Source organism: Fringilla coelebs, assembly GCF_963513975.1.
Source record: "Fringilla coelebs genome assembly, chromosome: 1".
NCBI classification, from domain to species: domain Eukaryota; kingdom Metazoa; phylum Chordata; class Aves; order Passeriformes; family Fringillidae; genus Fringilla; species Fringilla coelebs.
In genome coordinates, this window is record NC_140028.1 from 4611919 (window position 1) to 5714783 (window position 1102865).

Genomic DNA, 1102865 nt, shown 5'->3' on the forward strand with positions numbered 1-1102865 from the left:
TCTGAGTTGGAAGAGACTCACACAACTTGTAATGGCCCCCAAGGGGACCGAACCCACAACCCTGGCGTTATCAGCCAAGGCTCTGCCCAGAGCCAACTGGTGCTCAAGCAGGGTCATCCCAGAGCACAGGGACAGCTCCAGGGAGGGAGGCTCCACAACCGGAATATCCCAGCGTTAGAACAGGAGAACAGCTGTGCCAGCCGGTGCCACTGAGCCAGGACAAGGGGTTAAACTTCGCCTCTTCCCGAGCAAATTCGCCAGGATCTGCGCTGCCTCGGGGAAGGAGGGAAGCAGGGAAGGAGGGAGGAAGGGGAAAGCCCTTGAGGCGGGCGCGGGGACGGGACGGGACGCGCCTTCCCCACCTCCCCCGCCTCTCTCCCTGAGGGGCGGCACCGTGACCCCCCCAGCCATGTTGGGGGGGGCAGCGCCGCATCCCATGGTGCAGCGCGCCGGGAGGGCGGGGAGAGAGGGACGGAGGGAGGGAGGGAGGGGAGGAGGAGGGAGGCGGCACTGCCCGCGCAGACCCTCCGGAGCCTTCTCCTCCTCTTCGTCCTCCTCCTCCTCCACCGCGGCTTCTCTTCGCCGCGGCGCCGGAGGCTGCCGTGCCCGCAGCGCGGTGAGTGCCGGCGGCGAGCGCTGCCCGGGGAGGGGGCGGGCGAAGCGGCCCCGATTTACATCACGGGGAGGGGGTGTAGAGGGGCAGCGGCGTCTCCTTCCGTGTCCCCCGCCCCAGCCCCCGGCTCGGGGAGCGGCGGCGGCTCCGCAGGGAAGGGAAGATTGTCCCTGGTGCCGCCCGTTCTTGTGTCTCCGGGGAGGGGCTGCCGCGGACACCGGGGCGCAGGAGGCACCGCGCGGTGGGCTGGGGGTCTCTCCGGGCAGAGCCGCTTCCCTCCGCGGGAAGGCAGGATGGGAAGGGGATGGCAGAGGAGGAGGCTGCGGGGAGAGGTCATCTGGTGCCCCGCCTGCCCCGTCCTCCACCCCGGGGGATCCGGCCGCCCCCTGCGCCCTGCCCGCCCCGCAGCCCCGGCCGGTCCCACCGGATGTGTCGGGAGGCGGCGAGGTGGAGCGGGACGGTCCGTAAAGTAAACAAAGGGAAAGGGAAGGGAGGAGGAGGAGGAGGTGTCCCCTCGCCGCCGGAGCCGGGCCGCCTGGCTTTGCCCCTTCCCCTCCTCAGGCGAGCGCGTAAACCCGTGGCTGCCTCTTGGAGCCGGAGCGGTAGCGCAGGGGAAGTGGTTGAGGTTTCTTCTCCTTAGGGTTTGGGGTTTTTCTTACGTGTGTGGGCTTTGGTGGTTTATTTTTGGTTTGTTCTGGTACTGCGCTCGCTGGGACCGTGTGATCCAAAGAGAACCGGGGCAGCGCTCCGGTGCCTTGACCCGGGGACAGCCCCCGGCGGGGAAGGGGAGCGGCGTCCCCTCAGCGCGGCTCGTGTCGGCCCGGGGGTGCCACAGAAGTTGGATCACACAGAGGAGCCTTTGCACTTCTTGGAGAAATGTGATATTTTTTCTTTTTTCCGGTTGTAAATCTGATTTTTGAGTACAGTGAGAATTGCAGCTGTAACAGAGAATCCTTCTCCTCAAATCCCCGCGACTAATTGTGAAGCATATGCTGTACGTGTCCAGTTCTCACATGTATTCTCTTCCCAGACCTCCTGTGCTCTGAGGATGCTTTTTTGAGACAGGGGTTAGACTTTACTCTTTGCTTTCCCGGTCTTTTTTTGTTGTTTTCTGGCTGAAACAGTGTTGGCTGTGTTGTTTCTGTGTTAGTCCTATTCCAGTGCTCTGGGAGCAGCGTATCCTGCAGGCCCTGGCACTGGAGCAGCATCAGCCTGGAGCCCAGTTTTTGGCAGTTTCACTGGGATAAGACCAGTCCTTTAGTAAAGGCATTAAACAAAAAGTTCACTTGTAAAGAGAAACATTTGGGAATTCATATTGAAATATTTAATGCAAATGTTAGTGTAAGAGTGAAGTGGTATTGCAGTGTCCCTTTAAAATTCACACTCCTTTGGGCATTAGGTTGTTGATATATTTTTCCCCCTCCTGGTTAATTGGAAAAGTCCCACATTCCTCGAAGCTAATCTGCCTTTATCGTCTGTGGTTCCGTTAAACCTGGGTAAGGTCAGGAGGGCAACTGGATTTGGGCCAGAAAATATTAAATGTTACACAATTATTTGGAACAGTTGGTTGTCTCACTGATGTTGTCCAGGTCCAATATTCCACCACTTCCTTTCTCCACCTGTCCCTTTTTTTTGTTACCCCTGAAGTCAGGCTGTTACCCTGCCCCCTTTGTGGGAACACCTTTGCCTGTGTGGTGTGATTTATAGATGGGGAATAGCCCTTGGGTTTCTTTAAGCAGGGTTTGTGGCTGAAATTCTGTACAGAATGTGTGTGTGCATCTTTGAGATCAATCCATGCAGGAAATTTAATGGACCTAAAATCTGAGGTCCTGTTAACGGAGCAAAAAGGGAAGAGACACTGGTTGCTGGATAAATTGTCTCTCACAGGACTGTAAAACTCTGCAGTCAACTCAACAAGAGAAAAACAGTTCTGAAATTATTTTGTTTTTTATGCTATTATGTCTTAAATGCAGTTTTTGTGGAACGTGGCTTGGATTGATGTTTGTGTTGGTTGACCTTTTGTTTTGCAGGAAGGTTGAAATGTATACATGAAAGGAAAATGACATTGTGCTTATTTGTCAAAAGCTCTGTGTTGTTCTTGGCCTCAGCCTTGGGTTTTAAAGGTGCTAAGCATGTGCAGGGACACAGCAATCAACTAGTAGCCTATGGGAATACTTCATCCAGAAAGGAATATTCTTAGGATAGCACTCATGTCTTGAAGGTGTAATTTGCTGAAATAGATTTAAAAATTCTTTCAAGATACCTAGTGATATGACTTTACTTCCAAGTGTGTTACCTGTTGTGGAAAGGGCTTTTTTCTTTTTTTTTTTTTTTTTTTTAATATAATGGTTTGCCATATGAGTAATAATTGAATAGGAACTCTCAGTATTGTGAACTCCACCAAGCTAATAGATATTTTGGGGAGGATGGTAGGAGTAGAGAAAAGCACAGGAGTGTTTTCTAGAGATTAAGTAGTACAAGACGTGGCTTTGATGGTTTAGGAGATTGTGTTCTGTTTTTTTTAATACATCCATGAATGTGGTGGGTTGGTTTTTTCTCCATTAGGAGGGTAACTAAAGAATTAATAATTTATTTCTTGCCATTTGTATAACAAAATAATTTTTCCCCTCTGGTAGGCACTGCTGTGAGTAGTGGTATGGTCTTTATTTTGGTATAATAATGATAACAATACAGGCTTTTCCTGTTCATTTTACATCTTTTAGGATTTATGTAAAAATGCTTTTCTCTATAAAAAAGAACTTTCTGTTTTCTCAACGTGGAGTTTTGAAGAATATTGGTCACTATAAATAGGTTGTAATTTTGCTGTTAAATCTCTATGAAAACACACAAGATTTGAATAGTCTCATGTGGTTTTATTTGTCTTTGGACCTTTATATCTTTACATTTTATGCCTAAAGTATTTTCACATTCTGGATAAATGTCAGTAACTGGGCAGACGGTGCTTAAAAAGGAATTCATACTGGAATTCATATTCCAGATCTATTTCCTGGTGTGACTGATATTTAGCTCCATCAGATGTGGTTTCCAAACTAAATGTGTGTTTCCTCTCATTTCATGTTAGTGTAATTCTAAAGTTTCAAGTACCAAGGACAATGTGGACCTACTGTCTTAATTCTTCAAAAGGTTTTAATTGCAGGTCAGGATTTTAAAAACTGCAACAAAGAAATCCTTACTGCATCACTTTGAGTTCTTGTATGGAGTAAGAGCAGAAATGATGGAAAAACACTCTAAAAGTCATTTCAGAATGTATTTATTTAGCACCTGAACTACAGTGATCCTTGTCTCCCTGAATGGTAACTTCTGCAGGATACATATGTGCTAAAAGCTGTCTTTTTTGTTCTAAGTGTTTGGGGGGGAAAAAACCAAACAAACCTAGAACCTTGATGCAGATTAATGCAAGAGCAGAGTTTATAAATTGTTAGCAATTTCAAGTGAGTCTCTTGGTTTGTATATAATGCCACTTAAAAGCCTTGAAAGTTGTGTGTTCTACCAGCATTCAATGAATGTGGTTTATTGTGTATGTCACAAAGACAGGAAGCTGTCTTTGTGAATGGGGATTTAAGTTAAAAAACGTGGTATCCAGAGAGATACCTGTGTTTCAATAGGGGATTTTTGGGTGTAGGAGAGGAAGGACTTCTATGGAGATGATTGAATAGATCTTTCTGAAAGCTTTAATTCCTCATGTCTTGCTCTCCTTATTCAGGCAGTGGTTGATGGTTAATAAGAAAAACTGTTTAAAAAAAGGTGGTTATTTAGGGGCTGAACAGTTTAAAAACCTGTGTGTTTGGGGCTGTAGGCTTAAATTTTCATGCTCCCTATCCCATTCCTGTATTTTTCTTCTGTGTTTTTTTCCACTGTGTAAGCTTCCTCGTATAGGAGTTTATTGCTTGTCCAGCATTGTGCTCCTGATGCTGGGATAAAAATCTTGTATTTGGGCAGACTTCTGAGTGTTAGGGCTTTTATTTAAAAAAAAACCAAAAAAACCTCAAAAATAAAATCAAACAACCAAAACCACAGAAACTTTGTGTGGCTTGATCTAGTTTTCTGGATTTGTATTAAAGCAGACACAAGAGAGACAGCTGTGATTGCCCAGGTGTGTGGTAGCTTTCCAAGCATCTCCATGCAAATTTCAGCAGTTCAAACACCTTTCAGCACATCAGAGGGATGTGTTGTTGAAGAGAGTTGACTCAGGGAATTGTGTGTGGAAGAAAAAGTTTCTGAGGTGGCAGGAGAACCACAGAAACTGATTTTTCTCTGACAGTGCTTGAAACATGGAGCTCAGTGGTGGTGTCAGTGGTTCATGGATTAGGGAGAAAATGGAAGATAGTTTCTGAAATCTGGCGTACAGGGTTTGAATACAACTTCTGTCAAGTAAAAAATTCGAATGGAAAAGGCAATTAACAGGTGCTGAAGGCAGCAGGCTTTGTTAGAGAACCTCTGATTCACTTGCATTACTCTGTATTCTGGGTGTATTTAAATGTTCTTCAGCTCTGCAGCGGTCCTTGGCTGAACTGGAAAAACTCTCCTGGGTTGGATTTCCTTTTTTGCTTATGACTTCAGGACTTTTCTTCTGCCCCCTGTTTTTCTGCATTACTCCTGCCCCTTTTTTTCAGTTCGGTGCAGAAGGGCATATGAAAGGAGCTGTAAGTAGTTTTTGTTAGCTTCCTGTTGCATGGAAGCATTGCTTTTTGCTTTTCTTCTGGGAAGGCAACCTGACAAGCACTCCACACTGTTTCATTTTGCTGCAGAGTTCCCATTTGGTAACAGTGTAGTGTAGGTCAGTTTAGAGTTAATCCCTCTAATGTTGGCTCTTTCCCTGCTCATGGGACTGTAATTTCACTCATTTCAAGACCCCAGAATAATTTCCTTCCTTTTGCCCAGAAGTATATAAGCAAACCCTCTGCATCAGTGTGCTGCAGCCACTGCTGTCGATCCAGCTATGTTGAACAATAAATTTGGAATATTTAGCCTGTGTGTGTGTCAAGAGTCCTTTAATGAGGCACTTGTTGCCTTTGCAGAGATAGAAGTGACTGAGCTGAAGCTGTTCCACTGCTTGGAACAGCAAGAAAGGGGTCAGAGGGCTCTGCTGACTCTGAACTGCTCCTGCTTCCTGCTGCCATGCTCGGGCCTTGCATTGTTTACCCACACGTAGAAATTCACAATTCATGCTTTTGTTTTATTTTGGTTTGGAGGAGGACAGAGGGAGCAGACTATCTGAGCCTCTGAAGTGTCTTTGGAAGGCAGAGATAATTTTTCCTGTAGTCCCATTGAAGTTTGTAGGAAGGATTTGAAACAGCAGATGATTTCTTTCTTTTTTTTTTAATCTTGTTTCCTGTTTTCTTGCTGCAAATAATTAGGTTTCAGGGCAAAACCAGAAGTTTAGTTTAGCTGAGGCTCAGAATGAGTTAAATGATGTGTTTTGCAGCTGTGAATGCACCTTTTTAACCAGGTATCCACTTCTTTGCCCAGGCCTTAAGCACTGCCTGGAATCTTCAGTGATCTAATCCATGAGATGTACAGCAGCCAGTGAGGTCTCTGCTCCATCAACTTTTAATAGGTAATTTCCTAGCAGTGCATCCAAGATTAGTCTATTGAAGGTACTAGGGAGAGACTTAGAAATCCCAATGTCTGAGTTACACCCAGTAGTGGAGATTTACATCAATCAATACCTGTTTCATCCTGTCTGTTGTAGGTTTTATGTTCAGCATGAATGCTGAGGCAAGTTTGTTCTCAGTAATACTCTGCAGCTTTGAGATTCAGAAATTCTGTGATCTTCAAAAGAGAATTTCCTCTTACTGATTTCGGGCAATCTTTTAAATTCTTTTTCTATGAAAGGTAGTAGCAAAACTTAAAATCTGCCACCATTTTCTTACTTGCACATAGGTATCTGCTCTTGATTTCCTTTTTTTTTAAACTGGGCAGTTCCAGTCTGTCTTCACAGGGGCACATAGTCTGTGTTCTGGGTTAGTATGCTGGCATTTTCATTGCCTGCTTTTTTCAAGTAAAAGTTAATACAGAAAGAAGAAAAATAAAGTTAGTGTTTAAAAGAGTACAGTTCCTTTTTATTTTTGGTTAACCAACCAAGTTGTTTACTAGGTTTTCCCCCTGCTGTTTCTAATGCACTTTTCAAGCAGAAATTCCTTTTGCTGGTGGTTGAATGCTCTTGTGGTTCTTTTATTCCTGGGTGTACCTCAGGTTTTAGCAGTCTTCTCTTCCATCCCCTCTGCTGCTTTACTGATGCTCTTGTAGTGGAAGCTCATTACAGGCAGAGTTGCTTCATAATGGATTTCCCAGTGTAGGCACAAAAGGGATGTATAACGGGTACCTTTGTCATTCAGTTGTTGGAACTAACTTTTCCTTAAGAGGTGAACTTCATACTTTAGTTTGGTACAAGTCCTTACCCCTCTTTCTTCACCCATTTCCCAACCAAGTTCCAGAACTTGATGGAGGTAGTGTTGTATTTTTGCTACTGTCGAGGACCCTTCATGCCTGATGATGTTGGTTTTGTCATCCAGTGGTGCAGGCAGCTGGCAACCACTAACACAGCCCCAGTATGGGACTCATTTTATTTCTCCTCTTGTGACTTCTTCTCTTCCTTCCAATGGCAGATTAATTCAGCTGCTGTGTTGTTGTTTATTTCCCTGTAATATAAGGACAGTGAGCCCTGGCACAAAACCACCTGAGTTCTGAGGTGCTTCCTGTGGAGGCTTTGAAGTGCCCATCACCAGGAGAATCACAAACCGTGATGTTGGATCCAAGCTGTAAATTTAAGGTGCCATCTTACAGCAATGAACCTTGGCATGGCCATAGCAGTTAATTCATGTTTGTCAGTGTGCTCCTTACTCCTGTTCATGCCCTGACTCAGAGCTGTTTGCTAAATAAAATTTATTTCATTTTACAAGTGTGGCAAAAAAAAGAGCTGATAGATAATATGTATATACAGACTTGTACCTCCCAGTTAATGAGCACAAGTTGGAAAGTTTTAAAATCACTTGAGTTCCATTTTTAATTGTATGAAAAACTATTTAATATTGTTTAATTTTTAACTTGTTTTTCATTGCCAGCTTTCACCCAGGAAACCTTCACAGACTGCTGACATGTGTTGGTCTCTCGCTCTCAGTGAAGCTCTTTGCAAATGTTACAAATTACAGTTTCAGTTCTTACTCTGGTGTTAACAGCTCCATTATGGGAACACTGTTAATTAATGGCTAAAGAAGTAATTCTGAATTTTTATCAGCTCTCATTTTCTATTTCAGGCTTAAGCACTATATCCTAGAGGCTTCTAGATTTCAGTTAGTTTATTAATTATCTTGTCATTTCCACTTCAGTTTGTATAAATCACAAAGCCGGCTGTTTTCTGCACTTGTTCAGCTCTACAGCCTCCGTTACTACTCCATATTTAGTGCATTTTGAATTTTGTTGTTCAAATGTTCTGCTCAAAATATGCTTTTAAAATCCTGCAAGGGCTGAGTGAACTGGGGTATGCACATTATTGATTGATGGGTGCTCAGTTTGTGATTAACCTCTGCTGTGCAGGTAAAGACATGTTCTGCTGTGGTGTAGCAGAGGGGTAAATAATCATTTTTCTGCTGGATTCAGCACTGGTAGGATTTAATTAGAATTCTGTTCAGTTTTGGGCACTGGACTTCAAGAAGGGGTTTTCTTTTTTTGGATGCTTTTAGTAGCAGATGCCTGAGAATATGACATCCAAGAACTGAACAAATTAAGATGCTAAGACTTAACAAGAGATAAGAAGTTAAATTATTCCCATGCATTATGCTACTACCAGGATAAAGATGATAAAGGATTACAGGGACTAAAGTGAGAATTAGTTGACTTAAATAATAGGACCAAAGACTTGGGTTGCTGCTTGGGGAGGAAGACTTGTAATTCCAAGAATAACAAACCAATTTAATAGATTAGAGAAGAGATTCATCCCTGACAATCTTCAAGAACAAATTAGGCATCTGTCAGAAAGGAGATGATGTTCATTCCTACCTAAGGAGTGGCAGCCTGACAAGGTGACCTCTTGAATCCTGTCCAGCACTGATTTTAGTGCTGAGAGCAGGTAAAGAATGTGGGGTTGTTATTTGCAGAATTATGGTGATAATCAAAAGGTAGCTGACAGTAGCCCCAGCTGCTGAGAATTCTCTCTGAGCTCCTGTGCTCTGTTATCTCTGCAGTTGTCTGAGACCATGCAGTTCCGATGTGAATCTGTCCCAGGGAAAGCAGGTTGTCTTTCCTTGTGGAAGGATGGAAGGGGCATGGGGAGAAGAAATTTTCTGCAAATGAAACTGTCGTATTCTTCTGTCGGTGTTACCTACACAGGGCTTGGAAAACAGCACTATAAACTGGTTACTGATATTACAACAATTAGTTTAGCTGCTGTTATATCTAATTCCAAGGAGGAAAACATGCAAGACTTTTAAACTCTACAAACAAGTTGATTAAGTGGTCTTAGGATGACTTTTCTTATTTCTTTTACTATTGCCCTTAAATTACTTGCAATATATTATTATATACTAATAAGATGAGCTTTGTTTTCAGAATAATAGAAACTTCTGTTGACTCTGTTTTTCTGTCAGTCTTTCACTCTTCACCATGATAGTTTGTATTTGATGTTTTACCACTAGGCTTTGTGTTAATCATAACTGAAATGAATCTGTTTTAAAGCAGGTCAGAATGTTTCTCTGCATTTTGCCATGGAGGGAGCAACTTGCTACTGAGATGGGGAAGCAAAATTAAGTATTCTTTAGTGGAAATATGTGTGAAGACAAAATGTAATCCTGGCTGGCTGTACTTGGTACAGCTACTGCTGAAAGTTGGGATTCACAGAGCAGCCTGCATTTGAGATGATCCTTAGGATAGAGTAAATGCATGGGTCTGGTAGCTTTTTAATCTCTAGGTTAAAAGTTAGCGACAGAAGCTGTTGAAATTGACACTTCTGAGTTTTCATGGTGCCTTTAGGCTAAAAGGTGAAACTAAGAGTATGGATCTGTGCAATGTGTGGGAATTGGTGTAAACGGCTGTGGTCTGGGGAAATAAATGTCATTTAAGAATACCTCAATTTGTGTGGAAGTAAAAGGAAAGCTTTTTTCTTGTCATCTCCATTAAAACCTGTTTGATCTGTTCAAAAAACTGGTTTTCTTGTTTACGATTATCTTTGTAAATTGTGGGATTTCACCTGGTGGCTGATGGGAATCTCCACCAAGGAGGAGGATTGCATTTAGTACACTCCCTAGTGGATATGTACAGACATTGTTTTATACATATTAATCAATGGTTATCAGGAAAAATCAATCCATTTCCATAGGTGAAAAATACTGTTTTTATTTTGCCCACGTATTTTGATGGTACAATTTGAGGATTGAAATTTATAAGAGAAATAGTCAAAAAAAGTATATGGGATGTGTTTTTCTGGGGGAATAGTCTGACTTGGTCTCTTCTCAAATGCTTTGTGAATATTAGATTCAGTTTAGTCCCTCTATTTCTTGGGTTGTGGATAGGAAAAAAATATCAGTCAGAATGTCTGTAAAACTTAGTGAAAGAGTGGAGTCAAAAGGAGGAGTGGGATGTAACACTGAATTAACTTCTGTTCCATTTCCTACCTGGAGTTCCTGACAGTATTTCATTTGTATGAGAAATTGAGCTTCGGTACTCTGGGAATTTGCTACCTACATGAATTTATTAAATAACCAAGTGATTTTTTTTGGAAGATTAGGCCCCTTTAGAGGAAGCTGGTGTGCAGCACACGATTAATCCTCAGATGGGGATTTGAATGAAGTCAGAGTTGAGTTGTGTCACAGGCTCCCAGCCCCTGCTGATTCAGCTCAGTGAAGGGGGGGTTTCTTTGTGCTCCTCTCACGCTGTTCCAGGGCTTCCAGCAGCCAGTGTTGGGCCTTGCTCTCCTTTCATCAGAAGAGGAGAGGGAATTCTTCAAGGCAGGAGTGTGTAACATTAGCTTCATTTTACAACTGAATCAGCTTTTTCTTCTCTTAAAGGCAAACAAAACCTTTAAACTGTTTTTACAATCTGAAGAGAGTATTGAACAGACCTTCCCTTCCTAGGAAACAGATTTTGGAGTTCTATAATGTATTTATCTGTGTGGTTTTTTGGTGTTAAATGGGGATTGCATTGAAGTTCCTTCTTTCAAAAGCTATTGGTACCTCTGTGGAAATAGATACTGAGCACCAGTATTCTCAAGTGGGAGTAGGAACATTGGTCATATTATACCGAGGAAGAGATCATAGAGTGAAAGTACAAAAAGGGTGAGGACTGCACAACTTGTGAAAATAAAAGTACATAAAACACATTTCTGTGAATACCTTACTCTTGAACTTGATAGAAGTAGAAAAACAAGGCAAGACCTTGTGGGTAGCTGGGTTGAGATTAATTTTGGAAAGGCAAGATGAAAGTGGTGAGTTTGAGAAAGGATTTGGAGCACAGTCAAAATGAAGTGGGGAGGGGGAGAGTGGTGCCCATGTGCATATAATGTGAGTACTTAATGCACAGCTGTTGCTTGAAATATGATAGTTTTTTGGACTGAGTCTGTGTTACAGCAGTTTGAAGTGTTATGTTGAACTTGTGTTCTGTGTTGTTAAAGCTCTGTCTTTTTAGCTGATTTTATCTGATGGCTCATGTGAATAGGAGGTGATAGTAAGTATGGACTCTTTTTTCTTTTTGTGTGTGTGTTTTTAGTATGATATGGATTTGAGATCTTACTGATGTTTGTACTTCTTTCCCCAGTTAAGTTATAACAACCTGGTTGAAATTTTCTGCAGAAGTACTGGTGGTGCAGCTGACAGTGCCACAGAGGGGTGTGTTTTGGGGTGATGTGCTTAGGCTCTATGTTTGGGTCCAGTGAGGTGTCCAGGTTCTGCTGTATGGACTAGATTCTTCTGGTGACCAAACCACTATGCAATGGTGAGATGAAATTAGTACTTGTATGCTAATTATTCTGAAACAAGCCTATTAAATCCTCACAGCATTGTCTGTACAAATGGTGCTCTTGAGTTGGTCTAGGATTCACTAAGTGCCTTGACAGTTCTGGAGCTTCTCCTGAGGTCATTTGTTAATAGATTAGACTCAGGACTGTGTTATAATTATTCTTTTGCATGGGTGTGGTTTTGGTGCTGCTGCTGAAAGTGCTCCAGAGAGATCTGTTGCCCAGTTCACTGCTTGAGGTGTTGGGCAGTGGTGGGATAATCTATGGTTGCAGGGATGTACAAGTTGAAGGGACCTAAAAGGACCAAAAGACTAAGGCGTAGTGCCATGACTGTTTCCTTGGGGAGCCTGTTCCAGTGACTGACCCCCTTTCCTGTGAAGAACCTTTCCTCATATCCAATCTGAATTCTCCCTGATGCAGCTTCATCCCCCTTTTTTTGTGTCTTAAATATATATGTTCATACAGATCGCATTTTTTCAAAAGACCTATGGAATACTTCACTTCTATCTAGTTAAAACATTAAATCTTAGATCCTTTCTGCCTCCTTAAAGCAAGTGGCTGGAGAATAATTCCCTATGAACAGTGTACAGTTCACTGATGGAAATTTGTTTGTGGTTGCTCAGTGACTGCCAAAGTTCACTTGATTCAGTTGTTTGTGGAAGATAGAGTACAGCTACAGGAGGAGTAACATTGCAGATAACTTGGCTATAATTGTCTCATCTCTGCTAAAGAAGATATTACTTGTGCCCAGCAGTTGCTGTTCGTGTTCTTTCCCTGCACTGACACAGCTCCTCAAGCCTTCCCTGTCTGCTGTGATCTTTGTGGAGTTTTCCTTTGACTCACTGTAGAGCCGAAGAGGCATCAGCAGAGACCAGATTAAATGTTCTGTAAGGATAAAAACACTGCAGTGCATAAAATTGTTTATTTGCTTTGTTGCTGGGAATCAGTTTGTGGAACCACTACACAGGGTTAGGAGAGGGAAGTGAAACAAATAATGTTGGTCTTTAGTGGTCCATCTTTGGCTTTGTGGAAATTGCAGTCATTGAGGTCACTGCTTTGTTGAAATGGAGTGGAGAACCTGGGAAGGGGTTGGAAGGAGAGGTATTTGTGTGTGAAAAGAGTGAAGAGGACAAATTGTCTTGAAGAGAACAATCAAAGAACTTTAAAGGTAGCTGGAAACATCAGGAAGCTGAGAAAGGAGCTCTGTGCCTAGAAGGTAAATTAAGATTTTTACTCCTGGATACTGGTAATTGTCTATTGGCTCAATGGTGTCCTTGGAGAAGGAGTCAAGTTAGAGAGGGAATACAATGATCCTGGAGGGCAAAACTTAAACTTTCAGGTGTTGTATGTGGACATTTAGATCTACAATAAGTTATCTTTTAATTACAAACAGGTAGAATTCTGTGTTGATTTTACGACGAGAGTAAAGTATTATGGGGCAGATGAAACAGAATAAGGAAAAATAAGGAAGCAAAACTGGACCAAGTGGGTGACTTGCAGCTGTTTGGGAAAAGTCTAAAAGGGAATAGTTTTCCATGATAAAAAGTGTTAAATTTAACATTTAAATATTTTCACTTTATTGAAAACCTTTTCCATGTGGAAAAAGGTATAGAAATTTCAAAAGCTATGAAAAATCCCCCTCCCTTCTAAATTTTTTCCCATGAGCAGATGTACTTGTTTGGGTTTATTTTATTTAAAGAAACCATTTTGTGAGATCCATAGATTTTTAATTTTTTTTTTTTTACAAAAATTTAAAATAAAAGCACAGATCTTCAAACAACTTTTTTAATGTTTAATCTCCTTTTGACTACTTTAGAAGCTTTCAGCATTTTATCGCTATTAGAAGGAGACTAATTGGTCTTTTAAGAAGTGTTACAACTGCTTGGATTTGAGTTTAGCATAGGAGAGAGAGTTCTTGTCACCACTTGCTTCCTAAGTAATTGTTGAGTGAAGTAAATCAGTAAGTAACCTGTGAAAACAAATATTGGGAAGGTGTGCCTGGCAAAGGCTCTTGGTGTGAGGGAGAAGAAATGATCCCATGTTTGGATTGTCCTGACTGCATTGCTTGAAGCAGCTAATGAGCAAATGAGAGGCCCTTTATCTGTCCTTTGGGATTGCCTTCCAACATCAAATCCCATCACAGGGCCATGCTTTTGTACACTGAATTTTACACACGTGGGTGCTTCCATTGCAAATCAGTGAGAGAACTTGTGTGGAAAATTTAACATGTCTGCAAGTGTTTGCATTATTGGTGCTTCAGCAATTAAAACAATATTTTTCTAGCATTTGGTGCTTTTTTGATGCTGTATGTAGGTCCCATGATATTACATACACAATTATTTTAACAAGTACTTTAAGGGTGCTTCTGATATAACTTCCCAGAGTAGGGAAAGGTCATTACTACTGGCCTTGGAAATTAAAAGTAGCTTTTGCCTTATCAGAAAACATCTTCAATCAGTCAGTGCACGGGGTTTCTCAGTCTGAGAAACAGTCTAATGAGCAATTTGCCTTTTCATAAAAGACTTGCCATGATATCATTCCCATTGTGTTAATTATCAGTGTTTTTACAAATTGTCCCAAATCATGACTAATTCCATAAAAACGTTCAGAGCAGGCGTGATTCTGGGGAAAGCTGTTGTTTGCCACTCAGTCTGGCAGAGATGGTGGGACAGCCTGATTTGGCAGATTCTGTTAACCACAAAATCAGGGTTTGGAGGCAGTGCCATTCATCTTATGGAGCACCATAAAAGCAGTTCAAGTTCTTGCTGATTTTTTTTCTCCATGGTGTGGATGTGTGTTTCAGGTAAATGCTGTGATTCTTTTTTCTGTTTTTTATTAAAATTAAAGTATCTTATTTCCTCCCCCCCTCCAGTTTATTACAGCTTAGATGAAACCTTAAGAGAAACTGTGCAGAGATTATTTGAATTTTTTATATTACTTTATCTCATGAAATTTTTTTTTCCAATCTTTTGGTGGCCTTTATGTGTATGGAAAATGAAGTATCTAAGGTAAATAAAGTTTGGGAACCAGTTCTTAGAAATCTAGTTTTAAGAGCATAATACATAAGCTTGGGCTTTCTACTGGTACTGTCTTTGTCCCTATAGTATATATTTGTTTGAAAGGGAAAGAAGAAAAACAACTAGCAAAGTAACACACTCAACTCTCTACATTGCTTGGCTCTGGAATTCTTATACATCAATTGTTTTCTTTAAGAAACAAGCCCACAACTCTCTGTTTATTATGTGTGTATTGAGCAATATCTATATGCTTGTTACTTCAGCTGAGAACTGGCTTGGCTGCCCTGTGGTGCACACACCCCGAGGAGATAAATGCTTTTCACTAGTTCCTCCCACACACTTTTCTTTGCTTCAGGGAAGCACTTTCTAATTCTAGATCTGGATGCTGCAAATGTTTTGAATCACTCATCATGGTTTTCAGCACTCACTTGTTTTTGCTATTAAATGTATATTATCAGTAATAAAGGTTCATTTTGTGATGCTTTAACCCTCCTCCTTCTTCAAAAGAGTAAATCCATAGTTAATAACTTGGGAAATTTTTAGTTTGCTTTCATGGCAACAACAGTATTTCATGCAACTTGTCCATATTGAGTTCAAGTATAAGTCTCTGGCTTCTACAAACTTCTGTGTTTTGTTTTAGGGTGGGTTTTTTTGTTCTTTTCCTAAGAAAACAACATCCAGCTAAATAATCTGCACTTGTAAAACAGGATTTGTACTGCAGGTGGTTATATTGTCTTCATAACATGAATATCAGTTAATTTGTTCATAAGTTTTTTGGATGTTTGACTACTTTAAAAATAGTTAAGAAAATACCCTAATGAATTCTAAATATTTGTTTCAGATTTCATGTTTCATCCTGTTTTGAGCACCTGCTGCTGAGAGCTGGAAAGTCTACTTAGGGTATGTACAACAGTTAATGATTTCAATTTCACACTGAGTTTTATTCTGGGTAAAGCAGGTCAAGATGAGATTTTGTTGTTGTTGTTTCCTTGTAATTATTGTTGAAAATCCTGATTGTTAAACAGTGGGTGTTAAAACAGAATTTCTTGGTTTGTTTCTTTTCCTGAGCCTCCTGGAATTGGCTTTTCTCTGACAGCCTGTTCATGGTCCTTCCATTCAGCCTGAGGGTACAGAGGTGGGCAGACCTGTGCAGCAATTAATTTATTGTACATGGGAGGAGTTTGTGAGGTGTTTTCTCACCTACCAAAGCCACTTGGCTGAAAATTGTCTGACCATATCCCAGTTTCTCTTAAGGTTTCATCTAAGCTGTAATAAACTGGGTGGTGGAGGGGAGAAAAATAAGATACTTTAATTTTAATATAAATACTGCATTTCTGTAGTACAGAAGAAATGGGTCTTAATAAAACAAAATCTTTGCTCTAGGGGTGCATAGCATAATCTGAAGAAGTTTAGCTGAAAGCAGGAGTAGAGAAGTTACAGCCACAGAATTCTTTGTATTATATGAGTTTATTTCTGGTCTGCATATTTTTGATTCCTTATGACACCCCCATCTCCAGGGTGAATGGTTATATTTGAAAATTTCAGTTTTTTACTCCTCAGTGTAGTTGGTATTTCTGGCTTCTGCCTTTACTGCTGCTCATATATATGGATGTTTGGAATATTCTTACATTTGAGTGTGGCTAGAATACCTTCTTGGATCCTTATTTTCTCTTTGTGGTTTGGTTTCCTCCCCTTTCTACAACCTTCCCTGTGGTTGGTGGTTTGAGAGCCTGTATTAAATTTATATTTTTTTCTATTGCTTAGGCTTTGGCAGGTAACAAAATTAATCTCCTGCTACTTCAGGAGCACTTTTGAATCCAACTGGTGGATGTGGTTACCCTTATTTAAAGCTTTGATAGCACCTGGTTTAGAGTCATTAATGGTCTTGCCTGGACTATGATACAATTGAGAGCAAAGGAGATGTGGCTGCTTGCATTTCACATGGAGCAGGGCCCTAATGGAGCTTCAGGCTTGTATCCATAATATTTATTATAATATTTATGTCTTTTCATCTTCAGGAATCAGCAGAGGGTCACTTAAAGTCTCCTGACCATCTAAATTTGCAGGGATAGATTTATTCTTCAGTAGCTTACTACTGGATGTCATCAGCTTTTCTTAAACTTCAGTTTTCAAGCTTATGATGAATATTTGCTTCTCCTATACAATTTTTTCCCTTCCCTTTTCTGGTATGGGATGATGTTTGTTTATATTATGCAGTTAGTTTTTTCCAATTCCAAGGAATTCCAATCTACTCTTACCACTCCAAAGAAAAAGTTTGAATGGCTTAAAAAATAGTAGCCTTCACTTAAGTTGGAAAAAACCCAAAGTATTTCAGTTGGAACCAGTACTCATATTCTTATCAGTTAAAATCAAAATTTGTAGCCTTGTGTCTCATGTTAATTTGGACTTATGATTCAGATGGAAACCCAGACACATGAAAAATATTTCCTGGACATGTAAAACTAATAGTGTGGGAAATTGAGAAAACAAGGGCAGGGGGGTGGGAGCAAAGCATTTTATCATATATAAAGGCCTGCAAATCAGATCTGTGATTTCAGGGAGTTTATAATGCTTCCTTTAATTTTGTTTGACCTTTTGAAAGGAATAGCTCTGACTGTCGTGATGTCACAAAGAAAAAAGTGCGCTTGTATGTTTTGTGAACTGAAGCCAGTTGCTCCCTGGAATACATGGTTCCAATGAGTCATATCCTGGTAAAACCATGACAACAAAGTATTTATTAGTTTGTTAGGTAAATATCTTGCAGTACCTGCCTAGATAAGACTTCATAGAAAACCAGCCCAGTGAATGACAAGGCTGTGAATTATAATGTAGAGTAAGAGGAAACAGTGAAAAATCTTAAATGTAGATTGCAAGTACTTCTGACTTGTCAGGTTTATATTGAAGTCTGATTTTTTTTTTAATTTTTATTTCTGGCTGGGGATTTGGTAAGAGGAAGGGATTAGTGCTACTTGCTCTTTGAAAGTGGTATTGTATATGCAAATACTGCAAAGACATTTCCAGTGGAAGTGACAAAAAAATGTACTGCATCTCTTACTTATCCAGCTGCTTTATAAACTTTTACTTTTTGTATTCATATTGCAAAAAGTCAAGCTGTTACTTGTATCGTGATTGTCTTTTCATCATGTGATCACATACTTTGATCCACCGAATCACAACCTGTTTGCTCCCAGTCCCTTTGTCTGTTCATGGCATATTCAAGTCCTCTCTTACAGGATGGAGTTTTCAAGTGTGTTGTGGTAGTGCTGCCTTCACCTCTTCATCCTATGGTTTTATTAGTATTTGTACTGGATGGAGTCACTGAATTTAGGATGAAAGGTTTCAGTTTTGGGTCTGGGCTCTGACATGCCTGTTTTTGTTGTAACAGTTAAAATTTGCACTTGGAGTAGGTCTCTCACTGATTTAAACAGTGCTGAAATCACTTGGCAGTTCTGTATTTAACTCACCAGGTATCAAGGCCATGAAAAAAAAGCAGGAAACTTGACAAAATGACTCTGCTAACATCATCCAGAATCCCTGAATTCCTGGAGAAAAGGAGCCTTGGGGGGACGTTATTGCTCTCTACAATTGCCTGACAAGAGGTTTTAGACAGGTGGAGATTGGGCTCTTTTTCCAGGAAACAAGGGACAGCACAAGAGGAAATGGCCTCCAATTGCTCCAGGGGAGATTGAGATTTGATATTAGGAAAAATACCTTAACCAAAAGGATGGTTAAGCATTGGAATAGGCTGCCCAGGGAACTGTATGAGTCCCCATCCCTGGAAATATTCAAAAGATCTGTAGATGTGACACTTAGTGACCTGGTTTAATGATGGCCTTGGCAGTGCTGCGTTGATGCTTGGGCTCAATGGTCTTAGAGGTCTTTTCCAACCAAAATAATACTATGATTCTCAGATAATGAGTGCAGAAGATAAAAGTCATAAAATAGGGATTGTGAGCAGCAGTTCTGTTTAGCTTTATCATTCTGACTTACTCCTCAGGCCAGTGTTTGAGCATGATATTGGTGCAGGCATTGTATAGATAAAAATGTGTAATTTTACATGTGCTTACTGTGTGATTTCAAGCGTGCTGGTCAGCCATTGGCAGGAGGTGCTGCCAGCCCTTCCACCTAAGGAGCAGCTTCCAAAGGATGTTCTCTGGATTGTATCTCTACTGCAAGTGACTTCAGGTGCTTTCCAACTTTATGGTTTATTTCAGGTGGAATTAAGCTAGTATTGGATGAGAAACCTTGTACCCAGCATAACATTTGTTTAAATACAGTACTGCAGATGGAGAAATTAATGTCCTTTTTATGTCTTATGGTTAGAAACTCTTCCATAGTGAAATCTCAGAGATCTGGGTTCTTGTGTATTTTGGATATTATGCATTTAATTTTGTTTTAATACATTCGGGGCTTTTCTCTTGACATAAAATTTGTTTCAAAAGATTTCAGTTGGCACTTGAAGGTGTAAAGAACCACTCTGTTCTCAAGTGTAAAGATAATTAATGGATGTTGCTGCTTGCCAGGAAGACCTGCATGCTTATAGCTCCTCCTGGCTTCTGGAAGTGGAATTTTGCTGGGCTTGCTGACTGGTTTCTTATTCTGGACTTCTGGGTCATTGCAGAAAGATTTACTTTGCCACCAAGGTTAGGATAAACTTCAGCTTCTTCCAGGCAGGCTGGGCTTGCACGTGTGCAAGTTCAGTACAGAACATCCTCTTCTCTCAGGCTGGCCCTTCCAAGGGCTCTGTGCTCTGTCTGTGCTGACAGGCACCTCCAGGGTTTTCAAAGCATTGAGCTTGGATGTAAGGAACACAAACCACCCTGTGTGGTGCTCGATGCCTTTCTGAGCTCTGTCCTGGCCTTTGCTGGGCACAGCTGATACTCCTCCTCCTGTCCCTAGAGCAACTTTTGTCTCTTACAGGGGACTAAGTGGGCTTGGGAGAATAAATTTCAGTGTTTGGGGTATTGTCCTGCATTGTCTCATCCCTCCATGGAGTTCAATAAAACTTCAGCCTGCCTGGATTATCTTGGAATATGTTGTGAGATAGAATGAAGCTGAGCTTCAGTTTCCCCTCTGGAGGTGCCAAAGGTCTTCTGTATCCCAAACAAAATATTTGTTTTGGTTGTTAGCCCTCTTGTAAATGTGAATAGGGAAACATCAAGCAGAAAACCGTCTGACTCTGTAAATAGTACTGTTTTGTAATGCAGCTTGGATGGGCGTGAAGCAGCACATTCTGATGATGCCAGGGATAGCCATGCAGTACTGCTGCTGCTCCCTTCCAGGCTGTTTAAATGGCAGGTTTAAGTAATGATATTCTAGTTATTACTTGAGGTAAAGTTTGTAGCTCTGCTTCTTTGAGAACACTTGACTTGTTCAGTGGTCAAATTGGCCTTTGATCCTTTGTCTTGGTTAATGGGTTAAGGTCTGCTCTGCCTGTTTACTGTAGGAAATGCACAAAAATGTTTAACTCTGGCCTAGGAAAGTTTCTAAAAGCAGCAGGATATTCTGAATCTTTGAACAAGACTATTCTTATACAAAATAATCAGTGATAATGTGCTCCTCACTGCTAGGTGGTGGATTTCTTAACTTTCCAGTTGTCCAGGTTTCAGATACTTAGTGAACCAGCTCCCTATCAACCTTGCATGTCCAAATATACCTTGATGTTGTAAGAAGAAAACCTGAAGAGAATTTTCTGAAAATATAAGAAGACCAAGATTCAAACCAGATGGATTCAAGTCTTTTCAAGACATGAAAATTTCCATTTTTACCTTAAAAACTGAGTGGAGGTTTCCAGGCTTCCTGTTCTCTTTTATGGCAGTGTTTGTTACTGGTGTGGCATCTCGAGTTGTAGTGTGGGGCAGGTTGGAATGAGTGTCCTTACAAGAGAAGGAACATTTGGGGATGTACTGACATGTCATAAAATATTTGGGAAAAAAAAAACAGGGCCAGCTTGATAGGCAGCAGGACCAGCAAGTGCCAGCCCAGGGGTTGCCAAGGTTGGTTTGTGTGTGCTGTGCTAAGGGAAGGATCTGGTTATTTCCTGGCAGACATTCATGGAGAACTTCCTCTGAAGGGAAGTGGGCTCAAGTGCACTTCCTGACACGTGTTTTAATTAGCACTGCCTGGGAGGCAGGGAATTTCAAGCATAGTGTTTTAGCCTAGCCTTTATTAGCACTGCACAAAGTGAAACCCATTACTTGTCTCCCTCATTTTTTGGCACACCCTGTTCACAAGTGCCAACAAAATACTGCTTTTTTATTTATTTTCCCCTTTATCTCAGTAGTCTTGATAGAATCACAAAATATTCTGAATTTGAAGAACCTCACAAGAATTATTGAGTCCAGCTCTAAAGTGAATGTCCCATACAGGGATCAAACCCACAACCTTGGATTTATCATCATCAAACCCTGACAAACTGAGCCAACAGTCTTTGGTCACTTTTGATTTATTAAACCCTTCCCATTTTCTCAGGTATTACTGTCTTGCTTCTAATCTAATTTTGTTTATGCAGGGTTGGTTATTCTTTCCTAGTTTTAAAGATGGTGGGAAATCATGGGATTATGTTGGAAGCCTCTGATGTGACTCCTTTCCTTTTCATTGTTTCTAAGACACATCAGTTGCATGTGAACACCCTGGGTAAAACCTTTAAAATCAGCCTGACTCCCCTTTGTGCTTAGATGCCTGTAGATAATTTGCTTTGGTTATTCTCTGTTCCTTTGAGATGTTGCATCAGTCTTCCTGATGCATCACAATTCCTTAGATGCCAATTTCTTTTGCAGCTATTGAGTTTTTGAAATAATCCAGTGTTTTCATGTGCTTGAGTTTCATGAAATCCATTTTCAATAACAAGAATTAGCAAAAATATTGGCTTGTTTTTTTATGCTTTTTTGTATTGCCCACACATACTGCTGTCTTGAGTACAGACTAGGTGGCTATGAGAAGTGATATGATTTATTTTATTTCTTTCTGACCAGTAACTGTGTATCAATACTCTCTTTTCCAGGCAAGAAATAAAGCAGACAACTTGAATTCCCTGTCAAGGGTCTAGATGAATGTGACTTGGGCAGCATTTTTTTTAGTAAGGAGGATGAAGAGTACACAAAGAGGCAATAAGAGTCTGTAACTGCACCTGAAAATAAATGCATTAAAGGAGATGAAATCTTCTGTACCAAGAGGGAGCCCTGATCACCTGGCAGAAGTTAATAGTTGTTCCAGGTGCCCCTGAAAGGCTGCTCTTTAACAACAAGTGGAAGGTTTATTGTTAGCAGTCCACTCCCAGCTGTGTTGTGGAAGGTGCAGTCTTTAAATTGCTAACCAGGTTTCCCATTTTAAAAAAAGGTCATTTCTTATTTTAGGGTTTAGATTGTGCAGAGCAAAAGGGCACACAAAAAGTCATGGTTGTCAACAAGACTCCAAGTTTGGCATTCCAGGTTATTTTTGTATGTATTGTAAGCAGGTGGCTGTGTTGTCATTTCCCTCTTTCAGGATCAGTCTACTCATCTGAACTTTCAGGAGAGGATGGTAGAAGCTAGGCAGAATTGTGGAGAATTTTAAGGTCCAAAGGAGCGGCTGTAATCATAGAGTTCTTGCTTCAGCCTATTCCTTTATTCTGAATTATCTCTGCTAAGAGCAACATCCAAAAGGAGTGGTAGGCTTTTTCTCGTAGTAAAAATAAATGAGTGTTATATTTCCTTCCATTTCTGAAAGTCTTTCTGTGTTTTTTTTTCTAGTAGTAATATTCCTGGTAGTCTAAACTGTATTGTATCATAATTATTTTAAACAGAACAATTCAGGCTGTAATCCTATGCCTTTATTGTGACTGATGCTGACTCTTAAAAATCCCTCTCCATATAAATTTGCATTGGACTCTTAATGTGGTGAATAATTTACCTTAGAAGCCTCTGCATAATTATTTTTGATTTGGAAAAATCCCAAGCAAGCAGGATGTTAATTTGCACCTCCTTTCTGTGTGGTGTTAAGGGCTCTGTATGAATTCTTCTTTGATACCTTAAAAAAAAATTCCTAGGGCATAGGATGTATTTGAATCCAGTGTGAGCCTTGTGCTTCTACTCTATGCTAAATCCTAAACAGGAGTGGCCCTAAATGAAGGTGGTAAGTGAACAGTGACTTCTGCATCCTTTTGGAACAGTTTTTTTGATGACTTTGTTTTTAATTCAAGGCCCACTTTTTCCAGGAGATCTTGTAGTCATGTAAGTATTCGATGAAGAATAGAACATTTGGTGTTGATGGTCAAATCTGGGCTTCAGTTCAGAGTGTTCCTCTTGATAAGGTCTGAAGAGAAGCCAAGCCAAAGCTACCTGGAAGATTTTCTTTGGGGGGTGTGTGTGTATAAACATATGTGGTGTGAAACTTCACCAGCTACTCTTCAGCTTTTTCAAGGGAAGGTTTAAGTAAGAACTCCTCAATAAATCCAGAGTTAGAGTGACATAAAAATCACTGAATCTTGATATTAATGTAAGGAATTAGTGGTTTTGGTGTTACTTTTGATAATAAACACTTAGCTTTGAAGACATAACTTAATGCACCTCTCTCCCCATAAAGGAGAAAGAAGGACATAAGGGAAACAGTAATTTACATTGCTTGATATCCTGATGGTCTCTGTATTCATATATCCATATGTCCAGAGAATGCTGCTGCCATTCCTGCATTATCTGTGTGCCAGGAGTGTGAGAAATAGGGGTCAGAAGATGCCAGTTTGGCTTTTCTGACTAAAACTCTCACTAAAGAATCAAAGAAAATTTGTGATTGTTACATTCAGGGTAGCATCACACATTGAAAAAGTAGTTGAAATGTTAATACAGAGTTAATTTTTTGTTGGTATCTAATGCTTTTCTGATGTAAGTTCTGCATTTCCTAATTTTTAGTGGGCAAGGTGTGGAAGCACCGAGGTAGGGAAGGAGTGTTGCACTCAACTGGATGGCTCTACAAAGTCACTTCATTCAAATTCCTCACCTGGTTTATATTTTCTTTTAAAATATTGCCATTTAATTCCTCAGTTTGCATCTGAACTGTGAAATATTGTCAGGGGAAAAAAAGAAATTCTGTATAATTTTAGTGAGTTAGATGGAGTTTAAATTTGTTGCTGTAGTGTGTACCTATTTTCCCCCCTTTTTTTTTTTTTAATAATTTTTCAAGATAAAAGACTGTGAACCTGTGGACGTTTGAAAAGCAGTTTGTAGGAAGGACACAAAGTTTAGCCTCAGGGCTAAAATTTTTCTGGCTAATTCTAGAAAATTACAGAAACTGAACAAAAGCCTGGTTGCTTTTGTGGTGGCAGAGTTATTGTTTTTCTCAGGCCTGTTAAGTGGCAGCAATGTAGAATTTCTCCAAATTGGCCAAATTCAGTTAATCCTGGTTTTCATGTTTGAAAGCATCCATGTTTTCTGTGTAGCTATCTGAGGGCTGATATCACAGCCAGTCTGTTCAGGAAATCCCGGTACCTTTGCATTTTCTTATTTTACAGTTCTCTCATATCATTAAAATTGCCTAAAATGTGTTTTGAAGCAAGGACATGTTTTGATCTGCCCACTGTATCTCAGATTTCTGAAGAATACAGAAATTTAAAGGAGGGATGGAGTCAGGGATGTGAACAGCCCAAGGACAGGGAAACCTCTGCAATACTAAGATATTCCTTTTGGTAGAAAGAGAAATAGACAGGAAAAATATCGTCTTGAATGATGCAAATAATGATACACAGGAACCATTTATAACTTAAATGGGCTGGTTGTTCACCAATTTTTGCTAAATTCAGGAGGCATTAATAGAAATTACATTGAAATATTAATCTCTAATTGCTGAGGCTGTTGGTGTAGTGCATGTTAGAATTTATTTCATTTTGTGGTTGATAATATATACTTTGTACATAGCTTCTGATACATTTTTAACTCCTACACAGACTGCAAATTAAATATTGATTTGTGCATTGCTGGGTTTTGAGCTTCAAAACACTTATGAGTTGTGGTTAATTGATCTCCAGCTCCAAACTAACACATGGAGGTTCTGAGACCAAGGCATCTGAATTATAAATTACTGTATGTTCTACACGCATGGTTCATGTATTTAACTAGTTTCACAAACTTAATATTAACTAGGTTTTATGTGCAATTTGCTCTTTGAAATACCTGTAAATGTGAAGGGAAAATAAGGATAGAACAAAATAACAAACATGCTACTGCTGGCAAGTTTTCTAATGCAAAAATAATTTTAATTGCATGTAAAATCTTTGAAAATTCTGCACTCTTACCATGGACGTTGTCCCTCTTGTCATTTAGTTTCCCAAAGACCTCAAAAGACCTAGATTTTTCTGGAGCTTTCAGTCACAAATATCAGTATTTAGGCATTAATCAGGGCTGCAAATCCAGCCCAGGAGTGTTCCCCAAATAGGTTTCCACTCACTTAGTCTCACAATACAGAGGAATTAAATAAATTTCATCATCTGTTATGTTTTTCTTGAATGAGAGGATTTTGTCCCTAAAAATAAATTTTTGTGGCTGCTGTCTGAGGCCATACGAGTTGTTTTTAATATTTTATGCTACTTAAGTGTTTGGATTTGTGTTCATTTGGTTCTTAATAATGTTAGAGTTGGCCAGAGGACGAGATGTAGCTCCATCCACCAGCAGTTTATAAGGAGACAAATGTATCCATTCATGATCTATATGAAAGGGACCAGCATTGAAACTGTTGTGTGGAAAAAAGGTCTATATTTCCTTATCCCCAGTGCAAAACCCAACATATTAGTATTTTGAATGACTGTAGTTTTAGGGTTTGGAATAGAGGCCAAGGAGACAATGGGAAATCAAATCCTCTGGAACTTGAAGTCCTGGAAGAATAAAGTCAGTCCTTTGTTTCTCAGTATATCTTGGTATTTTTGTACTTTGAGGAAGATATGGAGGAGTTGGAATTTTGTGATATTAGTATTAAATTCTACAAAAGCCAGACTTTTCAGAAATAGACATCAGAAATTCTGGATGTAGGACACTTCAGGAAGGTGAAACTGAGCAGTCTTCCATTCAAGTGCTTTGGCAAGAGCTTTTGAGTTGAGTCATAGCAGTCACTGCCCAACCTCGAAGCTGCACTTCGTGATTTTTGGAACAGCGTCTAATTAATTTGTAGACTTCAAATTTTAGAGCTGTAGGTAATTACCTGTTGACATGGTCTAATGTCTGTAGACAGATGTGACAATGTCATTATTAGAAAAGTCTATGTGGGAAATACCCAAAATCTGTTTTAGTTTTTGCTTTTTGCAAGGTGAACTAAAGGAGAGCTGGTACATTGCAATCATACATCAGTGGGTTATGCCTTTTAGTGTCTCTGTGCTCTGTCCCAGGTGGTTTGGACCAGAAGTTGCCCTTGTTCCCAGCACAGAAACTGCCTTGGACAGAATGAAACCACTGCCAGTCACCACCCCTGACATCTCTCTGTGGTTGTGTTACTAATGACAATACTGTCTGCTGTTACCTCAGTTTCCTAAATAACAAGGCTTGTGCTGCTTGCCAACTCTCTGTTATCCTCTCCCCCATCTATTTTTTGGCCATGGGCTGGTTCCTACCAAACTGCAAGAGGCAGAAGCTTCAAACCACAGCTGAACGGAGCTGCTGATCCTGGGTGTGAACAGCAGCGTTCACACCCAGGATCATGGAATCATTTAGGTTGGAAAAGACCTCTGAGAGCATCAGTTGCAGAGGTCTTTTCCAGCCTAGATGATTCTGTGAGTTCCCCTTGGATGTCCCCCAGACCTGGGACGTTTGGAACATTGAACCATGCAGAGCACTGTGAAGGAGGGGGCTTGGGGGGTCAGGTGAGTTTCAGACGTGTGCTTGCTTTGGATAAAGGGGCCACAGTGATGCTGGTGCTGCCTTCTCCTTGCTCAGGGGTGTTCTGAACACTGCCATGGTGTTGAGTATAAGGGTGTGTCGTAAATAATGCTTTCTTAATCTACTCAGAAAAGTTTCTTAAATTTAAGTTGGGTGTTTCTTAATAATATTTTAAGAAGGCAAAATTGTGTTGGTGGTGAGGCACTGGCAGAGGTTGCTCAGAGAAGCTGTGGCTGCCCCATCCCTGCAAGTGTTCAAGGCCATGTTGGATGGGGCTTGGAGCAATCTGGTCTAGGAGAAGGTGTCCCCTGCCTGTGGTGGACAGGCTGGAATTTAGGTGGCCTTTAAAGGTCCCTTCCAGCCCAAACCACTGTGATTCCAGCCTTGCTGGGCTACTGGGGAATGCGTTGGGCATCTGACAGATCTAATCCAGCCAGATCTGTTCCAGGGACCTGAGGAGTTCAGAGGTCAGAGTTGCCCAGTTCACCCCAAATTCTTCTAGAGGATTTTTGTAGTTTTTCTCTTGGCTATGGAGACACACTTCATAGGTTTCCTTTGGGCCTCATGACTTTTGTTACTCTTTGATTCAGGAACTGGGGGAAAGGGAGATAAAGGGATTTAGTTAAATTGCGTTGAGGTGGCAGCAGAGTTAACATCCCACTCACTTTAGTGAAAAAAATTATTCTTGGTCCTTTGAGCTTCCTGTGGTTTGCTCTGAGCTTTCAGTGTCCTGTTGCTAAGAACTTGTGCATTTCTTCTTCTGTGGGGCTGCAGCAGACACATACAAGTAGAAGTTATTCCAGCTTCAATTCTGTGACAAGTTGTTTGCATATGCAGCCTGAAATTCCTTTGTACTGTCACAAATGCTTAGTTTGCAGGATGAGGAAATAAATATTAACAGTACCACAGCTGACACTGGTGTAAGTACACACTGCAGTTCTCTAATTTGATCTCTTTCTTCATATCAGTGAAAAAGATGTGTTCAGAAGTTCCTGAAATACAGGCATCCTTGTGCAGTACCTGCCTGACTTTGTGCCAGAATTATTTAAATGTATTCAAGCAAATTTAGGTTCATGTCCATTCTGAACCTGATTAGATCTTGAAGAAGAAAATGAATCTCTTTAATAATTACTGGAAATTTGGATAAGGTTTTTAATTTGGACCATTTTCTTTCTCATTTGTGCCTCAAGCTTGAACTCACAGGGTGAGTCTTATGATACATTCAGGAGCAATTTGGAGAGGGAAGACTGGGGAACTGGAGACCTTGATGAACTAAATGTTTTTTTTTCAATATTTTAATTTCAAATTTTTAATAATCACTGCATATGTATCTGCGCATTATGAGAGGCAGAAGATAGTTACAATGTATGCTAAATAATTTAGTGTGCTGGAGTACCTGACAAGTTCATACACAATAAATTGAAAACTAGATTATAAAGTAATTAAAAAAATGTTCACCTTCTTCCTGTTACTGAGGTTAGAAGTGCATGAAACAACTGTCAGGTCTGCTCTGGATCATCATTGTGACCAAGTTCAGTTCTTTGTTCTTACTCTGGTGGAATTCAGTGGCATCTGACTCTGTCCAAGTTGGATCAGAAGCAGGGAAAGCTGGATAGGTTTCTTTTTGCTCATCTTCCCTGTTTTCATGCCTAATGAATGATCTGAAATGGAAAAGCTTTTTAGAGTTTTAGAGAACAAGTCTCAGATAATATATCCTTGTTTGAAATAACAAAAGAGGTGAGCTGATGTATTTTCATTCTTGTGAAATGGTGGGACAAGGAATAAATGGCAGTATCAGTGAAGATTTTTAAAAGCTTAACAATGTTTCTTTTGGTTTAGGCTTTATTACTCTTTCTGTTCTTTCTTAATGATTATATTGTGGTACAAAAGATTTACATTTTTCTGCCTCCCAGCACTCATTGCTGAGGCAAAAGCCACATTTATACTGTGCACTTCTTTGTAGTCTTGAATTCTTACTTTGTGCAGAAAATATTTGTTCACTGAGTCCAGCCTACACAGGACTGTACCAAATACCCTTATATAATTAGGATATTTGTGGCTCTTTATTCTTAAAGGACTGCATCATGATTTCCTTTATGCTCCAGCTAGCTTGGTTTGCTGATAAGGAATTGTTACACATCAGCAGGGTATGTATTCACCATAAGTATTACATTTTATATATCAACTAAGCAAGTTGAATTAAGATGTAATTGTACAAGTGTATACACTATGTAATCCCTTGACATAAATGGAAAAAGCTGTTACTGAAATATTTGTACTTTTCAAGTGAAGCAGCACTGTTTCTTAACATCAGCAGGAATAATACATTTCAGACTGTTTTAACAGTAGATGCATTTTGTATTTGATTTTTTTTTTCTAAGAAGTCATGTCTAGGTACAAAATCATAGCTTTAAAATCCATTTTAAATAAACTTGTAATACTCTACTTAAATACTTACAAGGCAAGTCAGAGTTTCTAAGGGACTTAGTGATTCTTAGTGAAGAAAGTAATGAGTGTGCTTTGTGAGCAGCACGCCATCAGGATTCCTCTCCCTGCCACTGCCCGTAAAATTGGCTTGTTAGTTATTTATGAGGAAAATTGGTTTGACAGCCCTGAAGGCAGAAGTGTTCCTTTCACAGTACAAGTTGTGCCATGGTGCTCTAGCCCTGGCCATGGGATGAGAGCAGCTGCTTCTTGCAGAATCAGCTCCAACCCTGGGACCATTTGGGTACCTCCAGCTCTGGGACTGAACTGTGGATGTGTCTCCTGTAACTTGGGTTATCTTGGGGATTCAGACTGTCTGTTGAGACCTCCAAACATATTCATGTGGCAGCCTTCTGTCACTGTCTTTATGCCTCCTGTGTTTAATCTAAGTAGATGAAATTGAATTTTGGGTAGGGGTATAAACTCTTTGTTATTTCATCCTGGACCTAGAACATGTTCTATTCTATCCTGTGCCTTTATCCAGCCTGGGTTTGGCCAGAAGCCTACACAGGAGAAGTTGTCTTTGCTGGCCCTTTTCCTTCTGCCCTGCTCTCTGGAGTTTGTCAGCATGGTACAAAATAGTATTTTAGGAGATCTGACTTCAAAAATCACAGTCATGCCTTGTGTAGGAAGCGTGACTTGGGTTAGCTGCTGGGGGGTAATTGCAGCATTAACTAAAATCCACAGCTTTTAGACTTAGAGTTTATAGCATATCTAATATTTATCTGCCACCCAATATGTAATGAATCTTAAATCTTTTTGCAAGTATTTCTGGTGGTCTTAATCTGTTTCATGCCAGAGGCAGGGAGAAATAATGCTTTCAATTTTGTCAAATTAAGTTTTTACTGTGCATTAAATTGATTAAATAGAGCAGCAGATTAAGGGGAAAAATGCTATCTTAAATTGCAATTCAGGGCTGATAGAATCTTAACGATGCCAAGCTGAAATTTTTCAGTGGGTTTGTGGAAATGAGAATCCATTAATCATACACGCTTGACTTCGCGCTGTGCTGAGTTGGAAACAAACTCTTTGCCTTGTTGCCTTTGCCCAGATGAGTAATGGCTGAGCTGGGAAGGTGCAGCCAACGGGATATGGGAGCTGCAGGTGTGTTGTGTTCTGTCAAACCAACTGGGTCCCCTTTTGATCAGGTTCTTGCAGAGCACAGACGTGTTGAGGGTTTCCCGTTACACCAGCGCCGCTGCCTCTGAGCCGCTCTCCAACGGTGACACGACAGAACCAATTAGGAGAAGAAAGCCTGTCCCATGTTGTGTGCTGCAATTCTTCTGTCTGCACTCTTGTTCCCCCACTGCTCCCTCTTTACCTTCATAATCTAGTGTTGTCAGTCATCTCTTTGGGTTTCTTTGTCCTGGTGTATGTGTGTATTTTTCTTTTCCTGATTTTTTTTTTTTTTTTTTATTCTGCCCATGGTTCCTCCCGGCCTCACTTCTCATCGTTTTTTGCTGTCTTAATTCATTCTCTATTTTCCATCTGGAAAACTTTATGAAAGGGGACAGAGAAAGCAAAGGAGAAGCTATGGGAAAGTTTTTTCTCTATTTCTGTTAGTGCATCGACATTGTGGTGTGAGGAGGGAACTGGCCTAACACAACTACTGCTAATATGCAACATATTAAGAAAAGAGAATTTTGTCAGTTGAGGTGAATACATAATATATTGCTCTGTAATGTCTCTTCTGCTCTTCTGTTGCCTCTAAACTCCTGTTTACCCTCTGTGGTAGGCTCTCTGTCTTTTTGGCGTATGAAGAACTGTGTATTCTTGGGAAATGACAGAAATAACATTTGGTTTTATCTCCTTGCTAATTCTCATTGCCTTGTGTTTGCTGTGGTGTTTGACAAATAATTTACTTGACCTAGATCAAGATCTAGGTCAAGTAAATTATTTGTCAATAATTCTTGTATTGATGTTCCTTTGTAATCCAAAGGTTTTGGAAATATTTTTTTGACTCTTTATTAAAACCTCCCCCCCCCCCCAGCAGAATGACACTTGGCAGCATGTTGTGTCTCCAAACACTACAGTAGTTGAAAGTGGTGTAATCTGTGTCCCTGGGAGGATGTGTAAGACTTGTGGAAACACCCAGATGGCATTAAAGGAGTTGTTCCCATGCATACGGTGGTGAATTTATTGGACTTTTTCTATCACAGTTAGTGTCCTTAATTCTCTTATTTCTTATATGGTTAAGATCCAAAATTGGCTTGTCTTCACTGTAGAACTGATTTCAGCCTCTGTAGCTCTGGCTGTAAATGCCCATTTGCTGTGAAGGGATGTTGTGCTTCACTTTGAGAACAAGCTCCAGCTGAAGCAAATTCTTTCTTCATCCAGGGTGTCACAATTGGGCTAAGAAAACCCTGGTATTCTTGTTACAAATAAATTTCATTTTATTTCTTGAGGCAGGTTTGTGTACAGAGCAAAACTTGTACAGTTGCTGTCAAACTCGCTGTGAACACTTTGGAGTAATCCCATTGTGAGCAATAAAACATGTTATTTCTTAGGCACTATGTCAGTACCTAAGAAGTGTTGGAAGTGTTAAGCCCTGCCCCCACTTTTTGTGATTTTTTTTTTTTTTTTTTTTGTTTGGTTTGGTTTTTGATTTTTGTTGTGGTTTTTTGTTGTTGTTGTTTTGGTTTTTGTTGTTGTTGTTGTTTTGGGGATTTTTGTTTTAGTTAAGAACAATGTGTGTGCAAAGCTGATAATCTTCTGTTTAACGTCTGACAAACTACTTTGTGTGTGTTCTTTACTGGAAAACTCTTAAATATTTTGTCCCCACTCTGTGCTGCCTGCATTGATTATCTTCAACCTTCTTTCACCCATCTGTAACTTCAAATAAGAAAAATGTAAAACTTTATTTCCAGCCCCTGAAAAACGGCTGTAACAATGGAATCCATGTGTGGGCCAGAACCATGGAAACAGCATAATTTTTACAGTGGTAAAACATGAAAGGAAGTGACTTGCCCAACTTTCTAAGAATTTGTGTTTTAACAAAAAAAACCACCCAAAACTTGCAAAATGCTGTTCTAATATTCCAAAAAGGAAGCTTTGGGTGTTTTTTTGTTTTTTTTTTGTTACATCATTAATCTGTTACTTACTATTTTATAACCAAAACAAAACTCCCACTTGACCCCCTCTAAGAAAACACTCAAGAAAACAGTTTTCTCTTACATTGTGGTCTGGGATGTGCTGCTCTGTTTTGAGCTCTTGAATATTTTGCCTGAAGTAATTCCTCCTCATTCTCTCCCCTTCTGGTTGAGCCCTTGGCTCATTTCTGTACCTGGAAACACATTTATTTTACATTCTGGAACACCTCTGTGCTCTGTGCTAAGTTCCTGTCATACCAAAGCACAAACCAGCCTTCACTGACATGTAGAGCTAATTTGTATTTCAGTGCAGGAACTACACAATCCTGTCACCTTTTGAAGACGTGGGTGACTTGTGGTGGCACATTGTGTGTCACAAGTCCTTCATGGAAAATGACAAGGGAGCTTCAATCATAGCAAGCAATGTCAAGACAATGTTTCTTGAAAGAAAAACATCCACTAAAGCTATCACTTGGAAGAACGAGTGCTCTGTAGTACAAATAGGGGGTAGCTACACACGTATAGAATACATGTCTACAGCTTTCCCTAAGCCTGCCTGAGGGCCTGAATTGTTATGTTCATAAAATGTCACAATATTTCCATCAGGATTATGTGATCACAGATCATAGTGCTGGAGATATTCCTGATAGATCTGAACTACTGCCAGCACACACATGTCCCTCCTTAAACATCTTAAATGCTTTTAAAGTTTCCTGGGCTTGTTTAAACACATCTCCTTTTGTGATAAACCATTAAAGGATAACAATATTCCTGTAGTGTGGCTGACATTCTTAGAACAGTACTTTTGAGTGAGTGGGTGTTCTTATAGGTGATGTTTAAGCTCGTGACTTTACAGAGCCATGACAGGGAGTTGAAGACCATGAGAATCACAAAATCATTTTAGTGTGGAAAGACCTTTAAAATTGGTAGTTCCAGCTGTTAACCCAGCAGTGCCAAGGCCACCACTCAACCATGTCCTCAGCAGCCCCTTCCAGTGTTTCCTGGGAAAGAGTTTTTCCTAACCATGCTAAACCTCCCCTGACACAACTTGAGGCCATTTCCCCTTGTCCTATTGTTTGTTACTTGGAAAAGAGACTGACCCCCACCTGCCTCCAACCTTCTGTCTGGGAGTTTTAGAGAGAGAGAAGGTCCCCTCTGAGCCTCCTTTACTCCAGGCTGAGCCCCACAGCTCCCTCAGCTGCTCCCTGTCAGACTTGTGCTCCAGCCCCTTCCCCAGCTCTGTTCTCTTCCCTTGACACACTCCAGCCTCTCAGTGGGGCCCAAATCTGAGCACCGGATTTGAGGTGTGGCCTCCCCAGTGCCCAGCACAGTGAGACATCACTGGCCACGGTGTTGCTGATAGAGGAGATGCTGCTAAATGAGAACAAGGACTGCCGAGCCCAGCACTGGCCTCGAGGGCAGCAGAAAATGTTATTACATGGAGTTTGTATGTCTCACCCAGTGGCTGGTGGCACCTTTCTCCACACTTTTCTCTTGCAGGAATTGCAGGGAGCTCAGTGCCTGCTGTGGGGAAGGCACTCTTACTGGTTTGAACCTAATCTCCAGTAATTTCCTCAAATGCTCCCTAATGCTCAGGCTGGCAGAATTTGTTGAATCGTGGTTCTGCATTGATTTGCTTTTTTCTATTTTTTAACTCTCTTCTTCCCCCACCCCCTCCATTGTTCCGAGCCTCATGTCCTCCCTGCTGAGGAGGGCCCAGGTTTGGTAATCTGGCCTTCCTTGGCAGCTGCTCCATCCCTCAATCACTTCAGCTGCCCAGCTCTGGACATCTCTGCCTCTTTCTGGTGCAGAGACCAGAACTTGACACGAGATGTTGATGCTTTTTTGTTTTGCACAGTAATAGGTTTAAATGCCATGTTTTCAGTACCCTTCCTAAACAATGTTTTATTGCCTTTGGCCAGCTACTCCAGTTGGAGCTGATGATTTCAGAGAAAACAGTGACTCAGCCTTCCTCCCGCAGTTGGAACTGGAGAAAGTACAAGTGTTACTTGGTTAAGGAGGTATTGCTCAGAAATTTTTCCCCAGATGCATTACATCAGAGCCCTGTGTTGAAGTGCAGCTGCTGTCTTAGCAACTTGCTTAATTTTGTGAGATGCTTGTTGGTTTTTTCCCCCCAGTGATATGACTTTTGCTGACCCATAAGAGCTTAATATGACCTGCAGACTTGCAGAGTTCACTTACCCATTTTGTGATGCTGACTAAAACCAATTATTGAGGAACTTCTCTATCCAAATGTCTCTTCCCCATAGGCAAAAGGTGCATATAGTACTTGTGTAGATACTGAGACTAAATTCTTTATCTGAGTTGCTTAGATACTGCATGTTCTGTAACTCAGTATGTAATGAGATTGATCCCACCTGCCCTGAGTAATGACTGAGTGATTTCTCTTGCTCTTCTTAATCTGCTTAAATGTAACTTCCACCAGAACCTTTTCATTTAATATCCCACTGTTCAGTGTGCCTGGTTGAAAATTTGGCTCCTGGTGGCTGCATAGATAACTCGGTGGTCATGCTCAGTGATTTGGTGTAAATGAATTTGAAGTGTCAAGGTGCATACAGAGTTCAGGGCAGAGTTCAGCTGAGATGGACGAAAACACAGGTGGATTATTCTGATGGTCCTAATCAGGGTTTGTATTTTTTCAATTTCAAAAACTAGTATTTAAGAAGCATAAGCAGAATGATTTTGGAGAAGTAGGAGAGGGGAAATTGGGATTTGAAACTGTTTAATGATTTTTTTGGTGTAGATGCTGTAAGCTGAGGAGACCCAATACTGATTTTGTTTTCAAATAGGAAGAGGAAAGCAGGTGTAGAAAAGTGGGGTAGTGAGAGGAATGTGACAACAAACGGACACCAAATGGAGAAATTATGGAAGCGGATATGAACTAAAGGTGTTCCTGAGGTATGGGATGAATCAGCTGGTGCTTGTACTGGTGCAACGACACAAAGCTTTTGCATGTTTAAAGACACTTGAGGGTATGTCAGATGTGGTGATCATCGCACCATAGATTGCCTTATACTTGTTTTATCAACCAAACACTTAATTTGAGAAAAACCTTCATGTTCTGTGCAGTGTTTCAGTTGGTTCTCTCATTTTTTCCTTGCTAAATTTTGTGTGGCTTTTGTGTTTCAGAGGCAGCAGCTTGCCTTGGAACTAGTGAGTGGCTAAAGAGAACTTCTCAAAAGCACAGCACAGGCTGTGCACGTTGCAGGGTGTCACAGCGGTTCATTGTCGGCTGCTTGCTCGTTAACCTTTTCAGCAGACAGAAATGAGAGCATTAAATCATTACTGCTGGTACTCACAGCTGAAGCAAAGATTTAAACCAAGATAATAAGGGACTCCAGTGCAACGTGGATCTCCTGTGAAGTAGGGCTGTAAACACAAGATGTGTGGTTTTGTATGCTGAATTTCTTCTGATCTGGCTAAAGCACAAAAGAACTGCTGCCAGGTTTAGTGGGTGGAGGTGTCTGTCCTATAACTGTGCCCCCTCTATCTCTCCCCAGGGTAACAGATGAAGATTTGCAGCTAAGCTGGATATTCAGCTGCTGCTGTGCCCAAGGCAAATGCAATAAATATGTCAATAGGGGGAAAAAACTAATCTGAGTAAGCAAATGGTGGTTTTAGTGCTGTTAGGATTGACATTTGAATACTGTGTCAGCTATTGGTGTTTGCAAAACGGGTCTGCTACTGAAAGCCAAAACAGGTGGAGCATTTAAAGACTTGCAAGTATAATAAAATGTTTAGGAAAAATGGTCCTTTACAGTGAGGTACTTCTGTCTTTCATTCTGCATGGCTAGTAAATGAAAGTATCTTATTGAGTTGCATTGAAAATTGCCCTAAAAAAACTGCCTTAATGTGAAATTGTAGTAAATGGGCATGGGCAGGAGACAATTCTCCTTTTGATGCCTTTATTAAAGGTGATCAGCTCAGGATAGGGGCATTCGGCAGGTCCGCGGCTCCTGTCGCTGTTTCCCGGGTGACTCAGAGGAGGAGGAATAGTGCAGCAGCTCTGTCCACTGAGGGGCAGAGCTGGGGGTCCCGTCCTCGCACGAGCGCTAGGGTATTACCCGTGCCTCCTGCCGCCTAGCCTCGAGGTCCTCACTCGCGCCGTGGTCCTTTGCAGCTAGGGTGAGGGGCGACCGAGGCTTCCAGCATTCCTGCAAGCTTGGGATTCTGATATCCTGACCCCGCTCTACTCTCAGTTGAGTTGGCTCGTTGTTTTGGGGTTTTATTCGACGAGTTTGGGGGTTTTCACCCCCGTTGCATCTTGGGTCCAGGATTCATTTACATATCTGGATATCCCCTTCCTATCCCCTTAGAGAAACCGTCTCAGGCAAGGTGATACTGGTACAATACAGCGTTAACTACTACGTTAGCATTTCAATCTACCAGCATTTAGGGGACAGTAGGCTATGCCCTGCAGCTGTCTCTGCTGGGAAGGGACTCGGGTCAGTCCCTTCCCCCCCTTTGTCACCCCCGGAGTGCCCCCTCCCCCCTGGTACCCGTGCCCCATGGGGGGGGGGCAGCCCGCCGCTCCCGGGATGCTCCCGGGACGGGCCGGTCCCTGCTGGCACCACCCGCGGGGGCTGCCCCGGCCCCGCCGGGACCCGCGCTAGGACCTCCCCAGCCCCGCAGTCACTGAGAACAGGCAAAAAAATACATTGTTACAGAACATTCCAACAACTTAAATTACAAACTTTAAATCGGACAACCCATTTCTTGTTCATAACAAAATGATATAATAAAAGGTTGTTAGCATTCAGCCCTGCACATTGCTAAATTAGAAGTAGGTTAGATGTAGGTTACAAATGAGATGCACTTCTAATCATGAAGGAGAAAAAAAAATACATAGGTGGAACAATGCAACTGGTGGTTTATACACTCTTTTAATCATACTGTAAAACTTTTTAATAGCTTTTCTTTAATAGGTGTGCTGTCGGGATGAATTGTGTCTTCAAGGTATTTGTTCAGTAGATCAGATGGATAAATCCTTGAGTTTCTCAACAACTGTAATTTTACAAAGCTTTTCTTTTTTTTGAGATTACTTGTGTTTTGTGTTTACTTACTTGCTCTTTTAAAAAAAAGAAAAATATTTTTACATACATTATGAGATCTCAATTTCATGAAAGATCAGAGGAATATCCTTTTAAACCTGCCAGAGAATATAGGAAAGGAGACTTCCAGGTGGTTGGATCCAGCCTCTAAGACAACGTCCTTCAGGAGCAGCCACACAAAGGCTAAAAGCTGAATATGCATCTGTATTCCTAAATTATTTTGGTACTGTGACTAAATAGGAAAATGGCATTTTATTTTGAGTTTGTGATATTCCTCATCTAGTTGCAAGGATTGTTGTCCAGTGACATGTGCTGCTTGGCTTCTTGAAGACTGTGGTCTGTGGTTCCTTCTGTGCTGCAAGCCTCCACTTTTCCCTGGAAAGAGAGATTGGTTTGTGAATTGAATATCTGAATTAATTTCCAGGGAATGCTGTTAGGTTGGAGTCAGCCAGCTCCTGCTGCAGGAGAACAGGATTAAATTTCTTGTGGTCTGCTGCTTACCGCAGCTCTGGAAAGAGATCAGTGCTGCAGATGGGGCAGAGTCTGAGCCTCTGGAGTTGTGCACTGAGCCATATTCTGGTTTTACCTTGAGGCAGGAATAGGAAGCTCACAAAACATTCCTGTTTTTGATGATTAGATGTTACTCTTGGAAGGAAGATTTAAAGTCGCGGCTCCATTTTCAAGAAAGCGTTCATTGAAATTCTGCAATGTGAAATGCAGTTTTATAAAAGCAAATACAGTGGTAGAGAGATCTGGTCCTCAAGGCATCCATAAATCAGAAAAAACAATTGGGTGCTGGGATCCACAAAGCCTCTTTGGGGATTGTAGTGCCCAAAGCCATCTCAGTGCATACAGAAGCAATAATAGTATTCTTTTTTAAAATACTGTTCTTTCTGTTCCTTAATGAATTCATGTGCATAACTGGTTTATTTGGCAAGTTTTCTTTGGCTGAGGATCTTTCTTATTTTGTACCACCCCTTATGTAATTTCAGCTTGTTCTTGATCTGTTAAAATCATCTGTGTCCAATATTACAGAAACCTTGCGTGGAAAGGAGCTCTTGAGGCCATCTGCTCCATCCTCCCAGTATCGAAATGGGATAAAATCAGTTTTCTCTGAGAACTGATTAGCTTTTACAAAGTATGTACAAGCTTGGGTATGATAAAGAATATGATGTGAAAGTAATTTTTATTTCTGCCTGTTCAAACTGGCAGTTTGCTCCCTACCAAGTAGCACAGGGAGATACTTAAGAATTTAAATGCAGAACATGAGCGATCCCTTGAAAGGATCAGTAGGAGCAGCAGCACTTGAAATATGATTCATTTTAGATTTCACTTTGAAGAACTACTTTGGAGCAGATAAAAAAGTAAGATTGGTTCCTGTTGTACAGCTGCTGTAAATCTGGTTTGTGTGACAGCACTCCAAGCACTGAGTTGTAGGAGAAAAGTCAGTCCAGGCCTCCCTGATGTGAGGGAATCCTTCCCAACAGGACAGCTCTCCAAAATGCTCTCAAGCCTCCCATTTTAGTCCCAAACCAGATTAAAACCCTAAGTCTAGGGTTTTTCTTCTTCAAATCTCAGCACTGGTTGAATTTTTCCTCTCTAGAGATTGAAATGCTGTAGTGTGCTTCGAAAGGGGGAAGTTTTACACAGCAGGGGAGACAAGTTGGTAAAAGCTGCCTGAAATGAGTGGCTACCTCAGTGTGTACTCTCAGTTTACCTCTCTGTGAAGGAAGTTTGTAAAGTGTGGCCAGAATCCACTCGTCTTTTTTCAGTGTTAGATTTTAAATGAAAACATGTATTTACAAATAAAGCGAAGAGGTTTCAAGCCAGAGAATATGAGAGTGAGCTGGAGAGATGGGGCCAACTGAATAAGAAAGTTCCCAAAGTGACTCCACACTTAGAGGAACACCTGAAGGTAATGAGCATTTCACTTATTGTTGTGGTGTCTGGATACACAATTGTTACTGTTATCTTTGGAACTGTGAAATATTTATTTCATTTATGAATCAACATTTCTGTAGTGGCTGGTGTTTGCTAGAATTAAGATACATCAGCCTTTAGAGGACTTTGTGCTTAATGGAAATAATTGAGTAATGCCATACAAGTAACCTGCTAAGTGCACATATGCACTTTTGAGTATACTGATACAACCTTCAGGCTTCAATTTCTTCGGTCCACCTTGTTTTTAGATCTAATGTATGTCAATTAATGGTAGAAATCAGTCTCTTGCACTACATTGTAATAGAAGAAGGTGCAGTTGCAGGAAGCTGTTCAGTAAACCTGTCCCAGGGGTGCAGCATCTCTTCAGCTAATGTACTTGTGGGACTAATTTGCAGTGGAACATGGAAGTAAGAAATCTTCACAGTGTTTGACTTAAATATAGCAACAGTGCTGATGGTGTCAGTGCCCCATTTGGGAAGGTCCTGGTGCAGTAACAGGATCTGTGTGAGCGGCTGGCAGGAGAGGTGACAGCGGAAACAGCGGCTCAGGTGTTAGGGACAAGCACTGCGATATGATCAGGTCTTCTTGAAGTTAAAAATCACTGTGTGTGTCTTAGCTGCAGAGCTTTTCCCTGTTTAAATTCTGAGATGTAAGTGATTGTTTTCTGCCTGTGTGTATATAATAACAGTAATAACATATTTTTCTTGGGGTTATGTTTGTCATTATTTTCCTGACATCTGTTGTGTAGGCACGTTTAACCAAAGAGTCTGCTTCAAAAGTAATAAATGCTGTGATAAAACATCCCCAATACACAAAAATTAAAAGATTTTAATGCACTTTAAAGTGTTTGTAGTAACTTCAATATTTCAGTAGTTGTTAATTAAAAATGGAATTTAAACATACGTTTCTGTCACTGTAGAAAAATCAAAATCAAAAATGGTATTTTCTAATCCACAGTTTTAAATGCTTTACTCGTGTGGCTGCAGTTGTATTGTATAGTCTAGTGGAAAGCAGGAATTTTTCTGTGACTTCATAAAAAAAAGAGCATGGAAACAATTAAACATACACAAATAAAAAATGATGCAACATTTATCTTCATGTAACTTTCCAAATTAATTGTCACTGCAAATCTCTTTCTGATGGATGAAAGCTCCATTCCATATGTGCTGATTTGGATTCTGTGCAGGAGCTGTTGGGTTTTTTGCTTCCTGAAGTTCCTGTGTCTCCTTGGCTGCATCACCTGTCTCAAGGCATATTTTACATGTAAGGTGGTTCTGTTCCTAAGCAGACAGCGTGATGAGCATCTTTTAAATGCAATTTACTATCTTTATAAAAATTGTATAAATTTATAATTATATAAATTCTACCAGACTAAGGCAGTCAGTATTTTCTCTGGGTTTTTTGTTGTGTCCTGTTTGCCTTTGATTTCTTGCTTTAAGTGCATTTCAACTTTCTGTGTTGCTGTTTCATCATCTCCTCAGAGTAGTGCAGTTAATTTTTTAAATTTTTTGTGGGCTGCCTTTAAATTTTAGGTGTAATTCTCTTTGTTTTTGAAGTTTCATCATGTTTTCTGGCCACAGACATGAATTGTAACAATCTGTTGGTGAAAGCAGGGCTAATAAATTTATTAAGCCTCATTATTTCTTCTAATGGGTAGCAGAGCAGTGACCATCTGCCCCTATAATCTCTGCATCTGTTTCAGCTGCTACACCTGTGGTTAAAGTTCAGTTTCCATGTGGATTTTGTACCCAGTGTGACAATTTATTATTCAACTTTGCTGTTTCCTTTAACCAAATAACTGTGCAGACCTTTTTCTTAGGTTCAGTTCTGTTTTTCTCTCATTTATTTTACTGGTTGCCCTTTCTCATCCCCCCCTCCAGTAGTATTTATTTCAGTTTTCATTAACCCTATGATGCCCTGTGATGGGTGTCCCCAGTCCATGTCATTACAGACTTGAGTAATTAATTCTTTCTATCTCTTTGTGGGTTCTAGTTTCTCTTCTGACCTCTGATGGGCACCTCAGGTCCCAGTCATGATGATGTGTACCGAGATGACCATAGAAAAGCAGGCAGGAACAATATAAGGACTTACAGTTTAATATAATGGCTGTTTTTCTAGTGCATATTTTTTATATGTTCTATTTAGACTCTGAGACAGTGGTCATTGTTTGCAGCTCAAGACAGCCTTAGCATTTACTATAAAAATGTTCAGCAACTGTGTCTAATGTGTGTTGGTGACAAAAATCAGTGTCCTTTCTTTTAATATTATTTCTTGTGTTCTATGCTTGTCTGTTTGCAAGCTTGACTACTTCTCTAAAGATTTAAGAATAAAGAAAGCATTTTATAGAGTCCTCTTCATTTGCAAAGACTATCCCTGACACTTGGATCTCTGAAGTGCTGTAGGTGATGGTGAATTTTGTATGTAACACTTCATTTGTGTGTAGTGACCTGTATTCTCCTGCAGTAATTACACTCATTGCCTTCAGTATAATCTTTGTCCTTCAGTCAGGTGAGCAAAGCATAATCCTGTTAATGAACAGGATGAGACAAGGAAAATGCTTTTGATTTGCATGTGGCATTCATAGCAGCCAGCAAATTGCTTCAGATAATGTGCTTTATTAAACAAGTATGGCCTTGCAGAAAAAATATGAGGTCACTGCAGTTGTAGAGCTCTTTTTTCTTCTGTTTCTAAATGTATTTCTTTATTGTTACAGATATTTCAAGACTTCCATTGCCAGCAGGTAAGTTCTCTTTTTTCACTTATGTCTTGATGTGACAGCAGGCAGCTTTTAAGGGCTTGCTTACGATACAGTCATGCTTTTATATAATCAGAATATTGGTTCTTACTGGCACTGTCATGGTACTTAGTCATGTGGGGATCTGAGGTCAAAACAAAGCCTGTTGAGATACAGATTTTTTTTTTCCATTTAAATGGTGTGTTTTGACAAGGGGAGGAGGTAACTGAGGTGTATTTATAGGCAGTTGTTAAATATGTGTGAGAGATAGTTAATGCTTAAAGCAACTCAGCAGAACGTGGGATACAGCTGGCAGGGGAGCAGAATAGGAGCAGCAACAAATGGTGTTAGTGGTGGTTCAGAGGGGCAGAGTGCAGGGAAATGGGCTTGGGGGGTTTATGGGTGGAAGGAATCTCCCCAGGTCATAGTGGGGAAGGTGACACAGTGTTTACTTGGTGACACAGGTGACTTGTGGCTGAGCTGCTCTATTGGACTCTTCTATCAGTGGTGTTTAAAAATTAAAAAAAAAAACCAAAATCCGTAAACCTAAAAATAGACAACAAAACTCCCCAAAAATATGGACCCCACCAAAAAACCCTAACCCTGCTGGTCTGATTTTTTAAAGTATCATTTTTTGTTTATTGTTTGTTACATTTGCCCTTTAACAAAGTTTTAAAATTCATGCATTCATTTGTTCGATGGGCTGGAGTTGTGATGCAGAGCTCAGAGTGAGGATGTCTCCTGATCCATGGCAGGTAGAATTTGTCCATCTATTCCCTGTTTGTAACGTGAATTCTGGAATCCTGACTGAAGTGCACTTTTACTCCTGATTGATCAAGGGATTGGATATTTGCTGTTAGGCCTGCTGTCTTTTATCCTGGCCCTCTGCCCTAATGATTTTGGTTATGTATTCATACTTTCATTTGTTCTTGCTGATATTAACACCTGCTGTGAGGGTAGCTGCTCTTTCCTGTTGGAATCAAATGGCAAGTTCAGTTAAAAGCTTGATAGCTGATATGTTGTAGTCTTTTCCACGAGAACTTCAGAGCAGCTCTTCTGCAAAAAAGTCATGTTTTCTTGAAGCAGTGAAGAGAAGTTTAAATGTGGTGGAAGTCTTTTAAGGATGATGCCTTTAAAATTATTTTGAATGCTGAGAGTGGTTGTTTAGGAGGCACTTATGGAAAATATTGGAAAAATCAATACCTGGCGTTTAGGTCAGGCTGACAGGAAAATAAGGATTGTTGTTAGGTTTTTTTCTGCAGCTTCAAGGACAAGGATGTGTGATGAAACTTTTTCTGAGTTTATATTTGGGACTTGAAGAGCTTGGCTGGTGTGAATGTGAGTCACAATGAGATTATTCTTTTCAATTTGAGTCTGTGTGTGGGAGTGTCCTAATTGTACTCCAAGACTGTGTCTTGCAAGTACTGATAGAGGACAGAAGTTTTCCCAGGATTTTCAAAGGAGCTTTTCCCATGGCATGACAAGAGGACTTTAGAGAGGATATAAAAACGACACACCGTGGTTTACCTGTAGCAGAGATGTGGCAGCACCTCCTGGTAAGGGAACTAAGGAGACTTGTTTTGAAAATATGCTTAAAATATTGTCAGAAGGGAAGGCTGGAGTCTCATAGAGGTCTGTATTGTCCTGTGGTATTACAGTATTTTTATTAATGACAATGAAAATGGACTTGATATGTCTTTATCTGCCAATAACACCAACACAAAAAGAGTGATTAAAATTCAAAAGAAATGCGATAAATTGGAAAAGCAGCCTGGATAAAAGATATAATATAGTTGAATAAAGATGAGGTTCTGCATTCAGATGGGAAGTTTAAATCATCAAAACTCATCTTTGCAATAAATAATGGTATTTTCTTATTTAGAGTTTTAAAGAACTTTTTTCTCCTGAGTGCCACTTTCAGCAGTGGACAATAGATGTCACTAGAAATGTTCTCACTTTTGCCACCTGGTTTTAGTGGTCTAGATTTTCATCATAATATTGGGGGGGGGGGGTGATTTGCTTTTGCAGTGTTTGAAGATTTTGCAGTAAGGAGACTACTTCAGGTGGTGTCTTTATTGTTGTGTCTTGTTTGAGGTTGGATTATACATAAATTTGATATAGGCAGTGGTATATCAAGGTCATCCAGAACACTTATTTCCTAGCAAAATCTTGTAAGGAAGGATTGTTTCTGTGCAGGAGAATGCATTAGTGGATGAGGTCGTTAGTTAAATCATTACTCAGGAGAGTTATCCTGAATTAATCTGTATCACTGCTTTAAAGTTCATGGGTAACTTGGGTTTTTACTGCCTTGTAATTGAGGCTATGGAGATGAGCTTAGAGAATTTTCAGAATGTCAACCAGGAGGGGTTTGGAGAACAATTTGCTAAAATATTATAATTTTGAAGGTGGGTAGAGAACACAGTTCTGTCTATAAATGAAGTTCTTTTGCAACATAAGTGTGTTCACAGCATGCCTGGGGGCATGAAAGACTGGTTTCCTCTGGTAAATGCAGTTAAACTTTCTCTGTTGACACTGTTGGGATTAAAAGCAATCCCTCCTGGATTTTGTCTCGCTCTGAATTTAAAACAGCTCTAGCATCTGTGTGATATAGGTGACTTTTCCTAAGAGCTGGTCCTTTGTTCCTGATCCTGCAGTGCAAACATGTCTTCATTACCAGAATGAAGAAATAGTAAGGAAGCAAGAAACTGTATCAAAGAACTAGAGGAAAATAAAGACAAATACAAGAAACAAACATATACTGGATTTTTGGTTTAAAATTCAATAAAACATTATGCCAAAATTGAATCTCAGGTACAGTTGTTTGTTCTCGATGACTCCTCCAGATATTATCTGGTAAGTCAAATAAAATCTTGCTGACTCCTAACATAAAGTATCGAAAAGTTAATAGGAAATGCACATCTTTTGCTTAGGTCTTATTTCAGATATGCAGCATATTTTAAGTCTGCTGGGTTTGTGTTCACTTTTTGCTGTATAATGTACAATTTAGGTAAGCACTGTTTGCACACTGTCATTGTTATCTTGAAATATTAAATGGTTTTGTAACTATTTTTACTTCCAAGTCCTCATTTAGGACAAAAAAAAAAGAAAAAGTTACACAATTTCAGCTCAACCAAAAGATGTTTCTGAATTAAAGGCATGTCCTCATTCAGTCTCTTGGTGTGTTTGGCCTTGCTGCTTACACAGGGCCTGCTCATGATCCACTTAAGGAAATCAGATTCATCTCCTGGCCTTGGAACAACCTCCTGCTTCCCCTTCCTCTTACTCACTGGGTAGGAGATGGGGTTTTGATGTTGTGCTGTGCAAAAGATCCTCCTTATCCTAAACCTACACCTGCCTGTGTGATGAACTTCAATACAGCAACCAGAATTTCAAAAGCCCCAAAGGGTTGGGTTCTTCCTACGATGTTAAAAGACAGAAAATTAAAAATTGGTTGAGGTATTGCCAGAGTTGCAGTAGGCAAGAATTGACAGAATTGAGGTTATGCAGAATTCTTAAAATAAATGTTCACATGTATTACAGAGGGTAATAAATTATGCAATGATTATTCATGCAGCTGAGAATAAACTCAGTAGCATGAGCAGAGAGCTGTTGTTAATATCTCTGCTTAAAGGGGGGGGGAAAGGTAACCAACTGTGTAGGCAGAAGTAAAAAAAAGTAAAAAATAGTGGCTTTTTGATTTGTCACTTCAGTTTTAAGTAAGAATTAAATACAAGCTGTACTAAGACTGAACAGTTCCTCTCATTTTAGAATCCCTAGCATGGTGCTGAAGGGATTGCACAAGGAAACCTGTACTTCTCTAAAAGCTGTACTTTCAGTAATCCTTTCAAAAATCAGGATTTTTTTTTCTAGGAATCTTTGCAAATGTTACGAAAAATTCTGGGGTTTAAGTAACAGCAAACTTAGTTTTCATAGACTTGTAATGAATTTATTTGTGTAATGAATATGGAACTGAAAGCAAGTTTATGAAATATTAGTGCTGTCAAGTTAGAATAGGGCATGCTGCCTGCATGTCCTGTACAGCTCTAAAAATGTGAGAGGACTTTTCTTTTGATGCAGATATGGCCTGTAGCTTGAATTCTTTTCACTACCAGCAAGGCAGGTGTTATTGCTAGATTTCCAAATTCCCTGCTATTACTGCTGGATGAGGTTATTGCTGACAAAGCTTAAATGTTACTTGGAAGAAGTTTCTCTTGTTATTTGTGCATTAAATCTTCATATTTTAGAATTCTCTTTTAAAAGGTTAATCATCTATTCCTCATAAAATGCATTTTCCCATTGTTATATACCTCTGATATTAGGAAAAGCAATGTATTTATCCTTTGTAAACTGTCACTGCTGAGTGTTTCATGTTTTTGTGTTGAAAGCTTGGGGAGGTAACAGCCTAGACCTTGACATGAAATCTGTGCAATTGCCAACCTTTCCAGTGAAACTTTCTTGGTTTATTCTGGCTGTGCTTTTGACACTGTCCTCTTCCCTGCATTCCCATCTGCATTTTATAGCTAATTGTCCACATAGGGCAAGAGCAACAGCAAGATTTGGGATGAAAAACATTTTTATTAGTGAGGCTGACCTTTGTAGTAATACTGAGGTGATGAGATATATTAAACACCTCAAGAAATTGCAAGTTAGCTAAATTATAATGTTTTTCCTTTAGAAATTTGAGCCTGACAGTCCAGACAGTTTCCAGGCCATGCCTCTGTCCGTTTATTCAGTCCATAACTTCATCAGTTTGTCTGTTATGGTGCTATCATGGGAGACAGTGTTGAAAGTCTTGCTGAAGTTAAGAGAAATGGCAACTCTTTGTCTGCCAAGCTTGTATTTTAATCAAAGAAGTTCATTAGGTTGATCAGGCATGTTTTCCCTTTCATAAATCCTTGCTGACTATTTCTAATCACCTTATTGTCCTCATTTGTTTAGAAATGACTTCTGGTGTTGTTACTTCCATCACTTTGTCAGTGACGGAGGTAAGGGTGACCAGCCTTAGTCATCCAGACCCTCCCCTCTTCAAGTTCTATTTGCTTTCTTCCAGCTGTCAGCAACCTCCCCCATTTGCCAGGGCAGTCTGTGAAATGATTTATAGTTAAGAAACTTGCCCTGGCTGCAGAACATTGTTTTTCTGGGATTGTGTACAGGGATAGAGGAAAAAGGAGGAGAGGGGGTAGAAGAAAATAAGTTTCAATATAGAGGATTGACAGTATGTATTTAAAAAAAAAAATAAAATCAGTAAATAAGCCAGGTTTATTGGGAATGATGTGGCACCACTAGTACCTGGTCTAGACTGATTTTATGCTCAAAGAAAGTGAAATTTGATATATTGGGCACTTAATGGGACTATGACATGATTGCATAAGGAGGCAGGGAGTAAGATTTGATTACATGAAAGGTCCTTCAGGTCCTCTGTCCCGTGTCCCTATGAATCTTAACAAGCTGGATCAATAAAGTCTGACACTTTAAAATAAACAAAAAAAATCAGCAGTTCAGCACATTCCTTTATCATTTCCTGTAGTTCTGGCTCCCATGGTTTTGGAGACACCCACACTGCTGTGAGGATTGTTCTTGCCTTATTCCTGGGCAGTCACCTCCAAGTGGGAGAATTCCAGCAATCAAGGGTGGATCACATGCAAATGTACCACTTGAATGTATAGCATCTAAGATATTTTTCTTTGTTTTAATTAATTTCTCATTTAGAACAAATTGGAACGTTTTATCTGCTTCCTTAGAAATTGATATTTCAAATGACATCTTTAGGAATTATGTTGTTTGGAGGGACAAGGATACTTTTCCTAGGGAAAATTGTTCTTTTGCAAGTGGCAGAAAAAGGTGTGGCTGCTTCACCTTGGATAACCTGAAATATCCTGAATTACAGTTATGCAGTTCAGCTTTGAATGAAGTCAGCTGCACATACTCTTAATTCTTTTAGATGGTGTATGTGATTTTATTCCTAGTTTGGAAAGTTTATTTTAGAAATAATAAGATTTTATTTATTTTCTCGGTGAGGATGGACAAGAAACTTGAGCCTGTGTCATTTGGGCACCTGGTGACAGTCCTCAGCCAGGTTTACCAGGGAGAGATTTGTCAATCTTCCATCTGAGAGGTGACTAATGTGTGAATTTGTCTTGTGTAGTTAAAGGTGCAAGGAGTGGGGTTCATTCAGTGCTTTATTTTAAACTTGCTAACAGTTGGCATTCTTCTTAAAAAAAAAAAGGCAAGTTATAGAGCTTTTGGACAAAATAGAAAAGAAGAAAACTTTGACAAGTCTTAGTAGTTTATTTTTTTGTGGGGTTGAAGGGACACCTTGGACAGAAACTATTGAAACTGAACTACAGATTGTTGTTGGTACAATATCAGAGGAATTGCAGCAGAACTTCGAGCTCTATACTACATGCTGTCAAAAAATAAATAACTTGTAGTAATGTTTTGATTGGAACAGGATGCTTATGTACTCTGAGAAGATGTTTACCTGTTTTGGTGTCAAAGGAATACAGAGCAAAAATGGTTCCTTGTGGGTCCTGTGCCATTAAGTGCAGGTGGATATGCAGGACCTGGCAGCTGACACTCAGCTGAGGCATTCCCTAAGTGAGGAAAGTTCTTTGCACTCTGTACAGCCACATGGATGTTCTTGCTGGCAAATTGGCAACTGGTGGTTGTGCAGAAACAGCTGGAGGGATGTTGGCAAAGGTTATTCTAATGATACACTTGGAGATCTGAATTAAAACTTTGTCTGGACTCTTTCAAAGTTACAAAAATGGGACACTGGGTGGTTCAACATTTTAAAAGGATTTTGAAAGGGTTTTTGATAAGTGGTTACGGGTTTCAGGATTGTTTTTTACTTTTGTCATAGCAGGTTTTTTTGGTTTGTAAAAGTTTTTGTATAGGCAAGGTAAAGGATGTGTATCTGCTAAGAGTGATTGGAGAATTCATCTATCTTCTTTTGCAGGAGAAAAAACAAATCCAAGAACAGAGCCAGCCTGGCACATGGAGAGCAGTGTGCTATAATCAGGGCATCAGGATATTGGGAATGAGCTTCTGCTGCTCCTTTACAGCACAAAACCTTCAGTGGCAGTCACTCAAACTGTCTTGTTCTGGTGCAGAATTACTTAAGGAGAAGATGAAATTTGGCAAACTGAAGAGTCCAATAATCATGGTTCCTAAATATATGTTCTATAGTCTATTCTGCTGATGCTGGTGATGCATTCACTGTTTTTATACAACTGTTCCACAGAAAGTGCAGCTTCTGTGAATTTCTGTAACCCCTTGCTGTAGTGTTGGAGTGTGTTACTACCCAGGGTCTTCACAGCAACAGCTCTGGAGTAAAGGAAGGGTGGGGATAACAGTGTGACTGAAAGAAAGAATCTCAATATAAAACTGGATCTTGTGTAGTTGGCTTATACAAAATGTTAGTGATTAGTGTGTGTTTTGTTCTGCAAGACCTGGGCTGGGAGTGGCTTGGGATCTTCTCCCAAAATATACACAAGCTTGTTTGAAGAGGAACATCACTGACTACAGTGAACCGAGAGGAAAAACATTGCATGGTGAACTTTAATCAACTGTTTTGTTGTAAGTTACGCCTAAAATGACCGTAAATAAAGGATTATATGATCTTTCCTTTAGTTTATTTTTACATCCTTAATGTATAGTTTGAACCGTCTCTTTATGCCCTTAGCTTTATGCTCTTTATGTTCGTAGCTTGTTTGTGCTGGCTTTGTGCAGTGAAGACTGGGAAGAGGAAGTAAGAACAAAAATTGTTACCTATGGCTTCCCCACCCCCTTTCCCTTTTTTGTTTTCAGGAGAATATATTAAATTTAATATTTAAAATAAGAACATATTTAAGATATGATAGCTTGCAGGTCTTTTCCCTAGGGACCACTAATTTGAAGATGAAAAACTGCAAAAATTCTTTTGTCAGGTATAAAGCTGATGTTCTTCAGGTATTCATATGGAAGGGTCAAACTTAACAACAACAAAGTCTGTTCTTGTAGCAAGTACATTTTTCCTCAGGACTTTACTCTGAGGAAGGGTCAGGATAACAGAAGAGGGCTGTTAAGTGCCTGTGCTTTCATTAGTGGGCTGGAATTACACTTGAGATAGATGGGAAACTTCTTAAGAAATTCTTACATTGTTTAAGTCTGGCACAAAGATGTTTTCCAGATTATATCTTTGTGCACTAATTATTCCTGTAAGAAGATCTTTGAAGTTTCTAGTTATTGTCCATTCAACTGACTTACTGGAATGGTTTCACATGGTTTGATTTATTTTTTCCATGACAATTGGGGAGAATTATCTGTGATAACTCTTTTTGTGAAAGGCTTAATACAGAGAAATCCTGGAAATGTATTTCCAGGATTAATAGACTTTATGTTGTGATTCACGTTGTCTTTAGATGTCTTAGTGGAGCCAATTTTCATGGATTTGAAGAGCAGCTGAACTAGTATGTCTGATCTCCACTACAGGTCACTTCTCTGTGGTGACCAGGACCCGAGGGAATGGCCTGAAACTCTGTCAGAGAAGGTTTAGGTTGGATATTGTGAAAAGGTTCTTCACCCAGAGGGTGGTTGGGGACTGGAGCAGATTCCCCAGGGAAATGGTCACAGCACCGCTCCTGACAGTCCAGGAGTGTTTGGACAACACTCTCAGGCATGTGGTGGGGATTGTCTGGGTTCCTGTGCTGGGCCAGGAGGTGGACTTGATGATTCGTGTGGGTCCCTTCCAACTCAGGGTATTTTATGGTACTAAGGAAAGGTTGGACTGCTACTAAGGCTTTTAGTCCCAGTAAAAAATGTATTGATTAGCACTGAAATTCCTGCTGACTGTTCCCTGGTCATCTATGTGCCCTCCAAGAGGTGGAGTAAAAGGTGTTACTGAAACTTGAGGCTTTGCAATAGAAGAAGGGTGAGGGAGTGAAGTGATTATGATTCAGTGAAGTGTTAGAGGTAGTGACTACCACTGAGCTTCTGGAAACATCAGAAACATAATTACTGAGATTTTTATATAGAGCTTCTAAAAGTAGAGTATTAAGTGGAAGTTTTAAGGACAGTGATTAGGCTTTGTCTAATGACTTCAAAACTTGAGGGGTGAAGGAATTCTGTCCTACCCCAAGGCAGACGTGACTTAAGTTGTTCCTTGAAGATAGTTGACCTCTTAAGATGACAGTTTCACATCTTCTTCTGCAATTTAAAAGTTATTAGGCATTTATTTCAGGGTCCTTGAACTTTCCTACTCCCAGTTTAAGTTTATGGCATTTCTTGTTTGTGTCTTTGTGGCAGGACAAGGTTTATATTCTTCCTCTGTTTATGCAGGCACTGATATTTCTTTGTTCTGGACTCATGTTCATTTAAAAGCTTGAGTGCTGAGTCTTGAAATGCATCAAATGGGATTGTGGAGAGCAGTACCAGAGGTTTTTTGGAAGCTGTGCTCTGCAGCTCAGAACTGTGCGAGAGATGAGCTCTTGGCCCTGTCAGATGCTGTTACATGCTGACATTGCTGGCCCTGTGATGTTTGGTAAAGTAGGTCATTCAGGCTGCCATCAGAAAGGAGTTTTTTTGGCTTTTTGATCTTTTGTTTATCATCTGAAGACATAGGATACTTATTTAACATCCCTTCTTCAGATCTGAAGAAGGGCTGTGCCCAAACATCTTTCCCAGCTGTATCAGTTGGTTTTGTACATCTTGGCCTTGCCTATTTTCATTTTTATATCAGCATTCTTGCACATCTGTTTCCAGCTTCATCAAAGCCTTTTGTGCTGAAGTTGTCAAGTCCCTGGGTAAAGCTTACTACACTTAAAGCTCAGCTGAGTTTGGGGCTACAGAGCGGAGGTTGCATTGGTCTGCACATCAATTTCCAGCTGTGGAAGGATGCAGAGAAGGGATACCTGCTGCCTTTGACACACTGAATGCTGCTCCAGCCTGTAACAGCTGGTTACCTCCACTAACTTGAGCTGTGTTTGGTGCTGAGCTCCTGGAAGCCTTTCTTAAAATGAAGCAACAAGTTCTTGTGTTTCTGAGCTCTTTGACACCACTCTGCAGGCATTTTCCTAGGTAAACAGAACTTGTTCAGCAGAACTGTGCAGTCTTGTGTAATTGGAGGAGCAAATGAGGCTATTTAAGGTGGTGGATTTTGCATTGAATAAAAGATTTTGTGTTAGCTGAGGATGACCTTTGATTCCCTGTAACAGCATAAAATGACTGCCTGAGGAGCTGTTCCTTGGAGTTTATTGCTGGTCCCATGAAGCAGCAATGTAGCTGAAAGTTCCTGAAAAGTGAATATCCCTTCTTGGTACAAAATAGGAAGAGGGATTGATTAAAGTGAATAGGAATTGAATTTTCTGTGGCTTAGAGGCTCAGCTACACCTGGCCTGTACTGGAGGTTCTTGTAAACTAAGCATGAAACTCTTTTTTTTTTTTTTTAATTTTTCAAGCCAAATTTTGCTAATTACAGAGAGGAAGGGGAATTTTGCCTATTTAACAATATTTTCTTTTTTTTTTTTTTAAATATGCTTTTTTTTGCTTTATAGGTTAGGCACTGAATTTGCTTGGTAATAGAGCAGCATTAATGTTCGTGTTATAAAACTTTAAAAAGATGTTCTGTAAGAATTAAAGATTAATTTTTAATTTTCTGCTTTCTTAGACTTGAAGGGTAGCAGCATTGGCTTGTTGATTTATTCTGTGACTCTGGAATTTTAAACTTAAATAGCTCTTTGCTTCAGCCTATAAGAGTTTGTTTATATATAAGGGATTTATGCTATGCTCATCCTTCACTAAGAAATACAATATGAACTGTTCCCCCCGTGTGTTTTCATACATAAATGGAAAAATACTGCATTATTTTGAGGTCATGGATTGCTGTTTTATTCAGTTTGTAATTGCATTTAATAGCTTGGGAGTCTGAGGAGTTACTGATGTTATATCTGTGGTTTATGTAACACTGGGAGTCAGGTTCAACTTCTTCCTAAAAAGATGTTTGCAATTAAAAGGGTTTTGATGTGCTGTTGTTTTAGCTTTGTATTTGGCATCTGCAGGAGAAGCAGGACAAGAGAGACACGTCCAGGTGACACCATTTCTGGTAAATACCTGACCCTATGTGGCTGCACAGCTTTCTTACTTTCTTTTGTTTAATTGCTTCTTAGATAGATGAGAGAGAAAGCAGCAGATGCAACGAGACACTGAGGAGATTTGCTGACCCAGAAGCAACTTCATTTTCCTATATCCCTCTTAGAAGATGTGGCTAATTATTTCTAGGTTACCCTTGAATTGATAAAGGTGGATTTTAAGAATCTGTAAGGTCAACTGATCCACTCCTGGATCCCCTCCACTGAAGAAAAGTAATCCTCACAGAATGCAATTCCTTTAAACAGCTCAAAGCCTGGGGTCCTTCCCCTTCAGATACCTTCTACTGTGTTTACCTCATAAATGGAAGGTTTTTGCCATAAGAAAGGGAAGTTTTGTAGGGTCAAGGAAGGTTCTGGTGACAATTTAGATTACTTCTGGACTCCTCCAGTCACCCCACACTGGAGGCTGAAGATATGCAGTGCAAACTGATAAGCACAATGAATCTTGCACAGACCAAAATGATCAGATTTTATTTGCAGTAAAATAAGGAATAGCATGTTCACTTTTTCTCTCTTTTTTCACGTCTTCTCTCCAGGTGTCCATGAAGCAGATTTTAGCTTTAAGCAATGGAATAGTGAATGAATTTCTCAAAGATGTCCTGAGGATAGAAATGGTTTTGTTGGGTGGATTTTTTTGTAAATAACCTAGAACAAGAAGAAACAGAGATTTTGAATCAGTGTCCTAAGGAAGGAGTAATTTTAAACCTTTTTCATCTTTCATGACATTGACTTTATCCTTCTCTACTGTAGTCTTCAAAAAGTAAATGGAAGGAAGTGGGAGAAGATGAGCAGCTTAGTCCACCCACAGGGAAATCTGCTACAACTTTCATGCCTGAAAACTAATACAACCCATATGGATTTAAAAAATGGCTAGTCTTTATTTATGGAATAATAAAATTAAAGTTAACTTAGTGTCCTTTTTAGCATCTGTTGTCTTAACAGCATAGGCTGGGAGGCTGCACTGCTGCCTGCTCTGCTGCACAGCATCACAGGATCCCTTGGGAAGGGAAGGTGTGGGAAACCTCCTAACACTGAATTCCTCCTGCTCTCTCCCAACACCCTGATCTGTCTTGCTCCCCACCTCACTACTACCAATAGGTTAAGATTTGAAAAGAAAACCAGTGAATTCTGTCAACTACTATTTTTAAATGTAACTCAGATGATCCTAAGGCTAAACAGGTAACCATGGTTCAGAAGGTTACCAAGTGTTGTTTTAAAACTCTGAACTTTTTGGGAATACCCAAGATTATCCTACTATTAAGCTCACCAAATGGAGGAATATAACAAGAAATTCAGTATTGGACTGACTTTTTGCCAGAAGAATGTCTTAAGCAGAGATCCTCAGCAGTTTATATTCTAGAATGAGTTTATCTAAGTGCTCTCTATCTTTCTTCTTTGGGAGAAAAATGGCCTAATGTAGTCTGGAGCATGGAATTAGAGTTTGCTCATATTGCAAAGTCTAAAATGAATTTACAGAGGTGATCCTGCTTCTCTGTTGTGCTGAATCATTTCTGTTGAAAAACCAGGCTTGGATTTTGACACTTAAAGTAAAATATTATTTTTCTTTCAGTTCTGCCTGTCAGAATGCTCAGAGTTAAATAAGAAAGACTATCTCTGGTGGCAGGATAATGATGACAGAGCCTCTCAGTCTGCAGAGACCCTTAGAGGTCCTGGAGCCCATGACCCTGTTCTCCTCTGCACCCTTTGGCAAAGGATGTTCAGGAGGAAGCTGAGCTAGAGGAGGTGTGGGTGGAGCAGAAAGGGCTGCTTGGGGGTGAGGATGATAGATTTAGAGACCAGGTAATCCAAGGCAGATTTCCAAAACAGCCTTAGCAAACACGAGTTTAGAGTAAGGCAGAGGTCAGGACTTGTCATTTTGGATTTGTTATAATTACAATGCACCCTTTTTCAGTAGTTCCTGTGAACAAAGATGATGTTTGTTTGACTTTAGCTAAGAGGAAACTTAGGGTAGGATAATATTTTCCACTTTAAAATAATTTATACACCCAAAGAATAATTAGAATATTTAGATAAACTCAAAGAACTAACCTGAGGGAGTGAAGATGGATGAAGATTATGGTGCAGTTACAGTGTCTGGACAGCCCGTTTGGGGAATTCTGGATACTAACATGGAAAAGCAAATTAATTCAGATGCAGAAGATTGTCACTGAATCAATAAACATATTTTATTTTTTAGAACATTCATCAGCTATTCATCAGCTTTATGGGCTACACTTGTCATGGTAGAAAGCATTTGTGGCTTTACCAAAAAAATCCTGCACTTGTTCTGAGGGTAAATTTGTTTGAAAACTTTCTTTATCAGCTAGATGAATGCAAGGAACTCTTCCTCCATCTCCTACAGGAATATGCAGATTTCCTTCAAAACATTGCCTTTGTTCTTCAGTTTCTAGTAATTACTAGAGTGATAAAACAGTAGCTCACAAAGTGGCTAAGACTATGAATTATTGAATCCAAAATAATAATAAGCATCACCATCATCATCACAGAACAGGTTAGGTTGGAAGGGACCTTCAAGATCATCTACTTCCCACCCCCCTGTTATGGAACAGTCACCTTATACCAGACCAGAGTGCTCAAAGCTCCATGCAACCTGGCCTTGAGCACTTACAGGGATGGGGCATCCATGATTTCTCTGGATGTGTCTCACCATCCTCAAAGTGAAGAATATCTTCCTAATACTTATATTCTTTCAGTTCAAGGCCATTCCTCCTTGTTCTATCACCATATGCCCTTGTCAGAAGCCCCTCTGCAGGCCCTGGAAGGGGCTCCAAGGTCTCCCTGGAGCCTTCTCCAGGCTGAACACTCCCCACTCTCTCATCCTGTCTCCAGAGCAGGGGTGCCTCCAGCCCTAATGCCGATGTCATGGCTGTGCTCTGGGCTGTAGCTCTTCATTTTTGTTCTAACAAGTGAATGGGCTGCTCTTTTCTCCCTTGGAGGAGATCTCTGTTCTGTTCATCTGGTGGCTGAGGTGTTGCTGAAAAGGAACTGAAAAGCAAATTTCTGTTCTGCTCTCCATCACTACCCTGGTACCAATCTGTCTGTTTTCTTCACAGTTTCCAAATCTTGAGTTCAGTTTGATTTCTCAGTGCAGTGGAACTTGGACAAGTGTTCCCTGTTTGAATCTGTCCTGATCCCCTTCCTAACGATGCTCCAACTTGCCATCCAGTTTGATCAAAATTTGATGAATAGAGATACTAACTGTTGTGAAAAAAATTAGTTGAATAGCAGAGAGTTCCTAATGATGCCATTTACTGAGGGAGAAACCGGGGTCAGTTCTGTGCTGATGAGGTCTTTGGAACACCCGCAGGAGCTCCAGCTCTGGACTTGACCCTGGAGAGAGCCAAGGTTTGCCAGTTTGTCTGATGGGCCTGGTCTTTGTTTTTGTTTGGATAAGCTTGAGTGGAAAAAATCGGACAACTTTTATATGTCCCACAATTGTAAAAAACAAACCCCTGCTGTTTAACCCTTTGTTCCCCAGAGTTTTTTGATTTTTGAAGGTGGCATCAATAAGAGACGGGTTCAGCACCACAAAGAAAATTTTTAAAACTTAATACCTTGATACAATTTTAAAAAATGTGTCTTTTTTCCTCCCCTCTTGCTTTCCAAAAGCTGATGCTGATATTCAGTAATCTTTAAAAGCAGTCTGAAATTGAGCAACCAAAATCATAGTCATAGCAGAAAAGTCTTAACTTGAATTTCCTTGGGGCAGAATGCCGTTTCTTGTCTGACCTTGGCCTGTCTGTTGTTATTGGGGTAGTCTGAGCTTTTTTTCTGGTTAGAATGTGTGTTTCAGGAAAATGGCCAGTGCTTTCTGCATATTCTTAGTAAAAACTCATGAATTCTTATTTTTGTAATAAATACTTTTTTAGGTTTTTCTTTGATAGCTGTTATCATCATTGCTTACACAGAGACTACTACACACATACTGTCAGTGTGTGTCAGCAAACGCATCTTGCACAACAAGAACCAACGCTCCTGTTTCACAGCCCCAATTTCTGACAGATGCTTCTTACCTCAGTAAATGGTATAATCTGATTGGCATTACTTACAACACATTACTTTAAATAAATGCTGCTCAGATACCTACTTGATGAGCAGTATTTATAAAATGTTGTAAATGCTCAGTACACTGTGTATACTGGAGATGTATTTGACTTTTCAAGTTTGTTTTTTTTTACTTTGTTCCTTGTCTGCTGCTGCTTCATCCCTGTCTGCCTTCCTCCCTGCAACTTGGAATTTTGGGGCTTTGGAACATCTCCAGAACATAAATTTTATGCTTTTGGCCTTTTCTTTTGTGCAGAAAAATATTATCATGTTATTTAAAAGAAGAGAATGAGCATATGTCCACTGTGTACTTCTTATAATAACAAATAGATATTATTTTTTAAAAAGCATCAAGGAAGCACTTGGTTTAAGTGAAAAAAATACATATTCAGGGTTTAAAATGTTGGACAGCTTCTAAAATTGAATTTAAAAAATTCTCATGTTATGAAGTACTTAGTTTTCACCTTCATTTCGTAGTCTAATACAAAAACAAGGTATGTCCTTGAGAAGAATGAATATAATACTGGTATTATATGAGCAGGCAGTATCTCTTGACACTTGGATTGATAATCTGTATTAGCCTCATCTGTTAAAAGTGTAAAGAATACAGAGTTCACACATTCTGTTTATTAAAACTGTCCTTGGTAATGCACTTACCAGTTGATATTTAAAGGGTTTGATTTTCGTAAATAAAATTTAATTTAGACCTTCCCCTTTTTACCTGTAGATATTTTTTTATCTGCTTTTCTGGAAAACATTTTCTTTTTATGGAACAAACACACTTTAAAAATATATATTTTACACTCTAGAGCACAAGTCAAATCAATATAAGGAAAACTGAAGTTTGCAGTTTCCTTTTTCGAATGAAACAAGTCTGACTTGCTCAAGGTCACCAAGGAAGCCCATGGCAGAGCTGGATGTATAAAAGCAGATTTCCTGCCCTGCCAGCTGCAGCATGAACCAGAGAGGTACCGAGCCTGTCTGTGCCCCTTCTGTACCCACACAACTACAATAATTGGGGGTTTCAATATTTACTGTAGCATGTTTTGCTTTATTATTGAAGATAAATGTAATCGACTTTGTCACCAGAAGTGTTTGTCTGTCTGTGTAGTACTGAGGGGCTTGGAAAATTTTGTGGTGGGGGGAGGAAGGCACCCAGGCATGTCTTCAGTTCCCTTTGGCTTTCTTCAGCCCCAGAAGGAGCTTTGTGCCTGAGCAGTGATGCAGAACATCTGATGGGCCTGGTTGTGGCCTAATCTCTCTCTCTCTTTTTTTTTTTTTACCATGGAATATTTTTCCTCGTTTAAATAGAGAAGCAGACAATAGTTAAATGCAGTTGCTGCTTCCTTTCTTCTTCTTCTTTTTTTTTTTTTTAATCAAGAATTTTGACATACACCACTAATTCTGCAAGGCCAGTCAGTATATTGAGAAATGAGATGGCAGTAAAGAATGGTAATTAAACATATGCTATAGACGAGTGCATGCTACTACAAGTAGGCAGATAGGTTAACTTGAAGGCTGCTGGCTTTAGATTAATTCCCTTTTGGTTCTAGTCTTGGATAAGCCTCACGCCTTACTGCTGAGGGCTGGGAGTGAGAAGAGATTACCGTGGAATATATAAAGAGCTTTAATGATAAACGTGAATCTTGTTCCTGTTGATTTTAATACGTGTTCTAGCTGAAACAGTTATTTATAAATTTTTTAAAATACTTTGCTGTAAAATTGATATTTGCTTTATTTCCATACACACATTCTGCCTGGTTGTGTGATTATTATAAACATCGGCTTTTGCAGTATTTATACTCACCATTTTAAAAGAAAACTGTTTGTAAGCAGTTTTGGTGTTAGGTGCTACAAAGTTAAGAAGAAACAAAGGCCGTTCACCATGTGGGGTGAATGTCTGAAGTGACCTTTGACTTCTGATGAGAAGTCAATAAAGAAGCCCCGGGTTTAGAGGGGGCTGGATGTGGCACTAAGGACTGGCGTGGGCTGCGATATTCGTTCTTTAGGGCCAAGCAGCGCTGCCAGGCTTCTTCCATCCATAATCTCGTGCAGTGAGGCAAGTGCTGATGGAGCGTGTGACCCCAATTCCTACTGAAGTTGGGGAAGTTCTCCAGCGCTTATAGGGAAGTTCCCGTGTGCTTAGAGCGAAGTTTTGCTTTTAGGACGCCTGGCGCTTGTGTCGGTAAAGGGACACAGCAAATGTGTAAAAGCGATGGCAAAACGCGGGTGCGGCAGGGAAGGGGCGGTGCGGGGCAGCCGGGAACAGGAACATCAGCGGCGGCGAAGCGAGGCCGGTCCGCAGCCGGGCCGGGCGGCATTTGCAGCGCTCTGTCTTTGCGCAGAGGGTGAACCGGAGACGGCCGGGCGCGGGCAGCAGACGGGGATTAGCATATTAATGGGAGCCGGGTAATCGCCTCCCGCCCCTGCCCGCCCTCCTCCGCAGGGCTCACTCCGCCTCGGCACCGCTCCCGGGGAGGAGGGGGAGGACGAGGACGAGGAGGTGGATGATGCTCCGGGGCGGGGGGAGATGAGGCAGCGGCGCGGCTTCCCCGCAGCGGAGCGCGCTGGAGCCCCGGGCGGGCCGGGGGACCGCGCTCCCCCCGCAGCCAGGTGAAGGCGCACCGCCCCGGGGAGGGCCGGGGCTCCCTCCTCTCCCCGGGATCCTGCACGTCCAGGCGGCTCCAGCCTCCCCCCGCAGGAGCCCGGAGCGCTGAATCGGGACATTGTGTGCCGGAGCTGGCCGGCATCGAGCACGCTCTGTGTATGTGGCTGCTGGAGGTGGCCGGGCAGCAGCCCCCGAGGCGGGCAGGTGCGGGCTGCATGGAGAAAAGCGGCTGCAGCCCATTCCCCATGTGCTGGGCTAAAGGTACTCCGACCTTTTATTTTTATAGAAGTGTGTGTGTATATATGTATATATATGTATGCATTTCTCTCTTCCTCTTAATTTAACGTTTTACCACCTGTGGTTCTATCGTTTTTTTCCTTGCAAAGCCAAGCTAGAAAATAAATATTCTGGTCATGCGCTTGCAGTGCGGAGCTGCCCCTCTGCAGGAGCTGCTTCACCTGACAGCTGGGATGCTTCGGGTTTTGTGGGGGTTTTTTTTCCTCCCTCTGCCTTTAAGAATGATTTGAAATGAAAAGAGCGCTTGAGCTGTTTGGTTTGTACTTGCACTGATGTGAGGATCTGACGGCTTTGTTTGTGATCTTCGTATGTTTGAAGCCGCTGCGAGGGTGATTCTGCTTTCTCTCACCTTTTAGAAGAAGTAGTTTTAAAGTCTGATCCTGATCGTAGGGAGCGGAAGACTCACATGTTTTTACTTGATGTCTCTGAATTTGCCACCGATATTATCCGCCCCCAAACTGAGACAATAAGTAGCCACAGAGCATGAATTTATTACAATGAGACGGTTGGACTTGAAATTGAGGCTTAACAATAGTTAGACGGACATGGGAAAGTCCACCACGTGATAGTCTTAATTTGCACCCCAGTACTTTAATATTTACTGTACTATCATCTGGACGTTACTTGTTAATTGGAGTAGTGGATGTGACTTTACAGGGATTAAGGTCGAAATTCTGTTAGTAGCTAGAGAATCTAATCTTCCTTAGATGGAAAGCAGCTGTAAAAAGTTGAATGTTGTTGGTTGTAAGCAGAACCTTCCTCGTGCTTGCTTTCATTTCAATGTACTTTCTTTTTTGGAAGAGAAACTGGCAGTGAAGTATTGCGTCACCATAATCTTGGATCACGGACAGCCAGTTACTTCGGAAGTACAGGGCAAACGTATCTGAACTAAGGATTCGATAGGCATAGTTGCTGATTAGTTGTTTTAAAAAAAAACATTAAATTTATTTACCATTTTTATTGTCTAGTAATTAGGAGGGCACACGAAGAAGCATTTAACACTTTGTCTTGCCTGATTTCTGCACCTTTCAGAAATATTCAGGCTAAACTAGTCCTTGCCACACATTGACATATTATACCACATAGAGTAGAATCGACTTAGAAATGGGAGAAGTGGAACACCACACCCTGGTTTCATGAAATACAGAACCTGTCAGCTCACTAGGGAATAATATTTAGTAAACAATGAGTAACGGTAACTGGAAACAAAGCTAATACAGAGTGTCCTTTGCTTCTAGTAAAACTTGTTTACCGTGAAGAGGGTAACAACAATGCCTGATCTGTGTGTCATAAATTGAGTAACAGAATTATTAGATGAAATTGGGATTTATCTCCTTGGACTACTGTGAGGATCAGGATGAAGGTACCTCCCAGAAAGTAACTTTTAAAAGTAGGGAAGAAAAATCTCCTGAAAGCAAAAGCAAGCTTTTGCCATCTGCTGTTCAGGCTGCTTAGTATTGAGGTATCAGTTTCTCCCCCCTACTGTCCCAGAGGATGCCCCAGCAGGGCTGGGGATGGCTGCATTGGGACATGATAAAAGGTATTGATCCCCCCCACCCATTCCAGCAACTGAAATGAATGAAAAATGATCCCACCTCTTCCTCTGTCGCCTGTGTTCTCAGAACATGACTTAAGAGAAGATTGCTTGTCCATCCCCTCTGCCCCAAAATCTGGAGAGCAGCCTTGTAATCTCTTGTTATTCCTGTTGGGGGGAGAAGGGAACACCAAGGGTTGCATAAGAGGACAAAGGCACCAGGATCTTCACAGCTGCCAGCTATGATGATTTCTAGAAAAAGCTTCATCACAACCTCCCAAAAAAATAGGACAGATGAGAAATAGCTTGAGCTATATTTGTCATTGAATGGTGGCCATGCCTTAGTCGATGATTACTTTGTGTACTGTTCACCGGCTTAACCTTAGGGAAATGAGACGGATCTGGCCTACTTTGATAAGGGCTGTGAGATATCTGCAGTCCAAGAAAGGTAATATATTAATGAGAGAACCGTTTAGTTCTGATGTCTTTATTCTGCCTCTTTGATTTTTCTGGTAAAGTGTCAGGTTACGTGTAGCAAAAACTGATAAAACTTTTAAGTATTTTATAATGTCTTAAAATGGGATCTTGATGTGTATGTTCTATTATCCATAACTTCTTTCTAAGTGCTCTGTTCTCTTTTGAATGGGACAGATTGAGCTTTCATTGCACCAGGTGTGATCTCAGCAAATGTTTGTTCTTTGAAAAGGCTTTGAAATATTTCAGTGAGTCTGTGTTCCTACAGAGGTTCCACTTTTTTTTAGCGTTCTTAAATCTGAAATTATCAAATCTTCTTAGCGATAGTGTGGGATGACCTAATTGCAGCCAATTCTGTGGCTCTGTCTACAGGACTGCTGTAGAGAATAAGATATTTGCTTGCTTTAGAAAGTACATGTGTATATCTGTGCTGTTGGTTTTTTGCCTCCTCTCCACCTCTAAATCTAATCTAAGTAGTGTTACTGAATTGAATAATTTCGTCTGGATCTGCACACTCCAGATTTGAGGGTATTCTGATGGGTGAATGAAGAGAAGGTGTGTACTTTCTTGCTGGCATATTTCTTCTCAGTAAGTCTGTGTTACTTTAGTCAGGATAGGAGTAGGAAATTTTTGACTGCTTCCTCCCTCTCATTAAGTAATTTGAAACTTAAAATATCAGGTCTTGTGGACTAATCATCCTGAAGCTCAGTTACAACTTCGGGAGGATGCTGAAGTGGCTGTCTTGATCCGTGAGCAGTCACCACTCCTTTCTCAGCTAAGTGCTGAAACTTTGTGCTGGTATCGTACAGGGGTGTTTCCTTTCTGTCTGTAACAGCAGGCTAGAAAGTAATCATGGATCATTAAAGACTTTTCACAAACATCTCTGAAATTTGTTAAAATCATTAATAGTATAATGTATTACACTTCGACCTAGATACTTTGCTGGTGTACTTTTTTCTTGTGTTTCCTGTGAATTCCTGTCATTTTAACTTTACACAATAACTGGGTGAAAGCAGTGTTAACATGACAGCCAAGGGTAGTGGGGTGGCTCTGCTATAGGTCTGTGAATTATCCACCCCAAGGAGGAGGAAGTTTCTTGAATAACTTCCAGAAGAGCTCTGTTTAGTCATTTATGAACAATTAATTGATGTAATGCAGTGTGTGCCATGTGAGTTGTTATTGCAGGGTGATCACAGTCCTTGAACTCAGCCATTCAAACTAATATGGAAAATCTATGCTGGCTTAAAATAATTGAGCCAAATTCAAAAACCTGGTCTTGATTAAAAGAAATATTAAAATTTTTAACCTGTGTTATGAAATGTATTTAATCTGCTGGGAAAGAGTTTTGCCCTATTGCAAATGTTGCAATCTTTCTTTAAAGAAAGAAGCAGTTCCAAGTTAAATGTTGTGGGTTTGTTTTTTGGTGAGCCCTGCTGATTGAGGGGGTGTGTTCAGATGGGACCTGCTGGTCATGTGTTGAATATATAAGCAAGACAGTTGGATGCATTAGAGAGGAGGTCAGAGCTGTTTCTCCTTCATCTCCATGTCATAAATCTCTGCTGTTTTGCTGACAGAGTGATAACATTCAGTCCAACAGGCATTTAGGTTTTTATGTGATAGGTGATCATTAAGAGCGACACAGTCATAGAAAGTGGAGTAAGGGAAGTTGCTATGAAGGTTGTAGGCAGGTAAATGATCTGTAAAGCAAGATATCCTACTTCTTTGATGCAGACATTGTATATGTAACATGGAAATATAATTGTTCTTGTGTACAGAAAGGAAAAAAAGCCATTCTGTTTGTATGAGTGTTCTGCTGCATCTTCTCAGTGAGCTTCAGTTGAAGTGACTGGAGGGAAGCCCCTGCTCTTGCATTTTTTTCTTTGCTCTATAGGTGTAGTTTAGGAGTGACATTAAGTGCTTTTCCTTTGGTGTCTGAGGGGAAGACAACTGGGAAAAGTCTACAACTAGGAAAAGTCTGGTCTGTCATTTGACAGTGTTGTTGGCTAACCACCTGGGCTACTTTGGCTATTTCCTTCTGGATGGTAATGTTGCCTAAACTTTTGTTAAACTTAGTAACAACTTTGTAGCTTCTTGAGCTATGAGACTTGCAAATCATGGAAAGCATCTCTTCAATTCCTGGGTTTTTGGGGAGGTTTTTGTAGAAAGAAGAAAAATAATGTCAATCTCATGAAACCACTAATCTGTAAAGGTAAAATGTTCATAGAATCACAGAATGGTTTATGCTGGAAGGGACCTTAAATATCTGTCTAGTTCCAGCTCCCCTGCCATGGGCAGGGGCACCTTCCACTAGACTGGTTTGCTCAGAGTATCATATTCCTGATATGCCTGTATATATTTAAAGGTGGAAAATAATCTGGAAAAGCAAGGGGGGTTCCCTTTCAGTGTTAGAGCACAGCGTGTGGTAGCTCAGTATTCTGCAAAATACAGGAACTCTGCAGCTCAGGGAGTCTGCTGCATTCCCACTGGGGTGATTGTTCCGTATTCAAAGACGACTGGAATGGAAGATGGAGCTTGAGATATTTTCACAAGAAAGGAAAGTGATTGTTTTAAAGGGCTGGGGGAGCATTTGGCGTTCCCTGGGTAATGGAGATGTGTGATCTTATCAATTGTAGCACCTGGTAATGAGCCAGTGAAGCAGCTTGGAATTAAATTCTGAGCTGCCTGGAAAAAACCTAAAACTTCAGTAAGGAAAACAAAATGTTTGAAATATCCTTTTAAAGAAGCATTGGAAAACAAGTTTAACAGCAAAGTGTGGAAGTTGGAACCCAAGTGAATGTTTCATTGTTGGAAATGATGCATTAAGCAGAAAAGTTAACCAGGAGTTTATAGCCCTAATTGTTTTCTTATTCAGTTTATATTTGAAATTTCTTAATCACAACTCCCATTGTGTGTTTGTGTATATTTATTTTCTGTATGTAAAATACAATTGCAGAGGTGTGCATAATTTGGTTTGCCCAGTTAGCTTGGCAACACTTGCAGTATTTCAACATTGGATACCAAAGATGATCTCTTACCTATTTTTGTGTTTTTAGCAAATGCAATACATTGGGCAATGTCTCTTTTGGAAGCTTTTATTGGTAGGACTATGGTACTGAAATGAGCTTTTGTGATTGGTGTTGTATTTGTAAGAAATGTATTCAATTGTCTCAGCCCTTCACTTGATGTAGTGTTGCTGAAATTGCATAGTTGCAAATTCATGTCTTGTAAAAATGTTGATGTGCCAGCATAGAGTATGTACTTTTCATTAATTATCTGGAAAAAAATCCTCACAAGTATTCCTTGGATTTGTTAATGGAATTATTAATAAGTGGAGACTTTATAGATTAATATACACTATAACAATATAGTAGGGAAATCTGTACAAACTGCTGAATTCTATAACCCAGCACAACAAACAAAAGCCAGACATAAGGAAATATCTTTGTAAATATTCTATTAAAAGAAGCTTAAGTACAGGACAACATAAATGTATTTTATTAGAGGAGTTACAGAAATATTGTATCATTCATGAAGATTTCATCATCATGTGAAAGCAGTGAGATCCCTGCAGGATCTCCTGTTGAATCCATGTTGAGAACTGCCAGTGCCAGTTTTCCCTGCTGGGTTGTCAAGGACAGGGCTTGCTGAGGTGTGGAGGTGATGGAGGGCTTGCTGAGGTGTGGAGGGCTTGCTGAGGTATGGAGGTGATGGAGGGCTTGCTGAGGTGTGGAGGTGAGGGAGGGCTTGCTGAGGTGTGGAGGTGATGGAGGGCTTGCTGAGGTGTGGAGGTGATGGAGGGTTTGCTGAGGTACGGAGGTGAGGGAGGGTTTGCCTGAGGTATGGAGGTGATGGAGGGCTTGCTGAGGTATGGAGGTGATGGAGGGTTTGCTGAAGTATGGAGGTGATGGAGGGTTTGCTGAGGTGTGGAGGTGAGGGAGGGCTTGCTGAGGTGTGGAGGTGATGGAGGGTTTGCTGAGGTGTGGAGGTGATGGAGGGTTTGCTGAGGTGTGGAGGTGATGGAGGGTTTGCTGAGGTGTGGAGGTGATGGAGGGTTTGCTGAGGTGTGGAGGTGATGGAGGGTTTGCTGAGGTGTGGAGGTGATGGAGGGCTTGCTGAGGTGTGGAGGTGTTGGAGGGCTTGCTGAAGTATGGAGGTAGCTGGTGGTTGCCCAGCACTGGGTGATTCTGTATTTATTGGCATATGGAAAGAGGGTAGGATTGTCCTCTTCTGATATTTAATGTGGCTTAGCATAGATACTAAGTAAAACATTTCTGTGTGTATTCAATCCTGCTGAGTCATTTTATTGAAAATAACCTGTAAACAAACTCCCTTTTTTTCATTTATTGATTTGATAACCGAGGTTTGTTACTTAGCCAGAAGGGAGATTGCTTAATTCTCTCCCCAAGCACTGTCACTGCTTTCTGAAGTAGTTTCTCCTGCCAGCTATTTCAGATCCATAACAGCAAGCACTAGGGGTTTGCACTTTCTATTTAAATTGGAATCTGCAAATGAAGTATTGTCTCTTGCTTTACTGAGGAAATGTCTAAGGAGAAACATCTTTTTCCATGGCCTAATTCTCCTCATCTTGAGTAAATACAGGAATAAAATCAGTGTGTGCTTCAGTTCTGCTGTGACTTGGGACAGCAGCTCACAGCAACTGCACTCTTCAGTCATGTCCTGTGCCAGGGTCACATCAGCTGGGGATGACGGTAATGAACTGAAGAGTGGCATTTTGAGACTCCAAGCTGAACTTTTTCCTTCAGTTGGTTGTGCTGTAGAACTAAAAAGTAAAACCAGACTTTACTCACTTGAACAGTACCTCTTAATGAAGCAAAATTAGTCACTTAATTGCCAGTATTTGGTCATGGATTCCCATACCATTTGAATTTTCTCCTTTAACATCCATGTAGAGGTCATTGGAGCAAGGAACATTTTCATCATAAGTGATTGCAGGGTGAGTAATGGTCTGCACTCCTGTTACATCTTTATTTCTGGGAAGGAGGGAACTGGGTGTGGTCTGTAGTTTCTTAGCTGATTTTGGAAGATAAGGGGCAATAGGACTGAAACTCTTCTCACAACCTTCCTGGTAATATGTTTGCAAATCAGCAATGATCTGTTCTTGCTGGTATGGGGAGATAGTAGGAATCATGTTCCTGAAATCTCAGTGTGTTCAGCTCAAAGGGGGTTTTGTCTTGGCTGTGTCACGATGGTTGGTCAAGATAATCTGAAGAATTGCAACAAAGATACTTTGGAGTAGAGCAGCCTTTTCAATTTGATCCTAACAAATGATTCCCATGCAACAAATTGCATTGCCAGGTACTTGAACAGCAGCTTTTTGTCCATTCAGGTGTCTGATTGCAGCAGTTTGACTCATGTTGGCAGAATTAAAAGGTCTCTGATTTATGGTTCTATATAGCTGTACCTGTCAAATAGGAGCATGTGTGCGCTGCAGATATCCATCCCATCCCCTCCCCAGAGGGAAAAGGCACTGCTCTGGTGACAGGGAGCTGTGTATCTGTTCCCAGTTCAGGGCTGATTCCTGTGTCATGTTTATCATGAGAGTGGCAAAGAAATTAAGATTTACACCCTGAGCTGTTCCAATCAGTGTCCTCTGGCACGGAAGTGGGATGGGCCTGTAGGGGTGGTGCCTGTCAGGTCAGTAAGTTAATGTTTAATCAGCTGACCAGGTTTAGCAGAGGGTTGTCTTTTCTGCATGTGTTTCTGAACCTAAAATGTAAGAGGATTTTGTTCTGGTTATAATTGTGTGGACTTAGTGCCTGTGGTTTTCTTACGTGGAGTTGGGAGGATGCCATGGAACCCCAGAATGGTTTGGGTTGGAAGGAATCTCCAAGATCATTTCACTCCAACCCCCTCAGCCATGGGCAGGGACACCTTCCACTATCCCAGGTTGCTCCAAGCCCCATCCAAACTGGCCTTGAACACTTCCAGGGATGGAGCAGCTACAGCTTCTCTGGGAAATCTGTGCCAGTGCCTCCCCACCCTCACACTAGAGAATTTCTTTCTCGTTTCTTTTCTGTCCTTGAAATGAAAGATTTGCCCCTTCATTATTTTGCTTTTACTTTTATATTTTTTAAATACATACACATAGTATTTCATAGAGTATCTAATATAAAATACAAAGTATATTATACACTGTTTTATAGATACAGGCTAATATGAACTGAATATATGAATGCAAGGCATCATCAAGTCTTCGATAGGAAAATATCCCTTACTCTTCTTCTTTCCAGAATAATTTTGGTGTTTTATGGGTTCTGGTTTAATGTGATACTGAAACAAACTTTTTGCTGGTTTTGTTTGCATTAATTTAGTTTTCCTGGAACAAGCTGTGTGACCTGTATTGACCAGTAGTGTTGGACTTCATGTTTGAAGTACCAAACTAGCACATCTAAATATAATTTAAATATCTTTTGTCATTCTAGAGGTGCAATAAAAATGTTTTTGGAGTAATGCTCTTATCTGCCACATCTCACTTCCCTTCCCAGCTCTGGCTGTGATACATTTGGGCACACTGATGAAAACCAAGGTGTTGTAGTAGGAACAGGAGCACTTGCTGTGGCTACCAAATAATTTCTGTGATAAACCCTCCTTCCGGTAGACTTCTACTCAGAATTATCCAGGTCCTTAATTGCTTTTGCTGAAATCACTCTGGAATCTCTGAAATTGTTAATTCCTAAAATTTGAAGGGATAATAGTTGTGCTTTTTCTGTGTCTGGTCTGTTCTGGGAGGGAGCAGTGACTGTTGGAGATGGGAGAGAGAACCAGCTGGAAATGAGAATTATCTGAAATCGGGAACAAGCACACCCTGGGTCCTCCTGGATACACAGCAAGGTCATGTTCACAATTCCTGTTCCATCCTGTAGGAAAAGCCAGGCTAGTTAAAACACATAATGTTTATCCAGTAGAGAAAAGCAATGGCAACCAGCCACTTCTGTTTAATCCAGATTTATTTCTGGTTTGTTTTTTTAAATGTTAAAATCACAGTCAAGCCAAAGTAAAATAAACCACAGTGTGAGGGTTTGGGTGTAAATATATCAGAAACAAGGAAAAAACCATCAAAATGGGGGAAAAACTCTCATACTTGAAACTGGCTGTGAGATGGGATCATACTTGGGTCTGTATTTATGAGTTCACAGAGGTCAAAAATACTTGCTGCAGGATTTTTACATCCAGGTGTCTCAAGTTACTTGTGTGGTTGCAAAGGCTTGTGCCTCTTCAGAAGAATGAGAAATGAAGACAGCTTTGAAACTTGCAGTCACAAATCTTCTGTCTTTGTTCAGCATGGTATTGGGAAATTCAGGAAAGATTGGTATGAGCACAGTATTTAGAGACATAAAATCAAGAGGGAGAACACCAAACCTCAAAATAGTTTTTTATGTCTGCCAAGAATAATAATTTTATTTTATGAATCAGTCACTGATGTCTCAATCCAGTGAGTATTTTCCTGTTCAGTGGTAGGAACATAAACAAGAGGTTGTGATTTTTTGGAATAATGCTACATTTTGGGAAGTGAGAGTCATTCCCTTTCCCTAATGTGGGAATTATAAGGATTTTCAGTTTTGTTTCTGTCCATGGTACACGATTCTTCAGCCCTACAATAATTGTACAAAACAATAGTTAATGTATAACTTTTTGTAGGTTATTTCAACAAAATTCTTGAATATTTTTTCCTTCTCTTTTTAGGACTTTCCTTGCTCTGTATATCCAGTCTGCACTTACAATATTAATGATGCTCCAGTATTGTTGTAAATGGGAATAAAAATGTGCTGTTTTATTTCTTTTCTCTGCTAGGAAAAGTATCCCTCAGATCAGGCAGCAGGTAGAACGTGAGCTGTGCCCTTCTGTCCTCCCAAGGACAACCTCTTGCTCTGCAATAAAGTTGCTCATAAAATGTGTCCTTTGTGACTGGGCAGATTTCATGGGGTTGGGTCCTTTCAGGTGCTGAATGCTTCCTCCTTCCTCATCCAGGTGCACTCCAGCACTCACCACCACCACCATTTGTGTATTCCAGTCTGCTGGAAATCCACAGGGGTGGGTGTTGCTTTGCAGAATTAAGGCCCTACTGAAGAAGAAAAGTGGCTCTGGAACACTTTAGGTTGTGGATTTGTTAATTCTGGCCTGTATTTTCTTTGACATCGATGGTACAGTGTAATTTGGCTCTAGATTTTTAGATGGACTATTATTTTTTGCTTTAATTATTACTTTGTAGGTTTTTTCTTTTTTTTCTTTCATTTCAGACCGGAGAAGTGCTGTTTGTTTTATCACTGTGAACTGTTTTGTTTAGCATGTAAGAGAAGATTATATAAATGTTATAATAACTTGATTTATAAGTTCAGAGCTTTCTGTCAAAACAACATGTTTATAGTCATAGTCCCAGCCTAATTTGTTATCTCCCTTTCATCTTAATTTTCTTGCATTGAAACAAACAAACATGGAATTTAAGCCTTTTCTGCAAAATATCCGATAAGAATTGAGAAATTCTATCCAAAATTATTTCTTTGTAAATATCTTATATTGGTATACATCTTTGCTAAGTGCCTTTTAAAACATTGAGATCAATCTGTATGTTTAATATATGCTGTACAGCAATATATTGTCTTCTTTAAATTAGACTCTGAAAGAACAAATCCAGTTTTAAATTTATGGCTTACATCTGAAAAATGAAGAAAAAAGTATTGAACTTTTTTTCCTGAACATTTGTCCAATTTCTAAAAGCAACAACTCTGATTTTAGGTTGGTTTTTTTAATATCAGATATTGCAGGTGGCAGAACTAAACAATGAAGGCAGACACATCAGGGAAATAATTTAACTTTTTAAAAGTCCAGTCCTTTTAAATGCTATGACTGAATTGCAATTCAAGGGAAGATGGATAAGAGATGTATTTAATAAGTTACATTGCATATCATAAAACTGAAGTAAATAGAAACTGAACCAGGGTTGTGTTTAGTTTTGGTATTAGTTGTCTACATCTCCAAAATCTTTATGCTGTGAGTTTCTTTTGATTAATTAAAACAACGAAGAATCTTGAGTTGTCTAGTTTTCAAAAAAAAAAAAAAAAAAAAAAAAAGAGCATGCATTGGTGTTTAGAAAAGTCTTCCACAGTTCGAGTTGGCCCCAGAAACTTCAAATCTGATGAAGAAGTCCTGAATTAAACTGAGTTTTCTGACCTTGAGTGTGGTAGGGGATCCTTACAGTGAGTGGGGAAATGGGGATGGGCTGTGCTGCCGCTTCTGCACTGGAGAAGCTGCCGGGATCTGTTCCTGGAGGGATTTTTCTTACAGCTTCACCCTTTCTGTGCCTATCTCACTTCTGCTCTAAGTGTCACAGTCTGTGCAGCTCAGGTTCTTGCTGTGAAAAATGCATTTTCCACAAAGAATGGTGGAACAGGGATGTTTTCAGCCGCTGTTAAGTGACATCTGAAATAAGGAATTAGTATTGCCCATTAATGAATCAGAATTTGGTCTTAAAACTTTTTAAATGTGTAGGATTGCAGTAAGTGGAAAATAGTGGCTTGGGGCTCTTTGTTTAGGGGCTTGATCTTTATTTATTTATTTTAAAAAATTTATTTATTTTGCCTAAAGGGGTAGAGTAAACCATGAAGTCTCATCAAGTATGCTGCTCTGTATTCTTCTTTGTATTAGCAAAGTATTCTTCTGTTCACCTCTTAAAGTGGGAAAACTAATTTCCTTCTGGAGTGTGAAAATCATTTGCAGCTCATTTCTTCAGAGCAAATCGTATTAACTCTTGATGTATCAGATTTTCCTCTGAGTGGTGCTGTCTTTGACAGAAGAACATAACTGCGTTTAAAGTGAGCTTTTCTTGTCAATCCCTGTCAGCCATGAAACTCACTTGCTAAGTGAAATATTCTGCAGCTGATTAAAATGTAATGAAATCATGTTTCTGACAAATGCTGAGCATCTTTAAAGACCATACTTTGACATTTGCAAAATAATGGGAAATAATTAGAGGTTAGTTGTGCTTATGCTGCTGTTGCCTGTGCCAGGCATATCTCAAATTAACCTTTTCCTTTACATTTCATTGTAGTTACTTGTTCTGTCTTGTGTTCAGTTGGTCTCTGGTGGAAAAGAAGCACCTCATTACCTGTTAAAAGTTCCTATCACCTCTTTAAAATTCCAGTGCCTGACTGGAGACCTGTGGATGGTGCCATGATAGTCAGTGATCAGCTGTCTTGTTGATTTTGGTGCAAATTTCAGGTGCTCATCAGCTTCCTTGTATCAGATGCAAACAAGCCTTACTTGTCTATTCTGTTCCCGCAGAATTCCATCAACTTCTGCCTCGTTAAAGATTCTTGGTCTTTTTACTCACATCTGTCCATTTAGTTGGTCAAACTTCTCCGGGTACCAGCTAAGAGTTGATAAATGGCTTTAAAGAAAGAGGAAGAAAAGAAGGTTGAAGTTGGAAATGACACTTGAATTTGTAATACTGGTATTTTCACCAAATTATTTTTGCCTTCTTCAACCATTGCAGTGGAATAGTTCTTCTTCATCTCCTACCTGTTCTCTGCCCCCCTTTGTCTTTCATCTTCACCTCTCTCTTGACCAGATATTGAAAATCAGTAAATGTTATTGAATAGTTTAGCAGCAGAGGCTTAGAAGTGTCACTTTTAGACTGTGAACCCCAAGAAAAACTAAACCCCTGCCAAAACCAGAAAAAAATAAGCCCAGACTGATTTATTCTGTCTTAATGTGTAAAAGGAACTCAAAAATCATTTAAACAGCAGTAGCAGGAGGACTCAGAGGGAAGTAAGGGCTCCATGGTTGGAAGAGTGGATGAGGAAATGCTTGGCAGGGAAGAAAGGGGTAGCAAGTTCTGCAGCTTTGGCAGCAGCAAGGAGAAATTATTAAGTTGGTGAAGCAGCCTCTGGTGACAACTTACTTGCCTTTGAAAAATTAACTCAAACCTCTGTACAAATACACTGTTCAGAAATGATCATGTATCAATTTCCTAGCTTCTAACACAGGCATGTCTGAGAAAAGAGACAAATTCCTTTGATGATCTTTGGATGTTAAACTATACATGAGAACTTAAACTGTGTGAAAGAAAATAGTTTTCAAAAAACTTGAAAAATAAGGCCTGAGTTATGGGACAGCTTTAATTTTCTTAGTTTTTGTTGGTTTGTTTTTTTTTTTAAACCTACGTATATGAACCCTTTAAAGGATCAGAATATATACAGTGTAGGTTTTTTGGATGTGTTCATAGATGGGAATTCATTGATTTCAGGCCTTTCTGAGTATGGGAATCATCATCTTGCACTGGCATCTATTGGCTTGATAAATGTAGTCTGTGAAAAGGCTGCCAAAGCTGCATATCTGTATTTTCATCTGAACTTTTTGGAAGCCCCAAGGTTTATATTTGACCTTTGGAGCAAGTCCAGGGGAGGCTATTAAGTTGATCATGGGGCTGGAGCACCTTGGCTGTGGAGACAGACCAGGAGAGTTGGGGCTGTTCAACCTTGAGGGGAGGAGGCTCCAGTGCCTGAAGGGGCTACAAGAGAGTTGAGGAGGGATTTGGGACAAGGGCCTGGAGTGACAGGATGAGGGGGAGCCACCTTAAGATGAAGGACAGAAGGTTTAGATTAGATATTAGGAAGAAATTCTTCCCTGTGAGGGTGGTGAGGCCCTGGCACAGGTTGCCCAGAGAGGTTGTGGATGTCCCATCCCTGGAAGTGCCCAAGGCCAGGTTGGATGGGGCTTGGAGCAACCTGGGATAGTGGAAGGTGTCCTTGCCCATGGCAGGGGTTGAAATGAGATGATGTTGAAGCTCCCTTCCAACCAAACCATTCCATAATTCTGTATTTCAGCTTCAATAACAGAGGCAAAAAGGGAAGCTTTTATGGATGTTCTTAAAGTAAAAAAAAAAAAACCCATCAGTATTTCAGTCTCTTTGGACTGCATCTCCTACTTGTGACTCTCTCAGGAGAATGTGTGAGCATGACTGTTGTCTACAGCCTGTCCTTATGTTTCTTCAGTATCCACTGCATTAGAGACTTTTAGAGAATCTTTTAATACCAGTTTATGCATCCTCATGGATCTTGTAAGTATTGATCAGGCTCTCATCTGGAGTCCTGCCTTTTTTAGGTTCCCTTCACAAGGCTCCTGCTCTGCCCCTTCATTATTTTAGTTGTGCTTCTCTGGACTTGAGGACAGTGCAGATGATGTTCTGGAAATTCCATTGACTTTTCTATTGGACCTTGGGGTAAAATAGAAAAAACTTAATCAATAATTAAGTTTTTTCTATTTTTCTATTCTCTGCTGGCAAGGTGTTGTGTGATGCTGAAGACACCTACCCCTTGCCTTTAGTAAGCATTAACAGAACCTCTTCCAAGTCACAAAGATCCCAAAGATCCAGTTTCAGGCTAAAATTGGTAACCTGATGAAATACTGTTGTCTTTGTTTGGAATATTTAATCATTTTATCCATTTGTGCAGTTTTTCCTAATGCTTGCTCCTGTTCAGTTTGTGTAGGGTTTTAAGTGTTTCCAGGCACTTCTGAGCCAGGTACCTCTGACTTGCTGCATGTTTGTGGTGTGGAAGGTATATTGTCACAACATTCAGGTTTTGTGCAGAAATATTTTCATACATACTAAAGCACACATACTCCTTGCTGAAGGAGATTGTTCTTCTGTTTTCTCTCTAGCTACTGTGAAGTATTTCTTTGAAAATAAATTCAAGCATATTAAAAGCACAGATTGCAATAGGTAAGAACTCTGTTTCCTGAAGCTCACATGCAAAGGTGTTTTAATTTCCAGATCCTTTTGGATTATGTTCTCAGGCCAAGTCAGTGCAGCATTTAAAAACTGCATGTGTTCAAGTGCATCCCCCCTCTCCAATTAATATTCCTGTATGTTCTAGTAGAGACTTGAAGGGGATGGATTGATGCCTCTATGTGTGTGGTGTTAGCTTATGGAGGTGTCGTGTTTGTGTAACACCAGCTTAATTTATTACCACCTGCTGTTTCTGCAAATGGTGAGATTGTCACACACAAATTGCATATTTCATCACTGTGATGGTGGGAATTGATTTATTGTTTCCAGAGAAATAATTGAATAGAAGAAAAATGCACTGTAAAGTAAGTTGCATCTTTATGAGCTTCTTACTTAATACCTGTCCATTATCAAATATATTCTAAAAAGGTGCAGTAAATTCTTGTGGGGCTATTGAAACCTGCTGACTTGATGTCTTCAGGTGGGCCTGAATTTCTCCACCATGAAGATGTTAAACCAGTCACCCCTGTCTCCTTTGCTCCCTGCCATGATGAGGATATGCTCATGCTGGTGGTTTGGGGCCTCTGCTGCTGGGTCTGTGCTAATTCACCACAGATGGGCTGTCACAGAACCTGCAAAGACTCAATTTTACTTCTGGTTTTGAAATGTGTAGCAGTTGAACTAGATATTTCTGATATTTTTGACCCCGCTCCCTGTTGTTTGAAATTAGGTAACTGCCAGTAACAAATAAATATCTGGGTTATCTCAGGTGGGATGGGATGGACTAGATGGAGTAACCCAAACAGTTGCTTCAGTGGAAAAGGCTGATGAGGGTTTTGGCACAAGCTGTGCTGTATTTATGGCTCGTGTGTTGCAAAGCATGATGAGGTTTTGACCCAGGATGTCTCCTGTCGGGGAGGTTGGAGAGGAGATGACAACAGTGCCACATGCACTGTGGTTGGTTATTCTTGTGGTGTTCCTGCATGATTCCTTCCACAATTGGAAATGACAAAACTGATGAAGCTTAATTGTACTGAAGCTTGTCTTGCTTTAGGGGATTGAACCCACCTCTTCCAGGTTCTAATTAATTTTTCTACCACAGATCCAATATTTTATCCTTTTAAGCGCTAAATTCCACTTTCAGAGAACTCTCTTGAAGGAAGCCCTAAATTAAGTGTATTTTGACTGGGTAATACCAGTTGGAATGGCTTTCTTCCCCTGGTTTAAAAACTTGAGGAAGTAGTGACTCAGTTGGAAGTAGAATGGTCTAATTGCAGCTGTTACCTTCTTCAGCTCAGAACTTTTAAGCCTTTTGGTCATTTGTGTCTCATGCAAAGCCAGATTTTTAGCTGATCTGACATACATAGTGGAGATGGTTCTAGGAAAAATGAATTACTTTTCCTAACATCAGTTCTTTGGTAAGCTGTTGTCTGACTCCTCTGTGTTTACTGCATGTTGAAGAAAGCCCCAAAACACACATTCTGAACCCACTTTATATTGTAATGGAGTTATTTAAGTGAGAGCTTTTTCCTTAAAATTGTGAAGTCCTTATTTCTCAGTACAGCATAAATGTCAAACTTCAGGACCTGTGATATATTAGACATGCTTTCATTAATCTAAAGAAGGGTTCAGTAGCCCTGTGTTAGTAGATTGAAGGTAAAAGACTGAAAAATGCTTTGGGTGGACACCAAAGGTGTTTTCTTGGATGATGCCAATTTTCAGAGCTTTTCAGTGTCGATGATTCTATTCAGAGATTTGATGATGCGTTCACTGGAAAACCCCACCAGAAACCTCAGAGCTTCATCGGGATTGAAAAGAGCAATGTGCACAGCACAGAAGTCCCTGTTTTTCTGGAGAGTGTGGGAACAAGGGACCCTGTCCAAGGGACAATTCCAGCTGCAGTGAGGTGGTGAGTCCTGGGTTTGGATTCAGCCCTACACAGCACGTCAGGAGCATCCACCTGGGATGAAAGCGCTGGTGGGGAATCCATAAATTGTGTTCTGATACAAAGCAGTGTGGAATCATTGGTGCTGACTCCAGAACTCTGAAGAGGCCCCTGATCTGTTTGGAGTGGATGAGGTGTTTTAAATTGCTTTTTAAATTGCCTATTAAGGTTTTATTATGTTTTGTTGGTTTTTGCTTTATTTTTAATAAAAAAATCTTGAAGTGGTCCATACAGTGTATGTTTATCTGCTTCTAGCTTGACTTAGCCAGAGTACAGAGTAAAGAATCATGTTTTTCTTCATTTCTACCTATACACCACAGGCTGTTACTGGCTTTGAAAAACACCTGAGCCAGAATAGGCATGAAGAAAACTTTTTACAGGTCATTGAATTTTGTAATAGGCCATTGCCCTGCAAGCACAGCGAGGCTGTTGTCCTGATGTTCCTTCTGAGCACTTAAGTGCCTTTTATCTGCCAGTTAAAATTATTAAAGGGGGTTAAACATTAAAAGGTAGTTGGAACATTTTGAATTATAGACTGGGATGGTGTCATTCAGTAATATAAAACCAGGAAATCCCAGGTAAAATCGAATGGTGGCCAAAGCCAAATGTGTTAAGCCTTGACAGTGTGCAGCTGGGATACCTCATTGCTCTCCTCTGTTGCCTCTAGTTTCAGGGACTTCTGGTTTTTAATTTCAGAGAAGCACCCTTGCATCATCACCAATTCTTATAAGTTTTTACTATTCTAGAAGGACAGTAAACTCTTCCTGTTTGTATTTGCTTCTAAAGGTGTTTGGAAGAAGAGCTGGGCTATGTGGGTTCTCCTTGGAGCAGTATTTCAGACAGGAGTGTTAGAAAAGATTATTTGAATTCACACAGCTTCGTTCAATCTCTTATTTCAATTTTCATAGGAAGGGCTGCTGCCAACAAGTAGTGCAGCTGCAAAATACACAGAAATTAATTTAAATCTTTATTTTAAAATTGCACAGTTATTACTTGCTCACTTGTCTGGTGCCTTTTGAAATAAAACTGCACCCCTCTAATTCTCTAGAGTTTGCTAGAAGCAGGCAACAGAAAATGCAAGGGGAGATTAGTGTTTATTTGAATTTCAGTGGTGCCAAGGGACCACAGTGAAAGTTCAGAGTGCTGTTGAAAAATTAGGCAAGTATCTAACTGGATACTGTGTTCTAATTAAAGCTTGTACAGACATTGATTTTCTTGTATTCCCAACACAACTGATGTTTCCTCACTATTTAATTTTTTAATATTAAAAATAGAAAACGATGCTAACTCCAAAGGGAATCGCTGATAGCACAGATTATGTAATGTTACAATAAAATTGGGTTAAACTGAGAATTTAAAGGTACATTAGGACTTAATCCTGTGGGATTTTTAGTGAGAAGGATGAGTGGTGTTTTCAATGCAGGGTGGAGGAGTACAAGACTTCTTGGGATATTTGGAAAATTGCTTCTTGACAGGACAAACGTTTAACCATTGGTCTGTCCTCTGAAACCTTCTCAATCCTGTCATCCCAAGGTGCAGCTACCCCAGTAACAGCACTCAGCAAAATGCACTCTGAGTTCTTCAGCAACCTTTGACCGTAGCAGCTATACAGGGAATATGCTGTGGTTTCATTTAATTTAGGTGATACATTAATTAATTTGTACTTTATTTATTATTGATTTTTAGTGAGTTATACTTGTCTTACATTTGCAGGCCCAGGATTGTCATATTGCTTCACTTCATGTGGGTCTTGTAGTTCATGCCGTGACTGAATTCCTCCTTCATGCTTCCTTGAATGTTTAATCTCCTAAAACATTATTATAATTGAAATAAATGTTCCCATATTGGCAATCTGTATTGCTAAACTTGTTTTGACTTTGGTCTGTATTATCTTTCAGCTGTATTGAGACATAGATTTAGTAACTGTTCAGGCAATATTCCCTGAGGGGAAAAAAATGAAATTGCCAGTAGTGGTTTTCCATATCATGCTGATACAGTGAAGTACTTGGTGAGATAATTTAGGCCAAAGTAGGTACCAAGAATTGGATTTTAAAATTGTTTTAATGTGTCTGGCTTTATACTTTTACCTGAGAGCCTTGATAAATGCTTTTGACTACAAATACTGCACTTAAAAATACAAATATTTGGAGGAGGAGGGAGAAAGCAGTGGCCAGGAAGGGATTAAAAAGAGGCAGCAAGAGAAATAAATAAATAAATATGTTCTTGGATGTAGTCATAGCAAATATTACCAAAACCAGTGAACGTAGCTGAAAGGCAGGGTAAAGTGGAACAAAGGATTGCTCCTTTTTTCTTCTGCTTTTTGAACATCAGCATTAACTGAAAGAAGAAGTACAAGGAAAATAAACTCAGCAGGGAACAAACAGGGACATTCCAATGTGACTTGCTGAAATAGCTGAAATTACTGGATGTCTTTGAAGGCTAAAGTGATGATAAAAGGAAAAAATAGCCCTTCTCCTTTCTTTTTGCATCTGTCCCTCATGTGGAATCACAAACCTAATGGTTTTCTCCAGGTTTCAACCTCAAATGTGTAACAAGATGTTGACATCAAGGAAATGCAAAAAGGACTTGTCACACACCTGGCACGTTTGCTGCTCCTCTGCTGTGGTGTGGGTGTGTTTGTATCAGGTGATGGAGTACCAAAAGTCAGCAATGTGCTAACTCTCACCACAGACCCCAGAAATACAGGCTTTTTCATGGGGGTAGTAGTTAAAATTGTACTTTACACCTTTCCTGTCTGTGAGGTTGAGATAGTCAAGTTAATATTTGCAAGGTGAGTTACAGCAGGATTTAATACAAGCTGTGAAAATGGATTGAGCTTGAAATGCACGAGATGTTTACTCTCTGATGTGATATGTATTCTGGATAATTCATGATTTTAGAGTGTGAAATAAATCCTTAATTTAGTTTTTTTGCCAAATAACAAAATTTCAGATGTTGCAAGGCACCTGTGGAGATTTATCCTCCTCTGCCTCTGCTCTGAGCAGGGTCAGCCTACAGCAGGTTGCTCAGGACTGTGTCCAGCTGTGTTTTGAATATCCACAGATGGAGAATCCACAACCTCTGGGCAACCTGTTGCAGTGTTCAGCCACCTGTGTAGTGTGTATTTGCTTTCTCTTACTACTACTTTCTCTTACTACTCAAAATGGGAATTCCTATTTTGTCCCTTCATGCCCATTGCTTCATGTCCTCACTGGGCACCATTGGGAGCAGTCTGGCTCCATCTTTACTGGTATTTATACACATTTGGAAGATCCCCCTGAGCTTTTTTTCCCAGGCAAACAATTCCATTTCTCTACGCCTTTCCCTGTATGACAGACACTGAAATTCCTGACCTGTTTTTGTGGTCCTTCATTGGACTGTCTCCATAATGTCCATGTCTCTCTTGCCAGGATGGTAACAAAGCCCAGGAGCCTGGTGGTTGCAAGGACCTTTTGCTGGCTCATGGTTGGCTTGGTGTCCACCAAGACATCCAGGTTCTCTGGAAAGCTGCTTTCCAGTCTGTCCTGTAAAGCAGCGTTTTTTGTCAAAGGTGCAAGCAATCTAAATTTAATCTTTTATTTACTTTAATAATTAAGTAATATTTGAAAGTATTTTAAGTCTTGCAGAAGGATTATTACGCCAGGACCAGAGAACGAAATGAACTCTGAATCCTTACTGTATTTTTATAGATTCTTAGCTTTTCTAACAGATTTTATAGATTCTTTCAGATTTGTATAGGTTTGAATTTAGATGGACCAAGCTGTTTTGCAGAAATGCCACCTGGAAGGGGCTTTAACTCATAGATGTCGATGCCTTCAAGCTTTAGATGGGGATCAGAATGTGGGGGTTATAGAATAATAAGATTTCATGGTATCTACAAAGGACAACGTGGAGTCACAGTGTGAATAATGTGAATAATTACAGCTTGGTTCCTTGTAATGTGAACTTGTTAGCACTGCATTGTTGGCCATCAGCCAACACTAATAAGAGAAAGTGTTGTTTATTTTTTTAATTATTTTTTATTATCAAACTGCTGATGTTGAAGGCATTATTTGCATTGAAACCATTTTCCTTATGACTCTACTATCACTCTATTAACCAATTTGCAGTTAATTGATTTAAATATTTTTTAATGACTTTTGACTGTCTCATTAGTGGAAATGATTTAATTTCTGAGTACTCAAAGCTCATAGTGAAACGTGACTTAGAACTTTGATTGTGCTACTGGAAGTCATAACAGTGAGTTTGTTTCTGATATAGTCAGCAAATGTGGGAATGTGTCAGGAGGACTCACATTGAGAGGAAATGACTTCTAGGCAGATTCAACTTGCCTAAATCTCAGGTACTCCCACCACAGTAAAGAAAAGTGTCTTGTGTTGTAGTCTGGTAACAACTGCAGCATCTCAGCAGAGCCACTCAGTATCACCAGGCCAGGGCTGGTTTGCTTTGCTCCTCCCCCAATCTTGGAATAGTCCTTGACCTTACTGAGAAATCACAGGGATTTCTCTGAAGTGCAAGCACTGGGAGAACAATAGTCTTTCCCCTTGGAAAGACTAAGGGATGCTGGCACAGAGCCTTGCATACAAAGAAATTTGACCATGCTTGACTTTAGACCATTAGCTTTTTACACCACAATATCCAATAAAATACAGTAGAATTAAGTCATAGAATCATGGAATAGTTTTGGTTGGGACAGAGCTTGAAGATCCTCTAGTTCCAGCCTCCCTTCCATGAGCAAGAGCTCCTTCCCCTAGACCAGGTTCCTCTGTCCAAAATTTCTGATTTATATGCAATCTAAATCTGCCTTTTTTTAGTTGACTGTAGCTTGTTTCTGGCCCATGGTAGCACACACTACCTGTCTATTTAATACCAAGAGGATTAAAGCTGCTCATTTAAACCAAGATTGTAATTGCAGCATTACTCACCAGTCTGGTTTGAATTTAGAACAGCCCAAATAAGCATCGTGGTGTTGTTATCTGAGCTTTCTTTGTATCGTAAAACAACCCGGCAGCTCTTGTAAAATAGTTGTTTAACAGCAGCTGTGTTCTACAAAGTTTTGGCCTGGGGCAGAGTTTTACAGTCACATTACAAGCTTAAACCCAGGGGCTGGTTTTAATGGGAATGTTAATAGTCCATAACCAGAGATATGGCATGTGTTTCTATACCTGGAGCTATCAGATTTATTGCTGCTTTGGTGCTCCATAAAGTAAATATTGGGCTTTTTAAAAGAAGTTGTAAGGAACCAATGATGATCAAATTCTGAAGGAAAGCTGCTATTCTCATTTTGTGGAGGGGGTTGTTTTATTTTGAAAAACCTCTGTGAAATATAACCTTGTGAAAACTGACCCTGTACCCAGTACTGTCAGTCTGGTGTCTAATTCCACATTTTGATGAATATGGAAACATCATAATAGTGTTTTGCCTGTCCATTGAAATGACACCTTGTAAGAGCACTTCAGTGTGTAGGTACTGGAGTCTTGCCTTGCTTTCCTGTTTGCTGCTCCCAGGGGATGGAGATTGTCCATATTTAAGCCTGTGGCTAGACATCTAAATGCTTGGTTTGGTGTTTCCCCGATAGCTTTTCTCCCTCGATAGCTGTTCTTCAGTCACATAAAAGCTGATGAATGTGTGTATTAAGTGACTGGAGTGTGGTGAATGCATACTAAAGCAGGCCTTCTTTTGCTTCTCTGTGAAGAAATGACTCATTTTTGCTTTGTGTTGTAGCAATTCTCCCTGCTGTCTGCTTATGTAAACTTTAAATAAAGCTCAGCAGTTTCACCAGTGACCTTGAGGTAGGGTGGGTTGTTCTGAAGGATACAGAGCATCCTGCACAAGGTCAGTGGCCTTGTGTGAGCCTGAAAACTGCAATTTCATTCCTAACAATTGGAAGATGGCCTTCATCTGCCTGAATTTGTCCTGATGAAACTCCCTACCCTGCAGCCCTTTGGGGTTTAGCAATGGCTATTTTAACCTTATGGGAAAGGAGTCCTGCAGTTTGGAGCTTGTACAGTCTTGTTGTCTTGGTGTTAGTGTGCCAGAGGGGAGATTTTGGTGCTTGTTTCAGCTTTAAAGTCAATGTTTGTGTAAAAACAGCTCTCCTTTGGTGAGAAGTCAAAGATTTGCTGAGAGGCTGCTGTCATTTCTAGATCTGTGTCTGTTCTTGTGAGAGGTGAAGAGGAGGAGAGGCTTTAATGTGGGTCTAAGGTTGGCTTAATTCATTTGTATTGATGGCCAGAAAAGAGGAACAATGAAGCTGTAGTGGTTCCTTGAGTTTTCCCAGAGATGGGAAACTCTGGCAAGTGGGGGAAGTCCCTCAGGGGTGAGACACTGTGGGAGTGTTGGGAGAAGCTTCTCCTTGGCTTCTCTTACCATCTTCCCTGAGGGCAGGACATTTGAGGCCTTTTGTCTGTCCAGTGTAAGTTCCTACCTTTCCCTTGCATGAATGCAATTCAACCATTTATTCAAGATGTAAAGACATCCTGCCCAGATGGGCTGTTGTTTCCTCTCTATCTGGTGGGTCTGAATTTCATAGGTGCTTAATACTTCCAGTCAGGCTTTAGCCTCACAAATGTTATCTACAATCTGAAGATTTCAAGCCTTGAATTGCTGATGCTAATTCCTGTTAGCTGAGCTCATGGTGTGTTTTGACTGTGGCTGGTGTTGCTGGAGGGGAGATGCTCTCCCTCACCCTGATTGCTGCTGCTTCTGCTTCTCTTCCTGTTTGGCAGCTCCAGCCATGGAACTAAGCCAGTCCTGAAAACCAAATCACCTGGGTTTTTGTTTTTGGTTTGTTTTTTTTTTTCCCCCAATCGTTTTCTGAGCCAGTTTTTGGGGAGGTCAGCAGAGCCCCGTGGCAGGTGGTAGGGTGATGATGACTGAAGCTCTGAGGGGCAGGCAGGCATTACAGGAGCTCAGCTGGAAGCAGGGGTCTCTCTTGTGCCTCTCAGTGAGGTAAACCAGGGCTCAGGCGTTCAGTTTCCTACCAGCAAGGCGGTCAGAGCACTATGCCAAAAAGATCAAGTTTAGTTTATTTTTAACTTCACATTTTCAGAACTGCCTCACTGTTAGGAGAAGGAGGTAGGGAAAGCTCTGTGCACTTGTCCAAGGCCTGGAGCAGAGCCCTGCAGTCCTTTGCTCTCTGCAGCCAGCAGACTGGAATGATGCTCTAGGCTGGCAGGCAGGGAGGAGGTGCTCTTTGCTCTTTTTCTTTTGGACTGCATTGATTTCTCAGACACCATCTGCTTGTGGCTGACTAATTAGGAGCAGTAGCCAAGAGGCAATTTTCTTCTTTCTCCTTTGACATGCAGACTCGTACCACTGTCTGTGCCTTTTGCCATCAGACTTTGAAATCAGGCTGGTGGAAAATAAAACTTAGCTACTTGTTCAGGAATTGCTGAGAGGGGGGATAGCTGTGATCTAAATGGTTCCTCACTGAATAATGAACTTCAATCTGGGTGGGTTTGTGTGCCACTGGTTCCCAAACCAGCACAAAAGGAGCGAAGATTCCATTGTTTTAGCCTTGAAACCGGAGAGCCTGGTGTTGGTGTGTGACTTCTTAGAGGAGAGCCTCCAGTTCAGTGCTGGGGTTTCCTGATGCCTCTTTAGAGGCTTGTTGTAGAGCCAGACTTGGTGGATTCTAGGGATGAAAACTGTTTGAACTGAAAGCTGTCAGAGACCTGGGTTAAGTCACGGAGAAACAAATGGAAGAGGTTTTGCTAAAGATACCACTTCTGTAAATAACTGTGGTGTTCAAGTTCAGATCACTTGCTCCAAGGGGCTTTCAGTTTCTCTGGTGGTCATCTGAGTAGGTTTTTATGTTTGTAGATACATAAATATTTTAGTTGCTTTCCAAAAAGGAAGCGAATCTTCGCGGTTTTCTGGTAAATGCTTTGTATGAAGAAGTATAAGATTCATGTATAACTAAAATTAATTTCTTTCTTTTTTTCCCTTTCCCTAGAATATGACAGATACCTAGCATCTAGCAAAACCATGGCAGCAGCTTACCTTGACCCAAACTTGAATCACACCCCAAGTTCAGGTGCAAAGAGTCACCTCAGTACTGGGATGGAACGTTCCCCAGGGGCCATGGAACGAGTCCTGAAGGTTTTCCACTACTTTGAAATCAACAGTGAGCCGACCACGTGGGCCAGCAATATCCGGCATGGAGACGCCACTGATGTCCGAGTGAGTCCCTTTTCAGCATTCTTATGTCATCCTTAGGTGAAGTGTTGTCTTCAAAAATGGGAGGTAAAAATCTGGAAGCAAACAAATGCAAATGTTTCATGGTTTGTTTTAAAATAATCTTGACCCGTTGTAAATTTTGCATAAATTCAGGAACTTGAAGTGGTGCCAACCTGTGTGACACCTCGAGGTGGGAATGAGGGCGGGGATGAAAGTGACATTAAATGACATTTTGCATGTTGTAAAGAAATAATAAGAAACTAATGTATTTAACTGTAAAATGTGTGTATTTATGTGCTTAAAATGTTTAAATATAATGTGTACATCACTTAGGAGAAGAATTACTGTTTGGAAACTTATTCTCCTGTAGTGGGGGAAAATGGAGCTCTGAAGAGACCCTTTTCCCCCCCCAAACAGTCTGTCCGTTCTCTCCCCCTGCTAGTCACTTGCTACTTGTGTTTTTACAATAGTGTCCTTCAGTTCATCTGTGGAAAAAACCCAAAAGTTGTGACTTCTTAAAGAATAAGTATCTGTAATCTTAAGAGTTCTGTGGAAATGTTATATATGCATGAGAACACTTTATTGTGAACTTATGTCTTCTCTAATGCTAAGATCTTACCTTTTCTGCATTTATGCTTTAAATTTTTGAGGTTTTGTGGTATCTAAACTGTAACTAAGCCTAGTTTAGCATGTCAAATGCTTTTGTGGTTTGCTTGTTTTTTAATTATCCTCTAAGAGCAGAATCTTGCAGGGTGGTAGGTGGTGTGTGGGGTTTTCTGCTGTGAGGTACTTGCTGTTGAAGCAGGTCCCCATCTGCTCCTTCCTTCCAACAGTTCTTCAAATTCCACTGCAAAGATATGATTGTGCTGGAGAGAGAGAGTTGTCATGGAGTGAAGGAGACTTGTTTTCTCCTTCTGTCCTCTGTTAAGTTTCCTTTGTGCAAGAGAAAATGAAATTAATAAAAAGCCATGGAGAGTTTTGAATGCTTATCTCCCTTTCCTGCTGTTTATTTCCGGCATGGCTGCACGTGCAAAGGGCCCAAGAGAATTCCTCAGTGGAGGAGGTCTTGTGATCCCTAACACAGACCTGTGAAATCCAAGGATTTTCATTGGTGATGATCAGAAAATCTGTCTCTTGTCAATTCAATAAGCTCCTATCTGTGTTTGGGGATAATGTGGTGAGTGGACAGATCAGAGGTTCAGCAACAGAAATCATTATCATCAATTGCTTACATTTTTTAATGTGGAGTAAAGATTTTTTGGGCACCACTTGAAATGTTTTTGCTCCCTGACTTAAGTATTAATGGTTTGCTATCTCTAATCTGCTGATTTGTTTCATAAAGTGCATTACTTGGTACAAGAGGAGTAAAACTATGTCTCAGTACATTTTTAACCTTGCAAACCTCTCCTGTGGGTAAATGTCCAGGGCTCTTAATGTGGTACTTGAAATGAAGGCTGTCTTTCCAGAGAAGTATGTAAGACCCTGGAAAACAAAAGTAGATATTAGATATGGTTTTTTTTCCAGCTCAGGAATACCTGTGGTTCTGGACTTTAAGGATACAAAACTTGGAGTTGCTAAGAAATTCAGTGCTGAGTTCAGTTGGCAGTTGTATACTGTTTTTGAAAGCAAGAATATGCCATTTTTTAATAAAAGCAGGATCAAAAGAACAGGCATGTAGCAGTTATTTGAGGCTTGCCTTAATTTTTAATTTTTACATGTACTTTTAATTTGATGGATCTTCCAAAAAGAATGGGATTTTTGTATTGTTCTGATGGGTAGCTGTTAAACTTCCTTCTTTTAGCAAATGTCCTTCTTTTGTTATTTTGTTCAACTGGGACAGTGACTGTTGAATGTGAATGTGCAGGTAATAAAGGTCTAGCACTGATGTATTACCATGACATTTATTTTAGAAACAGTAAACCCTTGTTGGAGTACAAGCCTACATTCCATTGGAATGACTGCTGTTCGACCAAGCTGAATAATTTAAGATTAAAATAGCCTGTAAGGTTTTTATGCCTCCTTTTGTGGAGGAGACTCTGCCATTTCTTCTGAATTACAGCCTGAGGGAGGAGACTGGAGCTGGGTTTGTTCCCAAGGAGCTCTGAAGGAATATTCAAAGGTGAATGTCTTTGAGACAGCTCTGCAATTAAAAGGAAAAGAAATAAGGTCTTCCAAGACTACTCCCTGGTCAGCACAGCTGCTGGTGATAGCTGGGGAACATTTCCAGTATTTGGGGTACATTCCCAGTGTTAGGAGTCAGACTTGGTCAGAAATCTCCAGATGAGCCAATTAAAGGTGCTTCTGCTGCTAAAGCCAGAGGACTTTATGGAATGTCCCCAGGGAAAGTAAAGTTGGAATTTTCTTTCCTGATCTGTGGTCCTAACAAAGTGCAGTTTGCCTTTGTGAATGAACGATGTGTTTGACAGTCAAAGCAGTGATAAAAAGGCCTTTTCCTCTCAAAAAAAAAAAAAAAAAAAAAAAAAAAAAAAGGAGGAAAAAAAAAGATACAATATCCTAGAGTGTAGAGTAGAAACAGTGACTTAGCTATACTTTCTACAAAATTCTTTGGTCATGGAGGGAAACACTTTTCATTAAAAATCAGGTGGTTAAGCTCATATGAACAGAACTCAGCTTTCTGTAGGAGTCCTTTAAAAGGCTGGACTGTGATTTCCTTGCTGTTTGTTTTATAATGTCTTTCACCAAGACAGCAGTGTGGCTACAGGTAGGCTTTGCTTTGAGGAGAACTTTGAGCTGTGGACCTCTGCTTATTCTGGATGGATTTAGTCCCTCAAAGTCTGCTGTTTCCTCAGAGGAATGAAGGCTGTGCTCTGCAGTGGATGCAAGAGCAGCTTCTCAATTCTGGGAAGTGCTTTCTTGGATTTCAAAGAACTGGCATGGTCTCATTACCCTTTTTCTTTAGTATTATACTAAAGACATGCTTCATTTCCAAAAGAAAGAAAAGGCTTTTCTGAATGTGCAAACAGTGGTCTCCTCCTGTGAATGTGTATGTAGACACAGCCAAACATTTGCCAGGGGAAGAAAAGTTGTTTATCTTCCTTGTTTATCTTGGTATGGCTTGTTTGGATGTGGTGCCTAGGTGCTTGTGCACAAAGGGATTTCCAGGCTTTGGCCTTGGAGAGAATGCAGGGCATTCTCTGCCCTGCTCACAGCCTCAGGTGTGGCATGTGAGGAGGTGGGTGTTGCTGAGATGGAATTTTTTGGTCTCAAGTGCACCCTGAAAGTAAACACTGCCACTGGGTCTTGATCAGCACTTAGGAGAAAATCACCTCTGTTTTCAGATGTAGTTGAAGCAGAATTGTAACTATAATTAAGGAAAAAGGAAAAAAAAAAAGACTGCAATGCATGTTGCAGATTGAATGGGTAGAGAAGATCTGGGATTTTTAGAAAATGGGCATTGGGAAAGCTTGTGTGAGTCCTTACAGGTGGCTTTTGATGAAGTGCAGATCTTCTGTGCAGTCTCCTTTCCCACCCCAGAGGTGCCCAGCTTGCATCAATTACACCGTTAAAGCTTGTCCTTGATCCTTAACTGGTAGTTGTGAGAGGTAAAGTCATTATTTATGTGGAAATAACAACCACAAATCTCACACCAGGTTATTGCCAGCCATGGGTCGCACCTTGATTATCAGAAAGGTTTTTTTTCTTCCAATTTTGTTATACTGTCTAAAACCTAAGCTGGATAGAGATAGAATTAAAACTTTTAACCTTTTAGATTGGTCCTTATTTTTGTAGTTGGAGAGAAGCATGGTTAGAGCTCTTGAACAAATAAAGATAATGTTTGGGGTTCTTTTAACCTGTTCACAATTCAAATGTCCTTTTCTTCCTTTTCTATGCAGTACCACCTTGAAATGTCAGGTTCCTTAATGTTGACAGAATAAGAACTCAAAAAGCTGAATTTAACAAGTACATCCTTAGCTAAGGGGAAGGATATTATCTAACTTAAAAAAAAAAAAAACAAAAAAACAACGACAAACTAAATGCAAGGAGCATTGGCTACATCTCATCCCGTTTGCAAAAAGACCAGAGCAAATTCATCAGCTTCCCTGCCCACCTGCAAAACCCTGCTCCTCACAGGTGGAAGGCATGTGTGCAGGTTGGAAGGTTGTGTATTCTGGTCTGTTCCCTAAGCTGAATGCTTTAGGGGAAGGGCTGAAGCGCATTCAGCTGGGTCTTCACTAAAGCAGTTAATTGAGCCGGTTACTGTGTCCTATGTGTTGCATCTTCTCTCCAGTTTGCCTCTCCATTCTATCCATGCTGTATTTTCACCTCTTGGTGCAAGAGAGCAGAGTGTTTGAGTGGAGATCCAGTTTGTGGTGGAGGAATGGAAAGATCCTGTAGTGCACAGGTCTGCAATTCAGATGCTATCCTGGTGAAGACACGTGTTTCATTGGCAGCTGGGCCAGCTTCCTTCTTGCTGTTTGTTTTCTCATGCTGCCACCATAGCTGTGCTGGCATAGGTAGTGTGACTGTTTTGGCAAACTCAATCCAAGTTTAAATGAATGATTGTTTTGCTGTTGTTTTAAATCCAGATCAGTTCTGTAATCTTGTTAGCTGCATTGTCTTGCAGACTGACACAGCTGAGAAGGTCGGGGGGAGAGACGAAATGCCTGTTTATGCTGGCAGCGGGCTGCTACTGCACCACGAGGGGACAGAGTATTAAAGCCTTATTGATGAATATCCCTTGTCATCCTCAGCAGCATTCCTGGTTTCCAGACATTTCCCAAGAAGGATATTGCCTGTTCTGAAAAAGGGCAAGGGGCTTGTCAGTCCAACCTCAGTTCCGGATTCCACCCGCTCACCTCCAAGACTCCGTCTTTTTCAAACCCGTGTTATTTAGAGCCAATATCTGGGCAAAAGGTGCCAGACATCTACTGTGGCTACTCTGTAGCAGATCTGGGCTACACAATTCTGATCCAGGCTACTGACAGGAGCCAGTAGTTGAACTCACTGCTACCCAACTATGGAATGGCCAGATGTGCTTTATTGCTGCTCAGTTCTTCCCAAGCCAGAAGCTTAAGAGTGGGCCAGAGCTGTAGGAAAGTGGGCATGGGGTGGAGCTGCAATCTGTAGAGGAGATGCAAATATTTTAATTGGATGAGTTTTTATCTACTGGGTTTCTTTTTTAAAACAGATTCCTACTAGATTTAAATAGATTCTTACCAGATTTAGTAACAGGGGAGCAGCTTGGTCACACAAAGCTCTGTGGAAAGAGGCTCTGAGTGCTGGCAGGAGTCAAAGCTGGATTAGTATTTTTGGTGAAGTCAGCTCTGTACAGCAATGGTTGCATATTCAGATCTCATTTCTATGTGTTTACAGTGATTAATGTGCTTTGAGGCACTGGAATTATTTGATGTATAGAAGCAGACTGGAGCGCAGCGATTCAAACATCAAATAGATGTGTGTAAAAAATGTATAAAATCATTCCTGGTCTACTATAAGAGCTAGAAAACTGGTGTGATTTACCTTTTTTCCCCTTCTTTTTCTCTGCTGTGTGCCTGCATGAATTGTACCAGATGACAAGTCATGGTTATGTGGTTATTGTGTAGGTGCCTCCCTTCTGAGAACCTGAGAAAGGTAGCAAGAATTCAAAATTATGGATCTTGAAATGTAAACAAAAAGTTGTATGGTATAGTGATAATCAGTATACTATGACAAAAGTACCCTTGGGCTTTGGAATGCCTGTTTTACTTGTGCAAAATACTCTTGATATCCTTAGATGAAACACACATGCAAAATAACATTCTAAACCTAACCTAAATAGCCCTTTGACATTTTTCTGAAAAATCTAGATCTGCAGATGGCTTCAAGTCAGTGTCCTGCATCAGTGTTTAACTGTACAAAAACTGGATCCAAGGGAGCTCTTAGACTTTGCCAGAGCATCTGAGGATAGGGAGTAGTAAAATATAGAATCACAGAAAAATCTGGGTTAGAAAGGACATTCTAAGGTTGTCTATTCCAGCCCTGCTGCAATGAGCAGGGACATTATCAACTAGATCAGGTTGCTCAGAGCCCAGTCTAACCTGGCCTTGAGTGTTTCTGGGGATGGAGCATCCACCACATCTCTGGGCAGCCTGGTCCAGTAAAAAAAACTTCTTAATAATATCTAACCTAAACCTGTTCTCTTTCTATTTAAAGCCATTTGCCTGTATCCTATCACTTCATTCCCTTGCAAAAATACCCCCTCCAGCTCTCTTGGAGCCCCTTTAGGCATTGAAAGGGGCTCTCAGTTCTCCCTGGAGCTTCTCTTCTCCAGGCTTAGCAGCCCCAGCTTTGTCAGCCTGGCTCCATGGGGGAGCTGCTCCATCTCTCTGATAGTCTTGGTTTCCTCCTCTGGACCTGCTCCAAGAGCTCCCTGTCCTTCCTGTGCTGGGCCCCCAGAGATGGATGCAGCTCTGCAGGTGGGGTCTCACCAGAGGGAACAGAGGGGCAGAGTCCCCTCCCTTGCCCTGCTGCCCACACTCCTTTGAATGTTAAGCTTCTGCAAAGCTAAATTTATTGTCAGCTTTTAAAACAGCATTGCATTAATTTGGGAAGTGTGCAGTAGGATCAGAAAAGTGCTGATTAATCCAAGAAGACTGGAAAGCAGGGCTGTACCAGCTCTGCTCTGTCAGTGCTGTCAGTGTGTGCTTGCAAGGTTCCTTGTGGAATTCTGTGTGGGTGTGGAGAGGTGTTTGGGATGACAGATCTGAGTATGGTTGAAAATGAAAGGCTCTGAGGCACTTGGGTGGATGTGTTGCTTGAGCTGAGGTGTCTCTGTGCTGGAATGCTGACAGGATCCTGGCCAGCAGGACAGCCTGTGTTCAGGCTGTGGTTTCAGTATGAACTTGTTGGGCTTCAGGGGCAGAGTTCTTGTGCAGCCTCATCAGTTTCCCAGTCTTGTTTATCATATGATATACGAATGTGCTTGCTGGATAAGCACAGTAATGAGAAAAAAGGAATGAGGGCTTTGTGCTTTGACTGTCAGTGTTATCAGAGGACAGCCCAGATTTTGGTGTAGTGGGCACATTCTAGGGTTCTCCTGTATGGAAACAATAAATTAATTTTCATCAGACCTTTGCCATTTACTTTTGTTCAGCTTTTCATTTAAGCCCCCCATATAAATCTGTCATCCAGAGTTACAATACTTGATATATAAATAGTGTTTGACATATTTGAAGTGCTGCACAAACATTAGCACGCTGTGCCTGTGTCAGAGTTGCTACTTCAAGACTTTTTGTGGTGCAAGAAACTTTCTCCTTCCAACTAAATAAGGAAATTAGGTTTGTAGTCACACTGGGAGTATATTATTCTGTCTTCAGTTTATTCATAGCAGCACATCAGTCTTGTTAATTTACAAGCAATCAATTCATTTTCACTCATTTACAGAAGCAAAGTATTATTGATACATACTGGGAGAGCCAAGGGTACTGTGTGCCTTTCGGCCTTTCTCTGGTCTGTCTTGATTCTTCTACATTCTCCTAAATATACTGTACTGTAAATTCTAATTTTGGGCATATATGCCTAATTTAGGGCAAATATTAATCTATTTTTTAAATTAGCTGTGATGCATATCTGTGTTTCTTTAGACAAGTGAGTAAAAATGAGTACTATCCAGTTTTCTACCTAAAGAAAAAGCTTTTTCTTCTCTCCAGGGTAAAGGGAGTGAAAGGTCACCTATCCCTTGCCTGTTATTGATAAGAAATTCCTCTGAAGGCTTCCCACTGTCTCTTGCTCAGCTGTACTAGTCTGTTTTATGTTCAGAATGTAAATGTCAGCTTCAGAAACCTAATTAAAATCAATGTGATTACAGTAAACCACATTCAAGTGGCAGATGATTGTGTGACTGCCTTGCAGTTGTAGGGAGCTGCTCACAGACACGTGAAAATTCCTCAGAGGAATTTATATTCATGTAGGGATCCCCTGTACCCAAAGTGAAATCTCATTCTGAAGTAGTTTTCTGCTGGAGTCCAGCTCTCCAACAGGTACTTCTAGCTGTGATTGATTTGAGGTCACAAGTTTGTGGTCCAGGTTGAAACTGATGGTCCTTACCTGTTTTTTTCCACTCAGCAATCCATCTGAGGAGTTTCCTGAGCTGGTTGCACTAGAGTCTGGAGAGATTTCAGATTTTCTTGGCTGTGCTTCCAGCTAAAGGGTTGTGGTGACATGTCTCAGCAGGATGCTGTAGTTGCTATTGTGCAGTGCTTAAGCAGTTAAATTGTTTGTCTGGAAACTTCTGATTAAACATTCTCATCACTGCCACACAGAACATCAGGCTGCTTTGGCAGGGCTCCTCACAGAGCCACTGTGGAAGGCACAGAGGCTGTCACCCATCCTGGAGTGATGGCAGTGGCTTTGTTGGACACTCCAGGCGTCTCCAATGGCTCTGTGGAGCTTGCCCAGGACCTGAGGAAACTGAAGATGTTATTTACTACTGATGGGAGTTAAATGCACTGATCTGATGCTGGCTGCAGTGTCAGTGCAAGCCTTGGGGATTAATCTTGGAATGTTTATAAAGAGCAGCCAGGGCTGGGCAAGTCCCTGGGGCTGGATGAGGCTCCCTGTTCTGTGCTGGGTTCTCCTGATGGGACTAAATGTGTGGCTCTAAATGTTTTAAAATTCAAATCCTCTGGTTTATTAATAAAAAAGTATATAGGCAAATAGATGTTTTACTAGAGACTGCAAACCAGCCATTTTGAGTGTATAAATCACCATGTTTCCTTATTTCTCCAGTTTTTGGTTCTGACTGTGAGTTGATAGCACCTGGAATGAACTCTGCAGCTTACCTAAACCACAGCAAAGAGAAGCACTTGATGTGTTTGTTTCATATAAAGCACCACTTCTTCCTTCCTGACAATACATGGCTTTTTAGAATATGTTTTCCAACACTTGCACTTGACCTCCTGTGCACCTGTTCTGCTGTCTCCTTAGTGTTTGTGCTTTTCCTTGAGTTGAAGCATGTACTAATTGTTGCTAATTATTTTGTTGGGCTGACAACAACTACCTCACCACATACCTCACCCTTCTTACATAAATCAGAAAATATGTCTGTCATTTATTTTAGATTCTGTGATGGCTTTAGATTTTATTGATGATACAAAAAAGGCTTAAAATCTTGCTCAGTTTTGGTGGGAATTAGGACACCTGACTTCTTCAGCCCTTTTGAAATCCCAGCCTGAAGACTAGAGAGGGTCTGAGATGTCCATCTTGATTCTTTCCTGAGTAGGCACTAATGGTTTCAGCTGAGCCTTATGCATCAGTTGTCTCAGTAGTTCATGGTCATAGATAATTTTACCATAATTTTTTCCTTTCCAAAGCCGTTTCTTATCACAGCAGGCGTAACTATCATCTGAGAACACGTACCTCCATTTTCATTACCAATTGACAGTGTCAGACATGGGGGGAGGGATGGATTTCAAAAATGTAATGCTGTATGCTACATGGTCTGTGCAGGGTGGAGGCAGGGATGAAAATGAGTGAATCTCTTCTGTTTGCATAGAGAAAAGCTGGCACCATTCCCTTTGGATGAGAGCTCGCCTGCCAAAATGTTAGGCTTTACTAACTCAGCAGAGCTTGTCCTTTGGGTGAAGAAGAGGTTAAATATGCCTCTGTCTCTTCTGAGAGTACTTGGTGGTGGTGAGTGTTTCCAGGGATACAGGCAACTGCTCTTCTTTGTAGTTTGTGATACAAAGAGTCTAAATGCAGGCAAGAAACAAACTTAAACAGTTTACATGAAATGCAGATTTAAAACCTGTTCACTGACCTGATAATAGACCTTTGGAATTGCTGGGGAAGGTTGCAAAAAGTGAACTGCTTTAAGAGGAGACAGGATGAGTAATTGGAAGAGTTTCACTGTAGGCTGATGAATGACAGAAACAATGCTTGGCTTGGGAAATCCACTGGGATAAAAATAGGCTGAGGTTAGGAGAGCACTTGGGGGAAGTGTTCCCTTGTGCTTGCCTGGTGTTGCCTCATCCCTGGCACCCATCTGTGGCCTCTCTGCTCCTTCCTTGAGTTGTTTTCCCGAGGTGCCTGCAGGGAGCTGCTCGTTTGCATCAGACCTTTGTTCCCAGCAGCTCAGGCACCTTCTGGCTGTCGGGACAGGCTGTGGCTGGTGATTCTGTGGTGCTGCCAGCTGCTTGAAAGCTTGGATTTGCCCACAGTGTTGTGAAGTTTCCCTCCCACACAATACCAGCCTCTGCAAGCCTCCTGCTTGCTTTGCTGCTGTCCATCTTCCTTCAGGTCTGGGCTCGCCATCCACTTTGCACTGGATGTCCAAGCCCAGGGCATGGGAGACAAGGGAAATTTGGGGCACTGCAGGATCTGAACTAAAAAGATGCTTCTGAGGGTGCTCACATTGCTGCTCTCAGACACAGAGTCCTGCTAGGCTTGATGGAACCTCTTCTTTCTCAGTCTCCATGAACTTACTAAACGTGGCTTGTGTTTCCTTCCTGTAGGCTAGCTAGAATTTTGTTTTACATTTCTCTGTGCACTGTGTTGCTTCTGAGAGATTATTTAAAGGTTGCAGTTTGAGGAGATGTGTGAGCTGATTTAACAGCTTGATATCACCTCACCAACAGCATGATTCCACTCCTACATGTGTCATCTTCCCCCTCTATTCAGATTTAGTGCTTTCTTAATTCTCTTTTTGCAGTTAGTTTTCTGCTTGCTTAATTTGCAGAATCAGGGTTTTACACATTTTCTTTGGCGTATGAAGCAATAAATTTTGGGAAGCAATCACAGAATCATTTAGGTTGGGAAAGACTGCTTAGGTCATCAGATCCAGCTATGAGCCCAGCACCACGACCAAGTTCACCACTAAACAATGTCCTCAAGTGCCCCATCCACATGGTTTTTCAACACATCAAGGCGTGAAGACTCCACCACTTCCACAGGCCAGCCAGTTCTAAGACTTTTAGCCTTTCAGTGAGGAAATTGTTCCTAATACCCAATCTAAACCTTCCTTGGTGCAGCTTGGGGCCATTTCCTCTCATCCTGTCCCTTGTTCTCTGGGAGAAGAGTCTGACCCTCTCCTGGCTTCACCTTTCTGTCAGGGCCTTGAGGAGAGCAGTAATACTCCCCTAATCCTCCTTGTCTCCAGGCTGACAGCACCATCCTACTGAAAACCCTCTCACATAACTCGCTCCAGAAGGTCTCCTCTGGCTCCTGTAGAACTTGCACTGGTTATGTGCTGAGGTTTTGTTGGAATTCTGAGCAAGAATCACCTGTGCATCTCTGCATGCATCTCTGTGTGTGTGTACCTGTATGAGCATTTTCAGTAAGAAATTTTCAGACCATTCCAGTCACAGAAGCAAAGGCTTGGGAATGCCAGAGAGAAGAGTCTGGGAGCAGCCATCGCCCTGGCTCTTGCTGAGCTCTGAGCTCCTGCAGCAGGGATCTGCTGCCTTGCAGAGAGACACACACAGCTTCCCTTGGACAGGGTTGTGAGGAGGCAGCAGAGCTCCTGCTGGCTCCCTGATCAGGATGAGAGCAGGACAGCCTGGCATGCTGCACCTGAAAGGTTGCTCATCCCTGCTCCACTAACACATCTGATTTTTAGTTACTGCATGGCAGACCTTTCTGATGGATGACATGGCAATCTGCTACAGGTTTATGTAAAAGGTTCCTTTCTTGGGCAAGAGATATTCAAACTCTGAAATTTACCTCAGGGCAAACAACATTTGTTGTGCTTGAGAATGTTCCTAAATAATTGTCTCTTGCCTGGTTTTATGAGGGATTTCTGCTGAATCTCAAGTCAGGGGAGGAGGGGAAGGAAATTCAGGGGCTGTGGTGTGACCTATGAAATCCTGGCTGTTGCGGCACTGAAGAGGATGAAAGTCCAAGATGATTTTCTGGTTCTTGATGGAGAGTGACTTTTAAAGACTGCTGATGGACTTTTTGAACTAATACATCTTGCTTTCATCCACAAACCTGCTTTTGAAATTTTGGCTTTTATGTTATTCTGTTTTGCATAGAGGAAATACTGGCCTGAATCTGATAAAATACATGGAACATATTTACTGATGTTTTCTGAAGTCACGCTGGTAAAACTTCAGCAATTATAATCGGTTGTGTGAAAGAGCAGCTTACAATAAAATATGTTTAGTATTTTTAATAAAGTCACTACCTATGTGCTGCTTAGTATTTTTGTAGGGTATTACATGGTAATATTTAAAATAATAAAATATATATATAATTTTACAGTTTGTAAGGAGTGTGTATTTCTCTGTTTTAGGGCATAATTCAGAAGATTGTGGACTGTCACAAAGTGAAGAACGTGGCCTGCTATGGGTTACGGCTCAGTCACCTGCAGTCTGAGGAAGTTCACTGGCTACACCTGGACATGGGGGTGTCCAATGTGAGAGAGAAATTTGAACTAGCCCACCCTCCAGAAGAATGGAAGTAAGAATATAAGTCTGTTCAATGTCAGTCATATAAGTCTTCCTGCCTTGTTGTAAAAAATATTCTGTGATTTGGTTTACTAAGAAATGTCTTTTTGTACTGTAATAGAGCTGGTGGAATGGGGGAAATAAACTCACCAAACTCCTCACTAAAAGCTGTCAGCAATGTTTTGTTTGCTTTTAGGGATTTTTGTTATTGTAAGGGTTTTCCTGCAAACTGAAGAGAAACCTGGGATTTAGAGGAAGCATAAAATAGGAACAGAAATTTCCTTGTCGTTTGTGCTGGAATCCGCAAGTTTTGTCATACTTAAGTTTTAGGACAAGAATGGTATTCCTAGTTGTGGCATAAGCACATGGCTGCAGTTTTAAAAGGATAAATCTTGTTATTTAAATAAAGCCAAAAGGATATTGCTAAATACTGGTTGTACTTATTTATAGACTGAGCAGGAGAAATGTGATTTGAAAAGAGTGAAATGCAGTCAAAAATAATTTTATCCCTCTGCTTTTGAAAAACATCTCAGTTGTTAAACTTCCTTATATTGAGACCCAGAGCAGTAAATGACATCTGCCTTTCCTCTGACTGTGATCTTCTTAAGTTATACCAGGAGCAATGAACAGTAGAAGGATAACTGCAGAATTTTGGGGTTTTTTCACAGCCTGGGCACATTTGCTGAGGTTTTTCATGATGCTGGTTAGTTGATTAAAAGAAGTGGCATAACCTAAGTTTCTTTAGCTTTTTAGGAGGGTAAGCTGGTGATACCCACTCAGGACAGGAAGGAAGGAAATTCTCTGCACTTTCCTAGTAGAAAGACAAGAGGAAACTTAAGTTTATTTGCAGAAGGACGCAGTAGTCTACTAGAGAAAATGTGGAGCTCAGAGTTTTAAAATACCAATAAACCAAATAGAGATTAAAGCAAGGGATAGATTACAGTGGTTACTTGCTCACTACAGGGATGTTGGGCATCTGTTTCTGTGGTTTATGTTCATAACCACAATTGTGCTGAAGTTGCTGGTTGTTTGAAAGGATGCACGTACCTTCTGCAGAAGTATTGTAAATAGTCTATACGTAATTTCTCACAAGTGGAGTTATTATATTCTATTGTCACATTTGGCAATATTCAGTTTGTAAATCCTCTTTAGGGTCCTGATTTTAACAAATTCCACAAATTCAAAGAAATTAGGGATATTTAAAAGCTGTGTTTCAGGAATGTTGCATATTCTATTTTATGCATGTTATATTTTATTGTTTCTGTGATCTACACAGGTATTGTCCCTCACAAGAAGTTTTTCATTGATAATATTGTGAAATCACACCTTAGAAAGGAGGAGATTGTTGAATCCTTTCTGTGATTAGTGGTGTTATCCCAGTGGTGGGTGAGATCTAATTTATGCTGTGGAAATTTGTTACCTAGTGTACCAGTGTCAATTCCGTTTTTATAAAGCCATGCAACTTGCATGGTACACATTCCAGAACACATTTAATTGGTTTTAAAAACAAAGTTAGACATTGTTTTGAAGCTTGTGTAAAGGAATTGTGTAAAATGCTCATGAAAGAGCTATGATAAGGTGTAAATTATTCAATACCTTTCCAAGTGTCATTTAGTATGTTATCAAATACATGCAGCCTGACATACCTTTTAAACCCAGAGAGATTTGCTGTGCATAATCAAAATGCTGCTGTCATATTTGTAATGCCAAAACACAAATTGTCTAAGATCATATGACAGTACTTGTAGAAATATTTAGATTACTAAAGGGGAAGTAGTCTTGGAATGGTTCTTAAATTAAAAGCTTCCTATAGTGTTAGTAAACCACTAAATACCTCATGTGATTATTTTGTTTTTATCATTCAAATTAAAGGTTTGTGTATTCACAGTGTTCAGAAATTACATCTTGGAATTCTTCTGGACTAATCCAGGTACTAGAAGTTGCATGAATTGTTAGTAGGTTGCACACAAAAGTTACCAGGATAAAATCCATCACCCAGCTGGGTGAGCCAGGGTTAGGAGGATGTGGGGCTCCTAAATCACAGATAACGCCAACCCTCATCATTGTGTGTGTAATACTGAGCCTTGAACAGCAGGCACAGCTGCTGTCCTTCATGTCTCTGACAAAACTGCTCTGTGCCAGAGCCCTGTTCCTTTTACTGGTGTTAGGAATATCAGGACACACAAAAGGAATCTCCAGAGGTTCACATAACAAGTTGTGTGTGTTGGAGCACCCTGTTCCTCACAGGGCAGACACCTCCTAGCTCCGTAGTTGGGGTTTGTAAACCAGGTGACATCTATGCTGTGCCTCTGACAGGTGGGAGACACCCCAGTGTTCAGCAGTCCTGGACTGTGAGTTTTGGTAGCTGTGATAAAAAAGCCTGGAACAGATACAAGGGCAGATCACCTGTGGGATGGTTTAATGAGTTGACCAAGTTAATATAACAGAACTGTCCCTCTCCTTGCTGCACTCTTGTCTTATCTCTTCTCTGGTTTCCAGTTATCCAGTCCTTTTCCCTTCTTTCTGTGAGCCTTAATACTTCTTTAAGCCTGCAGTGAGCTGATTGAATTCATTAAACTCATACAAGACTTCCCCTTTGTCTGCCCTTTTGGTTCTCATCTCTGTTCTGGTTACTTTTCTGTTGATGTGAACTGATTCAGAACCTGCTGCAGGCAAGGTTGGAATTGGCAAGATTATTTCTTTCAGTGGCACAAGTTATTAAGAGTTGGATCATCCTTTCTCTTTTGGCTCCACCAGCTGCCCTGGTAGTGCTTGTTACTGACAGGGAAGCTCCCAGAACTGCTCAGTGGTGTCCACTTTGCTGTGGATGGGGCACTTCACTGCACAGCTTGTGAGCTGTATTGATGCCCACCTTTGTGAGGTGTGTCAGTGCTTCTGAGCCCCAGTGGAGGGGCAGAGCAGAAGCAGAGTGGTGATCTTCCAGGAATAACTTATCAAACATAAGGGGAGCGATCATCAGCTAAGGTGCATGCTCTGAGACCTGGTTTGTGAGAAAGGGACATGTCATCCTTGTCAGTTGGCTGCATTTCAAAGCCAGTAATGTAGAGGATATTGAAAATTGAGCCCATCCTTGTGTTGGCCTTTGGAATTCAGCTCCTTCATTCCCACAGGCAGAGATGAGGTTATAAATAGCTAATGAAGGTCACCCACGGTCACTGTCCCAGCTGAGCTGCTTTGCCTTACCTGATTTTCTCACGACATCCTGTTGCAAGAAGCAGCACTTTCATGGCTGATCATTTAAGAAGACAAGTCCCTGTAAAGGAGAGAGATTGATTCTCCTTTGTTTGTTGGTTTGTTTTTTGGTTTTTATAATCTCAGAGACTAATGGCGTTCTGCATCTTAGAATCACAGAATCGTTTGGGCTGGAAGAGGCCTTAAGGTCATCAAGCCCTGCAGTTAACCCAACTCTGCCAAGGCCACTACTAAACTGTGTTCCCAAGTGCCACACACACATGTCCTTTAAATCCCTCCAGGGATGTGATGCACTTTCCTGAGCATCTTCCAATCTCTGACAGCCCATGAAGAAATTTCGTTCTGATAATTGAATATCCAATTTTCTGATCTGTAATTCAGTCTAAACCTCTCCTGGTGGAACTTGAGATGGTTTCCTCTCATCCTATCACTTGTTACTTAGGAGAAGAGCCTGACCCCCACCTAGCTGCATTCTTCCTGTCAGGGAGTTGTAAAGAGTGATAAGGTCTGCCCTGAGCCTCCTTTGCTTCCTCAGCTGCTTCTCACTGTATTTGTGCTGCAGGAGAGATTTAGGTTGGATCTTAGAAAAAAATTCTTAATGGAAAGGATTGTCAAGCACTGGAACAGCTGCCCAGGGAAGGAATGGAGTAACCATCCTTGAAAGTGTTGCAAAGAAAGTGTGGATTTGGCACTTGAAGACCCTGTTTAGTGGTGAACATGGTGGTGGTGCTGGGTTGATGGTTGGACTCAAAGATCTTAAAGGTATTTTCCAACTTTAATGATTCTGTCATTCTAAAATACCCTGGATTATAGAGCCCCTAAAAAGGAAGGAAGTCTTTTATACAAACTTGTTTTATTCCATGTCAGTCTCTGCAGTTGTGTAGATTTTAGTGGATTTGGCAGAATAAAAAATAGGAAAGGCTCTGCTTTTCTGGATAATGTGCTTCTGCTGCCTTCTCTCCCTGACACATAAACACCTGGAGGTACAATTTGACTGATACCTACATTTTAGTGAGTTACCAGTTATCTGCTGGGGATCATGAAATGTAAAGTCTGATCAGCAGTAGAAGGTGATTCTATGTTCCCTTACATATGAGAAAAATCTGTGAGAGTTAGTCTCAACTGTGACTTAGAGTCTTTTTTTGTTTATCTGTGTCTGTATCCTGTGTTTGGTTTGGTGTATGGTTTGGATTGAGAAGGACATTTAAGGATCACTGAGTCCAACCCCCTGCCATGGGCAGGGACACCTTCCACTATCCCAGGTTGCTCCAAGCCCCATCCAACCTGGCCTTGAACACTTCAGGGATGGGGCAGCCACAGCTTCTCTGTGCCAGGGCCTCACCATACTCAGAGTAAAACTTTTCTCCCTTGTATCCACTGTAAATCTACTCTCTGTCAGGTGTTCTCTGCCTCCTGCATTTCACTCTTTAATTTAACATGTTTTCTGTTCACAGGAATTATGAAATATGTTGCCATACTAAAGACATCATCCTAGTTTTGTATACAGTGTGTGTATTTGCAATTTCCAAATGTTTTCCTTGTTTTAATGGTTTCTCACAGGACAGTGTATTTTCAGTGAATTCTAAGTAAATAAGGAGATTGCAAGTTCTGCTTGCAGTGGAAACCTAAGCAGCACTTACCCCTAGTAAATTTTTAGCAAATCCCCATGTAAATCTTGATTGTAGGCAGCCAAATCGCTTGCTGAAAAGAAGTTCTTGTCCTGCTGAAACCAACTGATTGAAATGTAATATTTGCTCTTATCATGAGCAGATTGTTAAATATACTTACTTTGGGAAGTACTGTTAAGAGTGTGTGTTAGGATATGCTGTGTTGGCACAGCCCAAGGGATGGAGACATTCATTATCAGACTTTCACTGAAGGAATGTGTCAGAGGAGGAAGCAAACAGTCTGTGTCAAACACCATAGGCTGTTACCACAGGACAAGCAATAATACTAAACTTAGGGATTGAAAGCAGAAGTTTATGACAAGATATGTTACTAAATGTAGGGGCTGGAAGCAGAAGTTTAGGTTTGGGGAGTGATACAGATTTGGTGTAGGTCGTGGGCCAAGGCTCATTCTGAATTTCCCTGATTTCTTGTGTAGAATTACCTTAAAAAAGATGACTGTCAGGTTCAAAACTGTTTGGCTTTTGCATGTGTCTTGATGATGAATAAGGGAGCAGAGAACCTTTTAACAGAGAAATCCCTTCAAAACCTATGGAAAATCCAGGGGTGAATATTGGAGCATAGATCAGAGGAGGAGCAGAGTCCTGTTCCTTGCTCTGCTGTAGGATGTGGCTCCCTGGTGAGTGACACTGTTTGTCACTCCTGGAGCAGCAGGATCAGCGTTTTAAGTCCCTGCTTGTGAGAAGCAGAGATAAAAGCTGTTGCCAGGGGTCATGTCAGTGCTTCTGGCAGCTCATCTGTTGTCACCTAACTGGGGCCTCCCTTCCCATGGATCTGGAGCTTATCTGCTCCAAGTCTTGATCCTTCAGTCCTCTCTGAAGCTCTGAGAAGGCAGCAAGGCTCTAAGTTTGCTTCTGTTATAACGGTCCTTTGTAAACATCTCTGTGAAATGTCTGTTACACATAAATTCCAGTTTAGTTCTCTTGAGTGATCAAAAAGGAAGTTTTCCATTAGTTTTCTAAGCTTATTTTGAGTTTATTTATATTTTTAAGAGTGTTTTGAGGAAATCTTAATTTTAATTCTGCTCAACAGCCTCGTCTTCTTGCTTTCCAGATATGAATTGAGAATTCGGTATTTGCCAAAAGGATTTCTAAACCAGTTCACTGAGGACAAACCAACTCTAAATTTTTTCTATCAGCAGGTATGTTCAGTTCTTCAGCTTTGTCTTTGCTGATTTTGCTGAATTTAGAAAACTCTGGGTTTGTTTATGTGGGTAGCATATTACTACAGAAACAGAAAAATGGAAAAAACTTAAGGTTGCATATATAAAGCAGAAAGGGCACAAAGCCCATGATATCCTTCTGCTTGAGAGTGGTGAGGAATATGTTCCAAAACCAAGGTGATTCTGCAGGTAATAATTGTCCTAACTCAGACAAAATTGTCTGTTGTTCCACTGGCTTCTTACAGTTAATTCACACTGATTAAACTGATGAATTTCTTTATTTTTATTTTTAAGTTTAAGTAAGTGACAATTTCACTACAAACCATCAAATGCTTTTTCCACTCACATTCTTAGGTTATTTTCTTGGGTATAAAATCTCTTCTGGGTTTCTAAAACTGTGTAATAGTCAAAGTTTCTATAAATTGAACACTAAATTCTAATTTTATTCAGGTGAATTATTTTAATCTGCTTTTACACTGACAAGCTCACAATAAAACCTCCTGGGGGTGTTTTTAGGGGAGTCAGGACTAAAATGGTTACCCTAATTACAGCAAGCACAACTGTGCACACAACATTCTTGTCTTAGGTAAATTACTTTTAAATTTTTTTTACTGTGTGATTTTTATATTGATCTGTGATGAAGTTGACCTCTGAAAAGAAACTTCTCCTGTAGTGAAGTTCTTCTTTGGACTTCACATTCTAGTTTAAGTGATTTGTGTGATATGCCGGATTCAGCCTGAAATGCCTGAGTTTTGGTGGGTTTTTAGTGTAGTACTGCCAGGAGTTCTTGTACAACAAAATCATGTTCCTTTTTCCTTTAGCAGCAAGGAACTTCCTTCATACTGGCTTTAAACACAGGAGATTTGTGTTTGCCATGATGCAAAAGTGGGTGATGAGCTCCAAAATAATTCCCTGAACTTCATCATTTTCCTGTTCAACACCTGGCAGTCCTGCAGTGTCCTCTCATTTCTGCCTCAGGAAACTGTTTCTACAAAGGAAGGAGTTTGAAATGCCAGAGGAATATTTGTTAACTTCTAACTAAATTTGGAGAAATCATTACAAATGGGTACAAATGGCTCAGAATAGGTTTTGGAAGGTCATTGGGACTGATTGGCAGAGCTGACAGCTGCCTGTCTCTGACAGTGCCCTGAATCCCAGTGCTTTTATAAAATGAAAATCAGACCTTCTTGTCTCCTTGCTCTTCACACAATCCTATTTATTTTCTCTTCCCCTTTCTTTTTCACCTTATAGTGAGGTATTTCTGAATCCAGTTCTTTAAAAGTCACTGCTCTTTGTTTTGGGTGCTGTAAGGTATTTGGGTCTCTGTTGTCATGGAAATCAGGTGCAGAACTTTCCAGAACTGTCATTCTCTATCCATATTTCTGCTTTGCTCCATAAATTTCACTTGTCCTCTTGGATAAACTAGGACAATAACTTCTATGTGGTAAAGTGTTAAGGCAGCAGCAGTGACGTATGAAAAGAAGGCAAGAGAAGAATTTAAGCAGTAACACTGCATCATAAACCAGGCCTGCAGCAGAGAGGGGGGGGTAAAAAACCAGGGAAAGATGATTTTTCACATTCTGTTCCTATCTCAGTGTCATTCCTGCAACATTTTAACATCTTTTGCTTAACCACTGCTCTCAGTCAGATGCATCATGTTGTGTGTAGGCAAGAACAACAAAACGTACAGAATTCATACATGCATACATACATATCCTGAGCTTTCTGCACAGAGGCACTGTCAGAGATAAGGAGTGTAGAACCCAGTTAAAAAAATCTAAATATCTGACAGAAACAACGCCTCTGTTGTCAAATTGGCTTTTCTCAATGTAAAACTCAAAGACATTGCTGTCTTGTATGTTACAAATGAGTAAAAAAGATTTTTGTGAGGACCAGATGCCTGTGATTTTCTTGTCAGAATGAGACTGGGAACCTCTTTTTGCTAACTTGGTAATGTCCAAACACATTGTTTGTCTTACTAAAAATGTAAAGCAACAAATTTAAAAAGTTCATGGAGAAGGAGAAGAAACATGGTTACCTTTGTCACCCATGGAAATTGAAATTTTTAAGATTTTCTTGAATCTGAGTTGCAATCCCCTCAGTATTGTTGAAAAAGAAAGTTTAAATCCTCAAGTGATCTTCAACTTCTGGAAGAATACAGAGCATTTTGTAAAGATAACAAAATGTTACTTTAATCACTGTCAACAGGCAGGGTTTATTCATCCAGCTCACCCCAAGCACAATTACCAGGCTGTTAAACCCAAAGCTGGCACACGTTTGTGCCTGCACATGCATGACTGCTCCCATTCACTGCGGCCAGTGCACTGCCCTCTGCAAATCGCTGCATTTCAGCCTTCTCAGCTTGGGCCTGATATGTGAAATCACTATTTTCTCCTTGATTTTTGACTGCTTTAAGGATGCTGTGACCTTTCTTTGGTTTTTGAATATTCTTCATCTTCAAGAGTCTCAACCCAATCAAGAGCCTGTGCCCAGAAGTGTTGGTGGCTTGACGTGCTGCGGTCGTGGCGCTCGTTCTGCCATCTGCGGTGGGCGTGAGCTGCTCTTAATTGGGAGTGTAAAGCAGGGCACTTAATGAGACCTTTCATTCTGCAAGCTGTACAGCAAGGGATTAAAATTAGTGTGTGGGAGCAGGGGGAAACCACACAACTCGTTAATAACATCAGAATCAGTCCCACTAACGATGCCTCTTGTGCTCAGGCTGTGCCTCAGCTTTGAGGCCAGAGATGGGGAGAGGCTGATCTTTAGGTCATTCCCCTTCACTGGAGGAGCTGTGTGTTCCAGTCATGTCATTTCACATCCCATTTGAGAGCTCTGATCAACAAACTAATGTTGGAACTGTGCCTTTTTGTTTTGTTACTGCTCTCTTTGGCAGGTATCAGAGGTAGTGGGCGACAGGACTTGAGGGGTGTCCTCTCTTTTTTCAATCTGTGGAGCATTTAGGTGTGATTCTGCATGGACTGCATTACTCCCTTGGGCCCAACTGCTTGCAGTTTCAGCCAAATTAGGCAAATTGGATCCTACCCAGTGCTGTTGGAATTGTGAGGCTGAAGTATTCAAAAATCAGGAGAAGCCAGATTTATGGTTGTCTCCACAGTTGGCAGATGCTCACTGCGCAGGTTTTATGTGCCAGCCTTCAGTTGTGTCCTATGGTACTGAATACCCAAATGTGAACCAAAGTGAGCTCTAATCCCACCCACAAAACTTTGAAAGTGTAGTACAGAAAATAAAAATACTGTAAGTTATGATTTATCAAGAAGTGGCATCCTTTGTGTGTGTGTGTGTTCTGTTGACTGTTTTGTAAATCTCTAGTGAAGTTACCTTGTTTTTTGTAGGTTTTTTCCAGAGAATACAAACATAAAGGTACCAAAGGAGAATTTAAAAAAATGGATTTTGAGTAATGAAATAAGATTTCACCATTTCCCTATCCTTTTTGGGAGTATTTTCAGTTGCTCTAAATAAATGTTGGTGAAATTCCTAGTGAGTGCCTTCCTTTCCCTGTGTTCCAGTGACATGGCTGTTGGGAAGTGGAAATAAAGGGGACAGGCTCCTCTATTTTGCCTTAGTAGTCAGTGAGCAACGAAAGCCATATCTGAAATGAAGATAGAACACAGCTTTAAAAAACATTCATGTAATGAGAGTCAGACGTAAGCTACTTGAATTGCCTTCCTTTTATTGTGGGACAAGAGCCTGCACACATTTATCCTTGAATAACATGTTAGCCTGCAGTAATTGGAGATGGTTTATCCCTTGATGAAAAGGGAGTAAGCATCTGTATGGGGGGTGGGGGCAGCTCTTGGGCATCAGCTGTTCCATTGTTGCTGTCCTTGTGCTTCAAACAGAGACTTTAAAGTAACTTTTTGGGATTTTTTTTTAGATCCCAGTGAACAAGAAAAGGTTGTTTTTATCAGTGTTGAATTTTTATCTGTTGCCTTGTTTAGCCTGCAGTGTGGAACTAGCCTGGAAATGTTAATATATATATAATAAAGGAGACCACAGGACTGAACTGTGTTTTGAATTTGCTTTTTAAAATTACCCAAAGTTTGTGTAAGAAGAAATTGCAAGCAGGGGATGATCTCGAGTGAGGGCAGGTCACTGATGCCCTGAAAAAACTGATCGGAATTCTGTGCCTGAATTCTGAGGGCTCTGTGCCTCACCAGACAAGTACACTGCAGGTTCATTTTCATGAGAAAACTCTCCTTAAATAAGAAAAAAACCCCACTTTTTTTTATTTAAAAAAAGGCAAAAAACATCCTCTGAAAAAGTAGAGAAAAAGTTTTTTGTGGACAATTGGCACTTCTTTTCTCTGTCTCTGTAGTGCCTGTAAAGATTATGTTCACACTCAAAAGGTATTTCATTAAATGAAATATCTCTTTATATTGTGGCAGATAAATACATCATCCAAATTAAATTATTTTTATAACTCTGTCCCTGACATGTAGGAAATTTCAAGTCCAGGCAATTACTGTAATAACTTAATGATTAAAGTTTTATAAGGCTTAGGTGCATGAGATGTAATTTGAAATGCAGGCTGGGAATTAGACTCTTTAACCTAATTAAATAACAACATCCCTTACACCCTAATAAAAATAGGAGACCTAAAGCAAATGACTTTGACAGGAAAAGCTTTGAAGGAAATGAAGGACGTTGGGAGAAAAGCTGGCCTTGTTCCTGATGTTGGCAGCCTATTTAGAACAAAAAACCCTCAACAAAACAAAACAAAAAACACCCAAAACCCAGCAGATCTTTCATGAAGAGTTAAAGGCTGAGGCAACTGTGCCCTACAGGGAGGTGGCAATATAAGAATTGCAGCTGATTAAAAAGATACTAAATATTTTTTGATATAAATATAAATCAATCTGGACCTCTCCTGCCTGCTCTTTGCAGCTTGAAAAGACAATTAAAAGTGAGGTTTCCTTGGCAGGGGTAGGTTTCTGAATTTGCTGAATTTCACAGTATCCTGTAAAGTATTTATTTTCTCCTGTAAAAGTTGATTTACACCCTCCAAACTATGCTGGCATTCTTGTTTTAGGCTCTGCTGTTTGTATAGTTGTGGAGCTGCTTTGGCTACAAATTTTGTGCACCCAATGTCTTCTTTCCCTTAGTGCTGTGTGGTAGGAATGTGAAATTTCTTATTCCTTAACACCTCTAACTGGTCAGCCAAGCTCAGGCCAAAGGGAAAGGGTTGCTTTGATTTAAAATTTCCACCTGTCAGCCAGAGCAGTGAGAATCATCCTTTGTGGGCTTTTCTAAAATAGCTCATAATTCAGCCTGGTAGATTTAAAATTCTAGAGCCAGGTTTCCATGGACTGATGTGTGGAAATGTCTCTTTAGTAGTCTGGAACAAAAGGTGACTGCAATTAGCAGATTAGGTTGTTTATAACAACAAAAAGAAACCCACAGAAAAGTTGATTTATGTTGATGCTAGGACTCTCATGATCTGAAAATTCAAAACTGTGTGTTGGAAAGGAGAGGTTTGAAATGAGCTGGGAGCAAGGCTTGTTCAGTAGGTTGGTTCTGCATGGCTCCCAAGAGTCCAGTCCTACTTTGTGGCGGGGCTGCGAGGCAGCAGCGTCCCTTGCAGTGACATCTGGAGCTCAGCCCGCCTGGACAGACGGCACCATTTTTAGCTGCTCTGCCCCTAACAATGCCTTGTCACAAGTTGGTTTCCCTCCAGCCCATCTCTAATGCCCTTATTATTAACAGAGGAGCTTCCAAAATTAGTTAGAGATGTCAAAGATCACCCCTAGATAATATAGAGACTGTGACCTTGGGACACGAAGAGGAGGAGCAGCTGAGGGCAGATGGCAGATGAATGTTATCCTGATACTGGATCTGGGCTTTTAACTCCCCTAGATGAGGCCAAAGCCCTCATTTTCCCTACTATTGACTTATCTCCTATAGCAAATTTAATACTATCAGATGGGTAAATAGGGGTGGGAACACATATGTGTTTCCCTCCTGCGTGTATTTTAAAAACTATCATTATGATCATTAAGGTGGCTCCTAAAAGTACTGATGACATTAAAAGCAGACATTGGGCTTTTGTGCATATGGGGCTTCATTCAGAGCAGATGAGGCACAAATCTTGCAGGGTTAATGCTGCATCAGATTTCTGAGGCTGTAGTAGTGAGGGTTGGGACCCTGCTCTTCCAAGCTGATTTTGTAGTGATGAAAATTTGGTGTCCTACATAAAGCTGGAAGACCAGGATGGAGGAGCAGTTTGGTCCTTACAAATATCAGAATTTATGCTGGGTGACTGTTCCACATTAACCCCATCATGTGTCTGTCCTACAGTGATGCTGTGGTGTGTTTAACACTGCAAGGAGCAATACAGCTGAAAGCAGAGAATATCTGAGATAATTCTTTTTGGTGGGATACAGAAGAGTTGTGTCATGGACTGGGATGGAATTGTGTGTTGTACCTGCTGCAGGTGCAGTGCAGAGCAATGTTCTTCAGTTTGAATGGGAAATTGTGGGGAAAACAAATGAGCTGTATACTTGGATTTTTGTCTTGGTCACAACAGTGGTTGCTGAAGATCAGATTTTCCCAAGGATATATTGAGATATTCTGGTGTTTCATTACAGAAGCTGGAACTGGAAAACTGCAGGAATAATTTCTCTGGATTTTGGTGGGATGGATGTCACCAGAAGTGTTGTGTGTTGGTGTAAAACAGAGGTAGATCTTGGTTGAATTCTGTGGTGGCTGAGGGTGAACTATAACATATAAAACCTAACACCAAATTACCTTCCAGAGTTAGAAACTTGAATGTTTAAAAGCAGGTGCTAGAACACACCTGAGCTATAAATTACTCAGATAAATTACTGAGAATAAACAACTATTGCATATTCAGGACAATTAAGAGGCAGGTTGTATTTTTTTAATATAAATTTCACCAACTAAGTGGAAGTACATAATTTCCCAATATATAAAAGCATCAGCTAAAAATAAACATGTAGAACAAATGGATAAGGAAAAAATGATGTAATATAAATCTTTGTTTTCATGCTTCATTAAATGATTGTAATTACTGTTTGTGTTCTATGTACTGAATGGAATACAGAAGACATTTTCTTTGGTTGCTTATCTAAATATCTCATATGTTGGGATGATTTTTTTTGGGTATGGTCTTAACTCTTAAGTGGGAACTCAGTCAATGAAGGGTTGTTTAAATGCAGTGTTCAAAGAAGTGCAAATTTGGGAAAAAATAGAAATAAAAAAGGACTAAGTTGTGTAAGTAGGTCATAGAGATTGAAAGAAAAGCAAGAGAAATAGATTGCTTATTTTTAAACTGTCCTCCTAAAAAATTGGAGTTTATCCTGTGGGAAATTTCTTGGTAACATTAAGCTGGGAAAGCCAGTAATGGCTAATTATTGGTATTTGCCCTTTATGAGACACTATTTGATAGTACTGTTGCTAAAGAATTTCCACAGTATTTATGCTTGAAAATTCAATGTCAAGTTTGATAATTTATTAATAATTTATAAGGCTATAAACAGATTTAAACCTAAAAAATCTTTTAAAGACACAGTTTCTAATAGCTTTTTTTTTAAAAAATCCCTACACTGGAAACCATTTGCCAAGTTCAGAATTATTTTACTGTTGTTCTTAATAAAGAAATCTAAATCCAGCATGGTGTTTTTATGAGCTGCTTGTCAGCCTGGGTGAACCTTCTGAAATACTGCAGCTGCATAAAAAACTCATGTGCAGGAAAATGAAGCAGATGGCTTCTGAAAGTAGCAGCTGGTATAGAAAATACAAGGCCTGTGATAGATTTCTCCTTAAATCATAGCATAGGGCTGTTCTCTAATTTCTCCATCTTCACAAACACGGGCTTTCCTCTGTTTTCAATTTTTATTTTAAATTGTTCCATCTGGAATTGGCTGTCCATTTCTGTAGCTGGGAAACTGCCCATTATTTTCTAGTAAATTTTGAGAAGTTAGAAGTGACACCATCAGTAATTTCCCTATTCAAGTAAAAGAACAAATATTTTAGAAGTCTTGACATCATAAATAAAACTCAGCTTTTGTTTATGTGCCCATCTTCCATGTGGGAGAAGTCTTTTAGTTCACATTGTGTTTACGTCCTTTTCTTGTGATTTAGGAGTATCTTTGAACTTTTAATGCCCAAAATATTGGAGACAGAAAAGAGATTTCTGTTCTAGCTAAAAAAAGAAGAGCGATTAAAAAATAAAAATATTGTTAGAATAAAAAGTATTTTAAATAAAGTGAATTGTTGCTGAATACCAGGGTAGTAATAAATCAGGAAGTATGGTGTAGGATTGTGTTGGATTTCAAAATCCTTTTTTCTTTGGATATTACTGCCCTTTCTAAGCATTTATTCACTGGTGGTGGGTGATGTGTATTCTTTATGTGGGGGCAATGACAATTTTGTTTCATTTTTAATTTTATCAGAACATGTGAAAGACTTCTTTTTCCTGCCTCTGAGAGGTGCCTTTATCCTTGACATTCCTATTTTCCCCACTGCAGCCCTTTTTGTACCAGGCTGTTTGTAGCTGCTGTGGCCAAGAAGCCAACTCTAAATGTGAAGTTTAGGTCACACTTTAATTCTGATTTGCCACCACAAATTTCAGTAGAGTTGCTTCCCCTGACACTGGCACTACAGTAGTACTTGCCTGGAAGCCTGAAGCAGTTTTTATTTCCATTATTCCATTTTAATGGAACTTAAGTAGACTAATCCTTTCCCCCCAAAGCATGCACCTGCTTGGCTGTAAATCTGACTTCAACTTGTTAGAACATACTAAAAAAAATCCAAGGGAAAAGGTTCTTGAAATCAGCACAGCAGTTTGCAGCAATAAATTACTTTTGTCTCTTATCCTCCTTTAAACTGTTCTCCAGTGTATTTTTCTCAGGGAGTTGAGATAAGTACATTATGTGGGAATACAAAATGAGTAACTCAGTGGAAGCAAATATGTTACAAGCAACATACATCAAAGTGACTCACTTCAGTTATCATATTTTGGGTTTGGATTGTTACCAAATAAAAAGTATACAGGATTTTAGCAGTGTTGACACTTGAATTCTTAATCCTGGTGTCAGGGTGTTTGCCTTGCTGATCTTTCTGCATTTTTATTGCTGTAACATTGTGACCATAAAGTATTGGAGATAAATACAGACTTCATGTAATTTTATCATTGCCAGAGCATCTTGTCTCCAGTGTGGGGTGTAAATGCTGTAGTGGCACACAGGTTTAGCAGGAGCACTTTAAAGACTTTGTTGAGCTAGAGAAAGAGATCAAGGGTTGCTGTTTTGATTTCTTGTTTGGCCACTTGGGTTTTTGGGGTGGCTTTTTCAAAATCAGATTTGTGTGACAAGTTTATATTAATCTGTTTTGTCTTACAAACTAGGTAAAATTCAGGTGTATTAAATAGCATCCTTCAGGGTTTTTTACTGGTTTGGCCTTTGGAGAGATCCCATTCTGAACAATTAAATTGCAGAGGAGATTATGGCAGTGGTGCTTGATCTGCTTGAAAAGGATGTGTGTGTTTACATACTGTGTATACATAGACAGATGTGTTCTTCAGCTTCTCCAGGTATTGCACAGTTACTCAAATTTCCAAGCCACAGAAGGTGCAGCCAAAGGTCTGCACACACTGCCAGGGAGTGTGACAAGCTCACAGATAACAGGATCTCCAAACCCCACAGGGAAGGATTCATCCTCTCTCTTAACATACTTCTGAATTTGTAGTCAGCAGCAAAAAATCTGATAGGTTTTGTTCCATTTCTAAGAGTTCAGTTTTTGTGCCTTTGTATGTATATAGGCTTTGTGCTCTTGAAGATGGGGCCTTTGTTTGTCTAACCCAGAAAATATTCTCATTTTTCTCATTTAATTATATTAACAATAATAATAATAATAATAAAAGTTATAATTGAGCAAACACAAAAGGCTTCTTGGAAAACTATTCAATTGCCTTGTGACAGTGCATTTAATTACCATTAAATTATCTCTTATGTCTCTTCCACTTAATATTTGCTCAGGCTTTTTCCTTAGGAGGTTGTGCTGAACCTCCTGTGAAATTCTTATCTAATCTCTGCACAGGCATTAGTTCATGCATTGATCTGATGCCATCTCAAAGAGAATAGTCAAGTAAAATTAAAGGTGATAAGAGAAGTTCTCATTGGTATTCTGGGAGTAGAAATTGAATCTGTTTTTTTTTTTCCTTGCTGAAATTGAAAGAGGAATGTGTGCAGGCAGGTTTATGAAAAAAGGGAAGATCCAAGCACCTTTGGCTATCCACAGTAGGGCACTGTTAAATCCAGACCACTGGATTCTCACCACAGGTTTCCTGAAGCTTATAATCTTTTATAACTCACAAAGTTTAAACACTAAAATAAGTAGGTGTATGTAATGTAAAATACTTCTTTTTCCCCTTCCATTTTGTTGGAATGGGGGATGGTCTTTTACATTTTCTTAGTTAATATCTGATGTCTGTAGTTGCAGAGTCAAACTGGGAACATGACTGGAATTTGTGAAAGCTCACAAGCTGCAGGGCAAGAGGAGATAAACCCCAAACTTTAAATATTTGGGAAATGTTGCTTATTTATTTATGGAATAGGAGGCTAGCAGCGTTTTAAAATCATGTTTGCATGAAACTGGAGATGCTCTTAAGCTGTTTAGTTTAACAAATGAGCACTGGAGCACTGGAATCCACAAGGCAAAGAACTGTGAAGATAAATGAATCCACATTTGATCATAATACACTGGGCCTTAAATTAGCATCTTTCCTGTGAGTGGAGGTTTTGTGTGCCAGGACTGAAAAACCACTTTGCTACAGCCAGTTCTTCTTGGTGTCTGAATACCTCAGGTAATAGGAGGATAACAGCTTTGCAATTTCCTGGTGATGCAAAATTGTTAAAATGGTTCAAAAAATTGAATCTCTAGTTTCAGGGGAAAAAAAAAACTTTAATGAAATAGAAGTGATCAGACAATGGGTATTTGATTTGGGTGGATGTAGGGCAGGTCAGCAAAGGGATTTTGTGAACAGGTTCACTTGGTAGGTGAAGTAGTTTAGGCTGTACATGAAGGTAAATTCTCAGGAAAAGAACATGGGAATTTCTGGAATTTGGTATCCATATATGATCTGCCCCCATGTTCAACATTTTTTTTTTTTTTTTTTTCATTTTGAGGTATCCCACATAGACCTGAGGGTGAGGAGGGCTGTGCTGTTGGTCACCACCCACATGTGTTTGCAGAGGTCATTTTTGGCAGTTCGTGCAGCCTGAAACTCCCTTCCTGATTTACCTGCCCTGAGCTCCTGTCTGACACTTTCAGTGCAGTTCAAAATCCTTTCTCATGAATAAAGATCCTGGTGTAGTTTATTGCATTTTGCTGTTTATAGGATCACAGAACCATTTAGGTTGTGAAAGACTTGGAATATCAACCACTAACCCAGCACTGCCACATCCACAGCTGAACCACCTGACCAAGGGCTGCAGCCATACTTTGAATGGCTCCAGAGATGGTGATTCCAGCACTTTCCTGCACAGTCTGTTTCCAATCCCTGACCACCCTTTCAGTGGAGAAATCATCCTTATATCCAATCTAAATCCAATTATTTAAAGTTGTGAGCATAATGAAGAGGAGAATTATTAATTTATATTGTGTATACTATTACTATGGGAATACAGAATTATTATTTCCATATGTGTGTACAAATAGCACACTACATGATGCTGAAGGGCAATTATTCTCCTGTCTCATTAGTATTTGTAGGAATTGAATGGAGAAGAGTTGAAAGCTCATTATTTTGTCATATTGAGTGCCTGTATGAATTCAAATGTAAGAAGCTTTTTTCTCATGTTTCAGCTATTGTAATAATTCATTTGTTATTCTTGCACAGTTTATCATATTTCTTCTTTCATGTCTTTCAAGAACAAATAAAAACTTTCATGCAGTTCAGGTCCAGGATGTTTTTAGGGATTTGTCTGTAGTTTGGAGCAGGAGCAGCTGCCACAGTGGTGCTGAGGGAATGCCGAGGTGGATGCTCACACCTTCCAAAGAGAATGCAGAGTGGAGAACACCTCCAGCTGTTGGATCCACTGCTGTACTTCCTTACCTCCTAATTTATGCATTTCCTAGCAGTAGTAGTTTGAACTAGTTGTTCTTACAGCTTGTCATCACTCACCAAACCCACTTGGTGAAGTGTGCTGCTTTCAGAGCGCATCATGTCCTCTTTGATCCACAAGTCAGTCACGTGGATTTCTGTGGGATTTCAGGACTTGCTGCAACTTCAGGATCTCAATAGCAACTTGATGTTTTCATAAGAGGAAAACAGGAGCTGTTAAGGAAAAGCTTCTGAGATTTGTTACTGGTGCAAGATTTGCAGAGTGAATATCTTGGGAGCTGGTTCTGTTCTCTCTTACTGCCTGAATTTTTTGTTGTTAGTTACTGTATAAATTTCTTACTCTAGTGTGGTGGAAGTATTACCTAAAAAATAGGATTCTGCCTACATCCATGCTGGTAAATAAAACAGGATGAAGATTTGAAGTGTTTCCTACTCTAGATGGTCACCACCCAGTTTCACTCTTGGTTCTTCTTGCTAGTTCAGCATTACTTTATGCCAGTGTGCAGTACAGTTTGTACATTCTTTTCTCTTTACTTCTGTTTTTATTGTCACTGTAATTCCTAGGCATTTATCAGTTTTACTTGCATGATTAGATCTGCCTAGACAATGAAATCCTGTTGACCAGGATGGTTCAAGAACACAGCCTGCCTTCTCTCAGCTGGAATGCAGATGTAACCATCTGCTCAGTCCCTCTGAATTTTGATTATATTTAATAAAACATAGGCAATATTGACATACACAAGAAATTTTCCAATCAAGTTTGCTTTGGTCAAAATGTGTTTCTTACCAAAGTGCTCATTTGTGGAGAATATGAACACAAATTCTTTTTTCTCTTCCTGGACTGTGAATTGTCGTTCTAGAAAATTAAAATGTATTCATTTGAAAGCTGTTGGGGGGGAGTATTTTAGTCTGTGTTGGCACTGAACTGATCTTTCTGTGATGCCTACCTGCTTCTTTTGCTGTAGGTGAAAAATGACTATATGTTAGAAATAGCAGATCAAGTGGACCAGGAAATTGCTTTGAAACTAGGTTGCCTTGAAATCCGGTAAGCTGATAATTTAATTTATTATTCAACACCTTTCTGACAGAATATATACATTAATTTTGAAACTGCTTAAAGTTCATCAATTTCTGACCAGTAGAGTTGAATAAAACATCATAAGGCCTTTTTTTGCTATGAAGCAGTTTGAAGAAAAACTGAATAGACTGTATTGTAACTCATTTCTAGTGATTTTTAAATTAACATTATTTTAAAATTTTAATTAATTACATCTTGATACTGCCTTTTGGGTGAATTCTTCATCTGAATAATTCAAAGGCCTGTAGAGTACATTGAAGTATATTTTTTAAAAAAGTATCTGTGGTGTTATTTAGTAAATAGTCTTATGATTCTGCATATATAAATCCTGCAGCTAAAGAATGTAATTATAGATAAATGCTGCTACCTTTCCTCTCTGTAATTTCTCAATTTTTAATGTGCTGTTTTGAAATGATTAAATCTTAAGGACCCTTTTGGGTGTTTTTGGTGTTCTTGTCAACTGTATAGACAGCTGGAAAATAAAGATAAATATATCAGATTAACAGATCCTTGAGAGAGTTCCCAGCTTTGAAATGCATGTGTTGGGTTTTGCTAATTTATGGAGAATTTCCAGCCTGAAACATTTGCTTTAGTTATGCTGATGTCTCACACAGGGAGATTAGGAAGAAGTAAAATTGATAAGAAATTAATGACAAATGTAAACTTGTTTGGAGAGAATAAGTGTCCTTTGAACAATACTTTCCCAATTAAAACAAAGTTTAGTTTTATGAAATTTCCCAGGTACCAAAAGATTACCTCATGCCTTTGTTGTAAGTTTTGCTGGTAGCCCCAGAGAAAGCAAAAATTCTTTGTGTAACTGCAAACTCCTTATGCACTTACAAAATCATTGTACCTTATTTCAAAACATGTGATGAATGTAATAATCTGTGATTATGTTGTCAGCCAGGTCCTGCCTTCCCTGTTGCTCAAGCTGTGGCTCTTCAGAACATTTTGATGAGATATTTCTCATAGATGAACTTCTGAAACTCTTAGAATGAGCATTTCTGAGCATTTTTTTCTGTGACAACAATGATCTCAGCTCTCTCCCAACAAAGCTTTCCTATTTATTAATTTACTTGTTAATGTGAACATGGCTGGATTGGAGCAGTTTTCATCATTCCTGCTTCCCCTGGTTCTCCCTGTTCCATGCACAGGGGGCTCTCAGGAGGGAGTGCTGTTTGAGGTGGAAAGGAAGGAGCTGCTGAAGGCCAGGTTAGGTCACTTCTGGTAGCAGCAGTGGTTTAAAGTGGATCTGAAAACACAGTTAATTTGTAAAATAAAAATCTGATCTGTTGAGGTAGAATAATAATGTACTTCATACTTACCTTTGAATTCATTCTGCCAATGTTTTCTGATGCTGAGTGGAAGTTTTGATTATGTTGATGTTGTAGTTTTAGGCTGAATTATCCAATAATTGTTGCTTTCAAATATTTTTCCTGACTTCAGGAGATCCTACGGAGAGATGAGAGGCAATGCTTTAGAAAAGAAGTCCAACTATGAAGTGTTAGAGTAAGTATTGTGCTCTTACCTGAGGTTTGAACTGTCCCTTCTCTGCAGCAGGAACAATAAATTCAGTTCAAATGACAGAACATCTCTGTTGTAAGTTTTCTATTCCACCAAGGTTGTTAAGATGCTTTAATGTCAGAAAAGGATGATGAAACCCTTTGAGATCTAGAAGTAGGAAAAGTGCCTTTAACTCTCCAGAGAAACAGGTTTGGAGTAGTTTCAACTTGATCAGGAGGCTCACTGTGGTTTTCAGCAATTTTACTAATGTTTATGGGATTCACCAACTCTGCTTGTGAGGTGATTTTATTCCTCAGTGTTTCTCTGTGCCCAGTTGCATTCTTCAGCCGTGACTCATTTGGGGTAAAGTTTGAGTTACTTGAAAATGTTTGTGGTATTGTTTTTGTTTCTGTTTGCTCACTGTGGGCATTTTCTGAGATGTGACCTTGCAATTAACAAGGTTATTGTTTATCTGAGTATCCCAAATTTTAAGAATACCAAGGAGCATCCTTGTAATGAAATATTTTGTTTACTTTTTCATGTTGTTCAGGAGCTGGCTTCAGTTCAAACAAGCCAAAGTCCTTCAGCTTTTTAGCAAAAACCTGAAAACTGGTTTTGTTTGTATTTATATAGTGGATAAGGTGTCAGACATACATGCACCAAGGATATGCTCATCTCTACTAATTACCCTTGTGAAAAGATCCTGTACAGTTTAACACAAAATTGGGATAAAAGGTTGTTGCAGCAGTGAAGTCTCAATTTTTTAATCTTATTTTTAATGACAAATGGGTGCTAACTTTTAGAGATGTGAAATTAGAGCATTTGAAGGAGGAAGGTAAGATTTTATACAATAATGAATAAGTTTACAAGGATTTTTGAGGGATCTATGATATTACTAGTAAAGATAACTTTGATAAATAGCCTGCTTATTTAGTATTTCTGAAGTGCTCCTTTATTTATTCATATTTTTAAAAACTCTGGTGTTGTTTGAAATAGGGATTTTTTAAATTTGTTTTTTAAGGACTTCAGGTTTTTGTCTGTCTAAATATTCTATAGAAAATTATATTGTAATTTCTATAGAAATATTAGTAGAAATATTCTGGTTGAGGAAACACATCCCAAAATGAGAAAAGACTAATAAAAATAAAGGGGATGAGCAGATAGACAAGACTAAAAGAGGATATAAAAAAAGATTTGAAAGTATGTGACTTTATGGTTGGTGTAGTTTACACACATATGTTCAAGGAAGAACTTGAGTAAAGTATTTTTAAGTCAGTTTTTTAGCAACTCAGAAGCTACAAGCATGAGTTATTAGGTTAATGGCTTTGGAAACAATGAGACAAAGGAAAGCAGGGTCATAACAGGTCAGACAAAGTATAAATTAATAATTGTAACAGGTGAGAGTTCCAGGAGGATTCAGTGTGGTGCTGCTTACAGTTTAACAGTGATTTCTTTCCTACAGTTTGCTTTTTCCTGACAGTGACTGCTTTGGTAGGAAATAATAAATTGCTGCTGTGAAAGGCAGAGTGAAGCAAAACCCTGATATGCAAAATGTAGCAGCTTAATGCCACGTGGAATTGGATGTGGAGAATTGTGCATTTTAAAAGTTTTTTCTTTTTTGAGAACCAAGATGTGATTTGTATGGGATTTAGCTGGGAGAGATGAAGGATAAAGCCACCTTAAACTGACTATACTACAGATAATGACAAGCTGGAAAGGGTCTGCAAAAAGTGCCAGTGATCCCCAAAATGCATTAATTTGATCTTATCACCTTAATAGCCCATAAATGTTTAGCTGCACAAGTAATATTTATTGCCCAAGTGAGGCTTTTTGGTGTTTTTTGTGGGGGGATTGCTGGTTTTAGGTCATCATGAGGCACTTAACCAGCTGAGAGCAATTTTTAAATGGCCCTTTTTTGCATTGGGGGTGATTGCTCCTTGGTTGCCTTTGTCAGATGTCTATTTCATGTATATTTGTCTTTGATCAGATTGTCATGTGAGAACAGATCTGGATGGGAAATGGTAGATGGGATCAAATTGTTAAGTAGCCTTTAATAGTTGGGCCTTCATGGAGTGAATGAAGAATTTCTTCATAATAAATGTGAAGCCTGTTAGTGAGAACAGGGATAATTACAAGTTCAGAAATGGGAGCTGAAGGAAGGAACAGGTGCAGCCACAATTTGGTAAAAGGCATGTTAAAGTCTATTATGTTAATCTAATGTTACTTTTTTTTGTTGTAACTTGAATTGAGGTGAAAAATACATGATATATGCTGCCTAAAGCTGCTTATCATTGTAAGACAAGCAGTATCACCTATCTGTAGTTGGTATTTTATTAATCCAATTGAAGTTTGTACATTAAAAAATTGAATTCAGATTTAAGCCCACAAGTAGGCTGGAGTAGATGAGGTTAAGTCCAAAGCTGTAGTAGAACTGCATGAACAGGCTCTCAGTGCTGGTTATCTTTTGTTGGCAATCAGAAACCAGATGGCTGAATCCTTCATCCAGAGCCCTGAGTTGGTCTCCCTTGTTGGCCATCCCACCCCCACACAGCACAGCTGAGTAGGAGTTTGTAGGGTTGTGTGTGTAAAACTGTTATTATGTTCCAATTTCCAGTGCTTTTTCTCTTATTTATAGGTATCCATAAGTTGTTGCTGGCCAGGGCATTAAATCTGTCGTTCTTTTGGTAAATTCCCCTCCAGTAAATAAATTTGCTGTCTCAGCTAAATACAGGAAATGCTTTATTAACAAGTTTTGTTGAGAGTTGTGCTCTGTTGTACTCTGCATGAGAATTTCTTCTCAGTTTGTTGCACCCAGATCTGTACAAAAGGCTGCTCTCCAGCTTGTCCTAGTAATGAATCAAATGAGGCTGTGGCAGCCGTGTGCTGCAGGACTGTTAAAATCAGGGATACCAGGGTGATGGGAGGTGCTCCATTTCAGAAGCACCAACTCTCTCTGAAATGCTTAATGTTAAACTAATATATCCCTGTCAAAATGTCTTTGCATATTATTTAGATGGTAATAGTGTGTTGAATTCATTTAACTGTATGGGATGATAAACTGAGTATCATTTGCATTTGAGAAGAAATGTATGGAAGGAATTAACATTTATGAAGTTTTATAATCCTGCGGCTTACTGTCATTGCACAGATGCCAGTGCTGCACATGAACATTCTGCTCTTCCTGGTTGAGGATGTTTTTAGTATGAAATTGTATGCTACTCATCTTCAGAGAGCTTTAAAAATACCCTGGTTTATTCTTCTGAGTGAGCTTTTTATATTGACTTTAGTGTTGGCTTTGTTCTTGTGCTGTTAGGTAGCAGTACATAAATCCTGAATATCTCTGCCTGCTAACAGCTTCTCCTTACTTTGCCAAGTGTCAGAATTCCAGATGTATTTCTGTGGATGTTCAAAGCATGCACTCATGGAAAGCTTGCTTTCATACTTGTTCCAGAAGCAGATAAGAATGTTTGAAAGAGATGGTAGCGTCCTAAATTTAAAGGAAAAAAGTAAATAAACCTTTGAACCATAAATCCTTTTCCTATTTATATTTTTCTCTTATTTTTCCTTTTTTACATGAGAGTTTTTTGCACTTGGTTCTTCAGTGGTGTCTTCTGCACTAATGTCATTGGCCACTTCTTGAGCACCTTTTTTTGAAGCTGATGTTCAGTAGTAGTGACACAAACACATGGCAGACATAAGCTTGTGCAGCACATCAGAGCAAAGAAATATTTACTGGCCCTGGTTTTCAAACCAGGGCTGCAACCCAATTTATAGGTGTGAATGTGAGCTTGATAAAGTCAGTTTGCAAATTCTGAGCTCAGAGTCACTTGATTTACAGTGGCAAAAAGTGAGACTGCTTGCAAGAAAAAGTTGGTAAATTTAATTTGCTTAGTATGAGGGAAAAAATAATAGTAGAAATTTAAACAATCCCTTAATTACAGTGCTTCAAAGGGTAAAACAGTAGTGGAATTGCACTCAGCATGCTTAGGGAGGTGGTATAATGAGTATTCCTGTATGGATTCCTGGATTCCTTAGGCCAAGTTGGGCCTCTGAGCAACCTGGTCTAGTGGAACATGTCCCTGCCAACTGGATGGTCATTAAGGTCCCTTCAAAACAAACCATTCTATAATTCTTTTTGTATCTTCTGCTCCTATGTTGTTCCCTTCTCACCTGACTACATGCTCTAAGAATATTTTTTCTATATGCTTGAAATTATTAAAACATGTACAAATAACAGTTTTTATTCTCAAAACTCCTCTGTGCCCGAGCCACCATTTCAAATAACAGACTTTCCACACAGGTACCTGGTTAAATAATAGTAGGAATATAACAATATTTTTACAATTTCAACAATATCCTCGATATCCTTTGGGGTTTAAACTAGAAAATGCTGCTGTGCCACATTTGATCTTGGAGTGTCTCTAGTTAGAATTTTTGTGGCAGTTTGTTGGTTACTCTGAAGTTTTCAAGGACCTTGTTAGGAAAATGGTTTAGTAATCATATATGCTAGTTAAAAACAAAACAAAAAACAGACCCAAAGCACCACCTTGAAAAGAGAAATGTGATACTGCACAATGTTTTTGGTATTAATGCTGTGTGTATTTTTTCTTTCAGGAAAGATGTTGGTTTGAGACGGTTTTTTCCGAAGAGTTTACTAGATTCAGTGAAGGTAATTACAGTCCCAGTCAATCCTATACTGCTGTAAAGTGTCAGAAATCTGAAAATTGCATTATAGTTTTCACTGTACACTCCTAAGGGAATTGCTGTGCAATTTTGCTGTGTGAAAAAACATCCAAGCTGTCCATTGGATTGGTGGGATCTGAATCCCAATCATGCAGCTGGCAGGACAAGGATAAAGTGATTCACATGGCCTTGCTGAGCTGCTGTGAGAGGGGCACAGCTCTGCCTCTGAAACCTTGGGGGTAAAAGTGCAGACAGGTCCTTGGAGCCTCTTGGATCAAATAACAATTTTTTTTTTTTTCTTCCCTAGAAGAAAAATGAGAGTTCTGGAAAAAGAGGAAGGGAACATGTAAGAAAAAAGAATATTTTACTGGGAACTTGATAAACTTGATGCCTTCCTTGCTTAAGACTGTATCCAGCTTATTCAAGGAAGATTTCCAGTAATTTCTGCTTAGGTTAATCCTAGCTAAGACTATAAATGTTCCTTGAATCTCGCTCCCATTGAAGTCCATATGTTCTCAGAGTAAAAAATGCAAATTTTTCTCAAGTGTGTTGAAAAGGGGGATTAAGAATGGTCAATATTTTACATTAAAAGACACCTCAATATGAATGTCCCGGTAAAATGTCTCTTGCAATTCATGCATGAAAGTATAAATCATAAATTGCTATTTTGGAGCTGGTTTTGGTGAGCAGTGGAGCTTTATAGAAATAATAGAATTCAACTTGAGATTTGGAAAGAATCTGCATTGTAATTTAAATGGGTAAACACAAAAGGTCTGTCATGACAAGGTTTTGTTTCAAAAGACTTTTGAAAATCAGAAGCTAATGAAGTCAAGTGGATTTAAGTAATCCCCTCTGCATTTTAATTTAAGCAATTATCTGAAACTGTATTTTCTGCTAATGGGAAAAATTGTGGTGAAAGGCTCCAGACATAAAAGTATGAATAGCTATCTCAAAAATAATATTATGGAGCCAGAAAACTGACCAAGAAAATTGCATTTTGGAAATCCTGAAGTGGGGCGAATAGCAGAAAGAAGTAGCAAGAGTTGCCAGAAGGTGAAGCTGAGTGGGAACCTTGTAAAGACACGAAGAAAATTGTTGGACATAAGAAGAAAAACAAGGGAAGGAAAAGTGTGTCTGCTTTCAATGAAAATGAAATCCCTATTCAAAGTAGTGCAGGATCAGTCCAAATTCTTAAATCACTCTTCCACTTTGTGAAAACCAGGGAATTTGAACTGGCAGGAAAAAGAAGGTTCCCAATAGCTGTGAAATATAAAATGAATTATTTCTCTCAATTCTCTCTGCTTTGAACAAACACAGAGGGGGAACAAAACAATGGTTCTTAAAAAAACTTTTAAGAGCAGGTTTTCAGTGTATTTTGCTTAAAGTTGCTTTTTGCAGATATTTCTGATAGATGCTTCTGTTATGGAAGAGGTGTGGTTTTGGGGGCTGTTCAGCCTGGAGAAAAGAAGTCTCTGGGGAAACCTGAGAGCTCCTTCCAGTGCCTAAAGGGGCTGGAAGAGCACTGGGGAGGGACTTGGGACAAGGGATGGCGTGACAGGACACAGGGAGGGGCTGGATGGGATACTGGCAGGAAATTCTTCCCTGTGGGGGTGGTGAGGACCTGGCACAGGTTGCCCAGAGAAGCTGTGGCTTCCCCATCCCTGGAAGAGTCCAAGGCCAGGTTGGATGGGGCTGGGAGCGACCAGGGACAGTGGAAGGTGTCCCTGCCCATGGCAGGGGGTGGAACATAATGGACTTTTTAAAGTCCCTTCCAACTCAAACCAGCCTGGACTTTCTATCTTTATACCTTGCTCATGATCTTAACATTTAAAGTGATCAATTCTTCTTGGTGGACTGAAAAGAGCCAGATAACATATGCCAGTATTCCTGGCAGGAAATGTGATGCTGGAATTGGTCAGGAAAACAACCCATGGGCAGAATCTCTGATCAACTGAGTAGCTGAAATACTTGGGACACCTTGAGCTGGCAAATGCTTTTTTATTTTGTTGTGTCTTGCTCCTGGTATTTGCCAGTGATAAGCTAAGGCTGAGGTTTGCTCTTGCCTTGAAGTTGGTTTTCTCTGTAAAAATAAAGATACCAGGGAGGTCCAGTGTAGTGGCTGAGTCCTTACAAAGACTGAGGCAGCTCTGGGTGCCCGAGGGAAGTTTCCTGACTGCCAAAGGCTCTGCAGCCTCCTTAATGATCCACCTGAGAGTTGGGTTTGCTAAATTGACAAAAGAATTTGAAATTACACCAAAGTTACAGGTTTCTTTGTTAATTTGAAAGTATAGTATGTGCTGAGAGGGCTTTTTTTCCAACCTGTGTATGCATCATTGCAAAACTGATAATTTTGTGAATATGCAGCACCTTGGATTAGTAACTCCTAAACACTCCACAGAAACATTTCTGGCTATTTTGACTTCTGAACGTTCTGTGAAGGCTTTCTAAAAATGAGTGTCTAATCTGCCTGGAAGTGCTAAGGACAAAAGGAAGTTGGTATTTGTGTAGTGCCTGGGGCTGTTAACAGGCAGTGTGGGAGAATAAAGAGTTTTACTGCTGTTGAAATGGGACATTCAGATATGTTTGCATGGAGGAACAGTGGTAATTCCTGTCTTAACCTTGACATATTGCAAAGATAAGCATGGTTTTGCTTTCTGTCATTGTTGATGGTTGGAAGATGAATTAGAACTGGATTTTTTTAAGGCCATTCAGTCACTTTAGACAGATGTTTTTGTTCACAATTCTTGATAGTTTGTTCAGACTGGGGGCATCTCAGAGATACTGCTTCTCAGGCCCTGTTTTTATTTTCATATGAGTGGCTGCCTTTCAGGGATTATACATTATGTACAGGCAGATAATTCAGTTTTTTTAAGTGCTAGTTTAGCTATCCGTTGTACTGCTCTAAGTGGTTATTTGTACCCTGAAAACAGGTAATAAAGTGCTAGACAACACAGTTTATATAGTTTAGTTTAAATGTTTGGTTTACTTCTTGCATTCAGTCTACTACTTAAATTTAATCTTTCTATACTGAAGTTTTTTTGCTTATTATCAGACTGAAAGAATCCACTTTATTATGGATAGTCTAAGTTATTGTGTGCAGAGATTAGAATACAGCTACAGCTGGCTTGTTATTGGCAGGTAAGAGAGAGAATGGTGGTTTAGGTTTAGAAGCTCATATGAAGGTATAAATTGTTTGGTTTTTTTTGTGTTGGGACACAGTTCAGAAGTTGAGAGAAATGAGGAACTTAGAACAAATATTCCTGGAAGGGTTTACATGTGGTCTTCTATTATAAGTTATTTAAAATGTTATTAGACATCCTGTCTGTGATATAGCAGAAATAATGTTGATCCTAAGCAGAAGTTAAAAGGCAGAACTGCTGCTTATATTTGGAAGCTTTTTTTATTCCTTGAGAATTGTCTGCATTTTGTTGATAAACACTCTGTTAGTACTACAAAGTGACCAAAACTCTTAAAATATCCCTCAGCTATTAGATTTGAAATAATTATTCTCCAAATGTTTTGATACACAGGCCAAAACACTACGGAAATTAATCCAACAAACATTTCGACAATTTGCCAACCTCAATAGAGAAGAAAGTATTTTGAAGTTCTTTGAGATCCTCTCTCCAGTGTACAGATTTGACAAGGAATGCTTCAAGTGTGCTCTTGGTGTAAGTAGAGGAATGTGACAGTCATTAGAATCCATTCTGGAGTTTTCAGTCCAATTGCTTTTGCTTGGTTCTGCAATAATTTTTTGCTGATGTCCTTTTTTCATGTAGAGACAGTTGGATTTCATTAGCAACAAATGGTATTTAGGGATTTTATTTAGAACTTTCTCCATTGACTGTTTAAAATAAATCATCTTTCATTATTTGGGTAAGAATTGTATGTAAAATAGAATATTTTTATAGGTGCTTTGTTTGTGAAAGTCAAGCACTTTTTCAGCTGTTTCCACAAGGAAATGAAACTTGTCAACTTCTATTAGTAAATTTTCACCTAGTACCTGTTAATCTCTATCTATTTTAAGCAAATTTTGAAGAAGGGCCACAAGTTTGGAAGGTTTGTGAAAATGGAGACTCCAGCAGAAATTAGAACTTGAATATCAATGTTCATGAGAAGAGGAAATACAGGAAATCCATAATTCTCATGTAGACCTAAGATAAAATACATGGAAATGCAGTTTGAGTAGCAGAGATCCCCAGGAAACCAGTCATGAGGGGTTTTGCCACTTACAGAATTACTTGATTTCTGTATAATTTTGTTTGAAGAGTTGACAAGCTTCCAGATATTAATTACTAAAACCTGTAATTACCACATTGGATTATAGTATTCCATAGCAAGGCCTTGTCTTACTACTAAAATTCTGCCCTTTCTCCTTTGACTCCCAAGTCAAGCTGGATTATTTCAGTGGAACTGGCAATTGGCCCAGAAGAAGGAATCAGTTACCTGACAGACAAGGGTGCAAATGTAAGTCTGCTTCTGTTTTGTGGGTTTTTTCCTCAGTCCCTGTGTTAACAACCATGACCTGTTGTGAACTGGGTGTCACAGAAAGGGGAGTGACCAGTCTGATCTCTGGGTTAAACACAGCAGAGCTGGGAGCTCTCAGCATGTACAGCTCTTAGTCAGGTATTAATTTGTGATTTGGCATCAGAGGAAAGGCACTGGTGCTAGGTACAAAGACTGTGTCAGCTTTAGCACTGAATTTGTGACTTTCCTACCCAGTGATGTGCTTACTTGCAGAATCTGAAGCATTGGTGGGGACTTTTTACCAATGAAATGTGAATTATTCCGATTTGTTCTCTTTCTTAGGAATGTGGTAAATGTTTAACCAGTTGGTGAGCACATCTGTGCAGGCACTGCTTCTTTACTTTCTTCATATCCTTCACTGCCTTTTCCTTACTTGATTCCAGCTGTATTTCAGTATTTCCTGTGCACCCCCATGGTGCAAGGAGCTCTGTCCAGACAGATTCTTCAGCAAAATATTTGGGATCTTTACAATCACAACTTAAGCTCAGCCCATGTCCAGCTTCCTATTGAAATGAATCAGAAACAGTGAAAAGATGGGGAAATCAGGAACAGAGCTAAGAACAAACCTTTTCCAGCAGTCTGGAGGGATGCTGGGAATGTTTCCATGTGGTTTTAACCTGTTGAGTTTTCTCTGTTGACACCCAAGAGGTTGTTCCCCCTTCAGAGTGTGCCTGGCACTGCTCAACAGTGACCTCTGTGGGCACAGTGGAGCTGGGTTCCTTTTCCAGCCACTCTGGATGTTTGTGTGCCTTGGGAGTGAGTGGCAATGAAACTCTAGAAAGAAACAGAGAACAGATTTCTGCACGTGTAGTTTGGGGATCAAAGTCTCCCTGTGCTTTTGCAAACTAGGGATCAAGGCAGGCTCATTTGCTGTAATTTTGATTTTTTTCCCCTCATTTTTTGTGTTGTCTTTCTGCAGCCAACCCATCTAGCAGATTTCAATCAAGTGCAAACCATTCAGTATTCAAACAGTGAAGACAAGGACAGAAAAGGGATGTTGCAACTCAAGATAGCAGGTGCCCCTGAGGTATGTTTTTGATATTGTATGTGGTGATAAACTTGCTACTTTGTTTTTCCTTTTAAGGAGTGGGATGTAATACACTCCTAATGTGGATGTTCTCTATATTGGACTTTTGTTCTGAGTTTGGTTTTAAAATAAATTTAAAGTTCATTACATGTTTTATGTTTTGCATCTGGTGCTTGTAGGCATTGATGTTCTTAGAAGAAGCTTAATATAAAAACAGAAGCTCTTAAATACAATTTAATAGCAGCCTGTGCATATGTATTGTATCCTAGAGAGGAAACAGCAATTCCACTTTTATGTAAGGAGGAAATATGAAAGAAGGAAAGTTTGTTCCCTTGTATTACATAGAAGCAGTGCTGGAAGTGAAAGCAAATCTTTTCCTTGGTCCAGTGCATCAGAAAACAGTGGAGGAGCAGGATTGAGGGAGGGTGGCAGATCTGTGCAGAGAGTGATGAATATTGGTAGTATTGAAATTAATAGCTTGCCTGTGTGTCTCTCATCTCTTTTTCCACTGTACACATTTTTTTTTTTTTAATCTTTCTTGAAATTGGGAAGGGCTGTTTTTAGGCAAAGAATAAATTGCTGCAGAGGTTGGGAAAAAAGATTCCACCTGTGAGAGCTTTAAGGAATAAGCAACTTCAGAATTGTCTTAATTATAACCCTGAAAGTCATAGCAGTTGTATTCAACAGTGGTTTACACTTCATAAGCCCAAATTACCACTACATTAGGTGGAGGGTTTTACCAGCTGTGCTTTCTGAACCTCCTGTTTGAAATTTGCTGCACAAAAGCTAAAGCAGGAATCTCCCTGCTCACCCACATTCTTCTGTTTACGCTTTGCAGGCGTGTGTAAAGTTCTGATGCAATGACGCAGCTGTTCCACTCAGTGTCTGCAACTGCAATAATTCCTCTTTGTTGGTGCCTTGTTTTTTTCCCCTCTGTAGCCTCTGACAGTGACAGCACCATCCTTAACCATTGCAGAGAACATGGCAGACCTGATCGACGGCTACTGCCGCCTGGTCAACGGCGCCACGCAGTCCTTCATCATCAGGCCTCAGAAAGGTAAGGACACCTCCAGCCTCAGAGCTGCTCACAGCCATCCTGCATTTGAATACAAGACAGAGGTAGCAGAAAAACTCTCACTTGGGGGCTCTTTTCTTTCAGGGAGGAGCTGTGGGAAACACTGATAGTAAATTAGTACTGCATCAAAAATTGCTTAGTGGCTGAGAATTTAGGCTGATGTCAGCAATCACTGCTTTACACTAATTGCAAACTTAACTGGCACAAGTGAATTGTAATTATTAAAGGCACTCCTAACGAGGGTGTGTTATCTTATAACATGATTCCCAATATACAAGGGGAAATTCAGTGAGGTTGGTTAAAATGCATTTGTATAAGTGGTAATTTTTTAGTTTCTGCCTTTCTGCTAGGTAGTTAAATATTGCCATTTAAAAAATAAAAAACTTGAGAGGTCTTATGAGTGTCTCTCATAAAATAGAACTAAAGCAGAGATACATTTTATAGTGGCTATCAGCTGTTTTTGTAGCATCTCTCAAAAAGTGAGATGAGGTTGCAGGTACCCCTTGTTTTAGAAAGAATTTGATTACATTTCATTAGATTGTTTCCAGTTTCAGACAGCTTTAGTTATTGAAAAATATGCTAGCAAAGCTGCTTAAGAATGAAATTTTCTTCTTTCATGTTGTTCTCATTTTTACCTATGGGAATTCATCCAACTTAGCTGCTTTCTAGAACAATAAATTATTTCCTTCTTCCATGTTTGTCATACAGGAAAGTACATAAACTATCCCAGCATCTCTGCAATGTGAAACTGAGTCTCTTTTAGCCACATTCTTGCTTTTTTTCTGCCACAGGTTTCCCCTGGGGTGATGTTGTTAGCATAATTCAGGTCCTTCTCCAGGTCCTTCAGGTCCTTTCCCTGGTCCTTCTATAACATCCTCCCTTGTGCGTGGCTCAAAAAATCCCCAGACTTAAACTTGGGCATTCACTAATAAAGAAATGTGATCTTAGGGTCTTAGGTGTTTTGACAGCACATGGTAATTGTTCAAACTATTCTTAAATCTGCATGGTTTTGGTCATTTCTGACACTTAGTGTGTGTGTGAGTGACCTTTAGCTCCAACACAAGCTGTTTTCTTAGAACCTGTGTGAGTTGTGCAGCGTTATCTCCACACAAATGAAAATCTTCCCTCAACACAAACTCAGCTCTCCAAGCCAACCTGGTGCACAGCTTGGTGATGATGAGCCCTTGGCTCCAAAATCAGACTCTAAAAGGATAAGCTAGCATCAGAGATAATAATAGCTTATTGTTCTAAAAATAAAATATGCATCACAATCCAAGATTTCCATGTCTCTGGACTAGTGTGTGCCCATGAGTGGCGGTCTTTTCTACCTCTTTTTTTCTGAGAAATCATGGTTTGGGGTCTGCTACAATCCTTATTATTCACTCCCAAAACTTTCCTTCTAATGCCAGTGTTTCCCAGCTTGAACTGTTGTAGCCTCAGTTGATCTTATAAAACTTTTCATGTTTATACATGATCTCTTCCCTGAATTAATGGATGGCTCTGACTCTGTCTGTGCTTTTCCTTTAGGGGCACATGTGGACTTTGTCCAGTCCTTGCCATGTCCAAACTGGTGGTAGTTCCCATCAAAACTGATCTGTTCTATTTGAAGTTTTTCTTTCTAATTCCTGTCTTGCTCCTACCTGACTTTCTTAGCAGTAGCTGCTGCATCTTCTAGGCTGACTGAGCTCTCTGAGGGGCAATATCTCTGATTTTTCTGTGCCCTGCACAGAAAACTGAGGTTTTAACTGAGGTTTCTGGTAGATGTGAATGCAGGATAAATCAATGCTTCTGATGCAGGGTGCACGCTTTATTTGTGTGCTATTCTTATAACACAGAATTTTAACATGGAGCAAATGAGCAGTGATTGAACAGGAAAATCAGGTAGCACTATGGGAGCACTCCTCTTTATGCATACATTTCTTTAAAAAATATAGAATTGGGCAAAAATGTTGTGGGTTTCAACTTGTGAAAAACAACATATGCCTTAACTGGGATGCTGTTAGTAAGAAATTTTGACTTCAGACCTGCAGGGGTACTAATGAATATTTGGTATTTTATTTGGGATATAAACTGTAAAAGGATGAGCACCAGCTTGAGCACCAGTGCCTGAAGTGAGCAGTTTGTATCCAGAGCATGTGGGCGTCTGCAGGATCAGGAGTTCCATGCTGATTATTTTTTTCTTTAATTATATCCAGTGATGGAGGAGGCCTAGAATCATGGAAGAATACCTTTAAAAATCAGATGTTACAACCCTGTAGTACTACAACCCCTTTGCACCTCTGGTACTACTTAATAGTGTATGAGGTTTTTTTGATACCTGGATACCTTTGTGTGGTGTTTTTGGTTTTTTTAAACATCTGCTTGCTTTTCCAGCTTCCCCTGTCCATTTACAGCCCTGCACTTGACACATATCTCCAGCACACAAATGGGGTGTGTTGTCCCTGTAACCAGTCCCTGCAGGCACCAGGTTGTGGCTTCCAGGCAGTTCTTGGTGCTCCTTCCTTCTTCCCAGGGCTGAGCCTGCCTTGTCCACATCTCCCAGCTCCATCAGCAGAGGTCAGGGGTCCAGATCTCTTGCTCTGATGCAAATGAGTACAAAGCCAGTTGTGTCCTGTGGAATTCAGCAGGGGACAGTGAGAAGGGGAATGATCAGATGGAAGGAACAGTTCTGGGTATGGTGGACCCATGTGTGCTGCTTGACTTCCCAGGGATCTGGAAGCAAATACTCATTTCACTTGGGTCAGAGTCTCTGCTTTTCTCTGTCTATCCCCATCTTTTCCTCACAGTTTTCCAGACTGCTTCAATTCTCACCTTTCCTTCACTTTCCCTTCAATTCTTTCACCTTTCCTTCACTTCTTTTCTTGTTCTTCAAACTCACTGACTACATCAAACTGCTACTCACTGTGTAAGACCACTTCTATTCACATTCTCTTTATCTGACAAAGGGCTGAGAAAGGATTTGCTATTACAATGGAATAAAGATTTTGTTTTGTTATGATTTATTACATTTTATTATGACCCTTGCTTTGCACTTTGCACTGATAGGAAACTGTTCAGAAAGTGGAATGGAGCCTTGTGGGAACAGAATGAGATTCTCTTCCTTAAGGAAATTTAATACCACAGTGGAAAGTCAGATTCTCTCTTTATCTCCTTTAGATCCTCTTTGATGGGTAGTGTTTGACTTCAGCACACACTAGCAGTTGCCACCTGTGGTATTCCTCACTTTCTTAGGAGGTGTGAGGAGGGAAAAAGTCAGATCTGATCTGATCTCAGCATCTTGAACATATGAAGCATTGTGGCCCTACAAGTGTTACGAAATCATTCTTATCAAGTCTAATGAAATTATTCACTGATCTTTCTGAAGTCCCCAAATATGATACTTTACCAAAAAGAAGCCTTAGGGGAAATTAAAATTCCCTCTTTAGAATTCAGTTTGAATAGGATGCAGTTAATATGCAATGGAGCTACATATTAAAGAGCAAGGAGAATTATTTTGAGTAGCTGCTTATTAATTGTGCATCCATTACCTTGATTTAAAAATACAGAATAATAAGGTTAACTGTACAATTTAGTGAAGTTCTTTTAAAGCAGAGGAAGACTCTGTTCCACCAGTAACATATGTGATTAATCAGCACCATCTAAGCCTTACATCTATTGCCAAGTCTAAGAACAGCATTGGAACAACCAGAAGTAGAAGCATAAATTGGTGTAAACCAGAACCCAGGATGATTTCACAGCTAATGCTGACAGCTGTCAGTGTCATGTAAAAATTGAGGTTCTTTTGAGTGGTCTTTACAGCCCTGGGGAGGCTTGCATAGCAGTGGGCAGGACTCTTGTGCCTTTTCCTGCCGACTTTGTGTCTTCTGCCCAGTTTCAGTCAGGTTGAACCTCTTGTACCCCCTACAGTCTCTTTTTTGGGTACCTGTCCCCCAGGCTTTTACTGCTCAGGCTGCATCTCCACCCATTGGTCTCATATTTGTTACTGCCCACTATCTCTGAGGATCTGTGCCTTTTGTTTCCTTCCCAAAAGGTATCACTTACCCTAACATATCACAGTACCTTTATCTCCCACCTGCTTATATAATCTTACTGTTCTCCCTCTGCCCCCCAGTTCCAGGTGCTTGTTCTTGTCACCTTGCTGGGCTGCTCCAGGGCTTTGAAATTGCAGCTGCTGGTTTCTTTTCTGTTCTGCAATTTCTTTTTCAACACCCTTCATCAGACAGATCAAAACAGACTGATGTTGCTGAGCCAAATGATGCTTTTCTACCTGTAGACAACAGAAAAAATGAACCAAAATAGTGTATTTTGCCATGTTGAGTGTGGCTTTGGGGTACCACGCATTTCACCAGTTCCTTAATACACAAAGGTGAGACTGTTGTTTGCACCTGTAATTCCTGGAAAATATAGCATGGGAGAAAAACAAATGAGAATTTACATTATTTTGTTGAACAGTGTACATCGCCATTTTCTGCAAGTGTGGCTGTTCTCTCAGGTCACTTTATCAGAGCTACATTGATTTAGAGAGTGAAACACATTTTATTACCCATCTTCTCTCCTTCCCTGCATACTCCAATCTACTGAAAGGGTGTTTTGCTAAAGGATTAGTAACTTCCCCACAGGAATGCCAAGGATTTAATCAAATCCAATAGGAAAAAAACCCCTTTGAATAGGTACATCCAAGGTCTCACACACATTACCATTTTCAAAGAAAGACTGGCAAAGATTTGAATGTAGTGTACAAAAAAGCTGACTTACTCTCTGGCACAAAACATTTTTGTATAGTCTCAAGCCAGTGTGAAATCAATATGATAATATGTGCTTTAATGATTTATTTCAGTTGTCTTACTTGGAAATCCAAGTTGGATTGAATTGTTTTATTTATATGTTAGAACTTAGGACATCTTGGAGATAAAAGAAAAGCATTTCTTACCAGAAAGATGAGATAGTGTCACACCTTCTGCAAGTGATTTATTGGAGTTATTTGTTAAGAATAAAAACCGGCTTTTATATTCTGTGTACGTTGTTTCCTCAGATGAGAGTTTGCCTGCAGGTCTATGTGAATGGGTAGAAGTTGTTGATAATGTTGCTGTTTTTACATGTATAGAACATTCTTTGAGTTCTCTCAGTTTCCCTGAGAGATTGTGATGATTATTGTTTCGGGCATGTATATATTTCACTTTGAGAGAGGTTATTTGAAAACGTGCAAAAGCTTTAATCCTGTTTTCTTCTCGTTTACACAGAAGGTGAAAGAGCTTTACCATCCATACCAAAGTAAGTTTTGTGCTTTCTTTTCTCATATATTTAAAAAAATGTTTTGAAAAATAGTGATGCTTTTGGAACTTCTTTTTAACAATAATTTTTATTGTTGCTTTTGGATTCCAGGACAAATAGCAGGTAGGGCATAAAAAGCTCACAGTAGTATTAAACTACAAAGATACCAGAAAGAAAATCAGAGAACAAAAGTGCCTTATGCATCCCATATTTGACAATAACAAAAGCAGGATGTTTTGGAAAAGACTTGACTGGGGTTAAGGCTGTTTCTTTTGAATCCATCAGTAAATTTAATTATAGGAGTGATGCTAAACAGTTTGCACTGTTTATTTATAAGTAGCTACATTTAAATGCGATTGGTTTTCTATGTTTGACATGTAAATTAATTCAAAATAGTACAGGATAAGTCTTTTTGCAGACAGAAACTCAATTCATACTCCATTTCCCACAGATCACACGGAAAGCATAAGCACAGTCAGGTTACACACATCTTAAAAGTGTGCACAGTTGGGTTTTGTGGTTTCCTTCAAACTCGCCAGGTTTCTGTGACTCGAGCTGATGAAAAGCCTCTGACTCCCCCAGACAGGATGAAGTGGTAGATTCCTCTCTGCCTTCTCCCCCCTGCTCATCCCGAGGCCGGGGAGGTGGCTCAGCCCTGCTAATTACAGTAGGTGCCTGTTGGGATGAACTCCCAGTGCTTGTGAAGAATGTACAGCATTCAGCACTTCCAACTTCTGTTTTCCAGGCTGGCCAACAATGAGAAGCAAGGAGTGAGGTCTCACACAGTCTCTGTGTCAGGTAAGGCTCATCCAAAGCCAGCAGCTGAGTTTATTTCTGGAGCTGGCAGAGGTGCAGGCAGCTTTTCCATTCACTGCTGCTCCAGGGCTGCTGACTGCCCCAAACTGGAGCTGTGCTGCCTTCCCAGAGAAGTTTCTAAAGAGAAACTTTTATGCAACAGCCACTTCAAAGTTTGTCAGAATTTCCACTTAACTTTGGGATGAAGTAGAATGTCTTGGCTAGAGCTGAAATTACCTGAGTATGTGCTAATTGTGAGGGAGCAGCTTTGAAAAGGGAAAATAGGCAATTAAATATTAATCATTGCTTTACAGAAAGGAGAAACCTAATAGCTGTTTTTCTGTAGCTGTTTAGATAAAAGCATTTAATTTTTGCAATTGAAAATGACAAGTTAATTGAAGGATGGGTGTGTGAGGTAATACATGTTGTTTCTGTTCTTTATAGGTTTCTAAGAATTCTCTAAGTTAACATGAAGTTTTTATGCTTGAGAGAGAATATGTTCCTGTTACAGAATCTTAAATAATTTAGAAGGATTGAGTCTTAGTAGTGTCTTAGTAGAAATTGTATTTCTAAATCAGTATGCATAATATTTATTAAGGGGATTTTAATGCAAAAAAGTATTTATAGTATGATCTATATGATTAAGATTTATATTATTATTATATTATATTTCAATAGGTTTCTGGTATTTGGTCACAAACTTGAAGAACCAATACTGTGACTCATTGGATTTCCCTCCCCTTAGAGGGAGGCTTCAGCCCCACTTTTACATTTATGTGAGCTCTTAGTGGCAAATACTCAAAACCCCAACATATTTCATACAATAAGGAGGAAAGACATAGACATTTAATTAATTTCCTACTTCTCAGAATCCTTTCCCCACCCTTACCCACTTCTAAAAGATATTTAAGATTCACTGCTTGGCATAGGAAACCCAAAAAGACACTGCAAGAAAACAGGTGAGAGGATCTGAGTTAAAACGCGGATAAAGCTGCAGTGGGGTGATAGAGCTTCACCAGTTACTGTGGCCTCTCAAAGAGCAGCTCTTCTTCCTGCAGTGGCTGCCAAGCAAGCATGCCAGATCAGGTAGATAAGCATGAAGCATGGTTAGCATGTTCTCTTTGGATTCTTACCTGAATAGCTCATTTTAGCTGTTCAAAAAGTTGGAATTTCTGAAGAGATTAGCTCTGTGCTTTTGTAATTATTCCACTCACCCTCAAAAAGGCTAATTTTCAGGACAAAAAAGGCTGTTTGCAGCCTCAGATTTTCACTCCTTCAGTTTTTCTGAGCATGCCAATAATACTTTTAATAACAAAAACGATAATAAATGTTGACTTCATGAACCTTTCTTCCTGTCACTCTGACTTTGCAAATTTAAGTGTCTTCTGAAGTTCTTAGGTGCTTCAGAGCACAAACACTTCTTTTTAAAGTGGCATTTTGAAAGTGGTGTAGGAAGTGAGTTGTACTGCCCCCAGCTCTGGCACTGAGGGCATCACATGAAAGTGGATGAGGGGGAAATGAGAGCAGTGCTGGAGCTGAGCTGCTTGTTCAGGTGAATGTCAGAGACACTGCAAAGCTGGTTCCTGTCAGCAGTGCAGTCAAATTGAACCAGCAAATACCATCCTCATTCTTTCCAATACAAAAAAAAAACCAATTAGGTATTATTTTTGTATTGTAGGAATGTTTTATATATTTCCACAATAAAATTATTGTGCTTGATGCTTGTTTTTATACAAGCTACAAACCAGGAATGGTTTAAGCCAATGCATTTAATATTTAGTCTCAGGGATTTGTTCTTCTTGTAATATAATGACACAGAACATGTAAATACTTGTTGTTGTTGTTGTGTTCCCCCCCCACAAAGTTAGTTAAAGTGCACAGTGTGTCATCATATTAAAGCAGAGACAGATTGCTGAGATGAACTCACATGACAGGGGTTATTCTCAGAAGCTGCTTTCTGTAAGAATCTCTTGCATCCCCCAAGGAAGCAGGTTGCTATAAATGAAGTGATGCTTGGTGTGGATGTGGAGAAGTGTCACTCCTGCTGTCAGATGGAGCTCATCCATCAGTGGGACAAGGGAGGCACCAGCCCTGCATGATGCTCAGCCCAGCCCAGTCCAGGGCAGCAGGGCCTGACAGCAGCAGAGGCAGCTGTGGGGGTGCTGCTGTGGGGTACAGAACAGGAGCTTTTCTCTGCTGCCACTGCAGGGGCTCAGAGCCAGGGGTTTCAGATGAGTTTTTGTAGCTCAGTGACATCTGCAACTGCTCCACACCTTTGATGGATAAATCATAAATTAACTCTGCTGTTTGATTTCACTGACATTGCTCCCCTTTGTTTAGACCTCTCCCAATGCTGAAGATAAATAGCAAAAATCTAAAACAGAGATTCAGCAAAAAAATTTAAAAGTCAGATACATTTATAGTAATAACACACTTAGTTCAAAAGTTAAATTTCACAGTGAGTTCCCCACCAAAACTGGGATAAACCAGCAATATCCAAACCCAGTGTGAAACAGGATTTGGTGGTTTGAACATTGAGATATTTGTCTTGAGCTTTGCAGGTTTAAAAAGGAACCTGTTCATGAAAGACACCTTGTCTTTTTTAAGTACTTACTAACATACTTTGGAATATTTCATGTCTAGTGAAGTGAAAACTTGGTCTTTTCCAAGTGCTCCGATACTCCAAAGCACACAAAGGTAGAAGGTTTCTAAATCCTCTTGATTTTTTTTTTTCCTCCTCTAAATAAAGGTCCTTTCAAACTAGTGAGGGATGAAGTTGGTTTCAAGAATCCAAAGCAGAAAATTGCTGGATCTGGGAGTCACTGAACTGGGTTTCACCACAAACTTCTTGCCTCTTGCTGCTTCTCTTTCTTCTGGTGTTGTCTACCTTGATTCCTCAAATTCTTTTTCCTTGCAGTAGACACTGTGTGTAACTAAGATGCCTGCCAGATTCCCCTCCTTTTGAAAAGTGTAGGGATTTTATGCCTCAACACACTTGTGTGTGTGTAAGATTATAAATTACTGTAAATAAGTGAAACCAAATCAGTTGGATTTTAGATTTCTTTGGTAGTCATCTGATGCTTTGGCTGAAGTTGCTGTGATTCACCAGAAACAGTGTTTTAGCTAACAGGGAATTGCAGCTTTTACCTCCTTCTCCCTCTGCATCTGCATTGAAAAAAGAGTTCTTTGTACTTAGCCAAGGGTGTACACTCAGGAAATGGTAAGGCTAAACTATTTGCTCTGTGCAAATAGTATATCAAACGTGTAAGAAGCAGCATGCCAGTTAACTCTGATTTTATTGACTATTTTTCCACTGTTTGGCTTGGAGACACCTTATTAAAATGCTCTGCTCTAGTCTAAAGGAACTTACTTTGGCCAGCAGTTTGTTTTTAAATAGCAAACATTAGCTTTGGTAAGGTGATCTTGTATTTCCAGATACACATATTTCCAAAAATAACAACTTACCTGGTCCATTCTATATTACAAAAAGTTTTTCATAAAATGAAATCAGTACAGCAGTAGCTGCTTGCTCCCTTTTTACATAAATTCCTCCTGACACAGAATTATTTGGTTTCTTCTGCCCCTTCCTTCCTTATGTAAATATGACTAGGAAGAATAAATATGCTTTTGCATCCCTTGGCTAATCTGTGCCTCCTATGCCCTGGAGAATTCATGATTTTTTTTAAATCCTAGCTCAAATGCTGCTTTCCATGCAGTACCATAGAATATGACATTTCAAGCCCATGTGTTTCCCTGAACAGTCAGAAGATTGAACAAGTCTTGGCAAGTTCTTGTCAGTGATGGGTTAAGGTTGGAATAGATGATTTTAAGGGTCTTTTTCAACCTAAAGGCTCCTGTGATTCCAAGCAGTCCCTCCTGGCATTTGGATATTCAGGTACTGTTGTAAAATGATGTTTTTGTGGGGAGGGAGCTGTGAGTGGGAAGATGACAGGAAGGGAGAGGTGAGCTGTCCTGCAGTAGCCAGCACAAGGGATGTGTCTGAAGGGGATTTTAGGATGTCCCACAGGGTTGGTCTTGCTTAAAGCAGGTGCTGGTTTTGCAGCTTTACTATGAGCTTATTTGGTGAAGGTAATTAAAGGTCCCTGAAAATACAGTCCCTGTTTCAGCTGATAAAGCAAAGTGTTCGAGGTGCCTGAGTAGCAAACCCCAGGACACAAACCTTTAAGAGGGAAATAAGAAGAGAAATATATTAAAGAGAAACTGGTTTGTTATCCTCTTCCCCAGCTGTCAGTAACACAGGCAGCATTTTAAACTCAAAGGGGTGCAGCTCTAAGAGCATCATGAAATGATGGCAGGAGTTTCTGATAATTCTGGTTGTGCCTTTGCCTCTCTATCCCATGGTTTAGATACATTCAGTAACATGCCCCATGGAGGATTTAATCTCTTGGAGCAAATATCTGTATAGGAGCTGAAGGATTTTAGGATCCTGGAAGAGGGGCTTCTCAGCAACTTTCCAGGTTCTGCTTTAGAATTACAAATCTGTAACATAACATTGTTAGACTTTAAACACTGTGATTAACTCCTGATCATGGCAGTGACATGAGAGGTGCTGCTTAGGAACAGATCCTGTTTGAGGGAGCTGCCAGTCTAGTCATGGCATTCAGCTGAAATTTCAGTTTGAATGGAAAAAAAGCCCCTGTTTTTAAGGAGGTAAGCCTGATTTAAGTGAGATTTTATCATGAAGGAAAAAAAACCTCTATGATATTGTTTGTGAGTAAAGATACTTGCAGGAGGTTTCCTATAGAGCAGAAGCCAAATGTGAAAACACAACAAACAGGAGAGGAAAAAAAATAAATCTATTAACCATTAACCTGATGCCAGTGTTGAAGCACTTCAGAGTGCTCTAAATGAAGGAGATGCTGGCTTGTGAAAGGATCTGTGTGCCCTGGGTTGAGGCTGATCACCAGCAAAGCTGTGAGCAGGATGGAAAAACAAATTCAATTTTATTGAATCACTTCTGCTTGCAGAGCACAGAGCAGGCTCTGTGACATGATTGCTGTGCTCCACATGAAGGTCTGCCCTGTGCTCAGGTCTGAAAGAGTTTCTTGTGTAGGACTTGTATTTCTTAGCTCCTTTTGGGTTAGTTGGTGGGGAAAAAGGTGGCCTTTGCTTGAGGCTGAAAAATTATTGGCAATTTTTTAACACTCAAGACACTCCAAAAAGACAAAGCTGAGAAGTGTAATTAAATTTTTAGATGAAAAAATATACATTGAGCACTTAGGACTGTGTCACAGCTCAGCTTTGTTGCACTGCACATCTCACTTCTGAAAAGAAAGACTGAGAGTCTTGCCATAAATTGAATAGTTATAAATTCAAATCAAGTACCTATTAAGTAATTTGAGGAATATAAAGACTTTGTTAGAGCTTTAGCTCTGCCATATGGTCCCAGCACTGGGAGACATTGAAGCTTAAAGTTTACTGCAGATTAATTTTACAAACCATGAGCAAGTCATTAGTCTCCAGGTTCATGGAGGAGGGAGTTGCTTCTTAACTCAGCCAGCTATTTCACTGATTAATAAGATAATATCATTGAAAATGCCCTCAATGCTAATAAATTGCAGTATTTCAGATTCCCATCACAGTTGAATAGACTGGTGCTGTTATCTTTTCCTGTTTTAGCCTGACTGACTAAAAGGCTTCTTTTCATGCATAAAAAGACCAGAATGAATTGTGGTGACAGTCTGAAGAGATTTCTTCCATATCAGTGTCCAGGAAGTTCCTGCAATGATTCCATCAGCCTGTGGTGCTGGTTAAGGAGTTTTTACTCCTTTTTACTCTCCTGTGCTCCTCCTCTGTGGGCCTCTCATTGGATTTGAGCAGACACTTCTGCTGTGCAAAGAGTACCAGTGTGGTGTGACTGGAGAAATATTCCAGGCAGGTTTGGGGGTTTGTTGTTCATGTAGAAACATATTTGATTTGCCATCCCCACAGTGCTCGTTTGAGTTCAAAAACTCAAAAATCAATAGATTTATTCTTTCTACAGGTTTTTGTTTCAGGGTTTTTCCTCAGACTGGTTCAAGAATGTACAGTGAAATAGAATGGGATATTTTCAGGTTCAGCCTCCCAGTATTTGCTCTTTGCCCCTACAAGGAGCTCCAGTAGTAACTACCCTGTAAAAAAAGGGCAGTAAAAACCTGGCCTCTTTCTTTCTAACATAGTTATTGCCCACCAAGTGATATTTTTTTTCCTTATTTTTGCCTTTTAAATTTTTTTTCCACAATAATTTTAGTGAATACTGCATAAAGGAACTAAATAAATAAAGAACTAAATAAATAAGGAAATCCTGTGCAGTTTTCAGCACCATTCTTGAGCACCAGCAATATCCTGGCTGGAAGCTGCTGTGGAATGCTGGAAATCCTTCCATTCATTTTGTTATGGTATTCCCTAGACTCTGGGGAAAGTGTTAGAACTGCTGTTTTTTAAAATTTTAAATCAACCTATTAGAATCAACTTCCTTGTGTAGCTAGACTTGCAGATGTGGTAGGTATAAGACAAAGCATCTTCCACTCATTGTGGCAGAACAGTTGAACAAACTCCAGACAGCAAATCATAAAGGCAGAGTTTGAAATGCAAGGGCAGAATTGGACCATCACAGGGCATCAGGGCATGCACATGAATTAAAAATACTTTTACTTTGCAATGTGTCCTTCATTTGAAATAGGTTTGCTCAGGTTTCAGCAGCTTGTGCCACCCACCTATCAGTGTGAGGGTGAGCAGCATTTCAGCACTTCAGGCTTAAATTAGCTCTGTAGCCTGAGCAGGCAGGTCAGGAGTTGAAGCATCTCCTCCCTTTTAGAGCTTGCATTGCCTGCAGTGACTCTATACCTGTTCTTCTCTTTCAGTACAGAGTGTTGGGTTCCCTCATTCTCATGTCAACACCCTTTCAGTGGTTGCTTAAACCAGCTGCAGTATTTTTTTCTTTTCTTTCTTAGTGTGTCTGAAGCTTTTTATGAGTGTTACCTGAGGTTTGTGCTAGAATGACAGTGCTGAAAATTGTCTGCCATGTGATGTTAGGAAGAGAAGTCCCTTAGGAGTATCAAGGGGGAGAACTCAAAATGTTCCCCTTTAAATTGTCTTAAACCAAGACGCATGGAAATACTGATACACTGACTTAGTCAAGAATTTTTCCCTCTCCTTGCACCTCTTTAGTTTTTAGCATTGAATCTGATTATTGTTCTTTCTTTCTGATATGTGCATTTTCCCACTAGATTAATGATTCCTGTTTGCTCAGTCACCCAGCAGTTTTTATGACGGTAGTTTCTGTTGATTATAGAAGTTAATTTTATTAAAATATAATTTTCCTTTTCTGTCCTTCCTGCACTCCTCCCACCACTGACTGGTTCACTGTCCCAGTAGCTGCTGCTGTGGGACTGGGCTTCTCTTTTAACACTGCATCCCCAGCCTGTGTAACTCCAGGTGGCTGGACCTCACTCCTGAGTTTTGGCTGTGAAGATCTTCCACCACCAAGATGCAGGTTTTTTATTTAATTGGCCTTTTAAACCACTTCTCATGTTTCTTTGGGGAGAGGAAAAATGGGAAAGCAGAGAGGAGCAAGCAGGTAACAAGAGAAATAAAAGGAGCAGGTATCCTCAGGTGCTGTGTGTCAACTTGAGTCCTTCTTTCTCACCTTGTGTGGCTTCTTTGTATTTTTTCCTACTCCAAAATTTCCCTCATCCTGATAAGCACTTTGCTAAAACATGCAGTGGGGTGACTGGGAAAGGGGGTAGTGAGGGTGCCATGGGCTGTTCACCCAGAGGTCCTTGCAGAGCTGGAATATCCATTGGCAAGGCAGGTCTGCACTGGGAATAAGACTCTGGTAGCAGATTTGAGATCATAGATTCTATCAATGCTGTATTTCAGGAGACAGGAAACCATGTTTTCCCTTGTTTTGTGTAACCCTGCTGTGTGAAATACTCCTTCTGTGTTGTTTTAAGGGTTCAGAGAGTCAATACATACGTGTTTAAGTCTGGTGGCTGCCCCTTAAGCTGGAATATAGCTGTCACACAAGTCTGACAGAACTTAGATGGCAATCTTGGAAAAGCAGGTTGCACTTCTGGGATAAATGTTCTTTGTGTTGTTAATGAATGGTGTACATAGCTGGCATAATCTGACTTTTTAATGGGTTCTAGTCTTACTTCTAAAAACTGAAATATGAATTACTGTAGAAAGGAATTTGAAGGAAAACACCAAAAATGCTTTAGAGTTTCAGAGACACTTGTATTTTCGTTTGGGTATGCAGAATTTTAATGTTAACCTTTACTTTTATGTTCGTTCGTTGTAGATGTTCTCTTCAGTCTCTTTTATTTTATTTCCAAATAATTTGTTTCTGTTTTTTTTTTCTCTTTCCTTTTCTTGCCTCTTTGTAAAGGAGTCAATCACTGTCAGCATAAAGTAAAGAAAGCTAGACGCTTTCTGCCTTTCGTCTTCTGTGCCCATGAGTCGCCGCCCAAGGGTACTGCTCTGCTCTTTGTCTAGGCTGCCTTATTAACCCAAAAGCTGAATATACTAACTCAGTTACTGTTTGTAAACTACTTTAGCCTCAGGTAAACAGAGTTCCAAGAATAATTTTGTTATGTTTTCCTGCTGTTGAATTGGATTTTTGTGCAGCATCACCAGCTTGCTGGCCCCCATTTTCATGGGGACCCTGTTTTCGAACATCATATGCTACAATGACAAACAAATTGTTTTATTTATACAGTCATGCAGCCCTTGACTGCCTTTTTTTTTTTGGTAAATATATTTTGACTTCATTCTTGGACCCCTGACACAGCATGCTTATGGATGAAACAGAATAGCAACAATAAGCATCAGCTGAGATCACTTTGAATTAAACACAGACTACAGCGATGCTTTTGGCTGCGTACTGGTCCAGCACTGATCTAGACCAGTTTGGCTTTATTATGGGTAAGAAGAATTCCCTGTTATCTATAGAAACTGTCTAAAATATTTGCCTTAGCTTGTGCTGTGGGGTTTAGTGTGCAGTAGGGCTGCTGCAGTACACGTGGAATCTGGTGTTTGTTTGAAATCTTCCCTGTAGAGTTGCTCTCTTTGCCACTCGAGTAAATTTCAGCCTTGTACAAGTGCACAATGCTCTGTGTCATTAAAACTTAGATGGTTCTGTTTCTCACTCATGTCTTGGTGATAGCTCAGGAGTTCTTTTTTTCTGGAAGGGTCAACACCAACTCTGCTTATCCAAAGTCCTCAGTGTATGTGCAGAGTCAATTTGAGCCGACTCATCTGGCTGTAGGAGAACTGCTTTAAAGTATTGAATAAACCCAGAAATTGACTATTTTTAACATGCATTAAAATAACCAGTTCCAAATTTAATTTTTGTGTACCTTTGTGTTTGAAAGTCGTTAACTCTGTTTCATCATAAAAGCTTCTTAGAGCGTATCTCTGTCCCTTGGGTTTTAGGTGAGAAGTCTTAAATTCTGCTGCTTTTCTGGTTTCTCTTGAGTCAGGTATATAAGATAACTACAGTCTGAATACTTTTGGATTACTCATGAATTTAATAGTATATTTTCCCCTCCCCCTTCTCTGTCCCCTCTCTCTCCCCCTCTTTTTTCTCTCTCCTTGCATGCCACCTGGATCTGCAGATGAAATTAGTGGGGACGGTAATATGTTTTCTAGTCTGTGTGTTACTAACGTGCAATATGCAACTCTTATCTCCATATACCACTTAATGCACATTTCAGTAATACATTTTATACAGCTTTTAGTGTTAAAAAGTGGTCTGCTTTGGGTATTAGCTGATAAATACTGTACAGGCTGTGCAACTAATGCTTCTTGCTAAACTGGAATTGCAAAAGGAAAAATTCTATTTCAAACACACAGGGATGTGGTGGTGCATGTGTTTGCAATGAGACTTGTGGCATGATGCAAAGAGGGTTTAGAGGTTTGCAAGTGTCCAGTTTGATTGAAATGGTTGCATCATCATTAATTTGGTCAGTGGGTGAGATCTCAGTGGATGTAACACCTGAGAAATGAGTCCACTGAGTAATGCTTTAAAGGCATCAAAGTGTACAAGATAGATTAATGCAGATCGAATACATGAATATTAACCAGGTTTCAGCTATTCAAACTAATAATTTTAAAGACAGATTTTAATGTTTGGGGTTTCCTTTTAAAAACTTTGAAACTTACTACAAAATATTTAACTTCTGCAGACTTTTAAAGTCTTCTTTCTTCTGAAAAGAAGTTGGGGTTTGGTTTTTTAAAAGAGATTTTTGGCTGTTTTTCTAAAGGATTCCATCTGATGTTGGGAAAGAATCAAACTGCTGTTCCTGATAGTGTGTGTACCTTTATTCTTCTAAGTAGGAGGCACTAAAAGGGCATAAAAGCAATATGCAAAGGAGGGTGATAAGAGGAAACAGAGATCACTTCTTGTGACCTTCCTTTCAGTAAAATGTGAAGGGGGTGTATTAACTTTTCATCTCCTTCCTTTCAGATGTAAGCTAAAGATAATACCACACAATTTTCTTCCTTTTCTTAAACATCAAAAAGACATTTTTTCTGTCATAAATTAAAAAAATTATATTTCAGATACTACCCCTACATAGTTCTTTGTTGAAACTTATCTTCTTTTATAAATTACAAGCTCTGATAAATGGGAAAAATTATGAAAAAGGGAAGTTCAAACGTGTGACTGAGGTCACAGATTAGCTATTATGGATTTAATACCCTGGGATGTTTCTCCCTACATTTAATAAATGAATTCAGATTTAGTGAAGCTCAGATTGGCTCATTCATGTGAGTGACCACCACTGCCTTTTACTGAAAGCAACTTGTTCATTTTGCTATCTTCAAGAATCATAACAAGTGATGCTGCTGGGTTTAAAAAGTGCAGGAGAGCAGCATGATGAGCCCTTTTATTAAATCTGAGTTTTTCTAGACTTACCAAGGACATCTGGAATCCCTGAATGTGTTCAGCTCTTGAGGGTGCTGTAACACATCCTCCTTTGTGGAGCAGCCTGGAGAGCCCTGCCCAGCTCAGCTTTGCTTTAGGCTCTGTGGAGGCTCTGGAATATCTCTTAGCAGACACAGTTCTGGCAGATTTGATAACAGTCTCAGTCTGTCATTAATGCTGAGCCCAAGCCCCTCTGTGAGGAGGTCACTTCTCTTTGTTCCAGACCACTTTGAGCCCATCAGTGTTGATACCTGGACTGAATTTTCCTCTAATTCCCAAAACCAATGCCAGACATACATAGGAATTATTTTTTTATATATTCCTCTCCAGATTGTTAAATGTGGAACAAGAAATATTTGTGTAGCTAATTGTGTACATTTAATTTATTTGGATTGATTATGAAGACTTCTGGTTTCATGATGGTTTTGGGCAATGTAAAGTGCTCTGTGCTGCTCTGAGAATGCTTTTAGTATGAATTAACTCATTAATTTAAAATAGAGAGATGAACAAGCTATGCCATTGATCACATTCTGAAAGCACTATTCTGTAACCTAGTGTGAAAAGTGTTTGGGGTCCTTTAAGTGGCACCAGTTTGGTTTCCAGACTTCAAAAATTTTTCTTAGGTATGTGTCCAAGATTTTTCATCCAGTCAATTTTCTAACATAAAGAACTTTCTGATATTTTCAACAAAATCTTATCACAATATTGGAGGGAAACAGAGTGATTTATCTCCATCATGTTGGGGATTTTTTTATTAATCTTTTTTTTTTAAATGAAACTTGAGGCTTATTTTTACAAAAACATTAGTTTATAATGTAGGGAAAAAATACCAAGAAATAGATAAGTGCTTCTGGAGTGTTCTGCCTATTCAGAATTGTGCACTGTCTTTAGAATTTATTGCATTTTCATTAGGTGACTGTGTTTTGGTATGTCCCAAATAGAAATTGCCTAGCAAAATTTAAAATTACATGGAATTTCTCAATTCTGCTTTTACCTGGTGTATTCCTACAGGAGTTCAAAAGAAAAAAACAGCTTTAATTTCATTTAAATAGTAAGAAACTAGGTTCATAAAATTACACTTACTCCCTGAAGTGTGTTGAACTTCAAAGGTTTTAGGCAACCTGTACTTTCCTAATTGTTGAATATTCAGTTTGCCTGAAAACTGAGCCTCTTGCTTGTCTGTGTGTGTAATATTGATGAGCCTTGCTCTGGTTTCAGGGCTGGGTTCAGCTGAGGGTCCATCCCATCCTTCTTCCCACTCACTGTGGCTTTGTCCCAGTCCAAGCCATGGCTCTGGAAGTGATGCCAGGGAGCTGTAGGGATGTGTCCATGTGCTCCAGGGCAGATGGGGGAAAAGGGGAAGGAAATCATCACTTCCAGAGGCTTTCTAGTGTGTGATCACCTGAAATCAACCACAAAAACTGCACAATGGGTTTAGAAATGACTCAGTTTTGAGAACCTCTCTTTGTGTTTAAAGTTGGTGAGTAGAATTTGACAGCCTTGAAGTAAAAAATGAACCCACTGTTGTGGGCTGGCTTTAAAACCCCTGGAGGAATTGATCTGACCTTTAGGAAATGACCTCCACACACTGGAAGTTCTTTAGGGCAAGGGAAGGATCTTCTGATATGACTTGACACCATTTAAACCATTTTGAGAACAGATGATGTAAAAGTTGCAATTTTTAAACAGAGGAAGAAGTGCACTGTCATTTTTCTGAAAATTTTGGGAAGTTGCTTCTGAAACCTGTCCATGAAATCTTGAGTCCTGACAGCAAAACTAGTGCTGAATTTCCACTAAACAAGGAAAATTGTAAGAAAAATGGGGAAGAGAGTGTGGCTTAAAAAGGTCTTTGTGCTCTAGAAGATTCTCTGGTAAATAACTCAGCTGGCCACTCTGACAGTAGGGGGAAGCTGCCTTGGAACATCATTGGTGTCTTCTGCCTGTTTGACACAAAAAATAGGAAACTGTTATTCACACTTTATTGAAGGTAAAGCAATTTCACTCATTAATAATCTTTTCTCTTTACTGCAATGGAATTTGCTGTTTAAAAGATTTTAAATCAACAGTTTAGATTGGTCCCAATTGCAAAACTTGAACTTTTTTGAGTACAAACAAATCTTCCTTTTCTTCTTTGTTGAGCGCATCTCTGTGATGTAATGCAGTTGGCACTGAGGTCATTATCATATCATGAATTATGCATGAGCAAGTTTTAGTCATGCTGTATTAAATGTGACCCAGCAATGCTGAGCTTGGGGTTTGGGACATACCAGCCTTGATACATTGGAGTTGTTGTTCTGGAATTGTTTTCATCTGCTTTTCCCGAAACTCTTCAATTCCTCCCTTTGCAGAGACTGATGACTATGCAGAGATTATAGATGAAGAAGACACTTACACAATGCCCTCAAGTAAGTGCCATGGTTAACTTGGGAAATTTCCTATCCAAAAGCTTCCTTGGTTTAGCAGGAACTAAAATATTTCAGCCTTATTTAATAAATGTGCAAAGAAATTGTTCTGCTTTCCTGCTCTCTGTGGTTTCACTGGGAAGTTCTTATTTTTCGTCTTAAAATTGGGATTTTTTTTTTATTGTGATGCTGAACATAGCAGTTAAATATTGGATAAGATCTCTGTGATGAGAGCAAACAGTGTGGCAAGCTCTGTGAATTGCTGTCTGTCAGTATCTCACCTTGCTCTGTGACAGATGTGGTGCTCTCCAGTTCCATGAGAAAGGAACACTCAACTGTACCACATGCAATTTTGTTAAAGATGAAAGACTGCAAGAACAAAAATAGAAATTCAAAGTTCTCAGTCTTCATCTTTGAAGTAAAACCAGTGGGGCTGTAGCCACCACAAGGATTTTGTGTTACAGCCTGTTTGAATTATGCTATAATCCTAAACTGTCAAGGCCAAGTCATTTAACATGAAAGTCCAATATTCTGATTTTAAAAGCTGCATCTGGGAAATTCTAGTTGCATTTGGGCCACCAAGGATTTCTCTGGAAGCAGACAATCCATTGGTGCAGAATCCTGCCAAAAGCATCAGGTTTGGTCAGTGTAAGAGGGGAGGATGGTGCTGAGCTGAGGCCACATGAACTTGTGTAAATTTCTGGGCTCACCATGGGGCAGAACGTTTCATGATCACTTCAATGTTCACAGCATTGTTTCCACAGCTGTGGAAAACCTTTGAAAAGCAAGAATATATGTTTTACAAAACATATATATATATATATTTGAACATCAGTATTTGAAAAGCAAGAATATGTTTTCCAGAAGTAAACTGAGCATTTTTAGTGTCTTGCAGTTAAGTGACTACATATTGTATTAACATGGTTTCAGGATCAAAACATACTGTGATAAATTATATCCTTAATTTTTGTTAACAGATTAACTTTGTGTAATTTATTCCCCCCCTCCCCCCCAACCTTTTTATTTAAATTCTTATGGCAGTAATTACTTGTGGGCCCAGCCCTGGATGTGCTGAACACTTGAAGATGGCTTCAATGCAAACCCCATGAGATGGGCTGGGGAGGGAAATTTATTAAGTTCTTTGCTGGATTGAAGGGGACTCAAGTGTTCAGCTCCCAAAGGACTGAGTCAGTAAAGATCACAAGAGTAGGCCTGTGACTTCTGCTAATGTAAACTTTAAATTGCATCAGTATATTTCTTTTTTTTTTTTTTTTAATGTTGAAAAATGTTTGTCCTGTTTTGATTTTAAGAAGCGCTATCTAAGTAAGCATTTGATTTTTCTCTTAATTGCACTGCAGAAAGCTATGGAATAGATGAAGGTAACAGGAGACCCTTTACCCATCCCTGTATGCTTGCAGTTTGGAATGATGTGGAATTTTAAAGCTTACTATTCACTTTCATTTAATAAACATTATTTATTTATAGTTAAACCAGTTAGCTTTGGGATTTTAAAGAGGAAAATGCAGTATTTAAAAAAAGAGATGAAAAAGGCATTTATCACCTTGTTAGCCAACTCTACATGACATTACTTCTGTAGTGTTAATGATGTCAAAGTTGAGGATATGAAGTTCTAAGCTGGTTGGTTATAATTTTTCTCTGAATCATATAAGTAGAGGTGAAAACATATACTGTACATGCTTTTCTGTTATTCCTGAAATATTTTTCCATGTCTGCTAGAAATTAAATTGCAAATGAAATAATTCAATTGCAATTGATTACATGTTTTGCTGAAGTGCTGAGCCATTTTTATCAGTAATATTCTCAGCCTATTAAACTATGACATTAACAAAATTGCATAAAGCCACCAAACATCTCAATTTTATTTCAGTTACGCACTGGCAGAGGTGTAGTGCACTCAAAATTTCACTCTTTCATTTTGTCTTTATTTGCCATCCTCTCGTTCCTGTATTTTTTTCTTGCAGTTACCTCTTTAAAAGATCTCTGGGCTTTTTTGATGGTTCCAAAATCTAAACCAGCACATGGTGGAGTCCTCTTAAACAGCCAAAGGGGGGATGTGTGCTGAGTTTAACATCATTGGTGTTGCCTTCAACTGTTTGTGTGCTTTGTCTTTCATCAGCTGTAATTTAAAAAGATTTAATTATGTTTATTGCACTGAAATAAGTGCATTGTAATTAATTTAACAATCTCACAGTTCTTTTCTTTTGCTTTGGTTCAAACTGAGAGGTTTGAGAGGTCTCCACTGTGTGTGTGTGCAGCATCTCTATAGGTTGGTGTGCAGCAAATGTTAATCTTAGTTTTTCATATGTGAGACATTTGAGTGACTTACTTTGAGTTTTGTGTCTTGTGGATTATTTCCGTGCCCTTCAGCAGAAACTTAATATTTCAAGTGCATTATATTCTTGTAGCCAGAGATTATGAAATTCAGAGGGAGAGGATTGAGCTGGGGCGCTGCATTGGGGAAGGACAGTTTGGAGATGTGCACCAAGGAGTTTACATGAGCCCGGTAAGCCTCACTTCTCAAACACCAATTCACAACAAAACTCTGCTAGGTAAAAAAAAAATAAATAAGAGTATTCCTTAAAGGTCTTAGTTGGAATCTTCCAGAACAAATAAAGATTTGGTCCAGTGACAATCTCGCTGTCTCTCTCACAACAAAGCCTAATAAAGTTCCTATGTTTTCCTGAAATAAAATACTAAATACTTGGACACTGTTCCAGCAAAGTCCCAATGCAGAAGAGTCACCTCAGTTAAACCAGGCAGGTTGTCAGGACTTGTGTAATTTAGGATGGTGCTCATGAGTTTTTGTAGAAAGACAAAGATTTCAGTTTAAATAGATCAAAAAAAAATGTGTAAAATAGCAAAAGAAAACTGCAAAAAATAGTTATTTTCAACAAAGACCCCTAATAAAATAAATATTTAATATTAGAAGAAATTGTTGGAATTTTGATAGATTATACAAGAATTCTTGAGGACAATAATCTAATTCTAACTTCAGCAACAGCTGGTTAGGGTCCTGGGCTTCGGGGGTTAAATAAGCTTCAGTGCAATATTTTAGAAATTAGGATAAATGTTCTGTTTCAGGCAAATTTGAAGTCTGCTCTGATACCCTTATTTAGAAAGCACATCTGATATAATTTGCATTGAGAGAGACTCTTATTTTTAATTTAATTCTGTTCAAATTAACAGGAGTACCAGGGTGTAATGGTTCAATCACTTGGTGAATGGTGGATAAGTCTAGAACTCTGTAAAACTAAAGACCCTTTTCTTATGGGCTGTTTTGAAAATGTTGGCTGTCTCCATTATTTTTTGTGAATTGGAAAATGGATTTTACTCAGGCATTCTTTGTTGAGATTTTTAAACAACCACCTGTGGATTTATTTTTTTAATAAGAATGTACTTCATTTAAGACACTGGGATATGTGAAGGTGAAACAGAACAGTGATGTCATTAAATTTTCATGTTCTGGTCACAGAGTGCAACTTACACTCTGGGAAAAAATCTTAAAATCAATGTAAGATTAGTTCTAATAACATGGTAGTGTACCCTTTATATGTTCAGCTTGAGTGCAGAAATATAGGGGATATTCCTTGCCTTTTGTTCTGCTAGCTCAGAGCTGAATCTCAAAAATTCCATTTATCCCTGTTCATTGCACTTGTAAAGTCCTGATTCAGCATCCACCTTTCCCAGGTACTCCTGAAGGGTCACAGCCAGGCTCAAGTGTAGGGTGCTGAATGGAAAATGGGTTTATAGATCCAGCATCCTATTGCTCAGCTGTAAGCAGTCCAGGAATCCCAGATTGTCTTTAAAGTGGAATTAATCCCAAAGTGTCATTTAAAAAAACATTTCCTGCTCAGTACAGAAAATGTGTCCAGTCTGATACATTCTCACTGGTTTGTCTCCTTATCCAAAACCAAAAAATCCAGAAAACCCCAATATCAGGCCTTTTCCAACATTTATTCTTCCAAATCTCTTTGCTGGTTGCAGACACTCAGATTCTTCTCTTTGATGCCCCTGTTGGTTAAAGGATATTTCAAAAAGTTGATGTCAGCACCAGGAGAGGGATGGGTCTGGCAGGCATCCAGAGGTCTCATCCCCAGGCTGATTATTCAATCCTGGTTTCATAAGGGAATAATAAAATCATGATTTACCATCAGCTTTTTCAGTTAGTTTATGGACATTTGATGTGTGAGAAAAGGATTAGATCAATATTTTCCTGCAAAGTCAACTTGAAGATCTCTTTTGTGATCAACTTTGGAAATAAGACACTTCATCCTGCAGAATAGAAATACTATTCTAATTCTGGTAATTTTCATCTGTAAGTAGATTTAAAATAGACCAAGCATGAGCAGAGATGGAACATAATTCTGAATCTTCATTTCCTACTAGCTTTAAAAATTGGATGAGGATGTTCATCAGTGCTGTAGCATTTTGAGGAAAGGTTCATTTGTAAACTGCTCATTAAACAATGGACAATTCCCAGTTTCCACTTGGAAGGAGGACATGCAGGTCCTTGAACAATCCCATTCCTAATGTAGAAGCTTAGTTTTAAAACACTTCAGCTGCTCTCAAGCCATCAAGAGCTTCTTATTTTTGGGTATTTGGAGGATGAGAAGTCAGATGAGAAAGTCCATTTGATTTTCAGTACATGTGGTTCTGTTGAACATGGTGTTAAAGCCTTGATCTGACTGACTGTGAAGACAGTATGTAAAAATCTTAGTTTTACTTTAATTTGTAGTCTGGGTTCACAATTACAGCCAATCTTTCCTGTGAAAGAGCCACAAAAAGTCCTTAATTTGGTTTTCTGGGTTGCTTGCTTGTATAAGCCAAATGTGGTTTTTAGGCACAGATCTCTTTCTTTCCTCCCTCTATTTTTGCTAAATATTGTTAAAAGCTTACCTTCCTCAAAAGCACAAAAAGTTTACAGTACTATTCAGTTAAACTTACCATCCTTTATCATAATTTTTCCACAATTTAACATGGTTCAAAACAGATTAAATATTTCCAACACACATTAGTTGTAAATATTTTATGCAAGATGTCTTGATTATAATGGTATTTTAACACTGAAGCTTTCAACATGTCATTTCTCAACTAAAGGTATTTTATTTAATGGTATTTTTTCCCAAAGTAGTTTTGTTAGAATTTTAAGGACCAGCTTTTGGTAGGCTGTTGTAGGTGGTTTGTATTTCAGCTATTTCTCAATAATATTTTTCAGGAAAATCCAGCTATGGCTGTTGCAATCAAAACGTGTAAAAACTGCACTTCAGACAGTGTTAGAGAAAAATTCTTACAAGAAGCCTGTGAGTATTAAGCAACTTCTTTTGGGGTCATGTTTGTAATTTCTTGCAAAGACTGTGTTCCACCTGTGCCAGAAAATTCTTACACTGCTGTAAATATTTTAATAATATGTACCCTGATGTTTTCCCCTCCTACAGCATGTGCCAGGGGGCTGCTCTACATCCTTGCATGGCCCATGTGTGTGATTGAATGTGGGTTCTTTATTTTCCAAATTGAGTGCTGATGTCTGGCTCCTGTAGGGCTTTAGAACCAATTTTGGAACATTAGATCTCATACTCTATTTCCTTCTTTTTCCTTAGTGAATTAAAAAACCCCACAGCACTTTCTCTACTTTTTTGCTTTGGAAGGTCAGGTAGTTGTCCTTGCTAGAAATGTCGTGTCCAAGAGGGATCTGCTTTGAAAATTCAGAATTAAAATCTATGCCAGAATAAGCCATTTTTCTAAATAATTGCCCACAAATGTTGCATTCCCCAAGTAGCACATTTCATGTCTGGAGGAAGGCTTTTTGTTGGGGTAAATTGGAACAGAAACTTTTAAAAGAATATTAAAGTTACTGATTCCTCTATTGTTTGGTTTTGCAAGCAAATTAAGATATGGCACCTAGGCCTTAATTTTTGGCTATTATCCCCTGCTGTTGTATACCTCTAAATGTTATAAAGATATTTTATTTTATCAGTAAAGTAATTGGTTGTGGTCAGATAATACAGTATATTTTAGTCACTATTCCTTTATTCAAGGAGTTTTTTCAACTCCTTCAGAAGACCTGTGTTAATAGCTAATGGTTTCTCATTTTTGAATGTCATATTTTTTGTAAATTACTGTAATTTTTTCCATTGCATTTCTATCTGTTGGAGCAGTAAATACCATTGCTTACAGCAATAACTCAGCAGTCACAAGGTAGGCTGCTGTCTCCTGGCAGTGTAGAAAATAATTGCTCATTGAATGCTCCTTATTATGCTTCAAGTTTGACAGATTAGGAAATGCTGCTGTAGTCGACACATAAATAGTATTTTTCAATTTTGGTTTAATAGTTTTGCCTTTTCTTCTTCCTCTTTTTCATTCTAATGCCCATCTGTTGCCTTTGTCTTGTGTTCAGACTGCAAATTTGCTCAGAACAGTTGCTTACTTCACTGAATTAATACATTTATTTCCTAATATTTTAATATCAGGAATATAAAGATATTTTGAGGTTTGCCTATGGTGGAGTTTTCAATTCTGAAAAGATTTAGCAGCTGTTACTGCCTGCATGATATTTCATGTTATTTATTCCCTAAGCTATGTCAATGATAGGGATGTTTACTTTATTGCAATTTTCTCTGTATTATTCATAACAGTCATATTTTAAAGAATATATTATCCCTCATAAATTTCTTTTCAGGAAGATATGTTACTAAACTGTTACAATTTTTGGTGTTATAAACACAATTGTCCAAGGATTTTTTTGGGGCTGTCGTGTATCCAGAAGTAGATAATTCAGAGCTCATCTGAATAGAAATCCAAAACCACCTCCTGGTTTTAGCTTGTGGTTAGTGTAAAGCAGAAGAAAATGGATTTTATTCTTGCCTAACTTGAGGCAGACTGAAGCAGACTTTCTGGTTTGGTAATTCCTGTGTATTTCTGCTGGCACCACAAACTACAAGTGTGGAGGAGATGCTGCAGGAGGGTCACATGAGGGATGTTTGTGAAGGATACAGAAAGGGTGGTTTTGCCATGCCTGTGTTGGGAGAAATTCTGCTCCTCTGTGGTGAGACCTGCCCTGCAGAGCTGCACCCAGCTCTGGGATCCCCACCCAGGAGGGACCTGGTGCTGTTGGAGTGAGACCAGAGGAGGCCACAGAGATGCTGCTAGGGCTGGAGTATCTCTGCTCTGAGCCAGGCTGGGAGAGTTGAGGTTGTCACACCTGCAGAAGGCTTTTGGCAGACCTTGGAGCACCTCCCAGTGCCTAAAGGATGCCTGCAGGAAAGATGGGGAGGGACTCTTTAGCAGGGAGGGCAGGGATAGGACCAAGGGTGATGGATTTACCTCAAAGGAGGGCAGGTTAAATTTGATTTTAGGATAAATTCTTTGATGAGGGTGGTGAGGCCCCGGCACAGGTTGCCCAGAGAAGCTGTGACTGCCCCATCCTTGGAGGTGTTCAGCACCAGGATGGATGGGGTTTGGGACCAGCAAGCTGGAAGGTGTCCCTGCCCAGGGGAGGGGGAATTGGAACTGGTTGGTCTTGACAGTCCCTTCCAACCTGTACCAAACCGTTCTGGGACTGTCATACTGTGTAAAACATACTGTGGCTGTGCTGCCAGCACTGAAATTAACTCCATGGGAAATAAAATGATGTAATGATTAAATAAGATTTTTGTCCATATCATAATCTAGCAAACATGTTTTTTCCAGTAATTGAATTATACAGTCTGTTTTTACCTCCTCTTCCAGTAGAAAGGCACAGATTAACTGGTTGTGCACTGGTTTGACAGGTTGTTTCCTTAACTTAGGTTATGTTCATAACCAGATCCAGGGCTGAGAGGCAGAGCCTGACCTGACTGGCACCTTCCACAGCAGTTTGCATTTTTGTGAGTGCAGAAGAGCAAAGCTCAAGCAATCACTGTTTCTACATGCCCTCAGCACATGGAATGACCAGAAATTACTGCTTGCAGCAGTTGTTTAAAGTCCTGTGATTATCTTCTCTGCTCATGGGCAAAATGCTTAACACCAACAGGGGTTTTTTTATTTTTAAAAAAGGTTTTATGTAATGCACTGAATTCTCTGATTTCCTTTCAGTAACAATGCGTCAGTTTGATCACCCCCACATCGTGAAGCTCATTGGGGTTATTACAGAAAACCCAGTCTGGATAATCATGGAGCTCTGTACACTTGGAGAGGTATGAGAAATCCTCGTGCAGCTCTGCTCTCCTCTCTTTTAGCTCACAGAAAAGGCTGAAAAAACACTTCATAATACTAACACATGCCATCAAGCATGATATCATACTCCTTTGCAGAGTTATGGGCTCAGAAACAGGAGTGGCAGCTTCTGACCTTCTCCTCCACCGGGGGAACTGCATCACCTCATTCCAGGGTGATTTAGTCAGAGTTTTCAGAGCATTCAATTGCAGTTCCAGAGTGTGAGAGCACGACCTCTGTCAAGATGATGATAATGTGATAATCAGTTAAACAGCATTTGCAAACATACCTTCCAGAAGTAAACTGTACATCTTTTATTCTTCATGAGTAATGCTGCATTTTCTCTTGGAACATTGAATTTCTTATGTTGGTTTTTTTTTTTTTCCTGTAGAATATCTGTAGCAGGGGCTGTAGATAAGATTACTTCCCTCATTATTATGTTTTTTGGATGAATGCTTTAAAGAAAATGAGATCTCACTTTTTCTAATCGATTCGTTTTCTTTGAGCCATGTTTCTGAAAATATGAGCTGCAGTGATATTTCATTCAACATCATATCATTGTCATTGCAATTATCTAACTGCAGTGCATTTTCCAGAATAAAATAGGAGGGATGGATAGAAAAACCTGTAGTGGAGAAGTCATTTTCTGTCAATAGATTTCCTTTCCAGTGCCCAAATCACTTTTCAAAGCCTTGTTTTGATCTGTAAGGACACTCTAGTGCCACCTTACAGTAGATCCTGCCTGCCTTATACTGGGAATAGAGCTGACAGATACTCTGCACTGATATTGGCCACTCTGAGCTAAATACAGTTTTTTAGCACATGTAGGTTAAAACTAATTATTAAAATGAATGCTTCTAAAGCAATACTGAGCAATCTGTGTTTGGGTTAGCCAGGTCCTGTTAGGTTCTGAAGTGATTTAGGCCATAAATGCACTCAAGGGTAGAAAACCCCAAAAAGTACAAGAGTTCTTCATTCTGCAACAGCAACAGCAGATGCTTTTCAAAAAGAGATGGAAAGAATGCTCAAAATTGCAGTTATTTTTTTAGCTTAACAGTTGTCATATAGAAATTGAATTCTAAGGCAGTCACAATTCTTCATGGGAGGTGATTTTCTTTTCCTCATCCAGCCTTTAAGGCAAGGAGGTCATGCCCATTGATACTCATTTAAACTTCACAATTTGAAATATGCCTTTTTCAGCTTTGTTATTTTCTTGTCCTAATTTTTTTCTCTTTTTTCTCCTTGGTGCAAAAAGCTGAGGTCATTTTTGCAAGTAAGGAAGTACAGCTTGGACCTGGCCTCTCTGATACTCTATGCTTACCAGCTTAGCACAGCTCTTGCCTACTTAGAGAGCAAAAGATTTGTACATAGGTAAGATTTCATACATATTTATCTGTACCTGTCTGTTTTTATATGTCACTGCTCTTAAAATTTTAGGGAGTGTCATTTTTGCAGAGGTTTCCACTAAAATTACACCCTTTTCAAGGGTGACACCTGCTGGTTCACTCCTGGATTGACTTGGAGCCGGTGCCAGATTTCAATCGGAATCATTTTCAGTTGTTGCTTTGTGGTTACAGTATTTTTTCAAGCTGTGAGTCAACTGTAATCATTCAGATATAGAAAAGCAAAACAAGGGCAGATGGCTTCTTAAGTAAAGAGATGGGGAAATAAAATATTTATAAAATACAAGTACTTGCTTAACCAAAAAATGAACCTAAATTTCCTTCATGGTGTGTTTTGAATTTTACTCCCTTGAATGTGAGCATGAGTTTCTAATGAGAAGAGACTGGCTTCAGCCTTTTATTGTGTGCAACTAAGAATTCATAAAACTCCAGTTATGAAGTAGAATTAATTTTATGAAGTAGAATTAATTTTGAACTTAAGCAATTCACTTGTGTTTAAATACTATGTAATTCTATATATGTCTTGAGGTAATGTATAAGCAAACACTTGCATGTGAAGTAATAGCTATGCATAGATATGTAGATATTTATGTTAAAGCATGTAAATAACTACAGGGGAGAAAAGGAGGCTCAGAGGGGATCTTGTTGTTTTCTGCAATGAGAACTTGAGTTCCTTACTAGGAAACCTCCGACAGGACTGCAATCCAAAACCAGTTCCTTACCTTTGCAGGTCAGGAGATAAATTTTCTTCAGGTGCTGATACTTCACCACTTCATGTTTTGAAATTACTAGAAATGCTGTTTCTTCTGTTTGGCAGGGATATTGCTGCTAGAAATGTGCTGGTGTCTACCACTGACTGTGTGAAATTGGGTGACTTTGGTTTGTCCCGATACATGGAGGACAGTACTTACTACAAAGGTGAGGGGACCTCTGGATCGTTCTTGCAGTGAAAGCACAGTTGCTTCTCACATTGTTGAGGAATTAACCAGGTTTCCTTGGTCTAGCTGGTGCATTTGTATAAAAAGGCAAGTTATTCAACACTTAATTAATGGCAGTAAATCCCTATTTGTGCTTAAGAAGAAGGATCACAAGGTGTGATTTAAGGTGCAAAAAGTAGCAAATTCACATGTAGGTTCAGATGAATGCTGAGTTTGTGTTGTCACTGCATGCTGCATGCTTCAGATGCCCTTGGACTAGGGAGATTCAATGCAGACCTGCCTTTGAAGGCTACTTTTGCCCCATTTTGGATGGAATACTGAGCTTTGGTGTCTCCAGCAGCTGAGAGCTATCCTGCAGTGCCTGAAAGATGGGAAATGGGAAATGCAGCAGGAAAATAAAGATTGCATGTTGGGTACCAAGCAGTAGCATTCCAAAGCTGTTTTATATTATTAAACCATGACTACATAAATCTCATCCTTAATATTTTTCTGGTTTCATGTATTTTAAATTATCCATTATCTGTCCCCTTACACTCTGTTGTGTTTCCTCATTTTATTTGTCTCACTTTGCTGAGCTACTTTTTATGTTTTTAATTGCTAAGAGGGGAAATAATTTTGACGCGATCATTTCTTGATGTGTTTTGAGGTTTGTTATTGGGGTCTTTAAAGGAGGTTTGGGGGATTATTATTATTAGTTTGGGTTTTGTTGGTTCATTTTCCATTTCATGTAAAGCCAAACATCCCTATGTATTGATATTTGAAGTACTTCACTGGAGATTGGTTTTGCCTATAAATTATTTCAGTGGGAACAGAGTCTATTTTTGAGCTCTGTCATGGGGATAAGATCCTGCCCTCTCTTGCCTTCCCTGCAGCTTCCAAAGGAAAATTACCCATCAAATGGATGGCTCCAGAGTCCATCAATTTCCGACGGTTTACCTCAGCTAGTGATGTGTGGATGTTTGGTAAGTGAAAACCAAGTGGGGAGGATTCTTTGTGTCCTCTTGGACGAGTCCAGTGTTGATTTTAACTGCTATAAAGAAATAATTTCCAAATATTTGTCACAGTTTTTACTGTGCATTTTGAAAATCCAGTTTCTTCCAGTGTCTTTTCCACCTCTGTATTTTTCTTTCCTTTTCCTGCTCAATAAGCCTGAATTTTCATTAATTTTTTACCTCTGGTAAGAAGCTGACAGAAGTGAAGTTGCAAGGATATTAGTTCATAGTTATTACAGAGATTATTTTTGTCTTTTGGTTTTGGTTTGGTTTTTTTGTGTTATACCATTGTCATTTGCTGTTTCTCTGTTATATTTTGACTTTTTCTTTATGTTGATATACATTTCCTTGCTTAATGTGCAATCATCCCATGAGATACCAAATTTCCAGATCCTTAATGCTAAATTCCCACTTAACTTGTCTTTTATAGCTCCTGGCCTCTTGAAAAATGCAGCCAGAAGCTCATTAAATACAAGGGTAAATAGACATGTCCTGAAACCTTGATCTTTTTTCCTAAATATACAACATTTTATATGAATATGATGTCCTGTGCTCCAACTGGTGCTGACTGAACACAAAAGTGATAAGACTTGAAATAAGAGCAGGGCAGTCAAGTAAGAGTTCACCTTCTCTACAATTTAAAATTTGATTTTTTTTTTTAAAGTGAAGGTTTTAATAATAGTTTGAAGAAAACTCCAGTACTGTCAGAATTGGAAAAATGAAGCCTGTGGAACATTTTGGCCAATTCTTAAGTGACAGACCACGTTCTTCTAATGCAGTTTCAATAGAAACTGTTTTATTACACATTTTCAGCACAAAAAATGTGGATCAATGCCAACCCTAAAACCTCCCAAAATGAAAAGGCACTCTACATGTCAGAACAAGCCAGTTGGAAGAAGGAGTCAGAGGGAAAAGCAAACACTTTCTACCTTATAAGAGAGGAGATTTGAATATGAGCAAGCAGTGGTTTAGGGCAGGTAAAAGACTGTGTGAGCCAACTGTGGGTCACTCTGCCTCATCAGGAGGTGAGGCTGGTGCTGTCTGTGTGATCCTGCTGCAGTCACTCCTCTGCTGCAGGTAAGTCCAAACCAAGTCCCTGGTTATATATTTCGGAAGAAATTGCCTTACTAGTCCAAAACTGGGGTTTGTTTCTCTTTGGACAGCTCTTATTGTTTGCTCACAGTGAAGAAAAGGTGGTTTTGTGTGTGTCCCTCAGGTGTGTGTATGTGGGAGATCCTCATGCACGGGGTAAAGCCCTTCCAGGGAGTGAAGAACAATGATGTGATTGGGCGGATCGAGAACGGTGAGCGGCTCCCAATGCCTCCAAACTGCCCTCCCACCCTCTACAGCCTTATGACCAAGTGCTGGGCCTACGACCCCAGCAGGAGACCCAGGTTTACTGAACTTAAAGCACAACTCAGGTAGGGTTTGACTTCTGAGAGATCATTTCCTTTGTTCAGAAATATTTCTGTTTGCTTTATCTTCTGTTACGGTGTTTCGGTTCTGTGGAAAATACGAGGCACGGTGTTTGGAGTTTTTATCTTCAAATGGCCAGGTTGATGCTGGTCTTTGGGAAAACTGGGCTTTATCTGGTAGAGAAAATGAGATTAGGCAGTAAATTCAAATAACTGGAAATATGAATCACGTCCTTTCTCTTCCAAGCAAAGCTCCACATTTTACTAGCAATTTGTTTATAATTTTAATTACAATCCTTGGGAAGGAGGTAAAAAGAATTTAGAGTGATTATCTAAACAAACATGCTGTGAGCTTCTGGGGTAGACATGTATCTTAAAAAAACGAAGCATCAGGTGAGTTCTGTTGGAAGTTACTTTCTTGACATGTAGCACAGTAGTTGCACAGTCACAGCTGTCACAGGGCAGTTGCAGAGCCTGCAGTAAATGCAGCATCATAGACAGAAATTCCTTTGCCCTTTGTAAACCAGGATATAAACTGCCTTTGTGTTTATCTTGGAATGAGTGTGAGCACACACCTTGCAGACCAGTCTAAATTCACACCTTAGTTTATTCTGCAGTAATATATTCCAGTGATTTCACCAGCCCCAAAGTGGGAGGGATATTTAAGCTTTGAAACATCACTGAGATAATGTGCAGGCACATTTGATATTTGTGACCAAATTGGGTCACAAATGTTGTGACTTTTGGATTTCATGACTGCTCAGGATGTATTTTGCATAAGTCAGTACAAGCTTTGAGTAACACTTAGGTTTTGCTCACTGACAATCCACACTGGGAATTCTTGTAATTCATTGTTGAATTCTTTGGTTTTACTTCAGATTTTGTTTCGAAGTTGTACTTTGTGGCATGTTTTATTTTCATAGTATTGTGTTTTTGCTGTCACTGAATTTTCATGGTTCAAGATAATTCACTGGTGGTTAAAATGAGAGACAATTTGAATGTAGTTATGATGCTGTCTCAGAGCTGCTGTATGGAGAACTGGAAGACCTTAAAGTTTTTTCCTAATTCTTAAAATTTCGTACAGTTCCACCATCTGTTACTCTGGGAATTCCTGTGTAGACTAATAATTTGCAGAACTAAGGAAAGACTTGACCCTTCTCACAGATAACTTCCATCCTCCATTGACTGTGTGGAGTTAGGACAAAGGGAGGAATGTCAGGGCTGGGTAGGGATTGCAAGAAAAAATGTGACAGAGTTGTGTGATTTGGGTAATAGGTGGAAATTGGCAATTCACTTGCTTTTTGTCTCTTTTTGGCTCTGAAAGCCCAGGATGATTGATAATTTGCAGCCAGGTTGTACTGTTAAAGCTGGTTGGCACAGATGAGAATGAAGCCCTTAAAAGAGTGACTGGAAGATAGCTGTGGTGTGTAAACCCAAGCAGGGAGAGTATCTCACCAGGGAGGAAAGAGGATGAGTAAATCTGGAGTGTGCCCAAGAGCCTGGCTGTCCTCAGAACCAGCACTCAGGACATGCAGCAAGGCAGGGTCTCATTGGTTACACATCAAAATGTTTCCCAGTGTGCTTGGGTGAGCTCTGAAACAGGTCACCCAGAAAGACTCTGGAATTTCCATGCTGGCAGACATTCAGATTTTGATTGGAAAAGGCTCAGAGCACCTGGCCCTTGCTGTGCAGGGAGCCCAGCTTCAGCACTGAGGCCTCCAGGCACCCCTTCCATCTCATTGTGCATGAAAAGTGCACCCACTGTGGAGGGGTGTTTGCTCCTCTGGTCATGCTGGGAGATTTGAAGCATTGTTTTCAGGGCAGCCTCTCTCCTGGGGCCACTGCAACCCTAAAATCCAGTTTTCACTCTGTTCCCACCAAAGCAGGGAACTTTCTGCCACACCAAACTGGTGACCTTTATCTCCCAAATTTAGGCAGCATGGTTGTCCTTAGGGGTGCTTTTTTGCTGCTCCAGACAGAGCCAGCCTCTCACTGGAAAGGTTGCCAATTCCCTGATGATGAGGCAGTCTCAGGCAGCTAGGGAGGATTGGGTTTCAGAACTCAAATTCCCATGAACTTGCAAAAACAAGCTATTTCCCTGGTGGCCTTTCCCTGTGGTGTTGCTGCTGCTCATTCTGGATGCTGTCCAGGGTAGACTCTTCAAGCTGAGAGCAGACTGGATGTTTGCTTGGAGCCAGATACAGCACTTCAGCATTCATTCCTCTCTGGTTTAATGAAAAAAAACTCCATGGCTTTGGGAAAAATCTTCTGCATCTGGAATAGCATTGATGGGAGCATAAGCATTTCACATGCTCTCTGTTATTTGGTGCTTTTTCTGTTTCATAGTAACAGCTGCTTTACCCAAACTGAATTTGCAGCTGATTGTGCAAGGCAAAGGTGCTGATTTCTGCACAATTTATGCACTGTTATTTGTTGCTACATATGAACTTAAGTACTGTTATTAGAGTAGTAATTTTATAGCATTTGATCTGTCTGAAGTGGATGTGGTTGAGTCAGTCTTCCCAGCAAACACAGAAACAAATGGGTGGATTGTGGATTTCCAAATGTAATTTATCCTTGCATTCCAAGCCCCTGTTTCAAGTGGTGGAGGGGGGTTAAAAGTCAGATTAGGTCAGGGCAGTGAGGTGCTACCCTGCTGCTCCTGCAATTCTGACTTGGTCAGAATTAGAATACAGGATTTTTTTTAATTGGGAAGCATGTGTTGCCTTACTGGTTTTGTGTAGAAGAGATTTTTTTTGTCTTGCAGTACATGGTAAATAATATAAATGGATTTTAACTTTAAACTTAGAAAGTAATGTAATTTCATGACATTTTTCACTGTGTCTTGGAACAAATTTTGTTTAAAGTACTTTTCATGAACCCACTCTGCTACAAATAGCAAAACAAGGAGCAGTTGTGTCATTGCAGAGGTGACAGTGTCACTGTGGCCCATTGCTGGTCACAGGTTTTAACAGAGTGCTTCCCCCCACTGGCATCCTGGCACTGCAGGTCACATTGAAACAGCTCTTAAAAGAATGGGGGGGAAAAAAGAGACAGATACTATGCTTTTAAAGTCTGGTTTTATGACAACAGTGTAATAATTAACTGATGAGAGCTGGACTTGAGCCTTTTTGTCACTGCATTTGATGTAGATCCTGAAATGTTGCTTATAAATGAAAATTGGTAAAGGTGAGGGCAGTTTGAGTCTTCTTTTATGGCATTCTGACAAAAAAAAGATTGTAACACATACTTAAAGTACATGATGGAGGCTGCAAAATGCTTTGCTGTTCTTCTGTTCTTTGCCTGTGAGCACTAGGAATAGTCCATTATCCATAGAAAGGTGCTTTCATCCTAGAACAGTATGTGCAAGTGTGTTCCTCTGCATCCAGCTTTGTATTTCTGAGTGGCAGAGGGAAAGACAGAAGTTGCATTTTGGGTGTCAGCACTTAACGTAGGATCCCACCCCACTGTAACAGGAGACACTGGTGCTGCTGTGCCTTTCAGAATATGAGGATACAGTTTAGTATTTTAAATATTCCTACACTGAAGGTCCCCATAAATGTTTCTTTTTTGCTGTCACAGGACAATTTCACTATGAAGTTGTTTGTAAATTATGTAAGTTTATCAATTATGCAAACTTAATAGTTGAGATTTTTCTTGAGACTTCACCTCACAGAGAAGTTGAGTTGAATTTGTCTGTGCTACCTCAAGGTTTGCTAGGGGAACCACAGGGATAGAATTCTCTGCTTGCTCCTCTTTGCTGCTAAAAATATGTGCAGTTTGGGAAAATATGCCTAGATCTGACTTCTCCTGACCTTCTGCAAATTCTAATAAACTGTTCAGAGAACTTGAGCAGCTGCACTGAGGAAACGTCAAAAATATCTCTTGGCACACTCTTCCTTCATCCACAGACCAGTCTTCCCTTTGTGAAGACAAAGACCTTTCTGTGAGTCATTTCTATTCCTTGTGGTTTTTTCTAGTAGTGCTTCTCTGAGGCATTTCTATTTTATATTCTTGTCAGCAGAATCAAGGGCATCCAAGTACAGATGCTGCTGCAGCCCTTCAGCCTCTGGCCAGGCTGCTCTGGGCTGCTGGGAAAGAACCTCCTGATGGCACAGGCATTGAGAGAGCAGGGAGGATGAACTGCAGTTGTAAGGCAAAAAGCTGAGCCTGTGTTAAGAAAAAGAAGTAATTTCAAAAGAAATTTGTCATTTCTGGTGATACACGATGATGGTGTTGCACACTGGGGCACCACAGATAAAATGGCTTTGATAGCACAGCAGAGGTATTGGGGTTTCATTCCTTTTTATGGAAAACCAGGACTGTGCTGTGACAAATTCCACACACGGCCCCAAATTGTCAGTAAGCCATCTCTAAATTTAGCCAGCTACTACCAGCCAACTCCATTCTATTCTTTTGCTCAGATTAGATTAACTGCTGTACCAACAGCTTGGTTAAAAACCTACATTTTATTCATTTCTCTTTCATTAATCTGGGCACACTTTTTTTTTTTTTTTTTTTTTTTTGGTCTTGTTTTATTGAGGGGTTTTTTAATCCTGAGGTCTTGAAAGATGATAATCATGGTTCATGGCTGTTGGCTGCATGTTGGCTGCTTTCTCATGCTGCATAAAAATACAGGATACCTGAAGTGTGAGATAGCTTTAAAGCAGGAGGTTTGTGCCAGTTCTTCACGGGTTCAAGTAGGAAATCTTGCACTTTCCTTATTCTGAAGGAAGAGAGGTAAAATAGAAGGATTCTCTCTTCATTCCCTCTGTTAGGCTGTAGCTGTGTTTACATGGTAGTTCTAGCAGGGTGACTTTTACAAATAACTTGTCTGATTTTGCTTTTGTTCCACATTCTTGTGTTGCTTCAGCAATGATGGATTGAAATTGCAGCAATAGTTATAAACTTGATTTAGCTGCAGCAAGACAAGCTTCTTTGCTTTTTAGAAGTGGCATAGTTTGGGGTTTTTTTGGCTGAGTAAGGAAAAGCAAAGTTCTTGTCTCCAGCAGGAATTTATTCTTGAAATAAGCAATGAAGTTCCACGATGAGAATAGATTGCTGGAGTTGATCTCATCCCCTGAATGAGTAATTCTGGGTGGTTGTTTAGCAGACTGAACAGGAGATTATAAACTCAGAACTTAGCTTTGTTTCTGGAAACTCCTGAGTGATAAAGAAGCTGAAGTAGCTCCTCCACAGGATTGTCTTTACCCTGGGGACAGTGATATGGAAATAATCTGCCCTGCTCACATCTCCAGACTGTCCGCGTAGCGTGCGGCTCCAAGGAATTGGCAGCTCCCTCTTCCAAGGCTTCTCTCTGAGTCTTTTTCAAATGGCAAATATCCAACATTAATAAGCCACATAGCAGAGCTGGGAGGAGGCTGGCTGTGGGGGCAGCAGGAGCACGTTCAGCTTCAAACAGGCTTTTTAATAGTCAGAACAGTGGTAAGTAGCAAACTGGTTTTACTACTGTCTTGTACTTTGTGAAAATGCAGCCTTTTGACCTGAATGCTTAGAAGCTGAGTGAATACTGTCAGATCTTTCTGTTTTGCTAAATTGCTTTGCTGAATGTGTTCCTGGTTAGGCTAAAACGTAAGAGCTGAAGAAGTATTTTTGACTGCTTTCTTTTAAAAAAGAAAAAAAAAACCCCAGTGATCTGAAGCTCTTGAGTTTCAGTAAAGAACATTTTCGATTTGTTTTGAACCTTTGCAGCAGTTCAGTAGAATATTTTCTTGTGAAGATTAAGCTTTCATGCAAGTAAGTGCTTGATTGATTGTCTTTGAGGACTTCTCTGTGTAATTGCACATAAAAAGAACTGTTGTGGAAAAAAATTTGTGTGTGAGATCAAGCACAGCTTTCTGAAAATTGATGCTGTTTTCATTGTTAAAAGCACCCTGGTAATCCTACAGAAATATTTCTCCCTGATACTGGTTTTCAGACACAAAACCAGTGTATGTAAAATAAGTTTGGCTCTCAGTAATTTTATAGCATTTCAAGTTAAGTACTGTTTATTAGTCTGAAAAATGCAAGAGCTGTGGGGAGAGGTTTGTTAGTCACTGAAACGGGAGTTTTGCTTGATTGCAATGTGTTTTTCCTTAGTACAATACTGGAGGAAGAGAAGCTGCAGCAAGAAGAACGAATGAGAATGGAATCCAGGCGACAAGTCACGGTGTCCTGGGACTCAGGAGGATCAGATGAAGCTCCTCCCAAGGTAGCTAAGACTGCAAATTACGTGTGTTTAACAAAAAACAAACATAAACTTGCTTTTTATTCCCTTTATTTCTTCAGAGCCTGCCCTGATGGGTTGGTTCAAACCACGGCATTTTGGCCACTTCTGTCCCCATCTGGGAATCTTTGCCTGAAATGACCCAGCTCTGCTTGAACTGTGCTTAGAACTGATCTGTGCTGTGATATTGCTTTAAAGATTTTCTGTTTCTACTTGAAATTGTAAAAGAAACCCATAGATGCCACAAAACTGTCTCTTGGCTTTTCCTTCTTGCTTGTAGCACTCCTGTAAATTGTTGGCTAATGAGCTCTCAGGCCAGCATGAAGTTTATTTATAACACATTAGTGACAGGACAGGAGTCAGCTAATTGCATTTTCCTTCTTCTGGACAGAAAATGAGGGGTTTGTTTCCAAGGAACATACGTGGTTTAGTTTCCACTTCGTTTTCATTTCTGTCCTGTTTGGATGTCACTGATGGCTTCTGCAGCTGTGGGAGTCCAACCTCACCAGTTCCCTCTCACTCTGCTTCCCCTCAGAGTTATTTTTGCAAGTTGTTGCTTGAAAGTTCGAGCCTGTATTTTGAAGAATTTAAATTTTGTGCAGTCACCACTGTATTGTGTGTGTCCTGATAGCTTGTAGTGAATTCTGGGAGCTCCCAGGTTCTGGAATAATAATTAATTAATATTAATTCTGATAATAATTCCAGGAGTACTTGTGTGGCACCTTGTGCTGCACACATTCTCCGGCACTCATAGAAAGGCAACTTTTGGTTTTGGTTTAAGGGGAGGAGGAGGGTTTGTGTTTGTTTGGGGATTTTGGTGTGTTTTTCTCTCCATTTCCACGTTGTTGTCTGATAGATCAAATTTCTGAGCTTAGTTCTGCATTTTGGTACCTTGATGGCAAATAGAAAATGTGGGCAGTGGAATTGCTTCTTTCATTTCAGAGTTAGAAACAGCAAACAATCCATCAGCCTGTTTAGTCATCTGAGATGAATTAGCAGGATTTGGTGTTTATCTAAACAGACAATGTTCCAAGTTACAGAAGCAGATAAACTGCATAAATTGAACAGTATAGTGCTTAATTTGAAATGAGCACCTTTGTGTGTGATGTATGAACTGAAACACTTGACCAAAGATATGTTAAAAATGCAGTTAATTCTGCCCCTGGAGAGAATCTGTTTTGAGGGGGTTGCTATGTCCTTGTAGAAATAAACTTTATTTCTGATGCTGTTGTTGGTTAGGTTTTTTAATACATTTCTTTTGTGTAAAATATGGATGTGCTTAATAATGGCATTGGAACAAGTGGAATCTTGTAGGTATGAGGCTTTGTCTCTAATTATTATCTAATTTTCTAATGTGACAGCTGATTTTTTTTAATTCTTCTGCTGATTCATTTTAAGTGTTGCAGGTCTTAAAACTCCTGCAACATCCTTAGACAGTTCCCAGGTCTCACAATCCATACTATGAGATCACTTGTACCTCACAGAGATATTTCTGTGAGAATCCTAACACAGAAAACATCCTAGCCCAGAATGAGAATGAATTTTTTCATCAAGCAATGATAAATTCTGCAGTCTCCAATTAATGTGGTTGCCTTTAACTGCCAGAAGGACTGAGAGAGCCCTTTGCAGAATGATGAAGTTTGGGGGTTTTTTTCACTCTTTGGTTAATTTTTCTCCTCCTGAAGTACCCAGCAATGCTGTTCCTTATTCAAAAATAAACCCTCAAGTAAAACTTAGGAGGTTCAGAATATGATCAAAAGCACTTTCCATGTTGAGGTAATTAGTTACACAGAAGTTAATAATCAGAACTAACTTTATACCTCAGAGTACCACATGGAAATAGCCATGCAAATAAATCCATTTGGTTTGTGTTATTCTTACTGAAATAAAAGAATTTACTTTTGAGAACAGTCACAAAAGCAGCAAATTAACAGCAAAAATTGGAAACAAGTCTGTATTGCACCTGGAAATTTGATTTAAGACTTAGGTTCTTAGGTGATGTTCTCTCTAGAGGTGAACAGAACAGAGCAGGTCACTGAGTGCAAGCAATTAAATAAATACAAAGAATTCACAGAGCAAGAATTATTTATTGACATACTGAGCAAACAATTCAGCTGCATCCATTGCCAAGCAAAAATGGAGGAAAACTTAATTTTAGTTGTTTGAAAAAAGTGTTTGTAATTACAGAAAATCTGTTTTGGGCTTATTTTGAAATTTGCCAAACCTGTAAATGTTTGTCTCGCTGAAACATAATTTCCTGTGTTTAGTTGTGTGTGTTTAATGATTCTAAAAATTCCTTTTTCTTTACAGCCCAGCAGACCTGGTTACCCCAGCCCCAGATCCAGTGAAGGGTTTTATCCAAGCCCACAGCATATGGTACAGCCAAATCATTACCAGGTATGACATTTAATACCATGCATATTTTGGTTTTTTTTTACAAATATGGGTTCTCTATCCTAGATGCAGCTGGTGGGATTGATGCACTTCTTACTTGATGGTTTATTTTAATTCAGTTCAGTTCTGAGTTTTGTTTTACATAGGAAAAAAGCCCCAAACTGAGCCTGGTAGGTTTACTCCAGATGGTAAATATTTCCACATCTGATGTGGTGCTCAGATTCCTGAAACTGCAGTGAAACACATCAGACATTTCCATATTTATTGAGGGAATGTGGTGTTCATGTTGACATTTGTGCTGAGCTGTGAAATCACTGGCTTTATAAAATGGCATGAACTGGGGACCTTTCCTTGGGGTCATTGGTATTTTATTTTCTGTGTCCTGAGAGCTGCTGCCTTTAGCTCCACCACATTGTATAGTCACAGGTTTTGCTTTTCTCCCTAAAACTGCTGAAAAAATTCAGAACAAAAGTTTGTCTTTAAAGGACTTGGAGCAATTTTAGGTCTGTTCAAGGCTACAGCCACATTACAGCTGTCTCAGTCAAGGGGATTTTTTCCATGAAGAGAGGGAGGTTTTCATTGATTTAATAAGTACTTCAGGCTCATTAAAACTACTTGGATTTTCCTGTGGAGAAGTTCCCAGGCCACTCAGCTCAGCACACTAATTACATGCTGCCACTCAAGCCGTAAGCCTGTAAGATATAGCAGGAGTTACATTTTTATGGGGCTCTGTGGGGTGATGTTTGCAGGCTCGTATTAACTGGAACATGAGCTTGGCATGTGGAGCTCTTACATATATATCTATAGATTGAGTTTTGTCCTCAGAGGACTTAGATCTCCTTGCCTGTAGAGGTGAGAGCATGCTCTGATGCTGCTGGTTTGATAGGCACCATAAAATACTCAAAAGCTGTATTTGTGTCCTGTTGCAGTTATTCTAAAATAGTTATGTTATGATGAGCATCCTCAAAGACTTTAACCAGAGGTGTCATATTTTGGCTCAGCTTCTTTCTTCTGATGTTGCTTCTCCTTCTTCTTCTCTGTGACTGCTTGAATTGAGTAATTTCTGTGCTTTCATGTCTTGGAAGGGATGTTTCCATTATGGGGAAGCACAGGTCTTACTAATATCTCTGTTTTTCTCTTTGTTTTTGCCCCTGTGGGGTTTTTTGCCCCCTAAAGGTGTCAGGCTACCCTGGTTCTCATGGGATACCAGCCATGGCAGGCAGCATTTATCCTGGGCAGGCTTCTCTCCTGGATCAAGCAGATTCCTGGAACCATCGGCCTCAGGAAATATCAGTGTGGCAACCAAACATGGAGGTAGGAGATCTGACACATCTGCTACTGTGTTCCCTACAGTTCAAGGCACTTTTTATTATTATAAATTGTATTACTTCTATTATTTAGGTAGATCTGTTACAGGAGAACTGAGTTTTTCTGGTGCTTTTAAAATTGCCTCACTGCAGTGAACTGAGTCTTGTATTTTCTGAGACCCCCATCGCAGGGAGGAATGATGAATCTGACTCCATGTTCTTTGAAGGCTCATTTATTATTTTATGATCTATATTATATTTAAGAATACTAAACTAAATTAAAGAATAGAGAAAGGATACAGACAGAAGGCTAAAAGATAATAATGAAAACTCATTACTCCTCCAGAGTCCTGACACAGCCTGACCGTGATTGGCCATCAAGACAAAAACAATTCACATGTTGGATAAACAATCTCCAACCACATTCCAAAACAGCAAAACACAGGAGAAGCAAAGGAGATAATATTGTTTTCCTTTTTCTCTGAGGCTTCCCAGGAGAAGAATCCTGGGCAAAGAGATTTTTCAGAAAATATGATGGTGGCAGCTGGGCGTGAAGTGTCACTTCACATGAATTCTTGGTGAAGTTGTTACTACTTATCTAACTGAGTGATAGCAAATATTTGGTGTTTGTTAAGAGAAGGCTTTACTGGAACTTACTGCTATTCACAGAGATGGGAACACTCATAAAAAAACCTCTTGGGAGATACCCAGCACAGCTGAAGGATTGAGGCTTCTTTGTAACTTACCCAGAAGAGAAAATGAAAGGGTCTCAAAGACTGTTTCTGAGCTGAATTCCTTCTGGGTGCTCTCCAGCCTGTCATGATTGCACTGAGCTACTGAGAAACATCAAATTAATTCCCCCTTTAACCTCCTGTCTTTTTTTTTTTTTCTCCACTGTTGTACACTTTTTAATTCCATTTTTTCCTTCCACAAAGATTCAGTTTGTGCAGCTTCTGTCTTAAAATTTTTTTCTACTCTAACCAGCTCTATTCCCTGTGTTCCTGATAAACATTTAAGTGTTCTCTGAAATACAGGGAACTTTGTTACCAATTTCCCTTGCCTTTTTAAAAAATACTAATTTATACACTGTTTCCTAATGATTTCCAGGCAGCATTGGGGTATGGTATGTGGAATATTTATAAGCTTAAGACAGGGATAAATATTTGGTCAAAAATTCATTAAAAAATGTTTTTGTGACATGCTTTGTAAGCTTAAGACAGCCATAAATATTTGGTTAAAAATTCATTTAAAATGTTTTTGTGACATGCTTTGCCACTGTTGGCTAGCACTGAATAGTGTATTTGTTTTGATTTTAAAAAATGTATCTTGTAGCTTTCAACAACTGGCTGGTTACAGTATTGCTCAAGACCAAGAAAACAAAATTGATAAATCTGGCTTTGTTGCCCAGCTTAAATGAAGTGCAACGCAGGAAGTGACAATGTTGCTGAAAAACAGAACAGAATCTTTCAAATCTTTTTTTTGTTGCAGTGACTAAGAGCAAAGAGATAAAAACTGTAGGGTTGGAAGGATTTTCTTGCATTACTCTGCTTCAGCTTTGGAGGAGCTGAAGAAACTCTGCTTGACTGCTGCTGAGAATTGACTTCTAAAAATCTTTCCTTTTATCACCTCTAAGTTCTTGCACCTGTTGATAGGAATTTTAAACTGGGAGACTGAGTAAATTTCTTGTGGATTGCAGGATTCTGGCACTTTGGACATCCGGGGGATGAGCCAGGTCCTGCCCACACACCTCATGGAGGAGAGGTTGATACGGCAGCAGCAGGAGATGGAGGAGGATCAGCGCTGGCTCGAGAAAGAAGAACGTTTCCTGGTAATTCTTTGTTTCACAGAGCTTCTTAATTCCTCCTGATTTTTGGGTTTTGTATTGCAGCTGCTTAAAACTGGTCACTTCTGTGAAATGAGAAAATTTACAGGATATAGGACCCCCAAAATGTGGGTTTGGAAACAGGTTTTAAAATAGGTGTTTGGCTAGTGAGAAGTGTATATCAGATCTCTTGAACATCTGTGGCTTTTGGTGAATCTCATTTTATCTAGTTGAGTGTTTGTGTGGGGGAAGTTGTGGGTATAATTCTGTGTCCATCTGGAGGTTGCCTATTTGTTCTTATACAGAGCTCTACCTCTAAAAAAGATGTAACCATCAGCCATCTCAGAGTTGTGGCTGTGCTAAGAGTTGTACCCAGCCTTGCCCTGGAGGAATAATGACACATGTTAGTGGGAAGAAATAATATAAAAGAGAGCTCTGTGAGAAGGGAAAAGCTCTGAACCTCACCATGAGCAGGAAGAAGAAATCATTGGTAATGGGATGTTCTGATGGTGTTTCTCTGCAATTCCACAGAGCATTGTTGTCAGTGCCACTGGTGTATGTTTTTTTTTGGTTCAGCTCTGGCTTCCCAGTAGTCAAAATTCAAGTTGAGTGTTAAATTTCTCCTGCTTGAGGCTGATGGCTACAGATGGAGTAGAAGGTGGGAGTAGAATGTCACCAGGAGCCTGTGGGTGCCTGAGGCACAGGACAGGGGATAATTTACAGTGCTGTGTGTGGGTTGTGACAGACAGCAGCCCTGTGCTTGACCTTGGGCATATTTCAAGGAATGTTTCAGTTTGGAAATCTTTTGTGTTGGAGCTGCTGGTAGATTCCCCCATGTCCAGGACATGTTCTAGCTGAGATCTACATTGTGCCTGAGCTAAGAAGTGACTTTTGATTAATGGGTGTTGAAACTGGTTTCCTTTTAAGTCCATTTTGGAATTTGCAGTTTCCCATTGGGATGACAGCAAACAAACCCCTGTGCCCAGATTGCTTGGTCTGAAGAAAGGGAAGGGAAAGGAAAATTTCTTCCCTAATTTAGACATTAGCTTTTCCAGTCTTGTGTGGCACCAGTTGCTTGTGACCTACACAACCCAGGAGGTCAAACTCATCCCCCTGACAGTTAAAACTTTAAAGATGGTAAAGAACTTTTTGTGGAATCAGCTTTCTGTCAATAGGGCATTGACATTGCAGGCGTGGCAGTAGGTTGTGTGGGAACTTTCTGCAGAAAACTTTCTGGTTTTTTTGTGTAGAATAAATGATGATTATTTGTAGTGTTTGTTGATTGAGTCTCTGGACCATTAGGGTGTTTATCATCCCCCAAATTAACATTGAGAAGGAACTTGCTGATTTTTCTTTTATCTGTAATACACTCATAGCATTTGGGAGAGATTTGCTGTGTTTCCATTTTGTGCTAGTTTTGTTGTGAGGAAGCACCGTCTCTCTTGCATCTATTCTGTTGAGGAATTGGAATCCATAAGAGAGTTCAATTCTTTTTCTTTCCACATTAACATTTTGACTGTACAGACTTTGAGGTTCACCCTTGGATGCCTACTACAAATTTATACCCCTGCCCATAGCAGGATGTGTGTCAGGAGAATATTCAGTTTATAGATGGGTGTTTCTTGGAAAAGCAGTGTGGGTGAGTTTCTAGGTTTAGCCTGAGGAGGTGAAGATGTGGAAAAGTCATAGTGGGGAGTCACTCTTGGAAGCCTTGCAGGACTCCTGAAGGTATCCACAATTCAGACATGAGAGTCCAAACATGTGAAAATAAGTCATTTATTGAGGCATTAAGGCCATATAATGATATCCAGCATAGAAATAAGCCAGGTATTACACACACATGCTCCTTGGCCAGCGTCCTCTAGTGAGTGACAACATTTCTGCTCTGGGAAGAAGGGTCTCCCCTATTTTCATTCCACATGATTTAGGAAGAGGAAATCTGGCCCTCCCTTGCCTGCTTTAGACAGGTTTCAAATAATATTTGTCCTTTTCAGCACAGAGAACAACAGAGTAGAGTCAGATTTTAATATTTTACTTACTTAACTATAATATTTAACTTTTGTAACCATGTGTAGTGTTCTCAGTGTAAACTGTCTGCTTCCAAAACCAGCTCTATTTACCCAATCCTCGGGCTCTACAGCACATCCCACTTGTTCTACTGAGAGTTGGACTCACAGGGGAGCAACTGCAAATGATTTATTGTAAGACACTGCAACAAGATGGAAAATTCTCTGTGGGTTTCTGTTAGTACAATTTTTGTTTCCCAAGAGTAACATCAACTTGCTCACGACTTGAAATTTATTGCTGCTTCTGCAGGGAGAAAATACAACTCACAGCACATTGGTACAGGGATAAACAGCACTGATGCTGCTGGAGGGGACTCCCCAGATGGGGAATTCAGTGCAGGGGCATTGAAATGGAAATGTGCTGGTCTTTGGGGAGCTTGTTATCAGTGCAAGCAGTTTGCCTGAAACCGGTCCTTGGAGAACATGGGACTAGTTAGTACTTGAAAGGATAAAAATGTTGTTTTCAAGCTGCAGCCTTAACAGAATCCAGAATTCTGGAAATTCTGCTGTAAAAAGGGAAAACAAACAGGTCTGTCCTCGTGGGAAGCTCCCAAATGAAAATAAATCTATTGTGTAAAAACTGAAAAGTAGAGAAGTGTTTGATTTTAAATTGTACCAAATACATTCATTGGAGAGTGAGGAGAGAACTGGTGGAGGGGTTGATTTTGGGGGATCCAGGACTGACACCCCATCCCCTGACAGGGAAGAGGGGCAGCACTTCAGGTCTGCCAGCTCTAATGGACACCGATAAAAACTTGTGATGATTAAATTTTCATGCTCTATTGATAAGTGTGCTGTGGAAATGAGCATCTCCAGGAAGGACAGAAATAGGTGAATTATTTTTGAGAAAGCTGAACAGGAGACACAAAGCATTACTGCACCTAAAGCTTGATGCAGATCACTACAGGACACAGTCTCTGTCCAGGGCACATTCAGGTGGAAGATGAAATGGCTGCACTACAACCTAAAACAATCAAAAATTATCTCTGAACATTTTACATATCTTTTTTTAGGCCTATTTAATTGCCTGCTCCTTCCTTTTTTGGAGTTTCCACTTTGAACCTTCCTATCTGGCTGTGCTGATGTTATGTACATTATTTTTAATCAGATAAATAAAGATATATTTGTGCATGCCTGTTAGTAACTCCTCAGCAGACAGAACAGTTTTGTAGTAAGAAATTTATAGTCCCTTCTGGGATAGCTTAAGAAGAAATAACTTACATATTTTCCTTATCATGCTTGGGTTCATTGGTTTTTTTTTTTCTGAAATTCCCACATAGTTGTGGTTTTTGTCCTATTTTGACACTGAGAACTGCAATTCAAGTCTAATTGATGTGAACTGTTGCTAAATTAAGATTCTAATTTTAAGCCTGAGAAAATCCCACCAAGACATTACAATTCAGCATGTCCTGAGAACTCCAAGGCTTACATATTCTTTTATTAGCAAGTAACCAGAAATACTGGAAATAAAGTGGATTACGTCCCACTTTGTCAACATACACATCCTGTCTGAAAATTCCTCTTGACATTTCCAAAGATTTCAGATAGTAGGCTTATTTATTAAAATGAAAAAAAAAATCCATTCACTTTTGAAGGACTTGGTTTTTCTGCAAGATTTTAACAACATACAGGTCTTTCTCTCTGTGGTTTTTAGGAGGTCCAGAGCCATGGCAGGGAGTGGGAAGGTGGCAGGGTGTTCTCTGGGGCTGTGTGTGAAGAACAGAACAGGTTTGGTGTGAGGCTGATTGTTGACCTAGAGAATGTTGCATTAAACAGCTGAAGGATCTCAGAATTAAAAATTCAGCAATGCATTTGTGTCGTGGGCAGCATGAGGAGCTCAAAGCTCTTGCAACTGCAGAAGTGGAAGAACTGCTGCTGAATAATACTTTAAAATACAATGGGATTTTGATCATCAAAATCACCTTTACTGTACAATAATTTGCCTTCTGACATTTCCACATCTACACAAAAGAATAAATCAGAAAATCATTTAGTCACATGGGAGTTGTTAGAATTTATTAGAACATTAAAATCAGTAAATATATAATTGGGACTTTTCTTAGTCATTGGACACAAATTGAATATTTCTCTTTTATTCCATGTGTTCCTGACTACCCAGATTTTGATGGAGCAGAGGAGAATGCTTGTGGAAGTTGAAAGAAGTTTATGTCCTGCTAAAAGATTTTTTCCTTATTTCTGAGGTGCAGCTGTGCAGGTCACAGGGGTGCAGCTGCTCAGGGTCCCTCAGCTTTGCCATCACCCCCTGGCACTTGGGATCTGCAGTTTGGGATCAGGTTCTTGGAGATGCCAGGGCAGCACCACTGCCCTCACAGCCTTGTTTGTGTGGGGGCTGAGTTAATAATCAGCATTTTTGTGATATTTGATGAGCATTTGCAGCTTTTCTGTGCAGCAGTTGTTGGGCTGTGGGTTGTGTGCTGTCCAAGATGGGGTGTCCTGGAGGGAACTCAGGGTTCTGCACATTGGCTGCTGGTGGAGACTTGGGGAATGGAATTGTTGCTGTGACCTGGAGCCTTTGGATGCTGGAAGGAGGGACTTTCTTAGCAAGACCAGGAGAGGAGCTGGGTTTTGTGTCTGCTAATTTAAGTTTTTGCTTATATTACTAGAAAAAAACGTCCTGTTACTTGGACTTGTGTGCATTTTTGTGCTTCTGACTCTTTTAAAGTGCTCAGAATTCCATTGTCTCTGGAGTCTGGTCTGAGGAACATGGTCTAAATGGTCCAGGGGGAGGTGCCCTGCCCATGGCAGGGGGTTGGAATGAGAAGATCTTTAAGGTCCCTACCAGCCCAAACCATTCTATGGTTTAAGGTGCATTTTTTGAGTAATAATTGCTATAAGTGTAGAGAGCATTAAAGACCTCTGTGCTAAAATAGTCTTTGGTTATTTCCAAAGAGTTTGGGCACTTCCCTGGCTAGAAATGAACATGGGCAAATTGTGAGCATCAGTGTAACAGAAATGTAGTTTGTCATACGCTTTATATGGATATTTAACAAGGATAACTATTTAATATAGCTGAAGAATACTATGAGAATCATGACTTTACCTGTCTAGTGAAGTTTCAGACATACTCATATCAAATGAGACTTTAATCAGAAAAAAATCCTTCATTGTAATAAGGAGATAAACTGGAGATGAGTCAGTGGTAGGTTTCATCTTTAAATTTGTCACAAATTCCTGGAAAAACATGAGGAGACCACTTGTGTCTGTTTCAGTTCTTCATGTTTAAGAGGGGGTTAAATATTTCCCTGTCTGATATGATTTTCTATTTTTAATCTGCAAGTTCTTTCAGGCAGTGACTGTCCCTGGCTGTGCCTCACTCAGTCTGCAGAAGACTGAATGAAAATCCCAAATGTTGGCCCTTTCTGACAGATTGGCAGCAAAACTGGACTATTTTTAATGACAGAAGATCAATATTAGTGTATTTTTGCAGGTTCTTTCTGCCCTGCTGGTTTTTAGGGTCATTTAGTAGGATTTGTGAGTTGGAATGATTCTTTAGTATTCTTACAGGAAGAAGGAATCTCAAATAGCCTTAAAACAAGAATAGGATGTATTTGTCCCCTGAAATTAACCCTGTAAGAACATGTGGTCAGTTTAGTGGCTCTGTGTTTAGCTACACCTACATTTCTCTAAATAAAAAATGGTATTTTCATGTTTTGTGTGACCATTTTATCCCTTGAGTTATCAGTGACTCCTCATCCAGTCTCATAGGAGAGAGTCAGATAAATCCTGGTTTTAAGTGCCATAATAGGTGCACAAGAAGCACACTGTAATTTTGCTGAGCTTGTGTCTTCAGATCAGTGTTAACTTTGGCTAGTCTTTGTCTCTCCATGTAATCAATGTTGTCCTTGAAGAATAAATAAAACATACCTGGGTTTCCTGGGGAGGTAAGTGGGGTTTTCCTGTGCAGGGCCAAAAGTTGGACTTAGTGGTTTTTGTGAGTCCCTTCCAACTAAGGATATTCTGTGAGAAAAATGTCTGGTTTATGTGTGAAAAAAAAAAATCAAAATCAGTGTGGTTTTAATTCTGCTTTTAGAAACAACCAAGCCCTGGATTCCTGTATTGTGCTGAAAACACATGAAATATAAATTTGTTTGTTGCTTGTATGGGAAGAAAAGGGCATCTAGATGGCTTTGTTGGCTGGCTGTATCCACATGGAGTGTTTAGAGAGCTCCAGTAATTGGCCCCATTTGCTTGGAGAGGGAGCCAAGTACATTTAAGCCATCCTGGGGCAGGAAGCGGGAATTAATGTGCAGCGTTTCTCATCCTGTGGTTGGAATTTTGCTGTTGGGAAGCAAGCTTTGTTTTTTGGTTTTTTTTTTTTTTTCAGAAAAAAACCCAACTTTTGCTGCCTTTGAGAAAACTAAAATGCAGATTTTCCAGTGTTGTGTCAGCTCAGTGGTACTTTGGATATTTATTGGAGCATTTTGACTCCGGGGCTGGGGGCGGCTGCAGGAGGAGCAGCCGAGGCTCCGGTGGCGGCAGCGGGGGCGCGGGGGCTGCAGTGAAATGACATCTGGATTTGTCAGTGTGCATTTCCAACAGGATTTTCCTGTCTTTACACTGCCTCTAAGCCAAGGGCACATCACGGGGTAAGCAGAGCCCAGAGTGAATCCTTGGATTTTTGTTTCAGAAACCCGACATGAGGCACTCCAGAGGCAGCATTGACCGCGAGGACGGAGGTCTCCAGGGCCCTGTAAGTGTGGGGGATCTTTTCTTCTCCCAGCTCTTCCTCCAGTTTCGTGGTAGAACATGCTCTTGGGGGTGGGAGATGATTTAAAGGTTTTGCTAAATGTTTCCACTATTATTACATGGTGGTACAGTTTTCCAAGAGGCTCAGCTTCTGTGGGAACTGCAGCCACAGCAAAGTGGTTCATGCAGCAGTTTGGGGGATTTGGGGTTTGTTGGTTGTTTTTGTTTTTTCCCCTTGTAGCTGTTCTTGAAACACATATTAAAATGGCCACAAATATGTTACAATAATTTCCAAGTGCTCATGTGCTGTAGAATTGGGCCTTTTATTTAAAAATGGGGATTGTTTTCTGCAAGTTCTGTCAACAGGAAGCAGGATTAAAGTAACTTTTGCAGTTGTTTAAATATCTGAAGGGTTTTCTCACAAGGAATGTAAATGTTGCTGTTGTATTACCCAGAAATCTGTTTGGGGTAAATGATCCACTATGAAACAATTGCAATAAACCCCACAGCCATTCCTTTATTCCCAGACAGCAGCTGCAGCTCGGGTGTTCTTTCTTAGTGGCTTAACTCCCATCTGTTTAATTTAATTAAAACCATTTCTTCAATTGTTGAATTGCCATTGGAATCTCTGGATCATACTGTTCATCAAAAGGGGGATTAGGCTAGGCACTGCTAGTGACACAAACCTGGTTCATCCTCTGTTTCTCCCAGGAAAGCTGTGGATATTTTAAATCCACCCTCCTGTTTCATTTGGGAAGCAATTGTAACCTCCTGCTTTGACTTCAGCATTTCTTCACTTTTGAAGAATTTAGATATTCTTCCTGCATTTGCAGCCAAGACAGTCATGAATGAGTGTATCAGTGACACACTGCAGCATGGTCTCTGGAGACATTCATGTCTGGAAGCTCCTAAGATTTTTTTCCATGAATTTGGAGAAGATTCTTAGTTATTGTTAGGCCTTGGCTGTTGTTGCATCTTTATGTAAGAGCAAGAAGAGTGTTGCTGCATTTTGTGCTGCTTGTGAAGATGCTTTGAGATGCCCAGGAGATTTTCAGTTCATGCCACAGGTTACAGATTCCAAACTGTTTCCAGGGGAAGTTCTGTCTGTCCAGATGAGGTGGTCCAATATCACACCCCATTTGAAAGAGTGTGAAGAAAACACTTCATGGTCATGGACAAAATGGGTTTTAAAGGAGACTCTAATTCATGGTAACTACATTTCTAGTCATGGAATTTGATCTTGTAGTTCTCAGTGGATTCAGAACATAACTCTGACTTCAGTTGCAGTGGGAAATGCTTAATGCTGCTGTGAGTCAATTTGAGTTTCTGACAGAGGATGAGAAACTGGGCAGTGATACAAATGAGAAGTTACCACCCACATTTTGGCAGTTCCTGTCTGATCACATTCTTTTGACCTGTGTTTCAATACGCAATTTTGTGGAAGTAAAAATGCAAGAATTGTTCTAGTGGGATGTCATTCTTCTGCCTCTCTCTTGGTCTCTTTCTTTCCCCCTGGGGTTATCAGATTTGAAATATTTAGGTTGACAGCACAAAACATAGATAATGACGTGATTAAATGTCTCCACTTCGTGTCCCTGTTTGTGAGGTGACCAACCTCACAGAGCAACAGACCAGTGTCATTTCTGGTTCTCCTGTTGCTGACATTTTTAAAAAGCCCTTCTTGTGGTGCTGTCCAGCTGAAACTGCAGTCAAGCTTTGTCAGCACAAATTCTCTCCCTGCAGTGGCAAACAGCATGTCTGTAGAGATGCCACCTGTCCCTGTTTCCAAAGTCTGTACACTTCCATTGTCCACCTAACTTCTAAAAGATCCCTGCTCTGCCAGGCCCTTTTCTGCCCTGCTTGCTTGATTTCCAGCACTCTGGAATCGTCTGCCTCTGTGCTCTTTAAAGATTGCTCTTAAAAATCACCTGACATCCATGGACTGCAGTTCTTTCAAAAGGAGATTCCCAGGGGACCTCACTATTTCCTGGAAAGCACCCAAAGTCCACTTCTCCATAGCCAAGGTTTTGCTGGAATTTTTTCTCCTACCTCCAACAATTTGAAGCTCAACTCCTTCGTGGTTGCCATGACTGAGGCAGCCACTGCTCAGCACTTGGCCCATCTCTGTTTACAAACAGCAATTCCAGGAATCACCTTTCCCAGTCAGCTTCCCTAATACCTGCACCAAGAAGTACTTTCACAGAATTTCCTGGACCTCTTTGTGTCCAGTGTGTGATATTCCCAGTTGAATTTTGGAAGTTAAAATCACCCCTAAGGGCCCGGGCAATTGACACAGAGATATTCCTTAATACAGTGCTGACACTTGGGCTGCTCACAGCAGTGATGAGGTTGGTGTGAAGGATGGATGAATGCAATTACCAGGGAAAGTCACTTCAGTCTGTTACTAAATTCTTCCAAGTGGAGCAAATGGGCCTTGACTAAGAGCTTTGCAACAAAACCAAAAAAGCAAACCAGTTTTAAAGTGTGTTCCCATTACAGAACCATTCAGCAGGAAGTTCTGCAGTTTCTCTGTGGTGTTGTCATTTCTCCTTCACCACCAACTGACCTCTGCTGTTGGGTCTGTGGACACAGACTGAAAATGCCTGTGACTGTCTCACCACTTCTGAATAATAAGGATGAAGTGTATAACGTGGAGGCCAGGGCTGTAGTGAGCAGTACAAAATACATGCAAATTCTTTTATTGCTCTGTAAGTAATAGACTTATGAAGAATGCAAATTCCTTTATTGCTCTGTAGTGAGGGGCTGACAATAGTGCATTGGGATGTATTTTCAGCTGGTGGGAAATGTGCTGAGAGCTGGCTGCTCTTGGTGTTGGAGGTTGAGATAATGCTGATGAAAGCCACAAGCACTGCAATAACTACTTTATATGTTTATTTTATTTTATAGGCTGGTAACCAGCACATATATCAGCCTGTGGGAAAACCAGGTAAGCAGTAAATGCAGATACTGACGTTTTGAGTATTTGATTACAAGTCTTGTAGCAGCAGTAGTCAACAAAAGTTCATGGCAGTATTTCCATTCAGAGTGGATTCACTTCCAGGTACTACACATTGATGTTTGTGTGCTGTGTGTTCAGGTTACCCATGCAGGCCCCAGACATGCAGTCAGCAAAGCCAAGGAAGTGTTTAGATCAACAAGCAGGAAATGTCTAGAGGAAGCTGAGTCAGAGTGGGAATTCACCCAGGGTGGAGTTCAGACATGTAAAACAGCAGTAGACACCTAAAATTGGGTTTCTCTGTCTCAAAAGTGAATCACACAATTTGCTGGTGGGAAGAAATCCAGTTTCCCAGATTCACACAGCATGTTGGCACTCAGCTGTGGTACCAGGGATGACACCATCTCAGGGCTGGGGTAGCTGTGCCCGGAGCAGTAGCAGTTACCCCACAAAAGGAGTTTCAAATATTTAACTAAAACAATCCTGCTCTCATAAAGTACAGCTCCCACAAACAGTGCATTTACTGCAGCACACCTAAAGATCTCCCATCTGTGGCAGAGAAGAGCACATGCAGCCTGTGCAGTGCAGAGCAGAAGGGTGCCATGTGCCTCTGACACGTTGCTGCTCTAAAACCACAATTTTTTGTCGAGCAGATCACGCGGCTCCGCCAAAGAAGCCCCCGCGCCCCGGAGCCCCCGGGCACCTGGGCAGCCTGGCCAGCCTCAACAGCCCCGTGGACAGCTACAACGAGGGTGTGAAGGTAGGGGAAACACCCCCAGAAAATGCAACATTTCCAGGGCCACTTTATTCATTGCCAGTGAAATAGCCCCAGCAAATGAAACACGACAGCTCTGAGGTAGTTTGGTGTTCCTGAAGTAGAGACCATGGAAAGCAAAGGGGACTGGACTTCATGGGTAAATAATGGCATGGGGCAAATGTGCCCTGGCAGCTCTCCAAGGGAGTGGGGGGGGGGGAACTCAGGTTCTCCCTGGCTGTGATTTAGTGTGCTCCTCACCTAGAACCTGCCCAGGTGAGCTTATTTCTGGTTTGGAATGATGAGGTGTCCCAAATGGACCCAGCTCCCTGTTGAGCAGGATGGAGCATGCTCAGGGATCCCAGTTAATCAGATGGTACCAAAGTCTCCTGTCCTTGGTCACAGGAGGTGAGACTTTTCCTGCAGTGCTCAAAAAGCTCTTGCTGCAGCGCCAGGGCTCCTCAAATCCTACCAGCTCTGGGGAAAAAGGGAAGAGGGGAAATGGGCTGTGACGTAGGAGTGAGGTACTTCCTGATGTGTTGTTTCATTTCCCATAAATAGCAACGAAGCCAAAACTGAAACTTGACAGTGGTTTTGTAGCAGAGATGCTGCTGCAGGGTGCAGTGTCCTGCCCCTGTTGCAACTGGTGTCCACAGAACAGCTCCTAAGGATGTCAGGCACTCCCAAAATCATCCCTTTGTGTGCTGTTTCCTGCCTGTGGGACTCTGCCACCTTTCTGATCTCCAGGAAACAGCCCTGCCAGATCTGCAATTAAAAATAGGAATCCATGGTGTGGTGGCCACAGCAGTTGGGATGAGTGACCCTTATTTTAGCTGATTTAAGGAAATACAGAAAAAGCCCAGTTCATCTGAACATGAAATTCAGAACCTGCCGTCAGAGCAGTGTGTTCAGCACAACTTGATCCCAGCCTCTCACTCCTGCTCATGTTCTGGGATTATTGGAATGTTTAAGAATCAGTGTAAGTTCAGCAGTGGTGAATTTGAGCAGGATTATTTATTATAAACTGATGCCAATGCTTTGCAAGCTGCCAAGCCTCAGAAAACATCAAAAAGCAGTAACAGATGTTCCTAAACTCAGCTTCTCTAAAATTTCCTTTCTAAATGCTGATGCTGGAACATGAAAAAATGTTTTTGAAAGACTTCTGACAACAAACAAACCTGAGCAGTCAGAGACATCAGTAGTGACAAGTGAACAGGATTTGTGTTCTAAATAGCTCTTTGAGTAGGAAAGAAGGGCTGATCTTGTTTTCGTCTGTCAAAATTTTCTTGGAATTGGATTGTTTTATGCCCCTTGAAGAAAAGAGCCCATTACTTTTTGGCATAGCTTTGTTAATGGTTGCAGTCCTAAACTGAAGATGCTTCTGGGGTTCATTTCAGACTCCATTTTCTGTACACCCAGTTCAGACTCCCTTTTCAGGGAGAGTACACATGAAGAGGATTGGAATTTCCTGCCTTCAGGAGCCTTCAGGGCAGGCTCCAGAGAGCTCCTGGGTGAGGCAGAGCCAGCCAGTTCCACAAAGAAACTCAAAATTCTGCAGAGTAGTGGTATATTGGGGATAAACAGAGAAACCAAGGGCTGAGAAACACAATGTCCATCGTCTTGAAAAGTTTGGGTCTGGAGTTCCAAGGGTTGGGAATCATCTGGAATGGGTTCTTGGTAGTTCCTGGCCATGGCTGTGATGAGTTCTTGTGGACAAGTCCTGCACAGTTAAATGACCATGTATTTCCCACGACTTACCTAAACAAAAAGTTCCAGAAAGATGAATACAAAAGCTTCTTAATTGCATTGGGTCCTGGACTGTTTGTGCAGAGGGACCAGCAGTGTTCCCAGGACAGGTTTCCCAGGCCCTTGCTCCACTCACCACTCTGCTGCTCACCACACTGGCTTGCTCCTGTCTGGCTTTGCATGATCTCCTGCCCGTGTGTTGAGTCAGGAGGAAGCATGGGGTGCATGGCAAACCCTTCCACTGCCCACAGGGGTGCACAGCAGCTCTTCTGTCACACAGGGCCAGAGCTAACATGAGTGGCTGCCAGTTCTGGTGAGGATGCATTTTGTTGCAGGCTTTTTAACTGGTCTCTGATTGCTACACATGTTTTGGGTTTGTTTGTTGTTTTTTTGGTTTTTTTCCCTGCTGAGTTTTATTAATATTGTTTTTCTTTTTTTCCCTTCTTTTGGTAAATTTCTTTAACTTCCCCCCACATTCTGCTCAACCATAGCCATGGAGGGTAAGCAGTGCGTGAGCGTGTGTGTATGTGCCCTATTCCAAAATGTCTTTGCATGTGACTTTGCCAAATGACTGTTTTAACTTCTTGATTGCTGAAACTGATTTGAATCACAGCCTTTCCCTGCTGATTGAGGCCATTACAGTGTTCCTTTTCCTAAGGTATTTTCTGATCAATGCTCTAGATTGAATCTCTGTGGTAGCTGTTGGTATCCACTTAATGAAATGCTCCAAAATACAATCACTGTGTACTGAATCCTGCACTCCTTCCTTAGAGAAAGTCTCATCAAAGCATTCCATAGTTTCCTCAAGGCAGTGGATCAGGGGCTTGCAGTGAAACTTTTCTGGAGCTGGGACCAGTCCTGAGAGCCAGCAGTAACCCAGTGTAGGGAGCTGAAGCACCATGAACCAGCTCAGATCCCGGAGGAAATCAGGAATTTTTTAACTTTCTGCTCACATTGAGTTTTTGCTTGGGCATCCCATTGTAGGGAATAGCTGCAGGAAACTGGGATGCTTGGTAGTTTTACAGTTCTGAAGTACTGAGGACCTTACAAAGGATGTTTGCGAAGTTTATTTCATTTCAGACCTGGGATTCATTCAGTCTGTCTTGGATTTAACTCAAGACATATCTGACTTGTTCAAGTTTTACTTGAGTAAAGGCCACACGAGTTATGAGTTTTTTTCAGATCTCTTGGAAATCAACTGTCTAAAAGCATTCCATGTTTCCCACCTGTGCTGGTGACACCATTTTTGTTAACCTGCTGTAAGATTTTCACTAACAAAAGAATAATGTCTTAAAATCATGGAATAGTTTGTCTTGGAAGGACGATTTTGTTTCAGTTCTCTCTTTAACATATCACTATGTTACTGTGTGCTCTGACATTATTTTGGAGCACAAAAAGCCCTTCTGGAACGAGGGACCTGATACCTGTTGCCCTCACAGTGGAAATTGAACCACTGAGACACGTTAAGTACTCAGTTCTCTCATGCCTCAAATTATTTCCTTCTCTGTTGAGTGTTACACTGGAAGCTCTTCAGGGAAACCTTGGTAAAAGTTGCCCAGTGTCACTTTAGAGATTCAGGTTCAGTCAGAAGAACTAAAAGAAACTTCCTTCATCCCAGAGCCAGCGTGCTCGGCCAGCTCAGCTCAGGGCAGCAGCGGGGCCGGGCGGGGCTGTGGGAACCCGGGGAGCCCGAGCCCTTCCCGGCTGGGAGGCGGCCGAGCCCCATCTGCTGGGGACGGGAGGTGCAGCAGCCGCTCTCTGCTTGCAGATTCAGCCGCAGGAGATCAGCCCTCCCCCCACGGCCAACCTGGACCGCTCCAATGACAAAGTCTACGAGAACGTCACGGGGCTGGTGAAGGCGGTGATAGAAATGTCCAGTAAGATCCAGCCGGCCCCGCCCGAGGAGTACGTGCCCATGGTGAAGGTATGGGGGCAATGCCTAAAGTCAGGGTCTACTCCTACCCTGAGGTCTTCAAGTGGTGTAGGAGAAATCTTCTGGAAAGCTGGAAGTAGAAGAGCTGTTTGTGTTCCTGTGTTCAGAGGCTTTGGATTCCATTCCCAGTACTGTGGACAGCACTGCTTCATGCCCCGCTTGCCTGTGCTTATCCAGAGTCCTGAGTAGTGTGCTGTCTTCTCCACATTTTCACTTTTTATGAGAAAAACTTGTTCTTAAGCCTTTGGCATCTTGTTTTGATGGTGATAGATACAATTGCAGGTGGGATTTTGAAGTGCCTTAGGCATATTCCAACTCTTTCCTTATCCAGATGAGCAATTAAATGTTTCCACTGCCTCTTGCGCTCCTAAAATTCTCTCATCCATTTTTTCCAAGTCTTTGAAGTTTATTTCTTTAATCTTTTTTTTCTTAGGAGGTTGGTTTGGCACTAAGAACTTTACTGGCAACAGTAGATGAGACCCTCCCAGTGCTCCCTGCAAGCACCCACAGAGAGGTACGTGGAACTCTGCTTACCTGGTGCTCAGCCACTTCCTTCCCAGTCAGCCTCAGGCCACTGCAACAGGTTTTGGTGCTCCCTTCATGGCACAGGCACACCCTTTGGTTCCCTGAGCACTCTGAACTCCTGTGTTATAATTCTGCATTAAATGAATTCCATTTAAATTGCTGCATGAACTTATGCTTGGTATTAGTGAAGATTCTTAAACTGGATATATGTGTCACCCATAGGAAGGTGACATAAACCCCAGTATTCCACGCAGCTGTGGGTTAATTCTCAGTGCAGATGTCACCTGTCATTTGCTTGCACATCAAGTCATTGAACAGGTAATTGGGCAGAGCTTGGTACAGCTGGATGGTTGTCTGTAGTTCTGGATGAGGAGTGACTGAGAGCTTTCAATGAAGTTCATAATTAAAACAGTTTTCCTCCAGAACCTTGAATGAGTGTTTACTGAGAAAGCCAGGGAATGGTGCTCTAAGTGCCATCTCGGAGGTTCATGCTGACTTAGCTGTGTGCTTAAGTAACCTATATCTGCCTTCTTGTTTCATTTTTTAGAGCTGCTTCTATGCTTTAGAACTACTTCAGTAGTAAAAAGAGTAGAGCTAACAAGAACCTGAAAACCCATTACAGCCTGTTAATGCCAAGTTGTGGTTTAAAATCCACTACTTGGGTCTTGGTGCTGTTTAACAGTGAGCGGCTCAGCAGGTGCCAAATTCCATTTGCTGCTCCCCATGGTGCCCTCAGAAACAGCCCAGCTTCAGTCAGGGATCAGGCAGGGGCTGTGGCTGTGAGTGCAGTGTTTCAAACCCCCCCAGGACTGATGTGGTTGTCTCGTTGCAGATTGAGATGGCACAGAAGCTGCTGAACTCAGACCTGGCCGAGCTCATCAACAAGATGAAGCTGGCCCAGCAGTACGTCATGACCAGCCTGCAGCAGGAGTACAAGAAGCAAATGCTGACGGCTGCTCACGCCCTGGCTGTGGATGCCAAAAACCTGCTGGATGTTATTGATCAAGCCAGACTGAAAATCAGCCAGTCCAGACCGCACTAAGCACTGAGGGAAGAGCATCAACAGCCTCGGAATTCTGCTTGCGACAGGATGTTCCTTCACCTTCCACCAGCAGTGAGGATTCACCCAGCGCAGCCCTGGCCTTCCAGCGCCTCTGGCTTCAGCAGACCTGACCGACCCCTGGGGTTCTCTCATTGCAACAGTTTAACAGAGTGTCTGGTAGAGCCGAGCCGGGCTGGGATTCAGGCCGTGGCGTTATCAGCAGCTGAGGTTTGTACAGGAGCCCTGGCGCGCTCGGAGCTGGGGCACAGGGCAGGTCACTCCATCGCATGGGACACGCTTCGCACTGAGCTGCCACCATTGAGCTGCCACCGGGCCACGGTCTCAGAGCCAAAACTGTTGGAGCAGCAGATGGGAGAAAGATATTGTGAAGAATTCGGGGAAACCTCAGGGCTGAGAATTCTTGCCCACAGTATACGAACTATCCAGACTGGAATTTTTTTTATTAGAACACTTACGTCGCAATATGCTAATCATGATTTACAGAGAAAGAATAAAAAGCTATATTTTCAAGACTTCAGTCATTTCAAGACAAACTAAAGCCCTCTTCATCTTCCTGCCTTTTACTTTTACGTGACCGTGTGAAGCATTTGTTTGGAACTAGCTGTAGGACACAACTGAACACTCGTCTTTTTCACCAGGATAACGTGCCAGTTCTTTTGTAGCAATGTCGTTTTCCTTGGAAGTGAAAATGCTGCTTTGTACCAGAGCAATTCAGAGCTGCATTTAGAGGAGAGCTGTAACCATTCATGTCCCCCATTTTTATATAATTTATAAAGACAGATTAAAGCCATGATGACTATTTTAAACCCACTGTAGTTAACTAACCCATCCTTTTGTCTTATCTTGCCTGGAAGGAGTTACAGTAGAGCAGTGTAATTAGATTTTCCTTGGTTTTCCAGTTATGCCATCTGTTCTGTTAAAATAAAAACCACACTCCCTTTTTGCTGTTGAGGGATATAAATTATTCTCAGGAAGAATATAATGAACTGTACAGTTACTTTGACCTATTAAAAAGGTGTTACCAGTGAAACTCTGACTCTTTCTTGTTTGATGTGTGTGCACCGCAGAATTCTTCCCTGGCTACTTGTGTCTTTTCAAATATGAGTTGATAATACAAATACCTACCACCCTATTGTAAAGTTTTTATAGAAATGTAAAAGGTGAGACATTGCAGAGTCCATCAGTGTTTGTGGAACAATCCCCTTCCACAACTTTGGGACACCCTCTCATACACCTCAAGTGCTTTGGAATGCCCACTTGGAACACAGCCCTTACCTTGTTCAACTGCTCTGGAAAAGTCCTGTTCAGAAGGTATTTATGAAATTCATGACTTTTAGGTAGCTCCACTGCAGTAACATCACCTCCCACACTCACCCTCCATGCCAGTTTTCTGGCCAGTAAATACAACCTCAGCCCTTCACCTGAGCCTTGCAGCCTTTTCCCCACTGTGAAAGCCTCTGGCCTTGCTGTGCCACAGCTGCACCTGCACAGGTGCCACAGGAGCTGCACTGCTGCTGTAACCAGAGGCATCACAGCCCCAGCCCTTCTGCTGAACAGGACCCATCCTGCAGCTCCAGGCTGTCACCACACCCCCTGCTCACTGGGATTTCTTTCCTCCCTCTGTCCAGAGGCTGTAGGTGCCTTTTAGAGCTTTAACTGTTCTTGTGAAACACCAAAAAACTGACAGGGGAAGTTGTAAAGCCCCAGCTGAGCACTCATGACAGCAGTTTCAGGAGGTGTAGGTAACTTGGCCATTCTCCACCCTCCACAAACATCCACCTGAGAGACATGAGTACAAGCAGATGTTCTTTATTACAGGCTGGTACAAAACTAATTAGTCAAAAAGACCAAAGCCCATGTCATCATCTGATTCCTCTGATTCTTCCTTCTTTTCCTCTTCTTTCTTCTCTTCAGCTGGAAAAGAGACAGGATTAATTTTTATAAATTATAAGCTCAGAGAAATCAGTTGTCACAAAAGGCATCACATGCAATGACTAATACCAAGCATGAATCCCTGAGCAGTCCTAAAACCTAAGCCAGCAGCCCAAGAACGGCGTTTGTACTTTTAGCAAAGTGGTTTTGTACATTCAGAATTCAGTTCTATCAAACCTGAAAAACTTTAAGAGGAGATGCTGATGCTCTATATGAACCTGATGACACACAGGAAGAGCAGCCTTAATTTTGAAGGATTACAGCTTTAATTTTGTAATCCTGGTCACTATGTGCAATGCCCCCTTTCTCAAGGGGAGGGCGTGCTTTGCTCACGAACACTCACACACGCTGCATGGCAGACACCACATACGAACAGCTCCTGTAACTGGTGCTTGCGAAGCTGTGGCTGCCCCATGCCTGGAAGTGTTGGATGGGGCTCTGAACAGCCTAGTCTAGAGGACGGTGTCCCTGCCCACGGCAGGAGGTTGGAAAGAGATGGCCTTAAAGCTCTTCCTAACTCAAGCCATTCCACGGATGCACGGATCCACTTTCCCGCGCCTCGGTCGGACACGGCCGCCACTTACCGGGGGCGGCTCCGCCGGCGGGCGCGGCACCACCCGCGGGAGCGGCGGCAGCCGGAGCCCCTCCACCGCCCGCTCCCACGTTACAGATCAGGCTCCCGATGTCAATGTTCGCCAGTGCCTGCGGAGAACCACAAGTGGCAGAGAAGCCCAGTTAACACGGGCGGGAGGTGCGCTGGGGAGACCCACACGCCGCCCCTGCCCGGCCCACGGCCCCTCTCGCCCACCTTGGCGAAGAGCCCCGGCCAGAAAGGCTCCACGTTCACTCCGGCTGCCTTGATGAGCGCGTTGATCTTGTCCTCCTGCAACGAGACAGCGGCGCTCAGAGCCCACCCGGCGCGGGCCCTCAGGCGGCCATGCCGCGCGGCCGCCGCCATCTTGTGCGGCCGCACTCACCGTCACGGTGACCTCGTCGTCGTGCAGGATGAGGGCGGAGTAGATGCAGGCGAGCTCGGAGACGGAGGCCATGGCGGGGCGCGGTGCTGGTCGCCGGGTGATTCGGCCTTAGCTTCGTACGAAGGACTCAGCACCTTGGGCCGCCGCGGAGCGAAAGGGGCCGGGCACGGCGGCACGGATTTATAATGGCGGTGCGCGTTGCGTCATTGGTTACGTCACCCCGTGACCCTCCGCGCATGGCCGGTACGCGCGCGCGCTCCCTCCCTCCTCCCTGCCCCGTCCCTCGCCGCCCTCACGGGGAATAATTCACCCTAAAAACGAGAGCAGCGCTGGGCACCGGGGCCGGCCGCTCCCCCAGCACTGCCGGCCCCCGCCGTGCCCCCGAGCGCTACATCCCCACGGCTTTTGTATCCCTGCAGGGATGCAGACCCCAGCACTGCCCTGGGTGAAACCTCTGGTGAGGCCATTTTCCCAGGATCCAAACTAAACCTCCCTGGCACAGCTTGAGGGACCCAAGCCCTCCTCCCTCACAACTACTTCAGGTATCACTGCCTAGCTAAAACACTCCGTTTTCTGTATGTAATAAAACGGGAAGAAAAGGTGCAGAATAACCCTTGGTACAGAACTGTGTATTGTGATTTTTTCCACCCGAACACGAGCAAGAACTTTCCCGTGCAGTGACCAAGCGCTGAACAGATTGCCCAGAGAGGGTGTGGGGTCTCCCTCACTGGAGATATTCCAGCACTGTCTGCACACAATCCTGTGCCTGTGTGGGAGCAGGGAGGTCGCACCAGGTGACCCCACTGTGGTCCCTTCCAACCTCACCTGCTCTGTGGTTCTGGGATTCTATGTGTGAGGAACGCCAATCACTTGTTTCTAAAGTTTTAAAAGTTTAATAGTAATAAAACGGTTATAAAAATAGCAATATAATTACAGTAATAATAATTTGGACAATTTGGATTAGGACAATATGAGGTAATAGAAACAAAGAGTTACGGACATCTGGGTACCTTTTCTGGGCAGCATAAACCCGAAAAAGGACACCCATTAACAGAGGATAAACCCTTAAAAACAACAGCCTGTTGCATATTCATACACCTCATACATGATGCATAAATTCCATTCAAACACAGGATTCTGTCTGGTCAGTGTCAGCTTCTTCCTCTTAATCCTAAGGGCTGAACAAGGCAGGAAGAAGTTCATTTCTTCTGCTAATGGGGCAATAAATTCTCTTTCTCTGAAAGCTTGAGGTGTCCTGTGGCTGCTATCTGGTGCGAGTACCTCAGTCCTTTCTTAAAAAAATATCTCACATACATAGTTTCTATTTTAACATTATATTATAACCTAAACCATATTTAACACACTACTTATAAAAAATTAATACAGCATAACTTTCTAACATACATATAATATTCATTTTAATATTTGCGAAAAGCCAATCATAAAATACGCATTTTTCACATGTGGTTCTGATAAGCCTGAGCAAATTCCAGAGTTTTGCTCCAACGGCATCATCGGATTGTGAAAAATGAATGTTCTCTGGGTTTTTGTCTTCTTGACAGATGTGTCTTTGATGAGCCTCATCTCCATGGCTGGGCAGATCATGGAACAGATTTCCTAGAAGCTGTGCTGGGGCACTCCTGGAGGACAGAGGGGTGATTTGGGACAGCCACAGCTCCATCAAGGTCAAGTCCTGCTTGATCAACCAAGGGGCCTTCTATGATGGAGTGACCACATGGACATGGGAAGGTGTATGGATGTCACCTGTCTGGACTTCTGTAAAGCCTTTAACACAGTCCCACACAACATCCTTCTGTCTAATTGGACAGAGATGGGCTTTGTGGGTGGACTGTTTGGTGGATAAGGAATTGGCTGGATGGTCACCTCCACAGTGCAGTGATTGGCTCAATGTCCAGAAGAAGATCAGTGATGTGTCCCTCAGGTCTGTTTGGCACCATTATGATCTAAAGTCTTCATCAAAGATGTGAACAGGGAGATCAGGTGCACCCTCAGCAGATTTGCAGATCACTCCAACCTGAGTGGTGTGGCTGACATGCCTGAGGGTTCCATCCAGGCTGTACTGAGCTCTCAACCACCTGATCTAAGTGAAGATATTCCTGTGCACTGCAGTGGGGCTGGGCTGTCTCACCTTCAAAGATCCCTTCCAACCCAAACCAAATAAGTCAAACTAATTAACCTTATACAAAATTATTCAAAAAATTACAAAAAGCTTGAAATTTTAGAATCCTAAAATGACAACTTTCTTTTACCAGCAAAGTGTATCCAGCCTGATTTTGGAGTGCTCCTTTATAGAAATCTCAGGATTTATTAGACTATTACAAGTGAAAAATGAGGTAGGCAAGAGGGACTTTACCTCTTGTATCCATCCCTTCCTAAGGATCACAAACAACTGAGAATTTCACTAAACAATGCTCTAACACTCCTCACTGCTGGACATGATAAATGCACAGTGATGCAGTGCAAAATTTGTGAGTGCTTATCCCTATTAGTGGAGTCAACAGCTCTGAATTTAAGCATTTACTTAAACTTCCTATTCAAGGCACAGGACAATTGTCTCCATTTTTATACCTAACTAAAAGCAGCAAATAAATGCACCTTTCCAGTGGGATTAAATATCCAGGAACCTCTGTCTTTGCTAGGTGCTTGAGGATGGGACAGGGATTTGTGTGAGCCTCATTCCAGGGCTGCCAAGATGTCCTGTGCAAATGCCCTCAGAGTTGTCCCAGAGTCCATGAGATGATGATCTGACTGAAAAGTAGCAGCAGAGAAATAAGATTCCTTTTCAATCAAATAAACTTGCAAATGTTGCTGGCATGGCAGATGAGTACTGGAAGTGTGCAGGCAGTCAACAAAATTATATGTTTAATAAGACATGGTTTTGTAACAGTTCTGATATAACAGTCCTTAAGCTAATAGTTATTAGAAATGCTGATGGGTTGTTAAAAAATAAAATATGAAGACCTAAAATTTAAACGTGACATTCACATAAGCTTAGGCTTTGGTTGGCAAAGATGTTAATTAAATGAGATTTGCCTGCATCCTTGCTTCATGGCTGTCTTGCTGCATCTATTGAGTGACACTGATAAAGCTGCTCTGTAGGAGCCCAGAAGAAAGTTCTGATGAAAACAAATCACTGTGTAAAACAAAGCAAAAAACCAAAAGAAGCCCCAGTTTTGCTGCTTCCTAATGCTTTTGGAAGCCTAGGTATGTGATCAGGATTGCTGATTAATAAAGCTTACTTAATAAAGCTGGGTAATAAAGCAGACCAAGGGTCTAGAAATTTGCAGTGGAAATTTTTCACCTCTGATCCTCTAATTGTCTGTACTTTTACTGTCTAACACCATCCTTTTGGAGCAGAAGTCTCTGTTCTGGATGAATTTACAGCAAATAGATGGAGACAAAAAACCCCCAAAAAAAAACCCAAAACACACAAACTACCAAAATCCCCACCTTACATTCTTCTGTGTATTCTGCTATTCCAGGATAGGGAGTCATTCCCAGGCTGGTGAGGTTTGGGATTATGATACAGCTGTGTACTAGCAGGCTGGTGCAGGATCACACAGGGCTGTCTTCATGATAAACAAAATAAGTAACTTGGCTATGAAACTTCCCTGAGGTGGATATTTGACACTAGGAGGATGGATGGTGAGGAGCAGTGGCAGAGATCTGGCTGGATGTGCCTGTGCATTGCCAAGGAAGATGAAAACATCAGCAAGATCTGTCATTATCATACACAAAGCAGTCAGCCCTTAGCGCCTCACCCTGAATTAGCTTTGTGATGTTCACACAGAGCTGATGATGTGTTAGAACATGACCAAGGCTAGGTGGTCATCAAAGGGGTCAAACTCAAGAGGTCTTTACCAAGGAGACTTGAAATTGATAGTTCCTTTCTCTTTTCTTGTCCTTGCTTAACTATGTTGTTGCTGCTTTTAACCTTCCTGAGGTGATTCTTCTCTCCTTAAGCTGCCTCTCTCCAGCTCTCAAGGCTGCAGTTTCTCAGTGACCAAAAGCAAAGGGTGGCCAGCAGGACCAGGGCAGTGATTGCCCCCTGTACTCAGCACTGCTGAGGCCACACCTCGAGTCCTGTGTTCAGATTTGGGTTCTTTGCTACAAGGACTTTGGAGCCTGTCTGAAGAAAAGGAACAAAGCTGGGGAGGGAAGGAGCTGCATGACAGGAGGCTGAAACCAGGTGGGGGGTTGGTCTCTTCTGCCAGGTAATAATGCTAGGATGAGAGAAAATTACCTCAAGTTGTGCTCAGGGAAGTTTAGATTCACTGTTAAGAAAAATTCCTGCATGGAAAGGATAGTCAAGCACTGGAACAGGCTGCCCAGGAAAGGGACTGAGCCAAGAGCCTTGGAGGTATTTTAAAGAAATCTAGATGTGGCACTTAGGGACATGCCTTTTTCTTGGTGAACAGTCTCAGATACAGTATTTACTTCTTTTATCTTCTTCTTGGAAAGTCCTTTTGTTCCTAGTTGGGTTTTTTTGTTTTGTTGTTTTTGTTTTTAGTTCTGGGTTTTTTCTCCCCGTTGTAACAAGGTCATTACAGTGAAGAAGAAAACACTGGTACTTCTTGAAACTGTAACAACAAGTGTGTGTGACACATCCCCAATAGGTGGTGCTGCATCTTTTCCATCGAGTTGAATTGTTGCATTGTTGATCCTGATCACCTGGAAAAATTCTTTTTGAGTAAACTGAAGTTAGTAATCTAATGATAATTAGTTGTTTTGTTTTATTTTTTTTTTTTAGAAATTATAATTGCAATTCATTTGACAAAATAAATCACATGCAGCTTTGTAGCTTGGTAGTTGGGACAGTTATCTGATTATAGAAACTCAAAAATAAATTATTTTGGTCCCTCCACCGTGGATTAATTGTGGTTAAATATTTAATTGTTAAAATAACAAACAGTTCCTGAACAGGAGACCAGAACCCTCAAAGTTTTTGTAAAATGTGAACACTTTAGGACATAGAGCCATGGACTTCTTCACTTTGGTTCTGATTTTAAATTCTTATCTAAAGCAGAATGCAGAATATGTGGCAGGTCTAATGTATGCACTCCAGGATAAAATCTTAAAAGTTAGGCCAGTTGAGAGTTGGCAAATATAAGCCTGAATCCCCTCCAAGTCAAGAATAAAATTTACATCTTTCAGCTCTGAGTGAAAATTTTTGCTACTGTATCATTGTAAGCAATGACTGTCAGACCTTTATAAACTCTGGAGGGTTTTAAAATTAATTCCATTTAAAATGGGAATGGTTGTTACTTAGGGAGATCAAGGTGTGTTTCTCATCAAAAGTAAAGCTCTATCATTTGTCACTGGCCTATTTGTATATAAAATATTTTCCCTAGATTGCTGCCACTGCCATAAATGATTTTTAAATGCTGCTCCTAAATACCATCTTTGCTTCCAGAATTATTAGAACATGCTTTTTTCCAAACTTAATAATTTCTTCTGTGACAGATATCAGTTCTGGGAAATGTCATCTTGAAATATAGCAGTTAAGACAGGTATTGTGCCCAACAGTCACTCTTTTTTTTTCCTTCAGAAAAACCTAATTTTAAGCATTTAAGCAGCTGTTCTTACTCTACCATATAATTGTTAATACAGCATATAAAGACCATGCTTAAAAGAATGCTGTTACAGAGCTTTCAAACCTCTCTTTCAGAACAAACCTTTTCAAGAACTGAAGCCTTTTTTCGGTGAAATGGCCCAGTAAGACATAATTAGGTTTCACTGTGCTCCAAAACAGCAGTTGTGAGTGACTGAAAGCATTGGAAATAAAGCAAGTGACATGGCCCAAAATGAGTGTGTGAACAGAGGCAGAAGAGAGCTGGAACTTTCTTTCCTCAGCTGCACAGAAAAGCTGCTGGAAGTGCTCAGTACCATGAAAACATACCTGAGGAACAGCAGCACTTCCACATGGGAAAGCTGTGCTTAAATAAAATAATTTAATTTGTTATTTAGCTGACTGTGCAGTTCTACAGTTTTGTATGAACAGTGACAAATGCTTTTGCTTATTAACTGCTAAATCCAGAGAAATCAGCTTTAAATCAGTACAAGAATGTAGCACTCTAGGATGTTTGAGGCATTAATTGCCATTTTCAGGATCTTTGTTTTTCAGGGAACTTCTGAAATCAATTACAGAGGATCCTGTGGAGCCAGAAAGAAGTGTGGGATGAGTATTTAGTATTTTGTAAAACCTCCCCTTATATTTCACCTGCCTTGTGATGCTTGTTAACTTATCATTTTCAAACTGCTACCACAGTACCAGAGTGGACTTGTAGTTCAGCATAAGTCAGTGCTGGTAGCCAGGGTGACCAAATTAGTCCAGTGAACATTTCCAGAAAGTTGTCAGTGTGTTTTATCCCCTTTTCTTTCTTAAATGCAGGTCTAACAGGCACAATAATATGTCCAATCTTAGAGAAAGTTATATTCCTAATCAGGTTGAAGAGATTGGCTTAAATATAGAATCAAAAAATTAGATGTTGATACAAACTGCATATTTTTCTCCTGCCACTCCAGCAGAAAGGCCAAATGTGTCTCAGATAATTCTCTTCTGGCTCTTGTTTTTGGGATTTTTTCCCCATCCACCGTCTTTTTCAGCCTCTAGTAAGGTTATATACCAGAAATTATTGGTGGTTGTGAACAAATGTTACCCAGCTCCTCACAGGGAGGAAAACAGCAACCCCTTTGCCAGCTCCTTTGTTTATCTTTTTGCTAGAGCTGCTTGGCTTTACTTTAAAGTTGACCCAAATTTTGTCCTTTATTTCTTTATAGTTATGGGTAAATCTTTACTTTCCAGCCATTTGAGAAGCTTGGAATGGAGACAAATCCAAAATCACTCCAGTGGAAACTCCAGTGGTGACAATGGTTTCAGGAACAGTTCACTTGTAGTGAAAGCTGAGCTGTTAATAGCAGCCCTTGAATATTTGCAAGTATGACCCAAAGGGGAGAGTAAATACTTTGGAACAGTGAGATGCTTCTGTATCATTTGAAATATGAACTGATGAAGAAGGATATTAATTGGCTTGATGAACACTGCAAGCTGTATGTTTGCCTTGCTCTTTGGCAGATAATACTTGGTGAAGGAATTCAGTTGACTTTGATAGGGCTTGACTGTTCTGGGTTAGAAACTGCATGCATTTTTTAAAGGTTTTTACATCAACATGGAGGAGGTGATTGAAAGTATAGATCATGGCTGTGCTGGAAATCTGTAGGGAACTCCAGTGGAAGTGAGCATCATTAACTTGCTTTTTGCCTCCCTAGCAGGTTTAACTTTATTTTTCCTACTTTCTTTTGAAAGGAAGAGGTACTAATTAGGTGACTACAAAATGATGACAGTTCCTGCAGGAATTATCATCTCTGATATGGAATCATAGAATTGTTTAAGTTGGAAAATACGTTAAAGATCATCAAGTCCAACAGTTAACCCAGCACTGTCAAGCCCATCACTAACCCATATCCCCACATCCATGTCTTTTAAATTCCTACAGGGTCTCAGTGCATCATACTCATCAGTACTCTGACTCTTTCGCATCATTTCTAGTTTTTCCCCAGTACATTATCTGGTTGTACTAAACTTTACATGTGTACAGTACCATACATTATCTGGTTGACAAGGACATTAAGGCAACCCCACCACAGCTGGGTTTCATAGATATGACTAAAAGTGGATATGGGAATCCATGAGGTAACTGAGCTGAGGTTTTCAGAGCAACAGGAGGAATAAAAGAGTATAAACAAACAAATCCAAATTTAACTCAATATCCAGCAGTATGTGTAATACTCATATAATTCCAGCATACGTTTCAAACATGTAACAGGGAGAGGTAGTGGAGAGAGTGCTAGAGGCACATAGTAATTTTCCAAGGTCTCACTGAAAGCCACAGGATGACAGAACATAGTCTTAAACTGCACCAGGGGAGGTTTAGGCTGGACATGAAGACGAATTTATTCACAACAAGGGTGATTAAACATTGTAATTGCCCAGGGTGGTGGTGGAGTCACCATCCCTGGAGGTGTTTAAGGATAAAGACTGGACATGGCACTCCGTTCTCCGGTCCGACTGACGTGGTCTCCGAGAACTTCTCTAGCCTGGCTGATTCTGTGACTCCGCGGGCAGAACTCAGGCGGGGGCTGCAGGCCTGGGAGCGGGGGCTGCAGGCGGGGAGCGGGGGCTGCAGGCTTGGGAGCGGGGGCTGCAGGCGTGGAGCGGGGCCCCTCAGCTCGGCAGCGCGGCTGATCCCCGTCCTGCTGCCGCGGCCGCTTCCCGCCCGCCCGGCCGGAGGGCGGAGCGCCCCTTCCCCGTGACCCCGCGGCTCCTCCTCCTCCCCTCCCCGCTCCTCAGTGCCGACGAGTAACCTGGATTCCCGGCCCTCCTCCTCCCTCTTTCTTTTCTTTTTTTTTTTTTTTTTTTTTCCTTTTCCCTTTCCTCCTCTCCCCTTTTCTCCTTTTCTTTTCCTCCCCCCTCCCCTTTCCTTCCTCCTCCTCCCCTTCCCCCGACAACGTAGCTGGGGATCGGGCTCGCTCCCTCCCCCGTGCCCTCCCCTGGAGCCGCCGCCGCCTCCGCCGCCGCACACACGGAGACATGTACCCGGGAGCCCCCTCCGCCGGACCCGGTGAGCTTTCGCCCGGGTTTGTTTCCCTGCTCCAGTCCCCTGGAGCGGCTTTCCCGGTCCGTGTCTGTGGGGAGCCCCGGGAGCGCCTCGTCCCCCCCGGCTCGGGCCTGGCTGGAGCGGCGGCCGCGCTGGCCGGGGGAGGAAGGAGGGTCAGGGCGCCGCCGCCACCTCGGGCAGGGCCGCGTGTCCGGAGGCCCCTCTGAGGGGAGGGTCGCCTTCCCTGCCCCGCTCCCCCCTCCCTCTGCCGAGCCCTGAGGCCGGCGCAGCTCCCGCTGCGGACCGGGGTCTCCATTTCCTCTCTCCCGGCTCCATCCTGGGATTCCCGGCTGGCCGCGTGTTCGCCGGCGGCCGCGCCGCGATCGCTGTGCTGGGGAAGCGCCCGCATGTCGGGAGGGCTGGGAGAGGTGAGGGGCAGCGTTAGGTGTCCTCAGGCTCGCTCTGTGGCGGGAGCAAATCTGGGAGCGAAGGAAAGGTCGGCTTGTAAAGAAGGGTTAGCAACTCTTTTAGGGACATTTAGTATCACTTTGGGGAAATACAGATACTGTGCGAGTTTGTGCAGTTCGTATGAGACAATGCTTTCTCCTTTTTAGTGTTAGGCTGTTTCTGCGGTGAGAATTCTTATGTAGAAACAACAGTGTTTGGGTGACTGGCACCTAGTTTTCTTCGAGAAAAGTTTCAAAATAAATGGAACTTTATTTTATGCTACTATTCTCAGTTGTTTTGCATAAAATTTCTTTCCTCTGAGGGATAATCTAGCAAGGACTGGTATAGGGAAATACAGGACCTGTAACTGAGATGTCTTTTAGTGCTCCTCTTGCAGATGCTTCTGTAAAAGCATTCATATCTTGGGATCCACAGTTAGGTGTTGGCTTTTTTTTTTTTTTTCCCCTCTGACTTGGTTCTCTTGAAGGGGCAATAATCAGGAAAGATAATCAGGGTGATTGTTTTCCTCTTGAAGTAAAGCTCCTCTGTTTTTACTTTCTCACCTTGCTCTTGCTGGCACAGCAGGCAGACAGGTCTCTACAGCTCTGTGTCCCCAGACTGATGTTCAAGATCTTGCTTTCATGTGTAACATCATTTGCACATTTCAGCACCAATAACTGTAGAACTGGAGGTGTAATATCCTTTGGTGCTTTCTGGTGTCGGGTTCCCTTGCTCAGGCACAGGTACACTTTCAGTTTGCAGGTGCTCATGGTGGCTCACATCGGGCTGTTGCTGTGTTCACCTCCCGGGGATAGATCTTGTTCTAAATGGTGCTTAAGGAGACAGATAATTAAAAATATTACCAGCATATGTGCTGAGAGTAGTTTCATGTGTGGGAGTCTCTTTATCTTGATTTACTCTCTATCCGATCCTACCAGTTTCCCTTTCACTTGGAATGATCTCCCAGCTGGTGGCTGCTGTTTGCCATCAGGGACCCACGTTTCGTGTGTAGGAATGTTTTCCCCTTCCTGGAACAACAACCTCTTAACCCCGGGCTCCTGACACTGCTGTACTTTCACCAAGTTCTGGGTGGCTGTGTGTTGTCACCGCTGTGTGTCTCGGGCTCCTGCTGTTCTGCTGCCCCCGGCCGAGCTCATCTTGTGCCTTGTTTACTTCCGAGTTTATCGCTGTGGCTCAGCCCTTTCCCCCTGCGCGGCGCTGGGCAGCGGCCGCGTCTGTGCCGGGCTGGGAGCTGCGAGTTGTTCTCCACATGGTGAGCGAGGCTCTGCTTCCTTCCTGTGAAATCACCCACGGACAGCCTCAGCAGCTCAGTGGCTTCTGGCAGCCCAGGCAGCTTCCTGCTCCGCTCCACACGCAAGGCAGGGCATCGTGGAGATTTTTATTAGAGCGTGGCTGTTCTGTGAGCCAGCCTGGAAGCAGGGACTGTGAAGTCCCCTGCCACATGTTAATCTGAAAACTACAAACCCACTGTGTGTGAAATCCTGCTCGGAGGAGAGAGCGCAAGTGTGGTTTACAGCCCCTCGCCGAGCCAGAGCTGCTGTGAACACAGCAGAGAGCTGCAGCCTCTCCAGGTCTGTCAGCACATCCTTGGCACCAAGGAAAGGCTCCATTCATCTCTGCTCTATCCGGATCCCGCTGCCCTCTCCAGACACCGCTGATGTGCAGGAGCTGCTTTGCTCTCCCAGTTCGTGTCCAAACTGGGCTGTGCAGCCAAGCCCATCCGAGGGTGCCCCTGGTGCTGGCCTCCTGCCAGAGGAACCGCTCAATTTGCCACAGGGTTTGCTATTTTAGTCTTAATTCTTTTTCTGGAAACAGTATCAAGCAAATTAGGAGGCCATATCTGACTAATTTCAAAACATTGCTGCTGAACGTGCAAAGTTTATTTAAACATGCTGTTATGTCAGGCGTAAGGTGGGTTTTTGTACACAAAGGGGTTGTTATGAAATCACTGTTTCCATAATTAGGAAATTAATGTTCCCTTTTTGCTTTTTCCCAAATACTCTCTGAGTTCTTGACGTGGTGTTGAATTTTCTGTGACATTGTGCCCGTACCCTTTTTTTAGCTTCAAGAGAGTGTGAAAAGTCAAGAATCTGAAAATCTGAGAGGGAATTCTTTTTTGCAGAAATATCTTGATGCTGCTACTTTTTGGTGTACTTTTTTTAGAAGGACATAAAAATGTCATAATAAAAGTACAGTCATTCAGTTAAAAGAATTAAAAGCTGCATAAACTTCTGGAACTTGTACTTCTAGGTCTTAATGTATTTATTAATTCTAAACTTTTCACACCACAGACTTCTCTTTTATTTTTTGAAAGGATACTTGGTTTTGCCTGGTGTTGAGGGTCCTAATTTATTGTTGAAGCAGCAGTTGTCTGAAAAAGAGTGTGCAGTTGATTATAGCTTTGCATGTGAAATACCAACTTTTTTCCTGTAGCACAAAAAAACAACTTTAATAAATTAGTGGAAATAAAGTTATTTTCTTGTCATTTAGTTTTAAGTTACCCTTTAAAAATTGTGAATAGACTGTTGAAACTTTTAAGTCTGTTTTGGTTTTCAGTGCAGGTACCTGTTTTTGCCTTCCATATATTTTCTTGGAAGATTTTGGATGTTAGATGTCGATTCTCTTTGGGAGTCTTCAGTCTTAAAATGTGGTGCAGGGAAGGGTGTGCTCATGCCTTAACTGGGGTAGTAGAAATGGCAATATCTTCATCTGCTTGAATTTAATCCACCAGTGTCCTCTTAGCTTGTGTTTCAATGTCAATGGATGTTTCCCCTGAATATCCTGTTAAAGGTCTGTCTTTCTCTTACTTAAAAAATCTTTTTCTCTTCTCTTGGGGGTGGATGTGGACCTGGTCTTACTCTGCTGCTGGTATCACAGAATCATCCAATTTCTTTGGCATAATTTTAGACCATAAATTAATGCTGAAACTCCTCATAAGCTGCCACACAAAGAGAAGGGAATGAAAACTTTGTATGCAGCCTCAGCTCCTTTCGTTTTTGCTAAAATTGAAATTGTATTTGAGTTACAGCCTACAAAACACATCATGACTTTTTCGAATGTGTTGTTGTCATGACCAATATATTTTCCTAAGGAAAGAAAAATTCAGTATCATTATGTTGCCTCAGATAACTGTGTTGTCTTCAGGTGGCTTAAAGATGAGGTGGTTTGATGGAAAGATAATTGGTGGTGTCAGATGTGACACCAAACTTTCTCCTTTCCTTGGTGAGCTGAAGTATGCTATTTGCTATTGAAAAGTGAAACATCTTTTTCAGCAGTGATTCTCATGCTGACTTTTGCAGTTACATGGGATTTTGTGCACTTATTTTTACTTCATCTTGAAGTTTTTCACTTTTGCAGAATTGTTGTGTGCTCGTACATATTTAGTGGTGCATTGGAATGTAAAGAAGCAGTGCAGAGAACACCCAAACCTTCCTGACTTCCAGGAAAGTTCTTTTTTCACAATTTGTAGCCCTTCCTTCACTGCTATCACCACCAGTCTGCCTCTCTTTCACAGAAGGGTGGAAAGGGATATAAATGCTTTAATTCAGTAAGAAAAAGTGCCTTAGATGATCATCTGATGTTCTTGTACCCCTTAGAACTGGATAGGAGGGAGAGATTTTTCCATTTCAGAAACCAGCCCTTCTAAAAACTTCTGGCCTTCCAGAAATTGCAGGGATCAGCCAATGAACACAGTAAACTTCTGCTAAATTGGCTTTGCAAATACAAATCGTTTTAACTAATTAGGAACTTTTCATGCCTGCTGAAAGTTCTGTTCATGTTGGCTAAGCCTGTCCTGACAACAGCTTCACAGAACTTGTAAGGGCTGTCAGAATTTTGGTGTTTTGCTTCCCTTACTTGATATTTATGCAGAATACTTGGTCCTGTTTTTAGTGATGAAGTTTCTAATATTCAGCCTACCAGAAATCATATCTAAATCTCTAAATGAAGAAAAGTCAGCCTTCAGTATCTTATTTTTGGTAAGTTATGAACTAGAGAAAAAAAAAGCTGGTGGAAAATATTACGTAGTTTTGACTGTAGTGGCTGTGGGTAGGGATCTGTTCCATGCATTGTCCAATTAATTTGTTTTAGTATCTTGCTTCCTTTCTGATGTACTCACAAAGCAGCCCGCTAGAATGTAAAATGTCTCTTATCCTATTGACTTCAGAAGCACAGCCCTTTGAATTCAGTGCAAAGGGATTTTTGGTTGGGTTTTTTTTTTTTTTCCCAGCATATATTAAAAATTTCGTTACATGTTTTATACTGCAGAAATTGGGAAAAGACAGATCTGTATAGTATCAACCCCAGGTAGACTGAGTTTGTGTAGTGTCTCTCTTGTTTTACACCAGAGCTGTAAATTGTGAGTCCCTGTGGTAGCCATTTCTAAGAAGTTGTGCTTTGAAGAGACTTTCTAGTACTGTTCAGGAAGTGGAGTTTTTTTAACTCCTCGAGACTGAGGTGATGCTTGTATTTTTATATACTCAGGACTGTTTCAATCAGTGGTGTCTTTTAGTCTGTTTGGTAAGCAACACAGATTAGTGCAATTCATTTTAACATCTCTATTTTAATTGTTTTGCTTTTATTGTTCTCTTTTCAGAACAATATGTGTTGCTTTCAAATAAAAAGTTTTTGTGTGAGCATTATTTCATCTGTTTCTGTATTCTGTCTTTGCATTTCATATTAAGCAAAATTGCTTCTCCTAAATACCCTGCTTTGTAGCTGTCCTGCAGCTGTGAAGCCATGTGGCACCTGGTGTCCAGGCTTTCTAGGAAGGAAAGTTTTGTTTGTTTGGTTGGTTTTTTTTAACTGTATGATTTCACAAAACTGGACCCAGCCAAGGTGGAAGCAACCCATTGATTTAGATGGGAAAGTACTGTGGATCCTGGCATAATCAAATCAGTCCAAAGCTTGCTTTGAGGTTTTTCTTTTGAATTGGGTACTCATTGAGCTGTCCACAGTGCTACCAAATTTTGTTATGGTTTGGGTTGTGAAAGTGATTTATTTATTTTTTAATCACAGGTGTGGCGAGAGTGATTTGTTCTCTCCTCTTGTAATTTATTTTTCCTGTTCTATTTTTCGTGGTGCTGCTCAGTTGTGTTCTGTCTTGTATGGGAGTTTATTGCCCTCTGCAGTGAAAATGTTGGGGACCAGATCCCAGCATTAGTAAGTCTGGAGTCCTGGAAGTCTCTGTCTTTGGGAGAGGCATTAAAATATTTAACTTTACAGAGATGCAGAATAACTCCAGTTATGGGCTCTACATCTGCAATTTTGGGCTCTACAGTTTTTTCCAAAAGCTCTCCTGGCACAACCTGATTGAATTCTTTTGTGAAAGCTGCTTTATAATCAGAAGGTGGAGAATATTCTCAATAAAAAATGTGTAAGTCTGAAGACTGTGTGCTTAAACAGTACATGAATTTACTGTCTCGTTGTGTCACTTCCAGCCTGTGTTGGGTGTGACAAGAGGAGATGCAGAGCAAAACTGAAGTTTTCATTTTTTTGAGAACTAATCTCAGCATGTTATCTTGGGAAGCTTGAAAATACACTTCTGAAACTTACCAAGTGTATCAAGTGATATTTGTGATTTTGTATATAGTCTAGGAAAAAAGTAACTCCTTTGTGGCCACTGAGGAGCTGCCTTGGCAGTGTTGGACGCTGTGGGTGGCTCTGTTTGAGCTCCTCCTGTCAGAGAATTGCAACTTTCTGTCTCCGCGATGCTTTTTTTATGTTCCTAGTTTAGTCATGAAATTTACACAAGAGCTTATTAATGTGAGAAAATAAGGAAATTTTAATTTTAATTTAGTAGTAGGAAGTGTGTGTGGATGTGCTAATTTAGATTTATTTTAAATAAGCCAATTTTAGGAGAATTCCCAAGAGTAGAGGTTTCACTGGCTTAGCTAGATCAATCAAAAAATTGTTTGAAGTTAAGCCTGTCATGTAGATGAATAAAACTTTAAAACATAATTATTACTGGGGCCTCATTATATACCTTCTGAAACTTGTTTAGCAAGTGTTTGCTATTAAAGGACAGGCATCTGTTCTTAGAGAGGGTGAATTCCTGTCTAAATGTTGCTGTGTTCTTGACTTTGATAATGAACTTCTTTCTTTGTCCTTTCATACAGCTTGTGGTTTGCACTGAATGCTCCCTTTCTGCTGGTTTTTGTGGGCTTTTAAAATCAATTTCTCTGTTGGTTTTACACTCTTGCCCCATCATACTCCTCCATCATATCTGAAATCCTCATGGAAGACAAGGCTTTGGGAGAGCAGGGGGTTTCTCTTGTTTGTGGTTTTTTACTGCCAGTGAAACCTAAATAATGCTGCTTGTCAACTTCAGCTCTGCTGACTTAAATATTTCTGTTGTGAAACAGAACTCTCTCTATTGAGAGACATAGGTTTAAATAGAAAACCCCAAAAACCACCAACCCTCCAAACCATAAGCAAAACAAAAAATAAAATAGAGCAGAAATCCAGGTTCATGCAGAAATGACAGTGCAGAAGAATTAATTTCTTGGTGAACCAGTGCATTTCATTTTGGGAAGAGCTTCAGTGTTTAATGAGAGAACTCTTAGGAATAACTCATAGGGATTCAGAATATTTGCATAAGGGTGTGTTGTTTAAAAGTCAGAGCTTCTTTCAGCAGGAGGAAACTTCCTGCCAGGGCAGGGAAATGAAGCTTTGTTGTCTGGGTCTCGTTATGTGATAAGAACACAGTAGTGGTGGTTTTTTCCTAATTGTTTGACTTGCAAATTCCCTTTAATGTCAAATTTCAGGGAGGCCTCTGTATCAAACTTTTACATGACTTTTTTATGTTTCATAGCTGAGTTTTAGTTTGTATCAGGTAATAGGAGAACATCAGTTGCTTACAAGAAGCAGGTGGAGGAAAAAACCCTGAGGTGAATGGAAAAAAAAAAATCTGATGGGGGACTTCTACTGCCAGCCTACACTCTGTAATAGCTCAGTTATTCCACAATTAGGAACCTGCATTTTGCCCTCTTTGCAGTGATGCTGAAAACCACAGCCCTATCTCTGGAAACCACAGGAGGTGATAAAATAAAGCATAACCTCGGATCTTAGCTGGAAATTTTTCTATTCTGAAACTAAACCACGAGAGTGTTCATGTGTTTGTAGATTAATCCAGTGTGGGTATGGGAAAAGATTATTTTTTTCCCAAGGAAGACGTGACTACTGAGTTACAGCTGTACAGTTGAGTTTTGTATATTAAAAACTGTTAAGGAATAAAGACAACTTAATTTTTAGTTTTAGATTTTGCACAAAAACACTGCCAGCCGAAGTCTGTGTGGGTATGAAATGTGCTTAAAAGGTACAACTCAAAACAGAACCATCCTAACTTCTTTCTTCAGTTAGCTGAGGACAAATCACTTCTGTGTTTCATTAAGTTGTGCACAATGCAGATCCCACAGGGAACGTGGATCTGGGGCCTCTGTGGCACCAGCTCCCAGCTGGTGAGGCACAGCACATGGAGAACCATGCCAGTGGCCATGGAATAGAGCCTGAACCATGAGAATCCATAATTCAGTGGAGCTGGTGTGTATGTGGGCACTGATGGCTCTAGAAATGCAGGAGGACAGGATGGGGTGTGATGGTAGGGGAAGGAAAAGTGTTTGGGGAGCACTGCTGAGAACTCTGACTGCTTCAGGGGATTTCATCTCTCCAGCATCCTCTTGTGGGCTGTAATGCAGAAACCAGTTCTTACTGTTTCTGAGGGGGGAAAAAAATCATCTTTGAAAGCCTGAGGTGTGGAGGTAATGGAGTGTCAGGGTGAGTTGTGCAGCTCTGGTGGTGCTGTGTGATGGCAGCTGGGCTGTGCAGGTGTGGAAGTACCTAATGATGGGTCTGTGTACCCCTGGCTGAGCTCAACTGTGCCCCTGGCAGCAGCTGGATTTACTGTGGCTCCTGGGGACTGAATGGAATTGCTTGTCTATGTCATGTTCACGCCAAGTAGTGATGGAAACTTCAGTCTGTGTGTTAATTTTTTTGGGAGGGTCAATCCTGATGTATGAAGAAGTCATGCTTTACCAGCCTCATAGTGACTCCAAACCAAACCAAGTAAATCCAGTGAAGGGTGGGTTAGGCTGTTTCCTACACACCTGTGCAGTTCCAAGTGTCTGCTAGTACAGAAGGAGGGGGAGCCACATTTCTTTCCTAACCTAAATGCAAACAAGGGGTAAGGGAAGCATAATGTGGGATGATGAATATGAAATTTCTGGTCTTACCTTCTTGGGAGGAAAAACAGCCTGAAGGGAGCAATAGGTGCTAGTAGGTGGGTTGGGGTTTTTTTTGTTCCCTCTTAAAATATGTGTTTATTCACTTTGGGTCTTTTGAAATGGCAAAGAACAGAGATTACATTGAATGGAGGCATTGCTTTTTATGAATGCAGAAAATACCATTATATTCTGTATTTCAAATTGTTAGGAAAGACATCTGGAGTTAGTTCAGCATCATTTTCTAAGGCATGGAAAAGGGAATGAATCATGATGGTCAAATGTGATAAAAAGCACTAAGAATGTTCTCCATTTCCCCCTTCATTGAGTAGAAGTTTGTCTGAAGATGGAGTTATTTTGTACTTTGAATTCACATTTAACTTCAAACTGGGCTGCTGACTTGTGGGTAAGCCATAAGCATCCCTCCATTGTTTGGCTGAGGCTCTCTATTTGGATGACTTAATTCAAGCTGCAGCTTGTAATTAAAAGCATTTCTCTGTGGCCCTTAAGAAGGGTTGTGGTAGGACTTGGTCAAATTCCACGTGCAGGAATCGGTTAAGGCACCTGGTTTGTGAGCAGTGAGGATGGAAATTCTGCACTTTGGGTGCTCTGCCACTGCTCACCCCACTTGTAGGTGGTGAGAAGCAGCTTGTTGGTATTCAGAAATTTGGAGGCTGACTTGGAAGGTCAAGGCTGCAGGGAGAATGTGGGAGGAAAGCAAAGTACTAACACTTGGTGCCTTTGCTAGTTGACGTTGTCCAGAAGCAGCTTGTGGGCTGGAAAGAACCATTCTGCTTTCTGCTGGAGCCTTGATCTCTTCCTCTTCAGTTCTTTTGTTCTTACATATTCCTTTTTGAAATGTAGTCCTGACTTAAAAGCAGGCTGGATTGATGTCTGGCTTCTCCCTTTGGTCTGTGACTGCAGCTCACACCTTGGGTGTCTGGGAGTGATTCTGCTCTCAGTGATCACATCACTTCTGGCACTGTGAAAAGGTCGTGTCTGTGTCCTACAGGGGTCAGAAAGGCATCAGGGTAACTGAGGGAGCTGCAGATCTGTAACTGATTACTTATTCCAGACAAAATCGTCATCGAATGGGTTGGGCTGCACCTCTGAAGATCACCCTGTCCAACCTGCCTGCCATGGGCAGGGACATTTTTCAGTAGGTAAAAGGGTTGACTTGAAAGTTAATCTTGTGTGAATTCTTTCACAGGAAGTGCCCATTATTCAATAAAATTATGTCTGGAGTAGTCTACTGAACATAATGAGATTACAATTATGAAGGCAGTGCTGTTCATCCAATGCTTTCACTCTTTGTTAAGGTATTTAGTTTCATGCTGCAGCACTAAGAAACTGGAAGCAATCTGGCAGAGTAGCATCAAACATCTCAGTGGTCATGCAAGGGCCTTAAAATATGACGAAATGTGTGGGCAGCTCCTTCATTTTTGCTCATCAGTATTAAGCCAGCCCTTTTGCTTGTAGCTCACTTTGGCACATGCAATGTGCTGTGCTTAGAAAGTGTGGTAGCTGCTCACTGAGAGACCAGAAGAACCTTTTGAGAGGGGTTTTGACAAAAATGACAACTGAAAATCTGATTACATCATCTCCTCTGCTCTCCTTGTGGTTTATTGAGTTCTTGGAGATTAATAGGTACGTCTGTAATATTTTTGTTGTTCATTATCTAATCAAGAATGTTATAGCTTGATTGAAGAGCTTCTGGTTTCCAGGCTCTAAAACATCCTTAATGAGCAGCAGACACACTTACAGGTCCCATATAGATTCCTCTGTCCCTAAAATATCAAGGGACTGTGAGCTGCAGCTTTGGGTTTCCCTTATCTCACAGAAAACACTGCCAGCCTCTCTCCTATCGTTCCCTAACAGTTCTTAACAGAAAGCCAGAAGTTAAACTTCTTTACAAAACCTAGACAGTCAGAAAACTTGAAGAGAGCGCCAAGTTTTTCTTTAGTTGGGTCCTAAAAAGAAAAGGCTGAACTCCCTGTATTTTTTTTTTCTTGTTCTATTTATGTGTGACTAGAATACATAAAAACTCTGCACAGATCCTGTTGAGGTCTTTACTGGGTGTTTTCCACATTTTTCTGAATTCCTTCTGTTACTGGTAGTTGAATAAGTATTTGTGGAAATGCTGTTTCCCCTGGTGTGGGGTGTCCCCTTTCCAAGTCTTCCTTTCTCCCATTTCAAAGAGCACTTCCAGGAGGGGACATGACCCTTTTGCAAGGCACATTTTGCAAGGCACATTTGCTGTGACAGGGCACTGGGGGAAGGAGCATGTGGCACACCAGGTGAAGGGGACCAGGTGGGTTCAGCCTTAGGAAGAGGAGGAGAAGGGGTGACCTTGGTGATCTTCAGCTTCTCCAGTGGGCTGAGGGGAGCCTTTGGAGCTGATGGAGCCAGTCTTGTGGCAGGTGCACCAGAACAGGGTAGAAGCTGGAGCACAGGAAACTCCAGTTGAGTCAAAGGCAAGTTTATTTTACCATGGGGGTGGAACAGACTGTAAGAGGTGTTGTGGAAACCCTCTTCTTTAAGATATTCAAAACTTGACAAGTCAGCCTGGTCTCTTCCCACCTATGGTGCTCTGTGTTCATGATCCTCTGCTCCTCTGCAGCAGCTGCTGGAGGGTGTTCCTTTGCCAGTCTTGGTTCTTTTTAACCTGGTCACGATGAACACATTTGTCATTTTATTTATTTCTTGCAGTTCTGGAGGCAAAATAGCTGCTCAGTAGTTGAGGACAAGTTATTAAATCCCTTTTTTTGCCCAAGGAGCGATGCATCCTCTCTGGGTCTGTGTGATGGCATCAGAGACTGACCTGGGGGCAGCAGTGGATGTGCACAGTGGTTGTACCTGAAACACCTTCAGTGATGATCTGGAAGAGCAGCCCCATTATCTGATATTGGAAACCTTATCCCAAAGTGATGCTTTCAAATAAGGCTTCCTTCACCTTAGTTTCATTTTGAGATTATATATTTTTAGAAAAATGGCTTTAGAGAGTCTTCCCCTTGGAAAATGTAGATTGCATGAGCCCAATGCTCAAACCTACTGAGAGCTGTGAAAACATCACCTGGTTATTAAATATGAGTTAGGACTTGCCACACAAGGAAACTTATTGATATAATTGCACTGGTGTAATTATGCTCGGATGATTTCCTGCGTCGACAAGCCCTTCCATGCAACTTGTTTGGCCCCTTCTTATTTAGTAACTCATTAGGCCTCTGACTGCACATTAAAATTGCATAATTCTTTGCTAAAAAATCTCCAATGTGCAAGTTTAATGCTGACTGGCAGCACTTCCAGCATGCTGAGCAGGCCAGCAGTTAAGCTTTAAAAAATGGTGAAGGACAAAAGAAATGAATGCTCCAAGTCTGGGAAATGGTTAATGGAGCACATGGTCCTGAAAAACCATCATTGCATAATTGTGTGGATTTTAGAGTGGAAGCTTGTCGAAGTGTGTGGCTCATTCACACCTTTTATAGACTGGGAGTGTCTTGGCCTGCTCACTCCCTGAGTCACTTTTATCTCTGATTTTGATCCTCCGTAGTGTGCGGGAGTAAGAGCAGCCAGCCTTGTGTTCACAATAGTTTTCAATTTGCAAAAATTATTTTTACTAACACAGCATTTCTGTGATTATCCAGGTTTCCTCTACTGCCACCTTTCCCCCTCTGTCTTTTGACAGAGTAATTTTGCTTGATTGCTAATTTTATTTCATAAAACTGCCACAAGACTGTTGTTTTTCTGATATCTGTCTTTTCCAGATTTTTTTGGTGAAAATTGCTGCTTTTAAGATTGATAGCTATGAACATTTTGTTTATGTAAATGGGATGAATTATAATAGAAAGTCTGATTTCTCTCCTGATAAGTGAGCCTAAAAGACAGCATGTGGGCACCTCATTATTCCACACCCAGCTTACCTTAATTCACACCTTGAAAAGGGGGCTCTTGATGGTCTCAATCATCATATCAAGGCTGAAATGCTCTCATTATTCATTTTATCATCTGGCAAATGAGTGAGTAGCTTCCAATACTTACCCCATGGATGCTCCAGTTTGTTAGTCTTTCATCTTTTTTCTAGTCCCTTCTTTCCTTGACAGCACTTTAAAATCCAGGAATGCGTGTGGATTTTCCAAGGCTTTGAAAACAGTCTCCAGAAGCAGCATCTGTGTTCATGAAGGTTTCTCTGCATGAATTTTGGCAGGTTTCCCTGGGCAGGGCATCACTTCCAGCTCAGATGTCCAGTGCTGTCCCCTGTAGCACACCTCATCCAGCTGCAAAAGCTTCCTAGTAGGAACCTTGGCACTAAGGAAAATATTCCTGTATTGATACAGCTTCTGTCACATGTAAGAGTGAGTGAGTGATGGGAATTCTGTTTGAACAGGGAGATAAGGCAGCTGAATCACTTTGCATGCAGCAATTGTGCCTCCTGCTCAAGGCTGAAGGCTTCTATCGTGCTTTGATAGACGGTCAAGCCTTATTTCTCTGTTCTTTCAGCACCAAATGCAGCATTTTGTGATTCTACCCTTTACAGCCACTTGCTGCAATAAGTTCTACACCAGATAGTTTGATTTTGCTTTCTTAATTTGAGGCAGTAGTCCAAGAAGTGGATGCAGCTGGGTGGTTGCAATATTTGGTGTTTGTCCCCTGGAGCTCAGTTCCCATCCCTGGTGCTGTAGCTGACACATCCGTGTCGGTTTCAGGCGGCACAAATGTAGGCTGAGCGCTTATCGGGTCACTGCTGCTGTTTAATAAACAGTACTTATCTCCTTGAAGCAACACCCTGCCCTAAATAAGTTTTGCCTTGGGAGTTGAGCCAGAAATAGCTTCCACACCCCCCCCCCCCAACCCCCTTTTTTTTTTTTTCTTTTTTCTTTAATTGGATCGTAAAACCCAAATAATTGAAAAAACTGTTTAGGATGGCAATAGAGGGTGGCAGTGGTCCTGCTTTCTGGGCAGCTTGGTGCTTTTTTATCTCTGTGAGTCATGCAGGTTATAAAACTGCCTTCACATCTTTCCCCAGGAATCTGTGCTTCTCTCAGCATTTCATCTTAGTCTCAAAAATGGGCTGAACCCTCACTGTTATTCACTGTTTGTCACTGAAACTTAGGTGGAGGAATGCAGTGGGGTTGTTGAGCAACATGTGTCCATGTTGGTCCCTGGAACACTTACAGATATGACTTTGTTGTGCCCCTGTGAAGCATTAAACAATCCCATTTTAAAACAGAGGGAGGATGCATTGCTTAATTACAGAATTTCTTAATTTGGCATAAATAGCTTGTGGGGATGTGTGTCCCCTTCCATTGTGCTTCTCTTTGTACCTCCAATTTTTACGTTTAATTCTTTTTCATTTTGAAAATGAGTCATGATGTACAAAATATGGCCCAGAAAAGGAAGGGCAGTGGAATTAGAATGTGGCAATAGATACAGAAATGCTAGAAGGCATAAAAGTCATTGGGAAGGAGAAGGGAAATCAATATATTGATAACAGTTGGCCAGGTAATAGTGGTAAGGCAATGTGGAAAACAAGAAATTGAACTGTTAAAATACAGGAGCCTGGATAGAAAATAAAAATATTTTATAATGGGTGGTGTTATGGCAATCCTGGAAATACACAAAAATCACAGAACAAAGTTGATGATTAGGACATAATTTTCAAATGGGAATGTTCTGTTACAGAAAGATGAAAATAAAAATGTGTGCAGTGGGGATATGTAAAGGATTCAGCAGCAGAGTGACTGAAAATGCATGTGGGAGACAGATTATTTTAAAATTTGGGAGAGGGGGGTGGAAGTGATGGCAAACAGGATTCTGGAGGAGGAGAGGTGGCTGCTTTGTGCACATCCTCTTGTTGAGATTTGGAGGTGATCACAGAAACCTTTGGTGTATTGCAAGTACAAATATTTGTGGGAGTATTTTTTCTGCTACTTTCCAGCTGTAGTGGCAATGCTGTCAGTAACTCTGTTAGGTGTCCTGTCCACAGCAGAAGATTCCTTCCACTGAATGACACAGCCAGTGGGAATTTGTCCCACCAAACAGGGGCTGTGGTGACTGCAGGGCCACCTGAGCCAGTTAATCACCATCAGAAAAACGTGAAGTCACCAGAGGGCCTGGAAGTGTTGGGAAAGGATGAAATTGATGTTTTAGAAGTCAGGATGTGTAGGAATTTAGAAAAAATAAAAAGCCAAAGGTTGAGCAGAATCAGTGAGCTGTGTTTTGCCTTGCCTTGAGGGATGGAGGTGGGTAAGGTCAGGTGCAGAGGCAGATGGGCTGCTCGTGGCAGGGCTGGCTTACAGATCAGAGCTAAGGTGATGTTTGGCTTCATTCTCAGGGCAGCTGTGGACACTGCAATAGCACTGTGGGTGAATAATACTCAAAATTGCTGTATTGCCATTGAAAGCAAAACTGAAGTACTGAAACATGAAGTTTTAGGTTGTGGAAATGCAGATCTTCAGCAAGAAGTGACTTTAATGTGTTGATCGAGTTAATGTAGGAGAACCAGAGTCTTTGAAGGCAATGTTTATAAAAGGCAGGGAAAAAAAGGAAATTGGATTTCAGTAGCCTGAATTAGGAGGGTGGATGCCTAGAATATGTTTGGGAGACAAGATCAGAAACAAGATTTTCAAAAAATAATAGCAAACCCCTCTATCATTTTCCCATTGTCAAATCTGATTAAGTATTTGGTGCATGGGGAAATTGGTGCTGACTGTTAGGAGGGTTGTAAAAATAGGGAGATACTTATGAGTGGGAAACTGGCCATGGGAAGTGCTGAGGGGTAAAATGGGGAATTGATGCTGCTAATGTTGGGAATGGTCTTATTATTTCATTAGCATTGAGATTAAATGTTCATTATGAAATGTTCATTAGCAAACATTGCATAAATGTTAGGGATAAGTATGTGACATTTCATCAGAGGTATAGGAGGTATTGTCAGGAAAAGAAGGAGAGCATTGTTCAGAAAGCAGCAGGTTAGTAGGTATGGATTAGAAAAGTAGATTTATTAAAGACAATATAGCTGGGAGCTCATAGGGAATTGGGAGATGATCATAAGCAACTGAAATGGGTGCACCTGCCCTGAGTGGTCACTGGATGGCCTTTACAAGGCAGTGGTACAGCAGGCAAAAGCAGTTTAGGGCTCACCAATCTGCCTTTTCCAGTTGAGAGGTGGAAGCACACTGTGGTTATCACTTAGTCTTCTCCAGGAAAAATCACTGGAAGGATGAGAATGATGAAGCCTGGTTTATGAGCAGGGACTAACAGAAGGAGCATAGCCTAGAATTTAGTATTAAATGGGTATATGGTTTAAATCTAGAAGTACAATCAGGAGGGCTCAGTATGAAGGCCACCAAATATAACCTCCCAAAAAAGAAATAATAATGGATGGATGTTTTCTGAGCATTAGAGAAAGCCAGGGTGGAAAAGTGGTGACAGATTTGTTAATGAAGGGATGTGAATTGTTTCTGGTTCAAGCAGAGAACTGAATTTGATAATCACACCTGAATTCTTACATAAGTAATGAGAAACCTCCTGGCTTATTTCTCATGTGAAGATTTTGCTGCAAGATGTTGTTGCTTCAGAGCACAGAACACCTGAGCACTGAGGCTGCAGAAGTTTTGAATACTCAAGTTGGTACCTTGCACACTTCTCTGTGGATTTTTAATGGACTTTCCTGGATTCAAACAGCAGCAAGCAGCCTTTGTGCTTCTGCTTCACGTTGTCTGAGCAACAGCTGATGTTTGAGCTCAAGAACTGAGCACAGCAGCAGTAGAGTATTTGCTTTGTTTTCTGTGTGAAGAAGCAGTAGGCTAACAGTTTAGTTCTTATATAGGATTTTGCAGAGAGCTGCAGCACAGAGGAAAGTGGTGGAAACTCCATTTCACAGGTGTTTGCTCAAATGAATGTGGATAAATCTGTTTTAAAATGAGGATTCTTCCCTGTAAGGAAGAGCTTGGTTCTTGCTTTCCTGCTTGGTCTGTGAAATTCCTATCCAGCTGACTTGTTGTTGGAAAATGCAACTGATTTTAAGATTTTTTTCAGTACTTGTGGCTATGAAATACAACAAATTGTGAGCCAGCATGAGAATGAAAGAGAAAACAGGATTCGTGGTCTCCTGAAAACAGGGTTTGGGCTTTTTTTTTTTCATTTTTTAGGTTGTTTAAAAAAAGTAATGGTTTAAATGTGCTGGGCTTCACTGGTCCAATAGCCTGTAGATTTGCTGAAATGTCAGTTTGAGACAGCTGATGGCTAAGTTGTGTTTTCTCTCTTTTGCAGTGCTCACACCTCCTCCCCCATTGCCACCACCAATACAGGGATATGCCTTTAAACCTCCTCCTCGACCAGATTTTGGCACTTCTGGGAGAACAATCAAACTGCAGGCCAACTTCTTTGAAATGGACATTCCTAAAATAGATATCTACCATTATGAATTGGATATAAAGCCAGAAAAATGTCCTAGAAGAGTTAACAGGTAACACTGTGCTTTGCCTTTCCTCCGTTTATTTGCAGTCTTGTTTTTCTTTGAAGAAGCTGGAGCCAGGTGCCCTCACTGCTGTCTGGAAAGTTGTCTGGCTTTAATCAGTGATTTTACTGATCACTTCAATTAATAGGATATGCATATACTTTTTTTTTTCATCCACATCTTTATGTGGATTGATTTTTTGTAATCTTTAGAGGCTGCTGAATGAAGCTGCTGGTGGCAGATGGATAAGCTGTATTAGCTCTATTGAAGCTGGGTCAGGATAAGCCAACTTGATAAAAATGATTTCTTATTACCTGGTTAAATATTGGGTGTAATTGGCTGAAGTCCTTCAGCAGGGAGCTGGTGGTACCAGCTTGTTTTCCCACCTTTCCCTGCTCCCAAGAGGAGGCAAAACCCATTTGCTTGTGGGAGAGGATTATGGAGTTACTAAAGCAGGTAAGAAATTATCCTTCATCAGTAGATTCTATGTAAGGGAAAAGTATGCTCCTGAAACAGATAGCAAGGTGAAAACAGGGATCAGCTGTCCAGGGAAACAAGCAGCCAGGTCTTGCATTTGGCATCAGTGCCCTGTTGGAGTGTGCAACTTCATTGACTTGAAAAAGGAGCAGCGTTGCCAGAAGTGAAACTTGAGAATGAGACTTGGCACCAGCTGGAAACCACAAGTGTCATCATCATAACTACACCTTGACTGTAGAGGATTGGAATGGCCTGTTTGTATATTCAAGAGCAAAGCCTTTCCTTGTTCAAAAAGGTGACATGGGTGGAACCAGCTGTCATGAGAATGAACAGTGCGGAGTCAAAAAAGCCACCCGAAAGCCACAGTTTTCCTTATGTGAGCTAATAAACCTGAGGGCATTCTCCATTGTTACACTGAGGTAATGATAATGTTTTCACAAAGCAGCATCACTGTGCTTTGCTGCCCTGGTTTTTTTTACTTCCTGTGGTGATCTATTATTAGTTTAATTTTTCAGCTAGTCAAGAGCTGAGGTTAATTTTAAAAGCAAACACCGTTGTTTAAGTGCATGAAGCTGAACTCTCTTCTTGCCCAAGGGCAACTGCTGATTTCACTGAGATGCTCTTCCTGCACTGGAGCCCTGCAAAACGCTTGGAGCAGTCACTTTTTTCATAAGGGAAGCTGTGAGAAATTTGCTTTCCTGAAATGCTGTCCCTGCCACCACTCCAGCTGTGCCAGCTGCTGCTGGCTGATCCAGATTGCCTCTGCAGCTCCTCTGGGGGCCAAGTTCTGCACAGCTCATTTGTGCTTCTGTGTGAGCACCTCCCCTACAGTCCAGTGTGGGGGTGTTGGCCACTAAAACTAAAGCAGTTTTTCTCACTGGAAAGGCAGATTCTGTTCAGTAGCAAATTCTTCCTCCAGTGCCTGCTAATGACCTGCTCTGCTTGGTCAGGTTAGTCACTCCTCTTCTGTGGTAACAGGAGCAGGTACAGATCTACACAGATGAAATGCCTTTTGCAGTAAGCAGAGATGCCATAGGTGCATTCAGCAGTGGTGTGCTGGATGTTTCTCAGGGCAGTGTGGTAAGAATACAATTTGGATTCACATACTGGAGTGTGTTTTATTTCTTTTGAGTGCTTGCTGCTCTATTCTGTATATGTACCTGTACTCACCTGCACCTGGGTTTTTGTGAGCTGTGACCTATGTCTATACCTGTAGTTCTGTGTGTGCAAATATATATATATAGGATTATGCAGGATGCACATGTAATCCAATTCTGAATGATGTTTTTTTACAGCTGGCTTACAGGTTTCTAGTATTTTGGTTATATAATTCACATGTATATAGTAAGTAATTTTTATCATTGCTTTATGTCATATAGCCTGTAGAAAGGAGAGAGGGAGGCTTTATTTTTTGCTCTTTTCCCTCATGTGTGTCAGCTTTGTTCTTCAGTTTTACTCCAGTTGTACTGGGATCCTGCAGACCCCACTGCAGGTGGATCCACTGTAGATGCAAGTTCCACACTGAGACATGAGCTGGAGCAGGACTGGAAAGCACAGCTGGGACAACATGCTCCTGAATCAATGCAGTCTGCCTACAATTCTGTGCATGTGGCAGAAAGGCCAGATCTGTTTGGGTAGTTGGACAGGCAGAGTGGGCAATGTGAGTTTAGTTCTGCTCTCTGGGTGCTCTCAATTTAATTTTTGAGGATTTGTGCAAGATGAACTCTGCCTGCAGTTGCTGGCCCAGGGTTCTTGGTGAGCTTGCATGAGCTTGGTAGAACAGTCATCCCAAAGGGCTGAAGTTAATGAAGTGGTAAATGACTCTTCTTTTAACTCTGCATGGAGAAAATAACTTATTTTTCTTAAAAATATCTCCACCCACAGCTGAGAAGCACCATTGCTAATTGTGGATGTGGTTTGAAGCTTGAAAACATAAATCAAGTGGAAGTTTTCATTTTTTATGTAAAGCAGTTTACAAATGGAAGAACTTGCTCAGGGAGAGAGTGGGGTTTCCATGCTCAATCTTAAACTCAAGGTTGAAAAACATCTCCTTCCTCCCACCCTCCCAGTTGCATGCTTGTTCATTCAGACCCTGCAGACCTGAGGCAGATATTACTGGTCAGGTTTGATTCATGCTTTGCAGGAGATCAGAGTTTCTTTCAGTGGCCACATCTTATTTTAAAACAAACCTTGGGACACAGCAAAGAAATTGCCAATTAAAACAATCTCAGTTCTTTCCTTGAGTCATCTCAGTTTTGTTTCAGATTTTGCAGCACTGTAATACCTGAGTGGGTTAATTACCTTGGCAAGTCAGGGTGCATGAGCAGTCACCTGCAGCACCTGTGAGCTGGTGGTTGTCAGCAGTGCTGGGGGAACAGTGGTTTCCTTTCTCTGCCACTTTGACCTCTTAATGCCCTTTTGCCCCTGATTGTGTGTTAAGATTGCAGCCTGCAGATGGATTTTGGGTAGTACAGGTACACTGAGGGACGTCTCTCTGTGACATTGGGATCAAAAGACCTTTGGCATCAAAAAATGTTATTATTCCAGCTGACCTCTCACTGACTGCTGAGCTGCTTTGGATGACCAGTGTGTAAACACTGTGGTTTGACAGGAGCTGTGTGAGTGGTTTCCCTGTTCATGCAAAAATGGAACCTAATTCCAGCTACTTTTAAATGTATGTACTGTTTATATTCACAGCTCCACCAAATGCACATGTCCAGTTTGGTTGGATGGATCCCAGTTTTGTTGTGTGTAAGAAAAAAAAATGCATTTTAAAATTCTTGTTCTCAGAGAGCTGCAAAACATTTCACTATCATTGTTGGCATAAACTGCTGTCCTGACTTTGGGGCTCTAAGCTGGGGTAATGATATTTTTGAAAGCCTCTCAGGCTGCTGAGCTTTTGGTCCAGGATCCTCTACAGAAAGGGCTGTAGGACAGGGGAGCTGAAGCCCCAGATCTACCAGGCACTTCTTGTTTTGAGCTCGAGAGAGTGTGAGCTTTCACTTTACCACTTCCAGTAGGTCACACAAAAGAGGAAGGAAAATGCAAATCTGAAAAAAACCTTAAAAATAGCAGTTTTAAGAAAACAGTTTAGTCTGTGAAAAGGTTGCTTTCAGTTCAGATCAATCAAACAAATCTTGCTTTTAATAGACAGGAGTGGACAACCCTTTCATTTACCTAATGCCTCTGTTGGTAAATATTAGTGTTAGTACTTGTCTGCCTCTTAACATTTAAAGTAGAAACTTGGATTAACTTAATCTTTTTGCATTTTCAGAGAAATAGTGGAGCATATGGTTCAGCACTTTAAAACCCAGATTTTTGGGGATCGCAAACCAGTGTTTGATGGAAGAAAAAACCTTTATACAGCTATGCCACTTCCCATTGGGAGAGATAAAGTAAGTTTTAAATAGAAAAAATTCTAGAGATTTCAATGTGGTGTTTTCAGAATATTTTTAATAACTAATAGAAACTGATTTTTCTGTTTCTGATTTTCTGTTTCTGCAATAGATGTCTCAATTGTTGCCACTCTGCTCAGGGTGTGCTTTGCCAGTACACAAGTGTGAATTTGCTGCTATCCCAGTGGTCACTCCCTGTTCTATATCCCTTCATTCTTCCCTCTCTTTCTCCCCACTGATGTGGTGTCTGCTGCTTTAGGGAGCTGGGTCAGCTGCCCCAGACAGCAGCCAGTCTCCAGAGTGGCACTAGGGAAAAAGGGAGAGCACAGTTGAGTGTGGGAGAGAGGAGGGAAAATACTACTCTGGGCAGCAAGAAGCTGTTGTGTCACCTCACTAATCTCATCAAGGCCCACTCTAAGCTTATTCTCACTATCAGTAGCTGAAAGAAGCTCCTCCATCTCTCTGTTGCCTGTACTGGAACCTCTCCTCCCTAATCCTTGATGACTGAGAGCCAAATTAATTTACACTGCACGAGTTAAGACCTGCAAGCTTTGTCCTGGGGCAGCTGGAGAGGAGTGGGGTTGTGTTTGCCAGCTCCTGGTGGGGCAGCTCCTGGGGTTGTGGCTGCTCCTGTGCCCATTGACTGCTGGAGTGGAAGGGACTCTGTTGGAACATGCAAACACACAAGCCCTAGTAAATAATTGAGCCTATACATCTGTGATCTAATAGCAGATTGAATTTTCTGTGCCATGTTCTCATTCAGGTGAGTCCCTGAGGGAGGGCACAGTCATTCTTGTTGGTACTGCAGTAGTTCCCTTCTGCTGGGGGTGCACAGTTCCAGGGAGGACTGTTCCGTCTCCTGGGGCTTGATTACAGCTTTAGAAAAATAAAACATAAGGGGGAAAGAGAAATACAGAGAAATGTGGAAACAGGGAATCTCTCAGGCCCTCTGAAATTCAGCAGCTGTAGAATAGTTCAGGCTGTTGTTTGCTGTCTCATATTGGGTGTCTGTACAGTGCTTGTAGTTAATAATTCTGCCTGAATCAAGCTCTTAATCTCATATGTGTAATTTTTATTTCCTCCCAATCTGTTTAAGTGAATGCCATGCAGTAAAGGTCAGACTCTACTCCAGTGTTAATTACTTTTCATCAACTGATGGGGTAATGTCCAGGAAAACTATTAAAGAATCATTAAAAGTCTGAGTGGTTTTTTCCCCTTGCTTTCACATACAATATTCCAGTTCCTACAGGTTTGACACACAAGACTGCAAAGTATTTGCAAAGGTGGAAGGATACTTGATGAGAGTCTCTTAGGGGTTTGAACAACTCTGGATGTATGCAGAGTTGCTTTATAATACTTTACAAATTATGGATTAATAACTACCTTATGACAAGTATGAAGTTCCTCCTTTAATAAGTAAAGGTAAATGAGAAATGTTTTTTTAATACATGATAAACAGGGATCAAATTAATCCTCAGATCTAATGAGACTTTATGAGATGCAAGTTGGCCCTCCTTGCTCTGATAACCATTCTGGATGGGACAGAGTTAACACAATCTTCCAAGTCAGCCTTTTCCCAGCTGTAGGTTACACTGCTGGTTTGCACAGACACAGAGGAATTGGGGCATTTAGGAGCATTTCTTGCTGCCACACTGTCCCTAGATTTCAGTTTTACCATGTGTATTTCAGTGTGAGTGGGCTTTAAAATCCAAAGCATCAGGAATAGAGTCCTGTCTGGTCAGCAGGCACAGGCACAGAAGGAAGATCTCACCCAAATAAATCATCTCATCCATTCCCAGTCTTGCCAGAGCAGTCATCATTTGGAGTGGCTGGTCACTGGGAAGGGTGTTTGTAGTGGATTTAGCATGAGATGGTTTCAGGTGGTTTCATATGTGGCTCACTTTCAATAAACTCCCATTTTCCTCCTGTTTCCCGTGGTTATAGGGCTTTGTCACTTGTTCTGCTCCACATTTATTAACCTTGCCCTGCAGGAAAGAGCTATCAGAGATAAATCTTGAGCTGTTTTAAATGAGATGTGAGGAAATTTAGCTTAATGAAGGAAATTTTTACATGGTGCTAAATTGGTTTAAGCATGATTTAAACCACTATAAAGCTTGTAGGTATTAAGACTTTGCTCCAGCAGAATTAGATTAGCTTCCTTTGGTGGTTTTTTTTTTTTTGACTGTTCTGTACATAGCAAATATATCAAATTTACTGCACATCTGATTACATTTAGGATCATATTGAAAAGATTAATGAAAATACAATGATTAATCTATGTGGAAGATCTTAATTGACTAGCAATATACACTTGTAGTGGAAAAGCTGATGCTAAACAGAGGGCTGACACCAAACTGCCAAGTTTTTATCTCCTGTTGCTCTTCTGAGTTAATTAATGCACTCTGTCCTCATCTCTTGTTGTAGTGGTTGTTCTGGGCTTGGTTTTTTTTGTACTTGCTGGCAGCTCTGCTTCTTTTATAACTTTTTCTCCAATATAAATACTTACCTGCTTGGCTTTAATGGTTATCAAATCTGTTTTCATTCCTCCCTTAGTGTACCTTATTTTCACTCTTTAATTTCTTCATTTTTTAGACTTCTTACAACATTAACATGATATTTTCCTAGTTTTTACTTGTACATATTGAGAAGAAAGAAGTGTTTAGGACACTGTCAAGGTAGGAAGATATTAAAAAGTCTCCTCTTTCCTTGTAGGTTCTACACAGCTAACCCAGGTCACCTCAAACAGCAGCTTTGTATTCAATTTCTGCTTTAATTGTGTATTTCCCTAAAATATCCTTCTACATATCCTTCTATAAAAGCTGGAATTTAATTTTACCTGAACTTCGAAGCTTTCTCACCTAGCAAGATTCAAGAGCAACTGATGTACCTTAACCTACATCTTCATTAGTCTTTTATTAGAAAAACAGAAAAATTAGGAATGAACAGAGCAGCAGTTTGGTACAGAAATCCTGCTGTTGTTCCCTTTTCCAGAAGGAAAGTGTTAATCCTGTCTGTGGCCACAAACTTGCCTCTCTGAGCTTGTCTTTCTGAGGTATTGCTAAAGACTCTGCACATGACAGAAGCAGAGCTCTTGCCTACATCCATAGTTTGTTGTTAATCTGTTTTCCTCTGAATCCCTGGGAAGGAAAAGCTCTTGGATTAATGGAGAAAAGGTGCATTGTATGCTCAGAGCATGGTAAAATAATCATGTGAAGTTGCATTTATTTTATGGAGAAGAAGAAATACTAAGAATTCCTCAGAAACACGTGGTCAGGTTTAATCTTTTTTAGGTTTTTTTGTTTTTTTTTTAAACAGGGATAATGCTGATTTGTGTGAGTCATTCAGACCACATCAGCTTCAAGGCCTATTCTTTTTAAGAAATTCAGAAAATTTCAGAAATTTTTTTACAGGTTTAATGATTTTTCACATCCTGACAGTAAAATCCCTTTCATTTAGCTCCCTTAGCTGCAAAATTGTCAACTCTGTTGCAACCTGGTTGACCAGGTAGCATCCTGACATTTATTTGGGGATAGAGAAGAAAACAAATCTTGTATTTTGCTTTAATCCCTAATAGTAAAGAGCATAGTAAAATTCCCATCTAAAACTATTTTGTCCTAATTTTTTCATATTTTGCTTATTTTGCCAAACATGGCAAAGAGTGGGATAAATAAAATATTACTGAGAGAGGAAAAATTCTGATTAGCAATGCCAAAAAATATATGTGAACTTTTGGATGTGGGATGTGGATTAGGGACTTTTTTTTTTATATGTTCATAGGTTTTTTTTTAATAGGGTGAGATATTTAATTAAAAAAAAAACTAAAAAGAAACACTGGAAAGTTTTATTTAAACCTTACTTATTTTAGCAGTGACTCCTAATTCAACTTATTTGGAGTTAGACCCATCAGGAAAAACTCTTTTGGGCAAATTGAGCAGTCACAGCTCTGCTAACTTTTACTTGTATTTGAGCTGGGCACCTGGAATAGAAGTTCTTCAATCCTTCAATTTTATTTCCACCAGGGACAAGGTTACTGCAGCACAGGTTGCTCTTCATCTCCCATTCCATCATGGTGAAGGAGTTTTGTAAATTGATACCAGGAGAGGGAAAAAAGCAAAATTAATTTTTGGGTTTTTTTTTTGATTAAGGGCACCAAAGTGTTCAATAATCAGATGAGTTGTGTATGAGCAGTATTGGGAATAAGTATAGAGGGGTTAGAGTGGGAAGGGACCTTTAAGGCCACCCTGCTCCTGTCCCTGCTGGGACAGCTTCCACTGGACCAGGTTGCTCAAGCAGGAATGATGAAACTTGATTTGGAGGAGAGGTTTAAAGGAAAATGCAGGTCAGGTGTGACAGACATCTTCCATCTGCTGTAAATGAGATGCAAGTTGAGATCTTTTTGATGGTGTGGTGGAAAAGAAACCTCATGGAAGGTTTCCAGCCTGTGTGAGCTGAAGACCGCAGCAAAGTTTCTTTGCACAGCTCTCAGCAGGGCTGACCTGGGCCAGTCTCACAGCAGTGACCCCAGGATTAGACTCAGTTCCCACTGCCCTCCCACAGCTGTGCAGCTCCTTCCTCTGCTCCAGTCTCCCTGGGGAATGATGTTTGTGCTGGAGGAGAGATTCAGCTGTAATATTAATTTTGTGTGCCTGCTATAGATGGTCAACTCATTTTTGGGGGCACGTGGGAAGACTTCTTATTTATGTTTTATATTTCCTTCCAATTCTTGGACTAAAGAAGCAAATTGTTGTAAGACCAAATGCTGGCAGATATTAGTTTGCTGTTAGCCACTTGTTATTTTTGCTAATTACACCTTGCCTCTTAAGTGAATGCCTTTAAGATTTAAATTGCAAGCTCCCTAGCAGGGAAAATGCAATGGTTTTTTTGTATCCAGCACAAAGGATACTCTGATCTTCTTATTTCTTGTAGTCACTCCCAGACCTCCTGATCATTTCAGACAAGCATTAATTTTAGTCAGCTTAAAAACCTTGGTGCTCAGACTTCCTTTGTTTTAAGAAAGGAGAAATCAGCATTACAAATAATTACAAGTAATTGGCTGAAGTATTTACCACAATGTACTTTGCCATTGTTTTTTAGACAAAAAATTCAAAGTAGGGCATACTATGGCAAAGAAATGCCCCTGTTTCCTACCTGATACCATCACTGGCACTGGGGCTTGTAATTTATTCTTTTCTTACTTTAAAAGTAGCAGTTTTGGCTTGGTGGCTTTTGTGGCTTTTCTGTTTTCTTTGGGTGATCGATAATTTTTTTTTTCTCTTTTAAAGTTCCTTTCTTCTCTCGTTTGAACTGTGTCTGCAGCAACAGTATGTAAAGCACTCTGGTGCTCTCGAGAGCAAATACCAGAAATTCATGAATCTTGGCAGGTGGTGACACCCCATGCTTTATTTTAGGCACACGGGAGCTGACACGAGCAGCGACGCGCTGGGGCGTGTCAGGGATCTGAAATCAGGTTATGGGATCTTCACCGAGAGCTCCCCGTTGATATGAGCTCCTCCAAGTTCCAGTGTTGCCTCACAGAGGAGCTGGATGCCAGCTGGGAGCCCTCCAGGCTTCTGAAATACCCCTTGGGGAAGATGGAGCTGGAAAAAGAGGCTGTTCCTAATGCATGGTGTTGCATCATCCTCGCTTTTTGTCTCCTCCCCTGCTTCGTGGTGTTGTTCAGAGGAATCCACTGTCCCTTCTGATTTCCCCCCTTCCAATGGAAAGAATCATCTTGGTTTGTTGTTTGGCATTGTTGCAGGTGGAGCTGGAGGTCACTCTGCCAGGAGAAGGAAAGGACAGAATATTTAAGGTGGCCATCAAGTGGATGTCCTGTGTGAGCTTGCAGGCTTTACACGATGCTCTCTCTGGCCGGCTGCCGAGCGTCCCCTTTGAGACCATCCAGGCCCTGGATGTGGTCATGAGGCACTTGCCTTCCATGAGGTGAGGGGAAGCCCTTGAGGTGCTTTAGGTGGGACTTGGGTGTTTTCACAGAATCACAGAATGATGAGGTTTGAAGAGACCTCTAAGATCGAGTCCAACCTATGCCCTAACTCCTCAGCTAGACTATAGCACCAAGAGCCATGTCCAGGCTTTTTTTAAACACATCCAGAGATGGTGATTCTGTCACCTCCCTGGGAAGAGCATTCCAGTACTTTGTTTTGGTGGCTCTTTGGGCAGTCTCTGTGGCAGTTGTGGCTGTGTGGCAATGGCAGGCTCAGGCAAGAGGCCATTGGTTTCCTCCAGCCTGGACACGAGAGCCTTTCCCCAGAGGTGTCAGGCTGGCCCCATGGCTGTGTCTCAGGTCAGGGGGACTCTGCCATCTCCCTCTTCCCTCTCTGGCCTTGGAGAAGGAGGCTCTCTCTGAGGGAGGGGTTTGAAGGTTGGTAGGTTATTGTATTTTTTTGGGAAATGCCCTGATGAAGGCAGGAGTGATGAATCTGACTCCATGCTCTCAGGCTAATTTATTACTTTATGATACTATATTATTATATTAAAGAATGCTATACAAAACTATACTAAAGAATACAGAAAGGAAACTTACTCAATGCTAAAAAGCTAATAATGAAAACTCGTGACTCCTTCTCAGAGTCTCAACACAGCTTGGCCCCAGCTGGCCAGAGAGTCAAAACAATTCACCAGAATCCAATGGAACAATCTCCAAACACATTCCACATGAGCAAAACACAGGAGAAGCAAATGAGATAAGAATTGTTTTTCTTTTCTCTGAGGCTTCTCAGCTTCCCAGGAGAAAAATCCTGGGCGAAGGGATTTTTGCAGAGAATGTGAATGCCACAGTAGATGTGGAAAGGTGGATTTAAAACAACTTCTTACCCTGTTCCTGTGTGTCCTTGGATGTTTATTGCCAGTTTTGTATGAAGGTTGCAGTGCTAGGAGGACATTAATGTCACCCTGTGTGGCTATTTTGATAGGAAAGAAGAACTTGGAAATTATTTGTTAGTTTTTCAAGTGGGACCTACAGCATTTTCAGTCTCACCCAAGAGATACTGGGCTTAATTCTGCTGCTGTGACACAAGTCACTTAAGACCACTGTGCAAATTATATTTAATTAGAAGGCAAACAACAAAGTTTAGTAGGGCTGAACTTTCCCATATTAAAGCTCTAAACAGGTAATATAAGTTAAATATATGTGTCTTTAAATAGCCTTATGTTGACTTTATCCTCAAATTTAGGATAAAAACCCATAAAATGACTTTCATCAGGTTTTACAGCACAGAAAACAGCCCAGAATGTCAGATACCTTTGTTCAGAGGAGCACATTGGCTCTGGATATGATTTGTTTGCTATTGAGTTTGCAGTACTTAATTATCAAGATGAAAGATAGATCAGAAATATTTGTTAGATCACTTATTTACCCTCACATAATGTCTATAATTCAGAGTATGGGGAGAGATTGTTACCTTGGTGTTTTAATAGCAGAGACTTTAAATTCTTTTCTTATGGAGGCACAGCTGAAGTTTTAATAGAATAAAATAAAAAGTTATTGATGCTTTTTTGTTGGAATTAGTAGATATATTAAATTTAAACCTGAGTAGTAGCCAATTTCTTACTGTAACAAGCTGGGTTTTGAAAGGTGTAACCTGAGTCTGGCCAGGAATCTTAGATTGCTGGTGATTTTAAACACTGATATTTCTGTGCTTTTGTGAAAAGGAATTTGCATTAGTTATGGATTTATTGCAATTTTTGCTTTAGTTTTCTGATGTGAATTTATTTGTTTTCTTGCAGGTATACTCCTGTGGGGAGATCTTTCTTTACAGCATCAGAAGGGTGCTCAAATCCTTTGGGTGGTGGCAGAGAAGTTTGGTTTGGCTTCCATCAGTCAGTCAGACCTTCATTATGGAAAATGATGCTAAATATTGATGGTAGGTACTAGGAAGTATTTTAGCTTGTTTCTTCTTTCCCCTTAATGGAAAGGCAAAATTTTAGTTCCATTTGTTTGATTTCCTAAGAATTTCCTCTGTATTGTTGTGACACACCATTAATGTTTTTGTCTGCAGTGTCTGCAACTGCATTTTACAAAGCACAGCCAGTGATTGAGTTTGTCTGTGAAGTTCTGGACTTCAAAAGTATTGAAGAACAACAAAAACCTCTGACAGATTCCCAAAGGGTAAAGTTTACCAAAGAAATAAAAGGTAATGGGGAAATTATATACAGCTGCTTTATTCTGTCTGATATATTGCCACTATGTGTTCTAAATATTTTCTACAGCAGTTGCCTTATTGGGAGACAAAAAAAATCCCATTTTTTGCTTTTGAAACATATCAGTAGTACCAATCCCAGTTTCATGACAAAAATATTCCAGTTCCTGATCTGGTGATTTCTAAAGGTTTACAAAAGACTTGGATTTCATGTTTTTTCAATTACCCAATCTTAAAATTACTGATACCAGGTTTTTCATATTTCAGATTTTACTAATAATTTAGCATATGTGTTTTTGCATACTTGGACATCTGTCCTGCATATACTCTCTTGGAAGTAAATAAGAAATTATTCTAGTTCATAGTGACTGAATCAAAGAGAACAGGAGGAAGAAATCTTACTGGTTTTGTTCACTGAAGGCTTCCTCTGCAAAATGGAGATCCTTCCTTCCTGATACTCTTGGCAGAAAGCAAGCAACTCTGAAAAAGAATAAATCCATAAATCCATCCTGCATCTTCCTTTCATATTTCTAAAAAAAATCAACAAAATTATCTTTGCCCAACTAGAAGTTAGCAGGGAAAGTATAAATAAATCCTGGGTTTGAAAGGATAATCAGGCACCAAATTGCTTCCCTGTGGCCTCATTGCCATGAGCTCCTGGAGAGGCTGTTTGGGGATTCCACTCCACCCACACCCCCAGTTCATTGCAAGAGTTGGAGGTCTTACAGACCCCATATGTTTAGACAGAAAGTATAAATAAGGGGTTTTGTTTCAAGGAGCTTGTGTGCCCTTTTTGTCCTTTCCCAATCCTGGGCTTCCTTAGAGGTCCAGCCCTGGAATTTGCAGAATGTGCTCAGCGTCATCTGGGAGCTCTGGGGCCTTTGGGATTTCATCCTGTCTCTGAAATTCTGTGCTGAACTTTGGCTGAAGCTCAAGAGTTTTGAATTTTAAGACTGTAAATTGCTTTTTGAGTTCTGTCTGGGCTACCCTTTGGGGCTAAATAAAATGGCTTTATTACACTGTTTAACTGGTCTCGTGTAGCAGTTTTGGGCTGACACCTTGATTTTGTAGAAACAGTGATTTGTGCTTTCCAATTTTTAGGTCTGAAGGTGGAGATAACACACTGTGGACAAATGAAAAGGAAGTACAGAGTGTGCAATGTCACCAGACGACCTGCAAGTCACCAAACGTAAATTATATTTCTGCTTTTCAAGTATATGTTTGGTCTCAGGTAGTATTTTTCTGCTTTTTAAGCATGTGTTTGGTCTCAGGCTGGAAAAATACCTTGCCTGCCTTATTGAGGTGGGGAAAGCTGCCTTGAAGAATGATGCTTTCTTTGGTTAATACCCTTGAATATACCTCAGAGTATTTTCTCAATTTAGCTGTTGTTTTTTAATTCTATTTTTATACTATAATGTGTATCATGGCAGTTGAACCAATTGCTCTGTTTTAGGTTTTTTTGGTTGGGTGGGGTTTTTTCTGTCATTTATGGATTTCTTTAAAATTGGAAGGACAGGGTGTCCTGTTTGTAGCCTGATGTTTCCCACAACTGGAATAGAAAAGTAGTGCCAGTTGGGATCAACCTCCTGATGTTGCTTATTTGCAATCTCTTTTTCCTTTGGAAAAAATGTTTCTTTTTAATTACCAACCAGAGATTTGCAGATAACTTGAATATGGAGACAGTGATTCCCATTTTTAAGGAAGCAATATAAGGAACAAAACTGATACCAGCTTTTTACAAGAAGATAACTGATCAATATCTGAATCTGGTTTTCAGATGTTTGGGCTTTGTTTCATCCTCCTTCAATAAGCTTAACTTGTGCCAAGAAATGTACTGAGGAACTGTGGGGGAAGCATTTTGCATGAAGTAATAGCTGCTTTCCATGTTTGCATTCCAACAGATTCCCACTTCAGCAGGAGAATGGACAAACAGTTGAATGCACTGTAGCTCAGTATTTTAAGGACAGGCATAAATTAGTTTTACGCTACCCTCACCTTCCATGTTTACAAGTTGGACAGGAGCAGAAACACACATACCTTCCTCTGGAGGCAAGTAAACTCATAGAGAATTCTGTATTTTGGGCCTGAGGGAAGGGGGTCAGAGGGAAAAAGGGTTCAAATGCTGGCAAACTGTTTTTTGAGCAGCCAGATGTTGAGAAAATCTGTGGTGCATCAGTGAAAGAAAAGCCACAAGCCAAAAAAAGAATTGGAATATGTTTAATTTTTTTTTTTTTTTTCTGTGGGGAAATTTCAGGTGTGCAACATAGTGGCAGGACAAAGATGCATCAAGAAACTCACTGACAATCAAACTTCCACTATGATTCGAGCCACTGCCAGATCAGCCCCGGACCGGCAGGAAGAGATCAGCAAGTTGGTGAGTGTTGTGCCAGATGTGAGGCAGATGTAGGAATGGGCTTCATTTTGCTCACCTTTAGCAGGTGCTGATGTGTTTGTGCACTGCACACAGGTTGTGAGCTCGGTTTTGTACATTTTGATCATTTCAGATGCGGAGTGCCAGTTTCAACACAGACCCTTACGTCCGGGAATTCGGGATCATGGTCAAGGATGAGATGACAGATGTGACTGGCAGAGTCCTTCAGCCTCCCTCCATCCTCTATGGAGGCAGGGTATGTCCAGTGCCTTCTGTACAGTCTGTGGTGGCTCCCAACACCATCTGTGATGGCCTCTGTAATGTGGTTATTTGAAATGAATTGTGTTGTGTGCAGTCAGAGGGCAGTCATGGGTGTGTTCAGAATTTGAGTTTAGGTTCTCAGTGTCCCTAAATGTATTGGCTGATTTGCATCTCTTTCAATTGCTGTTTTATTTTGGAAAGTAAAGCTCCTTTAAAAATGCATTTTTTTGCCTTAAACACTCTTTTATTGTGTGTTGCAAGAAGCAGCCTGCAAATAGTGGTTCATTGATGTGTATGGAGAACAAAGACCATTTCAATTATCACTGTATATATCTGAAAATATGCTGAAATATTCCTGAACTTCTGGCTGGTTTTGAATATTCTGGGTGGAGCAACTGTGTTTAGGGCAGCTGTCTTGAGGTATCATCTCTGTCAGTCTTTTCCCAGAGCTGTCTCTTCCTGTTTGGAATATTTACCCACAGGTTTTTATTTTACAATGGCTTTTCAGATGGACTTTCTGACAGAATCTTTCTCCTGTGATATCTTTTTAAAAAAAGCTTCAGAAAGAGAATTTTCCATCAGTTATATACTGGGACTTGTTGCAAGATGAAAGCTTTAATAGCTGGGATAATATCATTTGTGGAGGCTTTTGATGAATCTCTTCAGATCATGCATTGCCAGCTGAATAAATTCTGTCCCTGTGCACAGCAGACTGGTGCCTCCAAACCCGTAAGGGGAGAGGATCTTGAGTTTCCTGCCTAAAATTATTCAGGTGACTCAGGCAAATTAGATCAAACCCCCCTTCCCTGGCAGGTTAAGGTACCCCAGGCCTGACCCTGATGAGGGGACTGCTTTCATGAACAATTCTGGCACCAGCAGGCTGGGGGAACTTCATGGCAGATGAATGTTGGAAAGTCATAGTGGGAGAGGCACTGCCTTCAGCACACACAACTCTTTGCAAAATCCATTATCAGATTCACATGTGTGTCCTAAAAAATGCCCAGAAGCTTTAGATGTTGCTGCTAGGTGAGAAGGAAGACATCATAGTAACTTGTCTAAAGCATCTATCAGTATTTATTAAGGTAATCAACATCACCAGAATTACTTTAGCTGCTTTATTACATCCCTTGTCCTCTAGATAATCCATCCCAGTAATATCTGCTTGGTGGGAGAAATAAAAGTGTTGGGTAGGTCCAAGTTGAATAACTGATCAACTTTCTCACCTTGTTCACATTTTTTCTGGAGTTATGTGAGTGGCATTGAACCACTATTTGTCTCTTCTTAGTGATGTGTAAAGTATTCCCCTGGAAAGTTCACTGTGCAGTTCTAAAGTCACTGTAGAAATGTAGACTCTTGTTAATGTTCCATACCAAGCATGAGTCTTACTTTCCATATATAACTTCTGTTTGATGGTGATAAATGCAACCAAAGGCAGTTATCAGCAATAAAAATGAACAATGTGAGTTTTGTTTTTCACCTGGCTAAGAAGCTGTGTTGCTACAGTGATAAAATGATTATTATATCTTATAATAATGGGTGTTTGTACAGGGGAGAGAGCGACCTGAGAGTGTAAATCACCTCCACTTGGAGGGAAGTAGAAGCAAAGCTAATTTTTGTTTAGCACCAGTCAAGTTTTGCATTAATGTTTAATTTTTACCTTCCACTTCCAGAATAAAGCAATTGCTACACCAGTGCAAGGTGTCTGGGACATGAGGAATAAACAATTTCACACTGGAATTGAAATAAAGGTTTGGGCAATTGCCTGCTTTGCTCCCCAGCGTCAGTGCACTGAAGTTCATCTTAAGTAAGTGTGTTGTGTAAGGTGGTGATTTTATCATTTATTAAGGATGCAAATATTATGATTTCACTTTTATTAAGAACATATTTTTGTTAAATTGTTAAACACACAGCAATACATCTTCTGTCTCTTTGTGTTTTGGATGATGCCAGTCTGATTTCAATGCCAGCATCAGGAAATCCTCCAAATCAGGCTTAACAAAAGCCATTTTTGCTTTATGGCAGGTTTCTGACCTGTGAGGCCTTAGGACAGGGTTTAAGATAACTGAAATGATGTAATGATGGGTGTTTATCACTGAGTGTTTCTCAGGAGTGCCAGCTAACATGTGTGTTCTCTTAGGTTCCTTTCCTGGTTATATGGAGTAGAGTTATTAATGTAGAATTTCTTTAAAAGGAAAATTTTTTGTCCAAAACCTTTTCCTCTCTGAGTTTCTGGAATGTGCAAGTTGCTGTATTTGCCAGATGAATAGGACTGGTTGTTCTGTTGGCTTTAGGTGTTTGAATGAAACTTCCAGATTTGGTTTCTTTATCTTTGGATGGGACAGGATTGTTCAAAGACTGTTGTTACAGTGACATCTGCCACTGGCTCAGGGAAGGTGTGCAGGCCCAGATCCATGTCTGATCTCTCCTTCCACATGCAGCTGCTTTCCCTCATGCATGGACAAGTGCAGCCTGTGGAGCTGCCCTGGCAGTGACTCAGCTGCTCTCTGGGAGGTGAATGCAAGGCAGGGATTGCCCACACCAGTGGCATTGCCATTGCCATGGCCCTGTTCCTTCACAGGGTTTGCTAAACAGCTTGGGAATTTTTCTCTAACAAGTAATGAGCAAACAGTGGGAATCTTTTTAGTGTCTATTGTGTGAGGAAGGGAGGGACTTGTTCTCTCCAGGCACGTGTCAAGAACTGGGCTGCCAGAGAACTTTCCCTTCCATGGTGTGCTTCTAGTGGAAATGCTGTGTAAGCCAAGTTCAGTTTTGAGAAATAGGCAGAAGTCCTCAACATAATGAGCCAAAATAAAATTATTTGGATGGCTTAGAGTGAGTTTGTATTCACCATGAAAGGACACTGCTTCAAGCCAGGAAAGTGTCAGCATCCTTTTCCATCTTGTGGTCTCTTGTTACATCTTCTTGATCAAGCTGGAACTCGAATGCTGCTGATTCATCAGGGGAAACTCCTTCAAATGCTCTGAAAGTCTTCAAAATGATCCTGCTTTACCTCTTGGGAACAGAGAGAGAACCTTTCCTTCCTACAGTAGGCACTCTACTTCCAGATAGACCTGACTTGTTTCAGACTTGAATGTTGAAATCCCAGAGGGGCTTGGGTTGGAAGGGACCTTAAAGATCCTCTTGTTCCAATCCCTCTGTCACAGGCAGGGACACCTTCCCCTAGACCAGGTTGCTCCAAGCCTCATCCAGCCTGGCCTTGAACGCTCCCGGGGATGGGGAGATGTTCTGCTGCTGACTCTGCTGTAGTGAGTGCTTGTTTTTCCAGAGGACAAACCCATTTTCTGCAAGGAGCCTCAGGCTGCAGGGCTGGAGCTCACAGGCTGTTATGATTCATGCAAGTTAACAACAGGTTTGGAAGAAGCTAAATCTTCACACCCTCCCAGTCAGTGATACCCTGGCACCTGTGGTGGAGATGAGCAATGTTTTAGACAGCTGTGAGGGGGTACCCACTCCATCTTAATAAAAAGGGCTTTTATCAGTGAGCTAAAAAGGCTCTCAGGTGGAAGCCTCTGAGGAAATTTGGTTGTCTCCATATCTGATCACTTCCATCAAAGGGTGACTTTTTTTTCACCAGCCTAGTCGAAGTTTTGCCTTCACCTCCAGGATGCACATTTTCTCTGGTATCTATGAAATTGTGCATTATTATGGATGCTAAAGCAATTCACTGAGACAGTTGCTGGTAATTTCTGTTGGTTGTTTTCATCATGAAGAAAAAAAGGAATAATTCCAGCCCTTTCTCTGGTGGTAACATGGAATTATGTTAGAGCGGGCTATGCCAAGTTGTCATTATTGCAAAAAGTATTTTATCCTGTATTTCCCATAGAAATAAGGTAGAATTTGCTTTGGAAATGAGGTTTTTTCATGAATGATGTTATTTATACAGTATATTTCCTGTCTTGTCTTCAGTGACTACACAGGCATTGTCAATTAAAGAGGCACATGGGGTTAAATTCCCAGGTTGTTGGACAGCACAACTCTGCAAGTTTCACAGGATTGTTCCATTAAAAATAAGATCACAAATCAAGATGGGTTTTGACTGACTGCTAATGTCATGCATTTATGTGCCTTGCCCAGGTCCTTCACAGAACAGCTGAGGAAGATTTCCAGGGATGCTGGAATGCCAATCCAGGGGCAGCCCTGCTTCTGCAAATACGCCCAGGGAGCCGACAGCGTGGAGCCCATGTTCAGACACCTCAAGAACACTTACACTGGGCTGCAGCTTGTCGTGGTCATTCTGCCAGGAAAAACACCAGTCTATGGTCAGTGAGTGGAAATGGTGCATTTCAGTCTCAGATTTGTGTGGTTTTTGTGAGCTATCCAAAGGAGAGAGGTTTAATGCTGGCTTAACTCTATAAATTCCAGTCAGGGAATGGGCTGCAAATTAATTTTACTTTTTTTTTTCTTGTGCTGCATGATGTTTTATATTAAGACATAAGTATTTTCAGTATGTTTTCTATGCTTTTGATTTCTTTTTTCCCATTCTCCCTGCTGGTTGTATTTGAGAAAGCCAGCACAGGGTTTGGTGAGATTGACATGGATAAGCAGTGGATTATAATATGCTTAATGAAACTTGTGTGTTAAAATTCCAAGTGGCTGAAGGAGGAATGACTTCAAGAACTCAGTAGCTTTTAGAACACCTTTGCTTACTCACACAATCTCCCTTTGGCAAAAAATGTTGAGTGAAGGAGATTTCTGTCTATTTTTCTTTTAATTTCAAATTATTAACTCGGGTTGCAAGGATACAGGTGCACAGAAAGTGAAAATTCAGCAACTTAAACGTTTTTTTTGGAAAAAGTGACCATTGGTGCATTTTACATGGCATACACACATGAGTTTTAGTATGTTTTACATAAACCATGCATTTTCCAGCTCTTCCTATAGGCAGGACTGTTTTTTTCCTGTCCTGCCTCCCTCCTTTTTCACTTACCTTGCCCAGCTGGAGCAGCAGCCACTTTTTTTCTCCCATATCTACATGGACTCTTCTCTGGTGGATCAGATCTACCAAGCAGCTGCAGATTTGTTTTATCCCATCCCTCACCATGTTAATATAGCACAAAAAAATTTTCTAAATTTAATATTAATCTCTTACAAGAGGAAAAGAAATTAAGCAAGGAACCTTAAGGAAATAGTACTTTTTTCCCCCCTTGAATTCAGCCTGCAAAAGAAGTGGCTCACCTCTAATTTGTGCAATAGAAATTCGGTGCAAAATGACATTTTTACTATTCCTGTTTGGCATTAAAAGGGAATTCTTTTCCTCTACTTAACCACTGAGAGGATGTGGTACCACTCTGATTCTTTGTCATTATCTTTAATTATAGTTATTTCTGCTCCTTCTAATCATCTCTCCTTATTTTCACCCTACGCTTTTCCATACCCTGCACTTCCTATACCCACAGTCTTGTCTTTTCTTCCCACCCTGCTCTTTTCCTCTCCTGTTGCCAAAGAGGGTGGGTTCATCTTCTCTGAGCCAGTCTTGGAACCTAAATTTCTTCCCTGAGTGTAGGAGTGTGTGGGTCTCTGAAAGCCTTGAAGTCTCAATTTTCTTGTTAACAATAGGATTTTATTTAACCTTTGGAACTGTACAATACTTAATGAGTTTCTTGGAGTTTTTATGGACCATTGTCTGCTGAGCTGGCCACTTTTCTATGCAAGTGATAAACTTGCAGTAAAGAACTGATAAACTGCTTGGCTGAATATTGCTCAGCATTTTATTGCTAGGTTTGTGTTACTATTCCAGTGTTTAATAATGCAACAAGTGCTCAATATCCTAATATTATCCACATTGCCCACATCATTAGCCAAAGCTGATGATATGTTGCTGCAATTGTAAAATAAGAATGAATTCAAAAATTCCTAGTTAATATAAGCCAGCAGTGCCTTTAATTATTGCATTTAGGACTGGTTAGGTGGAGCAGAGCAGAACTGGGGGAGGTTCTGGAGGCTGGGTGGGTTTGGGGGTAAGTCTCATTGTGTTCCTTTAAGCTGAGCACCACTTCACTAAAATTCCAGGTGTAATTAATTGGCACTGAATTCAAGTCTCCTCCATGGTTTGATTTGCAATTTGCAAATCTTCTTTTATTTTTTTTTTCTCATTCTGCAGCGGAGGTGAAGCGCGTTGGCGACACAGTGCTGGGAATGGCCACTCAGTGTGTGCAGATGAAAAACGTCCAAAGAACAACACCACAAACTCTGTCCAACCTTTGCTTAAAAATAAATGTCAAATTAGGAGGTGTAAATAACATTTTACTGCCACAGGGAAGGTAAGTTGATCTTTCGAAGGGGAAGAGGTTTTTGTATTGCAAAGAGAATGTGAGGCATGCTGAGATAACTGGGAGCTTTTATCTGCAGCCACAGCACTGTGGCTTAAGTGATTCTTCAGACAAACTCTTTTGGCTTCTAATAAATAGCCCTGCAGAAGTTAGGTTATGAAGATAGGAGAGGAATACTTGTTGCTGTTGAAATTTATAATAAAAGTATTGTTTTAATGATCTGACCACTGAAGTACACAACTGCCACTGGAATGAAAAATCTCTAATATTCTAAAATTTGCCCTGAGTTTTCAAAAACAGAGAGTACCTAGAACAGTAATGCCTTTTCTTTTGGTCAACATTCTTCTCTTTGAGACTCTTACCCACAGTGGAGATGTGAGCCTGCATTGGGCCATGGACTGTGCTCTCAGAATTCTGAGTTTGCTGGCTGTGGAGCCCACTGTCTCTCCACATTCAGTGTTGCCATGAAGGTGGAATACTGGGGTGGCCCTGGATGTGTCAGGCTCACAACATTTGCCCTGTGCACCTGACCTTGTCAGGGTTGTTACTGTGCTGTCCATCCCTCCCAAAAAGTACCTTCAGTACTGGCACTTCTCTGTAGGATCCCATCATCAGTGTCTGCCAGGGCATTCTGTGATGCTGATCCTGCATTCTGTCTCTGAACAGTTCTCTCTCTTACACTCATTAAAAGCTGCTCCCAGAGAAGAAGAGACCCTGGCTTCCTTACAAATGAACACCTGTGTCCTGGGTCAGCAGGGATGGTTCAGCTGGAGCCTGGACAGCTGGAATGTCTGTGGTTCCACAGCTGCACCATCAGACTTTCCCTCTTTGAGGCAGGGAGAGAGAGGGCTTCCCACCAGCTGGGGAGCAGTTTTCCCTCAGCACCTGGCCTGTGTCCTCCCATACCCCCATCCAGTCTGGGTGCTTCATTCCTGAGCTGGACAGTGGGGCAGGGCCAGGCTGTGGGCAGTGCCCCCTGCTCCTGGGCACCATCCCTGTTCTCTGGGGTGGATGTCAGGGTGGTTACCCAGGACAGTCCCACCTTATCTCTAAATGCTAACTAGATTAGGCCTATCAGCAACAGCAGCCACTGTATGATATCAGCATCTAGAAAAAATATTTGAACCCTTTAAAAGGTGCTGGGGTACATCCAAAGAAATGGATGAAGAATTGGGGAAAAACTCCCCCCTGCATTGCTTCCTTACAATGGGCACCATCATTAATGAAAGTCCACAGACATGAACTTAGCCTGTGATAGTTGTACAGCCATGTGTCCACATTCCAGAGGAAGTTTAAAATCCAGGAATTCTCGCCTTATTGACCTGTTGTGCAGACTGGGTAACAGCCACAGTAGCTTTAGTCATAGGATCCATGTTTAGATAAGGGGCTGCAAATGGGAGCACAAAATGTAGCCACAACCATGTGCCAACCAAACCAAGGTAAGTTAGACCACATGGTGCCTAAGGAGGTTTCTGTGTTCAGCACACAAAATTAGGTTACCCAGAAACTATTATTCCTTTTTCACCATTTCCTCTCAATGGCCTGGAGCCCAACATTCGGCACCAAAAACTGCTGGGTTAGGAGACAGGTGTCTGCCAAGGAAGGTGGGAATCTTCCTGGAACGGAAAAGATGATCCCCTCCCTCCCTCCCTCCAAATTATTGTAACTTTGGGGGCTTTCAGGCAAAGAGGTGGGTAAAGGAATAACAGTTTTTTACTAGAATATATATAGAGAGAGAGAGACAGAAAAGGAACAATAGCAGCAATAACAAAACCCAAATGACAACAAAAAATTAACAGAATTCCAAGACACCCAGCTATTTTTTTTTGTCTCTTAAGTCCATTCATCATCTCTTAGGCAATAAATGGGAAGAAAATTCTCTGAGAGAAAAAAAAAGAAAACCAAGAAAAACAAACAAACAAACAAAAGTCTAATCCCTAACATTACCTTCCCATTTCTTTTAAAGAAGGTCTGCAAACAGATTAATTTATCTTCTTAACCATTAAATCATTCCCCCACAAAGAAATTATGGTGGCCCAGTATTTTCAGTTTGAAATTGTTTTATTAAGGAATAGAGTTGAAGTCTTAAACCTGTATTGAAGTGCTTTGGTGTTCCTCTCTTGGTGCAGTGGTTTAATATCTTAACCTAAAGATTTAATACTTTCAAGCTTGGCTTTAAAGCAAATCTACTTTGCAAATAATAACTTTGATACCTACTATTTTTGGACCTCCTTACCAAGACTGTTTTTTATTAGGAAAAATATATTTTTTAACAGTGTCTGCATATGTGTACAGTTATTTAATTTTTTCAGATGCAATTTCTTACTAAGCGATCAACTTCTACTCCTTTCTTTGGTCCAGTTGATAAAAACTGCAATTCTTCAAGTTAGAAAACACTAGATATATTTTACAACTAATTTTTAATTAAGAGCAACAATTAGCTGTACTTTAAAAATCTTCCTAAGTATTTAGCATGAGAACCTTAATCAGGATTTTTAATTACTGCCACAGAACAAGTGACCAACTCTGATCAAGTGCCAGTTGTTGATGAATTCACTGCAGGATTACAGAGTGCTGTTTATTTGAGTTTTAATGTACTTTATTAAGCATAAATCTTGCTGCTTTTTCAAATTTCCCTTCTCTTTGCCAGACCCCCAGTATTCCAACAGCCTGTCATTTTCCTTGGTGCAGATGTAACTCACCCTCCAGCTGGGGATGGGAAAAAGCCTTCCATTGCTGCAGTGAGTAAATTGTGTCCTGCTCTTTCCCCCCAGCTCCCTCCTGCTGCTCAGCTCTAATGCATTTTATTGCTTTCAATCCTTTTGTGGTCCATTGCTTCTGATTGCCTAATTACAGCATTATAAATTATTTTTCTGCAGGAATTTATTGAAACTTCAGAGAGCTTGCTCTGATGCTAATTACTTTAAATGCGTGTATTAGCTTGTAAAATGCCTGAGTTGCTGATGCACAGAGGAGCTTTTCTGGGAGCTGATATTTATTAGCAGCCTGATAATGAGCTGGTGCATGTTTAAATCTCCTTCATCAGCACTTAGAAATGTTCAGAATTTCTTCATTACTGATAGGAAACTAGGCTGGCTCAGCTGTAGTTTCTGGGGACTCAAGCTTCCAGAAAACACAAACTGTGCAATAATCTCTTGGAAATGTACTTCTTAAATACAGGGAATGGTCTTTAGCTTGTGTTACATCAAACACCTGCAGTGGCTACTCAGGATTGTTTAATAATGAAGTTCTTTGGTGATGTTATGTTTCAGTTTTAAAAAGTTGCACCTGTGTGTTCAGGGAAAACCAGGTGGAGATGTGTGGTATTATCTGGGACCCCCATGGAGGGGAGGAATGATGAATCTGACTCCATGTTCTTAGAAGGCTAATTTATTATTTTATGCTACTATATTATATTAAAGAATACTATACTAAAACTATACTAAAGAATAGAGAGAGGATACTTAGAGAAGGCTAAAAGATACTAAAGAAAAACTTGTGACTCCTCCAGAGTCCAACACAGTTTAGCCATCATTGGCCAATAAGTAAAAACAATTCACATGTTGGATAAACAATCTCCAGCCACATTCCAAAGCAGCAAAACGCAGGAGAAGCAAATGAGATAATATTGTTTTCCTTTTTCTTTGAGGCTTCTCAGCTTCCCAGGAGGGAAATCCTGGGCAAGGGGATTTTTCAGAAAATATGATAGGGACAGAGATGTGCTCACTTCTTTAGGTTTTTTGTTTGTTTTTTTTTAAGTCCCATGCCACTTGTACAGGATGTTAATGTTTCATTAACAGAAAAATCCCTTCCCTTGATAAAGGGTGTGGATATTTCTGTGGTCCATCACCATTACAGTTTGATGGATCCAAAAAACAGGCTTGGTGTCCCAGAGTTCAAACTCCTATGCAGCACTCTGACTATCTCCATGGCTTCATGGCATCAGTGCTCCACGCTGTATTTGAGTTCTTAAGTGCCTGTAGGTGCAAACAGGGAATGAGTCTTTTAGACTTAAAACAAGTTTTCTCTTTCAGCAGGGTGTGCTGCCACAGGTGAACTAACCCAGAGCTGTTTCCAAGTACATTTTAATTTCAAATACATCCTTCCCAGGCCAAGCACTCAGTGTTCAAGACAGTGCAGTTATCCCATGAAATAACCTTTATTTAAGTGCTCTCTGGTTTGATGCCAAGCATTTTTTCCAGGTTGTAGGGAGCATGGATGCTCATCCCAACCGTTACTGTGCCACTGTGCGGGTGCAGCAGCACCGCCAGGAAATCATCCAGGACTTGGCTGCCATGGTCAGGGAGCTGCTGATCCAGTTCTACAAATCAACAAGATTCAAACCAACTCGAATCATCTTCTACAGGGATGGTGTTTCTGAGGGGCAGTTCCAACAGGTGATATTTGTCTTCTTGAAATTCTTGTAGTGTAGTTTTGTGGTAGTAATGGAATTTTAAAATTCCACCTCTATGTGGTTGATGTTACAAGAAGTATAACCTCAACAAGTCTTCCTCAACAAATTTGTTGGATTGTAACCTAGGAGGCAGAAGTGCTTGCATACTTTTCATGTGCTTTTGAAAGTACTTTTCCCCTTTAAAATATCTTCCCTGACAGAATTATTAGTGAAAAGTATAGTTTTAGCACTCAAGTTATGTTCCACATCTGTTTCCTATTTAGGATATATTAGTCAGACTGTATCCCATATAACTCAGGCAGTAAAGAAAAATTAGATTTTTTTTTTTAAGAGGATTGATAAATACTGGATTTTCAGTCATTTTTATTCTGATAAAACTCATCAGATCCTCTGTCATATTTATTTTGTTTGCTTGCTAGTACTATATTTTATGAAACATTTTTCTATATATTTTAAAGACATTTATGTACACTTTTCTTTCCAGTATTTATGTATGTAAATAAAAGATACAGAATTGAGTCAGCTTGTCAAAATCCAGGGGGAAGAGAGGAAAGATCACTTGCTAAACTTGAATTGATAAAATAATCCTTGTATGAACTTTTGATATATTCTCTTTTCAGTTATCATTAGTTTTCACTGAATTTTTCATGTACAATTAACCCACAGGCTAAAAGATTGCTTTTTGGTTTGTTCCCCTTTCCTTGTTGTTGATGTCTGTAGTCCTGCATGGGACTGCACAAAGCTGGGAAAGAGCAGCTGACCACTTCTGGATTTTATCCCTTGTTCTAGTCTGAAAAATAATTAGTGTGTTGTATTCAGCAGCCTAATTAAATGTTCATTTGTATTTGGGAGTTAAGGAGATGTTGACATGCAGGTTATTAGTCTGAGCCTCGTGCTTGGAGCTGAACAAATCTGGAAGCAGCTCTCTCCTGGCTCAGGAAACTGCTGATGTAATTTGCCCTCATCAAGGGAAGAAATTAAGATTTGGTCCTGAAACTTTGCTATTTCATTACTCTGAGTGACAGTGCAAGAAGGAACATGATAAATGATCTGTGGATAAATAAAAAACATCTGTAGATAAATAAGAGGAATTTGTATGATGGCAATGGTTCATGTTGATCCCACCTCTCTCTGTGTGTGGCTCAGGTTCTCCACCACGAGCTGCTGGCTATCAGGGAGGCTTGCATTAAACTGGAGAAGGATTATCAGCCTGGCATCACATTTATAGTGGTGCAGAAAAGGCACCACACCAGACTCTTCTGCACGGACAAAAACGAACGGGTATGTTCTGCTTGGGACCCCAAAGCTCCAGCAGGCAGCCAAGTCCCCAGTTCCTGTTCATTGGTGGTACTTTCTGGGTGACTCCACAAGTCAATTTTTGGTGCTTCCTATGTGAAGAGGAGACTCTTCAAGAGCTGTTGCTGAGAATGGAGAGTTCCTCATGGCAAAGCTCTGCTCACAGACTGGGCTTCCCATGTTCTTTTTCCTTCTGTCAGGCTTCTCTGTGGGAGCACTTGGACCCCACCAGGCTTCAAGGCAGTAATTAGCATCTCCCAAACCTGACATTAAGGTGGTTGTTATATTAATAAATGCTGTGGTTACAGATTTTAGATTGTTTGAAAGTAAAGAGAATTTTGACATTCTGCTTTGATGAAATTTTGAGAGAAGAGGTGGCCTGTCTGACAAGGAAGGATTGTCCCCTTGCAGGTATAAACAGGAAAAGTTACTTCTGTTCTGGAGTGGGAAGGTGAAAAGAATTTCACAACTCAGTTGCAGGAAGTTCTTTTTACATTATACATTATACATTATACATTATGCATTATACATTTTACATTTACATTATTATTACATTATTTGGTTATAATAGAAAACCAAATCTTTTTAGGTAATTTCTAAGAAGATTTTGCAGCTTGTCTCTCTTTTTCTTTCTCCATAGTAGCGACACTCCAAATTTTCAGTTGGAACAAAATTTCAGTTTTGCACATTGTTCTTCACTTTGTGCTTTATATAGATCTTTTTCTTGTGTTTGTTTTCCTGGCTATACAGTTGAAAAAAAACCAGCAACCCTTTGTTTTGTGCCTCAGTGTCTTTGCATTTCCTGTTTACACAGGTTGGAAAAAGTGGAAACATTCCAGCTGGTACCACAGTGGACACAAAAATTACCCACCCCTCAGAGTTTGACTTCTACCTGTGTAGTCATGCTGGGATTCAGGTAAGGCATTTTGTGTGGCGTGGTAATTCTTTAACTGTTGATGTTTGTACTAAAGCTACTTTGTCTGATGGCTTTTTGTCAGATCTGAGGTTTTCAAGATGAAAGTGCATTTCTGTATGATCATTTCATTTCAGAGGTGAAATTTTGAGAAACACAGCCCTATCAAAAAAGGGGAAGGGATTAGTTTGATAGGCAGCAAGGAAGGAGGTTGTTTGCTTAAAGGAAAAAGGTGGAATGTGTAGGACTGCTGCCCGTGGTTTTGGAGGAAGCAGCCGTTTCGCTGCAGTTCCCAGCAGAGGTGCAAGCTCAGGAGATGTTTGGGAGTGCTGATGAGCTGTGTGCTCTGGCTCCAGGGAACAAGCAGACCTTCTCACTACCACGTGCTGTGGGATGACAATCGCTTCTCGTCGGACGAGCTGCAGATCCTCACCTACCAGCTGTGCCACACGTACGTGCGCTGCACGCGCTCCGTCTCCATCCCTGCCCCTGCCTACTACGCACACCTGGTGGCCTTCAGAGCCAGGTACCATCTGGTGGATAAGGAACACGATAGGTGAGTTCAGAGTTTTGCAGTTTTGCAGAATTGGAAGGCAGGGGGGCTTGTTAATTCTGGGATCAGCGGTGTCCTCAGCAGTTCAAGGGTGGATTTGCTCTCGCTGGTGAATTTTGCTGCTGAAACCAAGCAGAAGATGTTCCTGTACGTGCTGTTTTCTGGTTCAGAACCTCAGTGGTGCTTTAAGGATAATTAATGTTTCACCATTCTGTTCAGAGGAAAGTAATGATACAGAAAGTCATGCGAGGAGAGGCAGATTAAATAGGGTGTCATTGTAGAACACGAAACAGCACGACGTGCACACACCGCTGCTCTCAAGGTGAAAAAAGGGGAGTTTATTTTCTGACTCAGCATTTATAGATTTCCAAAAGTGACAGTGGATTGGAGGGTGAAAGTGCCACCTCTCCAATGACACTGGACAAACCGACAGTCCATCAAATTTCTCCTCCTCCAAAAAGAATGCAAAACAATGTGCTGTTTACAGAAAGCGTGTGAGAAAGTTTGTTACAAAAATGTAAACATCAGAAGGCTTAGAAAATCTTAAAAAATCAGGGAGACAATAGGGTTTCTCTTCCCCCCCAACGTGTTGGTTTTTGTTTCCCCCCCCCCCCCTTCTCTTTCAGTGCTGAAGGAAGCCACACTTCTGGCCAGAGCAATGGCAGAGACCACCAAGCACTTGCTAAGGCAGTCCAGGTGCACCAGGACACGCTGCGCACGATGTACTTTGCTTGACATGTTTTAATGTTCAGCGGCTCCGGACAAGGCAGAGTTGGATTCACACCAGACCAGCTGCACTTAGACTAACAGATGCCCCAGCCCAGGGACAGCCAGCAATGAGTGATGCATCTTTAGCCCTTCCTTTCCCATTTGCAAGGAAGCCTTCCGTCCAGAATTTCAGACTTGATCACAAACTGCGTTCTTGTACCAAACCCCTCTGTTGTCGGAAATGTGGTTTGCCAAAAATCTCTGAGCTGCTTGGTATAAAACAGACCCAGATTTTATAATTAAATCAAGAGCTGCAATCTCAGGGCTTAGGGAAGAAAAACTAAAAAAAACCAAACCAACAACCCAACCCACAAAACTCCTCATTCAGTTTGCTGTTCATTGAGTCGGTTTTGATAATTTGGAAAGATCTAATTCATACTAAGGTTTGATGAGCTAAAATGCTGTGAATCAGCTTTTAGTACAAAGGAAAGCAAAGCATTTTTTGAGTATTTATGAAGCCTTGATTATTCTAGATGCATTTACAAAATTTTTATTTTCAAAATAAGAGCGTGACAAAATTCTGGTTTCTAATTGTCTTATAAAGATTATTCTCAGATTATTCTCTGTGTGTCTAAGGACAAATGTATTTTCTGAAGCTTGTTCTTGAATGTTTTTTATTGTGCTGCATTTTAAAATGTTTTTCATAGACTAAAGATGAACTTAAAAAAAAAAAGAAAAGAGTAAACCTGTACCTAAGCTTTTAATAGCTCCAGTTAGATTGGCAGAAGAAAATGTGCCATTTAAAAAAATTTGTAAGGATTTTTTAAAAATCATACTGACAGCTAACTTTAGGATTTGTCATACAGGACTGTGACACTTACTTTCCAAAGTCTCTAAAGAATACGGGTCTGTGGTGATAAATACAGTACAATCCTTTTTCACTGTTGTTTTGAGTTAATGTAAATTTTATATATGTTTCACAGTATTAATGTGATAGACTAGATGCTATTATTTATTTTTATTTACTAAGGAGTGCTCATTATACTTCTGTTAACATATCAAGAATGCTTTGAACTTAGAAAGTAAGATCCTTTTTGTGGGGACATTACTCTTCAAATGCAAAAAAAAAAAAATATGCAATCGATGTGGTGAGAGGAGAGAGATGCAGCCAGTGTCTGTTGTAGCTTGGGATTTGCAGAAAGGCTTTTTAAACGTGCACACAACACAGCAGGTTTTACCTCTGCGGCTCAGACGCACACAAGACCAACATCCTACATTCATTCAAGCACAAAGCAATTGTATTTTATTTATATGTTGAGTAGTGGTGAAGCAGGAGCTCTGCTAGAGGAGAGTGGCTCGCTGAAGTTAGGCACAAGTCAAAGAATCTATGCAGTAAAGATAAAAATTAGGAAAGTGAAGTTTACTTAGGGAGGGAGGTGAAGCTCTCTTCATTATGCATAAGATCTGTTGGAAATGTGAGAGTTTTGCCATTCTCTAAGGAGAAGCATTAATTAAAACTGATAATTATGAGACAGATGCTTCTGTTAGTTTGCACACTGGATTCATAAAAACCATAACACACATGTAAACCATTGCACTAATGATGATGCCACAAGCAGGTTTAGGAGAAAATGGAAAAAGCCCAGGAAAGTTGTTTATGCTGACTTGATCTTGTTTGTTTTTCCATGGGATAAGTGAAATAAGATGCTGAGAGACAGGTTGGAAAACCTTAATTCTCCTCCACTGATGGATTTTGCTTTGTCTTTTCCTTTTTCTCCAAGCAGCTGCTTAGTCTCTGTTTGGACACTTTTACCTCTGGCCACTGGGATGGGCAAGTAGCTTTAAGCCATGCAGAGCTCTGGGCCACGGAGCAGGTCAGCTGCAACCAGGTGGTGTTGGATAAGCTAGAAAATGCCCAACCTTTGCTGCATAAAGACTTTTTTAGGTACATAATTCCAGTTCAGATCTTCACCTTGTAGTAGTGTGTCAGTTGTCAGTGTTTTGTAGGTGAAATGTAAAACCTGTTAATGGAATAATCATATTTGTACTATTCTAATTGGGTGATTAGGCTGCTGGCTCAGAGTGTCTTCTTGGTCATAGTTCTATAAATTCAGATTTCTGTAAATTTGAAGCAAATCTTAGGTAGCATTGTCTGTCTTGCTGTGTGCCAGCGAGGTTGTACCTACCTCCCCTCAAGCACCCCTAAGCTGCAGATCCTCCCCGTGGTGGGTGTGTTGCACTTCTCTGTGTTTCCTTCAGAGCTTTCCTATTTCAGTGAAGATATTCATTTGGCAGAGTTTTATATAAGAATTATTTTTATATGAATTCTTCTTATCAAATAGGATAAAGATCATCCATTTTAAGACATCATTTAACTTATTTGCTGTCTGTTGTGCAGAGACCTCTTGGATGTGAAATTCATCCCCCTCTTTCCATGCAGATCTGGGAATTTTACAGGTGGTCAGATGGAGTGAGGTGGGCAGGATCTGTCTCGACCTCAAATCTCATTTCTGAAGCAGCCTGGGACTGCACTGCATCCTATTTAAGATATTTCCTTTGTGAGAGAAGGAGTTTTAGGCAGGCCCCTCATCTGAGAGTAGCTGTTGTTTGGGCATCCTCTTGGAATGAGCAGAACTGATGTAGCTTTCCTTCCCTAAGTATGAAGAACTTGGGATGTTTATGTGCATTTCAGGACATTTTTACCTTTTACAGACCTTTCTAAGCCTCTAATACTGCTAATTCTTTATGCCTTGTGATTCACAGAAAGACTCCATAACTGGTAAGGTGTAAAGTAGACCTGTATTTATTTGGTGATGGGCAAATTAATTTCTAACCCTCATGTCTCACTTGTGTCTCCCTCCTTTTCCCTCCCACCAGGGGTGAATTAGTGGATAATTTAAAGCATTTAAAAAAAAAATAATTAGGTATATACTTTGTAAGTACAGCATGCTGGAAGTCCAGCACCTCTCTTTCTGGGAATATTTTTTACATAAATTACATATTCAAAAATGTCTCCTGTCCAAAAAAACCTGCCACATACACGTAAAATCCTAGAATTATTTTTTATTCTGTACCTCCAATATGTCTGGTGTAGAACAGCAACATCTCAGGTCAGCACAAAGCTGAAGAAGTCTCAGTCTCCCCCAGGCTGCTGGTGGAGAAGTGCCAGCTGAGGTCACAGCTCTGAGTCTGGGTCACTGTGCAGGTCAGCTCAGCAATAACCAAATTTGTGCCACCCTTGGGCACTTGGGGCATTTTCCAGCCTTTGCAAAGGAGTCCAATGGCACACCCCCCCAAACCAGCATCAGCAAGTGTGAAATGCTCCTCTTGGGAGGTGACAAGTACTGTCAAAATACACAAAATACTTAAAAGTTTGTCTTTTTTCCCCTGATGTGCAAAATCTAATGCAATAATGAGGTTTGCTTGGTGGTGGAAATTTCTGCTGCAGTGGCTGAACAGAGTAACCAGTCCATTCCATCTGTTCCAGCCCCCAGGAAACAACTGAGCTGATCCTTAGGAGCAAATGTCCTGTTGGGGAATGCTGGAAGGAGGTGGATTTGTCTCTGCCTTTATGTGGCATTTAAGACAGACCTATGCAATTCAACACATGTGTGTTTATGCACTGATGTACAGAGTGAGGTCACTTGTTTGACTAGAGCTCCTTATTTTGGCTTGGCTTGCTTTAGAATATTTGACTTTGTGAATTACAATCAATGATCTTCCATGTTCCAGAGGCTTTGGCACAGGAATTCCCTTGTTTCTTGATCTGTCAGGTAACAAATCCCTTTGATCTCCATCCAGGCCCCCAGGCAGCATTCCCTGATTGTAAAAGCAAAAAGGTTGTGAAGGTTTGGCTTTAATTCTGCCTCTCTCAATAACTCCTGCAGCCTTTGTTGTAACAGAGTCTTGTTCTTGTTGGATCATTTTTATAACATAAGACAAGAGGTTTTTCCACAAGGATTATCAAATTAAAACTTCTGGAGAGGAGGTGTGAGGAGTTTAGGTTTTTTTTTCTGAAAAGACTGAAGTTTCTAAGATGCTTCTAAGTTTTTCTTTCTGACTAAAGTTGTTCATGTATGTGCCCAAAGGCTTTTGGTGAAATAGCAGACTCAGTCAAATAAGCACCTCTGGTGGCATAAATAACCCATAAGGGACTTTTTTTTTTTAAATATATCTTTTACTCATTAACTAAATGAATGTAAGAAGAGTTCTCAGTATTTTTCACACTTGAGACCAGTGTAATTAAACTCACTTGTTTTCCTGTTTTTTTTAATGCTCTTCTCCTACCATAGTATCTCTCTTTGTGTGGCTTTCCCCATTCCTAATGCAGCGCAGTCCTTTGTTTTTTACTTTTATATTCCATTTGGTCACATGCTTCTTGATGCACACATGCCATCTTTCTTAAGGAAAACTTCAAGTAGAAGGTAATTGCACTGATTGTTGGGTTTTTTAAACTCCCTTTTTACTGTAAGAATTTTTTTTTTTTGCATCTGCTGTAGCTGTTTGAAAATACTGTAAATAGTGCTCTGCACAGCAAGTACTGAAATGCTGGGGATACCATTCCTTGTTCTGTTTTCCAGAATACTGCCATATTTTCCAGCATTGAGGTAGGAGCTTTGGTGTTAAATGCTGTCAGACTTTGTGCATTATGGTATCAATCCAAGAAGGGCACAGTTGCTGTATCACAGTGGAAATACTTAGTGTTTGCCTGAATTTATAAAACATTTCTTCCTTCTCTCCTCTGTGCACATTTCTCCCAGACCACAGAGATGCAGTTTTTCAGCTCTCACTGTGCTCATTGTCTGTGCAAGGTTCAAATGCCAGTTTTGGTATCAGTTTGATGACTGATGGCATTAATGTTATATTTGGATTATCAGATGTAGCTCTCCCAGGTGTTCCTTGCTTGTCTGAGTCTTGTCTTGTAGAAGAAGAATCTGTGGATATGGCAGAATTTAGTGGAATGACAGGGAATTAGAATCCAGTTATGATGTCTTGCTGTCTGTCCCTGCATGGTGTGGGATTGGGCAGTGCAGAGTTTCAGTGCTCTGAGCTGCCCATGGATCTCCCATCCATCCATCCATCAGCAATTGCCTTTTGCTTCCAGAACCCTCAGGGACAGGACAGACCCCAACTCCAGCCCCACTGGCTGATGTTAGGGTGCAAACCAGCAAGTTCTGCCTTCTGTTTCTGAGGGTTAGTGACTGGAAAGATGAATTTCTGAGAGGGTTTAATCCAGATTGTATAGGAAGGGGGTGCTGTGTGTGCTTGGTGTGGCACAGAACCTGTTTGATCCCATTTAGTGTTTCAGTTGCTTTGTCAGAGTTGTTTCTTTGAAGTGTTAATTTGAATGTAATTGCTTGGCCAAATCACTACAAAAGTGGGTTTGTGGGAATCTTTAGTTTCCAAGCAGGTGCAGTTCAAGGCTACCTCCTGTATTCCTTCATGGAAGAATTAATTGAAGTGAACCTCCCACTGTGCAGCCAAAATGCTCCCACGGGGACTGGGTTTGTCCTGGTCTGTTCCTTGCTGGGCAGTGCCATACTGTGATCCTGGGTGGCTGTTCAGCCTTCCCTCTGTCTTCCAGAGGCATCCCTGTGTACTGAGAGGGTACCAGCCCTGGCAAGTGGCACATCTGGCACATCTGCTTCTGGTCAGGGTCACTCCATAGCAGCAGCTCCCTTTGTGACCTGTCCCTTCACTTGAGTTTCTATACTGTTGTTTCCCAAATGAAAAATGTTTCTGTACTTTACCTGTTGGCCAGAAAATGTCAGGTTTTCTCTGCAAATGACATGAAGGTGCTTGAAATATATTTTGAGTCTGAGGCAAAAAATATGTATTGGATTATTTTTTTAATGTGCTGTTTAGGTAAGGTGACATGCGACTGTAAGAATGAAAACACTTTATCCCCTGCTCAGAAAATGATAAACATTAAAATGTGGGGAAAAAAACCAAACCAAAACACAAAAAAGCAACCCCAAGCCTGAGTATGTTCATCTTGGGACTGTTTGGTGTCAGTTCTGTGCAAAGCCTTGGCCAAAACTCAACCTTGACATCAGTGCACATGGACTGAGGGTACTTCAGGTGACTTGAAATAAAACTGTAAAAAACTGTGTTAATACATCAGATTTTGTTTACAATTATTCCAAACAAGCTTCCCCATCTCAGAACAAGCCACTCTGCTGACAGAAATACTTGTTGGAGCACAGTGTGCTGCTGTGGTTTCATAGCAGTGTTAAAGTTGATTTTTATTTACAAGTAACTGGGCTTTCTGCTGTGGATTTTGGCCTATCAGAGTGAGTTTCCTGAGATTCTGTGTTCCCTGTAATTTCCTTCTCTTGATCTCTGGGCCTAGACACTAATGAAGCTCATCCATGGCAGGAGGATTGCTTATATCCCGACTTTCTGGAACCCAGATTTTGCAAGTGTCTGAATAAACCATTATAAACCAGCTCATTGATAACTGAATGGGGTAAAATCCTGTCAGTTTGATTCAGTTCTCAGTCATGATTTCTCAAAGCCCCCCCAGAAGTGTGAAGTGCAGGGTAAATGGCTGCTTTGGAGAAGATGTTTCACTACATTGTGCACTGCAGATCGTGGACACTATTGCTGTCAGGGCTTGCACTGTGCAGAGATGCTGAGCAGCTCCTCTGTCATTGGTGGGAGCAGAGTTTTGTGTTTTCCAGACAAGGCAGACCCAGGATCATCAGGAAGTTTGGGGAGTGAAGGAACTCCATGCTGGTGCTGCTCATGCCCTAGAGAAGAGAAACTGAGTACCCCAAGCCTTGGGGAAATGAGAGAGGAAGCGAGGGGCGACATTTCCTTCAAAATTGCCACTTTAAGCACTTGTTAAGGTGACAGTTTAATTCTTAGTTTTCCTTCTGGCTTCTCTGCAAGTGCCCCTGAGAAATCCTGCACCCATCTGCTGGCCCCATCCCAGAAGGGGAAGGCTGCAGGGAGCTCCCTCAGTTGATTTCTGGTGTTGGGGAGCTCTGACTTGGCTGGGGCTGGGCCAGGGGCGCTGCTGAATCTGGAGGGATGAGAGGTTGGCAGGAGTTCATTGTGGGAGTTCTGCAAGTGGCAGCCCTGCAAACCCACAGCACCAGCTGCAGGCTGTGGCTGCTCCTTCCTCCCACCTAAATATCCCCAAAAAAAGCAATTCCTTTGGATTTGTCCATGTGCTGCCTCAGCAGATCCATTGTAAATCTGCCAGGGGCTGCTCTTCCACCAGCCAACCTCCCTGAGGAGCCTTGGGTTGCATGGCAGTTCTGTATCAAAGGGAATAATCCTTTCCACAGGGCTCTCAGGAGTGCACAGGTTGTAGTTATATTTTTGGATGTGCTCTTGAACTTTGAACCATGAACTTTGTTATTTTTTTCCTCCTTTCTTTAAGCACAACTAAACCACCTGCTGGAATAGCTGCTCTCTGCTCATCAGCAGGGATTGCAGATGCTGTCTGACCTGGGAGCAAGCCTAGGAGTTGTCCCCAAAATATAAATTTAAACTTTTCTGGTGATTTTATAGGGGTTTTTTGGGTGTGCTTGGCAAGCATGAATGGTGAACAGGTCAGCAGGCAAGCTTGGGAGTCTAATCCCCTGGCTGGTACTGTTTGTGTTTGCTTTGTTAGCTTAGATTTCCTGTCAGAAAAAGAATATAATATGGTCTCTTTTCTGTATTTATCAGCTTTTCCTGGTTTCAAAGCCATGAACAGAGGAAACTTCAGTCATGCTGGTTTTTGTGAAATTGCACATTTTTGCCTGATATATACTTGACTCAAAGCAGATCCTGTCTGGACTTTTTGGGCACCCCAAAGCTTCAGCTGCTGGGGGTTGGATCAGACCTCTCATGTACCAACATAACATGCAGTGAATTTTGTGTCTAGATTTCACCAAAGTTAAGTTCTGTATCAACTGTGAGGAGCTCAAACCTCACTGTTTTATAGCACTGCTTCTATGCTATTAAAAACCAAGATTTGATCCAAAGTCTGTCATTCCTGATAGATTTTTTAGTGAAACTTTAAGACTGAGCCCTTCAATTGCTCATCTCATTTACAAATAACAACTTCATAATTGCATTTTAAAGAAACTAAGAGGAAAAAAAAAACCAAAAAAACATCAAAAGCCATTAAGGAGTAAGTTTTACATTTATCTTGGAAAATCAAATTTTCAGTGAGGTGCAATGAGGAATTACATCTGGCAAAGTTCTGTGCCATCCTGAAAAGTGTTACCACTTCTTTTCTGTAATTTGTTGATTAAGTTTAGTAGAATTTTTGGATCTGTATGTGTCCCTTTCTCTGTGTGTGCACACACATGTGTGACAGGACAGGGGGACAGTGTATAGGCTGTCTGTAAAAGATCCAAAGGCAGTATTTGGCTGGCAATAACAAGCACAATTTCCCTGGCTTTTGCAGTATTTTATTGTACAATCACAAAGATTTCAACATTTAGGGCAGTTGATAAGTAAAGATCCATCCCCAGATTTCTGTGCAGCGGAGTGGTTGACTTGATCCTGGGAGGGCAAGATGGAAAACAGAATGTACTGATTAAATTTTTTTCTTTTTTGTTTTTGCTTTAATTTTGGTACATAGGAAAATTAACTGACTTTTATCTTTTAAGGTTTTAATCTTCTAATAGTTTCAAAAATTCTTTTAAAATTATTTTTTATAAAATAACTGAAAAAAAAAGAACCAAAAATCAATCCAGAAGCTTCATATTGTAAATGTTCCCTCCAGTGAAAATGTTTTTGTGACCATTTAAAGTTTGTTTGTTTTTTTTCAGAGGTAAAAAGAAAGCTATGAAGTTAAGGTTGTTCCTAGTGGTACTAAATGTGTGTTGAGTAGTGTTGTGTGTGTGTTGCATCTCTGTGGAGCTGTCTCGTGCTTGCAGTATAGAAATGATTGGTGCTGGCTGGGTGAGAGTAGCACTTGTAATGCAAAACCAGGCCCAGAATTGCCCTCAGCTGATCTGCAGGGCATCCCTGGCACTGCAGGGTTTGCCTTGGAGGTTGTGGCATCACTGGGCAGTGCTGGGGGATCACAGGGGATGGAATTCACCCATTGCTTCTCTCGCTGCCCTAGGTGAGCACTTGTGTGATGCTGTGTGGCCACGCCACTTTAAACTAAGCCTTAACTAAATGATAAATGTGTCAGATTCCTCTCTCAGAGTATGCAAAAATACTGTTTAACTACAGGAGGATGTTCCTGTAGAGCTTCAGTGTTAGTCAAGGCAGTCTCCTGGCGTGAGAAACAAGGGACACCTGTAGCTGTCTGTACTGTGATGCCCCTTTGGGTGCTGGCTGTCACAGGCTCTCGGGCATTCCTCTGGCAGCTGACCCCAAACAGGCTTTCCCACATCCCAGCTTTTTGTTGTCCTTGTTGTCAGACCTATTCTCCTCCCTCCCCCTGCCAGCAAATCTCTGCCTGAAGGAGGATTGTGATTTAACACTTCAAATTTTATATCCCAGAAAAAGCCATTCTTGAATTCCGTGCTTGCTTTCGGGTAGGTGCCATTGCTTCCACTTCTTATGACTGACATAGAATCCTTAAAACATTTTAAATAGAGGCAAAAAAAAAAAAAAGTGTTGGGGACCCAGCTTGCTTTTATTTTATTTTTCCAATTTGGATCTACCTCATGTAACCAGTTGGGTGCTAATTATTCAAATTGTCAAGGAGATTTGGCAGAGGCGACCAAACCGACCCCATCCGCGGCCCAAACCCTCGGGTTTCTTGTTCTGAAACAACAATCTTGGATTTGAGTTCTATTCTTTGTGCCTTTGTGTTTTTTCCCCAGTGCACAACAATCAAAACTCATCTTCCTGATTAAAAACAGCAGATGGTTTTTAACTGCACCACAAAAAACTGAATTTGAAAATATTTTTTGGTGTAGCAAGTTGTAAAATCAAGTATCACAGCTGTCCTAGGCAAAGAGAAATACCCAATAAAGAAGATTTTGGAAATGTTTAATCCTGACCCCAGATCTCTACATCTCTGTGTCTCTATATATGCACATAGCACGTGACTTTGTGCATGTGTATATATATAAATATAAAATGAAGGGATACACGTGTAAGGGTGAGGGAATAAAACATCATTGACCTTTCCACAGTTTTGTATGTAACAGTTTACAACTATGTGTAAGTTTTTTCTACTATGTGAACCTTTTTTACTCAAAAAGAATTCCTTTTTGGAAAGCTTTAATTTGTGATATGCTATCATTTTTTGAAGTTTAAAAAATTTTTTTAAAATCCACTATTTACCAGTACCTACTACAGAGGGGGAATCTTTGCTGTAAAATCATATTTAGTTTAAATATTAAAAGAAACAAAAAATCTGTATATGGGATTGTAAAAGTGCATTCCATCATGGCAGGACTTCCCAGCTGTTCCCTAAAGCTTTCTGTTGCAGAGAGACTCGAGCAAAAGGAAAATGCCTCTGTTCAGTGTTTTTATAAAACTGCTCCATCAGGTCTAGACTTAAGCTATATTTTCTAAAGCCTAATCATCCTTTAATATGCTGCAGATAAATGATCAGCATGGTTGCACTTTCTCAGTAATAATGTTTGCCCTGCAATTGGCTCGTGATAAGGACTTTAGTTTTTTAACAAAACCAATCGTACTTTGGGCAGAAGGTAATATTTATATAGGTACCTCAAGATAAAAAAATAAAAAAGAGCCTGAATATGCTGCATTTTGTTTCTTTAACATTTTTCATGTAGCATTTGTTTGCTTTTCTGGTTTTTTAGGAGATGACTTAGCTACCTGTTTGCTTTGGGGGACCCCCCCAGTAGTGTTTTAGGCCGTTGTTTTCTCTGGATCTTGCAGAATGTAGTATCCTGCCTTGGGATCATGCAGGAGTTTGGGGTGGGATGTGCCCTGCAGTGTGTACACACGGGGAGGGGGACCATGGAAATTTGCTTTATAGACTTAAGAAAGGGAGGAAAAGGATACTATATTCCTAAAACAGACAATACATGTTCCTAATTCTTAATTATGGTTTGTGGGGTTTTTCAGCTCGTTCTGCTTTCTTGACTCTTTTCTCAAATACGAGTGTGGAAAGGGGCAGTTGATTAATGAGGGCACACAGTGACCAAACCTGCCCCACTGGTGGGTGTTTTGGGGGTGATTCCCCAAATCCTTGGGTAAGAGCAGTGCCCCTCGTTGGAGCAGGACCCTCCTGCTCTCTGCCTGCTCCCTACTGCAGGTCCACCCTCTACTCCTTCATTTCCGAGTCAGTGAAAATCTGAAATTGTGCAGAGATAGGGAATTTTTGTTGAGAACTGTTGAAGGAAGCTTCAAAGGCTGTGAAATTGAGCATTTATTGTCATGTTTTTAAGCTTAGGTGGGTCCTTTTCCAAGTTTGTTTTACAGCTTGCAAGGTAAAATAGTTTGCACTACTTTTGCAATAAACTCATGAAAAACCTAACAGGTTCTGTTCTGGTTTCTTACTGTATATATACAACTAATACTAAAGATTTAGCATAGTGTTTTTCACCTCAAAACATAAGACTTGTAACAAGCTCAGAATGCTGTAATTCCTGACAAAATAATGATGTGAATGATATTTTATAAAGTTATTTTGTATGGTGTCAATTTTGTTTTGCCTCATAGTATGTCAATAAAATAAAATTCCTCATCTTTACAAGATATTGTTTGATGTCTTTTCATTTAATATTTGGCCATTTTCTGCAGTTACTTGTGCACTGTGAGACTTTGCCAAAATCTCTGGTCCATTGCCCTCCCTTGCATTTCTCTCCTTGTTTGTGTTTGGATGTTCCCCTGTGCTTCCACCCTCTCTGTGCCCAGCCAGACACAATCCATGCTGCTTAAACTGCTTTAGTTGTAATCCTGGAATTCTTTTGGGAAGATGAACATTTTGGAAACCACGTGCCTGAAATCATGCTTGAAATTCCTTTTTTATTTTTTTCTTTCTAAGTGAATCTCTACAGTAATCAATTGTTAAATGAAGAAAATGTAGCACCTGGTGGTGACTATAAACCATCCAACAGAATTGCAAGGATGCCAAGGAACTTCCTTTGGGAGCCCAACCCTTCAAACACAGATTGGTTTTACTCAGTAATATGAAATACTGTCAGGGCTGTCTCCCCTTTATTTTTTCCATTGCTTTTTGAAACACCACTTTGAATTGGCTGAGGTTTTGCTCTGGGTCAGGCTCTTGGGGAAAACAAATAACCCTTCACTGGTTTGATGGCAATGAGCTTTGGCAGCTGCAGGGCCTTGGAGAGGGCTGTGGCAAATTCTGGCAGCTCTGAAGTTCCCATCGAGGATTCTGGCTGAATGAATCCAGAAGGGTGTGCACATTCTTCTGGGCTCAGGAATTCACAGAATATGTTCATCATCCCACAGGAAACTTCTGAGAGGCATGAAATGTGGTGATTTATACTTAGTAACCAGAGTTCTTTTGTCATTTTGGCTAGTTTAGGAAACTTCATGTCCTTTGAGCAGCATTGGCTGGGGTGGGGAAGGGTCTCACAAGCTGGTGTTGTGGGGGAAAAAAACAATAGAAAAATGTCTGTAATAATAATAATTAATCCAAAAGTGTCCCCTGGCCTGTGTTCCACTGCCTCAAATCCCACAACACCTTAAAGTGGTCAAGATACTTGGTCACTTTTGAGGAAGCTCCTGTTAAATGATGCAACTGGCACAGAGAGAGAGAACAGGATGAAAAAGCTCAAGGGTTGAGGTACAGACAGTGAGGTCACTGAAAAGCTGCTGTAATGGGAAAAACAGATGTGACTGGAGGGAAAATGATATAATTTACTGACAAATTAGGTGGAAATGGTGAGAAACTGAGTCAGGAATTAAAACACCTTCCACCCTTTTCCCAGTCCCTTTTCCCCTCCTGCCTCCTGTCCCCAGAGTGCAGGGGAGGGGATGGGGCTGTGGTCAGACCCCTGCCAGGGCTGTTTGAGGATGTTCCTCACTTTGGTTGTGACCCTTCAATGGTTCAGGTGTTTGCTTGTTGCCCTCATCCCTGTTTCTGCTAGAGATTCACTGTGCAATTTTGTGCTGGTGGACCTTTTTTTCTTTCAAAAAAAATTGGCACCCCTCCCACAAAACAGCATTCCACACTCAGTTTTCCACCCATCTCCATGCACTTTTAATTTAAAAAAAAAAAGGGAAAAAAAAAACCCAACAAAACAAACCCCAAAAAAACCAAACCACAAACCAACTCTTGGAACAATGGTTTAGTTCTGCCTTTACCCACTTGGGAATTTTCCCAGGGATCCAGCCCCACCAGCCCCACTCAGCACTCACTGCAGCATTCCTGGTACAATATGATTTTCATTTATGGCAACTTCAGGAAAATTTCTTACAGTGCAGCATCCTCTGATCTGTTAAAACAGCAGGAGCATTTCTGGTGTGGCTCAGTAGCTCTGCCAGTCCCTGACCCTACCTGCCTCAGCTCCACTTGGCTTTCTTAGCATATGGAATGTGCTGGATTGTGGAGAGGTTGGAGCTCCCTGCTATGTTTTAAAAGAAGCTGAGTGTGGTTGTGCCTGTTCAGCTGTTCAGTTCTGGTAACTCTTAACCATGGCCTCCATATTAAGCTGCTGCTTGAGACAAATTCCTGGCTGATTTGCTGCCCAGCTTTTTTGGAGTGGAAGGTTTTTATTACCTGTTAACATTCCCTTGCTTACCTGGGGCATTATTCACCCCTGGGGACAGATCTTGGTCACTTCTTTCTCTCAGACATTGCCACACTGACTACGTATGTGACTGAAACTACAAAGAACTACAGTAAGTTTCAGCATCCATTGTCAAGTTTTCATACAAAACATTTATTTTAAAAAGTTGCATGTAAAGTTCTACACAGGATGGTTGTCATTTCTGTAGTAAAAAAAGAAAAGCAAACCAAAACCAAATGAAAAATCCATCTCTGTCACTCACATGGCAAAGGAGCTGCTCTTTCTCAAGAACCCACAATTAACAGACTTCAATGTGCATTTTGGCAAGAGAAACTGCAGAAGTGGAGTTCATTCAAGAAGAGGGTTCTGGATGCACATATTTACATAATTTTCTACCCCATTTACCACCACAGCTACAGAACCACCATTAGCTCTTGGCATGGATCTCCTCCTCTCCCATTTGGGTGCCCACATGGCTGCTTTTACAGACTATTTAATGGACTTGGTTCACTTTTGGAACTTTTGAACAGAAAGTTGCCTGTAAGAAAATTTAAATTTGGGTAATGATTGTCTGACAAAGTCATTTCAAATCATCTGACCAAGCTCTGCTGTCAGGTTTGCACTGTCTCCTCCTACCCCACTTTGTTTTTGAGGGAAGAATTCCATTCTCCAACAAGTATAAAGTTCAGTTTCTAAACTTCTTAAAGCAAAAGCAGATGGCTCATTGTAAAAATACATCCAGCATCTGGATTCTCAGTCACAAAAATAACATCCTTTATACAATAGAAAAATGGATCAACTATGAAACAATTCTCCATTGGCCTTAAGATCCAACAGCTTCGTCTTCATCCTCTTCCTCCTCAGCCTCATCATCGTCTTCCCTCACTTCTCCATCTCGCTTCTCTTTTTCAAGCATTTTTAAGTATTTGCTAGCTAGGATCTTCTTTGGCAAGATATCTGAAAGGCAGAATTGTTGCTTTTATTGTCAATTTGAATATTTGCATTGCCTTGTTAATCCTGTTGCATCCAAACCACGGAAGAAATGAAGTCAAAAAGAAATATTAATATTTTTAAAAAACTTTAGGTGAATAACCAGGTAAGTCAGCCTGACTCACACACTGCCATAAGAGTAGGAGGGAGTTACCCACTTATGGCACAAGTAACCAAAGATAAGGACTCTATTTCATGGCTGATTACTGGCAATTTTAATGTCTGCTAATGTAAATGTTTTGATGTAAAACAGAGTGCTCAAATGCCTTAGATCCAATGAGCCATTAATATAAAATCCAAGTATCAGTAAAAACGTGTGTGTGTTTATCTAGAAGCATAGGGGGACCATATGATGAAGCTTCTTTTCTCAAAACTTATAGATTCCTATGTGTCATTTTTGGTCCACATAACTTCTCACCTAAAGATGAGCAATGATCTTCTTTCACAGGCTGAAAGCTTTCAGATGGAACTGCTGGAATTTAGGAAATGCTTAAGGCAATATCCTGAGAACTGTATACAGTGTAACTGTGTAATTTAGAGGCAGCAGAAAAATCCCCATTCACAAAGAAATGTTTCTAGGGAAGTAGTTTATGAGTTCCAGTTGAATGCTAAGCAGGAGATCAACAACTAGTAGGAGAATTAGGTCCTCACAAAACAGAGCATTAAGAGCAAGATTTCATTTTCCAAAGCAGACACTGGATTTACCCTTGTGTTAGTAATACCTGCAAGGAACTGAAAGGTCTCACACTCTTCTGCTGTATGAGACAGGTCAGTGTATGTCAAAGCGTTCTTCTCCTTCCCTCTGCCATGTTTGTAGGAGTATGTGGCCAAATACTGAACAAAAAGCTCCTAAAGATTAAAGCAAAAATTAGCAGTAGTCAGACTAAGAATTCAAACATAACATTGATCCCTATCTAAAGGCAGAAGCACCATATTTAACCGCACATATACTCAGTGCAGAGACTCATAAAATTTCAGTACCTGAAGGGAGTCTACAGGAAAGACGGAGAGAGACTATTTACAAGGGCATGTAGTGATAAGACAAATGGGAATGGCTTCAAACTGACAGAGAGCAAGTTTAGATCAGATATTAGGAACAAATTCTTCCCTGGGAGGGTGGTGAGGCCCTGGCACGGGTTGCCCAGAGACGCTGTGGCTGCCCCATCCCTGGAAGTGTCCAAAGCCAAGTTGGAAGGAGCCTGGAGCGACCTGGGACAGTGGGAGGTGTCCCTGGCCATGGCAGGGCTTTGGAAATAGATGTTCTTTCAGGTTCCTTCCCACAGAAACCATTCTGTGATTCTAGACTCGGGGCACCTTTAAGCTCAGCTCCGTCTCGGGATGCGGACAGAGAAGGGAAGCGGGAGCCCGGCCCGGGGCCGCTCCGAAGGCAGAGGCCCCTCAGCCGGGGACGGGGAGGCGCGGGGAGCCCGAGGGCAGGGCGAGCCGGTACCGTGGCCTTGGCGGTGAGGAACAGCGCGTCCTGGTTGATGCTGGAGACCTCCGGGGAGCTCTTCATGATGACGCGGATCCGCGACAGGGGCAGCGACACCAGACGGTTTTCGGTGCCGCTCAGCCGCGCCGTCGCCATCTCAGCCCGTCCCACCGGCAGCGAGGGCACGGCCCGCCGGGAGCTGTAGGCGGCGGCTGCCGGGACTACAGCTCCCTACAGCACCGGGAGCCGCCCGCAGCCGGGACTACAGCTCCCTACAGCACCGGGATCCGGACTACAGCTCCCTGCATCTCCCCGCGATACAGGGACCCACAGAGGGACGCGCCCGCTGCAGCCGCCCCGGCCCCGCCGGCTCTCTCCTACCCCCGGGCGCGCTGAGGCTCCGGCGGCTGCCGAGTCCCTTCATAGAGTCACAGAATCAAGTAGGCTGGAAAAGATCTCTGAGATCATCGAGTCCAACCTGTGACCGATCACCAGGAGGCTGCAGAATGATAAGATCACACCCCTGAGCTTCCTTTTCTCCAGGCTAAACAGCCCCAGCTGCTCCTCGTCACACTTGTGCTCCAGCCCCTTCACCAGCTTCGTGTCCCGTCTCTGGCCATGCTCCAGCACCTCAATGTCCTTCCTAAATTGATGGGCCCAGAACTGGGGACAGCACTCGAGGTGTGGCCTCCCCGGTGCCCAGCACAGAGGGACAGTCACTGCCCTGCTCCTGCTGGCCACACTGGTGCTGACACAGAAGCCCAGGAGATCTCCTTGGCCAGCTGGGCACACCCTGGCTCATGTTCAGCTGCTGTCAACCAGCACTTCAGGTCCTTTTCCACCGGGTCATTTCGTGCTGAGCAGCTTTCCAGTCATTCTTCCCACCTGAGTGGATTCCTGCTGCCCCAGGGCAGGCAGGAGCAGCCTTGGGGCTTCCCCTTTCTCAGCTCTCATCAAGGCTCCTCAGCCCCAGGCTGGCACAGGAGGGTGGGGAGCTTGTTTTTAATGGCAACTGGGCATCTCCTGTGTGTATCCCGATTACAGGCCACAGCCTACAGAGTTGTTAACCCAAACTGTAATTACAGGCTGCTCAACACTCCTGCAGCTGTAGTGCAGTACCAGGGAATGTGTCTGGTCATCCTGACACTTGTCAGAGCTGTGGGAGAGGTGGGGAGGGCTGTAAACTATGAAGTGATGATGGGGCTGCATCTTCATTATTAACACATTCCCCACGTTTACACTGTGGGCCTGCTGCATAGGAAGGTTGTAACGTGCTTGGGGATGGGGTTTTGATGCTGGGAGTGTTTGCTCCAGTTTGTCTGTGCCTGTTTGGGCAAGAGCTGCAGGGTGAGTGAGCACTTCCAGAAGTGATGCCACATTGTTTGCATTAATTCATTAATGGCTTCAATCAACAAGTTTCCAGTATGCTTTACAAACAACATGCCTGATGGTTTGTATTGGTAAGAAATCTGCTAAGGCCGTTAAATTATCTCTACTTAATATGAGAGAGAAGAACAGAACCTTTTCCAGAATACACAATGATAATTCACATGGAATTTAGGGGAGAAAGGAATGTACCCATGAAGAATCATTAAATGGAAAATACAGGGAGTTTATTGACTGAATGTTACTTATACAGAATTTGCCCAGTACATAAGGCCAAGCCTACAGATGATACTGATTTATTAATAAAATATAGCACCATGAACAGTTATAAGTACAAGATTAACAACAGTATATGATAAATTCCAAAATTACTGCATTTGGGGACATAATTTATAGTTAGGTACTGCAGATAATTTGTATCTCTTTGGCTGTATAATCCTTTTGAGATTACATTTTATGTGAAGCCATTGTGTGTATGTTATATCTGAAAGGAAGCAAAAATATTCTGGGATGCTGCCTGGATGTCTAGAAGGATTGGTTTCTTTCTTGATCCTTACTATCTTGTGACATCTTGTGGAGACAGCTGACATTACTCCAGCAGTGAATTTCTTAAAAATACCACCGGGGTCTTTCATGATTTCAATATACAAATAAACCTCATCAAACTGCCAGGATTTCTGAGGGTATTGAGCTTGGTGGTGGGAAGGGACAGGTGAAGTCTTGGGGTCTCTAGCTGGTCAGAGTGACCCTGAGATAAGTTAGAAAGTCTCTTTACTGAGCCTGACGGTTGAAGAAGGAGTCAGAGCTCTTCATTTCTCGGTCTCAAGGTTGTTTATTGTATCTTATCTATAAAATTCTTTCTCTTGTCCTGTCGAGGTCTGCTCAGCAAGACAGTCAGAGGCACTCTGCCTGCCCCCAGGGCAGGGTTATCTTTTTATACTAAAAACTATGTGTACAATATTTACAATTACTTTCCAATACCTATCATCTATGTTAGACAGTGAGCTTCTACTCTAAACCAATCTAAAAGTGCCAACATCACAGCAGAAGATGGAGGTCAAGAAGAAGAAGAAAGAGAAAGGCTGGACATGCCCAAATTCCTCCATCTTTCCCCTGAACCCCCATTCTAAAAACCCCCCAAAATTTATTTTTTACCCCGTGATAAATTCACTATCATTCTACTTAAACTTTCTTGGCTTGTAATTCTTCATATAAGGTTGGCAATTGTTTTTCCCAAGGGCTAAACCAAAGGCACAGGAGTCTTGGGCTCTGTGCCAAGGTCTCTGAGCCCCCTGGGCAGGGCCTCAAGTCCTCCAGGGCAGCCAGAGGAATTTCCTGGGTTCTGACATTGAAGAATCCTCTGAGCTCCTCAGAGCTGCTCTTTTCCCTCTGCCAGCTGAGAGCTTGGCCAGGTGTAGTTGCCTCTGTGAGTCACTGTCTCCCAGAGGAGGGACAAAGGGAGCAGGAGCTGCCCCTGGCAGGAGAAGGGAGGCTGTGAGTGACCAGGCTCAGCACACCCCATCCCTGTCTGGCCCTAAGGCCGTGCTGCTGTTGGGCTTGGTCAGCCTCTCTCTGAGACCCTGAGGCCAGCTGGTGCTGCCATCTCTCCAGCTCCTTTCCCTCTGGGAAATTTTGTCCATTTTTTGGAAGATAACTGAAGGTCAAGGCTAAAGATTGTTCAGTTCCTAGTTCTTTTTATGCTGCTGTTTTTCCTCATGTCTCCCAAACTGGGGAAACCCGAGAGGAGCAGAGAGACCTGCCTGGAGCCCACAGCTTGTGCCACAGTGGCTGAGGAGACCTGGAAAGAGGTTGTGGCCAGGTGAGGGTTAATCTCTTCTTCCAAGTAACAAGTGACAGTACAAGAGGAAATGACCTCAACTTGTGCCAGAGGAAGTTTAGACTGGATATTAGGAAAACTTTCTCCAGCAAAAAGGTTGTCAAGCATTGGTAGCATCGGGCTACGGAAGTGCTTGAGTCACCATCCCATGAGGGATATAAAAGCCATGTAGATGGGGCTCTTAGGGACATGGTTTAGAGGTGGCCTTGGCAGTACTAGGTTAGACTTGATGATATTAAGGGTCTTTTCTAACCTAAATGATTCTGCGATTCTACCTAAATGCAATTGTTCGTCCAAATTTTTCAAACACTTCGAGTTCTACTGAAGTTATTTTGGTGGAGTGCCACTACTTTAAGTCATGACATGGCCCCTTTATGAAAGGCTGCAATAAGGTGTCCCTGGACCCTTCTCCAGGCTGAGCAACTCAAACTTTCTCAGGCTGTTTCCACAGGAGGGGCACTTTAACCTTCTGATGATTTCCATGGCTTCCTCTGGACCTGCTCCAAGAAGTTTCTTGTGCTGGGGATTCCAGACCTGGATGAAGCACTGCAGGTGAGGTCTCACCAGAGTGAAGCAGAGAGGCAGAATCCCTCCCTCACCTGCTGTCCACACTGTGGGATCAACCCAGGACATGCTTGGCTTTCAGGATGCAAGGGCACACATGGCCAGCTCACATCCAGCCTCTCATCCACCAGCACCCCCAAGTCCTTCCTGGTGGGGTTGCTCTCAATTCACTTATTCCCCAGCCTGCGTTGGTACCGGGGTTTTGTCATCCAGGTGCAGCATCTCACACTTTGCCTCACTGAACATCATTAAGGTTCCCACATCCTCTATCAGAAATTCATCTGAACTCTCATGCAAGGCTCATACAAGGCTTCTGGAGCTTTTATACTTCCAGAGTTTTCAAGATTTTGCCATTTAAGCTACACGACTGAGAAATCCTCTCAGCTCCCTCTTCTCAAGAAGGCTCAGGGGGGAGGGACCTCATTGCTTTCTACAACTACCCTCAAAGGAGCTTGGCCGGCCTCTTTTACTGTGCTAGCGGTGTGAGGATCAGAGAAAATGGGTTTAAGATGAGAGAGGGGAGATGCAGATTAGATTTTAGAAAAAAAGGGTTTTTTACTGTTCGGGTGGTCCGGCATTGGAATACGCTGCCCAGGGCGGTGGTGGAATCAGCATTCCTGGAGGGTTTCAGAGGCATCTGAGTCTGGCAATGTGGTTTAGGGGTTACAGTGGCAGTGCTGGGTTGACAGTTGCACTGGATGATTCTATGACACCAGACCAATTTCGGGATTTGGGAATGCCAGGAAGACTCACTTCGTTGTAAGGGCTAGTTAGAGCCCTTTAGGTTTTCATACTCAGTCGGCTAAAATTCACCGGGTGAATCAGTCATTCGTCCACTCCTGTTTTGTGTTCCTCTTGGAGCAATGCCTCCTGTTCACAGGCAGAGGCTTCCAGTCCCCGTGGAAGCCCCGGGAGCAGCACCGCGGAGAATCGCCCCGCTCCCCTCACGACTCTCCCGCCATGGCCCGCCGCGCATGCGGGGCGGAGCGGCCATTGCCGTCAGTTCCGGCGGCAGCGGGGCGGCTCCTGTCCCGGCTGTGAGTGCCGCTTCCCCGCTTACCGTCCGGCAGCCGCGTCCCCCCATCCCGGCTGTGAGTGCCGCTTCCCCGCTTACCGTCCGGCAGCCGCGTCCCCCCATCCCGGCTGTGAGTGCCGCTTCCCCGCTTACCGCCCGGCAGCCGCGTCCTCCCATCCCGGCTGTGAGTGCCGCTTCCCCGCTTACCGCCCGGCAGCCGCGTCCCCCCGTCCTAGAGCGGTTCCCGCCCGGGCTGTCAGTGCCTCTTCCCCGGTTACCGCCCGCCCTCGCTGCCCAAAGACCGATTCCTGCCCGGGTTGTCAGTGTCCCTTCCTCGGTCGCCACCCGGCAGCCGCTCCCCCAGAGCAGTTCCCCCGCGCCTTTCGCTGTCCCTGACGGGGCTCAGGGGCGTGTGCGCCTCTGCCGCGCCTCCGCTGCGCTTGGCTCTTCTGCAGTTTATTCGTTTTCCCTGCTAGACCTGGCCGGCCCAAAGCGGCGTATGCCCGGGGACAGGCAAAGGGGAGGGATCCCAGCCGCTGCGGCCTCTGCTGGGGGAAGTGTCAGGAGGGTGCTGCTGCCCGTGGGGAGTGGGGCTGCCCCCTGGGAATGGGGCTGCCCCCTGGGAGTGGGGCTGCCCCCTGGGAATGGGGTTTCCCCCTGGGAATGGGGCTGCCCTCTGGGAATGGGGCTGCTGGGCAGACCCCAGGCAGTGCGGTGGGACAAGGGAGGTACAGTCCATAGTTCTGAGGATCCCGTTTCCTCAAGGCAGCTGTTTCTCTGTCACCTGTGTCCCCGTGGGCTCGGAACTCGTCGTTCTGCTTGTAAAACCAATGGTGTCAAGTCTAAAGCTGGGCTGAGGTTGGTTTTTTTTTTTTTTTTTTTTTTTTTGTCCCTGTGTTTGTTTTTTGTGGAGGTTTGGGGTTTTGTTGGTGGTTTTTTTGGCGGTATTTACAGTTCAGGGCTTTGGAGCTGAAATTCATGAAGCGATCTCTGGGGTCCAGGAGGTCTCAGACGTGAAAAGATTCAGGGATGCGCATCTTCATTCAAGACTCAGCTGCAGTGCAGTAATCGGTTTTAGAGAGCTCAGGAGAAAAGGGATTTTAAATACATAAATATAAAAGTAGAAAACATTGCCTGGTCCTTACCTATGTGTGTTTTGAGAAAGCAAGACTTTGCTTTTCCTCAAAATAGGTGTTCTGGTTCTGATTTTCCTCTGCTTGGCCATGTGCGAGCACTGACAGCTGTGTAAAGTTTGATGATCCTGATTTGGTGCCTGTTTACACCTCACCCCACACAGTTTTGCATATTTCCCCAAGAAAATGGGACTGAAGAGCCTGAGTCTGGCAGGCTGTTCCAAGCTGGTATTTCTGCCCAGTGGCTGTGATAGAGTCTTGTATGAGCTGGCTTGTGTAGCTGCACAGGGAGTGAGATTCACTCAGAAAGCCCTTATTTACAGAGTTTTGTTTGATAAGTGTCTAAAAGTACTCCTTGTGCACAGTGTAACGTCACTAGGCTGCATGGTTGAAGATTTAGTAAAATAATGAAACAAACAGTGGTATTGTAGCACATAAATTCAGGCTGCGGAAGTGTTTAGCATCAAAGCCTTGGTTTGATTCAACAACCCCGTGTACTCCTGAACATTAAGAAATAATATGCGTTTTTCTTTCACTAGCCTGCAGTTGATGCAAAATGAGTGTTCCTGACTACATGCAGTGTGCTGAGGATCATCAGACCCTCCTGGTTGTGGTTCAGCCCGTTGGCATTGTCCCTGAAGAGAGCTTTTTCAGGATCTACAAGCGCATTTCAGCCGTCAGCCAGGTGAACGTGCGCGACTCGCAGCGAGTGCTCTACATCCGATACAGGCACCACTATCCCCCAGAGAACAACGAGTGGGGGGATTTTCAGACACACCGCAAGGTCGTGGGGCTGATCACTATCACAGAGTGCTCTTCAGCAAAGGAATGGCCTCAGACTTTTGAAAAATTCCATCTTCAGAAGGAAATGTACGGCTCTACTCTCTATGATTCCCGGTTGTTTGTCTTTGGGCTTCAAGGAGAGATTGCAGAGCAGCCCCGCACAGATGTGGCGTTTTATGCCAGTTATGATGAGTGTGAAACTGTGGAGAAGAGAATAGAAGATTTTATCGAGTCCCTCTTCATAGTGCTGGAGTCCAAACGTCTTGACAGAGCCACTGATAAGTCTGGAGACAAGATCCCCCTGCTCTGTGTTCCTTTTGAGAAGAAGGATTTTGTAGGTCTGGACACCGATAGTAGGTAAGCAGCTACTTTTGTCAGCTCACAGGTCTTAAAAAGCCACATCTGTGGCACTTGCCAGCCTTTAGGATAAGCCTATTAGAAAGGAAAGGGTGAGCCTTGTTCCAACAGAGCAGTGCCCTGATCTTTCTGTGTCTGCTTGCTGTAGTTTTAAGAGAATTTAATGTGTAGTCTCACCGTATTTGATGTTCTGAGCTTGTTTTTATGTATACATTTAATTGATGAAGCTCATCAAATAGCAGGAAGAAGTCACAGGAGTGGTTTGACAGATTCTGCTGTAATGAGACTTCTTGCTGGAAAACTTCCAATGTTTTATAGATATTCAGTATTAATAAAAAAATTCAGTTAGCATCAATGAAACTATTTTTATATCATGTTGAGTAGTATTTGACTATCCTACTTACTGTATTTTTTTCTCTTTAAACCTCTATCTACTTTTTCATTCTGTGAGACAATAACTGCTTATTTTGGTGAAGAAGTCCAGCATCTTTCCATGTCCTTCTTTGTTTTTTGTAATTATTTGTTATCACTTTTTACCTGTCTTGTTTTGCTACCTGTTTGCTTTTTTTGTACGTTAGAGTTTTCTCTGCCCATTTTTCCTTCCTCCTCATTTGCATAATCATTTGTGAGATTTGAATGTTGCATAGTTCCTGTGCAAGGGATGAGTAATTCTGGCTTGATAGCTACAGGCAGGTGGAAAATCTGTTTGACTCTGCTGTTTGCAGTCAAATCCAGGGGATGGAAGCATCCACCTTTTGTCCTGGCAGAGACAGAGGTGGGGAAGCCCTATGAAAACTCAGGCTGTGTGTGGAAATAATGGTGCTCATATCAGAGGTTTTTATTGAGTGTAAAAGCTCAGAGGTGTCCAGGCAGGTTTGAGAAGTTTTTAGGGTCCTGGCCTTGGAAACAGGAAGAAAGCATTCCAGGTTTCTAATTAGTTTGAAGTCTTTTGTTAAATTATCAGTGGTGGCTTGAAGGATCATCAGTACCCCAGTGGCCCGCTCCTCTTTGGTGAGCACTTGAACTGGCTCTCACTTCTTGGTCCCTGTTTGTCCCTGCACTATTCTTCAGTTATCAGTATGAATTACTGTGTTACTGCTTTTTGCACGTGGGTGGTAAAATTGAGAAGTTTGGACAAGCTTTTTTAGAATCATGTCTTTAATTACTCAGCTTGAATGAAATTTGGCTGGATGTAATCAAAATTTCCTGTTCCAAATAGGTAGAAAATGATAACTGTTGGCCAAGAATCTCAAAATCAGAATGAAGGCTGCTGTTCAGTCGTGTCTTCTAAAAAATTGTGGTTTGGAAATGGTTTCTTAGATGAATGACTTATTTCTGAGCAGTGGCTGTGTTGTAACTAGTGGGAAATACTCGTTGTGAAGTTCTGAGCTGGTGGGGAGCTGGAGTGACAGCAGAATGTGTGCCCACACATCTCCAAGCAGGTATTTGATGCTGTTGCAGTGAGAAGTTCAAACAGATTCAGTGTGATGCTTCAGTTCTTTGCAGAATGGAAGGTGTGTGACCCTGCCTGTAGACACAGGGGTTTATCCAGAGTTAATCACTGGCTCAGCTCTGCACACACCCTTGCTGCCAGGGTTGAATACCAAACAGGTTTTCAGTAAGTCTGGATCAATGGATGCACTTGAAATGTTTGCTGCACCGAACTGCTCAAGGAAAAGGTGTTAAATATTCTAATTTTTCAGTTCAATAGTAAGAAAGTTCTTCAGTTCTATATTACTGTGGAGTTAGTACTTCTGATTGTTTTAAAACTTTGGATTTATACATTAAAACTTCAGAAAGCTGAATGAAAATATATTTCTAGCTTCTCTGCACAGGAGCCTTTCTAGGCACCTTTCAGGTAGCCTGATGCATTTGTGCCCTCTGTTCTAAAGCAGAAACTCAGGTCCATGGAATAAGGTTGAACTCAGTTCAGTTTATTAAACTAACTTACGCTTTCAAGCCAGTCTTTGGATGTGAGCCAGTGAGAGTAACATTGCATTTTATTATTTGTGAAGTTTTTTGGTGCTTGGATTGCAGTTCACAGGATTTTATTTTAGCACATTCCCTTCTGTAGTGACAGATTGACTAATTAAGGGAAATCACTGCATACCAGGGAGAGACAGGGCTAGGAAGGACCTTCAATAGAGAGCAGAGTCTGTTTTTGCAAGATTGGATGTGTAATTCTGATCAGGGAGGGCTCCACGTTGTTTGAATGCAGGAAGTGGATACATCTGGTAGAACAACTTTTGCTACTTTGTTGGTTTTGAGTCTGTCAGCATAATGATTTTACAGAAAGAAATAAAAACATGATGATCTTGAGATACTGAGGCAAATGAAGGAGCTTTTTCTAGAACAGGTGGAAATTTTTGAAGGGTAAAAGGCAAAGAAAATCCCTTGATCTTTTTTGTATACTTTCTGTCTGTTTGCAATTTTTGTATATAATGTATCCTGACCTCCCAGTCAGTGTGCAACCAATTACTTAAAACCACAAATGTTCTCTGTTAAATAAATGCCAGAGAAGACACACTCTGTTCTTGTAACAGAGGGTGTGTCTCTGCTGCTGTAATTGTGGATACCTACTTAGGCTAAATAAATATATATTTTCCTGTATCTTCTACAATTGAAGTGAAATGGCAGTGTGTGGCAAAGGTGTAATTAAATGTGTGGTGCAGCTGTAACCTGGAGCTGTTGGGGTGATAGATTGAGGGAAATATACTGAGAATTTACATGGGCCACAGAATTCTGATCACATGATTGGAGACTAATTAAAACTACTGAACATAGTTTGTATCTTAAAAGATACTCTTCTCCAAGCATTTTATGGTCGAATATTAAGGTTAATACTTATGTGATGATTAGGGCTTTATATATAAACCTGATCTTCTCCCTCACCCAGTTAGAAGCCTTTCATTAGCTTGTTTGCATGATAATTGCCATTGAGGTCAACTGATTGGCTTCCTTTAAGATGCAAAGTTCATAAATTAGGAAGATTAATTATTATTTCAAATAAGGCAATTCTTGGGAAAAGTCAGAATGATCTTTGTCTTTTGCAAGTTGCTTGTATAATGAGCAGGAGAGACACATTCCCAGAGCTGACTGAGATGACAGCATACACAAACTCACTGAATTTTGTGTGTAGAAGAACTTTTTTTGGCTGGTAGAGAACTTTATGAAAAATAAGTTTTCATAAAATTCATAAAGAGAAATTTATGAAAAATAGTGGGTTAAGTCCTAAAATGTTTTGAAGATATGGTGTCCTGTTAAACAGAAATTGTAGGACTGAGAGGCTGACCTTGGGTTAATTCCTGGAGTATTCAGCCAAGTGGGCATTTTGGCAAATTGATTTATTTTTTTCTTTCTGTTTCTTCATCTGAATAAAATATTTATGTGGTCACAGGGCTGCTGAGGATAGTTGAAAAAGTTTCTGAAGTCAGTTGCACTTGATAGTTATTTGTAGAGGCTGGGAGATTGATGGAGAACAATGGAAACACATGTTCTCATGATGATAAAAATGTCCTACAAACTGAAAACTAGGAAATATATGTGCCAGAAATACTGAAAATCCCATTTGTTTTAAGTTTTCTATTTTATTTCTGTTTTCAGCTAAAAATAAACATGCTTAAGTATGATTGTAAATCTACTTGGATAAGCTCATTGTAATGTTGTTTACATCAGTTTGTGTCTTAGGTTCTTTCTTTTTTTAATACTGGCATCATTTAATGCTGTGGAGGGATGAGGATGTAGGGCCCTGTTTATTGAAGTGTCATAGCTGGGATTTGTGCACTGATTTATCAAAGTTGATGATCTCAGTATGTGTATGTGGCTGTTAATTTTCTTTCTGTTCTCTGTCTTTCTAATTTCTGTTTTGTTCCTTTCTGTTTTTTTCCCCCCCCTTCTTCTCTCATACTGCCCTGTGAGTTTGTTGTTGGGTCTAAAAAGGTAGGATGTGATTGTGTATCTTTGAAAATAGTTAGCTTTTTTCCCATGTCCTGCCTCTTCACTTCGCCTTCATTGCATATTTTAGTGTTGCTTTTTATCTTTATTTTTTCAGTACACACAAAAATAATTGCTGCCTGGAGCCTCACCACTGCAGCTGCCCCCTTTTGGCGCATTTGGCAATTATATTTGGTAGCAATGCTGAGTTTTTTTGTAGGACACACATAGTCTGCTTAGGTGGCTGCTGGCCTCTGGAATTTGCTTTATTTTTTAAACTCCAAAGCCATGAAGCTGTTGCTGCCTGTGTTTGATTTCCAAATTCAAAAGTTCTGGCAGTTGATCCAATGCCGTAGCTGTGACTCTTGAAGTCTGGATAATGTTATGATTGGTGATATTTATAGCTCTGCATGCTAACTGGAATTAGTAGAACTTGATGGAAATTTTTGTTGGAGCATTTTGCATGAATACACTTTTGAGAATTGATTTTGCATGTTTCTTGTTTGTAAATTTAGCCAAATTTTGAGGATCCAGAAATTCCGTCAAACTTGTTTCTGGATGGTTTGTAGTGAAAATAAATTCTGTCTTAAAATATAACACTGTTGCAGTAAATTTTCCATTAAATTATCCTGGGATCCTAGAAAAGAGCTGGAGGTGAAAGAATAAAGCACATGTCCTATAGAGCAAAGAAGGCAGAAATGGAAATCAAGTAGTTCTTTGTAGTTCCTGGAACAGATTTATTGTCCTCCACTTTGAAGTGGTAGCAGTGGTCGCTGGTCACGATTGTGGTGATTCCAGTGAATATAAGAGTGTGTTTGCTAGAGCATTAACCCAACTAACTTTAGCAAATAAGATTTTAAAGTAGTTTTGTAGTCAATGGAATTTTTCTGTGTGGTGAGGACCTTCAGAAGAGGAGTTTGGGTGACTGACACCAAGGAGCATTCCATGGGTGGTCCTGCCTGAGGTGGCACTGCCTTCCCTGGGGATGTTTCTGAGTGCATCACACTCAGGAGGGGGTTTGTAAGGGGAGACTTTGGGTGCTTCTTTGAGATTTATTGTTGTAAATGATCTTCTAGAGGAAGAATGAATAGGAGCTGCTCTTGGCAGTAGGGTGCTGCAAGGAGCTGGCCTAGAGAAAGGTTGTCCTCTTATCCTAGAGGAAGTAATTGTTAATTTAGGTAGGTGGGCTTCCTGTCCCTATGTAGATTAGGATTAAGCAGGAGAGATGAAATACTTAAACAGTGTTTTAATAAAATATAATTCAGGGAGAAGATATCTGTAAGCTTCTCACTTTCAAGTTCTTCAGCTAAAGCTGTGAAGCAAAACTATCTTGGTATTAAAATGAGCAATCATAATTTTCTGCTGAGACATATATTTTTATATATATATATGAATATACATGCAATAGGACATTTTTCCCATTAAATTTGCACCCCAGGATGCACAGAAGGAACAATGAGTCCCTTGGACATGATTTTAAGGGCCTGATGTTGTAGATATTGGGTTATTTTAAAAAGAGGCTTCCCAAATGGGAAGTGAATTAAGTTTTGCTGTCTGTGGAGAGTGGGTTTCGTTTCCAGGAAGTCTTTGCCTCTTGTCTTTTTGGACATACTTGAAGTAATTGAATTCACTGTACTTAATTGTGACTGCCTAATTAAGACAGTTTATACCTTTGTTTGGTAGAAACTTGCTCTATAATTAGTGAGGATGGCAATGATTTACAGGGACTGTAGGAGATGAATCCTGTCTTGGCAATACCTTGAAAAGCCTAAAAATAGGTGGAGTGAATTCAGTTTTTGAATAATTCATAGTAAATTTCTTCATCAACAGGAATAAATTATCTGGTTTTCCATAATAAAGGAGAGTTTCTCAAAGAACAGTGGTTTTATGAGCAATATTTATTGATGTCTGGGTGAATAAATGCCTTCAAACTTCAGATATATTGACTGGGCATAAATCAGCAGCAGAATTAGGTTAGGAAGAGCTGATGGTGAGGCTGTGTGATCGAAATTATTCTGGTATCAGGTCCTGATTTAGGAGTCAGGCATCATCTCTTTGTCTTTGCTGTATGACTCATATTTATGAACTTAATCATCTGCTACTGGAAAATCTGGAAGAAAGCTTCTAAAGTACAGATTAGAGAGAATAAGAACTCTAATTTGTTCATAAATATAAAGATTACTTGAAAGCATAGAGACGGAGTTGGAAGTGGCATCTTTGAGAGGAATTATAGCTGGGTAAGGAAACAGTGATTCTCCAATTCCACTACTTCTGTAAAAAACAAAAAAAGTTAAAGGAATTTAACATTTACAATGCTATTTTCATTCTGGAGTGCAGAGAGTAGGAAAATCTGATTTATAACTAATTTAAACTCTCCTGTACAATGCTGATTCCAGATTGTGAAGGAACTTTTTGATGGAGTTATTTTTCTATAACTCAAAGCTTAGACTGAAATCTGGGTAATATTTGGTGCCCTTCCACAGTTCATACAGAGCAGCTTTAGCTTTCACTTTGAATTCTCTTGCATTTTTATTCTTAAAAGATCTATAAAATACATACTTGTTGAAAATTAAAGACAAATATTTCAATTCCTGACACATCTGAAAGATGAAGAACAACAGTTGTACTGAGCTTCATTTAATATCAACACCTTCAGATCAAATGTGAATATAGTGTGCTAGATCAGAAAAGTGCAAACATTTATATAAGAATGATTTGTAGCTTTTTAGATAGAGAGAAGCAGTAGGAGACCTATTGCTTGTCTCCTTTTATTATTTCCTTTTTTCTTTTTTTTTTTGTAGACAATAACACTGGTTCTGATAGCTTCTCTCTTCAGTTTTTATAAGGCTATTGTCTGTACTTCTATATATCTTGTCTTTTTCAATTTCTGTCCCCTGTCCATATAAATCAGTTACTTTCTCTTCATCTCCTTTTTCCAAACCAACTGCAAGGAATGAGACATTATTTGGTGGCTGAAAAGATGCTTCTCTGTGGTGTAAACTACCCAAGCCAAACTGATAGCCTAGAAGGCAGATAAACCAGTGACATGGAACTGGTTGGATTCTTGCCATTCCTCCTGGCCTTTCTGCCTTCACATCTAAAGGAAACAAATGAATGTCCTTATTCCTACCCTTACATTTCATATGTTCTGTGCCTCTTCTCCTTTTGTCATTTCTACATTACAGACTTCACGAGGACAGTTTGTTCAGATGCCTTATGGAGATTGCTTCAGTGACATTTCAGTTCATCTCTAGGGTCCTCTGGGAAGTTCCTCACTTGAAAAAAAACCCCACTGCCCCAAACTGGTTTCATTCCATAACATTGGCATTCCTTTTATATTCTGGTCTCACTCCAGGGAATAAGAGTTCAGCATCTGGAGTGGGGGTGTAACCTTAGGGGGTTTTGGGGTTTCTTTTTTGTTTAAAGGTGCTAAGTTCAAATAGTCTCAGTAACTTCTTAAAGAAATCAAAGGCTGGTTTGGGCTGGAACAAATCTTTAAGATCATCTCCTTCCAGCCCCTCTGCCATGGGCAGGGACACCTTCCACTAGACCAGATTGCCCCAGCCACATCCAACCTGGCCTGGAACACTTTCAGGGATGGAGCATCCACAGCTTCTCTGGACAACCTGTTCAACTTAATTTAAATTAAATTAATTCAATCTCTTAAAAGCTCAAAGTTTACAACTATATCAATTCAAGCTGGTTCTTTGTATTTGTACCAGATTATTTGGATTTCATGTATACAATAAAGAGTGACATCTGCAGCAATTCTTCTAATTAAATATTCATTTTTGATAGACTTTTATTTTAGTTTAAACTATTCAAAGAAACTAGTCTATTTTTCCTTGGTGTGATGTTTGTAAAGTAAACTTTCATACCTCTGTGGATGTACTTAGAAGACACTGTTAGAACAACAGGATATAGTATTGAAAATAACATAGATAAATTAATAAAATATCTCAATTGACATTTAAATTTCTTCCTCATAAAACAAGTTTATAATTATAGTGCAAGGACATTCTTGCCAGGGAATACTTTTTCAGGAGGGAGAACAGGAGGATTGTTCATGGATTTGGGAGAGCAGAGTTGTTCTGAACTGTCTATTAAACCATGGGGTGTTCTCTAAGTCCAGTGTGTCTTGCTTTGCATCTGTTACTTTTTAAACTTTTCTTTAGCTGAAATGTACTAAAAAAACCAAACAAAATGGAAGGATTAGTGCCTTTGTCACACAGATTTATGCCCAAGTTGCCTTTTCAGCTGTACCAAGGTGTCTGTTGAATATATTCAATAGGTTTTGTCTGTTCATTTGGGAAGAACATCACCATTTATTTTAACATGTAAAAAAAGAGTAGGAGGAGAAACCCTGTCAGCTGTTGCCTGAAGTGGTGATGCTTTTTCAGTCATCATCCCTTTAAAAGAAGGGTCTGGGAGCAGGGGGAGGTTTGTGAGGTCTGGGGGGGTCTGAGGGGGTTCTGGGCCCCAAAACCTTTGGGCTGTGTGCAGAGAGGGTCCCAGCAGAGGAGACAGGGGCCCAGAGCAGGATTTTAGAAAGGTCACCTTTAATATGCTCAGAGCCAAAATGTGAGGGATTCCATGGGAGCATCTATGGGGCTGTGGGATGTATTCAAGAACAGCTTCCTGGAAGCACAGGAACAATCCATCCCCTGCTGAAGTAAAGGAAAAAGGCAGAACAAGAGACCATCCTGGCTTAACAGTGAGCTTTTGGGTGTACTGGAAAAGCAAAAAAGTAGCATATCAGCCATGGATAGGCAGCCAAATACTCACTGTAGTCTGCAGGAACCTTGCTTTGGAGGTTTTCAGGGCATGTGACTCTAGCTGTGTAGTCAAAACATGAGGATACATTGCTTTTTTCCAATATATCTTCAAATTGTTGGTCCTTTTGAAAATGACATTAGTTAGCATTCATATTTGCTTAGAAGCAGAGAGTAAATCAATGTTGATCTGCTATTAAGAAGGGAAGAAAACTGCCTTGAGGTGTTTGTTAGCCCAGAGCAGCATTCCCTGGCAGTACCTGAAGTGCACCTCTCTTTTGCAGACACTACAAGAAGCGCTGCCAGGGCCGCATGCGGAAGCACGTGGGAGATCTGTGCCTGCAGGCTGGCATGCTGCAGGATTCCCTGGTGCACTACCACATGGCAGTGGAGCTGCTGCGCTCTGTCAACGACTTCCTCTGGCTTGGAGGTAGGATTTGGGTGGTGGCAGTTGTAATCCCAAGCGAGTCAAACTATCCTTGATAATTTCCTTAGGTGTTGTGAAAAGTAGTAATGATTTTAGTCACCAAAATCTGGATATCAGGTGTGGGTAATGTGAAAAATGCCAATCACTTGTTTTTAAGATTTTAAAAGTTTAATAGTGATAAAATGGTTATAAAAATAGTAATATAATTAGAGTAATAATAATTTGGACAATTTGGATTAGGACAATATGAGACAATAGAAACAAAGAGTTACGGAAGTCCGGGTACCTTTTCTGGGCAGCATAAGCCTGAAAAAGGACACCCGTTAACAAAAGATTAACCCTTAAAAACAACAGCCTGTTGCATATTCATACACCTCATACATGAGGCATAAATTCATTCAAACACAGGATTCTGTCTGGTCAGTGTTAATTTCTTCCTCTTAATCCTAAGGGCTGAGCAAGGCAGGAAGAAGTTCATTTCTTCTGCTAATGGGGCAATAAATTCTCTTTCTCTGAGAGATTGAGGTGTCCTGTGGCTGCTAAGCGGGTCCTTCCTTTAAAAAAAAAGTATCCTACATAGCATAGTTTCTATTTTAACGTTATGTTATAGCCTAAATTTAACAGACTACTTAAGAAAATTAATACAGCATAACTTTCTAACATAACACATATAATATTCATTTTAATATTTGGGAAAAGCCAATTGTAAAATACACATTTTTCACAAGTAAGAATGAAGTTGAAGCAAAAATTGGTCAATAAGACATGAGGAAGGAATGTGTTTAGGAAAACCTAATAAGATAAATTATGTTACTGTAGTAAAGCATGTACTTAAAAAAAGTTGTGTTTGATATTTTGTGATTCTTTGGAAAGTATTTGATTTTTATTCATTGGGTTGTATAGGTGTTTTAAAAATGTTTCCTATGGGTGTCCATTGTGGACTGTTAGGAAAAGATTTTGCCTTTACATCTCCTAAAGCTGCAAGTGTTAAACTTCTACTGGCATAATTTCCTTTCATATTAGGTTCTAGGATTTGCTTTTTTTCCCTGCTTTTCCTCCATCCTTTCCTTTTTTTTTTTTTTTCATGCCTGCTTTTTTATTATTTATTTCCCATGCAAATGATCTTTGAGCACAATTTCTGCTTCTCAGTTTCATACCCTTTCAGGACAATCACTGTCTCAAGTTCTGCTTTTAGCTTTCCCATTCCATGTGGAAACCATTTCTAATGGCCCTGTAGATTACATACCATGAAAACCTTCACACCTTTTGACCTCCCACGTTTTTCTTTCTGCAATTCCAAAAACTTTAAGGGCCCAGTATTCCTCAAATTCTACTTAGAGACCTACAGAGGACTCTTCCAATCCAAATAGTTTGATAAGTCTGTAAGTCTGATCTCCTGCTTTTATCATGTCCAGTTACATCAGGTTGTTCAGGGACCTGTCCAGCTGAATTTCATGGAAATTCATGATGGAAGTTGCATAGTCTTTGAGCAACCTGTTCTAACATTTTGCTGATTATAATTTGAAAAAGCTCAACAACAAAACACAAATTGGTCTTAGCTTAAAGCAGAATTTCTTGTGTCCACTTGTGTTGACTCTTATCTGATCACTCTGGCATCTCTGAGAAGCTCCTGCCTCCATCTCTTCCCTACTGAGTGTTTTAAAGGCAGCAGGAGCACCAACCTTCAGCCTCTTGCTCTGTAAGGCTGAGCAAACTCAGTTCTCTCTGTTTCTCATACGCCAGGAGCTCCAGTCCCCCGACCCTTCTGGTGGCCTCCCAGCAGCCCTGCTTTGGGTGAGGCTCCTGCCAGCCCCTGTCTCCAGCCTGGCAGGTTCTCTCTGCATTGAAGGCCTGCCCTGCTGTTCCCCCACTTTGGTGTCACCCAGGAAGTTGCTGGGTGTGCTCCATGCAATCACCCGGGCAGTCAATGAAGGCATTGTCCCCCTGAGGACACCACTGGTCATAGGCAGCCTTTGAGTCTCTGCCTGTCCAGCTGATTTTCCACCTGCTTTATAGGCCAGCTATCCCAATCTTCCTGATTTGGCTGCAAGCATTCTGTGGGAGACCATGTCCAAAGATGTTTTAAATGCCAAAATACACAACATCCACTGCTGTTCCATTGTCCACTGAGCATAGCATCTCCTCAGAAGGGGCAGTGTGGTTGCCAAAGGCTGATTTATCCTCAATAAATCGATGTGAGCTGTTCACAGACACCTTCTTTCACTTTATGTGCTTTCAGCAGGATTTCTGTGTAGCCTCTCCAGGCAGCTGATGTTGATCTATCTGTGCTGGAACTTCCTTCTCAAAGAAGATATTTCCCTTTTCCCAACCACAAGAAACCTCCCCCAATGAGCATGAACCTGTTGGAGGTGATCAGAAAGTGGTTTTACCTTGGTCAGCTCTCTTGGCATCTTACCTGGTTTTGTGGAATTGCATCCAGTTGGATTAAGTGCTTTTCAGTGAGCTTCCTCTACTGTGACAAGTTCTTACTCCTGCAGATTCTTTCAGTGGGTTGGGGCAGTGGGAGCTCTGAGGGTGAACACAGATGTGAAAAGCACATTGAGTATCTCAGAATTTTCCGTGGGCTTTGCCATTTCAGGCACATTTTGTTTGTGTAGATGGACTTTACCACAGGATACTTCGCTTGTTGCAAATGTCCCTACTAATCTGTTGGCTTTTTTTTCCTTTTCTCTGCAGCTGCCCTTGAGGGGCTGTGCTCAGCATCTGTCATCTACCACTACCCAGGTGGCACTGGGGGTAAAGTTGGGTCTCGCAGGGCTCCAGGAGGTTCTCTTTCTGCTGAGGCAGGCAACAGGCACAGGCCAGGTAAGGATGGCATTTCTGCTTTATTCTGTTTCCCACCACATCTGAAAACTTCTCCCTACACCCTAACTCTGTAAAATTATACAGATGACAGCATGAATCGGAGGAGGGAGGTTTGCGGAAGAATTTTTTTTTTTTTTAGATTTTTGCAATTATTTTTCCATTTTGGTGTTAATGTTAACACATGTTCTTTGCATAGAATTGCAAAGCTTTTGATTTCTTCACCTGATTGTTAGTAGTGTCTGTGTTAGTTTGAATTTTGCTGGAGGAGATGCAGACAGTTTTCATAAAATAGGATCTGGCAGGGCTGCATGTATTAAAAAGAATTAAGTTGGGTACATTTTATTCAGATTTTTTTTGCTATTCTAAAGTCAGTGAGTAACAAATAGATAATTTTAAATGAAATGCCAATAAACCAACATAATTTTTAATGTTTAGTATACTTTTTCTAAACTCTTGGACTGCAGAGGAGATGGCTGAGGAGAAATATGAGAGCAATCTGTAATACAGTGAACATTTAGAAAAGGATGGGTAGGGATCACAGGTTCAGTGTTTGTTTCAAGAGGAGAACTGGAGGACATCAAACAGAAGCAGATGAAAGGAGTTACTCTTTATCCAGCCTGCAGGTATGACATGGAACTCCTTGTCATTCAGAGGTACCAGACCTGGTGGTGTGTGTAAGAGAGGCAAGGCTGCTGCAGTTCCATGGCCCCAGCTCCAGGCAGACAGGAGGCTGAGCAGGAATTCCCAGCAGGCCTGGAGAACAGGCAGGGAGCACACACACAGCCTCAGTCTGTCCAGGAGCTGGCCCTGCACTGCACCAGTTCCTGGCACCTCAACCCACAAGGCTGAGAGCAGATCCCATTCCAGTTGTTGGTGCTTAGACCAGCACACACACATGCCCTCCCCTCTGCTTTTCCATGCTTGTTCCCTAAACTGCCTCAGTCCTTCCTTCTCCTTGTCTTTGGCTCGTCCCTTACACCCCAGAAGGAATCCTGTACAATCCCAGGATGTCCTTTCCCTCCAGTGAGCCCCATATCTCTGTAGAGTGACCCCCCAGTCTGTCTGTAAGGGGATCCAGAGAGCTGCTGGTGTAACTGAGCTGGGCTTCACCACCCCCACAGCTCTGTTGGCTCTGATTTGGTTGTTGGGGTTCAGCTGATGGTCACTGATCCTCTCCACTCCTCTGTGGTTGTGCAGATGAGCCTGTCACATAACCTGACACTTGTCACATGGTGTTACAGCTCCTGAAAGGTGCTGTGGTTTTCAGGAGAGGCTGGGCTGGGGTAGGAAAATGGAAATACATTGAATAATTTGAGCTACACAGGCCTTTGGGCTAATCCAGCACAGCTGCTGCTGTGTATGCATTCGCTCAGGACTGAAACACAGCTGGGTCTCAGTGCTGGTGTGAAGTTCTCTTTTGTGCAATGTGGTCAAAAATTAATTCCTTCATCTAAAAGAAGCAATCACCCATCTTTGTTCTTTTATAAGTCACAATCTAGTAAACACTTGCTTTGTATTACCTTTATTATGAACTGTATGTATTGAAATCAGATAATTGGGATAGAAAAATTACCTTATTTCAGGGCAGAATACAAATTTTTATACAATACCTAGGAATTAAAATCTGTGCATTTGGTCCCATGATCTATGAATGCATTTTACATTGGCTGTTAAAATTTCACCTGATTAGTGACCTTTTTCTACTTTTCAATGAAAATTTATCAGATGTTGCAATCTGTTTGTTTGTCATGGGCACTCCTGGTTACTAAAGAAGGTAACAAATAACTCACAGCTATCAGAATAATTGAATTTATTTTGGGTGTAGTATTGCTGGTCTCTATTTAAGTTTTCTTGTATTTCAAAGACCAGTTGGCAAACTTGTTAGTGTAGTTGTATTTTAAAAATGTTTTAGTTTCATATGACAAGATTTTTCAGAGGACTTTTCTGTGAAGAAAAATTGATTACAGGTTTTTTTGTCATCCTTTGCAGATGAAAACATTACTTTGTGGCCCATTAGATACTGTTCCCTAAGTCTAGTTATGATTTCTGTGTTTGGTGTGAACTGCTGAGCTCCCTCTGGCCAAACAGCTGTTGCTGTGGTGTCATTTTCCTACAAAGTTTTCTGAAAGTTTCTTTTTATTACCTATTCCTGACTCTACAGTGCCTTTCATTAGAAATCCTTTCAAACTGCACCTTTGGTTATAGTCTCTTTCACTGTAATTCATTTTGTGAGGACAGTGCTCAATCTGGGGAACAAATTCCACTGTATCTTTCTGTGGGATAAAGCCAGAAAAAAAAGAGTTTCCAAATTCTGCACAAATCAAGAAATGCTACACTTGGAACTGAAATTTTTGGCTGATTTTGAGGCATGTAGATGTGAGAGTTACCTTTAGTGCTTCCTTTTGAACCTGGAATTGCTCCTTTTGTGCCTGTACTTCAGCCTCCAGTTTCCTGCCCAGATCCAGCCAAGAGAATCATCTTCCTCTAGAATCCCTTGTGATTTCCATCCTTTGGCATTTTTAGGCTGCAGCACAGGACCTGGCTGCTCAGCAGATGGGGTGTCTGCTTTATGTAGAAACAACTTTGGAAAGAAAGCACCAAAATAGAAATGAGCTTCTGCGCTGTGCTGTGGCTGCCCATGCCTGGAAGTGCTCAGGGTCAGGTTGGGTGGGGTTTTTGAGCCATCTGCTCTAGTGAAGGTTTCCCTGCCCATGGACAGGGGGTTGGAACTTGATGGTCTGTGAGGTCCCTTCCCAAGCCATTCTGTGCAATGGGTGCTTTGACTTCTCAGGTATCTAAATCCTTTTGTTTCAATGGGGACAGGTTTGGCTGTGTCCCCTGCAATTCCTGGATGTGCCTCTGCAGCCTTGAGTGTAAAGGAAGATTCTGAGTTGCTCAGTTCCTCCTGGCCAGGAAATCTGGATGTGGTCTGTCAGTTGTGGGATTTGTATGTCAAACAAGATGAGTCTGGATTGCTTTATGCTTAGGTCACTGGCTGTTCTGGATTTCTCCACTGGATTTTATATGTTGGGAGTTCTAAGATCTTGATTTTATTGCCTGACTTTCCTCTTTCCCCAGGCAGAATTATGACACCTGAGTGAAGTGTTGGTGTATATTTGAGTCTAGATCTAAACCTCTGCTTCACTTGTCTGGAATCTGAGCAAATCAGCTGAAGGGAGGGTCTGTCTTGCTGATAAAATAATTGGTTTTGACTGCTTAACCCTTGAGATGAACAATTTTATTGCCATGTTTAACCAAAGTTTAGGGCAACAAGGTGTTCCATACTGGTAATCCAACTCTGCAGTACTCTTGGCAGCTCTTACATGGACAGTCTGGCTTATTGGCTTGACATGACTCAATTATTCAGAAAATTAGATGGAGAGAAATGAATTTAATGACAATTAAAAGGGATAAAATTACTTGGAAATTTTATTCTAGAGTATTGTGCAGAATAAATGAGCTCCCACAAGGAGATATACATATTGTAGGTCCTGGCACTAAGTTGACTGTAATGGAAACTTGCTAACCAAAACAATAAAGATAAAGGAAAAAAGATATGGCTTTAAATCATACACTGAAAATTCTGAAATTCTTCTTAGTGTGTCTTAGAATTCATTGCAAATTTATAGACTTTTAAATTTATTTATTAACAAAATGAGATTTAACATACAGGGACTACTTGAATTATAATTGGTAGTCCCTCACAACAGCAGTGATTATCCTGATGAATCTGATGATTTTGTTCAAGCCTGATGTTATAAAACATTATAAGAACTTACTTTGCTGGCTCTATTTAAGGCTGAAAAAAATCATTTTTGTTCCTCCTTTTAGGGGCACAAGAAGTTCTCATTGATCCAGGTACATTATTTTCCTGCATGTTTCCAAAGTATTTTCTTGTATTACTTGATGTGTTTTGCAATTGTATAGATAGTTATTGTCGCTTGCCAAAACTAGTAGTGATCCCTGATGCTTCAGTTTTTGGCTATAAATCTTGAGAAATTCTAGGGACTGAAGAGTAACTGGCACAAAATAAATGCTGTAGTTTTGTGATTGTGTCTCCATAAATTCTAATCAACAGGATTTCTTTCCATGAGTAGTGAGGATTTAAAAATATTTTTGAAGTTACCAACCTGAATGGTCATAAGTGGTTCTGTAGTGTCATGGTGCTCCCTCAGTCATCATGAACAAAAATCTTTCACTTCCATAAAAGTACTCTTAATCTCCAAAAGTTCTTGGTCTGATTCCTTAAGGTTAATAAGCATATTAAAAAAGTTGCCTTAGCATTTAAGTATGTAAAGAAACATCTTTCTGCTCCCTGAATAAATTCAGAAATACCTTTCACAGTAGTTTTTAACTGTCTATTGACTCTTAGGGCCAGCTCTGAAACATAGAGTTTTTTTGCCATTTTTGCAGAGAAACCTCTCAGAGAAATCAATTAGTGTATAATCCTAAATAAATTAAAGTATAATGCTACAGATTAAGTTATATGTAAGAAGGTATTGAGCCTTGCCAAGCCTTTGATATGTTTCCACTTTTATGATGTTAACTCCAATTAAATCAAAATCTAAAAATAAAATTTCCACTTTCTTTCTAATACCCCAGATTTCCTTGGCATCTCTTTCAAATTCTTATCCCTTATATAGACCCTTTCTGTCTCTTGCCTTCTTTCTTATATAAGAAAACCAATTTCTTACTGTTTTGTCTGAGCCCTTTTTTTCCCCTAAGGTGTGCTTTAGAAACACAGTTTTAAAGTAAAAGGAATAGTTCAAAGATTAAAACTCGCTATTCAGATGTGGCCATAATATAATTTTAGCAACCTATATTTTATTCATACTCTAAACATTCAGATAAAGGCTAAAAATCATGAATATATATATTTTTTTACTAAGTGAAAGATTATTTCCTTTCTTTCTAGGTAGGACAGGTGTACCTTGTGTATTCTGTGTCAAACCTGCAGTATACCCTAGCTTGCTTTTTTAGATATTTAGCATTTGCCAAGAGTCCCTGTGCTCATTTCTGACCCTGTTCTGTTCCAGGTGCTCTGACTTCCAATGGGATCAATGCAGATACCAGTGCTGAGATAGGACGTGCCAAGAACTGCCTGAGTCCTGAAGACATCATAGAAAAATATAAAGAAGCCATTTCTTATTATGGCAAGGTAATCCTGGTTATTTATAAATGAACACTTTAAGTTCTTTCCAACCATGAACTGCTGAGGCTTTGGCTTTGGGGGATCTTTTAAAGCATGGCAGTTAGGTTTGTAAAACAGCTTCCAGCTCTGCTGGAGCACTTTTGAGGTTTTTGTGCAAATGCTCAGAGCCTGAGATGGAAAAGGAGCTCAATGTCTGCAGTCATAATAAGAAAAGAAAAAGAATTGTTTTTTACTGTAAAAATAGTGGCTCAGTGTCCACATCAACACTAAAGATAAGTTTGATTGTATTGCAGGGGAGTTATTTAATCACTTTTTAATTCCAAGTATTTCTCTTGTTTGATAAAGTATCTTTAGACTAAGCTTATAAATATTTATTACAGGCATTTTCATGCCTGGCATTTTCATGTCCCTGTTAAAGGGAGACTCTCCAAGTGAAACAATTTCAATTGTGTGCATGAGTTAATTTATGATCAGGAGCAATGAAAGGTGATAGTTCTGGGCACAGTGTCAGATAAATTAGAATCCATCAGTAAAACAATAACTGTCAAGGATGCATTCAGCTTTTTAATGTTACCTTAAGGGTACATTGCTCATCTTGAAAGGGTGTGATGTCTCTAGGAGTATAAAATTATTGGACTTCGTTGGGCTTAAGGCAGGATATTTATATTTTGATTATTTATAATATGCACTGTGCTCTCAGCAAGTAATAACTGTGCTTCACTGCAGCTTCACTTGAAATAACAAAGAGATTTGTGTCAGGACTGATTTATAACCCTTCAAGACAAGCACAGTTACCTTCTGTCTGTTCCAGACCTACAGAGTAACTCCTTGCTCTAATGCTGAGGAAGCAGCACTTTTCTGGATAGTTTCTGTGTTCTCACTCAACTGAAAAAACTTTTGTAGCACCTTCTGAAATAGATTCAATCTCCATTGATTTGCTTTTGCTAATAAAAATGCACGAGAGAGGAATATGTGACAGCCTTGCTGGTGCAAATCTTGCATTTTGTTATTGAGCTTTCTATCCCCCATTAGTTTTGAAATAGAAATACCTGAAGAGAGCTTAACTTCAGCAGAAGGTGGGCCACATCAAATACCCAGTATCAGTGTTGTTTGAGGAAATCACCAGACCAGATTGTCTGGCTAGAAAATTGCCTGTTTGTTAGCTGAGCACAAACAGTTCAATGCACATCTGCATTGTCTCCTTAGCTTCCTTAAGCAAGCTAAATCACTGAACAGTCATTTACTGCAAATGTTTTGCAAACAAATATTGGAACAGTCAGATTGGCTTCTAATTCTCTCATCAGGAATATTGTTTTAACTAAAGAGAAAATGGATGCAGCAATAAAAATATTTGCATTGTAAAGGTAGAATTTATTTGCAGATGCAGCACCCACAACCGACCATTTATATGAGGTTACCCCAAATGGTTCCAATATTCCCAGCTTTTCTCCTCACCTGAACTCTCAGACTGAAGCAGTTCTCTGTCTCAAAATGAGAGCAGTGAGTGAAGAGGCTGAAAACAGCTGTTTTACACAATAATATTTTAGATGACACCTTAACTTTCACTTGGGCATATGTTGCTAATTTAACAGTGTAGTCATTAGCATTAAGGAATTGCTGGGTTTGGAGGATGTGACAGCTGATTTATGTGCTGAGCAGAAATGCTCATAAAATCTAACAGGTGCAATACTTCAATATTATTTTAATTTTCTCCCTCTCCAAGTACAAGAATGCTGGGGTGATTGAACTGGAAGCTTGTGTGAAGGCTGTGAGAGTCCTGGCCATGCAGAAGAGGAGCATGGAAGCCTCTGAGTTTCTGCAGAATGCAGTTTATATCAACCTTCGGCAGGTCAGTTGGAAAGTCCAGGTTTTCTTCTCTTGTCATTTGTCAGAATATACTGAAAGTTACTTAGATTCAGGAGACTCCAGTTTATTTTCTGTACCACTGCCTTTCTTCTGACAAGAGCTTGACTTCTGAGGATTTTCACATGTGTGAGTCTGGGTTACAAGGTATTGAGAGTTCATCTAAAAACATGAGGACTTAGTTTGAGATTAAACTCTGTTGCTTCTTCTCCCTTGTGAAAGTAAAAAAAAAAAAATCCCATTGTTGTTCTCTTGTGATGCTGTACTAGGGAAAAACAGCTGCCTGGGACTGCTCTGCAGTGGATTTTAAAAATTTTCTTGATTGCATCTCATTCAATGAAACTGAGCAAATCAGGAATGGCCTGTTGCAGAGTGAGCTGAAGGGTCTGATTAGTGTTCTTAATCAACTGAATTTTTGTTGTGTAGTGCAAAGTCTTAATTAAGCCAAATCAGAAAGGAATTCAGGGGGGAAATCAGTGTTTGGAACTGTGTGGAAAGTGCTCAGTATCACCACAAAACAACATTAACACTTTAGCAGTGTCTCAAGATGGTGTCACTGCTCACAGAGAGATTGTTGTGGTTGAAAGGATTAACAAAAAGCTGTTAGGTTTCATAGTGGTTTTTGCTCATTACATCTTGATAAGATAAGCAGTTTAACTCCACACCGTTGACCTTATTAGGCCCAGACAGGGACAGCAGATTTATGAGGGAGGTAGAACATTTTCTTTCATTTGCTAAGAATCCTTTCTCTGGAATAAATTTTCTAACAAAGCATTAATGAGACAATAATTAATTGATAAGCTGTCATAAAAATCATCAGTCTTGTTAGAGAGTGCCTTATTTGCCATAACCCTTGTAGTGCTAAAGGCCCTCTCTTTAATTCTGTAACCTGCTTTTTTGCTGGCAGTTCTTTGTTGTTCACCCATCCTCTTGTTCTGGTGCTGTTATTCCTGTTGCCTGCAAACTCCAACAGTGTTATTCTTTCTTTTTTTGGAAGCAATTAGTGCCATTAAGAGAATAGCCTGTTCTCCCTGATACTACTGATATTGCAACTTTCACTTCTTATCAGAGGAGACCTGGAAGACCCAGTGTCTTGGTTGAAGGTGTCTGACAGGAGGGCAGGAACCTCCCTTGGAATAGAAAATGTGACCCCCTTCCCTCCAGATTATTATAACTCTGAAAACCTGGGGCTTTCAGGCAAAGACCTGCAAAAAGGAATCACAGTTCTTTACTGGTGTGTGTATCCTCACTCTCTGATCAAAATCTCTTGGTATTTTTGCCCTTCTCAAAGAGAAAACCCCCAGGTGAGAGAGGAGCCAGCTGCACCCTTCCCCACCTTGGCCATTTTTTTGGGTCACTCTGGTCCTTATTGTCTCTTACCAACAGATGACAAAGTACTGACAAAGAACTTGCCACTTCAACAGCTGATATTGCTGTATTGCCCAATAATACACAAACACAAAGCTTGGCAACATGAAAAACACTCTGATTTAAGCAGGGAACCTGCAACCAGTCCAGCCCCAACCAGTACAGGCTGGGATCTCTGCAGGGCTGGGAGCAGAGATTGTGTTGGCATTATTGTGTGAAATAGCTGTAGGATAATCTCTCCAGGGCTTTCCCCAGGGCTGGGAAATGTGTTTTCCATAAAGAGAGGTATGGCTGGGAATTGTATTTACAGCCTTTTAAGATTTAATATATAAAGCATGGAAACAAATAAGAGTTGTATTTATAATTTGGATTAACTCACGAGGAGGAGTCATCCTGAGATAGCTGAGGGAATAAACTGTAGGATAGTGCTTTTCATTCGTAGGTAAATAGAACATCAGCACAGCCAACATTCTGCAGCAGCAAAAACACCTCACAGGTTAAAGTGTAAGACTTATAAACAGGAAAACTAGTTCCCATCCATAAATTTAATTTCATACTCAGTCTAGTAATATCATGTAATTGGTATTTTCTGATGAGCTGCAGGGTAATCAGACTTTGCATCCAGTTATGAGGAATAAATTGTAAAATATAATTACAGAGAAAGTGAGATTATAAAATTTTAATGTAGTAAGGAATAATTAAAAAACAAATAAAAAGCTGCATTCTTTGAAAGCCTGACTTGAAACAAGCCTGAGGAAAAAAAACCTGTCTTTATTACCTAGAGAGTGACCTACAGCCTTTCCAGGTGCAGTTGTAGCTTTGTCTGGTAGAGCATTCAAATAAAAATTAACCAGGTGGAAATAATGCTGTGCTTCAGGTGGTGGCTGTTTTGCAGCCACTTAAAGCTTTTATAAATTTGTGAGGTCAGGGAAGATGTTTGTAGGTGCTACACCAATGGCCTACAGAATGCCTGCTGCAATCTTCCCAGGATTAATTACTTGTATTATCTGTGTGGGTCTTTTTTTTTTCATTTTTTCTTCTCTTAAGTCCTGGATGGTAACACATAACTGTTTGTGCTTAGGAAAATGCAATTTTGCTGTCTTTGTGGTGATGAAAAAACAGGTTTTCTGCAGCTGAGGAAAACACTTGATTAACTTTGGGGACAACCATTAAGCAATAAGTTATGTAACAGTGGTAAAAATTTAGGTAGGATGAAAATAAAGCTTTCTGTGAATCTGCTGCTTCTCATAGTTGTTCCAATTATTAGTGAGTGTTCCTGTCTACCTAAATAGCATTGCCCTGTCTTTTATTATCTTAAAGAATTAGTGAACATTGTCAGTATTTGTATTTAAGGAATAGCTTTTGATAGGGTTTTTTGAAGCTTTTTTTTGGCTTTATTTCCTGATCACGTGCCTGTGCCCTTTTCAGCTTTTCATTGTTCTAACCTGTTAAAATGGCATAAAAGGTGACTTTGGTATGGTAGCTCGTGTTCTTTCTGAGTGATTGCTTTTGGGAACTGTGGTAACTTCTCCTGATTTTTTCTGTGTTTTCCTTTTGTGTTTTTTGGTTTTTTTTCCAGCTGCACTGGTTTCTGAAAGTTTTCACCCTGGTGCAATTAGCTTTTTTCACAACTCATGATACAGGGCTTGGTCTTAGGGATGGGTGGTACGTTTGTGTCAGACACTGTCTTCTGTTGTCAGTTCTGAAAAAATAGAAATTTCAGCTTCAAAAATTGTCTGAAACTCTCTAAAATGCTTTGCTACTCTGTGTGTTTCTTCATATCCTGAAGTACAAAAATTTGAACTGTCAGATAAGGTCACGGTGCTCTCTGATAACTCCTCTTTGATGTGTCTCATATCCCTGTGTCTAAAATTAGAAGTGACTTTTGAGAACAGACTGCTTTTTGTGATTCTATCAGGATTTGAGTGGCTATAAGACATTTTGAAGCTCTGCTTACAAGACCTAATCCTTTCTGTAAAAACCAGCCAGTGTGGTGAGCAGCTTCCCTTTGACTGTCCAAGCCTTTAAGTGCCTGAAGTTAAACTGATTGATACTTCCAGTTTTCAAGAATGAATTGCTGTTTCTGTCCTTTAGGGCTATTTTTGGGTGAAGTTTGTCACTTGAAACACTTTGCAAAACGTGTTGGCAGCTTTAGAGTAATTTCAAGTACGTTTTATTGCTCTTGATTGTGCCAGATCCTGTGCACTAGGTGTCAGCATTGCTCTGCTCTGCTGGTTCCTGGGATGCAGAGCAGGAATCATCCAGAGTTTCTGTGGCAGCCTCTTCATGGCTGGCTGACTCCAAAGCAAGATTATCATTCAGGCTAGAGGCAAAAGGAATTAAGTTACCTGGGACTTAGGCCAATACACTGATAAGCTAAAGGAGCACATGGTGGTAGTTCCTTATCAAGTTGGTTTCAGCTTTAAGCCTAACAGGACTTTAACTAAATTCCACCTCACTTGTTGGCAGTGTGCAACTGTATCATGGAATTATTTAGGTTGGAATAGAGCTCAAGACCAACCATTAACTCAGCACCGGCAAGCCCAACACTAAACGATGTCCCCAAGTGTCACATCTACACATCGTTGATGGTGACTCCACCATGTCCCTGGGCAGGCTGTTCCAATACTTGACTCAGTGAAGAAATCTGAGTCTGTGTCTTTCCTTGACATTTTGCTACTTTAACATTATTTTTTACCTTGTTGGGAAAGGCTCCCCTTGAACTCACTGCTGCCCTCCAAATCTTGCTTTGTGCAAGGCAGTGGTGAAGCCCTGGCACAGCTTTGCCAGAGAAGCTGTGGGTGCCCCATCCCTGGGAGTGTTCAAGGCCAGCTTGGATGGGGCTTAGAGCCAGCTGGTCTACGAAAAAACATTCCTGCCCATAGCAGGCAGTTGGAACAAGATGATGTTTAAGGTCCCTTCCAACCCAAACCATTTTATGATTCTGTGATTCAATCTCATGGTGTATAAATCACAGTACAGTTTCATGGAATGAAAAATTTGTGGTTTACAAGATTAGAGACATAAAAATCGAGACAGTAGTTTCTTGCTTTCATAGCCTGAGATTTCAAGATTAGATTTAATCTTCAAGGGATAAAAATCTTAGTGAATCAATAAATCTTGGAAGTGGTATGTTTTTGCACTCCTTTCATTCACATGAATATCATGTTAAGTATCTTCCATAAAATGTGGAGCTGTTTAGCTGTTGCTGACTGTTTTGACTGTTTACTTGTTAGTACCACTTACAAATAAAGTTGAAGCTGCAGAACTTCATCTTTGCAGTTTTTATTAACAGTTGAACCAAGCTTAACTTTCCCTGGCTGCAGAAGCTGTCATGCCTGGCTATGTGCAAATCCCTGGCCTTCTGCAGCACCAATGTCTGCTACTGTGTCTTTCCTCCTGTTTGTTTTTTAAAACTCAGCACTTGAAATCTTTGATAAAAACCAACCCTTTCCTCCTTTCCCTTCCAACTGCAGCTCTCAGAAGAGGAGAAGATCCAGCGTTACAGCATCCTGTCGGAGCTGTACGAGCGCATCGGTTTCCACCGCAAATCGGCGTTTTTCAAGCGCATCGCGGCCATGCAGTGCGCGGCGCCCAGCATCCCCGAGCCCGGCTGGAGGGCCTGCTACAAACTGCTGCTGGAGACCCTGCCTGGCTACAGCCTCTCCCTGGACCCTCAGGACTTCAGCAAAGGTCAGTGGGATTGCCACGCAGCTGGCTTTCCATAAGAATTTCCTTGAGAGATTTTATACTGGACCTAAATTGCTTACTAATCCGAAACTACGGCAGCAGGTAAAGCAGTTGTTTAACACTGTGCCTTCACTTCTCTTAGTGCTGTTCCAGGAATTTCAAATTTCTGCAAGTCACTGCTGAATGTGTTGCTGTGGTTCCCTGGTTGCAGGAAGTAATTATGTGTTATTTATGAAAACTTAGTTTCTTATGTTTTTGAAAAATGTTTCTCAGTACATAAAAAGGTCATTTATTATTCTGGATGACTTTTTCAATTAAAGTGCCTTCAGCCGTTCCATCAGAAATTGTATTTCTTTTGGTTTTATAGCTGTTTGACAAAAAAGATTAAAAATCCTTTTGCATATTTTTGTATATAGACACACAGAGATACATATAATGTAATTAATAAGGTCAAATATGTCACATTTTCCCACAAATGAGATCAGAGGCAGCTAAATTGCTGCTTGGCAGCTCCTTTTGAGTAAACCTTTCCAATACTTTGCATTGTGTTATTGAGCAGCAGTTTTGGGGACCATTCCCTAAATGTTTTAGCTCCAGGAAAGAAGCAGGAAGTGATGGGCTGAGCTGTATTTGTGGATGGTTAGTGTTGGGGTTTTTTAAAACTGTTGTGATTTGCCAGTCAAATTCTATGTGAGAGGAGATAGCAAATGCCAAGTGGACTTGGTGGAAAGATGCTAAGAGTCTAGGAAAAGGGAATGTGCTGGGAAAAATATGCTTTGACCTGGGATAGGACTGTGTTGGGAGAAGGAGTTGTAGAACTGCAAGAAATTATAATTAAAATAGTAAAGAAAGAGCATGACTGGTATTTATCTTTCATTTTACCTTACCTTCATGATGCACTGAAGTGCGTTGTCTCGTTTTTTATCCCCGAAATGGCTCTTTTAGAGACATATGGAAAGATCACTGCGAACTCTTAAGATAGAAATGACATTTCACACATGAAAAATAATGAGACTCTCAAAATATAAACTCTCAAGGTTTGGTTGCAGTAAATATTCCTAAAACAGTTTGCCAAATGCTGATGGGTGATATTGCAAGGAAGGCTGTTGAAGTTTATGAAGTATCAAACATCTCGAAATATCTGTTATTTAAAAATTATTGCTGTTGCTTACTACTAAAAGCAGGTTAAGCTTCTTGAAGAGTGCTGCATATTATGGTTCTGAAAGGAAGGTTATGTTAAGATCATCTATTTATTCTTCCCATATATACTCTACAAATATGAATTAATTCATAGTCTGAAATTTAAAGACTGAAAATCAGGATATGTGCCTTGTGTTCTAAAGTTTTATTGCTTTTATTGGCTGGGAAAGCATTTAGGAAAAAATATCTCTTGCTTGATCTTTAAGGAGAGTTAAGAATTACTGGGTAGTTTTTTTTCTTTACAAGGGCATGGAGTGACAAATGGCTTCAAAGGGGAAATGGCTTCAAACTGAAAGAGTAGGTTTAAACTGGATATTAGGAAGAAATTCTTTACTGTGAGGGTGGTGAGGCCCTGGCACAGGTTGCCCAGAGAAACTGTGGCTGCTCCATCCCTGGAAGTGTCCAAGGAATGGACACTTTAAGCCACCTGGTCTAGGGGAAGGTGTCCCTGCCTATGGCAGGGAGTTGGAAATAGGTGATCTTTAAAGTCCCTTACAATCCAAACCATTCTGTGATTCTGTGATTTCTGTATGAAATTTCATGTGCCTTGTCCAGAGAATTAAAAAAAAAACCAAAAAACTTCAAAGGTTTTGTGTATAATTTTGGTTTTTGGGAAGTGTTAACTTCGTCTTCAGAATTTTAATTGTACATTTATTAGTCAATAGACAAGCATATAAAACAAAACTTGATTTCATGTTTAGATATTCAAGCAAATACAACAATCCTATTTTTTGTGTTGAGTACAAGGGTTGGATTTTGTAACAACCATGGGGTGATTGGAATAAGTGCCATAAAATTACTGCTTAGCATGTGAAGAAAACCAAAGCCAATGTGTTTGTGATGATTTCCAAGTTTACAATACATTAAATATAATGATGATATCTTGCCTGCATTTTCCCCAGGAACTCACAGGGGCTGGGCTGCAGTGCAGATGCGTCTGCTGCATGAGCTGGTCTATGCTTCCAGGAGGATGGGCAATCCTGCCCTGTGTGTCAGGCATCTCTCCTTCCTGCTCCAGACCATGCTGGATTTCCTTTCTGACCAAGGTAGGATTTTTAAAGAAGCAGATATTTGCACTTTCTTCTGATCCACAATCAAATAATGGGACTCTGTTTTGAAAGAGAATTAATTTGGGAAGGAATGGAGAGCAGGGAAGTTGGGGAGTTCTGTGAGTTCTGTGTATGCCTCAGTGGCTTGTTGATAGTAATCAGACAACAGAGTTAAAATTAGATGATCTTCAAGGTCCTTTCCAACCCAAACCATTCTGTGTTACTAACTTTTAGAAGGTGAATGTGATGGACATGAGTTAAGCAGTGTTTAACTGGGACAGTGGCCTTAAGTTCCTCTACATTTCTGCAGTGTATTTAATTTTTTTTTTTTAATTCAGCAATATATTTTAACAGGATTTGATTTGTCAAAGATTGGCAATGCAATGAATGTGTCTGTGGATGAGTTTCAGCAATGGGAATGATGTCTGTGAGGACCTTTCTGTGGCTTAGGACCATGTAACATTTACAGAATCACCTGAAAAAGCCAAAAGTGACAACTGTTATTTTGTATTATGTTTCTTAGGAAAAATATTCCATATGACTTGTTTATCACCCAGCTTAGTGAGAACAATCATCTTAATGAGTGCTAAAGGATTTTAAAATTTGGTTTTGCTTCTCAATAAGCTAGGTAAAAAAAATGCATTTTCCCCAGTTACTCCTTTGTTGACAATAAAGAGGATGGAAGTAAAATGTGTAGTTTTTGTTTTTCTTTTCTCCTTCAGTTATGACCAAATGTCTCCCCTTAGTGACTCCTGCAGCAAAGAACTTTGTTGGCAAACTTTAGGTATTTGCCTGCTTTATTCCCTCTGTTTAGTGGCTCAAATCAATGCTGGAGGAAGGAGAGGAACTGATAAACCAGAATATAATTTGCTTTCTGCCTTTAGATCTTGCTGTCAAAAGGTCCTTGGATTTTCCAGGACTTACAGTGAAGCTTTATTGATATATGTATGGAAAGTTGTGCTGAAGACAAGGTTTTAAACTCTTCCCCTCTGCATTTTCACATGTGATATTGTTAATCCCTAATCCTAAAAAGGTTTGAACTCTCAAAGACAAGAATCTTCTGTGTTCTTTGCCTTCAGACATTGTATGTTTGAGTAAAGCTTCCAGTTTCATAAGGCCTGGGATAACTGTGATGTTTAGTGCCTTTAAAAAAAATCAAACTAAATATTCTCCCATGTGTTTGAGAAACAGTTGAATATTTTTTTTCCTTCTCTCCTGAATGCATCCAAAATAGAACTTGCTGTTGAGTTTGGTGTCTTTTATTGATAAGAAATGCCAGAAGTGTATTTCTGGCCTGTATTTTTTTTTGGTAACTCTGTTGAGATTGATATTGTGTGACTATAGACTCATTAAGTTTGCAGTTGGCCTCCAAGATCATAAAGTCCAACCTGATATTGTGCAAGGGACCATTTAGCATAGAAGATTACTTGAAATTTATAGTTCTTCTAAAAGTATTGGAATATTAGGGAAAAATAAACCAACAAACCTTTAATCTTGAATTTTAGTAAAGGACAAAAGCAAGAGAATTGAAGGCAGAGGATTAGGTTACAGTTCTTTTTACTGTGAACTGTTCCCTTATAAACTGGCAAAAAGTTGTCATTAGAGTTCTTTGATGCCACATGACTGAAATTTCCAGGTTTTGTTGATCAGTTGAAGGTTTAATTAGAAAACAGAAATAATGCAGTGGTACTGGAGTTCAAGAGTGCTCAGATTTTACTATTTTTCTATGCTGCATAAAAAGTCACCAGTTCCTAAGGGTGGAGGAAAACTCACTCTTTTGGAAAGTCAGTTTTCACTTGAATGTGTTCTTTCCTAAATAAACTTCATATTTTTAAAGCTTTTACTGATTAGCTGCTAAATCCTATTCTTGTATTTAAAGTTTGGGTAGTTTGCAGATGATTTTTAAAATTAGAATAAATAAAAGTGAAAACTCTTAAGCTGAGAGGAAGTTTCCAGCTAAACATTTGGCTCTGGAACTTGACCTTCCAACCCTTTTTCTTTCAGGATTAGCTGCCTCTAGGCACAGAAAAGGAACATTTTCTCATTTTTAAATTTAATTCTGTTCATTTACTAGTTCAGTTGAAGCTGGTATACTGATTTATTCTCCAATTAGAAGTTCAGCTGCTGAGATTTATTTGTTCCAATGAAATCTAGATCTATTAATTAGAAACTCTTGCTTCTATTAATGGAACACAAATGGATAGTCAAAGCTGGTTTGTGTTTAAAACAAAATTTAATGTTTGAATTGAATCACACATTTAAAAATGCAGCTTGTCTATGTTTGCTTGAATTTACTTGAATCTCCAACCATGCAGCCTGGCAAATCTAAATAAAGAGTATCATCAAGTAAATGGGAGATGTCAGTCACTATTTTAACAACATGGAAGCTAAAAGTTTGATTTAAAATTAAGCTATTTAGTTGCATAAATATGTAAAATGCAATCTTCTGCAAAGCAAAAAAAGGTACTAAATTCTGTGTAAAACCTCTAATCTCAAGCTATTATGTTTTAATGGTAACAAGCCCTTAAGAATCACTTTCTTTAAATAAGAATTAAAATGTGCAGTTGCAAAGTTGTTTGGAATTGAACCTATCTTTTGCATAATGCTTTTTGAAACAAAACTGTGTGTACAGCTCAGTGAATTTGAATTGAGTAATGTCAGATATTTGGAAAAAATTGCCATTATTTTACTGTGGCTCCTCACTGATAATATTAATACAACTTAAATGGGTTGTGGCTTGCATTGAGTGCAAATAATTCTGAGTTGTCTCATCTGTTAGGGCCTCTCTAAACACAGAATTATATGGAGACAGCTGCTAAGGAAATGTGACTGTCCACTCACCAGGCAGTCCTGTGGTGAATGAGTACAGAGTTGGGAATATTTCTCCATTGCATCTTGGAAGATTTGAGGTTTGAAAGTGAAAGCTTAGAACTGCTTATTTTTAGAAAATGAGGCACCTGTGTGAAGTCCATTGGAAGACCTTGATGTTGATCTGTTAGGGAAGGGAGGAATGAACTTTGGGAACATCAGGTGAACTTGGCCTGGGTACTGAGGAGCAGCCAGTGGATTTTAGGGGAGCAGAGATGAAGGTCACCAGTGATGTGCTGTTCTGGGAGGTAGATGGGAGGTTACCATTCACAAAATCCTCTCTAAGCAAGTGCCCAACCTGCCAAAAATCTGTGAGGTCTACAAAGTGCTGGAGGCTTTGCTGTCCTGGCTGCTCCCACGAGGCTTCTCCACCCCGTTGGTGCTGCTGCCCTGGCTCTGCTCCTTGGCTGGGCAGCTCTGGGAGGGAGCCTGGGGATGCCCCTGGCACCCAGGGAGATCTCCCATGGCACTCTCTGAGCAGTGCTGGAGCCATGCTGGGGGTAACCCTTTCCTGTGCTTCTCATCCTCATTGCTGGCATTCTCCTACTTTCCTGTTTTCTCCTTTCCTCCTCTACAAAGAAAGGAAATCGAGTTATCACTTTGGATCCCAACATTTAACCTTGTTTGTGTTTTATTCTTCTTTTTTGGGTATGTTCAGAACCTAATTCCATCCTGCATTGTGGATCAAGGCAAAACTTGTCTCTCTTCAGCTTGAGCAGATCAGAACAGTCCCTCACTCTGCAAGTTCATGTTCTTTCAGACATTCAGCAGGTTTCCAGGATTTCAGGATTCCTGCTGTTTGCCTCTGGTGGCAGGGATCTCCATGTGCTGAGGTGAAGTTTTCTCACCCACCATGCATAGCATGGGATGAAAATAGGAGTAGGAATATTCCATTCTTTGTTTTGTGGGCCAGTTCCTAAAAGGATCCTCAAGGTTCATTTATTTTGTTGTTTGGGAAATCATGTGCATTTCTCAGTGTAGCCCTGCCAATATCGTCCTGTCCTGTGGTTATTGTTGCTGTACTTGAGTTCTTTCCAGTCTTCTGGCGAGGTGACAGCCTTCACATCTGAGCTCTCAACTGCTGTCATGTACTCAATGAATTTAACTACTGACTCTATGGTGATTCTGCATTAAACATGCAGCAGTAATTGTTCATCTGTTGACCAGGGGTTTGGATGTCTTTGTCCTTGAGAGAACTTCCCAGAATATCCTGCTGTGTCTGTCCTTCCTCTGAGTGGTTGTTTCTTAAATCATTGGATACTAATAAAGATGTTTATTCTCAGCCTGTACTGAGATCATTGTAACTAGTGAAGAGTTTCTACCAAAATTTCTGTTGAATGCTGTTTCAATTCCCCTCATCCTGTAGATGAGTTGGGGTGGACTTGTCAGTGTTGGCTGGGAAGGCCACCTCGATGCCTTGACAGCTTGGACTTGTTGGTAGCTGAGGGTCTTCACACCATTAATCTGAGAGCACTTCTGGAACCTTTTCCTTTCAAGCCTGCTGTGCTCAGGTGAGATGTCAGCTGGCAGGGGGAGGTTGTGCTTCTGCAGAGAAGTGATGAGCTTGAGCTAAGAAAGAAACCCCAAACCTTGTTCATCTTCAGAATTGATGGCTAAGCCTGGACTGAGTGTAATTTGGTGATGTCAGACGTGGTGTCTTACAACTCTTAAAATATGTCTTTCCATCTTGCATTTTGAAAGAGGAAATTATGCAGTATTTTAGACATTTTTATTTATAGAACAGATTGCATATGCATTCCCCCAGTGTCATTTAAATTTCAAATTGCTATGTGGAAGTATGGAAAATAAGGAAGAATATTAAACTGGGCTCCTGAAAATTGACAGCTAGGCCACAAGTGAATGTGGAAATGAATTTAACCCTTTCTAGCCCTCCTGCCAAGCGGCAATAAGGACCAAACTTGGTTTCTGAGTATCTTAAAATTGTAACATTGTCCTGAATTTCCATCCAGACCTGGGAAAATGAAGTGAAGCTGCACAGGCACTTGGTGGGTTCTGCCTCCCCACAGAGATTGGGCTAAATGAATTTCACTGGAGCAGGGGATAAGAATAACCTGTGAGCCTATAAATAACTTCTGGGCATGGAATAATTTAAAATGGCATATTTTTTCTGAGGGACTGCTGGAGCAGCCTGTGACTCTGTTCACCTCACTGCCTCCTGTTCTCTTGTTCAAATCTTGCTGTGACTTTCTGATTTCCCCATGTTTTCAGAGCTGTAGCCAGAGTTGAGAGTTTCAGCTCATTTCAGTTTGAGCTGGTTGCTCACCATTTCTCCCCTCTGTTTGCCATTTCTCCTGCCTATTCTCATAACACTGCTCTTCTTTTTTTTTTTTTCTCCCATTTTTTATATTTAGGTTAGAGGAAACAAGATTATAAATATTACAAATAAAGACATAAGCCCAGAAAAGATTTTGAGGTGTAACTGGCTCAACTCATGAAAAATAATAACTTCACACAGAAGCAGGAAGCCTGCCAGAACAGAAAGATAATTGAGGTATGGAAAGAGACACTCAGGGAAGATTGAGCTGTATCAGAACATTTGGATCAAGGTTTTCTGTTTAGGAAAGAAGATTCCAAGGCTGGTCCTTCTTCTACAGAGAATAAATCTGTGAAATTATTTTGAAATGTAATTAGAGGTGGTTTATGGTGGGGAGTGATCTGAACTGTAAAATGAACAGTAATAAATTTCAGGTAGCAGATAAGGTTCAAAGGCACTTAAAGCATTTTAATTTTAAACAGCTGAATTACAGTAGCAGTTAATTTCTTAAAGTGTTTTTATCCTCACTTTGGAATTACAAATGGCAAGTGCATTGCTGTATTTTTTTGAGAGTTCAAGAGGGATGGAAGTTCTTCCAACTGAAATATCTATGTCATAGTCTTACTAGTGACCCTGGCCACAGCAGTGATTCATTCTGCAACATTCATCATTCCCCTTACACATCTGTGGCCCTCTCAGTACTGACTAAGTGACCCTGGTCATGGATGCTTCTCTTGAAGTGAGGTAAACCAAATTCCATCCTTTGAACCCCTCTGGAGTTCAATAAATTTGGCTCAGTACTGGGTGCATTATAAGAAGCTCTAGTAAATACTAGTAGGTGGATAATTGTGATTTAATAGGAAGAGGAAGGAATATCTCTGAAGCATGATTTATTTTCAAGGAATGATGGAGCCTTGAAATCAGTGTGATTTAGTTGATATAGTATTCCTGGATTAAAAAACAAAAAAAAACCCCAAAACATCTATGGCTATGTTGGTTCATTAATGGTTAGAAGAAACAGAAACAATAAGTGAATGAGTTTAGGGTGTTGAGGAAAGAGATTCCCAGTCATGTACTCAGCAATAACCAAATCATGCCTGTATTATCAACACTTTTCAGCACAAATCCCAAAACACAGCCCCAGCCCAGCTACTGTCAAGGAAATTAACTCCACCCCAGCCCAAAGCTGCACGTGTCAAAACAGATGTCAGTTATTAAGAAAGTGGCAAAATTGACAATATCACAATTTGTTGCCAAGCCAAGGTTATTTGGAAGAATTTCTAGAGTAGACTTGATTGTGATGATGTTACTTGAGAGTGGAGGATAAGAGATGCTGTGTTGGAATCCTGCTCTTCCAGAGTCTGCTGGTGCTGTCACAGGCAATCCCCAAAGATGTGCAATGAAGGCACACCTGCTTTGCTCTGTAGCTTCTCTTCTGTGCTGCAATGCTTAAAATACTTTAAATTGCATTTAAATTAGGGCAGCATAGATCATCTGTAGTGTGTAAATTCATTTTTGGAAAGGTAAATGTTACTGACTGCAAGGGCTAAAAAGAATGATGCTTTAATCAGACTGAACAGAGAATTTAGTGCAAATTAAAACTTGATGCAAATTTCAGAGTTGGAGTGAGGTTTACTTAGCTGACATTGATGAACTGGTTTTAATGCACTGTGTTGTGTTTCAGCTGACAAAGTACCTGCAAGTTGGTATTGCCCAACCAATAAACCTTTCAAAAGGGAGCTACTTTGGTTGGTCTTATAATATTCAAATTAACTGATTTCAGGATGAAGATGGAAATCTACAGTATAATTACCAGAGAATATTTATAGCAGCCTGGGTAGTTCTTAGCCATTACTTTGAAATATTTCACAGCTTCAGCTTAATGCCATATCTTGCCTGTGTACTTATATATAAATAAGTGTATGTGTGTCTATATATATGTATAAAAATGTAATTAAACAGACTTGTCACCTTGTGTGTTTGATGTATAGCAGTGGCACAGTGTGGTCTAAGAATGAATATAGAAAAAAAGCCTGAATGGAAATGCTTTCTGATGTGTTGGAATAAAAGATTTGGGAGATTTTATTTGAAGTAGAAGGAGACTCCTTAGAAGCCAGTTAAGTTTTATTCATCATGGTGACTTCTGCTGCTTTTCATCTGCTTTTGTGTTTTCATCAGTTCTGTGCTATCAAACTTCAGCACTGTTGTGTTCCTGCTACACTTCTTCCTGCCTTTTTTAAACCCCCCCCCACTTTAGAATGTCACCCTGGAATTTGTGTTTTGTGGAGAGAGGCCAACTTATTTAGTGACTTTACTCAAACTGCTTTATTAAGAGGGTGTAGTTTATTTACCTGAATTAAATGTCATTTAGACTCTGATTTTTTTGGAAGTTTGAATGAAATGGAATAAACTAGCACAGGAATAAAAGATTTCAATTCATTTGCATAGCACTAAATATGAAACACAACAAATTTTTAAGTCATATGTTATATGACAAAAATAATGAACTGTGAATCAAATATTTAGCATTACAGACCAGCCTGAAAGTCTCACATGTGATTTATCTTTGCTTAGACTTGTGTGTCAGTGAGGTACAGACAAAAACTCCAGCCAGTGCCATAGCCAAATTCTTAGGCTGTGATCAGCTGTTCAGTTGTTACAGTAAGTTAGTGCTTTTTTTATGGCAAAATTTCCTATTAATTTTTTAAGGTCACTCATGAATAAAATGAAGTCTTTGAGCTTTAGCCCAAAATTGCTGTCTTCATGTAGGTACCTCTGATCTTGAAGAAGTGTGATTTCCCTCAGTTATTGAGAGAACAATATACAGGTGTGCAATTGGAGGCACATTGCAAGGTTTTTATTCCAGGAAAAAAAAAAGGAAATTCCTTTGGGGAAGAGCTACTTCAACTGGACAGATGAAGACATGGAGAATTCGTGCTGTATTATTAAGTGCTAATTTTTTTTGTACCAAAGGAAGCTATTTTAGGAGGTGCTCTATTACTAAAATTCAAATACATTTTATATGACATTTAACAGACTCAATACTGCTCTCTCACCCTAAATTCAAATTAAATCACTGGAGTCAAGGCTGCTGTTGAAATTGGCAGTTTATATGGAAAAAGAAATATCCATGTTTAAAAATGGATCATCCCTGTACCTTAGTGAACTCCCCATGTGATGTCCATTGAGTGTGAGTGATGTGCCAAGGGAAGATGAGTGGGGTAGGACTGATACTGAAGAGATGTTTTTACAGAAGGATGGGAAAAATCAACTGTACCTTAGGAGAGAGAGCTGACATGTCTTCATTTTAAGTTTTTCAGACAGTTTCCCAGTTTTTTCAACAATTAAACCATCCTATTCTGAAGCAAGTTTAGATCACTGGTGGAGACATTGAAGTTTTGAATCCTGATAAACCTTTCTGGCCAAATTCCTAATTTTCCTCATTCCATATTGCAGAACAGTGTATTGGGGAAAATGTTCTGCAGAAATCAATGTGTTGTTCCTTCCATCCTCTGTCTCTGCTTCTTCCACATGAAATTCAGAATCAGATGTGTTTCACAGTTACACCATTGTACCTGGAATATTTATGAAACCTGCCTTGCCCATAAGCAGCTTTACTGAAGTCCTGAACTTCATTTATTGGTATAGAAGTTATCTATGTCTAATTTATTCCACTTTTTGTAAAGGTAGGACTCCTGGTGTTCCTTAACCTGAAAAAAGTAGCATTGATTTCAGTGCTTTATATACTGAATTTGTGTGTACAATATGTATTTTTTTAGTATTGAAAGTGTGCAGACATCTGAAGTTCTGAGATGTGGAGAACCAGACACTGAAATTTTTAATGGTGTCTTTATGAATTGTCTTCAGCTATGTCGATTTTTTTAAGTCAGGTTTTAAATAGAAATATTTTGGTGCAAACTGGCAGGGACTTCATGTGTATGCATTTTGTACAATTATTAAAACCCTTGTAATGCAAGACTGTGATGTGTTTAGTAGTCTCTTCCTATGCTTTGTCTCTGTGGCAGTCTTTTTAGAACTGGAAAACATTCTGCTTCTAAAAGACAGCTATTTTTATTCAGGTCTAAAAGAATATTTTCTTCCCCTTTCCTGCAAAGTTAGTAGTAAATTGAGAACTTATTTTTCAAAGATGAGCTATTACACAGCAAATAACTGAATCCTTTGTGTGGGTGGAGTCAGTCTCTGATATAGGTAATGATGCTCTGTTCATGAAAGCAGGTCTAACTCTTCTCATAGCATAGATTAATTATTTTCTTCTAGTTTCTGCTCTTTTCTGTGTCAAACAGTGAATTTTATTAGTCTCTGCAGTGTTTATTTAGAGATCTATGTTGCTTGATTTCTTAAAGAAATGGGATTCATACTCTCTGGTGACTGCCAGTGCCTTTCTCCCTAAGAACAGCTTTGGAGTCTGTGGGGAACACACATTTATTGCAGTAGTGGGATGAACCCTCAGGGTTCCTGTGTTGCTGTCAAAGCAGCTTGTTCAAGTATGAGATTTCTGAGCAGTTTGAAGTTGTGCTTACCTGCTCCATGTATTTTTCAGATGCTGTTTGTTACTGAAAGTGTAGAAAGTGCCATCACCCAGTCCCTGTCAGAGTTAATGGGGTGGAGAAGCAGAGGGTGCTGCCTGCAGAGAGAGGAGCTGCTCTGTCTGCTGAGTTCCAGCCCTGGTGATGCAGGAGTGGATTGATCCTGCAGCTCCTGCCCAGATGCTTTGCTCACACCTCTGGGCTGGCTGTGCTTGGGAAAGGAGGATGCTCTGAATATACAAATGTGGTGCTCCCTGCCCAAACCAGAGCTCAGGCACTGCCTGAAAGGCTGGGCAGCTTTGCACACCCCTACAATCTGTGATTAACTGCAGAGTAAAAGGTCTGTGGTGGTTGCTGTCTGTGAATAATCAATTCCTACTGCAGCTTTTGTGAGGGTCTTAATGTATTTTGTGGCCTTTTTGAAATTCTTTAGTTTAAAGAGTACACTGCATTTTCATGGCAGAGTGAGACTGAAGATTCCTTTGGAAGCAGACATGGACTTTCTCTTCTCTAGGGCTCACCAAGCAATTCTCACTTTGTGTGGGTGTGTGAAGGAAATATCACAGAATAGTTTTAGTTGGAAGCAACCTTAAAGTTACCATCTCTGCTTTGGGCAGGAACACCTTCCTCTATCCCAGGTTGCTCCAAGGCCAATTCAACCTGGCCTTTGACACTTCCAGGGATGGGGCAGCCACATTTTCTCTGGGCAACCTGTGCCAGAACCTTACTAGCCTGAGAAAATAGTTTTTTTTTCTAATATCTAAACTAAACCTGCCCTCTGTCAGTCTGAATCCATTTCCCCTTATCCTGTCACTACATGCTCTTGTATAAAGTCTCTCTCCATGTTTATTGTACATTCCCTCCAGGCACTGGAAGGCCATATCTGTGTTTATGGGTGCACAAACTGATTTTTCTCTTGTTTTTTTCCTGTCATCAGACTGACTTTTCTGTCTTGTTAAATATTACTGTTAACTCATTAAGGAGATGTTTGAGTCTGTCCTGAGAATGTTGGGTCAGGACTGCTGCAGGAGCTCTCCTCAGACTTCTACTTTGTGACCATTATTTGATGTCTTCAAGGGAGAAGGAGAAAGCTCAGCCAGCACAAAGCACCCTGGGCAATGAGGGTTTTTGTTAAAATGTTGATTCTGGGCCTATCACTGAAGTAAAATTGGAGTCAGAAGGTGTTGAGCTTTTTTTTTTTTTTTAATATTTTAGTGAACTCCAAAAGGAAATGAAGTTGTTCCAATGGGATTGGTGGGTCAGACAGGAAATGTTCCCTTTCTTTATTCCACCTGGCTGTAGATTGTTCTGCAGGGGACACTGTGACTTGATCAACGCAACATCAACCAATTGTTGTCAAAGAATAAATGTTGTGGTTTTATTCTTTGCCTTGGGTAATGACTGAACCCAAGTACAGCTATTTTAAATTTCTTCAGATATTCAAGAGCACAGTTACAGTAATTGTGTTCCTCTAATTTTCTGTGTTACCTGAAAAGACATGAACTGCTGTTTGTGTTTCACTGTTAAATCACAGTTACAGAAGTGCTTAAAAATGTTAGTCTATAACTGACTTTCTGTCCTGTCCTGGTCTGATTTTTCAATGGCTCCATTATTGTGAATTACTGCTCCACAGGACTGTGAAACGAGCAGAAAGTCTTGTCTTTAACACATTTAGTAGCTTTCAATCACTAATGGTTTCTGACTGTGCATCTGAAGCTCTCAGATTTTTGTGCTCTCGTATTAGAAGAAGGTTTGAAACAGCTTGGACACAAAACCATTGCTTGTTATGTTGAGGTGAAGTAGTTGAGCAATGAAATTCTAAAAGTATGGGTGGACCTGTAAAAGTTTTGGTTGTCAGAACCAATTTGGTATGAAATGGGGAAAATACAGTGAGATTATACTGAACAAAATGAGCAGAATGTGCTCACATGCCAGTGCTGCCAGAGGCTTTGCTCAGCTTTATTTGGTTACAGCCATTCTGTGATCCTGGTCTTTCAGTGAGTCTGGAGAGAAAGTGAGGGGAAAAAAATTGTGAACATAGTTAATCCAGATGAGAAAATAAGCAGTCACTTCTCACTCAATGAATGAGTCTCTAATACCTACACAAGAGTATCCAGTAGTGCTCCCAGCTGCAGGACAGGCTTTTAAAGCTGTTGAGGTGAATTCATAGGTCACAGGATCAAGTGGTGATTGCCTTCCTGCTGACCTGTATGAGCATGAAGGCACCAGGTGGGTAAAGACCTCCAAGAGCAGGCTTTTGTCTCTTCTTTTCACAAAAGGTAAGTGCTGGTGATAACAGAAATCTCCTAACTGTGGGTCAGGAGTGAGGTTGAGAGTTCAGTGGCTCCTCCCAGGAGGTTCTGTCAGAACAGGATGTCAGGCAGCCAGAAGCTGTGAGAATTCAGAGCTGAAACCTCTGCAGCAGGTTTTTGGCATCCATTAAGGCACAGAGGTCAGGGAGCTGAGGTGCTCCTCAAGGGAGAAGGTTCCAGTGCTGGATTTCAGAAGTGGCTCTTGGGCAGGATTAGGCAGCTCTTTTGCATTGTGAATGCTTCCCATCGTGTCCTCCTGATGTGGATTCCTTCAGCATCTTGGCTGAGATGTGGTGCTAAGAAAAGAACTGAGCTGCTGGCCTGGCAGCAGCATGTTTAATGCTGTGTTTCACACCACATCAACATAGAAAAATGGTTTGGTTTGGCTTTTTTCTTATGGAAAGCATGGGGAGCTGCTGCCAGGAAATAACCACGTGACTCAAAAATCTGTAAACAAATTCTTGCAAATGGCAGCCTGCTTTCTTTGAGAACAGTAACTGACAGTGTTTCACAGTAGGGGATGAAAGGCAGTGCTCTGGGATGGCAGACCTTTGGTTTCAAGCACAATTAAGCAGATGCTGTAGCATTACCTTCATCATTTCTGGTAGCTGTGAGGATTTCCATCTGGGTGGATTCTGCTTGCACTATGTGCCCCTGCTCATAATATGGCAAATAACCTGAAATTTTGATGGTAATATTCAGCCTTGAACCACTACAGCTCCTGGCTGTGCTGCACTGCTCTGAGTCTGTATGGATGTCTAATTAATGTGGTTTTGGGAACATTCCCTACAGGCAATTAAAATGTGGGGAATGGCTCAGTGAAACTCAGACACGAGCAAGGCAATTTGTCAGTTATGTGCCATTAATTGCATAGTGAAGGGATTACAATCAGTGTTGATTTGCTTTGAAGGAGTGTGTACTCCTTGTGGCTGTAGAATTCACAAACTGAGCTGGTTTGGTGTGGGCAGCACAAGCATTGCTGGATGTTTGTGCTTTTCAAGGCCCAAGATGGTGTTTTGGGCAGGTTTTGGTATTTTTGGCACGGTTTACAGGATATGTTTCTTTCACATTTTTCTCACTCCTCCCTCTCACAGCTGCTATGCAGCACTTTTTACCCTTTCTTAGATATGTTCTCTCAGAGGTGCCAACAGCATAACTGACTGCCCAGCAGCAGGTTTGGTTTGGGGTTGTCTGGAATGGAGATACCCTGGTGCCTTCTCCCAATGGCCTTGCTACCAAAACCTTGCTGCATAACCCAGTACACCTCAGGTTTTTCTGGTAGTACTACTACTGATAGCTAATTGTTATCACCCTCCCCTTTCCTATTTAGTTTTATCATTGAGTATTTTGATGTTTTAAGTATTTTCTAGATACAGTTTTGATACTGAATAATTATTTCTGTTGGTAGCACGTACATGGAACAGCCTGGTCTAGTGGAAGGTGTCTCTGCCCATGGCAAGGTTCCTTCCAACACTCTTTGAATATTCACTTCAAAACTATATAGGTCTTTTCAGCTGCCTCATTCTGTCCTCTAAGCAAACACTGCCAGACTTTTCTCTGTTTGCAGACTTCCATTTCATCAGAGAAATAGGGAATCATAAAATTGTGGAAAGGTTTGGGTTGGAAGGCACCATAAAGATCAAATACAATTTTGTGCTGAGGCTTTGTATTTCCAAATAGACTTATTTTTTTTTTCTGGGGACACAGTTTTATGTATTGTTGAAAATAATTGCTAGATAAAACTAATATGCAGTCATTGTACATTCTTGAAGATAACCCAAATAATACATATTTGTTTGAATGTTCTTGTATTTTTAAGCAAAACTAAAGAAAATCTTTCTTTCTTGTTATGATTTAGTAGCATAACACAGTACAATTATTTTGAGGATTAGATAGTTTTCACACAAGTTAACATCAAAAGTAATTTGTTTCTTTTCATTGCCTTTGATATTATTTAATCTAATGTTTCAGAGCAGTCTTTGTTCCCATACAATGCTATTATTAATAACCTAAATATGTGTGAGGCTGATTGTTTTGTTTGGATGTAGAGATTTAATAGGTGGAATGGTAAAAAAAATTGTATTTTGACAATAAAAAACCCTAACAAAAAGTAGGTATAGACTGGCACTTGAAAAATTCTGAGAAATCTAGAAAAGTCTTTTGCTTAAGGTCACTTAATTATATTTGATCCATCTGTCGAGGTTGAACATAACTCAAGTGCTGAATGCAGAAATTAGTTGGCATGCCAGTTGAGTTATTTTGTACAAAAAGAGGCTATAGTCTCAATTAAATGTGAGTTTGAAATTGTTTTTCAATTTTATTTTCTAGAAAAGAAAGATGTCACACAGAGCTTGGAAAGCTACACGGCAAAATGCCCTGGGACAATGGAAGTCATCACTCTTCCAGATGGTTTGAAGCTACCTCCTGTTCCCTTCACCAAATTACCTATTGTGAAGTAAGACCAAAACACAATCTTTAGCTTTTTCACAGTACCTGTCAAATTTTAAAAGATACTGAAAGGATGCAGTCATCTCACTTGATGCATGTGGATCGCAGGAACATGGAAAAATGTCAAAATGTCAAATTGTTTTGAGAAGCTCTTGATCAAAAATAGAGCCTTTGACCAGAAAATACTTTGTGGCCTTTAGTTTCAGAAAGAGAGAAGTTTTGTTTTTTGAAGAACTGTCCTTCAACACTTTCTTATTCAATCAAAGGAAGCTATTTTGCTGCAGCTGAGATTTTAGTTGAATACTTGATCATTTCAATACTGAAGGTCCACGAGGTGGATGCAGTCTCCATCTCCAGAGCTTGGAACTCACCTGGAAATGGTGCTTTTTGTACCTCTCCCTTTCCAGATGCTGCATTTTCAAGCTGGCACCTTCTAAATCTCAGTTCCATTCAGGCACATCATGCAGTCAGGCCAATGAATAATAACTTGTTCAGGTTGAAGCCTGGCATGAAACCTTAGAGAGAGTCAGAGCGAGAGAAAGTAGCCCCTGGGTATCAATAATAGAAAGGTGAAAGAAAATATTTTCTTTTTGAAGGAAAGATAATTCCTATTCAGAAGTATGCTGAATAGTGAAGAAAATGGAGCAAATTGATTGAATCCTCCTTCATGGGAGCCATAGCATCATAGAACCATGGTATAGTTAAAACTGGAGAAGACCTTTGAGGTGATCAAGTCCAACCATCAACCCAGCACCACCACCATGTTCACCATTCAACCATGTCCTCAGATGCCACATCCACACGTTTTTTGAACACTTTCAGGGATGGTGACTCCACCACCTCCCTGAGCAGCCCCTTCCAATACTTGACAACCTTTTCCATGAAGAAAATTCTTCTAAGATCAAATTTAAACCTCCCTTGCTGCAATTTGAGGTTGTTTCCTCTTATCCTGCACTTGTTACCTGGGAGAAGAGACTGGAAGAAGAGGGCAGTCAGTACTCTGGCAAGAGATTCCCAAGTCTTCAGTGGGAAAGACTCCATGTCAATTAAAATGTTTTTTATGCTGAGAGAAGGGGACAAACATATCCACTTACATTATCTACTTGTCTTGACCTGGCTGTGCTTGGAATGTTGGGAATAGCTCCTTCTGTTTTGCCATGGGGCGAGGAACCCAGCATCAGCTTTATGTAACATTTAAGTGAGGTACCCAGCATCAGCTTTATTTAACATTTAAGAACTGCTGCTCCTCTCCTCCTCCTTCTTGTCTGTTAAAATTCTATAAAAGCCATAGTAATAAAAATTTGTGCTCCAATAAAATGTTAGTTGAATTTAGATGTAAAGATCTGTGGAGCTGCCCAACCTATTGGGAACCAGCTGTGCTGCTGGACTGCAGAGCTCTCTGAGCTAAATTGTGCTAATTTTTGTGACATCAATTATAAATGTGTGGAAATGTCATTTTGATGAATGTTGAATAACCTCAGCTTATGATTCAATCCATGTTAGAGCCCTCTAGAAACACACATTTACTGATGGGGATGACTTCTATTTACTGTTGGCATTTCATGGTCTATGAGTTTTAATCCATTTAATGTGGGGTGCATATTTTGGATGTGGATTTATAATCAAAATACTGTCAGACATGGAAATGCCACAGTGAAATAGGAACACAGTGGCAATGTTACCTTTTCTCTCCAGTACTTTAAAAGCAATAGAAGAGATTTGGCAAGGCAAAATCTTTATATTCCATTACTCATATTCAATATATAATCATAATCTGGTATTTTCTCAGATAAAAAATGCACTATTCCCATTTTTATAATTTACCTATGTTAAAGGTAATTGTCTTAATAACATTTTTAAAAGCAGAAAATTTTCTTTCTTTTAACCACTGTTGCTTTTAGTTGTCCTTACATGTTTTTCTTGCTACTTCAAATTGACTCAGTGCCATTTTTTCCCTTCCCTCTGTTTACTTAGTATAGTGGGATTTCTTAAAAACAACAACAAAAAAATTCCTTTCCCATCTAAGCAAGATTGTTTTTAATTAACATTTTCCAAATAGAGGATTTTGATCTTCTGGGTAGCTAGTGAAATCAGTTAGTAATTCTTAATTGTCACTCATTTGCATTCAGTGGTGTCAGGCCAGGGGACATGACTGAAGCTTTTCACACAAAGGAATTAAAAATCTGCCCTCTTCTATGTCTGACCTATGAGGGTACAGCTCTCTGATACAGGTTTGAGGAATATTCCTTCCACTGTCATGCATTCAGGTAAAGCAGGTTATCCACCAGTATTTATATAATAACCATGAAGGAGCCAAAGCACTTTGCTCTGTATATAAAATAAAATTCCTTTTTATTACCTCTATATCAAATTCAATGTTTGTTTCCTCAAATAAGTTTAATTCACATTTTTGCTTTAAGTTGCATTCTAATTTGTAAAAAACTCTATCAGAAGAGGTTTTGAAATATGAAATATCAGGGGTGTCTTAGAGTTTCCTTCTTATTCCTCAGGCTCATTGTCTGTGATTTTACATATGATTTTGGTGCTGACACTAAGCATCACCAACATATAACGTATGGATGTGATCTATTTCTTGTTCAACCTGCTTTTAGGTTATTTAGTAATTGGAGTTTGGTTCAGTCTGCACTCAAAAATTAATAGCTGTATTTCAAATCACTGTTCTGGCTAGTTTTGGTTTTGTTGGTTTCTAAAGAAGATTTTTTCCTTTTATCATTTGTTTTCTGTGAGCTTTCTGAAACTGCAGTTTCCTTGGGTTGGTGTTTCTTCCTTTTGTATTGTAAATGTTTGCTTCAGGTGTTCCATTTCAGGTATTTTATTCTCAGACTGATATTTCATATTTATCAATTCTTTTTTAACAGTCACCTGTTACAAAACAAAATAAATGAAATAATTAGAAATTATTTTTACTCACCAGATCTGTGAAGCTCTTGAACCTCCCAACCAGTCTCCGACCTCACAAAATGAAAAGTTTACTTGGTCAGAATGTGTCAACCAAAAGCCCCTTCATATATTCTCCAATTATTGCTCACAGTCGTGGGGAAGAACGAAATAAGAAAATAGGTAAGAATAATTACAGTGTTTTCTGTTCTTCTGTTAAATTAGAAAATTTTCTGGGGTCAAGGAAAGCAAACTTGAATGTTGCTGTCTTTCATTTGAGATAACCAGTTTTTTAGCCTCAAGTCCTGAAGGAACAAATCCTTTTTTCTCTGGGGCACAGTTTCATATTCAAAAGAGGAATAAAGTCTCATAGATGGTAATACTGATTTTTCAAGAAGAGATAAACTAGTTTTATTTCCTTCTCAAACAAAAGAGAATTCAGGAAAAACTTAGTTCTGATGTGCTCTGCTTGGCAGCCACCACAATTTCAGTGCCCTGAGGAAGATGCACTGTTGTGGTTTTTCCTTTTCCTATTGTGATTTAACATAAACTCAGAGTGATAAATTCTCTGATTGGTCCCTTTTACTTAAGGACAGGTCAGCTAAGAGAAAGTTCAAGCCCTTAAGTTAGGAATATCAGTAATTTTCTTTTTATAAAGATTATAAAGCCTTTCACTGCAGTAATTGTGCCATTGGAAAAAGATTAGAAGTTTGTTTAAATCCTGGATTAAGTTACAAATATTGGTAGTTCTTTTTGTGGCTTTTGTACCTCTCACATGCATGATAACTTTGACCAGAGGCATCAATGTCAGAACGAAAAAGATTTGTGTGACTGTGGAACAGAACTGATTGTAAAAACTTCAGAAATGTGCAGGATGTTTTATCTTAACTTGGCTCCTTGTTCATCTGGACTGTGCCTGCCTGCAGGGCCAGTTCTCCAAGAGTCTCTGTGGTTTCCTCTTTCCAACAAAAATGGGCTGTGCCCCTGCTGAGGACCTGGTTATGAGTAAGGTGAAGTCCCTCACCCTGAGAAGAACATGCACGTTTTCCAGTTGGGTTTATGGTGATGTGTATTTTCAATAAACAGCTGAAACAGGAACAGTTGGGATGTGCAGAGCAGGAATGATGATCTGGCAGTTTGGATGCACTTGGCTCGGTGTGACTTTGCTGCAGCACTACTTTCATTTCAAAAGAGAAAGAATGAGAAATTAAAAAAAGATTAAGAAGAATTAGTTAAAGGATAAATTGAAAAAATGTGCACGTAGGGGAACATCTTAAAGTGCTCTCTTGATTTCTCTTAATAATTCATTGAAAGTTTAATTACTATTAAATTTTCAACATTTAATCTCTTGGCTATGTCGTGTCGTGTTTTTTTCATTTAAATAAAACCTTTTTCCCAGTTTTGTCACATAATTGTACAAAGCAGTATTCTCACTCCTTGATGGATACAAAAGGAGCCTGCATTTTTGAACTGGTTAGCATTTGTTTCGGTGCTTTGTGTACCGTAGGAGATTTACATTTTACAGTGAACATTCTTCTTTTAGGTTTTTATTTAGCCTAAGGAGATGTCTGATTGCTTCTGATCCTGTACAGCATTTGTCTTTTGAAGTATATAAACATTGCAGTCGCTGCTAAAAGCCTCTAATGTTTCAAAGTTTAGCAGACAAAAGAAAATACAAAATAACAGCAGATACTTCTTTTGAAAGAAGCTGAGAAATTTATTAACTTCGAAATTAATGCGAGTATTTTAATGGCATGTATTTAACATTAATTAAAAACAACAATAGCAAATGAACTGTTTGTCTTACATGGAGATAGTACTCCATATTTTGGTCAAATTATTGTTTTACAGCAAAGGAAATCAAGCACTGCTGACAAACCAAAGGGAAACAAAACCCTTTAGAAAGTCTTGAAATGTTTTCAGCTTTCAACTTGATAAGCTTTTCTGATTGAAAACAATAACAGGGATAATTATATTGTAGTTAAATTGCTTTAATAGCATGCTAGTCATAAAAAATAAGCCTCCTGATTTTTGACATGAAGTGTTTTGTTGGTTTTGAGTGCTGATAGTCTAAAGCAGCAAGAATATATAATATAGTTCTGTTAGTAAATCCAGCAGCTCTGTCGTACCTGTATTAGCTGACACAAATATAGCTCATTTTACCTTTCCTTTCAAAACCTTTTCCCCCAAGGAACAATTCTGTAGCACTGCCCTGGTACATTTTTCACAGGGGATTTCAATCTCATCTGCAAAAACCTCCATTGATTCAGACTCCACCATGCCCCTGGGGAGGTTGTTCCGCTGAATCACTGTTCTTACTGAAACAACAAAAATTGGTAAGAAAATAAAACCTGTTTCAGTCCAGCTGGTGTCTGTTACCCTTGGTCTTCTTCCTGTGGCTCCTTGTGAGGGAAGAGCTTCTGTCCTCTTTATGCAGCCCTTGAAGTTCTGGAATACTGTGATGATCTTGCCCCTGAGCCTTCTCTTCATGCAGAGAGGATATCTCACTCTTTACTCCTTCCTCATCAGGGGGGTTCTCCAGTCCTTGACCACCTTTTTGGTGCTCCTTGGGATCCTCTCCAGTCTGTCTGTGTCCATCCCAGCTGGACGCAGCTGTGCCTGACAAGCCCAGGGTGGAGAAGAGTGAGCATCTCCCTCTCTCTGCAGTGGAGAAGCAGAGGGACTCAGAGCCCAGAGCAGAGGGGACTCAGAGCCCAGAGCAGAGGGGACTCAGAGCCCAGAGCAGAGGGACTCAGAGCCCAGAGCAGAGGGACTCAGAGCCCAGAGCAGAGGGACTCAGAGCCCAGAGCAGAGGGACTCAGAGCCCAGAGCAGAGGGGACTCAGAGCTCAGAGCAGAGGGACTCGGAGCCCAGAGCAGAGGGGACTCAGAGCCCAGAGCAGAGGGGACTCGGAGCCCAGAGCAGAAGGACTCGGAGCTCAAAGCAGAGGGGACTCAGAGCCCATAGCAGAGGGGACTCGGAGCTCAGAGCAGAGGGACTCAGAGCCCAGAGCAGAAGGACTCAGAGCTCAAAGCAGAGGGACTCAGAGCTCAAAGCAGAGGAATTCGGAGCCCAGAGCAGAGGGACTCGGAGCCCAGAGCAGAGGGACTCGGAGCCCAGAGCAGAGGGGACTCGGAGCCCAGAGCAGAGGGACTCGGAGCTCAAAGCAGAGGGACTCAGAGCACAGAGCAGAGGGGACTCAGAGCACAGAGCAGAGGGACTCAGAGCTCAAAGCAAGTGGACTCAGAGCCCAGAGCAGAGGGGACTCGGAGCTCAGAGCAGAGGGACTCAGAGCCCAGAGCAGAGGGGACTCAGAGCCCAGAGCAGAGGGGACTCGGAGCCCAGAGCAGAGGGGACTCGGAGCTCAGAGCAGAGGGACTCAGAGCTCAGCAGGGTGATGAGTAGAGGGAGTGTCAGTCAGGGATCTGTTACAGGGGAAGGATGGAGCCAGGTCACTGCATGCACCAGGAGGAAGGTTCCTCCTCCTCCTGTGACAAATAGGACTGGCACCTTCTACAACAGGGCTGAGGCTCTGGAATGAGAAGGCCAAACAACTGATGAGGTGGCTGAGGGTCCTTCTGGGGCAGAGGGACCTCCTAAAGCAGCACCACCTGGACCCTGCATCACAACCTCCTCTGCTGGCAGGAGAAGAAGGGTGGTCCTCACAGGAGACTCCCTCCATTCTAAGGAGAGCAGAGAGCCCCATGTGCAGACCTGACCCAACTCAGGGAAGGTCTGCTCTCTCCCAGGGGCTCAGGTAAGGGACATCACTGGAAAATTCCATCTAGAAAGACCCTCTGATTCCTGTCTGCTGTTGATTGTTCAGACTGACAGAGAAGATTGTTCAGACTGAAAGAGAAGTCCAAGGCCAATCAAAAGAGACTTCAAGGCCCTGGGACAGTTGGTGGAGGGATCAGCAGCACAGGGAGTGATTTCCTTGATCCTTCCAGAAGCAAGGAGTAACATTGATAGGAACAGGCAGTTCCATTGATGCATGGCTTCGAGGTTGGAGTCAATGGAAAAAATGTGGTTTTTTGACCATCTATCAACACCTGGCCTGCTGACACCTGATGGGATGAGCCTTTCTCAGATGGCAAAGCAGTTCTAGCACAGGAGCAATGGGGCTTGCTGACAGAGCTCTGAGCTAGCTTGGAAGGAGGAAAGGGAGAAAAGCAGGCTCCCCAGTGATGAGCAATGGGATTTTGTGCCAAACCTTGAGGATCCTGATGGGATCCCTCAATCTGCTTCACCAGGTGTTGGCCACAAGGTACCACACCTGAAATGTTTCTACCCTGATGCCCCCAGCATGAGACACAAACACCAGCTGGAAGCTTTGGCCCAGTCCCAGAGGTTTGACATCATTGGCATAAAGGAATCATGGTGGAAATCATCCTGGGCCTGGAGAACTCTGTTGGGTGGTTGTGCTTTCAGAGCAGACATCCCACAGTGTGGTGATTGCTAGAATGTGGAGAGTCAGGACTGCTGTGCACTGCAGGTGCCTCTGTTGCTGTAGTAATCCACAATGGTTAACTCTGTACCTGTGCAGAGCAGTCACTGGCTGTTTTGGGGGCTGCAGAATGCACAAGACATCATGGACACTAATAAGCAATTAAATATGAAATGTAGAGAACTTCTCATACCACTGTGAATGTGAATGTTTTGTTTTAATCAACAGTTTTGCTTTTCAGGTTTCACAGTAATATCACCCATTAACATCTGTGGATGTATGTGTTTAATTTCCACCAGCATTAATTTGAGTTAAACATTTGCATTAAGTACATCTCCCTTGAGCTCTCTAATATTGCCTACAAAATGTAATCAGAAAGTAAATGATTGTGAATGTACAATTAGAGAACAGATTGCTTCAACTGTGCATTAAAGTCTTAATATTGATTATCCAGGTTTTTTACTGGACATTTCCTAATATCCTAGTAGAAAAACTGTTAGCAATGCATGTTAAAATCATTGGGTAAACTAGTAAGAACTAATCCCTGGATGCTATAATTTAGCTTATAATCATGATTTATTTAACAAATGTAATTAAACCACCTTTTGTTTACTTGGACTGCAAATCCTCAGCTTGCAGGGAGAATCTTGCCACATTCAGTTTAAAGTCTGCACTTCAGGTGCATGTGGTTCACTGTGAGAAATCTGGAAGGTACACACAAACTTGAGGGCTGAAAAGGTTGTGAAGTGCTGATATAAAATAATCTTTTTGTATTGAACAATTACTCAGAATTTATATCTCTGCTGCTGACTTCCATAATCTCCCGCAGAACCAGAGAATTACAGAATGGTTTGGGTTGGAAGGGACATTGAAGATCATCCAGTTCCAACCTCCTCTGCCACGGGCAGGGACACCTTCCACTAGTCCAGCCTCATCTCCTTAAGTTATAAAACTCAAAAAAAAAAAAAAAATTGGCAGAGTGAAGTATCTTTAAAGTTGACCTGTCTCTTGTGCTAAGATATAAACTGCAGGTTCATTTTTTACCTGGCCCATTTTATTTCACTGTCTCTTTATTTACCCCATATAATCAGCTGTGCCTGTATGAGGACTTGAGGTTTCCTTCTTCCTGTTGTGTTCATTTCTTACCTGGTTGATTCTTCTCCAAGTCTCCAATATCAAGGCCATGTGTACTCTACAAAACTCCAATTATGGAAACCTTTAAGTGTTGAACATGAAGGATGTGTTGAAGTAGTGCTTTGAATTGCTGCCTGAGTTAATTTTGCCAGTGAAGCATTGGTTCTTTAGAGCACTCTTGCTGTGTTAATGAACATTTCCAGCCCCTTCACCTATTGCTTTGCCTGGGATTTACAGCTTGTGTCACACAATGCTCTTGAGCAGGACTTGGGCTGTGAAAATTATAGAAACATATTGAGTATTATAGCAATCTGACAGCTCAGCTGCTGCTGTTTATTTATAACCCTATGATTAGGTAGTTCCTGCCTTAATTCTGTGATTATTCCTTGCAGACTTCCAGTGGGTCCAGGGAGATGTGTGTGAAGTTCAGTTGATGGTGTACAACCCTATGCCTTTTGAGCTCCGAGTAGAAAACATGGTATGCATCTTTCTAAATCCTCTCTTCCTGCTCTTTTTCTGAAGAAAAATCTCATTTGGACTTTCTAATATGTTTTTGTATAAATATTCTTTAAAGGTGGTTTAAGCCAGCATAATCTCAGTTTAACACTGTGGTGTTATCAATTTTCTCATATTTTTGGTGATGAGGTATTGAAAAGAAAAATCTCTGCAACTCAGAGTGTTTAAATGCTTTAGTGGCACTGACCCATAAAGCAGTTCTGTACATTTCTGCATTGAGTAGGACTCCTGCTACATGATTTACTTAGACTGGTTTTCAAGTAATAATTATACCCAAACCCTAATAATTATTGTACCCTTGCTACTGTTGTTTAAAAGTCTGCATTCATCCTTGCTTTTCAAATTCCCATTCTGACCACAATTTAAAAACCTGATGAACTAAAATACTTAGGTCTGAGAAGCTTTGGGTTTTAATAAAAACTTCAGCTCCTGGATTTGTGGTTCCCAGTGATTTATGTTATTTGAAAACACTCTAATGTCAGATGATCAGAAGGGAGTGAAAAAAAAAGCCAAACCACTGGAGAAATATGTGAGGTTAGAAGGATCAAGCCCAAGCTTACTACTACTTCAGCTGGCTGCTGGCAGTGTATCCTGAAAAAAAGGAAGTTGTGGTTTTTTTTTTTTCTTTCTTTATTCCAACTAACAAGATTTTTTAAAAAATTGTTATCCATTAAAAAAGTTCTGTAACTACCAACTTAATATCCACTCAATCCTAATCCAGCATTTTCCTTTATGTTAAATATCTTTACCTTTAGTATTGCTTTAAATATAAATCACATCTCTTAGAGCCCTTTGTTCTGTCAAGCTAATTGAATCAGTGTACATTTATTTACTCATGATTTTTGTTTGGGTTTTGTTTTTATTGATATGTCTACTGCAGTAATTTAGTCAAACAAGTTGACCTAAATTACTGATAATAAACCACATATAATAAAGTGCTTTTCCATGGGAAGTGAATGTGCCCAAAGATTTTGTTTTTATAGCACAATAAAATTAATCCTTGGAAGCTAACGTGCCACTTCCTCCAGCAGCATTTTCTCTCACCTTCACAGAAGTATTCAAATTTTTTAGAGATTAATAGAAAAAGTAGTTGTAAAGCTGCACATCAGAGGGGTCTCTGTGGGAATTAATTGATTAAGAACATTTTGATTTACAGTCTAATTTGTATTGTGTAAGTAATTATGTCGCTATATATTTAAAAACTTGGAAAATTTCTTAATGAGGAAATTTCTTCTGAGTGCTTCCATGCACTCAAGAATTCAGAATGCAGTTTTGTGTGTAGGTCTACACAACATCCATTCACTGAGCAAATTAATTGTAGTAGCACCAATATTTCTCTTTACTGTTGTTGTGATAAAGTTCTGTTTTGGAATTACCACTGAATTCCAGTTCCAGTGGAAAGCACAAGAGGAATTAATCTGCCAACCAGATGCAAATCTTTGAAGTGATTAATGTAACTCTAGTCAGTGCTTTGAGAAATTCTGCTCCTCACTAATGTGACCTCACTTGGAGAAACTGGTTAATTTTGGTAGATTTGTGTCTTTATCATGACTGTAGCAAGTTGAGGAAAGTGCTTCTTCCCCTTGATTTGGAATTTTAGAGACAATTTCTTTGGAACTGAGGCCAGTTTGGAGCTCCCCAAATGACAAAAACACTGAGATCTGTTCAGCCTGTAGAGGAGAAGAATACTGGGGTAATTCCTACTGCTCTTAATCCCAAAATGGGAAAGTGCAGCAAAATCAGAGCTGGGCTCTTCCCAGAGGTGCCCAGCTAAGGATGAGGGTCAGGGAATGAGCTGCAGCCTTGGGAAACTTCTCTCCCTGATAAAAACTCCCTTTTCCCAGGCAGGAGAGGGATCATACACTGGAAGCTGCTTGTCCAGAGAGAACCTGAGACTTTCATCTTTAGAAATCTTTAAAACTTGAGTGAACAGGATGTGAAAAACCTTAAGTACCACCAAAGTTACCCCTGCTTTGGGCACTGGGCTCAACAAGATGACCTCTACAATTTCTTTCCAACCTAAGTTGTTGGTTTTCCTGTCTCATCTGTGAACTTTCTGGAATGTGGGAATAGGCATTACTTTATCATAAGAATGAACTCCTCTGTTTTCATTTTAATAATTCAGAGGGCTGGTTAATATTTTAAAATGGTGTGTTTTATTATTAACATGTACCCATGCCTGCAGTCCCCATACCCTTTTCTTGTCTGATTTCTCATCACATATCAGATTCTTTCAGATTATTTACTCTCACTGACTCAGTTTTCATAGCAAGTGTATCCTTTTCTGCCATTTAGTGGTAGTTTCAGCTTGTTTTTCCCACAACTTTTTTCCTCCTGCCTGACTCAACACCTCACCTTTGCAAGATCATTCAGGCTTGTTTCCAATCATCTTTGAGTTTTCCATTGCTTGCTTTAATTTTCCTTTATCCTTTCCATGCTCCACCATTCACCAGTATATAACTGTACTGAAATCTACAGTCTTATTTATTTTTTAAAGTTTTCCCCTTTCCCTCAATTTAGATTTGCTGTTCAGATAAATTACTCATTTCATGTTAAAGGAAATCCTGGCTTTTGCCATGGTACTTTTCCTACTGTGTCTTTCTGTTTGTTGAATTTCTGTTGTGATGGTAAACAAGTTAATATTGAGCACAGGTTGTTAAGGAGAATGATTCCCCATGGAAAGGCTTCCAGAGCTTTTTCATTAATTGAAGTATTAATGCTGAGTCCATGCAGGTTAATTGAGGTGTGCTTAAGTAAAAGGCATTGAGTTTCTATTGATATGAAGCTGTGGACACAAGACTTTGATTGGTGTTGCTCTGATGATAAACCCTGAACAATTGATTTTCTTTTGTTATTTTATTTTATTGTTCTCAAGGATTTTGGCCTATTTTTGTTGTTTTTACTGTTAATTTCCTGTCATGAATATTCCTGATTTGGGATTCTAATTAAGTACCTATTCTTCATTTCTGCCCCATTTCTGTGTTCATTTTCTATTTCATGTTTCTATTTTGTCCATATAGTTAGGAGGCTGGTCCAATGGAGAGTGCAGTAGTGTTTGTAAAATGACAAATGGAAATGTTCAATCATGGAGCATGGAAATGATTAGCTCCCACAATTGTGTGAGTCAATAAAGTGAAGTAGGAGAGATCTTGGGGTTGATCAGAACAAATGCTTTAATAAAACTCAGCAGGTACCTTATCAGCAGAATGAGAGACAAAAATGAGCCTAACCAGAACTGGCTGGGATGGATTAGACAGAATATTCTTGCCATGCTGGTGCAGCTCACTGGAGATGGGATGTTCAGCTGCACATTTGTGCCACCACTTCACCTTTTCTGCCAGGAATGTTGATTTCTGTGCAGCCTTGTTCAGGTCTCTCTCTGTGATGGCCTCCAGCCCTTTTGCAGTTTGTTCTGATGTTACTGCCATTACGGCAGTTTTCTGTGCAGGAAAAAATGATCTTCATGTTTCAGGCCTTCCAAAACCATCCAAAAAATTCTGGCAAATCTTTACTGAATTTGTTTTGAATCTTGAGACAAATGCTCAAAGCAGCAAACCACAGTACAATCTGGGGAGATTTACTACTAAAATACATATGAAGATGTAGTGCAAAATGTTAGGTTCTCTAAGAGTTTAACTACTTTTTAATCTTTTTTTTATCAAGTTTCCTATTAAAAGCAAAAAAAAAAAAAAAAAAGAGAAATTTTGAGCTAATGTTATGTATTGAGGGAAAGCATTTTCTCTGCTCTTACTGTGGAAAATGCAGCCATGGTTCCAAGAAAGTTACGAGATCTACAGACAGTGTAAAATGTATTTAATAAATAAATATCAAGAAATCAATACATGTTTAATAAATACAGTAAACTGTATTTAATAAATAAATATCAAGAAGCAAAAAAAAATGCTACCCCCTAACCCATTAGAGTAGTATGATTTATAATACTTAGTCATTATTCAAGAATAAATTATCTTTTCTGTGGTTTTCCTGTATTTATTTGAACACAATCAGGTGTGGTATTTTGATTAATGATGCTTTAAGAATGTCCATTGCTTTTTTTTTTTTTGTTTGACTTGAAAATTGTGCTGTTAGTCAAGAGCTCTACGTTGATGTTTAAAAAGAGCATCTAAAATTTTGATAAATCTGAATTTATAATCAGTCCCACAATTTTGCTTATGATGGTTTAAATTGTTTCCATGAACTGCTCTTTCCTGAGTTCACATCTTTTGCTGTTTCTCCTGTCTTGAGGGAATATTTAATTACTGCTACACTGCATTTAGTGGAGAATGTTTTAGTCAAGAATGTACACAGGAAGGTGAAGGGGGGAAAAGAAGAAAAATGGCTGTGTTTGGTGTTTTTTTAGGTCTGCCTGAAATAACCATATTAGAAATAGTAGGGAAAATTTCCTTTAAAATAAATATTTGACAGTTTTTGTGTAAAGTATTTGACAACATGGTATAAAATTATGTTCAGCACGGAAACTAACTTTGAAGGTCGTGTTACTTTAAAAAAAGAATGATTGCAGTTTGGGATTGGTAAGTAAAGCCTAAAAAAGGCAGTTATATACTCCTGTTATTTTAACAGCATCCCCAAATGCTGCCATTTACATGCAAGTTGTTTTGTTCCTCTAAAACTAAAATGAGATTTGAAGTGATTGAAAGACATGCTGTGATAAAAGCATGCATACATTCTCTCTAAGACAATTTAAATTGTTTTATAAGAATACAAAGAAATGTAAGCATTTTTTTGTGTGCCTGACTCATATATTCCCTGGAAGAAACCTTGGATTTGGATGATCTGTTCCTGTAGGGTCAGGAAGAGAAATGATTACCAAGTGGTGACTAAATGATTACTAAATATTACTACTTGAAATAATGTAATAATAACTCTCAGGAGAAAAAATCTAACACATTTCCTTACTTTTGGTGGTGTGGCTGAAATGTTTTAGTTAATGGATGTGAGAGTACTTCAGCCTTGGTTAGGTTCTCACTGTTAAACTGCAAAACTTCAGGCACCAGAGGGCAATGTTGGGCAAATGTTGCAGAATTGTGCAGTTCAGCAAATCGTGCTCTTGAAGTCATCTTTCAGACATTCTAAGATATGTCACTGTCTTTTAAAAATCACTTGTGTGGCCTAAGTTTTAAGGGTAAGTATCTTGATTTCAATTTATGTATGGAAATCTGAAGTCTAGTTTATTTTTATATTGATTTTTTTCCCCATTTTGACGAGTTTTAATGCTTTCTGACTGTCTTTGCTTTTCAAAACTTGGAAGTTTTACTGATCAGTAGAACTCTGAAAGGGGGGGAATTGACTGCTGCTTTCTTGGTTTTGTATTAGTGCACTTGAAGCTCTTCAATTTCTAGTCCAGGCACAGTGTGTGCTTAGTGCAGGTGTTCTGGCATTTAAATTGTGTTTGTTCTCTAAAAAATCCCTTTGTTTTCAAGGTTTGCATTACATATTAGAGAATATTTAGGGGTCCCTGTCAGTTTTTTAATTTACATTTGCTACAGCTGATAGTAAACAAGACACTGGAGGGTTTGGGGTTTTTTTATCACTGATTTTGCAGAACTTGAAGTCCTTGGATGAAAGTTTTTAGTTGAGATAAATCCTGAATAATTCAAATATATTTGAATATTAGGCCAAGTGATAGATCATTAGGCCAAGTGATTTTGAGATGAAAATAAGGTTTAAAAGCCTCCTGTACCAGTTTTAAAATGAGTTCTGGAGAGTGTATGGGGTCAGCTTTTTCTTGTGTTCTAAGGTTTGTTTCAGCCCAAGCAAAAGCAGCAGAATTGTGGTGAAAATTGAAGCTACATCAGTGTTAAAGAGAGAATGTTGATCCCATCTCTGTGGGGTGAATCCCACTGGAAGGATTAATGTGGGAATCAAAGAGTCTCAGTGCTCTGACACACTGGGTGCTGAATGTACAGAAAGACAAAGTTAGGTTTTACTTGTGTTTTTATGGATGGTTTCTGACAGCTGAAGTCTGCATGTAAAATGGGAGGAGAACAAAAATTCAGTAGAAATGAGGGTTTCATAGAGTATTTATTTACAGCTCAAGTACAATGGTGAAATGGAATTTTGTGCAGTCTCAAGGACAGAGTTCTCTAATGCAGCTTTCCACAAAGCCAGAGTAGCTTTGGGTGAATTAGGTGTTGTCTCAAGAGTGTAAAGTCTACAAAGAAGTAATTGCTAGAACAGAGATTTTACAGATTTTGGATATGTTCTGTGTTTTTTCTGTGGCTCAAACTGTGAGTTTCTTCATCTCTCTTCACAAAAGTACATTCCTCTTTAACAAGGTTCTCAGTTCTCATGAAGCATCCACAGGAGTTGAGATTTAATCTAGTTGTGCTTACTGCTTTTGTTGATGGAGGTCTTTGTAGCATCCTTACTCAAAAATAAAAATAAATATGTGTATAGAAAAACAATGGGTAACTTGGATTTATAGGCTTTCCAAAATCAAGTTTACTTTTATTCTATGCTCAAGCATCTTCAATTCATTAACCAAGCTTAAAGAAAAGCCCCAGTCTACTAATAACAGTAATGCTGTGCTCAGAAATTTCTTCAATGATTTCTTTTTTCTGCTTCATTTCTCATTTTGTCCCACGTTTTAAATTTAGAATGCTAAAAGATTTCTCTGACACTAAGGGAGTAAACTGCAGGCATTTAGGCTTGAGAGGATGAGTTCAGCAAAATGAATGCATTATTCCAACTCACTGAAGTATTTAGGTTGGATGGTTAAGCTAGACTTGCCCTGTTATCTGTAAATACAATTTTTTTTCCTCTTAGAAAACATATTTTGGGCATGTAGTTGAAGCTAAGCAAGATCTGTGATTGATGTTTGATTTTCACTATCTATCAAATATTCAAGTGAAAGTCACGGGTACAATTAAATGTAGGTACAAAACTGCACCCTGCAGATGATATCTGTGATTTTTTTTGCTGTGCTTGGGTGTAAATTTTTATTAGTTTTCCATTCCCAGCTCAGTTCCTGGAACATGTTTCCATGTTGAATACAAATCCTGCTGTAATTCTGGATGCCCGCTGCAGTCACTGCGACTCAAACCCAGAATAACTGCTATGAGTAAATTGGAATAAATCATAAAAGTTTGGCTGATGTAATGCATGGGATTAAATTATAAGTATGTAGCATAAAAATGTAAGTGTATATCATAAATGGATTTATCTGTGTAATGTGTTTTTCCAGGGTCTCTTGACAACTGGAGTAGAATTTGAATCTCTCCCTGCTGCCCTTTCCCTCCCTGCGGAATCTGGGCTCTATCCTGTGACTCTGGTTGGTGTTCCCCAAACCACAGGGCAGATCACTGTCAATGGTAAGGGATGGCTCCACTCACTCCTTGTTGGCAGAACAACCTGAGTTTTCTACCCCTGTGGCTTGAGTGGCTTTGTTTGCCATGTGTGTGTGTGTGTGTGTTCACCACTCTGAATTCTCCTCAGTAAGGAAAAGAAAAAAGGAACACAGGGAATCTGTTCCCTGCACCAGGCTTCATTAAAAACAGCCTGATGAATCACTTGGCTGCAGCAGCAGTAACAAGCACATTCTTGGAGTATCTCATGTGTGAGAGGAAGAGGATAATGAACTCCAGCTCCCCTTTATTAATGCTTTCATTTGGAAAGCTTCTGAGGAGGATTACTTGAACTTTTTTTTAAAGAATGCAGAAGATAATCTTGCAGGTTTTTTTTTTTTTTCCCTTAATTAATCGTGTTCATGTAAGATTACAGAAATTTTTGCAGATTGCTTCCGTGGAAACAATTTAGCCAGGGTGTATGGCCTGTTGCAGTCAAGATATCATTTCATTAATAAGCCTAAATAAAACTCTGTTTGTAGTGAGGAAGAAAATTAAAGAGCTTTTACAAAAGGCTAGCCGACCAAGAAAAGGAGGCATATGTGGAGAGGATGGATTCAACATGTAGTAGGAGTGAATCATCTTACCAAATCACATTTTTAAATATGTCTTCCTGAAATACAAACTTAGGATACAGGATAAGAACCATTTTAGTAAAGCTAAGCTCTAAAAGAAGATGGCTTTGAACTTGAAGAAACTGTTCTCACTGAGTTCTTCTTAAGTGCTTTTGTGTCTGCTCATAAAACAATTTTTCATGTGATTTTTTTTTTCCTCAGAACCTATTTTAGTAAATACAGAATAGCATCAGAGCATTCAGAACATTTGTACTGTAGTTGTCTCCTTTTGAGTTCCACATACTAAAAATGTATTGCAAGTAGAGGAGTTGATTTCTGTACTTGGCAGCTTTTTGTTTGTCAATGTATCAAATTTTCCTTCAGATATAACTCATAAATATTGCCTGGTAAGGAATCAGTGAAGAGGTATTTTTCTACTAAATTGAACTTTCAGAAGTTATAGTCTTTCATGGCAGGTGTTTGTGTTTATGCATGCATATTTTTTCCATTAATAATTTCCTTTAAGATTCTTTTATCCTTCTGGTTGAGATTCTTTCCTGTGAACACTTTTCTGAGGAAATAGGGAATGTGTGTTGAAGGTTGGCATGTTTTATGTGCCCCAGGGAATTTGGTGGCAGGTATAAAGTGGTACCCATGCTATGACTTGTGATGTTGATTTTGTAAAGAATTCTGCAGAAGTTACTGTAATGCATTGTAGAAATCAGAGGCTCTTTACAATTTCTTTTATTTCATATGCCACAGATGCAGAGGTGAACATGTGTTGTTTATACATTGTCAGGTAGTTATTAATGTTGTTATTTCAGGGATTTGAAAGTCCTGTACATATTGTGTGTCCTCAGAAGATTTTCCTGTGGAGAAGGTGGTGGTTTGGGTACTTTTAGACCTGCCAGACAACAGTACAATTCACAACATAACTGGTGTTTTCTTCTAAAACTCAGGTTATCATACTTCAGTTTTTGGAGTCTTCAGTGATTGCCTTCTGGACAATCTGCCAGGAGTGAAGACCAATGGCTGCACTGTTGAAGTCATTCCAGCTTTGCCAAGGCTGCAGATCAGCACCTCCCTTCCAAGGTGAAAAATTAAATTAAATGATGATTTTATTAGGTTGTATTTATAAGTGTTAGTCACATGCTGAATAAAAGCTTTTCCACCTGAGTGCATCATCAATGCTTGAGTAAAACAGGACATAATCTAAATCTGCATTATTTGCTTTAGAATACAAACCTGAGGTTTTTGTTTTACTGCTTGAAACCATGGAATTTCACAGAAATATGCAGAAATAATTTTGCAATATTTTTTGTGCTCAAAACTTTGGTTTTGGGCAAAGAGGGATGTATCAAGCCAAAAATTCACTGTTCATATCTTAACAATCCAGTCTAGGCGTGACTGTTAACTCAGATCAATTATCACAGAAGAAAGGAAAAAATAAGAGAGAAAAATATACAGAAGAAGAATCACTAATAAATACATGTACATTTATACAGTAACTGAAAACATAATTTGTTTTGCTTTTTAGTATGCAATTCCATGGTATTTTTGTCTCAATATGAGGGGGAATAAAGAAATTCCTTCTTCCCTTTCACTCCACATGCTCAAATTTCAGAGCCCTGAAATGCCAATAGTACATGACAGTGCATTCTGAATGATCAAAAAATACATGGTTGAAGTCCTTGTCACAGATCTGTTCTGAAAGATTGAAATCTGCTCCTGTTTGTGGAGGCTGCTTGTCTTGTGGTATAGAAGGACAGGATCAAAGGGAAGGATGGCAGGAATACCTGCAAAAAGAAGTGGAATTATTGGTCATTAATCTCAGTAACTTCTGTCCTTGTATCCTTGATGCCTTCTGACCAGTCTGCATTAGCACAGAAAGTGCAGTCAGGAATGTTCCACCTTTCATACTGGGAATTTTTTCCCTGGATCCACTGCTGTGAGGTTTATGCCCTGCACTGTCCATTAAACCTGCTCCTTGTAGTGACCTGCTGTCACCGTCGTGTTTTCTGGAAAAATCCCTTTGTCCAGGGTTTCTCTCCTGGGAAGCTGAGAAGCCTCAGAGAAAAAGGAAAACAATAATTATTTGATTTGCTTCTCCTGTGTTTTGCTGCTTTGGCATGTGTTTGGATATTGTTTCCCAACAGGTGATTGTTTCATTGGTTTCATGTGAATTGTTTTAACTTAATGGCCAACTGGGGCCAAGCTGTGTTGAGGCTTTGGAAAGAGTCATGAGTCTTCTTTATCTTTTAGCCTTCTGTCTGTATCCTTTCTGTATTCTTTAGTATAGTTTAGTTTAGTATTCTTTAGTATAATATAGTATCATAAAATAATAAATGAGCCTTCTAAGAGCATGGAGTCAGATTCATCATTCCTCCCTTTGTCTGGGAACCCCAAAACATGACAACCTGCTCTTGATTTTTTTTTTCCTTTCCCTTTCCTTACAGTTTTTGCAGGTAGTTTAACAAGCTTTCAGAGTTAGAATATCTATTCTATATGACCTGAAATCTGACTTGTCTTATGCATAAACTATTAAATTTAGTCCTCAATGGTTCTAAAAATGGGAATGGAAAATGTTATTTAGTGTCTTCAGCAGTAGTTTCTGAGCCTTCCAAAAATAGGGAATAGAGTAACCAGAACAGGTTTTTAACATTTTCATCATAATAATTTGTCACATTTTGTAGGTCTGCTCATACACTTCAGCCTTCTTCAGGGGATGAAATCTCCACTAATGTGTCTGTCCAGCTGTACAATGGAGAGACCCAGCAGCTCATCATTAAATTAGAAAATATTGGAACAGAACCTTTGGAGAAACTGGAGGTGACAGCAAAAACAGTCAACACCAAGGGTGTGTATGCTGATTTATATTGGGAAATATTTATCTTGACTTCTTCTCTGTTGAATGGGAGATGATTTGTGTTATACTTCTTTTAGATCAGTTTAGAATAAATATCATAGTCCCCATTACAGAGCTGAAATAATTCAGTTTGATTTTATTGTAGGAATATAGAAATGAAAGAGAATGTAAGAAAATGTAGAAAGATGAAGGGAATTGTGGAACCATCCCTGTGTTAAAGGGTCATTTGCTTTTTGGAAATCTAAATTTAATTTTAGTGTTACTTGGGGAAAAATCCTGAGGCAATTACTTGTAATGAGGAAGAATCTTGGGTCTAAATTATTTTCTCCTTATGTCTAAGTATGCTGATTAGTTCATTAAATAAATTACTATTAACAGTAATGTTGTCCTACTTGAGGGAGTGGAAGTAAATAAGCCTGTTTCTATCTTACTCAGTGAGCAGTAGGAAAAAAATGGAGAGAAGACTTTCAAAGACAAGGCAATAAATAAAATAAGCTATTGTGAGTTAAAAGAATAATTGAAGCTCTGGATGAAATACAGCACATCCCCTGTGTACACTTAATTCTCTTGAAATGCTCTGTCCATGTTAGTATTAAAAAGTGGTCTGATAGGTGAATCCTGCTTTTGTTTTGTGATGCTTTTTTTTTTTTTTTTTGGTTTGTCCTCTGAGGGATTGTTATGAAAATGATCTTAACAGAAGCACTGCAGGTGACAAGCACATAATCTTTACTGACAGTAGAAATACCTTATTTTATTGCAGGTTTTATTCTGTCAGTGCCAGAGCATTAAAATGCAGTGTGATACCTTGTGATTTCTGTTCATTTCAGTATTCAAGCTTGTGATTTTTTATAACAGAGTATCCCCTTCTCCACAACCTCAGAGAATAGGAGTTGCCAATCATCTCAAAATAGATTTTTGGTCTGAGAGTTGTTACCAGGAATAATTTTAGGAGCTGAAACCTATGATGACATACTGTTCTTATTTCAGAAATTCCAACATGCTCCTCCTGGGCCAGGGGCTGCATGTATGGAATGGAGAGGCCAAATAGAGCACTCAGGTGAAATGTAGAAATTTATGTATTAAATAGTGGAATATATGGACCTGTGAGTCACATGTTAATCAGAATTTTTGTAGGTAACATTACACAGTTAATGGGTTCACAGTGTTGAAAAAGAGACTCGTGCTAGCTTTAAAACCACCATCTCTCCCTGACAACTTTTGTTAAAAGCAGTGGGGGAAAAGGAGAATAGTTGATAGACTCACCTCTAAGTTCAGTAAAACTTTTAATTATACTTCATCCTGTATTTTCTTCCTCTATCAAAGATGTTTGCAGTGAAGCCCCTTTGTGTATCTGACAGTGTCTTTAATGTTATTAGGCATGATAATTATCAGAAAAAGGAAAATTTCTGATGACCAAGCTATAAGCATGCATACTCAAAAAATGCAACTTAAGTCCCTATCTCAGAAAAACAGAAGTGAGTTTTGAGAGGTACTGAATGATATTTGTTCTGACAGAGTGAGAATGTGCCATCAGAATCATGCAATCAGAAATGTCTGTATGGGCAGGGAACTCTGGAAATCATCTTAACCTTATTTTGAAAGCAGAACTTAAGGTGATCCAAGGTCCTGTCAAGCAGAATGTTCAGTTTCTTGCATTGTCTCACAGAAGTGAAATGTACCCCTGTTTTTGGAGCTGTGTGCTTGAGATGAACTGTGTTACTGGAGGAAAAAAAGAAATTTAAGCATGACTCTTTAAATGACTGTGCTGTGGAAACAATGTAAAGCACTGGAAAAGGCTAATTAGAAGAACTAATAGTCTATATTAAGCATACAATAATTATGTGATTTCAAATGTGATTGCATGGAGGTGTTGCAGATATCACAGAATCAGTTTTGGGTGGGAAGGGACCTTGGACACCTTGGACTTCCAGTTCTCCTGCCGTGGGCAGGGACACCTTCCACTATTCCAGATTGCTCAGAGCCCCATCCAGCCTGACCTTGAACACTTCCAGGGATGGGGCATCACAGCTTCTCTGGTGCCAGGGCCTCACCACCCTCACAGTAAAGAAATTCTTCCCAATACTTAAGCTAAACTTGTCCTCTGTCAGTTTGAAGCCATTCCCCCTTGTTCTGTCACTACATGTCCTGTCCAAAGTCCCTCTCCAGCTCTCTTGGAGCTCCTTTAGGCACTGGGCAGGGCTTTAAGATCTACCCAGAGCCTTCTCTCCCCCAGGATGAACAACCCCAGATCTCTCAGTCTTCATAGCAGAGGTGCTGTGATCAACCTAGTGGCCTCCTCAGGACTTTTCCCAACAGCTCTTTCTTGTGCTGGGGATGGACCTTTGCCTTTTTTCATGGGTTCTCTTCCATTTTAGATGACCCTAAATTGATACAAATGCATGAGGCTGGGCTGACAGTCCAGTGAGATGGGATTCTGGTGGCCAGCAGGGAACCAAAGGTTTGTAATGTCAGCAGCTCCTTTTGGTCAGTGAATACATGCATGGAACTCCTGGGGACAGGGCATTAATCCATCTCTAACAGCCACACAAACTCTTGGTGTTACAGCAAGTTGAGAGCACGTGCAGGTGTCCCTAGGGTGTTAAGAAGTTGTCCCTTGGTTGTTCTGTACTGAAATGTGCCTGCTCAAACTGCTCAAGGTGTCCTTGAGAGCTGCTGGTCACCTTCATTTGCCTGACCACAGCTTGCCAGTCAGCTCAGGAGCCCATGAGAAGCTTTGGCCAATTCCAGCCAAACACAAAGAGCTTTCAGTCATCTTTTGTTACTCCCCATTTCCTTTGGTTCTTTTTGTCTTGGCAGTTGCTTGTGAATCTCTTGCAGCTGCTGCCTGCCTGACCTGTTTCCCTACTTTCTGTTTCTGGAGCCGCAGCTTTTAGCACAAAGATGAGTGCTGTAAATGGCAAACATTCTCTTTTTTACTGTTGCTGGATTTATAGCCAGTCACTGTCCTTGAGGAAGCCAACTCCTCTGGCATTGTTGTGAGTGGTGTCATGTTCATGAGAACCTCTGGAGGTTAGACTTTAACTCCTGCCTTCCCTTACCTCTCTCCTGTCACCATCAGGGGCAGCTCTGTGCGTTTTCTGCTCTGGCCCTCAGATAAATAAGAACTTGCAGCTCCCCCTGTGCAGTTGATGAAGGACATCCCAGGGTTCTGAGTCCTTCAGCAGCCCTGTGTCACAGAACAGATCCTGAGGCAGATCAGCAAGAGGGACTTGTCATGCTGCCACAACAGACACATCTGTCATGGCTTTTAGCGTCTCCCTGCACCCCTGAGCCAGGCTGGGGCATCTGCAGGTTGGACATCACATGTTCATGCTGCAGGGTCAGCTCTGGGTCACCTTACACTGTCCCTCACCAGGGCAGACAGTTTAATCCTTTTTTTGGAAAGATGACCTGTGCAGAGCTGGATGCTTTCCCTTTGGCTCCAGTCAGCTTTTTTTAGAGGCATGTTGTGTCTCAGATAAGGGAATGCAGTCCAAATGCTGTGATAAACCAACTATTTGATCCACTGAGGGGAAAATACAACCCTGGTGTTTTCAAACTTGAGACTTGAGAAGAGCCCCCTTGGCAATCTTAGCATGAGTGGGGAGCCCAGCTACACACATGGAATGAACCTGGATGAAGCAAAATCCTCACTCATCTTTCCCAGCAGTGACAGACCTCAGGAATTTAAATGTAGAGAAACAGGTTCACCTGTCCAGCTGCATTCTTCCCATGGCCTTTGAACATATCTGCCAGACCACAAATGAAAAATCTACTCTGAGGTTCAGGAAGATCTGTGAATATCCAGGACTAGATCTATTTATCTTTTTTTGCTAAAGAAAACTTAGTAAATTCTTTCAGATTGGAGTTGGGTTATTGTGGTGGGTTGACCCTGGCTGGATGCCAGTCACCATCAAAGCTGCTCTGTCACTCCCTTCCACAAAGGGCCAGAAGAGGAGAAAATCTAATGAAAGTCTCAGGGGTTAAGGACCAGGAGAGATCACTCAGTGATCATTGTAACAGGCAAAACAGACTCACCTTGGGCATATTAATTTAATTTTATTGCTAAGATAATTGGAGAGGATAATAAGAAGTGTAAAATATCTTGAAAATAGATATTGAAAAATATATTAAAATATAAAATTTATATAAAATATATATTGAAAGTAAAATATATCTTGAAAACACCTCCCCCCACCACTCCCTCTTTCCAGGTTTTCCATCCTCTCCCACAGTGGCACAGGGAGGAGGTTTGGGGGTTGCTCTCAGTTCATCCCACGTTGGTCCTGCTGCTGTTCAGGGAGAAGAGTCCCTCCCCTGGCTCCCCTGGGCTGCAGGGGAATCTCAGCTCTGGCACCTGGAGCATCTCCTGCCCCTCCTCCTCCAGTGCCCTTTGGTGTCTGCAGAGTTATTCTCACTCTGCTCTGAACACATTTGCTTCTGTGCAATAACTTCTTTCCTTCCTAAATGTGTTATTTCATTGGAAAGAGCATAACAAGTCCTGCAGGTTCATTTCTATCCACCAGGTCCAGGAGAAGTTAAAATGTGTGAATGCCAATGCCTGTGCTTTTAGAACTGGTAGTTATTTTGAATTTATAAAATAAACTATAGAAAAAAGCCAGATTTACCAGGGGATTTAAGATTGAAAATAATTGAGGTTCCTGTGTTGTCAGAAGACTTTTCTATCTTTTCTCTATGCAAAATGCCAGTGTGGACTTTTTCTTTGGCAGACCTTAAAATCTGTTAAAAGTTAGAGTGGTCTAGGGTGACACAAAGTTACTTTCTGGGTAAGCTTTTATGTGATATATGTTAGGATTTTAGTGATTTAGCACCCAGGAAAATAAGAGGTTGCTATTTGCAACTCCTGATAACAGCTGCTTGTAACTTGTTTGCTGAACACAGAATTTGGGCTTGACAAAGAGCTGAATGCAGGCTTGCCCCAGTTCAGCCTTCTACTGAACAGAGGTCTGAAGCCAGAGTAAAATTCTTTGTAATACTGATTACTGAACAAGGTCAACATTGTTAAACTACAACCAAGTGTCAGATAAATATAAATTAGCTGTTTCTCCACATCTACAGCTTAGCTTTTAGCTCAAGCATTTAGATCTCACGTTGTAATTACTGGTGTTAATTAGAAAGTGTCTGCAAGGGCTGTTCTCACTTCAAAAATCTTTTCACTTGTCTTCAAATAGAGCTCTTACTTAATGAAAACACATGTTGGAAAGAGTTTGGTGCTCCACTGCTTGGGATATGTCCTTCTTTGTTTACACTGAGGGAAAACACTCCTTGAGCATCTTGGATTTTTACTTAACAGGAAAAGGGGATAGAGAGTGCCATACTTATTAACTTACCTTTTTTCCTGAAAGTAGAAGAAAATGATCAGAATGGTGATATGGTTCCAGCTAAATCCTTAGGTGAGGTGGAAGTGAGATTAAGGAAATAATTTTTGGGAGGGTTTTTTAATTTTACCTTGTCTTTTTTTTTTTTTTAAATAAAGAAATCTGCACTATTGATTTGATGGGGAAAGACACAAGACAACATCTGGTGCTCTGTGAGAAGAATATGTTTCAGGCAAAGCTTTTATTGTTTAGGTAGAAGTTAATGGAAAAAAAATTCTCTGTCTTCTTCTTTTCCTAGAAAGGGAAACCAAAGGTTCCTGTGCAAATCAACATGATTTGGACATAATTTGGAATTCTGATTGCTGCTTTTGAAAGATCCTTTATTCCAGGTTGTGGTAGTTGAGGCAGTCTGTCCACCCTGTTCCCTCACACGTGGATCTTGGTTTTGGAAAGGTTCTGAAACCACAGCAGATTTTAATTACCTTGTTCTTACCAAGTAGCCTGGGAGGATGTAGAGATGAACTGTGGGACTTTCAGTGGTCCCTGTTATGCAAAGCTGTGCTCAAAATGTGTTAAAATGAGCTTTTAGAAGAATTCTCTAATATAGTTTGGAGATAACATGCAGTGCTTAATAAATCAATAAATATCTCTTTAGGGCTCTCCCAGCCAAACCTTCATGCTTATGTGTTGTACCAATAGACTTTCTTGTAGTAGTCAGCATTGTCTGGTCTTGCATATAGGAATGAATTTATGGGTGGGGTTGGTTGACCCTGGCCAGAACTGAAGACCCAGTGTAGATGAAAAGTAAATTCTGGGGTTTTTCCCCCCTTGTATAATTTTCTGGCATGTCAGGCTTATGGGGGAGGACTTAATAATTACAGATCCCCTATATCAAGTGGACAAATGACACAAAATTTATTAAACAAATTTTCTTTTGTCACTGACTGATCCTGTCTGGCATCCTTAATGACAGGGTATTATACAAAGCTGCTTCTCAGCCTTAAGAAAGGACTTTATAAAAGGATGAAAGCCAGTACTCCTAACCTTCTCCATTGCTTAGTAAATAACTGAAGAATGATGTTACAGCTGTTTCAGAATTTCAGCTGATTGAGTTTGGGTTATTTTGATGAAAAGGGCTCAGCATTCGTGTGACACCTCCTGAGCTGAACTATGTAGGATTCAAAATTACATGAACATTTCAAACCCCTGCAGGCTATATTTAAAGTTTATGTTTAATGCTGCCTATTGTGCAGGTTTTTTTTTTTTTTTTTTTTTTTTTTTTTTTTTTTTTTTTTTTTTCTGGTAGTGATCTTCTTCACCTAAATTCATGTTTTGAGCTTTGTGATCTGTGTGATCCCAGGTCAGTGTCAGTACCCAGTAACTTCTCCAGCTTTCTAGTGCTACATTAATTTTAATACATTAATTCTGAATATTTTAGATTAAACAGGATGTGACAGATTGGTTAGTACTCTCTACAGCAGTTCAAAACTGAAACTTCCTCAATGCAGGGCTTATGCTTATGAAATATTTACTTATTTTGATACAGAGAAGCTGTATGGAGATTTCTTGAGTTGGAATCTAGAAGACACCCTCTGCCAGTTTCCTCTAAAACCTGGAAAGATTGCAACATTTGTTGTAAACATTAAAGTGAAGCTGGACTTTTCTTGCCAAGAAAACCTTCTGCAGGATCTCAGTGATGGTGAGTTTTTCATTTCTCCTTGCTTAGGAGGGTTCTATGTGCTGCTGGAAACACTTTGCTAATTGCTGTGCCCTTTGTGTTAAACTGATTTGGGATGTGGCTGCATGTTTGAGTATTTGTGTCTTATAAAGCAAAGTCAACCCTTAGCTGAGCTCTGCAGATTGAAGGGTGAATTTTTGAGACACCTGTGGGCATGAGAGTCTGGCCCAGCTTCCCCATCATGAGACCTTGCCCTGCTGTATTTTAAAATATTTTTGACAGTGGTTTTGAGGTATCTCTTTGCATTCTTACCTTATGAAGGTAAAGAAAAAGAATTCACAAACATTAGTGGGGTTTAAAGAAAAATAGCATTGAGTTGAATATTTAATTATCCAGGATTGCAGAATTCTGAGTTATTGCTGAGTGCAGTTTTGCCTAAAGTGACAGATTAAAATTTAAGGCAGAATCCCCCTAATATTTGTGCTGCAGAGAAAGTGCCATGTGTTTAAACTTTGAATAAAAGGAAGCCACAGTGTTTGCTTCTATTAGAATTATTTGGAATTACAAGTACCAGATACTTGTAATAAGGATTTCTTTTTTCTAATAAACACAGTCTTTCTGGAGTAATTACTCTACTCTGTATTTTTTCCTTTGTCTGATATGTTTGCACTGATTAAATTACCTTGATAAAACAAGATAGTCCTGTATTAAAAACTCTCTCTTATTTGGATTTTTTCCCAGGATCCATTTGCAGGTCTGCATTACCTTTATAAGTAATCTTTCAGTACAGAAGAATACAACAAAATTACATGCAGAGCCCATTCAGTTTGAATAGCAATGATTTCTGTGAGTTACCTTGCAAATGCATTTAGACAAAAATTATAGTAGTTGTTAGTAATGATTGAAAGATTTTGGTTTTGAAACCTCCCTAATGTAAAATATAAAAATACTTTAAAAATATTTTAAAACTTTACTGCACAAACCCTACAGTGTTGCTACACTGCAGTTCAGTTTAGAGCTTGTTGAAAATGCTGACAGTGAAGGGAGAGCCCACCCTGACATTGGGAAAACGCAGGTGCCAGGGAATTGAGACTTTCAGAAATTCCCCTTGATAGCAAGTGAGGTTTCATAGTAAATATGTATCTATAGATATATATGCACACATATATATGGAAAATTTCCTTCATGTGCCCAGTGTCCAAAATGCTCTGAAGCTGCACTTGTCTAGGAGCTTTTCTGATGAAATAACATAAACCCCAAGTATTCTGTAGGAGGTGAAGATAGCATACTTCATGGTATGGACACTGAACACTTATGGGATTTGGATTTTGGCCTCTGTTTACCTGCATCCAGCTCTTATGGGACCACAGATGAACAAAATCTTTGAACACCATTTTAATCCTACTATATCTTCTGCTTCTCTGAAAGGTTGGGTAGCTGAAGCAATTCAGCCCTTCCTCATTTAGTGCTGATAAAGGAGTAGGATCCATTACTGCTTTGTTGGAACTTTAGTATCTGTGGGTGCTGTGTACTCTCTATCCTTTGAAAGTGTTATTAGGGATGTTAAGTGTATTGAAAATTTAGTTGCTGCTTTATTTTTTATGTATTGCTTTTAAATTTACAAATGCTAAAGTTTCCAAAGAGCCTGATGGGAAGAACAGTAAAGAGCTAGAAAAATCAGGACATGGTGCAGAATGGACCAATTACTGATGTTTTTGATGATACACATTTATCCAATTGGAAAGTAAACCAAGTTATCAGTCTGAATTGCTGAGGTGTGTTGATGGTGTGATGCCTCACAGAGAAAAATGTTGGGTGTTTTTCCAGATTCGTGAGGGGCTGTACAGGATCAGGTCAGTGACCATCCAGCCAATATCCTGACTGTGACAGTGGCTAAGAGCAGATTCCAGTGGGACAATACAGGAAAAATTGTGCATTTACTTCTGTTTTCCTCCAGGCCTCTAACTCTTGTTTGCTTAGGAGCTCCCAGGGCTGAATAGGGTTTCTCTGGTTCTAGGCACTTTTACTCATCCTTAGTGGGTTTCTCCTTCCTAAAACTCTTCATTCTTCCTGTCAGCACTTCACAACGTGCTGTGGCAAGGAGTGTCACAGCTAAATTACTTTTCAGCAGCTTTGCACTTACTGGTGGCCTTGTGTTCCCAGGTTTTTAATTGCATGGGAGAGGTAACAGGGCATCTTCTAAACGTGCTTCCTGCAGTGATTTGATGCATTTTCCCAGGGTATTGTCACAGCAGACTGGGGATTTCTAACTGCTTAGAGCTTAGTTGTCCCTGTTATGGGAACTGTTCCAGTGTCAGCCTTGTCCCTTTTGAACTCTCATTTCTGTCTGTTGGAGGGAGGCTGTAGACACTATTTGAAAGCTGATCTATGTGTTCATGTGATGACCTAATGGTGCTCTTTATTTTGTTTTATATTACTTTGCTTACAATCATGGGGTAATGCACAATTTATCATTTCCTTTTTTGACTGAATATTGGTTTGGGAGATTTATGAATGCATGAACCACAACTCCATGATCTTTCTTCTCAACAGAAATGATATCCTGAGAGCCTCTTGCTGCATGTAGAAGTTTGGGATTCTTTCCCCCTATTTATTTATGCTGAATTTTATTGGGCATTGGTCTTTTCTCCCGGTAACAAAAGACAAGATGAGAGGAAATGGGCTCAAGTTGCAGCCGGGGATGTTTAGATTGGATGTAAGGAAACATTTCTTCACTGAAATGGTTGGAAAACATTGGAACAGGTTGTCCTGTTCACCAGCCTCAGCAGCCCTGAAAATGTTCCAAAAAATGTGTGGATGTGGCACCTGGGGATATGGTCTAGTGGTGAACATGATGGTGGTGCTGGGCTGAGAGTTGAACAAGGATGATCTTCAAGGTTTTTTCCAACCTTAGCAATTCTGTGATTCCATATCTTAAAGCCAGTTGACCAAGATTTGGGAGATCCATGCAGGGAGATCCATGTTTGCAACAAATCTTAGTGAAATTTTGGATCTCTTGTCCCTCAGCTGGATGGTTCAGGGCTCCTCCTCTGGCTGAGAAGGTCATCATGGGCATTTAATTTGATTCTGAGGTTGCTGCACTGGGTGAGGCAGGGGAATCCCCTGGTCTGCTTGGTACAGCCAGGTGCAAGCAGCTGAAGCAGTGAGATCTCTGTCACCTGTTAAGGTGATTAGAAAGGTCAACAGGATATTGACATTATGAGCATAATGAATTCCCCTTTCCAGCTATGACACTGCAGCTTCTGAAATTCAGCATTTCCCTGACACTAAGAAGGGGGTGAGAACAATAGCTGCTCTTCCTGGATTGTATTGTGCACAGTGACTCGTTTGAGGCTTTTAACAAAGCTCCTGTTACATGGGGACAGAGTTTTGCAAAGTGAATGAATTAATTTGCAATGAGTACTTCATTATGTAGAATGTTAATGTTCATTTATTCCCTGTATAGGGAACCTAAAGACAAGTGTGAGAATATTTAAATTCATAAACTCATCAAAGGAACTAATTAATTACACATTGAGAGAAGCAAATCTGTGCCTTAAGTCTCTCCTTCCCTTCTCTTGATGTCTGGAGAGGCTGCCCAGAGCAGAGGCTGGGCAGTGTTAAAGGAATAAAGCAGGGATTTATTAAAAAGGCCTCCAAAGGACACACCTTGGGCACTGCAAGAGCCTGGCCATGGCTCCACCCAAGATGGACCCTGAGTCACGAGTTTTCACACTTTTATAAGTTTTGGTCCAATTACATATTGGGTTAATTGTCCAATTACAGCTTCAGGTTATGAAGTCCCACCCTCCCAGTTTGCTCTCCTCAATTCCCTGTTTGCACTTTTTGGGCCTGGAGCTGCAGTGGTGTCCTTGGTTCTGGGGCTGGAAAAGGATTGATTTGTCTGACTGAACTGTGAGGAGAACTTGCTAACACTTTGTATGAAGTTCAGAGTACAGAATCTGGAAATATGAAAGCCAAAACTGAAGGCATCACTCTAGGGGGAAAAAGGTTGCAGAGCAATAATAGCATATTTCTAGGAGCACTAATCTTGAATATTTGTTAACATTGGTATGCAAGACCAGTGTATTTTTCATATTTAATTTGTTGTTTTTCTGCTTTAATGGCCAGATTTTATCTACTTTAAAATGGCCCTGCACTTACATGGTGCATGGTGTACAGACAAAGCTTTTTTTTTTCTTTTTTTTGTTGGAATGTTCTCTTGACAGTTCTTCCAAGAAATTAAGTAGCCTGGAGGACTCCATCAGAATAATGGTATCACTGATGATAATGATGGGGTCCTCAGAGATTTTGCAGTATTATCATTTCCATGTTACTCTGCTTAGTAGCCTTTATTACATTTAATTATTCTGAGTATTCTTTTGAAGTGACTTCATTTCTAAGAAGTTGGTTTTTTTTTTTTTGTCTCCGCAGTTTGAAGATGTCATTTTGGTTGTACTGCTGAAATGAGTAAATGAGGTTTTGTTCCCTTTTGCTCTGTTTTTTAAAATAAAGATGCTTCCGTGTCCTCCATAAATTCATCACTGTGTAACTTCAAAAAATATTCTTAATTCTTTTGAAAACTACAAAATTCATCTTGAATTCCAGCTTTAGTACTTATGGAAGATAAGGTGCCCTCTTCCCACTGCTCTTTAAACCAGATAAATCATTTTGTCTCATGATTTGACTAATACAGGGTGGGATTTTTTAACAGTATCTAAGTACCACAGTACTCCAGCCACTACACAAATACACAGAGAGCTGGTGTTTCACACCCCAGCTCTTTACAATGTAAATAACTAAGACAGACATGAGGCAAATAACAATAAATTGATTATTGGCACATACAGGCCAATAAACCTGCCATCCTGTTATGCTGTCCCTTTCCTGAGGCCCTTTATTTTAGCATCTCATGTAATCTGCATACATAATCTCTAGTGTTTATTATGAACTTCTTTACGCTTCATTTGTTCTCTTTCATTGCATTCACCCTTATTGTAAATTTATCTTCCAATTTTAGTTCAGTTCAACAACCTCAGGACATAAATCCTTGCCTACAGTGCATTTGTTCTTGTTAATTATTGTCTTCAGAGGTAATGGGGTTTCAGGGAAGAGCTCAAGTCTGGTTCCTGTTGGCTGTGCCCTGCTCCTGGGAGCCAGAGAGCTGCTGCATTCCCAGGATCCTTGCCTGGAGTGCTGCTGCCTGGGCTCCCTCCTGTGATGGTCTTGAGCACGTTTTTGAGAGAGGGAAGGAGCTGCATCTCAGTGCCCACCTGAGGTGTGAAGGGTGGATTATGTTGCCTCAGACTCTCGGTGTTCTGGTGTTATTCTGCTCTTTGTTGCTCCACACAGCAAGTTTCTAGAATTCTGCACACATCATGAGAATACAGTTCTCTTTTTCTAGGGGGGAAAAAAAAAAGAAAAGGCATTCGAGTTCAGCAAGTAGAGTCTGTCTCCTCTCTCAAGGTGTTTTTTTTTTTTCTATTTTTCTGCATGTTTAAAGTACTTCAAAGCTGTTACAGTGTTCTTATGGGATGTTGCCTACCAAGAGGTTTTTGTTTTGAAATTTCAATCAGGCAAGAATTGACAAAATAAACAAATCGGTTGAGGTGGCATTTAGTTTTCATATATTATGATCAAGCTGTGTACCTTCCAAAAACTCTTATGATTCTGTGACACAGCATCATAGAATGGTTTGGATTAGAAGGGACCCTCAAGATCATCTCATTCCACCTCGCTGCCATGAGCAGGGACACCTTCCACTATCCCAGGTTGCTCCAAGCCCCATCCAACCTGCTTTGAACACTTCCAGGGATGGGGCATCCACAAATTCTCTGGGCAACCTGTGCCAGGGCCTCATCATGCTCTGGATAAAGAATTTCTCCTTGTCAGTTTGATGCCACCCCCACGTTGTTTTATCATTCCATGGCCTTGCAAAAAGTCCCTCTCCAGCTCTCTTGGATCCCTTTTAGGCCCTGGAAGGGGCTCTGAGTTTTCTCTGGAGCCTTCTCTTCTCCAGGCTGCACAGCTCCAGCTCTCCCTGTCTCCAGAGCAGAGGCATCCCAGCCCCTTGAGCATCTTTGATGCTTCCTTTGGAATTGGTCCAGCAGCTCCACATCCTTTCAATGCTGGGAGCCCCAGAGCAGAGCAGAATCCCCCCAGAAACATCCCTGGGCTGCAGGAGGGGATCCTGCTCCAGGCCAGCAGCCCCTCCTGCCCTCCCTGGGATGGGCTGCCCAGGGTGGTGGTGGAGCCTCCATCCCTGGAGGTGTTTCAGGAGACTGGAAGTGGCACTTGGGCTCTGGTCTGGTTCACCTGGTGATGTCTGGTCACAGGCTGGACTTGATGACCTCTGATGCCTTTTCTGACCTGAATGATTCTGGGATTCCTCCTCCTCCTGGCCCTCTCAGGGTCCCTGTGCTGTTGTTGAGGAAGCTGCAGGAAGCAGGTCTGCTCTGCTGTTGGATTGGATGAAATTCTCCTGGAAAGAAGCAGCACTTCAGCCTAAAACCTTCCAGAGTTTCCCTTTTGTGTGACATGGAATTGCATGGATACTGCCTCAGAATCCCAAGCTCTGTGGTGTCACTGGAACAGTTTTAAAGTGTTTCCTTGCTGTGGACTTTGGGACCTCCATAGCTGTGATGTACCTGTTGAAAAGTGGATCCATTTTTGTCCCCTGGGTCAGGCCAGTGCTCCTTGCACAGCACAGTGTGACACAGGCCAGGAGCTGTCCCATGCCACCTCTTCCTTCTGTGCTCAGTTACTGCATCGTAGATCCAGGGGTTTAACTCCCTGAATGCACTTCCCTCATTCAAGTAAGGAATTTTGTGGGATTCTTCTGTGCAGAGTGCTGGGAAAGTGGCTAATGAAGTTAAATTGACAATTTACTTAACATTTGATAGGAGAGAGGAAATGCTGGTAAGAGATTTTGCTCTGTTGTGACAGCAGTGACTGGGATGTTGGAAAGGCAAGCTGTGTTTTTGCAGTTACCATGGGAAAAGTGTTGGTCATATGCTGTTACCATGGAAATATTCAGTGTGGATTGTTGAAATTAGGAAAATTTCTGGACAGAGTAGAAAGATAATTATACTTTTTATATAGTACAAGGATCTCAAGGATCTGCTCAGGATCTTTGACAGTAGGGATTGACAAAAGAAAACTGTGGAGGTTTTAGCATCTTCATCTCTCTAAACTTCATGAGAGAAAATAAAATGTATGAAATCTCAAAAAATATAAGTATCAATAATGTAAAACTTCTGGAGAACTGCTTCATTGGTGCTCAATGTTTTCTCCTGCCATCATTAAGTTCTGCAGCCTAGCAGGGATTTTAACAGGATTTCCCCCATTCTGACTATTTAATGTATTGCAGGGGAGCTGGTCAAGGTCTTTTTCTCCATTGCTGCCTGATCAAAGAACAGAAGAAATAAAATAATTTACAAAAATTGTTGTTTGTGGTAGAAAATTATTTTCTTTTTGTCCTCTGGCAGAGAAGTTGCCTTGAGCAGTCCAGGCTGAGAATGGCTGAGTCATTTGCAGCATCACAAAGTGCCTGGCACTGGGTCTGTGAGAATGCCACAGACTGGAGACAGAAAGTTCAACCACTACCAAGTTACTTTGGACTTCTCTTTCCTCCTGATATCTCCTTTGCTAGAAAACCTTTTTCAGATACAAATTAGAGACTTAAAAATGTCTTCTTTCCAGAGAAAATATTTAAACTATTGTCTTTTCTTCCTCACCCCTCCCCCCCCATAGAAAGTAAAAATAAAATGGGATTTTAAAGGATAAAGTAATTAAGAAAGGCATTAGCTGTATCTCTGTGATGTTGTTTTAGGTATTATCTATTCTTCTCTCAAAGAAATAAAGCTCATTCCATGTAAAAAGTGGAAAATCTGACTAATGCCATGCAGGTTTTCATACTTGGTTCTTTTCATGTTTTAATTTGCAATTTTATGCACCAGTCAGTGTCAGGTTTTGTTCTAAATATAGAACTAGTGAAAATCATTCATCAGTTGGAGAAGAATATTTTTCCTCAATTAAAACTTCAGATTTTCATTTTGAAAGAGCACCTTTCAAAGCCTGTGAACAAGTGTAGTTCTGTATTTATTTCTGTTTTTGCCTTGTTCATGGTCCTGCTGCATTGCATGGGCAGGGTGCTCTCACCTCCCATCCTGCTCTCCCCCAGGAACTGACAGAACAGGATATTGATTCAGTGCTAGGGTGCATTTTAGAATTAGTGAAGGAAATTGCAACTAAGGGAATATGGGGATACTCTCTTTGTTTCTCCTTTGGATACCTGTGAAGTTTAATGATGCAAAACCCCTTTCATGTTCCATCTTGTTCTTATGGTTTCTTCTTTTGAGGAATGTATCCTCAACATGTCTGGATTTCATAGGAGCAATTTAGGAAATTTGTTTGGATTTTGTGTCACAATTTGGTGTTTCCTGTGTGTTCAGCTGTGTGTCTCTGCTGCTGTACATGAGATTTTGCTTGTATTTAGTTGATGTTTTTGGATTGCAGTTGCTCTGCACAGCATCAAGGAACAAAGTCTTTCTCTTCTTTGGATGTAAATCTAAATAGTGAATCCATTTTTACTGTTCGTTAAAGTTTCCTTGTTTTAATTCTCTCGTTCTTCTAATTCTTTTGATTCAGCATAATTTTCAAACATTTCAAATTTGTGCTTAGAGTTTTTGGGTTGAGGACCCCAAATGTACTGCAGTGTATTTATTTACCTTCAAGTTCCACCTTGTTGGCAGTAACAGAAGCTGTTAAGTTGTTTTGTTGTATCTTTGTCATCCTGTCTGTGCCAGTATCCAGACTGGGAATAAGCACCAAACTGGGGACATTCCTCTCAGGGTATTTTTAAGCTTTTTTGTTGACTCTTACAATGGAAACCTTAAGTTTCCATTTTGCCTCCTTTATAAATGAGAACTATTTAATCTATTTTTGCATTAGTAGATGTACAAAACATGACATCTCTATTTTCTGTCATTTTCCACAATATATACTTTAAAAAGAAATCCTTGTACTAGAAATTAATTTAAGGATCCTAAGGAGCTGATAGGATCACACTGTCACGGAAAACCACAAACTCTGATTTTTATTTTAATGCTGTAAATGTTAAAACTAATTTTATATTATTAACTCTGACATCTCTGTTGTGATATTTCAAATGCAGTTTCCATCCTTCCCTTTAATATTCACTGAGTTTTTGGTGCATTCAAGTTTGATAATTTTTGGTGTCCTGGGAGAAACAGCCAAATAATCTTTGTCTTTTGTTTTGTCTTTTTGTGTAAAAGGTTAATATCACTTTTTGTGATATCTTTTCTCTCCCTTTGTTAATAAGATATAAATTAATTGGAACAAAGCAAAGCATGAGACAAGCAAAAGTAATTCTCTTTGTTCTGTTTTCCAGATGGAATCAGTGTCAGTGGACTCCCACTCTCCAGTCCTTTCAGGCAGGTTGTCAAACCAAGAGTGGAGACCAAACCTCTTAATCCCCAAGAAAGCAGCAAAGTTGGTGATTTCAGTCACGTCAAGGTAGGAGAATGGCACCAAAATAAGGAAAACCTGTGTTTTTTTAGTTGTACTGTGCTGTGGTTTGTTGTGTGATTAAAAAACAAAGGTTTCCTTGTCTCATAAATATTTCCCTTTGGTTTCCTTTGGCACAGCTTGATGTTCTGTGTTTGGATTGTTATATTAGAGCCAACAAACAAAAAAGGTGAAGAAAGATCAGGCTAAGAGTGGAAATTGCAGAGCTGGCTGTCCCTGTGGTGTACTGGGGGAGCTGTCAGCTCACCTCATGGTGCTTTCTCAAGCTATTTACTCTGTAGGAAGGTGCTTCTCTGTGAATTCTTGGCTTTCTTGCAGTGAGTTTTTTTTAGTCATGTTCATACAAGTAATAAAACAGAATAGTTGAGAGAGTCAAAGGAAAAGTAAATAAAAAGTTGCAGGGTGGAAGAAGAGTTGTGTAGGTGGAAGCTGCACTCTGCTTACCAAGAGTCTGCCCTGGCCTAAGCTGCTCTTTGCTTTTCTGTGGCAGATCTTACATGTTGAAGGTGTAAAGTTGTTGTTTAGAGCATGAAATAAATTCAGCTTCATAATGGCCAGATTTGAAGGAGATAAAATCTGAGATGAAAATAAGAAAGATTGTAAATAATGCACTGCAGCACTTCATTGGTCTCTTCCCAGCTTTGGTGAATGTTGTGTTGTGTACAGTATTTGAAACATTCCCTGCACAGATCCATGTTCTGCATCAGCTCATCCTGTCAGCAATTAGAGTGAGCATTGTACGTGGCAGAATTTGGCTTCACGTGTGTTTGAGAAGCAAACCCAGGCTCTGCTTTTCTCACTGGCTTGCTTTGCCTGGGAATTTGCTTCCTTCAGAGTGAGAATATTTACAATTCTATCTGAGCAATAAACAGGTGAAACTGTTAATTTGTAAGTGTATTTTGTTTGGATCATTAGCACTGCTAATTCACCATCAATTGATTCTGCAGCACAGGAAAGGTCTTAGCAAAATTACTAAAGCCTTTGCTTTTTGTGACATAGTAAGGTGTTTCCCAATTGTTTGTAAATATAAATGAGCATGACTGAGGAAATAATTTTCTATTTAAGTGAACAAAATGTCCAGCATTAATTTTTAAGTTCAGAGCTTTGTGTAGCCTGTCTGACCTATAGACACTTCTCAGTCACAGGGGCAATGGGAGTTTTACTTCAAGATAGCACTAAAAAATGTAGAAATGCAGAACTTTGCACCAAGTACACAAAGAAAAAAGCATTTTGGTGCACTTTTTGCTTGTCAGTCAGTTGTCCTGGCAACCAAGAAGTTGCAGGTTCCCAGTGATCTGTGTGATAGTATTAGAAGGATATTGAAGGGGTGTGAGCAGAAATTTGGTTTTTAGCACGTGTAGCAAAACTGTGGTGGGAAGGCACATGCTGGATCCTGTTGTCAGGTTTATGGAATGAATTTTGATTTAATTGGTATTTTGTGATGGAAGAACCATTCAGATGAACAAACTATGTTGAGTAGGGAATACACATTCCAACAGCATCAAAGGGCTGTTTGCTGAGTAAATGTCTCTGTCCTGAGCCTGATGAGCATCACTGCTGTACAGCACCTGTAGCATGCCTGGAGTTTGTCCCAATTAAACTGCTATAAACCAATAATTGGGTCTGCTTGGATTAAAAATGCCTATGGAGCTCAAAACTATTTAGAACTATGTTAGAAATGTTTTTTCATTCACTGGGCTATGCACAAAATTAAGTCTCTATGTACATGGACAGACATAGTGGGTAGTGGGTAAATGACCAGAAAAAATGACCTGTTATAACTGAGGAGATGGATTTGCCTCTTTAGGCAGTCATTCTGTGATAATGTGGATTTCTGCTTGTGACTTCTGTTTTAACACTGCTCTTTAGTAGGAAGCAGCATAGGAACCACCAATAGCTTAAAATGAAAGCCAGATAAATTCCAAACCATAGATACAGGGAGTTACTGTAAACAATCCAGTCATTTAAGAATTTATAGATATCATTAGAATGTGCTGTGGTCCAGTTTTCTTGGCTGAGTTTTGAGGAATTTGCTGCAGTTTTGCATTTGAGTCTCTCTGGTTTAGACTGGGTGTCTTTGAGTACATGAATTATGTTCATTGTCAAATGCTTTTGCTCAGACATTGCTGTCTGAAATGAAACAAGCTGGGATCTGCACATGAGAGAGGATCTAAGGTTCCCTTTGATGCTGAGTCTGAAAATGTTTGAATTTTATGAACCTTTTTGAGTTCCCTAGAACCTCTTTAAAAGATCCTTGAGTTTCTCCCTGTGGCAGCAGAACAGACCTGGGTTTGTGTGCTGTTTGCCCCTTACAGAGCAGTTTGGGATGAGCTCTGGGTTACATTTGATTTATTGTTGTGCCAATTAGAGTGGTTTGACAAGGACTAATGTAAGAAGCAAGTGGGAGTTTTGAAGTTAAGAAGCAAGATGGATCTTAAACAATTTGTATGTGTGGTGAAAACACTCTGCTGTCACTTATTCATGATTTAACAATAGGTGTCTGGTGTGAATATTCAGGGGTAGTGGTTATTTTTCAATCCTGCATGCTGTGCATAAGCTCATCTTCAAATAAAGGTGAATTTCTGCAAATGAAAGTGAGTGTAAATCAATGCTTCTTGTGTTGCTGATTCTGAAATGTCCTTGTTCAGATATTTATAAGCCTCATGCTTAAACCTTCCCTCCCTACTTGTTTGCCTTACAGATTTTGTGCTTCAGTCTTGGATATTGTAGTCGAGCTTCTCTGCAATCTCTGTTTCCAATTTTGCTGTAGGCTGTCTCCCAGTAAACCAGTCACTGGCTTCTGGAAATGACTGCTACAATGAGCTCATAAATTCAGTGTAAAAACTGCTTTATGACCTCATCATAAAGCTTGCTTATACCCTCAAGCTGAACAGAATCTCAGGCTGTAATATTATGTTCAGCTACTGTTTTCTGCTGTTCAGTGCTGAGCCTTGTCTAAACTCCTTGGTTGTTCCAGGGTGGATCTGCATGAAAAGATGAATTACTCTGCTTAGGGTAACTCAGCCTTTCACCATGGCTGTGGTGTGTGAATGTCAGGTTTGAGGCTGAATCTGTTACTCTTTGAGTTAACACTGCAGCGTGTTCAGATATTCAACTATTCTATGTCTTCATGCAAAAGCTGCAGTGAGAAATGTAACCAGATGCCACAATCTCTCAGCAAACACAGTGTCAGTTTGAACCTGGGGAATTCTGCGCTGCTTTTCATGCTTGGAAGCTGAGATTATGTGGTGTAGTCTAGTTCTTGTCAGATGGAAGAAACAAACTGGCACTTCAGTCCTTATTCCATATGGATTTGAGCTTCAGAGATCAACCCAAATGAAGAGTTGAAATGGAGAACTCTTTTAGCTGGGTGATGAAAACTTTGAAAGCATATTGTGAGTTTTTTAAAACCTTGGTTTAAGCTGTTACATTCCCAGTGCTTACTGGGCAGTTGTTTGGCAGACAGGGATGGTTTATAATTTATAAGGGATTTGGCTGACTTCTTTATTTGTTTTGAGACTTGTTTGTTCAGGAGAATTTCCCTCTGCATCCTGAATGTGAGCTGTAATTCTGGAGATTCAGCTGCAGAAGCTGGAGGGGTTTAAGTACTCTCATAAAACTGCTCTGTTCCTGCACTCTCAGTAAATGGTAGGAAGTGTTAAAATACAGTATGTAGAGCTAATTTAATTTAACACACTGTCTTTAATGTATCTTCTCTGATTTACTCAGCAGTGTATTAAGATGAGATGCAGGCCTTAATTGGATTTTTTTCTATTCAATTCTCAGGCTTTACTCTTCTATTTGAAAGTGTGCTGCTATTAGAGATAAACTTTATATTGTTGATACTTTAAGTTCTAACTCCTTTTATTCATAAACCTTATAACTATTCTAAGTTTAAGCCCTTAAACAGAACAAGTGCTTTTTTTTTTTTTTTTTAATTTTGAAATAATTTTGGGTGCTGCTGAATTAAGAGTAGATGTTGAGTCTATAGAACACAACTGAATTTAAGATTCTTTTTCATTGAAGAAATGTGAATATAGGAATGAGATCTTAGGCACAAATATATAGTCCAGTTTAGATGTTGTACTTCCACACTGTCCTGTTTTGGAATTCATTACTATGCTTATAAATTCTGTGGCCTTGAGTTCTCCCTCAGTATTAGACATGTCAAGTTTTATGTTTCTCTCTTTTTTCCATAATAACTTTCAGGATTGCAGAAGATAAAAAATAAACAAAGCTCCTTCACTTCCAAATCTGATTTTTATCAAAATAATACATATCTTATTTTTTATAATTGACAATTTGTGATATGAGTGCCAGAAGGCTGCTCACATCTCCTGAAGCCTGCTCAGATTGGAGCTGTAAGCCACATCAACCTTTGCCAGGTCAGCAAGGTGTTTTTTATTGCCTTCCTGGCCAAGATTTGCAGTTTTCTTTGAGATAAAATGGATTATAAAAATAGAGTCATTCTGCAAAAACAAGGGAGAAATGGGTTTTTGGCAGTTGGTACCTGTCTGACAAAATTTGATTGTGATCTGGATCTGGATGAAAGCTGGCAATTTTTGAGCAGTCTGGGTCTAAATGCTTTTAGCTTTCCTTCCCTGCCCAGTTCAGCATTGCTTATCTTCCCTGGAGTTCTATAAATAGTTGAGTATTGCACACAATTTCTGCTCTCCACTCCTCTTCCTCTCTTCTTCTGTGAATTGGTTTCTCAAGAAAGGAGCAGTCTGTTGTGCCCTAGAGAGGACTGTAATTCAGAACACTAAGAAAATACTTGACTAAATCTATTCCCTAGAGCCAGGGGTGAGAAAAACTCTACTGCCCCTTGGATTTGGATAAATTCAATTCACTCAGCTTGTCTTGTATTTTGCATTCAATATTAGCACAGTAGCATCAACAATTTCAATGCAATATGGTTTAGAACTTGCTATTTTGCCCATTTTATTTGACATGAAAGGAGGATTAAAAAATTTATAAAGTACCAGTAGGAAAAAAAATGGATGGATTCATTGTCTGCCTGTCAAAAGCACTTTTTTTTTGGACTTTCTTCATTGTCACTCAGAAAACAAGTGATGATACCCTGCTTATACCCAAACAAATCTCTCATCAGGAGTAGCTGCAGGTGCAATCTCCTGTATAAACCACACTTCATCTCTTTCTTGTCTAAAGATGGACAAAGAGAAATGAAAGTTGACACCAACACAATGAACAGAGCTTATGGGACCAGCTGGAGGTGGTCACATCCATAATGACATTGTGATAAGTCAGGAGAAAAATCTCAATACTGAATTTGGCTTTTGTAGGAGGGTGTTGGCTGAATAGAAATGATGGAAGTAAAGGAAGGAAAGTTGACTGGGTTAGACTAATGGAGAAATAATAAAGATGGGCTCATGTGAAGACCTGCTGAACTGGAAACTTGAAGTGGAGGGAGGGAGGCATGGAACAAACATCTGGAACAGGGTGGTGAAAATCCAGTTGGCTCTGTAAGAAATTTTAAGAATAATGAGAAATTGAGATGTTTGTGTGTATGCTCTTGCATTAGATGATAAATTTCTTCAAAATGTTCTTCCAGAGGTCAGAGAGCCCCTGCAGCCTGGAGCTCTCAGAATGTGACTGGCTGTGTGCTCCACGGTCAGGTGTCACAAATTCAGAATCCCTTTGGGGTTTTACACATTAATTCTGCACTTGCAAGTTCTTGCATGTTCAGTTTTCCTCTTCTAATGAGAACAGATGAGGTAGGTCAGGCAGGGTTTGGATCAAAGAGCACTCTTTATTTCAGGTGCCTTATTTGCTTTTTTCTTACCTGTGTACATTTACAGCACTTGTGTTGTAGATCCAGACATTTGCTGCTGAAGTTGGTTTCAGCCTCCTGCTGCATTTTTACTTAAATGCTGCTCATCCTGCATATGTTAATGTTTTCTTTCCAAATGTTTGATGGAACATTTTTGAAATTCCATAAATGTTATTGATTTAATAATTTTCTGTGGTCTTTTACCCACAAAACTCAGTGCATTGACAAGTAATGAAGAATAGCTGTACTGCAGGCTGTGATAAACACTGTGCCAGAGTTTTTTCTCTCCATTTGAGAATAAATAAATCTACAGACAAGTTCAATTTATTAATATTTCAAATACCTTTTTTTTTTTTAAAATAGTTTCAGTTCCTCAATCATAGAGGCAGATCATAGTAAGGCTTGGGAGTTCTGTTCTGATTTTTGGGCAGCTGGCCAAGGAGATAAAGAGCATCTTGATAAAAGAAAAGTAAAATCTTTAGGCTGTGAGTATTCTAGTGGCATTTTTAGTAGCTGCCTTCCCCAAGAGTATGAGAAAGAGAAGGGACTTCAGTAATTTATCACTGTGGGGACTCCAGAAGGGTCGGTCAGGTGTGGCAGCTTTGCTCAGAAGAAATGGCAAGTGCAGGCTGTGATGGCTGTAGTGGATGCCAAAGCATTTTTGAAAGGGCTCCTCAGAATCTGCTTTACCAACTTGGTTTCACTGAGGGAGGTGGCTGCAGAATCATCCCAGCAAGCTCCACATTTGCTGTTTATGGGTAAACCAGGTTTTAAATGTGATAGACTGCAAGTTTTCAGTAAGATGATCTGCAAGAGGGATTGCTTAACAGAATTTCAATTTATTTACAAGCGTGTTTCAAGCTTTTTAATTTAGTACTAATATGATGATGTGCTAAATTTATCATTGATCAGTCAGAAGCTAAGTCTTTGTTAGGGGGAGTAGGACAAAATTGACTTCAAAATGCTGAAATTTCCAAGCAATGAAAATTATCTAAAACTATGAGAAGTAGAGCAGAGGAAATTCTTTGTAAGAAAAAGAGGAAAAAACCTCGAGATAAATGCAGCTTTTAATATTGTGTTAGATAAAACAGATCCAGCTCATATTTTGTTGGTCATTTTATGAAATTGGTTTCTCTGTGTTGTCATTAAATTGCTGATCTTGCTGTGAATTGCAGTGACTGATGATGTGAGAGAGGGAAAAGCAGGTGATGAAAAAAATGTTATGTGAAGAGGAAAAAGTGTAGGAATTTGAGGGTGTTGATCAAATAGAGTGTCATTTCTTAGATGTTTCTCTATGATTCATTAGACCTGATTTTCTGTAGGTGTAATCTCAGAGTAAATTAAATTCCTAATGTTCTTGTGTTTAAATGGAATAAAAAGCATGTTCTCTGGTAGTAGAAGATCAAAAGTACTATGAATATTACATTGGGGAATTTATCCTTTAAACTGGTGCATGTTGTTTTTGTGTGGAGTATTTGCTGCACCACTTAGAGGTGTGTAGTTTGATGATAAATTAGTATAAATATTACTGTTAAGTGACTTGGATGTGCTTCAGCTGTCTGTAGTTATTAAATACTGTGAGCATAATACATCACACTTTGCAGATTGGTAAGAGTTCAGAACTCAGAATGATTTGCTAATTTTAAACCTGGGGCTCTTAAAACATTATTGGTTTAGCTGAAATAGGTCTGAGAAGAGAAAAAGACAAATGACAAGAAGCAATTAAAATACATATTTTGTAATAAAGTAAATCTCTAGAGCAAGGAAGCTTCTGGATTGCTTCATGGCAGTAAGAATTTTATCGAGTTTACTTTCAGCTAGGTTATATCTTTGTATCAAATTCCCAGCAAGGTGAGCAGTCAATTTCAGTAACTTTATTGAGTAATTATGTGAAATTCTACTCATTTTTGGTTAGACACTGTGCAAATGCAAGTAATATTTTTATTACTATTAAATGCAAGTCATAAACAATTATTCCTGTTGCTGCCATTTGATGCAGCAGCTGAGAATCCAGAACAAGGAATAAATGACTTGCCCAAGATCACACAAGATGCAGAGTTGGGAATATTGTCAAAATAAACACCAAATGCTCCATCCAATGAAGAGGGTGAGAAACAGGTGATGCAATTTTGTTTCTTAAGAATATGAAAAAATAATCTGAAATCCTGCATTCTTCTCTACTGGAGAAATTCAACATTAGGATTTCTTTGTCTAGAACCTTGATCCTTTACCAAAAGCCATTTCTGGATTTTGCCCCTTGCACAGTGGGGCAAAAAAATCCCCTGGGCAGCTGTTTGTGTCTTTTTGTTTTAATTCTTCCATGTTATTGTTTGTTTTTCTACCTCTTGTTGGTCAGTGCAGTGCTGTTGGCAGTCCACATCCTCTCCCTGAGTTTATCTCTTTGCTTGGTAATCACCTCTAGACTATAGGTGCTCCAAGCTAGAATAGTGAGGGGAATAGCTACAAATGGAGAGCAAATTATCTGAATTATAAAAAAAAAGGAATATTATCCAGATGCTGGGAATCTATTTTTGTAGCCTTGGTGGAAAACTTTCTACTGATCATCCATCTAATCTGATCCTTTTAAATCTACCTCTGAGGTTTCAGCATCAAGCCGAGAACTCTGAGCTGAAGCAGGCATTTTTGGAAGTTAGCCAATTTTATGGAAATATTTCAGTGGCAGAAAACTTTCTCCATCCTTAGAGCAGTTCCTGTAATGGTGAAATAGCCTTTTAAAAGTGCATTTTACCATTAGCTCTAATTCGTCTTACCTTCAATTTCCACCACTAGATTTTAAAGCAAATAAAGGGCCTTCTGCCCTGGGTAACTTTTTTCTCTACTTATTGTAAATGAGATAATGTGGGACCAATTATTTTTAGAATTTTTTTGGGAACTTTTGTGTATGACAGAAATGTCAAATTCTGAAGGAAGGAGGACACTGCTTTTCCTTCACTATTATACAGCTCAGTGATGATTGCCCCCAAAGTGCTGGTTTTGCTCTTGAAGCTGTATTTCTGTAAAGTTTGAAAGTTTTATGAATTATAATGAATATTATTTTAATGTTCCAGTTTTGAAACTGACCTTTTGGGTTTCCTTTGTGGTGGTACTGTCAGGCAACTATAATGCATAACTTCACCATGGCAAATTTTCTACCACAAAAGAAGTAAAAGAGTTTGAATTGTCACTGTTCTTTGTACTTGGTATCCAAGTGTGGGTTATGATCTCCAAGTCTGGATGGAATAGAGTTGAAATTGTGGGTGATCATTAGATTTTTAACTGAAAAATTAATAAAAGTAGAAATAATTTTATTATCATGTTCTATACCACTTCAGTGAATATTCCTGGGAGTGATGTTCAAATTAAGGGAGGTGAGTTGAGGAAAAGTAAAAGCTGTCCCCAGATCTGAGCAGTTATAACCCTGTATTTTACTATTAACTTTGAATAGTAACTTTGATTTCTGTGGAATAAAAATACTCCCACAAAACCCAAACAATCCAATCCTCAGATGTTTGTGTAGTGGCTGCTCTGCTCGCCTTAGCTCCTTTGTGAAAGCCACTTGCTTTGAGAAGTCCCTCATGGAAAAGGCAACACAATGAGCCTGTGGACATTCTCTCTTTATTTACTGTATACAGGGGACCTTGTTTCCCCCTGAAAATCAGAATTTGTGACATAACTGTGTGCAAAACAAGATGTTTTCTGCACTCTGCAGTGCCAGGCTAAGTGTTCCTAAGCTGGGTGATCATCACAAGAGGCTCTCCTAGATCTGTGTGTTGAATCTCTCAAGAACTGGAAGGCATAAATAGGGGTCTTTAAATTCCAGGAACAAATATTTAGGGAATACTGGCTGGAAGAGAAAGGGAGGAGGAATTCAGGTTAACTTAATCAACTTAATAATTTTGCTTTGAGAAAAAAACACTTTCTGCATTTTGGACAAAATTCATTGATGTTTCCCTAATGTTCCTTATTATAATATCCAGCTTGCTCCAGTGAGGAATGCATGGAAAATAATACCAGAAGGACAACCTGAGAGCAGGAATGTCAAATAGCTCTGCTTGCCCATAACTCCTGATTGGCTCTGTCCAGGGACAGGAGAAAGGGCCCAGATCAGTTCTGACACCTGCAGAGTCTCCCATGCACAAAGAACACAGAGCAAAGTCTGTGTCATTGATTTTCCTCCTCTGGAACACTGACATGTTTCTACCTTTGTCTAGAAATGCGTTTTGTTAATATGATTTAATGAGCTCTTGGAAGTTTTCTGTCTTTTTTTTTTGTTGTTGGTTTTGTTTTTTGTCTCTCCTCATCTCTCATAGTATTTTCTACTCACTGTTGCTTTGCCATGTACAAAATCCTGGCTGTGTTTTTCAGGAATCTTGCCATCTGTTGAGTACCTTGTACCATCCTAATGTGTGAAAGTCTGTAAGGCTCAGCTCATGCTCTCTTTGCCTCATTTGTTCAGCTCACAGGCTTGCATCTTCCTCAGAAAAAAAATCAAACTATGACCATCAGACTTTTTAAGGATATGTCAAACATCAAATAGGGATAGAAGTCTGTAATTCTGACTCTGGTACATTTTCATTTGCATCTTAATTTTTACCTTTCTTCCTCAGAGCAACAAAATCTCCTTATTTCAAAACAGTCACAATGTGTATTAGGAAAATTTTCTTCACTGAAAGAGTTGTTAAGCACTGGAAGGGGCTGCCCAGGGAGTTGGGGAAGTCACCATCCCTGGAAGTGTTCAAAAAACAATTGTATGTGGCATTTTGTGGTGCTGTTTAGAGTACATGGTGATATTTGTTGAAAGGTTGGACTTCATGATCTTGGATTAATTGTTCTATGATTCTTATCTGGCACATGTCCCTGCTAAAAAGAACTAAAAAGGAAGAACTTTGTGCAGTTGTATCAGTGACTGAGGGTTTAATTGCCTTCAGAAGAGTTAGAAAGTCTTTCTGTGTATCTCAGGAAAGAGAGGAAACTGGTTGGCCACGGCTCCCTGTGCTTTCCCAGCAGAGTCTGAATTTTCTAGAAGTGGAACTTGCTTTTGGACACCAAAACCTGCAGGTTCCAGGATTAGGAAAACAATGGAAAATGTCCTTTGTAAACTTGATCTCTAAGACAAGAAAACTTTGTTTTTTGGAAGAAATTGAAAAATTCAGAATGCAGCAAACAAAATGAGGAGCTGTTCATCCTTTGTGTTCAAATGGTTAAAATCTCCAGAACAGTGAAACTCTTCATTAAAATTTTGTCAGCCAGGCCAAAGAGTTGGCCTTGGACTAACCTAAAGAAATAGGCAGGACTGGCTCTGGAGCAGCATGGAGTCCTGCATCACAGCACAGTTGCTCAGCTTCACTGACACCTTTTATTTCCCCCTCTTTTCCCCCCCCAGCTGCTGCATTCCTTTGAAGGAAGGTACAGATTATTTGGTACAGATTATTTTGATCATTTAGTTCCTGTGTTTTAAAGATGTATTCCTTTACATTTGCCTGGTTACCTGTTTGGAGTTGTGGTGGGTGACCCTTAAAAATAAGCCTTGAATTTTAGCTCTTCACCCAGGATAAACTGAAAATTTCCATACTTCTCTCTCTGCATCACCAGCTGGTTTACATTTTCCTGCTGTTTTATGAATTGGGAAAATCTTAAAGAATAGCAGCAGGTTTGAAACAGTGTTTTCCATGTTATGCTCTGTGTAGTGCAGTGCATTTCCTTGCAGGTTTGTCTGTGGGTTTTGTTCAGCCTTTGTTTGATTTGAAAGCAATCAAATGATAAACAGACACTACAGGTTTAGAGTTTCTCTGCAGCATTTGATACTGGAGGAATACATTCAGATCTGGAGTAGCTGCTCTGAAATGATGGAGTTCAAATGTGGAATTTCAATATTTCAATTTTTAACCCAAACACCAGGTTCTGAGCTTTTTCTAGGGAATTCTAAATTGAAAGAAAGATTGATTGAATCAAGCCTACTGTTAAATTAATTTTAATGTGAAGTGGTGATGAATATCTGTATGTCTCTTTTCCTGTAATATATTTGTTTCTATCTAAATACTTTTTATTAAGAGACCTAGTGACCAAAATTGCTGAGAGAGGAAGAATAAGAAAGGCTTTTTTGGTTATTGTCACACAAATTTAGCAATAGCTGAGGTTCTTCTCCATATTTGACTCCAGAGCATGCACAGCTCCCAATCTGAGTAATGCTTTATCTGTGATGAGGCAAAGACACACCTTTTTTGTGAACTAACAGTATCAGGATGATGCTTTTCATCTCCTCTTTGTATTCAGTTCAGGTCCTGTTTTCCTGTGTGCCTATCCTCGCTTTAGCTCAGTAGCAATCAGTGGGAATAACTAAGGCTGCATGGAAAATAACCAGAAAAAACTCTGAAATATGAGTATTCCTTGCCTTTTCCTTTACATTCTATGATAATGTCCAAGGTCTTTAAAATATTTGTGATTTCTGCTGCTGTTTTTTTTTCCCCTTCTGTCTCAGGTATTTCCCTAATTGCCTGCCAGTGCCACTTCTTCAGGTCTTTCTATCACCTTATGATCATATAATTTATTACAAATTGCTACCCTGCATCTTTAATGAATATTCAGGGCACAGAATGAAAACAAATCTATGACCTCCTCGAAGGAATTAGGATTTTTTTTTCTGCAGCTAGAGGTTTTAAGCAGTAATACAAACAAAATAATTTAGCTGCAAATAAACAGAAGGGAATTGTCAACGTTTCCCCTTTTGATTGCATCGCTTCCCTTGCTTCCTCCTGAGAAGGTTTTCACTTTTCCTTTACTCTTTCACGTGGGGAGTTAGAAGAAGGAGTTAAGGCTGTGAAACTTCTGTAGTTCTGCCTGGCTGCTGTGGTTGCAATGTGAAAATGTCCCCATCCCCATGGGTGACTCTGCCCATCCCTGTCACAGGACGTCTCCAAGCTGGATCCTGCTGGAATCGTTCTTGGAAATGTAAGGATGCACCTGTTCTGAAATTAATTCAAGAGGACATTTCAGTGTTGTGGCAGTCTTGGCAAGTGATGAATGTGTTAATCCTTATGTCCTACCCAAACTTGTGTGCTATTTGGATAAAATTCAGCTTAAATTATCACAGCATCCCAGCAACGTCTGGTGGTTTCTTTTTTTCCTTTTCCTTCTTCTTTTTTTTTTTTTTACTAAAATCTGAACCTTTTTAAAAGAAATCTGATTGAAAGTTAAGTCTTTTATTTAATACACCACCAAAATGAAATTTCCCCACATTTCCTCACAGAGAGTTTAATTTTAAATAGATTTTTAATTTCCATTAATATATGGCTTAAGATAAAGCCAAGTTAAATAATTAGTGACTGCTAGAGAATGCATGTCTAAATTAACTTATCTCTTTGCTTGTAGGCTATGCATGACTGAGAGTTCATTATATTTGCAAAAATAAAATCTTACAGGATTCTTAAATTCCCTATGATTTACAATGTGGAGTTTGCCTGTCCTACCACCAACTTGTGATTGATTTTGAAGGGAGACTAGAAAAATGACTGTTGGAAATTGAAAAGATTTGTTGCCTACATGGAACTGGACATTATTTAAGTTAAGAAATTGAAGTGTAATCTAAGCAGGAATTCCTGATACAAATTTAATATTTCAAGAATGAAATTTAGACATGGTGCAAACATGACTCCCTCCTATTAATTAAATATCCACAAGGTTGATTGTACTGTGAATGGTAAACCTGTGTTAGAAATACATGCAAATGTTTCATTTGTGGATTCATATTCTGTGGAAAGTAATTTATTTTCATATCCCACATATTGGAGTGTGTATTTTAAATACATACTTTGTGTGTGTGTGTTGGAGGGTTGTACCACGAAATGGTGGGGAAAACTCCAGAAATAACAGTGAAGAGAGATCTTCTTCAGCAGACACATTTATGTTTCTATTGAAAGTCTTTGATCTGTTGGGTCTTGAATACCTTTAATGCAAAAGACTGAAATTACCAGTTTTAAGGCCTTTATGAGTTTCTACATTTCTAAGATTTAAAAAAACCCTGAAGACTATAATGCACTAAACCAGTTTGGGAATATTCAGACTGCATAATATGGAAAAGTGTTCAGAAAGATGATTTTTCTTAGATTCCATTTCATAAAAGAATTGAAATATCCCCATTTATTTAGTACCCAGGCTAAACCTGTAAGCCCAAGTAGTCAGCACTTAGTGATACCCCTCGTTACTGAAATGTTTGAAGATCTAAAGATATAAACACTCAATAACAGAGTTTGCAGGAAGAAAACCCCAAAGCAAGCAAGGATTTGTGAGCACACAGGAAAGAGACTTGAGTGAGTACAAATGTTTAGGTTTGGAGCAGAGGGATATGGAGCTGCTCCTTTTTGAGGAATGTTACTGAAGGCTGCCTGGTTACTTGATGTAACCTTCACATTCCCTTGTTGTGTCTCTTCTTTTTTTTTTTTTCCTATATAATTCCATCGTGAATTCCCTGGAAAATTGTATACTTTCATTAAATATATTTATCAGTGCTTTTAATATTCTGATCTGTGGCTCAGGTTTTGAGCTGCATAAGCTACAAGTAACTTGGAAACTGCAAGATAAAATTAGTTCATTCAGCATTATAAAACAAAATTGAAACTGATTAATGCCGGTTAAGATAGTATATAAACATGGAGATTTAAAAAAAGAGAACTATAACTTCAGCAGTATGAAAAACAATTTTAAACTGAATAATGCCAGTTAAAATTGTACACAAGTAGGTAGATTTAAAAAAAGAAAAATAGAACATGTTTTTATAAATGAAACTGAAGATATTTCAGTCTTACTTGATTTATATTTAGAAAAAAAAATACCGTGACTGTTCTACTGCTTTCAGCTGTCATTTTTGTCAGTTCTTAATTTACTTCTTTCCAAACAAGTTTACAAATTCGTTCATTTAAAATGGAAAGTTGACTGCTGCTGTTTCTGTTTAACACATGCTTGAAAATGTGCTACTTTTGAAGATGCTTCTTTAGGTGAAAGCTGAAGTCAAAGCATTTGAGCCTTTTATTTTCAGAAATCTGTTTCAATTGCAACCTGACTGCATCTTCCAGTGTTCCTGTTTGATTTTAACTTAATAATGGAATGAAAACCAGCCACCATTATTTGTTTAATATGAATGTGGGGCTGTTTTATTTCCACTGAGTAAGAGATTGCATGGATGTCTGTAAATGTAGAAAGATTCTTCTCACTTTCTCCTGTGAAGTTCTGAAAAACCTCAATGAAACCTCACCCTGTTGGAGTTCTGTGAACTGTATTTTTACCCTGAGGTTCTCTGCTGAATGTTTTAATGATGAAAGGGGACGTGATAGGCAGTGGTTGGGATGCCACAGTTGGAATGAAATTTTGTAACTTCCTCTTGTCAAGAGGAGATTTCTTGTTACAACAAGCTGTTAATGCCAGGCAGCTGAATAGGCTGGTGATAGGGCACTTGCTTGGAGTGGTTCAGCTTGAATCGAGCAGGAAAGGCATTTTGAATAGATTTTTCACTTATTATAGAAGTGCACTTTAAGGGTTGACTTTTGTCAACTTTTCTTTCTTAACATAAATATTTCTGAGAACTGCAGAAGACCCAGAATCATAACACAGTAATTTTGGATCAAAAGTCTCCTTTTCAAGACCTTAGCCCAATTCAGGGCAGTGCACTCTCTTTGGAGACTACTTTTCCATTTTATTGTGGGTTGCCCCGTGCCATTTTTCATCCAAGAACTTCAGGGTTAAAGTTCTGAAAAATAAAAAAATGGGAAGACATTTTTCAGCATCAAACTGTATTCTTTTAGCTGTGCTATCATCTTTCTGTTTTTCCTGAGTGAACTGCAGCATTCCTGTGGCATTTTTTACCAGTACACAAAAAAGTCTTGAGAATATGTAGTGCAAGGTATATTAAACATCAGTCATCACTGATGGGTGAAAAACATAAGTAAAAGGACAAAATTATTTGAACTTTTAGGTTCTTATCCATTAAGGAAAATTAATAGTTGCATTACAGAGTTGTGTTCACTGACTAGGAGCTGTACAGCAAAAGTCAGAACAATATCTGTCCCAAATAAGGTCAGATGGAAGAACACAGCACAGAGAGTTCAAGAAACATTCTAATCTCATCTGCTTATTTATCCAGCTATTTATTGATAAAGCATCATTCACAGAATCAGACTCAGAACAGCTGAGGTTGGGAGGCACCTCTGGAAATGCCCGGATGCCACTTTATTGTTTTACAGCCACCAAGAAAGTAACACCTTACATGGCTAAGCCCGTTCAGTATCAGTGCAGTGTTTAGTATTCAAATTGTAACCTTTTAGTTTTTCTTAGTCCAGATTGAATCATTACAGGAAGAACAATAATGCAGCTGGAATTATTACACACCAATTCTTAGCAGAGGAGGAAGGGCAGGAGCTATGGCCACCCTCCCAGTGCTGGTCAGGTGTCCTTCACTGGGTGGAACATGCCACAGGTGGCTTCTTTTATAGGATGCACTTTCTTATGTGTTTTTACATCTTATTTTTTCTTCATTGGCCTGTGGTTCCTTGTTACATCCCACATCAGCATATGTTAGATGTTCCTTGTTCTTGCTAGCCCTGAGCAGGGTTTTGTCCAGCTGTGTACCTGCATTTCTTTATCTGATTCTTGGTGAGTGATTTACAGCCTGTGGGGTTTTGCTTGTACAGCTGTGCTGCAACCACCTCTCAAAGTGTCTGTCATCAGACAGGGCCTTTATTTATTTACACCACATGATTAACTTGTTCCTGAATATCTCATTCTCCATAGAGTAACTGCCTCTTGCAGCTCTGTGTGTAAAGCTGTGGTTGGCCCACACAACTAAAACAAATGAGACACAGTATCCTGGTCAGGTGGACAAATTGTTGTGGCAGCTACAGCTCATAAAATAAAGTTGCAGGCAGGTCAATCAGAGCAAATTGAACAAATCTCAGTCCTGAGGCTTTGTGAGGTCAATACAATGCACCAGAAAAACAAATTCAGGCCCTTTCCTGGCTAGGACACTGCAGTGTTGCGAGGCTGCCCGGCCTGGACGAGAGTTGGTTTGAAATTATGAGCACATGAGGGAAGTGGACAAGAGTTCCAGTCAGTTCTCTAATGAATATTCATTCAAATAAGTAGAAAATGATTCTGTGGCAGTCTGGAATATTAATGAAAGAGAATAGATGAGTTTAATTGCAATTACTTGGGAAAGATTGGGTCTTTTTTCCCTCCAATTTATCAAATAGTTGTGTATGCTTATTGTTGTCAGGAGTAGATTGCATTACCCTTGAAAACCAAAACTGTTAGCTCTTGGGGGGTGAAGTGCTTTCTAGAACACAGTGAATAATGGAAAAACTATCAATAGCATGGTTTATGGAAAGAGAACTTAATCAGGAATTGTTGACCTGTGTAACATATTCAGAACAGTTCTGCTTTACTGAGTGTGGAATCAGAGCAGTTTCTTCCAGTGAAAGTATCAGAAGCAGCAGATTTGGGGTTTTGAACAACAGCCTTTCCTATTGTATGCAGTGAATAGCAGGCCTGCTGAAAGTTCTTCCCTAAATGGAATGTGACACTGTCTTCCACAGAAATATAGGAAATAATTATTCTCTCTGAGCATCCCAACTGTTTAATTATGGGATGGTTGAAGCATTTTGTTACTATTGGTGGGGGTAGCAGCTGAAGTAATATTTAGTGTTTTATACACTTGATTCCACGTGAATATGCTTAATAACAAAATAGATATTGGACTGGAAATTGAGGTAGTATCAGGATAAGAAGCAACAATATGAATTAATTTTCTAACTCATCACTATGCACATTCATTTTATATGAAGTTGGTTATGCCTGTTGAAAGCCTGAAATAAGTGTAATATTACATAAAATCCTTTTATTCCAGAAAGGAGAGACAGCAGTCTATTTAAAATTTGTGTCCAATTGCTGCCTCTTTCTTACTGAAACAGTTTCTGGCTGCATAGAATCATAGACTGGTTTGGGTTAGAAGGGACCATAAAAATCCTTTAGTTCAGTCTCTCTGATGGGGATTTTGGGGAATTGTCTATACTGCCTTAACTTCTAATCAGGTATTTTTCATACAGCATTTTTTTTTTTTTGATTAAGGAAAAACAGTGCCAGGTAAAATATGTGTTCCTCTTTTATAGATATGCCATGTATTACACTCTTGTCACTTATTTTGTTGTGGCAAGGGTTGAAGGGTGAATCATGATGAAAATATTTGTTGTAAGTTTGGGGAAGGGGTAAAAATAGAGGTTAACACCAACATAAATCTTTCTCCCATGTTGCTGCTTTCATCAAAGTGTCAGAACTGGCTCATAACTGCTGTGAATTGTTAAAAGAGATAGAATATATAACAAGCCTGGGAAGTCTATTTGAATTTTTCATATGTGAACACATTAAGCTGATCAATACTGATTTATCCTCACTAAATGGATGTATCTACCACCACTTTTTCAATGAAAGCTGTGGTAACTTTAGCAGCAGGACTTGAAAGGCAGTTTGTGCTCTTTGTCCTTACACAGCTGGCTTTTAGGCTTTTAGAGGCCAATTTCCAGGGAAAAGAAAAAAAAAAAAAAAAAGCAAACTCTTCCATTCATCTCTTTCTTGAGACTGTGCTCTTCCTTTCCAGCAACAGAAATTTTATTCTTTTATAGCAATATTCATATACCTTAGTGCTTAAAGTCCACTCTATTCCTGATGAACTTCTAAGTTCACAAGAAGAACATGTAAAATGGAAATCTGGAATCATTCCATTTCCTAGAGAACTGTTCCTGTCCTCACTTTCAGATCAGACTTAGGAGGAGGTTAATGGATGACATGAGGTGGTTGGATGGGCCTAAAAGATACCATCTATTTAAAATGTATAAGGGTATAAATAGTCACCAGATGGCACTGTGACTGAGATAAAACACAGCACCCATAAATATAGTTAGCTACAGCTCAGAATAAATGTTAGTTTGCTCTGAAGTTGTTATATCAAACAGTGGTAGGATTTTTAAAATGATTTTTATTTTTTCTGTCTGTGTTGAACTTCAGTAGCTCTGTTGGCTTCAGTAGCTTGTGCTTTATCCAATCAAGACCATTTGTGTCAATGCAGCCAGCCAATTGATACTTGCTAATGATTAATTTTAGACCATGTGATAAAATTATAATAAATTCAGGCAACTTTTGGTATTCTTCTTTTACTTCTAAGGGAATATATGCAACAAATTACTTGAGGAGAAAAAGTCATTTTGATGAGAGTCTCACTTCAGTGCCTGGTAAAGTTATGGAGAAGATTATTTTGGGAGGTACTAGAAGACAAAGCAGGTACTGGAAGACAATGCAGTCACTGGTCACAGCCAGCTCAGCTTCAGGAGAGCAAAGTCCTGCTTGTCAAACCTGGTTGCCTTTCATGAGCAGGCCACCACCCAGCTGGGCAGGGGAAGCCAGCTGATGTCACCTTGTTGGATCTCAGTAGCGCTTTCAGTACTGCCTCTCATGGTGTCCCTCTGGACAAAATGTTCAGCCCCCAGTTGGGTAAGCACATCATGGGATGGGTGAGCAACTGGCTCAGGGGTCGGGCACAAAGGGTGACAGTGACACTGGTGACATCAGAAAGGTGACTTGTCAGTGGTGGGCTTCTGCAGGGCTCCATCCTCAGCCCTGTGCTCTTCAGCATCTTCATAAATGACTTGGACACGTGACTGGAAGGGACACTGAGCAAGTTCACAGATGGTACAAAACTGAGGGGAGCTGCTGATGCCCTTGAAGGCAGGGAGGCCTCACAGAGACCTGAACAAAGGGACTGGGCAATCAGCAGCCATTGAAGCTCAACAAGGGCAAGTGCCAGGGATGGGCAGGCCTGGATGTACAGACAGCCTGAGGAATGAGGCTGGAAAGCAGCTGTGGGATGGGACCTGGGAGTCCTGGTCAGGGGAAAATTGAATGTGAGTCAGCAGTGCCCTGGCAGCCAGGAGCACCAACCCTGTCCTGGGACCATCAGGCACAACATCACCAGCTGGACAAGGAAGGGCATTGCTCTGCTCTGCTCTGCACTGGGGTGGCCTCACCTTGAATATTGTGTGTGGGTTTGGGTACCACAATATAAGAAAGATGTAAAACTCTTAGAGAGCATCCAAAGGAGGGCAAAGAAGATGGTGAAGGGTCTGGAGGTGAAGCCACATGAGGAGTGGCTGAGGACACTTGTTCTGTTCAGCCTGGAGGAGACTGAGGGGAGACCTCATTGCAGTTACAATTTCCTTGTAAGGGGAAGAGGAGGGGCAGGCACTGATCTTTGCTCTGTGGTGACCAGTGAGTGACAGGACCTGAGGGAATGGCCTGAAGTTGTGTTGTGGAAGGTTTAGGTTGGATATCAGGAAAAGGTTCTACCCCTAGAGGGTGGTTGGGCACAGCTCCCCAGAGCAGTGCTCACAGCACCAAGCCTCACAGAGCTCAAGAAGTGTTTGGACAATATTCTTAGGGCACAGGGTGGGAATGTTGGGAATGGTGCTGTGCAGGGCCAGGAGTTGGACTTGATGAGTCTTGTGGGTCTCTTCCACTCATTCTGTGTTCCTGTGAAACGCTACTTAACCAAATATTTCTACCAGGACAGAGTCATAAACTAATAGTCAGATATTATTCTGTTTAAATTTGTGGTATAGGTTTAATTGGAGATCTTAGCAAAGCTTTTACATCCTTGGAATAACAGCACTTTTGCAGCTGACATTGAAGTTAAGTGGAACAAAAATTAATTTCCTTTGCACAGAGGTTTAACCTAATTTTTGTTTTATTTGTAAAGTCAGCTACCTAGATGATGTTTTAAAGGAATGGTATCAATCAAGCTATTGCTCATTCTAAAGACTTGTTCTCTCATTAATTTTTCTGTTTGATGAAGTATCTTACCAGATCTGACATGATTTTTCTTTAGTCCTCAGCATCACACTTTGGTTGAGAAAAGTCTTCATGGTGGTAATATCACTTGGCAGATATGCAGAAATCCTAGAGAGATGTGGAGTAGTACTGTCAGTAGATTTTCAGAAGTTCACAGTTGTAATATGTGCTCTATGTCCTAATTCCTCTGTGATAAATCTAGAAAAAAGATTGGAAGTGTTTAAACTTTAAAGAAAGCGTAGTTGATAACGGGCAAATTTGAGTAGAAGTGTTAATTCTTTTTGCCTTGCAGCCTGAGTTCACTGCCACGGTCAAGTTGATCCATATGCCTTATGAAAACAGCAATTCTAATTATCCCAAGAGCTTAATTTTCTCGCCTGAATATTCAGGTCTCATACTACGATGGAGTTGACTTTCATTATCTAAGTTTTAAATGTCAGATTACATTCCCTTACCAAAACCAAGCTTTAAGAAGGATACAACACGTGGAACTTGTTCTATTTAAGTTGTAGTTCATCTTTAAGTAATCATCACGAAAGATGGAAGGTGTAATTCAAACCTATTTTAGAAGCTGTATTTAGTTTTGGCTGGGAGATAATTTTTCTTTTCCTTGGGTCTTGTTTTCCCTTGCATTTAAAAGTATATATCAAAGGTCTTACCTTTACTGCTGAAGAACACAAGTTCAGGGCATTTCAAGCTGTGTTTAATTTCTTATTTTTAATGTAGATAATACCCTTCAAAACCACTGTTAATGGAACTTTATACACACACATATATTTATGCTTATAAAATAAAACTGGATACTTATCTTGCCCTACCAATGGCATAGGCTGGATGCTGACTGGATAGAGAGTCAGAGCAGAAAAAAACGGGATGGATGTTGATGGAGGAACAGTCAGCAGTGTCTGTGTGCCTTTTCAGTAAAGGCCAACTCCAACTGGATGTACCAGGAAATGCGTGGTCAGCAGGCTCAGCGATTCTTCCCTTCTGGTCAGCACTTGGGAGTTGTGAGCACTTGTCTGAGCTGTGCCCAGTTTTGGGTTCTCAGTGTAAGATGGACAAGGAGATGCTGGAGTGAGGGCAGTGGGGTCCATGATGGATGTGGTGGGATCTGAGGTTGCTGCAGCCCCAGGTGGAGCAGGCTGAGGGCATTACCTGGTGGCAGAGTGTAGAGGGAAGGAAGGTGGGCTCATCTGGGAAACGAGCAGTGAAAAACAATAGCAGAATTGCAGAATGGCTGAGACGGGAAGGGAAATCTGGACAACATCTTTGTTCCACCCTGCTCAGGCAGTCAGGTGTCCAGGATTGTGTCCAGTTGACTTTTGAGTATATTTAAAGTAGGAGATTCTCCAGCCTCCTGGGAAGCCATTCCAGTGCTCTCACCCTATGCTGGTTTTGGCTGCAGTTAACTTTGTTCATCGTGACTGGTGTGGGGCCATAGTTTGGGTTTGTGCTGGAAACAGGTTGATAATTAAGGGATGTTTCCTGATGTTCAGAGGGAACCTCCTATGTTTCATTCTGTGCCCACTGTCTGTCACTGGGCACCACCCAAATTCCAAGCAGGAGGAACAAGCTCGAACATAAGATGCAGTCACATATTAGGGAGTTTCTTGTTCACTCAGACACAAAATGGCTGTTTAGAGATGTTGTAGAATCTCCATTTTCAGAATTTGGCTCAATGAAACAACCTGCTATAATTTAGCCCTGCATTGAGGGGGGCTGATCAGAGAACCTCCAGAGATTTCTTCTCAGCTAAAATACTTTATGCTATGTGACATGATGTACTCTGTGAGCACATCTTTTTCTTTGTAGAGACCTTCACCATTCATACCTTTTTTTTTTTGATGAGTCACATTTTCCAGTGTACAGATGATTATCAGGCAATTAGCAATTGTATTTGATAATTTAAAGAAATGCAGGCATTTCCCTGAGTAATAAAGGACACTGATTTGTTTTTCATCAGCTGGCTGAACTGGTCACAGGGGTATTACTGCACTGGTATCAACTGGGATTAAAGAGATGAGGGAAATATTAAAAGCGGCAAGCAAAAGATATTTATTGAGATTGTATGTCTGAATTAATGAAATCTTCTGCATTTAGAAACCTGTTTTGAGACAGTTTTTATTTCTTTGTATTGAGTGGTGGCTCATACAGTTGTTAGTAACAACTGTGTAGCCATCATTTCCCTGTTCCAGTTTTATGGAGGTGTGTTAGAATGAAGCTGAACTCCAGCAGCTCACACAGATTATTTGTGTGCTCTTGATTGCCATGTGTTTTTTTTCCCTCTGTGAAAAATGAGTTTTGTTTCTGCTCTTGCTTCATGTACTTTGAATTCTAGGCATCACTTCATGTTTTATAGCAGCCTTTTCAAGATTGTTGCTGTTGTGCTTTTATTTGTAGTGTTCTGGGGGGAGGGAGGTCAAAAAATGTCACACCGTCTGTCTCCTGTGTGCCACAGAAGTTCATTTTCAGCTTCATGCAGGAAAAAAAATATTGAAATTCTCTCTGTGGATGTGACAAAGTGTTTCTGAGGACAAGTGTTCAAATGCAATATTGTCAAGCTATTTTTAGCCAACTGCTGTCCCTATAGTGCTGTTTAAAGATTCAGCTCAGGCTGCTAATAGATATATTTATAACCATTCTGTCAACTGCCACAGCATGAGTGCTGTTACAGATGATAATTCTATTCTTGGAAGCAGTGCCATGGTTACCAGTCCCTGAGCTGCTCAAATAGAAGCTATACATCTGTACACACTTAGTAACATTTTAATATCCCAACACATTTTTACACTGCAAGAATGAACAAAGCTAGACATGATAATCAAAGAAACGATACATGCAGAAAAGCACATGAAAATTATAATTGGAAGAAAAAAAAGCAGTAACTTTTTGAGTATTACATATTCTGTAGTCTGGGTGTGAAACAAACTGTAAGAGAAGGTTTCTAACTGTATTTTGTTGGTGTTTATTGTTAAGCAGTTTGATTTCAGTGGGGTTTATTTCATGTTGGATTGGTAATGGATTGACACCAAGTACAGAAGGAGTGTGTGTGGGCACACACTCAGTACTGTAGAAAGTCATTATGCTGATGAGGTTAGTGTTGGGCCTTTGGAGAAATAACAGAATTGTACTCAATTAGTGATTCATCTGCGTTCTGGTGAAGTTTGATGTGAAAGGTTTCCCACGGCTGGACATTTGTGTGTTGTGCTCCAAGGTCTGTGAGACACTCTTTGCAGCAGAGCCTCAGCCGTGGCTGCCTGGCACCACAGCTTGGCTGAGGCTGGGTGTCCTGTGAAAGCCTTGGATATGCCTTCATTTGGGCCTAAACCCCAGATGATGCAGGGTCCTCTGCAGCTTTCTTAGTCCCACTCCTCTCCTCATCACTGGGAATGTTCCATGACTCTTTGGGGTAGCATTAATGCAGAGCCCGGGACTCGGCTGCTTTGTTTGTTCTGTCTGAGCATGGAGGAGGCTGAAGGTGTGACTGGAGTGAGGCCACCAGGTCCCACCTTTGAACAGACTCTGGTTTTAGTGCCTGCCCTGTCAGGAACCTGCAGCTGCAGCACTGTGGCATGACTGAAAAAGACACCAGAGAAGAGAGTGTAGACCTGGTGGTCATGGAGCTTTCAGGGTTTTGCAGATCTTTGGTTTATTTTTGTTCTGCGTGTGCTGTGGGGTTTGTAGGGAATTGCATTGTGGGTCCATGAGTAGCAGTTACAGGCTCAGAACAATGGTTGAAGAGGGATTGGGATTATTTGTTATTATCCACCATGCTGGAAAAGAGGACCCAGTCTGGTTTTACTGCTGTGGAGTTGTGGAAGGGGCTTCTGTGATTCATGGACAGCAGTGGTAGATTTTAATATGCCATTAAATTTTTTTGTTTGATTACAGATTTAAAAAAAAGTTATACTGATTTTTATGCAATGACCGTAATCATAAAAATATCAGTATGCTTTTTTAGTGCATCATCATTGTCATTGAATGTATCCATTTTCTGCCATATGTTGGACATGGAGTACATATCACACCTGTCTGAAAAATGGAAACTAAACTTCGTTTTTGTAGGAAGATTTGTAGTAAGATTAATATTTAGAAGAAGACAGTGCCAGTATTAATAGAGTTCTTCAGCAGTGGAGAAATTTTAATATAATCAACAGGGAGTTTGTTTTCACAATGTGCATAATGCAAATTGTAAAATTCATTGTTGCTAAATGTAAGGGAGGCCATGACAAAAGACAGGTTTAACATGGAACAAGAGAAATAGAAAACTGGATTTGCTAGATAGCCTGCTGTCCAGATGGCCCAAAGGCAGTGCCTGTGCTAAAAACTTGTCTGATACTGAGTATAAATGACAGTGATGATTGTTTCATGCCTTACTTGTCATATTTCTCCTCAGACAGGTACTGCTGTCCATTGTAGGATGCAGAGCTATGGGAATGTCTGGTTTGTTCCAGTAACAAAAGCCCTGTATTAAGACCCAGAGCTACATAATTCAAAAACCAAGTGTGTTTGGTTTGACTGCTCAGAGGAATTTTTTTTTTAGTATTTTTCATGCTTCTTGCTGTTCTGTTAAGTGGGTTTTATCAAATCTCATTAATTTGCTGAGCAGTTTATTTTTTATAAAAGAGATAATTCAGTAGCTTGTTCCTTAATAATTTTGCTTTATTCCCAGTTTTCAACAAAACCCTCAAAAATGTTGAAGTAATGCAGGTGTTTTTATGTAGCTGATAGCAATTACATGTTTAACTGGGGTTCTTGCCAATAACTTATGTTGTAATCAGTGAAGGCTTGTGGTCTGTGTTTTTTAATAGTGAAGATGGTAAGGAGTGGATGGACACCAATCCAGATTCTTTTAATGGGTTTGCTTAAATTTTGCACCAGAAATGTGAGTCATGCTGCAATTTATCTTTCTCTTTCAATACCAGAATTGTGATGTGCCTGATTGCGTCTAGAAATGAGGCAGATACCCAGCTCCTTGTGGGAGAACTTGGTGTTTAGTTCTGGGAACGTATAGAAAGAGAAAGAAAAAAAAAATCTGAAGTTATAGTAAAACCCCAAAAATTTGTAAAAATGATGCTGGAGGGCATGAAAAGGTGTCTTGGTAGAGAGGGGAATTCTGAAGGAAAGTGTTAACTTATTATTGAGTAGCATTCCATAAATGGCATCCAGGTGTGAATTTTGAAGTGATGCAATCAATTTTTTTCTTGAAGTCTGGTGATGGGCAGGGTTTTTTTCACATTGAAGGGACAAAAGGTTTGAGATTGGTAACTCAGAAAGGCTCCTGATGACTGAAAAGAGTTAGTATTTCAGCTAAAGGAAAGATAAGGAGGCAGATTTGGGGTTGCATAAGTTGCTCAGCCCAGTTGGGTTTCTGATAAGATGATGGAGCTTTTCCAAACACGTGAAAGAGAAGAACATGGTTGGGCACAATCAGCGTGGAGTTACCAACCTCAGCTCAAGCTTGACTGACCTCTTTGTCTTATTGGCAGAAATAGCTGATTCCTTGATGATGCTGAGGCTGATACCATCCAATATATGAAAAATCCAGATGGTGAAACAGAATGTGTCTTCAGCAAATTCCTGGATGAGACTTGAGTGTTGAGTAAACATTGTAAGTGGTAGAGATTGAGTGTAAAAGTATCTTGGGAAATTTGAGGCTGGCACCAATAGGAATTTCAGAAGTTCTGCAAGGAGAAATGCAAAGTTCTGATGAAATGGTCTTTGTAGTCACAGTGGATGCCAAGTTTAATACGAGGCAGGAGAGCATTCTCACTGGGAATAAAGGACAGCTGTTCCTGCTTTATATTATGGACTGTTATGGAGTCCTTTGTGAAAGTAAAAAAGTTTGACCATTGTCCAGTTCTCAAGTACATTTCATCTACTTCCTCCAAACACGCAGAAATGACACTGGCTTTATTGCTTAGTAGTATTATATTGCCAACAGGGATGTGAAGCACAAGTGCTGTGTTTGGTTTCACTGGCCATGAGAGATGGTTGCCAGGTCTCCATGTTATCTTAGTGTTTGGCAGTTCCATGCTTTAATTATTTCCTTTTTTATTCTCTTCCAGACAACTGAGTTATTTGAAGCAGTTGTTTCTTCTCTTCCAGAAGCTTTCTCATGGAATTTTTTAGATTCCTGCCAACTGTGCTTTTTATGTGAGACTGCAAAGGAGGTTGTGACAGATTGGTTTGCAGTTTCATCAATATGCTGCTAATACTCATTTTTATGTCTCTTTTTCATGAAACACAGATGGTCAGGTTTTTTAGATGATTAGTGTGTCACTGAAATTGGGTTTTGGCTAAGAGTGTTGGCTGAAACTCATCCTAACTGAAGCAGATGACACTGGTTGACTAAGAGGAAAAGATTAAAAGGTAGGAATTTGTATCTTCAGGAAGGTGTGGAGCTGTATAGTTGTTAAGACACAGGGTGCTTGGCTTAGGTCACATTGATTTTGCTTTTCAGATAAGAAGAAGAAGAGGCATCCAGTCATATTTCCTAATGTTAATTTTAAATGCAACTTTCTGCATTTATTTTACTGGTGAGGTACTGGTTTTAGGTGGTGGCATCAAATGTCATTTTTGTGTCTGCATTTGGGTGTATTGAATTCCAGTTACTGATAGTGTCTGTGATACAGCACGTACCTTCCTCTGGTGTTTTGCAAAAAACACGTTATAGGCAGCCTTTTGCAAAGAGCATCACCTCTCAGAATGGATTTTATTTCTGCTTGGAGTCCTAAAACAAACTTTGTTTGCATTTGTGTATCTCAGTTTCCTGTTCTCTTGACTGAGAACAGATAGAATTCTGAAAATATGGTTTGTAGATTGAGTTGCTGTCATTCATCTTCTGCTTGGCATATTTGTTGCTTTCCATTTAAGAAATAATAATTTCCATCACTCACTTATCGACAAGTGTGCATGGCCAACAACAGTTCATATCCCCTTGTACTGAGATGTTCTGCATGACATGTTTTTGGTAGCACGTAAATGCCTAAAAGTCTCAAGCAAATAGCCTGTATTTGAACTGAGATTTAAAAGAACTATGAAGTTATGTAAAAAACTCGTAAGCCTAAAATATTACTTAATCTTTGAAAATATTACTGACTTCATAAAGGGGTAACCCATTCCATGTATTGGGGCCACACATTGAGAGTTCCACACATGTGTACATAGAAATCATTAATTTTTAGGCAACTGTGGCTGAAATTTTTAATGTACTTAGAAAAAGTGGAAATTTATTTTGCAAAACATTCCTTGAAAGGCCATGTCTGGTTTGTGTTGTGATTTTTTAAAGAATCTCTTTAAAAACTGGTATAGAACACTGACAATTGTGAGGGGATACAAGGGATGAAGTCATGTAATTCCTGAATGCTGTGGTACAAGTTAAAACCTCTGAAACTTGGTCTTTGGAAAAGAGGAGGAATGTTATTCTCACCATGCAAATACGGTTTTTGGATGTTCTGTCTAATATCACAAAGGCCTTTCTCTTCATCCTGGTCTTCTAAAGAAGACTGATGGACTTGGTCAGATTTCTTTGAGGTCATGAGTTAACTGAATGGGGTTCTCAAAACTTTTTTCTGAACGTCCTCTGATAGTGACACGTAAATTTTGGCATCCACATCCACTCTTCCAGGAACCTTGAATTCCCTGCTGCATTTTTTTCTAGCAGAGCTTGGCATTGTTACATTGTAAGAGAAATCCTGCAAATGATTGGTTGTCCAACTGCCCCATTCCTCTTAGTTTCAAAATCCATCATTAGCAAGTTCTTGTTTGTCTGAAAATTTGTGGCCAGCTCAGCATTTATCTGGTCTGTCTGTATTTAAGAGAAGATTATTGCTGCCAGACTCCTTGTAAGGACTCATCATGTTTTTTTTAGGCTGTTGGTTTTAGGATTGTTAGTGGAAGCACTGCTGATGAAAGCTGAATGCTCCATTATGAGAAAAAGGAGTAAGCTGCTTCAGAAAGCTCTGACTCATAAGTATAAGGAACTAATTTTTATAGCCTTAATGAAAGGGCATCCATCTTTTCTCTTGATAAAAGAGCAGCCAAGAATACTCTGGTTACTTTAAAGTGCTGGGTAAGCAGATCAGTACAAAAAGTATGTGTTTTACCAAGGTAAAAGTAATTTGACATGTAGCAACAGTGCTTCTTTAGGCAGATGGAAGTTTCCAAAAGAATCTTTTAAGGCCAGTCCAAGATCTGTGACAAAAAATTGCATTTTCCACAATCCAGAAATGTCATGGATTACTTGTGTCCTTCAGTTTTACCTTCCTAGTGGATGCTGAAAGTTTTTTGTTCTCCACTAGAAGGAGGTGGGAGATGACTTTGATTTGTTTAAATAAGGCTTTGTCCACTTTAGGGTGAGCCCGTCTGTGTTAGAATGTCAACGAATCATGATCCCTTCAAGTTAGAAAGGACCACAGTGGGTCATCTGGTCCAACCTTACTACTCAAGCAGGGTCATCATAGAGCATATGGCACAGGACTGTGTCCCAACAGTGCTGGAATATCTCCAGTGAGGGAGACTCCACACCCTTTTTGGATAAACTGTTTAGTGCTTGGTCACTGCATGGTAAAAAAATTATTCATCATATTGAGGTGGAATTTCTTTGCATCAGTTTCTGCCTGTTGCCTCTTGTCCTGTTATTAGGCACCACTGAAAAGGTCCATCCTCTGACACCTCCTGAGAGACAGTGATAAAAGCCCCCTTTCAGGCGGGGGGGCTGAACAGGCACAGGTCTCAGAGCTTATCTTTGTAAGAGAGACGCTCCAGTCCCTTAATCATATTTGCTGTTCTCCAGTGGACACTGCAGGAGCTGCAAGTCTCTCTTGTTCTGAGGAGCCCATCATTGGACACAGCACTCCAGATGCCCCTCTGCAGGGCTGAGTAGAGGGACAGGATCACGTCCCTTGATCTGCTGGCAAAGCTCTTCCTAATGCACCCCAGGATCCCACTGATGGCCTTTGTGGCCACAAAGGCACTGCTGGTCCCACAGGAAAGGCCCCGGGGGTGCTGGCCAACAGTGGCCAAATATTAGTTGGTGTGTGGCCAGGTGGCCTGCAGGACCACAGCGGTGACTGTCCCTTTGCGCTGGGCACTGGGGAGGCCACAGCTCGAGTGCTATGTGCCCCTGTTGAGATGGGAATAGCAAGAGATTTCTGTGTGCAAATTAAGGTGCCAATGAGACCATCTAACAAAGTTAACAATGGGGATTTTATGTAAAAAGAAATGTGGGGTAGGGAGATAGGGATGGGAAAGGAGGAGGGTGAAAGTTAGAGAGGGGGAAGAGTGGGGATGGGGCAGGGAAGATTGAGGGTGGGGTGATATGCAGAAGAGCAGGGCTGGGATGGGAAGCGGTAGAGATCAAGCAGAGGTCAGTCCAAGATACTGGATTCCAGCAGCATCCTCTCAATCTGTCCTGACCCTGCACGTGTCTGCACTGGGGATCCCAGAGGCCCTTGTGAAGGTGAAGACCTCAGGTTACTAATTAAGGCATTAAGACCTTTCCCTAATTTATGTTGCAAGTGTCCAGAGAGGCATTTTTCTATTTGCCATGTGAAGAGACAATGAGTTTGTGTTCATTTACCTGGAATGCTGAGGCCCAAGGAGCATTTCTCAGCTCCTAATGCAGCCTTGGGGGAAGGGTGAGGATGCTCATGGGAAATATAGCCCATGGCCAGAGTCACCCTCGCTGGGATTCTACAAGGCAGCTCTGTCATCCTCTGTTGGCCAGCTCTACCTGAGCAGGCTGCCTTGCAATTGTCTTGTGGATGCCGGGCTGGGGCCGGCAGCAGGACTTACCTTTTGCAGGTGGTTACCTTGGCCACCATCCATCCGGCGCATTGTATGTTTTTCTCTCCCTGGTGCCCTTGACTCTGGAACCTGCCGCTGTCCCTGGAAGCTGGGCGTCCTCAGGGTGAGCTGGCATCTTTGGTGACTGTCCTGGGACTGGCCCTGGGCTCACTCCTCTGGCTGCCCCCTGAGGCAGCTGAAGGAGAAAAGGAGGCGCAGAGCCCGCCGGGATGTCTTGTCCATGGAGCGCCATGGCTGTGGGGCCGGGGGCTGCGGGACGGCTGCGCTGCCAGCGGGGCAAGCAGGAACGCTGCGGGCCAGGGGCTTGGCAGGCACCGGGCAAGCTCCCACCAGCAGCTCATGCCCACAGGGCTTTTCCTGGGGAGGGGCGGCCTTGGCCCAGCCAGCCTCCATGCCTCCTGCCTCGGCCTCATCCGCAGGGTCAGCAGGCAAGGCACAGCCCACTGACATGCTTGGGTCTTTGAGCAATGCCGTGGGGAGAGGCTGGCTGTGCTGCTTGATGCTGGCATCACTGTCCACGGGAGAAGCTGGTGGTTCTGCTTCCTCCTGCTGCAGTGGGAGAGACAACAGGCTCTCTAACTCGCTGTCACTCTCTCCTGCTGCTGTTCTTTCATGGAGCTCTTCTTCCTCCCACATTTGCAGGAGCTTGTCTAGGAAGGCGCAGGAGGGCGAGTCACCAGAGACAGGGCACAGGCCTGCCAACAGGTCAGGATGTGCAATCTCTGCATGGTTTTCTGCCTCTCCTGTGGACTCCTTGACCAGAGCATCGCAAGTCAGCATGTTGTCCATGACAGGGCACAGTTCAGCCAACAACTGGTCAAGAGACACAAGTTCTGAGCAGGTTTGTGTCTCATCTGCAGCATCATTGGTCACGCTGCAAGTGCTGTGTGGGACTGTGGGGCCTGCAGCTGGCTCCAGGGGGAGGCTTGATGCATTGCTGAGGATGCACTTGGACCTCATGGGTCTTTCTTTGTCATCTAGGGAGATGAAGATGGCTCTAAACATCTCTTCATAGACTTTGTCTTCCAGCTGCTCCAGCTCCTCCCTCTTTTTGCGCAAACGACGCACCAAAGCCTCCTCATCCTCTGGGCACAGCTGCTTAGGATGCAGAGTTTGCTTGGCTGGCTGAGTAACTCCCTCCCCCTCTTGGCAGGCACCTAACCCCTTGGGGCTTATCAAGGTGGACTTGATGGACCTGTTCTCCCGCAGATATGGGCCCAGGTCCGTGAACAGATCCCTGCAGGTGTTGCCCCCATGCCCTGCCTGCACCTTGATGAGCACCTCTGTCTCAGAGTGCCCCAGGTGCTTCCGAGCCGGCTGGGTTGCCGTGCAGAGCGGCACACCACGTGCAGGTTGCATGGGTGGCAGGCCATGGCCCTGCCTTGCTGCTGGCCCAAGCCGTTTGTACAGCTGTGGCTGCCCCTGCTGGGGCTGGCCGTGGGCATTCGCCTCCTGCTGCTTCCACATCTTCTGGATTCTGTGCCAGACACTGGCCAGAATCACCAAGGGGAGCTGCTGAGTCCTGAGGAGCTGCTGCCTCCTCAGAGAGCTGCTCCTGTGGGAGTGGCCCCTGCAGGGTATTTATAGCCCCAAGGGCCCTGACATGGACCCACGTCACAATGGTCTCTGGGCACGATGTCACAGGTGGGTCACAAAGGCCTGGTGGCCATGGCCACCCATGGTTCCAGAGGCCTGGCAGTTTTCAGATAGATGCCCGTGGTCAGAAAAGCCTTTTTAAGTCCTCTTCCATTGTCTTTGCCTACATTTGTTTTTTTTTTCCAAAGACCTGCAGCTCTCTCTTGTTCCACTTTGTGTGTTCCTCTCCTAAATGTCCCCAAGGAAGCACTATGCTGTGCCAAATGTGACTCCCACCCAGTCCCCCATGTATTGTTTCCCTGCCCCAAGGTAAAAAGATCATCATGAAGGCAAAAAAAGCAGTTTGAATTTAATCTTGCCAGTACTGTGAAAGAGAATAAAAATTTTTTGAAAAAAGCATGAGTAACACCGGACCTCTGAGGAAAATGACCCTTTTATAATAGAAGCAGGGATGAGGAGAACACGATCACAAGGGACGAGGAGAAGGCTGAGGTGCAAAATGCCTTCTTTGCCTCAGTGCTCAGCATTCAGGTGGGTTATCCTGAGGACAGGCAGTCCCCTGAGCTGGCACACAGGGACAGGGAGCCGAGCAGACCCCCTTCAATCCTGGGGAAAATCGTTAGTGACCTGTGCAGCCGCTTAGACACTGCCAAGTCTGTGAGCCATCGCCCAGAGTCTCCCACGGGTGCTGAGGGAGCCCATGGAAGAGCTCACTAAGCCTCTCCCATCCTTCACTGTCATCATTCCTGGCTAGCTGGGGAGGTCCCAGATGACTGGAGGTGGCAGTGTGACATCCATGCCCTAGAAGGGCCACAGGGAGGCTGTGGGGAACTGCAGGCCTTGAGGTCAGCCTGACCTCAGGGCCCAGCAAGGTTCTGGAGCAGATCCTCGTGAGGGGGATCACAGGGCCAGAGAGGGCAGCTGAGGGATCAGGCCCAGGGAGTTTGGGTTTAGGAAAGGCAGGTCCTGCCTGAGCAACCTGATATCCCTTGGGCTGTGGATGACCCGCCTCAGGCCTGAGGGAAAAGTGGGGCATGGAGCCTCCCTGGACATGAGGAAAAGCTTTGACTCCATCTTGCACAGCAAAGTCCTGGAAAAGCCGTGAGCACAGGGCTTGTTCAGGGGCACTCTTTGCTGGGTTAGGAACTGTCAGGATGGCCGGGTCCTGAGAGTGGTGGGGAATAGGTGCCACATCCGGTGTTGTCTGGTCACTAGCAGTGTCCCCTGGGCCCTGTCCTGCTCGGTGTCTGTCCGTGGATGTCGACAAGGTCATAGAGGGAAGCCTCAGTAGTAAATTTGTGATGACACATGTTATGTTGTGTTAAGCAGACACCAAAGTGTGTGGGAATGTTGATTTTCTGGAGTTTAGGAGAGCTCTGCAGGCAGATGTGGCCAGGCTGGCTGGGTGGTGTGAGGCCAGCAGGGTGACATTTAAGAGGAGGAAGGCATTGGTCCTGCACTTGTGTCCCAAGAGGCCCCTGCAGTGGCCCAGGCTAGGGGCAGCAGAGTGGTTGGAAATCTGAACAGCAGCAAAGGCCCTGGGTTACTGGCTGTAGCCTAAAGTGCGCCGGCATGTGCCTAAGTGGACAAGGAGGAGGATGGCATCCTGGGCTTCTGTGTCAGCAGCAGTGTGGCTAGCAGGACCATGGCGGTGACTGTCCCTCTGTGCTGGGCACTGGGGAGGCCACACCTCGAGTGCTGTGTGCAGATGTGTGGCCCCTTTGAGATGGGATTAGCGAGAGATTGCTGTGTGAAAATTACGGTGCCAATGATACCTATCTGCACAAGTTAACGATGGGGATTCTAACAAGAAATGTGGGGTAGAGAGACAGGAATGGGACAGAGGTGGGTGAGAACGAAAGAGGGGGATGAGTGGGTGTAGGATCGAGAAGACTGGGGGCTGTTGGGGCATGTGGAAGAGCAGGGCTGGGACGGGGAAGGGGTCAAACAGAGGTCCATCCTAGAAGCTTGCCTTCAGCTGGGTCTCATCGGTCCTTCCTCTCTCTGTGCTGCTGCACTGGTATTTCCTGTGCAGGTGAGGACCCTGGGTTGTTTGTCTGGGGTTAACACCTTTCTCCTGTCTATGTTGTTGTTGGTATCCAGGGAGGTGTTTTCCTATTTGCCCTGTGAAGAGAGGATGGGTTTGCCTTCATTTACCTGCAATGTGGAGGCCCAAGGAGCATTTCTCAACTCCGAATCCAGGATGGGGCAGGGTGGGGATGCCCCTTGAAAATGCAGCCCGGTCCTAAAGTCAGCCTGTGTGGAGTGCACAAGGCAGCGCTGACATCCTTCCTCAGCTGGCTCTCCCTGACCGGGCTGCCTTGCTGTTGGCTAGAGGGTGAAGGGCTGGGGCCGGCAGCAGGGCCTGCCTTTGGAAAGTGGCTGCCTTGGCCACCATCCACCCATCCAGTGAAGCATCAAGTATTTTTCTCTACATGGTGTCCTTGACTCCGGGACCTGCCACTGTCCCAGAGAACTGGGCATTGTCTGGGTGAATCAGCATCTTCGGTGACCATCCTGGTGCTGGCCCTGGGCTCACTCCTCTGGCTGTCCCCTGAGGCAGCTGAAGGAGAACAGGCGGCGCAGAGCCCGCGGGGCCCTCTTGTCCATGGAGCGCCATGGCCGTGGGGCCGGGGGCTGCGGGACGGCTGCGCTGCCAGCGGGGCAAGCAGGAACGCTGTGGGCCAGGGGCTGGGCAGGCACTGGGCAAGCTCCTGCCAGTGGCTCATGCCCACAGGGCTTTTCCTGGGGAGGGGCGGCCTTGGCACAGCCAGCCTCCATGCCTCCTGCCTCGGCCTCATCCGCAGGGTCAGCAGGCAAGGCACAGCCCATTGACATGCTTGGGTCTTTGAGCAATGCTGTGGGGAGAGGCTGGCTGTGTTGCTTGATGCTGGCATCACTGTCCATGGGAGAAGCTGGTGGTTCTGCTTCCTCCTGCTGCAGTGGGAGAAACAACAGGCTCTCTGGCATACTGTCACTCTCTCCTGCTGCTGTTCTTTCATGGAGCTCTTCCTCCTCCCACATTTGCAGGAGCTTTTTGAGAAAGGCACAGGAGGGCAAGTCACCAGAGACAGGGCACAGGCCTGCCAACAGGTCAGGATGTGCAATCTCTGCATGGTTTTCTGCCTCTCCTGTGGACTCCTTGACCAGAGCATCGCAAGTCAGTGTGGTGTCCATGACAGGGCACAGTTCAGCCAACTGTGGTGAAGAGACACAAGTTCTGAGCAGGTTTGTGTCTCATCTGCAGCATCATTGGTCATGCTGCAAGTGCTATGTGGGACCAAGTGGCCTGCAGCTGGCTCCAGGGAGAGGCTTGATGCATTGCTGAGGATGCACTTGGACCTCATGGGTCTTTCTTTGTCATCCAGGGAGGAGAAGATGGTTCTAAACATCTCTTTGTGGAAGACTTCATCTTCCATCTCCTCCAGCTCCTCCCTCTTTACTCAGATGATGCACCAAAGCCTCCTCATCCTCTGGGCACAGCTGCTTAGCTGGCCAATGAATTCCCTGCCCCTCTTGGCAGGCCCCTAACCCCTTGGGGTGTTGCCTCTTGAACGGCATGGCAGGAACCCCTTTGGTACTCGGTGCAGTTACTCGTGTTCACCAATGTGGTCAACAGTAAAAGGCCTTTATGAACCGTTGGGCAGGGGCTTTTATAGCAGCAGTCAATGGTACAAAGTAACGGTTAAGGGAGAGGGTCCCTGCCTGCCCCTGACATCGCGATATTTTGCACATGCCAATCTCCCACATTGGGGTTTATCATGGTGGACCTGATGGACCTGTTCTCCTTTGGATAAGGGCCCAGGCCTGTGATCAGGTCCCTGCAGGTTTGTCTCCATGCCCTACCTGCACCTTGATGAGCTCCTGTGTCTCAGAGTGCCGTAAGTGCTTCCAAGCTGGCTGAGTTGTAGTGCAGAGCAGCACAGCATGTGTGGCTTACACTGGTCGTAGGCGATGGCCCTGTCTTGCCACTGACCCATTCCAAAGCCCTTTTGTTCTCTGTGCCTGGGAAGGTGTGTTGCAGACCCCCCAATAGCCAAAGAGACCCTTTTTGAAGGTGGCAGAAGCTTTTGGTGACCACTGGCTACGGGGCCCACAGCACATGCTGTGCCTCTGGGAAGAGACCCAGGGGCTGCTGTTGCTGCTGCTGGTGGCAGATGGGGCAGCTTGACTCTTGCAGAGGCTGCCCTTTGCATTTGAGGGCTGAGCTGGCAGGGAGTTGCAAGTGGCATCTGAGGGCCAAGGAGAGGCAGCAAGTCTGACACGGACAGTCTCTGTGGCCGTGTGACACTGATGTGTGGCGTGTTCTTTGTCCAGGTGACCTGAGGTGCCGCCTGTGGCTGCCTGAGGGTCACTGTGGGAAGCAGGAGGAGGCACGGGATGGAGGTGGCTGTGTGAGCACAGTGTCCCCCACGTGCCTGCAGGCCAGGGCCTGGCCCCAAGGCAGGTGCTGGCCACAGCAGCCAGGCTGGGCCGGGTTCCCAGCTGGGCTCGCTGCCTCTGGGCCATTGCTGTGCCTGGGCCATCCCAGTGCTGTCCCCTGCACAGAGCATGGCCTGGTGCCAGGCCTGGCTGTCTCTGCCCCAGGGCTTCCCCCAGGTCCCACTGCAGGCTGTCCCTCCATCCTTGGCCCTCACCTTTTGCTGCTTGGACATGAGTGGCTGCCCCTCATGGGGCTCGCCATTAGCATTCGCCTCTTCCTTCTTCAACATTGTGGGAGTGCTCTGCTGAACACTGGCCACAATCTCCCAGGGGAGCTGCTGCCTCCAGAGAAGCTGCTGCCTCCTCAGAGAGCTTGTTCCCTGGGAGTGACCACTGCAGGGATTTGTTGCCCTCTATGTCACTGTGCAGATCAGCATCACAATGGCCTCTGGGCACCATGCTGCCATGGCTCACAAAGGCCTGGTGGTCAAGGTGGCCATGTCCTTGCCTTTGTCCTGCTCTTGGTACAGGTGATGCCCCTGGACAGGCTTGGCAGTACCCCTTTGGCTGGGATCTCTTTTCCGCCTCCTGCCATTGGCTTTTGTTGCTCCTTGGTGGGCATTCAGAGGAGCTGTTTCCCAAGAGCCTCCTGGCAGTGACCAGAATTTTCTGTAAAGGATATTTTCTGACTTAATTACCAATAAGCAATATTACAGGGATGTAACAGAGATGAGTTTTTTCCTTGACCGTTCTTACATTTTTGTCTTTTAGTATACTTTTAGCAGTGTGTCTTTTCATACATTTTTGGGAACAGAGGAGTAGAAATGCGGGTTTTTTTGAGGAAACGCTTGAGGGAGAAATGCCATGCCTGTCAAAGAACAAGAAATGTACTGAATAAAGGTTAATTACTTTGTGATTCACAAAATAACTGAAAGCACAGATGAATGCACTGTGAAGACTAACTTTTGAAGCAGGATCAGAGTTGACCTGAAATGCTGAAAGAAACAGTGAAAATGCACTTTTAGACTAAGAAGATAGCAGGGCTGTGGTTAATGTCCTGTATTTGAAAAGCTGTGCTATCTTTTTTATAAAGAGTATTATCTTTTGTGTCATATTTCAGAACTTTTTTCTTAGGAATTTTTAGACCAATATTGGCTACATCTGTATGTATTTATTAAGAGCATTAGTAGACTGGAATGTTTTAAAAATTGTGTAAGCATTTTTGCACTAAGAGGTTTTTGTAATAAATTCATATGTAAGAAAAGACAGTCTCTCAGCTATATAGAAGTATTTATATCTCTAGACTGTTTTGAGTGCTAGATCACTACTCCTTAAAAAATAAAATAATACTGCTTTTAAAATATTTGATGAGAAAAATGTGCATGCTAATCCTGGTGGTTGTATTAGTCATTCCTGTGCTGAAAGTTGTAGTAATGTTATTTAATGTTACCAGTAACACTAGAGTTTTCTTTTAATATTTTAGAATCATGAAATGCTTTCTGGTACTTGATGTGTGTGTGAACAAAGACAACCAGTAACTTCATTGATCATGGAAACTCAGTTCAGCACAGAGTCCCTTAAATAAGTAGTTTAGCCTTTAGTATATGGATTAATTATTCATAATTTCTATTTCATTCCAGTATTTTGCTTGGTTTTTTTTTTTAAATTTCCATGATCAGTTTCAACTGCATTAACTGATTACAATTTCTAAAACTTCACAACAGAACAGGGATATTAAACTGAACAATACATTATCCCATTTCCTTTCTTTATTTTTCCTTATCAAGATTCTAGATAGTGTTGAAATGAAATGTTAAATTATATACAGCAGTTCCTTGTTGAGACGAAATGGTTAAAGAAATGTATTGGTTGCCTATATGTATTTTGTTTTTTTGACTATGGATAATTTGAACATGGCCAAGTTAAGCTGTGTATACCTGAAGTGTGGAAAGATGCAGGAATTATTTTATTTATATGTGGTAGATATGTTTATGAAGTTTATTTTTACTACTTGTGGAAGATTTAAGTGCACTGAGCATTAGCTCTGTTACCTTTTCTAGAACTCAGCCTATTGATTGAGACATTTTAATTCAGAGAAGACTGATTTTTCTTTTTTGTTAATTTGAAGTAGCAGAGTGATCTACATGGAGGTGATAATTCAGTTTGCCAGAGCAGGTATTTTATTAAGTTTTAACCTTGCACAGAATATATTAAGGATTTACTGCACATGAAACCATTTATTTCTAATTACTATTAGTTATAAATATTTTAGAAGACACTATAACTGATACACTCTGAACCAAAATTGCCTTCCTAAGTCATTAATTTGGAAGTTTCAGAGGTTTTTATAGTAACAGTGGAAATTTTTATTGAGGATGAAATATTGTATAAAACCTTCTTAAGCATGAAAACTCTCAATCATTTGATAATATATGAAGGAAAATGTTGGCTTTTTTGTGATGGTTTTGTCTTTTCAATGTTTTCTTGCAGGGAGGAAAGACTTACTACCATGCATGTTTTAGGGATGTTCAACTTGTGTGGCTGTAGCCTATGAGTGTTTCTGCAGAGTTTTGAGGCAGTGTATGTTTTAGTGTCATGTTTTCAGGTATAATCTTTCCAAATGTTGTTAAATGTTTTTCAGTTAGTCTTGGTTTATATGAAGGCTGATGGTCTTTTGTTAAGTCTTCAGCATTATTTGAAGTTACTGTCCCAAATTTCAGTAGTCACCTGATTTGCTTGTCAGTTCTTGATATTCCTGTACATAATTACTCAAAATAACCTAGGAAAACAGATCACTTTTTCCTGTGTAGCCATGTGTTTGCAGTATGTGCACAGTAATATTAATGTCTCTTTCATTTGATTTCCAGCTATAAAATGGTGAGAGCTTGTTGGTTCTAAGGTCATATTTAGTTTGGTTTAGTGGACTCAGCTATAATATTGAGTTCACATTTGACACTTCTTATTAGATAATTTTTTTTCTTGTTGCTGAGAATCTCTGATAGATAGTTATTACCATAAAGGAGCAAAAAGTGATTAAATTACTTGCAAAAATAACAAATAAAAACTCTCTGGAGATTCTAGCTATACTATGGAAAAATTGAAATTTTTATTAAGCAGGCTTTGAACAGAAAACACTTTAATGTGTATTTATAATGTACCTTTTTCTGCATCATGAAATGCTCAAGGCTGGAGCCTTTATTTTTTTCTGTCTAGGTTTGGTACTTAGAATCACAGAATCACAGAGTGGTTTGGGTTGGAAGGGACCTTCAAGATTATCCAGTTCCAGTCCCCTACCCTGGGCAGGGACACCTTCCACTATCCCAGGTTGCTCAGAGCCCCATCCAGCCTGGCCTGGAACACTTCCAGGGATGGGGAATCCCCAGATATGCTTGCTGCTGTTTTTGTGCTGGACTTTGTACCTCTTGAATGATGTTGACTTGGGATGGAGGATTCAGCTGATCTGCAAAAAGTCTGTTTCTTGGCTATCCAGATATGATTTTTCACAGGACCTTTGAGTCTTTTTGTTAACATATTTTTTCTGTTCTGGCTCAGTGGCTTACACTGCTTTCCTTTTCTGTACTGTGGTAGTTGTCTCTGGGCTGTAACTTTGAAGGAACTTCCTGCCAATGGGTGTACTTACCGCCTTTTAATTTATTTTTCTCTCAATTTTGTTGTCCCTTTGACAGTTTGTGCTTGTAGTTTTTTTTTGAAAGAGGACCAATTGGGAGTTATACAGATATTCAATTATCTTTCAGTCACTACAATTATAGGAAACAGTGTTTATTTGCTATGATCTTGCTTAACAAAACCATTAAAACCCCCAATTTCCAGATCTTGTTTTTGTCTCAGTATTGTATTTTGTCTCTTAATCCTTTAAGATGCACATTGACTTTGTCATGTATAATAATATGATATCTCTCCAGAGAATGGGAGACAGGTGTAATGCTTCAAAACCAATATTCTGGGCAATTCATTGAGCCTCTGTTCTTTTCTGCTGAGTTGCTTTGTTTTTTTTGAGACTGCACGTTAACATCCTACAAGGTTGCCTGGTTTTGTCCTGTACAATATTGCATTAAACTGTGATTTCTGCAGTCAGTGCCACATCCTAATTCAGCCAACTTAAATAAATTTGGGACTCACTGTACTCCAAGATCTCAGGGTTTTGTAGGTGTGAAAGGTCATGCAAACACCAGGTCCAAAGTACTGGCTTGGTTGTGAAAAAACTCACCAAGCTGTTGCTTTGAGGAAAAGTAGCTTTTAAACAGCATGACAGCATCAGAACATTAATTTGATGAGGGATGTAATTAGATACATTTTCACTAGCCTGCTTAATTATTAGTCTGAATTAACTGATTATTGCATTAATAACACTCCAGATATTGTTTTCATTGCCTGAATTTTAAATGCCCTTGCCTTGAAGTACTAAGGGAATGGGTCAAAAGGACTTTCTGAATGAGGACCTGGCAGAGAATAGGGCTCTTCTATTATCTTGTACCTTTATCTAAGTTCACCAACAAACATTAAGCTATTTTACAAAGTCTAAAGTTCTGTGGGACTGAATGTCTGATTTTAAAGTAATTTTCTCGCTATCAAGATGAGGACCTCAAAAACAGTGATTCTGCTTTCCTGCAAATAACCTGTCTGACTTCTGGGGATGTGGTGAACGAGTAAAAAGCAAGGAATGTTTTTCCATTGCCTCTTCTTTGAAAGTTAAAGTTTTGAACTGCCTCTAACAAAACCCTTAGAAACTGCTTTATTTTAGAAAATGAGGCAGGCTGTTTGAAGGTCATTAAAAGAGCCTGTAGCTGATCCATCAAGAGAGCAAGCAGTAAACTTCCTGATCCATCAGGCAAACTCAGCCTGGATACCAAGGGGAGTACAGATGAAGTTCTGCATGGACGTGCTGCTGCTGTGGGGTGGATGTGACATTGCCACTTTCAAAGCCCTCAAAATAAGCAAGTGCCCAATCTGCCACATGTTGCAGCGTGGCAGGGTGGTAGAATTGCTGCAACCTTCTTCAAAGTGTCTCCTTTAGAAGCTGCTCAGAGTCAAGGCCATAATAACAGCTATTTCGAGTCCTTGCACACACACATGCCACAGATAGCTCAGCAGAGGAAAGGCAGGAAGGGGCTTTGTATGATGTATTCCAGCTAAAGTTTATTCCAAAGCAGGCCAAAGGGATCAGGAGCAAAGACAAAACCACGAGGTGTGCACAGGTTTAAGTGTGGGGGGTCAGTGACACAGAGGCGGGCACAGGGGCGGGCACAGGGCAGCAGCCTGTAGGGGGATGAGGGATGAATAATTGGGGTGGGCAGTGCCAACTGGCCAATGGGAGAAGCAATCTAGTGTAGATTGGCAGTGGTGCTGCAGAGCACCATGGGCTGTGTCCTCTCTGTCAGCCTAGGTGGGGAGAGCTCTATGATCTGTTCTTCCAAGGCAAGGCCCTGGGGATTTCCCTGAGGGGGAGGATTCAGAGGATTCCACAGTCATGGGAACTGCAAAATCTACAAAGTCCTGGAGTCTTTGCTGTCCTGCCTGCTCCCATGAGGCTGCTCCACCCTGCTGGTGCTGCTGCCCTGGCTCTGTTCCCTGGCTGGGCAGCTCTGGGAGGGACCCTGGGGAATTCCCCATGGCAGGGAGATCTCCCATGGCACCCTCTGAGCAGTGCTGGAGCCATGCTGGGGGTAACCCTTTCCTGTACTTCTCATCATCATTGCTGGCATTCTCCTACTTTCCTGTTTTATGTCTCTTTTTCCTCCTTTATGGGGAAAAAAAATAAAGTTGAATTATGACTTTGGATGCCAACATTTAATGGTGTTTGTGTTTTAATCTCATTTTGGGGTGTGTTTAGAAGTTAATTCCTTTCTGCAATTGTGGATTAAGGCAAAACTTGCTTCTCATCAGCTTAAGTGGATTTGGACAGAGGAGTGTGAGCATTTAGGAAATTCCTCTTTCCTAAGCAGTGCATAGGTGTGTTTTTTGAGTTTCAGATGAATGAATTGGATTCACTACAAGTAAAGTACTAATGAGCTTTTTAAAAATGTCTATAATAAAAATATAAAATGTCTTCATGAGGAGATACCATATTGCAGAGCAAATCACTGTCATGCTGCAAATGTCTAATATAATTTTTTAGAAGTGTTAAGGGTGAGCTAACAAATAATTCAACATTTGCTTACAGTCTTTAGCTCCTTTACAAGTGGTTTTGTATTTTAGGATTAAGATGGGTTGTGCATTTATTTACATGTTACTGAAGTGTTGAACAGAATGAAGTGTTATGGAAGATATTGTTAATTAAAGGAAAAGGTGGATCTCATGTTTAAAGAAGAGTGATTTTACCATCAAAGGTTAAAAAGTTGGGTAATTTTAATGGAGTCATTGAAAGGTTGGTTTTTATGTCTGTGATATCAAATGGAAGTGGTTGATTGTAAGTTTAAGGTGCATCAAGAACCAGACTGATAATCCCTTCCCTTCTAAAGGAAACCAACCTTTTGGAATACTACAATAGGTGCCAATTTATTCCAAAAGATAAACATGATACACATTTATTACTACAGAATATACAAAATATCTATAAATCTACTCTGGGATAAGTGTATAAACTCCTCAGAGAGGGCTTCAGAAACTTTTTCAGCAACTTGATTGTGGTTTGCTGGAGGGGTGCAGTTGGATGTCAAGTACTCAAGTGTTGTTTCAGTGCTTCTATTTTTCAGATGAGTGATAGCTTATTTTAGCAGGATATTTTATCTCACCAATGGCAATACAAGGTCTTGAAAGTAATCTCAAGTAAATAAATCTAGTCAGAAAATATTGTTTTATTTTCCTGGTGTACTTTATACCATAAAAGAAGTACTTTTATACTTCTTTTTATCAGATATAGTCTGTTGAATGGCTTCTGTCTTAAAAAACTTCAGTGTAAGTGCTAAACTTTCCTGTCATATTTCAAAAAGAGGATTTAGTTATTTTATTTTCTTCTTGTCTATTTCTTCCTTTATTCCAAAGTCTTTGTTTGGCACGATTTTTTAAATTATTGAAACACCTTGGTTCCATTCCAGTGCTTGATGCATGGAGTTGATTTAAACAGAGAAAGTTCCTATATGAAAAAATAAAAATGTTACGAAAAAATAATTTCCTATTCTGACTCTTCTCAAGCTTTTAGAAAATTTTGCCTTTGATACTATTGTCTTAAGTCTTCAAACAAATCAAGCAAGTTCTATTTTTTAAATCTTGCCTAAACAGTTTGCAGCAGTGTGTTGCTTTGACTTTACCCATTTTCTAGGCTATTTTGATAATGTTTTCATTTTTGCACTTGGTCAGTCGTTATTTTGTATGAATTTTTTATAACTCCTTGTCTTTTTTACCTTTTTCCCTCTGATCCAGTATTTCCTGTGTGAAGTATTATCCTTACTCCAGCCTCTGGTGTCTGAAAGCAGAGGTTATGCACATAAAGCAGGGTTTTCTTTGGCCAAATTAGAGAAAGCAACTCCATTTAACACAGAAGTAGCTTTAACTAATAAATAAAAGACTTAGTGTTTAAAACTTAGTTTCTTGGGTTAATGAATCAGTCCCTTAACCTGTGCCTGTGACTTAACCAAAGATCCCATAAACTTTTCAGCATCATTTTCAAAAATGCTGCTTAATTCTCAGTTGCATTTTATATCCTACACAAATTGCCTTGCTGACATTTAAAACTGTCTACCCATACAGTGCTGTTTATCTCAGTGACCTTCTAGTTCCTCATGTTCTGGTCTAAGAGCTAAGGTGGTGTCATTTGTTCTGGTGACTCTTAGACATTTGAAATCACAGGAGTAGTTAGTTGGAATGTAATTGTCCAAATGAAATTTGTCCAAAACATGAAGGTTAACACTTCTCTGCATGTGAAAACAATCGAGTTTTATGTCTCAGCAGAAATAGAATGTATTTAAGTAGTAGGATATAAAATCAGTGCCTTCTCCCAAAGTAAGAGTGCTGCCTTCTGAAAAATGAAGGATTTCCTTTTTATAGACTGTGTTACTGACTTTTAAACTATATATTCTCTTTTTCCACAGCTCAAATGCACTTCTGAAATCTTCTGTAACTTGATCCCCTGTACCTTTTGTTAACAAAAATATAAAATGTGAATAGTTCCTTTTGGTTTTGGAACTGGTAAGGGTGCAGTACAATGTAAGTGACACATTTACTATGGTTCACCACCTATATTTAACTCAGATTTGGTGATGTTTCTGACAAGCTGCTTGCATTTAGACCAAGTCAGCAGTTCCCCATGATGACACATGGGCTGGAACAGGAGAACTAATCATCTAAAAAGGACAGAAAATAAAGGATTCAATGGTAATATATTAGGAAAGACAATTTAAAGTAAATACTGAGAGCAATTATTATTGTTAATTTTAATCTGTCAGTTTGACATCCATGAAGTGCTGAGTGCTTTATTTTTTGGGTTATACAAATATAACTGCAATGAGCCATAGAGTTGAAGACCCAGAAAGATGTGGTTCTTCACAGTCTTTACAAGTACAAGAACATGTTGTTAAGTTTCTACATGCTGTATTTTATTGATTAGCCTTTTTGAATTCCTGTTATGATCCTGAATCAGATCTTCTGTGGTTTTCTGGTTATTTCCAGTATCTAATTTATTGTTAACAAATACACTGGATTCCTACCAAGAAGTGCTTAAAATTTTAACATCAAATTATATCAAAAAAGAAGTCAGAAGAGAAGTGACTTCATATTAGGATGCTACTGCATGACTGAATGCAGTTGTTTTGTGATGCCATTTTAAAAGAGAAGAAAAATACCCATTTGAGGTTTAGTAAGAAGAAAATTTAAATTAAAACTACATTTTTATAGACAATTCCAGTATTGTGGGATGACCTTGGCTGGCTGCCAGACACCCCTCCTGGCTTCCTTCCAGCAGTAGGATGGGGGCAGAGTAAGATGTAAAAGCTCATGGATGGTGATAAGGACAGAAACAGGCAAAAGTCAAGATTGCACATTGCCAGAAAGTGGAATAATTGTGAGAAATGTTTTGTTGTGAAGGGCCAAGGGTTGGTGTTTGTGTGTGTAAACTGTCCACCTGTGTTGGTGGTGCTGATTTTGGCCCAGTCCAATGAGCAGAGATACCTCCCACTTAACCAGGAGCTCCATTCAGCCTGGCTTTGGACAGGGCTGGGGCATTCACAGCTTCTCTTGGAAACCTGTGCTTGGGCCTCCCCACCCTCACAGCCCAGAATTTCTTCCTGTATCTAATCTAAACCTACTCCCTTTCAGTTAAAGGCCATTCCCCCTTGTCCTGTCATTCCAGCCCCTGTCCAAAGTCCCTCTCCAGCGCTCCTGTAGCCCCTTCAGGCACTGCAAGGGGCTCTGAGGTCTCTCTGGAGCCTTCTCCAGGCTGAACAGCCCCAGCTTCCCCAGACTGTCTCCAGAGCAGAGGTGTCCCAGCCTTTGGAGCATTTTTGTGGCCCCCCTCTGGACTCTCTCTAGTAGCTCCATGTCCTTCTGATGTTGGGAGCCCCAGAGCTGGATGCAGCATTCCAGCTGGGAATCCCAGAGCAGAGCAGGGGGGCATTTCCCCCTGGAAATGTCCCTGGGCTGCAGGGGATGGGTGTGCTCTGGGCTGGCTGCTCCTCCTGCTCTTCTCCTCCTTCTGCAGCCTTTGAGATGTGGAAATAACCTCCACCCAAAAGTGAGAGGATCCTTTTGCCCTTCTTGTTGGCTTTTTCCTTGTTAGATCTTCCTGATAAAATTCCTTGGACTCAAGTTGTGGACAAAGTAACAGGGGATAATGGGATCCTTTGTGAGCTGGTGCAGGAAAAGATACGTGGGAGCTCTGCTGAATGTGTGTGTAATTAAAACACAAAAATATTGCTGTGCAAAACACTTATTACACCATCCATCACGATCATTCAAAGGAGCTGCTGTTTTAAGAGCAGAACCCAATTTTAGTTTGTTTAGCTGTGAATTTAATGAGTAATTTGCTGCTAAAATACTCAGAAAATTTGAAGTGAGAACATTTTCAGGCATATTTGGAGCATTGGGGTTTTTTACAAAGAAGAGACTTTTTCAGTAATAATGATTTTTAGGTATCGTGCAGGAAATCAAACTACAATACTTTCTCCTGTTCCTTGTGCTCTCCTCCATGTGGTGCTGTGTATCTGCAGCAGCACAAAGCAGAATTTCTGAGTAGCTTTTCTATACATTAAAACCAACTTCTATACATTTGACACCAACTTCTTAGCTTGATTGAAGTAAACATTCCACATGTGTGGATAAATCAGCAACCTGGAACTTCGCATGCAGGAATTGTCTGTCACATCTCTTCATGTTTTGAGTAATACAACCACTTAAAAGCACAGGCAGATTAGTGGATTCCATTAATAATGACTTAAAATATATTAGATTAATCCTGAATTTATTACCTGTCACATATTTCCAGGCTTAGAGATGAGTACAGGACAGGTATTCCAGAAGTGAGGAAGACTCACTGTGCTGTGGGATAAAAGGAGATCTTTTAGACAAGGCTGTGGATATTTGAGCTTTGAAGTTGGTGCCATACCTCAACCATACCTTAGCAGAATGACAAACTGCAGAACTTAATTTTCAAATTCTGTTAACATAATTCAAGGTGTTTGATAAATTCCTCTGCATTACAATGATGGGCATTTCACTGAATTCACAGTGATCTTTTTTGAGGTGGCACATTGCTGCAAGTCAGGGAAGATTTGAAGCAAAATGGATTAATAGATCAAACATATCACTGAGTAACACAGGATTCCATAAAATCATGGAATGCATGCAACCTGTTCCACTGTCTTGCCACCCTCACACTAAAGAATTTATTCCTAATATCTAACCTAAACCTACTCTCTTTCAATTTGAAGCCATCCCCTATTGCATTTTAAAGGGATGCCCAGATGAAGGCAGGAATGATGAATCTCCACATTCTCAGAACGGTAATTTATTATTTTATTATACTATATTACGCTAAAAATACTATACTAAACTCTACTAAAGAATACAGAAAGGATACTTACTAAAATGCTAAAAAGATATTAATGAAAACTCGTGACTCTTTCCAGAGTCTCAACACAGCTTGGCCCCAGTTGGCCAAAGAGTCAAAACAACTCACACCAGAATTGAATCAGGCAATCACCTTTGGGTCAAGAATCTTCAACACATCCCACATGAGCAAAACACAGGAGAAGCAAAGGAGATAAGAATTGTTTTCCTTTTCTCTGAGACTTCTCAGTTTCCCAGGAGAAAAATCCTGGGCGAAGGAATTTTTTCAGAGAATGTGAAGGGCACAATTCCCTTTGTCTTGTCACTAAATGCCATTGTAAAGAGTCACTCCATCTTTCTTGTGGGCTCCCTTCAGGTGCTGGAAGTCCCCCTGAGGCCTTCTCTTTTCCAGGCTGAAAAATTTTATGTGGAGAATAATGTGGTGGGAATGAACAAAAAAAAAAAAAAAAAAAAAAAATTAAAAAAAAATCACTGTTGCTGCACCCTGAGCACCTCTGGGAAGGGCTGTGATGGTTTAAGTTGCCAACTGCAGTTTGTCACCTCCTGCTTTGAACCATCTCTGTGCCTGGGCACTGATTGACAGATGGCAAACAAGATGCCAGTCCTTTCTTAGAACTCCAGATCTGGGACACAGTGTACTGCTGAGCCTGATGGCTCTTTGGACACTGACAGAAACTGTAATGCACAATTAGTGGACACATGAGTGTGTGCCATAGACTGGGGACCAGACTTCTGTTTTGCTTTTGAAGTCAGTGCTTCACAGCCCATATGCTTGACATACTGGAGGTCTTTGAAGATGTGAAGAAACACTTGAAGGAGGGAGATGGTGAAAGTTCTTCTAGATTCAGAGAAACCTTCAGCGGGATTAGAGAAGAGAGGATTAGTGAGGGTTACTGAATACATAGAATTCAGCTTTATTTTGTGCAGAAAAAGACATTCACACCCATTTCTCCTACCATTTTCAGGGAATCTCATGCTATTTGTGACTGGGAGGGTGGTTTGAGAGGTATTTTGTGTTCTGGCACTGTTCTTTGAATATCCTGGTTTTGTTGCTGTATGTGGCCATTTCTTAGAAGTATGAACTGAGAACTTTTCTCTGCAGAGTGTGCCATGGGTGAATTTTATCTTAGTTGGGATAAAGACTCTTTCCTTTTAGATTATAGCAGTGAATATCAGTAAATGCAGGTGAGGAGGTGTGCAGCTATGGAAAACTTCAGACATGTTGTGTAGTACTTTTTTCACTGAAAGACAGAACAGCAAATGAGGATTTAAAACATGCTACCTTAAATATCTTTGAAGATGCATCCTAGCAAGTACTAAGAGCTGTGAGCTACAAGAAATCTGGAGTAAAAAGCATCTATTCTTTACATTATTGTACTGATTTATAAGTTTTTAGGGTGTGGATTTGTATTAGAACTCTTAATGCAAGCCAGGATTTAGTTTTGATTTGTATTTGTATGTTCATGCATTGATTATTTCATCAGATGTTTCAAAGAAGCACTTCAAAATGTGAGTAGACATAACATGATGTTATTACTTTAAGACAATCAGTGAAAACATGCAGCTACTTCACAGGACATTTGTAGTTTAATCTCCATGATATGGCTAAACCCCCTAATTATTCTCTCTCCAGTTACCAAACTTAAGTTGTTCATTGTGTTGGTCTTTGTAATTTTTAAGTAGCCTATGAAAAAGTAAAATATTTGAATTTGAAGCAGGAAGAAAGGGAGAGCAAGGCCTGAAACATTTGAGTAATGTGGGCAGTGGTGAGCAGTGTATAATAACTTGCCAGATATTTGCTCTGTAGAACAACATTTTTCCTTGACATCATTCATAAAGCTGTCATCCCCACACCACAGTAGAAAGATACTTCCCTCTACACATTTTACAATATCTTGTAAGTTTGTTTGACAGGGCACATGACAGGTCTATCAAAACTGGGAGTCTCCTGTGACAAAATTCAAGACAACTGGCAATCCTGTAAATGGAAAAGGTGGAATTTATGTATGTCAAAAGCAACCCCATTTTTATTTAAATTTGTAAGAGTTGTCTTCTCACTTTTCCTTCTCATTTTTCTAACTATATGATTTGAAATATTAAATGGGAAGCAGGCTGAAATGCTGTCTAGCTGTACCATGTTTTTATAAAACATTACATGAACACTTGCTTGTCCTACCCTTGCATGTCTTTATGTCATGTATTTGGAAAGGATTAAACTAGAGCAAAATTAAGAAATAAACTTAAAAGAAACCTTGTATATTTCCCTTAACACATCAGAGCTCAGTGAAGCAGGTGGCTGAACCCTGCTGAGAAAAGCTTGGGAGTTCTTCTACATGTGCTCAGTGAAGCACACAGAAAAGCTGGAGAGAAGCTCAAGGTAGTGATGGTCGTGGATTCAATCAATCAAGCACAAAAGCTGCTTTTAAGTGCCTGAGAGCGTGAGCAAGTTACTTTTATGAATTTGGGGTATACTTGGAACGGTGCAGACTGTTGTCCACAGCACTTTTGAAACTGGTGAAGTTGATTATAACCCTTAAAAATGCTCAGTCACTCACCTGTGTTACACAGCTCAGCTCAGAGGCGTTGAGGTAAGAGGAGCTGTGGTCTGTGCTCTTTCCAATGGCTGAAGGTGGCAGGAAGATTCCTGCCTCCTGTGTCCTGCCTGCTGCCTGTTTGGAACTGTTGGAACCCTGGATGCTGAGAATTCTAAACTTTCTGTGCTGAAAGGCACAGACCTGCCAGAGAACACTGCATTTGACCTGAGGCTGTGGAGAGGGCTTCCAAAATTGATTAATAGCGCTGGGATTACGAGTGTGTAGTTGGTTAGAAGTGTGTAATAACACAGGGTGGAAAACTTAAGAGTTTGGGGTTTTAGAATATAGTAATAAGTATGAAGCAAGATGGAGGTTTTAGGGCGAAGACAGGTTGTTCTTTATCTTCTTCACCTTCTTCATGGGTTTGGGTGGTATTTTTGTAATTGGACAGAAAAGTCAGCATTGCGGGCTTTGAGTGAACAGTTATTGGGTTAAAAGGGAAAATAGTTTAGCCTTAAACGACCTTTTAAGAAGAGAGGGCCATTTTGTGCCTTGCTAATTAAAGACTGCAGAACTCATGGCTGTGAGCTGTAGCATTGGTGAGAAACAGCAAACACCTGAGGCTGAACATGAATGATCATCTCAAGTGCCTTCAATCCCACCCTGATAGAGGTAGAAAAAGGAAGCAGAAAATCCACATGAACCTTCTGGAGAGGGAGAGAATTTTCTATTTGTGGAAGCAGATCAGAAGGCTCATGAAGGAAGGTTTAGCAAGTGAGTACTGAGAAGGGGGAAAAAGGAATGGCTGAAAGGATGGAAGCTCTGCCATCAGGATGTTAGACCTCAGCAGCCAGGGACACTCATTGGAGCTGCAAAAATTGGATCATCATCTCTCTCTGGTGGCAAAATGGATATACATTTGTAAGAAATGTGGCAAAAAAAGCTTGCAGAGTTTTAAAGTGAAGCAGGGAGTGCTGAGGATAGGATGTCTGTGCTGCCAATGCTTTTGAGGAAGGGTGGATTTTATTTCAGACTGTCTCTAATCTAACCTTATGGATTTGAATGGTTGTGGATGCAGTGAACCTCCCAATTTGCTATCACAGTATCATTTCTCTTGAAAGGATGTCTCAAGATGGTCTGGCCCAGCACACCTGGTCAAGGCATGGTCAGCTCCAGCAGGTTTCTCATGGCCATGTCCACTGAGATTTTGGATATCTCCAAGAATGGGCACTTTATAAGCTCTTTGGGCAACCTGTTCTAGCATTTGTCTATGCTAACAGTAATAAAGCTCTTTGTGATTTAAGGGAATTTTCTGTATTTTATTGCACCTTTCTGCTAGAACCCAGTTGGCTCCATCTTCTTTAGGCCATCACACTGGGTGTTCATATGCATGGGTGTGATCTCCCTGAGCCTTCTCTTATCCAGGCTGAACACTCCAGTCTCTCCTCAGGTGGTCAAATTCCTCAGCCTTTGGTGACCCTGGGCAGGACTCGCTCCAGTGTCTGTGTCTCTCCTGGGCTGGGGAGCCCAGCACTGGGCACAGCTCTCCTGAGGGGTCTCAGAAGGGCTGAGCAGAGGGGAAGGATCCCCCCTGACCTGCTGGTGATTCTCTTGATGCAACCCTTGTAATTAACCTTGACGTGTTTCAGTTTCATTCAAGAACAAAGTAAAGAAATAAGATGACCACAAAAGCATCTTCCTGATCCAGACTGACCAAGTCCTGAAAGTGTCCCCATAAAGTCCCATGGTGGATTATCACCAAGGTGAATTGATTAAAAAAGTGTAAGAGTATAGTGGGCAGGGGAAACTTATTTACAAACATTAAAAAATTCTGTTCTATTTTCTCTTTATTTATTTTAAAATTATGCCAGTTTACAGACTATTATAAATTCTAGTGGATGGAAAGAGAGGATGGTAGGAGACAGAAGCCCAGTTTCTATTCCAAAACTGGATTGACTTCAGGTCCCATGATAATGTTGTGGTTCATATTATCTTGTGATATTTTAAAGTTGGATGTTTCTTTTTAACATTTTGAGCTTAATGCAGTTAGCTTGGCCCAAGTGTAATATCAAATATTTAAAATATTACATGTAAGTCTAATAAATTTCATTTTTCAGAACTCATTAGGCTTTCTTGGCTGCTTTAGAAAGTTACTTTCCTTCTTTTAAAAACATTTAGCTTCTTTTTCTTTCTGACCTGGGATGAATGCAGGTGGGTTTCCTTAGGCAAACAATTACCCAATCAACCCTCAGGCAGAGACCTTAGGAGTAATTTACACTTTTCCTATGTTAAAGCTGTGATGATGATATATTTAAACTGATTTCTTGTGTGTCTTTATTTCAATAGGAAAAAGTTTTGCTCCTGTTACCTGGTAAAAATAGATCATAAGTTGCCAAACAGATTGTTTACCATTTGGTGTGATAAAATTAAAATCTTAGAGATGGACAAGAACAACTTGATTCTTTATAATCTTATTATATTTTTTAAAGCAGGGTGTGACACTTGTCATGTAGATGCAGGAATATGGAGTCAAGTATTGATGCTTTGCTGTTGCTTGACTTTTAAAAGCAACTTTTGGCTAGTTTTTCTTCTGTTAATGAGGATGTCAAACAAATTTATTGCCAAACAGTTCCTGACCTTTAAATGATACAATTCCTGACCAAGTTCTAATTATTGAGCTTAAAAAAAGGGGAGCGGGCAGAGAAGGCATTCTGGATGGCTGACATTATGTATTTTGACAATTTATAAACAAATCTGATTTATAAAAAAATCTAATTTTAATGTAATTACTCCTGTCAAAAAAACTCACCAAAACAAAACAAAAAAAAAAAAAATCCACCCGAGAAACCTGAAATCTCCCAAACAAACTAAAGACAAAGAAAATTAAAGGTTTTAAATAAAGCAAAGACCCATCATTCTGGTTAAATAAAATTGAATTCAAAAATAAAATTGCTCTTCTATCATAATTATTTGAATCTTCTTTTTTCCATGCTCTCTATTTCTGTCTGAAAATTTAGTACTCTATACAAATATTTCAAGAATAGAAGACTCTTTTGACTACTGACAATTGTGTAATTGCCTGGGATCATATCAAAAATTATTCCTGTCTTTTAGCTGGTGTTGCTGCCATAAATGGGAAGCATTAACACCTCTGTGTTTTTTACAATGGAGATACATTAACTTGCCTTTGGTGAAATGATTTCTAACAAAGCCAGTATTTTACTAAGATTTAGGAAAATTAATTTATTAGGAGTTCTTGTTAATTTTACAGAAATCACAGTGTTAGCGGTAATAACATTTTAAATTATGTTAAAATGAAAAAAAATCAATTTCAGGATGAAATAGAAGTATTATGATGCTCATCAGAATAACCCATTAAGCATGTATTCTAAGCATCATAATTCTGTAGGAATAAGTAGCTGAAGCATCTCAGTGCATTGCCTCACCAAGAGTGAGTATGGATTCTTGAGCTGCAACTTGAAATAGTCGTGCAAAAATAGAATTTTATGGAGAAGAAACTTGGAGATTGTTGCGTGTTGTTTTTCTTTTTTTCTAGATTAAAACAAGTTGTCAAATTTGTTTCATTTTTTGTTTGTTTGCTTTCCTCAGCCAGTCATTCATTCAAAATAAGGTAAAGACAAAAGCCACACATGGCATCAGTTGTAAGATAAAGAATATTCAAAGTATGTTTAGATGAAATAGTGTTTCCACAGGAGCTGTTAAGAATCAACACACTTTCCAGTTTTCTGCTTCCCATTTTTTTCTGCCAAGCTTAATGGGTGGTCAAGTGGAATTCACAGAACAAGGATGGGTTTTGCTTAGGATTTAATCGAGTATGAGTAACAGTTGGAAAATGCATGATTATGTTTTAAACCTCTGAAGTGATGAGTCACTGTTTGGGAGTTTCCTGCTGCATATTTATGAAGTGCTCAGAGATGACTCAGTGTGTTTTTTAAGTAAGCATTTGTAATTTGTTTTAAGTGTGTGCGAACCACTTAGGCTGGGAATCAAGTTAGCATCCTAAACAAAATCAAAATATTGGTTTAAGCATCAGGTACCAGGTCCTTCCCTTCCTTCCCTTCCTTCCCTTCCTTCCCTTCCTTCCCTTCTTTTTGTAGGATGATCTGTTATTTTTGGAGCATTCTTGCTCTGTGTGAAGAATACAGATGTGTCAGCAGTGGCAGCTTGAAAAGAGGAATGGTTCAAGTACTGTCTGAGCTCATGCTCAGAAATCAGCACCAAACACTTGCTGCAGGCTGGTCAAATTGTCACTGAAAAGTCCTTTATAAATCTATATTTCTGAGAGAGCACTGTGTTACACCTCTCATTTGCTTTGTGACCTTTGCCTCTGGAAAATTTCTCTGTATTTTTGGTAATATCACAGAATTTAAAGTGTGTTCTCAGCCTCCAGGTCTCAGTGCAGGTGGGACTGGGGCCAGCCAGCAGAGGCTGTGTCTACCTGGCTGAATTGTGCCAAAATGGGGTCAGCAGAGTGGAAATTAATTTTAGTGTCATCTCTATGTCTGACTCATATCTGCAATTATTTTTCATATATTTACTGAAGAGCTAAGTCCAGATTCCCTGTCCTGAGGGGAAACTTTTGAGGGAATCACGTACAGAGAGTTTATAGGAGCCCTGGTTGTGTGTTTCACTGGTGTGACTAAAGGCTTGGTTGCTTGGCAGATTGACTTTCAAAGAGCCTGTCCAGGGAAAGAAGATATCTCAGAATGGAAAGTGTTGCTTTTCTGCAACTCAAAGAACCCATTTCTAGCCAGATTAGAGGACAGATTTAATTTCTGAAGTCTTAGTTCTTGAAAACTAATTTCACTATTTTCTTATTCTGTTAGTTTTGATCATCATATTAAGGAGAAGGAATTTGCACTATTCATTCCACATTAAACTCATTAAATCAGTGATAAATTTAGCTCAGTAACTTTACTGATTTTAAAACTGATTGTGCTACTGGAGCAATTTTTTCCAACCCAAGCAGCAGCTGAAAAATCTGAAGTGCTCAGTCTCTCATATTTATGTGTTAATGTCTGTGCTGAATAAACAGATCTATAGATAAAGTTGTTCAAGCATTTCTCTTTTAAAGCCCCTTTCTTCATTTGCTTCTACTTTTGAAAATTCACTAATTGGGCTTATCCCTTCTAATCAGAGGAATTCCTGAAAAAATGAGGATTGTTTAACCCAAGAATTCCAAAGAGCTCTCCTATAAAAATCTGATCAGTTCCAAGAATCTTCTATAGAATTGATTTTTTTTTTTCTGGTTTGCTGAATGCATTGTTTCTTTTAAAGATACTTCAGTTATTGAAGAGGAGGATTTTTATCCTTTAGGGTGTGAGTATATTTTTTCTTCAGAGTGTAGTACAATAATATTATGAATAAAAATTATACACATAGTGAGGGGAACTGGCTTCTTCAGCAGACTGTTTTGAACAGTGAGTGGATTTGATACCTTAATGAAACCATTAGTATGGGATGGATCCCTGTGATGTAAAATAAAAACTCTGGTCTCAGTAAGACCTTGTGCCCCTAGGGGGGTGCATGTGATTCTTTCTTCTTAGTCTGGAATATTATTTTCATATTCTCTGGTGGTTCAAAAGTTTGTAACGTTGACAAGTTAAGTTGTATGTTGCCACTGGGGCAGCAGAGCAATTAAAACAGTTACTGTACACTTACTGTTGGTGAATGTGGTAAAAGCAGAAATGAAACTGCAGAGTTTCAGGGTTAATATATTGGGTTATAGGGTACATATGCTGTTAGGGGTATAGGGTGTTATTATAGGATACATTTGTTGGGGTACTGTTGAAATTGGTTTTGTTAATGAAGGGCAGCATCATGGTAAGCAAATCTGTCCAATTCTTTGAAACATATTCAGAGCTCCTGAACAAAGAGAAAATCATTGATACTTCTCACTTGATTCCTAAAACACTCCCAGAGACTCTGAGAAAAAGCTCTTGAGAGAGGCAAGTGTGCTGGAGATGAAAGTGAAGGTCCCATCATGAGTTGAGCTGGTTCAAGGTAGGATAAGGGGCTTATTTGCACACTGCAGGGTGTTCTCCTGCCTAATTCCTTGGGATTGTGTTGTACCTGTGCATGCTGTTAAAGGATCTGGGCATTAGGGTGAATAGGAATGTGCCAAAGATCAGCGAGGGTAGCACACATGGAAACCAGCTCTTAGGGATTACAGGCTTATCCTGCAATAGGGGTGGGGGTTAAAGTTTGAGGTGAAGATTAGCACTGATCCACATGTGCATGGTGAAGTTAATGCACATGAAGAATCTGGAGTCTTAATTCCAAATGCACAGTGATGGACTCTGAATTGACCATTGCAGTGCTGGGTAGAGATCTTGGAAGCCTGAGAAGCTCTACAAAGGCAAACAGAATATTAGGAATAGAATATTAGAAAGTGAAGGAACAGAGAACAAACCAAGAATTTTTTTCTTTCCCTCTCTTTGTGTGCAATCTTACCCTCTTTTCTCACAAAGGACATGGTGGAAATAGAAGGAACAGGGAAGGGGTTTAGGAAGAAAAACCAGAACTGAATAACTTTGTGTTGTTAACCCAGGGGCTTGAGGTTGCTGCTTATCAGCCTATTCAGGCTTGGTGCTGCTACTTTTGTGGGACCGTTGGAGGAGGACTCACCCTGGACTCACCATTTGCAGACCTTAATAGTGTTGTAGAGCTTTGTAAAAGTCTCACTTGGTAAGCTGGGAATATATTCTGTGAGGCAATGCTTGTTTGCTGAGTCTGGAGCAGCCAGATGTGCTGTGCAGCCATTAAAGAAAGTCCTGTGCTCACTCTCTCCAAAGTGGGAGGTGACCTGCCTGTGAATGAGCAGCAGCAGCAGTGAGCAGAGGTGTCAGTACCAGCTGGGAGTCCCTTCTTCAGCACTTGTTTCTGGCTTTTTCTGAAGTTCTTTCTGAATTGTGACTGGGTTTATATGTAATTTCATTTAGGGTTTCATGCCATGTGGGGGTTTTATGCTGGAGGAGTATCTTTGTTATGCTCACATCGTGGTTTTATCCACCTCTGCCTGGAGTGTGCCTTTAGTGAAAAGGGATCTGCCAGCATTTGTGCCTTTACTCTTGCGGACTCTGCCTGGAGGGTGAAAAGAACAGGTTCCAGTGAGGAAATAGGTGCAGTGATGCTGCTTTACAGCACCCAGCATGTTCCTAGCCATTGCTGGGAGAACCGGGTAGTCTCCACATAAATTTCCCCTTGGAAGGGTGTGTGTATGTCTGTGATTTCTTTATCAACATGTGTCCCTGCATTTATTCTCTGTTTCTACCTTCCTACTTCAGAGTCAGGGCAGGGTTTACCCAAAGCACTGTGGGCAGCTGGTCAAGGGAGGGGATTCTGCCCCTCTGCTCTGGTCAGACCCCAGCTGCAGTGCAGTGTCCAACTCTGGGGCCCAGCACAGGAGGGACATGGAGCTGTTGCAGCAACTCCAGAGGAGGTCACCAAGATGACTGGAGGGATGGAGCAGTTCTGCTGTGAGGAAAGACTGAGAGAATTGGCATTATTCAGCCTGGAGAAGAGAGATGGCTGCCTGCAGGTACTGGGAGGCCACAAAGAGATCGTTCTGAAGCCAGTAGGAAAGATGGACAGAGACTGCAAGGGCCTGGAGTGACAGGACAAAGAGGAAGGCTTCCAGCTGAAAGAGAGTAGGCTTGGTTTAGATAAAAGCAAAAACATTATTTACTATGGGGATGATGAAGCCCTAGCACAGGTTGCCCAGAGAAGCTGTGGCTGCCCCATTTCCAGAAGTACTCTAGAACAAACTGCCTGGGGCTCTGAGCAACTTGCTTTAGTGGAAGGATTCCCTATGCCAGGGGGGGTTGGAATGAGATGGTCTTTAAGGTACCTTCCAAGCAATGCCATTCTTTGATTTCAGAATCAGAGAAGCTGTTAAGGAACCTGTGCTCTGACTTTTCCCTCCATTCCTTCTCATCCTCCAAGATCAGCATGCAGGCTTTGTTCCCCAGCACGTTTTTCTAACCCATTTTGCAGTTTAGTGTCAGCTGACAGAAAACTCTCTATGGGAATGTTTCACATAAAAGTTACTTGTGTTTAAATTATTTTTAATCTCTCATCTGTGTCTTAGCCAAGAATGAGATGCTGTGATAGTTGTGGTCAGCAGTGCTGGGACCCAGGCTGAGGGAGGTAAAACCTCTGAGGCAGCTGAGAATGGGCATCAGCCCCTTGGGCATCCAGCTGCAGTAGTGGAATCCAGGAGGCCAGGATGCAATTTGCCTTTAATTGAAGAAGGCAGAATTCTGTGCTTAGTTAAAAAAAAAAAAATTCTGTATTTTCTGAATATTTCCAGAGGGGATTGAAACTCTAGGAGGGAATATTGTCCAGGGGAATTATGCTGTGTATTCCTACCTTCTGTCCTTAGGAACTAACAACTTGTATTCCTGCTAAAAAATGTGCACAAAATCACTCGTGAATGTGTGGCTGCAATAGTCAATTAGGAAATGCAGAGTTTAATGAGAGATGAATGCTCTTCAGTACAAGATTGCTGGATATTATATTTTATCTGTCAGCCTGTGTATCTGTTTGTCAGAGCGACCTTTGATTCACCCTATTTGTTAATGCAGAATGACTACACCAGCCCTGCCTTTAAACTTAATATTATTCTGCTCACATCTCCATTCTCATTATAAACATGGCTATTTTTAGCCTGCACAGATTCAGAATATGCCTTGTAAGCTTAAGGGGGATTTATTGAGCTCCTGTGTGTATTCACTAGAGATTCCTTGTTGAAGCTTACTGATTTAGGATTGGGGAGGGGTAAAATGTACTATTTAATTCCCAGTATATGCCTGCAGGAGCTATATTTAGCTCCAACTACTTGCCATTGTGCTATTTTTGCTGTGAGATGCAGCACTTTCATTGTTCAGGGGTTTAACTCGACAGAAATGTGGATGGATGAGCTCCATAAACTCTGGTGTGGTGCAAGAATTGCTGCTGAAAGTCACTTGAGTAGCACTGCACCAGAGCTGCACACAACAGGCACCTTCTTCACTAGGCTGGGTGTGTAAAGTCACCTGTTAACACAGGTGCTGAAAATGACATTGAATTGTGTAGTGGGCTGATAGAGAAGCTTGACAGGAGTGGCAGTGTGGGCTTTGTTTGTATTTGTACGTGCAAAGGTCTGACTTGCTGCAGAGGCACAATTTATTTCATTGCTTAATCAGTTGTTAAGAATTTTATCCTGGCTTTTGTAGTTGCCAAGTGTATTTTCAGTGGAATTACAGAAGAGAAAAATTAGCATGAAGAGTGTGTGCTGCAGTTGGGTCCGGGAGGATGATTACATATGCACTACAAGATCATTACATATGCATATCCTTTTTATAATGCATGTATCAGGGCTCCTGCCATCAATTACTGCCCTGTTTGGTGCTCTAAGGAGCAATATCTACAGGGAGAGTCTCCTTTTCTTATTTGGGAAAAATTAGGAATTCTACCTTGATCAATGAAGTATTCCAGTGGATTCAGATTTTCTTCAGGATTGGCATGCAGACAAAAGTACAGGATTTATGTTTTAGCAAAAAAAAAAAACAAAAAACCAACAAAACAGTCATATCATCTATGAAAATGCAAAAACCCTAAAGGACATTTTGTGTATCAGAAAATAAGACAGGTTAGCCATGAGTGAAGAGATTGATACTGTCCAGTGAGAGTGGAATAAATAAATCTCTTCCTGCAAAGCAAATGGATCTCTCTCTGCCTATTTCAGGTCCATGGTTGCAATTGATGGTCTTGGAAGTCTTTTACAACCTTAGTGACTCTATGATTCTGTGGTATCATTGTGCACTTTATCCCACCAATTATTTTCATGTAAAAATCCAATTTATTATTATTTTTAATAATATTAAGGAGTTAGTGTTTTCTACAGTCAGAAAACTTCATAAACATTTGTTGACATGTTCAAATTCTTACCTTCATTTCTTAACATGGACCTTTCTTGTGCAGCCTAAGATTGTGCCAGACACTATAGACATTAGAGAGAAACAATTTGTTTTCAATTTTGAAACAATACTCACCTTGAATTAACCCTTTGAGGATATCAAGATCCAAGTCCTTCAGGGAGTTGGGTCCAGAGACTCAATGCTGAATTGTGCAGATCTCAAACCCCAGATTCCAGCAGTGCTGTTCTTTCCTTGGGGATGAATAAAGACAGGAATAAAAACTTCTGTCATTTAACTGCCAGATTTTTTTTTCCTATGAGATTGGAGATTTTTGTCCTCCCAAGTAGAAGTATAGGATTTGAAGGTATCCAGAAGTATCTCTGCTTTTCCTCTTTAGCAGTGTGGGAGTGTTTTCTTTTCCTTTTATCCTCCTGAGAACGAGTGGGCAGGAGGATATTCAGCCCATGGACACAGAGGCACCACTTGCTTCTCCCAACACTGCTATTAAGCCTCATTCTTTTTACCCAAAATCATCCTTTAAGCCTCTTTTTTTTGATATAGACTTTGTTCTTTGTCAGGTTGCCATGTGGAACCATGGACTGTAGATTCAGTGATGAAAGGAAGAAGCAAAAAAATGACAGGAATTCTTTTATTATTTCATTGTAAAGCTCAAGAAAGTGCTAATCTATATTAATTTTGATAGCCAGATGAATGCACAGGCAGAGCTGTGTGCATTTCCAAATGCCAGGACTGGGTTTGGAGCTCAGTGCTAAACATAGACACAGTCCTTGTGTTCACAAATTGCTCCAAAGTGGAAGCTTGATGTATTTGAGTCTCATCTTCCTTGGTTTCAGCTATTTAGGCATCTCCATTTCCTTCCCAATGCTCACTTTTTTGCCTTTTCCTTAAAAAGAAAGATTCAGCTGTGTCCATGCCCTGTATTTGTATCTGAAACGTGTTCCTGGACCAGCATATCCCACGTGCTTGGATTAAAAGCTTGCAGGACTTTTTGAGATTGATCCAGTTCTGCATATTTTTGGGGACATCTCTGCTGTTGTCAGGAGCTTGAGCATTGCCAGGGTCACCTGCTGCCCTTGAAAAGATTGTGGTTAATTAGAGAAACTCACTTTATCCTTGTTACTGCCAGATCATTTAATTAGTTACAGCTAGGCAGCTGAAATTCCTGATCCATGGTTTATTTACACAAAGCTCTTTAAAGATTTTCAGCATTCCATCCAGTAGAAGAAATGGAGAAATTAATTTTGTTGAGACAGATCCTCTGGTGCCTTTTGTGAGATGGAACTGATAAAATAGCACATTTTTATTTATTTATTTTTTAATTATAAGAATTTAAGAATTTTACTGATTGTTGCTTCGAGTTGAGTATGAGAGTGGAATGGTCAGAGAAGAGGAATGAGGGAGGGAGGCAGATATCACTTAACAAAGTTGGGGTTTATAGTGAGTTTAAGGAAAAAAATCCCATACTCAAACCAGAAAACACAAGGCAACAGGTGAGAAAAGGGGCTAAAGTCAGAAAAAATGGCTGAACACTCAGGAATGTGTGGAGCCAGAGCTGCTAATGGGAATTTGGGTGAGAAGCAGATCAGGAGCTGGATGGGATTTGGGAATAAATCATATTTACAGTTGGGCAAGTAATCTGTATATTTATTTTTTTCAAAGGAAGGTGTATTGGAAGGTTACACACCTAGAATAAATCATTTTTTCAAATTTCAAGCCCTAATTGCATAAGAAATTATACTCATTAGTGAGAATTGTGTTCTAGAAGCCATTCAGAAACTAAAATGGAAAGATTATGTTCTGAATTTCTATATTTTTGAGTCTGGTCTTCATGCTATTTTTTTTCCCCTTAGTTTTTAAAGTGTTGTGAATTTAAGGAGGAGTCTGCAGTGCTACAGTCTGGTATTTCTTCAGTCATTGCAGTCAGAACCTGCAGTTCCTTGGGAGCAAACTGCCTGTAGCACTGACATTTCATCTTCTATTAAGTGCTGAGATCTACTTAGTGTCATTTTTACTGTACTAAGGGAATTTAGAAAAGACCTGAAAATGCAGTGTATGTGAGCCTTGCTCACAAATTATGATGATGCTTTGTGTTATTCTATGGAAGTTTTATTTTCCTTTGCATAGAGCATATAATGATTGCATCTCTGCAGGTGGGCCCTTATATCCTTGATTTATACTTCCTCAACATGCTCTTGGTCTAAGAAAATTCTTCAGCTAAAATTGTGTTATTTGCCACACAGAACTTTGAGCACTTTTTTGGGGGGCAAATTTTCTTGAGTCTGGTATTCAGTCAACCTTCCCTCAGTTGAGAACAAGCAGAGAGAAAGGGCTGAGCACCATATTTCACTTGCCAGCACAAGAAATGCCCTTCACACAGCTTTCCCCCCATTCATTTCTCTATTTCTTTTGTCATTTCCTGAGCTGTCTGTTCTCAGTAACGTTCCAGCTTCTGCATGAGCAGCAATAATCTGTAGAATTAGCTGGAAATTCTCTTTAGATTTGATCCCTTGCTTCTGTGAAGGAAGTACCATAGTAGTAGTTCAGTAGAAATACTTGCTCTAAGCTGTGGATTGCAACTGAATTGGCAATTAAAAATCAGTATTAGAGGTGCTGCTGCTCAGAGTCACCACTGAGGTGTTGGCAGGTGGGAACTGACTGGTGCCAGTGAGTGGGGAAACTTTAGTGCCCATTGCTTTGCATTTGTGGCATCAAACCTCAGTTCCCTTCTAATTTTAAATTTTATTATGAGTCCACAAACTGGTGCCAGCTCTATGCTGAAAATACTTGGAGGGAAAAAAAGCATGAAAAACCAAACCAGCAATTTTTGATAGTTGATCTGCAGAATATTTCTGGTAGGTGTCATTGATAGTGGATGCTGTTGGTTAAGAATCTCTCATTTGGAATTTAGATGCAGAACCATTTTTGTTTCCTTTTCTTCATCAATAAAGGGAAGGACCAATGAAATATTAAAAAATTTATCAAGCCAAAGTCATCACAGTAAATATTTACTGTTGAGTTTCCAGAATGGAGCTCTGTCTTAAAAACAAGAATCCCCCAAAGTCCACAGGTTTCTGAATTTCAGATGTGTTCAACAGTTATCAGTATTCTTCTCCTGCCTGCCCTGAAAGCCTGGTGCACTCCCTCCTTCCTTCCTTTTGTTTTTTATAATCTATGGGAAGAATGGTGTTCACAGGGCCATCCTGCCATCTCATTTTCAGTCTGCAGTGATGCAATTTGGAGAAATCTAAGTGATGCTGTTGGGATTTGTAAGGATGAAGAGAATCTGCAGCTCAGGCTGTGATTTCTGTAGGTTTCCAAGGAGTTAGGGTACAACATTATTTAAACTGGGGGCTGTAGCATTTGGGCCATTCTCTGCAGGTGCTGTGGGAGAGAGTGGTAAATTATTTTAAATTTGTAAGCTTATGAAAGTGTAGGATTTCTTTTTTTTTTTTCTATCACAGAGAAAATCAATCTTTCATGTTATAGGTGAAGTAATTTTTAAGGTTTTAAAGTTTGGAATTTTGTTGTTGTTGTGGGTTTTTAAAATATGTTTTTCTGTTCATATTGCATAAATCCTAAGCAATGAAACTTTCTCTAACCACCTGAAGGCTCCTGAAAAAAAATTTATTTCCTTCAGTCATGCTCCTCCCCTACAGTCCTGATGGGAAGTCTGCCTGATGTTTTTCTTTGTGTGCACATGCACATTCATAGACTTCTGGAAATCATCATGGCCAGAGAAAGAACAGAAGTTTTGTTCTTCTGCAGTTGTCAGAATCTCTTTTCTCCTCAGTGTTTACTGTGCCCAGTTAGCTCTTACCTTTTGGGTGAGAAAGGATGTCCTGCTGCTGTCTGGATTAACAGAAGATGGTTGGGTTTCCTTTTCCCTGTTCTCTCCAGGGGGATTTCAGGAGACACAGCATCATCAGCAGGATTTCCCCCACTAATTCCTCACTGCAACAAGGACCAAAATTATGATGGTGCCCTTCCACCCCCCTGCTCATCAGTGGCACATAATGGTTGTGGTTTTAACCTTTTTTCTGGAGGTTTTTCACTTGGTCTAGGACTGAAAGGAGTTTCAATCTGGAATAGTGATACTCTGTGATCTTTCAAGCTGAAATCTGATTTGTGTTTACCTGTAATGACACAGGGCTGATCCTGCAAAAGCAGCTTTTTTTCCATGGTCCTGTGCAGAGGGAAGCATGGAGCCTTTCCCAGCAGGACTCTGTGAGCATTTCAGCAATAATGCAGGACGTGCACAGAGTTTTCACCATGCCCTAATTGAAATTGAAGTCCATTCTCACATTACAACAAAAGTAGTGTCAGATCCCTGTACTTACAGAGCCTGGCTCTGATTTTTATGAAATAGTCCAGCTGGTTAATTAGGATGAAGTATGTTTTGAATGGGTTTGAGCTTTTTTATTTTTGTGTTTAATATTGATTAGCTCTTCTGACATAACATAAACTTGAGTTCATTAAGTACAAATTAGGAATTGACATAAACAGAGTAGATGGGTATGTCCAGAGTGCCCAGTCAAGGGTTTTATTTGTACTGTAAGGTGGCTCTCATGAATTTTAATGAAACTAAATTAAGAATTAAAATTATTCCACTTAAAAGGGAGTTGGAAATAGGCAGAACAGTTAAGTGCACACATGCAGCAGAACATTAAACTCCAGATTTTGGTATTCTTTAAATCACTGGATTGTGGTTATTTTAAGAAAATTATTCTCTCAGTTTCTTTTCCTTCAGCCAGATTTATAAACAGAATGGTATCAAACAAAAATGGAGTTTTTTGTAAGTTGGAAAATCCTTAGATTGTTCCTTAGAGCTCATGATAAAAAACAACAGGTCTCATAAATTTTTTTGTGAGTCTTCTGTTGAAAGGCAGAGTGCTTTTACCTTTCTGAAGCTTGATGGTGTCTGATAAATAGATTTGCTTTCCTGGATAAGTTGTTGACTTGAGGCTTGGCATTTTTTGCCTTTTTTAATAAAGAATGAGCTAAAAGCCAAACAAAGGCGAAATGGGTGCTGTTTCTAAAGTCTTTTAAGAAGTGTCTGTCCTTCCAGATACAGGCTTCAGCATCATATTGTGGAGTCCATCTCAGGCTGCAGGGCTGGCACTGCCTCTGCCCCTGCTCTGAGGTGTGGCAGTAGCAGCTGCCCGAGGACCAGAATAAAAACAGAGAAAATGATAAAAAATCCAAGTGCCATTTCCCAAATTCTCACCTTGCTTCCAGCAAATCATAATTCAGGAATATAATGAAAGAGGAGGTGGTGAATAATCTCCCTGGATCAGTCAAAGAGTTGTTCTGGGCTTGAGCACTGATGATGACGTGGGGACTGTGCTGGGAAGCTGCTCCCATGCTGCTCACACAAAGCCCCAAATTTCCTCACAGAAGCAAAGGCTCAGTGCTGCTGAGAGCAGGGAGTGCAGAAGGCTCATGCTAGAGAATCATTTTTAATGTTTACTAGCCAGCCAGTTCCTATAAAATGAACACAAAGACAAGGTGCTTGCAGTTAGGTGTTGTTAGTTCATGGACATGAGAGTAAGTTTGCAGTGACTTGCTGAGAGACCAGATTCTTTTAGCTTTGTATAATCTTTATCTGCCCCCAAACTTTGAAGCTTTTCCATTTGATTAGATAATGAAATGGTGAATATTTTTCAAGAGAATGAAGGAGTGCAGCATTGAATAAACCCTAACTCTTTTAAGCAACTTTTTCCATTTTTTTGATGTTGAATGTGATATGGAGAGGAATTATGTAAAGGGAAATCCATCTGACTTTGTGCTGCACTCTTTAGTTTTCCAAAGGATTAGGCAACTGTTTGCCTAAGCTGCAGTTATTTGTTAGATTGCTTTTTTTTTCCTGAGATAACAGAATGGATGAGTTAGGAAAGCAAATTTGCAAATCACTTCTGTGGCCTAATTTAATTGAACTTGTGAAATGCACAGTAGTGAAAAATAGCTAACAAGGAATTGACTTTTATTTCTCTAGACACTGGAAGCCATTTTGAACTTCAAGTACTCTGGTGGACCAGGACATGCTGAAGGATACTACAGGAACCTTGCCCTGGGTCTCCACGTGGAGGTGGAGCCCTCTGTTTTCTTCACTCGCATCAGTACCCTGCCAGCAACAAGGTGAGCCTTGCCCTGATTCTTGAAATCTCACTCATTGTCTCTGTTCCATTGAATATAACTTAAAGACCATATTGGAAACATTTTTAATATCATCAGCAAGATGCAGGTAAAGAATTATGTGAAGAAATGTTCAAAATTGCTGATTTAGGAGTTTATTGAAGCAATTAATGGGCATTCAGCAGCTTCTGAGGTTCAGATGTTTTCTCATGATGATGTATTTTAGCAGGGACTGGAAATCTCATGTTTATTGTACAATTTGATGACTTTTTTTCTGTATCTCTTAGCAGTTGTGGTGTGTTGTGTATTACAGAGTTTGGAGTTTTTGTAACAGAATCTTACTGAAAATGCACATGTGAATGATGTGACAAATAAATTGTGACCAGACTCTCCTTTGGTGTTTGCTTCCTCTTGTAAACCACAGAGTAGTTTCACATGCCATAGTGAATTTCAAAATCAAGGCAACACTTGATGGTGGTCAAATGCTGTGATAGTGAAAATCTTCTTGAATAAAATTTGTCAGCCACTGAATGCAATCAGTTTTAATAATTAGTAGGATTATTGTAAAAAAACCCTCTATGCACAGTGGGAGCAAGAAGTTGGTTTGATTAAATTCTGAGATTATTTCAGTACAGTTATATATGCAACACCAATAATAATAATACTTGAGAGGGAACTTAATTGATCCAAGAGATTCCTGCTGGGCCTGGGACCCTTTCTCATGACAGACTTCAGAAACTGAAAGATGGGCAAGAAGGAAATGCCAGTCTAGGAGGTGCTGGGTGAATGTTTAATTTTCAAAGGAAAGAATTGAGTTGCCAGTATCATACCATGGCAGAAAAGTCCAAGGATAGATGGACAGCCTGTGGCAGCAACATAGCCTGAAAAACAGGGTTGTGAGCAGAAGAATTAAAGCATCAAGGAAAGCTTTAGGCTCGGACATGAAGAAAAGTTGGAGAGTCTGGAGCAAGAAGAATGATAAGATGGGATTTTTTTCTAAAACATATGTTTAAAGCAACTTCTGCTCCTGCTGAAGGGAAGATGACTGACAAGGGAGTGGAGTTTTTAATCATGACACTGCCAAGAGGGATGGGATCCTGTTCTTCCCCACAGGGGATACAGCAAATAATGACCTCTGCAGATAGCAAGGGACTTTTACGTTAGGCAAAGATACTGAAACTCTGCAATAGTTTTAAAAAAATATTATTCAAAAATGAGACAAACAAGATTATTTTTAATGAGTCATTTGTGTCCAGCTCTTATGAAACCATATGGTTCTATTAGTAAGCAAGTTTCTTGAGCATTTTGCTGCTTGAAAGTGTAACATAACATGGTTTTATTATCTTGGAATTGCTCAAGTAAAGCAGATCTGATGCTGCTTGGCAAAGTCAGAACACGGTATCCAGAACAACTGTTGGCAAAATTCTGGGCCCCTTTTTAATGATGTTCAGTTTCATCCCTGCAATGGCACATTCTTCAGCCTTTGAAAGGTTTTCAAGAGTGAATAAGTGATCTCTCTTGAACAACCTGGAAGTACCACAGCATCAGCTAAAAATAGTTTTCAAGAAGACTCATTATAGAGGTTAAAATAACCAGATTTCATTTATTATTTGAATGCCTAGTTCCCTCCATTCAGTGTCAAAAAAGCTCTCATACTCTCAAAATGTATATTTTTAGTGGACAGACTGCTCTGTGGTTCACTGCAATTCCTTATAGGGTGGATTGGGGGCAAAGCTGCAAACCTTTCATAAAAGCTTCAAATGCAACTTGATGCTTTTATTTGACTCTCCCTTGTTGGGATTTTGGCTTTTTGTGCTTGGCTTCCCCAGCTGTGTTTTGTGTAGCCAAAGTTATCCCACCTCTGCCTTGTCAATCTGCTCTCTGGAATTCTTGAAGTGGGCCAAGCATTTAATCCTGAAATCCTTACACATAGATGGAGGTGGTAATTCAGAGTTTCTGTGTTAGAGGACAGTTTCCCACATCACGTGGCAGCTGGTGCTGTGTTTAGTGGCTCCAGTTCATCTCACCTTGTGTGTTTGCTTCCTCCTTTGCCTGTTCACCACAGATCAGTTAATTCAGTGGAAACTCTCAGTGGTTTGATGGTTGGAGATGTAGTTAAAGATGTGGCTGCTCTTCAGGGTGCCTAAAAGCTTTACTGAGTTAGAGAAGAAGACTGTAATATTTACATTTCTCTCAGAAATGTTTTCTTGCCAGACCTGTCAAAAAGCTTTTTTTATTTTGGTTGTTACTTTAGGTATATATTGTTTGCTAAGTCATTAATGGATTTTGTGTTCTTCTCTCTTACTATTTGTTCCATGTTATTGGATTTAGTGAACTGTGACACTCTTCCTTTGCTCTTGTGCATCCCTGTGCAGGTTCTCCATCAGAAGGAGAAGTCATGGCATTTGATGTTATAATTTGGAGTGAAAAATGGCAGAAATGTGTACCCCAATCTGCTAAGGAAAACTTTTTAGCATTAGTGGAAACAAAATTTGTTTTTTACTGTTGATAATCTCTGCCAGTATCTGAGACACAGAGACAGCAAATTAGAAGTTTGGGGTTTTTTTTTACTTTTACTTCCTCTGGTAAAAACTCAAATCTGATTTCCTTTTAGTTTACAACTGAGATTTCATTGCTTAAGTACTGTCTGAGGTGCTGAGCTATTTTTGTTTAGTCATTACAAGAAATTGTATTTTATAATTTACCACCTTAGCTGTCATTTCAGAATGGAAGTTATCATTGCTTTCATTATCTGGATTAATTTTTTTCCTTTTCATTTTCTTGTTTTTATTTTACATTTTTTGCCTCCACAAAAGTAAGAAACATTAGCTTACTAACTTCTGGGCTTAAAATTCAAATCAAACTAAAAAGACTCTGAGCATTGATTCTTCCCTTAGGCCTTTAATGAAAAAAACCTCAGGAAAAATGTTAATGAAAACACTTCTCCCCCCATTGTAACATAAAGATTATGGTTTATGTAGAAGTCTTCCAAACTTAATTGGTATTTCTTCTATTTAGCTGCTGGAGCAGAAGTGCGTGGGAAATATCACTGAAATAACTGGGGATTTGGGCTTGGCTTTTGTTTTTTTAAAATATCTGAGCAAAATGATATCTTCCACTCATTCTCAAGTTCTGCCTCATGGGGAGAAGCTTCATTAACCACACCTCAAATATATCTGTGTTTAGTCATGACAATAGATCCTTTTAACCTTTGTCTGTGCTGCTCTGTGGGGTTGAGATGGGGTGGATGCAGCCTTTGCCACGCTGCAGTGCCTGATCTGCTGCCTGAGCCTGCTCCAGATCTCTGCTCTGCCCACTTTTAATTCTGGGTCACATCTCTGCTCTGCCCACATCCAATTCTGGTTCAGGTCTCTGCTCTCCCAACACCTAATTCTGGGTCAGATCTCTACCCTCCTGATAGTACTGACAGTGAAGAACTGACAGAGCATCCCTGAAGAGCCCCTCCTCTGCTCCCAGGTCCAGAGGGGCTGGCAGAGCAGCCTTGTGCTGGGAGATTTTCCCTCTGAGCATGTTCCCTGTGATCCTTGGCTCTGCTTGCTGGTGTGTGCAGGGAGGGGACTGTCCCAGGAGCATCATCAGGAATGTTCTGGAATGGGATATGAGGGATAAGGAATTAATGTTGAAAGTTCTCCCACTCTGTCCTGCAGCTCAATGAAATCTTGAAGGGCTTCATGGATCTACTTGTTGAACCACTTATTTCCTATAAAGTGCAGATACATCTAAATAGTAAAATGTCCTAATTGTCTCCTGTCATTGCCTTACCACATTAATTGATTCCATACCAGGGCTCAGCCCCTGATCCTGCTGTGCTCCCAGGCCTCCAGGCAGAGAAGTTTCCAGCAGGTTCCAGGTTGCCACTGGGGATCCATGGATCCCTAAACTGCCAGTGGAGATGGATTGCAGATGGTTCAATGTTAGGAAACATTCTGTTGATAGTTTTGTGTGACTCTCCTCCTCATATTGATATCCTGTTAGCTCTAAGCGAGTCAGCTTAGAGCTAGAAACTTAGATAGATAGTTGAAAGTTATCAAGGTTGTCTTGAACAATCTTCTTGATAGCTGTTGTTTCTCTCAGGTGTGTTATCTGCCAGTTTTCATGGGCACTGAATGTCCTTCCTTTATAAAGGCAATGCCTTTATAAAAGAGCATGAAAATATCCCAGAAGAAATACTGCAGGTCTGGCAAGAATTCAAGGAACGTGCTCTGCCCACTGTGAGGGACCTGCTGGTCCCCTTGTGTCCCTTGCCACTGTGCCATCAGTACAAAAGTGTCTTAAATAAGGGCCTACAAAGGCCAAAAAATGTTGATCTTGTTTTCTACAAATGTGGTGAGACACTCTGAATTTGTAGATGAAGTCAATCCTCAGGGATGGTGCCTTCACTTTTAAGCAAAGTTGGGAATCCAGATATATAATACTGTTCTTACCTGTAAATTCTACAAATTCAAGATGATAAGATTTTTAATCTTTAAATATTTTTGTGGGGCAGAATACTTTCCTTTCTATCTTGAAGCCACCATACAGCTGCTGAGACATCAGCTGCAGATTTCTTCTGGCAGGTGCTGAGCCTTAGACTCTGTTCTTGTGTTTAAATCAGATCTGACACTGTTAAATTCAACTCATCTAACTGCAGGTTCAAGGTGATTGTCCTTTGTATCATTAATGTACATCCTTAGATGAAATGATTTGGTTTTGTCCAGAAGACATCAGTTCACAGCAGAGTCTGCAGCGTGCTCCCTTGTCTGAGACTTCTCATGTTCTGTATGTAAAGTTAGGATGCTATTTCTGGTTTCACTGAGGGTTTGGAAACAGAGAAATCTTGGCTGTGGTGAGGGTTCTCAGGAGGTCTTCAGTTGGGTGGGTAGAACTTTGAGGCTTAATAAAATCAGAAATATTTTTAAAATTTCTATTCCACTTTCCAAGGTTGCCCCTGTTTTCACTACAATAAATTGCAACATGTGAGGTTTGGATCAGAAATCCTGATTATTGTATATTTACAAATTATACAAGGGAAAGAGTAAACAGCATTGTTTCTTCAGCTGTGCTCTAACAGACTTTTTTGTTATATGATAAAAAGTTATGTAGCAGTTTCTGAAACCCTTATTGGTTTTAAATAGCCAGATTTTGAAATTAAGTGTTCACATTTCCTACATTCAGAATGAGAATCAGTCACCTACTGAGAGGCAGCTGCTTATAGTCTTCTCTTTCTTAATATTTTGGTGTTCAAAATGTCATAGAGCTTTGAAAGGTGGAGGAAAACCTCTCTTGTTTGGGTGCTTGAAGAGCAAGATGTTTGGTTTGGAGCAGGACTAAGATATGATCTGTTTAAATGGATCTGATGTTTTTACATGGAGAAAATAATTACTATTAAATTCACTGTTTTGTTAATGAAAAATATTAATAATAAAAGTCAGTCAAATTGGGAACCATGCAAATTCAACTAAATAAAGCAAATAAAGCTCTCATTTGGTGCAGTGAAACTGACAAATCATTAGGAAAATCTGTCAAGCAATGGATTTATATTAATGTTCTCAGGAGTGGATGGCATTCTAAAATATATTCCTTATTTATACACTATTGAGCTCAATATAGATTCTACTGAGTGGTAACTCATGACATGTGGGAGGTTACACCCAATAGTTAAATTATCTTGGTAATCAGAGGTATTTAACTTCTGCTAATGGTGTAACATTGCAGTGGGTTCATGAAAGAGCAGCAGAAAGCAGCTTGCAGCTTGAGAGAATTGATTTTTGAGATCCAGATGTTAAATATGGATGGTTTGACACATGAAGATGTCAGAACATAAATCTGCAAATATTTATAGATGTGCTGGGAATATTTAGCATAAGTGAAAAGGTTTGCAACTGGGAGAAGTCAGATGAGGACTCTTCTTGGAATTTGTGAAAAGACCTTTTGCAAGTAAGGTGGAGAAACTGACTTAATTATCTGAAGTTACTACTGAGAACTCAATTTTTAGATAATTTATCAAAAATTCGATTAAAGAGACCCTACTGAAGACACAAGAGCATCAACAGAGGTGCTGTAGATGGTTGTGCTGTGCTGCTCTTTGTGTTGGTCAGTGGATTTTGGAGAACGGGGCTGTCATCCCTCACACCATTGTCACCAGAGCCCAAGCTTCTCTTCCCTGTCTGTCCCATTCTGTATAGCAATGGCTGTTCAAAGAAAACAGAAGAAAAGAAAAAAGAAAAGAAAATTTTGAAAGTGGATCTGAAAATACTCCATGATTTCAGTTGATGGGAAAGGGAGATGAGTCAGGATGCAGAAAACTTGCCAACTCTCCTGAGAATTTCTTGTTTAAAGTGGCTTTTAAACTAAGCTGGAGACAGAACTGCAGAGATTGTTCACTGAAGTGAGCCATCATTGCAGCTGCATTTGGGGCTTAATTCTGTGTTCAGTGTTACTGAAGAATATCCTCAGCTGTCATTTCAAGTAATCACAATCCTCCTGAAAGAGATTTTTAGATCACAGTGTCATTGTCACTTGCCTAAAGTTCCCATGGCCCCAGTTTTGTGACTGTTTTTGGAACCATAACTGGCATTGTAAGATTTTAAAAATACAGCATGATTCATTGTGCTGCTAACTTTTGCTTGTGCTGTGTTCTCAATTCTACAGTAGATGATAACAGAAATTCATTTATACACTAAATCTCTAAGATGTAGTTGAATTAACTCAATTTTCAATTAAAAAAAGATTGCTTAATTGTTTTTTGATATCAGCATTGAGTTAAATTTGTCATTCTGAGATGTTCAGATGATAAATCAATCTGCTGAAAAGATTTCCTTTTAATTCTAGAACCTCTAGAACTTTCTGCAGTTTTGTGTCACTTGTGAAAGGAAATCTTGAACATGACATTTATGGAAGATTTTTCAAAAGCAAGCATCATGAACAAATCAGGAAGATTATCAAAATGGAAAAAATTTTTGAGTGCTGTGATTTTTTGGTAGGCTGAGTTTTTGGACCAGACTTCCTTCCTTCCCATTAGATGGGAAGAGTCAAATCCTCTCATGAGCTTTTGCTCTGTGTCCTGGTGTCTGTTCCTGGTTGTCATGGGTTGACCCTGGCACAGTGCCAGCGCCCCCATGAAAGGTGGATCTCTAAAATGGTTACCGTGAGATGTGACCCAGGAACAGAACAAAACAGGCTCCAACTTGGGAATGGAGGGAAAAAAAAAACCAACATTTTATTAATCTACATAGACACAAAAGGGAAAAGGAAAAAAACTACACACAACAATCCACAATAGAACATCTTCAAAAACACTTCTCCTCCCCCCACCTCTCCAAACAAACAAATCCCCTCTAACACATCAATTCTCAGTCCAATACCCTCCTTCACACACACTCTCCCCAGTTCATCAGGAGAGAGGAGTCTTCCTCTCACACCATGGGCCTCCCCAGGAAAACACTGCAAAGTCTCCAGTGCTTCCATGTCACACACTGCAGCCGCCCGAAGAAAATCTGTAGCGGTGACCATCTTCCTTCCATGTCCAGCGCTCTCACCACTGTCCATGGATCCAAACTGCTCCTTAGGTCCTTTTAAGAATGCTTTGCCCAGTTCCAAGAGGTGGCCGCCTCTCACCATTTGGGACACCTGTCCCCCCCATATTATTTCCCCTGGGGCCTGGGGCTCTCAGGAACAGAGATCCTTCCCTGGAGGCAGAGGGCTCCACCACACCCTCCCCCTCAGTCTCTGTTCTCGCTGCTTCTCCTCGCGGCCTTGTCACTCCTGGCTTCTAGCCAACCGCCTCCCCCAAGGAGCAGTCTCTGTATTATCAGAAGAACTTGGTTTCGCCCGTGGCTGTGTAAGAGAAAAGTCCAGCCCAAAGCCACTCCAATCATCTCCTCCACCTAGGGCACTCTCATCTGCAAGCATTCCTTCACTTAGTCAAACTTCTTCTTCTTTCCCATCCTCTTTCCCCTCTCACTCCTCAGCTGGGGAGGATCAGTGTTTTTACAGCTTCCAAAAATTCACAAAAAGGTTAAAAGCTCGGCCCGGTCTGCTGGCAGCTGGGCACCTGCCGCCCCCCCCACTTTCTCCTCCTGGCTGTGCTCCCAGCACAAGATAACAAATTTCAGCCTGCACAGTCTCTATCATCCTCTCTCCCAGGGGGGGCTGCCCAAACCATCCCAGGACTCCTCCACCCCTGCACCTTGCCGGGGCTCCGGCCTTCCTTCCCAGGCCGCATGGCCTCCCCTCCCCCGCCCAGACGCAGCTGGGCAAGGGACAGGTCAGAGCAACTCACCGGCCGGACTCCAAAGAGAAAATCCTTCCCCGAACCTTCTGCTTTTAACCCACTGAGTGTGTTCTCGGAGGCGTACCCAAATCCTCAGTGGCCACACCAAATGCCAATTTCACATCTGGCCACTGATTGGTTTGACCATAACTTTCCAAAAAAAAAAAACCTCTCTTCCGGGTCAAACCATGACACTGGTCCAGCACAGCTGGTGATGGTTTCATGTTGTGTGTCTGACACCGTCCTAAACCACCCCCACCCCACCCAAACAGAAACTGATTTATTCTGCATGTGCTCATCCCAAACCTTCAAAAGGAGCTGGTAACAAATAATGGCCCCCAGAAAAGACTGGGGAGCCACTGGTGAGCCTTCAGAACGTGGGAAATGAGGGGGATGGTGTTCTCTGCCTTCTCTGGGATGAATGGTAACTAACACCTACTTAGCTAAACTTAGAGGACTCAAAATCCACCCTCCTCAACCACTGAAATATTTAGTGTAAACTATGACATGATGGTGGATAGTTTGGGAAAGGCAGAATAAATTGTGTAGGTATGGGCAAATCTTTCCCAGTTCCAGAAATCTGTGGGTTATGGCTGAGGTTTCTCTGCCAAACATGTCAGTAGGGCATTATGGGATATAATGTAATCACCTTTAGATCCATTTATTATTTTGAGGGGTTTAAGGGTTTCTTTGTAAGCAGATTTAAAAAAAAAGCCTGATTTAGATAATGTTGAGGTGAGCAGGAGTGGTCTAGTGGTCTAAGATTTGGTCAATTGCCTTCAAATCCTTAAAACAATTTGATGTTTGAAATTTTCTGGGAAAGAGCTTGGTTTAAGCAGCACATTTCTGACTGCACTTAAATATAGGAATTAAGCAAAATCTTACTGGAGTTCCTTTATCACACTTGCATGAATATGATTTGCCTCTCAAATCTCCTTTACTGACACTGAAATAAATTCTTTAATTCCTATCTTGCAAAGGATGGCCTTCTGTATGTTCTGCTGGAGGGAAAGTTGATATTAATTTTGGCTTTCTTGTTAATTCTTTGTTTTCCTGGAACTTTCCTAACTCAGCATCATGTGTTCTACACAGCCCTACTGATTGCAGAAAGTTACGGGAAAAAAAGAAAAAACTTCCTTCTAGTTCTCAGATCTTCAGCAAATTGTTCTTTAACAACTTCAGGGTTTCTTTTTTTCCTTTTTTTTTAAACTTTTTTTTTGGCATTACATCTGATTTTCTGGAGCTTATGCTTTCTTGGTTTCCTTACTTGGATGGAGCTTCTGTTTGAAGCTTCCTGTTTGAATTAAAAAAAAAAAAATTAACCTTTAATTGTGTTATTGTGTTTGGTTTCATTGCTGCAATAGTCTCTTTGATACTGTCCTGTATTTATTCTGGAGATCTAGTGCTACCTTTTCCTACAGTCTTAATGTTACTTTCAATTCTTTCACACTATCTTATTCTTCTCAGCTTTCAAGGTACTGTAATAATTCTATAACTTCAAGTTTTATTTTTTTTTTACCTAAAGATTTCCATGGAGAATTTACTTAAAATTACAAGCAAAGAATGTTTTTTTCTTATGACTATTTTCTAGAGTGTTGAAAGAGGAGGAAATAAATGTCATGGTGAATAATTTTCAAGAATTCATATTTGGGAATTTTTAAAATCATTTTTGTTTAGTCCTGAAGGGCAGCTGCTTGTGTAGGTGAATGACTGAATTCCTGCCTTTTGAATTGTTTTATTTGCAAAACTTTGGCTCTGCTGCCAGAAGATACTGCAGAAGGCTTGAATGTTTTTTGTTTGAGTTTGCTGTGGCAGAAATAACAAATTCTTTCCATATGAAGTTTTAAAAACTAATCTGCACTGGAAGTTGCTCCTCCAGACCATCACCTTGTACCTGCTGGGGATGCAGAGGTTGTCTGAGACTTCACAGGTTCTGTCCCACTCTGCCAAAAATGAGGTAGAAGCTGATAAGAGCTGTTCCCCCTTTCCTGTTCCATTCCTTTCTGGTAACTGACTCAAGCACTGCCCTTCCAGTTATTACTTTCTTGTGAGTTCTGAGGAAGGAAGTTTCTAGCAAGTGACACATCTCCTCATCTCTTCTAAATTCTTGTTTTGACAAGTTTGCTTCAGGCACTCAGCTGCCTGTCTGCTTCCCCCTCTATACTCAGTAGTCATTGGGGTTTTACAAAGAGAGAGGAATCTCTTAAAATATATATTAAAAAAGCCTCCACCCCCACTTTTGTTTTTTTTTTTTTAATTTTTGCTAAGAGACTTGGTCCTGACCCCAGCAGTGCTCACTTGTCCTGCAGTACCTGGCTGCAGGTGACATTATTGTCACTTGGTGACCTCCACGTCCTGCACTTGTCCTGGGAGTGTTCCCAACCCAAGGATTGGTGAGACATTTCCTCCTGTGTGTGCTCTGCAAGGGATTTCTTTGATTTTCAGAACAGAGTTGTATTATGGACCAGAGAACCTATTTTAGAGTAGAACAGTTTTTAAACTCTTGTATCTCTGAGTTTAATCGCCTTTGGAATGGCATTTCAAGTCAATTGTAAACTACTGTGCAGTAAATAAATATAAATATAAGTATGAATATAAATATAAATAATTTTGGTTGCTCCAGACACACCACTGTAGCTTGTTCATGCACATTGAAGGATGACTGACAACTCTCACTAATATTCCTCTTTCTTCCCTTTTGTGGATATTTCAGGGTTGTTCAGTAGCCTCTGGGGAAGTTTGTCATTTTAGATAGATTGGTAAAGTGTTATTGCATCTGTCTGATAGGATTTGGCATTTTGGTACCTGGTTCCAATAAATTTTTATGTGTATTCAATTTTTATCAATGCTGCTATTTCTGCTTATTCTCACAAGGAAGAAAAGGTGGTAAATTAGAATAAAAATTTCCAGAATCTTAATATGAATAAAATTATTGAAAATATTAACACTTAATTGCATTAAACAGTAAATAAGTTAGTAAATTATTATTTTTATTGCTATTAACATAATTAATAAGAGTGGGGACTATGATAAGAATTAATTGTAATTAAAAGATTTATTGGAATTCTGCAGTAAGGTTTCTATTCTGCAACTTTGCCACTCTTATTTTCTGAGGTTGCCAGAAATGCAGTTGGTGTATTTCTATCAAACACATCTGAGGAAATTTGGATTTGAAGGATAGTAGCCAACAAATATTAAGTTTTTCTGTGAGAAGTGCCTGTATTTGCCTGTCTTACAGAGGGGAGAGAGTTCTCCTTCTCAGAGAAGTTCTTCTCAAGGCTAAGTGCTCCAATTGCCAGCTTGTTTTGGTCTGTAGACAAGCCATGGAAATGGAATTTCTCCGTTATAATGAACTTTAACAAGTTTAATTTTTTGCTTGCAAATTTGTGTCTTAAAGAGGTAATGTCAAGGTAATTTAAAATAATGCAACTCTTTTTTTTTTTTCTTTTTATGTGAAGTCTTAAAGAACTGAAAAATATCTGTGGCTTTCTCCACAGAAGTGAATGTGAAAGCTGCTAAGTGAGACTATAGAGAGGTGAACAAATGCTGTGAGGTTTGATATTGTACAGGACAGAATTGTCCTGGGACTGCACCTTCTGCTTAATTCTAGCAAAAAATAATGTAAAAATCTATTTTTAAAAAGGTTGTTTTTGTAAGGATAAGGATATTCTTATAATTGGTGGAGGAGATAAAACCTCTATGTGAATGCATGTATTCTTTGTATTTATATTTGTATCCATGTATCAATACTCATTTTGATAAACCTACAATAATATCATCACTGAAAAGCTGTTTTTTTTCCCTCCATCTGAACAGCACCAGGCAGTGCCATCTCCTTCTGGATGTCTTCAATTCCACAGAGCATGAGCTGACCATCAGTGCCAGGAACAACGAGGATTTAATTCTGCATGCCGGGGAGTGCCAGCGGTGAGTGCTGCCTCTGCCCAAGGGGCCCAGAGTTGGCCCTGGGATTTTCTGTACACAACTGATGACATTTGGGTGCCTGTTGTTCTTTTTAAACAGTGTACACATGTCAAAGAATAGAAAAGTTTTCTTTCTTGGAGGTGCATCACGGAGTTTTAGCAATATCTCAAGTAAATTTATTTGGGCTCTGCATGTAGTGATCCTGGAAATAATGAAATACAAAGCAGTTGGTACTGAGGTGTACAACTCATTTAACTTTTGTAGAGTGTTTGAATGTAATTCCCATGTGCTCTGAATGTAATCCTGGTGCTAAAACCTGATCTCAGTAGTTTGTTATCCTTTCCCAGTTTTAAAGTTTTGTTATGTGGTTCCCCAGCCATTTCCTCACTTTTCCTACAAAGAAAACTCCAGGAAAGAAGAACAGAATTGAAGAAAAAGCAATTCTAGTCTCTGTGGGGAAATACATTTCAGATCAAGCAGGCTGTTGTGGGTATTGATTCTTACACCCCTACTAGAGTGATGTACAGCTCATTATTAACCATTATTTGCCATTACACACCTGCCTCAGGTTCCTGCTGCTGGCTGTAGCTCAGGGCTGCCTGGTTAATCTCCTTCAGGTGATCATTGCATCTGAATTCCAATTTCATCCTGGAAAGGTGATGATGTGGAAAAGGGAATCTTGCTTTTGGGCTCCCTACACTGCTTTCTTCTCTGGGAGACTTTAAGCCCTGCAGCTCAGAAACTTGGTTAAAGAGAGATGTTTTCATGTCTGCAAATCTCTGGATGAATATTAAGTTCAAAGTCAAACCACGTTAATTGCAAGGAATGCAGCTGTCAAAAAGAATTACAGAATAGGTAAAATAGCAGTACTTTGGGAATGCTTTTTGCCTTGGTGACTCCCAAAGCACAACCAAGTGGAAATGTGTTGACTCAAACTCAGGTTGAATTTTACTTTACCAAGCAAAGGACAAAACTATCAGTAACATACAGTGCTTCTTCCTTTTATTTGGAAAGAATTGCCTTTTTTCTTTTTTAAAAAGCAGTCTAAACAGTTATTGTATTTGCTGGGAATGTCCCAATGAAGGCAGGAATGATGAATCTGACTCCATGTTCTCAGAAGGCTAATTTATTACTTTATAATGCTATATTATATTAAAGAATACTATACTAAACTATACTAAAGAATAGAGAAGGGATAGTTACTGATTGCTAAAAAGATAATAATGAAAACTTGTGGCTCTCTCCAGAGTCTTGACACAGGTTGGTCCTGATTGGCCAAAGAGTCAAAACAACTCACAGCAGAACCCAATGGAACAATCACCTGTTGGATAAACAATCTCCAAACACATTCCACATGAGCAAAACACAGGAGAAGCAAATGAGATAATTATTGTTTTCCTTTTTTCTGAGGCTTCTCAGTTTCCCAGGAGAAAAATCCTGGGCAAAGGGATTTTATCAGAGAATGTGAATGCTACAAGCAGTCACCAAAATATTCTTGTTTCTACCTATATTGTTCTGTAATTTTATTTTTATGCCTCTTGGTTTTTTTCATTGTTTTTATAAAACTCCTGGAAATTTTTCATTCCCAGTTTTTTTTTTTTGACAATATATAACAGATAGAAATTAAGTTACAAATCAGGTTATAAAATTTCTTTGCATCCCTTTGATTGAATTTTATTTCCTATGGATTTAAATTTAAATATCTTTAAATCATTACATTGTAATGGATAAAAACCCTTTCAATAACTCTTTTGAAGCAGTCATTTATCAAAGGAGATTGTATATGTGCTGCAGGTATTTAAAACCTTCAAATTTATTTTTATTCTTATTGCAAAATACATTTTTCATGTTGGTTAGAAATTGCACAGTTTTCCATTGGTTCTAAACTCATTTATTATGTGTTTCTTGAAGGTAAGTGTTTTTCATTGTAAAACTGTGTAAATGGCTCCTGTGTTGCCATGAGCTTTAATTTTTATTCCAACAGATCTACTACAGAATAGCAGGTGAAACGTACACTGGTCTTTAAAATTAGCTTCCTGCCCTTAGGAAAAGGCTTTTGTTGCTCTTTGGGGGGAAAAAAAAGAAAAAAAAAAAAAACAAAGGAGAAATCTTTTCCCTTTTTAAGGAACAGTTCCAGATCTTTGCATCTTAATAAAGGGCAGGCATTCCCTGGAATCTGCTTTTGAACTAAGGTTTTCAATTCAAGTATAAAAAGCTTTTTAACACATCCCTTTTCTTTTAGAGTCTCCTTTTAGGAATTTTTTTCTTTGGATATCGATTGTTATTAATACCTGATTAATATTTCAAGAGAGGCTTTTCAATCAAGTTTATTATTTCTTTCATTTCCCCTGTACCTTTTTTGATGCTGTCCTCGTTCTTAATGTTTGCCTCATTCGACCTTTATTTAAATTATAACTTTTTTGCCAGCTTTGGTCACTTTCTCTTCCTTTTGTAATTTACTTTGTCTCCATTCATCACCCTTGCTTTGAAATCTCCCATCCTGACAGCGTGGAGGTAGCAGGAAATTGTTTTCTTTGTCCCTTTTGTTATTGCTGGAGACTCTAAGAGTTTTCATGTTCTCTGCCTCCAGACCCACAAAGAAGGATAATGCTGCATCCTGCTTAGTCTGGCCTCTTTTGCTTCCCACTTTGAATGTTTAGAAAGTAAAATAACTTGGCAATGTTGATGTGTTGCTTCTCTGCTCTACATTACAGAGTGGTCACTGTAGAATGTAAGTTTTTCCCTTCTGAGAGGGAATTTGCAGGGGATTTATGCATTGCTCCTATGGAAAATGAGGAATACTGATGGGTGCTGCACTTATTAGAGCACTCTCTGTAATATAATTTGATTAATAAGGAAGCTGTACAATTGACCATGGTGCTGACAATGGGAAGAGTGAGGAGCACAAAACAGAAATGCTAGAAAGAGTCTGTGGTTGTCAGCAGATCAGTGCTGGCACTGCCAAACCTTTCTGAGCCCGTGAAGGGCAGTCCCTGGGATCCATTTTGTAGTATCCACATTGTTTGGTGCATTCCAGCCCTGTCCTATTCTCTGTCTTATTTGTATTCATGTAAAATGGATCAAATGTGTAGAATGCTGCACAATATTTTTATTTCAAGGTCTGAAAGGCAGTTTGCTTCAATTAACTTGAGATAGGGCAATAATAGCTGCTGCAATAACGCTGCATATGTCAGGAAAAACTGGTATTATATTACTTAGGAAAAGAGACATCCTTTAGGCCATTAAAAGGCTATCTGGAAAATAGATGCCTTTTTCTACAGTAAGATTATTCTGCTGACTAGTGCAAATTATCATTTTAGCTTTCAGAAAAGATTAAACTTACAATTTGCTGTACTCTTTAAGCCAATAATTGGGATTATTTACTGTGTTCATTGTAGCTGTTCTTGGAGATATATATAAGCAGTGTTTCTGAGAAGTGACACTCTTCTCCCTCTATTTTAGGATAGAGAAACATTTTGCTCCCTGTCATTTTATAGTCAGAAATGATAATTTGGGCTCAGTGATTATTTTGTTCACTCATCTTTCTGTCTTTCATCATTGCTTGTTTTGCAGACAAACAAATGAAAGGATCAGCCTTTTTTTCCCCCCTATATCCCAAGATGTTAATTAGAGACTTCATATTCCCATCTCTGCTTTCCACATGATTTGAAATGTTCCTTCGTATCCCATTGTGGGACAATTAGTGACATGTTTTAGTCTGAGGTCTTTTTTTCCCACAAGATTATGATGGAGAGAGAAGAGAACCAAGATTTCTTTGGAGTAGAGAAGGAAAAGACTGGAGATTTTTCCTCCCTCTCCTGTGAGGTTGGTTAAAGAAAACAAGAGGAGCAAGAGTTTTGGATGGTCGTTTGTTGAACTCCTGAAAATCATTTTAGGGCTTATTGCAAAGCTAAATTCCAACTCAAATGAATTTTTACTGCTTTACATCTGCAGGAGTTTTTTAAAACTTCAGTATCCACAGGGAAATGCACTGGAGACCTTGTGTCCTGATGAAAAGATGTCAGCCAAGTTAACCTATGGAAGTTCTGGCTGCAGTGAGTGGTGCTGAGGTGTTGGCAATGTCTTCAGCTAATTTCAAATATCACCCATGTTTTGTTCATCTCTCCAGTGGAACATATGACATGTGATGATGATGAAGGAAGCAAATTCTCTCATGTCTGCTATTGGAAAGCTCAGCCTCCAGAGATTTTTTCTGGACTAGCTGAGTCTCCAGTTTCTTGAAGAAGAAAAAATGTTTCTTGCAGCAGTCAGCTGCGCTGGTAAAGGAGTTTTACAGTGAGCAAAGTGCAAATGTTTTGAATGTAATCAGTGGGAAATCTGAGCTTGTTTATCCCAGCAACAAGGTAATCAACAGGTTGTTCTGACATGGAAAAATATAGCAGACAGCTCTTGGAGGGAATTGTATTAATGTCTGTGAACAAAAAAATGTTGCCACTAACAGTGATCTGAATTTATTGAAATACCATAGGTACAGTAATTATTGTGTTTCTTACTTGATTATCAAACCATTAAAATTAAATTTCATGACAGCCCTCATTTATGGCAAATCACTTCATAATGTATGGTAATAGATGTAATCTTGCTGTGTGCCCCAGGATATCTCATTTTGTACCACACCCCCTGTCGTGCCTTCCCATCCCCATTCTGTGCACGGTGTGTCTGAGGCACAGGGGGAGGATTGATGGTGGGGAGGGTCTGAGCAGATCAATTCTCCCCTCTGTCCTTGTGGGACAGCACAGCTGGGCTGCTGAAGCCTTCCCCATGTGTGACACTCCACAGCCGGCCTCTGCATATTCACATGTTGGATTTTGCAGCCTGTTCTGCCTTGGTGTGGGGACCATGGGGATTAAAGCTTGGGATGCCCAGGACAGGACTGGTGTGAGGAGCTGAGAGATGAAGAGCAAACAGGACAGGCCGTGGTAAATGAGGAAATAATTCTGTTGGTAATTTAAGTCAGAGAGACTTTTGTGGAAAATTTACAAGTTCTGACAAGTGCTGGTGACCCAGGGGATGCTGATGTGAAAGAACATGATGGAATTTTGGCCTTTTCATTTTTTTTTAAATTGGAAGTCGCCTAATTAAAAATAACCTGAAGAAATCCTGCAGTAGCAAAGTCAACCCTCAAGTTCAGGCTGCCTTTCTGGGTCAGCACTTTTACCCTGCCTTTTAGCAGGGTTACAGGGTTAAATGAGTGTGTTTGCTTACACATATACTCTACAGTAAGTTATGTTCTTTTTTTTTATAGTCAGCAGAATTATAGGTATTTTGCTCAGTTTTTCCAAGTGAACTTTTGTGTGTATTGACTTCACCCAGTTTGCTTTTTTTCTGTTACGTTCTGAGACAAGAATAATTAAAGAAACAAATTATTATTTTCACTTTTATACCTTTTATCCCATAGTCTGGTAGTTTTTAATCCATGGAAATGAAAGAATTTTTAAGTGTCCTTTGTGTGCATACTAATTATGAGTGCCATTTCTGCTGCTTAATTATTTGATGTAAATGTGTTGATTAATTGAGCTGTGAAGTCTGTGCAGTGGTACACTGCAATTTCTGCAGTATTAGTTAACAATGCACATTTTGAAAACACTTTGAAATAAGTCCTCTTTCAAAGGGAGCAAGAACTAAAAATTCTGCCCCATTCTGAACCAGAAGTTCCCCCAATAAATTTATTGTCCATATGTAAGTAAATGATGATTGTTATTTCTCACAGCTGCCAAGTCAGTGTTTAATTTGTGTGTCTGTTTATGACAGGGCATGTTGTCTGTATGGGAGATTAATGATTTTTTCCATACATTGCTGTTACAGTTTATGTTTTAAAGACAAAGCTGCTATGATTAAGGCTTTGCCTGCTGTCAAGAGAAAATAAAATTTCACAGCAGTTGCCCTTGGTCTTCATGTTAAATCTATGGCCAGCTGGATATTTCTGAGATACCTTCAAATCAAATTGTATTAACTAAAACATGAAAATCACCCTTTGTTGTCAGGGCAATAGTTTTCATTTTGTCTCTTATTTGACAGTTGTTAAATACACTTTTAATTTTTTTAGGGCTTGTCTTTTTCTACTAATAGCCAAATCAATCTTTAAACATAGTACATAATTTTGAGTGAATAATTAGTTATTTTCAGCAAAAAAAAATTAAAGGAATTGTTTGGGTAGGAAAGGGTGATACATCTATCACTGGTCAGATTCATAATATGAACCAGTTATGATGTTCATATTTATTTCAAAGCACTTTGCAAAAACTGGAGATGCTCCAGGAGGATTCTGCAAAAACTATAGAAAGGCAAAATAACTAACAATAATAAAAAAAAAGGAAAGAATAAGAGAAGAAGTAAGAAAGAGACATTTTAGTTTTGGACTGCTTTGTAGCTGAAGTACTCGTGGAATCCATTTGCATCCCATGAAAACCAGATGCTCTTCTGAGGTCCCTTCCAAGCTTGTCCCTGCCTGGTCCTGGTTCCTCTGTAAAGTGTCAAGTATCCATCCCAACTGGGGGCTGATCCCAGGGAGCCTCAGTGGGACTGCTCTGCAAAACCCAGATGTGATCTGAGAACAGGAGAGGCCAGCAGAAGGAGGGAATGATGGGAGGGAATTTTGGTATTCAGCTCTGGTCACACACACAGGACAAAGAGGAGATCAAATGGGAGAAGGTTCAGGTGAGCGGTGAAAATAAAAGCCTTTGGCTTCGGTTTGACAAGTGCAGTAAAATTTAAAGGCAATTTAATGCATTGTGTGAGATGGAGATGGAGGAGGGCTCTCCTGAAAAGGTCAAGGGAAGTGAACATGGGAATAAAAACATGAACTTTGGGCTGTGTATGAATGCATCTGGGAATGAAGAGATTCCAAGGCCTCCGGCATCATCAGGCCATCCCCCCACGGAGAAGTGGAGGCAGAGACCTTCCAAAGGCTGGTCCTGAGGTTCCTCCCTGGAATTGCCAAAGATCCTCCTGCAGTTGCCACACTTCCCAACTGCGAGGCCTTTTCCAGTGCTCTGTCCCTGTAATGATGATGGAAACAAATCCCCCAGCAATATGTTCCTGTTCCTCTCCCTGTCCTGTCCCCAATGCAAGATCATCCTTTTCTTCTGAACAGTTAGGGTCTGTTTCCATAGGGGATGTGCAGACAATCTATTTCCTCTGGTTTGAGTTTGAATTTAGCATTTGTTTCTGTCAAGAAATGTCTATTTGAGGTGAACTTCCCTTCTCCAGCTGCTGCTATGAAGAGCTTCCTTTGGGTCAGCTTTCTCAGACTTGTCTGAGAAAAGGGGGATTATTTCTCCTCTTCTCTTCCCTCCCTTCCCCAAAACTCAATGTATGGATTCTGTCAATCCTGGGGTACCGCACTGGGTAGGCACCTCTTTGATATTACATCTCTTTCCATAAGATTCTTTTTCTTTTTCCCACTACTTCAGTTGCCTTTTCCTAAATCAGGGGTGACTAACTCACTGCATGACACTTTTTCTGACCTCTCTGAACATTGCCTTGGCCTCAGAAGACCCAATTTGTGCTCTTTATAATATTTTGTGCATGCAGCTGGGGAAACAGGAGCTTTGTGAGCACAGGCCAAGTTTGTCTCTGACAGGATTTATTAAGTTTAATAGGGTACAACATAAACATGGCTGGGTAGTTTGGCCCTTATACAAAATGTCCCACAGATGTAGCACGAGTTTGCTGTTCCAGTTTAAAATGAGCTATAAATCACTCAAGATCCAGACCAGTCATCTTCATTTTCCCCTTAAATCCTACGTAGATCACAGCTTGTAGGGTTCAAAAGCTGTCTCTTGAAAAAAGTCAGAGTAATTTATTTCAGGACTCAGATTTAGAAATTATTTTTTTAAAAAAACCCCTTTTTTCTCATAGAAGAAGCCAGACTTTTTCCTTCCTTTATTTCCTCAATACTTGAAAAAAAATTATTTCTGTGTTGAAATTTTTGGGTGCTAGGCACAGTTGTGAAAGCATTTGACAAAGTGCAGGCTTGTTAAAAAAATTGACTGAAGTGCTAGTACTTTTTTATTGGGTTTTCATTTTTGTGCAAAGAATATGGAAGAAAAAGTAAGAATGCAAGAAAAAATATAATTGTTTCTTTAGTTAGATAACAATGGAACAACAAGCTAAACAGGAAGAAATACCTTTTCCTGAGGGAAGTCAGGGTTGAAATGAATTGTGCTTGTCCTTAATTTCCACATATTCAAACCAATAAATTCAGACTGTAGTTTTAGAAAAATCATGTTTCAACACTGATGGGTGATGGAAAAAAGTGGAGGATGAAGGTGAACATTATCAGCTTTTCACTTTGAATGAATCTCCCTGTTAGAATGAAATACAAAAATACCAATATTCCCAGGAAGAAAAGATTCCATGGAACTTTGGGGTTTTTCCTTTTTCCAGTAGGTTTTCTGAACACTGAAGGAGAAAGGAAAGTTGTATTAATCCACATTGTTTTTTGTCCCCACGTTTGTCTGTATTTCTGTGAGATGGATACTTAATCAAAACTTCTGTTTTGTCTCAAACCTGCCCTGTGGTCAGCACACCTGGGATATTCTGTTGGCTGTCTTTCCTCAAGAAATCCATGTCAGAAACTTGGGAGTCCTGAGTGAAACCATGGCAGAGGAGAGGTTCCCTCCACAGGACTCAGACAAGTGGGGGAGGGATTTGTGCAGCTGCAGCACAGCTGGCACAGCCCAAATTTCTGTCAGATTTGCCTTGCAGTGTGAATTCAAGGCAGGCTGCAGAGGTTGTGCTGCAGAGGTTGTTGCAGAATTCTTTCTTCCCCAGTGGGATGCTGCAGTGCCCAAGGCAGGGCAGGCAGGGGCAGCTGCCCTGAGCTCTGTGCCTGGATGGGACCAGCAATGCAAAGAATAATTTACTTGCCTGGTGCCATCCTGGGGCTTCATGGCCAACTTCCATGGCCAACTTCCAGGTTTGAGTGGATACTTCCAGAGGAACCTCCCAACCTACACTATTCCTTGATTTGAAAATCTGCTTGCTCATTGGTAAACTTCCCTGTTCTTCCCAAAGCCAGCAGTTATGGGCATGTGTCCATGGGAACTGGTTTCTCTGTTGCTTTCTTTTGTCCTCCAAGACTCCCTGCCTTTCCATAATTTGTCCTAATCCCTCTTGGGTTTTTTTTTTTACCCTTCTCTTGAGGACAATTTTTTTTCCTTAGCCTTTTTTATTTGTTTTTTTCTGCTGTTACAGATGGCATAGTGCCACTTTTAGGTAAGACTTTGACCTCTAACTCATGTCTTACTTTAAGCAGTCTGTTATTATTAGCAATGTGAATTTGCACAGTCCTCCTCCATGGGTTCAGTTAGGTGCAATACTTTTCTGCTCACTGTCACCTGGTGCCTTGTATGTTCATCTAACAGATCAAAAAACTCACTGGAATATATTTGCCTAATAAATTGCTCTATTATGATATTTGGACACTTGGACATAAGGAGTGAAGGGTGTCTGGGTGCACTTAGACTCTTTAGAGATTGCAGGACAAAGTGGTGAAGATAACTGAATAGTTTTAGTCCATTTCCCAATTAACCATCATCATTATTTTTTGTGGAAAACCTCCCTTACACATTTCAGGTCATTTTTTGTTTATGCTGCCAGTAAGAGACTGAGCTTTTGGGTTTAGGTGCAGCTCCAGGTCACACCTGGTTTGATCAATATCTGTAGATAAATAGATTAATTTAGAGCACAGCACTCCCTGTATTGAGGAGCACTTGGCTGTGTTTTGTGGCTGTGGTGACACGGTGGCTGCGTTAATGGGATGAAAGAAGATTGTCTTGAGTGGCTGCCAGTTATGTCTGCCTTAATGGCCAAAGGATTTATGAAAGTTACACTCGGATGTTGCCCACATTTGGCTTCCTGCCTGCTCTCTGATGTTCTGTAAAAGATCACGAGGGTGCAGCATGGATTTCCTGAAGTTGGAGATGAAAATATCCAATTTCTATTAATTTCTTTTAGATGATCAAAAGTATAATTAAAATAGCTGGTTTGTGAGTATTTCCTTCAAAGAGAACACTCATTTAAAATTAGTGCTTCATCAGCTTGAATTTATTCCTTACTGTTGACATCCATTTAATTCTGCCTTCATTAACTGGAAACAAAAGCTAAAACAACAGTGATTTGAAAAGATCACTGAAAGATGTTAAGTAAATGCTGTAGTATATAAAGCCAACCTCTTATGCCATTTTAATTTTGCAGTTACAAATGTATCAGCAGATGCAGATCTGGAAATTCTGTTTTCTTCTCCCCTCACCAATGCCACCATAATAACTGGGATCACAGGCAAAAAGTTGAAGCCTTCTTTGAAATAATGGGAAGATTTAAAGGTCCTGAATTTAAAAAAACCAAACCAGTATTCTGCTAAGTTTGAATACAATTTGTGACTTGCCCTATAAAAGGTTCTGATTTGGCAGGGAATGGGGGTGATGTTAAATCTGTTATCTTTCTTCTTCAACCTCTTTTTCTGTCCCCTCCAGTCCACTTTTCCAGTGGCTCTCCCGTGAGAGCTTTGCCTTGTTTGAGGTTTTCAAAAATGCACATTTTTTATAATTCTTCATAACAATTAAGAATTCTGCTCTTGCCTTGGATTTTTGAAGTAATTGACAATTCTGAAATGAGATCACTGGGAATTGTTTGATTTCCTGGCCCTCAGTGGGAGAGCAACTCTCAGTCTGGATTATGTGGTGCCTTGATTTCTGCCCAGTGCAGGAGGTGTGTTTAAAACCTCCATATATACACTTACCAAATTACTCCTTATCTTATACAGTGCTTTCAGGCTATGAAAGATCCTGATATCATGGAAACATTCCAGATTTGATATGTCAAATAATAAGATGGAGGAAAGAGGGTGACTTGTCCTAAAAAAGATTATTTACATGTTTATTACAGTTTTATATGTAAATCTGCATTGATTAAGTGTGCTGAACTAGGAAGGAGTAAACAGGGCTTTATGCAGGGAAGATGTAGCTCATAAATCCATTTTTATGAGCTTATCCATTTCCAGAACATTGAAGTTCTGGTCAGGAATGAACAAGATTGAAGAGTGAGAAGGGTCTAATTAATGTCATTCTTGACATGGGAAGGAGTTCCCCACCAGAAGCTGAGAAACCAAGCTGCTATGGGATAGGAAGGGAAAAATATTAATTAGTTAAGAAAGGGAGTAATAACTTGTAGAGCTTAGATCCTCATTGGAGCCCCTCTGGAATGTGGGCTGGGCCCTGAACTGCTCAGCTGTTTTTGGAATTGTGTTGGAAGAGGGGTGAGCAGAGGGCTGGGAAGGTCCCTGGTACTGGACTGTGAAGGAGGGAGCTGATGTGAGGAGTTAGAGAGGACAGGATGATGAATTGTCAGGTGAACTTCAGTCTTAATAAATCCAAAGTGATGAACAGGCTGGAAAAAAATCTGAGCTTTAAATAGTGGATGATGAGCTCAGGGCTGCCTTTTACCTCTTAGGAATAGGATCCAGGTTTTAATACATCTGTGAAAATCTTACCTATGGCTCAGTAGTGAGCCAAAAAAAGCATTTTTTTGAGCAGAATGTTTTGTATCAGCACAGGGCAGGATGTTTTCACTTCTTTGGAATGATCTCACCAAATGAGAAGATGATACTTGAAAACTATTTAATTTGAAAGGAAGCGCTAGGGAAAAAAAATATTTGCAAAAGGGAACCTGACAGGAGAGAAGAATCCAATGTTACACTTGAAGGGAAAAAAGAGAAAATCAAGCACACATTGTGAATAGAAGAATGAAGTATAAAAATATTTAAAGTATAATAGTCCAAGATAACTGGTAGTATATTTTTTTTCCCCTCAACCAGTTACAGGATAAAACTTTTCTGTTTGGTCTAACTGTTGTTAAGGTGGTTAAATGGAAACTGGTTTATTGATTCTTGTCTTCCCAAACAGAATTATTTACTTCTTGGTGAAGGTTTTGCTGTTGTCCCCATATTTTTTCCTGACTCCTAACCTGAAGGTTTCTGGAGTGTTCCCACACATGCAGTTGTGGCAGGATTTGCACTGCTGAGGAGAGGAGCTGCTTGGAGGCTGTTTATAGTAGATTATTTTGGGATGGAATAGAGATTTTCCTCACCAATGGCAGGTGCTCTTCTGGGTGCTTCAAATACTCTATTTCTCCTCTTCCCTGTTGCTTATTCTCCTCTTCAGAATCTTCTTTCCCTTGGATTGTGCTGATTCCAAGCAGGTGGGTTTAGGTCTGGGCTGTAACTGAGAGGGGAAGGCAGTGGACAAGCAGGAGAGCAACCTTTGCTTTCATATTTTTGGTCAACTGCAAGAGTTATAAACTATACAACAAAACAGTTATAATCTGGATAAATTCAGGTATTTGTTGCAACTAGATAAACTCAGTGTAGCAGAACAGGGTTGGGCCAGAGATTTAGTGTGCCTTTTGTAGAACTATTTTTCTTTTCTTCTCTGTATAAGTCTCTATAAACAAAGCTTCCTTTGGGAAGAATCTACTGAGTCATTGCTTGCATGACAAAATTTTAACTGACTCCTGCTCTGACAGTTTACTAGGTCAGGAGGATTTTTCCTGAAGTATTTATTCATTGTCTTTTAAAAAAATAGTTGCAACTGAAATAGAAGTCAGCTCTGCAGAACACATGGCAGAATATTAATTCTGTTAATAGTAGGCTGTGAAATGTGTGGTAAAATCCCAGCCAGGGGATTATCTCAGCTAAAACCTTTTCCTTTGACAAGTGAGGGCCTTACATATAAATTATACTCCCCACCAAAGTTTCCTTCCAGGGTTACTTCATCAGGGAAGCTTCTCAGCCCTATCTTTTATATCAAAATTGAGTTAATGAGTTGTGCATCTTCTGATGAGTTGGCAGAGCTTTTGCAGCTTCAAGGAGATCTAACACCTGCTAATATCAATGCAAAAGCTTGGCTGCAAAGTTGCCAAACCCACATTTAACCTATTTAAATCACAAGCTACCATTGATCTGGTTTTCACAGTGTGTTCTCCTGAGTGCTTTGGGCTTAGATGTATTACTTAAAGAAAGATTTTAGTATTTAATTTGCAGTGTTTAAAAGGAGAGAAGCTGCCTCTTTTGCATTGAGAAAGGCAAAAAAAAAGCAGTTTAGTAATTTATTGCTAATTAAGAAGAGGCATGAAAAGGATTCTCTTACTGCATGAAGATTCAGTTTGGGATGAAGAAAACCAGAACTTGATCAAGAAAAACTATGAGTGGCAAGCTGCAGTGAAGTGTGTCTGTGTGAGCAGGGGCTGACCCTGTGTGTGAGCCAGGGCTGTTCCCTGAGTTACCCCTGGCAGCTGCCCAGGCTTTGGGAAGGGTGATGGTGCCCAGGTTTGAGGCTGAGGTGGTGTTGAACAAACCTTCCCATTCAATGTTTAGCTTGAAATTGTAGAAACATGGAATGGTTTGGGTGGGAAGGGCCCTTGAGGATCATCCACTGCCAATCCCTGGTCAAGGATGCCTTCCTCTGCCTCAGGTGGCTCCAAGCCCCATCCAGCCTTGGACACTTCCAGGGATGGGGCATCCCCAGCTTCTCTGGGCAACCTGTGCCAGAACCACCCTCATCATAAACCCTCAATAATAAACTTCAGGACCACGTAAAAATGATAAGATGTGTGTTGTTTCAGCTGCTTGGTGTTATCAGTAAAAAAAGGGTTACTCATTTTTTTAAAGGTTGCGGAGTTCAGGAGGATGGCATCCCCCGGATGGTGAAAGGAGGGGACCTTGGAGCTGGCTGCAAATGACCTTGGAGCCAGCAGGCAATGGGGGAAGCCCCCCACCAAACCTAGCAAATAAACCCCTAAAAACAACGAGCTGACACAGAATTAAGAGATCAAAATGATGCCTGGATGTGAGGAACAGGACCCAGAGCCTGCTGGGATGCTGAGACCCTTTTTGCTCCTTGCCCTAGCCAAGGAGGATCTCGGCCAGAGGCAGGAGCCTGAAGGTCAAACCAAAAAGGAGAACAAGGGTTATCTACCCCTGGTGCTCTGGTGAGGATGGAACCCCCAGCTCTGCCTCCCAGGGGACAGAGCTGCTCCTTCCTCCCCTTCAGAGCCACTCCTGGGAGCGGCAGCAGGGGAACCGCGGACCTGCCGAGCCTTCCCACCTGAGCTGATCCCGTTTAATAGAGGCATTAAAAAGGAGAAAGATCTCCTGCCCTCTTTATTTCACTTGGTACCTCTCAGAGTGCTGCAGGCAGCTCTGGGCTCCCCAGCACAGCAGAGACCTGAGACCTGGAAACACGAGGAGAATCATGGAAATGCTCCCAGGGCATTTTTCCGTGGTCCTGAAGTTTATTATTGAGGGTCCTGATGGGAACTGTGTCATTTTGTGTGTACTGTAACAAGTTAATCCAAGCTTGTTCTTAATGAGGGTGCTTGTGGTGGCAGTGCCAACCCAGATTTGAAATAGACTTTGTTTGTAAAGACTGGAATGAAATGGACTTCGTGTAGAAAAAAGAGAAACCTTATTTTTTTAAGCTGTTCACTCTTGAGTATTGTCTGTGTATATTTGGAGAAAGTACCAAACATAAATTTGAGATAGCTTCCATCTAGTAAAATACATTTTTAAAAATTATAACAGCTGCACATTGTTTTGGAAAATAAGAGAATTTATGCAAGATTTTTCACAAACATTTTTCTTGTTTTCTTTCTCTAAACCTGTGTCTATATCATTTTTCTAGGTAAAAACTTTTCACTCCTTGAAGTTTTTGGATGACTTGTGAGTTTAATTTATTTTTCAAAGAGTAGGCAAAGAGTGGGTAATGTTTATAAATCTAACCCATTCAATTTGGATGAATCTTACACTGAGATCTTAACAGTTCAGTGACTGAAGGAGTGGGGAAAAATAAAAAATTGAAAAAATGCACAAACTAAAGCTACTTTAGTAGCAGTTTATTTTCCTGCTGCTCTTTGAATAAAGGGGGCAGGGGAGAAAAGTGTCTTTAAATAGCCTGTTGGGCTGCTGCTGCTGCATCTGCTTGCTTGTGTGCCACAGACTGCATTTCTCATTAGAGGTACCTTGCAAGGGCCCATGGTCACCATAGTAACTATCTTGGAGCATTATACCTTAAATTTATCCTGACAAAGGTTACTGTGGCAATTCCTCAATTCCTACTAATTGGCTTTTTTTTTTTTTTTTCATTTTCTTTTTTTGCTGCTGCTATTTTTAGCTCATCCCCTCCTCCTCCATTTAAGTTCCAGATCCTAAGTGGAATGAATTAGCAGAATTACTGAGAAAATGCTTTACAGGGTAGGACTAATTGGCAGCTAAACTCTGTGTTTTGCTCCTCAGTCTGAAAAAAAAAAACAAGTCTAAATCATAACTTCCAGTGGTAACTAAAAGGTTATCAGATCTGTCCTCCAAATGTTTTGATTTGAAACAATATCAGTGCTCTTGAGGCATGGGTTTGGTTTGTGCAGACTTCTATTATTGTTTATGATCAAATATTAGTCATGTTGTTTATTAGCAGATATTGCTACCAGCAGAGATAGAGGGAAACAAGCCATATCCTGAAGAGCTGAAAAGCTCATTTCAAGTGAGCCTGTGATAAACAGAAGAGTTGCCTTGTGCTGAGCTATATTGGTACCTGGGCCAGGTGCTCCCTTGGTACAGATGCAGCCACCTGGCATCTGCTGGTGCAGCAGGTTGAATTAAAAGTTATTCATGGCCTGATGATATCATTGTTTAATTTCCTGTAGGTGTATTAGAGGGTGACTGCTGCACTTCCAGTGGCTGAGAAGTCTCAAATTTAATTGCTGGATTGACTGCAGCTCCATTTTCCAGGCCCAGGATGGAGGGAGCAGTGACCTGATGAGCCCTCCCAGGATGCTCATCCCTGGCAGCAGAGAGAAGTCTGAGCTGGAGTGGGGCTGGGAGCTGCTGGTGTGGGGAGGGAACAGCTCAGCTCTGCTGAACAGGGAAATGGGACTGCAGATATGGGCACCAAATGGGGCCTGAAAGAAGGCAACAAAGTCAGAGGACATCAGACCATGGCAGTGAGGGAAGAGGAAAGGGAAAAAGGGGAAGAGGAAAGAGAAGGGCAAGGGCGGGGGGAAAAAAGGAAAGGAAAATGGAAAAAGGAATGGAAAAAGGAATGGAAAAAGGAAAGGAAAAAGGAATGGGGGAAGGGAAGGAAAAAGGAAAGGAAAGGAAAAAGGAAAGGAAAAAGGAAAGGAAAAAGGAAAGGAAAAAGGAAAGGAAAAAGGAAAGGAAAAAGGAAAGGAAAAAGGAAAGGAAAAAGGAAAGGAAAAAGGAAAGGAAAAAGGAAAGGAAAAAGGAAAGGAAAAAGGAAAGGGAAAAGGAAAGGGAAAAGGAAAGGAAGGAAAGGAAGGGAAGGGAAGGGAAGGGAAGGGAAGGGAAGGGAAGGGAAGGGAAGGGAAGGGAAGGGAAGGGAAGGGAAGGGAAGGGAAGGGAAGGGAAGGGAAGGGAAGGGAAGGGAAGGGAAGGGAAGGGAAGGGAAGGGAAGGGAAGGGAAGGGAAGGGAAGGGAAGGGAAGGAAAGGAAAGGAAAGGAAAGGAAAGGAAAGGAAAGGAAAGGAAATTCTCAGTTGCAGTGAGGTGCAGGACACAGATGTGTGTTCAGCCACTGTTCTGCATTCAGCCCATCTCCGTGTGGCAGAGTTCACCCAAAGGTGCAGCCAGCAGTCACCTGACCTTTTCCTTCTTTTTGAATCTAATAGAAAAACTCTTAAAACCTCCCAGCCTTTAAACACTGAGCTTTCTCACTGTGATATCAATTCAGCCCTGATGTAGATCAGCACTTAAGTTTAGCACAAGGCAAGCTCAGAAGATGTAAGAGATGTTTATTCAGTGTTGAATCTGAAGCACCAAGGATGATGCATAAGTCCAAGAATCATGCACTAGAACTGGTTAGAACAATTCAATTTTCTTCCCATGCTTAGAACAATTTAGTTTTCTTCCTATGCTTCCTCAGCAGAAATTTACAAGGACTGTAATTTCATGCCTGGGAATGGAAATTTGCTACAAAGCTAGAAATGTAAAAAATAATGAAATAACGGAGGCCTGGGAATTACATACATCCTCAAGGGCTGTGTTTCATTTGCCATTGTTTTTTTTTCTCCCCTGTATATAACTTTGAGCAGAAGTCTCTTTTACAATATCAAAAAACCCCCAAAAAAACCCCAAAAACCAAAATCTGGAAGACTGTCATTGGCTTTCAGCAATTTTAATTCTTCTTTAGCATGAAGGATAAGATGAAGGATTTCTCTGTGCCAAGTAGATGGACAGGATTTTTTATCTTGTTGACAATAAGTCTGCCTTTCATGTAATTCAAAAAGAAGTTAGCAGAGCTTTGTGGGATCCAAAATTGGTATTTTGTCACTGTGAAGCCAGTCCAGTGGGCTTTGTAGAGCCCTCATTCTCTTCCCTGAGGTATTGGATGCTACAGTTCCTGACACACTGAGCTTTCCAGATTTTCCTGTATTCTTCACTTGGAATGTCTGAACAGGAACAGAATTGAGAACTGCAATTTTGCTCATTTTTTGGAAACTGGTCATTGCATCTCATGGGTGACCTGGGATAACAAAGTTCCTCTCATGTGGTTTTTTTTTTACCCATATGCTGTGAGTATGTTATTGAAGAGATGCAAGGTGGGATTTGCAACCTGTGACAAAATGAGGAATGATATTCTGGGCAGGAAGGGGCCAAGAGCAGGAGCACAATCTGCTCCTCTGGGTTTGTGGTGAGTGCTGAATTCACTGCCCTGGCAGCAGCTGAACCTGCACTGCCTGAGTGGAGGTGGAAATACCCGAGCTGGGTGTTGGATAGAGCATCTTCAAGGTTTCCAGAAGTTTTCTTTTGAAATACATCAAGAATGGTGATCTGAAATTAAAATGCTAACTTGCAGTTATGTAGAAATTTGCAATGTTGTTCAAAACAAATAATTTCTTCCAGTGGTCAGTCCTGGAAATACCTGAGTCCTATTGGAAATCAGAAATTAAATGTGGGTTGAATAAAACAGCATTCACACGCTGTGGTAATTTTTCAAGCTTTAGAGGCATTTAAACTTTAATTTTATGTAGCAAATTATACTCATTTGCTGCTTAGAATTTGCAGCTGAACACCTACTGAAGATTATTTTTTATTTTTTTGACTTTTATGTTGTGTTGACTACGACTTTTTGACTATGGTTTTCGTTCTTCTCAGCAGTTTCATATCTTCATTTTGATCATAGATCCATTGGCAGTGGGATGCCTTTTTCCTCTGTGTGTTTTCTCCCTGACACAAAGGGATTCTGATCAGTACTTATGTTTGAACACTTGCTGTTGCAGGAATTACAAAAGATTAAGGGGTAATACAAAATTATGGAAAAGAGGAAAATAGTAATTTAAGTTGTAGCAGCAAATGTTTTCTCACATATTTCACTTAAGTGTACAGAAAGTGTTTAATAAGTAATAATTACTGGTTTTGTTATTGTTGGAGGAACTAGAAAAAGTTTCAGTGGAAGTTAGTCATGCACCTGATTCTTAAATAATTGCAGCTGACCTACCAAAAGTGTTCAGTGGTTTTTTTTTTCAGATTTTGCTTTGCAGTTTGTGTTAAATCCTAGGCCTGGATATTTCAGGAGAACCAAACAGAGCTAGAAGCTGAATGAAGTGCTCATGCTGTTGACACAGTTCTGTGCTTTCTTGCTGTGTGAATCCAGTTTATGAATGGCTCACAGTAAGAGGCTTGTGAAAGCTCATGGAGGGTAATTCTCTAATAAAATCTGCAGCAAAATGCACTTGTTTAAAATGGCATTAAATTCTATCCTCCTGTATTAAAGTATGAAACACATGCTCCTGACAGCTTGAGCCATTCAAAGTTTTTTCTTCATCTATCATTAGTGACAGTAGATGTAGTTTAAATACTCAGGAACTTTAAGACCATTTTGGTTTAGATGTGCTCTGTCAAAAGCATCAATGAAATGTGCTGTCACAGCATCATTCAGGGTCTTTTAGGTTGGATTGGGCCTTTTGAGGTCAGATAGTGCCATGCCCCTACTCAAGCTGGGTCACCTAGCACAGGTGTAATCTGCTACAGTCCTGTACAGAATGTAGTGGTTGCTAACATTTCTCAGAGGGAAGGATTTTGATCAAATACTTCCCATGCTTTCCTCTACTTATTTTTTTTTTCTTACTAAAATTTTCTGAGGTTTTATCTGCACCTGAGACAAGTTGTTCTATTGACTGTAAGGAGCACAGTAACTTCACAAAGAACAGAATCCCAGGATTAAGAGTGCTGTTTCTCTTAAGGACTGAGTTTCCTCAGACATGATTCCTTTTAAGCTGCTGTTTCTCTCTGCTCCCAGAAGTGTTTGAAGAACACTTTTAGAAGTCCAGGCATTTATCTCTGCCTCTGATGGGACTTGGTCCTGCATGATGAAAGGGGGAGGAGGGGTCCCCACAGAGCAGCTGATGAGTGACTTAGGGAGATGCTGGAAGTTCTCCCTGAAATTACAGTGATCAAGGAATGGGGTGTCCAAGAAAAACTGGCCCTTCTGGGGTCCAGCCTGATGGCTTCTCCCCCTTACTTTTTCAGGTCTGTTGCTTTTAAAAAGGGTTTGTTTTGTTTGATGGTTTTATTTTTTTTTCTTTTTAAGATAAAAAATAGCTCCAATATCACATTCCAATACCACATTCCAATACCACATTCCAATATCACATTCAGTTTCTTTGACCTTTTCCTTATCCCTTTTTAAAGGTGGTTTTGTTGACATTGTTGATTGGATATGAAATCTGCCTTGCCTTTTGCCTAGGTCCAGAAAATCTGGAGATTCTTTCCCTTGTGTCATTCTCCCTCTTTCATGGGTTTTCTCTTCCCTCAAAAATACACTTTTAAGTATCTTAAGGGGGAATTTTCATCATTATTAGATCTTAAAATAAAGCTTTATCTCCATTTATTAGTGAGCTTTCTGCAGGTCTCTTTAATCCAGGTTTGACCCCTTGCAGAGATTGGTGCCTCACTCTTTTGCAGAGTGTTTGATATATAGATATAGATATATAGATATATGTAGAGACAGATGTCTGTATATATATTCATAACTACATTTTCACACTGAAAGCTTTTGAGTTTTATCTTGGCTGTTCCTTACCTTTCCTATCCTTTATTTGTGGAATGTTGAAAGAATATTAGAAATATCCAGAAGCTGCTTTTCCCATTCAGAGTTTTCTTTCAGTGTCATATAGTAATTAAAAAATAATCAGAGTTTCATAACTTGAAGATCAATTTATGAAGTGTAAATAAATTTGTCACTTTAAAAAGACAAATTTAAATTTGTCACTTTAAAATGATGGCAGGTGCTTGTGATGGGTGTCTGATCTCTTAGATCAAGAATTATTAGGGTTTTAACTTTTTTTTAACTTCTGAGAGATACCTCAGCATCTCAATACTATTAAAAGAAAATTTGGGTTTGGTTTAAGGTTTTTTGTATCCTCTTTTCTGGCAAAATATTTTACTTTGTTTCATTGAAGAAAAACTACAAATAAGTCGTGTCCATCTGTGCATGAAGCCTGCATAGATGCTCATCAAGAATGAAATACTTGGATCTTAAAGAAATTAGCAGGTTTTCAAAATTACTTGATTTACAAGAACATATTTTTGTGGCATCCAAATTACAGCTAAGCCTCAGAGGCAGGATGCTCGAGAAAACACAAGCAGTGCAGATGTCTTTTTCTTTAGTGAAGGTGAGATAATAACTTCCAACTGTAGTGTTCCAAACTACCTGAGGGATTATTTGCTTTGCTTTATTTGGAATATTTTGATTATTTTAAGCTGATTCAGATAGAGAAGTAGCAACTGCATGACAGAGAAATGTATACAGGAATTAGAGAAATAAAACATTTGACTAGATTTTTAAAGAAAAAAAAATCTCCTTATTTAGGCATGGAGTGCTGTGGAATTGTTTAAAGAGAAAAGGTGGAAATTGCAGGCATTACTCTGTGGACATGAGATTCTGCTCCTCACAGCAGAAGATTTAAGCCAGTGGAGTATCCTGTGCTGTACTTCACTTCAAATGATTGCAAATGGAATAAAAAATAAAACTGAAGAAGACAGAATATAATTTTTTTGCCATCTCTTAGGTGTGGAGTATACCCCAGTGCCAGTGCTTGGGCACCTTTAGAAATTTAATGTGTTCTGGGCTCTCAGTTCTTGCTTGGAAGAAGAACAGGTCCTGCATTCCTGATTTCCATACTGGAATTTGGTGAAAATTTTAGCCTTGGTACCTTCACTGCATGTTGGGTGCAATTAAAAACTGATTTAGTCACAGTACTGCATGCAATAAGGCAGTAGGAAGTTATTTCAGTAGAATCTGGACACCAAATCTGTGGAAGGAATTGTAATTTTCTATTTCTAACCCCTTTTACTCTGATGAGCTCTTTGAATGATTGGACTGAAACAAGAGCAGTTTTGATTTAGGCTCCCAAAAGTTTTGTCAGTACCTGGCAAATCCATCAGTGATGTCTTTACAGATACCTCTGGTGTGTTGCATGTTTTATTTGAGCTCCTTATTGATTATCAACACTCCTGATTCCACAAGAAGGGTGCAATTGCAATTCCTTGGTTGGAAATATGTTGCATTAAAAACTAACAGGGAATTGAATTTGCTTTTCTGAGCCCACTGAAAAACAAACATGCTGAGAGCTGATCACATGGAAATTCATCCATTTTCCAGTCTGGTTCAGATCATACAAATTAAACTTATTTACTGCTAAGTGTGGTCTCTAATACATTTACACTGAAGTTACACAGAAATAATAACCTACAGGGGTTTAAAATAATTTAATGTAAATAATACATATTATGGCAATATTCTGCTGCTTGGCTGGGATTTTTTTCCTTTAATAATCATCCTTCACTGTTACACATGTATTTAATTGTTTTTTAAACATTTTTCCTTGCTTCAGTTCAGAAATATATCTGTCAAGTTTCCAAACTCAGTGTTGTTCTCTTAGTGTTTAAAGCAAAACTAATTATTGTCAAAGGTCTTGAATAATGTACAGAACATGATAAAGAAATACATTATATAACCTGAGGGAAACAAAACTTGACTTCCCAGAAGCAGTTTTAGAAACCATTAATAACATGCACAAGATAAAGAAGCAGTAATGTGCCCTTCCAACTCAGAATGTCTGTCATCTGGAAAGAAAGATTAAATATTTCTGGAAATAACCATGCAGATGGTCATATTTGGTGTTGATGAGGTGTCTGTAATCTTTGTTGAGACTGTGAAATGCAACAAGCAGTAATTTGATTGGAGAACGTGAAAAACTGATTTAGGGAAATAAATTTCAAAATCTGTATACCACATTCAGTCATTTGAGATTTACACACAGAGATTCTGGCCAGGGATGGAGAAGGCCATGCTGGGAATTCTTAGACTGGAAAGAAACTTGCATTTTAGGCTCACAGTCTAATAAAATGGAAATGTAGAAAGAAAAAAACAAGTGAAAGAAATGAGAATATAGGAACCTGGGTTCCTGCAGAAAATATCAGGGCACAAGGGTTGATCTCACTGAGAGCTTTAAAAGCACAACATCCTCCTTTTGTAGTGCTTCCTTCAAGAGCACCAAGAGGAGAATTGTGCCTGTAGCCTGTCCAGTGCCCAGCAGGACAATTGTCCCCTCTCAGCTGCAAACTCCTCCCTGCTTTGGGCTCATCTTCCTCCTTAAGCTCTGCATTCCCCAGCAGGAGTCTGAATCATCCTGAGACCTTGGTCTGCTAAAGAAATAAACCATCTTTCTTGTCTATAAACCAAAGGTTCAATTTTGCATGATGTGCCAGAAGAGTGGTTATATTTGACAGTTTCAATATTTTGATTTCACACCGAGCCCCATTTTGAATTGCATCTGTCAAGGTAAAGGAAAGGTTTGCTCCTACAGGGAGCATTGTCTCTGAGACAGGATAGTCTTTATTATGCTGCTCAGCAAATTCATGGATTTCTTTCCAGATTTGTCCTCAGCAGGTAAAGAATCAGTTTCATTTTGGATATGATTAAAAAAAGAAAGAATCAATAAGGAATTAAACAGTCAGCAGTCAGAAAAGGCCTAATAATGATGGAGAGTTTTATTACAATTTTGTATCTTTTTTTTTTTTTTTCCTAGCTAGTGGACTGAAAATGCAAGTATAGGAAGTAAAAGTTACAGAAAGTAAATTAAAAAAAATACCCAAATTAGCTGATTTGGTGTGATTTACTGATGGGATATTACTTCTCTTTTCTTCTTGTACTCACCAGTAGTAATTAATTTAAACTAACTTGTTTTGAACACATGGGTGTAAAGTTGGAACAGTGCTTTACTTGTTTTGGTATTTCTGTGTTACTGAACTGGCTGTTGTCAGTACTTTTATGATCCTTGAGTCAGGTGTTTGCTAGAGAGATTTTGGAACATTTGGAAAATTTTGATGAGCTAGAGAGAGAACATGAGAATAAGATTTATAGTTCTGGTGGAGGAGAGCTGTCTGTTCATGAGGAGTGAATCAGTGTCACATAATGAACATACTATTTTGAGTTCCTTGAACTGTTTTATAAAGTCACAGAATAACAGAATGCTTTGACTTGGAAGGAACCTCAAAGATCATCTATTCCAACCCCCCTGCCATGGGCAGGGAGCCATGTAAGCCCTGCATATTAATCTGTTGCAATCTAATCAGAAATCTGAGAATGTAATCAAGGAGGATTTTTTCTCCCCCCTGAATCCAGCAGAAAGTCATCCCTGAAATGCAATTTAGGAAGGAGTATGTTGTATCCCAATTGTTAGTTATTCAGGATGCTGCTAGAAGATAAATGATACTGAGCTTATCTGCACTAACTTTCACCTTCCTAGTTGGAAAGAGAATAAAACTTCTACTGTTGCAGCAAATTCTTCATCTATCTGGAATTTAATGATGTTTCACCTGTCACCTGAGCTATCCTGCTATGTTATGGTTGATATTCATTAAAACTCTCTGACCCAGCAGCCTCCTCCTCCTCCTGTGACAGAACTTAGCCCTTGAGATTCCCATTAGGACCCAGTTCCCTGTTCATCAAGAACTCGTTAAACAAAGTGATTTATTGATGCAGAATGTTGTTCTTGGGTGAACTGGCAGCCATAAACACTGGAATAAATAAAAGTCCTACTAAAATGCAGTTCTGCAATTGTTGTGATGGTTGAGCTTTATCCTAAAAACTCTCTTTTATAAAGTTCAGAGCTCATTTTGGGAGCTGTTTGCTGGTTCAGAGCGCCTGTATGGGTTCACTTGGGTTTGTGCTCTCTCTGTGTTTTTCCTGGGTGCTAGGTTCCAAGTTCTGCAGGCTGTGTGCATCAGGTGCTGAGCTGGAATGTGTATTTTGTCTGCCTTGTGTCAATTCTGGGTGCATTAAGTAGCCACATATAAACCCCAGAACTGTAAAATTCCTCAAGGCTTCTTTTGCAGCTCGTTCCTCTTCTCTCTCTCACTCATTTCTTGGTTTAGTCTCTGTTTTTCTCTCATCCCTTCACCTGGAGCTGCTCCCTATCTCAAGTAAACATATTTTGGAAGCAAAAGAAAATTTTCCTTTTTCCCCCCCCTCTGCCTTTTGGCAGTATTTTGTTTAGACACTGGGAGTAGCTGAAGGTTGGAGATTTCCTTACAGAGAATTCATTTTGGTGAAATTAATTGAAACAGCAGTAGGAAATGAATGTAAAAGAAAACTTCCATTTTTTGTGAGGGCAGGGATAATGAGCAGATCCCAGAAGTTCTTGTGTATTTCTCTTCCACTATGTTAAACATGTTTCCTGAGCTAACTGTGCCTTATGCAAACAATCCTTTGAGTACTGAATGTAAAAAAAAACCCCAACTCTGCATAACTCCATCTGATAAACAGAAATGCTGTTCTTCTGCAGATTTATTCATCTAGAGCAATCCCCTAAATGTTTTATTGTGTTTTTCAGCCTCTTTAATAATTGGGAATACTTCATTTATTTTTCCATTGCAGATTTCCCCCTATTACTTTCTAATTATTTATTAGTAAGCAAAATCTGAACTTGGGACATATTAGAGGATGGACATTCTGGAATAACCTTCAGACTATTTTTTCCCTTCCAGTCTTCCTAACTAGTTTGAAGACAGAACTGATAGTTTTATGAGCAAGGTCACAGAATCACAGCCACAGTCATGGACTGCAGAGCCTCTCTGAGCAGTTCCAGGGCCAGAGCACCCTCACAAGAATAAAGGCTTATACGGTGTCCAGGTGAAATTTCCCATATTTTGATTTGTGTTCTGGCACTGGGCACCACAGAGAAGAGCCTGGGTCTGACTTCTCTACTCTTTGCCCCCATCAAGAATTTATGGATAAAATCCTCCTGAGCCTTCTTTTCTGTGAGTGCTCTCCCAGCTCTCTCAGCTTCTCCTTGTATGACAAATATTTGTGCCCATTAATTGTCTTCATGACCCTGGGCTGGAGGTGTCTTTATTTGAGAACACTGCTGTATTTATTTTCAAGAGGGAATACAAAATACTGAATATTTTTGCCATGTAGTTTCCTTTTCCTTGTGGCCTTAGCTTTATTTTCAGTCAGTTGTTGATATGGGACACCAGATCACACCTCATTTCTTTCTTTTCACATCTTCATCTTTTTCATTGGTTGTGCTTAGTCTTCAAAGGATCACAGAATCCTGGAATGGTTTGGGTGGGAAGGAACCTTAAAGATCATCCAGCTCCACCCCCTGCCATGGGCAGGGACACCTCCCACCATCCCAGGTTACTCCAAGCCCCATCCAACCTGGCCTTGGACACTTGCAGGGATGGGGCATCCACAAATTCTCTGAGCAACCTGTGCCAGGGCCTCAACACCCTATTAAGAATTTCTTCCTAATATCTAATCTAAATCTCTCCTCTTTCAGTTTAAAACAATTTCAAAACTATTAAAAAGTTACCAATATTTGAGTTAGGTTTTTCATTTAGAAGAACATCTTGACTTGTGGAAGCATGAGATAATTCTCTGTTTTTTCTAGAAGTAATTATTTTGCAGTTGTGTCACACTTTAAAGCTTATCTATGGAATTTCACAACTTTTCTCCTCAGATTCAGCATTTGTTTCAATTTTTTTTCTGTTCTGTTTGATGAAGCTCCTACCAATGAAGAATGGAAATGGATATTTGACATCTTGTAGAAAGTGTTGTTTTCTGAGTTTCAGTTAACACTCAAATCAATTCAGCTTTCCTGTTGGTTTCCCCAGTTAGATAACTATTCTGTGGAGCAGAACCATTTATGCCCATTGCATCAAGAAAAATATTTATTTGAAAATAAACTTGCTCTTTTCAATGTTTCATTAGAATTTCCACCCACATAAATACACAATGTTTTTACTACATAGTCAGCTATTTTACTGAATATAATATTCAGTAAAAAAACCCAAACAAAGGAAAAAACAACCACAACTTTTCATCAGGCATTATTAAATGTTGCTGCAAACAGTTTCTATCCTGGTATGTGCTAGAAGAATTTTGTTAACACATGGGGAAAAAACTTCATTTATTCATAGAATTACAGAATCTTTAAGGGTAGAAAAGACCTCTAAGATCAGTGAATCCAAATGTTAATCCAGCACTGCCAGATCCACCACTCAACCTTGTCTTTAAGCACATTTGTCTGTCTTTTGAGCACCTGAGGGGTGGTGATTCCACCACTTCCCTTCCCTGGCTGTGCCTGCTCCAGTGCCTGACCACCCTTTCTTCTTTGTTTCTTCCCCTTTTCAGCTAATTTCTTTTAGCATAGATCCACAGTTGTATTGCTCTTCTTCAAGGATGTAACAGCCAAATGAATCTCATTTAATTAAATACCTGATTTTTAAAGTATTTTATAGTTTCTCCAAGGAAGTTATTCATTCATCCAGTTGAAGGGAGATTCATAAAAGTGAGTTAAAAAACTGTAATGTTCATGACTTGTTTCAGGTTGCATTACCCAAACTTAACAAATCTCACCAGTAACACTGAAACTGAAAATCAAATACAATTAGTGAGGAAAGTGGTATTTTTGTGCACAGCTTTAGCTAAAAATAGGAAAGACCCTCAGGATATGGTGATAAATTTATTTTTAGAAATGAGCATTGCAATTTAATGAAATGCTGAGCCCAGGGAATGCAGTCAAGGATAATCAGAGGCCTTTATCACCTTTGACAGGCTGCAGTATTTCTTACAGCTTTGTTTCAGCCTGTGACTTCTTACTTCTGCAATTAAATGCTTTCTGTGCCCATTCCTAAGGAAAACATTAAAGCTTAAAAAAGGCATGATAGTAATTAAACCAAAAAAAAGGTGTAGCTTCAGGGGATGGGAGCTTGCTTGAAACATCAGATTTGAAATATTTAGATTCCTTTAATCAGACTTGCAAATCACAGGAGAGCAGGCTCAGTCCTTCATCTTTCTCAAGCCACATAAACTCGGCTCAGTGCAGAATCAGTGAAATCCCTGAACTCTTGTATCAGGGAATCACTTCACTGGGGTTCAGAGCACACTTACTTATTGATGGGCTTGTCAGATTGTTCTTCAAGGTCCACAAAGAGCAGCTCTCTCCCTTGGGACAGGACATTCTGCCAAGTGTGGACCTGCTGCAGCCAAAAAAAGGAAATTCTCAAGGCAGTCTCAGCCCCCATCACTGCCACTATTTCTACTCTAATGTTCTACTCTGTGAAGTGTGTTAAAGGAATGGTTGGGCTGTGATGATCTGGTTTCCATCAGGAGCTGGAGAGGAATCCATCAGCAGATTCACAGGGAGAAGTTTCCTGATGTAGCAGGATCAGCATTGTTTGTCACCTCTGCATTCATGGAAATGAGCCTTTCTGTACTGCCCTGAAATGCTGAAAATTGCTGGTTTCTGCCTTCATGCACCTCAAATATATCCATCTTTATTCTCCTTCAGTGCATCATTTGTAAAGAGTGGAAAGGACTCACACCAAAGTTTGTTTTTGGTCAGTAAGTTTGAATAAATGTTCTCTCAACACCAGCAAAGTTCTTCACTGGTGAGAACTGAAGGGGTAGAACTGCTTGGGCAGAACTCAGCAGAAGCTGGCACAGAAGAACAGTAAAGAAATAGCTGTGGACCAGTGGCAACACCCTCACTTTTGTCAGTAGTATTTTCCTGTTGGAAACCCTTCACAGAGCTTTATTTCTTCGCATCTGCTCCTTCTGACCTTGAGGGTGGGCAGCTTAAAGTTATTTTTAGATCTTTTGTGAGTGTATTTATGTGACACTGACTTTTTTAAATTTGAAAAGCCAAGTAGCTTTTTATAGCATTGTTAAAGAGGCAGTGGTCATGGGCCAGTGGTTAAAACTGAATTCTGTTTTGCATTTAAAAGCTGAGATTTATTCTTTTAAGCCTCGTGCTGGTTTAATGATTCAATGAGACTGTATGTTTGCTGGGAAGCAGCTTCTGGCTGCTTTGGTCTGGTTGTGTGGTTTTCTGCCTTAAAAAAACCCAAACAGATAAAGTTTGTACTGTGTATCATCTTTATGCTACATTTCTAGACATTTCTGAGAACCAGTGCATTTTCATGGTAAAACCCAAGCTCCAGCTTTACCTAAACTAGCCTAAGGTTTGAATCAATAATTTAAACCAGAGGAAAAAAAAAAAAAATAGATACCATGACTACCTGCACATTCATCATTAAATTTTCAATAAATTTACAATTGAAACTGCCCAGAGAAAGACTGATGTGTAAGGTACAGGTAAAGTGGCAGTTTCTCCAGCAATGACTTGCATTTTGTCTTTCTGGGGTTTTTTTCCCTGATGGGATTGAGAGAAGCTTGTCATAGAATCTCATAAAATACCTTGCTTCTTCTTCACACGTTATTTGATCAAAGTCTAGGATCTGCAGGTATTTTTCTGTTAATGAAAACTGGCTGTGGAAAAAATGCTTTACAGCACCTACGTCAGTTCTCTTTGTGTAGTTGGCTTTTGACACACTTTTGTTTTCTTAAAATAGATAGAGATGGGCTTTTATTTCCTCTTTCAGTGACTGCCCCATGTATGCTTTCTAACAGAGATGTGTTTCCTTCTGCTTGTCACCAAATACTTCAACTACTCCTCAATTAATTAATGCCCTTAAAATCTGTATCTGCAGGAGGAGATTAATCTACCTGTGTCATTCTTAACCTGACATTGCAGCTGCACTTATTATCCTTAATGTCTCTTTAGAATATTGCTCTGTTTGTGTTCTGAGAGCTTTGACAAAAAAAATATGTACAGGGGGTTTGAATTTGTGGGTGTTGACTTGGAAGCTGTTGGGCTTTGATGGCCACACTCGATTTTTGATGTTTGATCTTCCCTTGGTTTCCTCCATTCAAATGAAAACAACAAAAGTCACAGAACAGCCAGTATGAGGAGGGTCTCAGTGTTCCCAGGGAGGGGTGGAGCAGATTTCAGTCCAGCTGCATTTAGCAGCCCCAGCCAAAGGGGAGAATTGTCTTCCTCAGCTTTGGTTGTGCCTGGGAGCATTTCTGCCATCGATGCCCTCCTGCAGCCTCTCCCGCTCCTCTGTAATTCCAGGGCAATCTCAGTCTTTCCATGAAGCTTCCACAGAATTTCCCAAGAACACCCTGCAGGCCTTTCCTTGGTAACATAAGGATGTTAATGGAAGTGGATAATCTTTCTGCATCCTTGAGATAGCTGGAATTCTTCCCAAGCACAGCTTCATTCCCAACACAGCTGTTAAAGCTGATGTGCTGAACTGAGGCAGGTCTGTGTCACTGCTGTGTCACAGGTGGGTGCAGGGGGCACGTCCTGCAGCTTAAATTGTGTTTTCTCAGAAGTGACAAAGAGACAAAACACTCTGCCAAGAAGAAATCCCATTGTTCAAGGAGCTGGAGAAGAGGAGGATGCAGTTCCTGGAGCCTGTTGGGAATCTCTGAGGTTTGACTTGGCTTTGCTGTCAGTTCTCTCACCCTGTGATGGAGTTTCCTGCCAGGATCTTCAGCTTCACATGGAGATTGTCTTTCCCCCTGATCTGCCTTGGGGGCAGTTGTTGAAACACAGCAGGAATGGTGGATCCCAGATGTTGCAGGAACCATCCTCTTTGTCACCTTCCCTCAGGTTCAGGTGTGTTTCAACACCAGTGTGGACAGCACTGGTGGACTTTGCTGATGAGAACAACTGCTTTGCCCACTGGTTTTTCCTCCATCCTTAGGAAAAGGCTTGTGAAAGCTGTTTGGAAACACTGGTCAGTGTCTTCCTCACAAGGTTTCCTCTCACTTGAGAAGAACAGAGTTTTACAGCAGCTGGTTTGTGGCAAAAAAGAGAAAAAAAGTACAAAGACTTTGAATTTCAGAAAATGGTGGTTCAAGTTAAGTATTGTGATTGAGGTTGAAATAAAACTATATCCCTTCATGGGGAAAACTGATTTGTATCTATCCATCTTTGGGGGGCTTGGAGGCTGGTGTGCATTTCATATTTTGCTTGTTCTTGTGTAAACAGAATCAGTTTTTCATAGAGAAGCCCTCTCTGTACCAGGATGTGTAGATGGATTCTCTGTAACTCCAGAGCTGCATATGGGGGTCCCTGCAGCATGAGATATGGGCACTTCAGGTTAAGTAAAGAGGTTTTTTTTTGTCATTACTTCAAACAGGTACAAAGATTTCTGGAGATGATTGTGCAGCTGTTTCACTTACTGGAGGTAATTTGAGCCATGCTTTTTGTTTGATGATGAGTCATGGCCAGCATCTGCAAAAAGGAGCCTTTCATCTTCAGCCCTTACCCTGTTTAGGTTTTTCCCTGGTTGGGAGACAGGATCTGTGTTCCATGGAAGTGCTTTGGAGCTCTGGGCTCCATTGTGTTCCAGGTCCTGGTGGATGCTGACAGGGCCAAGTGAAGCCCAAAGCATCCTGATGTGCTTGAGCCATTTCTGGGTTCCAAACAAGAGGTAACATAAAAAATAATGTCCTTTATTTAATTTTCAGCACTGAACCCACCTGGAATTTCATGTGTGGGGGATGCCAAGCAAAGCTTGGATTCTGCTGTGGGTGCTTTGCTGGCCCAGCCCAGCTGTGTGTCTGATTCACTGCTTGTGATTAATGATGAATGCTTTACCTCAGTTCCAGCTCTTAGTGAAAATACCTTAGGAAGAACTCACTGAAGCTGCAGTAATTATATTCAGATTACCACAAATGAGTTTCCAGCAGCTGCTTGATCTTTTGATTTATGAAAATGGCCTGAAGTTCAGGATGGAAGTGCATGGTCTGGGAGCCTCTCTGCACTTAACTGAGTGCTGAATTTACCCCAAATCAGCCAGACAGGCACTGACAGCAGCAAAAGATGCAACTCCTCTCTTAATGGTGGTGGAGAGGCCAGAGATGATTTGACACCCAGCTTGATGGAGTTGATGACAAACTCTGTAAGATCTGCCATACTCAGCTGTTTTTGTCCCTTTATCTGTCTCATTTTTTTATATTGAATTCAGTTGGAACATTGAGAGAAGCTGGGAGGGGCCAGGGAATTAAAATGTTCTTTTTTGGGTCATTTTCCAGCAGCTTGAGTGAGATGTTGAGTGAGATTATGGGGCTGAGGCTAACAAGGTGACTTAAATCAGAGGTTTAGTGTAAGCAGAACATAAACACTGAACTGGACATGGGCATCTTAAAAGAGCTTCCAATTTTTGGTAAATAAGTTTCCATATTTATAAATGCTAAAAACTGATTACCTGCTGGGGTGCAGGAGTGTGGTATGGAGAGTCATTATAGCCTGGGCCATGTATTATCTACAGAACTTTTAACTGAATTCTTGTTCCTTGGCCAAATTTTGTCCTTTCTTTGCATTTCTTCCTCTTCTGGGAATAACAGTGACTTTGGAAAAGTTTGTTATTGATAGTGATGAATAGAAAAAAACCCATTAATAATCTGAGTATGGGGATTAGAAGGCTGTAAGGAAGGAATTAAATGATAAACAAAAGAAATTTGATTTGGAGTCAGAGAGCAAATAAACTGTAGGATAGTTTTTTAGAATATAAGTGTATATTAAGCAAAGTGTTATGCCTCAAGTTAACTCAATCTAAGCAATGAGCATTTATGGGCAGGGCATAGGTGTTGTCTAAAGACTTGTTGATATTTTGAAAAAGCTTTTGTGCTGCAAAAACCCTTTTAAATTATTAATAGAGCTGAGATTGAGAATAGATGATTTCTGCACTGTAATAAAAGGTACATCAAAACACAAAATGTGTTTTGTACCTTCACATCATGAAACCTACCATCCCTTCTAAAGCTGTCCCAAGAAAAGGTAATTTATTGTTGTAGGAAGGCTTATGACAGTAAAAATCATGGAACAATCAGAGTATTCACCCGTAGAGAAGAAACTGAATTATGAAGTCTACTGAACTTAGGAGGAAATGTGAGTTAATGCAGTGAATTGGTAGACTAAGTAAATATTTCACCATTTTTAAGTCCATAAACTTGGCAATCTTTAGGGTTTGGAGGGTTTTTTTCTCTTCTTACATATTTGATATCCATTATTGTTACAAGCATTGTCTTTTTAGCTGCTTGATCAGACCTCACCATTTTGGATCCTGACATGAATGCAACAACTCTGTTTCATTTCCCCCCCTGAATTCAGTTAAGATTTATTCCCAGGCATTACACTTATATTGTATATTATTTATTATACCCTGGAGGGAAAAGCACAGTATGTATGTAAAATGGAATGAAAGGTGAACGTTAAGAAATTCAAAACCATTACTTTTAAGGTAGAAGAGCAGAGGCATCATGATGAAATTTGAGTGAAGTCCTATTTTTCATTTGGGTCTGGACTCATTAAGTAGTAAATTTGGAAAGGGAAATCTGTAATAAGTAATTTATATGTTTAATAATAATAATAATAATAATAATAATAATAATAATAATGGTAGTAATAGTACATAAAGTACTGAGCTGTGCTGTGTTCTTTAAATAATGCTGTAACCTGCTTCTTATTACTGTGTTTTGTGTTACTCATGGGCAGCCTTTACCCCATCTCTTCCTACAGCAACTCTGCTGAGCCCAACAATGTCAGGCACAATAAATCCACATCACACTTCACCAATATTTCCTTTTTCCCTCTTGATATATTGATGGAAAGCATCTCTTAAGATGAGCCTCACTAGCAGCTTATTTCAAGCTGTCACTTATTTTCTTTCTGAATCACAAGGACTTGAATAGGATGGGACTTTGGAATATTCAGTTGTGATCTCCAGTATGAAATAGAGGATTTTATGAGAGTAAGCTCTGGGGTGATTAGTGGCTGCTGATTACATGGTGACAGCAGGCAATAAATACATGTACACAGGCTCTAATGATGGAATTTGAATTTACATGAGGAATATTTTCATGTCAGTGCTCATTGTTTCTGGGCCATTCCATGTGGGTTCAGAGCAGCTTCTTTGTTGTGTTATCTCTTCTATTTTGACATTATGTCTCCCTTTCTGGGAAGATCCATCCATGTGTAATTTGAAGGAGAGCTTCTTGCCATTTATCTGGCATTATCTGAGAGGCTGTGCAGGCTGGACTGCTGTACAGTGATATTTGCAAGCACATGGTGACATTAGACAGTGGGTTGTGTCTGTACTACTTGTCCTCAGAACAGGCTCACCAAAACAAGCCCTGGTTTTTGTCTTTCTCGTGGCCTCTTGCTTTTCTCACTGCTGCTGTCAGCTACACTAACTCACTTACATTTGATCCCTTGTGCACAGGAACTGGTTTATACAAACAATTAGCATTTAAAAATATCTATAATTTTTAAAAGCTGTTTGTTCTTTTCATATAAATGGGTTAATTTTTTCCTAAGGCAATTTAAGCCGTGTGTTTTTTTCATTTTCTGCATTTCCATGCTATTCAATCAAGAAAGCAGATCACTGTTTTTCCTTTCCAAGTCTCCATTTTTATTTGTGTATGTGTGACTTAAACAATAAGCTGATTTTTCCAATATTGAAGTAATGATGATGCTTCAACCAGGATTTCTCACCTTCCCTGGCAAATGTGTTCCTATAGGATTGGAACTTTCTTTAGACAGAAAGACACAGATTGGCCATTGAAATGTTATAATCTAAGAAACATAACAAAAGAAGAGATAGATAAAAAGTGAATTATTGGGAATTACTGGGAGGAAAATACCAATTTGACCTAGGGCACAGATGTTGTGAAAATGTTTGCCCCCCTTGGTTGCTGGACAATCACAGAATTGATTCAGTTCCAAAAGGCAGTTTGTGCTTAGAGCTGTCAATCGATTTCTGATATTTGATTATCATCTAGATTAACAATTAATAGTTTACCTAAATAGTGCTCTTCTCAGAATGGGGTGCTGATGGCTTTTTGCCTGCTTTAGCTAATTTCCAGAAAGGAAAAGTTTGGAAAAGCACCATGGGCAGAGGTAAATGTTGCTTCTCCTCCTCCTCTGCTTCCTGCAGCCCAGGACAGTCCCTTGTGTCTGCATTTTGGAATTATTTCCATCTCAGCCTGGGCTTCAGCTCCAGTATTTTGGAATTTATTTCCATCTCAGCCTGGGCTCCAGCTCCAGGGGTTGTGCAGTGGCACAAGGAGAAGGCTGAGCTGGTGCCTACAATGAGCAGGTTTTGGGCTCAGTGCTGGGAATGGCAAGAGATGAAGAACCCAAACCTTGTCAGAATTGTTTGCACTGCCCTTTTTTTCTTCCCCACTGCATTGTTCCTTTTGATGATGTTTGTGAATACAAGCCAAATTATCCCCAGTTATTGTCACTCACGTTTGGCAGCTAAGGTGGTGATTTGATCTGGTGGTTTCCTGGGTTCTGGGGATCTCTGTAAGAGAGCAGTCCCACTGAAAAAAATATGTGTAGGCACCCAGCTGAAGGATATTACAGCTAAAAAAGGAGAAGAAACTATTTTTTATGACTTTGTACTCAATTATGCATCATTAAAGTCTTGTACATCTAGGAGGGAATGCTGCTGTTTAGCCAATTTCCTACCACCTGGAAGTAACTTGATTTACAATTAAGAAAAGTGCTCTTTTTGGTAATATCCAAACTCCTAATGTACAATTTTAGTGACATGTCCTACAATGTGTCATGTGCTGATTAAAGTCGAGTTTTGTCCTTTTTGGGAATGATTCTAATGTAGTCTAGTCAAAGAATTTAATTTAATTACATGTGTAATACAACTTTCTGCCTTTTACTTAATTGGTCTCGCCTACGTTGTTTCTGCCTATTAGATGACAATTTAGCAATTTCCAATTTGTGTATCCCTGAGGGAGGCTCAATGGGAATAAATGGGAGTAAAAAAATCTCTGCAGCTTTATTCCTCGATTTACTTGCTTGATGGCATCTCTTTTGTAGTTGTATGGAAGAAGAGAAATGGAGAATAGTAAGTAATAAAAGGAAATATTTTGTGTGAAAGGCTTATATTGGGAACAAAGTAGATCATGTAATCTTTGCTTTGTGTATTTACAGCATTATTTGCTTAGCATAGGGTATATACAACCAATTTTAATAATAATATACTTTCAGTTTTAGTATTAACCCTCTAATCCATTTATAATGTTTAATTGAGCAACTCAGGGCAAATCAGTGCATCAGAACCCTGGTGATTTCTTAGCTGTGGATGGGGAGTTTATAAAATTGCTACACAATTTGGGGTACAATTTTTTCTGGTTGTAGTAGTTTGTCTTTTGGTATGATCTGGGTCTGGAATTTCTATATTAAATTGCTCTTTGTAGATAAAAAAGAACAAAAATTATTTTTTTCTTTGAACTGTCAAATCAGCCTAAAGCTCTGTGCAGGTTAATGTCTGTGCCCTCTGTGGCTTTTGGGGGGTTCTGTCTTCTTTGCAGGAACTGGCAGCCTGATGGCACAAATAATTTTAAGAAAAATCATGTTGGTGATCCATATAAAAATGAATTTCAACTCTTCCATAAGCTGAAAGTGAAACTATGATAATTTTGCCATTCTTTAAAGGCAGAGAATAAATCTGATTCCTAAACAGGAATTCAGTTTAAAATAGATGCCTAAATCTAGATATGCCTGTGTTTTTTATAGTCAGAAAAATCTAGTCAATGAGTGAAAAGTAGATGTAATTTTCACAAAAGAGATGGCAAAGCACTGTTTTCTATTTCAATATCTTTGAATTTTACCTCTCAGTTTCCCTTTTTTTTCTAAAGGAAAATTTGTGTGGCAGATGTTTAGATACCATCATCTTCTGGACTTTTATTATATGTAAAGGAATATTACAAATAAACAGAGAATAACAATATATTGATTAAAATTGTTTCTTAGTTCATAAAATTTAGATTTAGGTGATTGAAAAGACTTTTAAAATTTCTATGGTAAACATAAATCATGACAATAACCACCTTCAATATTTAAGTATTTTCAAACATTGCCAAAGCTTCTAAATAATACCATGTTAATGTTTTACTTGAAATAATCCCTTCTTAGTTTATGAGGCACTATAAAGATTAGTCTAAAATCTCCCTGTTTTTAAAGCTAGACATTTCCCAAAAGTTATGTCAAGTAGATATGAATTAAATAATTAAATAAAAAGTTTTGTCACTTCTTTATCATGTCTCATTTTAAGAATAATACTTTCTCCTAAAAATCATGAAAATTCTGAAGAAGTTTAATAGCAGAATTCAATTTATACCTTCAGTGTAAGCTTGTAATGGGAAGGGCATATTTTGGGGGTTTTGTTTTAAATTGTTCCACAGCTGGAGGCTTTGTGCTCGCCATGATAAGAAAGGATGCTCGGACAAGTCGATTTTTAAAACTGAGGTGTCTGTCTCAGACACCATGAGCTGACTTCGCATACCTTGTAGTATTTATAGCTCCTTTTCCCTCATTTCCTCCCAAAGTAGTGAAGAAATCCATTCTCATATGAGAGATTTGTGTATATGAAGTTGACAAGAAAAGTTGCTTTATGAGTGGCGCCAAAAATCCTGGGTTTACCTCTGAGATCCTTTACACAGCTGCATATTCTGTGAAAGCTTCCCAAGCATGGCTTTGCTGACAGGTGGAATTTCCCTGGCCAAAATTTAGACTACCATGTTCGAGCTATTTTTGAACCACAGGAAGCAGGAGTAAAAACCCCCTTGATCTCATTTGACTTTAGTGGTTTGTTTCATTTGTTTTAGTTCTTTGAAGGTGGGTTCGTCACTGCCTGGACAGGATCCATTGTCCATATATAATATGTGCTCTGTACCACCCTAATTGACCAAGGGAGGTTAATGTGGCAGGAAACTGCTCCTAAATCAGCATCATTCCATCACAATAATTAAATAAATACTGAATTTCTAGCTGTAGTGTTCAGATCTGAGTCAGGTGGACTTTTGGCTTTGCTGTCCTTTCCCAGGGGAGCTCAGCTCAAGGCTCTCTGAGTAGGAGGGCACCTGGCAGGGCAGTTGTGTGGGATGGTGATTTCCACGTGGGGGGTTTTGGATAAAATGAAAAGGTGTTTAGAGCTGTGCTCATTTTCTGATAAACTGGTAAAGCACATCAGACAATTAACACAGCTCAGCAATATGTGGGGTAAAGTGTGCAAGGGTAAATCAACATAAACATGAGATGAAAGTGAAGGCGACCCCAGGTCTGCATTTGGCTGAAGCTGCACTCAGGGCTGCCAAAGGCTGAGTATAATGAGCAACAGAAGCAGCACCTTGGTTTATTACCCATTATTGTCTTCAGTTTAAAACATTATCCCTTGTTCTATCACTACAAGTCCTGATGAAAAGTCTGTCCCCATCCTTCTCATAATCCTCTTTTAATTACTGAAAGGTGACTTTGAGGTGCCCTTGGTGCATTTTCCTCTCCAGAGTGAACAATCCTTGCTGGTTTGTTTTCTGAAAATAGCTTGTTTCTGAACATGCTTCTAAACACACATACAGATGTCATTGCTGGTGGAAGCAATAAATAAACTTATAATATGTACAGTGATTTTTGTGGGAAAAAAAAGTTTAGGTGAAATTGTGTGTGGGTGAGTGAGTTGTGTATCATTTCTGTTATTAGTGCTGAGCAGTTGACTGCTCTGGAACCTGTGACACATGCTCACTGTGAGCTGAGACTTCTGGAGCATGATAAAAGCCTTTGTGCTCCCACTCATGTCTGTGAACATTATTCCTGTCACTAGTTAAGAATTAGTTCTGTAGGTTGAACCTCATGGACCACATTGCTTTGCTGGGAGATGTTCACTGCTGTTCTGGTCCTTTGCTTTCTTAAACTGAGCATGTCCTGGCTGTTCCCCCAGCTTTGCTCTTTGGCAGAGATTCTAGATTTCTTTTTTTAAGTATGGCATCACTCACAAAACTTGCATCTAGGACTTGAGAATCTGTAATAGAATCTGTTCAACTCTAGAGGTGAAAAGAATCAATGTCTGTGGCAAAATAAATATTTCAAAGTCAATGGACTGGGTTAGCTTGAAATAAAAGACTCTTCAAGAGACTCACCAAAGAGTGAGTGCTCTGAACAGAAAATGTGAAAGTTGCAGGTGTGATAAAATTATACAGCTTATACTGGGAAAACATGGACTTGAAAAAGAGTTTGTTTGTTTATTACACTAAATCATCTTGAGGTGAACTTCTGCTGCAGTGCTTTGGGAAAAGGGAAAATGTTACCTTTGTGTATAAAAAGAGAAGACAAGCAAGTAATGGTAAATTAATAATTCATTTTGAATGTAAAGTCTAATTGTATCTTGAAGTGACAGTTCATGGTGAAATGTGTGTTCTTGCATGCTGAGCATTCATGCATCCTATGATTCTACCCAAAAAATGTTTGAATCACTTCCTTTGTGAAAAACTTACATTTCCTTTGTTTTATATAAAGCTCTGTATCTCTGCATTTTCCCTGGAGTAGTCACTGAGATGGACTCCTGTCATGTGAGTAATTTCAGGCTGTCCTGGGGATTTTTGCCCCCTAGTTTAGTTTTTGAATAGGATCTCAGCATCTTCTCTGAAGCAACCTTCCAGCTGTGTGCCACATGTCACAGGCATATTCCTTTAAAAGAGGAGCACTGGGAATTTGGGGATTTTTCTTTTTTTCTCATAGTGAAAGGGAATTGATGCTCCAGGGTTATCATGTGGAGAAGGCTGTGAGATCCCTCTGAGTGTTCTGAGGTGCTGCACACACCCAGGTCCATTCCTTTGCATCACCCTGCAGGACTCTGGGACCAGCAAAAACCATCAGTGCTGGGTCAGGTCAGAGCCCAGGCTGGGAAAGGATCCAGGGGTGATTCATGACCAGCATTTCTGCTTTCTTAGGGACATCCCAGGAGACATTTGGTGGTTTTGTCCCTCAGTGCTCAGGATGAGCAGATGCAGAATGGAAATCAGATTTGCACCAGGTGAGCACCTGGTTCCTTCTTTCAAGGCTCCCTGGTAAAGATGATTTGAACAGAAGTGCTGACCTCATTCCACTCTTATTTCTGCTGTTTGTAGTTTGGGGTGGGCAATCTTCTCAGTCTTTTCCTGAGGAGATTCAGACAGCTGGAGGGATAACTGCATGACTGTAGAATTGAGGTTTTTTGGTCTTTTTTGTCATATCTGGCACAAAATTCCATGTTTTTAATTTGCATATGTTTTCTTCTGAACTTCCTGCCATATGAAGGCAATAATGAATTACACAAATGAGCAGCTGAATATGAACATATATATTTTGACATTTATTTCTCTGATTATTGGTATTCCACCGAGAGAGAGGTAGGAGGTACAGTATGGCATTATTTTGGATAAAGAGAATCTTGAAATCCTTGTGTAGTTCAGCTGTGATAAAGGGAGGATATTTAAATCAATCTTCAAGTATTGCTGTACTTAGGATTTTCCAAATTTCCCAGATTGAAAGGCTATTGATTAATGATCCTTATGCCCCCTATGGAAATTGGTGTATTCATAAAGGAAGCTATAACCATAACTATTATTATTTTAAATTTCCTATTTCTTTGGGTAGCTAAGAGCTTTGCTGCAAGGGGATTGCCTTGGGAATCCAAATTATTTAAATGGGCAAGTGAAAAAAGAGGCAAGTTGAAGTTAATTGTTCTGCCTCTTCATTTGCAGTTTATGGTTTTCAGATTTGGAATTAAGAAGCTATATGCCCAGCACACATAGTATAATCACATATAAGCAGAAGATTTATGTAGCCAGCTATCTCTTAGCACTGCTCTATTTTCAAATATTACATTATATCCAGTGGAACAATTCTTTCCTAGTTTTACTTTTTATTGTCTTTAATGTTGTCACTCAGATAAGTCTAAGCTGTTGAATATTCAGCACTATAGTTCAACTTTCATCTTCTCTTCAATTATTTTAAATAAATAATTAAGTTCTAAATGCAAATTTTTAAATTCAATTGACCTTCCTCGAGATTAATAGAAAAATTTATCTTCTGCTCTGCACGGTTCAGATATTAAAGCCATCATTTTTCTTTCTGCAGTCAGTTTTAGGCCAGGAGAGAAGACCAGTACTTGTGGGTCAGTTGAGCTACTGAATTTTACAGTTGTATTTTATAGTAGTGAATGAAATACAGATTGTACTTCTAAATCTGTGAACTAATTACCAGTAAACACAAGTTATATATTAATTTGTGTTACTTTGCATTATTATTTTGAGCCAATGATATGTGTTCACCTCACAAGAGATTTGATTCTTGAGGTCTCTCTTTGCCTTGTAAATTATTATATACTGGGGCATCATGTCCAGTTTGGTATCAAATGCAGGACTTGTATTTAGGGTGGAATTACATGCACCTGAAACATGAGGTTATACATTACAAGTGAGATTACACAATGAAAGAATCAGGGAAAATTTTAAAAGGAAACTTGCCTTATGCATTTTTTTTTCCTCTTGAATGTGAGAACAAGAGTATCATCATCACTTCAAGTTTTCCTGAAATTTAAAATCATTGAGTGTACAGGGACTCTTCATGCACATAAGCATTCTGCATAAGTGGCAGTAACATGGTGTGGCATAGTGTCCCTGCTGTCTACTTTATATCAGAAAGGAGCATGAACAGGAAACATAATACTGAATAAAGTCTCCAACTGCCTCCTGTCAGCTTCATTTTGGAAGCAGCTTGCAAACTCCTCTGTGGATGATAGTATTTAAATAGGTAGTCAGTCATGAGGAAGAGTTTTTGGGTTCCTGTTCCATTGTTTTTTCCTAAGGATAATTAAATAAGGACTATCTCTATATTTTATTCTCCCAAGCTGAGCAGCAGTGTTTTACTTACTTATGGAAGATGAAATCTACTTACGTTGACCAGATTGCTACATTTCTTTTAATACCATGCCTGCTCTTAACCTCGTTTTATTTGGAGAGTATCACACAATTAATATCACTTTATAGATTCAGAGGAGGACATTGGAAGTTCTGAGGTGCATCACTGGTGGTTGGGATGTCCTTGGGAGCAGGAGGCAGGAGTCCTGTCTCGCAGGAGCAAAGGCAGGAGTTTGCAGCACGCCCACTAATGCTCTTTTACTCAGTTTTTCACCTCTGAATTTTCTCTGCCAGTTGCCATTTCTGTGAGGCTGTCAGTGCTGCTTGGTTTTAAGTGGCACTGCTTTGGGAAAGGAGGATTTGGAAGCCACTGGCTCGGGAGCAGTCGTGATGTCATTTGCAGGAAGTTGTTTTCCTGCCTGCAAATCCTTTCTGCTGAGCGCTTTGTTGTCAGGGAAGGGTAAGATTTCCAGTAAAGTTGCAGCTCTTTTTCTGAGAAGAGGTGAAATGAGCTGTCCAGTGCCTTTAGCAGCTCTGCACTGTGACTTTAATGGGACTTTGGGTGACTGTCATTGAGATGTTGGCTGCGCCATCAGGAGGTTTGTCACTTTTTTTCCCCTGTAAGCCATGCTGACAGATGACGTGAGATGATACCTTGCAGACACATCATCAGCATTGCCAATGAGCTGACCTTCTCCTCTTCATCCATTTCATTTGTATTTGAATAATTTGCATCCCTGTAACGATGCTCAGTTGTCTGAGGAGCTGTCACAATGGCTTGGGCTGCTTTCGTGACAAAACCCAGTAGTTTCAAAACATGGTTGTTTCATTATTCATGAAAACTGTTGTTGCTTTATTCCTCCTCCTGCTCAGACAAGTTTGGCCAGAGAGAAATGAAACCTGTTTTGCATTTGCAGGATTAGATATTTCATTTTTTTCTTTTTTTTCTTTTTTTTTTTTAATTTGCATAATGCAGTGTTTTTATACAAATATCTCATTATTTATTGAAAACTCATCTAGTAGCAAATTTGGATAGCTCCCCATGAGGCAAAGAAGTTAAAATGGAATTGTAGTCCCTTTTCCTGGAACAAGTTTATTTCTGAACTTTTGAGTTTTAAGATCTTCTCTGTTTTCCCTGATACGTAATTACGGTGAAGGGCAAGGAACAGGTGCCCTTGCACGATGTGAGCTGTCATTATCCTGGCTGTTTGCAACAAATTGAATGCTTGTTTCAGACTGAATTGTCTATTTTTACCTTTTTCTTTATAGATCCATAGATTCTTGTATATCACAACAAGCAAGGACAGATTTGGGGAGAGTGCAGAGAACTCTTGACAGGAAACAAGTCACAAAGTAACTGCAGAAGACAGCACAGAATGACTTCTTTGGCTGAAACACATTTCAGTCTCATTATTCTGATGCTCAGCCCAGTGACAAAGTTGGTGATGTTCAAAAGGTTGCCTTTCACTGCCCTCTCCTTCCTCAGGGGGAGGTCCATGTGATCTCTAGAGATCACTTCAAAGTTGAAAAAGATCCTTTTTTTCAGCCGGTGGGTGTAAATCATTGTCCAGCTTGTTCATTTTCTCCTTCCATCTACTGGCTCCAGGAATTGTTTGTCCACTTGTTAACACCTCCCTGGTGAAATGATCTCTTGAGATGGGAGAAATCTTTGTCTTTAAAAAGGAAGTGAAGAGCTGGGTTTGAGTAGGGGTACGTTTTTCAGGATGAATGACTGATTTAGGTTACGGTATTTATTTTTTGTTTTGATTCTTGTGCAAAGCTTTCCCATGTACTACATGTTCCATAGGCTGAGGAAAAAATACTGAAGCAACATTACAGATAAAAAATGCAGAGACAAAACTTAAAATGGATGTGTTTAGCACAAGAGGAAGCAGAACATGCATGATAAAAGATACCTTTAAGGAAAAGAGCAAGGATTTAATTCTGCTGTGCTTTGCTTTGAGAGGAATTACAGTCTTGAAACATTCTATTTTAGCTCTGTTTATTGCTTTCATATATCCTACCTGGAGCTGTGTTCATAGTACTATTTTGTGGGATATTTTTCTCTCTGTAGTTCTGTTTTACTCAGACTCTTCACTTTCTAGCTGGCAAGTGTCACTGGGGGTGTTCTTGTAGCTCCTCATGTGACATGAGGTGCCACTGTGCTAAATACAGTATAAACATTATAAATAAATAGAAGATTTGAAAACTTAGTGGAATCTCTGAGTACTGAGAGCCCTGTTTACTAAAGTTTTCCATAACTTAGAGCTTAATAAAAGTTACTTCAAGCAGAAATGCACAGTGGAGAGTTTAGAGCAGTCTAGGCTGTGTTCCTAAAGCTGATGTGGATTTATTGGAGGCTGTTGGGGTACAAAGTGCTTACATGCATATTTAATTTCCAGGCAAAAATTACTATACTGACCATAATGCCAGCAATGATCCTTCAACAGAGGAATGCAATCTGAGTGCTACAATTGCATATTAAATATTGTTAGGCAGGAAAATATTTCTCAGATATCAATCACTCAGAAAAGTGCCACACTAATTAGATGGGAGCTGTTTTCCTGGTCCCTTCAGAGGTGGATTCTAAATACTTGTGACTCTTCAGAAGCAAAGGCAGTTTGTTAAAATATGGCTATAGGAAACAAACTATATTTTTCTGAGAATATCAGCATTATTGTGTATATCATAGAAATGAAGTACTGGGTTTGCATCTCTCATGTACCACAGAGGGGTGAAGTGATCTTGGAAACAAAGACTGCGAAATTCAAAATATTCCAGTTGTGTTGTCCATGTGCAAAATCCAGGAAACCCATCCTGCCATTGCAGAATCAAATCATACTTCAATGCCAGTAAGAATTGATCTTATGAGTCATAGTTTCAGACCTGGTAATTTTTTTTCAGAGTCCACTCTTCAGATTGTATCTGGGTGTTTTTCATTATGATCTTTATTTCTGGCTTGATTCTGGCAGTTACTGTGATCCACTTTTATAACTCATCTTTAGCTTTTGAATATGCCCAGCACTTGATGGGTTCTGCATGCAAATGAAGAACTTCTAATGATCTCTTACTGCATTAAAAATAGCCAAAACAAAACCCCCCTTAGAGAGGAACAGATTAATTCCTCCGCATTTGGGATGTGAGGATCAGCAAAGATGCAGGTTGCAGAAGTGGGAGCTGATAGAAACCTTTGCCTGAGTGCTGTATTTGAATTTTTTGGTCATAAAATCATTAAATGCTTTGGGTTGGAAGGGACCTTAAAGGCCATTTAGTTCCACCCCCCTTCCATGGGCATGGATACCTTCCACTGGAATGCCGAAGGGGAAATTTCAGAAGCTTCTCCTGAGATATCAATTTTTACTCAGTGTTGATAAAGCTTATTTGAATTCATCTTCCCACTGCAAACTTCACAAGCTCTAGATAATTCCTTGTAATTGCCATCTATTTTCACCCAGTTTCTTTTGGGGTCAAAATTCTTTTGAATTAATGAGAATTATAGAAAATATTTTCTGGTCTGGAGGGATTTCAAAGCTCTTTCTTGTTGACATTTGTTACTGGTGTTTTCCTTTTGGCAACATTCGTGGAATATGTTTTGCTCTTTATATGGAGAAATAGATAAAAGGATAATAGTAATCCTGTGTTTTGTGAAATGCCCTTCCCAGACTGCTTCTCAGTTTGCAGTTGCATTTCAACCTGAATGGTTTTCAAAGCTGTTGCTTGGTCTTCTTAAGTGCAAAGTCATCTCAAGAGCAATATATTTTAATTCTTCCCTAATTATTTTTCTATTTCAGACAATTCAGGAAATTAAAGCTGTTTTGGCAGTGTAGTATATTAGATCTTCCATAACCACATTTCATGTGATGTGAGCTGGTCTAAATTCCCTTTTATATTAGATTAGTGATTCTAATTTAACATATCAGTATTTAGTATGCATTATAGTGTACTACATTTAATTTGATTACCTTTTCTGCCTTACCGTACATTTAATAAAGCAATTATTTAACCATTTGCTACCAATGAATTCTACTGTGATATTGAAATTAATATGGTCTGTAATTCATGAAGATGCACAAAGCAGGAGAGAAGTGTCCAAGGGCCACATTAATGCCCTGCTTCTGCGGTTATTTTGTTTTTCCTTCCTGAGTTTTGCAAGGAAAAGTGAGGAAGTTGCCTTGTGAAACCAATGAACTCTCCAATGTGTTACACTTCACTTCAGGAGACACTTTCATATATAATATTCTGCTTCCCTTTTGTATGTGTTGATATTAATAACTTTAAATAGAATATTGTTCAGCTTTTGGCCCAGTCTTGTTGCTTTTTTCAGCAAGTCTTGAGCACCTACCAAGAGTGGAGGCAGGTGAACCTCTGCAGAACCACAATGAGGTCATCTGCTTGCAACTGCAAAATAAACGTTTGTGCACCACTCACCAAGTCATTAAAATGTTGATTAATGATTTTTAAAACATTTTTTCCCTCAACAGGCTTAGACTTCTGTTTTCAGTAGCATAAACCATATGGTTTCTATATCATTAATTACAGACTGGCTGCCACTGAAACCAGTACATTGATATTGCAGTGCCTGTGTTCACAGTGGTCTGCAGTTTCTGCAGAAATAATATCAGCAAGAATGATGTTGTTGGCTTTTTTCTTTTTTTTTCCCTTGCTACAGCATGGCTATCCAAGTGGACAAGTTCAATTTTGAGAGCTTCCCAGAATCCCCAACTGATGGAGCACAGTTGGCAAATGCAAAGCAGCTGGAAGAAGAAAGGCAACAAGCAAGAGGCCTGGAGATTAACAGCAAGCTGGATATTTGCTGGAAAATTATATCCTTTCATAAATACTTGCTTTAAAAGTATATAAATAGATGTCCTCTGATACATTTTATTTTATAATTCAACTCACTTCGTGGCAGTGTTACTGAAAAGAAAAGTAATTAGAACTGTGAAGCTTATCATAATTATAGACTGTTTAAGGTTAATTGTGCTGTATATTATTTAGGCAATGCTTGGGTCATCCTATAATGGCTTTTTCTGAGTCACTGGGCATGTCATAAATCCTGTGTGTTTTTCCCAGCTTTTAGGGGACTGAGGAAGTGTAGTTAGGATTGCTGAGTAGTAGATTCATGGGGTCACATTTTTCTATTCTCCTCCATACTGAGTAACTGAATCATGAAGAAATTAATGAAGCTGGATTTAGAGAGTTTGCATATATTTAATTAAATTTGGGTAAATTAGAGCATATTAGAATAATTTATTTCCAAGTCCTTTCTATAGATTTAGTAATGTATCTAATCTTAGGTAGCTTTTTAAGGCTTAGACAGGACTTGTGTGATGACTTAGTCATTCTAAACATAAAATCCCCACAATAATTCTAAATGCAGTAAAATATTGCCTTATGATTATTAATAAGAAATAACATTCAGTTTGGAGTTAAAATAAACCAATGGTGTTGCTATAAATTTCGTGATTTCTATAAAAAAACTTGTGCTTGGCTTGTCAAAAATACACTTTCTCATGATTTTCTTCAGGAAACATTCTGTACAGTAAACAGTCCCCAAGCCATGTGATGGCACTCAGCACTTCCCTGGAGATTTATATTTTTCTCTCAGATCATCCTCGAATTCACATGATAGGGGGTGGCAGAAGATGAGAGAAGAATGGCAGTCAAATCATGCTTGATCTGTTTGTAATTTTAATTATACTTTAATGCAGTGATCTGAAATGATGTTTCATTACTAATTATTGTGAGGAAAAGCTTCTGTACTGTGAGGGTGGCTGAGCACTGGCACAGGCTGCCCAGAGAGGCTCTGGAGTCTCCTTCCCTGGAGATATTCAGGAGCTGTCCTGGACACAATCCTGGGCTCTGGAGACATGAACAGGATCGTGGTCCTGCTAGAACAGGGGGTGGACAAGATGACCTCCAGTGGTCCCTTCCAACCTTAACCATCCTGTGATGATTAAATCAGATCAGGATTGCCAAAGGCAAGGCTTGAGACATAAATGACATTCCTGGTTCAGTCAAGACTCCCCAAGCAACTTTTCAGAGAGCTCCTTTTATGCAAAAATGTCAATATTTAACCAGAACTCACTTAGAAAATGTCTGTGTTATGGGAAGATATAAATATTCTGTGATAGCACAGATGAATTCTTACACTGGAATTGAGTGCACAGTTGCAATCATTTTGTCAAGGTGTAAAAATTCATCCTCACTCATTCCAGTTGCTGGGCAGCACTGTTCACATCCATTCTGTGTTCTGGATTTAACCCCAGTTTTGATCCTAGAACCATTGTGGCTGACATGAAAGTCAGTACCTTAGACACCAGTGTGTGCTAAATTCAGTGCAACCATTAGTTTCTGTATTTTTAATATTTGTTATGATTGTTCTCTCTGTTCCAGGAACTAAAACTCATCTAATTAATGAAAGGCAATAAGTTTCATATGTGCTTGAAAATCCTTGAAGAAATGTGTACATTCTTTTCCAGGTGTCTTGTCCCAACTAGAGTTAGTTTTTCCCATAGCACTGCAGAATCATCAATGTTGGAAAAGTTACCAAAATGCCTCCAAAATCATCATGTCCAAACTTGGACCAAACACCCCCAACTAAAGCACAGCACTGAGTGCCACACTGAGTCCTTTCTTGAACACCTCCAGGGATGGTGACCCCACCACCTCCTGGGGCAGTCCCTCCAATGCTTGACAACCCTTTCCATAAAGAAATTCTTCCTCATGTCCTACCTGAACCTCTCTGGCTTCATCCTTTTATTTCTTGCAGCAATATTTAGGTGTGAACCAGTCAATTAAAAAAAATTCTTCTCTCCATTCTGCTAAGTGTAAGAAACTTGGTTTCTGAGATATTTTTGTCCCATCAGAGTAATTGGGCACAGGTCAGGAGAGTTTATACTGATGGACAGGCAGAGAAATGGATGGATAGTTCAGCTGCTTTAGCCTTGTTTTCCTTCAGGAGTCAGCCTCAGTGCAGCCAAGAGAGGAAAAGTATTTGCAAAATGACAAAGGGGTAGAATTACTGACATTTCCTTCTAGAGGAGGCATTTTTCAAGGCTCTTGAATGGTAATGCCAAGTGATCCCTTTGTTATCCGTCATCTCTGAACTACTTAGAGCTCCCCAGATAACTTTCCTGTCCTGACTGTGTGCATGGCATGGGAAGGGGATGGGCTGAAGTCAGTAAATGTCACAGAATCTGCCCTGAGGTGTCACCCAAGGCCAGTGCCAGATGCTTATACCAGGACTTACAAAAGCATGTGAAGGAGAAATTGGAGTGTGCACAGGGAATTATTAGGAGAGGAGGGATGAGACTATGGAAAGCTTTTTGACCAAGGACAGAGTTGTCCAACAGAGTGAGGTGCTGTGTGTTTGTTACAGACCACCCAAACCAGAAACAAAGCTGGATGAACTTTTCTTTAGGAACTGGAAGAAGTCGTCCAGTTGCAGGTGAGCTTATTTCTGAAATACTTTCAGGGCAGTTTTTGTGTCCAGGTGTTGGCTGGTTTGATTTGGTAGGTGCTGTGGGGGATCTGAACAAATGATGCAGCTGGAGTGTTTGAAGTTTGGCTGCATCTGTCCTGAGATGATGGAGCTCAGTATCCTGAGAGAAGTGAGGAAGGCACGTGGCAGGATAATGACTCTGGATTTGAGCAGAGGAGACTTTGGGGAAGGCAGGATTGGAAGGGATGCTGGATCTGGTCCCATTGAAGCTCCTGGGCCTCCAGGAGCAGCCTCCTCAAAGCCTGAGAGTTACAGCAATCAACAAAGTTCACCTGACCCTTGGAGTGAGGTGTGTCATGAGGAGACTGCTAAATTCCTGTTAGGTACTGAGAAAATTCCTTTCCACAATGAGGCTCCTCAGATACTGGAACAGGTTGTCCAAAAGTGCTGTAAAATTGCTGTCTTTGAAGATGTTAAAAAATTCTGGACAATGCCTTGAACAGCCTGGTGCAATTCCAGTATTTTCCATGCTTTGAGCACAGAGCTGGACAGTGACTGGAATTGCCTTTCAATAGAAATTATTCTGTGATTTGTGCAGCTGGGCAGAGGGCTGGGTCAGAGAATGACTTCTGAAAACTAAACTATTTCCTTCATCCATCTTCTGCTATCCCCAGGTTTGATTGCAGCCAGAGAAATTTTCTAATGTACTGTGAAGGAATTGCTATTTCAGTGAAATGAGACTATAACATTTTGGGGTCATTTTCTTGAAAATATTCTAAACCTGGCCCTAACAGCCTTTCAAAAAGTGAGACAGAATTCCAGTGCCACCTTAAATATCATGTTCCATATTTAACTTTTCTAATAGTCAGACTTTTTTTTCTTACTTCAGCCTTAATATCTGTGATGTATAGGAAGTCTGTCCTATTTGCAACGTTCCCTTACATTTTTTGAATTGTATTTTGTGCTCCTTCCTCAGTTTGTTTACCATATTTAAACCTAATTGCCAAAATTTCTTTCAAAGCACGTTTTCTTTCAGTCATATTGCTGATTTTGTCCTGCACCACAGGTCTATTTTTCTCAATATGTGGGATCCAAAGCTGGAGGCAATACTGCAGGTGAGATTTCTCACAGAATAAGATTGGACCTTCCAGGTTTCAGAGATTATGTTTTCTCTGAGAACTATTCTTTAATTTTTTTTTTTTGTGTGTGCGTGGTCCAGCAAAACTGACTGAATTATTATTCCCAACTTTCATTTATAGATTTGTTGATTTCTTCTAGGGTGGCATTTGGAACTTTTCATCATTTCATCTCAATGATCTTCATAAATTCCACTCATTTGTTAGGTTTGTGAACACTGCCATCTTTTCCAAATACATTAAAATTATAAATGTTTTTTATTTCATCATGGAAACAGCCAATCAGGAGTTTGAAATTATTATCTATCAGACAGAACCTTGAGTCATCCCATTTGCTTGACAGCAAATTACTGATAACTCTTTTTGAAATTCACTTTTCTGTGTCTATTCCACTTTTGATGACTTGATCTTGATCATAAATATGAATCATCAGCTATGAGAGTATTGCATCTTGTGGAAGTTCTGTGCATCAGTAAAGATTTCTTTAAATTTCTATAGTGCTTTTTATTGTTTGCAAAAATAACTATTATTTAAGACCATAAATAACTGCTTATAATTAGTTTAATATTAAAATTCCACAATAATAATCAAGCAGAAAGCTTAAAATAGGGATAGAACAACTGCTGTAAATAAAATGTGCAATTAATGCAGATTTATTTTTAATTAGTATAATTCTTATTTATGAACATTTTCTATTTTTTTATGTTTATGTGCATTCTCCCACCTGCATTTATTTGCAAAGGAGATAAGTATTGAAAATAATTTCTTTTAGGATGCAAGATGTGGAGTGCTGTAGGGAGAAAAAACATGGGGAACTTCCAGAGAGAAGCCATTTTTTCAAACCAATTGTCTTTTTAAGCAGTAGGTTTTAGGTAACAGACTGTGTTCTAATTGTGAGTACCCAGCTACACATGAGGCAATCCAGAGAGTGTAAAAGACCAAAGTTTTCCCTGGGGAAATAACTGGTTCATTTGACTGTCATCAGGTTTTTGGTATGAAACAGTTTATATCATATTCAATCTGTTGCTACAGAAACGTGAAAGAAGGGTGTCAACTGTGAAAAATTAGGTTTTTAGGTTTGTTCTGAGGTTTTTTTAATTTTTTTTTTAAACAGCATCTGGTGGTTGTGTGTTTCTTAGCTCTGAGGCCCCCACTGGGGCTGATTTGATTGTGCAGATGAAAATCTCTTGAGCTGTTAAATATGAACTGCTGTGCTGGAAGCTGGAAGTCAACTCTTTGAATCCTGGCAGATGCCTGTGTTGTTCATAACAAAGATTTCACTTTAGGAAGGGAAGCCTGGGTCAGCAATGTGGCTCTAGCAGAAGAGCAGGTTTGTGATGGCAGTGAGACCTCAGCAAAACCTGGGGAGATTTGGTTAAGTAGATAAATTCTGCAAGGTCAGACTTCACCCTGGCAGTCTGTACTTGTGTTTATCTGGGCAGTCTTTTTCAATGAATTTTAAATCCTGGATCTCACACTTGTGCCTTTTATCAGCTTTGACTTTGAGCTAAGAATAAAAGGGTATCTTGGCAACCCCTGTTCAACTCCTTTGCTTTCATTGACTTCTAAAGGCTTTGTCTTAGGCAAACTCTGGAGTTAAGCTTTTCTCTCTTGTTCCTTTTATATTTTCTTTTTGCTTATTTTGGTCGCTTTTTATCTCCAAGGTAATGAGTTTGTTGCAATTTTCAGTTTTGCATTTGTCCTATAATGAACAATTTAATGTAATTGCCTGACAATGCAGTCATGAGACAGAGATCAGTGAGATGGAATTCCATGATCCAGATCCCTCTGTAGGTCCATGTTAACATATAATTCCTTTATGTGCTTATTCCTTTATGTTTTAACAAGTCCACTTGGGTTGTATCTCAGCTTCACCTTTCTCTCCTTTGCCACCAGGCTCCTTTCTGTTGCTTCATTTGATGCTCTCATTAGTCAAATTCAATTTATTTCATGAGTCAAATAATCTGTGCATGGCCTAACCATTTAAATGCTACATTTTTCTTTCCCATAAAATTGTGAAATTGAAATTTCTCATCAGTTCTACAATCCATGGCCATGTATCTAAGATAAACTAATACATCAATTTGTTTGACAAATAAACAAATAAGACCCAGATTAATCTACAAGAACACTCACTGAGCTATTTCTTGTCTATAGAATTCCTTTTGCCAGTAGATGACAATAAGCAGTGTGCTAAAAATGACCTTGGTGCTTGTAACAGAATAAAGAAATTTATTCATCTGAAAATTTAGGCTGTGAAAGCTCTAAACTACTTTTGGGTTATTACATAATTTTTTTCTCTGTTAATCAGTCTGTGGGTTTTTCTGGTGGCTTTTTTTGTTGGTTTTGTTATTTTATTTTTGTTGTTATTTTTGTTGCCCCCCCCCCCTTTTTTTTTTGTTTGGTGTTTGTTTTTGAGGTTTTTTTAAAGCATTTTTTTGTTTTTCAAAGAACAGTTCAGTTTGATTTCTTGCTTCTTTTCTGAAATGTGTGAGCAGAAAACCACAGATAGTACTGGAGAATGGGTCAGGCTGGAAGGGACCACAGTGGGGTCACCTGGTGCCACCTCCCTGCTCCAGCAGGGCCATCCCAGAGCACAGGCACAGGATTGTGTCCCCAGAGAGGGAGACCCCACAGCCTCTCTGGGCAATCTGGTCACTGCACAGGGAAGAAATTATTCCAGATTGCTGTCATTATATCACAATATTCTATTGTCACCATATTGCAAGAGTTCCATATTGCTGGAGGCTCAAACCTCCTTGATGCTTCTTGCAGGCAGCTCCTCTAAGCACTGCCTCTTCCTTCTTCTCCCTGACTCCAGTTCCCCCTCAACCAACCCATCCACTCTTTTATAAAAATGCTCTTCTTCTTATTGGCTGCAGCTGAGACCTGCTAAAGTCTCCAATAATTGGCTCAGCTGCAACCCCTTAAGGGGTAAGATTACTTTCTGTGCTACCTTTAATTTCTTATGCTGTATCCCCCTACACCTGATGTCCAGGTGGGGCTTCCTGGATCAGTTCCTGCCTGTTCCTCCTGTCCCATTGCTGGGCACACTGAGCAGAGCCTGGTCCCTGCTCTGAGCCCTCCCTGCAGACACTGACAGACAGGGATGGGATCCCCTCTCTGTTTTCTCTTTTTAAGGCTGAACATCCCCAGCTCCCTCAACCTTTCCCTGCAAGAGAAATGCTCCAGTCCTTTCATTTTGTTGTCCTGCGCTGGCCCTGCTCCAGGAGCTCCACATCTCTCCTGTCCTGAGGAGCCCTGAATGGTCTCAGCACCCCAAATGTGCCTCATTGCCTCCTGTGGTTTTATGTTCCAGGAGGAATATTCTACCTCTGAATTCATGGTAGCATTTACCAATGATAAAGAAGGAAGAATCACCTGTTTTATAGTAATTTTATAGTGTTAGTTGAGACATTAAGCTTTCCATGAAGCTCTAAACAGTAAAAATTTGTGATATTCCAGGCAGCACCGTGAGTCTGTTGTAAGTAAATTACACTGAAGTTAGTTTAATGTTACAGTTAATGGCAGCCACTCTGTTTTAAAGCATCTTTTAAATACTGCCTTTTTATTAGTGTTTTCTCTCACTTACAGTCCTTAGATTAAAGATGTGATAACAGAATTATTTATCTGCTGGATCCGTGAAGTAATTCAAATTATTCTCTACCCTCTAGTGTGTTTTATGGAAATTATTGAGTTGTACTGGAGTTCTGAGTCTCATTTTTCAGCAGCAGCACTATTCTAAGGTGATATTCTGCTGCCTTCAGTTCTCCAAATAGATGCTTTCCTTTAATGGTGTTTACAGCTTTCAGACTTTCTGGGGTTTGTGAATTCTTTATTTGTGGTCTCTTTCAGAGAAAAAAAGTAAGGTGCTATTTATGACATTTTTCAGGGCATAATGAGAATATTTTAAAAAATAATGGCAAGAATCCTGTACTTGGTATTGATTTTCCTCTTCTATCATCTCTGAACTCTTGAGTCTCAATCACTGTTGGACTTGTGCTTGTTCTGAGCTTTCAAGACTTTTCTGGAAATCTCCTGGAGACCCTGCAAGATTCTGTCATGTGGTAGAAATTAGTTATCTGCAGTGCTTGTAAATTTTCTTTTAACTGCCACAGGTGAATCTATACTTCAGCAGTCAGATGCTGTGTGTCCATCTCCAGAGTTTACAGAAAAAGGACTGATCACATTTAGAAGCTGTTGATAAAAGCTCAGATATTCTTTTATTTTTTTTTTTATGTATTTTTGAGGACCAGGGTTCCAGTACTTTTAGAGTAGTGGGTTGAAATCTTGATGAATCTCACTAGGAGCTTATTCCTTAATTATGGTGGGACACAAGATGCTGCTGACATGTGGATGTGCTTCCAAGCCGTGGGAACTCAGTGCCTTTCTGCAGTCAAGGAATTAGAAAAAAGAAATGCAGTACTCTTCCTGTTACAAATAAATGTTATCTTGATTGACTTATCACACAAAATTATTATTAATTTGTTTAAGTGTTTAATACTGGCTTTACATGACATTGGATATTGTCTTTTTCTATTAAATGCTTTTATTTTAGCACCTGTGTAACCTGTTTTGAAGCCCTTTTTAAAGAGATTCTTCTGTCCACAACAGTTTATTTCAGTGCTCTGCTGTCCTTAGAGTAAGAACAATTTCCTAATTTGTTCTCTTTTCAATCTGGGCTCATGCAGGGTAGAAAGGGAAGCTTGGAGGTTCTGTGGCTGTGGCTCTGGTCTGATGTTTGCCCTCAGTAATGACACTGCCACTGTCCAGCATCCCATGGAACTGGCACCAAGTCTGCAGTCAGGGGTATCCTGGCAGACATTTGTTTTGTTTTCTGTTGCCCTGTGACATTTTGTTCTGTTTTCTATTGCCCTGTCAAATTTTAACCTCTTTGTTTTCAGATAGTTCCTGATTTATCGTTCTGAGTTCTCATCCTGCACCACATACCTAAAGGTTTTGCATTTTTGCAGCTCCCAGACTTTTTTACCCTCATGTTTATTATGGTTCAAGTATATTTTACCTTTGCTTTAACCATCCTCAGTGGAATCAAATTTTTATTTTCAGAAGATATCAACTGCAGTGCTTTTACTGTTGGTCAATTGATGGGTTAATAAACCATATTAATGAATCTGTAGATTGCAGTTTTGATTTGCAATAATAAAAGTTGTGCATATCACAGACCCTTTCCCTCTCTCAACCAAAATTTTCCTTAATTCCAATTTACCCTTCCTTGAAGCGTGAAGGGGAGGCAAGTGTGGAAGGGGTTCTTAATCAGCTGGTCCTGGAGCATCTGCAGTTGGCTCCTCTCCAGTGGGGTGAGTGCTGTCAAAATGGATTGATGATCTTTTATACAGAATCTACTGGCTTGTAATTTTCAGCAGCATGAGAATGATAATGTTTTCATTTACTGACAGTCTGTGAGAGCGGAGAATTTGATAGGAATTTTATTTTCCTTTAGCTGTTTTACTTAGCTGAAGATAAATGTAGAATTGATATCTGTTTTATTTTAAGTACCACTGTTGGTTGATAGTAAATAGGAAACCTGACTGTGCACTTTTCTCTGTAATTTTGAGTTCTAGTTGTCTTGTAGGAGAGGTGGCTGCTACTTAAACTTCCCCTTTTTCTTACAGTGTGTGTTTTTAAAATAATTTCTCTGATTTTTTTTTCATATGAATGGTAATGTCCTTGTGATATATTTCTTATTATGGTCCAGACAATTGCATTACTAACTTCTGAGGTGCAGAAAATGTTTTTACTCTGGGCAGCACAGAAGAATTACTTGTCAAAATTTTCCATTTAAAATGATGTTTCCACAATGAAAAAGTGAATTAATTTAATTTTGAAGAGTTGTAATAATGTGATTTCTGTCTGAGGTTCTCAACAAGGCTTGTTCAGAGGCTTTGGAACATGGGATGTTTCATCCCCAACACTTCCATGTGAGTTGCAAGTTTCAGTTGAAGTCCCCAGCTCATCAGCAAATTGTTGCCAGACTTCTACTTTTAAAGCAAATTTAACTCTGTGCTCCATATTTTAATACTTTGATGACCTCATGAGGAGCAACTTAGAGGAACAATGATCTGCCACTATTGCCTGTGTTAATTATTAAAATTGAAATGACCCCAAACTCCATTTTTTGTGTTCTCTTTTAATACTTTGGTCTTTTTCAAGCATGTTGACCACTCTCAGTTCATGTGTTAAAACCTGTGAGCACTTTGTTTATAGATGAGAAGATGAAAAATAGTTTAAAGTAGTTTGTTGTAAGTATGTCCAACTTGAGCCATAATCAGCTGCCTCTGAAATCAAGCTTACCTGGCCTCATCTCTTCAGAGGATTCAAAGATTTGGCAGCATTTTTGGTATGATTGGTGGGATTTGGCCATGATTGCCCTGGAGCAGTAAAACCAGTGGTTTGTGTCAGGAGTGTGTTGTGAGCTCAGTGGTCACTTCCTGGCTCTGCAGAGTGGTTTGACCATCAGCAGGTTTGTAACCTGGGCTCTGTGGTGGAAAACCTTCCTTTGGCACTTCTGCATAAGACATCATCTTAAGGATGAAAAACATGTTTTTCTTCTTTCCCTATACCCTTGGTTTGCTCCTTTTAATTCTCTTTTTGCCAAATTTCACTGTTCTTAGTAAAAGAGGCTTTTTGAATCATAGAATTGTGCCTGGCATTCCTGCCTGAAGAGTGATCTTTGATGCACTGGTTGAAAAGCATAAACATAGCATTGATTTACAATAAAATCTCCTGTGGAGCTGGTTATTTCTCATGCTGCTGATTAATTCACTTACAGAGTCCCAGTTACTTGAGTTTTCAGCCAAAACTCTGTGATATTCTCTGCTTCATAGCTGCAAAATCTTTTGAAGCACAGTCTGTTGACTGATGGTGTTGTACATTTTAATTTTCTACCCTGAGCAAAGCAGGGAAAGGGAGAACCTATGGGATATTGAATGCTTGGTTTGCCACCACTTACAAATGATATTTCCTAGTGGAAAGTTCAGTTTTGCAGAAGTCTACTTAACTTTCTTTGTTTCATTTTTCCCAGTCCTAAACTGCTAATAAATATTATCTCTTTTGTATAACACACAAAGTATGACCATGTGGAAGCTGGAGTTTACTGCAGAGATTATTGAAAAGGACATTTTGGTTAAATGGCTGATTTTACTTGGAAACAAGAGCAAAAATTGAAAATTAAAGACAATGGAGACATTTTAGCTTCTTTTAGTTCATCATAATTTTGAATATTGAGCAGTTAAATCTTTGGTAGTGCTGTAGGCAGGTATCCCCACCTCAGCTCCTGCAGTCCCTCCAGACTCTGTACCATGGCAATACAGAAGGATTTTTTTCTTTAATAATGTGTGGGATGCAGGAGGAATGAAGAGATTGTTATTGTTTGGTAGGTGGGAGTGATGAGGAGCTGTTGAAATGTTTGGACAGCCAGGGGATGTGTGTGCCTTGTACAGGCACTTAGACAATGTGACACACTCTCTTCTGCACTTAAATTCTCTTTCAGGGCCAGAATATATTTCCTATTCAATCCTTACAGGCATGGAAACATATTAAGAGTTTAAAATACTGTAATATTGTAGCATCAGCTGGATCTTTTTTTTCTTTTAATCATTGCACTGTTTGTATTTACAACCTGGCTTTGCTTTGAGTTTTGTTTTTCTGTATGTTGACAATGACTTGTGTTTTCATATGAACTCTTTACTACTGGCCATCATTGTGACATAGCCTTTGCATAAATTGGCTAAAAATTTGGCTTAGTTTTATGCAATAACATCGATTCTATGATTATTCAAGGAGTTTGCTACACTGCTGGTCACATTGAAGGGTTTACTTTATTATAAGTGCTCACAGTGAAACATGAATGAATATTTAACATGGTTTTGATTAAAAAAATGACTGGCTCTTATTCAAATTTGTAGAAGCTGTACTCCAACACTCCTTTTAAAATTGGCATATTTAATTCATATAAGAGTTAATATTACATCTCTAGAATTATGAAAGCATATTGAAATAATTTTTCATGTAAATTTGACAATCCTGTCCTTTTTTCATTAAATACAAGGCAAAGAATAGAATCAAAAGTCGGTGACATTGAAATTTTGGTCTGAGGGTAAACAAGTTTCCTTTGAAATTTGTCACAGAGAGGGGGAAAAAGTGATCTGTAGTGCATAGTTTGTTTTGTAATTTAATGACTGGGGAATGGAAAAGTATTTAAGACATGAGGAATCATAAAAAAAAAATACGTCAAAGGCTGGAGTGAGAATTCTTAATGTGTTGTTAGAATTGATTTTAAGATTTAGGACATCTCTGTAAAATGAAGTTGTCTGTGAGGCAGGTGAGTAAATCACAGGTAATTGAAAAGCATCATCTTGCTCAACACCAGCAGCTTCAATGTTCTCTAAAATTTATGACATATTTTCTTTTTACAGCTGGGCACCAAACCAAATGTAGGCATAGATGTGGTTTTGAGGTGAATACATTAATTCCATCAAATCAAGGAAACAGAGGCTGCAGAGTGTAATGAGGAGAACCAAACCTGTGCCATGCTGGGGCTGGAAATGATCTGATGGAGTCATCTGTGGCTGCTCCTTGTGCAGGACTTTTCCAATCTTTATTTGATTTATGCCACTGACTTTGCAAGCAAGAGAAATCCCAGGACAGAACACTTCTCAGTTTTGATGGTGCTCTGCTGATTTCCATAGCAAAATTATCCTAGGTACAAATGTGTGCACCAGATTTTATTGAACTTGAAGTAGAGTTTGAACTTGAACTGAGTTTGAAATTAAATTGGCTCCTGATTGACCCTGGGGCAGGCTGGGTTTGGGATATTCCTGCATCCAGTGAGAAGTTCCTCTGGAACAAGAGGCTCCTGATACTTTGAGTGCTGTAAACAATTTTCACAACAGAAATTTATTTTGAGTTCTCCTACATAAAGTGAAATAAACTTAACTTCCTTCACTGCCTGCAAGCACCAGGTATAGAAATCTTTTCCTGATGACCCTCATGTGTATAAGAGGGAAGATTTATTGGAGTAAAATGGTTTAGGAATTTAGAACTGTAGACACTGAAAAGTGCTAGAGGTTTTAATATATCAAACAAATGCTTTTCTTTCTCCATAGCAACTAACTGAATAACTGAAAATCAATGATCATACATGAACTCTAATATTACTAACAGTAGTGTTCCAAGAAACATGCATTTGTCAAGCTTCACCATGGAAAAGGTCCAGAAATAGATTTTGCTTCCATTCACTCTTTAATTTCATTCACTCATTTCATTTATTCTTCTCTTCTTCATAAGAAAATGTGAATTTCAGTACAGTTTTCATGTTTAAGTGTACTTGGATGCCTTTTCACAATACAGTGCATTTTATTTCCTAGTATGTGATTACAGGAGAACTGAAGTTGCTGTTGGATGCTGCTCAGGTCAGAAATAAGAAAAGAGATGGGCAGTGGACAAAGTCTTGATTATTTACTTCTTGGTAGAAAATGCTGCACCCCTCCTTGTGGGCCCACAATAAATTCTGTGCCTACTGCATCGTGTAAGAATATTGTACTTAGAGAAAGCTTAAAAACTCAGAAGTGAAGGTGGTGTTAAATTGTTCCTTAGAGGTAGCTGGAATCAATAGAAGATGTTGATTTAAAAGTATTTTGAAATGTTTTATGAACATATGGTTCATGACAATTTGGAAATTCAGTCTGGTTAAGTTTCACAAAGCATCTTACGGAAGCATTACTTAAAAAATAAATTATCTTAATAATTAACTCTATGTTTTAGAGAGCACCAAATCATAATCAGTTTTCACAGCTTTATGTTTTGTGGATATTAACATTAATTACTGAAGTTGCACACCAATTTTATTTTGTAGTTTCCAGCCTGACCTTAGACAATAATTAAATCTTGCTTTCCATAATTCATGTGATTAAGGGATTTCAGCAGTGTGAGATCACTGCATCCCAAATACACAGGAAAATATTTTTTACTCTCTACCACACTACAAAGTGAGTAAAGGATGCACCTCTAAGCTGTGTTTTGGATGTCCCCTGGACAATCTTGTCCCCATGGGCTTAGTTAGAATGAGCCAAATCTCTGCACACATGACCATTATTCACAGTTTGGTTTTAGCCAGGGCAGTCCTACCATGTTGCTGCTCCATATTTGAAATTCTAAGGCTGTCTTGGATATGTTTTCAAAGACTGAACTTAATGGGGAGCTGTAAGGAAGTAGTTTTACTTTCTCTTCAATAAACAACCCCCTCCTAGGCCCTAGACAGGGTAATTTATGTTATATAGACACAGACTTGGAAATGCAAAGAAATCAGCAGGGTATATAAGGGCCTGCCCTTGAAAAAAATGGTGAATGTTACTGTGTATGTTCACCAAACTAAAATATTCTACAATTATTTCTATTTTAGCATTAAAGTAGTCTGGCCATTGTCATCATTGGGAAGATGAACCCAAGAGCATTAGCCAGGAAAGCTCAAGAATGAGCTGTCTGTAAGGTAGAAAATCACAGTCTGATTCACAGGACCACCAAAACTGAGAAACAGTCTGGTGATAAATGGATTTTGCAAGGTAACCGACCTTTCTCATCCATTTAGAAAAATCTTCAGGTTATTTATTTTTATTTTTAAGATCCAAGAGAGGTGGGAACACTTCCATATCTTAGCAGCTTGTGTGCAGGCTGTTTTGGAGGATATTTTGGCAATGCCAAGCAAGCAACATGCTTTAGTTCTTGGGAAGTGTTGAGGGACTGGGGTAGTACTCAGAAAAAAGGGACTAACGTGATGAAACTGGGGCATCTGGCACAGCAATAATGGTCTCTCATGTCAAAACACACTGTTGTGTGATGTGTTTTGAAGCAGCTGCTGTTTCTGATTCCTACCCAAGCTTTGGTTACTCAAATTGAAAAGAAAAACTCACACAGAAAAGGTTTTAGATACAACCAGATCAGTAGTGATTTCAAAGGAAAGATGCTAAGAATAAATAGAGCACCCTGAAGTGAAAATAAATCAACAAACCTCTTTTGGAATGCCTGAGAGAGGTTGTGTGAGTGCCAGTGGTTCCTTCATATCAGATTTCTGGAGGAACCAGCAGCTGGAGCTTCAGGTCCAGCACTTCTAACAAAGCAATGAGAAGACTGGGAGGGAAAATGGGGTACTAAATACTAATGGAGAAGTCTAATTACTGGTCCTGGATCATCCACAGATATGCTGGGAAACCTGTTCCACTCTCTCACCACCCTCATTGGAAAGAGCTGTTTCCTTAAGTCCAGTCTAAACCTGCTTTCTCCTGTTTAAAACCCTTTCCTCTCATCCTGTCCCTGCAGGTCTTGGCCAAAAGTCTCCCTCTGTATTTCTGCAATATTTCAGGAATCTCAAAAACCAAATGCCATTAATGGAATGGATGAAATGTAGTCCAAAAAAGAGAGAAATAACACAGAAATCTGCAACAAGTTCAGCTGTCTGAAGTGGTTGGAAATGATTTAATTAGGTGTTACTCTGAGCTACCAGAGTAATTCAGCTGTGAGGAAAGGTGTATGTGACATTTGTCCAAAGCTCTAATGAAAAGAGCTCAAATCAAACCAGAAGAAGAAAATTTAAAGTCTTGGAGGTGATCTAGGAATGAAGACTATTTGCAAGTTTATAATATAAAGATATTACACTGAATAAAATTTGATCAATTCTCCAAAGTTGAGAAAATCTGGCGAGTGCGTCGTGTTCGCTGTTTAGAAGATCTACAGTCTGCTTGCTTTGACTTGCAGTATCTCTGAGATGCAGTTTTTTTAATTAGCAAAATCAAAAGTTGACTGTTCTCCAGGAATCCATCAGAAGCTCAGGAGAGCAGAAAAATTGCTGAAGTAGGGCAGTGTTTGGCATGGGAGCATAGATGGTTTTCAGCACGATGTTAAGGGTTTTAGAACGTTCCAGTAGAGATATTGGTGGAGAAGAAAGTACCAAAAAATGGTGTTTAATCAGTACAAAATAGAGAAAATTAAACAGGACATTGTGGAAGAAGGAAAGAAGGAAAACTAACTCATTCAAGCTTGATCAGGCCTAATGTGCCTAATACTTTTTTTTTTTTAGTGTTGAGTGACTATGTTCAATATTTAATTTAGAAAACCATTATATTTTTAAAAGAAAAAAAAAAGAGCAGCTGTGCCTTATTTACTTCTTTATAGGAGTATTCCTTATGACATTTCAGTTAAGCTATAATAGGTGATTGAGAAACACCATAATGATGATAAATTGTCATGCAGTTATGCAAGGTACTTCATTTTCTAGGTATTGTTAGAAGTAAATTGAATAATAGATTAAATGAACATCCAAATTAAAAAATGAAAAGCTACTGTAATAATTATGACAATGGGTTACATGTTGAAAAAGAACTGTGTGAAGATAATTGTAAGGAAGAAGATTGAAAAGACAAAAAAGCTGTCTTGTAAAAAATATCGGTGAATCTGCAGGGAAATAGATTTCTATTACTTTGATGAACATAGAAAATACCATTTGAACAAAAATTTAGAAAAAATATCTTTCAGCTTGTGGACAACTTAAAAAAATGGAAATTAGATCAGAAGATGTATGTATTAACAAGAGAAGCAAGAAAAAATGCTTTGATCAGGTAAGATTTTAATTGCCCAACAATAAAACAAATTGTACAGTTAAGTGTGTAGAGAATGAGAAATGGAAAATCTGCTAATGTAGTGGAGGACTACTCTGAACAGCCTGGGTAGGTTGGGTTTTATTTTCCATGAGATTGATTTGGGGCAATCAACAGGAGGGGAGGCCTCAGTCCAGAGGCTGACACTGCGCTTTCCTTCTCTGGCTGCTGACACTTCTCAGCTTTGGTTTTATTTCACTTAAAAAACCAGTGCACATGCTTGGGACTGAAAGCCAGGGATGCTGTAAATGAAAGCAGCTGCATCACTGGCCGTGCTTGGGATCAGGCCCTTTTTCACCAGGAAAATTTGTCATTTGACTGTACAAGTAGAAGTGCTCATGTACTCTGCTGTAGTTTGAAGTTTGTACCTAATCAAGATAAATTGAACATTTCCCTTTTATTTTGTTCTACTAAAAGCAAATTTGTCCAGGTATTTCCACAAGTTCTTTCCCTACCCCATGTATTTTGACTCATTGGTTAAGGCCAGTGTGACCTTCCATCAGCAGAAGTTCTCCAGATGTTTTGAGGAGAGGGAGGTTGGCTTCGTTCTCATTGCTCATTCTGAAGTCGTCCTTTACTTCATCAAGGAAGCAGAAGTGAATTACCAACTGCAAAGACCATAAATCCAGCTCAATAAGCCTTGTAATTCTGAAATTAATGGCTTCCAACTGTCAAAACCTCAGCAGCACAAACCGAGATCAGAGCAGACAGATTTGTATGAAGAAACATCTGCTTTGACTGAAGCGCTCTCTTTCATGTCCCCTCATTTTCTCCTTTTCAGACTCTCTCAGGTTTGATATCTAGCTGTCTGTTTTTTAGAATATGGCTTTTTTCCCTCCATTTTGTGACTTTTCTTAGCTTGTTGCATCTCCCCATTGTCCCTTCAGTAAAACAATATCAGAACTAAATATTGCTTCTGGTTTTTATTTTCTATCGCTGACCTGTGGATTAGGAAACTTAATACATTTAATTCAAATAATAAAACTTAATTTCATTTGTTTGATTTGAATAATTAATTTATTTGATTTTACAAAAGAATCCAGTGAAACATAAAAATCTTTCCTGAGCTGTAATTGTGTGTATTTATTCATAATTTATGCTCAATAGTATAAATTGGAACTTGGACTTTTAATTCCATGTCTGTTTCCTTACTAAGCGTAAATTCAGGGTCACTTTAGTAACATTTCTCATTGCCTGTGGACACATTAGAAAAAGCTACAGAAGGAGAAGAGACATTTCTTCCATCTCAGAATATAAAAGGGAAGCTGAGTAAATGCATTCTGTAGGATGGCTTTGTACAAAAGGACTTTTGTCAAATGATACTCGAGTTGGTTTTTATTGCTCACTGCATTTTGCATAGTGTCATATGAAGTTGTGGCTCAATAATATCAGCCACAGACAGAACTGTTACAGAATTTCTATATCAAGGCCAGACACATGAGATGAAATAAGGAAGAGTCAATTAAAAATGTTAGCAGGATATGGAAAGGGTAAAATATCTCAACAGTATTTGGAATTACACAGAGAAGTAATTGGTTGCCTCATGTGAAAACTTCAGGAAAGAAAGAAAAGGCAGCAGGAGCAATCCTCAATAATTAAAAGAAGTGTCAGAGGATAATTACATTTCTGTGCTTTGATAAAGAGTCAACTGTCAGTTTCCTGAGTGAAAGATGGGGTTGAGTTGTTGAAGTCAAAGGAAAAACCCAGGTATTAAAAGTGCTGGAGACCATAAATCAGAAACCTGAGAGCAGAATCAGGCTCCACCAGCCTGGATGGTGCTGGTGGGAAGCCTTCCATCAGTGCTCCCAGCTGGGGGAGCGTTTAGTAAATTTGTTTTAGCAGGACATGAAGCCTCAGAGCTGCTTGGAGGCTGCTCACAAGCTGCAGATTTCAGCTGCAGATTTCCCCTGCCGGGTGCAATCAGCAGCCCAGACCTGGCAGGGCTTCTTGGCTGGGCTTGGCCCTACTCAGAGCTCAGGCTGAGTAAAACACAACTTTGCACCTCTGCATTGGGCCACTTGGAGCCTTTCTCTGAAATGAGATCTATTTATAGCTCCTGCACTGTGCCCAGTAACTGAGGCTCAGGCATAAATCCCCCGAAAGAGGAGCTGACCCCACATGGTTGGGTGTCCATCCTGTCCTGCACACTGAGCTCCCAACAACTGCATCACTTCTCTCTTCCCATACATGCTTCACTTCCAGGAAGAAAACATCCAGGTTTATCTCACTAACCAAACAGCCAAAAAGCAGTTGTGAAGCACAGAAAATAAAAGCCAGTGAGAAGTGTAATCTCAGATCTGAGGCTGGGATGGAAATAAGGTCAGTGAGCAGCTGTCAGTTGGAGTGAACAACCTGAACTTTTGCCTGTCAGAGTCAAAATGACCTCTTCTGTTTTCCTAGCAGCTATAATTTTGTATGTGTTTTTGCTGGATCAACGAGTGAGTTTCTGAACATCTGTTCCTAATGAAGGTATTAATCAGCAATGTGCTCACCATTCACTAATTATGAACTGTTTTTGTCAAAGATCTCGGCTGTGTTTGAAGGAGATGATTTCTGCTCGTGGGTACTCAGTAGATTGTGCTTTGTCTGCATATTGCTTTAAATTAATCTCATAACATGAAATATACATCTTCATGTTATTTAATTCAGTAGACTGCAGAAGGTGTCTCAATATAATTTTGTTTGGAGAGCCTTTTGTAAACTTATTGAGCTCCATCTGAGATCCTTACTGCAAATAGGAATTTCAAGATTAAATTTATTTGTGACTCATTTCCAGCTTTTTTGTTCTCATGTCAATATTGTTCTTTAGTTGAAATAGCTTTTCTCAGTCTCTTCTGTTTGCCTTTTATCACTCTTGCTCTTTCTTTTGTGCATCTTGAGACAGCAGTCAGGACTAACTCAGTCTCTTTGATAACAGAGTGTTTGGTTTGTTTTTTTTTTTTTTTATTTCTCACCCCACAATTATCTCAGTAGCCTTTGTCTGTGTCTGGTGTAAAGTGTGGTTTTTGTTTTCTTAGATCTGCTTGACAAGCTCAGATCTTCAGTAGCATTATTCCTGACATGGATCCTTAATGATCCACCTTAAAGTGAATCTGTGCTATCATTTCCAAGGCCCTCTGTTGTCCTTCTTTAACCACTAAGTTATAGTGAATATTTAGTATTTCACAGAACATGATGTAAGCTGTTGAAACCAGCACTGCCTGTCTCACAGGCAGGAGCTTGAAACAGGCAGTGATGGAGTAAATCCAGCTTGTTAAACCTTCTGGCTCGTACCAAAGTTTATGAATTAAGAGCAATGTGAGAGTTGTTGGTGCCTGGCTACAACACAGTGTTTGACAAGTTGCTGCTGTGTTTCTCTAGTGTATCTCCAGTAGGATCTTGACTGTTTAAGATGGATAATCCTGTAGTCACTTTGATTAAACACAGAATAATTAAAGCACCAAAATCATTAGAAGTTAATTTTGATTAAATTTCAAGTTTCAAGTAGTCAGCACCATGACCAATAGTGTAATAAAGCAGTGTCAGCCTTACAGGCTGGAAATTTAACAGTTGTTAGCAACCCCAGATGTGCAAGTGAATTTCAAGTTTATGTTAGTTTACCTCACCTAATAACTACATTTTTGGGAAGGTTGTAGTGCAGTTCTTTGGAGTCATTAATACTCAGAAATCCCTGCAGAACAAATGGATGCTACACAAAGGTGAGAAAAAAATCTGGAATGACAAAAGACAAGGAATGACAAAGAGGCAATAGAGGATTGTTTGCTTGTGAGGAATTGTTTTGGCTTTGTGGCTGTCACAGTACCTGGTTTTGTACCTCTGAGAATGCTGTGCATGAATCAGACAAGTAAAAATGAGCAGGAGGGAGCAGAAGTGTGACATGAAGTGATACACATCTGATAGGGGAGGCAGCTCCTAATAGAGGTTGGCACTGATAATCTGGAAGCTGTTCTTCAAAAGGCACGGTGGCAGACAATGAAACTCTTCTGCTATTTTCAGAGAGTGAAACAAATCCAGCCACTTGTTCATCATGCAGAATTAACCTTCCCAAACCCTTCTGTTAGTGCAATCAATCATTTCTTAGGCTATGTATTGAATGAAATCACCAACAGCTCTGATATAGGCCATGGCATCATTCTTAATCCTTCTCGTTCTCCTTTTAAATGTCTTTTGTATTCCTCTGGTGCTGGCAACTTGGTAATAATCCAGTCATTTTACCTAATTTATGTAAAATACCACAGATGGTATTTACCTCTGTCATTCAACTGGAGTTTCAGACTGTGGAGCTGTTTGTTTGCCAAAGTGCCATAATAATCAGCAAACCTTAAGTTCAGTTGGATATTTTGATGGTATGAACTCGGCAGAAAATTGTTACATGTCTAAATTTAAAGGCAAAGGGACCAAAAAATTGCAGAAATCCAGAGATGTCATTTGGCTCAGGAACTGCATTTTATTCAGATTTAGTGGCCTGTAGGTTCTAAAACATTGCTCCTCAGAGCTTTTGAAGCAGGCTGGCTGTGTCATCAGTTCTCTCACATTATAGTTTACTCCTCTAGTTAGAACCTCTCAGTGTTCTGTATGGACTGGGGACATTTCTCAGTGGCACAGGTTCCAAATGTGACCCTTGGCTGTTCAGTTATTGTCTTTATTCCCAGAAGTTCATGCTGCTAAGAGCATTCAGATTTACTCCCAGTGTACCATTAGGTAATACTGTTGGATGGTACAATTTGTACATAAACTTGCAGTAGTTCAGTTTTTGAACCACCTTTGAGGAGAAGCTTTAAACTGAAATAATACAGTGATGACTCCTGTGCCTTTCCAGACAGGCAAAAATCTAGAAAGGAGCCTGTGTGAAGAGGTTTTCTGAGATAACACTGATGAAACAGGAGATGCATGTGCAGCTTCAAATATTTCCAGTGCTAAAGTTTCTACTGGCCTGAGCATTTCACTAGAAATAAAATTGTACATGGTATGTTCCAATTAATAATACATTGAAACCACCTTTATAAGCAGTAATTTTCCAGTCTTTCATTTTATTACTTCACATTCTGATGGCAAACTGAATTTATTAAAGTTTGCAAACACAGGAATAAACACAAGTAAATTTTTTACTCTGTAAAATTTCCCTTATCTGTGATAGTATCTAGGAGAAAAGTCATTGGGGATTTTTTCTGTTTTGAAACAGGGATTAAAATGAATCCAAGCCATCTTATTATTCATTAGGTATCTTACTTGTGCTCCATGACAAATAATAAATGATATGATGGGAAGACTCATCATTGTTGGTGAAATTTGAATATCAGCCAGCGAGTTAATAGATACAAATAAAAAATGAGCTATAATCAGCAAAATTTTGAAAATTTTGAAAACTGTATGGTTAAAATCAGGATTGGATACCTTCTGCTGCCTAAAAATGAAAGTTACCAAGATCTACCTGGAGAACTGTTTCCTGATTTTTCCATTCCCATACTCCATTCGAACCAGGTGTAATTGCCAAGACTAGAGAACATCTCTTTTCTTCACCCCTGAAAATGGGTGATTTATGAATGTACAGATAAATTCATTCTGTCAGATCCTTAAATGTCAGAAATAGCTGCACACTTCTTTCTTCTTCATATATACATATATATATATATATATATATATATATATAAAATCCAGTCAAGACATTATGAAGAGATTCACATAAAAATCCCAGCTCAGATCCCCTCCCCCTTTTTGGGGTTGAATATCTTAGACTTTTGTGGAAAATCCTGGGAAGTCAGAAGAATGGTGCTGTCAGTAGAAATACATTTTTCTTTCTCCTCTGCCCCCATCCTCTCCTTTTCAGTCTCCTGTAACTGGAGGTCTCTCACTGAAGAGAAATCATGTTTGTGATTTGGAAGAAGTGTGGATTAAAATATTGTAGGCACTGTGTTGGATGCCTGAAAGCACCAACGACACGAGGAAATTTATACTTTACTCTGCTAATTGTTGAAAAATATGAGGCCTTGATTGGTATGCAATTAGAAGTGTAACATTCTGTTAAACATATCACACAGCATATGGCATGTTAGTAGCAAATCCTCTAATTTAAAATGAAAAAAAGGATGCAGTTCTGCCTATTAGCAATTTTTGCAGGCAATCAAAATTTCCCATTTGTCTAAATGTCAGAGGGGGAAAAGCCATCCTTAGTTATTTTGGTAATCTAAATTTGGTTTATGTTTGATAAAATTTCTGTTCTCTAAAAGTAAACAAATATAAAAGAGGAAAAACCCAGAACATAGTTAAATGTGCAATTGCTTTCAACTACTGCATATCTGTGGCTTTTATTAAAAAAAAAAAAAGAATAAAATTACCACATCTGCTTTAATTCAAACAAATTACAAGTACTGAAGCAAGACCATATTTGCAGAACCTTAGAACAAAGACCCATGAGTGGAATTCATTGATAGGCAATCAGATGGTGCACTGGTTTGTCAATTAAGAATATAGAAAGGCTCCACAGACAGATGCTCCTCTCCTTGAGAACCTCAGTGGGTTGACAGCTAGATATTGAGTAAATATCTTCAATCAGCTTCTGTCTGGTGGATGTTTTGGGATAAGATGTTCAATACACATGGAGGTGCTCCAAGGAATTGCCTTTATTTGAGGCTGAAGTCCTGTCTGTGTGTGCCCAGGACTGGCCAGTGCTTGGAGCATGCAGTTAATGCCCATTTGTGAGCGTTGTTAATTGTGAGCATTGCCTGGTGGCTCTGCAGGCCAGGCTAAGATGGGAACAAGCAAACTGCACCTGGAATGGGATGGATTCCTTTTTCCAGTGGATATGCAAAGTTACTGCCTATCTTTCAATACAGTCTCAGAGAGGTTGAATTTCCTTGATTGCCTGCTCATTCTCCACCGTTTGTATCAGTGAAATTTAAAATCTCTGAATGCTTCAGACACGTTTTTGTGAACAGAATATTTGACAAGTTTGTCTTCTTCTAATATTTGTAGATGGTCGATTTATCTCACATTTGGCAAGTGATGTTTGTCTTTTTCCTGGAAGTTTCAGACTTCCTGGTCAGCATTTTACTGTTGCCAGGTTGGGATAACTCATCACTTAAAAAATGTGCCTTATTTCAGCTTTAATTACATTTTGTATCCAGTCTTCTTCCCATGGCTGGGTATTTGTGGGGCATCACCAACGGGATTTGCCAGTGTATCTCCAAGTAACCCCTAATGCTGGCTTTATTTAGTGTTTACCCTGATGTGGGAAGTGGGATTCCCATTCTGCTGCTCACCTTGTCTTCCCTGCCTTTGTCACCCTCCTGCTTCAGTCCCCAAATGTGGCGCCGGCTGCAGCACAGGCGAGCCACAGCCCAGCCCTGGGAGAATTTTATCCCTGTCTGAAGCCAGGCAGGAATGGGAATTTTTCTGCTCTAGCAGAGAACTGATCATTTGTTATGCTCAAGCTCTGACATCAGTTTTGTTGTGGCTTTGTGCTCCATTTTGACATTGCATTATACACTCAATTTGGCATCGGACTGGAGAAAACGAGAATAGTAGAAAGCTGATTCCTCAAACTATTAATTTTATATCAAAATCAGCCCTCCAAAATGTTGCCTGGAAGTGGGGGAGGGGTTTCTTTTTCATTCTGTTTTGCTCACCAAATTACACAGTTACTTCATAAACCTTAAAATCAAGTAAATTTAAAATCAGCCCGTGCTACAAAGCCTGAGGTTTGGTATTGGCTGCCCCTGTTGTGTGTTGTAGTCACTAATCCTTTTAATGAAGAGCTTTTAGCATTGAAGAGATTCTATTTATAGCAAAGCCATTAGAGCATAAAGCTCCTCATTGCTATTCTGCAGCATGGAGCTGTAATGTTTGTCAGTGGAGAAAAGCTATTTTTAGGTGCAGCATTGAAAAGCAAGGCTGAAAGGTCAAGAATCCTCAGGGGGATTTGTTCTGCTACATCAGTGCTATCACACAGCTGCTGTTTACTCTCTTATCGTGCCTCAGTAATAAGAAGATATTTTTATTGTGACACCGAAGGTATAAAGCATCAAAAGGATTTTGTGCATGAAATGAAGGCTTGGGGAGTGATGTATCCAATCACATTAAATGTTCTGCTTCTTAGGAGGATGATTTTATTTTCCCAAAGACTGTCTCAATACCCATTCTTCAAAAGATTCATTCTAGGAAAGTTGGGGTTTTTTAATTTTTTTTTTTTTATTAAAGGAGATAAGACCTAATGTGAGCAAAAAACAATCTCCTGAAGTAGTGAAGGATTTCAGGCACACACTTTTCTGCCTGACATCTACACCATTCATTTTTTAGCAGTGCAGTGCATGAACGAGAGGCATAAAATCAGGGTGGAGTTTGCCAAAGGAAAAAGAGCATTTCTGGGCATTTCTGTGGGTAATTTGAGGAGCAGAACCGTGGGTGGTGGGTGATTAAATCCGGCACAGGACAGCTCGTAGCACCCTGGGTAGGTACTCAGGGAGCACAAAAAGATCACATGGTCCTATTGAAACAAGATATGATAGATGATATGTGAAAGGGAGAAGGGGGGGAAGCATAATTATAGGAATAAAGTCTGCATATATTAGCTAAGTCTACAGTGTGGAGGCTTCAGAGGGTTTTCTAATATCTTTATATAAAAATCAAGGGGAAAAGAGATTAATTGCCACATTGAGAAAATTAGGGTTGTATGATCAAAGGGAGAGAAGAAATGGCCTGTTGACAGATGGCTTATAAAAATGAAAAGATTTTTCTGAGGATATGAGTTAGGAGGTTTTTGCTGCTTGGGGAGACACAGGCACTGTAATCATATTTTAATAATAATAAGCTGCTATGTAACCCTTTTTATTCACCAAACATGTAGCATAGGAAAAGTATGAGTACAATAATACACTGATGGGTACACTTTCTTCTCAGGGTATAATGAAATTAATTGTACTTCTCTGAGAATTTATTCAAGGTCTTGCTGCTGAAGGTTCCTATCTTCTGACACATGGAGTCCATTATCCCATACCTTTTTAAAACAGTTTCTTTCATATCAGGAAATTATTTTATTTCTACTCTTTCTGTGTACCCACACCAGTTTTTAACACCATCTTTTCCCCCAAACTTTCTGTATATGCAGTATTTGGCTAAATCCATGTGGTTCTAACTGATAAATTGTTCCCTCTGCAAGAACTGTGCCAGGCAGCAGCAGAGAGTGAGCACACATTAACAGGCAGCTCCTGTCCTCACTGCATAAATAAACCAAAAAATTGAAAGATTGTCAAAAAAGAATTGGGAAAACTGAATGGATCTCAATTCTGCAATTTATTATTATTTTTTTTCATAATTGAATGAGATTTAGGTAAATGGGCATTGGCTGAAGGGAAAGGCAGAGGAAGAGGGGTATGGCTTTGTGAAAAGACAAGGCAGTAATGGGTTGTTCCTATCAAAACTGCCAGATGTTGCTTAGTCACATTATCTCTCATTTCTCACTCTTATGTGAAAGAAACTCAGGTGTTTCTGGCTGTGTCACTTCATGGCACAGTGACTCAATTCAACTCACTAAAACAGCAGGGAAAAACAAACCAAAACCAAACCAGAAAAAAAGAATAGCTCCTGGTTTTGGGTGGGATGAGGCTGGGAGGTTGAGTCAGTGTGTCCTGCACCCCTGGGCTGGGCACTGAGGAGGGCAGGGGCAGCTCTTAATTCAGCTTTACCATCATGTAGAACAGGAGCCCCTTTGGAACAGGGACCAGAGGTGGAGAGAGGCTCATTTGGATTACAAAAGGAATCAGCAGAGAACATGATAAAAAAATGACATAAACTCATAATCCGTGATATTAACTGCAGATTAATAAATTATTTATTTATGGCTTTCACATCTATTACAGCTTCATGTGTTTGTGCCTTTCACAGCCCAGGTGTTGTAGGGAAAGAAAGTTAGTTCTAGGTCACAGACTAGGGAGCTAGAATAAAATAAAATGGTGTTTATTTTCTGTGAAAATGCTCTATACCAGCTCTAGCTGGTGGAGTATTGCTGCATGTGAGTCCTCCACCTCTCTAGTTAATCTTGATGGTTTTTATACTCATTAGTCCTGAGCAATCCCCTGTTTGCAATCTTTCTTGACTATTTCACTCCTGTTAGGGCTTAGACTGGCTGGAATTACTTTAGTGGTTGTGTCTTTGTTGAAATTTTACAATCACTTTTCTTTTTCTCCCAGAGTTGCTGTGTTCACAGTTATCTGTTCACATACCACCCAATTTGTTTTATTAGAGAAACATTTCTGAGATAGAGGGATTTAAAAAAAATTGTTTTGTTTTTTCTTTTTCTTTTTTTTTTTTTTTTTTTTTTCTCTCTTGCCATTGATGGTTTTTGTTAGTAAAACCAAAGAAAGGTCTTTTGGAGCCCAGTGGGCAAATGCTTCTGCTTGGTTGTGCCTTGGCCTGAAACTGAAGGCTGGTAAATCTACTGACACTCAAATGAATTTGCTGTAAATTTGTAAAATTCAATGCACATCAGTTGCTAAAACACTTTATAATCATTAAATTCTCCCTTGAATTTCTTCCTTGTGCAGAGATAGGTTGAAAATAATCACAGAGTGAAGACATTCCAGCCTGTATTGACACAGAGTCAATGGACATGCAGCAGTTGGCAGTTGTCTTTTACTGGTTTCATACTTTAAATACATAATTTTTGTGAGAGAGTGGAAATGTCAAAGCTGTGTCTGTAGTGAAGACAAGAATACTTGCCTATAATTACTGTTTTCTGAATGATTATCTTTTTCTGGGGGAGGTTTTATCTCTTCTCCTTTCTGCTTTATCTGAGGCTTGTATACTCTTGTCTTCATTTGTTTGTTAACCAAGGGGAATTTTTATCTTCTTACTGTCGTGTTTTGAGATTTATGTGATTGCCTCTAATTTGGAACTTGGCAAACCTTATGAAATATGGAAATGATACAGTTCTGACCCAGTTCTGACCTGATATACCTGCCTTGCATCTTGCAGCAATGCTCTTGGCATGTTTGATGGCCCTGCAAGTCCCTTTATTTGCAGTCTGTCATCACAAAATGGATTTGGCTCCTGGTTACTCTATAAAAGGATTAATGATTCCTGACACAGCTGAAGTTCCACTTTAGGCTTCTCAGTTTAAATATCATTGCAACATCTGAAATATCAAGGATTGTTATTGGAGACAGATTGAGTTGTTTCAGGAGGGGTGGGAAGGTTGCAAAGCTGTGTGTGTACATCTGAGTGTGTCATCTTTTCACTTCACTTTATTGGCTGTTGCAGAGCAGGGTCTGGACAGTTCAGTTTATCTATCTGAGTTAATCTGTGACTTCAGTTTATTGTATATACCCATATGCTGCAGATCCAGTTCAAATTAAAACAAAGTGCAAGGTCTTGGCACTTCCCTCCCATCTGAAGCAGCAGTTGTTTGATGGTGGCAGTGTTGGGAACACTTTTGCAAAGAAGGCTGCAGGCAGTGGTTAACATTTTAATTGTCCTGTCCTTTAAATTTGTTCATTTTGGGAGTCTTGTCAATGCTAATGCTGTCTCCCTCATGCAAAGCCAGGATGACTTGTGTTTCCAGTCCTATTTGTTAAGTGAATGTATTTCATTTGCAGCTAATGACTTGCTGCTGGTGGATGGTAAGTGCTGATGTGTTTTATTGTCTGTTTAAAGCTCTCATGAATCTCTGGAAGAGTCTTTAGATTCATTTTTGCTGTGGTTTCCTGCTTGTGGTTGGGTGTCATTCAAGATTTGTAAGGAATTAAGAGCTGTAAGGTTGTCTTGTCTGACTGCATCTCACTCTGTGTGGCGTTTCAGCATTTGGGATCCAGTGCAATTCACGTTGACAAAATCTAAATTGGGATGCTGAAAGGGTAAAGCACTCTGGAAATTGACTTTGTTGTTTTTGTTGTCAATTAAATGAGTAAGTCTCAGAGTAAAATCTTCTTCTTTGTTCAGGATTCTCACTTGTGTGCCATTGACATGCTGGAAATGCAGATAAGCTGTGATAAAAGGTGCTGTTACTATTGCCTGCCCACAGATGGAATATGTTTGCTGCACAAATACACCTACAGGCTTGTTCCATGCAGAGGCCTAAGCAGCTACACAGAAATATATCCTGGTTTTGTTAATTCACAGAATTCTTCTGTGTTGTGTTCAAAAAAAAATAAAGATAAATAAGCCAAGACTTCATTAGGGAGAACTATGCTTCTGCCAAGTTGTATTTCAGTAGGCCAAAAAAATTCCTTTCAAAACATTCCTTGACACTTCTGAAGGGAATATCTGTGGCTTCTAACATAATCAATCTGTTCCTGGGTAGTGAAAGTTGAAGATTAAAGGATAATTTTGCCTTTTCACCCAATAACTCTGAGCCTCAGAACTGTACAGTGAATAATTCAAGCAGGTGTTTAAGAACATGGAAGGAGAATGTTGGTATGGTGTGGGGAAGCACAGCCTATGAAAGATGTCTAGTTTGGACATCATGTTTTGCATCTAAGAACAAAGTGAAATATGAAATATGAGCTAGAAACATGGGACATGACTCTGAGCAAACAGCATCTCTGATCAGTCCAGTGTCTAAGTAGTTCCCAAAAAAAAAAAAAAAAGGTTGCAAAATTCTCCTACAGAACTGCTGGAACTCCTGGTTCATGCTGTGCCTTTCTGAAGAAATGTCATTATCAGCCTCTGCTACTGCATTGCTGACCAAGGCTCCAGTGGAATTTTGATAACATAAATGAGCAAGTCTGTTTAACTGCAGAAGCAAATTCCATCTCTTCCATTTTATCTGGTTGCTTTCCTGAACTCCCTCTCCCATGTCAGCTTTCCAGCTCAGCTTGTTAGAGATGCTCTACAGCCTCTCCATCAGTTTTTTGGGCTTGTGTGGCTCTCCTGAACTGACAGAGCTCAAGTCCTGCTGTTCCCCTTCTCTCAGGATTCGTGGGATGATGTGGAAGATCTCATCCCTTCTGGCTCCAGAGTAGAAGTCCTGGAATTGTCAGATGGGTTTCTTTCTCTGAAAGATGAACTTCCGACTTTCTTCTTCTGGCCAACGTTATGTTTATAAAGCTTGAAGCTCTCTTGGGAAGATTTGTTTAAAAAAACAAACAAACAAACAAACAAAAAACTATTGAAAACTTGATATTGGAGAATGTTATAATTCTAGGTAAAAGTTTGTTGCAACTTCTAAATTGTCCAGCTGCACTGGTATGGGAAGACAGTTGCTTTCCCCGTGTTGCTTCCCTCTTGTGGATTTATGATGCTGTTTTTCTGAGAACACCGAGATGTTTTTTATCATCAGTGAACAAATCATATCCCTGTGAGAAGCATAATGTGCATATTACATATAGACAGACTGAGAAAAGATCATTACTTTGCCTCAGGCTACAAAATAAGACAGTAATATAGTGGGAAGCTCAGTCTCTCAGCCTCCTGGTTTAACCAGTGAATGACTCATTATACTGGCTGAAAAAAGCACTGGGAGTGAATGGTGGTGAATAAAGCTTGGGAAATGATTGGTCAGAACAGAGTGTCCTGTTCAGGGTTTTTAATAACCTGGGACTTTCACACCCATTTTGAGATTAAACTAAAACTGTGTAATTCTGTTTGGCTTTTGGCAACATCCCTGGTTAATAAGCAAAGCAAATGTTTTTTGCACTGCCTTGTTGTCAGTCTCTTTAGCTCAGACCATAAGAGCAGTTCTTTCAGTTGTGGTTTGCCTTTTTGACAGATTTTATTTTGTTGCTCCATTTGCCTGTCACTGGTTTGGCAATGAGGTGGCATTAGGCTTCTGTCCTACCAACTGAGAGGACTTCTGGATCTCCCCCTCAGCATCACAGCAATATTTATATACAGAGACCTTCCTGATCTTGGAATTGCAAGAAGCCACCTCTAGGAAGAGGTTTGATTTTTAAGTGCAGATAGAGGATGCACAAATCTGTGCTCAGTTTCTTCCAAGCCCATTTTCAAGGCTCAGATGAACTTCAAATGGGAAGGATGTCAAATTCCCCGTGTCTTCCTAACCCAGTAACCCCCTGCTTTCCTTCTCCTTCCTCAAGGGTTGTTTGGGGAGGATTTTTTAATTGACCTAAGATGAGAGCTGCTGCAATCTTTGTGCATCCTCCACTTCCCAGTTGTGTGCTGGGTTTTGGCTCTGGTGTTTGTATTGCTGCCAGGCAAGGCAAGTTAAGGAGTTTTCACCCATCTTCCTTCAGATTATTCTCAATTACTTTGTGTATTTTTATTACCTAATTTGTTGCAGATTTTCTATGCTGATTTACCAGACCAGTCTGATGGAAGACAAACCCAGTGAGAAATGCCAGTAGTTTTCTATGGCATCAGTGATTGGAAAGGCTGGTGGGATGATTGCCTTGATTGCTTTGAGAATTGCAGACTCAGATCCTCTGTTCCCAAAAAGAGACAGGGAACAGATTGCTGAGGACATGAAATTTCCTTCATTCCTATCCCAACCCTTCTTTATATGATCCTCATTAAAATTGTGTTTTATGGTCAATGCCTGTGTCCCTGGGCTTCAGTGTGCCAAACTCAACACCTTCCAGTGTTGGAGTAATTTATAATCCAGGTTTTTTTCTGTGCACAGGAAACCCCACTGCAGAATATCCCTTGGTCTGTGCACCTTTTCAGCTGGATATTTGGAAATACAAAGCTCTTCTGACTGCTCAGTTCTAACCAGAATTTGCAAGTTATCTGAGGGTTTCGTTTTCCTCTAGAGTTGTATGACTAAGAATGAGAAGGGAAAACAGATTAATCATCACTGAAAACAAACAAATAATGACTTAATAATCACAAATCTGACTGAGAAAGCAGTATTAATTATTCATAGAGGGTGATTTATCTTAAAACATACTGTTAGACTGGCAGCTGAAATAAAGACAGATGTTTCTGCTTTGTCCCAGAGGGTTGGAAATACAGAATTGGAATTAAATTTGATACCCACATAATGATGTGGGAGGTTATGGAGGTTTGTATAGCTGTTATTTGTGCATGAAGTTGGCTTTGAATCACAGATGGAAGCACTTTATTTAGTATCTATACTGTTTTTAGTTTCCTGGAATTGTAGAATCACAGAATCATAGAATGGTTTGGATTGGATTTGGATCTAAAATTCATCTCATTCCACCCCCCCTGCCACAGGCAGGGACCTCTTCCACTGCACCAGGCTGCTCCAAGCCCCATCCAGCCTGGCCTTGCACAATTCCAGGGATGGGGCAACCTGTGCCAGGGCCTTCCCACCTTCAGCAAAGAATTTCTTCCTAAAATCTAATCCAAATCCAATCTAATCTATGTTGTGTAGAGACTGCACTGGAACATCTTTCATTTAACACTCTCTGCATGTTTTGGAACAGGAATAAAGATGAATGAAAAATGCCATGCATTACATTGATAGTTTATAGTTATAAAACCACTCCTAGTAGTTACATTCCACTTTTGAAGTGCTTTGCAAGCACACCTAAATACCATAAACCCAGAGTTTCAGGATGTAGCATTTGGATTAAGTGTGGAGGCCCTTATAGTAAAGAGGAAGGAATAAATTTCTGACAAATCTTGGAGTTTCAACTCTCAGAATATCTGGTTTTGTCTTCCACCTTTCCTGTAGATCTGTTGTGATGCTTTGGGGAGGTTGGTTTGGTTTAGTTTTGTTGAAGAGGCATTGTGAGTGGCTGCTGAAGTTTTAAAGGATGTAGGTGGACTGGAGCTGTGCCATCACCCATTCCAGACCCTTCTCAGAGAAGGGCCAGTCGAATCATTGAAAGGAAATCCCAAGTCAGGCTTTGGAAAGGAGTGGTGCCACCCTTCTTTTGTAATTTCCCCACCCCAACATGTGCACTAGAGCCAGGTTTGATTCCATGTTTCCACCCCAACACTCCCAGTTAATTTCCTCCCAGATCTCTGCAGAAGCCTCTTACATGCACTGAAGCTTTTCTTCAGTAGTTACATTCTTTATATTTAGAATTTAAGGTGAGAGGAAGGACTTAGGGTTATGGAGAGGAAAGGGAAAAACAAATTGTGAGGGTTAAAAAGCTTTTCTAGAATGGAAACTCAGAATCTGTTGCCTTAGTTTAAGGTGTTAAAAAGGTGCAAGGTCAACACAGGAAGACTTGTTCATAGACAACTGTTTTCTCCTTGTGTAATTTCATCTGCTAAAGTATATGGCATCATCTTGGAAGTGTGACAACATGATTTTTATTTTTAAAAACCCACAAAATAAGCTTTAATCCAAAGCAGCATGTATTTGTGTTCAGTGCTTATCCTACTGATCAGCACATATAATGAAAATAATCCAGATTTACTTGAACCCATCGGGCAAATTTGTGGTATTCACAGTTACATGTTTGTATTTTTCATTGTCCCTGAGATTTGGGGTGTGTACTGCTAGAGAATCTATTAATACATATAAATAAATCATGCAGTAGATGTAATAGCTTTTTATTTTAAATCCCATATTTTCCTGGGCACCTTGAGAATGCTTTCTATGAAAATCTCCATCTCAGAGATTTTAATAATTTTTCTCTAATATTTTCTTTAGAGAGTTGGTTCTTTCCTGGAAGCTTGTTGCCAAGCTAACTTCATTATGCTATTATTTAGGTTTTCATTCCACGAAATAACACCAGAACTTCTAAGAACTTAATTTTGTGAGAATGTTTGACCTTTCAAGGTATTGAAACCCCACACATTTTCTTTGGGAAAATGGCTGAATTTCTTCTGTCTGGACAGATTGAGAGAACTTTTTGAAAAGAACTTCTTCCAGCTACTTTTCTGTGCTGATCCCTAAAATAAAATTAGTAATAATTGCCAATGCCTCTTCATATGGCTTAATAATAGAACCTATGGTAGAACATCCTATCAGCTGTTGGCTGCTTTTATCATTCCAAAAGACAAAAAGCACATGGAATTTTAACAGCCTCAGACCTTTTGAAAACAGGTGATTTTTAAAATTTTAATTGTCTGTTGAAGGTAGTCATTAATTTGTTTCATCATTAGCAATATTTGGGACCCTCACTTAAATACACTGCTGACTATTATTCTTACCTTTTAGCTAGACTCAAGTGCCTGATGTTATAGCAAAGGGCTTTTGGCTCCTAATTATGCACATTCTTTTGTATATGTTATGAAAATTGACTTTGGAGTTATGCCCTCCTTGTCCAGGAACATACAACTTTTGCATATATCAAGGTAAAGCAAAACATGAGGACTAATGGATATTTGATTTCCTTGGAAATAGGATTTTACCACATAATGAATTGTAGGTGAATAATTATTACCTGTGGTTGTCACACTATGGCACATATTCCTGCCACCTAAATCAAACTGGCCAAGGTAAATTTGGAGTTTTCAAGATTTAATGGTCTTTGTTCCTTTACCTTGATCATCCTGGTATTCATTCAAGGATGTCCATATTTTCAGTCTCTGCTTTCACATTTTTCCATAAAATGTCTTTTCTGCTGTTTCTATTTCTAGACACAGTTTTATGTGTTTGTATTTATAGTGTTCCTTTTGCATCTTTACATGTACAAAAAATGCACTAAGGCTGTATGTGGGTCAGCTTAGTTTATATGGTTAGTGTGAATTTGTGCAAAAGCAGTTCAGATTTGGAGGGGAAGAAAAAATTGTGGAATCCAGGATACAGAAACTTGGTAAATTAGTTTTTTGAAGAAACAAGTGATATTTTCACCCTGCAACCACTTGCTGAATGTTCTGTAAATAGACTTTATTCATATCCCTCTAGGAGAAACGTGGCTGCAATTTATGGAAAGCTCATCATGCTTCATGGAAAAGCTGAATGCTGCAGCTTTCATTAAAGCTCACTGGTTCGTAAATGTTGCAGTGCTATGAGCAGTATAGAAGTGCTGGGTTGTTGGGGTTTTTTTTCTTCTTTTTTTTTTTTTTTGCCTTTCTGGCAGACAATATGATTTTATTGCTTGAAGATAATTCCTGCAGAGTTCAAAGAGGGAAAAAATGTGCATTCTCAATGAATTTCTGAAAGAATTGAGTGCTGGCTAATCAAAAGATTTTCAGAACAATCTGAGAAGCTGATTGACAAGGTGTGCTTTCAGTGGACTGGGCACTTGTGTGGCTTCCGCTCAGACCTGTGCGCAGTGTCAGATTCCAGTCAAATCATCCATTCTTGATTTGCCTGTCAAGAACTGAAGTTCAGGGAGAAACATATGCTGGGGCCCAGCTCTGGGTAGCTGCAAACCTCCCAGCTTTCAAATGTTAACAGTGGTAAAAAAATGGATCAGCAGAAAAGAGCTTTGCTGTGGAGTGACTTTTATTTTCAAAAAATGAAATCTGTTAGTCACAACAAATTATATTCTCCCTTATCCCAGCAAATTCTTCCATCCTGAGCAGAAATCCTGGGACTGGTGCTTGTGGTGTCCCTGCAGTGTCCTTGGCAAAGTGCTTGATGGATTAGCAAGAGAATTGTTCTATTACACAGATTATGGGCAACTCATTCTTCATAATAACAGCTGAGTGTGGTGCATTGCTATTTACCATCCCAGGCAGACCAAATTAAAGTTTGAATATGAGTATATTAAAGCCATATATTTAAAAAAAAAAAAAAGGGAAAAATATAAGAAAGAAAACTAAAAAAGGATTCACTGTAGTTTTAACTTGCTGGTTTTGTGAAGCATCTCCAGCCTCAGGACCTTGTGTGGACACCAAGGACTCTGAGTCGTGTTAGGAGGGAGCAGCTCTTGCAGTTCAAATCTTGTGTGTTGAAGTGTAAATGACCAAACATGAAGCAGATGTGGGAGTACAGATGGAGTAAGAGTACAGCTGACACTGCTTCAGGTGGGCTCCAGCCTGCAACAGTTTCCCTCATCCCTGTGACCCAACTCCCACCTCTGTTCCTTCCCAAGCTGAAAATAGGATATATACTTGTTGCTGTTGTGGTTTGGCTTTTCACTAAATGGAACAATCTGGAGTATCAGAAAGAGGTATAAAAGCCCTAAAGAAATATTGAAACTAATTAATATTTCCAATGAAGGACTTTTTTCTGTCTTCTTTTTTTTTTTTTAGAAAGTAATTAGGTATCATAAATATTTTGGTTACTCTGCAATAAGCAAATCCTTAAGGGATGAAAATATGCTCTGACAAGCTGCTTTGCAAATGTATAAAATTCATAATGTGTTTGATGAAAACTTCTGTATTTTCTTAATTAAGCTTTGTACTGAATTCTACAAACATTTCATAAAGAGTAATTCATAAATCCTGTAAGGTACACACACACCATCTTTGTCAAAGTCTGATGTATGGCTGTTGAGAATAAATAAAAATGTTCAAAGCTAAATAGGAAATTAGAAACACTGTAAAAAAACAGGTCTTTGTATTAATGGGATCTTGGGCAGTGTTGAGACTTCATTTTTTTGGTTAGAATTGTCTTGTATTTATGATATTTCCATATTCTTAAGCATGCCAGCAAAGTGTGACACAGGATAAATGGGAAAGCAATGCTGAAAAGGGCAGAAATGTGGACCTTCAGTTCTAAACTTGGCAACAGGCTGCTGAAGGGATTCCTAATTGATTTAGTTTAGTATTTTAAAAATAGAATAATTAGGATTATTTACTGTCTTTTCCTGAAACCATTCTCTTCCCAAACTCTGCATCTGTGGGTGAAGAAACTGATGTGGTCCTTTCAGAGCAAACAGGAACAAATAAAGTCAGCAAATTAGCTAATAAATCCTTGTGCTGCACACAGGAATTGCATAACATTTAGAGGTAAATAAGTGAGTTTATCTAAATAATGCATGCTCTGCAAAGGCTGCTAGTACAATGCTTTCCAATAACCTGTTTCTTGAATGATCATCCCCAGGTCACCTGAAGTACCCTTCTTCCCTCTTTGCTGAATTTTATTATACACACTTGTGATTTTCCAGCTCAGAAAGAGAAAAGAGCCATAATGACATTATTGCTCTGGTTTTTGTTACTGAAATTTTCTCCAAGCCCTTTAGCAAAGTGAAGCTGAACTGAAATTGGTGGCATTCATCAGCCCCAGTGAACAAGCAGGGATCACTCTTCACCACAGAAAGAATTTTAATGTTTCATTGCAATCCAGAATTAAGGGCCTGTTCTTTCCTCATCTCCCTCTCCCCTTTCTATTTTTCTTGGCCATTCATAATCCTGGCATTTCTGCTGACCTGTGTCCCTTGAAATTGTTTTGTAGCTCTTTAATTCCGTTGTTTGAAATTACTCTGAGGTGAATTTTTTTCTGTTCTCTTCGGTGAAAAAGGCTGTTAGAAAAACCAGCTCATCTCAGGATAGGCTTAATCTCAAAAATCAGCTCCACAAGGTTTGACAAGAGAAAATACTGAGTAGAAAAATAGGAAAGTTGCATGGACAGCAATGTGTGATGAAACAACAGGAGGAAAAGAAAAAATTTGTTGAATGTTCCCATTCAGAAATCTGAAATCGTAATGCAGGAAAACATCACCAGTGGTAATTCTACTTTAAGGAGAGGGTAAATAATTACAGCAGAAGAGGTTGATTTACACAGGTCTAAAATCCCTGAGAAAATGGCAAATAAAATAAAAATCCTTCTGCTTTCATTTCACTTTAAAGTTAAAGAGTTAGAGTGAAAGATATGAACTTGAGACAAATAAAAATTCTATTCTAGATGTTTCTGAAAATCTTTGTAGTTAGGTGAGGGCATTCAGTATCTTTCATTCAATATTTTATTATAATAAAATGACTGTATTTGATAAAATCAGCTGTTATAGAAATGCCTCAATGAGCTTTGGATTCCCACATGCTGTTATGCTTTTGGCCTGAAAGCTGCTTTGAAGGAGCAAAATAAAATGAAATAAATTTTAAGAAGTCATTTCTTTTCTCTGGTCAAAGCCAATCACAACTCTCTTTGTGCACTGCCCAGTGCAGCATTTGGAGCAGCTGCTTCTGGTTTTTGTTTTGGTGACCCTGGGACTGTCCAAGGCCGGGCTGTTGGGGATTGGAGCCCCCTGGGACAGTGGAAGGTGTCCCTGCCATGGCAGGGGTTGGATTGAGATGATCTTTGCCATCCCTTCCAAACAAAGCTTGGAAGCCCCAGATTTTACCCTCTCAATACAATTTAATGCACAGCTCTCCTTTTCAGCCCAAGTGTGACCAGCAGCAGATGCAGAACTTGAGTTGTGATGCAGAACTTGAGTTGTGATGCAGATTTCTGAGAGATTTCTTTCTGCTCTGGAGGACCACAACAGTTGCTTATTTCCACAGAAATGTAAAATTCTGCAGCAGCTGATAGGGTTGGCCCCATCCTTTGATCTCTAGACAGGGGAACACCCAAGGCCTTTCAGGCTTACAAGGAGCATTTTAAACTGACCTCACCAGCCTTAACCAAATCCTGCCATAAGAACCAGTTCCAAATTATAAATTTTATTTTAAGATTTTCAGAGTGAGACTTTAGCTGTGAAATTTGCTCTCATTTTTCCTGTGATGCAGAGAAGCCTGAAAAGAAGTTTGTGCTTAGGAAGAGGGTGGCTTTCTTGACTTTCAAGTTGGTTTTAACTTGGTTTGATGCCTGAAGAATATCCTGTGTAGCTCATCTCCTCTGCTCAGGAACTCAGTGGGGGTGATGATGGTGGCAAACAAGCAGTGATCTGATTTTAGTTCAGGAATGTCAGGTTATTGCTGGTGTTAGATGCTGTGGCATTTGCCTGCTGATGAGATTATGGAAAATCAGTTTTCATGTCTTGACACAGTTTCCTTTCTGGGCCACTTTCAGTTGTGGATTGCAGCTCCATGAGTTAAAAAATGTTTGGAAGGGAAGAATGTGGAAATTTATCAGCTGTATGTCCGTATTTTGGAACAATATTGAGGATTGTATGTATTGAACTGATTAATTTTCTTTGCTCCTAATTGCAAAATTCCATTTGAATTTAACCAACTTCTTATTTCAATTTGGCAATGCATCTGTACATGATGGCTAGCACGAGTGCTTTTGAAAATACAAATCAAGTTGATTAACAAGCATTTAATCCCAAGGAGACTTTTTTCCTGAAGACTTTTTTTTTTTCTCTCCAGTAATTGTTATAAATATTTTAAAAACTGCTGTCTTTAAATGAGATATTATGCATGTTTATATTCATATAGAACTAAAAACAAATTTGCAATGCCTTTTTTTTGAAAAAAACAAAATAGGATGCAGTTTTAGTTATGACTTATTTTGATTATTTTCTGAACAATTTTATTTTCTACTAGTTTTCCTTCTAGATTCCAATTTAGAGTCATTGAGCCTTATTTCAGGAGAGGAGATTGGCTGCATTTTTCCCTGCTCACTATTTACTTTGTATTTAACTCTCCACCAATTCTGCCTGAGTGAGTGGGCACCAGTATTTGTTGAAGGTCTTTGTATGATTACAGGAAACTAAGAAATGTGAAACTGTGTTCAGAAAAATAATTTTCAGTGAGAACATATTTTACAAAATAATTATTTAAAACCAAGTGTAAAGTGATACACACACTGAGCCAAGTTCCCCTGTGGTTTTTTTATAGCTACATCCCTCTAATTTTACATAGTTCCTGTTCTGCCTAAGAAAGCAAGTGAAATAAAGGCATTTTCTCTATAAAATATACCACAGGATAGACTCAGTGTAGGTTTATTTTACTGGATTTCAGTTGTTTACCTGCTCTGGCTGTCAAGCACACCTGGCAGATATTAGTGCAAGCCATACCATGGAAAGTGAACTTAAATCATATGTGTTTAATTAAAATATGCTTCATATTGAAAGAGGTCTTAATGATGCAGCAGTTTTCATTTAATAATTGTACAGCAACAATCCAGTATTATCAGAGAGCCTTTAGGTCACACAGTGTCTCCATCAACCTCCTTGATAAACTAAAAATATCCTTGACCCTGACCTTGACCTTGACCTTGACCTTTTTGGGGTTCTGCTGATATTTCTGAGAGAAAATTCTGACACTGTGTCAAAAATTTCCCAAATTCTGCTCCAAGGATTCAGGAGCAGAGCAGCAGAGCCCTTATCTGCCAGCTCCTCATTCTCCCCCTTATCCTGCAGGACCAGCCCTTCTCTCATTTCATTGGAAAAATTGCTTTTGCCTTTGCATCTCTTGCAGGAAAATCAACCTTTAGGAAATCTTCCACTTCTTCCCTAATTTATAAATCCTTGTTTGATGGTGCAGTTGCTTTTCCCTGTGCATAAACAGGACACAGATTTGTAGGGACAGATCCTAAAGGGGACCTGTAATAAAATCAGAATTAAGACCAGAAGCAGTCTCACACTTGAGTGAACTCTTCTTTCTTAGGGATGCTCATTCAGGCTTCTTCTCCTGGTGCACACTGAGCTGCTCTGACTTGAGTTCTCTTGGGCTTTTTTATGGGCTCTGGGCAGGCTGGGACTGCAGCAAAGCTATCAAAAAGGTATTTCTATAGGCTGTGTATTTTACTTTTTCTGTCTGCACCCAGTTCTTACATGACATACCAGGAGAGCTTATCTTCTCTGCACTACTGCTTTCTTTGGCTAGACTAAAAATAATTTCCATGCCTACATTTTAGTTTTGGGGTTTTTTTGCCTTTTCTTCCTCTTTTAGGAACTGAATTGACAGAATAGAAGTTGAAGGTGGAAATATGTAGTATAAAGAATCTGTTCATACTGAAATATTTTACAAACCACACGTGAGTGGCCATGCAGGAGATATGAGGGTGAAAAGGGCACAAAAAGTTCCTGCTGTACCATGGCTTGCATTGCCTGTGGAGTGAAACAGCAGGTGATTACATACAAACTTCAGCTTTCAGCTAACCCTTGCCTCATTTGGCATTTTTTCTGTCTTTTTCCATCAAACTCACCAAGTTTAATAAATTTATCAAATGAAGTTCAATGTAGTGGTTTAGTCCAGGGCATAAATCCAGGCACCTGCCTAACTTCAGGAAGCTGAAGTGATCAAAATCATATTTATTCTATAAAATGCTCAATTTAAGATTCCATTTCTCCCTCATTTTTAAAGCCAAGCAAAGGGCAGTTCTTTCACAGTCAGAACATGTTGATGTTAAACCAACAGGCTTCCTGCTCTTATTTAAAATTGTTTGGAAAAGTCTTAATTTCATTTAGAATCTTAATGAGTGATAACCTCCTTTGGTCACCTGAATCTGCAGCCAAGTCCAATGTCCAGACCCTGGTGTGAGTGTGACCCTGCAATGCCATGGAATCATGGAATGCTTTGGTTTGGAAGGACCTTAAATTAAATCTAAATTCTGTTCAAAGAAAATTTCTGGTTCATATTGTAGGAAAATTTGTAGTTATTCCACCAAAAGTTCTGAGGGTTGTGTCCTGTCTCACTTCAGCCTTTCCAGTTGGATTTGTCCTTCCTTTCCCTGCTAGCTCCTGCAACAAACTGGGCTTTTATTACTGCAGCATGTTCTTGCAATTTCACTATTTGCTACTGTAATATTTCATCCAAGACAAGGAATTTAACAGGAAGCTTTCAGGAAAAGAAAATAAATTAAAAAAAAGAAAAGGATTCTCTTCTCTATTGCAGTCAGTGATCAGTCCATTCCCTTGTACAAAGCTATCCTCACTTCAGAGAAGAATCCCAGCAAGATCTATCCTTGTTTAAGTATCATGGAAGTTCACAAAGCCATCCATCAATTGTTTTTGAGGTACTTTTTAACTTCTTCCAACAGTATCTCAGCTAGTGGCTGAAGTTACTTTGTTTTGGTCAGAATGTTGGGTGGATCATACTGAATTTTTGAGGTTGTTGATGTGCAGCGCAACATAGGAAATAAATCAGAGATGATTTTTTTCTGATGTCAAGTAACCATCCTAACCTGTACTCAGGATTTTTTTTTAAATGCTGGAAACCTTTCTAGAACTGTCAATATTTTAAACCTTGTGGGTGTAGTCTGTGTCTTCTTCACAGTGTAGAAAAATGGAATGGCTCTCATGGCAGAGTTTCCCTCCAGAACCGGAGGTTAGCAGCCCCCATGCACAGCTGAAGCTTTGAAATTTGGTTTTGCCAGGGATGCATGGTCCTCAAGTTGATTTCAAGCTCATCTCCCCCTCCTGAAGCTTACCATTTAGAAGCTCTTAGTGCTCCAGTGGATGGCATAGAAGCCCCAGTAGAAAACACCGACCCTCCTGTGGAGGAGGAACCGCCTTACCAACCACGCTTTGGCAAGCACTCTGCCCCACAAACCCAGTCCTCTTCTTTTTAAACAAAACTAGGGGGAGATGGTGTAGTGTGTTGCAATTTCCTGTTTTAGACTCCCCAAACCTTTCCCAGGTTGCAATAGCTTCTCTGTTCCCCTCCCCCTACCTCTTCCTAAGTTATGTCCATCAAGCTTAACATTCCAGGAAGGGTGTTGTGTGATTGGCAGAAGTTCAATAGAAGCTTCTCAGCCCTGGGGTCATTGGCCTGTCTAAGTGTCATTGTCCCCTGAGACTCCCCCTCTCCCACCTGGTTGGTAGCTCACCTATCCTCTCCCTTCCCCCTCCCCCTGGGCTTAAAAGGACCTGGGACTATGTGGCCGGGATTCTACTGCAGCTGTTACTGAGATTCAGAGATCTGAGACCCTGGAATAAAGCTCTGGATTGAACCCTGCAGTAGAATCTTCTCCTTTCTTCTTCACTGAGCCTAAGGACTTTCACCAGAGGTAAACCTGAGTTCTTACCAGCCTGGACTTGTTCTCAGTGTCCAGCTGCAACTTCTAGCTAGCCAGGGGGATCTCTGTGGTGAAAAACCACAGCAGCTGCCTTTGGCCGAGCAGCGAGGGCCGGACGAGCCCAGACACGATCCATCCGGTAATATTGGAATATTATTGCAATATGTGATGGACTCACATTCAACCAATAGTTTACCATGAGAGCATTCTGAGCTGCTCTCCTGAGGGGGGGTTATCCCTGTCTGCCTGAGTTTTACTGGGTTTTTTTATGCCCTGCTCAGAAGCCTTGGTACAAAGTCTGGCCTTTCTTCACCAGGCAATGTAGAAAATGAGGGGTTCTTCAAACACTAATAAAAGTGGTTTTCTTCTTTTCAGGTTTAAAATTTTACCACTGTCAGAAGGCACAGTCTCACTCCTAGATTCTTTCTGGTGTTAGGGACACAATAACACAACACATGTACAAAGTTCTCTGTCAATGTCTGCAAAGTACTTAAAGCTTTCTAAAAAATCCAAAATTGCCCAAATATTGACAAAATCAGCTTTAGATTACAGTAGTGTACTGGCTGCCTTCCCTATTCCTGAATTTATGTAGCAGAGCTTTGAGCTCAGTGACATTCCTGTGATTTCCATCACACCCTGGCACTTCTCAGTGCAGCAGGATCCTCATGCCTGCAAGGGGCAGCTGCAGAGAGCTGGGATGGTTCTCCCTGAACACATCAAACTGTGTGCCTGCAGCACTGCCAGTCAAGAGGAAATAAAAAAAAAACACTAGATAATAGCATGTATTTTAACATCTATTTTTTCATGTTAATATCTTCTTTTTTTTTTTTCATTCATTTTTTATGACGCCATAGTAATAATGTTTTCACTTTGGAATGAGAGTCTGAGAAATCTTTCATAATTACACTGGAAGGTGAATAGTTTGTTAACATGTGTGTAGTATTCTGTTTTAGGTGCTTAAAGTGATGTTACCTGCAGTAAGCATCAGCAGAAGTACAAATAATGCACTGTGAAGTCAGGGGATGGAGTAGGGATGTGGGAGCTGCTTCAGGCTCTTGCTGTTTCATTTCTGCTGGTTTAGGAGGCATTGTAAGTGCTTCTCCTGATTCCCAAAGCAAATAGCAAAATCTTCTTTCTCATAAAATATAAATAAATTATAAATCTTTTTGTACTCATCTCAATGGATGTTCCATTATATTATGTGTTCATCTATTTTTCTTTTTTTTTTTTTTACCTTCAATTTGTCAGTGTTTGCACTCCTAGGAAATGTGTTCTCCTGCAAGGAGAAAAAAGTTAAAAGTTTTCAGATGTTGGTGGCAATAGAAATGAATGAGATATACATTAATAATAGAAATGGGTTTTATTCACTGGGTTCACACCACTGATGTGTTTTGCTAGCAAAGGGAGTGGGTAATTTTGACATTAAGCAGTGTTGCCCTGGGCTCTGATTAAGCTGAGAGAGTTGGAGACACAAAGCAGGTGGTTCTTGTAAGCATTAATTCAGTTTTTCCTCAGCTCCACTGTCAGCTCCTTCTCTTTGGGGCTCTCTCAGGAGCTAAGGGGGAAGAGGGTGGCTGTGAGTGCTCCTGGTTCTGAAATAAATGTCAAATGCAGCCACAGTTTTAAAAAATTGCAGAAAAAAAAATCCTATCTGTGTCTCAGTTTGGGGTGTCAGAGGGAAAGCAGTGACTGCATTTGGCTTGGCAGGTTTGCACAGCACAGAAAAAGGGATTATTGCAGACCACTGTGTTCTTTGCATCCTAAATTGTCAGGAAGGGACAAGATAAAGAAATCCTGTTTTCTAGAGGAAGCAGTCCAGTTCTTAACTCTTCTAATAAACCCCAGATTTTCAGGGAAGGCTGAGGGGAGTTCTATTGCAGTGCTCCAGCCTGGCAGACCTGTTGCAAATTGTGGCATTTGTATGAAGGGTGCCATGGGCTTAGAGAAAAAAGTATTTACTTCCTTATTGGAAAATCAGTTTTCCTAAGAACTAAAAGAAGAAAGTCTAATTTCAGCTTGTTTCTTGAAGTATGAATTTTTAACATAATTTTTAGTTATGACACATTTCAAGAGGTGGTGAAACAATGCTGGTGGATGCTTTGCTAGTGATACAATTTTTTTTTCTGGGGGAAGACAGAGTTCTGCAAATTTTTCAGTTCATTTGATAATCTCAGCTCCTGAAATAAGAGTGCCCTTGTCTGCTCTGCAGGTTTGGAAGTCTTCAATTGTCCCTGGCTTGTGTAGATGAAACAAAGATAAAAATCACATTCTGTTATGTTTAAATCTATTATTTGTATTGCTTGAAGCCTAATAATGTGCAATACACCCACGCAGTGCCAAGTGGAATAATCCCCCAGTGATTTCCAGGATGCTGAACCAGTGACTCTGAGCTGTCATTTTATTGGTGGCATGAGAGAGCACTTAATTTGTGGGTTTTATTTTCCAAGTGTTCATTAGCAACATCAATTCCTCTTGGGGAAAAAAGAAAAGGGAAAACAAAAAGTGTTGATTTGAGACTATGTCACAAGGTGGAAAAGGAGTTGGAGCTGGAAATGTGAAATATTACAGGATGCTGTGTTGAGTTCTCAGGAAAATATTATTATGAACTTAACTGCTGGGTGTTGAGGGAAGGAGTCTCTGGTCTGAAAATGGCACCTCAGACCTTGGCAGAAAGGTCAGCATCAATCACCTTGGAAGGGAAATTATCAGTCAAAAGTTCTGCAAGGTTTCTTTCCCAGACTGAGGCAGAATATTGAAAAATATGACCTCACTCTGGAGCTCTGCTTTTAGGAAAATGTGCCTGCTTATTGTAGGCTGCTGCTGGAATCAGCAGTTGAAGTATTTTCTTTAGGACTACTTAAAAACCTGTCCAAATTGTGTTCATTAATTAAAGTAACTTAGCTGAGTAAATTTTTTTTGAAGTATTTGTCATTTTCATGGCAATGGGGGTCTAAATAAATGGGATTTTGTCATGATGAAATGACAAAAGGACATGCAAATTGGATCTTTAAAAAAATGAAAGAGAGAGATGCAGTAAAATGCATTGATAAGTATTTTAAAAACAACTCCCCAAATGACTGGACAAGATTTAAAATTGATAACTCATAGAAGGTATTAGTTCTAATTTCAGCACAGGAGGAGACAGCTGGCTGGAAACCAGCAGAGGAAAAGTTTTAAGTCCCACATCTTGTCTCTAGTTTTTCTGTTGGTTATAAAGGGGAAGAGTCAACAAAGACACAATTTTCTTTTTATGATGTTGGTATGTTGATATTAATTAAAATAAATAATACTATTTTCCTTTTGCATTTGTGCCCTGAGTGGAAGAATGAAACTGAACACAAAAGTTGCTGTGGACTCAGGTGTTGTTTCAGACTTGAACCAACTCTGATATCTTCCATTTCTGTTTCAGCCACTTTAGAAAATAAAACAAAAAGCAAGTAGCAGCTTTTATGTGCATTAATGTTATCTTTGCTTTACCTTTAATGCTTTACCTTTTAATGTTATCTTTGCTTTACCTTGCCAGAGTGCTCTGCACAAATGATGATGAGGTGTCTCCCCAGGCCCATGTTGGAACATCCTGGGAGAGCAAAACTGTGCTGTGCTTATTTTGGAGATGCAGGGAGGTTGATTTTTTTCTCCTTTGTAGGCAGGGAAGAAGGAGGATACTTGAAAATGAAAGTGTTGGATGTATTTGGATAAATAAAAGGTATTTGCTTTCTTCTTTCATTTAGCTTAATTTGAGAACTGGTGAAGTTCCTCACCTCTATAACATTAATTTTTTGAGAAGCCCTTCAGGATATTATACTTTAGGAACTCTCATTTTGTCAAATTTGGTTGAAGTAATAAAATATGTTTTTTAAAAAAAGTTACTGGAAAGGAACAACTTAATTTGAAGATAGTGTGATTGACTAAACTTTGTTTTGTTATGGAACCTGATACACTTGAACAAATCTGAATCAGACACACAAAGAGTTTTGCCTTTTCCACTCTGCAAGCATTGTCATCAAACTCAGCTGAGTTGCTCCATGTTTTGCCCCAGCCAATCAATTAGCAAAACATTAATTTTTTATAAATGTCATCCTGCTATAAAATCACTTTGTGTCAGTTGATTTTCCCCTGGAACTAATTTCTAGCACAGGGAGAAGTATTGAAGTGTGCAATATTTTGGATCTGAGCAAGACTTGTTACACCAGCATTAGAACCATATGCTTTAAACCAGATGGGATGTAAGTTGTTTTTTTCAGGTCTGCTTTCTTTCACCACAAAACTTTTGATGAACAAAAGGATTGTTTATCAATAAAGGCTTTCTTCTCATCCATCCTGATGAGATTAATCATCACACAATAGAATCACATCTCTATCACAGGTTTTCCTTAGCAAGGACCGATTCATGAAATTATTTCTTTCTTACTAATCCAAAGAGGGATTGGTGTCTTGCAGGGTTAAACTGTTGCTGCTTCTATTTTGCTGCAATTTTTGCCTTGGGTATAGGAAAGAATTGGGAGCAGAAGGATGTGTAAAGATGGGTCACTACGGTTATCTCTGAATTTTGTATCAATCCTGTCGAGTTTACCTGATAAAATTTTAACCTCTGAAATTCTGGCTAATGCATTTTGTTGTGTTTACAAGGAAATATAGTGACCTTCTTGACATGTTACTTGAAAATTGGTAACTTCTTACTGTTGTAAGGTGAAGAGCTACCACTGGGCTCTTCAGCACTCTGGAATAAACCAGAAATGGAAAAAGCAGAGCTGGGGACCAGTATTCTCTGCTTTTCCCAGCCTCCCTCTGTCCTTCCCTCTCAGTGGAAGTTGTGCTGAGCAGCTTTCTGTCACAAACTCTTGAAGATACACTTTCCTAGCAGCTCACTCAGCATTCATGAGCAAAACCCCAAAGTTTCCTCTCCTTTCTGGTGTGAGAACTCCAGTGAGAGAGCTGTGTTAAAGGAGACCTGTGCTTGTGATGTGAGAGCATAAAAATTCCTGTTTGCTCAGTTCTTACAAGTGTGAATTCTAATTTACAAATGCGGGACAAAAATGCTTTTCTTCTCACTTTCATCTGAATTTCTGCAGAAAGGGATTCTTTTTCCATCAGAAAGGAGTCTGCATTTTCTAAAATCTCTCAGCTTTCTAAAATCCCTGCACTTCTTCAAAGCTCTGTTCACAGAGATGATGGGTGGACAACCAAGTTTTTAAATAGTTTTGCAATAACATTCCTCATTTCTCTTTAATATTCTCATGCTAATTTTTCTCTACAGTGAATGAGAGCTGCACTCACCTGGGAAATCCCAGTTTCTGAGCTGGAATGTGTCTGTTTGTGCTACTCCTGCTTCTCATTCCCTTTGATTTTCTGTTTCAAAACAACCAGCTTAAAGACACTTTTTACTAAGAATCTGATTAAAATATGGCATTAAAAAGAAATAATATTCCAGGAATACTTTGTAGCTGTCCTGGTACAGATTTACTTTCAGATAAGGCATCTGGTTTTTGCTAGTTTTTGTTCAGGAACGTGAATCTGTACCTTTTAAAATAATACTTTGTTTAGGTTTGGTGTATTGTGTTCATTCTTTATGACACCTGTATCAACCTGAGGGTGTGTGAAGGTACATAATTGAAAAAGTGGCCTGCCAAGTGCCCACTCAGCCAGTTTAATCTGCAGTCATTGCCAGACAAGAAACCTCGAGTCACAAAAATATCAGTGTTCCTACAAAGCCATTTATTACTGTCTTTTTGAAATAGTCTCATGTGGCAGAGCCACAGTGCTCTGTGCAAAAGGAGGCACAACCCAGGAGTGCAGCAGGAATGAGCATTGCACTCACACTTTAAAGTGCTCAACAGCCCATTTGCAATGGCTGGGATGTAAGGAATGTGATGTGTGCCATGTTTCTGCCCTTTCCAACAGCTGAATTTGCTACTTGGAGTTGTTTTTTGGCACTTCTGGTGAATTTTCTGTGTGTGCTGCTCATCAAAGTGGCAGTAACACAGGTTCTGACGTGTTGGTGTGTCCACCTCATCATCTACAACTGTAATATAGATTGAAATTGTTGTTATCCTTTTGAGTTGAAAAATACCAATCAAAGGCATTAATACTCTCAAAGAAGAGAATAAAATTAAGGAGCAGGAAATGGTAAAAAATAATAAAAATCTAGTTTTGCCAGGAGGAAGTGACAATCTCTAAGGAGAGAGAAGAACCAGGTTATGTATTTTGGGGAGCTTAGTAAGGGCTTTGACATTCCTTCTCATAACACTTGAAGCTGAAGGGATCTGGTTTGGATTACCTTTCTGTACAGGAATGTGGAATTCCTTGGAAAACCACCTGTAGAAAAATCATGAGTGGTTCACTGAGACTGGCAGGATTTGTGGAATGGAGCTTAGCAAAGTATTGCTGAGTATTTTCATTACCTACCCTGTTGGTGGAGTAGAAGACATGAAATATACAGGACAGCTGGGAGAGAATTACTTGAAGAAAAATTTAAGGATTTTTATAGGAACAAGGACAGCTCCTGAGTTTAGGAGAGAAACCTTTGTTGATTCTCTGGTGTGCCTTTGTAGGAGGCAGAGAATTCAGAGTTCAGTTGTGGTTTTGATTAGACACCTGCACAGTGGGATCTGAGAGCAGAATGAGAGAATCTTTTTTTGGCTTGACAGAAGAGCAGGAGGTGCATGACAGCCCTCTAATATGTTGATTCTTGTACTGATTTTGGCTGGGATAGTTAATTTCCTTCACAGTGGCTTGAAGGCTGGTTTGTATTTGTGATGAAAGCAGTGTTGATAAGATGAGGGATGTTTTAGGTATTGCTTACAGAGCATCAAGGCCTTTTCTGCTCCTCCCTCTGCCCTGCCAGGGGAGCCTGGGGATGCACCAGGAGTTGGGAGGGGACAGCCAGGACAGCTGACCCAAGGGATATTCCATGAGCCTTGCCAGGCTGGGCACAGCAGTAAAATCTGGGGGAAGAAGGGCTGGTGTTTGTCTGCCCAAGTCACTGTTCTGGATGGAGCCTGGCTGTCCTGAGCACCTGCCTGCCCATGGGGAGGGGTGAATGATTTCCTTGGTTTGCTTTGCTTGTGTTCACAGCTTTTGCTTTCTCTCTTAAACTGTCTTTGTCTCAACTCATGAGCTTTCTCAGTTTTACCCTTCCAGGTGTCCCCACATCCCAGTGAGGGGAGTGAGTGAGCAGCTGTGCAGGGCTGAGTTGCTGCTGGGGTTAACCTCAACACAAAAATCACAGGTTTCTTGTTTTTCTGGTTAAAAAGAAAAAAAATTGAAATAAAGTTCTATGAAAAGTGTATTTTTATATGGTGTATTTGGAAAAAAAAAAAAAACAAACCAAAACCCCACAAAGTTCTGGGAAGAGGTTTTCTTGGGAGGCTGTGGTGGCTTCACGTGGAAGCCTCTGAGGTCCAAGAAGACAGAAATGTCTCAGAAATGATTAGGTGCAGCAAGACACTCATGTGGGAAAAGGAGATGGAGCAGATGTCTTCTCCAGGAGCAAGATCCTCTGGTTTTCATGACAGCCTCATGAGGTTGCCCTGTGTGGTACACCAGAAATCTCTGTGATCACCCATCCTCACCATTTTAATTGGTGGGTGTGTGTTCAGGCATATAAACTTGTCAAGCTATATCCTCCATTGTTGATGAGTGCATAAACTAGCTCTTTTATTTTTACATTTATGAGACTATAAAGGCTTCCTTTGCATATCAAAACAGAAACTTACACATTTTCTAATGGCTTGTGGGAAGGAAATGAAGCTTGAATTTGGTTCTTTTCATTTTGACAACTGCTATTGATACGAAGTGTAATGAAAGCAGCCTGTTTGTTAGGCTTTTACTTGTTTGGGATGCTGTTTCCAGTCTTTAATTTACAAGGATGAAATAATTGACTTTGTGTCCTTACAGGGCTGGCTGGGAATTAGTGGCTGCAGTTATGTTTTATTTAACCAGTAGTACCTGTGAGAATAAATGGACACCTGTCTTTAATAGACACAGAGGATGGGCTGGTTAAATGGTTAAAGATTTTTGGTGCTTGATAACCTCCTGATTGCACAAAGATGGACTGGAAAAACCTTGTGAATGATCAGCAGTGATAAAGTCAAAAGAAGTGAAGCGGAAAATGTACATTAATATAACTGCTGCTGAGTTTAAGTTCTCATGGCAAATACAGAACATTTTGCTTTACAGTCCCCCAGCCAAGTTCCAAGGCACTTGTCAAACAGCATGATTTTGGGTATAATAATTGGAATTATTTTAGTGATATTATTGTTTCCTTTAGTTGAATCTGATGAACACAGGTCAAAGCATCTTAATAGTTATTATCATCACAGATGTGAATATCTTTTGAAGAGAGTCTGAGCATTCCTACTAAACATAGGTAAACCTTCCAGAGCTCCCAGGGCATAGCCACAGCATCTTAGAAAGTTATTGGTTCTTTTTTTTTTGCTGTTGCAATTAAGATCAGATGTCTATCAATTTAACAAACTTGAATTTCATATCAGTTTTATTGAATTTAAATTTTGGTGAGAACTTTACATGAGCTCTGTGATTGGCAGAATGAAGGATATGGCCTGAATAATTTGAGATATCAGAAAAAACACTTCTTACTGGCAGTAACTTGACTCCTCCCTCTCCTCTACACTTGCATTTTCAAGCAGTTCCCCCATCCTACAACTCTGATCTTGTTTAGGTATGTCTAATCAGAATTTCTACATAATTATTTTTAATTATTAATTTGGAGAGTTACATAAAGAGTGGATTTTCTTTTGTATGAAGGGTGGTGGGCAGCTGCCCACAAAGAGTTTTGCTAAATTTACTGTGAAGAAAGCATAGCATTGTCACTGGGCAAGGAATAATCTAAAATTAAAAAGTCTAAAGATAATCTCTTGAAACATCAAATTGCCTTTTGCCATTCCATTATGCCAACATTGCCAGGCATTGTTGTTTTGTTTTGACTCATTATAAATTATCCACATAATACCAACTCTTCCCATTTGCTCCACAGCCACCTCCCTTGCTCCTAGTGCCTTTCATGATGCCACCTCTGGTTTTATCCCCTCTTGGCCCCAACTACTCTTTTTGACCTTCCTTTTGACCCCTCAGCTTGCAGTGTGCTCTGTATTTCCTTCTCCCTGTGCTGTTCCTGCCATACCCATTGAAGTGCTGAGGTTCACAGCACAGGAGGAGGAGAAAGCTGGATCCCATCCTGTCATGGGTGTCTGCTGCAATATTTGTCACTCTTGGTGCCCTCTCTCCCTTGCTCCCAGGGACACTGACCTGTGCCAGGTTATTTCATTTTCCCTAGAAGTGTTTGCTTTCCTGTTAACAAGCACACCCATACTGGATAAAGTTCTGGTAGCTGCTGGAGCTTCATTTCCCACCTTTGCTCATCCTCTTGCTTGAAGTCTGCCTGGGCTCTTCAACCCCTGCACAGTTCTGCAAACAGATTTATTGTTGAAATGGTATTATTGGTATGGTACCTAACACAAAGCCTCTGGGTGGCACCACAACATGAATAATGATAATTATAATAAGTCGAGTCAGCCATTAAATCACTTCACCTTCAAATCTTGGCTATGTGTGGAGGCCTTTTTTCTTTCTAGAGCTGACTTCTTCAAATCTAAAATTCATTACTCAGTGCATTTTTCATCTCCTCAGACGTGCTGGCGCTGAGAGAAAATTGGGCTGCAAAAAGAGACTGAAGAAGCTTTAATTAAAAAGCAAATAGCATTTTTCAGCAGAGAGAAGGGTTGGTGAGATCTCCCCCAGGCTTTTCTTACTATAAAAAGATCCTTCTATTTTTGTTTCACTTGCCTTTTAAAAATCCACCACCTACCTTGTTTATTCATCCCCATTTGGAGTTTACTGATCCAGATGTAAGAGAGGTATTCAAGATTAGCAGCTGTGCTGTGGCAGCCTTAAGGGGTATATGACTTCCTTCTGTAAAAATAAAATTGCAGGCTCTGCACATTGCTCCTCAGCCAGGAGGAGGAAGCTCTAATAGTGTCAGTACCTTTTATATTCAATATTTAATTGCCCAGTGTGTAAAGATGGATTACTTCTGGCAATAAGTAGAGCAGGTAAAAATGTGTGTCAGGTGTTATTTATTTGTTAAATTTTGTTTCAGAACACACCATGATGATTGAAGGAGAAAAAGTGAAATGCTGTGGATTTTACTTCAGTTTTCACAGTTTCATTTAGGATGGTGTGGGTTATCAACCCTACTATTGCTATTTTGGGGAAAGTCAGGAAATTCAACCTATGAAGTTTTTTCAAATGTAAATCACATTGTGGTGTTTAGGACGTGGCTTATTGGTGAACCTGGCAGTGTTATGTTAATAGTTGATCTTAGGTGTCGTTTCCAACCTTCATGATTCTCTGAATCTATGAAAAAATAATGTATTTATCACATTCCCAGAGCTGGCAGAGTTGGCTGAGTTGTGGGACAACTGCTCTGAAAGCTTTTTTCTGCAGTTTACTCTCTTGTATTCAAAATCAAAGCGATGAAAGCCCATTAGAATTTATTAGCTATTTGATGACCAATTTGAAATGAGATGTGATCTTCCTTTGTACTTCACAAGAGCATATCTTGTTCTGTTACATTTTGCTGTAATTGGCATCTTTATTGGCAGCCTGAAGAAAATGAAATGGTGAGGTGGGTCCTGGGAGCTGATTAGACCCTCTTAATTACTGAATATTTGTGCTCCTGGGAGACACTCAACTGTAGCTGTGGTGAAGGGGAACTTTACTCTGCTGCTTCCTTTTATCTTTGCAAAATGCAGCCACTGATGCTGCTGAGCTTTCAGTCCTCTCTCCTCCATGTGAATAAAACCCAGGAATTCTTTTCCTGAAGCAATTTTAATTTCCATTTGAATGTTGGACAGTGTATTTCTAGGTGCTCCCACAGGTGCTGAATGTTTCCCTGACTGAAATATGTCATCTATCCCATGGGTGTGGTTTTAAGTTCTCAGAGATAAATCCTGGTTTTACTTCAGTTCTTAAGAATTTGATTTTTGGGTGAGTGACAAGAAGGATTTCACCTCTAATGTCATATGTTAAGATGGCCTGCCCATCAGGTCATGTAATGAAAGTTTCCTGGATGTAGAGAAAAAAAGGTATATTTAGTATTTTTTCTTAATTAATATTTAAAATTATTACAGTCTTACACTGCTTTCTCTGAAATCATGGTTTATGAAATTCCAGAATGACATATAAACCTTGATTTTAAAGCAACTGCAAGCTATAACTTGATTATTCTGAAAACTACACTCCTTTTCAAATAATGTTTGGCATTTTGAGGATTTCTTCATTAACAGGCACTGTTTGGTTGCTGTGGAAAGCTCTGCTCCCTCTGTAAATGTTTAAAATGTCTCTGTGCACTCCCTCTTGAGAGAAGATTTGACTTTTTAAATGGGCATCGTTACAGCTGTTTTGAGATGGAGAATTTGCACTTTTCAACATTTTCCAAGCAGCAGGAACACTACTTACAAATGTCCCTGTTTGAATAGCATGAACTCCAATCAATCAATCAATCAATCAATCAATCAATCAATCTCTTCTTGTACATCAGGTCTTTACCTTTTTAACTGAGAACTGGCTTGGTCCTTATGGTCAGAATATGCACTTGGATAAAACTGCATCTGGAGGTGATATGAGAGCCTGGTTCTTTTTTAGATTTTATTTTTGTTTTAGCTCATTACCTGTGATAGTCAAATGTCAGAGACCTTCCCCTTTTTATTAGGATGTAGTTGTTTGCTCTCAGTCCTCCCAAGCAGTCTCTTCACAGCTGGTTGTTTTGCATTTGTGAGACTATAAATCCATGAGAGTCACAAGAGCATTTAACCTCCTGCCACTCAGTGTGTGCATAAAACTTTAAGACTTGTGATTTTAAAGTCTTTCAGCAGTATAAAAGCTCTTGAAATCATCAATTTTATTATAGACCTGTAGGTGCTTTTTAAGTCTTCTGAGGGACAATACCTTTTCCTTGTCTGGTGCACTGGAGTGCCTCTTCCTCAAGTCCTTTAGTACATAATTCTTAGTGAATTCCAGTTCCACTGGAAATTGCAGCTTGATTGGTGTTCTCATATTGAAGACTGCTGATAAAATGAATTCTGAAATTGTATGATAAAGAGTGTAAAACAAGTAACCATTCAAGTTGGAAGCTGTACTCAGAATTATTCCAGTAATCGTTAATATATGCTTCAAAAATGTCTCTTTTCTTTCACCATTATAAGATTTATTATAAAAATATTTATTATAAAAAATTATTTATTATAAAAATAAACTGGTACTGAATGTGTTGAACAATAGAGTGATTTATGTGATTAGAAGTAAGTGTCCTGGGCTACTAGATGGAAATATTTCTAATCCATCTCTTAAACACTTGGTGGAATTCTTTTATAGTGGTCTTGGACACACAAACACGATGTCAGCTTGAATCATCAGATGGAGGCTTTAGGTCTGCCTCTGATGTTCCTCATTTTCATTTTACTGCCATATAAATTGTATTCTCTTGGCTTTCAGATTTTTTTCTCATCTTGTTTGGAACAGAGTATTCTACATATACTTTGATTTTTTCATAGTCCCTTTGTTTCTAGATTTTTAGGCAGTGTCCATCACTTCTGTTACATCAAGTTTCTTGCCTTTTTTCTGTGCCTAACCATCTGCCCTTGTCTTTATTTCATCTCTAACCAGCCCCATGCCTACTCTCCTTGTAAAATTCAGATCTCCCTCAGAAGATTTATTTCCATTATGATGCTGACAAAACTGTAGACAAACTATAACACTTTACAGGCATTTTATTCTTTTAAAGGCATTTACTAAAAGGGAAGTGTAATCACAGTGCCTGTTTTATTTATACATGTACCATTTTTCTCTAATTCTCATCTGGTTTTAAATGGCCAAATTTGCATATTGATTACAAAGAGAGAAAAAAAAAAGAAAATAATGGGAATTAGAGCTTTCTCCAAGTAACTGTCTTTTAATTGTCATCTTTCTGAAGTAGCTGCCTATAAATTACCTACAGATTGTTCAAATGTCTAAACTCAACTGCAACACTAGGAATCATCCCCAAAAATCTCATTAGAATAGTGCTGGCAAACCTATTAGACATTAACAGTAGTACTCTAAGATCTGGGAAATGACACTTTAAAATCATCCTCTGGAATTTAAATATTATTAAAGGAAAAGATGGAAAAGATAAAGTGTCAGCAGAAGTTAATGATGTGTAAGGTATCCATGTTATTAAATATGTATCACAGGTTTAGAATTTTCTTGGAAGTTGTCATAATGGAAGTACCAAGCAGCAGAATTTTATATCAGTACTTAAAAAAAGCATTTTTTACTTGTTGGGAACAGTGATCTCAGCCTCTCACAGCTTCAGCTCTTAGACTTAGAGACTCATAACAGCATTTCTGCCCAGTGATGAATGACCACTTAGATTTTCCTTTCAGTTAAAATTACTTTTGTGTAAAATACTATAGATTTTAAATTGGGAGAGGAGACTATTTATCCAGCCCTTGCCATCTGTTGTATTTCTCCTTTAATATTGCTTGGAAAAATGATCACCTTTACACAGAAACAGATTGTAAACATTAGACAATTTGGTACCATAAACCACATTTCTGCCCTTAAATATTCTCTTGGGGAAGAAGAGGCTGCCTGAAGTTCCCCAGGAGCAGGAAGATAGATCTGTGATATTAGAGGCTCAGTACATGGAATAGGAAAGTGAAAGGATCCCACAGCACTGGAGTACAGAAACTGGGAGGAGCAGTGAGGTGACCACTCAGTACATCAAAATCAGACTCTCCTTTGCAGACAGAAGCAGGAAGGAGGGGGATGGGGTTGTGTAGTGTGTGCCTTCAACTTCCCAGTTAATTTGTGTTCCCCTTGGGACACTCCAGTTCCCCTTGGGACACTCCAATTCACCTTCTGGAGAGTTTTTGTTCACCTGCTCACAGGAGCAGCCCTGCAGGAGGAGGACACAGATTTATTTCTTCTGATGGCACAGGTTGTCTTCCAATCCCAGCTGGTGGCTCAGAAGGGAGTGTGAGGAGCAGGGACAATGCCACATGATCCTTTCCCATAAATACATGGCCAGGATTTACATTCCCAGCTCCTGGGAACGACATGTTCAGGACTTTCTCATCTGCAGCTCCAGTGAGTCAGTGGCTGCTAATGGAGTGATGCTCCACAAGTGAGATTGGTGTCTCTGTGGGCTTCTGCACTCATGGCCCCTATAGCATTTGGTGGGGGTAAAGTCCCACAGCTCATCTGTGCTGTCTGAAATGGATTTTCAAGGGTTTGTCTCACATTTGTCACTTGCTAACTGTATTCATGTCCCAGTTGTGTCATGTGGAACTGTAGATTAGTCCCTTGTCATCTTTATTTTATAATTCCTGATTTTATACATCTGTATCAGGTCCTGTTTTGCCAGCTATATAATGAAAATGCTTGGCTTTTTTTCTCATGTTGAAAGTACTGTGGGTTTTGGTTTTCTTTATTTTTTTTGGCCATACCTTTTGGAGGTTTTTTTTTGGTTTGGTTTGTTTGGTTTTTTTTTCTGCTCTCTTTATTATTGTCTCACAATAATAATTGTTTTGTGTTGTGTGCTGTGGCTCTCACAGAGCTGCTGGCCATGTAGCTGAGATTGCTTCACAGAGTGGAGATGAGTAAGAAGCTGTCAGTGCTTCCCTCCACTCCAGAGCTGTCTGCTTCCCTTTGCATTCCAGCTGCTCTTTCATCTCCCCATGCCTCAGGTGCTTTATCCAGGTGGGCTGACCTTGGCTGGACATCAGGTGCCCACAAAGCCACTTTGTCACTGCTCTGCTGAGCTGGACAGGGAGAGAAAATATAATGAAAGTCTCATGAGGTGAGAAAAGGGCAGGGAGAGATCACTCACCAGGTACTGGCACAGGCAAAACAGGCTTGACTGGGGGAAAAATGTAATTTATAACCGATGAAATCAGAGTAGGATACTGAGAAAGAAACAATAAATCTTAAAACACCTTCCCCCATCCCTCCCTTCTTCTTAGGCTGAGTTTCACTCTCATTTCCTTTGTCTCTCCCCCAGCAGTGCAGTTGGGGGCTCCCATTCTGTCTCCCCATCACTTGGGTGCCTTGTCCAAGGCTGCAGCAAACTTTTGATTTTGATTATTCCAAATGCTTTTCTGTTGTCACCAAACTTCATAACTATGCTAGTCAAGATCATGTATTAATCTTTTGAAATCCACAGGTCCTCTGTGTGTTTCCTTGCTGTGGAGAGCTAATAAGCAAGCTATAATTTTGGAAAGCTATGGATTTTTTTCCTGCAATATCCAGACATGTCTCTTTTTGAAGCTTTCCAGTGAACTGCATGTAAAGAATTTGGTGGTCTTTGGTCTTCTGCTCTCAGCACCACCACGTTACACATGAGCAGCTGTTGAAGGGAACTCCCATCACCTTTGTTTTGGAGGGAGGCTCATGACTGCCTTGGCTGGGAGAGATTCAGCCCCTCTTTTGGGATTAGATGGACATTTAAGGATGAATCACCATCAGCCTTGAGGCATTGCTCAGAAATGAAAACTGCCTCTATTTTTTTTTTTTTTGGTAGGAAAATTTATGAAGCACTGCAATGATTTTTTTCTTTTTTTTTTTTTTTTGCTGCAGCCATTACTGTGTTATGATTCTTTAGACAGAAAAATAGCAAGCAAGTAGCTATTGATCATCTGATGGTCCCCATATTTAGATGCACATAAGTACAATTTCCCTTTGTTGCTTTGCTCTACAGCCCTAGGCTGGCCATCACAATGAAGGAATGTTTACATATTTCAGTTTTATGGTCCTTTTTTTCTAAGGCAGAACTGTCTGATCAATGCTGCTGTATTTAATATCCTTTGCTGTATTTTCTTAAATTGTATGATAGTGTATGCTGCCATGGTGGAATAAAACTTTAGACAGCATAATGTATCAAAAGTTTATATTGCAGCAGTTTTCAGTAGTATTACAGTGATGGATTTTAATGGTCATCATGTGAGCTGTTTACCAGATGCATTGATATATTTAGGTTGCAGGGTTTTTGTTTTTCTGCCTTTTTTTTTTTTTAAAGAAAACCAAATTCTGTCAATCTGAACAAAGTTCCTGCAGAAATGATGGCAGGGGTTGGAATGAGATGATCTTGAAGGTCCCTTCCAACCCAAATCTTTCTGTGGTTCTGTAATAGATTAAGGTATTCCTGCAACTACAAATGGGGCAGGCTGGCAGTAAATCAACACATTATTTGTAAGCTGATATATTTTATTATACTTAACAGATACTTAACTGTGTGTAGTTAAATTCAAGGAATCTCACACAAGATGTGAAGTTTAGCTGGATGCAATGAATTTTCTTTAATTTGGTACTTTTTGTGCAGGTGTAAGTGGAACCCTTGGAGACTCTGCTTATTAGTGGTAGGGTTGAATTTATATCTTCTTTGAAGTAGCTAAAAGGAAAAATAATAAAAATGGGTGTGTGAAATATTTTATATAAAAAAAAAAGTTCAGTATAAATGGCAATTAGACCAAAATCCACCTGGGTTTTGAAGAATGGTACATTAATTAGAGTTTTGGTAGAGAGGAAACTCCACTGTGGAAATACATATATTGAAGTTTATTAATTTCTTATTGTACCTAAAACAATTTTCTATGGCTGTACATTAAAATTGTTCAGGTAATCTGGCAGGAGTGACATGCTGTGACAATTCTGGCAAATCCCAACTGCTGCTGTTCATCTATGTGGTGAGGATGCATTCTGTCTACTTGCTACTTTAACTCACACTTGATTTTGGTTAGCTGATATATTTGGCTATTCTTCCCAATGCTGGAGATAAAGATCTGAGAGAATGAAGAAGCTTGGCAGGGTTCTGGACTGATGAGCTGTGAAGAAGATTTTTCAGAAGACAGTTTTGAGTTAGGGTGGGTTTTATTCCCCAATTCTCCTTGTATTAATGCTAATTCAGCCCATTCTCTGCTGGAAGTTGTGGTCTCAGCTCTGAAGGGCTTCTGAAAAAAGAGTTCATGCTGGATTTGAGGGGGAAAATCTTCAGCAGTATTTCTAAACTCCACTAGGAAAAGCTTAAACAGTACCCAACATCATGAAAACTGGTTTTAAAGATTGAATAGAGAGGGCAAACATGGTGTGCTTTTTCAGACATACATTAAAATAACAACCAATCTTACCAAAGAGGTGCAGAGACAAATTAGTGATGACACCTTTCTGACACTGTAATGGCTGTCACTTTGTAATGAGTGAGTGAAAATTTTATAGCTTTTAGAGCTTTTCATTACCCTTTGGACTAAGACTTGTGAACTGCTTGTTCTGCTGCAAGAACATGTTGCTGTGGATGTGAGTCCTGGTGCAGGTGAATTTGTCACTTTTCTTGCCAGTCCTATTAGCAGTTATTTTCCAGCAGTTCCACTCTCCTGTGTACTCAGTTACCTGTTAGTTGACTTGGCAGCTCCTCTTTCCCAGGGCCCAGTGCTGTTATTATGTGGCTGCAGAATTCATTCTAAAATTGCTTTCAAATGCCTTCAAGTATTTTTTTTCCCTTCTGGCCAGTCTTGTTGCAGGGCTGTGGTTAACAAACCTCATTGCTGGAAGCGGTCCTGTACTGAGAGCAGCAGCAAGGAGGCAAGGAGGAATGGCTTCCCCTGGATGTACCTATTAGCACAAATTGGAGTCACAGCTTGGAGTGATTTCCACACTTCTGGGGGAGGTCACTTGTTTCTAGGTACTGCAGGATCATCCCTGCAGTGAACAGTATGGCAGAAAAGCATGTGCTTCTCTAGAAAGTGATTTCCTAAAAGCCCTTTGTCCTGCTCCAGATTTGTGCAAAGTGCACAAGGAAGGAAGGTAAGACAAGAGTGGAGAGGATGCTGCTGTCTACTGATTTTATTTTATTTACCTCTCAAAGCACAAACCCTGAATATGGAGTTGTGCAGTAGCATTCTGCAAGTATTTTCAATAAGCATTTGTTTATAAAGGGTTTCCACAGCACTTTCTCAGTGCAAGGTGTTGGGTTTTTGGGGAAGGAGATCCTGGCTAATCAAAGGGGAGATGATGCAAGATTCCCTTCCCTAAAATCCTGCTAAAACATCATTGTGATGACATCCTTTGGTTGCATTGCTGTAATGCACAGATAAGTGTTTGAAAACTAATTTAAAATCATAAAAGGCAGCATTTTGAAATTTATAGTTTACTCAGTGCCTGGGTAAATAAATAATTGAAAGCCTAAATAAATAAACAAACAGCTTTCAATGAAGCTAAATCCCAGTGGCTTCCATTGAGTCAATAATGGTTGTGGCTAAATTCAGCTCCATGCCATTACAGGTGACTTGGACTCCTTAATTCATTAAATTCCAAATCTCAGAGAAGATTCAGTACTTAAAAATGTATTTTCAGGGCAGGATAAAATTAGTTTGCACTTGCATGTTATTTTTCTTCCCCTAATAAATTCAGAAATTAGTAACTATGGTGTATCCAGAGACCCCGAGGAGAAAATATCCCGAAGAGCAGAGGTTTATAGCATGGGGTGTGCTCAATTAATTTCTGGCTTATAGTGTATTCAGCAGTGATTTTCTCCAAATTTTCTGGGACTTCACAGCCAGATTTCAGGTAAAGAGAAGATAGATTTTTGAATTAGAAGTATGTAAAGGCTGGAGGGAGGGATTTTTATGAATTTTATCAGGATGACTGTGCATTTAGACACAGATATTAGAGCCAGTGCTTGCAGAAACCGGCTAAATTTGCCAAGAAGCATTAGCAATTAACGTAGTTAATTAACAAGAAGCCAGGTTAAAATTAGTTTGGCTGGGTGGGGGGGGACATGGGAGTGAATTGTAATTAGGAAAAGAAATCACAGCTGCTGTTTAGAGGATTGGTGGGGAAGTTCTCAGCTCTGGCTGTTGGGAGAGCTCTGCATTGCGGCTGTGCCTGGTTCATTCATTACAGCTCAGTTTTCTAGGAAAGGGATCTTTGGGGTTATGTATCACCATTTCCAAGCATTATTGACTACCCTAATCAAATTTGACTTCTGCAGGCTAACACACTAATAAAAAAAGTACAGGTTTTCTTTGTTTGGGTTTTTTTTTTTCAGAACTTCTCAGAAAGGTGGGGCTCAGTGTTTCTTGAGCATTTAATGTTCAACAAATTATGGTGATTTTCTCTAGTTAAGGTTTTGGATCCTGCTGAGTAGAATTTGCTCAAAGAAAAATGCTGCCTTTCCCAGCTTCTATTACCCTGCATGCTGTTACTAAGCAGAGAAGAAAAATCAAGGCATTTGTCTTGGCAAATTGAAATGAGTTCCAAACTAGAAATATGTGAAAGTTGCTAATGAAGTAGTGAATGTCTTACACATACCATTTTATTTTCCCAGTGAAAAATGAACTACAATTAATTAAATAGATTCTTGAATAGGCCTGATGTGAGCTCAGGGAATTTTCAGGTCCTTCTCATATATATTTATTTCAAAAATAAAATTGGACATATGGATTAGGATGTGTGAAGCAGGCTTGAATCTCAGATTTACTGTGGCACAACGAAGCACATGATCAATAGGCTACATTACAAATGTTTTAGTGGGCTGCTCCCATGGTGGTATAGAGGAGATATAATTTATCCTGTCAAAAATTATTCTTTCTTGGCTAGTGTAATTAAACATTTCATAGGTAGTGAAATTAGCTTGGTGTCTTCTAAACACCACAAATCTTATTGCTTATTCCTCTGGCTGCATTCTAGAAAGGTTAAAAGAGATAATATTTTTACTCTTTTTAAAAAAGATTGGCTTTTTAGTTTAACATTTATTTGACTTTTTAATACAGTCAATACATCCTGAAAAGGTCTGTATGTACAAGCAGTTCTATTTAAGTATTATTAGAAATGCCATTAATAGCAAGCCTAGTAGCTTCTGCTTCCCATTCTCCTCTAGAAATCACAATCCTTTGTTTTCACTGACATAATTACCTCCATATGAGCCAGTTCTAACAAGGCAGAATTAAGAGTTCACATTATAAATGAGCAGCAGGAACAGATGGACTGAGAAGATAGGTTCCATGCAAATGTCAATAAAGGTGATTAGGAAAGCAATAAAAGCATTTGGCTCATATGTTTCTTTGTATTAATAATATTAATAAAGACTGTCTAACTGGAGAAGGCATGAGGCCAGTTGGAGGTCTGGAATGTGAGATGTTCTGCTTCTGCATATTGCAAAACCAGGTTTTGGGTTGTGAGAAGGTGTCGCTGCTCTGGTTGGTGTCACACTGCCAGGCCTAATACTAAAATTCATAATTTTTTGTTTAACTTTGGGGCTGAAAGCACCTAATTTTATCCAGTGAATCAGATACTGGGCTGAGGAGCTCAGCTTCGATTAAAACCCTGCTGTGACCAGGTAAAATGGGAGAGAGGCCATTTTTGCCTGGGTTCAGTTTTCTGGTTTGTGAACCTCCAGCTGCAGATAAAAGCCTTCCTCCCCTGCCTCTGTCCTTGCTCCTCCTGGTGGCACCAGTCTTGTGCTTTGCCTTGGCTGTTCTGGGGTGATGCTGGGGCACTCCTGCATTTCTCTGCACCATGTGGAGATCTCTTTGTCCTGCAGCCATCAGGAGCCAGAAGGGAGAGCAGCAGAGCCTCTGGCTGCACGGGAGGTGGGCACCAGCTGCAATGTCTGTATCAGGTGCTTGGCTCATGTCTGCAGGTTCCTCTGCAGGATTTATTGGGAGAGCAGTTTCATTGTGCATTAGGGAGCATCTCTGGGCTCGTGGCAGTGTCAGCACACACTTTTGGATGTTGTTTGCTGGGTTATGTGGAATTGCTGCCCATGGAGTTGATGTGCACTGGGGGCTGAGCTTCTGGACACCCAAATTGACTCAGTAGCTCAGATTTGCCTCTCAACTATCTGGAAAAATACCTCAGAATTTGTCTGAACATCATTTCCTAGCAGAGATATCTGGGAAAACCTCATCAGCCCTTATTTAAATCAGAAGGTTGAGGCTGTGTCCCCCTTTTCCTCATATGCTCAGAGCTGCTAGGAGTCACAGCAATGTGAACATGTATTTTGTGGGGGGGATACTATGGGAATGTGTGAAATGCTATATTTGCCCTGAAAACAGAAGTAATTTCCCAGTCAGATAAAGCACTGTATGAGAAGGCATTCAATGACATTTTTTCTTATTTCTCATTTACTAATGAATGAACACTTGGAAGAAAGTAATTTTTCACTTAACATTCAGTTGTAAATCTAGGAAATGCTCATTGCTCTAAGTGAGTCCTTAGGCAGAGTAAAGTGGTATACTGAGATCTTTGATGTCAATAGACTTTTTCATTGAATGCTTTGGGTTTTTCTTCCTGGAAAAAAAATCTCTTGTGACTGTTCCTGACTAGTGCATGTATTTCTAGCTCTAAATGTGGAGTCTTGCAATGAATTCAGAATTATTTTTGGAAAAATAATGCTGGGGTGCATTTCCATCTCTTGTTACCTTTGAGTCACTTTGAAATACTGTGCATTCAGTTCTTTTACCTTCCACTTAATAACATTTTTTCTCAATACTAAACCTTGGCTGTAGGCTGGATTTCCTTAGTTTTCTGTAACCATGAGAATTTCTAGCCAGAGCCCCCTCTCCTTTCTGCAGGCTGCTCTGGGAGGACAGGAGAGCTTTCTCAGCTGGAACCAAAGCCTCATGCATTTCACTTAGCTCCTGATCGATTCTGTTGCTGCTCGCTGTTGCTTCTGTATTGAAATGTATTTTTATTGTTGTAAGCTCCCGTGTGCTCTGGTGGTTGGCAATCTAGAAATGTGTTAAATAATATTGATTTTTTTTTTCCCCCCATTTGGCAAGAATCTCATTCCACTCTATCTCTAATACTATTTTAAGTATCATTTACTGGTTTTATTTTCTTTCTTATTTATGACTGAGCATCTCACAGAGCAAGGGGCTTCCACAGTGCCTGGAGAGAAGTCTGGGAGAGGGCACTTACAAGAATACACCTTCCAATTCTGCTAAATGCCTTTATATGCCAAGATGAGTTTACATGTTATGTTCCTATGACAGCATTCAGTAGTTGGTGTGTGTCAGAAAAACAAAAATTACTTTGCTTTTCACTGCAGTGCATATAACCTGTCAGCTAGTCACCCTAAATGACAAATACACTTCCAGAAAGCATCCAGGTGATAAAGCTGTGGTTCCTAAAAGTGATTTTCATTGCAGCTATTAAGGGAGCACAAAGGCCTTTTCAGCTATGGTGATTGTCTCTCTCTGTTGAGACTTGTCCTGAAATGATAGTGGGGGGTCAGTTTTAAATCAAGGAGAGGTTAATATGGTGCTTTATTGTCGCCATTTATTTATTCCACTTTTGCTCTGTACAGATTTGAAAAACTCTGCATTGTTCCTGACCGTGTTCCTGAACGTGTGAAATGTTTATTTGATAAATAGTGCTTCTATCCCAAATTTCACACAACTGTTGAAGTGTTTCATGTTGGAGCTCCAGACCTCAGGTGTCTTCTTTAAACCCCTGCAGGTCTGAGAGGAACAGGGTAAATGTTTTCCCCTGTTTAAAATTTAAAATTCTGAATAATAATTTAAAATTCTGAACAAAAATTTTCAGGCTAGATTTTCCAAATATAGAAAAATATTAGCTGTTCTTTTTTCCATTTGAAAAGCTTGTATCTTGCTGTCTGGGAAGGTTGGGGCAGCTTCTCTGGGCCAATGATGCCAAGGCCTCACCATCCTCACAGTAAAGAAATTCTTTGCTATCTTTACTTAACACCTAATCTAAGCCTGCTCTCTTTCAGTTTGAGGCCATCTCCCCTCCCTTGTCCTGTCTCTCCATCCCTTGTCCCAAGTTCCTCTCCAGCTCTCCTGGAGCCCCTTTAGGCACTGGAAGGGGGTCTCAGGTCTCCCTGGAGCTTCTCCAGGTGAGCACCCCCAGCTCTCCCAGCCTGGCTCCACAGGAAGCTGCTCCACCCCTGTGATCGTTTGAGTGGGGTTGTTTTCCCCATAAGTCAGCATTAGCTGAAGTGTTAAAATTCATCTCAGTCTTCTGAGTAATGAATCAGGCATTTGAAATGAAATATCTCTTCTCAGTAGACACCACATTTCATCTTGCTGAGGACTGGTATTTGTGGTTGAATGTGGAAGCACTGCTCAGAGAAGTTTGTAGCATCACATCTGTATAAGTTCCCTTCCAGCTCCACTGACACCACAATGTGAATCTCACTCCCTTTTACTGATGTAAACAGAGCCTTTTTCTCAGCTCCCTTATGCAGCTCATTTACAATTTTAACCAAGGCATGTTGGGGGAGTAAAATTTTGGAGATAATGTTGGTGCAGAGTGTTATTTTTGTCTGAAACTACAGCTGTATGCACGACAATTTACACATGAATGTAAGACATGAATCCTAATTAACTCCTAGTCCAAACTGAACACAGTGCAGGGTACAGCACTGGGGCAGTGAGCAAAGGGGAGAGGCAAAGCATATGGTGACATTATGATAATGAAATAATGTGACAAAGGTCTCCTTCAGTATCCATTTGAGTTTCCCTGTCCTGTGTTTCTAAACCAGACCTGCCCCTTGGAGATGTCAATAACAACCAGATCTCCATGAGTCTTTGCCATAGATCTGTTTGACTGCCTGATTCTCCTCTGTCAACTGCTTCCTGACCTCACTTCCATTCTTGTTTCAAATGGTTTTCTTAATAGCTCAGCTAACTGCAGTTGCTAGCAATTGAAACTTATTAAACTTTTTTTTTTTAAACATACCCCAGCATTTTCCCACCATCTGCTTTTAAACTGCCCATTTGTGGGGATTCTTTGCATAAATATTTTGTGGTTCATTTGATTCTCTGCATAATTAATTAATTGCTTCTCACTTAGTTTTCTGCATAACTAATCTACTGCCACATAATTAACAAACTCTTTAATTCCTTATTAATTATTTGCTGTTCTTTTGAATATTTGAATTAATTGACTTTAAATTTGCCGCTGTGGTGATTTGACATCTAGCTAATTGTTTTGATTAATCAATTAATTAGCTGCTTAATCTCTGCTTAAAAGTATAACCCCATGACTGCCTTGCAAATGTTCTAGCACCCTTCCCTGCTCTCATCTCATTCAGTGCTGTCATCTCATCCACATCTTGATGCTCCAATTATTGTCCAGATGCATGGACCATTTTAATTTGTGTTCCTCTGATAAAGCCATCTCTATAGGCTCAGTGATGCTCCTTAGGTTGGGTCTTCCTCCAAATATGATTTTTTTCCATGTTGCACACTGCTCATACACTGGAGCCTCCAGAAAGATTTGACTCCGCTTGGTTATGCCAAAGACGGAGAGAATCAGGAAAAAAGACATTAAAATATTGAGTTATGAAGATCCATGAAATAAATGTGGTACAAGAGCTGACTTTGAGAATTTTTGTTGTACACAGGATGAGGATGTTTATGATTCAGTATAACTGCTGAAGAAATTTTTGGTAAATTGATGTGGCTGATAAAGTTCCTGAAACTTTATATTTATGTATAGCTCTTTCACTAGATCTCATTGAGGCTGGTTTTTTTCTGCTTCTTTATAGTAGAAAGGAACCTTTTCCTTCACACTTTGCTTTATTTATGTGCTAATCTTGTACTTAAGATTTCACATCTAGTTGCTGTAGAAACCACTGTTCTCTTTGAGAACAGGACCTTTAAAAGAGGTGTTGCCTGAACAAGTAGTTTGATGTTATACATCATGAACCAGCCAACAAAAAACCCCATACCAAACATGATGAAAACTCCTTCAAAATGGAATGTTTTATTTAAGCTTTCCACAAGGTGCCCACTGTTCTTTGAAGGTATTAAATTGTGGCTTCTTATCCAAGTGGAAGAATGGGAAGGAAGGTGGTTTTATCAAACCTGGAGTGTGAGATGCAGGGGGTATGTTGATGAGCATCACATTTAATAACAAGAGAATAACCAGGTGAGAATCCAAACAGGTTAGACTTTTTCTTATATTTGATGAGCACTGTCCAAATTTATTGCCTGATGTTGATCAGTCTGCAGACTTAATAGTGGGAGAAGTTGCCAGAAATAAAATACTTCTGCAGCACATGAAAATGTCTTAAAACTTACCAAAGAAATTTCAAATGCGTATGAGAGATTATGCTGTTATAATATGTGTGCAAAAATTTGCATGATATATATGTTATGATATGTTTTAAAGGATTTTTCAGTGTGATTGGGTGCCTGCTGGATATTAAACAGTGAGAGGTTGGGGATGGTAGAGCAGCTCCCAGGAGTTTTTATCCTGGTGCTCCTCCTCCTGCACATCACCAGCTTTGGTAGCTCCATCTCCACTCCATGGGGCTGGAAACACCAACTGCACGTGGACAAACCTACCTGCAGCTGCCTAAATTTAGATGCCTTGCTCTTGAGCTGGATCCTACCCCCAGGCAGGATTTTGATCAGGCACTTTGGCAGGAAGGCACCAACTGGCCCATGAAAAGTCACCTTTAGCAGGGCTCTCTGTGCCCAAACGTGTGGGACTTTCTCCTCTGCTTGAAAACACTGGAAAGGATGCAGGAGCTGTTAATATTTCAGGGGAGTGGATGCAAGAGTCTGCTAATCTTGTTTTATCTCCAGTTTCTCTGAAACTGATTATTGTGGAAAGATGCTTGGCAATATGCACAACCTTGTGTTTTTGCAGGAAGTGTAGAGGTGAAGAATTTAAAGTAATTTGCTTTTCTTTATTTACTTTAGGCAATTTGACTTGAGGCTTTTTCAGAACTGTTTTGCAACATATTGAGTTGAATTCATAAAGAATTTGAAACAAATGGATTCCCTGCACATGTAGTGAATAACAATGAAAAACTGTGGTTGAGGTTGCTGTTACTCCATATTCTGATGCTATGTTAGTGTGTGATACAGAGAATGTGCTGCCAAGAATGGATCATCTCTTAGTCCTGTGTGTACCCCTGTGTGAATATAAAAAGTTAGAGAACTCAATGGGACCAGCTCTAACAATATTCATGCTGCAGATTTCCCTTTGCAAAAAAAAAAACCCAAACAAAAACAAACAAACAAACAAAAAACAACCAACAAAACAACTTTGAGAAGAGGTGCAGCCTGAATAAAAAATGAGCTTTTAAAAAAAGAATTAAAATTGCAGGAGAGGTGTCATAATGTAAGAGAAAAATGTAAGAAGGTGCTATAGGTGGAATTAATTAAAAATGTTATCATCTCCATGTGTATACACATATTTATACTTAGCATCAGCATTTCTTCCTAGTGGGAAAAAATATGTCAACAGCTCAGTGGTCTACAGGTATTATTAGAGAAGGTGAAATAGCTGAGCCTGCAGGAATATAGTTCCCATTCAGCTCTGTCTCATTGCAGTTTTATGTCAGTATAAATTCACTGATTCAGTAAAATTCAGCCCACACCTTGATTTCTGTGTCTAACTAAAGCTGTGCAAGCAGAAGGCTGAAAATTTCTCAGTTTCCTTTCTATTTACTGCTGATAAAGTATTATTCTAGGGTGGAACAGAGGATAATATGGTTATTCCTTTTAATATTTTATTTTGTTAATAACCAGAACTTCTTCCTTGACTTCCTGCATGTTTAACCACTCACTCAAAAATTAATGGCTACTTTCATAATAGTGTATTTGTTTTCCAATTTACAATAAGGATTTTTAATATTCCTTAGTCTTATCTTCTGAATGTAGAAGAAAACACATAAAAAACCTTGTAATTACTGACTTGTTTAAAAATCACAATTTTGAGATGTTGTTATTGATTCCATCAGCAGAGTTGAGAAACAGCACCTCAAGAAAAAATCTAAAACAATGGCTTCTCATGTACACAGAGATGTTGAATTCTGGCTGATTTTTTCCCCCTTGTTTACCTTTCAATCTTCCTACTAGAAGCAAAAATTTGTAATAATAGGTAAAATGGAAAACACCCATTTCTCTTTTGGCAGGATTTGGTGTTTTTATGTGTGTTTGAGTGGCGGCAATTGGAAAAGGGTGGAGGCAGAATATAAGAAACCACAGATCTATCAAGGGCCTGTGTTGTACTCAGCTTCAGTGGACTGCTTTTTAATCATCACATATAATTTATAACATCTGAAAACTGTAAGGGAGGATGCACTGTTCAAACTGGAAGTGTATCTGCCTCAGAATCAGATTGGCATTGTTTTAGCAAAACTTTGGAAAAGTAAGTGCTAAGTGAAAATTGGCTTTCTTTGCTGCTTGTTCTTCAATTAGGAATTTATTTAGAATTTCAATTTATTTGAAAAGAAGATATTGGAGAAGCTCAGTTCTTAGCAATCTGATATTTTAATTACCCAGTATTAATTTTGCTTAATTACAGAACAACACATGGAACTGCTTGACATGTGAATATAACATTACCAGAAGCTTGCTTTTGCATCAAAAAATCCAAAGAAAAAAGCAGATGCTGAGACATTTAATAATGTTAAGACATTTTAAAGAAACTGTCTTGAATGACAATGGAAAGTTTTCATGGAATATTTAGAAATAATTTAACTGTTCTTATTCAATTTATGTAAGAAGCCAAACAGCAGATATTTATATATCTGGGTACATGGTGTGGTACTTTCTGAAAAAATAACAGAATTCTGTCTTTGAATTTGTATTAAAGTAGCCCAGTGTTGTCTTACAGCTTTCCAGAAATGAGGGAGCTGCCTGGACAGGCACAAATCAGGTAAAACTAAAAAAAAAAAAAAAAGTCTCTATTGAAACACATCTTGGTCTTAGAGGGTTTCTTTTGCCCAGCTCTTGCATGGAGCATCAATTACCAAAATAAACTCTTGCCTTTTGGCTGTGCTTAGAGATCATCTATTCCCTGTGTTCCATTTGTATAGCAGAGGAGGTGATTGATTTTCAAACCTGTGGAATAAACTGAGAAGCTCCCAGAGAAGCTGTGACTGCCTCATCCCTGGAAGTGTCCAAGGCCAAGCTGGGAGGGCTTGGGGCAGCCTGGGATAGTGGAAGGTGTCCCTGTTCCAACCCAAACCCTTTTATCATTCTGTGAAAAATACTGGAGCTCTCTCTTGATGGTCATGTTCTGCAGGCTTGTGGTTCAAGCATTGCAAAGTGCAGCAGTTCTTCCATGTGAATGGGAAGTTGGAGTAGACTTCTCCCATGGAACTTCTATAGGAGAGGTAATATTGTGTTAAATCAAAAAGATTCCTGAGTACACTTGGTTCTGACTTGAGCTTCAGGAAATGGAAAAATCTGTTTCTGTTTAATTCTCCTTTCCCACTGTCAGGTGGGAGCTGTAGAAAGCAGAAAGGAATTGGTCCTTTAAGACCCTGTCAACCCTAACTCTGAGCTCCCTCATTTTCAGCAGCTTCTTTATAACCAAGAGGCTCCAGAAGGACACAGAGCAGTGCTGGGTGAGTGAAGCCCCACTCCAGTGGTGTTCTGAGAACTTGGCTTGCATTACTTGAGAGGAGGAAATAAAGCACAAAGCAAAACCTTCCACCACAGAGAGCAACACTCAAATTCTGCTCCTTCACTCCTTGGCAGTGGCTGCCTCAGCCACAGAGTGGGGACTGTGCTTCCCTGTGTTAGACCTCAGCACTGTATCCCTCTCTTCTGTCCTCATTCTTTCCTAGAAATAACAGATTTCACCAGGAAAAGTTTGTCAGGGAATTAAGGAAAAGGTCAGGGAAATGACATAGGACACAGGGCTTCAGGGAGGATTTTTTTTAACAGGGGAAATAGAACAAGGTCACTTAGGAGAGAGGAAGAACATGGGGATTTAAGAGCTGTTTTCACAACTTGACCATGTGCTGCATGTTACCTTTGAGAAAGAGATTTGCTTCTTAAATAGTTGTACTATTCAAAGAATTCTGTAAATTTTAAATTCCCCTTGATGGTAACATCTGATTATTGTCCTGTAAGCTGAAAAAAAGGAATCTGAGCCCTCACTGGATGGATGCAGCTAAATATCAGTAGCTTTTCCCTCTGTCTGAGGCACCTACTCACTTCAGCTGCATCCTGGGCTGCCAGGTGCTGTCTTTGATCTGAACTGCTTCATCCTTGAATCCTAGAGTACAACACCCTGGCCCAAAGTCAGTAGTGCTAACTTGTTTCTGAGATTGCTGCATACAGAAAAGGACACAGCTTTTTCTTTTATGCACGTAAATAATATTTGGCAGAACTATCAGCCTGAAAGTTGTTGGGTTTGATATTTTCCATTAGGATGACTGGGTTGATTCTTTCCTCTTTTTCAAGATTTTCAGTCTTTTCATGAGACTTCTTCCATTCTTGAGCCACTTCTTGAACTGTGATGATTTTAAATGAAAAAGATACGGCAAAACTGCTGCTTTGCCAGTTCAGTTATAAATATTCAGTGTACTTTTTGTAGCTGTTATATACAGTAGGACTAAATTAAAGTACAAGAATTTAATGCTATTCCTTTGCATTGACTCATTTTGCTACCAATTTCCAGTTATTTTTTACTCTCCATCCAATAGATATCCTGCTTTTGGTCCCCAAAATATCTTCTAAGTTTCAGTTGCCCAGTATTTTCTTCACAGAAAGTTGACATTGCTGGTTACTCTCCTGCTTGGTTTTGCATTTTAGTAACAGCCTGTCTCAGTAACTTTGACTTTTCTATGGTGTTTTGTTCTATAATTGTGTTCCAGCAGAGTTGAGGAACATGAATGTCTTTATTTTAAGCTGTTAATTAGCAGTGCAAGCAGGAGTGTGTAGTAAGCTTTACAAATTTAACATCTAATTTTAAAAATGATGAGGTTAGGTTTAAGGTTCTGCAGAATATAGAAAAAGGAGCAATAGAAAGTTTTCATTTTTACCCTTTCTTCAGAAACCACATGCTGAGGAACAGGGAAGTATCTAAGGATAAATGAGAGAACAGGAAAACAAAGAACTCCAAAGCCTCATCAGGTTGGAATGTAACAACCTGAGACATGTTTCAAAGGCTGTTTTAAAAGTCCCTTCAAATAATGGCTTAAGATTTGCTGAGAGCAAGCACAGCTTGCATTTGAGTGACAAATGACAGTACAGAAGATCCTTGAGTGTTTAATAGTCTTAGCTGTGCTTGCATGTTAACACTTGTGTTTTATTATTTCCTAAAAGTCACTGAGTTGTTTTTTGCTTCCAGCTCTGATGCTGACCCCGTGATTGTCCCTTAGCTGGCTTTGTCAAGCTGTGTAATATTTGAAGATGACTGTTGTCATTAGGGCTGCTGTTATTATTATATTTAGCTGATACTTTGCCTTGACAGGAAGGACCTGAGCTGAACCATCACATTCTTATTTTCCTCATTTTTCATGTCTACTTTTGCACTCCATTTACCAGACTTCATGGCTTTCATACAGCCATTTAACATCACTAGGTTTGATAACAGACAACAAACCAGAAGAAAAGGATGGTGCTAAAAATCCCTCCAGCACTGTGAGCCAGGGCCCATTCAAAAAATCCTATTGCTTTTTGCAGGCAAATAAGGAAGAGATTCTATATACCAGCCTTTACTAAAAGCTTCTACTTTTGATTTCAAATTTCAACAAATACTAACTTTCTTTTGGATCAGTTTCAAATCCTGATAGCTTTAAAAAAATGTTCAGCTTGTTCATTTTTCAGCATGTTCATGTTTTTGCTTCTGCTCTTCTCCTGCTTGTAGTGTGGTACATTGGAACTGTGTTCATATTCAAGACCTCTTAATTTTCCTGCAATTTCATAAAGCTAAATAAAAGGACAGTTTTAATAAGCTGGGTACATTGTCATTACATTATGAGTAGTGCTTTATGCAGTTTTTTCCCATATCAATATGAAAACAATGTTCTAGACTTAGTGTGCTCATGGCAACAAGTAATGGTGAAAACACCCAAAAAATGAGAGACTCAGGAGCTGCTCTTTCATTTGGTGATGCAGTTTTATCTATCCCTCTCTGCTTTCTTTTTGCTGGTGGCCATTTGCTGTTCTGAACAGTTTTCAGAGCTGCCTCTTGTAACATTAAAAAAAAAATATTTCTTAGTCCTGTATTTTAAATCTCATGTTCTTTACAAGTTGAAATGGTTTTGTTTGCACCAGGACATAAACATTTTGCACATTGTGGGGATGTCAAACACCTGTGGGGCGAGGAACCGAAAAGCCCTTCCTTTACTTTGGGATGTTGTGTTACCAGACTCTCTTCTCATGATGGAGAAAAACCAGTTCTGGTGGATCACTCTGAGCTCTTCCCATGGTACTGAAGGCCACTCAGAGAGCACTTGTGCTTTGGAGATGGAAAAGGAGTTCTTGTCTGTGTGCTCCTGCTGATACTGTGATGGAATCATTCCAGGAGAGTGAGGTGAATCAGCCCAAGGTACTACACCCCTGTGGCCAGCTGGTGACAAGGTTAAAGCTGCCTTTGGGGCTGAGAGAGCTGGGAATGCCCAGCCTGGGGATGAGAAGGCTCTGGGGAGACCCTAGAGCCCCTTCCATTGCATAAAGGGGCTCCAAGAGAGCTGGAGAGGACTTGGGACAAGTGCATGAAGTGACAGGGCAAGGGAGAATGGCTTCAAATGGCAGAGGGAGGGTTTAGGTGGGATATTGGGAAGGAATTGTTCCCTGTGAGTGTGGGGAGGCCCTGGCACGGGCTGCCCAGAGAAGCTGTGGCTGCCCCATCCCTGGAGGTGTTCAAGGCCAGGTTGGATGGTGCTTGGAGCAACCTGGGATAGGGGAAGGCTTCTCTGCCCATGGATGGGGGGTGGAATGAGATGATCTTTAAGGTCACTTCCAATCCAAACCACTCTTATTTATGTGTGTGTATTGGATTCCTGTCACTTTTTGGATGGCGGCATCGACCTAAAGTATGAAATGAGTCAGTGGCAGCCCAATGTTGACCAGGAGGTTTCATAAGAGCCCAAGTGAGTGCCTTGCTCTGCTGGCTGGAGGAGCAGGTGTTTTTCCATGGGAATCAAGCTCCCTGCCTCTGTGGAACTCTTTGCTCATACAAATCCTATAAATATATCCTGAAGAGGCAGTTTAACAACCTGAATGCGCATCTTGTATGCCATCTAGAAAAAATCAGATCTAAAGATTTAAATTTTGGTATTTTTGATACTTCACTACTAAATAACATTTTTGTCTTCAAAATATTTTGGAGATTCTGTGTAGCTCATGTGCACAATTTTTGGGATGCAGCTGCTGGGAAAATATTAAGCCGAAACTGAAAAAGTACATAGAGTTTGCACCAACATTTGGACTCAAAAACTGTCCCTTTATTACTCTGTTTTCCATAAAGAAGAGAGGGAGCAAGATTTACTTTCAAGTGATTGGATGGATATTTTTGGTACATATAAACCATTGTTCCTTTGAGAGCTATGTGATCACCCAAATGGTAAAGAAAGATGGAAATTTTGTTTAACTCTCAGCAGGTGGGTGTGCAGTGCCCAAGAAATGTAAATTACCTTGAAATCACAGAGTTGAGCAAGAACAGTCAGCACACTGCTGTCACAGGCTGTACTCTCAGAAATGGGAAACAAGATGATAGCTCTTCTAGTTTCAAAGGTGAGCCCCAAACTCCAAATGTCTCAAGGACTTTGTATGATTTTGTGTATCTTTTTTGTGTACAAGGTAATTAAGGATGCTTGATGTTTGTAACAGCCTTTAATATTCAGCTCCTAAACTAGAAAGAGGTTAGAACCTCCTGGAATGCCACAAAACTCAGGTTCTTCTCATGCAGACAGCATGAGGAGAGAGAATGAAACAGGTTGAATTTATAATGTGGATAACCAATGTTTGCTTGGTCCTAGTCTGGAACTCTTGATTCTATTGTTGCGGCTTGTCTGAGCACTTCAGGATGAAGAGGATTCTCCTCCAAATTTTGGAATCACACAGGAATCCCTCATAGGTCACTGCCTGCATTTGCAGAGCAATCAAAGAGTAAATGACACTGCTGAAGAGGCCAGCAATTTTTTTTCTACTTCTTCTCTTAAAACTTTAAACTGTTTCCATATTAATATATTTCAGAGCCTGAAGATATTTTTTTTTCCTTCTGTGAGTGTAGAGTGTGACACAAGGGTTCTACTTGTAGCTGTTGTGGGGTGCACCTACCCCAGCTATCAGCTGCTGTATGGAGGGAAGAAAAAGTGGTGTTCATACATGCTCACTATTAATGGTAAAAATAATCCAAGAAGGATCAGATAATCCAACAAGAAAAAAAATTACGAAGTTCTGTCTGTTCCTTAAGGATGGGTCTATATGGAAGGTGTGGCAAGATGAGCTTCCATATCTCAGCTGGTTCCTCAGGGCTCCATCCTTTGTGCAGTATATAAAGGATATAGATAGAGTAGATAGCAGGAAAAGGCTGATTTTGGTCCTTGCAATAGCAGGGAAATAGTTCTGTGTCTTACCTAAACCTAGAAATTGAAATGGCTTTTTCATGTTTTCTGGATTTAACTGTCCCAAAGGTGTCTCTTTGCTGTTCTAAACTTCATCCTTTCCAGGAAAATATGTGGGTCCTCCCAGGAGTGGCAATGCAGGAAAAACTCCTTCCACTGATGGTGCAGAGTGTCTCTGGAGATTGTGCTCTGGAGAGCCTGTTCCTCTTCCTTAACATACAGGGAGGCTCAATTCCTGGCACAGATCCTCAGGTGCATAATCATTCACACGTAACGATTCCACTTGAGGATGTGTTTTATCTAACAAACTCAAACTGAAATGCATTTTATCACATCATTAAACCTTACAGGATCAAAAAGTCTCAAAGCCAGCAAAGCAGCCTTCTGAGAGAAGTTAACTCTGCTCATTTTACAGCAAGCAGCAAGTTCCCCAGTGTTGAAATTTGCTTGCCTAAGGTCAAAGTGAATTGACAACAGATCTCAGACCAAGACCTAGAAACAGGGTTTCAAGGCTCTAATTATGAGCTGGAAAGGGAATAGTTGTCTTAAGCTGTTATATTGCATTGCATCGTTGACCTGAACATAGTCAAGAAAAATCAATATTTTCCATAGACTTCTGGAGTTGGCCTTGTGGGTGGATGGGGACAGGCTGCTTTATTTAATGAGGCTGATAGCATGAAGTAAATGCTGTCACAGAGTTTGTCACCACATATTGGAGGGAAAGCAATGATTTCTAAAGAGGCTGCTATTTGCACTTTTATTGATCTCTCGGTGGAGCCGTAGCTGCTGGTCCTTTTGTAATGCCAGATTATTTTATCAGTGACACATCATGTGTTTCCTCCTCAGTCCATTTATATTCCCCTTAGGCTCTGGCAGAGCATGGCAAAGCAGCCTCAGTTTTCTGGCAGAAGGTGGCATTTTCTTTTGGAGTTGGAGCATTCACCCTCTATTTTCACCATGCTAAAAATTTCTAATAAAGAGAATTTCAATAAAAATAATTAAGAGCTGATGTAAGTCTGCTTATAAAGAGCCAGTGGGTTCTGACTGCAGGCTCTAAGGTTGTTACTTTATGCGCTGTGTCTTTCCAACATAAAAATAGAAGAGTCTCAATCTACTGTTCAGTGTAGCAAACACTTCTCAGGCACTCAGAGGCTCCCAATAAGTCACAAAAGGCTAAATAAGAGAATATCCATCATTGTTCTTGACAGCCATAAAAGACAATTTATGATGAGTTTTGGCTCATGAATTTAAACACCAGTGGAATTAAGAAAGCCTCTTACAGTGCTGCCAGAATGATGATTGCCAGTTGCAAATGACAGGGCTTTTTAGATCTGCTTGCTGTGTGATGCGAAGTCCCTTAGAGAAAGATTGACTTGATGGTGTATTTTAATGTTGTTAAACAGCTGCATGCATGGGTATAATGAGTCCCTAACCTTGTTTGATCAAAGTGAATCAAGCAAACTTGTTAAAGTCCTTAAAGTCTCATAATTTATGAAGTTTAAAATTATTTTAAAAATAGAGTCTAATTGAGGTACATATTGCCATTTCTGTTTCTTCATGCTCCACAAAGCCAATTAATTCTCTGAGCAAACCAAATGTGTGACAAGGAGGAATTGAGCACAGCTCAAGGGTACTCATATCTTTGAAGGTTTATTTTTGGATGGGATGCAGGCAAGAAACTTTTGAGCCTGTGAAATTCCTGAAGTGTCTTGGTGGCACCGAATGCCATCGATGTCTGAGCTCAGGGAGATGGATGGGATGAGGACGCTGTTTCCAATGGGTATTGAAGAGGTTGGGTGAGCTGGTGGAGGTCATTTAGTGGTGTGAGTTGGCCATGCAGATGCTGGTGTTTGTAAGACCATCTATTGCAGCAAACTCAGTTTTTTATCTGGAGTGGGCAAGCACAGAGTTTTCATGTGTGGCATCTCCTTTAAGGGGGCTTGGAGAGATGCAAATCTTCTTTTCTTAGATTGCTTCCAGCTGCCATTGCACCACTAGAGGGAAAAGGAGGCTGGCCTAGGGAGATCCTGATCCAGATGGCTGGTGCAATTTTATGGCCCAGATTAGAGTGGTGCCAAAGGTTACGTTATCAGCCAGAACTTGCTGCCTTAGAGACAAGTTTTTTTAGCTTATCTTCAATATTTATAACTTCCAGCTACTTAGATCAACCCTTCTAACTCAGAGAAGATAAATAAAACATTTCAGCAGTGGCTTATTAGTGGCATTTGGCATCATCTTAATCCTTTCTCTCCTTGGAGAATTAATGTTTAAAAAACAAAAGTCACATAAAACATTAGGCTTGCACTCTGGTAATTATCTAATAAATATTTGTTTTCAGTTCCTCTGTGTCTGCTACTTGCAGATGTTTGCATCTAAACCAGGAAAGTTGTCTATTTACAGCTCACATGATAATTTTTCCCTACCTGGCACAAAGATACTGGTCCTTGTGAGCAGAATAAAACAACCACTTGCTTCTCTACCCTCTGGTGCTCTTTAATCAGTTTACCAACCTTTTTTCTAGCCAGGGTTTTCTTAGTACTACCAGTCTGATACTCTGAAGGTAGATATTTTGTTTTGCTGGTGTCTCTGTAAAATGCCTTGAGCACAAAGTCGTTTTCTGAGAGCTACAAACTAAAATTGATCTGGTTTAGGCTCAGCACAATTTCCATGTTTGGGCTGACCCGAATGGTATTGTCCCACAGGTTTCTGAAAATGTCAAGAGCCAGAGGGGAGGTCCCAGTGAAATTGAAGTTCTTCTTTCCCTCAGAGTAACTGAATTTTCAAGTCCCCAAGCCCTGTAAATAAAAGAGAAAAATTGGTAATAAGAAAGGGAATTAATAGGATAGTCTTTCACACGATTTATATAGCTTTCAAAAACTGTTGCACTGTTGTGCTTAAAAGTGCTGGTCTGCAGCACTTTCACACTTGGAAGATAAGATTAAAAACTTGAAGGGGCAGCTCTGGGAATTAGCAGCCAGACTATCTGATGGATTTGAAATGAAATAAAAGCTGCTATTGGGGAAAATTTATTTTGAAGCTAAAATAGTGCGGCTGCCAGTAAAGTATTCAACAGACTCGAATGCTTACCTTAATATTGATGTCACATTTCCATTTAGTAGGCAAGTACTTCTTTTCAGCTACTGTTGTCATTATGGAAATCAGCTGAATGAATCTCTGCCATGTAATCCATTATGGAGTAAATTGGAATCTGAGGCAAAGTTCCTGTTGGGCAGATGTGAAATCCTGTTTGGATGGGTGTGTGAAGTTGTGTTATTGCAGCCCTCTGGAATACACTGCACTGGGATGGGAAAAAATTCAGCCAGGAGTTAGAATGGTCTCTTAATTAGAAGGAAGAAAAATGAACAGGCGCTGATGCATCTGCAGAGCATCTGTCTTTATTAAAGATTTCTCTTTCAAAGAAGCCATTTATTTTAAACTTCTAGAATTTATAATGAAATACATCTTTGCAGGGAGTTTTATTTAAGGGAAACAGGTTCCAGTATCAGAGGTGGTATTTTCACCCTTCATGGCATTACTTTTACTTTATTTCTGTATCTCTATGAACTGCTCTCCCTCCTCTCAAATGTGTCCATGTGCTCATGTATTCTGTGAAAATGGCTGAATTTGTAGGCACATGCATAGAAACAGGGCCTTATTCACAGTTTTATGGTGTGGTTCATGCATTGGGGATGAGATTGGGTAGATTGCTTCTGAAATAAGGTACTGTTGGAGCGCTCCATGTTCATACAGCTTTCCAGTTTTTCCCAGAAATCTTCCTTTTTGAGTATTTTTTCCTTTTGCAAAAAATTCCCAACTTTGGTACTTTATTTTGAGCATTCACTGCATGAAAACTCATGTGAAAGGGGTCAGTGTTACTGAAATAAGGACAGGACTGCTAATTATTGCTTTTAAATGAATTTGTGTCTGTTCATTGGAAGCTTTCTTTTTTGCCTACAGTTTGCTGTAGGGAGTTTGCTATGGATTTCCATCTCCCAATATTGTTGAGGTTTCTGTCTTAGATTTTTCTTCCCTTATGAGAGCTTTAGAAGTTCTCTGGGCAAACAAATTGATTGTTACACTGCAGTGTGGGAGGATTTTGTGTTGCATTTGTTTGAAAATGTTATTGCTCCTGGAGCTTCATGTTAAACTAGAAAACTTCTGTAGTCCCTGCTCTGTTTTCTGCTCCATTTGCATATATTTTTCCCCCACTCTACAGTAGTGCTAAAAGGAAGTTAATGAACAAAACATGAGAGTGCTGCAGGAATTAACAGTACTGTGAGTAGGTAATGCATATTCTTAGAAAAAGTTTGGTGTCAGCAGAATCCAGGATCACAGGATGAATTATTTCTTTTCTTTGTATTTGTTCTCAGGCTATTTATCTACAGTATTTAGTACAAAGGGAAAGAGAATAAAGTTTCTACCAGAATTTCCAGGGAAAAAAAAAAAGGAAAAGACAAGTTTTATTTTTCCCTATTTAGTAACAAAGTGAAGCAAAAGCATGTAAAGCAAATTGGACCTAAAGATTTTAAAAGGTTTACCTTTTTTCCCCCCAGGACATAGCTGCCATGGAGCATTTGTAGGTATGTTTTACACCCAACAGTTCCATTAGGTGCAGTGGATGATAAAAAAAAATACATGCTTTGCAAAAATCTTTGTACCTGAGCATGAATTCCACCCATTGACAATGTTCCAACACAAAAATCAGCTGCATTTTGTGGCATGGGCTACAAATGCCATGAAGGGGTCTGTAGGAAACTTCCACTATGGAGTCAGGCTGAGAGAGCTGGGGCTGTTCAGCCTGGAGAAGAGAAGGTTCCAGGGAGACCTTACAGCCCCTTCCAGAGCCTAAAAGGGGCTCCAGGAGAGCTGGACAGGGACTTTGGATAAGGTCCTGGAGTGACAGGACAAGAGGAATGGCTTCAGACTAAAAGATGAGAGACTGAGATCAAATATTAAGGAGAAATTCTTTATTGAGAGGGTGGTGAGGCCCTGGCACAGGTTGCCCAGAGAAGCTGTGGCTGCCCCATCCCTGGAAATGTGCAAGGCCAGGCTGGATGGGGCTTGGAGCAACCTGGGATAGTGGAAGATATCCCTGCCCATGGCTGGGGGATGGTTTTTAATGATCTTTAAGAGCCTTTCCAAACCCAAACCATTCTTTGATTTTTCCTGAGCTGCAGCAATTCACACAGAAACACAACACACCACAGAAACAGAAGGTCCCGTTGACCACAGCTGGTGTTTGGAATGTGTGTTGGAGTCACCAAATAATCACAGCATATGCTGGAGGAGGGGAATCACCCTCTCTCCCACCTTTCAAACACCTCCCCGGCGCTGCAGATGCATCACCAAATGGAGCCTTCACATCAGTGCCAAAAATTAAGGACTGAGTACAGCTTGTTGGTACTTCTTAAAAACCATCCTCAGTGCTCTCTACAGAATGATGGATTTTGTGCTTTAAATGTGGGACAAGCCTAGAGCCCCGAGGTGCCAGGTGAAGAGCCAAAGAGGTTTCATATCTACCCCTATGAAACAGCTCCTTTTTCCTGTCTGTTGGGTTTTATCACCTTTGTTAAGACAGAGCTAATTAAGAGTTGTGTCTCTGTCTTCGCTGTGCTTTGATGTCATTCCCTTAAGTGGTGATGCCAAGGACTGGTTTTTTGCCAGCTGTGGGGTCCTGTGTCTTTGCCAGCTGAGGGGAAGCACCTTAGCTGCCCACCTCCAATCACAGAATCATGGAATCTTTCAGGTTGGAAAAGAGCCTTGAGATCATTGAGTCCAACCATAAAATTGCCATATTGTTCATGTGTACTCCTACACAAGTTGGTGCTTTTCAAAATATGTTCGCGTGGCTAGTTAAAGCCATTTAAAATATCCCTTCTTCAGGCAGGTTTTCAGTCATTTTTGTGTACCAGCTAATCCTAAAAAGGGCAATTTGTAGATGGCAGCATCCCCTGGAGCCTCCATTTCTATGGGCTATTTACTGGTTTTTCAGTAGTCATGGGCATTTTGTTTTTGATTTGGTGTTTGGTTCAGTTTGGGTTGGGTTTTTTTCTCAGTTGTAATGTTGCTCTTACTGTGTTATTTGCCTTTGCCTGAATGATTTTCAAGTATGGAAGGCAGCAATTCCATAAGTATGACACAACTGTGTTAATCATAAGGACTCCTGGTAACATTGGATTTTTTATGTTTACGAATAGATTAATGTAAATCAATTTTACCAATATTGTAGTGCTGAATTATTAATGGTAAAATCTTTTTTACCATGAAGTTGCCCAGGGATTGGAACAAAACTCACCCAAAACCTGATCCCATGCACTTCTGTTCCTAAATTCATGTAGAAATTATGGTCAGTCTAGCGCCAAACAATATTTTGCGACTTGCTGGATGCTCAGCACTTCAGACTGTCAGACAATTTATCTAATCCTTAATAATTAAACCAAAGTAATTTCAATGAATTTCATTTATAAAATTGTGATTTTTTAAAAAACATATTAAAGTTAGGAACAGAGACAACTGGTGAGGAGGGTGGTGGTGGTGCTCTCCGTCTTCAGGGAAGAAGAGGAAGATCTCTGTTCTTGGGACCCCTCGGCCCCAGGGGGTGAAATTTGGGGGGGGGCAGGTGTCCCAAAAGGGAGAGACTGTGCTCTTTTTGGAACTGGGAAAAGCATCCTTGAGAAGGAAAACCCTAGAAGCAGCTCTGGTCCATGCACAGTGGTGAGAGCACTGGGCATGGAAGGAAGAAGTCACGCTGGCAGATGATCTCTGGGCGGTGCCACGTGTGACCAGGAAACACAAGAAGTTTCAACTGTGTTTCCAGGGGAAGCCCATGGTGCAAGAGGGACTCCTCTCTCCTTGAGGAACTGAGAATTGATTATCTGAAATATGGTCTGAAGGTTGGATGTATTTGAAATTTGGTGGGGGGAGGAGGAATGTGACATGTAAGGTTTTCATTCCAAATTCTGTGTGTTTCTCTTTATGTATAGTTGTAGGTTAATAAAGTTTTTTCCCTTTTATTTTTAAGCTGGAGCCTGCTTTGCTCTATTTTCTGATCACATCTCACAGCAGACACCAGGGAAGAGGTATTTTCATGGGGGCACTGGCATTGTGCCAGGCACAAACCATGACACACACACAGGCAGTGTACATACACAAGGTAAATGGTACATGCAGTACTTGTGCTTTTGTCTTGCAGTGCTGTTGTATTCTTAGTGTTCAGTTTTATAGCATAACACGAGAAAATGTATTTGGATTCAGAGGAAATCAAGCCACACTTAATAAAGAATGTTTTTCTGGGTCTGGGCATTCTGGGCAGCATATCTAAATATTTGTGCTACAGGAAAAAGATTGTGTGCCTTAGACTGTCAGCTGTGCTCTGCCCTTCCACCCTTCCTGCTGTGAGTATATTCTCTATCTGAAGCCCCAGGTGTCAGTCTGACTCCCTAGAAATTATTCTCATGTCCTGAAATTTTCAGCCCTTGTTATCTGAAGGAACTGGCAGTCACGACCAGAAGATGATTCCTGTGCTTAGATTCTTTACTTTAGTTTTCAGTCATTTGTCATTTTTGTTGTCTGGTGGCAGAAATAATTGGAATATTTGGCAATTGCTGCTATCACTGGTGGTTTTTCTGACAATGTCCCTGGTATGCAGTGTTGCCTAACTCTAAATTGACTATCCTCTCATTCCTACTTCTGTTGGAGATTTTCCTTGACTTGCCCTGCTTTCATCCCCTCTTTGCTCTGTTGTTCTTCTTCCTATTGAAATTTGGGTGTCTCACCCCTGAAGCCTTGCAGAGATTGCAAAGAGAGGGCCAAGAGGATGATATGTATGAATTGAGATGGGAGACCTTGATGTGAACCTCAGGTGTGCTGGGACCTGGGCACTGGTGGCACTTCTCAGTCATTTCTCTCTGTGGTTGAGAACCTGGATTAATCTATCTTCACACTCTGACATTTTTTTTTTCTGTATTAATATGAAGGTTTTTTTTTTGTAGTTGGGGTTTTCTCTCACTTACAGGAAGAGCAGAGTTCAAAGTCCCCTGAGGTGTGTCAGAGGTGTGGGCAGAGAATGAGCAGCTGTGGGAGCTCTGGGGATTCCACTGCCCAGCAAGCTCTGCAAGACAAGTCCTGAGAGGAAGGAACTGAGTTTTTGTTTAATTATGGCAGCAGGTAGCACAGGATTTAGTGGGTAACCTGTCCCTCAGAAGTGATCTCCCATGCCTGTCGAAAGTTTCAAGATTCATGAACTCTGAGCAAACTCTGGGAGAGCTGAGCACTAAATCTTCATAAAAACCAACTGCAGGCCTAGCATTTGCAAAGAGAAACTCCCAGGCCAGAAAGGCAGCAGGGGGGATGTCTCACTGCAGACACAAGCCCTGTGAAATCATGAAGTTCCCTGAATTATCTGATGTTCTGTGATTTAGCACTGGGTCAGGTTGCGCAGAGAAGCTGTCACTGCCCCATCCCTGGAAGAGTCCAAGGCCAGGTTGGACAGGGCTTGGAGCAACCTGGGACAGTGAAAGGTGTCCCTGCCCATGGCAGGGGGGTGGAATGAGGGGGTCTTGAAGGTCCCTTCTGACCCAAACCCTTTAAGGTCTGTGAGTCCATGATCTCCCAGATTGACACAGCACAATGATCTGTTATGGAGCAGAAAATTCTTGCTGATGAGAACAGATTTGTCCAGAGAAGCTTGGGTGAGTGGCTTGGGTTGGCTTGTCCTTTGGGCAGAGCTGGGCTCCAAAAATGAGATTTCTATGTTAGACAATTCTATGAAAATAGCCTTTTTTTCCCCTTTTATTTTCCTCTGAAAATGCACAAGGGAAATAAAGTGCCTATCATGGGGAGAAAAGAGAGAAGCATTTTCCCTTCCTTGATACAGTAAAATTTCATGAAAGTCTAACTATGGATTTTGTTTTTAATCTAACCTTGATAATGTTGGATTTGAAGAACTAGATGAAGTGTGTATCAAGCTAATGCTGACAATAATCCCCCAAATCAATACTGAAAGTGCCTTCCTAATTTAGTACAAATGTCTTAATTGGGACATTCAAGAAATAAACCAAAATTAACTGCTTCCTTTCCAAATATTTGAAAGGTGCATGTGTTTTCTGACTGAAGTGATTTATGTGAGAAGGAATTTCATTTAATATCAAGTCTTTAGGCAATCATCTCAGCTGAGAGCAGAATCCCATTCTTGCATGCCTGTACTATGAATTCACTTGTTATTCCCAGCATTTATTAGTCTGTTTTGACTGATCCCTGTGGAATTTGGCTTTTGCTTATCTCTGTTCACTCTCACTATGTTTTAACCCGTCAGGTAACCAACCCCAAATTTAAAAAGAGTGGAGGAGGACTCAAATGCCATTTAAAAATTGATCAGTTTTACAAAAAATTGAAGAAAAGGACCCCAAATGCTATTGAATTGAAATGCTATTGGGAAGAATCTGAAGAATTTGTCTGGTTGGTGGGGATGTGGTGCTGAGGGACATGGTTAAGTGGTGGACCTGGAATTGCCAGGCTGATGTTTGGACTCAAGGATTTTAGAGGTCTTTTCCAACCTTAATGACTTTGTGTTTGGCAGCAACTATTTGTAGGTCCAGATTAACCCCAGGGCTTAACTGCTTTTGCTTAGTGAAGGTGACCTTGTGATGGAGAGGATGGAGGGGCAGAGCACACACATCCTTTGGCATTTCTCCTGTTTGCTCTGGTGGTTTTTATCAGCTTGGACAAGTTATGTTGTGTCTTAGGGGAAGCTCTGAACAGAAGCTGTAGGAAATAGCAGCTGTCTGGTGTGGACACCTGAAGTGCATCAAGGACTCCTACACAAGGCCCTGGCTGTGCTTTGCTTTCCTCTCTATCTCCTGGTTTTAAAGCTGGTTCACTCTGCTGCTTCTGATATTTTTGTTTATACTGCTCAGCACAAAGACTGGTTTTTGTTGTGGGTAAATGGTAAAACCAAAATGATTCCCTGAGGATTGATCAGCAGTATCTGATGGTGAAGTACCTCTCTGAAGTGTGTCTAAGTACCTTCTAGACCTCCCTAAAAACTGAACAAAGCTCACATTCTAAAGCCTACTTTAGAACTCGGGTACATGCCAAGAGCTGTTTTGCTTGCTTCTGTCCTTCAGTGCAGGCTGAATTAGTTGGCTTTGCTTTTTGATTCTCCTTTGTGCAGTAAAGGATTGTGCACTCCACTTTGTTGGGGAAAGAGGGTCTCATCCTTTACAAACCAGTACAAAGTGATTGATGAGGCTCCAAAGACATCAGAAAGGCAGTTTGTTAGCAGGAAGGTGAGATGAACAAATGATTTATTGTGATGGACATCGAGTACAGAATAACAAAAGATATCTGTAGTTTTTTTTCCCAAAACAGTTATGTTTTATTCTTTACTAAATGTTGCTCTTAAAAAAATAAAAAAAAGCTTGTCAGTTGTTCTGAATTGTGGTAAATAATTCAAGCTTCTGCTGAGATGACATTAAGCTTTACAGGGCTGGTGATGTACATTAATTTCTTGGCTGGTGTAATGAGGCATAGAGTTGTCATGCAGGGTCACTCTGGGCATAGGAAATGGTGCCAGTCGGAAGTGATAACTTGCATTCTGTCCTGCCCAGGTGGAATCACAAAGATTTGGCTGCACCAGCCCAGGCTGTAGCCAAGAGCTCATCATGCATGCAGGAACTTGGAAGATCAGATGGTGCCTTATGCTAATGGCAGGGGAGCAGAGATTAGTCAGGAGCAGATACAGTTCCTATGTCAGCGTGTTTTATGTTTCCATTCTTTATTCTTGACTTCACAATTCAAATCCATTGATATCTACCATGCCATCTTATTTCCTCAGCTTCCTTGGCTGTGTTTTAGCCATCATTGCTATTGCAGTCCTTTCACTGCTGCGCTCCTGACACAAGCTGAGGCTGCATCATTTAGCATGATCCTGTCTTTTGCTTTGTTCAGTGAAATGACGACAGTAGGATGATGTATGTGGTGCTAAATATATCCTCAGGGTTTAAAAATGGCATTTGGTTGGACATATGGGGCAGTGCTGTACGACATCAAAAGTCATGCTTAAAAAGATCACGCTTCTTCATAAGAATCAGGCATTTCTGGCAGTTCTCAAGGTGTGTTACAGACCCAGTTATTTTTGTCACTGATGTGAATTTCACAACCTGCTTTTTGGGACCTGACTTGAAGTGTCATACGTGCTGAAACAATGTTCAAGCCTGTATGTCAAATAGTGGAGGATGTTAATATAATCAACAAGAGGTCTTTTTAGTCTTAAAAGCAAGTCAGAATATTTACTTAATGCCTGTTCAAAAACCTGGTCATCTGTTAATTTACAGACCATAAACACAGTCTCTGATTTGGTTTTTTTCCTGATTGTCCATATGACTTTGAGCTGTCATTGAAAGGCTTCTTTGCTGGAATCTGTGAGTTAGTGAGATTCAGTGCAATGTGCTTTAGGTTAGTAGAATTTTTCCATTACTCGGTTATCATAAAAAATGGAAGGATTTATTCTTGGCACTTTTCATAGTGGAATGGAAAGAATAACTGTTATTTCAGAGGCATCCTGCATTATTGATGGCTAATCAGAAATAGCTATTTTGAATTTAGAAATAAATTCATAGGGCAAAAAACCTCCTGAAAATCCATTTGCCAGTAGAATCCAGACTTAGGCTTTTCAGAAGATGCTTCATGTTTCTTCTCATGGGCTGCACACAGCTGGCACCTGGCTGTTCACCTGTTCAATTGCTTTTGAATCCCATTCATGAGCTTTTTATCAATGTCATTTTAGTATGTGCTTGTGAGTGAATTGCTTATTGACTGGTGTATGAGAACACTAAATGAGGTTTAGAGGTGCAGAGTCAATCCTCACACAGTCGCTCAGCCACGCTGGGACACGACAGATTGGCAGCATGTGCAAAGTTATTTGGAAATACTGTTTTGGCTTCTATCTGAGCTACTGGACAATGATGAAAAGGGATGGGAAAGAAAAGAATTTTTTTGGAGGTGGCAGCCCAGAATCCTTCATCCCATAGGGCTTAGAAGAAAACATGTTATCCCTGGAGAAATAACGTGGCACACTGGAATGGCAAGGTCACGGAGCTGAAGGCCAGGCACTCACATGGTTCCAGCTGGGGAAGACAAAGATGCAGTTAAAGTAATGAAAAGAGGAAAAAAAAATGGGTTTCATTCTCAAGAAGAGCCTTGCTTTGCAGCCTGGTTTCCTTTGCAACAGCAGGAATCAGAGCTTTGGGGAAGGTATTCTGGTGAGTTGTTTTAGTGTAGCTCTTATGATGAGTTTACCTCAGGAAGGAACAATTGCAGGAATGAGTGGCAAGTAGAAATAAGCTGTTCTGAGCCTGGCAACACTCATTGCCCTGCTTGAATCTACATGTGAGAGCTCCAAAGTTCAGCAGTGAAAAGGCATCTGGTGACTACAAGGTGAGTGAGATCTAGTGAGTCATACTGATTTGTTTTTACTCAAGAGATGTTTCCTCGAAAAAGATGCCTATGCCAACCTGATTGTGCTAAACAAGATGAAGTTTCTCATGTTTCTCTGTCCTTCCTCTTCTAAACAAGATGAAGTTTCTCATGTTTCTCTGTCCTTCCTCTTCTCCCGTGGTGGTACTCACTTTCTTAGTATTTGTATAAGGATTTTGCCCATTTTAAATTTCTGCTTCTTGAAGCAAAAGTGGTTTTGCTGTCATACAGGGGGGATTTTTAACTCCTGCGCAGAAAAGAGGTCAAAATTTTACTTTAGTTGCTTTGTCCTTTATTCACATAGAAGGAGAAGAGTGCAAGCACAGTCAGGTTTACTTATATCCCAACATCAGACTGAAACTATAGTCTGGTGATGAATTTAGAAATCATTTAGCCCAACTTTTTCCTGATGGATTTTCCTGTGATTTGTTATGCTCAGGAGCTGGGGGAAGAGGAAGCAGAAAAGCTTTAGCATATAGACTAAACTGAATTTGTGGGTGCTTAAAAATGGGAAGAAAGTTCTCTGTCAGCCTTTTTGTGGGAAGTTAAAGAAGCCCCAGGCATGTTGAGCAAGCTGTTGAGATTACATAGTAATGAATAATACATGTGTACCAGTGGAGAGATCACACTGCTGATTGTTTAAGTGAATATTTTTGTGGCCAGACTATTTCTGAAATATGCAGAGGATTTATTATCAGCAGGAGTGATGAAGAGAAGACTGGACAAAGCTGTTGAATGATGGGAGCAGGAGTGATTTGTTCCAGGAGTGGTTAACCACACCAGTTGCATGATTTTTTGGAAGACTGGCCATGTGTGTTTGAAAGGAAAATTGTCCCCATGAGCCAGAGTGTAGAGATTCTTCAACATACCCGGCTTGGGGGATCTTACCTGGAAGGCAATGCAGAGCATCACAGCCATTTTCATTGTCTTTCCCTTTTTTCTGGAGTAATTGTAACTTTTTTGTCCCAAAGATGTAACAGTGGGAGAAGCGTGGTGCTCCTGATAAAGATTTTTCATGCTGGGGGCAGTGGGAGAAGCAGATTCCCACATTTTAGGAGTATCCAAGAAAGGCAGAACCAGTTCTTTACCCTGTGACTGTTTCTTCAGGAAGGCTGACACTTGCATTTCACTCAGAGACAAATTAGGATTGTGGCTTTCAGTGAAACAAAACTGCTTCCCTGCTGTTTGAAAGGATTTTGCTCTCAGTCAGGGGTAGGATGTAAATATGCACCTGTCACCTCCACATGTCCCCCCAGCTGAGCTCAGAGCCCCCTCTGGAGCTCCCCTGGAGCTGTGGGGTCCATGCAGCAGCAGCAGCAGCAGCTCCTCAGCCCAGGTGTCCTTCACACCTCCCCTCCAGGTGTGTGACTCCAGCCAGTCTGAAATTAGATGATGAGAGGAAAGACTCTAATGTGGATCTGTTTATAGCTGCCTTCAAGTATTACATCAAACAACAGCACCGTGCTGGCCCTTCTATTTTTCACTTGTTTGGACTTTTAAAAAAAATTAAATGTGGACAGTGAGATAGTCATCAAAACCAATTATTTTAAGAAGTTGGGGGTATGATTTTATTGTGGTTTACTTGCTGTATCTCTTTTTGACTCACCTAACTCTTAGAGAAAAGGCAGAAAATGCATTTAAGGTTCCTTATTGAAGAATTTTACTGTAGTGTACATTAATGACAGAAGCTGTGGGTGCAGTAGCTGGGCTGTGTGAATTTCAATTCTTCCCCACAGCAGAGCAAGCATCCCCCAAATCCAGTTCAAGGGGAGTAACATCAGCTTCTTTCACATGTGCATTTTGGCTGGGGCCTCTGTTTTTATGTTAAGGTGCCTTTGTGTGTTATTTCACCCAGTGTTATTTCAGCTACTGTAGTGCCCAGGCGTTGGATACTGGATGCAAAAGACATTGGAGAATTCATGTTGTTGGAGAGATTTGTGGCAGTGTCCTTCAGCTGCTCATAAATGTTTTTAATTGACCCTCTTGGCACTCTTTGTACCCTTCTGCTGCTGTGTGAACTGAAATCATTGCAGGAACATCCTCACCCGTGTGTTTGACTGCACCAAACACTTCACACTCAGCTCCCAGCTCATCATTTGGTCAGGTAACAAGAGCTTTGGCTTCACTTCCAAAACTGGGTGGCTCTCACTTCTCAAATCAAGTCCCACATTCTCTGCTTTGCTTTAATTTTTTCAGCTTTTAAGCAAACTGATTTCTTTTTTCCTCTTATGTGGCCTCTAACATATTTTGTGGCACTTCTAGTTCACTTTTAAGATGATGTAGATTCCTGATCAGAACTGTTTTGTTTAAATTCATATTAAAAGGGTGATTTTCCTTTCCTCTACCTGTATTGACCAGACTGTAATTCCATGAAAATCCTGTACCAAAGCTTTTTTGCTTGAACCTCACTTTAGTTTGTGTGCTTTGACCCTCAGCTTTTGTGTTTCAGTTCTGCTTTTTGTGCCAAGAGCTTCAGAGGTTTTGAAGCTCATTTATAAATTTGCTTCATCCTTAAAGTGTTTGCATCAGACATTGTCACATTCCAGTGGCAGAAGACTTAATCTTGTAGATTTTTTTTTTTAGTTAAATGGGGATGTTACTACTGGGAATTCATTCTAAAACTGCATTGTGATTTTTCTCAAACTCTTTACAAGTATAACTCAAAATTCTTTCTAAAATTGCATCCTGAAAATGTGACAGGGATCAGGAGCTAGAAGTTCAGTTCTTGACAAAGATGTGGCACTTTGGCACTCATTGTCTCTGTTCATCACTGCATAATATTCATAGCAGAATAAATGCCACATTGGTTTGCCCTGGTTCTGACCATCTCTGGCTTCTTCAAGTTCCCCTCCTCTTCTGTACAAGCAGTGCACAAATGAGCACAGTTTATAAATAGAATGAAGTGAAGATAATTGGTGGGACAGGGGAAGAGTTTTCAGCATTCTCACAGCTTGGATCACTGGTGACAACTAGATTTAAGTTCAAGAAAAATAATTTTAACAAGAATCTTTGCAATTTCTTCCCATAGCTGCTGTCCCAGGAAATGTCTTCCTACTTCAGAGCTTTAATGTGCTCATCTGCTGTCTTGTTTTTGGGTGAATTAATGGAATTTACCCTGTGGTTTCATTGAACAGATATATTGCTTTTCTGTTTTATTTGTTATGAGAAAGGTTTGAGGAAGGAAAAAGCTGTGCAGCCTTTTTGGGAGCAGAGATTGTTAGAAGCAGAAGTACTCCTAGAGTTATGTCTTAATAATAGTTTATTTAAAAGAACATGTCAATTGTAGTGGAACCAAGACATGACTAGGTATTGATGCTTGCACATTATTTAGAGTAGCAATTTTGTGGTTTGTTTCTTTTTGGATAGTCATAAGTAGAAAATAGTTTTCAGAAATATGAAATATATCATAGAGACATGGAGACACCACAATTAACTTGATGTGTAAAACAGATTTAAATGTGGCTGACCAAAAAGGATGGGTTTAAATCAGCCTGGTGATAAGATTTAGGCAGCAACATTGGACAAAAGCTGGTTTTGGGAACAACAGTAATAGATCCTGAGGATGTGTTTGGTTAATCCCCTCTGTGGTTATCCTGATTGCTTTATCCCCCTGACCTTCAATATTATATTGTTAAGAGCAGCCTTTTTTATAGGGCTGGAAGAAGTTTTTTCTCTGGGTATTTATAAAATGTTCAAATAATTTCAGCCTCCACTGAGCTTCAGACCCTTTGGTGACCCCATGGTGGTCTCCCATTCAGAGAGAGGTGTTGCCAGCAGTGGGTCAGGTCAGATGTCCCTTGTCCATCAGGGGGCTTAGTCTCCTCAGAAGTTCCTTCACATTTATCTCCATCCTTCCAATCACCCATCCCTGACCCCCTAGAAGAGCTGTTGGATGATCTGTTCTTCAGCTGCTGACGCTGATTGCTGAGTTTAACCCCAGCCTGTGTGAGGCCAGCTGCACCCTCTGAGTGTGATTGTTTCACCTCCCAGGACACACAGTTTGTGCCAGGCACTGAGTAATAAACATCAAGTGCCTCAGTGCCAAGATTGGAGCAGGAGAATTGATACAGCTGAGACAGAACCAGATCGTTTGAAATGACAAGCCATGCCCTATGCTGTAAAATTACCTGAGGAAATAAATCTAAATCTTATCCTTGCAAAAGATGGACTCCCACCTCATTAGAAAGTCTGATTCACTGGGTACTGCCATGAAGCAGCCAGTGGCTACTACAGGAACATGAAGCAAATTCAATTCCTTTCCACCCAAAACTCTGTGTTCTTTTGTTCTGTTTTTGCTGTCTAGCCCAGTTTTTCTCACTCTGTGTAATCATTCAGACTAAATTTTCTGAGAAAAATTTCTTCATCCCTACAATAAGTCCTGGATGACAGGAGTCAGTTGACAGTTTTGGAGTTTGCACAACAGAAAAAGGGTTATATAGAATAATAAAATCATAGAAAATCTCAAGTTGGAAGGGATCCATAGGGATCACCGAGGCCAAGTCCTGCTCCTTTCAGAGCTATCTAAAACTAAACCTCATGACTTGACTTAAAGCTTCATCCAGACCTCCCTGAACTCTGCCAGGCTTGTGGCCACTTCCAGATACAGCTCCAGTCCTCAGCTGTACCATAGAGGGGAAGAAAGTGACCTCAGATCCCCAACAGCAGAGTGTGGTGGCTCCAAGAGGAGGTGCAGAACCATTGTTTATGGGATATCATGACCTAGGCTTATGGAGGCAGGTATTTTCACAGAGCAATATTTTCCAAGACAGTGGCCATATGACAGCTGAGTTGTGAGAAAGCAGCTGGGTTTTGTCAGGGTAACATGCTCCAGGTCTACTGGAAGATGTTCTTTTGTATGAGGTGAACTTTCCTTGGCTGTTGGCAGATTGCACTAATTTGCAGTTACCCTGGAAAGGAGGAAAACTTGTCTCTTCTTGCTGTGTAGCAAGTTTTCAGCATCCTGTTGATGTGGAAGAAGTCAGCTTTGGAACTTGTTCAGTGTTGCCTGCTCTCCCTCCCTGGTTATCCAGGGGCTGACTGGGATGCTTGTAAGGTCATAGCTGCAGTCTTGTGAAAAGCTTGCTGCAGGTTGTGGTTAGAGAAATCAATTTTCTCTAGCAATAGGAAACAAAGTGATATACCTCTTCCAAAAGCCCTCTGTGATCTGTAATCATCCTGCTTGTCTGTGTCTGGGTTTTGCTATGCTGGAAGTAGGAGGCAGCACTTGAGTTTTTAATTTTGTGCTATCAGGAGAGTGCAGTCTGAACTGACGTGTCCGAAATAAAAAATTATGATGAACTTGCAGCCACTGGGCAGATATTGAACAGAAGCAATTGTTAGCATTTCCAGATTATTTTATATTTAGAATCTGAATAAACTAAATCCAGGATGAAGGATTACAGCAAACCTTTCAGAAGGAACACTACAACAGGCCCTTTTTGAAGAGATAAAGAAACTGTTTTTCTGATAAGGTTTGCATGCAGAATCCTAGAATCTTCATTCCATTGCAAATGAAAACTCAGTTTATAAGGAAAAAAGCCAATGCAAGGAGCACTCCCATATGTCAGGAAACTGAGAGAGCAAAACATTTTTATAACCATTCATAGTCATAATGTGTTCAAAGAACTCTATGTACATTTGTAAATTGTCTTGAAGCTGGAGAAAATTAATCTGTGCAGCTCCTGACCGTGCCTGACGCATTGGACAGACGTCAGGGTTTTCCACTGACTTCATCTCTCCCTGTCTGAACCCTTGATGCTTTCATTTCCTTTAAAGTAAACTGGATGTCTGAATTTCCCAACTTTCTAATACTTGGAGTTTATTTGGTGTATCACTGCAGAGTTTAAAATTACAGAAATTTCCAAAATGTGCCTTCAGGCTTCACTTTGTCTTTAGTTTTTATTTGCAGGCATGTGGCACATTATGGTTCATCCTGATGGTACTATAAAGTTGGACTTTGAGCAAACACTAAGCTTTTATTTGTAAACATCTCATTTTAACAGCAACAGTCAGAGTGAAACAATTTGAGTACCACTTGAACTTTTGCTGGAACATTATGAAAAATGGATGAGACTAGAGAAAATAATAGGTATTGACAATTACCTCTTTGTCAGATTTTCCCCAGAAAATCTCCTTACTTTGCATGCAGTAGAAGGGAAGAATTTTTTTTTTCCTTGTCCTTAGTCCATATCATTTAATCTTGGTTTGTTGTGTACTGGCTCATAGAATATCAGTTATAGTTCAATAGCTTTTGTCTAGAGCTCATTATCTGTAATTGAATGTATGCACCAAGCTGAATATGTTTATTTGTAACTTGATAATTAAGCTGCTGCAGATGCTTATTCTGGGAGGAGAGGAGACAGGCAGCCTCTTATCCTACAAATGCTGCTCTGGCTTGGGATGGGAGAACCAGGATGTGTTTGAAGGTAATCAAAATTCACCTCCCAGCAAGTACCACCCCTGTTCATGTCTCCTAGGGGGTTACATGTTTTGTTTAATTTTCTTGTCTCCAAAGTAAGTGAACACTGAAGAAATGAGGCTTCATTGTTCCTTTTGTAGATTATTCTGGCCCAGTGTTAGTGAAGACCAATGTCCTAAGGCTGTCAAAGACTGATGCTGCCCAGTTCTGGTCTGCAGCTTCCTCAGGAGGGGAAGAGGAGGGGCAGGCACTGATCTCTGTGGTGATCTGTGACAGGACCCAAGGGAGTGGCTGGAGCTGTGTCAGGGCAGGTTTAGGTTGAGTGTTAGAAAAATGTTCCTCCCCAGAGAGGGGTTGGGCACTGGAACAGGCTCCCCAGGGCAGGGCTCACAGCCCCAAGGCTGACAGAGCTCTCCAAGTGTTTGGACAATGCTCTTGGTCACATGCTGGGAATGTTGGGGTGTCCTGGGCAGGAGCAGGAGTTGGACTTGATGATCCTTGTGGATCTCTTCCAACTCAGGATATTCTCTGGTTTTATATTTCTGTGAATTTTTACCACTGTAGCTCCTGATTTTAATCTGCCCTGCGAGTTAAGAAGTGCTGATTTCACAAGTTCTTGGGCAAAAAAGGGTAGGATATGTGGGGTCACCTTGCCATTGTGCTGATAATGAACTATGTGAAGCTTCTGTTTAAAAAAAATAAAAAAAGAGAGAGAGAGGAAGAAAGTTTAGTGGGAATGTATTGCTTTTTGGTAGTTCATGGTGATGAAAATGAGAGCACACTGACGTCTGGTAGCCATGGTTGCTAACATTTCAGGAAGCACAAAAGCAGGGATGAAAGTAAAAGTCTTTTTTTTTTTTTTTTTTTTTTTCCCCAGTTCCTCTGAGGTTTTTGAATAAATCAAACATATAGTGCCACCTTAATTTTTACTAAATATATCTTAGTTTGCTAATGCTTTCTGGGAGCAGACCTGAGATGGCATTGTAGAACATAACTGCTTTGTTTTTGCTCTAGTTACCCTTATGCATTTTTTAAAGTTGAGCATGTTGGGTTGAGTTTTTATTTTCTGTCAAGTGTAAGAGCTGCTGCTACATTAAGACCCATTAATCATGTTTTTTAAAAATAAATGCAGATCCTGAGAGGAAAATCACTACATTCACTGATTGACTTTCTGGGTAACAAAATAGAGAAAATTGCTTTGCATGCTGCAAGGTCCTGATCACTGGCCATGTTCTTGGGAGATAATAAGAGGCACATTTAATGTCTGTGCCTAAGTTGTCCTTTTGAGGCCAGTAGGACCAGAGGTCCTATGAACCTGAAGACAAAAAAACTGTGTCTCCTCAGAGCAGTGTGGTGCATGAGAGATGAGCCCTTCTGCTGCTGAGTTTAAAGGCATCCTTACACACAGTGTGAAGAATAATCTGAACACACACAGAAAAAAATCCAAGGAAGAAATTTCTATGGGTTTATAGTAAATACTATAAACCAATGCTATATGAAATACCTGGTTTACCAAGTATTCAGTCTCAGGAGTATCCTTGCAAATAGTAAAACATAGCAGACATGATGGGATTGAGATCCCTGAAATCTGACTGCCAGGTTTGCCAGGCTGTGCTGGAACTGTTGATTTGGGAGCCTGCAGCTGTTTATTTTAAGCTAAAATGGGCCCTGATACATTGACATAGAAGGTGCTGAGAACTTCTCAAAGAAAGTTCTAGTTTCAGGCTGAGCTCCTACCAGACTTCTCATTAGCCAGGTAAAAACTGGTTTTGGACCTGGACTGTCATTGTCCAGGAGTTTATTTCACAGGAGATAAAAAATGCAACATGTCAGAAAGAAGCAGCAATTGTGACAGTGAGCAGTGGTTGTAGAGCAGCTCTCAGAAACTGGAAGGATTTTTTGCCAAATGGGGTGTGCATGTATAAATATGCCCATGAACAAAGTTGCACCACATTTTGTACCCTAAGGCAGGGTTTATTACCTAGCTTTTGTTTATTTCCTGCTTGGCTCTGGGCAGCTGGAGGTGCTGGGTATTCTCAAAGCTCTGAGAGGTTTTATACCCACCTTTGTCACCTCCTGGGTGCTGTAGCTGTCTGTGATGATGGCCTTGGGCCTCCAGGTTTTGATGACAGGACTGTTTTCTGCCTATTTTCTTTAATAACTGTTGTTTGGGGTTGTTATCTTTGTGTTTTGAGCTCAGGGATGATTGTTTTGAATGTTGCCAGCTTCTCTTGGTATTTATTTTAGTTTGTGAGAAAAAATGTAACCAAAAGTTACTCTGAGTTAGAACATCTTTATGGATAAAAAATGCAAAGGACAATTGTGTATGAGGCTGCAGATGGATTTGGGGCTTAATTTGTTCATTAGAGACTCAAACAATAGGCATTAATGTTGAATTGTTGCATTTACAATCCCTTAGAACTAGTGTTATATTTTGAAATAAAGTGAAATATAAGGAAGACATAAATAGCTGCCTCTAAATTCACTTTCCCTCCTCAAAGCTATGTCACTTGAGTCTCTGCCTGGCACTGTGTTTGAAAGGCCATTAAAATCATCCACTTGATATGCTACTGTGAAAACCTTTTTAATTCTGAAAGGCTATGTTAATGCAGAGACGTGAGTTTAATATAGAAAATGATTCAAACTTCTGAATTGGTGGAATCTTTGAATACAGCAGAATTTTACCAGGAGTGACCATTGCACCATGCTGCTATAAATTATTCAAGTACCTAGGAGGATGTTTTCTCCACGGGGATTTACCACCCTCAGTTCATCTTGTAAAGTCATTGCCTCCTCTCCATAGAATAATTTCAGTTCCAAAGATGACAATTGCTGGAGGTCATTTCACCCACCCTCTGCCTGTACAAGTTCACCAGTCTTAATATATATATATATTTGTGTATAACAAAAGTATTGTGCCATTTTTAATAATATGGATAAGAAATCTCTTGTTTTCTCACATCTGCATTTCCTCAATTCTAATCTTTCATAGTACTTTTCAATTAAATATTTTTCAACAAGTGGCTCTGTATCTTGTGTCTTTCTTCTGTGGTTTTTATGTTGCCCATATTTTAAAATAGTTTTGAATGTTGCATCTCTCTTCATTTCAGCTTAACCTAAAAGTCTGTGGTATTGCTGTTTATCATTCTTTTGTGTTTGGAAATGGGCAACAGTTAGGATTTATTTGTGGGTGGGAGGGAGTTAGGAATTAGCCTGTGGTGGATTTATTTTGCCTTTTTGAATGCACTGAAAATAATTCATTGAGGGATCGCTGAATGCTCAGAAAAGGATAAAAAAAAAATAATTAAACCCTTTGAATATTTTCTCTCTTTTCACAAGGAAGCTGTCTTAGAGGCAGAGATAAAATGACACGGTTTTTAAAAGCATCCCACCCAGTAAGCTGAGAGTCAGGAGTGGAAATGTGTGTGGAGATCTTTATTGTCTCTCTAAATGCATTTATACCCACGTGTGTGTGTTTGTCTGAAGTTGTATAACTCCTGTGTCCTGTTCCCAATCAGATTCTGTATGCCACACACCATTAGTTCAGTGCCAACATGCACAGCAAATTATATATGGAGAACTCTGATGTGGTAATGAATCAGTGAAGTAATCACATTTAACATCATTATTACCTTAGATTTCAGAAAATCCAAGGCTATTCCTGAGCAGTGTTGTCTGTGCATGGTTTTCTATTACTGTTAACTTGGTAAGGCACTGCAGCAAAAGGATGATGAGGCTGCCTTTGGGGTGGAATTTAGGGTTAGGAAGACTTGTTCTGTGCTCCTTTCCATTTGAGAGGGGAGGAGAATGTGCCAAGGCTGCAGCCTTTCAGCCTGGCACCTCTGAGCAATGCCACAGTACACAAAGAAATCAGCTGAAATGGCTTCTCAAGGAGATTCTTTGAGTCCATGAGGCTAAAAACTCAAATTATCAGACAAAATGCTTGACCAGTTGGCTTCATAGGTACCTCATAGCCAAATATTTGTACAAAACCTGGTGTGGGGGGGTGTTAATTTTATGTTCCCTTCTGCCCAAACAAATGCTCTAGTTTTGTGTTCTTTCACACTAACAGGGCTAAAATCTGTTGCCCAAAATTGCCCTGCTCTCTGTAGTGGTGTAAGCAATTGAAATAGGGTTTCTTTCCACATCTCTCTTTGGCTTAAGGCAGACTGTTGCAAACAGGAACTCTGGTAGCAGTGGAGCCCATTTTTTGGTTTATTGCTGACTAATAATGAGAGTTGGACCTACTTGATGATTCTTGGATGGACATTTTTTTCTTGAATACTTGACCTGTGATTTCCACAGTGACTGTTGGTGGTAGAACAGCACCAACAAAAAATCCCAATGCAATAACTACAAACTTGACCCCATGTGAGCCATTTTGCTCATAAATTAGGCAAAGGACATTTTATGATTCTTTGTGTGGATAAGGGGAGAGAGCAGAATGAGATTCCCTTTTCCATCTGAATGAATGGATGTTGCAGAGTGGGATGAGACTAAAAAGCATTTTCAAATGGGAGGGAAGAGCAACTTCCAAATCCTCTAAGCAAAGTTGGGGTTCCTTCTGAATTCCTGGCAAACTACTAATGGCTAAGTTTGGATGGCTCTGATAGCTTTGTACATTCCAGAGTTCAGAGTACATTTTCCAGTCCTTTTGGAGCAACTGTCTGGGCTTCTCTTCTTGCTTGAAATGCAAATGTTAAGATGAATTTGTTGCCAACTGACAGAAAGCAAGAAAAATTATTTTAGAAGAAAGAAATCAAGCGAGCAAGCATAGCCATTCATTATTTAAATGACAGTGTTTCATGGCAATTTTGTCTTGAAATAACCTTCTGGGTTTGCAAATTGTGCAGGACTATTTTTCAGTAGCCAAAACTCTTTGTCACACACTCAAAACCCCTTTGTGATACATGCATTGCTATCTCAGTAATGGAAAGGTAGGAGCAGATAATTGGCAAAAAGTATTAACCATCATTCTGTTCCAGTGAGGGCACTGAATCAGTATTTTGCTTTGGTAAATGCATGTTAGTGTCCAAGCAATTTGGCAAGCCTTTAGATGTGACTTGAGAAAATAAGTGGAAGAGGATTTTTTTGTGTGTCCCCAAGAGTTGTCTTTCCCATCCAGAAATCCAGTTGCCCTTCCATCCAGAAATGTGGAATTGAGAGGTTTTTCCCCACCAGTGCAAAGCTGGCTTCTTGACACTGGCTCCTTCATTAGGATGACTGCATAAGATGGATGTTCTCAGTGAGGCTCAGTCCCTGAGCTGGAGTCATGGATGTGCCAATTTTTGAGGCTGCCAAGGTGTTTCAGGAGATAAGTAATGGCCATGTTGTACATTCAGTATTTTTTTTCTTTGCCATTTGCCTGAAAGAAATGCCTTTGAGGAGATTCAGATCAGGGAAGAAATTGCAGAAATTGTTTCTAGATGCCTTATTCTGTGAAGAATCACTTGCTTTAAAGCCATGGTCCTTTAGAACTACTTCATTAGAGATATTTGGCTTTTTTCCCCCTTCTTTCTCTTAACCCACCAATAATGCCTGAGTATCCCTAACACAAAAAGAGAAGATCCAGGTTAGGTCTAATTTTCCATTAGGAGATGATCAAAGAGCCAGTGATACACATAAAATCTGTTGTTTCTCCCTGAGCTACTTGTACTAGAAGAGAGTTAATATCTGAAAACTGTTGTGACAAACCTCCATGCTGCCACCTCAGTGCTGCTTTGCTCAGGTCTTAGGGCAGAATGTCTGAATTTGAAAGCCACTTTTAGATAACAAAATAATTGCCTTGGGACTCCAGTCACCTCCTCGTTGCAGAAGGATTTCTCCTGCTGTACCCAGAGGGAGCTGCTGTTTTGTTCCTATCTGGCTGTTTTGTGATCTGGCTGATATTTTGCTGCTGATATTTGGGTGTTTTGGCTCCCAGCGAGGTGCCATGTGTGTTATTAGAGCACTGTCCCTGACAGTAATCACTGTGTCTGCTCTGATAGGGATGAGCCCCACAAAAGCTCTCATAAAAAGCTCCCATAAACACTGGGTGAGAATAAAGGGCTCCCAGCAAGAGCCTGTTGAAAAGGTGTATTGTGTTTTCTACGTGCTGTTCTTCAGACTCTCAGTTCAAGAGTTGTTTACTGGAATTAATTTTATTTTATATCTGACATTAAGGAAAAAAAATGCCACTGGTTGTTATTTCTTTAAGTAGGCTTTTATTTTGATAATTGGAGTTTGGAGGGGAGGACAAAGCTGTGATACACCTGTGTGAGAGCCCTCAGTTATCGATGATGACTGTAATGATGGTGTGCATTGCCACAGGCCTTACTCATCTGTATTCCCTGTCAAATCAACCTTCATGGGTTATCACAGACATTTAGTGGAAGAATTTTCTGCTGAGGAGCAGGAATTGAAGCTGTTGCTCTCTTGTCCCTTCCTGGACTCCAGGTGTGGGATCTGCCCCTTGGTGTGCAGCTCTGGAGGAGCACTACAGTGTTTATCCATGGAAAGTGACAACACTTGGTGCTTGTACTGCACATTCATGTCTGGAGCAGAGCAATACTTTATATAGGATTCAAGTATTATAATAATGAATTTAGTTCCCATGCCTGTTCTGTTTTGGAAGAGTGGTGCTCAGAAGTACAAATAAAGAAGTGAGCATGCAGAAGGAAGGGGCTGTCAGGCAGAGCCCACGCTGGCACAGTTTGTACCCAGCCCCTGAAATCATGGCTGTGTCATTCCTGGGGCTTCTAGGTAGGGTCATCATTCAAAAAATCAAATAATCTTCTTCAGTCACTATCTCTGTCTTATTAAATCAGTGTTTCATGACTCTACACACAAAAGCCTGTTGTGGTCTGCAGACAAGTGGGCTGTGTTTTAGACCCAAAAAGGGAAATTAAATTCATGAATTAGTGGTGATATCCAATTTTATGTCATCTTTTACTTTTTTGTCCTGATGCTGAGATTAGCATCTTACACAGATGCATCAGAAAACACCTGGTGTTGCAGCTCAACTAAGTGCACACTTAATGTTCCACAACAACATGTGACGAAGGCAGGCAATGGAAAAAAATTAGTCTGTTATTTGCAAAGATTGTACAGGAAAAAAATACATCTCCTTCATGCAGTGGGAAAGAAAAAACATCAGCAAGGATGATGAAGACTTTCTTAATAAGATTTTGTTTTTAAATATTCCTTTTCAGTCCTCTTAATAAAATGAAAGCACAGAGATCACTGTTGAATGAGATTATGTTCTCATCCATTTAATAATGATGCAGTTGTAGTTTTTTTCCTACCTTCTCTTTTAACTTTAAGTATTTGGTACGGGGCGAATTTTTCCTGGGTTTAAGTGGGTTTATTGTATATTTTTTTTAAATGAGCTTTCAATTTGTGTAATCTGACTGGAGCTTCATCTCACAAAAGTCTAAGCATCATTTTTTCTAGTCATCTTGTGACTTCAGTGTCTATGTACTGCAGAGGCCACGTGGACAGGAGCCTTTTTAGGACAGCATTTTGAAAATTGAATTTAAAGAGAGCATTTTGGTTTAATTTGCTGGATCAATTTGTTTAAATGGACAATAATGTTGTATTTTTCCTGGTGAGACCTTGATCAGAGAGTACATTTGGGCATCATTTTTGAAGCTGCAGAATATAGCACTTGTGCTAATAAATGCTGGTAAACTGATAGGTTTATGTATTTTTACTCAGAATGACTGATTTTTGGCTTATGTATTATTTGTGATTGATTACAGGTTGCTTATTCATTTTCATTCTGGCTGGGCTATGGAAAGAGAAATTACTCTTTCTCTTTGATTCCTTACTCCCCTCTGTTCTCAGCCGCCTCCCCAAGAGATCAGCTCCAATCTCAGCACTGTGTGACAGTTAGCAGTTGTGACAGGCTAGCCTATTTTTGGAAGTCTGTCCCCACTCTTTCCCTGCTGGAAGAGAAAAGCAAGTTATCTTTAAAAATTAATCCATTTGGAAGAGGAGGAGAGAGCTTTAGGCAGCACTCAGCGCTGGAGCTCGGGCTCTGCCAGTGATGTGTTCAGCTCGTGTCACGGGCTGGGAGAGGTTTGCACTTGGCCTGGCACGGATCACCTGCCCTGGAGCTCTGCAAAAGCCCTTCTGCTCTGCAAGGAAGAGGCAGCAGACTGAAGTACAGCATGGAGCTGCATGGATGTTGTCCAGTCATGTCTTGTATTTCACACATTCCTGAGCTGCTTCTGCAAACCCAGAAATACTACTGCTTGTCTCCAAGGAACAGAAACAGAAGTTCAGAATTTGGCAGTTAGGGTGGAAAGACTTTTGGTTTTTTTTTTTTTTTTTAATCTTTTGTTTTGACCCTCTTTTAGGCTTGCAGACTCTACAACTAGTAGAGTACATGTGTTAGATTGTGCTTGCAGTTGGATAACATCCATAGCACTGCTCTATGGAAAGAGTAACTGCTGTGTGCTCAGTGATTACACCTCTTGGTTTGATGTGGTCTCCTTATAAACAAACTGCTACATCTCAGTGCATTGCAAACTCATCCCAAATCAAGCAGACAGTCCTGGAACTTCCTCGGGATAATCAATTAAAAAATATCAAGCAAATGTTTTCTGGTAGGGAGAAGTATGGCAGCAGAATGACATTGTCAATGGATGGTTTCTATTGTGTCAAGAAAGCAAGAACTTAAACCACATAAAACTCTGACCAAAATAGCTTTTATATTCTCATTCTATGTTGTCTGTGTCCCTAAAGCTGAGAAGCACACTGGGCAGCTGATGTTAGGGCTGATCTCCTAAAGCACTTTTATTTTGTTTTCTCATAGGTGGTTATTATTGGAACTTTAAAAATAGACTCTGCTGTCTGATCTATTCATTTAATCGTGGTCTTGATGCTTCACTTTTTTTCCCTTGTATATGATGTGAATACCTCTGTGCCCACACTTGGTGCTGCTGTCATCACTATACAATATCAGAACACCTTTCCCTGGAAAGTCAGTGCTGAGTCATCTTCAGAAGGTGCTCCTGCTCCCCACATCTGCTTGGTATGCAAGGAATTAATTACTCAAAATACCATTTATCTAGGGGCCACAAAAGGAGTGGGGAGCACTTGGCCCTTCAGGGCTGATCCTGAATTTTCAAGGTCTGTGGAAGTTGTGTTGTTCAAGGCTCCCAAACCACAAGGCACAGATTTAAAATGTTAGTGAGCTCATGAGGCAGAAGCCATCAAAATCTATATATAAAATTTATATATATATAAATATATATAAAATATAAAATATAAAATAAAGTACCTCTGGCGGCAGGACTGTGATACCTAATCACAGTGCTCTGTTTACATAGATACCATCCAGCTCTGGGGCCCCCAAAATGCTGCTGCAGGCCCAGAGGAGACCACAAAGTTCATGAGAGGGTGGGAGAACCTCTGGCATGGAGACAGGCTGAGAGAGTTGGGTCTGTTCAGTCTGAGAAAGAGAAGTGCCTAAAATGGCTCCAAAAGAGCTGGAGAGGGACTTTGGACAAGGACCTGCAGTGATAGGGCAAGGGGGAATGGCTTTAAGTTGAAAGAGGGTACCAATCAATATCCAATATTCAGTCAAGAGATGATTGGATATTAGGAAGAAATTCTTTGCTGTGAGAGTAGTGAGGCACTAACACATATTTCCCAGGCAAGCTGTGTCTGTCCCATCCCTGAAGTGTTCAGGGCCAGTCTGGATGGGGCTTTGGGCAATCTGGTCTAGTGGAAGGTATCCCTGCCCATGCCAGGAGGTTGGATGATCTTCAAGGTCCCTTCCAACCCAAACCATTCTATGTTTCTGTGGTTTCCTGAATGTGGCTTTCCCTTGTCTCCTTTAAAGGGTCATGGTAACACTCTGTGGCTCCTTTTATCCTCTACACCAACTGAAGCTCAAAAGTTACATCAGCCTGTCTGGGTGGAATGGGTTAAATTGAAAGTGAGGCAGTGCATTAATTTACAGGTACAGCAAAGCATGTATTGGTTCCTCCCAAAGAAATATATCCATATTTTACACCTTTTAATCCTTCAGGTTTAAGAGTTTCCTGAGGAATATAGCTCATCTGATTATATCTTACCAAAAGGCTTTTCTTTTATTATTGTGTTGCATAAAATTCCCACTTCTGTCTCATCTCTGCCTTCATTGCCAGAAAGAGAAGCCCTGGGTGTGCAGGTAGACACCCCACATTTACACTTTCCTCTCAGCCAGTGGAATGGACGTGCACACTGCAGAAATTCAGACTGACACAACCACCAAAAAAGAGCTCCACATGTCTTTGGAGTGTCTGTTCTGCTGTGAACCCTGCCTGAGCTGAGGTGTGAGGGAATTCTGTGGATATTGGGGAAGTTTTATCAAAACAGGTGTTTCCATGCCCATGGCAGTAACCTTGGATCTAGTTGACCTTTAAGGTCCCTTCCAACCCAAACCTTTTGATGTTTGTGTAGAACAGAAAAGTTTCATTGTGGAAGACAAAGAAATGGGAGAGGAGAAACAGTTTTCAGGATCATTTCTGGTACATCTATAGATGGATGGATGGATGGATGGATGGATGGATGGATGGATGGATGGATGGATGGATGGATGGATGGATTGCCTGTTTTTCTCAAGGTAGATCAGTAAAGAGCAGCTTTCTTTGAGTTTAAATTCCTTCTGCATGGTTTGGTGCATGGAGGAAAAATGTTTCCCTAATTCTACCCCTCATGTCATTTGTAGAAAATTAAGCATAATTAGGCCTGTAAATTGATGATCACTTTTTTTGTATCCATCACTGATAGGATGCAGCATTTTTAAATGCTCATTTAAAGTACATGTGAACTAGCAAAGTAATGAATGGGCTGTTCTTCTGGACTCTGTCTTTTCATATGCTAAGCAGTAATAGTTAATCAACATTGGTATGTGGTGCAACATCAGATCATCAGACCAAAAACATCCATCTGCCTCTCTTGAAGTGAATCATCATTGTAGCATCCTTGCTCTGTGTCTTCTGTGGAAGAAAAATGAAACAAGCATCTTTTAGCCTACAGAGTGTTTGCTTACCTACTGTAAATGAATATTTAAGAGGAGAGGGAAAAGAAAAGAAGAATTACAGGTTTGTATTTGTATAAGGCTGGAGGATGTGTAACATTTTCTCTACATCCTTTCTATCAGACACAGATGTGTTTCTCCACACATTGGCTTGCATGGACATGTGGGGAAATCTCTGTTCCTAGAAGTTTTACATTGCTCTGAATTTGTATCTTTATTGAGAGACTCCAGTCATCTAATCTTTCTAGCTGGTTTTTTGTTTGGTTCAGTGGTTTTGTATTTTCTTTGTTTTTTTTTAATATGAACTGATTTAATGTAATTGCATGTATTTCAGTTGATAACTTCATGTGCATGGTGATCAGAAAATAATTTGTTCCTTTTTGGCTGTAACTGTAGATTTTATCTCCTTATCTTCCTTTCTCCAAATGTTTCGAGATAGACTGGTCTGAATTTCCTAAATCAGTTGTGTGGCTATAAAGTATCATGATGAATTTCAAGGCAGTCTATATTTGGACACACAGAGCAAGTCCTGGGAAGTTGCTCTGATCTATTTCCATGTCTGAACTATTGTCCTTGACTTAAAAAAAAAAAATCATTCTTCCTGCAGGAGTTGAGGGCTTTTCCTTCACCACTCTAGCTGGTTTGAGAATGAGTGCTACTTGTACCTATTTGTTTTTCTGTGATCAGAGTACTTTTAAAATTTTGTCAATAATTACTTAAGACAGGTGATTAAAATAGTTTTGGCTCTGTATCAGACAATGGCTAATTAAACCTATCAGCTGCAAGAAGTTGCAACAACTGTTGCATGTTTACTGTCTAATAGCTGTAACAAAAATGTAGCCAAATTTTGGCCTTTTTTTTATTGCATGATCATCTTGCTTTGTCTAGTCTGAATTGAATGCCCAGCAGCATTGACTGGCATCTGCCAGTCATTGGATGGAGTTTCCAAAGACTCTCCTGGGTTGTTACTGCTGTAGAAGTGATCAAACTGTACATAAGACATTTATTGAAAGTCAGTAGAAACTTGCCCATGTCATGATTGTGTGGGGCAGTGTTTTGTGTGCTGTTAAGATGCTGAAAAGATGCTTTGTATCTATTGTATATCAAGAGAGCCCAGCTGGAGCACAGCATCCAGCTCCAGGGCCTCCATCATGGAAAGGACATTGAGTGTGGTTGCAGGTCCAGAGGAGGCCACGAGGATGCTTAGAGGGCTGGAGCAGCTCTGCTGTGAGACAGACTCAGAGAGTTGGGGCTCAGCCTGGAGGAGGCTCTGAGGACACCTTGGGACACCTTCCAGTACCTAAAGGAGCAGCAAGAGAGCTGGAGAGGGACCTGGACAAGTGATGTGATGAAGTGATAGGACAAAGGGAATGGCTTCAAGCTCACAGAGGGCAGGATATTAGGGAGAAATTCTTCCCTGTGAGGGTGGGAGGCCCTTGCCCAGGCTGCCCAGGGAAGCTGTGGATGCCCCATCCCTGAGAGTGTTCAAGGCCAGGTTGGATGTGGCTTGGAGCAACCTGGGATAGTGGAAGGTGTCCCTGCCCATGGCAGGGGGTTAGAACTTGATGATCTTGAAGGTTCCTTCCAACCCAAACCATTTTATGGTTCTGTGAAATGATGCATATGCCGGGTTGGCCACAGAGAATCATGGTCAGCTTGATTAAATAACTGAGAAAAAGTGGTTTGAGGAGTCTCCTGACCAACTCACATAACCTCCTAGAGGAAGTTTTGGAAATGTTGGAGAACAAGGAGGCAAAGGACTTATGTAAGGATGGAAGCTGGAGTTGATCATTTTGAGATCCATGGAAATAGATGTGTAATGTGCCTTGCACTCAGCTGAGGATGTGTGACTGTCACTTGGAGCAAGCGAGAACGTCTCCCCAAGGCATCTGGCAGAAGTTGTCTGGTTCCTCCTCTCCCTCCCACCTCCCCTGGTCTCCAGCAGTGTCTCCTGTTGGAGTTCCTTCAGGGTATTTTGCCATAACAGCTGCAGGTCTGTCCTCTGTCATTTCCACTCCTTGGAGCCTGAGCCAGGGAGTTCATGGTGCATTTGAAAACGCAGAGGAAATCTCAGTTTTGCCAGCCTGAGGCTGATTCTCCCTTTGGCCAAAACTTGTTATTTCTGTCCCCATCCATGTTCATCTGGTTTTAGTGCTAAATACCTCTATTGTTCTCTTTTCATTTAGTGTAATCTCATTTAGATATAAGGCATTGCATGTGTATTTTTTTTTCCTAATTCTACTGTTTTAGTCACTTTCTAAGGGCTCTTTGTCCATATTGTTGTAATTCTGCATGTTATGGGTGTCACTGAAATTCCAAATTATTCCAAGAGCTTCCATTTGGCCACTTTGGCTTTAGGACTTAGTTAATCAGGAGAGGAAAGCATTTAGATGTTGTTTTTTTTTTTTTTTTCCATATGAACATCCATGATTGTCCTTATCTCTATAACTTTAGCATCATCATACTTTGGCAATTATCTGATTGCAAAAAAATGTTTCTCTTTATGGATTTGGTCAATACACTTCTTTCCCTTTGATTACCAGCATGCAAAGCAGATCAGTGTCAAGCAGCTTCCACAATATTTGTAATAATGCAGAGTAAATCAATATTTGGTGTAATGGAATAAGAATTTATCCATTTAGATTGTGAATTATGGTAGTGTCTCTGATGTTGTTTAGTGTTTCTGTATTCCAGCCCCTCAGAAGTCTGGGATGATGTTGACTGACAAAAATTGTACAAAAGAGATGGTTCATGTGATGTTTTCTTGCCTGGGAGTCCAGGTAAAGAGTCCTGTTTGTTGTTTGTGTTGTTTTAATAGAGTAAACCAAGGTGCTTTATGCTACAATCTAAAGCCCACTGTGAAGGCAGTTAGTTTTTATTTGTCTTGTACCTACAGGGAATACTGCATATCATCCCCCTCCTTGATTAAAACACTTCTTTTACATTTACACCAAAAACATCAAAACAGGAGTGAAAGCACTGATTTCTAACAGCCAAATATCTCAATGCTAATGTGCTTTGTTCTCCTGCCCTACAGACTAATAGTAATGAAAACTAAAATGACATTGTCACACTTGCATATTAATATGCAGAGAGCTGACTGTGTTTATGTCAGCTGGAGCTATCAGATAATAATAATAACAGCAACAACAATAATAACAATAAAACAACCTGATTTTTCCCAGTTTTACTTAGAAAGGAGTTATCTAGAAAGGAGCTTTATGCCACTCTTCAAAGCTTGCTCATGGCTCTGTTATCTATGTAGGTTTTTTGCTGAGCTGTGTGGAAAAATGTTTTTTCTGCTTTTATTCCTTGGGACCCTAGGAGGCAGTTCACCAAAGACAGCCAACTAATGCCTGTGCATCATCATCATGAGGCTTTAAAGCCTTCCTGAAAGGGCTGTGCTGGATTGTTGGAAACACTCTTCTGTTCCCTTTGATGCAGTTACCTGTACTGCATCCATCATGGCATCTCACTTTATAAACACTGTTGTGTTCTTGCCATGTTTCCAAGGAAAAAACAGATGTAAGGAAATACAGGAGCTAGTTAAGGGAATAATTCGTTAACATGATATATTTCTTTTAGCAAGGCAAAGCTGTTTGGGATGTGAGGGCATGGCCAGTGATTCCTCGACCTTCAGATCCTGAGGAATGGATTTCTTATCCCCAAAGTGAGTGTTTGGAGATAATTTGTGTGTCTGCAGACCCCTTGGAGGCATTAAGAACTGTAGGGCTGTGTTAATTAACTGGCATTGATGGCAATGGTGGGATCTTTGCTGCTGGGGATGCTCTGTGAGGAGATGGTAACACAGGCTCAGTTTTAGATCAGTTTTAGATCCTGGTTGATCGTGGAGCACAGCTCTTAGAGGAGAGCAGAATTGTTGTGCTAAGCATGGCATAGCATGGAAAAACAAAAAATCACTTTTAGTGTAGGAATCCTTTTCCAAGCAGAGTCTGCTTCTCATCTCCAGTGTCCTTCAAACTGTGTGCTTTTATCAGATATTCAGGTACCATGGCAAAGGACATCCCAACCCTGCTAATTTGTTCTCTGATCTTTCAAATGCTTCTTACATCCTTATGTTTATTCATGTGGATTGTTCATTTGACTAGACTTGTTGCAGAGTAGGAGATGCATAAGTAGTGCATTTTGAGTGTGTTATGCAAAGTTAAGGCAGATAAGGGAAAGTGTGTCTGTGTCATTGCAGACTCATTTATTTCAGGGTGTACTGTACAGAACATGCCAGCATGTTCTACAACACAATTTATCCTTGTGCTGCTGGTGGTGCAGAGGAGTGAATAAAATACATTGTTATAACATAATAAATCATATTAATATAGAATAAAATAGCATAAGGATCTTGTTATAGATACTGGGTCTGCAATATAATCCAGGGCAATATGGGAATAAGTAACATTTATTACTAAGAGTAATTTTTATGCTGCTTTGAAAGTGACAAACATTTGACATGTTCAGCTAATAGGTTTAATTAAAATTCAAGATTCATTATGGAGATGAGTAACTCTCCTTCATTACCTTTGTAGGAACAAAAGATACATTTCAAGAAAGAAAATATGATTAACCCAGTAACATGTATCAGAAGAATTGCAAATACTCCCTTACAGGAGCACAGATCATGAATATTAAATTCTGCCTCCCCCAGCAAAGAGGGAATGAGATTCAAAGCAAATTGGGTTTGCAGAACTGCTGGATTTCAAAAAAGTGATTTTAAAATAACTGTAAATGCACTTGTCAAAGAGGTGAAGTGTTGCTTCAGACAGATCAGAGAAGATTAGAATAGGGGAAGGTGTTGGAGTCTTGCTGTAAATTTCAACATATTATTGAAGAGTAACTCAGGTGTAAAACATTGATAGTGGGATTACTTCCCTGGGTTTAAGGTTTTGAATATTCATCCCATAGTCATGTAAAATAAGAGGGTATTAGACAACTATCCCAATTCTTCCACTGTTTCCAAGAAAGTGGCAACACCAGCTGATGCATTGTAATACATTATATTTATAGGTCAATTTAGCAGCTTTTCCTATTAAGTCTTGTCAGGCTCTGTGATTTATATGATATTTATTCAGCATGCCTGTAGCAGATATGACTGGCTAAGTTGAAATATGTGACGTGTTAACCTCTGAGTTGAGCTAATGATAAAGTTGAATGAGGCTAATAACAGTTTAAAACAGCCATATGTTTCCTTTCAATTTTGTAGACTTTTAATCTTAGATCTCTTTTAGCTTCATATAAAAATATAAAAATATATTTTTCTGTAAGTACAGCGTGTTGTTCTGAAGGGTCACCTCCAGGCCTCAAACTTACAAGTAGAAGAAAAAGGGGCTTTTTTAATATGTTCTGAAACTCTAATTTTTTTAAAGTTGTCTCCTTCTTTTGTTTCCTGTGTCAGTCATCAATATTCAGCTAAGGTTTCTAATCAATTGCCAGATCTCACAGCTGGTTGAAAATGATCAGCAGAGTTTTTTTTCATCTCTGCAGCCTTTTCCCTTGTGTTCTTTGAATTAGCTCAAAACCAGCTTCAAGCACCACAACTCTCACAACCTTTTATGGGTTTGATGTGGAAACAAAGCACTGCTGTACTGGGCATACAGAGAGACTCTTGAAACTTCTCTGAAGAGAGAAAAGAACATGTTGGCCAGGATTCAAGTCCTCCCTATCAAACTTGGCCAGCAGGTTCAACTTCCCAAAGCTGCCCTCACCTGGGTGTCATCTTGGGTGGTTGGTGTGTCCAATCTTGTGTGTGCTGCAGTCAAACTGTTTTAAATGTTAAATACTACTGAGCACCCTTTTACCAAATGGAGTACTCTGTTTTGCTCATAAGTGACAGAATTCAATTTTTAGGAGCGATTTTGGTGTCAGTGGCATGCATTGAAAACCACAGTTTGTTTAATGATGTCTCATCCTTGCTATTCCTTTTCTCCCACTTGTGTATCCCATCAGTTTGGATACAAATTTCTAAGGAAACCCACATTCAAGGGGTTCAATTAGACCTTGCTTCATTCATGACAGCAAAATATGTCTGGCAATGGGAATTATAAGTGGAACTCCTGGACTGGCAGAAGGCAAGGTGTGGCTCTGGAATGGTCCCTTCTACAGATTGAGAAATTCTCATTGCAGTTAAGAAGTCCCTGCTGGTGACTCCTTCGACTGCTTTATGAATATCCAGGTGTAGAAGTCAAGCTTTTTTATGTCACTGAATAAATGGTAATGACTAGAAAATGTAGAAAAGCTAGAATATCCCTTACTCCTTTTTTTATTTCCAATAATTAATTTATATACAAAATTTGCCCTGTTTTCATGGTCTTGATTAACACCAATATGTTTTTATCCCTCTGCAGGCAGATTTTTATATGTAAGTCTAGACTGAGCACATTTGCCAGCACCCAGTGGTCATGAAGCCTGGCTGTGGTGTCTGGTATGGAGGGCTCAGAAGAGAATTAAGTTCCCACCAAAAAAGAATTGCCTCTGTTAGCTGACTCACCCCATGCCTGGAGGAAACCCCTAAAATCACACATTTGTGCTGTGTAAATGGTGTTTGTCAAAGTGTTTCTGTCAGGGGGATGTGGTTTTTTTGTTTGGACAAGGTTCCTGCCTGGGTGCCTTAGCAGAGAGCTCTGCTTGGCCATGGGCAGTGCAGTAACTTCCAGATCTTGGCTGTCACAGCAGAGGTACCAAGCTGGGCTGAATTTAGGTTGCTTTTCAGCACATGGCTCTGGGATAGGATTGGAAGAGCCCAGGACAATCTTTAGAGTGGAGTATATCAGTCCTGTATCCAAATGTGTTTGTGGCTCACATGAAAATGTCCTGTAGTGTTAAGCAGTGAGTAAAGCACATTTTTTGGGGAAGCCACTGCCTGGTGGCATGTGGCAGATTTGAATAAAATAAAGATTGTCTGCAGCACAAATAAAAGCAAAAAGGAAATACCATAGTTGGAGAAGCTATGCTGCAAGCTGATCTCGTGTGTCATTGTCCCCACTTCTTTCTGATGTACATCCTTTATGTCAGGGGCTAATGGTCACTCAGTGGCCTCTTTCTCATCAGGCCATCTCAAATGGTTTTCTATTTTGGCAGCAGTGATTTGGAAGTTGCTCAGTTATTCCTCACTGGGATGCAAAATGGAAAATCTGATGGATTTATTTTCTTATTTTAGGCCAAAGAAGAGCCCTTTCAGTTGCTTTCTTGAGAAACATATGTCCTAGATTTGCATCATGGCAAGTCACCAGCTTAAGAAAAGGTCTGCTGCCCTCCATATAGGATCAGCTCATTGGCTTCACTGAGACCTTCCCAGTGCCAGGGTGAAAATGTCCTTACAGAGAATTCATCACTTTCTGGAGCCCTGGTAGAATCTGCTTTCTCAATGCCTTTCAACATGAGGCCAATCTTTAACTCATGGGATCATCATCACTGCTCTGCTTTACTTTAGGATGTGGGGAAGAGCTCTGGACTCTTGTGGTAGCCATGGTAGTTGGTCTAACCCAAAAGGATTATTTCTTCTAGAAATTAACTCACACCAAAGAAATTATTTATTCCCTAAGTTTAGGGGTCCAGCTGTTGTTGGAAGCTGGCACCTGATGCTGGAAGCTCAGCAGGAGAAAATACAAAAAGGAAAAATAAGGATTTCTTCATCTGTAGATATATTTAACACAATAGTGCATTTTGGGGAAGAAATAGAAAACTTCCATGTTTTTCAGTGTAGACAACTTGAGGCTGAACAGGAGAGACTGCAGGGTCACATGGATAGAGGCCAATGTTTGTGTGAGAGGACAAGTGATTGCTTTTCTGCATTGTTTTACTGTTGATCCTTTTTTATTAGGTGACAAACACATTTAAACCCTGAGCATGTCTGGATGTTTTCTGAAGTGCCTTAAAACACAGAGCAGGGCTGCATTTCAGCCTTTGCAACACAGAGTCTGGGAAGCTGGTTACTCTGAGAGGTGGAACTGAGGTCTGCTTTTGGCTCTGAGGATTTCTTAGAACACAGAAAGTTTTCAGAAAGGGAATAAGCTCATCCCTTCTACATTTGAAAAGTTTGTGGTCTAGAAGCAAGTAAAAATAACCATTGGTCTGTGCCTGTCAGTCCCTCAAAAGGGGGTCAGCAGAGGTCTCTTTCATATTTATTTCTCATTTTCCTTTGGAGAACACTGGAAAATTGGGATATTGGATATTTTTTTAGTAAGATTTCCTATACTTTATCAGGGAGGTTTGGAACACAAAGAGTCAGATCACACCACCTTTTAAACTCTTATTTAGTAGGAGACGATCACAATTTCTCATATTTAGGCAGGGAAGTGGAGGCATATTGAAAATAACTGGGGTTTCATTTCTTTTCTAGACAGTCATCTGAATTTTTCAGACCTGAGAAGCCCTCATGCCCCTTTTGTTCTCAGTCTGGTGCCTACCTATAAATAACAAACCCTTTCCTGCACTTTACTGCTGAACTTCTCAGCAGCATCCTCTGTGTCTGGGCTTGTGGCATGTCACATATGAGAAAGTCTCACCCTGACCCTCCTGGGTTTCCATCCAGCAGGTGTAAGACCTTCATACAAACCAAAACCAGGTGCCCATAGGTTACCCTGAAAAATAAACATTTTCTTAGAGCCTTTCAATTCTTCTCTTCAGCTTTTTGGGGTGTAGAAAGAGCAGCCACACCAAAAGCAGTTTTAATGAGCCCAGAGGTGTCCCCAGCCCAGTATCCCTCCTCTGACAGTGGCCAGTAGCATTAAGGGATTTTTTAGGGAATAAAATGTCAAGTCTAAAGCAACACTTTACCAAATGAGTGCCCTTCTACTTTTGGAAAACTGCATCCTGGGCACTTTTTGAGCCAGAGGTTGGATCCCCAGCTTTGTGTTTATTAGGTCATGCTGAACTTTCTCAGACAGATTTATCTAATTAGTCTTTCAAACCACACTTGTACTTTTCAGTGCCTGTATCACAGGGAGTGATTTTTTAAATGCATATTTTAAGGCAGCCTAAAGGAGCTCCTATGATTACCTGCAATTGTGGGTTTTCTTGTTTACCATAAATCCTTTTCTAAGTGCATAAATCCAATTAGTATAGCTTTTATTCTATCTGTTGGCATTTTAATAAGCATTTCTGCATCAACATTTTTATCAACAGATTTATATAACAAGCTGTTGTTCCAGTTCCTGTGTACAGCTCTCTTTAGTCGTGGGAGAAGGAAATGGTTTTACTTGCTAGATTTTATAAAAGAGACTTACTAATAAATGTTTTAAGCTCTTTTAAAGCATGTAAAATTCAGATATGAACTCATGTATAACTGGATTATCCAGCCTTATCCTCTCACCCTCTTGTTTTTACTGAAGCTGGTGTCAATCCATAGCAGCGTTGGTTGTCTTTTATGTGAAGATGTATCTGTTCCACATAATCCCTTATAAAACATGTCCAAAAACTTTTACTGTTTGTTCTGAACTAGTTATCAGATATTTCTTGCTATTCCTAATGAACTGAATGGCCTCTTTGTTCATTCTTTCCCTTAAACTTAGCATCCTACTGTTTTCTTTACCTTGTCTTTTGCTGTTTCTCCTTCCCCTATTTTCTTTGTAAAGTTTTAGATCTCCTTGTGTTTAAATTAATGAGATTTTTGTCAGATAGCATTCAGTGCCTGGGTTTTAGGATTGGAAGTTTTATCAATTAAGCGTGCTTTTCATCAGAGCCATGCTGGTAGCCAGTTCTGGGTTTTATGTATTTCTTCTTTATCCTTTTCTTCTAGTTCTGAGAAATATTTCATAATTTTAAGGGGCTGAATCTCTAAGGGTATTGCTTGTTTTTTATTTCCAACCTCTTCACCCTAAATTGGTGGGTGATCTTGTATCTACAGTGTTCAGTATATTTCTTAGCAGGCAGAAGGGAATAAAGGGCTTGCTTTAATATTTAATAAGATATCTCTTCTGGAAACCTTATAACACACAGCTTTTATTCTCCATGTTCTCTGTAGGGGACTTTTTTTCTCTCTTTTTTTTTGTTTTTTTTTTTTTTACAATAATTTTTTTTTACTGGTCTTGTCTTAGGTGTAGCTTGTAAAATGCATTTATCTCTGGCTTAGAGTCTGTACTTGCAGTGCCTCTTTGATTCAGTTTTGGAGATTGGATTTCTGATCCCAGCTCATCAGGAGCCTCTCCCCTTGTAAAGGCTCTTTTCTGTCTCCTCTGCATTTTCTGTTTCCCACTTGAGCCATTTTATTTTATTTGCCAAATCCCACGTTGTATCCAGAGCTGTGAACCTTCCTGGGAATTTCTGTTGGGAATAGCACAGGTAATTCCTCCCTTCCATGGAGTGTCTGTTTCATAACCAGAGGAGTACAGGTAGGGAGTGAACTGGGACTGGTATTTTGGGAAAATTTTGACTTCTCCACCTTCAAACTCTGGCATCAAGCAGTGGCACTCTAGGGTCCTGGTCCCTTTAGTGTTCCTCTTCCTTTTTATATTTTTAACAATTTAAACATAAAGGCAAATTTAGAAATTAAAAAAAAAACCCACAACTATTTGGATGCAACTAACAGGCAGTTGAAAAAGATTAATACCAGAGTGTGTGTGTCTTGCAGACTTTAAAGTACCTGAACTTGCTTTTAAATTGCCAATCCATGCTGCCAGTGTTCCTTATTATCATAATATGTATCCTTATAAACCCCAGAGGAAATTGTAAAACTTCTGCAGGTAATGATTTCTGCACAGGAGGAAAATACAGTTTTAAGAATCCAAAATTTGTTCTTGTTATGAAGCGCTGGTTTCAAGATTATAACATGTTAAGTGTTTCAGATTTTTACAGTTGTTTATATACAATTTGTCTGGAAATTGTTGAGCTTTTCCTGTAATGAAAAGTCTTTTAATGGAAAACCTTGCAGCAGTAGATACTCTTCAGCTCCTTTTGTGGAAAACTGAGGGAGGATAGAAGAGAAACAATAAGAACAAAAGCGAGGAGGAAAGAAAGGCTGTGGGCTTGGTGGCTTCAAGAAGGAGCAGAGGGCCACAAGAAGGAATAAAATCCAAGATACAAAGCAAGGATCAAGAGCCAAGAACATGCACGTGCTGTTTTTAGAGGTGACACATTGGGTGGAGGGGGTGACTCTGTGCAGTAATATCTTAGGTAGCTTGGGAGGAAGGGAAGGATATTTCCAGACTATCAGGCTAGGAAGGTAATTTTAACAGCAGAGGTGAGAACTTACATAGGCAAACATTTTGCAGGTGGGAGAGTGAAATGAAAGAGAAATTGAGCAAGTGCTCAGAGAGGAGGTGAAAGTTTACCCAAATTTATAATCACACAATCACCCCATCCCACGGCAGAGAATGAGGCTTCTCAGTCACACCCAATACTATTTCCACCAGCAGGTTTTGATTTTTTACCAAAGTAAATCTATGCTGTGCTTCCAGCTGGAGGGGAGTGACATATGGTGTTGTTTAATAATTGAATTTATTTGAGAGCATGGTGTAACATAATTGCCCTGGAAGTTCTGTGCACATTGCAGAGCTGGCTCTGAGAAGGGAGAGCAGCGCTGGTGTCGTGCCTGTGGCTGGGCTGGGGGTGGAGCAGAGTTGTGAACATCCACAGTCACATCAGTGATCTCCAGCCTTGGGAGTGATTCTGGAGCTGCTGAAATCTGGGGAGGTGAGAGATTTCTCCTGGCTCTCTCTCTCTGCTTTTCTTGTCAGCTGGTTGTGACCATTTGCCAGTCACGATGAGACCGAGTTAAGGCACCTGATTGTCCCTGGCTGTGAATGCAATAAATAAATAAATAAATAAATAAATAAATACCCAAGGACTTGCTATTCTTGACTCCTCTTGGTCCATTAGTACTTTCATTGGTAAAAATAGATCGGGAAAAAATTGATATTTACCCTGTGTACCCTTTCTGCATCTACACATTTTTCAGAGTGTGCTTTTGCTTAGGCTCCTTTTGCCTTGGAATCCTGCTTTTAACAGGGGTGGTGTTACTTATTAGAATATTTTTAAAAATTTTCATTCCGCCTCTTCATGAGATTGAATGTGAGCCAGAAGCAGTAGGATTGATATTCTGCCTTGGTTAGATATAAATTTTTTATCATATTAGTAATTTTCTTTGTCATATTGGTTTTCTCTTCCAGTACAAGGCGTTCAGATGTTTATTTTCCTTTTGATCTGAAATAAATTATAATTTAATAAATGCAAATAGTTGCATAAAAACAACATTAGGACTGAGGGGAAGGAAAACTAAGAAATAATTAATATAGAGGTAAAGATTCTGAGGTTTTTTCCTCCTGTTCCCACAGGGTCCCAAAGTAGACATTCCCATTTTAGATTCTGCTTTGTTATTTTGCAATGCCAAAAATTTCCCCGTGGAAGTGACAACAATGGGGTTCTTCCTCACACTACTCTGAACCAAGCAAGGATGTTACTCAGTTTGTCAAATGGTTTCCCATCCTCTTGGATTTGTGCTTTATTTATTATAGCATAGTATATAATCTATTCTGTTTTATTGCCTATTATTAATGATATTGACGGCAGCAAATAACTTCATTTGTAGCCTTCTACATGGTGCTCATAGGTCCTTAAAAAGGTAAATCAACTCTTTTAGGGACCTTAGTGGAGGAAGTTGTGTTGCTTCTACCATTCAACTTTGGGTCTTTCAAGCCTCCATTAGTTTTCCTGGCACTCCTGATTGCTAGTTCTTCTCCTTTAGAGGGAAATTCCTGTCTTTGAAACAGTTAAATCACTATTTCTAGATAATGATTTGTCTCTGCAGTGTGTTTTTCTAGTTCTGAATTTTACCTGGAATTGCACTGACTCTGGGGGAAAAACAGTCCTTTCCTTTTGCTGAGCTCTCTCAGGAAAGTTTTTTTTGCCAGCAGATGTTTCAGGAAGCAAAGCCAGAAAATCAAAGGCATGAGTCCATTTTGAGCCATTAACCCTGTGCCACAGGGGCTTGTTTTAGCTTTTTGCTGATACAAGAGGCAAATAAGAGAATCAGAGTGGCTGGCTCCTGCTGAGGTATCACCCCTTCCATCCCTGTCTGCCATTTCCTTCAGGAGAAAATGAGAAGGACAATATGGAATAGAGTATCTAGATATGTAAAGATCTCTCCAGCAGTTCTTCTAGCTCTGCAATCACAAATCATTCAATTTGTCAGCCTTAAAGGGAATAATAGGAGCTGTGAGGATGTACTGTTTTGGTGAGGAAGGGAGTTTAACCCTGTGAGACTTGCCATGGCTCTTACCTGCCTGGTCAGGCTTTATTTCTTTATACAAATTTAGTGTTTGAGGCCATTGGAGCTCCTTTAGAAGGCTGAATTTCCAGCATCTCTCAGGAGAGATTCATCTGACACCCCTTGGAAAGAGAAAACCACAAACTTTGTCTCCTGAAAACCTGTGGAGGAGATTTGTGTCCAAACTCAAGGGACTGGAGTATCAGTAGAAGGAAGAAATGAAATTATATGTCCTGGGACATACAAGAGGTTAGAGAAGAAGATATAATATTACCTGTTGGTGGTAATGTCTGTGAATCAGGGACAAACTCCCCAAAGAAACATCTATAAATCTGAGCAACTTCCCTGCTGAACTTATTTTAAGCCAAACTTCTGGGTTGGTGTTTGGCCTCTCTGCACCATGAATGGCAGCAAAGTCACTTCACTTGGTATATAAGAACCTGAAATCTCAGATTATCTTTGCAGAAATTATAAATGTTCCTGCCTGATATTTTCCCACTGATCTGCATGGCTCCAGGAAATCCATAAAAGAGGCAAGACCATGCCTATAATTTCTTATTTCCTGGTCTGCCCAAAGTTTACACAAAGGATTAACATCACATTTTAATGTCTGATGTAGGTATATTATGACACACCACTATTTCCCTTTCCATTCTAGCCAACAGCAAAAAAACACCAAAAAACCTCTCAAAACCAATTCACCAGTTGGCATCAGAGGTGCAAAGCAGGGTTACTGGAAGAAAGGCTGCTATAGGCTGTGGAAGAGAACCATCAAATCAACAAATCTATTCCACTCAAAGCAGGGTTTGTGATTCCATTCAAAGCAGGTTAAGGAGAAAGTAAATGTGGAAACACAGGGCACCAGGAATATTTCTCTCTGCTCTGGAGTGCCCTGACCCCCAGGGGAGCACTGACTCTGACCCTCATTCATGGAGAAAGTTTCCTAGACTTCAAGATAGACTGGAATCCACTAAAGTGTGAAATAGATTATAGAGAGTAGTGTAGGTGTGTCATTTGGTGAGAAATTTAGGTTTTGGGATTTTCAGTATGTTGTGGATGGAAACAGGATGGAGGGCACAGGGTGTCATCCTGGGTTTCTTCTTCATGCTGCTTCTTCCTTCTTCTTCATGGGGTTGGATGGCATTTTGGGCAGAAATTCCTCATTGCAGGCTCCTTGGGATCAGTTATTGGTTAAAATGAAAAATAATCCAGGTGTCAGTTCTTAATTGGATAGTTTAGTCTTAAAAGACCTTGTAACAAGAGATTGTTGGCCATTTTGTGCCTTCTAATGAAAAGCTGCCAAACTCACAGTCGTGAGACTGTTTTACTGATAAAAAATAATAAACACTTGAGTCCAAAAATGAGCTACTGTCTCAAATGCCTTCAATCCAGACCCCCAAAACCTGGCAACTGATACCACCACAACTAAATAACAACCTTGCGTTCATTAGAGAGACTCTTCATTTGTTTGTATAAAAATCCAAGAAAAAAATGATATGTATTTTTAAATGACCTCAGGTGATATTTGGTGAAAGGAAGATGTATTCCAACAGAATCAGTGAGGACAAGATTCATGTTACCCTGTGTAGCTGTCCATGAGCTATCCTGTTGTATGAGGCTGCCTTTAATAGTGGAAGTGCAGCAGGAGGCACTGGCATGGTTGGAGTTGTTGTGTTGTAGTCTGGGTCAGGATGTCTGTGTCCCCCACCAGCCTTGAGGGGAGCAGAGGGAGGTGTAAAACTGCTGAAACCCAGCAACATCTGCTCAGCTGAATTCTGCCTTGATTACTTCCTGTATTAAGGAACTAAGTTTGGGATTTTTTCCCCAACTCTGTGAGCTGCAGAACACGGCACTGGAACAACTCCAGCCATGCTTTAGGGTGGCATGGTGAGGAAATCTTGATGGTTATTAAGAAGTCAAGCAAGGTTTGCACTAGCTACCAATCCAAGTGTTGCTTTACATCCTGCTAACAGCCACTGGCATGTGTTCCCTCCCAGAGCAGTACTGGTACATAAATATTTAAATGTTGAAGGGAATGTGCAAGCGCTGTGCATATAAACTATAAATGAGATGAGATTGGTAATACCAAAAGGTGATACCATTTGAAGAACTCTACTTAAATAGTTGCTTTGTGCACAAAAGTAATTTAGGGAGTGTTTATTGTTTCAGATAAAAATTTCAGAATGGAATTTGCTTCTGGGAAACCTGGAGTGCTCTGTAATATTCCTAAATGTGTCTGAGGGCAGGATTTAAGGGGCACACAAAGTGCTAAACACTGAAACATGAGCAAGCCCTCGATTCATTGAGTAGGAAGAGCAGAATACACATTATATTCATAAAGTTATTAAAACTCCAGCATGCAGCATTTAAAGGGTATTTGAAGGATGCAGGTTAGTTTTGCTGGATCAGACCCAAACCAGATGGGATGTTTAATACACAAAATTGAGAGGAGGAACAGCTTCAGAGTGTGTCTTGAAATCTGACAGCTCAACTACTGTAGTTTGCCCCTGGAATATTAAAACACTAATTTGTTTTCTGAAAATGTGAAAGTAAATGAAACTGGCTGCTAAGCTGTTCTTGTTTGTTTGCTTTTCTCTGTTCCCTTGATCTCTGGAGGTGTTGGAGTTGAGTAACTTTCTTTATTATATTTTGTTTTAAATTGTAGCCCAGAAATCAGATGCTACTCAGCTAAAGAGAGATCATTTTCAAAACAAATGAGATCTCCTGAGCTGAAGCCTCTGTTGACAGCTCTGTAGGGCTCTCTCTAGAGCATTGCCAAAGGTAGCTGTAATGCATTGTACTGAATTTCTGTAAATATAGTTGCAATTTTCCTTTGTTTCCCCTGCAATACCTGTTTTCTATTGTTACAGCTTTGGTCTTCTGCAGTGTAGACCATGAATTTTTATGGGATGCAAAGGAATGTAATTCAAAGCCAAAGAAAAATGGAACATTCTGTATGTTAGGTCTTCTTGTAAGAAAAGTTGTGGTTGTCCCATCACTGCAGGGCCTTTGTCACTATTTAAGAAAAAAACATGAGAAAATATGGACTAATCCTTTTCTGTTTCATAAGCTTGAACTCCTCAGTGTATTTCCTACCCCAAAGTGAAATATTCAGCAGATCTGCCTCGGCCTCATAACTCCTCTTGTTTCCCGTTTACTCCTTGGCCTGGAATTCCTTTATTCCTCTCACTAAGCTTGAATGTCTTTCATGACAGATATGGCCACCAGACAATTCAGGGAAAATATCACCTGAAATTGTACATCCAGAAACTTAGAAAAACCCCCAAACACAAAATCAACAATCCTAATCCCCTTTATTCTGTGTATTTAGAACTGATTGAGCTCATTAGCACCTTCATAATGGACAATATTTAACTTGCCCTTCAATAGGATTCTCCATATTCTTGAGACTGTAGGAGGAATTCTTGCACATGTTGAGCAAGAAGCTGTGTGACTTAACAGAGCTTTTTTCTCCTTAATTCCCAAGATGTTTTTTTTTCCTCATGAGTTGGCATGTGTCCGAATTTAGTAGGCTTAAAATTGCTCTCCTTTAAAGGTTCATTTGGTCAACAGCCCCTGCAATGTACACCAGCTGTAAAGTGTTCATGGTGACTAATGGCCTTCTTCCAGCACCCTAAAATAGTGCTGCTTTTTCTGTCCATGTCTATGAATCCTGGTGAGGATTTTGGAGAGCCAGCCACTAGCCAGAGATATAAATTGTTCCTATTCAACAATGAAAATCCCATTGGTATCTTCAAGCTAGACTGTATTTCCATGTGTCTGTGTCTAAGGTGTAGGAAAGGTTTTCTAATGTTTAGAAATAGTTTTCATGCTAATATTAGAATAATTTTTCTTTAAAAACAGGAAAAATAAGAAGAAACCTAAAATAAAGTATCTTTTTTGAAAGCATTAATGAATGCTAAAGTGGGAAAGCAAATTAGGAAATACCATCTATGAAAATGGAAAAATTGCTTATTTATTTTCCCAAACTCCTAATCAGTTAATTATTATTTCTTATTTGTACAAGCATGGAACCTAGAAATCCTGCTAATCCTGCTGAATAACTGGTGCACTGCAAGCAAGGAGACAAAAAAAGGAGACTGTGTTCAGAAATAACCATCTGTGTGAAAGATGAAAGGACATTACTGAATGAGCTGGGGAGGACACAAGAAAACCAGGAGATGCTGTGGCTCAGCACAATGGGCAGTGACCTCTAACATGTCAACAGCACCACCCTTGTGAAGCCAAGGAAATGCTTCAAGGGAGGAGGGGATAAAGCAGAATAATTCTTCCAAGAGCCAATGGGCAGCATGAGCAACAGATTGAAGAAAAAAGCTTGATTTAAACTCAAACAGATGGGAAATGGATGTTCTTAGATGCCTGCTAGAGGTGAGCACAGCCTCCTAGTGCAGAATGAGAGAGGAAAAGACACAGGAGGACAGACTGCAGGAGAGGCTGAGAGCAACAAAATGTGGCAGGCATTACATTTCCATACTTCTTCTGTGGCAGGATGAAGTCAGAATTCGTTAAAGCCTTTTTATAGGTACGGTAGCAACACCATATGGAGTATTTCTGTCTGGCTGTAGCCACATGATAGTGTCTGAGGAATACCATGTGCATTCAGGATGAAGTCTGTGACACTGGAACTCTGGATGTGTGTGGAAGGGATGCACACACAGAATTAAATTTATCTAGCACACGAGCAGTCAATTCCTGGGGGAGGTGTGTAGTGGGTCGACCTTAACCAGCTGCCAGATGTCACCCCAGCCACTGAATTGCTCCTTTGCCTCAACAGGATAGGAGAGAGTAAGAGATAAAGTTCATGAGGTGAAATAAGAATGGGAGATCGCTCTCCAGTTACCATTACAGCAGAGTTCATTAAGTGAGAGCAAGCAGGCCCGCTTGGCATGTCTCATTAACAGATCTCTGCAGCTCCAAAAATATAATTGTGTTTCATGTGCTGCCCCTTAATACAATGTATTAAGCCCAACTGTGACCAAATATCTGCTTTTTCAAATGCCCATTCCAGGGAAGTGGGAAGCCCAGGAAGGCTTTCTTTAGTGTCCTGGCTCTGGCTGTATTAGGTGTGGTAAATCCCATTGGTGAATTAACTTCTAAGTGTGGAGGAGCAGCCTCGGGTGAAAACGCCCAGTCTGAATTGAATATCTCTAAATAGACAAAATCCCACTTGCCTAAACAGCTGTAAACTCAGGAATGCAAATAACTCAAAACATGAGTGGTGGTTGTGTTGCTGCCATTGTTGATAAATATCAAAATACTCCAGTTCTACTAAACCAGGGAGTGTTTGCAGCTCTTCATCACGTGAAGCCCAATTCAAAGCAGAAGATATAATAAGAACACTGATGCAAGTCTCAGTGCAGATTGCAGATCTGGGGCTGAAACCATTTCCATTTTCACTTCAGCTAATTGGTTTCCAATTGCCTCTTTCATTTCACTGCACCCAAATGCTTATTTTCAAATTTGGGAGGAACTAACTCTATAAGACAGAAATATTTTCACTTAGCTTGTTGATTACCTGAAGCATTTTTCCAGGTATCAGTGAATTTAGAGATGCTTATGAGACTGATAACCAGAGTTACTTAATTTAGATGACTCCTGCAAAATATGAAGTTAAAAGGTTCCAATTGGTTCCTACTGTGCTGTTGTAGTCATGTTGTAAGCTCATCACTTGAAATTACCATTAAGGCAGGACAAATACTTCAATGTCAGAAATGTTTTCATCATGGAATAATGCAGGTTTTGCAGGCTGTCTACACCCATATGGTGTGTCACATTGCCTCAGTTGCATGTGTTTGATGTATGTCTTTTAACCAGCTATCCCTTGCCAGCCCAGAATAAGAATTATTTATAAATTTGTCGTGATAGACTGTGGACATTTTTATTTTTCTTAGTGTTTGCATGCAAAGGAAGACTTGTTATTTCTTAGAGGTTTACCTCACTGTCCATGTTTTCAGTTTCCCAGGCTGAGGTTGTCTTTGCCCATTCTCTTCTCTGAGCTGGCCCTGTTCCTTACAAAGAAACCTTTGAGAAAACGTTAGCCAGCAAGATTTCATTGTTAAAGGCAGCAGACATCATGTAGAGTGCATTAAATTCAGTCTTTTCCCAGTTATCTTATGTAACAGCATTATGGAAATCTGGATAAAACCTGAATATGGTAATCCAAATATATATATCTGTCTATATATATCCATTTTATATATACTCTTTGCACATTTTCAGTTGTAAGTTATTTTTATGTTTCCTTTTTTGTCAGGTAATACTTTTATAATAAAGATTTTAAATGTTATGTTAAATCTATATGGGTTACCACCATGTGAGCAGATGTTGATGCACTTACATCTTTAGACCATCATAGTGACATCTAGTCTGTTGATATAAAGAAAAATAGAAATAGTTTTGGAAAATTGAATGAGATTCAGAAATGCTCAGATGACTAGAAAAATGTGTTAAAAGGATTGGGAGGGAGCTCAGTGTATTTTGTTGTAGGAAGACAGGGATCTGGGCTGTTGATTACAAGCTATGTTTTTTGAGGAATGGAATTGGAAAATTGGAGGAAAAAACTGGGGGTGACAAAGAAACAATCCACCAAACTGGAGTCTGAAGCTGGACATCAGACTTGAACCAGGTTGATTTTCTGAACAGAGGGAACAACTCAGCAATCACAGGGGCACTCACATGAAGAGTTTGGATTTACCAGCACTCAGCACCTGATGTTTTTCTAGAAGTTGTTCCCAATGTGAGCAGAGATAAATTGGAGGATTCTGGTGGCATGTGTTGTAGAGATCACACTGCAAGTTCTGAGAAATTCTGTTTTCTCCCTGGGTTGGGGCCAGGTGGGTGTGTTAGAGATGGTGCAACCTGTGGAAGTGACAGCGTGATCTCTGGATGAGCTCAGCCACCCTTGGTGTGTGTTCTCCTCAGGGCTGGGATTGCTCTCTGAATTCTTGAATTCTTTGGTAATGCTCCTCATGCCCTAAGTCCTTTATGTGGAGTAGATAGGCTGGCAGGAACAGTCCCTGCTCCATCATGAGAGGAAGGTGAAGTTCTGTTGTTCTCCTCATTACTCAGTAATGTTGGAGGAAAATCAGTGCAGCCAGCATACCTAGGTAATGAGTTCTGATAGTGATAAGCTTTTCTGCTCCACTCTCAGGCATATGATTCATCCCATTGCATGACTTAGATTGAAAATAAGAATGCTACAGTTTGCATTTTTTTCCCTGTGCAAGCTGAATGCCACAAGCTGAGTTCTCCAGAGAAGATTAAAGAAGTCCATGCTTATTGATGGCAAGAATTGTTGTTATATTTCAAGACCTTTTGTACAGATTTGGTTTATTTGTTCTATTTTCTTTCTAAATTGAGATCTCCTACAATACAAGTCTGCAGTGATCAAAGAGAAGGATGTAGGATTTCTTTAGACTTTTTTTTTCATTCGTCCCTCACTGGAGGTAGTACAATATTGGAAGAATGTCACAAAGGCTCAGACTCTTGGTTGATTATTGATTCCATGCTGCCAGTGAACCTGCTCTCCTTAAAAAAATTGTTGTTACTCTGCATTTTATAGTTGCTGAAAACAATTCAGAGAATGGGATGAATGAAGCTGGAATATTAAATACTTAAAAGAAGTGGTGGTGGTGGTTTAAGTCCCAGATTTCTTTTGTTGCAATTGGACAACCTGTAAGAAGCAGAAATGTCCCTTTTGGATTGGAAAATCCTGAGGATTCTTCCTGGTAGCCAGCACATGCATGATTATTTTTCATGGAATAAAAGTGACTTTACAGCCTTGAGGAACAGTACCTCTGTTTCACATACAGCATCTCTCTTTTGCAGAGAGAAATCTTTAGCAGTGGCACACACATGTAAATATATCCATATTTGTGAGTTCCTGTAAATGTAGTTTGAAATATTTTGGTGTATGGATGTAATATAGAGATACTGCTACTTGAAATTATATTAAATGGGAAAATTATTACTGACCAATAAATCATAATAAATTACACGTTTACTGGTCTGTACTAATCAGTAGAACACAAAATACTGTGTTTCCTGTACATTGTGTCATCCATTATAAGAATACCTCAGATACCACTATGTTACAAACTCCAACATGGACATTTTTTACACATACATTTCAAAAAAATTTATAGCAGTATTTCTACCTTCAAATCCCACATCTGGGCTAACCGTGATCAGTTTGCTACCATGGAGTTTTAAACAAGAAATACCAACTACACTCTGGGGAAAAAAGGTTGACAAGTTACTGGAAAAGGGGAAATAATCTCTTTGTAGAGATACAGATCAAAAAAAGAAATGTTTGATCTGGCTTTTTTCATCTCCTTCTTTATTTCAATCCCTAATTGAATTCAGCAGTTCTTACCCTCTTAAATTTTTTTATATATGTAAATATATATTTCTCTTCTAGTCTGTGTTGAGTGTTGAACTCAACAGTAGGAGCTAATAATCATGTATATTAGAAGATATACACTCCTGAAACTGAAATTGAACTTTCTGGAGGTAAAATACTATAACTGGTTTTGTATTCTTAGATCTGGACTTGGAAGTGCTAAGTCATACTGACCAGCATGGGCTTACTGCATTATTTCAACAGTGAAAATAATTAAATGAATGGTGACTAAAAGAGGATATTTATATGACATTCAATTATTTAATGATGTAAACTGTCAAAGTTTTTTATTGCAAGCCTCTAAAAGCTGAATTTGGAAGCCAACCTAGTGAAGTCATTGGAATTGAATTTTTCATTAGCTTTAATGACTTTTTTCAATGGTTATTGTATGGGTCTTCTGCAAAATGCAGTAATTAAAGTACTGGTGGTAATTAGAACTTACAAAAAATAAATGAAACTGAATTTGAGGCTAATGTGTGTCTAGAGCAAAGGCAGGTCTGCATGCTCTGTTTTCAGTTATCTTGCTTTACTTTCTCTGTTGGAAGCCATTGGGAAATACTTTCTCAGAAATGATCTTTGCCTTTCACATTATATTTAGGGCTCTGTTCAGGGGGTTTTTGCTAGTAAACTTTGGGTTTCTGTTACCAGAAATGTGTTTCTGTGCCAAGTAATGTTCTTTCTAAGCCTTGGACATTCTGTATGAACGCTTCCTGCTCACAGCCCCAAACATTTGGACCATTAATAGTTGTGTGAAAAAGAGTAGATGTCCATTTTCCCCTTGAGCCTTCATACTCCATCACTCTTCAGGTTTGCTTTTTAAGGGTGTAAATATCAGAACATGGCATAAAGCAGCTCACCTCGAGGAGGTTGGTGCATGTCCTTTGATTCCACAGTCTGTGGTGATTCAGGTAAATTGAGCATCCTCAGCATCTGTTTGATTTTGACCCCAAATGATAAGGCAAGGAGAAGGAGAAGGAGAAGGAGAAGGAGAAGGAGAAGGAGAAGGAGAAGGAGAAGGAAGAGGGAGAGGGAGAGGGAGAGGGAGAGGGAGAGGGAGAGGGAGAGGGAGAGGGAGAGGGAGAGGGAGAGGGAGAGGGAGAGGGAGAGGGAGAGGGAGAGGGAGAGGGAGAGGGAGAGGGAGAGGGAGAGGGAGAGGGAGAGGGAGAGGGAGAGGGAGAAGGAGAGGGAGAAGGAGAAGGAGAGGGAGAAGGAGAGGGAGAAGGAGAGGGAGAAGGAGAAGGAGAAGGAGAAGGAGAAGGAGAAGGAGAAGGAGAAGGAGAAGGAGAAGGAGAAGGAGAAGGAGAAGGAGAAGGAGAAGGAGAAGGAGAAGGAGAAGGAGAAGGAGAAGGAGAAGGAGAAGGAGAAGGAGAAGGAGAAGGAGAAGGAGAAGGAGAAGGAGAAGGAGAAGGAGAAGGAGAAGGAGAAGGAGAAGGAGAAGGAGAAGGAGAAGGAGAAGGAGAAGGAGAAGGAGAAGGAGAAGGAGAAGGAGAAGGAGAAGGAGAAGGAGAAGGAGAAGGAGAAGGAGAAGGAGAAGGAGAAGGAGAAGGAGAAGGAGAAGGAGAAGGAGAAGGAGAAGGAGAAGGAGAAGGAGAAGGAAAGGAAAGGAAAGGAAAGGAAAGGAAAGGAAAGGAAAGGAAAGGAAAGGAAAGGAAAGGAAAGGAAAGGAAAGGAAAGGAAAGGAAAGGAAAGGAAAGGAAAGGAAAGGAAAGGAAAGGAAAGGAAAGGAAAGGAAAGGAAAGGAAAGGAAAGGAAAGGAAAGGAAAGACTTTTGAATATGCATAGTTGTTATCAATAGTTTTCCCTTTCAAGGGTTAACTGTGAAGGGAAAAGGTATCTAACATGATTGTTGCAAAGACTAAGGGAAGCTAAAGGCAGTGGAGAATTTTTGTTTTCTTTCTAACGCCCTGAAAAATAGATAAGGTTGTCTTATTTGTTTCATTAATATGCAGAAATTATAAATGTCTTAACTTTGGGCAAGTTCCCCAGGAAATACAGTTATTGATTTGGTTTTTTCCTGGGTTTTGAATCATCTGTTAAAGTCACAGGCCCTTGCTGACAAATCAAAATCCCAAAATGTGAAGCAGAATTGTAATGTTTTGGATATTACTCTTATTTTTGCTCATGTTCTTACAAAGCAGTCTTGTCTCAGGAAAAGGTGTACTACTAATTAATATTTCAGGTTTTAATTTGGTTTTAGTACTGTTTGGCTTCAATAATCAGTACAAACTCTTTCCTGGTTAAGCCTATTTTGAGTTTATAGTAAAAAGAGGATTTAAAGTTTGCAGATGTTCAGGTTTTGGAAGCAGGCCAGACTGGAGCTACAAACTCGATTTTCTACCCTTTAAGAGTAAAGAAATTTGAGAGTTTTTACCAAGAATTCTTTACTAACAGATCAGACTTCTCTTCAGAGAAAGCTGCCAATTAAAGAACTCCCTGAGGTACTTATTTATGCATTTTGGTTCTAAAAGGCAGAAGTGATGGGCCCAGGCCATGTTCCTGTTGAAATTAAGGGGCTCTGCCCTTCATCCTTGTGTGACATCGTGGCTGGGAGAGGCTTTTCCCCCTGCCAGAGCATCACCAGCACCCAGGAGCCCAGCTCTGAAGATCTGACTCAGAGTCTACCTCAGGCAAGAGGAAATGGAGACCTTGCCTGAGGAATGACTATTTCATATAGGAATTCCTGGAATATAATGTGATTTGTAGTAAATGAAGGAAATTTGATTCCTCATGAAGTGCTGACATGCAATCCCCGTTGGCTCATCCAGGGAGAATTTATTTCTTTCTGTCTGATCTTGTCTGCAGACCCATAAAAATCCTGTTTTGTGCCACTGGCATGCTGAGGGGGTGACTGCCAGCTTCTCCCTGCAGTTTGGGAAGGAATGCCTTGGTGCAGAGGAACCTTCATTAAATCACTTTATGCCGACCTGAGTGGCATTTCAGAAAACTGAGAAACTTTTTGGAGATGGGTAAAGTTATTTTTATTTTAAAACTGGTGCTCACTTTCTATTTCATTGGTGTTTTATGAAGAAACTTTCAAAAAAGTTTACTACCATTTTCCAGGCTCTGTTGGAAAATTCAAGGTTTTTTTAAATGCTAGGTTTTTTGGATCATGGCAGAAGAATTTAAAGAGTTTATTGATCAGTTTTTGTCTCTCCCCCTTCCACTGTACCAGAGGATGAAGCTCTTTCCTTTCCTCCTGGAGTTCCTGGTGCAGAAGCAGTGCTGGTCTGGATGAGCCTTGTGTGCAATTCAGCATCTGATTTCCACCAACATGAACTTCCATAAAATCACATTGTGTACTGAAACCACTAACTCCTTCTGACAGAGGATGTAAAGATGAGTGAAATTTCACTTTTCTGAGACATATTGGTGGGAAAATTGTTACATCTTCCCATCTTGAGAGAAGGGATTTTAAAGAACCAGCTGAAAGCTCCAGTTGAGGTGGTTTTGTCTGGATAATAATGGGTTCAAATCTACCTTGCAGCCTAGAGTCCTTTTAATTTTTTTTTTAAATGAATTGCTCTCAAGAGGGGAAAAGAGAGTGTAAGTGGCCTTGTGGATGGTTTCCCCAATGGAGAATGCCTTGAGCAAGCTGCCTTTGTCTGAACAGTGAACTTCATCCACCACTCAGAGAGCAGCAAGTGATTGCCAAGACAGAACTCAAGCAAGCAAGGGCCAGAAAAGGGCAAGAAGGGTCTCTAGGGGTGCTTTCCCAACTTCCCCCAGGAGTCACTGGCATCTGTACTCAAAAGGATGGATAACAAGAGAGTTTTTGAAAATCTGCTGAAAGTTATTTTGGCTAGGAAAAAAAAAAGTATCCTGAATCACTTCTGTTACTGTGCCCATAGTTGAAAGAGCTTTTTGGCCACCAAATTCTCAGATAAAGAAGTTTGAGATTTAATTGGAACCTCAGTTCTTTGGGATGATTTTCTCCTGTGTAAGTAGAAACTGTCAAAAGTCAATGTTTGAAGTGTATGATATCTGAAAATTCTGCTTTCACTTGATATTTGGAACTGCCTTTGAGGAAAGGTAGCATTGTGTACCATCTTAAGTGTATAGATTTAGACCTGTAGGCTCTTAATTTGCAAGGTAAATTCTCTCTGCAGTTATGGTCACGTTTAATCTATCTGCTAAATTACTATGCTTGCTTTCAGACTGTTCCTTAGAAAGATTGTTTTGGTTTTCTGAGAGAATGATGATCGAATTTATGACTGTGTTCTCTATAGCAACATCAATTATTCCAATAAAGGCCAAATAAAAAGAGCTATTTTCTTGTTTTCTCAGACAAAGACTTGCTGGGACTTTCAAGTAGCTCAGATGTCTGGCTCACAGCAAGCCTCTGTAGCACGATGAGTTCTCATGCTGCCTTCACATATGTGCCCACATTCTTCATTGGGGAGGTCCATGACAAGGCAGGTGGTGATGCCCTAGAGACCAGCTTGCTCTGGTGCTTTCTGTATGTGCTTCCCCACATAATGCAGTTTGATGCAATGCAGCTCAAAACAGGAGTCAGCAGTGGTGAAAATGTCTTTGCTCTTTCACCGAGCGAGGGTCGCTTCAGCAGGAATGTGTCTATGGTCTGCTGGACTAAAATAAATTGTTGCTATTGAATGTGAGAAGCTAGGAAGCTTCCTGCTGTTTATTTTACAGAAGCAGAGATTCTTGCTGTTGGCGTTTTTAGCGTGCTTGTTGTCTTGCTGTTGGAGTTTTTAGTGTGCTCACAGAGAAGAGAGGGACACGAAGGGAAGTGTTTTTAAAGGATGGAGAAATGTTCATTTCTGCTGACAGGAGGCAGTTCTGTTCTGTATGAGAAATGGGAAAAGGGCCTCATCCCATGCATGTGCCAAGCGACTGCTTAAGGCTAAAGGGTAAGACAAGATCACCTCACTGATTCACTTGGGCTCTGCTAAGTTATCACTTTTGCTCCACTTACTGCACAGCTGATGATTGCTTGGCATCAAACTTACACAAGTGAAATTTCTCAGATGTCCTTTTTAAAAACTGAAGGAGAATTAGAATTACATGGGATTTGGTTAGGTTTCTTTATGTGTCTAAGAAATTTCATTTTCATTGTCTTATTACACTGACCATGATTTCTCTTAGCCTAAAAGAGGGGGAATGATCTCCCCAATTTAATATTTTCATTTGATTAAAATTGTGAGTAGGAACATGTTTTGTACTTTTTTTCCCTTTATCTGTACCACTCAAAGGGCTCCATAAAGGGGCAGTTGGAGGCTGAGGTATCATATTGTACCAATGCCTTTAGATCTGCTCTGGAGCCTGCTGAGGGGTGATGTTTATGGAACTCATTTTTCTGTCATGCATTGCTTAGTGCTGATAAAAGATCTTAATCCACAGTATCTTTTAAGCACTGAAGATGAAACAGAATTTGAGTTTCTCTATCTTCACTATTGTCTGGAAGCAGGTGGTGAAAAGTTGGAGCAAATAGTACAACAGTGCAAAAGGGGTGCCTGACTCTTTTTGGTATCTAATGATATAAATGAGATAAACTTTGTAAGAAGAGGTCATCTCTCTCCAAACCCTCCATCCTCATTAATATGCATTTCTGTTCCCTCTTCTACAGAAAACATAATCATGAACCAAAATTACTGTTCCCTTTGAGCTTTGTCGCCTCAGGTTTTACAGAGTTATTTAGTTTGGGTTCTCATTTAAGAAACTACTCAAGTAGTGTTTCTGAGAGAGGTTTGGAATGTTGATTAGGTCCAAGAGGTCTATACTGAGGCCACCAAATTAATTTTGCTGTCCTATGTAGATACAAATCTCAGCTTCCTGAATTGAAAAGGCTGTTACATGATATGCAAACCATTGTGCTCTGGAACTTCTCAGTGTTTATAGTACTTATCTGCCCCAAAGAAATATTTCTGCTCATTCAGGGTGATTCAAACACCTACTTGACAGTGGAAGGCAGCCTTCTCTTTTTAATTCTGACTTGTGGCAAAGGTCTAATTAAAGTTAAACTGAAGTAATAAATACATTCTTATTTAAACCATAAGGCTTTTACAAGAGCTTGAGAATTCTTGGACATTAAAAGCATAATGAGTAGAGTCCAGCATAAAAACTGCATCTGAAATATTTAACAAAGCTGAATGTTAGCAGACAGGAGGAGAATTCATGTCCTGGGTTTGTTTGAAGGAGTAAGGACTTCATATTTTTGGTGTTAGAGCTACATTTTGATTCTACAAGAGAGTTGGGTGTGACATTGCTGCTACTAGAAGATCTTATGACAGGCTTGCACCTGGGTCCAAAAAGAATGAAAATCGTGACCAAAAACCTGAGGAAAGCATTGCTCACAGGAGCCAAAAAAGGTGCATAAGGATGTGACCTGTTGTGTAAATCCATGAAATTATGAGTTTCAACAATTATTGCAGCTTTCCTTGTAAATGAACTTTGCACCTTGGGGGCTGTTGTGCATTTTATGAGATAGGGAGGGCTGGAGTTACCTTGGGACTCCTTTGGTTCACTTCTGTGCAGTGCCTTTGGCTCTGAGCTGCTGAATGGATGTTCACCCATTTGTGTGCACCAGCTTGTGCCTCACGTCTCTCTCTGCCTCACACAACTCATCAGCACCTCAAATACCCACCCAGGAAACCTAATTCATTTGTAAAGTAATGCCAGTTGGGAAGGACATATTGAAAGTGTGTCTAGAAATGAACTGTTCCTGTCTCTGATTTAGTATTTACTAAGGGGAGATAAGCAGTAATTGCTTGATGACACTGGGAGCTCTTAGAGTTTAATTAATGAATGACTGTAGATGCACTGAGAACCTCTGATGAAAGATACCCTAGACATAGGAAATATAGTTGTTTTAATGTCTTATTGCCAGGACTCTTTCTTCAAATGAGTATCTCTGGGGTAATACAATTGTCATGATAGTCAATTAAAAGTTCATGTGCCTCCTCTGTAATTTTTTCTTCTTTTCCAATTGTCACCTCAGGAAGAAATTATTCCAGTCACATTTTTCATAGCCAAGCTGTAAACTTTAAGTTCAGCTTAAAGGAAAATAGTAAAGGAATACAGTAAGAAACTGCAGTTTTATGTGTGATGCTGGGAAATACAGCATAATTGGGATTTCTCTCAGAGCAAAAACAAAGGTGCTAATCTGTAACACAAAATTAAGAGCAAAGTTCCAGCTTCTGATATTTTGAATGAGAAGGGGGTTAAATAAAGCACTTTACTGAGCTGTGTGCTAAGGAAGATGGGTTATCCAGTGATGGGAGATTAAATAGGAGCTTCTCACTGAGGCCTTTTCGGGCCTTGAAAGAGCCATTGAACTGTGATTTGATTTCTTCCTCAGCAAAATTAAATCAGGGATTGACATTTTGATTCAGAATGTTGTGATAAACATAGGTGAGTAAATTTGAATAGTTTTTCAAATATGTTTGCCAGTAAGCTGAATTTCACCATCCAGGTACTTGCAGCTGTTATTAGTATTACATAAAATAAATTTTATTTCATGTGTTTTCCTATAATCACTCGAAGCTAAACCACTGATTTAATGTCTCTGAAGTTCTTCTTGGTGACATACTGGGGTTTTTTTTTGACTGCTGTTGTTGCCTTTTGCCCAACCTGGAAATGAAACTCGAGATAATTTTAGTAAGGAGGTGATATAAAAAGGGATTTTTAATGAAGGCCTTCTGGGGCAGTTTTGGAAAGATGCCAACAAAAGCCCACACTCCCAGGGGTGAGTACATTTTTATAGGTTTTAGGAAATTAACATAATTGATAAAAGGCACCAATTAGCAGGAGAAGTGGTGATGCAATTCCCCCCAGGTCAAGTCCCTTCTCTGGAGTCAGCACTAGCTGTACTTAGTCCATGAGAATGGATCTCAAAGTCCATGAGTTGTTCTCAGCCTTGGTTCCCTGGAAAAGCCAAGATAGTAGAGAGCCTTGAACTTCCTGGGGCTTGGAGCTCTGGAATTTGTTTTGTGTTTCTGCTTAGGGAAAGACCAAGGATAAGTACAGGAAAACTAGTTACTAATGCAATAGGCTACAGAGCTACAAATATATGTGTGAAGATATGGAGAACATAGGAAAAAAGGCAAAACCCAAATGGCATCACTTCATGCCCAACTATTCACCAAAATAAGTCACAGTTCCTTTCCCCCAAAAGTTTACCAGGTAGAACTATGGTAAAGTCAGTGATACATTCATATTTTGATTTGATCTGTGTCTGTTCCCCACAACCTTTGATGTTAATTCAGAAGACAAATTTGTACAGTTTCTTTTGGGGGATTCAGGTCTATGAGGCTCGGTTTTCCCAACAGCAGATGGATTTTCATTTATCTGTTCCATTTAATTTGTGGTTCTTTATAAACCTGATCCCTGAAGGTATGCAGCAGTCAAGAATGCACCATTCCTTATTGCTTTCCTTTCCCAGTGGTAGAGTAGCCAAATGCATCTTCACTAAAAGTTATTTTTATATAATAAAAACCCAAGGAAAAGTTAAACATCACTGCAGAGAGACTTGACATAGCTGGAGGTGTCTGCCAGGGGAGTGGCCACGGATGGAGAGATGTCTAGTTTTGTAAATGCTGTGATGTTGGAAGTCTGAGATGAAAAACCTTTGTGCCACGAGCCCAGTCAGCATTTGGGAGGGGAATGCATCTGTCATCAGTGCTGTGATTTAAAAGCACCAAGTGGCATAAATCCAATAAATTATTCCAGAAGTTTGTGAGGTTTTTGCATCTTTTAAATGCAAAAACTTACAGTTTTCCTTGTGACAGGCATTAAGAAATATCTCAGTGAACTACAGAGTAATAGATTCTCTAAAAATTACGACCCATATCGTAATCAATATATGGCAAAAAGTCCCCTGGCAATAAAAGGACATGGCCAAATCCATGGCAAAAAAGAAAAAATAAAGCATTCCCAACAATATATCAAAACCAGTACATGAATTATCAAAACTAGAGCATAAAAGCTTAGCTGGCCCTAGTGTAAGTAAGGGGGTGTTTGAGGCAATAGCAAGGACTTGGGTAAATGGAAGGTCCAAGGTGTGCTGGGCTGGGCTGTCACATCCATGGGTGTCCACACTGCCTCCAGGGATTTGTGTATCCACATTTTGCTGACAATACTCAAAAAGACTACAGTCAATGCAGGCTTTAGCATAATACTTCCTGTGTGTTCATTTTGATTAGAAGGAAAAGAGCATTATCTTTGATCCCTGTGTCTTCTGAGAGAAATTGACAGCCTGTGGATTCTTGGTGTATGTATTAAAATAACAGGAACGTGTCCAGAAAGGGCTTTGGAACTGGCAGTGGGATGAAGCATTGCCCTGACTCTGTAGAAAACATGTCCAGAGTGGAAATAAGAGGAAGCACAGGACTAACTATCCATTTGAAGGGTTTTAATCTCCAGGCAAATTGCTGTGCAGCAAATGAGAAGTTTTCAGTGTAAATTGGACAATCAAATGTCTTTGTTAAAATGGAAGGTGAAAAGATGCCTGAAACACACATGTGAGGAGATTATGAGGAACATCTTTGTGTCTTCAAGATTTTAAGGGAAGTACTTGCTGAGGTAATAAGTATTTGGCACTTGAGCAAGTTCACATATGCAGTACATGGTTAAATCATGAAAGGATCCTTATGATGTGTTAGTGAATGAAGAGTAATTCTTGATAAATTCACACTCTGTGGCTTAAAAATGCATGCTTTGATCTTTGGGAAATCATGCAGTTCTCTGTTAGTGAATTAATGGCAGACCATGATTTTAACTTGGATGTCTTTCATATCCAATGTCTCCTTATTTGAACTGTGTGTGTTGAGAAGCCCTCTGTGGCTTCAATTGAAAAAAACAAAAAAAAGAAAGGAAAAAAAAGGATAAATATATTAATAAACATACCCCAAGGCCACAACCCAGTGTGTTCATGGCTACGAATAAAAATGCATTTAATGATAATGCTCTTTTTTCCCCATCTTGTTTTCATTGTCCTGGATGCTCCAAAATATTCTTTCTGGGTTGAATTAATGGCTTCAAGTGGTATATCTGCTGCAATGTGTTAAAAATGTGAGATGGAGTCAGGGTCAAACCTTACTAGGACCATCTCCAGTGCAATTCTGACATCTTTCCCTCTGAAATTTAGAAAAAAATTGCAGAAATACCAGATTGTAGCAGAATAGTTTAGCTTTTTATTTTTCACTGTTCCTTTGGCAAATGAGGGAAGTTACCATCATCCTCCAGTGATTTTTCTACAGGATTTTTTTTTTCAATTGCAGAGAAACAATGTATGCTTATCATTTGGAGAAATGTGTAGTCTAATGCCTTGAAGACCTTGTGTGGTTTGATTATGTTAAATTTACTGCTCCACAGTCAACTCCCTGGGCATTCCCCTTTGCCCTGTCCTCCAGGGCTGCTTCACATCACTTTCAGGTCTTGAACCTCACCATGTTTGAGCCAATATTCTCAGGCAATGTCTCCAGCATTGTTGACAGACAGAGGAAATGTAAAAGCCAAAACAGAGGCCAACAAGGAGCTTACAGCTACAGGTGCTCACAGCTTTCAGCATTGCTGCCAGTGCTTACCTGGCTCATGCCCTTAGAGCATGTAAAACCTGTAAAACCTTTGAGGAATCCCACCTTCACCATGTGTGAACCTTTCAGGAATCACACCTTCACCATGCATGGTTTGTCCTCTCCTGGGTAGTGGAAATGTTTTCAGGGCTCAGCTTTAATAAAACAAGATGGGGCACAATTGGAACAAATCCTGTCTGGAAGATATTTTTTAAAATTTTCCATCTCAACCAGCTCAGATGGCTCATGTACTTCTCTGCTAACCAGCAGAGCATTTGTTTAATACTTTTCTTGAATGACTCTCTTGAATTCCCCCCACAAATGATCTTTCAGGGGGAGGGTAGTGAGTCCTTCAGAGAGCATGTGGCTTCTGAGGGATTTAGTTAGAAATTCTGTTGCTAGGAAGCCTGTAAAGAGGAATATGGTATGAAAAGCATGAATGCATACAGTAGTCCTCAAATAGCCCTTCTATCCATCTGTCACGTGTCAACATTTGTTTATCTGGGAAATATCCTTTCCCAGATACCAGTCTACTTCATTCAAAACTTCCCAAGTTTGCTATAAAATTGTTTTCTTCTGCTATGCAGATGACTCCCATGTACCTCTAAGGCAAATAATAAGCATTGACCTCAAGCAAAGCCCTTTTATTGTTGAGTTGCTGTACTTCTCCTTTAGCTTTCTCTGCCTTTGTTCAGTTATATGTGTAATTTATTCTTCATTTAAATTATTTTCTGCTACAGATTTCATAATTGCAATTAAATCATTACACTGGGACAGGGCAAAGATTAATTTGATTTTAATTCATTTTTTAATTGCAGTTTTCTCTAAAGCTTGAATTACATTTCTTTGTGTATTTAGATTTGCTACACTGGTCTAACATAAACATTAACCCACTTAAAGCTACATATTACTTTTAATCTTATAAAAATCCTTTCTTTGGTTTGGAAGACATTTCATTTCTGTTCACCGTGAAATTGTCACAAATGAGCAATGGATTTGTGTTGTTAATTCCATGTTCATGGCATTGAATCATTACTCTTGAAGGCATTTATGAATTATCCTTTGAATAAGGAATCTAGTTTTCAAATAAATTTCTGGATTTAATATTATCTCAGAGACACATCTGAATTTTTCATGTTCTATATCTAGACTGTGTTTGTCTAGGCAAGGGCATTCTGCTGTCCCTTTTGGTCACAGGAAAAGGTTAAACATTTGAGCTAGAAGCAAAAACAGTCTGAAGAAATTACAGTTGTCACCAAGTTTTCCCACTGTCCAAGTGTGCTTTACAACTCAAAATCCATTTTGGAATACAAGTTTACAGCAGGATCTCCATCTTTGTTGCCAAGCACCACATGTAAAATATAAAGATAAAAAAAGTGGATTCATCTTGGTACTGGGACATGGATAGCTTGATAACATGTGCCCATGTTGGTGCTGCTTCTCAAAAAATTTCATAGTTTAAGGTTCCACCACTCCTGTTCTCATGGAAAGATGTCCCTACTGTAAATTGCTTTCTTTCCTGGGGTCAGGATGGGTGGTAATGGCAGGAGCTAAAAGGATTCTACAAGTATTAACAGAGCACAACTTGTCTTCCAAATTTGTCTGAAGAATTAAAACAACAAAATGATAGTGAGTTATGATAAAAGCCTTTTTTAATTTCTACATCCTTGGTAATTTTCTCACTGTAAATGTTTTGGGAAATGATGGTCTTTGCCTCTCACACAAACCTGAGGACCGCCAGGAACATGGACCTTTTCATCCTCCCATTAGAATCACGCTGCTGTCAGTAAGAATGAGAATTCCAGTTCATGGCTCTTTGTTCCAGGAGCAGGAGCAGGTAGTGTTTAATGTCTCCTCCAGGTTTGCAGTGTTACTCCAAGGAGATCACTCTGGGGGAGCAGTCAGCATCTGTCAGCCCTTGGTCATGGAACAAGGCACCGACTGCTGTGTCACATCACGATCCCAACATGGGATCCAACCCTTCCCCGGGTTTGCTTTGTGCTCAGCAGCATTTCAGGAAGGTTTGTGAGGATTCAGGGGCCTCTTGTTGAGGAGTGATGCTCCAAAGGCGGGAGGGTGCCGTGCTGGCCAGCGGCTCCACCTGGAACAGGAGATGGCAAAGCACTCAGAGACTGAGCCAGGAGTGGGTCCAGAGGCTCTGCTCAGCATCACACACAGCCCAGGAAATCCACAGCCTGGAGACAGCTCCAGGGCCAGGCCAGGAAGCCCAGGGGTCAGGTCTAGCTCTGGATGGAGGAGACAGGAGACCAGGTGCAGATGCAGTTGCTCTGCAGCTGCAGCTTGAAATCAGCTCCAGCATTTTTACTGATTTCATCCATTTCACCACATTCCTTTTCTGCTAAGAGCAGCATCTTCCAGCTTCCCAGCAATGCCATGCCCCTGCCTATGTGCTGCTGTCTGCCAAGGGTGTAGGGGACAGTGGAGCATCAAAGATCACAGCAGTAACCAGAAAGACTTACAGGAACTTTTCAAAGACTTGCAGGAACTTCAGGCAGGATTGCTGTAATGGATTCACCACATTATTTAACAATTCTGAAGTATCTGAGAAATGCATGTATGCCCCAGCAATTCAAGAGCCATTAATTAAGGTGTCACTCAAGTGGATTATTCCTGCTTGTACAGTGTCACCTAAACACTGGCCCTGCCCATGATGTGTCCAGCTTGGTGACATTGATGGAGCTTTCTGGTGCTGTTAGGAATTTGTCTGTGTGCTAAGCTTTTCTGTAAGTACCAGTGTAATTCCCATAAGTTTCCTGGATTTTATGTGCTGTTCTGGGCACTGGCAGCTTAAGTGCTTTTATGGGTAGTTTGTGCTGCCACTGTGACATTACAGCATTTGGAAAGATTTTGGTGAATCTCTGCCCGGTACTGTGCCCTTCCTTTACAGAAAAGCTTTTATTGGTGGAGATTAGGTAATAATGAAGGAATCTACAAATTCCATGTTTATTTAAAATAGGAATATATTTATTTATTAAACAGGTAATCAGTCAGAAGAAATATGAAGGTATCATCTCAATGAACTCACTTTCTAGAGAAGGTTTCCTTCCACACGTGGTAATAACATTGCAGAGCTGCCTCTCCAGCACATCTCACTGCAACCTTGTCAATGTTTTAATAAGGCAGCTGGGAATTACTGTGGTTTTACACTGCATTTAGTGCCATTTTACACTTAGGCTTTGTAAAAGAGAAGTGAGAGGTAAGGATTAATTGTTAGTACAACTGTAAGGCAGCAGTTGTACAGCAAGTGCTGGTAACGTGCCCAGTCCTTGCTGCTGTAGATACCAGTGCTGAGCCTATTTTAAATTTGCTCATTGTCATAGTATCTGGTCATGAACAATGAGTTCTTGTTTCATATTCCACATTAACAATAAAACCAGAGCTTTGACGAAAGTTTCTGTGCATGAACTCTGTGGTCTCTTTTTCAGGTAGTTTAGCAAAGAGACTTAAAGCAGCATCATAAATATGAATTTAACTTATTGTGGGAAGTGTAGTTTGGGTCTGCTGGTTTGATTCCTTTTGCTGAAATGATTTTTTACCTTTCTTTTTCTGGTGGTTTCTTTTCCATTCGACTGGGTTTGAATTTGTCTCTCAATGAAGTGGTTAGGGTTTGATATATTCATGAAAGAATGTCTTCTCCAAAATCCATGTAGTGCATATTATTTGCTATATGCCTTGAGCCTTCTGTGCAGTCATCTGCATTCATTCTGGAAAGGTGACAGAAAGATTCCTGGTGAGAATCAGGTGATAAATCAGGATTGCACTTTAACTAAGGTAATGGCAATCCTGAATTTCCTCAAGTGGTTAACTTCCCATACTACTTTATTCTAAACTTAGAAGTGATCTGAATGTTGGGTTTTCAGCTACCAAGATGAATGGAAGTACTTACTATGTAGGTGGCTGGCTATAGGGTTTTATCACATCTCTAAAATAGAAACAATATTCCTTTTCATTTTTGTGGAGACTTTTGCCTGAGGATGTTAATGCAGCTTTATAACATTCTTGGGAGGGAGAAGAACGTTATTAAATCTACTCTGCCAGCAGAGTAGATTTAGTCACACTCTAGCAGAGAGCATGTACCCCAGTGGGGCCCATATTTTCCCTGTCTCTGGAGTGTAGAGCTTATATTGTACAAAGTCTTGGTGGCAAATGCATATTTATTTGCACATCAATAAGTGCTTTGCAGCATTCATTCTATCTTGTCAATATGGTTCATCAAATCAGAGGAAACTGCTTGCAGATCATTGAGATCAATCTGGGACTAATGTAAATAAGCCTGTGTCATTCTAACAGCAGTTCTCCCCGTTTAATACCGTGTTTAAATCTGACTTAAATCAGGGGATGTCTTTTGTGTGGGATAAATAAAGATAAAACAGCACAGCATTTCCAGGACCATTTAAAACATGAGAAACCCATGAGCTGTTCTTGTTCAGGAATCAAAGTTCAAGGCAGAGGAATTACTTTTTAATTGACACTTGGATATGGACAGGTTTGTTAATGAGAAACTGAGATGATACTGTTTCCTTGGTACATGTGTCCTGTGAAATTCCATTTCCCAGTGGTCTTGACCTAATTCTTCCTTTGGAATATGTAGGTCAAACTTGATAGAAGATTTTGGTAGAAGATATCAAGGCATCTTGGCTGTGTCCCTGTGTGTCTTCCTTGTGGTCTAGTAACTATCACTGTAACTATTTTCAGGTGAGGCACATGATGAACACAACATATTTAAGGCATTTACTGAAGACATTTTGTGGGGGAAAATCAGCTGGAAATTTATTTGGTCCATAATTCCTGGAACTTCTTCAGCTGGCTGAGAATACATGAAGAATTTAATGATCTTACATAAGACAAGGCCTCAGAAAGAGGGGGTGAAGCACATGATGGGAAAGGTGATGTTGGAGGCAAGATGGGTTCAGCAGTACTGGGAACAAGTCCTGGGCTTCAAAGGGCTTGGCTGTGTGCTTCCTCCAGAAGGCAAGCTAAAAAAAGCCTCCTTCACCTTTCTCTGCTTTCTAGAAAATTCCAACAAACTGTACCAGCCTTAGAAATGCCTTCTTTGCAGGCAGGATTTTTTTAAATGGATGTATTCATGTGTGAGTTGATAGAAAGAAAAAATCTAAGTAACAAACATCTATGTGAGGAATTCAACAATCTTGCCTGAGGAACCAGTGCCCTCTTTGATTTTCACAGTGTGTTTTCAATTATTTCTGATTCAGTCTGAGACAGTTTGGGTTGTTCAACCTGGAGAAGGAAAGGCTCTGGGGAGACCTTAGAGCCCATTCCAGTGCATACCAGAAAGGTGGAGAGAGACTTTGGGAAAAGGATGGAGTGGCAGGACACGGGGGAATGTCTCACAGTGACAGAGGACAGGGTTAGTTGGGATATGCCTTGAGCTGCCCAGAGAAGCTGTGGCTGTCCCATCCCTGGAAATGTCCAAGGCCAGGTTGGATGGGGCTTGGGGCACCCTGGCACAGTGGGAGATGACCCTGCCCATGGCAGGGGGGTGGGATGAGATGGGCTTTAAGGTCTCTTCCAAGCCAAAGCATTCTGTGATTCCATGATATGTGCTGAGAGAAGCAGGAAAGCATTTTTCTACAGGAAACAAAATGATTCCATAAGTATTTTGTTTGCAGACAAAGAGTATCATGTGTAAGTGTAATGGATCTGTCAGCTGCAAGTGATTTCTATGTATATAATGAGAGATCAAAGATATAACCTCCCTGAAATAGACCTCTTTATGTAAAATGATTATAAAGTATTACCACAGGCAAGATAAATAGAGGCTCATCATGGTGATAGAAAGTTGAGTTCAAGCCTTATAAGAAAACTATTCTGCTATTATTGCTGTTCATGTATTTTAATTATTTATAGGCATACTATCAAGAACAAGAAAGGGTCTTTATATAAAAACAACTTAGAAAGCTGATATATTTTTCCCTTTTCTTTATTTAAGGTTTTGACCAGCAAAAGGTTTTATTTGGGCTATCTGATAGCAGTTCAAAGCAGGAAGAAAATGAAAATAATATGAGAGGTTTGAGTATTTGACTCAAGTGAAAGGAAGCAACAACTTAATTGGTTTATGGCATGGAGTATCATTCCAATTGCTTTTCCTAGGGAAATAAGGTATGAACTTTTAGACTGTTTTATGAACAGCTTTATAAATCCCTTGTAAAGTTTCAGTAGGGGTGGAGAAAGCTGATCTTGGAAACATTTTTGCAGCGACTCAACTGAGATGTGTAGGAGCAAAGATTTAGTGTTGTTTATAAATGTTTCTAGGGCTAAGTCTAAAAAGAGAAAATAACTAGTAAAGGTTTTAATTCGCCTTGTATCCAATAGAGAAATGTTCAGAAGGAGATGCAGCAGTGAGAGGGACCTCTGCTGGGTCCTGCCCCCCTTCCTCAACCCAAGGACTTACACAGTGCAGCCATTTTATCTTTTTTCTTTTCCTCACAGTAGTAATTTAATTATTATTTGGCCAAGCTGCACTTACTGCAGTATCTTTCATACTAATTTAGGCACTTCAGCTCTTGAATGATTAATGTTGACTGTGCTCAGAAATCTCATTGAACCTCTCCAGCCCTGAGATGTGTTGAAGTTGGTTGTGTTGGTTTTGATGTGAAGTCCTCTGTGGCAAACAAGAATAACTAATTTGGGTTAATATATGTATTCCATAAGCAGCCAGTGACCTTGCTGTCTTGGCCAGTTTAAAGCTGTGCCTGAGTTACTGTCTACTGGTTCTCTGGGGGCTCTGGGGTTGCTGCTTTCAAGAATTTCCTCTCCTCCTGAACATTTTTATAAATAACTTTTTGATATTAACCCCCCTCCCCTACAATGCTTGCTGTAACTTCAATTCTGATCACTCTACATTCGTTCATACCTGTATTTTAAGCTTTTCCATCTTGACAGTATTGGCAAGGCTCACTCCAGTGACATATGTGAAACATTTCATTTAAACTAAACCCAGCTCCATCACTTGCCTCACAGCTCTAACATTTATTAATAAACCCATTGACATCTACCATTACCACTCCATATCTGTCCTTTGATCAATTCCTGCTTATAAATAAAAGCCATAATGAATGTTTCATTTCAAGCCCTGTAACTCACAGTGGGGAGAGTGCTTGCTTGGAGTTCAGACAGGCAGTCAGATGCACCATGTCCTCTCCATTCACTAATTTGTGGAGGCTGATGAAAAATTGCTTTCCACATGAAATTAAATATCCTAGGAGAGAAGATGTTTTGAAAGCTGTGTGGCAAGAAATGTTCATACAGTAATTAATATTCAGTGCAGAAGAGAAGTTGGCTGTTAATTTTCACAAGTGTTTTATGATGGCAGGAGTACTTTAATACAGAAAGCACTTCATAGGTACAGAAAAGAACTATTATCTGTGAACAACAATAGAAGCTATACATCAAGCTGTTGATGCAGCAATTCCATTTTTAAGATTTAGTAAGGCTTGCTTTTAATTTTAGTCTCTACCAAGCCTTCCTGACATATCACTGCAATGTCTCTCAGTCTGTTTAGTGCTAAACTGAGTGCAGTCTCCCCCCACCAATAAACACACCCCATTATTGTGTTGGCTGTGAGTACAAAACTCTAAAGTAATATTTAGGGAATAAGCTTTCATAAAATTTGGTCGTTGGCTCCTCCATTTTTTTCTGTCTTCTAATTGACAGAATAGATGTAAAATGAAATAAGAACATAAAATTTGTCCTACCAGCTTTCCTGTGGTCCCTGCCACTCACTTTTCCCAGGCCATGCTCCTCTGGGTCTTCTCAGCAAAGTTGAACAAACCTGGGGTCAAGCACCTTTGAAAATACTTGACAAGAGACAAAAGGGCTCCACAGCCCTGCCACAGTCTCACCTGCTTCTCTGAAGGTCAAAATGTGCATCTCCACCACATGTTCTTTATTAATAAAATAAAATAATAATAATAACCCATTCTTTTGGTAGAGGAAGGAAAGTTTATAAAGTCTGACTTGGATTTACTTTGGGGGAATAGGTTTGAAAGACTTGTAGGAAGTTGTATTTTGATTTTACTGCATCTAAAATACTAATCAGCTAGCTGGTGTCAATGTGGGGTGTTTTCATACGTGCAAAATTTGCATTTGGGGTTTTATTTTTATTTTTTTTTTATCAGACACAGTTAACAAATTGCTGCAGGGTAGGCAGAGCTCTGCGAGCTGCTCTGTCTGCTTAGGCTTTCTTTAATTACAGTGTCCAGCAAACAATTCAGGTCTTGATTTTTAGTGGGGGATACTAATATTGGACTTTATTTCAAGGCAAGTCAGTTGCCGAGGGGAAGCAAAAAGCCACTAAAAAGTTACAAAACCTTAAGGAGAGAAACCATGTTCCAATGAGTATTTGTGCTGCTGTCCCACACATATTCATGTGTTCTACCCTGGGTCAAGACCTTGTCATCAGAATTTGATTTAAGTTCTGATCTCCACAGAAGAAGTGAGGTCAAACCATCCTGTGCCTGGTGGGAACCTTTAGGTCATACAGCATCTCAGAAATGAGCTGTGAGTGTGATGGGTTATGTTTGCATCCCCATTAGACCAGCATTTCTCAAAATGGGGGAAAGACCCTGGCAGAGTAAATGAAATGAGTTCATTAGTCAGGGAGGAGAATTTGTGGTTGGAAATGTTTAGAAACCACTGCTGCAAACTGCCATGACTTTGCATCTTTGTCTCCAGATAGATGCTTGCAAGGGCCACAATTAAAAGATAATCCAGTTCTTCTGATAACTTTATACCTTCTGGATGCTGTGGTGACTCATCACTCTCGTGCTGGTGAAGCTGGTCTCTTGTCACCATTGATCCTGGTGCTCCCTTCCATCTCCCTCTCTAAACGCCCTGCAGGGCTCCTGTGATGGATCAGTGCTTGTTGGGCTGTGTCTCAGTCATTAAACCTGGCAGCAGTGAAGGATGGCCCTCTCCACAGGTCTGAGAAGACTGGGGTGGAATTTCTGCTCAGTCTCCTGTAAATTTGTCTGAAGTTGCTTGGGGAGGTGCCTTCCATGTGGGTGGGACTGGATCAGCCCAGCACAACTGGCCAGAAAAGGACATTTTCCATTTGTGTTTCTACTTCTGCTGTTCTTTTCCAGAGTCTCTGCTGGACATGAGAGAAAGGTGGACAGAGCCAGCCCTACCAAACACTAAAGCTGGGGAATTCCCTCTGAAAAACTGATCTGACAAGAAGAAAAACTCTATTTTAATCCAACCAAAGATGATTTTTTAAAAAGAAACATAGCAATGGGGAAAGCAGGAAAAAAAGGACACAAATTGTTGATATGATTTGAATGTTCTTCAGCAGAACAACGAAAAGAAAATTTGGCCTTTCAAATGTTGTGCAGATGAAAACAAGATTTGCCTGTGTTAAAGAAACACTCAGTGGCACATGGGGCTAAATAAGGATTTCTTTTCCTGGATGAGAGCCCAGCCCTGCTGCTGCTCATGTACCTGCATGTGCAAAGTGCTCTGTGGAAGGTGGTACCATCAGGGGGCCTGGAGCAGATGTGTTTTGGTTCACAAGAACATCACCAGTGTCCTGAGCAGAGGGAGACCCATGGGCATCCAACTCTGTGTGTCTGGAGAGGGGACATTAGTGTAAGGAATTAAATTTGGAGTTCTATCAGGTTTTGAACTTATGAGACTCTGAAACAAAATCTGGCCTATTCCAGCACCTCTCTGGAAAGCTGACTTTTTTCTTTGTATTTATTTTTAATCTGCTCTTGAGATCTAGCAATGGCATTTCTACCACTTCCTCAGCTGGTGGTTTTGGATGCTCGTCTATTCTTTCCAAGATGTTTGCCAGGATCTGAAACAGTACTCAGAGCTGTCCTGATCTTCCAGATACTAAATGGAAGTTATAGCTACAAGTTTCAAAGGTGGTCATGAAGATTCTAAAAAAAAATATTTAAAAGAAAAAGTATTTTTAGAACAGCTGCACTGCAGCCTTTCTCTGAAATAGGAGAATGAGGAGGCATCAGTATTTTATTTCAAGTAATGAGATGAAGGATAAAAGAGCATTTTTTTTTTTACTTTGTTAATGGCTGTTATTTTAGTTTTCATAAAATATGGAAATATTTGCATTTCTCTTATAAGTTTTGGGCCAAACAGCATTTTACAATTGCCAAATTATGGCATTTTTTTTTTTCCTGTCCTCTCTTGAGAGAAATAAACCCATATTAGGGAAAGCTGCAGATATTGTGGTTCTTCCTAGCCAAGAGCTAAAGCATCCAGCCTCGTAGCTAGAGGGATGAACTGGGCTGCAAGATGTGGATACAGACCTGTGCTGTAAAACACTTTGAAACCAGCACCAACCATTTCCTATTTTGCAAAGCAGCTTTTAGCCCTGTCCAAGCCTACCCAGAGAGATCCCAACACCACCTGGCAGGTGAGGGGCAGCAGGGCAGTTGTGAGTGCTGCTCTGCAGAACCCTCTGAATGCACCAGGATGATGCTCAGTGTGTACCAGGAAAGAGGTCGAGCCTTGTCTGTACTCTGGGGAGGTGATATTTGATGAAATTGCATCTGTGCTTCCTCATGTTATTTATATCCAAAGATATTGCCTTCTGATACAATCTCTGTGTTATCTCTGGTACATACAGTCTCCCTCAGGCTTCTTGGGAAAATGAGGCATTTATGATTTCCCTGGAAAATTAGATTTTACCTAAATACATCCACACTGATTACAGAAAGCGCTGCAAAAATCCTTACGTTTAGGGTTGCATGAATATTTCCATCCTAATTCTTTGACTGTGGCATTAAACCTTTCTGAATTTTTCCTCTGAGGAGAATTTTTCCCATCCTCATATCTGCCTGAAGACTGATACATGGCTTTTCAACTTTAAGTAAAACTTGTTTGTCTACTTTTGAACAGAATGGGAGACAGAAATAGCGTTTTTCTTCTTATTAAATAAGCACAGGCAAATAGATCTTGCAGCTCAGGTTATATCTTTGGTTGTATAGAGCACCATCAGCCACAGCTTGAATACATTTAGAGGCTTTAATGATTTATAATTGTTTTTAAACGAACTTTAAGGGATAAATTAATCCTTAAAGGGTTGAACAGAGTTTATAGTATTTGAATCTGGATCAGAGGACCCCACTGTGGTCCCTTCCAACCTTATCCATTCTGTGATTCTCTGATTCTGTAATAGTTTTTTCTTGCTTTAGACTTTGCAGTTCCTTTAAAGAAAGTTTTCTTATGATTAAATAGAAAACACATAGGGTTTTAAGCTATTATTTCAAATGTGACTGCCTGTGAAAAAACAAAACAAAACAAAACTTTGGAGTAGAAATTTGGCAGTTTAACAAGTGCTTTGTATCAAAAAATGGCACCATATGTCCTGTAGGCCACAACATGATCTCAAAGACATAAAAGCATAAAAGCAACCCAGTCTCTAATTTCTGTTGAGACTATTCAGCATCTTTTGTCTGTATTAAAGTATCACCTTAGGGGAGCACAGAGAGGGGTTTGGTCCAGGAATTTCTTTTGCTAAATGCCATAACAATAAATGGCAACAGTTTTGTTGTGGAGAAGGACTGGGGCAGAACTTGGAAAATCACTGTTCCTAGCTCAGTGCAGGTGATATTTTCAGCAGGAAAGAAACCTTGTGGGTTTGATCACTGGCAGGATGCTCAGAATTGACAAAATGCTTGGAAGTGACAGGATTTGTCTGGATTTGTATTGCTCTGCTCTGTAGGAAAGGGGCCAGCCAGGAGATCTCTCTGTCTCCACAGAAGGAGGAAAAAGTGTATTTGGCCAGACAAGATGACTGCTACTGAAAAGGAGCATCCATGCCAATTTGCTGTTCCTCGTATTTGTTGGAATGCAAGGGAAGGAATTCTTTCTTCACTTGTAAGTCACCAGCAGTCCATGAAGTCATAAAGAGGGGGGTATTTTGAGTTTTGGCAGCTGTGAATGGAGAAGGAAATTGTTTTCCAGATTTATATTATCTGTCATGGTTCCACCTTCCCATTTTTTCCTATTTAGCTCCTGTGAAGAAGGGCAGCCTTTAAAAATTAATAAGTGCAGTAATGATAAATGCTGCAGTGGACGGGAAGGGAGGGGAGATGAGTTTAAAGGGAGACTTGGCAATCATACAGAAACATCCTTAAGCAAAAATTTAGAATGGTTTATGAAAACCAGACCACTGCATCTAAAACACTTGAAACAGAATATAGATCCCAAGCAACCGAGAGTTAATTTCAATTTTTAATGATAACATTTCTGAAATTTACCAAGCAAAGTTAAGCAAAGCACATGCTTTTCAACAGCAGTATCTGCTTCGTCCTCAGCATGTATTTGAAAACTTCTCTGTGCCTGCTAAGAGAGAGCTGCAGCAATGCTTGTTGCTGGTTTCCAGCTGTCCCATCCAATGTCATCAAAGCATCTTTGAGTTTTGTGGAGAAATTTTGACTTAAAAAAAAATCAGCACCTTCCAATTTCATATGTTAAATTATTTAAAGAACTAAGGGAAAAAAGATCATTGGAGATGCATGTTGGTAAAGCTGAGGTATGGTACACCATACCTCACAGCTTCTGTGAAATTCAGTAGATTTGCATGCATAACTAGAAATATGTCTAGCAAAGTGTCTTAGCACAAGAGCTTTTTGGCACTCTGCATATTAAAAGTAGAGCCTGGTTGCAAGTTCTTATATTAAAATGATCACCAGGTTGATTGGATAGAGGGGGAAAATACATAAGCACAGAATCACAGAATGGGTGAGGTGTGAAGGGACCACTGTGGGTCCCCTGGTTATCTTTCCACATGATCTTTTCACATTCATCTTCACACCTCAGGGTTATCTTCTCCATTGGCTTCAGGAATCCCCAAGAACACAGGTGCACACCTATTCCTTCATGGGGTCCAAAAGAATTCCTTCATGAGAAGCAAGCTAAAACCCATTACTGTAAATCTGTTGTTTCCTGGAAATAACTAATCTGGGTATGCTGATAGTTCACATGCGCCTCTGTCATCCTGTTTATGCCAAATTAAATATGCTTTTGGACATCCATTGACTTCTTTTGGGTAGTTCTGCCTATTTTGAGCACTTTAGTGGACACAATATAGAGGTAATGAACCAGCAGTTTTAGAGATCAAGAATTTGACCCTCTATGGGAAGCAGTACAGCTTATTCTTTCACTGCAGCACTGTCACTGGTATGCCTGGGCAGTTTTACTCTGTATCTTTTGTCACTATGGAAGTAAGCAAAAACTGCAGATTTTACCCCTTAGATTTAGTGGTTTAGCAGAGCAAAGGGAGAAACTGCCTGAAGCTATTGTGTTTGGGTTCCCCCCAGATGAAGGAAGGAATGATGAATCTGACTCCATGTTCTCAGAAGGATAATTTATTCTTTTAAGATAATATATTATATTAAAGAATGCTATACTAAACTGTACTAAAGAATACAGAAAAGACACTTACAGAAGGTTAAAAAGATAATAATGAAATCTTGTGACTTTTTCCAGAGCCCTGACACAGCTTGACACTGATTGGCCAAAGAGTCAAAACAACTCGCACCAGAAACCAATGAAACAATGAAACACATTCCACATGAGCAAAACACAGGAGAAGCAAATCAGATAATTATTGTTTTGCTTTTCCTCTGAGGCTTCTTAGCTTCCCAGGAGAAAAATCCTGGGTGAAGGGATTTTTCCAGAAAGTTTGAATGTGACATGACACCTGTAATGGAAGCCTTTGCTCCTGTGAAGTGCACCAGTTTGTAGTACTTTGAAAATTTGTCCCATTATTGTTAATGGAACCTGTTCTTAAAATCTGTTTCCCCAAATGCTCAACAGATACAAAGCATCCTACAACAAGATTTGTAATTATAGAGAGATGTCTCTTCTCCTTTTTGTACTTTGCTGTTTATTTGTGCTTTCTCCATTATACAGAAACATATGGAAGAGAATAAATAGCATAAAATCAAGTCAGGGGGGAAGGCAGAGAGAGATTATGAGACACAGCCAGAAAAAAGAAAGTGTTGTTTCCACGTGTGTCACTCCCATCATTACAATCCGTCAAGTCAGTTTATAATCTGTCTCCTTGTTTATAAGAGCATCACAGTCTTGGGCAGAAGAGGATGGGCTGGAGCACAGACTCCTGAGCTGACAGCACTGACGAGCTCCCTGCTGGAGCCAGGATGGCCCAGCTGCCTTTTTGGGTCTTGTCCCAAGTGGTGAGTGAGACCCAGCAGTGGAGCAAGGTGTTCTTGTGATGATGCACAGGAGGTTTTACTGTGCAGGACATTCCACAGAGTTCCAGGCTTTCAGTTTGACTGTCAGACCAGCTCTGCTTTCTGAAGACCTTGCAGAGATTTATAATGAAGGCCAGAGACTGAAAGAAATGGGAGAAGAAGGAAGATGAAGTATTTTTGTAGCCAAGAATTGAAACACCTGCCCAGTACTGAGTTTTCCTGGCAAGCCAGCCCGGTTAGTACAAGGCTCTGGGAAATTAAAATAGCTCCTCATGGCTAGCATGGATTTATAGCCCTCCATCAGTTCTGTTTGAGCTCATAAATATCCTTGAAATACTTTTAAGATACATACCTTGCATAAACTGGTGCAAATAATAAAATATTTCAAATATTTAGAAAAACTTGAGCTTGTTCATTTAATTACTGGGTGTTGCTGAAGGCCAGTGAGAACAGAGAGAATTTAGATAGGAAGAGCTGAAGCACAGAAGCAAGCTGAATTTTTTCAAGTCTCTGGTGCAATACAGAAGCCCTTGTATTATTGATCCCTTGCTTTGTGTTAGTTCAAGTGGTAGAAATCCCCCTTCTGAAAATTTTTGAAAGTACTTGAGAAATATCCAGACTTAGCTGTAGGATTATTGTTCCCATTGATTATAATTTAAAGTGACTCATCTGCTTTCCTTTCTGTTAAGGCATGGGATATCTTCATTTTGTGTACAGATCCACTTTTCAGATGAAATGTGTACCCTTTGCCTTAAGAATAAAGGCAGCACAAAACATTGAGCATTAGCTGCCAAAATAGCTTCTACACTGTTGTGTTTGGGACTTGCTTTGTAGAAAATTGTTTCTTTTCACTGTAATTTTGCTGTTACAAAGAGGAAAGGTAGTGGCACATTCTGCCAGAGCAGGGCAGTCCATTAGAAATTTCTCTCTTTGATCAGAGAAAAAGCAAAACTAATTGCACCTTATCTCGTCACCCAGTGGATTGAGGCACTTCAGGCTGCAGTGGCCTCTGTCCTTTTGAGATGTGGTGTGGCCTGATATTGATCCTCTCACTTCTAATTGAGCAAAACTCCTTCGTTAGCAACCTGTAAAATGGAAGTGATAATTGTTACCTAGCCAGGAGCAGTGTTATGAAGTCTAATTAGGGAATGTTTTGGTGCTCATGGGGGCAAAAAAAAAAAAAAAGAAAAGAAAAAGAGAATTACAAATGCTGCATTGATTTTTCCCTTTTAAGACTGTATTAATTCTGATGTGTTGGAATTGTTCTCAGGCCTTTCATGTCCGAGATGGGCAATCTAAGTGGGCTTTGCTATCCTAAAATACTCTGGGTCTCAACCAATATTAAGCACAAAGGCTTTTTCTCACAAATGTAAGGAAAATAACACTCCAGAGCCCTTCTCTGCCTTTCAATAGGATGTTCTAAAGGGAAACTGTTTTAGATAGAGATGCAAAACAAATCATAACACTTCAATAACAGCCTCATCGTGTTGTTTAAGGATGTAACTTTGCACTTGTGAATTTTCCTGTAAGTTTGCAAGGTATACCCAAGTAAAGTGTGTCCAAGACAGTGTTTCCTGCCTTTCTGACAAGCTTAGATGATTCTATCTCTGTTCTTTGTTCTTTCTGGTTTTGGTTTATTTTTTCTTTACAGTTTCTGTCTTTGTCAGTACTTCAGCACTTCTAAGTAAATTAAATTTACCATAGCAAGCTTCCAGTAGACTGCATGTACTCTTCTTCCAAGTGGTTTTCTCCTTATAAATATGCTTGGTAAAGTACTGTTACACAAAAAAACCCAAACAAACTAAAAATTGTGTGCTGCTGGTAAAACATCTCTGAGCTTGCTGTTCTTGGGGGAGTTGTCTGTAGCCCCATCCTTGCTCTGTTTTATGCTGAGCTTTGTTAAAAATATCCTCCTTAAGGAATGCTTTTTCCAGACTGTCATGGATTGGGAGCAATGAAAAACTCCAACATATTGCCAGTGAAATAATAGCCCTGATAATCAGAATAGTTGAATAGAAGAATCAGTGGGAATGCATTGCTGCCCAGGCTGAGATTCCAGCTCAGAGCCAGGCAAAGGGCTGGCCAGGGGTCTTGGCCTGATGTGGCAGATAATTTTAGCAGGCTATGAAGTGTGTGGTCACTTTGTGCAGCAGCATGATGGCATTCCAGAATTGGGGCTTTAGTTTCTCTTGTGAGCTGTTACCTGTAAGAAAAGGTGAATGAGCCAAGTGACCCCTTTGCCTTCTCTCTGTCCATCCTCTTCCCTTGCTGCTTGAAGAAATCCAAGTGGGATTTGTTTCACATGGCAGTGAGGGGGCACTGCCTGAGAAAAGCCTGGCTTACCCAAAGCCTGGTTCCATTTTAGGAAGAGCCGGGTTCAGCTGGCAGAGTGAGATTGCAGCTCTGTGCTCTTCCCACCCCTTTCCATCTTGTGTACATAAAATCATGGATGGGCTGATTTTTACTTGCTGTTGGTCTGATAATCTAACCATCTAAAGGCAGAAAATGTTTCTTCCACGTCTTTACACTAAGGAACAGTTCAGCTTTGGGATTTTGTTCACAGCTGTCCATGATTTTGTCTGCTTATGCATTGATGGGTAAGAGCATGTCTCCCATACCTTGTCTTACTGAAATGAAAAGTTTGCAAGGACATCTTGAAGTTTAGCAAGGTGATTATGGTTTGAATTTAATTGTTAGACAGGCTATAATATAGTTATTATTTAATTAGATAATTACCTTGCATTAACTTCAGAAACCATTAAGGAAAAAGAAGAGTGTTTAAATATTTGACCATAATTTTGACAGACTAATCCTTGCCTGGAACAAGGGTTTCTCTTAGGTGTTCTGTCATCCTAAGATTATGCAAGCTCCTCCTTATTTTAATTTTTCCCTTGATTAATTCTATTTTGTTTATGAATTTGTTATTTGCAGCTGACTCCCCAGGATGCTAATTGCTACTGTAAACTACAAATACTGCTGAGCTAATGTATTCTCAAGGTATCAGGAAAAGATATAAAATTAAAACATAAAGCACTGATTTGTAATTTTCAATTCTTTCTAAAATATATCATAAAAATAACTTATTCTTTGGTTTTGGTTTGTGGTTTGTTTGTTTGTTTGTTTGTTATCTAAGAAAACATCAATCTCTTCTCTATTTGTATCTATGAAAGATGAGAATGAATCTGGTAAAAGAAGAGAATTTTTTTGGTATTTGCTCTTGTATTTGATATGTTTTCTTTTATAGTTATTAAGAGGACAGTATGACCTCACACATTCCAGGAAAAATTTAGAAGTTATCTGGAGTATAATATTTAGGAATTGGAGATAGAGAAAATCATAATCTAAATGAAAGGAAGGGAAAAAAAATGGTGACATAAAGCATACAAATTTTTACATTTTCTTTTTGCTGCTGAATTTTTCCTACTGAAGAAGGAGTGAGATGATCAGTGCAGTGCAGACCAGCTCCAAAAATACAAGTGGAGGTACCAGCCCTTCCACAGGGGGTTATTCTGTTGGGTGGTGTGATGATCTGGATGAGGATCAGAAAAAGGTTCTGTTGCTGCGTTGATCTTGCAGACCAAGACTGACAGCCAGAGGAGTTCCCCCTGCAGAGGTTGGCTTTTGGGGGAGGTCTCTGTGTGGGCACCCAAGGGCTGTGAAACTTTCAAATGGCCTGAGGCAAATCAGTTTAATCCCTTGGACTCAAATTTTTTATCTTCTCAAATGTAGGCATTGCTTATGTTTCTCAACTGTTATCTCATGGGGAACTCTCCTTCCCTGCCAAATGTCAGAGAAATTTTTATAGCCACTCTTTTTCACTATTTCCAATAGGTTTTTAGTGGCGTCTCCTTTTCCCACTTCAGGATGGATTTTGTCTCCCTTCTCCACCTTTTCCCAAAGTATGACCTGTCTTTTATCCCACCCTCAAACAGAGCCTTATCTTCGTCCTCTGGGCAATGCTGAGATTTTATTTCCTTCTTTCTTGTGGCTGGACAGTGGATTGCTGTGTGGCAGTGAGAGGTGCTCTGTAGTAGCCTTTCCCCTTCTTCAGTTTTCATTAAATACCTTAATTAGCACATCTCTGCCTTCAGGCTGCCTTTTCTTAATGGAAGAAACTACTGAAGAAACTCCTGGTAATGCTTTCTGTGTCAGATTATCTCAAATATTTAGACACACTTGTCTTCAATATTTGACTCTTTTCTTTAAGTGAACATTGGAGATCTCATTGCTCTTTGCAACTCCCTGACAGCAGGTTGGGATCAGCCTCTTCTGCCAGGTGACAGGGACAGGATGGCCTCAAGCTGCACCAGGGGAGATTCAGGTTGGAAATCAGGAAGAATTTGTTCACTGAAAGGTTTGTCAGGCTTTGGAAGGTCCTGCCCAGGGAGGTGGGGGTGTCACCATCCCTGGAGGTGTTCAAGGAATGCCTGGAGGTGGCACTCAGTGCTCTGAGTTTAGTTGAATGTGGTTGTGTTTGGGCAAAAGTTGGACTTGGTGATCTTGGAGGTCATTCTCAACCTTAATGATGCTGTGATTGAAACAAAAGAAAAAGGTGGTCAGACCAAGTGCAGCATCCTCCTCTTACACCCACGCTCTGTGTGGTGAGATAACAAGCAAACAGCTGCAGTTAAAAGCCTGGTGTTACTTCTCAGCAGGGAGCACATAAATCAGCTGTAAAAGAGATGATGATCCCTACAGGAGTTGCTTAGAGGGCTGTGACTCTCCCCAGTGGGGTTTATAGAGTTTCATAATCAGGGCAACAACATCACTGCCTGTGGGAGCAGACAGCCCTGTCATGGGAGCATCTGTCAACTGCAGGAATTTCATTTCCAGCCCCAAAGAGCTGTGCTGGGACCCCTCTTATCAGTGAATTGCTGAAGCAAAGGTGCAAATAGCTCCTGATGCTGCAAACAGGTGTTCCAGGCTGTGGTGGCTGGAGAGCCTGCAGAAATGGGATGGTTCACTAGGCAGGCACTGCTGGCCACTCAGGGTCTGGGTGGTTTCTGCATGAACCTCAGCAAAATGCTGTTTGTGATGTTTGTCCAGGAGCTAGGGCTGGGCACTGTGCTTTCATGCTGAGTTTGGGCTGAGACTTTGGATTTTCATTGGGAAATATTAGCATGCTGTAATATGCTGAGGATGGAGCAATTACCTTAATAGATGCTTCTGTCTTATTGTGTGGTCTAGAGCCTGCTACTTGCCATCCCTTTCACAGTGTTGCCTTCTCTAAAATGGAATATTAACCACCAGACTCCTGCAGAGTGTTCAAAATAGAGGAAAAGTATTATATTGCATATTAATGCAACATAATAATGATAGTATTCTAGTATTCAGAGATCAGAGGCTGACTTAGTTTGTGCAGAAGGAAAAAGAATAATTATTTCATTATCTTTATTTAATCTTGCAAATGGGAAGTCTTTGTGGTTTAACATTCATCTCCCTACCTCTGGCTTTTTGTTTAACTTGGGTCCAAATAGGCTGATTTCTAGATTCTTGATTGCTGATTCTTCATTTTTCTGATATCTGGGCTCTTGTGGCCCTTCTCCTCTCTGACACCACACAGTATTTTGAACTTCAGGCCCAATAAAGAAATAAGAAGTTTGCCAGTTCTGAAATCAAAGCAAACCTTAAATCAGGATGTGCCCAGTAACTATTTAACTTGATTAGCATTTTGACTGCATTGGAAACCTGAAAAGTGCTTGATAGATGCAATATAAAGCTTTGCAGTAGCAGCAAAAGATATTATTTGTTTAATGTCAGCACTAAATAATGTAATACTGTTGTCAAATGTCAATTTTCATTGCTGTTTTCAGAGCAGCTTCATTTCTGGAAATTAACCCATCACAGTTTCAGAAACTGTTTCAGCTTTTCCTCAAAAAGTAATCTTTAGAGGGAATATTCTGAAGAAGAAAGGCTCCTTCACTCCAGACACCAAGTTTTGAAATTCTTAGATTTTATTTATTAAGGTCAACAGGGAGGGAATAAATCTCAGGCTTGCAAGTTTTAAGTTGTAATTTTGAAAATCTTGTGATCTGAGACTGCTCCATGGGAAAGAGCTGCAGCTCCCTACTTTGCATCATTAATGTAGTATCAGACTTCTCATATAAATAATATCCTGTCTTAATTAGAAAGTATTTAACCAAATATTTAAATCAGAGCAAATGCAGGGAAAAATAACATCCTGATTGAATTAGAAAGCAGTTAAGAATCACTTCAAATCAGAGGGCTGAGGGAAGTATTAGAAAGTATGGATGGACTCCTTAGGAACATCAGCTCCTTGAGAGTGGCTGTACAAACAGAGATTCATGGAAGGTTTGGGTTGGAAGGGACCATAAAGATCATCCAGCTCCAACCCCCTGCCATGGGCAGGGACACCTCCCACTGTCCCAGGTTGCTCCAAGCCCCATCCAACCTGGCCTTGGACACTTCCAGGGATCCAGAGGCAGCCACAGCTTCTCTGGGCACCCTGTGCCAGGGCTTCAGCATCCTCACAGTGAATCGTTTCTTCCCAATACTTTACCTTCTGTTCTTACTACCAAAAGCCTCTGCCTTTGTATGGACACATCAAGTACCTTAAATGGATTTTATTTGAAATGAAACCCTAACACTGTCTCCTTGTGTGGCAGCTTTCCTTAAATCTGTTTGTGTCAGTTGTGTGTGTACCTACATTACAAATATTTCTTCAGCATATTTTATACTGACATAATTTAATGGTTTTCTTTCAAAGTACAAGTGAGTATTAGCGGGCTAAATTGCATTACTGCTTGGGAATTCCCTTTGGTAGTTTTTCTTAGTCACTAAAAATACCACACTAGTCTAAAGCTGCATTTTGCTTAAAAACAGTCTTTATTCCACCAAGTGGGGCACAGGCTCCTCAGCTGTGGTGTGACCATATCAGGTTCTGCAGAGGGAAGGAAAATTTCAGTTTCTTTATTCAAGACAGTTTCAAGGTGAGGCCATGATTTGTGTGGCTGTAAATCTCAGCACTGAGGTTCTTGGTCAGCTTTTCTGTGATTGATCACCAAAGCATGTTGGTTATGAGACACCCCAAACCAGTTTGCTGCTGGAGTCAGCATGTGCCTCTGTGATTTCTGAAAATGATGCTGAAAGAGGGTTAGGCCAGAAAAGGCAAGACTGAATGGCAAAATCAAATCCCTAAGGAGTCAGGAAATGGAGAAATTAAGGTTTCTTGTATAACTCTTGAATCTTGATGGACACTGAAGCTTTTCATTGGCCCCAGTTAATGGCCTGGCTGAAAATACAGATGTGGGACCTACTGTGGTGAATTCTTATTATTGCACATGTGAACACATTTTGGTTGGGGTCTCATTACTTTTATTTCATCATCTTAGGTGTGGAATCTATTGGGAAAGCCACATTTATGTGAAGCTGTCAGGACTCCTGGGCTGCCTTTCCTGAGGCTGATGGTGTGTGGGGAAGCACCTGAGGGAGGTGTGGAGGTGCTCGACAGCCATCCTGCTTCATTCCCACTCCTGCCATTGCTGAGACCTTGTGAGCAGTGTTCTCTTCCCTTCTGGAAAGGACACACTACAGATGTGCTCCTTAAGGGGGTTTTAGATGATAAAGCTTTTTAAAGCTTTTTTCTTCCCTGTATACATGCACAGTTGTTCTTTTATTTGTTCTGTGAAAGCATTTTGTGCCTCTGCTAATTGTTTTTATCCCTCCCAAAGTCTTCTTGACAAACTCCCTTCTGCCTGAGCTTGTGGGGAAGAGGGGAGGAGGAAAGCAAGCAAACTCAGGATTCCTGCTGACTTGCATGGCAACAGCAATCTCCTTCCAGTTCAGAATTTATCAATTTTGTGGCTCTGTGAATCAATTTATCTGCTGCATGCTGTCAACTTATTATCAAGAAAGTGAAAATGAGTGCTAGATAATCACTCAGAACAGCTTGGAGCAGCCTTGGTAGTCACAGAAATAAAATTATGGAAGAAATGTTCTCTTGATACAATGCCTTGAGATGCACTAATGTGCCAAGTGACCACACCAGGAAGTTGCTTGCAGTCAGTGCTGGGATATTTTTCTCCAATTTTGAATGAAGTCTTCTGTGAATTTAAGAGAATTTCAGGAGAATATATTGAATTATTTCTCTGATCAGCTTAGGGTTCAATGTTAGGCTGCACATTTGAAGCAAAAAGTACAAACCCAAGAACCACTGGGGCCAGAAGGGGACCCAAGGCTCTCAACAAATTTTTTCAATTTTAAAACTCTTTAAGGAAAATAACTCCTTACTTTATACCTTTATAGTTATGGTCTCCATCAATATCTACAAGGAATATAAACATAACAAAGGATGCAACATAGGCACTACAAAGGCATAAACAACAGCTGAAGGAAGATGGAGATTCATGTGGAAGAAAGTTTTAGAGCTGCTGTTACCAGGACATTACCATTCTTGATTCAAAAATGTATTTTTAGGGGGTGCCAGAACGTTTCCCTCTTATCCCAGGATAGTACCTTAAAATTAATTTTGTAACTGTCATTACCTCTGGAAAGAATTCTTTGGAGTTGTGTGGTTTAGGAATGGAGACTTGGTGGATCCCTACAAAACCTCTTGTAGGGATTCTGCCTGTTCACATTCAGGTGATTTTGACCTTTTGTTAATAAATGGGAAAACCTGGGAGGCAAATTAATGAGAATGACACAGCAGAGGAAAATCAGCCTTTTGCAGCATATTGAAAGCAACCAGAAAAAACTTCAGTATTTTCTACAACGTGAAGTTATGCAGTATGTGGATTCTGTGCTTCCTTTAAAATAGAATTGTAATAAAGGGTCTCTGACCATCCTGGTCTAGTGGAAAGTGTCCCTACCCATGGAAGGGTGATTGGAACAGGATGATCTCTGATGTTCCTTCCAACCCAAACCATTCTGTGTTCCGTTTTATTAATGGTACAGAGAAATTGTTCATTGTGTTGGTGATTCAGAAATTGACAGAAAACCTCTGGAGAGGTATCAATGACAATAAGTGTAATATCTGCAAAGATTGGGTAATGAGAAATAAGAGGAACTTGAAGTAAAACTGGAAACAGCAAAAATTTGTAATTACTTCTCAACTAGGAATATATTAGCTTTGCTTAAAAAGAATCTTATTACCAGAAGGAAACTGCATATTATCCTCTCATCCTTTATTTTTTATGTAGATAAAAAAGGATGTTTTACATTTAAATTCTGGAAATACAGAATTGTTCCATATCTTGACACTACAGGAGCTTGTTCAGCCAGGGCCAACAATGCATCATCAGAAATGGGGACACAGAGGTGCCCGCTGCCTTTTTCAAAGGCTTGTACCAACTTCTCTTCAAGAGAACACCCCACTGAGACTGCTGCAGACATCCTGAGCTTGAATCTGCATCTTTTCTGGTCAATTAAAACTACTGTTCTTGAAATGCTGTAAAATGTTGTTTGTCTGTTCTAGTAAGTGCTGAGTGTTTGGGGGATATTGGGTAGAGCCTATGCTGTGACAATCAGTTAAAAAATCTGTGAACCCTTCAGATTGAAGCCAGCTTATCAGTTTGGTTAAGGCTTCTTTCCTAGCTTAAAGTCCACGTGTTTTTCCCTGTTTTGTTCATGTTTGATGCTACAGAGAGTTTTAGGAAACATCTCTGCTAACCAAAACCAAAGCATAACATTAGAAAGAATAAAACAACGGTTACGATTATCGAGGCTATCAGACAAACAACCTGGCAGGGAATGTTTGCTGATATATAGGAAATAACCCAAAAAACTCCAAAATGCTGCTAAGATAAATCCAATTTTTGAGGTTTTTTTTTTTTTCCTAGACGAGGTTGAAAGTACAACAGGCATATGATTAAAAAGTGATGGACATGAAGCTCTCTAATACCTTCATGGCTGGCATGTAGCATATGAGATTAAATTTCAGCAGTGAAGAGCAGATAGAAAAATATTTGACTATCTCTCCATGTTGATATCTGGTTGCAAAGACTATCCTTCAACACCTGAAAAAAAGGAGGTTGGTTATAATATAGTGATGGGTTGGAAATTTTAATTTTTTCTCTTTCATCTGAGTGAGTCACAGTAGTTGAGACTACGCTTGGTTTGCTTTAAGTATCAAATACTTAGGAATAATTAATACTTGACAAAGCTTGTATCTTGCATTACACTGAGCTGGTAAATTAATTTATAGTTTAGAGAATTTTGGTACAAAATTGTATGAAATCAAAAGTTCTTTTTACCCCCTGGTAGGGTCTTGTTTCTACTGTGCTAACTATGCCAGACTAGTTTGGAAGTTCAATTCCTGGACTCCTTTCAGCTAATTTTTCTTTTGACAGTTTCAGGATTTTATGTGCATCTTTAGGAATTAATGAACATGCTTTGGCTGTATTCAAAATGTTGTTTAGGACAGTGAATGAAAATGTGCTGAAACTGAAGTGCCCTTAAATTTTTAATTATTCCACAGTGGTTTAAATAAACCTGTATATTTAGCTTGTACTTTAACATTGTTTTGAATACAAGTCCTTTCCTGATTTTTTAATTTTAAGATTTGACTTTTTACAGTGTGCTTATGTCTGAGCACCCCCTATTTGTTTTTTGTTTGGCTGACAGCACTCTCCTAAATTAGGGAGGAACTTTTATCTCTGCTGTGCAGCTGAGAAGCAAGGGGAGAATTCATAGCATGCCTCAAGGTGTGCAAGAACACTGTGGCAGAGCAGGCAAAGAAGCCTGGGTCTCCCAAGTCCTTAACTTGTGCAGTGTGACTAAATCTTGCAGTTGTGAACTGCCTTCTTGATTTGTTTCTTTTCATGCAGCCTTTCAGTCCCACTTGGACTGAGGAGTGAGAACTCATTTTGGGTTTGGACATTTCCTCTGACTCTGATTAGGGCCAGAGAGAAACTGTTCAGTGAGTGTGAACAATTGCAGCCAGCACTTGCAACTCCTTCTTGTCTCAATGCTGGGAAAAAAATGAGCCAGAGCTGACTAGTATTGCCTTTTATTAAGCTTTATAATCCCCGTTGAACTCAATGTCTGAGTTCCCTGGGCTAGCATTTGTTATCCCAACTCTGGGCTAAACCATCCTTCTTCTCCAATTACAGGCCCTGGCATCAGTGGTTTTTATAAATCTTCTTCAAAAATTTTTTTCCCCATGGATAAGATTGGGATATTGAATGACTACCTTTCTGTAAGCTAATCTAATAATGCAATGATTTTCAGACTCTTAGGTACAAAACGAGAGAAAAGCCTCTTTAGACTTCCTGCTTAATAAGATTTACAGTGTTTTTTATTATCCACAAACTTAGTTTCATTCCTAGCTTGGAATATGTTTGCTTCACAGTCAGGCTTCTTAAATTAATGCCTGGTTCTTTCCCCAGCAGGTTTTCATCTCTTTTAATTGGCCACTCTGGTCACATTTTGCTCCTGCACTTCAGTGCTGGCCGCTGCAGCCAGAGCTCATCTGTTAACCTCCATTGATCCCCACCTTTCTCTCCTTCAGCCCTTCCCATTCCATCCCACCAGCTCTGCTCTCTGCTGCCAGTACAGAATTTCCAGGGCTCAGCCCAGTCTGCTTCATGCACACAGCTATCTGAGAAAGAAATAGCTTATTTCAGTTTACCTTGTTTAGGTGAAAACACCTTAAAAAAGGTGAGCAAGGTCCAGCAGTATCTTCTTTCAAATGAAGCTCTGGTCTTTTTGCAACTTTTAGGATGTCAAATATTGAAATTAGAGCTTTAAGAGCTGTAATTGTTGCTTTAAGAGCAACATTAAATTCTGTAATACTCATCTTCTGCATCCTGTGAGATTTATCTACAGAAAAAAATGTCATGTAAGCCTAATTTTCAATTGCATAACTAAAATGACATAACTTGCTGACACATATTTTTACTATATAACTTCTCCTCTGTAAAAACATATTTTTTAAAAACAGTTCCTAATTATATCAATAATGGCCAACACACACCTACTCCACTTTTCTTCATGTAGGTGGTTGTTTGTGCTTTCTAGCAGAAAGACTGTGGTCTGTTTACTTCTATTTTTTTGTATTTCCTCCTTTTTAAAATAATGCTGTAGACTTTACTCCTGTTTATCTTACCTTACACTGACTTATCTGCATTGACTTCCAGAGAGTTAACCATAATCTTCCCTTACGTAGGAGGTAGAGAGTGCACATTTAGCTAATTCTCTAGATGTCTGGGCCCAAAATGTAGTGTAATGGATCTTAGTCACTGCTGTGTTTTCATGCAAACTGTTAAAACAACACTTTATTTGCAGAATTTCTCAAAGCAATGGAAAATAAAGACATTCAAGAGCATGCTTTTGGCTACAGAGGTGCACATCTAAAAATGTGCTGATTTCGCAGCGAATGGTCCTGGAAGAAAAGAAGGAACTTTAGTGAGGCCAAGGACCCTCTGCAATACCAATGGCCAAGAAATATCTCCATTTGTGACTTTTTTCTAAATATTTTCTGAATATTTTTTTATGCAGCCTTTTCTAGTTTTATTCTCCCTGTGGAGCTGAGGTAGGTTCAGCAGGATCCCTGCGAGTGCAGCTGGGAAGCGCCGGAGTGTCACTGACAGGAAAGATAAACCAGAGCACTTTGTCACTCTCTGGTTTGAATACCAAACAGCAAACAAAGCTGTAAGAAGTGTAATATGCTTAGACAGAAGGATGGAAAGATGAAGTGGTGAAGGGACAGCTGGGAGCTGCTGGGCTGGGTTCAGAGGGCAGAGGCTGTGCTGGGTGTCCCTATGCAGGGAGCTGGAAGAAGCCTCACCTAAAGTGGCATTGGTCCTCACAGGGGACCTGAACCATCCCCAAAATTGCTGGAGGGACATCAGAGCAGGACAGAAGCAATTCAGGAGCCTTCTGGATTACATCAGGGCCAGCTTCCAGACCCAGGGGATTGCAGAGCTGGTGGGTGGGTGTGATCTGCCTTTAAACAAAGAAGAGCTAGTTAGGGCTGTGAAAGTGAAGGGAAGCCTTGGCTGCAGTGACCATGGGATGGTGGAGTTCAGGATCCTGAGGAGATGAGAAAAATGGTGGTTTCACTGCCCTGGACTTCAGGAGAGCAGTTTTTGACAGAGTTTCCCATAACATCTGCACAGACAAACTGGACTACAGAACTGGGCTGTGAGGTGCACTGGGATGTAGGGTCTGACAGTGTCCAGTTCACACAACAAAGCTTCAGAAAGCCTGATGGTCCTGCCTTTCCCATGTGTGTTCTTGGGTACTGCTCACTGTTCAAGAAGAAATTTGGAGAAAGTTTTCTGTGTTAACTAATTCGCCCCTGCCCACTGCTGAGTCGCTCCCAGAAATTCTTCAGAGCTGCACAGGGAACTGTAACTTCACACAACATGATTTTATGTGGAAAAGGAAAATGAAGGAGACAGCTGTTAGTGAAATCTCTTGGTCCACAGACCAGCTTGCACTGAGATCCACTGAGTGTGGTTATTTAAAATGACATAAAACAGTACAGGAAGCACAACACAGAAATGGAATCAGAGGCTGCACCTCAAGTTCCACTTGGCAGGGGCAGCAGCAATGCCTTCAGGCCCCTGCCCTGCTCACAGGAGCTGCAAACTGGTTTTGGCTTCTGCCTCTTGCATGATACAAAGATTAACATGCTGCTTTTGTCTTCTGAGGGATGACATCTTTGTGTTGTAGCACCAGTTCAGACATCCCCGTTCCTGCTTCCACATCCCCTCTCTGTCTTCAGACTTCTCTGCCTGGCTTCCTTCAGCTCCCATTTATTTTCTGATGCTGCCTTCTTTCTGAGTTGGTAATGAATATTTTTATGCTCTTCTATTTGTTGTGAGGACGTCTGGATGAGGCCCTTGCCATTCCATTCTTACACTGCCATGCCAGTAAACCATCCATCATTCCCCGTTTCCAGGTTTTGTCTCTGCTCCACAGGCATTGTTGAATTGAGATAGCTTTCTGGGAAAACCAGGCTGCCAAATGAATAAATATGTGAGAGGGTGAGCAGTCAATCAGTTTTATGAAAAGCTCTGAGTCCAAGAAGATGGAAAAACTCCTAGTTCTTGCAGACCTCTGACTGGATCTTTCCTCCTTTTTACATTTAATACAAGCTAATATGGACTTGATGTCTCTTTATAAAGCATTGCATTTAAGAAGATCTTTGGAAATGATCTCCTTTTCTGTAGAGAACCCTTTGTTAATGGCTATTTTGACCCAATAAAATTAGATCCCTGTCAGACATTCCCTGCTTTTCCAAAACCAACTCAGATATCACCTATTTCATATCTATGATATCAAGAAAAGCTGTAATTTGTATTTGTGTTTTAGGCTTATTGCTTTGTCTCTGTCTGCTCTGTCTCCATCTGTGTGAGTGTGTGTTACCCCAACTCCTGCCCTCCCCCCTGCTCACCCCCAGAAGGTGACTAAGGAGCAGGACCACAAGCAAAACCATGAAGGAGGGGCTCATTCCCCATATTCCCTGCTTTGAGAAGCCACCCTGCTCTTGTCATTCCCTGCCTGTGTCCCTTCAGCAATTGCTGAGCTGCAGTTATTTGCATTTACCCTCCACATCCTTCACTCCTGATCCTCCCACCCAGCCTTCCCAGCCTTGCCCTTCACAGCTGCTGAGTGCACTTCCTGGCAGATTCTTTCCCCAGTTTTGACAAGAGACTTTCTGATATCCCATTCTGAGCCCCAGCTTATTGCTGTTGTTCCTTCCTTCCCCACTGACCACTGCAAATGGATCTCCTCGGCTCCATGGGATTTATAAACACCTTCAGTGAGAAGGTGCCATGCAATCTGATCTCCTCCTTATTCTGGGAGCTTACCTGGCCCTCCTTGCTAATACTTCATGCTCAGAAGCTCAGGTTTGGTTGTAGAAAGGCCCTGGTCTTCATAAGAAGAGGTCAGGAGAGGAGTAATCCTCCTGTTCCCTGCCTAATTTCAATTTCTGCTCCAGCTTCCAGCCTTTACTTTTAGTAACAGTTTTCCCCACTAGAGAGTTCTTTATTGCTCTTAAGTTTCTTTCCATAGAGATACTCACTAATCCAGTAATTTTCACAATCTTTCTGATAAACTAAACAGATTAGGCTTTTAAAGTCTTTTACTAAAAATGGACCAACCTCCAGGGTTTTCCCCCCCTCTTTTCACCCTCCTACTGTCCTGCATTCTGTTCTGACATCAGAACAGCATTGTGGTTATAGGTTTAATATTACCAATGGCATATGCAAAAGTGAATTATTAATTTCTGCTTATCACTTGTTTATGTATTTCACAATTTTTTAAATGCAGTGTGGCATTAGAAGGAAAAGTTACCTATTTAATAAAAAGATAAAATGGTTTGGATTGGATGGGACCTTTAAGATCATCTCATCCCACCCCTCTGCCATGGGCAGGGACACCTTCCCCTATTCCAGGATGCTCCAAGCCCTGTCCAACCTGGCCTTGAACACTTCCAAGGATGGGGCAAATCACCATCCTCTAATGTAAAGGATTGCTATACCTAATACTTACAAAAATCTCTATCAATTCTTCTCATCTAGGGAGGCAGATTAGGAAGGCTCCATGACTTCTGCTGAATTTAACCCCCTGATCTGCTGTTGCTGAAATAATTTCTTTTGCATAGTTAAAATACATTCTTATCCAGATAAAATACCAAGGGTTCACTTCAACGTGGAAAGATCAGCTCTTCAAACACTGCCTCATGTGGAGAGGATCAGTTATGAACTTCTTGTTAGAAAAAATTAAAGGCAAATCTTGTCCCTTCTTGGCTGTGTCACACACTGGCACAAAGTCACCTCCTGAATGAGCAGCCTGCTCCATGTGCTTGGTCTCCAAAGGCACCAGCATTGCATAAGGGGGTTTCAGTGGTGGAGTGCTTTTTAACATGATGCTGGTCATAATTTTAAAAACCCAACCTGCAAAGTATTTCATAAAAAGAATCTTAGAGTGAAAATCAAGTTGTTTCAGTTCTGTATTCTACTATTACAATAACAACAAAAAAATTCTAATTAAAATGGGAGCACAGGAAGTAACAGGCAATGGCTCGGCACTGTTCTGTTAAAAGTATTGGGAGTGTAGTGCTGAATGCTCTTCCCAAGGAATTCCAGAAGGAAACTGGGCAAAAGGCTTGGAGAGAAGCAGATTTTTGCAGTCTTGAAGGGGGGATATCTGGGTCACTCAGTGTTTCCTGGGACACCTCCAGGATTTGTGTTAAACAGACTTTTGATTCCAGCACATGTGAGTAGAACAGGGACATTTCCATACAATAATCATGTTCTGTGCTGTGTTTGCCTCTCATGAACCTGATACAAATAGGGCTGGGTCCCTCTAATGAGAACCTGTGCAAACCCTGGAATAATCTCATGTAGAAACTTGGAACAATCCCTGCAATACACGGAAAAACATGTCTAGAGCCTGAGCACAGCTCTCTGCCAGAGTGAAGAGAGAAGATGAATCTTTCACACACTTGTGGCTGGTATCTGGGGAAGGTAAAGGTTCACCAGTTCTAGAAAGAATGACAGATAGAAGCTTTACTTGTGGACTTGTGTGTGAAACCACAAAGTTCAGTATTTCAATGGCCCCTCTCAGATATGCACAACTTTTTAAAGCATGATTTAATCACAGCCTACAGCAGCAGTGTCCTATGAACCTTCCCTGCCTTTTGTATTTATTTTTTTGATTAACCTGACTTCTCATAAAGTAATTTTTGGTAATCCAGAAGGATTGTGGGTCTCAGTATTAACACTGTCCCAAGTAGTGACTTTGGGATTTTGAGAAGGGGATTTTCTTTCTTGGCACATCAAAACAGCACTTAACTTTTCTTGTATTAAATTGAATTGTTGGAAGAACCAATTAGTCTGTTGATCCAAAATCATAATTTGGGAGTGAAAATAGGCTTGAGTGTTACTTCACATAAAAAGAATAGATGCTGTGAGAAATCCAGAGATAATTATAAACTATTTCCTACATAGGACCTCACTGGGACTGATTTAAACTTTCCTAGGTGCACCTAAATGCACATCAGAGTAGAAACAGAGACTCAGACATTCTCTCCCACTTTCCTCTTAGTTTCCTAACTTCTAGTTTACCAGGAGGAGAGGAAAAAGTAGATTACTTGCTCTATAAATTCTCTGTTGAAATTTCTATGAATAAGGGCTGTAAGTGAATAATGACTCTTCCTGCAGCTTTCCCCTCTCCTGTCTCATACATATACATTCACACTCAGAAATAGCAAATTCTTCATGCAAAGGCTCCTCTCTTTTCAAATAAAACCAATACATTTCTTTAACATGTCATATGCCGTGGATAACTTGATTACCTCATGCTCCTAAATTCAGCTGTTAATTATTTATTTGGAAGTGTTGGGTGGGCTGCCACAATTAGCCTTGACATATTAAATAAATAGTTTTTTACGGTAATTGGGGGTTGATGCCATGCTGCTTAGAATAAGCTCCAGTATTTCTTTCCTCTCTTGGAGCTAACTGCAATTTTTAATTTCATGAAACACTTTAGGAGACCATAAGAAAAAAATCATCACATTACAAGTGAGAAGTGTTGAGTAAACTTCTTTTACAAAGAACACACCAGTTATAAATTTAGCCTTTAATTGATGGCATTATGAAGGGCTGAGATGGAAAACAAACAGTGGGAAACCCAATAATCTGTAATGTCAGGAGTCTGCATGGTCTGCTTGCCAGGCTCTTGAAGAGGTAGAAGCTTCCAGTGGCAAAACAAAATAATTCCAGTACTCTGTGCCTGTGGTGGAAGGTGTCCAGCTGAGGAAAAAAGCAGTAGGCAATGCCCTTTTAGTTCCAATTTACTTTTATCATCTTGGCCAAAGGGTTTTCCTGTGCTGCTGCTTCCAAAGAAGCAGGGCAGGGCATTGGTTTCTTCCTGCCAGGCTGCACTCTTTCCATGGACAAGCTGGCCTCTCTGTTTTATCCTGTCTGTTTTTACATCCAACTCTTGGAAGGCAACTGGGACTTCTCAAATCCCAGTGGAGTGGATGGAGGAGAAGCCCCAGATGTGGCTGCTCTGGGATGTGCAGGGAAAAACATCTGGCAATGCAATACCTTCTGACTGACTGGAAGATGTCCAAGCTGAAAGATTCCCTCTCACCTGGCTCTGGGTGTCCTGTCAGAACAAGGCAGTGGCAGGATTTGGTTTTATGTGGCAAATCTACACACCCAGGAGCTCATCTGGAATTCCTTATGCCGTGTCTCTCCTTCCATTGCTGTGCAGGGTGTCTCTGCCCTGCAGGATGCACAAGGAGGGGAAAAAGGGCACTTTGGGAGTTCTACTGCATCTCAGGCTTTTGTACCTGCAGTAGAGTGAGGCAATATTGATACATTTTTGTTGACATGACTCTCAGGCAGCATCAGCCCTCCTGTTCTTCCCATTTTCCCTGGGTTACATCAGCTTCAGAGGCTGCTTGCTTTAAGTTTAGTCTGACTCTGTAACATGGTAATTGTCCATCATGGTGGTCCCTTTCAGTAGCATGTTTGGGTCCAGATAATCCAGACCATAATCCATATGGTTCTGGATCGCTCACCTTTTTGAAGAACAGTTTTGTCTTTGGAATTTCTCCAAGCTCTCCATCTCTAGGGGCCTTCTGGTTGTTCTTTGTGGACATTACTTGGGCAGTTGGCCTCAAGCTTGTAAAAAATACTGAGATCTAGTGAAAAGTCCCAGAACAATCCTTTTTGTACTGGAAGTCTGTAAACTGTAGAGAGTTTATGGTATTTCTGCTCTTTTCTGCCGGTAGGAAGATGCCTTTCAAAGGCAGTCTTGAGGGAAATGCTGCTCTCTGCTCCCCAGTGCTGGAGGTTTGATGGGTGCACATTTCCAAATGATGGACTTTGTGCAAGGAGATCTGTGTGTCTGCATGCTCAGAGACCTGCTCATTTCCATCCCTCAGCAGCTGACATTAAAGAAACATTTTTAGCCCTATCTTCCTCTCCTTACTAATCAGAATTCTGTTTAATTTCGCAAAATATGTAGTAATTTCTCTGTACAGCTAAAGCCTCTGACCTTGCTGTCTTTAAATCCAGTATAACTGCATTCTGAGAGGCTGAGAGACAGACCTTTTTCCTGATACCTCTACAATTCCTCTGTCTATTAAACCTCTTGTCTTCATCAGGACTTCAAGAAACAGTAGCCACAAGCATATTTTATGAAGAGCAGCTAGATTTTGGGGATTTTGTGTTTTTTGGATGGGTGAGGGGAGCTGCATGATGGAATATCTAATATAATATAACATAGAGGAACTATATAAATTCTTACTGAAGGACAAATTAACTTCTGGGTTTCCAGGCTTAGAGTTTTCTTTTCTTTTTTTTTTTTTTCCATTGTCCTGAAGAGGTAATATGTCTTGAAGGAGCAGATATGGAAATGGAAAATGGGAATGATGGGGGGAACTGTGATAGACTTTGCTCCTTTTTCTACCTTTTTGCAGGGATAGTGTCTGATCTATAAGGCTTCCTCCTCCTGTAAATCCCTGCTGCACCAGTAATTTGTGACAACATTTCTGTTGCATAGTCAGTGGAGGGAAAAAGAAAAAGCTGCTTTTTTTTTTTTTTCTCTTCAGAACTTCCCAGTCAATTATTGTGACTTCTTACATTGAGCTGTTTCTCATTCTCTGCTCCCTTCACATACTAAACTGCCCTTTTCAAGGGGATGAACTTCTTTTGAGAGGAACTTGTGAACTGACTGACAGGCTGTTGTCTAACACTGAGGGAGATAAGGCTTTTTAGCCTTTATCTTTCCTTTAGGCATCTGTATAAATTCAGACAGTGGTGTTTGATGTCATGATTGGTTGAATTTTAATAGAAGTTTGAATTGAATTTTAATAAGACTTCTATGGTGACAAATAAAGACCATTACATAGTTCAGGAAGCTGAATTCATCTCAGGGGATGAACTAACTTCTGCCCAGTGCTCTGGGAATTTGTTCACTTCCTAAATAAATCAGTTATGTGCTTACTTGTTTCTCTCTTGGAATACTCTTCTATATCTATCTGAACTTTGTTAAAATACATGGTGGAAAAGTGTCTCCCCAACAAATATTACTTGAGTGGAGTCTTATGCTAGCAGTAATTATGGGCTATAGTGCAATGATAATATAGGGAACGTCTCACTTAACATATTTTAGGTTTTGGGTTTTGGTTTGTTTTTTTGGTGTTGCTGTGATTGTACAGCTCCCAGCCTTATTGCAGTAGACATGGCATGCAGAGAAGATACACTGAATTTATCATCTAAACACCAAAAAAGAGACTCCAGCTGTTGACAGTAAAGAGAGCAGGGAGATGACAAAGATGAGCATAATCTGTTCTTTTTCCTGAGTACACAGGGCCTGGCACGGGCACTTGGGTGAGACATGCATGGAGCTGCTGCTGAGAGCAGGGACAGCTGTCACAGCACAGGACTCCTTAGTTTGAGTGCAAGGAGGAGCTGGAATATGAATGAATTTCACAAAAAGGTGATACAATCTGTCTCCAGTGTCTCACATCTATTATCTTTCTATCGCTTTTCTGTAAACACTTGAGAATGGATTTTCCAGTGGGCAAATTAAAACCCTGCTGTGACATCTCGTGCTCCTGAGAAACTCCTGTCTCCCTGTGGGATGATTTGGTGCTGTCACTGAGGGGATAATTTTGGATTGTGTGGACTTTATGGCATAAACACAGGCTTCTTTGATGTTGGTCTGATTTTGCTGGAATGTGACTGTACTGGCTGGCTTTAAGAGCGTGTCTGAGAGGAAAGTAATCAAAACCTGATAGCAGCAAAAATTAATGAAGTCAGAAGAAAATGCTGTGCCTGTGACTACCCGAAGGGAAAGGCACAAACTGAAATGCAGCATGTTAATGAGGACTGCAGCAATCTCCCTTATTCATTTCTGAGCTGGGCTCTGCAAACTTGTGTGCATTCTGGCATTCTGGACATAACCCCAGTCATTTAAATGAGGTTTTGGGTGTCCCCAGGTGGAAAGATTATAAATAGATATAGATATAGATATAGATGTATAGCTATATAAATATTTTTTTAAAAATAGGGGGTACTACTTTGGGTTAAGAAAGGCATTTTTTACTGTAAATGATGGGAGCTTATTTTGCATGTACAGCTAGATCCTCCAGCATTTCTCTTGGCCAACCAAATGTTAATCTGTAAGTCAAAAATGATAAAAACAAGTGAGAATTTCTTTCTTCATGTCTGCCATAATATTAGGTCTCCTTTTTCTGATAGAGGATTGGTCCTTTGAGGAGAGGAGAGGTCATTAGGATATTGGTGAGGGCTTTCTAAAACCTCTGGTTTCGCTTTTCTGGCCTCATGTGCTGGTGAGGTGCATTCACGTGGCAGTCAGTGTTTGATGGGGAGGATTGCCAAAGTAAAGCTGACATTTAACAATGGGGTAGGGTCTGTACAATGAATAGAAATATTGAGGAACTGCACCCAAAAAAAATCCCTTTGATTGCTCAATAGCATAAGCAATTTTTTCAGAATGGCTTTACAGATACTGAAATACATCTTGTGTGATGAGAGGCTGATTTGCTGTAGGAACACATTGTTTTCCAGAGACTCAGTCTCATGGATCACTTTTATGGCTTTCCATCTCTGTCGTCCCTCCGCAGTCTAAACAATGAGTTGTTCTAGCCACAGGCAGTTTGTGCTGCTTCCTCAGGGCCCCCATTCTGGGCATTGCTTTTTACAGGGTTTTATGTTGCACTAAAAGTGAAGATTAAATAAACTGTCCAGATGGGACTTTAAAGATATGGAGTGTGGAGATGTGAGTGGCTTCTGATGGTCCTGCAGCACTGTAAGGGAGCAGCACTTTTTTGTGATTCCTTCAACAGAATCACAGAATGGTTTGGGTTGGAGGGCACATAAAAGCTCATCTCATTCTAATTCCCTGCCAGGGGCAGGGACACCTTCCACTGTCCCAGGCTGTTCAAAGCCCCATCCAGCCTGGCCTGGGACAGCTGCAGAGGTGCTGCTGGAGGGGTGTGTGTGAAACAGTTTTTATGATACTTCACACAGAACTGCATGGAAACATATCAACACTTTCATACTGCAGTTGTTTGACAGGGATTTTAATCTGGTTATTTAAAGGTCCAAGTCATTTTATTGTCACTACAAAATCTCCAAATGCTCAACTCTGCTCTGGCAATCTCATGCACATCTAGGCTTTAAATGGAGTCTTCAAATGTCACCTCCAAAAATGCTGAGTAATAAAAATTTAAAATCCCATGGTTATCATAGAGTTGTATTCTATATTTCTCAGTTTTCAGGTGGCAAAAAAGCAAGGGAGCCATGGTGCACTCCAAGAGGACCCTGGATAAGGTTTTGGGGAACCAGGATTCTGGAGCTGAGCACCTGTGTCCATCAGCCATGACATAATTCAAGATGTAAATACAAACTCTAGGCCCATAGATAAGATAATTCACTTTTTGAGTGCAGGATGACCTTTCCATCAAAATATAATACAGCAGTAAAATCCAGTAAAATAACATGTCTGTCCCAGAGAGCAAATCTGAGCCTTATGGTTTGCTGGAAACCTAAATTCTCTAACTCTTCAAAACCATCTAATTTACATTATATAATTTCTTAGCCCAAGCAAATGTCTCTTTATACCAGTAGTATATTCTCCTAAGTGTTAAAAGTTTTGCTTTTACTTGCTAGCACATCAGTACAAGGATAATAGCAAAGAATGTCGATTTAATTAATTGTGTGTCAGAGCATATGTTGAAAACCCTAAAATAAATCTGTAGTCTAAGTTCAGACTATTGAAAGTTGTAATTTATACTATTGAAAGTATAAAATCACGTAGGTGGGAAGAGCTGTAATTTGAAAGCAGAAGATATTTTTATTTTCAAAAGGATATATAGATTCAGTGACAATTCTAGCATAAAGATGTTAAAATATATAGAATGGGTATTTTGCTCAAGAAAACAATGAATCTCATGGATTTTAATGTCTTTTGATGAACTATCTTCAGTATTTATAAATACTCAATCAGTAACTCATAAATAGCATAGTATTGATTGAGTAACTTAGTAAATGACTTTTTCAGTGATTATCGCTGCATCTCTGTTCAATTACTTGATGAGATGTCCTGGGCAGTTCCTGTCAGCTGCATTCTTCTACCTCTTATTCCAGTGCTGATTTAGAGGAGAGTGAAATAATCTTTTACAAGCTTATTTTACAGTTTGGTCTAAGGTTGAGAGCTAAAGCCTAAATTTATAATGTGCAAGTGAATGAAGGCATTAGGTGGAATATAAAGTTTTACTTGATAGACATATCTAAAAAAGGGAAATGAAGCATTGTTTTAAGCCCAAAAGAAGCCCAGTAAGACATAGGGAGTCAAGGCTGATCACTGAATGATCACCAGCTGTGGAGGATCATGAGCAAGAGGAGAATTTGCTTTTTCTAACAGCACTGCTTCACCTCAGGCACCTCCTGTGCACTTTCCAGAGAAACACGGGTTTGTATCAGCAAATTGGCTGGGAATTGCCTGGGGCAGCACACTGGGTTTGGGCTGAGCTGTGCCTTGGATTAGAGGGGACACATGGCCAGAAATGCCACGCTGGAGGGGAATTGCAGAGGTCTTGGGCTTCATAACTCTGGTTTGCTTCATGGTTTCCCAGACTAGGAAGTGGAGAAATTGGAGAAATTTACTGTCCTGCTCTTTCTAAGTATCCATTCTATGAGTGCAGAGGGTGGTAAATTCTCCCTCTCTGCTTTTCTGCTTCTCTTCCCTGGCTGTCCCAATGATTTGTGGGAATGAATTATTTTTAAAGTTATCATTTAAAAAAAAGTAATTTTTAACTTGACAGCCTTCCTGTCAAGCACACTTGGGCAGAAGGGACTGCAAAAGGCAACTGCTGCTGAGGAAATTGGGAAGGATGAAAGTGGAGAGTTGGAAATCTTTCCTGTTATAGACCTTGGGGTTTTGCATTGTTGTTTCTCCCAACATTTTATTTTATAAATAAACTTTCTGATTCGAGTGGTGTTCTAATGTCAAAGCCTGATTTCTGTCCCCTTAAAATGCCCTTAAAAATTATAACCAGTGTTCTGCTTGCCTGTTAATCTTAGCCAGGGTTTTCTTCCAAAGAAAAGATACATATGAAATGCAGTCTATCTGAATACAGGTAATTTGGTGTCTTTTGCAGAAAATGTAGCACAAAATTTTTAGACAAAAGAGACTTTCAAGTTTTCTGTGTCCCACGGAAGGGGAGGAACTGGGGGAGCCATTGTTAGGTGACAAAAGCTTAACCAAATTCTCACTGCAGGAAAAATGAGGGTAAGAAAGAGAATATCTTCTAGAAGTTTTTGAAAAAGTTGTTTTTCTGTTCATTATAGGTGACTGGAATCAGTGTGTTATTTCACAGTGATACTGAAAGATGTTCCCGGCCGAATATCTCATTTAATGCTTGATCAGGGCAATGCCTCCCCTCCTTCATTCTGCAATCCCTAATAAAATGTCAGGCTGTGTTCAAAGACTTTAGGGGATTGGCCACTATTGGTTTATTTTAAAATCATGGGTTTAGCTGCATTAATAATGACATTCTCATTGACAGTATGTACAGCAGTCAATGAAACCCTCACTTGTTTAGTTTTCTTTTACTGCATAGGAGCCACTTGCCCTACAAACTGATAAAAAGCACTCTATAAATATCTCTGGCCTTTGGAAATAAGAGACCCTTTTTTGCACTTTATATATCCTCAAAGTATTTACTGAAGCAGAAGTGCCTCCATTTCAGAGTGTTTTGCTCGTTGCACGTTTCTCTCCCCGTTTAACAAGATATTAAAAAGATATCCTTCAGGGCAGGCAGTGAAATGTAACAGCAGAAAGGTCACCCAAAGAGCATGAAGATGGCCTTTGAAGAGCTATTTCTGCAGGAAATAGGGAAGAGAAAAAATTGCTTTCTGAAGTTTCATTTCAGGAATAACAGGTTTTCTTCTCTTCCCCACTTTCCCCCTTTTGAATCCAGCATTTTCACTTTTCCCCCTGCATGATTGGCAACTCCCCTGTTTTAAATTTTTAGGATACTTTTCTTCATATTCCGGATATTTTGTAGGGGGCCCAGAGTGCTACAGATTAAAGTTGTACCTAGTGCATCTAATTTTGGGTTGTGCTTCAAAGGCCTGTTTTAGCTTGTGGAAAAATTAATAGGCCTCTGTTTTCTTAAAATGTTGTTACTTTTTATATCTTTGTTATAAACTTTCTTGCCTGATCATATTAGTAAGAGGATGAGTCTTTCTAACTCTGAAATAAAGGAGTGCTGACAGTGTGTGTGTGTAACTGGGGTCAGCTGGAGTTTTAAGATTGATGGTGGCTGGTTTGTCTTCAAATATCCTTTCTCCTGAGGAATGAATATTTGTTCCATGGTGCTGTTAATCCTTCAGTTTAAATGGAAGTCATCACACTTCTTTGTGTATGAGTACAGGAAAGAAAATAGTGCACAGGAGAAGGAGCTACAGCTCTTACCCCTTTTTAATTGCTTCAGTTCACCCAAGCAATTTAGAGACATTATTGGTGCTACAGCATCATTTGTTGAGAACTGCATGTCTAGTTCTAGTCTCAGAGTTTTAAAGTAATTGAAAATGTTCATGTTATCTTTCTTCCTCAATTTCTAGTTCACTTAGATATTGCTGTTAGGGCAATGAGTGATCAGAAATGTTTTTCCACAGACAAAAAAAAAAAAAAGAAAAGAGTTTCCTTTGTTAGAATTTAGGATAGATATTGGAAAAAGGTTATTGTTTTCACCCAGAGGGTGGTTGGGCACTGGAGCAGGCTCCCCAGGGAAGGGGGCACGGCCCCAAGCCTGACAGAGCTCAGGGAGTGTTTGGACAATGCTCTCAGGCACAGGGTGGGATTGTTGGGGGCAGAGTCACTTCAAACTCAGAATATTCTGGGATTCTGTGAAGTTTTGCACCCCTGGATACCTTAATAAAATGATAAAGCATGAGGAAAAGAGAGGAATGGAATACCCCAACTCATTAATCGCTTAACAAAGTAAATCAATAACAGAACCAAAGCTGTTTTGATGTTCCAAACAGATTAGTCAATAGAGCAGTGACATTTCTCTGACTAACAAGGTAAAATTAGTAAAGGAGATCTGATAGGTTAACCAGAAACTTTCCATTTCATTTTTATGCCTTCCTTTTTCCTTCAATTTTCTGCTACCTGTATAGAAATACCTTTCCTTGGGGTGCTCTGTTATTACAAAGAAGCTGTGTTTGTTTCCTTCCTGCTGCTTCCAGACTGCCTCTTTAGAAGTTATTTACTGGAGATCCCATGTGGAAGGCCTGTGGATATTGTGCTTTATAGAACACAGCCATTCCAGTTGCTAAATTTGGATCAAAGCCTATGGACATTTAGGTATGCCTCTTTCCTAGGGATGTATCTTCCATAAAAATGAAACATGATCTATGATCCCAGCATGAAATGTTTTGCAAAGAAATGGCCAACCCTTAGTTCAACTGCTGCTTCCTTAATTTCAAGTTTTGGGGATGGATTCTGCAAGGCACTAAATCTGTAGGTGTTTTGTTTTGCTTTGTTGGGTTTTTTTATTTTATTTATTTATTTTTTAAAATTTCCCTGTAAGAGTTTGTATTTCATACATCATCTTAATGCCCTGGAAACTTCTTAAAAGCCCAGAACAAAATAAGTGTTGTTATACTAGTATATGAGCAGCTTTATTATGAACAAAGAAAAAGTAATTTTACTTTTGCTACCCGATAACTATTTCAATCAGTAGTCATAGGAGAAGGGGCACAGCCACTCAAATAGCAGCTTTTCATTTTTCACTGTCCCAATCACCAGAGCTCAGTCCTTCCCCATGCTCTGTCAGGGACTATTTCTACAATGATTTTACATTGCTCCTGAATATTTTAATGGTATTAATCTAACTCAATATAGTCTAAGTTCAGGAATTTTAAAAATAATTTTGCTAGGTGTAAACTCTCTGTTAAACCCTTTGTTGAGGTCATTAAGACACAATTGTTACTGAAGCAAAATACTAAAAGTAGGATACTATCCCAAGAACATTTTTTCTTTTTATGCTCTATTGCTCTTAGAGTGAATCTGTCTCTTTTGTCAAAAGGTTGTTGACTTTAGCAAAATGTGCAGATGCTTAATTACTTACAATTAAAAGTACAAGATAGGAAGTTTTCAGCTGTTGTTCCCCAGCCCAGCCTGTAGTGAAATTATTCTCTGGACTAACCAGATAAAACCACTGTGCAGGTTTGTGTCTTTGTGCTGTTCTTCAGGAAGCCTGTTGATAACTGCGAGCTCTGGAATCTGACACCATGACCTAGAAAACACCCTGTTCTTTGATCTCTAAGTTTTTAACTTGAAAAGGAGTGATTTTCTGCCGCTGTTTGGCTGCTGAAGCTGTGCTGCAGCACGATGAGCTCCCCGCGTGCAGCAGGGTGCATAGCAGGGGTGCTGGTTTTCAAAATGATCTAAGCATGAAACAGTGAAATAGAGACACAACTGCTGTTGTGAAGAACATAATAATTGTCTCTGTGCTTGCTATTGCCCTCTGGATTTTATTTCTTCATTCCCTCAGAGGGAAAACTGGGAACTGAATCACAGCAGATCAGCTGCTTTTGGGCAGACTGAGATCCCCTGGTGGCATGGAAGCTGAGGGTGCTCTTTCTCTTACACCAGAAGAAACAGGGAGGTCACCTCATCTCTAATGAGCAGTAGGCTTTGGCTTTCTTTCTGTGCCTCAGTTTCTGGAGTCCTTAAAGATGTGGATAAGTTGTGCTAAGCCTAAGTTGTACCCTAATTTCTCTCTTCTTGAAAAGCAGTGGTGGAATCCTGACACCCCTTCCCTGCCTTTTCCTGCAGCAGCCATCATAAAAAATAGAAGTTCAATACCTAGTTCAATACCAAGTTCAATACCTAGATCTCCAAGATCATGGAGATCTAGGTATTGAGCATCATATAAAACTTTTGTTTGGAAGGGCCTTCTGGAAGCCAACTGCTCAGAGGAGCTCCAACCTCCAAGGCTAGGTCATGTTGCTTGGATAGCACCAGCAAATCTCCATGGATAGGGAGATTTCTGCTAGTGTGCATTTTTTTTTCCATATCTTTGATCAAGATTTCCTTCATTAAAACTTTTCACCATTGCCTCTTTTCCTTCTCTGCGGCTCTGAGAAAATCTTACCCTGTGTTTTGTGTCAGCTCCCCTTATTGTCAGGACATTGATGGTGAGCAGCCCCTGAGCCTCCTTTCCCAGTTTGCTGAGTTTTTCCACATCCATTGTGTGCTCCAGCCCCTGGCCATGTGAGTTCATTCCACTTTGTCAACATCTCTCTTGTGCTGGGGACATTCCAAAAATGGACATTGTATCCCAGGTGAAGCAGCTGAGTAGAGAACTTGCAGACTGGGCTCTTAGGGCAGCGATCTGATTTATCTGCCTCACACCTATCCTGAGATTGTTCCTTCCCAAATGCAGGACTGGCCTTGTGCAGCTTCTGGAAGCCCATTCTGGGTGTTCCTATGAACAGCAAAATCCTCCAGCACCTGGACAGCTCTTCCTCCCCGGTTTGAGGTCATCTGCAAACTTTCTGAGAGCTCATCTGATCAGCCAGGTGTGGATGGGAAATGGTGTCAGCTGGGGTACTGAGCCCTGAAAAACATCCCTTACATCCCTGGAAAAGTTCTTGCTCAGAAGCACCACTCTGGTTAGGCTCAGTGTCTTTCTATGCAAGGAAAAAAGAAAATAGAGGAAACAGAGGTTCTTCTTTAGTTGTAATGAGAAAGTCCAATTCTTAATGTCAGATGGGGGCTTTTGGAATGAGAATTTTCTTTGCTGAGTATTATGACAATGTAGCAGAGTGGAATTATTACATAAAAAAGCAGAAAAAGATCATCTTGTAATTTTTTTGTATGCAGTGTGATAGTCAATTTTGTTCTAATTGGTTTACTATTACTTCTCATCTATTTCAGTTCAGCTGCAAAAAGTACTGCTGCAGTTATCCTTGACAAAATGCCCTTTTAAAAACCAGCTTTAAGCTTCACAGAACCACTGGTATGGAACTGCCAGGACCGGTCCTGGTCTCCATTACATTGTTTTGTCCTTATGCCTGTGGAAGATGAACACACTGAGCCTCAGATGAGTTTGACTGACAGAAGTTTGCGTGTGCTTGGCTGAAGGATTTGGGGAGAAAGGAGGAGGAGGTTTTCAGCATGTGGCTGTGGAGAGAACTGCCTCATCACAGCCTCAGTCCCCTGTGATTCTTTTCACTTAGATCAATTTAATAACCTGACAGATACAAATTTCTTTGCTGTCAGCGTGGCACAGCCAATATGAGAGTGAAGGATCCAGCAGAGCTTGGTTGTGTCTCTGGACTCCTCGGCATGGGGATGAGGACAGAATACTGGGGGAAAAGGTCACAGCCTGATCTTTCAGTGCACCAGGCTGGGCTTGCAGGCTGAACAACATGAAATATCTTGTTTTGATTTGTAAACTGGGCAGGCAGAGAATGAGACCCGTTGGGGGAGCAGCTCTGAGACCACGTAATGCCGTGGCTCTGCGTGGCTTTCATACACAAAGTCAGAGCTACTCCCTTTCCTTTACAAACCTCTGCAAATAGACCAAGATGATTCTTTTTCTCCTTCTTAATGACTCCCTAGGCAGCTGACTTTTGCTATGTGGTGGGGATTAGAGCTAGAGGAAATCCCTCTCCCCTTACACATCCCCAGGAGCAATATTTTCCTCTCCTGGGAAAGCACGTGTGCCAGGTCTGTCCACAGACCCACCCAGGAGCACCTCGAGGGCTGACTTGGCCACTTGGGTTTCTGTGGATGCTGCTGAGTGCTCACAGTCCAGCCTGCAAGCCCAGCATTTGGCTTTTTCATTTTAATTGTTTGAATGCAATCACAGGTGCTGAATGACTGCTTCTGAGGAGTGCAAGAAGATGGTGTTAGCTTTAGCCTGGGCTGGTTAATCATTGACAGACAGGCAAGAGCTCCTGGCCCATCTCCTCCTTCCCTCCCCTTGCTTTCATTCCCTCTCTTCCCAACATGAAACTCAAATTAATGTGCCCCATTATTTCTGGACAAAACCTGATCTTAAAATATGCAAAATAAAGTTCTCCATTTTATTTCTTCAATCACCTTGGCAGGGGGTATTTTTAGCCCAATTTCCACATGAATATTGTATTATAAAAGGGCTGATTAAAATGAGGTAACATGACAGGGTTGGCTCGTGGTGAATGGATATGTTATTTATCCTGTTGAAAGGACATTACTGTAACCTTGCCTGCAATCCTACAGAGTGGTTCCCAGTAAGTTATGTGTCATCTAACCTTTCCTGAAATTTATTCCTAACAATAGACATGTAGATTGTCAATGCAGCAGAAATCTTGTACATTCTTTTCAGATGGGGGGTGGCAAGTAAGCAACCTTTCAAACAAAAATCAAAGGTGTCCATTGATAAAACTGGAGATACATAAATTAGAATTTGTTTTAATTCTGGATTTCAGCAGAGGAGTAAAAGAAAAGCATTGAAAGCATTTAGAAGTCAAAAAAAAAAAGAAAAAAAGTAAGCTTTTTGTTCTCTTTTCAAAGGGTTTTGCCTTTTTTACCTTCACTTTGAGTAAGGTGTTTAATTTCCAAAGCAGATGCCTGCTATAGTGTGAGCCTATTATTTTAGGAAAAAATGACAGTCTTATCTTTTGTATTGAAGATTTACTATTAACTCCTGAAAAAGTTTCCTGAGTTAACAGTAACAGTAACTTTACTGAAATATTGTTCAGCAGTAGACCTTGAATCAGCAAACAGAAAACCCCTGAGGGCATCCTTCACATTGACAGGTGGTAAAAACAAAGCTCACAGTGAGCCACCAGTTTGCCCAGCACACCAGTGCCATGGCTCTGCCCCAGATGCAGGGTTTCAGAATTCTGCTGTGTTCTAAGGGCCATGGGCATCGTGCACTGAGGCACAGGGAGCTCAGCCATCGCCCATCTCCTGTTCAAGAAACATCAAAGAAATATCGGAATTGCAAACTGCGCGTGAAACCTCTTTGCGAAAATCTGGTATCAGAGTTCTGGACCAGTGTATTCTTCTCCTTTAAGGCATCCTGCTTCTCTTTTCTCCCTCATTTTCACAGATCTGGTGACTGGGTCTGAAGGAGAATTGCTGTGGTCATTCTATTCCTAAATATCACAGAAGCTACTACTTAACTTCATTTCTGCACTTCATTTCTGCACCACTAAATTCTGGTTGATGTGCCACAGGATTTTCAGACAAATACCATATTTTGCTTTGAATTTTCCATGTCCTTTAAAAGTCAGTCATCCCTATGATTCATCTTTAATTTCCCATTCTAATTCCTCTAGGTTTAGCCTCTGCCAGTGGATGTCATGCTGATTTTGCTAGACTGGAGCACCTTTTCAATGTCAACTAAATGAAAGCAGACTCTAATATCAGTTCCCTGAGCAGATATGGTGACCCAGGTGATGGTTCATTTTTTTTCCATTCTGCCTTCCAGTTTGTGCCCAACAGGTGAAGACTAGTTGAGAAATTGACAAAAAACATTCTCTGTAATCAGGGGTAAAGGGCTTTGAGAAAAGCTCCAATGTGGTATTTCTTCCCTCAAAACTGTGCCTTTTTTCTCTGCTGGTTGAGAATTTTTAAAACAGGCCAAAGGATATTTGCAGTTCTAATGATAAACAGATACATGGACGTTGTGCACTCTTGTTACCAGCTGCTCTTGTGTTAATGATTGATGTAACTAAGGTTGTGCCTTGTTTCTTGGCTGTAAGTAAGGATGGCTGTAGGTAGAGCTAGAGACACGTGGGGTTAAGGAAGGAGGATTTCTGTCTGGCAATACAGGCAGGAAGCTGGTTTTTAGCTTTATTTCCTAAGGAAATTGGTAGCTGCAACGCTGTCTGTATGCCTGTCCCCAGTAATTTTTCAAGTTAGTGATTGATTTCAACAGTATTTGGAACAGGACAGAAATCTCAAAAAGTAATTATGTTCTACAAGTTGGCAGAGGGGAAGTTCTCAGTGGGACAGAGAGGGTTTCTTGTACCCTTGATGGGGTCACAAGAGACTGGGTGGGAGCCAGGAACAGGACACGGGACAGTAATCATAAGCTTTTGAGGGAAATTGGGCATTTTTTATTCTTCTGCTTGCAGGAAAACATCATATTCTCTGTGTGCACACGGGAGGGCATTGTGCAAGGGCAGAGCTGCTGCTGCTCTGGGACACAATTTACTGCAAATTTCTCACTTTCTGTCCTTTCATTCTCTTTTTGTGAAGGAAGAAGTGTTTGTGGGAGAGGATTCATCTGACTCAAGGTCTGCAGCCAGTGAAGCCAGAGCATCCTTGGGTGATTGAGGCTGAGGCTGCTGGTCAGGCAGTAACATGCTGCTACTTTTGGCAGAAATATTTTTGCTCATTTGGTCCAACAGACAGGGAAGGGAAGTAGATGCTGAAGAGATGGTTAGGACAAGCTGTTTGTATCTGGTCTTAAATAGGAAACAGTTTCTCCATCCTTGATTTCTTTCTCACTTTATTTGAGCTATATTAAGTGAATGTTATGCTCAATCTATTTTCAGAAAGTCGTAATTGCATTAAATTTTCTTCTTCTGGTATTCTTTCATTTTGTAATGTATTCAAATGCTGCTAAGATATTGTCCAGGCAAGATGACGATAGAATCTGATCATCTGTTACTGTTTACTAATGAAAGCAAAATTGGAAGATTATGTGGCAACTTTGAACAGGGTACTTTGACAGTTTTTATTATATTGGACTTGTTCTAGTCTATTATTTAACAAACCACCTCTTTATTGCTTAAAGAAGTGATTGCAGCATTTCACAAGGAACTCATTTGTCTTCAATTTCTATTCACTCATGCAGCGCTCTTCAGATAGCTTTGTGCTCTGCTTCTCATGCTAAATCCTTTTAAAGCAGTTGCTGGATGAAGTGAATTAATGAAATTTGGCATTCCAGCCCCTTTCACTGCCTGGAAATACAGTGCCCAACACAACCTGGGTCGAGCACATATATTAGCACTTCAGCACAGGCTGATGGTAAAACTGGCCACTCCTGAGCCTGCAAAACCTTCATCAAATCCCCTTTATTTACATGCATAGATAGCCCTTTTAAAGACATTGAATAAAGCAAATAGTAGAGCATCTTTTCAGGACCAAATTGGTTTTGCTCTGGCAGTGGCCAAAGCTAAATATTTGTACCAGAAGACAAACATGTATCAACAATTGTAAATACTGTAAGCAGGGCTGGGACATTGCTGCAGGTTTTTGATCAGAGACAACCATCAGTTTGCTCTCTGGTGCTATAAATTGTTCTGACATTTCAAACCTAGTGAGTGAAAACTGTATTAATACACATGAAAATCAGCCCTGGTTTGAAACTCTTGGCAGGGATTTCTGCGGGTTAATTGGATTAGGGTCTGTGTGTGCTGCTTCATCCTATCAATTTTTATCTTTTAGTTTTATTGATAGATCATTTGCTTGCGTAGTCAGGAGAAAATGAGAGTCCAAGCAGCTTTCTCATTCCTTTTCTGCTGTTCAATCATCAGTGCTTTTCATTTCTTGCTCATAAGGAATTTGATGAAAATATTCTCTACATTCCTGTAAATACAACCAGGTGACTTCCATTTAGGCTGCAAAGGTTTGTTAGGTCCAGCTTCAACCTTCCTACTGTATATCTGGGTGAAAATAAAATATTCTTGTTTTCTTTACACTTAAGATATTTATGAGAATATATATATGTATGAATATGTATGTTTTGCAGAGATAAGAAATTTTGGAATTTTATAGTTGTGAATTGAAGGTGTAGCAAAAGAATTCTGTTTGCTACACAAGCTGACAGAGAACTTTTATAGAGGTTAGGAATGGAAGGCAGAGGGCTAACAATGGCAGTGTATCCTGTCATTGTCTCTGCAGGGCAGCTCTTAAAAAAGGATTCTCCTCTGTAGATCCCCAAGTCTACACTGAATGAAAAGCAGCCCTGAACAGAAGTTGGCAGTCGGTGGGATGTGGAGAAAGCCAGGTGGGGGGGGGGGGTCTGTCTTCAATGCCTTCTTCATTCTGATTGCTTTTTCACTTCCCAGCAGAGTGAGAGAAGTTGCTGATCCTGCTCCTCCCTGGCACCAGGAGCCTGTCAGGGCCAGGAGGGTCCTGCTGCAGGGACAGAGCAGCTGGGGGGGTGCAGCTGTGACAGCCTGACGTGGGTGTCCCGAGGGAGCTCAGTGGGGACAGAAACCTCCCATGGAGCACAAGGGCAGAAGCTCACTCCGTGTCCATTTGCAGTGCAAATACAGCCCATGAAAGCCAGGCCTTGTGATTCTTCTGCCTTTTGGTGTTTTAAGCAGGAGGTGTCAGGAAAGTTACCACAGGAGTGACTGGCTTGTGGCAGCCAAGTGCTCATAGTAACTTTGCTTTTTGATCCTCTCATCTTGGCTCTTCCTACCACTGGGAAGCAGAATTCACCAAGCATTGGATTGCTCACCTGTGACAGGGGATGTGGGCTGGGATTAGGTCTTTGTGAGACAGGGTGGTTTTACCTACTGATGATGCATTGTTGCAATGTCAGTCCTGCTCAGTGCAGGGGGAGCTGCAGGTCCAGTCCCTGGTCTGTACTCTTGGAATCAGCCCTTGGCCCAAAAACCTTTGGAATTTTTCACAGCTAGCCCAGAGAGGTGGTGGATGCTCCATCCCTGGAAAAATTCAAGATTTGGTTGGATGGGACTGTGAGCAACCTGATCTAGTAGATGTCCCTGATCATTGCAAGGGGGTTGGACTGGGTAACCTTTAATGGTCCCTTCTAGCCCAAACTCTTACACAATTCTTAAACTGGCTTGGAAGTCTTTGCCACCTAGGAGCCATTTTATAGGCAATGCCCTGTTTCACTTACCTGAAAGACAAGCCCATTGCAGGGGTATTTAGCAACCTGCTTGCTTTTATTTCTGCTGTTGCTGTCTTAATGTTTATCTTAGCTGTCAGGTCTCAGGCTCTTTTGCAAGCCAAAACCAAAAGTATGTTCATTTCTGTGCTGTGGTCTGGGGGATTCATAGCTTGGTGTGTTTCACCAGACACTGTTAGTTCCCTCAGTTCCCAGCTCTATACTCATGGCATGTCCATTCTGCACTCACAGGTTGATTAAAGTTGAATGTAGAGATGAGGTTGCCCCGCCCTGGCCTGAAGGCCTGGGAGGGGAGAGTCATACTCCAAGTTATTATCAGCTTCCCAGCCTTCCTGCTGCTCAAGGAATGCAGGGGATGTCTACAAGCAGTGTGTGCAGTGTTGTGATGTTTCTACAGTGCTCAGGAGCAATTCTGGTAGAATGGTGAAAAGCATTTTCAATAAAACCCCAACCATTTACCACACGCTTTCTTTGAGGACCTGGGTTGCCACTGGGGTAGGCACTCTAATGGAACTGGAAAGGTGTCATGCTGCAGTTGTTTTCATATTTGTGTGGCCTCTCTTTATTACTTTACTTTTACTGGGTCCACTATTGTGTTTCCCAGTTGGAGCTAAACACTCCTGAGCCCTGGGGATTTTTTGCAATTACTGCCACTGACAGAGCAAACAGGAGTGAGGAATCTGAGCCGTTGCTATAGAGGCTGGATATGACACAATGCCTGTGAAGCACTGGGCATAATAACCATAACATGAAAAATGAGCTATTGATTCTCTGCCCACTTCCAGGGAATGAAAAATTTCCTCCCAGTCTGTAATGTGCTGAGAACATTGTCCTCCTGAGCGCTTGGCCGTGGAGGTCTGACTCCATTCTGTGGGCACCATTCAGTTCAGGCTAATGAAAAGGTGAGTGTGTTTGAGGAAGAAGCTGGTCCCAGGCTGGTTCAGTGTCTGAGCAGTGCAATCTGTGCTATGATTTCATGGCACTTAGGCCTGTGAGGGGCTGCTTTGGCTTTGGGTGCTTACCAGTCCTGCCTTGCAGCTCAGGGAGCAGCCAGGGCTGAATCATGGAAAGCATCAAGTGGCAATTTGGCATCCTTACTCATTCTGAGCACTGCTTCAACCCCTGTATAAATATCCTGCTTGATGTGAGCAAAGATGTCACAGTTCTGGTGATTTTCGCCTAATCATGCCGGAAATGTGCTGGAAAGATCAGCCCCCAATCCTCTGTCTTACACAGAGACAATGTGAGTAGTGCTCCATCCATCCATCCATCCATCCATCCATCCATCCATCCATCCATCCATCCATCCATCCATCCACCCATCCATTCACCCACCCATCCATCCATCCACCCATCCATCCATCCATCCATCCATCCATCCATCCATCCATCCATCCATCCATCCATCCATCCATCCACCCATCCATTCACCCACCCATCCATCCACCCATCCATCCACCCATCCATCCACCCATCCATCCATCCATCCATCCATCCATCCATCCACCCACCCACCCATCCATCCATCCATCCATCCATCCATCCATCCATCCATCCATCCATCCATCCATCCATCCATCCATCCATCCTCATGAGCTAAAATGCAGCTGTTTTCTTCAATGTGATCAACTATTTAGTCATTCTTGAAATTTTCCTTTTGGTTCTCTTTGTTGGGATTTCCAGCACTGCCTGGTGCAGGTTGGCTGTGATCTCTTGGTGACCTGGGAGATGGTGACTCTGCCACAAGGCTTGACACCAGTTTTGCTCTCCATGACATCCCTCTCATTGACTTTAGATCCCAATTTCCAGGGCAGAAAGCCCACACAAAGCAATATTAGTTCTTTGTGGGCAGCTGAAAGAGAAGCACCACGTAGATATCAGCAAAACTTGGCTGCTTCTCTTGCCAGCCTCAGTGCCAGCATTTTCTCTCGTTGGCTCCATGCAGATCTGGGACCTTGTGTTTCATTTGGAATTTTGCTCGGGACTCAACCCAAGGTTGGGAGATGATGCTGCCAAGTTTTCTCTGGTTTTGTGTCAAGAGCAACTTTGGATTGAAGCTGGAATTGAACCAGGCACGTGACCTAGCTCCTCTACTGTCTCCTACACTGAGGAAAGCCAGTCCTGTCTAGCCAAAATGGAGTCAGGCAGAGGGTTATGGCTTCCTGGTGTCAGATCAAAGGAGCATCCATGGAGGTTTTCACTCTCCCATTTTCTCTCAGCCTCACAAAAGAAATTCTGTGGGACAAACCTTCAAGCAAAGGTTATTAATGTTCTTTTTTCCCCCTCTCCATTTCTGAAGCAGTGGGTGAGAAAATTACTCTGTCCCTTTTTGAGTGTGTGGTTGAAAGGAAAGGATGTGAAAGCAGTGAGTGAAGAAGCTCTGAATGCCAGGTGCCTGGAACTGCTTCATCTCTGCAGTCTTGGGGACAGGTCCCCAAAAGCAGCAGCTTTGATATCTTTAAAATATTTTTCTGGGCACTGAGCAAAAGGCTGTCACCTGAGGGTAATATACAAGAAGCCAAGTAAATTGTTTGATGTGTCAGCATTTCTGTTGATGCAAATAATTAATGAGAAAATTGATTTTTGGACCAAATTCTTTCTCTTAAGGAGAAACCTTTAGTGAGAAAATCTTTCTTGCTGTGTGTTTAGGTATGTGACTATTTGTCACATACCAAATAAAAGAAAAGAGGATTGGGAAGGCATTTTTAAGCCTGTTTTCAATGAAATCCATAGCATGAAATTCATGAGTGTGAGCATGGCTCTGTGTAACCCCACAAACAGTTGGGAGGGGCAGGCAGAAGGACTCTCTGTATCTGCAAACACTTTTTTTTTGTCTCACTGTTGCCTCCCTTAGATCTTCATCCCTGCATTGGCTCATGTCTGAGTGCTGCTGTGCTGGACATCTCTGCCTTTGCACTGGCTCTAGAATGAGAAAACCTCTCCCATGGTCTTCTGCTGGGCTTTGCCTTAGCACAGAGGGTGGACAGACCATGGGCATGGCCCATTAGGTTTAGTGATCCCAGCTGGAGCTCCTGTTGGTCATGCAAAACCTCTGCTGTTGGCAGGAGTTGATTTGCCCAAACTGGGAAGAACCAGGAAAGGTGCTTTAGGGTATATTTCTGTTTGGGATGGAGATATGACTTCCACCTGTTCGTTACAAACATGCTTTATTTTCAGCATTTGCATGCAGAATGATAAACAGGGAGGGGAAGAAAAGACACCTCAAACTCTGTTTTCGAGTGTAAAGAGAAATCAGCGCATTTTGTGTAGTTTCAGCTCTCATTTCCTAGCAGTGTGTGTTTCTGAGCTTGGTGCTGAATCAATCTATTTGCTTTCTATCTTGGGCTGCCTTTCAAGCAATACCTGACCAGTGCTGATCAGCCTGGAGAGATGTGATATGTGACCTACCCCCTTGACTTGCAGCAAATCAGGCTCCACACAGTCTATTTATAGAAGTCTGGTTTCTGTGTTAGGCTCCTGGAATTCTGCGTTTGCTTCATCTGGAGTACAACAAAAATCTTTTGATTAATTTTAGAGGCAAAGCTCCTTGGAATAAAATTTGCTTTAATAATGGAAGTGCATTAAAAATTTATATGAGAAGTGGGAATTTATGTCTCCCTGGGAGCTGAGATTTAAATACAATCTTACCTGAAACAGACTTTCAAGATGTAATAAACACCAGGCTCCCAGTGGACATTTGAGCCCTGTTGTGGTCTCCATTCCCATCCTGTTTAAAAGCCTTTTTGGTAGGAGCTGGCTTCCCCCTCACAGCTTTTCCCGCTTCTCTGGCATAACTGAACATATTCCCTCTTGGTGAAGTGGAAGCTCTTACCTCTCCTGTTACCCTGTTTGTGACCTCTTTTCCCACTGCCCTTGCTGGGTCTCACAGTGTGGGCCAAGCCCAAAGCTGTGCTGATGCTGGAGCTCCAGCAGCGCTGCCTGGGCTGGAGGGATGCTCTCCCAGACCCTCCTGAACATCAGCACAGCCCAGAGGAACCTCTGCTATTTTGCTTTACATGCCACTTGTGCCTGGTTAGCCAGCCTGGACCAGAGCTGCTGGTCCCCAAGCCAGGTTTTTGGGCAGGTTTCTTTTTTTAGCAGCTAGATATTTACATTTGCATTCTCTCACTGAAGATTTGTGTGCTAGTATTTTGTCCTCCTCTTCAGTGAATTGCATTTTGCTAATTTTTGGGCTGTCATCAAAATCCTGTTGAATTTTATTGTTTGCTCCAAATCATCAGTAGCATCTTCTAAGCTGAATTCGTTTACCTTTATTTTTTTAGATTATTTTTCCCCTCCTCCTTGAACTTAAATTCTCAATGGAAATATTGGCTAGATCTCAGGGCTCACCCTCATGGGTTTTATCTCTCTGAAATATTTTTGGAAAAATAAATACCACCTTTTCAGTGATCTCTCTCTGAAGCCAGATTTTTCATTATCTTTAAATCACATGCATGGCACACGGATTCAGATCACAAATGGAAAGACAGACAGTGAAGGGCCATGGCACAGGCTGTCACTGCTGTTCCTCCATCCCTTCTGAAGGCAGGAAACTCTCTGATTATCAATAATTATTGTCTGGGTCAGCTCGATTTTATAGCCCTGCCTCAGCCAGAGAGAGGATTTAAAAGCAGGTAACCTCTAAAAATGGTATATCTGTGACTGTATGAAACAGGCACCCTGAGGTAGTAGGTATTTTTGAATTTGGGTTCAAGAAAATGAAAGAAGAGGTGATGTCATTTGATTCTGGGGTCTGAACATGAGGCTGAGAATCCTGAGCCTTAAAACTTTGCACCTGGCTCAGTGACTAGACATTACAACAGGGAAATTGTGTTTTTTATGACTTTGTCTATTTTTTTAAAAAAAAGATGTGTGTGGGCAAAATGCACTAATTTACCACTATGAAGGCATAACATTTTTTAAACTTACTTGTACCCACACAAATTGAAATGGAAACTATTATTTTAACATTAATCATTACCTCTTTTTTTGCTATAACACAAGGTACTCCTTCTCAATGAGTGCTGGCCCTAAATCAGATCTCAGTCTTACAAATCAATCTTATTTTTTCTTCCAACTATCTTTTATTCCAGTTTGTTTATTGCCTTTTACAACCCTTCAAAAAATCTATTTAGTTTTTGTGTTCTGCTTAATATACTCTCCCAATATTCAATTTGTCAGAGGTTAAGAACATTCTGATTGAAGTTTCCATCAATTCAGAAATAGTATCAAAGGCAAAAAACTATAAACTGGGGAAATCTAGGGTATTTTTAAATTTAAAAGGCTAATTTAGGCTAAATGGAAAATGGATATGAACAACTACCCTAGCATTTTCACAATAGCCAACCAGATGCTGTCTGAAAAAGAAATAGCCTTAATATCCTCATTTCTTTTTATGCTAAAACATTGGCAGGTATTGATATGGGAGGCAAACTAACTTATTTGCACTAAATTGGGCAGTTCACACTGTGCAAAAGGCTTTCAGCTGCAGTTGCATTAAACATGGTACAGAGGCCCTTGGATCCTGGAAAGCAAAGTGTGAAATTGCCTCCCAACCACAGGTTTGGCAAATTACTGTTTGCCTGTAAATACCACCCACTTCTGTGTTGTTTTTCACTGAGATTTTTCTGTCCAACTCCTCTCACTTCCAGGGGTCAGAGTGGAGTAATTGCATCTGAAATTTGAGGGCACAGGACTTGGAGTGAGGAGTGGGGTACTCTGCTCTGAGCAGCCTCTGGGGCAACTCATTTCAAGTATAGAGGAAGAAAAATTACAAATCACCACCAAACCCCACAAAAAACCCCAAACCAAACCCAACAAACAACCCTCCCAAAAAAACAGCACAGCAAAATGGTTTGAATCTTAGCCCAGAGATTAATTTGGGTTTTGCCGTGGTACTGATGATTTGCATGGGAGGAGAAAATTTGTGATTGTTAAGATTGGTTAAGATTTTTCTCTTGAAAATGCTGGAGATTTAAATCCTCCTTGGAGATGATTTTCATCCCAGCAAAGAGGCTCCTCTGAAAGGTTTTCTGTGGAAGTAAGAAACCTTTGGGTACCCAGACTGCCTTTTCTTCTGATGTATTTTTAGCACTGATCATTATCTGTTAAGAACAGGAGTGAAACACTGGGTAGGAGATACCAATTTGTTTTTATTTTATACTTTATGAATATGCCCTGTGTGTGGCCAAAGCTTCCTGCTTGGCTCAGTTAAAGCCCTCTCCAAGGATCAGTCCTTCTCCCATCCCTGACTGTGCTGTAGTCAGTAGTCATCTCATTTAGGGCTTTTTTTTTCCCCATAATATATCCATCCTGAAATACTCATCCTGTTGCTAAGAGCACAGTCTATTATCAAATTCAGTATCTAGACAAGCAGACACAGTGAATGACTGGCCTGATTCAGCTCTGATAATTCATTAACTACACAGAGGTACAGCTGTTGCACAAATATATTATTACTGCAGGTAACACCAGAATTAAGTCTACAAAAAAGCCATCTCACAGTACTTGGAGGGTTCAGTCAATCCATGAAATGAATTGGTTCCATCAATAGATATTTGAGGTCATATTCTGGAACTCTTAATATCAAGAAAATTCACTCTGGTGAACTCCTGGAAAGTTCAGTCGCTTTCTGATATCAGGGTTTTGATCCAATCCCATTCCACAAAGAAAATTATCTTAGATTTAGTTGGCTAGCACAAGTCACACACTAAGGATGATGAGGATTAATTGTCTTGCTGCATGAGCTTTGTTGATCTGCCAAATGCCTTTGCAAGATGCAACACATAAGACCAAAAAAAGGCTGGGAAATCAAAAGAGGCAGGAGAAAAGAGCCTGCTATGTGGTGTGTGAGTTTCTCTTTTGTAGCATGATTTGTTGGTCTCTCAGTTTTGTTTCAGGCCCCAGCTTGGATGACAGGAGCTTTCAGTGAGCCCACATAGGCTGTCTTGACAGAGATGCATGTGGGATCTGTAATGTAGAGCAAGCTGGAAGGAAAGGAGAGTTCAGGGAAATAAGGCAGCCTTTTTCTTTTATCTCTCCCTTTTCTTGTTTCTTTCTCCCTTTCTTTTCTTGTTTCTGCCTTTTTATAGGCTGTTGTGCATAACACCATGCATTTGCTAAATCATGTGTTTTCCCTAGGCCATGGAAAGTTTATATCTGCTTGTCCTCATTATATTTTGGCACTGCTTGCTACTTACACAGAAATATAACTCCATGCCACTGATTTCCCTTTAATGACCAATAAGCCATGAATCAGCAGCAAGATAAACAAATTCCAAGAGTATTGCCATGCATTGATATTTATCTTTACAGTGGATATGAAGCAAGATGAATTACAGAAACCCCACCTACACTTGTGACACCTACATATTTCTCAACTGTTATTATGCCCATGCTATCTGAAAATGGATTTGGTGTTAGAAATGTGCCTTCAAAATATTGATAACAATAAAAAGGCATCCCACTGAATTACTGTTAAGGTTGTGACTGTAGGAGTTTGTGCATAATTAGCTCACTTGTGGACTGTAGGTGTAGATATAGATATTAATCTCCTTTAATTTGAAATGCCTGAAGTCCAGGCTCTGTCCACTGTCAGTGGAGGGAGATATACAATCCCAGGCCAGTTCTTCCCAACCTACAAAAGCTGCCCAGGACAGATGGAGGGAAAATTTTGCAAGTGTATTTATCTCTGTGAACTTAGAGAGGATCTTGCTTTTGCATGCTCCCAGTTTGAGAAGATGAATTCTGTTGATGGGAATGGTTGTATTCATTTATAAGGTTTTTATGTGGAAGACTTTGCAATTGCACTTGTTTTATGGCACAGGTCTGAGGAAAAAGTGTATTGTACCTGTCCAAAAAACCCTCCTATGTGGAAGTGCACACAGAGATTCAGCAGAAATGAAGGACAGATCATCAACTCTCTTTGTCACAGCCCACCAAATGTCACTCAACTACAATATTACCAGCCTGAAGACATTAGGGATCGGATTTCAGTCTTCCAGAAATTCAAGTGTGGGCTTCAGGCAGAAAAAGAAGCAAGAAAAATCCTGGTGCCCATGCCCATGGGCCATGTTAAATTACTGTGTAGGTGGAATTCCTTCAGGATATCCCATCCTCCCATCTTCCAGGGAAAGTTGAAAAATCCCAAAGCATGGGAGGCACAGTCTGTGCTCCAGCATTGCTGTGCATTAAAAATAGCAACAGCTGTCTCACATGATGCTCTCCTGGCCCTCATCTTCCTGGTTTTCATTAAAATGCAGAATTTGTGGCTGCTCAGTGTGACACCCCTTCGAGGAGAGCCTGTGGTTGCTCCGTGTGCCTCGCTCTTCCTTCTTGGCATTCCCATCATGGCTTTGAATGGGTTGAATAAGTTGGGGGAAGGGGGGAAACTGAATGGGAATTGTTTGAAGCAAAGGGAAGATTATGATTTTCCACAGCAAATGAAAGTCTTGGCACTGTCAGACAATAACTCATCCTGGGTTCTTCTGACAGATTGGCTCGATGATGGCTGATGAGGGCTCTGTAGCCACAGTGGCAGTGAATCTTTCAGAATCATTGCAAATGAGTTCAACTCCAAATAAAGCGATGGAGACTTTTTTTTTCTTCTTCTTTTTTTTTTTTTTTTTTCAGTGCAACCTCTGTGACTGATGCCACAGACTGGTTTGGCATGACTAAAAATTCACTCTGTCCATTTTCATTCAATAGCTCCTATTCAGCCTCACAATGTCCCTTTAATGAAACCATTTAGGAAAATGATTCTATTTTGCAGTAATACTGGCAGGCCAGGGAAGTTCATGCTTGTAAAGCAAACTGGCTCATACACTGACCAAATCACTTCTGCAATACACTCCTCGAGAAGGCATTTATCACTAAGTGTTTGTTAGCACAGAGAGAACCCAAGCTGTTTCTAAACCTTTGCAAATCTAATACTGACAGGGCTTACCCTAGAATATCTTTTTAGGAGGTGAACTCAGGAGCTATTAAGAGGCTAGGGCATTGTTAGCAGAGAGAAGAAAATAAAATACATGCTGAAAAGAGAAAATAAGATTAAAGATAATAGTTCTGCTGTAGGGGCCCCTTTAGGCGATCTGGAGAAGGAGAATAAGGTTTGTATGGCCTTATTCTCTCATAGCCTAGAGAAGTCTTCATGTGCAAAATATTTTTAATCTCGTTTTCTATTCCGAGACTCTGTTTCACAAAGTCATTTTTATGCATCCCAGTATAAACACTGCAGCAGATTTAAGACGGATTTTGTATCTGTCAAAATTAAGTGCATCAGTCTGTGTGCAAGGCTGGGAAATGTTGGGAGGCAATCGTAGTGGAAAACAAACATACAAAAAAGGGAAACATGAAGTAAGGAATAGTTTTGTTTCTCAGATAAGTGACTTTATTCCCAAGGCTGAGTGGTGACGAAGAGAGAGGTTATTCAGTGGTTATTGCGGACAACGGATGATTGAGGCTTTGGGGTTCTTTTTCTTTGCTGACTCATTTTCTGGCCTTTAATGAGTCAAACTCTGTGTCATTGTAGTCTGCAAAAATGGGTGTAATAAGGAAGTGTGTCCCACAAGGATTCTGGGTTAATTGACATGGGTAAAATGTTCTGATATTTTTGTTTGACGATATAAAAATGAAAATAGCATCACTAAGGGAAGCACCAGTGCTTTCCATGTGAACACTTCTGCATGGAACCACACCCTTGTGGACCTAACTCTTCTGGATTTTCTTTTCTTTCCCTCAGTTTTTATACCTCATGGATTATACAAAAAGCTGAATGGTTCCACTACTGCATTCAGCAATTCCACTCAAATCAGACATTTATCTCTTCCCATGTTTCTCTTTCATTCTCAAGCAGGAACGCTTTTATATTGAAATTGAAGGTTTATCCGAACTGAGCTTTCTCCTTGACAGTTACTGTAACTCTGCTTTTGTATGTGTTGTTTGTTAAGTCCCTTTCACATGAAAATCTGCGACAAAATTCCATTGATTTTCAGTAGGGCAGGATCAAATTCAATATTAAGAAAACTCCATTTCCTGCTAATAATCTATTTTGGTCTCCAGACAATTTGCAGAGTTGTCTTTAAAACAGATGTCTAAATCTGATTGTCTGCTTGTTTTGTTCTCTCTAAATAACCTGCAAAAAATTGCATTTATAAGGCTCAGTCCTGCAGATTTTTATCAGCATTGCTGCTGCTCATTCAAAGGTGACCTTTTTTATAAATCAGGATTTCTTCTTAGAATGAAGGCTGGCAGAATCAAGCACTAAAATTCTCACAGCCATTTGTATTTCAGACCAAATTTCATGTCAGTCACCTGACTGTTTGCTTTGACTGCAACGAAGCCTGGCAAATAGAAAGTAGATGAATTAATAGTCAGCTCAACTAAATCAGAAAAGTTTGAGGAGATGCTAAAGGGGAAAAAAAAGTCTTAGGCAAATAGAGATGATGGCTTGAATGAGAGAGCATTTCTGTCCTGTTGGGGGGGCATTTGGATTACATGGTCAGTAATGCTTTGTGCAGCACCAGCCCCATTCTAAGCAACAGTCTGTAAATTTTATTAAATAGAATATAAACAGATTATTTTCAAATAAGGATTGCATAATTTAAAATCAAGGGAAGCATTAAGAAGGAGGGATAGGCACTGTGTAGCAGAGACATGGTTATGGTGCAAGTTCCAGGGAAGAGACGCTGAACTGATGAGAGTTTCTTGCAGCATCCTTGATGAGATGTTGAGAGGTTCAGGGCTGGGCAAACACAAATCATGAGAGAAAAACTGGCAGAGATGTGGGGCCATGTTCAGACTGTTTTTCTACAGGAGCCTATCTTTAGCATCTGAATTTGGGAAAGTGATCAGTGATTCAGGCCACCTACAATCCAGCGCTGCCAGACCAGGCTGGCTGTGCTGTCAGTGCAGAAGAGCAGTCGTGATACCTAAATTAGCTACTGGAGAAGATTATTCTGAATAAAGCCCTGAGTTTAGGAATGGAAGGAAGTTCTTGTATAGTTTAACAAAAAAAGGTTGTTGAAACAGCTGGAGACCCAGAAGGATGGAACTGTGCACGTTGCTTGGCTCTGATTTCCTAGTTTAATAGCTGTGGAGGAACATGAAAATCTGGTTAACTTCAAGGTAAAATTTAGGGGAAAAATATAAGGAGAAAGTAGGAAGTAATGGTGCTTTCCCCAGTGCCCATGCATATTTTTGGGCAAGGACTGAGTCATGCACAAAGGGAAAATCCCAACTGTTCAGTCAGGAACCTGTAAAACAGAAGTGAAATGAACTGCAGAAAAAAGGCCTTGTATTGCAAATAGGATTTTGTTTAGCTGATAATGGTGAAGCCAATGAACATATGTAGCAGAACTCACTTATTCACTGTTGCTCTTTATCTTTTTTATTTGGTTGCTTGTTGTCAAGGTGGTTTTGCATTGCTTTGCTTTTTTTAGTCCTATGTTGGTTTTAACTCATTGTCAGGCGGTAAAATTTTAGCACTAATAATAATTACAGACACGTTTTAACTGTCCCATGTGAGTCATTATGCTCACTCATCCTTGTTTGGGTTTTTCCCCCATTCGTTAGTTGGTGTGTGTTGTGCTCAGAGTTGTGTTCAATAATGTCTAATGAATTTCATGGGTGAATAAAAAAACTTGTGCAAATAGGAGGCAAAGAATAGAGAAAATGGGGATGCTTGAGCTCAGAAGCGTAGGAAAAGCTAAGAAAACCAGAAAAAAAATGTGCATTACACAATTCTCTTGCATATCTCTGGCAAAGATGATTCTAGCCTCTCGATTTAAAAAAAAAAAAAAAGAAAGAAAGAAAAAAGAATTGGAAGTTCGTGGGTGGTTTTCTAATGGGTTTTAGCTGACTAATACTCTGAGTCTTAAAGAATATGAGCAAAGTACTGTTGTTATCTCTGTTGCAGTTTAACTGTGTAGCACTCGCTCACTCCCCACTCCCCAGGGGGATGGGGAGGAGAGTAGGGAAAGGTGAGATCAATGGGTTGAGTTAAAAGTAGTTTAATAATTGAAATAAAGTAAAATATGATAATAAAAATAGCAATCCCACCAACAAAACCAGGAATAATTAGGACAATGAAAATGAGAGAGGAATAAGACAGAAAAGACGAGTGATGCGCAATACACAGTCCCAAATCCAGGGGGAAACCTCATCAGATATTTTTTTGTAGCAGGACCCCTGAGGTGAAGCAGATGGATGCTGTCAGTCTCCTGAAATCCCATTGGCTCAGATGGGCACAAAAAGATCTGCCTGGTTTTGAATGGTTCAACATGACGAGACTTCTGATTTCCCCCTCTGTAAGTGGAAGGAGTAAGGTGGGACAGAAAACTCTGGAATTGTTCAGCTGTAGGTGAGGAGTTTGTGGCAATGGAGATCTGCCTCTGGGATGTGCCTGTGGACAGATGGTGCCCATACAAGCCTTGACCATCACTCAGAAATTGGTCTGAACTTCTTTCCAAAAGAGGAAATTAATGAATGGCATTCACAGTGCTGCTGCTCTCACTTGCCATGCAGAAGCCAACCTTGTCAAACAGTGAAACAAAGGAGAGATCAAACAGTTCTCTCTTATTTAGGGTTGTTATCAAGACAGAGATTGCTGTCAAGAAACCCAAAGGACTTTTGGTATTGTTTTTTTACATTGAAGGTTTGAGGAGGTTTTGGTGAAAGGTGGAGGTAAATACAAGACCTTTTAGGATGGAGTCAGAGCCCAGAAGACTCACTGGAGTTCTGTCTTCCTTCCCATAGCAATTGGACCATCAGCTCTGCCTGGGAGTGTATAACGGGCAATTAATCTCTTCTGAACAAGCCAAAATTGTCTTTTCTCAACCCAGTTGAGGTAATGGCTGGTATTTCAGGCATCATTCATGCACTGTGTGGGGGCACATTGTGTTAGTCATCATGTGTGGAAATGCCCAGGAAAATGCATGAAGTGTTCCAGCTTCTGTCCTCGCAGCTTCCCAACATGGGCAGCTAGATCTGTCCCACTGGACTCACTGCCTGACAGTGCTGCTATTTGTGATGCACAGGAACATCTTTCACTTGACATTTTTATTTGCTAACTTTGATCTCAGCTTTAGCATTTTGGAGAGTTTGACATTGTAACTTTTTTTTTCTACTCAGTCATTACATGAGGAGAAAAACCACCAGCAGGTCATAACGTGCTGTTCCATCTGCTCTGTCCTGCCCTCTATCCTCATCTGGATTTGCAGATCAGGTGATGGAAATAAATGTTACATGGGAGCCAGAACATAGGGATTACAATAGCAGGTCAGAGCAGTTGTCTGCCCTGTCTGGGATCCTGTCTGGGATCCTGTCTGGCACAGTTGGCACCGTAGGTCTCAGAAAAAGAAGTGTTCTGGAGAGTTGGACTGTCTGTACATGTGTTGGGAAGATGAATGGTGGTTCTGTGCCTTCATACATCTGTTTTCAGGACATCCTGGAAAGGACAGGAATTACCACAGGCACTGGCCCCTGGAACCATTTTGTGGGAGCAAAACAAAAATTTAACATGTGATCATTCCTGTCTGAAAAAGAAGAGAAAGTGTGCTTGCATTTCTGAATTTATTTTCTCATTCAGCCTCCCCAAATGCCTTTTGAATTTGCTTACCAATTTTTTTATGCAATTTGATAGAGAGGTAGAGAGTTCAGTGACAATGAAATTCCTGCGAATTTGTGAAATCTGGAGGAGAGGAGACAGACTTGAGAGAATGAGGGAAAGGCACTAGTGAGCAGTTGCAGTTTGGGCAAAAACTTTGCAGGCACCTCAAAGCCCCTGTCATAGGAGGTGAAAATGTCCCTTGAAGTCCTGCAGTCCAAAGTGTATCAGGTCAGCTTTACCTGTAATGAGTCTCAAATACCTCTAAGGCTGGAGATTTGACCAGGGAGCAGAGATTTGGTCCCTCAGTGACCATTTCCAGCGCTTCACTACTCTGCAGGTGAAGAATCATATCCAGTCTGAACCTCCACATTGTGATGTTCTGCTCATGACTGAGAAGTCCTTGTCTCCATCATCTTTACAATCCCCTTGGAATAGTGGTAGGGTGAGATTATGCCCACCTTAACCTGCTCTTCACAAAGGAAGCTGATGTTGAGTCAATCAACCATAAGAAGAAGAAGAAGCTGTAGGTTATCAGTACCCTTGGAATTACTTTTTATTTTATAAATGCAAAAGACAGAAGGATGAGAATATTTCTTCACTCACTGCAAAAATGCATAAATACAGCCCTGCAATGCATTGATCTCTACTTTTACCTGTAGCTCTAGAAGACTAACAACCACTGCTGCAAGAACAACTACAAATGCTTTCTTTCTGGACTAGTGATGTCAGCATTATAGAACAGAAATCAGTCATCTGTCTGCCAATGTTGTCTCTTCCAGGGAAGTTCAGATCCTGTTCTCTCTAGTGCAATTTCTAATCAGCACCTCATTTATAGAGTTTATGTGATGCCTCATTGATCTACCATAGTGGCCCCCTAATGTTTGGAAGTTTGAGTTTCGGTAGATGGGTTTTAAATAATTGCAACATTGCAAACTTAATTGTTTCTCTGTTTCCCCCATCACTTTTAAAAAATCATTGAAGTATTTCCATTAATTTTTTTTTTACATGGAGATTTGTAACAGCTGTTGGTTGCACAGGAAAACAAAGGCACCAAGAAAAATGGATAATGTCAAAGCAATGTAGAAATTTGCAGTATTTCTGATTAAATGTCAATTTTGCCTGTCTGGGCCAGCGATGGGATAGGATTTAACAACTCTATTCCACTGCAAACTAAGAAGGTTCCACTTGATGGCTTTTGTATTGTTTATCCTTAAAGTTGTACTCTTCCCTCTATTTCCAAATAAAAAACTATGCTTTCAGCAGTAAATTCAGGAGGTGAATGCTGCTGGAAGAGGCAGCCAACAGATGAACAGTTTCTGGGCTTTCCTTTGAGGTCTCCTGGGAACCTCTAGGGCTGCCAGAGGTCTCCTGGGAGCTCTTCAAGGATTTTTGTGGTGCTGGCTTTGGTTGGAAAGAGTAATTTCCAGCAGGCTCTAACAGCTTCTTCCAGCCATTCCTGATCAGAATTGGGGAAAATCAAGCACCCTTTCCGTGGTGCTATGGATGTGGTGTTTTTAGGGTCCTCCGACGAAGGGAGGAATGATGAATCTGACTCCATGTTCTTAGAAGGCTCATTCATTATTTTATGATATTATATTATATTAAAGAATGCCTTACTAAAACTGTACTAAAGAATAGAGAAAGGATACAGACAGAAGGCTAAAGGATACTAAAGAAAAACTCCTGGCTCGCTCCTCAGAGTCTGACACAGCCTGACGGTGATTGGTCATTAAGTGAAAAACAATTCACGTGTTGGGTAAACAATCTCCAGCCACATTCCAAAGCAGCAAAACACAGCAGAAGGAAAAGAGATAGTATTGTTTTCCTTTTGCTCTGAGGCTTCTCAGCTTCCCAGGAGAAAAATCCTGGGCAAGGGGATTTTTCAGAAAATATGATGGTGACACTATGGGGATGCCCATTTAGCTGCAGGGCTTAAAGCACAGGAGCCTGATGCAGCAGCTGGTTCAGAAGTGGTCCAGAGACTGAGGGACTGGCTCTTCTCCAAGGTGCTGAAGATACAAAAGGCTTGAGCTCCCCACTGTACTGAAGGTTCTGCTGGGAGTCTGTGCTAATCAGAGTGGGAAATGAAGATTTTTGGGATGGCAAACTCAGAAACTTGTGACTTCTGGCCTCTGGAGGAAGGCTCCTGCTCCACCTGCAGCTCTGCAGCTCCAGAGCAGCTTCTGGGTGGGGGTGAGGAGCTGGGAGCTCTGTCCAGGGAAGCAGCTGAGCCCGAGCAGGGCGGTGGATAGCAGCAGGTGGCTCCCTGCCATGGGGCTGTGACCCCCATCTCTCAGCCTGACCACTCCTGGGATGTTTTCTGCGGACCAGGGGCTCAGTTCCAGGGTGCTGGAGACTGCTGAAGCCTGTCCAGCCACTGGGCAATTGTCCCCTTCCAAATGGGCACCAGTGATCCAATCAAGGAAACCTGGAGCACAGCAGGTATTCCCAGAGGGTTTCACAGGTTGTGATTGAGCATGTGCAGCCCAGATTTTTGTCTTCTGCTTTCTCCCTAAGTGGGGAGGAGCAGAGAAGGAGTGGACAGGTTCTGGAGGTCAGCACTGTGTCAGCAGTGAGGATCTAGCTTCCATGGCAATGGGATCTTTGGGAATCAAAAGTGGCCACAGAGAGACAGGATCTGCCTGGCCAAGTGGGGCAAAAAATAGCAACGGGAATGACAGGGGAGGGTAGTGAGGATCCACAGCAGGTTTTGCACTTGGCATGAGAATGGAGGGAGAATTGATGGAACTCTGCCTTGAGATGGATGATGGAACTCTGCCTTGAGAGGGATGATGGATTAGCTGGTCCCTCTCAGAGCAGAGCAGTGCAGTGGTGAACATTTAGCACAGACTGACAGTGAAGGAAGAAGATGATGAGGCCTTCTTTGGACAGCAGGAAGAAGCCACCCCAGAGAAGGGGATTTTATTCATGTATTTAAATATCTGATGGGAGGATGTAGAGACAGAGCCAGGTTCTCAGTGGTATCCAGTGAAAGGACAAGAGGTGATGGGCACACACTGAAATTCAGGAAATGCCATTTAAACATAAGAAACCCCCTTTTTTTAAAAAATGAGACTGTCTGAAAGCTGACACTGGCTGTCCAGAGAGGTTGTGAACTTTCCATCCTTGCAGCTGTTCAAACCTGGGAAACTGCTGTGGCTGACCCTGCTTTGAGCACAGGTTGGACTGGATGATGCTCAGAGGTCCCTACCAGCCTCAGTGACTCCACAGCTCTGTGAAAAAACATATTCCTTCTCTTGCCTTACATGAGTGAAGCAGCACACAGCTGTGAGGAGCAAGGTACTTGATTTCTGGGGATGTGCTTGGAGTTTCCATGTAGAGAAAAAAAGTGGGAAGGATTTGCAGCACAACTTTCCCAGGGCATGTTCCCTTGGAGCAAAATGTAAATTTTCATGAGTGAAATAATCTACCTTGAATCAGTTAATTATTGGCAATAAAAGAAACCACAAGACCGACCTGCAAATTACAGGGATGAAAAACTAAGTGCAGGTGTAGACTTCACTGAAGCTTTGTTGAAACTCTGTAGGTACTCCAAGTGTATGTTTAAGAATGTCAAATGAATAAATAACAGCTACTGGAGCTATGTACTCTTTTAAACTGCAATTACTCGTATGCTGCAATCTACTTTCTGAAAGTATTGGAAATCTTCCAGAGACAGAATAGGCCACAGCATTTTGGTACAGTTGGTAGAGATTAAGTGTTGTGGTGCCCTTGCAGGTGGAGGAAGGAAAGCAGAAAGAGAATGACCAGGCAGATGCTGGATGGCAAATATCTGGATTTCAGCTCAAACTAGACAAAAGAAAAGACTTCACAGGCTCATAGTCAGACAATAGCTGGTTTTATTCTTAAACCAATATTTTGAAAAGATCTTTAACATTTATTCTGAAAAGAGCAGCAATGAGTAACAAATTCATGTATTTCAGTAGCAAATTGTGTTCCATGTAGGTCATTTCTAAGTGCTCAATTCCAGTCATTCATACATTGTATTCAATTAAACATATTTTAGGAGAGATAGGTTTAACACCTGTGGGAATGTTTTGAGGACCATTCAAGTAACATAGAAAAATAAGCTGTTTGGTTTAATCAGAAATGGTAGCAAAGGGAAAGTCAGTGTCATGGTGAACTTGTTTAACTGAAGAAAAGCATTTTTTGAACTGAAGGCAGCTGCAGAAACAAACTTTGAAAATTCATCCAAGTTACGAGCAGTGAGTCAGAGCACGTTGGATGGTAGATGAGATGGCCAGAGACCTGATCAGAGCATCTGTAAGGAGCAGAAGTGTTGGCCAGGTACTGCACAGCTCCTTGCAGAGAAATGGGATCAGTTCTTTCCTGCTGTCCAGGATGTGTCTGTGGGGTGCAGGACCACCGGTGATGGAGTGATAAGAAATTGTGTGCTGGGTTTTGGCAGGTGCCATTTATGTTCTGCCAGTTTGCTGCAAAGCTACAGCCACTCACCCAGTGAAGGTCTGGTCTGTTCCCTCTTCCTGCCCAGAGTGCAAGTGCCTCAAGGGTGGGTGGTGGCTCATCCCCACAGCCTCTCCACCACCTCTAGTATCTCCAGTTGCAACATCTGGCCAATGTTGATGTGATGATCAGCAAGGTTTCCTTCTTACCTTGCTTGTTTTTCACTGTCCCATTACTCTGTTGCTGACAGAGACTGACCCCTTTCCCTCTGGAACCTGCCTCTTTGGCCTTCAACTGGATGATCATTTTAGGGTCTTCACTCTTGCACCCTCTCTGTTACTTCTCTTCACCTTGACATCAAAATTTCACTTATTTCTACTTTTCTTCTTGTCAGCTTCATTTCATGAAGTCTGCTTTGTGCAGGTCTGTACTTCCTTGTCTCCACTTTGATGGTTCCTAGAAAATCCATTATTATTTATCATTGTGTTGCTTTGAAAGTTAGCTGGGAAAGTAGATCCACTACAGTATTTACAGAGACATAGCAAATAATATCCTAAATCTATGCCAGACAGCTCTACTACAGCTCACCCTTCCTTGTTGAAGGGGAGGAAAGAATGTAGCTAATGCCACTGTTGGAAAAAGAAAGTGACTTCAAAGCAGTGATGAGTCTGTTGGTTGCTATGTTGAAAGGGAATAAACTACAAATGAAATAAAAACAAACCTTAAAAGGTGACATTCTCCTGCAGAAAATGGAATAAAATTATTTTTGCTTAGCTTTAAGTTCTTTGCTTTTGTGAAGTTTGAAGTAATTGTTTCTTATGTGTGTTGAAAACGAATTTGTTGTTAGAGGCAGCATGAGAGGGGACAGAGCTGAGGAGTTTGGGGGTCCTTTTCCCACCCATGGATTTGGTGGTGGTGAAACTAAGCAAACTGTTTGCCCCCTCTGTACCAGTTTCTCATGATCAAGTAGGGCTAATGATCTTTCCTTCATAAAGCTTTTTCAGTCTGATTGGAGATTCAAGCTATGAAATGAACATATCCTGCTGCTATTGCACAGCAAAATATTTTGAATGCTTCTTTTAAAATTTAGGAGAGGACGCATCTATGTATATCCAAAGTCAGCCTGAAGCATTGCAGCTGGAATATTAAGACCTAAGAATCCAAATAAACAGGTGTTGGTGCCCAATCCACATTTTTATGCTTTATGTGGCTGGTTGTTCATATGTAGAAGAGAATATTTCTTCTATTACCCACCATCCTCTTTTGACTGTGTAGATCTTTTTAAATTGCCAAGAATAGAAATGAGTACATAAATGGATGTATTTCTAAACCACCTTCCTCTCCTTACAGAATGTAAAATGAGGTTATTTCTGCTATGCTATAAAACATGTGTAGTTGCAGTGGCTTTGAGAGGCTTCAGCACCATTAGCTTTGCAGTTAGTTTAAGGGATGTGGTTTTGTTACTAGGACACCACAGGATCTACCAAAAAAGAATGAGAAATAGTCCTTTTCTTCCTTTATTTCTCCAAGGCATTGTATTTTTATTACAGTACAGAGTGATGTGATCTGATTACTTCAAAGGCAATCTAACTTTGAGCTCCTTGTGTCTGTAACCATTTGGTCATCCCACGTTGGTCTCTCTGAAGGTCTTGGGTAATGATGCTTCTATCAGAACTTTTATTCATGGGTTAAGTATTTTAGGGAGTTCATTCAGCTCTGCTGCAGAGACAGCATTGATAATCTGCTTTCCCTCTGTGCCTTGCTGTTTGCCTTCTGAGATAGCTGTATTTTGAGTGAAACTCTGTGTCTAAACAAAGAGCTTGGTCACTGTAAATATATGCAGGAAGAATGAGTTCTGCAAACAAGGCAGACTTTGCGTTGTGACCTCTTTTTCTGAGCTGATCCATGGGGAGAGATATGGATGAGTAAAAGTAATAGACTTCTCAGTACATTGACTTTCTGGAGGGGCTTTAGGTCAGCCTGACTAAACCTGTGATCTCTTGAAAAATGTGACTGAGGAATAGTATTTCAGATGTGTTTGCTGCAAGGGTTGGCATGACTCTCAGCACTGAAATCAGTGTGTTAATCTCAGCTTAAGCTCTCTGTTGGTATTCAGTGCAGATTTGCTAAGAGTTGTCTTCTGAGAAATGGTTGAAGATCTTGGTCCTTTTTATCCACCTAATGTCTGCACCTACTGTATTTGCTGTTTAAGCAGAAAGATTTCATTGTATACAAACACCTCCTGTTGAGACCTGAGCTTCAAATCCAAATTCATGTCCCACTTCTAGGACTAATAGTGGTCACATTCCTGCCTGTGATGTTGGGGGGTTCCAAGCCAAAACTCATTTGCAGTTTGAAAACCTACAAATCCTTCTGCCTTGGAATATGTTTTCATCTTTACATTTCATCTGTCAAAACACAGAAGTCTTTTACAACATTGTCCAATGTGTGAGTTGCAGATTCAGGACAGAGGACTGTAAGCCCACATTGGGATGTTTCTTTGCCAGGACATGCAGTATTTTTTTAATTTTTTTTTTAATCCTTTATGTCTATTTATTAAGCAGTTAAATAAATATGAAAACATGGAGACTATTTCAAATGGTATCTGTAAAGAAATGAGGCTTGATAAAATGTTGTCTCTTCAAAAGTTAAACTAAAAGTTTAAATTCTTAACTGAAACCATGTGATAGACCATTATTATTTGCCAAATAATTTCTGAAAAGGAACAGAGGGTAGGATATAGGTAATCTGGTCATGCTGAAGAATTGTTTTTGGTTGTGCCATAAATCTGTCTGAAAACAAAGAAGTTGTAGAGCAGCCTCTAAGTTGATTCACAGCTTTTAGAGATTGGGCTGGGCACAGAGCTTGGGAGGGAAACCTGGTACTGGAAATGGGACTGCTCAGTAAAGGGAGCATGGAGGGCATCTGGATAAAAAATCTTGATTACAAATGCAGAGGACAGTATTTTACAGAAAGTATTATTTACAGGAAGTTGGGCTGAGGAGGAAAAGCAGCTGTACCTCCCCAGCCAAATTTCAGGCCCTGCCTAAAATGCCTGAAATTAATAGAGCTGCTGAGGAAAAAGAAATCCGTGCAAATTCTAAGATCAGATTAGAAAGTTTTTAGTCATACTAAGAACCATACTGAAAAAACCCTGCTGTTATTGTGCCAAAATGAATTCTTCTCAATGGTGAAAGACAGAGCTGGCATCTTTGGTCAATATTTAACAAGGATTATTGAAAAGAAAAATCTCTCTGCTGTCACTCAGACCACTGTATTATCAGAAGAAATTTGTGGTAGCATTCAAAAAGCAAAAATCAACAAAAATGCAACTCTCCTTCTGTAGAAAAGCAATTTAACATTTAATAAAAAAAGTAACTTCACTTGAGGTGGTGAATCTGCAGCCTATCAAGCCTGCCATATAATTTTAAATTTTATAACTCTCATGATTAGAAAATGTCAAGATAATCAAAATATAGGGGAAAATACAGCTGCTACAGTAAATGAATGCTCTGAAAGTACTGAGATTGTGTCATGCTGTAACCACATAACAATCCTGACTTTTAAAACACTCTTGTCACACAGTGTTTTGCTTATACATTGCTTGAAGATTGTGAGGGTTTGGGTATGATTTCATAGTTGATCTTAAGAGTGAGTTGTTAAATTTACATTTTTCATTTGATACACAGGTCTGATAATGAACCTGTGCTGCAGAGAAAGTGTCAAAAAAGTTTAATTTCTTTTGTGCTCAAGCCCTCCTTATAAATCTGCGTGGGTAATAAAATTATCATCACATATTCATGCCTCTTTGCAAAATAAGTGTAATGATACTTTCTATTCCCTCGGCGCCAGCTCTCTCAGGTTCTTCAGGCACTTTATAAACATTAATTAAGACTCACACCTCTGCATTGCATGAGCACTGCACTGATCACCTGCATTGTTTTGGAAAGTGTCTGCCATATTTTGATTACTCCAGAGCCACCTGTTAATATTGTATTTGTCAGTAAACTGAGGCAGGGCAGTTAAGTTCACATGATAAAATTCCTGAAAATCAGTAATTAAGGTTGGGGCTGCACTTAAGAGCATCTTGTTTTCCATTCTCTGTTGCAACCACCAGATTAACTCCTGTGGGGACTTCAAAGAATTTTCAATGATTCAGATCAGTTTCTTTGTTGGAAGAGATTTAATTCATGCCATTAATGGGTGTGGGATTGTCAGTGCATTGTCACCAGGTACCTCTTGAGGGCAAGCACGTGACAGTAGGACAGCCCTGAACTGAACTGTGGCACCATAAAAGCTCTTTTCTTAGAGTGAGCTGTGATAGGGATCTGTCTGCAAGCATAACCTGTTTTATTATGGTCAGTCTGTGGCTCATTTATGACTAAATGGATTCTTTTTCTGTTGGTCCTTAGCTTGCAATGTGCTACTTTTTCCTCATTTTCCAGTCAAAAACCCCTGTACCTTCTCATGGAATCATCTCTTCTCTGCTCTCCTGCCCAAGGCTGTTTTATTAATTCCTGTCTGACTTCCATTTCCTGTCATTTTATGCTGCTTTTCCAGCTGAGAGAAGACAGTGGTCACATCATGTCATAATTATTTTCTTTAGTAATTGCCACGAAGATGCTGAGTGTTTCCTAATTAGATCAGGCAGTGTTCATGGTGAAACCTCAGAGATGCTGTCTGAGGACACGAGTTTCCTTCAGATCTTGGTAATTGAGTTGTACAGCCCATGCTTGTGCAACCTGAGTTTCTCCCTGAAACTCCAGAGGCACATCAGGGGATATTTTAAGAGAAAGAGAAAAAAAAAGCTTGATATGAGGAGCAATGGGATTTTTTTCCCCCCTTGTTCTTTACATATGCTACGGTGTGGAAATCTCCTCTGTACCTTTGTAACTTTTTACCTCATCACAGGCTCTTTTTGCAGGTAGAAGACTGGAGCTTGTTATGCTGCTGTGTAGGTGAGGATCAGCTAAAAAAATTGAAGACAGATTGGTTTCAGGGGCAGATGGATAAAACTTATCCAGGGATTGAAAAACCGTTTGCAAATGTGCCATTATTTTGATGTGAAATAACTCTACAGAATGTTCCAAATAGTGCCTTATTTTGCTTCTGGAAAGCTGTAAAATTGTAGATCATTGCACTGTAGATGAGATGTTAATACAGGGGAATTTGTGAGCAATATAGAATGGCTGGATACATTCAGTGTGCTGCTTGCTTTCATTTTTATTAGTCAAAATGAGCAGAGTAGTCAGCATTTGAGAGCTCTAAGAGCTAGGATGTTCCACCCTCAGGATTAGTGTTCATGGCAAATGTTGGAAGCAATGGGAGAAATGGGAAAATTGCCCTTCATCTAACACTGTGGAAGGGTGGAATATTGCCCTAGCCCTGCTATTTGTGTTAGGAGCACCTCCCTTCCAACTTATTGTTTAATGGATAGGGATGGGATGTTTATGTGGAGGTAGGAACTGGGGAGCTTGTCCAGGGACAGACCCCCAGGCACCTGGGGGCTGTGGTCTGATCCTCCCTTTGGCCACTGATGTGCATTTCCTGTGCCAGTCCTGCACCGTGGCTGCTGGGGCAGGATGAGATGATTCCCTGCACTGTGCAAGCATCATTACAAAACAGATTAGGAGGGAGGGAAAGCTTGCTTTATCCTTGAAATTGAGGTTAATTAATAGGGTTTCTTCCACCCCCCACCTCTGTCACTCCCTTGAAAATTGTATTTTTTATTGTAGATTCTCAGTGGTTCTTGGGGCTGCCCTGTTCAGGGCCAGGAGTTGAACTCTATAATCCTTGTGGGTCTCTTCAAAGTCAGGATATTCTATGAGTTTCTAAAAACAGTTGCAGCTTCTTGGCTTCATGTCTTCCATGTAAAACCTGCAATAACAGTGCCCAGGCCTTTTTCTGGGGAAAAAGGACACATTTTTGCAGCACAGTGTTTCCCTGAGCTCCCCCTATTATGTCATGGTCAGACCCTGTGCAACTTGGCTTATGGCTTTTATTGAGCTTTCACCTTTACATGGCTAAAAATTAATTTGATCCTTTAAATACTGTAAAAAATTGAAAGTATCAGTTTAAAAAGGATTGTGAAGTGTGTGTGGTCTTGTGTTGGCAGTTAAAATGCTGGAGAAAAGACAGCCATAGGTTAGTCAGGCAAAGGAAATAATTTAGTTTTATGTTAATAGCTGTGCTTAATAATAATAATTGTTATTATAGCAGATGATACTTTTCTGCTATGATGATAAAAAAACCAAACAAAGTCTGGTCTTCTAAGTCTGGAGTGATACTTAGGTACCTTTTTCATACCAGTTATTAAACCCTCTATTTGATGAGCCACTTAGTTTAAGTGCCTTGATGTAGCATCTAAAAATTACTTGAATCCTGAGGCACAGACAGAACACAGTTATTTTGCTAAGGAGGAGGATAAAAGGCAACCATCCCCTGGAAAACAGGTAAAAAGACAAAAGAAGGGCATGAGCCATCTGCTTCTCCCTTACCATCCTTGTGCTCTAACATTTAATGATACAAAATGCTGCAGAAGGACACCAAGGCAAAGCAGCTTTTCCTTTCCAGCAGGTGATGGAAAATGTTGCTGTCATTTCCAGGGCTCAGTGGATTTGCTCTGCTCACCAAAATCTCAGCCTGTGTACAAGAATGGAGGGGAGGGAAGCTGGTGCACACTGCTTGAGGAAGAGGCAAACATCAGCAGCACAGCTCTGCTTTGGTCTGCTGGCAGTGCCTCAGGAACCTTTCTCTCTTCAGAAAGATCAGGAAGAAATTCAAGGAAATTTCTCCTTCTCACAGACAGAAGTGACTAGGATGGAAGAGCTGAGGTGTATTAGCAGGGCTTTTTTTTTTCATATTATTAACATAAATAATAAACCCTTGACCTGATTCATCCTGGCTTTCCAGCTGAAGAGAAAATACATATTTGCAAGATTCTAAAATATATTGTCATAAATGTGGAGTTGTGGCTGGTTTCTTCCCAGTGCTTTGTGTTCTCTTTGCCATCTCATCTGGTTTTGCCAGTTATTCTCCTTAAGTCTAAGTCTGTAGGGTCATACATATACTAGAGACTTTTAAATTCTCACTTTGATATGAAATAGCAATCACTTAGCTAGTAATTAATAACCAAAAAAGTAATATGTTTTCCTGCAGTGTGTGGCAACACAGTAAATGCAGCTTCTTAAACACAGCCCATGACTCAGGAGGCTATTTGCAAAATCCAAATCAAAAGAGTTGTAATTGATATCCAAATGATGCTGATCAGACCTGGTTTTAAGAGTTTGTTGCAAAACTAATTGGCCCTGGATTAAAATTCTGAAAATCTTAATTGATCCCTTTGACCTTCTAAAGATTGGTGAGAATCCAAACAGTGTTTGGGGCATATGGTTCCAGCTACAGTCTGCCAGAATGATCTTGAGAAAAAAGAAATTTTTGAAAAAGATATTCTGGACTCTGCAGGCTTTTATCATCATGAATAAAAGCTTTTTTTTTCATTTATTCATGATCTATCAGATCTCTTTCCCTGCAGTTTCCAAGTAGAAGGTGTCATCATTGTTGCTGTGTACACCACTTTTTCCATACAAACCAGAGTATTGTTATTGAAGTGCTTGCTGTTCATAGTGCCTGAAAATCAAAGTAGCAAAGCAATGACCTCTTAAATGAGATGCCAAAGAAGCACAAAGCAAAACACAGAATCACAGAATGGTTTGAATTGGAAAGGACCTCAAAGATCACCTCATTCCAACCCCCTGACATTGTCAGGGACACCTTCCACTAGAGCAGGTTGCTCAGAGCTCCCTCCCTGGCTTGAACACTTCTCAGGATGGGAAATTTTTTATGGACAGCCTGTGCCAGGGCCTCACCACCCTCACAGGAAAGAATTTCTTCCTATATCTAATCTAAACCTATTTTCCTTCAGTTTGAAGCCATCCCCTCATGTCCTGTCACTCCATCACCTTGGGAAAAGTCTCCATTTTTCTCACAGGTACTGAAAGGCCACTATCAGATCACTCCAAAGCCTTCTCTTTTCCAGGCTAAACAATCCCAATTCTCTCAGCCTTTCCTCATGGTGAACATCCCTACCTCAGCTTGGTGTCTCATTCCAACCAGGTCCTTCCTGTGCTGGGAACCCCCGAGCTCAAGGTGGGGTCTCACAAGAGCAAAGGGCAGAGTCACCCCAGTGACAGAAACGGGGACACCTGAGCACAGCCTGGCTCCTCATGCCTGGTTAGCAGAGTGAAAATGTCCCTTCTGAAGTCATCACACATGGCAGCAAATGTCCCTCAAACAAGAGGCCTGAAGAGGCTGCTAATGAAATAAAAGAAGGTAATTCAGCAAAGAGACGAGACACTTTGGTTTTCCCCCCGTGGTTAGCCATGGCTGGTTTTTCCTGCTTTGTTTAAGTTGCTAAGGAACCTTATTTGCTCCTGAATCTATTTTTAATTGACCCCAAAATGAAGAGTTTTGTTACATGAAAATGCTTTCTTGACTCTAGATATCAGAATCAATGTCATTCAAAGGAACAGAGTTCATTCTGGAGACTGAGCTGTCTGATGTTTTCAAAGCAATTTTTCAGTCCTTCAGAAAAATGTTTAAAAGTAAATGCAGACTGTAACACACTGAAGCCTGCTAGATATTTTGGAAATTGACTGGGATTTATTAGTTTAAAAAGTTTAGGAACAACTTTACTGCTCTTCCCTGAGGGTGCTATGTTGGAAAAAAAGTGAAATTCCTTGTATCTTAAACTAATCCAGGTAAAACCACAAAGAAAGCTAAACAAAAAAACCCACACCAAACTGAAGTGAGACTGCTGGTGATCACAGTTATGGTACATGGTCTGACTTTGGGAATTTGTATTTGAATTTATTATTCCCTTTAAAATAACTTTCACAAGAATTACAGGTTTGAGATTTTGATGTATTGCTGTTTCATTAAGACCATCTGTCTTCTGATGATGAAATGGTATTTCTTGTAGCACAGTTCCTATCAAAGTTGTGGAATTATTAAAAATCAAATTTAATCCTTTTTTTTTTTTTAATTTTTTTTTCTTTTTTTTTGCCAGGCAGAGCTGCTTGGCATCAACACTGTTGGTAAACAAACACAATCAAATATTCTTCCAGTACCGCATTCCCATGTGTGTTTGTTGAAACTGCAGCTGAAATGAGGTTGGAGGCAGCAGTTGTACCTGACTGCAGACAGGCACAGAAATATTTCCCACTCAGCTTGGAGAAAGCACAGCCTTGACAGGCAACTTAAGTCCTGTCCAAGGTCTTCCCACTGGAGATGAGTTTGCTGAAAGACAAAGTGCATCATTTTTTAAAAAGAAATTAAGTAGGTTTCTGAGAAATAAATAAACACACCTTCAGGTGCTGCTGTATGGCATTTTTAGATATTGTATAAAGGCCAGGGAGTTCTAAATTAAAGAAGATATGCAAGATTCTTCTTGACCTTTTGTCTTAGATCACATTTAATATTGGATTAATTGAAGGTATTCTGTATTCAGGGATGCATTTGGTAATCTAATAGTCCTCCTCCATTTTTAACTGCTGTAATTGTATTTATCTTAAAATTATCTGGCATTCATTGGCTTTTCTGACAATTTTAATTTATTCTAGTGTATTTTTCTAATGTCTTCCTTTGCCAGAGGGTAGAAGAGGATAGAAATATTAGGATACCAACACCATGTGAGAGATTACTTTGAGGCTAGAATATGGGCAATAACTAAGAGTAATGGGGTAAAATTAGAATGGGAACATTTCAACTGAGACTGAAGGAGCCTTGACAGTAAAATCAATTGAACTGTGGGGGTCTTTCCTGCAGGATATGGGGGAATTCTCATCATTTTTAAGTTGAAACTAGACTGGATAATTCAGAAGAATTACTGCACATGGAGCAATCATAGTCTTCTTACAGTTGGAGATTACCTGTCTTTTCAATCTCAAATTGGGCTGTTTCTCCTCCTTTACTTTATCAAGCTCATTCTGTGGGACTGGAAAGAATTTACAGAGAAGAGAGTTTGCTGTATTTGTGTAGAGGATTACCTGAGAAAGCTGTACTGCAAAAGACATCTGTAGCTTTTTCCAGTAGATTCAAGAAGCACCAGAGCTCTGATTTTCCTCCAATTTTGCCTGCTGGGGAGAGCAGTGCTGTGCCTGTTCTCTGCCTTGCTCCCTAAAGAACTAATAAGATTGGTTGTTTCCATTGTTAACAAAATTTTCTGAGACAAAATATGCAGAATGCAGAATAAGAAATTTCTTTGCATGGCTGTATTGACAGCACTTATATGATAAAATTGAATTTTGATTCTTCATTTGAGGTTTGTGCCTTTCTGAAGAGCTGGGTTTGATAACAGGTATTTTAGGAGAAGATGGAGAGCATTTGAGACCAATTGGTGGCAGGGCAGAGTGTGAGGAAAACCAAAGCCATGGTCATGGATGGGGATGGGGCGCAGCATTACAGACCAAAATAATTCTGGGATTCTAAGCAGCAACTGTGAGGTTTTGCAGTGAAGCACAGGCAGTCATGGCCAGGACATAAAGCCAGGCTATTTGGCCACTTTTGAGTCTTTTCCTTTGAACCCATCAAGAGTTTTTTGTCATGATCACCACTTCTTGGTGTGTTGGACATGTGATGCCAGCTTTCAGTAGGAGCTCGTTCATTCCTGAGGCATCTTTTGGGCACTGACAATTTAACAGACCCATGGCAGCAATGCAGTGAAGATAAAGGAGAGAAATGTATGAGAAAACAACCAGACAAGTAAAAAAGATTTTAGTTTTTGGAGAAGAAAGGAATTTTTATCTCTTCTTAACCTGAGTGACCTTTCTGAATAATAACTCTTTCAGGAGTATTAGGACACACTTCATATAATCACTGTTACCTTCATTGCTCCAGGTCTCTTTCTGCAAGGCAGCAGAGAAGCTGGGGAAGCTGCAGTCCTAATACTGGCTCTGCTTATTAGTGAAACAACTTGCAGATTAACTTTGGCTGTTTTATTAATTAACAGCTGTATTTTTCTCTCCTGGAAATCTCAACAGAAAGGCCATTCCTGTGACTGCAAAGGACAAATTTCTCAGCTCCCAGAGCCAAAGATGGCAGGTGGTTTTCCAGGGCTCTCAGTACAGCCTGTGTCATATTTTTGTTCTCCCCAGCACTTGGTGAGTGGGCAGTCAGGGAAATGGGGTTTCCTGGCTTTGATGGCATTTCATGCCACGGCCAAGCAATAAAGAGCCATGCTTGCAAATGATCCAAGAGAACATTACAGCCCAAAGTTCCAGACAATGCCTATTCTCATTACAGGATTCAAGTATTTAGGACCATTTTGATAAGTCTAGGCAAGGTAGATTGCTGCTGAGCATTATTAACAGGCAAATTGCATCACAGAACAAAGATTTGTGTAAATATTTCAGCAGGCTGCAAGAAAATGAACATCACGCCGTTCTCAGAAGGATTTTCAAAAGTGATTCTGCCACAGTTGCTTTCAAATATTTAGATATATTGCTGGGGTTATTGTGAGTCCATGAATTCACAATGCATGAGTAAAAATGTGCACAAAATACTCCTGTATTTGCAGGGGAAAGGCTGACTGAGCAAATGAAACCCTTTTTCCACCTTGGTATCAGGTAGAAATATTCCAGGTATTACCAGACCTTGTACTTTTAGGCATAAAAAAGCTGTTACTGGAATAGGAAGGAGTCCTTCTGGACAGGCATAATTCAGAAGAAAATTCTATATTTAGTGAACTATGGACAGGGATGGGTAAGGAATGTATGAGAACTCCCAAGATCTGAAATGCTGCAGTGACTCTCAAATGTGCAGTCAAAGGGCAAAGGAAATTGCCTTTGGTTAAATGTGGTTTATTATGGTTAAATGTGGTTAAATGTGTCTGATGTAGCTGTTATGTATAGACAGCTCCCAGCTGTTAATCAATTATTAACTATTATTAATAGTTAATCAATTAGCTATCTTAAAAAATGAACCTGATACCTGGAATGTGTGATCACCTGTATTTCCCTGTAAGCCTAGTGGGAGCATACATGGATAATTATACCTATCAGGAGTTCAGCAAGGTTCTAATACCAATATTCAATAAATGCAAATAGCCCAAATGCCAAATCCATAAAGGGTATGCAGTCCTGTATATTAATTACAGAATCTTATCATAAAGCTGGAAGACTCTTCCTCTCCAGACCATCAAACCATGGACAGGACAGAAATTATCCCCATGACTCCTATCAGAAAGTATCCCCATGTATTTTTGACCAGGTTATTTACTGTTTACTCACAGAAGACATAATTATCACTTATATTTTGTTAACCAAACTGCAGCTTACATTTTATGAACCACAGGCATGTTTCTGGGTTGAAAGGATGTTTTCTCCTTGTGAATTTTGTTCCTCATTCCCACTTCTCTGAACTTTTTTAATCGTGTTTTCTCATTAGCAGAATATACTTTTTTAACTCACTTGTTTAATGAGGTGCTTTGGGATGATAAAGACAGCAATCCATTCTGCTGAATGACTTTGAGATGTTAAAAATTAAATAAAACTTCTAAATACCAACAGACCTCCTGCTGGTCTTTAGTGGTAGTTGTTCTTTGATGTGAGGGAATATTCAGTTCCTGTTAGTGCCACACCTTCAAGAAAAATTGATTTTCAGATTGTTTTTAATAACAAACATTGGCACATTGTGACAGAAATGGGTTTCTTTTCTCAGAGAAATACTTAGATTAGTTTAAGAGAAGCTCAAGCTTGCCTGGTTTTCAAGCAATTTAACAATTTTATTAGTCTTTTATACAGAGAAGATAGTGATATTTATTTATATTAGATTTCAAAGAAAAGTGTCAGAGGAAATAAACCTTTGCTCATACAAAGCATTTTTTTTTCCTTGAGGCTGCCATGCTCTGGAAGGTAAAAATGGAGCCCAGCAACAAACAGAATTGAGAAAACAAGAGGGTGGGTTCTAAAGTTGAGTTTTATATCATTCAGGTCATTAAAGACAACTGGAATTGATCTTTCCTGTCAAACACAATTCTCCTCTATTTTTCTGTAATTTTTTGGTGCTTAGTTGCATGGGTTTGTTGTTCTATACTTGGGAAGGAATCCCAGGAGTTACTTTATTGCATTTTATAATGATAAAGATCTTGGCTCAGCATTTTTAAGACAGGGAACAAGTTCCTGTTTTCCTGAAAGGTCGTGTGGAGTTCAGTGGGCACAACATCTGGATTTGGCTTCAACAGCTGGCAGACTTGTTGGGGAGCATCTGCCTCCCATTACAGCTACTTTTCATTGAGGCAGATTGAATGTGGCATTTGAAAGGGCTCATTGCATACATGGAGATTTCTCTGGTCATTATGTGACAAAGTGATTATTTAAGGGCACAGATTTTGCCTGTTTTCATGCAGGACCTGCTGCACTGTAGATGCTGTCAGAGGCAAATGCTGGAGACATTAAAAAATGGTCAGGAACAACGTGGATAAAGAGGAAAACAATGAAGAAAATTTAGCAAAACCCTACATTCATAGATATTTACTAGTGAGCTTCTAAAATGCTTGAACTGAACTTTGTAGTTTTGAATGAAATGCTTCATTTAACAGATTATTCTACTCTGATGGATGTTTAAGATTGATGCAATTTTTAAAAGGCTTTCAAAGTCAAACCTCTCATGAAGGTGATTAATTCTTTACCTCTGGTTTTCCTTTCATTTGTTTTGATCAGGGATACTCTATTGATCAGTTTGATAACTAAATCTAATGAAATCTCACAGTGTTTCTACAATACTAGCATGTAATTCTGTGCTGTTATCATGAGATATGACTCAGTGATACCTTTATGGAAGAAGCAATAACTTGGATTTGGCCAATGATCTTCCAAAATTATCATCTTATGCTGTTGTTTCTCAAGAAAGGATTTTAAGAGATTCTTACTGAATGAGGTCAACCAAAAAATGCCTTCAGAGGAGAGGTCTATGAATGGTTTCCTAACTGCTGATTTATGTAGCTGTGGGTAGGAGGCTGAAACCACCTGCACCCTTCCTGCATTCTAGCAATATCCTTGAGACTCTGGGCCAGGACATTTTGCTGACTCACAGTAACATCTTTGCCCCTCCTCATTTGTTCTGGAAATTCCATCTCAGTTTGAAGAGGGAAGAAAGAGCTCTCTAGATGTGCACAGAGCCATACCAGCAGGATGGTCTGCTGAGCCTGGGGCCAGCACTTAGTCCCTTGGAGCTCGTGGGCTCATGTTGTATTTGATCAGAGAACCTCAAGGAGATCAAGATTTCCAAGGATGTTTCCTAAAGCTGTCAGGTATCTGCAAGTTGTTTTCTTCCTACTCCCATCCTGACATTCGACATCCATTTTAAAACCTAAATCCAGGAAGCACAGTTTGCTTTCTGTGGGTAAGCTCAGTTGTATTCCCTGGTTTATAAGAGGGACTGGAATATCTGGAATATTCAGGACTACTGTGGAAAAATAGTTCCATTCTCTTGTCACTTGTTTCTGCTTCCTTGTAGCTGTTTATCCAGTTGTTCTGCTGTGGTCTTGCCACCAAGCATGCTAATGCCATTAATGGAAATGGATGAGAGAACTTCATTTGTTCCAGAGAGTTTTCCAGGAGAGGGCAGCCATAGTTAATTCTGGGTCAGTTCATGCAATCCGATGTGAATATAGATTACTGGCAGCATTTGTCTGCAGTGCTCCATTGCCCAGCATGGTTGCTGTGCTTGGTTCTCTTAATTTGTTCTTTTGTTTGGATTGCAAGTGTGTAAAAGATGGACTTTTTCACAAATTAATGCTGGAAAAGACAACCCACATAATAGAGTGGTTAACTCCCAGCGCCGTGTACTTGCTGAAATCCAAATGCTCTTGGGAACAGTTTCCATTATATGTCACTGTTTGCTTTATATACTTTCCAAGCAGCTCATGAGCTTCTCTCCACTCTCTTACTTCAAAGATATTTTTGGAAAAAGCATAGGCTAAATTGTTGCAAGAGACCTGAAAAAATCTGGAAAAAATTTCTCTGGCACTGAAAACTTCTACTTCTTTTGTTTAGAAAGGATCAGGACAAAATGATCCTCTCTCCTTTCCTTTTTGCATAATGAGGATGCATATAAAGCCTCTCTTGGTTTGGATGTAAGGATGATAAGTTAGCACTGAGGGGCATATCCCACAAGCCCAGTTTGGAGCTGTGCTTATGCAAACAGCAGCACTGATGTAGATGGCATCAGGAGCTTTATTTAGTACTGCCCTCCCAGGGACACAACTTCTGGGGCTGGGCTGGCAACCAGGATCCCTGGAAATACACTCAGGCTTTGTATTAAGACTGCAAGGAAAATTTCCTTTTGATATGATATGGGTAACTTCCCTTCTTAGGTCAGTTCAAACCTTCAAAAGATATTTTTCTTTTATCCTTTTTTTCTTTAATTTAAAACCCTCCAACTCTATTTTCCAGCATGGCTAAGTAAAAACCATTTGCCAGACCCCTAAGTAATGTAAATCCATGGATTTTTTATAAAGTTAAAAATCTGGTCTCAGCAGGTGAGAGGGCTTGGGAGGATTTTCTGTTGCTGTTTTGTAGGTTGAAACACGATGCAGTTCTTTGCACTTCACATGTAAAATCACAGAACGATACGTGACTTCAGAGGTAGACTGAAGAAGCCATAAAGTCTCTCCATACACTGAATTTTGAAGACTTTCACCTTTAGTTTTTTCAACTTTCTCAACTTTCTGTACTTTACAATCTCATTTCATTTCCCAGGCATTCTACTAATGTGTATCAAACGTACCCACATGATCTCAAAATACATAAACCAAAAAAAGACAATGCCAGAGAGGCCTTGTCAGACGATGCAGGGCTCTTTGCCTGATGTGGAGGGTGAGGAATTAGTAATTTCTCATCTCTGTTTCTATGTCTGTGGGTCTCTAGAAGGTGGAGCAGCCACCATTCTGTGTCTGCAGATGAGCTGATAACTCTGGCTGGCCTGAGCACAGAGCCTTGGGAAAATAATTCTTAGAAAAGGGACTTAATCAGCTGCCGCACTACGCTGATTTGCACATAATTGTGTCTGTCTTTTAAAGCCAGAGATAAAAGGACAGAATTTGACACCTGCTCATTGCTCATTTCCCCAGCAGCTCTCCAGGCTGGAGCACAGTTGCAGGGTTTGGGTGAGGAAAAAGGTTTTGGCACCCGGGTTGTCAATGGAAAGGAGAGGGGTTTGCAGGAATGCTTTGCAGCGCTTGACAGATGAAGCCCAAGGCATGCCTTGCAGTCTTGGGTATGAAGAGGATTTAATTTTTTACTCTGTCTAGCTGAACTCAGTGTTTTTTTTCTTCTCTTCCCTCAATGTCATAGTTGCAGTTTTATTTAAACACAAAATTTTCATCCTCTGTGCACTCTGTTGTGCTGATATTTGAGGTTTCCTTTCCCTCAAAATGCAGTGATGTGAAAGAAAGGATTTCTAGGCTCTTACTTTAAGTCTTTTCTCAGAGAATTCTCCTTTAAACAGCATTATTTTTATTTCAATTTACTTTTCCTTGTGGTTGGGTTTTCTTTTATCCCCTCTACACTCTTCCTGCATGTCCTGTAAATCCTCAGGCTTTACCTTTGGTTTAGTGTAAGAGTTATTCCTGTAAGAAGCTGGTACCTCAATGAGCCAGCATGGGGATTTTGAAAACTTACAATTAAGATGCTTTTCTCTATCTTATGGAAGTCACCTTCCCCTCTTAGTTCTTTTTTGGTAGCTTATTAGTTCATTTCTTCTTAGTGAGAACTCCTTACTTCACTTCCCAGGGCAGGTCAACTCCTGCCTAAAATGTTCCAGAATCCCCACATGGAAAGCTGGTGCAGTGCTCACTTCCTTGTCCCACTAGATTTGAGATCTGAGATACATAAATAAAGAAATTTTTTATTTATTTAGGGCTGGTTTTGGATTTTTTTTAATTGTTTCTGATTCTTTGGCAGTGCCATCTTCACATCCCAGGAAAATGGTCTGTGTTGTTATAGGTGCCACACAAATTGTTCTGCTAAGCTCTTAGGAACATGAGTATTGTGGTCCCTAAGAGCTCTTTGTCCCTGAGTGCTTATAGTCCAGCATTTTATATCTATATCTAATCTATAGCTATCTATATCTATATCATCTATGTCTGTATCTAGATCTGTATCATCTATCTATATAAATGTAGATATAGATATATGCACATACATGTAAATATATATGTCTGTGTTGTATGCTATAAATATAGATTATGGTATATGAAAAAAAAAGTGAGCAGGGAGGAAGGATAGGAAAAATAATATAACAGAGTAATGAGGGAGAAGTGGTTTTGCACACAGGTTGTAACCCACAGGTAGCAGAGAGCACAATTTGCCACCCCTGCAGCAATCACCAGGTTTCTGTGGTTATTGCTGTGTGACCTCTGCAATGGGTTTCTGCTGGCACAGGATGAGATGGGTCATTGTGTGGGAATTCAGCCTGGGCTGAGCTTTACTGCCCTATCTGGAAAGCTGGGAATGAGATCCATGCAAGGTGCCATGTGCACATAGCCAGGTCATGTGCAAGGGCTTCAGGAGAATAGGAAGTTTGAAGGTCTCAAAAGCAGAGATGAAGTGACTTTAATTTTTAAGGTGTATAATCCAGTTAGATCTCAGAGGAGGGCTTGGGAGTGTAGGCAGAGCAAAAAGGTCAGTGTTGGAGAAGTTCTCCAGATAGTGGCATCAGGATTTAATCACAGGCTGTGGAGATATGAGTCATGAGAGGATATCAAGTCAAAGTAAAAGCTGAGATTGGCAGGAAGGAATCTGATTTTATTTCTGAAATTAAGACAGGTATGGGGAGGAAAGGACTTCATGAAAAATTCAGGAGATAGGTTTTGAGCATGTTCAGTTTTAGAAATAGTAAATTATTAACAGAAATATCTCCAAGAAAGGCCAAAAGTAGTTTGGTTTGATGACTCTAGGCTTAAAGATTTCTTGTTTTCTCTAAGCTTGATTGTTATTTGAGTGTTCATATCCAATCTAGCAAGGAAAAATATGGATTTGTGTCACAGAGGATGACTGGAAACTTCCATCTACACATATCTATTACTGCAGTACTTTTGTGCATTCAAATTGGATTTTGAGACAGGTCATGCTATAGAAGCAAGATGCAATCAGAATAAAGAAGTCATAGTAAGGTTTGAGAGTTTCCAGCTTGCACCTGCCTGCATTATTGTCTCATGCCTTAATGCAAAAGTGAACCAAGCGTACATGAGGAAAATGGGAAAAAATTAAAACAATTAAGAGTCATCAGACTGAAATATGCTGTGAGTGAAATTCAAAGAAGCTTAATGGAGAATATCTTCATTTAGGGGGCACCCCAGTGTGTGGACACTGGGCACAGCTGGCCTGGTACCCACGGGTCACCCCTGCCCTGCGCAGAGCTCCGCGATGGCAGCGTCTGTGCCTGGCCCTGTTTGATGCCCTCATTCAGCTCAGCTGGGTGCATTTCAGTCCTGGCTGGGCTGAAGGAGGCCTGTGAGGCTCAGTGTCCTCCTGCTCATGTTTACACAGCTCTGAAATGTGGTAAATCATCTACCTGCCTGTTAACGGGGGGTTATCCATTATCTTGTACCAGGCTGTGGCTGATCTACAAAGATAAAAATTCTTATGGGCCTGGATATCTCATGCAGTGTCTCATGGGGTTTTTTAAAGACAGGTGTGGAAAATGAGTCACAGACCCACAACTTTTTCTTCAAATAGTCAGTATAACTTTTTTTTTACTTAAAGCATCTTGCACCACTGTCTCTGTACATCTGGGCATGGAGGTACTGCTGTCTCATCTCTCTTCTCACCTGCATTTGAGTTCCTTCTGTTTGAGACATTACCTCACAGATCTCTTCCTACAGGCCTCAAAAAAGACAATTATACTGCACACAGGATTAGCTTAACCAGCAACTTAAACATAAAAACCAACAACTCCCTATTAGGTGTTACCTCTGTAAGAATCCAGAGCACCACTCTGTGCTTGTTGAATGGGTAATGCAGAAAATATTGTTTCCACTTGAAATGGTAGAAAATACAGAAAAAAAAAAAAAGCCACTTCCATATTGCCTAATTCCATGATATTTTGGGTAAGTAAACTGTGTGGCTGAACTCACATATTTGACTTTGAATGCACAAAATTGAGTACAGCAGCCTAGTTTTGTGTCTCTGCTGTTAAATAGGCATTACTTCTCCTGTGAGCAGTTGTAGTTCACTGCCGTCTCCATGCCCCAATCACCACCTTTGTCACTGATTTGTGGAGCAGGTAACACTCCCTGGAGGTCTGCAATCCATCCAGTGTCTAGACTAAACCTGCTTTGAGGCTGAGACACGCTCCCAAAACAGCACAAAGTGCTATGGGCTCCTTTTTTACCATTAACTTTTGCAGCCACAAGTCAGACACTCTGACAAAGTTGGCATGAGGCTTTTTAAAATCTCTTCTACAGAGGGAGAGGTTTGTCCAACATCCATCACTGCAGAATGGCAGGAAAAAAAAAGAAAAAATTTAAAGTCTCATTAAGCAACCAGTGAGGAAAGAGGTGATTTGCTTTCAGGGAAATATAGGTTGTGTCATGGTGTGATTTTTAGGTTTGTCCTGTGCAGACCCAGAAGTTGGACTCAATGATCCTTGTGTGTTTCCTTCTACTTCAGGGTATTATATGATTCAGTTCAGTTCCTGCAGAGGTTTTGCACAAAGCTGCCAATATACCAAAACCAGTGTTATATGATACTTCCTAATAGGTTTTACTTTTGTTTAAATGTATTATAGGGCTTTTTTCCCCTCTCCTTTTTTTTCCCCTACAGGGCTGAATTAGAATGCTCTGAAAGTAGTCCTGACACAGACAAGCTATAGAAATAAAATTCTCAATAACTTAAAATAACATGCAAATCCCAGGCTTGTGAAATTTCAAACACAAGGCACACACCGTATGCCAGCCTGACCTCCAGGCTGTGTAGCACATAATAAAAAGAAATTTTGTCAAACCTGCTTGTGATTAACAGACAAAAAAGGATTGGCCCATGTTCATAAACGAGAGTATTTCAGCAAGCTGGGGCCATGTCATGGAATATTTTAAAATAAGTCAAAAGGAGCTCAGGCTTACTGGAAAACACAGAGCTTTGAGCATGTTAAAATCTCAGGGATCTGCCCTTGTGCATTTAGATTAGGACTGGGCACAAGCAGAATAAACTCTAGAAGTGATTTTTCACTTGATAGCAAATTGGGCAAAGCACCAAATCACAGGTTATCTTGGCTGCCAGAGGATAAGACAAGCAGGTGCCATCCATGTGCCAGCAGTTTCTTAGGGAAGGTGAAATGTCTGTCATAAAAGGCATGTGTGAAGCAAAATAACTCCCACCGAAACCAGGGAGGTTAAACTGAACTGACACATTTCTGAAATAAATCTGTGGTTAATGTGCATTCAGGTTTTAAGATCCCAAGCAGAAGCTGGAGGCAGTCAAACCCCAGAGCACGAGTTGTGTTCGTGCTTCCCTCCTCAGCCAGCCTGACCCTGTTTTTTGGAGTTAATGGAAGAAGGTTGTACCACATTTAAATGTTCATAGCCAGGATCAAGTAGTGCTAAATGCTGGTCACATGTCCTGGAGTTTAAATTGGACATAAACATTGCACTGATTTGGAGGAAGAAATCTTACTCAGGGCAAAGGACAAGGCTGAGGAATCTTTTTACAAGCGAGTCCCAGGGGATGCTGCAGCATCCTCAGCCCGTTGCCATCACAGAGTTAAGAACAGACACAAACTGGGAACAGTTTGGCAAGAAAGATAATGGGACCAGTTGGGATCTGTCATCAGCATACTGGGCACTGCAAAAGAGTGATTAAATAGGAAGACACAGACAATTATCAAACACTAATTGCTTATTGTTGCTAGAACTAGATTTTAAATGTGTTTTTCTTTTTAATTGCTTTTGGAGCAAAAAAAAAAGTGTCCTTAATTTAATTCTAAAATGTTTGGGAATGGGAAGTCTGCCAGGAACGGGGCAGCTCAGAGGTCTTGTGAAAGCAATTACCTCTTTCACCAGCCTACATTCATGTCCAGTTATCCCATCCTCTGCCAACTTTCCTGTTTTCTGTTTCATGCCCTGATGTTGGCTGAAGGTCTCTGGGTTGTTGGTACTTGCAGGAAGCTGCAATAGTTTGTTCATATCCTTTTCTGTATTTTTCATTCATCACTGTCCAAGAGCCTTGACCCAAAGAGGAGCTGAACTCTTCAGGTCCACAGGGGGTTTGGAGAAGCAGGCTCTGAGTATAAGGGCAGTTTTTAGGACAGGACTGGCAGTGGTTGAAAAGGTGAGATATCTGTGTAGTTTGAAGCTGTTACAACACAAACATCTGTATTCCTCTGTGCTCTGGTACTGCTGACTGCAGGGAAGTTCAGCAGGGGCTGGATTTGCCTCACTATTATGTCAGTATAACAATGAATGAATATGAGGATGTTATTCCAAATTAAGATGTTCAGGTTTGGTGCAGAGAGCAGGTCCAAATCATAGACAGAAGGTTTAATGCAAGTAGCTAAGAGGGTCTTGTGTTATTAAATAACTGTTCAGCATTTTCCTGATGGAAGTGACAGGGAATACAGTTTCTATATTCATAGAATTATCTTTTGTATGGATGTATTCAGCTCTGAAAGGACTGCAGGACCTCATCATGCACAAATGAATGTAACCAAATCTGCCTCTCTGTGTGCAAATAATTTGCAGGAATGGTTGGGAAAATGAAAGGAAACTGGTCTACATTGGGCAGAACGAGTGCAAAGAGGGGAAACAGACACAGAATTTTGGTTCATACTTTAGAGGAACACAGGAAAATCCAAGTGTCCTGTCATCTCAATAGAATGTCACATGTCACCTGCTCCTCTGAGCTGCCCCAAAAGCCAGGCTGATAAACCTGTTGCTGACTTGACACAGAGCATGAGGGGAGGGATGGGAAACTTGCTTGTGCAAGTACAGATTTTTTCCTCCTTTCTGATCTTTTCTTGCACCTGCATAAAATGTAAGATCAGAAATTGAGAGAATTGTTTAAACCTATTTCTGAATAAATGATTTCAAAAAGAATTCCCTTTTCATTGTTAAGTTCCTTGCAAAGCCCTGAACAAATACTCTTGAAAAAAAGGTTAAGGGGAAAAAAAAGAAATATAAAGAAGTTGTTCCAGACATCATGGCTGGCACTTTCTGTGTTCTTTTAAGGCAATTAGAAGGAAAGCTGGCCTGGGCAAATATTTTAATCAGCATTTTAGATTTTTTGAGCACAGAAAAACTGAATCATTCCACAAGATCTTCATTGCAGCACCTCTAGCATAGGTTCTGGGTCTTTGGCTTTCCTCCATCAAAATACCTGATGGACATTATCCAGAGATGTCAGTGATGCTGCTGCTCCTCTCCCCTCCTCAGGCCATGGCTCTCCTGGTTCACAGACCAAGATGAGTAAAATCAGTATTTTTTAATTAACAATTGCAATGGTTGATTGAGAGAGTACCCTAACTATAACAGCAAAGCTAGGCAAGACTTATTTTTCTTGATTTTCTGTTTTTTCTTTTATCTGAGCAGTATTTACTCATCTGGGCATCTCATGCCTTGAGTTTTGTTGGCCACCTTGTTTGTGCAAAGCCATTCCTCTCTGAGGTGTTTGCTCAGAGTCCTGGGCCAAGTTCCCAGCTGCAGAGAAGGGCAGAGGCCAATGCAAGTGCATCAGCTGGGGATTCCACATCCAGTTTAAAGGGAAACATCCAAAGGAAACTTCTCCATCCCTTCCCTGTAAAGATCAGCAAAACCACTCTGCCTTTCTCTGCAGCCTGTTTTGTTTTTTTTTTTTTTTGAAACCAGCTCAAAAGTGAGTGAGGAGAGAAAACATTGCTGGAATATGCATTTCCACTGGGATTAAATGTATTTGTATGTGGCTTTCCAAAATTAAATTTGGACAGAAGCCAAGAGGGACTTGGGTGTGAAAATGCAATTAACCATGACTCAGGACTCTTGATATACAGGGGAACCAATGAGTTCTTGCATGGGAACTTGACAAAGTGGCAAGAACAACTTATTGTGAGTTAATATGAGCAGAGTAAATAACACAAGATGTTATTAATGTTTGGTGCTCAGTTCCAAGCAGCTCCTTTGGGTGATGTAGACAGAAGTGCACCTGGCAGGTGATGGTAAATGATGTTTTTCTTGTGGAATAGACACTGCCTTCCTGATAGTAACATTCACTCGCTTTTCTTGAGAGTTCTAAGGTCCTGAAAGAAAGACATTATAAGAATACTGATGTATTATTTTTACTTAATGGTCTCTCACAGACTTCCTGTGGTGGCAATAAGCATCACCCATCAGCTGGGCCATGAAGAAGCAGTTTTTCCATCTTAAAGATTAATTCATGGAGATCCTAAAAGGCTTGGCAAAGGTTATCAATGAAAAAGCAAGGCTTTCCAATCACCCTTCTCAGTGGTTGTAGCAGCCTCATCCTCCACCTCCCAAAATGTGTTGGATAACATTTTCTCCCTGGATACAATAATCACTTAGGGAAGGTGCTGGAGGGAAAAGAGAATGGCCCTGTGCCTGTTCATTAATATGTGGCAGAGACAATGCCTGTCTTTTTGTCATGGCATTGCAGGGTAATTTTGGCACCCAAGGATGCCAACACAAATGAGCATTGTAGGTAAATGAACAGGAAAAGGGGTGGGGAGGACAGCATTCTGTTGCTTTATTGCATTACTTCAAAAATGATTTAACTTTTAATTAAGGGAGTTTGGGAGATTGCTAGGTCTTTATGCTTTCCCCCCCCCCCCCCTTCTGTCATCCAGATTTTATGCTGCCACTTTTAAAATGCAATTTTTATATGCAGTTGGAATTAAACTTGGTCCTTCTAATTTTCTCAAGTGCTGTTTCTCTCGTATCCGAGTCTTCGTAGGATGGAGATGCAGCCACGACTGATTTCTGTGCTAGTGACTGCATCTTCTGATTCAGAGCTCCTGTGCTCTGAAGCCAGTAATGATTCACTCTCACAGCAGTGGTGTGAGCAGTCTCAGCTTTTATATGCCATCTGTGTGAGGGAGCTGAATCTGCAGAAACGGGACCCTGTGCACATGGCTTTTCCTCTGCTCATGGATGAAAATATTAAAGCAAATCCGTATGGTCCATGAGATGTTTTCTGTGTCAGGAAGGGAGTAAAGCTGCCTGTCAAACCAAGCTGTTCTCCCTGATGAAAGGGGGCTGTTTTTAAACACTCCTTTCCGTAGTATTTTGCACGCCAGCCATGTGTGCTCTCTCATCTGACATCTCATTGAGATCCTTGGCTCTGGTACTGCAGGAGGGAAGTGTGTTCTGGGAGGGAAGGAAATTATCTCTCAATATGTACACAAACACATAGTGTGCACACACACACTTTTAAATCAATCTAAAAGAATTGAATTTTTAAATTTTATTTATTTTTTTTAGAAATGAGAAAGAAAAAATTAATCTGGTTGAGCCAGACTTAAATGCTTCCCTTTTGTTTGGATTTTCTGTTTTCTCATGAAGATATTAGAAAGAAATGCTCTGAGCTATTATTAGATACAAAGGTAGAGATGGAGGGCAAAGGGTTCATTTACAATTCCTACAGCAGACCATTGAGGATAAAAGGCACTTGATGAGCAGCTTGAAAATACAGATTCATCCACTAAGCTTAGGGAGTATTTCCAAAGGTTTGTGCTGGTCTGGGGATCTAACCCTTTGTACAGCAGTAAAACCCACTGGCTGGAGGAAACAGAAAACAAATGGGTTGTTTTGGGTTTTTTTTAGTTAATGAAAGGAGTCACCTTGCAGGGAGAAGCTTGGAAACATGAACTGATATAAAGAAATGAATTGATATAAATGTGCTGCTTTTGAAGGAAGCAAGTGGACTTCAGCTCTGTGCTAGGAGACAGGAAAACATAAAGGTTATCCACAGACACACATTCTTTGTGTTTTGGGAAACCCAAGTCAGTTAATCCCTGATAATGGGATACCATCATAACCACTACTTCACCTCCATGATCTTAGGGCAATCCTGCAAGAAGCAGATTGAGCAGGCAGGACAGCCATGGCATCAGAGTGTGCTGCTGCAGGAGAAATCCAATGCCATAAAGGTTTCCCAGCCCTTCCCTAGGATGCAGTGGTGATTATCACTTCCTTTCAGAGAATCACAGAGATGGGCAGGGACCTCTGGAAATCACTGTGGTCCTCTCCCTGGTCAAGCAGGGTCACCTGAAGCCACTTGCCACGGGACATGTGCAGATGGCTTTGAGTATCTCCAGGGATGGAGACTCCACAACCTCCCTGGGCAACCTGTGCCAGTGCTGGGCCACCTTCACAGGAAAGAAATTGTTTCCTGATGGCCAGAGGGAAGCTCCTGTGTTTTAGTGTGTGCACATTGACCTGCCACTGGGCAGCACTGAGCCAAAGAGCCTGGCTCTGTCCTCTTTGCACCCTCCCTCCAGGTGTTCATCCACCTTGCTGAGATCCCCTGGAGTCTTCCCCAGCCTGAGCAGTGCCAGTGCTCACATCCTGTCCTCATGGGAGGGATGCTCCAGTCCCTTCATCCTCCTCATGACCCTGCACTGGAGTCTCTCCAGTGTGTCCCTGTCACTCCTGTAAGGAGGAGCCAGAACTGGACACAGCACTCCAGGACTCCTCAACAGTGTTGTAATTGTCAAAAAAAAAAAGAGAGAAAGGAAATTTTGGAACAGGGGCTGTTCCAACTGGGACACCAACACTGGTTTTGGATCTCTTCAGCTTGAACACTGAAGTGGTTTTTTGTGCTCTTTTTGCCAAACCTCTTGTGTCTGATACTGCTGGATTTGAGCAGCTTTGGTCGAGGAGAGGTTTTCATCTGGGTACCTCAGCTTTGCTGGCCTGGCCTCTGGAATAAATGTTCCTTTCTGAACTTTTTTCTTCTCTGGCAATAACTTTAGTTTGTTTTTTATCCAGTGGCTGCGTTGAGGCTTGTTCAGTTTGCCAGGCTAAAGGGCATCACAAGAACATGCATCATTTTGCACTTTTTGTCCAAGGCAACAAAACAAAACTAAGTTAAAAAAAAATCCCTTTGTTGTAATTTATTTTTCTGTGAAAATTCCTGAAGCATAAAAATAGTGTCTTTCCTTGAAGAGGGGATATTACTAATGTAAATGCAATGCAGAGGAATAATATGATGTATGTCAAAAGGCAAGCATCCAAGGAGGAGCAGGAGTGATGGAAATGCCTCATGGGCATATGAGATTGTGGGGATAGGTATTCACACAAAGGATGCTTTCTTACATGTGCCCAGGGCTTTCTCTTATCTCTGAACGTGAACCCATAGTGAAATAGAAATGTTCCTGTATTAATAGTGCATTGGAGATAACCCTCATCTGAAAAATACAGTAATACTGCACAACTGGGAACCCTTTCAGAGCAGGGAATTGGACTGGCAATTTCATAGTGTGCTGGTAATGAAACATTTTGGTTCTGTATAAGCAAATGGGCAAGGTTAATGGACACATTACTCTGGCTGTCATTGTCCCAGCAGTAACCAATTTAGAGGCTTTATATTTTCTGCTGTCCCAGTAAGGGAAAGAAAAGTAGAAAATTAAAAATAGAAATCCCAGAGTGATTTAAAGTGCAAAGAGTGGACAAGCTTGTAGTACTCCAGTATAATTTTAAAATCCCTCTTTTCCTTATAATCAGTATTTTAATTTATGTATTACATTGCAAATTCTGCCAATGTTCTGTGCTGCTCCAAAAAGCTCACCTCCACACAGAAGGATTTATTCTGGCTGTAACACATGAACATGAGCCTCCAGCCCTGGATCTCTCTAGCTGTTGTTTGTATTGATGGTTCCTGCTTGTATTTCCCTTCACCTCGTGCTGTTGATTTGCAGAACCATGAGAAATGGTCTGTGGCTTTGGCCTTCAAGGGAGGAGGTTAAAAAATATCTTCTGGTGCCTGTGTATATATCATAATTGTGGTTTTTTCATAGCTCTTTCAACAGCTGAGGACAGACATCAGGCCCTCATGAGCTGGTTTTTCTCAAACCAGCTGTTGCCCTGCACGACAGCCCAGCGCTGAGTTTTCTCTCCCAGAATTAACTGTCCCACACTCCTGGTTTCATTGAAGTTACTTTTTTCTTGTTGAGCCTCCTGCCAAGATCAATGCTGTTTCTGAAGCAGGTGCCCAGCCTAATGAGGATTTGTTTCCTTGGTTTGCAGACATCCTGGTTGACGGCAAGGTCTGCGACTGTGACGTGGTGGTGACCTGCCAGGTGGGGGACCCTGTCCCCTTGCAGGTGAGGCTGACCAACTGGAGCAAGCACAGCGTGGGGCCCTTTGCTCTGACCATGATGCCCTACCAGGATTACCAGAATGGGGTGCACAACTATGAGCTGCAGGATGCCATCACCTTCGTGGGCTCCAACACCTTCCACATCGATACCGTGAGTTGTTTGGGCACGAGTATCAGCATTCTGAATAATGTGCATTTGAAAGGGGCTCCATTACTCTATTGTGCATTTGAAAGCAGATTAATTTTTGGAAAGCCCCATGATTATAGTGGCTATTGCTGACAGTGCTCCTGCATTCATCTGGAATGGTTTAAGACTGCAATTTCCTACCATGTAAACCACTAGTAAATTATCAGAGGCAGCAATTTCTGGTCACTCCAGATCTGGCTGAATGTGAATGGGTAACCCTAGATTGAATGTTCAATACCATATTGCCAGTCCCTTGAGTCTCCCAGCACAGCCTGCAGTAATAGATTTTAAATAACTTTTTTTTTTCTTTAGTCCATAAGAAACATTCCCCAGGCTGAGCCAAGGAGCTCAGCAAATCAGTTTTAGTCAGGTCCTGAGGAAACACAACAGACTGCAAAAAGAAAATGCTAAGCATTAATGGCCAATCTGATGAGCTGGTTCATTTCCTGGATGCTTAGCATATGCTTAGCATACTGTTATAAAACCATAAAGAAATGCATAAAATGAGGCAAAAAAAAAAAAAGAGCCCCTTTATAAAACAATTATGATTTTTCTCTCAATTTCTCTAGAAAATTCAAGTCTAGGAGTTTTTGCTTCTAAGCAAGACACTGAAAATACAGATAACACTACTCTCTCTCACATCCTTCCCTCCAAAAAATACAAGAACAAAATACCTGGAATGAAAATTCACAGGCAATGCTGCAGAATGGAATGAGCAGCATTTCTGGTAACTCATGAAATAAACATGAAGAATGGGGTGAATGTTTGGGATTGTGCATAGGACCTTTGTTTAGGTCAGCTCTTCAGATTGATAATAAAATGTACCTGTCAAAATTAAATATATAAGTGAACTTTATTGAGAAAGAAATGAAAGGTTAATCGCGGAGATAGTCATCATGCATATTTTTCAATTACGCATCACAGAAGAAAATATTTCTAAAAGCTAATGAGCATGAAATATACCATCAGCTCGATTTTTAATGGGGGCTAACTGCATTCTCGTAGCTGAATAATTTAAATATGCCAACAGAAATCGTCCAGGGATGGCTTTCTTTGACTCTGGTTCTGACAATGTGGAGTTTTTAATCAGAGTGGTGGTGTTTGGATGCCCAGCTGCCAAAGGGCCTGACCCTCCAGGCTAATGAGGGAAAAGGGAGATGTCAGTGTGATGTATTCTTACCTTCTGATTGAGTCTCCTAGGGGGCAGAAAGTCAGGAGGTCACATCTCTGGTGCCTGCCCAGGCAGCCTCCTCACACGTTACGGTCCCTGCCTTTGCCCCATTGCTCAGGAGTTTGACATTTCTCCTGTAAACACAATCCCCAAGAAGTTAAAAATAGAATTGTTTTCTGCTGCTTGCCCTCCTCTCCATACAAAAAGGTGAAATGAACAAAATGTCGACTCTTAGACAAGAAGTGTTGTTACATTTCACTGCATATGGTGTTGGCTCCCAGGGGAAGTGCTTGGTCACCTTCTTTGGGGTGTAGAGCCCTGATTGTGGAAGAAAACCCTTTATGTCTGCCAGAGGTGCTTTCTTCCCTCATAATAACTAATTTAGGAATAGAAAATAGATTTCAGAAAGTCCCACCTGTTTGGGTGGGATGAGGGGAAGCCCTGGTTTGTGCATTGGATGCTTCAGGGAAGAACCACCATGCTCAGGACTGTGCTTATGCTCTGAGTTTGGCCAAAAGTCAGACAGGCACTGGTTAGAAAGCCAAAGAAGCTCATGGCTGGGTGGGATGAAAGACAACCAGAGTTTCTCTTTTTTATAAACTAAAGTTGAGATACTGGACCAGATTCCCTGCTGGTTTTCAGCTCAGTGCTGCCGTATGGAAGCTGTTAAAAATGTCCCCATCATTTTTTTAACCTGAGGTCATGGGCACTTGACTCTTTTTCTTGTTTAGTGGAAGTGGCTTGGGGTGCTGCCCTTTCCCAGCTGCTTGTGGAAGATGCTCCCCTCTCCTGCAGGCCCATCAGGACAGATGTGCAAGAACTTGTTTTTGTGCAAAGTGGTCCAGTTTAGCACAAACCACCTTGGTCAGCATTTTAAGTTAATTGGGCTGACTTCACACTGACACTGGCACAAGGATGCTGACATGATTTATTGCAGGGCTGAGCTGGGTGGGAGGGAGGATGGAGAATCAAGTCTGGTTTGGTGCATCACTGGTGCGTGGTCAAGGAGGAGTGGGAGCATCAGGTACTGCAGCAAGGGCAGGTACTCCTCACACCCTGAAAATTCACTCTGTTGTCATGCAGAAACTTCATTATTGGTACAAAAAAACCCCAACAGATCCCTCTGCCTTCCTAAATGTTAGTTTCATATTGGGTCTCATGCTCAAAAATTCACTGTTATTTTTGATTTCTGACTAAAAAGTCTCAAAGCAGTTTCTGCTGCTACCTGGAAGACAAGGGACATATATGAGAATTTTCAGGATGCACATGCTGCTTTGCAGTGTGAATTTAAATTGTTTCAAGGGTAAAAGTCACACAATTTTGTATTTCCCTTTTTGTGGCTTGAAGTCCAAGTTAGAAGATTTATCTTGGAAGTAATGTAGTGATGCTTATTCACCTCTTTGTGCTTTTACCTCAGTTTGATGCAGCAGCCTGGGTTTGTGTCACAAAGTCTCTGCTGGATATGATACTTCAAAAAGCAAAGTCTTTTCTGGAAAATTTTTGAAGGATATTGAGTTATTTCCATGCATTTTAAATTAAGTAGAGTCTGCCTTTTTAAGCACAACTTCTAATTTGGCTAACCTTACTTTTCTCTGTATTTGACAGAAAAAGTGACTTTCTCCATTATGAATTAAATATTTAACATTTTTTATTCAGTGGGTGATTTTGAAACATCAGTTAACGTGGTAGAACTTACCCATTGAATTACAGTGGATTTATTTATTTATTTTATCTTGCTTCACAACGTAGAGTTTATCTTTTGCCCTATTATTAAATTTTCTTAGTTCTTACCTCTGTTTTTTGTTGAATATTTAGTTGATCAGACAGAGTTGCTCTTTTGCCAAATTAAAACCAAAAATATTGCCTTCTGTGGAGAATCCTGTAACTGCCAGCAACTCATCCTCACTTGTTGTCCCTGCTTGTGCCATCACTTATCTTCAAGCAAGATTTTTTCCTGTGTGTGTTATCACACACAAGCTCAAGCGATTGGTATTGGGAGATGAGGAGAAATTCATTAGTAGATGGTCATTTTGAATCAGCTCAGAAGCCATGGTGAACATTTGCTCACTTCTGGCAGGTCCTCTGTGGCCCATCTGGAACAAATTATTTTTCTTGGCACTGTTTTATTCACACTGTAAACTCTTTGGGGCAGCGAGCAGGAGCTGGCACCAGCCCTAATCTCCAACTGAGCTCCCTAAGTACTACAGCAGTATAAATAAGTAGTAATTAGTTCTAAGCAATCACAGTCCCACATGGTAGCCTAAATCAGGGAAGGATTAGGATGCAGCTAGAAACTTAATTTTTCTTCTATCTTAGTGGAACAAAGGAGTAATGTGGACTTTTTTCCCTTGATTTTCGATTATTATTTTCTGAGGTACAAGCTGCTCATCTTTGTTTTCATGAATGGTGAAATTTTATTAAAAGCTGTTTTAACTCTGCCCTGGCTGAGCAATGTCAGCATCCTGATGAAGGATTCAACAGACACAGAGAGGCACAGATCTGGGCAGTGGCACCACCAGAGCTGTGTGCTGCTGGGCTGGAGGACAACATCAATTTGGTCTGGGTCAGGCTCTGCAGGCTGTGGGGTGCTGTGTCCTGCCAGGCATGGAGGTGGGCACCTGAACAGGCCACTCTGAGGGGCTGAGCTGGTCATCAGACTTATGCAGTTTAGGGAACATTTTGCCTCATTCTGCATTTGATCAGGTGAATCCTTGTGTTGAACAGCTGGCTTAGACGTGGACATCAACTTCACAGACATTTGGGTGGATCCAGCTCCAGACTGACACACCTGGATGAGGAGGGGTTACCAGGGGTGCTGGCCCAATAAGCTCCCATGAGGCCATGGAGATGTGGTCTGCAGCAGGTAGAACCTGGCTCATTAACACAGGGCTGAGTTCCAGTTGCCTAAAAGTAGATGTTTGCCATCATAGAGGTGCTGTGGGTATCCTACCAGCCACCAGATGCTGCCAGAAATCCTGTAAGACATCCTGGGCACCTTCCCAGTCCTGTGCAGGTGCCTTAGACCACCCCATTCCCTGTCTTTAGGCAACTCTGTTCTGGCTCTGCAGGCTGCCTGGGGAGACCATTCTGTGTCTGCTCCACTGTCTCATTGACCAGGTGTCCTCCTTTTGTAGTAGGAGCTTGGGTACCTTGGACTCCTAAATGTAAGTTTAACCTCAAAATTAGTCCTGTGCCTGGTGTAGCAGCTGGGCTGGATGTGACCCTCTACTGACATGAGTGCTGCAGCTGGATGTCTGATCTTTTGGGAATCTTTGTAGGCAGCCCCACTGGAGAGTCAGCCTTACATTCCAAAGTTGGTTCCTGTTTTGAAGGAAGCATCTTGTAACTTCTGCAGAGCCACCTGCACTTGAGCAAGGCGAAGGTTTCAAGCTCATTTTGCTTCTCTGTTCCTTCTCCAAACCACAAGTGTTGATGCAGTGGTGGTGGCACAACAGACGTGGGTAGAGCCCAAGCCATGACTGTGATGTCTGGTGTTGATGCAGATGAGCCTGGAGCCACCTTCCTGCTTGCCAAGGGCTCTGAGCTGTCACAGACATTCCTTCATGGTGCAGCCAAATGAGGAAAAATGGACCAGGAGCTTGGAACAGCTCAGGATGCCGAGGAGGCTTCGTTTGCTGCTTGCCTGCCCCCACTGCTGGCATTAGTGTCTGCCTCTGCCCTCCTCTGGAGGAAAGTCCACATCAGCTCCAGTGAGGCAGAAATCAGGCAGGCAGCCCTGGGAGAAGGGCAGGAGAGCAAGAGGGGACACGTTTGGATGTTTGGATGTTGTTCTGCGCGTCCAGACGCAGTGCCAGGGGGCAGGAGCTTGTACCCAGCCCGGGGGGGAGATGCCAAGGACAGGGTCAGGGCAACAGCTGTGGCTGCTCTGATCCCTCACGTGGATGACAGGATGCTGACACAAGTTTGCTGTAGGTCAGCAGAAGTGGCCAGCACCAAAACCAAAGGGAGCCTGGGCTCTCCAGCTCTGAGGATGTGAACAGAGTCCCTTGTGCAGGAGCTGCAGTTTAGAGTCATGGCAGCACAGAATGGTTTGGGTTGGAAGGGAGCTTAAAGCTCCTCTCCTTCCAGCAGGGACATCTTCCCCTATCCCAGGTTGCTCCAAGCCCCACCCAGCCTGGCCTTGAGCACTTCCAGGGATGGGGCATCCATAGATTCCCTGGACAGCCCATGCCACGGCCTCACCACCCTCACAATAAAGAATTTTTTCCATATATATGTATCCTAAATTTCCCCTCTTTAAATTTGATCCCCTTACTCTTTGTCCTCTCACTACAGATCCTGATGGAGAGCCTTTTCCAGCTTCTCTGTAGCTCCTTCAAGTACTGGAAGGTGCTGTGAGGTCTCCACTCAACCTTTTCTTCTCCAGGCTGAACAACCCCAACTTTCTCAGCCTGTCTTCATAGAAAAGCTGCTCCAGTACCTTCAGTGACTTTGTGGCCCCTCTCTGGACTTCCTCCAGTGCAGGGGCATCCAATAAAGCAGACTGATAGCCCAGGGGACTATACAGGATGATGTCTCCTGGCTAAAGAACCCAGCAGTGGAAGTCCAAAGAAAAAGCTAGAATGGGAGAAAATGCAAACAGCTCATTCCCTTCACTTCTGAAAGCTACAGAGAATCTGCCTCGTGGAAGGTGGTGGCTGGAAATTTTCACCTCTCTGGAATATTACTGAGTTCACTGCACCCCTGAAATCTTCTGTTCATCATTTGCCTTCCCCCTCTTCCCCACCATGACCTTTCCATCATCCCTGTTCTGGTCTTCCCAAGCAGTGGCAAGTTGTCCTTCAGCAAAGGGTGTCCACGAGCACTTCCCCGGTTCACACCCCATTGTTCATGTCCCAGTTTACCATATAATGAATTTTTTTGTAGTGGGGAACAGCCCTGATCACCTGTCTGAGAGCCTCAGCCTTTATTGGGACTCTTCTGCTGGGATGAAGCTGCCTTTTCACAATTTTTGGAAAAAATCCATCCAGTGGAATGGCTCTGTGTTGATTTGGTGTTTTGCATTTGCTGTAACTCAGTTCTAGGCATCCTGAAACTGGATTTAACATCTTGTGGAAGCAGATACTAATTCAAACATTATCACATGCTGAACAGTGGTGGGAGTGTTAAAGTTAGAAATTACTGAAGTGTCTTGCTGAAATGATGGACTGAGATATATTATTTGTTGTGAAGATACAGATTGTAGATGGATTTGTGATGAAAGAAGATACATAAATGTAGAAACAGTGTGAACTCTGTATATTTAATTTGGACAAGTAAAATCAGGATGGCTACTGTTTTTGAGAAGTTTCTTTCTAAACTTCATTATTTCAATGATAGTCACTTAAATTCCTGATTAGAATTTGCAGTCAGATTGTGTCTCAGTAATAAGGGAGAATGAACTTACTTATTGCTAAGCTGTTAAATGGTGTTTAAACCATGTATTTAACATTAATTCAGAGATGTGATTTAGAACTTTAATAGAGATGTTGGTAAATACAGTCTAAGGAGAGATTTAGGGGGATCTCTACCTTAAACAAATTCTGTTTTGGAATCAGTTACTCCTAAAGGCTCATACTCTGTTTTGAATGGTGGCACAGATTTACTGCATGAGTGAATAACAGGATTAATTTTTTAAAGTAACATTTTTACTAGAATGGGGATGAGATGTTTACTCCTTTTTGTATGAAAGCATTATTAAGATGTGAATCTGGAGTACTCTGAGACCCTTTGAAGGAGCTAATGAATAGCAAACTGCAATTAATTTGCTCTGTTGATGGTTTATTTGCACTGATTTTTGTATTCTCTTTGCCAGGTAAAGCCAACCAAAGACTCTGTGTACTTTGGAGCACTTCTCTTCCTCTACACGGGCGATTTCTACCTGAATATCAAATTCCATGAAGACAACTGCAGCAGGGAGCTGCCTCTGTCCTGGCTCTGCCTTCCCAGTGTCCACATCCGTGCCACAGAGCCCGTGGCCCCAGCCAAGCTCTGAATGCACTGGGTGCTCCTTGATCACCCACAGCACACAGCAACGCTTGGCACATCCTCTGCTCCACCCCAGCTTCTTTCTGTCCAGCCCCAGGACACAGTCCCTGCTTTGGAGGAACAGCTGAACACTTCCTGAACTGGCTGACAGTCATTTGGGCAGCTGCTTCAGCTGATTTCAGAGGGAGATAGAGAGGGAGAGGTTATAACTATGCTGAAGTTTTCCTCTGTTTTCAGAAAGCCTTTGAAACTATTTGCATCATACTTCAATATGTTCCATTGATATCAGTGGTTTGAAAGTCTTGAGGGCTGAATTTTGCTATGTGTTTGAAGGTCTTAAATCCTGTTTGAATAATCCTGTTTGATCATTTTTCAGTAAGATTTGTGTATCTGTATGAAATTCCTCCTGGTTTATGCTGGACCCATGGCATGTTCCCTTGGGATATAGATCTCTGTTAGATTTGTTCACTGGCTTGCTCTTGTTCATTTGTTTGCTGAGAATTTGGTGTCTTTGGTAGTAAATAGCAGTAGTGGTGCTTTTTGGTGTGCTGCTGAGAGTAAGAATAGCCTCCAGTTATTCTCTCCCTCCCCTGAGCCCAGTGCCACTTGCTCCTGGTAAAGTCACTGCCTTTAGTTTGGCAGATCTATGAACTAGAAAGAAGAGAGGGTGAGGAAGAGTTTTGTCCTTGAGAGAAGAAATAAGCCAACTTTTGGGCAGCCTAAGCCTTGGCTGTGAATTTAGGCTTTCACAGTTCTGTTCTACACAGTCATAGTCACTTGAAACATTTGCAGACTCTTAAAGATCCACCAGAATTAATCAGATGATCATTAATATACCTTTCTGTGAGTTTTTGCAAACTCTTCTCACCAGATTTTTCATACTTAAATACTGCTTTTTAAATGTGTCTGTATTTTTCCTTTTTTTTTTTTTTTAATGTTTTCTTGAATTTTGGGGTTTTTTTAAGTTTAATTATTAGGCAGTTAAGGCCATGGAATTTCTGAGTGTGAGAGTAGTTGTTGAATGTACTGATAATTTAGCCTATTTTTCAGAATAATGTTTTTGTATAGTGAGACATGATTTTACCCCATGTAAAGCAGGGAGATGTTTTAGCTGTATGATTAATACATTATTTTGTGGACCATATGTTTAAAAACTATCTCAGTCTTTTCTTAAATGCATAGTTAAATTTGGTGGTAGTATGCTTTGGGGGTGGATAGACCAAGATGTGGCAGGGACACTCCAGTTAGCTCTACATGATTTAAATCTACATGCACAACCTCTTTGCAGATTCCTTGTTTCTCTAGAATTCATGCAAACATGGGCCCCCACTGGATGCCTGTCCTGACCCTTCCTGCTCAGTTCTGGCTCTCTGCACCATGCCCAGGGGCACTTTTAGGTGTGATTGGTGTTTCCCACAGTGCTCCAAACCCCATTCATTGCATTCTTGCAAGTCACTGTTCATCCTAAATGCATTCCCAACCTGAGGGAACTGTGGCTGCAGAATGGCAGCTGCATTTCCAGTGTATGCAGGGTATTTATCTCCAAAAACCTGTGTTGTGGCAGTGTTACCAATGTTTGTGCTTCAGCTGTGGCTCTGGACTCAGCCTTGAGAGTGGAAGTTTTCATTCTTGACCTGATGAAAATCTGCTGAAGATTTATTTGCAATGATCCCCTGCTCTGTCAGGTGCCAGTGAGATCCAGGAGCAGAACTGTTTCTTAGACTGGCTCTGGGCCTGAGACACCCCTGGAAAGAGGGTCCAACAGCAGAGCTGGGCCTTTTTCTCTGTGTTGGTGGAGCTTGGCTGACCAGCTTGTGCCATGAGGCTGAATTCTCTGTCACTGGATAGGCAACACCCAGAAAAATGAGATCCAAGGAGAGCAGGAACTGAAACCAGTGCATCTTCTCTAAAAGCTTGGTTTTGACATGGGTGTCTGGACTATGTTGCACAACACTGTTGGAGTAAAATTCAAATTGGGTTTTATTCAGTGTTCCCAGAAGATAATCTGCAGATTCTAGGAATACAGCTAAGGCTTTATAAGGACCACATTGAAATTAAAATATGGTAAAGTAGATGCTGTTGTAGTGAGGATGCTTCAATTTACCCAGCTATGGGACTGTTCTCTAATTATTTTTCAACAGCATTCTTTGAGAAGAGAGGGTCTTTTTCTGTGGAGCCTGTCCTGGGATGCAACATTCCTGTGCCTTTTATTTATAAAGGATCCTTATCTACAGCCCACTGGAACTGTTGGAATGGGAACAGGTTTTATTATAGGAAAAGCAGGCTGCATATTTTCTAGGTATCCAATATGCCATTATAAATCTGCCATATGTGCACATAAATATAAGTTCTTATGTGTGAGCTGACCCTTAAAGGTCTATCTGTTCATTAAATAGCTGACTACTCTGTCCCTTGTCAACTTGGACACTTAGTTGCTTTTAGCATTTATGATATCTTCCTCAGTTTTCTCAGACTTCTACTTGTCTTGGTGAAAGAGATGAAACACAAGAAGTTCTTCCTTCTGGGGGTCATTTTTAACTTGGAAGGGAGATATTTAAGTGTTAGTGTAATTTGGAGGGGGGTTGAGGGAAAGTTGCTTAAAATCACCGGGGTTGCTGTCAGGATTGGTCCTTGTACTGCTTGAAAGAAGGATGATACTTTTCTTATTTGCTTTCCTTTCTTGGTACTGAAAACTTCTTTTTCTTTTTCTGAAATACCCAGCAGTTATTTTGAACATGATGAGCTGAACTGTTCAATGTAAATCTGATATGAACCAGTGGTTGCAATGAATTATTCCTAATTTAAATGGCCATTGCTGAGAGCAGATGTTGATCCCATGTATGAATGCACTGGAGAAGCATAAGTTATGTAACTTTAACTGAATAAATGCTTGTGGCTTGTTATTTACACCTCTGCCAGTCTCCTTAGTCTGTAGCTCTTGGTTGTGTTGTTTGGTTTTGCTAATAATAATGTGCATCCCTTGATTCTGTGTTGTGCCTCTGAAAGAATGTGTTGGACCCTGGAACTGAAATTTCAGCTTCACTCAGATGTGGTGTTGTGAGGTCCCCAGGACAAGGTGAGAGATGAGAATTTGACTCCAAGTTTTCAGAAGGCTGATTTATTATTTTATGATGTTATATTATATTAAAAGAAATTATATACTAAAACCATGCTATAGAAAGAGAAAGGATACATCGGAAGGCTAGACAAGAATGATAATAAAAAACCTGTGACAGACTCAGAGAGTCTGACAGAGCTGGACTGGGGTTGCTCATTAAATTAAAACAATTCACATGCTGTGTAAACAATTCTCCAAATCACATTCCAAAGCAGCAAAACAAGGAGAAACTGAAGCTGCCCAGATTCCCAGGAGAAGAAATTCTGGTGAAGAGATTTTTCAGAAAATATCATGGTGACACTCAAGTTTTCTCTTCCTGGATGAACTCAGAGGTGGTGAACCCTGTCTGCTCTGTAGTGTGGCTCCTGTGTCAGCTGAGGAGAGGGAGAGGCACTCACATGAAAGGCAACAAATGGCCAGAAGTTGTGTCCAGGGAGGTTTAGGTTGGATATTAGGAAAAGGTTCTTCACCAGAGGGTGACTGGGTGCTGGCTCCCTGGGGAAGGGGTCACAGCCCAGAGCCTGACAGAGCTCAGGAAGTGTTTGGACAGTGCTCCCAGGCACAGGGTGGGGCTCTTGGGGATGGTTCTGTGAAGGGGTGGGAGCTGGATTTGCTGATTCTTGTGGATCCCTTCCAACTTGGCTTAATCTGTGACTCTGTGAAATGCCTCAGTGTCCAGCACTGGTGCTGGGGGTGCCAGATGGCTGCCCCACCTCTGGAAACATTCAGGGCTGGGTTGGACAGGGCTCTGAACAACCTGACCCAGCTGAGGATATCCCTGCTCAGTGCTGGAGGATTGGAACCAGACTTGTAAATGTTCCTTGCAACCCAAAGCATTCCATTATTCTATCACCCTTTCCATCCTTTAAGAAACAGCTCAAAGGCTGGAAGAGCCACCTTGGCAGACAGAGTGCAAGCACTAAAAACACGTTTGATCCCATCCTTGTCTGAGTCCCTTGAGAGCATCCAGAGGAGGGCAACAAGGCTGGTGAGGGGCTTGGAACACAAACCCTGTGAGGAATGTTTGAGGGAGCTGGGGCTGTCTAGCCTGGAGAAGAGGAGGCTCAGAGGTGCCCTTATTGCTCTCTACACCTTCCTGAAGGGAGGCTGTAGACGGTGGGGGTTGGTCTCTTCCACCGGACAGAACAAGAGGATGCAGTCTCTGGCTACGTCAGGGAAGGTAGAGGTTGGATATTAGGAAGAAATTTTTCCCCGAAAGAATAATAAAGTACTGGAATGATCTTCCCAGGGAGGTGGTAGAATCACCATCTCTGGATGTGTTTAAAGAAAGCCTGGACATGGCCCTTGGTGCTGTAGTCTAGCTGAGGTGTTAGGGCATAGGTTGGACTCAATGATCTTAGAGGTCTCTTCCAACCTCATTATTCTGTGATTCTGTGATTCTGTGATTCCTTCTGTCAGTCCAGGGGCTCCTGTGTTTGGATTCCCAGTCTAGAAGCTCTTAAGGTTTCCTCAGCGAGGGTCAGCTGCACCCTCCCTTCCTTGAGTCCTCTGCTCCCTTCCTGGGTGTGGGCACTTTGTTTGTCCCTGGAGTGGGGCTGTGCATCCCTCCTGCCTGCACTGCACACCCCAGAGCCATGCTGACTGCCAGCTCCTGGGATGGAACCGAGCCTTCTGCAGCTCTGGGTGTGCAGCTCAGCTGTGTGAGCCCAGGGGGGAGTGGAAGGCTTTCCTACAGGTGGCTGGTTTGCAGAGCTTTGCAAACACTCATGCTCTTAATGCAGAAGAGACAAAAGATCTGAACAAAATTTTTGTGTCAAGTGTTCCATGATAGCTGTTTCCTTGTGGGGTTAGGTCAGGGTTCTTGGGTTGTTCAGCATCTCTTTAGCTCTCAGCTTCTCATCTTGCTCTTTCTCACCTCATCCTTCCCACTGACTCTTCCACTCACTGCACTTTTCTGCTTTTCTTTGTTTGGTGCCTACAGAAAGCATCAACTTGTCCCTTTCTTTTTTTCTTTCCTCTGCATCTCTGTTAGACCCCTCCTAACACTTTGTTCACGTTGGAGAAAAAAATTCTTCAAACCCAATTTCAGGTGCTAAACTGGAGTTTGATGCTCTCAAAGCATCTTGAGATATTTCAGTTGAACAGGATCTTGTCTGTTTTGTTACAATCTGATGTTTCTTGTTGGAAGGATTGTTTAGGCCAGGGTGTTCATAGTGCATCAATTCCATAACACCTGTGGGACTTTGTGTGTAGGTGACATCTCATTTAACATCCATTGCTCACTTCCTGTCCCTGTGTTCCTGATTCAGCAGATATCCAAGCGTGTGCCTAATGTTAAACACATCAATAAAAACACATCAATAACACATTAATAGGCCCTCTTTTGACAGCTAATTCAGTCACACACTTACTGGGAAATTTGCTGACCCTGTGCCCAGATGTGCAATCTTCATCTGAACCTGCAAACTTGACATGGAGGCACACATGGACCATCAGCACTGCCTCCCTGGAACCCTGGCACAGGGAGAAGGCATCTCACCAAAATCTGCCACTGCATTTATACCAGTCTGGCAGTGCAGAAGACCCTTCCAGGCCAAGATGTGCTCAGTGTGTGGCTGTACCAGCCCCAGCAATGCACCCTGGAGGTGTAAATCAGCCACGTTGTCCCCAGCTCTGTGCACCAGGCACAGCAATGCTCAGCCACCTCCTGCTTGCAGCTGCTCTTCCAAGGGTTTCTCCTCCAAGGGCTGGTGCCTGCACATCCTCCCAGCCTCTCCATCTTCACAGCCACAGGAAAACTCCTCAGGAGCTGCTCAGGAATCACTTGGCATAAGGGAAGGCATCTGTTAACAATGAGGCAGCTCAGCACCATCTCTAAGATGGATCCTCTGCAGAGAATTTGTTACAGCCCAGAGTTCTCTGGTGCTGTGGCTGGAGAACGGCAACTTCAGCTCCTCTTCAGCCTGGATTCAGCTTGAAAAAAACAATATAGACACTGCCAGAGAGAAATCAGGCCAGCTTTTGAAGCAGTTTAACAATGAGCATCTTGTTAATGACTGTGAGGATGTCATCACTAATCTGTGTCAGAAATTGGGCCCTTCTGCTCTCCAAAGTCTGCCCATGTCCTTACAAACTGGTCCAGGCCGGTGGCTGAAGTGATGCCATGGTCTGATTCAGGCTTTCCACCTCCTTCCCGACAGTCCAGATCCAGAGCAGAGATGCCATTCCCTCTCCATCCCTTTTCCTGATTCACCTCTTTGTGCAGCCACACAAGGCTGAACCCATGCAATGGGTTTGGGTTGAAAAGGGCAAAGAAAGGGCAGGGGAGTGTTCTCCTTTAGTGTATGCACATGTGAGTGAGTTGCTGATGTGAAGCTGCATCATCACACAGGAGCCTGTGAGGTTGCAGCATCCCAGACCAGAACTTTTGGGGCAGAACAGGGGTAAATGAGCAGTGGGAGGAAGGGAGGGAAAAGGTGCAGGGCTACAAAGAGAGACACCTCCCCTCCACAAGGTGCACAAGTTAACTGAGATGAATCAAGGTGAAACGGGTTATGTAACTGCCACAACATTAAAAATAGGTTATGCTGTATATTAGGATTTCATTTATAAATTGTTTATAAAGCATTCATAAATGTTAGATGTGGCAAGCACGTTCTGCACACAAATCCTTTGTGTTCCAGCATTATCGATGGCCGTGTCCACGGCAGCTGCAGGTGTTATAGATGGTTAAATCACAGCTCTGGAGACCAGCAGTTCAATAGCAATACACCATAAATGATTCATCAATCACCTCAACATGTATCAAGGAATGATGTGCTCTTTGTAAATGGAGCCTTAATATGAAGTGTGACCTTAGGAACTGTGAAACAGGGAACTTTTGCCCCTTTCATCCTTTTATTTTTGTTCCTAAAACAGCCCCAAACCGACAAAACACAAACAACAATTCCCCCACCCCTCCACCCCCAACTCTCAATTCACCAGTTTAATAATTATTGGGTTTCCTCACCTCTGGCTTGAGAAAGGCCACAGGCTCTTGAGAATGAAAAGGTTTTATGGAAGACATACAGTATTTGGATATGCTCCCATCTGCTGCAAATGTGTTTAGTGTGTTTTGGGGGTATGGACTCCAGGGATGCAGAAGGATGTCACCCCAGCAAGATGTCACCTTGCCAGCCAGGGTGCCTGCAGATCCCTGGAGAAAGCACAAGTGCAAAAGTAATGTGACTGTAAACTAAGTAAAGAGAAGAAGATAAAAGCCATGAAATAAGACTTGAATGTGATAATTTAATTTATGAAAATGAACCCTACATCCAGCTCTGGCCTTTTGCTTACATGGAAGATCTCACCAGAGAAGATGCTAGCATTGCAGACCCTCAGCACAAGGCAGGCCAGGTAAGAATTGTCCTTCCCTTGCATGGTATCCTCCACAACCCTGGAGAAAGGCATAAAGCCTGCCTATCCCATCCCATCCCATCCCATCCCATCCCATCCCATCCCATCCCATCCCATCCCATCCCATCCCATCCCATCCCATCCCATCCCATCCCATCCCATCCCATCCCATTTCTCATTCCTGTGCCCAGTTCACAAGACTCCTTTCCCAATGGAAAAGAAAGAAGATGCTTCTGTCTTTCCTTGGCTGAAGTCCTGGCCAGGGCTGAGTCTTCCCAAGTCTCTGAAGAGGGGCACTGGACCTGGCCCAGCTCTGTAGTATTTGAATTGAGTAGCAATATTAGCCACTTGCATGTGATGCCAGAACAAAGCCCATGGATAATGTGCATTTAAATGTCACACAAAAATAAGACAAAATAGGTGCAAATGCCTTGGAATATTATTTTCAACACCAGTGTTGGGTAAATCCAGCAGATTTTCCTTTTTGTGTAGCTCTCCAAATGTTGCTGCTGTTGGTTTCTACATAAAATCTCTTCCTCTAAAGCATGTCCATGCTGGGGGCTCGGGGTCACAAAAGCTCTGTTGAGAGAAACAGGAGGGATCAGTGATGTTCTTAACACAAACCTCTGTATGAAAAAACACTGGACATGAACAGGAGTCACAGGATCTGTATTTCCCAAAAAATCCACAGTGCAAGGAGGCTCTGTAAGGAGACGCCCACCCTGCAGGAGAAAAGTTTCCAACCTGAAATGCCTGGTTTTTGCCAGTGGCTGGAAAGAGAGGCCAGGGTCATAAACTGACATGGAGACATCCACTTATCCAGCTAGTGTATTCAGATGAGATAAATCAGAACCACAGAACGATCTGGGTTGGAAGGAACATTAAGGATCTTGTTCCAAACTCCCTGCCAGAGAGAGTGATACCTTTCACTAGACCAGGTTGCTCAAAGCCCCATCCAGCCTGGCCTTCAACATTTCCAGGGACAGAGCATCCACAGCTTCTCTGGGCAACCTCTGCCAGAGCCTCACCACACTCACAGTAATGAATTTTTTTTCCTAATGAACAATCTAAACCTATTTTCTGTCACTTTAAAACCATTTACTCTTGTCCTATAAATCCCCATGTCCTGTCCCATCAGACATGGATGAAGTTAGCAAATGTGTTTAAAAGTTTCAAAGGACCCAGGGACACAGCTCTGCACCCCAGGTCTGAGCACAGGAGACTCATTTCTTTGCAGATCAGACCCCTTTCCCTCCCCATCCAGGATGCAGTTCCATGGGGTCAGGTGCTGTGGTACGAACATGGGGACTTTCTCATTCCCAGTACTTTTCCTTTCCACTACACCCACCATGGGCCAGGTGCAGGGTGACCTTCTGGGCCAGCAGGGCACCAGGCAGCCTGTCAGCAAGGAGCCACATGATGGGGAAATGCAGCTCTCCTGGGGGACACCCATGTGGAATGTCCAGGGCAAGAGGAAAACCTGCTGCAGCTTTATCTCAGCTTGGTGCAAACCTGCCCTGATGAGAGAGACCTTCAGCTCAGAGGCTTTTGGAGCTGTTCCTGGATGAACATGGTCATATTTTCCCTCCCTCTGTTCCCTGCACCCCTGGCTGTGCTGTAGATAAGGCAGCAGTGTTTTGGCAGCTGGGAGGTGATGCTCTATCTGTTTGCACATGCAGGACACTAATGGAAATGTGCCACCCATCACCATCACTGGGGTCAGTTTGTCTGTGCTGGGGACATTGGCTGGTTGATTTGGTGGCAATGCAAAGGGCAGCAATTCTGGGGACAGACCACAGGCAAGGCAGATGTAGCTTTCAATACCAAAAGAAGCCCCTGCATCAGTCTTGTTCACTGCTCTCTTGCTCACTTCCAAACCTTTTTCTCCCTTAGTTTCTTTAGATTTTTAGTTTCATGGTATTTTTTTCTGACATCAGGTTTATTTCATAGCCCCTCACTGTTCTCAGTGTCTCTTTTCTGAAGACCATACAATTTTTCCTGTTCATTCAAGCCATGGGTTCCTGTGTTTGGAATGCTCAGAGAGAGTCCTTCATCCTGTGCCATGGATGGAGTCTTCCCTCTCTGGGTTCAAGTGCATCTCATGGCTTGTCCAGCTCTGCTGCCTGCCAGATTCCAAGGTCAGGCCCTGAGAGGACAGGATGACTCCTCTCTGTCTGGGCTCTCCCTTCACACCCAGCACGTTTGGTTTGAGGTAGCCCACACACTCTTGTCCACTGCTGTAACACAGGTCAGACAGGTTCTGGTGGCCTTGGTGCAGTGCAGAGGAGGCAGGAGGAGAGGAGGTTTAGTACCACCTCACTACCTCCTGCAAAATCTGTGTTTTGTTGCTTGGTGACAGCATCTTTGTCCCAGTGCCACCTGTGAAATGCTGTATGTGAAGCTGCCATGCAGCAAGTTTAGCTTTGGTAAGTTCACATCTCTCTCAGAGCTGCTGATGGGGTCCCAGCTCCTCTTCCAAACACTGAAGAGCACATCAGGCCCTGGCACTGCAGATGGGCACAGCCAACCCAGCTCTGTGGCACTCTCTGCCATATTGAGAACTTCCCAAATATTGTTTGTGTCCAGGGGAGGGTGGGATGAGATCTGGGAGAAGATTCTTGCTGCCTAGAAGGACAGAATTCCTCAGGCCAGCCCACAGAGCTCCAGAGTGAAAGACAACTGTCTCACACATGTGTAGAAACGGCTTTGCTTACTTTGACCCAAAGTTTATTTTTATTCCACAGTCTTTCCCAAGAGGAAACACTTCAACAGCTCTTTTTCTCACTTCCACCTGAAGATGAAAAAGCATCTCCTTACTGTTTTCAAGCCTCTGTCTTGTGGATACTGTAATTCATATTCAGAAAGGAGGCTCTGGAGCTGCAGGCAGTGACAGCCAGGGTGGGTCACAACCCCAGTGACAGGAGCAAGGGAGAAGATGGACCAGGCACCCTCAGCTTGGGCTTGTGGAGCACCTTGGGCTTGTGGGTCCAAAAACAGCAATGGGGGAGAGAAGAGAAGAGAAGAGAAGAGAAGAGAAGAGAAGAGAAGAGAAGAGAAGAGAAGAGAAGAGAAGAGAAGAGAAGAGAGAAGAGAGAAGAGAGAAGAGAGAAGAGAGAAGAGAGAAGAGAGAAGAGAGAAGAGAGAAGAGAGAAGAGAGAAGAGAGAAGAGAGAAGAGAGAAGAGAGAAGAGAGAAGAGAGAAGAGAGAAGAGAGAAGAGAGAAGAGAGAAGAGAGAAGAGAGAAGAGAGAAGAGAGAAGAGAGAAGAGAGAAGAGAGAAGAGAGAAGAGAGAAGAGAGAAGAGAAGAGAAGAGAAGAGAAGAGAAGAGAAGAGAAGAGAAGAGAAGAGAAGAGAAGAGAAGAGAAGGCTGTTTCAGTTGGAAGGGGCCTAAAATGATCATCCAGTCCAACTGACTGACCACTTCAGGGCTGACCAAAAATTAAAGCAAGTTATTAAGGTTGTTATCCAAATGACTCTTAAGCACTGTCAAGCTGGGAACTGACCAGTTCTCTAGGATGCTGCTTTAGTGCTTGACCTGACCCCTCAGCAAAGAAATATCCCCCCCAAGAAAACCCAAGGCATTGTGAATTAGGAACAATGAATTACTCAGAATTGGACCAAAACTACAAGAGTGGCAAAACTCTCCATCTGTATCAGAGAGAAGAGCTCAGGGACCAAAGCCTGGTTCAATCAAAATGAAGCAACTGCTGTATGAAAATGTGTATTTTGTGGGCTGCCTGTGTCTGACAAGGCACAATCATATTTTGGACAGTCTGCCTTGCTAGCAAACCCTGCCTGATCCATTCAAGGGACTGGAGGGGCTGCGACAGCCTTGTCTACACCAAAACAAGTTTCCATTTCTGTCTTGCTTAATATTGTGTCAAACAACGCAGCACAGTCTCAACTGAAAACTGCATTGCTGTTCTTAGAACAAAAGATCTCTCCTTTTAGGTGAAGTATCTATTTGCATTAGGAATGCCCAGGGGCTGTGGATACAAGAACATGCTTTATCCACAGGCAAGGTTGAGCAGGACTCTTGGTAAGCCCCAGCTCCTCTGTCTCAGGAAAAAAAAAAAAAAAATTAAAAAACCAAGCCAGGGCTGTAGCAACACAGTTGGACTGTATTTTATCTGCCATGCTGGGCAGCAAACCTGCACCTGCAATGGTGCACAGGAGGGCTGTAACAGCAAGAACATACCTCTGGAATGGATTTAGAGATAATAAGAAATCATCTTAATGCGACTGTTGAATGTACAAGGGACCTGGTAATAGTTACCACAGGTACACTTTCATTAACTCCCTTTAATTTAAAAGCTCAGTGTTTGCAGGAATCTTTTACTGGCAAGAAAAAGTGAAATCAAATGAAAAATAATCTTTCTGAAAAGCAGTGCTGCTGTTTCCCTTAGGAACTGCACAGCACAGCCTGAAATCACCTGCCCTGATCCCTCCAGCCAGACCCTGCAGCCGGGGCCACACCAGCACTGCCAGTCCTGCAGTGCCACCCCAGTGTCACCCATTCCCCCTTACCTCTGCAGCAGGGACACCCCAGGCTCACTGGGTACAAACAGGGCTTGGGTGGGACCTTTTCAGCGAGCAAAACACAAATACAGCACTCACCACGTCACTGGAGCTACGCCTTCTGCCCGTGTTCCAGGTGAGACTGGGCACAGACCAGGCTTGCAACAAAAATGTTCCTCCATCCAGGAATAACCCATGTTCATACTCATTGAAAAGAAATAATTAAAGAAATAATTAAAGAAATAATTAAAAAGGTGGTTGAATACTCAAACCTAGTACAGCTCTGCAACAAAATATCTAAATTTTGGAATCAGGATGCAACGTAACTCTCCTGAAAGTTAATAAGCTATTTGATCTACCCAATGCTTTGTCGGCTCAAATCAATAAACACACCATGAAAATCAGGGATTTCAAAACAAAAGCCTGGAACTGAAACCTGTGGTGGCTGAGCCCAGGGGAGACAGAGCACTGCTCCAACTTAGGGATGCCCCATTCCCTCCTCCACTCCCAGAGGTTTACACCGCCTGCTGTCAGGGAAGGAGGAGCAGAGCTGACCTTGCTGGTTGACTTTTCAACATCTTGCTGAGCTCTCCTCCAGCTGCTCTGTGAGCTGTTCAGCTGTGTGAAAGCCTTCATGCAGATCCAGAGGACAAATGTTGGGAAGGCTGTAGGAAATTTGGGTGCAGTGATGGAGCATTCCTGCGCCGGCAATAGGAAACGCCTTTATTGGCGGAAGCAGGATGAGGGGTGGGGACACAGAAAGGAAAAAGTGTTGGGTTCAGGAAAGGTTTATTAAAGGAAAATAACCCAACCATTAGATGCTATCTGTATTATGAATCATCTGCATTTCCAGCTCAGCTTCAGTAGAGTTCCACACTCCACTGGGGGGTTTGGGGCTAAATGTGCCAAAAATGTTTTACTTTACCATGTCTCGTGAGAGTCTCTTGAGACTTCTGTCAGAGGAGAATTATGAGAAGCCAAAGCTATGAGGTTATCTTAAAGTTTTCATTAATGATCAAATGATGATCAGATGGAAATTAATTGGTGATTAAGTGAAAATCAATTTGTAATTACGCAATAATTGAATGTTAGTGAAACAGTGATTTAACAATGAGCTGACAATGATTTGGCAAATATTTAATGGTGATTTTGGTGATGATTTCAGTGATAGTTTAGACAGTGATTTGACAATGATTCCAAAAGTGATTTAAAATGTGGTCAAACACTCTGCTACTTACTTCACTTCAAATACTTAACCCATGGCTCTATATATGATGGTAGCACACAATATACTTGTAAGCCCAATGTGAAATGCTGCTTATCTCTTTCTAGATATCAGGTGTTGGGTAAGGGGTCTCAGCCTTGAGAAGTTACCCTGAGAAATCTCTAGGCCAAGGGGTAGATCAGTGCTGTGCAGCCCCTGCCCTGCAGGAGCCAGGGCATCACTGAGCTGGGGCATTTCTGTGCTGTGGTTTTGGTGGAGGCACAAGAAGTGTGCTTGGTGTCTCATGTCTGTCACTTTTTCCTTTTATTGTCTCACAGGATGCCATTCAAAATAACCTGCAAGAAGCTTTGGCTACACTGCAGGCAGTACACAGGAGGATGTGTCCCAGTCTTGATGTCTTTCAAACTCTTCATTCTTTCCCCCCCAGCATTCCCACAGGCTGGAAGGACACACAGAATGTTGGTGTCTTTTCCCTCCCCACCACAGGAGTTTGTAGATGCTCCCAACTGGGCCCATCTGGAAAAACCAAAAGGTCCAGGGCTGGGAGTTTTTATGGGATAAACCAGGAATACAAAAGTACTTCACAGGAGAAGAAAATATGTATCTGTGAGTGTCTTTGGGTGTTTTCTCTGCAGTGTATCCTGGGCATCTCCTTGCCCTTGGCTGATCTTCACATCACCACAAGCGTGAGGAGAAGCTCACATGGACTGTGGAATGGGAAATATGGATTGAGGGACTTCTCTGCATAAGAAAGAGCTGAGATCTCTTGTTCCTGAAGGGAAGAAGTTGGAATGAAATTGAATGGTCACTATCCACTGTTGTGTATCAGTTTCCAGGTAATATTCCAGTAAGGGTAGAGGTTTTATTAACATCAATGGGGCTGATTGATTGGTTGACTAATTGACAGCTAAAGGAAATTTTTATGCTAAAAATGGTGTCTGGAGAAGGAACTTTGCAAAGAAAGCTGGGCCACAAAGTGAACCTCGCAATGAGGGCATGAGAAAGTGATCAGCACAGTTAGCCTGGACTTTACTTCACGTGCTGGAGCCTTCCCAGGGCTGCTCCAGCCGTGGCAGCCTGAAGCACATTGCTCTCTCCTTCCAGCACTGCTGCTGTTTTCTCATCTCTCATTTCTGACTCCTTCCTGACCCAGTTTATCCCACCTTGCCATCTGAGGTGGCAGTGGGACCCCTTTGCAGCTGGGTTCCAGGGCCAAGCTGCAGCAGGAGCCCAGGCAGGTCTGACCCCACACCTGAACATCCTGGGCATCCTCCTGAGAGCCTCTGGTCTGCAGGCTGAGCATGGAGCAGACACCTCAATGGAAAACAGCGCTGAGAACGCTCCTGTCTTAGTGGAGCTCATCCCACCCCAGGCTGTGACTCCCACAAGGCAGCTCAGCATGGGAAGTGCTCATCCAAGCCCTTCTCCCACAGCCTCTGCTGCTTTGCCCCAGGCTCAGCAGGAGCCTCAGAGCCCTGTGCAAATTAAGTGGAATTAAATCCTCCTTCTCTTGCAAGGGGCTCTCTAGGGAGCCGCCACCCCAAGGATTTGGGTTTCGTGCCCCTACACCCAAATTTTCACCATCCCTCTCCTGGCCTCAGGGGCATGTGGAAACCCTCCCTGTCCCTTGGTACATCTGGAAGGTCTGGCTGTGTTTCTGCAGGCAAGGAGAGCTGCCAGCCTGTGAAAGGCCATGCAGGGCTGCATCTCTCTAAATACTGATTTTTGCAGCGAAGGCACCAGAAACCCCTGCAGGATTCAGACCCATGGAAGGATCACGAGCAATGCAAGCGTCACTGGGTCCCTCTGTGGAAGCTGGAGGGAGCCTGTCCCCATTCAGGGAGCAGCTGGCACATGGAATTTGTCTGAGCAAGCTGTGAAGGATCTCTGAGCCCGGCAGGGTCTGTGCAGAGTGGCTGGCACGGCTGCCTCAGCAGTGAGTCACACCTGTACTCCACTTTCCAACACAAGGCATTACATGCAAATGTTCTGGGGTGTTTTTGGCAAGCAGCTTCATACTGGTACCCCCTTTGCCTCTCCCCCTAGCTACAGCACCTTGTGTAACTGAGAAATATGGCATATTTATCCCATTCCTCGGGCTGTCTCTATGCTCTTCCACTGTACCTTGGAAACCAAATTTCTATTCTTGCCAACAAATCACTTTCAGATGAATGGGGGAGTATGTGGTAGCTTGGATTTCTTTTAATTTTTTTTTTAAGATTTTTTTTTTTTTTTTTGCAATCTAAGTAAAGACTTTAGGATCTATTTTTAAAGTCTATATCCCCCCCCTCCACCCACTGTGCTGCAACAACTGAACACTTTGGCTTGATGAGAATATTAGCAAAGCAGTCACAATCTGTAGGGTGCACTTCTTAAAACTACATTGCATAATGGGAAAAGCACAACACAACAAAATGCAGTGGGGGCTGGGGTTTTCTGTAGTATGGGAACTGGAAAGTCATGTCTTCAGCCAGGATTGATCACCCACCAGTTCACAATAACCCACCCCCTGACCTTTCCTGCTTTTGTCTCCCAGATATAAATCTATTGATTTTAGGCCTATGCTAGAGGGTGGTTAATACAATGTTTTGTGGGAAATGTACCTGCTTAAACAATCTCTTTTTCCTCCTTGATATATTTTGGTATTTAAGGAAACCAATAAGTACAGTAATGGCGATGATAAGCCATGTAAGATGATTTGAAAAGTGTGGTTTAACCATTAGAGTCTAGGGGAATTGCATTAGCTTTAATAAAATCCTATAGGACTTCAATGAGGGTAATAACTTTAAAATGTTTTTATTAGCAGCATTGCCAATATCTATTCTGAGATCTGCAGTGTTAACAAATTAGAAGTGATAAAAAAAATTCCATTTGATTTGGATGAAGGCTACTGTGTTCAAGGGAAAACATAGAACCTTCTAGATTTTATTGGAAGTCCTTGGGAATTAGTCACCCACATGGGGTGCAATGAGTGATTAACACTGCTCATGTGCTATTCATCACTTAAAATGTGGTCAGGAGCTGATTATTTTGTGATTTGATTAAGGAGCTGCATGGACTTAGATTCAGAGGAAACACATGGAAGAAGGGTTGAAAGACAAAGGTTGCCCCTAGGTAAGGATGTTCTTGGACCTTGCTGTAACCAAATATCTCTGATTAGGATTCAGCTTTTGCAGTGCTTTAGGCTCCTGTGTGCTTGCATCTCTCTTAGAAGAACTGGGCTAAGTCACTGAGGGTAGATGAGTGAATTTGGCCTTTTTCTGCAGATCTTAGTGCAGCTAAAAGCAACAATATTGCACTTCAGGCCTCTGGAACGTGTGGGGGAGAAGGGGAAGAAAAGGTGAAGGTTTGATATAAAGTTCAAATTTTAGAAAGAAAGATATTCAATGTGAGCTGAGCTCCCCTCTTTGAATAATCCCTCTTTGGGAGCGCCTTAGGTTACAGCAAACAGGAAACTTTGGATGATAATAATGATAAATTAATGCTGCAATAATTAATAGTGTCCTGTGGCTCTTTGCTTTGGCATATAATGAAGGACACTGAAATACAGGTACATGTGACCATCCCTGCCCCTGAGATGAGGTAACAGCCACAGCACCCCCAAATCCTGGGATGGGTGTTTTCTTTCTGATTTCCTAAACTAGCCTGTGCTGGCCTAGAAGAGGGTTGAAGCTATCTGTTTGGGGCAAGGTAAAAAAAAAAGAAAGATATTTTTTCTTTCTCAACAACTTTCTTTCTTGAGCAATTTTTAGTCTGCTTTCTTTCTTTTTTTTTTTTTTTTTTTTTTTGTAGGTTTTAATTTTGAAACCCTGAGATGTGAAAGCTGAGATGCCTTTCCAGGAGGTGCTGGATATCAAAGTCTAGAAGAGTCCTGTGAGAGCCAGAAGATGGTTTTGACTGAGGCACAGAGGAGGTGATGTCTGCAAATGTGCTGGCCTTCTGCTGTGAGTGCAGGGGAAGAGGAGGAGGAGGCCGTGCCTGTGTACGAATGCAGAACGGCTGATGTGAGAATTGATGCTTATCCTAATTAACTGAGCGAAAGCAAATCCAATTTGTCTGGCAAATATGTGCATGTTGAATTCAGTTTGCTTTAGAATGGTTTGAGTCTAACCCTGTTAAAGGACTGTGATCCAGGACAGAGTGCCTGGAAGTAAATGGGAGACTTCAGCAGAGAGGGGTCTGTCCCCATCTGAGAAAAACCAGGGAGAAATGTAGAATAAAAGACAAGGCAAAGGATTCCCAGCTTTGCTGTGTGGCAACAAGTTTTCAAACAGACTGACTGTCAAGCTTAAAAGATGGTCAATGTTTAGAGATCTACAGACAGCGGATCCTAAGCCCTTTCTGGCCTTGCAGTCATTGAGATGACACCAAACATGATGTGTTTGCCCTGCTGGCTGGGGGACAGGAGAGAGGGGCTGACAGGCCTTGCAAGAAGCTGGTGTTTTAGCCTGAGAGCTTAAAAGAAGGTGAACTTATTCACACAAAAATCAGCTTTGTACTGAGTTCTGTCATTCATGGCTTCTCTAAAAGCTCTTTGATTCAGAGGAAATTATGCTTTTTTCTTATTTGTTTCTTCTGGAAATGGCTCCTCTTGTCTTCCTAAGCATTGGTGGAGATTTTCTTTCTGAACAAATGTCTCCATCTGCTTTTGCCATCTTGAATCCCTTCCCATCACCACTCTCTTGCTCTCTTTTGTGGTTCCTCCGACCTTCCCCTACTTGCCACTCTTTGGGTCCTTTCCCTGCTATGGCAGACACACAACACCACCTGAGGACTCAGCAATGTTCCCTCCTGTGGCTCTCCTCTGTGTCCCCCTCTCCTTCCCCCAAGCATCCCCCAAAAACCACTCCCCTCAGGTCCAGTGTGCAGTTTTGGAGACACCACAATAGAAGAAAGATACAAAGCCATTAGAGAGTGTCCAAAGCAGAGTAATGAAGATGGTGAAGGGCCTTGAGGGGAAGAAGCATGAGGAGAAGCTTGGTCTGTCCAGTCTGGAAAACAAGAGACTGAGGGGAGACCCCACTGCAGTTACAGCCCCTCGTGAGGGGAGGATGAGGGGCAGATGTTGATCTCTTCACTTGGTGACCAGTGCCAGATGTTGAACTCTTCACTTGGTGACCAGTGCCAGATGTTGGTCTCTTCACTTGGTGACCAGTGCCAGATGTTGATCTCTTCACTTGGGGACAGAGCTGGAGCTGTGTCAGAGGGAGTTCAGGTTGGATATTTGAAAATCCAGAGGGTGGTTGGGCATTGGAAAAGATTCCCCAGGGCAGTGCTGAGAGCACCAAGCCTGACAGAGCTCCAGGAGTGTTTGGTCACCACACTCAGGCACTGGAGTGATTCTGGGGGCTGTCCTTTGTAAAGCCACCTGAGGATTCTTGTGGGTCCCCTGTTCTATGATTCCTGTCCATCCCACTGGCATGCTTCCTGTCCTTCATTTTCCATCTTTTTAACTCAAGCCATACATAAATCCTTTCTTTCCTCTCAGTATCTCCAACCAGTGGATTCTCACAGCATGTTCAACCCCTGGGTTCCATAGATGATATTAACATTTCTGTCTGGACGTTTTGTAGGTGCTCCACCCCCAGACTGCTCCTCCTGGCTCACAGCTGCTTCTGGAATGGAATGTATCCTGCTGCACAGCTGTTCTGAGGGGGGATGCAGGGCTTGTTTTCAGTCAGGTCTGCAGCATCCCTGTTTTCCCACCACTGAGAGCCACAACACAGGTGCCACATTTGAGTTTGGCCACCCTCCCCTCAGACCCTGCCCCTGCCAAATGACCAGGCAAGCACAGTGACACACTGTTTGCTGTTCCAGCTTTACCTGTCAGGCTTCTTCACTGAAGATTTTGAGGTGAGAGGGAGTCTGTCTCTTTTGATTAGCGGTGGGAAATGCCTAGAAGAGTTTTGCCTGTCATTAAAATAATACAAGGCAGAGTTTATTTCTCCCTGGAACCCAAACTAAAGGACAAGTTGCAAGAAATATCTCAGGAGATGGCCAGCACAACATCCAGAGAAGAAAGGAGTTAAATACCTCAAATCAGAGCTGCACCTTGGTGTAATGTGGCTTGAGTCCACTGAGGCCAAAGGAAGAGCTCAGATTCAAACCAGCTGAGTCTCTGCCTCCCAAGAAATTTCGTACAAGCTTTAGATGAGAATGGTTTTGCACTGAACAAGGCAGCAGAGAGACCCAGGGTCTCTCTTTTTTTTTTTTTTTTAAGAGAAGAGCATGAAGAAAAATGCTGCTAACAGTGTCACAGCAAGTTCTTATAATAGGGACAGAGCCCAGCACAGGCTCAGTTTCAGCAGGGGTGGGGATTTTTAGGCAATTATTGCATCTTGTATGAGATCAAGAGGCTTGTGGAGCATTGCATGGGACCTGGGAAGGTTCTGTGGAGAGCAGGCTCTGCTGGTGCTGTGCTCTCTTGGGCTCAGAGGGAATGACAGAAGCAGAATTTTCAGCTGCTTGTCCCTTTGGGACTGCCCCATGTCACAGGGTGCTGCTGAGATGGGCAGCAGTGATCTGCTGTCTGTGATCCAGGACTGGGCTGGGATCAGTCAAATAAACCCAAAATTGTAACTGAGAGCCAGAGAGGATCTTGCTCTCTCGTACTGACTCCTAAATAATAAGGCAGGAGTGAGAGCTAGGAACCAGAGAGTCTCGTTTATTGTTGCTTAAGAGAGAGGAAGACATGTTCAACATGGACAAATTTGCTTTTTTTCCATTATTCTCTTTTTTCTCAGGCTGGAGGAGCTGCTTCAGAACTATTTCCCGCAGAACTGCGAGATGCTGCAGCAGAGGAGACGGCTGCAATTTCCAGGAAACCCAACCAAAGAATTATTATCGACAAGGCTCTTCTGGCAGACCATTAACAAACCCAGCAGCCATTTTTTCACTGCTGATATTGTGTGAGATAATGGAGTCAGTGGCTGCACAGACAACTCCTGCCTCATTACTCTGACACCATGGTCAATGGATTCACAGAAGCAGCTGATGGAGGTGGGAGCAGAGGGTCTGCAGGGACTGACTGAGGCCACCCTGGCAAAGCCTGGCTGGAAACTTCTGCCAGCAGATCTGTCTGGGCAGCCAGAGACCAAAACCATGGCAGGGGTGGGTGGTGGTGGGGGATAAAAGTGACCCTGTTAGGGAAAAAAAGTGACCCTGGGTCTCTCTTTGATGAGATGATAATCTGCTTCTTTCCTCCTTTGAGAAACCAGTTTCTAAACCATTAATTTTCTTATCCCCTCTAAACTTGACAGGAGTTGAAACTCTTTGTAGCTCTTGTTGTTACTTTAGTGACCGAAAATCTGTGAAATTTCACATGATGGCCCAATTTCTTTTTTATAAAGCATGATTTGTTAAGAAAACCAAGGCCTCTTAATATTCTAAAAGTAAAGTCCAGTAAGAGACATTGATGGAGGATGTTTCTGTGCAAGGACAAGGTTCCTGAGTGATAGGGGAAGAAAACACAAAGCCTGTGCTCTGTGACCCTAACCCATCTCTGACCACGTAGATTTGGTACTGCACCAACTGAAATGATAGAAAACTCCCATGACTTCAGCTGGGTTAGGTTAAATCCCTAAGGAGAACGGTTTGGAGGGAGTAGCTTGGTCCTTTCCCTTTGAATTCTCATTAGGATTCCATGGAAAGGAGTCTGACATGGGCATTTCTTCTAAGTCACAGGACTGGAGACAGCTCAGAACAACAGGGGCTGGATCAGTTGTCCTCTCCTGTGTGATCAGAGGGACTCAAGACATGGACAGTTCCTCCCAGGGCCTCTTACTGCTCAGCTGTCCACGGCCTCCCAGCCAGAGCCTCTGTTCTAGGCTCAGGGGTGCAATGAAGATGTGGCTGGCCATGCATGCTAAATTATCCTCTCATCCTGTAGGTGATCCAATTAAGCCAAATTTGAAGAGAACCAGAGAACTTCATGCTCTGCCTTGCTGTGCATGAAGTCAGCAACTTACTAATGGACACTGATCTCTAGGGCTGTCAGTCTGTCTAGGGCTGGATGGAAGAGTTTTAAAATTTTTTGCTCATCACATCATTAGGTTTCATACTGCAAGCAATAAACTCTGTAGCCTGCAGCTGTGAAAACACTAATTTGAAAGCCATTCTGTTTTATATTTTTGACAACTTACAGCTCTATTTTTTGATATATATTTGTATTTTTCTCAAAAAACTTCAAAAATTTCTTTCAGTTTATTTTTCCTCTTACAGGATTTTCTGAACTTTCCTATCAATTAGACTATCTTTTTTGGTCCTTCCTTTTATTCCCCCTTCTCTTTTTTCTCCTTGCTCTCCCTTTTGTTGCTAGAGCAACAAAAACCTTCAGAGCAGAGGGGATTTACACAGTAAAGACTGTAAACATACGGCGACACCAAAGTTTTGCCAGTTATTTATGAATATAATACGAACTCTTCTGGATGTCAATCATCCATTTGTTAATCTAATATTGTCTTCTCCCTTCCTAGGACTGTGATTTCCCAGATCTGTTGGCTTCATTCTGCATCTTCAGCCTTGTAAGATCAAAAGAATAGCCCTTGGCTAGGACTGAGTGACACTGTCTAGGAAAGGAGCAGTCACCCTTCAGTGCCATGTGCAAGAGCATCTCTCTCCTCTTTCTGTTGGATTTCTTCCTTCACCCTGTGTTTACTCTCCAGAGATCTCTCTGCTTTATTGGTCCCTACAGCTCCTGAGTCCTGTAGTAGTTAGCAAAGCAAATTTTTTTCAGGACAGTTCTCCCCCTAAGGTATCAGAGGAACATCAATGCAAAAGCTGGCCCTGGGCATAGATGTTTTGAAGGCAGCAATCTTGTGAAAACTTGAGACAATTTTATCAGCTTGTGTCTTTTGCCTTCGTGAAAGAAAGTGCAACACCTGCCCTTCTGCTACTGTGGGAGGTTATGGTTAAACATGGAAATATTGCACTGGGTGAGAAAAAGCCACATTTCTGTCTGAGTTAAACATAGGCTTGGAAAAATAATAACAGGAGTTAAAGTGTGACTAAGCACTTCCAAGGGCTGTTATGCTTGACACTGAATGCAGCTGGTCATGCCCTTAAAGTCCTTTTTAATATGATTACTGTGTTGCTCATTATTCAGAGGTCTAGAAAAAGCAAAACTTGTTCTGTTCTTCCAAGGGTAAGTAGCTGTTCAGGTATGTCCTCATTCTTCCTGCACCAGGACCCCTGAAGGGCCCTCTCTGTCATGACCAGGTAGGACCCATGGGGTTTAATTCAGGATTCCTTCTTATTGAGGTTTTATAATGAACCATGGTTCATCCAAGTCCTTAGGTTTGTGCCTAATTACATCTGAAGTCAGAAGCTGATGCTTTCTCTGAGTTACAGGAGTCACACTGGTGCCATAGCACCGCAGAGCAGCAGCTGGGGAACTTCCAACACCAATCCTGAGTGGTCACTGCTGCCCAGGACAGGGTGCAGTCCACAGGAAGCAGTGCTGGATCTGCCCCTGCTATTAATGAACAAAAAGAAATCCCTCTCCTGTCTGAGGCGATGCTGGGCTGGAGAATGAGCCAAAGAGGAAACTTGACTTTAATTTCCTTTTCAATCCCCATGTTCAAATCCCCACGACTGTGATTCATTACTGAGAAATGACTCTGTTCTACCTTCCTATGTTGTAACTAGATTAATACAACCATTTCACATCTATTGGTGATGATGGCCAGTGCTCAGCACACCTGGGATTGAATTAAAAGCTGCTGGGGCTGAGAGCATGAGTCACAAATACAGGCTGAGCTTGGGAGCCAACCTTTGGAGCTGTGGCTAAGAAACAACTCCTGGGGATGAAGGAGGTGTGAGGCTCTGCACAGAGCTGGGAGGTGACCTCAGCCTCACCCCATTTTCACATTGCAAAGAGGAGATACTGGCTCAACACTGGCACATCCACGGGACTGAGAGCCCAAGGATGAAGGGATGCTTGGAATACTGACTCCTCCTACCCTCTGCCAGGCTTTCTGGCAAGGATAAATACATTTGAGATTAGATGCATGGAAAGGTTTGAAGGAGTTTCTGTAGTTGCCCATAGTCATTAATGAAGGTTTGTCTCCACCTGAGTTCACCTCCCAGTGCAAGTGCTGCTGTGGGTCCCACCAGGGTGATGGTGAGAACCAGATCTGTGTGAGGATATAGGGCCAAACCAGCCCTGTCCCAGCAGGAAGATGGTGACAACCAGATCTGTGTGAGAATAGAGAGTCAAACCAGCCCTGTCCTACCAGGGAGATGGTGAGAACCAGATCTGTGTGAGAATAGAGAGTCAAACCAACCCTGTCCCAGCAGGGAGATGGTGAGAACCAGATCTGTGTGAGGATACAGGGTCAAACCAACCCTGTCCCAGCAGGGAGATGGTGAGAACCAGATCTGTGTGAGAATAGAGGGTCAAACCAGCCCTGTCCCACCAGAAAAATGGTGAGAACCAGATCTGTGTGAGAATAGAGTCAAACCAACCCTGTCCCACCAGGGAGATGGTGAGAACCAGATCTGTGTGAGGATACAGGGTCAAACCAACCACAGAATCATGCTACCTGCTCAGTTGGAAGGGACCCACAAAGACCATCAGGTGCAAACCCTGGTCCTGCAGAGGACAACTACAAAAATTGCACCAAGTGCATGAAACTGATTTTCCTTTGGAAGAGTAAAAGAGCTGGGAAACAGAGTTTGTCATGATTGTCTGAGATTAACTAAAGCAATTAAGAGAAGGTTATTTCACCTATCCTGGATAAAGCCAGAAGCACCCTCCTAAACTGGGGATGCTGTGAGCTAAAGTGCTGGTTGTATTCATGTTTTCTCTGTTCTTTGGCACAGCTCCAACATTATTTGCAAACCACAAGCAGCAGAAGTCACTGTGAATTTTTAAATGAATTAGTTCCTCTTTTTTTTTTTTTTTTTTTTAATGGATTAGGCTGCTTTTGGATACAATGAATTCAGGTTCATTTTCAGCTTGTATAATGGGAGCTTAAGCTATCACTGTCTTTTTTGAATCTGTCGAAATAAGAATAAAACATGACCCTTCATGTCCTCAATGGCTCACACTGAATTGAAGTAGATGATTATTTAAGGTTCAGAGCAGGTTAGATTCTCCTGTGTTTTACTGTCAAGTCTCTCTCTCTCTCTTTCCATCTCTTTTGTACTTTTTCTTCCTCTGCACTCTGGCCAAGTCCTGGGAAAAAAAAAAAGACATGCCAAAAATAAAACAAAAAACTTGGATTATATAGGTTCTTATCCAAAACAGGGTGAGTGTACCAGAAATTCAGCAGGAAAAGACATTCTCAGAGGCCAAGTGATCTGGATAGTCAACAAAGCTTAGGAATCACTTAGTGACTAATGCTTATTGTCACTATGGATTTTGTTTGTTTGTTTAAAGCTGAAGTGTTTGGTGCTGCCTGGACTGGGCTTGTGTTTGTTAATAAGCAGAAATAATTTTCAACAGAGAAACACTGAAAAAAAATCACTGCTGTGGTGTAGCCCTATCCATCTCTGATGGATACAGCCTCCAGATCTGAACCTGCTGTGGAATGCTACCATTCCAGCACAATTATTAGCTTTATAACCATTTTTCTTGCTGTCACTGGGAACCTCTGGTATTTGGGATCAATCTGTAACAACTTCTAAAATCTGCTCTTTGCATACCAGTTGTTTCTACTGGCACTTTCTAATTCCTCTGTGCAGAACTGGTGTTGAAAGCATTTTAGTCTAGACTCAGCCATCACAGACCAAGACACAGCCTTTTTTTGCAGTAAAAGGCTGGAGCATTTTCTACTGTTGCATGTAACTAGAAGTCACTCTGTCTGGTTTTTTTTATGTGGCAGAAAATCAATGCCATAATAGCTATTCCTTTTTGGCAAGAGACTGATAGCATTGGCCAGCACCCAGAATAATGCAAGCTGGAGATATAGAGCTCTGCCAATGTACCTTAAATCTCCTGACCTTCAGCATCTCAAGATTTCCAGCCCTGAGAGGAGAGCTTTCGGGAGAAGAGATTGATAATTCTGCCTGGCTGCGAGACAGTGTCCAAGACAGAAACTCCAGTGGGAAACTGAAAACCTCCTCTGTGTTGCTGCTTCTTTCACAGTAAGGTAAATAATGGCTGATGCCACTGAAACCAAGGGAGCTGATTACTGAAACTAGGGCTAAAGACAGCAAAATCAGTCCTGCCAGGCACGTCCCGGCTCCAGGACTGGCTGCGCTGGGTTTGCTCACAGAAGTCTGTTGGATGGAAGTGAGGATGTGCTTGGGGGGACTGCTCCACCCCACAGAGCTGCCTGGGTTTTGGGAGGGACTCCTTGAGGATGCTGATGTGGGCCATCCACTTTGGGTCAGGCTGGCTCCCAGAGGCTGGGGGCTCTCTGACCCTTGCAGGCTGTCCCAAGGCTGCAGCTCCAGTTCAGCCTCTCTTGGTTCTGGGAGTGCCACTGGTGCTGGCGCTACCCAGATTAACCTGCAGAGCTGCTGATGTGCCAAGGTAAACTCTCCCTGCTCCTCAGACACCAGCATTTCACTTCTTGCTGAATGGGAGGGTTTGGTTCACTCCTCAGAGCACGGCTCTGGGAGCCAGAAGTGCTGACATCTCAGTCTGCCTTGAGCAATGACTTTACTGCATGACCTTGTCTCAGATGCTCTGCCTTGATTTTTCCTTCTGTAGAAATGGGATCCACCTTTGCAGGACTGTTGGCTAACATGCAGAGCACTGATATTTCCCATTTACTGCTGGCTTGACTTGCTTCATGATCTAGAGTGGGTTGCTTGATGCAATGATGCAAAACAAACGTTGCCCCAAGCTGATGCCCATAATATAATAATAATTTCATTTCCACCATGAAATGTGGTTTCTGAAGAGATATCAAACACAAGGATTCTTATGCATGGTTATGTCTTTTCTCTCCTTCCATATTTAAGCTTGCAGCCCTGTTGTCTACAAACAGCTGCTGCTCTAATCCTTCATGTGTTACTTAATCTGAGAAAATTCCTTCCAGGGGTTGTTTTGTTGTTCATCTGCACAATCTTTTTCTTTATAGTGAATAAAACCACCCTGCCCACATGCAAACAGACTGATGAGCAGTGAAGAGGTAATGTTATTGCACAGGTCTTAGATCAAGTGCATCCATTATTGTTGAATATAATCTTCTGCATAGTCAAACTGTTGAATTTTGCCAAGAGATTGTTGCAAGCTTGTGTATTTTTTATATAAATAATATTTATTTAACTTGCTTTTCTTTTCTGAAAAAACCCCCAACATCAAGCTGGGGTTCTTCAGACACAAGTGTCAGGAAAAAAGGAGAAGCAAGAGTTAAACTAAACTGGAAAGTGACAGTGTACCAGATGCATTGACACTAATGTGCCTCTTTAAAGTTCATGCCTAAAGGCTTTGTGTGCAATGATAAATATATTTGTTTTGGTTGCTGGAGGTGCCCTTAAATTATTGAAAGACAAAACAGAAAAGGGACTTTTCATTTTCTAGCACCATTAACTTGTTTCACTGGCCATGAGAGACTCAAAAAAGGATTCAGCATTGAAATATCAAGGCTCAGATAGCCCTAAATTCAGTTATAATTTTCAACCTTCTGTTGTATTTCATGTTCCTATCTGTCTAGGCCCTGTTAACAATGTTGCTTAATCATAAACCCCACAACCTCTGGCTGCTGAAAAGTCTTTTTATAATAAAAGAGGGAAAATAGGGCATTTTCAATATTTCTTTCTATTGATTTTGTGTATGGGAGAGAAGAGAAAGGGAAAGAAAAAATATGCCATTGTGATAATATAATAATGCAGTACTGGTATAATTTTAGCTAAAAAGAAAAATGTCGAAGGGGAAAAACTTCTGGCTCTGTGAAGTTCTTTGACACAGTCAAGGACATATTTAGGGCTAAACTTTTTAAAGTGGAGATTCACCTCCATCATGTGTTACCTCTTATCTATTCAGGCTGCATTTTAGCTGCTGTTGCCCGTTCATTTAACCTGTTGCTCCCTCCGTAGCTTTCCCCATCACAAAGTTCTTTAAAAAGGCAAGACCTCATCTAGAGCTTGTGGAGCTCCATAATTACATTGGGGTTTTTTTCCCAGATTGAAAAGAAACCATTTGGTTTCATGCTGCAGCTCCTCTTGGCACTCCTCTGGATACACTCAGCTCAGCCAGGGAGTGGTCAGTGTGCTGAATGTGTCTGTCAGCCCTGTTTGCCCTGCACCTCTGTCCACTTCCACTCAGGTACAGACTAAATGTTGGGAAGTAGATATCAAGATTTGGGTCCCTCAGTTGTGAAGAGAGTAGCTTTCTGAAAAAAAAAAAGTAGTTATATTCATTAATTACCATGGAGAACATCATTAGGTACAACGTTGTGAGACACATAACAGCTTCCCAGGCTCAGTTAGGAACTGTCTCAAGGTCCTTGGCTGCTCCTTACAGCAACATCCTGACTGATGCCAAAAAAAGGACAATATTCCACACCAAGACGTGCCCTTCTGGAGGGAAAGCAAGTAAATCAGATGTATCTGCCCTCATGACTTCTGTGCAATGAAGAGGGATGAATCTGTGCACACAGACTGGCACAGAGGACTCAGCATCCCTGCAGTCCTACATATTTTCATGTCAGGCCCTGCCTACCCATCCTGGAATGAGAAGATCTTTCAGGGCTAAATAAAACTAAAGACAGTGGTTCCCTAGGTGGGTTCAGTTTGTAAGTAGTGTCCCACAGACGTTCAGGAACCTGGCTTTTCCACAGAAAAATTGATTTGTTTATTTTTTAAAGCTGTATTCGTTCAGACTAAGGAAGGTTTTTATTTTATAATCTATGGTGATCTTCATCCCATTTAATGCATAATAATAAGATCTCCCTTGTTAGTAGCATGCACAGCATACATTGTTTTTAAATACCAAGTCCCATTCATTTCCCATGTAAGGGAACAACAATTTAAAGGTGCTGTGAAAGAAAACCTGGGTAATCAAACACAGACACACTCGGATGCAATTAGAGCAGCAAATGATTGTGTACAGTAAATCTTTGTTTAACCTAAGCCATGCAATCACCTTCTGAACCCTTTCCAGTACCTTATTATTAACTTCTTGTCTATGGAAAAGTCCCTCTCAAAATGAAGGAGCAAATGGGAACAGTTTTAATGGGAGGCTTTAAATCTTAGCTGGGCTTTTATTTGGGAACAAGAACAGTCAGAGCTCACAGTGCAGCCCATAAGGCTTCCCAACACTGCCACTTCTGTATCACCACTCTTTTTGAAAGTTTTGCCAGATTTTCATACCACCATGGAATAGCTTTAACTACCTTGATTGAAATATTCTGTCGGCCTATTTATGAGATATGTCTTTCTGGGGTTGCTGTTGTTGTTTTTAATTATTATTTTGTTTGTTGGAGGGTTTTTTAAAATATTATTTCTTTCCCCAAAAACCTCTCCCTTAATTTTAGCAAAAATTATTTGTCCGTAAGGTATAAGAAGGAAATGGAAAAACTGCTTTTTTGCCCAGTTTCCTGGGATTTGTTGGGAAGTGGAGCATCCAGATGTTCCACAGCAGACATGAGATCCCCCTTGTGCCAGGAATGTGCCTTCTGCTACTGCTATTAAAATTCATCTCCATTAATTTTAATTATTAGCTGCTGAAATGTGTTTGCACATCCTCACGGGGGATGTGTCGGAGTCTGCCTGCTACGATGCCACCCACCCTGGGCGTGTTCCTCTCTTGCACTGGGTGTAAAATTCCCTAAAATACAGGTGGCTAAATATGTTCATCTGCATTTCAGCCATCCCATCCCACCTGAGCAAGGCCCACATCCTCTCAAGGCAGTGCAGAGCTGTCCCCTGTGGTCAGTGGAGATCAGGTCATGATAAATTTCACTATCCTTGGTGAAATGATCATCTTGGGTCAGAGCTACCCTGAGCCCCGAGCTCTTCATGGGAGGTCAAACACTTGGGTGCAAAGATCTACACTGTGAATTGGACAACTTAGTGGAAGTGAATTTTGTCTGAATTTTGTAACTGATTAGTCCAGTACTGGAGAGATGGAGCAGGAAAGTGTCCTGGGAATCTGTCATGATGAAATATTTAGAGGGAGAAATTTCTTGCCTGAACATTTGTTTAGCATCATTTCTGGATGGAATTTTTGACACTATTTCTTCCCAAATTAACTCAAGCTACTAGGGACTTCAGGCCAATTCCAACTTTCTAATGGAATAAGCAAGAGAAGACAGAAACTGCAAACCTCCAAAAGCATCAAGCTGGCCAGATGCAGTGAAGTGCCAGTGGAAAATTTTTATTGTGCAAAGATTAAGAGAAAAATGTACAGTGCTATATAAACTTAAACCTTTAAGCAAAGACACATATTTCTGTGATAGAAAAAAAAAATCTGTGATAGATAAAAATCATCTCTCTCAAAAAAAAAAGAAAGTATTTTAAAAAAAAAGCTAAGAATTAAAATATTCTGAGAATACTCATGGAAATAGTTTCTAGGGGGAAATATAAGACTTGGACTCACATAAACTGAGGTGGGATTGCCTACTGTTAAAATACATGTCTAAATGGAATGTGACAACCAAATTCAAGTATTAGTTTGTATTACTCTGGACTTCCTAGATTCAAATTCTGCTGATGCTGTGAACTAATAGGCTCGTTAAATTAACTTGGATGTGCCTTATTAACAGCAGGCAAGCCTGCAGTAGTCATTCTCTGCATATGCACTGACCTTCCCCTCCCCATCTGCTTTCAGGGTGGGCATTACCCAGTGCTCAAAAGGCTGAAATGCCATCCCAGAGGTAATTGGTGAAGCACCAACTGTGTCTCTAGACTGTACATTATCCTTTCTCCCAAGCCTGCTAAATTAAATTCAGTTCCTTCCCCAGTTTCTGTGTGAGCTCCAGAAAGAGTTAAGCATGAGGATGATCCTCTCTTCTCCAAGAGGCAGGGAAGACAAGAACTGCTAAGTGCTGTTTCTTTAGAGGTGGACATACTCAGCACAAGAAAAAACAGTTATTGGGTATTCCACTCCAAAATCCAATGAAAGAGCAAAGGACAGACAATCCACAGAGACACCTCCTAAAGATCTGCTAAGGACAACAATAAAAAATGGGCAGTTCTGTGAATTTGTGAGAGACTGAGGATGCAGATCCACAACCAGCAAATTCCCTGGTCTCCTGACACATGGCTGGTGCTCCCCTGTTCTCTTGGTTTTCAGCTGTCTGCATTTCAGTGCTGGGGGACCTGGGCTCTCCATGAGCAGCATCTGCAGAGCAGTGAGAGCCTGGGAGGAGAGAGGTCTGCAGCCCTGACCAAACTGGTAACCTCTGCTGCAGCCTCTGTGAACTGCTCATCCAGAAATGTCTCAGCTGTTTGTTACTACTGCACTTGAGAACATGACAGTCCCTGGTGCTGCTGGAGAGTCTGTTCACTGCTACAACCCCTAGTGGGATGCAGCATGGCTCTGCTGCGTGCTCTACCAGCCCTGACTGCAAAGGGGAGGAGGGGAACCAAGGGGAAGGGCTGTGCTCCTGCTTCCTTTGCCCATTAGGACAGAAGGAAGGAGGGAAACAGTCTTCAGTTGTGAATGAATGCTGGGCTTTGCCAATCCCTTCAATATCTTCAGTTTACCCTAAGAGAAAACCCATATGAAAAGCTTTGAATTAGGATTCATTAGCACTGGCCAGTTCTAGGCATTTCCTGCAGCCTCCACAAGTTCATCATAGCTTTAGAATATTTGTCATTTGAATATTGCTGCTCATAACGATGCAAACAATCATCATGGCTTGGGAGTTTGAGCAGGGTGTCAAGGAAGGAAGGGAAAATATCTGCTCACTCATTTTATTTCGAGGTCCTTTCATCCATGGCATTGTACGTTTGGAGGCTTGAGGAAGAATTAAGACTGAAATGAACTGCTGCAGATCTCATTTTTTGATCACCACAAGTGAAGGATGTGTCACAGACTTCTGCTCTTCTCTACTACACTTGCCTGCTCTCAGGTTCACAGGTAGAGGTGAAGATTGTTCATTTGTAAAGCTGAAAAAAATATGCTGAGGGGTTTCAGGGGAAGAAAAGTAAAAGTTTTGACGTGATTTCTACACTGGAAGACTTTGCAACCTGGTTTAAATACATTGCTCAGTGATCAAAGTGAAGAATTGGAGGAGGTGTGCTCAGAATTTGTGGTGAGTTAGTTTGGTGTTTATGTGTGTGTCTCTGTATTTGTGCTACTCCTTCCTTTCCATCCATGAAACAGACATCCAAAACAAATGAGTTTGGCTAACCCAGGCTATACTCTTCATGCCTTCTGAAAAAGGAAGACAGTGTTGTCCATGTCCAGAACAAGATATTTCATTTGAAAGTAAAAATATCTGGTTTTGTCCATCCACAGGGAACAGAAAATACCTTAAAGTGTATCCTCTTCTCCAGCAGCCTAGAACATGTTCCTCTATCTGCCATTTGATCTTTCCTGTAGCTCCTTCTACTGTTTACCTCACTTTCACACTCTAAACTTTTCTTCACTACTTCAGTGTCCCTCTGATTTCCCTATACCTCCTTTATCCTTTTTTTCCCTCAGTAGCAACATCCTTCCCTAGCTCCTCTCACATGTTTTTCAGAGTTCACAGGACTCCACAGTCCTCACACCACCATGTCCTCCCTGGTCTGTTCTGACAGGGATTTTTTGAATGTCGGTATAAAAACCATCAGGAGGTGGCAATGACCTTATAGGTGCAAGCAGGTGTGTTCTCTGGGGAAATGTAATTCAGATCCAAGCTGCCAGCACAGCAATTAAATAACAGCAACCCAACCTGGACATCTGACATCCCCACAGTACAATGTGTCTGTAGGCTGATCTCATAGATCACCATTTGTGGCTCAAGTGCCTGAGGTTGTTCAGTTCTTTTTGTTCAGTTTCATCTCAAATGAAATAAATTTCAGGTGCAATCCCATTCTGTGTAGGGAAGTGCAGCAAGTGTGACTGAGAAATTCACTTCCCAGGCAAATCCTGATCTCCACTACAACTCTAATGGGGACAAATCCAGTCTGTCCATCTTAACTACTCTAGGAGAAAGGTGATGGTCTTCAGTTATTTCCTGGTAAAAGGCATTGTAAAATGTGTTATGGGTCAGTCCTGAAGGTTTCAAGGAGGTGTAATTGCTGCAGTATGTCTTTTAAAACTATAAAAACAGGTTCTCTTGGCAATACACCAGGAAGGTTCCTCTTCTGTTTTCAAATTCAGGTGCCTTGTGCCCCGATGTTTCCCACTTAGATAAGCTTCTTGTGTTTGGTCACGTTGTTATGAGACTTGATACAGTTCAGCTCAAGAGAAGACACTTCAAACTTTTCAAACCAAGCCAGATAAGTTTCCAGAGATGGGCTGTTCATCCCAGCTGCTTGGTTTTTAGGGCAGAGGCAGCCAAACAGAGCTACTGCCAAAATTTGCTGAAATTTGCTCTCAGCTTCTCTTTAGCTGCCTACCCTTACTCTGGTGGGGAGGCACAACCTATTGGTCCTCCTGTCTCTCCTCTTGGTGAGCTCTGCCTTGTGAACAGTCTAAAGACCAGGATCCAGAAGAAAACTGGGAGCTAAGTTACCTTCTGATGCTCATCCACCCACCGCTGAGCCATGTGAGAAAGGGAATTTTTGGAGCAGAAAATTAAAAATTATTATGTTATATGATTTTCTGTATTAAATCTCTATAGGGCAGGGGAGAAAACACCTTAGAAGCAGTAATGGCAGATGTTTTACTTTTTATTAACTTTTCTAATGGCTTATTGCTGTTTGTCCAAAGTTTGTCCTACTCTGTTTAAACTCTTAAAGAGTAGCACAGTAATTCTGCACTGATCTGTTGTTGGTGAGTGGCTAAATGCATTTCCAATAACTTTTCCCAGGCCAATGATATTGATGCATTTTTTTGGAAAAAAATCTGAACATTTTTTTCTGCAGTCAAAAACATCTTTCTCAGAAGATTTGCAGAGATATTTCCTTGAGAATGAGGAATAGCTTGACCTGACCAGCTTGGCTTTACCCTAGAATGTGCCATACCAGTGAGGAGAAGGGGTTCTCTCCAGCTGGGTGGGAAATTGCAGCTCTGAAGGAAATCACTGCATCACTTCTTTCCCCTGCCATTTCAAGTTGGCAGAAAAGATCTGCAGAATTACTAATCCTCACAGCCACCAATGTGCCCATAGGGTTATTTTACAACCTAGGAAGTCCAGTTAGGTGGAAGATATTCCTTTGATTTATGACCCTGAGGTAGTCAGCTCATAAATTAATGTTTGCATTGGCAGCTTCAGGATGCCTTTTGCGTCTGAAGGCTGTGGGTAGCAGAGAGTGACAGGAAGGCATCAGACTAAGATGTGTAAAACATACTGAAATTATGTCTATTTTCTGTGTTTCAAGTGAGAAGGCATTTCACTGTGAGTGTTAAACTGTGGCTCTTTAAATGCTTTATTATTTGCAGACATGACTTGGAGATTATTGAAAGCAAGACTTCTGGGTGACAGGAGTGGGCGAGGAGAGGTAAACATGAAGAACAATGCAGTCAGACACAGAAGGTCTTAGATCATTTAAATAATTGGGCAAAAGGGTGACAAATCCAGTTCAGTGCAGATAAATGTAGAATAATGACTCTTGGAGCAAAGAAAATAAAGGCAGAAAATGTTGAGCAGGAGATTGCAGCACCTTACTGACTAGCAAAGAGATGGGGAGAGCTAATGGAGGGAAAGCTCCCTAATGACTGGGATAGAACTGCTCCTGAATGGGTGGAATTCAATGGAATAGGAAAAAGGTTGAGAATTTAATTTTTCATAGACATTGAACTCACTTAGGTTATCTTGTCCATCCTCTTGCATCAGCTGAGAGACAATTCTTTCTGCAAAGAAGCCTATTATGTTGAATTATGAGGACTGTCAAGGTGATTTATAGGATAGATTTAGTTAGTGTGAACATTTTTGCTAGCCAACACAAAAACCAGAATGTTTTGGATGAGATTCTGACCTTCCTGACACAGATGTAAATAAAAACACCTGTAAAATCTTCAGCAGAATCTCCCGTGCTCTATAGAAGTAAATACACCCTTATTCTTGCAACTGCAATTTTACTGCAGGCTTTGCAATACTGGGCTTTTAGCTGCAGCTGGGACAATGCAGAATCCAGGGGAGGTGGTTTTTCCTCCAAGGAAATTCATCAGACCTGTGAAGCCCAAGCTGACTTTAGGCTGTTGACTGGAATCCTACTTCACCTCTTCCACGGCTGCTGCCTGGTGGTTCAGTTCAGAAGTTGATCTGAATAAAAGGTTACCTCCTCCCTCAGCAGACTCCCTGACTTCAGAAGTGCCACTGGAAGGTGAAGAGTTGGAGCTGACTCTTGCAGCAAGTATCTAAACATGGAAGGCAAGATTCCAAGGCCAAAATGTTGAGCTTCAAATCCCGTGCTCAGCTCACCCTGGAAGCACACACATCGACCAGGGGCTATTTTACAGCAACGTCTTCCAGGTTCTGCTCTGCTGCTGGAATCTGCACCAAAGTCCATCTGGGATCCAGATCTGGTTGTGATCTTCCCCCAAGGGCTTATCACACACTTTACACTAAACACAGAGGCAGTGAGAGGAGCCCAGACCTCCCCTTTCCTCATGAAATCAGACCACTCCTCTTGTGCTTTCACACCCCAGGCCAATGAAAATTGTGCCCCCTCTTCTTTTGACAATAGGCTGAAGACTTCTCCTTCTGAAGCCTGCAATTTCAGACATAACACAAAGGGCAAGATACATCTTGCTTTGAGGAAAACACTGATTTAAAGAGCATGACACCTGTGAGAGCTCCATCTTTGCTCTAAAATGGAAAGATCCCCCTGTCCATGGCTTTTGGATGATGGACAATGCTGCTTCTTCAGGGAGGCTTGGGGAGGCTTTAAAGCTTTCAGTTCTGAGCAGACAGAAGAACCCCCCACCACCTTGAGCTGAGTGCAGAAGCAATGAAAACAGGGAATCAGTTCTGGCTGCTGGATCTGGGATCCTGAAAACCAGGCAGGTGTTTTGTTGCCTGAATCTTTCATGAAAAATCCTGAGATTCACAAGTGACCTTAGCGCAAAACTAACGGGGCAATCTAATCAGAGCACTGTCTGATTTTGTTAATTCAGCCTTGGAGAAACTTACCTCTAGGTAAGAAATAGCTGTAATATCCTTTTTTCATGTCAATGAGGTGCATATTCATCTGCACCATTTGCCTCTGCCAGTTCTTATTTCCAAACCTTGCTGAGGCACCAGAAATTGCTTATGCTGTTAAGCACCAGCAATTTAAGATGCTAGCACTCCACTAGAATTTGAAATGTTAATTAAAAGTTTGATTTTGCAACCTCTAGGGGTTTTTTTGTCTTCTTCTTGCATCAGTCTGGGCTGTAGTTCTGAGGGGGTAAAGCTGAGGCTGGGTGAGGTAGAAATAAGCAGTGCAGAGTGTGATGGAAGCAGGATGGCTGTGCCACACACATCACACTGTGGTGGGCCCAAATCAGCTCCCTTTGTATCAACAGGTCTATTTGTACAATAATCTTCAAAGAGGTGGACGTGGAAAGTGGAAAAGAGAAGATGGGGAAACGTGGCAAACCTTTGTTTCCCTTCAAGGTTTTCCATTCTAAAGGTATTTCTGTTTTTATATCAGTGTCTGTGAAACACATCCTCACACAAACAGCATGCATGCAGAGCCCTTCCCCATCTCCAGGGCCAGGATACTGATAAATGCATTAAACTTTCTGTTTCTGAGAGCTTGGCCTTGAGAGCTGTTGTGACCCACCCCTGAAGGCAAGGGCAAACCAGGCTCTTGTTAATAGGTCCCTCGAGGTGGATTAGAGTGAAAAAATGGAATGATTTGTGCTTTTAAATATATATATGTAGGGTTTATTTTAGAACAATTTGGTTGCAATAAAAGCAGTTATGCAGCTATTTTGGTTATTATTATCTATTGCAATATAAAAGCATAAACATATCTCTCAAGAAATGTATAAGGAATAGGAGGATCTCACTGCCCATGGACCTCACAAGGAGATTTGGTTGTTGCAGTTTCAGTGCCTGTTGGTAAAAGTGATGGTCCCAGTCTTGATCTGTCAGGAGTGGATTAACCAAAGGAACACTGAATTTCCATGGGTTATAAACACTCAGGTTCAGGAGGGAATGCTGAGGAATGTGGGGAGTGCCAACTGGATGATGCAATGCTGTGGATCAGGGAACAATCTGTGAGTCTTGGATGGTCCATGACACCCCCAAGGTGCCACAGCTGCCTCTCAAGCCAGCAGAGTCGGAGTCAGTGGGGGCCCATCAGAAGGGAGGGATCCCCCAGGCCAGTGTGCCTGTCCCAGCACTTTCACAGCTGAGCCATTTGTGTCAGGAATTTGGCATGACAAAAAGCACTGACTACCTTGAAGGATCTGCCTCTTATCAGCCTCTTCCCTACCTTGCTCAACACCCCGAGGCGAGGCTGTGTCCTCTGCACCTGGGTCCTTACTCTGGACTTCATTAGCTACCCCCTAATTGTTTGAGCCATCAGCATTCCAGTCCTTCTCAGGAGCCTCCAAAGCACTTGGGAGAGATTTTTGAGACTTAATTATTTTTTTTTTTTAAAGACATGTGCTCTTTCAGTAAAATGTGTTGTTTAGGGGGAGACAGTAGACTCAGCTGAAACCACACGCAACTCTGATATTTTTGGAAAAACAATTTTCTTTCTGATGAGTTACTGCCTTTCTTGGGCAGTGCCAACAAAATTCTATTTTATTTATTATTCTCATTTTCTTTCCAAGCTGGAGTTGCTGTCAGTGTCTACTAAAGCTGGTAATAAGCCTTTGCAACAATTTTTTTCCTTCTGAGGAGTTGTTTGCAAGGCCTTTGAAAAGTGTGACATCACACTGGCTTTTCCACATATAAATGAAATGTTTTTTGGTGCACTTTGATCTACTGTAGCTTCCAAATGCCTTTATATTTTTATCAAATGGATGCCAGTGTTCAGCTACATGATTATCAGGTATTCATTTAACCTTTTTGACACACCAAAATGTCAAATGCTTCACAGATGCCTTTTTCAATACAAAAGGCTACAGAAGTTTCTTCTGAATTCTGATGTGTCTTAACAACTCTGAGTTTCTGTTGTTTTAAATACTGTGTATGGCTTTAAAATGAAATCCTACCCTGCTTAGTACTAGTCATAGAATCATATAATCATTGAATTGTTTGGGTTGGTAGGGACCTTAATGATCATCCATTTCTACCCCCCCTGCCGTAGGACACCTTCCACTGGACCAGGTTGCTCAGAGCCCCATCCAACCTGGCCTTGAACACTTCCAGGGATGGGGCACCCTGTGCAAGGGCCTCACCATCCTCTGGGTAAAGAATTTCTTCCTGAATTCTAATCTAAATTTCAGTTTGAAGCCATTCCCCCTTCTCCTGTCACTGCATGCCCTGCTAAAAAGTCCCTCTCCATCTTTTCTGTCAGCTCCCTTCACGCACTGGAAGCACTGAAATTCGATCACCCTGAAGCCTTCCCTGCTCCAGACTGAGCAATCCCAACTTTTTCCTCAAGGCAGAGCTGCTCCATCCCTCTGATCATCCTGGTGGCCTCCTCTGGACTTGCTCCAACAGCTCCATGTCCTGACATGGGGCATGAACAGATTATGAACCTTGGGTTTCTATGGGCACGGGAAATAACCTGATCTGATGAGCAAAATGGAGCAATTCTCCACGAGGTTGTTGTTATTTATCACCCTGTCCATCAATGAGCCCTTTCTACAGTGCTGCAGATGATGTTTCCCCTTTCAAAGATGAGGTCCCAACACAAACATAATCTCCAGTGCATGGTGATATTCACATAGTCACATCAAGATCACATCCCACCAGCTCAGACCCTGGATTAATGTCAGTTGAGAAGGAAATTCCACATCTGAAGCTCACAATAAGATTCTTCTTAAAAAAAAAAAGAAAAAAAATCAGATGGGTCTCTGTGGGATGATATACTGTACTGAGGGACCAGGAACAAAGGGAATTGAATACACAGGGATACACAAGATAGCAATTTCTGCAAGATGGATGTATGTCATGTGGCATATTTTACTGCCAACAAAAAATTAATCTCCAGCAAGTAACTACTGGGACAATTTTGTAGAGAAAAAATAGAGTCCTTTCACTTTAATTTTTTCAGTCAAGAGTGGCTATCTTTCCAAAAAGTATTGCTTATTTCAAAAGAGGAAGGAGAAATTCAATGCAGCATTTGCTGGCTGGAAATTATAATAGCTGGTTACAGTCCCTCAATTTGAGGGACTAACCCTCAGCTTGAGTTGAGTGGGTTACAGCCCTCTCAACTTGAAACCCCTGGGTGAGGTCCTGGTTTCACTAAGAACAGATGGAGATGGGACTTTACCACATCAAGTTATGCCTTATACACCCAGAAGATATATACACACATATCTGTATTTTAGATTAAACCAAAATTTGAAGCACAGTTAATTTGGTTTTTATGACTCAGTGCAAGGAGAAGTCCAGAATCAGCTGTAAGAGGCAAGTACAACCAGTATTCGACAGAAAGTTGTCTGCTATCATCCCAGATGGATAAAGATAGAAGTTGCTGAAATGCTGGAGCTGAGTCAGAAGGGCCAGAGCATCCCATCCACAGGACTTGCTTCTGAATCTTGATAACAGGCTCAGAGCAGGACTCCAAGAGCTGTGGTAAAGGAGGACCAACGTGGGCTGATTTTTGAAAAAAAAATGGGCTGAGATCAGCTGCACCTCTGCTTTTAGTGTCAAAGCAAACCTCAGTCTGGGACTGTGGTAGGACATTATCATGCACTGGCATATTTACAGTCATGGAAATTGCTGTAGGCTTGAAGGAGAGTGAATAAAATGTGCTATAAATATAATCTCTGTGTGTGTCTGTGTCTGTGTGTGTGTACATATAAAATTTGGTTTGCATTGACTGTACAGTGTGTTAAACACCTGAACATGAAATGAATGTACACTGGGCATTTGGACTTTTGGCACCTGCCTTATAGGAGAGTGCCTGGTGCTCCAGTGAACAGGGAATTAGATGGGAGGTAAATTCAGCAAAGGAGACCTGAATTCTCCCACAAGCTTTGTTGAGACAACCTGACCTATGGAGACACTTTGGACAAAGTGAGTGCAAGTCTGTGCCCATCATCTTTGCAATCAATAAATGAGGACAGAGCAGCACGCCCAGTGAATCCCACTCTGACCAAAACCTTGATGTCAGGGTTAGGAGGCTCAGAGGGGATTCATGGTGCATGGCTTTAGGGATGAGCAAAGGACACACTACTCACTCCAAAAGAGGATTAGGACCTTCTTGTGGCTTTTGCTTCTCCAGCAGGACATTGCCATTGGTGAAGCCTCTGATTAAGAAGCAATACTTGAGAGATAACAAATTTTCAGTGATTACCATGGGAACCACAAATGATTTCATAAGGGTGGAGAAATTATAAAAAGTTCTAATTGAGAGAGAGGATGAGGCTTAAAACAGTTTCTATGGAAACCAGAGGTGGCATCCGAAAAAAGTGTGTGTACTGATCTGATAGTCTGATTGGCAGGTAATTGGTGCAGTGTTGGAGTGGGGAAGCCTTGGGATGTGAGATGAAGTGTCCATCACACAAACAGATAAAACACACAGCCTTCTGAAGAAGAGCTGGAGCTTCAAACGCTTTCCCTCCCAGCAGAATACACTCATCACTCAATGGTGATTCATTTTCATTCTTGTCCCTGTACTGAGTGTATTTTTTTTAATTACAGTATGAAAAACTTCAACAGAGCTGATGGATGGAGTTTCTCCTTCACCTTACTCAAAGACTGGAAGTCATGAAGGTGCATTTATGGACAGCAGACACAACCTACAGTCTGCTTCTCTTCTCAGGCAGAAGAGAGAAGTGAACACAGACTTCCAGCATTCCATAAGCTCTCTGGATAGCTGGATGAGAAAATTGCCTGAGCTTTCCAGGACTTCAGCTTCTTCTCGATGACTGGCTAATATCCAGCTAAGCTCATTTCACAGAATTCAGAATTTCTGCAATACTTTTACTTGTCAGATCCCAGAGGAAATTGCAAGGACGCAAAGTCTGATATCACCTGTGAAGGAACTTACAGGTGTACATTAAACCAGATAACCAAGGATTTATATCTACTTGAACTATTTGCTTTTAGGGTGAGTGGAAAACTCTTGTCAAGAGTTTTGTGGAACACATAAGATGAGCAAATCCAGTCTTTGCTCTTTCACAGGGCTACAGCCCAAGTACATTATGATATCTTTCAGCTTGATGCCTAAAGAAAGAAAATATTACTATTGTCAATAAATTAGATAAATAACAGGCCTTGGCCAGCTGCAAATTGCTGAAGTCCTCAGCAAATTCTTTGCCAGCTCAGGGGTTTGGCGGTCACAGATTTTTTTGCCAGTATTCTCTGAGCTCACCAAATTCATTTCATCGTTCATCACATGCAGACAGAAAAACTCACATTTAGAAATAGACAAACCCCACAAAATAGAAATATTTTGTGGATCTGAGGTGTTTTAAAAGAAGATAAGCCTCTCTGTTGAAAGATCAGGAAGTCTGGTCTGCAATATCTGTAACACTGAGGTTCAAGGCTCCCCAATGTTATCCAAAATCATGATTTAAATGAAGTATTGAAAAATTATTAGGAGAAAAATCATCCTTTCACTTAGAAAATGTGCATTTGGAGAACTTTGCCCATTTCCTGATCACAGAACTAGCAGTGCCATCATGGTTTAGGCTGAAGCCATCTACAGAGTGGCCACACTCCCCATGGTCAGTGGCAAATTCTTATCCATAATTGCTGCCATGTCATAACCTCTGCACACTCCAGCATAAACTGGATTTGAAGAACAGTACACAAAGATAATCAAGGAGATCAGGAAGAATTCTAGTTCTACTTTTGATCTGCCAGTTTAGATGAATTCTGGGTCAAGCAATACTCTGTTTTGTATATAGGACTAAGGTTAGGTGAGTCTTATACATAACACACTTCTGCAAAACTTTGAAATGTCTGCCTGGATAATAAGCTTAAGATGTAACCTTTCAAGGATTCTGTCTTTATAGAGTGATAAAAGAAATTGTTTTCCATAGACTGAAGGGCTCAGAGATGCTATGAAAAGATGGTGACATGCATTTAAAGAAGGCTCAAAATTAACCACAATAATAGTTATCACTGAAGGGGCTCTCAGGTGGTCACCTTGCTTTGTGGTTCAGTGAATCCATCACTGCTTGTACCACATCTTCTTTTTAACATTTCACAAAAAATCAGGGCAGTGAACTAAACAGAGCTGAAGAAAATAACAGAAGATGTAGCTCAGTTCAAGAGCATCCAGAGCTCCATTTTGCTGACTCTGCCTGGGTAGCCTTACTGTTGGTTTTTTTCCTCACAAAAATTCGACATTTTTGAATTTTCCCATATGTTTTCATTCCCACTGCTGCCATTGGGTAGGGAGAGAGAGAAACAAACTTGACCTTGTTATACTTCTGGTTGGTTGTTTGCACATCTGCTTTTTCTCTGATTCTTTCACGGATGGTGTTGGTCTGTGCCCTCTCTGCTATGTACCATGCAAAATTCTGGCAACTGAATCATTAATCCATATTTCATTTATTTAATTTAGTTTAATTTCATTTCAGGTCTTGCAAGTGCACTTCTCAGAAATGCATGTCCATGTGGTGGATGCAATAACCTGATTTCTACACATGTTCAGTAGAAAGAAATAATGTAAGTTTCTGGTTCACACAGTTGAACATTTCTCTGTGTGTTTTGCAGGTGATGCATCATCCTTTCCATTTTATATGCCAGTAAGTTTTAAATCCCTCTGGAAAATCTCACTTTTTTTTTTTTTCTATGCAAAGAAAAAATTCCATTAACTACAGATACATCACAGCTCTGTAGAAGCAAAAAGGCAGCAATCCTCCACCATTGTGAACAGAAGACACAATTTACCTCCTTCAGTAGCTAAAGGGGGCTTGCAGGAAAGCTGGAGAGGGATTTTTGACAAGGGCTTGCAGTGATAGGACAAGGGGGAATGGCTTTAAACTAAAAGAGGGAAGGTTTAGATTAGGAAGAAATTCTTTCCTGGGAGGGTGGTGAGGCCCTGGCACAGGTTCCCCAGAGAAGCTGTGGCTGCCCCACCCCTGGAAGTGTCCAAGGCCAGGCTGGATGGGACTCTGAGAAACCTGGGATAGTGGAAGGTGTCTCTGCCATGGCAGGGGGGTTGGAACTGGATGATCTTTAAGATCCTTTCTAACCCAAACCATTCAGTGATTCTGTGATCAAGGGGGATCAGCATGCAGGAATAACCACTGGGTCAGGGTTAGGATAAAGTGAATGAAAGTTTGCAGGGCTTAGACAAAAAGAGATACAGAAATGTTTGAGCTTGTGCAGAGCAGTTGGTTGTTTCACTTAGAAGCAACACTTTGAGAGTAGAGGAATACTTTGCATGAAAACATAATTGTGCTGCTCCACAGGGGTCAAAAATACAAATCAAGTGTTGGAAAGAGGAGTTGACATCATAAAAGAGAACTTCATTGTACCTGTGTGACCCCACATTACTTACATCCTGATGACTGTATGGAGTTGTCTCCCATCTATCTCCAAATGGTGCAGTGGGCCTGAATTTCGTGGAAAAGGTGACACAGCAAGGGACAATTGTGTGAGGGATGATTCAAAGACTAAGAATCTTCTCCCTTAAAAGTGAATAGCAGAGGAGGAATTTTAAAGAGGCCTTTTAAAACCTGAGTGGTATGGAGAAAATTACAGTTTAGTTCATGTTCTCTTTCAATACCAGAAGTAGGGGATAATAACAAAACTACCAGGCTACAGTTCAGAGCCAAAAACAAGAGGATACTGTCCCTTGTGTAATGTATAATTATTTCTTCCCATGAGATGCTGTTATAAGTTTATGTGGGTTCAAGAAGTGATTAGGCAGATTCATAGAAGAAAATGTCATAAGAACTATTAAATGCATACACACAATGCCTGTCTGAGGAATTCCTGGGTGAAAAGTCACAGAAGATGGGGAAATGTCAGCACATGCTGACTCAGTTCTTTCTCTTTTTTAGGAACCCTCTTCTGGCCAATGTCTGGGATGGCATAATGTGCAGAAGAAAATTTGGGTCCCACCTGAAAAAGCTGCTGGAAAAACACCCTCCTGAAAAGAAATGGACCTGCAGAGACCTAGCTGTGAGAGAGACAGGCTGAACATGGAATGTGGAGCAGGAGGTGCTAACACAGGATAACAATGATCCACTGATGAGAAATGCGGCTCAGGAGCACCAGATCAGCTCTCAGAGCACTGCTGACTTCTGCTTGAGATGGAAATCATAGAAACTGCACTGCGAGCCCTTCAGAATTCTTGGCAGAATCGTGAATACACAATCCAATAGATTAATGCTTTGCTGCAGTTTTTGGAGCTCAGCTAAAGGCATGATCAAAGACCCTGATGTTCAGATTGTGAGTAGTCTCATCCCTGTTCAATAATGTCATGAAACTCAGGAATAACCAGGATCCTGTGAGGAAATTCTGTTGAAAGGAGTTCACATCCAGGTGTTTGTCTGATCCATATATCCAATGAAGAAATTTTATTGAGTGTCTTCTTTTTTAACTGTGTTTTCAGCTCTCCTTTAAATCACAGTGCAACCTATGTGTCCCAGAGTAAAACTGCATTTTTTGGCAATATTAGAATCATAGAGTCAAGTTTTGAAGGAAGGCAGAGTGAGGCAAAGTCCTCATGTATCATGGTTTAGACAGAACAAGTGCTTTTAAAGTGCAAATCCAAGCTTGTTTATAGTTTTTGTCTGAACTTAGTTGTTATTTAGGCCTTAATGACCTAATGATGCCATCATAAATATTTGTGCAGACTTAAGTGAAAAGCAAAGAATTTAGCCTTTTATTTTAAAAAAATAAAAGGCAAACACACATGTCCACAAGCAATGACAAATCAAACTTTAAACTAAACCATGCCAGTTCTATTTGCCAACATGCCAACAGTTACTGGAGAGTGAATTCAAAGTGCATGTTCTTGAAGATTGCTTACAGTGATCTGCTTGCAGAGTTTGCAAATACAATGATTTCCTCATTTGCTGAGTGACAGCTAACACAGCAGCCTGGCTAATATACATCAGCCTTCCTTTCTCCAAGCTCCAAGTTGGGGTAACGTTAAGGGAGGATGTAGAACAGGCAGTTTTGGGAGAGTAAATTGCCATCAATAATTTCTCTGATAAATGTTCCTTTCTCTTTTATTTTCTTTTCTACACAAATTGTTGATTAATTGGTTATGGCTAAATTTATGTGCTGAAGCTGAACACTTTCTGCCACCGTGTCTATCATGAATTCTTTTCTATGAATGTATGATTGACTAAGGTCAAGCAGCTTTGCCTACACACATATGTTATGTGCATTGTTTCTTTTCCATCATTGGCTGGCAGGGAATCTAAGAGTAAAATCTTCTGGAAAAACAGCTCTGAAACCAAATCCCGAGTCTGCCTGCTGATTGATTCAATTATATTTTGTTGTCTGAGCTTTTTGAAGTGCATTACATGTTGCCTTCCAAAAGGCATCATTCACAAGGAGCCTGGTAACTCTTCATCTCAAAGGCTGAAGAAAATCATGAGCTTATGGATAGAAGCCTTCAGACCCATCTTCCATGCCATCTAAAATTAGTAATGCTCTTTGCTTAAACACTGGACAATACATTTTTCATATAAATATATCTTAGAATCAGGGATTACTGTAGAATAGGAAGTACCTCTGGAGGCCTCTAGTTCAACCTCCTGCTCCATGCAAGACTCATTTCATATCTGGGTCAGTTTGCTTGAGGGTTCTCTCTAAGAATGGAGAAATCACAGCATGCCTGGACAAGCCATTCCAGTGTTTAGATGGAACATGGTGAAAAATGCTTCCTTGCAAATAGCAGAATTTTTCCTTACTGCAACCTGTGTCTGATGCTTCTGATCTTTTCACTCTGCACTCCTGAAAAGAATCTGTCTCTATTATTTCTATAAGCACACACTAGGAGTTAATGAAGTCTTTGGCCTCAACAAGAGCAAATATGAAATATTGGAAGCCATACCTGTCTGGATAAAATTATGTCAGAATGAGAGCTACTTATAAAATTAATCATTGGGCTATTATCCTAGCTTCCAATGGCAAAATTCATCAGCACAGATGTCATTGTGACGGGACACAGGAAAACATAAAAGTGAAGAGAGTAAACAGACATACTTAATGCATGGTATAGTTTCTATATCTCTAAAGCTTCTTGTTGCAGCAAAGCTCTTCTCTCTAAAATACCCCAATGCCTCTACTGTGTACACATACAATCCTCACAGAACCTGTCTCAAATATCCTTGACTTTCTGCAATTTCCAGCACTTCCATGGCATTAAAAGATTCCCATATAGACCATCAAAGAAGCAGAACCCCACCCTGTCCCACTGAAACTGCAGTGCCTTTGTTCTGTGGGAAATCCTCTCCACAGGCCATAATGTGATAGCAGGATCATTTCAGAGTGGTTTACTGTAGTGCCTACAATGCTGGTAATTGCCAAGGAGGATTTTTCAGATGAGATTAGCACAGACTTTGTGGATATACAGTTGCAGAGTGATGGGCTTTAATGGTGCCAGTGGTGCAGAGCACTCTGCCTGCTGGCTGGTGCTGGAGCCCCGAGGGACAGGGTTTGCTAATGCTGCTGTAGGGCACTGGGGTGGGAGTTTTCCATCCTCCTGAAGGCAGCTGAAGACCAAGTTTAGCTGTCCAAGGGACTCCTCAGCTCTCTGTCCCTGCTCCCCTTCCCCACACTGGGAACAGCAAGGCCCCAGTATGGTCATTAATATTCAGACTTGTTGGTGTAAAATTAGTTTTACCCTTTATGGGGTACACTCAGAAAAGGACACTGAATGTCTCAGAAAGCACACTCAGTTCAGTTATTGCTCTCAGTACTGAGATGTTAATTTCTGAAAAAAAACCAAGCATCAAATGATTCATTTCTGCAAAGGCAAAGATTAACAAACCCTGTTAAATACCAAAACCCTTATTCTCCTGTGTGTGCTAACCTAGCCCTTCAAGGAAATTTTTGGCACATGTGTGTCACTAATCAGACCCATTCTCATTAGAGTACAGCTGTTTTAGCATCTTTCTGTAACCCTCATGGATCTCTCCAAGGCACTGAGTCACTAAGTGATTTTAAATGAACTGCTCTCTCCAGATCATGCAGTAGGGGTCTGTGATGGGTCTCTCTCACAGGGAAAAGGAGGCCACAGGCAGAGCAGGGCTGGGGGCTGGCCCTTCATGGACAGTGGGATCTCCATTATTGACCTTGAATCTCTTCTAACCAGCCCTGTGAGCAGACAAAGGGCCACCACGTGGACCAGGAGGGCAGCAAGGTGGGTTAAAGCAATCTTGGTTCATAGCAGTTGTTGTGATGAATTCAGGCATCTGAAACAGGAGCTAAGACAAATTAATGTGGGATGTTGTTGAATGGGCACTGGAATACTTGGCCCCAGGTACTAATCTGCAGCAACCAGTGTAAAGCATTCTTTGCTGGCTCAGTGGTGACAAATTATTTCAGTTAGGTTCAGAGCTAGCTGGTAACTATTCCAGCTGGCATATGGTAAGTGCTAGGCACCTTCATTGCACTGTATGCTGATGTTAAATTATACTAAAAGAGGGGCTCTGTTAGCAGTCTGGCCATTGACTTTAATGAAAAAGCTAATTTGATCATTTTAATTATGAGTCAAGGCAAAGCAAGAGCATAAATGTTAAAATATCATTTCATGCCAGTAGAGAGAAAAGTTGACATTTACTTTAACTAAGGACTAGATTGCTGAGAATGAAGGGAGAGATAATGAGTGAATGCAAAGGAAAATAGGAATGAAAAGGTGAGACAATCTGAAAGCTGACAAGACACTAGAAGGACATGACCTGGGGCTGGAGAGGGCTGGAAAACCTTCAGGCTGGGAGGACATGAGAAGTTCAGTGAAAAGGTTCCATGTGCTTTTTTAGTCAGGAAGAATCTCAGTGCTGAAAAATGGAGCCTCTGTTTCCTGCAGCTCTGAAACAAAGCATTGGGTATCATACAGACAACAATATCTCTGGATTCCCTTCTGAATGGAATTATTTCTGCATTTGTAAAGCTAAATTTGATCAAATTTCTACAGGAAGAGAAGCAGGCACACAGGCTGTCTTTTTGTTTGTTGGTTTGTTTGAATAAATAAAGCCATACTCTCACTGAGACAGGCTAACAGCTACAACAGGCTTCCAACAATGTTAGCAGAGAACAGGTTTCTAAGAGAGAAAGGAAAATGGGATTACACAGTCCCTTCAATACCAGAAGCAGGCCAGAATTACCAAAGCACTGCAATTGCAAACCATTGTGGCACCAAAGAACCTCCTCCTCCTCCACAGGCTGAGCTCTTTGTCTGCTCTAGCCCTTTATGAGGTGTGTGGACTTCATATGAATCATCTAAATTCCCTAAATGAATTTCTGGCATAGAAATTTCAACACTGGTCTCACTGAAGGCCAAAATGTTGGTGCCCAGACTTGGCAGGGGTGTCAGCACTTGTTTGGAGCTCATTTAGAACTTGGATGGACACGGGGCTGTGAGAAGCCTGGCTATGTTTGAAGGTGGATGAACTTCTGCTTTATAGACCTTATGGTAGAGAAAGATTTTCCAGTATTTTTTTTTTCATCCATTTTTTGTCTTTATCATGAAGTAAGTTGACTGCAGTGAGTTGTGTCAACGCCTCTACCCAAAAGCTGAGAGGTGCAAGACACCACAAGAGGTGCTGCCATTCCCTAGACAGACCTAACATGGGGCTGGGAAAGACCCCTGCTGTTAATTGCTGTTAATCAGCACCCTCATCAGGAGATCCTGAATGCTATCTGAGGGGAATTCAGAGCTGGAGGAAAGTTTCTTCATCAGAAATTTCTCATGGGAACATGTTTCCTTACAAAAGAAATTCCCTGTTTCTAATAAATTTATTAGCAATATTGCAAAGAGAGAATGCTTGCCTCACATTAAGAATTTTTGTTCTTCCCAATCCAGCAGAGAGAAATTCCCCAAGATTTTACATTCTAGAGGACTGCTTTGATCTTCCATTAAAGGTATATAACATCTGACAATTTCAGTGGTTTATCATCTGCATAGCTGGATGCAGTGAATGGATTGGGTCAAATTCCCAGCAGGTGTAAATGACACTGTTGGCAGCTTTGAAGCTGCATTTTCTCCTGTTTCTGTCAGCTAAAGATTTTGGTTTGGCTTTCAGTTTATCATATGGTGGTTTGAAATCTTGTTTGTGTGGGCCTGAAAGGGGAACAGTCTCAGGGAAATCTGGTTCCCATAAGTGCTGAACAGGTGCTTGGGGAGCAGATTTGGCCTTTGTGTCTGCTTTGCTTTTGGTTGAGGTTTCTGATCTGCACAGGTTTCCTGTGCAATTCTGTAATTTCCCTAAGATGCAGCTTTCTGTCTGGAAGATGAGGGTAGTAATTCAGCACTGAATTTCTCCTCAGTCAAGTGATGCAAGGAGAAATCCATTAATGCAAGGCAATTGGGTAATAGGGTAATGGTGACTATGAGCATCATGAATACCTGGATTTAGTCCTGCAGAGATGCACTCCTATATTTATAGGGAGATAAGAGCCATGCTTTTCTATCTGTCACTGAACCAATTGACATTCTGTGTTGAAAAAGCACAAGACAGGGAAATAAATATCCTAATTGCAGTTCCACAGAAGAATCATGTGGAAATAAAGAATGGAAAATTGAAAAGTGATGTTTTAACTTCTGTTGTCATTTGTTCTGCCAAGCTATGTGAAGGTTTTGAAAAATAAAAGTGCTATTTTGTGGCTCCTGCTCTCCCTCTGTAATCATCCCCTCCCTCTTCTCTAAAGCATCATGACAGTGTGTCAGTTAATAGTGATCTTACATAGAATTAAATTCTCCCTCTCTCCTCAGATCCCCTAGATTCAGCTCCAGGTCAGGCCTGGAGCTCCTACTCTATTCCTTAACTGCAGAAGTTGTGCTAGGATGGATTTAATGACATATTCATAATAGATGCTTTGGGCTAAATCCTAAATGTCTTTTCCTTCATTCTCAGTCTCTGCTCATGCAAACTGCCAGCAAAACCAGTCACTTCCACCAAACCCAGGCTTTGATTTTCCAGACTTCAAGACACAGGGAATCAAGCCCTGAGTAAGGTTGCTCTTCCCATAAGTGAAGAAGCTGTAGCCCAGAGGAGTGCAGAGCTGTCCCGTGCTACAGAGCCAGGAACACAGAGCCCTGCTGGCACCCCATGAAGGTCATCCCAAGCTGTTGTCCTGTGTCATGACAGAAGGGATTTTCCCTGAGGATTTGTGTGAGCTGGTGGCATCAGGGGCCAGCAGGCAAACTGAATCCAGGAAAGTGAGAAGCATGGAAAGAGGCATGGAGTCAGGAGAGGAAGAGCAAGATAAACAGAGTACGAGGGCCAGAGTAACTGCGAGGTGGGAGGAGAAGCTGAACGATGGCGGAGGATGTGATAACAGATGAGGCTGCTATAAGAAGCCTTGACTATTAGTAGTGTATCAGTCTTCTGTTTTACTTAGCAGAGTGCTGGAAAGTGAGATGGATTCAGTCCTGTGTAGCCTGTGGAGGGATGGTGCTGTGTGTGCTCGAAATGCAGAATGTGCCACGGGCTGGAGCGTACCTCAGCCCCAGTTTTATCTTGCACACCTGACACTTGCTGCAGTAGGAAGTGGAGTGCAGTTTATTTCACAATATATGAAAAACATTCAATCATGTGCCCTGCTGTCTCATCCTCTGCTGTGCTAAGAGGATGAGATTGATAGTAAGTGGTCTTATGAAGCTATCAAGCAGCTTCATATTCAGAGCTCAGATTTCTGCCTTTTCAGTCTGCTCATAAAAGGCCTTTGCAAGACTATCCAATCTGCCCAATGGGTCTTTTCAATCTGCCAGAAATTATTTAACCTTGCCAAGGCATGATCTCCAGAGAAAACCAAAAAGTCCCTAGCCCCTCATTCCCCATCTCCTTTTCACAACTCAGCAGGCCAGAAATATCATTTTCCATTGTCTCATAAACTTTTGACCTGCCACTCTGGTGGGTTTAGAGCAGGTTCAGCGAGGAGCAGTGCCCTGAGCACACACTGGAGAGCCAGGGCCAGCACAGTCACACTGCTTGGCCAGCACTAACCACAAGCTTTTCACTGGCCAAGCAGCATTGCCCTGGGGTGTGAGGAGGTGTGAGCAGCCACTGTCTAGCTCAGCTGGCACCAGGTCCTGAAAGCAGTGTGGCTGTCCAGCAGAAGCTGTGTGCTGCAGTCAGACAGCTTGCTTTGCTGGTGGGGAAAAGCTACTAAGCTATGCAAAGCTCTGCTTTGCAGGCAGGCGTCTGCAGACACTTGCAAAGATGCCTTTCCACTATGGTTTAGCAGTAGAGAAATGAACCCACTGCAGACATGAAAACAATCTCAGGGAATGTCTGTTTAAACAGCAAGTTTCCCTCCTAAACTGTCTTTTCAGGAGAATGGCTGGGAGGTGTTTTAGCTTTAATGTCCCCCAGATATTGGAGCACACAAGGGTTCTTTAGCTGCACTAAGGCAGACTGGAAACAGAAAACTGAAGAGCTGGTGGAGATGTGGCTCTTTTTTTCCCTCTCACATATCTTCTCTTGACATGCAAGCACAGGCAAAAGTCTCTGCAGTGTGATGTCCATGCAAGAAAAAAGCCTTAGCAAGAGATGTGCTCAGAAATCTTCAAGGCACACAGCTCAGGACAGAGTTCAGGCCTAGGAGTCCACTTTATTATGCCAGTATCAGGCCAGTGATAACTTCACTGGACATAATGTGCCTTTCCCAAAAATCCCCTGGGTTTGGAACATTGCATGACAGAATGCCTGTCCCCCTGAGGAAAATAAAATGCGGGTGCTATCTGTTCCCTCCTCTACTTTGTTGCCTTCAAGAAAAAATGCCAAGAGGATTCATCCAGAGTCTCCAGACAGCTGGAAAAGCTGCAGACACAGCTGAAGTGGACATTGATAAACATTTTCTGAGTTCTGACCGCAGTTTTTTTCTGCCCAGTGTCAAATGACTGATTGTTCCATCTCTCTCCTAGCCCCACATCCTCAGCATCCAATTTCTCTGTTCACTTCCTTCCTCAGCCTCCTACATCTCCATTCCAGTCAGTTTTTTCCCCCATGTAGGTTAGATCCCCTGCATGATGACCTTTCATTCTTTTCACTCTCTTTGTGCATTCTGCCCTTACCACTGATCTTTTTTGTCTTGCACATCTATAGTGTGAGCCATCAGTGGCAGCCATCCCTTTTCTTGACAGGTCCTTTAGGATGGACTTACAGAGCCTGGTTGGCAGTTGAGCATCTCTAAACCCTCTAGTAGGCACAGTTTTCAAACTTCTACTTCAGTGACTTGGATGCATTGCACAGAATCATCACAGAATCACCACAGAATCACCACAGGATGGGTCAGGCTGGAAGAGACCACAGTGGCTCATCTGGTCCAACCTCTCTGCTCCAGCAAGCCCATCCCAGAGCACAGGCACAGGATTGTCTCCAGAGAGCTCTGGAATATCCACTGAAGGAGACCCCACAGCCTCTCTGGGCAATGTTCAGTGCTTGGTCACTGCACAGGGAAGAAATTATTCCTGATGTCCAGGTGGAACTTCCTGGGATCAGTTCCTGTCCATTCCTCCTGTCCCATTGCTGGGCACACTGAGCAGAGCCTGGTCCCTGCTCTGAGCCCTCCCTGCAGACACTGACAGGCAGGGATGAGGGCCCCTCTCAGTTGAACAGTTCTGGTTCCCTCAGCCTTTCCTTGCAAGAGAGATGCTCCAGTTCTTTAATCATATTTTGCTGTCCTCCAGTGGCCCAGATCCAGAAACTCCGTGTCTCTCTTGTCCTGAGTAGCCAGAACTGGACACAGCCCTCTGAATGTGCCTCACTGGGGCTGAGTGGAGGGACAGGATCACCTCCCTTGCTCTGCTCTTCCCAATGCACCCCAGGATCCCATGGGCCTTCTTGGCCACAGGGCCCTGCTGGCTCAGGGACAGCCTGCTGTCCCCCAGGACCCCCAGGTGCCTCTCTGCAGAGTGATTCCATCAGGTCAGCTCAGCCTGTGCTGGTGCCTGATTATTCCTTCCCAGGTGCAGGATCCATTTACTCTGTTGAATTTCAGGCAGCTTTTCCCTGCCCATCTCTCCCACCTAATGAGGTCCTTCTGCAGGGCTGGACAGCTCTCTGGGGTATTGGCCACTACTCCCAGCTTTGTGTCATCAGCAAACCTGCTGAGGAGGCATCTGCCCCTTATCCAGGTATTTTAGATCTAAGTTACAAAATACCAGGTCCAGTATTGGACCCTGGGGGAATTGTGGATTGTCAAGAAAAACCATGAGTCTCAGGATGATGAGATGTGACACCATGAAGATATAAAGGCAGCAGTACCATGCTAAGTTGTCAACTTTTGTAGCCAAGAGACACAAAACCACAGAAATTCTTGCTGTGTTGTGAGCAGCCACAGGGAAGAAATGCTGTCCCAAAGCACTGCTCTGTAATAATCAGGATACAGCAATCTGCATTTGGTTCATGCTCTGCCACTAATTCATTTGTGGGGCTTGTAACCATATAACAAGGCTGTGCTTCAGAGCAACCATCTGCAAACTGAGCGTAGTACTTACTGAATCACAGGCATGTTGTGAGGCTTCATCAATCAATTGTGGTTTTAAAAGGAATCTCAACTCCTGGCCCCAAAGTGTAAATCATCATAATTTATATCCCTGTTAGAATTGTTTTTATACAGGACTTCTTTTTTCTATTCTTTTCTCATAACAAATGTATACCAGGTCAATTCTCAGTGGGTTATTCCTGATTTAAATGTGTGTAAGAGAGCTAAGAAGCAAATCTCTCCTCTTCAGACTGAGGAAGGCTCTTAATAATGCAGCCATGTACACACCCTCAAAAATGGAAGCTGTTTAAGAGCTTTGTTTGACTACAACAGCAGGAAAATGTGCACCTCACTTTGCTCAGCATCAATCCTTTTTAAAGCATATTGTGTGTTTACAAGCTGTCTTGAGCACTGAAATTGGTTTTAGATCTGGGCAGTTATTAAAGGTTCACTTTCCCTCCCTCCTCCAGTTTCAAACTAAGTGATAATATGAGGTGGTGGGAAATTGTCTCCACGAGCTGGTACTGCCTTTGCCCTGACTCTGAGTTTCTCAGGAAAGGTTTTCACTGCAGTAAATATCCTGCCTGATCTCTGCCAGTAACACTATAATCTTCCTTTCAAAGAAGCAGTTCAGCTTTTTGTGTATATACAGGTTGGAATTTATTTTGGAAAATACCCGTAAGAGACCCTGGCACAGCTAAATGTAATCAAATTAGCTGAGGTTTAAGCTGCTGCTATGGTCTTGCTTCCATTTCAACACAGTCACATACAGTTACAACAATGTTTAGCACCACCTTCTTAATTGCTAGTCAGTCCAACCACTGTCTGAATTTGCAGAGATAAAGCCAACACTTCCAGCATGTCTGTGGACATGAGGGGAGAAACTTTTCTTCCACTTGCTCTAAACAGATTGGCTTGGTTGGCCTTCAGGTAGAGTTCACAGCAGCATCCACAACTGGAATATTCAGGCCATGGACCACTGAGGCAGCTTGGCAGAGCTGCAAGTGGAGGCAGTGGGGACACCCCACGAGGTGCCACTGAAGTTTGTCAGATCTAGGCTGAGGTCGCAGCTGGGCACCCCATTCCTCCCAGCAAGTGAGGCAGTCAGGCCAAAAACAATGGGAGAAGAGGCCAGAAAAAATATGTTAAAACAAAATGCACTGTGAAAGTGATGGAGGTAACTGGAGGGTGTGTGTATTCATGTGTCCTCAAATAGGAAAAAAAACATGGAAGGAGGTGTGGAAGACCCCACTCAATCTTTTCCAAATAAAAAGGATGAGTATATGTTAACCATTTATTCCAAGGAGATAAAAGCTGGATCCTGCTGCTCGAGCAATCAAAAGAGAGAAGACAAACCAGAAAATTTCATTCACATTTCATTCAGCATTATTCTAAATATTCTAAGCAATTTTTTTGGGGACAGGAAAGGACAATTCCACAGTAAATATACATGACAGCTCCTATTTTGCCTTTGCTGTGGCATTCCATTAGTAACAGTTGCAGCTTATTGCACTAGCTAGCAAGCCCCCTCAGCAACTGCTTTCCTTCTTCAGTGGTGATTTTAATGAAATGCACATTTTCCACCACTTCATTCAGAAATTGTTGCACCAAAATACAGTACCCGTTGCTGCAGGAAGATGTCTCTCCCAGAGCTCTGCATATTTGCAGCTCAGTTACCTCTGGTGACAATGTTGAGGGCTGTACCTGTTAAGGGCTCTTCTGTTTTACCTTGCCAGGGTTTTCCTCAAAGACTTATTCTTCATCAGGGGCAGGTTTGGTATGGGAATTATTCAGTTAAGATACGCATTAAATATCACATTGAGGCATCAGCTGCAGTAAATGCAAAAGTGACAGTCACACTGTGAGCATTTGGTAATCTACAAATAGACCTGGAAGTGACAGTGGCTCAGGAAACTTAGATGGAGTCGATTCAGTAAGAAATGCATCCATATCCAACACCTTTGCTGCATTAATTCCTCCAAGCAGCTCACTCCTCTATAGTGTGCCTACAAGACGTGCATACATTACTGTCAGTGACTGATGCTGTCCCCGTGGCTGCTCATGTTTAATGAAAGCTTTGTGCCTATATATAAATTCTGTGCTGGAGTGAAATATCTTCCAAATCCCTCACAGCAGTTCTGGAAGAGACCTTTGGCTTGTACACCGAGAAGTGAACTCACCCTTTCTGCCACGCACAGGCTCTGCAGAATAAAAATGATACACAAGGATAAAAATAGAACAGAAGAGACTATTTAGGTTGGACCAGATGCTCACATTCCTGCCACCTAGGTGGATTTAATATTAGCGAATTCCCTGTGAAAAGAAGCGAGTGTGGGAAAAATACGAAGCGTAGGTCTGATTCTGTTCTTTTTTTTTCTCCCACGTGTGAAGTTGCTTCACACAAGCACCCTCTCCCTAAGTCAATGAGACTCTAGGTGCATGTTTTCTGTCACTGCTGATTACTTTCAAGAGGACTGTCATGTTGCAGGCACAGGGGGGATGGAGGCAAGAATTAAAGCACCAGTCCCCTGTTCCACCTGCCTCTCACAAACACTGCCTGGTGAAAGGAACGCTGGTGAATGGTGTGAGCCCTGCCCGAGCGTATCCAACAGAGGTTGCACTCCTTTGAACATCAATGGGAGGAAGGAACAAAGAGTAAAATGAGAGCTGCACAGGGAAGGTTCCCTCCTCCATCATTTTCCTGAGCTACTGCTCTAAGGACACAGGTGCACTCACCCAGTAACCCGAGCTCAGCTTCCTCTTGCACTCAGCTGACTGAGTCCATGGTCCACAAACACTTCAGTGACTGTGCAAATGCACACAGCTGGCGGAAGCAAAGGACACGAGAGAGCCTGTGAAACTAAAGGGAGCTCTGACTCCTTGCAATGCAGTCACTAATACTTGTCATCATAATCTTTGTGTTCCTGATAACAGCCAAAGGCCACCAGGACTGATAGATATGGGTATGACAGGCTTTGAGTCAGGCGCTGCATTTTTAACTGAGCCACTTCCCAGTTCGTAAAATTGCAACGTTCACTTCAATGCTGCAGCTGCATTGTAAGGGACAGACTTCATTCATGGCCAGATCATTTAATGAATGAATTTTGTAGATTGCAGTGAAAAATTTTTATGGGGGACCTCTGGTGATTCGTAATGACTGAAATTGCAGCGTCTTTCTTATATATTGCCAGTCTCATTAGGTCTTGGAATTGCTACAGATTTTCAGCCCTCCTCTCGTGTGAACAGCGTGGCAACAGCTACTCTTTATGTGTGACCACCTTCTGTGAATTGTCACTTTAAAGAACATCCACATCAAAATTCAACACAGTGACTCTTTTATAGTAGTAACTCAAAGAAACTCCCCCAAAGGGCCAGAGACATTTTGTAGGGCAGACTGAGCCAGGGTTACACCTCTGCTTTGCTCACCTGTGTACATGGACCCTCTTCCTTTTACATAATAGAGATGGGAGAACCACACAGAGATGTCATTTTATGGCCCTGCACTGGGAAGAGTGGCTAAAAATAGGGCTGTCTTCTTGAACTTAAAAATCTTCACCAAGCCCTGATGGCACGGAGAAATTGCAGTGTGTTCTCTGTTCCAGCCCAGGTCCTTGGGACCACTGAAGGAAGCTTGGACAAAACAGATAAAAGGGAGCACTGTTCCTGCTCTGAAGAACAGATCCATTGATCCATTCATCTTCAGGAAGTATGAGAATTTTTCATGGAATCATAGAATGGTTTGGATTGGACCTTGAAGATCATCTCATTCCAACCCTCTTGACATTGGCAAGGACATCTTCAATGAGACCAGGTTGCTCAGAGCTCCATCCAACCTGCCCTCAGCTCGAATTTTTTCTGAGGAGGCAAAAAGTTTCAGCTGGGTTCAGGAAGAGGAAGGACAAGTGCTTGGGAGAAAGATCTGTCATGGGTCACTGGATAGAACAACTAAATCAGAACTCAGAAAATCCACTGATTTAAGGTAGTCTGAGGTTGGGAGAGTATTTAAGGAGATGAAAAACAACTGCATATACTTGTTCCATAGGCATTCCCTTTTGCCTGTACAGGCTCTGTGGATGAGTGGCTTCTGGGCTCAATGAACCTTGGCCTGAATCAGAACTGCTGTTCTGGTCATCTTCATGCCACCATTTTCAGAGAAAGAAAATGGTTTCTTAAAAACCTGTGTTGAAAAATAAACAGGTTAGGTCTTCTTTCTACGACTGATCATATTTTTCAGGTATTTTTCTTGTTTTGGGGGCTTTTTTCCTTTTCTGGTTTGTTGTGACTCCTGTGATTCATCTGGAAGATGGCTCATGGATTGGCAGCTCTCAGCCCGTTCTTGCACAGAGAGAGGCATCAGATTTCTCTCAAGGAGAACCTGTCAGGTCCAAAGGATGGACAGGAGAACAACTCCCAGTCCAAGTGCCTTCAGGCTGGCTCTTGCCTTTGTTGCAGATGAACTCAAGGTAAAACAGGAGAGCTGCTGTGACACCACAGCACCCACTTGCTCTGACCTAAAACGTGGGAAATTCAAAATTCCACTTGGCTTTTTGTGGAGACAGTAGGTGCAACTTTGGGTTAGCAGAGCTGTCAGCAGCCAGGGCACCCACTGCACATCTCAGAGCCGTGCTCCTGCCAGTGTTCTCTCCCACAAATTAGACTTAACTCAAGAGGAGCTAAGCTATGTGCTGTCCCTTTGAGTTAACTTTCCTTTTGGTGACTAAACCTAGATTGCTCCTTTGGTAGCTCCATCTACAGCAGAAAAATTACTTTATTTATTTATTTGTTTATTTATCTTATGGAGAAAACTATTGTCCAGGTACTTTCAGTCACTTCTGTCTATATTAAAGCTTTTCACTCACCACTTACCCCTCCAAATCTTTTCCTGCCAGAGATATTTTCTACATTCTTCTTTACCGTTTCCTCTTCTTTCAGTCCTGCTGTACACCCCAGGTCCAAATCCTGCACTCAGTCTGCAAATGAACTTTCTGTTCCTGGGTGTGTCTCTGGCTCTCACTTGGTTGAAGCCTGCCACTTCAGCAGAGCCTGTAAGCTGAGCCACAGAGCATCCTGCCCAACAGCCTGCCCTTCTCCCTTGGAGTTCACCTGACAGTTCTGTTGTAGATGGAAGGAGTGAAGGACACTCCCCTTTGCAAGTTATTTTCTCTGTGGCTCAAATATCTATATGGTGTTGAGTCTGGATGAGCAAAGACTGCTCCTCAGAGTGGTGGGTACTTCCTTGCTAACAGGGTCAGCAAAAGAGAAGAAGTCTGCAGATTCTTATGGAAGTAAATAGATGTTTAAAATAATGACTGTTACTTTTCTCCAAGCAATGTTGAAATTTGTGAGTACACAGAACAGCATGTATTTTCTATTCCAAAACCCCAGTAAAATGTCAATATTCAGATATTTCTCCAGAAAGCACCACACCAATCAGCATCTCATCACTGTCGCCTGACCGAAGGAAGGCTCTGAGCTCATGGCCGTGCCTGTACCCCCACAATGTCACCACAATGTCACACTGCTCTGTGCCCTAAGCCCCACAGAGCCCTCATCCCTTCCCAGCTGCCCACAGGCCCCACTTTGGCCACATGATAACCATCACTTTCAGCTAAAGGTTAATTACTCCAGGGGACATTTCCATCCAAGCTGTTGCCCGCAGGTTGCAGTCCCTGCCTGAGTCCTATTTTTAGACCATCTCCTTCCTTGCTATTGATCCCAGTCACCCTCTGTTAATTAGATACACACAACACACACAGCATTTGCAACTCATTTATCAATTCTGTTCAGCACCTCCCTCCCCTGAGATGTAATTTGGAGCCCTCCTTGAATCATGCTATTGATCTTTCCCAGCAACTTTGCTATAGGATTCTGTGTGTTGCAAACTATTTATAGATTCCTCTTCTCCTGCTCTCCCTTGAGGAATCAGAAACGGGCAAAGGTAATCAGACTTCTATATTTAAGGAGTTGATCGAAACTGGATATTTCCTCTTTTCTCCACCTTTCCCCTCCTTCCCTTTGTTGCTGATCTGTACACACTTCTTTTGGCAGGTGAGACCTTGCTCCATGTTGTGCTGTAACGATTCTGGTAACTCTCAGGTGATGTGATTCAGAATTTGCCCTGGGTGAACTCTTGTTTGCTGAATTGATGGAATGAATTCTTCCTCCTCCCTGCATCCAGGAGTCTCCCAAAGGGCCTTGTGACCAGCTTCATCCACTCAGCTTGGGGTGCACCTTCCAGAGGGTTTCAGTCTTGGAGAACTGGCTTCTGATCTGATCCACCTACAGGGCTCTGGGTTCCCTTTGCCCCTTCATGCCTCAGGAAGGGTGTCCAAAGGCTTTAGACCAGGAGTGAGACAGAGTTGCTTTTATGGATGGAGAATTACAGTAATGAGCCCTGTGATCCTAGCATTTAAGAAAGACCTAAACCAAGGGAATGTAACCTGAGGCTCAGAGAAATCAGGACCAGCTCAGCCTTCACTGGGTAAGGCTGAAAATCCCAGCTCTAATGCAGGAGGATGCTGCAATTATGAGCAGGGCAACACCAGGAGGGTCAGCCTTGTCTCAGGGAGTACAAAAAAGCAGCCTCAGGCTCCTGTGGTAACACTGGTAACACCTGCTGCTGGAAACCTGATGGTGAATAAGAGGCAGGATGTGGCTAGAGGAGCTGAGGGACTGCAGCCTCCACAGGGTGGTGGCTCAGGAGCCATGGGGCTGAGGATGGACCCTGTGGAGCCAGGCTGGCTCTTCTGAACCATTGGGAACATTTTGCTGCGTGTATGTAGGTTGTATGTAACGAGTACAGAATCACAGAATGGCTTCAGTAGGAAGGAACATTAAACATCATCCAGTTCCAGCCTGTGACATGGGTCTGAGTGCTTGCCTGAGCTTCGGGGATGTGCTGAGGCTGGGGAAGGGGCTTTGCTGTGTGGAGGATGTGGGCAGGTTTTGGAGTGTGTTATGCTGCGGCACATTTGGCTGGGGACCTGAGAGAATTTTGCTGTGTAGGGCTGTGGTGTGTGTGGCTGTGGTGTGCCGAGGTCAGCGTGTGTGTGGGGTGCCTGAGTGGAACTGGGATGTGTGGATTTCTGAGTGCATGGAGTATCAGCAGACGACGTGCAGGTGTGGTGAGTGACTGTGCTGTGTGTGACTGTGGGGTGTGATGCTTGAGGAGTGTAGGGCTGTGCCGGTGTGTGCATGGGGGCCATGGTGCGTGACACTGAGGGTGTGCAGGGCTGTGTGTGTGCGTGTTCGGTGGTGTGCACCGCAGAGCGTGCAGGGGACGGTGCGTGAAGCTCAGGGTGTGCAGGGCTCTGCCTGTGTGTCGGTTCTGTGGAGGGGCGGCGGTGCGCGGAGCCGCGGTGCGGTAGAGCCGTGCGTGGGGCCGCGGCGCCGCTGTCCCCGGCGGCGGCGGAGGTGGCACAAACCTGTCCCGGCCGCTACGCGCAGCTCGGCTCGACGGTGGCCACGGCTCCGGGCTATCCCTGCCGGGACGGCACAGCCCGCCCGCCGCCGCCCGGCCCCGCTCGGCGGCCGGGGCGTGGCCGAGCCCGGGGAAGGGAGGCGGGAGCCGCAGCCGCGCCGGGGGAGCTCCGCGGCCGCTCCCTGCCGGGGCGGCGCCGAGGGGGTTAAGGCGCTCCCCGCGGCGGGCCGGGGCGGGCTCCGCATCCCGCCTCCCGCCTCCCGCCTCCCGCGCCGGAGCGGGCACGGGCACGGGCACGGGCACACACACACACACACACCCCCGCACACACACACCCGCACACACGCCCGCACACACGCGCAGGCGATGGCTGCGGGGCGCGGGCTCGCTTCTCCCCGAGATGATGTCAAGAGCCCGGGAGAAGGAGGAGGAGGACGGTCGCTCTTTTTCTTAACGGCTTTGTTCTAAAATCATCCTAAATAAAGCAGCCCCGGTACCGACCGCCGGGGTAGCAGCCGTGAAAGTACCCTTTCATTTTTCCCTCCTTTTTGCCTATTTTTCTTTTTTAATTTTTCTTTTTTTTTTTTTTTTTTGTCTTATTTTTCTTCTCGCCTCCGTCTTTGTGTCCGCCCGGGGCCGAGCTGCCCTCACGCACTCCCCGGGGAAGCCGCCGGCGATTCTCCGCTCCTCCCCGCAGCCCGCGGCCGGAGCCAGCGCCCGCCGCCGTCCCGCCCCGCCGCTGCCCCGGGCAGGTGCTCGGTCCGCGGCTGCCGCCGCCGCCTCCCCGCCCGCCGGCCGGGGCGGCTCCGCGCCGCTCCTCCCGCTCGCGGAGCGCCGGCTCCCCGCCGCCAGGGCCACGCCGCCGGCCCGGCGCCCCCGCCTCCCGCCCGAGCGGCGGCGCGGCCCGGCGCGCCCGGGGATGCTGCCCCCGGCCCCGCGCCCGCCGCCTGACACCGCCGCCGCCGCCCTCGCCGCGCCGGACGCCGCTCCGCTGCCCACGCCGCGGCCACCTGCAGCAGCAGCAGCAGAGGCAGCAGCAGAGGCAGCAGCTGCCCGGCTCCCCGCCGCCCTCCGCGTACCGCGGCGGAAGGAATAGAGCGCCCAGCCCGTCCCGACCCTCCCGGCCGGCGCTCCCGCAGGCAGCCGGGGCCGGGGCGGGTCGGGTCCCCGACGGCCGGAGCCCGGGAGCCCTCCTCCCTTCGCCCCGCTCCTCCTCCGCGGATGGGCGCGCTGCCGCCGCCCGGCTCCCCCCGGCCCCGCCGCTCCGCCTGAAGAAACTTGGGACGGCGGCGGCCTCCGCCTCCCCGCCGCGCCCCGCCCGGGCTGCGGGCGACCCTTCCCCGCGCCGCCGCGCCAACTTCGCGGGGGGACCCGCCCGCCGCAGGACTCCGTGCCGGGGCCGTCGGCCCCTCGGCGGGGACCCCCTGCCCCTGGCCTCGGTGCTGGGGAGGAGCGGGGGGTACCCTGGATGGCCCTGCGCACTGGGACGGCTTGGTTTGGGCAGGTCCTACGCAGAGTTTCCCGGCTTCAGGGCACCTGGTCCCGGCGCTCCAGCAGCCTCCTGTGCCTCTCTTCTTCCCAGGAGCCCGAGCAGGCGGGCGGGGAGCGACCGCCGCCGCAGCACAAGCTGCCCCGGAGCGGCGGCAGCGGCGGCGGGCGCCGCCGGCCCCCCCGGCAGCTGCTCCCCTGCTGTAGCTGCTGCGGCCTGTCGGAACCCCGGGCGGCCAGGGGGGGACATGGTCCCCTCACTCGCCCCTTGCTGGCGGCCATGAAGAGGCAGAACGTGCGGACCCTGTCCCTCATCATCTGCACGTTCACCTACCTGCTGGTCGGGGCTGCCGTCTTTGATGCCCTGGAGTCCGACAACGAGATGCGGGAGGAGGAGAAACTCAAAGCCGAGGAGATCCGGCTCAAAGGAAAGTACAACATCACCAGCGAGGACTACCGGCAGCTGGAGTTGGTGATCATGCAGTCCGAGCCGCACCGCGCCGGAGTCCAGTGGAAATTCGCCGGCTCCTTCTACTTTGCCATCACGGTCATCACGACCATCGGTGAGTGACTCCCCTCGGGGAGACCCTGTGGGGCCAAGGCCGGGGCTGGGGCAAAAACTTCCCGGGCTGGAAAAAAAGGGAGAGGGGCAGGGAGGCTGTGGCATGCAAGGGTGTCTGTGCTGGATGAGTCTTTTTGCTTCCGTTCCGTGTTACATAATTTAATGCTCTTCTTGGGCACTTGTTGGACTTGAGGGTGTCCCACACCTCTTCTCCTGGAGATGGATTCTCTGTCTTTTGGGTGACTGGAGAAGAGTGGGGCTGGTCTGGCTAGGGGCATTGGCACTGGCCAGGTGGCTACCATGGTACTGTGGCTTGGATGGAGAGGAAGAGGGAAGAAGAGGGAAGAGGCAGAGTGACACTCCTGGGCTTCCCCTCAGGAAGAAGGCCCTGTTGTCACACTCCTTTTTCCACCTTAAGAGACATGGGGAAAACTTAGGCAAAAAGCAGCTGGAGGAGAATGAAAATGATGAGGGCATGGGAACTGGATCAGCTGGGAAAGCCCTTAATGTAGCCAGGCATGGATAGACCTGCTTTTGCAAACTTTGTTTCGGAGTTGGCAAGGGCAGTGGTGGTGGTTCCCACAGCTGTGCTCAAACCCTGGGCACTGATAATGTGTTCCTGGAGTTTTTATTGCAACTGGAGCATCTGATGTGACAACAGGTCACAGTCTGCATTTCCCCTTTGTGGGCACATAGTCTGCCAGGCAAAAGGATGATGCCTGCTGTCACATCCATGCTGCCCAGCTTCCCAGATGTGCTGCTTCCCAGGACAGTCAAGGGGCAGTCAGTGGACACAGCCACAGGCTGTCATTTTGTACTTCCCTGCTTCCCTCAGATAAAGCTGAGAATTTGTCACAAAGTTTGCTTCTCTGCCATAAAAATAAATACCACAGTGACTAGAGGCTGCGGAGCGCACACAGAACTGTGCTACAACTCTGGCTCTGGCTGGATGAGCAGGTTTACTCGTGCTGGTTTTGTGTTCTTTAAGGTGGGTTTACCAAGGCAGTTGATAATGGTTTTTTCCCAGATCTGTGGAGGTCTGAAAAGACCCCTCTAACTCAGTGGCTGTTTGAAAGTGCATTAGACATAAAAGGACATGAAATTAGTTCAGAAGGACTTGGTCTTTTTGCCATGTAGGGACTGTTACAAGAAATTTTCACACTACCACCTGAAGATACTGAGTTTTCAGCAGAACGTGCTGTCCACTGCACTTTGAAAAGTGTCTGCTTATGTTTGTATTTGACTATATTTACCTGGGGCAGTAAAAAATTTCCTTAGAAAGACCATCTGACAGGATAAAGCCTATTTGCCCTTACAAAGATAAGATGTTTAAGGGTTAATTTCCTCTACCTTTCTGTTATTAGCTATATTAATACAAATGCATGTATTATCAGGTTATAGAATATAAAGTAGAATGCAACTTTGGCTGATGATTTGTATTTCCCGCTGTTGGTTACAATGTCAGAACTCTCTTTCCTCCTTTGACCACTGAGTCTCTTCTCCTCAGCCTGTCTCTTGCCACTTGTGTGTGCTAAGTGAATACTGCTCTGTCGTGCTGCTCTGTGTTACAACAAGCCTTCCACACACACTCCTGTGTGCTCACGGTGTCCTGTACTCCTGCCTAGGAGCTGCCTGCAGTACTTGCTGCGTTCTTAAGGTCTGTTGGCGAAAGATAGAAAGGGCTGTTTGTACAGGAACTTGCTGTTTTGATGGTATTTTACCCATAAACAAGTACAACCTGCATGGGAAGTTGTAGCATTTCCTCCTTCAGAGGGCTGGGATTTGTTTAGGAAGCTTGGAGAACCTCAGAATGCATTTCTGTAGGCAGAGGTGCTTTGGGATGTATGAATTGTTTAAATTTAAAAATGTGTATAGCAACAGGGAACCACTGGGAGGAAGACTGATAATAAAGAATGATGCAGAAAGTTGCAGACATTCTGTAACAATTGTTCACTTGGGAAGCTGTGCTCTGGGAGGATATCTGATCCGTCTTTCAAAAGTTTATTAATAGTTGCTCTCTGAATCTTGCCAAATGCAATTCTATTTTTTGTACCATCACTTCAGTACTAAAGTGGCTTCATGATGTTATCTGATCTACAGCTAGTTTGTAAAAGTAAGCATGGAAGATTTTTCTTTAATTTCTTATTTATCCTCTACTAATTTGTCTCATGGATGGGAAAACCCCCAAAAACTACTTTGTTTAAGTTCTTAGAAAAATAAGAGTTGTTATCTATGTTTCTTGTCCAGGGAAGTGACCTACAATGTTCATATTAATATTTTGTGCTGGCTATTTCTTTTCAAATCTGTGTGTGTGCTCTCATATACATCCTTCTCCCTCTAAAACCTTCTGGACAGACTTCCAGAAGCACATACAGTGGGGTGTGCATCGGTGAGCCTGCTTTACTCAGTATGTACTCTAGCAAAACTGTGTTTTAAATATCATTGCAGGCTAACCTTTAAAAGAGAATGAACAAAGACCTTGCCTAATCTGGAAGGGTACCTCTATCTCCACAAAACATCCCTTCAGACAAAGCAGTGATAGGAATCGGCGGACCAGAAAGTCGAGCAAGATGCATATGGTTGCAGACTAATTTATGTCTAACTTAATTGTACTCTGTGATATTGCCATGCTAGCAACATGTCTGGAGTGATTACCTCTTCACTGTGCTGGTTTCAACTACTGTGGCTTTAATTTAATCAAAGGTGTTCATGGTTGGCCATGGCCCATCAGTAGCCAGGGAGAAGCCGGTGCTTCTCTCCCAGTGCCAGGGGACAGGTCCAACAGTGTCCCCAGACCATGGAACAGGTGCCCCATTGCCCCTGAGACATGGGGCTGAAGGGACAGCTCCGGCAATGCCCCCAGTCTGCCGTGTTGAAGGGACACCTCTGGCAGTGTCCCCAGACTGTGATGCTGAAAGGACACCCACGGCAGTGTCCATGGTGCTCAAGGTCCAAGTCCGGCAGTGTCCCCAGTGTGTGGTACTGAAGGGACAGCTCCGGCAGAGTCCTCGGGCTGTGGTGCTGAAGGGACAGGGACAGCTCCGGCAGTGTCCCCAGTCCATGGTGCTGGAGGGACAGGGACAGCTCCGGCAGTGTTCCCAGTCCGTGGTGCTGGAGGGACAGGGACAGTTCTGTCAGTGTCCTCAGTCCGTGGTGCTGGAGGGACAGGGACAGCTCCGGCAGTGTCCCCAGTCCATGGTGCTGAAGGGACAGGGACAGGTCCGGCAGTGTTCCCAGTCCGTGGTGCTGGAGGGACAGGGACAGCTCCGGCAGTGTTCCCAGTCCATGATGCTGAAGGGACAGGGACAGCTCCGGCAGTGTCCCCAGTCCATGGTGCTGGAGGGACAGGGACAATTCTGTCAGTGTCCCCAGTCCGTGGTGCTGGAGGGACAGGGACAGGTCCGGCAGTGTCCCCAGTCCATGGTGCTGGAGGGACAGGGACAGCTCTGGCAGAGCCCTGGGGCTGTGGCGCTCGGGTTCGGTTCCCGTCCGCCGCCGCAGCTCCGGACTCCTGTCCTCGGGCAAGCTCTGCGGCTTGTTGCTTCTCGTGGAAACGCATCCTTAAAGACCTGTTTGGAAAAGACCGAGAAAACCTGAAAATCTCCTGTGTGAGGCAAAGCACTGAGATTTGGTCAAGTCTCTCATTTCCTCTAATCTATGGTATTTGGCTTTTATTGGCGGATGGTTGGGGGTTAGTGCTCACTTGTTAAGCTGATTATTAAATTAAAAAGTGAGAGTTAATCAAGTATATGAAAACAGGGTTGTTTTTTTTTTTTTTAACCTGGGGCAAAAGATGTGTTTCTATTCCTCAGGTGCAATGTTCTTGTCCTTTCTTTCTTTCCTTTTCATTTTCTTTTTATTTTAAACCAACACAACAATGGAAAGGTCGACAACAGCAGGTGCTACAACACTCGATGAGTCTGCTCTTAAAATCAATTAGTAGAAAATCCTCTCCCCCTCCCCTTCTTCTCCCCCAGTTTCTACAAAGTTTTGGCTGTGTTTGAATTGTGTAAAAGTTTTTAGGGGATCAAAAAGAGTTAATAAGCTTTTTTTGGCGCTCAGCAGGTGCTGCATTCATTTCAGGACTGTTCTTGTTTCAGAGTGAGCTAGTATGAATTCCTATCCATTTCCATTTGCACAGTCAAAATGACGAAAAAGAGTGGTTTAATGAAGTTCTTCATCCAGCTATTTGTCTTTTATGAGATATGCTATAGAATATACCACAGAGTTCATTTAAAGGCTTGATACTATGAATAAAAACACCACCTTCCAAAAACAAAGGCTTATTTCTAGGATTTCTAGCAAGTTTTAATGCCCTTTTCTATAGGTCATTAAACTGCTTTTCTGTAAGCAGGTGTCAACACTGTCAAAATGTGTTATTGGTACGGATATCGCTCTATCATTTAGGCCTTAAAGGGTGATAGTTGTACTTGATTTAACACCACCAAACTCTAGTAAACACTGAATATTTCTGGAGGCTTGTGCAGAATGTAAAGAACTGAAAGCTGCTTGTGTCACCCTAAATTGAACTGAAACAACAAACAGATTGAAAATTGTTATTCATGTATTTTTTCCTGAGAAGTGACTCTAAGGGGAGCAAAATTAAGGCAGTCTGTGCTGTGAATTATGAGTCTCTTTTTGTAGCTTTTAGGCCTCTGTTTTCAGTTTTTAACCTACTATAAGCAGTGAGTGAACTATTCAGATAAAATACTTTTTAAAAGAATGTCGTGCAATACCTGTAATGGTGAATGGAACATCCACCTATTGACAGCTGGTTGGCTGCTGAGTAGCCAAACACTCAGGAGCTGTCTGCATCCAGATGAGGACATTTCATACTTCTGGCAGATGGCGTCCTGACAGGGAGTTTGAACCTGCATTAATGAACTAAGCAAACACATGCTTAAATCCATTTTGGGAGAGCGGTTGCATCTCCGTGTTCTTTCTCTGCATCGTTTTACCCTTCCATAAAATGGGTGTAAAAACACCAACTTAGTAGTGCAGTGATGTCTCTAATTTGGGTAAGGAAAAGATTGAACGGTTCTCACAAGTGAATTATTTTGTTTGTTGCTCCTCTTTTAAGACTAACCTCTGGTGTTTTGAGTCTGCTTTTGGTTTTTGATGGATGGTAATATTTGGAGCCAGTCCATTGAAAAGGTTTGAGTAGGGAATCGTGGCAGATGGACAACCTGCAATGGAGAGAAAGAAAAGAAAGGAAGAAAACAGCACATGTAAGAGAAGAGATTAAGAGTAAAGACACAAATAGTTTGGTCAATTAACTGTGACATTCATGACTTGCCAGGACCATGAAGGTCATATCTTGTTAAAAAACCAAACAAGCACAGAGTAGATTAAGCCAATCAATTATTAATAAATTCAGGTGAAAGCAGAGAGCAAGATTTTCTGGTGAGACAAATGCTTGTAGATGCACTGAAGTAACAAATCTCTTCACTCATGCCATCTGAAACTTTAGTGGAGGAAACTGGATGCTGAGGACCTGAATATCTGCTGGAGGTATCTCCAAACCAAGAAGGAGGTCTGCTACAGTGAGCCCTGTGAAGATGGACTGCGTGTGGGATTTTTCTCCCCTGCAAAACTAAAATAGTCTGGAAGATTGTTTCACACTATATTCTTTGTCTGATGAAAATAAGTTTAAAAAAAAAAAAAAAAAAGAAAGAAAACAATACCAGAATAGTGTTCTGCCAACAAAGGAGACTTTGAGGCTACTTTGCTCACATTTGTGGATAAAGTTCTTGAGTTCTTGAAAACTGGTTTTGCAATGATACCTCAGAGTCCTGCCAGAGGCACTTCAGCAAAAGCTTTTTAAAAATCATTGATAAACAAATAAAAATTACAGCTCAGAATGATGCTGAGCTGCAACTTCCCCCAGTATGGTTTATTGGCAGTGCAAACATAATTGTAAGAGTAGGAAAACAGTTTTGGGGAAATATTGAGAAACCTCTGGTCACTAGCTAGGTGGAGGTGCCTGAAGATTTCCTTAATGTAACAACACTGGAGAAATTAGTGTCTTGTAGATTTTTAGGATTTGGTGCTCTTTTACTTCCTCCTAACTATTCATAACTTCTTTCTTTACCTGAAGCAAGTGAGATTTAGATTAACTCTTCCCTGCCATCAGGATGGTTGTGTGCAGGTAGAAACTGCCTAAGGAGACTGCTTTAAAAAGAGATAAGACAAAAATCTCCCAGGAATGAATAAGCTGCAGCTGCTTTTGCCTTTGGAAAGGAAAATGGACTGGCTGACCTCTTGAAGTCTTTATCAGCAGTATGTTCTATGATTTTCTGAATCTTCCTTTTTCCCCCTACTTCTTGAGACCTAGTAGTTCTTGGGTCCACTTGTTTTTCTTGAGAAAAACCACAAAGATATTTGAAATTCTATTTTCTCCACTTTATAGTCTTTGCTTATTGATTATTTTTCTAGCCAGTAGACCCATTTATGGACACTTGCAAGTGTGAGAATAGAAATATCTGTGTTTACCCACAGTCAAGGTTAGAAGCTAGAGGTTTTGGTAAGTGTTTTAGGAAAGAAGTTAGGAGGAAGAGAATTATTCTGCTGATACAAGGACGGCAAGCAGAGGTTCACAGGCAGAACTGGGAATGAAAGAAGGTGTTTTTGACTAAGAATAAGGAAAGGAATTTAGCTGTTGGCAGTGGGCTTATGCCTCCTTCAAATAAAAATAATAAAAAACTTTTGCTTTTTCTTGGGACAGCTTCACAACTATGAGGCTTGACCAAAGGAAAACTGATTAATGGAGAGCTTCCCTGTTGGACACCATGAGTTTTGGGACAGGTGCTGCTGGTCTGGCACGAAGGACAGCTGAGAATGCTGTTGTGTTTCCTCGAATGAGCTGAGGTGCTCGGTTCCTTCAGTGTCGGAGCATATTCCCCCATAAATGCTGAAATCCTTTCTCATGGCTTTGAGCTGGATCTGCACAGAACTTTATACTCAGAATGCTGTACTGACATTAGGTGATTCATCTTCACAACACTTCTGTGTAAAAATTATCCTCAGTTTAGAAACAAGAAGAGAAAATGACTTTCTGAAGATGCAGGTTGGGAGCTATTTCTAATTGCCAAACTGCTCACTTCTTTCTCTTTTGGATGACATGGCATAAATTTACAGCCAGATTGAACAGTGGAGATGAACCAAAGTCAGAGATGCATAAGGAGTTCAAGGTGATACTGGCAAACTCCTGCAGCCTAGGTCTTCTGACATGCAGTAATAGCAGAACCTGGAGCTTTATTTCCTGAAGGTTCATGTGCTGTTCTGGCTAATTATCTCTGTTATTACTGTGTGTCTTCTGTCAAAGGCTCTTTAGGCTATCAGGTATCCACTTGCTATGGATTTTACTGAAGGTCCTTGGCTGGATATAGTTAGAGGCCACATAAAAGATCCCCTTCTCCTCTAACAGATACTAGCAAGGACATTACTGGTGATGCAGAACTAATGAGTCCTTGATGCCTGCAAGTGGAGCTAAGAGGTTACTGTGGACTTGCAACTGATGTTTGCTGTGTGTAGCAGGCCTATTCTCCTCTTTTTGGATAGTTTTGGATGAAGCCATGGACTGCTTCAGAAATTTCACCCATGGACATTGCTGCAATGCAATTCAGTTATCATTTTGTATTTTCTTGGGATTATAGTCTGTGGAATCTGCTGGTTTTAGGTAGATTTCCATGCTGCCGATACCCACCAGGTATCTCTGACTTGATTAGCTACAACTAAAATTGATATTGCTGGTGTTGTAGCTACAGCCTTTCCTTAGATTAAAGTGAGACTGTCTATGGACACCTCCTCTATAAAAGAATATTTGGCAAAAACAAAAAGAAAAAAGAAACAAAACAAAAACAAAAACCCCAAACCCAGAAATGAAGGCCTGATCCAAGGTTTATTATAAGTAGCAGAGAAAATATTTTGAATCACAGTTGTTTTGGATCAAGGCATTATTTGACAAGAATTCTTCAATGCAAGGAGCTATATTCTATAGAAACCAACTAATGGAAAATATCTTCAAAAACAGCTTTCAAATTTATTTATTTTTAATAACGAAGTTGACTTTGATATTTATACTGATTTGTATCTTTTTAATTGAAAGTGAAAGGCTAAACTTACATGCCTACTGCATACCTCAAACTTGAGCAAAGAGAAATCTTGAGGAAGAACGTTGATGTTGCTATTCTATTTTTTTGGTGGTGTGTGGTTCTTTTCTTGCTGTTTGTGTGTTTTCCTTGCTTTTATGACAACCAGACAGTTGACAACCTCTTCTGATCTATCACTTTCTGATCCACTGAGATGCTTTTCTTTTTTCTCAAGTGTAATGGGCACTTACATTTTTTCTGTTTCTGGGGAAGAATCCCTGAAGTTTCTTAGCAGTCTTTTTCATTTTAAGGAGTTCAATGACTTTTTTTTATTAATACCTGGCCAATTGCCACAAGAGGCTTAGGCAGTTATCAGTTGGTTAAAGGGTTCAATATCCTCTTTAACTGCTTTCATTATGGAGGTGATTAGGGCATGCCAGTGAAAGGAATCTCTCTATTAAGGGCTCCTGTATTTGTTACTTATTAGGATGATTAGGAGGGAGCAGACTGCTTTGTCCTTTCAATTCCCTGCACCAGAAGAAAAAAAAGAGCTTTGGAGAAAGCAGGCAAGTAGTGGGGTTAAAATGCATCTGATGGGAAGCTGATTGTCTCCTTGCTTTCCCATCAGAGAAGAGGACCTTCCTTCTCAGGCAGAAAAATTTCACAGAGGGCTCGAGGGCACAGATTGATGAATGAAACCTGCTGCAGCTCTCTAATTGTGTAGTGCAGGAGATTAGCTCTAAGGAAATGCTCACAGACTCCCAATTTAGGGATATTCTTGACATATTGAAGGGAAGATATAAATTAGGAGATCCACTCCTAAGGCAGTTGGCAATGTCAGCAATTTCAGATGTGTGCTACCATTAACTCATTACAGGGGTGTTTTGGGTGGAGATAGAATGTTTTATTTCTCTCACCCTCTTTTCTTTTGATGTCCTCTGGAAAGGATGTCCTCCTCCTATGTTTAAACCAACACGGGCTCTGGGAACTGTGTCAGAAATTAAATGTTGTAACAAACCTCAGCCACTTGAGTTTTGATTTGTCACTCTGCTGCATTTCACACCCACATGGAACTTCTCAGGACCAGACACAGTAGGAAAAGGTGTCAAATATTCCTGTTTCAGAGGGATATATCTCCATTACTTGAACTAATGAGCAGTTACTATTAGTTGTTAGTAGTTTGAGCTGTTATGGTGAAACAAGGCTAACTTCACTCAGTGCAAACAGTGTTTGCAGCAGTAATAATTTCTCAAATATCTGCAGTTTGGTGCTTAATTTAACTTTGCTCTGGATACATATAAAATACTGTACTGCAATGAAATTAATTCCAGGACCAGGAAGGACGTGGAGCCCTGACCATAAGGCTCTGCATGCAGGCTGTGTCATGTAAGATACTGCATCAAGAATATTTAAAAACAGTTCATGAAATAAAGATGATTGAACTCTCCATTACAATCTTGCATCAGAAAAGCATCTCATAGTTTTAAGGTGACTTGAAGTCTCAATGCTGGCTCACATCTTTTCAGGCCTTTGGGGACTTCTTGCACTTCCAGAGTAAACCATGAATTTTAGAAGAGTTCCTTACAGAATAAAACATATTGTATTTTCTGCTGAGAACTAGAAACAGTAGAAGGATGCTCTTTCAGCATTATCCAGGATCATCACATATACTAAGCTTTCAAAAAAACTGGATCGCCCCAGACTGCCAAAGAGGAAAAAAAAACCCTGTATTTTGGGATGTGGTAGTCTGGAGACCAACATTTGGGGAGTGAAGTCTCTTCCAACATTTAAAGTTATCCACCCACCATCACTTTGACATGTCCTCTAAAAACATTCCTGATCTACTGTTTGTTTGCTTGTAGACACCAAATATGTCTTTTTTTTTGTTTGTGTGGGGTGCTCTTCTCTTCTCTTCTCTTCTCTTCTCTTCTCTTCTCTTCTCTTCTCTTCTCTTCTCTTCTCTTCTCTTCTCTTCTCTTCTCTTCTCTTCTCTTCTCTTCTCTTCTCTTCTCTTCTCTTCTCTTCTCTCTTCTTTTTCCTGGTTTGGTATTTTTTTCAGTATTACTTAAAAGTGTTAGGAGTGACATTGGGTGGGTTCTAGGCAACTGATAGTTAAAACAGCAACACTGGATCTGTGCCGTTGGGAGCACCAGGTGAATTGACCTGAACTCTTCAGTTGACCTTACAACTGATACATTGATACAATTCACTGATCTTCCCAATCTCTCTACTTTGGAGTTTCTCCCCTCTTTTGCTGTTCCATGTGGGAATGAAGATCCCAAGAGGAAGAAGGAGGTGGTTGCTGTTCAGTCTGTACTGATGCCCTATCAACTCTTTCATTCATTTCTGGTATTTTTCTCTGACAAACAAAAAATGATCGTCCGGTCTTCTGGCAGCAAAGGCTTAAGCTCTTAAAACACATCCTGCCTAGTAGTAAAAGGCCTCTTATTTAAAGGGCACTTTTCAAAACAATTAGTACTTCAGCAGCAATGTGTTTACCTTAATGAGTGCACTCTGGCAGTCGGGGGAAAGAGCATGAGCTGATACCTAGAGATGTAGGCTAACATAGGCAAATTAGCAGTGCTACAAGTCAGTTACTGAATGTACTGCACATCCAAAAGGTTTATTTTAATGAGTGAAAAGCACTAGGTATGATTCAGAATACCTTAATTTTTTTTCTCCCCAGATATCCACCCCCTTTTATATCTTCTTTCAGAAGGCCTTGTACCACTCCTGTACTTGTGATAGTTTATGCTGTGTGGGTTGCATTCAGGTCTGGTTTGACTTGCTGGACTGGCACCAGAGACAATTTTTCATAAAGTTTCAGACTTGCTTCATTGCTCTTGCTGCCTGATGTTTGAAATCAGTCTCCTTATGATGTAGGCATGCTGCTGGCATTTTGGTATAACATAGATTTATTTCTAAAGGGTTCAGGAGGTTTTTCTTTTCCCAAGATGGATCACACACAGTAAAGGCTGGTGGTGTTGAAGAGGAAGAGGCACAGGATGCAAGCTTGGCTCTGAGTGCCCAGCAATAATTGTCATGGTGGAGGTTGCTGGCTCTTGGGGATGTGTGGTCCTGAATTGGATAACTAGATGGAGCCTGACTGCAGGTTGGGTGATGAGGAGTTAAATACTATTTCTGACAAGAATCCAGCCTGTGGAACATTTCAAATCTGACCAAAACTCCAGGTCTGGTTCTGAAGACCTCGAGTGTGGCACAGTGAATAAGGAGAAATGTTAACAGCGAGGAAGCATTAGAGTAGCAACAGAGAAAAAAACTTTTCTAGCAGTGATACTTGAGAAAACAGAAATGTGTTGGTGCAGGGTGCCCTAGGCTCTTCTTTGCTAGGTCTTGCAGAACAGGATGGACAAGCATCTGTCAGGAGTGACCCATGCATTCTGTCCTGCCTTGCGGCAAGGTATGGACTGGCCTCCTTGTCCTGTATTTTTAATGGTTCCCTACACACACAGGCTGTTTGAAGTTTGCCTTCGATCTTGCTTGGGATCTATGTACGTTTATCTTGTCCTTTTTTTTTTTTTTCTGAAGGTTTGGGCTTCCCTGAGGGGCTATCAGTGCATTCTACAATTCTGTCTCCAGCTGAATATTGGGATAAGAATCAAACCTCTTCTCTAACAGCAACTGTTCGGTGTTAGCAGTGTCACCAGCTTTTTATGGCTGCTGTTTGAACAGCCCAGCCAGTGGCTGTTGCAGGGAAAAACAAACATGCTGCCTATCTTTAAAAAAAGGACAGGAGAGAACATGGGCAGTTAATGCTCAGTCAACCTAAATTTGATCTTCAGAAAGATATTTGACCAAGCTGTTAATTGGCGTGAAAGTACCTAGGGGATAACAAGGGACAAGCAGGAACAACCCCAATTTTTTTCTTGAGTAACTCATGCTCTTCTGTGGGTTGTTTTTATTCCAGCAGATAGCTGATGGAGGGGGAATCAGTTGGTTGTGACATTTATTACATATGTGGCATGATAATAGCATTGAGTTCTCATAATTGCAGTAGAAAATCCTAGACTGGGTTAAACTGCAAGGTGACAGTAAAATCTGGGTGGACGCACACTGTGGACCAGAGGCTGGACAGTGACTGGGCTTCTCACATGTGTGAAAAACATATACACTGTGCAGGTGTAAATGGGGCAGAAAATACAAGCCCAAAGATCTGCTAAATCTGCCCCAGATGATTTCACAATAGGATTAAAAATGCAGAGATATTTATCACTGTTTGTCTGTCAGATTGGATGGACATAACATATGCAGTCATACAGGGGTCTGTCCTGTGGCTGGTACTATTCAAGTTTCCCATTAATGGCTTGTCTGGTAGAACAGAGAGTACACACATTAATTGTGAGGGGTGGCTAGCACTGCGAGGGCAGGAGCAGAATACAAAACGATTTTGCTAGATTGGAGAAATGGTCTGGAATCAATATGATGAAATTCAATAAAGTCAAGTGCACAGAATTACACTGAAGAAGAAAGTATCAAAGAGACATATAAAAAATGATATAAACTGAGTAGATGCAAGTACTACAACATTATGCTGATAAAGTGGTAAGACTTCAGCCTGGAAACTGAGTGCAGTTTTGGGCACGCAGTGTTTTGTGGAAAGATGAGAAAAATCAAAATGCTGAAAGAAAAATTAACCTGTATTCAGTGTGAAGTGGACAGAGATTGTTTAGCTTATATGAAATACATGAAGGGGGGAGAATAATAACAGGTTCAAACATGGGAAAGGTTGTTGTAAAGAGGACATTGATGTGAGTTTTTTCTGCATACATACCCAGATGTAGGTTGATCATCAGCTGTGAAAACAGCTGTAACATGATCTGCAAGGAACCTCCAGAGTGCCAGTAATGGGATATTTGTCTGAAGTGGTTTAACAATTATCCAAAACACACGGGTTTGGTATATTTCAGCCTGCCTCAGTTTTGACAGGGCTCAGTTACCTTTGGAGGCCCCTCCAGCCCTGTGTTCTAGGAATGGGTGGCTGAGAGCTGCCCTGCAGGAGCTGCCTGCTGAGCTGATTGACCCCTTAGTGGTGGACTGAGGATCTGAGCATCCTGCAACAGGCCAAATGGTTTATTGGGGTTTTTCCTCAGCTTCTTAGGTTATGCATTCAGTGGATGTTTCTAAATGCTGTGCTCAATGTACAGCAACATTTGCTGTCTGACAGTGGACTTTGTGATGGTCGAGGCTGAATTTGGGTCTAAGAGAGCTGTTCTGCTGGGACAGGCATCAATATTCATCTTGCAGCCCCTGCTCACTTGGCATTTTGGGTTGCATATTCTGTAATGCTGAAACAAAGAGGTTCCTCCCCTTTCCCTAAATCCCATGCATACAAACCAGCAATTTCCATAGCACAGACAATCATCCAATCTGTTACCTTGGCAGACACCAATGCCTTTCTACTTTGGAGGAAGGAAATCTATCCCATAATACACCTGTGCAATATATGGCAATGGCGATTTTGTTGCTAACCCCCGCAGCAATCAGTTTATGCCCTCAAGCATGAGATTTGATTATCCTTGTCATTATCTAAGATACAAATGTTATTAGCAGCCATAAAATTGTCCATTAAAGTGAGAGGAATTACTTGCCTGCACCAGGGGGAGAACAGATAATTTACCATACGGATTTAAGCCCAAATGCACTTTTTTTTCCAGAAGAACCCTCTAAGCCTTTGTACAGCCTCCATTTTTGCATTTCAAAATCTGTTTCCCCCTCCATGACCCTCAAGTCTGGGTCTTTTACCATAAGAGTGACATAGATACCTGCTGTTGAAATGACCTCAGAGATAATGACCACATATTTCTTCTGTCTTCCATAGCTTGGAATGAATGCTTCCCTAATTCTGGGATTGCAGATGCCCAAACTTTTGTTGGGTTCCGTATTTTCTAGACTTCAGCACTGGGGTGAACTTCATGTACACAGAAGCAGTTCTGGGTGCCTTGGGCTGGCTTGGCACTCATGGACTGACTGTGCACCACTGGCTGGGTGTAGGATCAGTTGATTTGCTCCTACCAGGGCCATTGTCAGGTTTTCTTGATCCTGCAGTACTAGGTTTTCATGGGAGGAAGAAGTGATGTATCACAGGGGCCAAGAAAAGATGCTGTGTCTGAGTGGGTGAGATCCAGGGTAGTGTCTGAAAAATCTCTTTGTCTTCCCTGGGACTGGCTGATTCATCCCCTTCCCACCACCCTGTTAATTCCTGTTCATATATCAGTTCACCGTAAAGCTGCTTTTTTATTCCCATGTGGTATTGTGTTCCCACCCCCTTCCAAAAACAGGGAGTGGGAGACAACACCCACAGCTTTCCCAACAGACAAAAATGGTGAATCCTGACAGACTGGAACAGATTCTGATCAGTTTTTCTCTGTAAATCCTGCAAAACTTGGTTGTTTTGGTGTATTTGTTGACTTTAAACTAAGATAAATGTGTGCAGAATGTGGTCTGGAGAGCCTGTATTTTGAAGGAAGCATCTCCTCCTACTCACCCAACAAATTTACACACACATGGTGTAGCATTGATATTAGCTCCTGTAGCAAATGGAAAATATGTCAGTAGCCCGAAAGGAATAGAAAATGTTCTCAAACAGGGCTTAAAAAAGTAAACAAACATCATATAACCAACAAAATCAATACAGCTCCATATTAGCCATTACAGATATCTCTGTATTTGTCTACATCATACTGTGCACATTTCAGCGCTGTGGAAAATGTAGAACCCAGGGGACCTAATTTCAGAACTTGGAGATGGTGTATTGAACACAAGGCCTGGGATAGAAGGCCTGGAAGAGATTTATGTTAAATAACAGAAGACTTTTTCCCCTTGAACCCCACAAAAGAGCATTAACTGACTCAAAGAAATGTAAATATATATACAAAACCAATAAATATTAATTGGTTCTACAACATTAATAGAAAAGACTCCTTGAAAACTCCTTTTTTTCAGTCATCTTCACTAACTTAAGGAAATCTTTGTGACAACTAATGTTAGGTTCAGGATGTCCAAGAGGAGGGAACAGCCTTTCTGCTTTCTGCATTCTAAAAGCTTTGTCTTCCTTAGCTGCTCTTCTGCTTGGAGGGAATCCGAGAGAGAGAAATATCCTAATGCTTTCCAGCCTTTGCCTCATGGCCTTCCTCTACTCTTCATATCTTCCAAAACAATCAGTGGTATTCAAGCTATTCTTGTGGGCTTCCCTATTAATTTCTTCAAGCCAAGCTGCTCTTGGCTGCTGTGAGCATCCCCTCTTCTCCTGTTCTCTTGGGAACTTGCTACTCTTATTTATCCAGGAAGCAAGAGTCAAGGTGCAGACTAAGCAGGTGGTTGATGCTCTTCCTAACCAGAAGAGCACATCTCAGTAGAAGCTGTGTGAGATTTAACAGGAGGAAATGCTCTTGTGACCCAGTGTCATTCTTTGGTTGCCTGTCTAGTACACTTAATATTGAGGGAACATCCCTCAATATTAAGTGTATTAAGTGTCTTTGGATGGGGACTTTTGCTTCCATTCACAGTGCAGAGCTCTTTGGCAAGGAGGGGCTGGCAAGATTTCCTGCACAGGACATGGGTAGAGACTTTGAAGAAGAGGAAGAAGCTGGAAACAACTATTAGGACAAAATGGACCATTGCTTGGAATCCTACACTCAGGTGATTTCCTGAAAGAGAAATGTTTGGTTTTGGTGGTCTTTGGTCTTCTGGAGTTTTAGTGCCGTGGATCAGCAAAGCTGTGCTGAGTGTGCTGGAGACCCACAGGAGCTGTGCCTCCCTGTGTTTGCTTTTCCACTAGAAAGATAATATTACTTAAAAGATAGATAGATAGATAGATAGATAGATAGATAGATAGATAGATAGATAGATAGATGATAGATAGATAGATAGATAGATAATTTATTTTCTTTTAATGTGATGTGCTCCAACTCTTTAACAAGTGTCCATAGGCCCTCTGTGAGGTTCACAGCCTTTCATCCTGAAGGGTGATACTGAGGGTTCTTGTCCCTCCTCTGCCTTCTATTCCACCTCCCCTTGATGTTGATCTCACTGCTCAGAGTGCCTGCAGCATGCACGAGACCCAGGGGCCTGGGCTTCTTGTCTCTTTAATGGCATTCTATGAGCTTGTGTTCAGAGAGAGAGACAGAAAGATCAAAGGCTGTGCAAGTGCACTGTGCTTGATTTTGCTTACACCAATACAAATCGATTGACTTCACCGAGTTATGAGGGATTTACAGCTAGGGGAGAACAGATTCTGACCTAATGGCTCCAAAAGAGGCTTTTCTTGGATGAGCAATGTAATTAGAGCACTGGAACAGACAGATTTTGTGACTCATCTGTGGGTCTGCAGTCTTTTCTTTGCTTCTAGTAGGGTGCTCACTAATGTCACCACACTTTCATTTCACCCGTGGGCTGATCTAATGAAGGACCAACCTTTGCTTGAACAGAGATCTCTGTTCAGCTGCAGAGCATCCTCCAATCTTCATGTCACTGTGAAGACTTCAAGCTCAGGACCAGACATGGGGGTAGTGGAAAATTTCCACTCTCTTCCTTTGTTGTACCGAAGCAGAGGATTAAAATAACTAAAAAAACAAAGCAGGGGCCAGGGAGAATGACTGATGACTGAGTCCACTTACCAATCTGAAACATGTGTCCTAGGAAGGGGAAAAATCATGTACCCAGATCAACCTGCTCTGTACATCCAGCTGGACAACAGTATGTGAAATCAGTAGCTGCTTTTCACAGCTGCTTTTCAGAGCTGGATGGAGGTCTGGGGATGAAGTATTTTTGTAAGAAGATGCCACTTCACTGAGACTGCAAAACATTCATTTGGAAAAATTTGTTTCCTAAGTTTGGGGCTGAGGAGGTAGTCATGGCTAGTGTACGAGGGACTTGGCCTGGATTTGGGAGGACTGGAGCTGAGTGCAGTCACAAGGCTCAGGCCTCCCCGTGTATGGGGGCTGTGCTGGGCACAAGGGCCTGGCAGAGAGCTGGCAGCACTCAGGAGATGGAGGTGGTGCAGTTTTGGCTGCTGCTTCTCCTTTGGTCTCAGTGCAACAGGAATTGGAGTCAGGGGCCAGCTGTTGGGGTTGGGCTGGTGGCCGTGACCGTGACAGCAGTGATGGCAGGGTGTGTCAGGGCAGTGCTGTCACCCTGCTCTGTGTGTAGTGCCACCTCTTTCTCACCCACCCCTCGTTTCATCTGAGCTGTGAGACCACGGTAGTTTCAGGAAATGATGGGGGAGCAGTGGTGCAATGGGCTGGAGTTTAGCATGGGTTGGGCAAGGTGAGACAGTGACACCAAATCTGGCATCACTGATGGTTCCTTCAAAATGTTTCGGGGCCACAGACATGGGGAACTCAGTGGAGTCGCCCACCTTACCTGCAGCCTCATCCTTTGTGTCTGTGTGCTCTCTTCTGAAGCCTTCCAGGTGCCAGAGTGCATCTGCACTCCAAAATCACAACCTGCTGCAGCCATCCCTCTGCCAGGTGTAGCCCTCTGAAGTGGGTTGCTGCTTGTGGGGCTCACATTCAGCACAGACTGTAAGACCCACCTGGAAGAAGGTGAACTTCTATGTGCTGATTCATGTGCCTCACCACTTGGCAGTGGCAATAGCACAGCTATATGTGCAATTGGATTTGATGTCAGTTTTCTTCTGATTTGCCACTCATTGAAACTGAGAGCCAGTCAGGATGATTGGTCCTGTCCTTGGATTCAAGCCCTGCTGCACTGGGCTCCCTACCAGCACGAAATTCAGAGTAATTTCAAAAAAGTGTCTAGAAGACCACAGAACTAAAGCTCCATTTTCAAAAGTAGCTCTTGCACTTAGGAGGCTGCTTTCCAAGCCAAGGAACCTCATACCTGCCAAATATGGGTTTGGAACACAGGTTGGTTTGAGTGTGAAGTCATTGAAGAACAGGAGAAAAATACGCCTTTCAGGACAGTTTATAAAAAAGGAGTACAGGTGCCTGGTAACTCCAAATCCTTTGGTAATCCACTTCTTCAGCTATCTGTCACACAAACATCCCTGGAAAGATTTTTCTCTCTTGTTACACCTGAGGAAGTAAGTCAGCATGTGGAGTATTAATGAAAGCTACTGTCTCTTGTTCATTAAAACTGTTCTTTTTGCTTGCTGACTCATAAGGTACCAACTCACGTTGATTTTCACTTGATGAATACCTGTAAAACGCAGGAATAAGTCTATGCTTTAGAGAAATTTCTGTTGCTTTGAGGCAGGTCACAAATGAGTGTAACAAGTAGTAGGACGAAGGGAGAGGAAAACAGTAACAGATTCTGCTAATTGCTCTTAGATGCCGCTATCACTGATCAGGTGAAGAATTTATCCCAAGAAAGATACTGGGCTTGTGGGTTAGTTCAGGGACACGTTTTGCATCCAAGATGCTGTGAGGAAAAATGCCAGGAGACGTGTTTTGAAGGAAGCAAAAAATTGTAGTCACAGCTGGCACAAATGGCATTGCAGATGGGAAAGTGGGTGATGAGAAAAGAGAACTGGGAAAGATGGGACAACGTTGTGTGGTCATGAAAAGCTTGGAGATGTGGGAAAAAGAAAAGTTAGTAGAGAGGAAAGGGGAAAGCTCTTGAGGTTTTGTGCTGCTCAGAATTGAAGTCTTGGCCTTGGTTTGCTTTAAAGCTTTTTCCAAGATGTCCCCACTGAACTGAGTAGCCTGCAGGTATAGAACATCCCAGCTTATACAAGTGCAGTTTAGAACAGTCACAACTTGACTGACCTTCCCTGGTGGTGGTAATTGGACTTGGCTAAGGGTTTTCTTTCTTTTCATGCCATGTACGATTGTAGGGATCTGGATGCAGGATGCACTGTCCTTTCTGAAAGAGTCTGAAGCTATGTATTTTATTTTTTAAGCCTCCAGAGATAAGCACTACCATAAGTCCCCAGGCTATTTGCGCTGCACAGCTATCTGTATAATGGTCTCATACAACATAAGAGGTTCACACAGCTCACAAAGTTCCAATACAGGCAGGATCAAAGCATCCCAGCAGTGTTTTGCCTTAACCTACAGGTTTTGTGTGCTCTCTGCAGTGGTTTTAGCATCAGCCTCATTAGCAGCAGAGTTCCTCTTAATGATTAACAACACTTTAGCAGTCTTTGGGGTTAAAACTCTGACGAGAGAGTCATAAAACTCTTTGTGCTGTTCTGACATGTAGAGGTATTTGGCTTTGGAAACAGTTATGCCTCAGCAGGATTAGATAATATAGAAATGCTAGACCTGTGCCATTAAAGCCATTGATCAATAATCTGCAATCCTAATTTTCCAACCTCAGAGGTTTCTTAATGACATCAGCTGAATCTGTGGCCACCTTCCAGCTCTGGGTGTTTGGAAACAGACCTCTAAGGAGGGAAGCTGCCGCTGCAATGTGTGGCAGACATGCTGATGCTTCTGTCTTCAGCCTGGGGCAGGGCCATGCAAACCTTCCTGGAGCTATTCTCTAGGTCAAACCACGCTCAGGGAGCACTAAATATTGTCACTATTTCTTGTGTGACCAGGGAGAGCTGAATTACCTTGGGGAGGAAGGAACCGGCCAAATCCGCTCTGGTGGCCGCACCGCCCCGGAGAGGAATTTTGATGGTGAGCACACAGCTCCAAAGTGCCTGTGATGTTCAGCTGCCATCAGTGCAGTGCTGAGGCAGACGTGCTGCTTCCTCCCTGGATTGTGTATTTTGAGCACGTTTCAGTAGTGCTCCAAGTTAACTTTTTTTTTTCTCTTCCTCTACAGTGCCAGTCATTGGCTTTTCTTCATTTTAGTGATTAATTGCTCTAAATACTCCTGCTCCTGGACTGCAGGAGTACAATTTCTGTGCTGTATTTCATCTGAACTTGCTATGCAAGTACAGGCGAACTTGGGGGAGTGCACACACCCACGTCTTGCTAGGTAGAGATGGTTGCCAGAAGGACACCAAGTAAAAGAACAGTTAGTTCTTAAACAAGGGTATAATCTAATAAGAGGAAAAAAAAAAAAAAAAAGAAAATTACATACTGGAATCTTCAGTGCCTTTCCCCTCCCCCCAGTTTCAAAATTTACAGCTAGTACAACCCCTGACTAGAGCAGTGATTTAAATATATATATAGGCATCTGTGCTTCTAAGAAAAGGAAGTGTGTCTGTTTGGGGAGCTGTGTGGAATGAGTTGGTGGATCTCAGTCCAACTTCTGGCAGACAGGTTTTCACATTGCTCAAAGTCACCCTCCCACCCAGCCCCCCTCCAGGGCTCGTGCCAAGGGCTCTTTATCTATTCCTCATACGATCCCACCTGCCTTAGCACCTTCTGCAGAGATGGAGAGCTCCTCATGTTCCATTGTGTGCTTCTGGGCTGGGGCAGTCAGCCCTGCACGTGGATGGCAGGGTTGGCTGTGCTCTTGATTCTCCCCAGTGTAGCTGCTCTTTTGCATCTCACTCCACGTGATCCCCATGTGTTAGACACTTTTAGCCATCCACATGACTGGTTTTGCCTGGCATGTGGCATCATCTTTTCATCGTGCTGAAAAGAGGCCAGCTAGAAGGCACAGCAGTGTCTCCTGACAGGGCCATGGCATGGCTGCTGTCCTGGATGTGCTGACACACACCTCTCCTGGGGCTGCTCTGGACCCTGGAATTCATCTGGGGTGTTGTAGCACAGTGCTTCTTCACCTTTTCTATACCTAGCTCTGTTTTGTTACAGGCAAAAACCTTCAGGGTTTGCAACAAATTTAGCAGCTCAAAAATAGATGGTTAATTTGTACTGCCTGGACTTTACAATTTCCTTTTCAGCTCCTGGGTGGAAAATCCATGGCTTGCTGCTGGCCCCCTTCACCTGTTTTTAGGATGTGCATTGCCAGGATTCTCAATCTGGTCTTGTTTATGTGCTGCCTTCCAAACCTCATGGTGTGAGTTACTTACAAAGCTTTTGCTATGCCTGTGTGTATTCATCTGTTTGAAGGATCCTCTCTGCCCCTTGAAAAGCACAACAGCCCTTTCTGATGGCAGCCACGCTCTTCAGGCTGAGTGCTTTTACCTTGACTCAAAAACTTAAAGAGGAAATGTTAATTGCTTTAGTAGTGTGATTGTTGCAAAAGGCACACCAGGCTGACTAGCTTGGAAAGATGAGTCCTGTTGCTGGTGAGGGAGAGAACAATCTCTGTGAGCCCATGAAAAGTCTGCAGTGCCCAGGGCAAACTCAAAAGGGGCATAGAAATATCTCAGTGCTTGTCTTCCTTGTTGCTTTTGTCTGGAGATGGCAGAGCTGACTGGCATCTCAGGGCTGCTTTGCTTCTGCAGTGATTTGTCACAGGCTCTGTGCTGCTGCCTGTGCTGCTTTTCCCTGCTGTGGCACATGGCCAGCTGCAATGGAAATGTGAAGGGAAAAGGGAAAAGAGACTTTTTAGGTAACACATTAGGTACAGGACTCATCGAGAACATGGGCAAGGTGTGTGCTTGCTCTTCTCCTGGACTTGGAGATGCTGTGGGTGGAACAGCACAGTCAAATTCAATATTCATTCAGCCTTGGGGGTTGAGTAGGTCTGGAACAGGTGGCACAGCCCTCTGGGAGCCTGGGTCTAGAAATGGGGCATAATACCCCAGGAAAATGAGGGTGACCTAACAAGTTCCCTTTTCTGTCTCCCATCTGCCATAAAGACAAATCAACATGTCCTTGCTGTTGCTGGTTTGAGTTGTAGGTTGGGGCTGGCTCTCTTTGCTGCTCAGGTAAGCTTACCTACACTCTTCTGCTACCTCTGCTGTTTCATTTCTTTTTCTTTGAATTTTTGTGAATTTTTGAGCTCTTCCAGTCACAACAGCTGCAGTTTGGCATGTGGGCAGAGCCCAGCCAATACTCCTTTTTCAACTCAACACTTAACACACATTAGGCATCCTCAGGATCATAAATAGAGGTTACTTGGAGCAGGAGAAGGTGGGGAATGAGCACTTTGTTTGCTGTTAAAAATGAGCCATTCTATCAGCAAAGATGCTGCAAGAGAGAGGAGAAGGGAGGGAGCAGGGATGCTGTAGAATGGTGATCAGATGAGGAGGAAGCCTTTGATGGTTTTTGTTTCCTGAACTGATTCTTGATTTTTTAATTTGAATAAAATACTGTGACAGTCATGGCAACCCCATCCTTCAAGCGCCTGAGAAAAGGTTTTGAGTTTTACTCTGTAAACTTGACCAAAAGTATGAAAATTTCTGTATCTGGTGCCCCAGGACCATTCTGCTTCTAGCCTTAATTTGACTGTGTCTTGGTTTCCTACAAGTGATATAGTTATTTGTGCCTCCTCCTTCCCCTGCATGTGCAGTCTGCCCTCAGAATGAATCCTTTCCTTGTCTCTTGCTGCATTTTTGGAGCACATAATATATAGATGCTTGGCTGGGGATTTAGAAGCCCAACTCAAATCCAGTGAACTAATGTGTTATTTCAATTTCTGTATGCACCTGTTACTGTTCTCCAAATTCCTGGATTTTTTTTTCCTTTACAAATTCATGCTCATTCTCCCCAAAGAGGTTTTAATGGGAAAGAGAGAATTAAGGTAGACAGCCTGTAAAAATCCAGACACTTAAGAAAGAGCAGCAACCTAAATTATCATCTCAAGTTATTGCTCTGCTGTGTTAGTGCTTACACTACAGAGTGCTGTGAGCTGTGAGGAAACAGCTGGTCTGGAACAGTGCAGCTGATTGGTATCAGGTAGATCCAGAAATGCCCCATTATGTGCTAGGTATTAATGGTGGTCTTCTGCATGAGGGCATGGTGGAAGCTCTCTTGCATCAGAGAAATGCCTGGTGTCTCATGTGGCCACAAACAGGTTATAAATGGCATTTATTTCATAGCATCTCCAGCTCATACAACAGAATAATCAAAAAGATAGCTTATTATCAGTTATTCTTTATGCTGGCTTGTGGTTCAGGAATAAAACAGCATAAAAATCATCCTACTTAACAAAGCATGAAGGAAAGAATCTTTAGTTTATAGAGTAGGAGATAGAGTGGTCTGATCCAATCTTGGAAAAAAACATAGCCTTGTGGTCTGCAGGCTGATTTTTCTTGCTGTAGCACCCACTAGCAGACTTATTCCCCTTGCATTTTTTTTTCTTCTTTAAATTATATCTCAAGCCAACTGCTCCCCTTCTAACCCTCCAAACCCTCCACCATCCCAATTTCCCTTTTTGATGCTTAGCCTATGTTGCATGAATTTCATAGAATTTCTACCTAGGCTCTGTGCTGAAGGGTTAATACAGCACATAACAGGTGAACAGTGGTGGCTATAAATAAGTGCCACTTAATGCTTGCTTGAACTATTCAATAGCTCCTAAAATTGGCCACTAGCCTCAGACTTTCATAATATTCCCAGAAAAACTTGGGCTTCAGGTTTCACAGACAACTGAGAGTATTTAATCCTAGCATAAGAGAATGCTTTTCCTGCCCTGTGACTCTTTATTCCTGAGTAATGAAGACCTATTTTCCTATTAAAGCAGTGCTTTAATAGGACTGTGGCAGAATGTGGCTGCCTAACAGTTCACAGTTGTGATGGTGTTTGCTTCTCTTGGTTTTCATGTCAGTCTCTTTCTTCTGGCATGGTCCTTCTTTGTACCTGTCATTGCTCCAAAGAGAACAGGAGGGGATGGACCAGGCTGGCAGTGAAGATGGACTTGGGTGAGATTCATGTTATCAGTCTGCTAATGGCTCAGTAAGATGCAAAGTGGGGAACAAGTTTAAGGGATAGGGAAGGAAGTAGTGTTTTTGGAAGCTTGATGGTGGGATCAAGTCCTTTGTGAATGGAATTCAGTCTAAGGATGGTGCTTTTCAGGCTGACTTTTCATCCTGGTCTGAAGGCTCTATGACAAAAGTGGTGTGTACATAAGCAGGGGGGCAAGGACTGAATTGAGAGTTCAGCTAAAAAAATACTGTGAAATTACTGCATATTCAATATCTGTCCTTGTTGCTAGAAGGGAATCCAGCTGTGTGTTCTGTGTGTCTCCCAGCAGAAGCAGCAACTCTTCGTAGAGCTAAAATTAAGTACAAACCCAGTGCAGTCAATTTTGTTCCCAAAATGAGTGAAGGCTCCTTAATATGTGCCTGAAAATGCAACAGGAATCCAGAAGTGCACCCTGAGTTCTGCATTCTTTGGTAAAATCTAAGCAGGCAGAGAGAAAGAGAAAAGAGTGAAAGCCTTGTACAGCTCAAGGAATGGAAACAGGTCTGTCCTCACAAATTTGCTTTAGATGTGTGTAGGCAGGACAATGACTGCTCCTGGAAGAGTTGTTACTGCTGGGCAGCCCCAGAAGGTAATCTGAATATGTCTCATTATTACATCTGCTTGAGGAAGTTACCTTTTATGGCCTCTTGTGAGCGAGGGCAACCCTGAAAGGAGCCTAAGAAATTGTTTTAAAAGCTATGGATCAGTGGCAGGGATCCTGAACACGGGGGGAGGCAGCTGGCAGGTGGGACCTGGTGAGCAGATGAGGACTCCCCAAGAACATGCCCACAGCTATTGAAGTAGGAACTTCATTACAAAAAACTTCAGGGAGCCAAGTACTCTGTTTCAGCCAGTGTGAAGTAATTTGATACAATTTCCAATATTCTGTGAGCAGGAATAATGTAACTGTAGTGCTTTTTCTTCTATCCCTGATACTCATCACGAAGATGAAAGCAATGATGTTGTGACTCAGCCAACTTGAACGAGCCTGACAGTTCGTCTCTCTGATGGGTTGGGACCAGGTTATGCTATGGAGTCATTGACTCTTAGTTGGCTTTCAAGCCATAAGGACTCCAGAAATGTCCCTGGTGAGGTAGGGATGAGGGCACTCAACAAAAGCTGGTTCTTCTCTAACTGACCAAAACAAAACAAAACAAAAAAAAAAAAGCTGAGAGAAGCTCCTTATTCCTGGTAGAAACATAACATTGACTCAAAGAAGGTGGAGTGGGAAAAGTGCCTCATTCCAAAGTGTGTTTATCCATGATAAAGTGCTTCTATAAAAGGCATCTTGGGATTCCGAGTTTATTCCCCCTCAATGACTTCTAGAGGCTGGGTTTGCTCCGTTTTCAAGCCAACAGGGGTGATGCTATTTTTCCCTACTGCCAACCACATAAACTTAGCTGGGTTCTGGAAATAAAGCAGTGCTTTCTCCCTCACAACTCTTGCCTCCAGTAGTATCCTGCAATCAGCACATGGGAAGCATTTTTATTGCTGATACATGAGCCAGCTTAGATCCCAGTTCATCCTCCCCCCCTCCCACAGTGACCTTACTCTGCTAAGGATAGGAAAAACCTGTCCCTCTGAACAAAATCAGGAGAATGAATTTGGGAACATGCCACCTTGAGAAAGGGACTGTTTTTTACTTTGACACATTGGTAATTGTTGGCTTGCTGGCTTTTTCCTGGTTCCTGCACTCATATTTAAAGATCACTGTGGTGGGTCGTTGATGCTGGTGCATCTGGGCCTATTTTGTGGTGAAGAAGAAGTCAAGCTCCTGTTTGTATGTCTGTAGGTATTATTCTTCTTTTTGGAGGGTTGTATGGAATTCCCACTTGTGTGCTACAGAATCTTTAGGCTGGGAAGTGCTGTGTCCTGAAGGCAGCAGCTCAGAGAGTGATTCTAAAAGGTGAGCATGCAAAGGTGGCATTAGATTTCCATTTGTGCCTCTGAGATTTTGGATGGATAGTGGGGTCTTTAACAGTCTCATGGGGAGGGGAAGGAGAATGGTTTCTTAAGGTTGCTTCTGATGCAGTTCTAAATCCATTTTTGCTTCTGAGTGCACTTGCTCCTGATTTTGCTCTGTTTTGGTTTGAGTAAGCTCCTTGTGTAGAACCACAGAATGGCTTAAGATGGAAGGTCCCTCTCTTGGGCATCAGTCCAAGCCTCACCTCCAATTAGCCCAAGTCCTGAGTTAGGTTGGAGCCTTATCTGGTTGTATTTTAATCATCTCCAAGGCAGATTTTTACCCAGCTGAGATGGCACAGCTTCTCTGCCCCTGTCAAGTGTTTGTTGCAAAGATTTTGATCCTTAAACTTGAGTTTCTCTGTCTGCTATTTGTCACCATTGCCTCCTGTTTTGCACCTCTGGGTACACAGCTCTCCCTTCTCCTGACCTGCCCCTTATGCTCTCACTAATGCAACTGGTGTGGTCGACCCTAGTTGCTTCAAGGGGACACTGCTGGCTCCTCTTGAACTTGCTGTCCACCAGCACCCCAGATCCTCTTCTAAAAGCTGCCTCCTAACCAGCCATGATAGTTTCCAGACCCTAATGACTGTCTCCAGCCCTTTTCCTTACAGAGGATCATAGGAGCAAGAGAAAGGGACTGTGAATCCATCTGGATGAATATTAGAAGAAAGGAGTGAAAAGCCTTCAGCGAGGGATCTGTCACTGATGCTTCCTTTTGTAGCTGGAGCGATGTTTTTCCCTCCCTTAGTGTAGAGCTGCTGAAAACTGCACAGTATCAGTTGTAACAGCAGCATTACAATTTGCAAACATGCTCTGCTAAGCAGTGAGTGTGGAGCTGGAGTCTGAAGGTTCCTGCGCTGATTCCGGCTGAATCCTCGCAGATGTCAGACTCTTCTCAGGGACGTTTTCACTAAATTAAATCTTTGCTTTTGCTGGGAAAGATCGCTTTCCTCGACAGACTGTTCCACTCTGATAAACCCAGGGCTGGGAGGCAGCTCCTAATTTTTAGTTGGCCTTTTGTATTTCATGAATTTCATCAGTTCTTGGTAGTTTTGCTGTCTCTAGTAAAGCGTTTGCATCTTTCCAATATTTAGAGGCTGCTGTAAAGTCCTCAGCATAGGTTATATTTAGTCCAAGAATATGTGTAATTGGCTGATTTAATCTCCCCTTGTTAGCCAGTTCTTTCCAACATTGAAATAATTCCTCATGCCTTTCTTTGGAGTTCCTTATCTCATTCAATTTGTTATCCTGCCTTTCTGGGCCAGGGAGTACTCTGGAAAAACAATCACAAGTGAGCATTTCGCCTCTCATTTTTTCACCAGGACATTCATGCTGGTTATATTTCATCAGTGATTTAAGTTTTTAATTTTGCCTTTCCTGATGAGAGTGTGAGTGCAAGAGTGGTGCAATTACATCAGAAAGTGCCACAGTGAATGGAGGGCTTCTAGAAGCAAAAGCCAGATCTGTAGCTGAGGCTGAAGTGGAGGAGGAGCATACTGGCCTATAACCTCCTGTTTTCCTCTGCTTTTGGGAAGCATGGCTTTTCCCAAACTCAGCTTAATTAACATCAAAGACCATCAGAGTTAAATCCCATAGACTGGCAAGGATTTTGGGGACAGGAGGGTCACAGATTTACCTCCCCCCTTCTCTGAGAGGATGCTTAATGCGTATTCCCTGTAGACTTTTCTGAGCAAGAGGTGTTCAAGGAACTTTGTGTCACCGAGGCAAATGAACACACTCCTCTAGTCCTCAGTGATGGAATTAGATGGGATGGGTGCCGAGTGATGAGGGAAGAAGATTTTGAGTTGGATTAATTCAGAAGCCGTTGGAAATTCCTGAGGCTCTGAGAGATGGCACAGGAGCTGATGGACAGCGTGCCACCGACTTCAGTATCACTGCTGGTACTCATGGCAATGCTTGGGGGGTGCCGTGGGGTGCCTTAGTCCTCGTGTGCCTGATCTCAATCACAGGCACAGCTGGCACGACCCAAAAGAGACCCTGTTGTTGAGAGCAACATTGTAGGGGTTTGCTTAGCCCTCCTTTTTCTATTTCTTTCAAGCAAGCTGATAAAACGCTGTCAAGCAGATACCTGCGTTTGCGAACTGAATTTCCAGGGGAAGAGGACGCTTTTTTTTTATCGAGCGGGAGGGAAAGGGGCAGAAGGTTCCCCTCCTTTCCCAGTTTCCCGGCAGACACGGCCCCGTGGGGGGGAAGCGCGGTTCCCGAGCTCCCCCCAGAGGCTCGCCGGCATCCCGCTCCCTGCCCGCTCCGGCAGCCTCCCAAAGCCTCTTTGCTGGGTTTCTTCCACCTCTTGTCCCTCTCTTTCTCTCCCCAGTAAAGCCCCAGGTAAGTAAAGATTCTCTGATCTTCAGCACAAATGCGCCCCCTCCTTCGTTTCCCCTCTCTGTGGGTGCTTTGTAGGATTTTTTGGTAGATTTTTTTGGGGTTTGTTTGCAGAATAAGGTGTCCATTGCCATCTGCAATGTAAAAAAAAAAACCTGCAGTGCCAGGTGCTCTCTGGTCAACCACTTGTTACACCTGTTGTGGGCTCTGGGATAAGAGGAAAAAACCCCAACCAAACAAAACCACAAAAAAAACAGAAAGGAAACAAAACGCCTCAAACTGTATCTTAAACAATTTTATCTGCTTTATTTTTGGTGTTGGCTTTTTTAGGAGAAGCTTCTGGTTAAAAGAGATTTGCCAGTGGCTGAGAGTGCAGAGACACTTGTCATTGAGGCTGCCTGGTTCAGTACAAGCCATCACTGGAGGCAGGGAATAGAAGGCAGGAGGGACACTTGTGCTTAGTCCTTTTGTGCATCCTCCTGTTGGATGTTCCCATTAACTCTGGATTCCTGGCCAAACCAAACTCCCACTTCTTGGGAGTGCATTCTCATGTTTCTAGGTAACGCTTATTTCTGGCTGGGTTGTTAGGATTTCTGCAGGTTTGAGGGATGTGATTGATTAAGCCTGTGTTTTTCTTCTGGTTTTGCTGGGGAATTTTGGATCAATTCCTCCTACCATCCCACTCCTCTTCCCTTCTTCCCCAAAAGGGTGGGTTATTTTGATCAAGAAAAATGAGCTGCAGAGAATAGCAACATCAGTTACACTGCAGTGTGGGGACTGTGGGGTCAGCCTTGGGGCGTTTTTGGGCAACCCAGTGGGTGCTGTGGAGGAGAGGGATGATACAGCCACTAAAGGGGTGTTTTGTAGGGGGTCTTCAAATTACACATTTCATGTGAAGGATTACAGGAGGAGGAGCTAATCCATTGCCAGAACCATCTCCCCAGCCTGTGTTACTGTGTTTGGTTAGCATTAGAATGACATTTAGGTGGTGTCACTGGCCTTGCTGAGATGAAGGAGAAGTCAGAAATCTCTGTGTTGTCAGCCTTGGCCAAGCCCTGGTACTTCAGTGAACAGACAGCAAAGTGTAGCTGGGGAGCTGTGGGGGTGTCAATTTATTTGTAAAGAGCTCCCATTTCAGAATGGTGGCATTTTCCTTTCTCAGCTTCTATTTGCTTTGCCGTAGACACAGTCTTTCCTCCTTTTTAATGTGTTATGTATTCAGCTGGGACATGCACAGACTGATGGATTCTCTATTGGATTTGTTTTTGGCACCTGGGCTAGATTTTTACAATGGACTGTGTACTTACCAAGGTTTATTTTCTGGTATTTCCCTCTCCATTTTATGCAGTCTGACTGTACTTGTCTTGCTTGAGCAGAGGCTTGAAATCTCTCACCCAATGGGATTAAAGTCACTTAAATGCTTTTAATGGGCAGGGAGTAGCATTTGAGGTGGTTTCTTCTTGTCCAGTGAGGAGTTTCTTCACTTGATAGTAAATTTATTTAATCTAAATTTAAGGCAGAGTTGGAGACAGTGTGAGACCATCTGGGGAGTCTGAGTTCGAGCTGTGATGGGCAACCCTGTCAGTGAAAATGTACTCAGGACACTTGCATGTTCCATGTGGCAAGCAGATATTTTCTGGTGGAGCTCCATGCTGTGTGTGCCACCCAAGGCAAATTTCCAAGATTCTCTCAGGAGGTTCTCCATCAGCATTGAGAGGAAAGAGTAGGCACATTATGTTTTTCCAATCAGTGGGAGTTATGTAGGAATTTTGAGTGCTGCAGCATGTTCTTCAGCCGCTACTTTTGATGTCAGTTCAGCCCCCTGAAGGCTGTGCCCTGGGGTCACTGCAGCTACTGGACAGCAGAATAATTCTGGTGGACATCAGAGAGGCTTTGACATCTGTTGCAGGAAAATATCTACTGGAGCAGAACTGATCTGAAATTGGCTGGTCTGGCATTTCTTACCCACCTCCTTCTCTGTAACCATGGAGCTCAGTGGGGATGGAGTTGGAGTGCCTTGCTTTTTCTTCTTTAAAGTATATTTTCTAAATTTTTGGTAAATGATAAAAAATTAACAGACTTTCAGGAAGTGATGTGCCATCAAAAAATAAATAGGTTGTGGTGATGACATCCAAATATCATAATCAGCAATGCTGTGTTAGATTAAAAGGACAATGATACCAAGTAAAACCTTTTCAGTATGCATGCATCTCATTCATGATAATATATTACCTTCAAGAAGTGCTGGTTTTTAGCCAGTATCTAGTTAAACCTGACCTGTGTAATGACTATGAAAAAAAGCCCCAACTCCTGTACCCCATTGAATGTGTAGGTACAAATCATATTTTATTCTGGTTAAAAGATGTTTAATAAAACAGAGTAAGAAAATGATGCTTTAATACTTTTCATCTCAAAGACTGTAAAAAGCATAAAACACTGTGAAAAATACATATTTTAGATAGATACACTGCTTCTAATTCAAGGAGATTTTAGTATAAGAATCATAAGAAAATATATGTTGAAGTACTTCTTTTAAGTATGTAGCAAAAAATGTGTTCAAAATGACCAAAGAATTCCACAGGAATGATGCAGAATTAAGTCTCTATTGATATTTTGTTAAGATAATGATTTTTTTTTTTACTTTGCTTTACAGACAATAAGGTTTCAATAAAAGAAAGCAAAATTGAAGAACAACAGTGACATTCACATTCTGATGGAATTGACTTAAATAATCAATTCCCTTGTCTGAATCATTCAGTTTTTCATCAACAGATTCATTTCTCTTCTTTCTCTCCTTTGATTTGACTATTCAGAAGTGCCACTACTTTATCATAATCATAAGAGACCATTTTTAGTATCTTCAGCAGAATGATGTTTGGTGGGAAGAGGAAATTAAATAGTGAATCCTAGCAAAGACAAACAAAGAGGTTTGATATTTTTCTTTTTTTTTTTTTTCCTTCTAGTAAGGGTGCTACTACAATGTTAGGTGAAAATTATGATATGTTTGAAATTGAAACCAATCTTGCAGTTTGCATTTTCAATTAGGAGTATCAGTGAGTCATGTTCTAACTCCCACCCCAAGTTCTCAGTAGGAACCAGTCCCACACATGGGATCAGTAGTCCTAGAAGGACCTGAACTGACACAGAACCTTAGAATAAACTCAAGACTCTCAATTATGAAAGGACTCATAAAGGCCATTGATTCCAACTCCTTGCTCCTCTCAGGACTATCAAAAACAGAACCCTATGAGGAAAGGTCATTGTCCAGATGCTCCTTGAACTCTGACAAGTTGGTGCCATGACCACTTCCCTGGGAAGCTGTTCCATGACTGACCACCCTGCCCATGAAGAACCCTTAGGCTGCCAGCACTCACTGCTGACTCACATTCCATTTGCCACCAGCCCAAATCTCTTTCTGCAGAGCAGCTCCCCAGCTCCCCAGTTTATATTTACAATAATAATGACTTCTTACACAAATGGGTGACTAATGCATTGTTACCTTATCATCTTTATTTTTGGCACTACCTGCCGAGCTCAGGAGGCCTCTCAGGCCTTACAGCTGCATCCCATGGAGTTCTCTCTACAGGACTGCAGGACTTGGAAAGGAGATGGGGGGCAGCCAGAGCAGCTCTGTGCTCCATTAAATCTGTCCCTCCCTACAAAAAGAGCCTCCTGCACTTGCAGCAAAATTAAAACTTGTTCTCAGAGTCTGATAGGAAGAGGTTTCTCCTGGAAGCCATGTGAGAAATCAGAACTGCCAGAGTAGCCACACTGGTGTTGTTCTGCCTTTATCTTTCTCTCTATAAACATTTTGAGGGACGGGCAAACCTCTCTGAAAGGTCAGACTCTGACCTGACAGTCTGGTTCAATGGGTAGATTTGGAATGGAAATCCTTTTAGTTTAGCTCCTTCTTTCCTTTGTTTTGTTGGGTCATTCCAGACAACTGGTTTAAAACTACTGTCTGTTTCCTTCTTTAGTTGTGACAGTACCCACTGCCTGCCTTCCTGAATCCTTGCTGAGGATTGTTAATGGCGGGAGTGAAGAAATACCTCCAGAAATGCTAGTTGTTAACTCAAGTGAAGAAATGCTGTTGCCTGTACAATAACTGTGCACAATAATTTTGCATTTGCATGAATTGGCCAGTGGCAAAATCAGCTGATGTTCAGAACAATTCCCTCCAAGGTCCTGCTTAGCTGGGTTTATCAGCCATTGGATGATGAGCCTGGGGTATTGTTATGTGTAGCACAGTGAAGGCATTATATCTGCACCAGCAAAGCCTCTGTTAGCCAGGCAGGCTGGGTGTGATGCTGTGAGCTGCAGCCAAGCCCAATTACCACGCGAGAACGCCTCTCCTGTTCGGAGCCTGCCAACCATTTCCTTTGCATATTAATGATATTTATTCCATTTAAGTGCCTTTGCCATCATGTCTCCAGCTCCTGTTCCTCTGGCTGCATGGCTGTGAGCCGTGTCAGGCATGGGCAGAGGTTGTTCCAGCTTGAAGGTGGGATTAATTGTCCTTTGAAGACAGGGCAGGGGTTTGGGATTTGGAGTTTTGCCTGTATTTAGGACTTTAGCTGTACTCAGCAGCCCCAACCACCTCTGTCATTTGGGGTAAGAGTAGAAAGGTTGGTCTGTTGCCCTTTCCCCCCAAATTTTCCTCCTTACTCCCATCTTGCCCCACTTTCTGCACAGTGCTCTTTGGAAGAGCTCCAGTTTGGCTCCTGACCAGGGGAACCTGCACAGTTGGGTTTCTCTGTACCAGCCTTTTCCAGCCGCTGTGGGGTGACCCCTGTGATGGGGCTTCTGCAGTCTCAGCCCCCTGGCTGCTGGTACAAAAGAGGGATTAGGGCCACAGCTGATCCCCCCTGGTAATCTGAGGAACATGGTCTGTTCATTCAAGAACAGTTGCTGTAAAGATTTTAAGGATGTTGTCACAGCTACAGTCGTGGGCAAATGGAGCAGTTCATCTGCCTCAGGCTGTGAAGATTTAATTGAGCTCCAAGGGAAGGCTTGAAGCTGAATTAAATCTTTTGCTGATGGAGAACAAGGTCTGCCATAAAGAAATTCTCCTGATCCTTGTCTCCCCTGAGTGCTGCCACACCAACCCAGGACCGGCTCTGAGACAGTCCAGAGCAGAGGTGGTGCTGAAAAAGGGACGTTTTCCCCTCATGGAGTTCCTTCCTACAACCAAATAAATTATTTTATTCTCTGTTCAACATGTGTAAAAGATATTCAGAGTAACTGAATGCCATTTTTTAATTGCTGACACGCTGTAACTAGAGATTGTGAGATTTGCAGGCTCTCAGTCAAAATGTCATAATAAGATTATTCCCTGTAATCGTGTAAGAAGAAATAGCATATGTGAGAGGAGACAGACCAGGGGAGAATAGTTTATCTGTTTTCTTTAATAATGTAAGTATGACACATGTATTAATTCTGGAGCAGACTGTGGAGATCTGTAGTAAGGCCCTACATTTTTTCTTCCTGGATTTTACTCTTGGATAAATAAATACTCAAGTTTCAGCCCATTATGGGTCTCAGGCCATTTTGTCAGCCTCCTTACTGCCAGAGGCACCTGGTTAGTCCATCTCTGGAAGGATTACACTTGGAGATCCAGAGGCACAAATCTTGTGCCAGTTGCTTGGAGTCAATTCCCCTGGATTTCTGCTCAGTAAACACCTCTTAAAATGACTTTTAAAAAATACCTTCAGCCCTGTGTTTCTGTTGGTAGGTCTGGCAAAAACATCCTCAGCAGCCAGGAGTCACACTGTGGGATCCTCTGGAGATAGACAGATTTAGTCCTGAGACTCAGAAACCCCACAATATCTTTAAGATTATGTCAAAAAGTGCTTCCATGGAAGGAAATATTTATGCAGACTGTCATCTGCTGCCTTGGGTTTGTCTGTGCTTTTTGGACAGGAGAATTTGGGTTGTTCTGTGAAACAGTGTTTTCATTTAGGATCTGTAATGTTTTTCACATGAAAAAAAGAAATACTGAAAATCTCTTAAAACCCCAAGAGGATCAGATGTCTGGGTAAGGGGTAGAACCACAGGATATTGGTGGCTCTCAAAGTTTTGAGAATATGTAAATGTCACGTTTTGTTACTTAAAATAGAGAGGTGCTCGCTGAGAAGATATTTCTGCAATAACACAATTATTTTCATGAATTTCACAAGAATTCAGAGGGATGCCCAGCTATCAGATCAGTTAATTAACATACCCCAAAAGTCATTGTTCTAGACTTCCTTTTCACAAATCCTTCCTGTTTGTAATGTGCCTGAGCACATTTTTATTCAGATGTAACCAACCTGGGACCCAACACAAAGGTGTCAAACGTGTTTAAACTAGAGAGGAGTTATTACAGAATTCAACCTTGAACTGCCTGGGGTTACAGGAAAGGACAGAACAAGCCATGAATTATGGGGAAATAGATGTGAGGTGAGTGACAGGTAATATTCTTGGAGGCTTTCGGATTCCAGAAAAAAGGGAAATGTGAAATGCATGGTGAGGCAAACTGAGAGACCCTTCAGAGACACTAATAAATCTGATGGGTGTTGATTAGTGCAATATTTGTGAGCAGATTCCCATCTTTTGGGCAATCAAGGGAGAATTCTTTCCAAGTCAGTGCACGGTAACCTGGTTCTCTCCTGGTATAAATCACAGAGCTGATTTGTTTTAATTGCATTTTACCAATGTTCTGGACAGGAAAAAGTGAAAACAGCTATCATAGCAGCTGTACTGTGTGGGGGTACCAGTTGTTGGGTTTTCTGGGTCTGGATTGAAGGTACTTGAGACAGTGATTCGTATTCAGACTCAGGTGTTTATTGTTTCTTCTCAGTAAAACAGTCTCACTACTGTGAGTTGGGCAGCTTTTCATTAGAAGGCACCAATGGCCAACAATCTCTTGTTACAAGGTCTTTTAAGACTAAACTATCCAATTAAGAACTGACACCTGGATTATTTTCCCTTTTAACCCAATAACTGATCCCACAGAGCTGCAATGCAGAATTTCTGCCCAATTACAAAATGCCATCCAACCCCATGGAGAAGAAGGAAGAAGCAGCATGAAGAAGAAACCCAGGATGACACCCTGTGCCCTCCATCTTGCTTCCATGCACAACATACTGAAAATCCCAAAACCTAAATTTCTCACTAAGTGACACACCTACACTACTCTCTATAATCTGTTTCACACTTTTGTGGATTCTAGTCTATCTTGAAGTCTAGGAAACTTTCTCCATGAATGAGGGTCAGAGTCAGTGCTCCCCTGGGGGTCAGAGCATCCCAGAGCAGGTAGAGAAATATTCCTGGTGCCCTGCATTTCCACAATACTGATTTTGATCCTCTGGGATTTCATTGCACCGTCCTAGGTTTTAATTTTTTTGCATTTCGCTGATGTAACAAAATGAGAGGAATCTAAACCAGATGTAGCTTCATCCACACCAAAACTTGAACCAAATCCAGTGCAAAAATGAACAGACTGATATCTGTGACTGAAGTTTGTGTATGCTTCACCCCTTCTTATGCTGAAACAGCTCTGGGAAGGGTTTGCCTCTCCCACAGGAGACTCAGTGTCCTGTTGTGCCTTAATTCCTCCTGGTGCTTTAGGTATCCCATCAAGTAACTGCATGGAGATGATTGCTGGAGCTCAGGCCCTCTGTGACCTCGGTGAGGTTAATCCTCATGTGTGCTAAGGTGCAAACAGCATCCAGTCCATATGTTCAGCCTTGCTGTGGCTCTGGGCAGGGCCTTGGGTGGGTGCAGTATTAAAGCCATACCTCTGCCTCCTCGGGTAGAGGGAACCTTGCCAGGACTGGAGGGGGAAATGTTGGCTGATGCTCCTGAAAGCAAGGACAGTCATGATTTTTCTTCCTCCCACCTAGGTTAGAGACTTGGAGAACCTTAGAACTTTTCTGTTTATCTTTGTTTAACGAGCAAAGAGAAAGATTGATTTTGATTTAAATGTCAGATGACAGAATTATAGACTTGCCAACGTCTTGGGTGCCCTTTTATTTAAAAAAAAAGCATCTGTGCAAGAATTGGTACCCACAACAAAGCCAAGGTCTCAGCCAGCAAAATTAAAGTGACTCTAATAAACTGGTAAATGCAAAGCACAAAGATGCCTGAATCTGCCTCAGAAACTTCATTTCTCTTGAAGCTGCAGAAAGGGGGCAAGAGAATTTTCTAATCTTCTGACTCACATTCCAAATTGTTCTGCAAAGCCTGTGAGCCACAGGATGTAACATTGTCTCTAAGAGATGAAGGGATGAGAAGATTTAGGAATAGTTTGCAGTGGGGGGTGATGGTGGTGTCTTAGGGGTCAGTTGTTCATTTGGCCCTGCTTGGTAGTCAAATGGGACTGATCCTGAGTTGTGGGTCGTTTCAGGGGTCCTGTGTCTATTCTTTGGTCTCCCCAGTACAAGAGAGGTACTGGAGAGAGTCCAGAGAAGGACCAGAATTGTGATTAAGGAACTGGAGCTTCTCTCCTATGAGGAGTCTGAGACATCTGGGAGCTCAGGGGGAATCTCATCAAGGTGTGTGAATATCAGAAGCGAGGACACAGAGAGGACAGAGCCAGGCTCTCTTCAGTGGTGCCCAGTGACAGCACCATGGGAGGGTCTATCTGAACATCAGGAAATACTTTTTTTACTGTGGCGCTGACAAAGTGCTGCCTGGGTGGTTGTGGAGTCTCCTTCCTTGGAGATGTTCAAAAGCCACTGGACTTGGCAGCTGGCTCCGTGAGGGGAAGCCAAAGGATCACCTGCAGAGGTCCCTTCCCACCTCCACCATTCTATGATTCTTTGTAAAACCAAGGGTTCAGTTTACCAAAGGAAATTACATCCATCGAACTACTGGTGTGTATGATCACGCCAATATTTTTCTGTACAAGAAGTCTCTGGTAGAGGATTTCTCAGGTTCCAGAGCTCCACATGGAAACATGAAGCTAGTCCAGACCACAAGATGAGATTGTGCAGGCTGGAGATGAGCTGAAGTGATGTTTCACTGTGCTTTGCTGCTGTAAATGGGCTTTGACAGAGGAAGTTCCCTGCAGTGAAGGAACCTGGCAGCACCTCAGGTTGGGTAGTGGCAACGTCCTTATCCAAGGGACAGAATCTCAACCTCCATCCCGTGTGGACTTGCTTGGAGCTTTGCAGTGTACCCAAAATAGCAGCACAACATTTCTGACTCATTTGCTGCGCCACTGAAACCCTGTGCAGCGTTGCAGTTGACCCATCAGTGGTTTAATAATATCTGCAATTCCAGTGATGTCTCCTGGAGAGATCTGAACTACTGACACCATGTAGTGCAGTGGAATAATGGGAAATGAATTTTGATGGGAGGCAGGGTAGCAGTAAAGACAAAAGTCCCTTCTAGGTCGAGAGGTTAATGCAGAACAGGCCAGTGAAGTGTTGCTGGTGGAGGTGCTGAGAGGCCATGGAAAATTTACAAGCTGACATCCTGAGCCACTGCCAGACTGCAGAACATTGACCTCAGTCCTCTAGGCCTGTCATGCCATGGCCAGGCAGGGGACCCTGAGTCTGCAGGAGATGAGGCTGTGTGCTGATGGTCAGTCAGCTTTCCCTGCAGTGTTCTGGTAGGATCTGCTGATCTCTGCAAGCACTCGGTGTCATCCCAAATACAACTGGGTGTCAGATCTGTCTGCTCTGGAAATGCAGAGCTGAGGCCTCACTGGAGGATTGGCAGGAGGTTGGGGGCTGGCTGGCCTCTTTGCTGAGCTCTGGGCTTCACTGGGAACATGAAGAACACAATTTCACATCAGGTAGGGGTCTCTTTGGCATAGCAGCGCCCTTGTAACTGTTCAGCATTTCATTCTCTTCATCAGTGCTTTTCCTTCTTCATAAAATTGCTGAATTTGGTTCTTTTTCTCTGAAGGAAGGGGTTATTCTAGTTCTTCTCAAGTAGGTGAACACTAACCTAAAGAGTTCAAAAGTTCCTGTGAGGATACAGGTTTTATACCATGTGTCTTCTCTTAGCCCTGGGTGATGTGCCTAATGGAAAACTGGGAGTCTCCCAACATCTCAGTCCCAAAGAGGAAAGACTTGTCGGAGCACCAGGCTAAAAATTATCTCAGCTGTGTCTTCCTCTCACTTCTGATCCTGACTTGCCCTGATGGTTGTAGAGGTGCTTTTCTCCCCCTCCAAAGCAGCTCACTGGAGTCAGAAGGTCTGGTTGCCTGGTGTTTATAGAAATTGGAAGTCCTCCAGTGAAAGGCTGAGTGCTATTTCACTCCTTTAACAGCCCACCATCCTGTGTGAGCTGTAACCCCCATGACAACCATATGCCAGTCTTATTTTAAACCTAATCTGATATAAATTTGCTTATACAAAAGTAGAGAGAGAGAGAGACATGAGGAGAGCTGACCCCCCCACATACCTACTTAGATTTCCAGTTTGAAGACAGTGTAAGTAAGTAAAGAGTAAAACCTGAGCTGGCTCTTCAGAGCTTGGCCCCTGGGCAGCCCTTTTCTCCCTGATAAAATGAAAGTAGCAGCAATGGGAGTTCCTTGTCCCACATCCCTGGGCCCACCTCTTCCTGTGCTCTAGGAGACACAGGTTGTTTCCACCTCTCTGAGATCCAGCCCTCTCCACCATGTACTGTCTCACCTGTGCTTTACCAAGCTGGGACACAAAAGGCCAAATCCAGATAATGCTCTGGGGGAAAAGCTGGCAATTTAAACTTGTTAGTGCTGAGAATTTGTGTCTTTCAACTGTGTGCAAGGCACTAGTCCTGGAGATTTGGGCCATGCTGTCTGACAGAAAGGTAAATGGGTGAAAATGATACAGCCCAAGCCAGCTGGGGTCTGATTAGTGGTCTCCAACTCTCAGAATGCTCATGCAGCTGTTTGTCTTGTGAAAGATGGAACATCTGCTTGCAGGGTAAATCAGACAGGTAGTTGTGACATATCCAGCTGAAAATTCTCCTAACACATGCTGATTGAGTACTGGCTAATAAAAGCCTGAATTGCCTGGCTCCTGTTGAACTGTGCAACCAGAAACCTCAAAGACTTTACTGCTAGAAGTCAGGGGAAAACTTGGGTACATAAAATGGCAATAAATCAAAGCTGGAAAGGTTTTTAGATTTAATGGGGCAGTGAACAGCATGCAAACAGGACCAAGTACTTCCCCTTCTTCCATATTTCTTTCTGTCCCCTGCTCCCTTCAGCTTTTGTGCTTTGCCATAAGGGAGTGCTGAGGGAGGCTGCACAGCATCACTTTTCCTAAGATGAAGTCCCTAACTGTTGTGTTTTGTTCCATTCTGCAGCCACAAAATTTACGATAACAATAAATCGAAGGTGGTAATGTGCTCCCCAATTTATTGATGAATTCATGTATAAAAATGAATGTAAAACACAACCTTCCTGCTGCTGACTTGGAGCGTTGTGGCAAGGCAGCCAGAAACTACAGATCCCTTTTCCATTGCGGTGGGGACCCCTCCTACTGGCTTCATTCATGCAGAGGTGATGATCAGGCTTCTCATACAGCTTTGCAGGCTGCCAAGAGATGCACCTGCACCATTTTCAAATTAATTTCCTGCTTGGGTTAATAAACACTTGATTAATCTCTCTCTTCCCAGTTACAGACTGGTTGTGGGGACACTAAATACTAGACAGTTAAGGTGAAAGGGAGGTGATCAAGGGCAATACACAGACTGCAGAGGAGCTCAACCACTTGTTTGCATCAATCTGCACTCCAAAGCTGTATTCATTCTGGAAAGGGTTTGGGTGACAGGGTGAGAAGAGATGCGTGGGAGGGAATCCCCTTCCTCTTCTGAGTTTTAGTTTCTGAGTGCCATTGAACTGTCCCCTCTGTGAGGCAGAGTGTTTCTGACACAGTGTCTCCCCTGTGAGTGCATCACATCAGAGCAACTGGAAGACTTTCCTGACACTGGGGCTGCAGGTAATCCAGGATCCCATTTTGGAGAATTTTTCCTTCTTTCCTCGTGCTTTGCCAATAGGATAATTGGAGGGGGAGGGCAACAGAGAGACTGAGAAAGGGAGCCAAAATCAACATGGCACTGGAACAAATTGGGATTTTAAGGCTGCTGCTCAGCAGGGAGCACATCATGGGCACTTCTCTCTTGTACCCTGGTGAAGTTGGTTTGGTGCAGTTTTGGTTCCCAAGGACCAGGCCCCAGAAAAGAGGCACAGATCAGGGCAGTGGGGAAAATCAAGGTGTTCTGAACGAGCTGAGCCGTTCAGTATCACATGGAAAATGCACAACCATGCATCAAAGGCAGCTGGAGAAATAGAACAATGCTGCAGTTAAAATATTTGGCTTGGGTTTTTGTGACAGCTCTTGATTTCACTGTGCTTAGTTCACTTAATGTTGTTTGCAAGTATGCTCAGAGCCCCAAAGGATTTGGGAAGGTATCTTCCAGTCTTCAATTTATCAATTTAAATGATATTAAATCAATTTATCATTGATCAATGATTTTCCACTGTAGTTTGTTGCTTCTCTGATAAAACTGCTACAAAAGATTGTTTACACTGGTAGCCAACTAGGAACCAACCATTAAAAGTAAAGAGTAAAAGGAAATTATTTGCAAATATCTCTAAGTCTATATGTCAAGTGCTTATAAAAAATTCAATACATTTAAAGAAAATCAGGATGGCTCCCAAACATTCTGCTAACCAAAATGGGGCTTTATTCATAATAAATACAATTTATGATGAATAATTTGACTAGGAAGAACTGGAGAGAAGCCAATGTATCCATCTATTTAATACAAACTATGGTTGATCCAAAGAATCATAGACTTCTCAGTCCTATTTCAGCTGCTGAAAGAATAACTGAGAAATTAATTAAAGAACAGGCAGTAAAAATCCAGGACAAATATAAGTTGAAAGCAGCAAAACTCCATGGATTTTAAGGGTAAAATCATGCATTCTTTCATTCATATTTCCTGGCCAAGGTAGGGATTACGCCTTTCACTGGCATTTCTGTATCTGCTAAGATCATGAACAGACATGTGGGCTTGGACTCGGTGCAAGCAGAGCTTAGCACATTGCCACCTAATCTTGGTGATGCCTTAGAAGGCTGCAGCACCTGAATGCAAATAATGTTATGTGTCTGCTGTTAATAACCCTCAATTTCTTTGGGAAGATTAAGAGCAGAGCAGATAATGGATGACTGGCAAATACAGTTAATTTAGATTTTCAAGATGCTTTTTTAAAAAAAAAAAAGTGTTACAGGAAGCTTTTAATGGGATTTGGTGAGTATAGAGGAGGAAGGAAGGCAGAGGCATAGCTTCAGCAGTGGTGAAGAGGAGGGATAGAAAGACAAGGGCCAAGAGTTCAATTCTCAGCATGGGAAGAGGTTAATAACAAGTTCCACCCAGAATCAGGTTCATGAAGATTTGTGAGGAATAAAAGCAGCTCCATAAAAGCCTAATAAACCATTAAAATTGCCAACATGAATTTCAGTATAACCAAGCAGAAGGCAGTGCTGCCTAAAAGGACTGATTTAAAGGTTCCACACACGTTGATGATTTCTGCATTCAATTTAACCCTCTAGACATAGGGACATAATTCCTAGCAACTGAAAGAAGGGATTCAGGCAGCACACAGCAGGGCTTGCAACAGTGAAAAGCCTGCTCAGCTGAGTTAAGGAATGGATGGAGGAAGCTGTGTCCAATAATAATGATGTGTCTAATAATAATCCCATGAACTAATGCTTCATCTGTGCCACCTGCTGTATCGAGTCTGATCACCCTTTTGTTGAGAAAAGGAATGGTAGAATCAAAGAATCATGAAATTGTTAAGGCTGGAAAAGACCTTTGAGAGCACTGAGTCTGACTGTTAACCCAGAACTACCAAGTCCCAACAGCAAACCGTGTCCCCAGGTGACACATCTACACTCTTTAAATACCTCCAGGGGTGTTGACTCAGTCATTGCCCTGAGCAGCCTCTTCCAATGCCTGACCACCCTGTCAGTGAAGAAATGTGTCCTAATACCGAACCTAAACCTTCCCTGGCACAGTTTGAGACTGTGTCCTCTTGTCCTGACACTTGTTAGGTGAAAGAAGAGACCAACCTACAGCTACAACCTGCTGTCAGGGAGTTGTAGAGAGTCAGAAGGTCCTTCCTGAGCCTCCCTTACTCCAAGGGGATCAACCCCATCTCCCCAGCTGCTCCTCATCAGACTTGTGCTCCAGACCCCTCCCGGCTCTGTTCTCTTCTCTGGACACACTCCAGCACCTCAGTGTCTTTCTTGTTGTGAGGGGTCCAAAACTGAACCAAGAATTCGAGGTGTGGCCTCCCCAGTGCCCAGCACAGAGGGGCAGTCACTGCCCTGGTCCTGCTGGCCACACTGGTCCTGACACAGCCCAGGATGCCATCCTCCTCCTCCATACCCACCTGGGCACACATCGCTCACGTTTGGCCACTGTCAGCCAGCACCACCAGATCCTTTGCTGCCAGGCAGATTTCCAGCCACTCTGCCCCAGCCTGGGGGACTGCAGGGGCTTCTTGGGACACAAGGGTAGGACCCAGGCCTTGCTTTTCTTGAACCTCGTCCTGCTGGCCTCACACCATCCATCCAGCCTGTCCCCATGCCCCTGCAGCGCCTTCCTCCCCTCCAGCACATCAACACTCCTGTCCAGCTGGGCGCCATCTGTGAACTTACTGAAGGTGCCCTTGATCCCCTAGTCCAGATCACCAATAAAGATTTTAAACAAGACTGGCCCCAGCCCTGAGCCCTGGGGACCAGGACCCGGTAGTGAGTGGCTGCCAGCTGGGTGTAGCACCATTCACAGCCCTTCTCTAGGCTTGACCACCCCACCAGTTTTTTACCCAGTGGAGACCATGTCCCCCCAAGCCACGGGAATTCAGCTTCCGCATGACTGTGCTGTGGGAAATGGTGTCAAAGGCTTCACTGAGGTCCAGGTAGACACATCCACATTCCTTCCCTCAGCCACCAGGTGGTCACTTGATCACAGAAGGAGATCAGGTTGGTCAAGCCAGACTTGCCTTTCATAAGCCCACGCTGGCTGGGTGTAGCCCCTCATTTCTCTTCACAGAGAAAAGCAAGGTGCAATCCTTCCCAAGAATATTTCTGGATTTCACATTCTCTGAACATCAGAGAAAGAAAACACAATTCTTATCATTTGCTGTGCCTGTGTTTGTGCAAAAGTAGGATGCAATGTGGAGGTTGTTACCCACAGTGATGGTGCTTTGTTCCCTTGGCCCAGCAGGGCCAGGAGTGTCTGTGTGTCGGGACTGTGGGGTGACAGTCACAGGGTTCAGTGCAGCTGGAGTGTGGTTGTGTGCAGAGTGGAGTGCTTGGCAGGTTCAGTTTTAGATGTATAGAATAATATGGTATAATAAAGTAATGAATTAGCCTTCTGATATCAATGGACTCCTCCTCATCATTCCTCCTTTGTCGGGGCCTTCCCAGCCCAGCAACAGCTGGCTCTGATCCCCTGATTGTCCTGTGCATGTCACACGATGGCACTGCAGATGGACTTCTCCATAATCTTCCTTGATTCCTAATCTTCCTTCCTCTGAAGTCAGGTTGACAGGCCTGATGTTCCCTGGATCCTGCTGCTGCCCCTTCTCACAAACGGAGACAACATTTGCTAAGCTCCAGCAAACTGGATCCAGTCAGCCAGGATTGCTGGTAAATGATTAAAAGTGATTGATAGTGCAAATAGGAAAAAAATGACAGTGATCAGCAACATGTAGTTTTTCTTTACAGGCTCGGGGGAAAATGTTGCAATTTAATCCAGAGGGAAAGAAGATAAGTTAGAACTGATGTATTTTATAGGGTTAAGACTCAAAGGGAAGTGTCTGCCACTTTCTGGTTTTGCTTTTTGTATTTTAATCCTTTTTGTGAAGTAATGAGTACAGAAAGCTACAAAGACAGTAAAAGGCAGTTTGTTTCACAGAACTGTTCAGAAGCTGCATGACAGAGGCTGTATTTTAGGTTTGTGGACCTCAGTGGAGGAAATATTTCTTGGTGGCAGCTGTATACTTTTGTAATGTATGCCTGTATATAATATAATATAATATAATATAATATAATATAATATAATATAATATAATATAATATAATATAATATAATATAATATAATATAATATAATGTAATATAATATAATATATATACTACAAAACAATGTAATATATATGTATATTTTAAAATTAAGGATTTAGTACTTTCAGGATCTAGAATTTTAGTACTCTAAAGGAAAGACAATGTCTTGGGCTGTGAACATTCAAGGTCCATACTGGTCTCAAACTGGGAATGGAAAGGGATGTCATGCCGTGGAAATACCACTCTGCTTACAAGTGCTGCTCTGCACAAAATAATTTTCCCTCTGCAGTGATTGTAACATGGGTTTTCTCTTTCCAAACTGCACAGGGTTCGGATTTGTTGGCAGTTTGGGGCTCTAGGTCAGGCTGTCTTGGAATTACCCAGTGTGGTGTCCCAGACCAATCTGAAATGCTTGGGCAGGGGTGTGAGGCTTTTCTGTGACTGCAGTTTTCATTCAGTCTGAAGCATTTCAAACTGAGAATGAAACATGGGCAGGTCTGTTCATCCCAGCTCTTGGGCAGCAAAAGGCCAGATCTGTTTTGTTTTGAAGAATTGCAAAGTGAAATCTCTGCAAAGCTGAAGAATGCCATGAGAAATACCTGTGACCTGACACTCCTGGGTGTGATGACACAGATGGGAAATTGCTGTGCACACACACGTGCTGGGCTGGGAGAGACAGCAAGCTCCACGCAGCTGTGAGGTGCCTGCTGATGGTGATGCTGCTGTGAGTGAGATGTCAGGGCCCTGTGCCATCACTCAGTTCTCCATCACCTGCTGGAGAACTGAACATGTGCTCTCTATATTTCTCTTTTTTTGCTGAAGTCACTTGATGTGCACGTTAAGATGTGACCACCAGAGGCACCTGATTTGCCTTTTTTCCCATGCTGGTGCTTGCTGGCCCAGACCTACACTAATTGGAGTCCTCCAGCTGGGGCTGAGAAGTCACCTGCTGTCTTCTTGCCTTTCCTCCTTTTCCCACAGCACTCTTAATGGCAGAGGTAGCAAACAGGACAAGGAAGAGCTATCTGGATGCTAAAGAAGCACTTGGGACACTGATCTGATGTGACACAGGGATCACATCTCCCCTTTGCTTGAGAAGGGAGGGAAGTGCTCCAGCCTTCAATTATCACTGGGGAGCTGAGGCACAGAAAATTTCCTGTTCACACCATGAGGAAATTCAATGTCAGCAACTGATTCCAGCTTTCCTGGAGTCCAGCCCTGACTGTAAAGCAGAAGCCTGACCCTTGAAAGAGGCTTTTTTATGCCCCCCTGCCTGTTTGTCCCTGTGTCTCATTGTGTCGTGCTTAGAATTAACATCCACACGTGCTGTGGACAGGTCAGGTGTTTCTGGGGTGCTCTGTGGGGGATAAGCCTTACTTCAGGGCTTTTATGCAAATTCATACCAGCAATGATCCAAAAAGAGTAATCCTTAATCATGGATAATTTCTAAAATGAATCAAGCACATTCTTTTCCAATGAATGATTCTCTTAATAATGATAAGGACTTTCTAATGTCCCTGAATATGTTTTTAAAAGACATCTGTCTGTCCTTTTAATAAAACCCCTTTGGAAATATTGTGTGTAATTTGAAAACCTTAGGAAAAAAGGAGAGTCTGGTTGGAGGCAGTCACTGCTCTTCAGCCTTAATCACATCAAGATGGTTTTTGTCTGCAGATTTCACCAGTGTGTGTGGATGTGTGGCTCAGACCTTTCCTTAGGCATGCACTGACTTGATATGCTGTAATGACCATGTCAGTGACCCATGGATGATGGACCACTGGGAGATTTTGGGCATTTTGAAACTGCACCTCTCCATCCACTCTGCTGCACCTTTGGGGTTTTCTGGGGCAGCCACAGGAGCTGGTCTGTTCCAAGGAGCAATGATTTTGTACCCTCCACAGAGCACCCTGCTAACCCCTTGGGCAGGGACTTTCAGCATACCCCTGCCCTTTGAACTACTCTGAAGGACAACTCTAAACTGCAGGAAATTGTGCAAAACCAGAAAGCCAGGGGAGGTTGTGCTGGACCACATTGCCTTGCAGAGGAATTGCTTTGCCAATTGGGCATAAAGCTGCTGTGGGCCTACTGAATAAGCCTAGAAGAGAAAGAGGAGCATAGTCTGTCCTAGAGGCACTGTGTAGGGTCAGTGGAGGGATCCTGGAAATATCTGGCTGGAGGTGTTTGCCTCAAAGTGCTTGGACTCTGGGATGGGGCAGAGCTGAGCCAGACCACAGAGACAAGAGCAGTCACACATGTGGCACATGTGCCCTCACTGCCAGGAATTTAAAACTTTCAACTAATTTTGGTCTTTCCTTACTATCTCCTAGTCTTTCATTCTGCCAATCTAGAGATGGAAAACAAATCATAGACTTTTTTTCCTTAGAGTGGTGACATTGTGAGTGCTCAGTTCTATTTCAGGGAGGCACAGTTACACTCAGGAGTTCCTGGCACTTTGATTCATACTTCTCCCATAGGATGTTCTGACCACCTGTGCAGTAGTTGTTTTACTAACTTACGTTTGCTAAAACATGTTTGGTTTATGTTTGGTATGTCAGAAGTAGGAAGGTGTGGAATTACCAAGGGAAAACCTTTATTCCTTCTTGGAATGTGTTTTACCAGGAATTGGGAGCTTCTCCCAATGTGCAGTGCCTACAACCCAGGGTCAAGGATTCAAAACTTCTTGTCCTGCAGCATGATTACACTAAATATCCAGGGTGAGCAGCTGATTCTGGCTTGCTTTTCCTTCTGTTCTCAAGGTTGTCCCACAGACAGAAGCAAGATCCCTGCAGGGCAATGCAGCATAAGGGTTGAACTCTTGCTCTGTGATAATGTACAGTTCTCTCTTGCATTTACAAGTGTGTCAACAGGAGGGACATGGCCTCGTGTTGCAGACCCATAACTGTGAGTTAGAGCTTCCCTTTGTGCCCCTGCTGGAGGGCAAGCAGGTTTCATGGTGGTGTGTAGAGAAAGCTCCTTGTCTGAAAAGCTGATGATTTAGATAGACACCATTCAAAACCAAGGGGTGTGAGGCAAGTGAACATCCAAACCAAGAGCTGAATTTGGAAATTTACTCCTCTTCAGCCTCTCCAGTGTTGGTTGGATGTGGTCTCAGAACTTGGATCACTGGAACTGGTAGATTTTATTAAATAAGATATAGGAAAGCTTACATAGCTTTAGCTTTTAATATATAGCTTTTTTATAGCTTGAGCTTTTAGCTAAAGCTGGCTTACAAAATGCATATGCCTGTGCTTAAAGGTGAGGGAAAGGTAAGTAGGTTATGGTGAAATCATGTGGTATGATTGACTTGTTTTTATAAACATGTTTGTTTACTTATCCTCCTAAAAGCGTGGGTGCTAGAACAGAGGAACTGTGGTGTATCTTGTAGCAGAAAAAGGGATGGAGACAGGCAGGCAGAAGTATGTGATGGAGGCATGGAAATCTTTTAAACTGGATTTATCTCTGGAGATGTGACATGAAACTGCCCCCTTCAACATCAGTGTGTCAGGATGGTCATTCTCCTTCCCCATATCCCTTGGGACAACCCAGCTGATGTTGCAGTGGTTTGCTGCAGCTAAACAGCAGCTGCTCCTTGGCTTCCCGTGTGCTGCTTTGTGCTGCACAGAGCCTGGAGAGCGTTCCTGGGCAGTGCCATGTTCTTGTCTCTGTCCTCTTGTGGCTCAGTTCCCCTTGCCTGGTATTTCTGTCCCTGCGGTTCGTGTGGGTTCCCTGCCTGGGTCTTCTCTCTACCTGTTTTCTCCCTGTCTTTGATGAAAAGAACCTTTAACTACCAGAGCTGGTGGAGTAATTTGACTGAAAATTATCCTTTGATAATCCTAATTTGGATGTCATGAAAGATCCAAGGCGTTTCTACAGAATGAGACAGTGATGCTGTTTGTTATTGCATGGGGCTTAGAGTTGCAGAAGGTAAATGCTGAGGAATTCTTTGTATCCCATCATCTAAATTTCATTCTGTACATGCTTTCTTACAGAGAAATTGTTCTGCAAACACTGTAGAGAGCTGTAAGGTATTAAAATTGGATTTAGGTTAGCATCCTCCCACCTGGAAATCCAGGTGCTTTACTTATCATGACTTGAGCTCTCCAGAGCTTGGAGACAACCATAAAGCTTCTGTGAACATCCTTAAATAGCTGTTCTGAATGTATAAATGCTGCTCCTAATTTCCAGAGCAATGATATGTATTGCTGTTCCTGGCTCTCTCTTTCCCTGGGTATTAATTACCCCATTCTTCTGCTGAAGGGCAGGGCAGCAGGAGTGGCAGGGTTTGTCTTACGTATTTCTCTCTGCTCAAATTCCCCTTCTCCATTTAGTGGAAGGTGCACGTGGGCAAGAGAGAAGAAATGATGTGTGAGAGACAGAAAAAATGAAGGAGACAATGTGTGGAAAATACAAAAACTTGTAATCAGTGGTAGTCACTGGAGGTGTCCAGATAAGGTTGTGGAGGGGTAACATCACAATGTATCTATGTTATTGTAATCCTCAGTGTTATCCTGGCAACTCTCATCACAGGGAAATCATTTCCCTGGTGTGGAGTAGAGCAATTATTTTTAAGGCCATGCTAAAATCTAAGCTCTATTTTCAGCTGGTGTGGGGTGGCAGAACTGCATGAGCTCAGCTGAGCTCAGAGGATTCACTGCAGCCAAAGTCTTGGTTCATGCTCCTACTGCCATAAAACAGCCCACAGGTTGGTTCTAGGTGGTGAACACAGGGTGCTGCATCCAAAGAGACCTTCTGAGGGAAGCATGGATAACACAGAACTTGCTCACCCTGCTCTGGTGCTGGGATTTAGCCAGCAGACACTTACAAACAGGGTGGATGGCCCTAGTTGTAGCTGTGCCCTTAATCCACACAGCACAGCTCCTCCCAGGAACCTCCTGAGCCTTGGGGTCAATGCTGCTTCTGGGGAAGAAAAGCTGCCAGTTATGGGGCTGGCTGCCTGATGTCCTTTTCTGGCTTCTGTGTTGGCAGGGTAATTGCAAAGTTGTCATCCTGGGGGAGAAAAAGTTGGAGAAGAATATGGGGAAAGGCTGGTTGGATTTTGCTCTCAGCCTGAGGAGGTGCATAGTTGGAGTGTGGAGTTTGTTGGGAAATGGAGGCCTAACCCAGTGGCTTTGGAAATCAATAGGAATCCTCCAATTGGCATCAGTGTCTTTGTGGAAGATTGTGGAAATAGGGAAACAAAATGATAGCAAAGGTGCAGAATGCACATTTATCCTGGGCTCTGTGGAGATGCAATTACCTGTCCAGGCTTGTGGAGAGACAAAACAGTGATGTTTCTCTTAAGGGAAATGACTTAAACAAACAGACAAACAAACCAACCCAAATAATGCATTCAGGGGAATTGCATGGAGGAGTCTGCAAAGGAGGAGGATGGTTCTGCCTGCTGCAGTCCTACCCAAACCTGAGTTTAAAAGCAATGTGAAATAGTACAAGGAGCAGAGGAGGCAGCCCCAGTTCTGCAAGGAGATGCTAGATTCATTATCCAAACAGTAAAGGGGAATAAATAAACAACTAAAAACTTCCTAGTGTAGAGTCAAAGAACTGAGATCTGTTAGAGCTGTACAGAAGGAAGAAACCCCAAGTTGGCAATAAATTAAAAACAAACAGGTTGTCTTGGGAGCTTTCAATCTATCTGGTTCTCTGTGAATGTATCTTGCACCAGGTGCACTCTATAGCTACAGTAGAAAATCAGAGTGGTCCATGATGTACACGAGGGTGTTGCTTTGCATATGTATTCCTGAACAATGCCTGGTTACTATGGTGATAGGCACTATAGAAAGTGTTCATATGGAATCCTTGACAATTTATGATCCAGTGTGGAGAATGATGGTCTGAGAGGGTGTCTCTCCCAGATGGAGAGCCTCCAGAGAACACCCCTACAGGGACTAAAGGGTCCTTACTGGAAACCTTTGATTCATTGGCTGAATTAATATATTTTGAGAGAAATAAAATGAGTTCTACCTACCAAACCTCTGTAGCTTTGCTCAGAAACTTATGGACACCTGAGTAAATACACTGGGTTTTGCATTCAGTGAGACCTACTAGGTATTTGAACTTGTATCTGCTTTTAAGCAGCTGATTCCATATGTAGGTGATATTAAGAACCTTGAACAGTCAATGAACTGGGGTGAGACTCATGAAATCAATCATGGAAGTTTGAAAGGACCCTGGGAGATCACCTAGTCCCCAGTTCAAGCAGAGCCAGCTGGTGGTTCCTGAGGGCCACATCCAGATGGAAATTAAATATCTCCAAGGAAGGAGAGTCTCTGAGCAACTTGTTCTAGGTGTGACCACTCTCATAGTAGATAAGTTCTTCATGTTAAAATGGCATTTCCTGGATGCCACTTTGTGCCCATTGCCCTCTGAGTGGGCACCACTGAGAAGAGTCTGTCTTTGTCTTCTTACATTCTCCTGTCAAGTATTGATACACATAGATAGGATCTTTCCTGACCCTTCTCTTCTTGAAGCCAGCTCTCCCAGCCTCTTCTGTGCCAGATACTCCCATCCTTTATGGCCCTTTGCTGGACTCACTCCAGTATTTCCATGTCTCTCTCTTATTGTGGAGCCCAGCCTTGGAGAGCTTGGCCACAGGCATTGTCCTTTGGACACCATCCACATTGTGCATCAGAAAATGATCAGAGCAGGCAGGATCCAGACCTGTGTGTCCCATCTCTCAGCTCTGACAGCCAGACCATGCTTTCTAGCCAGGCTCAGAGATGGTTCCCTTCTCTGGCTTCTCTTCCTTGCTGCAGTGAAAGCCTGGTTGGAATGATGATCAGAAGTGGAGAAGTTGATGAGTCACTGTCGTGTAGAGCAGTGCAATTTTGTGTGGAGCACTGCGCTGATCTGCCCACCCATCTCGGGTGAAGATTTATTTATGGTGCTCTCCAAAGTGATACTGTAATATCCTTTCCTAGCCCACATTCCCACTGGTGCCTGCTCACTACGAGATTCCTTTCTTTTTTTCCCCTCCCCTCAATGTGTTAAATAAGATTATAGTGTATTGAGGTTGAAGGGAGCAGGATATTATTAGGATTTTTATCATCACATTACTACTTGAGACAATTTGGAAGTCTCTTATCAGTCATGTAGAGCACAATGTACTGGGCCTGGCCTTGACATCCTCTCTCAGCACCAAGGCAAGATTCAGTGATCACCCAGAGGTTACCCAGGGTAAAGGTGAAAAACATTTTGGTGTGAACAGCTGTTCCTGGTGCTGGCTGCTTTTCTCTCAGGCAGGGTTCAGGGATGTTTCATTTGTCTCAGTGAAGCATTTCCCCTGTTTGCTAAGTTGTGCTTCACTAATGTACTCATCTGCCAGGAGGCTTTTTCAGTTTCTGCCCATTCCAAAAAGGAGAGCACATCTCCCCACTCCTCCCCACCTCCTTGCTCTGCCCAGGGAGGGCTCCAGGGGCTGGAGGAGGCATCTGATGCCTGCAGGGAAATTGAGTACTTTGCCATCTTTGTCTTCCATGCAGTGTGAGATAAGTGATCTGGTGAAGGGGTCTAGGGGAGGTAGAGCTGCTCATCCACTACTTTCTCCTCATCTGTTGCAGGCATGGAAGTGGTCAAGTCATATTTAATTTTGGTATGAAATTAGATTGTGTTTAGAGGCAAATTCAGTGGGTTGCCTGGAAGGGGACCTGGATTACTTTCATCACTGATAAGTTTCGGTTGCTCAGTGCAAGTGATAAAATAGTACCTTCTCTTTTTCAAAAGAAATTAAATATCTCTATTTCTGATCATTTATCAATTTCATTCTATACTTCTATTCTAACAAAACATAAATATTTGATAAAATCAAAGGTGATAGAAATGCAACAATGTTTTGGATTCCCAAATGCTGATATGTTTGTGTCCTGAAAGCTGCTCAAAGGTGGCAAAAAATAAAGACTGTTTCTTTTCCCTGGTCAAAGCCAGGCACAGCTCTCCTTGAGCACTGCCTAGAGCAGTGCTCAGAGCAGCTGCTTCTGGTTTTCACTTTGGTGACATCCTGGGAAGTGTTCAAGCCCAGGATGGATGAGGCTCTGAGCAACCTGGTTTAGTGGAAGGTGTCCCTAGCCTTGGCAGGTGTGTTGGAACTAAATCATCTTTAATGACCTTTCCAACCCCAAACCATTGCATAGTTCTACAGTGGGCTGGTGAATGCATGGTGGTGATACACGTTTCTTCTGTTGAAATACTAAGTTTTGACCTTTTGTTTTGACTCATGCCGCCCTTCAAACAGTTTTGAGAGTCTATTCAATCAACACTCAAAAATTAACTCTGAGGGCAGCAGTGCAGTGGTTAATAAGAAGGGCAGTGGAGCACAGTGATGGAGATGAAAGGGAGATGAGACAGGATTATCCAGGACAAGTTTGTGTTTGCCGCAGGGGGATGACTCAGTGGTGACGGTGGCTAATGTAGATCTTGAGATGTGAGGGATTTTTTTCCAAGCAAGATTTTCAATGAAAAATATGGTTTTAAATGTGGACTAATGTGAAATGATACAACAGGGACAGTAAAGTGCATATGTTAAACTGGGCAGCTCTGCAGCAGCCACCCGGTGAAAGGATTGATGGGTTATTTATTGCAGATTATGTGACAGGGAAAGAAATCTGGCTCATCAGAGGTCAGGGAAATTAAATGTTGTCCTCTTGTCATGGTAGGTGCTGAAATCGATCTGTTACCTCCTGTTACATCTTTTGATGGGCATGCAGAGCAGCTTGTTGCTCAGTGGATGAGGTCAGGTTTTAGATTTATAGCTGACTAATTTATAGGCCAGCAATAACATTTCTGGTTTTGAATCTATCATAAATCATAGAATTATTTGGGTTGGAAAGGACCTTAAAGATCATCTAGTTCCAACCCCCTGCCATGGGCACGGACACCTTCCACTAGACCAGGTTTCTTAGAGCCCTATTCAACCTGGCCCTTGAACACTTCAAGGCATGGGGCATCCACAACTCAATTTTGGAACACAAAATGCTTTCTCCATAGATAAAGAAAAACAGCTTAGCACACAGAATATTGATTACCCATTATGGAAGTGGTTTTACATAAAGACAGTTTCTCAGTACTATCAGATAATGGTGCTACTAGAAGCATGTTAATGAAGCAGACCTGCCTTTTTTTTTTTCCCTGTTTTGTGCAAAATTTTGATTTCCATAGGTTTCAGGAGAGGTCGCCCAGTTACAGCCTAGTGGGGTTATCCTGTTTACATGTCATTAACTTCTGTGCCAATATGTGAATACTGTGTCTCTGCTTCCCTGTGAACATGTGACAGCATTTATCAAAGTCCAAAAACATGATGGGAATGTGTTGGCCCAGGCAGGTTAAGTCCTGTGCTCAACATTCAGTCAGCAATACTGCTCCCCAAACCCTTCTTATTTCTTTAATGATGCACCAGCTCAGGGCCAGGCTAATCAGGAGAGGATCACTTTGGTCTAGTGGAAAGTGTCCCTGCCTGTGGCATGGGAGTTGGAACAAGATGATTTTTAAGGCCCTTTCCAACCCAAATCATTCTGTGAATCTGTGATTCTGTGATGAAAGCTCACCCACAGTCAGCGCTGTTGGTGACTGATTTAGCTGGCCCAAGTTTTCTAAAAGCAGGAAAATGTATTTCCTCCTCTGAAAACAGTAGTCATTTCTTTACTCATCTGCCAACATCTGTCAGCATGTGCCAGTCACAGTTTATGTGTTTTAATCCAAAGCATGCCATGCTCTAGCGCCCACAAAGCCCCAGGCCTAAAGGGCCTTGGCTTTTGCCTGTGGCTTTTGGACACCATTGCTAAACAAATTACTAAAAGTGACAGCATGGATGCCATGACCCTCCGTGGCTGTTGATGCCAATATTTGGCAGATTTTTGCAAGAATGCTGAGCATTGAGGGTTTTGTCTTATGGCCACCCTTGATGTGGTAAGTGGTACAGATAGTACTGTACCACTATACTAACTTTCTGTAAGTGGCACAGATAGTGTTAACAGGTGCCTTGGCAGGTAGAGCTGGAGAGAGATGGGTACAGCTTTTCCTGTGTAGAGGCAGAGCAGAAATCCAAATCTACCTTACAGTAACATACAGCTAAGTTTTTTTTGGGGAGACTTTATGTGTGAACTGATTGTTTTTCACTGGAGAGACATTTCTTCTGTTATAAGGAACCTGGTGGTTGGTATCTGACTACAGGGTTCCTTGCATTTGGCTTAGAAAAACACTGCTTGTATATCAGCAAAGATTAAGGGCCTGAATCTGTTCCCACCAAGACAGCTGTGAGGTTACCAAGCAAAGAGCACCCAGCATTACAAAATGATTTGGTAAATCTGAGTGAGATCAGCAGTCACTGAGAGCAGCCTCAAGAACAGCACAGAGGAGGCAAGCTGAGAGCAAGCTGGATAGATGCTGTTGTTTCGTGCAAGAGACAGTCCTCTGGAGTCAGGGCATGGGCAAAAAGCAGGGCTAACCAGCTTAGTAGACAATTAGGCTGTGGCTGAACAGAAGGAAATGCTTGTGTGATTCAAATGCCAGCAAAATTGTCAGATTTGGGTTCTGGTCCTGACTCTGCCACTGGGTCTCAGACTCCTTCATTCACTTGTTCCTGCTTCAGAGCTGCTGAGATACAGGGCTGGCTGTATGGACAGCAAAATGTTTTACTGTAGACTTTTAGCTCATTGCAACACCAGTCATGTCTTTGTTGAGAGAAGGATGCTGGTGGCAAGGCTGGTTCCTACAGTATCTATAGCTATTTATGCATATATATGTATATATATGTATTTATATAGCTATGAATGTAGATATGAATGTATGGGTAGCTGTAAGGTTGTCATCTTTATTTCTGGTTACCACAAGAAGTGCTTTTTTGGAGGTGGTAGAGGAGGCAGGAATAGGAATGTAGCTGTAGCCTCATCTTCTTCACCTTGATCTCTCCTGATGTCTTTGGCTGGCCATGGAGAGAACATGGAGGAAGCAGGGTGTCCAACAGGCTAAATCAAAAGCTGAGTGCCTGCTTTGTAAAAGCAAACTGTTGTAAACAAGGATCTTTTGGGTAGAGGAACCAGCCCATCTAGCAGAATGGCATCTTTTGAAATTGCCTGGAATCTGACACACCCCTATTGGAGAAATAGATCAATCATCTACTCCAAAGGCAGTATTTGCCTCAAGGTTTTATGCCAAAGTATCTCAGTCAGTGTTCTGCAGGTGAGGAGATCCAGGGTTTGCCCATGCAAGCCCAGGAGCTGGTACAGCTCAGGGGCACAGGGGCTAGCACTGCTGTTTGGAAGCGGCCAGTTTTCCAGCAGCACCTTGGAGGGGCTGAAATCTTTTGGACAATGGCCTCAGGAAGCTCAAAGTTACTTGTGCTTGTCTTGTGTGCATGGAAAGCTCTATAGGAGCACACAGCTGGCTGTGAAAAGGGGAAGGGAAAGGGAGGGACAGCTGGGAAGAAAGAGGCAGGAGGGAGAAAATGGATAGGGCAAATGCAGGCCAGACTTGGAACCAGTGGTGGCCAAACCTGCTAGCCAGAACATGCCAGGAGGAAGCAGAGATCATGCTCAGCCATCAAAACATCCTTGCTATCCCTTGCCAAACATTTCTCCCTGGAAAGACAAATAGGAAGCTGACTGATTTAATGTCATCCCAGGAGCCTTCAGCACCGCATCATCAGCGTGGCATGACAGAGGCTGACTTTCCCTGCCCTGAGTCAGACTTTGTCCTCCCTTGGTTTGGAGCCCCTCTCTGAGATAGGCCAGGGAAGATCAGACTGCCAGGAGCCAGAGCATGAAGGGCTGGACAGGCTGTGACGGCCACGTCCTGCATGGCCAGGAGCAGCAAGGAATGTGACACGGCCCTCCAGCTGAAACACAAGAAAATGTGAGAGCACTGTCCCTGATTTGTCACTTGGGAAGGTGACACCCTGTGGCACAGCCACTGTTAGGGGCTCAGCCCTGGTCTGCAGCAGTGGGTGGTTATTTCCTACTTGCCCACAGACATACCTGAGTAGATCTGCTAAATATGCTCAATTACCTGTTTGCCTATAACAGCCAGCGAAATAGTAATTTTGGCAAAGAACAGGTTTTCAGGAAATCAATTACCTAAAATTCAACCTCCAGCTGGGTAAAGTACTGCAGATTCCAGTGTAGTGTTTATGGTGCCTGATGTATTTCTTGTGTTGCAAATTGCTCTCTCCTCATTTTTATTATGACCACTTTCAACAAATGCAGCAAGGAATGCCCTTTAAAACCTTGTCAGTCAGCTCTTCGCCATGCACCTTTCAAAAATGGGCAATGAGGCTGCTGATCTCTACCTTGTTACATCCAGAGATCATAAAATGAGACTTGTGCTTAAGTGGATTATGTAGTTTTGCTCAGTGGCTTCATGTGGAGAGCTGAGACTGTGAGCCAGGATTTCTGGTTCCCTGCACTGCCTGTTGGCAATGGCTGGGCTCTTCCCCAGTGTGTGGCCTGGCCACCTGTTTCATTATTGGGTAGGAAACCTGGGCTTCCTTTGAATGCCCCTTCCTAGGGGACTGTCCTGGATTCCTCCTGCAGAGCTGGATTATTTCCTGTTTATTCCTTTCCTGTTTTCATTATATGCTTCAGTCTTAAATTCTGCAGAATGCAACTGGAAAGGTGATGCATAGATGAACTTAGAGGTTCCAGCTTGTGTGTGAATCCCCCTGGACACTTGGCATGACTTCCAGCTATGCTGTAGGTGCTGGGAAAGAAGTAAATGGCCCCAGACCAGGATATCAAATGTGCTATACTCCCTGCAGGCAGAAGCAGAGTGGGGAGAAGAAACCACCAGTACATGCACTGGGAAGAAAAAAGGATGAGACTGAAGGTGTTGTGCCCTACTAAGAAAGGGAGTTCCTCACTTTTAGTTCTAATAAGGGCAGATATTTGGAACTTCTTTTATCATTACCATAAAAAAACCCTGGAAATGCAGGGAAATACCAGGAAATGGACAAAAAACCCAGTGGGAAGGCACTGTTAGGGATTAAATCTGGAGAGCATGTCCAAAGGATGAGTTAAAAGGCTTGTGCTATCTAACTACAAAAATTTAATGGGTGTAAAAACCAAAGATGGGGGGGAATGATTTGGCTTAGCAGTAATGGGGGCAAGGAGGCAGAGTTATGGAAGGTTTCAAACAAAACTGGGCTGAGTACAGGAGAAATCTGCAGTCAGATTTGTGAGAGAATAAGCTCCCATGGAAATGTGTGGCACTTGGTTGGAAGTTAGTGACTAGGTAAGGGCACAGAAGGGATAAGGACAAATGGACATCTGGAGAAAGAAATCTGTGTGAGCAAGGCTGGTGGGACAGGAATGCCTGTGAAGCTGTGTTGTGAGGACCCCTGGGTACTTTTCCCATAAATAATATGGGCAGAAGAGCTGGGAGAATCCAGTGGGATGGCTTTCCAAGCAGCTATCACAAGGAAGATTCTTATGAAAAAAATCACAAACCAGCAGGATTTATCTGAGCATTTTTATGTGTAGTGCTTGCTGTTCAGAGATCCCACAACTATTTTCACTAACTGATGGACAGACACCACTCTTCTTAATTTATGGAGACAACAAAGAGGAGATTTTGAAAGGCAAGACTCTCTGTAGTCACTCAGTTGGTTAGTGACTGACTTGAAATAAATTATTCTTCTCATTTAGGCTTTTGTCTGAAGTGTTCCATCTCTGAAGCTCATATACACATATACAGTTCATATCCTTTTCCTTTTTATCCTTTCCCAGTGAGTGCTGGAACCTGCTGTACCCAAAGTGTTGTTGGGAAGCTGTCTCATGGTTGGGGGTCTCCATCTCCATCTGAATGACAAGAGATATTGTACCTGTCAAATTTACTTCACAGCTTTGGAGATTTTTCACACTTTTTCAAAATATTTGACATTGTAATTGTTCTTCAGACCCAAATGAAGAAATGTCTGAGGTCTCTTCAGCAGTCACTTCAGCAATGCCAACCAAACAGCAGCTTTCTTGGCTTCTTGGGGTGCCTGTTGTTGAAATCAGTATGATGGAGTTGCTGTATTCTAAATTTCCAGCAAGCCACAAGTTCACGTGCTCATTCATTTATTTTTCATTCATGCACTGAGCAGGAGTCAGCTAACAGCTGTTGCACCAGGATTCAGGGAGCCAGAGAACGGCAGCAAATCAGTGATTACAAATAAGTCCCTTGTGAACAAGAAGCAAAATTTCCAGGTGAACAAGTCAGAGACAGAAATATCTGCAACTGTTAAAAAAAGTAGTCCCTAACTAAGAAGTTGGTTTCATGAAGAGTCAGCCTGGAGCTCCAGAGAAATTTCCTGAGAAACAAAACCATTTTAAATCTGCAAACCTTGGAGTAGCTATGAATTTGTCCTGAGATGGATAGGTCCAGTGGTGACAAGAGACATTACATTTTCTTTTCTTTCCTCTCTCATTTGATGTGCCTGTTTATTCTTAGCCACAGTCATTTTCCCAATCTCTCTAACGCCCCAGGACCCATTTCTGCTCATTCTTCATTCTGTATTTATTTAATACATGCAAGAAGAAGTTGGTTGATGAAACATACTACTGAACTGAATGAGGCCATCAGAGGAGAAAATGGGTTTATTTTTCTCCTTAATGACAATTCAGATAAGTAGGCAATGACTCTTGGAGGATTTTGCATTGAGATTATGGAGTTAGAGGCAGTTCTCCTTCTATAGCTGCACTCAAAGCCTCATCTTTGGTCCTAAACATAGAATTGCAGAGTGATGGATGTTGAAAGGAACCCCAGTGGTATCACCTGGTCCAACCTCCCTGCTTAAGTGGGTTCTTCTTGGTGAGGGACACTGGTGTGTGACGTTCATGGGCTTTGTCCTCCTGGTACTGATTGTGTTGTGCAGTGAGACGCACTTGGGACTCAGAACCAAGCACAGAGTTGATGTTCAGAGATCCCATGTTGGTTCCCAGACCCACAAAAGTCAGTAGAAAAGTACCTCCCAAGCACCACACCTAAACCTGAACTAAACCACAGAGCCAAGTCCTTCCTCTCCCTCTGGGAGGAGCTGATTGACGACATCAAAGGAGGCAGTATCTGTCTTCCCTATGAGCACCATGGTCTCCAAATTAGCAGCTGGAGAGACAGGGCCCCAAGTCCATGAGGATGCAAAGGTGCTGGTGTGATGCTGGTGTGAAGATAGGCTTTGGCAGACATTCAGCTGCAGCCTCCATGAGCCACCTGCTGCAGAGGTGGGGATGGATGGTTGGTGTTGTGGTCACCAGAGCAGGGTTTAACCAGATACACAAGGTAAAGTTAAAGAAAAGCTACATAGTGTTAAGAATCTCACACCTGGCTGTTGAAGAGGATCTGTAACACACATCTGTATGTATGTCCCCAGACCTGTATATGGCTGAATCTGACATCCTTTACTGCACAGCTTAACCTACAGACTTTGCAGGAGCAAATATCTTAGGCATGCAAGGAGCAAGATCTCCTTCCTGTCTGAGATGCAATTTTTTCCTAATTTGGTTAATGCCAGCTGCCCGTGCTTCCTGATAAGCTGAAAAACTGCAGTTGGGATCATCTTCATGGAAATTTCCATATGCCCCTTGCAGAGAAGCCAATAACCAGCTGTCAAGCAATGAACCTCAGCCCAAACATCTGACCAGGATGGCTGCTATGGCTGTGGAGGGAATGATATCCATATCCATATCCTACTCCTGCCTCTGTGTGGTGACAGGGTTGCAGGGTTGCTGGGGATGCAAGAAGTTTCCAAGTGGAGAAATGGGACCTGCTGCTGTCAGATTGCCCATTAATTCTGCCCAATTGTGGATAAAGAGGATTAATCTTTCCTTTGGTCCTCATACCTTTCAGTGCAGAGGTGGAATGAGATGTGAGTAGTTCTGGGATATGGGTGCGGTGTGGGGTTTTTTTAATTGTTTTTGGGGGTTTGTTTGTTTGTTTTTTGTTTTTGTTTTTGTTTTGGCTTGTTTTGGTTTTTTTTTTTTTTGTCCAGCAGTCTCCAAAGCTGGAATTTCCTCCTTCAGCCCCTACAGAGTCCCCAGGCATGACCACAGGGTGAGCTTTTCTTTTTTTATCAGCTTCTCAGCAGTAAAATCTGTTTTAGAGCTTTGTTTTTTCATTCCTTGAAACACAGGATGGTGTCTCCCCTTTCTGCTGCTCAGGGAGTAGTAGAGGTGGTGGACTAGAAGTATTTAGAGCAGAAGTTTTTTCAGTTTTTTGATCTGTAGATTGAGAGAAGTAATATATGTTATATGTCATTCAGGAGTGTATGTAGAGAGTTCTTTTGTTATTATTTTATTAAAAGTGAATTTTTTGGTAAAGGGGATCCTTAGCCAATAATCAAGTCAGAAACAGCACATCATTAGGAAAACAATAAAGGATCAGAGTAATGACTCTTAGGGCCTCATTTGCTCTCCAGTTAATTAAACAGACAACACAGATGCTACTGCTGTTAATAATATCATTCAATTACTGTGCTGCTAAGTACTATGATCCCTAGGAAACCATTACCCAGTGCTGATTGAGGAGAGGAACTATGAAGGGCTACTTAGGGGACAATAAACCATGTCTCTGTTGAAAAGGGGGTTGGAGGCAGAGTTTTCTGGAGACAAGAGGTGCTCGAGTACAAGTAGGTGCAAGGTTGTTTGAGGTGATGGAAGAGAGGAAGAGGAATCTCAAAAGTTACATTCCTGCCCCAGGTGTGCTGATGAAACTTGGAGCAGCCAGCTGGGGGTCACTGGAAGGCATTTCATAAAGAAATGGCTAGGGAGGATGGTTTTTTGTTTGCAGAAAGAAGAGAGTGTGTGCTTATTGCAGCCAGGAGATGGATAGGAAATAAAAGAGAATTGGAAATGGAAATGAATGTACCTCAACACCCTAGAGTGCACTAAGCATCTCTCCAAGGGGAGCAGGGAATATCATAAAAGCCTCATTGAGCAGTGCAGGTAAGAGATTCACTTCTCTGATATTTCCACTCATCCACTTTGAAGGTGAGTGAAAAATCCAAGGCTGGCAGGAGAAGACATCATCTCAGCCACTGGGACTTTATCAAACTCAGCTTTCCCATCCAGGCAGTGCAGTGACAGGGACTATTAAGCTGAAGGAGCACAGCCCAGTGTGGTCCCAGGTGGCTCCCATTCATGGCACACACCTGCTTCCCTCACATCCCAGGAGGGTGATGCACAAAGCTGTGAGAGAGTAGAGGATGGATGTTGAAAAAAATCTTGGGCCTTCCCCAGAGTCCTGATGTCTCTTTGCACCATCTCCCCAATGTCAATCCATTGTGTATCCCTCATTTTCCCCACAAGGAATAGAGGGTGCTCATTTGTTTTCTTTTTTGTTTTCTTTTTTTTTTTTCTTCTGTGTTTGCTCATGCAAAACAAGCTTTTGTAGTATTTATATATACTCTTGTAGCAGCTGGAGACCCTGACCAAGGATGTAGGGAATCTTGTATGCTGTGATGCTCAAACTGACCATTATCAGTCTGGGATTAATGGTCTGTGTGCTCAGTACATTCAGCTGTTCTCTGATCCCCAGGAAATGCCTTGGGTCATGGCCATAATAGTGAAAGTAATATGAAGATATGTGTTAGAAAATGCTTGGCAGTAGCTCTGTGTAAGAAAACCTTTCCTGCATGTCTGCCCTGATATTTCAAGCACAAGGAGGAGTTTAGGTCTGTGTCAGGATTCTTTGTGTGCTCTCAGGCTAATAGTGTGGATATGGATGTTTGGGGAGCTGCATCTGTAAGGAGGTGTCACAGTGACAGGGCTGCACTGCCATGTGGTGACACCAAGCTGCATTCATTACACCTGGCTTTGCAGAGGGATCCTTTGGTGAGCTCTGCTGGAGTGCTGTGCCAAGATCAGGGTTTCAATTTGCAAATTAAATGCTAAAAAAAGAATTTGTAATTGTGTGTGGATTCCCCCATGATACAAAATGATTCAACCCCAACCCAGTAAGAAGGGAGTCATACTCAATTTTGAAAGATGCTTGGGAGAATGTGGTTCATTTTCTTTAAAGCTCAATTTTAAAAAATATACTATTGTAATTTTTAACCAAACATGCATTTAATCATTCAGGTTTTTCTTTATCACTAGATTAATAGAGTCATAGGGTCATCTAAGTTGGAAAAGACCTCTACCATCATCCAGTCTGTTAACCCAACACTTTCAACACCTTACACCAAACCATGTCCCCAGTGCCACATCTACATGTCTTTTAAATACCTCCAGGCATGGTGACTCAACCACTGCCCTGGGCAGCCTCTTCCAATGCCTGACCACCCTTTCAGTGAAGAAATGTGTCCTAATACCCAACCTAAACCTGCCCAGGCACAGCTTGAGACCACATACTCTTGTCCTGACACTTGTTAGGTGGAAGAAGAGACCAACCTACAGCTACAACCTGCTGTCAGGGAGTTGTAGAGAGTCAGAAGGTCCTTCCTGAGCCTCCCTTACTCCAAGGGGATCAACCCCATCTCCCCCAGCTGCTCCTCATCAGACTTGTGCTCCAGACCCTTCCCAGCTCTGTTCTCTTCTCTGGACACACTCCAGCACCTCAGTGCCTTTCTTGTTGTGAGGTGCCCAAAACTGAACCAAGAATAATTCGAGGTGTGGCCTCGCCAGTGCCCAGCACAGAGGGACAGTCACTGCCCTGGTCCTGCTGGCCACACTGCTGCTGACACAGCCCAGGATGCCATCCTCCTCCTCCATACCCACTTGGGCACATGCCTGCTCATGTTTGGTCACTGTCAGCCAGCACCCCAGGGCCTTTGCTGCTGGGCAGATTTCCAGCCACTCTGCCTCAGCCTGGGGGACTGCAGGGACCTCTTGGGACACAAGGAAAGGACCTGGCATTGGCCTTGTTGAACCTTGTTCAACCCCATCTGGCACCTAAGTACCACACAGCTGCTCATTACCCCTGCTCCTCCCACCCCGGTGGGGAGGAGAATCAAGGAAAAATGGTAAACCTCATGGGTTGAGATAAGAACACTTTAGTAATTGAAACAAATAAAACATAATAATAGCACAAATCATAAGAACAACTACAATAACAATAAAAATTGTAATGAAGTTGCAATTATTACAATTGTAATTGTAATGAAATGGAGAGGAAGAGAGAAATAGCATTCAATATAAATAAGTGATGCACAACAACATTGCTCACCACCCACTGAGTGATGCCCAGCCAGTGCCTGAGCAGCAACCAGTGCCTCACAGCCAATCTCCCCTGTTAATAAATTGGGCATGATGTTCTATGGTGTGGAATATTTCTCTGGCCAATTCAGGTCACCTGTCCTGATTCTGCTCCCTCTCAGCTTCTTGTGCACCTGCTCCTGGCAGAGCAAGGCTCACTGAAAAGTCTTTGACGTGGGACAAACATTGTTTAGCAACAACTGAAACATCAGCGTGTTATAAACATTAATTCTCATACTAAATCCAAAACAAAGCACTGTCCCAGCTATTAGAAAGAAAATGAACTCTGTCCCAGCTGAAACAAGGTCAGAACCTCATCCTGTGGGCTCGACCTATTGATCCAGCCCATCCAGATCCCTCTGAAGATCTTTCCTATCCTCCTACATCAACACTCCTGCCCAATGGGGTTTTATCTGCAAACCTGCTGAGGGCAGGTTTGCAGAACTTGATCTCCTTGTCCAGATCATTGATAAAGATATTAAACAGGACTGGCCCCAATTCTGAGCCTCGAGGAACCCCACTGGCGACCAGATTCCAACTGGATGTGATTCCATTCACCACTGCTCTCTGGGCCGGGACATCTGGTCAATTTTTGCCCACCTGTCCAAGCTGTGATATACTATTCCCAAATATATATCATATATCTATTACCTATTATATATAATTGATGTGATATGCTGTATATCAGATATTATAGTATATCAGATTATTATATAATAATCTGATTATTATTATATTATATATCTGATATACTATAATGTAATATTCCCCAAAAATTTCTAATGGCTTTAGTCCCACAGATACCTGCACTCCCCCCTCAAATTCAGAATGCAGAGTCTGTTCTGCTTCCAGGAAGTTTCATCATGACAAGGCAATTGGCATCTCTGCATTTCTGCCATGAGGAATGTACAGAACTGGTAATTCACCAGGACCTGAGACCTGAACATGCACCAGCCTTTGGGGTGTAACAGGACTGCAAAGGCTGAGGCTAACTCAAGTCTGGTGGTGTTGCCAGGTGCAACAAGGTCAGTGCAGTGTGGGACTGAATGTCTCAGGATTTGTCCTAGCACTGATCAAACTCAGGCAGAGACAAGTTTAGACAGGAGGAGACACTGCAGTAGTTTCAAAGGACATTTGAACTCATTTCTGTGCTTAAAACATGGTAAAATGGGACTAATGGCAATCAGGGGGATTAAATGCAAGAACAGCCCAGGCCCTTGCAATTGCCAGTGCTGAGAGGAGAGTTATTGTGAATTAAATCCTTCTCTGGGATGCTTTGATGTAAGCAAAGCATCTCCTTGTTTCCACACGATTTGTCTCTTTGTGGGAACCCCCTGGAAAAGGGCTGGCAGCTCCCCAAAGGCACTTTCTGTTTGGTCAGAGGTGCTTGGTGATCAGGCAAACTTCCCCAGTGCTCCAACTTCCCTTTTTGGTGGTATCAGCCACAGACCCCTCCTTTAGTGCACAAGAATTCATGGCTTGCTATCTGGCTCATCTCATCCCTGGCATCCTGCTTCTGTCCCAGTAATGGAAATATTAATTAAAATCAGCCCCACTGTGAGTAACTCCACATGTGCTTGCAGGGATGGGACCTCTTTCCTGCAAGGCTTTGGCACTTCTGCCAGTTGCCCAACCACTGTCCCTTGTCTGCAGCCTGCTGAGATCTGAGATTCCTCATTTTCATGAGGGATTCCCTGTGGAGCATATTAATTAATCTCACTGAAGTACAATAAGAAACACACCTGCAATTAATTTCTTTCTTTCTTTCTTTCTTTCTTTCTTTCTTTCTTTCTTTCTTTCTTTCTTTCTTTCTTTCTTTCTTTCTTTCTTTCTTTCTTTCTTTCTTTCTTTTTCTTTCTTTCTTTCTTTCTTTCTTTCTTTCTTTCTTTCTTTCTTTCTTTCTTTCTTTCTTTCTTTCTTTCTTTCTTTCTTTCTTTTCTTTCTTTCATGGGGATATTAAGGTTATGCATTTAAGAACATGGGGAGTTTTTCAGGAGTTGTTACCAGTTTCCAGCACTAATTAAATTTCTTTCTGCTGGAAAGAAAAACAATGCTTTATTCTAATGTATAGCTCATACTCATCCTACCCTTGTCACCCAGATGCTTTCTTTCCTTACATATCTAAAGAGCCCTCTTCTGTTTTACTGTTTCTTGGACAATTGTCATATTATTCCTACATATAAAGACTTGGACATGGATTTGTTGATTTATCCTTTTCCCACTCCTCTTAAATGTCCCTGACAACTCTTCCCTTGCAATAAATATTACTGTAATCTTGCAATAAGTTGCAAGATGTATTTCAATAAGCATTATTATACTCTAATCTTGGTATTCTTTGTGAATTTGTCATGAAGAAATCTCAAGCTCCTTTGTTACCATCTCTGTATTCTTAATACCAAGTGCCTCAGTTACAAATCCCTCTAATTCTTCACCCTTGTGCTTCAGAAATTAAGGACTTTGATACCTGTTTTTGCTTTTAATTTCAACAATAGTAGTGAACATCTGATCAAACACTTTTCCATTGAGATCTAAACCAAGTCTAAAATAAAATTGCTTTTTGCTGGTTCTGATGCTATTTTAGGGGGAAAAATGTCTATTGCCTATTGCATCCAGGAAGGGCTGAGCTGCAGTATCACTCATAACAGTAATTCTTCACTTGCCATCTAGAAAAACACAAAATGACACATTTCCCAGAATTTATCTTCCAAATGGTTTCCAAGAGATCTCATATCATGTCTGGATCCAGTGGCAGAGATCTGCAATGACTTCCTGGAAAAGGAATTATATTCAGATGGATCCTGTTATGCGCACGGTCTCATCTTTTGAACCCATATGAGCTTTATTCCTCTGTGTTATTCACCTGCTCTGCAGCTTTGGTTAGTGCCTTTATTTCCCTCTCTGATCATATCCCTCAGCCCAGTGTGCTGAGCATATCATGTTGATGTTGTCACAAAAATACTCTTTCACATCTGGTACCCAGAATCCTTGTTCTTCCAAGCATCCACATTGCATATCTGCCATTTTTATTGGGCAAAGTTCCCTTATCTTTTTATTTCCTTCTTGTTTTCCTTTTTTTCCCTCTTTCTTCATATCCTCATTTCTCATTCTGCCCTCCTTGCTCTGCCCATTTAATCTCTTTTTTTATGTCCTTTCCCACCTCATCATATTTTGCTCTTTCCCCTCTCACTGTGAAAAAACTTCCATGTTTTTATAACTCCAGTTGTGCTTCTCTCTCTACTTTACATTAGCCTGCAAAAGAGTAGCAGGAAATCATGCTTTAAAGTCATTTAACCTGTTCCTAATCTATAAAATATGGAGCACTCTTAAACACAGAGATTCTGTCTCTGCTCATGTCCTGGTGCCTCAGCAAGAGATGATGTGCACGGCCTGGGAAAAGGAGGACAGTGTCTAAGAGCTGATGAGGAGTGGGGCATGAGAAGAGGCTGGAAGATATTGAGGGTGGAAAGGGGTAATGAGAAAAGAAAGGTAAGAAATTCTGGGGGGAACCATCATGGTCAGGATGGGGTAAAAAGAGCCATTTGGGCACCCAAATGGTGCTGGGGACAGTGCCATGGCAAAGACAGTCCTGTGCTCTGTTGCATTCCTGATGGGAATTGGTGGAGTTTTCCCACACATAGGATGAGGGGAAGCTGCTTCAAGTTACAACAGGAGGAGGTTCAATTTGGATATTTGTACAAATTTCTTCACTGAAAGAGTAGTTAGACACTGGAACAGGCTGCCCAGGGGAGTGGTGCAGTCACCATTCCTGGAAGTGTTCAAAAACCAAATAAATGCATCGCTCTGTTATAGGGTTTACTGGGTGTTGTGATATTTAGTTGAAGGTTGGACTTGATCTTTCCCAAGATCAGTGATTCCATGACTCTGCATGCAAGGCAAGGGAAGGAAAGTGGGCAGAATGCGAGGAGGAGCCGGTGTATGAAGATAAAGGAATGGGAAAGGATCAAGAGTTGTAAAATGCACAGGATGGGCATGAGGTGAAGGAGGAGCCCCCCTGACTCCCCTGCATGTCTCTCTCATCATGGAAAGCCACTGATCTCCCCCCAGGTCCCACTTGGTCTCTGGGGATGCTGGCACCGTTCCCTGCCCGCTGCTCCCTCCAACAGCAGCAAAGTGCCAGAGTCAGCTGCTGGCAAACTGCTTTGGTTAAATAACAAAACAACAACAAAAATAAATTTATATACATAAGAAAAGGAAAATGAAGCAATGATGGGTTGGGCAATTAAACTAAAAGCATTTTAGAGTGTAATCCAGCTCTCTCTATCAATAATTCAGGAGGCCAAGATCAGTCTAATTGATTGAACACCTTCCACAGTAGTCAGCCACTAATAAGACAAATGAAATGTCTTTTTTATGGTCAAATCTCCATCTCACATTTGCTCAGGCAAAATCCTGCAGGGCACTTCATTTGAGGAGCTTGGGTATTTTTTTTTCCCTTGATGGAGATAAATTGAAGGCCAGCATCTGTTTTTAAAGAGCAGTAAATTAAGCCTGTCTGCTCCTTTGGCCGTGGGTGGGTGGAGAAACAGAGCTGTGCTGAGCAGGATTCACACGTAAACCTTGTGTGGGTTGTCAGAAGTTGAACCCAGTTCCCAGAGGATGTGTTTTCACTGTGTAATGATTTGAGTGCCTGGGACACTTGGCCTTGACAGACTCCAAAGGACTGCAGATCCTACCCTAAAGCTGATGTCTCTCACCTCCTTTCCTCTAAAGAAGAACCTCATTAGGATCCCTGTTTCCCTGATGGGGATATTGCTGCTTAACTTTGAACATGGCATAGGTGTTTTAAAGGTGCTGAGCAATTGCTTAACTTTTCTAATTTATATGAGCAAACCCTGTCACAGATTCTGAGAAATAAAAAAAACAGGAGTCGAAACTGGTTTATGTTTTATAACTTTCCTCCAAAATCATGCCAAATGCAATGATTAGGGGGACATCTGTGAAGACAAAATAGGGCATGCCCAGCAAATTTGCTTGATTTTGTTTCCTTTGGACTGTATCACTGCATGAGGGGGTGGTTGCCCCAGCAGGATGGAGCTTGTGGACACCAGCTTCAGAGCATTGCCCACCTCTAATCAAAACCTGATATGAAGAAGGGGTAAAACCTGAGCTACCACTGATGCACATACAAGTGCCTGTCTGCAGGGTGTAAATCTGTGTGTGAGAAGGCTTCTTTAAGCTCAGATACTCACCAGTTATTCTAAAACATCCTCTTATGCACAGAGGCTCTGGGACTGGATTTTTAGCCAATATAAATCAAAGTAGCTCCTCAGGGCATTCTGCTGACTTATATGAGCCAAAGATCCTGCCCCAGGGTGAAGAAAGAGCTCTGATTATGGTGTATGGTGTGTATTTAATTAGGAAGGACTTCAAGCTGTGTCTGTGCTCTGGAGTCCCCACTGAGTTAACCCAGCATGGCACAAGTAACCTTGTGAACAAACCCAAAATCTGGAGGTCTGGTAATGACTTTCCTCATTTGCTATTATGATATGTGCTTCCTCACAGCCTAGATAAGGAGGGAGGGAAGGAGGCAAAGTGCCCGAGAGGTTTTGTTTTGCCTGTATTGCCTTTGAAATATTATATAATGTGTTTGAATGCTTGATCTAACCAAGGAGTAGTTGTTTTACTTCCTAATCTAATAACTTCCTGATGTCTGTCTCCTCTTAGCTTTGCTGTAGCTTGACTGCACAAATACCATTTAATTGTCTTCTTGTGGAAGCTAAAGGCCAGCAGCTTTGCCAAGAAGGGCTAATTTCATAATGCCCCATGCCAGAATTAGCTTGATGGCTGAGATAAGGCTGATGGTTTATAGTTGGCAATTATCATCACAGGAGAACTGTTGCATAGGGTGGTTACAGGTTATGGAGTTCTCTTAAATATTGTGCATTGCCTTTGGAAGTGTTTGCTGTATTAGGACAGAGGAGAATGAAAAAGGCTTAGATGGGAATGAAAGTGGGAGACAGAGAGGAGGAAAACAGAACCAAAAAAAAAGATGATAACAGCAAATGAAAACAAGCAGGGTGAAGGCACGAGAACAGCAATGGCATGATCTATTGGTGGAGCAGGCAAAGAAGAGGAATGGATATGACCAACAAAATGGGTGAAGTGTGGAAATGAAATTGAAACGAACTGATGGGGGAATCAGGCCACTGAGTACAGAAATCTGAGATGCAGTGTAGTCAAAGACTTTTCTGATGTTGTTGTTTTGAAGGAAATGTTCAGCTTCTGTCTTTAGGCCATGTCCTTGTCTGCCTGGTAAGACAAGCAGCTTGGTTACCCAGTAGCTGTGCTGGTGCTTACTGGAGTCTTCTCCCTGGGACAGGTTCTTTGGAGCTGATAGCTGGTCCTCTGCAGAGATAAATGAAACCTTGTCAGGTTTATAATGCTGCTGCTGCTGCTGCACAGCTGGGGAGTGAGAGGTCTTCAGGACTCAGGAACAGCTTCAGACTCAGTGTGAGCACTTGAAGCTGCTGACAACAGCTCTATCAAACTGTTTATGGCTTTGCAAGGCAAATTGAGACCCATCAATGAATGAGGTAGCAAGTCTGAAAGTGAAGTTGTTACTTCAAGAGTTGCAAGCAAGCAACCAAGCAAATATAAAAGAGCTATTGGTCTGTATTTTGTTTGTGTGGAAAGGTTTTGGCTGCAGGGGTGGCTTCTGTGAGAAAACACAGGGAGGTGTTCCCATGTTGGACAGAGTCAGCTCCAGCCAGCTCCAGCATGGAACCCACCCAGCAATGCTGGTGACATCTCCTTGGTATAAGAAAGGGTAAAAAATGCCAGACAACATTTGTGAGAGAGGAGAGAGAGTATGAGAGAGGAACAACTCTGCAGACACCACGGTCAGTGCAGAAGGATGGAGAGGAGGTGCTCCAGGTCCCAGAGCTGAGATCCTTTTGGTGCAGACCATGGATGTCCATGGGGGAGGAGAGATCCACCTGCAGCCCTTGGAGAGCCACCCCAGAGCAGATAACCCACCCTGAAGACTTTGGAGGACTCTGTGCTGGAGCAGAGGGATTTGCCCTGAAGGAAGCTTGTCAGGCACACACAGGAGCAGGAATTCCTGGCAGGAATGTCATGGAAAGGGGCCCATGCTGGAGCAGGTTTGCTGGCAGGGGCTGTGGCCCATGGGGGACCTGCATTGGAGCTCTCTGTTCCTGAAGGACTGTGCCCTGTGGGAAGCACCCACATGGTAGCAGTTCTTGAAGAACTGCAGCCCAGAGAAGGGACCCAGGCTGGAGGAGTTTGGCAAGGACCATATCCCATGGGAGGGACCCTGTCCTGGGGCAAGGGCAAGAATGTAAACAAGAAGGAGTGGCAGGGACAAAGTGTTATGGACTGACCACGAACCCCAATCCCCATCCCTCGTGTCAAATTGGGAGAGGAGGAGGAGAGAGAAGAGTTGAGAATGAAGGACTGAAGTTGAGAATGGGAAGAAGGAAGAAGTAGGGATAAGAGATTTTTGGATTTGCCTTTTTTCTCACTGACCTTGTCAGAGAGTAAATGGCAACAAATGAAATTACTCTTCCCAAAGCTGAACATGTTTTGCCCATGAATCTAACTCTTGATCAATCAAATTGTCCTCACAAGCCACAGATTTTTCAATCCTACTTTTTCCTCCTATTTTGTTGAGGAGGAGTGAGAAAGCAGCTTTGTGGCTAGCCAAGGTCAGCCCACCACATGATAATATATATTGATTCCCAGAAATGTGCAGTTGAGGAAACTTGACTTCCACAAGACTGTTCTAATAAACTTACAGATAGTCCAAAATTGAGCATGTGTTTGCAGCTTCAATCCCAGACTGACAAGCATGAGATGATAAATAAATCCCGCTGTAAATTCAGGCCTCTTGGAAATGCATGGGACAAGTGGAGGGACATTATGTCCTTTAGGTCTCCAGTAGACCCTCAGCAGTGCTGCTCCTTATTTATATAAGCTTCAAAGCCTGCAAGTGAAGCTGAAATAGAGACTTAAATCACAACAGGAATAATTCTGGAGGACGTTTTAGTCAAAAAAGTTTTAAATAGGACAAGAGGGAATGGCTTTAAACTTAGATTAGATGTTAGTAAGAAAGTTTTCACTGTGAGAGTGGTAAGGCACTGGAAGAGGTTGCCTAGACAAGCTGTGGGTATCCATCCCTGGAAGTGATGAAGGCCAGGTTTGATGGGGTCCTGTGCAACCTGATCTAGTGGAAGGTGTCCCTGACCATGGCAGGGGATTGGAATGAGATGATCTGTAAGGTCCCTTCCCACCCAAACCATTCTGTGATTTTATGAAATAACCTTTCTAAGTGTTTTTTCTCTCATGTTGAATAGACCAATAACTTCTCTCATTGCAAGCCCTTTTTGGGGGGGGATATTAAACTCTTGGACTGATTTGTATTCCTCTTGACTAGGCCTTCTCCCTCTCTGGTATCCATGCTTGGAATGTGCAGATGGTAATTCTGTGTGTCAGAGCAGAACTGTGAATAGTTAGGGACCATCTCATGTGTCATTTATACAGCCCCTGCCACTGCAGGGTCTTGGATCACAATGGAGGTTCTCAGGTATAAAACTGTGCAAATGATGTTTATGACTGCTCAGAAATCTTCCATGAAGTACTTTGTCAGTCTGATTTATTGAGCCACCTTGTATGGAGGAGTTCAGCGATGAAATAAAATGAAAAACACTGGTTATGATATTAAAATAATATAGTAGGTCATTGTTTTCCACCCAGCAGAAGATAAATAGTGAGGGGTTTGACGAAGTTTTTCTAAGTGACTTCCCATTTCTTCCCACTCAGTTTGACTATTCCTTTTGGCTGGGAATAGAAAACTGAAGTGATGGATGGCTCTGATTATGCCTAGTCAGGTGCATTAAATGGTGTCTCACTCTGCTGCCTCCCGCAATCTCTCTGCTTGCTGTGCTTATCAAGGCTGGTGGGGAAAAGGTAGATGTCTGCAAACAACAAAGAAGTAAAAGGGGAGGTGAAAGAGCTCAGACTGGTCTCAGAAAAAGGGTTTTCTGGGCACTGGGAATGTGTTGAGGAGTTTGAACAGATGCACTTTTAGAATAACTAATTGGGACATGTCTGTCAGCTTCAGGACTCGGTATCACACAGGAACCCCATCCTGCTTTTCATGGGTCATTTCATGGGAGAAGTGCTTGCAGTGTATGGAAAGTTTCTTTTTAGCATCCATCTGTTTAATGCTACATGGAGCTTAGCTCACTTAGCTCGTGCTTGCCTCTGGTTAAATCATGAAGTCATGTGTGCTTGAGTTACAGTGCTGTGAGTTCACAGACACCAAGAAAAATTACTCTATTTTCATCACTGTAAGACAAAATAAGATCCTATGGATTTTTAGCTACAAACCAAGGACAGGTAGGTGTGAGATGCAGTACTTCATTTCAGGTTTTGTGTCAGTGTTGTATACAAGAGCTGTCTAAAGTTGTATGAAATACAATTTGAAGTCTGTACAAATGCAGCATTGAATTTCTCTGGCTCTGTATCTAAATTTGGGTTGTTGATATCCAAGTAAATTGAATTCAAGCTGGAAAGGTGCAAAATGCTATCAAAGTGACCCTGTCTAATGCAACAGACTAGCTGTGACTGGTTTATTCCTCCTTGGAAAAAACACACAAACAAACTAGGCTACTGAGATATGGCTGATCTTTATTAGTCTGTAGGAAAGGCAAATTGGGTGGGTTGCTGTTTGAGCTGAAAACTTTCATGAGAAGAATCAGACCTTGAACAAGTTTGGATTGAAAACAAGAAAACTTTTAGCTGTAAGAGCAGTGAGTTTAGGAACAGCCTTACAGCTTGTTTAGTGGAGATCAGAGCCCCAACTGAGGTGTACCTCTGTCTTTTTAGGAAAGAGCTTTTCAATGCACAATGAGCTCAAGTCCTGGGTTTAATATCTCTTAGGCTCAATTTCCTGACTTTAGTTGTGCAGTTTCTGATGCCTGGAACAGCATCCCATGAGAACTGCTTTTGGCTTTGTCTTTCTGGGGAAAGGGACCAAGATCTCTCTGCTCCTGGTGTGTCCTTGCTTCTGTGAGATCAAAGTTGCTATCAGAAAAATGTATGAGGTTGCTTCATTTGAAAGTGCCAGCCCAGTGAGTTGGGCTGGTGTGATTACCCTGATGCAGCAATTCCAGCAAATCTTCCCATAGTCAAAGCTGAACAACGTTGCAAAACTTTGACCTTCATGTTTCAGCTCAGCTCTTCTGTCTTTAAAGTACAAGGACAGATGTGTCTCAAAGTTAGTACTGGCTCAGTGGAAAGCTGGACAGGACAGCACCATTGGGCAATATATTTCCATTACCTGTCTTGGTTTCAGCTTCAAACAATGCTTTCTCAATTAGAATTGAACTTCATCCTTCACAGAAGTTTTGATTGAATTATTTCAGTTTTTCAAGATAACTGACAGAACGGACTTTAAAATTTGTAGAGGATAGTTGAGGCATCTCTTTTTGCTTTTATTTTCAAGCATAAGGTGTTTGGGGGGAAAAAATAGCAAGGGCAAAAATTAGCAAGAGAAAAAAACAAAACATGTACCTTGGTAAAAGAAACTGAACCCCCAAAGCATTTGAGCATTATTTTTTCTTTATTTTTAATGAAATCCATGTAGTACTTTCACTGAAATCTATCTATAAACCAAATAGAATCACTGCTCAGCCTATATGTGATGTAATGGTAGAAATTACAACAGATTCCACTGACTTTTGCTGTTAGATCATTAAAGCTAGGTTTCAATTAATAAAACTGCTTCAAAATTAGAGTGTCTGCAGGGGAGATAACCTTGGCCAAAACTGCAGCCAGCTAAATTCAGAAGATATATTTGGGGATGCTTTTCTTCAGAGAAGGGTACAATAAATGCTGTAACTGATGTAAAGAAGTCTATGATTGCAAAGTTCTAGAAGCAGGAAAGCTTGTGTCATTCTGGCTAATTTCTTATTGTGGTCATTAAGGTACAGAGAATCACAAGCAAAGGAGAGGAAAGAGGAATTTTTGGTTCTTTCAGACTCGGCTGTTCACCTGCTGACACAGAGACTTCCCTGGAAGAAGCAATTTTGTATCTGTATAACTTTGACTAAAACAGAGAAAACTCTGATCTAGACAAAGTTGTGTTTCTAAATTGATTTGCTGGCATGTTTTTCTAGCAGGGATTGAACCTAAGCACAGTGGGAATAACTAACCCTCCCTTTAGCTTCCCTTCAGGATGGGGAAAGCCCTGGTTTCTCAACAGCAGAAAGGAGAATCTGCTTTAAATACCATGGACCTACTAATAATTTTTTTAAAGTTGGAAAAATACTCTTTTTTTATCTTCTGCATGGGAAAAATCTGCAGTAGAAATGGCACAAAATTTAAGCAGATCAATGAGCAAACTCATGGCAGGTTGTCTGTGCTTGTGTGTGTCCCTTAGCTGCACAAAGAGGAAAGTTGTAGAAGGAAAAATTTTCTTTTTCCTTCAGTGCAAACACATCTGAACCACTTTCCTGAGTGTCACCCCCTGTCACTTTCTGGGTGTGCTGTGTTTTAGCAGACCTGGCAGCATTTGATGTCTCATGGATTTATGAAGATTTCTCTGTGAACTGCGCTGGACTGTGACATCACAGCTGCAGAGGACGCGGGTGCTACGTCATTATTGAGCTCAGTGGCTGCTCTGTGCTGGCCTTTGGTCATGTTTGTTTCACAGGGTTTTTGTTCAGATACAGCTTCTCAAGCCCTGGCAGTGTCAGACTGACAGCTGAGAGCAGGATCCTGCTAACCCTGCAAAGACTCAGACCTGGTAGCTCGAGAAGAACTTATTATTTGAATAAAGTAGAATGAGAAGTTTCTCATGCTTCTTTTCTATCATCACAGCATAGAAGAAACACATTAATTTTTGGTCTTTTGTTAAGATATGATTCCTTGTCCTTCTTCTTGATGTATTTCCCCCAATCCCTCAGAGTGCTGTTTGGATCATCCTCCCAGCTCTGCAGTTGGTGAGTCCTTCATCTTCCCCCCTCATGGAGAAGACCCAGGTCATTGCCAATAAACTGTGAGCAACAAAAATTAGTTACAGAAGACTATTAAAAGTGCCCAAGAAGTCAATTTATACAGGTGAATAAGGAAAAAATGCTTATTGCAATCACGTCCATGGAGTGCAAAAAGCCTTGGTGATGTAAAGAAATGACAGCATCAAGTTTGCTATGCGGTGAGGGCATCATGTTACACTGATGGTCAGTCACATCATCTGCTTATGCAAAAAGGACAATATTTTGCACTCCAGGGAACTGATAACCCTGATACCACAGTTCTGCAGCTGGAAAGGCTACACACAGCACTAGCAAAGATCCTGAAAGCTTTTGAAGAGCAAGAGTGGTTGCAGACAAGTACAATGAAAGTGATCATCTAAGGAGCTGCTTCTAAAGAGAAAAAATATGAATTGTATATATGCATGTATATGTGTTGTAGAATGCCTCTTGTCTTTCTTGCTGCAGGACTCTGCCTCCAAGAGCTCTGTTTATAACTAATATTAACTAAGGAATGAAGCTGTGACTATCTCCAAGAATTATAAAGGAATGAGCAGGGATGGAGAGAAATGGGGGTGTTGGATTGAGGGCTACAAAAGAACAATGTCATAAAAGGCAGCATAGAACAAGAAAAGTACAGGCTATGTATCAAAAAAGAACTTCCTAATAGCTGGATCTACTGGACAGGGCAACAATTTCCTAAGGGAGAGAGCAGAAACCCTGTTATTTCAATCATTTAAACAAAACTGGACAAAGCCCTGGAGAATATATTGTAAGGAACAATCAGATGCCATCCCCTGGGAATGGATAACATGACCTGATAAAGTCTTTTCCTAGTGGTTGCAATGATTCTCTTCAGATTGAGAGCTTGTTCTGGGCATGATTTGTCTTGGGACTAGATATGATGCGAGCCTCAGGTCAGTCCTCTGATTGATTCAGAGAACCAAACAGAGAGGAGGAAGGGGAGGAAAGGAGTGCAGGGACAGTCAAAAATAGAGCTCATGGGAAAATATTGACTTAGAAGTCAGCTGTCAACTGCTGGAAATCCAGCACAGAGCTGCTGTTGGTTTTGGGAGGAGTCAGGAATGGTACACCAGACACAAATCCGGGATACCAGAATCACTGCTGCTTAAATGGTTGTCTCCTCACAGAGCTGGAGAGGAACCTCTCCTCTCTTTCCAGCCTCTTTTCTGAAGCACAGAAAATTTTAGGGATGAGCTGAGATACTGTTCTATCTGTTACAAAATGAACTGGTGAGTGTTGGCATCCTTGATTTCTTGGGAAGTGGTAAACCAGGTGGAAATTACCTCAGCTGCTCTGTTACCTTATTCAAAAGAATTGCCAAGGACTGCAGACATCTCCTATCTAAGCAGTAAAAATAGAAGCTAAGTTCAACAAGAGGAGGTTTGAGATAATCAGATCTTCTGTGTCAGATAGATGAGCAAGAAGATTGTGATTTCATGGGGCCATTTGAAGTTTTCCACTTTCTCTTATTTACTTTTTTAGTAAACTCCTTTATAGTGTAAATTTTAAGCAGGAAAAAAAAAGGGAAATATTCACATTCAAAGGTAAAACAGTAACAAACACAAGTAAACACAGATGTCTCAAATATTTGGGTTTTTTTAAAGCAATATCTTCCAACTTTTGTCTTTTGCTAGAAACAAGATGTTCCTTGATGAGCAGCAGTAGTACAGTCTCGTTTCCTGTAAACTCAAAAGCATCCCCAGTTTTCTTGAACCCTGACTTGCATCTTCATCCTTGCAGGAAGATTTCCATCACAGGCTGTTTTATAAGGTGATGGAGACATTATTCCTGCAGTTTTCTCCCATCTCACCCCACCTTGCAGGACCTCCAGCTCCTGTTTCTTTGCAGCAACTGGCCAGAGAAGGAGCTGATCCCAGCTCCAGCTGAGCCTGCACTATGGGTGTGTTGATTTTTAGGCCCTTTTATGTGTATTCACAGATTGACCAGATGGCAGGCCCAGCAGAACAGATCACTATCAAATTCACATTACAGTTTCTTCTAAGTGGTGGAAATTGGTGAGCAGCTTCAAAGTTATCGTGGAGGACAAACAGATGGGCAGAGATATAGATATAGATGGCTCATCCTTACCAAGAAATGAGAAAAACACTGAACTAATTAGAAAAACGAAAGTTTTAAGCCTTGGTTTAAACCCATAAACCCATTCCTTACTGCCATAACCCAGTGGGTGTTTGAAAGGCCCAAATGTGACCAAATCTGTGTTTTTGCATTATGCAGAAACAATAGGTCTCAAAGGAGAGGAGCTGTGTCCTGCTGGGGTCTAAGTCCAGGAGGAATACAAGATCTTTTGCAGGGGAACCAAGAAGTCTCCAGGTCTTTCCACCTGGGGGAATGTTGAAACTACCTGGGCACAAGTCTCTGTGCTGAATAAGCAGCACCTCCAACTGCTCTGCCCCAAGGAACTGAATGGATTTGTGTCCTCACTCCCCCAGGGAAGCATCCAGCAGGGAAGAGGAGAGGCCATCCCTTGGGCATGCTAGTGGTGGAGTCCAGGCAGGGAATGAGGAGGGAAGTGCAGTCTAAGCAGTCTGAGAACCTCTGAAACACAATTCTCCAAAGTGTCTCATGAACATGACCTTACTGAGAACCTTGCAGAGACTGGGATCCATCATTAGCCTTGATCCTTTGAGAATCCAGAGGAAATCTCTTCAAGAGGGTCAACTTCTTACAGAGACCACCTGACTGTATTGCATGTGATCTCCAGCTGAAACCAGCCAAACCTGGAGTCCTACCCTGAATCAGAAAAAGAGCATGGCTGTGTTTCGCTGCATTTCAGTCAGTGTGAGAAACATGACTGTCTTCCCAAGTTCCACCCTCAAGCAGACTGCCCAGAATGCTGTTACTGTTGACAGCTTCAGCTCCTGCTCCATTGGAGCTGTAAGAATTCAGAGCTCTGTTCTTAGGCAGTTGCCCAAGCACTCTTGGTACTTTTCCTGTTGTTGAACCTTCCAGTGGAACATGGTTTAGCCACATCTGGTAATGGTCAGGGCTGGGAACTGATGCCAACAGGCATTTGGAATGATGCAGAGCATCCACCCTGCCAGTATTTACTGCAGCTTGGTGTGGCTGGAAGAGAAGCTATGGGAGAAAATTGCTACCACTAATGCTCCGGAGCAGGAGGTTCAGGTTCCATAAGGAAGGAGATAATGTGGGAAGGCTGCAGACCAGGCAAGTAGAGGGAGTGGGGAAATGTGGGAGAAGAATGAGTGGCAGCAGTAGTTATCAGTCTTATCAGTTTTGGATGAGTCCTCCAGGTCTGCTGCTGGCTGTGCTGACAGGCAGCAGATTCAGCATCCCGGGTGAGCTCACAGGAAACACTGCTGCAGAAACAGCTCCTGAGGCCAAACACTTGTCTGCCCCACCTCACAATGTGCATGAGTGCCTTCCACCTGCAAGACTGGCTTTGGATGTCTTCACCTGCAGCTCAGCAGATCCCAGAGATCACAAAGAGAAGCTGTTGCTTCCTTTTCCTCCTCATTTCCTTGCTGCATGTTGCCTGTGCCTGCCTCTCCCATCAGAGTGATTTTGAAGCTGTTTTCCCTGAACATCTTGGAAGTTTGTTTTCAAGATCCAGAAGAAAAGAAGTCTTTCCTTGTGGTGGGCAGAAAAAATTCCCTGGAAGCCTGTTGCATCCTTGCCACCCAGAACAGGAGATCTTCTGAAGGTTTGATGTAAAACAAAGCAGTGAGTGTGATCACCAAGGTGGTGTGACCTTACTTCTGCAGCCAGGACATGGAAGCAATTGTGACAGACCAGGGATGAGCCAGGATGAGAGGGCATGCCAAGCTTTAGGATTTGAGGTTGCATCTGGTCCCGTCAGATTGTTTTTCCTCTCCTGTGATGTCCCCTCTTCTGAACAGGGGATGATATTATCACATATTGCTATGTGTCCCTGTGTGCCATGCTTTACCCTGACATTAGAGACTGTCTTTTGAGCATGGAAGGGGAGGGTGTCTTTGAGGGTGGAAGGGGATGTGCAAAACTAAGAGAGATTGTTCAGCTGAAGTCTACAGTGAGACCAACCACCAAGGGAATAAAAGAACAAAGAGGTCCTGGAGGTGTTTGAAGAGAAAGGCAGCAGGATTCAGGGAGAGGCCAGACGTGGGAGAGAGAAGAGGGAGCAGTCCGCAGTGCCCATGTGCCAGGAGGGTGGTGTAGCTGCACAGCAGCTCTTATCCAGGTAACAGCAGCTCTTGATTACCTTTCAGGAGAAAGTCTTTGTCCTGGTGAATGAGTTGCTACCAGTTAGCTAGATAAAGTATCTCTCTGATCCCTCCTGAAAATCTCTTTCATCTGTACCACAAAGGCTCGTTGTTTCTTCTTTCTGCTGGAAGCTGAAAGCACGAGCAGCAAATTCAGCAGAGACCCAGTCTGATCCTTGTGGTGGTTTCTCTGACGTAGATGAACCTTTGAAGTGAAGTGTGTGACATCAGGAAGATGTTTTAATCTGAATTACACTTGCCCATCTGAAGAACAGGTGCCATTATCCTCTCTTCATTATCTCCTGGCCTGGGCTGCTGCCAGCATGAGTAAGAAAGGTTTGAGTCACAGGGATGGAGAAGTTAATTCCTTTCCTGGCCCAGATGCCCATCATGGGGATGAATGATGTGTAGATGAATGGGGGGAGAAACCTCCTCCTAAGAGAAATAGAGCATCCCTCATGAATAATGTAGAGCATTGTTTGAGATTCAAAATGCCCAAGAATTGTTGCACATTGAATGTGAATGTGAATGAGGCTCAGCTGCTCTGCAGATACACTCTGGCCTGAGCACAACCTATAACTAACTCACCACTGCCACAGGTTTTATTTTTTAACACTGGCCATGTACTTGGCCTGGTACCAATGCACATCTAGAGACAAACCTCTCTCAGTCTCTGACAGAGCCCAATGCAGAAAAACGCTCAGAAAACCCATGCAGGCTCTATCAGTGCTACTAAGTGAAGCAGGACCTGTGTTTTGTGGGACACAGAGGCCAACAGAGATGTCACCCTGAGTGCCAGAAATAGATAAACACGTGTACTGCACCAGGAGGATGCTTGGTTCCAGCAGACCCTGGCCAGTGTTATCCTCCATGCGTGGAGCAGGCATGGACTTTGCCTAGGAAGTGCTGGTTATTCCAGGGGAAACCATAATGGGCTGGGCTGATGACAGAGTGTGGACATCATGGGCTGCTGGTGGAATTCATCTGCAGAATCACAGAATTGTTAAGGTTGTAAAAGATGTTTAAGACCAAGTCCAATGATCCACCCAGCACCAGTACCATGTTACCATTAAACCATGTGCTCAAGCGCCAAATTCCCAGGTTTTCTGAACACTCCACTGCTTCCCTGGGCAATCTTTTCCAATGCTTTACATTCCTTTTCATTAATTTTTTTCCATCTAATATCTAACCTAAAGATCTCCCCTGGCCGAACTTGAGCCCAGTTTAATTTGCTAGAGCGGATACTGCCTTGCAGTGTTGGAGATGGCTACTATGTAGATGCAACACACTGAATATAGGCAGGATTTTTTTCCCATAATGTTTTCTTTTTGTTATGGATTTTCTTATTCTGAGCAGTCTGGGTCATTACAATAGCATGAATTTGTTTAAGACTCTTTTTGCCCTAGAAGCAAAGTGTTATTTCAGGGAATTTGTGTTGGGGGACAGGACAGATGTTACAGACCTGTCTGTACCCTGCAGCTGAGTGTGCTACAGAAATCACTGATGTAGATCTCAGCAAGTTGCTCTGTCCACATGAGGCTGCAAAGTGTCAGAGGTGCTTGCTTGGGGCCTGAATGCAACATGACATTTTTGTGGATAAAAGGACTATAATAACATTAATGACACAAAGAAGGAGAATGGGGAATAGTTGTTTCTGGTCTCTTCCAAATAGGAGGACATCCCGTGGCCATCAAATGATAGTAATGAAAGGGAAGTAAAGGAGCAATGGCAATTTTTTTAGAGACCAGATGGTTGTTCTATGAACCTTCTTGCCACAGGATGTCAAAGACATGGAAGGGACAATGCTTGACCTCATGAAAGAGAAATCCATTTTGTGTTGCTAAACTCAGCAAAAACTGGCTTAAGAAATCTCTGAGCACCAAATAATGAAGCTGGTACAGGAACTTTTTTGGGAAAACTCACATGTAATGATAGCATTCCTATGCTGCTTTTCCTCAGCCATCTGCTTGTGGTCACTGTTGGATTCAGGGGGCACAGAGTTCCTCTGCATGTTCTGCTTGTAGGGTGGTACACCAGGACAATGTCTCTTTACAACCCAGAGAAATATCCTGGGGTGTTCCCCAGCTGGACCTCATAGAGATTGTAATGAGTAGTTTCTCTCTGTGTCTCATCTGAAAGGCACCATAGAAAAATAAGCGTTGAAGAAGGTTCTAAGTGTTTTTTCTTCAGACCTTTACATCTACACTCTGGCAAACAACAGAATAGAATTCTTTTTTTCTTCTAGAATTACATGTAGGTGCACATGTTCTTTGAGAGTGTTTCACCAGAGAATGGACAAGGCCTGGAAAACCAAAGGCAGGGAAGATCCCAAACAGAGTACTGATTTGGAGCTACCCCTTACAGTGTGATTTTTTTCTTCTCTTGCCTACACCTTCCTGCAGTTCTGCTTGGCGTCTGTAGCCCAGCTATTCCATGGCTGGGAGGAGATGGATTTTGTGGTGTATTGGTGCCTCACAGTGCAGAAGAAACATTGAAACATGACATTTCTTTGTGCCATGCTATTCTTCTTGGTGCCAGCCCAGATGAGCTCTGTCTTGAAAGCCTAAGGAGCTGGGAGAGGGTTTTAAAGTGAAAGAGAGTACTAATGGCATTGCTTCCAATCAGAGTGAGAGTTATTTACACTTTCCTTGATCATTCAAATGATATCTCATTCAACATCAGACAGAGCTGCCTGCCGTGATCCCTGTGCTGAGCTGTGGTACCTCAGCAAAGCAGTTACAGCACTAGAGTAGGATGGGCAGCGTTTGTTCAGGTGTGGTCCAGTGTAGAGCTCCTTCTGTACCTTTCTCGCTCTTACCTCAGCTCTGTGGCTTGTTAAGGGGTGCATTTCCTGTACCCAGTACTAAGGTCTTCTGTTTGATCTTTCTTCTTCACCACAGAAGAGGGAGAAGCCCTGATGTCATCATTAATGCTTCTGATTTTCTTCAAGGCTTGTGTCTCTTTAACAATGACACAAAGTTATCTCTGCTCAAGGGCAGTGACATTTGTGTAGAGGAAATCAGGAAGAATTTTGGTAGCTGGTATCTGCTACCAAGGCAGTTGCTTCTGCTTCTGCCTTTACTTGATGCCAGTAAAACCCAACTACCTGGACAGTGACTCTGTGACCTGTGTCCTATCCCAGCATTATTGCTCCTTTGTGCCCCTCTTCCTCTGGCAATTATTCACCTTCCCCTTTTTCTCAGAGCCAGTCTCTGACGTTAAGAAGGCAATGGTTTGTTTTAGATTTGAAAAATACTGAATTTCAGAGAGCATGCACTGCTGCAGTTTGTTTTCCATTACTCTGTACAGTGCTGGATAGGTTCTGCAATGCTTAAGTAATGGAGAGTTAGGTCTGTCTTTGGGGTATTTTTACATCCCTCATTTCAGAGTGTTTAAGGCAATGGCTCAGGTGTCTATTCCTTGAAGCCATGTTGTATAGGATAAATATGTGTCTCTAATCCTCTATACATTAATCTATTTGTAGAATCTTATTCCAGCTCCATTAATGAAGTTTTTTCTTTACCCCAGATTCACGGTGAAAATACAGTAAGAGACATTTATCTGATATTGGGGAATGTGAGTATGACTTGGGGCAGAGTAGAAGTCAGAATTTCTGGATTTTCTATCTTCCTATGTGAATTGGAGGGAAACTAAAGCCTGCTGGTGTCTGTGCCTCCCTATCTGTAAAACAGGGATATGGATATATTTGTATCTTATAGGATAAATGATTACAAAGTCTGTGACAAATCTTAGACATTAAACTGTGAGATAACATGCAAGCACATAATATTAATGTTTTATTATGTCCCTAAACTGTTTCTTGGGGATATATTTAATGAGGAGAATATAGTGAGATCAAAAGAAACCTTTTTTCACCCCAAATAATTTTTAGAACTCAAAGTTGTTTCCACCAACTGCCATTTCTGCAACCACGTGGAAAATCACATTTTCTGAAGCTTTCCTTCTCTTTATCAGCTGTAACTAAAGCTATAAAGTAGGAAGTCATCCCTGGTTTAATCAACACCCCTGTAGTTCAAAAGCTGATCTTAGTAATGAGAGGCAATTTTAGCCTTTATTGAGGGACAGTCAGGTGGAACTAACCCAGCATCAATCTGGTGAAGACAGTTCCTTTTCCAGGTAATTTGGAAACTGATTTTTATGATGAACAGACTACCTGGCTTAATACAACAGGTGAATCTCTTTCCTCTATAACCTGGAAAAGAATCTCCTGTTTTGAGTTTTGTGCTTCTTTTGTAAAGTGGTTTTCACAACCCATCCATCAACAAATACCAACTGACCTAACAGTAAATCTGTTGCTTTTTGAAGGGGATTCTTGCTGGTTTTCTTGTTTTATTTTCCTTGTCTACTCTTGCTTTACATTTTGAAGGTTTCCTGGTGTTCATATTTTAGTTCTAGTAAAAGTGCAGACTCTGAGATACATCCCCATCCTGCAGGAGAGGAAGGCAGAATTCTGGGTTCTGCACTCCAACATTAGTGTGGCAGAGCTACAGAAGATCCAGAGAAGGACACGGAAATTATCAAGGAAATGTGACTTCTGCTATATGAGTTAAAAAGGCTGTGGCTTCAGTTTAGACAGGAAAAAGCTGAGAGCAGAGATAAAGCTGAGTTTAGCTGAAAACATGAAGGTGGTAGATAAGAAAGATTTAGAACTTCAATTCTGTAACTAAGATGTTCTAGCTGAAACAAGGAGATATCCTTGAAATTAAAATGTACCTTTTTTACATAGCAGTAGTGAAGTTCTGGAATTTGTTGCCAAAGGAGATTGAGGAGGTGAGCAGTGTCAACAGTTTAGAAAAAGAGTCAGACAAACTAAGAGCAGCAGGTCCATGACCTGAGTCTAAAGGTGATGGGCAGGGCTCCTCAGTGCTCCTGCCTCAGTGGTATCTCATGTCAGGTCTGTCCTCCAGCTTCAGATCTGTAAGAGTGTGGGTCTGCTGAATGCCCTGTGTTTTATCTTCCAGCCATCTATGGATATCCTGATATCTCTAGTATAAAGCTAGATGATTCTTTCTGGAAAACTGAATTAAACCCTCAATATCTCCAATGCAGGCAGCTGCACTGGAGACAGTCACTCAAGGTGACTGTCATGATTAGGATATCTTCATTTGGCTGTTTACAGGTAGCTGTCTGCCAGTGCTGCGGGTGTCTAAATTCTTCTGTGGTCAACAGATGTCTAGTCAGTCTAATGGGGACCTAATGAACATGATCAATGAGCAGTCAGAACTGTCATTTCTTCTTGCCAGACTTGGGATGGTCAGTGAAATAACTCACTGCTGCCTGTTTTCATAGAAGTTTGGTTGACTGTAGCAGGAGTTTGGACACATAGAACACATGCAGATAGATAAATGAAGGTATATTAATCTTGAACAGAGTTCTGTCCCAAGATTTCTATTATACTGATTGTAGAGGAATAGTTGTCTCCTGGGAATAACTCACTGACCTGTTTTAGACATCTCTGCGTACACAACAGGAACTGCCCTTGTGAAGTACAGAGTTCTACTCACTGACTGTAAAGGGACTCTAGATAGGGATACCCACATGGTGAATGGGCACAAAGGCCAAGTGGGTCCCAGCCATCTCATTTTGGAGACTTTGGTACAGTCTCTTAAAATCTCAGCTGTAAGAAATGTAGATTTTTAAAGCAATGTAATCTGAACAGGTATAATTCTAAAATCAAAACAGCTTATGGTTTGATTTAGAATAAAGGCTTAGCCATGATTTTACCATCTGAAAACTATGCTGTGAGATGTGGCACATCCTCTATTCTTGGATTAGTTTAACATCCTGATGAAATTGCCTTTGCCATACTGTCAAAGCTGTAAAACTATGGCACAAGCTGGTAAGTTGTTTATTCTTCCAGTAAGTAAAGGTAGAATGGGCATCAAATCCCTAAATTCCTATGGTGTTCCAGCAATGAGTCACTTTCATTAGGTGTCTAGGAGAAAGGCTTATTCAGTACGGGAGAGTTTAAAGGGAATTTCTTTTGCCGGTGGGCCTGTGGATGTTGTTAACTCCATGCTGTCAGCAGACACAAAATTTGGATGCCGTCACTATACTCTGGTTTTGGGACAAGAGCAACACCAGGTAGTCTCAAAAACACTGGGAAACTCCATCTATTTCAAAAGTTTCCACTTTTGCCTGTGACACTGAACAGACATGAAATTTCTTCTGTTAATCAATGCAATATAACCTTGTTCAGGAGACTCAGCATTGTTGAGGTAGAACATTGAGGCAGGATGGGTTGCTCATTCTTTCACCTTTCCCACTCCTGCATGAATGGTGTTGTTCTGTGTCTTGTTTACTTCAGACACAGGGCGTGGGTGAGGAGATATGGGAAGTTGGTGTGACTGCAGCGTCCCTTCAGCTTTGGATCTGGCTGTGGCATCATGTGGTGGTGTTTGAGGGTCCCCAGGATGAGGGAAGAGATGAGAATCTTGACTCCATGTTTCAGAAGGCTAATTTATTATTTTATGATATATATTATATTAAAAGAAAATTATATACTAAAACTATACTAAAGAAAGAGGAAAGGAAACATCAGAAGGCTAGAAAAGAATGGAATGAATAATAAAATCTTGTGACTGCTCACAGCCTTGACACAGCTGGCTGTCATTGGTCATCAAGTAAAAACAATTCACATGCTGGGTAAACAATTCTCCAAATCACATTCCAAAGCAGAAAAACGTGGAGAAGCTGAAGCTTCCCAGCTTCTCAGGAGAAAAGATCCTAGCCAAAGGATTTTTCAGAAAATACGTCTGTGACAGTGTCAGAGTGATTTGTGTGGCTTGCTTGATGGGGAACCGTGGCCATCCCGTGCCCTGCTGACTGTGGTGTGTTTCCATCCCCCCTCCCAGGTTATGGACACGCTGCCCCAGGGACGGATGCAGGGAAGGCTTTCTGCATGTTCTACGCCGTGCTGGGGATCCCACTGACCCTCGTCATGTTCCAGAGCCTGGGCGAGCGCATGAACACCTTCGTCAAGTACCTCTTGAAACGCATCAAAAAGTGCTGTGGCATGAGGAGCACCGAGGTCTCCATGGAAAACATGGTCACTGTGGGTTTCTTCTCCTGCATGGGGACACTCTGCATTGGAGCAGCAGCCTTTTCCCAGTACGAGGAATGGAGCTTTTTCCACGCTTACTATTACTGCTTTATAACATTGACTACGATAGGGTTTGGAGACTATGTGGCCCTGCAGACCAAAGGGGCCCTGCAAAAGAAGCCTCTCTACGTGGCTTTTAGCTTTATGTACATTCTAGTGGGGTTGACAGTCATCGGGGCATTTCTAAATCTGGTTGTTCTCAGGTTCTTGACCATGAACAGTGAGGATGAGAGGAGGGATGCCGAGGAGCGGGCGTCCCTGGCGGGGAACCGCAACAGCATGATTATCCACATCCAAGAGGACTCCCAGCACGGCCGGCCGCGGTACAAGGCCGAAGTCACAGACCTTCAGTCCGTCTGTTCCTGCATGTGTTACAGGTCCCACGAGTACACCAGCCGGGTGGTGTCCCACCAAAATTCGTTCAGCTCGAAGCTGAACCCGCAGTACTTTCACTCCATCTCTTACAAGATAGAGGAGATCTCGCCAAGCACATTAAAAAACAGCCTTTTCCCATCTCCTGTCAGCTCCATCTCACCTGGGTTGCACAGCTTTACAGATAACCACAGGCTGATGAAACGGCGAAAGTCCATTTAAAGGGATTTGTCTTATTTTGCTTTCCTTGTTTTTCCCAGTTCTTTGTTGTTTTGGGTTTTTTGTTCCTTGAGTGAGACGGAGCGAGGCCAAAGGGAGCAGAGCAAGCCAGTCCTCCTCTGAGACTCAGCTCTTGAGCATGAAGCATGGATTATTACTGTTCCAGCAAAGTATGCCTTACATTACCCCCTTGGTGGATGTCAGAGGATTCAAGGTGACGTGAAGTGGGTACCAAATCCAAAGTTGCACACACAGCTGGGAGCCTTCATGTGCCGCTGGCACTCCTGACCTAACAAACTTTTTTCCTCACGAGCAGGTTGCAGTGTGTGTGCGTGTGCCTGTGTGAGTGCCGGGTGCGTGTGCGTGTGCGTGCGCGTGCAATTCCACAACCAGTGCCATGTGACAAAAAATTAAAGCATCAGGTATTATTTTTTCTTTTGCCCTTGAAGCAGTTGTGTTCCAGCCTGCTTTTTTAGATTGCTTCCAAAAGGAACGGGGAGGGTGGGAGGGGAGCCAATTTGTTTTGTTTTGTTTTGGGTTTTTTTTTGCCAAGAGAAGCATGCGCCATAAGCAGTCAATATACCAGGTGTATCATGGTAAATTTTTTAATGCTAGATTTTAGATTGTATTAACATTAAAAAAAAAAAAAGGCAGGAGAAGATGGGTCATTTTAGCTTGCCAGTTCAAAATTAAAAAAAAATAAAAAATAAAGCATGCACTTTGTACAACTGGTATGCATAATAAAAACACAAGAAAAACTAACAATGGAATTAATAATCAAAAGCAAATAATCATATTAATTTAACTGTATTTAATTTTATAATTTTCAACTGTTCCAACAATTTGCAAACAGAATTCCTAGGATAAATTGGAAAAATTATTGGAACAGGAGAGTGTATTTAGTTATTTTAATTTTATTTATAAATTATTATTATTATTATTATTATTATTATTATTATTATTATTATTATTATTATTATTATTATTATTATTATTATTATTTTCTTTTATTGTTATTATTTTGTGCAGAAATTATCTGCATGAATAGGGTTTTCTATTTTTTTGAATGCTTGGTTAAGATGGGTTTAAATAGGAGGATGTATATTTTTTCTTATATAATAGTGACAGGGCATTCCTTGTTTTAAATAAAAAAAATAAAGATGATTGTCTCTAAATGCTTTTGATTTGTAAATAATGGAAAGCCTTTGTTGGTCTCAGGAAGAATTCAAGGGACAGTATCTTGTGTTTGGCTCACTGGGAACTTGTGAGACTAGATGTGATATTGCTTTTTTTGCTAGGCAAAGGCAAAATGCATTTAGCAGCAACGGGCAAAAATAGCTTTACTCCAGTGTTTGAAGGGTAACAGCAGGAGCAGTTGTGTTGGCAAGTTGCAGTGGAGGATGTTGAGACCATGTCATAGAGTTGTTCCTTGTCCATCTGTCAGTTGTTCATCTGGACCAAACAGACTTTACAGAACTTAATTAGAGGCCTAATCCAGCTCCCTTTTAACAGAATAGGAATTTTCAGTGATTACATGGGATTTAGTGCTTTTGGAGATTTATCTTTAATTTTACAAGGGTAGGACTGGGGGTTTTATGAACCTGCACCTTTGTCTCTGATTTAATTCTATCTTTTAAATCGCTTTCCGTGTTAATTTGCCATACAAAACCCAATTCTTTTTGGCACTAATCACCTCCTGCTAATTTTACCATTCTGTGCTCTCAGTGTAAAAGCAATAATCCTTTTTTTTACCCTTTTTACCCTTACACCTTACTGGATGGTGTGTGCCCAGCTCTGAGCTCTGTGTGCTGATGGATGTTGATACCCTCTCAAAGAAACATTTATAAAGAGCATTAATAGGGAGAAATAAGGAGTGTCATTCCTCCTCTGTTGTCTTCTCCTTGGCTTTAAATTATTAACTATCAAATATGCTCATGTTCTCCACATCTGTCTTTCAATAAGTAAATCACAAGCAAGTTATCCATGACTTTGACTCCGTTGTGCAGCTTCCTTTGGGTGTAGAAGTTGTTGTGGCATGAAATCCTCCATTAAGATTGGTGAAGAACTAACAGGATTCTTAATGAGGATGGATGAGGATGGACTTCTTCAGAGTAATGTGTGGGGCAAGCTGGGTGCATCAATGCTGTGCTGCCAGTACCATGTCCTAGGGCAAATGCTGATGGCAGAAGGATCAAAGCAAGAATACCTAAAAAAGCAGTTTCAGGATGTGTTAAACCACCTCAGTGTTTGACACCAAGAAGCTGCTTCCCCTGACAGCCCATGGGGTTCACAGTGCCCTCCAAATTCACTTTTTTCATCTTTGTTATCCCAGAAGTGAAAAGAAATGTGTCTCTTTTCCTGCAATGGAGACAAGAAGTATGCCTGGAATATACACCTCTATATCATGTACAGCTGCTGGGTGTATTTGACACTGGAGACAAGCAGGAAAATTTTGGGGTTTTGCAGAATTCAAGTTCAATTCTGTGCCTAGCAAAAGAGAATTTTGGTAACAGGACCTTTAGCAAAATCTTTAAAAAGAAAAAAAGCAGTTGCATCTTATAAAACATTGCATGGATTTTTTTTCTTCTCCTTTAAGAATTGAAGAAACTATTATTTCTGCTGCATTTAAAAAAATCATCTTTAAATGTCTTATAAAACATGTTGAACTGGAGAGGTTGAAAACTTTACATACTCTAGCTGACTTGTTACTAAATCTTCCTTCTGGAACCATAAATGAAAAGTCAATTTTAATACATGGGGTGTTTAACCAGGGGAGAAACTTACCTCAGAATATGGTGGGTTGTCAGCCACTTAGAGTCTCTGAATTAAAGCTCAATAGCTTTATAATAGCTCTGCTTTAGCTTAGTGGAAGTTTGTAGATGTAGTTCAAGAAATCTGTGTAAGCTGATATGAAGGAGCCAGAATAGATGTCCATAGCCATACTTTTAAATTTAAAAGGTATAATCAGTGTATATGTTTGAAAGTTTTTTTCTTGAATGTATCTGCATTCCTTGGGATTTTCAAATATACTTATTTATTTTATTTTCTGGCTGAAGTACCCACAATTGTTTCCAACACAAATTTTTGCCACACATGGGATTTTGAAGTAGCAGGATGTTTCATTTGCAAGGGAACTCTTGCAGGACTTTGCTTTTTGAGCAACCAGACACAAGAACCCTCACATCTGCACATCAGAACACGAGGCAAAATCTCTCTCTCTTTAGTTGTTTTCATGGTTCTTGACTGATGTGTGAATAATGGCTTGGGCTGTCTGGAACTGGACCAGACTGAATCATGAAAGGAAAGCTTTTGTCCAAGGTTAATCCCAGCTTTTCAGTTAAACATGAAAAACCAGTCAGTGAAAGGTGAGCTGACTTTTGTTATTTCTGTCTCTGACTTCTTATTGCCCTACATGTTTTCTTCTCACAACACTGCTTTTCACAGAATATTTTGGCTAGTACATTATTGGATTTATTCCATTTAAGATATAATCTCTTTCAGAACAACTTCTGTTGCTTGCTACTCGCTCTTTTGAAATTCAGCAACAAGCAGGTAGTAGTGGTGCTGCTTATGCCTAGACATCCTAATGTCTGCTATCACTTTGTGATGCACTCTCATTCCCCAGAGTCTCATTTCCCCTACCATTCCCTATTATTAAGCATTAGAAATAATAATAATAAATCAGATTAGTCTATTTATGTCACACTAATGTGCTCTTCATCAAAACAACACAAATTTAGCTCCCTGCTGTCGACTTTGATTATATAACAACCCTATTATCCTATAATATTTCATATTATCATCAAAGGCAAAAATCAGTTTGATCAGTGAAGCACCAAAATAGCTTTGACTGAGCGTGCTGTGATATGGAAACAAAAGGAAACTTAATAGAACAATGCATGCACAAGTCTCCACTTGGTCTTCATTACTGTGTAAGGAATATCCTGGCAGATCTAACAGGCACTGCTTTGCCAGAACTTTGTACATGCACCTGCTTTGCAGGGATGCCTGCAGTGGGGCAGGCAGCCCAGAAGGGGTGTTTGGATGTTCCTAGAAGAGTCCAAAATAGCTTCTTGGTTGCTAGTGAATGGAGAAGATGTACAGTGACCTTCAGCAATAAACTTCTGTTTGAACTCTCTGTAACAGCTCATTAGGATGAAACACACATTATTAAAAAAAAAAAAAAGAAAAGAAAAGAAAAGAAAATACAAAGAAAAAGAAAAGAGGGAAGTGACCAAGTTAATCTACTGTATTGTACATTTTCTCATTAGTTCCCTAGTGCTTTGATCAATGAAATGCCAGGGCAGTAATCAAGATTATTGTGAATCTGACCTTAAGCAAGGTAATTCCTTGTTTTCTCTGACAGATTTGGAGGGTTTTGTTAAGGAAAAACTAAAGCTTGATTTGTTGCTAAAAGCTTAAAAAGGAGCAGTCGGTAGAACCAAGATGGAGCATGAAAATGTTCCAAAACCTTTTGGTGTGTGCAGAGCAGAGGGCAGGGGTTTGGGTAGAAGTAGCTTTCAGATAAAGTTTATGTCCTCATTTAGCTTTATGTAATATTCCTGTTAATATTAAGATCTAATTAAGACAGTCATTTAAAATCTTTATGAGGAAGTTGGATGAGATAGATGTGTTGGAGTGTGTCCATTACACTAATGTTATGGACTTTTTCATGCATATTTCAACAAGACACTATTACTGACTGGAATATTGTACAAATTACAATGAGAATCACACCACTGCTACTTTCATCAGCCAGAGATGTGTAACACTCATGGAACTGAAAAAGAAAATAATGCTTTCCTGACCAGCCTGCTGTCATCTAACTTTTTATATAAAATTTTATTTTGGGAACTTCAGCAAAATAAATTGTAGAAAAAGGATTTGCTATCATAACAATTCACCAAAATTGAAACAAATGGAATAATGACATTGGACACAGAGAAATTGATTATGGATGGAAGATGCTCTGGGACTCTTATGCCAGTTAGTGTGAGCTTAGAGGCTGAATGAAAACCATGAAAAGCTGATGAAACCCTTTGCCAAAATGCCAGTTCTTTAAGATGCATATTTTGAATATGGCAAAACAAATTTCACCCCCATAAAAGTAGTAGGAAGGCAAAAAGAAAGTTGGGAAAATAAGAAGTTGTTCTCAGAAGCAGGAGTAGTTCTGGTATTTCCGGCTGAAATGGCTGTGGGGTGGTGCTGAAGGACTGCTGAGCTTTCATCTGTGTAGGATCAGTCTGGGGGACTGACTGTCCTCAGCTCAGCCAAGGCCTGTCCCAGTGTTCCCTGATAACTGCTGATGGGGACATTCATGGAGTTCCTTTCTCTCCAGTCAGGTTTTTGCAGCTGTCTCCATTTAAACCAAGAGTTTATTCAGCCAGCCCATCCTAAGCAGGGCTGGTCTCTGCTGTTCCTCCCCCTGCTGCTCCCAGGTACAAGAGGATATGAGCAAACTCTCTCCTTATCTACCTGGGTAGGCAGGGCCTTCCTCTGAAGCTGACTGATTTGGGTGTCATGCAATGAGTCCTGATTTATACCCTTTTCCTGAGACTGGAATTTTATTTGTACCCTTTTCCTGAGACTGGAATTTTATTTGCACCCTTTTCCTGAGACTTTTTTCTATTTACTGCTGGACACTCTATCAGTGCCTCCAACTACTGCTCACCATGAACAGTCTTTCCCCAACCTAAGGGAAAGCAGTAAGACCTAAAACCAGCAGTCATCCTGTATAATTCATGCAGCTGTATTTTGCTTTATGGAATCCAGTCATTCAAAGCTGCCTGCTAATTTTAGGTTGGAAATACTATCCCTGGAGGCTTCAGCCTTCATTTGCCTCTCCTTCTGTGAATACTGTAATTCATAAATACCCCAAAGCCCTCCTTCACCTTGCTTTCTGACAGGGCAAGGAGTGCTGCTATGTATTAGCACCCACAACAGATTGGGAAAAAAAAAAAGGAGGGGTAGCGGGGGAAAGATTAATGTTGCAATTTTATTGGTAATTAATATTCACAGTTCCAAGCTGCGTTGTCTTTTAGTTCACTTTGAGAAATGCAGAGCAAACAACAGGATGATAACATTTATCATAGCTGGCAAATTCACAAGTGGAACTGGCAAATATAATAATTGAAACTATGCTCCATAATGCATCTTCCTCATGCATGAGTTCTGATACCACCATCCTGGCTTTGATTCATTGTTTATCTGGCCTGTGGAACAGCTTGCAGTAATTGCTGTATCCAAAGCACTACACTTGAGGCTAGAAGAGAGATCCATTTCACAGACAGCCACCCTCTGGCTTTCCCTACACCCTCTCCCCCCTTTCCCACTCAGACATTAACTCATTAGTTTGCCATTTCATGGACGTATGTTCAGGCCCAAGATCGCCACATTCTGTACTCTGCCCCCTCATCTATTAATGAACAGCACTATGCTACACAACTACACCCTGGGGAAGGAAATGTTCCTCTCTAATTACCACTGACAAAAGAAATCTACAGATTGATTAAAAGCAATATGGAGGGAATTAGGTAGGGAACACAAGGTGGATAACCTTGCCTGGGTGAGATCTGTTTCTTCCCTGGCTGGGATGCAATGCATCATCCTACGAGGAGAACTCTGGAGTGTGTTGGTTTGGGAGAAGGCCATCAGGAGAATGGCCAGCACAAATTAAATGAGCAGGTAGAGAGCCACAGTGGTTTGGCTCATTGTCTGCAGGTCACTGGTGAGGTCCATGGCATAGTTGCACATTAAGAAAGAGTCATGGCCTTCTGGCTTTAGTTTATTTTCCAGTCATCTTCAGGCATCCTACCAGGCAAGAGTGGCAGGAGGTGTGAGAAGGATGGACCAGGGCTGGTTCATACTGGAGCAGATGGTTGTGGTGAGACCACCTTACCAACACCATGTCAAAGGGAAAGTAGGGAAAATTGTGTCTCCTAGAGCACCTTTCCTCTCCTATTCCATGGAAGATATCAGTTACACCAACCCTCCTGCTGCCTGCAGCAAATCCAAAACAACCTGAACTGTGGTATCCTTGTTCATCTTTGATAGCATCTCCCCAGAGCCATGGGAATATGTGGGAAATTCAAATGTTCTCTAGCTGAGTTCAGGAGGTCACAATATAGCAAAGAAACCTCTTCATATTGACTGTGTTTGGACAGTTTCTACATGTCAAAATGTCATCAAAACTGACCTTTAGAGAAGTAACATTTATTCATTATTGCTGGCTCTCCCTGCAGAGTTGGTATGAAGCGCCTCAATCATAATTATTGTTCAGAGGATAATTAATCTGATAAAAGTATTTAATTAGATTATCTGAAGTAGACTGTGTAAGTGATTTTGGCCTCCCAGAGTCTGAAACTGCAACTCTACAAAATGATTTCCAAAAGGCCTATTTGATAATATCACTTCTGACATGGGGGTCATGCCCCAGCTGCCCTACTGACAAGCATCATCTTGGCATCTTGGCTGGAGCTGGTGTTGGAAGAATCTGGGGAAGGGATTTTAGTTCAGCACCAATGCAGTGAGGCTCTTAATTCCCACTCAGTTCAGGGCTGACACCTGACTTGCACACTGGGCAAGAGCTCAGGACTGGTTTCTCCTTAGGGTTTCTCCTTAGAAACCAAGACATGGAACTTGGGTGGCAGTGCCTTCAGATAGATCTACAGCTGTTCTTTTCAATGCTTCCTGTGAAGTATCCACGACCTTTATCTCACCTCTCTGATTTGAAGCTCTTCTCAGATCCCCTTCTGAATGGTGAAGTGGGTGGTTTGAAGTTTCTTGTTCAGCATGCAGCAGAGGGCACATATCATTGTCTTCATTATGCCAGTCATCCAAATGGGTCTGGGGGCCAGGTCACAGCAATTCATTGTGGTTGTGACCACCGAAACTTTGCCAAATTCTTCCAATTTCTCTAGCAGCTGCTGTCTTCCCAATAGGTTGGCCAAGTGGGGCAAAAGATATGTATGTGAGATCCTTCTAGCAATGCAATTAGTTGGGTTTTTTGTCTTCACTGTACATTCCTTTCAAGTTCTTCAGCATTGAAGCTCCAGCTGCTCTATGGTGACTGATATTTCCATGCAACTTCTCTTGTCTTTGAAGAATTCGTTACTGCCATGTGTGTTTTCCAGAAAAGATCGCTTTTAGCCTATCTCCTCAATGCCCAACATGGAGAGACACTGCAGTCAGAGGCAGCAGTGGGAAATTCCTCTTGATTGTTGATAGTGTTTTTTCTTGGGAAGAAAATTCTTATTCTTCTTATTCTCTTGGGAAGAACCGAATCCTGTGTGGTCACCATCGACCAGCACAACTGGTTTGCTCAACACAACTTAGTGATCTTTTCATGGCAATTTCTCTCCTTTTCAACTGTTCAGCAGCATGTACACTGTGGCAGATACTTTCTGTATAAATTCTTAGCGCAGGAATATTATTCAGCTGATTGGAGGACAAGTGTAATACCTGCATAACAAGAGAGGGATCCCAGTGTCCAGGTCACAGGAGGTTTAAGACAGTTAATCTAGCAGTTGGGTTTATCAAGGAATTTCTTGGGTACCACTCTGAACACTGCTTTTTTGGAATTTGACAAATTTGGTTAATGCACACAAAATTAGTTTGGGTGTAAGTACTGTTGGGTTGACATTGTCTGAAAAAAAAAAAAGCTAGTGTATGCTTCAGAAAGAATCCTGTCTACTACTAACCTTTGACAATTAAGAAATAAGCAGAAATTATGAGGCAATGGCTTTTTCTTTAGCATGCAAACCTAATCTGTCTTTCTTTTACAGAATGCACATTGCCTATAATATGACCAATAATCCATCCGTTCTTTTTTTTCTTTTGTTTTTGGCAAGGTCAGGAGTGAACTGTGGAAGAAAAAAAATGCTTTATTTTTCCTCTTCCCTTGACTTGTTAAGATTTGTGTGGTTGTTTGTTGCCATTGAGGAGTATCAAGTAAAACTTTTGACCCTAGTGACATGATGGCAAAGGAAATTAATTGGAGCTGGATAGGTCAATGGGGAAAGGGAGGGGGGGCTTAACAGTTGTTTCCAGTAGGCCAAAAGAATGTGGATACTGTCTCTTCAAGGTGCAATTTCTTACTTCAACAAACTGTTCATCTATGAGAAACAGGGATAAAAGTGTTCAATTTGGGACCTAAGGAGTTTATATGGAAATTCTTGGATTTCTTCCAAACACACATACATGTTGAAATTAAATTGTGAATCCTACTTTGGAGACTGAGCCTTCCTGCTCAGACAGAAGCGTGCGTGTATGCGTGTGTTTGTGAGTGCGTGGTGATGCTGTGTCTCTTTTGGATCTCTTGACACTTTTTGGTGCATTTTTGTACTTCTTTGAATGTGCATATGCGGACTTACCGACGGTGTATTGACGGCATTCTAAAGGCCCTCAACAGCCTGAGATAGAGCAAAAAAAAATCTAAATTTCTACCCTGGTTGATACATTTTCTGTGCAGCACACAGAGCATTAGGTGCATGGTCATCTAGAAAGAGGAGCTGCTTGGCTGTGGAGACTGCACTCGGAATTTACCTCCTGGAAGCTGTTTCCTGTGCTCATTTCAGACCTCTAAACTTCAACATAGTTGTTGAGCTGGTCCTGGCAAATGAGAGCGATCAGGTCATGAGCATCAAGATGTGATTTGTTAAACCAGTGATAACTTGATTACAAAGAACCAAATTAAAGACTCGTTTGTGTTTTCATTTCTTTTCCTGGCCTTCTCCGTCATGGGAGAGGATGCCTTCACACATGGCCTTAGAATGCCGTACTGGAGTCAGAATGCAACAACAGTCAAATGAAAATAAGATGTATTGCAGCTTACTTAAAGAATGAAAACTGTATCACACAAATGTTTACAAGTCCAAGTAGACAGCGAACCCCTGTACAATATGTAATTTATGCAAGGGATTGCATCTTTTTTTTGTAATGAATGCACTACGCAACCCTGTATATATTTTACAATGTCTTTACAGAGAAAAAAAAAAAAGAATCATTTACTGTAGTGTTGTAAAATAATGCACTTTTCTAATTTTTTCATTAAAAATCCTATGGCACGTTTTCAAATGTATATTGTTTCTTTTATATTGAATGTGGAAATGTTAACTTCCTGTAAAATTGCACTACAGAAGTAAAATCCACTGATGGAACTTATTTTGTTAAAGAAAAGTCCCTTGACAACCAATAGATGTTTATGATTATACAATATGTATGTGTGTGCATATATATGTATATAGTGTATATGTAATGTATGTATATGTATATGCACACACAGACATATATCCAGTGATATGTGTATATATAAAATGATATAGGTCCAGATTTATATATGATTGTATTAATATAATATCTATAGATTGATAGATATATAGATATGTATATATATTCATACATACACACAAGAATCACAATGTACAAACCCAGAAAGGATTACTCATTAAATTTAAGGGGGTTGGGGGGCAGAAAGATGTCATATACAGAAGATATTTTGCATTGCAATAAAAGCTTTTTTGACAAAAGTACGTGCAGAGTGAAGTATGAACCTTCATCAAATACCCAACAATGCTGTTCCCAAATGACTGCAGTTCAGAATAAGCAAAACCAAACTGCTCAGAGGAGGCATAAGGGCAGAGTCAGTCCATGGTGAGCTGGAGTCAGCTGTTGAGACTCCCCCCATCTTAACTTTGTGGAGCTAAAGGGCAGGATCTTAGGATATCAAACTGAAAAGCATGACTTCTGACTTGAGGAGATCAGTGTTCCACTCACGAAATTATTCAACCTGTGCTGCCTAATAAAAGAGGGGAAGTGGGTCTCAGTGCTAATTTTAGCTGGCAGATGTTGCCTTGAGGCACAAGCATGATTCCGTGTTTGGCATGGAGTGTTGGGCACCTTGTGCTGTGGTTGCCATCCAGGTAAGTCAAAAGGGAAGCCAGGGACAGGCCCTCACTTTGTCCTGAATTATGTGATTTTGTCTTGGAAAAATGTTTTAAGATCACTCAAAGAATCAAAGCTACCAGTAAAGACAGGATTGATATAAAATGACTGCACGACAAAGTTTTTTGGCAAGATTCACTCCATCACTTGCTAGATGGTCAAGGCACACCAAGGGAAAGCAAACAAAAAAATACAGAGTTAATCAATCCAAACCAAAATAAACCCAAAACTGTCCATGTGGAGGTGGGGTGGGGATGACACCAGAGGATTGAAAGGGTAAGGGTAAAAAGGAATATGCCTTAAGGCCCAACAGCACCTAACAGTATTTAAGCTTAAGAGTATTTAAATGAAACTTAACAGCACCTAAACACCTCAACTTTTAGGTTAAACAACTCAGCAAAGGATTTTCATAGGCTTTATTATGCCACAACAGTAACTTACTTACAGGCCTCACCTTCAAATCCAAAGAGTCTAAGGATCCAGGAGAGCAGCATTTCTCCCACATTTGCTATGGCATATGCGCACCTGCATGCAGACAGACATGAAGAGCCTGTACAAGGTACCTGTGAAAAATTCCCTTGAAGGGAGCAAAATCCTCACTTCAGATGCCTTTGTATGTTCTCAGTGGGTGAAGAGTTGAGGAACTGGGGTGTCAGGCCAGGATCTCTCATTGTTCTGTAGTCCCCCAAGTACAGCAAACTTTAGAGGTCTGTGTTTCAGAGAGGTCTCCACTTGGAGGGAGGTGCTGGTCCAGGAGAGCTCAAAGGGTCTCACTTTGGGCTGCTGTTTATTGGCCCACAAGAAAGTCTTGGGCTTTGGTCACAACAATGTCTCATCCTGGCTGCAGTTCAGGTCAGTAGCTTTCTTTGAAAAAAATAAAAAAAAATCCAGAGTGCTGTAGCTTTCTTTGAAAGCTACAGAACAAAAATATCATCCCACTTGGGTTGTTATTCAGGCAAAAAAAAAACATTTCCAAGGCTGTTCATTAAGAAAAAAGGAAAAAAGCAGGGTCTCATTAGACAGCCCAAGTTCCTTGGAGCGCACAGTGTTCCTGATAAACTTAAGAGGGGCTCATCCCAGGTGCTGTTCATCAATACTGAGGCCTAATGAGCTTTTCTCAGATTATAATATGGTCTGGGGGAGGAGGCACCACCACAGCAGCTCCTACATGAGCTTCACCACACCCTGCTACTAATGCAAGGATTGTAAAAGTTGCCAGGGTTAATATTTCACATTTAAAAAACATCTTGCTAATGGGAAGAATCCTCTTTTTTCCTTCTTGGTGATGCTGTGGCCAGAAGTTGATCCCAGCTGCACAGTGACAGAGATTGAGAGGTTTTATACTTCCTTCCAACAGCCTCAATGAAAGGTAACATCTACATGAACAGTGAGAATAGTTAACCTTTAGAATAAAAAGCTGGTTGCAGCAAATTTACCACCACATGCAGTGATAAAGCACAGACCAACTACGTGTTACCATATAATCATGGAATTGTTTGGATTGGAAGGGATCTTAAAGATCATCTCATTCCAGTCCCCTGCCATGGCAGGGGCATCTTCCACTTGATCAGGTTGCTCCAAGACTCATCCAGCCTGGCCTTGAACACTTCCAGGGATGGGGCAGCCACAGCTTCTCTGGACCTGTGCCAGGGCATCACCACCAACTCTAATGAGATATTGCAGTGACAGTGAGATGAGTTTGTTGTCATAGCCTTCACCTCCTCTTGCTGTTTGTGAGTCTCACTTACAAGTGGGTGAAGAGCCAAGAAGTCGTGTGTGTTGGTACAGAGTCAGTGTTCAACACATCTTTATTTAGTGCCTGGCCTACATTAAACAATAAAAAAAGTTGCATGTGACATCTTCATCTTCTGGTGAAGACAGGAGTGCTTATGGCCCAGAAAGGAGGAACCATCACTAACCACAGAGAAAAGGACACCAGAGCAATCTCACATGTGTTTGGGGCTGAATCAGATAACATTCTTTACTGGGAGAGCAGTGAGCAGCACAGATTGCCCCAGAGGCTGTGGATGCCCCATCCCTGGAAATGTTCAAGGCCAGATTGGATGGGGTTCTGAGCAATTCTGGTCCAGAGAGTGGCATCCCTGCCCATGGCCAGGGGTTGGAACTAGGTCACCTTTAAAGTCCTTTTCAAAACAAATGATTCTCTGATTTCTGTGAACATCTCTAGCAGTTAAGATCAACTATTTCTTTCTTTTTGGAGTGGTATTTGAAAGCATGTTTTATCATGCACAGAAAAGCTGAAGAGGTGTTGAACCCCATTTGCTCCTTTTCCAAAAACCTTTCAGAGTAATTAATTAAGCAATCAATAATATAGACTAGAAGACATTTTAAAGGGCTCCAGGTAGTGCAGGAGAATTTGAAGAAGACTTTGCATGTTGAGCTTAACAACCACAGGAAAGTCAGACTTCAGGGGAAGGGAGTAAAAACAAAGGAAAAAACCTGCAATCTTTCATCTATAGGCTATAGATAGCTTTATAAATTTGAAGAAAAATCGGATTTTTTTAGGGTTTGGCTGCTGCCATGCACATGGGTCCTGTCTCAGAGGAGGAAAGGAATTAAGCATCCTGCAGAAAAATGCAAGAGCCTGCTCAGTATATATTTTGCTTGGTCGACAGCAAACCACACATTTCAGTCACTGAAAACAGGTTTGTGTCTCTAATCATGCTGTGACCAAATCTCTGCATCTTTCTCACCTAAGGCAATATCTTTAGTTCAGCTTGTCCATTGTAAAAACAGTGACTTTTGAGATGGAACAAATGAGGGAATTGTGCTGGAAGTATACCAAATAATGAGTAGCACAGAAGAGATAAATGAGCTCTTCCCTGTTGTGCTCTCTCACTCTCCCAGGACAAACCAATATCCGATTGAACAGAAACGAAAACATTTAGAACTGAGAGAAGAAAATATTTTTATTTCTGATATTGAGAACAAAAAGTTTAGGAATAAAAAAAATCACAAACAAACATATTTCTAGGATCTTAAGAGCCAGGAAAACACCTATTATTTCATTAAAAGGCAGAAAACAAAGCTCTGGAAGACCTGGAATCAGTGTGTCAGTCCGAATTCAGCCACTGAAAGAGTATAAAAGACCATTCTGCTGCTGGGACGTGATTCTGCCCCTGTACTCTGCTCTCCTGGACCCCACCTAGAGCACTGTGCCCAGCTCTGGAGCCCCCAACATGAGAAGGACATGGACCTGCTGGAGTGAGTCCAGAGGAGGACACAGAGATGATCAAAGGGCTGGAGCATCTCTGCTGTGGATTCAGGTTAAGGACTTGGGGTGGTTCAGCTGGAGAAGAAAAGGCTCCAGGGAGACTTTAGTGCCTCTTCCAGAAGTAAAGGGGCTACCAGGAGAGCTGGAGAGGAGTAAGGGGTGATAGGACAAGGAGGAATGGCTTTAAACTGAAAGAGATTTAAATTGATATCAGGAAGAAACTTTTTACCATGAGGGTGGTGAGGCCCTGGCAGTGGTTGTGTCAGAGACTGAATGTTACAATTTATGGCTCAAGCATCTTCATGAAGGACCTTTACCTATTAGAGTAAAACTGGTTTACAGTAGCTGCAGAGAAGACCCCCACACCCTGAACAGAGTGGGCTCTGTTCTGACTGAGAGCTGCTGGTTGGTGGAGATAAGATAAAGCAACAACTCAGGGCTGGGGGAGAAGAATGCATTCACAGAGCCTTAGCACCTTGGGGTGGAGACCACAGCCCCGGGGCTGGAACAGACTCTCCACCAAAGCTGGGGAAGAGGTTTGGGGTGTGTGGTGGAAAAGCCCCTGGCTCTCCTCCTCTGCTGTGCAGACCAGCTCAGCTGCAGGGGTCCCTTCCCCCAGGGAAAAGCTAATCCACAGCAGAGGGGCTGTCCTGGCCCATCAAAGGCCCCCACAAAGGGGTCCCCAGACCCTGCAGCAGAGCCCTGCAGGTGATGAAACAGCCCCTCAGCATTGCCAGGGACAGTGTCAAAGCCAGGCCCCTTAACAGAGGTGTTCCTGCCTGCCCAAAATGGATATTAATGCGTGGGATTCTGTACCTCACAGTGTGGTGCAGCAGTGGGGACAGGGGACCCTCAGCACCAAGAAGACCAGATGGAGGGGAGCAACGAGATGTCACTGGGACCCTCTGATGGGTGACATGCTTCCACCTAACCCCTGTCACTCTTTCCTTGTCCCCCCACCTCCCATGAACACTTCCTTCCCTATTTCTTTCTTTATTTCTTTTCTTTTTCTTTCTCTTTGCCTCTTTTACTATTAAATCAATTATATCAAGTTTTTGGCACCAGGATCTACCCTCTTTTGGTTTAAATCACATTTTTTGGGTATATTTCAAACCTTTCTGGGTCTGATCCATTTTATCCACAGAGGCTTAGCTCTCTTTGCTCTTCTGGGTTTAAACAGGTTATAACAGGTTGCCCAGAGAAGGTCTGGGTGCTCCATCCCTGGAAGTGTTCAAGGCAAGGATGGATGGGGCTTGGAGGAACCTGCTCTAGTGGAAGGTGTCTGTGCCCATGTCAGGGGCTCTGGAATTAGATGATCTTCAGGGTACCTTCAAAAATATAAAGTCAACCATCTCTTGACTTTATATTCAGACTATTCTGGCCTCCAGCATTTTACTGATGGAAAATGCTGACTGTTGAAGAAAAGGAAGAAAATGTCCTTGCAGATAAAGCCAGCACTGTGCCACTTTCATAGTGGCTGTTGATGAAAACTCTTGGCTTTAACACTTGTCCATGGATTCAGATGACCTGTGCTGACGTGGGCCTAGGGTTATTTCTCCCAGGTAGGAATGTGTCACTTGGCTTCTAAGAAGGTGGAAATGCTGGAGATAGAAGCCACCAACCTATACCACCCCAGTCTATATACCAAGTTAATCTTTCCTTTCTAGCTTCTAGTCAAGGCTGAGAGGCAGGAAAAAACCCCTCTACTTTAATATCAATTTTACTCCTACATACCTCCTCCAAGAATGGTCTTGTGTCACACTAGACCCCAATTTCACTCTGGAAATTCAGGTCATATGAATGAACTTGGTATTTCCAAAGGGAGCAACCAACAGCTGCAATATTCAAACTTAGGTTTGAACAAAAGGAGAACATATGGTATGTCATGGTCCTTCTCTCCACAAAAGCCAGCAGCTGCTTTTTCAAGGAAGAGGAGTTTACTCCATCCTCTGGTGTCCTGTGCTGCCCAGTGGTCTGGGAGCAACAGCTTTCATCTGTTTCACTCTTGTAGTGTCTGATGAGTGTTACCAGCTGCATTTTGAATAGCTGGATGCAGAGGCAAACTGCAAGTTGCATCTGTGGAGTTTTAGGACAGAGGTTTGCTGTGTTCTGCACAGAAAGGAGAGGGGAAAAGTCCAACTCACAACCCGAGTGACTTTGATCTCAAACTATGAGTTATGCCTCTTGATGGGTTGTATTTAATGAGCACAACTATTGCTGTGCTTTTCTTCTGTTATTTCTACTTCATAAAATGTAAGAAATTCCATGTGTAAAAAGGAAGCTGCTAAGACAGTTGAAATAATTTTACCAAGAGATAAAAGGAGACAAGGAGCAGAGGTGAAGCAGGAAGACAATGTCCCTCAGTTCTAGATTCATGTTACCATTGTGAAACACTGCACAGTAGAAGTGATCCCAGTTTCTCTGTTAGTCTGTCTCTGTGCTGTGCATGGGCTCTGACTAACATGGTATGGGCTCTGCATTTAATATTATTCTGATAGTAACTCATTGAATTTGTATTACTGTAAACAAGAGGAATATTTGGTCTAATGAGGTAAAATAATCCATATTTTGGTGCAAGAGCCTGTGAGGTGCTATGGGACAAATTGGTGGGTTGTAGTGTAAGAGCCAAAACCATTGAGATAGGACTCAGATGAATACAGATGTGGTAAAAAAGAAAGGGGATGGTAGAGCAGCAGTTAGCAGAGTCTGATTCTCTTCTCCTTGGCTCTGATTTCATGCTCATGACACACTTCTCTTCATAATGCTAATTCAATTTTCCCTATTCTTATTTCCTTCCAGAAATGTCTTCAAGAAAAGTCTTTTCTACTCATATTGTAAATTTGCCTCTCCAGAAGTTGTGGTGACCAAGGAAGAACCCTCCTGCAACTATAAAACATGTAGATAGAGGATGTGGATGCTAATAGCTTCTGGCTCATTAGCACAAGAGCAAGTATCTGTGGGAGGTAATTGCTGTGAGGGTAATAATGTAGGAAACAGCCAAAACATCGATCTCTGTGTGAAGGTTAATCCCCAGGTGCTAAATCATTTAAATTAATCACCCAGAGCTGCAGGCAATGATTAGTGTCTGCTCCCCCCAAGGGAGAGGGATGGAGAGAGAGAGGGAGGAATCTAGAACACAAATCACCAAGTGTTTGTTGTCCTTTGGATATCCTCCACCTCCCTGCAACAGCCTGAAGGCCAAAAGGGCTTTGCCAGGCTTGGTCTTGTCAAGAGCCCTGGTGCAAACAAGTCAATCAAGTCTGGCAGATCTGCTAACAAGAACAAGACCAGATGCTGTTTAAGTGAAAGAGGGAGCTCTGGGAGCCCCTCGGGCAGTGGCACCCCAAACACAATTGATTGCACTTGGGTAATTTCAAGATTATTTTAGCCACCCTTTGATCATTTAAATCCATCCCATGTTGATAGTGGGAGCAAGGGTCTCTCAACTGAGTGACCATGTATTTCTTCTAGCAGATGAATTTCCAAATTTGCCATTTCTTCCCTGTGCTTCATTAGATAACCTGACGTGGTCCAGGGCTGAATGAGTTGTAGAAACAGAAGGATTCGGTCATCTTGCTGTAAAAAAAAAAAAAATCATCATATTTTGCATATCTTGGCCTTTAGTGGAAAAGCTGAAGGAAGTGATGATCTGGAGATGTTCCTGAGCTCCCTCCAGATGTGCCACAGCCAGAGAGAGCACAAGGGTTCACATCCACCATGAGGTCAGGGTCCTGCTGAGCTGCTGAGAAGCAGCTGAGCTGTAAAACTGGGACTCAGGTCTCTTCTCAGCCCATGGCCATGCTGTATGGGATTTCCAGCCATTTCTGATGGAGTGTGTGTTTCTGGACAAATACATAGAGGCATTTATTCTACCTCAGATACACTGAGGAGCTACACAGCCTGCTCTACTCCAGCTAATCCTCTGTAGGAAATTAGTGTATAAGAAATTGTATTCCTTCAAAGACCTTTCCACAGGGTTCATCCTTACACAGGCTGAAAACCCAAATACAGTTTAGCCAATCCAGCAGGTTCCTGGCAGGGAGATGTGAGGAGTCAAGGGTGACTAAAAGGGGTTGTGAAGGACTGACCTCAGCCTCATTCCCATTCCTCTCCTCAGGAGCTTGAATGAAGAGGTGAAGGCAGGGCTGGGAAAGGTGAGGGGTTTCAGTTTGTTTCTCAAAATCCAAATTTACTTTTAATTTGCAATAAATTAGCTACCTCGGTTTGAGTCCACTTTGCCCATGACAGTAACAGATAAGTGATCTCCCTATCTTTATCTCAGTCCACAATATTTTTGGTCCTTGGTTTTGGCTTTCTTTCCCCCCACCCCTACTGTGTCATGTTGAGAAATGCAAGAGCAGCTGAGTGGGAGTTTGTCTCCTAGCCAAGGTAAACCCACCACAGCACCCATGTAGGAACAGCTGTAAACAACTTGGTCTGACTTTAGTGCTGCTCCAATTTTAAGCAGGAATCCGGGCTAGAGACCTCTTGAAGTGCCTCCCAGCCTGAACAAGTCTGTGACTCTGTGTTTGAATCGGTGTAACACAAAGCAGACACCTGCAATCAAGACTTGCCCCACAGATATAATAGCAGTTACTTAAATATAGTCTCTCAGTACCAACACTTCTCCAGACACAATGGATCTGTCTCTCCAAATGGACACAGTGGAAGATTTGACCTGGTGCCTGTGAATGAGGAGGAAGTTTAAACAAAGCATAATCTAAGCAGACTTTAAATAAATCTTGTGTAAATCTCAGTCGTTTATGGACATTTTCATGGCACCCTGGACTTACCTAGTAATGATCATTCATACTCATATTCCAGTGGGCCCAAAGCATTGCACATGCAGCAGCTTCAGTGCCTTGCAGGGAGAGCTGTGCAGGCTCAGGTAGGGAGACATTAATCATTGAGGACATCCAGGTGATGGATGGCTGAGTGAACAGGGCACAGCAGGCTTTCCTTCCCAGACAAGCCTGTGATAAGCAGGAGCCAGGGTTGTAAGGACATGATTATTGGTGTAGCTGTCTGATTACCAGAGAAACAGCAACAGAAGACACAGTCTGGTTGCAACTGCTTCCTTTTCCCTGAAAGAGCTCTGGGAGAGGCAAAGTCAGGCAGGAGATGGATGGCTCTGCAAAGGCTGCAGCCCCGTGAGCTGCCTGTGAAACAGAGTTTTGTGCAGAGTGCAAGACCTAGGAGGGTGTGCAGCTCCCTCTGCCTCTAGAGGAAGTGGTGGCCCTGTACCTAAAGAAAAGTTGTAAGTCAGCCTCTCCTGGCCAACCTGAGTCCATGGAAATTCATGAGGAGATATAGGCTTTATATCTTTAACCACTTATATAACTTTATATCTTCATATCTGTAACCACTGATTGGGGAAAGGGCTGCTGAGATAAGGGGCAAAGAAACAACTGCACTCATCAGTATTGCCACATCTTTTCTCTCCCCTGGAAAGCTGTCAGAAGTTCAGTGGTGCATCTGGACTGTCTCCCCTGGTGACAGGAAATTTCCTTGTGTAGCAAAACACTGATGCCAGAGCAGAGAGGAAAGCCCCACTCAGAGAGACAGGTTGTTGACAGGCAAGTGTCTGGGTCATAAAACCAATACGCAAAATTTTGACAAAAGTTTTCTTCAGCAGAAATCTCAATACAAGGAGAGAGACCAAGGATGTGAAAATAGATTCCTTCTAGCCACCTCCTAACACGGACTCAGGTCTCTGCTGTGGCACATGTTTAACATGAAGGGAATCTGAGATCCTGTACAGATCTCAGCAGGAAGAAATGCCTTACACAGACTGGTCATCTTCTCCAGCCAGCTGAGTTAGATGTTACAGCTCCTTATCTCCATTGACTTTATCAAGAACTATACTCTGGTTACCCTTATTAGAAGGCAGTGTGAATAAATCACAGTCACAAGAGCTGAGAGCCCCATGCTGCTGCAAGCAGGGGACTCAGCCCTCCAGTTTAGTGGTGTTTGTCTCAATTGATCCATGGAAAAAATGACCACAGAGGGGAAAATGATGCTGGTGTGTTTGTGAAGACTCTCCTACATAGTCCTATCATACATAAAAAAATTACCTTTCCCCAAAAATAGCTGGGAAGTTGTGTGACTTATAGAGCCTAAATTCTGTTCCAGCAGCTGGTTTCACAGTTCTGCTTGTCTCCAGTACATGTTGCCTTCCATTTGGGCTCAGTCTGTTCTTTATCTGTTCCATCCCTGGCTGAAGGACAAGGATGTTCCTTATCACCTTAACTTCTGGACAGGAAGTTATTCAAAAACTCATCACCACCTCCAGGGATACTTCTGAGGGGATAGACCGTGGCAGTGATTTATTGCTCTAGAAGAAAGAAAAGAAATATTTGCATTCAATTTTCAATAAGCAGATGGCACACAGCTTTTTTTATACTGCAGTAAATTTTGAAGTCCCTACTGAAAAATAAGAAAAGTGAGTGTATTCGCTTTTATTTCAAACTTCTCCTGTTTCCATGGCAATATCCCAGTGAGGTACCAAGAGTGGATGCTGGGATATGAGGTATTAAACAGTTCTTTCTCTCTGCATCATGAAAGGCAATGCTGAGATCCATGTGTAAAGAACAGTGAGCTGGGAATGACATGGGGACACTGTAGAATTATTACACAGAGGAGGAGAAAATTCCAACACCCTGTGAATCCACAGAAGGAAAAGGCACATTTGTCCCTTTGTTTTAGCCCAGGGCAATTCAATTGATTTTCAGTGGAGCTGTACCAGCACTAAAAAGATGGAATTCCCACATGGAATGGGTGGTTGGATGGGGCCAGACTCCAGCTGGAGCTGTGCAGCAAAAGAATGAGCAGCAACAGACGTGAACAGCAGAAAGTGAAATCCAGGGAAAAAGGCATCACAAGGAGAATGGCCAAGTCCTGGAACAGGTTGCCCCAGTGCTAACCTTGAAATAATCAAAGTCTGACTGGAAAAGCTCTTCAGCAGCTTGATCTAATTTTGAAGTTGGCTCTGCTTTGTTCAGAGGTTAGATGATCAAGTTCTATTTCCACTCTAAATTGTTCCATTATTTTATGTGTCCCTGTCATGGGCACTTCAAGAAGCTTCCTTTTTCCTTTCACACTATTTATTTTGCCTAGTCTGTAGGAAAGGCAAATTAAATGTTCCTACTTTTGTTGCATCCTTTTGCAGATCATTCTGTTTCACACATTTTGTTCATAATGAGTAGGAAAGCCAAATTTCTCCGTTGCTCCCTTTTCCTCAGATTTAACATTGCCCTTGGCTGACACATCAGAATGCACCTGACTGAGTTCTGTATTTACTGTTTGCTTCAGTAATTGGAGGCCTTTGATACCACAACAACCAGAAATGTGTCACCTCTTCAGATAAAATGTGTCACTAAGCATCATTAGCCAGTTGAGCAATATAACAGGATCATATGATAATTCACTTTGGAAGGGACCTTAGGAGATCATCCAGTCCAGCCTTGTGCCTGGAACAGGACATGGTGAAAGTTGATTTATACAGACTCACTGATTTAGGGAAGGGTGTAGAATAGCATAAACAGATCAGAGGATCAGAATTATAACAGGCATTGGATTGTTTTCTCTAATAAGAGTGACAATATATGTAGTGATCTGTTGGTGGTGGTGGTAGTAGTAGCATGCACTGAAGTCCTTAGCCTTTAGATAGAAAAATATTTCCTTCTTATAATCTAGGTGGGGAAAATAAACAAAATGGACATTAAAAGAAGTAGATTGGAATAACAATTTTTGTAAAATCACAAATTACATGACATTTCTGAAAGACGAATCCCTGTCACACAGCTGGAAAACATTCACACTGCCCTCAGTCCCAGGCCAGTTCCTTACAGCTAAGACCACTCTTCTCTCCAATGACAGTTTTTGTTCTCTGAGGGGCAGGTTTGCCCCAGCAGCATTCACAAAAGCTTAGGATCCTTCAGTGGGGAAGGTGATAAGGAGTTTGCCAGTGATTTGGGAAAGAAATCAAGAAGTCTTTTTAACTTGTTGCAGGTGGCAAACGTGAAGGTTATTTTTAAAGTGTGTCAAACCCGTGAGTACATTTTTATTTCTCAGTTTTCAAGATGGGCCAAGATTTCAAGTGGCCAAGACTTCACTAACACTGTCCTTGCTGTTAATGTGGGGGGAAAGGAATGAATGAAAATCTCCACAGCACAATGTGAAGCCATCTGTAGCTCTCTCTTCACACTAAACTCCTTGGATCAGATCCTATTCAGCCCTTACAAGTTCTCCTACAGTGATAGGACACATTTTGTAGTAACTCTGAAATGGCTACCAAGAGGAAAAGCAGCCAATTTCCTGAATTCCACAAGTCAAAGTCAGTCCTGCTATGGGTCCCAAGAAGTCTGGTGCATTCCCTTTGTTCTTCTTCTTTCTGTACTTAATTTATTACTTTCATGTTGTCATTGCTGTATTCCCATCAGTCCCTCATGGAAGAGCCACTGATTTGTGCTTTGAACAGTGACTCTGATCACTGAGCTTGTTTCCTTCTTTAGTTACTCCTGGAAGAGGCTGGTTGGGATGCTTCCACCTTCCCTGTGCTTCTGCCTAAAGGCTGACACAGGCTGGGAATGCTTCCTTTTGTGAGGGGTTCCTAAAACAAATGATGACATTGATCATAGTGATCAGTTTAAGAATGATCTGAGCTTACTTTTCCAGAGAGGGAGGCACTAGCTGGGGTCTGAGCTCCTGCTAAGCCTTTTAACCCATCACTAAAGGATCCCCATGGGTCTAAAGCTCAGGGAGGGCAAAACAAATTCTTGGTTTGCAGAAGGACCCATCAGAAAAGTGAGACTGAAACCGCTTGGCACAGCTCCATCTCATGATAAAGGAACTGTGTCTTCATCTCTAGTGCAAAAGAAAACCACAGCTTCTGAAGTGGGCAGTGATCCATGTCACTGGCAATTTCTGAGCTCTGCAAATGATTTGGTTGAGACCACTTTAGTTGTTGAGAAGAAATTTAGAAGGAGCCCAAGTTTGTTCTGATTTCAGGAAAGACATTTGTAGATTCAGATGACATTCACTGTGATCCATCCAGATCTGGAGGCTGGGTGTGTTTTAGCCAAAAAGACTGGAAGTATCTGGCTAGACAGGTCATGTTGAATACTGACCCCCCTCCAGGTGTACCCTAAACACCAGACAGCACCAACTGTTCTGTAACTATTTAGGAAAAGAAATGCTTGCAGCAAACACTTTCTTCTGTAGCAACAGATGGCTTGAATCTGCCACGAGTGAGAATTCCTAATGAGGTCCTTCCAGAGGAGCTCCTGCAAAGGGCAGAGGAGGGAGAGAAATGTGTCCTAGATTCACCAAACTGCTCATCTGCCCTCATGCTGTCCTCCAGCTGTAAAGGGAGAAGCAGAATCTCCCTTCCTCCTTTCAGGGATTAATCCCATTCAGTGAACCAAGCCAATTAGACAATTACAAAACCAAAGAGAGGTTTTTTTAAAGACATGAGCTGCAAGGTAGCTTGTTTTCAAAGTTCATTGTTGATATACTTTTGTGGCATCTGGAGGACTGGGATGGAGCTTTCATATTTGCAGAAGTAATGATGTGTGAGTGGAGGGCTGTGCAGAGAGTGTGAGGCACAGAGACACCTTTGCCATCTCTGCTGAAATCTCAGAATTTCAATATTAATAATATTAACACACACAGAGGCTGAAATAAAATGTGTGCACCAGGGCTTTGATATTTAAATATGGTCTTTTCAGTGAGCAGTGGAGGATAATGAGATGTGACAGGGAGAGCAGTTCTCAGAACCACAACTAATAAGGAATTTAGACCCCTGAAGTTACATTGTGGGATATCTAATTTTCACTCTTCTGGCTCTAAGAGTAGAACTGAGAAGTCCTGCTTGAGATATACAGGTGTCCTACGTTATGTACACAAAATTGTGAGTTAAATTTGAGAGAACAGAGGGTTCTGCTGCCTTTTAGAGTGACCTCATCTGGCTGAAGAAATGGGCTGACAGAGCTTCATGAATTTCAACAAAAGGAACACCAAGTCCTACCCCTCAGGGAAGAATAACTTCAGGTACCAGGAACAAGTGACCGGAAAGAAGCTTTGCAGAAAAACCGCAGAGGTCCTGGTGCACAAGCTGCACAGGAGCTGGGAAAGTGCCCTTACAGCAAAGAGAAAAGGCCAACAGCCCCCAGTGCTGCCAGCAGATCGAGGGAGGGGGTTCTTCACCTCCATCCAGCACTGTGGGAACCCCAGGAGTGCTGTGTCAGTGCTGGGCTCCTCAGCAGAGAGAGACAGAGTGAGTCCAGTAAAGGGCCACAGTGATGGGTCAGGTGTTGGAGCACCTGAGATATGAGCAGAAACAGAGACATATCCATCCTTGAGGAGAGAAGGTTCAAGGGAATCTTGCCCATGTGTGTAAATGTTTGATGAGATGAAGTAAAAAAAATGGAGGCATCTTGCAGTGTCCAAGAGGTCCTCAGTGGTGCCCAGTGACAGGACAAATGGAAATGACAGAAACTGAAATAGAGGAAATTCCATTTAAATGTAGGATGAAACATTTATCTTGGAAGGAGGGAAGTTGAGGGAGCACAGACTCTGGAACAGGTCACCCCATGAGTCTGTGGGGTCTCCATCCTTGGAGTTATTCAAAATCTGAAGGGACATGGCCCTGAGCAAAGTCCTTTAGCATCATGATGCACAATCTTATGGACTGAGAGAAATAGCTTTTGAAAATGCAAATGGACAATAAAGTCCAAGATTTTAGAGGATAAATACACTCTGAAAGAGGTGAGATATAAACTGTCCATTTGCAAATTGCATGCCAAAAGAAGGAGTAATGCCCACAGAGACAGTAATGGGCTACCTGCACTCAAAGAACTGAATGTCTGCCCAGTGAGAGCCCTGGTCAGAGTTTCTCTGCAGACACAGTAGTTTCTGATGGCATTCTCATATTTGCCACAAAGAATGTGCCTAGCTGGGCTACCATGTGGTTGGGAGGTGAATAGAGTGGGACTGGAATGGTTCTGCTGATTTCCCTCAAAACTAGAATTCATGGATCATTTAATCACAAATTCCCTAATAGCCCGGTGCAGTCTTGATCAGAATGCAACCGTAGGCCACACACATCAGGAACATTTATTTAGCTGGATAAAATGTGTAATTTACATGGCCCTGTGGGGTCTAGAGAGGAATGATGGAGCTTCACTCTGGCATTTGACTATAGCTGTTGTGAGGGGGAGATCATTTTCTTTTACAGTGAGTTAATAATTTATCCCCTGACCAGAGGAATATTCATTAAATAAGTGTGTTGTCCACCTGGGCAAACAGAAGTCACACCAGGCTACATCCAGAAGATCTTAGTCTTAGTCTGTCACATGCTACTGGGGCCAGGCCATGGTGTGGGGATGGGTTACCACAACACTCTTCTTGATTGAGTAAGAAATGGTTGGATCTGAAGAATCTGGAAACTTAAATTATGAAAGAGCAAAGGGATCTATGCATGGGTTGCCTTTTGTGAGGCAGCCAGATGGTGAATGGGTTGTGCAAGTCCTTGAATAAGAAGCCTGAGAAGCATCTTTCAGCTTATTAGCTGAATCACAGAGTGTGAAAGAAACTTTGAAACCTGCTAGACTAGAAAGTAGCATATTTATAGAAATGTCTCTGTGAACTGCATTATCTATTCCTGCACTGCACACTATGTCTGGTATTACTACTATTTGTTCTTACCTTAGTGCAGCTTGAAATGAGGAGATTTAGAGATAATGGGCTAATACCAAGACTTCCCATCCTCCTGTCATGCCAGGCTTTAAAATGAAGATACTGAGATGATCTAACAGTACTCAATTCATGGAAAATCCCAAGAAAATGGGAATGTAGCCCCCCTCCCCTGCCACAGGCTGCCTGGCAGCATCATACACGGGAGAAAGGAGAATCTTCTCATGGCCACCAGTGAGCCAGAAGTCTTTGATGTGCAGCAGACCCAGGAGCTTTGTGCTGGGACCACTGAGTCTGCAAGGGCTCTAAGGTAACACTGCAGAGACACAGGAAAGAGCTGACACAGCAGGAAGAGACTCATTCCACCAAGACATGTCCTGAGAACATGGTCCTCTCCTGGCCCAGAGCCCAAGGAGCAGCCCATGAATAGTCTGGGTTTAGGGAGGCTGCAGTTCATTTATTTCAATTTGCCTGAGAAAAAATGTCAGTGAGTGCAGCACCTGACAGAGAGACAGTCTTACTCTTCCATAAGGCAGCTTTGGAGCCAATTCTGTTACCACTAAAACAAAAGTAGTTGGATATATCAGGCCTGATTATGAAGGCATATGCTGTGAGACTTTCAGCTCTTTCCCTGAGTGTCTCTGTACATTTCTTGGTGCCAAGGCTAAGAAGGTTGAGGATAGTGTGAGAAACAGTTGCATCCTTAATCAGTCAAAGCCAATTCAGTGAGAACAGATCAGTGCAGTACAGAGGATGAGTCCTAGCAAAGGTGCACAGCCCTGCAGAATAGAGAAACCAGCTCCCATGGACTTCAGGAGATGTGCAGCTAACTGTCCCTGGAGTGACCCAAATGTGCTGGCACAGGGAACAATTCCCCTGAGCAGCATTCCCCAGGGAAATGGAGCCCTGGAGAGGTTATGGGCTGCCTCCATGTCTGTCTCCTCACACAGGGCAGGGAGGGTGGCTCTCAGCACACAGGGTGATGAGTGGGAGTGGGACAAGGGAGGGATGTACCAGACCCAGAGCATCCCTTTTCTGGGTGGGGAAGAGCTCACTGCCAGTGCAGCTGGGTGGGCTCTGCTCAGGGAGCTCCTTGGTGGACAACACAACCTTGATCTGCACTGCTGGGATGGGAGGAGAGAGGGGAAACCTTTGTGCAAGGGCTGGATCCATCACTGAAAAGCCTTTATCTTTGTGTGTGGGATCAGTTAACACTCACCTGTGCCTTCTAGCAAAACTGTTCCTGCTCTTCTCCCCACGTCTTTGAAAGCTGCTTTCAAAGCCACTGCTTTTCACACCAAATTGCTGCCATGAGGAGGAGGGGAATCAGCATAACACATGTAACCTTTGTAAATGTTTTAAATCAGGTGTATTTTGTGGCCACATCTTGTTGGGCAGGGGGGATTTGGGGGGATCACTGTGTTTCAGCACAGCAGCACGTTATAGTGACACAGCCTCATGGGTGACTGCTTGGGGTGATGCTCTGCGCTGCCTTCTGCCACCACTCAGGGCTGGAGAATGAGTTTCAAAAAGAATTAAGATCTGCTGTGGAAGTAGGAAGTATCTGGCCACTATAGAGAAATATTCCTCTGTGGGATTTTTTTTTTCTGAGATTTGTTCCTTTAAAACCAGTTGTGGTGTTTAAAATCAAGACAAAAGCTATTCCCTTGTGGAAAAAAGGCTAAATAAAATAAACTAATTTAAAACTCACAACTGAGGGGATATATCTTTACCTTACAGGCTTCCCCTGAACCACATGGGACCCTGGACTCTGTCCTGAAGGCAGAAGCCAGAGCCAGATCTCCTGGGGTGCAGGCAATGCTCACATAACCCAGCTGAGCTGAGCTCTCCATCCACCCCAGCTGCAGGTTCAGTGGACAGAGGCATTCCCTGGTGTCAGGGAACTTCCCAGTCACAAATTCTAGGCCTGACATGATTTTTGTAGGTCTCTACAGGGACTGAGGCCTCCTGATCTGCTCCTGTGTTTCAAGTCACCTGTACCCATGCAAATAGCAGAGGAGATTCAGCAGCCTGCTCCCTGGAGCTGGGGCATGGTTGGCAGCACTGGGTACCATCCCTCCGCAGTTTCCCCACTTCATCATGTGGTGCAAAGGGGGTTTAGAGAGGTATTTTGCCTTCAGTGCTTGTCAAACTACTGAAGCAGCTGAGGTTGAGCTGCCTGAGGAGTAAAATGCAGCACTCAAAACCATTAAAAGACTTTAAGTTAATAATTCAACCATCACTGTAAAGCAGAGGGGAGCTAAAAGCAGGACCTCATAGCCAAACCCAAATTTTGGGTGTTTAGGCGTGTAGAATTCTAGACTATGTTGGATTTTGCTCCCTCAGTGAGTATTTTATTGGTAGGACTGAGTTTTCTTCCTCAGAATTATTTTTTACCCAGCCAGGATTTGGTCTAGTTTGTTAAGTGCAATACAGGCTGCCCAGGGAATATCGTGTGCCTCACCCAGACTTGTGCATTTTTACCTTGTTTATCTCCCTTCTGCAAGATAAATGTCCAGCTTTTGGACTAGTAGGTGGATAAATTTTTCCCAAAGAGCCAAACTCAGCTCTGGGAAATAGGCTTGCAGCAACATCCCTGCACAGGGCTGACAGGGGTGGGGAGGATGGGACTTTTCTGACTGAGTAGGTGTTTGAGTTATTGGGGAATTTAATTTCTTTTCCCGAAGCACTCCCTTCCTTTCTGTGGAAGTTATTTTTTCACTTGCTATTTAAACTGATGCAAAGTGCCTAACATAGATATCAGTATCCAAGCCTGCTGCAAGTATTAATGGGTAATTGAAGCAGTAATGCAAGTGAATGGGAGCATCCTCCAGGATGTAATTGACTGATGTCCTCAATTCTGCAGAAATTCACAGATCACCAGCTGGTCCAAGGTCTACTGGGGAGGAGGAAAACCCACCTACATATACACAAACACAGATTCTGCCTTGTTTTAGGGCTTCCTGCAGCTTACAGTGACATTTGAATGAAAAATATTATTTCTGAAAATAATAACTTTGGTGAGTTAAAAAGAAATATAGGAAGGCAATGTAATATCCCTGCAGGTGCAGATAACCTTCTGGGACTTACACCCGGGACAGAGAAGGTAAAGCATAACTCACAGACAATGGAGAAAGGATGAAAAGAAAAATTCTGAAGAGCTTTCATCAAAGAAAATTGAATTTGGGGGATGAATTTGCCCCATAAATCTAGGAGTAAAAATAGCTGAGGCTGACTGATAGTGGTCTGAAAAATGAGTTGAGTCAGAACGGTCACAGCTGTGATGGATAGGGGAGCTGCTTCTTATCAGGTCAGGCCAGTAATGGAAAGGCAATGGGATAATCATCAAATAATTCTTTTTACTACCTATCAGTTACACATAAGTGGTTGCCTTACAGAACCAGTTAACTGGTGACACTAAATCTGAGCAGAGCCTGCACGCTTCAAGTGAGGATCTCCTGGTGCTCCTCCCTTACTCCTTGGGGTGCATTTTGTTTTTCCATCTCTGGTGTTGCTGGGTTTTCTCTGAATAAGTGCTGTTGCTGTTTGATAGTGTCCTGCTACCTGTGGGGAATGTGCCAGGGATGCCACAGCAGTTTCCAGCAGACATGCATCACCAGCAAGCCCCCCTCCCCTGACTGAACTGGTTTTGCCAGTGCAACTAAACTGAGATCCCTTAAAAGATTTATTTTTCAGATGAAAGCTGAAGTCATGCCTCTGCCTACTAAAAATAATTCTCCTTTTACTACTGTTAATGCTCCTTTTACTAATGATACTACTACTGCCAATACTACCACTACTACAGGTGATACAGCATAACCAGTAGTGCTAGTGGTAAAAGCAACAAGGAATAATCATAGTAAAGACATTTCCCACATTCTTCCTGAGCACTAGAACTCCCCTGGCAAGAATAAAAAATATGGCAGTGACTGCCCAGCACCATCTTTGGTGGTGATGACTACCCACCCCCTTTGATGGCTGTGGTTTATCCATGCAGGGGTTTCTGAGGGTGTCACTTTAGAGCTTTGCTGTGGGGTTGCCTTTAAAATGAGGTTGGAGAGGGTGGAGGTGTGTGAAGATAAATCACCTGGTGGGACAGGTGCTGCTGGGGCTGTAAGCAATTGCATCAAAGCATCAGAGTTTGTGATAAAATTGTGACCATAGCCATGTTCACAAAGATGTGGGATATGCCTCTGAAGATCACTTAAAATTTTCAGAGCAGAAATTATGCCCATAAAGGCAATTACTTGGTAACTCCTTGTGTTTCCAAGTTGAAATATACTCCTGTTTTGTGAAACATTGCCCTTTACAGTATTCTGAGTCACCTGCTGTGCTGAGGCATTGTGCATACTTAGAATGGCCAGGTCAGGATCTTTTCTGAGCCCTGACACTGATTGTTCTCATTTTAAAGGAGATAGGTCCAGAACTGGGCAGTGATGGTAGCTACTGGTATGGTACAGTCCCAGTTGTTTCTGTTATTTAGGAAAGTCTTCAGAAATTTTTAGGCTAATGAGGTGCTCTTGCTCATGAGAGGGTTTCATCCACCAGTGAAGTTACCAGGGATCTGTCAAGCAAATGGAAACCTGCAGCCATGTTCTCCTCAGCTGCAGAGTGAAGGTACTGACTTTCTACTGAAAAGGGGCTGGGGTTTTTTTTTTTATTGCTTAGTAAATTCTTCAGTGGAGTCCTAACTTTGTGTAGGGTTTTTTTCATGAAAGGGAAATGTTGATTTCTTTGTGTCTCCACACAAAAAAAAATTGCTGGAAGAAAAATACTCACCATTTGCTTCCTAGTGATGCTGTCTTTCTACTCTTCATCAGCCAATCCTCACATTCAGAGTTCTTCACAAATCTTTGCACTATTCCTTCCAAAACACCAGACTACTCAGTGAAGCCTGAGCTATCTCATGAGTTTAATTAGTTATGTGACTTAAAGGAAAACACGGTTGCAGTTTCCCACATGCCATGTCACACTGTGCATCTGTCAAATAGGCAGTGGGAGTCTTCCAAGAAATGCTTGCCCTGTTATTCAGAAAGCCAAGGCCTTTTGTTCCCTTCAATGGCAGCTTGACTTAATAATTAATGCCTAGAACTATGTAAACATGAGCTAATGAACCCTCACACTACCCTAAGGCTAAGGATTAGTATTTCCCTCACACAGAGTGGGAGGCTGGGCTCAGCAAACCCCTCTGTGTCTTCTTTTCTGCTTATGATGGCCCAGGAAACTCTGATGTCCCTGAAGAAGAAACTGGCTTTAGGCAATGAACTGAAACAGGAGTTTTTTTCATCCAGGAACAATATGAAGAAACACTGAGTACAGTGGATCTGTGCTTCTGGACTCTGTGCTTGCTGGTGGACCAGAAGGCAAGAAACCAAAACAGGCAGGAATTCAAGCTGCTCTAAGTGGGGTTGGCTAATATAAATTCAGTTTCCCTGTCAAAATCATTCTTAAGGGACCATGAGTCTCACAGGCTCCTTGACCTTTCTGAAAGTTTGATGTCACAGACTGAGATGCACAGTGATTAGTCAGGCTTGTCACTCCCTCTCATCTCATAAATCAATAGAGAAATGGAGAATCCTTGAAAAATTCAATAGTCAAATGCTGGTGCCAAAGTGAAATAGGACTCGGGTCAAGGAAAAGAATCCTGGCTCAAATATTATTAATAATGAAAAAACTTAGATAATAAGCCCTTGAGCATTTCCTCTTAGGAATGCAAGACAACAGATTGCCAGAAACAGGAGTCTCCTGCTACATGGAGTTTATAAAGATGCAGATGATGCCAATGACGTTCCTTTTCTCTTCCCCTTCGTATCTACAAAAAGCCCTAAACATTCACCAGTGTTCCTGTGCCATGAGACTTTCAAAAAGATAATACCATAACCAGACTTCAAACATACTGATGAGATGAACAGGACAAATCTGGTTTCAGCCTTGCTTTGCCCTGGCTCTGTGGATGGCTCACCAGCTGAAGCTGATGGACAAATATTGGGGTTTTTGGACCATGTCTCTGGAAGAAACTTATGTTCCCAAGGCACATAGGTTAGGTGACACCTGATCAGTGGTTTTCAGTAGGTTGGTGATTAAACAATAGTTAAAAGTGCTTGCAAGGATACAGGGAAATATCTCCTACAGCTTTGCTTGTGTGCCTGATCACAGGAGGTTTATTTCCCTGGTTCACAGAGCATCACAGCTGCAGTCTTTGTCATCAAATCATTGCTGACATTGACACCTCAGAGTTCAAAGCTCTACCCAGCTCTGGTGTCTCTGCAAACAAAATTCAGCCAGGGGGCTTTTTGAATAGAAAGGATATAGTCACAGTCATAAAAACAGGAGGCTTCTCTATTACAGAGGTTTTTTTCAGTATTTTCTGCAAAATTGTCATCTCACCCATTAATGGGAGTCATGCAGACCTCTGTGAACACATTCCATAGCCTGGAGAAAAGGAGACTCAGGAGAGACCTTATCACTCTCTACAACCACCTGAAAGGAGGTTGTAACCATGTGGTGTTGGCCTCTCCTCCCAGAAAATTAGTGACAGGACAAGAGGACATGGCCTCAAGCTGCATCAGGAGAGCTTCATGTTGGACATCAGGAAAAATTTCTTTATGGAAAGAGTTGTCAAGGATTGGAATGGGCTGCCCAGGGCAATGGTGAAGTCACCAACCCTGCGGGTGTTGAAGAAATTACTGATGTGGTACTTAGTGCCATGGTTTGGTTGACAAGGTCTTTTTAAATTTTAATGGTTCTGTGATTCTCCTTCTGAGAAGAAATGAGCACAATTGGTTTAACCAAGTCAATCAAAGCTCTGGCAGAGCCAATTCCAAATCTCCCAATATCTTCCTGTGTTTGCACATCTGGCTGGACATAAAACTGAACCAGGGCTGTGAGTCTGTGCACCTTCATCCTTCCTTTTCAATGGCATCAGAGGCTTAAACGCCACAGTCAAAACTCTCCCTTCTTATCAGGCTGTGGATGCAAAGCTTGGCAAGGAAGGGCCTGCAGGGGAAGGGGAGACCTCTTCTTCAAAGCAGCTTAATCCTGGCAGGGAATTGCTTCTGAGCCCAGTGCTGAATGTCACCCTGCCCTGCCTGCCTCAGCACGCTGGTGAGGAGGAACTCCATGGCTTAAACTTCTCCCTGAGCCTGGGGATTGTCCCCAGTGATTACAGGGGTGACGCAGCAGCAGCAGCAGCTCATCACTGACTCATTCATCGACGTCTCTGCGAGGAGCAGGGGCAGGAGGGAGACCTGCATTTCTTTCATTAATATTCCAGAATTTCTGTGAAGCTGGTGAGGAATGCCTGAGACCGCCTGCAGAGAGAAATGTTCACCTTTGCTTCCTGTGGGAAGCTGCCCGTGGCGTCCCCCACCCCTCTGAGTCAGAGCTGGCAGCTCTTCACTTCATTTGCTCTCCTGGACATAGGCAAATGCTTCATGTGGGAAAATGGGAAATGAAAATTTGTTCAAAGGACAGTCACTGGCAAAGTGGAGAATGGCATAGCTTTCCAGGCAGCACAAAGGAAAATAAAACTTGAAAATAGCAGCATTAATAATGTATATGTGTGCCAAAGCAGCATGAGCAGCCATGAAGAGCTGCACATGTTGCACAGCTTTCCCCAGTTCTCTGTGGCAATTGCCTTGGGAGGTCTAAAAGCTCACCTTTGTCTCAAGCTGAATTAAAAAGGGCCTCTTTTGTCAGTTTGTGTGTTACTGCAATGTTCCCAGGACCCTGGTTCTTTGCCTGCAAAGCTGCCATGCAGCAGAGCCTGCTGGAGTACTTATCTGGGTGTCTGACACGGTTTTGCCCTGAACATGTTGTGCCTCTGCAAATTATAATCCGATTTGAAAGTGATGCTTATCTAAAGTGGGCTAAATGACTTACCATTCATAATCCTGGGCTTCAATGAAAGAGAAGGCATCAGATGCACAATATCTCTCTGTCCATAATGTAGTGTTACAGTCTGTCAAGGGCCCTTATTTGGGAGAAGGGATTGAATTCCTTGTGTGTAGCACAGACATCATCTCTTGCATGATCCCCAGGCTTTCAAGTCATTTCACTACTGACTGCTCTGCTTCTCAAGCAACTTCTCAGCTTCATTTCTCTGCCTGATCCCAGGAGTTTTATTTCCCTGGTTCACAGAGCATCACAGCTGCAGACTTCGTCATCAAACCGTCGCTGACGTCGATCGACATCTCAGAGTTCAGAGCTCTGTCCAGCTCTGGTGTCTCTGCAAACAAAATTCAGCCAAGGGTTTTTGAATAGAGAAGATATTGTCACATTCATAAAAACAGGAGGCTTCAGGGGCTTTGGTTCAGTGTTTTCTGCAAAGTGGTGTTCCCATTCATTGATGGGAATCAATCAGGCATCCATACACACACTTTGTTAGTACAGTGGTCAAACATCTGGAAGACATCCTCAGTGTGCTGGTGGTGACCTGCACTGTCTCTTGCTGTCAGCAGGTGGATGATGCAGTGCCTGGGAGGGAATGTGTTGCTAGTGGAGAGTTTCTGACAACTGAGAAGCCAGACCAGGCTGGATGAGGGTCTAGGCAACCTCATCTAGTGGAAATTGCTCCTGCCTATGGCAGAGGTTGGAATGAGAGGATCCTTAAGGTCCTTTCCAACCTAAATAATCCTGTGGTTCTATGAGCCTTGGTGCTCTACAAGCTCCTGTGGTAACAGTGACCCTGGGAACAATCTGGAAGGGCAGCAGATAAATTGTGGCTAAGCCTGTATACACAGACAAGCCCTGGCACTGCACACATCTTCCAGTTCTGAAAGGAGTTTTCTCTGAGGCAAGGAAATGCAAAATCTGTATTGTATATACAGGCAGCAATGGTTACCCCTGCAAGGCAGCACCAAATGCATTTGGCTATAAAGACCCTGTGACCATAAAGCAGGGGGAGAGCAACATGAGGCAGGAACAGGGAGATGAAGAATGACTGAGGCTGCTCTGGACATGTGGGTTGAATGTGAGCTTTGCTGCTCCCAGGAACCCCAGGACTGTGTGAGACCCTGCAGGAGTTCAGGTCCCCTCACATCCCTGAGTGCAGCCACCTGCAGACTCTGCTGAGCTGAGTTCAGTGACTGCCTTGGCTTCAGGTGGACACTGGATTAGCTGCTGAGGTCATTGCAATATTTTGTATAAACAACCTCCTTCTCCAAAGCTGGACAGCCTTGAATAACCTTTCCCAGGCTGCTCTCTGCCTGCTTTTGAGTCTTTTCATTTTGCAATCTGAAAAGAAGACAAGTGTTTCTAGTTCTAAGCTGATGCCGTCCAGATGCATAATGGAGACCACGTGCTTTATTTCTGCTCCTCTGGTTTTGGCCCATAAGATGTATTGAAACAGGTCTCAGAAAAGCTGCACTGAGGAGGAGAAGAACAGAATGAATATTTTTTGCCTCAAGTGCACTCCTGACATGAATTTGTCTTCCTTTGCTTTGGGCATTCATGGGGTGTTTATACTCCACTGCTTCAGGACATGAGAATGACATATTCTGCTTGTGAGGCCCAATTTATTCATATTATCCACAACTGTATGAATTCATGCAAGGATGAATTCCCTACCTCCTGCAGATCCCACCTCTGTCTTCTAGTGCTAGTGCTGTGCAAGACATCAGACTTCAAACTACTTCTTGCAGAAAGTCTTGTCCAATAATAGGTAACAATGGGATGAAATCACAAATGTTATGGGGTTTAATTTTTATAGCAAGCAGAATTGATTCCTCCAAAGATGTTTGCTTGACAATGATAAAATAGAATTTAGGAAATAAATTAGCTAGAGATTAACTCATTGTTTAAAGGCAGAATGAGGTGAAAATATCAAACCTGAAGTAAAGCTGTCTCTGGAGATGGGAGATGTGAAGTCTGTATCTGGAGGAAGATTTGGATATTCCATTTAACCTAGTAAAGGTTTCATGGAGAATAGCTCTATTATTCATGAATGGCACTTATCCTTCTGGTTTGTTTATGTACAGATTCTTACAGAAATATTATGAGTTAGAGAGTTATAAAAGACTTTATGGTCTGCACATCCCACTATAAATCCAGGTTGCCTTAGTTACCATCTGGCTAACTGCACAGGTGAGGGGAAAGAGAGAGACTGGAAGGGAAAGAGAGAGATTAGTACTAATGCATTTTTTAAATCTAGAAAGATCTTGTGAATTCTAATGCTGTGATACGACAGAAAGCTTTCAAGGCCTGCATAATACAAGAGGACCATGGAAGCAAGGATTGGGACAGGCAGCTCTTTGACAAGAACACACAGATGGGTCTTTTTGCTAAGAACATCATGAATTGCCTAATCAAAAGCTTCAGCAGAACTGTATGCAGTCACTTCTTGAATATTTTCTCTGTTTGGGTTGAGGAGGTGTGTCTTCCTTGGAAATAAAATGTGCTTCAGGCAGGGGGTAACCAGCTGACCAAACTGTAAAGATTGGATGCAGAATGCCACGATCTGGTCCTTGTCTGGTCTAATTTAGGGTACATGGAGGCACAGGAAGAAAACAAATCTTCCCAATGTCTTTAAAGAAGGCCTGTCTACTTGAACAGAGCAGGCTGGAAGGGCAGCCTGGGTATTCCTGAGAAGTTTTGTCACACAGTTGTGAGTCACATATTAGTTGACTTTTCTTAGAGCAAGTCTCAGCTGACAGAATCAACAGCAAAGACTTGACATCCTCAGCCTTCAACTGAAAAGGCAAAAGAGAAGAAGAAATCATACTCCTAGCACATACTGTTGTGAAGGAGAATGGAGGTCCCTTCCTGTGGGCAGAGGGGCCAGCACTTCACAAAAGCTGTTATTAAAAACCAAGCTCATAATCTTGTGAGAGCAGCCATTTCTTTGTGAGCAGCATTGCTAGTAGGGTAGATGTGTGAGTCCTCATGCTTTCCTCATTCCACTGCCCTAAGCATACAAAGTAAACCAAATTTGCTTGATGTCTTGATGTTTTATTTTCTTTTTTGGGGATTTTTTTTGTTAGTTTGTTTGTGGGTTTTTTTTTTTTTCTTTTTTGGTATTAGGCAAATTGCACCAAAGCTAGAGAAAATTTGTATTCATGGCTCCTTAGGCCCATGGATTGCCTTTTTGGTTAACTTCTAATGAGTAAAATGATCACAGAGATTGAGAGCTGGGTATTGACTTTCGTGGGACTCTAAGCCTCCAGGGATGCCAAATACAGATGTTTTCAGTAATTCTTCTCTAAAAGAAACCCTGGGGATCTTGCATATTAGTGGTGATAGCTTCTGTGTCCTGACAAAAATAGTTTCTCTAAATTAGAATGAGGAAAATGGGTAGAAATTGTGACACTTTTTAAAATTTTTAGTCTGAATTTATACTGAAATGAGTAGGAAAGATGGCTGTGTGGGCACACTGATTGTTAGTCAGTATCCCCTATCCCCTATAAATTTTACCCTGATGGCCATATTCAGTTCTTTCATTTGCACTGGTGTGGCCTCACCTTGAGTCCTGGGTGCAATTTTGGGCACCACAATATAAAAAAGACATTAAACTGTTAGAGAGTGTCCAAAGGAGAGCAACGAGGATGGTGAAGGGTCTGGAAGAGAAGCCATATGAGGAGTGGTTGGGGTTCCTTGGTCTGTTCAGCCTGGAGAAGAGGAGACTGAGGGGGGACCTCATTATGGTCTTCAGCATCCTCACAAGGTGCAGTGGAGGGCAGGGACTGATTACCTCACTCTCTTGACCAGTGACAAGACTGGAGGGACCAGCATGAAGCTGAGTCAGGGGAGTTTAGGTTGGGTGGCAGGAAAGTTTTCACCCAGAGGGTTGGGCACTGAAACAAGGTCCCCAAAGAAGTGCCAGCCCCAAGCCTGACAGAATTTGAGAAGTGTTTGGACAGTGCTCTCAGGCACATGGTGTCACCTCTGGGCTGTCCTGGATAGGGCCAGGAGTTGGACTTGATGGTCCTGATGGGTCCCTTCCAGCTCAGCATTTTCAGTGATTCCATGGCTCTAAGATTCTTCTCCTGCCTGCTGCTGCTTGCTGACCATGAAGCACATGGTGTGGGACACTCCTTTGGTCAGCTCCTTTGTCCACTATCCTGGCTAAAATATCTCTGTGTTACTGACACCATTTTCATCATAAATATATCACCACATGAGCTGCTATGAAGAAAATTAACTCTATCCTAGCCTGAATTAATGTAATCACTAAGGAACTTGAATTTTGTGTGCTGACTAAAAAATGCCCCAGATCTCTTTCTGTAGTGTTGTCATAGTAATGATCCATTAGGAGTAAGAAAAGCAGGAATGCTAAGTTGATGTGTTTCAAGGAAGGAAGCAGGAACCTCCATTCAGATCACAAAAGAAAGGAAGAGTTTGGCACACACTTGCTCTTCCTGCAGTAGCTCTGACTGCTTGGTGAGATGAGTTTTCAGCATAATGTTTTTTCACAAAACCTGCACTTGGTCAAGCATGTGCTTCTCAGGATAATAAGAGTAAACCAGTTCTTCTGGCTTATTGAAGTGCATATTGAAGGCAGAGTTACTGAGCTTCACCCACAGACAGAACACTTGGACATCAATCTTTATTCTCAATTCTGGCATTTGCAATGTGATTCCTCAGGGCTTCTTTTCACCCTTCTCCATGGTGAGTGCAATCATAACTTACCCATCTCAGGTCTTGAGATTTCAAAGTGTAACTAAGAAATCTTTATTCTCACTGGTCACTGAACTAGCTGGGATCAAATATTAGATTGAAATACGGAGTGGAGCACAAAATAGCCCTCATTACTTTCTCCATGGTGCTCAGTTTCCTTTTTAGACTTAATGTCTGAAATATACTGGACAGATAATTTTTCTAGCAGTGCTAACTATAGATAAGTAATTCTGATGGTCTTTAAAAATAGCTCAGGCAACCCCCCCCCCCCATCTACACAACTAATGCACTTACAACCACCATATCTTGAAATTTCCTTTCTTTTAAGGGTCCCTACTCCAACTTTTGAAGCTTAGTGAAACAATAAATATGGCAACACTGCCATTTCTGGTGGGGTGAGGACTGGTTAGTGTTAATTTACTCCTTGAGGTGGTTTGAATTTTGACCAAAAATGTGTTTTGCTGTTTCTGTTTCAGTTTGCTGGCTGAGCATTTTTTTAATGCCTGCTGCCTCTGCTCAGCAGTATAAAAGCACGATTGCTTTTTATTGCCATTCTCTCCCAGCACAAGATTGTGTCTGTGTCTCTTACAGGCTTGTCAATCTGAAAACTTCATTTGTAATTTGCCAGAAGCCCTCAGGGCATATTTCTTGCAGTAGTCTGCCCTCTGTCTCGCAGGAGAAGGGAGAGATTCACCTTTGGCTGTGTGGGATGGCAGAGAACCAGCCTGCATCCTCCTGGGAGGGTTCTGCAGGGGCTAGTGATGATGTGGTGGGTGGGCTGCATGTTTTCCCTTCTGTCCCATTTTCAGTGGGACTATGACAGCAAGCTGCAGGATCCCAGGGCAATCCTGTGGCTCAGGGAATTGTATTTGCTGTTCTGGGCACTGCCTGAAATCAATCCTCTGCTCATCCCAACGCTTTTCCCTTCCCCTTCCTTACAGTCCTCTGGCACCTCATCACATTTTCACTCCTAGCTGGGTTCTGGACCCTTCTGCTCCTCTTGGCTGCTTGGATGCCAACCTATTTTCAGTCCTATAATTGTCCCTACCAGCCAAAAGGAGCAACCTCAGGAAAAATTTGGCTCAAAACCTGGGATGGAGTATCCTTGCTAGACTGAAAGTTCTAGAAGGACCAAAAGACTTTGTGCAAAATACTCTGCTGAAACTGCAGCTCACGAGGCACAAGGAGAGTGGACAGGAAACTGCTGGTAAGTGAAGCTTGCAGGTGAGCATGAGGGTGCTAGAGAATGGCCATGAAAACAGTGAAATAATTGAAGTCTATGGAAGATTTATGTCCCTAGGTTTACTTTAAAATACTTGATATTTGCTTCCTCCCTTCGCGTTATTCCTTCAAACAGCAGAAGCAATTTTGCTGAAATTTCCTAAGGATCCTGCTTTTCCACAATCAGAACATACATTTAAGGGAACATGTTTAAATGTTCCAAGCTTGCTGTTTGCAAATAACAGGGTGTGATAAGAGACTCTGTTGATTTCAGTGGAAGCTGAGGACAAAGAGAGAAGGCTGAGGCAGAAATCCAAGGGACAAAGAGATCAGTCAAAATGTGTAAGATCAGTGAACACGTCCTGTCCTGCCTTGATGGCTCACTTTTGATTGCTTTCCTCCAGAAAACAAAAGGTGCCTTTTTCTGCTCTGCAGGTACAGCCTGTGTCTCGCTGAAGATGTTGAGATGGGGGAAGGGAAGGTTCGTAGGGGAGCTGAGAAATGAAGGGAAAATTCTGCCCATGATTCATTTCCATGCTTCAAACTTGAAATCCAAGGTTCAAATGTCATTTAAAGATTGTGATTAAAGCTTGGGGTGTTTCTCAAGGGATTTCTGCATGCAGACATGAGTAAGGGTGCCACACAGCACTTGCAAAAGGACCAAAGAAGGATGGGTGCCTAACCCCTTACAAGTCTCTTTTTAGGTTCTTTTGGAGATCATACTGAGTACCTATCCCACTTTTAATATGCCTTTGTAGACCTTGTGCAGTCCTGTATTTACCAAATTCCTTTGCTTGGTTACGAAGCAGGCAGTTATTTTCAGCAATAAGCAATGAGAACAGCAGATGCTTTTGATCAATATTTCCCCAGAAGAATTTTCATTCTATAAACTGCTTTTTCATGCCAGCAGACCTTTAGGGAAAGCAGAGCACCAGGGCACTGCTAATACTGAGAATTCCCTGTGTATGTTCTGTTCTGGGGTCGGGGTGGTATGGGCTGTCTCTCACTTCATCCAACACAATTCCAAGCTGGTACCCAGCCACTGAAGCCTCTTTCTATGACATCTTCTCATCATGCCACTTCCATTCCTCACTTCCCTTAAAAAGTGTGCACTTCTGAACTCAGCTGTACTCTACTTTTGAGAAGTCTGAATCCAGAAATCATGCAGGTGCATCCTTTTTTTCCCCCTTCCCAGATGCATTATTTGAAATAACAGAATAATTTTTTTTTCTGAAGCTTTAGATGTGTCTATGCATCTGTATATCTATATATTTATATCTTTCCTCATTCTGTGGGCTATTTTTGGATGCTCCTGCTGAGTACCATGAGCTACTGCATGTGAACAGGTAGCTATATATATTGCCTTTCCTTGTTCCTCATCTTCTACTGCAGCTGTAAAGAAGAATGTGGCTTGAAATAAATCTGAGTTACTCATATTATGATTACTTGGTAGAGCCAATCAGTTTTTAAAAAAAGTTTTGATTCATTTTATTCAAGAAAGTAACTCTCTAGATAGAGGACTAAGTGAACAGAAGTCAGATTTATTATTGTATTTGTCTGTATCTCTTTATGGAGCTGCCTGAGTCTCAGACACTGCAAAAAAACCCAAAGCATACCCAAGCAAAATAATTGAAAATAACTCCAAAAAAAGGTGTTGAGAAGCTACCCAATTACATCTTTGAAGAAAATAAAGGGTGGTAGATGCTTCTTTAGCCTAATGATTCTCAAGCATTAAGTTACAAGTAAAGAACCTGGTTCCTCTTGGTCTCTGAAATGTGTAGAGGCCTTCAGTGATGAAAGACCATGTGGGTTTTGCATTTTTACTGCACTTTTTTTTTTCTGTTTACCTCCCTCAATGCTTCTTCCTCTTCTATACCCATGTAACATCTGTGATACTTAATTGGGAAGATAGGCTGAAACCTCATTATTCTGCTCTGTGCTGTTTTGGAGTTTTCTCCACAGTAGCTGGTTTGGTGTCACGTTTTTGACTTGTGATGACAAGAGTTACACAGTGATGTGCAAGATATTGAACTTCCAGGACAGATTAACCCAACTATCATTGCTTACAACCACCTGGAAGGGGCAGGGGTGGGCTCTTTACCAGGCAGCAAGTGAGAGAATGAAGAGATGGCCTCAAACTGCACCAGCAGAGGTTCAGGTTGGACAGGAAAATTTTTTTTTCACTGGAAGGTGGTCAAACATTGGAATGGGTTGCTCAGGGAGGTGGTGGAGTCACTGTCCCTGGAGGTTTGTAAAGAAAGACTGGATATGGCACTCAATTCTCTGGTCTGGTTGACAAGGTGGTGTTTGGACTTGATGACCTTAAAGGTCTTTCCCAACGTGAACAATTCCATGATTTTAAGAATTGTCCAAAGGAATATTCCATACCATATGGCATCACGCTCAGCATATAAAGCTGGAAAGAAGAAGGAGGAAGGAAGGGTTGTTTGGAGTGATGACATTTGTCTTCCTCAGTCACCATTGTGTGAGATGAAGCTGTGCTCTCCTAGAACCGGCTGAGATGAGCTCACTTGGCCAGAGCCTGGTGCTCATAACACCAAGGTTGTGGGTTTGATCCCTATTTGGGCCATTCACTTAAGAGTTGGAATCAATTATCCTTGTGGATCCTTGTGGGTCCCCTTCCAACTCAGCATTTTATATGATTCAGAAATTCAAAAATCTTCCTGCTGATGGGTCTTAGAGAGCAAATTCCTTCTTTTGCTCTGCCCGTGCACACAGTTTTTGTCTGTTTGTCAATCTGTCTTTATCTCAACCCAGAAATTTTCTTACTTTCAGCCTTTCCTTCTCTTCCCATCCCACTGGAAGGGAGAGGCTGAGTGTCTTTCTGGTGCTCAGGTAAGATATTCTTCCCATTTCCATGCTCTTTTACCCCTGTGCAGCTGAGTAAACTCAGCCTGGCAAAAGTGCTCTGGTGGCTCAGAGGCTGGAAGTGAAGAAAGGTTGGACAGCTGTAAGATGAGTGAAGGGACACAGGAATTCTTGCTGGATGTTGCACTGGAACTTGAGTGTGGCTATGAGCCTGTTAGCAAAGGCTATTTTTTAAGAAGTTGGGCTGAAAGTCTTTTTTGGGAGGAAATAAACAAATCACATGGTCTCAAGAAGATAAATGGCTGAGGGACAGAAGGTCTGAAGCAACCAGAGGGTGCAAGTTACTTGTGTGGAAGAAAGTGGAATTGGATGTTCCCAAGTTACTACAGAGAAGGAAAGTGGGAGATGTTGATATGAAGCAGAGGTAAAAGAAGGTGGGAAGAGTCTTCATGTAACCTCTACAGAAGCCTCTCCTGACCTCCAAGCCCACCCTAGATGTTCTCCTGTGGTGTGTCTCCATGTCATATCTGTCAGTCCCTGTTCTAGTTATCCTAGAATGCAGATGAGAAAACTCCACTCAGCACTGCAGTAGTGGTTCCTCCAGGGTTAGTAAAAAATATGCCATTTTTCACTTCTACTGCTATTTATGTTCTCATATGAGTACATTTTATATCTGAGTGGAGGAAAAGAAAAGATACACCAGCCAAACCATTGTAATCTCTCAGCAAAGTTCTTAATGAGTGTTCCTTGCAAAGAAAGAAAAAAATGAAACCTGCTATGTTTTCTTCCTTTGTTTCCTTCTGCAATTTTCCAAGAAGCATTGCTCTACACATTATCAGCACTATAAATCTAATACTCCTTAGAAACACTTGTTTAAGAGATAAGAGCCAGGGACAAAAATATATAAAAACTTGATGCTAGGTCTGCAACCACTGCTTTACAATGGATCATAGGAAGGGTTTGTTTTTCTGTATTTCTCCTCTCAGGGAATTCATAACTTTTGCTATGACAGATAAAAATATTTTTAATAATCTTGCAACAAGGAATTTGGTGTGTGATCCTTAAAACGAAGGCAAGACAAAATCTCCTCTGCTTCAGGAGCACGACTGATCAAAGAACGCATCTGAAACACCTCCGGTGCTGCCGGGTACAATTCCACTCATTGGAGGCTCACTCCTTTCATATGAGTGCAGGAAAACAAGCAACATTTAATGCATTCATATCCCATCCCTTTTTTACACTTTGTTTCCTGTTCTTGTTATGAAGCATCGTCAGACAACTGGATCTCTGTACTTCATGGCTCATTAGCCCTCCTGCCAAAGCACTCAGGATTACCAAGAGCTGAGGCAGACTCACTATTTGCACAAACACACACACACATGCACACAGACCATTTAGATGGAATTATTCATAAATTACTCTTAATTAGACTGTTCATCAGTCTGAGTGATTGTGCTCCCCTGTTATAAGTAGCACTAAATTACTTTTTAAAATTCATTACCATTGCTTGTTTTTCCATGTGTGTTTCCCCCCACAGTTTCAAAATAACATCCTCTTATTGCTGGAACAGTTGATAAGATTTTGGCCTTGCTCAGCCTGGGGTTAACTCCATAATCCTTACTGCTGCCCCAGACAGGGCTTTTCACCTTTCATAAGAGGGGAACAGTATGGGACAAGATCATACTGAGAAAAAACTGCTCACAGGGAAGTAAAATTATTGGGATCCACCTTGGCTTGCATTCCCAGAGGTTTCATCCATGGGGTTCCACATCTGCATTCCAGGCTGAGCCTTGCACTTCCAGCAGTCTCTTTGAAAGATGGCTCCTGCTTAAGGAGGGTGGTTATGTCAGTACTGCACTTAGACACTTAGATCCTGAAGATGAGAGGGATTAATCTGCCTTTGGCATTTCCCATCTCCTAGCATGTGTGCTCTTGGCTTTCATGTGTGGCTTTTATTGATCCCTTTCAGAAAAAGCCTTTCCCCATGCTGACACCCTGAGCATTTTCCCAAGGGCAAGGTTTCTACTATAAAACCACCCACCAAAATGGAATTTGCCATTCTGAATCTCACAGTGGCTGAATGACCCTTTGGGAGGTCTTGGCTGGAGACAGAGGGTCAGTACAGAGGGTGGGGGGAGTATTTTGTTTTTCCTGTGGGCTGCCTCATAGAATTTAATACCTTCTCTTCACAATGCAGTCTCTGCAACCAGTCCAGGCTCCTGTGTCTAGAAATGAGTATTTTGATCTGACACCTGCAGAGGCAGCTCGATCTTTCCCACTTTTTTCACTAGAAAGTGCCTATCTGTGATGCCTTTACCTGGCCAGTCATTTTTCCCTCTGCTCCATCTTCCTTAGCAGACCACACCATCAAATGTTGTATTGGTTTTTTTTTTTTTGCTTGTGACATGGTAAGGAAAGAAGCAAGAAATCTCAGGAAAAAAAAAAAAAATAAATATAAGCAGCCAAGAAAAAGAAAAGACGAAACAAATCCTCCCACTGAAGCAGAGATCTCAGAGCTCATTTATTTCAACTTTCAACTTGCACTGAGATTTTCCAATTTGCTGACGTTGAAAAGTACATTGAATCTTGGCTGAAGTACAAGTTCTAAAACACTTATTATTTTTTTTTTTTTTAAGCAGAATTTATATCCACAGTTGCACGGGAGACAGATAAAAGAGCAGGCAGATGAAGCCTGCCCTATCCAGGGCGGGGAATTTGCAAGCACTGTGATAAATTTCAGAGGAGAGTTGTTTTCTTTGAGTTTCAGTCATATTGTGGTATTGAAAACCTTCAAAGCTAATTTCCTTGTTGTCAGGACTGAGGGAGGAAGGAGACATTGCTGGGCTATTTACTTCATTGCTACGTTTTCCTTCCTTCTGCTTTCAGCATCTGGAATCTTTCTTGATGACGCCCAGCTTGTCTAACTGTGATATTAAAGTGTTCTGCCAATCTATTACCTCTCATCAAACAGGGCTTCCAGGCACAAGGAGAACCACAGACTGTCTGTCAAAAGTGTGTTCTTCACTCTGCTGTGTTTTAAACTTGCTTTTTCTCCACTTGAGAGCTACTTCAGCCGCTTGCCACGCACCCCACTCAGCTGAGCCCCAGCAGCGCAGCAGGAACCAAACACTGGGCAAACCAAATTAAGGGTCTGACTCACAGCTGCTCTGAGGAACAAGCTGAGAGGGTATGACTGATCCTTGTGGCTCGGTTCAAGCAGCCTTTGTCCACATAAGGAGAATGACTTGCTGTGCAGCGGTTGCCTACCTTGCCTCATTGCCCTACTCTGGTACTGGGCTGGGGTAGTGAAGGGCAGCAGGATCACTTCCCAGTTAAGAAGAAAATTCATACTTATTTGTGTTTGACTAAAGCTCTCATGGATTTTTCCTGACCCTCACCCACTGAAGATGATCAGAGCTCTGCCACTGCCCTTCCTACTCAACAAGGCACCTCTGGAGTTCATCTCTGTGAGACCACAGTTGGAAGAGATGAAGTTGAACCTCCCCTACGGTCCTGTCTTTAAACAAGGAAGTTATCAATATCCTGTAAGACCCACAAAATGTAAATTTCCTTTACTTACATAATTTTCCTTCAATTTGTTCTGCTACTATCATCTTCCTATAATTGATTTTTAAGCTCAACCAGAGTTCTCCTTAAACTTGAAATGCCTTAGCTCTATTTTAAGATTTTTCTTCTCATGTGTACCAGGTGCACAAGCCCAGGTGCTGGCTCTGGGGCTGCAGGGGGGTCTTTGTGAGGAGAGTTCAGGGCTGCCCTGTATCAGACAAAGATGGTCCCACAGGGCTCCAGTGGTTCCACCTCTGTCAGTCTGGGAGTCCTGTGGGGAAAGCAAGTTCTGGAAAGGGCCAAAGGCAGCAGTGGCAGAGCAGGAGTGAGCAACAGGGTGGAATTTCAGCACTTAGCTAGGGCTAATCTGATACATCATGACAAATCTATCATGTAATTAAAGCAGCTATTAATTTTCTTTGCTTGTTATTCAATATCTTTCCTTATGATTGCATCTGCATAACTCCAGTGGAATTGCTCAGTGTTGGCTCTTCTGCTGGCAGCAGAACCCCATTTCCCCAGTGCTGTAAGATGGAATGACTGGAGATTGTTGCTGTATTAAGGTAAAAGCCTCAGGAAAAGTGAAAGTTTGCTGGTAAAGCAGCTTGTGTAGAGGGACACTCAGATCTCTTGAGAAATGTTTAGCATCATGAATGCTTTTGAAAACATGAGTGACTGACACACCCCTGAGGACCTGACTGGTCTGACTGTCTCTGGGAGCTCTTACAAACTCTGTGATGTCTTCAGAGTGCCCTTTCATGACAGTATTCCCAATAGGAGAGCATATTTAGCATTACTGTGACCCTCTAAGGACTCGAAGAGGTTAACTGCTGCAGCTCTCTCTGTTTCATGCTAATGCAATTTCTTTACCTGACTGCTCATGCTTTCAAGATCAAGGGACCACATCATTACACTGGCCATTTATCTTACTAATTTCTCCCTACAAGCCAGAAAAGGATCTGTGATGGCCAGAATTTCTCCTGAAAAGCCTAGAAAACATTCTGTCAGAACAGGTTTTTCTTGCTCAGATCTCTACCCCAGCTGGCTGTTGGGATTAAAGAAGATGTTTTAAGATGCTGAGTTGTTGCTCCTCTTCTGCAGCAGAAGTTAAGGGCAGCTGAGGATCTAAGGGGAAGAGGGGTCTCAGTGATGTCAGTTTGTTCCCTGCCAGCTATGCATGAGATAACAGCCTGGGAAATGTGATAAGCTAAGCTTGAAATCGTGCCCTGTTAGACTCCTGTTTTAGGCTCAGCAGTAAAGGGGCCACAACGCCTGATGAAAAATATCTAGGACCACTTCAGAGTTCCTAACCTGTCCTGCCTGGGGAATAGCTGGGCAGCATTCCTGGATCTCAATGGCATCTTAAAAGCCACTACACACTTTTTGGGCAACTGAATTGAGCCAAACAATTAAAAATGTAAAAAAGAAACGTATAGCTTCCACTCAGGCTTTCCCCAGACACTTTTACACATCAAAATTTTAGTGTAAAAGAAACAATTGTCTAAGCTTTTGCTAATATTGAAATTAACAGAAGAGGTTAGTATTGCTCAATACACAAATTCATAGCAATCTCAGTAATTGAAATATCTGCATGACATTGCCTTGAATGGGACTTGAGAGGAGCCTGACTGGAGCTGCATATTTCATGGAAAGAGAATTGTTTCAACACATGCCAAAGGTCTGCTGCTGAGCAATATGCTCTAGTCCCTCAAAGGAATGATTGGAAAATCTATTTGAAATCAAGATAAACAGAGAATTGGAGCAAATACTGTGGAAAGGCTCATGTACTGACAGTGGAGGGACTGGGCTATGCTGTCTGTCTGGAATTTTGCCAGTCTCATACTGGTGGTTCCTTCCTTTGTTGTGCTCTGGACAAGAATGGTCAAGAGCAGCTAGAGACATGCAAACTCTAATGAAAATGTGAGGAAATTAAATCCAAAGTATTATTTTCACTGAGGGCTGGTAGCAGGAAAATACTTAAGTGAAGCAGAGAATTAGGTAGAAGAGCGTGAAGTCCTGGAAATTTCCCTAGGAGTGAGAGAAAGGCCCAGGTAAAAAGGGAATAATATACAATAGGGATGAATATGGAAGACAGGTGAGGTCAGGGAGAAAAAGACTAAGTGGCAGGATTAGTGGACATGGAGCTAAGTTTTATGTTGGGACACCTAAGATCTGTCACCAGTTCAGCCATAATTTCCTCTCCAGTAAATTACTTGCCTTCTTTGGACATCTAATTCCTTCTCTGCTCTTTATTTAAAGGCCTTTAGGTGTGATATTCACTACAGCAAGGTTCCTCTTGTGTAGCAGTCAGAGGAGTGGCCCATCAGAGTCCTGATCAGTGACACAAATAGCAAAAACAGAGCACAGAGGAAGAGAAGCCTGTACCTTGGAGGGATCCAAAACAAGCAGGAGGAGGGTGGCAGTGAACAGGAACAGCTTGCTATGAAGAGTCCCTACCTTGTTCAGTGCACCAAAATCCCTTGTGACTTCATGGATCAGGAGTTGTCCAGGGCTGGCAAAAGCATCCATGACCCTTGGCAAAACCCCAGAAGGGCTCAGTTCTGCAGAGTGGCTTCAGAGGGTCAGGAGGAAGTAGATCAGCCTACTCTTCACTTTCCTAGTGCTACTCAAATGTGATTACTATCCAGGAATCTGCAGTAAAGACATCAGAAAGTCACTGGATAAGGAGCAGCTCCACCACTCCTCTATCAGAAGGAGTGGTGGAACTTTCCTGTGGAGAAATCTGACTAGGTGTGATCACAGACTTCTCTTCCATATCTACTTGTTCCCTTTTCTGAGTCCTTCAGGCTGGAACTTGCTGCCCACCTGTATTCTAGGCATGCTTTGCCTGCCTGGATCATACAGTTTTAGAAACCTCCCAATGTGAAATAATAATAATAATCAAATGAAAGAGGTTATTGAAAACATTACAGGCCATAATTTTAATAAATGTTGGCTCCTGTCACTGTGTTCTCTAGTATTTATAGTTTTATATACTGCCAACAGATCCAAGTGTTTTGTCTTTTTGACAAACATTTCATGCAATCATAAATTAACTCATTTCTCAGCAAAATCTGACATCAGCAGTTAAGCTGTCAGTATATAGAAGTACTAGGGCTGGCAAATCCTCATCTCATAAAGAAAACAAAGAGCCTAAATGCATCCCAGACAGTGAGCTAAGTGTGCCTGAGCTGAGTCTGCTATCAGGGGCCACATTGGTCACAGAGCTGACAGGTGGTGATTCTGCAGCTCAGGCATCAGCCAAAATGGCTCTGGTCATCTTGGCCTTATTAATAACCCTGCACAGGTATGCAGGAGCAGCTCCTGAGCTTTCAGTGGAGCCATGGATCTTAAAACCTCTCAATTTTATTCTTTCTGCCTTGTGTTGAGCTCCATGCATTATTGGTTTAGATCTTCAGAGAACTTCTGCTCCTGGTGGGTTTTTGGTTTTTTTTTTGGTTTTTTTTTTCAGATCCAGTGCTGATAAAAGCAAAATATAGACCAATAGAAAATTCATTTATCCCCTTGATGCTGGGATTTACCCCCTCTCTTATTGAATAGGACACTTTGAGCAGATAGATCTGCTGCCACATCTTTTGAAGGAACTGCAGAGGAGTCAGATCTGCCCTGAGCTCTGCACAAGCTCAGGAAGAGCTCTGGTTTTAGCTATAATCTATATGTATCTTTCATTCTGTACAGAGATGCATGCTTTAAAAACCCTGTAGTTGGTCTCACTAGCTTTTCTGTATCCCACACTTCTTTGAGGGGACATCCTTCCTATGGAAACCTGTCTAAACACAGCGCTGTTTCGGCATTCCTCAAAAAAGGGGGAAAATTCACCCTTCTGCAAAACACATCTCTAATTTGCATAAAGAGAAAATAAATGAAATCATCAATGAGTGACTCCTTAGAGGAGCAAGGGTGGAAGGCAAGAGCAAGGAAAAGGACCCAGGCCACACAGGGACAGTTGTAATTGACATGGAGATACAGAGGCTGCTGAAAGAGCACCCAGCAAGCTGGAGACATTTGTGTGCCTCCAGATCCACCTAGGTTCTTCCAGAAGCCTTGATATTAACAGCTATCACCCAAACTCAGACTTGAAGTTCTGAGGTTAAAGGTGAGCAGGAATTTATTCTCTGCTCCAGGCAGGCAGACCTTTCAGGAAATGTTTGCTGTTAACACCAGGGAGTGATGTACAGGCAGAGTCCAGCTGACACTGGCTGGGCATCAAAGTGTGTGTCAGATCCAGGATCTATGAGGATCTGAATGGATTTGTTGGGAGACTGATCTTCCTGCTGCAGCACTGGACCAGCACAGCTGCACATCTTTGCCTGGCACAGCAAACACATTTGTATCAAGGCAACTGTGAGTAGGACAGAGCAAATTTTGTTTACTGCAATGTGATGGAAGCAGCTGCTTTTTATTTTTATTTAGAATGGGCAGCGTGAAGGAGTCATGGCAAAACTCTGCTCATAATTCACTTACTGCCCTCTGCTTAAGCTTCAGTACTCAGCTCCATCTTAGACTTTCTGGCACATCCCACCTGGTCTCTATTGGGTTGTGAGTCTCCCCAAGGACCCACATCATCTCTGAGTGTCAAGGACATGGTGGGGTATTTCACAGTGTTTGCAGAACTGAAAAGACCTAAAGTTCTATGCAAACATCACAAAAAAAAACTTTGCTGTGCTTTGGAGCTGTTTCAAATAAGTAAGGGATTTGTGACCCAGGAAAATTGTCCATTGAGGAAAAGGTTTCCATTGTCCAGTGAGGAAAAGGTTTCCATTGTCCAGTGAGGAAAAGGTTTCCATTACTCTCTCTTGACTGCTGATTTCAGCTTGCATGGGGAAGAAGAAAATGTTGGCTTCCTGTTTTGGGAGCCAGTATGGAGCAGCTCCCTTTTGCATCTCAGCAACAGCCCCTGTATCTTTTCTGGTTTCCAGCCTGTTTGTTTGGGGACTGGTGTGACAACAATAGACATTTAATTGAAAATAGCCAGCATCCAGTCTATACAAAATTAAGTATTAAATTAAAAAAAAAGGATCTTTTAACCAGTGGCAGACTTCAGATTCTCTAGTGACAATAAAAAACAGTATCATGCCGATGCCTGGCATTTTCTGTTCAGTGTTCCAGCTTCAGCTAATGTCTACACTCATTCATCATATGTTTTCAACATTTTGGCTTTCCTCCCAGGCAGGATATGTTTGATTTTTTATTTTTTTTTCTGAAAGGAATAGAATATAATAGGAACTATTTTTAGTTTCAGGGAAATATACATGGAGATAAATAGCCCCTGAATCAATAAAAGGTGAGACCACAGGTCTTACTGTTTAAAGCTTTAAACATCACTTATTTATCCATTCTTCCAAAGTGAAAAAATTGCAATTCTTTCACCATTTGACAATGGTTATTGACATATGTTCAAATATGGCCTTCCTTTGTTTATCAGTGTCTAGTGTGATCTGTTCCTCTTGTCTTCACTTATTTAATACAAAGTCTTTCAAGATCTTTTCTCTCAGCTACTTTGTTGAGGGGTGTGTGGACTAAATACAGAATAATTCTCAAAGTGCCATTGACATCTCGCTTATACCCTTATAAATGAAGAACTTTGATTTTTTTTTGCTTAGGGAACCAAAGGGAAGCCAGATGGAAAGCAGGGTGTAAGAGCAGGTAATAATTTCCTGTAGGAGAGCTAGGCTAAGCACAGATTTGGCAGATCTTTGCAGCTTTGGCTCCAGTGATTCTGGATCTTTTTTGACTTCAGACCCTGCTGAGAAATCTTCTTATCACCTGACTTGTACTCCAGGCTTCTGCTGTTGACCATCCAAGAGGAAATAAAGAGGAGCATGAGAAAGATGCTACCAAGAGCAATGTTTTGGCAGTAAAGGAGTATAAAAATGTTTGTCTGGCTTGTGCCCTGTGTCTGTATTAATAATTCCTGTTTTCTGGTAAAGTGAGCTACAGCTCATTCTAATAATGCTGTGGATTCAAACCTCCCACTGGCCAGACGTTGCCCAGGTATTAACCTACTACCCAAAGGGTTAAAACCTGCGTAAAAATCTTAGCAGAAACCAAGAAAAATGCCTGGTATATTAATTTCCATTTCCCCTCCACAATATATGAAGTGTGGGAGGATTTAGAAACAAACCTGACTTTTACTCTTACAAACTGCTTTGATTTTACCACAGCTTGGTGGTGGGTAGAGTTCTGTGCTATTTCATAGCGTAGAAAAATAGAATGGAAAGAAACTAAGAGACTTGCCATGGTATCACACAGTGGGGAAAAATAAGACCATCCTCCAAGCTGCTGGACCTTTAGCATTATGGAACCCATAGAAATGGAAAGATGAGTCTAAAAAACCCCAACGTGCCTGGAAGTGACCATGGGGTGGGGCCTGATCCATCTGTGCTGTGAGTTCATCAGCTCAGATGGTCAGCTAGATTTACACCACTGCCAGGAGTGTAGAATGTTTTCTAAGGTAGTGCTTTTTCCTTTTGCACCTAGTAAATCTATGTCTGCTTGCTTAATGAGCTCCCTACGTTCTGATGTATCTGAGAGAAGTTTTGGTCACAGAGTTCCTTGGTGCTCCATTAGCTGTAAACATGGGAAGCCCTGACTGCATTATCCAAGTGTCCTGTTTGTCTTGGAAATCCTTGCAAATCCATCATAATCCAAATTATCTCAAGCAATTATTCTGTGTGTTTAAATGCTCCCTGAAATGGGATTGTTTCCACAGCTGGACTCAAGTGGCTTAGCTAAGTGCAGACTGTACTGCAAGTTCACCACTTCAACAAGTGGCTACCACTTGGACTTGTCCAGATTGTTGTATTTGCACACAAATCAATTGGAGGAGAGTTGAAAAATCCATTGGAAGTGTTTGGCTGATTAAAGAACTGATCACACCAAAGTGAACATGCAAACGCTGGACTGGATTACTTGGTTCAACAAGTTCATTTCCTTACAATTATTAACAAGTGTATAATAAATGTGTAGCACAGAAAAGTCTATAAAAATTTATTCCACATGCCTTCACAGGCCAATAAAGCATTTATAACAGTCTGTGATAAGACTTGTAATAAAAAATCAATTGCCAGTGCTATAGTATGACATGCAAAGGAGACCAAAGGCTTTGCCATGACATCCTCCGGCACTTATAGGGGCAGGGAGAGCAAAATTATATGGACAGAAGCAAAAACCCCACTCCAGCACTCTGCACCACTCTGATGCATGGGACATTCTGAACATGAGCCGGGGTGTGTCCAGGTGGGCAAGAAGCTCAGTGGCCTCCTGGCCTTCTGTGTCAGCACCAGTGTGGCCAGCAGGACCAGGGCAGGGATTGTCCCTCTGTGCTGGGCACTGGGGAGGCCACAACTCCAGTCTTGTGTCCAGTTTGGGCCCCTCAGTTCAGGAAGGACCCTGAGTTCTGCAGTTCCAGGACCAGAGGAAATGGCCTCAAGCTGTGCCTGGGGAGGTTCAGGTTGGGCATCAGGAGGAGTTTCTTCACAGAAAGGGTTGTCAAACATTTGAATGGGCAGCTCAGAGAGGTGGTGGAGTCTCCATCAGTGGATGTGGCACTCAGTGCCTTGGTCTAGTGGTGGTGTTCAGTCAAAATTTGGACGTGTTGATCTTAGAGATCTTTTCCAAGCTAATTGATTCTGTGATTCTGAGATCACTTATCACCCATGTCTGTGTGTAGCAATCTGGAGTGATTCAGAGAGAGGCAAAAATCTTCCTCTAAACATCCCAAAGGACAAATTACACCTAAGAAGGAAGGAGTTATTTCATCACCTCTCTAGGCAACTGGCAGAATCCCTGAAGAATGGTAATTGTATTTAACAATTTAATCCTCATGCTCAAACCAATGACATCACCTGAAAGCATCAAGTATTTCAGAGGAAACTGAAAGGAATGAAGTTGACATGTAAGCAGAAATAAGAGGATAAGAGAAGTGGGGAAAGCTGCATTTGACATGTAGGTCCACATCCTCTCCAGTCCTCCAATTAATATGAAAATGATTTGTCAGGTGATGCATGAAGGGAGGAAATAAAAGAAAGGAGAAGACAACATACTGTCTGTTTTACGAGGAGATAAAATTACTCCATGGTTCTGCAGGGGTAAGGGCATGGCATGGACATTTGAAATGTTTATATATATGCTTGTATGTTTGCAATTGCAAATATGCACAAAAGACATTTAATCAGAATAGAGGCGGTCTCAGAAAGTTGCCATTAGTGAAGCATCTTCTGATTGCAGAGGCTTATAATAAAGTTAATGAGAATAACACTTTAATCATGGATAGCTGCTGCTGTGGAGACTATAATAGCCACATTATTTAGGCTGAATTTTTTCCTCTGAAAAACACAAATTTAGATCATAATGGTCAGAGGTTTGGTTCCCAATTCTCAACTGAGTCAATTAAAAGTAGAGTGTAGGAGAGTTCTTGCTGAGAGATGAATGGACACAAACTCCTTTGAAAGACAAATCTTTTTTGTTCACATCTCTACATATTGATTTAGGAACTTAACATTGGCTACTGAATTTAAATTAGGAGCCAAAAGATACTGTTCTGCTTCCTGAACACAGTTAATGAATTAATCTTCCCAGTATGCCCTCAAGGTAAGCAACAATCATTATTTGAATTTTAGAAATGCAGACAGCTAAGGACAAGTAATTTCTGAAGTATCCATTCAGGATACCTGCCTTTTGATTTTCCAGAGGCTTGTTCAGCATTCTTTTGACAAAAGGTCCACTAATGAGAGCAAAGAAAGAGATCTGGAAAAACACAATAAGCATTTCCAATTTAGGTGTCAGGGGAGGAAAAGCTGGATGTCTGGGCCCTCTGCCCTGCCACTTGGCATGATGAGTAAAAGGAAGCAGGTGCATCATTCTGAGCTCTTTGGAAGACCAAAATGTGTTGAGAGGGGTAGGTTCTTTAGCCAGGGGCCAGCCAATGTGGAAGAACTGCTTTACCCCCAGATCTGAGGGTGGTGCTGGTCCTACTCTTGTTTATGAATCTAACATGAAGCTGGAACCTTCCACCAGAAATCTTCTCCAAAAAGAAATGTAATGAAGATGTTGACTTGGTAGAAGAGGGTCACCTTGCAACACCAAACTCACTGTCTGAAAACTATAAATATATATTGTGACTTTTATGCATGGTATGCAGATTTCTAGGAGTATGACAGCAATGTAAATTGAAGCTATAAGAGGAAAATTTGAGGAGAAATGAAAAAAGTTGGAGGGCCCATGCTTGCTGTCTTCCTCTTGGACAAGCCAGCAGCTGCTGCCAACACAGCCCAGAACTCACTTGAATAATGTCCATGGAAATGGGTTAAAGCTCTAACAGAAGAAACTGGAAGGAAACATTTTCTTGCTATTCCCAAGGTAAATGGAAGGCATGAAAATGCTCATTCCTCAGCTTGTTTCAATAGTAGCATCTGGTGGTTTTCTCTTGCCTGAGTGATGAGGATACAGCACTGGAAAGAGTTACCTTTCCGGGGGCCCTAATTCCCTGCTAAGGTTAAAAGCACTCCTTTGGTACCACAGGCCATCCTAAGGACAGAAAATTTCATCCTTGTCAGATTTCATTACTTACATTTTGAAAATTATCTTTTAATAGTGCACATTACAGCTGCCCACCTTCTCCACACAATACTGCAATGAAAACCACAAATTTTTGAAATCTTCTTCCAAAAATATGCCACTGCTTGGATGAGAGAGGTGAGCAGTACAAAGGACTCAGTGGTCCTCCACATGTGTCTGGTTTTTGGCTTTGAGCTGACACCCAAATGTAAAGACCCTAATTGTGAAATTCAAGGTGAAAGTAAAACAGACACAAATTATTTCATCAGTAGCTGCTTTAGAAATGAAGCTCAAAACTTAGCCTAGTTTAAAAGAAAAAATTCTCTACATTTCAAAAGAAAGTCAGAGAAGAAACAATCTTTCCTAAGATGATGTACTCAGAGTATTTGGAAAATGTTAAGGAGCATTTCAAGATGTCACTTTTTATCTTCAGCTACAACACACCTCTTTCCTGTTTTTGTGGCTGCTAGGCTTACATGCAGAATTTCTAATCAGATTGGAAGTGTCTTGAAAATAAATGTCAGTGAACTGGAATGGAAATCATAACCTTGCAAACAGATGTGCAATTAAATGCACAGCCACTACAACCATATTTTTAGCCATTACTGGAGAAACCTCAGCTTTCTCTTTCTGAGCAGAGATCCCTTTTGATTAAGTGCCTCTTTCAGGTCAACACATCTGAGTGAAGCTTAAATTTCCATGATGAAAATATTGAAGTCCAAGTTCAGGTCTGTCTTGTCTGATGACCTCCTTAATGACTGCACACAAGTAGCAGTGACACATTACAAACCCTGAAAGTTGGCTCAGAATCTGCAGTGCTGGAGTTCTCATCATTGCTTCTCTGAGGGCAATTCTATGACACTGATGGCAATGATATAGCTTAGGTCTATGACTGCACTTTCTCTTTTAATATAGTCTTATGAGGAATTTCAAATTATGAGAAGATGAGTTAATTATTAGCCACATATTATTTTAACCTCCCATTTTTGTGCAAGGTTCAGGTCTTACTGAAAAATCTCACCCTGGTTCTGGCCCTTGGAGAACAGCACAGGGGAAGCACAACCCAGTCACACAGCACAAGTCATAGAAGAAAATTAAATGTGACCTCAGATATTAGTGTTGAAACAGATTTATTTGGTGATGGACCTGAACTGCCATTTCCCTAAGCCCACTGGGGTTTGTGAATTTAACTGGTTTGCTCAGGGAACCTTTTTTCTGCAATACACTTTATGCTGTGTTTACACCCAAGTCTGACCCAGCTGTCCATTGTTCAATTAATTTGTCTATTCTCCTAGTCTAGTTCTGTGGTTAGATGCCATTAAGAGGATGGTGGGGGGAATCCCCAAAAACCTGTGCTGTGGCAAGTGAGCAGTGCTGCCTTCCCAGAGCAAGATGAGCTGGCCATCAAGAGGTCAGGGGGCACATTTTGTGAGCATCCTTGAAAAGTTGGGATGGATCTGGAGGAGACAGAAGTGGTGATTGCACACTTTCAAAATGATGTTCTCTTTAATAGAAAAATGTGATTCAGGAGGAGAAACCAGGTATGACTTGATTGGAGGATAGATGTGTACAGTACAAATACCTGTGCCTTGATCACGGTGGGTTTTGTCCCCTCTTTGCTTTTTTCCATGGCCTGTGTTTGTAGTTCTTCAGAGCCTGGTTGAGGTGCACTGATGCCTTCTGCTCTGCTGACAGGTTTGAGGAGCCAGTTGCATCTCTGGAGGAGGAAAGCCTGGACATGCAGGGGTGATAACCTCTCTCCCTACCTGAGAGAGATGTCATTGAAGGCCACAGAACAACGAAAACTTTAACTCCTCACGGATTTCTTTATCCAGAGGAGTGATTAAAAAAACTATTTTTATCTGTAAACGGCATTTATATCTGCATCAACATCAACAGAACAAAAGCAAATGAAATTAACTTGAAATAAGCCTCATATGGTGTCCTGAATGCAGAAGCTCTGCAGTCTGTTGACAATGGCCTTCCAGTTTGACAACAGCTATTGTTCTCATGTAAGTATTTCATTAAGTCAAATTTCTACCGAGCTGGTGAGTCACTACTGGCTTCTCCTTTATGATTTGCACCAGATTAAAAGTGCCTCAGTAATAAACACCTGATTTTAATCTCAGTGCTGCAAAAACATATTGTGAACATATATTAGAAACTATTGCACAATGTATTTACAACACCAAGCAGCTTTACAATAAATTATGGAACAGCCCTGTCATAAAACATATAAATAACGATTCTTCAAATGAATATGCCTTTGATATTTTGTCATTGTTCATTATGTTTTATAGCACAATACATGGTCATAAATATTGCTCAAAAGACTAGCACAGCACGTGACAGATTGTATAGTAATCTTATTGATATAATTCTCTTCCTGCACATGGATTAGAAAACATTATTTAGAAGCACTTGAGCTTGTAGAAGGTCAGTCCAAATAGGGAAGTCACTCTTATGTGTGCAGGGCTTTGGGTAGATGCCTGCTGAACGGGAAATTCCTGTGGGACAAAAAACCTTTGAAAGATGTGATGTGACTGACTGTTTTTCCCAAGCCAGACCTAATGCAGTGTTCCAATTATGTGGTAATGGTGAATGTATATCATGAGCAGTACACATTGTATATGTTGTGTGCAACGGGCAAAGCGAAGGTCGAGGCAGAAAAATCCCTTGGGTTTTCTGCAGGAACAGCTCTTGGCTGTTCTGTGCTGATGAAATTCCAAAGTTTTGTTACAAACAAGCAAGAGGAATGGAAAGTGGTTTCTGCAGCTTCCTAGCATTAAAGCATGCCTGTCCCCAGTATGACTCTTCCCTAGGTACTGGCATGTTTTCCTTCTGGTACGGCGTGCTCTGCATTATTAAAGGCTTCTTGTTTGACTTCATCATTAGGGTTTTATTTTACTTTTTGATTGTAGTGACTAAATATAACAATAAATGATTTAAAGAGGAGACAGAAATAAGTGTTAGAGAAAACAAACAGCCTCCCCCCTGCCAAAATACTGAGTGGCGTAGCAGTGAATGGTTGAAAGAATCAGATTTAATTAGGGTTCCTTTCAGCACTGAAAATTCCATTTATGCACACTATTAAAATAATCTTCTGCATTAATACTAATTTACATCATCAAAATAGCACTTCATCTATTATTCATAGGGCATTGTAATTTCTCCCGACTGAGAGGCTGAAGCGTGGTAAGACTTCTGCTAAATACTGAGCAGAAATTAAGATATCTGTAATGGCTTCAGTTTTCTTTCTAACCCATTAGATATACCACAGTTTCCTCTCTCCTATATGTGCAATGACCACTGAAAAGACCATAATCATTATTATGCTCTTCCTATGCCCCTCACGGTCAAGGATCTCCCTGTCACAGGCTTCATGTAAAATCAGTCTCCCCTTACCTGCTGTCCAAGTGCAGCCTCATTCAGGGGAGGTGAAGGAGCTGCTCAATCAAGAGAATAGCTCTTGAAGGAGAACAAACAAAAATCTCCTTTTGCTCAAGTTTAAGGGCGATGGGAAGAATTGCAGAGTGCAGCACAGCTGGAATTTCATGCATTCTTGCCTTGGAGATGGCTAACTCTTGCTTTCTGTACATGAAAATGTTGGATGCTATTCTGCAGCTTTAGTTCTCTGTGCCATGTTCTCCATGTCTCTGTGTGTGTAGGATGTTGGTGCAGCTCCCTGCTCCAAATGGGCATCAGGGTCACAGTACACACCAGGCTGGGGCCTCTGACTTTACGAGTACCAGGTCCTGATGGACATCATGGCAGTTTTAGATTTCTGAGCCTGACTCTTGCTGTGCTAAAAAGACAGACCAAAAGTGTCTTTGAGACTGCCCTGGTAATAGAGAAGGGTCTTTCATCAGTGTAGTTTTCATCTACTTGAAATCATGATTCTCTGAAAAGCACATTTATCCATTTCCAGAAGTGAAAATGAGAGCTTCTAAATCACCAGTTAATGAGATAATTCCATGATAACTTGCCTGTTAGTCTGAAAAAAGGGGAGATAGAGAGATTTGAGCATCAAGAACTGGGCCAGTTGAGCATGGGCTTATACCTTCTGCTCCAGTGGAGGAAAGGGCAGACGACCGAGCAGGACTTTCATGTTTGTTGGTGGAGTGAGTCACTCTGCTCCTACTGATTAATGTAAAGGAGGAAATAATTGTCTACAAAGACTGCTGTTAACCACTGAATATCAAGCTGGAGGGAGGGAGAGAGGGAGGTGGGATGTAATTTTTCTTTTGATAAAGAAAAGGGGCCTAAACACAAGTTTCATGTGTCAGCTGAAGATGGAAAAAAGACCTCACATGGAATGTTGTGGTTTCAGGACTCCAGTGGCCTTTCAGCTGCTTGTTGGTTTAGAGTCTGCAGCAAAGCACAGTATGACTCTGCAATGTTTAAAGAGCAGTAATCACAAAGGCTTGGAAATCAATAACTAAGACAAAGTAATTCCAGCCCCAATAACCCTAAATATCAGAAATGTTATAAAAGGGATTATTATTTTCCCATGAGTTGAAAGGTTTGGCTTTATTACCCTTGTAGTTTTAGTAATCTCTGTAAAGCTCTTTTAGCACCTAGGCTGGTGATATTTAAAAATTCCTGTTTGTCATATTCTTGGCTTTATAGAATATGTTAAGCACTGCAGATGAGATGTACAGCAAAGTTTGATTAAACTGGTCATCATGGAACTGCTTGTGGGAAGGATGCTTTGATATAGATTTAAAAGTTGAGGCACTATAAAGCTCTGGAAGCAGACTGAGTTTTCAATACATTTAGAAAACCATTAACTAATGTGTTATGTGTAGATTTACATCACTGATTTCATGCTGCTACATGTGATCATAATAACATAATAAAAGATCTCTGACAGAGTCAAAATTAAGCTTCAGAGTGGGTTTATTTGATTTAAATGAATATTTAAGGGAAAAAAGATATGTTAATGTGCTCTGCATTATTTCTCACAGTTTGAGTTCCATGAACTTTGTTAAGTTACTGACTCTTGGCAATACAACAAAACAACAATGTGCACTTGCAGCCCAAAAAACCAGCTTAATTCTGGGCTGCAGCAAAACAAAGGTGACCACCAGGTTGTGGGAACTGATTTTCCCTCCATATTCTGTCCTGGTGAGATTCCACCTGGATCCTCAGTGTAGGAATGACATTGACCTACTGGAGTGAGTCCAGAGGAGGCCATGAGATTATCAGAGGGCTGGAGAACTCCTGCAAAGACAGGCTGAGAGAGCTGGGGTTAGTCTGGAGAAAATGAGGCTCCAGGGAGAGTTTTTTGCAGCCTGCCACTACTTAAAGGGGGCCTATAAGATTTTTGGAGAGACTTTTGGCAAGGGAGGACCAGAGAGAATGGCTTTGAACTGAAAGTGGGTAGACTTAGATTGCATATAAGGAAGAAATTCTTCCCTGTGAGAGTGGTGAGGCACTGGCTGGGATTGCCCAGAGAAGTTGTGGATGCCCCATTCCTGGAAGTGTTCAAGGCCAGGCTGGATGGGGCTTAAAGCACCCTGGTCTAGTGGAAGGTGTCCCTGCCCATGGTAGAGGGCTTGGAATGAAATTATCTTTAACTTTACCTCCAACTTATACAATGTTAGGAGTCTATGAATTAAATGAGGGTCCTCACAATATGATATCCTGCATTGGTTGATTGATTAATTTGTCTTTACAGCTAAGACCTTACCATTCCAATGGTAAAGATAAGCAGACAGAAGCTGTGTGAAATGAGTTTGGATAAACAGCTGGATATTTGTAGCAGAGGATATACAATTACCTTTTCCTCATGGTCTCAAAGGATATTTATGGAAACCAGAAGTGGCTACTTGGGAAAGAGATCCAAGTTATATGGAAAGGATGAGTTCAACAAGCAGGTTTCACAAGGTTTAGTTGGCTTGGAGCAGTAATGACTGGACAGCAGGGAACTGTTCTGGAAAAGCAGAGCTGCCTTTAGCAAATGTCAATATCTGCAAGAAAGAAAGCTTGAACAGATGGTTAAACTTTCCCTCCACCATTTTCAGAACTTCCAAAGAGAAGCTGAAGGGCCATGACTTCATGTTACAGTCAAGATTCTCACTGAAATTAAGGATTCGACTTTCCAGCCTTCAAAAAAAAAAAAATCAGCATCAGGTTTCTAATGTAAAATAAGCTTGAACAGAGATAGATCTCCCTATCTAAGCATACTGGAACCAGTAACCATGACAGAATTCACAAGTCACTGTCTCATCATGGACACCCAAGTCATCCACTCAACTAAATAGGAAAATGCTAAATTCTAGCTCTCAAACCCTAGTTACAACTCTGGAATATCTCGCTCCTTTCCTACTGTAGCAGCTTTTAAAGCCAAAAGAAACTACAATAATTATCCAGTGTAAAATGCATAAACTAAGCCATAGGACATGCTTTAAGTGATTCCTTTTTCAAGACCATTAACTCTCCTTGAATTGTGATGGAGCTTTCAGAAAAACATTCAATATTTATTTAAAATTTTCCAGGGATAGAAAATCCATCATAGCTGTTGATAAGTTGTTGTGATGGTTAAGTACCTTGCCTGTTGACAGTTCATTACTTTTTTCTTGTCAGAGCTTTTTAGTCTAGGTTGGATCTTTCTGTGTGATTACCTGAAAGACAGAGAAATCTTTAAATCACTTTTCAGATCTGTATGCGATAACTGGTGGGCAGTGTAGGTTACCCATGTGACCTTTCCAAAATTTTTATAACCACCCTGAAACAGATGAGTAGAGACCTGAGCTAGAAGAAGCAATCCTAGAAGGAGCTGGGATACTTTATCAAATCCAGAGCCTGTGTATTTTTTGTTCATGCAGTCAGAAATCCTCAAATTTGTGTATCCAACAGTCCTATTATCATTTCTGAATATGTTACACTCAAAAGTCATGATTTTTTCCAAAGCCACTAATTTCCAAGAGGAAAGGGGCCAATACATTATTCTTTATTCTTTCATAAGTAGCTTGACAGTTGATAAAAGCACACTTTTTGTGTGCCTCAGTAACCTCTCTTCTCAGTATTTTCTGCTTAGAAACCCAACTAAATATACACTCTGTTTGCAATTTCATGTCAAAAACTATCAGTCAACGGGTTGTAAAAAGTTCAACATCTACATATTCGTTTCATATCCTCCTGGTTCTCATACAAGTTGTTTCTGGTGTAAAGTCAAATATCATAGTGATTTCTACTGTTTTGACATTATTGTCTTTCCTCCAAGCCTGCTGTCTTACGAAAAAAATACACTATATTATTTGAAAAGATCTATTATCACTCTTAGAAAAAGGTTTTTCCCCCAGAGGGTGGCTGGGCACTGAACAGGCTCCCCAGGGCAGTGGTCACAGCACCAACCTGGCAGAGTTCAAGAAGAGTTTGGACAACCCTCTCAGGCACATGGTGTGACTCTTGGGGCTGTCCTGGGCAGAGCCAGGGACTGGACTTGATGACCCTTGTGGGTCCCTTCCAACTCAGATTATACTATGATTCTATGATGGAACTCTGATTTACATATTGCCATTTAAATTCCTGATTAATCAACTCACATATTGCTCAGGCTATATTTTTCTCCCCCAGGCTAGATGTTAGACAAAAATTTAGTGCTGCAATTACTGTTGCTCACATTTTTCTTTTAAAATATTGGGTCATAAGAATTTTACTCTAGTTCATTGGAATTTTTTCTGTTTTCTAAAATACTTTTGAAAATAAATAGAAGAATACTTGGCCAAACATCTCTATTAAGAAGGTTGGAGCTGATGAATATGAACAAACAGATTGAAAAATTTTTAACTGCATAGCTCACATTCCAAAAATCCACCCAAACCAATAATGCTTCTATGTATATGAAACACTTGACCATTCACAGCTTTTAGGTATAATACCTTTGGATAGATAAATTAACATATCACTCTTTAATGCCAAGGAAGATGGGTCATTATGGCATTAATAGTTTGTAATCATCATGGTTTAATGATCAGGTGTTCTGCTATATTTCTCTTGTATTCCTCATGCTTTGTTCATTAGGAATAGCTGCAGTTTGATGTACCTTCTTACAGCTATGGGTTAATAGGAAATTAATAGACATTTATATGTTTTTTCATTGTTCATGTACTATTCATTTTATTGATCAAGTATAAATCAGAATAATGTAATAGGGTTTTAAATGGTAGGTGAGGAATGTCTAGTTTGCAGGATATACACTTTAATTTCTGAGAGAACATGGGGAACAGAGATCTGCTCTGCCTGCTCTGCCTGAGATCAGGCACTAGCCTGAGTTTTTAAGAGCTTTAATAGTTTAAATGTTCTAACTGCTAGGAGATGGAGGGTCAGATGCTCCTAAATGTAATATTCCTTTTTTTACTTCAGCAGATCCATTTAATCATTTGTTTTCTCTTTGGTTGCTTAGTATCTTGAAGACAGTCAGTGCCTTGTATAAGCAAAGAGAGATAAATCCTTGATCAGAATAGGAGAAATGTGGAAATGCGTAGGAGCTCTCACATGATGTGACAGGGAATGTGTTTGCTGAAGAGAAAATAAATAGGTACTATTAGACAAGTTCCTCTGATTGATTTAGACCAACTGAGCATTTGTCCTGGATTGTGTCCCAACAAACCAGCCCACCTTCTCCTTCTCCTTCTCCTTCTCCTTCTCCTTCTCCTTCTCCTTCTCCTTCTCCTTCTCCTTCTCCTTCTCCTTCTCCTTCTCCTTCTCCTTCTCCTTCTCCTTCTCCTTCTCCTTCTCCTTCTCCTTCTCCTTCTCCTTCTCCTTCTCCTTCTCCTTCTCCTTCTCCTTCTCCTTCTCCTTCTCCTTCTCCTTCTCCTTCTCCTTCTCCTTCTCCTTCTCCTTCTCCTTCTCCTTCTCCTTCCCTCTTTCCCTCCCTCCCCCTCTCTTTTTTTTCTCCATTCTCTCTTTTCTCACAGAATCATTGATGTTGAAGAGGCCTTTGACTATCCTGTGGTTCAACTCCACAGCTCAAACTGGTCCCCCAAGATGAAGTTGCCCAGAGTGGCAAATGTCCAATCAACTTTTGAATATCTCCAAGGCTGGAGGCTCCACAGCCTGCCTGGACATCTCGTGCCAGTGCTCAGTCACCCTCACAGTAAGAACCATGTATTCTAATGTTCACAGAGAACTTCCTCTGTTTCAATTTGTGCTCATTGTTCCTGAGGCCCTGACACTGGGCTTGGCTAAATTGTTTTTAGCACCCTTCCTTCAGGTATTTATACACATGAATAGGAAGCCTTCTCTTCTCCAGGTTAAAGAGTCACAGTTGCCTCTTCTTCTCTTGTCTCCCTTTGCTTTTTCCTTTTTTTCAGATAAAAGTATCAAAAGGACTTAAGCCCAATGAATCATCCCATGTTATGGAAGAGGTCAGGTATGGAGACTAGAATTACAGCTGTCATGACTAAATTACAAAACAATATTTAGAGAGCTGTTAGAGCCTTGTGAACTTAAGATACAGCACTGCTATCTCAGATGAAAAGGGATGTATTTTCCCAACTGTTCTTTCAGTCCCAGTAGTTAAACAGATTAATTACTGGCATAATTCCAGCACATTAGGGATTGATTTCTCTGATTTATTTGTGTGTGTGTGTTATTGAAGGGCTGCAATGAAGAATATAGTATTTCTAAAATAAAAAGTCCTAACCTGTGAGCTCTAGAGAATGTTTCAAATCTGCCTTCATTTACTAGACATTCACTGTCTGAAACAGGTCTTTGATCAGCATTTATCAGTGTTAAAAAATTACCAGAATATGATCTGTTGCAATGATCAGAAATTCCTGAGGGTTGTAATAAGGCAGAGGGCTGTCAGGGTAAAATATTTTTCTTTCTCACAATCACTGTCTTCTAGTATCAAAACTTAACTGGGGCATACACAAAAAAATGAGCAACATCTCCAGGCTATGGTGAAGACTTTACAAAGACAAATTTGAACGATACCTGTTTAAACAAAGGGACTGTCACAACATTCAGAGGGATTCAGTTGTCCCATGCCCTGGGTAATAGTGTCTCATTGGGACCCAGCCTACACTCCCAGGTGAGGAGAACACCTCTGACATCTCTTGATCCCATGTGGGGTGAAAGATTCATCCCCATTTCAATTTTTGCAGATCTCTTTGGAAAACTTTCTCTGGCTAGCTTTGTTCTTACAAACCCTCAAACCCAGAGAGCTATTACAGTAAAATTTGAGGATATATGTACTGATGGAATTCATAATTTACACAGTAGCAATGTAGGAAATGAAGGTGTCCTTCTATGACTGTGCATATATTCATTCACCTTGAAGAGATTCACTCTGTTTCAGCACACTTGCTCAGTTCTCCCAGCTTTGATAAAAACCCTCAGCAAAGCTGTAGTATTCCAAATTGCTTTCATTGATTGAGATCTTGATCTTTTTTGTTTATGGAGGAAAACATTACCTTAAAAACTCATTTTGTGCTTGGGATTCTGCTCAAGTTCAAACCTTGCCCCTTGAGCACTTTCTATCATTTATAAAAAATAATATATAATGGAGATATTACATATTCATTTGCCTTCTGATGGGTCTTTCCTGAACATGCCTTCCTTCAGAGGTGCTGGTGTATTTTGGGTATAGGTATCCAGATAGATGGATCTTCTGGAAGACTAAACAAAATTTACTAGTTAGAGCTAACAGTAAAGTACTTTGTGAAGAAAGCTCAGAATGTGCAGCAAGGTTCAGACACACCAATGGTGTCTATAAAATACTGAGAAGTGTCTGAAAAAATGTTGGAAAGTTGAAAACATGGACTGAAAAACGCACTTATGAAAGCATGCATAGGAAAACGATGTCTGCAAGAGGTTATTTTGATTATAACAATACACTGCAGAAGCTAAGTTTAACTTTGCAGGGGGGCAGACACTCACTGGCCTGCAGTTGTGTCAGGAGAGGTTTAGGTTGGATATTGGAGAAAGGTTCTTCACCCAGAGGGTGGCTGGGCCCTGAGCAGGCTCCCCAGGGAATAATCAGAGCCCCAAGCCTGGCAGAAGAGCATTTGGTCAGTGCTCTCAGCACATGTTGGGATTCCTGGGGTGCCCTGTGCAGTGCCAGAAGTTGGACTTGATGATTATTGTGGGTCACTCCTAACTCAGATTATACCACGGGGTTCTATGGTGTTTTAAACACATTGACAGAGGTGATATTTGATAGACTTTGCAACCATCAGGTGGATGAGACCCTGGCACAGGCTGCCCAGAGAAGCTGTGGGTGTCCCGTCTCTGCAGGTGGTCAAGGCCAGATTGAATGGGGCTCTGAGCATCTTGACCTAATGAAAAAAGTCCCTGCCCACACCAGGGTGGTTGGAATGAGATGATCTTTAAAGATCCCTTCCAATCCAAACCATTCTGTATTTCTACAAAATACAGTTTAGGTAAATTATATAGGTTTCTTCTAATACATCAGAACAGTAGCTCTGTCTCCTTCCTTATGCCCTTGCCTGACTAATCTTTATTTTATATTTGCAGCTAATCGGTATTTGATTTTTTCCCCTTCATATCCATTACTGGAAAATACTTAATCTTTAAGCTTGCCACATTGGTAGAAATAATCAGCGAGTTACAGTTACTTAGTTAAAGGCCTAAGGTGAAGGAAGAACTTGTCAAACACAGTAATATCACTGCCAAACTGAATTTTGGCAGCTCTCTAAATTTAGCAAGGTTGAGCTAAACTAATACAAAATTATAGACCACCAAAAACCCCTTGAGTTGCTAATCAGCACTTCATATTTTCAAGCAATTTAGTTCAGCCCTTCCAACACAATGCCATTAGATGTTATGCTTTTTTGAATGAATAGCTATTGGAAAATAATAATGCTCAATTTCTTGTTGCCTTTATTTTTGTTCATTTTTATACAAGGAAGACTTTTACGTTCAGGAGAATTAAGACCTGCTTCAATATCCCCAGTTCAATGAGTAGTTGTTAATGTCACTATGCTGCTGAAGTGGGTTTTTGTGCCTACAGTGATTTTTATATGTACAATCTCTTATTTAATCCTTATGAACGTCTCCTTTCTTAGAGAAATGGAGTTCATAAACAGAGAGTTGACTTCAGCTTGAACACATATGAAAACCTGGTTTAGAGCTATATCTTTTCTGGTGCTAAGAAGAACTGAATTGGTCAGTATAATTTTTTTTTTAATGGGTCACTTTTTTTCTCTCTCTTTTTTTTTTTTTTTTTCCCCTGGAGATGAAATGATTATTTTTTTCCCTTTTGGCTAAAGCCAAACCACTCTTTAAAAAAAATGTTGAATTTTTTTGTATTAAAGCAGAAGAGTTCTGGTCATTGTTGAAACAAGTTAAGAGCTGAATAAAGAGTTTCCCTGTGTGATTAATTTTTTACAACTAAAAGGACTTCCAAAACACAGGCATATACCAATTCTACAAAAGCAGTCACCAGTGAGGAGAGATTTTCTTTGCTCCTCTGTCAAGGACTTTTCATCTCCAAGTAGGTTAAATAACAAGAGAACTGAAATGTGGAGAAGCTTTGTTGAAAGCTCGTCAGGTGACATTGTCCATTGACATCTCTGATGTCAGATCAAGCTCTGTGACCACAAAAACTTCCAAGGGTTTGGTCTGACTCGGTGCTTCAGAGGCCCCAAGGGTGGTACAGTTTGTCTTCCAACTGATTTTATCCAAAAAATGTTAAAATATTGTCCTCAAACAAAATATTAGGATATTTAAGGATTGCGGCAATCAAGAGTGCCACATCCCTCAATAGTTGTAGCTACTCCTGGGAAAACTTTACTAATAGGATTTAACAGTCTGTTGCACAAGGAAGCCAGTAGCATCTAAAAAAAAGCTTTTTTCTCCTCTCCTTCCTTTTGTTCAAAGCTGCCAGATTGTAGTTTAGTCTGTGAATATGCACAGATTTGAAATTACCTTCCAGTTAACATGTAGTGGAATGGGAAAAATCTAATTTGCTGCCAGTATCAAGAGTGTCAATAGAAAAGAGTCATCAATATGATGTGCACATGGAAAAATAATTAATTTCACTGTGTTCCCAGGTGGCTGTGGTACAGAGGCAGTGGTTGCTTGCATCCCATAATTAAGTCCCAACAGCTTTGCAATTGTACTTTGTATTTCATGCATTATCCTCAAATCGTCTCCTTTCCTGTGTTACATTTGACTGATATCCTGTGCTGTTAAACAGCTCTGAGGATGATGGTGCAGCACTACCAAAATGAACCTTTCATGCAGGCACTGGGGTTATATATAGCCCTATAATGGCTCTGTTTCAGCTGAGGAGAAAGAATTCAGGTGGGATGGGATGACACAGGTGGAGCCTTTTGTACAGTAGGGAACAATCTCCCCTTTAGGCTCTCTCTCCAGCACTGTTTCTTCTGGTTTTATAACAGTGGATTTCTAAACCTGTCTGACTTCCCTCCCTCCCTCTGTGTTTAAATAACAATATTTAACTTTTTATAGCACTGCAGTGGCAGGGATGAACTGTGACAATTGTTGCTGAAAATGAAGAGAAAGTACAACACAACCCTGCTCAACAGAGGATGGCTGTCAGCTCCAGAATCGGCAGTCCAGCATTTTAAACCTCCTTGTCATTCTCTTTAAAGCTCTGCAGAACTTTTTGCCTCCCTACAAGTCCCCCATTGCTGGACTCTGACTCTCTCACCCCCATGACCACTCTCCCTCTGCCAATTCTTCTGGTTTTGTCAGGTTGTTGATCAGAACTCCCACTGTTGCCCATGAGCCCCACCCAACACAGGCCCTCTATACAAATGGCCCAACTTCCACCCACACCTTAAAAACTCCTTTTTGTTTTATTACTTACTATCAAATGATTCAAATATCCTCTGCTCAGGCAAAATCTTCAGAACTTGCTAAAGTAGATCATTACTAACTTAGCTATTAGGTGCAGCAAGTATTTTATTATTTGGTGGGAATGTACCTCATTGAAATTTGCTCGGTTAAAAAGTCTGATCCTGTTCATATTTAGTCCAAAAACTTGGCATTAAGTACTGGTGTTTGCTCTCAAAAGTAGGCTAAAATTGGCTGTATGCCTGGCTCTCTTTACCTCTTTTAAACTACATCCATCCTCAAACCATGAGCTTCTGGGCATAAAACACCCCCATCCTCAAAAAAGCAAAAATTGGGCATAACTTTAAAGAAACTTTTCGCTTTTATGCAAATGATACTCTATAATGCTTTACTGCTTTAAGGGAAGACATCTGTTATTGAAAAAGAAAAAAATAGGGAAATTTAGAGCAGTGCTGGTAAGTATTTGTAGTTAAGATTTGAGGTGAGAGGTCACAGGAGACCCATGGAGGTCTTTATGGAATTGAAGTGTTACAACTGAGTGTTTGAAATCGCTTAAAAAATCATTGGCAAGGGTATGAGAAAAAACCAGATTTAATATTAAGTGAAAGCACAACAAAGTTCATTGACAAGATTCACTCAACAAATTACAGGACAGTTAAGGCACAATATGGAAAAACAAACAGCAGCAAAAGCAAATGAAATCCTAAAGGCTTAACAGCACCCAAACTTAACAGTACTTTAACTAAACTTAAACAATTCAACAAAGAAACAGCACTTAACTTATACTAATTTATAATTTAACAATATAACAAATGAATAATACTTATGACTTCGAAGTCAAAATTAGTACTTAACAAGAGAACAACACTTAGCAGCACTTATAACTTATGTTGAACTTAACAACTCAGCAGAAGAGCAACACCTAGCAGTATTTAAGCAAGGTTAAGTCATAAGTCACAAGCTTTCTTACAGGCCTAGCTTACTTCAATATTCAAGGCACTTCAACATCTAAGAAAGCAGAATTTGCTATAATATATGCACAAGTTTATGCACACAGACATGAAGAGCCAGTGAAAGCAATGTACCTGTGGAAAATTCCCCTTGAAGGTCAGTGAAATATTTCAGATATTTTACATCTCCTCACAGGCAAAGGGCCTGGCCTTGGGGAGTGAGGTATCAGTCCAGGGCTCACCTTTTTATGGAGGTCCTCCAAACATAGCAAACTTGAGAGTTCACTGGCTCTGAGAGACCTCACTCCAAGGGAGGTTGCTGGTTACAGCCCAGGAGAGCTCAAAGGGTCTCATTTTTGACCACCCTTTATAGGGTTGCAAGAGACTGGGCTTTAATCACACCATTCCTGGCCACAGTTTGGGTTGGCACTTTCTTTGAAAGGCTGAGAACAGAAATGTTGTGCTGTTCAGGCAAGAAAAATATTTTCCAAGGCTGTTCCTAAGGAAAACAATGCTGGTTAGACAGCAGCAGTTCCTGGGTGTTTCTGATACGCTTGGGAAGAGCTGAGCCCAGGCGCTGTTCTTCGAGGCTGAGGTCTAAGAAGCATTTCTTAGACCACAGTGTGGCCTGGAAAGGAGAAGCAGGGGATGCACCACCACAGGGAGCCCAGGTTGCTGCTGTGAAAGAGCTACCATGTTCCAGAGGGAATAGTGGTGGTGAGGAGGAAAGGCTCTGAGTGAAAAAACTGATTCTAAAAAGAAATTATTGATATGGAAATGCCCAGTTACAGGGAAGGTCTTGATGATATGATATGATATGGAGAGGTGCAATGAAATAAAAAATAAATCAAACCAAAACAAAATCAACAATAAGCCTCAAAAAAAAAAGAAGCTCAATATGATTGTAAATTTTGAGGAAAATGCATCATTCTATACTTAAAAGATGTGAAAAAAACCCCAGGATTAAAAAATACAAAGTATAAGTAAACAATGCAAACTCCATAGTAATTCTGGATGATATGGAATTAGTCTGCCTATAGTTTTTTTGTGCACATGGTTGAAACTAATAGTCAAAATGGTTGGCAATTTCCAAAAACCCATCTATGTGACAATTACAAGGAAAGGTGGCCTCTTCCAAGGTGGGCTGTTCCCAGGTGTCTGATTCAATGTTTTCCTCATGGCAGCACTGTGGTGAAGGGTAAAGAAGCCAAATGAGGAGCCCTTGATGTCCCTTGGTCTGTTCAGCCTGGAAAGGAGCAGTCTGAGGGGTACAGCCTGCCCAGGAGGGAAGCAGAGGGGCAGCACTGACATCGCCTCTCGGGTGACCAGCGACGTGACTTGAAGGAATGCCAAGAAACAGCATCAGGGAAAGTTTAGGTTGGTTATTAGCAAGAGATCTTTCAGCAGTGCATGGGCACTGGAACAGGCTCCCCAGGACTGGTCACTGCACCAACCCTGACAGAGCTCAAGGAGTGTTTGGACGGTGCTCTCAGGCACATGGTGGGGTTCTTGGGAATGGGGCTGTGCAGGGCACGGAGTCAATGAGGCTTGTGGGTGCCTTCTGACTCAGGAGACAAAAAAACCTCAATAAATCTAAAAAAAATCAAAACCAAAAGACCAACAAAATAAAACACCAACAGATTTGAGACTTCAGTGGGAATTATACTGGAACTGTGTTACTGTCTTCGGGATATTTTTCTTGGTTGGTCTTCATCTAGTTGCTCCACAATGCCTTTGGGCCCAATCCCAACACTTGAAAAGTGAAATTGAACATTTGTATGAGTTTGACAGATTTTAAGTCATACCTTCAATGTCATGGAAAAGGCATTTGGGATCACCTTCACTGTTGGATCATGGAACGAGGCTGAGGGAATGAGGGAATGGCAGAGTTCTTACCATGTTCCTAAGGTCAGACTACAAGACACTTGCTCAAATTGAGCTCAAAACTTCAGTGCCAGTACTTTGGTTTCTATGCTTTTTTGTTTGTTGGTTTATTTTTCTCTCTGGATTAGAAGGCTCTGAAAGAAACTTAGGACAAGTCACTAAAAAATGATTCATCCAATAAGGCAGTAAGAGATTTAATTAGATTTCAGAATGAGTAAATCTGGTTGGTTCATGGCAGTGTGGAGCAGGTGCCAAGCATGACAATCATCTTTGTGGGGGTGGAAAGCCCTTTCTGTTGGTACAGAACAAGGAGGTTGGGGGATAGAGAATGCCAAATTTCTGTCGATAACTCTGTAGAGGGAACACATAAGGGGAGGCAGAGACGTGCCATCAATAACTACAGCTCACTGTGTCTGCCATGATCCCTGGAGCAGAAACTTGCTGTGAAAGTCCCAGCATGCAGTGTACCATGGGATCCTTCTCCAGGGCTAATCATTTATCTTTCTCTGTGGCAACCAGTTGAAAAAGAAATTTAAATTTTTAAGCAATGACACATGGAAAATTCAGGGAACTGGAGTGTTTGACAAATATCAGTTCAAAGACATTTAATGAACTTTGAATGTTTCAATCAGGGCTTGAACAAAACAGAGTCCAGGTCCACACAAAAGCTACAAGTGCCTTCAGTTCTGGTCCCTATCTAAACTTTTAGGTTTAATTTGTACTGTATGTTGTGTAGGAAAGCTTCACACTGGGTTCTGACCCGGTGCTTTGCTAACTTTGTTTTGCACATTGGAGTCAGAGGAAATTGAAAAAGGAAGGTTAAATAGAGCCCTTCAGGCACTGCCTCATGGTGGAAGGAACAGGTTTCCCAAGGTTTGCTCACGCCAGGTCCTTCCTGATCCCTGAAACAAGTCAGGTTTGAATAAGGCAGAAACTGTGGGTTAATGTCCTAAAAAAAATAGACTGATTGGAGGCAGGCCGGCACAATGGGGACCCTGACAAATTCTGTAAACTCAAGCACACTTTTGGTTCACTTAATTGCTTTGGTGAGAGGAGTGAGTAGCTCCCCATTTCATACAGCTTAGTTAAATCTATGTTTACAGCAGGGACCACTTGAGGCTCATCCTACTCAGAGTCTCTTGCTTTGTCCCCCTCCCTGCCATGGCACTGAGGTGCATTTCATGACTGTTTTATTTTCATTACAGGCTTGATCAGCCTTTCACTTTGTGAAACAGCTGCCACCAGTTAAAATGAAATATCTGTGCATATTGTGCCTTTTAAATTTTAGTCCTGTTCAATTTGCAATACCTTCTTTTCAAAAAAGCTGTACTTTCAAAATTACATCTTGGAACGTGTAAGAAATAAATTTAATGTAAAAGGAAAGTGATCTAAAGATTTCAGTATAATTTAATGTAATTCCAAACAATATTCTATATTGTTTTACCTATAATAGCTTCTTTTTGATGATGGGAAGTTTTCTGTAATGCTGTCCTACTCTCTGACAATAATTCATATCCTAGTTGAAAGGATTTACAAGCCTATTACTGTAATTTTTATATTAATAATTTGCACATCAGCTACCCAGTAATATTTTATAGAGATATCTTTCTTATTCTACAAAATTCCTTCCTGCCTTTTATAACTATTCAGAAACCAAAGAGCATAAAATATGCTGTTTGGAAAGGAACTTGTTGATACCCCTTACTGACTGGAGAGATTGTCATCTGGAAATTCCCCAAAACTGACAATAACCTTCATTTCATAACACACCATTAGCCTCAGCGACAAAGGCACTGAAATCAGGATGTAGCTAATTTTTTCATGGAGACAAAGATTTCAAAAATAGACTCTGGAACAGTTACTTGTTCACAAATATTTTGAAAACAGTTGGAAGCTGTTTGGGGCACCTATGCTTACAAGGACAAAAGGCCAAGAATGGGTCACTTGTCCTGCTTTGGTTGTCACTAATGAGATTTTTTTTTCCTCACTGTAAATGACTTTGCACTTGCTGAAAAACAGAGTTAAAGAGGACTAATAGGTGAGCTTCTAATGAGTCACAATCTCTACATGACCTTAAAATTGTCAGTGCACAATGTGTCTAGATGTTGCTTGGTGCTCATCTTGTTTTCACTGTTGGAAAGGAGAGCAGTGCAAATTGTTTAGAGATGTTCCATTCATGGTGGTTTCAAAGCAATTATTAGGGAAAAGGTGCATTTCTTCTTCCTGAAGGGATTTCAGTCTGATTGTGGAAACCTCCTTGGCACTGTTATAATAGAATTTTTTTTTTTTTGGAGAGATTGAGTACCTGGGGTAAAGGTGACACTTCCTTCAACTCAAATTTTTGTGTCCTTTATGGGGCCATGTTGGTAAGAACTGCCTAGAAATGCCTGGAGAAGAGCACAGATGAGAAGTTCCTCCAAACATGGTACATCAGAGTTATTAATTGTATGAGTCTGTGTCCTAAGAGTTCCTCTTCCAACAGATTCATCAGACTGGATGAAAAAAGGAATTTTAGCACTTCAGAGGATTGTTATAAAGAAGCAATAACATCATAGTCTAACCAATTATGATCACTTATATTTCAGATAAAGTAACATCCTTCCTACAAGTGGCAGCTCATTTTCTCAGTCTCTCATACTCAGTGGAAGAAAAATTCATGCCACTCTCGTAGCAATTCTGTTAAGTAGTAATTCAGATTGGCTTCATCCTTCAGGATAGAAAGGGACTTCAAATATACAAGTGCAAAATGGAATCAGATCCATTTACCAAGGCAGGGGAACAGAACAACATGACTCTTTCCAGAGGAGTCCTAACTTAATTTTTCCCCATTCACATTTGTGTTCTTAAAAAGTCATTTAGGTTATGTAGTAACCAATGAAGGATTCAGAGTAAATTCCAGTTATTGATTTTCCTGGTAGTGGAGAATATCTCCTCTTTCTTTTACCATGCTTCTAATCTCACAGGCTGAGTTTTCTCCCTTTCCAGTACCACAGCTGCATGCAGCATAACTAGCATTTCTGATTTAATAATGTACTGTAGTGCACAGAGGAGGTAAACTTATGCATTTATACCTTATTGTGAGGAACAAGATCAACTGCAGGCTCACAGACTCCAGGATAAAAACATCCAAAGGAACCATAATATTCAGGTGGCCTGACCTGTGGTGGAGTACACACCTATGGACCTCCCTGAATTTATCTCTCTTAGAAGAAGATAGTAGTTTCCAGATCACTATGATTTTGTTGTAAGTGCTTTAGAATCCCCTGCAAGTATTATTCCAATCTTTCTGTACTTAAATTGTGGATCTCACCTAGCTTGGTTGTCCAACTGCAGACTTTAGTTTATAACATTTGTCTGCATGATCAAAGATCTCATTATCCATGAACATGTTCAATTCCTACCCATTATTACAGGTGAGAAAGATTAGTACTCAGCTGGAGAAGAGGAATATTTGAAATATTAGGTACAACATTTATTCCAATATTGTAATGAAAGAACGGTGACTCCCAAAGCAGCCACAACTATGAATTTTACCAGGTGTTCACAAACTTCTTCACTCAAACTTCTTCATTCTCATTTTTTCAGCCTGGAAAGGACAGTTATGCTTTTATAATTTGCCTATTTTCCTAAATACTGGGAACTACATTTAAGTGATTTCTGCACACAAGAACTTTTCCCCTCTTGAGTGAAGAAAGTGTAGAAGAAACCATTGGGATGCCAAAAAATGGGAATACTAAAGCCAGAAGTCCTATGTCCTGTTGCTTAAAGGTCTCAAAGGAAGTGGTTATGAGAGAGGTAAAGAACCCAGCAAGTTCTTTTAAATGCTCCAAATATATCACTTTCAAGGCTGGGGTCATAGTCAGCAAAGTAAGCCATGCTATTGCAGCCGTAAATCCAGCCATGTCCTGGGCTGCATCCAAAGCACTGTGGGCAGCAGGTGAGGGAGGGGATTCTGCCCCCTGCTCTGCCCTGGTGAGACCCCCCTGAAGGGTGGAGAGGGACTTTTGGCAAGGGCATGGAGTGATAGGGCAAAGGGGAATGGATTTAAACTGAGAGTAGGTTTAGATGGGATATTCAGATGAAATTCTTCCCATGAGGATGGGGAGGCCCTGGCACAGGTTGCCCAGGGAAGCTGTGGTTGCTCCATCCCTGGAAGTGCTCCAGGCCAGGTTGGATGGGGCTTGGAGCAAGCTGGGACAGTGGAAGATGTCCCTGCCCATGGCAGTGGGTTGGAATGAGATGACTTTCAAGGTCCCTTTTGACCCAAACCATTTTGGTTTTATAATTTTTATTATAATTTTTTTTATAATTCCAAATAGGAATTCTGTTTAAGATTTATCACAATTCATGGTCTAATCAAAAATAAAAAGGTAATTTGGGTATGTGGAATTCTCTTCTCTATAATTTTGGCATATCTTGATTCTAAGCAGTTTTCTTCTGTCAACAGAACACCAAGGATTTCCAAAGGACAAGAAATACAAGACAATAAGAGCAGTAAGTGAGTGTAATATTCTCCTACTTTAGTGTAAATCAGTCCTTCATTAGGGTTTGAAACAGGTGTGGATGATAGAACAGGAGATACTGACACCCCTTTTTTGCTATCTGGACTATGGTAAGTGCAGGTGCCTGTTCTGGAGATCTGGTTGCCACCAAGGCTGTGCCTCAGTTGCCAGGTTGTGCTTTCTAAACAGAGCAAACATGAAATGAGCCACAAACTTAGTTTATGTCAGGAAAGCAAAAAGTGTTTGGTCTCTGTACAGCCCAGTTGCTCATCAAAACTTGTATTTAATCTTGCCAGTGAAAATAAAAAATAAATTAAATAGGAATAAAGATTTTTAACATCCAGGAAAAAAAGAGAATCTCTGAAGACTCATGCTGGAAAGTGTTTGGCTTTTATCCTGTGCCAGTTAGCAAATAGAGGATGTTATTTTAATTTACACTGAGTTTATAATTTGAAACTGCAATAACAACAGTATCAAACTAAAAGTTCAGACAGTACTGGCTCTTGCTTTAAGGACCTGATTGCATCTGAAAATTCTCAAAACCAAATAATTCGGAAAACTACCATCTTCAAGCACAGGGGTTTTCCAACTTTCTATGAGTAAAAGTATCTAATAAAAGTAAAAGTAAAAGGCCATAAAAGTATTGATTGAAATTCCCCATAAAGCATGTGAAGCCTGAGATAATTATTTCAAGCTTGATATTAGATGTTCATCTTGTCCCATGTGAGCTTGTGATACACATTCCTTTCTGGTTTTCACTGCAGCAAAAGCTGACCCACTGCAGGCAGGATGGTTCTGTGGATCTGGCTCAAAATAATACTGAAACATCATGTTTAGGCCTCCTTTAGCTACAAATGCTAAATGTATTATACCTTACTAAAGGTATTCCAAAAGGCAGGAGGGGCATTACAAAGCTCCTTTATGCCTCTGGAGCCACATGTGAGTCTTGGCCTTCTCATATTCAGGTCGCTATTAGGATCCCACATGGTCATGGACTTTCTCCAGAATGTTCTGATATGTCATTTCTGGCATCAGCCAAAAGTATATATTAAATAAGCATAGGTTCCAAGACATTTCAAAGACATATGGGAATAAAACAAAACCAACACAAACAGGGGAAAAAAAAAACTGAACTGGAAATGCTTATTCCAAACTTCTCACAGTTGAGAAGAGTGGTGTGGAAAAAGGAGTGTGTTTGTTTAGGAACTGTGCATTGAAGGAAAGTCCTCTCAATAGATTTTTGGGGTATTTCTCTGAAAAAAAAACGCAGGGTTGCTGCATCTCTGGGACTTCAGCTGTATTGCTGTCTATGCCTATGTAGTTTGTGATGGAACAGATTCTATCTGTCCAGTTCCTCTCTGAGACAGGCCATGAGCCACTCTGCTGGGGGCTGTTAATTAATTACCAATCAATTTTTGTGCAAATAGGATGAGGATCTACATTCCCTCCATGAGTTTAACGATGAAAAAGTAAAACACAAATAAGCAACACTTTTGCAGTGGCATTTTTATTTTCTTTACCCAATCATCTGTGGTAAAGTTGGGTGGAACTCTCTTTGCTAATTGTCCTTCATTGCAAACCAAACTTACCTCCAGCTGGGAGTGCTGCAGGGGCCAACAAATCTTTAGACACCTCACTAGAGTGAGTCTGATAGAGCACACCCCAGTCATTGTATTGAACAGAAAATTGGATCAACAAGGAGTGCTTGTGATCAATGAAAAGATCTTTCAAACTACCAAGTTACACAAGAGCTTTTACTGAAGTAAGATACATGGATATATTCCCAGGAGGGGGTGCTGGGAAGTCTAAGCTAAGCTTTAAAGGGAAGATCTCTGGAGATGCCATGGAAATACTGGGTCTCCTCTGAAATGCTTAGGGATGCTCCTTCCAGAAAGCAATTCTAACTACACCAAGCAGGGATGGACAGGGAGAAAAAGTGGGACAGCATCAGTCATAAGGTTGTTGTGGTTGTTTGATGGACCTGTGAAATACTTAGCAGTGTAATACACAGTCTACTTCTAACATGAAAAGGAGCCTTTTGAATGGATGAATGGCAAACCTGCTTATCTCCAATCTTGATATAAAGCTGAAATTTAGTAGTTGTGTCCATATCTGTTCCTCTCTTGTCCCTGAGACCTCTTTGAAATGCATGTGCTGTGATGTGGGAAGGGTAGAAAGAAAATAAAGGCCTGGCTGCAAAATAAAAACCATGAGTCACAACGTGTCAAGGATCACATGGCTTTCTTTTCTCTTGTCTTTTGAAAACCAGTCTTTTATAAATTTCTCTCAAAGGAATGTATGAAAAAGATGCATCTTCGGAATATCAGCTTGGCTATGGCAATAAATTGCAGCTTCATACACATTTACAGTGAATTTCCTACCCACCAAGCAATTAGTTATCTGGTAATGTTTCCCCTTTGTCTCACTTGTACCCTGATATGATACCTTTGTGTTTACCCATTGACTCACAACTGAGACCTGGAAAACATTATCGAAGAGTAACTGTACAAAGCAGACCTTTAAAAAAACCCTGACCTGTTCTTGCACATTCATTTACATGTGTAAAACACTCTTTCCATCCTCCTCTGTGCTTTGTTGTCTAGAAGGTCTCTACAGATGCCCTCTTTTGAAGACTAAAGAGGTAATTTATTTGTTTCTCTTTGCCCTGATACAAGATAAATAGTTATGATAGTCTGCACAGACCAAAATTGGGTGCTGAAATTGCAATACAGGCAGGAATAAATGTAGCAGCAGCAGTATTTTCCATGCAGTTTTTAATTCCAAGGGGACACTGGTTGTATTTGCAGGTGATATGTGAAATATGTTAGACTCAATTCTTCTTTGTTCTTCAGTTTGTATCTTCTTCCCTGTAAGGTCTGTGTGAAAAGCTATGAACAGGTGTGATAAAATGTTACATCTGGTTTAAAATATTATGAAGAAGTTCTTTATAAGGGAAACAAAGATGGGCTCCAAAAACTTTGCTTCCAACTTGTCTTGCCATTCTGGTTTGAATCCATTTTTCCATATGGGCCTGATCTGTCCTTGCATCTGCATAAAAGATGGGGTAAAATGAGACCAATTTGAATTTTAACCTCCCTTCAGGAGGTGTTAGTTGCTTACATGAAGTACCATGCCAGTGGCTTCATTGTTCTCAAAAAAAGTCATAATGGATCCAGATTAGAATTTAGGATTATAAATATTGTGTTTCAGGATAAAAAAGTAAAGCATGACCTCTGCCTAAAAAGACTTTTTAATTTAGAAAATAGACCTAAGAAATAAAACAGATAGGCCTAAGAAATAAAGTAGATAGAAAAGGCTGGAGAAGAGTTAAAAAGGGATATTTTTCATGAAGACAAATGATTTCTTTGTTCTTTTTAGCATTAATTCTCCTTCTCCCTTGGGTGTGACCTCTTCTATCCTAGTATCAACAATCCACTGCATTAATATGATGTTTGCTTGCTTTTCTAGATGATTAATGAAAATACTCAATCTTCAGTCACTAATTAAAGTTGACCTTGATAAGGACAGCCTGGATGGACATTGGGGAATGGAAAGTAGGAAAAAATTCTACTTGGTGACGACTTCATGGTAGGAGAGGTTTATGTGATGAAAATTGGATATCTGAAGTAAGAGAAAGTGCTGGAATTCTTAAAATTTTTGTGATGTGTTACAATCCACCAGAAACCAAACAGCTTAGCCTAAGTCTAGCAAAGAAGATGTGAACACCCTCTGTGGTCCAGTGTTTACCAGACAGGAGTATCTGGGATTCCACACCCTGAATCTGCCAGAAAAATGATTGCAAGTTTTCCAGTGAATCTCAGTTTATCTAAAAGCATGGTCTTACAATACACAATGCTTGGGAATAGTAATTTAAAGGGTCTTCACTTAGAGTCAGGAAAGTAGAATAGGATTTGTGAGTAAAGCTGGTTCTTTTCCCAGATAGACAAATGTATTGGATTTGCCATTTGATACTTTCTCCTCTGAAATTTTCATTACTTAGACACGAAATGGTACCATTTATAAGCAGAGTAAGAGTAAATAGAGTAATGCTGAAATAAAATCCATCAAGGATGCCATAAGAAATAAAAGAATTATATTTATCAGGGAGCACACTGGTAAGGAAGGATATGAGCCCTTTAGCCCACACATTCAAGGACAAGAGGACTTGGCCTCAAGTTGTGCCAGGAGAGGTTTAGATATTAGAAAAAACTCCTTCCTTGAAGGGATTGTCAACCAATGGAAGCAGCTGCCCAGTCACCATTCCTTGAGGTATTTAAAGGTGTAGGTGTGGCTCTCAGGGACATGGTTTAGTGGTGGAATTGGCAGAACTGGGGTAATGGTTGGACTAAATCTTCCTAAAGTTTTTTTCCAATGTATTCTATGACTCTGTGATTCTATGATTGGTATTTTTAGTCAGCTACCCATCTCCCATAGTTTTGCAAATGTTGTCTGCTGTTCTCAAAAGCAAAAAAAAAAAACTAATAAAGCTTAATATTTTGCAGCAAGTTATTAGAAGTCTTGAACTGCAAAAGTTGATATATCAGCACCAGATAAGAAAGTGAACAGAGTATGTCTGGATTGAGTGATAATAATTAAAAAAAATATAAGGAATTTACCAGATGATTTTGTGGCAATAAAATAGTACAATCAATCTCCCACAAAACCTCTGCAGTGTGCTGACACAGGTTCTGTAGCCTCAGGTCAGCCTTGGTTTGCTCAGTTGCAGATCCATCTGGCTAGCAAGTTTCCTAGCTTGAATCATAAATCATTAAAAAGTTATTCTGTTATTCCAAGCACTGATGTTCCAGTTTGTTGGTGCTGTTCTCATGCAGGGGCACAGCACAGCTAACCAGGTCATTGTTTGACTTATGCAGCACTTCTGTGAGGGGCTGGTAAAATGTTCAGAATCACTAATGCCCATTTTCTGTCCACTGGCAATGACCTCTCTGTGAGAGGCTCAGAAAAGCACAGCTTGTGCTGAGATGTACCACCAGGAGAAGCTGCAATCTCTGCTGTTGCTTGGTGGTGTTATGAATTAAGTCAATGTTATCTGTTAGTCAAGCAAGAAAAGTTAATGGTGACCATATTTCTGATATTTTAACTTTTCTACCCATTCCCAACAGGCACTGCAGATGTGTGCTGGAATTTCCTGAAGACAGCCTGCATTCTTGCAGCCTCCCTTTTCTGGTAATCACTTACTGTGGCCTCCACTGTTCCTGTGCACCAATGACATCTCCCCCACAGAAATCCCCAGATATATCTGTGGGAATACAAGTGGAGCAAGGGAAACAGAAGCAATGGCAATGTCTGTAACAGCACCATGAAAAGCAGACTTGAATGAATGTGCTGGACATCTGACCAGTGTTCATTACCAGAGAGCCTGGCTACCATGTCCTAATCTTGGGCTGAAAATTCATCAAGATAGTTTTGGTCCTGGGGTGGAAGATGAGGGAGGTGAGCACACAAGTTGTCATGTGCAATGACCTTCATAATGTTCTTAACTAATTTGCTGGAGCTTTCCTTCCAGGTGTTGGTGTTAATTGATGTTTCCACAGATGACTCAGTGGGCTGTTCAGGGCCAGCTGGCTGTGTGGGGGACATGGAGGGATGAGAAGGAAATGTCAGGGTTGTACATACAACAGAGAGTAAATGGGTCTCATGGCTTAAAAATGGGTCCAAACAAATAAGGAGCTCTGCCTTCACTGCATGACAAAAAAATAGGGCTGAGTTGTTTAGTATGGCTGAGTTGTAGAAGGCAGCAGAAAAACCTTGGCCATCAGTAGTGCATAGTTTCCTGTTCAAGGGGGATGGAGGGACTTTCAGCCATGATATATTTGGAGAAGCCAGTGAATGACTAATGGATGAGTAACTGCATGCTGACTTAATTACAGTGTCTTGATTTGTGCATGTAGAGTCTTTATGGAGACCTTTAATATGTGCCTTCAGCTTTTAACCTACTTCTGAGCCTTCCCTTTGACTCCTCAGATCCTCCCTCTACCTCTAGCATGTACTCTGAAGTACATGCAAATAGCATGCAGGAAACACGCAGGGCCATGAGAGGGGCAAGCTTGTCTAAATCTGTAATATGTCCCTCAATAAAATTTAAAGTGACTTTGTCAAGATCCTTTCTCTTTCTGCTTTGTTCCAAACACAACTACATCAGCTGCATTTTGCGTTGTGTCTCTGGGGCAAGCTGCATCCTTAAGTTAAACCCTGCAGATAAAAAATGAGTAATGCCACAAAGAGAGCTGGGACTGCAGAGAAACCAGAAAGTAAATGGAAGAAGTAAATGGGTGGCTGCAAAGCTGCAGTACCTGCTTCAAGTGTGTGACATCAGCCAGCACTGAAAAACCCAGCTCAGAGTGGCACTGCTGTCAGCTCACACACTTCAGAAGAGCAGTTTTCTCTTGGATCATATTTTTTTACAGTAAATCACAGTGTATAAAGCTGACTCTGCCATTAAATCAAGAGTCAGATAAACCAGCTATTCACTTAGAAGGAAACTTCCTTGATAATTAACATAAATAAAGCCTTTTGAGGCTTGTAGGTGTCAGAGCCAAGGCTCAAGAGAGAAAGTGATAAAGGCAGGCAACTGTGGATGGCAAAACAGGAGGATCATTAAAGGGATTGGAAATGGACCTGTCATACTTAATTTTGTTGGCAATTTGGTTATTAAAGGAATTAAAGTTAGAGGATGTTAGAGAATAAATGGCTTGTTTTACAGCACTGGGAAGGCAGTTGCAGACTTGAGTATGTCATACTCATCTCTTTTCAGAAATCTGAAAAAGCCTTCAGGAAAGGCTGTCCTGTTGGTGACTGCAGTTTGCTCACTAGGCTTCACCTTTGGAAGTGAAAATTGTCTTATCAATGGCTCAGAATTTTTTGTTCTTCCTCCACCACACTACTTCTATGTCATAAAAATAACACCTGGGACTAATTTGAGCAGCAGTGAAATTCCTGTTGAGGAATATGATCAGTGACATTTTCCTGGGGGAAAAAAATGACAGGGCAGGTTATAGAGGCTGATTCCACAGTGGCAGAGGGAAGTGGGGCAGAGCAGGTTTGGTGCACCTGAAGCAAGGAGAGGAAATGGGGGAGCTGTCCCTCACTCAGACCTGTTGGGCCTCTCCTCTCCACTTGGAAAGGGATGGTGATGCACACAGACAGGATCTGGGGGAGCTACCTCTCCTCTAGTTTGGGCACACCAGTTTGGGTTACACCAACTTGCAAGAGCAGCTCTTATCAGGAAGGATGTTTTTAAATATCTCCAGCAGATGTAGATTTGCAATGAAAGGAGCAGCAGCTCTTTCAGTTCCTGTGAGGACTTCTGCTCCTATATAGTCCTGCCAGTGTGAATACCTGATGTTATAGTTCTTTTTTGGGGTGCTTGGAGACACCATGGATAGAGAAAGATGTTGCTGTGACCTTCAAATATCATGTGAGAAACTCAGTCAAAATTGGCACTCTTGGGCTTTTAAATATTGCCGGAAGATTTGTGAGCCCTAGATGGGAGACAAGAAGATTTATCCTTTTTCCCACCTTCTTGAAATTTTAAAACATCACCTAAGGGCTCTGAAACAAACAAGACAGAGGAGTTAATGCAGCTGACTATAACCAGCCTTGGTAGCTGGAAAGAAAACCCACGAAGAAGGGCTCCAGCTCACAGGTGTCTGACAGTCTCCAGGCTCTGTCTCACCTGGCTTTGGAAGAAATCCAATTCAAGGGCAAAGCTGGCAGAATGTGCTTGGGAAGGCACCCAGAAGCAAACAGGCTGGTGCCAGCACCCTCACTAAGGCATGGAGCTGTCAGGCTGAGCTGAGGCACAAGTGTACCAGTGAGGATCAGACAAGAGTTTGCCTGTCTCCTCTTCACTTTTTTTCCCCTTTCATTCCTTTGTTTTCAAAGAAATCCTAGGAATCATTAAAAAGAAAAGTAGAAGTTTCTTGACCTAAAATCCCAGAGAGGATTGATTTTTTTTTTCCCCTGCTTTGAGAGAGATTGCTGGTGCTGGCAAGTGGCTCATTATACAATAGACTTCTCTTTGAAGCATTGCTGTGCCTGTGAGAGGAGTAAAGGAGAGTTTTCCTAGAAGAAAAGTAATTTGATTTTTTCATTCAAAGTATTTTCAATTTCTTTTCTTTCATTTCTTTTCTTGGTGTACTTCAAACTTTTTCCAGGGATTGCTGTACAACAGCTACTCTAGGAGAAATTAGTCTTTTTATTAAAGTCATAAATTAATTATTATTTTAACAGTGGAAAAACCCTTATCTTTTAGAGAGAGAATTATGCCCTTTTTTGAGAAGCTTTTTTATGTTCAGCTCCTGAAAATGGACAGAAGATGGAATACTTGAAACCAAAACCTATGAAACAAGGAAAAGTTCATCAGTTTATTTCTGTGTTGAATTGTCTCTGTTTCCCCCTCGATGATACACACCATGGTGTGATTTTGCTTATGACAATTTGGGTAATTCTGAGTGACAGCATCCCAGAGCTTTAATTTCAGTTCATTCCTTGGAGGACTCTGGGTGACCTCTCCTTTTATAAACCTGAGCTTACCTGGAGTGAAGGTCTGTCAAACTGTCCTTCCTCATCCAGCAAGAGGCCTCCAAAGGGGTTTGTGGCTGCTCTCCATCGTGGAAGAGCTGACACCTTCATTACAAGGTGGCTGTAACCATTAGGCAACCTTATCAGAAAAGCCAATTTATAAATAATGGTGACAAATGCTAATGTTCCACTTTTTTCTGAATGCTACAGAACATTGAATGGAGAGGCGTCTGGAAATCATTTACTGCCTGAGATTTCACTCTGCCATGGAAATCTTTTCCAGGACAAGAGAGATTTTTTTGGAATCCTGAAACTATAAGCAGTAAAAAGAAAGGAGTGTAATATAAGCAGAGTTTAAGTGTCTCCTCATGGACTGAAAGGGTTATTTAATTTCTGCTTGGAAAATGTCATATCTCTTTGAGTGTGTGTCCTGTTTGAAGCATGACTTTATACTCTGAGTTTCTCAGTTTAGGAAGTCCCTGGTGTGCTCCCAGAAGAGGGAAAAACTGGGTGTTAAGGACTGGGTGTTAAGGTGGCTAAGAAACAGGAGACATCATCCTCTCAAAATGTCTGTAAAGGCACTGGTCTGATTTAGGTGGTCTTGGTCTCACTTAAACTTCTTTTCTTAGTGTTTTTCAGCAGCTTGATGTGTCTGAAGCCTGGACTCAGCCCAGGGGAAGCAGAAAGTCCAAACCCATAGGTGGGACTTGGGCATGAAAGTCAAGGCTGGCAGACATCAGGACTTGTGCAAATCTTGGAGAAAGAAATTGGAGGCTCAGTCCCCAAATACCATGACCCACATGGGACAGGCATATAAGAACTGCTCTTCTAACTTGATGCAAAACTATCACAGAAGGAGCTTCACTGTGGACCCCAAAATCTGTGGCAATGATGTGAAGAAATAAGACAGCCCTTGCCGTAGAGGTTCTAGGAATATGGGAATCATCACAAATGCACAGACAGGGAATGAAACAGTTTCTCCAGTAGTAAAATCTGACTGCAGTCATATCAACCTGCTCAGCTTGAAGGATGAGAAACACATAAACACAGTGGTGGAGGTTATTGGGCCTCAAGCAGGTGAGGACAGGACAGGACCAGGAGTGTGACAGGGGTTAAAGATCAGAAGTTTTCATGCCCACAAGAAATGATTGTGGTATGGAGTGTGCAGATTCAGAGGGAGAAGGCCAGATACACACACGGTGAGAAAATTGTACACACAATTCCTCATGGATCCTTTGACACCACAAACAAATATTTGTTTTATTGCAGCCACTCTGTGTGAGCTAAATTGATTTTACTAGAATGTCTCCAGCAGACATTACACTTGCTTTCCTCCATGCAATGAAGGACAGTGACAAGAAAACCTTTGAAAGTAGATGCAGGAAAGAGATTCTCATTTGATGTGGCGGTTTGGTTCAGATTCATCTTTGAAATGAAAAAATACTTTTAAAAGTTTTTTATTCAGAGAAGGCAGGGTAGAGAGAGCAAATAAATATTGATGAAGAATGAAACTGAGCATATAACACCACATTCATTACGTTGCTCTCTCCTGAGCTTCTGGAATGTTTTATGCATTTTAAATTAACCAGTTTAGCCGAGGCCAGGTTAATTCCTACCACCTGGAAATGCACACATATGTATGTATCTATTGAAGGTCTTTCTGGAAGCAGGAGGTATTCATCCAGTGTTTAATTTGCTCTGTGAATTTTAATTTTAAATTGAAAAATGTCTCATAAATAATGGTTTGAAGCCTCAAGAACATGAGGCCAACAGTGATATAAAAAAACATGAGGAAACTAAACGTACTCACATGTGGAGAGAAACAACCACAACAAGGTCTATGGAGTGAATTAAGGCAACCTCATGGCAATTTTGTTGCACCATTTGCGTCCCAGTCTGAAAAGGAAGTAATCCATTCAAAGTTTCCTGCTGAGTTCTTTGACAATTTCTATGGCAAATTTCTGTTGAAAAAAGTTCTAAACATTTTTTTCCACAGATGTGCTTTTATGTCAGCTTTGACACTGACTCCTGTTGCCTTAGGCAAATTCCATCCATTGACTAAAACTCTGAGATTTTCTAGGGCTGGTTTGCTGCCTTTGTGGAGGCTGTCATATTTATGGAGTAAAGTGGGTTGGACTCAAACTGTGTCCAATGGAAAGTTATCCATGAGACTCCTTGTACCCACACCTGTCTTTGTTCCTTGATAAATGAGGGTGCACCTGCTGTACATGTGTTAACCTCAGGATCAGCTCTCCCAGCTCGTATATGTCAATGCTCTCTGGGTCTCTCTGTTCTTTTGTGGGTTTCTTGGAGTTATTGACCTGCCTTGGAGTTATTGTGTGTCAGGTTTACCTCCTTTGGAGCCTGTACCAAACTACCCTGTTTGATTAAAGGGGTCAACTGCATCCATCTGAGGTCTGCTCAACTGATAGTATATGCATTTACAGTCTGTTTGATATTATCCAAGACTAATAAAAAGAGTATTTTCTGATCAGGTTTTCAGTAAGAATTAATTTGGGCTCCAGATGCAAACTTTGACAATGTTAGAAGCCCTTGAATGTTTTACCAGTTTAACTGCCAGCACATCAGTCCCCACATGGTTGTGAAACCAAACTGAAGTCAGTTCTGACAGAGCCCAGCTCATTGCTTTCACCTTGAAATGAAAGTCAAGTTGGAAAACTGCTGAAACCAGCTGTTTGTTGCTGCTTTTTCACAGTGCCTAATTGCTTCCTGGATGTCTGTGATGCTGGAGTTGGCACATTGGCCTGATCCTGCCTCCTCAGCATTGGGCCTGGGAGAGCACAGCAAAATTTAACATGAAAGAGATAGCACCACTTATGTCCTGTGATGTCTGAGGCTGTTGTTTGCCTTCACTCATCTGTTTTTCATCTTTAGTGGTCTGCTTCAAGCAATCCCTAACATTAGAGGGGACCTGTGTGTGTGCCCAGAATTGCTGCCTGTTGCATGGCTGGCTCCTGACACTGCTGGCAGACTCAGCCTTGCCACCCTCTACAACTCCTGACAGGAGGCTGCAGCCAGGTTGGGAGTTGGACTCTTCTTCCAGACAACCAGTGACAGGACAAGAGGAAATGTCCTCAGGCTGTGCCAGGGGAGGTTCAGGTTGGACATCAGGAAGAATTTTTTCACTGAGAAGGTTGTCAAGCATTGGATGAGCTGCCCAGAGGAGTGGTGTGAAGTTCGCCCTAAAAATGACTGCACATGTCACTTAGTGCCATGGTTTGGGATTGATGATGCTGGAGATCTTTTCCATCCTTAATGGTTCTATGATTCTAAGATTCTATGAAAATCCAGGCTACACAAACCTGTAATGCACACTGCCTTTTGCTCTGACTTTTTTCATTCTGTTGGCACTTAGGAGGAGCATGTACTTTCCATTAGAAAAGGAGGTATTTGACTCCAGAATGTGTGGATATTCTGCATTGTACAATCACTCTCACTTCCCCTGTATTATGCACAAAAGGAAATTAACCCTTTGGCATGAAATGATAATATTTAGTCATCACAAAGAGCACAGAGATCTCACAATATTAAAGGTACAGCCATTTCAAGATGAGATTCCAGCTGAAAGCTTCATGTGTTTAAATCCCATTTTAATTCAGATGTGTTTCCTGACTTCCATGAAAATCTGTGTTATTTATAACCTTTTGCCAAATACCGTTGATGAAAACTTTTCAATCTGTGCACTGTTTGCAAACTGTTCCTTCCAAATCATCACTATTCATCATATGTGTAAGCTCACGTGCTCTGGCTCTTCGCAACCTGCTCGGATGCCTGAGACACATTCGTAGGAAAATAATGAGCAGAATTTCTTCAGTGCAATCTGTTTAACATTCAGGAACATTTTCACATTGGGAAACAGTTCTTTAATTCACAACTAAGCAGGAAAAGAGGGAGACCTGTTGAATAGAAGAGCTCTAAGTTACAATCTAAATTAGATTCAATTATTCTGAAATACATTCATGAATATTTTACTTAGTCAAAAGTACTCTGAAATATTTAAAAAGGTAGGCCTGACCCAAGATAGAAATAACTTCAGTGTTCAGTGCAAATAATGGCAGAGACTTTATGTGGTTGGATTTCTCTCTGCATTCATATTATGCCCTTGGACAATACCAGCATTTTTCATTATTGCAATACCTGACACCACAGAGATGCATAATCTTTACCAGTAAATGTGCTTGAAGACACAAAATCCAACAGCAACATAACATATGGGTGTCTCTCTCACTTATGTTAGGTTTACAATAAAGTAAAGATTAGCCTGACCAGGGTCAAGTTTTCCCCAACTACACTTTCACAGAATATCAGAACTGGAACTTCCTTGATTCCCGACACCATGCTCTGAATTTGTTTGAAATTGTACCATCTCAAAGTTATTAATTCCAATCAAAATCAATCTAAAATATGGGGGGGTTTATTATTTGAAATCATAATTTTCTTAGGACCTACAATGATGTAATTTGGTTTTGTTAATTTTCATTATCTTTCAGTCAATTTAATTCATAAATTGCACAAATGCCTTTGATAAAATAAGTTTGTAATGACAATAATGTGGAATATCCAACATATGTTTGTTTGAAGAAATTTAAATTTATTCAATTATCAAAAGAACTGCATTTATGTCGTGCTTTCACAATTTTTTTTAAGCAAAAGCACTTTGTGCAGAAATTCTACAACAAAAAAAACAGGAAAAGGATTTCAGAAAGGTAAGAATTATATTTTGACAGTTGCTTGAAAAGAAGGAAGAGACTATAGTGCCAGAAAATGAGGGTTGTGAAGTGCTGAGGTATCAAAATGATGTGGAGATTGTATTGAAAGGGATGATACAGAGCACAGTAGACACATAGCTGAAGAGTGGAAGCTGGACAGAAAATGTGCTTTGGTATGGTAATCTGTTGAAATCCTCAAAAAGTGAATCAGGGCTCTATTTTAATAGAATATGAATGATTTATATATCTCACAACCTACTCTCAAAAAACACAAGCAAAGAAAAAAAAATTACCCAAAACGTTTTTAACCTTTTGACACGCTCAACTCCACATCACATCTCTGCTGTGAAACTTTAATGTTCTTTCAGGCTTATCTCCATCTGCAAAATGATTATGGCAAGTACCTGAACCTTTTTAGCAAGTCTTACAACAGCTCTTTTTATTTGTTCCACTTTGTGGTTACTGCAAGTAAAGTACACACTCAGCACCATTTAAGGGGGCTGTTTGAAGTTGGATGTCTTGCACTTCTTTTTGGTGGCAATAACTATACATACTGTAGTAAATACAAGATATAAAAGCAGAAGTGTAAGTGGAAAACCTTGATCTATGCAGACTTCTGAGAAGCACTTAGGCATTAACTCAGGAAGGAATAGTGTGGAAATCCTGCATATTCTTTCACTGTTCATTTCCTCAGTAGCTAAAAATATTCCTTTGCTTCACCATTAAGCCAGGCGTGATGAGGGCAAGGTAAGCCAGCCTGAAAGCAGAGGTGCCTCTTCTTTTTCAGAACAAAAATATCCAAATAAATCAGTATGTACTGACATACATAACCAAGGATCTGGGCTGTGTTCAAGAAAGCTGTGAGCTGGGGGTGGTTTCTTGGAAGTGGAAGAGGACTTGGGTAGCTTTGGGAAGAAGCACTATTTTGGGAAGTGGCTCTTTCAACTGCAAGGAGCAGAGAATTTGGAGACTCTCATTGCTCCAATAAACCTCAGTATCCAACAATTAGCAAATCCTTGTTAGCAGCTTTTTTCTCTGAATGTATTCTGCATGTTTGTGTCCTCTGTTTTATTCACGTACAAATGAAAACTACAAAGATTATTCTTTATTTTTCTGTTCCTTTTTTTCAGTGAAACAAGTTAATCAGAACTATTTTTAAAATTTATTTTTTCCTCTTCGCTGTTCCCTCTCAGCTTCAGTTGATAGGTTTCCAAGCCTGCTTTCTCATGTCCTGTAAATAAAACAAAGGGATGAGAGTTGGAATATTTCTGATGCACTTATATAAGATGCACAGGGAACAAATTCCAAAGGACACAATCACAGATGTTCTCAGTATGGAAGACTACATTTGGCTTGAGTTCCAGAATTAATGACTGTGCAGTTAGTTATTGTTAAAACTGGATTTACTGCCAAGTTTGTTAAAAAGCACCAGTAATTAATATTGAAAATATTTTCTTCCTATATAAGCTAATGCAGTTATATCTTGGGAGTCAACTTACATCATGATTTGATTGCTGTAGCCCAGATTTTATTGGCATCTTTGGTTATTCTTTTCAAATAATTGTCTTAGTGTTTTCATTTGATCAGTTAAAATTTTTAGTTACTGAAAAAAAAAGTTATTCTGATGCCAAGTAGAAGTAGCTTATGTATAACAGAAACTGATAATTTAGTGAAATGACTGTTCTGGATGAGGAGCAAACTTTGGAGAGAAAAGCTAAGGACCACAGCAGTCAAAGCTGCTCTTTGGAGTAAAATGAGGCTCCTTCACCACAGAATAATGAAGGAAATGGGACCCAAAGTTGTTCAAAGAAACCCTTCCGATTAAGACAGAGGAATTTATTACATTTTAATCAGATGCTAACAAGGAAAAAATGTCTCCTTTTCAAACTAGTTTCTTGGGAAATTATAGAAATTACAGAACCAGAGAATTATAGAATATTCTGAGTTGGAAGGAAGCCACAAGGACCATCCAAGTCCTGTCCCTGCACGGAAAGTCCCCAAGAGTCACACCATGTTCCTGAGCATTGTCCAAACGCTTCTTGAGCTCTGTCAGGCTCTGGGCTGTGACCACTGCCCTGGGGAGCTGTTCCAGTGCCCAGCCACCCTCTGGGGGAAGAACCTTCTCCTGATATCCAACCTAAGCCTTCATTGCCAGGATTGGACTCCTTGGACTCCTTGGATTCCTATCTGTGGTCACCAGAGGGGAGCAATCGATGCTGCTCCTTCTCTTTTCTTTGCTAGAGAGCTCTTGGCTGCTACAAGGAGTCCCCTCAGTCTCCTTTTCCCCAGGATGAACAGACCCACTGACCTCAGCCACTCCTCAGGATTCTTCCCCCAGGGCCCTTCACCATATTTGTTACCCTTCTTTGGGTGCTAAAGGAGACAAATGTGGTCTGGGAGGCTGGTAACAAACACTCCTGTTGGGACATGCAGAGAAAGCCCCAGCAGGTTTTGTGAGCCTCAGGAGGACTCAACTCAGCCTCAGGTAAGAGTTCAATGATGGGAGGAACTGCAGATGCCCTCCCTTCTGTCTGCTCACATGAGGAAGACAAGACACTTGCTTGAAAGGCACCCTTGCTGCATCCCGAGCAGGGATGGGTGGGATCATCAGCTTTAAACTGATCGATTTTGTAGGTTTTTTTGCAGCTTTTTGGAGCTGGGTTTCAGTGTTTTGGTGGGTGTTTGTTTGGTTTTCTTTTCATTGTTGTTGTTATTAAAAAACTGGGTGATTTTATGCCTGTCTAAGGCAAGGGTAAGACTCAAGTCCCAAGTCCATCACTCAGAGACTCCGTGATCTAAAAATTCCCAAAACTGTTTATTGAACCTCATCTTTGGGTTTGAATCCTGTAGCCATGTTTCTGTTCCTGCTAAAGCTTTGATGAACTTCCCCTCAACAGCTGCATGGAAGAAACCTTTGATGGAGGACTTGATTTCAAACTGATGAATAGATTCCAAACTACCTTTCCAGAACCAAGGTCTTGCTAATTGCCCTATAGCTTCTTCTTAATGTCTGCAAATAAAATATTTACACAGGTTTCAAATGGCTTCTCTTGAAAGCTGGATATTAATTAATTTTGTTCCTATGAAAGCACCTTAAGCATCCTTGCCCACTCACTTTCTTATTTGTTTATGCACTTGCACTATAAAAATAGTTCATTAAAAGAAAAATGGAAATCATGTTCAGATGCAGCATAAGGTCTCCTCAGTTACTGAGCCTGAAATGCTGCCATAAAAAGCAATGCTTTCTGATGAGACACATTTTGTAATGTTTAATGAAAGGTAAAATGAAGACTTAAAAAAATGATAGATCATAAAAAATCCCATACTTAATGCAGCACAAGGGAGAGAGATTCATGATTCTGGTGCATGCATATTTAGGAAAGGTTTTCTGTGGCATATCTGCTTTAACTCAATCAACTTTGCAAAATCTTTTTAGGTGCAGAGTAGCAGTGATTCAATTTTTTTTCTCCTTCATGTTACTACTCAATTATCTCCATTTTTAAATTTTTTATGCATATATACAAATGATGTGTGTGATGTATACATATGAAGTCATCATATTCAAATAGACAACTAGCCTGAACTTTCTCTGTCCCAGCATCCTCCAAATTTCTACAAATGTGGTTTTTTCCTTGGATTTTGGTTTTTCTTTTGAATTTTTCTTTGTTTAGCTAATTACTATGCTTTTATTTGAGATCCACTGAACAGGACATCTCACAGGACATGGCCATGGTAGGTAAAAGATGCTTGAAGTCATTCAAAACTTAACTTGACATGGACAACTTGGTCTAGCTTAACCACCTTTGAGTAGGAAGTTGGATTAGGGACCTCCAGAGCTCCTTCCAAAATCAAATTATCCTGTGATTCTGCAGTACTTTATTTTCTGTAGGCCAGCTGGGACAATGCTAGGATAAAGCTGTTACCAAAAGTAGATTACCTGTGTGATTTAGTTTGGAGGGGAAGAACTCAGCAGCCTTTGCCCCAAATGCAAAGGAAAGAAAATCAACTCCTCTGCAGAAAAGACATGAATGGATTGTCTCAATCCTTATAATTTAAAATTAATAAGAAAATTCAGAGATTGAAATTGTTCAAGAGATATTAAAAATGAGTGGACTTCAGAGACAACTGATTGATGATAAAAGGAGGCAATAATAAGATTATGAATAGTGAAGTAGTTCTTTTTGCTAAGAAAGTCTTTTGGAGAAACTGAGTGAAGTGTGAGGGCAAGACTTTGGATCTAGGCTAGCATACTTATTATTTGGCTGTGAAAGATACATATCCAATCTTGCTTTGGATGACTAGCAACAAATTTATTCATTCTCTCTTATTCCAATCACCAGAAAAGAAAAAAAAACCACCTGCTCAGCTAAATGAATTGAGCTCTGTCACACACTGGGAAGGTCAGAGCTCCTAGGTCTATACATGAACTTTTTTCTCTAGTATAGCGCATTAAAAAATCCAGATACCTTTTCTAAGTGGCAATGGGCTCCACATTAAAGTTTTTCTCCTAAAAATTCAGTTCATAATTAACTTAAAATATTGCAAAAAACATTTCTATGAGTGGAGTGGAGTGGCCACTCCACTGTTATCGGTTAAGTAGATCATGGTCTGGTAGTCTCAAAGGCCAGATTCTTTCCAGAAGAGAACCTCAGGGAGACATTTGAGAAGTCTAGATACAAAACTATGAAGGGGAAGTAAGGATTTTTAAAGGAACTAATAGGTCTAGGAAACTATTACAATGGAATTTTAGAACTTAATAATTTATAATTAAAATTTATAGCTTATACTCTATAATTAAAAGAGAATCATTACATTAAGAGGATTATTTCTGTAGCTATTCCAAACTAATTATTACAGCTCATTGCATCTGTTGTTTTCACCAAAGACTAAAAAAAATATAAGATCACATCAGCAGAAGTGATGACAAAACAGCTAGGGTTCATTATCAAGGTAGAGAAGTATTGGATTAAAATATGAAAGGATTTTCTTCTCATGAAGACTAGAAAAACTGCCATAGGATGAAAATCTGCCATAGGATGAAAATCTGCCATGGGAGGAAAACCTGCCATAGGATGAAATCTGGGCAAAGCCTTAGAAGTTTTAAAGGTCTGTTGTAAAACCAATTCTTCTAGCAGAAAACAAGAGAGGGAAGATTCACACCTTTAATTGACTCACAATGATTGTGACCCACCAGATCCGGGCTGCTAGGGGAAAACACTGGGATGTTTTAGGTGGGATTTCTCCATATCCAGAGGGAAATTTTAGTACCATTGCAACTGACCTAGAATACAATTTATATGTCTCACAAGAATTATTCAAGAGGGTTATTAAATTTAGAATATGGTTACTAGGATGGAAGAATAGAGATACTATACTAAAAAAATATCTAAAAGCATCCCCTCTTCTGACTAGCAAAATGAAAGCTAGAAAGGGATGTAATTATTGCTTATAAATATCTACAGACAGGTAAATTCCAGGAAGAGATAGAAGCCAAAGGACAAATGGAGTATAAATTGATCATAAATATGGTTAGGCAGGGAATTAGAAGCAGCCTTGGAGGAAGGAGATTAATGCAGATCAGCCGTTCTCTTGGAGTAGCAGGTACAGATCACATAACTAATTTTAAGAGGGAGTTTGATAAATGCATGACTAGTGTGATATGACATGATTTCCTGTGATGATTGAGGGCTGGAACTGATTACCCAGGAGATCAGTTCCTAAGTGGATAGATAATTGGTGGAGGGAAGAGGGAAAAAGCCAAGCAGCACACAGAACTGGGACCAGGATAGAGAGAAAGCCAGACTGGAATTAATTCACCCATTTAGGAGGTAGATATATGGCTTAAGAGAGTCTTTTATGTTCACCCTGTAGACAAGGCAGAGGAATCAGCACTTTCAAAGGGCAGTTCATTCCACCAAAACAGCAGCATGTAAAACCAGGGTATTTATCCTGTGCCACCTGCTCTGGGTGAACCTGCTTAACAAGGGGGCTGGTCTAGGTGATCTCTGAGGTCTTTTTCAATCCCAGCCATTCTGTGATTCTATGATTCTGTGAGTTATCTTGTAAAGAGAATTATCTTTTCCTAAGTCCTTCTTTGTTGAAAATAGCAAGAACATAAAAGGCAATCTTATAAGCCTACATTTTCAGGGGCTGTAGTTAGTTGAAATCAATCTTGCCATATCTAAAGGAAAATGTGTGAATGAATGGGGAGATACAGAGGGAGATGTGAGAAATTCTGCTACTGAGACAAGAATGAGGGCAGTGGTTTAACCTAATTTCTGTAGTTTTATAATAACCTTGATATTTATTCAACTTATAAATTAAAATTGCAAGTGATTTCTTTGGCAATAGAACTGAATTGATAATGACAGTGTGTGCCTCAGAGAAGTCCTGTTAAAGATGTGTGTTGGAAGACTTGAAAGGTGAACACTTCATCTAAGTTTATGAAAATCATTCTTTTCTAATTTTCTGTCAATGTTTCTTAAAGTTACAAAGATGTTGATACCTAATTTTCAACAAATTTGCTCTGAGGAGAAATGGAGGCTTATATATGTATATTTTAAGAAATTAAGTTTTGAACCAACTACCTGTCCTTTACCACATTTACTATAAATCCACACTTGTTTCTTATGTTAATCTGGGTGCTGAATTCTTCAAAATTCTGCAATTTGTCCTCTGGTGTATTTATAGAATTATGGGTTGCATTGGAAGAGACCTTAAGGATCATCTAGTTCCAGCTTCTCTGGGATACTTGAAGGGTGCCTGCAGGAGGCATGGAAAGGGACTTCTGACATGGGCATATAGGGGTAAAAACAAGAAGTGGTGGATTTAAACTGAAAGAGAATAGGTTTAGATTGGATATTAGGAAAAAATTCCTACTGTGAGCATGGTGAGACACAGGAAAATGATGCCCAGATAAGATGAGGATGCCTTATCCCTGGAAGTGTTCAAGGCCAGGCAGGATGGGGCTTGGAGCAACCTGGTCTAGTGGAAGGTGTCCCTGCTTATGACAGGATGGCTGGACCTGGTTGGTTTTTAAGGTCCTTTCCAATCCAAACCATTCTACAATGATTTTATGATTCTTATAGCCCTTAACATCTCTGGCCAGAATTATTTCTGTAAGGGCATTACTGTTTCTAACCTAATCCCTGGCTGCTTGGAAAATTTCCTGGTACTCTTTCCAGATTACCTGTACTGACTTCCATCCTCTGCAGGCTCCCTGTCTGTGTTTAAGTTTGTTCAGGAGTAGTTGTTGATCCATCCTTGTGTCCTGGCATTTTTGCCCAACTTCTCCATCAGGATGTGCTGCTCCCAAGTTTGGACACGGTGATCCTTAAATGCTCACGAGCTCTCTTGGGCTCCTCTTCCCTCCCAGGGTATTATTCTGTGGTACTCTACTAAGCAAATTCCTGAAGAGGTTTAAGTGCTCTCCCCAGAAGCCCATGGCAGTGAGCTTGAGCAGCCTCCATGCTGCCCTATGGGTCTCAAACTCCACAATTTCATGGTCACTGCAGTCAAGGCTGCCCTTGAGCTTCACGTTCCCCACCAGCCCCTGCAATGCACTCCAGGAACCTCCTGCATTGCTCATGCCCTGCTGTGCTGTCCCTCCAACAGATACCAGAGTGTTTGAAGTCCCCCAGGAGGACCAGGGCTTGTGAACATGAGGTTTCTCCTACATCTACTTGGTCTTCTTGTTTGGGTGGCCTGTAGCAGATCCCACTACAATGTCACCTGTCCCTGCCTTCCCTTTACTCCTGACCTGTAGGCTCTCAGTGAACTCCTCATCCATCCCCAGATAAGCTCCATACACTCCATCAGGTCACTGGCATAGAGGGCAACGCTGCCTCCTCACCTCCCCTCCTTTTCCTCCTAAAGAGCCTGTATCCTTCCACCCTAACATTGTCCCAGGAGCCATCCCACCATGTCCCTGTGATCCAACAAGATCCCAGCCCTGCAGGCTGTGCACAGCTCTAACCCCTCTTGTTTACTCCCTGTGCCAGCTCACTGGCTGGAGGGGCTGGAGGGGCTGGAGTTCCTTTGTGCTGCTCTTCAGGGGCCCTCCTGTTGCCCTCTGCAGTCTCTGGGAATCTCCTGCTGGCACTGGCCTCCAGCTGCTGGGATGGATTGATGCCCTTTTCCCCTGCCCTATTAGAGGCAATTACTGCAATACAGAAAGTGCACTTACAACAGTGATTTGCAATTTCCTCCCAACCACACAGACATCAAAGCTTGTGAGACACATGAATGAACAATTTCAAATGCATGCCAAGTTGGGCAAAAAGACAAGGGGCAAGATCAATAGCAAATACCAAAAAAATGGAAAATGTTTCTTTCTTATGTAAAGGAACAGTGATTCTTAGCAAAGATCATTAAATGTTGCATTGTTCCTGCCATGCCATGCAGATGAAAGAATTCTATTTAATTTCTGTAGGGAGTTATTTTTCTGGGAGAATTCTTTTCTTAGCTGTGACCAAAAGGCAGTTCAAAGTAACTTTGAAAATATCTGTCACACAAGTGCACGCATGCACGCCCTTTGTCTTTTTGCTTCTTCTAGGGGTCACACACTTCACCTGCATATTCCTACCTCCCACACTGACCCTGCAAGCCATCACAATGGAAGAACTACTGATACCTCCAGGCTGAAATACTGACATCAGCTGTTACCCTCTCCCAAGGCAGATGCTCATTGCAATGGTTGTCTCTTTGTGTCAGGTATCAGAAGCCAGCAAATAAAACTTCTACCATTGCTTTCTATAGTTGCCCTCACCTTGTCACAAACTCTGTCTAGTCCCAGCTGAAGTGATACAATCCCTCACTGGAGAGTGGGCTCTTCTCACCAAGAAGGGTAAAAATCAAAACTTCATGTCCTGACCATCACAAGGGATGTCTCACCTATATCACTCTTCCTTCCAGGGAAGAAAACTTGGTGATATCATTTTAGCATCAAAGGAATTGAATAGAGATGTACAAGGTACTGCTGCTACGTCCACTCATGTTGCTGTTTCCATTCCCCTCACAAGCAATAATTGATGGATAGAATCAATACAAAACTCATGCCCCATGTTTCAAGCACTCACACGACAGCAGGTAGCACACAAGGCTATCTCAGCCAGAGTTACTTGTCCTTAAAGAAAGTGGATGTCCAGCTGGCTTCCTAGCAGTTGGCCATTACAAGGGAATATTCACTGCATTGAATTTACTGAGCCTGGCTAAAGTTGGCTTGGTTGGGTTAGTTTGTTGGCACATTTGCATTCTGCAGCAGACAGAGGTTTGTTTTAATTACTTAGAAGTGTTGCATGCACACAAATCATTACCAGCCATTTGCTTGTAATGCAGACACACAAGGGGAAGAGCTTCTGCCAAGCCAGTATGACTGGGCCAGTATTTTACTGTGGTTGGTATCTTGCAACTGAAATCAGAGGGTTTTATTACCTTTTTTATTTTTTTGGCCTCCCAACTGCCCTTAGCATTCTGGCTTATATGTTTGACCTGAACATCTGCAACAGAATGAGAAAATCAGAGGACTCCCATCACACAAGCCATCCTTCATCCAGCACTGGAGCTGCATTGTGTTTTGAATGTTTAGAGCAAAGAGAAATTAGGTAGAATTACTGTGAAAAAAATATGGCTGGTCATTAAAGTATCCCTAAAGCTTTGTCCAGTGTTCATTAATACCTAGTTAGAGTCATAGAATATCTCAGGTTGGAAAAGACCTTTGGGAACATTAAATCCAGCTGCTAACCCAGCAATACCAAACCAGCAGCTAAACCATTCCATAAGTGCCACATTTACAAACCTTCTAAACAGCCCCAGGGATGGCCACTCAGCTCCTCCCTGGCAGCCCCTTTCAATGCTTGACAACACTTTCAGGGTTGAAATTTTTCCCAATAGCCAAGAGATAGCTCCACTGTCAGAACTTGATCTCAGCTCTTCTTGGCCCATCACTTGTTACCTGGAGAGGCCAACACCCACCTGGCTGCAGCCTCATTTCAGGGGGTTGTAGAGAGCAGTAATATCCTCCATGAGTATCCTTTTCTCCAGGCTAAACACGCTCAGCACTCTCAGATTCTCTCTGGATCCTTCCCAATGCTGTTGCCCTTCTTTGGACATGCTCCAGCGCCTCAAAGTCTTTCTTGAACTGAGGGGCTCAGAAGTAAACTCAGAATTTAGGATGTGGTCTCATCAGTTCCAAGTCCAGGGGGTGATCACTGGTCCTGCTGGTCTCACTGATGCTGTTACAAACCAGGATGCCATTTCCCTCCTTGGCCACCTGGGAACACTGCTGGGTGGACATCCTTGTGGTTGGACAGTACCTGGGGCACTGTAATAACTGATCTATAAAGCCAGTCTGTGTTCAGACATCTCACCTGCAACCATGCCAGTTGTAAAAAGTAAATTGTTGTACCCACTCAGAGCCATGGAAGTGGTTCTGACTTCTTTCTCGATGCATGAGACATAAAAGTTGGCTGGCACAAACAGGAGGACTAGGATGGAAGGGAAAAGGAGAAGCTTTTGGCTGTCACAAGCTGGAATAACACACTGCAGCTGCGTGTTTAGTTTTCAGTCTCTTGGTGGCAGAAAGCAACACCAGCTCCAGTTTACTGCATAGACAATCTCTGATGTGATAGCCATGAATCTCACAGCCTCGTACAGTTTTTTCTCACAGCCTTCCTCTCTGTAGGATTTCTGCCAGTTTGGAGAGTGGTTGAGGCCAGATTTGGTGCAGAAGCTGAGGAGATGGAGCCATTTGGGCTGGACCACTCCATTGTTTTTGAGGAGATGGGAAGGGTCAGACTGCACCATGTATTATTGCAAATCCTTGGAAATGTGGTAGCTGACTCTGTGCATCCTCTTGATCCGTTGCATTTTGTCTTTGCTAGAATTCAGATTTGGTTAAATTACTGGGAGGTGAGAACATGAACAGACTGTAGCTGCGGGCAGGAATTGTGTTGTACCAAATCTGACTGGCTGAGGAGCTGCTCTGTTCTGGAGCAGCAGCCAAAGTGACTCAGGAAGCTGTGTTTGGGCAAATGGATTTTATTCTCAAAGTAACTGAGTCACAGCAAAGCTTCAAGCTTGCTTGAAACACCCCACAGCATGTAAGAGATCAGGGTGATAGGAGACTTTTGATTGCCTAGTGGTGGTTAGAGAGCAGCTAGAACATGGTGGGGCATGAGTGTCTGGAGATGTCCTGCATGTTATGATGTTTAATGTCATGTACAACATGTTTCAAAATGTAAACTCTCAAATGAAATCCTGATGTGCCTGGCTATTTCAGATCTTAAAACTTTAGAAGACTTATCTTTGCCCTCTCATTGTATTTTAGCACTTCAAGCTTATTTTTCCTCACTGTCCAACAACTTTCAATGATATGACAGGAATGAAAACTCCCCATTAATTCTATGTAAGTCTTTCCACTAATTCCAATAAAAATGTAAATCACCATTAGCAATTTCTTTGCATGGTTATATATGAAAAAGGAGCAGAATGGCACTGCTATTTAAATAGCCTAGAATGAAAATAAGGGTGTACTAGGCTGATCAGAGGTTTAAAATAAATGTACCTGCTCTAAAATCTAGGCAGCAGTTCACTGTACAAGTATGATATTTAATCACAGCAGGGTGGTCAGGCTTCTGGGGATGTTATAGCTGTGTTAAGACTAAAAATAGAGATGAGTTAGTACCAAAGTACCAAACTGCTTTTTCAGTGATGTGTACTCAAATGTTAAGCACCTTAACCTAGTGCCTTAGAGGCATGGGGCTTGAATATTTATTATATGCAAAGTGATAACAACATTTCCTGTAGTGAATGCCTCTGATAGAGCATTAGCTGGTGGTAGAGCTTTTGTTCACCTGGGGAAACAAACTCTTCAGATCAGTTTGAGCTGGGTTTCACACTCATGCAATCTGCCTGTCCTTGGGTAGCCTCCAAGCTGTGTGCAGAGCTCGAGGGGACAACGGATGGGAAGCTTGGAAGGGGGCTGAGTTTGGCTCAGATTGTTCCCAAACTTGCTTTTCATCAAGGAGGGACAGGATAGCCACAATGTGCTCCTGCACAGGGACAGCCATGCCTGCAGGCTCTCTGATCTGCCTCCTGCAGCCATTCCCTCTGTGTGCAGCTCCTGGCAGGACTGAGCCTTGCAGGGAGGGCAGGAAAGACATCCTTAAGGGCTGGAGCTGATTGCAAATAATGCTCCTCTAGGGAAGACAGAAGAACATTTTCCCCCTCTTCTCTGAGGCAACCCCCAAACCTCTGTGTGCTCTCCTCCCCACCATGGCAGCAGAAGGTTTGGGCTGCCTGGCTGTAATTAGCATTTCTCTGCCAATACAAAGTGAGGAGCAGCACTTTGTTGATGGCTCATGAAATTACGTGGGATAGAGCAGAGCAATGTAGGTGGTTCTGACTGGAGCTGCCAGGACCAACTAGCAAAATGACTCTTTCTGCAGGAAATGAGGAAAGTGGGGGGGGGTTTATTCCATGTTAAAAAGCAAATTACAAAACCTAAATTGCTCTTTTTTGGAGTGTTCATCTGGTATATTCTTGTGAAAACAGAATTATACGTGTTCTGTCTGGCAAGAAATAATTTTATTTTACCACTCTCCTTTTTGTGAGAGCTGGAGATAGGACCTCATATGGGAATATCTTTAAGAAAGTGCCAGGCCTTGGACATGTATTATAGGTCCCCATATTTATACAATGGGAAGCCCAAGGAGTGCTTTAGGAGTCATTTTTTACATCTTTCCAGAGGCACTACTGGAGTTTCAGAAGTATTAATACTACTAACTACTTGTGGGACCTGAGTTGAACACATTTACTGCAGAAAGAAAGTGCTGAATTCACCTCTGCTGTGATCATCCCTTTTTGTGTCTGCTTTGGAAGGCCTTTCAGGAAATAAGCACATCACCACCTTGTTACAGAATTACATTTGTCTCCTAAGTATCTTTTAACTCAATATTGACACTTAAGAGACCCTTAAGCATTTGCAAAGAACCACAAACATATTTATCTTGGGTCTGAATGCCAGTTTTTCTGCCTGGTCTTTAGATGGATCTGGATTTGTTTGTAGCTTACTATCTAATTTTTTTTAAATTTCTGGGATATATCTTGTTGAGGAAAGGGAGGTTTTGTGTCTTCAGTTGCATCTCAAACTGAAGGTTCAAAATCTCCAGTTGCATCTTTTTTGTGCCTGTTGCTTTGTCCCATCTCTTGATGAGGACTACCCTATGGTACTTGCAGGTTGATTCTGTTTTGATGTTGGACTTGCTCCATTCTGTCCAGAACCTCCTACAGATCCTAATAAATCCCTGCCCTTCTCCCCTTCTCTCAATGACAGCTCCTTTCAGCTTGTCATTGGGGAATTTGTTTCTAGTCATGTGAGTGGCTGACACTGGGAATGGTTCTTCTTACTGGGTACTTAGAGTTTGCTTTCAAAACCCCATTTTATCCCCTCCCATCATTTGTGTGCCTTTACAGATTAAAATAGAATAGAATAGACTGTTTCACTCCTTAGTGAGGGACCTGCAATGATCATCTAGTCCATCTGCAAATACTATCCCTGACCCAGCCTGCCTGCCAATGTAGTGAAAAGCACAGCAATGCATGCAGGAAAATGAAACTTCCTCTTGGATTTCCACCTTTATTCTGGTTCACTATGAGGTTTCTTGTGATGGTTTTCCAGTTTGTTTCTTCTCCCCACCTCATCCCTCTTACCTTCTCTTACCTTACAGAGAGGAAGGGGGAGGAGTATTTTTAATGAGTAATGAATGGTTCTGAAAACTCATCCCAGTTGGGAATGATTCACCAACAGCCAAGCAATGCCAAAAGCATCACTGGAGAGACATGAGTGCTGTAGCTGACTCTGAACTCCCCTTATGAGGTGTTTAATCCCCTCTGTTGACCTGCACTGACTCGATTGCTGCCTGACTTAGATGGTTGAAAACATTCTGCTCTTGAAAAGCATTACAATGGATGCCTGAAGTAATAATTTTATACATGGCCCTTTCCTCCACAGCAATAAGTGGGTATTTTAGAATTCCTGTGTCTAATGGATGTTATTAGGATACCATGAGGTGCTTTGCTGCCTGTCTTAGAAGAGCTGCATAATAGCTGAGATTGATGTGTGTTGACAAAAGAGATCATACCCTGAATTATTATTCACATTACAGTGAGATGTAGAGTGCTCAGCTCCATTGTATTAAGTCATGCATGAAGTTAAACAAGAGAAGATTGATGCTTTTTGCAGTCTTGGAATAAAACAAGCAAAGGATACAACAAAGACAGGAGGAATGTTACCTGGTGATCATGAGGTAAACATGGTCACTGTGGTTACTGGACTGTTGAAAGAATGTCCTGATTTTTCACATCAGAAACTCTTTGCAGAAATCATGCAGCAGAATTTTTAACAGAAAGAATTAAAATGGAGTTCTTCTGTATTCACAGGGAACACTTCATGAAAGGGAAGTATCTAAATTTGTTGAATAAATTATTCACTTGGAAGTAATTGGCAGCCTGACTTTTTCTGATGTCCTTCATGGCACTGAGGTATGAATTCATAACTCAAAGACAATCAGGAGCAAATTTAAACTTAGCTGAAGCACAGCATTCTCTACTTAAATGGGGTGTTTCCATGACCCCACTCACATCAATGTGATGGCACTGGAACTTCATTACTCTTCAAATTACCTTTTTTCATGAGCAGATGAACAGTAAAACTAGTTTCCAGTGGATTAGTAAGGGGAAGTGTATTCCTTAATTTTTAGCAAGTGTGAGGCCAGGTTTCAATGATCAGGAGGTAGGGGCTCATCCAAGAGACAGTCAGGTAATTGAGGCACAAATCTGTGCTTGTATTCACTTACACAGCACAATGGCTCTAGCCTTGTTTTCTCCAGAAATCAGACAGAAAATTTCAAAATCTCTCTACTATTTCTCCCAGTCCTTGCAATTTTATTCCTCTCCTGTGCTTACCTGGCAGTGATTTGAGTGGCTGAATTTCCTACACTCTTTGTAAACTCTCTTACAATGAGAAGTAGAGATTTCACGTCTTGCACTCACATTTGTCCTGTGTTTTTTGCCACATGCTTCATCTTGAGTGAAGTGTCTGAAGAGTAGCAATAAAGCAGAAAACAACAAGAGGAGCCAGGTATAACCTCAAGTTCTTAAATAGATTTCAAAGGAAAGGGTGAATGAAGGGTGAAGAAAGGGTGAGAAATGAAGAAAGCAATCTGGATTTGAGATTAGGATTGTGTCAAATTACCCAGTAGTTTTCTTACAAGAAAACTGGGCATCAACAGTATTTCCTAAAGTTTTAAAATGTAAATTAGCACAATAACTGTAGAAAGAGAGATGGTTATAGGGTTTAAAAGAGCTTGCAGAGAACTAACTGGTTTCAACGACAATGGCTGGTGTTATCAGCTGTGTTCTTTGTGGAATATGGGGTGGTATTTGTTAAAGTTGTTAAGGTTTATGCTCACCAGAAGGCCCTATGGGAAGTAGGGCCCTATGAGTTCATATGAACCATTGTATAACTGCTTCCTCAGTCCACAATAAGTGTGGGAATGTTGTATAAATTGCACTAAAGCAGGAGCTCTGGCATGTGCTGTCACTTCCACTAGACATTCTTTAACTTTCCCCTGTGTAATGTGTCTCAGCCTAGTGCTTGAAGTTTGGAACAGAATAGCTGAAAGAAAAGGTTTATTATAGCATTTTGGGAATTATCGCTGCTTTCTGCATCTTCAGTTCCTCCCTTTGGGCTCGTTTTCCTTTTGTGCTGTTTTTCCTTTGTTGTTTGAAAGGGCTGCTGTTTACATACACAGTCATGTCTTCTCAAGTGTGCAGGAGAAGGAGCCTCCAGCAGCTCCCTTGAGAGTGTGGAAGAGGAGTCCTCCTCTCCAAGCAGTGACTTTCAGAAAATGACTGGAAATTTCCCTAAGGTCACCTTGTTCATCCTTGCCTGCAAGAGTTTTAATGCTGTAAAATCTATCTCTGAAATATGACAATCCACAGCTGTCTTTCATTTTTGCAGATTAACTTTTCTATAAATATTACTTCTCTCATCCCAGACCTCCCCCCCATTAACAGCTATTAATGTCTTAATAATGCTGGCATTCACTAGGAAAATGTACTTCACCTTCACATTCTCACATTCATATCAGAATGGATCTTTTCTTTTTAGCTTCAGAGAAATGATTTTTTTTTTCCAGGAATGCTTGCTATTCAGAGATTGTATTTCACATTGCAATTGAGAGGGATTTAATGATCCATTTATAATAATTAGAGCTGTCGTGTTTTTGTTCTTAATATATTTTGTGAATGACTAACTGCAGCACCTCCCATCTGGCCCCAGTAACACTTGATAGGGGTCTTTGCTTCACGAGGTCTGGGAAGTTTCATAAAAAGAGTAATTTCAAATAATGAAATTTATAAGGGTGATGTGTAAGTCTTTAAATGGCACACCTATTCAGATCATTTGTCATGCCATGGAATTTCTGAAATAGAACTATCAGAATGAGAAGTGTTATGCTGTCTTCCACAGTTCAGTGTTTTATTTACTCTATGACCTTATTTTTCAATAACATTTTAGGTCTACCATACCTAACACAACTAGAAATTGTAGCCTGAGGCTGAATTTGCCAGTTAAATAGCATGACTGTGTTATACCAGGGGAGTCTATAATGGTATAATAGCTTCATAGCCAGACTAAAATGTAATTAATCATCTATTAAGAATTGGAAAATAACTGTAATTGGTCACCCTGTATAGCAGGAGCTGGTTAGGCAGAGAATTGATGAGTTTAATGTTAAGTCATTTCTCTCACCACTTTACCTAAACATCTTGCTGTAGTCATTTATTCATACATTTATTCATCTTTTCATTCACTCATGAATGCTCTCAGTATCAGCTAAGCATCAGTCTCTTGATCTTGAAATCTTTGCTTTCTCTTATTTCTGGAAATTTTCAACAAGTTACATGGGCTTGCATTTTGGTGCTTTGATGAATGGAATATGAAAGTGCCTATGGAAGAATAACTCTTTACCTGACTAATCACACTCCAAAATTCAAAGTAAAGAATAATTAGACAAGGATGCCAGTGTAAAATATGAATGCCAAGTGGCTTTGTCTGGACCTAAGGCATACCAACCCCTGATGGTTGCCTTCTTGATAAAACAGAGTCTATTTCCTTCTTCTGGATTTCAGTAGTGATTGAATTGATATTGTCAAACTTCTCTAATGAAGCGAGAAAGAGTAGGAACTGACAGACACATTGTAAAATGTTCTAGGAATTGGATCTACTGGGGATGAATGTGGGCTGTATGGAAAGGAGAAGTAACTTGTTTCAATAGCAAGGCTGATCCATTTCCAGGAAGGATTCCAGAACAGATTGGATGATGTGTGTGTCCTACTGCAGGGGGTTTGTGGACCTGGAGACTGAAGAGATCCTTCCAAGATCCATCTTCCTGAGGAGGGAGGGAAGGAGGTGACAAATTTGGTCACAGAGCAGAAGGAAAACTCCAACAGTAGCATCTTGAACACAACTATGGAGGTGAGGTTTTAGTAGACAGAGGAAACTTTTCTGAGATAAGGGACATGTGCAGCTGGACATCTTCTGGTTGTGTGTTGTTCCTGAGGAAAGGTGTGTGCTGGAGGAACTGCCAGAGCAAATGCAAAAGTTTTCAATAATTCAGCTGAGATCTGACAAGAAAACCAACATTCAGATATTTTAATGCTGTAGTAAGTGCTCAACATGCATATTAATGTGGGGTGTCACTGGATCCTTCAGACACTGCTGGAACACAAAGAATAACCACAGTGCAAACAATGGGAGGCACCAGCAGACTTTATTATAATTTTCAGGCACTGTCTTACACTCTGCCAGTCTGAAGCAGATGAGTATACATTGAATTTCATGCTAACTTGCTTTGGGCAATGAGCATCCAATTTTTAAATTAATTTTTAGTGAATTAAGGTAACTTATTCTTTTTTTCAACAAAAATAACATTATTAATCTGCTCCACAGTCTGCATATTTGACAGGCAAAGTTGATGGTGTCATTAATGGTATTGATGTAATAACTGCATGGTGGCTGTGAAGGATGGCAAAACCACTCATAACTAAATAGCTTGGTAGAGACAAAAATTGCTAAAACCACCAGAATTCAAGGATTTAGAAACAACTAGAGGGGGATGGGAGGAAAAGCACTGAAGCTGGAAAGAACAATGGAACTCTTTGCTGTGAAGGTGGTTGAATACAAAACAGTTTGCACAAAGATGTGGTTGACTCTCCACCCACGGAGATATTCAACCCCCAAGTGGAGATGTCCTTGAGTGACCTGCTTTACCTGTCCCCACTCTAAGAAGATTGATTGAAGATGATCTCTAGAGGTTCCTCTCACCTTCCAACTTCAACTAATCTCTGTGACTTTGTATGAAATTATGGTTGCATATAAACCTTCACGTCTGATATTTGCTCATTTTTCAATGCTTGATTTTGTAGCACTCTGAGTGTTTTACTGTCATGGGCACATGTTCATGTATTGGCATGGGGGATGTGGAATGAAAACATCCACAAAAAAATAAAATAGTGCAGTTTAACATCTGACATATAATTTGCACATCAGGCACATCAGACTGTCTTCCCTGTGAAGGATACTTCTTCCCCCTTAGGACAGAGAGTGAGGAAAACTCTGATTTAGAACGAAGAAAACAAAAGGGGTTTTTCCAATGTCTGATTTCTGACTGACAGCACAACCATGCAAAGTCCTCTGAGTTTACACTGTCCATTGATAACACTGGAAAATCAACATGTATGCACAGAGTAATGTGCATACACACCAGCAGGAAATGCCAGAGTACCTGGAATTGACTCAGTCCTATGCTCTGTGCCTAAGAGCAAGGAATCCCTCCAAAAACAAAGCCATGTTGGTCCATTAACCATGCCAGGATGTGCTTGAAAAAAAGTTTTCTCTTTGACAGATGTCATGAGATAAGGGCTAAGGACAGAAGACAAGCACAGCCATATTTATTTGTGTGTAGGGTGTCAGCACATCCTTAAATCCACCTTCCTCATTCAGATCCACAGGGAGTTCAGCAAACAGCTGGCCCAAAAAGGGAACTAACCAGTCAAATAATTTTTCAAAGATAGACAGCTCTATAGATAGAGAGCATGTCCTGTAAGGTCCATCACCTTTTCTCTTCTAGAAGAACCTGTTCAAATCTAGAGTGAATCAATGTTGAGCAAATTGTTTTCATCTGGAGAGAAAATGAATGCATGACAAGGTCCTGTTTTAATGGAGGCTCTGTGTCTCCATACAGAGATTGCTGCTCTCATCCATCATTCCTTCCAATCTTTACCTGGCCACAGTGAAAGATTGGTGTGCAGAGCATGGACTGTGGGACTGCAGTCCAGTCTATGTATTTTGCTCTTTGAGATATAGAAAAAAAAAAGTAAAAAATACATTTCTTGAAGTAGTCAAATGGCATAAAAATATCATGGAAGAGAAAAGAAATTAGGGTTTGTATCTTCTAATTTTTTTCTGTATTTTTCTGACAAACTTTGAAAAAAAAAGGCTGATTGTTTTCATCTTCAGATACACAAAAAGTATTAAAAGGAATGATGAACATGTCCAGAATTAAAATTAAAAAAAAAAAGAGCAAGAAGCTTAAACAAAGTTTAAAGAACATGAAAAAAATCTTGAAAATTTCAACATTTCAAGAGGGACTTTTAGCATTATTTTTTTTTTAAATTTGGGCCAGGGGAAGCCAAGTGTTTTTCGGGTACATGAAAGAAATATAAATTTTAGCTCATATAGGTGAGAATGCTGCCTGAATAAGGGCCACAAAACTGCTAGAACATGGGATCTGAGTGCCAAAGTCACAAAGGAGATAAGGAATAAACAGCAGCATCTGCAGGCCGGCTCAGTGCCATGGAAAGAGAGACAGTCCTGAATTTGAATGGGGAACCAGATTGCAGAGAGAGCCTCATCTGCTCTTCTGCAAACATTTGACTCTCAAAAACCAACAGAGCTGTGAGTTTCCATTTGATTTTATTGTCATTCCCAGTGAATAGGGGGAGCAAAAATGGCAGGAGAGGGATTGGGGGTGGTGCAGAGAGCTTTTGGAAGGTACTTGGACAGTCCTGAGGGCTTTGGAGTCAGATGAAAAGGAAGTCTGAAAAGAAACAGAGAAAAGTATATCTCATCCATTGAAAAAAAGTTTCACAGAGTCATAGAAGAAGAAATACAGAGAGAGGAAGGATGTGCAGCTTGTTCTGGTGAAGCTGTGGAGCCTAAGCTGGCTGCCTGAGAAGGCAGTGCTACCTGTTATCAATATTACATTTTATCATTTTATCCAGTAACAAAAATAGAAATAATAATATTTTCAACTTCAAAGAAGTCTGGGTGTCCAAAGAGAGATCTAGGGAGAGTTGTGATCTATTATGTTGGACTGGTCATCATTAATGAACAGACTGATTTCAAATTGTTAGCAAGGATGTGGCCAGGAGCCAGGACAGTGTGAAGTGTGAGTCAAGATTAAAGTTTTCACAGAGAAAGAGGAGAATAAAATTTATGGCACACTAATCAAGGGCTGTGGAAGAGAAGGCATAGGAGGATAGGGGGGGGTACACCTTGAATCAGGTGAGGTGTCTGAGAATATTTTTACTATTCTCCCTTGGAAGGGAGAATAGTAAAAAATAAATTAGGAGTGGCTGTTTATATCAAAGGAAGTTTAAAATCATATATGCAGAAATGGAAAAATAAATCTCAATTCTGTCCTTGTACAATAATGTTCCAAAATACATAATAAAACAATAGCATTAAAAGCAAAGAAAACAAGAGGGAGTAAAGCATGGAGTGCATATTCATTGAAAAAGAAAAACTTTTGGTGTTAGAGATTTGCACAGAGTTGGGCTGTTGTCCTCCTGCTGTAGTTGTTACACTTCTTGGACTGAAGTCCAAAACAAAAGCATAAAAGGAAGATCCAGCCAAACTACAGCTGGCAGATTATTGCAGATTCCTGGCAAACTGCTGTGAATGTGCCTCTCTTGCATTTTCTTTACAACCTTCTCCAGGAGCTACTTCAGCCTCTCAGTAATGAAGATGTGACTCTCTCATTTACACATATTGAAGTCGTTCCATTTTAACATAAATAGTTATTCATTGGAGCAGGAATTAGGAGAAAGTGTCCAGCATCCCAGGTGATTGCCCAGACTACTTTATTATGGAGAAATTCCCATTTTCTCTTGCTCATTAGGTCTTAATTCAGCTATGCAAAGCAGAGCGGTGTCAACAGAAGTAAATGAAATGGCTCTGTCCCAAATAACCACAGAAAGCACAGAGGAGGGCATCTCCAGAGAAGGTGAAAAGCCTTCATTTGAAGCAGTGCTTTAGCACTTAAGAAGATGTAGCCACATGAGTACAGAGTTTTCTTGAGCCAAGTTTCTTCATTTACACCTGGGGCACAAATTGGTTGAATCACAAATTTACTGATCCATAGAAAATAAAAATATCTGTGGGAAGGGCTGCCTTCTGTCACAGAACCTGTCTTTCATTCTTAAAGAAGAATTTCTAAGAAAAAGAGAGAGAACATAATACATGGAGACTTTCCAGCCACCTGCAGAAGTATCAGCGACTTCTGTTTGCTGACTCTTTTTCACAAATGAGGAATATGGGCTTAAAAAAGAAACAAAATAGCAGGATGCAAGTTAGTCAGAGTGATACTGCTTTAAATATCAGTGTTTCATGTGCCAGTTGTACCTCCCAGTGCCTTGATGCATTGCCGAGAGAACTGTGAATACCTTTGCAAAAGATGAACTAAAGGGCAGAACAAATAAGGCAGTTTGCACATTTAGGCTGCTCAACTAAATAAGGTCATGTGAAGCTCACATCAACATGCAGCCATGGATTAACATTTTGAGGAGAATCAGGTGTAAAATCACTGCTGCTGTGAAAGCCAACTCTTTGGGAGCATGAGTCAGGGAGAGATGGGTACAGAGTGCATCTCAGACAGCACAGCTGAGAAAAGGCCCTGGGGGTGCTGGGTGACAGCAGCTGGAGGTGAGCTGCCGTGTGCCCAGGTGGGTCTTGTGTTCTGAGTTGTTGGAATGGCTCCCAAGGTACTAAAAGGTTTTTTTCCCCATCCTCACACTCAAAGGAGAAGTCAGGATTCCTGGGCTCTGGTTTTCAAGGTCGTTTATTTTCCTTTATCTAACACAGTCTCTTTTGGACCTGCTGAGATCTGTCCAGCAGGTCGGGTTGTGGCACAGTCACTGCCCTTGGGGTGGTGTTATCTTTTTATACTAAAAACTACATGTACCTTATTTACAATAATTTTCCAATACAGTACATTAGACAGTCTGTCTCTACTCTAAACCAATCCAAAAGTGCCACCATCACAGCAGAATATGGAGGACAAGAAGAAGAAGGAGAAAGACAGGACATGCCCAGAATCCTCCGTCATGCCTCTTGAACCCCCATTCTAAAAGCCCCAAAATTCTCCTTTTCCACCCTGTGATAAATTCACTATCATTCTATTCAAACCCTTGTGGCTTGTAACTCCTTGCACAAAGTTGGGAATTGTTTCCATGAGCTAAAATCAAAGGCACAGGTGCCTTTGACTCCATGCCAAGGTCTCTGAGCCCCTTGCCAGGGTCTCGAGTCCTCCAGGGCAGCCAGAGGAATGTCCTGGGTTCTGACAGGTGGACAAGGAGGTCAGTGGTCTCTTCTGTGTCAGCACCAGTGTGGCAGCAGGAGCAGGGCAGAGATTGTCCCTCTGTGCTGGGGACGGGGAGGTCACAGCTCGAGTGCTGTGTCCAGTTCTGGGCCCCTCGCTGCAAGAAAGGTCTGGAGGTGCTGGAGTGAGCCCAGAGAAGGGCAATGGAGCTGGTGAAGGGTCTGGAGAGTCAGTCCTGCCAGGAGGAGCTGAGGGAGATGGGGTTGTTCCACCTGGGGAAAAGGAGGCTCAGGGGACCCTACTGCGCTCTACAGCTCCCTGCAGGGAGTTTGGAGCAAGGTGGGGATCCACCTCTTACCCAGGCAGCCAGGGACAGACAGCATGAGAGGAAAAGGCCTCCAGCAGTGCCTTGGGGGATGTTCAGATTCGATGTCAGGACGTTTTTTTTCACTGAAAGGGTTAAACATTGGAACAGGGAGGTGGTGGAGTCACCATCCCTGGAAGTGTTCAAGAAATAGCTGGACATGGCATTTCATGGTATTGTTGTTTAGTGAAAGGTCAGACTTGATGATCTTTCCCAACCTTAATGATTCTATGATTTTATGATGGTCAAGATTGATGACATACATCAAGATTATTTGTACATACTGCCAGTACTTCAGCATCTGTCAGATTCCTGTGCCTTTCTTCCCTCTTTTTATCCTGGATGCAACTGAGAGATGCTGGATGTTTGTTAGGTCAGCTTTGATTTGGCAGCTTTTGAAGAACATGAGACAAAGAAACCTGCATTTTTTCCTATAAAAGCCATTAACTGAGTTTATACTGGAATTTGTGTCCCTCTTGCCTGATGATCAAGGTAGAAAAATAGTATTTTTCAGAAGAATACCTTTATTTTTTAAATGCATTTGCCTTTGCACATAGCTCCTACATTTTTGTTTTCTGTTTTTCATAACAGCCTTACAAAGCTTTCATCAGCCTTCTACTGATGTGTTCATTTGGGGCTGCCCCATGTGGTGTAGATGCTTTTTTCAGACAATGCCAGTGACAAAAAGTTAGATTTGATGATGAAGGCAGTCAAGCAAAGCCTTAGCAGTAGCTTTTTACTTCTGGGTTATGATAGAGAAGAATTGATGGCAAACCCACATTTTAGGATAAAAGAAATACTTTTCTCAGAAAAAAAAACCCACAGTGATTTTATGCATTTGATACTTTTTGTTGACTTTGAAGACATGATACCTAACAAAAAAATCACCCAGAGCCCACTAAGTGGTAATGGTGAGGGTTACAAAAATCAGTTGGCTAAGTTGTGTCATTGGGTAAGAGTGAAACAGCTTCAACCTCTGCAAAAATGAGGATACCTGGGAGTGCTCTATCAGTATGGAAAGTCACTGTGCAAGAGAAAGTTCTTGCACACCACAGTATCAGGACATTACTGGCTGTCACGAGCTGTGGAAATAGTTTTAAACATTGTCCAGAGCTGACCGCTGCATGCAAATTCATCGAATGCACTTAAGAATGTGCTGTCAGAGATATGGCACGTGTCCCTCTTCCATGTCAAGCAGCATCCTACACACTGGTGTAGGACAAAGGAACTTTTCTGTTCTGCACCACAACCTAGTGGGTGAAAAGGCACTTAGACTGCCTGAGGTGAAAGGCTTTTAGTTTTCTTTTTTTCTTCATCTACTGAAGCATTTGCTAGCTTAGTCTGTTTATGGCCACACTTTCTTATGAATTTTTCATTATAAACAGCTAAAGGTTTAGTAAATAATTAATTGTTTCTATAAGCATCTTACAGACACAAGCACCTGGATAAGAAGCACTTTTTAATTATGAAAAACTGTGGAGTGGGCAACATATTGGGCTGCTGGGCTTTTTAAAAGCTAATTTCAGAATGCTTATTAAAAGATAAGTTATAAATTAACCCTTTATGGGTAATCTTCAAGGAATATTTGACTACATGCATTTTCAAAATTAGTATTACAAGGGTTGGGGTAATTCCTCTATGTTTCTTCTTTGCCTGGCCATGAAAAGAGCTGCAAAGGCTCTGGTTTGTTGCCAGTTTCAGATCAAAGTTGGCTGTATGAGCCCTGAGCTATCCTGGGACTGGTAATCCTGTGAAAATTTGCATTGGAGCTCTTTGGAGTTGTGCATCCTATGGACATCCTGGGGGTGAGACAGTTGAAGTCTTGGTCTGGAGAGAAAGGAGCAGCTCTGCCCTTCACATGGCGCTTCACCACTCAGAAAATGGGAAACTGGAGCAATCCTTTGCCCAGTCTGTGCACCCTTACTGCAGCCACACTGAGCCACACTTCCCTGTCCTAAATAATCAAAAATCTTGTGACAGCAAAGCAAGTGAAAAGAATAAGATCACAGGAAGAAAAAAAAGAAAGTTTCCTTAAAAGAGGAACCCAAACCAATCCCAGCTAAAGGTCTCTCCCAAGAATCCTTCTGCCACAAGTGAAGCCTTTGAGACATAGACTCAGACAAATGCTCAGTTCACTCCTCAATCCCATTTGAAGGGGCATGTGCTGAACTCAGACCAAAACATAATTTTGCTGCCAAAATTTTAAAAATTGTTTAGAAGTAAAATATTTTCATGACATACATAAATGGCACATCAATTATGTAAACTGAGGGTTTCACAAAATAATTTCAAAGTTTGCCTGCACTATTGTGAGCCTATTCCATAACAACCATTTATTTCTACACTAAAAACAAACCATGAAATTGTTTAAAACCATTTAGAAACAAAGCTGCCCTGCCTGTCACATACTCAAATGCATCAAACTGAAAAGCACAAAGAATAGCAAACCAAACCCACGTACAGATCTAGCCCAAAATCCTTTCTGCCACAACCAAAATCTTTGATAGACAAAGATTTAATTTAGCACCAATGCTAAGCTGAACCCCTTGCTTGCATTCAGAGAGGGAATTCAGCACAGGCACAGCCATGGGTAAAGGACAGCAGCTTTTCCCAGTGATTCTTTAACTCTCTGTGAGGGAGGTGAGGCACTGGCACAGGTTGCCCAGAGGAGCTGTGGATACCCCATTCCTGGAAGTGTTCACAGCCAGGCTGGATGGGGCTTGGAGCAACCTGGTCTAGTGGAAGGTATCCCTGCCCATGTCAGGGGGTTGGAATGAGGAGATCTTTGAGATCTTTTCCAATCCAAACCATTCTGTGATTGTCTCTCCATTGTAACCCAGGGTTTCTCTCAAGCAGAGCTCCAAAGCTTCCATGGTTACATGGAAGGGGAAGGGAGTAGAACCTCTTTCTGGTGTCTTTGACTGTGAGATCAAAGCTCTAGCTTGTGGAAAATCAAGGTGTCCTTGCATGTTTTGAGTGTCTGCAGTGGATTCACCCTCATCTTCTTGTGGACTGCATATTTCTTTTATAATCAATCTCCTTCATACGTTGATAAATAGAGGCTGTTTGAGAATCTAAGGGGAAAAATGTACAAAAAAAAGAGAAAAGGCTTCTCTCACATGTTTGACAAATAGCTTCACAGTCCAACAGCCCCCTGTCCCTCCTCCATCCTCCTTCCGTGCCTCTCAGCACATTGCCTGGCCGCGTTACTCCCGGTTCAGCTCCCGCTCCCGTGCTGGGGCTCTCACCTTGTGCAAAGTCAGGTGGCTGCAGAAGTCACGCAAGCAGGTCAGTGCCTGGGCTCTCTGCACCCAGGGGACAGATCCTGCTCAGAGGCTTGGCTTGGGCTGCTGTGTTGGAGCTTCCCTCAGCATCTCTCCTGCCTGAGCTAAAAAACACGGGGCCAGATTGATGGGGACGTCAGAAGAACATTTTCCCGGAGGTCGACTAAATCCTGGTGATGATGCAGTGCTGCAGTGCACTCCTGCTAATCCAATCAAAGAGCACAGTGGTTTGGGCCCTATCAAATGAAGTTCAAGGTAAGCATGTGAAACGTGGCTGCTCCTCAGCTGCTGGCAGCTTTCCTAAGTGCTGAGAATCAGATCAGAGCAAGAAAAAAGTCTCCCATCTCCAAAAAGAAACTTTCATACAGGCGCACACTTGGAAAAAGATGGTACTTAAGTTCAGCTTTGTTTGCCAGGCTTTTTTTTTTCCTCTGTCTGATTTTAAAGCCTATTTGTTTTAGGTCCTGATTATTTCTAAAATTCTAATGATTTTGGTCCTTCATTTTATTGGTTGAAACCATGTGTGGAGTGGGAACTCCTGATTTGTTCTCAGGTGTGAGCAGACTCAATACCTTGGGGAAACTCAAGATCTTTCTAAAAGACCTCAAACTGAGTGTCCAGAAAGTTGACATGCCAGAAAACATTGTTCATTTCTGGAACTCTTTGGTCTTTGCCTTTAAATATGGTGCTAATAACACCGAGGTTGTGGGTTCAGTCTCTGTCCAGGCCATTCACTTAAAAATCAAACTCAGTGAACATTGTGGTGCCTTTCCAACTCAAACTTTTCTGTGATTCTTTGCTCAGTAAAGGCAATGATGCCCAAAATACAGGATCAGGGAATATAAGACTGTATAATTAATCCAGTATTGGATAAGTACTGTAATATTTCTTCTGTATGCATTTAATCCATCAAACAGTAAATGCAGCAGCAAAAATTCACACTGTTATTGACCTGGTTTATTCCATATTAAATTTTAATTGCAGTTTCTTCATCATGTCCTATTGAAGTTTCACAGCTGTTTGAGAGCTATATACATATTTATCTTTTACATAGTGCCATGCAGAGAGCACGTAGCATTGATGGACTCACTTGTTATTTCTCATGCAGAACACAGGAATAAAAGCAAATTAAAAGTACCCTATAGACCTATCTGCTACTCAATTTAACCCCACCCAAAAGAGAATTTTCTGACTTTGCAGAGTGGCTGTCCCTCTTTTCTCTCTGCATGTTCTAGTCCTCAGTGAAACACCTTGCAGTGAGGACACTTATGTCTCTGTGGCTGAAATTTCAGAATTAGGCTTGCTATGAGCAGGGTGTTGTGGACCTTTCTCAGGCTGCTCCAGGATATGGTAAATTCTTAATTACATGTGAGGGGATTACCCAGGACATGGATTAACTCTGCTGTGGCTGCAAACCACTGAAGCCAGACCTGCCTGAGCTGGCTCAGATCTGCAGCCTGGCAGGACTGTGCTGGCTCTGTGCTGGGGATGTTTATGGGTCTGAGCTCCCCTGGGATGTCCAGCTGCTGCAGGAAGGTTAAGCTTTAGCCTTATTTGGTTTTTTGTTCATGTTACCTTGCAGAATAAGGATACTACTGCAAATCACTGTCATGGCAATGAGTTAATAGTATTGAAATCCAGCTAAACCTAACTTACTAATATAAAACCTGCTTTGAAGGAAAAAAGAAGTCCCGAGCTAATTATTTAAGATTTGATTCTTTCTGTTTTAGAAACCCTGATTTCAGCTTTCTCATGCACCTAATATTCTCATCTCCTGGTTTAGAAACACTTTCCAAACTTCTACAGTGTTTTTGCACTGGTGTGATGTATAAGAAGTGAATCAGCTCATCTCTGATTTATTTGACATTCCCAACTCCTCCTGAGCAAGTGTTTCTTTGGAATCCAGTTGCCCTGAGTAAACTGTGCTCTTGCCAGTGTTTACTGAAGGGATTTGTTGACTGGGAAATGCAACTATTTCTTTCACGTTGATTGCAGCTCCTGCCAGCCCCTGTTTCGAACTGTGTTTTGTTTTCTGAAGAGCTCATTACCCTGGCCAAGCCTTTTGTTTCCCTCAAGTGCAGCTTGCAAGTCTGCTATGTTCATCTCAGTTATTTCATAGAATATCCTGAATCAGAAAGGTCCAATAAGGGTAATTGTTTGGTTTGGTTTTTTGTTAGCTTGTTATTCAATAATTTTCATTTTCTTCAGAAATATAGAAGAGTTGACCATGAAAGCTCTGGTCATCCCAGGGCTAAACCTGAATGGTCCTAGAGAGGGGATAATACACCAATCCTCATTGTCCATGCAGACATGATCCCTTTTGAGCACCCTCTGGGCACTTCCACAGGTGCTCCAAAGCATCAATCATAGAATCATGGATCAGCAAGGTTGGGAAAATGTCCAAGATCATCAAATCCAACCATCCAGACTAGATCTTCCATCTTCTGATCTGTTTACTCCCCCACTGCTGGGCAACTCCAGCCTCAGCTGCAGGAGTCCTGGGGATCCAGGGATCAGTCTTGTGGTCCAGCTGAACAACCATGGTGGTGGCAAAGGGCATGGGGGTCTAAAAGCAAAAGTTAATTCAGTAAGGGCAATGCAAAGCACTTGTGGTTGGCAGGAGCCCCAGATTAGTCTCTAAATCAGACTCCCCCTCTCTTCCATGCATGGTTAACAAAACACAGTGTGCTGTGCTGCTAGGAGAGCAGCTACATCAGATGCTACAATTGGTTTTATCTTTTCCTAAAGTTTGACTCTATCAAGGAATGAGCCAACATGTCCCAAAATCTGAGAAGTCTGAGGGAAGCTGATTTCAGCAAAGCTTGTTTGTTTGGAACTGTCTTTTCAAGGAATGTTTTTATTTGGTAACATTTAGTTTTCTAAGTATACTCCAGAATGAAAGATGGGCTTTTCAGGGAAGGAAAACATTTAAAACTAAATTTTACCCTGACATATTCCATTCTTTGCCTGGGGTAAGATACAAGAGCAGGCATGGCAAGTCTGAAGCCCCCTCTCATTTTTTAGAAAAGAGATATTATGGTAACATTACCTCTGGTTTGTTCTTGGGAGGAAGTAGCTGGGACAGCTTTAAAGTAATGCAGTAGCCATTCATGCACATGATTTAAATCAGGCCATTCTGCTGACAAGATGAAACCTACAGGAAATGGGTTTTACTTGCTCCTTAAGTAGATAATTTGGGGAGAGATGGGATGTGAAATGAAAGAATCTGACAGGAGCAGCAGCTGAGATGGTGAAAACTTAAAAAAAATGTTTAGTAGGCATTCAGAAATAATGAATTCTTCACTTACAGAGTAAAGATGACATTTTCAAATAATATCCCTTGAACGTTGGTGTTTGCTTTGTGTTATTTTCTGACAATTTTGTGTGTGAAAACTTCCTTATCTGCTCCCATTTTTACTAATTCTTTGAGCCACAGGGTAGGAAAAAGGTGACAATACTTGAATTCAAGGAATAAAGGATGAGTGTGGTGCAGAAATTACCCCTTTCTCTAGGCCACATACAATACAGTATCTAAAAATTAGAGGAGGATCCAAAGCATAGTGAGTGAGGAGGAGCCTGTCTTCCCTGGGCTCAGCTGTCCAGAGCAAGCCAGGAGATGCTTACAAAATGAATTTTAAAGCCTTGGGTATCCACTGCTTGATTTGGAGCTGCAGAGAGGCTCTGTTCCCTCTGAGTCAACCTTCAGCCATCCCTGGGAAGTGTTACAGCTCCCTCCTGGTTTTCCATTGTGTTCAGCCAGGTGTTGTCTTCCTGGTTTCTCCATTTTGATTTACAGGGTTCCCTCCCAAGAGTTTTTGGACATGAGGAAGAAAGAAGGGGAAGGACTTTTCTTCACACAGGGATGGGGGCCTGGGAGGATATTTATTCCTAAAAAGTTCAGGATTAATCACATCTTTATGTCGTCAGTGATACGTATCTATCTAACCTGTTCCTTAAAAGCTCTGCAGGAGGAACTGTCCAAATATTGTGAGGGATTTCTGCTGCCCTTCATTAGCACAATCTATCAGTCTAATGTGAAACATTTACTCTGCAAATTCTTCTCCCTTGATAGGCCTTTCTCACAACCTTACATGGGCTGGGAGACCTTTGATATAGATTAACATCTCTTTATCATTGATAAATCATATCATGATTTCCTAAACAAAAGAAAACCGGTTTTCCCACAGGCCATTTTTAACTTGCTATCCTTGCTATTTTCCTCTGGACTCCCTCCAATCTTTCTACATCTTAGTGGGATGCCCAATCCTAGACACAACACTCCAGCTGAGGTCTCACCACCAAGATAAAAGAAAATAATTCTAATTACCTCCTGTGCCTTCCATATGTCAATTCAGTCAGGAATGAGATGTGCCTTTTCTGCTACAGCAGCACATTGTTGGATCCTATTTAGTGCTCAGCTCCCACCCTGACTTCTTTCCTGCAGCATTGCTGCTTTGCCAGTTATTTCTTATTTTACATTGGAATTCTCCTTCCTAAGCAGAACACCTATGTATTGATTTTGTTTATATCAGAGCAATTCTTCAATATGCCAAGACCATTTTTGTTTGTCATCCTGCCCTCTGGGGTCCCTGCAAGACCTCTCAGCTTGGCTTTATCAGCAAATTTTATGTGTCTTTTCTATAATAGCATCCAAAGTATTACAGGTAATATTGAATGAGCCACATGCATGAAAGACCCCCAGAGGAGCCCTTGTAATGCTCTCTGAGTTTGATAGCAAGCTGCAATTTACAGTTGGAATGCTGCATTTACCTGCATCCAAGATGTGCCCTGTAATCTCAGCTTCACCCTTGTGCACAGGGTTCATTAAAAAGAAAGGTTTAATGACTGCACACAACTCATTAATTTCACCAGGGCAATAGCCAGTTCCTAAATACAGAGGGACACACAAGGGAGGGTGGGATTTTTTTGCATTTTCTGATCTGATATTGGAAAGAAAGGAGTTGCATGTTCTCATCCAAGGCAAAAGAGGATAAATTTATCTTTTTTAATAGAGGGGTGAGGCACCTTCAGCTGCCTCACATTTATCAGTGGGAAAAGGCCAGGTTTTGTGAGGCAGCGAATGCATGGCAGCTTCATGTCCTGCTGTCTCTCCTCAAAGCAGCTAAGATAGACTGCCTAAACAAATTTTGAATGTTTGACATTCTCAGGGCAGAAAAAATAGCAACTGAAATGTGGATAAATATGTTCACAATGATGAAAAAACATTTTAGAAATATTCTCTTGTCGCGGTGAGGGAAGTCTTGGGACCCTTAATGTAAGAATCAGCAAGCTCCAACTTTATTGATAAGCACCAGACTTTTATACACAACAAACAATAAGCTCATGCATATTCTGCAAGCTAAACAATCTATTGGTTATACTACAATATCAGCTCTTCCTCATTCTTGAGAACTTACATTTCTGCTTCTCACGTCTCATCCCCATTACTGTTATCGTACTACTGCTGTGCTCAAGGACACAATGTTGTTGCAGGTGCAGAAACTCAGATTAGCTGGGTTTGGTACTTTCCCAGTCTTTGGTCAGCTAATAAGAGAATGTCTGTGTGACCTCTGTCCTTTGGCCATTCCTCCACATTCTCTGTCCTGTCTTCCTCTCAACTGCTGGTAGGATGTTACATGAGACTGTAAGAAAGCCTCAGTGAAGTCAGCTGAGAACAAATCTACCACTGCCTTCCAATCCAACACTTGTGCTGCCTTGTCAAGGAGGAAATTTGGTTGATCTGACATGATATATTACTTTTAGATCCCTGATGGCTGTTTCCTACCAACTGTTTTGTACCAAAGTGCCTTGTAGATTGTTCAGGACTCCTTCCAGAGGCAGCCTAAGGATAAAGGTGAGGCTGAGTGGCCTCATGGCTTTGGGTTCTCCTTTAGGTTCTCTCCTTTCTCTGCTTCAGTACTCTGGCCTCTCTTGTGTCTTCCTCAAGTCTTCAGAGGTAACTGCAAATGGTTCACGGATTATTTTGGTGAACTCCTTGAAAATCCTTTGAATGACATGACACCTTATGAATTTCAATAGCTCTATCTTATCTACATGGTCTTTAACCTACTCATTTTCTGTTTGAGCTTTGTCCTCTTATCATCTTTTTAAAATTAATTGGCTTAAGTAGCTGTTCATAATTTTTTTAACATAGTCTGCAGCAAAGCATTGAATTCTTCAGTCTTCTTTGGATCATGTACTATTTATTCTCATTCCCTGTAAAGTAATGGACCAGTAATTTCCTATGGTTTTTCCTACTTTCAGTGTATTTTTAAGACCTCTTTGTGTTACTCTTTATGATCCTTTCAACCAGCAACCCATTTTATCCCAAACCCTCACTGAGGTTTTTATCCCCTGTCCTTAATGATAGACTTTTTTTACCTTTTGTGTCATTATTTCTTTTTCTTAGTTTATTTTCGGGCCCTTAAAGTACTCCTGATGCAGTTGTAATGGTTTCTCACTGTGCTCTCTGTCCTTCCCCTGTATCAAGATAGGCTGCTATTGTGCCTTTAATACACTCTCTTACTGTAACTGCCAGCTCTTCTGCCCTCCTTTATCCCTTAAATTACCTTCCCAAGAGACCCTTTAGATGAGTTCCCTGGGCTTGGTGAAATTTGCTATTTTTAATTTTTTTTTTTTTTTTGGAAGTCCATTATCCTTACTCTTTTTAATCTTTCATTTTTTTCCTTAGAATAGTGACTTACAGCCCTTTCACCTTTCACCTCACCTTTTCAGATTCTTTTCCAGCTCCTCTCTGCTAGACAGAACCAAATCCAAAACACTTTGTCTCCTTACAATTTCCTTTACTGTTTGAAATGTTCCTGATTAATTTCAAGGATGTTACAGATAGTTTGAACCCACCATGCTCTCACAGTAAATATTTGGGCACTTGATACTCCTTATTGACACTACAAGATCTCCTCCAGGTATTCAAAGTCCACAGAAGATGCATCTCCTTCCATTACTCTCCCTCATACTCACAGGGAAACAGCAGCAACCCTTCACCACTTCTGAACTTCCTGGGAAATGCCCATGTTTGACACAAAACACAAACCCCTCTTTCCTTCCTGTGCTTCCAGAACCTGCTATCCCCACTATAAACATGTTCTTTTCTTGCTCATCCCACTGCAGGAGGCCTGGAATGAGACATTCTTGGGGTAACACCTCATGTGCAGATGTGTTTGAGCTTCCAGGACTGGAGTTAAGATGCCAAAGAATCTTCTGCCTCAGATGGTGGTGTCCTTTCAGCCCAGTGACCTGCACCTACCCATGGTCATGGAGATGCCTAATGAAAGAATACCAAAATGAAGCAGGAATGGGCTGATATTTCCCTATTTCTGTGGCATTTTCCTCCACCTTCAGTCAGATTCCAACTTAGGGTTTTCCCGTGCTGCTTTGAGTTTAACAGGCCCTGAGAGTTCTTTCTTCCACACAGGGCCTAATTGCTTCTTGAACCTATTTATAACTTCCAAAGCATCTTATTGTGATGAATTTCATTATTTAATTATGCACTGTGTGAGCAAGCACTTTGTGTAAATCTTCTGACTGATCATCTCATCTGGTACTCACTAGTTCTTGTGTAATGACTCCATGCTGAGTCAAATCTCTTGTTTTTCAAGGCTAAAGACTCTGTCATGGGTCAGAGCTGCTGTCTATCTTTGATCACCTCTCTTGACTTTTTCTTTCCTTATTCAGATTCTTCTCTACCTTTCTTAGATGGGATAACCAGAAACACACACTCTGAACTGGCAATACATATAGCAAAGGTGTTTGTTTTGGGTGTTTTTTCTAGACCCACAATGCTATTTTTAATTTTTTTTTTTTATTTATTGACACAGAAATTTATTTTTCAGTTTCTCTTCCAACATCAGAAGATCATTCTGCAATGTTTTGCAATTTTTACGACAGCATGTAACACCACATCTGCAGTAAAGTTTGTTGTCCTATAGCTCAAGATTTTTCATTTTTAGTCAGCTGCTGCCTCTATTGATTGTGCAGTTTTGTCTCTATTGATTATGTGGTTATTCTGGAGCCTCACATCTACTGACTTTATTATTTTATTTTTTTTTTAAGATCAAACAGTCTAAAAAAATTGATTGAGAACAGATGCTACTTGTAGGTGCTGTAGACCTCTGATCAAAATTCTTCAAGTGCTTTTCTGGAACCCCTCTAATAATCCCCATGCAGTAGAAGTTGGTTTTATGAGTGGCCACTCAAGAGCAGCTCAAGGCTGGTACTTTCAGTATTCTGCAACCTCATATAGCTCTGACTTCTGTAAGATGCACTTTGTGATGTAAGGTCTTTTTTCTTTAAAAGTTCATATGGTGATTGTTAGGGACACTGGCAGCGAGGAAATTATTATCTTTGCTTTGAGGAACTGTGGCATTTTGCAGCTGTGATTGCAAGCAAATGTTTAGCAAGTGGGAGGCACTACAGAGCAAGTCCCTTTATCCATCACATTACCCTAATAATTAAATTGTCAACCACGGAAGTCAGGCTTTAATAGGAAAAAAAATATGCAATCAAACAGTGGCAAAAAAAAGTTGTGATTATTCCTCCAATTAAGCCTATATTTTTAAAAAATCATTATGTTTGAGTAAGGCATTGCTCATAACACAGATTTTATTTTTTTTAATATTTTTAATGTTTTAAAATAATGAAAAGATATTTAATCACTCTCCCTTGTTTCTGTGACTGTGGGAAAACATGATCCTAAGAATTACTGGCAATATCTTTACTGTGGTTTATTTACAAAATTAACTCTAGGGGTGTTTCCTAGAATCTCCAGGCACATTTTCCTCCAGGATGTAAATCCACCTGCTGGTCTGCTTCTCCTGAGGTGTCCCTGTGGGATCATTCTCCTGGGTGTCAGATCACAGGGGGAAGTTACCCAGCTATTCTGGTCCCTTTGTAGTGAGACATAGATTGCCATCCACTGTATTTTTTTTTCCCTAAATATTGAGTTTTAAGAGATTTTTTTCCTGTTTTCTGTTTCCGCTGCTTGTGGTTCACATATAGTGAAAGGGGTGGCTTGGAGAGAGCCACAGAGTCTCAGTACCAGACTCTAAAAAATGTAACAGTGAAGTGAGATATTTGCCCCTGATGGTGGCTCTGCCCTAACTCAAAGGCATCATCCCTCCAAAAAAGCAGTTTTCTTCTCCTTCTCTCATGTTAGCTTTCAGGATCTGTCCTGATAAATGTTGCCTGACTGTAAGGATGGACTTTGGGATAAGGATTGTTTGCCTCTGGAAAGAGACAAACCCTGCCCATTGACCTTTATCTCTGATTGGTAGGGACACTGGGCCCCATCATGCTTGGCCAAAAGCTCTTTAGCCCAGAAGTCTCACTGGTGTATCTGATCCAGTGAAAACCACTGGCCACAGAAGGCTGAATGGTATTTGTGAATTCACCCCTGAAGAAAAAGTCAAAATTATCATCAATCCTTGAAAGGGTCACAAAGAAGATAGCAACATCTGCTTCTCTATTTTGACCCATATTTTTCTACACTTGGACTAATAGAGGAATACAGCACACACCACACGGTGAAAAGCTGGAAAAGGCTGATTTCTTTATGTTAGTAGTTTCTTTAATGACTCCCTGTGGTAAACAACATTGTGGCTGTCATCGCCTTTGTCCTCCTCCAACCAGGCCCAGACAGAGAGAAGTGCAAGGCTTTAGTATCCCATTACCAATTTCCTGGGCAACAGAATGCCAAGTTCCAATTTGTGTTCTAATTTTAACTACAGTATAGATTTTTAAATAAGTTTCAAGCTTCCTATTAACATGATCTGTCTGCTCCTTTGGTGCTCTCTCATCCCATTCTGATCGACCCATGAATGGGCTCCCTGTATTATTCATTGTACACTAAATTAAGCTTTTAGTGTTAAAGGCTTTCAAGTGTAGCTTTCCTTCTGTAGAACTCATTACCTGTGTCAATACACAAAGAAAAGCACTTGATAGATTTAAAACATCCAGTATCTTCCCTTTTTTACAGTTGTTATTATGGCTTGGGAGCATGTTGTTCTGCTAATATTCCTGATTGTCCTGATATTACTTTCATTATACAGCAAATGTGCATATAGAGTTTCCAAGTGTCTTTGTATCACATGAACTTTAATTAGACTTTAGTTTTTCTTAAAAGGAGTTAGACAAATGAGAGTTATTATGGTTGGTCATGGCTCTGTACACCTTCAGAAACTAGGAAACTTGTTTTCATCACCTGTGGAAATTCTGGAATAGTAGCATAGAAAAACCCCAAATAACAAATGACAAAAAAAAGCAAAAATGAAGTGCAGGTTTCAATAGTATACTGCTGAGTTTTGTTATGTCCTTGAATTTAGATTTTGTGGGGAAACATTTGAATAAGTGTATAACAGATTCTTGGCTGCATTTCCCTGCACTGGTCACTGAGGCACCCCACAGAAGGCATCACTCACAGACGTGTGACTCCCACATCTCTGTGGCAGAAAGAATCAGAATTTTCTTGATTATATGGTTATTAACCACTCAGGCAGGACTTCCTAAAAATGACTGGGCAGGTTACTTCTCTCAAAGCTGATGTTCCATGCCTGTTCAGAGCTGTAGCTCTAGTAATACCTAACATTTTCTTTCCAGCTCCTTCAGTGCCAAAATTACATGTCCATGCAGCCAAGCTGCAGTGTCCTGTCCCTTTACAATGCTACCACTATGGGACATGTATTAAACTGAATCACTGAACCCAAAACTTTTAAAACCTTGATTATTTTATACAGGTAGGCTAAGTACAGCAATCTGGCCTCAACATACTCCTCTGTTCCCGTTGCCCAAAGAACAAATTTCCAGCAAAGCCTTGCAAACCATTTTAGCAGCTCAGCAGAAGCTGTGGAGTTGAAAACTGCCACGGGGAAGAAAAGGCCAGCAGGGCTCAAAAGGGCACCAGGAAGATGCTAACTTCTCTGCTGTGGGAAAGAAAAATTAGTGGAACAACACCCTCACACACAGCCCTGCGAGTGAGGTTTTCTTCACAGGCACAGCATGCAAGGGTTATGGACATTTGGGGGTTTGCTTCATTTTCAAAGAAAGCTGAGGTACAAAAGGGCAGCTTGCAGAGCAAATGAACATGACCAGTTATCTCAGAACTTCAGCCTGCTGTGATCCAAAAAGAAACCCTCCTGGGTTTTCTGCCAAGCTATTTCATTCTGTTTGGCCAGGCATAAACTCTTACTATACAAATAATGGACAGACAATGTCTTGTTTAATTGACCTTGTTGAAAATGCCAGGGAACCAAGCAGAAATTGAGCTGCTGCATGTCAGAGGGGACTGGGGCGTGAGAAGGGCAGAGCTGATATTTTGACTCAAAGTATGAATGAGCAGGAAAAGCAAACCATCATCCTCATTTCAGCTACTAATGTAAATTCTTTCTTTTTTCTGGAAGAAGCAAGGACCATGGAAAAAAGGTGCACTAAGGGTGTCTATGTATGGTGGTTAAAGAATGCAAATCTTAGAGGTTTATGCCTCTGGGTCACAGCTTCTGTGTCTCACCAGTGTTTGTGATCAGACACTTTTGCAGTGGATTTTTTTTTTTTTTTAGAAAGGCACATCCAGGTTCTTTCTTCACAAAGATGGAATTTCTGATAGAGACAGACATGTCAGGGTTTGCCTCTTCCCAGAAAATTCAAGTCCCTTCCATTTTTTCCAAGTTAATAGCTCCTGTGAGACATTGAAATGGCTAAAGCAAAAATCAACTTCCATATTTTTTTAAAAAACAAATAAAACTTGGAGAAAGAAAATATTAGGGGCTTGATGCCTGCATTGTTTGGGAGTTGATAGTCACATTCCAGGAGCTTAAATAGATCACCTAAGAGAGGAGGTGGGTGTGATGCATTCTGTAGTACTGGGTAATGTATTCTGAGCCTCTTGGCTCCGGGGGAATGCTAAAAAAAACCAAAAAACCAAAAACCAACAAAACCCTAAACAAAGCCCAGAAATAATCCTGGTTAGGGAAAAAAGTGATTTCAGCACTGTTGCTGTTGATCAGCCCCTCCCTCCTTGTCCCCATCTTCACTCCTATACCAAGGTGAAAACAAAAAATCCATAAACCAGGAGTAGTGTCAGCGTGGAACATCTTCCAGGCTGCCTTTGTCTGCTTGCTAATAATGAAAGTCTATTTTTAGCTCAGTGCAGAGCAGGGGAAGTGTGCTGTGGGTGACAATGTGATATGGATTTCACAGTCCATCAGTTTGGATTTCAAGTTTGCAGCCCTCTCTCGGACTAATTGAGAAGTCAGACACTGTTTTGGGATGTTGCAGGCAATGCAAAATAGGGCTCTTGGTGCTTGTTTCATGGACATTTGGGGTCAGGCTGGCTGGGGTGACATCAGAGCACTCTCAGATCAGTCAGGCTTTTCACAGTGGCCTGAGAAAACCCATCTCACAGAGAGAGGCTTTGGATGCTGAGCATCAACGTGCTCATGGGCTTAATATCTGTCACAGTCCATCAGTCCATGTTCCTAACCAGTAGAAATCCCTGATTAGATTGCAGCCTGGCCCTGGGACCAGGCCCTGCAGACACAGTGGGAGCATGGTTACATCCATGCAACAGAACCCCCCAACCACCTCTCTTCCTTCTGCCCCTCCTGGACCTGACATTTGGGCCACCAGTGCTCCATCCCCCCAGCTGTTTCTGGGTTTCACAGCGAAAATGTGCCAAACACCAAGCAACAGCAATGGGAAAGAGGACAAGATGCTTTGGCATAGCCCAGTTTCATCATGCCCCCTGTGCTGTACCAGCACAGTTGAAGGGTGGCATCAGGACATAACTGGGGAAGTCCTGGGAGAGAGATGTGGTTGCTCTCAGGGAGGAAAGAGGAAAAGCTCAGAGCTGGTGAGCAGCAGATTGCACCAGTGGCACTGTCTTGAAAAACAGCTCCTGCTCCAGAAAAGCAACTTAAGAAGTTGAAAAAAATTGGAAACAATAATGTGGGCAAAGAGGCTGAGTTCTTTTCCTGGCAGAGTGAGAAACAGAACTTGTGTCTTTTCCTGCTCAATCATGTCTGTCATTTTGACCCACTGGTAAATGGATCATACCACCACCTTACAGGACCAGAAATACACTTGGCCTTTCTGTGGAGGGGCAGAAGAAATGATCCATAGGGTCTGTGCCCACTCTCATACAGGAGCACAGTGAACCACTCCCTGAAATGTGCCCAGCCTGCTGTGACCATTTCTGTGGCCAGGTGGGTGGGTGTCACCACATCTGCAGCTTCATTGCTGTCCCAGTGCCACGAGGCTGATTGTCCTTAAAGCAGTGCAAATGGGACCAAATAAACAGAAAAACAAAATACTCAGCTTGGATACTCCATGGTCCCAAATAGCTTCCAAACTTCTGGGAACAAGCTGTTGTCTCTTTGGGGTGTGGGAACTTGGGTGCTTCTTCTACTTTCTCTTGCCACAAGTCCTTTGGCCTAAATTCTCTCCAGTTGCCTCTTTCTAGACATGTTTTCTTCCAGTGCTGTAAGACAAATGCCTTGATGAGGCAGTCCTGGCTGGTTCCTAGGCTTTTACCATTGCCATTTCAGCTGGCAAAGCACCAAAGGTGCTAAGAATCACAAGTTGCAGCACCTTTGTTATGTCCAGGCACTGAATTCCACCCAGCTCTGGCAGCTCAGAGATGTGATGTCTTTGGAGAGAATGCAGTGCTTAATTTTAAGCCTACAGGTTTCAGAGGTTTAGTATTTGCTTTTCAGGTTTTTCCCTGTTGCAAGTCTCTCTGATGTTATTTTAGGCAGACCATATGGTGTCTTAGGGCAAGGAGACAGACTACATGACCTTCTGCATTCTGCCCCCTTTTCCCTACAAGAATGATGATGATAAGTCTCAGTAGTTTCACATCAGAAGAATCTGTCCTAAAGCACTGCAAGAGCTTTATTTAAGGACCACTTCCAAACTGGTTTTCTTTTCACTAATTCTTTAAACACAAGGTATCACAAGCTCAGTTAATCATTTATGACTGCAGCAATGGCTGCTCTCAACTTCATGATCAGCTCTTGGGGAATTTTAGGGTCCTATGGGATCCTGAACTGAGTTTTAATGCAGCTGAGTCCCTGTTGCCACTTTCTAATTTCATTCCCTTCTCTCCTCTATGTTTTCAGTTAAGTCCAGACCTTCTTCGTTTACCTGTCTGTTATTTAGTCTACTTGACATAGTACCAATATCTGATAATAAAAAACTTCTTGGCTCTGGGAAAAGCAAGAAAATTGTTGCTTAGCCTCTTGACATTCCCAGCTTTTTCCTCCTGCTCAAACACACCCACACAGAGTAATTTTTCTGCCTTGGGAGGAACTGCTCTGCAGCCACAAGTTATTAGTTTCATGGATTTGTAAGGCCAGTAAACTGATAAAACCGCCACACCTTGGATGGTGTTTCATGAAGAAGACCTTAACTTGCATCTGATAAGGGAAAAATTCTGGATTATCCTGCATCTTCGCTGTCTATGGCTTGCCATGAAGACATTAAGAAAGGAAAAAGGATAGCTAACTTAGTCAGTGAGGCTAAAAATACACTCTTAGAAAATGTAAGAAGCAAATTCCCAAACTGTTACATGTTCTGATAAGAAGTCTAAATACAGAATGTTGTCTCTTGTCAAAAGCAGTTTGCTTCTTCCCTTTGCTGAGCAGCCTTTGGCTTCTGCTTTTGCACTGGGTAAAATGAGACCTGGATCACCCTGTGAGGACTGTACCTTGCCCTTTCTGCTGAAGAACAAACAGCCTGCTCCATGTGGAAAGCACAGCAGCACGGTTTTATCTGCAGTAAAATCTGCAGCTAGCAGGAGCAAGGTGAGTAACTGTATGGATTATTCCAGAATTGGGAAGATGTTTTGATGACCCTCAAGCCAGTGACACTAAGAGTCAAATTTTGTCTGTACAAATCCTGTACTTGAGTCAAGTACAAGATTCATCATTTGTATTGACTCTACTCTGCAGTAGCAACTGCTGCTTGATCAAAGTAACTTGGTCTTGTTCTGAGACTGACTTGATATTCCCAACCCTCTGCATGTGACTCTCCATAAAAACAATTGTTTGAATGCATCACATGGTAATAAACAGTCCTGATTTCTTTATTCAGGCCTTGAAACTCCAGTCCATCACACTTTTTCACACAGCAATGAGGGCATCAGAGCACTCTGTGTCCATTCTTTTGAGGGCTGCATCCAGAGAGTCTTCAGAAGCCACCAGCACCATCTGCATGTTTTACATTCAGATACCTACTCAAAAACAGAATTCTACTCATAAGCAGAATTCTCTTGCACACTTTGATTTTATTAACAGGCTGTCACTGGGACAATCAGTCTAGAGCATCAAGTAGCTCGTTAGGGCCATCAAACACAGATTCAGGGCTGGGCAGTGTGGTGGACAGAAATCAAGTGTAGAGTCAGGCTGGGGCAGTGACAGAGCACAGTGCAGAGCAAAGATATGATAAAGGTCTTGGGATCCACACCAGCAGGACACTATGCTAAAAATCTCTGTTCAACAAGTCCATCATTTCCACTTTTGGATTTACTCTGAGCTCTATCAGCTCAGACACCATGGGACACCCCAGAGCTCAAGCAAGAATTTATGGGTTCCATAGGAGATTGTTTTCCAGCCAAAACAATTGGTGTTGGCACATCAAGTGGGGCAAACAGAGGTGGGTGTGGTAATTTCTTGGCTTTGCCAATATGTTTCTTCCTCTGTATGTCTTGGAGGATGTCAGTGCCTTGTTGCTTCAATGCAGAGATGGCTTGGCTGCTCCATATTAAAGATTTCTCTTGCTATGAGTAAACCCCTACTCCTAGGAGGTGTGTCATAGGGAGGCAGAGGTGTGTTTGTGGGGGACAAAACATAGGCAAGGACTTCTGATGATGTTTTTGGTCAGTTTTTTGAAAACTGTGTGTTGCACTGTTGTGTGGAAATAGGGATCTGATATACCTAGCACAGGGAAGATGTGTTGGCTCAGCCTCATCGAGGATAAAATAACTTCTTTAATCTACTCAGGATTTTGCTTTTTATTGTATTTTGCAACCTGCCAATGTTGAGGGGTGAAGGGGAGAGAGGTGAGGGGAAACCTGGGAGAGCTGGCAGTAATTACAGATCCAAGCTTTGACAGGCTCTGGTGGAATAACTTAATTAACTAATGGCCTGCATGGAGCTGTAATGGGATCCGAAAACAGAAAGCTTTTAAGCAAAACTTAAAGCCAACAGCATCAATAATGGTGAGTGGAGGGCACTTTTCTCCCTGTGTTTTTTCCTGTGAGAATGGTGACACAGCCCCTCACCTGCTCTATCCCTAAAGGCGTTTCTCCATCTAGTGTCCCTGGACAACAATTACAGCCACTTAGAGCCCAGTGTCCCCTTCTGGCTCCCATATGGCTCTGAGATTTCCTCACAAACACACAGAAACGTTGAGTAGAGAGGAAGGAGATGGCTCCATGGAGCTGGCCTGGGCTGCAACCACCTCTGTAAATGGTTCTAGCCACTGGCTCCTCCTCTGGTGTTTGGGGGTGATTTGCTTTGTCATGCATGTCATCATGGAGCACATGTGAATTTTGATCTTTCACTTTTCCTCATCCCTTTGAGATTCCTGCTCTCTCAAATCTGAGTGTTTGGAGTTGCTTTGCCAAGCTGATATTAGAGTCAGGGTTTGAGGCTTCTGGGACAGGTCCTTGCCTCCATGCATTTATATTAAAGGGAAATTTAGTGTATAGGAACTGCCTGCTGCTCCCCCAGCATACCCTGTGAACTTCCCTCAGCATCATCCCAGCCCCTAGCATGCACATGTGTTTATGCACATTGCTGGGAAGTCCAGTGATGTGTTTTAGGCAAAATCAAGTCTAAACCAGGAAGGCCAGCAGAACCTGTCATGTCACCTTCAGTACTTGCCTTCTCTGCCGAGCTTTTAATGTGAGTAATTATACCACAGCCTTTATCTGCACCACTATTACTAATTTTTTGGATGACGATGTCACCTCTCTTCCAAGCACAGCACCCCCTGAGGCCCTGCAGCATGCACATATGGTGACACATATCTCTGTTCCAGCAAGGTAGGTGGTCAGGCTGTTCTTCCTCTTCTCCTTAATTTTCTCCTACATCCACACCTCTTTTTGAAAACTGAAAGTTCCAAGCTTCTTGTCACATTTCCCTCTCAGCACCAGCTTTTTCTGCGAGGTCAAGCGCGGGCCTGCGGGAGCTTGCTGGGCAGCAGCAACAGCAGAAGCAAAAAGTGAGTGTGGACAGATGGCTCTGGGCCGAATCTCCTGCCTGTCAATGGCTGGCAACTCCTCCAGTTTCTGTGGTGCTGCAGGGAGGGCAGGGCACTGCCAGATTCTGCGCTCAGTCTTGCTGATTGCACCTGCCAGGAACAACATATGGTCCTTGGTGCTTCCAGAGAGCGCTGAGCAGGAGATGGCTGCAGGTCCGCCACTGCCACTCAGGGCTTGTCTGGTCCTGCTGGCTGGCACCAGCTGAAACAGCCCCAGCAATGTGCCTTGGAGTGCCCCAAAGAGGGCATCCCACAGTCAGCCCAAAAGGGAGTGGAGTCATCAGTGAAGAGTCAAAAGTACTGAGGCTTCACTCTGTCCTACTTAGCGCCGCTTCATCAAAGGCTTTTGGGAACCAGGCTGTGTTTCTAACAGAAATGTGACACCTGAGGGATGATTTACACTCTGTGCCTGCAGATGAGAAGAGGAAAGCCATGGCAGACCATGATCAGGGCAGTACCATTTTCTTGCAGAATGACATTCCCATCCTACTTTGGGACAAGTGGTCCCTCTGAGTTCCTGTTAGCTTTACACATCAAATCAGGAAATAAAACTCTGTCCCCTTAGGATGCAAGAGGACTGTTAGATTGGTTCACAATGCATGAATCCCAGCAAAATAGCCACACCTTGGAGCTTCAGGAGCTCCAGATCCTTATCCTGGGATTTATGCTCTCAGCTGTGCTATAAAAAACTAATTTTTAATGTGGGGAGGCTTTGTCCCATGGCTCTGATGGAATTGATATTCAAGGGTCTATCAAAGAGAGCAGTGAGTCCTGGACTTTTGTCTGGACCATGCATGAACACCTTGCATGGCTTGGCAGATGTCCATGGAGGCTAAACTTCTGTCCATTTGGGTGCAGGGCAAAAAACCTACTTTGTTATTCTGTAAAAATGATCAGATTCTGTACTCCTCTCACAGGAAGCATAAATCTGCCAAATTCAGGGAATTCCAAAGTTGCATTCCATGGCTGATCACAAGACAACAATGCCCATAACACAAGCACAGGGACAGATACTCTGTGAGGGAGTAGCAGCCTCAGAGGACAGCTCTGCTGGGGTTGGTTCATATTGCACACAACCCAACAATAGGAAGAACTGAGAAGCTTCATAATATGTGTAAAACTTTTATCAATCAAAAGTGTCACCGTGGCTCTGGGCACATACCTAAAAGAGCATTTGATTGAATAGCATCAAGGAGTCCAGCATGAGATGAGTCCAGAGCCCCAGGGGGATTGAGTTATGACTGTGGTGTAATTAGTACCTAAGTTATCTGGTTTAGTTTGCTCACACAGCTGTCTCCTGCTGTACTCACCATGTCTGTGTGGACTGCGCATCTCCATCAAAAGAAGCCATGTGGCATCCTGGGATTAGCCTCTTTAAAACCCACTGGGAAGAGAGTAAAATACTCTTTACATTTCTGGCTGGGAGGAACAGTGTTGTCAGTCTGATACCTTCAGTTCTCTAGTCCTGAATCTGCTTTATCATGTAAGTGACTCTCTGCAAAATAGTTAAAACTCCTGATTTCCTTTCCAATTTTTGCTAGTGTTAGACAGGGCACCTGTCTTTCTGTACTGAGATGCAGAACATAGCACAATATGGTTCAGATCTCAGGTGGATAAAGATATTTCAGCATAAGATATTTCAGCATAAAGAGAGGATGACAGTAATTGTCTGGATCAGAGTGATGGAGACCCTTTGTGATAGCCCATAAGATTTCCATGTGCCTTCGGGTTGTCATTAGGCAAACAGCTTTGAAAGCAGCAAGGAACTTAGCAATTCTAGAAAACCTGAAAATCATTAAAAAGATTAGTAAACAGTTAATCACAATTTTCCAATGAAAGGTGAAATGCTAATTATTTCCCCCTAATTATGCTAAAATCTTCAGAGAATTCAAATATTGGCATGACCTATAGTTTACTGAGACCCAGATGACACCATCGTACCACCTAATTAGCAATGACTTCCCACAGAAGGCACCTCTTTGAAGTATTACATTTTCCACATGCTTTTCCATATTAACACTGCAAAAATAACCTTCCCTACTTGCTACAATAGGGGATGAGTCAGACACATCATTGCAGAGCACCAGAAACCTTCCCCGACCAGAATAATCCTTGTAGCACTTGCTAATGAGTGAAAGAGGAGGGGGCCTGTTCTCAGCTCCCTGTCAATGGGAGCTAAGTGTGCGTAGGGAGGAGAGAACACAATTAAAATCATTGGAATAATTTGCATTAGATACACATTATAATGAATACACACTAAGCATCAGGGAATAATTACCTGATTTTATTAATAACCAGGTCGTGCTTTGGTCCATGGCCCTGTACCCACAAGCTGTGACTTACCTTGGTTTCCAAAAGGCAGCAATGCTTCAGAGATAACCAGGCTGAGCCCACAGCTGCTGGGGAAGCAGGGCAGGCAATTAACCACCAGTGTCAGACCTTTGTGTGCCCCTCAGCTCAACACTTATTTTCTTTCTGGGAACATCACGGACCCAGAGGTCATGCTTTGGATTCATTACTTTATGGAGCAGCATCTCCTTTTCCCATGTGAAGCCTATAGAAAAGAAACAGGGGCTTCACTTTGTGTTCTCACTGGATTTGTCATCTCCACAAGTTGTTCAGTTTTGTCTAGGATTTGGTCACCAATGAACAATGTGAAGAAATCATTCTTATGACAGCACAGAAATACAGAGCCTCCTTTGCATGCTTGGGAAGCAGGGGGTAAACAGGTGAAACTGGATATCCCACTGTATAGAAACATACACAGCTTTGCTGAAGGCATTTCTTTATGTAAAGAAGATGGGCATTTCTTTCAAGTTGATGTTCTTAGTTGCAGTCACCAGTAAAGGAAAATCTCTTGGTGCATCAGGCACTGCCTGGGGAACTAGCAGGAGAGAGAAAAAGTACAAGTGAAGTAGGCTAATACAGAAAGTTTGTGCTTACTTCCCCAAGCTGTCTCCCCAAATCTGGTTAACACAGGCAATAAATAAGACCACAAGGAGAAGGCACTTTACTTACACATCTTTTGGCTTTTTAAAGTTACAGTTTGACAGAGAAAGTCATGTTTTCTCCACCTGCTAATCCTAGTGACAGTACAGGACATGACACAGCAGCCAGTGCAACTGGGATCCTCTGTGCAAACATTTCCCTTCTGCAGAGGACCTTGGCGAGGTGAGGTAAACACAAGCAGGAATGGGGACTTGCCCTTGATTCTGACAGTTTATTGTCCTGTAGCCTGATATAGAGTAGATTTATTTGTCTTGAATAAGATCATCACAGGCAAAAGCAAACAGGTGAAAATCCACTGCAGGGGAATGGCAAGTTTGAACAACAAAGTAGATTATAGTTCAGTGTGGGATCTATCCTTGTTTTCTCCTGTAAGGAAACAATACGTGTAGAACTCATTCCAGGATGACAAGAAGGAAGAAAAAAAGGTAGGTCTCCTGGTGAGTATTTTTAAAGTGCCAGACATTGGAATCCAAAATACACATTATCTAAAAGTTTAAAAAACATGGATTATTCTTTTGGGGTTTGTTGTATTTGCTTGAATTTATCGCAACCCACCAGTCCTTGCACTTTTACCCTTTCAATCCTGCCTCTCATTGCATGGAGCAGAGCACTGAGTGTGTCTGTGTGGTGCTCAGCTGCCCACTGAGGTTAAATCACAATATCCAGTAACATAAATCTCTGATCTCTGGAATCCTGGGCACCCCACAGCCCAGCACTCAAGTCAGGTCACCACAGACTGAGATCCTTCAAGTGATATTTCACGGAATTACAGAATGGCTGAAATGAAGAAGGACCTATTGAAATCTCCTCCAACTCCTCTGCTGAAGTGGAGCAGGGTGCCCAGGACTGTGGCTGATTTGGTTCTGAGTATCTCTAGGGATGGAGACTGCCCTTCTTCAGACAGCCTGTCCCTGTTTCCTTTCTGACTGCCCTCACAGTGGAAAAGTTTTCTCTTGTGTACTTTCTTTCTGCACTGAAAAGTGCATGAGCTCCTCTGTTATAAAGCTGATGAGTACCTAAAATGTTAGGGGAAGTCACAGGGGGAAAAACATGTAGATCAGTAAAAAGAGATTCCTCTGCTGCTTGGTGTCTGCTTATTTTGGTCCCAATCTTGTAAATAGTTTCTCATGTGGTAACTGGAAGTCATTTTCTCTGTCAGGTTTCTGTAGCTAGATGTGTACTCTTTTGTAGGAAATAAGAGAACCTGCTCTTTTAGGTATCAATCTACTAAGCCCATAATTAATAAAAATTTTAAAAAAACATATTCTCAAGGAAAAAGTGATTCAATAGAGACTGAATCCTCCCACCAAGGATAAACAACAGCACACTGGGGCTGGAGCATCCTTTACCCCAAAGCAAAGCAGAAACAGAAAAATAAATCACATTTTACCTTATATTTGTGGCACTTTGATGCTGGCTGTTGTTACAGATTTTACTGAACATGGAAGTACCATGCTGCTGTGAAGAAGGAAACCCAATGATTATCCAGAATTATGGATTACAATATAATATTGGTCCTGGAGAGCCTGTCCCTGTCCCAGAGACAGGAGACCTCTTGGATATTTTTCAGCTAGTAACTATGTTTTCTTCACTGGGCTTTGTCAACAGGTTGCTCTGAGCCGAGCTGGGTTCAGCAGACAAGTTCCTCCATCTGAAAATCTTAGGGTAGCACAGCCCACTTCAGCAAACCTGCTGCAGTTTAGAGTCAGTGGTGAAGGTGATAAAGGATGCAATTTTTACGCTTTTTTACATATTTGGCAAATGGATTATTGGATGTGTTATTAGTTTTGCTCTGTAGCTTGCACAGTCCTATTTTATTGAGTAATTTACATGACATATAGGAGTTGTATTCCAATAGATATTATTTGGAGCTATTTCTCATGTTCTTCGATTTTCTCTTTTATCTTCCATCAGCAGAAATGCTTACACCTCTTACACACAACAGCCAGTCACTTATTTCAATTTCCCCCTCCCTCTAAACAAAGTACTTAAAGAAAGAAACAATTGTTTTGAATAATTAGCATCATTAATCCTTGCCTGTTGATACCTGAATTGTCACTTCAGCCCATAAAATTGCTTAGATTGCAGCTTTCATGCAATGCATCACAAAACACTTCCCAAATAATAGCTCAATGAAACACGAGAGAACAACAAATCATCACCAGAGCAAAAGGACATGTCATGAAGTCTGTTTTTTGAACAATGCAAGTGCTATCAAACAATTTAAAACCAGATACAGCCTACTCTGTGTACTTCTCAGCAGAAGCAAATTCTGTGCATGAGGTGCATACCAAGTAAGAGCTTTTGAGCCATGCAGGCTCAAGCAAACTTTTCTGTAGCAGATTTTTCTCTGATCTAAAAGGATGCTCATAGATTTAAGGGGGAAGATTGTGCTCCCAAGTAGGATTTATTTTCTAAGTAATATATGATTTATTCATATCTGAATATAAGCAAGACAAGAATTTAAATGTTAGCAATGTACCCAGCTAAAATTCTTATATGTGGCCTTTAGTTAAACCTGAGCACACCATTTCCCAAGTGGGGGAAGCAATTTTCAACTTATGGATGTCCTGGTGGAGCCTTAATGCAAAATAATCGGAGGTCTGTACATTCAAGGACATCCTACCTGAATGTGTAGTGACTTTAGACTTCAAATATATCTCTGATCTGCTGAATTTCAGGGGGTTATTTGCAACCAATGAGGGAAAACATGAAGCTCTTGCTCTTCTGGATCTTAAAGAGATAAGAGAGAATGCTGAAAGTGACATAAACCTGCTCTTTTTATCTGTTACCTTGTGTGAAGGCAGATCTGAACCACAGCCATAGATGATTTATCTCTTTGAGTTTCTCTGTTTTGTTCAGAGAGGTGAAACAGCCAAGATTCAGCGACAATTATACCCTGGCTAAGCCAAAATTTCACCAGGATCCCTGATCCATTCTATTGGATAAAACATTGATGTCGTGGATCTTTTTTTATAGGAAGAACCTGACAAAGGGTTTTCAAATCTGAAAGATTTCTCTCCAGAAATAACTGGAAAATGCTTTTGATTTACAAGGCATGCTGAAAATATTTCCCAGAGTCTTCAGACTGGTATAACTGTGGACAACCTTGGCAAATAGACCCATGAAGAATTGCAGTAATATCTGTAAAAAAATGCATGGATAATATTTCCAAGTCCCACGTTAGGTGTTGATAGCCACCACTCAGCAATCTCCCCTCAATAAGATAAAGGGAATGGGAAGGAGGGATGCTCAGAATGATCACATTTGTCTTCCCCAGTCCCTGTTAGGTGTGTTGGAGCCTGGCTTTCCTGGGAATGGCTGAACACCTGCCTGCCCATGGGAACCGGTGAATTAATGACTTATTTTGCTTTGCCTGTACACGAGGACTTTACCTATTAAACTGTATTTACCTCAACCCACGGGTTTTCTCACTTTTACCCTCCCAATTCTCTCCTCCATCTCACTGTGGAGGAGTGAGGGAGCAGCTGTGAGGGGCTGAGTTGCCAGCTGGGGTTAAACCAGAACATTATGACATGTAACTGGCTCCTCATCAACATTATGTAACTTAAAGGGGGAAATGGCAAGAGAGGGCATGGGTTCTAAGTCAAGAACATGTGGGAGTTCTGCTGAAACAGGGTTTTTTTTGGTGTTCTAAAGCAATTTCTAGCAGCACTATTGACCTGGAACTACTCTAGAGGAGCTGGAGTTGATTGTGAAACTTGGTGCAACAGATGTCAACTTAATTGAATTTTCTGTGAAACTGGTGGATGTTTTTATCAACATGCCAGGACTCAATCCTCTTCTTAAATTCCAAGGGATTGTAGACAAAGGATATTCCAGAAATATGCCAGCATAACACATCAGTAGGACAAGATGGAGAACAAGCACCCCATAACTGTGAGTGGGCTCAAGTACATTCAGCAGTGTGATATAATCTGGAGCTGGTGCTGTCCTCCAGGAGGGGTGGAAGATATGGGGGGAGCTGTGACATAACTCATATAAACAGATTTTCTACTTTTATAGTTTGCTGTTATGCTCTCCACTCACACTGGGTACACTCAATAACTTTATCTACTTGAATTTCAGGAATAATGCCTCATTCCTAGCATAAAAGTAAGGTAAGAGGAGATAAAAAGCATTTTAACAAAATCAAGGACAATGAACTCAAAGTGCTAATCTATGATAGGGAGAAAATTCTCCCTTTTCCCCCTTCACTTGTAATGGATTTGAAGAACACTATATATTTGTGTCTTTCCATTGAGTACCAAATCAATTAAAACATTTTCTATTCTTTCAAAATACTTTTAAAATTATATGAGATTCATCATCCAAAATAAAAAGTGTTGAAATAAAGAAAAAGAAACCCTCTTTGTAATTGAAGTGTTTATTAAATGATTTGAAGAGCAATACACTGGAATCACAAGGGTGTGGTGTTGGCACCTAAAGCTTTTCCAGCACCTACTTTATCTTGTAAACAGAAATTTGCTGGTGTTGATCCTTGTCTTTTGCAGAACAGGGAAAAAGAAATTAATATTGTATAAAAAGTTCTTGTTTTCCTCTGTGGAGTGAAAGGGCCATTGAATCTTCTGTCTGACAGTCAGGTAGCAGCAGTCTTTCATTTTACTTGCAGCAACTGGATGTCACACCCCTTCAGGGGATTAGACTCATTATGAACTTGTACACAGAACTGAGAAAATAACCTCATCTATCATGTAACAATCCCAATAATTATCTGTGCACCCAAAGCACTTCCCTTCCACCCACTTTTGCAGATGTTTCTGCATTTGAAAATACCAGTAAATTCCTATCTTTGCAGAAAACAACACAGGTCAGCTTAGAGCATTGGCTCAGCAAGCTTAATATTCTCCTTGTTTTAGGGGTCAAGTGCTGGTTTTAAGATGAAAGAGCCACAAATCATCCATATGACAACAGGGAAATTTCCTCCTGCCTTCTCTACCCTTTGACTTACGTAGGAAAATGAAAAGCAGCTGGGTTCTAAGAGGACTTCTCTAAAGCAGGCACGGTGCAAGTCACTCTGCTGGCATGGCCCATTCTCCATTGCCACTGGAATGATCCATCACCTGTGACAAGCAGCTGGAAGTGGGTCAGAATATTGACATATCTGGGCTGGTTTGCTGGCATGGACCCCCAAATACGCCATTCTCCTGGTGAAAGACCTCTCAACAGTCATGAGTGGTACATTCCTCACCTTAACCACGGCAAAAGCTAAAAATGGCTCAGAAAATCCTCAAAGCTCTTCCACCCAGGGAAACACTCTTTTCCTTGAGAAAGGGGTGTTTGAGCCAATAATCCTGGCTTTGTAGTGGCACTGCTGCTTGCCTGCAAAGTCTGTGGAGTGCCTTGCCATCTGAAACAGATCCTGGGATGTCAGTGAAATCCTTAGCCAGGCAAAGGTCTCATTGACAATGATGGCCATGTGGTCAAAGATGGTGCTTCACTGGGATATGGGAGATGCAAAAATATCTTCATTCTGCTCAAATCCACCCACATTTGGGGTGACATTTGAAAGGGAAGTAAAAAAAATGATTCAAAAATTAAATATGGAATAAAATTAGAAAAAATAAAATATATGTGATACTTTAAAAGCAAATGCCTATCTTTATGAGAAACCTCAGGGACTGTTTATTTGAAAATATAAAAATTTTTTGTTCTCTTTAACTAGCTGTTAACTAGTAAATATGAAAGTATTTAAGTTTCAGAGGATTTAGATAGTCAATTAATGCTCTTTGTGTCTGAAACATACAACTGCTAGGTAAATTGGCAGCATACAAATGTTTATCTACATTAAAACCTGGAATCACCTGAGAATTAAAACCTTCTGCACTATGAATTTCTCCAGAATTAACAATATTTTTAACTCCCACTTTCCTCCACCATCTTATTCAGTGTGGAGTGTGCTGAGGCCATCATGTGTTTTTAACATTGGTTTAGAACTGTTCATATCTGCAGAATAGTGAACCCAACATTTCATGGACTCACATCAGACAGGGTATCCTCACAAAGAACCCCCCATGGATGCTGATAAAAATCAATAAACCATATTGGAATGAATAAACTGGGAAGGGCAGGGTTTAAAACCCTGTTTGTACACTGCATATATCAGGGAGACATCTTCCAACACCTACAGCCTTTCCTGAGAGGGTTTGGCTGGGCTTATGTGGCACTTTCAGTGAGATCAGTCAGGAGTGACTGTAAAGTCTGGTCTCACCAGCAGAAGAGTCAGGGGCAGTTTCAGTTAGGCAGAATGCCATTGAATGTGGTTATACTGCTATAGGTAGGATGGAAATAGATATTCACTTCTATTTGGGGAAAAAAAGACTCAAATGGGTGTTAAAAGCTACCAGTCCTGGCAATGGACATGAAATATGTCTCGGTGCTTATTTAAAAATTATATATGGGAAAGAGAGAGAGAGAGAGTGCTATTACAGGCAAGTACTGGTTTTTTTTTTTAGCTCTGGCATTAATTTTTCACCCTGTGTTCCTTCTTTTCAATTTCTAGGAAGAAAAGAAACCGATATAACCATGCAAATGTCCCTGCGCTCTGCCTCCGGCTATAAGCTTAAGAATTAAAAGCTTGACAAGGCTGAGTTGTAGACAACACCCCTTCAATACTTTCTGGCTCAGTGGCTCCCTGAAAACCTCTTTGAAGGTGCAGCTCTTCAAAAAGGCTCTGCAGCAGCACAACCGAAATGTTTGCTGCTAAATATAGAAATGCAGTCGCTCCAAGCGAGGCTGGTTTGCTTCAGGTTCACCTTTGGAGCTGCATTTATAGCTACAGTATGGATTTTGAGGAGAAAAAGTGAGAGGTAGGAGCAAGAAAGCAAAGAATTAGAGAGTAAGAGTGCCTGTTGAGGGGGAAAAGGCTCTGACTGGTAAAGCTGGGCTGCAAGGCAACAATTAGATGTGGCCGTGGAAAGGGAAACACGTGATAAGATATATTAGTCAGAAGAGCAGATTAATTCACCACAGCCTGATGTAAACCTTAAAACGCTGGTGAAATACTCTCTGAATGCACTGTGTACAGCTCTCCACACCAAATTTGAAGGAATATGTGTTCAGAGCAGAAGGAGTGGAGGAATGATAGGAATTATTATGTGGGAAGGCAGTCAGAGGTCAGTGAAGCTGGGGTTGAGGTCTGATAGAACCAAGTCTTAGGGCAATAATCATTGATGGAGGAATCTTTTTCTTTTAAACTGTTCCTACCCCTTTTTCCCACTGGAAAACAGCCCTTTTCAGATACTTGCAAATGAGTGACAGCTCCCTGTGTTATTTTTTCTTTTGAGTGAGCCTTGTACTCTCAGCTGTGATTGTGTCTGGGTCTGGCAGCAGACATTTTAAGGCAGGTGAAAATAATGAAGCTGCTTCAAGCATTCACATTTCTCACCACTATTTCATATCAGATCCCCTTCTTGGGCAGCAGCAGAGTTTTCAATCTGTTGAGAGGAAAGAAAAAGGATGAGGTAGGTGACCTCCAAGAGAAATGAAAACCAGAATTTCTGGGCATTTTTTTCCTGTTTAATAGAGAAACCTTGACAAATCAGAGAGATGGGCAATCACCAAACACATGAAGTTCAGCAAGGGCAAGTGCCAGATTCTGCAGCTGGGATGGGGCAGCCATAGAAATGCTATTAAGGAGGTTTTTACTAAACAATGTACTTTGTGGCTGGGTGGCTTTTTTTTTTTTTTGTCTCTTCACTTTTTTAGCTTATCCTGGTATTTGTTATGAACAAAAAGTTCCATCACAATTAGTTGCCTTGGCTACTAATGATTTTCTTTATTCATATATATCTCCTTGTATTTGAACATAGCACCTAATCTATCTGCTTTGTGTTGCTTAATGTGACAAGGCCCTGAGCCACAGTGAGCTGCTGGTTGCAGCTTTGATTACACTAATGGCATCTTCATCTTGCTCTTGGGGAGGTGGTGGTTCTTCTGGGAGCAATATTTAGCAGAGGGACTTGATGAGCTCACATTGAACCTCACACTCTCTTGGCAGTGCAGCACGGGAGGAGCAATTCTGGATCTGCTGTGTGATCAAAGAACTGAGGGGAGCTGTGTCTGTGTGCAGGTGCCTGCTATCTGTTGCTCACAAGGTTATGGACTTATGCTAAGAGTTACACACAACAGGAAAGGGGAGATGCTCAGCAGTGCTGGCTCCCCACAGTGCCAGCCACCCACAGCATCTCCAAGCAGATCCTGATATCTGTATCAGCAGCGCAGTCATCCTAAGGGAAATCAAGTCAGCTGACAAGACGTGTATGTTCACTGTGATTAAATCCATGTCACACCAAATGTCTGTGACCAGGTCATTGTGCTGGGGTCCCCTGGCCAGGCCAGAGGGTTCAGTGAATGATCAATGCCCTGTCCTAGAGCTGTGTACCCAAGGGAACAAATATTAATGTGATTAACATCCAGGTTAACTTGGTGTCAGTTACAGGAAGGAAAGATCACTAAGGAGTTATGGCCTGATATTTTCAGTGGAAGAGAGACTGAGGGAAGAGTTTGTGTATTCAAGTGCCTGCAGTTAGTGTTCTGCCTTGGTGAAGTGACACTGGAGCCCCAGAAGGGAGACACAGATGTTGTTCCAGCTGCAGTCAGTAGGAGCCAGGGAGTCCTGGTGCCTTAGGAAATGAAACCGTTTAGTCTTAGCAAAGGGAGGTGAAAACAAACGAGGCAGCATCTTTGCTTCAAAAGAGTAAGACAAAAGTCACTCAGCTGGTGCCCGGGACCTCCTGCCAGCAGCACCTGTGTCACCAGCTCTGTGCCTTGGCTTTGTGCAGCTCCAGCTCCACATCATTTGAAGGAAAGTGTGAAAAAGCTTTCTGTGCAGTTTTTGTCTGCTGGGTGAAATTACTGCCACCAGAGCAGGCAGGAGCAGTGTAAAGGCTTTCTTACCTCTGTGACATTTCTGCATCACTAATACAACTCATTCCTCATGCTTAGGAATAAACGCAGCATTTTGGTGAACAGAAGCAGAGACTGCCACACCCAGACCCTGGAGCAATGTTCAAGACAACATCTGCTGCTTCAGGTAAGCCCTGGCGTTCTGTCTGTCCCTTCCAGGGTAGGTTTGGGGAAATTGTGCATCCTGGTAGAAGGAAAGTCTTGGGGGTGTAGAGGCTTCATACCTGCTCCTCCTGTTTTCCTGTCTTCACTCCTTAATCAAGAGGGACAACAAGGCCCTTTCTACAGTTGCCCTCTCTGGGCAATTCAGTTCAGTTCCAAGTTGGATGGGGCTTTGAGCCACCTGGTGGAGCAGGTGCTGTTCTTGCCCCCACTGGAAGTTAGAATTAGATGATATTTAGGGTCCTTTTTTAACCCAAACCATTCTATGATTCTACGATTGGGGTGTCTATGGTCAGACAGGACAAAACCAGGACCAAAGCATGTCAGTCTTTACCCTGTGGCATAAATATGTTTCTTCTCTGAACTGCTGTGAAATGTAAATGCACATAATCGCTTTAAAATAAATGTTTTTGTGCAGGTATAAAATAAACCTTAATGCCTGCAGCGTTGCACTTGTGATGAGCAACCCTTTCAATAACTAAACAACAATTTATACATGTACCCAAGGAAAGAAGGCTAGTAATAAGTTAGTGACAAGCTTTTAGGGGATTAATATATGAACATTAGGTTAAATATACTTTAATTTTAAAAACACTCAGGCTGCATCTTTCTATGGAGCACATTATTAAAATTGACATGATAGACTATTAACTACAGTACAGAAGTACACTCATCTCATAATTCATGCTTTATTATCCAACTACAGGTAAGTACATAAAAATTCAGCGTTCTGTATTGCATCTTATTTAGATTGCTGTTCCAGTGAAATATAAAGTGTCACCGATAGATTTGCTCCAGTAGTAATTCCATAGTAAATTACCAACAAACTCAATGAAGCAAATCCTCTTGCAATTTATTTAACATGATATTTTTCATTTATATTCAAGGTACATTTTTGCAAATACGCTACGTCTTTCAAAGAGAAAAAAACCCCAACCAACCAAACACTTAATCTCTCAGGAGGACTGGATTAAACTGCTACTGACCTAGAACCTCTGCATTTAAATAAACTTCAAGAGAGTGCCCTTCATCTATTGTGTTTAAAGATAAAGACTGCATGAGAGCACACATAGGAACCACCACAGCAAAGGGCTGCCTGGTTCATGGCCCCAGGGAAGTTCAGAGAAAGGATATTTCAAACATAACAAGTGCCAAAGGAGTCTCTCCCTCCTCGTGTGTAGCAGTCAATAACCTGACTGACTTAATCCAGATCATTGTACTCAGCAGCTTCATCTATCCCCTGTAAACATCCATAAACCCCACATGGACATTTTCCCAATTTTAGGTAGAACTATGTCCTGTGGCAATAAGTTGGTCATTTGGTTATGAGCTTTCTGAAAAGTACCTTCACTGGTTTGCTTTAAGTCTACTGCTTCACCACTTCAGGTGGTGGTTTTAATCCTTGTACAACGAGAAAGAGAAAATACATATTACCAATTAATTTTCTCCTACCCATTCATTATTTTTTTTCAGGTGTCATGTTTCATAGAATCATAGAAACAGAATGATTTTGTGTTGGAATGGACTTTCAACAACTTCTCCTTCCAACCCCTCTGCCATGGGCAGGGACACTTTCTACTATCCCAGGTTGCTCCAAGCCCCATCCTGGCCTGGAACACTTCCAGGGATGGGGCAGCCACACCTTCTCTGTGAAACCTGTTCCAGTGCCTCACCACCCTCTGGATAAAGAATTACTTCCTCATATCCAATCTAAATCTACCATCTTTCTGTTTAAAGCCAGTCCCTCTTGTCCTTATCAAAAATCCCTCTCGATCTCTCTTGTGGCCCCTTAGACACTGCTAGGATACCATAAGATCTCCCCTAAACCTTTTCTTCTCCAGGCTGGACAATCCCATTTTTTCTTCTGTTAAATGTGTACTCTTGTATAATTCAAGTATTCCTCTTGCTGTTCCTGGCATTCTTGGGAGTTTAAAGGAGAAGACATGAGGGCAGACTGTGGCGCTGATTGTCCATGAAATAGCTGCAGTGGACTTACAGATAAAAAATAGTTTTTCTCCAAGAAGTGCTGCAAATGGAAAGATGGCTGTGGGCACAATTCCTCACCCATAAAGAGGTGAAGTCTTTATTATATGCCTGCTTTAAATACCTAGGTAATATAGTCTAGGTAAGAACATTACAGTTAGGTAAGGATTAAATGAGACCACGAATTTGCAAAAATTATTGTCTCTAAAAACACATCCGCTGAACAAAAAAGATCAAAAGAAATATGTACCCTCCCCACACATCCCTGTCCCACTTCAACACCCTACAGAGGACCCTGAGAGATCAGCATCTATGGTTCATCTTGATGTAGATGAAGCAGCAAGATGAGGTTTTGGAGCTACATTGATAAGAACCTTGTAGAACGTGCTCCACCAGATACCATAAATGGTAAATCATCACCAGATACCATGAATGGCTTTTGGCAACCCTGGCTGTTTGAAATAGCAATTTTGCAAAATAAATCCTGGGTTTATAACTAATGAGAAGTGTTGAACTGATAAGGTAAAGCCTGTGGTCCCGTCTGTGGCTGTTCAGATCAGTCAGTTGTAAAGGCAGCTGAAGCGCTGTTTTCTGAGATCTGTGGAAATTAAGTGCCAAAATCCCAATAGAATTCCATTGCAAATAGGCATTCTAACTTCCTTGGTTGTCTGGAAAATCCCATTCTTGGACCTTTACAGCAGTAATACCTTCGGCTGGTTTCTGTGTTAAGCTGAATACAGAAATGAGCTGTGCACATTTATTTGAGAAAAAAATATAAAAAGTTTTCAGTAAAGTATGCAGACAACTAGTTAATCTCTGTCCTTGGAGACATACTTTTAATGTTCATTTATTTATTTAAGAAATGTTCATTTGTGTATGTACAGTAATGTCATTATAACCCACTCAATTCAATTAGCAGCACCATGAAAAAGGGATGGAGGTTTTTGTTTGATTCAATTGTAAGCAAATGAAGCAATAATAAACCCCCAATTAGTACTGAGGAAAATAGTCTGAAAGATTTTTTTTCCTAACATTTCACTGTAAACAAAAATGTGTGGCTGGTATTCAAGAGGAAGGAAAATACAATTTGAAGACACTTTAAAACTTCAGTGATTAATGTCATGCCAAGTGACTCATTAAAATTCCCATAAAAATATGACCGTGGAAAAGAATTCTCTTCTGAAGAAAAATCAAATGTAATTAAGAAGAAGGAAAGAGAAGAACAGGAGAAGAATTGCCAGCCAAAATCAAGCTAAAATCATTTCAAGGGGTACAACCAGACCCTTGCTGAGGAGATCAGGCTGGCACTCAGAAGGAGCTCAACAATGTCCCAGTTTTGGCACAAACAATTCATGTGACATCTGTCAAATTGCTTATTGGTGTCCAGTGTCACAGGAATCAAGTGGAGATGACAACAATTCCCTTCTTCCCCCTTTGAAGGTCTTGCTGATTTTGATTTGCTTTTGGTAGCTAATGTGTAGGAGATTCAGGACCAGGAGCTGGTAAGATTAGAAGCTTTGACTAGAAGCTTTCTTGTACTTTGGTGGGGCAAAAGTGTCTTGGTTGCAAGGTATCAGAGGTGATAGAACCTCATCCTGCCAACAACAGGTTCTGATCCTCAGATCAAGTATCACATTCCCTCTCCTATAATTTGAGTTTCATTCATATTCAATATATTCACAAGCCTGTCTTGTAGCATTACAGCTTGAACTGATGCAGGGATGCTGACCTGCTCTGCTGATAGTCCTTCAGGGATCTCAGCCCTTCCTGGTGTCACTGCTGCCAGGGAGCACATGGCAGCACCAGGTTTTGCAGGAGCCTGGCACTGATATCTCCTGCTCTGAACACTCAGATTTTTGCACTAAAGCCCCCAGCAGTGGGTAGAAGGTTTGACTTTATTCATGTTGTTCAGCATACATGCTAATTCGTGTCTGATTTCAGCAGGCTGTATTCTATTTTTGAACCAGGAAATGTATCTTACTAAGGTGACAGGTGGTCTGGCACAGCAGATACAGGTCTGTTGCTCGTGGCATAAAAAACCCCAAACAATAAAAATTTATGTTGATTTCAGCATTTCCTCCTTGTTTTGTGAATCCTCCAGTGTTGCTATACTTGGAAAAATTGTGATCACATTTGATTTCCCACTGGTTTGGCTTTTTAGTTTTTATGTTTCTTTCTTTCTGAAGAGAAAAACAAAATCTATTTTATAAGTGGTATGATGTACTGCAGATGTCCTGTGAGGGTTCAATATGGGAGAAGCACTTATAGAATTCAGATTGCAAATAGGGAGGGGAGAAGGAGAGGGACCAAGTGCTATTTTATAGCCTACATTCATCTGGGCTAAGTGTTGTGACTCAATTGTGTCCAGTGGCAGTGGACCTTGGCACATGGACTAGAAAGCCTAAACTTGACTATCCACAGTGCTCTTGAACAGATACATCATGACCTTTGTATGTAAACAAAGGTCTAAAAAAACAGCTTTCTCAGGCTGCCTGATATGGCCCCAGAACTCTCAAGCTACAACTTGCACCAGCCAAGGTCTGTTGTTGGCCACTGATGTCAAGCACATGGCACAAACCATGCTCTGAGACCCGTGCCTGCCTCCAAAAAGCTGTTTCAACGTGATCCTGGCTGTGATGGTCCCTGCATCCTTCCTGGGCACTGGCTGGGAGAGTTTGTCACAGGCTGCAAGCCCACTGGGGTCCTGATGGATGCTGAACTGCCTGGGATGATTGGAGTGCTGAAGCGCTTCGTAATATGAAAAGTCATTTAGCTGTCAGACCAGAAGAAGTGGCAGCTTAGATACTGATCTTGAGGCCAGATATGGTTGACACAAATAACTCATGCCCCTTGTAAAGTGAAATTTTCCTTCATTAAACATAGATGCATGCAGTGCAGTGTTCAGCGGTTTGCTCTTTTATATCCAGGCTCTGATTGTTTTATTTTTATCCTTTAAGAGAAATCAGATGTTAGAGAGGAAGCTATTCTTAGGCTGACTGTGCAAGTGATCAAGCCAAGCATATCCATCTAAGACAGCTGCTGGCAAATGCCAGTCTCGGGCTGTGCTTTCATTGCAGAAGCAGCAGTGTGAGTGCTGGGCATGCAGACATGGCACCCTTGGGGAATAACAGAGGAGCTGTCATCGTGCTTGTGGTTCTCATCTCAGGTCCTTGGCAGTGTAGGAGTCTCTTTATACCAATAATTCATATGAGAAAATGAATTCCTTGGTGTCAGTGCCTCCTCTGCACACCCCTACTGTGGAGGCTGGCTGTACCCATGCTCGCCCCAAGGTGATAAATTGTGCCTGATGATGCTTCCTCAAATTAGTCAGAAGTCTCTGCTCCACAGTGCCAGGTTGGTGAGCACAGACCCAGCAAAGAAAGTGGAATCAACAACAATCTGATGGTGCTCAGGCTCTGTTCCCCACTTTTAACTGCCTATGTCTCATCAAGGAAAAGTCTGTGCGATGGTGGAGACACACTGCTCTTCTCTGCTCTGGGCAGGAGCAAATCCCTTAGGAGCTGCAGCCCAGAGAGGTGGGGAAATGAACTCTGTCAGACAGTTTTTGAGCCTGAGATGGAAGTGAAATGCTCATAAAAGGGCAGGCTTGTGGTGGCAATAGTTCCAGGATCCCTCTCTTGCTCTGGGCTGGATGTTCCCCTGTAATAACAGGGGGACATTAATTGTTCCTGTTGCCTGTTTGGGGTAACTCCATCTTCTCTCATGTGCCCATGCACTCTCTAGCCCAGTGAACCTTTGTTCTCACTCTCAGATCAGCCTGGATGGGCTCTGAGCAGCCTGGTCTAGTGGAAGGTGTCCCTGTCCATGGCAGGGGGATTGGAACAAGATGACCTTTAAGGTCCTTTGCAATCTAGGATTCTATCATTCTATGATTTGTGGTGTTTAAGTATGGCTGCACCAAGAAGAAATCCGACAACAAACGTGAGAACCTGTCCCCAGGCCCTGGGAATGGGCTTTGTTCACATCTGGTGTCTGGGTGACCCACCCTGTCCTACCTCAGGGCTGTGACACCAAACCCCTTCTGCACACCAGTGCCATGGCACAGTCTGCCACCATGTGCATGGTGCAGCACAAGGGATGCTGTGGCTGGCCTGGGAGTCTTAACACTGAAATAAACAATTGGTACTGGTCCTCTGAGTTTATAGAAATTAAGGGTTTGTTCTCTGGCTCCTGAAGAATCACTAATGACATCATGCCCTGTTTCTGAGCTAATCATATGAATCAAGTCAGCCTAGGTGAAGGTAATTAAAAATATTAGTACTTCAGTAAGGCCACACAGAGCCATATAAAGGGTCTTATGTATTTTCTTACTAGAATATCCATTGCTTTTGCAGTTTTTGGTTTTTTTTTTAATGAAACCCATCATAGCAGCAAATCACACAGGTAAATGTGGTTGTAAATTTGCTCAGGGACATGTTTAGCTTATAAAATACAGACTACTAGCTGTGAAGCTTTGTAATATTTCAAAACCATTGTTACCTTTTCATAAATTTAAAGGATCCTAGTTTTATTGAAATCTCTTTTATTTCAGCTGAAGATTTTCAGAGTCTCACCTCCATGGATTAAAATCTTCTGCTAGAAACATGCAAAAAGGAGACGGAAAAAGAATGACAAAATCGGTTAAATAAGCAGAATAAAGGAAATTTTAAATAACTTGAATTTCTTTATAGCTGAACATTATGTTTGTTACATTTAACAATGCAACACCTTTTGCTTTGAACATTTAACAATGCTTGTGAAAAATGCCATTGGGGGTGAGCAGTCTCATTCTGTCAGCTCTTCATTGCAAATGGTTGAACTGGGTTTGACTGTGCTCCAGGGACACCTGTTTGCTTTGTGCTGCTAAAGGGTGAAACACTGGAGCTCAGATGGTGCCCAGGAGGTAAGTGCTGAGCCAAGCCCAAATTACTGATGAAATTTGCTTGAAGGGTTGAGCAAGGAGGGATCCAATGGCAGCAAACCTGGGGAGCAGCAGCTCTGCAGTGCTGGAAGTTCCCCAGGTGTGAGTCCATAGGACACAGCTGTGGTTGCACTGGTGTGTGAGGACAGAAGGACAGCAGGACAGGACATGAGTGAGGAACCAAATCCCATGGAGTCGTCCTAGAGAGGAGAAGAGAGTGAAGCCACAAAGATAATGACCAGACCATTCCTTCTGCTCTTCATTGACCACAGATTTTGAAATACCACATATATTGAAAAAAATTTTATTACAGAAATTACCAGACTCCTCTAAGTTACATTTTTCCTTTGGGAGCAGTGGCAAAAAAAACCCCAAAAAACCAAAAAAAAACCCAAAAAACCAAACTGGGTTGGGTTTTCTCATCTTGGTGGAAAAGTGTCTGAAAATAGAAATTACTCTTGCTGCAGAAAGTAACAGAATATACTACTCCCCTTTCCAGGGTGTAGAGGGCAAGAGGTAGATGGCTTAAATCCCAGAAAAATTTTAGATTATGAAAATGTTTTGTAACAGTAAGGATAATAAAGAACTGGGAAAGATGGAAACAGTGTGAACAAGTACTGAGTGGGAATAGTTTATGTGCATCCAATCCTACTTCAAGGAGGAGACATGGATTATGCCTGAGTTTAGTTTTATTTTCTACAGCCAAATCTTCCCAATTTGCAAAACAATTTGGTGTTTGGCTCCAAGGATTACCTTTAAAAGTGCCAGACTGAGGGATTCTGGGAATTTTTGCTAATAGCTTCACAACTAACTCCATTAATAGGAGTTAATCATTAGTGTGTCTACTCAGCTGACAAATTGCTTATTGGCTTTTGCCTCTGGAGGGTGTGATCCCATCACACACCAAGGTCTGGGTGCTGAGCATTAGTGACTCGCCCAAGCCAACAAGAGTCAAAAGTCTTCATTCATGTCCCTGCCCATGCCTTGATTTACATTTAAATCCTTAAACACTTTATTTATGTCTAAAGATAATATCATATGACTCTCTTAAACTACTACCCTGCTGATGACACTTTTTGGGAAATTGCCAGTAGAGATGTATTCTTGCCCCTTAACTGAGTACAAAACTGTTTTAGGTTAAATTAAATTAACCTCAGTTTCTTCACCTTAATTAATGCTATTTCAACCAGCTTTTTATCCAGCCAGGGGTTTACCTCCCTGCATGTGAGTACTGATTATTCACATTACCGGTCCTGCTGAAGTCACTGGGTGACTTGAATGAGTCTTGCTTCCAGAAACAAACTTTCAGGTTCTTTTCCCTCCATAGCCTTGCTTCAAAATGCAATCCTGTTTTAGGGTTCTCAGTCTACAGCTACAAAAGAATGTGCTCTTGATTTTCAAAGGAAGCATCTGTCACCTCTCTGACCTTCATCCTCCAGTGGTTCTTGGGGGTACTTATTTTGTGTTGGATAAAAGCCAGAGCTCGTTAGTTTTTTTCAGTTCCCAGGCTTTCCTGCATGGGCAAGTTCCATCTTATCTTTCAGAAAACCTGGGTAATATCTGCCATCTCTTGATCTGTAATGCAGGGAATTGGCAGAAATATCTTTATTTAATTGGATTGTCTGATTCTTCAGAGTCTGACTCTTTTGAGTTTTTTTGTTTGGTTGGGTTTTTTTGGCTTGGGTTTTTTGTTTTGTTTTGTTTTGTTTTTTTGTGTGTGTGTGTGAGTGTGAGCCTTGGTACCTAACTTCAACAGAAACTTTTAACCACAGTCAAAGGAGCTCCCGGGGTTAAACTGTGTCTTTCCACTTCCCATTGTTTTTTATTTAAAGTCTTCCTGTTTTTTTCTGATGGGATTTCTGCTCATTAAACTCACTTCTGCAACTTCTGCAACTACATTTCTCTGGGGTCTTTTACTGTCAGTTCTGGAGACCACATTCACAGGTAGAAACTGTCCTCTCCTCTATCACCATCTCTACAAGGGAAAGTGCCAACATTTTATTTACTTTCTGAACTGGCTCTCCTGCCTTGTTAAATGAAGCCTTTTTCCATCACCCTGTAACCTTCACTCCGCATTTGCATGGTTTCATACAGACAATAAAAGCACTCATCTCCATTTATCTGAGCCCTGCTATAAATCTGCACATAGTGGAGAGTGAAGCCTTGGCAGAAGCAAAAGCTCAGTGCAGTTGCTTGCTGCAGTTGCTCCAGTTTTTCACTGGAAAGGAGCATTAAGTGCTGCCCATGTGCCTGTTCAGGAGGAGGTGTTGGGAACCAGCTCATTATCCAAAGCCACCTCTCTGCCTTGTGTCTAAAAACCTCTGAGATTCCTGCTGAGTCAGGCAGAAGTTAGGAATTGATTGGAGACGTTGGGAAAGAAGCTGAAAAATGTCAGGTGATGTCTTTGGGGAGGGAAGTATTGACTGGGAGGAGGGAGGGAAGGTTATTGATTCAGATTTTTACCTTTTGGTGAAGAGTTTTTGTCCGGTTCCTCCCCTTCTCTCCACGTATCTCCATAGATGTGAGCTGCTGCCAAACCACTTTGCAAAGATTCTCCAGTCCTTCTGATCTAGATGGCAAAGGCACCTAAAGCTGTCCTTAATGCCATATAAATCTGAATAAGTGCATTTTCTTTTGCCCTGCTGAAAGGCCCTTTGGCAGCCCAAAAGGCTGAGTGCTGGTCAGAGCTTTCTCCTGCAGAGCCCTGGCCTGGTGTTGGAACACCCTGAGCACAGAAGGCAGGGAGATGGGGAGAAACGCTCAAAAATTGGAAGGATTTCCCCAGTCAGAAGTACCAGGTTCAGAAAACTCTAGAAGTACCGCAGAGCAGGAGGGTGAGGCTGGGCCCTCATATTCAGAGTAAGTTTGTGCTCTATAGAGAAGCCTTTCCATGGGCAGAGTGTGTCTGGCATGTGTTCCAGTCTCTTTGATGCTCCCAGAGTATAAAACAAAATATTATAATTCCCCAGAATGGGTTTCCTGTTGGACACCACAGGTTCTGCTCTAGGCCACAAGAAGTATCTGATGCACCAAACCCTTTGATGCCAGCCTGGAGTGCAGAGCCCTGGGAGAGGGTCATTCCCTATGGCTCTGCAAACTGCTTTATGGAGTCACTGAGAAGATTTCCTAGCAGGGAATACAAATATTCTGACCACCCATCCTGATTTAGCAACTCTCCATAATACTTTTTTTCTGTGTATGCTCCAGCAACGTGGGCAGGTGGAAAATTCCTGGGAAGTACAAAGTTACAGGAGCCAGGCTCTTCTGTGGAAGGGAAAGGAGGTGCTCTGCCCTTGATGGGCAGCTGGCACACTCTCCTGGCTGCCAGCAGTCAGCAAAGTGTGGCAGCATTGGTCTGGTTTGAAAATGCTGCTGTGCTCTGTCCTACATCTCACCCAGTCACCTCTCCTTTGCCTTGCCTGGGGAAAGTGTGCCAGCCACAAAACAAAAACACACAGCTCATAGCGACCCGCTTTGCACTCCTGTAACATCCTCCAGCTATCAAAAATTCACTTCCCCAGCCATAGGGGAATATTCATTTCTGTCATGTTGCAGATGGGGAAAATGATGTGTGCAGAGGAGCAATGAAAGGCTGATCATGTGTCCCCCTCCTGCCAAGGGCTGTGCAGGGAGTTACAGCTGAGCAAAGAGAAGGACCTGTTTGCCTTGTGTCTACTCACAGCTCTTGCTCATCCCTGCTCTGGCTAATTCTCTCTGCACTGTTGAACATGTTTGTCTCCAGCTTTTTGTTCCCCTCCCTGTTCTTCCAGCCCCATCTGCCTGTACTAACTCTCATAGTACCTTCCATACAAAATTCAACTGTCCTGAACTTGTCTGCTACATTCCTCTCAAAGTTTCACATTGGTTTCCTGCATTAAATGCATAAAAAACCCCAACCAACCAAACAGCCAACCAGCCACAGTCAACCCCAACAAAAATCAAATCCTGGTTCTCTTTAGCATCTCCCTGTCCCTGTCATTGGAACCATTCCATTCCATTCAAAAGGAAAATCTCCAGTGATCATCAGCAGCAGCAAATCCAACAGTGTGTGCATGTCCAGCTGGGTGTTCACCACTCAAATGCAGATCATGAGTGCCAGTGAAGAAGGAGTGGGACTCTAAAATGCCCTGGCCTGTGTTGACATTTGTCTCTTCTTCTAGATCATACTAAATATTAATTTACTTGAACATATAGGCACTTTCAGACACTTTGAAAATGTTAATACAATTAATTTGTCATCCTTCATTGCTAGAGATGTTGTTATAGCTCTGGCTGATAAAGATCCCTCTGAGGAAGCAATACTTTGAATGTACCAGCTGACAGGGCTGTGTTGTATTTATTAAATAGCTTCAAAGGGCATGTGTCCAGAAAAAGATGGTTTTGCCAGAGAAAAACTGTACCCCAACCCCCAAGTTCCCTTATGAAGAAACATCTCCAGCCCAGGGCCAAGCAGCAAGACTAGGAAGGTCTTTGTGTGGGAAGGTGAGAGTGATCCCCACAGCAAAGATTGTGTTACCCACTGGTGGAAGTTTAAGAGGAGAACCTCTGCACTATGCCCCTTGCATCTACCTATGTCCTGCAGGACAACAGATGTGTTAAACTCTCTGCCACATCATGCTTTCCAAACCATCCCTGGGAGATCTCTGCAGCACTGCAGAGAGTGAAAACCTCAGTAATGGACCAGGACCCCTCTGTGCCAGGTTTTGCAGCACTCAGACTGTCCCAGAGGGTTTCTAGGAAGTGGCATTGCAGGTGCTGCTGTAGCACTGAGCTAGAGTGTTCAGGGACTGACTGCAGCTCATGGAATCTGGCAGAGCAGACCCCTGAGGATTTGGTAGGGCCCTGGACAGGCTCTGGGCACTGTGGACATGTGATGGCTCTTTTGCACTGCCCAGTGCCACATGGCAAACACCTCTCTCCTGTTACTTCTCTGCACCAGTTCCATCCCATTTTACTTTTGAGAGCTTAAAAGGTGACTACCAATAATTATTTGGTTACAGTTTTAAATTTAGTGAGGTTAGCTTCAGCATCCATAGGTGGAATCTCCATGAAAGCAGCAACCACGACATTTTTCCATTAAGTTCAAGGACATCTAAAACCCCAAGTGAACTTCTAAGAGAGAAGTCAGTGGCAAGGTGCAGAGACCTCCAAAGAGCAATTAAACTCATCCTAAACTCTGAATCCCTTCTCTTTCTGTTGAGGACAGAGGGACACCTGGGAAAATACCTTTCTAGGCTTTTAAAGTAGGTTGAATTGTTTTGCAGTTCATTGCCCTCACAATCTGTAAGGCTCCAAGGGTGTAAAGGAGCTACACTATGCCTACACTGTGGGAAAACCTCTTTATTTAGGTTCACAAATGGTTTTGCTTCTGATTAAACATCTCATCAAAAGTGAACTGCATCAGCTGTTCTTGAGGGATTCTGCATTAGAAGAATTCTTGCCCTGATGCAACGTCAGCTGTTTCTCCTCAGCCAACCAGTTGCTGTACTTACAGAAGATTGCAGCTCAAGCCTTCTTCAACCTAATTTTAAATTAATTGGCACATGGTCCCTTCTGCTGTCCACCCAGAACTCTCCCCATATCATGTCCTAATCACTGTCTGGCTGCTGCTCCCTCATCTTCATTAAAGTGACATGCCAGTATTCCTGCTGCCACCTTTTGCTGTCTTTGGTTTCAGGCAGTGACATTTAAGCTTTAATCCCAGAGTTAGTGGTCATTACTTTAGTCTTTAATCATCATGAGAGACTAATGAGGGGAGATAATCCTTGTATAAATCACTGTGTAACAAGAAAAGCTGTTGATTTTTTAGAAGATTAAAAACTCAGAAGACATTCTTGGTCAAATCCAGAGGTTTGTTTACAATAATTTGGACTGAGAGAGGAGGAACTTAATTTGATGTTGTGAATCCCCACAGCTAAACAATTAAACTTTTTAATAATACTTTATTTTTCTATAACCATACCTTCTACCTGAACATCTCCTATCTTTGTACAAGGTGTCTACTCTGGAGCCATTTACTGAAATGAATTTTATGTTTTCCCATCCCTGACTTTATTGATGCTCTAATCCTGTTTAACATGGAAAAGCAGAGGTTCTTCAGCAGGAGCACTTGGTGACACCAGCACCCTGAATTGGAGCCTCGTGGTCATCAGGTTATTTATCATATTTGTGCATGCTGACCCAGGCACTTCCTCTCTCCCAGTGCAGCATCCAGGGCCTGAGAGGTACTGGAGTGAGCAGCTTGCCTGGCTTTTGTTGGGAAACTCTCCCCTGTGCTCACACCTCCCTTTGCGGCTTTTGGGAGAACCCAAGGTTGTTCTTGGGATTTCTGGGTGCTGCAGAGTGTGAAGAGCATTTCATGTGCAGGAACACCATAGATTTAATGGGCTTGAGTTGTATGTGCAAATATTTTAGAGGGTCCCATCCTCTCCTTTTAGTAAACTGAGGCACACAAGAGCATGGGTCCCTACACCTGCTCAGTAGAATGGCAGAAGCATCTCTGTTTTAGGCAGGCAATGGGGTTTAAAGCCATGGGCACCTCACTTTAGGAGCCCATTTCCATGATTTTTTGTGCCGGGAAAGGGAAAGGGAACTGTGCAAATAACAAGGAACAGTTTTAGGGCCTGTTAGTCACATTTAACCACTATAAGCAAGACTTGTCACCTGCTCTCCCCTCCTGCCAATCCCATTCCTTTCATGCAGTGACCAAGCAGAAATCCTGAAAGCAGCTCCTCCCTCTTTGGGAGTCAGTCCCTTCTCTGCCAGGACCTCTTCAGGCTGTACTCAATCCCCCTTGGCACGTCCCAAGCCTCACTAATGCCAGCATTGCATGAGCTTGATGGGAAAAAGGCACTCCAAACTCTGAAGGCTGAGAATCTAATTACTTCAAAAGTGTCTTTATGCCATTATATTCCCATTAAAATAATAATTTATCACTCTTCACTGTACTCTTAATGATGCTTGAAAATAATGGGCTTGAATCAATACTGTGCCCAGTGTAAATGTGGTGGGAGAGCAGGGATGATCTAGCAAGGCTGATTGCATTTCCATCATTTTTGGCTGATCTGGTCTTTTGACAGTTTCTGCATCCTGCCTTGCAGGTTTATCCTGCTCAGGGGCTCACAGTGAGCCCCAGGAGTTGCATGTCCAGTGATGAATTTTGATGCACCTGGGGCACTTGAGCTAAGGGCACATGCAGTGAGGAGTCCATCTGTATATATAAAAATCCTCCTTTTTGGATGGATTCCCCTGCTACCTTGGTGATTGAATAGATTTGAAAGCAGCAGCAGATCCTTTGAGCAGCTGTAATGTCTGGAGTGTGGGGTTTTGCACAAAGTTCCTCTCCCAGTTCCCTCTACTTCTCTGTGTGCAGTGGAAGGGTCTCTAGGAGGTGCAGAGCAGCAGCTCAGAAACCCAGGAATATTTCTGCACTAGGGGCATTTTCAATGCTCTGAGTGCTTTGACTTTGAAACCTTCCTCTGGAGAATGTCTGGGAGAACACAGCCCAGAGCAGCCTGAACCCCACAGCATCTTTGCCTGCTTGGCACCAGTCAGGGTCTGTGCAAGAAGCCCCTAAGCACTTTTGGGGAGTATTTGCAAAGGCATGAGAAATTACACAGATTTGTTCTACCCTGGCACTAACCCCACCTCTAGCTGCAACTACACCTTTCAGAAGATGGATTAGGTTTTGCTTTACCAGTTTCCCATCCAGTTCAGTCACAGCAGAGTATTTTCCTCCTTCTTTCCACTCCCTGAACCCTCATTTTTGATTCTGAGTGTGGCACTGCAATGCTAATGCTTCCCCTGATAGAAGGCTTGGAAAGAGGCAGCAGAAGTGGATGGTGGGGGAAGATCTGCTGGCTGAGACACCAAAACTTGGAGTAAGGAACACCAGAGGCCTTCTGACAGCATCCTATGGGAGAAGAGACAGAGTTTTAGTTTATGATTGACCAGACTGAGGAATAAAAGCCACATTGCCCTAACTATCTGGTCTGATCAGTCATCCTCATTAGCTCCATTTCTGTCAGCAAGTAAAACAAGGCAAGGGCTATTTCTGGCCTTCTGGTGAGTGGCTGAGCTTTTCTTCTGTGGGTGAGCAGGGTGGCCAGGTCCAAATTGCCTGTTGGAAGCATCCCTTGCTCCTGCCAGCTCAAAGTTTTGCCTGGGAAAGGAAAGTCAAAATTGTGAGGGTCATCATGGCAACAAGCAAACAGGGATGGGCAGTGCTCAAGTCTTTGCCAAGGCCATGTTCAGTTTAGCCCTGCAAATCTGGGATGGTTTGTTGGTCTTCAGCATCCTTTCTATGAGATCCAAAGAAATGACTTTTTTTTTTCCAAAGGAAATAATTGGTGACCTGTGAACTAAAGACCCTGACAGATACAGACCTTCACCTCATACTCAGCCTGGAGAAGGAGCCTTTGCATTGTGCTCTGGTAATATTTGTGTGTGTGTGAAAACCTCCAGATGGAAATTTGGATTTAGCTGTGTGGTGGTGGATAGTCTCCAAAGCTGGGAAACCATCTGGGCAACCACACTGCAGCTGGGCATGGTGAAATTGAGTGCACAGGCAGATAAACAAGGCTCAATACTATTTTTTAATTTTTTTTTTTTTAAGATATGTGACTCCTAGTTCACATATTCCTGGTTTGGTTGACCTGTTTTTGCTTAAGGAAAAGTTTAATTGAGGGAAAGATGAACAAATTAAAGACTTTAACTCATCACTGCTCAACTCAAATTCAGTTCATTATGTGGCCTGATGTGCTTTAGAAACCTTTCAGCTAAAATCTGGGTTTAGCCAAAGGCTTCCTAGCAACACCAAGCCAGGTAAATGACACACAGGATGCTGCTGAGGCTTTGACTCAGCCAAATGGGAGTAAATTAGTTGCTCTGCTATTCATGTGTGTCTCTTCCCCAAATTTCAGTTAATTGAATGCAGGGAACAGTGTATTTTTAAAATTTATTTATTTAGTCCTTTAACACAGTTTGTTGAACATTGCTAAAATCTGCTGTCTCCCATTTCATAACTAGCTGCAAAAGAGTTTTCTCTAGAAGCAGACCTACTTCTTCCCACATCCGTGGTTAAAAAGCAAATGAACCTCTATATCCACATCTCCAAAGGGAAGGGTTTTTTCCCATGTGAAATCTGGTATCCCAGATTTTGAAATGCAGTTTCACTGAAGCTAGAAGTTTTAGGGGCGTAATGAAATATTTATTCCAGGTTCCGACTTTAAAGTATAAGTTATGGTTTCTAGAGTGTCCAGGGATATTTTGTGGTGGTGAGTATTCAGGGTAAATGGAGTAGGGATATCTGCTTCATGCTTTCATATCTTACAGCCTGATTCCTGCCTTCTTATGGGAAATATCTTTGAGCATTATGGGAAAATGCATATTGATGAACTTCCCAATGTACAGCCAAGCTTGTCTGCATTCTCTATTTCTTCATTAGTCAGTAGGCATTTCTATTAGACAGAGCATTAGTTCCCAGATCATAAATTCAGGAGAGGAGGTGGTGTCCCTCCCTGCTCTGCAGTGGGATCTAATGGCTTCTTTGCTGCAAAGATAGAGAAAGCATTTAAAGTAATGTCCCTTATGGATAGTCTCCAGCACATGGAATGACTTTTTTTTTTTTTATAGCACTCAGTATATTTAGCAATGGAGAGGAAAATTGTGAGCTCTTCTTTTAGAAAGATCATGATTTAAATAAAGCCCAAAATCAGAGCTTGTTTTTTGTTTGTTTGTTTGTTTTTTGTTTTGATTTTTTTTTTCTTGTTGTGCCTTGTCACTGGAGACTGTGGAAGGTAAAAATTACCATATGCAGTTGATGAGTCCTCCCTGTCCTGTGCACTGCTTACCCTCACCCAAAAAACACCTCTGCAGCATCACCTGCCTTCAGCAGATCCTGTGAGTGCTGTACAGAGCTGCTGTTGTTTCTGGCTGGAGTTACACTTCTGATGTCTCTGCAAAAAGCAAAGCAAATACATATGGGAACAGCAATGTATAGAATCCCTTCCCTGCCATGTTAAAGCAGTGGGAGCAGAGAAGGTAAAATATTTAGACTCCAGATGTCTTTATTTGCCAAAATAAAAATTCTTGCTGTAAAATATCTATAAAATGTAATTAAAATTGCCATTTATTTTTCCTCACTGTTGCTAACATTGCTGGCAAAATTGAGTCACTCAGTGCTGCCAAATATAGCATTCCAGGTGTAAAACACTCTCAGATGTTCATGACATTTTGCATGTAAATACTGAGTCATTGAGAATGATCTGGTACTATCCATATGCCTGATACAGAAATACTGCCATGAGTGGGAGATCAGGATACACACACAGCAGGATAATGTTTGAGAATGAAAAAAATTGTGTTTCTGCATGGTTTCTAATAGAGTTAGACTTTTCATGTAGTGATACTTCTCCTCTCAAGACTTTTGCAGAGGAGGGCGACCACAACCTTCCACCCCCCTACTCACTGCTCCATCTCTCAATAGCAAGTAGGAGATTTCTTTGTCAGAGTGTTTCCTTTTTCTATTTCTTTTTCTTTCCCCCTTTTTTTAAATGTAGCCTGTGTGAGGGAGTTGCAAACCTGACCTGTTGATGACATCTCAATACTCAGAAGATAACAGCCCAGTGCTGGTACCATTCTCATCCAGCCACCTTTTCAATCTGCCTTTTGGCTGCTGCTGCACTCTGCAGCAGTGCAGGCTGTGTTTTCAGGCATCATAATTTCCTGGAAAAATGGATGTGTTTCTGGAAAGCATATGGGAATGGTGCACCCTGCAATCATGCTTGCCCTGGAGAGAGACAGTGCTTGCTGGAATATAAGCCACCAAACTGAGATGAATAATTTCTGCCTGACAGAAATGCGTGTTCTCACCAGTTACAGGGGGAAAAAACACCCTCTCCTGTCACAAATGTGTGAGTTTGGTGTCAGGCTGCTGCTGGACCATACACTGTGGGCAGTCAGGTGTCCTGTGCTTCAGTGAGACCCACAAAGAACAAGCTCAGCTCACCTGCACTGCCTTCTATGCACCCCTCTGTCTTCCTTTCTCCATGTGATGGTCAAACCTCCCATGCTCTCTCCCTATTCCTCTCTCATTTGCACCAGTGACAACGTTTCATCTGCCCAATTTGTCTTGCTCAATAAAGCAGTGGATGGCCAGGTACATTATCCCTGTTTTGAATGGAAAAAAGTTCTTGACTTCCTGTTTCCCTCCCTGTCAAAGGAAATACTCTGAATTGTGCTAGTGCAACATCTCTGACCCGCTTGCTGTACAGTTTTCTTTGCTTTCTCTCTGCTCTCATTTGCCCCAGGGCACTTCCTCTTGTTGCCATCTTTTGTGTTGCGTTGTTTGCTCTGGTCTCCACATCACTTCTCCTTCCAACAATTCCTTCTTTTTTTTTTACCAGGTTTCACTTTCTGTTTATTCCTCTTCTTTCTCCTGCCCAGGCATTTCCCTGATCTCTTACCATGTGTAAGACAACTTCACTAGAGGTATTTATAGGTGCTATCAAGAGTTTACTAAATTGTAGTAAGGATGATGGAGTCTGTATGAAAGACCATTAAACAGGAAACAAGATTTTCTTATTTTGGATTAAACACAGGAGCACCCCTATTTCCCTGTTCTGTTCTATGTTCTCATCTGTCTAACTCAACAAAATTAAATACTTCAAGACTAGGCTTGAAATACATTAATAAGTAGAATGAGAAGGGATGAAGAAGAATTCCCTCTGCAGAAAAATTCTTTCCACTCTACAGAAAAATTAAAATCTGGTCACTACTAGCAGAATTTTGCATAACATCTTAGATGCTTAGCTTTTAATCTACTGCCTTCTGGGGAAACTTGTGTAAGAACTCCACTGTCCTTCATGTAAAAAAAAAAAAAATGTTGCCTGTTTTCCCTTTCCTGATGTTACCTGTTTTCCCTTTCCTGTTAGCTGTGCTCAGAAGCACTCAGGTTTTCTTTCCCTCCCTGGACACCAAGAACAGTAAATCAGAATTATCTCAATATCAACCTTTTAGGCACTTGAAGGTGATTAACACACAGCCACAAACCAAATTATTTCATTCTTTCTTCGTCATCCGTATTTTTCAGCCCCTGAATCACTCCTGCTGCTCTGGGTTCCCTCCAAAATTGTCAAACTCTTTCCCACAGAGCAGGCTGAGCACCAGACACAGCTCTCTTGCTGGAGCCTCCACCCTGTCAGGTTCAATGAGTAATTCCCCCAGGGGCCCTAGCTAAATGATGGTGTATAAGAAGTCCCTGAATGCCATGTACCTTGTTTGCAGCAGTGTCACAGGGTTGGAGTACAGAATTCAGGCTCTGTGAAATCTGTTTCTGTGTAGATGCTCTGGCTGCTCCACAACAGTTCCCTGCAGGGACTCTCCAGGCTGGCATTAACAGCAAGTGCCTGATTTCATTCAAAAGTGAAGCTGTGAACAAAGGTGGAATTCAGCCCAGATGAAGTTCTACCTTTTTGTGCCCACAGACAGCTGTCTGCCTGTCAGCAGGGCGTCTTCATTTAGCCACTCCAGAGGTATGACAAGGGTTGAGTGCCTAAGGAAAGCATCCAGGTCTGTTGAAGGTGCCCAGGGAATATCACCTCACCTCTGGACACCAGTCACTGCAGGCAGGATTTTCACCAGGCTCTGTTTCTGTCTCTGGGTACAACTGAGCTGAGCCCTGGTGTCTGCTGTAGGGTGAGCTGAGCCTCTTGCCAGGAGCCCCAGACTGTGTTGACTAAGGAGACCTAGAGCCCTGTGGAGGTGTTTCTGTTACTGTGCAAGTCAGATTTCTGAGATTACATTTAATTTAGATGATGGAGGTGCCTTCAGGACATACCTTTACTGAAATCTGCTTCTCTTTGAGATGCCCTTGATTCCCCTGCCTGGAAAAAGCAATCTGCAGTTTACAGATCACAGGTACAAAGTGCTAAAAATATGCACAACCCCATGGACAATGAGGAATTGCCCTATTTGCTCTGTCACTGTATTGGTTGGTTCTCCACAGGGTACCCAGGACTCAGCTCCATTGTCCACACAGGGAGGATAAGTGTGGTTTGAGCTGCCTCTGGATGTTTTTCTGTCCAGGAATATGTGCATGCTTTTCCTCTGAGGACAAGGAAATGTTCTCCTTCCAAGAAATGCATCTGTTTCAGAGTTATTTTTAATGCTGAGGCTGTATCATTCCCTTGGCACCACAGACTGGGTAAACAGGTACATCTCAAGGAAGCAGCTCCGGTACTTTAATCACCATTACATTAACTCAGGGATGCAATAACCTGGGAAATTAGGCTACAAATGTTAAAGAACAAAAAAAATCATTAAAATTTAAACTAAATGAAAAAGTTACAGCCTACCCAGAAGAAGTTGCTGAAAGTCATGTAGCTACATTGCTAAAGTGTGAGAAGCTGGAGAATTTACAACTTAAACAATGATGGTGGAGCACATTTGTGAGAAATTTCAAAGATCTGGGCTTCCCCTCGCTAAGTAACATTGTCCTGTCTTTGGCTGGGTGGAAGCAATCTGTTTTTGACAAATCAATGTTGGATGTTTCTTTATCACTTTCCTTGAGGTACCTATGTATCAACTGTTTCATTATTTGGTCTATTTTCTTTCCAAGCATCAAAGTTGGGCTGACTCATCTGGATTCACCTTTCTTTCCATGACAGCACTGTTCACTCTTTTTTTCTCTTCTGCTGCTTTTCATCCACGAGATCTTAAAGACAATCTTTTATCATGCAGTGATTCCTTTTGGTAGTTACTGAAGTACCCTGCAGCACAGCTCATCAGTCCCCCCTGGCTTGCAGGCACTCCACTTACTCAAATATTATTTAACTTATGCTGACCTGCTCTTCTTTCTCTGCACCATTAATTTCAATCAAGTTGATAATCTGATTGAAGACATTTTTTTTGTTTTTTTTTTTTCCTTGTTCCCTTTTCTCTAGTCTGGTTGAAGCAAAAAGGCACTGCACCAAGTAAGAAAGATAAATCCATCACAGATGAAGCAGCTCAGGTACATAGTTAGGGACTTTTACAGGGAGAAATTCTCCCCAGCCTAGATGGCTCCATTCAGCTGGAAAGTGTTACTCTTCCAAAGCTAAAAATGACATAAAAATCAAAGGGGGTCTAAGATTTTAACAGAGCTTGAAAAGAAGGGAGGAGCTTGGGTAAGTAAGGCTAATGTGAGTTCATAAAAAGCTGACAGTTTCCCCGTCTCACAGAAAGTCAGGGAGACAAAGGTGTGGTGACAGAGTGGGATTTCTACCTCTAAAGGATGAAAGGATGTGAATTTATGAATGTGAATTTAATACCCTTGCACTTAGCCTGACTGTGGTTGTCATGCTTTGTTCTGAAAGCTTTGTACCTTAAAGGAATAAGTAAATAGTGTTTTGTGCTGAAAGCAGTTGCTTTTGTCACTGCAGATCTATGCAGCCATAGGCAGCTAAAAGGCAATTTTACAGGGTTCAAGTACTTGATGGACCTATTTAAGCAGACAAAATGAGAACTTGAGGAATCTGAGGAAGATTTTGGGCTGGAGAAGGATACCCAGAAAAGCAATGCCATTGTTTTTTCAGGAGCATTTTGGGGAGATGGGGAAGGAGTGAACCCTTCAATCACTTACCAGGGACAGCCCAGCTAAGAGCTTAGGCTGATAAAATTGCATATGTGTGGTGTGAGTTTTCATTGAATGGAAACTCTTTATGCAAAAAGACAGAAACAGTGACCTTGCATCACTCTCTCCAATCATACGTTGCTATAACTGGAAATCATAAAATCGTGAAAGAGTTTGGGTTGGAGGGGACCTCAAGGATCATCTAGTTCCAAAAACCCACAGTTGCCAACTGTTTTGCTTCACTGTGGATCCCTTTGTTAGACACCAGATTGAATTCCTCATCAAGATATTTGAAGACTGATTCATTTGTTTCATAAAAACTCAAAGGTAATACTGAGGAAAGTGGCACTTGAGGCTGGGATATCTCTGTATCTTTGTTTATCCCTTTATTTACACTGTGGTCTTCTTGAGACAGAGACTGTCTGGGTGTAAACACAAAAGGAAAATAATAATACAATTGTTACAATTAATTTTTTAGGAAGGAAATAATACAACAATAGGAACGTAATACAATTGTTGGAAAAAAAGAAGGAAAAATAATACAACAATTGTTGAAAAAAAGAAAGGAAAATAATACAATAATGCAATTAATTTTTTTTAATATTGTAAATATTTTCATAACCAATCAATGCATATCAGGTTTCAGGAGGGTGGTTGGCCTGGTTTTGAGCCTGGTTCATTATATGAAGTTGCTGTCCTTGTACTATGAGTCCTCCGTGCAACAGCCTCATCTTAAATCCTACAGGGATCACAAACTCTTCAGTTTAAGGCAGACTTTGATTAGACACATATAAACCAGCAAACATTCTACTGGAGCCAAGAATTTCCTCTCCTGATTTCATTATGTAAACAGCAACAATAATAATGATGAATTGACTAAGGATTGTACAACAGAAAATAACTCAGAGTAACAGGTTGAATTTAAAACTGATAACATGAATTTGATTAGCAGCACAAACTCCTTACAAAGACACTGATCAGGATGTGTCACAGTCTCCCAGGAAAAGCCTTAAGCCACCTGCCATTTGTGTTCTTTTTGGTCAGATTAGATAATATTCTGTGTGGAACAATCAATCCTGTATTAGTCCAATGGGAATGGATAGTGATTTTCATCTGTAATTTCAATTTCAAAGATGGATAGAGTGTATTTCTTTGTATATAAAGTGCAGAAGTTTGTGAAGGGGGTTTTATGCATCTCCTGAGACAGAAGAGATTTGGCTGGAATTAGAAAAACAGAGGGCAGGGGCAGGAGGGAAAAATGATGGAGATGCCAAGAGCTCTTTATATTCAACTACAGCTGGATCAATCGTTGGTCTACTGTTGTCCTGATAACAGAATGGAGTTGGTAAGGGATCAGACCTTGGACACTTTGTCTAAACAATGTGAAAAACAACAAGGAATGAGGGATGAATGCAGAGGCTCAGGCTGAAGGAAGCACAGGAGATGGAAAAAAAGTCGTCTGGCCAAGAATGTAAACTGGATGAGAAAAAATAAGCAAAACCCAGTTCAAGCTAGACTCAGGCAAGGGAGAAAACAGGTGAGAAACACAATCACATCAATGTAAAGCTCTAGAAACATAAAGCAGCCCTGCTGGAGATGTTGAGACTGTCAGGAAAAGCTGCAATAGGGATTTCTCAGGTCTTTTGAGATGGGCACAGAGAAGCTGTGCTCTGTTTACCTGGAGGTTAATCCATCCATTCTAGGGGAGTAGAAAAATATTGATGAAGAAGGTGGATGTCTGGTTTTGAGGACCAGAGCACAATTAATAAGAATAAATGCACTTTTCATGTCCAGAACACAGAGAAGTTTGTGCCTGTTGATGAGCAGCTGTGATTTGAGATCTGACCTAAGATCAGATGTGGATGCATCCTGTAGATGTCCAACCCTCCACAAAAGATAAGGAAAACAGCTCCAGAAGATAACTGCCAGCACAGAAGATGTATTTGAGACAGTATTGAGAAAGAGCAAAATATCTGGATGTCAAACATGGGGCATGTTATAAATCTTCAAGGATCCCCACAGTGATTTAACTGCTGTTTGCACACTCATCAATAATAATTTTGGTGAGGGCTGTTTTTTTGTGTCAGCTCATACAGTCCCAGAGTCTCCCTTCTGTGTGGGAAATTTGGAGGAGGATGGGTGCCTGGGAGTGCTCTCAGTGTGAACATTGATAAGGCACTCAGATGGAAAGGATGGGGCTGCAGCTTCAGTCCAGTGTGCTTTGGAGGCCACCAAACAGCACTTGGACAGGTAAATAGCAGAAAACAGAAGAAAGCTGGAAAAAGTGAGCATCTGCTTGTGCTTGTTAGCTGGTTTAGTTAATAGGAACAGAGATGCTCTCCTTCCTCTAATTACTTAGCTTGAGTGTGATTTCTTAATATTAGCATTAGGATAATTAGCAGCAAGTAATATTTTCAACACAGTAACATGGCAAACAGAAGAAGGCCAAATTTTTACATCCTTTTACTTTCTCAAAACACATAATGTGGTGTGGTTCAGTGAGCCCACTAAAGGGGAAACTGTCATCTCTGAAATGAGCCATCACCTCAGCAGTTAAAGCAGCCCTGTGGGAGAATGAGAGCCTGGGGACAGCAGCCCATCTCCTGAGTCCATCACACACACTGTGCCAGCCATCAGAGGGTCCTGCAGGCATTTGACTGCAGAGCAGAGCATTCTTTTAGAGTAGGGAGGAAGTTATCCAGAGCTATGTCACCAAAGTGCAGTATTGGGTCAGAAGAAGTCCCAGCACAGGAGGATCAGTGACATTGTGTCACGAGGCTCTGGGCTCAGCAGGCTCTCACTCCATCCTGGTGCAGAGGGGAGCAGCAAGGTCGTGCCCCAGTCAAAGGATGAGTGAAGGCATCCAGGGATTCACAAAGCTGTTGGCTCTCCTACATTCTGCAGATATCCACACAAGAATGTATAAAACTAAATATGAGCACTGCCATCAAGCATGCAAGGAATGGAAGGATTTTTGGAAGGATTTCCATGGCCAAACTGCTCAGCAGCCTGCCCAGTGCCCTGGAGCTCTGAGCTGTGCTGTGAGTCACAGTGCAGGGATGTGGAGGCAGCCCTGAGCAACCTGCTCCAGCTGACCCTGCCTGGAGCAGGGAGGTTGGATCTGATGGTCTCTAAAGCTCCTGTGATTCTGTAATTCTGGATACATTCATCAAAAAGTTCCAGGGAAACTTTCAAATCACAAGCTTGGTTTGATTTATGATTTACCTATTTGTTTGTGTGGTCTGATCTGTGACATGGGAAATCTCAATTAAGGATTTTTTTTATACCTCGACCTTCCTCTTATAAAAACAGAAGAAAACTACCAAGAACTTAATAGGTCCAGGAAACCAAATTTTAAACATTTAATTTTTGGAGTGCAAGAAGTGTTTGGACAATATTCCTGGGCACATGGTGTGACTCCTGGGGATGGTCCAGTGCAGGGCTGGGAGCTGGACCTGGGTCCCTTCCAATTCAACTTATTCTTTGATTCTGCGATTCTATGAGTTCATATGCAGTTAGTGAGCCCAAGCATGTGATGTTTAACCTTTCAGTTCAGTGAGAAGTTTCTTGGTCAAAGACTTTGGGAGCTGTTCTGTGTAACACTTTCAAAATTATGAATAGAAACTGCTGAAAAGTCAGTGTCTGCTTCATGGCAGCCTGCACCCACACAAAAACTGGAGTACTGTAGTGAGACAGAAACACACAGAAGGAAGAGTTAGTTAAGAGGATTATGAGGTGAAGTGTTCTTTTATTAGGTTTGTAATACAAGGAAAGGCATAATTTGCAAGGGCATGAAGTGACAGGAGAGAGGGGAATGGTTTAAACTGAAAGAAGGTAGGTTCAGATTAGAGATAAGGAAGAAATCCTTCACTGTGAGGGTAGTGAGGCACTGGTACAGGGTGCCCAGAGAAGCTGTGGCTGCCCCTGAAGTGTCCAAGGCCACACTGGGTGGGGCTTGGAGCAACTGGGACAGTGGAAGGTGGCAGAGGGTTGGAACAAGAGGATCTTGGAGGTCCCTTCCAACCCAACCCCTGCCATGATTGTTTGATTCTATGATTTATTGACACACTGAAATGCAACCACAGAACTGCATTGCAATGAGAGGCAGGTGGTTACACAGGAAGCTGAGATCTGTGCTAAAAGTACAAGAAAGCAAGGTAGTGTAGCATCAAATTCTGGCAAACCAACCTGATTAATCCATTAGGTTAGAGAGGGTCTTTTGTAGTGATTGAAGGCTGCAGACACACACTTGGAAATTGGGGGGATTTTAAAATCCTCCTGCTCCTGCTGGGACTGGGAGCTAAGCAGCAAGAGAGCAGCCACCTGAATTCAGGGATGCTCTGGTGCCACAGATGAGCTGATGGGAGCTGCCAGGGCTGATCAGATGGCTGGGGGCTACAGGTGGCAAGATCCCAAGAAATGTCTTCTTCTAGAGTTTCCTGTGACAAGTCTTGACATATGTAGAGCAGGAAGACTTTGCAGCCTGGTAATTCTGATTTCTGCGGATACAATTTAAAGCAGAGGCTTTGCACTTTACTATCCAGGCTTAGGCAGTCCAGACTGATGGCTTGTTTGTCTTGCTCAGGCTGAGTGGATTTTAACTTTGTTTTTTTAACAATTTTAATTGTCTAGCAGTCAGGTAATTATAGTCCATGTCTGTTTTAGATCAGCTTCAGTTGGCAGTGCTAAAAAAGAGTTACAGTGCAAATTGAACAGCCTGTAAGTTTGAAATAAAACGTGGTGTGAAAGATTACAGGCATGGGATGATAACAGAGATCCCAAACTGTAAGCACAAATATTAAAAATCAGTCTATGGTGACTGCAGAAATGCAGCCCTATGTTGCTCAGGTAAAGGCTAGTTTTGGAGATAACAAAAAGAGAAAATCTGCATAATGAGCATGATTAGGAAAAAATGTGTCAAGAAAATGTATAAAAATAAATTCCTGCAGACCCAAAACTGAGGAAGAGCAAAGTATCAGCATTAACATCACACACCTCCCAAAGGATGAGGTGAAGGAAGCCCCACCACAGATATTATACTGCCTGTGAGAGACATCTCAGGCTACTGGCAATATGTCACAACTCACCTCCCATTCTTCCTGAGTAAGGATGAGAGGGTCAACCACAGATATAGACAGGCATTGAAAGAATGAGCACAAATATCAAAACAAAGAGTTTTGTTTTGGTTTAAATTATAAAATATTTGACTGGATTAACAATGGATTCATGTCCCTGTGAGATATGCTCCCTCCTTTCCCATAGCAAGACTCTGAGTGTGACAGCTTAGAAGTCCATCATCAATCTAAAAAAAATACCAGTGAGCATTCTGGTTCTTTCTTTCTAGTTCTTCCTTTTCCAACTCCCTGGGCCTCACACTGGAGGCCCACTCTCTTCTGGAGAGAGACTGAATGGGAGATTAAATCTGGTCTGCCTGTTCTGGGCAACGGGGATGTATTGTATGAAGTCTTAGCCAGCAAAAATTCACCTGTGCAGACACTGTTGGTATTTCTGGCTACCTTCCTGTCTAATTTATTATTTACCATAAAAGTGTGAACTTTAGCAAAGGAGAGTGCCCTCTGCTTTTCCTCTTCACACTTCATTTCAAGGTTCTCAACTTCTGTCTGCAGCAACATTTCAGCAGGAGCAAAATTTTGTAAAGAGGAGGAGAATAAGTGCCCCTTCCCTGTGCAAGCAGTTCACAAAGTCAAACCCACATAAAAAACTGTCACTGACTTGAAAAGAGAATTTGTGTATATATCATAATTGTTAACATAACTATTGTACATAGGTGCAAGAGGTCACCTAGACTTCTTTTGTGCAGACAGTAACAAATCTGTAATTTAACATGCAGTGTGTAACAGATGCAGCTGAAATTATTTCTCATTTTCATGAGAATAGAGGACTCTGACTGGATTTGTCACTGATGTCCATAAAGGTGCAAATGAAGGCAGAAGGCAGAAGAGGTCTGCTCTGAAGAGCCTCTGCTTACATAAGGATGTTGTTCAAAGGCAGTGAGATCTGAAGGTGTCTCTGAAAATTATTGCATGGCTTTCTCTATTGTATGAAAGCAGCCCATAAGCTGATTACCCCATCTCCATTGTGTTTCAGTTTTCATTGCAATTTGTCTTTTGCAATTCCTCACATATACTTTAGAACAAGACTGTGTATAATGTTTCTTCTGAAAAACTGAATTTGTTTTTTTGCTTTCTAACTTGTCTTGCAAAAAACATTTTTTTTTCCCATGTAAACTTTTGAGAGCCATAGCCACTTGTGCCTGAGTCAGTTTCTGAATATTTAGTTTCCAAAGGCAGTTGAAAAACCAGGACAGAGCACTGGCTTGAGAGCCTGAAATGTATCTGAGCTCTTGTTGCTCTGTGAGTGTCCACACAAGAGTCAGGAAGAGAGGGAGTGTGTGGTTATCTCTTGAGGGAATGTCTCACTGCTGATGTTTCTGAAGCAGCTCAGAGGAGTCAGCAAGAATCACATAACCAAAGGACCATAGAATGGTTTGGGTTGGAAAGGATCTTAGAGTCCATCTCATTCCAACCCTTCTGCCATGGGTTTTATATAACCTTCCACCATCCCAGGCTGCTCCTGGCTTTGAACACTTCCAGGGATGGGGCAGCCACAGCTTCTCTGGGCAACCTCTGCCAGGGCCTCACCACCCTCACAGGAAAGAATTTCTTCAGAATATCTTGGGCTGGACCCAAACCAGCACATCTCTAATCTGAACCTCTCCTGTTTTTAGGAGCCAACCCACTGATACCTAATCTAAACCTCTCCCCCTTGTCCATCACTATGTGTCCGTGTAAAAAGGGAAATCCTTCAGTCACCCTCTGCACTGGCCCAGAGATGTTGACTGCTATTTCCACAATGCTTTTCAGACATTTTTAAGCCTGTGTTTTTAAAAAAGAGAGATAAATTTAATTTACAAATCCATGTTAATCTACACATTCATGGTAATCTACACAAGTTGGGGTTCCCAAAAAGTTTTGGTGAAAATGTATTGGCATATCTTAATTATTTTTGTTTCACTCCCAATCTGAAGTCTGTTCCAAGCTTTGATTTAGGAGGATTTTAAACATTAATACATAATGTTGAATTGCTTACTTCACCCCCTGAGCTGCTCTCATTAGAAAGAACAATTGATTAAAATAACTGCTTGGGCATTTCCATCTTTCTTTTTGCTATTGAAAACTCCCCACCTCAGCAATTCTCTGCCAAAGTGTAAGCACATATCTCTCATCTGTTCAGTGTGAGTTAGTGAACTCTGGACAAAACCCAGAAAAACACATCAGGGATGAAAAAGTGCATAATTTTAAATGAAAATATAAATCAATAGCCCATTTTCACAGGGGTTGAAGAACTTGTCTTATGGACTGTAATCTGTGGAAAGGACCCTGGCAAAGTAAATAACAAGTCCTGTAACAAAGAATATATTCTCTTAAACAGCTAGTTTCCATAGTGCTGTGCTTAGCTCAAATCATAATGGTAACAGCAAAATGCAGTATTTGATTTGATTTTTATTTCTGTAGCTTTTTTAAAGTGACACTGGGACTGCTGAATCTTTACAGGCATTAAACATCACTGTCTGGAAGGATCTGTTAAAACACAGCTGGGGAAGTCATTCTGGTCCTTCTGGGAGAGCAAAGCCCCGAGAGCATCAGCTTCTCATTGGAGGAAGAGCTGGCTCAGGATTGCATTTTCTAGTCATCATGTGCCATCCAGCTCAATCAGGATAAAACAATAGTAAAAAAAACCCAAACAAACAAAAAAAACCCAAAGAAAAATACTTTTGTGGTAAGAAAGAAGCAGAGTCCAGTCCAAAGGGTTAGAAACACACAGCCCACACCAGCCAGGGAGCTGGAAGGCTGGGCTACCCAAATGGCTGCGATTAACCTCCTGTTGAGACTGGTGTGGATCACCTCCCCTCTGCTGCCTCCACATCCTCTCCCAGACTGCATTTTCTGCTTGGGTTGTAAAAGTTTGAGAGGCCCTTTCAGTGGTATTTAGACTGTGCCCAGCATGATGGGACCCAGGAGCTTTCACAAAGTCCTGTTGGCCAGCTTGAGCACAGGAAGGTTGGGGGGTGCATGCACTGATCCTGCATCAGCCAACAGCTGGACATTCAGGCTCTGAAACCCTCCTTGCCCTTTGTGTCTGGGTGTGTGAACTGCCTGAAGCTGCCTTTAGAATTTGGTACAGCTGTGAATTTTTCATTCCTGCACGGAAATATCCGAGAATAAAAGTATCATTAACCCTGATTTTCCCAAACTGGTATGCAGGCAGAAGGAACATGTACTTAAGCAAATTACTCTTCAGAGTCATAATTTGAGGAATATTATGGAATTTTATCCTGTCTGTGCTGTCCCACATTTGTTGGAGTGACCTGGTTTACTGCAATTATTGCTAAAAGTCAAGGCTCATCTGCTGCTACTCAGAGATTCTTGCAGCTCCCCTGGCTTCCATATCTATGGCAAAGTAATCTTCCTAACCAGTGGTGGATGAGAAAGGTGGATATCATAGGAGGAGGAATGATATAGCCTCAATTTATTTGCAGGGAAGATGATGGACCTTTCAGAATAAATGGTGTATAGGGAAAACATTGGATATTCATTTACCTCCTTGTAAAACACTTCCCTACAAAACCAATAAAGTCTCCTCAGATGAAGATCATGGACTCTCCAAACCTGAAGAAAGAGGGCACTGGTCTCCCCAGTGGCATTAGTGACAACAGGCATTGTGCTTGGCTGTATAACTGAATTCTCTCCAGGTACAATCCCACTGTGATCAGCAATCCAGGCCTGGCAGGGTGCACTTTGAATAGCTGCCTTCAGTTTGGAAAAAAATATACCCAAGCATATTTAGTTTATTAGTGCATATTCACCCTGATTAAATTCCAGAATGTATCTGAAGTTCTCATGTTTCCTTGCTGGATGTCTGTTACTAAATTTATCTATTTCTGCTGGTGTGGATAAAAGCCCAACTCCTGTAGCTGTTCAGGACAGAAACAAAAATAAATAGGCTCAGGAACCACTCTAAGGCTAGACCCACTGGTTGACAGCAATTGTGATTAGGTTTGCTTGCCACAATAGCATGGTTTAGAAAAGCATTGGAAACAAGACTGCTGCAGACATGACATTCATCTGTTCATCTGAGGAGAGGCTGGAAATAAGAACTGGCATTGCTGAGCATCTGTCAGTGGATACATGGAGGCCAAATGGGAAACATCTGCATCTTCTCCAAATGAGCATCAGTGGAAACAACAATTTAAAAACTCTGAAGATCAGGCTTTCCTTTTTAAAGAAAAGCCTGGTGTGAAGCAGCACAGACCAAAGCATCTGGGAACTGTCAGGAGACCCCTGTAATTCTGATGGCCTTGAAATGGGACTATGCTATAGGAAAGCAAAGCCTGGAGGTGGCAGGACATGGGAAGAGGACAGTGCAGAAGAGCTGGGCATGTGTGACACTGAAGGGCAGTTAAGCAGCACCAAATAAACATAGCCAAAAAATACAGCAAAGTGTGGCTGGTTTAAGTGGGAAGGACCAGTCCAAACTCAGGTGTCTGTCTTGCTGCAGCACTGCTATCAGGTAGCAGCAGGGATTCACATCATGCCTTCAACTGGTGCTTTGTAAGGACTGCTGGAGGTAAAGGATGAATAATTTAGGAAAAGATGTTGCAGAGTGAACCACAGAGAACAGTAAATACTACACAGAGTCTGATAAGTGGTGAACAGCAAGGTCTTGCAGAAGGGTTTTGAAACAAGTGAAGAGATAACATGAACAGAGGCCTTGAATTAGACTAGCTGTGTTGGGCAATGTACCATAAGGTTTATGCAAGTTGGATAAATCAGCAAAAAATGTGTCCTTAGATGAATTTAGGTCATTGTAATGTGAAAACCATACCTCTAGAGCTCAGTCTGTCCACCTCCAAGTGAGACCCTGACCCAATGAACACATACAATGAATTTAAAATGCACTGTCTATCTCTGTTCACTAATTTAGCCCCTGCCTGCATTATTGTCATCTCCCAGGTGTCATAGGCTGGGTGATCTCCTGGCTTTGATTGCTCACTCACATTGCCTTGCTCCCTGTTGGCACAGAGCTGGGAGTGCTGTCAGTGGAATTAGGGCTGTTAAAACTTGCTGCACTTTCGCAATGAGCTTAGAAAAGTTCTTCTACTCCGTGCAATGGATGTTCATAAGGTATCTGAGTAAGGTTTGATAAGGCTTCAAGCACCTTTCTCTCAACATTCTTCACTGTAGGCTATCAGACTTCCCCAGACTTAGGCCCCCCATTATACACTGAAATTAGGATGTACATAAATGACTGGGATTTCAGAACCCAAACATACCCAGAAACCCCATCACTGGTTCTGCAGAAAATCAGACAGCTTCAACTCACATGTTGAAACACAAATGTGGGGACATTATTTTAGGAATCAACACCTTAACTGCAGGGCATGCAAGATGTGAGGATTTTGGGGTCGGGTTTCCTGTAAAAAGAGAGCAAAGACTTGGTAAAGGACAAGCAGGGCACAGAAGGGAAGCAAGCAGAATCAAAAAAGTGCTTGATGGGAGAAAGATGGATGCAGGAGGGGAATTCTTTAAAGATGGGTACCAAAAGTAAGAATACTCCTCTCTTTAAAGAAATGAGTAGAATACAAGGCATTCAGGTGTGCTTTTTTTGGTTTTGGAATCTGTTCAGTCCCTAGGTGCCTGCAATAATGCTGACCCTAATCCCCCACTTATCTCTCTGTAAGATTTCTAAGCCTTTCAGTCCTCCTGAGCAAACAAGGGACCTGGTCCCTTCCTTCTGTGCTGTAGCAGGTTGAGCACTGCTGAGTAAACCCATCTCATCAGGAGGAAGAGGAGGAGGAGGAGGAGGAGGAAGAGACACTTTTGGGAATGATAAAACAACGAGCAAAGCAAGAGCTGCCGGGGCGGCTGGTGAGTGTGGAAGTGATGAGCTTCTTATTGATTGCACAGGAGTCTTGCTTGGAGAGATGGCTGGAAATTCTTACCTTAGGAAATATTACACTGAGAAAGCTGAGAAGGCAGCAGGAGCCAGTGCTGATAAGAGGGATCAATGCAGAGCAGGGGTGGAATGAGGTTATTAATAAATAATAGGATTCAACTTGGGAGCTAATGAAATAAAAAAGACATTTTCTAGTTGGGGCATATCACAGGCACTTGATTGCTACAGCAGTAGCAATGGAGAGATTAGGAACAATGAACTCTACAGCAAAAATGGGCTGAAAATCCCTCCTTGTGGAAGCATCCAGTTAAAAGAATGGCTAAAATAGAATACTTTTCTAGAAGAGATGTATTTCAGGATATTTAACAGGGGCTGTGAACGGGAACCTGTGATCTTTGGAGCATGTAAAAATTGAAAATTATGCTGGCAAAAAAAACCACCAGATAAATTTGCAATCTCAATCCTTCTGGCTATTATGAACAGTGTGACAATTTCACACAGCTGGAAACTGGATGTTTAGGCTCTACAGATTTCTTCCTCTGCTCAGACTGTCTCCCATTATGCAATATGATCTTTCAGCCTTTGGCATCTTTCCCTGAAGGACCAGTGGCTGCAATGTTTAGAGGGAGAGGGCAGTAGCTGTGAAAGGAAGGTCCTTCCCCTCAACTTCCCTGAATCCCAACAAAGCTGAAGGAGGGTAGAGCTAGCCTGGATGTCAGGATGATTAGATATTAGGAGAAATTCTTTACTTGAGGGTGGTGAGATGCAGGAAAAGGTTGCTCACAGGTTGTGGACTCCCCTTATCCCTGGAAGCGTCCAAGGCGAGGCTGGATGGGGCTCTGAGCAACCTGGTCTGGTGGAAAGTGTCTTTGCCCATGGCAGGGGATTGGACAAAGATGATCTTTTAGGCCCTTTCCAAGCCATTCTATGAATCTGTGAATGTCTAGTCTTCCTGTTCAGGCCTCTGGGATGGGTGCAGAACTGAGGAGAGCTCTATTAAACTCTGTGTACCTTAAAGATCTATCTACAACTTTTCTGTGTCCTTTCTCACTACATTTCTTAGGATTTTTCTGTAAGTAAAGCATGCTTTTAGCTTTCCATTATGTATTTGTCTTGAGATCTCCAGTATCTTCTGACAGATTAGAAAATTGCTACTAAAATAGACCAGCTTATCCCAACACATACATAACTCTAAAGCCAAGCTGCTAATAATAACCACCATGAGGTTTCACTACTAGGGGAAGGATTCAGGAAAAGTTTAGGCCTGATTTGCCTAATTTCCTTAAGGTGATCTCCAAGACCAGTGAATTGAACAAAGAAAGTGATAGGACACAGATGAGAATATTGGTCTTATTTCTGCAATATGAAAATGCAGACAAGGAGGCAAATCCCACAAAAAGGTGATTACACACAGGGACTTTGTAAACTTGGGTCCTACTGGGTGGTTTTCCAAATGAGGAAAGCATTTCAGGTGCTTGTTGGGGTAATGGGGAAAGAGCTGGCTGCCTGAGGTACAACACTGAGAGGGAATTTGTGTGTGACAGAGGGCATAGGCTTGTTCTCTGCCTGAACTTCACAAACCTTCCACAGCTCATGAGCATAAAGAAGCCCTTCAGGGCTGTGCTGTGAGATGAAACCTGCACATGTGAATCCTTGTGCAATCCAAAGTAGATTGGCAGTGGTGCTGCTATCACAATGCAGCCAATGACAATGGTGTTCTGGGAATGTTTCCTCACAAACTGATAGAAATAAAACCATTAGGCAAGAACAGCTTTCCCCATGACCCACACACTTTTCAGTCAGCATCTTTTTTTTTATGAGATGATGGTTTGATGTCAGCCTTAAGACCACAGAGATATTTATTTATTTTGCTTGCAATGTGGGAACCATATCAAGAGATGTTAAGTCTACTTATGCTCCTGAGTCTGAGCATTTGGAGATTAAGAGCTGATATCTGCTAATTCCTTCTTCTTCTTTTTTTTTTTTAATCTGTCATGATGGTGTGGACAAAATGTCCAGCAAGGCACCAAGAGGGCTTGTTTTTTAATTATTTATAACAAGTCAGAGGTGTGGCTTAAGCCCCTCATTGGTCTGGTTTAGACAAGAGAAACTAAAATCCCTGCATTTAGTGTACAGTTCATACACACCTCCATTACACAAGATGTTGTTCATGGCTCTAAAATGGCTGAAGATCACCTTGAATGATGTTGAAAATCTTCCCTCATTCCCTTGAATATCTTCACCCTTGATTCAACAGTTGCAGGGAAGGAGATGCTTAAAAACAACCCTGACCAGGGACTTAACTGAGGATAATAAGATACACATTGTACCAACTATTTAATCAAGGCAGCAGCATTCATATGGTCTAGCTGCCAAATGAGATGTCTAGACAGGGTAGTGGGCTGGGCAGGATGAGAAATGAGTAATAATTCAGACCTGAAGTTTAAGGATAGAAATTATCAAGGTAATTAATGACAGTAGCATGGAAAAATGCCTCCCTGTCACTAGGGTAGAGTCTCTCAGGTGAGGAGCTCAGCCAGGGGATGCAGTGCAGGGCCATGAAGGAGACAGAGAGCAGGAGGAGGACTCTCTGTTACTTGATCAGAAGATGATGTCAGGAAACCAATACTGTTCCAGTGGGGCCTCCTTTTCACAGGAATTATGTCCCTTCCTGATCCACTCTGGGCTTCTCCATGCCTCCCTTCTTCTCTACCAGGAACACAATTACCAGGAAGGAGAGCCAGCACAAGACTCCATTGAGGGGCCCCTTCCCCCTGAAGATGTTCCCAGGGATGGGAGGGAAAAGCCTCTCCTGCCATGCCTGTTCACATGGGGCCTTGACAGCTGCCCCAGAGGAAAGTTCCTTTCCTCTGAGAATATACAGGGTCCTTCCAACCCAAACCATTCTGTGGTTTTATGATTGTGGGATTCTATGTATTTGTGCTTTTATCTTCTTTTCTGAGTTACTGATTGAATGTGCTAATAGAATCTAAAGCTATTGAGGGCTGATGTTTAGTTATTATTCAAGCCTATGAGAAAGGAAAGAAAATGTATCTGAAGATGATTAGAGAGCTCCCCTTCTGCCCCCTAACCCACTAAGAATCTGCTGTTAATAGCTTTAACTTCCTTCCCATTATGCTCTGGTAGGATTTGCCTTTCAAAGCGCTCTGACTAGATAAGACAGTAGGCTGCTGAATTGGAATAAGAAATACAGGCACACAAAAGATGTGTGGGTGTGCCAAGACACACCACCTCGATGGCTAAGGTAGCCCACTGTACCCCTCAGCAGAGAAAATAAATCCCCAAAAGCATTCCAAGTCTTACAGGGAGAAATTACCTCCTTCTCAAGTAAATTGCAGGGATCAGGAACAGAAGTTGTGGTAAGACAGAACAAGAAGAGCCACAGACCTGAGCCTCAAGGTCCCTAAGCTTGGAACAAGATGTGGTGCTAAACAGTGCTAAGAGAAAGCATCTGAGTCGTTGAGAGACACTGCTGGTCTGGGTGACTTTTGAAGCTGAAAATAAAATTGTTGTATAGACAGAGATATTTTTAACAGACCAAAGATGTTCATCCTACAGAAACTAATGAGTGCACAGTTCTACTGATGAGGAAAACCCTGTGTTTTTTCAGAAAATCAGGAGGGAGCAAGACTCTACTAACACTTGAATTTGAGGCCTTGCATGGAATTTTGAACAGGGACAGGATTCATATTCACTTTTCTACACTTTTAAGAATGGGCTGTTTGCACATATGCAGGTGAGCTTCACTGGATCATCAGCTGAGGAACATATGGAATGCCCAAGAGGAATATGAGTGGGAGGTATCCTTTCCTCTTAGCCACACATAAAATGGGGTGAAGACTACATGCAACTCCTTGAATTGTCCTGGTGGATTTGAAACAATCCCTACCTTGATTCTGCCCCTGTAGAAACTGAGGGCAGTACCATCACTGATTATAAAGGGAGCAGAATCAAGGCCTGCTGGGATCTGGGGGGATTTCCCAGGGTGTAGCTCTGTGTTACATCACAGATGTCTGACTTTGGATAATACTGAAGATTTCCTTGCTGGTTTACTTCTAAAACCCACCAAAGTGAACAGAAAGATTTCTACTGAGAAATGAATTTCTGAGCACAAGAGCAGAACAACCCCAAATTTTTAGGAGGGTCTTCAGACCTATGGATAATATAATTACCTGGATTGGTGTTCTGGACCATACTGGAAAAGCTGTAACTTTATACTCTCCAGGAGAGCTGAAATTGTCTCTGTGACCAGCTCACATAGCAGAAAAGGTCCTTGAGCCTTCAAGGGACAGCAGCTTACCTGGAGAAGCACACAGCTGCCTAAGTCCTGGCATTGTGCTGGAAAGCTGATATTTTTCCAGGATTTGTTTGTCCTGTGCAGTGAGACATGTTTAACTTCCATGAGCAAAGCTGTTTTCCTTTACAGCCTGACTCCTAAGTGCAAAGAAATGGTAATAAGGAGAAAAAGAAATAAAGTAGTGGGAGATGAGTACAGCCCCCAAAATTCCTATGGAGCTGGCAAGCTGAATTCAGAAATTCCACAATGAAATTAATAGATCTTCCTCCCATATGAACACTTGGACTAATGGGGCCATCTGCAAGTAAGGGTGTCCTATGCATTGGTCAGGTCACTGGAACATCACCAACACATAAAAATTCAGATGCTCCCAGGCTTGGTGGATAAGCTGCTCCTTATTCCAATAACATGGTTCCTTGTAAGTCAGGAGACAGAGGGGGAAGCCAGTGCTGGAGTTGCAGCTTTTGTCTGTTTTAAAGTTGATTGTCTTTTGGGCAAGAGTTAAACACACAGTCAGGGTGAAGCAAAGGGTCTGTTTGTGTTTCCAAATTAAGTAAAGTCAGCTGCTAAGTGTTGAATCAAAAAAGCAACTCTTGGCTGATGAACTAGAAAAGGCTTAAAAGCACAAGTCACAAGTGCCAAGATCTCATACCTCATGATTCAGAAGAAATGAAAACTGCTGCTCTATGCCTTTCAATGGTACATTAAGTGTCTCCAGGACAGCACCAGTGATCCATGTGGGCAGGATCAGCAAATTCTGCATGGGATATTCTAAGATTTTTGGTCCTAAAACAGGACCAGTTGCAATTCTTGCAACAACAGCTCTTTGTCATGTCAAAGAGAGGGCAGAAAAAATGCAGTGAAGGATCCACTGAGTCTTAAGTGACCTTCAGTAATAAGCTGGGTAGCATAATACAGCTTAGATCCCTGGGCTCCTAAGGATGAGGAACAGTTGCTTGGTGAAATTTGATTAGATTAGAGATTTATTGGATTTTACAAACCCACCACTATCCAAGCCAAATATTTCTGCAGAGGTATTTGTACCCACAAAGCTGCACGGGCAAACAAAAAACAAACAGCATAACACAACTCTCTCCTTTTCTTCAGGCTGGGATCAGAAAGTGATGTAAGGTCCTGAAGTCTGATCCAAGAGGCTCTCAAAAGTTCCTGCATTTCCCCAAAATACTGTCTGAATGTTGTGCCTGGAACAAGACCAGAAAGGCAGTAAGCCCCCATGAACTCTGTACATCACAGGGATAACATTTTGAAAGGGTTTTTAGCTGCACATTGCACTCTGCTTAGCCCACAACAGGAGCATCTTGATGGAACCCTGAGTGTAATGCTGGCTAAGTTCAGGCTGTATTAGGCTAAGTTTAATTATTGAATCTCTACCCCCACCAGGGAATCTACCTGGTTTTACTATGGTCTCTAAGCTGCAGGTGACACAAAATTGTCCATCTGTCTGTAGATACCTTAAGGAGCAAAGGGGATAATAATTTAAATCTCTGTAGCTCACAGAAAAACTATCTCCAGTTTTCTTCAGCTGAGACAAATTGGCTGGGGAAGGTCCTACAACATAACTTGTCTGCCAAAGCTCTCCCCGTGTGCTTGAACCACTCCAGAACAACTCATCAATGCAGAGACATAAAAAAGATTTATTTTTGTGTTTGGATTATCTTCTCCAAACTGGGGAAACAGCCTGAAATTTCTCTTCTGGTTGATTCCATTTGAATCTTTAGAGAGATGCTTTACCCCAGAGATCCAGAATGGAACCTCTTTTGTGGCAAATGTAAAGTGAAATAATGTTAAGAGCAATCAGACTCAGTGAGGTCATTAAATCTTCTATACCCCAAGTCAGCCTGGTTTTGAGAGGTTTAAATGATGCACAGCATCCTTTAAATCAAAGGAAATACTTCATTTACTCTAAATTATAGTGTCTGGGGAGGTTGGGATCTCCCTGCTTAGGATTTTTGAAGGGATGTTTTCTTGCCAGAGAGGTTTTTTGATTGTTTGTGGATAAGTTTTTGTGGTTTTGTTCAGTGAACAGTTCAGATTTTGGCAGTGTCACCACGCAGTCGCGCTTCTTTTTTTTTTTTTTTTGATTGAGTAGACTTGAATGGGCTTTGCTCCTATGGTAACAAACTTCTAGCTGCAATTGTTCTCAGCTTTTTGAAGGTGCCATTAACCATTGTTCCCAGTGGTCTGCTTCTCTCTGTGGCTTTGGCTTTCCAAGACTGGATCTCAAAAGTGTCAAGGTTACAGTGGACAAAGGGAAAGAGAGTGAGTGACTGGGAAAATGAGATCAAGCCTTTTTCCATCTTTGCCCTAATCCTGGCCTGGACTGAAGCACTCCCAGCAACAAGAGGCTTCTGTACACTCTGCCAGCCTCAGTGGCTCCTTGTGGAGGACAGTGTCAGCAGATCCTTTCTGCCCCACCCTGGCTCCTCTCTGTGGCACCGTGCCCTGAGCTCCGGGCTGAGCAGAGCTCTCCCTGTGCCAGCTGCTGCTGGGATCTCACAGACTTTATCTCTGTGCCTACATCAGCCAGCCAGGTGGAGTTACAGCTAAGATTTTGGCAGTATCTGCAACTCTGAGGCTGTGTTTAAGGTCACATTTCTGTAGCTGTGCTTGCCTTCATTTAATCTTGTTTGCTCTGACGTCAATGCAAATGCAGCAGCAAGCCCAGGCTGTTAGATGGTCTCTCTATTATTATGGTTTTTTTCTCTCTTCAATCACTGCTGGCTTCTTAACATCGAGTTAAAATTACTGTGGGGAGGGGTGAGTTGTTTTAACAGTGGAGCAGCTATTGTGTTGGCATATTCTAAGCAAATACAGAGTATCTGCACTTAATAATTCTGTTCAATTGATTCTTGTTGTAACAGCCAAAAAGCTGAGTTCACTGTGAGCTGCATGCGCCTGTATCCTGGTGTGATTCAGCCCTGAATGCTTATGTGTTAGTCCTGCCTATTTGATACATAAACAATTTACTACCTTCATATGAATTAAATTCTCGTGACATAGATTAATGAATTCTGCCTCCCATCTGGAACGTCCTACAGCAGTCTCCAAATGGTGCAGGGATCCACATGTCATTGAAATGTAGCCCTTCCCAGATCACAGCACAGGAACTGAGCAACACTGCAGCACTTCAGGACCACTGGGCAGAGTGGAATACACCAAACACTGTCCTGCTGAAGGCAGAGGTAAACTTAGGTTGAAAGAGGTTATAGTGATTTCCTCGAGCAGTGCAGCAGATTTAACAGACTCCCAATTCCTACTAAATATCTAAAGGACATCCCTTGATTGTAGGGCTCAGAGATATTCAGTGACTTGTCTCTGCCTGTGGACTAAGTCCATACAAAAAGTAGAGCAGTTCCTACATTCCCTGCCCGCCCACTGCAATCCCTCTAAAGCAGCCTCTGTTTGAAGAGAGAAAGGCAGAAGAGATGGATAATAGGCTTGAGGATAAAAAAAGTGACATCAAAATCCTTCAACATCCATGTCATTAGTGGATCAGAGGATGGGCTGTCGTTGATTCTTCTGGCCTTAAATGCTGCAGCATTCAACAAGGAAACTGTAAGTTTTCAGGGAATTGGAAAGCTGTGGCCTTTCAGGTCATATTTAATCATTTTTTCATGAAGAATCTCTATCTGTAAGATCCCTGCTGTCAAAGCATCAGTGGATTAGCAGGACTAGCAGGTAATTCTGCTTTAACATCAACACTGGCATAACACTATATGCTACCCACAGTTTAATAGGAACTTGTGAAAAACGTATTTAAGGAGTGAGAGTCTGAAGTGAGTAACAGCCATAGAATGTGGATAAGGAAATTATCCCAAAGGCTTTAATGGTCTGTCCCAGCCATTAAAGAGCTGGAGTCTCCTTTGCAGGCTCCAGAGCACTCACTGCTGGCTCCCTGGTCTCAGCTTCTCTCCTTTACCTTTAGCCACTGGAGCCCCAAAGTCATTGAAGTGGGACAGGATCTCTGGAAGTTGTGTCACCCCCCAGCCTGAGGTGAAGTCTGAAGCAGCTGCTTTCAGAGACTGGGAGCTGGTCACTATCCAGCACTGTGGAGGCTGCCCCAGGCACCAGCCTCAGACTGGATCCTAGCAGCTGAAGAGGACAGAGCTGGCTCCTGTCCATTGTTCACAGCCTTCAAATTGCTCCCAAATGCCTCCCCAAAGCCCTTCCTACTATAGGGAATTCACAGTGCTGATGAAACCAAACCTGAAACAACCCATGGGGAGCAAATCCTAGCAAAAACATGAGACAATCCTGTGCTAGAAACAACCTCAAATCCTTCTCTTAGAGATGTGGGGATAAAAAAGGTGTTGCAGCAAGGGGTAAGAGAGAGAGGAGCTTTTAGCCCCATAACTGGACAATCTAGAAGATTTTGGCAGTGAAGCCAATTGTATTAAATTGCCCTTGTCAAAGGGTGCATCCAAAGCTGCCCTTACTAGCAAACCATGCAGTCATGTCACTTTTTCACTTCTGGCCTAATTGGCCAAAGAAAACCAAAAAAAGGAACAATTCTGGCAGGAGGAATGAACCCCCAGTTCTGTGGAGAGATAGGATATGTGGGCCTGAGGGTCTCTGAAGAAGTGAATCTTCTAGTCCATGTATTTTAAGAAAAATAATGGCACTGCTGACACCTCCTTTTCAGAAGACAGGGATGCTCATTCTTCTGTTGTGAATGAAATATTGCCTGGCAGAGCTGAGAAAAGTTGCTTGTCTCCCTGGGTATTTCTGAGTGCAATGGATGAGTGGCAGCCAGAGAACAGGCAGATTGAGTGATGGCAGAGCTGCTCTCCCTGACTCCAAGGTGCTGGCCTCTGTTATCAGTGGGATAGGGCAGGGCACCACATTAATTCCTAGGCATGAGCTCCCACCACAGCAGATAGCTCCATCACTCTGGATTTTACAGTGCCAAACCCTAAATTAAGAAAAAAACAGCAAGGGAAGAGCTCAATCTCTTTGTCTGCAGGTTCTGCTCGTGCTGTGATCTTGGTGGGCTTGTAACATAAGCAGGAGCTGGTAGTTAGCAGGAAATACTGCATTTTTCATCTCTGCCTCTCTTCCCTCACAGCAGTGAGAAGGTTTTGCCTTGTGCTGTCAGATACACACCCCTGGTCAGCAGTGGTCCAGCTGCATGTACAGGCCCTTACTTCTCACACAGCCTTGTTGAGATGGCAGGGATTCAGAGGTGCTCAGAACTTTGGGAAATCAATATTCTTATCCTAACAAGAGACACTAAGATTATTGAGGCAGAAGCTGGAATTTTGAGATAGAGTCTAGACCCTTGGCTGAATTTAAGGAGTCAAATCCAGTGCTACTGTTGAAAAACAGGTCATTTATTTATATCTTAAATCTGGATTTAGAAGTCTAATATTAGGTACTCATTTTTTATAAATTTTTGTCATGATCTAAATAAGGAACAATTGTCCCTATTTAGAGGTGGAAGTTGGAAAAGTTAGTTTACAGGACTTGTCATTAGGACTGGAGTTCTGCACCTCCCCTTCTCTCCTGCAATATTGCAAGTCCCAGTAAGAAGCTTTCCAAGACTGAGGTTGCTCAGTAAGGCTTGGGAGGCATAGGGGAAATCTGGAGGCTCCACGGTTTGGAAATTGAGTGTGCCTGCAAGGGACAATCTGCTGTGGGTTTCCTAGAACTCAGACTGGTCTGCTCATGAATTCAGGGAGGAGCTATTAAAATAATAACAACATTAGGAATGAGAGTGTGCCACATTGTATAAAATTGGGTAATTACTCTTAAGATCAGTCAAATTTTATGAACAAATTTGAAATGTTTTCACAACATGCTTCACAATATTTTCACCCCTGCAAAATGAAACCCAAAATGTAAGAAGAACTCCTCTACAAGCAAAATTTGTACTTGACATAATTTTCAAGTAATCATAGATATTTTTCAGGCTTTGATTATTGAACAGGTACCACCTTTTATAGAGCACTTGTTTTACTGCAATTGAACCTGTTTTGGAAACTAATGTAACTTCTTTTCTCCTGTTGCTGAGTAGCTTACACTCCCTAGTGCCCTATGGCTCAGGAGAGGGAGTCAGTACAAATTTACAGATGAAAAACCTAGTCACAGAGGGAAAAAACACCTTCCCTTCCATCTCATGAGCAGCTTGTGGTGGAAAAGGGATTTGAAACCAGTTCCCTGATAACGAGCTGGTTTTCAGAGCACTCAAATGTCTTTTCTTTGTCCTGTTTTGAAACTCTTCTTGCTTCCACTGCTGTTTTAAGATACCAGTGGTGCAAAGGGAGTTGTGGCAGAATGAGACACTATTTCTGGATCCTGCTCTGAGGAAACACAGCAAGAATTTATTTGTATGAAGTCCCTGTAGTCAGTCCACCTTTGGTATCTGTTTGTTTTGGGATCCAAGAGAGCCAGGTGCGATCTTGGCACTGTGCTCAGTACTGATGATTATGAGCATGGTTATGTTTTATCTGTCTCAGCCCAATGGACCCTCTGACCTCCTCAGACTCACTGGTTCACAGACAGTATAACATTCTTAAATTTTTCTAGCACAGCAAATGATGATTTAAGTTCCTGACATTGCAGGTGTGATAATGATGCCATCTGACAAAGTGCAAGACTGCATATTTAAAGCTTTTCTGGGAATTATTCAGGTGCTGGCTCTGTTTTCTTCATTATTCATTCATGATGACCCGAGCTATTTACTGTACATACACAATCTGCAGTGGAAGCAAAGCCATTCATCCCTAGATGTTTAAACTGAATTGTTTCTCTCCCCTGATGAATGACAGCATGTGTAATGGATCTCCACATGCCAGAGGGGTTTTCAGTGGCAGAGCTTCAGGCATCACATGGAGAATTAAAGCACACTGAAGGCTTGGTGTTTATTTTGGAACTGAACTAAAATAAAATCCACTCTGGGAGAAGCTTTCAGCCAGATAAGCTGGAGGATTTGATCTGTGAACTTCCTTTCTTAGGTATTTCTGTCCTCCCCTTTGAACTGCAGCAATCAGTTGATACACATGACAATGGGAAGGAAAAGCATCAGAGTTGTGTAACATCTGCTTATCACTACAGATTATCCTGTAGCAATGAGATTAAAGCTTTTGTTATGTAGGAAGACTTTGGGATTTAGAGTGGTGGTTTTGTGAGTGTGGCAGTGCACGTGCTTGCTTTCTTTTTTTTTAATCTCTTATGAAATGCACTATAAATTTGGTTTCATTGAGCAAGGAGAAGAAACCTCATGAGGGTGACTAAGAAAACAGGGATTTTAAAAAAGGTGAAGATCATAGATTCATAGAATGGTTTAGGTTGGAAGTGACCTTCAAGATAAGATAATTCCAAACCCCCTGCCATGGGTAAGGACAACTTTGCTAGACCAGATTTCTCAAAGCTCAACCTGACCTTGAACACTTTCAATTTTTAAAGGATTCCCTTCAATCATGATGTATCTATAAACATGCCTGCTACCAACAAAATATTACCTCCTGGCAGGTATATCCATGGCAGGTCTGAACTGGTGAAGTGTTTTGGAGCCATATGGGGAAGTGACGTGCATGAAATAGTGGTTTGGATCCCAAGCCCTGCAGAGCTTTGTGACAGCACAACAACCTGCTTCTTTTCCCTGCTGACAGATTGACTTCCTGGCTGAAGCCCAGCTGGTTCTCAGGTTATCTAAACTCATGCTATGTGCTTGGCTCCCTTTGGTTCCCCGTTTTTGCCAGGCACCTGCCAAGAGAACACCTCAGGGTGCCTGAGGCTGCTTTGTGTCTTTCTGATTTCATCAGATGTAGAACAGCACAGGTGAGGACCAACACTGGAAAGGAACCTCAGCTCCATCCCTTCTTTTCATCCAGTCATCAAGCTGATGTGCAAGGTTTCTGTAAGACTCTTCCAAATCTCACTTTTAGCCTATAATGAAGTGTTTATTGTCCTGCAATGAGCAGCTCCTGAAATCAAAATGAGTTACAAATAGTAGAAGCACCTGTGTCTAGGGATCTAAGTCTGGGTACTAAGATGGCCTTAGATTCCTGTTTAAAGGGGACACCAAGTTTTCTAGATCTGAAACCACTACATGCCAATTTGCCACTGGGCATATTGTAAATTGAGTTAAATAGTGGTAATGCACCATGACACTTCTATTTCTGCTGTCCCATTACTGTGCAGTTTATATCAGAGGGATCAGCAAGCTGAGACCAGGAAGCAAAGTGTTTAAATTACATGAAGGTTGTGGTTTCTAAATAAAGGATGGTGGTCCCTTTGATAATATCACTATCATAATACTTTGATCCAGAGGACCAGAGGCAGTCATTCTTTACATGAGTCTCTCATTGACTGCAAAGGGAATTTTGGGCACAGAGCAATTACCTACGCAAGATTGGACCAATTATTTAATTAAATTTTAAGTGGGAGTATATACATAGCAGATGGATATTTCTGGAAGGTACTGAGTAATGTGTGCATGAGAACAGAGGATGCAGCTTATCTTGCACATTAGCCTTGGATGGGGTTTAAATGTATTAACATTAGGACTCCAATCAGATTTAGGCAGTGTATAAGATTTCTCCAAGCCTTCTTAACATGTCTGAATTGTCCTCAGAAAAGTGCAGCAGAGAATGAACCAATCACTTGGTCACAATTGACTGAAACCAGCATGAGAACAAAAAATGGTCCTGGGTAGAAAGATACATTGTCTAGGCAGGTATTCTATAGGCTTGGCTAAGTGACTGGGTTTTAGACAAGTACTAGATTTTTAAAGGCAAGTAAAAGTCTTTTTAACTAAAATCTTTTCCAAAATGATAATGCATTGATACTACATTATTTGCCTTCTCTTCCTTTCCACTCCCACATCTCCATTTGCATTAGAGCTTTCATTCTCATATCCCATTGCTTTATATACCTACATTTCAGTATAAGGGCTTATTTATGTTTATTTTATTCACTTCACATTTACAGAGACATGGGCAGCCTTAAGTGTTTTCCTGGAAAACAGAAAGAAACTGAAAGGGCAAAATGAGTATCATTTTTATTTACAATGATACTAAGCTTGGGCACTTAAAAAAAATCCCACCAATAACAGTGAACAGGAATTAGCAAAGCAGACTTAATTAGATGAGATGAAAGGAGCTCATGTTCTTTATTTGCCAGAGGAAAACCAGGTTAATACTATAATTTATTAACATATCTTTGTGATAATAGGGGCTAGAAGTCTGAGGTACTGAGATACAGCCAAGAATATGGTTTTTGTCTCTCCTATAAAACTTACAGTGTGCACAAAGACCAGAGTGGGAATGAAAAACTTGTTTTAGGGAAGAGGACTTCCTTGTTTGGGCAGAAGCAAGAGCAGACCCCATCTCCTGATGCTGCCCATGAGCCTTTCACGGCCCATGCAGGACTAGAAAGTTAACAGCAAAGACCTGTGCACCATGAGATTCTTATATTATTGATGATAATGATCACTGGTTATTGATTCTTACATTATTTCCCAGCCATACCATAAAATTTCTCTGAACAAGGGCAAATAAATAACTCCAGGTTTGCTACATCTGCCATTTAGCAGTTCTTTAGTTAATACCACAGACACACTGTTTTTGAAACTCAACCATGTCCACAGTGCTCTGAACAACATCTTGGCACATTTCAGGGCGTTTTCCATGACACGAGCAAAATCATTATCAGTTTGTTGGTCTCTTTATGGAAAAGTACCTTATGAAACTAGGCAGAATTTTGGTGGAAATGAAGGAAGTTTACCCTTTAAAGCACATGTCAGTATATGCAAAAGTCCAGATCACAGAATGTCAGAGGAAAAGAGAAGGACCCATGCCTGAATGTCAACTATCAGCTTCCCCAAATTAACATTTATTCTCTGGTATTTTCCATGTTTTGTAGAGGCCCTAAACTTCCTTTAAATCAGTGAGGGCAGTTTGCAGTCTGGCCTTGCTCACTGCTTAAAAAGGAGTCAATATTTGGGACAAAGTAGGAAGAGGGATGAAAATGTTTGACAGGCATGGAGGAGACAAGCCCTGATTCCTCAGCTGCCAGGTTAATTTATTTTTTAGATATGGAGACTAAATTTGCCCACTATTTTGGATTACCCTGGGGCGAGGCAGTTTAAGGAGCACAGTAATGAGGATTTAAGGTTAACAGGAGTATACTTCAAGAGATGCCACGTTTCACACTCTTTTCAAACTTCTAAACATTGCATAAAACCTAACTGGGGATTAACACAATGTAGGAGAGTGATCTCCATATCTATTTGTTTTCTTTCAGAGTGCCCCAATGGCTGAAGAAAAGCCCAAGTATAACTGCACTGTCAGTGAAGTCACGATTGTGAACCTGCAGCCTGAGAAAAATCCAGCTCTCCTCCTGGGGGGAGGGAAGCCAGGAAGTGATCATAGAAACCTTGGTTTCCAGCCTCCACCTCCAAGGATTTCAGAGAAGCTATGCCAGGGAGAGAAAAAATTGTGTCCAGAAAAGGTGAAAAAGGAGGGGGCTTTGTCTCCCAGCCTGCATCGTGCAAATGAGTTGTGTGGCACAGAGAACACTACCCTGAAGAGACCAGTGAAGCTGGCCCCTCTGGAGATCCCTGTGGAAGTAAAAGAAGCCCAGCTCCAAAGGATTATGAGCCTCCAGAGAGAAGCCCAAATGGCTGCCCAGAAGCTGATGGTGATCAACTCCATGCACAATGAACCCCACGTGAAACGGGTAAAGAATCTGGCTCAGGGGGAGCTGGGAAACCTCCAAAAGATAAAGCTGAATGAAAAGGCTGCTCTGGAGAGCAAAGATGATCCTCTACCCCCTAAAAGCAGCAAACCCCTTGGAGAAATCCAAATTATTCTGCCTTCAGAGACAACCCCTAAGCTGACCAAGCAGGCAGATGCTGAGGAGGCTCCCAAGACACTGTGTAAGCCATTAATCCCCACTCTCCAGGTGTCTGACGTGCACGGAGAGCCCAACAGCCCCGAGAGCATCCCTGAGCCCTGCCAGAACGCCTCTCGGCGCCGGTTCAGACTGAGACACACAAAGGAGCAGCAGGAGGACACCGGGAAAGCCAAACCCTTAAAGGCCACAGATCCAAGTGTGGGAGAAGGCACGAAGAAAACTGCGGGTCAGAGGACACAGAAAACCCTCAGTGACGCCAGCAAGCTGATTGAAAATGTGTCCAAAAAGCAGAAGGAACGAGGAGCAAAGCAAAGGGAGATGGATGAAGCCTCTCTTGTGAGGAGGCAGTCCATTCGAAGGATGGCCTTGGGAGACATCATCCAGGTGGATGATGACTGAATGTCACAGCACAGATACCCAGGAAGATGTTTTAGACTGAGTGCTTAGATAGAAGTCTTCAGGAGAGGGTGTGGAGACGTTAGTAATCCACCAAATAAAAATAAGGTGATACTGGTGAACAGCTCTGTCATTTCTGAGATGCTCAAACAAATGGCTCAGAGAAAATCACCTTCTACTCTGCTCAGCACTAGAAGGGCCTCAGATATCCTGAGCTCAGTGTGGGGTATAACTTTTCAAGACACATAGACCATGCAGAGAAAATCTGGATGTGGACTGGGTGGAGGGATCAAGAGGAAAATGGGAACCTAGAAAATACTGTGTCTGGGGCTTTTTGCTCCTGAGAATTCTGCCCTTGCATTCACAGCCGTGGCAAGTTTGTTTCAGAAAGAGAAGATGAAAATGTTCTTCATATCTACTGTTGGCAGAACAAAAAATAATTAGTGTAAGTTTAGCAAGAGACATTCAAGTCAGAAAAGGAGAAAAACTTTTAAGGACAACAAACACTGAAGACTATTGTTTACTAAGATGGGAATCTCTGTCACTGAAATTTTTAATAATGCATTAGGCAAACACCTGCCAAGGATGTTTTCAGATGAATTAATCCTTCATTCACACACAAGGACTGGATGATCTATAATGTCCTTCAATCTAATTTTTCTTATATTATATGGTCTATCTTTTCAGTTGTCCACTTACAGGGCCACTAAGCTATGTAGTGCATAAAAGGTACAATAAATACAACTTTTCACTTTGCACTGATTCTTCTTCCTTGTCCTACAGCTCATGCCAAGATATTCATTGAATTCTTCAGAAGGCAGCATCTGATGCTGCTTTCCCTTGGTTTCTTCAGACTTCTGCTTGTTGTTTCTTGGCAAATAAAGGAACAGCTCACCCCTATATTTTTTGCATTGCCTTTTTTACCTTTTCATTTTTGGTCACTTTTTAAGATCTTAGTCATCTTCTAAAAATTGAATTTTGAGTTTATGAGAAATATGGAACAAACCAAGTATATGCAGTCTAAACTTAGTACCTCAGAATTTTTTAGGGAGAAAAACATTTTGCATGTGATTTCAGACAGGTATTATGACAATTTGGCAGAGATTCTAGCATGGTATAAATATTATTAATAAGATGAAGATGCAATAAAAACTGTTGTATAAATTATTTTTACAGCAAGAATTAGGATGTTCAATGATCATCCACGTCTTTGGTTGCTTGATTTGTTTTTGGTCAAATGATCTTAGAACCTGGGACTTACAAAAAAACAATGGTGAGACTTGCCATAAAATTTCAGGAGATGGTAAAAATACATTGATGTCTAAAAAACAGAAGGTGGGTAGAAGCAGCAGAACTCAGCCTTAAAACATGCTGGTGTTGGTGAGAGATGAGAAAAGAAGAATGAAGATCTTCTAGTATAGAAAAGAGGTGAGCTTTTATTTGCCTCTAATTCTTTCTGCTATGTACATGATGAAGACAGCCAAAGGCAGAGCAGATGAGGGCTTGAAAAATATTTAAGTATTCTTCTGCATTTCAAAAATATCAGAAAATATTTTTGGATTGTTTGTTTCTTGATTGTTCTCTTAGTAAGAGAAACCCACAAGCCAGAGATTCTTTTGGAATTTGTTCTTGAGTGTTTCTTGCTGAAGAGAACACAGACATTGCCAGGATTGAAACTCTGCCCAGGCTTGTCACATCAGCAGTAGCTGTATTTATACAAATCAGTCACCCTGTGACTTGCCACCACCTTTATCTGCCAATTTTCTGTACTGAGAATACCTGGGGAATGAGGGCTCACAACTATGCAGGCCAGATAATTCAAGGTGAATAAGGATTTTTTTAGTAGTTAAACACATAACTTGGAATTAAAATGAGATGTTAAGCCAGGAATAAAAGAAAAATGTGAGAGGTATGTCCTCCTTGTGATGCCTGGGCAGTGAGGAGAAAGAATAATTTAACTAATAAACTCAACTGAATCTCTGACTCATTGCAGCTACTGAATTGTGAATGTGAAACTGCAATTCCCATGTTTGTTGGCATCTAGCATGTTCCCAGCCAGAAAGTGTTCCAGAGAGCATTAGTGGGATATCCAAGGAAAATGCTACTAAGATTTGCAGTTTTCAGTAGAAGAGGAATGGCATGAGAGAACAGCTGAGTTAGGCTTGGCCTGGCTCACCTCAAAAGCTGCTGCCTTTTGTTAAGCTGTGATTGAAGAATGTTCCTCAAATGGGTGTTTGAGGCCACCCAGTTGAGTCTCCTGCCTTGGAAATACAGCAGCAACTCAATCCGGGTGAACAACTCCTCCAATTTCTGTGGGAAGGCCACTATAGGTATCAGAATGACTTTCTATTCCTCTACTCTTTTACTGAGCCCTTTTAGTGTAAGTAAATGCTTTAAAACAATTTTTTAAGGAACAAATGATTAGGTGATGCTTGAAAAAATGCGAGCCAATGAGACTGAAAAGCACTTACAGGTCCCAATTTTCTCCTATGGCTGCAATGACAAATTGTGGTTGGATGCACAGGTAGAAGACTTCTGGCTGGGAAAAGGGATTAAAAACTTTTCTATCTCCAGCACAGGAATATCATTGAGGAAATGGTGTCTCCAGGACTCAGTATCCAGCTTTACATGGAATTTCATGTTCTGTGTCCCCTGCTTCAAAGAGCATCTTTACTTACAAGAAAAGTGTCAGAGGGCTAATCTGAATTCTGGGGAACTTACCTTCCATGAGACAGGCAAGAAGTTTGAGCTGTAGTTTCTAAAAGGTTCTTCAGGAAGAAGGGGGGAAAAAAGGTTATAAATATTTTAGCAGAAGCAGAATCTTGTGAAATTCAGGAATTGGGTTCAGCATTTTTACTCCTGCTGGTGTTCAATATAAATGCATTCTGCCCTTGCTCTTTGCAATGCTTAGACCTCCTTGCCAGCCTCTTATGCTGGTGCTTCTTCTCAAACAGCAGCACAGTGATCTGGAACAGTAAATTTAACATTGAAAATTCCGCCAAAAGATGAGTATTCAACTGGGATCTGCACCAGGCTTGATTTAGTGAGTTGTTTCAGTGGTGCTTGGTTCAGCATGAAGGAGACAAGGACAGGGATGCACACGTTCATTCTGGCCACTGGCTGGGCTTCTGTCATGCTGAAGTGCATCTAAATTTTGCTCTAAAGGCAGTAAACTACTGTATCCAAGTGCCAAGGGTCACAGTGGGCTCTGTGACACAACACAAATACTTAAAATACCTGGACTCCACCCTCAGACTTCTGAGACTGAAGAATTATGGTGCCTTTGCTTTAGAAATGCCTGTCCAGTGTTGGCTGCTCCACTCTGTTCTGGATCTCTTCATTCTTCTTCTTGACTGTGGTCTTAAATGTATCCAGTGGGAAATGTGGTGAAAGTAATGCTTTCTGTAACATCAAACTGGATCAGGGTGGGAGGACCAGGGGAACTCTGGTACCTATACAAACTTGAGACCAGGATGCTCCCAAAGTATTGCCCTTCTCTAGTAAAATAGGTGGGATTCAATGCTAGCTAATGCTTGCTAGCATGTAAAGTAAGAAATGAAAAAACAGTGCTGTGCTCACATAAAATAACATTCAGGTGGCAAATGCAATTTCAGAAGAATCTCACTGAAAAGTTAAGATTAGGGCAAAAGAGGCCAGTTTTTTTTTTCAACTTAACTCTGGCTATGCCATCGTGGAAGGGAAACCGAGCTTTGCTCCCAGTTAAATGCTGTACATGGAATATCAGTCACTTGAGTCCACTCAGTTGCTTCAGACTGACGTCAGAAAATGACTCAGGAACTTCAAACCAGAGTGTTTGAACAGTGGATGATGCAATCAGTGGAGCTGAGATTTAACTGATCTATAAAGATCTTCACAAATATTGAGTATAAAGGAAAAAAAATGTAGCAACTTAGTAATGAGAGGAAACCACTCTTATGCAAATAAATTTAATAAAGTAATAAATGTGCTTTAGGGATTCATATCCATGTCTCTGTTCAGTAGGTTTTTCCAAGAGAAAACCTTTTTGATTGCATATTTCTTTGCTTTTGCTTCCAATGTTTTGCAGCTCAGGAACCCAGCGGGTGATTTTATTTGTGCAATGCAAAACCAGTTTCTATCCCTTTCCCCTAGGCTGTGAAAAAGCAGGACACAAAGATGGTCCACTCCAAAGACTTTTTAGCCTCACTGTAAAATAAAGAGGTAGTGGGCAGACACAACAAACACAGACAAGTGGCATAGTGAGATCCCTTCCAAATCAGTCATGAGAAAAAGTTACAGACCAATGTCACAATCAGTGAATTTAGGAATAGCACATATTTCATAAACAGCACCTTCCACCCCTACAGAGTCTTACAGGCTTCATAGAACAGCAGGATAACAGTTGCTGGGATGAGAAAAAAATGGTAAATTCTTGATTGATTCATTGACCTCTAGAGCCAGACATGGTCCCTCACTGGAAGTGTGAAGAGGACAGCCCAGAGATAAAACTGGATCCCAGTCATGACTTGTACCAGATGGGCACACTGTGAAATAGCCAAATGTCTTGGCTGTCCCCTGGGATGTGTAGAAATGTCCCTGAAGACACTGCCTGGGTATTTGCTTTCAGTTCTTTCTCCTTTCAGTCATCAATGGGATAATTCAATCCTGGGTGAAAAGAAAACAACAGAGAAGAGATTCAGGAATGCTTTTAGAGGTGAGGACTTGAAACAGCACAGTTTTTTTACAAAAAAAACCAAAAAGTATTTTTAAAATCTTTATTATTGCTTATTATTAGATTTTCTTTGCCATTGCCTTTACATTATCAGGGATTGCCTTATGGATTTTGTGGAGAATTACAGGGAATGACAACACAGTCATCAACAGAGGAGAGGAAGAGGAAGGGAGGATCCAGAAACACAAACGCAAGAAAACCTTCAGAGACAGTTTTCATTCTGACTGCCATTAGTGCTTGCTGTAAACTTTCCCCTGTCTCTTCACATAGTAAAAACTAGAAGTTTTAAAAATCCCAAAGTCTCCATCTTGCACTTCATGCCAGCCTGAGTCAGGCCCACTAATAAAGAATCAAAGACACTGCACCAGATTCTGTCCACCCCCTTCTCTGGGGTGAATCAGAGGGAGCAGGATCCCACTCTGGAGTCTGTGATCCTGCTGGCAGTGCCTGGCTTTGGGTTTGAGCAGCCAAAGGGCGCTCAATTAGAAGTAGGGAAAAATGTGCAATAATAAACTGAGATTTCTAGTTATCAGTGTGGGGCTGGAAGACAACAGACATGACTCTGATTGCTCCTGCTGGTGTAGCCTGGGCACACTAAACCCTTGGGAAGCAGCCTTACAGCTTCAGGAATGAGCTGGCACTGTGTTTGCCTTTGAGATCCATGTGCTGATGCTCTCAGGATGTTTGTGCCAACAGGTTGCCTTAATTTCCAGGGTGTGAGAGACATGATTTTAAACATAATGGCTTTCTCTGAATATTCACCGAGGCCCTGGGGGTGACATGCTTTCAGGCAATTGCAGCAGGAGCGTCAATAAAGGAGCAGTGCTCAAAAATCATTAGCAGGGAATACTTCTAACTGTGCTCCTTGAATACATTGTCTTCCACCCAGGCAGCTTGCTGACACTTCCATCTCTCGAAATTCATTGTAACAGTGGAAGTTGGAATTGGCTCAGTTAAAATAAAGGATGTGTGGAGCCGCCAGCTAAACCTGTTAGAGGTACAAAACACACAGTGCCTTTTTACTCCTCATATCTCTTTTCCTGCTAATTCTTGGTGAAAAGAGGGACAGGAGCTATGAAGGGTCCACTGAGTGTTCCTGGCCCAGTAAGGAACAGAAAACAGCATGTGGAAACATCAGCCATGTTTTCACAGAACAAAAAAGTCCAAGAAGTCCAATAAAGTTGGGATGAGCAAAGAGAACAAGAGGCCTTGGTGTGACCAAGATTTTTGTGTGGCTTTGTAGTCGATGGGGATCAATCAGCAGACTTGAGTGAATTTCTGAGGCAGCCTTTTTACTTAGGCCTCCTGCAGTCACACTTCTCCAGCTCCTGATGGACACCTGGACAGGGATTTACTCTGGAGTACTGCACCTTATGCTGGAGATGAGTCTAATGCACAGGGGGAGATAGCTCAGCTCAGCCTGGAGGCACTAAAAATGCCCGAAAAGCAAACCCCAGAATGCCCTAGGTGGGATTCACTTGGGTGCTGTGAGCTACATCCCCTCTACAATGCCAGCTTTGGTGACTTGGCTGACTTATCTGGCTTGTGGCTGCTTTACCCAGGCTCCATACTTTAAGATGTAGGTGCAGACATAGCATGAGAATACAGGGGGGAAATTCCTGAAAAGTAGTTGCTTGATTAGTGGAGAAGGAAGTGTGATGTTCCTGTTGTTAATTTGCTGCAAAATAAAAGTTTATGAGAAGCTTTTCTCCTTATATTTGCATCTCCTTATATTTCCACTTTGTCCATTGAGGTAAGGAAAGTAAAATCCTTTGTGAATTACTGTCAAGAGCAAAATAGATTTGGAAGAGAAAACAAAACAAAACAAAACAAAACAAAACATTGAAATAGATTCTGACAGTGAAACAAAGACACAAATATTCAAACAACACCTTCTCTCCACCCAAGGGTCTTTCCCAGTCCCCCCTCTCCCGTAGGGCACAGGGAGGGGGATAGGGCTGCAGTCTGTCCCTCTCAGCCCCTCTGGGACACTCCTCCAGGAAAGGCTGGGCACTTTCCTGGGCTGCAGCCTCTCAGGGATGGCTGCTCCCCGTGGGCTCTCCATGGCAGCAGCTCCTGGGCTCACTGGTACACCCAGAACACTCCAGAGCTGTTCCAGGATGCTCACATGGATGGTAAGGGATCATTACTGTCTTCCCAGATGCCACTTTTTAGCTGTGAGTGTCTTTTTCCATCTATGAAAAGTGCCAGTGGCCACAGCAATGCCACTGGATGCACAGAGAGAAGTTCTGACACTCTTCCCTAGACACAAATTCCAGAGATAATCCATGGCAGAGTCAGAGAATCACAGGATCACAAAACCATTTAGCTTGGAAAAGATCTTGAGCATAATCCAACAAAACATCAACCCAGATGTGCCAAGTCCACCACTATACCTTGTGTGGAAGAGTTGTGGAAGATTTTTTTTGTTTTTTCTCTTGATAGTGAGCGTGCATTTTCATGCCTCCAATTCAATTAATGCTTTTCCATCATCATGTTTCCTCTGCTCGTGTATTTTCCATTTTAGAGACCTGTCAGTGGAAGGTAATGAAAATGTAAGCAAGCCAGTGTTGTGTGGGTGGGAGACAAACTTTGGTGTTAAGTTAAAAATCACAGTTTGAGGTCTGGGTGCACTTCCAGAGGTAATTCACTTGGTAAATCAACCAGTTTGTCCTATCATCAAGCTGTCATTTCCAAGCAGTGCTGCAGCAGGTTACTGCCAGAGACTATTAAGCAAGTCATTATTATTTCAGCCCCATTAGCTAAGGGGATGCACCTCTCTGCCCAAGGAAAGATGTTAATCAGCTTTGCCTTGAAGCAGTATATTCAGCCTTTTGCTTCCAAGATATGACTTTCTGCACTGTTACTAAAAAATCAACTCAGTGAGGGGCAAAGAGCAGAGTGTTCAGGGGTGAGATGACATGATCCCTTCTCCACCTGGCTGTGGTGGCAAGTAGCAAAGACAGGCATGGGACCAGGAGCTCCAGATTCCATCAGGACAAGGATAAAAACACAGTCCTAGTTTCCAAGCTAAACGTGGTGAACAGTTTGTTCCACCTGCCTCCCTCCTCCTCCAGTCACTTTTGCAAACTGAGTATTTGCAGTGAAGTTGTTTGGGTGATTTTTCTTTTGATAATCCAGACACACAGAGGATTTTTTTTTTTTTGTCAACCTCCCCACAAACACACCCAGCATTGAGAAACATGAACAAAGATGGCTCAATCCTCAATCCTCTCCTCTCCTCCAGCTGACCAGGACTGAAGGCTGCTATTGAAATACACTTTCTCAATGCGGATCTCACCAGCAGCTGGTCTGTGACCTCCCTCCTGCTCTGTAAGCAGCCCCTGAACCTCAGTGTTCTCCAGGTGCCCAGATCTCTCATCCCAGTCACATGAAAGCTCACTAGGACTGAGACTTGAATTTGGAATAGAGAGGATGGCTGGAAATGGGATTTCATGAGGATTTAGGAGAGATTGTAGTGACCAAGCACTATCCCACTATCCACTCATCAGTAACATGGTAACACATATCCAGCTCCTTTCTCCTTTATTTCCTGGCTTTTTTTCTCCCCAGATCAACTTAGTACTTCCCTTTCCCCACTTTCAACCCTAATCACCCCATAATTAATTTTGCACATTTACAGAATCCCCTTTAGGTCTTACATCCCAAATTTTACAAAATCTTAAAATTCTCTTCCCATGTTAAATCCTTTAACATATCTCATTATGCAGACAAGCTGTTCAGGTGTCTGGGCTTTCTGTGGGCAGAATGTCCATGGCTGGCTCCTCTTGGTGGGCTCCATTCCAGGGTGATAGAATCTTTCTCCTCCGAAGATCTGCTCATCCCTCTGGTTCCTTGTTCAGGTTTCCAGCCTGCAGATAGATGCTGTATCTGTGCTTAACATTTTGTGTTCCATTTCCTCATCATAGATGTTTTCATCTCCACCAGCATTTAGCATCTCTCTAATGGTCTATTTTTAAGGTATCTGTGCATGGCTTCCCTTTTTTTTTTACCAAGCTGCTTATTTTTCATGAAGTTTGAAGAAAAAAATGGGGATATTAGTTTTTCAAACATGAGCAAGTGGCTGTGTCCTGCCGCCCTAGAAAGGGTTATTGCAGCAGTGCTCCAGCAGATGGCTGGCTTCTGTCAGGAATAAAACTTTCTCAAGGAAAACACATCATGCAGCAGCACATTTGCAGGAAAGAGCAGAGATTTATTTCCTTCAGCTATTGATTAATACAGCAGCTCTCTTTCCACTCTGGATTCGGTAATGAAAACAACCCTGTGGAGCTCAAGGAAGACAAATATGACAAAGCAAAGCAAATTGCTGGCATGAAAAGATTCACAATCCCCTAAAGAAAAGCCACTGAAACTCCATTCCTGGTTCAGCTCTCCTTTTTAAGGACTGGTACTGCTCATCACTGACCCACGGGATCTGCTGAGTAGAAAGGCACCCACAGGATCATCGAGTCCAGCTCCTGGCCCTGCACAGCAGCATTCCCAACATTGCCACCCTGTGCTCTGAGAGCACTGCCCAAACACTCCTTCAGCTCTGTCAGGCTCTGGGCTGTGACCCCTTCTCTGGGGAGCTGTGCCCAACCACCCTCTGGGGGAAGAACTTTTTCCAAATATCCAACCTAAACCTTCCCCAGCACAACTTCAGGCCATTCCCTCGGGTCCTGTCACTGTCAGCACAGAGCCAAGATCAGTGCCTGCCCCTCCTCTTCCCTCCATGAGAAAGTTGTAACTGCAGTGGAGTCTCCCCTCAGTCTCCTCTTTTGGAGGCTGAACAGACCAAGTTCTTGTTCTTAAAAATTTTATTCTAGATAAATTCTTTTCAGGTCATGCTAAAATAAGTGCTGTTCTCCTTCCCTAGAACCAAAGGGAAAAGGCTGAGTGTATCTCAACAAAACAGGTTTGATTTGTCTCAGCAGGAGAAGGAAAGATTAAATAAGAATGGTCAAGTGAGATGATCTTATAGTTCTTGAGCATTTAGATGAGTGTGTTAAGTTAAAGTGAGTGTGCTCAACAGTAAAGAGAGCAAACCTTCAAAAACTGGAAGTTGTTGGACTCAGGTTGCTTCAAACACAAATGTGCCCTGAAATCTTTCAGTCTCACTGCATGCAAAAGAAGATAACTACCAATTCTTCCCAGATATTGAAGTGAAATGGAGAAAAAGGGCCCTGGGTTCAAGTGTCAAAAAGGATGTACCTGGAAGCCCATCCAGAACTGACTCACTGGTGCCATCACTGCTGTCTCTGCAATAACTAGGCTGACAAACAGTTTGATGTTTGTCACTGCAGTCAATAAAGGGATGAAGCTATAACCACAGCTGTGGGGTGGATCACAGAATACAGGGTTTAATGGACTTTCAGACTTCCATCTACTCCATGTTTCTGCTCCATACAAATCTGTCCCAGTAGCTCTAACTAAATTCTAACCCCTGCCCCCTCCTCAACCTATATTTTCAAAAATAAATATTTCATGACTATTTCTTTCTGTTTTTATTCTGACAGTTTATCTCCCTAAAGACATCTGAAACCCACTGCTTGTTGACCTAACCCAGATGGGTATGCAGGAAAATCTACTGCCTTTCTCCTTTCAGCAACTCCTACATATTTCAGGACTTCTGCCATGTCCACCCTCAATTTCCTCTTTGCTAGGCTAAACAATCCATCCTTTTCAATCTGTTTTCTTAGGTTATGTTTTCCTGACTTTTGAGCACTCATCCAGCTCTCTGAATAATGCCCAGCTCAGCCACTCCATTCTTGTAATTTGGAGCCCAAAGCAGGACACGGCCCTGAGTGTTGTAAAAAGCTGAAATTTAGGAGTTATGGATAAACAGCTTTGAGTCTGCAAATGAAAGCACCTGTTCTGCCACGTGCCTGTTGTCAATGCAACACAGACTTTTTATTTTTATTTTTATTTTCAGTGTAATGCTCTCTCTAGGTGAAGAGGTGAAGGGATTAAACATATCTGCCTGTATTCCAAGTAACTCTCGAGGAATTTTTTTTTGGAATGTGAACAAACCCATGAAAGCAGATTGAAAAATGTACTCTGAAAAGTATTTTGAAGGCTCTCTTTCACATCCTATCTGCACCTCAGGAAAAACAGACCCATGGGTCCTCCAGGGGGGTATTTTCTCTCTGATGGTTGTCATCTTTGATAAAGGTGGTCCCATTAACCTCATAGCCAGTCACTGTGGGATGCTGTGGGTATGGAAAAGTGTTCAAATCCTATGAGAGAGAGAGATTGGCTAATGCTTTTAAATCTGATAGATTATGTCCTCTTTTAAAGCCTGGTATAATTCTCACTCATGAAGCTTGATCAGGTTCTCAGACTGAAAAATTTCGGGATCCAGAAGTTTGTGACATCCCATTAAAACAATTTATTCACCTTCCTTAAGAAGTAATGGATGAGCAGATACAGGAGAAGTGACATAATGGTACTTTATGACTTATACTGGTTTTTGGTAAGGCCTGATGTGACATTTTCAGATATACACAATGAGCAAAAGATGACAGGTGGATGACAGATTGGAAAATCACTCCCAAAAGTATTAGTCAGTTTGAATGGAGATGCTGAATCCACAGTTACTGATATGTCTTCATTAAAGACTTCAGTGATGGAAGGGAGTGAATTTTAGAAAATGTGTAGTTAACACCAGGGGAAAAAAAGTTGAGAATAAATTATTTTAATTTATTTATGTCTATTTATGAACAGATGACTCTGTGCAGCTACTGACATAGACTTAAATACAGAGACTAATTAGAGAGGTGTGAAAAAAGCAGCAAGGCTAGCAGAAGCTTTTGAGGGTATGAAATAGGAACACTGAGGAGCAACTCAATAATGCTCTTCAGGACAAACATTTTGATGGGACATGTTGGGATAGGTCTATGAGTAATGGTTTAAAACTAAGTATTAAGAAAATAAGAATTTCTGAGGGCAATCATCATTATACAGGTTTTCCTTGGTGTGGGGAAGGTGAGACTTCCTAAAATCATCACAAGCTGTAACACCTAAATAGGATTTTCAATTTGGGAGAGGAGCTCCCAGCCCTACAACCATCACAAGCTGTAACACCTAAATAGGATTTTCAGTCTGGGAGAGGAGCTCCCAGCACTGACAGAAGAAGGAGAAGGTCTCAGGCCCCCTTTGGTACCCTCAGTTAGATCCTACAGAGGATTCATTCTTTGAAGCTGTACTGAGCAATGCACCAAAATTACTGAATCAGTTTTTGGCTCCATTGTAGTATTTCTTTTCATCACTACTGAAAACAATAATAAAGAACCCATGAAAAGTGTGTTGTGATGGGGCTTTTCACCAGACCCACAAAACTGTTACAGCAGTAACAGGAACACAACAAGCTGGAAAGACCAGGCAGAGATTAATGTCCTGTCTGATGAAACAAGAGCAATTCTTTAACTGCTCTGACATTTGGGAGGGCAAAGATGTGGTAAAGGTCAAATCTGCCTTCCCATTTCTTAGCTGCACTTGCTGGTCATGATTGATTGTTGTGTCTGGTGCTTTCCACCTTTGCTGCTACCAGAAAAGAGTCTGGCCTTGCCCAGGTAGCCCCCAGGTGCAGCCCCTTCCTTCAGGCATGTCATGACTGGGTATACTGGGAAAAGCTGAAGGTCAGACAGTTATTCTGTGCATGAGCTAGCTTACAGAACTGGGTAAAAATTTCATGAAGAATCCAGAAAGATCAAATTGCGTCACCAAGTTTTGCCCCAACATAAAATTTATCAAAAATCCTCAAAATTAAAATTTTCACATTAAAAATACTGAGTGAGAAAAGGAATTTTCCACAGGAAATCCTTTTCACTTTATGTTGATGCTGCTGGGTTTCTTTCCTTGTTTTCTTATTTCTACTATTATTTCTATTATCTTTGTTTCATAGGACAATTGAATGAATCTCCTCATACACCAATCTATGGTTCAAAACACTGGTGTCTAACCCAGAAAATCACTGCTGTCTTCTTTTTCCTATAGTCTGGCTATTTGTTCTCCTCCATAATTTCTTGGGCTTGTCTTACTGCACCTTTTTTTCTGTAGTGGCTGTCAGTGGGGATGTGCATGCCCCTAACAAAAATGCCTTCCTTTTCCTTGCTCTTCTAGGTCCATTTTATATCTGATTTACTGCAGGTAACTCCCAGATGTAGATTTCCAGCAACAGGCAGCAGAATTCTACAGCAGAAAAGGAAAAAAATCTCATTCTGGAAAGTATTAATGGGCAGGAGGATAAATTATTCCATTGCAATTAAAGCCTGTGAGATTCCATTTGGAACGCTGGGTCTTGTTTTGGGCCAGGATTCTGAAGTCTCTCGTGTTTGCTCATAGACTTCTTGCTGCAGCTTCATCACTTCCTGCATGAAAAAGCAGCAATGCATAATGACCCAAGGGCTTTGCCAATGTAGGAAGTATTCTCACCTCACCACATCACATCACATCACATCCCATCTCACCACATCTCACCCCACCTTTCACCTGGGCTCCAGTGAGGCAGCAGGCTTTGCTGAGCAGTGAGTCCAGAGGATCTGGTGAAGGGAGTGAAGCAAAGCCTGATGAGGAGCAGCTGAGGGAGGTGGAGCTGTGTGGACTGGGAAAGGAGGCTCAGGGGGAGCCTCATCACCCTCTAGAGTACCTGAAAGGAGGGTGGAGACAGCTGGGGTCAGTCTCTTCCCTCAAGTAATAAGCAAGAGTTTGAGAGGGAATGGCCTCAAGTTGTGCCAGGGGAGGTTTAGATTGGATATTAGGAAAAATCTCTTCCCAGAAAGTGTTCTTAAGCTTTGGAACAAGCTGCTCAGGGAAGGTGTTGAGTCACCATCCATGGAGGTACTTAAAAGACTTGTGGATGTGTCAGGAGCAGGGTTTAGTGGTGGAGTTGGTGGTGCTGGATCAATGCTCCTGAGGGTCTTTGCAGTTCTGTGATTCAGTGATACCTCCCTGAGGGAGTGCAGCTTATCAGACCACCCAAAGGAGCAAGATCTCATCATTTACCTGCTGAACCTGGATTTTACTTTGAACAGCACCTGTGTGTTTCATCTTCTTTTCAGGGAAAAGTTCTATATTGGGATCCAAAGGTTTCCCAGAACAACAAATGACATCAGGAACCTTACAAGCAGATTGTCTTTTTAATATATTCCACTTTCCTGGAAAGCAACTAGACGTGGCCAGCAAAAGTTGGAAAATGATGCCTGTTTTTCAGGCTCCCCCTCCATTGCAAGTGGCAGCATTTTACTTTACTTAGAGCTTCCTACAATGCTCAGTGCAGAGCTTCACAGTGATCTGAAGTCACCTGTGGAGTCTCACTGGGGTGGGCACAAGTAGATCCTGTCCTAGAAAAGTGAGTGAGTAACAACAAGGCAAATTATCTAACACTAGTGATGCCTTAAGGTATAGCTTTCCTATTTTCCAGATTCTGTACTGAATTAGTTTAATTACTCTGAAATTCATACAGAATGTTAGCAAGTTCTTTTCACAGATTAGTTTAGACAAATCAATCCTTTTCCAGCCTGAGAACAAGGGACACCACTGCAGCTCCAGGCCCAAAAAGTGCAAACAGGGAATTGAGGAGAGCAAACTGGGAGGGTGGGACTTCATAACCTGAAGCTGTAATTGGACATTAACCCAATATGTGAATGGACCAAAACTTATAAAAGTGTGAAAACTCGTGACTCAGGGTCCATCTTGGGTGGAGCCATGGCCAGGCTCTTGCAGTGCCCAAGGTGTGTCCTTTGAAGGCCTTTTTAATAAATCCCTGCTTTATTCCTTTAACTCTGTTCTGGGCAGCCTCTCCAGGTATCAACAGTAAATCATTAATGTTAGAAGAGAGATCAACCAACTGTACACAGAGACAGAAAGCCTTAAGGACAGTGAAGGAGGAAACAAAACTGCAGATGAAATTCCTTATTGATGAGTATAAAATGTATACACAGAATGACAAATTTTGACCCAGTTGTTAGAAGATGTTGGGATTACAGTAGGTAGGTCCATGAAATGCTCAGTAGCAGTCAAAGACAGGAGCATGTTGCAATCATGAGGAAAAGAACTGAGGCCAAAGCAGTAAGAACTAACTCACCACATGTGTACATCATGGCAGGAGCAAATCACAACTCCTGCCTTTGTTGCTTCCCAAACAATTCCCCACCTTAATATGAATAAAATGAAATTTGCAAAGGCACAGAGAAGACTGGCAGGGATAATCAGAATTTTGAGGAGGCTTTCACATGAAGGTCAAGAAAATAGTGTGCTATTGTCCTGCAGGAAGCAGAGACTGAAGAGGGCTGTGATGGAGGTTTAATTAAATCATGGGTGATATGGAGAGTCAGAACAAGGAAGGATTGCATTCTAGCCTCATAAGGGTATTAAGGGTCATCAAGTAAAATGAATAAGTGCCAAATATGTTGAAGGAGTTGGGTTTTTTTGCACAATGTGTCAAAGTTTTGAAACTTGCTGTGGGATCAGCATGAGTTAATTCAAAAAGGAATTGTGAATTTCACAAGGAAGAAATCTACTGAAGGTTGTTAAGTACCATCCTCTCATCTAGGAACAAACAAAAAAATTACTTCAGCAAGGGAGATTATTCTGGAGAGCTCTACTGTAGATTCACTTTGTTTTTCTTTAAGAGTGTTCTACTAGCTATTAATCAAGTCAAGATTAGGGACTAAATGCAACATTGGTCTAACTCTGTAGAGCTCTTCTTATATTCTTCCAATTTCTAAATCACATAGAGTACCCCACAGTCTCCAAAACCAACCAGTAAAATCATTCTTCTGGCTTGCCACTCTGCCAAGTCACCCTACCATCCTGCCCTAAGGTGTCTGATGTTCACTCTGTGAAATTCAAGCTTCTTTGAGTGCTCCTTCAGAACTCTCTTCTTTCTCCTCCCAAATTTTCCATCTGTTCATATTTTACATTTTGTCTGAAGACCAAACTGTTGATCACTCAGCTGTGTGGTGCATTTATATGGACAGAAAAATCTTCAAAATTGCTCTTCTCCCTGCTTTCACCTCAACTCATCCCTCCTTTCTGATAGGACAAACCTTGGCTTTTTTTTTTCCACCTCTTTTCTTTCAAAATGTCTTTTTTTTTCTCAAGACTTTTCTCCAATTATGTTACCTAACATGTTAGTATTTCTTTAAAGGCACCAAAAATAAATACATCAAAATTTTCAATTGAAAAATGTATTTCATATTCATAGGGGTTTTTTTGACCATGTTGCTCAACCTGTAAATTCACAGCAGCTGGGTGCAAATGTTACCATCAACACTGACACTAATTTTTCTGTATTTTGAAGTCCAATGGAAAGGAAAAAACAGGCTCTGCCTAGTAAATGTGCTATGCATGAGTTACAGATATCCATGTAATAAATTCCTATATTATTTCCCTTTGACCATGTCACCAGCTTGATGTCCTTTAACCTTTCTTCCCAGACTGATTGGAATATTTCAAACCTAGGAAAAATACCAGTCAGTACCCATTTAAAATAAGTTTTCCTGTTTATGAATTTCTTCTTCATCTCTCAAATTTAATCCTTAAAATTTTCCATCTTTATTTGTCTTGGCTTGAGGCCATGAATAAGCCATATTCAGCCTGGGTCATTATTTTTGTCTTCTGTATATAAAAATCTACAGAACTTTATTTTCTGGAAGTCATAGGAGAAGAAATTTGACTTTATCTTTGGATAAAATGTGATTTTTTTCCCTCTCAATGGGACATAAAATATAACTTACAGACCTAGGAGCTATCAAGATGCAAAATTATTCCCAGTGGAAAGTTATTTCTGCATTGAAAATATTATTTTGCATTGAAAATATATGGAGAAAAATGTTTCAGAAATATTTCTGGGCTTTTAAAATGGCTTCACAGAGAATGATAGAGAAGGTGGTGTAAGAATGGGAAACTGTGGTGGAGAGGATAAACAGCACCAGCCTCCAACCATTTAACCAAATATCAGCTGAAAGACTAATAGAGTGCAAAAAGGAAATGGATGATTAGCACTTGCTTGGGCTGCCCAGTTTCTTTGTATTTTGGGTTATCCCTTCATCTAAACTGTGCACAGTGAAAGGTTTTACACCCCCAGCACTCACCCTCATGTCTCTGCTCTGTGTCTGGCATGCACAGTCTCCCCTGTCTGATTTACTGCTGTCTTGCTGCAGGTGAGCTCAGGTGCAGGATCTCCAGTGTGGCTCTGGAATCAGGCAGGGATGCCCAGAGCATGAAGACATTTCATTGGTGTTGCAGGATATATCAAAGAGTACCAGCTGGAGAAAAACCATTTCAGATCCACCCTTGAAAAGGGTCTTCCAGCAGAAATAAGGGTCACAGTGCTGACTGAGCTATCAGAATAAATTTCTGTTCTTGTAGGTGTTGCTGCAAGGTCATGAGTGATGTCAAGAATCAGTCCTAGAATGGCTTGGATGGTGAGGGACCTTAATGGGCATCCAATTCCAACACTCTGCCATGGACAGGGACATCTTTCACCAAACAGGTTGCTCAGAACTCCACCCAGTCTGACCTTCAAGGCCAGGACACAAGGTCATCAAACTGGTTAACTGTCTCCTTAAAAATATAAAATTTTTATATGTTTATTGGCACATTAACTGTAGACTAAGAAAAATATTTTTCTTCTTCTTCTTCTTCTGGGTCTCTTTTCCCAGGTAAAATTGTCAGAACCAGAGGAAATGGCATCAAGTTGGGCCAGGGGATGTTTAGCTGGAATATTTGGAAAACTTGCCAAGGTTAAGGGTTACCAAGCATTGGAATACACTGGCCAGGGAAGTGCTGGAGTCACCATCCCAGGGGGTACTACACAGATGTGGCACTTGAGGACATGGTTTAGTGGTGAACTTGACAGTGCTGGGTTAATGGTTGGACTTCATCTTAAAGAGCTTTTCCCACTTAATGATTCTATTATTCTATCATTTTTTAATTCTTGCTCCTGTTCTGCTTGTCTCTAATTAAAGAATAACTCTTTGATTCCAATGCTCTAAAGAAATAGACAATTTATGTAAAAGTAAAATTACCTAGAGAGGCAGTGTATAGTCTGTATCTTTTCGCTCAGTCTGCATTACATTCTCAAGAAGAGAGAGAAAAAACAACTCTGCTCATGCTTAAAGGTGAAGTGCAGACAAAAAAGGATTGGTGATGTTCAACATTGAGTTCTGTCCTGAGCAAATGTTGATGATGATGGGATCTTATGAAATACTACATTTTTATATGGTTTAAGTATTAACTTATAAAATCAAAGATTAAATTTTTTAAAATGGGATTTTTATAAAAAAATATTTAAAATACTTATAAAATGTGAAAAAATAATCAGAAGTTGGTGGCTGAGAGATGGCTAAACATGAATACTGTGCTTTAGAGTGATGGAGAACTATGAGACTACCCTTAGATAAGTCTGGATAAAAAATATTTATAAGGATTATTTGTGTGAGTTATCATTGTTCTTACAACCATTTTATATTAAATGGAATTCAGGTATAGCTGGGTTTATCAATACAGGAACAAACTATATGTGGCTCAAGAGTCAACTGGTTTCTGAAGAGTAGGAAGGAAATACTGAAAATTTTTCTCATGATAATGGTAGATTTCTTCATTTTTGTTGCCATTTCTCTTTACTCTTGAAGGTGTTATTTCAAAACTTACTGTGGGATTTGAGGAAATTTTATTTGTTTTTAAATTAACTTTAGGAGTCTTTTCTTCACTATGAGGATTCCATAATTCATGACTTTGCAATTTGCAACGCGCGATGAAAAGTTGTATGCAATATTCATCCCACAGAAGTTGTGTCAGGATTTAGGAATTACAAATGCTGTAATCCACTAACAAGAAGAAAGTAAGATAAGAACAGGACCAAAACAGAATACTGTCATGATATGAGTCTTACAAAACCTATAGAAACTAAAGTGTGACATGCAGAGCAATAACATAAAATATATTCTTCTGCAGAATTTAGTCTTTTCCTTTCATTGCTCTCAATGGGTTTTGGCATAGAAAATTCTGCACTGCAGGGAAGAGAACATTTCTTTGCTAGGTAGACTTTTTCTTAACAGAGACCATTTGGATCTGCTTCATGCCTTGAAATGTAAGCCTTTAGGGACTATAATACACAATGTGCACAAGAGAATGTATATAAAGATAAAAAAGGCACAAGAGTATTCCCCAGTGATGCAAATCCTTGTTTCTCAAGATTTTATGAGTTGCCAGCACAGAGCTACTGATCTGAGCCTTGACAGCATCAGAATTTTCAGGGAATTTGTGTAAGAAACCTGTCAGAGCCCTGAGACACCATTAACTGGACAGAAGGAAATGCCAGATATATCTGTGATCAGACTGGATGTTACAGACAGCAAGGGCACTGTGATTTGCAGACTGCATAATTCCTGGGAGTGAACTACTGCAGGATATGTTGCCACAAAACATTTGTAAGTAACATTTATCTGGATTCAAACGTGGCTGGTAAATTTACCAAAGCAGAAAGGACTGTGAGCGGTTCAAGTCACACACCAGGAGTTTGTGAAGAAATCCCTGTGCAACAATCCCAGACTGAGACACCATTCTTGGGAAGCATTGTGGAATGATTACTGTTTTCCTATACACCTGCTGAGGCATCTGTTCCTGGCCATGAGATATCAGGCTACACAGACCTTCTTCTCCATGCAGTACATCCAGCTTTTATATTCCTAACCCCAGGGTGAAAATGGAAATCAAAGGCTCACAATCAGAACAGAAAGAACTGAAAAATGCGGGGAAATGGAGTTATGTATCTGACCATCAATTTTTGTCATAATCCTCTGAGCTGCTGATTTCAGTTTCCAACAGAAATCCTAGTAAAACAGCAGCTTGAATTGCCATCTACATGTTTATGCTTCTTCCACATCATTGGAGACAAAGTATCTGTAAAGAGAAATATTTCTGTTAATCACCTTGGTACATTGTAAAGAGAAGTAACAACTGAGCTTGCTTTAAAAATGTTGACAGATAATTATTATGTGCAGTAGATGGAATACTAACTGCTGCAAGATCTAAATACAAACCAGTCCACTGCTACAGGCTGAGGGAGGATATTAGGCTTTCTTCATTTTGCACAACACTCATCTGCCATACACTGCTTGGTTTAATCTCTTACACCAGATCAAGCTAATGTGACTGGGAGAAGATGCTTGTTTGAGAAAAAAATATTCTCTGGAAGATGAGGCTTTAGGGAGAAAACCATCAGCATCCCATAGGCTTAGCATTTTTACATCAGGTAAAGATAATATTTGATAAAATACTGGGCTGGAAAGTGAAGCAGCCTAAAGAAGAAGCTAAGCAGAAAGCCAGTATAAAAACAGTGCTCTGCTATGGGAAAAATTTTGCTTTGCTGCTTCAGTCTGGAGCTGAGCAACCTCCTGCCCTCCTTTATCTTTCTATAGAAACATTAAGGTTGAAAAAGACCTCTAAAACTGAGTGAAAACATTAACTCAGCATCACCAGATTCACCACTAATCCACGTCCATAAGCACCACACCCACAGGTTTTGTGAGAACTCCCAAGAATGGTGATTCCAGCACATCCTCAGGCAGCCTGTTCCAATGCCTGCCCTCCCTTCTGATGCCATTTATGAGGGCTGGAATGGGATCAGTTGGAGACAGAAGATTCCTTCTCACATTTATAGATGCATATGCAGCATTAAATACTTCATTTGTTTTTCGTAGACCAATGATTTCAGCTGATTCTGATGGCAGAGATGTGAATAAACCACACAACCACTCCAAAATCTGGGCACAGGTCAGCAAGGCTGAGTCCTCAACAAACCTCTCACCTTCCTGCACTCATGGATGTTTTCTTTCATGCCTCTGAACAGATTGGCCAATAACCTGTGCCTAAAATGCAATCTTGTCAAGAAATTTTGAACAGCCACACAATGAACACAAACCTCAAATCCCAATTTGGTAAATACAGCAAAGTGCTTTGGTAGCTCAGGCTCTAATTTGTATTGAGGTAGACATCCCTGCAGGAAACCTGAAAAGGAAAAGCAAAGCTGGTGATCCTTCAATATCCACGTAGAAGTTGGAGACTGAGTTCTGTCCAAGGAGCAGAGGAACAGAGAGATTAACAAGTCTCTTAAAAAATGCAAAGGAAGGCCATGAGTTGGTCTTAACATACAAAAGATATCAAAATTACACTTTGTCTCATTGGCAGCAGCAGGGATGAGACTGGGCTGAGTGAAAATAACATGTCACTGGCAAGAGGGGTAAGAGAAGACACTGGAGAGCTGCTTTTCCAACTACCTAACAGGGTAGAAATCTGCTCCATTTAAGCACATTTCAACTTAAAATACATGTTTAATGTTGAATGCATGTTCCCAGCAAATTCTGAAGTTTAGCAAACTGAATTCAGTCAATGATTTCCCTTTGCAAAGCAGAAAACTTTGTGGACAGGTAGATGCAGTGCTCCTTCAGCTTGAGGGTGAGCTGTAAGACAACAGAAAGGACTTTGTGTATTTGTTGCTACCACGTAGTAGACAGACAAAAAACCCCATCAAATCTGTCATCTGCCACTAAAGCAGTGTGGGTTTTCATGGATCTGAGCAGCCACAAACCTGCTGACACCAAAGGCCTCTGGGAAATTACAGCAGAGACAGGAACATCTTCATAACCTGCTCTAGATCCTGACCCACTGATCTGCTCTAGGTGCAGCTGTGTTTATGATAGAGTCAGATTGGTTTGGGCTGGAAGGCACCTTAAAGACCATCCAGTTCCAAACCCCCTGCCACGGGCAGGGACACCTTCCCCTATCCCATGAGTCTCCAAGCCCCATCCAGCCTGGCCTTGTACACTTCCAGGGATGGGGCAGCCACCACTTTTCTGGGCAACCCGAGAAATGATGTTTACAGCCATGCTAAAAAAATGTAAGGGCACTTTTTAAATGCTTTGTATGTCCTTTGGGCATGATGACATCCTTTGTATGTCCTTTGGGCATGCTTTGTATGAGAGCTGCATTTTGGGGCAGCCATCAGTCCCCTCTGGGGGACACCCGGCCCGATGGGACAGCCGTGAGAGGCTGCGCCGGGGCAGGAGCTGCGGGCAGCGGCAGCAGAGGGGACCGGGGCTGTGTCTGGAGGAGGGGTGAAGGAAGAGAGGCTCCAGCTCACAAGTCAGAGCCGAAATTCAAGCAAAAATATCCCAGCTGAGGGCTTCTTATTTAGACAGTGAGCTCACGGCGGAGGTAAAAGCAGAAACCACCTGTTTGCTAAAACAGAAAGGGCGTTTCCTCCCGACGGCGGGGACTCGGCTCCCTCGATTCTCTGCCCTTCGGGGAGCACATTTCCCTGCCCCTCGGACCGGGTCCCCTTCCCTCGAGCCTGTTCCTCATCGCTCACGCCTCCCAGCCCCGTGTCCCCCAGCCCACACCCCGGACGGGTCAGTGCCGGCCCCATCCCCGGCTCCCCCCGCCCCCGGTCCAGCGCAGCGGGGCCCGCAGCCCTCCCCGCCCAGCGCTTCCCCTCCCCTCGCTCCTTAAACCCGCGCTCGCCCTGCCCGGCTCCTCTCCGGCATCGCCGCCGGCCCGGCCCGGCCCCGCGCCCGCTGCTGCCGCCAGCCCCCGCTGCCTTCTCTTCTCTTCTCTTCTCTTCTCTTCTCTTCTCTTCTCTTCTCTTCTCTTCTCTTCTCTTCTCTTCTCTTCTCTTCTCTTCTCTTCTCTTCTCTTCTCTTCTCTTCTCTTCTCTTCTCTTCTCTTCTCTTCTCTTCTCTTCTCTTCTCTTCTCTTCTCTTCCTCTTCCTCTTCCTCTTCCTCTTCCTCTTCCTCTTCCTCTTCCTCTTTCTCTTCTCTTCCTCTTCTCTTCCTCCTCTCTTCCCCCGAGGATGCAGCGTTTTGCCAATCCCCATCACTGACATGTCCCCGTGAGCGCCTGTGTGCGCAGGGGGTCTCGGGGGAGTGTGTGTGTCTGTGTGTGTCCGTGTCTCTGTCTGTGTGTGTCCGTGTGTCTGTCTGTGCGCTGCTGCCCTGCCCGCCCATCCCCGCCCCATCCCCGCCGGGCTGACAGCTCTGCAGGGCGCGCCCGGGTCAGGAGCCGGGCTCCAGGTACCACTTGGGGTGGTGCGGTGTCTGTGCAGGTAAGAGGACATTGCTGGGTTTGCAAACCTGGCTCCCGGGGCACTGCAACTGAACACAACCTCTGCTATGTCTTTTTATTTTCATTTTTCCTTCAGCAGGGAGAATTATCAAATTCAGAGGACTAATTTTTTTTTTTAACTATGCAAACATGCAGGAACAGGGTCTGTCTTTTACAAAGGAAATACAGGAGAAACTGTGTTCCATTAGTCTTAAGCTGGATTTATTTATTTGTCATTTAGTTAATAAAGTTTTCAGACCAGAGTGTGCTAGGTGAGTTGGTCACCTGAATCAGGTCTGGTGAGCCCTCAAATTGGGATTAGCAGATGCAGAAAACTTCACTGCAGGTGATAAAGAAGTGGCTGAGGGATGTGTAATGCCTTCATTGAGGAAAGCCATTGACAGGAGCTTGACAGATTACACTGTAATCACTGTTTTCAGGTTGGTTCTCCTAACATAATACCTTGGGAGTTTGATGACCTTACACCTTTTTGTATTCTGTCTCTGTGTTGGTGCAGTTTCTAGTATGTGGGAATACATTTCTGTGTTAACAAGGTGTTTTCTCCACATTTATTACAAATGTGCTCTGTGTAACCTTCTGGCTGTAGCCTCTAAGCCTTCCTCTAAAGTGCCTAATTCATCAGTTCCTTCTCTTGTGAGTTTTTACAAAGCTGGAGTTCTTAAAAGAGTGTAGCGACTGCTGACACTTCACAGCATTAGCATGCACATGGTGCTGTGCCTGTTTGCATGTATTTTGATTAAAACCTTAAAATAACTCAGCCCATCTGTGCAGTGTGGACACTAGTGGGATCATTCTCAGGAAGATGCACCTGCAGAATGTATCTGTGTTACTCAATGTGCTCAGTTAGCAACCAGAATTACTTTAGGTGCATGCCTGAATCTCCCTTTGCCTTTTGATGAATGACTGTTTAGACATCTGTTTTGGGGGAGTTTGTCTAGATACTAATTGATAAAATAATAGGGAGAAATGTTGCCAAATGGGTCAGGCAGACAATTGCAAGGTTTATGTCACTTCAAAAGCTACGTGGCTTCTTTTTTTTTCTTAAAGAATAGGCATTTAGTAGATTTAATGAAATTTTCAGTCCTATTAACTATCATATATATTTTCCATTAAGATACTGCTATTCTGAATATACAAATGCTGTTTGGACAGCTGTGGCAGTATCCTGAGTAACTTCCAGTTAGACATATCAAATACATGAAGGTAGATTTTATATCAATGAAGTGTTTATAGAAAATTATTGCAAAAGAAACTCCTGAGTATGTGTTGTAGATTCACTGTGCATCCTCAATAAGTGCACTGTGCTCTATTGCTTCTTAGAAGAGGCAGTGTTGGATGTTTTGGCCTCCTGTCTGGTGAAATGAAGAGTACAATTCTGATCTTAGGAATGGGCAGCCCACCAGCTGATGAATGCCATCTGGTTTTGTGGAGAATTACTCCAAGGAGCTTGCAGAAAGGCAGCTCTCAGCACACTGTGGAGCAAAGGGAGGAAGCCAGGTCTTTTGACTTTTAAACCAGCAGATGACAGTACCTCTCTCTCCTGGGATCAGTTTGGGGCCAAATCTTGTTTGTCTCAGCAGAAATCAATATTCTCTCTGATTTGAGTGATTGTCTCTTGAATCTGAGTGAGACCTGTGCCATGAATGAGCCTTTGGGTTGCAATAGCACATCTGATGTGGGACTCATTGGAGGGGAAGCAGCTGTCTGACTCATGTTACTCTGACTCATGTTACTACAGTGGAAGAAAACCTCCCCAATGGGGACCTAACAGAGGAAGAATGAGGTGGAAGGATTAGTTAGTTTTTTTGGTCTGTGGGAAGGCTTTTATGAGCTCAGAGACCCAGACAATGAGTGGGTGAGCATGTCTATAGCACCTATACATATACATAAGTATTTTCTTACTTCTTACATTTCATACCATTTTAAGGCAAACATCTTTGCTGCATGCCAGAGCTAGCTTTTGATTCTGGAGATTATGATACTGGAAATAATAGGACTAAAAGAACCCTCTTGTTTCCAGCATGTGATAACTTTCTTGCTAAAATATATTGCTGAGATTTGTTCCATAATTATTTTGGCATCAAAGGATATTTCAATTTGTCATACTGAAACACATTCTTCTAAAACTTGTTTTGGTTAATCACTGCTGGGTGATCACAATTCCTGCTGTTTAAAGACCATTCTTGAATTCTTCCCATTTCTCACAATGAGGAGCAAAACCTTGAAGAAAAATCTTGCATTATATCAACACCTTGTGTGTACTACCACACCTGAATGATACAGGTGGTACTGGGCTATTTCAGCTTTTCAGGCAATGCCAAATTCCCCAGTCATTCTTACATGAACTTTAATTATGCATTGTCTCCTATGACACTGAAATATCTCCTTCCAGGCTTCCCAATCCCATTTTCCATTGCAATGAAATGTAGGGGGGCATTTCATCTTTAAAACTGCCTCTTTAGAGGTCTTTCCATGGCTAAGTGAGTCTAAAAACAGGAATGTTGGGTGGTGACTGGGTGCTGGTCACTTTGTATTAGGCACTACCTACTGTTACAAAGATGTTTTGAAGTTTGAGAACTCAAATTTGGGGTGTGAGGAAAGGGGGAGACAGCATCTACAGAAATCACTGAACTGTAAGTGAGGAACTGGGAATGTTTTATTTCTTTAATTTTTGTAGCATATGTAGGTACAGCAGGAAAATGGACATATTGCAAATTGGTCCTTTTTGGACACAAACTCATTCTGGCAATTTTCTTCATCATGTGCTTCATTTTATTTGGTGTTTTCTTAGAGGCTTCTTCCAGTTGCTGCTGGAAGTTTAGTGATCCCCTGCAGTGGGAATCACATCAGGCTTCTGAAGCTGGCAGGAGCAAAGGTTGGCTGAGATGGCTGTCCCAGCTCTGTGAGGGGAGCCAAGCAGAGGAATGTCTTCTGCAGAAAGAAACTTCTACAAAGATCTCCTGTGGTGCTTTTGGGAGGCCTGTGGATCTTAAGTCTTGAAATGATCTGCCCAAGGTACACTTAGACTTGCATTCTCCTGTGCAAGCAAGTATGAAAACTTCTAAATCAATAATAATAACATTTATTTTATAGTTTTTTATTTCAAATCTTGTTTAAAATAGAAATATATGCTAGATTTTGAGGGGTTTTTTTTCAGTGGAGAGGAGATCTTAGTCCTAATGTTCTTGACTTATAAATGTCATCAGGGGCCAGTAAATTACAGGTAAAATCAAGGATTTTTACCTTAAACTTGCAGCCCACTGAGGTGTAGTCAGGAAGCATAGATTGAGGATGTTGCACTGGCAGCATTTGGCAAGCCACTGAATCTGTGAGCAGTCAGTTCTTCCAGCTGTGAATAAGAGATAATATTAGAAAGAGGTTTTACATGAATTGTGACCTTAAGTTCCTAAAAATAGCCCAGACAAATCTGGAGGTTTATATAAGTTCAAAGCATTCTGATTTCTTTTTAATTGAATGATATGTTCTCTAATGATTGGCAAGATTTCTAGAATTTGAGAGGTGAAGAGAAACTAGCTGGAGCTGATTTTTCGGAAAGAATAATATATATAGAATAATATATATAGAATATAGAATATAGAATGTATAGAATCAGAGAATAATAGAAGTGTTTAGTTTGGAAAAGACCCCTAAGATCATCAGCCCAGCCATTAACCCAGTGCTGTCATATCTACCACTAAACCCTGTCCCCAGTGCCACATGCATTTTAAATGCCTGCAGGGATGGTGACTCCACAGCTTCCCTGGGCAGCCTCCTCCAATGCTTGACAACTCTTTCAGTGAAGAAATCCTGGATAATCTCCAATCTGAACCTCCCCTGCTGCAACTTGAGGCCATCTCCTCCTTCCTGTCCCTGTCACCTGGGAGAAGAAACCAGCCTCCTCACAGGTCTTGTGTTCAGAGATAATAAAGGAGCACCAAGACTCCTGCAGCCCTCATTTTCTCAGGACTGCTCCTTTATGTGATCTCCTTTGCCCCTGCTGGTGCAGGCTGCCAGGGGGGTCCTGGTCAGCAATTACAAACCCTGGGCTGGCAATCACAGCAGAGGAGCTGGGGTAGGGGGAGCATGCCCTGATTTCTGCTCCCTGCTTTACTCCTGATGCCCCAGCTCCACCAACCAGGCTGAAAAAATTCATCATGTGTATGTGAGCCATGAAACAGGAGGGATAGCTCTGCTGGCAGGACGAGTGGCTTATTCCTTTCTAGTCTGAATATGAGGGTGGGAGTGGGCTGATAATGTTTATTTTTCAGCATCACTAAAAGGTCAATGGAATAGCTCCTACTTCACCTAGGAAAGAAAAATTATGCACTCACTATTATTGCCCTGAGAGAACTGTCAGTAGGTGGGTACATCACCTACCAGGGGCTTGTGTTATAGCTTAGAGATTTGATCTGGAGTGAGGAAAAAAAGAAACCACCCTTCTCTCTAAGAACCATTGTTGGTATACAACAGGTATGTTTTTTGGTGGACAATTAACTTCCCAAATCAAGTGATGCAAGTGGTGAGATATCTTTTGATTCCTTGTGCTGCTAGCTGCAACCTAAAAAAAAGTTTGTTTAGGAGATCAAAGTGGGCTGAGTTGCTATTCTTTATTGCATTGAGGTTTTCATGGCAAATACCTGCTGTCTTTGTGTACACTAACAAGGGTGTTAGATTTACAAGGCTTCTTTTTGTAAAGCAGAATGCATTCTCTCTAAAAACTTCCCATTTTTCAATTAGGGAGGAAATTCAGCAGTAAAGACTGGGCAGGTACCTGTGAGCTCTGACACTCACTTGCAAACTCTTGCTCCACAGAAAAAAGCAAAGCAGCTTTTCCTGGGAGCCCACTGAGGAGTCACAAATCCCTCTCCAGGGTGTGTGTGGAGCTGGCCAAAAAGTGCCAAACCTGGACCTGATCTGATCACGTGCCTCAAAGCTTCTCCAAGCTGTGTTAGCCTTGATTATTCATTAGGAATGAATGAAACTGAGTTATGGGTCATGTTTTGCAAGTGCTGTCAGTCCTGATTATGCAGTGGTGTAGATTTCCTGTGCTCAGGGAGAGCTGTTATCACAGAGCTCATCTACTATGCAGTAGATGTAAGTTATCCTTCTCCAGCTCATCAGAATCTATTTACTTTGCATTGATTCAGTTCCTTAGAAATTAATCTTTGATTCTTTGCAGAACAGAAGGATCCCTTGAGTTTGGTTTAAGCAACTTGATTTGATTATTGTTATGTCCTGAATATTGATTCTTAAGTGACTTTAATAAGAGATGTCAAAACTGCCATATTTCACTTCACATTTGAGGGCAAGTTTAAACCATTGACGGATTTAAATTTTTTTGGACTGATGGTCTTTGCTCTAACCCTAGCCAACACTTGTTTGTGGTTTGGCTATTTATTGCCCAAGTGCAATTTTTTCAGTGCTTAACCATGATGAAGCATTTGCCAATTGTCAGCACCCAGGTATTTCCTTCCAGAACAACCTGGTTAACATTGATTACCACATAATATTTGCATATTGATTGCAAAGATTTTCTTTGAGCTGTAAAGTTTAGAGGTACTGGGGGATTTCTGTTGGCTCCATGCTAATTGTAAAACTAATTGCTTCTTGTATGACAGAACTTCACTGATTCCAATTCCACCAGCAGATAAAGGCTACAAATAATCTGTGTGGACTGTCTTGATTGCCATTGCAGTTCTTAGTAATGAAACAACAGCTGGTACCTGTTTTACAGCACCTCTTGTGCTGGGCATTCCTGAAAACCTTGATCCATTTCAATGGCAGGACTGATTTTCTTCACAGTAAGTTAAATACCTTATTGAATCTTCGAGGAAAGGAACACATGGTTTTCAGTCCTTTGTAATGCTTGATAAAATAATGTTTTTCAGTGCTTATCTTTGCAAAATATACCAGAAAATCTGCAGCAAACCCCACGGACTAGGTCTAGACAGGGTGGTCAGGCAGAGTGCTATTAAATTCTGACTGGAAGAGTAACTCAGCACTGGCCAAGAGGCAGCAAGGCACAGCCCTTCTGTAGCTCCTGGAATTCCTCTGTTCCTGTGTGAGCCCTGACAAAGCTCAGATCTGCCTCATTTCCCTGATCTGCTGCAGAGAATGCTCAGTCTGAACACAGGACCTGATGGTGTGGCTCTGCAATGGACAGTGACTTCATGCTCCTGCAGCAAGAAGAAGAGAAAACCCACTCCTTTTGTAAAGGACAGTGCTGTGACATAGATAATAAATCTGTTCTGGGAGGCTGGGCCAGAAGGGAGCTGCTCATTCCTAACAGAAGGGTTGACAATCCTTGTTCAAGTCTGGTGTTTCATAAACCACCTTGAGTTGTTCCAAGGCAATTTCCCTTGTCCTGCTTTGCTGTTTAGTTATGGCACCACCTCTAGAGTGTTTCTGAGAGTGGTTATTGTGCTTTCTGGAGGCTTTTCTTAATTACATGGATAAGTACTTTTATGATTGATTCCTGAAATTAAAACAGTTTACAACTGGGCTTATATTATCTTCTTTCTTTGCCATCCCTTGGGTTTTTTTACTGAGTACATTTTCTGTTCAGTTTGTACTCAAGCTATTTGTATATATTTGACTACTTTTTTTCTTATTTTAAATTTGCTGTTCTGCCTTTATTTATTTTTATTTCTGCCTTTGATTTTTTTTTCTCCTTTTCAGTAGATATTTGTACTCCCATATTTTCTTCACTTACCATCGTTTTCACTTCTCTTAGCAGCTGTTCTCAGACTAGGGGCCATGACCCCAGGCAGGCTGTGGCAGTTATGAGTGGGCTACAAAATTAGGTTGCTAATTTTGGATGTGGTGACACAGGGAAGTCAGAGAGTTGTTGGTTTCCTTTGGCAGTTTTCTGAGCTAAGACTGATAACGTGTAGGAAAACAGATAAAGCATCAAGTACCCTTCTACCAGATGCCACTGGGATGATAAACAACTTAAACCTATTTACTCTTGCTTCAAGTTCTCCTCATTTTTCCATGTCAGTGGTTCTGCTCCCTGTGTGTCTCCCAGAGAGTGTTTTTGAAGGCAGTAACCTGCTAAGGCAGGTCCTGCCCAGCCAAGGAAGCCACAGAGGGTGCACTAAGTTTTGGGGAGTTCTGGGAAGTCTGTCCCCCAAGTTGAAAGAGTTGCTGGCAGTTTTGTAGGTCTTCAGGATTCAGAAGGAAAAAAAAAACACAAAACAAAACCAAAACCAACCAAACAAACAAAAAAACCACCCCAACAACAAAACAAACAAACAAACAAAAAAACCCCTCACAAACCCAAAACAAAACAGATCAAGTAAAATCCCACCAGATGTAAGCAGGAATAATTCTGGTTTAACCAGTGTCAGTTGTTCCCTTAGCTCTTTGCCTTTGTACTTCTCATTAATGAGCTGCAGATGCATCATATCATGGGCTCAATTCCCTTAAATAATTGCAATGGCCCATGACATGGATGGACATAACATGGGACAAAAGGCTGTGCCACTGGTTGGTGTGGCATTTCACCCACCTGCTCTGGGCTGAGCGTGTGTGGAGGTGGGCCTTTCCTGCCCAAGATGTCATGCTGGATCATCTCACCTTGTTTTAGATGTCTTTTGTTGATCCTCACTTTCAGCCAGACATCCCTTGCTGCCTTAAAAATGGTGGAAAAAATACAAAGTTTTTCCAGGGTAATTCATCTGACCTGTTTGAAATAAATTACTCTCTTGAAGTGTCTGCTTCTCTTTATGGATTATAGAGGGCTGGCAGGTGGTTTACTCAGATTTAGACAACTTCACTGTAAATCTCTGTATTGGTCAGATGAAACCCCATTATTTCAATCAGGCACAGCAGAGTCATGGCAGGACTGGTTCCCACAGCAGCCGGGAGTGGCCGTGGCCCAGTATCAGTCAACACATTAAAAATTTTTTAAAATCAACTGTATTGATGAAAAAAGCAGTTTGGGTGAGCAGGAGGGTGTGGAATAGCTGCAGAGGGGTGATGTGACTATTTTACCCCAGGTATCAGGTTTAGGATCTTTCAGGATATGTGTGGGTGACAGTGATGTGACACAGCTCATTGCCAGGCACATGTAAAGATGACAGAGGGAGCATGAGGCTGTTGGACTGCACATTGTCTTTAAAATCCTCTTCTCTCTCTTGTCCAGGCCCATGGAAGAGGAGGGGTTACCCTGGTTTTGGGAAATACCGGCCTTTGGGTTGATTTAGTGCAACTTTAGGACAATTCTGACAGGAAGCCAGTGTTTGTCCTGCATTGAAACCCAAATAATTGCTGGAACATGGCAGGGAACAATTTCCTGTGAAACAGACACTTGCATAAATGATCATTTCACTTTTTCCTGTAACAAATAGGACAAGGTTTATTAATTCTCATTTGTCATTAAGAAGCTCCACAGAGCATGGATTTTTTCTTTTGTCAGTCCAATGCTGCCTGCAAAAACTCGGCCTTTATCTATTCGAGTGTCTCAATTAAAAATTGGCCTTTATCTATGGAGTCTTTCAATTAAATAGCAGTATGATGAGCACTCTTGATTCATGCCTAGGTGGGAGGATCTGTGCCATTGTGCAAACAGCTTTTCTGCCTCATTACTAGCTCTTCTTGTTTGGCTAACTTGTTTGCTATGTTCAGATCAGATGATAAATGCTAATCCCTTCTCTGTTCTGTGACATGATGCTGAATTGGATGGCTGCAAAGCTCACAGGAGAGTTTTTCTCCTCCAATACCATCAGGAAGAATGGGAGGTTTGAGGAGGCTGTTAGCCCCTTGGACCTTTAATGCTGTATGCCCATGGGATTAGTGAAATCCTCTTTATTACAAGGTACATCTTTCCACACAAGGATCAAGTCTGGTAATCAGGGCACCCTTTGCTCCTGTCCCAGCTGAGATGATGTGGGACAGGAAGGCCAGACTTTTGATGCATGACTTGGACAGCTGAACTGAGCTTAATTTTGGCTCTGTCACAGTAATTTTTTACAAAATAAACCATAGAAACCATAGAATGGTTTGGGTGGGAGGGAACCTCAAAGATCATCTTGTTCCCACCTCCTGCCATGGTCAGAGACACTTTCCATTAGTCCAGGTTGCTCCAAACCCCATCCAGCCTGTCCTAGGGATGGGGCATCCACAGCTTCTTCATCTGAAATCCACCCAAGTCCCCATTCCTATCAGAAAAACATGGCATTTTAAAGGGGACAGCAGGAGAGTCTGGTTATAGCCCTATTTGTCTCACCACCTGCCTGCATTTTTTACTCATTGCCTAAATCTCCTTTCTTCATGAAAATCTCCATCTTGATAGGTTCTCACATTGCTTGGGAGATGAGGCAATGGCAAGAGCAGCACCCAGACTCCTGAGGAGTGGGCAAGTGGCTGAGAGGGTCTTGTAGGTTTTACACCAGGTCCCTGCTGTCCTGCAGGGTCTTAAGGAGGGTCAGTGATCAGCATTTCATGCTTCTGGAATTGCTGCTGCTTCCAGTGTGGTGCCTGCAGTCAAGAACAGTCTTCCTCCCAAGAATTTGAATGATTATTGGGTTAATAATGATCTAAACTACCAAATTCACATCTAAGCAGCATTTTCACAAGTGCTAGGACTTGTGAAATATTTTCTTTTACAGGAGATGGCTCTTTTAATCTTATGATTTATCAAAAAATACAAGCTTGTGGCCTTCTTGAAGAAGTCAAACTGAATCACAAACCCCTCTGAATTTCATCCCCTGGAACACAAAATCACGGAAAGTGAAGAGAATGGGAGTTAAAGGCTAAAAATTGCAGAAGGAGCTTGTAAAGTGTTAGATACCAGGGGCAAATTTTCAAAAGTTTGTGCCATTATTTTCTAGGAGAAAGGAGAAATATGATACCCATTTCTTACTAAATTAAAAAAAAAAATAGCCTGATAGCTGAAGGAGAGTAAAAACTCACATCTTCCATCAGTGGTCACAGAATATCTGAGCTGGAAGGGACCCACAAGGATCAGTGTGTCCAGCTCTTCAGTGAATGGCCCACACAGAAATGGAACCACAGCCCTGGTGCTGTCAGCAGCAGGCTCTGGCCAGCTGAGCTCATCTCTGAATAGTGCAATAAAGGAAATAATTCTGAAATAAAATAATTCATAAATTATAATGAAATAAATTCTGAAAACCCTGGAGAATGCAGGCGCTGATCCCGCTGCCCACTACTTTATATTCAACTCAATATTTAAGGCTCAAAAATTCTTTTGCTAAGGTCCTTCATTTTATCACCTGAATTTGGGGAAAGGCCTCTGACCTTGTTCACACTGATGCTTAGACAGTAGAAATCAATTCTTTTGGATTTATTTTAAACAATCTACAAGCAGAAGGGGAACTAGTGATAAAAAAAATAATGTAATCTTTCCCATGGGCTTAATGCTTTCTGGGAATAAATCCATGAAGCCTAAGAAGAATTCTGTCACTAGCAATTATTTTCTGTGATTTAAGGTTTCATCAGTGTCTTTGAAGTTATACAGACTTAAGTGGAAAATGACCCCCAATTTATTGATGTTCTTATTGTGTTGTCTGTATTTAGGGACAGATTCTGTCATTCCAATAAAAAATTATGGAGCACTTTAATCTGCTAAGAGGTGTGCTGAGAGACCAGTGGGATTGCCTGAACATTGATCCTTGTGTGAGCTGGGCTACTAAATCAGCAGAGCCAGTAAAGACTAAATCACATATCTCAGGGTGTGATATTTAAAAAGCTATCATCTGTGTTGGCTTCCACTGATGTGGTGAATTCAGATGAAATACCTGAACTATTAAAAATGTAACATTTTTTAAAATTAATAACTTTTAAAATGCATATATTTTTAATGCTTTCAATAATTGTCAAAACCTGTAGGTTTAAAATTATGACTTAATTGTTTTTTAAAAATTGTATTTGAATATATTGTGGGGGAAAAAAATGCCCTCAGACCGCTCTCTGTGGCAAACCAGGTGAGCTGGAACATTTCTGGCCGCATCCTTGCTAGGCAATTTCATCAGGAAATACTTGAAATCACAGACTAGAACTCACCCACTGACCTGTGAGTGCCAGGCAGCATCTGGATTGAATGAGTCTCTGGAAGCACCAGTGAACCCCCAGCCCAGGAGTGCTGATCCTGGCACCAGGACAGGCTCTGGAGGTTCTGGAAGCCCCAGTGAACCCCCAGCCCAGGAGTGTTGATCCTGGCACCAGGACAGGCTCTGGAGGTTCTGGAAGCCCCAGTGAATCCCTCAGCCCAGGATGCTGATCCTGGCACCAGGACAGGCTCTGGAGGTTCTGCCAGCCCAGGACAGGGGTGTTAATCTGTGCCCATGTGTTCCCCCAGGGCAGGCAGGAGCTGAGGGCAGCAATCATGGGAGGCACCACAGCAGGGGTAGCCCTTGCTTACCATCCTTCTCTTCTGCATTTGTGGTGGCTCTGAGGCTACTTTGGTCCCTGGGAGGGGTAGAGAAGTTCCCAAGTTCTGCCCACATCCTGCCCGTCCCTGCCTGTTTACTTGCAGGGCTGGAGCCTGCAGGAGAAGCATTCCTAAAGGCAATCCTCGGCTGCAGGACAGAGCTCAGGAATAAGGTAGGTCTGAAAGAGCCTCAGAAACACATGGAGGAAAAACAAATCCTTTTCCCCCCTCTCATTCTTTTCCTAAAATCAGAAACAGGATGATATAATCCATTCCTAGATTAAATCTCTGAATTTCCTCTGGAAATGTTCCCTTTGCTGTGAGATTCACACTATGCAGAGGCAAAGCTCCTATTTATAACTTGTGGCTGAAGAGAAGTCTCTCATTAAGTAGAACAATCTTGGAGTAACTGTTGAATGGATTTCAGTGCTTTGGTAACATTTATTTTAAGAGCTTGTCCTCTGCAGAAAGGTGGGTCAGCCTCAGTACCAGGGTCTGGTTGCTTTATTCTTACTTTGCACTTGTGTATGTCCCTTGGAGTTTGGATTTGCTTTTTTAATAATTTTTTTTTAGTTGTTGGTTTTGTTATCATTTTTTCTTTTAGATTTACACTAATAGAGTTGCAGCTGCACATCAGGATGGAGCCAGGCTCTGAGATATGAGAGCTTTGCCACGACAAAAAAAAATAATTGGTTCCTGCAATTTGGAATCTGATGAAACTGAAGCGTGATAAGGTTGAATACTTAGCCTGCTCTTGCATGATCTTTCCAATAACTCATGTTCCTTTGAAGTCACTTCATTGTCCTGACTTTCCTGGGTTTGAATTGTTGCCAGTGAAACTGAGTCCTCCTGGTGTAATTCATAGGCAGGAATCATAAAGCTGACACTCTTGCACACTGGTATGTGGGGAAAAAAATCTTCTTGCCCCTAGGATGTTATTAGGAACAAGATGACAACTTGTGAATATTTTCCAAGTATCATAATGTTTTAATATATTGGAAAGTTGAATAACATCAGTGATAACATCACAGCAATGTGTGACATAGTGTTTCTGCTGCCCTGAATTGCAGATCTGTTCTAGCCTATGGTGAACATCAAAAGTTTCAATGCTGAAACTTTTATTATAGATTTTAATACTATTTATGTCTTTTAATACTTTGAACCTTACAAGGACTTTACTCATGAAGTACACAAAAACAGGGAAAACTGTGGTCTTATGGATATCCAGTGACATTCCTGTGGATATAACTAAATACTTTAGAAAAGCAATAGACTGGTTTTTACAAATAGCATCCCAAAGCAAATCTTATGGAAAAAAAATCTAACAGTCTATGAAGGATTTATTTGTGCATATTGTTTTGTATTCCATGGTGAACTTTTCATAAACAGTATAGTTACAGGCAGGGTAGACAAGCTGCTTCATGTGAACAAATGAATCAATACATCAAACTAAGGCAGTGGTGTGGAAAAGCAAGAAGTGACCTATTGTCAGCGAGAAGAGACTTGGGGGTGTGAGGCAGGATATGCTTTTCAATTTGCTGCAATAAACACCTTTCCAAAGACTTCAGAAGTGGAAGAAGAAGAAGAAGAAGAAGAAGAAGAAGAAGAAGAAGAAGAAGAAGAAGAAATGAAGACCTGCATTATGCTCTCAATCTTCTGTTTCGTACACTTCAGAGGGAAATAAAATTCTGCCTTCTCAAAGGGGAGGCCAAATGTGAGGAGACAGAGCTGCTCTCTCTCAGACTTGAGAGTCAAAGCTGTGGTTCATGTGGATGGGAGCACCAAAGAGAAGAGTTAAACCCACACCAGCCTTCTGCTCAGAGGGTTGGTTGTCATACAGGGACCCAGCAGTGCTCTCATCTGTCTCACACGGACATTTCAAAGGTGGGGAAATCCCTTTCAACAGATAAATGTCAAACCTGTCTGTTGTACTGTGTGGGGCCAGTCCTACACAGAAGACTGTGCTGTGGAATGACATCATTTATGTGAGAGGAATTCAGGACAGTGGATCTCCAAAGTTTTCATACTCCATATAATATTGAAGATTTGTAGCTTTACAGCATTTGCTAGTGAGTGAATGCAGCAAGACCAGAATTCCCATGCAGCAAACTTTGGAATACCAGAATGATTTGGGGTGGGAGAGACCTTCAAGGTCCTCTGTTTGCAATCCCCTGCCCTGGGCAGGAACACCTTCCTCTAGACCAGATCATCAAAGCCCTATCCTAGCTGGAACACTTCCAGGGATGGGGCAGCCACAGCTTCTCTGGGCAGCCTGAGCCAGGGCCTCACCACCCTCCAGGGAAGAATTTCTTCCTAATGTCTGATCCAAATCTACCCTCCTTCAGCTTAAAGCCGTACCCCCTTGTCCTGTCATTGCATGCCTTTGTAAAAATGGATCTCTCCAGGCCTAGCAATTTAGAGTTCTTATAGATTACTTCCTTTCCCATCCCTGTTGTAATATTTTGGGGCATACACCAGTTATTGCTCACAGTGTAATTCTCTGGGATGTCCGATTTGCCTGAGAGATGTAAGTATTTGTGCTGGCATGGAACTTCACTGGAAATTAAAGCCACAGTTCAGCAGTTTAGATTTAAGCCTGCTGAATTTTTGAAAGAAAATTCCTTCTCTGAATTTGGGAGTAACCCCAGCAACCCAAATGCCATGCATGCCAAGGGGAAGAGGGGGTGTGGAGGCTGAATGGGGAGCGGGAGCGCACCAAAAAGCCTGGAAGTTGGATACAAGATAACAGCTGAAAAATGCACTTTCTTACCTGGCTTTAAAAAGTGTTTCCTAGTAAGAATACAGTGAATGCAGTTGCTACAGCTACCGACAAGGTTTTGTGCAGAACTTCTTGAGGTACTTGCTGTGTATTTGTACGAAAGTTTGTCTTAGTTTGAGGATTCAGTATCGTCTTCTATTTAGTTTTTCTCCATTTAACCAGGCATTTTTAAGCACCAGCTGTGTTTTCAGTTTCTGTTCAAAGCAGAAGAAGGCAAGGAGCTTGAAAATTTTTCTTTTCTTTTTCTTTTTATTGTGCAAGTGAAACATAGTTGATGCAGCTGAGCTAATGTGTTATTTAATTTCTTACTTATTTCTCTGTTTGTGGTTGTTTTTAGGCCAAGTAACAGCTAATAGCATTGTGGCCTTTCACGTTTACCTTAGTACAGAAAAAAATAAAATTCTTTCATGATTAACTGCCAGTCAAGCAACTTGTTCTGGGCCCTAGAAGTCAGGGAAGGGCTTCAGATTAAAACATGACGCTACAAACAGAAGAAGAATTCATTCATTTTAGAGATCAAGTGCATCAGCTGATGGTAGCTGAGCACACAAGCAGCTTTCTAGTCCAAGTGAGGGAATGTTCTGTCTTAAATCAAAACCAATAGTTCTATAGATCAGGAAAAGTACTGCAACTTTGAACAAGGTCTAGATGATATACGGGGATTGTTAAGAATAATTTTGGGTTTATGTTGGCTGGGAGGTGAGACTGCACATTATTGTCTCTTTCAGCTGTACTAATCTATAAATAAGTGTTGGTCTCTGAATACATTGACATGAATATGACAAACTTTCACACATCAAATTAGATCTCATATGTATCTACAGAAAACAAGTTATAACACCTGTTTTATCTCTTAAAGAACAGGCTGACAGTCTTGCTAACAAAGACAAAGCAGCAAAACAAGCACAATCTCATCTTCTTTTTCTTTTGTTGTTTATTTGGCAACACATAGATTAAAACAGTTATTCTTCAGACAGCAACTGTGTTGAAAATATTTGCTTATCTGAATATGATGACAATTCATGTGCATGTCTGCCCATGGCAATGTATTAGTACTTTGGTATTTTCCTTGGCATCAAAAGGAAAAGAAAGCAAAGTACCTCGCTCCTGAGTAGAGCAGGAAGTCTAGTGCCAAAACAGATGCAGAAAGGCAAAAGTGCTCAAGGTCTTTTTGTACCCTTTATTTTCTGGTGAGGGCTCCTGAGCCTCCCTGCAGTCAATGAGAGCAAAGCATCACCCGCTGGCATTTGGGTCAGTTGAGTCTCAGGGCTGGCTGCATCCAATCCAATTTACAGACAGAGAAAACTCAGAGTGAAGTTTAACAATTTTAGGCAATCCAGAAGTGCCCTGTAGTTTTGGTTCCCATATCTGTTATAATTCACCCAGAAACAAGACTAAACTCTGCACAGTGTTCTTAAGCTCTCCCAGTGGAAACCACTGTTAAAGTTCAAAAAGACATTGCTTTTCCTAGCTCAATTTTGGTTCTTCTTCTCAAACCTGCTTTTCTAGGTAATTTTCATCATTCAGGAAGGGGGCTTCTGTTCAGAAGTCAATTTGTTCTTCTTCTGTTCCCCATTAGGCAAAGACTTTGCACTCAAGTCTATTCCTCCTCTGCCTCTGAGCTTGATAAAGTTTCCTGTCATTACCTTTACCATCTTTAGCTGTTGCTGCTTTTGGCGGAATTTCTTATGTCACCTTGACCAGACAGACATTTGCTGAAATATTGGTATCTGTTGGAACACCAATATCTAAAGCTTTGTTCTTTGTCTAAGCTTCTTTTATTGTCTAGGGAAAATAATCACTTCTTGTGAGTAGTTAATTTATTTTACTCTTCCTCATGAGAAAGAGATAAAATCAATCTGGGTATGGATTTTTTTCTTTCTGTTTTTTTTTTTTTCTTTCCTCCATGAACTTGAAAAGAGCTTAGTATAAAACCACATAAAATGTTAGTTTAGACACATACAGCCTAAACTTAATTGAGATAAATCCCAGCCAGAGCTCAGCTATGTCTTAAGAAAAAGAGTAGAGTGTGAGACCGTTTGAAACTAAGCTATACAGTCCAGGAACACAGAGATTTGATTTGTTTTAAGTTCTAGCACTGCTGTCTAGTGGGTATCTCTTTTCCATTTCTACAACTTCCCCATGTCCTTTCTCCTCCACCAAATTTTCTAAATTTTTGGTTATTATTTTCCTGAAAACACTCTTTGTCCCAGTCCATTTCAAAATATTCTCTCCCCAACTATCAAATAAAATCTTGGATACCTATATTATCTATGCAACCGCTCTCTCTTCTTTTAAGATAAAAGTTCAGGATATTGCATAAGAAGAGGTAGGGAAAAAGGAATTAAATACTTTTTTGGAGTTTTAGGTCTTTTTGAGACAGTTTGAGGCATTTCCTACTACAGTTAATTGTAAAAATTTTAAATATGAAGAAATTATAATGTTAGGAAGACCTGAGTGTGATGTTTCATTCATGTGATCTGTTAATTCCTTTTTTTTTCATTTTGTCATCCATTCCCTTTTTGCTTTCTCTTTTCCCACTGCTGTTTTTGAAACTTGTGTGAAGAATGGCAAGGAAGGAAGCAGACTGGAGAGGATGGGACAGGGTGAGAGCTGAAATGGCCCAAAACCCTTCCAGCCAACATCAGAATTATTGATCTGATGCTGTCACACCCCTTGCCATAAGCACAGGCAGGCAGACCCAGCTGTGCTTCAGGGGTAGCAGCAAATCTCTTATCAGCTCCTAAGTGATAAGTTCCCTCTTGCCTCTGTCAGCTGCCTGGCATAAGAGCTGTGTGTGGGCAGGAGAGCACAAGTTTTTGTATCTTATCCTTTCAGTGTGAGTGACAGTGGTGAAGAGAGCCCTTCCTGTCAGAAACTAGGGATAACTTACATGTTTTCTCCAGCTACATCTTTTCCTGTTAAATTTACTGCTGTCTGACCCTTATTTGCTGTACCTGTTTTCAGTGTCTTCAGATCATCTTCTGTTTTCACAGACTCATAAAATGGTTTGGGTTGGAGGGGATCTTCAAGCTCACCTAGTCCTGACCTCCCTGCCATGGGCAGGGACACCTTCCACTATCCCAGGTTGCTCCAAGCCCCTCCAACCTGGCCTTGAGCACTTCCAGGCATAGGATATCCACAGCTTCTCTGGATAACCTGTGCCAGTGTCTCACCAGTTTCAAAGTAAAGAATTTCTCCCTAATAACCAATCCAAGCCTGCCCTCTCTCAGCTTAGAGCCATTATCCCTAGTTCTTGCACTACATTATCCCTGACAAAAAGCCCCCTTCAGCTCTTTAGGTGCTGGAAGGCTGCTGTAATGTCTGCCTAGAGTCTGCTCTTTTCCAGGCTGAACAATTCCAATTATCTCAGCCTTTCCTCACAGGAGATGTTCTCCATCCCTCAAATCCTCTTTGTGGCCTCCTGTGGATGCACTCCTACAGGTCAACATCCTTCCAGTGCTGTTCAAAGTGGGATTGCAGGAGAGTGGAGTAGAGGAGCAGAATCACCTCCCTTGGCCTGCTGGCCACTCTGCTTTTGATGCAGACCAGGATATGGTTGAATTTTTGGGCTGCAAGTGCACATTGTTGTCTCATGTCCATCTTATCCACCATCACCCTCAATTCCTTCTTGACAGGACTGCTCCCAGCTCATTCATCATATTCATCCATTCATCCATCCCATCTTATTTAGTTTTCCATCTTACTCACAGCAGAGGCAGAAATGACAATAAAAGTGACAAGGCAGAATTTTCCTGCAGGTCTCCTTCTGCTGGGATCATGGTGAAATCATGGAAGGATTCACAGTCAGTGATTTCCTGAGTGTCACATTCAGAAATTGAGAGGAATAAAGCGTGGGGTTTTTTCTCAGTCTTGGACTTAGGATCTCTGACACTTGATAAAGTCTCCTTCTGCTTGACTCCCCTGTTTTCTCCCTACCTGCCTGTCCCATGCTGATGGTGGCCATGGTGGTGGGCAGAGATGGCTGAGACATCAAAGATCCAACTTGTCTTCACTCAAAACTGCCCTGCACTGAGGCCATGCTTCTTATTTCTCTCACTTTATAGGAATCTGTGTTGATGGTGAAGACATTCACAATGCAGAACTTTGTGGCCAGAGGAGATGACTCTTCCTGCCTCCTCTTAGCCCAGCTACTTTCCTAAGAAAGGGAAATCTTCCAGGTCAGAGCCAAAAAGAGACTGGAGGCAGTCACTTCCAAGATTTTCAGTCTTAAATTCTCCACGCAACCTCCCCACTCTGCAGACACCTGAGCTGGGTAAGGTGTCTAACCTTAGGGTTCTGCTGTTGGGGCTTCCAAGATTTGCCCCTGCCTTCAATGATTTGAGTTATACAATTATGAGAAATTAAGTGTCAATCCTACATCAGTTCCAGTACCACCTTTTGTTTTGGGTCAGTTCCCAGAAAGCTTTGTTGCAATGTCAGCTATGGATGGCTTTCTATCCTGGTGCCCTGCTGCAACAAAGAGGTAAAGACTGGCCTGTTTCTGGAACATCTGGAGAGAAGGAGCTCCTTGCAATCTCCCTATATCTGTTCAGTTGTCCATTTTCACTCTGGTGTTTTAAAAGAGAAATGGCTGTGCCTGTCCTCAGTGCAGGAGAGCATGGAGATTCTCAGCTTGGGTGGGTTTCAGGCAGTGGATACAAAATCTGGCACTGCTGGATGGAGAGGGAAAGGTTCAGAGCTGAAGATGCAACCCTGCTATCTGTACCTGCACAAGTAATGACAGATACCTCTTATTTTCATGGCCTTTATTCACTGATCCTTCACTTTTGCTGGTGTGTTGGTGTCCACAGTAGAGTTCTGGGTTTCATTACAAAGGTCAATATCATGCAAATTAGACCATGGAAAGGCTCTGCAGTACTAAATCTCTTAATCAAATGCACTTGTTATTTCTGAACAAACTTTCATTACATTAGGTGTCCATCAACTTTTTGGAACACGTGGTGGAGGAACTCACACACGTGGTTCAAGAAGGAGGCATTCACATTCCTGTATTTGGGAAATTTTCTGTCATTAGGGTAGTTCAGCAGGAATGTTGGGAAGTGGTAGGTGAGTGTGTGGTGCACATCCAATTAGCATGGCCCTGTTAACAACCCTGAGAGGGACAGACAATGGGCATGAGCTCATTTCTGGAGTTTCTAGGGATTCTGGTTATCCAGGCCATTATCATAAGGCGTAGAGCAAGGAATGCAGAGCAATTCTTCCTTGCCCCAGTTAAGAGTTCTGGGAAATGCGTTCACCAGGCTCCTCTTTGTTAGAAAATATGTTGTCTATTTTCCAAATAGATTTAGGCTGTTACCCCATCCCAATTCCTCGCTCCAGCTCTGCTTGCTAACTATATAAAGCCATTACATATGGGTCTTTTTACTGACATAATCCTCGACTGTACTAAAAAAGAAAATATTAAATTTCCTTCCAAGAGCTGTAAGAACTTCCATGAGGATATAAAAAGCAGGAAATTGGCCCCGTAAGAGTGGAGTACTCTCATATTGAATAGCCTTCAGGGGCTCAGTGTTAAAGGCTTCTTCCTACTAGCTAATGTAGGTTGGAACAGTTTGGCCTCTGCTTGAGAGGAAATGGGATTTGTAGGACTTTGCCAGTACAGGTTTACAGGGCTTAGGCCAAAGGACTGGTGTTCTGTGACCCTGTACAAAATCAACATGCTCCATACATACTGCACTGAGTTTGAACATTCAGTACAGAGGAAAAATCTCAGGATTTTCCACTCCATCACAAACTGGTCCTACCATAACTTTTCTGGACATCATTTTGGTCTTTGTCTTGCTTGTATCACTTCTCTTTAATCTGGACACCCTGCAGACAGATGTGGAGTTTAATTTACATGTATAAAGCTCTGGGAATAATGTTATTTATTACCACAAAGAGCCAGTGTGCTTTATATTACCTTCAGGTGATGGATTTTCCATTTCCAGGAGGTCTGTGGGCTGCAAAGCCTGCTTCAGCAAGAACATGAGAGACATTTCAGCATTGTGCTAGGTTGAAAAGAAGACAAAAAAGTATGGGCAAACTTTTCTAACTTAGCCTTGTGCAATACAGTCATTATTAGGATTGGTGACTGTGCACCTGTTACTTGGTAATGTAGTTTGGAGAGCATTCTTCCAAGAGCACTACTAAATTTTTTATGTATCTAATAATATTATTGTGTTAATATCCACAAGATTCAAGTAAATTTGCATCCCAAAAGATGAGCCACTGCAGAGGCAGAAAATCGACGGACGTGTTTCGTAATTGACTTGCAATCTCTGTGACTTGAATTATATATTTGACAATCTCTTGGGGGTAGAAGAGGATAGTGCAAATGAGATTATGACAAGTCAGCTGACCTCTGAGTATCCTTTTCTGTTGCTAATTCCCTGGTCCGTGCTAAAAAGGCTACAGTTTTGCAGAGGAAAGTAAGTAAAAATTAAGGGGAAAAAATTGGTTCAAATGAAATGCAGCCCTGAGAATCTACTATGCTATTTTTTTTTAAAGCATCTAGAAGTATTGAACCAATGCTTCAGTTTCAAGTTCAAGAGATTCTTCCTGCCTTTGCCAGTGAGTAGATAAACATGGTGAGAGAAGCTGTCAGTACAAGTGCTACTGGTGCTGGTGCCTGGTTCTTGGGTATAGTCTGTTTTCAGGCATTGTTTTCCCAGATCAGATGTGCAACGCTTCCCCTTATCAGCCTCTCCTTATCAGCTTTTCTAATCCCTTAGAACTCTGAGACACTTCCTAGGGGTCTTTTCCTTGATAACCATTTCAGTAAGGCTTACCAAGACTCCTGAGCAACTTCATTTTATACAGAACCAGCCTTTTAGGCATAGAATTTATTTTTAAATTCAAACTCCTTGTCAGCTGAAGTGAGAAGGGGTCACCCTTTATGGACTTGGCTGGTCCATAAACACATGCATTCATAGGGTGCAGTGGAGATTTTCCTGACAGTCTGGTCAATGATGCCAAAGCCAAAGAGTCTGTCACAGATTTAGATTGCAGGTTACCTTGGGATTTTCCTGGACAATCAGTAAAAAGATTTCTAAGCTTGATATGCAAGAATACAATTTAAATGTGCATTTACTTCCTCTGGGCAAAACACTGAAAAGTTATACTTGGGAATAGTGCCTCAAAGTTTCAGCCTGCAGACACTGCATGGCTGCAGCAGGCAAAAATACACTGCAAAGTCCTCTCCTAGCAGGGAGGATGTTTTAGAATAGCAGGGATTTGGCAGACAACCAGTAAGGGCTTGTTTTAAAGCGTCTGTGGTAAATGCATTTATGAGGGGTCAATTTGTGGAATGCCTGATCCAAGCATAGGTTAAGGAGTCAAGAGTAGCTGTATTCTAATTCTGACCTTCCCTCAGGGTTCCTTGTGTGTGCACGTGCAGCACCACAGAGGTTAAAGGAACATTTCTCAGTCTGCAAATTAGGAAATGCCCATGTTGAGTTAATCCTTGGAGTCTGCTTCACAGCCCTCTAGGACTCTTGGCTGTGCCCCTTTTTAGGATTTTTTCCATTCAACTCCTGTTTTGTTGTGTCTCCTGGACAGTTACCGATCACTTAGGGAACAGCCGTGTATTATTTTTCCCCTCCTAAATTATCAGTATGTACTTTATTTCTCACACAATCAAACACTCCCAATTGCAGCAATATTAATCATTCATTGGCCTGGGCAGTTCCAGCACCAAGTGCTTCAGGGCAGTAATAGAGTTCAGCAAAGGCAAACAAATCGATGGGTGGAATGGTCTGCTGATCCTTCCCACTGCCCCATTTCATCTCCCATAAAGCTGAAAAACTGCTTTGGCTCACACTCATGTTAACCATCACTCTGCATCTGATCAGTTTTTTAGGGATTGGGACAGAAGTTGCTTTTAAAATGTGATGTAGCCCAGAGGAGCTGTGGATGCCCCATCCCTGGAAGTGTTCAAGGCCAGGCTGGATGATCTCTGAGCATCCTGGTCTAGTGGAAGGTGTCCCTGCACATGGCAGGGGTTGGAACGAGATCATCTTGAAGGTCCTTTCCAAGCCAAACAATTCTGTGATTCTACCATTGCAACTGAAGAGAAGAAATGTCCAACCCCCTGCAGCCTCACCAGCACTTAGAGCAGATGTTGAAGAGTTTTTTGCTAGCAGGGTGCATGAATGGCTTCATCCAGCACACTGTGGGTCTGCTTACACTCTCATCCTTGATTTCAGCACACTTTGGCTCAGTTGTAGTTGAGCAAAGTACCTCAGGAATAGCTCTGGTGTTAGCAGAGCATTTTCTGCTCTATTATTCACATGGGTTTTTAAACAATGTCCACTGAAATCAATGTCCCTCTTTTCATTAACTGCAGTTGGCTTTGGATCAGGCCTGGGAAGATGCACATCTTCCAGAAATGCCATTGGATAATTTCTTTAAAAATCATTGAACAAAGATATATGACCCATGGGATGATCAGCAGGGAAGAAAGTCCCATCTCTCTTTTGTACAGTTGGCTTCCTGCTCATATCAGCAATAATTTAGATAATTAAATTGCTTAGTTCAGTAGTTGGAAGAAGCACAATCAACAAGCTGACTCTACTAAGATGTCAGATGTATTAGTGTGCTGGGTTTTATATTTGTTTTTCTTTTTTGTGTGTGTGTGAAAAGCTGTATAATTGGACACTGTCTTTTTCACCCCCAGCTAACCTCTTCTTCAGAGGAGCATACCAAAGACATTTAAAATCACATTATGAATGCCAGCATAGTTACAACATTTATATGGCATATGGTGATGTTCAGTGGCAGCAGACGAATGGATGAAATCAAGCACAATAATAGAATCAGCCCCCCTTGAATTTAACAGTAAGACAAACAATTCAGTGGTATAATTTAGTAAAATGCAAGCAAGAGCTTGAATATTTTAATGAGGAGTCTAAAATACATAACTGGGCATGCTTTTAACATTTAGCTTTGATTCAGTGGTCTTTGTTCTGTCCCTGTAGGGTCTTTGAACTTTTGCTCACATGAGGTAGAAAATGTTTTATTAAATCACACTCCTGAAATGCTCATCTTACTCCAGCTTTATTTTTTTTTATGAATATTTGTGGCTGAATCACTCCTCTGAAGAATGAAGGAGATCAGAGAAAGTGTTCTGTGTTGTTCCACCTCTAACTCACATGGGTTTTGCTTTTTGTGGCATGTTTCAAACCAGGACAAAAGAGCAGTGTCTGGAGAGGCTGAGATTGGGTATATCCAGAGCCAGTGCAAATTGCTTCTCCTAGAAGTGCCATGAAGCTTTCTTCTCTGTCACATTCTTTGTGTCTGCCCCCCTCTGTCTCTTTCATTTTTTTGAGATGCCACCCCTAAACAAACAATTTTGCTTCTCATTTTTCACAAAAACATTTTTCATCCTTGTTTTCTGAATTGCAGTGTGGAGATGAGAAATCCAAGTTGTCCTTTGGCTCTTTTTTTAAATTTTTTTTTTTTTTTGCCCTGCATTCCCTAAAGACTATTTACCCATTGTTCAAAACTAGAGAGACCTTACCATGGATTCTAACTGACCTAAAACTCTACACCAACCCCCCCAAAAAGCCATTCTGAAGCTGAAAGTTATATAGAACTCATGCCTATCTTTTGCATTTTGTTTGTTCAGCTGTGAGATGGTATGAATAGCTTTATGCTGTGCTTGTATTTTGGGTGTAGAGAGCTCACTCTAACATTCACCGACTTCCCAGCCAGGATGCCATTCCCACATCATGTTTGCATGTAGCCAGAAGTATTCACTTCTTTTTTTCCCATTAAACTATTAAAAAGACAGACACAGAGTCCACAGTTCAGTAATAAACTTGGACATGATAGGATTTGTCAGTTCTTTTTGCAATATCCCTTAATGCATCGCAAGGGAATCCCAAAGTGATGTTTGTGAAATAAAAAGAAAATGGGAGATATTTTTAAATGATGTCCGTTAGGCTTCTTGGAGGAAAATTATTCCCACATGATAGGCTGAACTAAAAATAACAGTAATTAAAAAAAAAAAAGTCATGTTGGCCATTTGGAAATAGGGTTAAACATAGAGAATTTCTTAGTCTTGGATCACTCTGAAAATTAAACTGTCTCAATTTTGGCTCCTTTTTGACCTTTTCTCCTGGAAAGGGAAATAAATAGTGATCAGCTGCTGCAATTTCAAATTGGGCTCAGTCTCAAAGTGGCTGACTGAGGTGGGAAAGAAACAAGTGTGGAAAACCCATAGCTAAAAATATTTTATTTCCGACGTTTCTTATAACACCTCTGAAGACTTCATTGCCATGACATGAGTCCTCTTGATGTGAATGGGGCAATTTTCTGTCACTGGTATATTTGTACATAAAGTAGTTGCAAGTTGATATACTTGGTTCAATTCTTTGTGCTATAAAAGTGAATAAAATTATATATTTTGGCCTGAATGCAAGAATAATATTGAACCATAAATGTCTATTAAAGCCACCACAAGTTATGATTATAGATTTTAAGCAGATGTTCCGATTTGATTTGTGGCTTTTTTTCCCCCACTATTTTTAGCCTTAATGGCTGCTCTGAGACACCTTGCAGCACTCAAAATGCAGAAATGAGTGCTTGAAGTGTTTTGGCAAGGAGGGGAGATGAATGAGGCCTTAGAGACAGAGCCCTAGGCCGGGCCATGGAGCAAGCCCTTCTGCTGGGGTGGAATCCCACAGGTCCCCAGCGCGCCCCATCCACCGAGCCGCATCTGCTGCTCACAGAGCCCGAGCTGTTCTGCTGACTGACACCAGCTGGTGCTCTGCTCCTTTTATCCTGGCCTCGTGTGGGTTAGCAGCTGGCCAAGACTGTTTTTAAGAGTGTATTTATAAAACTCCACAGCCGTGCAAGCCCAGATACGGAGCAAGGACGTTTTGAGCTCGGCGCTGGAAGCGCAGGATGTCTCTCAGCAGATCTGGTTTCCCAGCTCTTGCTGCTGCCACCAACCTGCTGTCCCATCACTTCTACCCAAAAACAATGTTTCTTAAAAAAATCCAGGGGAGCAGAAAGCTTGGGCTGAAGGCTCCCACAGATATTTTAAGTCATGCCTGTCCTGATCCCTCTGCAGGCTGCTGCCTGATTGGTATTTCAATAACGTGCTTCTTTAGAAGGAAATTCTAACTCCTGTAGGGCACAGTGGTATTTTCGTGCCTTTTTTACCCTGCAGCTGGCTCAAACCTGAACACCTCACTGTCTCGTAGGGACACCGTCTGGCTGAGGTGTAAACTGCAGCACCTGATCGTGCCCTTTGTATTTAGGGTTGGTACATGAATAAATATGATTTTTTTTTAAATCATTCTTGTATTTATGTTCCACTGCTGGCAGACACTTCCAAATTTTATTTACAGTGAATGGTTTATTATATGCATTGCTTTTCTCCTTGTCTGCATATGATACAGACTTCTGAAAATAACCTGGTTTTTATCTTTTGGAAAGAGCCTGTATTTTTTGTGGGGACAAGGATTTATAGAGACATCTTGACAACTTCATAAAGTTTTTTCCCCTTTTTAATTTCCTAAACCAGCGCAACATGCTGAGATACACGGTAGCGATAGGCCCAGCATCTGACTGATCAAAACGGGTTTTGAACAAATGCTGACGCCACCATCCTTCCTGTCTGTGATTCCCACAGAACCTTATTGCTTTGAAAAGAAATACCCTAGAAGGCATAATTGACTCTGCAGCAATGAACTACATCAGACAGTGTCCCCTTCATGACTTCTACCCAGCTATCAACAGTGAGGAGCAGACATGAATGTTAAAAGACTGAGAAGGCACAACTTCCCCGAGAAAACGGACAAAGAAATCATTAGAATCCTTAAAGAGGAAAAGAAAGAATCAGGAGATGGGAAAAAGTTTTTGAAAATAATGCCTCAGGCAGTGAGAGCTGCATGGTGGAAGCTGGTTTCTACCTTCTGGGTGTGCAAACAGTAGATCAAACTGCAATGACTTTATGATATAATAAAAAATAATAAAACAAGAGCAATAACAATTTTTTTTTAAAGTGTTGATCTAGTGTTAGAAAGCACAGCTTAACTTTTAACAGCTCAGCCACTTTGCCTGGCTTCTTACAATACCTTCTGACTTCAGTGACTCCACTCAAAGTCAACCCAAAC

General features: G+C 41.3%; 6 protein-coding genes across 19 annotated transcripts; 4 read left to right on the top strand and 2 right to left on the bottom strand.

Annotated features, from left to right (window-relative positions):
• Window positions 1-476: 476 nt before the first annotated feature.
• Window positions 477-190037, top strand: PTK2 (protein tyrosine kinase 2). 10 transcript variants are annotated; one of them, XM_084207209.1, is made up of 36 exons: window positions 477-616; window positions 15438-15496; window positions 41730-41756; window positions 84502-84728; window positions 96955-97121; window positions 103061-103148; window positions 116238-116317; window positions 117797-117859; window positions 122468-122522; window positions 126067-126207; window positions 126926-127003; window positions 127983-128090; window positions 129030-129147; window positions 134406-134436; window positions 135182-135234; window positions 143621-143704; window positions 144849-144866; window positions 148507-148563; window positions 149919-149939; window positions 150987-151084; window positions 153797-153881; window positions 156652-156752; window positions 158027-158142; window positions 158992-159092; window positions 159985-160074; window positions 161321-161525; window positions 167619-167730; window positions 170056-170142; window positions 171316-171453; window positions 173143-173274; window positions 179983-180045; window positions 182949-182988; window positions 183651-183757; window positions 187266-187421; window positions 187864-187944; window positions 188788-190037. In XM_084207209.1, exons 4-36 carry the CDS (start codon window positions 84534-84536, stop codon window positions 188995-188997), a joined length of 3279 nt encoding a protein of 1092 aa, XP_084063335.1. In that variant the 5' UTR covers window positions 477-616; window positions 15438-15496; window positions 41730-41756; window positions 84502-84533; the 3' UTR covers window positions 188998-190037. The 10 variants fall into 10 exon arrangements, with proteins under 10 accessions (XP_084063335.1, XP_084063336.1, XP_084063328.1 ...); XM_084207210.1 differs by lacking the exon at window positions 41730-41756; XM_084207202.1 differs by lacking the exons at window positions 477-616; window positions 15438-15496; window positions 41730-41756 and adding an exon at window positions 59432-59810.
• A 774-nt stretch (window positions 190038-190811) lies between these two features.
• RPLP1 (ribosomal protein lateral stalk subunit P1) lies at window positions 190812-192132 on the bottom strand. Its single transcript, XM_084221859.1, has 4 exons — window positions 191928-192132; window positions 191759-191833; window positions 191535-191652; window positions 190812-190932 (listed from the first exon to the last, which is right to left on the bottom strand). The coding sequence occupies exons 1-4, from the start codon at window positions 191997-191999 to the stop codon at window positions 190853-190855; spliced, it is 345 nt and encodes a 114-aa protein (XP_084077985.1). The 5' UTR covers window positions 192000-192132; the 3' UTR covers window positions 190812-190852.
• A 7892-nt stretch (window positions 192133-200024) lies between these two features.
• Window positions 200025-247086, top strand: AGO2 (argonaute RISC catalytic component 2). Its single transcript, XM_084227138.1, has 19 exons — window positions 200025-200569; window positions 217501-217696; window positions 221439-221559; window positions 227318-227499; window positions 229303-229439; window positions 229575-229709; window positions 230817-230904; window positions 231617-231764; window positions 231970-232089; window positions 232220-232342; window positions 234018-234151; window positions 236443-236627; window positions 238469-238628; window positions 241288-241378; window positions 242840-243034; window positions 244198-244332; window positions 245162-245263; window positions 245617-245816; window positions 246440-247086. The coding sequence occupies exons 1-19, from the start codon at window positions 200539-200541 to the stop codon at window positions 246546-246548; spliced, it is 2592 nt and encodes an 863-aa protein (XP_084083264.1). The 5' UTR covers window positions 200025-200538; the 3' UTR covers window positions 246549-247086.
• A 13217-nt stretch (window positions 247087-260303) lies between these two features.
• On the bottom strand, window positions 260304-262742 carry CHRAC1 (chromatin accessibility complex subunit 1). The gene is made up of 3 exons (XM_084221918.1): window positions 262602-262742; window positions 261874-262000; window positions 260304-261118 (listed from the first exon to the last, which is right to left on the bottom strand). The coding sequence occupies exons 1-3, from the start codon at window positions 262737-262739 to the stop codon at window positions 260985-260987; spliced, it is 399 nt and encodes a 132-aa protein (XP_084078044.1). The 5' UTR covers window positions 262740-262742; the 3' UTR covers window positions 260304-260984.
• Window positions 262743-267382: 4640 nt separating this feature from the next.
• Window positions 267383-710422, top strand: TRAPPC9 (trafficking protein particle complex subunit 9). Of its 5 annotated transcripts, none has more exons than XM_084214958.1 (23): window positions 267383-267407; window positions 269058-269658; window positions 278648-278793; window positions 281488-281616; window positions 285448-285474; window positions 286653-286774; window positions 288492-288617; window positions 293476-293692; window positions 295792-295935; window positions 310269-310395; window positions 313324-313469; window positions 319260-319345; window positions 326588-326714; window positions 328261-328393; window positions 329995-330158; window positions 337053-337205; window positions 346597-346721; window positions 412719-412861; window positions 424947-425057; window positions 470879-471032; window positions 480017-480107; window positions 702811-703034; window positions 710057-710422. In XM_084214958.1, the coding sequence occupies exons 2-23, from the start codon at window positions 269075-269077 to the stop codon at window positions 710234-710236; spliced, it is 3459 nt and encodes a 1152-aa protein (XP_084071084.1). In that variant the 5' UTR covers window positions 267383-267407; window positions 269058-269074; the 3' UTR covers window positions 710237-710422. The 5 variants fall into 5 exon arrangements, with proteins under 5 accessions (XP_084071084.1, XP_084071083.1, XP_084071085.1 ...); XM_084214957.1 differs by lacking the exon at window positions 267383-267407 and adding an exon at window positions 267540-267569; XM_084214959.1 differs by lacking the exons at window positions 267383-267407; window positions 285448-285474 and adding an exon at window positions 267540-267569.
• Window positions 710423-772004: 61582 nt separating this feature from the next.
• KCNK9 (potassium two pore domain channel subfamily K member 9) lies at window positions 772005-859880 on the top strand (the record flags this gene model as incomplete). The annotated part of the gene is made up of 2 exons (XM_084212225.1): window positions 772005-772587; window positions 859039-859880. 2 exons carry the CDS (start codon window positions 772005-772007, stop codon window positions 859878-859880), a joined length of 1425 nt encoding a protein of 474 aa, XP_084068351.1.
• Between the last annotated feature and the right edge of the window lie 242985 nt (window positions 859881-1102865).

Bases quoted from the DNA above. Each gene is read 5' to 3' on its own strand.
- CHRAC1 (XM_084221918.1), bottom strand. From the start codon at position 262,739: ATGGCGACGGCGCGGCTGAGCGGCACCGAAAACCGTCTGGTGTCGCTG. The intron at 262,001-262,601 runs GTACCGGCTCGC...TTTAATCTTTAG, and splicing joins TCCTCACCGCCAAGGCCACG to GAGCTTTTTGTTCAGTATTT. The intron at 261,119-261,873 runs GTATTACTAACA...TCTGCCTTTCAG, and splicing joins GACCTTTCAGTTCCTTGCAG to ATATCTTGCCAAAGAAGATC.
- AGO2 (XM_084227138.1), top strand. From the start codon at position 200,539: ATGTACCCGGGAGCCCCCTCCGCCGGACCCG. The intron at 229,440-229,574 runs GTAGGTACTAGG...TTTTGTCTGCAG, and splicing joins AATGATGCTAAATATTGATG to TGTCTGCAACTGCATTTTAC. The intron at 243,035-244,197 runs GTGATATTTGTC...TGTGTGGCTCAG, and splicing joins CTGAGGGGCAGTTCCAACAG to GTTCTCCACCACGAGCTGCT.
- PTK2 (XM_084207202.1), top strand. From the start codon at position 59,708: ATGTGGCTGCTGGAGGTGGCCGGGCAGCAGCCCCCGAGGCGGGCAGGT. The intron at 160,075-161,320 runs GTAAGTGAAAAC...TGTGTCCCTCAG, and splicing joins TAGTGATGTGTGGATGTTTG to GTGTGTGTATGTGGGAGATC. The intron at 171,454-173,142 runs GTAGGAGATCTG...TGTGGATTGCAG, and splicing joins TGTGGCAACCAAACATGGAG to GATTCTGGCACTTTGGACAT.
- TRAPPC9 (XM_084214958.1), top strand. From the start codon at position 269,075: ATGAGTGTTCCTGACTACATGCAGTGTGCTGAGGATCATCAGACCCTC. The intron at 281,617-285,447 runs GTAAGGATGGCA...TCCTCCTTTTAG, and splicing joins AGGCAACAGGCACAGGCCAG to GGGCACAAGAAGTTCTCATT. The intron at 703,035-710,056 runs GTGAGTTGTTTG...TCTCTTTGCCAG, and splicing joins ACACCTTCCACATCGATACC to GTAAAGCCAACCAAAGACTC.
- RPLP1 (XM_084221859.1), bottom strand. From the start codon at position 191,999: ATGGCCTCCGTCTCCGAGCTCGCCTGCATCTACTCCGCCCTCATCCTG. The intron at 191,653-191,758 runs GTGGGCGAGAGG...GGTTCTCCGCAG, and splicing joins GGCCGGGGCTCTTCGCCAAG to GCACTGGCGAACATTGACAT. The intron at 190,933-191,534 runs GTAAGTGGCGGC...TCTCTTTTCCAG, and splicing joins CGCCGGCGGAGCCGCCCCCG to CTGAAGAGAAGAAAGAAGAG.